General features: G+C 43.9%; 5 protein-coding genes and 2 long non-coding RNA genes across 21 annotated transcripts; 3 read left to right on the top strand and 4 right to left on the bottom strand.

The window, feature by feature from the left end:
• Nucleotides 1-278,748: 278,748 nt before the first annotated feature.
• KLHL29 (kelch like family member 29) lies at nt 278,749-856,836 on the top strand. 9 transcript variants are annotated; one of them, XM_090031531.1, is made up of 15 exons: nt 278,749-279,024; nt 368,952-369,071; nt 507,468-507,589; nt 510,012-510,317; nt 661,484-661,625; nt 662,374-662,916; nt 755,308-755,446; nt 772,642-772,841; nt 780,976-781,235; nt 804,844-805,042; nt 809,191-809,373; nt 811,340-811,520; nt 823,413-823,606; nt 834,381-834,525; nt 851,070-853,436. In XM_090031531.1, the coding sequence occupies exons 3-15, from the start codon at nt 507,554-507,556 to the stop codon at nt 851,251-851,253; spliced, it is 2,712 nt and encodes a 903-aa protein (XP_089887657.1). In that variant the 5' UTR covers nt 278,749-279,024; nt 368,952-369,071; nt 507,468-507,553; the 3' UTR covers nt 851,254-853,436. The 9 variants fall into 9 exon arrangements, 8 of the variants coding, with proteins under 8 accessions (XP_089887657.1, XP_089887675.1, XP_089887680.1 ...); XM_090031537.1 differs by lacking the exon at nt 278,749-279,024 and adding an exon at nt 279,196-279,337; XR_016439874.1 differs by lacking the exons at nt 278,749-279,024; nt 507,468-507,589 and adding exons at nt 279,491-279,620; nt 854,232-856,836 and having other exon boundaries at nt 851,070-852,806.
• Nucleotides 510,326-517,861, bottom strand: LOC149872584 (uncharacterized). Its single transcript, XR_016439896.1, has 3 exons — nt 517,813-517,861; nt 514,036-514,090; nt 510,326-510,657 (listed from the first exon to the last, which is right to left on the bottom strand). It is a non-coding gene; the product is annotated as an uncharacterized LOC149872584 (long non-coding RNA).
• Nucleotides 840,992-843,566, bottom strand: LOC149872583 (uncharacterized). The gene is made up of 3 exons (XR_016439899.1): nt 843,207-843,566; nt 842,590-842,676; nt 840,992-842,131 (listed from the first exon to the last, which is right to left on the bottom strand). It is a non-coding gene; the product is annotated as an uncharacterized LOC149872583 (long non-coding RNA).
• Nucleotides 856,837-869,658: 12,822 nt separating the features above from the next.
• ATAD2B (ATPase family AAA domain containing 2B) lies at nt 869,659-1,010,351 on the bottom strand. 2 transcript variants are annotated; one of them, XM_090031510.1, is made up of 28 exons: nt 1,010,005-1,010,351; nt 981,698-981,852; nt 973,389-973,435; nt 971,841-971,994; nt 969,779-969,881; nt 969,126-969,234; nt 966,704-966,820; nt 962,946-963,021; nt 959,786-959,884; nt 958,735-958,846; nt 958,246-958,361; nt 956,391-956,565; nt 953,576-953,664; nt 952,606-952,765; nt 945,940-946,030; nt 938,942-939,253; nt 937,435-937,567; nt 933,997-934,183; nt 925,840-926,025; nt 924,829-924,964; nt 924,307-924,503; nt 920,478-920,637; nt 909,463-909,585; nt 903,333-903,470; nt 886,617-887,321; nt 880,528-880,655; nt 876,224-876,352; nt 869,659-873,692 (listed from the first exon to the last, which is right to left on the bottom strand). In XM_090031510.1, the coding sequence occupies exons 1-28, from the start codon at nt 1,010,164-1,010,166 to the stop codon at nt 873,651-873,653; spliced, it is 4,341 nt and encodes a 1,446-aa protein (XP_089887636.1). In that variant the 5' UTR covers nt 1,010,167-1,010,351; the 3' UTR covers nt 869,659-873,650. The 2 variants fall into 2 exon arrangements, with proteins under 2 accessions (XP_089887636.1, XP_089887643.1); XM_090031517.1 differs by having other exon boundaries at nt 869,660-873,692; nt 924,322-924,503.
• A 13,977-nt stretch (nt 1,010,352-1,024,328) lies between these two features.
• On the top strand, nt 1,024,329-1,060,185 carry UBXN2A (UBX domain protein 2A). Its single transcript, XM_090031499.1, has 7 exons — nt 1,024,329-1,024,820; nt 1,028,508-1,028,561; nt 1,038,970-1,039,084; nt 1,042,691-1,042,800; nt 1,044,204-1,044,341; nt 1,047,267-1,047,428; nt 1,056,785-1,060,185. The coding sequence occupies exons 2-7, from the start codon at nt 1,028,521-1,028,523 to the stop codon at nt 1,056,975-1,056,977; spliced, it is 759 nt and encodes a 252-aa protein (XP_089887625.1). The 5' UTR covers nt 1,024,329-1,024,820; nt 1,028,508-1,028,520; the 3' UTR covers nt 1,056,978-1,060,185.
• Nucleotides 1,060,186-1,065,423: 5,238 nt separating this feature from the next.
• MFSD2B (MFSD2 lysolipid transporter B, sphingolipid) lies at nt 1,065,424-1,107,737 on the top strand. Its single transcript, XM_090031746.1, has 14 exons — nt 1,065,424-1,065,444; nt 1,067,020-1,067,145; nt 1,070,555-1,070,679; nt 1,077,623-1,077,746; nt 1,080,029-1,080,107; nt 1,088,687-1,088,865; nt 1,092,516-1,092,606; nt 1,092,703-1,092,824; nt 1,094,695-1,094,778; nt 1,097,179-1,097,259; nt 1,100,188-1,100,297; nt 1,101,575-1,101,718; nt 1,103,655-1,103,831; nt 1,105,704-1,107,737. The coding sequence occupies exons 1-14, from the start codon at nt 1,065,424-1,065,426 to the stop codon at nt 1,105,759-1,105,761; spliced, it is 1,521 nt and encodes a 506-aa protein (XP_089887872.1). The 3' UTR covers nt 1,105,762-1,107,737.
• Nucleotides 1,107,738-1,124,872: 17,135 nt separating this feature from the next.
• On the bottom strand, nt 1,124,873-1,141,511 carry LOC149872578 (WD repeat and coiled-coil-containing protein-like). Of its 6 annotated transcripts, XM_090031468.1 has the most exons (5): nt 1,141,338-1,141,511; nt 1,140,802-1,140,904; nt 1,136,674-1,138,594; nt 1,133,954-1,134,071; nt 1,124,874-1,126,684 (listed from the first exon to the last, which is right to left on the bottom strand). In XM_090031468.1, the coding sequence occupies exons 3-5, from the start codon at nt 1,138,573-1,138,575 to the stop codon at nt 1,126,419-1,126,421; spliced, it is 2,286 nt and encodes a 761-aa protein (XP_089887594.1). In that variant the 5' UTR covers nt 1,138,576-1,138,594; nt 1,140,802-1,140,904; nt 1,141,338-1,141,511; the 3' UTR covers nt 1,124,874-1,126,418. The 6 variants fall into 6 exon arrangements, with proteins under 6 accessions (XP_089887617.1, XP_089887588.1, XP_089887599.1 ...); XM_090031491.1 differs by lacking the exons at nt 1,140,802-1,140,904; nt 1,141,338-1,141,511 and adding an exon at nt 1,140,494-1,140,795 and having other exon boundaries at nt 1,124,873-1,126,684; XM_090031462.1 differs by lacking the exons at nt 1,140,802-1,140,904; nt 1,141,338-1,141,511 and adding an exon at nt 1,140,498-1,140,795 and having other exon boundaries at nt 1,124,873-1,126,684.
• Nucleotides 1,141,512-1,153,433: the final 11,922 nt, after the last annotated feature.

Here is a 1,153,433-nt window from a genome sequence, read left to right as displayed (position 1 = left end):
ATAGCTGCTGAAAAGCTGTTGAAGCTTTGCAGGAATCCATGCATCTCTCAATCTGGCATACATCCTAATCAGTCTGCATCTTTACCAGCCCAGCTATGTTTATTTTTGAAGTCCAGCTCATGCTATGGCAGAAGGAAGTTTGAGGTTTCATCTCACTTCCACCCCTTGCTCCTCAGCTGACAAACGAGGAGGACAGCAAAGACACTGGGAAAAACCTAACCAGTAGGGCATCCATTCAAACATTTTTTCAACAGCATTAGTGCTTCACTAATATTTCCCTGCAGCAGCAGAGCATGGGGTTTTTTACCTGAAGGCAATTTCCTGGCAATAAAGAAAGCATGTAGACAATGTTTTCACTAATCCTTTACACATGAATACACAGCATGTACGCAGCATTGGTCTCATTCAGTTTTAATATGCTGTCATTAAAATGTTTTTATACAATAAATATGTGCCAGGTACCATATCTGTTAAAATGAGCTTTAAGGCCATAATCCACTGTGACTAGGCTTGTTTGGCTAAAAAAAGATTTCTCTTTAAAAAAGTGTCCCTGACTAATTTTGGTGGTTTGGATAGTGGGAGGCTCAGATACGAGCCATCTCCAGGATACGATTGGAGTAGGGACCCAGCCGGCTCTGCTCTTACCCAGGCGATGACCACTGGGGTGCCCAACAGTTTGCAGGATCAAGGGCCATCCCAACAGGAGGCGACAGGCCTGCAGGCAGACAGCATGCTCTCCTGCACACTCGACCCCCCAGGCAAGTGGCGGGTGATGCACTTCCCATGTGCCCACCCTCTGGGCAGGGCTGAGAGCTGAAAGCCAGGCTCCACCTGGGCCCAGAGCCTGATCACAAAAAAGAGCAAATGCCTAGCATGCCCAGCACTGCCTAGAGCCCAGAGGCCAAAGCTGCAGACAATGTCGAGCCCCATGAGACAATGGTGATCCAGGCTGACCTGGACAAGCTCAGCAAATGGGCAGACGAGAACCTGATGGTGTTTAACACTGAAAAATGCCAGGTTCTCCACCTTGGGAGGAAAAACCTGCAGCCTCCTTATAGGCTTGGCAGTGCTATGTTGGATAGCACTACAGAAGAAAGAGACTTGGGGGTCATCATTGACCACAAGATGAACATGAGCCTGCAATGCGATGCTGCGGCTAGTAAAGCGACCAAAACGCTGGCATGCATCCATAGATGCTTCTCGAGCAAATCCCGGGACATCATTCTCCCCTTGTATTCGGCCTTGGTGAGGCCGCAGCTGGAGTACTGCGCCCAGTTTTGGGCTCCACAATTCAAAAAGGATGTGGAGAAGCTTGAGAGAGTCCAGAGGAGAGCCACGCGCATGATCAGAGGTCAGGAAAACAGATCTTACGATGATAAGTTGAGAGACATGGGACTCTTTAGCCTGGAAAAGCACAGGCTCAGGGGTGATCTGATGGCCACCTATAAGTTTATCAGGGGTGACCACCAGGATCTGGGGAAATGTTTGTTCACCAGAGCACCCCAAGGGATGACGAGGTCGAACGGTCACAAACTCCTGCAAGACGGTTTCAGGCTGGACATAAGGAAGAATTTCTTTACTGTCTGAGCCCCCAAGGTCTGGAACAGTCTGCCAGCGGAGGTGGTTCAAGCACCTACATTGAACACCTTCAAGAGTAAATTGGATGCTTATCTTGCTGGGATCCTATGACCCCAGCTGACTTCCTGCCTTTTGGGCAGGGGGCTGCACTCGATGATCTCCCAAGGTCCCTTCCAGCCCTGATGTCTATGAAATCTATGAAACTGGGGCTCTCAGCACCTGGCAGCAGCTGCAGGGCACCTGGGAGCCTGCAAAGGTCTGGGTTGGCTCAGGTCAACCTGGAATTTCCCTTATAGGGCAGTGCCAGCTCCAGAGAAAAAGAGGCACTGGTGTAGGCACCCGACTAAGCTGCTTCACTCCACCTGGGCCAAGGAGTCTGACTGGAGACCAGCCCAACACTGGGTCTCAAAGCAGGAACCCAACCACCCTGCAGATGCTGAATGCCAGGTATCTGGAAGGGCCTCACGGGGGTTCCTCGTACCCATGGCCCCAAAGTACCCAAAGGGGTTGGCCCGATACAGGCCCACCCTGTGAATGAGGCTGGCAACTGGGGGGCACCCTGAAGAGCCTTAGCCACCTGAGGAAGGGGGATGCACACTATAAGGTCAAAGCTAGGCCTGTTAAGCAACTGACCTGACTGCTTATGTTATACTGCTTTATAGGTCTGTGCAAAGCTTTGGTCCCTGATTCAATTTAGAGGAGATTTGGCCCGATTCAGTGGCCGAATCTCTGAATCCATATCGAATCAGAGGACCCTTTAATCTCTCCAAATCAAATCGGAAAGATTTGGAGATTCAGACATAGAGACAGCTTTAAATATTTTTTCTGCATACCTCTAGGTAGCAGGAGCCCACGAATGCTGTAATGCTGGGGGGCATGGAGTGTCCCACAGAAGCATGGGGTCTCTCCTTTGCGTTCAGCAGCAGACCCAAAAGTGGACCAGAAGGACTTTCACTCCATTTCCAAGTCCACTGGGGAGCGCACTGGGCCCTCCCCCCCATGCCCCCCATCTTGGTGACTGGTGCCTCCTGGATCTAGGGAGGGCACCTGGGGTCTCCCTGCAGCCAATTGCCGAGCCAGGGAGATGCGGGGGGGGGGGGGGACCCAGCACACTCCCCAGCAGACCCGGAAGTAGACTGGAAGTACTTCCGGTCCACTTGCGGGTTCACCGCCGAACACGTGGCAGCCCCCCCCGACCCCCGCACTCTTGTGGGATGCTTCATGCGCCTCAGCATCGCAGCGATCATGAGCCATGCCTGCTACCTCAAGATATGTAGAAAAAACATTTAAAGCTGTGTCTATGTCCGAATCAGCATCAAATCTTCAGATTTGGATTTGACTGAATCAAATCAGGGACAGTGATCTGAATCAACGGATCGAATTACTGTCCCTGATTCAGGCCAAATCCGCATTGAATAGGGCCCACCCCGCACACTCCTACTGCTTTATTAATTACTACATGGAATGGACGTCATTGGCGGTAAGCCCTTACCAGAGTCACAGAGCGTGGCCAGCTTGTGTCAGTCCCAGACCACTTTGTTTGACCAGGCACCTATCCTGATCATCACAGGGGCACCCGAATGGAAAGGGGTGGGGTATAGGGGAGGCAGGGCCCCACAGAAGATGCCCAGATGCTGAGACCTGTTCCCATCTCAAAGTACCCCACTACAATCAGATGCCACCTCCTGATATCCTTTTCATTAACATCAAGTCGTAGTATGTGGGATATAGAAATAAGGGGGTGAAGCACCCGTTGAGAGTGCAGCACCCGGACCCCACCTCAGTGTGACCCTTTGGCCCAGGTCCCACTAGAATGAGTTTGATTTGGAATAACTGAAAACTCACCATCGTTTTGCTCATCATTAGCTAGACCAGCAGGCAAAATCAGTAACACATAAGCAGATGCCAGATGCACTCATATTCTGACGACAAACACAGTGAAGATTAGAAACAGGCAGATGTGTAAAGTCAGCTGCTGGAGTTCTGCCAATAAAACAGTGTTGGATCTACTGGGACAGATTCAGGACCTCGTTAAAGCTGCCTTGCTTCACACCAGTGGCACAGAGCAGCTCCAAGGTTGGCTTACCCATACCCACCGCCTGAGGAATCGATGCAGATACCCACCGGAGGCAATCCCAAGGTAACGCACAACTAGTATTGCTTGTTTTATGTCAATCCAAACACCAGCACACCGAGGTGTTTAACGGAGGGAAAGGGGAGCTGGCCAGATTTTGCGGCATCCAGATACCTCTATAGCCCACAGGTACCCACGGCCACTAGCCCAAGGCTACACTGAACTATACATTCAGAGCAGACTAGCGCCTGAGGAGCAGGCAGAGAGAAGCCGACGCTTAGGATCGGGCCCGCTGTATAGGCTGTGTAATCCCCAGATCAGTGTGCATTATGTGTTCCCCTTTGTTCCCCAATTGACAGAAGACGCGAGTGTAATACAGCCCACTGCTCCAGAGACAAGTTCTTTAGCTCAAGCTGCAAAGACTTACGCTTTGAGCTCTGGCAGTCCCCAGTTCAATCCCTGCTGTCAGTCAAGATGGTGGCGGTCACACTTGCCTGAATTTACTTCCCACAAAACATTACAGGTGTCAGTGCTGTGTACAGCAGCTGAGAATTCCTCCAAGACTTTCCAGACAAAAAAAAGTAAGCCAAGTTTTGAGTCTGTCTAACCAGCTCGCCTGAGTGTGCTGCTTTATCCTTTACCATGTGTTGATGCAGAAAGACAAGTATGAGAATGACCATGAAAATGAGTAACGAGGATGTTCAAATTAAGCAAGTTATGATGAGAAAGGTGATGTATAATCAAATTGAGAGGGCTGATTATATGTCACACTCACCCAAAAAGGAAACACCAACAGGAAGAATCCACTGTAGAAATAAAAGCTCCTGTTCAAGAGAAATTTGTGGGCTGAAAAATGAATTCAGAACAGCGGAAATGTCTATTTTATTAGCAGAATTTGCCTCAACTAAACTATATTAAATCTAATCAGTGCAAGAGATGATGACAGGCACCATGTTGTTATTTAGCAGCATGGCAAAAGCATTGTAAACAAGTGAAGTAATTGAATATTTTTCACCTTGTTAAACTACTTAACAAGCTGGCTGACTATATATTGTACCTTTAAAAGACAGAAATAAGAGAGACAATTCAAAGACAAAGATCACTGAGAGGAGAAAATAAGTTGTATGGTGGATGCGGGATGAAGAGGAGTGAAGTTTGCTGCTGCTTACCAAAATGGCTCTGGTTCTTGCTGCTCATAAAATCTCAAATACGATGTTAACTGTGGAAGTGATCCTATCGAATTGTTTGAGCCCTAGACCCACCTTTACAGCTCTACGCTATACTAAGAAAATAAGGATTTTAATAAAACAATGCAATTTTTTACATCACCTGAGGTCTTAGTCCAACAGAATTTATTCTTTTGCAATGTCCAGATCTTTTCCAAAGTAGAAGTTTTCTGTCTCTTGTATAAGTGTGATTGATTTATCAGCATCAGTTATGCAGGCCTCACCTGTGATTACCAAGCTGAATAATTCATGAAACCACTAAATATTACTATTAATAATAATGTGGTGCATTAGTGCCTAGGCACCAATCAAGACTGAGTATCATTATGCTAAGTTCTGTACCAACAAAGAGAAACAAACATATCCTGTCCCAAATACTTTACTGTCTAATAGACAAGACAGATAAAAGGTAGGGGAAATAAGGAGAACATTAGAACTGCTGCTGCCTTGTCACCCCTGCTTATTTGTCTACTTATTCTCCTGTTTCCTACTGCCAAATTCCTATGTTGTGAGCCCTCTGGGGCAGGGTCTGTCTGTGTTTTTTGTACAAAACTTAGTACAAAGGAGAGCTAAACACCTCTCGAGGCACTTATGCATAACTTCACTTCAAATAAGAAGAGGAAAGTACACATGTGCTGTGGAATCCCCCGAGAGCAATATCATCCCGCAGAAGAAAAGGCTGGCTTTAAACATTTTAAATTGTGACATAGAACATGTTTTCCACAAAAACATTGTCAGCCAGATTCTGTGGCAAGTTACACACAATCAGTTCTCATAGAGTCAACAGGAATCGTCCTCTTTTCTGGAGAAATATATATATAACAGGGTCACATTTAGCTGAAGGGAGACTGCACAGAATATTGTAATCAGCACTGCAAACAACAGACTGGGTCAAGTCACACAAATCACGAGAATGCCTTTTAAAAATTAGGGATCGTTCTACATAATGAATGTGGTTCTTTTTATTTGCCTCCAGGTTTCTGAATCTTTAGGATAAACTTGGGTCATGTTTTCCAGCTTTTCTCTGCATTCAGGAGAGCTGGAAACATTTTTTTTAAAATCAAATCCAAGGTTCTCAGGCAATCGCTCGACTGCAACAGCTGAGATTTTAAGAACGTGCCAGTCATCGCGAGACGCATTATAAAATCATGAGAGTTGGCAACACTAAGTAATTTTCGATATTTTTATCATAATCAGTTCAGACTGATAACCTCTTACTCACAATGGTAAAACGTCACTCACACAAGTGCTCCACTTACATCAATCAAACTGTTCAGGTGAGTAAACTTATTCCTAAAGGAAAACTCATCCATAGCTAGGTATGTGAAGTACTGTGCTCCTCAGACACCCAATAGCAGCTCTACAGTTCAATACAGATTTAGTATATTTGTTATTACTGTTTCTTAGTCCGAAAATGGTAGCTGGTTCCAGGGGAAAAGGTTGATGAAAATGCAATGGGGGGAATACACATTTGTCTTAAAGTTCAGTAGAAACTATCAGCTGTATGTCGCCACATGAAAACGGTAATTTTTTTGGAAAGCCGATACTTTGCATGAAAATTGCTGTTTAGTCACAAACCCAACTTCTACAATGAAAATAAGTTCTGCCAAAAAAATGTTGACTACAACTAACATTATGATCACTATAATATTTATATTAAAGTATCACCCATCAGCCCCCAGGTTCCAGAATTGCATATTATTAAACATCACCCGTATAGCATGTTCCCTTGATCAAATGATTGACAGTGCCAGCAAATGAAATACAAATATGGAGAGAAATGCAAAAGGCAGTAAACAATTACGCAACAGTGAGTCCTGTTGGGGTTTTTTGGGGGTTTTTTTGGTTTTTTTTTTTACTTGGTGCCATTCTTTCGTGGGACGTTTTCCTCAACTTTCAAAATTTTGATGAAACGTCAAAAGTTCTAACACCAAAAAATAATTGGGGAAGTATTAATATATCTCCTGGGGCTCCTGGACATCCTGGGGGGTGTATCCCAATTAAAATATCCCCATCTTTTTCCTATGGAGAGAGATACATTTGTAAAATTTCATATTTAAATTAAAATAGAAAAAGGCATTCAGAGAATGCTCTCCACGTTTTTGTGCATTTTAGGTTTTATTCTTGAGTTCATTTTACTTGTTATTTCTAATTGTTAGCTCATCCTCCCAGTACTCACTTACTCCACCTCTCTGTTCCAGTTTCCAGTCATATCCTGCCCCCACCTGCATTGTAAATACCTGGAATAAAGAATTTCTTTGCTTCTTGCCTCCATGTTGTCTAGTAGAATTGGGCCCTTACCCTGGATTGAACTCTTCAAATACTATCATTAGCAGACAGAAACTAAAAAAACAGTCACGAGCGTCACAGCAGTGGTAGAACTGAGCTGGGGATGACCAAGGCAACAGCTTCTGTGCCACAACATCAATACAAGTCACATCATCACTGGACTGAATAATATGGATTATAACATTTTCCTCTCCTCCTTACACACAGCTTTCTTTGCATCCTTTTACAGCATCTGATGACATGAACTTCAGCTCGTGAAAGCTTGTGCTATATGCATTTACTTTGGTTAGCCTATAAGGTGCAAATCTACCCTGCTACCTTCTGCTCTGCTGGACTTCAGACGAATGGCTAACTACATCTCCCATCTACAATAAAGTCAGCTACCTCAAGAACACAGGCATCATCATGCCATTTCCAGTCCTTTTTCACTCAGCCCCAAATATTATTAGAACAGTCCCCACAGGACGCAGCTGAGTTTAAACCCTGTTTTAGACATGCAGAGTCAGAAATGGCCCTTACCTAGAAGAATTTGCAATTAAAATAGACTAGACACAGAAACTGTAGAAGAAGGGAAGAATATTTATCCCCATTTACAGAGCAGATAAGCAGATAAGACAGAGAAATTAAGTCCAAAATCACAGAAACTGTTGCAGAACCAGGAATTCAGGCAAGCTTAGCTCCCAATCCAGGGTTTTAAGCCATCTTTCCTCTTCTATTTTAACAGAAGTGAAGAACAAAAGTTTGTGTCACTGTAAAACAGCATGGCTGAATGCAATAGGTAAAAGTGTAATCTAAACTAAGCTCTCCCTACAACCACCATGCAATACCAGTGGAGTTAAAAATATAACTGGGTACAGAATTTAGCATATGACATCTTAGTAGGTGGTGCCGTAGCCTTTGGCCTGGTGAGCTGCTTCAATATCCATGGAGAGGAGGGCAAGAGTGAGCCAGATAAAAAGGGAGGAAGAGAAGAAAGGAATGAGAACAAGGGATGGAACAAGAAAGAAAGATTGGCAGTAGACAGGGAAGGAGAGACTAGTAAAGAACAGAAGCAGAGAGAGGAATAAAGAAAGAAAGTGGCACTAGTGAAAGAGAACAAAGAGAGAGATTGGAGATTATCTATCCTTCAAGAACCAACCTATTGTCATACGCTAGGAGGAGGTTTAAACAAGAAAACATGCTCACATGCCTGATCTTACAAAACTGTACAATCAAATAGTAGGAAATATTAGGAATGATTAGAGGGGTCCAGAAGCAGGCTAAACAGAAAATAAAGTAAGTGAAGTCAGTCGGTCAGAAAAGTCGGAGACACGAACCTCATTGTCTTCAGCTTTAAAATAGTTCTCAGGCTTTAGCTACATTCACAGTTTTTTTCCCAGGAAGATTCTTGCTTGCCCATCACCTTAATCAGAACCCTTAAAGATCCAACTTGTGAGTTTTTTATACTACTGAACTTCCTAGAACTATTCACATAAGGAGAGGGCGCATCTACACGTGTGCTTTACTGTGGAGTAGACTAATTCACTCCACAGTAAAGCGTCACTGTCTACATGTGTGCTGGTATTAGGGCACAGTAAACTAATTAACTCCATCATAAGATAGCACTGTCAGGGATAATACTATCTTATGGTGGAGTATTTAACTGTGACAAAACACACATGAAAACAGTTACTGCAGGCACAAATTGCACCCAGTCAGCCTGGCCAGCCAGGGACCAGACTCCTGCCTGAACTTTATGCCCCAGCCAGCCCCTCTGCCACCCGATGCCACCACCCACAGCCCGGGGCTGACCCCCATGCCATCCCATCACTGCTGTGCCCCAGCTTAAACTGCTGTTGTCCCAGCACACTTATAGACACTGAGAGCAGTTCTCTCCAGCTCTAAATGCTCCAGAGTTTAGTGTGTTGCATTAACTGTACTTGCAGATGCACTTGGAGAGCGTGCCTACACATGCACTTTAATATGCATTATTTTATTTTAATGTGCGTTAAGGCATCACTGAAAAAAACTGTGGTCTTTGGTTAACGCTCGTTAAGACAGGCTAATGTGCATTTTCCTAGTACTTCAGGGCATTTGTACACATGCTCCAGGAGTGAGGGGGGCACTGTAATTAGAGAGGCTTTAAGAGCCACTCGAATTAAAGAACCTGGAGCATCCCATGTATCATTGTCCCCACACTTCAAAATGGTGGCAGGGGTGCTTTACCTAAAGCTCATTGAACAAGCTTTAGATAAAGTGCCCCTGCTGCCATTTTGAAGTGTGGGGATGCTGATACATGAGACACAGGAGGCTGCTGGAGCACAGTACTTGCCATGATCCAGCAGACTCGATCAAGTCTGCCCTGACACACTGGAATTCCAGGTTGTCCAAGCAGCCTCCCAGCTTGTGTACGGACACCCTCACAAAGGACAGCACTTTTACATGTGCTCCAGGGGGGCACTATAGTTACAGCAGCTCCAAGAGCTATTTTAATTAAAGCGCTGCTGAGTCTCCTGTATCAGCGTCCCAGTACTTTAAACTGGTGTTGGGATGCTTAAAACTGAAGGTCATTTGATAAGCTTTAGTTCAAGTGCCCCGACCACCATTCATAAGTGCAGGGACACTGATACAAACTGCAGAAGGCTGCTGGAGCAAAGGATTTGCCTGCTCCAGCAGCCTTGGTTAATCAAGTCTGCTCTGATGCACGGGAATTCCAATGCATCAGAACAGCTTCCACACTCGTGTACAGGAGCCCAGACATACAAGATTTAATGTGCATTAACTAAAGCGCATTAATGCACATGTAGATGCACCCAGTGTTACCAACATGTATAAGAATTCACAGGTTTAGACCCCACAGTTCAGAACCTAAACAAGATGCACCTTTTTTACAATGTACCTGCCCTCTCTCTACACACACTCCATTTAATTCTGGATAAAGTAGCCTTCTACAACTTTGTTCCTGGGCTCCATCCTAGGCTAAACTATTTATAATTCTTCCCTGTCATTCTTTGTCCCTCCCCAATACTCAGATAAATTTATGCATCTGCTGATATGTTTTGAGAGTTCAGTTTCCTTAAGCATCCAAGTTTGAACCCACGTGAACGGCCTGCTTAACACTTGACTTGACACTCTTCAGCTTGAATTCTTAATAAAATGAGGTTTAACCTGGTTTAAGCAAAATATTGCTGCAGAGGGCACTGTCTATTGTGTGCTTGAGTCAAAGGAATAAACTATCAAGCAGGTCATCCATATCGAATTATCTGTGCAGATTTAAAGCCAGAATTTAAATTCATCCAATAAATAAATAAATAAAGCCAGACAGTGGCAGAAAAAAGAACCTCTTTAACTTGCAATATAATGGCCATATATACGGCTCTGTGTGGAATTTTTTGTAACACCCTTGTCAGTAGCATGGAACAGCAAGATGTTCCAATATGTATGGGAAGAATGACAGGATCGTATGGTTTGCTTCTCATGTAGTTAAAACACAATTATTGTAATTAATTACAGTGTGGTAATTGCTCCAGATGAATACAAACAATACGGAAAAAAGAAGCATAGCACACATATGTCACCCAGCAAATGTAATGAAGCAAAGATTTAAAATGTACAGAAGGGAAAGATAAGCATACAAAAATAGAGGGAGGAAATAAAAGAGCTGGTAATAAGGAAGCTAGTAAAGCAGAAAAGAGTATTTTCCTTCCAGTGACAGAATTCTACATATATCCCTTAACACTGAAGAAACACAAAGCCGCAGTAATCCTGAACCAGCCATAGATAGATGGTGTATAATGCATCCATGTTTGTATATATAAAGGCATCACAGGCATCAGATAAATTTTATGGGTACAACCAGCTAGAATCTTATCTTTCAAAAACTGGGGTTCCCCAGCCAGAGAGTAGAAGAAAGAAAAAATCTATATTAGTCTTCAGTAGAGTTTGCTGGGGATTAAAGAATAAAATAGAAAACAAACTCACCCCTTCCCTTCCCAAAAAAATGTTCTCCATTAGGTCACTTTTGTTTCTACAAAAAGACCCCAACAATTAGCGTGTGTCTTGCTATGACTCTTGAGATTGTACTGTGGACTCAAATGGGCAAAAAATGACCATGTATTTCCAGGCTCCATGCACAGAATAAGCTCCACCCATGCAAGTTACCAAAATGAAACATTACTTTCAGAAAAAAAGTGTGCCAATATTCAAAACACAACAATGTATTACTCCGGGATTTACCAAACTCCTTGATACTGGCTCCTCCTCATTGACTCCTTATCAAATCAGGAAAAAGTAGTGTTGGTATTTTCCAAACCTGGCCCACCAAAACGAGATGCCATGCATAGTAAATTGCTTCTCCCTGCTCTTGCTGCCCTGCTATTGTACTAACCCTTACATTTTCATATCAGAATCTAAACTCTCCATGAACTACATGGAGCAGGTCACACCTCAGAAAGTTACTGTCTAAGCTCTCTAAATTATTTCTGCATTGTCTAACCAGTTCATGAAGGGTTTTATTCACAGCCACCTGCAAGGTTTAAGGCATGACAGAGCCAGAAATAACAGCCCACATATCTACAGGTGGCATGCAAGAACACAATCAGATTTTAGTCCCAGATTGAACAGTTGACTGCATACGACACTCTCCATGGAGCTAGGTTGCCTTTGACTGCTATCTCCTCAAGATGAGATGGTTCAGTTGACTCATTTAGATGTCTTGGCTAGGTTATCCCTGAACCTGAAGGAGTTTAGATGATGATGATTTACAGCTATAACTCATGCTTACTTAAAAAAAATAAATTAATAAAACAGATTTTAGAGCCCAAAGCAGCTTCAGAGAAGTGCCAGTATAGACAATGAGCATGTAGCAGCTATTTTCATGCCCTGGATTCTTCATTATTTGTGACTGTCTCAGCAATAGCCACATTCTAGGGAAAGGTTCACAAAGCTTGCATATTCCAAAAATGTTAATATCAATGGCTATTTGCCTGAAAATGCAAGTGCCTCAATAACTATGCCTCTTTCAGTGATGAGACATCAGTGGGATTTGAACCCAAAGTCTTTAGCAGGGCAGCAAAATACTCCATTGCATGTGTTAAAGGAGCAATCCTGCCAATGTGTGACAGTAGTATTTAATATCATGCTGCATGCTACAGGGGACATGACTCAGCCTCACTATGTCAACACATGATAAGTTATTAGATATTCATGAGTCATTATCTGACTACCAGAAAAGGTGTTATACATCTGGAAGAAAACTATGTCATTAGAGAGACCAACCACAGGCCGCAAATAATGAAAAACAAATGAAGAGTTGAACAAATGAACAATGAACAGTTGAGGTGAGGAGTCTGCCAACAATCCATTGCCTGGGAAGAGTTTGTCTTCCTATATACTCGGTCTCTTTCCGCAATTCCTACTATTTTTCTCTCCTCTCTCAGCTCCTTGCTTTATTATCCCCTTCTTCAGGCTGGTCTCTGAAGCAGCTCAGCACTGGTTTCGTGCCTTCCCTTGAAAACCCTTCCTGAAGGAGGAAGAAGAACTAACAGGTGTAAGGATATTAACTGCCGAGAGAAGAAAGGGAGTGTCAACCAATGGCATGCTCCTGAGCCAGTAAGTAAAAAGCTCCTGGCATCCTGAGCCAGTAAGTACAAAGCTGAAGTTTCAGCTAGTCAGATATAAGGATAGAAACATCCTAACAAATATACCGACTTTTCTCACATAGAGCACACACTTGATTCCCAAAAACAAACTGCCTGAAATTGGTGTTTGCATTATATGCAAGAAACACGGTAGAAGCAGTTTCTGCGACTTACTGGGAAAAAAACTAAAGTCAAGTCAGCACATGATCCACAGGGAGCAGAACAATGAGCAGGCTTAGTTCCCTAGCAGCTACTGTTTGGTTACATATGACAAGGAAAGATCTTTTTTTTTTCATTCTGTCTTTCAAACAAGGGATGTATCTTATTCTGGGGCACATTTTATATGAGAAAATAGTCCATCAATAACCCTTGATTACATTCTCAGAAAAAAAAAAAAGAAACAGGCCTAAAAACTAGTTCTCCCTCGCTCTCAGTCTTCCCTTCTGCAATGCAGACACTGGGCACATCCACACACGCAGGCACGTGCACTTCCAGCAGCTCAAATAGCAGCGGCACACATTTGTGGCGGACATTTTTGCCTCAGCGCACGTGCCTGAACATGCACTTTGGTGTGGGGCAAATTGAGCCTGCCCAGCTCTTCCTAAATCTTCAGCCAGAGGAGCTAGAGGCTGGGGCCAGCACCTGTGCTGGCCCCAGCAATATAAAAAGCTTCCCTGGTGAGCAGCCCAGGACTACTTGCCCTCAGGAGCTTCTGGGGCCCAGCCAGTTGGTATCTGGGGATACTACCCCTTGTGGTGGACCTGGACTGCTGCAGCAGCCCTGACCTAGAGTGGTCCCTGCACCCTCTACCCACTGCAGCAGTCTGACAGTAGGGGCTGCTGCCTGGATGTGACCTGCTGCCACCTGTGATAGCTATGTGCCTGCCAGAGTCAGACGGAGACTGCGCGGCCACGTGGGCTCTAGTACGGGCACTGCAGCAGAGCCACCTCCACCTCTGGGACAACTGCGAGTGGGGTGTGGCTGCACACTTGGCCTTCAGGCGGCACTGCTGTCATGTCTACTGGTGTCTCCATTTCGCCATTTGGGCAGCTATTGCCCAGAATATATGCTCCTTGAGGTGGCCCACTTTGAACTGTTGAGTCACCGATGCTGGCCTGACACTTGCCTCACCAGCACAGATCATGGCGTTCCCTGTTTTAAAATTGCAAAAAAACGCAAATTCTCTCCTTAAACTATCTCAAATCCGTGTTCTTCTGTGATTAAAATGAAACACCGCTATACATAGAGAGATCAGTTCAGCAATGTTTTACTGATATATTTACAAGTGGAAAGCAATCTGGAAGCCTACCAGTGCCACTATCATCATAATAAAAGGAATTCTAAATATCTATACACTTTGGATTTGGAGTTTTTTGTCACAGAAAAATCAGAGGTGCGCCTGTCCACTTTGCTCACCAGGATGTGGGTGCTGAGCAGCGGTGATATGCCGGTATCCTGCCCCTGCCCTTGCCCCTCATTCTCAACCCTCAGCCCTGCTAGTGCCCCTCGCTCCTGACCCACAGCCTCTGCCTGCTCCCACTAGCTCCCTCCCAGCACCAGGACATGAGTCCAGCTGCAGCTGCCCCACCCACTACTTTGTGCCTCTGAGCAGTGCCAGCCCTCGCTGTTCTGCTCCCTGAGCTTGTGCCCAGCCCCAGTGATCCCCATGCCATTCCTGGGAAGCCCTTGACCGGGGCTCAGGGACTGGGCTGGGCAAGCCCCTTCCCTTCCAAGCTGTCCTACCCCTGCACAGGCTGATCTACAAGGGACAGGGGCTCTAAGCCCGACTCAGGCAGCCTCTTCTACCCAGAGCTGTCCCTCACCCCAACCCCCCTCTCTCTCCTTCTCACACATACCCTGCTACCACTTCCAGCCCTCCCCCAGCCCATTACACCCTGCCAGTGGTTTCTGTAACTAGGAGCTCCCCCAGGCTGGGGCCACATGTCCCAGCATCTGTGTGGGCATGGGGCAGGGCTGCAGTGTGGCAGTTGCCCCTGTAGCCGTGGCTCCCACCAGCAGATCCTGCCACATCGAGCAGCTGGGCTCACAGGGTGTAAAATGGGGGGGGGATGTGGGGTTTGTGGGTAGGTGTAAGGTTGGTGGGGGTGTGGAGAGGACTGCTCAGGAAGGATGGCTCCCCTGCCTGCCCGCCCCACCCTGCAGCAGCACCAACCATTGGGGGCACTCTTGCCCACTCCTGGCAGAGACCCCCAGTGGCTCAGGGCCACATCAGACTGACGGCTACACATGGCACCAGCCTGGCCTGGCCCGTGCACCCTCAGACAGAATTGGACCAGTTCCTACTGTCACTATTGGCTTGCAGCCCCATGCAGCCCCCCCCCACACACACACACACAGTGCCCCCCACCCCACATTCCTACTTACCTGGCACAGAGCCTGGGTCAATTCACCACTGCAGCCTTGCCCTGCTCCTATTTACCCCAGCATGCTTCTGTTAATCTATCGAAGACATGAAACAAGAGTCCGACATTACTCAGCCCACTGGAGCACCATGCCAAGTTTTTAGCCCCTCATTTTAAGGAGAATGCAGACAAATTGGAAAGGATCCAGAAGGAGAGAGATGAAAATGAAAGCAAAGCATATGAGGAAAGGCTGAAGAGGGAGGGAATGTCTAGTCTGGAAAAAAGCAAATTAAGGGGTAATACCATAACTGCTTTCTGGCATTTGAAAGGTTGCTCTAAAGAGGATGGAGAGCAATCTATCATCCCCGCTGCTGAGGACAGGACAAGAAGCAGTGCATCAGGGATGCTGATCAGGCAGCCCAGCCTGGGCCCCGTGCCGTCAGGGACTCTGAGCAGGCAGGCCAGCCTGAGCCAAGTACCATCACACCTGCAGCAAGCCCCCACCAATGAACTTTTCCCCGAGTTTAGGAGCAGCAAACTCCCACCCATTTCACACCAGCTGGGGCCTTGGTCTGAAGGCCAGTCAACAGTTCTGCTGTGACAAGCCTCCTGGTTCCTGGTCCTGGTTTTCTGTTTATTTCTGGACTTCAGCTTGGATTTTCCTGCAGTTCTGTTTTCTGGCTCCTGCCCTTGGTTTGGCCCTGTTTTTGGACTTCACCCTGCAGATTGCCCCCTGGATTTTTACTCAGCATCTGACCCCCTGATCCTGACCCTGGACTGTATCATGGACTCTATTTCTGGGTCTCCCTTTGGCTTTGGTATATGGCTCCTGCCCTTTGATACAGCCCCACGCCCTGCCTGGCCATTAGGCTAAACCATCTATGCACCAGTTCCAATTTTAAGGGAGAATCAAATTAAACCCCAGGAAAAACTCCTTGAATGTCAGAGCAGCAAGGTAATGGGAACAACTGCACAGGGAGATGGTAGAATATTCTTCTGAGGGTGCTAAGAGGTTGGATGAGTATCCATCAGGGATTCTCTAAATGCAGCCAGGTTTGCCTGCATGCGGACAGCTAGACTCAAAGACCCTTACAGCCTCTTTTAGAGTCTGGTAATTCCAAGTAGCAATGCTCCTGTGTAGCCTAACCAGAAGCTGGAACCAATTTAAAATCTCACAAGAAAACCTTTCTGATCATATTTTTATTAATTATTTCCTATTTGTTTGCATTGGTACCAACAGTACGCAAGGTAGTTTCCATACACACAAAAGGCTCTGATATATGCCAGAAGCAGGTCATTTTGTGAGGATGGAGGGGCAGGTAAACAGACTTTGGGAGAAGAGGGACGATAAAAGGCACATTTTCAACTGAGCCTCCAAGGTTCATTGTAAACAGCACGGCAAGAGCTGGTGTCTCACAGGACTCGTCAAACTGTTCTGTTAAATTGGGTAACAACTGAAATGCTCCAAAGTGTCACTCATTGGAAACCAGTTCACAACTGTTGCAGGACAGGAGGCAGACACGTGTAACACCTGAACCATTCTCAGATGTCACTGACTGGGAGCACACAACAGTGTGTGTGAAGTGCTGTGGCTTTGTCACCAGTGGCTAGGAGCGAGCACCTGCCCTTCAGGTCTCGTAGCGGGTGAGTGACAGGGAGTGCTCGTTCTCATGCCTTGCAGGTCTTGGGGGCGGGTAACTTGTGGCTGGGGGTATTTACACTTTTCTGGTTTTCCTTCTCTCTCAAAAATCAGTTCAATACATTTCAATAGCCTGTAACTGGCTCAAGTCTGCAGTGTACTTACCTGCCTTGGAGTGGGCAGGGTGCTTGGACTCATGTTTTGGGGTTCTCAGGGAAGGCGGGTGAGTACGGGGATGGTTGTTAGAAAGATAGCTTGTACCGAATGAGCCGTGCAAGGGAGTTCGGCGATAAAAAGTGCCGACAAAAGGAACAAACGGGAGCAGCAGAGTTCTGGCTGCATACCAGAGCAACCACATTCAGCTGGGGTGGGAGAGAGAGACACAATGCAGTATGGGATGCCTTGAGGATTAATCAAACCAGTATCATGGAAAACCTGGTGTCCATATGCAACAATGAACTAATTCATAGCGAACCAGTCAAAAATAGTATGTGCTGTTTCAGGTATATTTTTGAACCACTCCAGTTTACCAGGCTCTTATATCTGTCAGCTTTGGGTTTAAACCAGTCTAAGTGTACCTCCCTCCCCCGCTCCCCAGCTGCAACTGGCTGCATCCAAATCCAAAGAATTTTCTCCCTAAAATTTGCTTTTTCAAACAAACAAAATTGTTTGTGGGGAAAAAACCTCTGTATTGCGCAAAATGTTCTTTATGTCTTGTCAATTTAAATAGAAGCAAAAAATACTACTTTTAAAATCAATTCACATGTAATACAGAAGGGGGAGTTTACCTTTTCCTCTTGGCCTTGCTTTTTTTCATTGGGAAAAAAAAAAGTGCAAGGGGATTGAATGTTAAGGTCCAATTGAATGTAAGCAAACCCCATTTGATGTAAATATTTCACTTTGAATTGCTTTGTGTGCTTGTTTTTAAAGGACACAAACGCCCATTTTTTACCAGCTCTAATATTCGAGGGGGGTTGGAAAGCAGACAGGGTAGAAGTTTTGTGACTTAATTCAGTGCTGCTAAGTCTTGCATAGGACGGAGTAAAAGACAACGACAACCGCATGAGAGAATGACGAAGGAGTGGGTAAGTGTGGGACCTTTGGTGGACTTATGGCAACTTGAAGTTCAACGGGGAAAATACATAGAGAATTCATAGGCTCTCTTAACATTGCCAACTAGAATATGCAGCTACTTTTAAATTCTTATTTGCTCTCCAGTACATGACATTTATCCACAACTAAATAAATACTGAAATTTAAGGTTCTTGTTGCAACCAAGTCACTAATCTTCACTGTTTTTTCCCCATCACTATTGATAACACAATCCCAATAGCAACCCCTGCCTAGCCTTGACACAATTCAGCTATACCAAAACAGAATACAAAGGGGAGAATAAAGCTATAATACCTGCTGTGAGTTACTGGAGTGGAAAAAAAACCCCTTCTTCATCTGCCTTCTCCTGAAGAGCGTGAGAGTGTGTGTGTGCGTGTGTGTGTATGCACGTGCGCATGCACACACAAGCATCCGTGCATGTGTGCGTGCATGCATACATGTGCATGTGCGTGCATGTCCGTGTCTCCTCATTCTTGTAACAGATGATTCAGAACTGTGCTTTCACATCACTAGAAGCACAGTCTGCTTCAGGGAACAGGAAATGATTTCTTCAGCCCCCACCTGACATCTGCAGATCCACTGTCAAACACAGTGGAACACAGAAAAAAATGACTTTACTGTAAAGGACACATATAAAAATTAGCCTCAAAATAGTTTTTTATTATTATTGTTCCAGAAAGTGGAAAACCTAGAAATTTCAGGGATAATCCCCGTCCTTCTTTGTGTGTAGATGCTTGTCCATGCTTTCAGATTATTTCTTCCTTTTTTTTTTCAAACAAAATTGGCTATGCTTCCCTCATTAGGGAACACTAAAACCTGGTAAACCACAGAGATGACACTCAAAGCATGGACCCTCCTTTCTATGCCCCAGCCCCCTAAACAACAAAAACTAAACCTAAAAGAGATCAATCTCCAAAAATACAATCCACATAAATTAAGACTATCTTTTCTAATACCCTCCACTCCCCAAAAAAATTTTAACTAGGAAAGAGAGAAATACCAGAGACCCTACAAAGCCTATTCCAGGCTCCATTATTGCTGTATGTTTTATGTATAAGAAACAAGCGCACTGCTGTGATGGATGACAATAAAAACACTTAAGACTAGATAGGATTGCTAGTCCAAGAAATAAAGGGAAGACTTGATCTGCAAATAACAGCACATTTTAGGTCAAATCCCATTTCACCTATAAGTGCCTAAAGCCCTTGGTACACATTACACTTCAGCAGCAGCAGACATTGGTCTCAGGAGACCATGGTGATAATGCTTTTAATGGGTTACTGGATACCATTACTGGACCGCGTTACTGGACAGCTTCTTGAGTGTCTGGGGAGTCCAATGCACAAGCAGACCTTCCAGCAAGCTGCTCACAGTAACTTGGTTGAGCTTGAGCCGACATGCCAAGTACCATCTTGTCTTGCCTGCCTCTGACCTGCCTGTTACAGGTTACACTTAAGACTTGATTAACCAGTTAATCATGTCTTAAGTTGTTACCTGGCCACACGTTAATGCAATTAATGCTGTGATGAAACAAGGAATAAGCCACAAAGTCATCACACAAAATATGCGTATTAACTTTGTGACTGGTTCCTCTCACATCACGAACTGAATTTTATATTTGTTGGATAAAATAAATTGACTGCAGCAGGATAGTTTTTTCTCCCTTGGGTACAGCACGGGTGTCAAGAGACACTCATTGGCATGCTCTTCTTATGGCCCCACATATCTCTCTCTCATATATGCTCAGTAGATGAGCTTCAAAAGGAGAGCTGGAGGCTTCCCTAACAATGCTCGGCCAAGGGCCTGATGGTTAGAGCGCTTTGCTGGGATGTGACAGATACTAAGCTGGGGCTCTCAGACATGGGATGCACCTCTCTGGCTGGAAGCCACATAAGCTGCTAGGAGTCCCAGATATGGGCACACCATGCACCTCTGAGGCCTGGAGATGTGAGATAGTGGGGCTCCCAGCTTCAGGAGCTTGCTACTTGCCAATGTAGGGTGAGCCCAGGAACTATCCCATATGGTGTACAGCAGACAGCATGAGTGTAGGGATCATGCATCAGATCCCATGGTGCCTCGACTTGCATCTCTGCCAGGGGCCTAAATGATACTTATGCAGGTGCCGCTTACACAGAGTCTACATTTTATTTCCACCTGCGTAGCCATGCTCACCCTGTGCTAGCCTTCTGGGCATGCTCAGAGAGCTCAGGCATCATTTTGCAGGCTCCAAGATGGGCGAGACAGAATCACCCAAGTATATGCAGAACTGAATTGAGCATACACAGAGTCTGTATTGAAATCCCTGAAAAAGTTGACAAAGTAGAGCACCCAGGGATTGGGAGACCCAAGTTCAAAGCACCCGCTCCCACAGGGAGGGGTATATCCTGGCATCTGCCGCTTCGCAGCACACGCTCTAACCATCAGGCTCTTGGCTAGGCATTGTTAGATCAGCTTCAAGAGGAGAGCTGGTGGCTGCTCTACTGAGCACCTAAGAGGGGGACATATGTGGGGCTGGGAGGAGATCATGCCAGTGAGAGTGTCTCTCAGTGCCCCTACTATACCCAAGAGAGAAAAAAAAACAACCTATCCTGCTGCTGTCAATCCATTTTATCCAACAAATATAAAATGCAAGGGGCAGAAAAGCCACTGGAAGCATCTTTCCCTCTAGCTGTTCCCAACCTAAAAAGGACAATTGAGAATTTTCTGACAAGCATAAATGAGAGCATAAATGAAGCCTTGTTGCTGTAGGTCATAAATCTTATTCCCACTGACAACCCATGTCTGGGATTGTTACAAAGACAGCTTGCTAACAGAGGGGGCAGAAAGAGAAGCAAAAAAGGCAGAGTTTTAGCATGTGTCTCATTAGTTCAAAGTTTTATTTTTTCATTTTCAGATAAGTTGGTATTAATATTTTTTTTCCATTACAAATTCCTCAGACCTCACTAATCCATGTCTAGCTTACAGGTGGAAATTATGAAACACATAATTCAAAAAGACTTCAAAATATGTTGCCTACACTGTTCTTGCCAAGTGTCGGTGTGGGGGTGGGTATTTGTTTGGAAAAGTTAATGTTTGTGGTTTATTTATTTATGATATTATCTGATTTTTGAAATGCAGATGCCTCAGCTGTGATACATATGCTAAAACGTCCCAAAAGAAAGTCCTGACTTTACCAATGCAAAGCTATAGGTTCTCACAGGCATTTAGGCAGATAACTCCCATTAGGCCCACATGCATTGCTGTCACTAGCAGCAAGGACTAATTTGGCAGTGAAACTACTTGGAAAGTGTTACCTTCTTCTAACAGTAGATGGCAAATGGCTGACATTTATATTCTCCTTGTAATAGCTACAGCTGCCAAAGCAGAAAAGTAGGGGCCACACAGAGCTATCTTTACAGTGGGTACTACCTTACGCTTCATATCTATCCCATGGGCTTCAGTGAGGTGATGTACAGTTTAAGGTACTATTGAGCAAGAGCAATGGCATCACACCCACTATCACAAATGGTCAGACTACATTAATACAAGTGCATCTGATCTCATCGCAACAGGCAAAAGTGCAAGTAAAAAGTTTGTAGGCTTTGCACTGCCTTACATCTAGCCAGCCTACAGGGCTTGCCAAGATCTCTGTTTGTCCTGAAGCTTGTAGACAGCTTGTCCTGAATTTGGAGGAGTTAGAGATGTCAAGCCTAATCTTTGCTCTCACTTTCTTTTTTAAGTACATTTCCCAGAGCCAGGTTGCTGTAAATATGATGTAAAACCACCTTCGTACATCCTTGACATCTCAGTGACTGTGCTGATGTCAGCTCCGTCAGAACTGAGAACTGGGTCCCAAGATCAGAATCAAACCCAAGAACTTGAACAAGTTGGCATTTTTCCTTCTGTTTTCTGTTGCTTTACTTTCCTCTCTCTTATTTTCCTCCTTGGCTTTTTTTTTTTTCCTTTCTTGCTCCGATTCATCCTCTCTCACTTTCTTTTTGCTCTCCCAGTATCTCCGTTCTCCTTCTCCCTTTTCTCCCCTCCTTTGTTTTCCACTCCTCAGTTCTTCCTCCATTACCCTTGTACATCTCATTTCAATAGAGCACTCCATTTTATACTTACATTATTATGTAAACTGGAGAAATAAGCAAGAGACCAGACCAGAAATACAACATGGAAATCCCTGATAAGGCAGGCTAGAATAAGCATTTGTAATACATTAATGCCTTTTGTATTATAATAGACAAAATATCTTATTATGTTAGTGAGTACAATGGCACTATATTTTGTGAATGTACTACGCTGGTCACTAATCCAATGTGAAGGTCATATACACATAGACTATTAGTTTTTACTATTGCTTTCTGTATTGTATTGATAACCCAGCTTCTGACCCAACCTTTTACTTCTCTGTTCAGTCTATATTGTAATTGAGGGCTTTGTTAATTTTTTTTTTTTTAAATGCCAGTGAGGGTTATTTTTCTATGTCTAACCAGGTTAATTTATGGCAAAGTATATCCCATCTCCTATTGTTTCTTCAGGTATTGAAATACCCTGTTTCATTTTTCAAGGCTTTTAAAGTGCATTTGCAAATTAAAAAATAGAACTAATAACAATGAATTTCGGCTGTATAACTGTCAGAAAGTCACCCTATATTCTAGGACAGTAAGGAATAATAACACTGTTGGCCCGTATGATCATCTTTAATTTGGAAAGCTGTCTGAAATTAAACACATTAAAGACAGAATTCTGACCTAGTTTTATCGTGCCGCAGTAATTCAATGTTCACTGTTTTCCTTCATAATATCAACCTTTCTGGTTATTTTCCACTATGAAGATAATTTCCATGCCTGGAAAAATGTTCAGTTTAAGCAATGGTTAAGGAGCCTGACAGAAACAATTACCCTTAGTCAAATTATATTGTATTCATTATTGGCCCAATTCTGTTGAGATGCTTGGCAGAAACGAGAGCTCAGCGCTTCTCGGAGGCAGAGCTACTTTCCATAGAACAAAATCTTTTACGTAAGCTTCAGTGCTAATGCTCTGAGAAATTCTTTATAGTTTGGAAAACGACTCAGTTCCTCTATTGCCCTATACTTGGAAATTGCTCCAGTCCTTAACAAAAATGTTTCTTCCTGAACTTGTGGTGGTCACGGTGTTTTAACATTCCTAAACGGGGGTTGAACTACCCAGTCCTTTGTAGGGTATAAATGAGAGAGTTGAGGCCTCACCCTCAGGCTGCTGAAGTGAATGGGAGCCATCCCAAGGTCATTAAAAGGAGTTGGAGTCAGGCTTATTATGACTGAAAAAGGACTATTATTATGCCGGTGCAGGTCACTTTCTGACAGGTAATGAAGCATTCTGGACTCTCACTAAGGACATGGGTTTGGAGGACACAAAGCAGTCCTGTACCTTGACGGGTCATGGCCCATGCAATATGCATTGAAAGATGCTTATTAGCTTCAGTGACCTTGGGGAAGATGCCATTTAAAAAGCAAGCAATATATATTGCTCAAAGCCTAATTTAATAAATGGGACGGTATCAGTATATGTGTGAATCTGCATCTTTTCAATATTTTAAACACATACAAGACAGGTCAAGTATTCCAGCACATCCTTCAGAAAGAGAAATACCCTATTCAATAGCTGACTAAATTCCTTATGAATTGTTATGCATTCTCAAATACTTTGTAACTCTCTTAAAGTTTTTATTTTTATGGACCAGATTCATTATTAAGGGTTTGGTGTAGCGAGGCCTGCAGATGGCACACTGTAAAGGCATTGAAATCAACTGGCATTCCAGTATAAATGGAGATTCGCTCTATTATTGTATCTAACCTCATGTAAGTGAGTTTCTTCTCCTGTATATTTATAGAGAAGTAGCACTGTATTCCACAGAGCAAACAAAATTTTTTCTAGCACCAGCTATGTATTTTATGTGTCCATTATGCCAAAACCAAAAGGCTTCTGGATCCTTGGAAGTCAGAAAGCTTCCAGAAGAAGTACAGTACTTACCACCAGTACCTTACAAAACTCCTGGCTGCTTGCTTCTTTACTTTCTATGCTGTCTAAAGTGACAGACCAAAAAGATCAGCTGAACTGCCAGTTGCAACTGTTGGTATTTGCTGACATGTATGCGGGGTTTCCATGGCTCTGCAGTAGATTGGTCCGTCTGCTTCGGACATTAATTCCATTTTACTAGCGCACCTACTGTAGCTCATTGGGTAGGAACGTAATAACCCCCCCAGCATTCATTCCAGTTCAAAATGTACTTTAGAGATCAACCGTGCTCCCCTGTCCATAACTTTAGTCATAGATTATTTGTAAACAATGTAGTGGGAAAGAGCATCTAGGAACAAGCTTAGCGCAGTTGGAAACCGAAAGATTATTATAATCTTCCACCAAACCATTGTCAGAGAGGTCAAGTAGTAAAGCAGCTATCTTCTCTCACCTTCAACAAAGCCTCAACCCCAACAGGGGACATAAATCTTCAAAGGGTCAGCTGTTGAAAAGGCTCTTGACAGCAAAAATAAAAGATTGGCCCAAACATCACAATGAGTATATTGTTGTCAGAAACATCTTATACTCTACACAGGTACAGTTCCTTGTCCTTTCTCAAAGATCAGATCCAAACGTTGGACATTACGTAAAGAAGTTTTCTCATTGTGTCTGTGCTTTCATCAAGATTTTAAATTTAACAACAAGCAGCAATAGCGGGGGGAAGGAGGCAATGCATTCTCTTTTCAACCTAGAACAGAGCGGAAAAAAGAACCTCAGAAATATCGTTTAAAATAAAAGTGCACTCAAAATTTAGATTTTGATTTAAAATTGAGATGTTTGGGGAGGGTAAAGTTTAATGAAAATGTTTCCCATTCATACTTATCATAGGTCCAGAATCAGCTTTACAACACGTAAGGATACAGCCAGAAACTATAAGATCCAGTTTTGCCAGCCAAGTCAAGTAATGTGTGATTTATATGAGACAGTCAGTCAGTCTTTAAAAAGGGGTAGCCTCCTACACACAGATTGGCATCTGCAAAATGTCCAGACATTTTTGCAAGTGAAAAATGAATGGCAGTTGAAAGTATATGCGCTTTCACCTTTGCATGGTTACTTGTGCTAACCAGGTAAAGTGTGCACTTATTTCATAGCGCCAAATTACAGCCACAAACACAGCAGTCAGCCTGCTTAAAAAATTATCACAATATGAGTTTGGACATCAAAGTCAACCAGCACGTTAGGACTTGAAGCCAATGCAGGATGCAACAAGGACATTGTTCAGAGGAGGAGAATGGTTGCTAAACCACCAATTTCTAATTTACCAAATCAGTTGGGGCACTTGAACGTACAGATATTTGAAGCTGAGCACCTTTCCTTGTTTACAAAACATAGAGAGCCCCTTCCTCTCTCCACATCCTCTCTCCATTCATGCTTAACCAAGCAAACTGCTGGACAGTGGCCAACTATAATAGAATCAACAGCATCAGACATACAGGTCTTGGCAACACAAGAGAAGTCACACATTTCACTCATTAGGAAATCATAGTCATGCTTGTATATCTTACTAACCAAACCCAAGTGAATAACAAAAAAATAGGTCTGGACTGCTGCCTGACATTGTTCCTTTAACCACAGGCAAGAACAAGAAGAGAAATTGTAATGTAACTGCTTAACATGCGGGTTTTCATCTCTCGCCTCTGAGCTCAAGCTTCATCTTCCCACAAGTTACTGAACAAATTCAAAAAATTTAGTACCAGGATCCACTTGCTCCTGTGATTCCTGAAGATCTGTGCAATGCTTAGAAGCTGAGTTATGACTGAAGAGCAGGGATCCTGGTTTCTTGTGATTAAAAAAAAAAATCCCTCTTTTTCAGATTTAAAACGTAACCCAAAATCCACATTTTTCCATGATTTAAATGAAACAGCACTATATATAGGTCAATATATGTTGTGGTTCGTTTTTATCATGGAAGAAAATGTGGATTTGGGGTCACTTTTTAAATCTGAAGATGGGTGATTTTTTTTTTTAAATCAGAGAAAACCAGGATCCCTGCTGAAGAGACACAAGGGGCAGGAAATGTTAAACAAGTTACTATACATGCTAACTGGAAAATGCCTCCACGAATCTCCCCTAGCCCAAGCTTAAGTCCTATTTCTATGACAAGATAGGACATACAAATCTCCCCCTACATCCGTTTTGACCTGAGCATGAATCCAATCCTGTTTACTTTGGGTCTGTTGTTTCCTGCATCTAAACAAAGGCCATTGTGACTTAAACAGACTAATTTGCTCATATGATCCTATGCCCAAGGAACAAATCAACCTACCTAAATAGCTCTGTAGGTTTAACCAGATCTCAGAAGACTTGTGACCCCCATTACTGTAACAGCAGAGTGCTTTACAGCCCTTCAAGGTATTCAGCCTCACAGCAGCCAGAAACTAGCACCAACTGAGGCTACACAGGAATTAAACCCAGCTCTCCTAAGCCCCAGGCTTGCGTGCTAACCACTGGACTGCACCTCAGTTCCCCCTGGCTTTTAACTCTCTGAGAGACACTCCAATAATTTGTGGTAGAAGCCATATAATTAACCTGACACGCAGATGGTGCCATATAAATATAAGACATCATTATTGTTCATTTAACAACAAGAATAATTGTGCTTTAAATTTTATATTCCAAAGTGCAGACACAGAATTCTCCTGAACCAGCACTGAGGCAGACATATTTTAAGGTAACAGCAAATAACTTATCAGACATGCTCTCTCTCTAGAGCCATCCTCAGCGAGATTTAAAAACTGAATAAATGAGAGCCTGCTCACCAGGTGGGTTTTTGCAAGCTGTAGAGCAGTGTTGGTTCTTATATTTCTAAAAGGAAGTGATAAGCCCTTCTATATTGAATGTGAGCACTCTATAGACAGGAGGATAGACGTCTGAAAAGTGAAATCCCCACAGTGAGGGATTTGTGAGATTTGACAGAAAATCTGCATCACAATACTGTGCTATTTCCCGCAGAGATGGAGCCCACAGAACTTCACAGGGAAAAAAAAAAAGGCACCACTCTGCCACTGCTACTTTGCAAGTAGCAGAGAGGAGGTGCCGGTCGCAAATAAGTATCATCTATATTGTCTGCCTCAGCACAGAAAAATCTGCCAGGTTTTATTCGCCAACCTCATCAACCCCATTGCACTTAAAATTTATATGCTGTATAAAACTACAAACTGGAGGATCCTGGGAAAACCACAGGGTGAAGCAAGTTCTCTCTTATTCAGAGCTTTCCATCAGTTTGCCAGACTCATAAGCTTAGCACAAGGCAATGGAAGCAAAAAAAAAAAAACCCATCACAAAAGGATGTATTTTGGAACGTTCAAATGGATGTCAAGATGCTTTAACTATTCAATTAACTGCGGCTGTGGGATTTGCTTTGCGAGCATTTTATTTCTTAATCTACGCTGCCCTTCTCTCACCTCTGGACAACTTTTAATTCTCTTTCTCTATGCTCATCGTTGAATGAAAAGGCGAGGATAAGCCCATGCAAGTGCCAGCACTACTTCCAAAGAAAGCCATAATGTGTTTTCAGAAGCAAGCTGCAAATGTGGTTCCAGCAGAAGTGAAAGCATGTAGTTGCAGGTCAGGTGTTTGAAAAAATCATTCTTACTCTGAAACATAAGCAGAGCTCTTTTCTTTTTGGAAATGTTTGAAGAACTGTCTCTGAAATGTGAATATAATTACTAAGAAGAATATGGCAGCCTTCACTGCAAAGGTTGTGCAAAAATTATATGCAAAGTGGCATGTAGTGAACAATCTGCCGTCTAAATAATGAAGCCCAGTGAGACAATATCACACTCATAGGAAGCAAGCTCCATTTGCTTCCTGTTTGTTCCAGGACACAGGGGCACAAAATCCGCTGAGTACTTTACTGTATAAAACCCAGTTGGTCACTGACTCAAAGAGGCAGAATGACATAACCAGTGCAAGGCAGATAACAAGCAACTGAAAAGGGAATAAACTAACCCTCAGGTACAGGGAGCAGAATATTTTCAGGACACAGTGGGAGCTAATTTAGCAACACTTGACAAAATGCATGGGATAAGCAGGGCACAGCTGTCTGCATCCTCCCACCTACCTGCCTAAACAGCACTTCCCCAAGCCCTTCCTCCTTTTCTGGTGCTTTGAAAGCTTCTCCTTCCATTTTACGAAGCTCATTTTAGCACAGGGTCCACCTTCCCATGAAGTTTTTGTTCAGCAACCATGTCTGCAAACAGGAAACTCAAACACCATCTTAGGAGAGAGGAGAGAGAGAGTGTCCTTTTGCATCCTCATACTTTTAGACACGTAAAAATAAAACCATCACCATAAATTTTCAGTTCTGGTACATGTGTAGGTGTATATGTATATATATATGTATATCTGTGTGCGTGTGTATATATATGTATGTATATGTATGTATATATATATGTATATATGTGTGTGTGTGTATACACACACACACACACACACACACAACACAGTGGAAACCTTTCCATTTCAGTTCTAGGATATACTGTATTTTTTATTTCCAGTCATCTAAGATCACTGTGGGATCATAACACCACATTTCTTAGCACTAGCCAACAGAGGTCTAAATTACTTAATCAGGTGCTCACCAGTAGCAGGTCTTTGTTGTTGCCAGGTAGCGGGATCATTAGTAGCCCACTGTCTGATCCAGCTCCCCAGCCTGTGGAGGTGTTTTTCAGCTTGTGGGAAGCAATTGGTTGAAGCTGCTAAGCTTCTTTTACTCCGCTCTGATATGGTATTCAGTATCTCATTCTCCCTTTTGAAAAATCTGCTGTGGCCCAATCATAATACCAGCCTTGCTTTGTGTGAAGAGCTAAAGCAGTTTGGTTAGAATATAAGGTGTACTTCATGCTTCACCTTCTCAATGAGAAATCCTGGTGTCTCACCTGTGGTGCCACTTGGGAAACTGCACCTCCTCCTGGGTTTCCAGAACCTAAAGTGCACAAATTGTGAAAGGCACGTGTAACAGGATATAGGAATGATGAGGTGATATTATTCATGGTTTGGTTGCACTCAGCGTAACTAAGGTGGTGCAAAGGGGCACCATCCTCAGGTGCCAATTCAGAGAGGGTGCCAGCCCATGCCCCAGCAGGAACAGCCAAGCACGCTGCACAGAACTAACCCCAGCCCTGGCTCCAGCAAGGCAGCATGCTAGGAGCTGGCACAAGCCTCAGCAAGGACATGTGCAGGGATCCAGCCCTGGCACCACTCTCCTTCCTGGATTGCAGCGAATGCTTCACTGCCACACAGGCCAGTCTCATCAGCAATTTTCAATAAGCATCCCCTGGGGTAACAAGGTGAAAAACCCCAGACAGACTTTCTCACTACGTGTCTTAGTAAAACAAGGATATGAAGCATACAGACTGCATTGCAAATAGCTAAAACATACTAAAGAGTGTGTTGGAATATTGGAGATAACTTTTAAACCAAGGCCATCATGGAGTAAGCCTACTGCTTCCTCATGCACACCTCCACACTGTGTTCAAATACAAGGTTTCAGTATCGCACTTCTAACCTCAGTGCCCACATAAAACCATTCGCCTCCGGCCTTCATTCAGACATGACTTGACCTTTATAATAACTGTAGTATGTCGTGTGTGTCAAGCATTCGGAGCTTGAGAAGAATGACACCATCTCAATCTTTTTCCAGACACTTCAGAAATCTGTCAGGAAACTGTTTGGCAGCCCCCACATCCTAGTCTTTGGATTAATGACTGGCTGGGCTTCAGCCGCTGATGAGAGAGACACTTGTGGCCTATTCCAGAGTGAGACAAGCATTAGGATCTATCGCTCACAGCAAACATCTCGCAGTCCTACATCAATCAGAAAGTAAATCCACAGGGCTGTCTTTAACTCCAGTATTATAACCTCTCCTCCCAGCCCTTCCCTGTCCTCCTTTTGTGATTGGCTTAGCTCTTTAGGGGTGATTAGATGCAAGGCCATCTAATTACTTTAGTCTGTCTCGTCCTTTGATGCTGTTATAATATAATTTAATTTGTTCACTGTCAGGCAAAAAAAAAGTTACTGGAGTCATCTGTTCCTCAACAGGCTTAGTTTGGATCAACACCCTTAGAACTGACAAATGTATGTATTCTCCGTGGGCCCCAGTTTAATACTTTCACTGATGTTCAAGATCACCATTGACTTCAGCCAGTCTATTTGTGGGATAATTTGATCTTCCATGTGAGTAAAGTGATTGGTATCTACCCTTCTGTTACCCTCAACTTAATTTTTTATGAAGCTGAATGACTGGATTGGACTTGTAATATGTATTTCTTCCAAGCAAGCAGTCAACAAACCTTGTAGGCAATCAATTGTAGCTGATGTATTTTAGAGCATAGGAACATCAAAATCACTGCATGGGATCAAAACTAGGGTCTAAGCAGACCCATATCCTGCCACCAACAGTACCTGAAGCTTTAGCAAAAAAAGGAAAAGCACAGAACTGTGGAGTAATATAAATTATATGGCTGGAAGGAATCTGAGACAATATAGTCTGACCTGTGGATAGAAAAAACAGATGCGCAATAATATAGCACCCACATTAAACCTCATTTAATCGCCTTCAGTTAGAAATTGTTTTAAAACATAACATTTGCTATCCCCTCCAGTTGTTTTCTGCATTCATTACTATTATAACTCAGAATACTTCTTGTTATCCATTTAAATATCCCCCACTGGATCTCACTGAGTTATTGGACTCTTTGGTCACCTATATACGTGCCTGACACCTGCTCTGCTGTTCTAATTAGAATGCATCCAAGCACACTCGATTAATCGAGTCTGCTGGACCATGCTAATTAATGTATTGTGAGATCCTGTGCTAAGAATGAAGCTGAAGCAAAAGGAAGAAGGAAAGGATTTCAAGTCAATGGTGGCAAAAAACCCCCAACTGGGATTGACTACATAGAATTAAATCAAGGGCATAACTGAAGGGGGAACACTGATTTTGCAGTGGGGGGAGATACTGTGGTCGCAGGAGGTTCACCATAATGTCCTTCAGCAGGAGAGAAGATGGGAAGGAATTAGATGGTGGGACTTAACTTAGGCTGGGAGTTGGCAGGATGTGCCGTGGTATGAGAGATGGGGGCCAATGAGTCAAGGCTGGGGGAAAATGTAGTGGGGAGAGGGATCTATGAAAAGGTGTTATTTGGAACTATATTACCAGACCCAGACTTCAGACTGAATCCTAGTTCATCTTTATGCATCTACATGGGACTTAGGTAGCTGCGTAACTGCAATTTTTGGCACTCACGCAGTTTCAGTTCCATGTAACTATGCCAGCATGTCCTTACTGAGCATGCTCAGTGCTCTTCTATAGCTACGTAGGTACCTGGCTAGAAGTGGATCACCTGGACACTGCCATCAATTATCTTACTGCTGTTTGCTCAGTTTATCCAGTGAATATTAATTGCAAAGTGAAATGGGACAATTTCAAGAGGAGGGCTATGAAGGAGTCTAGAAAATGCCTTGCCTGTTACACGGGGGTTAAAACACATTGCTGAAAAGGAGAGTCACATTTAAAGCCCTTTGGGTGACGAGAAGCTGGAGACTGATTTGTGCAGTGCCCAGCCCATAACCTGAAAGAGGAGTGTCAATAGGGTTGCCAGCTCCAACTGAAGCTAATCCTTCCTCATGTCCATCCTGAAACAGTCTTGCAGGAGTTTGTAACCTTTCGACCTTACCATCCCTTGGGGCGCTCTGGTGAACGATCATTCCCCCAGGTCCTGGTGAACTTATAGGTGGCCATCAGATCACCCCTGAGCCTGCACTTTTCCAAGCTAAAGAGCCCCACAGCTCTCAGCCTCTTGTCGTAAAGTCTATTTTCCTGACCTCTGATAATGCGCGTGGCTCGTCTCTGGACTCTCTCAAGCTTCTCCACATCCTTTTTGAATTATGGAGCCCAAAACTGGATGCAGTACTCCAGCTGCAGCCTCACCAAGGCCAAGTATAAGGGGAGAATGATGTCCCGGGATTTGCTTGAGAAGCATTTATGGATTCAAGCCAGTATTTTGCTCATTTTACTAGCTGCAGCATCACATTGAAGGCTTATATTCATCTTGTGGTCAATCATGACCCCCGAGTCCATTTCATCCATAGTGCTAACCAGCGTAGCACTGCCAAGCCTATAAGGATGCTTCAGGTTGTTCTTCCCAAGGTGGAAAACCTTGCATTTTTTGGTGTTAAACACCATCAGGTTTTTGTCCACGCATTTGCTGAGTCTGTCAAGGTCAGCCTGGATTGCCCTCCTGTCTTCTGGTGTGGATGCTTTAACCCAGAGTTTGGTATCATAGGCAAACTGGGCCAGTCCACTTCTGACTCCAATGCCCACATCCTTAATGAAGAAGTTGAACAATATAGGTCCATGGACAGAGCCTGGGGGGACCCCACTCACCACAGGGCACCGTGACGATTGACTTCTGTCAACTACCACCTGCTGGGTCCAACCACGGAGCCAATTCCCCAGCTAGCGGATTGTGGTGGACCCAAGGCCACAGTTGGCCAGTTTCACCAAGAGGTGATCATGGGATACCAATTCAAAGGCTTTTTTGAAGTCAAGATATATGACATCAATCTCTTCTCTCTTGTGCAGGTGATAGGTCACCAGGTCATAAAAGGAAGTAAGATTGGTCAAGGAAGACCTACCCGCAACAAACCCATGCTGGGGATCCCTCAGGCTGTTGCCATCAGCCAGTCTGTTAAGGATGGCCTCTTTAATAATCTTTTCCAAGACCTTCTCCAGGACAGAGGTCAGGCTGCTGGGCCTGTAGTTTGCCAGATCCACTTTCCTTCCTTTCTTGAAGATAGGCACCACATTGGCCTTCTTCCAGTCTTCAGGAACTTCACCAGAGCACCAGGAGGTTTCAAAGATCCATGCCAGAGGCTGGGCTATGATGCTTGCCAGCTCCTTGAGTACCTTGGCATGTAGATTGTCAGGGCCAGCTGACTTGAACGTATCCAGCCTCTCAAGGTGCTCCTTCATGAGATCAGCATTGATGGAGAGGGCAAGGAATCTCCCTCACCTGGGCCTCCCTGTCCCGTAGTGGGCAGAAGCATCCCATGGGACTGATGAAAGACCGACACAAAGTACCCATTTAATAGGCTGGCTTTTTCCTGGGTGTCACTTGTCAGATGTCTCATCTGGTTTAGCAGGAGTCCAATGATGCCCTTGCTTTTTCCTCCGGCTCCCCACATATCTAAAAAAGGACTTTTTATTGTCCTTGGTACTCTTAGCTAGTTGGCATTCTGTTGCAGCCTTGGATTTCCTGGCTCACTCCCTGCAGGTCTGGACCATTGAGGAATATTCCTTCTTGGAGGTGGATCCCATCCTCCATCCTTTGTAGGCCTTTCTTTTTAGCCACAGGAGGTCCGCTAGTTCCCTGGAGATCCAAGGGGACTGCTGTGCCCTTGTGCTGCCTTTCATCCAAGATGGAAGCATTAGCTTGTGCATGAAGGATTGCTCCCTTGAGGAGCCACTTGAGGAGTGGCCTTGGATATGCGCATGAGGTGAGGGTAGGCTGCTGCTGTGGGCTGGAGCTGGGGCAGCACCAGGCTTTTCCTGGTCAGGGGGCTAGGCCAGGCTGTGCTCAGGACAGGCAACAGTGGTGCTGGGAGGGAGGCTATGGTGGGGAATGCAGCCAACCCAAAATTTACTGTATCCCCCCCAATTCCCCCTGCAAGCGTTTCTGCAACCTGCCCCAAGCACAGCCCTGGTCCAAATCCCTGTTGGAAAGAGCCCAGCACTGCCCCGGCCCCAGCCCGCAGCAGCAGCCCACCCTCACGCCACACACAGATCTGGGGACACATGCCCTCCCATACCCTACTGGAGTGCATGCAGTAGCAGGAGCCACCACCCTGCACCCCCCAAATTAGCCACCCATGGCTCCGTCAAATGACATGCCCCGGCTGTGCAGCACCTGCCCCAGCCCCAGTGACAGTCCCACTCCCTTCCTCACCTCTGGGGCCTTGATCTGCCACATACCTTTCCCCACAACAGACTTACCAGCTGGTCCCAGCTGCTTTCCATACTGCCTGGCTGCACTCCTGGCCACCTGTGTGCTGTGCTGCAGCTATGTTCATACACAGGGCATTTATTAGCGACATGACCAGCCACATCAGCCCAAAAAAGCTGATTGCTGATACTGTCAATTTTCTTTATATCAGTGCTGATCCTATATGGGACCAATGTATCAGTGAACCTCTAGTCATTAACTGTACTGTTCAACCTATTCACAATATCAATCTTTTGGATTGCTTTCAATAGTCACCAGGAGTTCAATGCCAATTCTGGCAGACTCCTAGCCAATCCAGGAGGGTTGGCGACCCTAAGCGTAAACTGAATGAACTGATCCAGGCCCTTCCTCTAGATCTAGATCTAGGAGCACTGACAACTATAGCAGCAGTGAAAGGGTTAACCAATGATCACTCAACTCCTGCTGCTGACATGGGTCCCTAACAGGGCTCCAGACTCTGGATTTTGGCAGCAGGCCCCACCCTGATCACCCCACCCCCAAATTCTTGGCCCCTCCAGGAACCCTACAGGCCAGACAATGTGGCTTTGCGAGCTGGATTCTCTCTGTGGGCCATATGCTTAACACCCTGAGTTAATTAAACAAGCTTAGTCGTTTTTAAATAACAGTTTGGTCTAAGTGAACAGAAGCTGCATGCCATATTATGCGGATTATTTTTTCAGGCTAAAAGTGTAATATTTGTTTTATTTTCCTGTTTATCACGTTTAGGATGCACATGCCTTTCTCATGGCTTCTCATAGTTTTTTCTCATAACAAACTGTCACACTAACAGTACCTTTTCAGTAAATTGAACCCTCTCTAGTAACAATGAGGTATTTGATGCTTGAAACAAAATAGAAAACACTTCTGCAGAGTAGCAAAAGCTTGTAACAACAGAACATACCAACCTGAGGTGCACCTCAAGAGCAAGGATGAACAGGAGGCAATATAACAATGGGTCAGATGGTTCAGGAAGGCAAAGTGTTATGTAGAAAAAGAAAGTATGAGAATCTAGTGGTCATCTATGTGGGGTAGAAAATCATCTGAATGATAATCATCCATCTAATGAACATTTAAAGGCATTTCATCTTATTGAAAAGACATACAAAGTTTTTCAGGTAGAAAGACTGTGTCAGAGGACAAGGCAGAAGCACTAGTCTACTTTATAATCCCAAGTAAGAGTCCTCCTCAAAACCTTGCTAAAGACTTAAGAGAATACTCAGTAGTAAATGCACTAAGCATCCCAAGTAACATAGCTTAAACCAGATTCAAGCATGCATGGCAGAGACACGGTGTCTTTTGAAGTTACCTCGGTTGAAATTGAGGTCATCAGATTTTGTTACAGAGACATAAAAAATACGTTTAAATCCCTTATTTTACCGGGAAATACACTATAGGGACTGGAACTTTCTTACTCACACTGAGCTAAGCAATCAATTCTTTTAGCTCCAAAAGAAAGTCGTTTAGGTATTCTTCCGTGTATGTCTGGGTATCAGTATTGATTACTGAATCTATTGTATATATGTTCAGTTCTCTGAGATGAGCTTTTGTGAGAAGCAGAGAGGTACCTTTAAGTCACTCTTTGTGATTTCCTGAGTATTTGCTGACATTCTGTTATTACAGCCTAATACTGTAGGTCTTCTCCTTTCTTTAGGGGATCTCCTGACTGCATCTAGTTTTCAGGAAGCACTGGAAATGGATTATTTAGATTTCAGAAGTGTTTTCCTCAGGGAGACATTCTTATTGTCACAAGCTGTTTGCTTTCCAACAGCAATTCTGCCCGATTTGGTAAAAAATATAGCTGCAAAGAAACACTGGCTTTTAAAGCAACAGTAGCAGGAGCTTATGCACCCATCTTCTTAGCAATACTGTTCATTTTGGGAAAGCAATAGATCTCCAGGCCGGAGTGATGAACAGATGTGCAAAGAAGCATCTCGTCTCTTCTCCCAAGTCTCTTGCTTTAGCCCAGCTGTCTCTACCTTTTTGTTGGTGCTATAGCACAGTGAAGGAGATGAGAGAGAAATCTACATCTATTTAAATAGTTTCTTATGAATGACACATTCATTACATCAATTTTTGTGAACTCTAGCATTCAGGATGGCATTTTGCTTCACACTACACTGCATTGCCTAGTGTACTGCACTGCCAGCAGTAGTGATCTTCTAACTCATCAATGTAGTCACTTTTAGCAGGAAACAGAAAGAGAAAAGGTACATTTTTAATTAGGGTTGGATATTTGACCATTTAAATAAAGTTTGGCCAATTGACCGGTCTAATATTGGTCAAAAATTGCCAAACATGGTCAAATAATTCTTTTTGTTTATTTACATTAACAAAGTAATTTCTTGCATAATGTTGAAATTGATTCACAATGAAACCTTTTGCAAAAAAACTAAACACACAAAAAGCACATTTCCATTAAGAAATGTGTCAAAAAATAACATTTCTGTCAAAAAACTACAAAAACTGTTCACTCCCCATAAAATTGAAAACATATTTTTATCAAAACAAAGGAAGCATAAAAAGGCTTACTAACTTCCATTATTACAAAAGTTAAAAATTTATTATCACTTGTAGTTTGTTCTTTTTTTTAGCTGGTGTCATTTTCCTCTCGACTTCCATTCATTTCACTGGCACTTTCTTCTGAGTCAGAATCAGAAGACAAGCTAGAAAAATATTCACCTTTGTTCAAAATATCTTTCATTAATCTTAGAATATGAACTATGGTTGCCATCTTTTGTTTTCATCCTGTTTCAGTTCTTACTATGAATGCTGCCCCACACTGGGCACGTCCACACGAGATGCTTTACTGCTCAGTAGAACTAATTACTGCACAGTAAGCATCCATGTAGTTTCATAGTTTCATAGTTTCTAGGGTCGGAAGGGACCTGAGCAGATCATCGAGTCCAACCCCCTGCCATGGCAGGAAAGAGTACTGGGGTCAAACAACCCCAGCAAGGTGTACATCTAACCTCCTCTTAAAGACCCCCAGGGTAGGAGCCTGCACCACTTCTCTTGGAAGTTGGTTCCAGATCCTAGCCGCCCTGACCGTGAAGTAGCGCCTCCTGATATCTAACCTAAACCTACCCTCTGCCAGCTTGTGACTGTTATTCCTGGTCACTCCTGGCAGTGCTCGGGGGAACAGGGACTCCCCCACTGCCTGCTGGTCCCCTCTGACTAGCTTGTAATAGGCCACTAGATCCCCCCTCAGCCTTCTCTTGTGGAGGCTGAACAGGTTCAGGTCCCGTAGCCTCTCCTCATAGGGCCTGCCCTGTTGTCCCCTGATCATGCGGGTGGCCTCCTCTGGACCCTCTCCATGCTGTCCACATCCCTCCTGAAGTGCGGTGCCCAGAACTGGACGCAATACTCCAGCTGCGGCCTGACCAGTGCCGCATAGAGGGGGCGGATCACCTCCTTGGACCTGCTTGAGATGCATGACAAGGTGCAGTTGGCCTTCCTGACTGCATCCTCACACTGCTGGCCCATGTTCATCTTGGAGTCAATGATGACTCCAAGATCCTTTTCTGCCTCTGTACTGACAAGAGGGGAGTTCCCCAGCCTGTAGGTATGGTGCCGGTTGTTCCTGCCCAGGTGCATCACCTTGCACTTGTCTGTGTTGAATCCCATCCTATTCTCATCCGCCCACCCCTGTAACCTGTCTAGGTCTGATTGTAGCCTTCTAATGTGCCCATATCCCCCCCCACATCTTAGTGTCATCAGCAAATTTGAACAGGGTGCTTTTTACCCCCTCGTCCAAGTCACTGATGAAAATGTTGAACAGTGCAGGCCCGAGGACCGAGCCCTGCAGAACCCCACTGCCCACATCCCTCCAGGCTGAAAATGACCCATCCACCACCACTCTCTGGGTGCAGCCCTCCAGCCAGTTGGCGACCCAGTTGACTGTGTAGGTGTCAACACCACAGTCCCCCAGTTTCTTAATGAGAACAGGGTGAGAGACAGTGTCGAAGGCCTTCCGAAAGTCCAGGAAGACTTTGTCCACTGCTACCCCTGCATCTAAGGATTTGGTGATCTGATCAGAGAAGGCCACCAGGTTGGTCTGACAGAACCTGCCACTAATGAACCCGTGTTGGTTGCCCCTAAGCATGACCTCCCCTGCTGGCCCCTCATGGATGTGTGCCAGAATAATTTTCTCAAAAAGCTTGCCCAGGATCAAGGTAAGACTCACTGGCCTATAGTTTCCCGGGTCCTGCTTCTTCCCCTCGTTGAAGATGGGAACCACATTGGCCCTCTTCCAGTCCTCTGTCATCACACGAGAGCACCATGAGTGTTTGTAAAGCCGTGCCAGGAGTCCTGCAATGACCTCAGCCAATTCCCTTAGTACTCTAGGGTGGAGATCATCTGGACCAGCTGACTTGAATACATCCAGTCCCTCCAGAAGTTCCCTAACTGGTTCCTCACTAACCCTTGGCCCAGGTGTGCCTCCCCTAGGGCCTGAGGAGGGCCCAGTGTGGGGGGGTGACTGTTCCGGTCCCTGCTTAGGAAAATGGAGGCAAAGAACTCACTAAATATGTTGGCTTTGTCATCTGGTGTGACGACCAAATTTCCTAACGTGTCCTGTAGGGGCCCCACATTACCCGGAACCTTCTTTTTACCCCCTATGTATTAAAAGAAGGACTTCTTATTGTCCTTAATCTGGGAAGCTAGTCCCAGTTCCATCTCTGCCTTGCCCTTCCTGACTGCCCCCCTACATCCTCGAGCAACTGCAGTATAGTCACCCCTGGTGATGACCCCTCTTTTCCATTGGGTGTACGCCTCCCTTTTACCTAGGAGACATTCTTGGATGCTTTTGGTGAGCCATGGGGGCTTGTGTGCCCTCCTGCTCCCTTTGATCCGCGTTGGGATCACCTCCCTTTGGGCTTGGAGGATCATCTCCTTAAGGAGCGACCACTCTCCTTGGACACCTGGCTCCCCTCCTCTCTGGGACCTCAGTGTTTCTCTGACTATTCTCCTTAGCTCATTGAAGTTTGCCCTCCTGAAATCTAGGGCTGCTGTTGCTGCAGGCCTTTGCCACCTTGCGCTGGATAATGAATTCCAGCAGGCGATGATCACTGTCGCCCAGGTGGTCGAGCACCCGCAGCCCCCTCACCAGGTCATCTCCCGTGGCCAGCACCAGGTCCAACAAGGCATCTCCCTGGTGGGGCTGTGCACCTCCTGGGTTAGATGGAGGTCCTGCATTCTGGCTAAGAACCTACATAAGAGGTCAGTTCTGGCTGACTGCTCTTCCCAGCAGACGTCCGGGAAGTTCAGGTCCCCCATGACTACCACATCCTTAGACTTCGCTACCTCCGTGAACTGACCTATGAATTGCTGGTCGAGCTCTTCCCCTTGGTTGGGAGGTCTGTAGTAGACCCCCACTGTTAAGTCTCTTTCCCCTCGACTGCCTTGTATTCTAACCCAAAGCACTTCAGATTGCCCTTCCTCTGATTCTTTGTTAATTGATGAGGATGGGTAGTCCTCCTTAATGTAGAGTGCCACACCCCCACCTTTCCTTCCTAACCTGTCCCTCCCGTACAGCCTATAGCCCTTGACATTCACCACCCAGTCATGCATTGAGTCCCACCACATTTCAGTGATCCCCACTATGTCCAGGTTGGTGTCAGCTAGCAGGATGGTGAGTTCCTTCTGCTTGTTTCCCATACTACAAGCATTTGTGTAGAGGCATTTGAGGCCTCCTGTGAATGTTTGTACTGGCCCACTAATCACATCATTGCCCTGGCCCCTGTCGATACCTGCGTATGTGTTTCACTCGTCAGTCTAGGCTGGGCTGTACTTGTGGGTGTTGCTTAGTTTGGCAGTCCAAGGCTTCCTCCACCCTTGTCTTACCCTTGCCCCAACGAGCCTAATCTAAAGCCCGCCGGAGGAGGTCTGCTACCCTAGAAGAAAACACATACTTACCTTTAGGGGAAAAGTGGAGCCCATCCCATCCGAGCATGTCTCTTGTTGTGATGTGCTGGTCATGATTGAGTAAGCCAAAGCCCAGCTAGAGACACCATTCCCGAAGCCGCCAGTTGGTCTCCGCAATGCATGTTTCATGCACGTTTCATGCGCCTATCTCCTTTAGCATCTATGCATGTGCAGACACTTACTGCACAGTAATTGCCTCTAATAGTGAGTACATTTGCTACCTGCAAATGCAAGTAGCAAATTTACTCAAGGTTACTTATGGTACAGTAGCATACATGTAGATGCCTGACTGGGAACAAATGTGCTCCTGGTCAGCCATGCAGCAGAGTGTGGTAGATTGCTCCCTACCCCTGGAAGCTGCCTACTGCTGGGATAGACTGCCACCAGAGCCCCAGTGGGGACAATGTCCCTCTACCCCAACAGCAGGGAGCTCCCAAACCCCATCCCACAATTGCTGGGCTGGGGCTGGGAGAAATCTATCTCCCAGCCTGAGTCTCGCAGCCACAGGGTTCAGGGCTGAGAGATGCTTAACTATAAGTCCAAGCCCTGAGGCTGGAGGGCTGGGATACAGATCCTTATCTCTAGCATTCCCTTCATGATGTGTGGTGCATGTAGCTGTGCAAGAACGCTCATACCGCGCTCCCAGGTGCGCGCCTGTGCAGCTATGCATGCCACACAGCATAGAGGGAAGGCTGCTTATCTCCCAACCCAAACCCCACAGTCATGGGGGCTTGGGCTGGGAGAGAAAGATCTCCCAGTGCCAGCCCCACAACTGTGGAGCTGGTACTGGGAGAAAAGGGTCTCCCTGCACCAGCCCCAGTGACTGCAGGGCTCAGGCTGGGAAAGAAGGATCTCCTAGTGCTGCCCCATGACCACAGAGCTCGAGCTAGGAGAGAAGGATCTCCCAGCCCAGGTCCTCCAACCATGGGGCTTATGCTGGGAGATAAAGATCTCCAAGCTCAGGCCCCATGATCACAGAGCAGGAGATGGGAACTCCCTGCTAGTGGGCAAGGAGACATTGTCCCCACCCAGGCTGTGGTGGTGGAGCCCACCCCAGCAGCAGGAAGCTCCTGGGGACAGGGAGCAATGTCCCAGCCCCCACAACCATCTCCTGGCCCCTGAACTAGCACCCAGGGGAGCCTAGAGCTCCCCCTCACTGTTGCAGGGGCTGTGGCACAGAGTGGGACCAGTCTGCTGCTAGGACCAGCAAATCTGCTCCGACATCCATGCATGTGTAGACACATATCTGGGAGAGTTTACTCTCAAGTAGTTTACTCAAGAATAAATGGCTGCTGTATTATTTGCATGTGTAGATGTGCCCACTGACCAGTTATGCTCTGCACAAGCAGTAGAGCTTGGAAGTGTTAACACAATATCAGAAACAGTCACTAATGAATAAGGAGGACAAAAGCCTTTTCACCAATGCAATGATGTAATTTGACCTTTTGCTATGGATATGACTGCATTCCACATTGCTTTACTGTTGAATATACCATACCACTTCTTATTTTAAAATGAATTATTTCTCCCAAAATAGATTGGCCATAAGGAAATTTCTTAAATTTAGCCAAATTCGCTATCAATTCACATGCTGTATAAACTCTTCACGTGTTAGCTTCTCTCCTTGATATCATGGGTCCAACAGGTAAACTGCATGGTGTGTATCAGTGATCAATTTACTTTTCTCCATCATTTTTTTAATTTGTTTTTTCTGATGTTGAAAATGGAGATTCTTTACAAGTATCAGTGATATGATGCTAAATGTTTGGGTACTCATATATGACATCTGCAAGTGTAAGTTTGTTACCTTCCAACTTCTGTATAGCTTGAGCAATAGGTTGTAGCATTGACAACAATTGGGAACTGCATACCCAAAAGACATTGTCATCAAAAATGTCAGTTTGAATGTCTCACAGACAAATGCTGACACTTTTTCTACAACAGCTGACTGCAAATCTTTCTTGCAAACTTGAAAGTTGTTGCAAACACTTGATTGCTGAAAACTACCATGTAAGACAGGTTGTGTTCAGCGTCAAAAGTATGCAGAGTTGTTTTCAGCAACACGGAAACACAGAAGTTGGTCTGTTTATTTGTGAAATACTTGACTTTTTTTTACTTTTGTGTGATGGCAATGAACTATTTGTAAACATTCAAAATCATGAACAAAAAGTTGCAATGTGTGAGCAGCACAACTGTAGAACTGTATATGAAGACATTTCTTTTTCAGAGTACTCGAAGCCGACTTCATATTCATGGCATTATCAATTACAACTTAAAACACTTCCTCAGGACTGAGTTGTCAGTAACAGCTTTCAACTGTACTACTGCCTATTCAAATGTGTGGTGATGTTCTGCAGTGCTTACGAATTTATGGAATTGTGTTTGGGGAATTGTCACCAGGAAGTTAATTATGCTTTCATTCTAAATATTGCTCCAACCATCTTATACAATGGACATGAGATGCCTCTTTAATAAGGCCTCTTCCACATCTTTGCATTTTGCCAACAGCTTCATCAGGAAGATATCCATCCAGTTGTTTTCTGCCTGGTAATGTGTAGATTGGACAGCTTGGCAAAAAAATTGTTCATGCAGGGATTTTCTGCTATGTGAAAAGGCAAACTGATTCTACATACAGCTTTAGCAAATATCTCACATTTTTCTCATGTAGTAATCCTGTCCAGACATCCTAAAATATTTTATTTGGATATTGATCTGCTTGGCGTTTCCTGTGAAGCTGGAGATGTTACAGAAGTTGATTCCCCAGAAATGGCTGAAGAAGGTTTGGAAACAGAAGGCTGCTGAGATGAAGTTTCAAAAGTGCTTACAGAAGTTGAGTTTGAAGGTAAAAGAAGCAGATCACCAGTCTAAGTTCCAGTATTTTCTTCCATTCCTGACACCATACCATCTTCATCAGAGGAATCTTCTATGCTGGGCAGGTTGAGAGGGGTGGAGGCCCCATGGGGCACTCCAGCGGGGGCTATGAAGCACCATGACCTATGGGAACTGTGGCTGGCTCAGCAGTGGCTTGCTCCCCTCAGCCCATGGTGGATCTCTATGTCTGTGGCCACCAGAGATGAAAAGGAGGATGAGAGTGCTCAGTGGAAATGATGGCCTAAGAGATGCCTCTCCCATGCTGCACCACCGACCCACCAAACACCAGGCAGCAAGCTGCCCAGGGTTGTTTGGCTCTGAGATGCCAGGCCCTGGACACCAGCCACCAATCACACCAGTATGGGAAGCTGCCTCACAGTGGGGAGCCATAGGCCTCTGCAGTGCACCTCCCACACAGCCGCTGCACCACCAGCTCCCCATAGTTGGTAACAGTTAACCAATATAATTAGAAGAGTTTAAACCGTTAGTTTTTTAATGATACTTACATCCCTAGCTGTTGTAATCACAGAAAGCATTCCTATAATATTTGACCAATCTTTGACTGGTCAAAAATGTGCAGTGAATTGACTGGTCAATTGACAATATTTGACTAGTCAACTGATGTGATTGCAGACTGGCAAGCAGGGCTGTGACTAGGAGCTCTATCCCACATGTACTTGATCCCAGTTCTGGTTGGGGGGAGGCTGGGAGCAGTACATCCTGGGATGCTGGAGGACTCCATATTACTCATTTTGTGCCCATGGAGAAGACTGAAGTTCTCCTAAGCTACCACAAGATAGGTAGGATGGCCTGGAGTGAACCTTTACCTGAAGTGGCATAACTTGGAGACATGCAGAATGCACTTATCATGAATTAATGAGCTTTACCCTGTGGATGCTTGCATTTTAGCTATCCTTAGTTAGGTCTAGGCATAACATGTAACTTCACCCTCTGTGTGTTGTGTAGAGTTCCAGTTTGGGAGTTTTCCCTGGTAAATAATGATTAAACTGGAATGCAAGTTGAGTGGCACTGTACTTCTGTTGCACCAATAGTTTAAAAACTGTCGTCGTTCTCTGTGTCATGCCTTCTGCAACATGTCCCTGTGTTCTCTTCCATGTCATCCTACACAGATGGAATGTTCTTCCCAATTGCACTCATCCAGCCCTCTCCTCCAAATCCCTCTTCAAGTCTTATTTGTTCTGTGATACCAGCAGAAATTCACCAGCCTTTGTGATCAGGTTACATGGCAGTTGGATCAGATGAAAGCATTTATTTATTCAGATTTAAGCAACAATAAAAAAGACCTGTACTAAAAGCTCTGGAAGCCGTAGCAATTTATTAAATTTAAAATAGCATAATGATCACCAACCAAAATCATTAAATATTCATGTACAGGTAACACATTAACTGAGACAGCCAGCAACAATAAATAACCACATGCAGGTGACAAATTAATTCTATCAGTAAATATGATTACTCTTTAAAAATACATTTTGCAGGGTTAATATCAGTGAGGGGGAAAAAGCTATTTAAGTTAAAGAATAATATCAGCACAAGATCAAATGGCTACACACTGGTAAGGAACAAATTTAGATTGTAAATTAGGTTTCCTACTATTAAAGGAGTGAAGTGCTGCAATGGTTTTCTGAAAAAAGTAAAGCAAGGCAAAGAATTTTAATTGCTTCAGAATAGAGCTCTAATACATGGAGAAGACACAATGGAGGTGTTCTTGGATCAACAATCATCATATGTAATATGTGGGTTCAAGTACTTGCTATACTTACGTTATGGGTAAAAGGCAATTCTGTATCTGTGCAAAATACTAACCCTATGCCTCAGGGTGCATTGGTTACCTTTATAAGAAATAATAAAGAATCTTTTCTCCTAACCAGTGCTTTGTTGGCTTCTGGATATTGTGGGTTTGGAGTGAGAGATTATCTCCTCTCTCTGAAACACTGGCCATTGGCCACTGCTAAGACATACATTTTAGTTGGGTGGTTATTGTGGTACTTAGACTAGTGTACCTAGACTAGTGATGCTCTTCTACCTAGGGTTAAACCAGTTGTAACCCAGATACACCCAAGGGTGTGCCCTATTCTCAGTTGAATGGGATGGATAGACAGGAGGGGGTGCTGTGAGAGGGATGCCAGAATTTCAAGCAGATCCCTCTTTCCTCTCTAGAGTTAGCACAAGCCCAAAGTTCTTAACTATATACAGTTTATTGCACCTTGGCATGCATCCACAGATGCATCTCGAGCAGGTCCAAAGAGGTGATCCTTCCCCTCTATGTGGCACTGGTCAGGCCGCAGCTGGAGTACTGCGTCCAGTTCTGGGCGCCGCACTTCAAGAGGGATGTTGACAGCATGGAGAGGGTCCAGAGGAGGGCCACTCGTATGATTAGGGGACAACAGGGCAGGCCCTATGAGGAGAGGCTACGGGACCTGAACCTGTTCAGCCTCCACAAGAGAAGGCTGAGGGGGGATCTTGTGGCCTGTTACAAACTAGTCAGGGGGCATCAGCAGGCATTGGGGAAGTCCCTGTTCCCCTGAGCACTGCCAGGAGTGACCAGGAATAACGGTCACAAGCTGGCAGAGGGTAGGTTTAGGTTAGATATCAGGAGGCGCTACTTCACTGTCAGGGCGGCTAGGATCTGGAACCAACTTCCAAGAGAAGTGGTGCAGGCTCCTACCCTGGGGGTTTTTAAGAGGAGGTTAGATGAACATCTTGCTGGGGTCGTTTGACCCCAGTACTCTTTCCTGCCATGGCGGGGGGTCAGACTAGATGATCTGCTCAGCTCCCTTCTGACCCTAGAAACTATGAGTTATAATATACATAAACAAAAAAAGGCTCAGTTAGGCTCCAGAGTGGTGAGAGACGTGCGGGTGAAGCCCGCTGCGCCCCCCGCTCCCCCGAAGCCCCCCAGACACCCCCTCGGCAGCTGCGGAGCCCCCTGCCGACCCCCAGCACAGCTGGAGGTAAGCGGGCTCGTGGTGGGAAGGGGTTAACTCCTTGCTCCCTAGAGGAGGCCGCTGCCTGGTGCCGGGCCAGGTCAAGCCCCCGCCCAGGCCCCTACTTGGCCCAGCCCCCCAGGGAGCCCCGCAACCAGAGCCGCGCGAACAGGCTGTGCAAACAGGCACTCTAGTTAGCGTGGAGTTCACATGGGAGGGCACGGGACCCTGCCTGCGACCCCCCAGAGTAGTCAGCCCCAGCCGTAGCCAGCCTACCAGAGGCATGACACGGATGGGCACGCGCCGCACCCTGAGGGTCCCCTCGGACTCTGCGGCCCCCCCATTGGGCACCTCAGACACGGCCGCCCAGACGGAGCCCATGGTTCTGGGCTCCACGCAGACGGAGCCCCTGGCTCTTGGCTGCGGGGGCTGCCCGTCCCTTTTTCAGGCACTGGGGCCCGGGAGCATGGCCACCTCCCCTTGCGGGGTCTGCTCCCTACTGGGGTCTCTGGCGCACCAGCTGGAGGAGCTTCAGGCCACAGTCCAGAGACTGCGTGCCATCAGGGACTGCGAGCAGGAGATAGACTCCTACTGCCAGGCCCTTCTCCCCCGGGAGCCACAGGGTAGAGCACCGTCTCCCTCCACGACTAAGGAGGACTCTGGGACCTCCCGCTCTGCCCAGTCAGGGGCATGGACCAAGGTGGTCAAGGGCCCGAAGGCCCGCCGCACCAAGGCCCCTCCCTCGCCGGAGCTTAGCAACAGGTTCGCACCTCTTGCAGCCCCAGCAGAGCCTGCTCAGTTGCCGGCTCCCGCAGGCAACCCAGGCTTGACCGCAGCTACTGACCCCGCTCTCCCCAAGTCAAAGCGAAAGGTGTTTGTTGTGGGAGACTCCATCCTGCGGGGCACTGAGGGGGCAATCTGCCACCCCGACCCCTTAGCCCGGGAAGTCTGCTGCTTCCCGGGGGCCCGCATCCGAGACATTGCGGAGAGGATCCCGCAGCTCCTCCAGCCAACAGACCACTACCCCATGCTCCTTATTCATGTGGGCACCAATGACACGGCTCGGAGCACCCCCAGCCAGGTCATGAGGTGCTACAGGGAGTTGGGAGTGGGGCTTAGGGTTCTGGGAGCTCAGGTGGTGTTTTCATCGATCCTCCCAGTCTCGGGCTATGGGCTGAGGAGGGAGAGGAGGATCCACGCAGTGAACCAAAGACTGCGGAGCTGGTGTCATCGGGAAGGCTTTGGCTTCCATGACCACAGCCCACTCTTTGGTGAGAGAGGCAGCAAGCTGCTGGGAAGAGATGGCCTCCACCTCTCTCCCCCGGGGAGGAGGCTCTTCTCAGCCAGGCTGGCTGACCTGCTCCACCGGGCTTTAAACTAAGCCCGCTGGGGGATGGGGAGACTACTGCCACTGCTGGCCTGCTGAGCGACCCTTGCAAAGCCAGCAGACCAAAGCACTTAAGGGAGCCCACCCCTGCCCCAGCCCTGGCACAATCTGTGGGCAAGGCAAGAGCCCCTAAGGGCACACTTGCCTGCCTGTACACTAATGCCAGGAGTCTGGGTAACAAGCAGGAGGAGCTTGTCCTCCTGCTCAGTGCAAAGAATTATGACGTCATTGGGATAACGGAGACCTGGTGGGACTCCACCCATGACTGGACCACAGGTATAGAGGGCTATACCCTATACAGGAGGGATTGTGTTGACAAAAGGGGCAGGGGTGTAGCTCTCTATGTGAAGGAAAGCTACATGTCCCTGCAAGCTGATGTTGGCGACCGGCATGGACAGCTAGAGACCCTCTGGGTAAAAATTCGTGGGAAAAACAGCACAGGGGACACAACGGTAGGAGTCTACTACAGACCTCCCACTCAAAGTCCTGAGCTTGACCAGGAGTTCGCCCGGGAACTGACTGAGGCCGCTTGCTCCAGAACCTTGGTTGTCATGGGTGACTTCAATTACCCAGACATCTCGTGGGAAGATCACTCAGCAAAATCCGAGCAGTTGCAAAGCTTTCTCTCATGCGTGGATGACCTCTACCTGAATCAAGAAGTTTATGGGCCAACGAGAAGCAAAGCGCTGCTCGACCTGGTACTGGCTACGGGGGACGACCTAATCGGTGACCTAGTGATCGATGGGAAGGTGGGTGACAGCGACCACAAGCTGATCACCTTCACCATCCGCCGTAAAGCTGGCAAGTCAGTCAGCAACAAGGAAGTCCTTGACTTCAGAAAAGCCGACTTTGACAAGCTCAAGAGGCTAGTCGGTCAGGCCCTCAGGGACCATGACCCCAGGGAGTTCAAGAAGAGTGGTTGTTTCTCAAGGAAGCGATCCTCAATGCACAAGCTAAATCTATTCCAACATGGAGGAAAGGCAGCAAGAAGGCACAGCAGCCCCCCTGGCTCTCCAGGGACCTAGCGGACCTCCTGCGGCTGAAAAGGAAAGCCTACAAAGGATGGAGGATGGGATTCACCTCCAAGGAGGATTATTCTGCGATGGTCCGGTCCTGAAGGGAGCAAACCAGGAAAGCCAAGACTGCAACTGAACTCCAACTAGCTTCCAGCATCAAGGACAACAAAAAGTCCTTTTTCAGATATGCGGGGAGCCAGAGGAAAAGCAAGGGCAATGTTGGACCCCTGCTAAACCAGATGGGGCAACTGACAACTGACACCCAGGAAAAAGCCAACCTATTAAATAGGTACTTTGCGTCAGTCTTTCATCAGTCACACGGGATGCCCATGCCTGCTATGGGACAGGGAGATCTGGATGAGGGGGATCCCCTACCCTCCATAAATGCTGACCTCGTGAAGGAACACCTTGAGAAGCTGGATATCTTCAAGTCAGCCGGCCCTGACAATCTGCACCCCAGGGTACTCAAGGAGCTGACGAGCGTCATAGCCCAGCCCCTGGCACGGATCTTTGAAAACTCCTGGCGCTCTGGTGTAGTGCCCGAAGACTGGAAGAAGGCCAATGTGGTGTGGATCTTCAAGAAAGGGAGGAGAGTGGATCCGGCTAACTACAGGCCCATTAGCCTGACTTCTATCCTGGGGAAGATCTTAGAAAAGTTTATTAAGGAGGCCATCCTTGATGGACTGACCCAGGCTAACATTCTAAGGGATAGCCAGCATGGGTTTGTTGCGGGTAGGTCTTGTTTGACCAATCTCATTTCCTTCTATGACCAGGTGACCTATCACCTGGACAAGGGAGAAGAGATTGATGTCATATATCTTGACTTCAAAAAAGCCTTTGATCTGGTATCCCATGATCACCTCTTGGCCAAACTGCCCAGTTGTGGCCTTGGCTCCACCACAATCCACTGGCTGGGAAACTGGCTCCGTGGTCAGACCCAGAGGGTTGTAATTGATGGCAGTCACTCATCATGGTGCCCTGTGACCAGTGGGGTCCCTCAAGGCTCTGTCCTGGGACCCATCCTGTTCAACATCTTCATTAATGATGTGGACATTGGAGTCAGGAGTGGACTGGCCAAGTTCACCGATGACACCAAACTTTGGGGCAAAGCATCCACGCCAGAAGAGAGGCGGGTGATCCAGGCTGACCTGGACAAGATCAGCAAATGGGCGGACGAGAACCTGATGGTGTTTAACACCGAAAAATGCAAGGTTCTCCACCTTGGGAGGAAAAACCTGCAGCATCCTTATAGGCTCGGCAGTGCTACGTTGGATAGCACTACAGAAGAAAGAGACTTGGGGGTCATCATTGACCACAAGATGAACATGAGCCTGCAGTGCGATGCTGCGGCTAGTAAAGCGACCAAAATGCTGGCTTGCATCCATAGATGCTTCTCGAGCAAATCCCGGGACGTCATTCTCCCCTTGTACTCGGCCTTGGTGAGGCCGCAGCTGGAGTACTGCGCCCAGTTTTGGGCTCCACAATTCAAAAAGGATGTGGAGAAGCTTGAGAGAGTCCAGAGGAGAGCCACGCGCATGATCAGAGGTCAGGAAAACAGATCTTACGATGACAGGCTGAGAGCCATGGGACTCTTTAGCCTGGAAAAGCGCAGGCTCAGGGGTGATCTGATGGCCACCTATAAGTTTATCAGGGGTGACCACCAGGATCTGGGGGAATGTTTGCTCACCAGAGCGCCCCAAGGGATGACGAGGTCGAACGGTCACAAACTCCTGCAAGACCGTTTCAGGCTGGACATAAGGAAGAATTTCTTTACTGTCCGAGCCCCCAAGGTCTGGAACAGCCTGCCATTGGAGGTGGTTCAAGCACCTACATTGAACACCTTCAAGAGTAAATTGGATGCTTATCTTGCTGGGATCCTATGACCCCAGCTGACTTCCTGCCCTTTGGGCAGGGGGCTGGACTCGATGATCTCCCGAGGTCCCTTCCAGCCCTAATGTCTATGAAATCTATGAAATCTATGAAAACTAAATGTCATATACACATATTTACACAGTGACCATTAACCAATAAACCAGGTCAAACCCTAAGTAACAATATTTACAACATCACAATACAACATGTCAATTACAAAATATAAGGCGCAATCATGAATAATTTTAATATCATCTATTCCTTAATATAGTCCCTAACCCATGGCAAGAGATAGTCCTCCTTCCAATGGGGTCCCTTGGGGGGTGTCCAGGAAGCACCCGGGGCCCCTCCCCTTAGGGCCTTGACTAGGCAGGGGGCTGCTCACCCAGCCCCTTTTCTGGGTTTGCCCACCCCAAACGTCTTTCCCCTGTGGGACCCAAAGGCCCAATGACTCATGCTCCCTCAGGTGGCGGTGGTCAGGGCGCAGCTCGATGGGGTCTTCTCTGTAGTAGCGCCTCTCCAGGCCGCTCCCTGCTGGGTTCCTCCCCACCCTGTGCCCCACTCTGGGCACTGTGGACTCAGCTCCTCTCAGCTGCTGCGCCACCACTGCTGGCTTCTGGGTGCTGGGCTTCACGCTGCAGCACTACCATTTCCCCATGCCCTGGCTCGGCACTGAGGGCTCTCTTAGCACAGGCCAGGCCCTTCAGGCTCCGACCAGCCATCCTCTCGCTGAGTGACTAACCCAAGCAGCCTCCACTGCTCTCTGGCTTCCAGGGCTCGGGCCCATGCGCCACCATGCACATTGTGGAACCTGGCTGCTTGCTGGGAGATGGAGCCTGAGCCACTTCACTGCAACCCCAAGGCCTTTGCCCTGTGCGCTCTCCCACACACTATGCAGCCTGCTGGCCCTGCCAGAGTTGCAGGCTCAAGCCGCCACTTGCGGCTGCCAAAGCCTCGGCTCCGTGCACTGAACTGTGCGCCATGATGGCCCCGAACAATCTCACACCACTCCCAGGGCCGGGTCTCTGCACACCATCCCTGTGCACTGTCAACAGCCCGAGTGGTCTTGCACCACTCCCAAGGCTGCTCCTCCAGTGGCAGCTTCAGAAGCCTTGGGCCTATTGCCTCCTGGGGGACAGCTCCCCTGCTTCTCTTGGCTCCGCTCTTCTTGAGTCCCTCGCAGCATCTGCCCCTTGTGCTGGGCACGCAGCTCCTTTATATGCTCCAGAGCTCCAGCCCTGAAGTCTTCCAGACCTGACAGCTTACCCACCCCCTCAGGAAAGGTATGTGGCTTTATTTCTCCTGCTGCCTCCTGATTGGTAGATGGGCTCCACCAATCAAAACAGCAGGATCTCAAGCCTGGGACTCAACCCAAGCTCTGAAAAGTGAGCCTGCTGCACGGTCACCAAATATTTGCCGGGGGAAGGAATTCTTAGTGAGGAATGGGGCCTGGGGATGGTTTGCTGCTCCTTCTTCTAAGACCATCTGAATGTATACAAATCTAATCATTTCTCTGCTGTTTTACTGGCATGAGTAGTGCCTTCAGAACATGAGTAGTCCCTTTGTCTCCTCTGCTTTTTACCTATGCTACATTTTAGGATGGTTTTGGTTCTTGTTTCATAAGCTATTTAGTGCCTGAAGTGTGCAAGATGGGCTGGAGTGGATAGTTTTAGGACTCTTTGGATAAACAGGGAATATAAACACAGTGGACATGATAACTTGGGAGATTCTTTCCCAACTGTATGCTCCTAATCACAAGCTCTTCTACTGATGCCCCCAAATGCTTCTAAATAAATAAAATCTTTAACTGATGTATTTTTTACAAACATTGAAGAATTTGGGGAGCATCAAAATACGGTTAGTTGGTCTACATCACCTTGTCATGTTGTCACTGTTAAGTTCAGTCTTCCTCCTCTTTACACTGCTTTGATTTGGTATGTTCAGGTTAGCTTGTTTCAGTTTAAGTTGCATGTTAAGCCTGTATCTTACTACAGGATTCTACTAAGCCCAGCACTATTCTGGGGTCTGCCTTAAGGCCAAAAATAATTCCACCTGCTGTAATTCAGATGAACTCTACTGAAGTCAAAGAAGTTCCAGTCATTTACTGCAACTCTTTCTGTGACTGTACAGAAAGACTGAGGAAAGGAATCAAAATGGCAAGGAGGAATTTATAGTTTGGGGTTTCCTATTATTACTATTTATTTATGTTTCCATAGCACTTAAAAGCCCCAAGCACACAAAAAAGAACAAACCCCACCCCAAATAGTTTACATTCTGATTTTCTCTCCAAGGTGTGATCTGTCACTCCTACTTCAGCACAAGACATGCAGACGTGCTGCCCTGATTCCAGTACAGTTCAATATCTCCATTACTGATTGGGAAGATGAAATTGAGTGCACTGAAGCTCGGCAGGGCAGCAGACACTTTAGAGAGCAAGATTCAGGTTTAAAATGCTCCTTAGATAAATTGCAAAGATGATCTGAGATAAATAAGGTGAAATTCAATAAGGAAAAGTGCAACATACTCCTCTTAGGGAGGAACAATCAAATGCACAAATACAAAATAGAGAACAACCAGGTAGCCTGCATTTTGCAGAAAATCCTGTGTCTCTTTTTTCATCTATTTGACAACTTTCTAGCCATGTAAGTGTGTAAGTGGACACATAAGAATGGGCATGTAGCGTGAGTGTGCACAACAGGACTGGAAGCTATGTGGCTGCATACACATGCTGGCTGCACACGTGCGCTTAAGGGGTCTGTCCCAGAAAAGAGGAGGGGGTGGCCAGGGTAGGGAGCCAGCATGGTGCAGGGTGTAGTCAGAGGTATAAGGAAGTATAAGTGAGTAGGGGACCCCTGGGGTGGGGGCAGTGTGGTGTAAAACCATTGTGGCATAGAACCATGGAATCATAGAAAAGAAGGGCTGGAAGGGACCTCTGGAGGTCATCTAGCCTTACCCCATGCCTGATGCAGGCTCAATGCTGTAAAATCTTTGTCCAACTCAGAGATACAGCCCATGGGCTGAATTCAGCCTGCAAAACCATGTCATCTGGCCTCCAGTGCTGCCTGTGAGTCTCAGACTGATCCACAGGCAGCATGTGGAGTCTGCCAGATTGCCCCACACACCATACAGCCGTTCCTGCTCCAGCTTGTGTCTGCCATATGCACATTCCTGGGATGTATGTAGCTCCAGGGCCCTGCAGCAGAGCCCCGCATTGGAAGCTTCTTGGCTGTGTTGTACAGACCTGGAGCCCAAAGTGGCCACCACATACAGCATAGCCTTGGGGCTTTGCTACATGCTGCTGCTGCTCCACCACTGCAGGACACAAGTGCACGTGGCACCCACTCCAAATCTGTAATGAGGGACTCATCCGTGCATCTGGTCCAGCCCATGAACCAGCCTCCCCCTCCCTCCTTCCTCCCCCCCGCCCATATCTGGCCCACACAGCTAGATGGGTTTGACGCCTCTTGTCTAACTTCTTAGTAAAATTACACAGCCAACCCTGACACCACAAGACATACATATGAACATGCCAGAAGTAGAACAGGGGGACAATGGTGGCAAGTGTCATGCTGTTGCAAGAATTGGTGAAATACATTCAAGAGATCCAAGCAAGGGGCCAGGCACCCCACTACAAAGAAAGGCAAACACTTCCACAATGTGTACCAGCCTGAACATTGTATACAATTCCTTCCTGATCCTAAATATGGTGATCTGTCTGACTTGAAGTAGAGAGGAGATAGACTTTCTAGGCAGGAACCCCCGGGGCTTTGTCCCAGTAAGTGCATTGGTTCCCTCCACCCCCTCAGTTAAAATCCCCAGCCTTGGCTGCAGCTAACATCCAGTGCCTCTGAGAAAGGGTTTGTTGCCTTACATGTGTAGCCCCAGAAGGGGGAAAAAATTATTTTCCTGCTCCATGAGGCAACCAGCAAAGCCCAGAAGCATGGGAAATACTCACAGTAGAACACAGGCATGGCTTCTCCTAAGATTATCCCTGACCAGAGTTAATCCAACCTCTCTTTGAACAACTCCAGTGATGGAGATTTCACAACTTCCATAGGCAGTCTATGCCACTGCCTCACCAGTCTAACAGTGAAGTTGTTTCTAATATCCAATCTCAACCTACTTTGTTGCAGCTTCAAGCCATTGGTCCACATCCTATTTTCCCTCAAGTTTACGAAAGCCCTTCAGATATTTAAAGACTGATATCAAGTCTGCCTGTGTGAAGCAACTAGTTTTTGCTTCAGGTTCGGATTCAGCAGAATTCAGGAGACAGTGATTCGATTCTGTGATTCGAATCACTGTCCTGAATCGATTTGGCCGAATCTGATTCGGAGATGTGACCGCCACCAAATGGGCAGAATCTCTGAATCGACCAGGCCCTATTCCCCACCTGCTCTCCCACCTCCATCAATGGCTGCCCCACCTGGCCCCAGCATCCCTGCTTGTAAGTTAAATAAATAAATAAATAAATAAAAGCCCCTGCACTCATCGACTGCTTCCAGGTGGGGGGGTGATCCCTGCTGCCCCCACTGCCCCGCATTGTGTGGGGGGCTCTACCACAAGCCCCAGAACCCTAAGGCTGCTGCAACAGCTGGTGAGTGTGGGGCTATTCTTTAAAAAAAGAGACGACACTGGGGCTGGGCAGAGCAGCCGATGGGGAGGGGCTGAGAGAGCAGATGGGGCATCGGGGCTCATGGCAGAGCCCCGTATGCAGCACAGGGCAATGGGGGGCATCAGGGATCACCCCACCACCTGGCAGCATCTAGTGAGTGCAGGACTTTTTTTTTGCACCGGGATGGTTGGGCCAGGCAGGGCAGCCATTGATGTGGATGGGATCTTGGTTGACTGGTCATTTGTGCAGCCACACCCCCTGCCACCCAGGCTAGGCTGGATGAGTGGGGAAAGACCTTAGGCAGCTGGTCCAGGGAAGGGGGCAGGGTGGGTACCCAGGGGTGGAATGGGGGCAGGACAGGGAGGTGGGGTGTGGTAGATCCTAGGGTGCCAAAAAATTATCTTCACCATAACAAGGTTGGAGACCACTGCTTTATAGCATGGGCAGCCAGAAGAGCAGAGGTTAAACAACAGCCCGGTAGTCAGGTCAGCTGACTGGGACCTCATATGACCAGAAGAGGACTCAGGCCAGAGCTGTAAAAGCCCTGGGATTGAGCCAGGCAAGGAGACCATCCCTGAGAGTTGCAGATTGCAAAACTCTTGACAGCAGCAAAGCAGAGGCCCAAAATCTGCAAGGAGGCTGGAAGAAAGCAGCTCTGCAAGCCGGGGAACAAGAAAGAGCTACCTGGAGAGAGAGAGAGAGAGAGCAAGCAAGAGAAAGAGAGACTTGTTAAGCAAGAAAGAAGACTTCATTCTTATACTGAAACCGGTGGCTTGGGTTTGGGACTAGAGGGGAGGTTCAGAGGTCCCATTAGTGTCCTGCAGGCACATAACTGTCTTGGAACCTGGTGGGGGCAGAGTCAAGGCAGAGTGGGAGCTGGAGCCCAAAAGCCAGGCATAGAACAGTGTGCCTGGGCCGTGGGACCAGCCAGAGTAGAGGGATGGAAACCGGGAAGGCTAAAGCCCCAACAAAAGAAGCTATGCCTCAGGTGGCCTGGAAACAAAGGGACAAGTGTCCTACCCGATTGGTGACTCAAAGTCTGTGAGGTATGGAGCATGGTGTAGGGGAGGTATGGAGCCATGCAATTAGCCCTGAAAGCAAAGGACCACCACCACCAGGTGTTCCTTAGAGCAAGATCAGGTCTGAGATTCCCTGGGGCAGCCTCACTTTTATAACCACAAAGAACATCAAGACATGGCAGACAAGTGAAGGAGAGACTGTTCCCAGAGTAAGCAGGGCAAAAAACGGGAATTTCATGGCCTCTAGGGGCTGACAGCTACCCCTGGGATGGTGCCCTGTTAAAGAGGGTTTATGCTCAGGTATATCCACAGCTTCACAGACGCATGGCTCATGCATGCGTATCTATGCCCACATGTATATGCGTCCACACTGCAAGGGAAATAGAATCACAAACTTCAGCTAGAAAACTGCCATTTAGATGCAAACAGAAATAGAGTCATGGCTCTGGTGATTATAGCAGATCATAACCTGAAACTGTCAGTACTGTAATACCCCTGCAATAAAAACTAATAGTGTACTGGGATGTACTAATAGAAATGTCATATTCAAGTTACAGGAAGTGATTCTTCCATTGTGTTTAGCTCTTGATAAGACCTGGAGTATTGTACCCAGCTTTAGGCACCGCACTTGAAAAACGATGTGGACAAAGATAGACAAAAACTTGCTTTTAAGTCTAGAAAACATAACATATGAGGACAGGCTGGAAGTATTGCAATTATTTACTTTACAGAAGAGACAACTAAGGGACTTGATAACAGTTTTTAAATACAAAAAGGCTTGTTATAAAGAAGTCAGCAATTAATCACTGTCTGTGTCCACAGAGGCTAGGACAAGAATGAATGGTCTTAAGTTGCACAATGAGATATTTGGGTTAAAAGTTAAGAACTTTTTAATCTTAAGGGTGAGGAAACACTAGTACAGGTTACCTAGAGAGACTGTGGAATCTCTAGCACTGAAGGTTTTTTACTTCAGCTTAAACTAACACATTCCTGGGTTTAAACAGGGATGGCTATGCTTTAAACAGGGAGATTGACTAGTTGATTATGGGGTCCTTTCCTGGCAGTGTTGGTAGACATCTGGGGCCAGGCTTAGGCTCCTAAGTGGTTGTGGGTACATGAAATTCTTTATTAATCTACTGCACAGTAAAGCATCACTGTCTACACATGTGCATCATTTAATATGCAATAAATGAGTCTACTGTGCAGTTAGCTACTACTTGTAAATACAGGTAATAAACTAACTGTGCAGTAGATACTGCGCAGTAGTACATGTGAAGATGCTTACTGGGGAGCAAATTTGCTCCTGGTCAGCCCCAATACCAGGGGACCACAGGGGATGGGGAACTCCCCTACTCCTGCTGCTGTTCAACTCCCAGCTCCCCCCAGAGCTGGGACCTGAACAGCGCTGGGACAGAGAAGCTCTCTGTCCCAACCCCCATCTTGGCACTGCTCAGCTCGTGGCTCCCCACAGAAGCTGGGAACCAAGCAGCACCAGGACTGGGAAGCAGTCTGCTTCCCTGCCTAGCTGAGGGCTGGCCAGGAGCTGTCCCACTCCCAGCCAGCCCCCAGTTAGGTGGGGAGATGCTTGAGGAGCCAGGGGCTGGCTAGGATCTGTCCTGCTTGTGGGGCAGGTCCCAGCCAGCCCCCAGCTGCGTGGGGAAACCTTTGAGCAGCAGGGGGCTTGTCCCCATGTGCATGGGGCTGGAAAAGCTCTGCAGCAGCAGCTGTCTCCCAGCCCCCTGCATATCAAGACCCATCCTAATGTGCATGGGGCCAGGAGACAGCTGCCACTGCAACCAGCAGAGCAATCGAGACCCTGTGCACAAGAGGACCAGCCCCCATGCTCCCTGCCAACTCCCAGGCTAGCACCTCCAGGAGAGCTTGGCTGCTGCAGGGGCCTGGGGCAAGGTAGCCCTGTACTGGAGCAGATTTGATCCAAGGGAAGGCTTACTGAGCAGTATTTCACTGAGCAGTAAGCCTTTAAAGCATTAATAGCATGTGTAGACATGCCCAGTATAAACCTATTCTGCCCTGGTCATGCCCTAGAAAAAAACCTAAACACTAGATTTATAGCACACCATATTCTTAGCCTGAAGACTAAGTCACAAAAAGCAGTGAGCAGTAGAATCAACCCACTTCTTGCGTCAGTTGTTTTTGAGACTTGAGCAGGATAGGACAAGATCATATTTATGTGCCTAAGTCCATGTGCCTAATTGGTTGAGTAGGATCTGGCCCATGATATTTATTCTATTTATACAATAAATTAGACTCATGCCTGATGTAATAGCTGATTGCAAAAATAGCCAAAATGTATGATCCTCCAGGAAGAGCCAATGATTCCTTGCATTTGAACGAAAATGCTTATAGTTAATCAATTCTGTATTTTCAGATCACCCTGATTGTTTGCATGTTGCCCCCTCATGTGTGTTTTTAGATGGATGCTTATAGCAGAAGAGGACAGCAATTCTTCAGTAAAATTTGATTGAGGTATTAAAGGGAAGAAGGGACAATGAATTCATTAAAATATTTGCTATTTTCATCAATATGGTCATCAGCAAAGGATCAGAAAACATTTACTTTGTATATTATATGTCTGCGTTGTGTGATAATTTTTCATTAAACATGATCATTTTGACGTTCAAAATTGGATGGCTCCATTTTTTCAAATCCCACAGCACTGCTTCCAGCACTTCTTTCCCTACGATGCTATACGGCTGCTGTCTATAGTGCAGCTCAGTAGGTAAAGCTGATATGCTATTTTCTTTCCCGGGGTTCAATTGAAGAGATGCATTTTTAAGATCACAGAACAGTTCTTTAGCTGATTTAACTTCACCTCTACCGCTCCCCACCATGATCTTGAGCCTTCCTGTGAATTTCACAAAAGACTCAAAGTCTAAAATACTTTCCTGCCTTAAAATACTGCAATAGCAAATGTCTTCAGAAAGATCAGAGGGCATGATTTCAAAAGGCAATCTTTACTTTGAGTTTTCTGTAAAATTTGCCTAGAAGGTCAACTAAGTGAATTCAGAATTCAGGAAAGATGCCAGATAGACAGCCTTGGGAATAGAAGCCTCGGTTCTTCCTAGAACAAGTAGTGGGTAGGCTGCACCGGTGAAACATCCCCCACGCCATCTCACCTCTCTCCACAGACTCCTGGCTCAAAAGAACCACCTCTTGAACTAAGAGCATAGTTCAGTTCTCTTGTGCCTTTAATCTGTGGCCATCTTCACTGCGGCTGCTTAAAAGGGTGCCAATTAGTGCCAATGATGGTGGTCACCGTCTGCCAGCAAATGGGCTGGGTTTATTGTACTATGCATAGTGGAAACTCAAAATCCAACTACTTAATTTGCATTAAAAACCTCTCGCCGAAGAAATCGCATACAGCACCCCAGGTGCCCCAGGCCATTATTTTCAATGAACAGTTCACAACTTACCATGACACTCATCTAAGTTAACCCCTGACTCCACAAAAGCCATTCACCACTAAGGAAAAAAAATGTTCAAAGCAGTCCACGTCCTGAGAGTAATACTGGAGCCCTTAATTGGGATAAAAAATGCTGCTTGCTTGATTTTTTTTTTCCTACTCCTTTTTGCTCCCATTTTTGGTTTCACAGTTAAAGATTTTTCTTGCTTCAGCAGCTTTCCCTGCTGATTTCTGGGGGCTTGCAGAGACTTTGCTGCCTCAGCAACACCTGGGACCAGAGGTAAAGTTGTTTTAAACTGCTTTGGCCTATAGAAAAACAATCTGAGCAGTGAAATTGTACTAAATTTCCTCAGCTGTCTATAATCCCACAGACTGGCAGCCTATGGATGACTCTGTAAAAGCAAAAATGAAGAGCTGGAGAGTGCATTTTGATAGGTTTCTGACTCAAGAACTCACATGGCTGATTTCAAAATGTTGTAACATGCTATCTGCTGCTTAATCTTGGTCTGAGTGCTTATGTTATTACTGACTCTTCCTTCATTCCCTGTCTAGCTATGCTGATGAAAAGCCTAAATGTGCTGTCCTTCCTCACGTTGACATGTGTATACTTTCACAAGTAGTCCTGGACATTTACAGGGCTATTCAGGGAGTTGGGTGCTATTTGGAATAAGGACAGGTGACAGAATCTGCTGCTTTGGATACATCTGCATGGTGACAGCAAAGTACTTGGTCAGGCCACCAAAGAAATAAACACCTCCTGCTCCAAATGCATTGACCCCAGCAATGAAGCCCTTTCAGTGCCCCCAAACAACATTGTTGAGCACACCACAAAACCCAGGACTGGAGTGAGATGCTGCGGGCATGCCTTAGGGTGTCCTTACCACCTTATCTCTGGGGTTGATACCAGCAGAACAGGATGAGTTGAGTAGATTATTTCTTCTACAGCATGACTGAGCACTCTGCTCCCCTGGTATAGTCACACTCTCTGTTATTTAGCACACAAGTCCTAAAGTAAAGGGAGAAATGCAGCCTTTTTTTCTGGGTAGCAGAATGAAATCAATCTGCTCAGCTAGGCAAGGTTCTTTGGGTAGATGCATTATCTTTTATTAGGCCAACTGAGGACAAAAGTTCTTTGCAAGCTTTTGGGCACAATCGCCCTTCTTCAGGCATAGGGGGTCTCTGCTTTTCAGAGACTCCAAGGAATGAAAGCAGCTACAAGTGTGACAGGAGGCAAGCGAGAATGTAAATTGGTGGAAATCTAATAAAAGAGATCACATCTACCCAAAGAACCTTGCCTGCCTATGTCCTTAGACCAGCATGGCTATGACCAAAAACCCAACATCTGCTCAGCTATACATTCAGTGCTGTGATTTTGCTGCTGTAGTGTATTCTGGAATAGAAGCTGGGAACTGGATCGAATTGGGTGATTCACATAATGAACTTCACCCCCCTTGTGTGCCTGGGAAGGGGCTAATCTCAGAGACAGTCTTCTGTTTCATCAGGTCTGATGACCCATGATTGCACTTGGATCCTGCTTATGCCTAGACCGGTGGTTCTCAACCTTTTTAGACTCAAGGCATCCCTCAGAAAATGCTAGCTCTTCATACGCATGTGGATTTTTGAGTATGGAAAAATAATAGAGCAATTTTTTCTCTTGCCAAGAACTCAGAAAGACCACAACAGGTCAGCATGTTTCTGGCTGTCTGATTGAAATCTCTGGGATTCTCTTGTAAATGATGTAAATCAGAGGGCTATGGCACTCTGGTTGAGAATCACTGTCCAAGACATTCCCTGCCCCAGCACTGTGCGGGTGGGTAGAGCTGACGCCATCAAGTACCATGTCTCCCGGGCTCTCCACATTGGAAATAAAATAATTCTACTGCAAAATCTATATTATACTAAGATTATATTATAGTAAGATGTGTGACAAGTTATGAAATCCTTTCTCATATTAGTAAACATTTACTCCTCCAAATAGTCTGTTAGAAATCATAGCTGGTACAAGTAAGTTAAACTGCCTAAAAACAAAATATTCTAAGTTAGCCCCTTATAGCAACCGTAAGTCTGCCCCTTTGTGCAGATGCATTGAAAGAGAGCCCTAGGTTTCAGCAGAGCACTGCATATGTGTAAAACAGAAAAAGCTACCTGCATGTATCTAAGGCACCTGGCACATATTACTCTTAAGACACAATTAACTCTTTAATCACATCTTAAGTAGTGACCTGGCCACACGTTCATTCAACTGCTGCTGGTTCCTATCATGCCTTTAATTGAATGTGTGGCTAGGGCTCCATGGCTGGAAGCTCTGCCAGATGACGGGGCTCCTAGCCACAGAAGCGAAGATTGCCATTCAAAGAGAGCCCAGGATCATGATCCCAGGCTCCCCCTGCATCAGAAATATGGCATGATGGGATCTGATACCCAACCCCACAATCTTGCCTCCTCCCATGCATATGTGGCATGGCAGGAGGTATGATTGTTAGGATCACACATCACATCCCATCACACTTTCTTTTTAATGTCTGTCAGTGGCCTAAGGTTACTCGGTTACTCTACAGGTTCTGTTCCATAAAGACATACCCAAACCAGCACAACAGTTTAAAAGCAAAAAAATAATTTCTACTAATAACATATCACACTGCCAAGTGTCATCTTATTATATATTGAAAGACCAAGCCATAAAACACAGATCAGCAACAAAGGCTAGGGATGGAAATTGCACATAAACCTGCATAAGTGATCAGAACCCGGTTCAAATTGGTAACACAACAGAAGTTCAGTGCACATAGACCACTCTAACATAAGTTAGCATAAACCAGAATGGCTAAAACCAATTTAAAATAAACCTGGATGGATGTAGTATCAGACTTAACTGATTTAGGTTAAATAGGTTTATTGAACTTCTGCCCCAGATCCCCTCCAGATTCAAGTTAACTCACAGCCCCCAGCATCCCAGATACTTCGCACCTCCCCTGCAAACTCCCCCTCGCAGGGTGGGTGAGCTATCCCTGGCCCAAGCTGTCTACTCCAGCTGAGCAGTGAGGCATGCTCTAGCACCCCCTGGCGCCTTGCCTGAGACACTGCAGGCACGTGTCTTCATTGCTGGAATCAAAAGTGAATGCCTGTTCACTTCCTTATTGGTTCAATCTACACCACTTAAACTGACTTGCAAAGATTGAATCAATTCAGCCTCAGGCTTTTTGACTGTCTGTATTTAGCCACAGAGTTAATGTTGATGTGATAATCCCAAGAAAAAAAATGTCATTAGTATTTTCTGAACAAAATTACCTTTGGCTGACAACAGTATTAAAATGGTTAGCCCTCAAAGTAGTTCCGTTTTTTTCAAGGTAATAACCACTTTTAGAATAAAAGTGTCCATTTGGACATAACCCTAATTAAAAAAAGCTAACATGAAAAAGCATTGTGGCAGGAATAAATAAATTAAAATCTTTTAACACTTTATATCAAAAGAGCCAGGCAAAGAAAAAGTGTCCAAGTTAGGACAAAAAAAAATGAAGAAATATCTTTAACTGAGAGGCATCTTGTTCAACAAAAAATGACACAGACAGAAAAATAGTTTTCCTTACTGATGTAGTGGTTTAATGTGCTTTTTCTACAAATAGTTAATCTTTCTTGAGGCCTCTTCAAAACGGTAGAGTCTCCAAAAGTTACTATGGTTCCACGCGTCTCTTTTTACTGTGGAGATCTTGAATCTGAGTAGGGAGCAGATCCAGCATTGTTTAACTTCCAAAACATGCTGAAATCAGCCATACAAAAGGCCATTTCAGTCTCACTCCTTCAAGAATGCAGGTACTGTGAATAATATAACCTGAAGAAAAATCTGTACTCCCACTGCTTAGCTATTCACACATACAAAGTCCACGGACTTCTCTGAAGCTGTCAATAACCCTCTACCAAGCCTGGAGGAAGTGGGGAAATGCTGCAACCTCTTTCCAGATGAGGGAATCAGGTTGTAAGATTCATATGTAGAGGGTCCCTTCATGAATGCTCCTTGGATTACAGTTGAGCCCTATATTATTTCAAAGCCAAACTCTTTCACACAAGGCAAAACACATACTTCTACTTCAGGACTGCATACACACCAGGCTTGATGTTTTTAAACAAGACTGGGTTATCCAAGCATGAAATAGCTGAAACAATTTTCTTAACAGCTGAAAAACACTTGGCTAACTCAAAAATAGCTGAACCAATTTTCTTCAAACTTTCCAGTGCAGTACACCTCTGGGCTAACACCAAGCCTGCTAAATTTCATCTTCAAATGCAGCTTCTCTTTTTTCCTTCCAAAAAAAGATATTTATATCATATATGTGTGTGTTTGTGATATATATATATAGCATATTTATAGATACATGTAAAAATTAAAGGTCCTATACTGCACACATTCAAGCGTATGATTAAATTTATTGTTTGAGTAATGTTACTCACCTGAGTAAGTGTTGGCAGTGTGAGACTCAGAATAGTAATCTCATTTCTGCTTTTACAGCCCTAGTACAACAACACAATAACTCATAAATACGGGTTATTGTAAAGCCATGTTTTATTGGGCGGTAATTTCACAGGGGCCTCTGAAGATGTTGTACATAATGCTCCAAGGCAAATCTAGATGACTAAATATTTGGAGGCTATCTTCTAAAATTTACCCTTACGCCCTTTTTCACATGCAGCTGTGCGTGCATATGGGATGTGTTTTTATAAGAGCAAGTCAAGTGACAAGTATGAATCAAAACAGAAAACTTGCCTATGTAACCATGCAAAAAGACAGCAACATGAAGAATGATATCAGATTAATCTGAAATTCACAGGCAAGTTTTTAATTCACAGCTCATCACCTCCACTTTCTAATCAATATAGTTAGCATGCCCATGTTTTGCACTTATTGGTCATATTTGGCCTGCTGCTCACAAACAGGGAAGAATTGGTAGGTAACATAGAAGTGGATGGCAACTGGGGCAGCAGCAACCATGAGATGATTGATGAAAGAAAAGTAGGAGAGTAGCAAAGTAAGGACCCTGGACTTCAGAAAAGCAAAATTTGACTCAGGGAAGTGGAGGGCAGGATCTCCTGGGAGTCTGATCGGAGGTGGAAGCAGTCCAGGAGAGCTGGTTGTATTCTACCCTTACCAAGGGTGCAGGAATGAACCATTCATACACACAGGAAGGATAGCAAGTATGGTAGAAGACTAGCTTGGCTTAGCAGGGAACTCGTCAGTAAACTAAATCACAAGAAGGAAGCTTATAAGAAACAGAAACTTGCACAAACAACTAGAGAAGAGCATTGCTTGGGCATGCAGGGGTGAAGTGAGGAAAGCCAAAGGACAATTGGAGTTGCAGCTAATACAGGACAGGAAGTGTAACAAGAAGGGTTTCTACAAGTATGTCGGCAGCAAGGGGAAGATCAGGGAAAGTGCAGGTCTCTTACTGAATGGGGAGGCAGCCTAGTGACAGATGATATGGAAAAAGCTGAAGTACTCAATGCCTTTTTACCTCAGTCTTTACAGGCAAGGTCAGCTACCAAATAAATGCACCTGGCAACACAGTTTGAGGAGGAGGTGAGCAGCCAACAGTGGTGAAAGAACAGATTAGGCACTATTTAGAAAAGCTGGGCGTGAACATGTCCAGGGTGCCAGATGCAATGCTCCCAAACATGTTGAGAGAATTAGACAATGTGATTGCAGGGCGACCAGTCATTATCTTTGAAAACTTCTGGCAACCAGGAGAGAACCCTGATGATTGGAAAAGGGAAAATATAAATATAATGCCCATCTTTAAGAAAGGGAAGAAGGAGGATCCAGAACTACAGACCAGTCAGCCTCATCTCAGACCATGAAAAATCATGGAGCAGGTCCTCAAGGAATCCATTTCTAAGCACTTAGAGAAGAAGGTGATTAGGACCTGTTAGCATGGATTTCCCAAGGGAAAGTCATATCTGACCAACCTGATTGCCTTCTACGACAAGATGACTGGCTCTGTGGATACAGGAAGCACAGTGGACATGATATACCTTGATTTTAGCAAGGCCTTTGATATGGTCTCCCACAACATTCTTGCAAGCAAGCTAAAGAAGTTCAGGCTGGATGAATGGACTATGTCACAGGGCACTGTTAGTAGTGCCACCTCTTTGTTCTCAGGCCATACATTTTTCTCCACTGCTGTGCATCTCACCTGACATATCTTGATGACAGGCTATAGGAGGCTGGAGAAAAGCTATATCTCAACACACCAGATCGGGTGTGTTGTGTGCATTGCCAGACATGCCCAAGGTCCTCCACCCCTACATCCTGGTCCATCTCTCACCCGTTGATCTTAACTGTATTGGCCATCAAATAGGGTGTTATAGTCTGCCACCCTCACTTTTGTATACCCGCTGTGTCACAACCCAGACTGGGTCACCACTATCACCAGTTCATTTGCTCGCCACCCAAAATCATATAAACTGGAAAAAATAAGTGTAATGGCTCAGGGTGGGCAAGCTGGTATCCTCAGTCACTTCCCCTTTGGGCCGTCTGAACTTGGCGGCCCACGTTACACTTTCCACAGGGCCTTCTGCCCTTAGACTTACAAATCAAATTACATTAAACAAAAGATCATGGTGTAACCTGCCAATCCTTGGTCCATTCCCAAGTGTTCCTCTGGCTTTCATAGACATTCCAGCGATAGCGGGCCACGGGGTTTGGGTCTTTACTAACCCTCAAGACATTCAAGCCTCTTTTCCCTGCTGCTCCCCCTGCTGGATAAAAGTCTTCCTGGCTGACAGTAGCCACAGCTTAGATCCATACAGTTTCAATCAGACTTCAGGCTACATTCTTGCTTATGCTCAGCTTCAAGCCAGGGACTCTAATTCCCAAAACGCTCCCTGCATGCATCTCCTCTTCCCGGTCAGAGCTTCACTCCATACTCACAGTTTGGTTGCATGGGGATTTTTATCTGTCTGTCTCTTGCAGATCACCTGATTCTCCAGCCTTTCACATGCCGATGAAGATAACCAGGCTTCCTCTTTGCGCTGCCACTCTCCCAGGTTGCTTCTCTCTGGCAGCTTGCCTGTGCCTCCACACCAGCACCAGGCAAGTTTGCCCTGGTTCTTTCCCCTTTTCAGGAGAAATGCTCATCTTGGCTCTAGGCAGTCTGAGGCCTTTCTGGCCCAGGGCACCAAAGTCCTTATAAGTTCTGCCTTCCACTCAGCATACCCGCTGGTTTTAAAGGGGCCGTGCCTGCAGTCGGGGAATCTCACTGCAGTACTTCTGGCCCAGGCTCCTCAGGAAAGATGAGTGTAGCAGGGCCAAATTCCAACTCCCTGCTACAGGTGGATAGAAAACTGGTTGTATCATTAGGCTCAAAGTGTTGTAATCAGTGGCTTAGTGTCTAGTTGGCAACCAGTATCAAGTGGCATGCCCCAAGGTTTCATCCTGGGGCCATTTTGGTCAATATTTGCATCAACAATCTGAAAGATGGGATGCAATGCAATTGCAGCAAGTTTGCAGATGACACCAAATTGTGCGGAGTAACACACTTTGGAGGGTAGGGCTAGGATTCAGGGAGACCCAGACAAATTGGAGGATTAGACCAAAAGAAATCTCCTGACATTCAATAAGGAGAAATGCAAAATCCTGATTTTGGATTAGATAATCCCATTCACTGGTACAGGCTAAGGGGTGACTGGCTAAGCATCAGCTCTGCAGAAAAGGACCTGGGGCTGTAGTAGACTGTAGGAGGCTCATGACTGCAGGGGTGACTGTGACGCCCCCTGAAGGATGCACAGCTCCTGCTTGGTGCTCACTCTAATATCTTCCTCCCTTGATTACTTGCCCACCATGACTTGTTCTTATTGAAAGTTGAGCAAGGAAGGCTGCCTACAGGCCTTAGAGTGAGCCTCAATCTTGATAAATCCCACACCAGGTCTCTCCTGGATCCTACTGGTCTTGATCCAGCCCTCAAGTCCAATAAGCCCTTCTCAGGCCTATACCCCTGCAGGGCATTTGTAGCCTTAAGGGCAAACTGAGTGACTCTGTTCCTCTCCTACACCAAATCTCATGGGTGTCAATGTACCATGAATCTCATGTTAGGACTTCAGTTTTCTTGACCTCTGTCCCTTTCCTCTAGAAGGGCCATATAACTGGACTCGATGATCTCCCGAGGTCCCTTCCAGCCCTAATGTCTATGAAATCTATGAAATCTATGAAATAACCCAGGCCCACTATATTGGGCCTTGCTTCTAAGCACTAGCTTCAGTCTTACCCCCTCGGGTGCCCCACCCCGGACCCCAAGCTCCATCAGGCGCTGAGCCCTCTGGCTCAAAGCTCTGCCCTGATCTGGGCTCTGTTCGCTCACTCTGCTTCGAGTCTGTCCCCAGCAAGGCTTCAGATAATCATATGCTCCTAGGGCACTGATGGGACCTCCTAAAACTGTTCCTCACAGTCCTGACCCAAACCACCGGTGTGACATATAACTGAATGATAAGCCCCCTAGCTAAAACATAAGCTCTTCTTTTTGGACCTACTAATATCAACACAAGGGAAAACAGGACATTGCTACCTTAACAAGGAAACCCTTTCCCCCCCTCAGGGTAGGCAGAACATATAGCAACCTTCACTGTGTACCTCCATAAAACCCAGTTCTGGGCTACATCCCCTTAAGCTCCATGAGTCTCACTGGTAACCCCAAGGCAATTTAGCACTTCCTCAGGCTCTTCTCTGCAACATCCAGGGCCTGATCCCCTTGCTCTGGTTCGGGCTCTGGCTTATATTTCCTGAGTTGTGCCCACTTCTGGTCATGTGGAGACCAGAGGGTCCAGAGGAGGGCCACTCGATGGTCAGGGGGCAGCAGGCCAGGCCCTACGAAGATAGTCTAAAGGGCCTGAGTCTATTCAGCTTCCACAAGAGAAGACCGAGAGGGGATCTGGTGGCCATCTATAAACTCACCAGGGGGGACCAGCAGAAAATAGGTGAGGCTCTGTTCTCACAGGCACCACTGGGATAACAAGGAATAATGGCCACAGATTGATTGAGAGCAGGTTCAGGCTTGATATCAGGCAGCATTACTTTATGGTTAGGGCTGCCAGGCTCTGGAATGGGCTCTGGAAGAGGTGGTGCTCTCCCCTACCGTGGGGGTCTTCAAGAGGAGGTTGGATAGATATCTGGCTCGGGTATTATGATCCCAGCACTAGTTCCTGCCTAGGGCAAGGGGTCAGACTTGACGATTTGTCCGACCCTAGAAACTATAAAACTACTATGAAACTATGTGCTCTCTCAGCTGACCTGCCCACAGACTACTCATTAACTGCAGCCTGGCCAGCTGCCCTTGGCCAGTTAACAAAAATCCTTCCCTTAAAGAGGGCCCTCCACCTATCTGTAATGGGGTAAGGGTTCCCTGTTACATGGACAATAAGCTGGATATGAGCCAACAGTGCATCCTTGTTACCAAGAAGGCTATCCTGGGCTGCATTAGTAGGACTGTTGCCAGCAGATCAAGAGAAGTAATTCTTCCTCTGTATTCTGTACTGATGAGACTATATTTGGAGTCCTATGCCCGGTTTTGGGCCCCCCACTACAGAAAGGATGTGGACAAACTGGACAGCAGGCAGCAAAAAAATGGTGAGGGGACTGGGGCACATGACTTCTAAGGAAAAGCTGAGGGAAATGGGCATATTTAGTCTGGAGAAGAGAAGACTCAGGGGGGATTTATTAGCAAGCTTCAACTACCTGAAAGGTGGTTTGAAAGAGGATGGAAATAGACTGTTCTCAGTGGGGGCAGATGACGGAACAAGGAACAATGGTCTCAAGTTGCAGCAAGGGAAGTTTAGGTTGGATATTAGGAAGACCTTTCTCACTAGGAGGGTAGAAAAGCACTGGACAAGGTTACCCACAGTGGTTGTGGAATCTCCTTCCTTGGAGGTTTTTACGACCCAGCTAGACAAAGCCCTGTCTGGGATGATCTAGTTGGGGATGGGCCTGCTTTGAGCAGGGGGTTGGATTAGAGGGCCCTTCCAACTCCAGTTTTGTATAATTCTGTATTTAAAGTGCGTATTGAGGTTTTTTCTTCCTTTTGCTCTAAAAATAAAGGCCTATATCCACTGCTATGCTCTAGCTACTTTGTGCTGCTCTAGTGACATAAAGCATTCATAGAACCCAGCAGTACTAGTGAATCTAGTCTGACGGTTTAAATGTACCAGATGAAAACCTTATTATACTGATGTGGAGAAAACAAGGATAATTATGAAGGATTTAAATGTGAAGAACTTATTTTTGTTTTCTTCAATTTTTTCATCAGTTCCTCACAGAATTCAATAGTAATGGAAGTAAATTTAGCGTTCTTGAAAGTAAATAATATAAATTGCTCTCCTGAGTCCAGTGTAATGCTAGCAAACACCATATAAGCATCCCCATGCAAATCAATCCTGACTTGCAAAATTGCTTCAACCCAAGTTCTTACTGAGCCCTTACTGAGCAGAGAACTCTGACCACACTAGACTGTGAGATGATTTATGGTGTGTGTGTGTAGATTATACACACAGTATGCAGTCCAAATTAAATTGTAACATACATATCCGATCAATACTGACTTTACAAATGAATTTATCCAGAAAAAAAGATGCCCTAAAATTTATCCTGGTATTGTCCAAAGGTAAAGCAAATCCTTGGTACAGTATAAACATGTGGTTTTACAATGTAATCTGCTCTGTTCAACCATGTTTGAACAACCAAGCTGTGCCAAACTCACTGCAAACAGGATTCACCTAAATTTAACCTTGGTTCTTATGGTGGTGCTTATAAGTGACCTTGGACCCTTGTCCTGAGAAATGAAAATCTATTCACAAATTCAAACATTTTCAGCATGGAAGAGACCACCTAATCCACATAACTGTAGGAGTACAGACCATGATCAATTCAGCTTTTAACCTCTTTGGTTAATCCTTTCATCATTCTCGTGGCTCTTCTCTAAACACGCTACAATTTTTCAACATCTTTTTTTAAGCCTGGATACCAGCAGTGAATGAGTTTCCAGCAGCCAGGATCAGTGCCAAATACACTAACCTGTTTACTCCTATTTGATATTTTCTTCTTAATACAACCAAGAATACCATCTTTACCTGGAGAAGCCCTCTTTCTAATACTACCATTATTTTTATTATATATCTATAAATGAATGCATAAATAAGGAGACATATTTGTTTCTGATCATATTAATTTAATGATCGTATTATAGCTAAGAACCCCCTAAATAAATAATAAATGTCAAGGTTCCAGCTGACACTATCACAAAGTAAGCTTGAAACTGAAAATAAAAATTAAGATGGCAGGATATACTGGATTATTGCCTGCTATAATTCTGAAATGAACAAAAATCTGCACAGGCACATTCTATGATTTCCTGCAATATAGGTTTAAGCAGGTTGTAAGTAGAAATCTGTAGTGCCTGTAATTTTTTTGTATAAGTGCCATATTAAACCCCTGTATTTTTATTTCAGACATTCAGCATTTTGTTCTTATCATGTGTTTATTTAAAATAAGAGTTATTATTTTGTGTCTTACAAGATCCATTGCCAATTCAGATCTCTTTAATATTCACTGGTACTATCTGGTACACTAATTCTGCTCTTTCTAACCTATTCCTATGGGAGATGCACCCAGATTTATTAGCTGAATTTACATAGCTTTCACCATAATCCTGCAAAGTGCTCCTCTTAAGAGACTGAGATTTAATCCCCCCTGCTAGGACAAGATGTAATATTTGTTTACGCAATAAGGTGAAGTACAAAATGCAAACAGCTACAATTGACGGAAATTCACTATTTTCCATCTGCAAAATGTCATACAAATCCCTTCACTATTTCATTTCCTATAATTCAATATCAGGTACTTTTTTATTGGTCATTTCAACACAGTGGCTGGCTTAGCATCAAAAAACAGTACCTTTTCTCTGTAAAAGCCATCTTCACTCAAATATCTGGCCCACTTATTTTCATAAACAGAGCAAATTCCAAAAAAAGAAAAAAAAAACCCATCTTAGCAAAATTGTCTGCAGCAGTGAATCAGTTCCCTAGTTCATCAGAAAATGGGCAAGACTTTTGATTTCTGTGGAGTACAGTAGATCATTACTAATGTAACCCGGGTGATACCCAATGTTGCACTCCCCTCTCCAAATGAAGGGAGTGTTAGCAGGGCACATGTGCTATGGGGGGAAACTGCCTGTGGCACAGTTTCCCTCCTTCCCCTATAGAGCCAGGCCAGAACATGTGTGAAGGCTTAACTATATAGAAATTTAACGAGATATGAAAGTTATAGTGTTAACATATTTCCACATAAGATATAGGAGCTAAATAGCTTATATACAGGTCAATGCAAACTTTCTATATACAGGTGAGAAATCAAAAGAAGTCAAAGCAAGAGTCTCGTTACAAGTCATTCAACCTTATCCTCTAATGAGGTGAGAGGTTTACAAAGCATGAGGTGTGGAGCTTGCAAAATATGAGGCTCAGGGTTCACAAACTATGAGGCACAGAAACATCAGATGAAAAGGCTAGACCTCTAAAAGGAACGAAAGAACAGCCCTTGTTGTCCTGGGAGAAGTGGCAATGCCCCAAAGATAAGGAGAGGGAAAAGATCCCCAGCGCCCTTCAGGCTCCCCACTACCCAGCTTGAATAGCCCACGAGGGGAACCCTCAAGACCCCCGGGAGCCCCTCCCTTCGGGGCTTTCCCTCCGGCTGCTAACCCCACCTGATGGCGGGAATCCCTCCTCCCCTGTGGGAATCCCACTTCCCAGGGCAACTCACAACTCTCCAGGCCAGTGAAGCTGCTCTGGTTTCCCAGGACGAGGCGTTTCCTCCCTCAGCAGGAACGTCCCCAGCTGCTCATGGCTCCCTCCGCCTGGGCCGTCTCCAGGCCCTCTGCACTGTCCTGCGCACCAACGGTCCTTCTATGCTGCTGTCCAGCCTTATGCCAGGGGTTGGAGACCTGAGCCACCTTGTGTAGTGCCAGTCTTGGTCCACTCCCGGACCGTCCAGGCACTGCCTGTGCAAGGTGCTCCTAGCCTCAAGCCGGGGATTAAAGACCCAAGCTGCCTCAGACAGCTCCTGGATCCCAGTCTGCTCCCAGGCCCTCCATGCATCAGCTGCACACCAACTGCCTGGTTTTTTGCCACGGTTTGGAGACCTGAGCTGCCTCGTGCAGTTCCCAGGATCTCAGGCCCTCTCGGGCCCTCTGTGCACCGGCTGTGCACCAACTGCCTGGCCTCATGCCAGGGGTTCGGGACCCAAGCCACCCCATGCAGCTACCAGGGTCTTGGTCCCTCTTGGACCCTCTGTGCACCGACCCATGCACCACTCGCCGCGCTCCCTTGCACTGGGGTTGGGCGGCACGGCCTCTTCGCTGCTCCGTTCCCAACAAAGAGGCTTCGGGCTCTTCCAGGGCAACATCTCCGTCCTGCTGGCCAGCGTTGCCAGCCCTTCAGAGCCCTCTTCTCTGTCCCTCTTCTCGTTGCAGCCACCCACGTGCCAGCCAAGCTGCCTTTTTATTCTCTTTGGAGGCTCTGCCTCAAATTGAAAATGGACCAATCAAAAGAGAGGGGGGTTAGTTCCCTCTCAGATCTGGCTCTTCAGCTCGCCCATGGGTAGGAGCAGGGTAGCCTCTCCTCTGCCATCGCCTGATTGGTGGGAATGCACCAATCGCTCAGAGCCTTTCCGAGCCAGAAAGCCAGGCTGCTGCCAGCAAGCCACCACACTAATATTGCACACAGCTCTGTGATCTGCTAAAATTACCTTCACTGACTAGCACTGTATTTTACAGTTTCTAAAAAATATGTTTCTTAAATGGAAAACTTAAACCTATGACTTCAGCATTACCAACATTACTCGGTTCACTAATAGTGTAGGAGGAGTCTGAACTTGAATGTCCTATTGCAAATAGAAATGGATAAACATCTATTTGATGAGACAATTCTTCATGGCCTAGTGAAGGCGTGGTCAACAAACGGTTTTTGTTCTTCGAAAACATTGACAAACATGTTATTTTTCCTCAAAAGATTTTAGGCATTGGTCAACAAGTAAATAAGCATCTTTGGAAAATATTTTCAGGTGTTTTTTTGGTGACCTACCTTCGCCCTGTCAAAAAACACATTTAAAAACCACTGGAAAAAATTGTTTCATTTCCATGGAAAAAAAAACATTTATCATAGAAAAAGCATTTTGAACAAAAAATTGCAACCAGCTCTATTAATAGGTTCCACTTATCTAGTCCCAGTATTAGAAAATTGTGCCTTTCAGCTAATAAATCCTAGAAGCCAAAGTTAGTCTAATCTGAGCATATCCAGGTGGGCTTCTCATCAAACAAATCCCTAATAGTTTCAAGTACAAAAGAAGCATAAGCTCATCACATGAGGTGCTACTTGTCCCACTTTTCTAAGTATTTTGACTGCACAGAAACAAACCCTGATAAAGTATATCCCAAAGCAGATCTTGTATGACGGTGAGTCAGTCAGTGTTATATTCATTATTGGACTGAAATTACTTGAAATAAGACTTGCTTTTGAAGAAGGCAAAAAGAATAGGTAAAGGAAATGAATGATTCAGTATATTATCTCCTCAGGCTCTAATATACAAAGCTGGCAGCTTCAGCTTTACAAGCACTTTAATTTCAAGAGACAAAGGTCTCATTTCTAATATTGTTCTACTCACTGAAATCTCCTTTTTACCCTAGAAAGACCCTTTATGTCAACCGATATCAGCAGTGAGCAATTTATACCTGTAAAAAAAAGCATGTAGACCAAATAAATCCTTGCCCAAATACATCCATGGGAATTTTTGCCATTGATACCAATGGAGCCAGGATTTCACACAAAAGGATTTGCCATAAGGATTTGGTCATATTGGCTGCCTATTCACATGCTTGGAGGTGGGGAAAAGGAAAGGCATTTTAATTAGAGCGGTTCACAAGCAGTCATGTGTATTAAGCCCCTGGACATTTAAAAATGGTTGTGGGCTGCTTTATCTAAACCTCATTTGACAAAGTTTAGTTAAAATACCCCACAACCATTTTTAAACACGCAGGGGCGTAATACACGTGACACTGCGGTGATGCCACAGCATTCTAATTAGAACACAGAACATTGAGTCTGTTGCAATCCATTCTAATTACGAGTCAATGAGCATGTGTATAGGCAACAATTGTTGGCCTAACTAATCTGAGATAAAAATAGAACTAGGCAAACTGATATGCAAACATTCCCCCAATTTCTAATCATTTTAATTACTTTTACTCACTAACAACTGGAATGTGATTGCCTTCCTCATACTGATCACCATCCTACTTTATAAGGAACTCTCTCTCTTTGATGTTACCTTAGTATCTGAGTACCTCACAGTCTTTTATATGCAAACTGTGACCCAGCTATGGTCCAGATTCTCAGAAGAGACAAGGAGGCAATGCATATTACTCTTACTGAAATTCAATAGGATCGTGGTGTTCAAACCTCTTAGGGTCCCCAGCCATTTGGTCTTGGCTGGAAAATGCTTATTGGTAAAGGGCCGTCTCATGAAAAGCCTTGCTGAAGGCCTGGTTGATGGCGATGCAGTTGCCTCAGACAGTGAAGGAAAGAACTAGAAGGGGTCATCAGGGACCATGGGCATTGATAAATGAAGGACGAAAGTGGAACAAGGATGTGGCCTGCCTAGATCAACCCGTGCAATTGATCAGGGCCCTGGGTCCTGGACTCAGTGGAACGGGTTTCCCCTGCCTCATTTGGCCACTGAAGGGGGTAACCACACAGTAGTAGGAGGCAGCAGACCAGAACTGGTTCAATTCTAAGATGAGAGATATACCTGGATTGAATGAAAAAAGGACTGAGTGGCACAACTGTCTATGTGGCAGGGCGATAGGCAGAGAGGAGGAAGGAGGCCCTCTCCATCATTTACAAAGTAAAGCAGAGTTGAGTTCACTTAGTGCCACCAGGATCACTCAGAACCTTCTTTTGGTTCTGGTCCCCTTGTGTTGATCAGCATTCCTCAGTACTCCAGGTGACATTGGTGCAAGTATATACTTTTGCCAAGAGCCGTATTTTTCCCTAGTTACTATTTCTTTTCCCCAAGAAGATAAATTGGAAAGTATGACCTAGAATATAATTTCATCTCTTTTTTTCTTTTTTCCTGGTCTTACTTGAGATGACTAAGAAAACAACATGATTACATGGAAAAGCAATAAAAAGCAATACATTTTTCAGAGCATCTACATAACAAGTGGCAGTCACTGTGCTGGGGCAGCAAGGCATCTTTGTTCTAATAATAGTGAAAGCAATTGACTATGAAAACTCTCTATAAATCTTGTACCCCAAGAAGAATTTGTTGGGTTTTTTTAGTAAGCATGGTATGCATAACAACATTGATTCTGCAAAAGATTTATTATTGTAGAATGTGAGGCTGTAGAAAAATTGAATGGGGAAATATCCTTTTTTATTTGTCTCTGCTTTTGTGCAATCCAATGTCAAGAATTCAACTGTAGAAGGAATGCTACTTCAAATGATTAGAAGTCATTAAAGATTATAGTCTAGATGCTTGGGCATCCTTGTTTCCCAGGTATGGGGATTTTCCTTTCATTTTTAATGTGCATCACTCGAGTTCATGTCCATGTAACCCGAACATTTTATACTGTGATTTCTGACCTTTCATTATGGGCCCAGAGATAGAGAAAGAAAATACAGGAAGGAGATTTAGTACTGGACATGCTCAATGGACATCTGAAGATATATAGGAAACATCCGTTGCAGTTAATACATCTAGCAGGTCAAATATGGGAGACAGGCAGTCCTGTGGCCCCAGTGAGTGATCCATGAAAGACTTTGCCTCTGTGAAGGCCAGGTCCCACTGCTTGCTCCAGTCTGCATGCAGGTGAATGCTATTCCTGCTTTGCGACCTGGGAGGCCCTCCATTAGGGGAATATTTCTTCTATCACAATATATTGTTGTAACAGGGTTCATCTCCAACAGTGACCTTCAAAGCCCCTGGTGCCCCCTTCAGCCCTTGTCAACCTGCTCTCTCTTTGGGCAAGCTCCCCTTCTCCTCACCTGCCATGCCTTAATGTTATTATCTTTTAGGGAAAGGGAGGCTGCCCCAGGGCTTCCCAAGCTTGATCTCATACTCCTAAGCTTAGGTGTCTCCACTCTCCACCTTAAGGGCTTGTTACATAGCTCAGACCACCTCTTATACCATGCCCATTCCTCAAAGATGCATTTCTCTCTCTCTCTGCTGTTCCTAACACCCCCCTTGGGCTGTTCCTAACACCCCCCTAGCTAGCTGACACGTGCCCCTCCTGGGTTATGGGCTCCTTGGGCCCCTCAGTCTCCAGTTGTGGCCCCCAGTCTTTTGCCCCTCTGTCTGGGCCAAGGCTCCATTCCTAGATTGGTTGAGACTCATGGGCTCCCCTGGCCCCACCAGTCTCTAGCTCTGGAGACATTCAGCCCCTATCTCTGGACTGGGCCCACTCCTGGGCCACTGAGACCTTTGGACTCCCTGGCCCTGCTGACACTTGCCGTCTCCTGAGCTATAAACCTCCAGGCTGTCTGGTCCTCTGGCTCTTCTCTCCTTTTTGGGCCATCTGGGACCTCCTTCCTCCTCTTAATTCCTTATACCAACCACTAGTGCTGCTTCTCCCTAGCTCAGATATTAACCCAGGAGCCCTGCTGCCCAGAAGCTCTTCTCTCCATGGCTCTCAAGGCTAGACTGCATGACCAGCTCAGGCTCTGGGCTTATATGCCTCAAGCACCCTACCCCTCCTGCTCCCGTGACTCTCTAATTGGCCCATGCCACACCTGCTGCCTCTTCCCTCTTAAAGTGACAGGTACACTAAGCACACTGTCACAATTTTATGGACTCAAAGAAAGACCTTCCGGGGCCAGAAACAAGGTTGACATGCTATAGAGTGACACGACATGGTTACACTCCAGAGAGCGAGAAATCATACCTGAAAGTAGATTACAAGGGTGTGTGTTTATACGCATGTGCTAAAGAATAGAAGAATAAATGTTAAGTTGAAATCATATTTGAAAATATTTAACAGCAAAAAAGCAGAAAGTCTGACTGAGAAATATTGGTAGATATACTGCCTAATAGCATTTTTTTAAAGTAATTCCTAGTATTCCCAGTACTATTTACCATGTTTTAAGCTGTTTACAGTGTTTGCTGTGTTTATTTTAAAATAAATGTTTATTTTACTATGATCTGTATTACGATATGCGCTCTCTGAAGGTTGACTGGGAATTATTAACACTTTTTTTCTCAGGGTTTTACATACAGTAGCCTGAGGTTTAATTCCACGTAGAGATTTCTGAGAAGTACTGAAAAGATAGGCTCTGGCCTGTGCTTCAGCAAAATGTTAAGATGAGGCACAGGAAAATGCTTAATGTAATAGAGCTGCAAATAATATTGCTTCAGCACTTTCCTTGCCTGTTCCTTCTGTCTATACCATGGTTGTAACTTCAGAGATCACAGCCAAGAACATCAGTTTAGTAGCATAAGAACTGCCCACAGTTAACAGGAAGCTTTAAAGGACACAACAGGGGGATTGGCCTCTCCAACCATTTTGTGCCCTGAAAACATTTTAAAATTAATCATCAGATCCATGGCAGAAAAAAAAAAAAAGAGTTGCCAGCAGTAAAAAATCTAGCTCCATGGAGTTTCATCCAAGCTAAGTTTGAGACAGCTGTTGAAACTGGAGTGGAGTCAAAGGGAAGTTGCCTTTTGGCTTTTGGAAAACCTTTGGAGTTCATAAATTTTCTTAGTGGGTGAAAACGACACAGTGGCACTGAAGAAAGCTCTCCGTCAGTAAAATGATGTCTTGTGTTTAGTCCCAAAGCATCACATCTGATACAGGCCCACATACCCACAACCTGTTAAACTAGTTATTGTCCTCCAGGCATATCTTTACAGAAACTGTATTTTTCTAAAGGTCCCTTTTCCTTTCTGCTCTATGCTGTCATCGTTGTTTTCTCGCTTGAGACACTCGGTTTTTCCTTTCATCCTCAAATGTCAGGGGAAATGATGTCATCAGTATGGCTGTTCTCCTTTCCTTTCTGGAATTTATATGCATAATATCCTTTTTCCACAAAAACAGTACGTGTTGCCTGCTTGTTTGTGTTGTTGTTGGATGTTGGAGGTCTTATGGCTCAGTACACAGTCTAATGATCCTTTGACAGTCTCTGTAGGATCAGACTTCAGAAACGCTCTTTCCCAGGACTGACAACGTGAGGTGGAGATTATGATGGATGCCACAATGTTGATATTCTCTTACTAATAGGGATGAAGCATTGGTGTATTAGTTTTTAAGGATGATGGGGTTTGTAATATGTGTTTCTCCCTCTGAATTAGTAATGGATAGATGAAGGCGCTGTGTTTGACTGTGCTTGGGCAAGGTGCCTGCCATTCCATTTGGCATTCAGACCTCTGGCAGGAACACATCCCCAGAGGGAAGTGCTGTTTGCCCAGACTGTACCTTGGCAGGGATTCTTGTAATGACTCGGCCCGCCTATTTTTTTTTTCTAATAATTGTTTAGGATTCTTTGTAGGCTCAATCATTCTTTTTTTTATGCTATTCAGCTACAGCCTTTTTCTACCTGAGCTACATATATTGTTTCTTGAGGCCTTCAACTCCTTAGAAATCACACACACACTGCACAATGAGAGATGAGAAGGACTGAATGGGCAGGGAGACTAAATTTGTCTCTTATTATGAGTGAGTCTTCCACAACACATTGGTAGAGCAGGCTGTGAGGGACTTCCATCATTGCTGCCTCTGCTGTAGCTGTTGTTCAGGTAGAAACAGCTTCAGCTCTTAAAGCTTTCAATGCAGCACTTTCAAGAGCTATTAATTTCATTATAAAACTATGTAGAAAGGAGTAAATAAGGTTGAAAATATGAGGGTGTTTCAGAAAGTAATAGCAATTTTGAAAAAAAAACCTATTTTGTGTGCTGTGATCACTTACTGGACCACATCACTTCTCCACATATTTGTGAACAATGGATGTGCTCCCTGGTGGTACGTAGCTTCCCATTTTGTCACAAACATACCACATGGATAGCCATTTTGCTGTTAGTTTCTGAAACACCCTTGTATATATATGTATACGTGTGTGTAAAAGTGTAAATCATAGAATGACAGAAGATTAGGGTTGGAAGGGACATCAGGAAGACATCTAGTCCAACCCCCTGCCCAAAGCAGGACCAGCCCCAACTAGATCATCCCAGCCAAGGCTCTGTCTAGCTGGGTCTTAAAAACTTGCAAGTATGCACATTCTGCAACCTCTCTGGGTAACCTGTTCCAGTGCTTTACTACCCTCCTCATGAGAAAGTTTTTTCCCAATATTTCACTTAAACACCCCTTCCTGCAACTTGACACCATTGCTCCTTGTTCTTGTTCTATCACCTGCCACCGCTGAGAACAGTGTAGCTCCAGCTTCGTTGTAACCACCTTTCAGGTCAGAGATTCATCAACGTTAGGGTCAGAAGGGACCTTGGTAGGTCATCAAGTCCAACCCCCTGCCCTGGGCAGGAAAGAGCACTGGGGTCAGTCTTCCCCCTCTCTCGTCTCTTCTCCAGACTAAATAATCCATTCATTTCCCTCAACCTCTCCTCACAAGTCACATTCCCCAGCTCCCAAACCATTTTTGTTGCCCTCTGCTGGACTCTCTCCAATTTGTCCACATCCTTTCTGTAGCGGGGGGGGGCCAACACTGAACACAGTACGCTAGCCGTGGCCTCACCAGTGCTGAATAGAGAGGAAGAATGTCTTTCCTTGATCTGCTCATAAAATTCCTACTTATTGAGCCCAGGATACCATTAGCCTTCTTCACAACAAGGTCACACTGTTTGTTCACATTCAGCTTACTGTCCACTGTAACCCCCAGGTCCTTTTCTGCAGAGATGCTTCTTAACTAGTGAGTCCTTAGCCTGTACTGGTGCACAGGATTGTTCTGTCTTAAGTACAGGGCTTTGCACTTGTCTTTCTTGAACCTTATGCAATTTCTTTGATCCAATCCTCCAATTTGTCTAGGTCTCCTGAATCCTAGCCCTACCCTTCAGCATACCTACTACTCTCCCCAGCTTGGTGTCATCTGCAGACTTGCTGAGGGTGCACTTCATCCCACCTTCCAGGTTGTTAATGAAGATACTGAACAAAACCAGCCCCAAGACTGACCCCTGAGGTGTTCTACTTGATACTGGCTGCCGACTAGCCCTTGAGCCCTTGATTACTATCCTTTGAGCCCAATGATAAATATACGTCCGTACAGTTACAGTTATGCTAGCTACTGGTATTTTCTCATATACAACATGCGCTTTTTCCCCCCAAAATCTGCCTCACAAAATTGGTATGAAGTGGAGAAGCTGATTTTTTGCCCAGGATAGAAACATGCTGCTTTGGTGCTTGCTTCATAGTGCAGCTGTTGTGGTGTTGCTATTCAGTCAGCTGAGGAAGTCAATTGACTCAACAGCTCCTTGTTCTCCACCCCACAGGTGTTAACAATCAGCTCTTCTTTTTAATGGTCTGAATGTTCCTCCAATCAAGCTAACCCTTTTTAGGGCATTTTTTCTCCCTGCTAGCTGTTTCTGGTCTCTCTTCTCCTATTTCACAACCTAAGAAAGAAAAGGAGGGTAAGTCACATGAAGATCAGGCATCCCTGCTCTGAGGAGCCATAACTCCGAAAAAAATCTTCTTTTCTTCATTCTATTTTTTCAAAATCAAGGTGTGTAATATATTCTGAGGCATGATGTATGTGAGAAAATGTGGTATATGAAGGAAAACGAGGTTACACTAAGGACCTTGAAACCATAGCACTAAGCACTTGGCATAAGTATAACTTTAAGCATGGGAGCAATCTTATTGGTTTCAGTGCAAGTATTCATATTTTTAAGGGCTACGCTGGATCAGGTTGTAGAGTGGAGCACTTCACAAGACAACACTGAGTTTTGGTGCCTAGAAGTTAGACAGTCAGGTGAGACGTAGAGCCTCAAACTGGCAATAGTCACCTAAGTTCCTTACATAGTGCAGGATCAATTTTCCAAACTAATCTCATCCAAAACCCTTCCCTAAAATTAAATCAGTAAAATTAAATGATTTCGTTTTAGGGAAGGGTTTTGGATGCAATTAGTTTGGAAAATTGATCCTATGAAACAAGTGCACTCCAACGGCAGATTGGTAACAAATTCATCCTTTATTCGGTTTGTTGATTATTTCAATATTTTCTATACTTTTTTCTCTTTTTGTCACCATTTTTCTCACTTGCAGCATGTGCCATACAAGTTGGTGTCATGTCCTGTGCTCAGATACTTGAACATATTGAAAAATAGTGTGCATATAATTATTGCCCTACTCTACTGTAAATGGAAAGAACTAAACCCCTAGTACTGGGATTCATAGCAACTAGCATCTGAAGAGTGAGAATGCCTAAATTAGGCAATAGGAAATCCTGGAGCTAGAATCTTATAGACTCATAGAAAAGTAGGGCTGGAAGGGGTCTCCAGAGGTCATTCAGTACAAAACATGCCAAGGCAATCCTTGTCTAGCTGATTACTGAAACCATATAATCAATCCTATCACCACAATCACAAGGCATAGCACCCTAACCCACAAGTGAAGCACAGGAGCAGTGCTGGTCGATGTCCTGCTGCTTGCAAGGGTTGTTAAATACAGCCAGGAGATTCAATGTCTGAAATACCATGTTTCCCTCAGCTTGAAGCATGCCTAGACTTAAGCAGTTAAGCCATCCTTTCATGTACAGAGGGGCTAGCTCACTCATTTCTTCTAAAACCCAGCTAGTCAAAGGCATATTTTATGTAATTAATAAAACATTTAGCCACAAAGTGACAGGCCTGGGTTTCAGGCCCTTCCTCAGCCTGTACTGGTTCAAACCCATACCCCACACCTCCCAGAAGGGTGTCTTACCTCCAGACTAAAAGAAAGGCTGCACTAGAGCTACTCTCCACCCTTCCTGTTGAAGCTGGGCCACTGCACAGCCTAATGTATACGATTAATGAGCCGGGGAGGAGCGGGTGAAGATGAAGCATGATTCTGTATCCTGATCATGTAGGCACTTCTCTAGAAGAGGGAGAGTCCTGTGTTCTAGTCCCTGCTTTCCAAATTTGTTTATACATTTTAACTAATGACTTCAAAAAGTGCAGGAGAGGGGAAGAAAACAGTCCTAGGAGCAGAGACAGGACCTCAGGTTTCTCCTACTTTAATTCACCTCTGAGGACCTCAGCAGAGGAGCCCCTAGTATGTGAATCCCAGATAACCTGAGATCTGTGAGACAGGAACATAAATATTCAACCAAGCTTGCTGCACCTCTAGACATACGTGGTAGAGAAACTTTGGGCACTTAAGTAGGCCATCTAGGGAAAGTGTAGGCATCTGGTGAGTCATGCATATGTAGGGGGGTTAAGTGGGTTTTCTGCAAATTGTTTATTTGGACTTAGGTGCCTAAGTTTTGCCTGAGTCTCATTTTAGATGTCCAAGTTCCTTTTGTGAATCTTGCCTTTAGTCAATATACTGATTGGACAGAGAAGGCCTCAGTATCCCAGGGAACTCAAGACCTGAGAGTTAACTGACCTCTCTTGCCTCATTTCCGAATCTGTGCTTCCTCACTTCCTTAACTGACCTCTCTTGCCTGCCCTTCCTAATCTGTGCTTCCCCTTGAGGAAGAAGCGCTGTCCAGTGCTTGCTTTCTTGCTTACAATTTTTCAAATGAAGAAGATTAGAGGACCTGCGTTTGAGAAGAACGTTCATCAAAGCTGCTTCCCAACTTGACTAGTTCAAGCTGGAATGAGAAGACATGTTATTTTTCTGTGTGCAAACCTGGTGTTTATAAAAGCTGCCAAATTCACTGTCCCTGGGAATTATGTTGTTTCTTTATATGCAAAACAAGTAGGTCATGCGCAGCGGGGATGCTTGTACACATGACAGGGGTTTAGTCCTAACAGTCTAAGTTTCCACACGCTGCCCTGCCAAAATGGCTTCCTCTTCACCTGGAAGAAACAATTCCAGAGGTGGGCACATAATGCATTTCCCAGACCACAGGTAATTACTTTCGGTGTGCTGTGGAAAATCCCAGCTGGGCACCACATTAATTTCAGACATTTTGCCTGGACCAAATTATTAGTTGATAACAAGTTCTGACCCATTTAAAGCAGCAGGTGAAGCCACATCTAGACTAGGATCATAGCTTATGTCTGAAAGTGTTTTTAGCTCACCCATTTTAACTGACCTGATTTTAAAAAGCACTTTGTACTGGCTATTAAGGTATATTAAGGAACAGGGTATATGGCAGTGGCCAGCTCTATGTTCTTTACTAGGTTTTCTAGACATAGCCCATGAAGAAGAAACCAGCATGCTACAATAATATTCTAGGAGCCACTGCTAAACTGACCACTCAACAGTATTTTCTGTTCCCCTGTGCTGTTATCACTGGGAAAAGGTAGGGAAAAGTAGCCTCATAGGGTGCATCTAGACATGCATGCACATTTGATTCCCCAGGGGCAAGCACCAGTGGTGTACCTTGTGCTGCAGCTGCTTGTGCCCAGGGAAGACCTATGCCATGCACGCTTTGGCGCATGGCAAGTTGCCCCAGGGGCAGCAGGGGAGGCTGGAGCCAGTACTGTGCTGGCCCCAGCAGCCTTACCAGGGGTCCTGAGAACCACCCAGGGCTACAGCCATGGAGATTGTGCCAGGTAGAGCCTGCCCAGCAGCCTCAGTGTGGTTCCAAGCAGCTCAGCTCCGCTTTTTAGCAGTGCACGCTGCCCTAGTGTGCGCTGCTTTGGGGTTTTTTCTGCATTTTTTTTTACCCCAGGATACCCAGGCAGCATGTTTGTAGTGCCCCATACCATATGACCGTGCTCATCTGGACATGCTCATAGAGTCTAACTATTTCAGAAACATGATCTTTTTCAGCCAAAAACCTACTTTATCAGATGCCATTTCAAGATGAATTACCACCTCTTTCTTCAGATCACAGGGAAATTAGATTTGTAATTAAACTGAATTCCATGCTTTTGAAACAGTTAAATACAAAACTGCCCTGCAATGATAGTTCTGCATTAAAGGTCTTATGACTTGTATTTTAGAGGTGTTCTTTTGTTTGTTTTATTATCAGTACAATTGTGTGTGTGCATATGCAGACCCGCATATAATTTATACAGGGTGGCATATATCTTATGGGCATTATTTTCAGTCATTTTCAAAGAGTAGATATCTCCCTTTATCTATCAACATAAAAAGATAAACCGTAAACACACACATTTAACCTAACTTTTCTAGGTTTTTTCTCACTCCAAACCTCTAACCTTTTATTTTGCTGCTCCGAATTTTCACGGAGCTTCTCAAGCTGATGGCACAAGTATTCCAAGATGAAGACTCTTCTCTTTGTCTTTGCATTGATAATGTATTGGCTTTTATTTTATCATCATAAGAGAATTAAATGTTCCCATTTCAAGCAGCTGCTGTACCTTTTCTGTTTGCAGTCCTATGGCACCATTGGTGTAAGAGCCACTCTTGCAATTAAACTCTGACTACAATTCTCTTTACAAGTGCTAAGGAAACGAATTAAGCCTAATGTAAGCAATCGGTCTGCAAGTGTCAGAATACATTTTTCCCCATTTGTGAATATAGATATAATGTTACTATCTCGCACTGGTGGCAAGGTGGTAAAACTTTAAGCTGCTATGTAAATTAATCAAGATGTGAGCTATAGATTAAAACTAGCTGCCAATCCCGTATCAAGACCATAGACCTACTGATGTCCTCATACTAGCATAAAACTTACGGCTTCCTTTTAAACTTTTATTACAAGGTATGAAATCCATGCTACAAAGAGAGAAAAATCTTTCCATTTGACTAGCATCCTGCTAAGATTAAATAATGTTAATTTAACACAAAAAGTCACAGAAATGGAGCAATATCTCCTAATAAATTTTTCAAGGATTTGGGACTACATTTTCAAATAAATTATTGAGGAGTTAGGTATGAAAAGCCATGTGTTTAAGAACCCAGAAGGATACTTAGGAGAGGTACCTAAGCACCTGCTGGAATGCAACTACAAAGAGGATTTTTTAATGGTCCACTCTTTGAAAACCTTACTCATGCCATTAACTCCACCAATTTCAATGTCTCTGCACCCATAGGAAATGACTTTCTTCCTAAGTCAAGGACTATGACTGAATACTTTCTATCATGAATAGTGCAGACTCTTACACCAAGAAAGAGTTCTGATGGTATTTTTGTTTTGTTTGAAGTCGGTGGGCACATCTACACAAGACTCTTTACTGCACATGAGACTAAAGATGACCCTGAGCTACAGAGGGCTGCTCCCAGAGCCCCCTGCCAGCCCAGGGATAGCATCCAGAGGAGCCTGAAGTTCCCCCTGGCTGCTGCAGGAAGGCAGTGCAGGGCAGGAGCAACCCAACACAGGCACACGTACAGACGTGTTCCCAGGAAAAGTTCAATGAGGCTGAATTTACTGTGCAATAAATTCAGGTGCATTAATTGCACAGATAAATACTCTCAGTATCCTGGAGTGCCATGAGATCCTTTCAAGGGCACCACATGGTGCCATACAATGTTAGCATTGTTAGGTATACAATCATGATTCACAAGATAAATCCAGACATTTCAGTCCATATGGTTAAAACATTCTGATTTCTTGTGGGCTTTCTGAGTGCTTTGCAACAAAATAATTGCTCTTTTATTTTTCTGTAGTCAAAAAAAAGCAAGTGAAAACTAAGAGCTGGCATTTTCTGAGGGGCGTTTCAAGTCTATGGAGAACGAGAAGGGCCTCAAGTCTAAGAAGGCTGAGAACCACTCTTCTAAGTGATCATAATGTGAACCATAATGCTGAGAAATTGCCTTTTTGGTAATCTGTTCAGTGATTGCATCATCTTGTGTTCCCCAACTTTCCTAAGTTTCTCTAAGGAGGGAAAAATTCTGTCATTTCATCACCATGGTCAAAATACATGAGAAAAAGCAGCCTCTGTGCTTCCTAATGTGTTTGTTGGTTCAGTACCTCATGTTATTCATTTGAAACTGCAATGAGACATCAGAATATTGTATTTGTGGAAGTCCAGCAGGGGAAATGATGCTGAAAGGAAACCAGCATGGGTTCATCACAGTTAGATCCTGCCTGACAATCCTTATAGCCTTTTATGACCAGGTCACGCACTGCCTTGACACAGGAGCGGAGGCCGATGTCATCTACCTGGATTTTAGGAAGGCCTTCGACACAGTTTCGCATCCTATTCTCATAGGGAAGCTAACGGGTTGTGGAGTAGATGCCTACACAGTCAGGTGGGTGGCCAACTGGCTTAGGGACTGCACCCAGAGAGTGGTGGTTGATGGGTCATTCTCAGCATGGAAGGAGGTGGGTAGTGGGATCCCGCGGGGTTCGGTCCTTGGGCCGGTGTTATTTAACATCTTCATCAGTGATTTGGACATGGGTGTGGTAAGCACCTTCTCCAGGTTTGCAGGTGATACCAAATTATGGGGCAAAGTGAATACACAGAGGGCAGGGAGCAGTTACAGGCTGACCTGGACAGGTTGGATCAATGGGCAGAACGTAATAGGATGCAGTTCAACAAAGATAAATGTAAGGTATTTCACCTAGGAAGGATGAATCCCCAGCATGGATGGGGATGGATGGATGGATCCCCCCATCTACAGGTTGGGGGATGTCCTCCTCAGCAGCTCAGAGGCTGAGAGAGATCTTGGAGTCATAGTTGACTCCAAGATGAACATGAGCTGTCAGTGTAATGAGGCCATCAACAAAGTCAACCACGCCTTGTTGTGTATTAGCAGATGCATGATCGAGGGAGGTGGTGCTCCCCCTCTATGCAGCATTGGTCAGGCCACAGTTGGAGTAGTGTGTCCAGTTCTGGGCATTGCACTTCAAGAGGGACGTGCAGGATCTGGAGAGGGTTCAGAGAAGGGCCATTCATATGATTAATGGTCTCCGTGAAAGACCCTACAAGGAGAGGTTGACAGATATGGATCTCCAGCCTATACAAAAGATGGCTGAGGGATGACCTTGTAGCCACCTATAAATTTATCAGGGGAGGACAGCAGGGAATTGGGGGTGTGCCGTTTACCAGAGTGCCCCAGGGAGTAACTAGGAATAATGGGTCCAAACTAGCTGAGAGTAGATTTAGGTTAGACATTAGGAAGAAGTTTTTTACAATAAGGGTGGCCAGAGTCTGGAATAGGCTTCCAAGAGCGGTGGTGCTATCGCCTAACTTGGAAGTCTTCAAGAGGAGGCTTGACTGTCACCTGGCTGGTGTCATCTGCCTTGGTCATTTCCTGCCAGAGGCAGAGGGTCGGGCACAATCCACTGGGTCCCTCCTGACTCTATAATCTATGAATCTATGAATATCAATGGTTCATCACTATAAGGAACATCACATCGTGGTTATTGCCATGAAAAAACAACAGGGAAACAGACCAAAACAGAGTTCTGAAAATATTAAAGTGACAATGGCCTAGCACTTGCCAAAAAAATCAGGGGACCAACGGGGCAAACACTGTTACTCCTCTATGCAATGAATGAAGGTCTCCAAATGCTAGACCAACTTCTTGTAACTGCCACCTTCATGATAGTTCATGACAAGGAGTTTCCAGATCTCACAATCCTGCTCCTGTCACCACCAGCTGGTTGCCAAAAGACTTGAAGACTGTTTTGGAAAAGCCATGGAAGATGGCTGTGTACGATTTATTGTATCATGGAGAAGCCACTGCACATCAGCTTCCAACAGTTCTTAATAGAATGGAGCTTCAGTGAAATGGCAAAGAGGGCAAGACAATTAGAGATCTCATTCTGCAGCATCCTTTGTCCACCTTCACAGCCACTGAGATTCTAACGTCTTCTTCTGCCTTCTCTGCCACTGAGAACTTGTAGATCTATTGGGGCTGGCAGACTTATTGTAATGGTGACCTGTACTCACCATTCACAGCACCACTGTATACGTGGCTTTTCAGGAAGGAAAGTGTAGCCTCTGCTGTCCCCACCACATCCTGGTGATGCTGCCACTGCTTGCTCTGTGACTGCTTATTTGTCAGGTACCCCTACTTATTCACAGCTAACCTTCCTGGAATGTCATTCCACTATCTACTTACTACCTGTGGACACACTGGGTAGCAGTCTATCTCTGCTCACTCAGAAGCAGACCTTCAGGCAATGTTGACGTCTTTACTGAGGCATACAAGAAAATGGGACTGGTGCTTAACATTCAGAAGACTAACGTCCTCCTTCAACAAGCTCTTAATGATCAGTCTTCAGCTCCGGTAATTCAGATGCATGGTGAGATTCTGAAGAACACTGAGTATTTCCCATATCTTGAAATCCATCTCTCGCAGAAGGCTGACATTGATGAAGAAATCCAATGTCATCTCAGATGTGCAAGTGCAGCCTTCAGGCATCTGAGGAAATGAGTGTTGGAAGATCACAGCATCACACCTGAAATGAAGCGTATGATTTATCAGGCAGTCATGATTCCCACCTTGCTGTATGGAGCTGAGGCGTGGACAATGCACAGGAGACACCTCAAGTCACTGAAGAAGTAGACAGATGCATCAACATGTGGTTCCCATTTTCAAGAAGGGGAGGAAGGAGGACCCGGGTAACTATAGGCCAGTCAGTCTCACCTCCATCCTTGGCAAAATCTTTGAGAAAATCATCAAGGCTCACATTTGTGAGAGCCCGGCAGGGCAAATTATGCTGAGGGGAAACCAGCACGGGTTCGTGGCAGGTAGATCGTGCCTGACCAATCTAGTCTCTTTTTATGACCAGGTCACAAAACGCCTCGACGCAGGAGGAGGGGTGGATGTCGTATACTTGGACTTCAGGAAGGCCTTTGACACGGTATCCCACCCCATACTGGTGAACAAGTTAAGGGGCTGTGACTTGGATGACTGCACAGTCCGGTGGGTGGAGAATTGGCTGGAGGGTCGCACCCAGAGAGTTGTGGTGGATGGGTCGGTTTCGACCTGGAAGGGTGTGGGCAGTGGGGTCCCGCAGGGCTCGGTGCTTGGACCGATACTCTTTAATGTCTTCATCAGCGACTTGGACGAGGGGGTGAAATGTACTCTGTCCAAGTTTGCAGATGACACTAAGCTATGGGGCGAAGTGGACACGCCGGAGGGCAGGGAACAGCTGCAAGCAGACCTGGACAGGTTAGACAAGTGGGCAGAAAACAACAGAATGCAGTTCAACAAGGAGAAATGCAAAGTGCTGCATCTATGAATATCAATGGTTCATCACTATAAGGAACATCACATCGTGGTTATTGCCATGAAAAAACAACAGGGAAACAGACCAAAACAGAGTTCTGAAAATATTAAAGTGACAATGGCCTAGCACTTGCCAAAAAAATCAGGGGACCAACGGGGCAAACACTGTTACTCCTGTATGCAATGAATGAAGGTCTCCAAATGCTAGACCAACTTCTTGTAACTGCCACCTTCATGATAGTTCATGACAAGGAGTTTCCAGATCTCACAATCCTGCTCCTGTCACCACCAGCTGGTTGCCAAAAGACTTGAAGACTGTTTTGGAAAAGCCATGGAAGATGGCTGTGTACGATTTATTGTATCATGGAGAAGCCGCTGCACATCAGCTTCCAACAGTTCTTAATAGAATGGAGCTTCAGTGAAATGGCAAAGAGGGCAAGACAATTAGAGATCTCATTCTGCAGCATCCTTTGTCCACCTTCACAGCCACTGAGATTCTAACGTCTTCTTCTGCCTTCTCTGCCACTGAGAACTTGTAGATCTATTGGGGCTGGCAGACTTATTGTAATGGTGACCTGTACTCACCATTCACAGCACCACTGTATATGTGGCTTTTCAGGAAGGAAAGTGTAGCCTCTGCTGTCCCCACCACATCCTGGTGATGCTGCCACTGCTTGCTCTGTGACTGCTTATTTGTCAGGTACCCCTACTTATTCACAGCTAACCTTCCTGGAATGTCATTCCACTATCTACTTACTACCTGTGGACACACTGGGTAGCAGTCTATCTCTGCTCACTCAGAAGCAGACCTTCAGGCAATGTTGACGTCTTTACTGAGGCATACAAGAAAATGGGACTGGTGCTTAACATTCAGAAGACTAACGTCCTCCTTCAACAAGCTCTTAATGATCAGTCTCCAGCTCCGGTAATTCAGATGCATGGTGAGATTCTGAAGAACACTGAGTATTTCCCATATCTTGAAATCCATCTCTCGCAGAAGGCTGACATTGATGAAGAAATCCAATGTCATCTCAGATGTGCAAGTGCAGCCTTCAGGCATCTGAGGAAATGAGTGTTGGAAGATCACAGCATCACACCTGAAATGAAGCGTATGATTTATCAGGCAGTCATGATTCCCACCTTGCTGTATGGAGCTGAGGCGTGGACAATGCACAGGAGACACCTCAAGTCACTGAAGAAGTAGACAGATGCATCAACATTAGCATCCTCTTGCAAGCAAGCACCATGAGAATGTAGGCAACGGTTATCTGGCATCAACTTTTCTGAGCCAGCCATATCATTCAGGTGTGTGACTCTAGGCACCCAAAGCAAGATTTATTCTCCCAGTTCAGTCAAGGCCAGAGTTCCCTTTAAGCTGTGTGGTGTGCGCAGCCGCGCTCATGCAGCGCTTCCAGATGCACCTGCATAGCCGCACACACCATACAACTTAGAGGGAATGCTGGTCAAGGCATACGCTCAAGAAGAGGAAAGAGAAACTGCTTTAAAGACGCCCTCAGGACCAACTTGAAAAATGCAACAGCACTATCAACTCATGAGAGAGTATCACCCAGGACCACCCCAAATGGAGAAAGAGTCTGCTGCAAGGATCTCTTTATTTTGACAGAAAAATGGGAGAGACAGAAACAGCCTGTCACAGCCTGAATCAAAAACCCAGAGCCTCCCATCCCACACAGAAACGTGTGCCCAAGTTGCAACAGTGTCTACTGATTCCAGATAGGGCTTGTCAGCCATCTTTGGACCCACAGATAAAACAATCATGGAAGACAGTCATCCTCAACTGAGAGAGATTGTTGACAATGATGATCTGGGTGGTGCTGGAGTGCTTTCATTTAGTCTGAATTTCCATCATGAAAATACTGACGCAGCAGTGTGAGGGCTCAGCCCATAGAGAAGTCATTATAAACTTGATGCTGCTTGGTAACACCCATTCAATTTATGTTCAGTCTCTTTTCTCTTTACCAGTTTTATTTGAAGGTCTTCTGTACCCCTGCTCTTCTAGCAGGTCCCGTGTCACTGACCAAAACATGATGGATACCACTCACCCATTCAAGTCCATCACTATTCTATCGTGTGTTAACTGGGACCTTCTGGAGAACAATGCTTAGTCCTGTTTCCAGCAGCTGATCACTTAGATGCTACCACAGCTCCCCTCCATCACTCTTCGAGAAGTGAAATACTGAATATTAAATGCTGGTGCAAGACACCGCAAATGCATGGCAAGACTGTCCCCAGGTTTCCATACTTGTTTTTAGTCAGATACATTTCATGCTACTTCACTGCAAAGTACAACATGCAAATTACTTTTAATCAGAAATTTAAATAGAAAACAATGCCCCAGCACTAGTTATTCTGCCCATTCCAGACCTACTCCTGAGGTTTCTGTGCCTCAAACCATGTTAAGTACCTTCTTATTGGTCACTTGTACTTTTTCCGCAGTAGAGAAATGCACAGAATTGATACGTTACTTGTCATATGCAAATATTTAACTGTTGCATTTGGTTTCACAAGACTCAAAGGAAATGTCCAATCTATATCAGGTTTCATGGAACATATTTTTAGGGCTAGGTTTAAATTTGAACATCTAAGTTTCAGGGCTCAATTCTAATATAATAAAGAGTTTAGTCTGTCTGTCTGTCTGTCTGTCTGTCTGTAACACACTTGGAGCACTCTGACAGAGGAGACAGAGGGGAAAGTGAACCAAACTTCCCCCACCCCACCCATTCTTGGAAGGCAGCACAGGGGAGGGTTAGGGTTAGCAAAATCCTCCACCTTCCACCCCGTCCCTGCCTGCCCCCGCCCACCCACACCATCATTCTTGACAGGCTTTTGCTAGTTTAAGTATAAAGTTAGCAAGTCTTGAGCACTAAGTGAAATTACTGAAAACTTCTGCAATGCTGACAACTGGGTTTAGTTTAATTATATGTGTAGAAACTATAGAGGAAAGGAGGAAAATAAACAGGTAAAAAGCATGCTAAAGTAATCATAATTTGGATACTTTTTAGTTCTCTTCATAGAACTAGACATGATGATATAGTAGTAGATGCTGTTTTCCAAATCTCACTCTAGATAGAGAAGACATAGGAAGTGAAGAGCATCAGCACTCTACATACCCATCAACCTGTGCCATCAGCTCAGATATGAAAAAGGGAGGAAAACATAACCAGCTGAAAGGAAGGGAAACTGGAAAAGTGATTTCCAAAATGACCACTTCAGTTACTACAGCTGCATGGTTCTACCAAAATTAAGGAGAGGATAAGCACTAGCAGAAGGAAACCATACAATAGATTATTAGGAATGGGGTAGTTTCTGTGTTGCATATATAATGTATCAATGACAAATTATATTAAAGTGCCCGGTTTGGATCTCTGTCCAATATACCAGCTGTGTAAGTGATATTAGCAAATATGACACTGGAAATCATATACTAAGTAAGAATTAGGGGATAGAACTGATAGAGCTGAGTAAATTCCAGCTATTACTAGGCAAAATATCTTCAAGTGATCAATTTTCAGTGTGTTGTTGAAAGAGGTTTAAGTGTTGATTATGGATTGTATAGGTTTGGGTAAGAATGCTCCTGCCTCAGGAAAGGGTTGGACTAGATGACCTCTGGAGGTCCCTTCCATCCCTACTTCTTTATGATTCTAAGTCCTACTATGAGTGCTGGCTTTTACAGGCCCACGTTTGTTACAATGGTTTCACGCCTGCCCCCTCCCACCCTCAGCCTTTTTTTAACTATGATGAACATACTTAAAATTGTAATGGCTAGTCAGAATACAGCTAAAAATACCTGAAAGTCTAATAGCTACTCAGTGCACCTCATTGGTGCAGTGTATTTCCTGCTATCATCAAGTAGAATCTCATAGGCAGAATCTTATGAATGTTAAATAAACCACCAGTCAAAGTAATGATTAGGAAAGTACGGTGGAGGAAAGTTTCAGGGTAAATGAGAATTCAAGCCTATAATCTCCCTCACTCTTTCACATATAATTTACTAAAATTTTCATCATAACATTACTAATTCAAAGGCTTTGTAAATAACTTGACATCTGGAAGAGATGAACAACAAGAGGAAAGTGGCCTTTTTACATTCAGTGAAGTAATTATGGTTGAGAAAAGGAAGATGAGTTCTCACTGGCAGATGAAGTCAAATAATTATTGTCAGTACGATAGGTGAAAGAAGGTCATTGAAACAAAGAACAGGAAATTGCACAAACAGATAAGTTCAGATTTGAGGTTCAATGAGGAAGAAAAGACAATTTATTCATTTGGCAAATTACTCCAGTTGTGTTTCAAATATATGTAGTTAAAATCAAGGATTTTTTAAAAAAAGTTTTGAATGCCTAGAGGGAATGAATGAATGAAACAGACCTCCCAAATAATGATCACCCAAGACAGGAACCCATAATACCTTAGGAGACACTGTTGTTTGATTCCTGACAAGAGTAGCTAGATCAGAAATTGTAAATGACAATTGAAATCAGCTCCAGGCTTTGAGGCACTAGGAGAGAAGGCAGTTTTTCTCATTTTCCAGAGCTAGTTTTCTGATGTCTTCAAAGCTAGTTAAAATACACCTATGTGTCATCTGTTTATATATAAATTCATTGAAAAATAGGACTAAATGAGACCATGTAATTTAGACCTGGTGAGGGTAGGATCAGCTGCCTAAACCATGTCAAAAACATAGAACTCCAACCCTCTGCAAAGGTGCAGCGTGTGCTATTCCTAAAGCATCCCAGACTTCCTGGAAAGGAGATTCCACAATCCCGTTAGGTAATCTATTCCAGTACATATCTACACATGGACTTAAAAAGTTCATCCTAACATCAAACTTAAATCTCCCTTCATGCAATTTAAGCCTATTACTTCTTGTCCTGTCCCCTGTGGATGCAGAGAACCATTGATCACCATCTTCTTTATAACTATCTTTTAATCTTTGAGGACTGCTATCAAATCCCTCTTCATTCTTCCTTTCCCTTGACCACGATTCCCATTCCTCCAACCATTCATCATTTGTCATGTTTTCGTATGTTACTCTCCTCAGGAATTTTTCCTATTTTCCCATATCTTTCTTGAAGAGCTCCAAAATGGGCACAGGTGAGGCCTCACCCAGGACTGAAGCGTACAAGAACCACTGGTATGCCTTGTATATGATGGTCCTGTTAATTCATCCCAGTATCCCATCAGGTTTTCTTGCAGAAACTCATAAGGACTTCGCAGCCCACGATAATCTATGTCTTCTTCTGCCATATATCAGACTAGCCAGTCACTCCCCATTTTTTTAATTTTTATAACTGCAGATACTACATAGCTTAATGACATCCACAGTTTATTAAATGTGCATTCAATTGCATCCTCCACATAATTAACAAAGACATTGACCAGTATTGGACCCAACAAACCTGATTTCATACCTCCACCCATTTTGGGATTTTGCCATTGATGACTACTCTTTAAGCACGATTAGCCAACAAATTATCCACCCACTATATAGTAGTTTCATGGAGACAGCATTCCTTTAGCTTGTTTATGAAAATGTTGTGTGAGAAAGTGGCAAAAGCCTTATTAAAGTTGAAGGATAGCATACCCACTGCTCTCCAGCCATCCCAAAAGCCTGTCACTTTGTCATAGCCATTTTGGTGAGGCATGACTTGCTCTTGACAAACTACTTGTCACCTTGTTATACTCTAGGTGCTTACAGATTGATTGCTTGATGCTATGTTTCAGTATCTTTCTGGATATTAATATTAGACTGACCAAACAATATTCTCTAGGTCTTCCTTTTTCCCATGTTTAAAGAAGGATTTGTACTTTCCTATCTTCTGGGACCTCACCTGCCCTCCATGAGCTCTAAAAAATAATAACCAATATTTCTGCAATTACTCCAGCCAGTTTCTTGAATACTCTAGGATGAACCTCATTAGGGCCTTATGACTGAACAACATCCATCTTATTTAAATAATCTCTAGCTTGTTCTTTCTTTATCCAAGATGATTATCCACTCCCTCATCCTTGCTGCTAACTATGCTTGCCATTGACAATTGGTCTTCTTTGTGAAGACTGAAGTGAAAAAGAGATTACATACTTCAGTTTTTCCACATCATCCCCTCCCCACTTGGTGAGGAATCTACACTTCCCTTGGTCTTCCCCTTATTTCAAATGTATTTCTAGAAATCTTTCTCTTGCCTTATATTTCCCTAGCTATTTGTAGCACAACTTGTACCACTGCCTTTTTTATTTTTTCCCTGCATACTTATACTGCTCTTCTATGCTTCCTTGACAGGTTTCTCCTCCTTGTGATATTCCTTTTTAAGTTTCAAGTCATGAAATACTTATGGTTTAGCCAAGCAGGTCTCTTGGTACACTTCCAATACTTTCTTTCCTTTAATAAAACAGGCTCATGTGCCTTTAATATTGTCCCTTTAAGATAAAGGGAAACAAATTCTTTTCTGACTTCTAGAGATTGCCAGTTGACACTCCTAAACATGAGTTTTTATTAGAATCACTGTCTTAGTGCAAAGCTGCCATCTGCAATTGTTATCAGAAATGAGCTTCTATCATAAACCAGATCGCTGATAAAACTATTAATGAGTGGTGGACAAAGGACCAACCTCTTTGGGTCCCCACCAGAAACAGCCCCACTTACGTATATCTCCCCATTACTGATTATATTTTGAGACCTGTTACTGAGCCAATTTTTATCCATCCTATACATGCCCTATTAAAGCCCTATATTGCAAGCTTCTTAATCAGTGTCATGGTATCCAAATCAAATGCCTTGAAGGAGTTCAGGTATCCAGGTTGTAGCCATATTGCTCTTGAGCAGCGGTTCCCAACCTTTTTTTGCTGTGACCTTAATTGGCCACCAACAGGACCAGCTGACTCGGCACCACCAGGGCTCCTGGGAACAGAGTGTGGTGGCAGCAGCAACCCAGGGGCAGGGGTGGGGGAGCCACCATTGCCCCTTTGTGTGCCACAACCCTGCTTAGCCTGCCTGCCACTCCCAGGCCTTGCACATGAGCGTGCATGTGCATGTGTATGCAGGCTCTTTGTGACCCTACTGAAGACCCCCCACAACCCTGATTTGGGTCACACCCCGATGTTCAGAACCAATGGTCTAGAGGCAAAGAGAATCAAAACTTGTGGAAGAGGCGATATCTTTTGGTAGGCCAGCTAAATATTTGCAAACAAATTATTTTATTTATTTGCAAGCTTTTGGGCACCCGCACCCTTCATCAGGAATAAGAGAAAGCAAGACTGTAAAAATTCTCCTAGGTAAGAATGAAAATTCATATTTCACAGGAGACCTGAAGGTGTGGTAAGTCTCCTGTTTGGAATAGTTCATTTTGCCCAGGTTAGGCACAGAGAAAGGTTGAAAGTCTTTTTACCTCAAAGTCTGTATTCCTGTATTACCTCGAAGGAACTTCTGGGCAGAAGCCTGGTGTTAGCATCCTTTTTCCTCCAGACCAATACAGCTACAATCTAGATACCTGACACATGGAAGATATCAAATTTTAGCCATTGTTTAAAATGAAATTTCATAATTTTAGAAGAAGGAAGCATTTTACCACTAGAAATGCAAATTTTTATAAGGAGAAAGCATTTTACCACCTGATATGCTAACACCAGACTCCTGCCATCATTGGAGCACAGGCACACACTCCCTACAAAAGGAATTCCTGCCCAGAAGAGCTTTCTATCTTTCCACTATCTGTGAAATATGAATCATCATAACCTGAAGGAAATATACTTCTACATCTTGCTTGCCACCAGACAACTTTGAGGTAAAAAGACTTGTTCAACCATTCTCTGTGCCTAACCTGGACAAAATGAACTATTCCAAATAGGAGACTTTACCGCACCTTCAGCTCTCCTGTGAAATAAACATTTTTATGTATATTTTATGAAATATACATTACCTAAGAAAATTTTTACAATCTCTGCTCTCCCCTATGCCTGATAAAGGGTGAGTTTGCTTGAAAGCTTGCAAATAAATAAAAAAAAATGTGAGAATATCTAGTTGGTCTAATAAAAGATATCACCTCTTCCATGAGTTTTGATTCCTTTTGGAGGAATTCAAGTATACTCCACAAAAAAAAATTTTAGATCTCTTCGGAAGATTTTTTAAAACATTACAAGGATTGGTTTTGTATCAAAAACAGTCAAGTTGCCAATATAGTTGTTTACACTTCTGCTAGAAAACTTGATGAGAAGAAAGATCTGATTGTATTGTGGTGCTCAAAAATGACCAAACTACTTTCCAAAAGTAATCATCGTGAGGAAGTGTCCAAGTCTGGAAAATATTCTTGATTGGTGATTGATGATCTGTTAATTTGGAACAGCAGAGCAACTCGAACTGGAGGATTCTTACAGAAATGCTCACATAATCTTAACTGGGAAAAAATGGGTGCCTAATAATAAATGATCCAATTATATTGTCCGGAACATATGTAGACTGTTGTGTATGTTAATAGTCTCTCTATAACAGAGGTAGGCAACCCCTGGAATGCATGCCAGAGAGTGGCATGCAAAGGCATTTTGCTTGTCACTTGTACCTTGAGGAAGGGGCTGGGGCTGCACTGCCACAACAAGGATCAGACCCCTTGTGGCTTCTCCACCATCCACCCCAACATTTTGCAATTCAAGGTTTCAGGAGGTTTTGGCACTCTGCTCAAAAACATTGTTGACCCCTGCTCTATAAGACCTTGCCTCCATTTGACATGAAACCAGCCTGGTATTTGGTAAGTAAAACAGCCTAGTTCACATTCACACAAGTTATTTTATGTTGTTTTTGTAATTAAAGGGCCTTAATTGAGAGAGAGCTGAAATTACTCCTCTGTAAGGCCCCATTTGCAATAATGAAGTATTGAAAAATGGTTTTAGTGTAAATGAGAATCAGATCTAATGAATTCAGCTGTTAGGATTTATTTCTTGAGCTCTTCAAAGCCATCTTTTTTATTAGGATTTAAATCACTTATTATCAGAAAACAGGAGTTCAGATCTTTTGGATAGAGAAGCTCTATAATTCCATCTTGGATGTTTGCCCAGAAGGATTTTATGTATGTATTTATTTGGCATTTTCATATCTTATGTAATAAAGTGCCTCTTTCATTTTGGCACAACCAACATTTATTATTTGGATGAAGACTGCATCACCCAGTACAGGTAAAGTAGACTGCTTTAATCAAAGTCACTGGATGTTTGAATGGGATTCTGTGAGAGCACTTGTTTTATAAAAAGCTTTCAGTGGACTTTTAAACCAATTATTATATAATGAATGTGAATGACAGCACCTGGTACCAGATAATTGGCCATATAAATGGTGATTGCAGATCTTAGTCCAGTTCCCAATGGACAAGCATCAACATATACAAACCCAGCTGGTTCATATTGTCCCAGAACCCCGCACCTAAAGCAGAAAAGCATAGCATGGAGGGGACATGGAGAATAAACTCACCTGACCCTCAGAGGTAGCCCCTCCATATCAAGGCTGAGGTATGTTGGCTGGGCGCCATGATGAATCTGGTACTGTCAGACTGGGTTGTGTCTATTCCTTGAATGTTCAAAAGAGTAAATAGGCCAGGGCGATATCCTGGTTCCATTGTTATCAACAGGAGCTTTGCTAATGATATAAATGGACCTAGCAGTTTGGTCCCAGATTCTTGGCTGGTCTAAACTGGATGCCTTGACACGTGTGCCCCGCTGCGCAGTTGATACTAAGTGACCACACAGTAGCCGCCAGTACTGCACAGTCCTGGTGGGGCACAGGTCATATCCGACCAAACTCTGCATTACCAATGAACTACAGAGCAGTAGCTTGTTGCTACTGCACACTAGCAGTGACATCACGGTTAGTGCCAACCAACACTACATTGCCGTTTTGACAAGCTACATCACAGTAGCTCATTGCTATGGCAACATAGCATCTTGTGTAGATGTCTACTGAGTTTCTCACCCTCTGTCTTCCGGGATGCCAATAACCATATTCAAACCCAAACTAAAACTTACACTAATGCAGTTCACAAGAATGCGATCAACCAAGTTTCAGCTGCACATCCCACAACTCCTAGGGAAAACATTTTACATTTAGCTTAAGTGATTTATTACATCCTTTATTATCTTTATTTGGGCAATATTCTCATGGATTTCACTTTGAGTTTGGCCTGAATGAGGACTGCGGACTAATGTTGTTGAAAGTACAGTCTGTGCCATTTACAGTGGCTTGTTGACCTAAGAACGCTATGCTCAGTACATGAAGTGAATGGTAAAAGTAGGACTGCTGATAGCAGTGAAACTCATGAGACTATCAATTTCATGGCTATATAACCTCTTCTTTTATTGTAGAGTCTACATAAACTAGCCAGCCTGTTTAACACTGGATAATAGGGCTGTGCAAAATTTCGCCAGCTGTTTCATTTCGATGCTGTTTCAACTCATTTTGAGCTCAAAATAGTGAAATTGAAATGAAATGAAAGACTTTGAAACAGCCTTGAAACAAAATGAGGGCAGTTGAAATGTTTTGAAATTTTCAAAACATTTTGAGTTTCAAAACACAAGCTAGGCTTGCCTGCAGGGAAGCAGAAAGGAAGGAGAGGGAGGGGGAAGAATGGGGAAGGACTGCGCTCATACTGACTACATAGCTGGCCAGTGACTGTGATCCTTCTCCAAGGTCCCTTCCAATCCCAATGCTCTGGGGGAGGGAAGAAAACACAGCATAAAAGGCAGCATTGTTTTAACTGGCCTGCTTTCTGCCTTCGGGTCTGACAGTTACTGAGCTGTGTCTTCCAGAAGAACAGGAGCATTAGACAATGAAGGCTACTACTAGCATTGATTTGAATGATTTCCTATTTGCTAGCCTAGCAAGTGGGATTCCACAATACATTTTTCTTTCTTCTAGACCCTTTTGTTTTATTATTATATTCATTGATTTATTCTTTTCAATTTTATAATGATATTGGATATTACACTATAGAATTTATATAGGAAGGAAGATACATTTATATTTTATTTCTATACATTTATACCTTGTGGCATATACTACATACCTTACAGAATGTATATAGGAACGCAGATACATTTATATATCTGTATAAAAACAAGACACTATGAAACATACCATGAAGTATGGTGGAAAGGCAGCTGGCAAGCCTTCAGGGATGTGCAGAAGAGGGGGTAGAGGGAGAAGTATAAGTGTCCCGTACCCCTCCTCCCCAAACTGAGACTCAGCCTCTTTCCTGCAACTAGTAGGGATGAGACTTCCAGAAGCAGCCAGAAAAGGGGAGCAGTGCCACTGCCTGTGCCTGTGCCTGAGAGTGCATCCCCTCCAAGGGCACCAGCCATAATCACCCCTACCACCACCATGACAACACGAAGCAGCACCAGAAGCAGCATGACAGTCTCCTCCACCCCTATTTCACTTCCCATGCTGAGCCTTCCAGTGCCAGAGGAACAGGTGGAGCTCAATCTGGATCTGAGTGCCCTAGTGAGGGGAATTCTGGGGAAGGAGGGTGAATCAGCTGGGTTTGTGCTCCACAACCTTCAAGTTTCCTCTAGAGCCACGTCTCCTTCCCAAGAAGGCACTTCAGAGGAGGCTGATGTAGAGGTTGTGGAGGCAAGTGGCTCAGCTGAGCCCACTCCTCCTGTTACTGTGCCTCTTCCCGCTGAGGACAGGGAAATTGAAGCATCCACACATGCACCTGCACCCCAGAAGTGAGCAGATAGTGTGGTCCGGGATCATTTTGAACTGCCTGATGATCCCACATACACTATCTGCCTGCACTGCCAAGCCAAACCAGCTAGGACAAGGGAAAAAAACACATGAGCACCATGGGGATACTGATGCATCTCCGCAGGCACCACCCCTTTGCCCCATAACTTCCAGCTACCACACACACGCACACAGTCCTGGCTGCGGAAAGCCCAGACCCGTCACATCTTTGACAGGCCTGAGGCTTGTTGGTTGCAGTGGAGTTGTGAGGCTCCAGGTGAGCTCAGCTTAGCTGCCTGAGATGCCAGCTTTCAGGCTGAAAAACCCCTTGTCAGGCTGAGGAAGCACTTGCAGTTGGTGTGTGCGTGCTGTTCCTGAATGGAAGAAATAGTAAAGCCAGAAGCTCAAGATAGACAGTGGAATTCTGACACACTTCAACCTGACAGACATGTAACTCCGCAGGTACCTCTCTACTTCTACCTGGGCTACTACATCCCCCTTCTCTGCCTCCCCCCACTCCCCAGCCTGTCCCTCACCCCCTGATGCATCCATTTCCATTTTCACTGACTGGCTTTCTTGCCTGCATTGAATGCTAGCCTCTGGCTTCTTTACTATTCCTTCCATCAAAGAACAACACACACATACCAAGTGCAAGTGCTTCCTTAGCCTGATAAAGGGTTTTTCAGCCTGAAAGCTTGCTAAGATATATTTCTGTAACTAACTATTCAGTTTGTCTGCTAAAACTGTGCCTTAATATACACACGTGACATGAGTTTTGCTTATCAGCAGCTTGAGGTGCAGTTTCCCAGATACCCCTGCACCTATCTCCCTGAAACTTGACAGGCTTTGTCATCTCCATAGATGACAGCATGCCTGCAGTTCTCACTCTGCTGTGCCTTAACACAGACATGTGACACAAGTTTTGTTTTCAAGAGTTTGAGGTACAGTTTCCCAGAAACCATCCCCATCTATCTCCCTGAAACTTGGCAGACTGTATGTCCCCAGAAGGGGTTACTACCCCTGCATATTTCATCTGAATCAGACAAGAAATTACAACTGCAGTTTTGTGGTTCCCCATTATAGCCTATGGACAAAACCGAAACAGAGTCAAAACAGCAAAACAGTTTTGACTAAATGAAATGGAACAGTGGTTTCAAAACTAAACAAAACTTGAAACGAAAAGCTGTCCCCTTGAAACATCGAAATGGAAGTTGAAATGAAACAGTGCTGTTTCACACAACCCTACTGGATAAGTGATATCATGTATCATTTAGTTCCACAGGGATGTCAAATGGCTATTGCTTTTGTCCGACAAAAATGGCTTGTCAACATCAGTTGTGGGCAGTTTAAGTGGCAGAATTTATATCCTATTGTACCAAAGAACAAATTAGCAGAGCAGCTATATTAACAGCTTTGGCCCTGATCCACAAATTATGTGCGTGGGACAAAACTACACTGAACTTTCCAATGTCCCACCATAGGCAGGAAACACACAAAACAGGCACTTGCCTTCCCCACACAGTGGCCATGTCTACATGAGACACTTACTGCTCAGTAACTCATTACTACTGCACAGTAGCATCACTGGGCACAAACCATGATGCAATGCTACTACACAGTAGTAACAAGTTTGTCCCGGGATGCAAGAATACTCCCCGGCAGCTAGGAAAACAGCACATGGAGGACGGAACACAGAACCCGCATGGCTCATCAGCCGCCTGTTTATACAGCTGCAGCCGGCCGGTGACATCAGCGCTGAATGCCAGCTGGCTCAGATAAAAATGGCGGCACACACTGCGGAGCTGGGGGGAAGAGGGATAGTGCTGTTGCCGAGGTCCCTGCAGCTGAGACGAGCAGAGGCACAGGACCCAGAGAACAGGAACAGCCGGGACAGAAGCGAGGAGGAAAGAGAGGAGCATTTCGGCAATGCTGCAGAGATGACGGCAGAAGGACGACTGGATTGCTGCGGAGGGACGGCAGAAGGCACTCCGAGAAAGATCGGACCCAAGGGAGAGGGACGGCGAGGAGTCCGGGGAGAATTGCCACTGGAGGGAACATCGCCGTTGGATCAGGAGATGCTTTAGAGTAGGCAGGGAACTGGGTGCCTAAGGGGATGAGGCAGCCAGTGTCCCAGTGAAGTGCAGGGGGGTAGTTAAAGGGGTAGTACGCTTACTTTTGTGTTTGGGGTTTCCTTTTCTTTCTTGTTGATTTTGGTTCTACCACAGGCCCCGAGGGGTATAGGAGGGTAGCCGACCCACTCTGTGGGCCAGATAGTGTTGGGAGGGGCCCAAGCAGGACCCGGTCATGGGTCCCAGGAGCGTGACATCGACCAGCTCATTGCCACTACACAGGAGGCATAAAGCCGGGGTGTAGGGGTGGCAGAGCCCCGAGAATAACTGCCGGGAGGAACCTTAGGGCCAACAAGCACGCCTGATGAATGACCCCAGACACTGAGGTCATCAAGTCATGGCAGGCGAGCATGAGGTCAAGGATTCAGGCAGAAGTCACCAACTCAGGCAGAGACACAAGCCCAAGAGATGCGTAGCATCCATGACCCAAGCGAGAGGGGCACGAGAGCGGCTAGTTGAGTCCCAGTGGTGACAAAGTTACTGTGCAGTAGTAACAAGCTACTGCACAGTAAGCATCACTAAGCAACTGTGCTGGGAAGATACTGCATGGTAATGCTGGTTACTGCACCATCATTTAGTACTTGGTTATGCAAATACTAAATGATGGTGCAGTAACAACTGAGCAGTGGGCATCTCATGTACACATGCCCAGTGAATAAGAGTGATTTAGATTCCTATGAATGGGAAGCACAGAAGCCAGTGCAGAGGGGAGGAACACCTTAACCAGCAAATAGGAAAGGGTGAAGAGAGGGGTGTTTCTGATATCCTTCCTCTGTCTCAAACCCGGGCACTTCCTTGCTTTCCTGATTTAGGCACCTATGTAAGACTAAGTTTCATAGCTGGAAAAGACTTTCTGCATTTAGATACCTATGTCATACATTGAAAATTTTAGAAACATAACTGGAGAAGGAGGAAGTACTGGGAGGCCCTTTCATGTAGGAGGGATATCTAATTTGTAAGCCCCAAATGGCCTTATGTATGAGGTAAACATGGAGGGCATTTTTATACATGCTCCCAGATGCCGCACCAGGCACTTTAATTTGTGAGCTGTACTAATTACAAGCACCCGCACGTCACTTATATCAGTGTGACCATGCATCTCTGTGCTGAAAAAATGGCAACGGCACACTTTGAATTAAAGATCATCGGATGTGTTTTATTCCAAGGCACCACCACTCCCACTCTTCACTTTATCAGTGAATAGAAGATGGTGACACTGATATATGTGACATGTGAGGCTGCCAGAGCACATCAATTTCCATGCTCCAGCAGACCTGATTAATCGAGTCTGCTCCGACATGCTGGATTTCCAGTGCATCAGAGCAGGCTCCCCATATGTGTGTAGCAGCCATGAGTCACTCCTCACAGTTAAGGTGACAGCACTTCTGGCATGCACATAAGCAGAATCCTACGCAACCAAGTAGCTTCACAGGTGAAGATTTAAATGCCTAAGGACATTCAGTCACCTAAGCAATTTAGTGAGGTTTGTTAAGTGCCTGAATACTACCTGAATTCCACTGTAGGAGACTACATGGCTTTTATGGTGCCTATGTGAGAAGTGGGCTTACAAACAGCATGTGCTCCTAATTTCTAACATTCTCTCCTCTCTTTTCCTTAACTTTGTAGGTAGAAATCCTTATCTTCTGTTCACAGAATATACTGTCCTGATCATTTCCTGAACTTTCGGTCCCACCAAGTTATACTGTTTTTGAATGACAAATCTGTCTCTTGAAGGGCACAACATAAAATTAAGGGCCAACATTTGTTTAAAGGCAGAAATATAATCTGTATAATTATTAGACTATTTCATAACCCAGTGGTCAGGACATGAATGTAAATTAAAGCCCTGTGGTGGGGGACAGGAGAGTGTAAGGACAGGCGTCAGATTATTGGTGTCAGATTGGTTGTGCTAATTCCGGCTTTTGCCCAAGGAGGAATTACCATAGCTTTTGTTTGGGGGGTTTTCCCCACCCAGGAGCCTGACTGGATTCAGGCTGAGAAGAGCACATTCAGCAAAACTTCAGTGCTTTTCTGCCAATCGGCTTAGCTATAAGTCCTTTGGGATCATTACATGCCATGTCTTCAATAGACCTGTTTTGATATAGCCCCATTCATTCTGGTGAGGACATCTACACGGTATTAGCAGTTATAGTAGCTGCCTCATTTGGCACCCTTCGTAGTCACTCATTCTGTTTCTGCTTTGGATAACCCATGAGGAGGGCCCACCCCTGCTGGGGAGGAACCGGAGTCCTGGACCCATCCCCAGTGTTGCTATGCATAGTTATCCAATGACTAATGAAAAATGCATTAAAAAAATTGAAGTGCTGACTTCATTGCCTGTAGTCAGGCTCCTTCTTTTATACTCTCCTTCTGGCCCCAATGTCTTTTTTTTCCCAGTGGTTGAACATCAACAGGAGAGATAGAGGAGGCCCTCAGTTCCTGCCTAGCCTTATGGTTTGGGCAAATTCCTAGGTATTTAAAGATGTGCTGTGAAGTTTGCATGTCTTCTCATCAGATGGGTTCACAACAGTGCTTAAATGTTGACAGCTGAGTTTTTGGTTTTAGTTGTTTTGGTCTAAGGCAGTGGTCTCCAACCTTTTTAAGCAGGAGATCACCTTTGCCATTTAAAAACAATGCAAGATCTACCATGCGCCTCCCCCAACCAACCCCCCAACCCTCCCGCCCAGCAGGTAAGTCTGTGTGGAGGGAATGGAGGGGGACAGATTGAGGCAGAGGGATAAAAAATTATTTGGGGCATGCCTTCCCAGCAGCTAAGTCCCACCCGGCTGGGGCCTCTCTCAACTTACCCCTGTCCCTCACCGTGGGGGCCTCAGTCTAGCCCCCACCCCTTCTCCACAGACTGGCCTGCTCAGCTGGGGCATGCGTGTGCATGCACACAGGCACTTAGCCCCCCACTCCAGCCTTGGATCAACTCCAAGAGGCTCCAAGGTCTACTGCAAGAGGCTCCGAGATCTACCGGTGGATTGAGATCCACTGGTTGATGACCACTGGTCTAAGGATATAGGTAGGTAAGGTTCTGTAGTTAGATCTGATATATTTTATTAGACCAATGGAGTAGTTGGGGGAAAAAGTTCTTAGAGAGCTTTTGGGCACAGTTACCCTTCATCAGGCATAGGGAGTCTCTGCTGATCTGATACTCCAAGGAAATGTTGACAGACCACTTGAAACCTGAGACCTGAGCCCCTGCTCCTGCCTTTGTTCCAGGTAATTTGCATTATAACAAAGCCCAGAGATACCTCAACACATAGGGGACATTGTCTCCCACCCCATCCTCCTTAAGAAATTGGGTGACTGTGGCATTGATGCCTACGCAGTCAGATAGATTGAAGATTGGCTGAAGGGTTGCACTCGGGGGGGGGGTGGACAGGTCATATTCGACCTGGGGAGAAGTGGGCAGCAGAGTCCCCCAGAGCTCGGTCCTTGGGCCTGCGCTGTTCAATCTCTTTATCAGTGATTTGGACAACGGGGTGAAAAGCATCCTGTTTAATTCGCTGATGATACCAAAATTTGGGGTGAGGTGAGCACGTTAGTAGGGAGGGAAAGACTGCAGCAAGACTTGGATAGGTTACAAGGGTGGGCTAACAAAAACAGGATGTGCTTCAACACTGACAAGTGCAGGGTGCTGCACTTGGGCAGTAGTAACCAGCAGCACACTTATAAGATGGGAAACTCCCTTCTTGAGAGCAAAGAGGCAGAAAGGGATCTTGGAGTCATTATTGACTCCAAGATGAACATGGGCTGACAATGCGAGGTCATGGTTGGAAGGGCTAACCGCACCCTGTCGTGCATCCACAGGTGCATCTCAAGTAGGGCCAAGGAGGTGATCCTCCCCCTCTATGCAATGCTGGCCAGGCCACAGCTGGAGTACTGCATCCAGTTCTGGCACCCCACTTCAGGAGGGGTGTGGACAACATTGAGAGGGTCCAGAGGAGGCCACCCATGATCCGGGGACAACAGGCCAGACCCTACAATGAAAGACTGCAGGACCTGAACCTGTTCAGCCTTCACAAGAGAAGGCTGAGGGGGAACCTGGTGGCAGTCTATAAACTCACTGGGGGGACCAGAAAGGTTTGGGAGAGACCTTGTTTCCCCGAGCGCCCCTTGGCATAACAAGGAATAATAGGGAGAGTTGGTTTAGATTAGACATCCGTAAGAGCTACTTCACAGTTAGGGCGGCTAGGATCTGGAACCAACATCCAAGGGAAGTGGTGCTGGTTCCTACTCTGGGAGTCTTTAAGAGGAGGCTTGATGCCTACCTATCTGGGATCATTTGAGCCCAGTTTTTTCTCCTGCCCTGGCAGGGGGTGGGACTTGAAAATCTATAAGATCCCTTCCGACCCGACTTCTACGGTTCTATGATTCTATGATAAGAAATTGCTTCCCAGTAAAGCGTTCCATTGTTTTACTCTTCTGTAAAATATGAAACATCATAACCAGAAAGAAATATGATTCTACATCCTGATTGCAACCAAACAACTTTGAGGTAAACAGACGATTCAAATTTGTCTCTGAGCCTAATCTGCATAAAATGAACTGTTCCAAACAAGAGACTTTACCACAGCTTCGACTCTTCTATGAAATATGAACTTTCATTTCTACCTAGGAGAACTTTTACAATCTTTTCTCCTATGCCTGAAGAAGAGTGTTTGTGCCCAATAGCTTGCAAATAAAAGAATTTTTTTTTTTTTTTTGCAAAAATCTAGTTGGTCTAATAACAGGTATCACCTCTACCACAAGTTCTGATTCCTTTTGCCTATAAACCAATATGGCTACAACCTGGATACCAGCCTTGGCAGTCATTCTGAGCATGACCACTGATCACCCCCAGGGACCTTTCCAGGAGAAAAGAGAAACACATAAGGAATGTAGACAGGTCCATGGTGTTGTTGTGGCTAGGTGTTGTGGACTAGGATCCTATTTAATGACATAGATGCCCAAAAGCTGTGCCTTCTAGATATCTTGGAGGCAGAAGAGTATCTGAGTCTTTACATTCCTCCCCCACCAGCACAGGCAGTGGGAAGCAAAGAGCCATGGGAACACATCTAGCATCAGGTTCTCTCTTCTTCCCTCACAGTTTGAAGTAGCCTGAAGCAGATTTGGGCAATGAACCTCAGCGAGATTTCAACAAAGATTGGCAAAAGCTGCCCTTGTTTGAATAGCGCTCAATGGGGGAACCTCTGTGGAATGAGAGCAGAGCAGGATCCGTATCAGTATCCCAGCTGAGCCAGATTTTCATTCCACAGGGAAGAAAAGATAAAATAAACAGTTGTCACAGACCCCCGGCAAACAAAACCGCAACATTTCACACAGCCACAGCCAGAGACCTCACAACAATGTGTTTCGAATCCTTACATTTCATTCCACGTTATCACGCATGGCCCTGCCAAAAAGGGCATAACATGGCATGACAGAGTGTAACATACTCTAAAGTGGCACATCAGAATACACTGGAATACATTAAAACCATATAAACCACTGTCCCTCATAACGGGACTTCTAAATTGTCTATGAATATTTTTGATCTGTGGATAATTTCCAACCACAACTTAAGTTTAATCAACTCATAACTTCCTCAGTTTTCTTCCACAGAGGCAACATAATGCATAAACATAAACCATCTCCTCCTGCTTTTCCTCCTCAAGGGTATCTTTATATGTGAGCAGACATTACATGCTCAGCTCCATGAAAACTACTAGAATTAGTTTTCTACAATATTTTTTATGACTGAATCCTGCCCGTGCATTCCAAAAGGTTCTGTGCTTTTATTTTTATCAGTGCACTGGAAGCTTGTGGTATAAGGCACATTAGTTTCATTTAATTCCCCACGATCTTCTTCCATAGCAATGATCATTGATTGTGTTACCAGAGCCACTGCTTTTTAATTCATTACATGTATTCCTTTAACTAGTGTGTGTGCACATTTTTTGCTAACTTTCATTTTTACTGCTCCCTAAAAGCAAAAATTCAATCATCAATGCCAGACACATAAAATGTTTCAGATTAATTTGAGAGACAGAAGTTTCAAGTGCATTGTGCGAAACAACAAGTATTTATTTTCTTGACAAATCATGCAAGAAAAGCTACTAATAATAAGGGATATTTATATAGTGCCTTCCATCCACAGATCCCAGGACACTTGACAAACTTTACATACTGATTACTTTCTTCCATTAATTGTTGTGAAAAATCCCATTGATGTTAATGGCAGTGCTGTACGGCAAAGTAATAGTCTAAATATACTGAATGTGGATGACTTCAGTAATTAAGTCATTTTATCCAATGACTAATACTAAATCTATAAACAGCATTGGAACCAAAACCCTGGACTCCCTCTCTCCTAAGGGAGTACCCTCCTCCATGCTCTTCTTCTGGATCTGAAGAACCTCTGCAGTCCTTTCCACCTAGGGGGAAGGATGCTATTGACTTTTTCTAGTCCATAACATTGGGGTTAGGGCACTTCCTGATCTATGGAGAAAGTGCTTTTAAAAGCTGGCAGCCTAGAACCCAGGTCTACCACTTCCTGGATGAATACCCCAAGCAGTAGGCCACTGGGAAAAAGGTAACTAGATGAAGCTTTCTTATAGAGTATGATCCTGATGTACTGGAGGTGTAAAATGCGTAGCCCTGAAAAAGAGAGATAAGCAATATGAATTCATATATACCAAATGCCTAGCATTTCCTATTGACTGCATATAGGAAACTCCCAGGGAGACTTGTAAGACTTCCCATTGCCAAAATGGGAGAACCAAGTGCCTCCCTTGGGCAGACTAGGAGCACTCTCCTGGAGAAAGAAGTGTCCTTCTTGGCCAAGCAATCACCTGGGTTTAGTTATCTAGTAGGCAAAATGGGATGTAAGTTTAACTTTCCTCCTCTAAGTCACACTGGCTGCATCTACACAAGACACTGACTGTGCAGTAGCTCGTTACTACTGCACAGTAGCATCGCATGGCACAAAATATGATGTGACGCTGTTGCACAGTAGTAACGAACTACTGTACGGTAGTAACAAGCTACTGCGCAGCCAGCATCACCAAAATCGAGCTACTGCACTGCAACTCCAGTCATTTAGTACTTGTGTAACAACTGCAGTTAGTGACTTGTGTAGGTGCAGCCACTGTGTTAGTCATGCAAGGCTTTAAAAAATCTCTGACCTGAAAATGGCAACAGAAGTAGAGCACTGAGAGTACCCGAAGATAATCGACTTGATCTATTCTGGGTGAATATCTCAGTTCAGTGACAGATTAGATATGCTACCTTGCATTCAAGTCAACCTCCAGCACCCCTGCTTTATCTCTGATTTCTTTGCATAAAGGACTAGGAAGTAGATGACATGGTCACAGGGAAGTGGCCCTCTTTCACTTGATGTTCATGCATTCTAAATATTGTCCTGTCTGTAGCACCTCTATGTAATGACTGATACCTCAGTGAATGCAGTTGGTCCTTCCCAGAGCATCGGTTAACCAATTGTTGTCATCCACAGTCCCTTGATTCAACCATGACAGTTTTCCTGTAAATAGGGAAATCATCACTGACTCCACAGATAACTAAGGAGGCCAATGTGAGATCTGCATGTTCAGTTACAAATGTTGCAAACAGTGCCAGGAGGGTAGATCCTAGTGATGTCAGGTCACAGATCTTTCCCTTTGTCTTACTTATCAATCTGCATCTGTAATGAGGAGAGTTTGTTCAAAATGATCAATGTCTTATCATGCATCGCAACACCACTAGGGATAATTCAGTGCTTGGGTCTCCCAGGTAATGATGATAATATTGTATTTCTTCAGACTGGCCTTCAAGATGTCACTGAATGTCTTCTTTTGCCCACCTCAGGAATGGAAACCATCAAGGTGTCAGGAGTACAGGACCTTTTGGGGGAGTTAGTTGTCAGGTGTCTTGATAACATGTCCTGTCCAATGAAGATGGTGCCTTATAAACATGGTTTCAATGCTGATGGTGTTTGCTTGAGCCAGAAGGCTGGCAAAAGCTTTCTGTGGCCTATTATTGTTCTTGTGATAAATGTAGATTGAAAGAATGTCCCAGAATAAGCAAAAAGACCTCAAATCCAACTGTGCCTGGCACACACTGAGATGAAGCAGAGATGAGAAAATGCTAGACTCAATCAGTTTTGGGTTGCTGAACCAAAATACTGGGGGAAATTTTCATTAGCATCAAACCGAACAGAAATGTTGCTTTTGTTTTGGCTTAATTTGTTTTTCAGTGAAACAAAAGTAAATATGAAGCACTTTGTTTTGAGTCATTCCAAAATTAAATGTTAAATTTAGTTTGGGGGATTATACAAACTTTTGCATTTTTTTTAACTAAGGTCAATTTTTAAAGTAAAATTTGCCATTTCAAAGTAAAAATTCCAACTATTTGGTTTTGAAAGTATGAAAGTAAAATGTTTCATCATTTCAAGTTAAACATTTAATTTTAAAATGTCATAACAGCAAATTTGGACATTTTTTTCCAGCTAAAATTATTCATCAATTCTACCTCAATTTGCAAATAATTTCAGTGCCCTCAAAACTCCATTTTTTAAATCAAAGTTTGCATTCAACAAAACTTTTTGCCCAACTCTACTATGAGAATGGTATTGGTTTATCTTGATACCCAGCTGTCTGGAAAGTAGATCACATACTACTGGTCTAAGCTGCTCAACTGTCAAAAAGTATAGCATTAAAGTACAGTTTTCATCTGTCATCCCTAGTTCAAGAATTTATGGTGTGGACCCTTTTTCTAACCACTTTATTTCACCTCCTCAGACTTGCAAAAAAAAGAGCTAGAGCATGCAACCACAGTTTCCTATAATCTGTACTTACGGGAGCTTTCAATGACACTCTAACTCTGCCTATGCCATTAGGATTCTGACACTGAAAAGCTCGGTAATGGCAGAGCATGTGTTATAAAGTGTGTGCATTCTATCTTCTACCTTATTTATAGCAACTCTTCTGCATTTCTGTTTGCTAGCTTATGTAGGGCACACCAACTTCCTTTTCTACCTGTCTTTCTCTTTCTCAAAATGTTTCTTCTTTCCTAACCTTCAACTTCGTAATGTTCACACTCTGTTGAATATAGGATTTCAGATGGTGTCATGACTGTCTAAGACAGAGGCCTCAAACTCACCCTGGGCAGGATCTAGACTGTCAGAGGAGCATCCTGGGCTGCAGTGTGGCTCCAGAGGTGTGTGGCACAGAGCCACATTTGGACAGCATGCAGCCAGGGATACGTGTCAGGGCAATGCAGTGGCACAGAGTTCTGGCCAGGTGGCAACACATAGCTGGGGACATGCACTCAGCCATGCTGGGGCAACAGTGTGAAGCTGGAGCCCGGAGCATGCAATGATTCAGACATAGAAATGACTATGAGCATCAGCCCCTGCCAGCTCTGCAGCATTGCCCAAATATGACTCTGTGCCACTGCCCAACCACAGCTCTACACCGATGTATGCCCCTGGCTCCACACTGACTGAATGCAGCTCCATGCTATCACATGCTCTTGGCTTCACACACTTGCACAGCCCTGGTGCTGCAGACTGGAATTCCATGCTGCCTGAACGCAGCTCCATGGAGCCACGTGCCACCAGTTTTGTGCCACTGCCCAGTCACCAGTGCCAGAGCCATGTGGCAGTGCAGGCTGAAGGCATGCACTTTTGGTAACCCACCAAACTATTGGTGGGCTGGATGCAATGGTTCTGTGAGCCAAATGTGGCCCGTGGGCCTTATGTTTGAGACCCCCTCATCTAACAACATGAGAATCTTAAATTGAGAGGGTTTGTTTAGCCCCAGCCTTGCACTGGTGCATGAAAGGTGGCATTGTGCTCCAGTCCTGGTCCTCTAAGCAAACATGGAATATGATCCGGTTGGGAAAACAGAGATCCGGTGAGATGCCACGCATGACTAGAGAACTACAGGCTGCACAGAAGGGATCAGGTAGGGAAGAAGAGAGAAGGTGTACCTCTCTGTATAAAGGAGCAGTATGGGTCCTCGGAGACCCAAACTGGTTTGAAAGAAGGGTGACTCGTGACCCTGTAGATGAAGATACGGGGGGGATGAAGAGAAGGGGATTTGATGGTAGGCATCTACAACAGACTTCCATAGCAGCAGGAGGAGCTGGATCTGGAATTTTCCAGAGAACTGATGGGGACTGCACATTCAAGTAACATGGCTGTCATGGGTGACCTCAAATATGCTGACATCAGGTTGTGGGAGCACTGGGCCAGATATGTTCAGTCACGTAGGTTTTTGACCTGCATGGAAGAACTTCATTTAGTATAGGAGGTGAACGGGCTGACCAGAGGGAAGGCTTTGTTGAATTTGGTTCTAGCCAAAGAGGACAATCTGATGGAAGATCTGAGGACTGAGGGTAATCCGGGAGATTCATAGATTCACAGATTCATAGATACTAGGGTCGGAAGGGACCTCAATAGATCATCGAGTCCGACCCCCTGCATAAGCAGGAAAGAGTGCTGGGCCTACATTACCCCAGCTAGATACACCTCTAACCTTCGCTTGAAGACCCCCAGGGTAGGGGAGAGTACCACCTCCCTTGGGAGCCCGTTCCAGACCTCGGCCACTCGAACTGTGAAGAAGTTCCTCCTAATATCCAATCTAAATCTGCTCTCTTCTAGCTTGTGGCCATTATTTCTTGTAACCCCTGGGGGGGCCTTGGTGAATAAATACTCACCAATTCCCTTCTGTGCCCCCCTGTTGAACTTATAGGCAGCCACCAGGTCGCCTCTCAACCTTCTCTTGCGGAGGCTGAAAAGGTCCAGTTTCTCTAGTCTCTCCTCGTAGGGCTTGGCCTGCAGGCCCTTAACCATACGAGTGGCCCTTCTCTGGACCCTTTCCAGGTTATCCGCATCCTTCGTGAAGTGCGGCGCCCAGAATTGCACGCAGTACTCCAGCTGCGGTCTGACCAGCGCCCGATAGAGGGGAAGTATCACCTCCTTGGACCTATTTGTCATGCATCTGCTGATGCACGATAAAGTGCCATTGGCTTTTCTGATGGTTTCGTCACACTGCCGACTCATGTTCATCTTGGAGTCCACTAGGACTCCAAGATCCCTTTCCACCTCCGTGCCACTCAGCAGGTCATTTCCTAGGCTGTAGGTGTGCTGGACATTTTTCCTCCCTAGATGCAGCACTTTGCATTTCTCCTTGTTGAACTGCATTCTGTTGTTTTCTGCCCTTGTCTAACCTGTCCAGGTCTGCTTGCAGCTGCTCCCTGCCCTCCGGCGTGTCCACTTCGCCCCATAGCTTAGTGTCATCTGCAAACTTGGACAGAGCACATTTCACTCCCTCATCCAAGTCGCTGATGAAGACATTAAAGAGTATCGGTCCAAGGACCGAGCCCTGCGGGACCCCACTGCCCACACCCTTCCAGGTCGAAACCGACCCATCCACCACGACTCTCTGGGTGCGACCCTCCAGCCAATTCTCCACCCACCAGACTGTGCAGTCATCCAAGTCACAGCCCCTTAACTTGTTCACCAGTATGGGGTGGGGTACCGTATCAAAGGCCTTCCTGAAGTCCAAGTATATGACATCCACCCCTCCTCCTGCATCGAGGCGTTTTGTAACCTGGTCATAAAAAGAGACTAGATTGGTCAGGCACGATCTGCCTGCCACGAACCCATGCTGGTTTCCCCTCAGCATAATTTGTCCTGCCGGGCTCTCACAAATGTGAGCCTTGATAATTTTTTCAAAGACTTTGCCAAGGATGGAGGTGAGACTAACTGGCCTATAGTTGCCCGGGTCCTCCTTCCTCCCCTTCTTGAAAATGGGAACCACATTGGCCCTTTTCCAGTCCTCCGGGACTTGACCCGTGCGCCACGAGCGTTCAAATATTCCCGCCAGTGGCTCTGCAATGATGTCGGCCAGTTCCTTCAGTACCCTCGGATGGAGCTCATCCGGGCCTGCCGACTTAAAGGCATCCAGTTCTTCCAAGTGACCCTGCACCACCTCAGGGTCCACGCATTGAAGTCTGGTGCCTTGCTGCTGCCTCCCTACACTCCCAGTGAGAGACTTGTCATGCCTCTCGCTTAGGAACACTGAGGCGAAGAACTCGTTGAGGAGTTCAGCCTTGTCCCCTCTGTCCGTCACCAATTGTTTCTGCCCATTTAGCAGAGGTCCTATTCCTCCCTGGGCCTTCCTTTTACTCCCTATAGATCTAAAAAACAATTACTTATTGTCTTTTACTTGGGTTGCCATCCTCAGCTCCATGGTAGCTTTGGCCTGTCTAACTGCCTCCCTACAAGCACGAGCAGAAGAGGTATATTCCTCTTTGGTGATCTCTCCCTGTTTCCACTTTTTATGTGCTCCCCTTTTGGCCCTTAGTCTGCCCTGGATTTCTCTGGTCAGCCAGGGAAGCCTCCTGGCCCCTTTCCCTCTTTTACCTCTCACGGGGATCGTCTCGTTTTGTGCTCGAAGGATAGTTTCCTTAAGGCACAGCCACACTTCTTGGGCTCCCATCATTTCAAAACTACTACTCTGTAGTGCATCCTTCACTAATCGCCTGAGTTCACTGAAATCAGCTTTCCTAAAGTCCAGCACGTTCACCCTACTAGTTACCTTACCCACTCGACGACTTATGCTGAATTGTATTTTTAGGTGATCACTGTCCCCCAGATGGCTACCGATCTGTAGGTCCCCTACTATGTCATCCCCCATTGCCAATACCAGATCCAGTAAGGCATTCCCCCTAGTGGGACCATGTACCTCCTGCGTCAGGTGGAGGTCCTGTACACAGGTTAGAAACCTGCGTGAGCGGTGGGACTTTGCTGTCTGTGTCTCCCAGCAGATGTCCGGGTAGTTTAGGTCCCCCATGACCACTGCCTCTTTAGCTTTTATGGTCTCCGAGAGTTGCCTCAGGAGCCCCAAATCTATTTCTTCCTCTTGATGTGGGGGTCTGTAGCAGACCCCTACCACCAAATCCTTTTCTCCTTGCCCCCCATGTAGCCTAACCCACAGTCCTTCTACTTCCTCATCCTTTGATTCTGTCTTGATGAGAGTTGATGTATATTGCTCCTTAACATAGAGCGCAACCCCTCCCCCCTTTTTCCTCACCCTGTCCTTTCTGTACAATCTATAGCCCTCGATATGTACCGCCCAGTCATGGGATGAATCCCAACAGGGAGATAGTAATCATGAGATGATAAAATTCACTATCCCTTGTAGGGCAGGGAAGTCAGCTACCAGGGCAGATGTGCAGAGGTGCTTGACTTCAGGAAGGTTGACTTCAATCAGCTTAGGAAAATAGTGGGAGAGAACCTGTGGAAAGAGGGACTGCAGACGAAGGGAATTCAGGTAGGGTGGTCATTCCTCAAAGAACGGTGGTGCCTATCTTCAAAAAAAGAAGGAAAAAGGACCCAAGGATTATAGGCCTATGAGTCTGACTTCAATCCCTGGAAAAATCTATCAAAGAATCTGTCAGTGATAGGCTAACAGAAAGCCGTATTCTACCTGACAACCAACATAGCTTTGTTATGGGCAAGTCGTGCTCGACCAACCTCATCTCTTTCTATGATCAGGTAACTTGCCACCTGGATAAGGCAGATGAAGTCAACATCATATACTTGGATTTCAAAAAGGCCTTTGATTTGGTCTCCCATGATGTCCTCATGGTAAAATTGGCAAGTTGTGGCCTCAACAACTTAACTGTCTCCAAGGTCAGACCCAGAGAATGTTAAAAGATGGAACCGAGTTGACATGGCAAAAGGTGACCAGTGGTGTCCCTCAAGGCTCAGTACTCAGACCAGTGCTTTTCAACATTTTCATCCGTGATTTGGACACAGGTGTGGAAAGTGTATTGGTAGAATTTGTGAATGATACCAACTTATGGGGGAGCGCAGTCATGCTAGAAGGTTGAGGATACAGACTGACCTGGACAGGTGTGTAAGGTGGGCGGATTTAAACCTGATGTTTAACAAAGCCTGGCCGAGGCCTGTAAGCACAGTTCTGGAGCTATCCCCTGCTCTGGGCCAGAAAACAATTGTCCTGTGGCATGATGAATAGACTACTGTGTTAGGAAGTCAAAGAAATTGAGATGCAAACTTCTGGGTGAGTGGGGCTCTGAACATCTACCTTCCCAGGTAAGGGCCCTAGCCACTGAGCAACATGGAGGAGTAAAATGGGGTTTCTCTCTCATTTTGTTGCGGTGCACACCCTCCAAGTGAACATGTCCCCATGTACAGCAGTAGAATACCCCTGGGTACATCATACTGAAAATGCCCCACTGATGGCCAAAACTGTACACTTAAGAATGGAATAGAAAGCCAACCAAAATGTCTGTGAGAGGGGAGACAAAACCACGGGTCTTCCCTTGTTCTAGCTCTTGTAGTTGTGTAAGCTTGTTTGACCAACACATTTATAAATGCCTGCAACTGCACTAAGAGTTGATATCCCACTTGGGGGCATGATTGATGATACTCCTTGGATATCGATGGGGTGTTGGTCCTGAAACCGAAAGATCATATTTTAAATGGCAACATTATTAACTGTTTCGCTGCTCATCATTTTAGCAGAAAAATCCAGCTACTGTGCTTACACCACAAATCGAAACTGTCTCCTACAGTTCCACAGCTGCCAAAAAGACAGATTTTCCCAACAGTTTCAACAAGGTACAAATCTTTTTTTGGCAGGTGGAAAATTGAAAATGTGGGCAGAGGGCACAGTATAAAATAAATAGAATTTAATAGCATAATGAGCATATCAGAAGCTGCTATAAGATTTTTTTTCATGTGTAATTCATCCTAAACTAATATTTTTTTAATTTATCCAAGGGTATCACAGAATTTCTACCACAGTGTGGCAAAATCCAGGGACTTTGGCATAGCCTTTTGGTTCACTTTACCATGAAGCACATGGGCAATAGTTCCCATGCTGACATTTTTACTAGCTGTTCTCCCATTTTTGTGGATTAAATTTGTACCCACGTTTTGCACCTGCAACTAATGGTAGGCACAATCTCTGCCATTTTGCCATCTGTGCATCTTATTTGCACCCAAGACTAATCTAGGCAAGAGGCCAATTGAAAACTGGACTATTAAGGCCTGATTCTAATTCACACTGAGGTCCACTTTATGCCACTCTGGAATTCAAAGAAGATTTAATGTAAAAAAGAATTAGGCCCTTAGATCTTCCAATTGGAAATACATTATTTATAAAGAACATTCTTTGAAAGGCAAAAAGAGGGTAGAAAATATTTCCTATAAAATCTTTAGGCAAACACTTTGCTGGAGTCAATAATCACTTGCCTGTTAGACAGATGTGCATTGATGTTAACAGCTGTAGAGGAGTAAAGAAAGAGCAAATGGGGAGAGGAAATCTTTTTTTCACCAAAAATAATGTATTTCTCAATGTTCTGATTATAACAGGTTTTTCAATTAGTGTTAGCTCCACACCACATGTGCTAGCACAAACCGATTATGCATGTTCATTCGGCCTGTAAGCTTAGTGTAGCAAGTGAAACTAATGCATGCACAACAATGCCAGAGTTTATGAGGGCTATTAAAAATTCAGTTCCTGAGGGCATGATAAGTTGAGTGCTCACTGGAGGTGAAGCTTATAGGTTTCAAAGGAAGCACAGACTGATTTATTTTGGAGAATTTGTTGGGTGGGAGAAATCTGTGGGCCAGCACCAATAGCCTTTACTACCACATATACTAATAATTCTGTGGAGACTGCTAAACTGAGTGTAAAGGGGAGAAAATGAGGGAGCAAGAGTCTCTGTGGACTAGCCTAAGATTTCTTGAGTTTGAGCCTTGGGAAGCTTAGAGTCCCCCCAGGTACACCATGGCACTGACACAAGTGACATTTTTTCACATAATTGCCCCCTGAAGAACTCTACAGCCATGCCTTTACAGAAGCGCACATCTGCAAAGTGCTTTAAAAGGGTCTGATCCTGTGAAAATCTGAATCCTCATTACACAAGGGTTTGGATGAAGGCACTCCAAATTGGAGCACCTTCATTAACTTGTGTTAGCACACACCAGGAATAGGGCTAGGCTCACACAGCCCAGCCCTGCTCCCAGCACTGTCTTCAGAAAGAGAGGGGGGAAGAGAGCAGAGGGACTTCCATCTGGGGTTTGCCAAAACTTTGCTGAAGGGTGGAGCAGGTGCATCGGAACCTCTTCCATCCCCATAGTTCCTTCCCTGTACCTCCAAGATGTCATGTAAGCATCAGTTCCAGCTGGGCAATGTTCCCTCCTCAGCTGCTTGCAGCAAACTGCCAGCTCCACTGTTCAGGGCCCGCTTTTATTACTAGCAGCGGTGCCCTCTTCCCAATCCTGTAGCCTACTTCTGGCCACCTGATTCCTGTTTGGGAATGCAGCCACCTGCAGACCACTCTGCTGTTTGCTCTAGCTGTTAAAGTGGCAGACACTGAAGGTGCTCTGCCATACACATCCTATGTGAGTGCCTACAAAACAAATTTGTCCCTGGCCTTAGAACTGAAGGAATAGTCCTATTAGTGTGGACCAAATACAGGTGGTCACTAATAAATATTCCAACCTAACATATTTGGGACAGGGCAGCAGTTATGCCCCACCACAAGAGACTAAAAGACAAGCAGACGCTGTGGAATGGGGAGTCTGCACTCTAAGATACTTACCGAGGCAGGATATAGAGATCAGGACTCTAATTACCAGTGCTGGCTATGGCATGGAAAAGCAGCAGACTGGAAGTTACACTGATTGGCTCATCAAACAGCTGGGAGAGTTAAATGTCAGGTTAGGTGGGCGTGTGGATTCCCCAGAGAGGGGAAGCCAGCAAGGGTGAATTTCCTGTGACTGCACAGAGGTGCAGTGTCTACCTGACCTGACCATAGCCAGCACTGAGATGGCAGTGAGTAAAAGAGTGAAGATTTGACTTACCTGGCATGAAACCGAGTGCAAGAGGATTCTCTGGCATCCAATGGGGATTCTTAGTTGTGAATGAAAGTGCTTCAGGAAAATTATCTGAAGGAGAAAAGAAAACAGGGCATGAATAAGGGCCAACCCTGTGACGAAACTTGGTCGTCACACCAGATGACAAAGCTAACATGTTTAACGATTTCTTTGCCTCTGTCTTCCTAAGCAGGGGCCAGAATAGCCACCTCCCTGCTGGGCCCCCCTTGGGACCCAGGGGAAGCACACCTGGGCCACGGGTTAGTGAGGATTTAGTTAGGGAGCTTCTGGAGGGACTGGACGTATTCAAGTCAGCTGGTCCAGATGATCTCCACCCTAGAGTTCTAAAGGAACTGGCTGAGGTCATTGCAAGTCCCCTGGCACAACTTTACGAGCACTCCTGGTGCTCTGGTGAGGTGCCGGAGGACTGGAAGAGGGCCAACGTGGTCCCCATCTTCAAAAAAGGCAGGAAGGAGGACCCGGGAAACTATAGGCCAGTTAGTCTTACCTCGATCCTAGGCAAGCTGTTTGAGAAAATTATGCTGGCACACATCCAGGAGGGGCCAGCAGGGGACTGCATGCTTAGGGGCAACCAACACAGGTTCATCAGTGGCAGGTCCTGTCAGACCAACCTGGTGGCCTTTTATGATCAGATCACCAAATCATTAGATGCAGGGGCAGCAGTGGACATAGTCTTCCTGGACTTTCAGAAGGCTTTTGACACTCTCTCATCCCGTTCTCATTAAGAAACTGGGGGCTGTGGTGTAGACACCCACACAGTCAAATGGGTCGCCAACTGGCTGGGGGACCGCACCCAGAGGGTGGTGGTGGATGGGTCCTTCTCAACCTGGAAGGATGTGGGCAGTGGGGTTCCGCAGGGCTCGGTCCTCGGGCCCGCACTGTTCAACATCTTCATCAGCAACTTGGACGAGGGGGTAAAAAGCACCCTGTTCAAATTTGCTGATGACACTAAGATGTGGGGGGACATGGGTACACTGGAAGGATGCAACAGGCTACAATCAGACCTAGACAGGTTACAAGGGTGGGCAGACGAGAATAGGATGGGTTTCAACACAGATAAGTGCAAGGTGATGCACCTGGGGAGGAACAACCGGCACCATACCTACAAGTTAGGGAACTCCCCTCTTGTCAGCATGGAGGCGGAAAAGGATCTGGGGGTCATCACTGACTCCAAGATGAACATGGACCGGCAGTATGGAGAGGCAGTCAGGAAGGCCAACCACACCTTGTCATGCATCCACAGATGCATCTCGAGCAGGTCCAAAGAGGTGATCCTCCCCCTCTATGCGGCACTGGTCAGGCCACAGCTGCAGTACTGCGTCCAGTTCTGGGCGCCACACTTCAAGAGGGATGTCGACAGCATGGAGAGGGTCCAGAGGAGGGCCACTCGCATGATCAGGGGACAGCAGGGCAGGCCCTATGAGGAGAGGCTACGGGACCTGAACCTGTTCAGCCTCCAAAAGAGAAGGCTGAGGGGGGATCTTGTGGCCTGTTATAAACTAGTCAGGGGGGATCAGCAGGCACTGGGGGAGTCACTGTTCCCCTGAGCACTGCCAGAAGTGACTGGGAATAACGGTCACAAGCTGGCAGAGGGTAGGTTTAGGTTAGATATCAGGAGGTGCTACTTTATGGTCAGGGCAGCTAGGGTCTGGAACCAACTTCCAAGAGAAGTGGTGCAGGCTCCTACCCTGGGGGTGTTTAAGAGGAGGTTAGATGAACATCTTGCTGGGGTCGTTTGTCCCCAGTACTCTTTCCTACCATGGCAGGGGGTCGGACTAGATGATCTGTTCAGGTCCCTTCCGACCCTAGTGTCGGGGTAAACCGAACAGAATGAATCAGGCCCCAAGGTCACGGTGGGCCGGGGTGGCAATCAGATACAGACAGGTGGGATTATTGGCGTGGAGTCAGGAGATATGGACCCGTAGTGGATTTGAACAAAGATGAATTTATTTAATTTACGCTTTAGGCGTAGGCAGCGATGTCTTCAGTTACAGTATTAACAACAGAGAACAACGAAGGGGTCTGTTGGCCCACGAGGTTACCCGACAGGGCAAGCTTGTCGGATAAGACCCAGGGCTGGTCAACAGCTCATAAACGGGGTAAACAGACAAACAGAACTGTAACTGAACATGGAGAGAGTTGGTGGTCCAGTGGGTAGCCGAAGTCGGTAGCCAGTCGAGAGATAGCGGGAGTCTGATGAGGTGATCCGAAGTCGTAACCAGGTCAAGTGGGCTGAAGGTGAAATGCCAATGGGTCAAAATGGAGAAACGGTATCGATGCGAAGCAAGAGGCAGGCGAGGAGGAGACCGGTAGGCCTAAGGGCCTAGCTAAGAGACAGCACTGTGACGAGCAGTCACTATCTCTAGCTACGCGGGTTGTCTCTGAGACAGTCTCTGGCAGGCCAGTCTCTGTCACAGAGTTCCTGGGTCTCCCCCCCCAGGGAGGGGCTCAACAACTTTTAAAGCAGTCCTGTGGCCAATCAGGCTGCTTGACTGAGTGAATTTTCCAGAAGGGTGACCTCATTCCAGTTAGTCTCTGAGCATGCCCAGCTGCAAGCTCTGTGAGGCAACTGAGTCTGCGCCAGAGAAAAACTAGGGCAGGCCTGAGTGACAGGCCGACAGGTCATGAAAAGGGCACTTGCAAGGCCCGTCGCCATGGCACATGCCTGATAGCTTCTGTCTTGGCAGCGCACACAGAGCAAATTTCTCTGACACCTAGAAACTATGAAACTATGAAACTACGAAGGAATTCCTTATGAGTATGGAGATAATTAAAGGTCCAAAGGCACCAGGGACATTGATGAGTGACGGACGGTGCTGGCTGATGCCCTGAGAACCCAATCGCCCTTGAGTTAGGACATGCACTATTTGCCTAGGATGAACTCGGAGTACTCTGGGAAATACGAGGGAGTAAGCAATATTGTGACTTACTAAACTGTAGAAGCCCTTTTGGAGGGTGCACCCTATCACTGAGTACTCCTGACACTTCAGGCACCAAAGACTGAGGTAGAATATCTGATTAAGAGAGTAAACAAGGTCCTCGATGAAGAAGGCACCTGGAACACCTGGAGTGGTAAGGGCAGGTGATGGGGATGGAGAAGCCCTGCAAAGAGGCCAAATGGCCAGCTAAGTTGCAGTAAGATCCAGCTGATCTACCTCCCTAGCTTTACGTGTTCCCTTTGGGTTTTTTGGCAACAAAGCATGGCAGGCAAGTTCCAGAAAAGGGGACTGTCATGTCCCGGCAGATTGACTGCAGCATATAAACATCAGAAGCCAGATATTCTACAATATCTATTTCAAGAAAATAGAAAATGAACATCAAAAATACATTTTGCAGTGGCAGCCAGTTGAAGAACTTCACCCTATTACAAACTGTTCTTCAGAAAACCCTCAGAATATTATTTAAATCCACAATATAAAGGTACATTGCCTTTTCCAAAGAGCCTGGTTGTATTAGAACCCCATTTTTGAAGATGAAAATCTTGAGAGACATCTCCATCTGTAATAAGAAATTATACACCATCTTTCCATCTGAAAATAGCAGATAACGTAAATAAGGCATCTGACAATAAGGAAAACTTGGAAGGGTGAGCAAAGCCCTTTGAATGACATAAAAGAAAAAAAAACTGAGCTGCTTTTGTATGAAGAGTGCTAAAGATAACTCCTGTGTATAAGAACATGCACAATTGGCTGGGAATCACCAGTGCAGATAAATAATGGAGATTTATTACCTGACGCATTATTCAAGTAGAGTAAACTGAATTACAGAGTAAATGTCTCAAAGGACAGTTTCCTAGCCTACTGTTGCAAATTCAGCACATGTACACCAATGAATAAAAACCCATTTATAGTTGATAGAACATAGCTTATAGCATTGAAGGTATGAGAAACTGCATATAGTAGAAATACAATGCTTTGAAAAAATAACCTGTGGAATAAACAGTCCTAGCAAGACATTCATCTGTCCCCTGCGATGAGAATGCTGATCACATTATTAAGAAGAATGTCATAGAAGGTATACCATCCAGGACAACAGAAGTGGTTGAAAATGAATCAGTCTTTAAGCATCCTCAGAATTTAAGAACCAAAGCGTTACTATTCATTCTGCAGATCAGGAATGTTAAGCTGTTAATAAACCAAAATCTGAGGATGGATGCCTGAGATTCAGTTGTGAGATGGGTATAGAAGAAAGACAGGCATCTAAAATGAGAAATTGTGTTACTATATTGTGTTGGATGCTTATCTTGCTGGGATCCTTTGACCCTAGCTGAATTTCTGCCCCTGGGGCAGGGGGCTGGACTTGATGATCTTCAAGGTCCCTTCCAGCCCTAATGTCTATGAAATCTATTAAATCTATATTACAGGGATTCTTATGCCTCCTGCATTTAAGAATACTGTCAAACTATCTGTCCATAAACCTGTGCTTTGGCCAAGAGACCACAGACAGTCTTGCAGTGTTCCCTCCTGTAACTGCAATGAGGATTACAAGGCTTGTTTTTCCTCTCACTTGTATTTGCTACACTGGTGGGAGTCCATTCCTTCAGAGGAATTAGTCCTGGTTTCCTTCAGAGAAGCATAGCAATACTTGCATTCATAAAGATTACCTACTTTCATTTCCACTGAGAAGCTCACCGGATAAATATACATTATACAACTGTGAGTAAAATTTTCCAAAGTGTCTGAAAGAATTAAAAGCTTGAGAGTGATTTAGGCAGGTGGGAGGCTAATTCCACTGATTTTCAACACAACTCTGACTCTCCACATTCCTAAACCATCTTTGAAAACTGGACATAGGACACTAAATCATGTAGGCACTTTAGAAAATGTTACCATCTGATAACACCCTTATAAAGTTAACTCAATAAGTGGCCAAAAATTGCTGTACTTTGCAACCATCCAAACTAGGAGAACAAGTAACTCTAAGGAGCAAGTAAACTCTGTCTCAAATTAATTCCAATCTGGGAAAATTCTATTGGCACTTACTCTCCAAGGGGAATATGTTCACAGACAAATTGCGGTACTTAAGACTCAACAGCCCAGGTGACACACTTTACCAGGAAACCTGACATGAACTGAAAAGGACTATTTCCGACAAAATCCCGCACCTCTGCCTGTTGATTATGCGGCAGCGAACACTTCTGAACTGTAATTTTTAACAGTGCTAGAATGCAGTCAAGGGCTGCTCTCAGCCCTCCAGAGATTGAGTCTATTTCTGGAAAAGCCAAGCCTGTGAGAGTATATGGACTTCCCTAGGAAGTTCATTTAAGTGAATGCATTAGACTGGTTGCACGCTGGTATACCACAGAGAACCACTGAACATGAGGCAAACAGATGAGAATTTGCACTTTCCCCTGAATAAAGATCCTCCCCTGACTACTAGACCTGGGAGTAGAACTGACATCTGTAGCCGAAAAAAAGCAAAGTCCATCAGCCTCTAAATGAAAAGTAAAAGTATACCCAGGCTGTGATTCTCTTACCAACAGCTGATAAGCCATGCTGTTTCCATCTGAGTAGAGAGGATATTGCCAAATTCTTGCACCACTCTGTGATCAGATTCATATTCAGCAATTAAATGGTGGACCAGCTCCCAGTCAGCTACACTAGTTTAAATCCAGAATAACTCAGTGAATTTGCTGCAGATTTCCACAAGCCTGGTGAGCACAATGTCGCAAGTACAGTTTGTACCCTTAATCTATACAAAGTCGCTTGGTACAGTAATTAAAGAAACTGTGTGAATAACTCACCCAGCCAAGACCAGATGAGTACTGACATAACGTGAGATACAGATGGCTGAAATGTCAGAAAAAAATCAACTTTCCAAGTGCACTGATTCTCCCAGGATGCTCAAGGTTCAATGGAGTGTTCTGTTCTTTCGGGAGCTAATTTCGGGGGTCAATTTCAGCAGCCAAAATGAAAAATTATACACATGGATAAGATCAATGCTCCTGAAAAAACTTGACTTCGAGTGTTTTTGCCCTTTGAGTCCATCAGCAAATTTAGCTAAATTTCAGAAGGAAATATCACTGGGAAATGACAAATCAAAATGCTTAGTTTAAAAATATAGACATGAAATACTTTTATCCAAAAAAAGCAAAAAAATCAGCTGAAACTACGCATCAACTTCAGCCTGAACTTGTGAATGATTTCAGTTGATCCACAACTGCATTTTTTTATTGAATGAACTATGGTAACCACATTTTTTAAATTTCCCAATCCTACTGGTATCAATATATTCAAGTGGCACCAGCAACCTACTCAAGCATCAGTTGAGAGGGCTTTACGGGATCACTGAACTGACTGGGCTTCGCCATAGCTGGGAAGGACCATCTTCATAAACAGGGGGGGTAGGTTGTAGCCGTGTTGGTCTAAAGAATAACAAGGATCTTTGGGTAAATCTGATATCTTTTATTAGACCAGCTTAAATAGTTGGAAAAAAACCCGTATTTTTTCCAACTATTTTTTTGGTCTAATAAAAGATATCAGAGTCACCCAAAGAACCTTGTCTGTCTTCACAAACAGGAGATTTTGAGTCCTCTTTTTGCTAACAGTCTGGCTCAAAACCTAGGGTTGTGAAATGTTTACTGATTTCAGTGGAGTTTGGATTAAACCCCACACTCACGAAGCTGCCTTTATTCAGTGAGAGTTTCACTCCCTAATGCTCCACAGTTTTTTTGTGGGGGGGTTATTTCTTGTTATTCCAGCTGATTAGGAATTGTAGGCTGTTGTTAAATGTCATTATTTTCTTACAGGATTTGCATACAGGATGTACCTGTGCAGCCATTAACAGGAGGACACACAGATCAGTTTAAAGGATCTGAAGGCTTCTTTTATTGCCAGGAAACTAAAGGTCTATTTGAAGTCACTGAAAAGCCCCTCAGTTGACTCAGACAATGGACCAGGCCCTTAAAGTGGGGAAAGCTTCTCCAAATTGTTTCTTGCAAAACACTTTTACAAACTACCTCCCTACTCACAGTCAAACCTTTTGTTTTTCCCCAGAGCTCAAACACCCACTCCCACTCTGAAATAATTATTAGCTGGAAACACATTCTGGCTCCAAGCAATCCAAATGAGCCTGACAAGTAATTTCCAAAGGAATGTATGTGCTGCTGTACTTCCCCAGGCTGTGTTTTAAAGTGTGTCCCCTTTATTGACATTTGAGCTGGATTTAAGTAACTTTGCAGTTCCCTTTGGGCATATTTGGGTGTGCCCTACCAGCACAACAAGATACGATATGATCTCAGCTGCAGAAACTCTCATGAATTCTCCTAACCCTAGGTGAATGGTGAAGAAGGGCTTTGTTGAACATTCATTTGAGTAAAAGGTAAATTTGTTTGAGTTGGGGGGGAGGGGGTTCTTTCCACAAAGCAGATTTTGTTCATGCATATTGGCAGGCAGAGAAAGTAATACAAATACCTGGGTAATGTATGTACTCTCTCAAAGGTTCACATTGGAATTTCTGTCAATACTTGTCTATGCCACAAAGACCATACTCTTGCTCTCCTTCTTGTTTCTAAAAGCTTTATTTATCCAGTCTGGTTCTCGTATATCCTACATACCACCATGGCTATGAAACGCTGGAAGAAACTGTGTTATGCCACGTGCAATGAGAGTCTGAATTACAAAAGGCTGAAACAAATAGTTCACAACCCACCCCTAAAAATAATTCATAGGAAACCTACATTAAGTACTTTCCATTCATGAACAAAAGTAATCTTGTCCTGTTCGCAGGTAGTTTACAAGCAGAAAAAGGCCTGATTTGCTAAATAAATGATTTCCTATGAATGAATCATACCTCTCTATCAGCCGTTAACAAGTGTGTGACTGCTGCCTGATTCTATCCACAGTAAAGGCATTATATAACATAGATAACGTGTTGCTGCTTGAAATAAGTAATTCAGAGCAACAGTCATCATATTGAATATGTACTGACAATTTACACACTCAAAATGCTGCAGCTAATTAATCTTCACCTAACCCCGTGAGGTAGGAAAGTATGAATCATCACTATTTTGCAGATAAGGAAGACTGAAGAGAGAGTTGAAGCATCTTGCCTAGGACAAGGAATAAGAGCACAGCAGAAAGGGACTGAGACTTCAGAACCTCCCTGGTGAAATTCTGGTTCCACTGCCAGCAATGGCAAAAATGCTACTGACTCGAATAAAACCAAGATTTTGCTCCCTCCATTCCAAGGCTTTACTGTCTTACCTTATTGCTCTACTTAGTCTTTGGTTGGTTGGTTTTGTTTTGTTTCATAATCCCTCTTGCTACAATTTCTTTTTATTTGCATTGTTTTGCCAGGATATGTTTTATGTCCCTTTAGTTTTTAACCTGCAGAGGCCATGAGTTCATTTACTAGGGTGAAGTTACACATTTCGCTTAGGCCATAATAAATCTGTTGAATGCGAAGTGGTATTCAAGTTAGAACGTGCTGTGAGTAGTCGCTAGGGCTGTGCAAAGCTTCAGTCCCTGATTCAATTCAGTGGAAAATCAGCCCAATTCAATGGCCAAATCTCCAAATTCGAATCAAATCAGAGTACCCTTTAATGTCTCTGAATCAAATCGGAACCCTCCAAATTGATTCAGAAAGATTTGGAAAGATTTGGCTATTCAATCACAGAGACAGCTTTAAATGATTTTTCTACAGACCTCTAGGTAGCAGGCGGCTTGTGAATGCTGCAATGCTGGGGTGCATGGAGTGTCCCACAGGAACATGGGGGCTCCCCAGTGCGCTCAGCCGCAGACCCGGAAGTAGACCAGAAGCACTTCTAGTCCACTACCAGGTCTGCTGGAGAGTGTGCAGGGACACTCCCCCTATGTCCCCCCAGATTGGCAACTAGTGTCTCCTGGGTCTGCGGGGGGGCAGCTGGGGTCCCCCCGAGGCCGATCACTGAGCTGGGAGGGTGCAGGGGGGCCTGCCATGCACTCCCCAGAAGACCCAGAAGTGGACCGGAAGTACTTCCGGTCCACTTCCAAGTTTGCCACCAAGCACGTGGTCCCCTGCACTTCCGTGGGACGCTCCATGCCCCAAGCTGTGTCCAAATCGCTGATTCTCTGAATCAGCATTGAATCTTCAGATTCAGATTTGGCCAAATCGAATCAGAGACAGTGATCTGAACCAACGAATCAAATTACTGTCCCTGATTTGGGTCTGTCGCGATGAACCCAGCAGAGCTGGGAAGCCAAACTCGGGGTCGCGGTCACGGTGGATTGGCCAGGTGGTGGCTATTGGCGCGGACAGGTGGGATTAGCGGCTTTGGAGTCTGAGAAGTACCCAGGCGTATTGGTTTAACAAAGATGGTTTATTTTACTCACGCTTTGAAGCAGAGGCACACAGTTGCTTTCTTCGGTTACAGTAATGACGCACAGACAACAAAGGGGTCTGTTGGCCCACGAGGTTCAGTCCGAAGACCTAGTCCCAGGGCTGGTCAACAGCTCATTAATGGATGTAACATAAAATGAACTGTAACGCGTAGGTAACGAGTCGCGTGACGCCAGTCCACAGCAATGGACAAATTGGGTGGTCGAATACGAAAAGCCGAGGTCGATAGCCAGAAAATGAAGCCGCGAAGATGTCAGGTTAGAGGGTTGAGCCGGGTCATAGTCGAAGAAGGAAGCTGAGGTCGATGGTCCGGAGCCGGGTTAAACAAAGTCCAGAGGGTGATCCAAAATCGTAAGCCGTTAGTCCGTTCAAAGGTAAATCAGGAGCCAGATGAGTACAATCGAGACCGTGGTGCAGCAAGCGATACGAAGAGCAAGTATCAACGAAGTCGAAGGAGGAGACCAATAGGCCCTGAAGCCTGACTCAGAGACAGTCCCTGCGGCAGCAGCCTCTGCCTCCAGTCCACGCGATCTCCCCCCCGAGGGCGGGGCTCACAGAACTTTTATATCAATTTAGTGGCCAATCAGAGTGCTCTCCGCAGAGAAATTTCTAGTCTGATTACCTCATGTCAGGTTCTGACTGAGCATGCTCTCAGTCAGGAGCTGACACAGTCTGAGCATGCGTCTGTGGGGAAAGTAGGTCAACAATGATTGACAGCTCCGCAGGTCACCCAGGGGGCACGGACTGGGTGAGCCTTGGAAATTTCCACTCACAGCTTCAACCGCGCATGTCAGTTTAACCTCTGCTGTGCTGGCAGCATATACTCAAAGTTTTTTCCATGACAGGGTCGAATCCAAATTGAATAGGAGCCACTTTGCACACCCCTACTAGTTGCACATTAAGGGTTAATACACTGTCTTGCCTGTACAGCCCTGACTTGCCACTAAAAAACTGCTAAGCTGGAGCATGGCTAGCAACTAGGACACCTGAGCTCTACCCCTACTCTGAGGAGAGGGAAGGCTGGCTGGCAGCAGTGCATCCTGGGATGGTAGAGGACTGCAAATTGCTCATTTTATCTCAGTGGAGCAGCCTGAAGATACCCTAAGACAAGCTAGGTAGCACAGTCCAGAGTTAACCCACACCTGAAGTGATGTAACTTGAAGATGCTCAGAGGGTACTTAGTATGAGTTAGCAAACTTTAACAAGCAGACAACCCCATTTTAAGTGCCCTTTGTGTGGTGTAAGTCAGATGTGGGCAATTATTTGGGGCTGGAGGGCAATTATTTGGGGAGGGCCACTTAAAAGAGTTTTGGTGAGCTGTTGTGAGCTGTGGTGGGGTTGGTGCTGACCCAGCCCAGTGTGATGGGTGGTGGGAAGTGTAATTGATCCATCTGCCCTGCACCCACTACTGGGTGTGCCAAATGAAGCAGGTATGCAGGTGGATGGGGTCTCCATAGAGACCAGCCCAGGACCCCCACAGGCAGAAAGCACTCAGCCAGGTGGATGGGATGGGATGGGATGGGATGGGATGGGCCTGTGGTAGGCAGGGAGTGGTGTCTGGGAGTGGACATGCAAGTGAGGCCAGGATTGCAGGATGGTACCAGCACAGGGATGGGGTCCAGGGCCCAGGGCAGACCCACAATCTGCTCCCTGCATGTCCCTGCAATGGGCACCAGTTCCATTGACAGGGATGCGCAGGGAACAGATCATGGCTCTGCCCCAGGCCCCAGCCCCATGTTCTCACCACCCCATGATCCCAGCCCTGGCCTCTGCCTGCCTGTCCCACTCCCGGACACTGCTCCCCACCTGCTGGTGGCCCCATCCCATCTGCCCAGCCAAGTGTGCCCTGCCTGCAGGTGTCCCAGCTTGGTCTCCATGGAGATGCCACCCACCTGCCCACTCAACCTGGCATCCCCAGTGGTGGGTGCGAGGCAGACAGGCCAGGGTGCCAGGGCAGCAGGACTGGGTCTGGCAGCAGCAGCAGAGATGCTGGTAGTGGCAGCTGGGCAGAGTGAGCCACCACTGTGGGGGCTGCTGGGAAGCTGAGTCTGACCTCCGTACCACCCCCTCTCCTCTGTGCACCTGAGGACAGCAGGATCAGCCACACATGCCATTGGATAAACCGTATAGTTGGGAAAGATGTTAGTCAAGCTCTCGGCCCAAAGTCTGGGGACCTGAGGGAGGACACTTTAGGCAAGTCCCCAGTGAGCGTGCAGGTACAGTTTGCAGTGCTGCAAACCCATCTGCAGCACCACAGACTGCATGTGCCACACGTGCATGCATTTGCAACACTGCTAATTGACAGCATGTTGGGATTTTTTTGACACTGGGAGGAGATCCCAGTGTAAAATAAAACTGCACCAAAAAAAGCAGCACAGAGCACATGGCTGCAGCACGCACCACCTGAAACCAGAGCTGACCAGCCAAAGCCATGTTCTGGCAGCCGGCCAGGCTCCACGCACTCAGATGGCTGCTGCTGCAGCCTCAGCAGGACCCCAGATAAGACTTTTGGGAATAGCCCAGGTGTTGGCCCCAGCCTTTCCCTATCCCCAGTGCACGTATGCAGAGGCATGCCTGGGGACAACTAGCAGTGGCACACTTAAGGAGAAATGCACGTTCCTGATCATGGAGACGTGCCCTTTGTGCCTGAACAGTTATCTAACATCTCTCCCAACTGTACATTTCATCCAATAAAAAATATCACAAAACAGAAAAGTGTTGTTTCTCATAACACTTCAGGAATTTACACAGAATTATGTGCTTTTCCAGGTGGAACAAGATTGTAACAGAGTGCAAGTAACCATAGTGGATCTTTTCTGAGCAGTTTCTAAAGTTGGAATTAGTTTGGTGTGTCTGTTACCTTGAGGACTGTTGTCAACAGAACAACAAACCAAGCTCCAGTTAAAAGCAATCAAAAGCCTATGACTGTAAATGACCACAAATGTCACATTTTGATCAGGGCTGCATTCACCTCCCACAGTTATCTACCTGCTTGTTCCTTTGTGCAGACAGAAAAGCCTGTTACAAGTGCATATATAGTGTATTATGTCAACTTTCTGAATATAAATACGTGAATCTCTTAGCACTTAGCTGTCTAAAAGATTTAGGCTCCAAATGTGAAGTGCCTAAATAGGAGGTAGGCAGACAAAGTTCTTTGGGTAGATGTGATATCTTTTAATAGACCAACTAAATAGCTGGAAAAATTGTTCTTTGCAAGCTTTTGGGCACAAATACCCTTCTTCAGGCATAGGGGGAGTTTGCTGGTGTAATATGTGCTTTCCTGTATAGAATATAAGCCAATATGCAAAATGCAGGTCTGTGAAAATGCGAACACGTGGCAGTGAGGATCAGAGGAAATGGGGGACAATATGTGTGGAACAGGTAGGTGGGTGGGGAGGGAAAGGGGAATGTTGACCTGGTGATAGAATTAAACTGGTAAAATGCAGGCAGGTTGTAATGTGTCATAAATCCAATGTGTATATTTAGTCCATGATTTTTTGTACCCAGTGAAGTGAAGTTTATAGGCTCATCTACAAAAGGTGTTTTGTAAATTCCCTGTGAGGATTAGAACTGAGAGATGGAAGAGGGAGTGATTGTCTTGTGAGAAGTGTGCACCCACAGGTAATTGGGTATTTTTGTCTTTGATAGATTTTCGGTGTGCGTTCATTCTGGTGCGCAGTTGTTGTTTGGTTTCTGCTACATATTTTCCATCAGGGCTTTTGGTGCACTGGATGAGATATATAGCATTTATGGAGGTTCGGGTGTAAGATCCAGGAATGGTGATGGTTCTGTTGTGGGGTGTAGTTATTGTGGGACTGGTGGAGGTCTTATTTTTTGTCCCAGCATGGCCTGGATCCATTTGATGTGCTTTGGGCCATAGGAAGCTTGCTTCTGGGTTATACAATGACAGACAACTAAGACTTCTGATGTACCTAGGAAGAACTAAATAAAATTGACTTGAATAGAATTTTTTATTATTCCCCAGAACAGGGTGGATAATGAGATTTTTAGCTAACCACATTTCACTTGACAAATTATGAAGAGATCAATTTTTTTCCCATTAGCTTCATCCTCATTAATGGCTCGGCTGAGGTCAACTAGCCCTTCACTTGCAGTTAATGGTACACAACCTTTGTCTTCTGATAGAAATTTTTCTCTGTCACTGTCTAAAAGAAGAAAAATCAATGGGCCTTATTTAAAGTTCAAAGGAAAATATTTTGCTTTAAATTAAAAAACACTCTCACTTAAAAGACACATAAAGAATATGTTTGGGAGTGTCTAATACAGTGACAGTCCAATATAAAATCTGAAGGCCAAGTCGGAATGGTGCTAAGAAGCCTAAAGCTTCATGAGGTGAAATCTTGCCCGTGACCGTCAATGAGAGTTTTCCATTAACTCCAGTAGGACCCGTTTCATTCTTGGATTTTGACAAGCAGTGGGTGCTCAGCAATTGCTATGTTAACACATTTAAGCCAAGAAGACAATTTTCTTAAAGTGAAAAAACTCAACATTATGATCTCATAGCACCCATCTCCCTTAGAGTTATTTGGTGGCTTTTTTTTCCTCTGCATGTAAAATAGGTTGAATGTGCATTTTAAACTCAATCCTGCCCAGACTGAACCCAACTGCAGTTCACAGTGGTTTAGAATTAACATTTCTACTGGTAGAATATATGTGTAATGTAGGTCTAATCCTTCCTGGTGCTTACTGGAATAGACCCATTCTCAGTCTGTTTCTCTATCTGGTGTGTCTAAGGTACCTGTCGTCCTGTCACATAAACATGGACATCCCTTTTCGCCTTCAGATTGTTGTGGCCATCATTCATTGCATTGTATCTAAAATTGGTGACATCCAGGGGTAAACACCTTCTCTATTGTTGTGGAAGTCATAGCTGTCATTATGGTAGTAGGGCCTTGGTCATGGACCAAGTCCCTGTAGTGATAGACATTGTGCAACACATAATAAAGACAATCCATGCCACAATTAACTTATCTCTTTTGAAAGGTCCGGTACGAATGAATTGATCTAGTATAAATGGAAGGCTGCTGAAAGAACAGCACAATAAGTCAACACAATAAGTCACCTCCCAACAAGCATTTGAAGTGGACCAACATTTACAAGATAATAGCCTGAAGTGACACAGTTGTTGTGCCAAGCTGGGAGTTCAGGTCAGAGATAGACATAATTGAATGAAGTGGATCAGGTGTTCCACGATATGTCATGGCACAGCTGACCCATTTCACTGGGCAAAACAAAAGTTGCCCCTTGTCCTGCCCCTTTGTGGTGTTGGACAAGGAGCAATGTGTTCTCTCAACGCCTGAGGGGCCTGGTCCTGCAAATCCCAAGAATTCCTGGCAGGATGAGACCCCCTCAAGTCCTTAGACAGCCTTCCTAGCTTTCCTTGATTACCCAGGCCCACCCTAGTATCTCTGGGGAATGGCCTGGGTAAGCAGGAAAACTCAGGACTTCCTCATTTACTCAGACCCCATCCTGGGAGCGCCACAGACCCATCTGGATAAAAGGGAAAGACCTCATTTTGTGGTGGCACAAATGCAACAGGCAACATCTGTTTCTATAATAAGAGATCAAAGAGATAAACGTTGTTTTTAGGGGAAATTAGGAAGGGGTCAATTATTATGGAGACATGCTGATGCAGCTAGTGTTTCTGGGGACTTGCCTAGCACTGATGCAGGGAACAGTAAGCACTGAAAGGTGGCACATAGACTGCTTCATTGTTTTAAGATCTGTGATCTGTTTTCCCTTAAATATTTTGGTCCAGATGAATAATATTTTGGTAAGAGAAAGCTGTCTGGAACAGACTACCATTATAATTCCTGCTAGATATAGCATTATGCTGTATACAGCAGAGCTTCAACTACTGAGGATACAGCAGAGTTTCAACTACTGAGGATAAAACAGGCCTGTTCTGGTAATCCTGGCTGATTAACGGGAGGCCTGCACATAGTGCTCTCATGCAAAGTGGGAAAATCCTCTAGTACCAATCCAGAGAACAGCTGATGGAGCAAGCCCCAAGATACGTTAAGGGGAAACACTTGAAGGGGTCTGAGGAGCAGCTAGCCAAGTTATGCTGGCACCAGTTTCTACTTGTTTTTTCCACACGTTGGGCTTTCCCTCTCCAGTGAGAGATTTCATTTGTCCCCTATCAACACATTTAGAAAAAACATCCCGGGAGCCTAAACGATTAGACATCAAATGACTTATGAACTGGAATGGATAGATATTGTGAAGAAGGGTGACAGTCCTAGCACTCGGCAAGACATGGATTTCACTGCATGATTGTCTCGTTCTAAACTCCCCTTTCAGGCCAGAGAATATGTGAAGTTCCATACAACCAAGCACATAGGAAATACTTAAACATTCACTGGAGCAAAGACTGAACGACATCTCCCCACTGTCAGGGTAGCAGGCTACAAACTTATGTGTGTTCTCTCTCCTTCTCCTACCCATGCAGCCCTCAACAGCTTGTCCAAACTTGATAAGTGGCCTTGCAGCTGAAATAATTGCCCACCCCTTCTATAACTAGTACCATTAAGGTGCATAAGTCTTGCCAAAATCCCTTGTTCAGGTACATTTTTATATCTCCAAACAAGTTCCATCAAATAAACCACCAAGATCTGTTGATTCCTCTCTGAAATTTCTCCAAGCTATGCCCAGACAGGCTTATATCACTTCTATCCAGAATTTTCCAGCCCTCAGTATTTACAGAAATGTTACCAGCTACATTCCATTATATTAAATCTCGATGCAAGAAAACCAGACAGGAACTTCGTGCGATATGCACATAAAAATACGAGCAAAAGATTTGGCAGCTAAATTAAATAGTGGATGACATTTTCAAAAAAGCCATGCATTAACCATTGCATCTCATGCAAAACTAAGGAAGTGGTACTCCCTCTGTACTATGCACTGGTGAGACCACAGCTGGAGTACTGCATCCAGTTCTGGGCACTGCACTTCAACAAGGACGTGGAAAAACCTGAGAGAGTCCAGAGAAGGGCCACCCATATGATCAGGGCCTTGCAAGACAAGCCATACGAGGAGAGGCTGAAGGACTTGGGCCTCTTCAGCCTACAGAAGAGGAGGCTGAGAGGGGACTTGGAAGCGACTTACCACTACATCAGGGGCGTATATCAAGAACTTGGTGAACTGCTGTTCACCAGGGCATCCCTGGGGAAGACCAGGAGCAATGGATACAAACTCCTGGAAGGCTGCTTCAGGATCAATTCCAGGAAAAACTCCTTCACAATCAGGGTGTCCAGATTGCGAAATAAACTCCCTCCAGTGGTGATGCAGCCAGCTACCCTGGAAGTCTTCAAAAAGAGGCTGGACAGTCATCTTGCTGGGGTCAAGTGATCCCAGTTGTCTTTTCCTGCCTAGTGCAGGGGGACTGGCCCTGGTGATCTACAAGGTCCCTTCCAGCCCCTGACAGTCTATGAATCAACAAATCTAAGGGATTTAGGAACTCAAGTCCCATTAAAACATTTGTTTTAAATCTCCTCCATAAATGGAAACAAAACAATAAATGAAAGGTAGGAATTTAGTATTATCAAATCATTATAAACCCTATTTCACTTGGCCTAAGGCCCTAAATGAATAGTAATCGCTTTTTCATCAATGAACACCAAAAAGGTATTTGCTTGGGTTGAACAGATCATTCTATTTAATTTATTTAGTTTAATCAATGCTAGACTTGGAAAACATGTTTAAATTGATTAAAGCCCTTTCTGCTATAACTTCAAGGCTACCAATCAAGTATGATCTTATAGGACCCATGCTATTAAAAACAACAATGGGAATTTTTCAGCTCAGCGGCTGCATGTATACAAGATGCTGACGGAGCAGTAGGTCATGACTACTGTGCAGTAGTGTCACGTGGCAGGAAGCATGATGCAACACTGCTGTGCACTACTGTAGTCACAAGCTACTGAGCAGTCAGTGTCACAAAGAAGCCATTGCTTGGCACGACTGTGCAGTAACTCCAGGTACAGCTGCACAGTCAGTGTCTTGTGTAGACCCAGCCAGCTTTTACTAAATCTATCAAATCTAGAGGTAAAGCCATGCATTCAAACATTGAGACAATAAGAACTAGACAGGTTGTTATTACCATATTTTCTTGCAAACAACATGCCTCAGAATATAACCCCGTACCTTGTTTTTGAAAGGCAAAATGAAGAAAAAAAAATCTTTCCTTGTAGTAAGTAACTGAGTAACAGCAGCTAGCAATTGTTGCACGTTTTACTTTCAGTTTCAGCCAGTAAGCAGCAGGACCTAGGCTTACCGTATTTCTTCCATATAAAGTGCCCTTTATTTACCAGCAGCTGACTTTTGTAGAAAAGGTATGTGTGGTATGTAAGGAAATGTGGTATTTATTATTTGTATTGGGAAATGCTGCCAGGGTTGCCATTGTACTGTGCAAAATCTGTTCCCACCCCAAACAGATAACATTCTAGTAATGATATTGCTCTGGCAGCAGCAAGCCAGAGTAACCCTGTACACCATTTACAACATGCTCCTTTTATCTGCATACTCCAGTTTTAAAAGTTTGTCTCAGTTTCTTGCCAACACAAGATAGACAATTAATCCCTCCCAGTTGCAAATATTGCCAATATTAATACCAGATCCTGTAAAAGTGACAATAGATATTATGTTTCCTTTTAATGTGCTACAAGTAAAATTAAGTACTTAAGAATTCATTTAACCTCAGATGATCACTACATGCATAAAGAAAATTTTGTAGAGATAATTAATCAGCTTCAAAGAAAAGCTTACACACAGACACTTTTATTCATTAGCTGGCTGGAAAGAACTACTGAAGCATGAATTGACTACCTAGAATGCATTATCGTTTCTAGATGCTGCCAACTGTGGTTCCTTCTTTCTTTCCACAGTACATCAAATAGAATCATGACTTATGTTATTTTGACTGGAAATAGACTGAGTTTGCATTTCAAAAATCACGTAGAAATCAATACAAGCCAAAGGACTGGCTAAGTCCTGATTTTCAGAATTATTAGTTACCTTGCTTTGGAGACATCAGCTTTCATGATGCCTCTGGAAGGAGATATATGGGGCAGATCCACAGAGGGTGCAGTGGTGGGGTCACACATCCCTTTCAGATCATGTTGTGGAGGCAGCAGCTGGGGATTTTTTAAAATCCCCAAATCAGGCAAGAACCTCTCCCCTTCCTTTCCCCTCCATGCTCAGTGGTTCGTCGCCTCGCCTTGCAGTCCCCCTTCTACCATCTGCTCCTAATGGTGTCCCTACTGTGTCTGGCCACCCCAGGGTGTGGGGAGCTCCAGAACTGCTTCTGCCCTGCTCCAGCCAAGCTGCACGAGGATCTGGATTCATCCAAAGACAGCAGCAGTGGACGTGCTCTACTTCCCTGCATGGCAATCTGGATGTTTCCCACCAGTTCAGAAGCAGACTCATGGAGGGAGAGGCCATGGGGGGAGCCATCAGTGCGGTGCCCAGCTGAACCTGACACCCCACACAGCCTGGCTGGATTGGGGCAGGAGCGGTTCTGGAGCTCTCCCTGCCTCCAGGGCAGTTGAGAATAGCAGGAGCACCAGGCAAGGGAGGCAAGGGATGAATGGGAGGGAGAGGGAGGGTAGGGAAGGAAAGAGGAGGTGCCACTGAGCACAGAGGGGAGCACATGCCAAGGTGAGGGGGGAAGAAATTCTTTCCTGCCTAAGGAACTTTAAAAAAAGTCCCCAGCTGCTGTTCCCATGTCTCCCAAGTGTGCCCTGCCCATCCTGGAAGGAATCTGGGAGATGGGAGGCAGCCACCCTGCAGTGCTAGTTACTGTTCCCATACCCACCTTTACATGGGGGATCCTGAATCCTCCAGGAGCATAAGCAGAGCAGGAGTAGGGTAGCAGTTTAGGGGGGAAAGGCTAGATAAACTGCTTGAAATTATTCCTTTTTTCAACCAAAGTAACTATATTAATTATTTGGGAAAGTATTTACAAAAAAATTAAATCCCTCCAGATCATTCATATATTGATCTGATGTGACATACACTTCCAAGCTGCATATTTAGACCTGCATGATAAAAGCATGGACCCAAAGGGTCTAATATATTACTCTCTGGGCTATAATGGACCTCAGAATAGGACTAGATGCAAGGCACATGGTTGTCCAGCAGTTACATTTCTCACAAGAGAGATAGTCTCTTAGAACCAAATCTCTTTGGGCGTGATGTAAAGCTTTCACAGATTTTCATTGGCTTCAATGGAAGAAGGGTTTGCTATCTGAATTTTTTATACCTGCCTATACAATACCTATTAATGCCAATAATTATATCAATATGCTATGTTATATTCATATTGGCCAGTTGACTAAACATGTGGTCAGTATTTTTCCTATAGCCAACTCAAATCTGTTAGGAATTTGAACTAGTAACTATATTGATATAAAATGAATAATCCGGTCTTATAAGGAACATGTGTCCTTTAAATATTTGTTTTACATAGGTAATGTTGTCTCAGTTTTTGGCACTATCCTCTATATTCTTTCTGTTTCACTCTGTGCTGCCCAGACAGCAATGAATCAAATTCATTCAGATCCCAGTTCCAACCCCTGAAATGGCAGCATATTGCATAAAATGAGTTTTTGGTTGTAGTTACTTCTTAAATGTCACTTTATACTCCAAAAAAGTTTCAGCAATTTTCAGTTCATTTTCCCACCACTTCTTTCCTGAATTCAGTTAGCAGTTCCAGAGTCATCATCACGTGTCCCGCAAATAAAATTCAGTGATAAGAGGAGAACCACCCATTTTAGGAGTACTGAGATATAAATTATGCTTTCATTGTATTGTACTGTATCTTGCACTTCAGTCTCCACTCCTTGTTTTTCCTCTTATTGCATCTTAGCCTGGAAGAGATAATCTAAGATGACTGTGCTGTTCTCCCAAGCCATAGCCTGTCAGATTGCTGAATTATCAGAATCTAGTCAAGTAGCACAGTAGAAACGGATCACATATGCCAATTTTCCCCCCACTTGGTAGCCATTTTCCAGCCACTAGAGGAAACAGCAAAGTCCAATCTCTCTTTTGTCTGATGAAAGTGAGTTGAACTTTGTAGTTTAGCAGATGTCCTTGGGCAGCAGGTAGTCCAGTGAATTGCAACACAGGCACCAACAAATCTGTGAGCTGTTCAGAAGCTTGTTAGCCATCTGACTTGTTAAAATACCACCTTGTTTTTTATTTTGAATCATTTTCACTCAAACCTGAAACCTCCAGTAAAAAATGTTTTATAAGAAATGGAACAATGAAAGCACTTTTGTTACTTATTTAAAAATCTATTTAGAAAGGCAAACACTCGTTTCGGTATCTGAAATAATACAATGTTAGACTCTCAGCTTGTCAGCTGGTACAGTTCCATGAAGTCAGTGGAGCTTTTCTGATTTACATCACCTGCAGAATTAGCCCATACTTTGTAACACTGAGCTCGAGGAAGATGTCAAAGGCATTTGGGAAGATTTTAATGATGGCCACAATACAAGGCATAGCACTTGCCTCAGTAAAACTGGCTACATGGCTTTAAATGCACTGTTAAACAAACCATACTGGGGAGTGAAACCAATACCAACCAATATTTTGTCCATATCTACCTTCTTTGCAATACAGACTACCTTTCAAATTCACTTCCATATATTCCTCAGAGTACCCATTAACAGACATGCCATCATGCAGAAATATTGCTCTGTCTCTAAGGCACGAGACTGCATTCTATTCCCATTTCCACAAGACTTTCTGTGTGAATTTAGCAAGCCTCTTTCTTTCACTGTGCCTCAGTTTTCCCATGCGTGCAATGAGGATAATAATAATTCCCTTGCTTACTAGGACGTTGTGAAGACTAATTTGTAGATGTTTGTAAAGTGCCTTAAGATGCTTGGCTGGAAAGCACTATAAATGTAAATTATTAATATTAGCAACCCTATCCAGGGAAGACAGGATCTTATTGGAGCTGAAATGGACAGTATGATGTATACAGACAGATGTATGTAGCTCTAGTTCTTTGGTGGCATGGCCACTGTACACTGTCAGCACTCCAGTAGCTGTATGAATGGAGAGAGACAAGGCAAAATATGTTTTCCTCTAACGACTAACATCCGTCCATCAGTGTCTGCTTTAAGGAATGATCTAGTCATGCTGCACCTTACACCTCACCTTGTTTTTTAAATCTGTTTGGTGCAGGCACCAAAGTTAGAATCCTTTACTCTGGTAAATAGGTGGTACATACTGTGCAGTCACCTGTCAGCAGTATAAATGGCTGCTCAAGGCAGAGTGTCATTGTACAATGTAGCCTGCCGAGCTATTATTGCTCTTCATGATGCTCAAGAAGGAAAGAAACCAACTAAGGCAAATTTGCAGCACAGGTACTTAGGGAAAAAAAATAAGCTTTTTTATTTGAAACCATTGAGACTTGGAGCTCTGTGGTATTTTACAGAACCACTTCCATAGAATTGCTGCACTTTAAGGGCTTAATTACAGCACTTGTAAACCATCAGCATTCCAGTGTGGTGCATGGAGATATTATTCTTGCACAAAGCATAATGTGTGCTCAGCATGGGCAGCAGCCTATGATTCACCCTCAGAAATGCATATTTAGTACACTCCAAGGGCTGTCCTCTTGGAGCTTGCATGTGCACAGGACAAGAAGCAGAACCAGGACAGTGACCCATGCTATGCCCAGACATGCTGTGCCTGGGGAAATGGGTGTTGGAGATAGTGCTAGCTGGCCTTCCACTGTAGTGATGGTGAGTGATTCCTGTATGGGGATGTAAAGGGAGAGGGGGTTCTGTGTATCCTATCTTAGCAGAAACCTCGACAAAGAGTATATCTGACTAAGCCTGAAGTGTGCTGTGGTTTCCCAAACATTGTAGGTATTTGCAAGAAGAGGTATTAAATACAGGAGAAATAAAAGGAGTAGGGTCTGTCTATGTGGCACAATGCAGTGCTGAGACAGCTGAGCTAGCTCTAGCACCCGGAGAATCTAGCTCCATTAGAATAGTGTTAAGTCCAGGTCCCTCCTCCATGGCAGAGCTAATTAGATATCTCTGCCCAGCATTGTCACATGACTATTTTTCACTTTATTCATAACACTAATGGCACCACAAATAGGATCATAATTTTGCCCTTGGAGGTATTAATTGAGGCTCCTGTTTCCTTTAATCCAAGGGGTTAATTTGGAGGTTATTCTTTTATCTTTTGGCATTTCAGTGAGTCACTTGCACAGTTTTCACCTATGCTGTGATCCAGATTCTCAAAGGTTTTTAGGTGTCTACGTCCTGCCCCTCTCCCCTTCCTCCCTGCCCTCTGCCCCACCTCCATTGCCTACGTACCTTTGAGAATCTGGCCCTGTGTTTTTATCCTAATTAAGTACCTGATCCTTCTTCCTTTAGAGACAAAGTTTCCTTTGGATTTATTGGAATCAGATTCAGTCCTTTAGCACCTGCTCCAGCATGCTTTGATTCTTGTGCTGATTCTTCAGTGTACACTGACTTAGTTATTTGGGGCCCTATTTTTAAAGGCATTTAGGTCCTAACTGTCCAGGTAGGTACTGGGTGTATCTACATGTGCACTTTAATGCACAGTAGCCTATTCTACTGTGCATTAAAGTGGCACATAAAAAGCTGTGCTAATACACTAATGCACAGTAGAACAGGCTGCACATTAAGCGTCACCTAAAAAGCATGCGCTTGTACTAAGTGTACTATGGCAACCTAAGGCACATTAATTTAATACGTCATATTGTAGGTACTTCATTTAATGCGCATTAGGAACCATAGGCGATGCGTAGAGGGTGCACAGGGTTGCACGTGCACCCCCTGAGAGCTCTGGTGCCACCCCTGAGAGTGAGCACTCTTGGCTTAGGCGACGGGCAGAAGGGGCAGGCAGAGCGCTGGTTCCCCCCCACCCCCCAAGAAGTGCCACTGGCACTTCCGGGCATGCTGCTGGCACTTCTGAGACCGGTGTCTGGCCATGGGGGAGCTCTCCCTCCTCCACCACCAACAGCGCTGGGGCCGCCTGTGGACAGTCCCTGCTCGGCCCCCTCTCACTGCCAACACCTGCATTGCTGCCTGCAGGTGGTCGCCCCCTGCCAGCCTCAGGAGGCATGCATGGCCTATTTTAGGAACAGCACATTAATGCATGTGTAGACGTGCCCACTGAGTGAGATTTTCAAACGGCATATAGGTCATGTTGAAAACCTCATAAGGTACGTAGCTGCATCATTAGGTGTCTACATGACCTTAAAAATAAGGCCTTGGTCTGCAATGTGGCGAAATGCCGGGCTAGCGGCTCCGGCACCGCTTAGGGGAGCCGCGGGCTTTGCGGAGTTGTGCGAGCGCGCGGCTTGTGGGGCGGAATTGAGGTAGCTCTTAGCCGCCCTCGAGGTTCGCCGAGTTGGCACAAGTAGACGACTTAGAGTAAGTAGTTAGTGTCTCTTAATCTATAGGGTGTCCGTTGGTTCACGAGGTTCCAGAGCCAGCCCTTGCGTTCCAACAGTGGAACAAGTCCAAAGCTAGGTGCGGCTGCCGACTCCTTAAGTCCCAGAACTGGTCAACGGCTCATTGATATGGAATGTTAGTCATAAAAGTTATTACGGAGTAGATATAGAGTAAAATAAAAAGATTTATTCACTCACCTGGCCTCACCCTCTTACAAGTAAGAGGGGAGGCCGGTTGGAACGAAGTTGCAGTAAATACAAGTATAGCGAGCGTAGATATGCTGTCTAAGCTACGATGAGAGGCAGTCGAGAAGCGGAGTCTCCGATGTTTCTTCAGTTACAGTATGCTGGATACTAAAGGGGTCTGTTGGTTCACGGGGTTCCAGAGCCAGCAGCTGCTGACTCCGTAGTCCCAGAACTGGTCAACAGCTCATGAATGGGATAGTCTATAGGGTGTCCGTTGGTTCACGAGGTTCCAGAGCCAGCCCTTGCGTTCCAACAGTGGAACAAGTCCAAAGCTAGGTGCGGCTGCCGGCTCCTTAAGTCCCAGAACTGGTCAACGGCTCATAATTGGGAAACACAAAGCAATACTGTAACACAGCGAATCGTTGTCAGTTGTCGGATTTCTGAGGCCTTTATCTTCGCTGGGATACGCCCAGGCGGGGAGGCTGAGAACCGGTCTGCGGGGTGATCAGGCCCACAGAGTTTTCCAGTTGTCGTCTCTGCTGCTTCCTGCTTTTTGCCTCTTTTATAAATGTTTGTTGGACTGCCTCTATGACACTAACTATAGTATACAGATAGGATAATTTTCTTTTACATAATTATTGCTAGGCAGATTTTCTACATAAGTTTCATTTCTGCAAAAATGACACTTTTAGATAAGAAATGAAATTTACAGAATGCGCATGTGTAGCTTAATGCCAGTGGAGAGAAGTACAAAGCGTTCATTTTGATTAACAGTCTACTTCAAGGTTACATAAATGTGAGAGTGCCGCGCGGCAGTTACACAAAAAAAAGAGAAAATAATATAAAGTCTTTGCTAAAAACTATAAGACAGTTACATGCAATACCTCATAAAAGGAGCAAGAAACCTGGCTTTTTCTTTGACCAGAAAGCTATACATTTCTTCTTGTGGTTCTACATAAACGATAACAATAATTAATAATTGATAGTTTTCCCCACACGCATGGTTCCCTCATTATATCACCATTATCTTAGTATAGAAAAAAATACAGTAGTATAGAAAACCTAGGTACACCAATTTAGAAAAGTGGCACTCATCACAAGAGTATATTTCAAAGCAGATGGCCAGAAAAGTCACCAGCAGGACAGTTTAAAGCAAAAGATACTGGCTTATCATTCTGCCCTTGAGTTAGATATGACATTACAAAAAATAAAAACAAGAAGCTTTGAGCACTGAAAACCTTCTGAAAACTACACCAAAGCAGAGGAAAAATAAGGCAATACACCATTACAATCACAAAGCACTAGCAGGGAGAACAAAGCTGAGTGTTTAACAGTATCAGATAAGAAGGGGGGAAAGAGAGTAAAGTACCTGTTAAATTACCTTTATCCAGATGTGATCAGACTTCTGCAGAAAACGTAAAGAAGAAGTTAGTTCAATTACAAGGACTGAAACTGCAGTAATTAGACACGATAAGGCTGCTGTCATTTAAAGACTAAGAGTATTGCTCAAGAGAGGATTGAACAGATTCTACAGTGATGAGGGCCGCATCAGTACATGGATGGATGACAAATGAATGGACAGATGGACAGAAGATAACTACATAGATTTTAGAGAGAGAGACAAGAATGCACAATTTAATTAAAGGGACAAAGTCTAGAATTAAGCTCAGAGCCTGAATTTTGAGAGAGGCTGTTCTACACTATTTTCAACTCTGCCAAATAAAAAGAAAAAAAACCAGTGAAGTAATGGTCTCTTTAAAAAAAAAAACAACCGTATTGAGAATAGTGCATACTGTTAACACCTGATTGCAAAAAACTTAGTCAATGTACCAAGATCAATGGCACGATGATGTCTATAATCACACACATCTGTTTTACTTTGAATTTAGCTCAGTTTCATTAGACTTCAGGACTTCATCTGAACCAGCACAGGTTTTATTGACTTCAGTGGAGTGACTCCTAATTTAACGCAGAACGAATGAGATCCAAATCCTAAGCAACTAAGTCACTGTATACTGAAGAATCAGTGCAAAGGCTGAATGGATTCGGATTCCACCAAAGTCAAAGGGAGCTTTGTTTTTCACTAAAAGGAAGGAAGGATCAAGTACTAAATTAGGATGAAAACATAGGCCCAGATAGGCACTGCAGGGGAGGCTTAGACACATAAATGCCTTTGAGAGTCTGGGTTACAATGTCAGTGTGCAAGTGCTTAGTGCTTATCTGATTAAAAATAGATTTCAAAGATCCATTCAAATGGCTTAACTTTTTAAAAGAACAGGAATGGAATCAACAGACTATACCAGACAGGAATGCAAAGCTATTCCATTCATTAGGAATAATGTTATTCATACACATGTTGTATAACCATGCAAGAGAAAAGTATACAAATGACTGCTACTGTCTTCAGTGTTTGCTCATTAGCCAGTTCCCTGTAGAATAAGAATGATAATACACAGGAGTGCTGGGAACATCCTTTCATTTTAGTCCAGTCAGATTATAGAAACTGCCAAAAATATTCCTCTGTTATAGTAAATGATGAAGGTCAAAATCCCAACTCCCCCTACATCCGGGATTATGAACCAAACTTTTTCACAACAAATTAAATGACTCCAAAGTTAATATGGTAGAAATAAAATAATCATTGTTTTTAGCTAAATAGGGGATAGCTCAATCTAATGTGCAAAGGTGCCAAATTCAGTAGTCCATGTCCACATCAGCAATAAAAAATCATTTTTGACATCCACTTTGGAGGAGCAAGGGATTTCCCATGTCTTGCACCTATGTCAAACACAACAGTTTCTGTAGTTTAGACACAGCTTTCATGTCTTGTTTCTATGAAAGAAAATCCAAGTAGGATAGTTTACTTTGAAGTGACATTACCAGTACATGACACACAGGGATATCAATAAAGATGTAGCTATATCATGAACTGACAGCTTAGCTTCTGCAAATTGTATAGTGCCATAGTTAGGTGGCAAAAACTGCTGGTTGGCAAACTAATGCAGCTTTTATCCAAATCTGATGCATGTGTCCCAACAAACTTTTATATACAGCTCCCTAGCAGACAGATGAAGAGATAACTGCCTGACAATATGAGAGACTGGACAGGCACACAGATACATCTATAACCGCACACGATGTCCCTTTCCACCCTAACACTTAAATCAAGCTAGGGACAACTGGGCTCAAAAACAGCTGTCAATCACGATGCAACAAGCACTGGGTTTGATAGGCAACATTTTCAAGGTGCCAAAAGTGATTTTCAATACTACTTAGCCAAATGAGTAACTTGGCAACTCTTCTTTCCAGCACAGCTGTTTCCATTACAAGTTTCCTGTCCCTTGGAAAAAGAGGTTCTGTTTCACTTGTTTGGAGAGCTGAGTTAGATTTTAGGTTATTTTAGGCAAGAATAAGTGTTATGGTCCATGTTTGTACCGTGCACTGTACAAAAGGGGGGCAGTCCATGAGTAGACCTCATAGGCAAATTCATTGTCATTGTTGTTCTCATTGTCCAAGCCTTGCAATAGGCATGGGGGATCAAACTTGTCTGGACCCCTAGGTCGAATCCATGCCATGGAGATTTCTATGGGCCGGATCCAGAAAGCAGGGCTTCTTGCGGACTCACAAGTGGCAGCAGTGGTGTTAATCCATGCGGCTGCCAGAACCACTATTTCAGTGGGGCTCTGAAACCCAAAGCGTTAATACCACTGCCAACTGCCCCTTTCTCGCTCCCCCCTTTTCCCCTGGCACTGATCTTAAAATCATATATTCAAACCCTAATTTTATCAGCACCAACTTCCTAGGTTTGGGGGTCACACTGAAACAGCAGCTCGTACAGCTGCAGGGATTAACATTGTGCCGCAGGGGCTCTGGCAGGCTGCAATGACAAGCCCCACAGGCCAAATCCACCCCCCAGAGGTGGGTGGCCCACCACACAAGAAGTCTTTGGATGGATGACCTACCTCCATGGGCCAGACTTGATCTCTGGGCCATAAACATGACAGCCTTGCTATAGGCCATACTTTACTTCATCTGTACCATGTTTTTAACCTATGTGAGTTAACAAGATTAATTCTGGACATATATATTATATTGCAATCATCTTAGTCTGACAATGGTTGAAAATTGTCTAGGAGTTGTGGGCAGAAAATGCTTAATGTTATCTTCTGGCACTAAACAAAGATGAAAGGCAGAAGGAAACTGGATATTCAGCTCTGCAACAATGTTGAACAATATTCAGCTCTACAGCCAGATGAAAGATTACTGCACCCATATGATCCAATGTCCGTGTCCTAGTCTTTAAGGAAAAAGTTAGCAATACATTTGAAGAAAGCCGTATAAAACTCCAGAGGTGAAACTGGCCCAAGACTGTGATAAATGAACTCAGCTTCAACTCTCCAAGTGACAATTCAGTGAGGAATAACAATAAGACATGCCTGAAAATGATGGTGTGAAATAATCCGCTGGGACACAGCAGGCTGGCCCAATGCTCTGGAGTCCGGGGAATCAAGCATCTGGCTAGACGTGCTTAAGAGCCCCTCTCCATTCCCAACTTGAAGGGAGGAAATGTTGTTATCCAGAAGCCACCAGTCCTATAATAGAGTTTCACTTAATAATGCTGTAGCACTTCTATAATGCTGTATATTTAAAGTAAAACAATGTGTGAAGCGTTTTATTAGTATGAAATGGTTTTGAAGCCTGCAGGTTCCACGCATAATAGGCCCACATCACCTTGGGCTTTGACTGCTGGTTTTGTTATACTCTCTCTCCCACCTTCTCCAGCATGTACTATGCTATCCTGGTACGGTTTCTTTTGCTGTAAGATCAGCCTGCAGTTTTAAAGGCACCGCTTCTCATCAGGAAAAACTATGAAAGTAGAGTAGGTTTAGACTATGAGAGTAGGTTTAGATTAGACATCCGTAAGAACTACTTCACAGTCAGGGCAGCTAGGGTCTGGAACCAACTTCCAAGGGAAGTGGTGCTGGCTCCTACCCTGGGGGTCTTTAAAAGGAGGCTTGATGCCTACCTGGCTGGAATCATTTAAGCCCAGTTTTTTTCTCCCGCCCAGGCAGGGGGTCAGACTTGAAGATCTACAAGGTCCCTTCCGACCCGACTTCTATGATTCTATGATGAAACGAGGAGAACTGAAACAAGCAGGAGTGAATAATCCCTGTGCTTCAAGAGCACAAGGTGTACATGAAAATGTGAGGAGGGAGAATGAACCAGTCACTGAAGTTCTAGCCAGGGATTCAAGAGAGCACTAGCTAATGTTTTCCTCTGCCACTAGCTAATGTTTTCCTCTGCCACTAGCTAATGTTTTCCTCTGCCTCTGTTTTCCATTGCCTATTTCACCACTGGCACATCAAGGGCTCTCTGCTTCCTTTCCCCCATCTGTAAAATGGGGATTACAGCATTTCCCTGTTGTAACAATAAAGATCATCAGGTGCCATAGTAATGGAGGTGATATAGGCACTTGTACCCCTCTGTCAGGCACTGTTTGGAAGGAAAAAGAGCTAAATCCGATCTCTAGGGATTCCTACTAATAACTTAAATAGTACTGGCTTGAGCCCCACCTTCAGAGAAGCTTAGAAACTAGAGGGGAGACTTGCTTTTTCTGGATGCTCAAAATAATCACAACTTCCCCATTCACAAGTAATGAATTAACCAAACAGAACTGTGTGGAGGCAAAAGGGAAAACAGTCTGCAGAACAAATTTAGAGGACACAGGTAAGAGAACAGCAGCAGATGGGGCAACTTCAAAGTATTTGGAAGTATTCCTGACTCAATTCCAAGTCCAACAGCTGTGAGGGGCTGATGGATACCTAGCCGCTACCTTCCTCCCGTCATTGTATCTGACTCATGATTTGTAGCTCTACCTTGGAGACATCCCCTATCAGTTGACCCCATGCATAATTGGAGTGTACAGTGTCCAAGATCTCTACATTTCCCAGCTAAAGCAACAGCTGCTTTGTCCCTACCAGAAGTCTCTACTACTACTCCATTGCTTGCTCTTCTTCACTACTGACACACTAGCCTTCTTCACTGTTTTACCACTGGCCTCCACTATGAGTCGTAAGTGCCTGGTAGGCCATTTAAAAGCAGTCGTTTGAAGTAATTCAGCTCTTTTCCAGTCCCACACCTTTATGCCCATAGCTCGTTAAGAGAATGATCAGTGGATGTTTAGGATTCAAACTGAATCCTGCATCCCAGAGACACATACTCCTGCGTAGACTATCTTTTCTTTCTTCTTCCCTAAAAATCATTAGTAGCAACAAGCTCATAGAACCTCCCATATATAAAGAAACGCACACTTTGTCATCTTTTTGCCTAAGACTCATTCACCCTTACCAAGGTAGGCTGCAGCACTTGTTAGGGCAAGCTGACAGCCACGTACCTTTGACATAGACTCTGCAACATAGCTAGTAGTGTCTTGTCCATTCCAAACTTCCAGTTGTAACTCATCACAAATGTTTGCATGCAGTCGTGAAATTGCAGGATGCGTATTGACGAGGGTACCCAAATTGCATGCAAATAAGGAATGTTTTTCCCTATAGCCAAACAACAGGCAAATGAGACCTGGATTACATACCCATGGCAGATTTCTACACAGGCTGGGGGCTTTTGTAGCACATGTTTAGCTGCTTTTGCTTGCCTTTCTGCACCTGCACAGCTGGATAGGGGACACACACCAACCAACCTTTTAAATTCTTTAGACAAGGATTATCTTTGACCACATGTTTGTAGAGTGGCCAAAACATTAGGGATCCACACTCCTGACCGTCACCTATCAGAACAACTGCAATGGAGGTAATAATATTAACACTTACGTAGCAGTCTATACCAACTGCTTACTCTTCACAACACCAATGTAGAAGTATTATTATTATTCCTGGCCAAGAGATGGGAAAACTAAAATTAATAGATTAAAGGAAAGTTTGCTAAAACTATTCCTACAGGCTAGGGACAGAAATTGCACATAAGCCAGTATAAGTGATCAGAAACCAATTCAAATATGTAACACAACAGAAGTTCAGTGCACACAAACTGCTTTCAAAACAGCCAAAACTAGTTTAAAATGAACCTGGATGAATATAGTATCACACTTAACTGATTCAGATTAAATCAGTTTCTTAAACTTCTGTCCCAGATCCCCTCCACATTCAAGTTTACTCTCAGTCCTCCAGCATCCTAGGATGCTCTGTACATCCGCTCCAAGCCCTCCCTCTCACAGGGTGGGCGGGCTAGCGTTGGACCAAGTTGTCTCTCCAGCCAAGCAGGAAGGCCTAGTCTCGCACCCCTGACTTCTGGCCTGGGCCACTACAGGCAGGCAGCTGCATTTCCAGAATCAAAAGTGAATGTCTGTTCACCTGCTTATCAGTTCAATCTACACAGTTTAGACTAACCTGTAAAGATTGAATTGATTTAGCCTCAGGCTTTTTGACTGTGTGTACTTAATGTGTGGACTTCACATGCATTTGTCCCTTGAAATCAGTGACCTGCCTGAGGCCATTTAGCAAGTGAGTAGAATACCCAGCATCAGCACTAAAGAGAAGTAGAGAGTTATCAATTGTCAATATTTTAATGACTTGTATGTAAAGTTGCACTTCACCTACTTTCACACCAGTAAAATTTTTATAGGCTGGTGGTTCATATCCCATGATACTCAGATGAACAAAGATCTATTTAATCACAGAAAGGACATTTCAGAATCATTTGCACACAGCATAAAATGTCTTTGAGAACTAAACAGAATTCATCTCGGGTAGAAGAGAAGAAAAAGAGAATATCCAATCAAAGGACAGAAACAGCACCTGACTTAGATGACCAATCACAAAGATAGAACATCAGACTGTACATAGCAAATACTTCCAGGATGAACAGTACTAACATTTGTCTACATAAAACTTGTGGAACAATTTCAAATACCAAACGCGTTTTTTAAATATCACCATCTGTTTGTAGACAGATCAATATAAACAATTAAACATGATGCGACTAATAAAGTATGCTAGTCATTGCCTTAATCATTAATGTGGGTGTCATTTTTATATTCCTGCCATTTGTTTGATCCAGTATTTTAAACTGGCTGTGCCTGTTTATATATATTGTACATGCATGCACATACATATATATATTTGATATATGTGCGTGTATGTATATATAAATATATATATATATCTGCAGTTACATACACACACACACATATATATTTATACATATTTTGTGATATATATATATATATTGCTATCTATATATATATGCATACACACACATGCACACACACACACACATCCATACATTTGTACAGCGCTGAACACAATGGGGGTACAATTCTGACTGAGGCCCTGGGTGCTTCCATAACATAAATGATGAATAATCAAAATAACAAAATCCACAAGCACAGAAATGGACTAAAATCTTTCAATTGCATATTTGCTCCAAACTGCACCCAGCTCTAATTAGAGCTCAGGCACTCTTGGCTAACAGCTGCATGCTCAGTCCACCAGAACATGCTGCCTCTCACTTTAATTATAATAAGGTGTGAGGATGCAATGCTGGATGGGAACACAAAACCATTTCATCTTTCTGCAGCCCTATGTTGGTTGGCTCAGTCATCCTTTGGAGAATGCATTAATCCTCTGAGCCACCAACCCAAGGAAAAAAAAAATCACACGTTTCCGAGTGCCAAGAATCAAGTGACTCAAAAAAAGCCTTTCAGTAGCTTTGTTAGACATATTTCATCCCATGACACATTCCTTTCATGTAGCAAAGGGTCCAGATTTCAAAGGATGGGCTTCTCATTATCTCAACCCAGTCTAGGGAAAAAAAGAGGGCAGAACAGAAGTTAGCTGGAGAAATGTGTTTTTCTCATTATTCTCATCTGCCCTTTATTATTTTTGCTCCTCATCCTCCCACTCTTCTGTCAGCTGACACTTCCTTTTTGGCCCAATACTTCTGGCAGAACATTGCAAGGATAAGTATCAGGCATTCACTCCTCAAACAAAATTTGATCCCAATTTTAGTGCTACCGCTTATTTGTGATAGGGCCTACAAAATGCATCATTATTCCGTGACTCTAACAGCCTACATACTCCATGGAAATCAGTTTCCATCAACTCTCACTTGTTCTGTATACACATCAGCTGAATTATACAGGAAGTTGTACGTAATAACGCTACCCTTGCTTCAGCAATCGTTCAAATTATGTATGCAGTGCCTGTATCAAATAAATATACAGCCCGAGTCTCTCCCTTAAACCATTACAAGAAAAATAGTTATCTAATGCTAAGTGAATTGCTGGGAACAATGGGAAAATACACTATCTTCAGCCTTTCGCTCTTCTTTGACTGTGATGTTAAAGTGCAGATAGGAATGGAAAATTCTATGATCTTAAGTTGTCAGGGCTGAATTATTATTGTTACAGAAAGAAGGAGGGGGCAGGATTTTCATAAGACAGTTCCAAACCATTTTTGTTGGCACCAAAGTCACACAAACTGGTCCAGAACAGCCCCATTCCAGCAGCCGCAAAACCATTTCGGCACCTATAAGCTTTAAGCATGCTCAGAAGCAATCTGGATCCAGCATCTTGCTTAATTCGCAAAGCTCTGTTGTGATTCAGATGAGGGCTGGGAGGTAACTACAGTCTGCCGAAGTACCCAGCAGGACAGCATGGTGTCCGGTACTAAGTGCTGAACCCAGCAGCCGCTCTAAACCTTTTATAAGTAATAGCCACTTAGCTAGTACACTTGCCCGAACTGGGAGACCCGAGTTTCAGGGCTTCTTCAGCTGGAGGGAATGAAACAATCATGTCTGCCACTTTGCAGAAGAGTGGCATAATGAGAGCCCATTGGTAAGGACCCTTTTTCTGAATGGGTCAGGGAGAAGCCTGGGCTCCAGCCCCTGTTCTGAGAACTGTCATGCATGTTCATTAAATAGTCATTTGTTAAAAAGCCTGGAAATATCTTAGGCAGCAGGGATCAGAACTAGATTTCCCTTTTCTAAAGGAACACCCTCCTCCCTTGGAGACAATCATGCTCCCTCTTGCTTACTCTTCTTGAATCTTGCCTCCTTGACTAAAAAACAGGTCACCTGCAACCTGAAGGGTTGATGGTGCACCAGTCCCACCTTATTCCTTAGGTCAGCGGTTAAGGCATTCTGATCAGAATGGGTTTGAGTCCCCTCAAAGTGAGAGAAGCCTACAACCCATTTTTTTTACTTTCCAAGTGGCCAGTGCAAAGAATGGCTTCTCAGCAGGAGACTAAACTATTGTGCAAAAGATGGTCATTTTGCACAGCTCTTTCTATTAAGTTACAATGCATGGGGACCCTGGGTGCACAGGGCCCTAACCCTGCCAACTTGAACCTCCTTCCTGAGGCAAGGTGCCTGGAGGCATTCAGAAAAACAAGTTAGATATATCTCTAAATAATTTGGGAGGCCAAATCCCGTTTTTGAAAGGTTAAATTAAATTATGCATTAAATTATGGTTTCTACATCTCATTTTAAAAATAGAGCACAGGATCCTGGACTTTTTTGAAAATGTTACCCATAGTCTATTGCCAATTCGTCTTCATCCGTTTGACCAACGTGTCCCAGTATGTGTGCCCTCAAACCTAATCTGCATTTATCAAAATCTGGATTGTTTTTTAAAGGCTCTGACTGCTGGGTCCTAAGATGCTTTTTAAAAAAATCTGGCCACAGATGTCACAACTCAAGCTGCTGAGTCCTGACCACCTTTACAAGACTGGTTTTCATGTATGTACCTGTAAGATTGCTGACAGTTGTTGAAAACATTAGGAGTGTGAAAAACTGGAAAATTTGGTCCCAAACTCTTATATAGAGTTTACATATAGAATGTTTCATTGTGGTAATGCAATTAAATGGACACTAATGTGGCCACCATATCCATTCTTAGGTGTAGATCTTCATAGGTGTCCTGATTTTTATTGCCATGCCCATTAATCTCATCTCTCCAAACTGAAAGGTTATTACTGCAGTATTGTCTCCAACAGAGCTGAAACAACCATGTCTTCAGTAGTCCAATCCCACAGACATGTCTGCTCTCCTCTCCACTTTACAAATCAAATCTCCTTCTGAAACTCAAGTCGTCTTCTACTTCTGCAATAAACTTCTGGGCAGCAGACTGCTGTTCACTGTTAAACTATTTTAGTGTCCAATCCAAGTGTTGATTCATTCTTCTGTGGTGCACAGGTTTCTCTCACTGACCCCTCCACCCATTTCACACATCGCACAAGAGTCGTACAACTCCACCCCCGGTGCACTGATTCGAAAGAAATAATGCAAGCTGGAACACTGGGGGGTTTTACCTTTTCCAACACCATGCAGCCCTAAAGAGGCCTTCTAGCCTCAAGGAAACAAATCAGGAACGGACACAGGCATGGGCAAATAGCACAGCCGCCCAGGGCCCACACAGAAAGGGGGCCCAAACATGGTAATTTTTACCTTTTCCAATTACTGAAAGTTCTCCCAGGGCAGCCAGGAGTCTAGGTACATGATGAAATAAATATAGACAAAAAACAAAAAAAGACACAGAGGGGTTTGGTACTTAGCTCTGGTAAGTAGTAAAATGTGGAAAGTACTGAAACTTCTGGATACCTCAGTTGACGAAGAATAGAAACTTACTACCTTTGACTAGAAATGCCAGCCCTGCGAGTGACAGCAACAATACACGAAGGTTTTCTTCTACTCATAGTATCTTAACTATGTTACGAGATTTCCTCAACAAACAATTCTTGCATACTGGAGCTTTATATCAGCACTACTTCAAAGCTGCAAACTCTGAATTGTGTTCCTGGCTCTCACTAGGAGAAATCACTCTGGTAATTGGGAAGGAAGGTGTCACTGTGTGCAGCACCTGCACCGTGCTGTATATGCATTCAAATGCACATGGCACCTGTTGAAGCACCCTGCATATTAAATCCATTTCCTCCTTGTAGTCTCATTTATTTAGTGCCTTCCCCTGCACCCAGACTGATAATAACAGATCTTGGCTAAGACAAGGTATAGGAGCTCAATGTAGCAGGGTGCAAGGAGTTTCTATAGTCCCTGTGCTTCCTAAACAAAGGCTGTCCAACTGATGGCCTACACGCCACATGTGGGTTAAGTTGCAGTCCCCAGGCTCCTGCCCAGTTGATGCTTCCCCATAGCTCCAAATGCTGTTAAAGCCTGAGTTTCCAAGCCCCCCCACTGTCCTCCAGCTTTCATTGCCTGCCTCTACCCCAGGGGCAGGGCAGTGCAGCACAGCAAAGCCAAGGAAGCCAAGGGTGAGTCTGGGGCTATGCAAGCATGGGGTACAGCAGGGGAAGGGGGATCATGTAGTGTATCAGCAGAGGACCAATGGTGCATTAGGTGAGGGGGTGCCCCCATGGGCACAAGCTACATCAGAGGTGAGGTCCACACATCAAGCAACCCTGGAAGACTGTGGCTCACCCTAGCGCTGCCTGTGAGGTGTTCAGCCCTCAGCCACTTAGAAGTTGGACAGCCCTGTCCTAAACCAGCAGAAGGAAACCACTTTCTGCATTTGGGGGAGCTTAGAGGTTGCCCCCACCAAGAGCCTCTCAATTTACCAAAAATGGCATCAACAAGAAGCAAATGATCCTCTGAAGACCAGGCCTAAGACTAAAAAGAATCAGGCTGTTGGGATGGTCCAGCCAGCATTTTCCCCAAACCGACCTGCTCCTACCAGAGTTCTCCTCTGGATTTAGAACAGCTCCACACGTTTCCAAATCAGCCCAACAACTAAATCCAGTGCATGCACAATGGCCAGAACTTTCACCCAATTACAGTGTCACATGTTCAACATTTCTAAAATTCAAACCAGGTTCACACATGAATTTTAATGCATTGCCTTGGGCACCCAAGTCTGAGTCTGTTAGACGTACAGCTGTGTCCCAATATTTGAGCTGCTTATTTCCTAAACCCCGATCATGGAAGGTCTTGGCCTGCTGAGGAAGTTTGTGAAAGGAGGAATGAGTTCCTGAGTGGACCCAAGAGTAGGAGGATATCAGGGAAGTTGAGTTTTGAGACGTTCAGGTAGCCAGACAAGTCCAGTGGTGGAGAGACCTTTGTCTGGGAAGCAAAGCCAGGCAAGATGGAGAGTTAATAATACTGAAACCTCTTTGTGTAGGGAATTTTATGCATATAAAAATTTCCATGTGAGCCAGTAAAAGCCTGAGACCTTAATGAGGAGAGCACACAGCTTGTCAACACCAAGGAAAACAGTTATTTAAAACAGCAGGCCAGAATGGAAACCATTATGCAACCCTCACAATAGCTATCACTATCCATATATTTACTGGGAAGCCTGGTTTTAAGGTTATATGCAGCTGGCTCCCTCTCCTTCAGTGGCACTTCTCCAGTTTATACCAGCTGAGGATTTGGCCCTGTATATTTTACAAGAACACCAGTTAAGCAAAAGATTATTTTTGGAAAAGAAGCTTTAACCTTTCTTTAAATGAGGTATTTTAAAGCATCAGTGGGAGGCTGTAGTGCTTGAATCCTGGCAGTGGATTTTGGAATAGATGGGTTTTTGCTAAATATAAAAATAGCCTTCCATGCTGTAAGATTACACCTAGCGGTTTTATTTTAATACTTCTCTGACCACAATGAGTAAACTAGGAATGAGACAGCACAGCATATGTAAATGTACATGTGCTAACCTGTTCTCTCTACAGTCCCAGCCCATCAGGTCTCCATCTTGAATGATAACTGAGAAAATGAAAGCTGGATCTTCAGAAGTGGATGGAAAAAATAAATCAGATGTTGTTGTCTTTTTGAAAGGAAGAAAAAGGAAAATGTACAGAATTAAAGAAAACTGTATTTGATTAATGTATTCTAAGAAATTCACTGTTGACATAGGCTGGGCAAGATGGTCTATGGATTCTGGGGGAAGAGATTTGAATATGCTTTTAAATGCAAATCAGATAACCAAAAAATCAGTTCTGTTCAAGGGAAAAATTCTCTCAAACCAAAAGAGACCTGCCTAATTATATCAGGAAAGTACTTGCAATACACCATATGTGCATTACAATAGGCTTTTTTGTCTGCACATCATAACAGGCAGGCAGATAACTATGAAAGATGAGCACAGGCTGGATCAAAATGTGGGCCCTGTGTTCTTTTACAGCCTGGCAGCCTTTAGCTGGAGGTTGGTATGTTGCCATGGTGGGATGGCATTCCTCAAGGTACCAGACAGGTTCCAATCCAACTCCACCTTTAGATGAGTTAAGAACTATATAGCCATCTAAATGCAAACATATAAGTGGCACTAAGCACTGCATATGTGGATTTTAGATTATATCACCTGTGCTACTAGATGTGTCCTTCTAAGCATCGAAAGTCAGGTCCAAATCTAGACCGATAGACCCTGTGTAGGCATCTCATTTATGTGCCATTTGAGAGCTGAAGAAACAAAAAGTGAGAGAGACAAACCCACCCCACTGGCTCAAAATTCATCAGATGCCAAATCCATTTGATGCCTAGGACCCTAATCTTGGGCTTCCACACATGCAGAGGTGTCTTGGTCCAAGCAGCTAGACCTCTGGAGCCAGAAGCAATGAGGGACCTAGACATGTCGATGCTCAGTATTCATGTGAGTGGTCCTATTCTGGGAATGAAATCCAGAAAGTCAAGTTCTTTTTTTCACGTTTGCCCCTCACACCAACCTAAAATATATACCTGTATTTGAGAGGCAGAATAACATCTCAATTCCACATAAGTCTAAGGAGGTCCAATCTGGTACATTTGTCCAGAAAACATGTAAGAGCCTTGATTCCTACACAAAACGGAGCAGCCATGGTCACTTTTGCTCAGAAATAGCTCCAGTGCTGGTGTTGTCCAATTTTATGTCATAGGCTACACTTTAGAGCACCCATCCAGGACCCTTGAGAACTGACATGGTTCTCGAGTCTAGAAAGTTATCCTGGGGACATGCAAACTGCCATCTCTAGCCTCCCAGGAAAGAGACTATACCTGTGACCAGGTTCCTGCCCCTCTCCCTTTGTTGCTAACCCATGCTGTAGCCAAGAAAGCAAGTATGAAGGGACCAAGCCTGACTGTAGCCTGGTGGTTAAAGCACTCTGTAATGGAAGTTTGGGCTTCTGGTCTCTGCTCTCTGGATATATTAGGCACTTCAGTTTACACAGTCAATGGATAAAAAACAGAAATAGTCCCAAAACAAGGGACCGTAAACCAGGACTCTCCTTCCAAGCTGAGTGCGTTAACCACTAAACTTCAAACTTATGCTCCCTCTTGCCTATTCTCCTTCTGGGCCCCTGAAACTTTCACTCTTGGCTGCACCATGGGCCAAGTTCAAAGGAGGCAGCAAGGTGCCCTAACCCAGATTGTTCTATAGTTTGGTGTTTAGGGAACTGCCCTAGGTGTTGAAAAGTAGTCGAACAATAGGAGATGATATAAAATGAGGGCGCTGCAGGTTCTTCTCTGGCTTTATGCGAAAAATAGTGAGCTCTCCCCAGTATGGCACCTACCTTCAGGAGTGGACACCATGCTCTAGATCCCAGATGGCCCTGAGGCTCCTAATGAACAACTCTTAGTCAAGCACTCAAGGTGCAACATGGAGCAGGAGTTCAGACTCTGGGCTTACTGTCTCTTATTGGATAGTTCTAGGCAATTCCCAGTTAGCTGGCCTTAGAGGCCATTTGTAGACGTGCTTAGCATTTTCTAAACCACGTTAACTGATTCGCATCACACAGTTCAAACCAAATTTCTATGCAAATTGAGGGTGAATAGATGATCATTGACAGCCCCTGCTCAAGGAACCAAAGAGCCTGATCCCATTTCTTAGGTTTTGGGCGATCTTCTGAGGACAAACGCATCGTTTCTAATCATATGGAAGCTGCCCTTGGAAGAGCCTAGAGGCCCAATGAGGAGTTTACCTCATGTGTGATAGGTTATGCCCAGTTATAGGAAAAGCTCACTTGGAATTACAACATGGACCTTGCTTCAAAAGCCCCAGCACCAAATGGAGAAGACTTCTCTGAGCCAAGATGAAAAAATAACGAACCTTAATGTAAGAATCCTCCATAGGAACCTGCTCCAGGGGCTTAAGAGTTGTTTTCCCCATTCTCCTTGCATGAGACAGTCTATTTCAAAGGGTGATATTTTCAGCATGGCTGCACTTGGAAAGATTTTGTCTCCTTATCTTGTAAGGAAGAAGACTAAATTGCTTCAAAGTGTCTATACAACCAGTGCAGATTCTAGTGAACCAGCATCAAAAAGAGCCATTAGGGGCACCCGCCTTCTAACCAGCAGCTTCTCAACGCTAAGAATCAATGTACTGTTACAGGAGTGGTCTGTCTTCAAATATGTAAATAACTAATTAATAAATATAGGACCAGCAGATGGCACTCAGGAATATTTAACACCATTAGGGTTTGTAGGACCAATAAAACCTCTTGGGCTGCAGCTGATTTCCTCAGGCTGCAGTTCACATTGGCTTCTAGCAATCCAAACTCCTTTCTTGGAGTCTGCATGGACTATACGTGCCTTCCGATAGGGACAGCAACATCTCCTCTCCAGCAAATCTCCTATTGGCCCCAAATCTTATTTACACAAAAGTGGATATGACTACAGGATTTAGAATCTGAAGAACCAGTATGTCTACAATGCTATAGAGAAGATGCCATTTCCCTCTTCAGCAGAAAAACTTAATAGTCTAAAAGCAGTCTATGCTATTTCTTGGTACAAAAGTGGTGCACACTGCAATACCTTGAATGACTCGGCTCTGCTAAGCATTCTAAATAGCAGATTTATTGATCCACCAGAGATATCTTGTCACTGCAAGATGATAATATTTTAAATCCCTTTATTTCCTCCTTATGATTCAACCCCACCTATAACAAAATTTACCTCCAAGGACCGGACAGCATCTGGCATATGTAGGATTGAATCACAAGGTGGAAATAAAGTACGAAAAATCTAAAATCCCTTGATAAAGTAGCTGCTTCAATCCTTTGAAAAGCTGCTGAAAGTTTGTTTTAAACGTGCTTTTCCAAACCTAGAAAGTTTTCTACGCTATTTATTTTCTTGACAAAAGAAAACTGCTCTTAAAAAAAACCAGACAGAGCTGCCATGCTGAGCCCCACAGCAATGTAGCTTTTCTCTTTCAAGTTGTGGTTGCTTCCTAACACTATAATTAAGTTTGAATAATGCTGCCAAAGTAAATCATGCACTTTGTACAATTACTGTAAGGGGAAAAAATATGACATGAGCTTTGTTAAACTTAAAATACACTTGGCAATCACTTAACTTAATTAGCTGCATTTGCCTTGTGAGAAGCCACTATATTAAAGATGATGCTTCCCTCTCTAAAGCAGAATAATGCTCCTCCTGATCTGAAGAAACATGGCCTAGCCTACCAGCTGCTATTTTGTTATTTATTGTTACTATTACATGGATATATAGAAGTGGCAGTCATGAGAAGCAGATTCTCTCTACCCCTGTTTCCACTCCTTCCTTTTGTGTGCTTTTCATATTTAGAAGCTAATATCATGCATATAAGGACTAATACGATATAATAAATATAAGAAAATGGGATAAGACATCCCAAATGCTAATACTTTAGGAAATATATCATGGCCAGTAATTAACCTAGAACCATAGAAAATGAAGGTTGGAAGGGACCTCAGGAGGTCACATCTAGTCCAACCCCCTGCTCAAAGCAGGACCAGCCCCAACTAGATCATCTGAGCCAAGGCTTTGTCTAGCCAGGTCTTGAAAACCTCCAAGGATTCCCCCACCTCTCTGGGTAAACTGTTCCAGCATTTTGCTATCCTCCTAGTAAGAAAATTCTTCCTCTCATCTAACCTAAACTTCCCTTGCTGCAATTTGAGAGGGTTGCTCCTTGTTTTGTCATCTGCCACCACTGAGAACAGTCCAGCTCCATCCTCTTTTGAACCCCTCTTCGGGTAGCTGAAGGCTGCTATTAAATACCCTCTCAGTGTCCTCTTCTCTAGACTAAATAAGCCCAGTTCACTGAGCCTATCCTCAAAATTCATGTCCCCCAGTCCCCTCACCATTTTTGTTGCCCTCCACTGGACTCGCTCCAATTTCTCCACATCCTTTCAATAGTGGGGGGCTCAAAACTGAACACGGTACTCCAGATGTGGTCTCACCAGTGCCGTAATAGAGGGGAATAATTACTTCCCTTGACTTACTGGCAACACACCTACCAATGCAGCCCAGTATGCAGTTAGTCTTCTTGGTAACAAGGGCTCACTGCCGGCTCATATTCAGTTTATTCCACTGTAACCCTCAGGTCCTTTTCTGCAGAGCTGCTGCTCAGCCAGTCACTCCCTGCCCGTACTGGTGCATGGGATTGTTGTCCTAAACCCAGGACTTTGCACTTGTCCTTGTTGAACCTCATGAGATTTCTTTTGGCCCAATCCTCCAATTTGTCTAGGTCACTCTGAATGCTAGCCCTACCCTCCAGCATATCTACTGCTCCCCAGCTTGGTGTTATCCTGTGTTTTTATTAATGCTGGTTCCTTTAAACATTATTTGGTTTCCATTTTCAATTCTTTTGTCTCCTTCTAAACATCTCATTACCACTTTGAGAATGTAAATCCACCTCACACCACACTCATGTGGTATAATTCAGCGTAGCTCCAATTATTTCAGAGGAGTTTTGTTAGTTCACACCAGCTGAGGATCTAGCCTTTTTTTCCTTTCTAATCTGTTTTCCCTTGGCTTTGATTTATTTTAGTATAATAGAGAGAGTCTTAAACATTCACTCCGTGAAACGTGTTACTTGTAGGCAGAGCAAGAAGTGCTCCTTTAGTCTGAAAAAAGTATGAGAAGAGTGCGAAGGAGCCTAAGGGTATGTCTGTACTGATAATTACCTTGAGGCTGGCCTCAGCGAGTGCAAGCCATATGAAGGTTGCTTTCCCATCTAGATCATGTAGTGTAACCAACTCCAAAGCCATCCCTACTGTGTCTTATTGCATAGACTCCTAGGGCTGGAAAGAACCTCAAGGGTCATCCCGTCCAACTGCCTGCACCAGTGCCAATGTGCTGTACCTAATCCATCCCAGATAAATGCTTACTCCATTTTTTTCTTTAAAACCTCAAAGGAAAAATCTCTACTATTTCCCTGGACAGCATCTTTCATTGTCCTATTGTTCTTACAATAAGAATGGGGTTTTTTTCTGAGTTTAAATTTAAATCTGTTTTGCTGCGTTGCTTCATGTCCTGTCCTCTCCAGCAAGGAAGAATAGTTGTTCCCTCTTGACAGCCTTTCAAAAGCATTTGAAAACTGGTATCATGCCACCCCGTTTAACCTCCTTTTCCCCAAAATAAGCGTACCCAATTCCCTCAACTTTTCCTTGTACGTTTTACCTTTCAATGCTTTTATCAACTTTGTCCTTTGTCTATGACTCCCTGCCAGTTCTTCCATATGCTTCTTAAAACATAAAGCCCAAAGCTGTACAAAATATTCCATGTGAGGCCTAGCCAAGGCTGAGTAGAGTTGCATTATCACCTCCCACATCTAACATACAATACTTCTATTCATGTAGTCCAAGACTGCTGACTCTTTTGAGCCTGTGATCCACCCTAATCTTCATATCCTTCTCGACAGCACTACTGACGAAGCAATTATCTTCCCTTCTGTATTTATGCACTCAGTTTTATTTCACAAGATGTAGTACCTTTGCCTTTGTCTTTGATGAATTTCATGTTGTGGTCTATAGTCTCCAACTCATCCACTTTTTTTTTAATATTACTCTTATCTTCCAAAGTTTATCACCCTTCCTTGTTTTTTTGTCATCTGCAAACTTAATGAGGAAGCCCTGTATTTAGCATCCAAGTTTTTAATAAAAAAGTTAAATAGCACCAGACCCAGATGATGCCTCTTTGGGCACTAGTCTTTCTGCCTCCTGAGGTCCCTTCCAACCTAATTTTCTGTGATTCTGCGTTAGAGGTATCTTTCCCCACCCCTCTCCATAGCTGTACACTGCACGTGTAAGCTACATGTGTGAGGGTGCAATCCATCCCATCTTCCAGATCACTGATGAAGATATTGAACAAAACTGACCCCAGAACCGACCCTGGGGCACTCCACTTGATACCGGCTGCCCTCTAGACACTGAGACATTGATTACAATCCTTTGAACCCAATGATGCAGCCAGTTCTCTAGCCACCTTACAGACCATACATCCAACCTCTACTTCTGTAGCTTGCTTGAGAAACTGTTGTGAGAGACTGTATCAAAAGCCTTGCTCAAGTCAAAATATATCGCATCCACTGCTCTCCCTACATCCAGAGAGTCAGTTATCTCATCATAGAAGGCAATCAGGTTGGTCAGGCATGACTTGCCGATGGTTAATCTATGCTGACTGTTCCTAATCACCTTCTTCTCCTTCAAGTGCTTCAAAAAGGATTCCTTGAGGACCAGCTCCATGACTTTTCCAGGGACTGAAGTGAGGACAACTAGATTGAAGTTCCCAGGATCCTCCTTCTTCCCTTCCTTAAAAGTGGGAACTATATTTGTCCTTTTCCGATCATCCCAGACCTCTCCCAATCACCACATGTTTTCAAAGATAATGACCAGCAGCTCTGCAATCACATTGGCCAACTCCCTCAGCACCCTCAGGTGCAACGTATCTGGCCCCATGGACTTGTACACATTAAACTTTTCTAAACAGGCCCTAATCTGTTATTTTGCCACTGCTGGCTGCTCACCTCCTTCCCAAACTGCGCTACAGGTGCAGTAGTCTGGGAAGTGACCTTGCCTGTGAGGACAGGTAAAAAAAGCATTCAGTACTTCCACCTTTTCTACATCATGTGTCACTAGGTTGCCTCCCCCATTCAGCAGGGGACCCACACTTTCCCTGATTTTCCTCTTTTTGCTGACATACTTGTATAAAACCTTCATGTCCCTGACTAGCTGTCACTCCAGTTGCACTTTGGTCTTCCTGATTTCATCCCTGCATGCCCGATTCCCTGGTCTCCTTTTATACCCTGCTGTATCTGGACTGGCTCCACCCCTTTGTTAGGTCTTTTTTCAGGTACAGGCAGCAATTACTCAGCAGTCACCCAGCTAGCAGCACTCCCATCTGCTCAGAGCAGACACCCAAACACACAGGCCACCAAACAAACACCCAGCAAGCCAAACACACTGGCAGCCCTGGTTCACTTACCTTCCCAGAGGAGGATCTGTGCCTGATGTCAGGTTCCTCTTCCCCTTCCTCTTGTTCCCAGCGAACTGCAAACTGTCTTGTTTGCTGCCTCTGTTCACTCGCTCCATGTCTTCATTTTCCCCAGTTCCTGGGGAATCCCCAAATCCCCAGATGGATCCTGGGTATGAATTGGTTCCCAATGTAACTTAGAGCAGCTTCAGCCTGACGCCACCAAAGATCTGGTACATACTGTCTCACTTGCCAGCCCAAACCTAACACGTGTCTACATTGTTACCAGAACCAGGTAGCATGGGCTGGTGATGCTGCCAATGGTCGAAGGCAATATTTAGCTGCTCTCTTAGGACAACTTTCCAGCTGCTTTGAGCCACCTCAGCAGGGGCCAAGAGACAAGGCTCAGCATAATTAAAGACACCTATTGCAGGCTCTTACATACTCTGTGAGAGAGACAACATGAGCAGTACCAACAAAGTTGGTGCTAAAGTCTCAAAGTCTAAAATGTGATATTGGCTTTCCATCTTACTTCACAGTCACTCTCAGTGAGAAGCATTATGCTATATGACAGTAGCTAGACAATTATTTATACAGCTCCCCATGCTTTAATGCTTATGATTCTCTGGTTAATTACTTAAAACACTCAGTTACCATGCCAGCAAAGGTTTCCTAACGCAGTGAAATAGGTCATTAAATAGGCTTGGTCAAAAAACCAGGGCAAAGACTGAATATTTCACTAATCTTCCTCTGTTCATATTGAAATTTGTAACTTTCATGAATAATTTTGCTCAGCTCTGATATCTGTGTGTCTCAGTGAACACTGCTTATTCTATTTGGTCATACACTAGATATTTGAATTACCCTTCTTTTTAAAGGAAAAGACAAATAAGATAACAAGCTGATCTAAGGAGTTCCCTTCCCAGTACAAGGATTTTCCTCCCCATTGTGTGTCAGTGTGGGGACAAAAGGAACTAAGACCAAAAAGGAACTAGGTAAGTTCAGGTTAATACACAATTTCTCTTGCCAGAAGGTAAATCGATAAATGGCTGCCTAGATCAATTTTCTGTCACGTATATGAAACATGCTGAGCAAATGCAATGAGGAAAGACTTTTTGGATGTGGCAGGTGGGTACAGAACTGGTATTTAGATTATCTTCAATGCATCTGGAGAGGTTTGAATGACTGCGTTTTAAATGTGGGGGGATATTTTTCAGAGATAAATCCCGGCCCATTTGCCACCGAGTTGTGCATTCATCGCATGTATACACGACTGCACTGGTTGTTTATGTTCACTGATTAACTGTAAAAAATGTTATACCATTTAAGTGTGAAGGTCTCCAGTAAAATTATAGAAATGTATTTATGGGAGATGCAATATGTACAGCAGCTGTTTATTAAGGCCATTGGCATAAAAAGTGTGATTGATACAATGACTGTGTATCATTACAGCACTGATCATAAAATATACCATGGGGCATCTTGCCAGGAACATACTGCCTCTCCAGAACAGAGCTGAAGCTGATGTTGGGAAAGCCCTCTCTGCTGCCTTTACTATAGACAGAGGACTTCCAGAGCTGTTGAACTGGCTCCCTGCTCTGAATTCAATAAATCCTGTCTGACATTATAGATGAAGGGTTAGATTCGACTCCAGGGGTATGTTCATATGAGCACAGACATGAGGCATGTGCAGATGGGCCTGCAGTGCCACACACCACACATGCAAGTGTTCCCCAGACTGCTACTTTGCAGCACTGGGGGGGATAGGGCGGGGTTGACACTGGGACATCCCAAAGTAAAAAAAAAAAAACTCTCTGCCGAAAAAAAAAACAGGACAGCGTACATGCCAACAGTACATGCCAAAACCAGAGCCTGGCTGGCCGGAGGCACACTATAGCCATGGCTGCAGCTCCCAGAAGCCCCCAAGACCCCAGGTAAGGCTCCTGGGGCCAGCACAGTTGCTGGCCTCAGCCTCCTCTACCCCACCCAGGGTAACCTGCTGCACACCAAAGCGTGCATGGCATAGGGGGACAAGTGCCAGTGGCACAAGGGATATCCATTTGTCTGGATATGCCTCAGCAGTGCAGAGTGGACTTTCAAGCCTGCTTAAGTCGCTACTGAGAATTTTACTGGTTTGGTGACTTTACTAGTGGCAGAGACATCTTGATAGTTCATACACTACCACTTCCTACGGGGTCCACAGAAAAGGGTGTAGTCAAGAACAGCTGCCTGGGCAGGGAGCTGCTTCCTACCCATAATCCCCAGTAGGGCTGTGCAAAGCTTTCGGAGGGGTTCTGATTCGATTCAGCAGAGATCCGGCCTGATTCAGTGGCCGAATCTCCAAATCTGAATTGAATCAGAGGACCCTTTAATCTCTCCGAATCAAATCAGAACCTCCCGAATCAATTTGGAGAGATTCAGAAAGATTCAGCAATTCGAACATAGACACAGCTTTAAATGTATTTTCTACATACCACAAGGTAGCAGGCAGGTTGTTAGTGCTGAGATGGTGGGGCACATGGAGTGTCCCACAGAAGCGTGGGGGGCTCCCCAGCACCCTCAGCAGCAGACCCAGAAGTGGACCAGAAGCACTTTCCATCCATTTCCAGGTCCACCGGGAAGCACTCTGTTGCCCCCCGCCGACACCCCAGCTTGGCAGCTGGTGCCTCCCGGGTCTGGCAGGGCACCGGGATCTCCCTGTTTCCAATCACTGAGCCAGGAAGGCATGGGTGGGACACCCCCAGCACGGAAATGGACCCAAAGCACATGGAGGGCCCCCCCGCAGTCCTGTGGGACGCTCCATGCGCCCCAGCATGCAGCATTCACAAGCCGTGCTGGTACCGTGACGCATGCAGAAAAACTATTTAAAGCTGTGTCTATGTTCAAATCACTGATTCTCTGAATCAGCATCAAATCTTCAGATTCGGATTCGGCTGAATCGAATCAGGGACAGTGATCTGAATCAACGAGTCGAATCACTGTCCCTGATTCAGGCTGAATCCGAATTCAAATCAAATAGGGCCCACTTCGCACACCCCTAAATCCCAGCTACCACATAGGGGAAAGGAGTTTGAACCAGGGCTAGTACCTTCCAGTCTCCAAATCAGAAGAGTAAACAAGTGGTTTAGGGTAATCCATTGCCCTCTTCCAGCACAGCTCAGCCATTCCAATGAACCTGGGCTTCAACACAAAACTTTTGCTAATAAGCTTCTAAAAATGTCTCTACCAAAGTTGGAGAAAAAGAAGTAACAGGGTTTCATTTGTGTGCTGTGTTAGGCAGCTGTTTTGGATTCTACAAAGCTACTCGATCCTTATTAAACTGTGGTGGATTCCAAAGGATTAGACAAAATAAAAGCAGTCATTGGGCATTTCCCCCCTGAGCCAAATAATGTGGAGAGTCCATGTGGCTGCAGTACAAGCAAGTTGCTGAAAGTAAGAAAGAACTCCTGGGAAATGTTTCTATTTTGCTCCTCTGCGCCAGATTTTGCAAGCATCCTGTTTATGGAATCTGGTGTTCAAGTGAATACAGCCCAGCAGGGCATGAAAAGTAAAGCTAAAAATAAAGCAATGGCAGCAGAAACCTTTACAGTAAAAACTCCTACCCAGAAACGAGGGGGAAAGCATTATTTTTAACATGTATAAAGTGTTAAGCTCCCTCTTCCCTTCCCTATATAGCAAAACAGCATTTAGAAAAGACAACACTTTTTGGGAACCCTAATAGCAGTGTCTTTGGACCAGCTACAGATTCTGATTGCAAACCTGTGTTCACCATCTGGTCACCAGAGAGAATGAATTCACTGCAACATGCAGCCGGATTTGACAGACAGCTGGGCCTCTAAGTACCGGAGCTCAGGCTCAGCAGTAAGCATTGTGTTCAGTAGCAGTGTTTTCAGGAAAAAGGCTCCTAATGTTGGCATCTGGATTCACTATTATCCTGATGGAGAACAAATGCCTTTGCAGTGTCATTGATACAGCCGGGCTAGAGTTTATAGTTCCAAGTCTACATGAAAAAGAAAAAAGAACAATAGGAAGGTGGAAATCTCCAGGGGATATTTTATTTCTTGCCAGAAATATGTTGTGGAAGCCAAGCAGCAGCTTGGGAGGAAACTTTGGGGGGGTACCACTGAGGGGATGTTGAAACTTATGCCTTCCCTAAGAGGAAGATAAAGCCTCTGTGCTCTAAGCAGAAGCAGTGGGAATGGCAAAGGGAGACTGATGAGGTACACAGGCAATGACTCGGTTGGATGTATTTCCATGAAAGCAAGACCAAAGAAGACTTTAATATCTTTGTAGGTACGTAATATAAATCTAGGCACAGCATACAGGTATGGGGTTAATACTCTTCTATTAGCAGAGCTCTGGCAGTCCACTGCAGACTCCAGCAGCTCATGCACAAGACTAACCCTCAGCTGTGTTGGGTTTGTCAGATCACAATGTGGTGGCCATGAAAGAAATGTCATTACAGTGGGGAAATCAAGTATGAAAGGAAAGGAGAGGCCTGAACTGCAAAATTCAGATCTAGTTCCAAGCGTATCCAGAGCTCGTGTGCATTTTATTCCCATCCAGTAGTAGATGGGGACATTTGCAACATTCAGACTTTTCGTTTGGGACTTTCACTAAAGCTGTGATTCTCAAACAAGGTGCTGCAGCACCTCAGTATGCGTTAAGGTCCTTTAAAGAGTACTGCAGGGTACCACACAGTGTTAGCACTAGTAGGTGTGCAAGCATTGTTCACAAGATAAACCCACAGATTTCAAATAGGAATATCTGGTATTAAAAACATTCTGACGTGTTATGGTCTTTCTGAATTCTTTGCAACAGAAGGATTGCTCTATTATTTTCTGTAGTCAAAAAATGAGGGAAAACTAAGAGCTGACATTTTCTGAGGGGTGCCTTGGGCCTAAAAAATGTTGAAAACAACTGTTGTAATGAAAGCAGGATGCTTAGGGGCTAAGTTCTTCTCAGTAAGGGTTTCAATGTGTTTGTAAGATATACACAGTTTAGAAAATATCTTCGGCTTTCCCTAGGAAGTTTGCTTCCACAAATTGCAGCAGGACTGAATTCAAAGGAGACAGGAGGAAAAGACTAGCATTACCTTATTTATATATTAGAATATTTTTAATCAGCTTCAATTGCTCTGTCCTCATGTGTTTGCGTAAAGTCTGTGTCTACCTCTTTCCCCTCTTTCTGCCCTCCAACACCCTCTCCCCCAGTGCTCAGATATGATCATATGTTAGCTAGACTCACATGGAAAGCTACAGAGACATGGATCTGTACCTCTTTAGTTACCTGGAGCCATCTCAGGTTGGAATAGAAACATGAAATACATTGCAAGATTAGTACCACAGGGGTCTCAGAGTTGATGCCAGACCTCCTACTGCAAGGATCAGACTCTCCAATCCAGGATATTATAAGAGTTACAAGTTTTCAATTTAAAACACTAAAAGAACTAAAGGAAAAATATAAGAACTGGTGCTTACAAACTCAAGTTATCAAAAGTACCAAAGCAGGACATTTTTGTAGTAATCAATTTTATGTTGGAAAGGGAGCCAAATGGTAATTTTTTCAATTAAATATTATAACTGACAGGAAAAAACAAATCAAAAAAGGTCTAGGGCTAACGCTCAAACTATTATCTTTTAAGAGTAATTTCTGAACTTGCTACTGCAATGTCCAATTTACAACATAGACATTACTGTATAGGAGATTTTTGGCTGATTTCTGAGGGAAAATCACTTGAGCAATAGTAAACATCAGTGTCTTGTCTGAAAAGCAATGTTAGATTTTACATAAAATAAACACTGTGAAATGGAAATTTCAAAGAAAAGATATAAAATATGTCTATAAAGCTATTTTGGGTTAGATTAAGCTGACATGGGCCCAACATCTAGCAAAATATTGCCCCCTAATGAATGATGACTCCTGGGCCCATCCACCCTCTGCATATGCACACAGAATAATTTGCCACAGACTTCCACATATGCTACCTTGTCCCATCTGAATCCAGAATATTTCATGTCATTATATATACTCCTTCTGTGGCACACGCGTCATTGCTGTTTCAGAAGTATCAGCTGTGGATAGGTTAAAATGAGGTATCCCCTTGTCTCTACTTCCATCCATAGACCAATTAGGCTCTTCTGGTATTAGAAGATGATCTTCCAAAGGCAATTTATCAGTTCACAGTGAGGACTCAACCTCATCCCATTGCTCTTTATTCACTGCTTCTAGTGTCCAACTTCAGACCTGACCATCACAGATCTTTGACCATTTGTCCAAAGGAGAATCCCAGCACACTGCTGAACTTGGAGAAAATTTGAGTTTAGACCTAGGTCCATTTCTACCCACCTCTGGCTACCTGTAATAGAAATGTATTTAGAAATAACCAACTCAAGGAGCCCTCCTTTATTCCCGTAAGAGAGGGGAAGCATTAAGTATGACAATGAAAAGGTTGATCAAATGTTGACTGCAAAGACTATACACTTCAAACAGACTGTATTCCCTAGTTATAGCAAGATCAACATTTACATGAAACATCATACAAATCACACTTAATTTACTTTGTGTTTACTTATTCAATATAAAAGTAAGAAGACACGAAGGATCATTCTGCATTAGGGCTGTGCGCAACTTCCAGTCAATCCAAATATATGACGCATGAACAGTCTTCAGGGTAAGGTCTATGGATCTAGAAACAGCAGAAGTAGTAATCACGCGCCTGACAGTGGTGTCTCCACAAACCCATGAAGGAGTTGCTTTATAGATGAAAGGATTAGGGGGCTTACAACATCAGCAAAGGCCTAGTTCTCCACTGCCTTGCACTTGCATAATCATTTACATCCAGATATAATGAAGTCAAAATGGGTACAAAAGATGATTCCAGCAGAGTGCCCATGTGCTATACTCTGTACTCATCGGCCCTCATATTGCACAAACATAAATTACTACACAAGTGAGAATCAAGCCCCAAAGATTCAAGTTATTTTGCTAGGTATCGTCAAGGGATGCTGTAGATCTCCCCATCAACTTTCTCCAAAGCAAAAAAAGAAATCAGAACATTTCATAAAGGGAATGTTACATATTCCAAAGATCAACAAGATGATGATTTATTAGACCTATGTGCTTCTCAGCTATTATTGTGAAGCTGACTAGATAAACTTGACGGCCCTCTTTCCCATTTTACCATTGGAATCGCATCTGTCATTGCTGTTCCCCCGACCCAGAGGAGGCCCTTGGTGTCCTGTGTTATTAAGCTGTAACAAGCAATGAACACATGTTTAATTAGATCATTTGCAGTGTACGTGCCGTTAAAAAAACAGAAAGTATTTCACAATTGGTCTCCTGCTTCTTCCTATACTTGTCATTATAAAATCCATTTTGTGGTCATAATACTGTAGACTGCAGTTTGCAAAGGTGAGTTTTATTTCAGCCTATAAATAGCTCAACTTTACTGGTTTCCTCAGAGGGACAGTACTAGACACTTGCTCGGATAATGTAGTGCATGGCAGAGAATGTAACATCCCAAACAAACAAACACAACAATTAAAATTTTTGAGCCATTGCCTCTTTTTTAAAAAAGCCATCAGGACAAAACCCAAATGAATTTTAGATTCCAAAGTAAATAGGAAAGTTATGCTAACATATTTTTTTTCTCTATACGAAATGGTAAATCCAGATCCTTGCCTGTTCATAGTTGTTCAAATCTGTCAGTCTGTCCAATTCATTGTAGAGATATCTCAAAGCACCACCTAGGAATCAAATACATTTAAAATGAAAAATAAGCATATAGGATTGAAAGCCAAATTTTAAATTGCTATATCTACTTTTTCTATCATGGCCAAATACCAAAGCACTGGACATCTGCAATTAATGATATGAGGAGACTCCAAGAAGAGAATGAACTTGTGGCTTCAGAGCTGAATGAAAGGGGGAGATTTTAATTGTGCTCCCATCTCTGCCAAGGATTTTTTTGTGGTTAAGGCCAGTCATTCATCCTCTTTGTGCCTCAACTTTCCCATATATAAAATAATACCTAAACCTGTGGGATTGCTGAGAGCCTTAATAAGTGCTCTGGAGACCAATAAATGTTATGTGTTACAGATAAGTTAAGTAGTAAATGCAGGAAGGTTGAGCGGTAGTGCAATCTAGGGAATAGGGGACAAAAATACCGTAGTAGTCAGAAAATTTGGATCCTCTTCTTGAATGGTCTACTGACCTTTTCCCTTAGACAAGTCACTGTATGAAACTGTGCCTGTTTGCTTCCCTTCCTCCCACCTAGGTCTTGTCTACACAGAATATAAAACCCCTGGGGTGGGACTGTCCTCCCCTATGTGCATACACAGTATTTAAGGCATTGAGATCCTCGTCATAGCTGGGGCCTATAAGAGCTACCATAGTACAAGTACTATGACAATGATATCATCACCTGTAATCCTTGTTGGTGTGAGCTTTCTTGATATTACAAACTGCTTTGGATTATACTAGACCTTTTACATTAGAAGAAAAAAAAATCTTCAGATGCTTTCTTTGCTTATACCAGGGCTCAGCAGTTATTTCAGTTGGCAAGCCAATTAATGAGTTTTGGTGAGCTGTCAAGGGCCACGCACATAAAATAGTTTGGAACATATCATTTTAAAAAATTATAGATTAAAAAAATCATATACTAAGAATCAATCCTCTACTATAACATATTTTAATTTTATTTCAAAAAATATTGTCCTGATTTATGTTTTTTTGAGTAGCGTATGTTGAGTGCATGTATGTATAGCATAATAGCTCAAAATAAAGTCTTACTCTAACATATTGTGCAGGGGCGAATGTGGGGTGGGGAGGGCAGGGATAGGGAGGTGGGGTGTGTTGGGGGGGTTGGGTGTGTATGCATATGTAGGGGAGTGTGAGGGGGGAGTGGGTATGTATGAATGTGTGTTTGGGGGGTATGGGGGGCGTGCAAGATATGTGGGGGGGCTGCCTGCATATGAATGTGTGTTTGGGGGCTATGGGGTGCATAAGAGATATGTGGGGGGGGCAGGGCTGCCTGCATCCTGGGAGCTGGCCAGGGATGAGGTAGATGAAGGGGCAGGGGTCACATGCAGCACCATACGCCCAAACAAATGGGGAGTAGAGGGGAAGCTGCAGCCAGGCAGCTCCTGCTTCAGCACGTGGGCCTCCAGCTCCAGCTCCTAGCTGGTTTCCCCCCACCCAGCTGCCTGCAGGTGGCTGCTCATTGTACGGGGCGAGCAGAGTGGATGCAAGGTGGCCAGGAGCGGGAGCTAGAGCTGGAGCTACCCAGCTGCAGCTTCCCAGCAGCCTAGCTGGGCGTGTGGTGCCCAGCACGTGTCCCCATGGCCACTGCCCTCCCCCGTACTGCCCACTGCTCAGAACAGCGCAGCAGGGGCAGGAGGAGGGGGAGCCGCTGGAGGCAGAGAGAGCTACGCAGTACTCAGGCAGCTGCAGCCACACCAGAAACAGCCCCACTGGGAATCTGTACGTGCTGTCCAGGGCCAGGGCTGGGGCCACTAGTGAGCATGGGTGGGAGCGCAGCACGGGCTGCCCCAAGTGATAGTGGACAGGGCTCAGCCCCATGTGCTGTGGCACAGGGGCAGCCATGGGCCCAATACAAATTGGTGCATGGCTACCCATAGGCCAGATCCAATCAGTTGGCAGGCCAGATACAGCCCATAGGCTACATTTTGCCCACCCCTAATTTATACATTTTTTATTTACTTAAGGAATTATTCCATCCCTTGATTTAGCTTTCATAGGTAAAGCTACCTAGAAAAGCTTCTTTTTTTTGGGGGGGGGGGAAGGTTGGGGGGGTGGAGAGGAGGAATCCAGCACCTTCTGGAGAAATAATTGTTTGTAATGCTACAGGGAAATTACTGGGTCAGATCTTCAGCTGGTATAAATCAGCGTAGCTCCACTGATTGCAATAGGACTAGAACAGATTATGCCAACCGAGGATATAACCCAGTGTCATCTGCAAAAAATAAAAAAGAGAGGAGCAGAATTTATAAATAAGTGTTTCAAGGATTCAGATGAGATTTTTCCCAGACAGCTAAGGGTCTATTTTTTTGAGTATTTGATGCTCCAAAGTGGGACCAATATTTCAAAAGAGCTCGGCTCCCATTCAGGCACCTGAATAAGGCCAGATGTTTGCAAGGTACTTAGCACACAGTCACTCCCACTTCGACACTTACGGCCAGCTCTTCAAAAAAATTGCCGCACATGGGTTGCTTAGCTCTTTGGACAATCTAACCACTTATTCCCTTCCCTAACAGGGAGCTAAGCTCTTTTAAAAGCCTAGCCCTGATTGGGGATGCTGCTGAGCTCTTTTGAAAATCTAGCTTTAAATGTCAAACTCCTATTAATCGCCTTAAATGGCACAGGGTGAAGTCCTAAATGATGTCCCTGAAAAAGTAAAGAAGTCTCAGAGGCTCCTTTTCCATCAAGTTCCCTGCTTTGTCATCAGACACTGGAAAAGAAATAAATGTATGTATCGGTGGTTATCAATCTTTTCAGTCAAGGCACCCCTCCACCACTTTTTGACCGTGCTGGCAACCCCAGTTCTGAGCCATCGTTGTGCTCAGTTTACCTTAGTGCTTCTCAACCAGGTGTTGCTTCCTCCAAGTAAAACCACCCTGCATGCCTGGCTGTGACATGTGCACACACTCCTCCTGAATTACAGCTCTCTAATACCCCTAAAATGGCTGGAACTGTCTCTGTTTCCAAGAGGAGTGTCAAATGGAAGAGACTGGGCAGGGAATAGCTATGACTGAGCCAGTTCGCCTGTCTGCTTTGAGGTTATCAGACAGCCCTAATGAAGCAGGGATGCAAGCATGCTGCAACCCTGTGCACCTGATTGCCACCACTGCGATGACACCTGTGCCGCAGCACCCCTGAGAGGGTCCCATGACATCTCAGGGTACTGTGGCACCTCGGTTGAGAACCACTGGTGTATATTTTTCAGCTACCTGGCAAAAACATAGACATATTCAGACCTACTGTGCATGGACATAATGTCACGGAAGTCAGGAGAAACCTAGGTGATGATTTAGCCTACTGATTCTAATTGTTCACATGAAATATTATGATCTCCTTCTTACAACTAGGGAAAATGAGGTGGAGAGCAGTTTAATTTCCCTCTCAAAGAGAGAGCAATTGAACACCAGATCTTGAATTAAAACCCAAGGCTCCCTGGCTCCCATACTATTCTCTGCTTGACCCATACTTTTTCCAAAAGGTTCCTATGAGTTTGCACTTTCTTAAGCTCAGCCTCAACCCAATGGGAAAATATTTGGGAGAGATGGGTAGCTGAACTATATCTGAGCTACACATGTGTAAGGAAAATACATCTTTCCTTTTAACAATGCAAGAAGCTTTTTTTCCATTCAGCCAATTCCTTGTTATCATACACAGAACTCGGCTGAAAAGGAATATTTCTCCTTTTGCACCTGTGCTCAGCTAAAAATGAAAACAGAAACGAAGTAATGTGCAGAGACAATACATTGCAGTCAATTGTTTGCAATCTCTTCTCTTCGTGAATCAGATTTCTTCAAACATGTCACAGGCACTTGTCCTCACTGAGGCCGCTTTTGAAATGCTGTGACTGTAAAGAAAAAGATGGCTTTCAGTGTTCTGAGTGCAAAAAGCTTAAAACTGAGATTTCATACAAATTCCTGACTTTTTGCAGTGCATTATTCAAAGCAGCTGTATACACTTTAGCCTTTTTTAGAATCATACAAACAAATGCTCTATTAAAGCTCGTGTTGCTCACCTTTAAATAACAAGTTGTACCACTTACATAGCACTTACGTCTTCAAATCACCTCAAGTATGAACTAACTAGCCTTTGCAGCGCTCCTGGAAAGTGAATCAGTGATTATTATTAAACCTTTTTTATCAAAGAAATGCAGCACCGAGGGCTTGATTCTCTACTGTGCATTCTTGCAGCAGGTGTAATCATTTACACCTGTGAAAAAGGAGTGTAAAATGACAGTAAACGAGCACAGTGGCATTTTATACCCACTTTGCAACAGGGGAAATGACTAACGCAAGCGAGAATCAGCCCCATTGTGTGAGGCCAACTGTAGAGGGTACTTTCTGGCAGTATTCATGGGAAGAGGACTGGTGACATTATTGGATGATAGACTTGAGTGGTTTATATAAAACCCTATGTGGTCCTCCATCTGGCCTTCAGCCTCAGCTCTGCCAGGTGGCCAGTCTGGTCGGGTTTAAAAGCTGTTCACTGAAACCAACAGGTGTAGGACCTGAAAACAGAGACATTCCTGGTATTCCAGCGGATGTGCTTAACCTCTTGGTCTTTAAATCTCAGAGAGTTTTCATCCTTTAATTGCAGAGCTGGATCATGCAAATGAAAGTCAGATGGTGCTTTTAGGCAGAAAGGATTGTTGGACAATTCTTTTTTCTGTGGGTGTGTTGAAGTGGCAATGCTAAAGTTGACAGACAGAATATTTTGCAGCCCTATTTATCTCCTGTGAATGCTTTTTGTATTGGTCTTTCTTTAAGGACATAAGCAGTGCCATACTAGTTCAGACCAGTGGTCCACCTTGGTCAATATCCTATCTTCAGCAATGGCAAGTAGAGGGAGACCACATGAACAGAGCATGTCTGGAGTGACCCATCCCTCATCGTACCCTGCCTCACATCAACCATCACTAATGTCACTAATCTGACACTAACTTTGCTATGACCATGTAGGGGTTACGTGAGCAAGAAACACATTTGGGCTTTTTCAGGCTGTCTCCATTACCATTATGAGGAAAAATCGCTGATGATGGAGTCAGGCACCTTTCGTTCATAGATTCATAGATTGTAAGGCCAGAAGGGACCTTGGAAGATCATGCAAAGCTGTCTATTCTCAGAAGATGCAAGCAAACAGGAGGAGAGTTTGGTCACAGATCCAAACCCATTCCCAGCAAGAGCTCTTCCCCAAATCTCTCTCAGCTGTTCTCAGGGTTGTGCTACAAGTGTTTCCTGTTGAGGATGCTGATGTCCTTGCTGAGTTCTTCCCTGGTGTTTCTGTGTGCATCTTCACACACACCGCTCCACCAACCAATTACCAGAGGAGCCCTTCCTCCCACATAAGTCATTTTCTGCTCAGCCCTGCATGTCTTGTCTTTTTGGAGAATGGTGGCCATTTGGAAATATAATCTCCTGTCTGCTTCAAGGTTATCAGAGAGCCCTAATGAAGCAGGGATGCAAGCATGCTGCAACCCTGTGCACCTGATTGTCACCACTGCAATGACACCTTGTGTCTGCAGTAAAAAGCCCAGTAAAAAACCCGCCTGGTTCTTGCATTTGCCCCAAACAAAGGGAAGCAGCATATTCTGCACTAGTCCGGTCCTACAGGGAGTAAACCAGGAAAGCCAAGGCTGCAACTGAACTCCAACTAGCTTCGAGCATCAAGGACAATAACAAGTCCTTTTTCAGATGTGTGGGGAGCCGGAGGAAAAGCAAGGGCAATGTTGGACCCCTGCTGAACCAGATGGGGCAACTGACAACTGACACCCAGGAAAAAGCCAACCTATTAAATGGGTACTTTGCGTCGGTCATTCATCAGTCCCATGGGACGCCCATTCCCACTATGGGACAGGGCAGTCCAGGTGGGGGAGATCACCTGCCCTCCATAAATGCTGACCTCATAAAGGAACATCTTGAGAAACTGGATACCTTCAAGTCAGCCGGCCCTGACAATCTACGCCCCAGGGTACTCAAGGAGCTGATGAGCATCATAGCCCAGCCCCTGGCACAGATCTTTGAAAACTCCTGGCGCTCTGGTGAAGTGCACAAAGACTGGAAAAAGGCCAATGTGGTGTCTATCTTCAAGAAAGGGAGTAAAGTGGATCCAGCTAACTATAGGCCTATCAGACTGACTTCTGTCCTGGGGAAGATCTTAGAAAAGTTTATTAAAGAGGCCATCCTTAATGGACTGGCCAACACCAACATCCTCAGGGATAGCCAGCACGGGTTTGTTGTGAGTAGGTCTTGCTTGACCAATCTCACTTCCTTCTACAACCATGTGACCTATCACCTGGACAAGGGTGAAGGGATTGATGTCATATATCTTGACTTCAAAAAAGCCTTCGATCTGGTATCTCATGATCACCTCTTGGTGAAACTGGCCAATCCACTGGCTGGGAGATTGGCTCCGTGGTCAGACCCAGAGGGTTGTAATTGATAACAATCACTCATCATGGTGTCCTGTGATCAGTGGGGTCCCCCAAGGCCCTGTCCTTGGACCCATATTGTTCAATATCTTCATTAATGATGTGGACATTGGAGTCAGGAGCGGACTAGCCAAGTTCGCTGATGACACCAAACTTTGGGGCAAAGCATTCATGCCAGAAGATAGGCAGGTGATCCAGGCTGACCTGGACAGGCTCAGGAAATGGCCAGATGAGAACCTGATGGTGTTTAACACCAAAAAATGCAAGGTTCTCCACCTTGGGAAGAAAAACCTGCAGCACCCTTATAGGCTCGGCAGTGCTACGCTGGCTAGCACTACAGAAAAAAGAGACTTGGGGGTCATCATTGACCACAAGATGAACATGAGCCTGCAATGTGATGCTGCGGCTAGTGAAGCGACCAAAACGCTGGCTTGCATCCATAGATGCTTCTCGAGCAAATCCCAGGACGTCATTCTCCCCTTGTACTGGGCCTTGGTGAGGCTGCAGCTGGAGTACTGCATCCAGTTTTGGGCTCCACAATTCAAAAAGGATGTGGAGAAGCCTGAAAGAGTCCAGAGAAGAGCCACACGCATGATCAGAGGTCAGGAAAACAGACTGTACGACGACAGGCTAAGAGCCATGGGGCTCTTTAGCCTGGAAAAGCGCAGGCTCAGGGGTAACCTGATGGCCACCTACAAGTTTATCAGGGGTGGCCACCAGTATCTGGGGGAACATTTGTTCACCAGAGTGCCCCAAGGGATGACGAGGTCGAACGGTCATAAACTACTGCAAGACCATTTCAGGCTGGACATAAGAAATAATTTCTTTACTGTCCGAGCCCCCAAGGTCTGGAACAGCCTGCCAGCGGAGGTGGTTCAAGCACCTACATTGAACACCTTCAAGAGCAAATTGGATGCTCATCTTGCTGTGATCCTATGACCCCAGCTGACTTCCTGCCCTTTGGGTGGGGGCTGGACTCGATGATCTTCCAAGGTCCCTTCCAGCCCTAATGTCTATGAAATCTATGAAACAAAGGTTTAATTGCATCCCAACCCCAGTTTCAGGGATATTGCTTATAGCTGTGTTGGTCTAAGAAGCAGAAACAGACAAAAAACTCTTGTGCTAGAGGTGATATGTGTTTAGACCAACTAAATAGTAGCCAAAAAAAAAACTGTTGCAAGCTGTTGGATCCACTCTTCTTCAGACTGAGAGAGTTCAAAGATTGTAAAAGTTCTCCCAGGTAGAAAAGAAACTTCATTTTGCAGAGGTCCTAACCCCAGTGTTACTTTTGGTGGTGTTTACTTAATATTTAGGAGTCCCCTGTGATGCATAGTATCATAGTATCATAGTACTTAGGGTCGGAAGGGACCTAAACAGATCCCCCTTCCTCTTGAAGCCCCCCGAGGTAAGAGAGAGCACCACCTCACTTGGGAGCGCATTGCAGAGCCTGGCAGCCCTAACTGTAAAGTAGTGTCTCCTGATGTCCAGCCTGAACCTTCTCTCTAACAATTTGTGGCCGTTATTCCGAGTAACCCCGGGTGGTGTCCAGGGGAACAGAGCCTCCCCCAATTCCCACTGGTCCCCCCTGGCAAGTTTATAAATGGCGACCAGATCCCCTCTCAGCCTTCTCTTGTGGAGAGCCTCTCTTTGTAGGGCCTGCCTCACTGCCCCTTAACCATGTGAGTGGCCTTCCTCCGGACCTCTCAAGGTTAGCCACATACCTCTTGAAGTGCGGCGCCCAGAACTAGATTCAGTACTCCAACTGTGCCTGACCAATGTCTCATAGAGGGGAAGGACCACCTCCTTGGACCTGCTTGTTATGCATCTGTACATGCAGGACAAGGTGTGGTTAGCCTTACTGACCACTTCCTCGCATTGGTGGCTCATGCTCATCCTGGAGTCAATAATGACTCCAAGATCCCCTTCTGCCACTGTGGTGTTGAGAAGGGTGTTCCCCAGGCTATAGGTGTGTTGCTGGCTCCTTCTCCCTAGATGCAGCACCTTGCACTTGTCTGCATTGAATTCCATCCTATTCCCATCCACCCACCTCTGTAAGCTGTCTAGATCTAGCTGTATTCTGTCCCTCCCCACCTCACCCCACAACTTGGTGTTGTCAGTGAATTTGGACAGTGTGCTTTCCATCCCCACATCCAGATCACTGATAAAGATGTTGAACAGTACAGAGCCAAGGACCGAGCCCTGGGGGACGCCACTGCCCACATCCCTCCAGGTCGAAAATGACCCACCCACCACCACTCCCTGGGTGCAACCATCTAGCCAATTTGACACCCATCTGACTGTGTAGGCATCAATGCCACAGTCACCAAGCTTTTTTTAAGAGAATGTGGTGGGAAACCATGTCAAAGACCTTCTTAAAGTCCAGGAAGACGACATCCACCCTGACACCCTCATCCAGGGCCTTTGTGACCTGATCATAAAAAGAAACCAGGTTAGTCAGGCAGGACCTGCCCTCAGTGAACCCATGTTGGTTGCTCCTGAGCATTAACTCCCCTGCTGGGCCCTTGCAGATGTGCTCCTTGATAATTTTCTCAAAGTTCTTCCCAAGGACCAAGGTAAGACTGACTGGCCTATAACTGCCTATCCTGTAGGGGCCCCACATTACCCAGTGCCTTCTTCTTACTTCCTATGTATTTGAAAAAGGACTTTTTATTATTCTTAATTCTGGTCACTAGCCCTAGCTCCATCTCTGCCTTGGCCTGAGCAATGGAAGTATAATCATCCTTGGTGATAGCCCTTTGCTTCCACTGTTTGTACAGCTCCTTTTTTGCCCTCAGGCACACCTGGATGTCTTTGCTGAGCCACGGGGGCTTCTTAGCACTCCTGCCCCACTTGGTACACATTGGGACTGACTCCCTTTGAGTTTGGAGGATGGTCTCCTTGAGGAACAACCACCCATCTTGGACTCCCATCTCATTGAAGCTCCGAGACCCCAATGCCTCTCCTTCTAACATTCTTAGCTTACAGAAGTTGGTCCTCCTGAAGTCAAGGAGCTCTGCCTTGCTGCTTGCTTTCACTACCCAGTAGGGGATCACTGTTGCCCAGGTGGTCAAATACCTGCAGTCCCGTCACCAGGTTGTCACCTGTGGCAAGGACCAAGTCCAGCAAGGCATTTCCCCTGGTGGGCCTATGCACCTCCTGGGTTAGTCAGAGGTCCTGTATCCCAGCTAGGAACCTACGTGAGCAGTCAGACCTGGCTGACTACTCCTCCCAGCAGATGTCTGGGTAGTTTAGGTCACCCATGACAACCACATCCCTTGACTTTACAGCCTCCGTGAGCTGACCTGAGAATTCCAGGTCCAACTTGTCCCCCTGGTGAGGCAGTCTGTAATAGATGCCCACTATCAAGTTCCTTTTCCCACACCCCCCTTGCATTCTTACCCTGAGCGCCTCATTTTGCCTCTCCTCTGACCCCATCCTGATCACTGAGGACATGTATTGCTCTTTGGCGTGTAGTGCTATACCCCACCCACCTCATTTCCCTGCTCTGTCTTGCCTGTACAGCCTGTAGCCCTCAATGTCCACTGCCTAGTTGTGGGTAGAATCCCACCAGGTTTCCGTGAGCCCCACTAGGTCTGGGTTTTTGCTAGCTAGCAGGATGACGTGTTCCTCCTGTTTATTCCCCATGCTTCGAGCATTTGTGTAGAGGCATTTGAGGCCTCCTGTAGGTGCCCACACCACCCCCTTGTTCCTAAGCCTGCCCTGACCCCTGTCACTTACCTGGGTACTACCTGTGTGCATCACCTGGCTTGACGTTGAAGTGTCCTCCTGCTCCTTTGCATCCCCATCCCCCAGAGAACCTAGTTTAAAGCTCACCATATGAGAACAGCCAGTTTGGTAGTAGACTCATTCAGTGGTAGACTCCTTGTCCGCTACATAGGAGACCCAGGTTTAATTTCTGGATGCTTACACAAATACAGCCAAGGAGGTACCAAACATATAGACTCAGTCTGGCCTTTGGATTCTGTCTCAGTGGCCTAAAGGAAGGATGAAAGTTCTGGGTGGCCTCCACTTGTCCAAAAATTCCTGCCTAGGCATATGCATCAAAGGTCAGGGTAACCTCTCATGCATATGCTGTGATCCAGAAGGACCAACAGTTCCTAAATCAAAGCTAATGTTTAGGAATCCTTCTCTAAGACCAGGATCCCCTCATGAGGCATGGTACACACAAAAAGTAAAAATATGGTGCCTTATCAAAGAATTGCATCTGTTGTCCCTGTGCTCAGTTGGTGTCTCCCTCCATCCCAAAGAGATGAGGTACACTCAGTGTCTTCATGGGGGGTGGGGGGGGAAGGGGTATAAGAGAGGATCCAAATTCTGTTATTTGGGAATAAGGGAAGGGGAAGGAACTGTGGCAGGGAGCCAGGAGCATCCTGTGCCTTGAAGAAGACACAGCAGGCTTAGCTGGCCCTGTGGGGCCACAGCTTCAGGAAGGCAAGCTGGCCCTGGATTACCAGGTAAAACCCTGTGCAGAGCTGGGGAAGCACCTGATCAAAAAGGGCCATGGCTTCTAGGCATTGAAAACCAGGGCCTGGGTCATGGCAGGCAGTCTGGCCCTGCATGCTGAGAGGTGAGGAGCTCCTGAAAGAGATGCCTGCAGCAGATGGATGAGCAGGCACCTGAGCTGGTCCCTGGAGCCACCCAGGAGGAACTAAAGGGAGCTGATGACCCAGAGCTGGGCAGATCCTTTTGTCATGAAGTATGGGCCAGGGGCCTAGAGCAAACAACACAGAGAACTAACAGGGCTGAGTCGAAGAGAATTGGCCCCAAATCAGTGGCCCAGGGCTGGAGGTCTGCAGCCAGAGGAAAGGGAAGCTAAAGCCAAGAGGGCTGCGGCCTCTACAAGAGCCAGAATGGTATACAGAGTAACATCTGCAAGGCATGGGAATGGGCATGGCTGTATGGGTGGAACGAGGCCATGAATTTGTCCCTAAGGCAAGTAGAGTCTAGGGGAGTGAGGGCTGACAGAGAGAGTACCCCAGGCTTGCCAGCCTCTGAGGGCAGCCTCCCCTCATCAAGTTTTGCAACAAGGCAGGAGAGAAACCAGGGTAGGACCCTGGGAGGTGAGGGCAAGAGCCTGGCAGGATTGAGGTGACCACTAGGGAGTGTCATGGCAATCGCAGACACCTCACTTATTACACTGGTGAATTGGTTTGGGACACCAGGCATAAAGTGACCCAATCTCCCAGTCAGTAAGCAAAACTGGGCAAAACCAAAGAAGGAAAAGAGAAAGTAGGGAGCTCCTACTCTAACATAGAGGGAAGGCTGCTGGGTAGAAGGTTTGTAGTGTACTTTCAAGAATGTGTTGATCGTGGGAGGAGCTACTGAGAGGCTCTTTTCCTGAGCTAGCAGGCCATGACTAAAAAGATACTGGACAGAAGAACAGTCTGTCTACTCCAGGAGGGCAAGGAGGTGAGGGCAAGAGCCAGGCACAATTGGGGCAGCCGCTATGGGGTGTCACACCAACCCCAGGTGCCACACCAGTGACAGGGGGATCTGAGAGAGGACATAGCGGGGACATAAAGGAGCATGCATCTGCCCCATTCACATCAGCCTTCAGAGTTGTGCTGCCAACCTGAACTGCCCTCCTGAAGCACAATCTTTCTTCAAGCTCTCATTCCAACTGCGTGGTGCTTCAGTCTCTACTGCAGCCAGCAACCTAGAGGGCACCATTTGGTCCTGAAGCTTCTGAGCAGTGATGTGCATTTATTTAATTGTGCAACACCCAAAAGGGGTTGTAAGCCCTGAACACAAGCCTTCGTGACACACAAAAGTAGAAGAAACAAGAGAGAAGAAATACGAGACCGGCTCTGCACTTTACAAACAAAGAGCTCTGCCCTTTGCAAACAAAGAGATAAAAATATAAGTGATAATGGGGAAAGAAAACCAGAATGTTTATTTAAAACCTCTTGAAAGGAGGTGAGATTTTTTAAGAGGGATTTGTAGAAACAAAAAATGTTGAAGGAATAAAGCAGCAAAGGAAGATTTTCCTGCCAATGCTATGTCTGCAACAGACTTGGGAGCCCATGCAGGGGAAGGAGCAATAGGAAGGAGCAGGAGAAGACCAGACTATCTAGGGTCAGGAATGGGTAGGAACCATCAGGGCAGGGAGCTACTGAACAAGGCATGCTGCAGCAGAGGTCAACAGAGATGATAACATAGAAAAAAAAGAGAACTCATAACCTTCATCCAAAGGAATCATTTGATGCTTGATAATAGCTGCCATGTTGTTCAGCACTTGGCCTCACTGCTCCACTGCAAGCAATTCTGGGCTAAAGCACAGGGATAGATAGAGTATGGAAGACAGAATAGCTTCTCCAATTGAAAACTGCATTGAAAAATGCAGTCAACTAGGGCTCCGGTTTTGCTACTCGCGTTAGGCCTAGTCTTCACACACGTTTGTACTCATGTCAAGCAGGGCTATGATCCTATACCAGTTTGCTTATACCAATACAACTCTTGGTGTGGATGCATTTATACCACTGTAGAGGGGCTGTATACCAATACAGATCATTCCTTCCTGCAGAGGTATAACTGGCCAGATCCATGCCCCGGCCAGCAGCACTATGCAGAACAGTGCAGGCTGCTGCATTGCCAGTGGCGGGAGTACAGCTAGCCACCAACTGCAGCAGTGACTATTTCTGCACTCTCCTCCTCCAAAGGCCACCCTCCTCAGTTATGCTGCTGCTCCCCTATATAAGCACAGTATAAACACAAATACACTGATACAAGTGCATGCAAACTAAAGGATTTTCTGTAATAGTTCAAGCTGTACAACTTCTATACGCAGACAGTGCTATATATATAAGTAGCTATAGGATCTTTAACAGGTTTTATCTGTTGTCCAGTCTTCTCCAGTAGCTCAGTGGCCTCCTAACCCATGTTGAGACGTTGGTTCTTCACTAAGATGCAGTAGTCCTTATTGGAGAGTCACCTGTAACACTGCTATAGCCTAAGGATGTTTAGAATATAGATGCAGGGCTATGTGGGGATGGATGACAGAGTTTAAAGAAAAGACAGTAAGGGGAAACAAAGAAAGTACTGGGACAAGGCAAGAACTGCATAAAATGTTCCTAGGACTTCTCATGTGTCACTGGTTTTATTTTCCACTTGCCCTTTGCTAAGACAACCGCCTTTCTTTCTTCCTTCTGTAGTCTCCAAATTACATCAGTAAGAACAAATTATGGCAGCTGCCACACTAATAACTGTATTGCTGTAGCACACACTATACCAACAATAATCCTGATCTCCATTTCCCTGGAAGAACAGCAGTCCACAACTGCTTGGTTTACCCTGCCTTTCAGTTCCCAAGGTATAAACGAGGTAGTAATAATTCCTTTATCTGTCATGTATTCAGGGCAGGAACTTTTGCTTGCTCTGTGTTTGTGTGAAGCCTCACACAATAGGGCCTCAACCTCAGGTGGAGCATCTCAGCATTACTGGCATCATAACAATAATAATAATAATAATAATAATAACGGGGCATATAATAATAATTGAAATAATTATATATAATTGTTAATTATATGTTAATATGATATATTAATTAATATAGTAATATAATTAATGATTATTAATATTAATAATAATTATTATATGCCCCATTACATTCTTTGTTAGAGCAGAGGGCATAACTGCTCAGGAAAGGGAAAATACAAAAGCCTTATATGCATGAAAACTTCTTTTTTTTAAAAAAAATAATTGTGTTTGTCTTTAGTCCTATTTGTCAGGATCTTATCTTTCAACAGTCAGTGTTAGCACCAAGCATAATCTGAAAAAAGAGACAGTAATTTAACTGAGGGAGTAGATAAAGTGTCCCTCTGCATGCCCAGCATGTAAAGCGAAGGGACTGCTTTATTGTACTTGCCAGTTGTATTGGAGAAAAGTGTGAAATATCTTAATGAGACAATTGATAAAACTTGGAGAGTTGGTATATCTCCCGTATGGTTAGAGAAATCAAAGGACATGGCAGATAAAGATCTATATTATCCCAAAGTAATATACTGAAAGACAGACTGGGTCTAATAAATATTCTGAACTAAGAATGACGTGAGCCTCATAAACAAGTCCTTGTCCACAGAGTGCTCCCAAAGTTCGCAATACATATTCCAAATCGAGTCGCTCATAAAAAGTGCTGATGGACAATTCCATTGGGACAAACAGCTCAAGAGGTACCCGCAGAGCTATCGTAAATACAGCTGTTGTAGATAGATCAGAAACAAACAGCATCAGTGAACAGCTCAAGACCAAGTGCATTAAACGAAAGACCTGCTTGGGGGAAGGGCATCTCAAAGTAAGGGCAGACACACGGGAGCCAGTGTTTATTCCTCGTTGTGCTACTGCCTCACTGCCTGACCTTGGACAAGGTGTTTTGGGCTCAGTTCTGCCGGGCGCCAAGTGCTCTTTTCCTGAGCTAGCAAAGCACTTTGGTATGTGTTCACCTTCAAGCAGAGTGCCCCGGGCAGCAGTGGCTACCAGGCTGCTGGCAGTGGTGGCGTGGCTGGCTGGAACCCGTGCCCCCCAGACGTGCGTGCCGGTCAGGGGCGGGGGCAGGTGCAGGCTGCCTGCTACGAGCTCGGGGCTCCCTGCTGCCCTCCCCCCGGGTCCTCTGCAGCTCAGCAGTGGGACCTGGCATGGCAGGGCAGGATGGGGCCAGGCAGGGAAGCTCATTGCCACTGCGGGCTCCGCACTGCCCTGACCCTTCAACTTGCTGGTTGCTCAGTTACTTCAACCCATTTTACAATGGCATAACGCCACTGACTTCAATGGCATTGCTCCTGATTTACATGGGGGGGGGGAGAGCTTCTATGACTCTTCTGAAATGGGGATAATAATCCTTGTCTACAACCCAGGAGAATTGTGAGGCTTAATTAATTAGCACTGTAAATCGCCCTGAGATCCTGCTAGTCTATAAATGAAGTGAAAGGGCACCAGAGGGAGAGGGCATAAAATTGTTCTTCATATGAAAGCTAAAAAATAGAGATGAAAAGAAGAGGAGAGAGATAGGCCCAATCCCCAGAGCTTGACAGGCTGAATATTGGGATATTTGAGCCATAAAGTCAGGGATACAAGAGGGGGCCCTTCCAGGAAAAGCATGATGAACATGTAGGATTTTTCCTGGTTTTTCTCCTCAAAGGAGGAGTTGTAACATTTTCTTTAAAGGATATTGCTGTCAATGCAGCCAAGGCAAGTTCACAAAGGGGCCTGTTTTAAGTTTAGTCAATTAAAGATGCAAGTGAAAGAACTTTTGACATCATTGACCCAGATATTCTTCAGCATTTATATTCATAAAGGAACAGAATATGGACACAATGACTTGCCAGAGAAATTCCCCATACAGATGGTTAACTTGCCATTCTGCCCTTCACTAGTGCAAAAGTCACAAAGGTGACAGAGTCAGATGTAGAGGGCTATTCCCTGATCAAAAGACCAAAGTGTGCTGTTTAATAATAATGAAGAGGCAGAGGAGGGATCTTCAAGCTCTTGGATCATTTGAATGGAACTCTAACAGGGGCGATAGATTTTTCTAAACTAATTGGACCAGACACTGGGCACTGCTCCGACTGCAAATCTCATTTCCAAATAGAACTCCCTAATGTGACATCGCACTATCATATTCAGAAATTTTGGGTGTCTCTATAAGGGATGCTGAGTCATTATTAAAATACATTATTTCCATGACAGAAGTACATATGATGAGATCCCATGCAGAAATACCAGTTCAGTGATTCTCAACCAGGCTGCCAGAGCACCCTGGCATGCATTGAGATCCACATAATATTAGCCACACAAGTGAGTGCCACACAATATTAGCACTGTTAGGTGTGCAAATACCTAGACATGATTGACCATATAAATCAATGGTGTCCAAAGCGTTCTGACCTGCTGTGGTGTTCCTAAGTTCTTTGCAAGAATTGTATTCTTTGTAGCAGAATATTTTTCTGTAGTTTAAAAATGAGTAAAATCTAAGAGCTGGCATTTTCCAAAGGGTGCCTTGAATCTAAAAAGTTTGAAAGCCGCTGCGCTAGAAGTTACTGCAATATACATAATTAAAATGGCATCATATTCTCCACGGCTGCCCAACCTACAGCCTCCTTCTGTCTAACCTATAATTTTCTGTGATAAAGGAGAAAAATGATCAACATAAAAACCTGAAAATGACTACAAACGATGATGAAAAATAGTTTTTGAAATAAGCTGTAGGATTTCCTAGTTAGTGGAGCCTTTTTTTAATAGGCATGGTTAAGCAGGATTATTGAGGTAGATAGGGTGTGGGCTATAAAGGTATAGCTATAATGAATGTACCAATGTGTGGAGAAGATTTACATAAGGTTCCCAAAGCCTCCTTCCTCTTCATGTTCTGCGTTTGGGGGTTAAATGTAATGGCCAGCCTTTGAGAAAGCTCATGCAATATCTCCTGAGACCAGAGGTCCCCCTAAAGCTATCAATATTATTGGAATATCCTCAGAGGCCAAATGGCTCATGGTCCCATCGAACTTGCTACTCTACAAGTATAGGAACAATGACAGCAGCATGTCAAATCCATGGACAGTGACAGTTGCTTACCCACATTATATAATTTGTGCAAGGCTTAATGCTTGTTCAGCACTTCAAAAGCCTGTGATGCAAGGTGGTTTATAAATGCAAAGTATTATTATCAAAGTAGCATATTCCTTTGTGTTTCAGGAAAAGTCACAAATAAGCATGCAGTGCAGCACATCAAAAAATAAAGAAAAAGCAAGGAGTTCGTAATCAGCTACCATCAAATAGGAGAGAAAAGCTACGTCACCATGATCTGTGCTCAGAAGGAAAGTGATGGGTGGACATCAGTTCAAAAGTTAAACTATACAATTTCAGATTCAAAGGAAACTTCAGCTCAGGAATCGCCTAGTGAAAATACTTCTAAAACCTTGAAAGAAAGAAATTGAGTTTGAACTGTGTATAGGAGCAGTAATTTACCAGACAGAGTATTCAGGAGACATTAACCCTGTAACACCAAAGACAAGGTAGTGCTGATCAGTGCAAGAGATGCTTATCTCTGAATACATCAGTCTGTTGCATTGATATTTCATTTTACATCTTAAAACACAGACGAGACAGACTTCCTAATACACCATAGGGCAGGAGCAGAACTGAGTTTTGTGGCTTCATTCTAAAACCTAGGGAGCATTTCTTCATGTTGCATAAATCACACAGCAGTTGTCACACAACATCAGGGCAGGGCTATCCCATCCAGCATTGCAGCTAACAGTGGCCAGTATCCCTGCATAGGAGGAAGTCCAGGCAGTGATGAGATAACCTGCTGTACAGAAGTTCCTTGCTCTGAGGGATTATTTTATGCTGTAGAGTAGTGGTGCTCAAGCGTTTTGGCCCTCTTGACGCCAGATGACACCGCACCATGGCCAAACCTGGCTTATGGGGCAGCGGGTAAGCACCCCTGATTAAGAGCAGGGGTCAGCAACATACAGCCTGTGGGCTAGATCCAAAATGTAGATCCACTAGGTTCAGTACACAAAGCCTAAGGGCTTTGCCTATTTCAAGGGTTAAACATCAAAGAGCTATGCTGGACAGCTACCAGCTCTGCCCTTGCTGCTGCTTCTCCTCCCCATTCCCACTAGGTCTACCCCCCCCGCCCCCAGGGGTGGGGAGCTGCACCAGAGCTGGGCAGCTAGAAGCTGCATTCACACTGCTGTTTCTCTCCTCCCTTTGCCCACCTCCCAGCGGCAGTGTGGACACAGCTTCTAGCTCCCCTGTCCCAGAGGAGCTCCCATCAGCTGGAAGCTGCACCTGTGCCCCAGCTGAGAAGCAAGGAAGGCATTTTAATTTTTACCCTTGTAGTTTGGTTAGTCCATTTTTCCCCTGTAGCAAGGCACTAGGACAGGGGCAGGCAAAGTCCAGCCCACAAGCCAGAACAGGCCCATAGCAGACTCCATTTCCCAGCAGCCCCTGGGCAGGGGCATGCAGGCAACAGATTGGGGCTATGCCCCAGTTCCAAACCACGCTGTCACCGCCGCAAGGCCCCAGCCCCAGAGCAGCTCCCTGCCCAGCTGCGCACCCTGCCAGTGCTGCCGGGGCTGGTCTCCATGGAAACCCTGGCCCTGCACTGGTGGCCCCACCACTGCTGGGATCTCCATGGAAACCCGCCATAGCAACATGGGCAGGGGCTGCTGGGAAATGAAGTCCAGCTGATGGCCGGTTGCACCATGGTGCATTGTCCACCATTCAGCCCACTTCTGCACTGGGGTGTGCTTCCTTCTTTAAAGCAGTAAGCAGCCTGAGCGGCTGCTTGCAGGTGGTGCAGGGGTCTAATGAGAGATTCGCCTGACCAAAAGAGGGCTCAGGCTGGAGGTATATAAGCCCAGAACCTGAACTGGTCCAGCAGTCTCTCCCTGGCAGCCATGAAGCGAGGAGGTACTGGCTGCAGAGCAGTAGGGCTCCTGAAGGACTTGGATTTACATGGACAGCTCTGGGAACAGAGGCAAGGGGGAAAAAACTGGGTTTTACAAGCCAGTGGCCTTTGTTTTATGTTAAACCCAGAGAGGGTTTGAGGTGTCTGTCAGAGGGCTGAGATGTTTCTTTTTTTCTATTTAAGTGGCACCAGGAGTTTAGCCTGGAGACCTGCTGTAGCATGCTCATGGTAACCCAGGAACCCACAGTCGGAGGGCAGGGTCCAGTAAGGCCAGGAGCATAGGGGAAAGTCAAGACCTGGACTAGAGGGTCCACATGCCCAGAGAAGGGCTGAGAGCCAGACCGGGGGGTCCCTGAACCCAGAGGAGGGGCTGCACGTGTGACTGGAGGGTCCAGGAGTTCAGAGAGAGACTGCATAAGGGATCAGGGAGTCCAAAGGCCTGCAGAGGTTGAGTGTGTAAATAGACAACATCAAGGAGAGAAAATAACCACAGGGCTTGGGGCATGGTGTAGGGGAGGAATGGAGCTATGCAATTTGCCCTAAAGGTACCCAGCAGAGGTATGGACAGGCTGAGAGGGCCTACTAACCTGGTGGGGAGGGAAGTGGGGCAGGACTGTGACTAAGGGGACCAGGAGGGGTGCCATGGTGATTGAAACAGGCTCAGAGCCCACAGCTCCCTTACACAATCTTCAATAAGGCATGGCAAGTAATCAAGGGTCAAGCCTGAGCCAAGCAGGAGCCACACAGCCACTACAGGGTATCACAGTCACCGCTGTGGCCATGAGCCTGCTACACCCCTTATGCCTTCCAGCCTTAACATTTATCACTGTGATCTAGTCTGATGCCCTGAACAACACAGTGCAGAGAATTTTACCCTCTAATACTGGCACCATATCCAATAACTTGCAGCCAAGCAAAAGCATTTACTTTAGAAAGTGAACCAATCTTGACAGAAAGACTTCAAGTGAGAGAGAATCCAGCAATTCCATGGTTAAGATGTCCCATGGGGTCAAGTACAATATTGCTGGGGTGTGTCACATTGCTTTCAGGTAGGTTTTCTAATAGATCCTGGCAACATGGTACCTGTACCTGAGTTACACCTCTGACTCAAGCAGTAGAGGCCTTTTTGGGGGGATGCTAAAATTGCAGGTGTCAACCCTAGCACCTCCAGGCCTGCAAACAAAATACAGGTGCTCAGAGCACAGATACGAAAAGCTAGACCCAGCAGTACTGAATCAAAAGCCATATTTTCTGCAGCCCAGTGGTGTCCCTTAGGAGACTCCCAGCAAAATACTAGCATGTCTTGAGGTTGGTTTGCTTGCGAGATTTGACAGGCTCACAATACACAGTGACACGGTAATGTCATTGCACAAAGCGCAACGTTTGGAAAGACTCTATAGAGCCATAGCCACGGCTCTAATGAGTGCTTTCGTAGACCTCTGCTTTCCTGGGCACTAAAATTCTGTGCTCTCACGAAACATAGCAAAATACATGAATGTTTCTTTTCACAGCAAAAGTGCTGGGAGGCAGGTTGCCTGACCTTTTGAACATGCTCTACAGAGGCCGGGATGATGGCCACACCCCTGGATCCAATCAAACTGCCTGTTCAGAGGAGTCCTGGATTATCAAGGGAACATGGCACTCAGGGAATAAAGCTCTCAATCTTGGCAGACAGCTGGGATAAACATTTATATAGGAAACATTTTCAAAAGACTAGGCAGATTATAAAGGCACCAAGAGTCACTGAAATCTTGTTAAAACATTGTTCACTGCATCACTTTAGATTTTAGTCTGAGCTTACATTGTCAGATAAATTCCATTTATCTCCTGAATGCCTTTCTCACTGTGAGTGTTTGTTGCTATGAATTCACACCTTCGGTAAAGATTTACATTTTGTCCTTGATCAAGGCGAAGATAATACTCACATTTAATCATTCTTTGGCATCTTTTTCTCCTTTACCGGGGACATTTCCTCTTAATATGGTGTTGATATAAGGAGTTACTATGTTGTTCAGCAGTTAGTGCAAAAAAAGGATGGCCTTGAGATAAGGTGCTATAGTTGGATAGCTGTATTCAGTTTATCAAGAGAGCTATATTCAGTTCCTGTCTCTGCCACAGAGATCATAAACACCCTACTTTAATGCACAATGGACTCTGTTTCTCATTACACCATGTGCAAAATCGGGTACAAATAGGGTGACCATATGTCCTAGATTGGCTGGGACAGTCCTGGATTTCGGAGGCTGTCTCAGTGTCCCAGCTGTCTGAGAAAATTGAAGCAATAATCTCAGATCAGCAGGAACACACCTACATGTGCCCGGCTGCTGAATCAGGAGCCGGGCACATGCAGGTGGGTTTTGGCCAATCCAGGACTTTCGCTTTAATTTTCTCCAGGAATCCCATCCAGTATGTGTGTGTGCGTGCACATGTGTACATATGTGCATACATGCATGTTGCCTGGCCCCACACCTGGGAGCAATGGGGTCGGGGGGGAGGTGCATGCTCGTGTGTGCCGCACTGTACTGCCCAGCTCCACTCTTGGGAGCCATAAGGTTGGGGGGAGGTGTACAAGCTCTTTGCACTGTCCTGTCCAGCCTCGGCCCCTGCCCCGTCCCAGATTTCCCTCAAATTATTATGGTCACCCTAGGTATAAATACAACTCATCAGCTTTCTCTGGTCTTGTCTATCTAGAGCCTCAGCTTCTGCAGCCTGGACTGTCTCTTACTATGTACATGGATAAGCAGCTGATGCACAATAAAGCGCGGTTAGCTTTTCTGTTGACTTCGTCACACTGACGACTCATTTTCACCTTGGAATCCACTAGGACTCCGAGATCCCTTTCCACTTCCGTGCTACCGAGCAGGTCATTCCCTAGGCAGTAAGTGTCCCGGACATTTTTCCTCCCTAGGTGCAGCACTTTGCATTTCTCCTTGTTCAATCGCATTCTGTTGTTTTCTGCCCGTTTGTCCAACCTGTCCAGGTCTGCCTGTAGTTGCCTCTGCCCTCCAGTGTGTCCACTTCTTCCCCGCAGTTTTGTACCATCTGCAAACTTGGACAGAGTACACTTCACTCCCTTTATCAGTTACTGATGAAGACATTGAAGAGTATTGGTCCAAGGACTGAGCCCTGCAGGACCCCACTACCCACTCCCTTCCAGTCAATACCGACCCATCCACTACCACTCTCTGGATACGACCCCCTAGCCAGTTTGGCAGGATGCAGGCTGGGGAGCAGAGGTTTTGCTGCTCAGCCTATGACAGCTGGTGGGGTGGCCAGCCCAGCTCAGCAGGAGCACAGGAGCACTGGCCGAGGCTAACCCACCTGCCTTGTGAAGGGGTTAGCGGGGAGTCACATAGCATCCTGGCATGCCACAGGACTGCGAGGTAATTTGAGTCGGGAAGGGATCTGGGACAGAAGTTCAATAAACCAGTCTAACCTAAACTGATTAAATCTGATACTACATCCCTCCAGGTCTATCTTAAACTGGGCTCTGCCATTTTGAAACCAGTCTGTGTGCTCTGAACACCTGTTCTGTTACAGGTTTAGACCAGTTTCTGACCACTTTTACCAGTTCAGGGGTAATTTCTGTCCCTAGCCCGTGTGTTTAAGATGGGAATACACAAGGGAGGGACTAGAATATGTTTCAAGGGAAGGAACATTAATAATTCTTACCAAGACATAAGGAGTTAGGACTAAATAATGTTCTGTGACACCTGAGAAGTAATGACCATCTATGCCACTTGGGTTCAGGGCTGTTGTGAGTGCTTAAACAGACCCTGGTGCAAGCTAGCGTTAACTGATGACTGTGTTGGACTATTCAGGGCTGCAGGCTACCTATGCCAGGTCTTGTGTGGGATAGCAGCATCAGACCTCATAGCTCAATGCTCCCCAGCTCCCACACCTCCTCTTCTGGATCCTTGTGGTTCAGCTGGAGTCCTTTAGGCTCTCCATGTGACTCCTCTGGAGCAGGGCAGGGACCATAAGCAAAGTCTGCATGGAAGGAACATTGTTTAAAAGGGTCGACACACTTATCTGTATAAAAGAAAAGAAAAAATCCAGACATCCAGGAACTACTGAAAATTCAAAGTGATAATTTCCCTTCCCAGCAGTAGATACACTCAAGTTATTGGTAAAAGCATTAATTTATCCCAAGGCTTTAAAGATCTCTGTCACTGTCAGTAATGAAATAAACTCAGAATAGTGAAGCCAGACTATTCGTGCTTATTGGGTGTGTTATTACAATAATGAAGATTAATACTGACTACCTGTCATGTTGGTTGATATTTTCTTGGTCAAATAACTGTCGCTGTATTAAATGACAAATCTAAACACATGTTTGGATCACTATTCTCTGAGGCATAACCCCCAGCCATACACAGCAGAAAGTTTTCAGCAAAGCTGAGAGACAGTAAGACCTAATACTCAGTAACCATCTCACTGGAACTTAAAGAGCTAGGAAAAAAATGTATGCAAATAGCTTTGGTAGAGATTCAATATGAACGAGCCCTTCCTTTTTCACTTTCTGTGAGCAACTGTGCAACCCTATATTTGTCACCCAAATGTCTGGACAGAGCTTTTCTTTGAGCAGATCCAGATGTTGTGTGTATGCACACCTATTCAGGCGAGCTAGAGCATATTCATGCTGTATGTGGTCTCCTGCCCAGTTTATAATCAGTGCCTTTGTGCGTTTGGCAGCTCTGGAATTAGGACACAGGGAAGATGGAAAGACAGCGACTTGCAAGCAAAGCAAATGATTGCTGATATGTGAGCAGCAGTGAGATGAAAAGGGAGAAAAGGGACACACCAGAGCCAAACCTCTCTCTTGTAGGCAGGTTTCCATGCTTTATACCCAGAACTTACAGCACTGTGCCAGCAGTGAACGGGAAGATCAGTGCTCGGGAACAAGGCGATCTATGGAATCCTCTCTACAGAATGCGCAGCACGGGTCCATGATAGCACTGAGCAACACAATTTCAAATGAACAAGTACTTTTCCCAAGAATGCCGTCTCAATTTGATTTAAACAGTCCATGAACTGGGGCCAGCTTCAGAGGATCGTTTAAGCCAAAGCAAATTCAAATATTTTTTTTCTGATGATCAAAAACCTCTGTTCTATGCAGTTTAGCCATTTTGGGTTAAACAACACATTTGGTCCAATCCAAAAGGAAACATTTGGTTTCATTTACATCTTTCACCCTTTGAGAATCTCACTTCAGACAAAAATTACAGTTCTCCTATCTTGCAACAAATATCTTTTTCATTCTTTCCTTTTTTTCATTTCAGTGAGAAAACTGAAAAAAAATTGGTTTGGATCACCCTGAATAAAAAAAGTTCCTACTTGTTAGGGCTGATCATTAACCCCATAGCCTTGCTTCATGCACACGGAGCTGTAGGCCAGATTGGCAGCCTTCTGCCTCTATGGGCTGGAGCTTGCAGCCCAGCTCCCCACCACAAGCCACAGATCTCTATGCCCTGGAGAGCCCAAGCTCCCTTAGCTTTCCCTTGCTGCAGATACACAGCTCCTCTGCAGCAAAGGTTGAAGCAGGCATGAGATTGCTGCAGAGGAGGGGCAGATAGCTGTGCTGCCCAGGGCTGAATCAGGCCTTTATGAGCCAGATCCAGCTTTGAGGCTGGATCCAGCCCAGAGGTTGCCCAGTAGGTTGAAAACACCTGCGGTAGCCAGTTAATTGATTCCAAGTGCAGCATCAGGGAAACCCCATGACAGACCAATAGTGGAATACAGTTGCTTTCATTTTTTTAAAGCCCTGATCCAGCAAAGTAAATAAATATGTGCTTAACTCTAAGCCTGTGCTGAAGTCCTCTTATTAAAGATAAGCAATGTGCTTAAGTGCTCTGCTGATTCAGGATCTAAATCTACAGTGGATTCAGGAAAAGAACTAATCCATCAGAAATTAATCTTCAGGGTATTCCAGGGAGACTATTGCAATTCTTTCTCCTTGTGTGGAGTTTGTATCCCAAATTGTTGAGTAGTGTTGCTCTAAGTTCTTAGACAGCTGCTACTTTCCACCCCACAGAGGACTGCAGTTCAAAGCGGAAAGAGAGAGAGAGAGAGAAATTAGACTAGACAGTGTTTGCAAAGTGTTTTAGTATCCTTTGGGAAACAAAGTGCTATAAAAATACAAGGTACTGTATTATCATTAAAGTGATTAACTGAATTACCATTAAAGAGCAGCACCAACCAACAGGCTGGGAGTTTGTTTGTTTGTTTGTCAATTAGAAGAAACGTCACTTTATGGGACCTGAGCTTTAGCCAGTTCTGAAATATGCAGCTGTGCTTATCATGTGAGCTTTGAAATAGTACAAAGGCGCTGCTGCCTAGATTGGCTAGAGTAGCAAAATGACAAACGGCCTGCCTGTCCTCTGCACAGGAAGACTTATGGCATGGGTAGGCAATGGGCTGGAATGACCCACCCCAGGTCAGACGTAGGCTAGCACCCTGCTGCCACCCCCCATGGTGGTACAGTGAGACCTGTGTATCCCCGTACTGAAGCCCCCTCATGCCAAATGCTGCTAAAGCCCCAAGGTCCACAGGCCAGATCTGAAGGTACCATGGGGCAGATCCAGCCCCCACAGGTTCCAAGCCCTGATTTAGGGTATATCACATTTTTGTAGAACCATGGAATCATAAAAAATTAGGGTTGGAAGGGACCTCAGCAGGCCATCTAGTCTAATCCCCTGTTCAAAGCAGGACAATCTCCAACTAGATCATCCCAGCCAAGGCTTTGTCTAGCCAGGTCTTAAAAATCTTTCATAACAGAGGGGAGCAGGATCCCAGCAGGTAAATGCAAAGAAGCATAGAAGCTGGTGCGAAGTGCTGAGGAACACCACAGTTCATTTCGTCAGACTCAAAGGCTAAGTACAGACAGTCAAAAAGCCCAAGACTGAATCGATTCAATCTTCACAGGTTAATTTAAGCTGCAGAGATTGAACCAATAAACAAGTGGACAAACATTCACTTCTGATTCCAGAAATGCAGCCACCTGCCTGCAGTGGCCCAGATCAGAAGCTGGGGGGGGCGGGGGGAGGGGCGCTACAGCACACCTCCCTGCTCAGCTGAACATAGCCAGATAGCTTGAGCCAAGGCTAGGCTGCCACCCTGAGGAGGGGAATGAGGGGTGGTACAAAGCAACCTGGGATGCTGAGGAACTGTGAGTTAACTTGAACATGGAGGGGACCTGGGACAGAAGTTCAATAGACCGATTTAACCTAAAACAGTTAAACCTGATACTACATCCATCCAGGTTTATCTTAAAACAGTTTTGGCCATTTTGAAAGCAGTTTATAGGCACTGAATTTCTGTAGTGTTACAAATTGGAATCAGTTTCCAATCACTCCTACTGGTTTATGTGTCATTTCTGTCCCTTGCCAAATACAGCATTGTCTAACAAGATCAGCTGAATGCAGACAGACAGGAAAGGCTTAAACTACTTGGCTGCAGTAGCAGAAAACCCTGTGCATCCCTCCAGTAGAGAGGACAGAACAATTTAAACTGTTAGAAATAGCAAGAGGCAGACAGTAATTTGTGTCGTGATGAGGACAACAAAATATACTGGCCTCTTTTCTATCGGCTATGAAGGATTAGTGAAAACAAATGTACAGGGAAAGAAGGTGTTAACACATTATTAGGCATCAGGAGAATTTGACCATGGTGACACACCCACATTTTTAACCAGTACCAGCAAAATAAAGCAAGGCCCAGACCACACTGTAGCTTCATAAATAAATGTAATACAGGAAGCAGGAAGGATGGTTTTGTGGTTAAGGCACAAAAGCTTTATGGAAAAGAAACAACAGCAGGGATTCAATAACCATTAGGAAGACAAGGCCAATGGTTATGTTGCTGTACACGGCCATGTCCATGTGAGCAGCGTGTGCATTTGCAGCAGCACAAATAGTAGCGGCACAAATTTGTGCTGCAACTTTGTGCCGCAGTGCATGCCACTGCCCATGTGCTTTGCAGCGGGATACGTCGTCCTGCTGCTCCATGTGCTACAGGGTCGGGGGCAGGCTGGGGCACAGGGTGCTTCAGTGTGGGGCTAGCTGGCAGGCAGCTCCTGTACTAAGGCACCCTGTGCTCCAGCCAGCCCAGGAGCGGTGTGCAGAGACAGGGGAGCAGGCAGGCCTAAGCTGACTGCTCCCCTGACTTGAGGTATGCTGTGCCCCGGTCAGCTGCTCAGAGGCTGGCTGGGGTGCCGTGTGCCTCAGCACAGACACTCCACATGCCTCAATCTGGGGGCTCTACAGCACAGCCTCCACGCTGTGGCATGCAGAGACAGGGAAGCGGCCAGCCCAGGACTGCCTGCTCCCTTGTCCCAAGGCATACTGCGCCTCAGGCAGCCGGAGAGCAACCGGAGAGCCTCAGCGCAGGAACTCTGCAGCATGCAGGGACAGAGGAGCAGACAGGCCAGGGCTCAGGGCTGCCCAGGTCTGTCTGCTTCCCCATCTCTGCATTTGTCCTGGCTCACACCACTTTGGCATGCTTTGCATTACTTTTTTCTTCAAGGTTTTTTTGTTGGTTTTTTTTGCTATCATGAAATCCTGGTAGCAAATTTTGCCCTGGCACTGCGGCACACAGTTTAACATACAATACATGCAGTTTGTGGGGCTGCAAAGGGGTTTGCAGCAAACCACATGTCTGGATCTGGCCCTGGGGTTCCAGCTTCCCTGCTCTGCTACAGACTTCTTATGCGTGACCTTGGGCAACTCACTTAGGCCCAAATTCTCAGAAGTACTTAGGCAACTCCCTCCCACTGAAGCAACTTTAAAAATTTGGCCCATCATCTTCCTGCACCTCAGTGACCCGTTGGTGCAATGGGAATAATGGCCCTTCCCACATGCACTGTGAGGACAGATAGATTGAAGACAGCAAAGTGCTGGATTGATGCAATGCACAGGTAGACATTCTGATACCAAACTATTTGTAAAAAAACAAGTCAGACTCCAGATGCAACCTCATTAACAAAGTCGGGATTTCCCAAGTTTTTCCATGTCCGTCTTTATGTTCCTGGTGAGAGGAACTAGACCCAGATATATAGAAAAACGACAGCAAAGAAATGAGAAATATTACTGTGCATAATATCCAAAAGTGACAAGTGAGCAGTGAAATGAGATTTTCCTATACAGAAGACAGTGATGAGGCTTGAAAGAAGCCAGTTGCAGGATTAAACAGGGTAATTGCTGTACAATTAGGTACAAGCACTTAACTCCCCTCTTCCAAATTCTCAATTATAGTAATAAAAATTCTTTTGTTTTGCCTTTTGTGCTTCGCGGCTTTCAAATGCTCCTGTCTTATGTTGCTCAAGAGAAAAAAAAAGGAGAAGGAGCTTTGACACATTTCCAATGCAAGCAGTATAGTATTCTTCATGATACATTATAGCAATGCTTAAACCATGACAGCCTTAGTCTAACAGCCCAGCTGAGTCTATGACTGCATATTCCTGCTTTGTGAAAAGGCTTTGGCTAAGATGCAAAAGAATACCCATGAAAAATCTTTCACAGGATTCCAGAATTATTTCAGACTCATTTTGTAAATCTCCCACCTTTACAAGTGTAAGGATCATGCCTTATCGTTGTTTTTAACTTCAATTTAAATTCAGTACATACTTTTCTTCATGTGCATGGAGATGTCTATTAATCCTGATACTTTTTCTTTACCATTTGTCCTGGCCCCACAATGTCAGTACTTGACATCCCCATGTGCGACACACATTTGCAAAGTATATCTAGACAAGACTTCACAGGCAAATACTGGAGGCCTGAACTTTGCGATAAGTTAGGTATTAACTGCACCACCAATACAGTAGTGTATTTCTTGGCCTAAATAAAGACCGTAAGTGCAACGTTTACTTCAGTTTAGACTGTAAATTATACTGGTGCAATTCTGGAGCTACTCCACCTGTTAGATGGTAGTACAGAGGTAGAATGAGATATGTAAGAGCTCAATTTGTCCCTGAATATTCAGCTAACATTTCCATATGTTTGTAGAATCTCACCTGTGCAAACTCTATTATTTGATTCTGCAGTAGAGTAAATAGCAAAGTTATTTACTCCCTCAAATCCTTCCACTGCCCCACCACCTTCAGTTGCTATCTATAGCTGAATATACCTCTTCAGCCATGAGGTTCAAAATAGGCAAATAAAATGCAAAGGTAGTTTAAGGGCATGTCTACACGAGATGTATTAGCCTAATTTAATGCACATTATGGGTGCATATCTCCATCTGCACACCCTTAATGCACATTAAAATGGTGAAACTAGGCTAATTGTGCCTAAATTTGATACCTGCAAATGCAAGTATCAAATTTAGGTGCAAGTAGTTAAAGTGCATTAATACACATGTAGAAGCAACTCAGCACTCACTTCAGTGCTGGGTCTGCTCAGCCACTGGGGCACATGGCAGGTCCGCAGTGACCCAGCACATGCAGGGCATTTTATGTGTTCTGAGACATGATGCTGGGCACTTTAACCAGTGAGCCACACTAATTAAAAGTGCCCACACGTCACATGTATCGGTGTCTCAGCACTGAAAAAATGGCGGCAGGGTGCTTTGACCTAAAGTTCATCAAACATGTTTTATTTCAAAGTGCCCCCCCGCAACTATATTTTCAGCACAGGGACACATGGGGACACTGATTAATTGAGTCTGCTTCAGCAGAACCAAAACATCCCAAAAAACACTCAATGCACATTAGCTTAATGCACATTAAATTTACTCACACTTAAAGGCACATATAGACACATCCTAAGAGTACTAGGAATTGACTTAATGCATGCTGCACCCAAACTAGTCCCAAGACATGTTTCTGGGTAAACCATGTCTATTCGTTATCCCTTTCCTCTTCTTTTTTGGTCTGACACTTTCTTAGGTCAGAGGTATCAACAAGGAGACTAGACAATCACCTTGCTAGGGCCAACTTACTCCCAGTTATCTTTCCTGCTTGGTGCAGGGGGCTGGACCCAATGATCCTCCAAGCCTTACAATATATGAATCGATGAAACATAGAAAAATACAGCTATTTAAGACAGCACTTTCCCAATAAAGGAAAGGGAGACTTAAGTGCATGCCCTGAGTAAACTAAAGTGTTGTTCTGAATGATAGTCAAACACAAGTCCCAAGCACGCTAAATACTCCTCCTGCATCTTAGGCATGTTCAGCCCAGAACACTGCGCACCTCCCAAGGTTAAGGCAATAGTTAACTCACTTGAACCAGTCACCTTCAGGGGTATGTAAACCTCTGGCGGCAGAACTGTATGGCTATCCAGTGTGTCCACAGGTGGTGGATAGAGGACTGACCTTCAGGGAAGGTTAGCTGCAAAATAAGCAGGGGTAACCCTGATGAATAAGCAGTGGCGGACCAAGCAGCAGCAGCACCACCAGGATGTGGTGGGGACAGCAGATGGCAATTTTTTCCCTCCTGAAAAGCCACATACATCCTTTGATGGTACTGTGACTTGGTGTATAGGTCACCATTATAATAAGTCTCCCCAGCCCAAAGCCATGGGTCTACAAGTCCTCAAAGGCAGAGCAGCCAAAAGAAGATGTTCAATCAAAGTGGCTGCAAAGGCAGACAAAGGCTGCAGTGGAATGAACTCTCCAATTGTCTTGGCCTCCTCGCCATGGGATCAAGGTCCCATTCTGTTATGAACTGTGTGGAAGCTGATAAGCAGCAGCTTCTTCATAATTAAAGAAATCACACAGGGGCGTCTTCCTCCAGAGCCAACAACCCCACACAAAAACACGTGCCCAAGCTGCAACAGAGTGTGTCAATCCCAGATCAGGCTCATCAGCCATCTTCAGACCCACAGATAAAGCAATCATGGAAGACAACTATCCTCAACTGCAAGAGATTGCTGATGATAGTTTGTAAAGCACAGTACAACCCTATGGTACTCCGTGAATAAAACCAGTAACATTATGAACAGCAAAGCAGAGCCTCTCCCTGATTTGTGACTCCTGGTAGGGTCTAATTCTGCTATGTCTGCTATCCACCTGTGTAGATCAGGAACAACTCTATTAGTGTGTAATGGGGCTTTTGCATCCTTCCTGAGAAGGGGGAGGGAGTCCAGGGCGGCCCAGCCCCTTAGAACAGACCTAATGGTAAAAGGGATCAAATAAGGTGGCCACCCACCACAGGTGCAGGCAGTAATTGGCAGGTCTCAGGCAGAAGTAGAGGGTCTGGTGACCCAGAAGAGGCATTCAGGCTGTGGGAGCGGAGGCAGAGCTCCAGGGGAGAGCCAGTCCAGACAGTCTGAAGCCAAGGACTGCCTGGAGGCAAGGACTGTGCACCATCGTTGGGTGGAAGAGGCCCTGCATTACAAGCAGCATGAGATAAGTACTTTATGTCTTTTGCATTTGTGTTACCCTGGGGTAAAAACTAACCCCAACAAGGGAGTTTGTGTTTGGTAAACTTGGTGTTTGAAAGCAGACACTGATATTTGATTTACATTTGAACCAGAGGACCAGAGTGGCTGTAATGGGTAGACTGGAGGCCACTGGGGTGCAGCAAAGGTACCCAGTTTCTAGTACTCCTAGGGGGTGCAGCCCTTCAGTGTTGCATGTGAGCTGTAGCCCAGAAATATTGCAACAGGGTGGCCTGTGACATGTCAGGGGACTGAGTATCTAGTCACAAGATATAAGTATAAACCCCATGCTTGCATAGGGGACATACCTAGGGGCCAAACAGCCCAGAGCCCACAGAGGGCTGAGCTAAAGCTGGGGCATGAGAACCTAGGGTCCTGGTGCAGTGGACCCCAGGCTGCAGGACCCAGCAAGTGCAAAAGTGAGCCGAGTCCCAGAATGACCTGGGTTCATACACAGGCCCACCCCATACCCCTTATCTGTGTCTTGGGATAGCCTCCCTATCAACCTATAACATCAAGTCATGGCAAGCGAGATAACCAAGATGGGGCAGGATCCAGAGAGCCCAGAAGTGAAGGTGAGGAGGTTGAAGCCCAGTAGCAAGCCAGGCCGGGAACCTTGTAGCATCAGCCTGGAACGGTCCATATTACATCGTGTCAATGGGGTAGTGTTGGGAAACCCGGCATAAGCAAAATCAGAAATCGGCCCTTTGTTCTCAAGAGTAAGCTCTTTCGTGACTTAACAGTGTATCTACTGGCCAAAAAATATGTCACATCAAGTCAGTACACAACATGGTTTTTGTCCAGCTGCAGAAATAAAAATGTTTACTATGCCACATGGAAGAAATTATCACAAAAGCTGGTTTTCCTGACACAAGACAACAAAACACATCCCCAGAGTCTTTCTAAGTGACAGCAGTGTTTCTGTATGTATTCTCCAACTCGGACTCCTCCTTCCCCACAACTCCACGAAGCTTACCGTATCAGAGGAGCTCTCAGTCTGAGGGCTGCCTGCCCAAGGGGTCGGATAACTGTCTCGATGGAATTACAGTCTCCCATTACTGCACTTCTTGAAATGTTGGAAACCAATAAACATTTACACCACTCTGTATGAACTCAGTTAGAGTGAGGATCAGAGAACAGCCCCCTGCTCTTCACTCCTCCTTTTTCTTTCTAATCATTAACGAGCTGAGGTGGTGTTGAACACTGTCCTCTGGACCTCAGGAGGTAATTTGTCCAACCCCCTGCTCAAAGCAGGACTATCCCCAATTAGATGATTTCTGCCAAAGCTTTGTCTAGCAGACTCTTATAAACCTCTGAAGATGGCGAGTCCACCACCTCTCACCTGTTGCAGTGCTTTGTGACAAAGTTACCCTCTTTGTGACAAAGTTTTTCCTAATATCTAACCTCAACTTCCCTTGCTGCAACTTGAGACCACTGCTCCTCATTCTGTCGTCTGTCACCACTGAGAACAGCTCCATCTCCTTTGCAACCACCCTTCAGGTAGCTGAAGGTTGCTATTAAATCCCCTCTCAGTCTTCTCTTCTCTAGACTAAATGAGCCTCATTCCCGCAGCCTCTCCTAAGAAGTAATGTCCCCAGCCCCCTCGCCATTTTCGTTGCTCTCCACTGGACTGTCTCTAATTTGTCCACATCCTTTCTATCACGGGGGGCCCAAAACTGTACACAGTGTTCAAGATGTTGTCACACCAGTGCTGAATAGGGGGGAATAATCACTTCCCTTCACCTGCTGGCAACACACCTACCAACGCAGCCCAAGATGCTATTAGCACACTTAGCAACAAGGGCACGCTGCTGGCTCATATTCAGCTTATTGTCCACTGTAACACCCATGTCCTTTTCTGCACAGCTGCTGCTTAGCCAGTTACACCCCAACCTGCAGAGGTGCATGGGATTGTTCTGTCCTAAGTGTGGGACTTTGCACTTGTCCTTACTGAACCTCCAGAGATTTTTTTTTTGGCCCAATCCTCCAATTTGTCTAGGTCTCTCTGAATGCATGCCTTACCTTCCAACAGATCCACAAATTTGCTGAGGGTGCAATCCATCCCATATTCCAGATTACTGATGAAGATATTGCATAAAACTGGCCCCAGGACTGGCCCCTGGGTAGCTCTCTACTTGGTACCAGCTACCAACTAGACATTGAGCCGTTGATTACTATCTATTGAGCCCAAAAATCCAGCTCGTTTTCTATCCATCTTATTCATGGCTTCTTATTCTTCTATTCATCCAACCAGTACTTCCTTAGCTTACTTGCAAGAATCCTGTGAGAAATAATATCAAAAGCATTGCTAAAGTCAAGTCACTGCTCTCCCTGTATCCACAAAGCCAGTCATCTCATCACAGAAGGCAATCGGGTTGGTCAGGCATGACTTGCCCCTGGTGAATCCATGCTGATTGTTCCTAATCACTTCCTTCTCCAAGTGCTTACAAATTGATTCCTTGAGGACCTTCCATGATTTTTTCAGGGACTGAGGTGAGGCTGACTGGTCTGTAGTTCTCTGAATCCTCGTTCTTCCTTTTCTGAAAGATGGGAACTATATTTGCACTTTTCCAGTCATCCCAGTTTTCAGGGATAATATCCAGTAGCTCTGCAGTCACATCAGCCAACTCCCTCAACATCCTAGGGTACAATGCTTCCAGCCCCATGGACTTGTACACATCCAGATTTTCTAATTAGTCCCTAACCTGTTCATTCACCACTGTTGGCTTCTCAGCTCCTCCCCAAACTGTGCTGTCAGGTCGTATAGTCTGGGAGCTGACCTTGCGTGTGAAGACTGACATAAAAAAGGCATTGAAGCCTTTTCTGCACCATCTATCACTAGGTTGCCTCCCTCATTAGGTAAGGGACCTACACTTCCCCTGATCTTCCTCTTCTTTCTGACATACTTGTAGAAACCCTTCTTGTTATCCTTCATGTCCCTTGCTAGCTGCAACTCCAACCACACTTTGGCCTTCCTGACTTGATCCCAGTAGTCTTATACTCCTCTACAGTCATTTGCCCAAGTTTCCACTTATTGTAACCTTCCTTTCTGTGTTTCATCTCACTGAAGGGTTCCCTGCTAAGCCAAGCTGGTCTTCTGCCACACTTGCTAGTCTTCCTCAGCGTCAGAATGGTAAGAAAAGAAGTCATGGCCACGCTACTGTTATTCTCTTCTTTCCAGAGCCCAAAGAGGGTATTGTAAATTAGAATATTCTCGCAGCTTCCACAGGTTACTTAGGTTCCCTAGCAAGCCACAAGTTGTCATCATGATGAAAGCATTACCATGTGAAATGTTATGATCTGTGCTATGAGGAAGGTCAGACTAATCCTTTCTTGTCTTAAGATACTTGAACCTCTGTGTATAGGGAGTGTAAACTATCCAACTTTGCCAACAAGTGCATATTGAGTAGCTGACAACTAGACTTGTATTGTTTAAAGACTCTTCCAAGGAAGTCCTCTGAGTTTCAAGACAACCATGATTCCTACAAGTTATAAGATCATGAAACTATTATCCAGAACATGATGTGTGATGAAAGAAAAGCAAGCAGAGTGGTTGAAAAACTCCCATTCACTGTCCCCTCAACTGAGAGCCTGATGCCCATTGCCTCTTTATTCCTGGAACAACACACACGGGTGCATGCTAGAACCAGTGATTCTAGTTGAAGATATCTTCATTTATAGCATCTGACAAAATATGCTGTCCCCTATGAAAGCTGGGGCCTCTGAACCAATTAGGCACAAAGATACCACCTTCACCTCATTGTGGAAGGAGCAAGAAGGACGTGGTAGGTAACGATTAAAAATGAGAGGGACAGGGGAATAAAAGGAGACTGGGAGTTTTAACAAGAAAGATAAGATCCAGAATTCAAAGAAACAAAGGACAAACAAAGAAAAATGAAACGCAACAAAGTCGGAGTCAAAGAAAGAAACTAATGGAGTTAAATCAGCCCAATAATGAATGGAGGATGCCTTTACTACCTGGCTAAATTATTCAGCGCGAGTAAATTGTCCCAGAAAGGTAGCACTTGTTCGTGAGTCATTGGTAAACAACCACTGATTTCTGAACAGGTGTTCATTCTTCAGAAGGATGCACCAAGTAATCTGTGTGAGCAAAATTCACTGAGGTGGATGGGAGAAATGATGAAGGTCATTGTCTACATGTCATTCTTTGCATTTGTAGGTGTTTGGTCACATACGTTAGCTGATATTGCTTTGGCTTCCTGATTGGATAACTGAACTCGCTTTGTTTTTAAACAAGACAACAACCAATAACCACTGGTGAATAACAAATCCTTTTCTGTCTTTGCATGTGAATATGGATAGTTGCACGAAGAATTACCATTCCCCAAGCGGTCCAGTGAACAAAATCTCCTTCCCACAAATATACACTGGTAGCAAATAATGAATGGTAAAATATGGCCAAGCTGAGCAGATGTTCAGCATCTAAATGGATGTGTTCATGCACATTGGTTTTACAATATGGAAGCTTCAATCTTGAAAAGTATTTAGGCACATGCTCAGCTTTATTCATGACATTAATGAGAATGAGGCTTAAATCATAGCAGAAAGTACATCCAGTGCAGCAAGACACACAAGAAAAAGCAAAAGAGAAGTGAAGAAAGAGAAGGGAAAGAGAGGGAAAATACAATGCAGCCACAAGTTAATTTTTATTACTTTATTGAATGTTTTCTCTAAACGGTTGTACTAAAGCCAGTACATAAATATGCATGTCTGCAATTTCATTAAGACATTAATCCCATATTTTATTGGCTCTCACTTTTAAAGCCTAGCTATATGAAGGAAAGAAAAGGGAATAATTTTTTATTTCTGACTTGCAGAACAAAGGCTTTTTTCCTGCTATTTATGTAAATTTTCCACATATCTCCTGGATTTGTTGCTGTCATTAAAGGGGGGGAAACCCACTGTACTTGGCTAATAATGCATTACACAGACATGTCTCCAGCCTGTTTCTGAAGGAGATCCATCCGTCACTCCTACCATATAAGACCTTTTAGTCAGGCACACAATTTAATTTTGCCTGCCTAATTTAACATATAACTTCCAGGTCTCTTCTGTGTGCATGCAAGGTGTTTGGAGGAACTTGACGGGCAGGGTCATAGGTCTGGAGAAAATATTAAGAGTCCCCTAGCTCCAAAAATTTTAATCCCAACGGCTGCCTAGTAAAGCAGACCCTTGACTTGTCCTACTAATACATGTATGAAGCTATCATCTAGTGAATCTAAATAGTGTTTTTCCCTTGTCCTAGTTTCCATCATGGCTATAGGAGAAAGACCTGTGATGCTACAAAGACAAAGAGCATCATCTGAACATGGACACTGAGAATGGAGAAGGGTTAGGAGCAACAGTTGCTCCACTGGCCCTCTGGTGTAATCTCCACATCAGTGCCTGAATCTGGACAACATCAAGTAGTGGTGGAGAGCTGTATCTGTGCCCCATCACAACCTGTCTGAAGATCTACATTCATCAATAGGCGGTCTGCCTGTAGAGTGCCATTGGAGTGCAATCAACTAAATTGCAGCTATTCTTGAACAAGCATGCTAGGGACAAAGAGGCTCCAATTTTCCCCTCAGTTCACTTATATTTAGACCCCAGAAGGCACTTTGCTCCTTATCCAATCGTAAGCTCTTACTACTGTCTCTTATACAACAATACTTATTACAAGCATGAAAAGCCCTGATTATTCAGCCATCTTTGTTTGTGACGAAGCTTGTCACCCATGGGCCTACATGCCAGTCCGGGTGACTAATGGTTAGGGCACAGACTTCCTGTATAACTTGGGGCAAGTCGCTTACTCTCTTGATGCCTTGATTTTTCATCTAAAAAAATGAGATAATACCATACTATTTCCATCTCTCTCAAAAAATAATATGTTAAAGACCATGAGATGCTCAGATGTTACCGTAATGTGGACCATAGCATCTGAGCTATAAAAAAAACTTCCACACACACCTCCTTCCCAGAAGCCATTCTAAAAACCTTCTTCGTTCCTAATAAGAAGACTTGTACACAATTCCCCTAATTCTTCTTCATTCCTAATAAGAAGACTTGTACTCAATATTTTGAGCCTATGTTTGTTGGATGTCTCCTGGAATAGCTCCTCCCCATGTCTAGCTACTGTTGCTTATTAGTTTCTAAGATGTTTTCTTCTAACATCATATGCCTTCTCCCCTCTTAAGGCCATAAACTATTTCATCTCCACTCCTTCATCTCTCCTGACTTGTGTCATGAATCAGAAACCGCCCCTGAAAGTAAATCAGTCACCATGCAGCGTGGTCACCAAATGATGCTGCCTACTTCTGCCCACCCTCGCAACCCCGTCCAGATTCATGCTTACGTGTTCGTAATGTTTGGAAAGCTTTTGTAAATTTCCCAGCCACGGTATGTTGTGTAGATACCTGCGCTTCCTGACGCATTGTGAACACAGCATATTAGATCATAAATATGTATTTACATGACGCTGATACTGATAACAGCTATGAACCTAATAGAAAATTTTGCATTCAACAAGGGAAAAGATTTTCGTTTTTCATCAGCCTATAAGTCTCGCTCTCAAATTCATTTCTTTCCACAGGATACAATCTAATGCCGTGTGAGAGTATCCTAGCAATCTTGGTGCAGCACCTGTTGAAATATACATGGCCACCTCCTGGGGTGTGGATAAAACCTCAAAATGGAGAATAAATAACTTATTATAAAGAACCAGATTTCCAGTTGTTATTCACAGTAATATAAAAGAACTCCTGCTTTATCATTTAGAAACTCTGTCGGGTTCATATTCATATAGTATATTGAAAGCATACATCAGGTAAAAGAAAGAATACACATTTTGCTTTTCCATTAGAAAAAATGGGGGAAATGCAGTGTAGTTATATATATAAGCTACTAAGTGCAGCAAGAAAACCTGAGATGAAAAAGCTATATAGCATGCCAGACAAACCAATAAGGATCTTGTTTAATTTGATCAGGAGAAGAATATATTAAAGATCCCTGCAGACATTAGTGACACAAGGTGAGGGGGAAGCAAAACAATCTACTAAGCCTGTGGGTCACGGGGCCAGAAGACATCAACAGGGAACAGATTTGTGCTGCTGGCCCCAAGCCAGGTGGAGAATGAGTTCCTAATGGAGGCAATGTGTTCCTTTTTGGTGCAAGGTAGGACACTGGCTACATTAATCATCCACGGTGTCTTAGTGGCAAATCCATGGACCAATAAGACAGCTGACACTGAATTGAGCTCCCTGCCCTCTTGTCCAGAACAAAATAAATGCCATGATATCACAGCAAGTGGAAATGAAAAATACAATATAGGGAGCAGCACAACAACAAAAAAAGGAAAGAGATTTGAGGATACCTGCAGTAGACTGACATTTGGACATTATGTTTCAGTTTGAAACAGATGGCTATTATGTGAAAGCCATGAAATATGACATTTTTCACTAGCTAGCCCTGAGATGCTTGTTATATCTGTTACACGCTCCCTGTGCATGTATGTGAGTGTAGTTATTCTTTACACCCTTACACTGCCAAAAGCAATCTAACAGCCTGAGATCTAAATAGTTTTTTGCTCTGGTGCTTTTCACTAGGTTTTTCTGACCCAAACCTTGGAGTTGGATTTTCAAAGCTGCCTGGGGAACGTGGACAGATTTCAGCATTCATTTCTTTAGTCAGGGTCTGAAATTAAACACAGATCTCTTTTGTCTAATGTAAAAAAGCAGAACAGAATCTCTCTGAGGATGCTGAAAGCATCTAAAATTTTGTGATATTTCAACTTACTCCATGCTTCATACAGTAATGGAAGCATGCAAATAGGTTCCTCTGATGCTGTTTCAGTTTGATACATTGCCAGATACAGAAACCCTGGCAAATATTAAGGAAAAAGAACCATAGTTTCATAGTAGGTAGGGTCGGAAGGGACCTGAGCAGATCATCACGTCCGACCCCAGTAATCTTTCCTGCCATGGCAGGGGATCGGACTAGATGATCTACTCAGGTCCCTTCTGACCCTAGAAACTATGAAACTATGACCCCCTGCCATGGCAGGAAAGAGTGCTGGGGTCAAATGACCCCAGCAAGGTGTTCATCTAACCTCCTCTTAAACACCCCCAGGGTAGGAGCCAGCACCACTTCTCTTGGAAGTTGGTTCCAGATCCTAGCCGCCCTGACCGTGAAGTAGCGCCTCCTGATGTCTAGCCTGAATCTACCCTCTGCCAGCTTGTGACTGTTATTCCTGGTCACTCCTGGCAGTGCTCGAGGGAACAGGGACTCCCCCAATGCCTGCTGGTCCCTCCTGACTAGTTTGTAACAGGCCACAAGATCCCCCCTCAGCCTTCTCTTTTGGAGGCTGAACAGGTTCAGATCCTGTAGCCTCTCCTCGTCGGGCCTGCCCTGCTGCCCCCTGATCATACGAGTGGCCTCCTCTGGACCTTCTCCATGCTGTTGACATCCCTCTTGAAGTGCGGCGCCCAGAACTGGACGCAGTACTCCAGCTGCGGCCTGACCAGTGCCGCATACAGGGGGAGGATCACCTCTTTGGACCTGCTCGAGATGCATCTGTGGATGCATGACAAGGTGTGGTTGGCCTTCCTGACTGCATCCCCACACTGCCGGCCCATGTTCATCTTGGCATCAATGATGACTTCAAGATCCTTTTCTGCCTCTGCACTGATGAGAAGGGAGTTCCCCAGCATGTAGGTATGGTGCTGGTTGTTCCTCCCCAGGTGCAGCACCTTGCACTTGTCGGTGTTGAATCCCATCCTAGTCTCGTCCACCCACCCCTGTAACCTGTCTGGGTCTGATTGCAGCCTGTTCCTCCCTTCTAGCGTGCCCACATCCCCCCACATCTTAGTGTCATCTCCAAATTTGAACAGGGTGCTTTTTACCCCCTGTCGAAGTCACTGATGAAGAAGTTGAACGGTGCGGGCCCAAGGATCAAGCCCTGTGGGAACCCACTGCCCACATCCCTCCAGGCTGAAAATGTCCCATCCACCACCACTCTCTGGGTGCGGCCCTCCAGCCAGTTAGCAACCATGATTTGAAGCTAATAACAGCAGTCCACTATAAATAATTGTGAATAGTTTTGAATGTGTTTGGGACCCATGGTATCTTGTCAAGTTCTACTTCCTCAATAAAGCTAAACTAGAACAGGAAAACAGTTGGTTAGGGATCAAGAACCTTCATTTAATTCCCACCTCTGCCAATTACTTGGGTGACTTAGGGCGTCACTATTATTGCTGAGCCTTATTTCCTCCATGGACCATGCCTATAGTAAACCTGGGGTGCTAATACAGTATTTTGCTCAGTTCTCTGCATAGCTGGGAAGCTCACCAGGACAGGGTGTGCCTCTTAAAAACATGGGTTTTTACACTGTTATCACAATCAGACTCAGCCTCAGCTGGGGTCTGGAAGCTTCTGGAGTGCACAAAATATGAAGCTGTGCATTTTGAATAGCTCTATCAGGTCACATATTAAAGAAAAGGAGGTTAAGGGGGAAAAACTGAGATTAAGGAGTGACCAGTTTTCAGATATTTGCAAGGCTGCCATAAAGAAAAGGGAGAATTATTGTTTTGTCTTTTCCCATAGGGCAAGACAACAAGCAAAGGGTTTGCCTACAGCAAAAAGATTCAAATCAAATCTCAGGGAAAACTTCTATTTTTCTACTGCAAAAACAGGGGAGCAGGGCCATCTCCCTTCACTGGAGGTTTCCAAGAAAGGCTACTCAGGCATCTGTCCAGGGTGGCTTTGGAGCAGCAAATCCTGCATCTCTGCAAGAGGTTGGACTACATGATCTGCAAACTCCCTTATAACCTTATGGATCTAGAAGAGATTTATCATGAGTTCACTGCACTTCAGTGCGGGATGTAATGCTAAATTTTAAGAACTATTTTACGTAATTGCATGGTTCACAGTCCTATAGTATCCGAGCACATCAGAACCTTGTGATTTTCCACAAACCTGTGTGATAGGACCAGGAGAGCATCCTCTCCCTTTTAATGATGGGGAACTGCATTACAAAGAAACCGGGGGTATACCTATGCCACAGGCACAGCTACAGCTACAGTGCTGTGTAGACGTGCCTGAGATAGCTTTACGCTGGCTAGTTTGATGATGGGGCACAGTGTGTGGTTATCAGTGCAGGCTGGAAAACCTGCCTGAGAAGATGGGTAAATGCTTGGGCAGTTAACCAACACTGAGCTCCAGGCTGCCACAGCAGCACTGCTATCTATGCTAGCAACTGCAGTGTTGATATAATCTAAATGGCTTGTCCAAGGTCATACTCGAGAAACCTCCAGTGAGAGAGCACTACAGGCTGGGGCTCTAACACATGGCTGTCTTTTCGCTCCAGTTTATTTTCCCTTTTTGAAAATAATTGGGCTCTTTCCTGAGAAATTTAAAATGTTCTTTCCCTTGTTGAAAACAATCCACCAGTCGGGTTGTCTTGCCTGAGCTGGCCGTGAAAGTATTGCTCAAGTAGCGAGCTCCTGGTTATTGGTGAGCTTGGTGCTCGACCTTGGAACAGGTATCCCTTTACGGCTGAGCATCTTCCCTCGATGGGGTGAGAGGCAGGGGGTGAAAATGAGTTTCTCCTGAGTGGTGAGGCTACTAAGAGGGTGGATAGCAGATATCTTCCCACTTGGTCATCTACCTCTAGACTAGGTCTCACAGGAGGCAGGAATGGGTAAGGAGACATGGCAGTAGCTATTGTAGCTAATTTTGGGCACCCACATTTGAAAAAATAGGCTTAATTTCAGCTGTTTTGAGAGCTGATATTACCTTATCCTCTCCTTAATTTAGCATGATGTTCAAAACTATCTCACTGCTTTTTAAAAAAAGTTCCCTTTAATTATGTATATTAAGTTTAACCCTGCATTTCACACCATACAAGACTAGGTGACAGCTTTCACCATATGTTGTTCTGTGAATCCTGTATTTATGTAGTTATAGTATTAGGTTTTGCTTAGTACACTTATTAATATCACCCTCTTGGTAGCTTCTGAGGCTGAGAGAAGTGGGTGCGTGCGTGCGTGTGTGTGTGTGTGTGTGTGTGTACACAAGAGAGACTGCCAGTGTGTCAAGATCTGAAGGAAAGAGTCTACTCCCAAACCTACATGTTGCATAAGAGCATGTTACCAATATTTAAATAATCTTTTATTCTAGTTATTTTTGTTTGAGTGCCATCTCTTCACAGCAAAAACACTGTGACAAATGTAATTTCCTTCAAAATATTGAGAAGCCAATACTGCCAACGTTTGTTTGCCTTGTTCTTTCTCATGCAAGTTGTTCCACTCAAGTCAAAGGAGCTAGTCAGAGGAGTAAGGACTACTCAAACATGGAAGAAATTGCATGGTTGGCTATTAGATTGAAAACAATATAATTTGTGCCAAAAATAAATCATTAGGAAGATAAAATTCTGAGAAAATAAACATCACATGGTATTTTTAAAACGCAGCTGTATCTTTCTTCTAGTGGCTAGCTCAGCTGGAGAAAGACATGCTAATTGTCTTAATTAACCAGCTTAATTTGGTCATAGAACCTTTGCAGAGTCGGGATGTTGTACAATTCTGCATAAATAGAAATTGACAGAGTTCCAAAACACATTTTAAGTTGGGAGGGTACTTAACATACATGCAGGACCACATGGATAGAAAGAAAGAGGAAGGGGACAAGCGACAGGAAATACAGTTCTATTCCCTATGCTTTATTCCATGTCTACCCCGTAAGATATTTTTAATTAATTTCAATTTAATCAAAAGGGCCCGACCTCCTTGGCTCTAGCCCCACACACATCAATTAAAATATAGCAAGACAAACTAAAAAGTCATTGAAATACAAAAAAAACCCATCATTCACGAGAAACAGATTTTCACTCTTTGGTTTTCCTCAAGGAAAAGAGCAAAATAGTAGCGGGTAAAGGAAAACATGTTGATATAATTTATTTAAATTCTCAAAAGAGTTTTTTTTTCAACCAGGTCATAGAATCATAGAGAAGTAGGGCTAGAAGGAACCTCCAGAGGTCATCTAGCCCTACCCCCTGCTTGAGGCAGGATCATCCCTATCCAAACCATCTCATACAACCATAATCTAAACTCTACATAAAACTACCCTGAACCCTGACACAACAGACCTAACACCCTAACCTGCCACAGGTAAAGTAGGGGAATCACAGCAACCAATGTCATGCTTCCATAAAATGTTGTCATTAGATCAAGAGGTCCCAGGCAGAGGCCCATGCCCCCCACGTACACTATTAGAGAAGGAGGCAAAAACCCCCACAGTCCACATCAATCTGACCACGGGGTAAAATTTCTTCCTGACTGCAAATATGGCAATCAGTCTGCCCCTGGGTGGAGAGGCAAGACCCTCTAGCTAGGAGCCTCCAGCTTTGGTTCCACACCCTAGCTGAAGTCCCCAGGCTTAGCTGTAGACAACACCCAATGCCTCTGGGGAGGCTTAAAAACACCCTAACAGCAGAAAAAAAGGGATCAGGGCAGAAGGGGTGGGGTGTGAGAAACCAGCAAGCCCAAAAGTATGGGAAATACCCATAGTAGAAAATAGGCATAGCTACACCTAGATTATTCCCAACCATTGACTGTTCAACCTCTTCTTGAACACTTCCAATGACGGAGAGTACACAACTCCCCTAGGTAGTTTATTCCACTGCCTTACTAGTCTCACAGTGAAGAGGTTTTTCTGGATATCCAATTTAAATTTACTTTCCTGCAACTTCAAGCCACTGATCTGCATCCTCTTCTCTGCAGCAAGAGAGAAAAGGTACTTTCCCTCTTCTTTATGGCAGCCCTTCAAGTATTTAAAGAGTGCTATCACTTAAGTGTCTTTTCTGCAAGCTGAACAGGCCTAGCTCCTTCAGCCTCTCCTCATGTGACTTACCTTCCAGGCCCTTGATTATCTTTGCTGCCCACCTCTGGACTGTAACTTCTCCATGTCTTTTTTTAAAAATGGAACCCAAAACTTCACTCCAGATGCAGCCTGACCAGTGCTAAATAGGCACTATCACCTCCTGTGTCTTGCACCTAATTCTTCATGAGTAGATGCAGCCCAAATCTTCATTGGTCTTTTGTGCAGCTGCATCACACTTCAGACTCATATTGAGTCTGTGGTCTACCAAGACTCCTAATTCCTTTTCGTAGAGCTCCCATCCAGACAGCTGTCCCACATTTTGCATTAATCTTCCCAAGGTATAGCTCCTTGCAATTTTCCACATTGAACTTTATTCATAGAATCATAGAATCATAGAAGTCGGGTCGGAAGGGACCTTGTAGATCTTCAAGCCCGACCCCCCGCCTGGGCGGGAGAAAGAGACTGGATTCAAATGACTCCAGCCAGGTAGGCATCAAGCCTCTTCTTAAAGACCCCCAGGGTAGGAGCCAGCACCACTTCCCTTGGAAGTTGGTTCCAGCTCCTAGCCGCCCTAACTGTGAAATAGTTCTTGCGGATGTCTAATCTAAATCTACTCTCTAATAATTTGTGTCCATTGTTCCTGGTCATGCCAGGGGGCGCTAGGGGAAACAGTGTCTCCCCTAAACTCTTCTGGTCCCCCCTAGTGAGTTTATTGACAGTCACCAGGTCCCCCCTCAGCCTTCTCTTGTGAAGGCTGAACAGGTTTAGGTCCCGCAGTCTTTCATTGTAGGGTCTGCCGTGTTGTCCCCGGATCATGCGGGCGGCCTCCTCTGGACCCTTTCAATGTTGTCCACATCCCTCCTGAAATGGGACACACAGAACTGGACGCAGTACTCCAGCTGTGGCCTGACCTGTGCCGCATAGAGGGGGAGGATCACCTCCCTGGCTCTACTTGAGATGCACCTGTGGATGCACGACAAGGTGCAGTTAGCCCTGCCAACCGAGACCTCACATTGTTGGCCCGTGTTCATCTTGGAGTCATTACTGATCCCTTTCTGCCTCCGTGCTCTCAAGAAGGGAGTTTCCCATTCTATAAGTGTGCTGCTGGTTTCTACTGCCTAAGTGCAGCAGCCTGCACTTGCCAGTATTGAAACGCATCTTATTTATGACAGCCCACTCCTGTAACCTATCTAGGTCTTGTTGCAGTCTTTCCCTCCCTACTAGTGTGCTCACCTCATCCCAAATTTTGGTATCATCAGTGAATTTAAACAGGTTGCATTTCACCCCGTCGTCCAAATCGCTGATGAAGAAATTGAACAGCGCAGGCCCCAGGACCGAGCCCTGGGGGACTCCGCCGCCCACTTCCCCCCAGGTCGAATATGACCCGTCCACCACCACCCTCTGAGTACGACCCTTGAGCCAATCTGCAATCCATCTGACTGTGTAGGCATCAATGCCACAGTCGCCTAGTTTTTTAATGAGGATGGGGTGGGAGACAGTGTCAAAGGCTACGTCCACGGCAACACCTGCATCCATTGCCTTTGTGACCTGATCATAAAAGGCAATCAGGTTGGTCTGACAAGACCTGCCCCTAATAAAACTGTGCTGGTTGCCCTTGAGCATCATCCCTGAAGCCGGCCCATCACAGATGTGCTCCTTGAGAATCTTCTCAAAGAGTTTCCCAAGGATAGAGGTAAGACTGACGGGCCTATAGTTGCCTGGGTCCTCCCTCTTCCCTTTTTTGAAGATGGGGACCACATTAGCTATCTTCCAGTCAACCGGCACCTGCCCCGAGCACCACGAGCGCTCGTAGAGCCATGCCAAGGGCCCTGCAATAACCCCCGCTAGCTCTCTCAACACCCATTCTGTTAGCTGTAGCCCAATTTTCCAATCTGTCAAGATCCTTCTGAATTGCACTTACATCCCCATGTTCACAGTCCTTCCCAGTTTCATGTCATCCACAGAAGCTTTCTATGCCAGCATCTGAATCATTAATAAATACACTGAACAGCACCAAGCCCAGGACTGACCCCTGTGGGACTCCACTCAAAACTTCATGCCATTTTGACCTGAACCCATTAATAATTACTCTTTGCTTACAGCTATTGAGGCAGTTAGCCTTGTAGTAGGTTTATCAAGTCCACATTTGTCCAGTTTGTTTATGAGACCTTGTCCTTGCTGAAGTTCAGATACATGACATCTACAGCATTCCCTTCATCTTCCCAAGTAGTTATGTTGTCAAAGAAGGGGATCAGGTTTGTCTGACACAGTTTGTTTGTCATAAATCCATGCGGGATGCTTGCAATCAGCCTTTCCTCCAGCAGACGTTTGTGAATGGCCTTCCTTATGATATGCTGCAATAACTTCCTAAGTATTGAGTGAGGCTAGACGATGTGTGGTTCCCCAGGTTCTTCTTCCTGCCTTTTTTAAAGACATGCAATACATTGGTCTTTTTCCAGTCCTCTAGTATCTAGTAGGGATGTGCAAAGTGGGCCCTATTTGATTTAAAAGTACTTCTGGTCCACTTCCGGGTCCACTGGGGAGCGAGCTGGGCCCCCTCTCCCCTCCATACCCAGCAGCTCAGCAATCAACTGTGGGAGGATCCCAGGTACCACCCCCCAGCCCTGACCCAGGAGGCACCAGTCGCCAAGGCGGCGGGGGGGGGACCCTCCAATGCGCTCCCTGGCAGACCTGGAAGTGGACCGGAAGTGCTTCTGGTCCACTTTCAGATCTGCTGCCAAGTGCACTGGGCCCCAATGCTCCTGTGGGATGCTGCATGTTCCCCAACATCGCAGCTTTCACGAGCCGCCTGCTACCTCAGGGTATGCAGAAAAAACATTTAAAGCTGTGTCTATGTCCGAATCTCTGAATCTTACCAAATCTCCCCAAATTGATTCAGAGGGTTGTGATGTGATTCGAAGAGATTTAAGGGTCCTCTGATTCAATTCAGATTTGAAGATTCGGCCAGTGAATCGGGCTGAATCTCTGCTGAATTGAATTAGGGACCAAAGCTTTGCACAGCTCTAGTATCTAGCCCGTCTCCCACAGTATCATGAAAATCATTGCCAAGGGCTCTGAGGCCTCCTCTGCCAGTTCCTTGGAATGAAGTTCATCTTGCCCCGCTGACTTGAATTCATTAAGACCCAACAAAATGTCTCGTTTGTCATCTCCTCCTTCAGCTTGCCCCCTTCCTTATCCAGATAATCACTATTCATTGTCTGGCAGCTTAATATTTTTGTGAAGACTGAAGCAAAATAGCTGTTGAGTAGCTCTGCTTTCTTTGCATCTTTGGTTAGGAGTCCCACCTGGCTTGTCAACAGAGAACCCACAGTTTCCTTGGTCCTTTTTTCTGGCCAATATATTTATAGAACTACCTCTTCTTGTCCTTAACCTCCTTTGCCAGGTACAGCTCATTCTTTATCTTTGCCTTTCTGATTTTGTTCCTGCAGGTCCTTGCTATTTCTTGCTATACATCCTTGGTGACCTGCCCAGTCTTCCATTGTCTCTATGCTTTCCTTTTGCATTTGAGGCATTTTACAAACTCCTTGTGCAGCCACATTGGGCTCTTGCCATTCTTCCTGTGCTTCCATCATGTCAGGACAGTTTCTTGTTAGGCTTCCAATACTGTGCCCCTTAGAAGCTCCCAGCCTTCTTGGATGCCTTTATCCTTCAATCTATCCTCCCATGACACCGTGCCTATTCGCTCCATGAGTTGGATGAAATCCACCTTTTTGAAATCTAACATCCTAATTTTGCTGACTTTATTCTTTCCCTGTCCGGGGATCTGAAATTCTAGCATATTGTGATCACTTCCTCCCAAATTAACCATCACCATCAATGGTAATAAGCTGATGGAGAATAGGTTTAGGTTAGAGATCAGAAGGCAATTTTTTACAGTTAGGATGGCCAGAATCTGGAACTAACTTCCCACGGAAGTGGTCCTCAACCCTACCTTAAGCAAATTCAAGAGGAGATCGGATGATCACCTGTCTGGGGTCTTGTGATCCCAGCATTCATTCCTGCCTGTGGCAGGGGGTCAGGCTAGATGATCTGTTCAGGTCCCTCCTGACCCTGACTACTATGAAACCTTCAATTCACATCCTCCATCAATTCTTCCCTGTTGGTTAGGACAAGATGAGTAAAGTAAATGAGTAAAATGATCCCTTAATTATATCCTTCATTTTCTAGAAGAGAAGTTGTCCTCCATACAAATTAGGAACTAGCTTAACATTTTATGTCTGGCTGCATTGTTCTTCCAGCAGATGTCTGGAAAACTGAAGTCTCCCATCAGCACCATCCCATAGCTTTTGGAGAGATTTCTCATCTGCTTGAAGAGTGCCTCATCCACCTCGTCTTTCTGAGTAGGTGGCCTGTAATAAATCCCCACCATTATATCTATGCTGCATCTTTCACCTTTCATCTTCACCCAAATGCATTCTGCTTTGCTATCTTCTTCCTCCTGAACCAGGGAACAAGTGTATGTGCTTTTGACATATAAGGCAGCACCATCGCTTTTCTCCTATCCTCCTGAAGCAGAGTGTAACCCTCAGTGTTCACATCCCAGCCATAAGAACTGTCCCACCAGCTCCTGGTGATCCCAGTTACATCATAGTTCTTTCCACAGGCTGCAGCTTCCAACTTATTCTCCGTACATATCCCATTTTTATAAATGCATCAGATTTAGTTTACATTTTTACCTCATTGCTTCATTTGTATGCCACTTGTTGTAGTTCTGTAGCTCTCTGTTCCTTTCCCAGAGTTGAGTTGCTTCTTTGAGTCTTTTTTCCTCTGGACTTTGTGTTCTCTGTTACTGGAGTGTTTTGATCACCATCCCCCATGATACTTAGTTTAAAGCCCTCTTTATTAGGTTGACCAGATGATGCCTAAAGATGCTCTTTCTCATCAGATGGATCCCATCTCTTGATAGCAGCCCTCCACCCAAGAATATACACCCATTGTCGAAGAAGCCACAGACTTCATATTGACACCATCTTAGCCATACTTTCACTTCCAGGATATGACAGTCTCTGCCTGGACCCCTGCGTTCCATGAGAAAGATCAATAAGAACAACACCACTTGTTCTCCAAGCTCTGTAATCCTTCTATCAAGAGCTCCATAGTCACCTCTGATTATAAGGCCCCTCATAACAGTTTACCAAGGAAATGAAGCAATCATTTGTGAGCAAAGTAACAGGCCACTTATTGATATGAATCAAACTGGCAAAGAGATACAATGCAAACAACGAATTGTTACATTTCATCATGATAAAAATTTAACAACCAAGCCTTGCAAGATTGTTTATTTGGCCTAGGCAAATTTTCGGAAGACACAATGCTATTTGGATTGCTCTAGTACAGAAAATACTTTGATGAATGTCAGAGGAACTTAAGCAAGGCCAGTGAACAAGAACATTACCATAGATGAAATTGAGTGTGAATACATGCAAAGTCATGTGCCTTGTCCTGAAAAAAATCCTGATTTTTTCATACAGTGCTCAGTATTTTAAATGAACTAAGATGTCAGGAAAGGGACTGCATGGCCTTGTGGCATTGCAATGAACACTACTGCTAAGTATGCATCTATGGTCAAACAAGCTAAAAAGATGCCATGATGCATAAGGACAAGCAGACTAGTAGAGAAAACATTCCAATGGTATATGTAAATTAAGTACCTGAAATATGATGTCCATGTTGGATGTTTCCCTCTCAAGAAGATGTTGAAGACTTAAGTGTGGAGAATGGTGTTGAGGATGAATAGGAGCAAGGAAAAAAATTACATTAAATGAGATTGAAAAGACTGGGACTATTTACTTTAAAGATTAAATGACCTACAGATGCCATAATCAGTATGCATGTTTGTGCAGGAAAAGTAGGTTAAAAGCCTCTGTTCTCCCTGTCGTACAATACAAGAACAAAGAGATGTTTCATGAAAGTGGAAGCAGCAAATTCAAAGCTATTTTTTCCCCTCAGTGCTTAGTAAAACTGTACAACTCACTGTTACATTATGCTGGTGAAGTGAAGAACTTAGTAACATTGAAAAGACTGGATGAGTGTATGGAAGGAATATCCTGAGTTGGTATCATTTATGCAAAACAAGAGTACTGGAAGAAGTGAAAACTTCATATGCCGTGGCTGAAACCAAAGCGCAACTAGTACAGACTGAGCAAAACCTTTCCAGATTATCTGACTTCTGTCTACTACCAGGTTCCTGAACCTTCTCTCATGCATCTGTTCCTGACTATAGAAGCAGGATACTAAATTAAATGGGCCATAAGTCTGAATCAGTACGTCAATGCCTTAAGTTCCTCTGTTCCCAGTCTGCAGTCTATACATAAACCTTAAGTAATTTCTAGATGTATTATTGTCCCACCATGAACCTTTTGGTATCTGGGGCCAAGGAATGGGACGATACATAAAAGAAACTGAGTTCTAATTAGGACATTAAATTGCAACAGAAAAGATTTAGGTTGTAAGTTAGGAAGAACTGTCCAACAATGAGAGTGGCTAAGCACTGAAACAGATAAACTAGAAATGTTATGGACTCTCCATCATTGCCAGGCTTTTCGTGCAGGTTAGACAAGCATTTGCCTGGAGTGGTTTAGACAGGGATGATCCTGCCTTGAGCACAGGCTTGGACTAGATGGCCTCCCAAGATCCTCACTACACCTACTTTTCTATGATTTTACATCATAGCAGCTTCCTGAGCTGTTCTTCCTACACATACTTTTCTTCATGTGTTACAGTAGGTAAAGGAGGCAGGAGCTTACACAATATTCAATAGTTATTAGAGTGAATTTTCTATCTATTATTTTTTTCCCCCGTGATGGATAGTACAGCAGTCCTTCCTCTCATTTACAAAGATTTTTCTCAAATGAACTATGAATAATTAAAATCTAACTCCATTTGTTCTTTTTTTCTTAATTGAAGAAATTAAAGATGTATGTAGTATGACTTCAAGGTCTGCATATGAAAAGATATACATTATTTTATTCAAGTATAGCATTTTAAATGGTACAGTGCATATTTTTCATTAATTCATGCCTAGTTCTAGTCAAATATTTGTTCTATATGTGGCAAATTAAATTAATAAGGGCAGTTTTATCAGATACTGGTGTTTCTGTCACATCTGCAATCTGTTTTCTCCAGCTTTCTGGTTACCAAACAGTAACATAGCTTGTTCCCCTATGCTTTGTTCTTTTTCTTTTCCCCTACATTAAGTTATAGCCTTGTTATTATTGATACGGCTGTCCATAGCTAAATGGCTCCAATAGAGATGCATTAGGAATATAACAACTAACACTTCAGGGGGTAAGCAAGATACTGCTTGGGGTGAGGAAGAAACTCCTCTTAAGGGCTCGATCTTGTGTAGTTGTTCATTATGACAGTTCATGTACCTTCTTCTGAATTATCCAGTAATGTGCACTGTTGGGGTTGGGATATTGGACAAGGCTGGTTATTTGGCTGTTTCTTCTGACCCTGAACTAGTGGCACTCAGAAAACTTGCACAAGATTGAAGGAATGGGAATTGAAGGAATAAATAATGGGAAATACATTTCATATACCCGCTTTGGCAATTACCATATTTACTTAAATCTAAGACAACTCTGAATTTAAGATGACCTCCCCAATAATTAGATTCCATACATGGAAAATTATCAGAGGTTTGTCTTGAATTCACTTCCCTCCAACTGCTACAGCAGGGAAAATAGTGGCTGGGGAGCGGAGAAGAGATCAGGTGCTCTTTGAGCTCTGCCGAACCCCAACTTCTTCCCCCTGCCCTTACTGTCAGGCCCTGCTCCAGCCCCTGTTCCCTTCCTGAGCATGTGACAGTAAAGGGGAGAGGGAGAAGGGGAAAAAGCTGTAGAAGATGAGTGGAAATGCAAGGGACTAAAAAACACTGACTTTTAAATGAACATACCTGTAGTAATTTGTATATATACAAATTATTTCAGGTACCCATATGCTTAGCTCACCCAGAATTGATGTATTTTACCTTTTTCTTTTTTGCAAACTGCTACAAGGTTTAGCACAAGTACTCCACAAACAGCCTTCTAAGCAATATTTTTAGCCTACTTATACATAGCACAAACCACATATGATAATAGTCTAAAACCAAAGGGCTTATGATTTATCATGATAGTTCATTGAGCCAGGCCTCAGCTAAGCCAATAGCATTTCAGCCATGGTGGCCCCACAGCCCAGCACTGCTAGGTATGTGGGTGCACTCCAGATATCCCCCACAAAGGATACACGTGCTAATTGCCCACCACTCAGGACTGGAACCAGGTGTTTTTGTCATGAGTCCTGAGACCCTCCAAAAATGTATATGTAGGTAAGACCCAAGGCTGCTTGGTCTGGCTTGACCCCCATGGAGGGTGAGGCCACACCAGTCACATGCAAAGGGCCAAGAGAGGAGCTATAGACCGCCCCATCTACACAGATATTTGGTGATGTTTGCTAGACATTTAAGGCAAGTGAAGAAACAGGAATCATTGGAAATGGGAAAGAAAGGCACTGCTCAGCTGTGAGAGTGAAGAGGAATTTGAAATGTGTTTGATGAAGCAGTTCACCACAAGTTGAAAAAGAGTCGGTGCTAAGGGGACTGGGTGCAATGACCACTGTATCTTATTTAAATGGTGTGAACTAGCTTTATCTTATGGTAGGTTCCTATCTATAGATTGCTTTTTGGTATGTGGGCCAAGATCAGGATAATTGCCTGAAAGGTTTAGGAAGGATCTGCAGTGGCTGTAATAGCACCAACAACATTTCAAATGTTGATAAGGAAGAAGATAGGACAGATGGCACCTGGGGGAGCACACTGTATGAAAGCTGGAATAATGAAGCTGTTCTGCATGCGAATTTCCCCACAGCAAGTTTTTCATGCCGGTGTTTTGAAGCTAGAGATGACTCTGCTAGATTTCAGCTTGCTGTAGGGGACACTGACATTTTAGGTGCTTAATACGAATTGCCTAACCCAGATGTCGAGCAACTTGGACTAGGAGGTAACATGTAGGGACAAGATGGCATACCAAAAATTTGTGAGACCTACCAGGTGTCAAAGAAAAATCTTTGGTTTCAGATGCCGATGGCAAAAAGATCAAAAGGCTAACATAACATATTTCGTCATTATAGTTCCGTATCCAACCCCCACCCCAGCCCAAATGTAAAACACATGCACAGTCAATCTCACATGAAACCTAAGAACACACAGAGTCTGTTCACAGTCATGATTGGCAGTCCTATAATTATTCAAGCCTGGCATGTTGTAATAGGCTACCCGGTAAACTATAACTTTGGAAAGATTTCCACCTTCTGCGGAGACCTCCATGCATGCCCAGGAGACATAGTCAGCGATTTGGCCAGTCGCTGACCTCTCCCCACCTACGGTAAAAGTTTTCAGGTATATCCGTTCTGCCGGCTCGTCCGTTCTCGCCAAGAGCTCACGAAAATCTTCAGATCAAAGTTACCTGTATGCTTTGCTTAAAATCTGCACCATGCAGTTTGTAGTCTGTGCAGTGAAAACATCTGCAAGCTGAACTGAACAGCTCAACTTCTCTTTCTACACCGCGCAACCACAACTTCCTCCCTACGCTGCAATCTCCTATAGTGTAAGTAAAAATAAACTTTCTGTATAACCAAGATGTGTTAAACTTACTGACTGCTCCTGCTTACCCACCTGTCCGATTACCTACCCCACCTGCATCCAGCCGGTCGTGTCGACCCAGGCTCGCAGGTCAAGGGTACACCGGTCCTCGGACGCGACACCAGGATTATCAGGAAGACCTTGTCCTGGTCCACATTGACTTTGTGGCTGTTGAGGACCCTAAGAAAGAGTAGTCACAATTAAGATGTATATAATGGACTTTATTAACATGGAGGATATAAGATTTTGGCTGCTGAGGCACTGCAAGAGAGTAAACAAGGTCCAAGACCTGGACAACATATGGACTGGAGCCTGGAAAGCCTGGGTGTTATTCTGAGCAGACTTAGTAGGAGCAGGTGAGATACAACAGCTGCTTTTGGAAATCACCTTAGGGCCCCACAAAGGACTGGTGACTTACTATGGACAGCTGCAGTTATGGTTGAGGTGCAAAGGAGAAGACCATTAGGCTACAGCCTGCCAGTACAAGATTTGCATGCATGCAGGGAGAAGGGTCAAAGGGTGCAAGGGAGGACAGAAGAAACAGGTGGAGGGGACAGGGAATATAAAGTGAGAAGGGGGAAGAGGAAAAGAAGAGGTGGGGATGAGTGAAATAGAGAAGACTGAGTGGGGGAAAGGGTCATAGGGAAGTTGTACAATAGGAGGAATAGTGAAGAAGAATGGGAAAGGGAAAATGGAGGCAAGAAGTGTTAAGGAAAAGGGTGGGGAGTAGGGGGAGAAGAGAGGAGGAGGAAGAGGTCAAGACATGGAGTGGTCTGAAGGCTGCGTGAAACACAAATCAGAGTGGCAGGTGTTTGAGAGGAGGCAGAGAAGCATGAGGGTATAAAGAGAGGCAAACAGACAACAGGAGGCCCCACTCGGGTGTCCCTGTCCCCGCTAACCCACTCCTAGCTCTGCAGCTATTAGGTTCATCAGGGCCTGTAGAGGGAAACCAAAGCCACTCTGAGGTAGAGTTCTTAGAGGAAGGCAAAATACAAAGTTTGTTGTATACATGAATCTGGTGAAAGGAGAAGGCAGAGGAGAGAGAACACAAGAGAAGGACAAATCAGTTTGGAGTTTGGAATCAGAAGCAGAATCGTGCCCAGATCTAGACCTCAGTCCACAGCCTGGATGTGAAGGATGATGGGCAACATCTTGGGATAAGTATGATCACTATGTTATTATCAGCTAATGTAAGGAGCATACACAGCCATGCAAAATGGGTGGAAGTGGGCCAGCATATGAGCCTCAGGTGCTTCCAAATCCTGTAGCAGATATCCTATATGCAGGCCCAAGCCTAGAAGCATAGGATTCAGACGCCCCTGAGTTCACTTGCCCTCAGCCATAAGGATCCATTTTTTTTGTAGCATTTTATTAGAAAACAGTCAATATCAAATAGATTTTAAAAAAGACCCCACCTGAGGCCTCACAAAGGGAATACAAATACAGTTTCAAGCAATTACATAATACTCACATGATAAACAACGTCTCATTCACTTTGCTTAAAACTCCAGTGTTATTCAGTGAACATCTTACCCTTGCTTCTTATATAATTACAGGTTCACACAATGATACTTAACAGAAAAGCACCAACAAATCCCTCAGCCACTCTTTCTGACAACAAAAGCTGTCCCTTAGTCTATCCTATACCTATACAGGACTGAAACAACCTCCTGAAGTCCAGCCCTTGCCAGAGTGTTGAATCTCCTCCTTCCGTTGCATGCTTTTCTCTACCTCTATAGAAGTGCAGCTCACGCATTGCTAACCGCAAACACTCTGATGTTGAAAAGCACAAGCCCTTTAGTGTCAAGTGTGCCATAAGAATCCATGCTTCCAACAAGCTAGTTTATCTAATCTGAATAAAATATATGACAGTAGTCAATGTGCTCAGTCCCCCTCAGTGCTGACTCCTTTCAAGGCATGGTGAACCACTATGTTGAATACATTTTTACTTCCTCTTCACTCCCATATCTGAGCTGTGCCTTTCTTTCCATTTTCCAATAATTCCTGTTTCTTCACCAGCCTTAAATGCCTTACAAATATCATCAAACATGAGTCCAAACAGTTCACCCAGAATCCTCTGTCACCCTGCCCCCAGCCTCTTGCGTATGATTAGTGTGATCCCATCCTCCATGAGGTAGAACCAGACCAGGTTGCCCTGTACCTCATCTTCATATAAATTTTGGGGGGTCCTAAGACTTGTGAGAAGAATACCCAGTTCCAGTCATGAGCAGAGATGGACCCTTTGTGTGGGGTATCTGGAGTACTCACACATACCAAGCATTGCTGAGCTATGGGTTCATCATGGCTTGAAACACTATTGACTCTTCTGGGGTCCAGCCCAATAGACTACATGGTAAGCCAGAAGCCTTTTGGCTTTGGACTATTATCATGCATATTTTGTACTATATATAAGTAGATACAAAAGTGCTGCTTTAAAGTGTATGTATGGAAGATCTGGGCTAAAACTTACAACTATTTTTAAAAGTAAAAAACATCAATGCTGGATGAAATAAATTAGTACAGGCATGTTTATATAAAGTCAGTGGGTGCTTCTACATGAAACATTTACTGCAGAGCTGACTAATTAGCTCCACAGGAAACATCTCAGTGGGCACATCTACACGAGATGCTATGGCACAGTAGCAACAAGCTACTGTGCCATAGCTCATTGCTACTGTGCAGTAGTGTTGCCAGGCACTGACTGTAATGCAACGCTACTTCACAGTAGTAACAAGCTACTGTGCAGTAGCTCCTTGCTACTCTACAGTAGCATCGGGGGGAAACTACACGGTAATAGTACTGTGCAGTAATGTTGGTTACTGTGCAGTCATTTAGTGCTTACTTATGCAAGCACTAAATGACTGTACAGTAACAACTGTACAGTCCACCGCACAGTTAGACACAGCTAGTGTTTACACATGCACCCCTATTAGGGCACAAGAAACTAATTAACTCCGTAACAGGGAAGTGCTAGTAAATACAAGTACTAGCCTGCTCCAGAATTTTTTTTGTGCACAGCAGTACATGTGTAGATGCTGAGCTGTCTGGCTGGGGCATCAGGGTGCTTTAGTGTGGTGACTGCCTGCTGGCTACCATGCTGAAGCACCTTCATGCCCCAGTCAGCCCCTCTGCAGCACACCGAACCCAGTCAGAGCAGGGTCTCAGCAAACCAGTAACCTGGGAGCAGCCAGGAGCAATAAGCTCTGGAGCTTATTGCTGCACATAAATGGCACATGTAGATGTGCCCAGTGTTTCCAAAGCTGTTCCTCACTTTCAAGTGCTTAGGGAGAACAGAGTCTGACAGTAAGGGGTGGGGGAAGGGGCTGCAGGGAGAAGAAGTTGGAGCAGTAGAGGTTAAAGTGGTCATGTAACTCCCCTCACCAGATTTATTTTCCCTGCTGTAGCAGTGGGCAAGGGACAAAATCAAGGCAAATCTCCAATAATTAGATTCTATATCTGGAAATTGTAACAAATTTATAAATTCCCCATTTATAGAAGCTAATTATTGTGGGGGTCATCTTATATTCAGGGTCATATTATATTTGAGTAAATACGATAATAGACAAGCCTGGAAGGTGACAAGAATAATACAGTATTAAGAAAAGAAAGCGTCCATTGCCCCTGAGTTAATGGGAATTTGAAGAAGGAGAGAATTGTTGGACAATGTATAAATGTTCTGTGTTTTTGTTGGTCTTATTTGTCAAAGTTGTGGAAGCTGATGGAAGCATGTTTTAAGTTCTAGCAATTTATTGTTCATTTCCTCTTAGTTGATGTAGTTCCCTTATGTAATGTAAACTGAGAGAAGTATGTTTTAAGTTTCAGGCTTTATTGTTTTGTTGACCTGTCATTGATGGGGGGAGTGGGGGGCTGTAGCACAATGTAAGCTGATGGAAGCAGGTTTTAAGCTTTTATACTTTCATAATTTAAAAAAAAAAAGGCTCCCATCAGTATGTTTGCCCAATATGGGCCATATTTTCTACAGGCATGCTCTGTGTGGGGTGTATTCAATCAGCTTCATATTCGGTTTCCATTACTGAGCACATAATGCTTCTGGCAGCAGTTTGATGATACACAACGTATTTAATGAGGAGGTTTTCCTGCATATGAATATAAGATGAGGGGCAATTTTCCCCATGCTGACTGGGGGGGAGGATCTCAATTTATATTCAAGTAAATGCAGTAATTTGTGCTGGGACTGAAACCTGTTTTTAGACAATAAACTTTCTCTAACCATTGCCTTCCCTGACTGCAACAAACACTTCCGGGTGATGTACTCCATGTAGGCAGTGTATTTTTATACTCTGTAAAGGGAACAAGAACGTTAGCTTCCAGCCTAGTAAGTCAGCCAGCAATATTTTATGTAATTATACAAAACAAAAACAAAATGGAGGAAAAATACCCCTCCTTAAAAGCATGAAAATGAAGAGCAAAAGACATCATAAATTCTACAACATTCTCCTGATAAACCCATGTTATCCTCACCAGATACAAAGAAATGTATAGTTCATCGCAGCACAGTAGCTGCCAAGTGCCCTCCTTTCTCATTGAACTTATGGTGTTTGATTCACAGCACTGTTAATGAAATATTCACTGGCCTTAATCAGATGCCATGACTATCTGTCATATGCTCATATCCTAGACATCTGACAGGGACCAATAGCTAGAGATTGGAGGGTTCTCAGCACCTCACTGAACTGAACGTTAGTGATGCATTGTGCTTGTAGATGCCTTAGAATGAAATGCTTTTCCTTACCAATGCTATTCCTTCATTTTTTACTCTTCTTTTAATGGCGCATAAACCGTGTGATTCTGTTTTTGTTTAATTTCCTATTTGTACACCAGTGTCATTGATTACCTTACCTCAGTTTTAGGCAGCTGTGATATTAGCTAACTAGTACTCCCTCTGCTGGTTCTGACAAATGAAGCTCCAGTCAATGTGGGCACACACACCATCGAAATCTTTAGCCTTTCCTTTCCTGCTTCCTTGCATAAGTGATCCTGTTATTGTCTACTTACGTGAGTGAGCTCAGTGAAACACCTGACTGTGAGGCAGCAATGGGTCCAAGTTACATTTCTTTCATATCGTTCTGGAAGGTAATATACCTAATTACAACTTTTTAGACCTTTTCCTTTTTCATGTCCTTGTGACAAGATATTTAGCAGAATTTGCAGATTTGTTGGAATCTGATAGGCCATGCTGAGAGCCCTTCTGCTATGGCCTCGAACCCTTCCTATTAATTTTAGAATTAATATTTGTATGAAAGAAGTAATTTTTAAAAAATAGAGAGCAAATCTTCAGCATGTACCTCACCAGGTAATAACAGTTTTAAAGTGTAGTAAATTAAAAACAGTTTTAATTAAAACTCCTAGACCACAGCAGTTTAAGGATCAGAAATAAAGGGCCTAATTTGTACTAGCCAAAGGGGTTTGTTACTTCATAAGTTTAGGTGGTTTCTGGAGCTCTTAGCCCCTAAACTGCTTGCACATTAACACTTTTTAAGTGGCTTAATGCACTCGGTATTCATGCTACTCCAAGGCAGGATTATCTCCAATCGGCCTAATTTTGTTCCTGTTAATTACCACGTGGCCACTTCCCACAGCTATCCTGCCCAAGTGGAAGTTATCCCGTATCCCAGAATGCTCTGAGTTCAGAGAGACCCTTTTTTCTCCAGGGCTCAAGCAAAGCTCACTGCCCCATGCCCTGCCAGCTGGCCAGGCACCACCTGGGCTTGAGAAGCCCAAACCTTTTTTCCTCAGAGCGCCCAGTGGTCACGGTGCCTCTGCCCAGACCAGTTCTGCTCCTGCTAACAGCAGTGCAGGGGATGCACACAGCCTCAGCTCTGGAGAAAAAACAACTGGGCCCCTTGGAGCTCAGAACAAGTGAGCTTGTGGCGTGTGCCTCCCAAGGCTGGGGGAGCACAGTGACCCCCGCAGGCGGTGGCAGTGGGGGCGTGGTGGCAGTGAGCAGGGATTGCCGTGGGTGGCTGCCCTGACGTGAGGGTGGGCTGAGTGGAAACCACCTGCAGGCAGCCGTGGCAGTGTCGGCAGCGGTCCCGCCCGTGGCCAATCGCTGACCAAGGGTCCCCCTATGGCTGGACACCAAGCCCAGAAGTGTCAGTGGCACTTCTTGGGGGGGAGGGGCACCAGCGCTCCACCTGCCCCCCCCACCAGTTTCAAACTGAGAGCGCTCACTCTCAGGGGGGCCACCAGCGGTCTCAGCAGTTTCCCATACCCCCATGCATCCCCTATGCCTCACCTATGCTCTGGTCTTCTTGAAACTGATACAGAGAGCGGGGCCAGCAGGCTTTACTCCTGACAGCCTTGAGCTCAGTGCGGAGCCGCCGTGTCAGTTTCAGTGAGATCACATCGCCGCCAGGAACCTGCTTCCCGGAGACGTTCTGGTCTCGCTGAAACTGACTCGGGGTGGGCCGCTCCCCTAGTCCTGCCCCTGCACACCAAGCCTCTAGTGGCACGTCACAGCTATACAGGTGAAGGACAGTCAGAGTAGGTTTTTCACCTTACTGTGGGACTGCCAAACAACACGAAGGCGATTAACGTTTGTTCAGCTTACAGCGTACGTTCTAACAAGGCCCAAATTCTTAAGTGTATTATTGATGTAAAGGTTTTTTTCCCCCCCCAACGGTACTCCTAAGTGCTATAAAATTGCAGACCCTTCAGCAAAGACTGGACACTGTCCAATACTGAAATGTGCACACTTTCATAATGATATACTGTATATGCTAAAAACAGGGCCAACCTCGTATGGATTTTCAGAACTACTACTTCGGCCAGACTGAGCAGAGCAAAGCCAGCAATTGTATTCATATGTTCATAATGGGCTAAATAGTGGCATTACCATGAGCTCTGAGCCTGGGGCAGAACACTGCTGCCCTGCCCCAGAAGTACAGCAAGAAGCAGATTGCTTCTCAGAGCCCTAATCTACCTCCTGTTTCCCTCAGCTCTTCTACCTGACCTATATCTGGCACGATATAATTGCACTGGTGTATTTAGCCCCGTCAGCATGCTAGGAAAGCAGAGCCACTCGTTCTTCCCCGCAGGCATGGAAGGAAATAATAATTCTCTCCAAGTATCCACAAAAGAGGATGGGCACATGTCATGCCTCCTTACTGCTCAGCATGGTGAGCCTTTGATCAGATGAACTTAGCCAACTATATGCATATGTTCCATCCAAGTACAGTAGCCCAAGCTAACAAGCACACAGAGAGGGCCAGTAGCACCTGCTGATAAACACTATAGGACCCCATGATACAGCAGAGGTGGGATTTTCTACTTTTTCCCCATTTACAAAGTCTAGGTTATGCTGGCAGCCCAGCTGCACCTATAATACTGTGTTTCACAGACGTAGCTAATATGTCATTAAAAAAAACCCAGATGTTAAGTATACAGAGCATTGTACATGAAAAGAACTACTCAGTCTTTGTTCAGCATTGTATCTCTCAGTGCAATTCCAATAGGTACAACAGAAGTTGCTCGTGTAGTATTTTCTTGTAAGTCACACGTAAGTTTGTTCCATCAGTCAGCATGCATTAACTGCAAATCCTAGCCAGCTTGCTTGCTTTTGTGTATGTTCTAGTGCTCATAAGAAATTTAGTCTAGGAACTGAAAAACATTCTTGTATGCAAATCTGCACAGAAAGAAATAATACCTTTTAATTTATTGTTTAGATATTAGGTGCTGTGACAAGATAAGTCATATGATGTGTAATTGGCCCAGTGAGGATTTATTGGTGTGTATAATGTATACACTTTTATTAGAGTACAAAAAGAAAATTACTTTGTCAATCATTTCTAAGGAAAAAAGGGCCTGGAGGAAGCATTAATTCTTCCACTGTCACTTAGTGGCATTGTAGTCTTCTCTTGTAGTGTATGCAAAACTACAGTTTTAAAAATGTTGCAACTAAACTTTGATCATAAATAATAAAGAAGTAACATCTCTGAGCTGATGCAAACATGTTCAGACAGCATGTATACAGTCATGTGCACACACACAAGTACCATTTAACTGAACTGAAGTTAAGCATATAGATAGATAAATAGATGGGTGTAAATTATTGTTTGTGGTCAATCGTCTCTGGTCAACCATAGAAGAAGCAAATCTATGAAACCTTCCATTTATCTTAGGCATTACTAATGCTTCTCCCACATCTATGTTATCATCCTAGCCGCTCTTTCTATATCAATTTTGATGCCCTTCCACCTGCTCAGAAAATAAGCAGCCTTCAAATAATCATCACATGAAATAAAAGTATTTCCTTATCTTTGTTCTTATGGTAGCCTTACCCACACCAGGGTTAACTGAGTTCACGTCTCTCAAATAAAAAAATGTCTTGCAGCATTAAAAAGCAAAGGTCTTTCCTCATGAAGTGCTTCTCGAATAAGAGAGGAGCAGCAGGCAAAAAGAGGTTGCTACATGTGGTCAGGCCGTCCAAACTCTTTCAGTTCCATCCAGCCTCTGCAAGCAACCAGGTCAGCGTGCAGCCCACTCCTGCCTATGAACAGTCATCTTTCACCTGATTGTACATTTTTCTGGGGACGTACAGAAAAGTTTGTCCCAGACCACCCATAAGACAGATTTATGCAGCAAAGTGAAAAAGAGCAAAGCAAAAAGAGATTATCCCAGCACTGGACTTGAATATTTCTTTCATCCTAGTTTCCATGAGCAAACATCCAATGGTTAAAAAGCATTGATTTGTACTGTCCCATCAATGTATTGATTTGTACTGTCTGACTGAGTCAGTAGCAACTTAGGGCTTTTAAATCTAATTTTTGCTCAATTGAATGAGTATGTATTTGTACCTCTATGTAAATTTTCACATATCATTTCTCCTTAGAGACTTTACTCCTGATTACAATAATACCAGCAAAGGAACTAAGATCTAATGGCTCATCTTTTTCACTTTAAAGTTTCACAAGGATAATGTTGTAGGGTAGAATTTTTAAAAGCACTTCTGTTGCCCAACCCTGCTGCCATCAATGATAATTTCACTAATGACTTCAGAGGGAAGAGTTTTAAGCTAATGTTGCACAGTCTTGAAATTGCACAGCAATCTTAATTTCATCATCTCTTAACTTCTGGATGCTTGATTTTGCAACTTAATGTCCTTTAAATGTAATTCCCAAGGTTTTTATAAACCTGAAAAAAAAAGCAATTCCATCACGTGCAATTATACTGAACCCTACATCTTTATATTGAACCCTACCTCAGCAGAGATCCAGTCTTCATAACTGCAACACAGACCTCTTCCATCTGAGGTAGAAAAGCAGTTAGTGTCAGAAGTATATTGTCGTGCTTTAAGTTGGGCAGACCAGAGGGGACAATAAAGCGTATATGTTACCTGCGTGTGCTGGGGTGGATTCTGTTCAAGGTTTTGATGAACTGTGCTATATTGGCATACTATGTCCCAGTTCCCATCTGCCCCCTCACTTAAACATCCTATTCCCAGTCCTAGTCATGAAGCCTCTCCTGGCTCCTCACACAGATCTCCTGTCAGGTTTCTTATTCTTAATCCCAAGCATCACAGGTTGCAATACTGCTCCCTTGTTACTCAAGAAGGGAAAAAGTCTATTAATGTATTATGCATTACTTCCAGTTTTCTTTTAAAGTTTTTTTTAATGTGTACAGTTTATGTCCAGCAGTTTTCTGTCTCCTTTTCTTCACTAGCATGGAAAAAGGGATAAGACAGTTTAGCCCATATGCCTGGAAGAAAGCATGGACCATAGAGCATGTCCAGCAGATTAACAGGTCTGCTCGTATTCATCACCTGGATACACCTTAGGTATCTTTCTTGAACTACCTAACAAAATATGCCTCCTTGCTCGATTTCAAAACAGTATGCATTTCAGGCCAAAAACAAGAAAAGACAGTATACTGCATAGATCTCGTTAACATTGGCTGCCATGTTTTAGCACAAATACATCAAGCAACAGTGCCATACTTTTTGAAACTTCAAAACAGCAATGAAAGGCCATCTCTCTCATTTAAAGAGTGGCTGATATTATATTTGCTTGTTTAGTTTTGTTTAAATCTGGCTCCCATCTGCCCCCTCTTTGATACCATTTCCAAATCCTAAATAAAAGTAATAACTCTCTGCCTGTCATAACAAACTACTCATGTTAGATACTGCCTTCTGGGAGAAAAAAAAAATCCTAAAAACTTAGCTGACAGCTCTATACCAAAGACAACAACAACAACATCCAAAACAAAACAAAAAAAACCCAAAAAACAAAACCAAAAAACCTCCTGGCCTTTCAAAATGGGCCAATATATTTGTAACAACCTCTTTACAGAGTTCATGTATCTTCTTTATTGTTCTTCATAAACAGGCTATTGGATCTCTCTAGCTTCCAATATGAAAAATGAAAGAATTTCCTCCCATTCTTGCCTCTCTTATCTCATAATTGTTTTGTTCAGAGCAGTAGGGGAGACCAATATAAATGTCTCTGCTGTTTTATTTGTCCTTTTCAAGCTCATTCATACTTTTCTCCGGGGCATTTTTTCTCCCTCTCTCTTTGAATCTGTATCTGTTTACTGCTCTGTACGTCAAGTAGGGTAAATTGTTTGAGATTTTATTGTGGAGTTTTATGTAATGTAGATAACAGAAAAAATATTTAAAGGTGAAATTTCATGGTATCTTGTAATGAAGAGGTAAAACACTTAGGGACAAATTTTGCCATAAATAATACCCATGGGACTTCCTGGAATTCAATGGGGATGAACATTTGCAGACCTGTTAATCTTCTGGACATACTCCATGGGCCATCCTTTCTTCCAGGCATTTAGGGCTAAATTGTCACAGCCCTTATTTTACTCTAGTGATGAAAAGGAGACAGGAAACAACTGGATATAACCAGCTGAGAAGGCTGTCCCCCGCAAGCATAACTGAGCTCACAGCTGGTGCGGGATTTGTAGCATAATAAGTAAAACTGGAGAAAATGGGTCAGTTATCAAGATGAACCTTGTTTGGTATGATGCAAATGGTTCATGAATAAAAGTTGCTGTGGCCAATCACATTAGCCAATGAAACATGGGCATCTAAGCAAGATCTCTTACCTACAATTTCTCCTGCTTGCCACCTTTAACTGCTAATGAAACAGGGTTGATATACCCATCTCCAAGTGCCCCATAATACAGAGCACTGGATATCCCCAGCTGGCAAAAGTTAGAATAATCCACCTAGGGCTCACTTCAATGCCGGAAATAGGATAGCAATAACCTCGTCTCTGATATCATCTCCCTATGCTATGCTAGGGTTTATTTGGCATAGACAATCCAAACCCTCCATTTTACCATGACCCCACTTAGATGTAAAGATTATGGTATAGGAAATATAGAAGAGGTGTTAACAATGTAATTAAATCTGTATTGAATGGGTACTCAAAAGACTGACAAAAATGATCTCTAGATGGAATTATCCTTTGATGTTCTACTTCACTCTATTTTCTACCAGTTCCTATAGCAGATCTGTCATTTCTGAGTGCTTTCCAGTGGTACATTAAGCCATATGACCAACATTGCTCAAATGTTCATTCTCTTGTTCTCTTCCTATGGGGAAAGTTATATATAGTGGCTGATTGAAACCAATTATTCTGTATTGTATGTTTATCATATAAATTATATATATACAATATAATTTATAACACAAATACATACATATATATATATATATATATATCTCCACACATGTATATGCATGCATATATATATATATATATATATATATATATATATACACACATGTGCACATACAGATACTCATATTACATTTACATTAAAGAAAGAAAAATCAAAGACATGGGTTCCACGCCTGGAGCGGTGTGGAAAGTGTCTAGGTCAGTAATTGTCCTGAATTCCTATGCGGGTTCATTCCACACTCTGGACCAGTTCTCCCAGCCCCCAGAAGACCCTTTTTTATCAGCAGCTGTGATTTACCTTTACTGTAGAACATCCCACTATGCTAGATGTGCGAAGTTGTGGACCAGTGAGCTAAACTATTGTGTTTTCCTGGCACAACTAAACTGTCTGAAATCAGGGTACAGATTAAAGATTTTTCTTGGGAGGTATCTCAAGACCACATGGCAACTGTGGCATTAATTTCTGCAGTCTAGCTGATCTCTGAAGATACCCAGGGACCAGGCTACTGAATACTTCAAAGGCCTAGGATCTTGCACTTGATTTGATAGTCTGTGGGAAACTGGGACAGACTGCTTGTTCAGTGACGTTCTGTCCTAGTACTAGTTTTCTGTACAGTGAAGTCTTTGCACCCAAGTATGCTGCATTGTTGAAATCCTATCAAGTGGTGGCAAGCAGTGAATAAATTAGGCCAAGTCATCATTGACCCCAAGGGAATGGACTCTTCAAGCCAGCAAGAGGGAAGAAAACTTACTCATGGGAGAGCTTAGTTGCTGAGTAACTCAGGAGCACTACTAAACTACAGATTGAATCAACTAGTCGTGAAAACTCTTCAACATGCTTGCCCCTCCCGACCAGTACCACCTGTCTTATTTAGTTTGGGCTTCTACCAGAAATCAGCTCTTCTTCATCCATAGTTAATTTCATCCAAGCGATGGACCATCTTGGTGGTGGAGCATAGGCCAATATTCCAAAGAGGGGACACATGCTTGTCATCTGCAAATGGTTGGCTCTTGAGTCCATGTCATTTGACCAGCTCACCGAGGGGATGACTGTAGACAGTGAATGGAACTAGACTTCGGCTTGGTCCCATTCAAGTGAGGGAACTAGTTGTGGAGATGCAGCTTCTGGTGTGTGCCTCCAGAAAGGACTCAAGCCATTTGACCTCATTACCTTTGATGTTACTTCCTCTCTGAAGTGATAAAGCAGTATGGGCCTCAGTGGTAAACATCACAGAACAGTCCAGGAAGATGGCAGTGGAAGTCTGTTGTTTATGGTAGTTGAGGGAATTATTTGGAAAATTCAAACAAATTTACTAAAAGAAAAAAAATCATGCTTATTTGAATCCATTTTTTATTATTCTTCTTAAAATACTTCAAATGCAACTACTGAAAAAAAATTTTTAAATAATTGAAATACAAGTGTTTAGTCTAATTATATTTTAGTGACTAAAAGATGTCTTTTAGCCAAAACCATTTTCTTTCTGTCACTATCCCAAGATATCCATGGAACATAACGGTAAAGTTTATTAAATGTAATAGTTGACTGAGCTTTAGGTATAATGTTTTAAAGCACCTCATTGAGTAGTAAAGTTTTGGCTAAGTTAGGTTTAAACTGATGGTAAGATATTCAGATGGAGATGTCACAGAGAATGAGACAAGCTGCAAGACTGGATGGAGCAAGACAAGCCAGGAAAGACAACATAGATTTGTGAGTCATGGATGAAAAATGTCTTTTCAAGCCATGTGAGCAGATAAGCTTAGTTAAGGGAGGGCTTATTATCAGAAAGAAGTAAGCCAGGGATGGTATCAACAGTCCTGGCAAAAGTTAGCAAAGAGTCAACTGGTTGTATATGTATGTATGTGGTTGGTGGTGTGTGTTGGGGCAGGAGGTCTTTCTGGCACTGTATTTTTTTCTATACCTAGTTTAGCTGTGTGGGGCAGAAGCAGGGATCTGGAGAGGTACTACCTCCTTCAATATGACATGGAAAGGAGAAACTGGAATGAGGCAGGTGGTCCTGCTTCATCTTTTACATTGAGCTTTTTCATCTCTGCCATAGACTTCCTGTGACAGCTCACCAGAATCACTTAATTTCTTTGTGCCTCTGTACTGCACATGCAAAATAGGAATATTAATACTTTCTGACCTCACAGGAGCATAGAGAAGATACATTCAATAATGCAGGTGAGAGATTTAGCTACCATGCTGATGGGCATGGTAGAAAAGTATATAGAGAAAAAACAGGAGGGGAAAAAGTATGACTAGCATGAAGTAAATGGGGCTCATGCTGACCAGCTGCCTTGATCACTGATCTATCATTCCTGTGCACTGAATTGTGAGGGTACTGCAGAAAAAAATGTACACCTGGTTACCTAATGGTTACCTAATGAAAGACTGCAATCATTCAGTAACCCACACAGGCAGAGCTACAGCTCCTTCCTCTTGTAACCTTAATGTTTTTTTAGATGACTTTTTAGGTTCCTTTCATATGAAGTGGCATTGTAGAGTTATCCAGAGATATCGCTGTTCAATTTTATATACAAAACCACCCAAATATACGCCCCCAGAAGGAGGGTGAATGTATATTTACTAAGCCCCTCTCATTTAGCTGTTTTGCTCAAAGTTTAGTCATTGCTTGTTGTGAAGTTCTTGAGCCTGATTCATCTCTGAATGCCTTCCAGATTTGTGCTGGTGTAACTTAAATAAACTCAAACAGCCGGTGTTGGATCGGTGAACCAGGATGAGTCTGGTTTTTAGCATAACGTATCTTAGCTGCATTAGTAACAGTCATCTACGAACAGGTTCCTATCAGCTTTTTCATTATATGAATGTTCCCTTTGCCCTTGGAATCCCTGTTAAGATATTCAGAGGTGATCTTCTGCTACTCAGCATCAAACTCCCCCAGCCAGAACCTATGGGCAGAACTCTGTGTCTTTACTAAGCCGTGTGTGTCTGATGCAGTCAGGAGGGGAAAAGGATTTCAAAGAACTAGATGCATTTTTAGCACAAACTAAAAATCTCTATTGGAGTGAATGGAGAGCCACAAACTTCTTGCCTATGTGACGATCCATCTCCTGAGGCTGCAAGTGCTGCCTGTTGAAATGAATGGGTGAGCTGTGTGCCCATACGAAGTATTTACCTCCAGATGCATGAGCATTCAATGTTCACCGGGGGAAAAAATGGATAAACAGCCATGGGTAATTAATGCTACCAAACACGCACTTCTTCTAGTTTTACCTGTAGATAAAGTTTTGAGGACTTACCTGGCATTACACACATTCCCAGGTAAGTTCATTCCATCCCAGAACCTTTGCAAACAGCATGGAGTCTTCTGAGCATGCTCAGAAGGGAAACGCTTGGCAAAGATAGGCATGCAGGTGGCCTCAGAATGCAAATTATGCATGCATGTCAAAAATACACGTATGTGACTATGTAGCTATCGCTTAGGCAAGTAAAGGTGAAAAAGAGTTTAGCCTTAGGCGTATACATCGGAAAAAATAGGATGCCTCCCTGATTGTGATTAGATATATCAGTATCTTGCCAGCTGCCAAGTGGGTGAAATAGGATCTAGCCCTGTGATCCCCTATTTCAGACAACCTTCTCTCTCAAGCTTGCAGGTCGTCTCAAAATATCTAAGAGCACATTCTAAAAGTGCCGTTAGGAAAAGCTGGATCCTATTTGCTATATTCACCCAAATCCAATACAATTTCAAATTTAAGGTGACCCCACAATAATTAGATCCTATACATGGAAAATGTGTAGCCCCCTGTCACCTGTCACTGCTGCCACTTGCCCCCATTGCCTCTTGCCCCCTGGTCGTATCTGTACTCCCCAGACCCTGGGCTCCTGCCAGCTGCCACTCACCACTCATGCTGACACCAATGCCACTGCTTCTCCCCACCCCACACTGAGTGCTATAACAAGAAGCACTGAGCGCTAAGTGAAACCAGGTAGGTATTTTAAATTAGCACTATAATGAAACCGCGCTAAGTGAAACCACGTTAAGCAGGGGTTGCCTGTAACTCTTAGGCTATTGATCTTCATTCTCTTTACTTGCTTTACCAGAGCTGTACCTAGCCAGGCAATTTTTACCAAATTTTTTGTTTGTTTGTGTTTCTGACGGTCCGGCCTTTGAACAACAATGCACGGCAAAAGCAATGAAGAAACGTGTGGCCAGGAAAACGAAAACTTATCATGGCAAAGATAAGGCTTATAAGTCATCTACATACCCACGTGACCTAGCCTTCACATCCCTCCTTTCTCTTTCCTTTCTCTCTTTTCTCCTTTTTCCTTTTATTTTCCTTTTCTTTTTTTCTCCCTCCCTGTTTCTTTCCCGCTCATTTACTTTCTTCTTCCCCCTCATCCCCCACAGCTGGATGCAGTCGTCTTTGCCCACAAATGACGAACAACCGTGTTTCTGACACTTGAACAGAAATCTCTTCCCCCACACCAGAATTTCCCATCACCATGCTAGAATAGCATGAAACATCTTCCTATTTTCCTGGCATAATACATCATGGAGGCTGTCCATAATCTTGGTAAAACGGACAATGTATATGCTTTTCTGCTTACATCAGGGCTTTTTATTAGATGTATATCCATTTCTTATAATAAACTACAGTTCATGTTCTCAGAACACCAGAAAATAACTTGTAGTGCTGGATTTCTCTGCCGCACTTGATGCAGTTGTTGGTGGAAGTCTGCTGTCCTGTCTCTGTGACACAGCAGAGATTAGTGGGATTATGAGTAGATGGCTTCAATCATTTCTCTCAGGCAGCACCCAGTGAGTCATGGAGAGTCTCAGCTTCCATCACCCATGTCGTTCTGCAAGGATCCGTCAGTTCGATGTCTACAAGAAGAAATTTACCATGACACAGCATGGACCAAAAAGCCAGCAACCGGCAGATGGCACATAGCTGTGTGGCAGCTGGAAGCAGTGCCATTGTCCAGGATGTTAACTGTGCAACTGGCTAAAGAGAAAACAACCAAGGAGATTTTGATGCAAGAAGAGGATCACAGGAGAGCACACCAATTTTATAATCCATCGCTGTCCACTGAATATGTTCATCTTACAGTCAGTCACACGGAACATGGACCAAGGGAAATGACAACAGGAATTGGCACTTATTTTAAAATGTCAGATTACATTAAATGGCAACTGATGAAAACTTCAAGTCTTTAAAATGGCAACTGTCTTGTATTGAGGATTGCTTCAGCAATCACATCTACAGCTTGACCTGATAGTTAATTCCTGGAAAGCGTAACTGAGTCTAAAACAAATGCTTGCTCCTCTGTTTCCTCTCCACATAAGACTGTGACTTCTCTTCCATTCTGACAAATACATCTACTCATATAGCCTTCCTTTCCCCTTGGGGTAACTTCTAACATATGTGTGTACTTAGTTTTCTTGATTACTAGCAGGCAACTAGCAAAGGCTTCACCGGTACATGCTTATCGGACTACACAAGCTCAGATAATTGGACGTAAACTAATCAAAAGAATGATCTTCGACTTCCAACTCATAGGCATCAATGCCAGAGACCAAGGTGAAACAAGAACAAGATAATTCAGTGTTGCATAGGTCTGAAGCCAAGGTTGTATAATGAAAAAAACACAGAGCAACCACTTGGATTTCTTTAACAAAATGTCAAACTTTAATTAAAGAATATGCTCCAAGGATCATCAAACAGGCGATTCCCTTAGGAGTAGGGAAAGGATTGCCATAAAAAAATAAGGTAAAAAGCACTTGTCTGTAAAGTTCTTTAAAAAATGGAGCTGTCTATAGAAAAATAAAATGCTAAGACCTTGATTGAAGATCTTTCATCAGAATGAGGCTGGATGCAAGTGTTGTTGGACAGACGGAGCAAAGCAGAGTCATCTTGTGTCTGAGCAGGGCATGTATCAGCACCCTGCAGGAAGTGCTCCATAGAGGTGTTTTGGCCTGCAGGTGCCTCCATAGCCCCCACTCCTTCACCTCAGCCATGTGCTGCCTCTGCATCCCATCAGCTGTATGCTGCCTGTAACAGCTGCTTGGCCCAAAGGTAGGTAGCACTATGTAGTCTGATGCACTGGGGCAGGACAGACATTGGGGCAGTACAGCCAGAATGGAGATGTAAGGCCGGGATGGGGAGAGTCAGCAGGTGGAGGTTCATTCCAGGATGGGGAAAACAGAGCCAGAAGGAATGAGCTTGTGAGGGGCGGGGGATTAGGGTGGAGGTAGTATGATGTTGAGTGTGATATGGCACACCAGGGTGTAAGGGTGAGTAGGAAACCCCTGGGATGGGGCAGCATGATGTAAAACCATTGCTTTAGTCCATGAAACTATTAACATTTTAGGTTTCACATAATGTTTAATGGTTAAGGTTCTTCATAAAGTTGCATGTTTATCCCTTTTGCTCTGTAAAACTCTTGCTCTTGTTTTAGTCTAATATTGCTTGTGAGTGGGGAAGCTCATTCATGTTAGAATACCCAGTTAAAATTTGTTTTCCAGGTTTCCAGGGTGAGGGCTCAAGTCAGATTTAGGAAGATGGCATTAACCCCTAAGTTTGAAACTGGCTTTTGTTACTTCTGTACAGAGCCTAGCAAAAGAGTTATATTTAAAAACATATATCAATAAAAACATGTCAATAAAAAAGTTTGGTTGTCAGTAGAAAGTTTGTAGACCCTCATTTAAAAAAAAACACATTCTTGGTTTGGAAGCCTTGCTGGGGGAAGACCACTTTCTGAAGTTTATCTGTCTGAACAGAAGCAGTTCTTAGCATAGATCCATAGTAGCTCTCAACTGGTGGTCCACAGCCTGCCAGGTGTTGCAAGATATCACAGGCAGGCTACAAGAATAATGGTGAGGGGATAAGCTGTTCCCCTGGATATTTTTGCAATGCCAAAACAACATCATACTGTCAAGGGCATTCTACATATGCTACCTCCTGAACAAGAAGTAGCAAAGCCACTTCTGCACATTTCAGACAGTAGCCATAAACCTGGGGTTTTGACCAGACAGGCATAGTCACTCATCCTGGTCTGCCACCCTAGAGTTGGCCACCCAGGCTGGACAAGGTCGTCCTGAAGCCCGAAGCACAGCCTAAGCCTCCTGGCACCAGAGTGGTCAGCTGACCACTCCAGTCAGTGGTCATTCACTGGCACTAGAGTGGTCAGGTGACTTTCCACTTCTTCCATTTAAACCTCTGTTCTCGATAAAGAAGTGTGTGCCCTAGGGCTTAACTTGATTAGAGACTGCTTTGCTGTTCCCTCTGGTTTGTGCTCTGACACCACTCTCTGCCTGATCTCCTGATTTCTTATCTGACTTCTTCCTAGATCCTACTCTCGGACTGATCACCTGCTTCCTGACGAGCCTGTACCTCACTGCTCCTGACACTGGGTGACACCTCAGTTCCCTGAGTGGCCCCAGACCTGGCTGCCCACAACCTGATTTTTTTTCTATGATGAGATGACTGGCTCTGTGGATGCAGGGAAAGTAGTGAACATGATATACCTTGACTTTAGCAAGGCTTTTCATACTGTTTCCCACAGCATTCTTGCAAACAAGCTGAGGAAGTGTGGGTCGGATGACTGTAAGATGGTTAGAAAGCTGGCTGGCTTGTAAGGGTCAATGGGTACTAATTAGTGGCTCAATGTCTAGTTAGCAGCCAGTATCAAGTGGAGTGACCCAGGAGTTGGTCCCAGGGCCAATTTTATTCAATATCTTCATTAACAATCTGCAAGATGGAATGGATTGCAACGTCAGCAAATTCACAAATGACACCAAGCTGGATGGTAAGGCTAGCATTCAGAGAGACATAGACAAATTGGAGGATTGGACCAAAAGAAATCTCATGAGGTTCAACAAGGACAAGTGCAAAGTCCTGCACTTAGCATGGAACAATCCCATGGACCAGTATAGGCTGGGGACTGACTGGCTAAGCAGTAGCTCTACAGAAAAGGACCTGGAGGTTACAGTGCATGATAAGATGGCTATGAGCCAGCAGTTTGCCCTTGTTGCCAAGAAGGCTAATGGCGTCCTAGGCTGCACTGGTAGAAGCGTTGCCAGCAAATCAAGGGAAGTGATTATTCTGCTCTACTCTGCACTGGTGAGGCCACACCTGGAGCACTGTGTCTAGTTTTGCCCTACTGCTCCCGCTGTAGAAATCATGTAGACAAGTTGGAAAGAGTCCAGTGGAGGGCAACAAAAATGGTTCAGGGGCTGGGGAACATGACTTCTGAGGAGAGGCTGAAGCAACTGGGTTTATTTAGTCTGCAGAAGAGAAGACTAAGACGGGATTTAATAACAGCCTTTAACTACCTGAAGGGGGGTTACAAAGAGGATGGAGCTGGACTGTTCTCTGTGGTGACAGATGACAAAACAATGGTCTCAAGTTGCAGCAAGGCAAGTTTAGGTTGGATATTAGGAAAAACTTTCTCACTAGGTGGGTAGTAAAGCACTGACCAGGATACCTAGAGATGTGGTGGAATCTTCATCCTTGGACATTTTTAAGGCCCAGCTTGACAAAGCCCTGGCTGGGATGATGTAGTTGGGGATGGTCCTGCTTTGAGCAGTGGGTTGGACCAGATGAGCTCCTGAGGTCCCTTCCAGCCCTAATTTTCTATGAGTCTCTGATTCTAAGCTGGTAGGACAGTGTAATTCTGTGAGCGGGCTATTTAGCTCTGCTGAGTGACAGAGCTAATTGGTCCAGATGCAGAGATGTGTAAATGCAGCTATACTCCTTCCATTTTCGACACAGTGCCTGTAGAGCAATTTTGGGTGCTTCTCAAGCATCCTTCCCAGGAGGGACTCTTCATGGAGATAATATGAGACAGCCCACAAAGCCCTGAGTAGGGGTGCACTATGGAGTGGCAAGGGGGGTGGGGAGAAAGTAGGTCATGGAGCTGTGGCAGTGGGGTAAGTGGGCTGTGGAGCAGTACACAGGGGCTGGAGATGGGCCACAAAGTAATAAAGTGAAAGAACCATTGTATGAGGAAAACTAGCGCAGAACTCTAATGCTCACCGTTTGATCTACAAGATACTTTTAGCCAATCAGAATGCAGAGTCTTTTGTGACTTCTATTTTATACCATGTACCTAGTATTGCTGGGTCACATCTAATATCCAAAACAGCAAGAGGGCAGCTGACCTCTCCTTACAACCTTGGTATACCCCAGTCATCTGGATGATGAAAGAGAACATAAAACCATAGTTGGTTGCCGGTATCCAGGTTGTAGCCGTACTGATCTAAAGGCAAAAGCAATCTGGGTTTATGGTAGAGGTGATAACTTTTAATAGACCAACAAGATTTTTGCAAAAAAAAAAAAAGCTTTCTCCTCAGAGGAATTTTCTATCTATTGACTTCTCTGTGAAATCCTATGAAATATGGACTTTCATTTCTACCCAGGAGAACTTTTACAATCTTTCCTCCAATGCCTGATGAAGGGTGTTGGTGCCTGAAAGCTTGCAAGTAAAGAAAAAGGTTTTTTACAAAAATCTTGTTGGTCTAATAAAAGGTTTCACCTCTACCATGAGCCCAGATAGTTGGTTGAATACATTTTCTGGTGTCAAATATCAAGCCTGCTCAGAAGCCAAAGCAAAATAGTTGATGGACCGGTCCTATTATCTATTTTTTCCACTTACTTCATTATTCACATCCTTCTCTACTGAGGATTTTATAGGTCTCCTGGCTCTGTATATCAGGATGAATTGGAGCTATCCCGGACTCCTGTTCGCATGCAATGAGAATCTTTGAATAAGACGGAAAGCCAGATGCTCATCTGGGATAACTAGTATACAGCCTCCACCGAAATCAGGGGAACCACACCAACTTACATAAACTGTGGATCCAGCCCTTCAGTCTTCATGGCACTTCCACACAATCCTAAAGGAACAGTGATCTTGGCTATTCTACTTAACACCTAAGTTAACTTAAAGGTATGAGATAAAGGAAAAGCCCTCCCATGACTACACAGTAGATTCTGCAGTCTGTTGAATCTGGGTTATTATACTGATGATAGAAAGAGTAGCTGATTTCTAGTCATGTTTCATCTGCTTTTTTGCCTCCATTTGCCTTCAACAGATGGAATCCAAAGAACTTGGCAAAATAAAATACCTCAAACTGTCCAGGTTTCTATTGAATGACTCAGCAAAGCATGAAAAAGAAAACTACGGCGGGGGGGGTGGGAGTTGTTACTATTTTTATACTACAGTAGCACCTAGATGCAAACACATAGTAAAGAATAGTCTCAGCTCTGGAGCTTACTGTCTAAATAGACCAAGTAGACAAAGGAAGCATTATCCCAATTTTAAAAAAGGAGGAACTGAGGTGCAGATAGTTTAAGGGCAAATGTCTCAAAATACTCAGTGCACTTAAATGACATGTATGCAGCATGTTTGGCACTTCTGCACAGTTTTGGTTTGTTTAACCCAGCAGTAAACTAGACTTGCCCTGCATGCAAATGTGCTGAAAGTAAAATGAAGGTAAAGGTAGGGGCTCGCCTTCCTTGTAGCCCAATAATCTAGTGGTTAAGGCATCTGTCCAGGGAGTGAGACCCTCTGCTGCACCTTGCCCAGGAAAGTGTTGAGTCTGTATCTTCTATTTCCTATGAAAGAGCTCCAACAGTTAAGCCACAGATAAGACCACCTAGACAGTTGTCTAGCCCTCCCTTCATAGTAGCCCACTGGTCAGCCAAAAGAGGGAGATATGTAATGCCACAAGGAACAGGACAAAGCAGCAGGTGTGTGGCCCAATAAGACGGATGCTGCTCTAGGAGGGAGGAGGGCCAATGGGGCAGAAACATTCCCACTTCTCTCCATCTATCATATCCAGTAAATGTTAAATAGAAAGCACAGTGGACCATCTGGAGAGGGGTCTGGGCAGTTCAAAGCCTGTGAGCTGTGTTAAAGCACTTTGCTGAGAAACAGGAGATGCCAGTTGAAACTCCCTCTGAGTGAGGGCCCCTGGACCCCAGGTAACCCGAGTCCTTGGCAAGCACTCTAAACACTGGGCTATCATGCTAAAAGGTTGGTGGTCCCCTCTCCTTCCCCCTGCCCTCCTGAATTTCCATCCACTAAACTCTCAACAATTATTTAGCCTTGTGTGCGCCTGTCTGATCCCTTTTTCACCACACAACTGCCCACGACAGCTTTACTGAGCACGCTCCGAATTCACACTCAGGCTTGTGTGCCAAGAGTCACAAACTGGGCATAAGTGCCAAAAACTACTAAGTGACTTACAGCGGTGAACGTGTATATGGCAGAGCCAAGGATTTAGTGGAAATCTCCTCAAGCCCAGCTCAGTTCCTTAACCCGGGATACCCTTCCTCTCTTTTCTTCAGGAACTGAGTTTCATACAACATACCTTCTGTGGGCCTGAAAGTTCAATATTTCCAAGAAATGCAACTGCTTCCCACTAATAATAATAATAATAATAATATACAGCACTTAAATAGCTCTATCCATGTTCAAAACTCTGAGCGAGCATTAGCTAATTTAGCCTTGAAAAAACCCTGTGAAGTAAAAACTGCCTATAGTTATCAAATATGCTTCCTCTTTCTCTATCTCTCTCTCTTCCTAAGTGTGCAGCCACAATTACAAACAAGGTGAATAATGTATCTGTGCCGTAACCATGGTAATCAACTCTATTAACTACTGTAAATGATGGTATATTCACCAAGTCCTCATAGATGCAGACTTCCACCAGTTTCATATGACACCTTTAACACCAAGGCCAAGATTTTCTAAAACTAATCAATTTTAGATTGATTTTTGAATATTTCTGCTTTTGGTGACAGGCTTGAATCTAAAGGCACTCAGATTTCAGGATAATGTTTCAATTAGCCAAAACAGACATGCTCTCCATTCTTATGTAGCGTTTTGTGTGCTGGCTGATTGCTACTCAACACATTTTTTTTCAGGGTTACCATGCTTATATTATTGTAAAGTACTTAGTGCTTTCAAAAGGTGAGCTGAAACTAGAACAAGTGACAGCAACTTTCCACAAATGTAGCAGCACTTTAAGTCTGTCTTCAAGCCACAGGGCAGCCCATGTGTGCCTTAGGTCTTACCCACACATACTATTTGTGTCTCTCCAGCTTCGTTAGATTGAAGCCAGTATAGTTAAGGCAGTACAGCTCCATATCATAGAATCACAGAAAATTAGGAGTTGGAAGGAACCTAAGGAGGTCATCTAATCCAACCCTATACTTAAAGCAGGACCATCCCCAACTAGATCATCCCAGCTGAGGCTTTGTCTAGTCAGGTCTTAAAAACCGCTAAGGACAGAGATTATACAACCTCTCTAGGTAGCCTGTTCCAGTGCTTTGTTACCACGATACGATTGAGTTCAGGATCCTGAGGAAAGGAAGGATGAAGAGCAGCAGAGTAAGGACCCTGGACTTCAGAAAAGCAGACTTCAACCCACTCAGGGACCTCATGGGCAGGATCCCCTGGGAAGCCAGTCTGAGGGGGAGAGGAGTCCAGGGGAGCCAGCTGTACTGTAAAGAAACCTTACTGAAGGCGCAAAAACAAACCATCCTGACATGCAGGAAGACTAGCAAGAATGGCAGAAGACCAGCTTGGCTTAGCATGAAACTCTTCATTAAACTAAATCACAAAAAGGAAACTTATAAGAAGTGGAAAATTGGACAAATGACCAGGGAGGAGTATAAGAGTATTGCTCGGGCATCCAGGGATGAAATCAAGAATGCCAAAGTGCAGTTTGGAGTTGCAGCTAGCAAGGGATGTGAAGGGTAACAAGAAGAGTTTCTACACATGTCAGCCCCAAGAGGAAGATCAGGAAAAGTGTGGGTCCCTTGCCGGGGGGGACCTTGTAACAGAGGATGCAGAAAAGGCTGAAGTGCCCAATGCCTTTTTCACCTCAGTCTTCGAAGGCAAGGTCAGCTCCCAGACTACTGCACCAGACAGCACAGGTTGGGGAGGAGGTGAGCAGCCAACAGTGGTAAACTAACAGGTTAGATACTATTTAGAAAACCTAGACATATACAAAACTGTGGGGCCAGATGGGATGCACCTGAGGGTGCTGAGGGAGTTGGGTGATCTGAATGCGGAGCCACTGGCCGTCATCTTTGAAAACTCATGGCTATCAGGAGAGTTCCCAGATGATAGGGAAAGGGCAAACATAATGCCCATATTTCAGAAAGGGAAAAAGGAGGATCCAGGGAACTACAGACCAGTCAGCCTCTCCTCAGTCCCTGGTAAAATCAGGGAGCAGGTCCTCAAGGAATCCATTTCAAAGCACTTGGAGGAGAAGAAGACTATTAGGAACAGCCAGCATGGATTCACCACGGGCAAGTCATGCTTGACCAATTTGATTGCCTTCTATGATGATATGACTGGCTCTGCAGATGCAGAGAGACCAGTGAATATGATGCACCTTGATTTTAGCAAGGCTTTTGGTGCAGTCTCCCACAACATTCTCGCAGGCAAACTAAGGAACTACAGGCCGGATGAATGGACTGTAAGGTGGACAGAAAACTAACTGGATCATCAGGCTCAGAAGGTAGTAATCAATGGCTCAATATCTAGTTGACAGCTGGTATCAAGTGGAGTGTCCCAGGGGTCAGTCCCAGAGCTAGTTTTGTTTTTATATCTTCATCAATGACCTGGAAGATGGCATAGAGTGCACCCTCAGCAAGTTTGCAGATGGCACCTAGCTGGAGGGAGTAGTAAATATATTGGTGGGTAAGGCTAGGATTCAGAGGGAGTACCTACACGTGAATTTACATGCACCAAAACTTAATGCACCTTAGCAAGGGTGTATTAAGGTATTTAGGCATGCGTCTCCATGTGGACACTTTAAGGTGCATTAACACAGCTCGCTGGGCAGCCTGCCTTGGTCAGCACCCTGGACAGCCCCCAGAAGCTCGCCGCAGTGTAGCTGCACGGTGCAGCGCAGGGCCGGCCAAGGGGATGGGACCCTCAAGTCCCCCTGAATGCAGTCAGCCTGGCCCCGGCCCCTGCTCTAACCCCCTCCCCATATTCCTGCCTCCCCAGTGTCAGACAATAGTGGACCAGAGCCAAGTTCGTAGGGCCCTGCACTGCTGCCAGGTGCAACCAAGAAGATGTAGCGGGCGCTGCTCTCCGAGGCGCAGATGCTGGAGCAGTAGTTCTGGCAGCAGCGGGCTCTGTTGGTGTATCAACTGACTTGGGACCTGCACACCCCACTCAGAGATGCGCGTGTAGTCCCCTGTGCCTGGGAAGTGGCTTCCTGTCTGCATTGATATTGGAGTTCCTGGTGCACCCCATGGCCCACCCTGCCCGTCCTCTGGGAAAGCATCATGGTGTGGGGTCTGCCTCTTCCTCCTGTGGCCTCTTGCCTTTCAGCACAGCAGGAAGGAGAGGAGCAGGGACACACCAGGGAGTTTTACAAGACAGTGCCCCTTGGCTGCTGCCAGGGGCAGTGGTGCTGCTTTGTCACTCATTTCTGCACCTAAATAGTTTCCTGTGCTGATGAGGTGTTTGATTGTGAAGTAAAAGACAGCAGCACACACAGCCAATTGGAGCATTGCCAGCAGATCAAGCAAAGTGCTTATTCCCCTCTATTCAGCACTGGTGAGGCCACATCTGGAGTACTGGGTCCAGTTTTGGGGCCCCCACTACAGAAATTATAGAGATTCCAGTGGAGGGCAATGACAATGGTTAGAGGACTGGGGATGTGACTTATGAAGACAGGTTGAGGGAACTGGGCTTATTTAGTGTGGAAAACAGAAGACTGGGGGTGGGGGGATTTAATTTCAGTCTTCAGCTACCTGAAGGGGGGTCCAAAGAGGATGAAGCTGGACTGTTCTCCTTGGTGGCAGATGACAGAACAAGGAGCAATAGTCTCAAGTTGCAGTTAGGGAAGTTTAGGTTAGATATTAGGAAAAACTTTCTCATGAGGCGGGTATACCTCTTTCTCCTGCAGCCCCTTGACTTTCAGCGCCATGGAGAGGAGACGAGCAGAGAGACACCGAGGAGTTTCACAGGACAGTGCCCCTTGACTGCTGTCAGGAGCAGTGATGCTTCTTTGTCACTCATTTCTGCACCCGAGGAGTTTCCTCTGTGAATGAGATATTCGATTGTGAGGTAGAAGACAGGCGGCTGTGTGTGTGCCTGGGCACACCTCCACTCCCCACTGCCCTGGACTGAACCCCTTCTTCAGAGCTCAGAGGAACAGGAGTCTCGGGCTGCTCAGGGACATCAGTAGCACAAGCTTCCCAACACGTCTCTGTTATTCCAATGACATCCTAGTCCCGGGGCTGTGTGAGGACTTCCAATTCTTCCTGCCTCTTTCCTAGGCTCCATGCATTTGTGTACAAACACTGGAGGTAACTAGCTGATTGCCTTATTTTCTCAGGAAAAATGAGAAAGCCTCCCTTGTTGCCCCCTACTGCCAGTGCTTCCTCCAGGTCACCCACTTCCTACTTATCTCCAGGCTCTTGTTTCCATCCCCTGATGAACCAAGTTTAAAGCCCTCCTCACTATGTTAGTGAGCCTGTCTGCAAAGATGCTTTTCCCTCTTTGCCAGGTGGATCTCAGCTCTTCCTAGCAATCCTCTTTCTTGGAACATCATCCTCTGGTCAAAGAAGCCAAAGGCCTGCTGGTGCCACCATCTGTGCAGCTGTGCATTGATCTGCCTGGGCCCTTCCCCTTGCCTGGAATAATCAAGGAAAACCCCACCTGGACCCCCTGTTCCCTTCACCCTGGCACCCAGAGTCCTGTAGTCACTTTTCATCTGTTCAGGGTTCCCTGTTGGCAGTATCATTGGTGCCCACATGGTTGAGCAGCATGGGGGAGTAGTCAGAGGGCTGAGTGAGTCTCAGTAATCCTTCTGTGACATCTCAGGTCTGGGCTTCAGGCAAGCAGCAGACCTCCTGAGACAATAGGTTAGGCCGGCAAATGGATGCCTCCATCCCCCAGAAAAAGGACCAGCACCGTTGCTTCCTCTTGGTGGCAGTGGTCTCAGTCCTACCAACCTTGAGGAGGCCTGCTTGGCTTCTTCCACTAGCAGTAAATGCACCTTCTCCTGTGTTGGTAGGGCCTTATATCTTGTCTCTAGCCAAACCACTACAGGGCAGGGGGTGAAGATTTCTGCATGCTGCATAGGCAATGCATAAGGGGAATACAGGGGGAGCACATGCCCCCCTGAGATTGGCTACTGCCAATGCTGTTGCCGTCATCTGCAGGCAGTTGCCGCTCTCCACCCCCCTCCCCTTGCCACTGACACCACCATGGCCGCCTGCGGGCAGTCTCTGCTTGTCTCACCTCGCTGCTGACATCACAGGGGCCACCTATGGTCAGACCCCACTCGCCGCCACCACTCCTCTGCCATGGGTGGTCATTGTGTCCCCCCCAGCCTTAGGAGGCATGAGATATTCATGGCTTGCTGTGAGAGATCACAAGCTTCTAGTTTCCTCTTTCCTGGGGGTCCGTGTCCTCTTTCTTCTCCTAACAGCCTCCTTCAGCATCCAGTAATGAACTCCTCATGGCAGAGGATGCTTTGGAGCCTTGCCACCTCCTCCCGTAGCTTTCTTACCTGCTCCCTGAGGGATATCACCAGGCACTGCTCACATCACAGGCACTCCCCCACCCATCTGTTACTGGAAGGAATGTGCAAGCCAGTCCCCACAGTGCCAAACTCCCCTTTAAGCTGGGCTGTTCAGTGCTCCCTGGTTCAGAAGGTCCCCTTTTTCCTGCTAACCCACTTCCTCTCACCAAGCTTACAAGGAAGGAAGGTGAGAAAGAGAGTTTCAAGGCAAACTCCCTAGAGAACTACCCACACACTCTGGTCTCTACTTAAACGAGAGACTTAAGTATTGATCTAACTGCTGAGTGTTAGCTCTTCACAATAAATATCTAGGTTAGCTACTCATAATTAAAGAACTTACTTTAAAGGGTCGCCTTCAAAGAGTGGGGCGGCAAACTGTCCTGACTTGCAAAATGCTTGCAAACTGCCCTGTTTGCTGTCCCTGTTCGTTCACAGTTACGTATCATGGATGCAGTAGTTTATACTGGTGAAGTGTGTCCCCATATAATTCTGTGGTTCTAGTTCAGTTATTTATTTCAATAACAATTTTTATTTCAAATCTTTGTTCCTTCGGTTACATTGTTCTCTTATGACAGCTTAAACTACAGACTGCTTCCTTTAATTATAATTGAATCGCTATGTGCTCTTTCAGTCATGTGACAAAGTTACAGCTCCCATTGTACATGCATGCCTAAAGGTACCACGGCACAACTGTTCACAATATGGGTAGTTCAGCAGGTTGGGAAGGAAATGGGGTACATAAGAAAGAAATTAGCATTAACCTTCCAAACCAAAGATAACTTTGTAGTAGTAGACTGAGTATGGTTCATTCACAAACATCTGGAGTTCCCCTCTGAGTGCCAAATTCATCCTTTCTAAAGGTACTGTTTCATTCTCAGACAAGGTCCTTTGAGTGAATCTGATATCTTTTATTAGACCAACTTAATAGTTGGAAAACAATTTTTAAGCAAGCTTTCAGGTTCAAAAACCCTTTGTTAAGCTAAGGAAGTTTTCCAACTATTTAAGTTGGTCTAATAAAAGATATCAGATTCACCCAAAGAACATTGTCTGCCTATGTCTTGAGACCAACATGGCTACAACCTACACCCCTGTTTCATTCTCCGAACACATGGGCAACAGTACACAACATACACAGGTGATCCTCCCTCCTTTTATCATATGACTGGCACTTAGACAAATATTGTAATTGAATACAATGGGAGTGCCTTTATGAATAAAGTTTGGGCCCTATCTCTTTAACAGTCTATCTCTGTTGTCTCTATTTCTTACTGTATTACATGCCTATGTTAGTATTCATGCCCAAGTGTTTTCCAAGGTTTATGCATGGACCACCACTGAAATGCAGCTGCTGCCAAATGAGGCGGCCTGTGAATACCAGGGAACAGGCCAACTGAGGAAGGGCAGAGTCAGTACTAGTACAAGGAGACTAATTTGGTGGGCAAACATAAGTTTTCTGGAACATGCCTAAAGATCATAAACTCTGACCTCGGAGTGAACTACACATTGGCATCAGTGAGACTGGTGCTTTATGACTGGGTCCTTAATACCTGCATAGAAGAGGGAAAACCTTGGCATTAAGGCTTCATCCAAAACATCAACACACAGTAATTAAGGTTAAAGCTGAAGGTTGAAAAGCTGAGTTTAAGCAGCTGGGTTTCTAACTTTGGGGTCTATAATCTATTCTGAACCTGATTCTTCACCCACAAAGTTCCCCTCATCAGCATAGGTCCCACTCAGGAATACCTTCTTTGTTGGAAGTTCCCATTAAAGACAGGACAATTTATACATGCTCATTCTGTTTGGTCTACGTAGGTTTTTATATTACTTTCCTTACCAACAGCACTCTGAGTAACGCGACTAACATTTGTCATGTATGGTTCATTCTGCCTCGCATCCTCCTCTGCATACACGCTCCTATGTGAATCTGTCAAAGAAGTCAGGTCAAAGAGGCAATCCTTGTAGATGGACTGGAAAGTGGTAAGGTCTGTGATATTCCTTAGTTCCTGTGGGAGTTCATTCACTGAGAGGAGAATATACTTTTTAATTTTCCACTGCTCTTTTAATAATAGGGTGGAGGAGAGGGAGAATGCAGTTTGTGTGACATGTTTTCACTTTGATTGAAATTATTTGGGAAATCACATCAAATTTCTAATGACAAACCTTGAAGTGGATAAATAGAAATCAGTTAGCTTCTCATCATATTCATTGGCAATCTGGCTTCTTTCTACAGCTATAAATGTAATACAAATCTGATATGCATTTGAAAGAAGTTATGTGAATGTGATGACAGAGAAAATAAAGTGCATCTCCCTCTGGTGGCCAAAATCCTGAATTAAAAAGTAGAAACATTGACCTTCCGACCTAATGGTAAATTCAGATTTGCTCATGCATAAATAAAAATGGAGAATGCAGATGTGACTTTTTCCCCCTTCCTATCATAAATACTGTCTTTCAAGACATTTGAAAGGCTATTGTGGTTGTAAACAACTTCCATTTTCATGCTTTTATACAAGAACCACAAGACTTTGTTGCTGCAGTTAAATTAAACCAATGTTCCTTTTGATTAATTAATATTTCTGCTTTTGATTTGAGAGTCTTTGATTGAGTTGGGTTTTTAAAAAGAATATACAATATTACATTATTTCGCTATCACTGCATGTACCAGAGGCGAAGCAACGGAGGCTGAGAGACAGACAGTGGGGATTGTGGCATGAAACAAGAAAACGAAGGAGCAGAGGAAGTAATAAACACTGTATTCCACAAAGGCAAGCAGCAAAAAAAATGATCTAAGGAGAAGCATGTGAAGAAATCCTAGCTCATTCGTCTTTTTCATCCTGAAATGCAAATACATTTAATTGTTTATTAAAGGAAACTGATAACACTTCTGCCTATGAAGAAAAACTTTCAGAAACTAAAGATCATGTTTACAAAAAAGAAATGGGAGTTTAAAATCTTTGCTAACTTAGAATCGCTGTTTAAAGACAGGGCATGCAGTGATTGCAAAAATATAGGAAGCATTTACCAAGCCACCCCAATGACTTTGCCATGACACGGGAATTATTATATATGAGTCAAATAGGAAACAGTGTAAATATCATTTAAATATCATCTGTGCCTTTTTGTCTATAGAAAAACCAACTGTGCTGTTAATCAGAAGACATATTATGAAGAGAACAGGAACTCAAGAGTGAATAAAGCTCACTGAGGAAGCGCAAGTAGTGTCCAGTACTGCAGATGGATACAAGCTGACTCTTGTGCAGATGTCACTGCGGTGCTCCTAATATGTACATGTATTTTCTGCAGCATGCTCCATATCATAAAAAAATAGGTACCGAACTCTTCAGATGCAATGTTCTCAGACATGCATGGGGTAAAACACAGAAAACAAAAGGCAGCATCATTTCATAGGTACGGCATATATACATGCTACTGAACTAATACCTGTTTTTCTAGTAGAGACAGTAGCTTTCATTCTTTCATCCTTTGCACAGAAAAGTGGCAATACCTCTATTAGAAACCTGGTTTCTGTAAAACTGAATCATCTTGCCTTATGACTCTAAATTCAGGGCATCTTCTGTTTAAATGTAATTACTTAAACATAATTAAATTCCCTTGTAGGTTGCATCATGATAGTACCAATAACAACATTTTTAACTACACGTTAATGTACCCTGATCAAGGTAAATAGGGAAAGTATGACAGTTAAACAAAGGTGGCAACTAAACAAAGATACATTAATTGATTCAAGAAGAGAAAACTCTTTGTTGTGGCTCTTGGTAAGATTTAACATCCTCCTGTTGAGGAAGGAAGTGAACCATAGCTTATATGAGCTTGACTCACTGGAGTTGCAGGGAGGTGAGGGGTGCGGGTCACTCCATTTCCCTTGGAAATCAATTATATTCTCCCACTACCTGCTATTATATAATACCAGTATATTACTGTGCTATCTCTCTTTTCCACTATAAAACTGTCCTACTGCCATTTCCACTTTCAGTGAAGACTAGAACTGACCAGAAATGTTTTATTTAAACATAAAATCCCACATAAAAGTGGAAAGTGAGTTTGATTGAAAATGTCCAACAAAAATCAGGTGCTGATGTCTGACCCTCCTCTCCCCCTTTCTCTCCTGAGCAGTTGTTACAAACGATGCATTTAAACTAATGTATTTTTTTTTTAGGTCCTTGTATAGAAACCGCAGAACTCCTCTGGGGGAGACTAAAAGCCACATTCCAGCCTGATTTAAAACAAGAAAAAGAACTGCAATCTCTATTCTCCCTAACTTCAGCCCTAGGTAAAACACTCTGTTACCTAGTAGGACTACAAGGGGATTCCATAAATCTGGGTCCAAATTGATCACCCACAAATGTCCACAAGTGGTAAGTGCATCCCACTATCATATAAACCTATTGAAAATGTTGGTGGTCTAACAGAGATCAGAACTGTATACAAATGTGTTTCTATTTATATAGCATCATGGGAAACTAAAGCTGGAGGGGACCTTAGGAGGTCACCTAGTCCAACCTCCTTATTCAAGGCAAGATCATCCCTGCCTAATAAAGTCAACTTTTTGTCTAACCCAATCTTGAAACTACACAAACAACCCTATTGCCAAACTACCAGGCACGTTGCCAAAAACACCCTCAACCTGCCACCCATAGAGCAGGGGACGGGGAAAGTGTCAGTGCCCTGCCACTAACAGGATGGGAAGTGATTATTAAAATACGTTTGGGAGCATCACAGCAAAGGATTACAGCCGTCCTGTCCCCTGCCCCCCTCTACACAGAAAGGCAAAAAACCCCAGAGTCCACACTGACCCTATAGTAAAATTCCTTCCTGACCTAAATATGGAGATCAGTCTAACCCTGAGCAAAGGGACAAGAGTTTTACATCCTATTAAGAGGGGGTTTTTTCATTAGTTTAAGTTTCCCTCTTTGAATTAATGTTCTAAGCTAACCAATTGATTGGCTGCTTAGTGACTAAAATGGCATTACCTTTGGCTTAAAGTTTTACAATGCAATGGGTTTCCAAAAGGTTGGCCATCATATAAATATTTACATTTACCCAATTAAATGCTATTTTCTTTATGAAAAAGCCCTATTTAAGGAGGTTCTTACAGGTGTAAAAGGCTAATACCTGCCATGCTTTATAGAGAATTCCAGACAAATCTAAAGACTTTAACAGAGGGGGAAAAAAGCTTTTCCATAGGCTAATTTAACTGTGCTTTCGAATCCTATGGCAAAGATATAAAGGTCTCTGGCATTCTACAGATAGTTTTAAAATATTTAAAGGGTTTTTGCTTTTAGTTAAATTCTATAGGACTTTGCAAAGGTGCATTTTGAATTCTCTGATAGGCTGTCACTGAGGTCAGCAGACATATCTGTAAGCCTTTATAACATGCAACTCTAAGTCTGCTCCTTATTTTTACATCTTGATTGCATTTCATAATGGCAACCAGGCACGCCAGACAGAGTTTTTAGGGCAATTACTACAATTCTCGGGTGGTCACTCTGCATTAGATTTCATGCCTTATAAAACAACATGAGGTGTGCTATAATCACTCAGAAATATACAGCCTTTCATGTCCTATCGCTTAATTAAGGAGGGTGTTTCACAGTAGAGATAATATTACTAGACTGTGGTTTTTAATTTTACTGTATAGTAAAACCTCACTAATTCACAGTAATAACTGGAAGACCCATTGCAGATTACTGAATTTTGTGAATTAGAAAATAAGTGAATATACATATTAAAAAAGATACGGCTACTGCAGTGCAAAGGGAACTTTGTTTGATCATTCTGACAAATGTAGTTTGGCTTTAATTACAATGCTACTTGATAGTTTACTACAGCAGATTTCTTTACTGGAGCAAAAACTTAGCCCCCCCACCCCTCCTAGTCTTTGATTAGTCTCCCATGCATATGGACTGCAAGGCCCCAGGGAGAGCCATCTGAGTAGAGCTTGTTACGTTCTGGAGACCTGTTGTTATTGCATTACTGAGACCTGGACTATTGCATCTTGGTGCAAGATTTGGGGACATTTATTGAACTTGTGGAATTGTGGAACTGTGAAGTGAGAAACAATAAACTACGCCCGTATTAATCTGTTAAAATGTTGAAGCTTTTAACATTATGTTTCGATGTTGTTTAAAGGACCAGTAGTAGGTAAATTAGTCACAAAATTTTACTTCCTTGAAAAAAACCCTCTCCGTTCCAAGCAGCAGTGTCTGCTGATCTCTGGGTGCCTCTGTCATCTTCTTTATAAATCCACTGAGACACTGAAAAGCAAAATACACTATTATTTTTATTAGCTAAGTGCTGCCTATTCATGACTGTTAACTCCTCCTTCTCCTTTTACACAATGACTCTTTTCTCCAGCCATTTCTCCCACCTCTCCTCCAATTATTTTCTTGTCATTAGTGTTCATACACAACTGGAATGCTAAATTTTTTTCATACCCGCGTAGATTAGCAGTGCATTCAGTCTACGATTATAGTCAGTGCTACCAGCAATAGCCTGTGTCTGTGGTTTATAACTTGGGGATGTAAGAAGACACTTCCAATAATCAGATACAACAGCAGTGGCTGAGCTCCCCTACCTGGGCATTCACCAGCTTTCTATGGTACACCCCCATCCACAGGGTAGAGCCATGGTTGAAACCTGTCAGTAGCTGGCTGACTCCATATCCACTGAAACAAGCTATGATACTACCGTTTCATAACTTCAGTCAGAGTTATAACACTTGTACAAATTCTCACAGGAAGGTTTTTTGTGCAAGTTTTTTTTTTTTTTTTTTTTTTGCTCCTTCATCTGGTGGTAGTCCCTCCCAGAGCCAGGGCAGTGAACAAGATGAACTATTGCTCTCAACCAGTGCAGCAATCGCTGTGGGTGAAATTCCTAGCCAGTCCAGCCAGTGGGGGTTTTGACTTCTAGCATTTCACTCTAGACTCCCGAGGAAAAATGACATAATGACCTTTCTGTATGCAAGGATGCATTCTGGCCCCATCACAAGGATCACATGATGTCCTCAAACATGATATTAATCTATTTGTTGCCACTGGTCACTGATTACCAAGCCCTTTTACAAATCCAATTTGGTTTATGACCCCCTGAAACAATGAATTCAAGAGGCTGCCTACATGTGTCGAGAAATATTTCCTTTAGCTGGTTTTGAATGTACATATCACTGTTTTCAATGAAAAACACATCTTTTCTTTTTCTGGGGGAAAAAGGAACTGGCTGCTCTATTTATTTATGCCCATCATAATCATAAATATCTATTCCAGTCGTTTCCTGACAAGGCTAAATAACCCTATATTGCTATCTCTCATCACGAGCCCACTTTGGCGCTCTCTCTAGTCAATGGCAAAACTCCTGTTGATTTCACAGGGAACTGGAGCGGGCTCTGCGTATAAGCCCTCCCCATACATCTAGCCATCTGTGTTGAAGTAAATAAAAAGAGCCATATTAAAGTCAAGCTCAGCTGGAAACAGAAGGGGAGGAGGAAATACCAGCAATTGCTAAATATAAAAAGATAAACAATTCTCAGAAAGTGTTACAAATAATGGATGACAAAAAGCATTACCCCCGTTTATATTTTTAATTTTTTTTCCATGTTTTCTCTTTTTTATCTTTTGCTGTTACTTATTTGATTTGCATACTGCATAAAATCATTCATGTAATTTATAAAAATGTTTCACAGCAATCTTTGCATGTGATTTATAATATGTTACTTTTTAATTTTTTTGGTTCTTTCAAGGAGAGAGACTCATATAGCGCTAATCCTGCAACTTGGTCTGTGCATTTGGATTCTTGTCTTTAAAGAATGCTAATGTCACTTAGCTTCAGTATTTGGGCTTGAAGACCCAGGTCTGCAAACCTGAAGCCTGCCATGGCCCCAGTTCAATAAAACATCCCTGATTAAGTTTCATGGAAGTCAGGAAGACTTAAGAATATACTTACATGCGTTCATGAATCAGGCTCATTAGTTGTGTCACATCTGAGATGTCCAGAAAATAAGGATTTACAAGCTCAGCCTAATGACAGTATAATAGGTCTCTCTTTCCCACCTCTTTCCACCCAAACAGATGTTCAACTGCATCCCTTCTCTTGTCCCTATCCTTCCACACTTTGTTTAAAGACATTTTCTAAGGGGGAACTATTTTAACAACATACGCTCTTGCTGGATCAAAGGATTTTAATCTGAGTACATAGCAGAACCACTTGGTCCATATCATTTGGTTAAACGCAAAATTAACTCACACTGAACTGAAATGTATGAGTCAAGTTACCAACTTTAAGAATTTTCTCACTGCTTGTCAAAATGGTATCGACTGCACATCTGTCCTACAGGGAAAGTTTCTAAATTACTGTCAATGTTTCCCTATACAGAAACCCTTCCTGTTACCCTAGTTATCTAAAATTGACATTATTTAGAAACCTTAAGTTACTATCAAAAACTAACCGTTTCTATCCTACATCCTAAGCAAGCTAATCTAGAGAGCACAAGGTCTACTTCATGCATTCCAGTCCTGAAATGAGAAGCCAACAGTAACGGTCCAGGCATGCTATGTCCCAAACAAAGACCCAAAGGTGCTGTCTGAACAAAAGGATTTCTTTCCCACTAACAGCCTTTGTACACCGTTTCCCACTATTGGCCTGATCCAGCCACCATTGAAATCAATAAAAACCTTTGACTTCAGTAGGTCTGAAAAAGATTGTACCAGTACAGAAGTCTGTAAGAAAGAACAAAGGCAAAGAAAATCTCTCGCTCTCAAGCTGGCTATTTATACAGACCTCAGCACACTACGATAATTCTGAGGAGAGGTGGTTGGAAAATGTTTTTATTGCTCGAGTAAATAAATAAATAAATTAGCCCAACTTATTCCTTTTAGGTTTTTGGTTTTCCAATATAAAAGAAACACAACATTTTTAAGGAAAAACACGTATTTTCCAGGAAATGTTTTCTTTAATTGAATTGAAAACATAATTTTTGGTCAAAAAAGCTTCAGTAGGAAATGTTTGACCAATCTTACTTCTGTGCCATTTGTCAAACCAGGGAAGGGGTTTTTAAAAACATAATTATTTGGTGCATTTCCCTTTTCTAGGGCCTCCACATTTCCCTCACCACTGAACAGGGATTTTGGGCTCTAGAATAGGTGTCAGATCATAAAGCCTTCATTAGTTGTCTACAATAGGAGAATCCCATCTCCTGCTTCCAGTTCATGCCTGTGGAAGAGAAAAGGTGATGTTAAGGAGGGAGGAGAACAAACAGAAGCACAGGAAAAAAGATGGCCCAAAAGGGCTCTTTCAACAGTTTTACATGTCATTATGTTTGTTGGAGTTTCCCGTCTTTCAAATGAAGATGCAATATATTTTATTTAATTTCAAATCTAATGCTTACATAACTTCAGAAGCTTTATTGCCTAGATCTATGCCCTGGAAATAAAGAATTCCCATGAGAATTCCCGTTAAAGTCAAAGCTCTTATTGAAGTCAGAAGGACTATTCAGGTGGACAGAATTATTTATATGCATAAACTGCATCAGGCAATATTTTGGTCCAAGTTTCCTAGAAGCACATCTAGTTTCTAGAAGCTTATTGGACCAAGGTTTGTTTATTGCCTCACTTTGGGAAGCACCATTGTAATATCCCCATAGGACTTCAAAGAAGCCCAAGGTTTTCGAAGGAAGATGCTTGGACACGTTGAGTTGTTTCTATTAAAAAAGTTTTAATTATTTGTCCATTTTAGCTTAATTATAATTCAGTCACTCCAACAGGATTTCCCATTGTAAATTATGTTGATATGAAAGAGAAATATGGAGTAGAAACCTTGTACAATATGCTAGTTCTTTATGGAAAATGTGCTAGTTCTTTATAGAAAAAGCACCACTTTCGCATGGCTGCTACCATGTTCCCTTCTGTCTATGCTTAACTGAACACAGACATACTGAATGTGGCCTTTTTTCCTTTTCTGGTAAAGGCAAGGAGTGATGATGAAAAAGCTATTCCAAATAATATACATACTTGACTGAAATCACATCATTATGATACTGTTTTGTGCATGAAATTCCCATTGACTTCCTTGGTAATTCTTCACATTAACCATTACATCAGCAGACCCTCATCTGCCTTTTCTGGTTAGCTCATTGGGTGCCCTGCAAAATACAAGAAGCAAGGTTCATTTGGTAATGTATTTTATTGGACCCATTATATAGTTTGGAGAGGTGTTAGTCAAGTTTTTGGGCACAAATGCCCTTACTCAGGTTTTGCGGGGAAAGAAGCAGGAACAACCTATCCCTAATACCAGGTACCAGAATTAAGTCTGTATTACTATACAGTACAGCTACTGGAAGATGCAGACTATGGCAAAGGGACCCAGACAGGATTTGGATGATTTTCTGCTGTAAATCGTAATGTGTTGTTAACAGAAATGGCTCGGTATTTAAATAAAAATAGAGGTCATTCAAATTAGTTAAAAAGAGAGCAGGACGTGCTGCTGTGTAACTAATGTGCAGTTCAGTAAATTGCCAGACAGATGTTTTGCCACCTACAGTACCTGCACCACTGCCTGATGTTTCAGGATGCAGATTGCGCTCTCTAAAGAAGAGCAAAAATTGATCTAGTTATTGAAGAGTAATTAGCTCTGTCTAGACTGACTATTACAGGGGTATTATGGACTGACCAGTTCATAAACCAATAAGCTATGCCACAAGCACAGTACAAAGAGAACCTACATCTTCTTCCCTGCTGTGAAGAGAAAACTAACTGCCACTCTTCTCCAGTGCTCTCCAGTGCACTCTCTTTAAGTTAACATGAGTGATGCTGGTGTGTGGTACTACAGAAGGCTAGGAAAAATGATTGCGAATATGTGTTGTTGGGGAAATTTTCAGAAGGTTTTTTCTCCCCCTCTTTTCTCACCATTGCTCCGTGCACAACACTTCGAAAACGTGTACTGTTCAGAAATAACTCACAGCCAAGCAGACTGACAGAGGTTACTTCACTCAGTGTCTGAATTCAAACTGATCAGTTATTGCCTTGCTTTGCAGGCATCCATTGATTGCATATGCAAACTGAAGTACTATTTAAACCTTCTTCAGTTGTCCTCTGCAAAACTTTTCTCATTTCCACTGGCGTCATTCTGAGACAGCAATGCACAACATGCTGAACTTTTAAGAGTTCGCATCATTACTTCATTTTTCATATTTTGGTTATTTAATGTTCATTACATAACCACTCAATAGCTCCACAGCACTTAGTATATTTTTTCACACCTCTTGTTTCTTCTTTAGTAAAAACAGAGACCCATATAATTATGACATCACAAAATGTTCTCAGTTTTTGCTGGGAACAAGAAGCACAACCAAAGTATTCATTGCCTTTAGGTTTCAGTGACATTGCTGAAGTTTTAATTAGCAATTAGTAATGAACTATTGAACAATATTTAAATAAACAAAGGGATACTAAAATCCGGTCTTCTAATTAGGAGGACTCTTCAATCTTTTCTATCACTTCAGTTCCCGCATGATTTTAGCAACCAATAATCTCAAACACATAAGTTTACGAATTAACAGCTTTATACCAGATCTGAAAAACAGAAAGCATTTTTGAAATTCAATTGAGGGGTGTTTTTTTCTAGTAACTTTATTTCAGTACCAATCAGATGTGCCGATTACAGACTGCTAAATATCTAAACTTTGGTACCACCTTATGTACTTTTCAAGATATCAGCATCTACTGGTACCAGGCAAGGGTGAACACGGTGGATTAAAAGGCAGGATGATCATCAGAAGGTTATGATTTTAAGGCCCAAGACCTAGTCATTGTGAATCACAAAGAGTAGCAAGCACTGATGAACATGATGCTAGGCACCAGTCCTTTAATCTCTTATGTACATGTTAGTCCCTCAAGCAAAATACTTGTGGAGTATTTGTAGTAGTTAAGGACTCAGGACCCTAGATCTTTAGGAATCCCAGCTTGTTTTGATGTAAGCATCCAGTTTTATCTCTGGTGCCTCACAAGATATCATATTTTAAAACAGTCATTCATGTGCTGCACCTGGAAAAATTAGAGCCATTTACCAGAAAGGACAGACTGTTTTCAGCATCTCAGATACCCTACGATAGTCCGTCACTGGTCAGTGAAGAGCAATTACATTTAAATTCAAAGTTCTTATTGTACCTTTCTAATCCTAAATTTCTGAAAAGATTAGCTGTTTATAGAAAGCATAATAAGCATCTGAAGCCACTCCAGGTAGCATAAAAATTATAAAGGTTAGCAAACTCTGTGGATCAGAGTATAAACTAATCAGTGGCTGGGATTAGGAGGGAATCTCCTCCACACTGGTATAAGCTTACTCAAATACTAAATGAAGCCCATCATTATATTTTGCTTTTAATAACTCAGGTGACATTTGCCATATCCTATCACAGAGCCTAATGTCAATGTGAATTTTATCTCAGTAAGGCCCTGCAGGTTCAGCCTCAAAGTACGTGTCCACTGCTTTGCTTAATGCTAATGCAGTGGCAGGTTGGGTGTTTCAATGTTTAAACAATTTCTGAACACAGTAAGGATTGCTCGGAAAGGTGTTAAGAAAGAGGGCAAGGGTGGGAATTCCTGCAAACAAGGCTTTGATAGAGCACAAATGTCAAGGTAGGTGACTGTTTTGCAGTTCTCTCTCCTAAAGCTATCCCTTTAACTTGGGAACTGCTGTGAATCTGCAATCAAACCACATTCAGAGAACAGTTATTCTAGCATGTCTGCAGCTACATTGAAATGGTAATTTTGCCATGTTATTCATAAGCTGAGTTTCTTTACTGAGGAGAAAATAAACGGAAGGAAAATGCCTTTCCTATATAGTTAAAACAAAACTAATTTGGGAGAGGCCTTAACACAGTGGGGGCTGGGGTGCACAACTGCACCACTGATTTAGCTAAAGTGAGCTTTAAATGGCACTTAAGGAATTCTCTGCTCTTCTTCTGCCCCCTCCAAAATCAGCTCTTGAGATGCTCTGAAACAGGAGACATATCAGGAGGAGAACATATCAAAGGGAGCCTCTCTCCTAGGATCAGGATCAGGACTTCTTTATATGTGAGCTGCTGTATCTTAGCAGAAATAGCACATACATCAGAGAGTTGGCATACATTCTGCAGCAGAATAAGGACACCCAGGAATGCTCCTTTTTTGTTATTAATTCTTCTCATTTGATAATATTATATTTGTCCCTCTAGGCCCCCAGAGAGTTCAGATTGTACACAGACAGGTAATAGTCTCTGTTCCAGAAAGCTCATATCCTGGGCTCCAGTCCTGCAAATGCTTACCTGCATGTGTCACTTCACTCCCATGGGTATGGCAGTGAAGTCAAGGGACTGTGTGCATGAGTACAGCAGTGCATATGATTATGTGGGCCCAGTTTTATGCTTGTGACAAAATTTGGCCCTACTGCATGTGCTCACTGATCATTAACGCTTGTTTCATCAACCTAGGCCTATTTTTTCGGATGATTTTGTGGAAATCATAAAGCGACAATGGAGATTACTTGAATTACCCACTGTAGCAGGGGTGAGGTGAGTGGGCACCAGCATGATGCGCTCCAGGGACCTGTTATGGCAACAGCTGCAGCCAGTGGGTAGGGAGCCAGGATGGTAGCAGCTGCAGCCAGGGTCTTTGAAGCTCAGGTAAGATTCTCAGGTGCTCGTGCCCCTTTCTGGCTCTCCACTATCTCTTCCCATGGCACCAAAACCGCTAGTTACACCTCTGATTCTGAGTATCACCGTGGACTGATATACCTTGTTTGAAACTTTACTGTCTGAATTTTTCCAGCTTTGTGATATAAACAAGCTGAATTTTATATAGATGCACACGCAAACACACACACAAGAATACTGTGTGTAAACACACCCACGCGCTATTTTTAAGGAGAAAATACAACCACTTACTAAAAATAGGAATGTGGAAGGGAATTCCGCCAATATTTATTTACCTAGGCTAGGAAACAATGTACAAACAAAGTAAGTACTGTCCTTAAACAAAGATTCAGGTCACTCCTTCGAGGTACTCACTAAAAGACAATACAGAAAACATTTTCATGAAAAAAGAACAATAGGTGAGGTTTTTGTTAAATTATTTGTTTATCATATTGCATTTAATAGGAGCAGATGTTTTCTTCTTTGCATCTATCACTGCAATTATAGGAGACAGGAAATACGCAGGGAGAAAAGTCTGTTTTCACAAGACAGTAAAAGGTTCATTTGTGTCTAAGACCCAGATTTTCAGAGATAGTTCATAAGTTCCTTTACTCAGACACCTAGTGGGATTTTCAAATGTGCCTAGACAGCTTCAGCATCTAATTTAATTGAAAAACCAGTAGGTATTATGCACATAACTCACTGAGGTATAACAGCCCACTAAAGTAACTCTGGGTATCTCTTAGCATCTGAATACCTTTGAAAACGCGGCTGTTAGGCATTTTTTTAAATGTCAGTTGTAGTAACAATGGGCCCAATCCTGTGAGATGCTGAGTGCCCCCAACTCTGATTGGCACCTGCAGAAGTTGAGGCACTTCACAGGATCAAGTCATTTATCTGCATACCTTCTCCAAATTAAATCAGGGTAAGTGTTTACTACTAAGTGATTTCTGGAAAACCCTTACGATAAGTAATATAAAAAGAAAAAGCCTTGCAGAAAATGACATGTTATTAGTTAAGTAAAAAGACAGCACTACACTAAACACCATCCCTGAAACAGCTAGATTGGTAGCAAACCACTTTTCAGAGAAATTGCTGTCGAGGTACAGATACTTAATATCTCCAAAAATACCTATGCATAGTGCAAGACATAAAGAAACATACTTTCCAGAAGTATAATTGTGTCTCATTCCTGCAAAATGTATTGCTGATCTCTGATACAATGCATGTGCCTTGGCGAAATATACTGTACATAAAGCAGAATGTTAGGTCTGGATTCCCATGCAGAATGTATTTATGTGTGATCTGGCCCTCACATCTCTTCTCATCATAAACCCCTGACACAGGGCTTTTCAGTGAGGCAAGGCTCCATAAGCATCCCCTCACACAAATGTTCCCAACCCCCCCCGCCCAGTGAAGGGGGGATTTTCTACTCCCTGGGCACATCTACACGTGGTATAAACGTGACACAATAAAATCTGGCACAGTTTGCACCAGAGTTTATTGGTCCTGGGTGCAGTGTTTACACATAATCTCTGGACTGCAGCATGTTGAGCTGAGACAGAGCAGCCCTGGCTGGCAGGGGGCCTGGTAAGCCAGCATGCCAGTCCAGAGTTGCTCCACCCCAACTCAATGTGCTGCGCAGGGGCTGGCTGGGGCACAAAGTGTTACAGTGTGGGGCTAGCTGGGAGGCAGACCCTCCACTATAGCACCCATATGCCCCAGCCAGCACCAGTCACCATCTACACATGTGTTGCAGCAGAGTAAATAACTCCACTATAGGATAGTACTTGCATCAGGTGGTACTATCCTACAGTGGAGTTAATTAGTTTACTCTGGCCTGATAGGGACAAATGTGTAAATGGTGACACTTTACTGTGGAGCTAATTAGTCAACTCCACAATAAAGTGTCTCTTGTAGATGCACCCCCGTTACTAAAAGGCTGCAAGATGCACTGCATCAGCCTTTGAAAACTATCCCATCAGTATACCAGCTCTAGCGAGCAGAAGGCATAGTAGGAGAAACCAGTTTGTGAGAGGCATGAGCTTTGTCAAATGGTTGTCTCTCCAAACCAGTTACTCTTGAAGATGCCACTCTCCCCTACCTTTTGCCTGACTTGAGACTAACACATCTAGCCATCTTTCTAGCTTGTAACAGGAAATCTATTCACTTGCTTTGCAACAGTGAATCAGTATGATTTTATTTGCCTTTAAGAAAAACCTGCTTGCTTTTGATGAGAGGAGCTTTGCAAGGAGGACTTAAAAACTTCACATTTAGGCAACCTTTCTATTGTGTTCTTGCATTCAAAGGAATTTAGACAGGTTCCTAATAAGAAATAAATTATCAGTGTATAAACAAACTCCTTTCTGATATGAAGACTGAACTCATGTCTCCTGAAAGTTGCTGATAGACTCCAAGAAAAGGTGCCCTTTTCCTTTCATTGTCAAATAGAGGTGATCCTGTGTTTATCTCCACCTCCAGTGATTATGTCATCTGTGGGGTCAGTCTTCAGCTTCTTGAACAAGGCTTGGTTGTTTATGAAACATAAAATCAACATCAACAATCAGTATCAACTTCAAGAAGGGAGCCTTGGGCTAACAAAGAAAAAAAATCTCATTTTTTTGCCCACAGTGGGAAAAATCTATACACAGGCACTACCTAAGGGCTTTCATTGCCTTGGGCACAGAAGGAATCCACATTTAGAGAGTGCAGTCTAAATATTTTCACTCACTGAGCTCATCATTTATTTCAGTAGCAGCTTTCCCTATGTGAGGCAACTTTGCCAGTCATGAATCCATCTTTAGTTTAAAAATGAAACAGGGATTATTCTCCCATTAGCATGGTGGGGGGGCGGGGGGGGGGACTTTTAGATATAGCCCTATTTAATGTCATCATCACTGACTAAAAGGAACTCAAGGTATCCCATTTCTACAGTGCTAAAATATAGCCTGAGTCTGAACAACTGCAAATTATGCCGGGTCATTAGGGCTTCACATTTCAGCTGAAGTATCCAGGAAGGAAAGTTCCAAGTAGGATCAGGTGAGTGTGAGGCAAGCAGTGGAGAGCAGTTCTGTGAGCGTTCAGCTGAACTCTAAATAAAATGCAGTGCAAGTGTACTCCTGACACTTCTTAGTCATTTGCAGGTAATGATCATGGAACAATATTTTTCATCAGAAGAATCTTCACAGAAAGCAGCCTTCTCCCACCTATGTGTCTGAGCGTACCTTTGCACACTTTCCATTCGTCAAGGACACTCGGATACAATTCTCCAGTCGATTTGCTCGGATCACATGTGGTTCCTCTTTCCGACTCCTATAAAACAGCTTTTAAAAATGATGGGTAGGAGGAAATTCCTCTCCTTCAAATGTTTTTTCCTGTCCTAAATACTGAGGAATAGTTCCTAAGACAGTTCCCACTTCTTGCACATGTTTGTGCCTCTCTACATAATAGTGGAAGGGAATACACCAAGAGGATGCACAAACCCAAATCTAGACTTAGACTTTCAGAGTTTGCTTACAACAGTTCGACTATCTCCAAGGAATCCTTTAATATTCAGTGTGGGTGATTAACCATTCAAACAACTTATTAAGAGGTGGTGGATTCCCTATTAATTGAAGTGTTTAAATCAGAGTGCACGTCTGGATTTGTTTCTAAAATTATATGTTGTAATTTACCAACAAGACATGGGTTCTTTGCAGGAATTCTGGCTGCTGTTTTACTGGAGATCAGATTAGACCTGTGATAATTATGATGCTTCCTTTTGGCTTTAAAATCTATGGCTCCATGAATAAAATACTAAAACCAGTACCATGGGGTCTATTTTTTCAAACCCTAAGCAAGAAGTCTGGCACTAAGCCAATTAGCATAATGGCAGTGAGAAAGATATAGCATAGGTCCACGAAGAGGTCACTTGAAAACCAAGTTAAAATGTTAATAAAGTTTTGCAAAGTTCTACCAGAAAGCAAACTTTTCTGCAGTCAAACCCAGACTGTCCAGGACTTCAACATAATTCAAAACGGTGGACAATGGATTCTGACTTTGATAACTGCCCGTCAGAAATCAAACTAATGACACCAGCTAATAGCTGAATCCCTTTCTGTCTCCTAAGAGAAGTTTTCGAAAAAGGCTTAATCATATTGAAGGGAATCCAACTCAGTATATTGTTTATTCTTCTAAAACCAGGCTCCCTTCAAGTTCCTATTAAGTTCTGGGATGAAGTAGTTTTAGGTTACACAGCTAAAAAAATCTTGTTAACCTTTATTTCACTGGTTTTAAGCAAATGATCCTACAACCTTTGCAAACAGGACTGAACATATATTCACAAGTAATTTATGTGATTGTGTCAAATAAAACATGAATTTCTACAGAAACAAAGACTTTTTTTGCCTGTGGACCAGAATAAAGTACTGTTACAGGAAGGGGGAAAGGTAATGGTAAAGGTAAAATGTAAAAGTAAATGTAAAAGGTAAAGGTAAAAGTCACTCAAAAGTCCTCTGTTCTTGTTCATCTTCTGCTAAAATGCTTCTGTCCCACCCCCGAGAGAACCAAATTTACTGTAACTTAATGAGGCATGCTTCTGTATAAAACTTATGTCATCCAAACAGAAAATGTGACACAGGCGATCAATCACGCAACTCAAGTGATAGGTTGTGAATATAGAATACTTGAAGCAAGCAGTCTATGAATAACCCTTTTGTAGGAACACATTCATTTACAACATTTGTTGAATGATGTTAATTAACAAACATACATAAAACATATTCAAGACATGGACAATTCATACATAAAAGAAACTTATCTGAGGAATAAGCTGCTTCCTGAGAATAATGTGACTAGTTTCTGTAGAGATTCATGTTCACATAAATGACTTGTGAATATATGCTCAGTCCTGTTTGCAAAGGTTGTAGAATCATTTGCTTAAAACCAGTGAAATAAAGGTTAACACGATTTTGCAAAAATAAACTGTTCAGTGCAGGGCTGTCTCCATGTACTTCTATGTAATAGGAAATACATACTAACATCAGGAAATTCACCCATCACCTCCAAACAAGCCCACTTGCTGCAAGTCTGTTATCAATACTGAAAACTGAATCCAGCCCCCACGACAGGGGGTGTTACAGGGAAGAGTACAAGGAAGCATGGTTGGGGCAACCCTGTACCTAACTAAACAAGGCTCTTTGACAGCAATGGTGGCTGAAGAACTGAAATGGGGAACCCAAGCTTCTGCCAGTAGTCCCTGTACAAGTGCCAAAGGAAGAATGAATGCCCTCTTGTAAGTCTGGATCTTGCATGCAGGTGTCCAGGACGGAGAGGATGCTGCCATGCAGGTATGAATAACACAGAGTTTGGGTGTATAAGTCATTCTATAAGACCTCCTCCGTTACTTAAGATATTTAAAGATAGGCTGGAGGAAATCTTTGATAACATAATAAATGGAATAATTCTGTACTGGCAAGGCTCTAACGGGTCTTTTCCAAATCCAAGTTCTTTTCCAGATCTATTTACCCTGTTGCAATCCTGAAAAACCTAAGTCACGTTTTCATACCTTGGTGACACTTTCATAACCTCTAGCCAACAAAAAGAGGTCAGAGAGGCCCATTCCCTGGCTCAGACAAAACTAATGCTGATTTCAATGGTATTACTGTCTGCAGGGCTGGATATTTTATGCCCTAAAAAAATACCTTAACAGGAATTCTTTTATAATTACTTGTTACACAATATTGTTCCTGTTAATTCCACCTCCCTTATTCGGCTACATGCCTCAACAAGCTGGAAGAATGTAGGTAAGATGAGGAAGAACATCATGCAAGCACACACAGACAGTTAGCTACATGTAGTTAAATACTAAGGTGAAATCCTGGCCACTGAGGTCAACTGGAGTCTGACTTCCGAAGGGTCAGCATTTTCCTGTAATATTAAACGAATATTTATTTTAGACAGCTAATTCAAGCTGCAGGTCTTCTACAATTAGATTTTTAATGTAATGTCCTGTTAATTTTTTAATTGAACGTTAAGGATAATTACAACATGGACACGGACAAATCTTAAAAACGTGTAGCAGCTAACATTCTTTACCATTAAAAACAAGCAAAATCATATTATTAAAAGGGTCAGTACACAGGCCCTAACTTTCACTTGCATTAAGGACCTTTTGCATTGGTCTGGAAACCTAGCAATAAGCTGCTGGAAAGATTAAAAAGATGATTGGATGCTTACCTATTGGATATGTTAAGGAGTCACCACCCTTACTAACGTGTGCCACTTCTGAAGACTTCATTTTTATCTACTCTGACGTAATCCACGTAGAATATTTTGAAGGCATTCATCATGAATTCCCCCAACAAGAGTACTGTGATCTTTCCAGACATCTATTACTAGGACTGCAAACAGCAGAAAAAAATTATAGCATCTGTGTTTTCTTCAACTATGTATGCATGTGATTAAGAAGATCTCCACTAATTAAAAGCAGATATTTGGCCTAAGACACAAAGTTTGAATGCAGCGCCAAACTCTCTTGCTTCCCCTGGTAGTCACCCGTCTCTAGCTACTGCTTAAAGAATCTCAGTAATGGCTCATACAAATACTTTGGTGATGAAACCTCTTTGCTTTTAGAATGGACCAGATCCTGCCAAAAAACTGGAATTTCAATAATGTGCTGAAGAAGATTGCTTCCAAGTTGACTAAAATAAACGAAAATCCTTCCCATCTGTTATCAATGCAGCAGACCCAGTCCCGGGGCATAGGGTTTATCGCAGGGTAAACTGGAGATGTTTATAGGAGCCCCTTGTTAAAATATTGGTGGCTCATCGCTACCCTGGTACCTGCACTGTGCTGCCAGCAGCTGATCTGACTGCACTGTCATCAGCTATTTTGAAGACTGGAACAAAATGTACAGTAAAGTGAGTAGTACTGTATGTCCTCTAATATTGAACCAGAATATGGACCTAATCTTCTGACAATGCAAGACACCTTTGGTTTCAAAACAGACAGCAGAGAAGGATGCAAGCGGTATTACTCCCATCAGATTGCAATATAGTAATGCACAGTAGAAAGGGAAAGTCTCACCTTCCTGGAGGCCCAGCTGATTGTCTCATCTCAGGGTACTGCAGGATTTTCAGAAACAACGGTTTGTGGCTCCAGATTTAATTCCACAACTCGTTAAAAAGCAAAATAAACCAAAACCTAGTGTTTGTTTCTATGTAAATTGTTTATTTCATTAGCCTCTAAACTTCGTCAGGTATTAAATGTTTTATTAAATGTCCTATTTTCCATTTAAGCTATGTATTGCTGTTTCCTAAATGATAGGATAGGCAAGGTATCATCACTTTTTGGGTACTAAAATGGAGGTACAATATCAAACAGGTGTCCTGGATAGCACTGGCTCGTTCCAACCATTAGGGACAGTGACTGAGGATCACTGAAATATCCCACAATCCAGGTGTTGGCCTTATTTTTAAAAGCACTATATGCTGCCACTGCACACTTTTGACTCCAGTGTACTATGAACAGGACACCGAGACTCATCTTCCCACCTGCCTCTTTCCATGAAGCCTAGATAGCAATATCTGTGAGGAAGCTAGAACAGATCCTTCTTCAACAAACTGAGAGCAGGGAAAGGTGTATGAAGAGAAATGGTCAGAGTAAACTGAACTCCTTTCTTCAGCAATGATTACAATTAAAGTCAAGAGCATCTAATCACTTCAATTAACTGGAAATACTACATTTGGTGAAAAATGCATATTGATTATTCAGTTTGACTACAAAATATGGGGTAGATTCTGAGCTATGTTGCTTTAAATCTAGCATTTAAATCTTACTTTGAGTTTACTATGTGATAAGTGAGACTCTATGTTAATTAAGTAGGACTATCAACATTTACATAGTGGGTTAGGAGAAAACCAAGGGGAAAGGTTTAAACTGCTTCTTCTGAATGAAATGCTTAGAAGGTAAAAGACTATGAAATTATTTCGGTATTATGTATTATACAATAGAAATAGGAAAACGAACAGCTTTATGGCTTAAAAGTACCGCCCAAATATTGAACAGATCCTCCCAACAAACCTGGGAGGTAAATATGATGGGAACACTTATGTTAAAGGGAAAAAAAACCTTTAGGACTAGTTCATGGAAGTGCAAGATTTTATTAAAAATAAACAGAGAGGGTTGGTATCCCTAACCTCGAGGTCACAAAAACCAAGTAAGAGGCACTAGAGGATAGAAACACAAACCAGGGCTCTGAAGTCACTGTGTCTAATTAAGGATTCCAAGGAACCTCTGTTTTATGCGCTCTCCTGTCTTGAAGCATTCACTCTGCGAACATTCAAATGCCACCGGGAGACTGACATGCTACTTGTTAGGTCAACAGTCCCATTGAGATTTCTTCTCATCGGCTTCATCAGATTCTGGGTCAAGTATATACGCTGGGCAAATAACACTGCACCAGTGTAAATAACACTGAACCCAGCTCTTGCATTTGGGGTTTTTTTTTTAAATGGCATGGAAATTAAAAGTGCGTGTCGTGTGTGTGTTAAATAATTCAGATTCAAACTGTTCTGAACTTCTGACCCTCACATTACACTGTACTGTGCAAAAGGCTGAAGACTTCAGCATTATTACGTGGTATAACAACCAAAATTGATGGTGTACTCACATGGTATTTCCTCGTTTTGGAGTGTGGCCATATTCTGCTGAAAACATTGGAATGGTCCTCATGATGACAGCTGTTTTTCAATGTCTCTTAGTCCACTGCAATATTTTCATATTTGTGTGAGGGGTTGGGAAGAAGGAGAAATATGAGACAGCCTTTTTAGCACTACCTCCTGTTTCCTACCAGACATTGAAGTGCGTGCATCCTTTCTCCAAGCATTTTTACATTGTCCATTTGGGGACTTTTCCTTTCTTTCCTTTCTCTGCATTGTTCCGACAGAAACCCCAGCTGTCACCTGACATGACGCCTCACTTTCAGCGTGTTAAAGCCCACATTTCTTTCCCATGCCATCCAGACTTTTTAATACCAGAAACCACGGAAGCGTATTTCTGTGTCTATCTGAGCTACACTCGAAAAAACTCTTCTGTATGCTATCAAGTGTTGCATGCAAGGTACATCGATGCATCAGGAAGAGTACTCGGATGGGGCACACATAATCTGCAGTAGGTACACGCATGTGGTACACGGGTACCTATTTTTTTTGTTTTGTTCCTGAAATCCAGAACGAAAGGCACATAGGGCTCGACTCCCACTGACTTCAGCCGGGTTTCATTCAGGCCCAGGGGGTGAATCCCGGGTATGGTTCTCCCCAGTGCAGACTGTGTGTGCGCGTGTGTGTGTGCGCGCATGTGTTCTGCGTATTTCTCCCCCCATGTAGCTTGTGCACACCTGAATCTCAAGGTAGTGTGGTGTGCACGTGTGCGTATTTCTCCCCAGTGCAGCACGTGTGCACTTGTTTATTTCTCCCCAATGTAGTGTGAGTGTGTGTGTGTGTGTTTCTCCCCACTGCAGAGTGCGTATGGACGTGCGCTTGTGTGACTTCGGGAAGACAAGACACCTGTCATCTAAAGAAGCACAACCCCTGTACGTCCTCACCGGCTGCCTGCACTGCACCTCCCTCCCCAACACGCACGCACGCATATCAATCAGGCTCCACACACACACACACACGTGTCCATCAGGCTGCACACACACGCGTGCACGCACACGCACGTCTGTCAGGCTCCACACACGTGCACGCGCACACACGCGTCTCCATCAGGCTCCACACCTATACATACACACACGTCAGGCTCCACACACGCACGCCCACGTCTGCCAGGCTCCACACAGACACGGCCATCGGGCCGTATACACGTGTGCGCACGCACACGTCTGCCAGGCTCCACATGCATGCACACGCGCGCACGCACACACACACTCATCAGGCTGCGCGCACACGTCTGCCAGGCTGCACACACACGTGCGTGCCCGGCGAAGGGCCGGCTCCGGGCGAGGCCCGCGGGGCCGGGCGGGGTGCCCGGGGCGCTGCGGCGCTGCGCGCGGGGGCGGCAGGCGCCCGGCGGGGCGCGGGGGGCGGCGGCGGAGGGGCCGGGCTGCGCTTCCCCGCCTCCCGCGGCTGCCATTGGCTTCGCCCGCCCCTCGCCCGGGCTGCGAGGCGAGGCCGCCTCCCTCCCCGGTAAAGCGGCCAGTGCGCGACTAGGAGGCGGCCAGAGGGGAGCATGGTGCCGGCTCTGCAGCAGCCGCCGCCGCCGCCGCCTCCCCTGCGCCGCCCCGACGAGGCCGCCGCCGCCGTGCCCGGGCTGCGCAGCCCGCCGCCCGCCGCCCCGCCGCGCGAGGGGGGAGGCTGCGATGCATAAGCCGCCTCCTCCTCCTCCTCCTTCTCCTCCTCCTGCCGCCGCCGCCGCCGCCGCCGCCTCGGTGCATCCTCCTCCTCCTCCAGCCTGACGGAGCCCGGGGCCCGCTCCCGCCGCGCCCAGGTAAGCGCGAGCCCCGCATCCGGAGCCTGCGCCTGCGCTTCCCGCCCGCGAAACTTCCCGCCTGGCTCCGGCGGCCCCCGGGGGCCCGGGCAGCCTCCCCCCGCGCCCGGCGCCCCGCGCGCGCACACAACTTCCCACGCTCCGGCGGGCCCGGCGCCGGGCGGCGCTGCCTCCCCGCCGCGCCCCGCCGGCCCCGGGGCTGGATGCGGTGCGAGGGAGTCTCCCCGCCTCCCCCCGCGCTCGCGCGCGCGCGTGTCTGCGCCCGGGGGGGTCACCCCCCCCTCGCCCCCTCAGGTTTGGGGGAGGCTGCCCGGTGAGTAACTTGTCCCTTGGAAATGGACCCTGGAAGCCGCGGGAAATGGAGCCGTCCCCGGCGTGGGGAGCCCGACTTCGGTTTCTGCGCCTGGTGGTTGTTGATCTCGGCCCCGAGCTGAAGTCCTGCCTGCCCCCGGGGGCTGCCGTCAGCGGCGGCCCCTACCCCCACCCCGGCTGCCTCTTCCCCTGGCGAGTCTGGGTTTGGGAAGAGAAATGGAGCGGAGCCACTTTCGTGACATTGAGTGGATGTGACTAACTGTCCTTGTCATCCTGTAATGCAGGTCTGTGGGCATGTGGGGGGTTTTATTTTCTTGGTTTTGCCCCCCCCCCATCCTTTCCCCCCCCCCCCAGCAAAAAAACAAAAGAGAGAGAGAGAGAGGACTTCTCAAGGGGGCTGGGATGATTGTTGTTGTTGTTAAAGCTCAACATAAATTCTGCATGCTTATGATGGGGGGGCAGGTTTCTCCCCTTGATGGGTTTGTTTATGAAATAAAAAGTCCTGCTAGACTTGGATTTTTCCAGGCGGGGAGGGAAATTGAAGCCTGGCTCGTGGAATGGGCGATTTTGAGGCTTTTTAGTTGAAAACTGTTCTGAAAAATAGCCTCCTGGCTTCTAGACTAGGGAGGATGGCATCTCGATGGAGGAGGAATAATCAGAATTTCTCATCGGTGACGGAAAACCCGAAGATGTGAATGCTTGCCGTAGGTTTTTTTGTTGTGATTTGTTTTGGGGTTTTTTTCTCATTTGTTTTTAATGGGAAGATGTTGGCAACCATCTGGTAAACAGCAACTTTTTCTTAGCTGGATTTCTATGAAATCACATTGTGTGTGTGTGTGTGCGTGCGTGTGTGTGTGTGTGTGCATGCATGTGTCGTAAATGGTTTCAGTAATGCTTCGCAGGCTATCCTTTTCCAGTCAATTTGGAGGTACTTTAAAATCAAACTACTGTAGCTTTAAGGTGACTGCAGATAACAGTATTACTGTCTCTTATAATTAGCAATCTGCTGAAACTTTAAATCCCCCTTGATAGATGTTATGATCTGCGTGAGGGAAGCAACAGTATTCCAGTCAGCTTGCCCCCCCCCCCCCCTCCAAAATAAAGCAACAGTGTCTGTCTCTATTATTTTCTGGATTAAATTGCTAATGACGTTTTTCTTTAGAAAAATAAACTACCGCCACATTTCACACTGACACTCGAGTATGTCAAACTTTAGTTATGCTCAGTAGGCTACTTACTCTTCTCTGAATAACTAAGGCACTGTTTTTGTTCTTATAACCTGTCCCCACTATGGCTATTAATGGAAGTCTTTTCCAATTTATGGTGAAACATGGTAGACATGCAAGTAGCCGGTCAGGAACAATACTTAAACCTATGTAAACTACCATTTTCTATTACCTCTTCTTTTCTTTTCTTTTTTTTTTTTAACGTAGATGTCTTTTTCATGACATCTGTTTTTTGACATTTGAAGAAGAGGTTGACTAGCATGAAACAAATTTTCAATTTCTGCTTTGGAATCAAGATATTGGCTTTTTCTCAAATGTAGCAATATTTGTCCATTTGATTTTAAAACCAGTTATGTCCAGCAGTCATCTTCAAGTTTTGTTTTGACTCACTAGAGTTCATGCACTGAGCTACTCCATAATTTAACTTCTGTATAGTTGCATGATCTAAAACATGGGCTTGAGTGAACTATAATCACAAAAAAAAAAAACCTTGAAATTTTCTGGGAGTATGAATTGTCCATGGTAGGTTATGAAATATTTGCACACTGTGGCAACCCCTTTCCCTTGACAACAAAGCCCATGAACAAATGTTTAGTGTGAATTATATTGCTGAAATAAAATATTCTATAGTTGTCATGGTTACAAATAGAGTAAGGGTTACTGGTTTTTATCTGCATGCAATGGGGGGGGGAGAATCTAGTTTTTGTCACCTTTTTTTTTAATTACAATTTTAATGCATGATGGTCATACTTCAAGTACCCAATCTGCGGGGAAAGCAGAATAGTGAATTAGGTTTTTGGAAAAGTCTTGCTGGAAAAATAAAGTGATGGGGGGAGCTTTTCTCCTACATTCTGTGTCCTTATTTCTAAAAACAACCCCTCTGTATTCTTCTTTCTTTCTCTAGAGTAGTATTCAGAAAGACAGTGTCTTCTACTCTTTAAACAATGGGAAATGTATTGCACGTAGCTTGGCTGGGACTTGGCAGTCAAAGCAGAGCAGCACACTGGAGTCATCTACCTATTCGAGATTAGGCATGTTTGTGTATTTACTGCATGGTATCAACCCTTCTGTCAGTGTTAATGTCCATTTACAGTAAGAACTAATTATCCACTAGTCTTTCATGCATGATCCTGCCTTGGTGATCTTGCCAGCTCTCTTATTTTACTTCCTTGCACTGGGCTCACACGTCTCCCCTCTCACACAGGTGTTAATCCATTGATTCCCCTGGAGTCATGCCAGCTCTACATTGCTGTAAGTGAGCAGAGTGGGGCCCTTGGTATTTTGGGAACCTAACTGTTCTCGTCATTGGCATCAGTCCCAATGCTGCTTCTGTCATCTATTGTTTGCTCATCTGAAATTCAGTCTGGTCCAATACTACTTGTTTTTCTGACCTTTTAATTTACTTCCCAAAACTAATGTACCCAGTGCTCTGAAAGCATACCAGAAACGAACAGCAGTTCTTTTTTCCTCTTCCACCTGGGGTGTATACAACTTCCATTCACTTTAATGAAAGTTGCACATGTCTAGTGCATGGAAAAAATATACTTGTAGGTGTGTAAATAGAGAGATTATGGTGTGGTCCACTCTCCCATTAACTTATGTCTCCAGACCTAATCAAGGATACATATGGATTCGCACAGCAGACCAAACTGTTAGTCTGTGTACTTGAGTAACATTTGTCCAACATGGAAAAGAACATTATTCAGTTTTCTAGTTAGTAATAGGTTTTTGCCTAAAAGCATGAGAATTTGAGTACTCCTTACAACAATTAGCTATGGTATACTTGCAATATATTGTGTGTCTAATGAAGTTTGTTTTTTTTTTTAATTTACTAACTTACCTATTCAAATAATACTCTACAGCAGTGAGTTTGACACTTTATATATTGCCTAAAACTCTATAAACATACAAACCAGTGATGTCACAGATTGCACAAATCAGTTAAACTCATCACAACTTCGTATTATTCTCGGACAGTTTTCTTTTTAGTTTTCATGGCAGTGGAACCCCTCTTCTTGAAAAGACACAAGACTAATTTCATTACCTAAGTTAGTTTTTTTTTGTTTTTTTTTTTTTTTACAGATACCCATATATTTAAAGCCATTAGCTACTGTAGCGAAAGAGGGCAGTACAAGTTTCTTCCTAGAAGTATCCTGCCCACAGCAGCTTTCAGTGCAGTGATATATAAAAGGTAAATAAATTTGATAGGAGTCTATCATTTTTACATTACCACCATTGTCAGCCAAATTTTTTTTCTGAGCTGCAATAAAATATATTAAAAAATCTATTACAAGAATATAGTACCCTAAGTTTTTCATAAAAGCAACAGCTGCATAAATCTCAAGTATACTCTCTTTTTAAGATTAGTGCTTTTTTTTTTTTTTTTTTTTACTTTTTTCTCTTCTACTTGTAGCAGAATTTTGCATGATGTTCTTGGTACTCTTCTTATGCAGTCAGTTATCCCGTGAGATTTCCATATATACATTTATTAAACACATAAATAAAGTTTTTATGCTCAAGCCTATCTACAAATGGTAGAATGTGAGTTGAGACTATTTTTAAAAAAAAATATCTTGGAAATTTATGTTTAAGATAACTGAAACACTGGGATATTTTTGCTAACAATTGTGTTCTCTTTCTTGGGTTTTTGTTCTTGTTTAGTTTTTTGTGTGTTTGTTGGTTGTTGGGTTTTGGGAGGGGGTTTTTTGCCTATGACACCCAGCTGAAGACTTCTTTAAGCGTTCTAAATTTTGCTAGTTACCATAATTAGTTTTAATTTCAAAATTCCTGTCCTTTCTTGACAGCATTATAAATCTGAAGCAACTGCAGCACTTTTTTTTTGTAATGGTAGTACTAATTTGCTCAAGATTTCCCTGTGGACTATAGACGGAACTAATTATGTAAGGATTGGGTCCTTTATGGTAAATGTATTGTTCCTTTAGCAGTAATGAGTAATGAAACAGGTTAAAAATGAATTCTGTTTTGGTTTGCAGTAGAATATTTTATACAACAGGTGATTTAGAAATGACAGGGCCATTACCCTTATTAGTGTTGGGGTTTTTTTTTTAACTTGCTGAGGACATAGGTGTGCATTTATGTGTCCATTTTCCAAATGCTAGACAAAATGTGTATAACTATGTATGAAATATGAAATGTGAATCCAAAACAGGCCCCTAAAACGCTGACAGTATATTGAACTGCAAGGAAAACCCTCACTGATGGGATTAGTTTATTACAATACTATCGACTGAAAACTGTCAAGCATGTGCATGTTGCAGGAGTTTGCCTCTTAAACTGTAGATCTCTATAGTTCAGAAACTCTGTAAAGAATCCCTCAGATTTACACGTAAATAACTGAGCCAATACTGCATTTATACCGTAGGTCTCATAAATTCAAGATGCACTTAATTTGTTGAGCTGGACTTTAATCATACATCTATTGATATTTTTGAACCTTGAGAGAGGCTCATTATCTGTGTTCGCGCTAAAAAAGCATGATTTGCATCACAATGCAGACAGTAAAAATCCTGGACTTAAAGTGTGATTTAAGAGCTTTTGCTTCACACACTTCTTAAGGTCTGTGTTGATGAGTAATTAATATTTAAATCAGATAATATTGCTCTGAGAGATGCTTTGTCAGACCTTGTTATAAGGTTTTGATTTTGTTTTTTGGTCTGTGAACACTGTACCAGCAGATTTGCAGATCACAGCATGCTGCAGCGGCTCAAAGAAAAGTTCGTCCTTTCAGTCTGATGTTTAAACACTCTGGTTTATTTAATGAAAGAGAAGGCATGGGACTTCAATGCCATCGGTTTCCATAGGCATAGGTAAAGTAAAGATCAAAAGTGGGGGGTGGGAAGTAAAGTGTTCACAAAGATTTAACTGAAACCACAAAATCAATTAAGGAATGGCATGTGAAATTTTAAACACAGTTGTTTTATGTGTGCATTGAAATTTACATGGGCAGATCTGCACAATAATTGATGCATACAAAAAGCTGTCAAAGAAAATGACTTGCTGTGTACTGCATGTTTTTAAACTTTATCTTTCTCAATTACTATTGTCTTGCACTTGCTGAGTAGTGAAAAATGCCAGGTTGGAAAGCTTCAAACCAAAACAGTTCTCATCTTATCCGAGCTGAAAGAAAATAATTTGTGACACTTCGTAAAATGTTGCAAGTAACTCCCAAAAAGGATTTTACCAAATTTCTTGCTCGCTTTTTATGGACTGGAAAGGAACCTGAAAAATTATCACCTTCCGAAATAATTTTATCCTCCATCTTCTAGAAAAACACACAGCCACGCAGACTTGGTAAGAGCCTCTTCCACTTTACCTAGTCCTGGCTCAGTGAAAGTGCAGTATAGACAAACAAGGGTATTGTGTGGCATTAGTTCAGGTGCTGCAGTAATGGAGCTGCAAAGAGTTACAACAAAGGAAGACAGTTTTTTGTTCTTCTCCCCTGGTTGCCTGGTATTTAGATAAAAATGGAAGGATATGTGAACAGTGGAAACAAACTGGCATTTCCTCCAAAATTATTAAGATACTAGCTGCCACTATGCTATATCAAAGATCTGTGACTCTGGTTTAGTGTGTTGTAAGAAGATGAAACTTCAATGTGGGAAATTGCCTTTTAACTCTAAACCTAGCTTTGAGACATTATAGTAAGTGTCTGAAGAAGAGGTGCTTCAGGTAAATCAGATGCATTTGTTCATAGGCCATTTCTCTTCCCTTTTCGCCAATGCATGATACTCTGTTCATCTATAGCAGTAATTCTCTGCCAGGATGGTGTGGCACCCTGGGCTGCTGTGAAATCTTTTCAAGTGTATCATGGGGAGCCACACAGTGTTAGCACTGTTAGGTGTGCAGACATGTTTCACAAGGCAGCCCTAGAGATTTTGGATAGGACTCTATAGTGTTAAAAGCATTTTGACCTGTTGTGGGGTCTGAGTTCCTTGCAACAGAAAAGTTGCTCTATTATATTTCTGTAGTCGAAATGAGTGAGAACTAAAGCTGGCATTTTCTGAGGGGTGCCTTGAGTGTAACAAGGTTGAGAAGCACTGATCTATTCCTGTGCTGACCCATGGTACTAGGAGACACTGTGCTGATTCAGCTCATGTGACTGACTTGTTTCCCACAGGAGTATATGGCCTATTGCACTCTTCCTCCTGCAAGAAGGGCCAGGCCTAGGCAGAGTAAGGATGGGCAAGCATGTCCCCAACTGGCTGAGTGATGTGTCTGATGAGTTCAGTGCTATAAAACAGCATGGATTATTTGTCTGCCTTCTATTTTAAACATATTTAAATTTTTAAAGGGAAAATATAGTGTTTTTGAAAATGGGAAGAAAACAACTTGAAACATTACATCTGAAAAGCCCAGATACTAACGAGGACATTCTGTAATCTGCCCTCTTGGGAGCAGGGAAATACCAGATACAGTGAGCATATTGTGTTTGAAGGATTATGAGAAACACTGTACCCTGTCTCTTTAGGAGTGGGGAGGAAAAAAAGTGTACGGTTAATGTTTCCAGGTCATCTCTGACAGACTTGCTAGTACAATGCAAGGCACAATGTTAACTATACTGCACTGCCCTCTTTCTTTTCCTGACACTATTTTTAGCTATTTGTAGAAGGAAAGGGTGCAGAAAATCATTGCTTTATGTTAGTCTTCTTTTTTTTTCTTTTCTAAAGATTATTTTACATTTCCAAATGTTGAGCATGCTGATCGATATTCCATTAGAAGTGAATTAACTTGGGAGACACTTACATGTATTCACATGTGGTACCGTTTTGTTTGGGTTTTTTTTCCCCCTGCATCATCTGTTTAAATCTAAATATTTACACAACAGCTTCTAATAGTCAAGTCAATAATGCTCTATCTTAATTCTATCAATATGAATTTCTGGTACATTATTTTGTAATGGTCTGCCTGTAGGTAGGGAGATCAGATTAGTTTTTGGTAATCAGGCATTGGGATATAGGGCTAGGGGTCAAATGTTGTTCTTGATGGCTACACTCATGCAGTTCCATGGAAATCAATGGGCTCTTGCATGGATGTAAAGGAGGCTTGAATTTGGTCCCTTGAAAAGCAATTTCTGCTTTCCTGTATGCCAGTTATGAACCTGTACTTCTTTTAGATCCTATTTCAATAGTTGCCAACACCAAATGTTCAAAAATCACAAGGTAGTCTTATGACTTAAGGCAACGAATATAGTTTTGCATTGCCTCATTTTGCTGTCAGATGCATGTTTTTCCAACTGTTCGAAAACCTTAAGGGCGAGAAGCAGCCCTTTCTTAGATGTAAACTAAGATTCCTTTGTGATCTCATGGCTGGAGTTTAGGTTTCAGGGGTGGGGGAAAACATTACAATGAGAATTGGCAGAACTGTACACACCGTAGCAGAGAATAGACTTTGGCTGTACCTGCGGTTGTCTGGGACGTCTAGTTTATTTGGATTTGCGAATTGTTAGACAACCACCTGAATTAAGAAAAGAAGACAGTCATGAGCTCATTCGTGCCCTCTGCAAGCTGAGTGATGGCCATGGAGTTACACACTTTAACAAGTACGCTTCATGGGCCATGACACTTGTATCTCAAAAAACAAACATCCTTGACTGCAACAGTGAAGCTTCCTAAGTTTGTACAAATATTCAGAAGATCTCCTTCTCAGTTAACCCATAACAGCAGCAAAAAGGATGGAAGCTGGTGTGGGGGGGAAAATTAGCTGTATTTTTTTCCTAAACTTTGGATGTATGGAACCCATGTTTTATTGTGTTGGTATTTTCCATTTTCTGTTCCCCCAACGGCTCTGTATTATATGATGGGCCAAATTCATCCTTAGTTCAAATCTGCTGGAGTAAGTGTAGTTGCATTTAGTATTACAAAATCCTAGATAAACATTTTGTCTGTTCTTTAAGATTATCAAATCCCAGAAGTAAAGCCTATTTTCTAGTACATTTCCCTCCTTTTAAATTACATTTACTTATTTATAGTGATTAAACTTCTGGGTAGCTGGCAGCCGTAGCTTCCTAACATCACACTCTTATCTCTCTGTGAACTAAACCGCAGTGACAAGTTGCGATGGATATTGGAATCATTATTTGGGGGCGGAAGACTGCTGGCCTGGAAAGTCAAGGAATATTAAGTCTTCCCTGGAATCTACAAAATACAGGACTGCTCTTCAAAGTGGTTGTTGGGCTACCTGTCTCAATCAAAGGAAGATAGCTGTAGTTCACTTGCTATCAGCATGCCCTTGTACTTGATTTCCACCCTCCCCCCCCAGCTTCTTAAATAAGATTTATGTTCTTTATTTAAAAAAAGTTGGGGGTGGGGAAGGGGATGGGCAGGTAAGTTGATCTTTACTAAAAGAGAAATGGCATCAAGTTTAGGGAAAATAGTGGTTTGTTTCAGGCTCTTCTCTGGAACAGTTTGCGCCATTGTTTCCACAACCTCTAAAAGTGATTTGCACATGAAACTCAAAAGGATGCAGCAGGAATACTCAAAGTAATGTATCCAAAAGCTTGAGAGTTTGTGTTGGCAACTTGATCTGTACCATCCTGTTTTCTTCCCCCTCCCTTCTTTAGGTGGAGTCAGGGAACAACTGGGATGTCCTTCCATTTCCTTTCCTAACCTTTTTTTGACTTCTTTAAGCATATCAAGAGGTCTCACTAATGCATACCTCACGATGCCTACAGGAGGGATTGAGCACAGGTGTAGGGCTTTGTATGAGAAAGTGTATTAGCTTCTTAGCAAGCTTACTGGGCATCTCAACCCAAATGCACCAGGGTAAGCCCCTTCACCTGTGGACCACTTCTGGTTTATCTGGAGCCTACTAGGTTAATGGGAAGTTTGGGGGATGATTTGTCAGGATTTGAAATGTGGGAACTGTCCTAGTAAGTTCCTCTCTCTTGTTGCCACACTCTTCCCTCCAGCACAGGCCATTAAGACCCATTAAGATGACATTTCCTAATACTTGAATTGCACTAGATCTTAACTAGATGAGTCCAGTGACCTATAATAAATGTTCATTATGTATAAAGCTCTTCTACAGTCTTATATGGAAAAGGAAAATAAGCATATGCTTTGAAATCTTTGTTTGGATGCCCTAACTCATGCTTCCTTTGTCCAAATGACTTCATTTTTAGGCAGAAGTCTCCCTCTACCAATGTTTTTATGTTTGAGGCCAATAGGCTGTGTCTGGGTTAGGTTGAAGGGTGTGATAAACTTGGGTTTATAATAAAAATGCAATTGCAATCTCTTAACTGTGAAGCCTCTATTGCCTCTCCATAATGCCACGCTCAAGAATCTTGACGCACGATTTCACCCGCAGTTAAGAGTCCCTGTCAAGCTGAGAGCAGGACTATATTTACAAAAATCTTGGTGCATAAATAGATGCCAGATTAGTAAATTGACTGGCCAGATGTTCATATATATACTGTTTTGCTTCTATTTCCTTAACACCCCCTCCCCCTTTTTTGTTGTTCACTTCTTGAGGCATATCGGGGGTGGGGCTCTTACTAATGCGTACCCTAAGGAGACCCATGGATATTGGGACCTTTTGCAATCTAAAGACACTAACATGGAAAAATCAAGTGTTGGTTTGTTTGAGAGATATATATGGTCATGTTTAATCTAGGTAAGGTTCTGTTTTACCTTTTTCTCCCTGTTGTTGTCAGGCCCTGCTTCTCGTTCATCCATGGCAAACAAATGTCGGAGAGGCTTAGATTTCTTCCAGGTGCTTATAAAAAGTAAAGTAAGGAAGGCTCGAAGTTTTTCAGTGAGGGAGAAGCCTACACAGAATAAGAGCCCTTCTGTAAATATCAACCGTGTGTTGGGATTGTAGGGAGAGAAAACCTTTTGTATTTGACCGTCTCCTTCTCTAAAACGTGCTTAAGGTACTGTTATTTCATCCCTTTAAATGCCAAAACCTGCACTTCTCCGCATAAGAATAAGGATTCTCACTGAAGTTAATGGGAATGACAGATGTGTATCTTTGAGCAGATTGTTTTCCCCCTCCCTCTTTTCAGTATTAAATTACTATGAAACTTAAAGGCAATTTTTTGTCCCTTGTTCTTGTGATGCAAGCTGGTATAAAAATGGAGGGAGGTGGAAGGGAGTACAAAATATCGTCTTGTAATCTCTAGGAAACAAAACCATTCATTATGAACACTAAATGACTGCTGTGGTATATGGTTCTGGGTATGCAGAGTAGTGATGGATTTGTACTGAGTAATGAAACCTTAAAGACTGAAGTTAGGAGTGTATTACATGGGCAACGCTGTGCCTCTGGGTGGGTTATTGGCAGAGTGGACCAAACCCTGGGACCTTTGCATCTTAAACTGTAAATGCTAAATGCCTGAGGTAAAACCTATTTTTCTTAGCAAAGCCTGTAGCAAGCTCATCAACCAGTATGTGGCCCAGCTACCACTAGGGAGGGATGGAGCACCATACTGACACAAATAAAGGATAGCTTTAAAATAAGCGTGTGTGGGCTGTTTGTTTGGGGTCAGACAGGAATAAACGAAACCTTAATCCTGGCAGCATTTACATCTAAGATTAATTTTGAACAAATGAATAGTTCCCCGTTGACTTCAAGTAAAGCATATGAGTAAATGTGCGTAAGATCAGAGTCTAAATAGGGATAATCAAAATTTTTTTGCTCACACCAAGGAAACAAAATTTAATAAACTCCTTTAATATCCTAAAATAGTAAATAACATTGGCAGTTATGTTTGGAGTTTTACTTTTTTTTTAAACAGCCCCCGGGGGATAGGGAAGGCCCTGCACTCCATAGTAAAATGGGAGCACAAATACTATTTTGAAGACACTTGCTGGAAATTGGTGCAGCAGGGAGACTGTGTTCTGCCATTGATCTAACGCCACATTTTCACACTTCTTTCCTGTGGTGTAAGTGTTTTGTACTAGTTACTCTTTTATAGCAGTAGCTCTGAAGTTTTGACTCTGACTGTGTTACAAAAATGTACAGTGAATTAAATTGGGCAAGTTTTAGTTCTGGTACAGTCCTACAGATAACTGCAGATTTCATTTTCTGTGTTAAGATTATGAAATGTATATTAATTTTTATTTGCACGGGGTTCTTTCCTGTCCCTGCTGGCTTTCTCAGCCAGCCCGTCCCTCACAAGTCTCTCTGCCTCAGCTTTCCTTTATACCTCTTGCTCTCCTTCTTTCTTGTCCTCTATCCTTCAGTCTCATCCCTTTACATTTCCTTCTGCTTAGCTTATACGTTATCCTCTCCTAACTCAACCCATGCAAAGTATTTCTGAATGACCTGAAGTTTTTTGGCCATTGCTTATGCTCTTTTCTGCTCTCTCTGTTGACTGTCTCTTATCGTAAGATTTTAAGTTCTCTGTGGAGAGACCAGCTAAAATTCTGCATGTCTGAAATGCCTGAGACTATGGGACTTGGTTAGGTGTCATGATATAATAACAAACATGAAGTAAAAAGGGCAGGAAGTGTTGGTGTCCTCCCACCCCTTCTCCCCACCCACACTCACCTTTCGTTTTTTATTTTTAAGTATTTCATATGCTTTAATTATAAAATGCTGGTGCTTATCCATATATGATTTAATAGCTTATTTCATATAAAAAAGGATGCCTGCCTTTCAGGTGGGGAAGAGATTTTTGGCAAATCATAAGCTAGTTTAGCATTATGATCATGTTTTTCATACTTAGTGGTTGAGGAACCAAAACTCTTAGTAACAAAATGTCATTGTCTAGTTCCAGTGGAAAGCAAGGCTGGAGTTTCTCCCACAATTTTATTATTATTATTATTATTATTATTATTATTATTATATAGTGATGTCTCAAAATATTAGGGAGCTTTTGGTGCTTTTGAGTTGGTCCACAGTCATAAGAAGGGAGTTAATTACCAATTTCTGCTTTAAAAAAAAAAGGAGGTTGAGAGGGGTGGTTTTGTGTTTCGTAAAGGGGAGATGCACATATTTCTTTCCATGCTTTATTATTGTATGTGAGTTGTGTTGAGATTGGCCTCTTGGTCTTGATGTGTCTAAATGCACATGCTCCTTTTCTGGATGTATTTGATATTTCAGTGGCCAGATATGTCAACTTGAATAATCGTTTTGCCTGTGTTTGTTGCTGAACGATTTCAAATCTCACCTTGATCTCATCTAGAGATGGAAGAATTTCTTTACAAGTGTCCAGCTGGTACAGTAATTAGCAATCAAGAAATTGGACCCTATAACAAACACTCTGCATAATTGCAGTGTACCTTTGCTTACGTCCTCCTAAAGTTTCGGGAGGAAAAGCTTCCATTCAGGGGTATTACCGGTCTAGGAGGTTGGAATTTGCAAATATACCCAAGAGTTAATCCCCTGAATCTTAAGGAAACATTTGGCAGCCAGGGAGGGAGCTGTGAATCTGCCAGATGGACCTGATAACATGCATTTGGCAGCAGTTAATGCTACAGCAAAAATCGGCACCCAAAAAAGGAAACCTACTTCCTAGTTGTCATTCTTACTTTTTTTTAATTGTATTTTTCCCCTTTTTGAAAAAATGTTTGTTTCCATTCTCCCAACTCTGCTTTGTGAAAGAAATGATGTGCAAAGAAAATTAGTGGAGATGGCTCGTTTTCATCCCTTGTTAGGGCACTTTCTGGTGATGTTGACATCTCTGCAGAAGGCGGGCTGCTCCAGTTCTCAGCCTTGTGACCCTCTACAGCCTTGAACAATGCACACAGCACGATTTATTCCATTTAGCTCCCTGTGGACAAATAGACTCACACTAAAGAAAGTGCCATGACTTGTTTGTAGCCTCAGCAGAGGCCAAGGATTGAATGGGCCATGAAGACTGAACAACTCTCCAATGATCATGACTAGAGCGCAGACTTTTTCCACACCCTCCCTATGGGCTGTGACCTGTTCTACAAGTACAAAGTGTTTTGGGCTTGAATTACTCATCACGCTGGAAATCTTGCAGGATAAATGCATGGGGGAGGTGTTAATCTTAAGTATGTATTTTGTGCATAATGGGGTAGAGAAAGCATAAATTTGTCACATGGATTCAGAGATTTGGGTGAGTCTGGCTTGGTGATGAATTAGTGGATAACCAGGAGCCTGCCAGGGATACATCAGTGCTGGGAAAAATGAATGGAAAAGATAATGGTATGGCAGCAGAGAGATTTACAGGTGCAAAATCCAGTTAGTCTGTCTCCATCCCTTCCCCTGGTAGGTAATTATGGCAACAACACAAAATACACCATTTAAAACGCTTCAAATTAGTGAAGGGATCTTAAGTTTTAGTTTCCTTGCTGTTATAGTGGGATCAGATGCCATTACATCCTCCTAGTTCATTAGCAAGGACTGCTTGAGGTCTGGGTGCAAGCGTGAGATAAAACAAGTTATCCAGGTTGTAGCCGTATCGATCTAGAGGAAAAGGCAATCGGGATGTGTAGTAGAGATGATATCTTTTATTAGACCAACAAGATTTTTCAAAAACAAGGTAAAACAAGTACATCCTCAAATTTCCCACAGCGTGACTTGAGGACTTGTTCTAGCCATAGTTTGCTAATAAAAGCAATCCCAAGTTGCATAGTAATAATGTAGAGCCATATAAGGAATAGTACAGTAGCTTCCAAAATGCAGTGAAAAGAATATGGGCAAGATTTTAATTTGAAATATTCTTATAAACAGACTGATTATTCAGTGTCTGAATTTTTATTTTGATTCATTTCAACAGCGCCCTTTAATGTGGTAAACAACTACTTGTCACCTTTTATAGACTTCTGTGCTTTGTTTCAATCTGGTTCTAAGCACTGAATGTTTCAAGGAACAGTCAAATGTTTGTCTGGAAAAAAAGCACAGTGTAGTTGTGTAAGAGCCAGGTAAATTATTTGCTTGTAAAAATACGTTGAATTAAAGTTTGCCTATGTGTTCATTCTGTGAATTCCAACTCATGCAAAAAAAAAAAATTGTCATGGATTTAGAAGAGAAATCAAGTGAATCTGTCAGTGGTGAAAGAACAGGTTAGGGACTATTTAGAAAAGCTGGACATGTACAAGTCCATGGGGCCAAAGAGTGCTGAGGGAGTTGGCTGATGAGATTAGAGAGCCACTGGCATAATCTTTGGCTATCAGGAGAGGTCTCAGATGACTGGAAAAGGGCAAACATAGTGCCCATAATTTAGAAAGGAAAGGAGGATCCAGGGAACTACAGACCAGTCAACCTGGAAAAATCATGGAGCAGATCCTCAAGGAATCCTTTTTGAAGCACTTGGTATGAGAAGACAGTCATTAGGAACAGTCAGCATGGATTCACCAGGGGCAAGTCATGCTTGACCAACCTGATTGTCTTCTGTGATGAGGTGACAGGCTCTGTAGGTGCATGGAGACTGGTGGATGTGGGATACCTTGATTTTTACCAAGGCTGGAGTATCAGGCTCAGAAAGTAGTAATCAACAGCTCAATGTCTAGTTGGCAGACGGGTATCAAGTGGAGTGCCCCAGGGATCTGTCCTGGAGTCAGTTTTGTTCAATGTCTTCATCAACAACCTAGAAGATGGCATATAGTGCGCCCTCTGCAACTCTGCAGATGAGACCGAGCTGGGGAGGGTATTGGATATGCTGGGGGATAAAGCTAGGATTCAGAGTGACCTAGAGAAATTGGAGGATTGGGCCAAAAAGGAATCTCATGAGGTTCAACAAGGACAAGTGCAGAGTCCTGCACTTAGGTTGGAACAATCCCATGCACCAGTACAGGCTGGGGGCTGACTGGCTGAGCAGCAGCTCTGCAGAAAAGGACCTGGGGGTTTCAGTGGTCCTTAAGCTGAACATGAGCCTGCAGTGTGCCGTTGTTGCCAAGAAGAATAATGGCATCCTGGGCTGCATTGCTAGGAGTGTTGCCAGCAGGTGAAGGGAAGTGATTATTTCCTTCTATTCAGCACTGGTGAGGCCACATCTTGAGCACTGGGTCCAGTTTTGGGGCCCCTACTACAGAAAGGATGTGGACAAGTTGGAAAGAGTCCAGTGGAGGGCAACAAAAATGGTTCAGGGGCTGGGGCACATGACTTCTGAGAAGAGGCTGAGGGAGCTGGTCTTATTTAATCTGGAAAAAAGGAGACTGAGAGGGGACTTAATAGCAGCCTTCAGCTACCTGCAGGGTGGTTCCAAAGGGGATGGAGCTGGACTGTTCTCAGTGGTGGCAGATGACAGAACAAGGAGCTATGGGCTCAAGTTGCAACAAGGGAAGTTTAGGTTAGATATTAGGAAGAATTGTCTCATTAGTGGGGCAGTAAAACACTGGAGCAGGTTACTCAGGTGGTGGAAGCTCCATCCTTGAAGGTTAAGACTTGGCTAGACAAAGCCTTTGCTGGGATGATATAGTTGGGGATGGTTGTGCTTTGAGCCAGGGGGTTGGACTAGATGACCTCCCGAGGTCTCTTCCAACCCTCACTTTCTATGATTCCTCAACTCCTGAATGCAGGAAGTTGCCGTAGGAGAGGAACAGGGGGGTGAAAAATTCTGGGCATGCTCTGTCCACCCTTTCCCTTAGCATCCACTCTCTGCCGCTGTGGGAGGCAGGAGACTGAGTTAGATCAGTGGTGCTCAATCTTCTGGCTCTATGGGTGGGATGAACGGCATAGGGTTGCATGGTGGGCTGGATCCCGCTAGCAGGGTCAGTTGACAGGCTGGTGTGAGGGACTGTCATTTAGAGCACAGCTCCCACAAGGCTCCTTGCAGGTCCAGAGAGGTGATATCAGGAGAGCAGAGGCAGCATTCATTAACATCTCTCTGGAGGCCATGGCAGTGAATGCTTCCACTGTTCCCCTGCTGCCAAATTTCCTGACCTGTGGGGAGCTCCATAGACTGGATGAGGAGATCCCATGGGCCACATTTGGCCCACAGGCTGGAAGTTGAGCATTGCCTGGGTTAAGTGCTCTGACCCATGTTAAATGGTACTTCTTACTTTTGCTAGTTGTGTGTCTTTTTCTGTTTTAACGTGGAGCCTAATTGTACAGCACCTAGCACAGTGCTGCACCAAACACAGAAATGGATCATTCCTCTATGCCCAAGAGATGAAACATAACAGGGGGTGGAAACACCAGACAGACCAGTCTGAGTGAGAAGAGGGAAGCAGGCGATACCTCTGCTCCAGAAGTTCACCAGCGTAAGAATTGCTGCTGCATAAGCGTCTCACCAAGTGAAAGTAACTTTGCACTCTCTCCACGGGGAGCAAGTTTGCCTCCCTAACTGTGGCTTCTCAGTTACTGCAGGCAAGACCCTTATTTCTTCATTCTGCCTTTAACAAACCAGGTGCACATCCTGTTCCAAGGCACGTTGTAAGGGAGACATTATGAATCCCTGCTGAGCAGAAGGGGCTCAGAAGACTCCCTTTTCTTTTCTTTTTGTTTGTTATATTTTACTTCGTTGTTTTTTATGCTGGTCTGCGGAGCCTGCTGTCTGGGCAGCAGCTCCCCCGTGTTGTGTGTTGTACTGGTACAGGAAACGTCTACCTCAAGTTGGCACCGTTCCCCCCCGCCCCGCCCAACTCTCCAGTGCAGATCTTCCCCTCCATGATAGAAAAAAGTTGATCACCCAAGTCTTGGTCTTTGTAAACTTTCTTGTTTCCTATGGCAGTATGGATTTGCTTTTAAATATCCTAATGTTTTCAAAATGTATTTTGGTGCACAAACTCAAAGAACTGGACAGTCAGAGGCCGCATACTATGCTCTGAATTTACTGAAATTCGGGCCCGTTGCAACTCCTGCATGCATTCCCAAAATGAGTAGTTGCTATAGAAAACCTACAGCCCGTGCAAAAAAACTTCAGCCGAATTCCTTGTTGAGCATAAAGACATACAAAAAAACTAGAACTCTTGGTTCCAAAATGAACTGGAAAATGGCAAGAAAATTGTCCTTTTCTGTAAGCTTTTGGGATCAAAGTCCCTTTGTCAGGTTCTGGGAAATGTGTAGATGGTACAAGATGGTAAAAAGTCCCTGTAGGTAGGAAATAAACTTCATTTTTGTACAGAGGGAGCTGAAGATGGAAGGTTGTCCCTCTGGGTCCATGAGAGTTATTGTTATACTTATTGAGAGTTTTAACTTATAGTTATTATAAATATTAGTTATTATAACTTATGAGAGGTATTGTTGTACTTATGGTGAACATAAGATTGTTACATTTCTGTGGTGCACTTCTGAAAACTGGATCCTTTCCTGGCTGAATTGTATTCTCTACATTTACACGGACATCCAAACTACACGCCTCAGCAGTTTGATTCAGCAGTTCTTTGGAGAACAACTCTAGGGAAAAAAAATGGTTATATTTGCTGTTACAGTAATTTTAAAAACATTATGCAGCTTGAAGTACAGTCGTATTGATGGATTGTGCCTTTCCCAAAAGTGTCTTGCATAGCTTTTTATTCTAATATTTTTTGTTGCTGTCTGGAAATCTGGAGGAAAAACTTGTCCCTGTCCATCTCTGAGGCCTGTTTGCTCACCCTACAAAAAGAGCAGCCGTTCTGTAGTGAGAAACACTGATGTAAGAGAGTCTTCAGATTCCAACCCTGTGATATTTAAAACTTACACAAACAAAGGAATGTTTGACATTTTAAATAGAGCCTTGTACGTCTTCTGTCCTGCAATAAAGCAAAATACTTTAGCGAGACAGTTGGTCTGAAATCTAATCAGTTTAAAAGAATAGGTTCACATATTGTAACTTCTCCTGAGGGTTCCAATCAGTATGTATAGTTTTGGATTTTACTCTCTCTTCTTATCACTTAAGGTCATCTTTTGAGTCTGTAGACGAAAGTTGTGCTGATACTTAACAATGAAAAAGCAGGGAACTATTTAATCCTTTGTTACAGTAATCTTGGAAATGTAACTCTATAAATAGTGAGTAGGGAGAAAAAAAAAAAGCCCTCCAAAAAGTGAGAGAGGCCTAAATTAGTTAGAAAACAGCAAGCAAAATGCCAGTAAATATCCCTTCTTAAGTTCAGGGTGTGTGCACACCAACATGCATGCACATAGGTATGTGTGAGCGTGTATATGGATTGTTTAATTCAAAGCCTTCGGCATGAATTCTGAAAATGCAACTTAACCATTACAAGATTTAAGATTACAAGTCAAAAAGGAGTGCCAAGTAGTGTAAGCCCAATAAACTTCCTAGCGGGTTTTGAGGGATAACACCTAACACAGACCTGAAGGACAGCCTTGTGCTAATACAAAGCACAACAGCTATCGAGTATCTGCTCTTCCAGATTCTGATTACTCTTAACTGCTCCCTCATGACATAACTTTAATGGCTCTTCTGCTTAGTCATAGCAGACAAAATACAGGCATACCTTTTATTGCACTTCGCTTTATTGCGCTTCGCAGATATTGCGTTTTTTACAAATTGAAGGTTTGTGGCAGCCCTGCGTCGAGCAAGTCCATCGGTGCCATTTTTCCATCGGCGCCATTTTTCCAGCAGCATTTGCTCACTTCGTGTCTCTGTGTCACATTTTGGTAATTCTCGCAACATTTCAAACTTTTTCATTATTATTATATTTGGTATGGTGATCTGTGATCTTTGTTGTTGTTATTATTGTAATTGTTTTGGGGTGCCACGAACCGTGCCCATAGAAGACAGCAAACTTAATCGATAAACGTTGTTTGTGTTCTGACTGCTCCACCGACCGGCTGTTCACCCGTCTCTCTCCCTCTCCTCGAGAGTTGCTTCTTATGGATGAGCAAAGAAAGTGGTTTCTTGAGGTGGAATCTACTCCTGGTGAAGATGCTGTGAACATTGTTGAAATGACAACAAAGGATTTAGAATATTACATAAACTTAGTTGATGAAGCACCGGCAGGGTTTGAGAGGATTGACTCCAATTTTGAAAGACGTTCTACTGTGGGTAAATTGCTATCAAACAGCATCGCATGCTACAGAGAAATCTTTCATGAAAGGAAGAGTCAATCGATGCGGCAAATTTCATTGTTGTCTTATTTTAAGAAATTGCCACAGCCACCCCAACCTTCAGCGACCACCACCCTGATCAGTCAGCAGCCATCAACATCGAGGCAAGACCCTCCACCAGCAAAAAGATTACGACTCGCTGAAGGCTCAGATGATGGTTAGCATTTTTTAGCAATAAAGTATTTTTTAATTGAGGTATGTACATTGTTTTTTAGACATAATGCTATCGCACACTTAATAGACTATAGGATAGTGTAAACATAACTTTTATATGCGCTGGGAAACCAAAAAATTCGTGTGACTCACTTTATTGCGATATTCGCTTTATTGCGGTGGTCTGGAACTGAACCCCCAATATCTCCGAGGTATGCCTGTAATTATTTGGAATATTTGATTAACCAATTATAAAAAAAAGAATGTAGATGGTACAACTGGCCATTTGGCTCATTCAACCATCCAGCTTATACAGTTTTAAAAAAGAAGGCAAGATGCAGTCTGAAATAAAACAAACTGCACACTGTAAAATGTGCCAGCCGACTTGCTCTTCTCTTGGGCCAAGTATTTAAAAAAGAAATTGCTGTTATATGCCAATATGATGCTGATCATTGTAGCTACAGTGCAGATTACGCAATGCTAGCATTTTTCCTAGAAAAGGTTTTAATGGAAAATAATTTGCTTACACCTTAAACTAAGGCAGCTGTCTAAGAAATAAAGGCCATTTTTGGAAAATGTGTCTACATTGGACCATTTTAAAGTCTTCTCTCTTTGCTATCTAGTTAATGCAGCAAACAAGGAAAAAATCTAACTATTTCTAATTTGGGAGGAATAAAAATTTAACTATTTCAGATGGAAAACCATAGTAATCTTATAGTTCGTGTGTCTTCTTCCAAAAGATTCCCAAAGGGACAAAAAATACTGGAGGTTCTTTGCTCTACACCCATAAAATTCTGTCTAAAAATTCAAGAGAAAGCCATAGGCAGACAAGGTTCTTTGGGCAGATGTAATATCTTTTATTAGACCACCTAATTAGTTGGAATAATTTGTTCTTTCTTTGCAAGCTTTTGGGCATAAATGCCCTTCTTCACGCATAGGGAGAGTCTGCTGTTCTGTGTTCTCCTGGGTGGAATAAAAGCCAATTTGCAAAATCCAGGTCTGTGAAAATGCAAATGTATGGCAGTGAGGAACAGAGGGAATGGGGAACAATAGGTGTGTGACAGGTAGGTGTGGGGGAAAGGGGAAATGATGAGCTGGTGATAAAATGTAGCTGGTAAAATGCAGACAGGTTACGTGGGGTTATCGGATGGCAGGTTATAGTGTACCATAAATCTAATGTTTGTATTTGGTCCGTGATTTTTTTGTGTTCAGTAGATTGAAGTGAAGTTCGTAGGCTCATCTATGAAAGGCATTTTGTAATTTCCCTTTGAGGATTAGAATTGAGGGATTGGGGAGAAAGTAACTGTCTTGTGAGAAGTGTGCACTCACAGATAATTGGGTATTTTTGTCTTTTGACAAATTCTCAGCGTACATTTGGTACACAGTTGTTGTTTTGTTTCTCCTACGTATTTTCAGCCAGGGCATTTAGTGCATTGAATAAGATGTAATGCATTCCTGGAGGTGCAGGTGTAAGATCCAGGAATGGTGATGGTTCTGTTGTGGGGTGTAGTTATAGTGGGAGTGGTGGAGATATGTTGGCAGGTTTTACATTTCTTGTCCCAGTATGGTCTGGATCCGTTCGGTGTGTTTTGGGCCATGGGAAGTTTGCATCTGATGATGAGTCCCTGGGTTGGGTAATGGTAGGGATTGAGTTTGGGTGCTTACTTAAAGGCTAGGATGGGTGGTGCTGGGAAGATCTCTTTAATAATTCGGTCGTCTTCTAGAATGGGTTGTAGTTGTTTGAGGATTTTCCATATAGGTTCCAGGGAGGGGTGGTATGCCATAACTAATGGTGTGTAATTCCTGGGGATTTTTTTTTTTTTTTTTTTTTGTACTGCAGCAATTCTTCACGTGGTATCTGGATGGCTCTTTCAAAAGTGTGATCCGTCTCTCTGGAGGAGCGTCCTTGTTGAGTGAGAGCCCCTTTGAGATTTGTGAGCTGATGATCATGGGTGTTCTCGGTGTAAACTTGATGGCCCTGGAGGGCTTGGCTATATATTACAGCTTTCTTGGTGTGTTCAGGGTGATAGCTGGTTCTGTGCAGATATGTATGTTAGTCTGTGGGTTTCTTGTATACAGTGGTTTGTAGTTTACCATTCTGGATATAGTTCATAGTGTGTAAAAAGGAAGTGCTGGTGCTGGAGTATTCAAGAGAGAGTCTGATGGAGGGGTGATGATTATTGAATTTGTGATGGAATTCAATTGGAGAGTGCAGGTTTTGGGTCCAACTTATAATGTCATCTATATATCTTAAGTATAGCATGTGTTTGGTGCAGTCTTTGAAGAATGCTTCCAAATGGCTCATAAAAAGGTTGGCATATTGTGGGGCCATTTTTTGGTGCCTGTAGCTGTGTCCGTCGTCTGGAGGAAGTGCCGGTTATTGAAAGTGAAGTTGTTGTGTGTGAGGATGAAGTATATAAGTTCAGTAATATCTTCAGGTCTGTACTCGGAGTTGTAATCTTGCTCTTGTAGGTATCTGTAAGGCAGGCTTGGATGCCATCATGGTGTGTGGGGTGTTAGTATATAACCTGGTAACATCCATGCTGGCTGGGAGGGTATTGCTGGGAAGGTGGTCTGTGTTTTTAAGTTTTGTAGAAAGTCTGTTGTATCTTGGACAAAACTTTCTTTTTGGGTGATGAGAGGTTTTAGGTTGGATTCAATAAAACCTGTTATTTCCTCAGTTAGGGTTACACAGTTGGATATTACAGGTCTGTCTATGTTCCCTTGTTTGTGGATTTTGGGGAGCATGTTAAAAGTCCCTGGGTTAGGTAGCGGGGTTTTTGTTTTTTGGGGGGTTAATATTTTTCTTAATGCTGTCAAAGGATGAAGTGTTGTTGGAAGCGGATTCATTTTGGTTGTGGAAATATTCCTTGAGACGGAGGTATTGGAACACTTCGTCTATTTTTCCACGTTGTAGTATATTATTAGGGTATTTTTCTGGACAGAAATTAAGGTATTTAGAGAGGACACATTTTTCAGCTTTGGTAAGTGTGTTTGTGGAGAGAGTGATGATATTTGAGGGTTGACCTGGATTTTTTTCAGTTTCATTGAGTGTGAGGTTGGAACATTGTAAGGTATTGTTGGTGTTTTTCTGATGGTTGTATTGTGGCTGTGAAAATTGTGCAGCAATTGGTTTCATTTCTTCTTTTTATGGATGGATGTTGTAAAAAAATCTCATCTTTTTGTATAAGTTGTATAATGGATGGAAGCCATATGCACTGGATTTAGGTTTAATATATTCTGTTTTGGAATGAATGATCATACAACACAAAACATAGCTCACAATATTCAGCTGCTTATCTAGAACAAGTCGAAAATTGTAGTAGAACACAGGAACCCCCACATCGATGGCCTGCCCAGTCAGATATCTTGTTTACTGGTATTTGCTACTGGACTCTTCAAAGAAAGTGCAAGAAACTTGAATTGGACAGAGGCATAATTGAGAAGTTTTGCATCATGGGGGGGGTGGCAGCAGTGCGTGAGACACTGGGAGTGGCAGGGCTGTTCCTGGGAGTGGCAGCTGCTACTTTTGCAGTTTCTCCTCTGCACCTGCCTTCTCCCTCCTCCCCCAGGTTGTTGCATGGGGCTGATGCCCTGCTTGCCTCCCTCGGTTACACTACTGGCATTGGATAGGTACTTAATAATTTAACGTGCTTCCCATGTTAGATCTCCTAACCCCTTTATGTTTAGACGTTAGTTTAAAACTAGAAGCATGAAGACTAATGACGAAAAATTTTGGAAGAAATATTAACTGTTACGTCTCTAGATACTTCTAACCACATAAAAATGCTCTTCTCTCTCTCTCTTTCTCTCAAATATTGCTGAGTTCTTGACCTTGATTGAATTCCTATAGTAGATAGTCGCAGCCTAATTAGGCTTTGTATGAGGAAGTACTTCCTTTTTATCTATTTTGAATTTGCCATCTTTCAGTATTATTGACTATCCCTTTGTCCTCATGTTATGAAACCAAAATAGGAGTTTCTGTTCTGGCCGTCTCCATCCTATTCTTATTTTATCAAATTCCTATTTTATCTCACCCTTTCAACTCCCTTCTGTTTGTAAACTCAGCAATCTCAATTTTTTTCCAATCTTCTCTTGCATAGGAGTGTCCCTGTCCCTAATTATTTTTGTTGCCCTTCCCTAAACTCCTTTGACATTTTAAATATCCTTCTTGACACCGGATGATTAAGAGAGCACAATGAGGTTACATCATTGATTTGTCAGCGATATTAACATTTCTTTTACTGTATATGCTAACATCTTTGTTTTTCTCATTGCAGCTCCACACTGCCATGAGCTCACCACAGTGATGCTTGTGATTCTCTCTCTTCAAACCATTGTGGTTTGCAGATATTCAGACACGGTGAATTTTGATTTAAATCAATTTGATTTTTTTAAATCATGAGTTAAATCACTGGTCAGGAAGCCTTGATTTGATCACTGTTTTCTATAAAAAGTGCATTCCTATTGTTCTGATATTCTTTATTCATTAAATTTCTCAAAACTTTGCACTTCTGGAGAAAGGTAAGGGCTTAACTACGTATACAAACTTCAGAGAGACAGTAGAGCTGATGGGTGGGTAATCTCCCATCTCCATATACTCCTGTTGACAAGGATGTTATCTCTGGAGACACAAATCCACAAGTTGAGAAGTGAAACTCAGCAATCACAGAGATGTTTAATGTGATCTTCTGGGTTGAGCACTGGCTCCCATTGGGTAGAGTGGTTTTCTTTTAATCTTTACTAATCTATGGAGGAGCCTCTGGGAACCCCATAAGACTGGGCCCCTAATATAGTCCGTGGCCTGTTGTGACCTCTTTTTAAAACTTTTCTAAAAACTTTGTATAGATAAAGTGTCTCAGATATTGTATAATTAGAAGTTTATAATCCCTATCTCATGATGATATCTTTGAGCTTTAACATATCTTAAAACTATCTTTTTATATATGTTTATTTTTAAACAAAGCGTCTTTAACAAAAAAGTTTAAATTTAAAAAATTCTGACCAAAAAATCCAATTTCAATTTTTTAAAAAATAATTTATTTTTTTTCCGCACCCCTCCCCCTATATTTAGAGGACATCTTAGAATTGTCCTGTGTCCAGCTACACCCAGCATAGGGGTTCTCATAGATTTCATAGACATTAGGGCAGGAAGGCACCTCGGGAGATCATCGAGTCCAGCCCCCTGCCCAAAGGGCAGGAAGTCAGCTGGGGTCATAGGATCCCAGCAAGATAAGCATCCAATTTACTCTTGAAGGTGTTCAATGCAGGTGCTTGAACCACCTCCGCTGGCAGACTGTTCCAGACCTTGGGGGCTCGGACAGTAAAGAAATTCTTCCTTATGTCCAGCCTGAAACGGTCTTGCAGGAGTTTGTGACCGTTCGACCTCGTCATCCCTTGGGGCGCTCTGGTGAACAAACGTTCCCCCAGATCCTGGTGGTCACCCCTGATAAACTTATAGGTGGCCATCAGATCACCCCTGAGCCTGCACTTTTCCAGGCTAAAGAGTCCCATGTCTCTCAGCCTGTCATCGTAAGATCTGTTTTCCTGACCTCTGATCATGCGCGTGGCTCTCGTCTGGACTCTCTCAAGCTTCTCCACATCCTTTTTGAATTGTGGAGCCCAAAACTGGACGCATTACTCCAGCTGCGGCCTCACCAAGGCCGAGTACAAGGGGAGAATGACGTCCCGGGATTTGCTTGAGAAGCATCTATGGATACAAGCCAGCGTTTTGGTCGCTTTACTAGCTGCAGCATCGCATTGGAGGCTCATGTTCATCTTGTGGTCAATGATGCCCCCCAAGTCTCTTTCTTCTGTAGTGCTAACCAACGTAGCACTGCCGAGCCTATAAGGGCCCTGCAGGTTTTTCCTCCCAAGGTGGAGAACCTTGCATTTTTCAGTGTTAAACACCATCAGGTTCTCGTCTGCCCATTTGCTGAGCTTGTCCAGGTCAGCCTGGATCACCCGCCTATCTTCTGGCGTGGATGCTTTGCCCCAAAGTTTGGTGTCATCGGCGAACTTGGCCAGTCCACTCCTGACTCCAATGTCCACATCGTTAATGAAGATGTTGAACAGTATGGGTCCCAGGACAGGGCCATGAGGGACCCCACTGGTCACAGGGCACCATGATGAGTGACTGCCATCAATCACAACCCTCTGGGTCCGACCACGGAGCCAATTTCCCAGCCAGCGGATCGTGGTGGAGCCAAGGCCACAACTGGGCAGTTTGGCCAAGAGGTGATCATGGGATACCAGATCAAAAGCTTTTTTGAAGTCAAGATATATGACATCAGTCTCTTCTCCCTTGTCCAGGTGATAGGTCACCTGGTCATAGAAGGAAATGAGATTGGTCAAACAAGACCTACCCGCAACAAACCTGTGCTGGCTGTCCCTTAGAATGTTAGCCTGGGCCAGTCCCTCAAGGATGGAAAAAAAAAGCTTAATAAACTTTTCTAAGATCTTCCCCAGGATAGAAGTCAGGCTAATGGGCCTGTAGTTAGCCGGATCCACTCTCCTCCCTTTCTTGAAGATCGGCACCACATTGGCCTTCTTCCAGTCTTCGGGCACTACACCAGAGCGCCAGGAGTTTTCAAAGATCCGTGCCAGGGGCTGGGCTATGACGCTCGCCAGGTCCTTGAGTACCCTGGGGTGCAGGTTGTCAGGGCCGGCTGACTTGAAGGTATCCAGCTTCTCAAGGTGTTCCTTCACGAGGTCAGCATTGATGGAGGGTAGGGGATTCCCCTCACCCATGTTTTGAAATGAAATGGGTTGAGCAATTCTATATCTTTGACATAAGATTCCCCTCTGCGCTGCCTTTTTGCCTGCTTTCCTTTTAAACATTGAGGAACGTTCCACCTCCAGAGTCGCAGCTTCTGGAAGGATTCCTGCAGCTTGCATTATTTCAGCATTCTGCAGTTGTGACTCTGATTTTTATTCTGTCCTTTTGAATCCGCCACTTCCAGAAGTCCATTTCAAACTGTTCATCTCTCATATATATATAGTACCTGTTAGCAAGGGTCCAATTCTGTAGTTCCTGCTTTACCACATCATTTATTTCAGTTGAACTTAGTGAGGGGGGACACCTATATGTCGGTGGGAAGATGGGGTTCTACTTCAGTGTGCAACTACAATCAGGATTGGGTCCCAGCTCATTCACCAGGTCATTGTATACAAGCTTAACAAAAAGGGAAAGGGAGAGAAAACATTTAATACAGTGACATAATACATCTGATCATGTCTCACTATAGTTTCATAGTTTGTAGGGTCGGAAGGGACCTGAGCAGATCATCTAGTCTGACCCCCCTGCCATGGCAGGAAAGAATACTGGGGTCAAATGACCCCAGCAAGATGTTCATCTAACCTCCTCTTAAACACCCCCAGAGTAGGAGCCTGCACCACTTCTCTTGGAAGCTGGTTCCAGACCCTAGCCGCCCTGACTGTGAAGTAGCACCTCCTGATGTCTAGCCTGAATCTACCCTCTGCCAGCTTGTGACCATTATTCCTGGCCACTCCTGGCAGTGCTCGGGGAAACAGTGACTTCCCCAATGCCTGCTGATCCCCCCCCTGACTAGTTTATAACAGGCCACAAGATCCCCCCTCAGCCTTCTCTTGTGGAGGCTGAACAGGTTCAGGTCCCTCAGCCTGTGCTCATAGGGCCTGCCCTGTTGTCCTCTGATCATACGAGTGGCCCTCCTCTGGACCCTCTCCATGCTGTCAACATCCCTCTTGAAGTGTGGTGCCCAGAATTGGATGCAATACTCCAGCTGCAGCCTGACCAGTGCCACGTAGAGGGGGAGGATCACCTCCTTGGACCTGCTCGAGATGCATCTGTGGATGCATGCCAAGGTGCGGTTGGCCTTCCTTACTGCCTCTCCACACTGCCGGCCCATGTTCATCTTGGAGTCAATGATGACCCCCAGATCCCTTTCCGCCTCCGTGCTGACAAGAGGAGAGTTCCCTAACCTGTAGGTATGGTGCTGGTTGTTCCTCCCAAGGTGCATCACCTTGCACTTGTCTGTGTTGAAAACCATCCTATTCTCATCTGATTGTAGCCTGTTGCATCCTTCCAGTGTTCCCACGTCCCCCCCACATCTTAGTGTCATCAGCAAATTTGAACAGGGTGCTTTTTACCCCCTCATCCAAATTGCTGATGAAGATGTTGAACAGTGCGGGCCCGAGGACCGAGCCCTGCGGAACCCCACTGCCCACGTCCTTCCAGGTTGAGAAGGACCCATCTACTACCATCCTCTGGGTGCGGCCCTCCAGCCAGTTGGTGACCCATTTGACTGTGTGGGTGTCTACACCACAGCCCCCCAGTTTCTTAATGAGAACAGGGTGAGAGACAGTGTCAAAAGCCTTCTGGAAGTCCAGGAAGATTATATCCACTGCTACCCCTGCGGCTAATGATCTGGTGATCTGATCGTAAAAGGCCACCAGGTTGGTCTGACAGGACCTTCCACTGATGAACCCATGTTGGTTGCCCCTAAGCATGCAGTCTCCTGCTGGCCCCTCCTGGATGTGTGCCAGCATAATTTTTTCGAACAGCTTGCCTAGGATCGAGGTGAGACTAACCGGCCTATAGTTTCCCGGGTCCTCCTTCCTGCCTTTTTTGAAGATGGGGACCACGTTGGCCCTCTTCCAGTCCTCCAGTACCTCACCAGAGCACCACGAGTGCTCATAAAGTTGTGCCAGGGGACTTGCAATGACCTCAGCCAGTTCCTTTAGAACTCTAGGGTGGAGATCATCCGGGCCAGCTGACTTGAATATGTCCAACCTCTCTAGAAGCTCCCTAACTAAATCCTGGCTAACCCGTGGCCCAGGTGTGCCTCTCCCGGGGCCCGAGGGGGGCCCAGCAGGGAGGTGGCTGTTCTGGTCTCTACTTAGGAAGACAGAGGCAAAGAAATCGTTAAACGTGTTAGCTTTGCCGTCTGGTGTGACGACCAAGTTACCCATGTCATCCTGCAAGGGCCCCACATTACCCGGGACCTTCTTTTTACCCCCTACATATTTAAAAAAGGACCTCTTATTGTCCTTAATCTGGGAAGCCAGTCCCAGTCCCATCTCTGCCTTGGCCTTCCTGACTGCCCCCCTACATCCCCGAGCAACTGCAGAATAGCCCTCCCTGGTGATGACCCCTTCTTTCCACTGGGTATAAGCCTCCTTTTTAGCAAGGAGACATTCCCGTATTCTTTTGGTGAGCCACAGAGGCTTGTGTGCTCTCCTGCTCCCTTTGATCCGCGTTGGGATTACCTCCCTTTGGGCTTGGAGGATCGTCTCCTTAAAGAGCGACCACTCTCCTTGGACACCTGGCTCCCCTCCCCCCTGGGACCTCAGCGCTTCTCCAACTATCCTCCTTAGCTCATTGAAGTCTGCCCTCCTAAAATCTAGGGCCGCTGCCTTACTGCACGCCTTTGCCACCTTTCGCTGGATGGTGAATTCCAGCAGGTGATGATCGCTGTCGCCCAGGTGGTCGAGCACCCGCAGCCCCCTCACCAGGTCATCACCCGTGGCCAGCACTAGGTCCAACAAGGCATCCCCCCTGGTGGGGCTGTGCACCTCCTGGGTTAGTTGGAGGTCCTGCACTCTGGCCAAGAACCTACGTGAGCGTTCAGACCTGACTGACTGCTCTTCCCAGCAGATGTCCGGGAAATTCAGGTCCCCCATGACAACCACATCCTTAGCCTTCACTACCTCTGTGAGCTGACCCAAGAATTCCTGGTCAAGCTCTTCTCCCTGGTTGGGAGGTCTGTAGTAGACTCCCACCATTAAGTCCCTTTCCCCTCGACTGCCTTGTACTCTAACCCAAAGCACTTCAGAGTGCCCCTCCCCTGGCTCCTTGCTGATTAACGAGGATGTGTATTCCTCGTTAATATAGAGCGTCATGCCCCCACCCCTCTTTCCTATCCTGTCCCTCCTGTATAGCCTATAGCCCTTGACATTGACCGCCCAATCATGCGTTTCATCCCACCACATTTCCGTAATCCCCACTATGTCCGGGCTGGTGTCAGCCAGCAGGAGGGTGAGTTCCTCCTGCTTGTTGCCCATACTACGACCATTTGTGTAGAGGCATTTGAGGCCTCCTGTGGGTGTGTGTACTGACCCCCTAGTCCCAACGTTACCCTTGCCCCTCTCTCTTACCTGTTTGATTGCTTCTCTCGTTGGTCTGGGCTGGGCTGTAGTTGTGGGTGCTGTTTGGTCTGGAAGTTTGATATTTCCTCCGCCCTCATCTTCCCCTTCCCCCGACGAGCCTAGTTTAAAGCCCGCCGGAGGAGGTCCGCCAACCTAGAAGAGAACACACGCTTACCTTTAGGGGAAAGGTGGAGCCCGTCCCACCCCAGCATGTCTCTCGTCGTGATGTGCCGGTCGTGGCTGAGGAAGCCAAAGCCCTCTTCGAAGCACCACTCCTGTAGCCGCCAGTTGGTCTCCGCGATGCACGTTTCTTGCCGTCTGCCTTGTCCGCTCACTGGCAGGATAGAAGAGAAAACCACCTGTGCGCCCATCTCCTTCAGCATGCACCCCAGAGCGTGGTAGTCCTCCATCAGGCGATCAGGGCTCCTCCTGGCCACATCGTTAGTACCCACATGGACTAGGACCATAGGGTAATAATCGGTGGGACCTTGTAGATCAGTCTCCCTGAACTAGGCAGGAAAGGACAACTGTCCAGTCTCCTTTTGACTGCACCACTGGAGGGAGTTTATTCCACAGTCTGGACACGCTGACTGTGAAGGCGTTTTTCCTGGAATTCAGACTGAAGCAGCCTTCCAGGAGTTTATATCTATTGCTCCTGGTCTTCCACAGGGATGCTGTGGTGAATAGCTGTTCATCAAGTTCTTAATGATGCTACCAAGTCACCTCTCAGCCTTCTCTTCTGTGGACTGAACAGGCTCAAGTCCCTCAGGCTTGTTTTGCAAGTCCCTGATCATACGGGTGGCTCTTCTCTGGACCCTCTCAAGTTTTTCCATGTCCTTGTTGAAGTGTGGCACCCAGAACTGGATGCAGTACTCTAGCTGCAGTCTCACCATTGCAGTACAGTGGGAGTGTCACTTCCTTAGTTTTGCATGAGATGCAACGATTAATGCATGCCAGTGAGTTGTTTACCCTGATGGCCACAGCATTGCACTGCCAGCTCATGTTCATGCAATGGTTGATCACTACCCCTAGTTCCCTTTCAGCCGTGGTGCAAATCAAATTGTTACCACCAAGCCTGTAGGTATGTTGGGGATTGTTTGGCCCGAGATGGAGCACCTTACACTTCTGAGTGGTGAACTTCATCTGGTTCTGGTCTGCCCAACTCTCGATCCTGTCCAGGTCCACCTGAATTTGTAATCTATCTTCTAGCATGACCACACTGCTCCATAACTTGGTGCCATCCGCGAACTGGGCCAGCAAGCTTTTCACCCTCACATCCAAATCAAATCATTGATAAAGATGTTAAAAAGCACCAGTCCAAGCATGGACCCGTGAGGGACACCACTGGCCACTTCTCACCAGGACAGCACAGATCTGTTCATGAGAACTCCCTGGGTCTTACCTTGCAGCCAGTTTTCCAGCCACTGAACTGTTAAGCAGTTAAGCCCACAATCTTGCAATTTTTCCATAAGGATATCGTGGGATACTAGATCAGAAGACTTTTGGAGGTCTGGGTATATAATGTCAACCTTCTCTCCTGTGTCCAGGTGCTGCGAGACCTGTTTGTAGAAGGAGATAAGATTGGTAAGGTAAGACCTACCCATGACGAAGCCGTGCTGACTGTCATTCAGAATCTTACCCTCAACGAGTGAATCTTACCCTCAACGAGTGTATCACACAGAAATTCTTTAATGAGTTTTTCCAGGATTTAATGAGTTTTGCCAGGGGTCCCACAATGACCTCAGCCAGCTCCTTCAGCACTCTCATGAAGTCCATCCGGTCCTGCTGACTTATAAATGTCTAGCTTTTCTAGTTGGTTTGGCATCAGCTCAGCATCCACGGTGGGAAGGCTGTCATTCCCACCATGCTTCCTGTGATCTTTACATCGCTTGTTTTTCCCCATGGTCTGATGAAATACTAAAGCAAAGTGGGCATTCAGGAGTTCAGTTTTTTTCCTGAGTGTCCATTTCCAGTTGTCCCGAGGTGTTAAGCAGGGTCCCACACTTCCATTTATTTTCCTCCTACTGCCTGTGTACCAAAAAAAAAAAAAAAAAAAAAAAGACTTCTTATTGTCCTTGGCTAACTTAATCTCAGTTGCTGCCTTAGCTTTCCATACCATACCCTGTTGTAAATATTGATTCTTTCCCAATCTCTCAATAAGTGAGCAAACATAGCTTTGACTTCTAGTTACCGTTTGAGATGTCCAAACATTTAGCACAAGGCCTTGCCTTTCTGTTAATTTATTCTGACATCAACTGAAGTGGACAGATTGTACTAAATATATATTTGGCTAAAAGGCAGGGCTTCCGGTTTCTAGGAAATTTATAATTGGCTGCATATGTGCTGTTTGTGTTTTTTCTTTCGTGTTTTCCCTCAAAACTGGACTGAAACATGAGATGTTTGAAATTTCCCAGGATCCAGAAATCCCGAGGCAAATTTTGTTTTGGAAATGCTGAAATTCATAGATTCATAGACATTTGGGCTGGAAGAGACCTCGGAAAATCATCGAGTCTAGCCTCCTGCCCTAGGGGCAGGAAGTCAGCAGGGATCATAGGATCCCAGCAAGATAAGCATCCAAATGTGTTTTGAAGGCGTTCAAAGTGAGCACTTGAACCGCCTCTGGTGGCAGTCTATTCCAAACCTTGGGGGCTCGGACAGTGAAGAAGTTCTTTCTTATGTCCAGCCTGAACCGGTCACAGTGGAGTTTGTGATCGTTCGATCTTGTCATCCCTTGGGGGGCTCTGGTGAACAGTCGTTCCCCCAGATCCCAGTGAGCACCCCGATAAACTTATAGGTGGCCACCAGATCACCCCTGAGCCTGCACTTTTCCAGGCTCGCTTTCAGCCTCTCATCATATGGTCTGTTTTCCTGCCCTCTGATCATGTGCGTGGCTCTCCTCTGCGCCCTCTCAAGCTTCTCCACATCCTTTTTGAATTGCAGAGCCCAAAACTGGACACAGTACTCCAGCTGCGGCCTCACCAAGGCCGAGTACAACAGGAGAATGATGTCCCGGGATCTGCTTGAAGCATCTGTGGATGCAAGCCAGCATTTTGCTTTATTAGCTGCAGCATCGGACTGAAGGCTCATGTTCATGAGGCGTTTCCCAAACAAAATGCCTCCTCAGCTCAGCTCCGCTGCTGCTCAGTGAGACTGAAGTTTTGTCAGCTTCGTGAGCAGCTGAGGGGCTCCGGGCATCAGGGACTTCTGAACAGCTGTGCTACATGGCGCACCCTGGAGCTACAGACCTCGGGACTTCCAACCTCCCATTCTTGATTTTGCAGCATGGAGCCATAAAGCTCTGCCAGCCATGCCACCAACTGGGACTCGTAAGGCTTCCAGACTCTGTACTGCAGAGTCCAGCGGCTGTGCTCGGGGGCTTCAGGCTTGTGGCTCTACAGCAGAGGGCTTGGTAACTCTAGCCTTGCTGCCCAGGGCCCTGTTCCAGGGTAGACTCTGTGTATTTCCAGATTCCTCAGCTCTGGTAAAAAAAAAATTGTCAAGCCTGTGACATGAATGAAGCATTTTGGGCTGTCCTAGTTGGCATTTTCCAGCAAAGCTTCCAGCACTAATCCTAAACATACTGCTGGATACCTAAAATGTACATATAAACTGATCAGCTTCACACACATTTTCTCATAAGATGATACTGTTCTGTTTATGCTTTTTTTAATTATGCAGTAAACCTTAACTGTACATGTGTATTAACAATAGGTCAAATGCTTATGTTGGATACACACAGAAATAACATTGTGCATAAATATCATTTACTGTACTTGGTGAATACTGGTTCAGTAAGTAGAAATATAAACTTATCCAGTGCATTGAACACTGGATGATAATTACTTGTTTTTTTTGTAGTATGCTTTTTAAGCCTTGCACGTTCTTGGCTTACCAAATGAATTCTTAACCCACGGCAGGGCTAGGCAGGTTGCTGAGCTCACTGTCATACTCCTTGTTTTAGTTGGTTGCTACTTAAAGACACTTATGACTCGCCTCCGGAGCCAGATTAAGGTGTAAATATGGTAGGTCTGTGCCTAGGGCTCAACTCCTGGAGTTAGTTGAGATCAGAAACTGTTTCCATTTAGATTTCTAGCTCTTTATATTCCGTTCACAAATTCAAGCTCTGCAGCTAAAATCTATTTGAGTCTGCAAAGAATCTGGAACAATAGCTCTAAGAAGTGTGAACTTCCCTTCTCCTGAAAGAGGAATGCCAGATGCAAGCAAAAGAATTTTTTTGGCAATATAGATTTTTAAACTGGGTCCGTGAACAGAACGGGCCATGCCACCTCTTCCACTTGTACTCATGCTGGCAGAGCTCATTGTTCCCTTCCCAACTCCGAGCCACCATAGTTATGCTGGTGAAACTTTAAGTATTCACTTTTCTCTCCTCACTATGTATTGTTTTGTAGTGCCCAGAACAATGTAGTATATCCAGCCCCATGGCATGCAACAAGTTGTGGGTTGTGACTTTAGTTTTACAATGACACCAACTACTTTGCTTTTGTATTTCATTCTTGGTGTTGAGACCTTAGAGGCAACCTTTTCAAAATTCTCTAGTAAGGATTAGAAATCTGACTTTCATATTAAACAAAACAAAAAATCAATATGTTAAATTGATACATAATCAGTGAGGTTGGGGCTTAAAGGAAAACACAAAATGTGGCAGGACAAAATGAAATTGTGTTACCAGCTCCCACAGAAATGGGCATTCATTTGCTTGGGGCTTCTCAGTGCTACCAGAGGTGAGAGGGAAGGGGGGAGAGTCGGGAATTCAGATTTGTTTTCTATCTAAAGAGAAAATTCAGAGCTGTTTCTTGGACATCGTAATGAACCTGCTGGCTTAATGATGGCCACTGGATTTGCTCCACAGAATGACATCCAGCCTGTAAAGGGCTCTCCATCCTTTCAGCACAAGCTCCAAGGCTGTCACGTGCGGTCCTGGCTGGTGTGAATAGAGACTAAGATTTGAGAGTTTATGGCAGAGAGAACCAGCATGGATGTATGGTGCACTGGCTTGGGGGGCACAGCCTGTTGCTGAGTGGGGCCAGCAGTTGTATGAACAGCCACAAATAAGGCTGGGATGGTCTAGTTGGCAATGGTCCTGCTTTGAGTAGGGGGTTGGACTAAATGTGACCTCCTGAGGTCCCTTCCAACCCCCATTTTCTATGGTTCTAAGGCTGGATCTGCAGTGCAGCATGTGCCTGCCTCTGGGAAAGAGGGTCTAGGAAGGGGTGTCACAGGTTGTGGATGTGAGAAGCACTTTAAGCAGTAAAGGATCTGGAGGGCACCAAGGTTAGGACTGAGTGTGCCTTGAAGGTGAGAGCAGAGCAGGCATACTAACTAGGCCATAAAGATAAGGGGCTGGGGTAGGCTTGGAGATGGGGCAGGGCATTGGCGACTCATATGGGGGGCACATGCCCCCCCCCCGAGATTTGGCTTATGCTGCCACCGCCAGCTTCTGCAGGCAATCACCACCTGCCCTCGCCACCCCCCCACCGGCATCTGTGGGCGGTCCCCACTCGCCGCTCAACCTCCCGCCCCCTGGGCCGACGCTAGCATATGTGGGCAGTCCCTGCTTACCGCCAATGCTGCTGCCTACATCTGGTGCCCGCCACAGTCTTGGGAGGCACTAGTCATTCATGGGGCAGGATATCTTTAGGAATGGATACCCCCTGCCCTTTCTCTCTGCCTCTGGTCTCAAAGGCTAAGTTGCAAAGGAAAGGTGAGGAAGGAGGACTGAGAGCTTTCTTCCTTGGGGTGAAGTTGGGGGATGGAAAGAGAATAATCCTCTAAGGCAGCTGGCAGGCAGTTTTAGTGCTGCTGTGCTCAAGAGGAAATGCAGCCAGTGGGGAAGAGGTGGTGTCTGTACTCCCTGCAGGGGGTTAGAAGAGGTTGGCTACTCTTAGGGAATAGAATAAATGCTTCCTTTCCAAGGGATGATGATTTTTTAAAGTTTAAATGGCAGGTCAGAAAGGGATGGATGCTGCAGTACTGCTCACACTGTGTTTTGAACTCATGTTTCTTTCTCTTTTGCTCTCTCTCAAAGGAAACTCAATCACTGAGGACCTCTGGGTGCACAGGCCTCCAGTTGATTAGACTTCATTTTTTTCCCCATAGCAGCTTAATTACATTCACAGAAATAATTGGAGAGGGAATAATTATTAGACAACTTAGTCATGTTATTAATACAACTTGACAATGCAGGGCACTGTGGATGGAGAAGGTTTAGAAAAACTGGTAAAAGCCTCCCTCATGTCTGGACCTCTGTTTATTTTAATCTGTTCCTACATGGGATTTCTTCTTGCCATCTACCATGTGTATGCTGATGCAGGTATCCAAGCCATTTGATGGGGATAGTTTGGGAATAACGTTCCTGCATTTGTGCAGGAGATTGGACTAGAGGACTCTTGAGGTCCTTCCAACCTTGTAGTGCGATGAAATGAGTCTTGGCCTACAAAAATTGACAGCCTCCCTAGCAGGTAGTCAGCATAAATTATTACTTAGACTCTGCCATTTGAGCTAAGAAGTTGTCCGTTTAGAAAACAACCCCCCTAATTTTAATACAATGAAAAAACATCCTTTAAAAATGTATTTGATAGTTAAGGACAGACAGTAATTATGGGGCAATGCAACAGAATGAAATGTTGCACAGTTTAGGCATTGGCTACATATTTGGATGGCTCATGTCATGCAAGTAGATTTTGAAGGTTGTGTGGCATTGTTCATAATTCTGGAACATACAGCCATAATAGACAAAATACCATGTGGAGGAAACTTGCTTGAAAGATTTAGCAACCAAAGGACATTTTGATTGAAATGGGGAAAGGAAGGAAAACAAAACTGTCTAGCACTACAGACATGATTCTCAACCAGGTTGCTGTAGCACTGTGGGATGCCTTGAACTTTTCAGGGGTTGCTGTATAATGTTAGCACTGCTAGGTGTGCAAACATGATTCACAAGATCAACCCAGCATTTTTGCACAAGAATCTAGAGTGTTAAAAACATTCCAACTTGTTTTGATCTTGGAGTTCTTTGCAAGAGATGATTTGGTTTGTATTGGCTGTATGATTTCTCTTTTCAGCAGCTTCATTCTTCTCTTCCTTCCTGCTTGGAAAATAAGCAGGAAGGAAGAGAAGAGTGAAGCTGCTGAAAAGAGAAACCATACAGCCAATACAAACCAAATTATGCCAAAGAACCTGTGGAGGGGCCCCTAAAACAAACAGGTTTTCTGCTACCAAGAGTTTTTCAGGGGGGATCTTTTCACCTCAAAGAAAAATAGCTAGTTCAAAATGGTGTTTCCAGAGAAAGAGGCCCGATTTCAATTGAGTTGGATCATTTCTCATGGAAATGACCCAAGGTCTTTTCTTGCCATCGTCTGTGATAGAGGCTCAAGCAGTTTTTCCTGCATCGGTAAAAATTAGTAGCATTGGAGAAGTGTTAATATTTCTACAAAATAGACAAGAGGACTAGTTTGTTATGAAGCATCAAAAATAATTAAAAAGCAAACTGCAATTGTCAAAATAAATGAACAAAACACATTCTGTGATGCATTAACTTGTTCACTCGCTAATTTGCAAAAATCAGTAATTTGCAGTGGGCCTCCCCTTCATTAGTGAGCATTAATTAGGGTCTACTGTAATATTTATTGGCAATTTCAAAATTGAGAGAGACAAAGAAATAAGAATTAATCAGGTCAAAACCAGTATGCTGGAAGACATCTCCTGACTGGCTATGAATTTAAAGGTGTAGGATAAGGCAAGATTTTCTTGACCTATTGACTGGAGAAATCCACAACTATTTAGAGGCATATGGGACTTGCCATCTGTAACCTCAGTCTCTGCCCAATTCAATTTGGTGACCTCTTTGATATGAAAGTATTATATCAACTTTTCATGTTGCCTAACTGGGGCCAGCAGTTCCCTCTTCCCTTTGTCATCCTGACCACTTATAGAAGGGTTGGGATATCTGCTTTTTGAATTAATGATGTGCTGTGTCATGCAAACAGGACTTAGATTTGCCGATACTCATAGTATCAGTTCTCAGAAGGTGTGAAACGACATCAGTTGTCCACAAGGCCTTGAATAGCACTGGTGAAAGTCAACCATTACTTCTTCTGCTTCAAGCATGTCTCTTGGCTTGGGGCTGGGGAAAGCCCTGCGTTGTATCATGGACACATGGGTCCAACATGGGGATAGACTTTTTTCTTTTTAAATAAAAACATTAACTCTACTTTACTTTAAAATAATAGTTTAGCTGTCAACCCAGCCCTGTTTTACAGCCCACTTGCTAGGGAAAGTTTTTTTTCTTCCATTTAGTACTAGAGATACACCGTTAAATCGGTCCCATATTGGATTAGCACTGATGCTGTCATTTTTCCCTATATCGACAGTTGGCTTTTTTTGCCTGATGTGGCCAATTAACATGGCTGATAAATCCCCCATGCATTCACACAGCTGCAGCATGCACATGGCCAGGAGTGCAGCCCAGTGGCTTTGAAATCAGGATTGGCTGGTAAGTCTGTTGTGGGGGGAGAGGGACAGGTCAGTGAGGGAGGGTAAGGGGCCCCCCGTGGTGAGAGAGGGAGTGGGGCAGTGGTAGGTGCTGCTAGTCCAGCGGGAGTGGCTCCCACCACTGCGTGCACCCTGGGAGGTCATGGGGGGCATGTTCCCCTAGATTTGTGCATGGGACAAGGGTGGGCTGCTGCTGTGGGCTGGGGTTGGGGGTGGTGCCAGGCTCTTCCCAGTGGGAGGCTGGGTTGGGCTGTGCTTGGGGTAAAGCAGTACTGGGAGGGGGGATACAGTGAATTTTGGGGTGGCTGTTCCCCCCCCCCCCCACACACAGACACACACACCCTTTCCCTTCCCCTACAACAGACTTACCAGCCTGATATTGCTCTCCAAGCTGCCTGGCTGCATATTGGAATTGGGTCAGTATTGGCCTATATGGCTCCTTAAAAATCAATCACTGGCATCTGCCCAAAACATCTCTTATCAGTTAATTCCTAATTAGTGCATGGATTAATCAGTTCCTAATATGAATAGATTCAAGGTAACCATTTAAGGAGGAAACTAAATAATTCTTTAGGCTGCAATTTTAACCAAATGTGCAACTGCATTTTACAAACTGCTTTTGTCTTCCTGCCAACATCACTAAGACTTGGTGCAACAAGAAAATGAACATGAATTACAGCTCTCATTTGCTTGCTGTTTGAAAGCTATTGGCATGGGTAGGTAAGGTAAGGTTCATGGGAAGCAGGTCTCCAAACCAGCAGGTGTAGTGGGTTAGAGAAGTAGAGACAACAAGTTTTTGTTCCCACCTTACAAAGTCACCTTTCTCTATACCAGCCTTTGACTTAATAATGTGACATAGGGTTTTTATTCCATTCCCAACCCTAATCCTTCTAGTGCTAGGGCACAAGGTTATAAGCAGAATAGTTGTTTCTTCTTCCACTCCACCAATTTCTTCCATGCTTTGATAGCAAAAGTCATTTGAAAAATAAAGCACTGATGTAGGGTAGTGGTGGCCAGCCTTTTGGGCAAGCCACAAGTTAAGTCCAAGCATGCCATGAGTTAAGCCCCGCTTCCTCTGAGTATTGCTCTGATTCTCTGCTCTGATTCTTGTCCCTACCCCAATTTACCATATGCCAAACACAGTGGCTACCTGTGTCACTTGTGGTATGCATGCCATGGGTTGACCACCCCGGTCTAGGGCCTATAGCAGTGGGAATGACCTGGGTCTCCCATAGACATCAGGGCTGGAAGGGACCTCGGAAGATCGAGTCCAGCCCTCCGCCCAAAGGGCAGGAAGTCAGCTGGGGTCATAGGATCCCAGCAAGATAAGCATCCAATTTGCTCTTGAAGGTGTTCAGAGTAGGTGCCAGAACCACCTCCGCTGGCAGACTGTTCCAGACCTTGGGGGCTCGGACAGTAAAGAAATTCTTCCTTATGTCCAGCCTGAAACGGTCTTGCAGGAGTTTGTGACTGCTCGACCTCGTCATCCCTTGGGGCGCTCTGGTGAACAAACACTCCCCCAGATCCTGGTGGTTATCCCGTTAAACTTGTAGGTGGCCATCAGATCACCCCTGAGCCTACGCTTTTCCAGGCTAAAGAGTCCCATGGCTCTCAGCCTGTCGTCGTAAGGTCTGTTTTCCTGACAGACCTCTCTCGCCAGAATGTTATTCCTTTCTTTTTGATGTTATCTGCCTCTGGTAAAGTACTTAGGCCTTGTTTGGCTTTTCCTTTAAGATAAACATTGTGCATCTGTGTTCTGTCTTTTCCTGCACTTTTGAATTGTTGTTGGCTAAACCCCATGTTCAAAGATATTCCTTTTTGGTTTTTTTAACTGACCTGGTAAATCTGGCATGGAGAATTCCCCTCCCTTGTATTGTTAATTGATCTGGGCCACAACTTGGCTAGAGTGTAATGCTAGTACATTAATTCTGAACTTGTCCTTAATTCTTTTATGCCAGAGGACTATGTGGATTGGAGTAAATGATTGGGGGGTGGAATATTTAAAAAAAAAATTTTTTTAAGAAAAAGTACAAAAAGAACAGTAAATAAAGTCAGATTGAATGAGTGTTATGCTTTATGTCTCTGGTAGTGTTCCATTAACTCTGCGTTGCTGAAAGGTTCTGAGCCTTTTGTACAACTACTGTCTAGAATACCGAACTCTTCTTATTTTCAGGGTATTACTCTTTATTTTGAAATGCTGAAGTACTTCCAATATTTAAGGGAAAAAATTGAGAACCTATTGGAAAAACTGTTATGCCAGCAGTATGGAGTACATAGATTAGCCAGTGCACAAGGAATCGTAGGCTCATAAAACCTGTGGAAAAGTCCTGTATGCTTAATTCAGTCTTAGATTGTCCAACCCCAGGTCAAACTTAGAAACTTCCTTCCTCCTATAACATACTGCCCTAGCTGCAATCAGAAGAAGCTATCAAGATGGACTCTCCTTGTTACAAAAAAACCAAGAGGGGAATATGGAGCGGAAGTTATAGTATTTGCCATTTTGGTCTACGGTCTCTGAAATAGTCCGATTTGGAGGGTTTTGACGCATGCTACAGAAGCAGTTTCATTGACAGGAGGTATAGTTTAGGTTGAGAAAGATGCTGCTCTTTCCCAGAAACATTTTGTGTCCAAATGTTACGGGAAGTTTTTTGTGGCTAGGAGTCTTTTTGAAGCATAGGCCTATCTGTTAGATCAGCTAAAGCTAGATCCATTTGGGCGTTGCAACACTAGTCTCTTAGGTGATCTGCCAACAGGTATGTTAACTGTTCATATACTGCCCATGTAAAAACAAAGCAAAGTAAGAGAAAATGAATAGAACAGTCTGTTTTAAAGAGAAGAAAAGCAACTGAAAGCAGGGTGGATAAAAATGAATGATTTAAAAAAAATTTGGATATTTTAAAATTTAAATCAGATTTTTAAAATTAAATCTTTTTAAAGATTTAAAAAAAAAATCCTATATGAAGATGGTTTTAATTTAAGATATGTTAGAGCTCAGAGATATCATGAAACAGGGATTCTAACTTCTAATTATATACTATTTGAGACAATATATTCATGTAACTTTTTTTAGAAAAGTTTTATAAATGGGTCACAACAGGCCATGGACTGCATTAAGGGGCCAGTCTTATGGGGTTCCCAGACGTTCCTCTATAGATTAGTAAGGATTAAACAAAACACTCTACCTCAATGGACTCGGTGTTCAGTGTAGAAGATCCCATTAAACATCTCTGTGATGCTTAGTTTTAGTTTTCAAGCTGTGCATTTGTGTCTCCAGAGATAACAACATCCTTGTTAACAGCAGTATATGGAGATGAGAGATAACATACTTGATTACCTACTCATCAGCCCTGTTGCCTCTCTGAAGTTTGTATACACAGAATCAAGCCCTTACCTCTCTCTAAAAGTGCAAAGTTTCAAGAAGTTAAAAGAATACAGGATTGTTGGGGGTGGAGTAGATTTGGGCAAGGTGGAGGGGTCTGGAGATGAATGCAAGGAGGGAGGGGCAGTAGAAACAAAAGAGAAACATTTTGAGCGGAATATTCCAGAAGTTTTGAAGGATTAAGTTTCTGGGTATAACCTGTCCATTGATTTGAAATCTAGTGAGGGAATGGTATTGTAGAAGGGCAAGCCTCTCATGGTGGCAGGCTTTCTTGGGTTAATAGCCTGTCTGCCAACCAGCAGAATTCACAGATCCAAGTTACATGCCCAGCTAACCTTCAGTGCAGGAGAAGAGTTAGTGATATAAGGGAGGGATTCACAGAAACCAGCAAACTGAACAGCAAGGTGCCTAATGTATTCAATAGGAAATGTAAGTATGGCTGATGAGTTGCCATAAGCCCTGTCTTTTAAAAAGAGGGAGAGGCACTTAATTTAAATCAGCCATGAGCCCTCTCGTGGTGTTAGGGCTGGCTTAGGAACCTTTCTCATTTAATAATTAGAGCGAATTCTCATTTGAGATACCAAGTAGAGTTGTGGGTAGGGCACTTTGGGGTGGAGAGGGGAGAAGCCTCTCTTCAAAGCCTTGCTCCTCCTGTGCTGGAGCAGGGACTTGAACTCCTACATTTCACATAAGTACCCCAATCACCAGGCTATAATCTCTGTCTTTTTTTCTTCCGCTTTCATTCTAGGGCCAGGGAAAGAGAAGCTTCACAACACGAGGGGCTGACTAGACTAGTCAGTAGTTTCGAATCTGGGTCCCACATCCAGGGGGGTATCCCATATCCTAAATGAGTTTTCAGAGCCATGCTGCAGCTTTCTGTACCCAAGCTAGGTTGTTCAGTTAACTGTGGTATCTCTGCGTGGTACCACGTCATGCAGTGTGCATCCCTTTATGGATCCAGCTCCCTAGACATTTTTGTATCAATGTTCTTTTTTTCATGTTTAAATCGGGAGTCGGGGGGTGGGGGAATGCAACAGGAGCAAAATCAGTCTGATTGTACAGAAATGACTTAAAGCTATAGAACTCCAAAGAGAATGAGAGGTTATAAAATTATCCCGTAGATCTCTGTAGCAGGAGTATAATCTTTAGGACTTTTCCATAAGAGTAGAAAGCTTGCTGTGTACCTTGAGCTTGTCTGCAGGAGCATGGCGTGTTTTTCCCCCCTACACAACTCTTTATTTTTATATGATTGTACCCTATTGGATATTAAATAAACATATTCACTATAGAAAACCATGCAATACACTAGAAAATAAAGAGCTCTGCCTTTCCTGTGGTGCCAGAATGCCTATATAAATAGTTGCCTATGTGAGCAAAGAAGTAATAGTAATAGTAATTTAACCACTAGGAAATGCATGCTACGAGCTATTGGTATCAGAAGAAATGGGCTAAAAATAAGTGAGTCCCTTCTAGTGTTATGGTGGTGGGGAACTGATAAAGATTCTCCCTTCCCCCCCCACCTTACATTTTCTGTCCTGCATTTAAGGGTCTTATTGAATGGGATTTACAGGTTTTAACCTGCCAGGAATAAACTTAAACTAAAAAAAATTCCTTCCACCCAATAAATATACTTCAGTAAGTGCTGGAAGGCATTGTTTAAGTGCTGAGCACAGCCTTCTTCCTGCAGAAGGACAGAGGGGAGCACTGCAATATGAGAAAAATCCCACTTGTAGAATATATGTGCTTTTATTTCAAAGACAGAACACTAAAAAGATTTGCTTTCAGTGCTAAATATGTCAGTATTGTAAAAAGCCAGCAACCCACCTTGTTTTTACGTGTTTAAAGAATTGTTCATATGCTTTGCCTTATTGAATTATGATTAATTATATGTCACAATTCAATGAGAAACAACACATGAAGGCTACATATATAGACTAACTTGAAATTTAAAACCAGGTAAAGGAAAAAAAGGTGTCTGCTGGCATCATTGCAAAATAATGCTAGAGAACCCGGCATGGGAAGGGCACAGCATGAGGGGAAACCAGCCAGGAGGATTACGGTATCTTAGAACTTCTTTGCCTCGGGCTTAGTCTAGTGGCTGAAGGAACAAATAATTCCCTGTTCTTTCTGTGGGGAGTTGCTCAAACTTTTGCTGTTGCTCTGGAGAGATGGGGTTGTAGATCGGGTGCCGTGCCAATGGGCTGAGTGGTGAAAGTCGAGCATTTGGGTCACCACCTTCTCTGGTCTCCCATCTGCCCCCCATTGATCTCTGTCACACCCTCCTACTGGAATAGCACAACTCAGGACAGGCTAAAGGAAAATGTACGTTACATCAATATCTGGGCTAGATGGGCTGAACTCCACAAAGATTTTTACTCGACATTACGTTGACGCCATGTAGTTAAGTCTTATTTTAGACTGACACGCTGTCCTTCCTTAATGTGTCGGATTATTAAAATGGAACTTTTTTTAAACATCTACTTCATTTAAGTGGATATTTACTGGGGTTTTGTTTGTTTTTCTATGTCTGTCTTGGCATTTCTAAAGTGCCTATTGCTGCAGGGTCTCAGTCCGAACAAATCTTTATCCATAAGATCAGTCCACCCCCCCCCCCCCCCAACCCTGTTTGTTCAGCTGAACTTCAAAAACCAATGATGCCCCTTTCTGTTTCTGGAGTCAGGATTTCGGGTTGCAAACACTGCAGTGGAATTCATTTGTGTATGTGTATTTTTCACCTTTTGTATTGAAAGAAAATGAAGCCTTTTAACTGGCTTTAAGACTTATTTCTCAGAAAAGATGGATAGATTTAAGACTTATTTCTCAGAAAATATAGATACAGAACTGAGTTGATATGATAGTATTCTTTTAATACTTTCACTATCCAGTTCCACAACATAATTTCTCTTTAATTAGGCCCCGTGTTCTTGTGCCTCCCTTTATCGTGTATGCCTATGCCTTTATAAAATATTTCTTTGTAGCCGTTTTACTTCTCAAGATGTTGAGCCCTTGTGCCCTCTTTTTACAATGCTGGGGGAGGTTAAAAATGCTGACCTGCAGCCTGTATTTTAAATTCTCTTTGAGAATTTTTTTTAGTCGCTCTCCCCACCTCCCCAAATTTAATATTTTCAAAACAGTTTGCAGCACAACACAATTCACTACTACTGAGAAGTTCTTATTTAGGAATGAAATAAAATCTGGTTCAAGACATTGAGATCTTGGTGTTGTCCTATTTACTAAACACTGGGGAAGTAGATTAGCTGGGCAACAGGCACAGACCTTACCTGTACAGGCAGTAAACTTGGATCCAGTCTTCACAGGCTTGTGTGAACTAGATATTTCCACTGGACATGCTTAGCTTCTTGACACGGGCATTATATTGTATTGGGATAACTATCATTATTACATTAGCATAATCCTTTCCATGCCAGTAAAATGATACCTATCCCTTCAAGAACCCTTTACATTACTTGGGAAGATTTTTATACATGGCTAAGCGAGGGGGGGTTCACAGGGAGTAAAGTTGAAGGGTGAGGTTGTGATTCTTTGTGGTGTTTTCTTTTGTGGACTGGCAACTAATTACCCTGCCTATTGCCTGACCCCAGGTGGGTTCTGTCTCTTCTCCCCTATTCTTGAGGCGTTCCTAAATCAGTCCCGTGTCAGAGAACAGATCAATGTATGTATATATGTGTAAGAGAGAGAGATTTGTTTGGAGAGTGCAAGTTGTATTTTGTTTTCCTCTTCAAATAACAGCTATTGCCTTGTGATATACAGCAAAATGTATTTCTTCTTCCCTAGGTTGCGGTGGCATTTTATAGCCTCCTTAATTTTGTGTAAGCATGATCTAATGTGGGTTGACTTGCCAAAAACATAACAAATGGTGAAGGCATTTATTAATCATTCTTTTCTCCTCTCTTCATTAAATTGCCATAATTAGTGCAAGATGAGCCTTCATATTAACAAGCGAAAAAAAAAAAAAAAGAAAGAAAAATGCAGACAGCAAGATTAAAGCCTAGTCAGAATTGAAAGCTATAACGTGAGTGTTGATAAGATAGATTTGAAGAGGGAGGCCATGGCATCATTGTTGCACTATTAAATTTTGCTCCCAAAACAGTAGCATGTAAAGCTCCACCTATGTGGCTAATCATGTTTGCATTGTTAAACATTTCCATAGCACAGCAGTGTTCACAGTGCTGCTTTAGATTAGATTAGCAACATACTGCGTTGAATAGATAGCATTTGAGTACCAAAGTGTCAAATGACACCGCCAGAAAAGAAACAGACTGAAGCAGAGTCTCTTTCGCCTCTTCCCTCCAAGACCCCCAATGCTGCAGGCCTGTCTCTAGGAAGCTATTTAGACTCTTATTTTTTGAGGGTTAACAGCTCTGTGGGCTGCCTTGAAAAGCTGTTCTGGAAAGAAAAAAACTTCTTTCCTGATTGGAAGGAGATCAGTTTCGCGTCCTCGTAAATGTTAATTTTAAAAACAACCCTGCAATCGAAGCCCAGCAAATCTTGTCTATCCTATAAAGAGAAGATTTTACTGGTGTCCAGTTGCATAACAATTTTATGAGCAAATCCTGGGTGCGCTGTCTCGCTAGCCTAAAATGCAGCACTAGGTTATTAAAGAGAAGAATGACTTTTTTCACACACGGACTTGAGTCCCAATTAGAGAGAGATTTTTCTGGATATAAATAACAGGGAAGGTGGTCCCAAAGCCAGTCTGGTAGTATGTAGTGCAACTACGCTATCTTTCTGTATAGCAGTAGGGCCCATACCGATGGAACTGTATTTTTCAGAGGAAATTGCCATTTGAATGTTTTTACACGTGTCTTGAGTCCTTGCTGTGTTGATTGCCATGTTGTAGGGCTGTGTTTTGTTGTTATCTGCTGTCACGCACACAGTTCTACCACATGCATTGCCATGGGTGGAGGGGTGGTTTCAAGCATGAGGTATCCATTACTTTTTTTATTGTTAAAACTCTGTTTTGGAGAAAAAATGGTTTTATGGGCCAATTATAATAGTTCTTCAGTCAGAAGTTCGGAGTTCTTGTTCTGACTGTTTGTCACACAAATGTTCTTTCAGCATATTAACAGATGTCATGACTCAGGCAAGCAAACACTCAATTATTAATGACTTATCTACAAAGAAAAATAATTTAAAAACAAGCAATAGAGCACTTAATTAAGAGTTGGTAACTGAGCTTCTGCTGTCTCATGGAGAGCTTCCAAGAACAATTACACCTTCTAGCAGAGTGAGACCTGTTTTGCTCAGCGATGAGTCCTCCTTGCAGAAAGTTGCTCATATCCAGAGAGATGGACAGACTCTGCCTAGTGATTTTATACAGAAATGGTAACTGCGAGTTTAAACAGAGCTTGTCCATTGTTGTAAAAGACTAGGGAGGGAAATCGGATTAATTTACTCGGGTGTTACAGATAACCCAAAACTGTTTATATGCAACCAAAGAATGTTTTATTCTAGAACCAGGTTTTCCCTTTTGCTCTTTCCTTTAACTTCAGTCAGGCTCACAATAAGGTAAAAGAGATATCACTTATGATGTCATGCCCCAGATCTTGCTGCCTGCTACCAGAGGTCCCAAGTTCCTTTTCCTTGTCTCCAAAATTGAACAAAACGTAAGTGCTCTATGAGTTCCCAGAAGTGGTGTAAACAGCCAAATACCTTCTTAAATAAAAGATGCCTAGAAAACTAAGAGGATTTTAAAAAATCAGAATTGAAGAGTTAAGTAGGCTAAAAACTCCCCTGCCTCCTCCAGGTAAGCCCCAAGCTCTTTGAGGCAGTTGTGGATCCTTGCATCAGTAGCTTGCCAGGCCTATTTGCTTCTCTGGTCACTTTTCTTATTGAGCACTTCCAAGTCCCAGTGCCTGTGTTGGGGGACCATCAGTAATTTCACATCTCTACTTTCTCAGCCGTCTGCCTGCAATTTTTTAAAATCCTTTTGACCCTTCAAGTTGTTTTAGTTAGCCAGAAGTAATTTTATTAGCTAATAAATTTAGGCTCTTAGATGGGGGTGATGGCTTTTGCCTGTGTGCTACCTAGGGGACATATATTCCTTTTTATTTCTTTGGTCAAACTATTTTTTATCTCCATGCTCTTAACAAATATTAATCCACAGTCACCTTTTGGCATTCCCACTCGTGGGCTTCTCTCTGTATTATATTGATGCAGCTTCATTTTTATCTGAAGTTTGTGCCTCTTGTTCTGCTCTCTCTTCCCACAAGTTTGCTCTCGCTGTCCCTCTCTGTCTTTCTCAGAAGTGTCAGACCTGGAATTCTCAAACTTTTCCACAGCTGTGAACCAACCCAGTCCAACCTATTTATAATCTCTACCTCATCTCCTTTCCCTTTTCTCTAGAAAATATGTAGCATTTCTATGGTAACTATAGTAGTTATCACTGTAATATGGAAATCTGATATTGGTGGTGTGCTTGTTATATCTTATTGCAATTTGCAAGGTCAAAACAAGGATGAGAGCCAATGTTGTGTGCCCAACAAACTCTGCAGACCAGTTTGAGCATTGTTAAATGGGACAAGGCCATTCTTTTTGTCATTCCTTTAAACTTGCAGTAAATTCTATTTTCGCAGTCCTGTGTGTTTGAAATGATTTCAGCTGATAGTATCAGAGTCATCAGGTAAGTGATCTTAGTATTAACTTCTGTGATTATACTATTAGCAACTTTTATCAACATTTCCACAGGAAATTCTGTAAGTGGAATCCAGTTAGTTCAATTAGCTGAAATCCAATTAGTTGGAAGAAGACACTTGAGATCTTCCCATGTGTTTTAATCCATAGACTTGCTTAGAGTGACTTGAGATGGGATGCTCAGTGGAAATTAAGAATATTAGATCTCACACAATCCCTCTATTTTAATTAAATTACTCTGTCTCTTCCTTTTGGAGAAATAAGTTGCCAAGTGTTCGTGTTTCATGAGAGAAATTGCTAATGAATCTTAAGTTTGAGAATATTTTGGTGTTCTCAGTTAAAATCATGTTGATAATCGCTACAAACTTGGCAGCACCTATGCAAAAATTTGTCATCAGCTGAAGTTGGCTGCTAGTGAAGCTGTCTCTAACTTTTCACAAAAAAAAAAAATCAGTGGAAGATTTTGTTTTTTTTGTGGTGCAAGATTCTCGTCCTTTCTTCTTGCCCCTTTCAAGAACGTGGGAGAGGAGTGTTGTTATGACTGTCTTGGTTGTCAAATGCAGGTTATCAGCTTCTTGCAGCCTGGCTCGTGTCATAAAGAGTCTCAAAAAACTCTGGAAGGCAAAAGAGGGTATAAAAGTTTACTGAAACGGAGAACAGTCCTTTTTCTGGGGAAGGGGATAGATTGCCTCTGGAGATTGGTGCTTAATGCATCTTGACTGGTTTAGTTCCTCATGGACTCATCGCATGTACGACACTGCTGCAATGACAGGGGCAGAGCAGTAAATTGTAGGAAGTAGAAAATATGCAGAGTGATCTTTGCAGACATTACTGTCAAATGTTTTTATTAAAAGTCTTTGTCCTTACCCTGCAAGGAATGACCTCATGCAATTCAGTGTTTGTCTCCCTCTCCACCCCCCCACGCCCCCAAATTTCTTATTCGGTTTGCTTGACACAGAAAAACACAAGTTTTATACCCAGTGCTAAGAGCAACCTAGGCTTCAAGGATTAAGGCAAGTTCTGTGTCTTAGCCACAGTCGCCAGTAAAAGTGCAGCACATCAAACATTTTCTTCATCTACTCGCGCAGTCCCATCAAAGCTTATCAATTGCAGCAGGTAGCGGAGGAAATCTTACTGGCTTCTCATGTGCTTGGCTGCATTTGGAGGCTTTGGGATTGATCCCTGAAGTCCTGTTACTCTAGGTTCTGAAATACAGCCTCCCTTTCTATAAGCCGTTTTGATGGTCGTGGTCAGCAGGGCCTGCATGGCTAGCAGTGACTGCGTTGTCTACTGAGAGAGAGTCCCAGCATCTGGTTTCCCCATTGTACCAGTAGAACTGCTCTGAATATCATGTTGCTCCTTCTGCTCTTGAGCTTGATGTAAAATAGGTGGGAGGTTGTTCAGGTGGTTTCTGTTTGCCTACTTTAGTAGATAAGCACCTCTTCAAGTTGACTGGGTCAAATATATAAATGCCATATACTTTCCTAAGAACACTTCAGAATTGGAATTTTTTATAAATCAAAATTCATCTGTGTAATGGCATTTCCTTCTGTAGGGGCCTGAAGTGGATTGATTGCATTGCAGCTCTGACACTGCAAGACACAATTTTGGTTCCTTTATACAAAGTTATGAATGCATAATATGCATGGGATGCTGGTTGTACACACTTGCGGCTGCTCATAGTTTTGGCCCCAAGGCCCTGCACCGCCTCCTCCAGGCTGGGGTCCGATCCCAGTTGGATGGGGGTGGTGCGATTTCCCTGGGGCCCAATCCCAGTGCACAGGGGCTGGGGTGGGGGTGGTGCAGAGTCCAGTCCTGGCTGGGTGGAAGTGGTACAGGGTCTCATGACCCCCCCCCCCCCCCCACCTGACTGGGATCAGGAGTCCTGCACCACCCCTACCCCCCAGAATTGGGCTCTGGGGGCCCTGCCCAGCCCCCTTGTGCAGGGATCAGACCCCATGCTGCCTTTTACAGCCCATCTAGCGTACCAGGTCACAACCTACAGGGCTCCCCACACATTCTGGGGATCCCTGCAGGTTGGATGCAGTGGTGCCAGGGGCCCTACCTGGCCTGCAGGCTGGGGGCTGAGCAGGAATAGGTTAAAATGTATTCTGCATAGATACAGTATCATTATGTGTGTTCTTCTGTATGTTTGTCAGGGTAGATTTTTCTATCTTTAGTGCTTCTGCAGCTGAATGTTATAAAGCCTTAAGTAAAATATCATCTGCATTTCTAACCTTACCCAACAGTTAACTCGCTTTCAAGCGCCATACTCCTGACTAGTGCTGAAATTTATCAGAAGCCATGATTGAAAGTAACAGCTTGTCATTGTGGATGATTAATGGCGATGCCACCTGCCACAGAGCCTCATAAGTGGTAGCAGCAATCCAAACTGGAGTGCTCTTTTAGCTGAGCCTGAATTCAGGTTACAGATGTTGTGCATGTGAATTTTTATTTTATTTTGTTCTGACGAGAGGCTACAGCTGAGAGAAATGTGTAGACATGCCTTTAAAAACAAAAAAGAAGGAACAGAACCAAAAATTGCCTGCACTGGATGCTCCCTAGCTAAAGGATGTGTCAGGGCATATCAGGGGATGCAATCTTATTTGTTTCATTTGTGTCTAATAGATGATATAAACAAATGAACACACTGTGACAAATGTAGGTTCTTGCTAGTTTGAGAGACCCTGTAAGGAGCTTCTTTAAATTATGCAGCAATCCCCGGTTCCTTGTTCAGAGGAAATCAGTTGTAAAGAGAGTAATATATAAATATCCTTGATAGAAATCGCATATGGGCCGAGGAGAAGCATAAGGAATCTATTAACTGCTTAAGAAGTTGGGAAAAAAAAAAGAGACTTGCATCTGGTTGGGAAGAATCTATGAGGGTGACCAGAGAGGGAAACATTTCAAATATAGCAGTATTTTGAGCTTTCCTGCTGGCAGAGACAATTTTGCTTAGAAGCCCTGTTCTGTGACTCAGGGCTGTGTTGTAGACTGGCAGGGTGAGGGGTGTGAGTTTAAGACTTCAGGTGGGTCCCTGAAGTGCAGCCGGACACAGTAGCCCTTGCGGGCTCAAAAACACTTTGTCCTGGGGCTGGTTTTGTTCGATATCTGCATCAGTGATCTGGAAGATGGGATGGAGCGCACCCTCAGCTAGTTTGAGAATAACAGCAAACCAGGGGGGGGCAAGGAGTCAGAGATCCTTAGACAGATTGGAGATTGGAGATTGGAGGACTGGAGTACTGCGTCCAGTTCTGGGCGCCACACTTCAAGAGGGACGTTGACAATATGGAAAGAGTTCAGAGGAGGGCCACTCGTATGATCAGGGGTCAGCAGGGCAGGCCTTATGAGGAGAGGCTACGGGACCTGAACCTGTTTAGCCTCCACAAGAGAAGGTTAAGGGGGGACCTTGTGGCCTGCTACAAACTGGTCAGGGGGGATCAGCAGGTATTGGGGGAGTCCCTGTTCCCCCGTGCGCTGCCAGGAGTGACCAGGAATAACGGTCACAAACTGGCGGAGGGTAAGTTTAGATTAGATATTAGGAGGCGCTACTTCACAGTCAGGGTGGCTAGGGCCTGGAACCAGCTTCCAGGGGAAGTGGTGCAGGCTCCTAGCCTGGGGATTTTTAAAAGGAAGTTAGATGAGCACCTTGCCGGGGTCATCTGACCCCGGTGCTCTTTCCTGCTAAGGCAGGGGGTCGGACTAGATGATCTACCTAGGTCCCTTCCGACTCTAGCTACTATGAAACTATGAAACTATGAAAAGAAATCTTATGAGGTTCAATAAGGAGAAGTGCAGAGTCCTGCACTTGGGACAGAACAATCCCACGCACCATACAGGCTGGGGGCTGACTGGCTGGGCAGCAGCTCTGCAGAAAAGGACCTGGGGGTTACAGTGGACAACAAGCTGGATATGAGGCAGCAGCGTGCTCTTGTTGGGAAGAAGGCTAATGGCATCCTGGGCTGCATGCAGCTGTAGGAGTGTTGCCACCAGCAGATCGAGGGAAGCGATTCTTTGCCTCTGTTTTGCACTGGTGAGGCCACGTCTGGAGTACAGTGTTCAGTTTTGGACCCCCACTACAGAAAGGATGTGGAGAAATTGGAGAGACTCTGGGGAGGGCAGCGATAATGGTTAGAGGCCTGGGGAACATGACTTCTGAGGGAAGTGGGCTTATTTTGTCTGGAGAAGGTACGACTGAGGGGGGATTTGATAGCAGCCTTCAACTAACTACCTGAAGCGGGGGGATTACAAAGAGGATGGAGCTGGACTGTCCTCAGTGGTGGCAGATGACAGAACAAGGAGCAATAGGCTCCAGTTACAACAAGGGAAGTTTAGGTTAGGTGGTAGGAAAAACTTTCCAATGAGAAGGGTAGTAAAGCACTGGAACAGGTTACCCAGAGAGTTTGTGGGATTTCTACCAGTGGAGGTTTTGAAGACCTGGTTAGCCAAAGCATTGGCTGGGATGATCAAGTTGGACAAGGTCCTGTTTTGAGCAGGGGGGTTGGACTGGATGACCTCCTGAGGTCCCTTCCAACCCTCATTTTCTGCAATTCTGTGATTCTCACATTTGTGACACCTGACAGTAGACAACTCTTGTGTGAGGTTAGTCTATACGCTTTTATCTTCTTTTAAGCAACACTTGCTCATGTTCTGTATTTAAATTGGCTTGGCAGTTTAATCCAGCATGCTAACAGTTCTTAAAAAACCATCAGTCTCTAGGTTGTGGTCCTATCAGAGGTAGAATTGAGGCTGAGGTAGGTAGCTGTTCAGCTAGAAGGATGGAAGATTTTGGCACAGAATGACTGTGTCATTGTTTATGGTGAGGAGTATAGGCCCTGTCTGGTGCTCTGGGTTGAGTAAAAGGTTAACATTTCCTTTTAAATGATAATAAAAATATCACTTTCCAGCGCTTATCTCTTGAATGCAATAGCTTGGAATTAACATCATTGTTTGTCTTCAAAAAATGTTAACACCATTATTTTGCATTACATCCTGATGTGACAGTATAATAGGACCACTGTGTCCAACCTTATCCCCCTCTTCCTACATACTGTAGCAATGCTATCTATTGAGCTCACGAGAGAGGCAAATACAGTAACTTTCACCTGCAAATACTCTTACTCTGGCAGACAGGCACCTCTGCAGTGGACATAGTGGTCTCTTTGACGACTTTGCTTTAAGGAGATCTGACATGCTTGAGCCCTCCATTTCCTACCACTTCCACGATGTCTTAGGAGTAATGTAGCTAAAAGTGCAGGCAGGGAATATAATGTGTAGTGAAATATTTGATCTGATTTGCCTCTCAGATTTACATTTGTGGGGGAGGAAATGTAGGAAAATGTTCTGATGATGGAAAAGCTTATTTTTATTTATAGACTGATATTACTGAAATATCTGAGAGCTCTGCATTACGTTAGCAAATTCATTCCCTGCTTTTTGAGAAGAAAGGGAATATATTGATCCACATTTTGCAGTTGGGGAACTGAGTCACAGAGGGATCGACTTGTTCTTGGCTTTATACTGTCTGACCTTTGCACAAAATCCAGATCTACTGAGCCCAAGTCTAGAACCTTTCTGTACAGGAAAAATAAGTCCTTGAAGGTTCAAGTAACTGGATTAGCATGATTTTGAGGCTACTTGGGCATAGAGCCCTTTAAGGGAAAGGGCTGTTCTTTCTGATAAATCCTGAGCTAGAGGCTGTAATGCATTTGGTAATACTCCAGTAATATTGTTGGGGTTTTTATTCGTTTAGAGTACATTCAATTTTGAGCAGTTTTTATGGGAGCAATTCAATTGTTGCTCTTTATTAATGCTAAAAAGCATCTCATTCTGCATCTGTAAAATGGGAAGTATGGTATGAAATTCTTAAGTCATTGAAGGCAATCACGATTGACATCAGTGGGTCTAGAATTTCACCTACTGATTTACAATGGTGTTCTTATTTGTGACATACTCAGATGTTGCTGAACAATGCTGACAAGTCTACAAACCGGGGAGGGGAAATCACTTTGCAGTTTCAGTGGCATGCAGTAAATTAAATATGTGGTCATGTAGAATTTGAGTGGGGAGTGTATAAGGTTGTGCAAATGGCTTTTAATGGTGTTTGCTAAATACTTAATCTCCTTTAGCATTGTTTTTCTTTAGGGCCAACTCTAATGCCCACTTTTCTTAAAAGCAAAAAATAATTTACTTGTATGCCACATGTATCTTTTCCCCAAAATCAGCCTGTCAAAGTTGGGGTGTGTATCTGAAGTGAGGAAACTCGTTTTTGTTCAGTGATAGAAGCATGGAGACGCTGTGCCAGCATAGCTGGGGCTTCTCTCTCTGCCAGCAAGCAGCAGGAGTACAGTGTTAACCCTCTCTCAGCCACTGCTGAATTGGCAGTAGCACTCGGCTGAGTAGCCAAAATCTGCTACCAGTTCCTAGCGGGCTGTAAGAGGGTTAACATTGTAGTTTGTCTCTGAAGCAGCCACTGAGCTGACTGAGGGCAAGTGACCTGTATGTGACTGTGCCAAAAGGTGGCATTGCATTCAACAGGTCGTCTTCTGGTTTTTGCTTCAAGGTTATTTGCCTCTCTTACTGATAAATACTTTCATTCATGTTGGTTTTATGGAGCCAGCACAGCTTTGAAAGAGAGAGCTGGATGCTGTCCTGCTGCAGCATAATAATCAGAATTATTGACTGCACTGCCAAATTCTGCATCAGTGACATCTGTGCAACCCCATTGAAGATGATGTCTGCACAGGTGTCACTGAAGGTAGAATTTGGCGTGGAGGACTGTTATTACTGCTGGTGATGGACAAGAAGGAAGCAGCCCGGTTTGATTTTTCAGGGTGATATTGCAGGGTTGGCAGCTGGGGAATGGAGGAGAGGATCTTCGATTTGTAAACTCTGCAGACTTAAGATCAGAGCATTGAGATGCAATAAGTGGGGGACCCCACTAGGTATTTTGTTTGCTTTAATCCTCTTAGATCCTTAAAAGTGTAGGAAAGAAAAAAAAAAAGCGGGGGGGGGGGAAGCCCCATGCCTTTGCTTGCTGCATATGGATACAGTATCTTTGTGATAATTAGAATGAAGGAACCATAGCTGATGAAACAAATGCCCTGTTAATTTTTGGCTTGCCATGTACTAGAGGCTTCTCTAGGGATGCAGAAAAGACTTCCAGCTGTCCAATTAGATATCAAAATTTTTGAAAATTAAGAATAATGATGATGATGATAATAATTCTTCACTCCAAATTACCTCAGAGCACTTTGCAAGGTATAAATAGGTGCATGTCATATCATCAAGAAAGCTGAAGAGCAGATGCCTTCAGGGCAAAACAAGGTAGCTTTTAAATAGGGTAACATTTTAGGGCAGGAAAAGAAGAATATCATGCCTGACTGCAACTTTGAAACTAAGTAGGAATAATAGGTCCTCGGGTCATAGTTTTAAGGGAATGTATTTATTCAAGGAACTGGTTCCAGGGTCAATGTCACTACACTGGGTGTGTGTGTGCGTGCTCGCGTGTGATTTTTTTTTTTTTTTTTTTAAATATATATTTATGTTGCTGTGTGTAATATCTATACATCTACTCTTTGTTCAGTTCCACCTCTGTCCCATCCTCCCTTCCTCACAACCCCCTCACCGCAGTAGTTGCAGACCATTACATTGAACCATTCTGCATTTCTTCCCAACATGTGTGATATTTCTGGGTTTTTCTTTTTTTGCTTGTGTTTTGTGTTGTTTTTTGTGTTTTCTCACCACGCCAAAAAAAAAAAAAAAAGTGAAAGGGTTATCCCTTTGGAAAGCACATCAATCGTTTGTTTGTTTGTTTTGTTTTTGTTTTTTAACCTGGAGTTATTTTACACGTTCCTTGCAACTGAGGGAAGAAAATAGCACCCACAAAACTCAAACAGAGGCTTTTCAAGGCTGGAGTTCCAGGGGAAAAGAAAACGTCTCAAGTTGGCATGCTCAAATTATTCTGGCAGTTGACGGGTGTGTTTATTGTGTTTTGACATCAGATGCTCTGGATTATTGAAAACAGGTGAAATGCACAAATTATAGAATTTTTTTTTATTTTAACAAACAGGATGGTGACTATATATGGATGTGGTCATGCTACTAAATATGTAATTTCATAAAAAGATTGAGGTAGAGACTGGAATGGATTTTTTTTTTTTCTGGATGTAGAATTTTTTTCCCCTGGTCTTCATGGATGAATTCAACAGGTATTGGCACTGCACCTGAATTTATGCCAAGAACAGATTCAAGCCAGAGAGTCTAGCAGGGAAAAAAGCTTTCCCGGGGCCTCCACAGATTCTAAAAGTAACTGCATGGCTCTGAATACATTTGTAAGATCTCGCTGCCTACTCGTTCAGTTAGAGAGCTTGTTATACTGGATACTGCCATCTGGTGACTCATAATTGTAGAAGGCTGAGGCTGTTGAGCATCTTGCATGCAGAACAACGCTGGATTTGGGTATGTTTAACTTTTCTTGTTTGATGGCTTGCTCCCTTCGGCAGGAAGGCTTTACGAAGAGAACTGCGAGACCCACATACAAAGTGACAACTTGGGCTGTTTGTGAAACACATCTAAGAGATGCACTCTCTCACTGGAGTGACTGATGCACCAGATTCCTCATGGCTCTCTCCGTGCAGCTGCTTTTTCTTTGTATTTTGCCTTAGGATGTAGGTTTGGCAAGCAACCAAGTATAAGTCGTCTTTTTCTTTCTTTTTTTTTTTTTTTTTTTTTTTTTTTTTTGTTAAATGTAATCTTTCTGGATGAAATAATATGAATGTAAATTAATTAAACTAACAAGGTACACTATACTCCCTATAATTCTCAGTTAGGTAATTACAAATTTCAAGCAGTGAATCTTTATCTTAGGCTGCAAACAGATGTCACATTTGTCTCAAGATCAACCATTTTATCCAGGGACAAAGAGCTGTCACTTTAAATACAGTCTCCAGGGGTGCACTTGGCAGCCCCTGATATTGGGAGATGTGGACAGGGACAAGAGAAATGTTCTGGGGTGGATTATTTTTGGAGAAACTAGATGATAGCAGACAGAACAACCTCAGCAAGTTCTAGAGCAGGGACCATAGGAAAATGGTGTAATCTGTCTGTCTATAGTACTAATTCTGGACATTTTTTCTAGTTCCCTACTCTAACCCTCTCGTGCTCCCCACCTTGCAGGTCCTTTACCTCAGCCTCTTTCCTCCTAGTTGCCTCATTTCCAACCTTCCTTCTTCCCAGTTGCCCTTTTCTTGGGACCCAGTTTCCTTTAATGTCTGTCTGCCTTCCTTTGTCCTCCTGTTTTTAGCTCATCCCTTCCTAGCAATCTCTCCCTGCCCACCCAAGAACAAATGAAGCACAAAACCGACGTAAGCAAGAAGAACGGCACCAGCGTGATGTTTGTTGCCGTCTCCTTTGTGCATGTTTCATCCTTTCCATTGTCTTTTATATGTCTTTGTTTGCGTGGATTGACAGGGAAGGGACTGTCTGACTGTGTGCACAGGACCTGGCACAACAGAACCTCGCTCTCGGTTGATCCCCGATTTTGTTTCACTGCTGAAATGGAGAGGACCAAGTACCACTTAATACCTCTAGAGGAGAACAAATCCAGCATTGCATCTTTTTCAGCACTTTCGCCATTAGACATCCCCTAATTGTCCTGAAGTTTCTCTTAAGGGAGTAAATAATCTTGTGTTTGCAAATGGTATTGTTGCTTATCTTCATCAACCTGTTCTATGCTCGGAGCAGGATAGAGAGGACCTTAACTTTCACTTCTGTCAGAGTGGTGATTGAGATGATAAAAAAAATGATTGGCAAGCAGATACTTAAACACAGTTATTTGGGTGGTGGTGTGTGGTTAGCTGTTGTTTTTAAGGTTTACATAGATTTCCAGAAAATCACTGGAGCTGCTGAAGTCTGTCATTCCTTGATGGTATTTTTGAGAAGTTGTGTTTTGGACTAGCCAGTGCTCATTGTTCCCCTAGGACACGAGAAGTGCTATAATCATAAAAATTACTTTTGGTTTGGGGGGAGTAGGGGAAAGAGAGTAACTCACTGCCAGAATGCTGAGTTAAAATTTTATTGCATTGCACTGAAGAGAAGCACCAGTTAATCTTCTTTTTAAACGACTTTTCAAATTGTGCTGCTACAGCCAGACTGGATCTTACTAATTTAATGTCTGGACATTTTTTGAAATGGGAAACTATTCTTTCCTCCAGCTATTTTCAGTGAACCAGTTCCTAGAATTTTATACAGAAAGGAGAATATTTAGGTCATATGAAGTAGGCTGTAGAAAGCTTGTTTTAGATGTACTGTAAATATCATAGCAACAGTTATGAAAGAGGAAAAATAGTTGCCTCTCATGGTACTACACATCTAATGGCTCAGCTAAGATATTAATTAAAATTATATGAAATGCTGAACATTGCTGTATTATGTTGTGCACCAATACAGATGTCTCGCCCAATTTTTTTATAGGAGAAGGAATGGTGATAGGCTTGCCCTGAGTGTGTCTGGAAAGGGAGAAGAAATATTGGTAACTTTTGGGAGCCTTCCATTGACATAATGGGAAGAGAAGAAGCTTTTAAAATAAAATAATCACTGAAAGCAAAAATGGGAGAGAATTTCAGTTTCAAAAAGGATTTTTTTACTAATTTAAATGTGAATGTTTGCTTGTATAGTCAAGGAGTGATAGGTAGATAAGTTTGTAATGTGTAATACAGTGAGATCTAATACAGTGTGTAAAGCGTTCTGAGACTTAAAGGCTAAAGCAATACGGGCCAAGTGTCTATACAGAAAACCAATGACCGACCCTTTGTCGATCTGCAGCTTCCCATTCTGTCTCTCGGGCACCACTCTTGCATTTCTTCATTGCAGCAGCTGCACAGGCTGAGTTGAAGCTTAATTTTTTCCAGCGATGGCCAGCTAGTTTCCCAGCACTGCATCGCATTGTCATGCTGTGGCACCGAGGTGGTTGCTTCAAGTCTTAAGGCCACTGGTAAGACCTCACCTGAAACTCCGTGTACCCTTCTTATCATCCATGTTCAAGAGAAATGCATTTCAGCTGGAACAGGTGTGGTTTGGTGTACTTAACATGCAGATGCAACCAGGGTGGTATGCTGATGGGTAGACTTCTAGGAGCTAGAGGCTGTAATTTTAAATTATCCTTTGGGCTGGGATTCTGCTTCACAGAACAAGAAGCAGAGCTCTGTTTGCTTTTATTTCTTTGTACCTGCTGTGAGTACTGAAGAACAAGGAGTTATGGGACTGAAAGATGAATGGGTTTAAACATATTTTCAGTAAGGCAAAATAAAAACTCTGAAACAAAATGTAATTTTTTTTCACATATGGAAAATGATCTAATCAGGAAAAAAGATTTCAGCAAGAAACAAAATTGTTTGAAAATAGCGCATTTATGTCATAGTATAACAAAACACAGTTGTGGCTTACCTTTTCTGTTCCAGCACTCCATACAGTGATGGGATTGTAAATGTCTCTCTGTGCTAAATGTATGCAAACCAAATTGTAGGAAGCGATGATTTAAAACAACAACAGTCTTTCATCTTTGGCGAAACCAACAAATATTATAAAATCTAAATTGTCTGGAAGAAGTAGTTTATCTTCAGCTCCTGACAGCGTTCAGCTTGTGAAATATATAAAATATGCTCAATTCCAGCTTTTCAGTCAAGAATTAATGAGATGCTCAGAGGGAAATCTTTTGACTGCCTTATATAAATTGTAAAAATGGGTCACTGTATTGTCACAAATAAACTATTTTTCAACTTTTGATCCATTTTATAGCCAATCATTTTTTTTCTCAGGTGAAGAACAGGCCCGCATATTTAGCCTCTTAAAAATGTTAATTTTGAACTGCAACATCAAATCGGTTGGGAGGGGGTGTAGTTAGTTTTGTGATTTGTGGGGAATGAGGACTCATCTGTCCGCAGCGCCACTCAAGCAGGGCAACAATTGGGCTCCCCAGGGGGGTCAAGTGATACAGCCGCACAGTTGAAGCCTTGGCTTTTAATTTATGATCTTGACATTACAAGTGTTTTTGTTAGATGCACATTGGGCATCTCAGAAGTTTTATATATTGCAGAGACCAATAAGTGAACCAATCCCCTGTGAGGTTGCATTGATTTCTCCTATGTGCCGACCCTCACCCCTATTCCCTCCTCTAATAGCAGTCTTTCTAGTTGCTCATATCTTAGGCAATACTTCCTTTGAGCGGCTGTACTGCGCATTGGTCAGAACTTTTTTCTCCTGATCTCCAATTCACATTTTCCTGGTCACAGGTTTTTCCAGATGGAAAAAGGCTTTATTGCCACATGCACCATTTTCTTACCTTATCTTTCTTGTTTATACTGGTATGGGGTAAAATTTTAATTTTTTTCTTAAAGGCTATTCTTTTTAAAAAATTCTGAAATGGAAAATCATCTCTGGTGTATACTAGAGCTTCCTGTACCCAAACGGGCATTGCCTGATCAAATATAATGTAGGACAGATTGCTCAATGGGAGTTGGGCATTGATGCTGGATTAAGTTCCCTGAAAAAAGAGAGTGTGCCCTTTGTGCTTCCCTCGCTTAAGGAACTGATTCTCAGCCTTGATGGTCTCAAGGCACCCTTCAGAAAATGCCAGGTGTTATATTTCTGTAGTCAAAAGACAAATGGAAACAAATAGAGCAATTTTTCTGTTGCAAAGAACTTGAAAAGACCACAACGCGTCAGAATGTTTTTAACACCACGGATTCCTGTTTGAAATCTCTGGGTTTATCTTGTGAATCATATTTGCACACCTAGCTGTGCTAACATTGCATAACACCTTTGAAAGGACCTAAGCACCCCCCTAGTTGAGGATCACTGGCTTAGCAACTGGTGTTTTGCCATTTTAAACAATTTACACTAAAAAAAAGTGGTGTGTCACTGATTACTCCTCCAACGTGAAATGGGTCTATAATACACTTGTCATCATCCTGCTCAATAGTAGCTGATTCTACTATAGCTTATATTGCAGTAGCACTTAAGTACCCCAGCCAGTGGCATAAATAGGAGAGGGCAATAGGGACAACTTCTTCGGATTCTGATTTAGGTGGGAGTGGGGGGAAAACTTGCTACTAGCCGTCGCCCCTTTGCATTTACAATTGTGGCAGGAACCAGAAGTTGCTGCTTCTGCTTTGCCCTGGCTCCTGGCTGTGTACTACACTGCTGACCCCAACAAATAGAAAGGCCCCATTATACTAGATATCCTTTAATAAAGCGACTGTCTCTAGGTTTCTGAAAAGGGAGTGGAAATGAAGACATACACATCTTGGGTGCGACTTGCCCAGTATCTTACCAGTCTATTTGGGTCCTAGTGCAGTAGACAATCTGAAATATTTCCCATACCATTCTATATTGCTTCAGGCATGAACAGGTCTCTGCTACCTTTGTTTGATTTGGGACTGCTATTTGCATGACCATGTATTAAGTTCTATGTTTTTTTTCCTCTGATGGTACCGTTCAACAGAATTATTCTTTCAATGGAGCCCTTCTGCCACACCAAGTGGGAAGCTGGAGGAACATGCAGATGTTGTGGTTTTGGTCTTAGTACAAGTGACAGATATTTTCCATTCTTTCTGGATAACTCTGAAGATAGGAAGTTCAGTTTTCTCACTGATTCCAGTATTTGTCATAGGATTAATTCCATTTAATATACTGCATTTTCCTGAGGCTGTCCTTTTTTTAAGAAACGTAGATATTTGACTATCTTTTGGGGGTTTCAGTTTTTCTATCTATATGTTAAAATAGAAATAACATTTGAGTTGAAGATTCAAAGCTTGGTCTTTAAGCTAGCGATGCAGCTGTCACATTGCCAGTTTGATGTTCTTTCCTTCTGGTTACTTCTGTTTGCTTGCACATTACTGCCAGGTGGTATGAGTGGCTTGCCTCTTGCATTCCTTTTCCCTTCCAATATAATGCTTTAGTTGCAAGGTGCTAGGGTCTCAGTTATAATTGTTAATGCCGGACTGAATTGGTTTTCAGATTCTTTGCTGTTTAAATGGTTGCTTGGAAGAGTTATATCAAGACTGTCCAACTTTTGGCATGGCCAGGGGATGCACACCATATGGGCCATATACTATGGGTGCAGGCTCCAGGGACCATCCCTTGCTCCCCACTGCTGCCTGTGGGTCCCCCTGCCCCTGGGTCCTTCCCTACTATGTAGCAGTGGGAGAAGCAGGCTGCAGAGGCCTGTGAACCATATGCTGGCACCTCGTGGGCCACATGTGGCCTGTGGGTGCCAGTTGTATGGCCCTGAGTTATGTTGTTGGTGCAATCTGAAAACTCCTGTTGCTATTAAAGCATATGCTTGTATGTCAATCTATACCATTTATTCTAATGAAGTACATGGCAGTGCTGAGTTGTGGAGATGTGAGAATTCATTCTTGTTTGACACCACTATCTTTAAAACATTTGCTCATATGCGTGTTTGCTTTAGCTCTGAAAGTTGCACCTTGATGATGATCATTTTTGTTGGCTTGCCGTGAAACTTGAAGATGTTCCAGAGGGAACAGTATCAGAGGTTGCCAAATACTTTAAAATCCTAGGAAGCTTGAGTGCTTTTGCCATTTGATGTGATTTTCAGGTTTCTAGAAGTCAAAATTTAACAAAACTTCTACCTCCTGTTATCAAGACTGCTCTTTTACTGTTTTTACAGTGGTTAAGATGATACTACAGAAAGCTGTGTCTCCCTTTCATCTTTAGTGACATTACCAATGTATTTCCTCATGGTCTCTCTCACTGACATTTTTTTCATTGTCTTACACCAGTAGTACTCTACCTTTTGGCTCCACGTGCTAGATGAGTGGGGTGGGCAGATTAAACCCCACACACCAGGCTTGGGCTCTGAGGCCTGGCACCATCCCCTCTGCCTCGCACTCCAGGAGCAGCCCATGGGACTGGCTGTCCCTGTGCATCAGGTTTGGTCCCTGGAGACTTGATTAACACCCTTTCCCACTCCAGGATGCTGGGATTGGTTTCCAAGGGCCCGATACCACTCCCTCCCATTGGAATTGGTCATAAGAGCTGAGGTAGAGCAGGGCAATCCCCTGCTCTACCCCAGCACACTGGGATTGGGTCCTGTGGAGATGACACCACCTCCTCCCAGCCCCCATACTGGGATTGGGCCCTGGGATTCAGCACCCATACTGGAATTGGGTTCTCAGTCCCTGTGTGTTGGTATTAGGCCCTGGGGCCCAATACCACTCCTGCCCAGCCCCGAATGTTGGGTTCAGGCTTCCAATCTCACGCACACAGCCTCCGGCTTCCCATGGGTCCACAAGTTTGGTGATGAGGGAGTGTTACTATCTCTCTCCCATGATCAAATGTCCAGAGACCTATAGGGAGCCCCTTAAACCAGATGATGCACAGCCATGGGTGACATCTGGCCCATGGGCTGGGGTTTGAGTACCCCGTCTCAGTTTGTTATTTGGTATATTTTCTGAAATAGCTATTCTGTTGGATTTCTGTATGTCTATGAATTTTGTGCAGGGGGTTGGACCAGTTGACTCTTGACGTTCCTTCCAACTCTATGGTTTTATGATTCTGTCACTTCTTTTCATTAAGATGGGAGATGGTTGAGCTAACACTTAAGCTGCAGCCTGGAAAATGTGTGCATTGCTGCCCTGGCACATCGCTGTGTAGCACCCAAGGCAGGAATCCACTAGGTAGTGCTGCCTTTTTAAAGACTAAATAATTTCTGTTTCTCCTCTATCTTTGAAATGTGACTTCTAATTACCTGCCATCTACTTTTAAAGAGTTGCACTGACAATAAATTCCTTCAACCCCATCATAATTTTGTTACCTTTCTCCAAATCCCTTACCACTTTTCTGATACGAAGAACAGGTGCTGTCAGCGGGTATATAGCAATGAACTATCAGTTCCTGGTGTCAAAATACCTTTGCTTACGAAGTCCTAAATCATATTGACTTGTGGTAATCTAGCATTGCATTGTAATGTTGTATTGCATGCCAATTTTTAATTTGTAGTCTGACAACACCTCTGTCTCTCTTGGCATTACTAAGGTCCAGATTCCTCTCCTTTTGAATGCCTCTGTGGTTGTATGTAGAACTCTGTCTTTTTATCGCTGTGAAGCTATGCTCTGATTACACACATACGGGGTTCCTTTTTGCTTGTTTCATGTCACTAGGTGATAAAATGCATGTATATACATCTGAGGTTTATCCCCAATACTGTCTTAAGCAGTGTTCTAGGAAATATATAATTTGGGTAAGGAAAGGGGGTAAGGAACACTTTACCGAACTTTGCTATTTGTTACATTGTGAGCCTTTTTTTGCATCCCTTGTTTGAAGTAGGTTAAATCCGGGCAGCCTTTCATGAGCTCCCAAGAGGCAATTGCTGTGAACAGCAAGATGCTACATTTTCACAGGTTCGCACCTGGTAAGAGGAGAAAGTGGTGCTGTGTACTTTGATATTATCTTGTAGGTCTCAATGGCTCATTTCAAGTAGCCAGTCCATATTGTACAACTGTTTGGAGTGTCTCTAGCTGTTGTTGTTGGTTGTGTAGGGCTTGTACCTTTTTGAGATCACTTGAAGTTGTCTGGAAGATGTTGAAGACTCGAGCTTAAATAAACCAATCAATGAAACACAATAATTTGTGATTAAAAAAATAACAGAAGAAAATAGTTTTTATTCTCCTACTGGGGGGTACAATAAGGGATATTGTTTTCTCTTAATAAAGTTTGACTCAGGCAAATGGTGTTTTGATGTATAAAATATTAACAGGTCTTACCTTTCAAAGAATACCAGATTTAACATTCTTAAATCAACTGCAAATATTTTTTAAATAAACTACAAGATATTTCTCTGGCTGCTTCTCTTTCTCTTGCAAAGAAACAATTACTCCTAAGTAAGTCTCAGACCTGATCCAAAATCTGTTGTAGTCAATGGGAAGACTCTTCTAACATCAGTGAGTGTGGTATAGGTTTTGGAAGACTACAAATAACAGGGTGAATTAATGAGTAAATGAGTGTGGGGTTGCATAAGCAGGGAGAAATGGAAGTACTAATCATTTTTGGTTTTTGCTTTTTGTAATCTCAGCACAGGAACAGCATAGATTTGATGTGCAATATGAAAAAAATGATAAAATATGAACGAGGTTTCATTGTCTATGGAGTGCGCGCGCGCGCGTGTGTGTGTGTGTGTGTCTGTCCTTATTGGCATTTTTTCCTGGAGATTTAAAGGTGAAGAGGTGGAAAGTTTAACACTCGTTTTATAATCAGCAAAGTCTTTTAATAGAACTACTTCCATTAAATTATAGATTTCTACCACAGCAGAACTAAATGCAACAAACTTCAGTATTGTTTTCAAAATGCTTTCTTTCACTGTTGTGTGTTTTTCAGTAATACTGCACTGATTTCTGGGTTGAGCTAGGCTTTTATCATGCGACAAACAAAATTAGGCGACAATTCAGGAAAGCACTTATCATTAAGTCTCATTGCAGTCTGTGGGACTTAAGCCTGTGATTTTGTGCTCTGGTGACTAAAGGCAAGCCTACAAAAGTGCTGTTGAGAGAGGTGCTAGGAAATCTAGATTATTTTCTACTCCATGACCTCCTACTAGTTAACTTGCATATTTGTTTCATATGCAAGTCAGCTGGGAGTCTAGTATAACCATAACGTTATCGCCCTGGAGATCAGAGTTCAAGTTTCTAATAGGTTCTTTCATTCCCAGTTGGGAGTGCTATGGAGGCACTGCAGGGAGGGGGGGGCAGGTCTTCCAGCTTTGCAGTGATGCTTAGGAAAAAAGAGGTTTAGCACTAACTGGCTCCAGAGGGAGTTTTGCTCAATCCTCATTGTCAGGAGATGGTTGCTGTGACATGGAGTCTGCAGGGCGAGGGGAGGAAGGAGCCTCCAGGCTCAGAGGACCTAGGAGGCAAATCAGAATGTTCTGTAGGAGCTTTTAAATGTATTGTAAGAAGGATGTGGTGGTAATGACCCAACTTCACCAACTGGGAAATTTCCTAAGCAGTCCTAGCCGTTGGAACATAGGCTTGACAAAGGAAACTCATTCCTTTCCTTTGGAGCTTGTATACAGTACAGGAAATGAAATGGAAATAGGCAGAATCAGATCTTGGAGTCGGACCCTATGAAGGGACTTAGGCACCCGGGTCGCAAAATTTACATCTGCAAAATCCATGCCTGGCTGCCTAGCCCAAGAAGCATCTGAAATGTGTAGGTGAACAAAATGTTGACATTTGAAGTGATCTCCCCACAGACTGTTATAAAGCCTGGGGGTTAAGGAACTTTCCTGGAAGGTGTCATTTAATATTCCTTCTGAACAAAGTGACTCTTAATATTGGGGGGCGGGGACTCACTATCACCCTGTTTTTTTAAGGAAAGGACTGACCTTTCCTCTGCTCTTCAAAGAAGAGGCTCGGGCACCTCTCTTACAGAGAAGGACCAGAGCTGTGAATCCAGCCCATAGTAGCCATATCTCACAGGATGCCATGACTTAAGATTTGCCCTCCCTTTGGTGTTTTTCATGTTGTTTAGCTCAGGCAGTTACACGTTCCACTGTGTGCATCCCATTCCTAGATCACAGCATGTGCGTGTATTACCATGACTTTTAAAACCAAGTGGGAATTTAGTGACTTGGCTACTTTGTGGTAAAGGGAGTGGTCTTACTCCATGGTAGATGAAGGTTAACCTGTGGCGGCTTACCTATTGATTAGAAGGCTAAGCTCATCCCAAAGTAAAAGTTGCACACTGCAAAATAGCTGGTGTGCTGTAAATCTCTGCCTCTCCTGCCTCCTGAGAAGGTGTTCATTTGCCCAAGCCCTTAGGTGCTTAAACTCCCCAGCATTGTAACAGGAGCTCAGGAGACTAACTTGGATATTGTAAATTTTGCAAAGTGGCTAGACTCTTCAAAATTAATCCCTGCAATCCCCTTTGGGGAATTAACCCCTACAGAACGATCCTACAGAATATCTTCTCTTTAGGTCCCTGTAGGTACTGAATTATTTTTATGGCACTTTTTAAAGTTTCTTTTTGGTGTTAACATTAGGGTGCCTGCTCCAACACACATTGTAATTGCAGTATGTTGGAACAGACTTGATCAATTTGAGTCTGCTGGAGCCTGCTAATTAGCATGCTTCAGCAGTCTTGGCGTCTTGTGTGTTCAGCATCCCTAGGCCTCAAAATGGCGGCAGGGGTGCTTTAACTAAAGCTCATCAAATGAGCTTTAGTTACAGTACCACCACCGCCACTGTTTTGAAGTGCGGAACACTGAATACATGAGACACTGCGGGTGCTGTAATTAGAGTGGCTCTTCAGCTCCCAAGCACCACTGCAATTAAAGCACCCCACCCTCAGAGCTTGTGTAAAGATGCCTTAAATGTCTCCTTAATGCAATGGTCTCCCAAGCACCTAAATATTTAATTGCCGGGGCAATACTGATTCGTTTTTAAGCCATTTTGGAGTACTCCGTTCACCTCCGTAACCTTAAGTTACATGAGAATTAGGAGGTAGTGGCATGAGTTAATTTAGTCAACTACTCCTGATCCAAGCGATTAAATGTTACTGTAAATTTTTAAGCAGAATCCATTGCTGCAATTCCCCATCAAAGAAAACCTTGTGAAGTTGACTGAATAAGGTTTAGGGAAAGTGTTCTCCTGGGGACACTGATTAGTTCATACTTAAGTAATATCTGTCCCTTCCCCCTTCCCCAGCACCTCTAAACCTGCAACAACACAAATTGCTCCTGTGGGAGCTGAGGATCAAGGGGATATTTCAGTCCTTTGTAGTAGGCAAATATCACAAACAGTATGTTGGTTGGCTCTTTATAATTCTATTTTTGCTTGCACAGAGGTATAGACTTTTATGGTTCCTTTAATAAAACTTAAAGTAGGTCCTAAGGCCCACCACTTCATCCTTTTAACTAATGTAAACCTTGGTTTCCAGAGTTTTAATTACAGTGGCTGTTCCCATTAGGTGGTCTTGTTTCATGGCAGGATGTTAGACAGCTCTCTTGCTCTAAGTCATTTATGTGGACTGCGGGTATGTCTGTCAAACCATAATGAGCAATGAAAGAATGAAGAATGTTAATTTAACTGATGCTGCTTTTGCTGTTAACGGTAAGTACCACCAGCTGCACCTCATAAACATTGCTGTTTGCCTGCCTGAGCTTAGCTATTCAGTGAGGTCTGGCTTGATTGATAGAGGCAGAATTAGAATGATGGGCTGTGCGTAGCAACTTTTCTGTACTGCTACTTCTGTGGATGTTTTTTTATTGTAAGAGACAGCTCCTAAATTTTAATTGCTTTTCAAACTAGTAAGTGCTGCTTGTGTCAAATGCTGATAATTGGTTTATGACATAGAGGTATTATAAATTAAGGAGAGGTCAGCACAGATAATTTGCATGTTACCTACTGGAGGAAAAAAGGTTTTGTTGAAGTGACACTTTGCTTCTAGGAGAACTTCACATTTATGTGCTAGTTTCCTGTCTTCATGCATGGTTTCTTGAACAATGGATCCTATTAGGGAAAGATTGTCTTGAGCCATGATAGTATAGTAAGTTTCCTTATAATTAGCAAACTTAGTGAATAATGTAAAACTCTATAAAGAACTGATTTCAAGCCCATTAAACATCTTATGGTAGCCTTCAAAATAAAGCTGTCCACTTCTGTATACCCTTCAGGTTTCATATGCATTAAGCAAAATGTGCACTTTGTTCCTGTTGGTCATGTTATCGTTACATCAGTCGGTTACAGCACAGGACTGAACACAGGCTGTTGTACTCTGGTGTTGCCACTCCTTAAGAATGTCTTTACCTGTCTTTGGTCATTAGCCATTGCCTCCTATCTGGTAGAAACTACTTTTCATTTATACCACCTCCCGTGCTTTCCTTCTTGTTGTTAAACCCTGATCTTTCTGATCCGTCCTTATCTTTCATGTGGCCCATTCTTACGTTTTCCTGTTAGACCCACTTAGTTTTATGATGGTGACTTGTTAGAAGTTTATTTCACATTTTATTCTGTTTCCTTATGTCTTGGTGTATTGATTTTAAATCTTTGATTTTAAAGTACAATTTAAATCAACAAGCAGAAAAACTTTATTTATATAATCGATTTGTACTTTTTTGGTTATTTTTCCCAAAGAAAGTCTGTTCTCATTTTGTTCTCATTCAAACACGCTGACTTGCAAATAAGCATTGTTTTTATACTAAATTTGGTATGTTTTAGCTACCTGGAAGAATAAGTTCTATTTGCACACATTTTATTATGCAGTTCATAATAGTTTAGCATATATTTATTTTGACATTTTTGATTATGTAGCAAATGGAAAAAGGCATATTTTATTTGGGATGGAAATTCAATTTCAAATGCATAAAACAATAATTAGTTTTCATTATTTAAGTAGATATAGGAGAACATATTTATTAAAACATTTTTTGCATGAAGCTAACTGTATTAAGCAAAAGAAATATTATCAGTAGTTAGTGAGTTGATGTTTTCTAGTCATCAAGATTCAAGTTTTCAAAGGTATTTCAAGGTGCTGATAGATGCAGATGGATAAAATATTAGCATATTCCAAAAATACTCAAGTCGGTTAGGTAACTAGTAGGACTTCTGAAATGTACCTGAGCAATGGCTAATGAGAGCTTCGCGCAAAGTTGCTTAAATACCTTTTGAAGATCTGGGTTCAAATCGCATTGAAATCAATGGGGAATTAGGCACCAAAATATCTGAGACTCTGGGAATGTCTACATGAGGTGTTTACTGCAGAGTAGAATAATTAGCTTTCCAGTAAATGTGGTCTACATGTGCAGGGCTATGAGGCTGGAGTAAACTAAAGTCTGCAGCAGGGTAGTACTTGTAAATACTTGTATTTACAGGGTATTTACAAGTACTACCTTGCCACAGAGTGTTTTTGCGCTGCAGCAATCCATGTGTAGACACTGACGTGGCTGACTGGAGCAGGAGGGTGCTTCAGTGTGGGGGGTGCCTGCCAGCTAGCCTTGCACTGGAGCACACTCATTTCCCAGCAAGCCCCTTCACACCATGTTAAGCCAGGCTGGAGTAGCCCCAGGCTAGCAGACTGAACTTGTGAATCCCCTCCTAGCCAGGACTGCTCCAACCTGGTTCAGGGTGCTGTGGTCCTGGACATGCGTTTAAACAGCATGCCTGGGAGCAGTAAATTCCAGCACAGTAAGTGCCAGAGTTTTTAATTCTTCAAATTATTTACACGCACAGACATTCCCTCCTGTGTTTGGCAAGTGTTTGGAGAATCCCGCTAATGTGTCTGCCTAGATCTTTAGGCATATAAAGCCTTTTGAAAACTTAACTCACCCGTCCCATCCCGGTCCCGTCCTGTCCTGGTTCTCTCTCCCCTGGCCCCCCTGCCCCAATCTCCACCAGCTTTCATATTTATAGATTTTGGTGGATCTCATTTTCTTTCACCTGTTTCTTATTCATAGATTGGAAAAAGAAGTCAAAGTCCAAATGAATTAATCCAATTTTTTTAAAAGATGCCTTGCAGTACTTGCTAGCTATGCAGAAACCAGTGGAAGGCTAACAGTTGTTTTTGTCTTGTTTTGTTTTTTGCAGAAACTAAAAGTAGTGGAAAATGTAAACATAGGTATATCCTGTTTCTATAAAGACTAAAAACAGAATAGCTGCATACTTATTGCAGCCTGTAGTATTGAGACCTGCTTAATGAACTTGAATTGATATCAGAAGTTAAACCTCTTTTCATCCTGATTCTATATATAATTTAACTTTTTCCATTTTGAGAAGGGCTCCTTAATAGAGCATTTCATTTATTTATATTTAAGTGACTGTTTGAGCTTCAATGCTGTCATAAGTTCAAATTTAATTAAAAAAATAAAAATGTATTTACTTAAAATTATTCTGTGTAAACCAGAGTTTTTGATCTACCTGGGAATGAGTGTGAATAGACTTGCTTACTGGTGTGGTGTTTTGACCAGGATGCCGTTTAAGGAAAAGAATACAATTTGTAATTTCAGCTTTTTGGCAAAAGTCAGTCATTTCCATTCTTCTAATGCCCATTTTGAATTGTGGCTAGTTTTTTAGTATTTATTAACAGTGATTATTTTTCATAGACAAATCAATGTGCCATCATTAATAGGAGTATTATTTTATTTTGTTTGTTAATATCTCCCATCACACCAGTGACACACAAGAGTGCATAGCATAGCCTCTAGCTTTTCCCTCATCTCATATTGTGCCAGAGCAGAAAGAAGAATCTGGGGTGTATTCTGAGGAGTATAGTTGGTTTCTCCATGCAGTAGTCGTGTGAAGTAGCCAGAACAAAGGAAACAGACTGTCAGATGGAGGAAATACTAGGGAGAGGAAAAGATGGAATAAAGAGAAAAGCAGGTTTGTGGAATGCTGGTTCTGTTACCAAGAGGCAGTCCATCTCTTCTAGGCTCGGAAAGAACTTCTTCAGTATTCACAGGGACCGAAGTTCCAGCAATAAAAGACTAGTTAAATAGTTTTGATTTATTAGTTATGGGAAGCTTGAGAACACTGGAGAAACCCCTGACTTGGATGCATAACTGTATACAGCTATACTTGTTACTGGTTTGAAGATGGATTCTGATCTAGGGGCTTCCTTGTGAAGGGAATGTTCAGCCTACAGTATCTGGTGGCTTCTTGACCAGGAAGGAAGGTCCTAGATTCCATATGGTAAAAAAACTTTGGGACTAAAAAATCAATCCAGTTTTGTCCATCTTAGTAAATGGGGACTGTTGACCAAGGTTACTTGGAGGGAAAAAAGCTGAACAATACACTACTCACTTCCTACACCTGGCTCAGAGCTCTGATTTTTATTCCATGTGACTTAACTTTTGAACCTACATTTTAAAAAGCTTACAGGCGCCGGAGGACACTTAATCTGTAGCCTGTTGAGCCTTTTGCCAAAGTGGTACTTCCCTGGCTGCCTGTAAGTCGCATGCCAGGATCAGAATGTTGAAATCCCTGCCTTCCCATCCAGAGCTCATTGTGTTTCACTGGTGTTGCTGTCCTTAATTTCCTTCTTTTACTTGTGTTTTTATTTATTTATTTATTTTGCAGCGTTGATCTAAATTTTTGGCCATGGTGACAGGCCCTCACGCACTGTACAAGCCAATTGAGGTGCCCTACTGCCATGGTTGTGCTGCACCTGAGCCTACCATACCTGCCACGACTGGTTGTTAATGGTACCTTTTGAGGTGGTGCTCCATGGTTCCTTTACAGACTCGGGGACACCTGTCTCAGCACATTTTCTGTGGGGCTTCTCCTCCCCCACACCCCATCCATTTCTGCTCGGGTGTTGTGGTGAATCCAGGCAGCACCTTGATGTAGTTGCAGGTTTCATCCTTTGCGTGGTAGTTTGACAAGGAGAGGTGCTGCAGGGGTCTTGCCACCATTCTGTCACGCTCAGAAAATTGTGACATAAAAACTTGAAAGAGCTGGGTCTGAGTGGTGGGCAGGGCAATGTTGCCCCCATGCCAAGCAACAGCATAGGAGATTGAGGGTCCACTATACCCTTCATTTCCCTTCTGTGCTTTGTTCCATTCTGGGCTGGCTGGCCTCTTGTCATGGGTCCTTCCCATTTGCCTGCCAGGCAAGGTATGCCAAGGCTCCATGGCGCTCTATGCTGTGCCTGTTTGGGGCCTAGTGCTGCATCTGCCCCTGTCGGCACGCTTTGGGTGTCTTTGGGTCCTCCCTCTGAGGCCTATAGGGTCTATGGGTCTTCCCTCCAAGGCTTGTTGTTGTGCAGGGCCCACTGGGCTGTGCTCTCACCTCACCTGTGGATTTCTGGGCAGTTCTTCAGCCACTGTGGTGGGCGAGCTCACCAGTGTGCTGAGTTGTCCATTGGTGGGTTTGAGTAGTTTGGCGTTGCCCCCAGTCTTTGGTCTTCTGCAGGTGACGGGTCCTGTTGGCTCCATTTGGGCAGTCCAGTTCCAAAACATGTAGCTGGTTCCCAACCAGCCCTGGGGGGTACGCCTGGGTTTTCCCTGATTACCTCCTTGCTGAGGCATGCATGCTCCACTTCCTTGGACCTGCTGGCCATCAGGAGAAGAGCTGGGCTGCTTCTGGGGGTGGAGGGTGTTGGCTCCATCTCCAATGTCCGGACATGCCCCATGTTTGCATCAGCCTCCTGGCCCACTTTAAACACATGACCTCTGGGCCCCATGCCAATTAGATGCAGGCCCTCCAGCCGCGTAATGTCAGGTACTTAACTTGCAGCCCAGCCATCTGCCCTGCAGCATCAAGGTAAGCCAGCAGGGCCCTGTCACAGCCACCAATATATCTCCTGTAACACAAGTGCCTAGTAACTAGTTTAAATATTCTGTCTTTAAAATATGGTGAAGGAGATGAAGAGAATGCTTTAATTTCTGATAACATACAAGATACAACTATTAACTTTAGGCAGGCTGCATTAGACAACAAACAAGCAAAATCTTCATTTTCAGCAACTCCATTAGTGTACTCTTTTTCATCAGGATTCCAGATAGACCACTTACTGTACTTCTAACCATTATTTTCTCACCTAGTTTGCTCAGTACTGACAGATAATAGATGATCCCATTACATATAAATTTGACACCGCATCCACGAAGATGTGAAAATTGGAGTCTCTCATCATGATTTAAAATGTGCGCTCACTTGCTTAAATGAAGTATGAGAGTCTCCTTTGGAGATAAAGTAGGCCAAATTGCTGGAAAGGCGTCTTCAGTGTCACGCAGGTTAATGTAGATATATTATGTATTTATGTAGTCCATAGGAGGATAACTTTTTAGCAAATGATTTGGGCTGAATGTGCACTTGATCAGGGACCCTCATTAATAACTCAGGGCCACACTCTTCTTGTTTTGTGAAGTCACCCCTGTAATTGCTACGATTAATTCTCCATCTGTCCCATGACAATTGGGAAGGAGGATCCTGAGAGAGAAGTTTGCCATGTTTCAGGCACTGAATCAGGATCCCGGTGATGTCAGATTAAACTCTTGTCTATGTTGCTGGTTACCTGTGTAAACTTGAGCAAGCAACTTGAATCTCTTCCGCCTCCATTCTGTGTGTACAGTATGGGTGCCATGCTGCTTTGTTCCACCTTGGTTCTTTCTTTACAAAGCTGTAAGAGCCTCTCTTACCGTGTGTGCGAACAGTACCTAATGCAGTAGGAAGCCAGAGTTGGTTGGGGGTTTCTAGGCACTACTCAAATAATAAATTATTGCTTCTGTATTAAAACCTCTCCTTCTCCCTTCCCCTCCTTCCCGCCCCCTCCACTTCTCATGTGAACTGAAAGACTTTTGGGTTCAAATGTAAAAGGGTTTATTGACATGTTCTTGGGACTTAATCCAAAGAAAGGAAGAAGTGACAGAATCTTTGCACCATCGCTAGAACTCATCCTCCCCATCCTTTGCCTTTTTGCCCTTCTGTCTGCCATTGTGTGGATGGAGCAGGAGCTGTTCAACGGGGCTGAGGACTGTATACACTCTGGGCTACGTGCTGCCCTGCACTGCACCATGCAGGCAACACCTGCCACGCTGTGCAGCAGGTTCCTTCCCTCCCACCCCCACCTTCCCTGACTAGACCACATCAGCATCTCCATACACTGCACTCACTGTATTCCCTCCATCCCATACCGCTGTATTGGTGCTTCCAGGCTGTACGGAGGCCCTCAATCCCCCAAGTCCTCTGGCTGCAGGCTCCTTCAACCACCTTGTCCCTTCCCCTGAGATGGAGGAAGGGGGATCCTGGAGACTTTGGTGGCACAAGCAGCAACTTGAAAGCAGTGAGGGAAATGGCAACCATATCGGGAGACCAGGGACCACTGTTTAATTCTTGGGGGCCACATGTGGTCTGAAGGCTGTTAGCTGGACAGCCCTGGTTTGGAGCATGGACTGTTGCATCACGGGCATGTGAGATGAGACTGTCACTAACTCTCCTGGATCTAGCAGACTTCCATGAGACTACGCAGTTTTGCAATGCAATGGAATAATTTAGCTTTAGATATCTTCCTACTAACTGTATCCCTCTGGCATGATATTCCTGTTATCTGGGTCATCAGTGGAGAAGGAGGGTAGTCTGTGAACTGCTTTGTGGTGCATGCTAGTCACATGAATCAAGTCTAGTGTTCTGAGGCTTTCTGATTTTAAATAATAAATCACCCTGCCTGAGCTAGAGAGCATGTAGCATTAGCCTTATCGATTTAGGTATTATCCAAACTAATTTTTTAATTAATACCTTTGGGTGCCTATAGACATGCTCCAGCTCATTCTAATGAGAATATGTTGGAGTAGATTCGATTAATCGAGTCTGCTGGGGTGTTCTAATTAGAACATTGCAGGATACCTTACCAGCACGTGTATTAAGAGTTACGTGTTTCAGAATGGCCGCGGGGGTACTTTCAATTAAAATTCATTGAATGAGTTTTAGTTAAAGTGCTCCTACGGCCATTTTGAAATGCAGAGCACTTAATACATGTGACAGTGAGGCATATTAATTAGAGCAGCTCTCCAGGAACCTCTATAATTAAAACGCCTCTCCCCACCCCCGAGCACATTTATAGGCACCCTTCATGATCAACAAACCAGTGTTAGAATAGACATGAGAGGACTGTTCTTTCTCTCTCCCTCGATAAACCCAGCATACATTTCTGTATCAAGGGAAATTTTGTAGTTTTTCCTGCTTAATTATTAGTATCTCCCTAGATAAAGCAAGAGGCAAGGATTTTTTTTTTTTAATGTTATCTTTTGTAGGACCAAGTATGTATTTAGCCAAGCTTTTAATTACAAAGTGACTTGAGGAAGGGTGCTTTGTGTCTGAAAGTTTTACTAATATCTATTACTGATATTAAAAAATAAAATCACACAAAACCTTGTGTATCACATCATTTTCTGAACCAATGCAGCTACAACACTTCATCCCTAGATGAAGCAGTGAGAATGTTGCTAATAAGACAGGTAAAATGTCCTAGCAGGCCATGACCCTTCAACTTTGGTAAATCATCTTATAAACTTAAAGGGTCAGATTGGTTATCTAAGGACTGCCAGGCTATTGTAATAGCTTAAGTACGTGATAAAAGCCACTTGGCATTTATGTCAAAGTACAATAGTTGGCATTCTTGGCTTTAATCTTTAAGTGACTGTAAATGCTCTGAAGTAGTGTTGCTTTTCCCACAGTTCCATTACATAAAACTACTGTAATTTTTTTGTATGATGCTGGCCTAGTATGGTGTTAGAAAAACGAGAAGAAAATGTCTAACAGCTGCATCTTAATATGGTGGAGGGAGGGCTGGGAGGGGCCCTGCTGTGCATTTTCTCTGTTCATCCTTCCTTCGCAGTCCTTTTGCTGTCCCCTCTAGACCAACTGTCCTATGCATGCATTAACTCCTTCAGCTGCTGTTTTATAGATATTTGGAAACAGAGGGGCTAAACCAGCCTGTTTCTTGCCTCATTTATTTTTTTAAGTGGCATTTATTTTTATTTAGACTTCATTTACATGCATTGAAACCAGAACAAGCACTTAAAGTGCAAGTTGATTTGTAAGGACTACCTAGTGATGAAAGTTGCCTCAGCACCAATGGAAAGGCCTTGAAACCTATGCTTTTATATGTAGTCCAGTTCTTTTCCAGATAGGGTGAGCAGTTGAATGGCACATCTTCCTTAATTGAATGAATTGTACAGCAGTCATGCCTACTAAAATCAGCAGTTTTCAAGAGAAGAAATTCTTGATGTCAGCAAATAGAATCCTAATTGTTGTCATAGAATCCAAAATTGTGACTGCTTGTTTGACTGTCAGGTGACTGCTTGCTCCTGTGTACAAACAACTTCCTACTTTTTTAACTCCTGAAGGCTCTTCAGAAGGGGAAGAGAGGAAGAGGTTTCTCTGTCCACAGATTTGACCACAAGTGCTCTTAATATGTGATTGGGGACAAAAATAAATTGTCCCCAATCTCCTAAATGCTTTAGTATGCATCCTAAATCCCCACGTCCCGCCTCTGATACTGGCTAAAAGTTCTCCGAGGCAGAACTACCACACAGATCCCTGAAACCCATCAGCCTGACATGGATTCCAGATAAAACAATGGAACAGCTGATAAAGGACTCATAGAATTTTAGGAGAGAAATATATTTAATGCCAATCAATCAGTTATGGGTTTATGGGAAATAGATACTGTCAAAGTAACTTGATATCTTTCTGAAAAAATGACAATTTCAGCTGATAAAGATAAGAGGGCTGATGCATTTTGCTATCAAAGGGCACTTACCCTTGTAAATGTAGTGTTTTGATTTAAGGAACTACAACAAACATCATACTTTTGAAATGAATTAAATACCAGCTAACCGACAGGTCTTGAAATGTAATTGTAAATGGGGAATCATCACTGAGCAGGTGTGCTTTTCTAGTGGGGTCCCACAGGGATCACTTCCTTGGTTAATTAACATTTTATCGTCGCTGATTTGGTGGGGGAACCATAAAATGGCTTGTACAGCTTGCATATGACAGAGCTTGGAAAAGGAAATGATGAATGGGACAAGTCACTGATACAGAGCAATCTGAACTCGTTGGTAAGATGGGTAAAGCCACAAATTCCAACTCTTTGGCAATCTGAACTCTTTGGTAAGATGAGCTATGTATATGGACAAATAAGGACATAATTTTCTGTTACAAGTGAATTGTAGGAGGGGGAAAATAGGTTTGTTCTGATTTTGCTTACTTACTATACATGAAGTTGGCCTGAAAAAGGTGACAGTAAAAAATTTTGGCCTTTTTTATTTACAATAAATTTTTGGTCTCTTCTATGCTTTTAAACCATGTCATGTGGTGATTGAAGAGTTTGTAAGAACTTGACAGCTTGGTGAGAAGAACCTGAAAGCTAAACAGCTTAGTGAGGAAGATACTACTCAGTGTCTCTGAAACATTTTGACCCTAATCAAGCCAAACCCTTGCAGCCATTTTAGAGAAAGGGCATCCTTGGTAAAGATTCAGCAGTCCCTGCTGTAACTGAGGGATAAGAGAGCTCTCAAATCCTATGCATCTGAGATCCTTGCCAAGACTCTCCTTCACTCTTAGCAAGACTCACCAAGTCTTCCAGGAAAGCCATGGATTTTTAGTGAACCACAAATTAGTTCCTGGTACTTCAGGATAGCCTGACATAAAATGTTGTTACTGGATGTGTCTACACGAGATGCTAAGGTGATGTAGAGTTGGCGGGCACTGTGACACTGCTACTCCTGCATAGTAGCAATGAGCTACTGTACACTAGCTCATTGCTACTGTGAAGTAGGGTTGGAAATGACCTATGCACTGCTGGGACTGCAGTATCAACTATGCAGTGGGGTTTGCATGTAGACATACCCGAGAACACTTATGCACTTAATATCACCTGTTGCAACTGTATAACCTCCTAAACAGCAGACCTTCCTGTATGTAAACTTGCTTCTGAATGTTTTACAGATCTTTCCCTGGAGCTCCACATCACAACATTGTTTATAGATCCTTTTCCTGGGAATTTTCTTTTCTTTTGTTTGTTTTCGTTTCGGGTTTTGTTGTTTTTGAGAAGTACGTTTTAGATGTCTAGAAGTCATCTTTACAATTATCATCATTGTCTTCTAGAAGTATTGACTTCTTACAGAAAACAAGTATTTCTAGATCATTAAATTTTTTCTTGTGCTTTAGTTTACTTTAATTTGGCTCTTCTAGGGCAAGCAATGACAGAGAAGTTGCAGGTTATTTAAAGTTGTATGTTGAAGTTTGATAACCACTTGATGACATCCAGGTCAGCTAAGTGGATTGCTTCAATCTCTCCATGATATACAAGTTCAGGGCAGGAGTTTGCAATGTGGCTCGTTGACTGCATGTCACTGCATATGCAGTTTGGCCCCTCTTTGTTCCATAAATAGGCACACCTTCTCTGTCCCATACAAATGCAGTTCAGCGTGGTCCAATATTTATGTTGCAGACAGAAACCCGAAAGCTCGATGTTTGGATTTATGACCAATTATTGTTGCACACTGTTGTTGCAGACCAGATTTCATGCCAGGGGCTCTTGGCATCCAGACTGTTCGCTGAAAGTTGGAGCACTTATAACCAGAAAGGTTTCCTTGACTTAAGTCTACATCTTGGTGAGTGGACGATGTCTTCATACAACAGAAGTTCAGGGTCAGCCATGATCTTTTCATATTCTCAAAGTACGATTTAATCTCTTCTCACCATGGGGGGAGCTATAGTCTATAACACTGGGAGCCATGGAAGTGGCATGGATTTTAGAGCACCACTTACTGCTTGCATGGCAGGGTTTACCAGATGGGAAGACAGTATTTAGCTGTAGAGAGTACCAGGGCATGGGTTGATCTATGGAAGGTAAGAGCATCACTTCCCCAGGATTCATAGATGCTAGGGTCGGAAGGGACCTCAGTAGGTCATCAAGTCCAACCTCCTGGCCTGGACAGGAAAGATCACTGGGATCAGATGAGCCCAGCTAGGTACTTGTCCAGTCTCTTCTTGAAGACCCCCATGGTAGGGGAGAGCACCACCTCCCTTGGAAGCCCATTCCAGGTTCTGGCAACCCTTGCTGTGAAGTTCTTTTTAATGTCTAACCTAAATTTGCTCTCCATCAATTTGTGGCCATTGTTCCTAGTTACTTCAGGGGGTGCCCTGGTAAATAGAACATCTCCTATTCCCTGCTGCCCTCCCCTGATGAATTTATAGGCAGCCATAAGATCACCCTTTAGCCTTCTCTTACAGAGGCTGAAGAGATTTAGGTCCCTCAGTCTCTCTTTGTAGGGGCCTTGCCTGCAGGCCTCTGACCATACGAATGGCCTCCTCTGAACCCTCTCAAGATTTTCCACATCCCTCTTGAAGTTCAGTGCCCAAAACTGGATGCAGTACTACAACTGCAGCCTGACCAGTGCCGCATGGTGGGGAGCATCACTCCCCTGGACCTGTTCGTCATGCATCTGCTAATGCATGATAAAATGTAGTTAGCCTTGTTGATCATGTCATTACATTGATGACTCATGTTCATCTTGGAGTCAACTATGACCTCATGATCCCTTTCTGCTGCTGTGCTGCTGAGAAGGTCATCCCCCCAGCCTGGAAGTGTGCTGGTGGTACTTTTTGCCCAGGTGCAGCACTTTGCACTTGTCTTTGTTGAACTGCATCCTATTTCATTTTGCCCATTTTTCCAACCTGTCCAGATCTGTTTCCTACCCTCTGGTGTGTTAACTTTGATATCATCTGCGAATTTGGACAGGGTGCTCTCCATGCCCTTGTCCAAGTCACTGATGAAGACACTGAATAGCACCAGTCCAAGGACTGAGCCTTGCGGGACTCCACTGCCTACGTATTTCCAGACTGATATCGACCCATCCACCACCAGTCTCTGGGTGTGACCCCTAAGCCAATTTGCCACTCACCTGACTATGTAGTCACCTACATCACAGCCTGTCAGTTTATTTATGAGAACAGAATGAGATGTTCCAGTGAGCTTCTCTGTATTGTTAATCCTTGTCGCTGTCTTTTTGCAAGTAATTTCAAGGTGCTGGTGGTAACTGACAGTTTGGTCTGGAGTGACTTCAAGGTACTGTGGATGTTTTTCATGTGTTATTTTAGTTCTACAAAACTGTACATTTAGAGTTGTATTGGCCTGAGAGTTGTTAAGGTGGGATGAGGAAATGGCTGTCTTAGCTGCATTAGGCTTCAAATGCCAAGTTCAGAAATAGTCCTCTAGGGTTTGCAGATCATTTTCAAGGAATTTTTCTGTTGGTTTGAAACAATCACCTTATGTGGCCAATGCAGTATTATCAGCATAAATAAATTTACGCGATGCTGGCAGCAGGATGTCACTGGTGTATAAGTTGAAAAGAATCGGAGAAATAACATACCCCTGAGGGAAACAGTCCTTTAGCACTTGCTGGTTGCTCAAATTCTTGTCAAGGTGTACCCACAATTTACGGCTTCATAGGAACGCATTTGTTAGTGCAAGAGTTGGTTTGTACTTGATGACATATGCCAACCTTAGCAAAAGTCCTTTTCTCCAAACAGTGGCATATGCAGAGGAAAGACCTATAAATACTGTGTTTTTTTTTTTTCAATTTGTGCTGAAATTATAGCTGGTCTGGCATCAGTATAGCTGGTCATGCTAATACCTGGTCACCAGCTTCTGTTTGTCTGAAAGCTGGCTTGCTCTTTGGGTATGATGACTTCCAGGGTAGGTTTCAGGCAGGTACGGATTAACGGCTCCATAAGTTTATAAGTTGTGGACAGAAGAGAAATTGCCCTGTAGTTTTTTTGGGTCATCAGCAAGCTTTCCAGGTGTTCTGATTGTGATGACCTTCACCTTTTTCCACTCTTTAGGGAACTGACTGGTGTGTGTATATTGCTGAAAAGATTTGCAAGCCAAGCCTATGAGTGGTCCCAGGTTCCTAAGTAACTCTGGGAATACTCCATCAGAGCCAGTCACTTCCCCAGACGCTGTGGCTGCAAGCCCTTTGTCTACTTCCTCCAGCATGAAAGGGAATAAGAAAGAGGGGAAGGGCGGAAGGCTGAATTAATCTGCCGTGGCTCTTTATGGATGCGCTGCCTGACTGTTTTGACTATATTTGAAATAGTAACAAGGACGGAGATGATGGAATCAGGTGTCACTTGAGGCAGTTGGTTGCGGTGCCAAGAGACAGAAGAGAATAACAACCTGCTCGCGGCCTTCCCTGCTAAATGCGGAAGTACAATAAATGTTTCATCACTCTGGCGGCTGAACTTCAGTCTTCAAACTCATGGCCACCAAAGCAACAACATAAACAGCTCGTTTCAGGGCCAAATGAATCATAACATTGGACCCTTGCTGTGGATTATACAAGTTGACATGGAGGGACAATTTATTGCAAAGAATGCAGTAATGTGTAGACTGTTGAAAACAAATGACGTCAATGGCTTGACACTACAGGAAACCTGTGTATTGGCTCCCAGACTCTGTACTAAGATCCCTTGTTATACTCTAGTTGTTTCACGATACCATCCTAAACATGGCCTTGCATCATATGTCCATAAGGACTTGCGTGTCCCATGATAAAAATGGCATTCTGCTTGCAGCAGAAATAAATTGTACTTTCTGAATTTCCCCATGTGCAACCAATGTCATGCACGTAGGACTTCAGCTTCCTGTGATCAAATCCAAGCCAAAAAGTCACTGGAGCTTTCGGAAGGTGGATTAGACAGCTTATACTGTGTATATTGAAGAAAATCATTTATTTGTATTCAAATTTTAGCCTCAAACTATAGCCATTTTGTCGGCCTAGTGATGAAAGCAGCAAATGGCTTCTGAAAAAGATACATATGCCATGTTGGTCATCAGAAACTGAAAGCCTCTTCAAACCTGTACCAAAAGGACAAAAAAGCCAAGGCAGTAGCTCTCCTAAAGTCATTGAACTCAGAGTGGGTCATTTAATAATCATTAGCAATGTTTCAGTGGTTGAAGAAAAGAGAAAGGTAATAATATTTCCTGCCTTAGGGACAATCTCCTATGGAGGTCTGTGCCCAATCTTTTCTATTGATGTGCAGTATTGTACAATTGGCTGGGTGTATTGGAGTAATAACTTTCATTTTAAAGCATCATTTGTAGGCCACTTGAGGTAGGGTACCAAAGCAGACGTATCATTGTTCCACTGTCAAATCACCAGTCCTCTCCCTGTAGAAATAAGCACCTGGAATAAATCCCTGGTACCTTGACGTATTCTAGCAAGATGCCTTTAAAAATAAACAAGCAGAAAAACAAGAAACAAAACCGTAAGTGAATATTATTTTTCCTGTAAAAGATTCTGGCAAACTTTGCTCAAATAGTAATTCATTGCTTTTGAGTCTGTGAAAAATAGCTTTGTTTACAATCTGATATTTTTAATAGCATATTTCAGTGTTTCCATTTAAACTTAGAAGTGACATCTTTGTTTTCCTATTTAAAAAGCAGCATAATCCAGATGTCTGTCAAAGGAGTTGTTGATGTAGCATTTTGTGAGTAATCCTTCTGTTTTGAGTTTATTTTTGTTTTGTCAGAAATGTTTGCCAAGCTCTTATGGACTCCCTGTGAATATTATTGATGTATACTCCCGTTTTAAGAAATGATTATCCATGCAGGAATACAATCTGAACAGTCGGTTGTAAGCCATGAATATTTTTTAAAAGCTAGGAAATGCATTAAGAGGTGTTTAATTTGTGTTTATGTAACAGGATAGAGGGATGCTGAACTGTTACTTCTATCCCATTCTTTCTCCAGCTCACTTTAACTGTGTTGGAACACAGGTATGAGCTTGTTCTTTCATAGGACTTTTCAGAAAACGTTACGTAGAGTTAAGCATTAAGGCAACTTCATGTTTGTTTGTAAAACCATGATAAATAGGTGTCAACCAACCTCAATCAAGTTTTCTAAGGGCAAGTGTCCAACAGTTTCTTAGCAAATAAACATTTTAATGTACCCAAAACCTTGTTGATAATAAAAAAAAAAAAAAAATACTGGAAGTATTACGAATAACTCTGGAACAAAATCTGTTCAACAACAAATCTATGGATGTTCTCCATGCACACTTCACTCCTTGTGCTGCTGTATATTTAGGATTTAAAATTCAAGGTTTCAATGTAACATTTCCACTTTAGCATGTGCACATAATCACATTCACCTTTTGCTCTTCCTTCAGAGATGATTTTTAAGTCTCAGCAGTGTGATGCTGATGTGGTGTGTGTCACCCAGGCTCTTCAGAGTTCGAGAAGAATTGCATCATCCGAGTCCTTCAGTCCTTTCAGAGCCCACAAAGCTCCTGATAACAGGGGTCTTCACAGCTAGCACACTCCAGCTCTTGGTCCTCAGTTGATGGTAAAGCAAAAAATCTGTATCCATTCCTTGGATGTCTGTGTGAGGTTCTTGTTCTGCTGGGCATTCTTCCTCTTCCTCCCAACCACAAGCCCAGCTAAAAAAGGAAATAATTCATAACTCTCTCCTAATTCAGATCTGCCCTGTTGTTCTTTCTTAATTGAGACAAGCCCGGTTTAAAGAAGTTGGCTGCAAGTTAGATGCAGGTTCCGTAAGCTCTTTAGTTTTTAGAGGAGACCGTCAGCCCCAAAACAGTCCCTCCAAACCTGTTAAAACCATGCTGGTAGGAAACTGCCTCTGCTACCAGTCTGCCTACACGGTCAGTTCAGGTTTTCTTATAAGGTACTTCCCATGACTTGGAGGATAACTGTGGTTCTGGTTACAATTTATTCTTTTTCTGCCTATTGTGACTTCAGTATTTTCTCTAGTGAGAAGCATTAGGCTTGCAAACCATTGCTTTCCTAGTGTCCATTCCTATGTGCTCAAGGAACAAATTTTCCTTACCTTAACCTAGTACCCCTCTCTTTTTCTGGTGTAGTTATCCTTCCTTCACCTGCACAGATGGAGGCCCCTGAAGACCTCATGGGGTAGCTCAGGTTGTGAAGACTGCAAAGGAGTATCTACACCTAGGCTTGTGTACATCTTGTAGCAGTCTGCACCTAGCACGGTAGCCACCCCCATTAATGAGGCAATGCTAGATTCTGCAAGGATTGTATAGCAGACTCCCCTGTAAAGGTTTGTCAAATGATAGCAAAATTGGTCCTGTAACATGGAGTTTATTCTTATTGCTACCTCTCAATCCCTTTTTGGTCATAGCTGCCACAAAGAAGGATAAGTGGTGCTGTAACATCCAAAAAGATGGAGTTAAGGGGCCTGGATTTGCAGGTGTGGGGAGAATGACTTGCTCCTCCATTAGTGTAGCTAGCCACCAGATACTGTTGGCACACTCTGATTTCAGAATCTCTGAGCACCTGGCATCCTTTACCTACACACCATCATCAGTCTCACTGATGGTCTTTTCTGCTTCGGGGCAAAACCTTGCTTCCAGCCCCATTGAATATAGATGAGGAAAATATCTGTCAGTGGCTTTGATTGTTACACTAAACTCATCTTGGCTGCAGGGCTCTGCTTTTCTGTGCTGATAAGACTACAGGGCAGGTCCTTCCCTTGGAGGTGGCAGAGTTTTCAGTTTGTGGAAGTCTAGTCCAGCTCATGCGTGTAGATATAGGTACTAAGATTTGTTGCTGGGGACTGTCGCGATGAACCCGGCAGAGCTGGCAAGCCAAGCTCGGGGTCGCGGTCATGGTGGATTGGCCGGGTGGTGGCTATTGGCGCAGACAAGTAGGATTAGCGGCTTTGGAGTCTGAGAAGTACCCAGGTGTATTGGTTTAACAAAGATGGTTTATTTTACTCATGCTTTGAAGCGGAGGCACACAGTTGCTTTCTTCGGTTACAGTAATAACGCACAGACAACAAAGGGGGTCTGTTGGCCCATGAGGTTCAGTCCGAAGACCTAGTCCCAGGGCTGGTCAACAGCTCATTAACGGATGTAACATAAAACGAACTGTAACGCGTAGGTAACGAGTCGCGTGATGCCAGTCCACAGCAATGGATAAATCGGGTGGTCGAATACGAAAAGCCAAGGTCGGTAGCCAGAAGATGAAGCCGCAAAGATGTCAGGTTAGAGGGTTAAGCCGGGTCGTAGTCGAAGAAGGAAGCCGAGGTCGATGGTCTGGAGCTGGATTAAACAAAGTCCAGAGGGTGATCCGAAATCGTAAGCCGTTAGTCCGTTCAAAGGTAAATCAGGAGCCAGATGAGTACAATCGAGACCGTGGTGCAGCAAGCGATACGAAGAGCAACTATCAATGAAGTCGAAGGAGGAGATCAATAGGCCCTGAAGCCTGACTCAGAGACAGTCCCTGCGGCAGCAGCCTCTGTCTCCAGTCCACGCGATCTCCCCCCCGAGGGCGGGGCTCACAGAACTTTTATATCAATTTAGTGGCCAATCAGAGTGCTCTCCGCAGAGAAATTTCTAGTCTGATTACCTCATGTCAGGTTCTGACTGAGCATGCTCTCAGTCAGGAGCTGACACAGTCTGAGCATGTGTCTGTGGGGAAAGTAGGTCAACAATGATTGACAGCTCCGCAGGTCACCCAGGGGGCACGGACTGGGTGAGCCTTGGAAATTTCCACTCACAGCTTCAACCGCGCATGTCAGTTTAACCTCTGCTGTGCTGGCAGCATATACTCAAAGTTTTTTCCATGACAGGGACCTTGCTGATTTTTATTCTGCACTTTTCTTACTCTGGGAGTCACCCCCCTCTGTCATTTTGCTTCCATGTATTCTCATACCTTGGTATTCTAGTGGCTGCTGTTAAGGCCAGCAAATCAATTCGAGTATGAAGCGGCGCAGTATGGGACAGCAATGGCAGGCTTGCCAGAGGAAGATGATTTCATTTGAAAAACAGATGCACGTTTACAACACGTTTTTTCTGGACTAACTCGTGAAATGAACTGAATCCATTTTCAAAGTTGATTAGCCAGTTTTCAAAAACCAGCCAACATTTTTAAAAAAAAATTGTGTTAGGTTATGGCATTGTAACTGAAGAAGGACAAACAAATGTTAACCTTCGTCACCTTCAACCCATGTAGATGCTTGTGTGCTTTAAAATGAGTTGCCGCCCAATATCTTGTATGTTCCCAGTAACTGGGTACGTGAGTGCTAAGTGACAGTCAAGTGACTAACACACACACAGATGCTTATTGTCTAATCATTCATCAAACAGTGGCCACTGGACTGTTGTTGCAAAGTCGTCCATGTCTTTAAAAAAAAAAAAAAAAAAAAAGTAATACCTAATTGAGAAGAAAATGAAACAAGAAGAAAACTCAAATACCTCTCCCTTGTCTTCTGACTCTCATTTGACAGTTATTGTAGTTTAGTGAATTTAGAATTGTATTTTTCTTTCCCCCCTAATATGTCATATAGATTAACCACCACTAAGTTTGGGTATAATGATGGAAAAACCCTCTAAGTAGTTTCTCTCCCCCCCCCCCAGGTCTGTGAATAGTGGCAATTTAAGCACACCCTCTAATCCTGTTTTTGTGTTGCCCCACATAGCACTTTTGACTTCTTTGGGACAATGGGTGGTGGAAAGGCTGAGCCGGCAAAGATTTGAGCCTAAACCCCTCTTTGTATACCATTTTCATGGTGAAGGATTACTACTTTTCTCATTTTTTTGCCCCCCTTCAAGCTGCCTGTATCCAGCTGTGACAGCCACTTTGTCTCCCCCCCCATCTAGTCTAAAGATTGAAGTAGTACTCTGTGATAGCTTTGATCTTTGAGAGGAGAAAAAGATATGGAGTTTCCATAAAGACAAGCTAATGGCACCATATGAGCTGGCTTATGGCGAATGATGGACTATGATCTGCTTGAGAGGGCCAAAGGCATTTCTTTTTTATGTGTTTGCCTTGCAAGTGGAGTTCTGAGGTAGTCCCTGAAATCTGGACTTCTCCACGGAGAGGTTTTCCAATTCAACTATTACCCAGCTATTACTTCTCAAGCTGAAACATGATAATGATATTTCTTGTACTTTGTAAAAGATACCTCTCTTGGTCCCTATTCTACTCCCAAGCTTCTATACAGAAAAATAGCCCATTTTTGTTTCAGGCCGTGTTGTTTCTCTTCAACATCCCCCTCCCCGCCCTTCCTTCCCCAACCCCGGTTCTCCTTGTCACAAGCCTAAAAATATTAGAGAAACCAGAAATAAAAAGTTTTAACAATATTTGAAGTATCAGGATATTGGCCATGATTGTCCCCCTGCTATACCAGTGGCAGTTTAGGGTGTTATTTCTTGTGTTGTGCCTGAGTTGAGTGTAGTTTTCTAGGAGGTTAGACCATGGGTTTCTGCAGGATGGTTTGGATATGGATGATCCTGCCTCTGGCAGGACATTGGGTTAGGTGACCTTCCAGCCCTACTTTGCTATGACCCTATGAAACCTCTTAAGGGTTGATCGGCGATACAGAACATCTGTTTCAAAGAGCGAGCACCAAAAAGCCTTCAGCTGAAACTGACAGAGGTGGGAGTGGTTTTGGTAGTGATGTGCATTAGGAGTCTTGTTACATTCATGCTTCTTCCTCCAGTCCTTTCTTCAGTGTTCATGTTTATATGGTTTGTATTATGCTGAGGAGCAATCCTGCAATTGGCTGTTTGGAGCTCCACTGACTTCCCTGGGGTCCATGTGGCCAGAAGTGGGACTTTCAATTTATAAATTTTGGGTATTTTCATAGTTTTTGAGGCAACAGGCTCTTACTTTTAATACCCAGAGTTTCCTAATAAAATAATACGACTCTCCCATGAACCAAAAAATGTTTGTTTGTAAAACTGTGTTAACAGTGTTCTCTGTAACGATGCATCCTGCCTTGGGAGTCATTGGTGGTTCTTATGAATGGTAATCTCTTCACGGTATGTACAGTTTGCCACCTACTTGCATCACTCTCTTTGACTTCCCTTAAAGGAGCTATAACATAGGCCAGTGGATATGGCTTTGGAGTAGGACTTGGGTGAACTGGGTTCTGTTCCCTGGTGTGCCACTGATTTGTAGCATGACCTTGGAGATGACACTTCTTCTGTCACCTGTATTTGTGTCTTTCACTTCCTGTCCTTTGCTGTTTCTGCTTGTTTGTAAACTCTTTAGGGCAGAGACCGTCTCCTTAATACGTACTGTGGTTGGGACTAGTAGGGACTGCTCCTGTTACACAAACAGTAATTAATATCAAACACGGGTCCTGGGGATCTTGCAGTATGGAACTGTGGAGCTCCAAATAGTGACCTTGGCACAGCTTATAAGTAGAATTGCTTAACCTTTTTTTTTCTTTTTTCTTTTTTTTTTTTTTTTACACTGGCTCTAAATGTATATGAAGTGTAAGTCATGTCTGTCAGTATAAAGAGAAAAAAATTAAGTTGAGGTATCTGGGGGAAAGAACCACTGATTACATTGTTCAAGGGAAGCATGCTGTAAATTTGGAATTAATTTATAGTAACTCATTTACCTGTCTGGGGCTCTCTTGTCAGTGTAAAAACCCTTTCCATATAGCCTGAAACTCAGCTGCTAAAAATGTGAAATCAATAGTTAGTGTTATACTCAGTTAAAAAAATCATATTGATTCTCAGATAATGACAGCAGTTCGTTCTTGCAGGAATGCATGCCACTTCCTGTCATGAAGATTGCTTTCACGTATATTAAGTCTGAGAGGGGGAGCATAGATATAAAACTGCTTTTCTATAATGAATAGTTGCTTTAGTCTGGGCATTAAAACTAGATATATTTTTTTTAATTTATCTCCTGGGTTTATTTTTTTTTTTTTCATTTCACAGACAAACTCTGCTAGCAAGAACTTGCCTCTAATGTCATATAGCCTTGAGCTACTGCTGCTGATACTCATACTACTGCTCTCCTTTGTAGCAGTTGGTTAAACAGAATATTGTCACCAGGCCCCGTATTTTTTTCCCCATCTTGATTAGAAGGTTAACACTGTGTTATCTTGGGTATTAGATGCTAGCTGCTAAACCCTAAGAATTTACCAGGACTCCGGCTGTCCAAGCTTCATGGCAGATTTTTGTCACTTCTAGGGGATTAAAGTTCTTCATGCCGATCATGGTGGCATTTGACTTCTTCCATTGTGGAGCTATTTTTTACTTGTTTGGTGGCTCATTCAAAGTCTCTTATTAAATATAGATTACTTCATCTTCAGATAGAAAATAGCCTTTCTTTTTCCTTCAGCTCTTTCTAGGTAGTCTGGTTTCCCAGAAAACTTCCGCTAAATGCAAGGGCTTGCTGTCCAGTGGTATATTTGCTGTATCATCAGAGACTGAATTTGACAGAGATTCTGGAAATATTAAGGTAAGTGTGTAATTATATATGTCGGTTTCCTGATGGAGTCCCCTTTTAGGGCCTTCTTGGGTTTCTCATTCATGACCTCTTATCATTTAGCATAAGCACAATCTGGGCCTGATTTTGTTCTACCTTTCGATAACGGCAGCAAACCCATGCTGGAGCAGATGCAATTGAACTGCTGTGTTGCAATATAAGAAATGAAGGAGTTGGGTAAACACTGTTTCTGAAAATACTACCATGCATTGCCATTTTTAAAAAATTTTCTAGACCAATTCAAAATAGTAAAGCCACTGCCAATACTAAACATTCCTAGAACCAGCCCTGCCACTGTAAGTCACTTGTTCAGCAATGGATCTGTTTAATTTATACAATGGATCTGTTTAATTTGTTTTAATTTATACCTATATACTTGTCCTTGTATGTGCTTCTTCATATATTACAAACAGAAAAAGTATGTTAAAGGAATTGCTGTCAAATTTGTAACATCAAGCACTTGGAATCAGAAAATGACAGAATTAAGGTTGCCTAACATTTAAAAAACAGCAAGCTGGGGGAAAAATTAGAGTTTTGGTATGTTGCATCATACTGACAACCACGTGGGTGATCAGGATTTGGAACGTTTATCTAAATCTACCCCTCAGCACCTCTGCCACTTGTGCTAAGTTGGCTGCTAAGAGGATGAGTATTCATCCTTTGTCAGGGGTATTAAACATACAACCCGTGGGCCAGGTCTGATCCATTGGATTGTTGCGTTGGCTGGAGCTGCTGTGCTGGCCTGGCTCTGGAACCCAGGGGTTTAATACTGCAACCACTTGGCCCTCCTTTTACCTGTAGCAGTATTCAGGTGTCAGTGCAGTTAAAATCAGCAGCAGGGAGGTGAAGAGGGGTGAGCAAGGATAGCATTGAACTCCTGGGCGTTGAGCCAGAGGATCCAGTAGCTGCAGGGGTTCATACTACTGCTGCTGGCTGCACCATCAGAGGTGCCTTGTTTAGCCTGTGAGAAACCTGCTTTCTGGTCCTGGCCTGCAGGGCCAAATGAGTTTGACACTCCTGTGTCGCAGGGCACTAAGGTGCCTGCTCCTTTAAGGGCTGAAACCGCCTAGGGAGAGAGCCCTAGCAGTCAGGCAGGGACATCACAGGTGCAGGTTACTGTGGCAGCAGGCCGAAGGAGGGAATTAGCCTGTACCTGTAGCCAGTAAGCTGACCGGAAGAAGCAGGGCCCTGGGCCCATATAAACCCCAGGGCCAAGGTTCCCTCTAAGGTGTGCGCGGCCGCGGCCACGCACAACTAAAAGTGTAGCTGTGCAGGCCTTTTCAAGGCCGTGCACCAGAAGAGGAGCTGTAATTCAGCTCCTAGGCAAGGTGGGGACGGGAGCCTGGTGTGGGCTCTGCTGGGTCCAAGGAAGTGCTCCGCTTCTCTGCATCAGAGCCGGGGAGTGGACCACTTCCCCAGAGCCAGCAGAGCCCACACCATCCTCCATCCCTGCCTTGCCTCATCTCGGGGAGGAGCCGCTGCCTGCCCCAGTGAGGCTCCACTGGCTCCGGGACACCGCTTCGCTCCCCAGCATGGCCTCGGGGAGCAAGGAGGCATGTGGCGTCAGGGCCAGGGTGCGGAGCAGTGTCCCAGAGCTGGTGGAGCCTCACTGGGGCAGGCAGTGGCTCCTCCCTGAGATGAGGCAAGGCAGGGATGGAGGCTGGCTTGGGCTCTGCTGGCTCCGGGGAAGTGCTCCACTCCCTAGCCCTGATGTGGGGGAGCAGAGCACTTCCCCGGAGCCTGCGCCAGCCCCAGCCTCTGGCCCCCAGCTTCTCGGCGTCGCCCCCAGCTGGACTGAGGCGGCATATGGACTGCTACTCCTTAGAGGAAACATTGTCCAGGGCTGGGACTAGACAGTCGGTTCCCTGCCAGCAGCCAAAGGGGAAGGAGCCTCCAGGGAGGAATTGCCCAGAGATGCTGCAGCTGCCTGGTATGCAGCACTTAAGACTAATGGGGATCCAGGAACTCACCAGGTACCCTTGACTACTAGGCACTTAGTGCCAGGGAGGAAGTTTGACTCTTTTAAAGGGGCAGAGCACACCCTGAACTTTTTGTGGTACGTTATAGCTCAGGGGCTCATATTTTCATGCTGTCTTATAACTCCAGAGGATCGGGCTGAGGCTGATGGGGAAGGAGGAGGTCTCATTGGGGCCCACTACAGTGTGGGGACCTCAGCACGAGTGCAGGCACTGGATTTGGGGTAAACAGACCCCAGTGCCAGGGGGCAGCGAGAGAGAGAGAGAGACAGGGCTGTGGAGAGCTCGGCGCCAAGAGAGAGACAGGGCTGTGGAGAGCCCAGTGACGACCAAAAGCCAAGCTAAATTAAGGCCTTCGAGGGACAATGAGTGAATTCCAACTACAAGGCCTGGGGCCTGCTAAAGGGGTGGTTTGGAGCCACGCATCTAGCCCGTGAGACTAAGGATGTCCCGAGAAGCATTCATTTTGGAGTGGGACCCAAAAGGGGTCCAGGAACCCACAGGGTTCAGTGGGGTCCATCAGGACTGTGCCCAAAATACAACTTGAGGGTAGCCTCCCTATTTACTATAGTACTCCAAGATGTGGCAGGAACGAAAGAGGGTGCCCATTGGGCAGGATTGGCATGGTTAAGGGGACCTAGAGGTATCATGGCCATCCCTGAAGTCCCTGTCCTGTGACTTTCTGCTCTGTGATGCTTTGCTGGATGTCCTGAGACCCGAAGAAGTCAGGAAGACCTACCTGAAAGGCGGGATGAGAGGGACGCCGCAGCGGAGGGAGAACTCACGCGGCTCGTTAGCCGCGTCTATGTACAGCTGAGGCCGGCAGCTGACGATGACGTCGGATGCCGGCCGGGGGATTTAAAAATGGCAGCCGCTGCTTCAGAGGCGGCGGATGGTGAGGGGAATGAACGGCTGTCTGAGCCGTCCCCGACACGAGCCCAGCGGGACAGACAGCGAAGAGCCAGTGTGCCAGGTAGGATGGTGGCATGGAGAGAAGGAATGACGACGGGATCACCAGAGGATAGACCCCGAGGGGTCAGATCGGGTGAGACACGGAACATTGAGACTGCCTAGGACGATTCAGCACACCATGAAGTAAGTGCTGAGGCGGTGGGTGCGGGGATCGCTGAAGAGGAGCGACAGACCAAAGGATCACTTGGTGGGAGAGAGAGATCGGGGCGGGATCGCCGCTGAGAATAGAGGATGTCGAGTGAAGGATAAGGGGGCAGCACTAAATATCCAGGAGGCGTTCCTCCTGGGCACAATTATAGGGTGCTGGTGGTGGGTCGGTGAGGTAGTCGGCACAGAAGAACCCCTTGGAAGAGGCACGTAGATCAGGGTGTATAGGGTGATGGTTCGGTGGTAGTATCTATTGCAGTAGAGTTAAGGCATCTATACAGGTGGGTGTGAAGGGCCCGACGTCAGGGCCGGGGTGACCCAAGGGCTTTGAGTAAAACCCAAAGACACAGGTCACTAGAGAAGTCTGCGGGATCATCACAGAGCAGGCACAGGGAAGTGGAGGCCGCAGGTGGCGTGAGGCCGGGGTGTAGGGGTGGCAGGAGCCCCGTGTGTAACCAACGAGGCAGACCCGGGCCACCGAGGGACCTGTGAACTAGTCCCGCCCCACTAGTGTAACAGCAAGTTGTGGCTGGTGAAAGGCGGGGTCGGTGACACAGGAAGATGAACGACCACAGTAACACCCACGCCCGGTGAAGAGGGTGGTCACCGACACGAATAGCCAGACACCTAGTAGTGATACTCAAAGGCCCGTTGGGAACACTTAGCAAATCTAGGCTGACAGCACATGAAAGTCGAGTCTTGGGCTACATTTGCATTTTGGGTTGTAGAGGGAAATGTGTGATCTCTGGGTACAGTCTCTCATTCTCTCACCCCTGTCCCATGCCAGAAAATCTCTGCTGAAGTTGGGCAGATTTTCACATGGATGGTATGCCCTGACACCAAGCTTACCTGTCTACCAAATTACAAGCCCTTGCTTTAAAATATGGGGATGATTGTTAAAAAATTGCTAGAATGTTGTTTTTTTTTTAACAAGGACAAAATAACTTTTTTTTTCCCCTTTTGTCCTTGGAAATGGCTAGATTATTTTGTCTGCCTTTAAAAGGAAAAACAAGCTAAAAATAAATCCAGCTTGAGGCAGATAAAATTTCAGTGCAAACTGATTAAAGTTTTGGCAAAGTTATAAGCACCTGAAAACTGGGTCCTGCAGTGGGAAGTGTCAGGCAACCTTCATAATAGGCCATTACAGGTGGTTCATTTTGCGATGTGTCCACACAAATATACCAACATGTTATATTTCTGAGACTAATGTCTTTGAGGCTCTCCTAATACAACTGTTTTATAGCTTCTTAATGCTGCTTTTTTTTCAATATACCATCCCCAAGCATAAGCATGTGTCCACATATAGTAAGTATCTGCATGTGCTTGTGTTTGCACAATATTCAAAACTGCAAGATGCAATGGAAACATTTGCATATGATTAAATGTTATTAGCAGCATAGAGAAAAAGATGAAATGCTATTATAACCCATATAATACATACGTTTTGTGTATGCCTTTAAATACAAACTATTGTTGGAAAAAGATTCAGAATTGTGAACAAGGTATTTTGTTTTATAAACTGCTACTTTTTATTACATTAATTAGTGAGTGTGTGTGTGTGTGTATGTATGTAGTGCTATGATGCAAATTTCAAACAAATGTCATTCTGTTTTGGGTGTAATAAAATCAGTATTCCCAAAACAACTTGAAGTAACTTGAAAATGAATCATTTTTTCTGTATGTCTTGGTTGAGTGTGTATTGGGGGCCCACCCAGGGAATGGACCAGAAGGGATGCTATCTGAAATTTTGCCTGACTGGGGTGTGTCAAGTGATTACATGGCCACTGGAGAGAGGAAGACATCTGTTCCTGCATGCCTTGCTGTTTAGTTCATTGGTGGGAGGGGAAGTGAAGGGACACAGAGAGGAATCCGTGTTGCAATGCTTGGATAATAATAACAACTGAGTCTGGCCAGTATGGTTGAAGCTCATGTTGGAGGTCCTTTTGTTTTGGGTTGAAATACAAGACTGAGCAAGCATGTAGTTGTGAAGAGGGAGTCTGGTGTGGAGAGTTAAATATAGTAAGGTGGAAAGAATAGTGAAGAAAAGGAAAGAGTATCTACATGAGAAGTAGAAAGGAAGAGAAAATGCGTAGAAGAGAGAAGGAAGACCTGGCTTGTACCGAGGAATTTTTAAGCGTAATGAAATTTGCTGTCCAATCCACGAGGACAAAAATCTATGGCAGTACAGCATACATACCACTGAAATGCACAGAATTTATTTTCTGTGGTGTGTAACATCACAAGCTAGATTCAATAGGCATGCTGCAGCGTTGTAACTTTCAAAGAATTATGAAAGTATGCACCTTCTTCGTTTTGCTGCGTCTAGGGTGGCACTAAGTTGGTTAATTAGCAGCATAGAGAAAAAGATGAAATGCTGATGAAGTATCGATGTTGGTTGATCAAGTATCCTCAGTATATTGATAGGGTTTTTTTGCGGGGGGGGGCAGGGAAATGTCCTGTGCCCATAGTTGGTTATAGGTAGAAGTCTACTCAAATTGTGGAAAAACTAAACCATTTTTGTGGGGCTGACATGGCATAAATAGCAAATTCCTTGCATATTTCCTGGATGTGCTCCGGCAGCCCCGCCTCTCAGCACTGATTTGGTGGAGAAGCCCGGCAGGGGGAGAAGACATGAGGGGGTGCCCTCTGTCTTGTCAGCTGCCTTTCATGCCACTGTGCCAGCTGGGGTCTTCCAACTCCCCACCCAGTAGGCTGCAAGGCAAGGCTGCAGCAGCAGCAGCAGCAAGGAATGCTAACTCCCCCACTGGGGAGCCAGCATTTAATTTTATTAAGTTTTTTAAAATTGATTTTTGCAGACAATCTCAAATTACATGGTTTCTGTGGAATCGCAGTTTGAGTGGACCCTTAGTTATATGAAATTTTTTGTGGTTTTGTTAGAGCAAATTATAATCAGTAATTACCATGTGTGCATTTTTAATGGGTCTGAAAGGTGACGTCCTTTAGTTGTGGATTACTTATCCCCCAATGCTGACTTTCAACAAGAATCAGAAATGTTTTCTAAAGAAGCCCAGGCTCTAATTTAAATTGATTTCCTCTAGTATGGCTCTTCTCAGCTGCTGTGAATGGGTTTTGAGCATGATTGACATTTGCTTTTTTTTTTTTTTTTTTTTTACCTGTTTTCAGACGTTCCCAGTCTCCATTGCTCCAAAAGAAATACCGTTGTAACCTGTCATCTTATGGGTGAAGGGAAGCATTGTCCTAAGCCCCATAAATCCCAGTTGTGGTGCAGAATATACAAACACAATTTTCCTGTCCTCTGTAGGCAATTACATGGGAACCTTTGGTCTCTGACATCAGTTTTCACTATATGTAGCACCTATTTGGGGGGGTTGCAGGGTAGAGAAGTAATTTAATATGGAGGAAATGAGTTTGGCAGCAGTTACTGTAATGCAGTTGTTTTAATAACTCTGGCTCCTCCAGCACAGCAGATTGATTGCTTTTCAGAGTACTTGTTACCAGGGGAAAGTATATGGAAGGCATGTGAGCTGCAAGACTTCAACTTACCACATGCTATTAGATGCTTGGAACCTTACTACTAAAACAATGCGTTTATTAGCAGTATATTGAGCTGGAAGTCTCTGCATTGGTTCATATCTAATGGCACACTGTATAACAGCTGATAAAGACTGACAATACAGTGAGGAAGCAGGAGGACTTCTGGAACGTTTTCCCTGCTCAGTTCCCAACATATGGGAGGGAGAAGCCAGAGATGTAAGAACACTACTTGAATATAATCTTGCTTTAAAACTTCTGTTCTGAATTTTAGGTAATTTTAAAGTAAAGATTTCAGTTTTCATTGTTTCATTCAGCTGGGGAAGGAAGAAAATAAAATTGAAGTGGGAAAGGTTGGCTGTTCACAAGGCTTGTGGCTATACTACTTTCCTGGGATTTCAAAAGACACACATTTGAGATGCAGCAGAGAAATTCAGGGGTAACTTTCCTGCACTTTGTGTGAGAGTTTCTTATTATGAAGAGTTCAGAGTTATTTTTTTTAAAAAGAAATTGCATAAGAGTTTGCACAGTAACTCATGGTTTTTTATGCCCTTTAGTAAAATGCAATGCAAACACAATAATTCATGGTGTTTTATGCCCTTTAGTAAAATACAGTGCAACCAGATGTGCCCATAAGCCTACTAAACGTTACATCAGTTGAAAAAGAATCCTCCATATAAATGGAGAAAATTGCATAACTGTCCAGTTGCATTATTTCAGAAAGTGAGGTGATTTTTTTTTTTTTTCTTTTCCCATTGAGACCAGGAACAGCTAATGTTGATGTACTATGGTTAATCAGGCCCAGGAGAATCCTCTAAGTGGAAAGAAGAACATTTACTTAAGCATATGGTCCCATTGATTTGATACTTCTTTTCATATGGTTTCCATAGGAAGTACTTGCTGGCTAGCCTTCTGGCTAAAGCAAGAGTTGGTAGCAGCACATGGGTTCTTTTCCAAACTCTGTAGCAATTCTCCTTGGTCATCTCTGTGCTTCAGCTTCATCATATGAAATTAAGACTATTTACAAGAGTACTGAGAGACCTACAGTAACCATTGCAAGCACTTAATTTGTTGGGAGAAAGCTGTTGTAAAAAGGGCAAAATATATATGTTTATAATATAAAATATGTACTTGTACCTGGACAAGGATCCATGTGTTATCTTTCCACTGTTAGGAGGTTGTTTTTAAACCAGAGAAGTATAGTTTCTAATGTTTTGCGTTGCCATACAAATTAGATGCTTTTATCTAAATTACTTGCTGGAAATCAAAGGAAAGACACACAAGGGTTGCTAGGATGCCCTCACCTTGCATATTCTGGAAACAAAGCTTGCAAAAAAACCCCCCGTTTTTTGTTTGTTTTTTTTTTAAATTAGTTCTTTGTACAAAATTCATTAAGATGTTGGATTTGTTTTTTCTTTTTTTCTTTTGCCTTTAATGATGATGATGATGAAGAAGAATATTTAAGACCGAGGTGAGTTGTTGATGGTGTATGAGCATCAGAACATGTTGCTCAGATGGCACATTTTGTTAATTACAGAAGAAATTGTTTACTGGAAAGGCTTTGTATACACAAATTATATGGGACTTTGCTGCACAGATTAAGGAAAACATATCCAATTAATGAGTTGGCCAGAACTGCAAATGTATGAAAAGGTGGGATAGAGGGGTGCCATGTTATATTTGTTCCTTAGCATCTTAGCCCTCATAATAGCAAAGCATTTGAGAATGTTCTTCTCTTTAAGCATGCAGGTAGTTGCGCTGCTGTCAGTGCAGCTCCTACATAAAGGTAGGCTTCTGCTTAAGGGCCTTAGGTGATAAAAGCCTTTGAGCTAGGACATTGCCTTCACATGCATTGGTAAAACACCTAGCACAGCGGACACTATTGTAGTATAGCTATTAAGTAACTAGACACCATTTATTCTTTGTTTTGAAATGTTAATATGTCTATTCATTCTGACTCTAACCCTGCAAACTTGTGTCTGACTGCATGTGAGTAGCCTCACTTACTGGTTGTGAACATGCTTAAGTCTTTGCAGGTTTGGGACTTCTGAGTAGTGATCCAGATGCTATAGCACCATTTCAGCAGCATGTTCTCAGTCCTTTTCAGGAATAGACCATGTACACAGAGCAATAGTTGTTCACCAGTGTCAAAGCAGGTTTGAAAGTGCAGGATAATTCTTATACTATCCTTATATCCAAGATTCTGACTTAAGTGTGTGTGTGTGTGTGTGTGTGAGAGAGAGAGAGAGAGAGTTTGAGAGGTTTATGCATCTATTTCTAAAATTTAATATTTAAAGACCTATGGATTCTGGTCTGATGAAATGAGTCAGTTAAACCATACTGTATATTTCGACACAAAATTACACAGACTAAAATGAAAATCAGTATGACAGGAGGAGCAGATTCTTCTATTTCATGTATATTTGAAAGCTACAGAAGTGGCTGTTAAAGTCAGATGGCACAGACTTGTCAAACCGTTCAAGAAGGAAAATATCATTGTTGGATGGAATTAATTTGCAGCATCTCATTTACCATTTTGAGGTTTTTGTTATGAATTCCCCTCCTATGCAGTCTGAAATGCCAAGTGAGAAAATGTTTCAGAGTGGTAATATAATATATTAAGAAAATGTTATTGATCACAGTATGCTGTTACTGGAAGATGGCTTTTTCTACTGGAACACAAGGGACTTTCTCGTGTTATGATAGGAAAATATATTGTAACATGCAGACAGTATTGTTGTAAAGGTCAGAGTATCTTTTGCACTAAATTTCCTTTTGACAATGAGTTTCTCTGCAACAAGCAAAATATCAACAGTCAACAATAAAGAGAACTGGGATTTTAAGCTTAAAAAAAGGTTGCATACAATAAAGAAATAACGTCATAAATGACAGCAGTGAGAATTATTTCCACCATCATTTGGGAAATTAGACTAAAAGGCATTACAGTAAAACCCATTGATGTGCCTGTGGACTATTGTGAAATACTGAAGATGGCTTAGAACCAATTTATATGTATTCTTTAATCATATATATGGATACTTATACAACTGCACAAAATTTTCTATCCATAATAAAACAATATAATCTTCTTCAATATCTTGTTTTAAAATTACTTCCATTTAATAACCTGACTAGTATAAAAATTAAGCATAAGCTCTTTGTTGCACCCAGAAGGCTTACTAGAGGTGGGTGTATGTGATTGAAGACATGTATCTATATATGGCTGATATGTATATGCTACTGCTTCATAAAGCATGGAGTTGCAAGCAATTTTAGTCTGTAATAAGTTGCCTGATGTGTGCAAAATCTTTTAAATATATCTGATTTAGAGAGGTCTTTCACAGCATAACCAATGACGCTGAGCATCTTAACATATCTATATCTATCTTCAGCCATATTTAACTGTTGCCTCATGCTGGATGTGTCTACATGTGCAGTTAATGTGCCTGAATTTTCTACACAGAAAATTCAGGTGTATTAAACTGGGCCCCCGCTCACATCTGTATGTGCACCCGTTGGGAGCAAACTTGTTCCCAATGGGAGCAGTTCAGTTTAGGGCTGCCCCACTGCAGCATCCAGTGGGAGCTTCAGGCTCCACTGGGTATGAGCCCTGGGCTGGCAGGGGGCATAGGGGCTGGTCCCAAACTCCATAAGACAGGGGAGAGCTTTCCTGGCTACCAGGCAGCTGCTTTTCAGCCACATAGAGACTGGGACCTGTTCGTATCTCCACTTAGCTGGAAGGCAGCTGCCTAGCAGCTGAGACAGCTCCCCCAGCCATGTGGAGATTAGGATCCATCGCAGTCTACACGTGGCTGGGAGGCAGTGTCCCACCAAACCAGGGCAGCTCTCCCAGCCGCCTGTGGCCCTCTGCTGCTTAAGCTGACTGTGAGCAATTTGGTCCTGGTGAGCATTTACACGAGCACTTTGTCACATTAGTTTAATGCCCTGGTTTCTACAGCCCATTAATGTAATCTACTGTGAAGTAATTGCCATGCACACGTAGGTGCTGGCACTTTACTGCATGTTAGACTAATCTAACGCACAGTAAAGTGTCTCTTATAGATGGAACTGTTGAGTTTTATAATTAGAAGTGCAAAAGTAGTCACATTGCTAACATGTCACTTAACCAACTCTGCAAAAAATGTCATGCAAGACATAATTTCACCAAATGTGTTGTTTGTATACAATGAGTAATAGCTACGTGGTGCATTTGAATTTAAACCAAAACCACACGCCCACTTCCACTGAGCAAGCATGGGTCTTTTTTGGTAAGCAAAGAAAATAGCATTCTCAATGTTTGTTTGTTTTTGTCCTGCTTCACCTCCAACACATGCCTCTAGTGGTTTCTTTCATCTCTGCTGCAATAAATTGTCACTACAATGGATCTGTGGATATCAGCCGGACTGGAAAAATTCATCTCTGGCGCAGCAGCTGAGTACCAAATCATTCACAGTTTCCATATCTAAAAATGACTTCTTCAAGAATGACTTCTGAGCCTAGAATAGATGCCAGTTGTTTTCTCTTGGAATATTATATTAATATTCTTTCCTGTTTTTACCACTTTAGAACTATTCCTGAAACTTTTAAAATTAAATTGTCTGGGAGGTTTTATTCTTGATACCCTTGCCACAATTCTTAATTCACATAGTGAAGATTGCTTGGAGAAGTAAAAAAAAAACTTAGGCTTGTTTATAAGGAGGCAGTCAGCATGAAGAATACAACGGCATTTTACACCCATGCTCCAGGGGGAGGCACTTGAATTAGAACGGCTCCGAGAGCTGCTGTAATTAAAATGCCGGAATCGTCACGTGTACCAGCATCCTTGCACTGAAAAATGGTGGCGGGAGCACTTTAAAGCTCATCAGATAAGCTTTAGTTAAAGTGCTCCTGAGTCTGCTCTGATGCTCCATAATTGCAATGCATTGGAGCAGCCTTGCTGCACATGTATAGGCACCCTAAATTTTCAGATACCCCCTTTCCAGGGAGTCTATAAATACTTCCAATGCTAGCTTTTTTTTTTTTTTGCTTTTTTCCTTGTTCTATTGACTTGACTTGGATTACTGTTACAGTCTATTACAACAACAAGCAAGAGCTCAAATGTAAGAGCACTGGGGATTTTCCACAAGAACTCTGTATTGACTGTACTTCATCCAAGAACGTGGCCATCACCTCAACTTTCTCATGTTTTTAAAAGAACAAGCCTCAAAATTAAATCCAAGTTCATAGATCACACCTGAGACCGAGTCGGTTTCAGTTCAAACTGCATTTCAATTTTCCAAGCTTTTCATAAAGATTGTATGTAAGGGATATATGCATTATATTCAAACTGCAAGGGAATTGTAGGTTGGTGGACTAGGGTTAATTGCATTGGAGTTTCCCCATAGTGCAATGGCAACAGAAAGAGCCATTTCTGTTGAGGTTAAAACTCTTCCTTAATGTTCACCATAACAGCAAGTAATTGGGATATCAGTGTACCTATCAATCAACCAACACTGGCAATCAGCCTGCCAGAAGCCAAAAACCACAACCCCTGGGTTGGGACTCTAGTTCACAACTCTCACAGAAGCCACCAGTCGATCATCAGTATCACTTCCTACCCTTCCCAGCAGGCAGTCCTTGGTGGCCGCAAATACAAACAGTAACTAGATGGTGCTTTGCTTTTGAATCCTAATGGGATCTTAGTGCAAGGTGAGTTGGCCTAGAATGAAGGTGGGCAAAATACAGCCTGCCAAATAACTTTATCTGGCCCATGGCTGCTCCTCTCATGGAGAATTGTACCTGGCCTGCAGCTGCCCTGGCCTTCAGTGCTTCTCGCTCTTCCACAGGCCAGACAGCCACAGCATCAGCCAGTCCCCTCATTGGCCACCCTGCCCTGTCCAGTCCCCCAGTGTAAGCTCTAAAGCAGGGGGCACCGGGGCTGGGGGACTGGTGAGGCTGTCTGCTCCGACCCTGTGCTCACTCCCAGTGACTCAACACTCGGGTAAGGGTTTCTCCACTTGTGGGGGAAGGGATGCAGGGGGAAGAGGGCCAGGAGCTGCAGGGTATCTGGGCTGTGTTCCCACACGCCACTTTAAGCTGCGCTGTGTGGATGCAGCTGGAGCAGCTCCTCCCCAACCCCAACTGGCTGGCATGTATCCGAGTTGGGTAGGAGCTGTGCCGGTGCACCCACGTGGCTCGAGTCAGGGCCCGGGAATACAGCGCGACACCAACCCAGCTGCATGCTGGGGACTCGGGGCAGGGGAAAGGGGTACAAGGAGAAGTGGAGAACAAAGGTTAGGTTCCCCTAACTTTTGTTCTCTCTGGTCAGGGATGGCCAATTATTTGGGCCAGAGGGCCACTTAGGGTGTTTGGGTGAGCTGTCCCCTCTGCAACAGCTCGCCCAAACTCCCTAAGTGGCTCTCCGGCCCAAATAATTGCCCACCCCTGGCCTGGAATCTGATCAGCAATTCCAGGAGCCCAGACCGCCCAAGATAAATCAACATTTGACACAGCAAGCCTACCCACTTTTTGGAGATTTAACAGAAAATTGCACTAATCTACTTATTCTCCACATGCAGGAAACCTCTTGTGCAAGAACACTTTTGCAGATTAGTATGACATGGGCAGGAGATGGCTGGCAGCGTGTTAGTCTCAGCTGTCCACTTTAAGACTAGGTAGAATTTCATCACATGATATGTCAGAACCTGCTCTATAAACACAGCTGTTCAGTGTTTCCTATAAACCTTTTGTGACTGGCTATTCAGAACAGTGTTTAAAATACCATTTGAATCAGCTAAATCTGACTAGCACTGTAGATGAACTTTAGTGCATCGTTAGATGTGACTGTAAAAAGATGAATTATTTAAACATAAATGCTTTTAGTTTCCATGTTTCTATGTTCATGGAGTTGAGGGAGTGCAGAAAGGGGAGGGGAAGAAGAAAGCCAGTGGGAGACCACTTTGAGCTACTTAAATCATAGCTAAATTGTTTTGTCTGTTTTTTGGATTAGAGCTTGGTGGATGTCGTAAACATATACATATTTTACACTTTGTATATTATTTTGTACTGAATGTGAAAATTCAGCTTTAAGCAGAAAATTAGACAATTTGTAAAACCATCTTCGTGCTTCTCTGAGAGAGGTTGGTACGGTATAATGATAAGAACCTTTAATTGTTACATGCCAAAGCCTGTATTTCTGCTTACTGATATGTGAGCAAAGACATTTACATTGGGTGTCTCTGAAGAGATACAGTCTTTTAAGCATGCAAAAGGATTTCTGATCTTCCACTGGTTATAGGAATTAAAAAACTGCTTTCTATACAGCCCAGATAAATTGGGAGATGCAGAATCCCTCATCTTTGGCTGCAGTAAAGTTATAGTGGGCGGATCGTAGCGAGATTAGAATCTTCCATTGCTTAGTCATAAGCCAGTCAGAACTGTTTTACATCCCTGTGACTGATAAATCTACACAGGCTAGATTTGAATAATGGAATTGCCATTAATATCTAATATAAAAAGATGATTGGTTGTGTATTTGATTTATGAGAAGTTGGAACTAGTGAAGTACGCTGGATGAGCGTGGAGATGTTTGTGCTACTAAGCCTCGAAAAGCGAGGTATAACATGACCTTGTTATGCTCTGTAGATATTTAAAATGGCAAAAACAAAGGTTTATACTACAGTGAATCCTGCTTGAGCGATTCTGGTACTTTTGGCAATGGCTTTGCATCGTTACACAACTGCAGGCCTTCACCATTTTAAATCAAGGCTGACAAGTCACCATTTAGCTACTGCCTGATATGGGATTATCAGCTTTGAATCAAAGGATGTACACAGGCTATAGAGGATAACATTTTCGAATATATTAGGATTTGAAAGTATGCAGGTTGTTCTTCATCAGTTCCTAATGCAAGAATGATATTTCTTCCTAATTTATGTGCAAATGGGCTTCCAAAATCTGTTACTCTTCGCTGAGATTTTTGTCAGTTATCTTTTTTCTTTGTCAAATTACTCCTGTTTGCTAATAACTGTTAAATTGCACTTAAGCTCAGCACTTCCTTGATTTATCTTGCCTGCAGTAGCTAAGAGTGACTCTGTGTATCATTTGGCTGCTTTGCAAACATGCTGATCAGAAGATATGCAGGTGTGCTTTAATTTTTTGGAATGTTCTGGAAATTATGTTTGATTTTTGGAGAATATTTCCTTGTTGATTTAAATCAGATGAATTTCTCAGGGATGGAGAGAGGGTTTTGTGGGGGTGGAGGTGGGGGAAGAGTCTAACATAAATACGGCATTCATCATTCCGTGATATTTATCTGAAGGATATGGGAGTTCAGTAAAATGCGTTTGGAGCTTGGTTATTTACGTGTTCAGCGTTAGGTGGGTTGTCTGCCGAGTAGTTCTATGTTATGACGTGTTTGTGGGAATAAATAAATTGGTGAATTTATCCTTTCCCCTTTGCATTCAAGTGGAGTAGATTGTCGGGTTGGCAGTATAGGAAGCCTTTTTGGCGGGGGTCTAATGACATTGGTAATAATTCATGCTGTCTGTTGCATTCCTAGGACAACTTGTTTGTCAGAAATATATTTTTCATGAGTTTGGGGCAAGTTCTTTTTGGAAAAGAAAGTTTATCAGTGTCTCCGAAAGTCCCCTCCCAACCCCTTTCAAAATAAGCTCTGTATTTATAGCAACCTATTTGTAGAAGCAAAAAAGCCCCCCAAAACCTAGTGTCATCTAGTAAACCTTTCATATCCAAATATCCCTCACTCAGGCTGAACTGACTACATAACTTTTTTGTTATGTTGGAAGGACATGTTTTTAATATTAAGAAAATGCAGACGAATAACTGTATCAATATGCTTCATGGGCTTGAACCAACATGATCCATGCATTCAAATTATAGCAGCTTTATCTAGTGTGAATGAGATGCTACTTACATTTGCAGGTAAAAAATCGACAACTATTAATTTGGCAGAATTATTTATTTCCTACTGATGATACTTCCAGTGTATCTAATCAGAGTGCTCATGAATAGAAATGAAACAATTTAAATAGAGACACTGTACATTGTATGATCTTGTTTTCGCAAACTGTTCCATAATGCAGCGAATAAATTTATCTGTTCTGAAAAGACTTTTGCAAAAATCATACACAGTGCTTTCACCTCTATTATTTAATATGGCTGTTTTATAACTCTTGTAAGTTGGTGATTTCTGCTTCTGCTACAGATTCCTGGAAAAAAAAAAATCTTCATTTTAGGGAAGGAGGGAGGCATAATTATGATAGTTTATCTTAAAATGCAGCTGGATGCATCAGGATCACTTCAGTGGAATGAGTGCTAGAAAATCATTATTTGTCTTGGCTCAAGTCTGGCCAGCACCGCCCAGATGTAACTTGCAGAGGACATCCTCGGAGTGGCCTTCTCCTCCCACTCCTATATGAAAAGATGGAAGAGGGTCTACAAAGTAGCAGATTGCCTTGAAAGGTCCTACATGTGCCTGCTCAGAGGGTGAGGTGGAAACTTAGCGGGCTGGGGGAGAAGCGGGTGGGCAAGAGGTTATGATTGTCATTCTCTGTCATCTCCAGACCTCGCCCAAATCCCTGGAAAAGGTTGGGATGGAAGTAGTGAGGAAGAAAGCCTTGGGCTTATGACAGCGACACATGACATAAAGTGGTGTGATGTGTCTCCGTTTCCCTTGAGATGCCATGTTGCTGATTGACAAGATTTCTGCATGTTGTTATCTGCCAAGCATTCACAGTAGTGAAGTCACAGCCCTTGAGATGGCAGCTTCCAGGCTGAAAACAAAGTAAATCAGGGAATCCTGTTGCTTACTGCTATAGTTAGAGGTGGTCAAGTTTTACAACATTTAACTTTTCTGCAAAATTAATCATTCAGAGTTCAGCTTTAGACTTAGCATTTTGCTAATGCTGGAACAGCTGTCTTAGCAACCCCTGCTGCAGGCAGAACATGTATAACTAGCACAGTATAGTTCACTCTGTTCTTACAACTGGGTGGAAAACCCACCGTGCTTTATATTATCTTCCCTTTTAAAAGCACTGTGACATGCAGTTATCCATGCCATGTTAGTCCAGCTCCTGGTAACCAGACTGTCTCTTCCTCTAACCCCAGTATCTTATATTACTGTAATTAATTCCTGGGTATTTTAGTGCAAGTGCTGGTTGCCTGAGCCGTTATAGAAACCTCTTTAAGGATCCTGCAGTATGAGAGACGGTATGACTTTAAGGAGATGAAAAGTCAGCCTCTCTAATCCTCAGGAAAGGGTTGTGCACAACCCAACTGAAACCGGCTGCTGCTTTAATATTCCACCTTTTTTTAGACTCTTGGAATTTTAATCCCAAAATGAATTTCCACACTGACATGTGCTTGAAAACTTTTCTGGCAGCCAGAATCTCCTAATCTTTTACATTTCTTTCGATTAGCAGTGTTTACTAATCCTAACACCAGACCCAGCACCAACTGTTAACCGCACTTCTTGTTTTACAGCTAAACTAATCCTTCTAGCAGTCTGAGACCAGCAATTATATTTATCACTTTGAAATTGTCAACTGTAAGATGTTGTGGCAGTTCTCGGGTTGTTTTTCTTTTTCCTTTCCCTTGTCAGAGGCTGATAAATGCAGCGATTAGTACGAGATTATTTTGTATATGATGAATGCAACAAAAGTGAAAAATAGTCTCTCTTGTATGGAAGGAAGGAGCTCACTTTCTACCTGCATTTATGATTAGTAGCAAAATGTGCTGCTTTGGTGGCAGTCGCCTCCCCCCACAACCCACCTATTAATATATCTGTTAGTAAGCTAATGCTGTTAGGTTATAAAGGCTGTTTAGTGTACTAGGAAAGATAAGACAGCTGTCAAATCCATCCAGCTCCCAACAAATATCTTTTGATTCTGGCAAATGTTCTGTGCATGTTTGTCCACCCAGCAGCAAGAGAGGTTTTTTTTTCTTTTCTCAGTCATGTTGAACTACCTAGATGAACTAAGAGTAAAGAAGCTGCTATTATATATCTTTTTTTGCATGGAAATTTGTGTAGGTGTATAAAATAGCTAAAGGGGCTGTTCTGAATTTACATTTGATGAGAGAGAGAGACGTACAGAAAGAGAAAGCGCTGCAGTCACAGACTGGTGACGGAATGCCATTCTCTTAAATTGTTTTCAAGATGCACCGAAAATAACAGCAAAGAGAAATTAAACCCGGAATAAGGAGTTGCATTTCTGTGTAATCAGAGTTGATGTTGCTGGCAGTTTTTCCTGAATGTTTCTTCTGCCTTTGTTGTCAGACACAACTCTTCCCAAATCAATGTGTAATTTTTTTGTTCCTGTTACCTCTGTGATGGCGTTTCAGGTTTTAAAAAGGAGAAAAATGCAAAGCTGTCTGCAAATCAAAATGAAGGTTGGGACTGAAATTCATTCTTGTTTTAATCAGCTTTCCAACATGTAGTACTGTTTAAACACACAATGACCTTAACTTGTTGCTACCGGTACAGGCTCCCTAGTGGGAAGAACGGGACATTGGACACTAAATCTCTACATTAGTATCTCTCTTCTGAGCCAGAGTTTGCAGTGCATGCTGGCATCTGAAAATCAGTTAAGTTAAAGTGTTCAGCTGCCCACAAATGTTGGGTGTCCATCTGTGGGTACCCAAAATTGGGTCCTTTTACTTTCCCCTACACAGGTTTTGAACACTTGAAGTTTCTTTAGTTTTGGGGTCTCCTGTTTCTGTAAAGTTGGCCAGAGTTACCACATCTTGAGCACACAGTCATGATAGCCCATTTCTCTCCCAACCCACGCGTGCATGCACGTGTCCCTGCCCTCCTATAATATGTCTTTGTGTTCCCTTTTCCTCTATAAAGGCTCAGCGTATTGTTCAGAGGAGGCAGGGCACCTGAATGGTTATCCAAGGCTCCTGAGAGCTGATCACTCTGGAAATCTAAGTTGGAGAAGTTGCAGTAGCCTGTGCTAAGGTGGAACTGCCATGCTGTTTAGTTAGTTCATTGCTGTATGGTTTGTTTTTTGCAGTTTTTTTTTTTTTAAAGTTGCTCTTACACATCAGCTTTTTCAGAGGTTGCAAGGTACAGTGTGCTGCAGCCCAGAATCCAACTTTAGTCAGTCTCCTGCAGAGGAAAACCTGCACCCCTGTCTGGCCCTCGGTAGAAGCTCGGCAGGCGGTGGGGGCAATGAACCCTCTTACTACCCTGAATAGCAAGCAGTTGCAGCTGTGAAAGGAGAAGATGAAGTGAGAGCTGAGCTGAGGAAACTGTAACTTTAGAACCAGGATTAACTCTCCATCTAGACAAGACTCCTTAGTTGCTATGTGTGCAGTATGCAGCATGGCATAGAAATGAGGTGCTAGCAACCCACCTGTTGGTAGAATAGACACGAACGTTCAGAGTCCTAACGCTGAAATATTTACTATGCGTTTCAGTGGAAGAGGACTTTTAAGGAGTTTAAAAGAGAGAAGGACAAGGAAGCGACTGTGAAGACTGAAAGTCAGGATTAAAACCTATCTGCTTCCCATCCTTTACTTCATAAAGCGCGTAAATTCTAGTATACAACTGAAAACAACAATGGAGGGGAGGACAAATTGCTAAAAAGGCAGAATAACTCTGAGAAAACACATTGCGCGGTAGGGTGAAAGTTTCAAAACCCCTAAATCTCATTTGGTTTCTGAGACCTAAATTCCATGTGACTTATGTGCTTTTGAAATAATTTCCCTTAATCTTTTCTTGGTCAAGTTCCCAAAGACTCTTGGAGAGCTTAAATAAGATTGAAAGCATCTCTGCCCATGCTGTCTTATTTTCTCTGCATTCATTGTTTCATCCAGGTGTTTTACACACATAGCACCTATGTAGAGTATAGAAAAAGAGCTCTAGATTCTGAAGATGAAAGGGAAACCCTACTTATCAAGCATTTCTCTACTTTAACAAAGTGGGAATATCTGTTCCTTTGAAGTCTCACAACAGAAAATCATGTTGAAACTTGATTAATATAAAAGAAATTGGTTCTTCCATTACCTTCCTCTTTCAGCCCCAGCTTTGAGTTCCAACTACCCAACATGCATGTTGGGCTGATGCCCCCATTACTGTGCTCCTGCTTTTATCCATCTGGTGAGAAATTATTTTCTACAATATATACTGTAAAAATCAATATGATGGTGGATGGAGATGAGAGAGCCTAATACCTAAAGATCAGTGATGCATTAGGTACAAGTTTGCACACTTTTTGGGGAGAAGGCTAGCAACATACTTGGCTGCATTCGTAGGCGTGTCGCCAGCAGATTGAGAGAAGTGATTCTTCTCCTCTATTCGGCATTGGTGAGGCCATGTCTGGAGTAACGTATTCAGTTTTGGCCCCCCACTACAGAAAGGATGCGGACAAATTGGAGAGAGTTCAGAAGAGGACAGTGAAAATGGTTGGGGGGTTGGGAGATATGACTTGTGAGGAGAGGCTGAGGGAACTGGCTTAATTTAGTTTGGAGTAGAGAAGACTGAGAGGGGATTTAATAGCAGCCTTCAACTGCCTGAAGTGGGGTTCAAAAGAAGATGGAGCTGGACCATTCTCTGTGGTGACAGAACAAAGAGCAATGGTGTCAAGTTGCAGCAAGGGAAGTTTAGGTTGGATATTAAGAATAATTTTCCATGAGAAGGGCAGCAAAACACTGGAACAGGTTGCCCAAAGGTGGTGGCAGGTAGTTGGACTAGATCCTGAGGTCCTTTTTGCGACCATAATTTTCTATGATTCTTTGATTTATCTCTACATTGGATTTGATCTTAGTCTGCTACAAATTTTGACTTCGTTACTTATATACATGCTGGTTTTTTTTGGTAATTTAAACAGCTACAATTGATCACAGTTGACAGGGTCAATCAGTGTTGATATTACAAAGCAATGAGTGGACGTAGCTGTAGACAACACCTGTTTAAGGAAATGTTGTTACACATGGTGACAGTCCAAAAGCTTATATCCCATAATGCAAGGACTTCATTCTTCTTGCCCCACAATCAACTTGCTCAATATTTTGCTAACTTGACAATCTACAGCCATTATGTACCAGGGCTTCCACCAATGGCAGTAGCATTAGTACTGAGTGGTAAAGCTAAAAGGGAAAAAGATAATGATAAAAAGCTTAGCTGCTGGAGGAAGGAGGCTGAGTTTAACAGGAATCAAGATTCCTCAAATGCGGAACTTTTAGGATCCATTCTTGTGAACCTCAGGCACAAAATAACAATTTTGAGTCATTGCACTTCTTGGCAAAGTTTAACCTGAAATGTATCTATCTACCAAATTTATGTTCACTTTACCAGTATGATTTGGGTATTTGTACTGCCGGAGGAGCCAGTGTAGACATCCGAACACTGGTGCGTAACTTGGAAAGTGCATAGGTGCTCAAGCAGAGTTTTAGCTTCTAGAAACCTAGGGACTCATTGTACCAGCCCAAAAATCTATTTCAAGGTCTGTCGGCTTTGAGGATTCAACAAGCTGCCAATGTCTCCTTTTTAAACGTGGCTGTGAAAATAATTGTGAATGATTAATTTTAATTATAGCTGGCTAGGAGTAGATCCTTGAATAATGATGTGTGGATGGATTTCAAATAAAATATGTCTAAGACCTGTCTGAAGTAGGGGTTCTTGAGCTTCCAGAATGTGGACTGTGCTATTTTAGGAGGATGTCTCGCGCGCCTACCTTTCCTGTCATTCATAATCACTTCACACTCTTGTGGCAGCTACAGCAATTGCCTATATGGAGAGAAGTGTCAGAGAGTGCTTTAGAGAGTCTTAGCATTTTGAACTTTTTGAAAAAATAATCCTACCAGTGACTTCAGCTCTTTTTAAGGCCCTCTTCTCAGTTGTTTGATTTCTGTGTCCTGCAGACATGCAGAGAGCACCCCGTAACCAGCCATAGACAAAATTTTTAGCAGTCCCCAGGTCTGAAATATTCTAATCACCAAAGAAATCTGCTCTTAGAAAGTGTACTTCTAACACTTAAAATCTTGAAGTACAGTCTGACCACCACTCTGCTTGTGTCTAGGTGCCCACCAATATTTAATGTATTTATCCTCACTTCACCCCTGTGAATCACAGAACTACTGTCCCCCATATTGTAAAGAAGGGGAAACCAAGGTAAAGAGAATAAAACTCCTGTTTTTCAAAGTGGGATTTTCAAAGGTGCCTAACTCCTGTTGGCTTCAAGCAACTGGCCCAGAGTCACAAAGGATATTTGTGGAAGAGTAGGAAGGGTATCCAGGTCTCCCACAACTGAGAATAACTGTCCTGTCACTGAACCATCCTTCTCCCAAGTGGTTGCGCACAGATTTTATTCTGTGTTTAAAATGGGGTATTCAGTGAGAGGCAGTATTATCTAATAGGACATTGCCAGTCCTGACCCACTAAAATCAAGGAGTCGTCTTAAATTATTTAGAACTAGTATTATACCCATGGATTGTATTCCCAATCCTTCCATTGAGCTCCTGCGTGATCTTGGGCAGATCATATGATCTCCCAGGACCTCTGTTTCCACACATCGCCTTTTGTCTTAACTATTTAGTTTGTAAGGTCTCTGAGGGAGGTCCCATTTCTTATTATCCTTTTGTACAGTAACCCTGTATGCTTGGACAAGGCCACATTGGGCCAAAATGTCAAGTGTTCAGGTATAAAGTCATATGCAACACCAAAACTCTCTTGTCTTGAAATGTCTGCACACTCACACAGGTATGTAATCTCAGCACTTGAACTGTCATTTGGTCCAGATCTGTAGTACTAATAATCGAGTCTAGATCAGTGGGGTGGAGGTTTTGTTTTTCATCCATAAGACAAGGAATATTGCCAAAGTCAAAAGTCACTTCAGGTCAGCCTCATGTGAGAAACTCTTTGTTTCTGAAGAGAGATTTAGAGGCCAAAACTTTGGAACTGAAATGCTTTGCTCCAATATGGCCCTAAATGATAGCAGTTATTGCAACTTGTTACACTATCTAGATAATCTATATAGGCTCCATCAAGGCTGGTGTTCAGATATTTATAGATTTACCCTTCCTATGCCTATCTGTGAAGTAGGGAGCTATTCTTGTTCCCCAGGAAGTTTATGGGGAGAGAGCAGACAGCCAGGGAATAGAAAGCACCACTGCATTGCAGCCTAGTGCTTTAACCTTAAGATCATTGCTCCTTTCCCAGCATACTGTGAAGGCAGGTTTCACTGCTCTGCTGATTGTGCTCACATTAGCAGACCCATAATACTTGCCATTTCATAGCCACTAGTTGCCAACTGCCTTCAGAATAGGAAACCGCTCTGGACTATTAGATGTTGCCCCATGGACAGAGTTGGAAAATGCCAACTTTCTAACGGCAGTTACTATGAGATTAATTTATTCTTCCTTCCTTTAACTACCATGCACAGGAAGAAGCAGGATACAATGACCATAAGAGAACTGGCAAGCTGCCATCACAATTATCTGTAGAAGTATCCTTTTGCCAGGATAATAATCCTCTGACAATATAATAATCCACTGGACCCTTTTTAATTCAATTAACCAAAACAATAAACAATAGGAAAATTGTATTGGGAGTCTAATGTTAATACAACTGATGCTTTGTCTTGGGTGGAAGTTGAATGTACACGTTTTGTCAGTCCTTGTTTCAACTGTTTTTGCCCTAAGTCTGTACACTGATTTGAGCAGCATTTTCTTTTCAGTAGCATTCCTCCTCCTTTTATCTTTCTGAAAGAGCAAGCACCTTTCTTCCATGGGTCTTTTATCTGAAGTTGTTTCTGTATTTCTTCCTTTCTTTTATCCTCTCTCTCTTTCTCTCTCATTTATATACATGTATATCTTGTTCTTATGAATTGCTAAAATAATAATTGGTCAATAGAAAACTTGTGTTTAGTTATTTTTGGCATTTTTTTGTTCTTTTGCTTTATCCCTTATTTTATTTGCTCTTTCAGATGTGAATACAATTTTACTTTTCCCCACTGTTTCACAAAATCTGTCTGTCTTAGTCTTTACCACAGTGCCCATTACTTACTATGTGCCTCTTTTTTTTTCTTTCTTGTTTCACTTTTTCTCCTTTCTTTAAAGTAATACAGAGATCAAAATACATGCATACAGAACAAGAGATAAGAAATGGAACAAATCATAAAAGAGAAAGGAAAAAATACATTATAAGTAATATCAGAGTTTGATTCCTTTGTCTGTCTTTAGGCTTTCCAGGCATAGTGATGTCTGGTGTTACTCATTGCATAACCTATAATTCTGTGGTTATTCAAACAATATTTTACAGCATGTCATATGGAATAAAAGTTAAGTAAACAGTCTTTGCAGCATGTATCTTTGTGAAATCAAACGTATTTGGTACAGAAGGAATAGAAGCATTAAAAGGAATTGGAATGATCATTTCTCATCAGCTTCACTTCCCAGTTTATTGTTGATCATGCAGGATGGTTACATCCTGCTTTAACTGTGAGGGCCGTACTGAAAGCAAACCATTTAAACTGAACACAAAATCACTTAAAAGAACTTGCAGTGTGGAACGGGATGTGGGTTGTGTACCTGTGAAAACAGACAGCTGGTCTGGAAGTATCTTTTTGTCCTTTTACAGGGGCCAGAGAGTTTGGGTGTGGTCAGGGGCTTCTTTCCCATCCTTCAGGGGATTCAGTTAACGAGCCTTTACCAAGTCTTATAACCTGCTAACCTCTGTGGAGGGGTTTTCATTTCTGCATAGCCTAAAGAATGTCATTGATGCCTCGAGTAACGGGACATCCTGGGAGAGCAAGAAATTTGGGGAGGAACTTGAAGAACGACCTGGGAAGAGGCAAATGTCTACTAGTATTTAAACCTACTGCTGAAAAAACAAGTATAATAATTTAAAGTGCATTGTTCAGTGCAAGTGCCATAAACCACCAGACCTCCCCTTCAGGTGATATGGGAGGGGGAGAAAGATCTCCTCTCATGTGAGGATGAAATCAACCCTTCAACTGTTTGTCTTTGCTCATTTGCAAGAAAAAGGAGATACAACTTCGTTTGCACAGACATTAGGATTTGCCTTAAATGGCAAGTTTTCTGAAAGAGCAGACTTCATCTTTATAGCATGAGTTGATCATGGGTTTCTAAGATGGGTGGTTTGCGCAGGATCCACCTCATGCAAGACATACGGCGCCGTGACTTTTTCAGTGCAAAACCAAGCAATAGATCTCCCTCCTTCTCCAAAGCGGCAGATCCTTTTGAAATGACCTTATCACTGATTCGGTCTTTCGGACAAATGGAAAGTACAGCTGAGGTATTACTGAACTAAGGCCCTGCCTCTCTGAGCTAAGGGCAAGCTTAGATGGAAAAAATGTTCCCTTTGTTTAGAGCCGTCTGCCTGGCAGTGCCAGTATCCTATGGTATGTGATGCTTGTGGTTGATGCATCTTAAGAGTATAACCTTGAAGGCCTCTGTCCCCTTCTATTTTATGTAACTTTTAACTGATGAAATATATGAGCCCTTCATGATGCTGTGCCTGGTATGGGGATCAGCTGCTTTCATGAGTCTCTGGTTCAAAGTAGAAAACAGGAGGACCCCACTCCCCACCCCCACCATACTCATGAAAAATCAGGAGCTCCACAAAGGGTTCTTCACAGAACTGGTCCAAAATGATGAATAGCAGCCCTGTGAGCCTTGCTGTGCTGCTGCAACCCTGTGTTTCAGTCATGTGAGTTGGCCACATGTGGGTCATTCCTTGGCCTTTCCTCTGGGTCAGTCATGAGCTAACACTGAAGTAGTAATTGGGCTTAACACTGGCAGCTCATTTCTTGCAAACCCCAAACAACCATCAGAGGATAATTAGTTACTGTAATACTAATCTCTGCTGATTTTTTTTTTTTTTTTTTTTTCCTAAAAGTTATTTTTAATAACTGGCTCGCTCTGATTAATATGAATATAGTTACCATAGCTGAATTTATACAGGAGCTTTTTTTTATAAGCTAGGCATCAGGATTTTGCGTGCATATGCATGTACGCACACCTAAGGCCATCTCTGCTGCTGCCTTCTCAAATGGCCAGCTCTCCTCCTTGCCTGCTTCCCACACTGAATTGTCCCCAGAGGGACATGTCAAGGGAAGGGGGCATTTCTGCTTCCCAATCCTCAGTACTTGCATCTTCTTTTCTTTTTTCAGTGTTTGCATCTTCATTCTTCAAACTCTATCAAACTCCTTTTTTCTCCTGTTCCATTCCATGCTTCTGTAATCTGTGGCTTGCCCAACTCTCTTCTCTACCTGTTTTCCTCTCAGATTTTGCCACTTGGCTCTGCCTCTCTGCTGTGTTGTAACACTCTACCTTCCTGTTTTGACAGCTTCAGATATTTTGCTCCCCCTGGCCTCCCTTTTGTGTGGTCTGCTGTGTTGTTCGGTTTAGAACTTCCTCTCTATATTGGATGTTTGAGCTGTATCACTGGGTATACCCTGATCTTGAAACGGTTTCCATATGGGCAGGTCTCTGTAATTGATTAATGATCTCTTGGTTTCATTTAGAATCGACATGGCTTTATGACTCACCCCACTTCAATCCTTCGGCAACTTTGGGATCCAAGATGTTTAATCCACTAGAGCAAGAACCAGTAGCAGTAATAATATTAAGTATAAAAGGGTAGACTGGTTTCCAGACATACACCAGTAGTGAAAGGGAGGCCTGCGTATCAAGCACATCATTGAGTTTCTTCCTTGGCATGCCTATCCCTTTTTCCTCCTAGCCCCCAAAAAGTGTTAGGAGGCTTAATTTTCTAATTGTCCAATAAGCCACCTTGGGTTTAGTGGGTACAGGCATGTTCATTGATCTTGCAATTAACTTGGCACTCGAGGGGCAAGCTGAAGTGCTCTGGGTCAAGATACAAGGGGGCTGTGGGGAGAGGGATTTAACAGTGGGGGTCTACTACAGACCCCCCAACTAAGGGGAGGAGCTGGACCAGGAATTTTTGGGCCAGCTTGCAGAGGCACTTAAGGCAAGGGATGTAGTTGTCATGGGTGACTTCAATTATCCGGACATCTGCTGGGAGGAACAGTCAGCCAGATCAGACCATTCCAGGAGGTTCCTGGCCGAGATGCAGGACTTCCACTTAATTCAGGAGGTGCACAGCCGCACCAGAGGAAATGCCCTGTTGGACCTGGTCCTAGTCACAGACAACGACCTGGTAAGGGGCCTCCAGGTCCTTGACCACCTGGGTGATAGCGATCATCGCTTGCTGGAATTTACCGTCCAGCGCAGGGTGTCAAGGGCCAGCAGCAAGGCTGCTTCAACGAGTTGAGGAGATTAGTGGGAGACGCACTGGGGTTCTCAAGGGCAGGGGAACTCAGTGCCCAAGATGAGTGGTTGTTCCTTAAGGAGACGATACTTGGGGCCCAAGGGGTGACCATCCCAACAAGAAGCAAGGTGGGGCAGGAGTGCCCAAAAGCCCCCCTGGCTCACCAAGGGCGTTCGGGAATGCCCGATTGCCAAAAAGGTGGTGTACACCCAGTGGAAGGGGGGTGCTATCTCCAAAGAGGAGTATATCTCCTCTGCTTGGGCCTGTAGGGGGGCTGTCAGGAAAGGTAAGGCGGACATAGAGCTAGGACTTGCATCCAAAATCAAAGATAACAAAAAGTCCTTTTTCAAATATATAGGGAGGATGAAGAAAGCACCGGGAAATGTAGAGCCCCTGCAAGATCCTCTGGACAATCTGGTGGTTGCGCCAGAGGAGAAAGCAGACCTCTTTAACAAATTCTTCACCTCTGTTTTCTTGGGCAGGGATCGGGACTTCCCCACCGCGATGCAAGATGGACTCGAGGGGAACGCCTCCAGACCTCAGGTTGGGGAGGACCGGGTTAAAGAGCTTCTGGAGGGGCTGGACATGTTCAAATCAGCGGGTCCAGATACTCTCCACCCCAGGGTGTTGGGGGAGCTAGCAGGGGTTATTGCAGGGCCCTTGGCATGGCTTTATGAGCGCTCGTGGTGCTCGGGCCAGGTGCTGGATGATTGGAAGGTAGCCAACGTGGTCCCCATCTTTGAAAAAGGGAGGAGGGAGGACCTGGGCAACTATAGGCCCGTCAGTCTTACCTCAGTCCTAGGGAAACTCTTTGAGAAGATCATCATGCAGCACATCTGTGATGGGCTGGCCTCAGAGATGATGCTCAAGGGCAACCAGCACGGTTTCATTAGGGGCAGGTCATGTCAGACCAACCTGATTGCCTTTTATGATCAGGTCACAAAAGCCTTGGATGCTGGTGTCGCCATGGATGTAGTCTTTTTGGACTTCAGCAAGGCCTTTGACACCGTCTCCCACCCCATCCTCATTAAAAAATTGGGCAACTGTAGCATTGTTGCCTACACAGTCAGATGGATTGCAGATTGGCTGAAGGGTCGCACTCAGAGGGTGGTGGTGGATGGGTCATATTCGACCTGGAGAGAGTGGGCAGCGGAGTGCCCCAGGGCTCGGTCCTTGGGCCTGCGCTGTTCAATCTCTTTATCAGTGATTTGGAAGATGGGGTGAAAAGCACCCTGTTTAAATTTGTTGATGATACCAAAATTTGGGGTGAAGCGAGCACACTAGTAGGGAGGGAAAGACTGCAGCAAGACTTGGATAGGTTACGGGGTGGGCTAGCAAAAACAGGATGTGCTTCAACACTGACAAGTGCAGGGTGCTGCACTTGGGCAGTAGTAACCAGCAGCACACTTATAAGACGGGGAACTCCCTTCTTGAGAGCACGGAGGCAGAAAGGGATCTTGGAGTCATTATTGACTCCAAGATGAACATGGGCCGACAATGTGAGGTCACAGTTGGAAGGGCTACCTGGACCTTGTCGTGCATCCACAGGTGCATCTCTAGCAGGGACAAGGAGGTGATCCTCCCCCTCTATGAGACACTGGTCAGGCCACGGCTGGAGTACTGCGTCCGGTTCTGTGCACCCCACTTCAGGAGAGATGCGGACAACATTGAGAGGGTCCAGAGGAGGGCCACCCGCATGATCCGGGGACTACAAGGCAGACCCTGCTATGGGAGACTGCAGGACCTGAACCTGTTCAGCCTTCACAAGAGAAGGCTGAGGGGGGACCTGGTGACCATCTATAAACTCACTAGGGGGGACCAGAAGGGTTTGGGAGAGACCTTGTTTCCCTGAGCGCCCCCTGGTATAACAAGGAATAACGGCCACAAGTTGTTGGAGAGTAGGTTTAGATTAGACATCTGTAAGAACTACTTCACAGTTAGGGCGGCTAGGATCTGGAACCAACTTCCAAGGGAAGTGGTGCTGGCTCCTACCCTGGGGGTCTTTAAGAGGAGGCTTGATGCCTACCTAGCTGGGATCATTTGAGCCCAGTTTTTTTTCTCCTGCCCTGGCAGGGGGTTGGACTTGAAGATCTATAAGGTCCCTTCCGACCCAACGTCTATGATTCTGTGACACTGGAAGCCTCCCATTGACTTTCCTGAGCAGTGGGGACAGGGAGGGTACAAAAGTGTGTCAACAACTGGAAGCCTGAGTCGCAGGTTGTTTCCTTCTGTACTAAAATGTTATTTCCCTTAGCTGTCCTGCGAGTATTAGCACAGTGTTGCCAGCTTCTCACCCTTTTTTATTTGGTGTTTATCAGGAGCCCAAACTGATGGAGTACCATACCTATATGGTTAGAGCCTCCAGCTTTTTTTAAGAAAGACTACAAGTTTCTAGCCTTCAGATGTGGAGAAAAAGATCAGATATGTGGCAAACACAGCCACGTGAAGGAAAATTTTAAAAAATATTTGCTCATTTTTTTTAAGCTTGTCTCATGATTTAGGCATTTAAAAATCATGTGTTTTGGATGATTTGGACTTTCCAATACTGTTACTGTTTTACTTTGAAGATTTTTTTTTTTAATAATATTTCTCCCTCTTTGTTTGTCCTTTTGTTCCACTCAGTTTCACTTGTGTAATATACACTGATATGCAGCTATTATAAATCATGCTGTTTTACCGATTCTTTGTTATATACATTATTGTACACCTCATAAAAGCAAGTCTTCTGATCACCTCAACCCACCCCTTCTTTTACATAACTTTGAAATAGACTCCACCTAGATCAGAAAATGTGCTTTTGTCAGATAAGATCAGTATAATTTTGTAAATTAAGGTGGTGGAATGTTCCTTTTTTTAACTAAGGAAATGAAATATGGAAAAGTCTTTTCATTAATGAACCATTTTAGTAATAAGATTGTGATGCACATGTATGCCTCATCTCTACGTAATATTGTTTTTAATACAATGGATTTCAACTGAGAAGATTACTATTGTTACATTTCCTGACTTTTTTTGTTTGACACTTAGAACCACTGACATTTAACATTAGGTTATTTATTTTATTGAATTTTCTCACTATCTGTATTTTCCTGTGCTCAGGTTTCAAGGACAATGCAAGCTCATAATTTGAATTCTGAAATAAACTTACGGTAAAGAAATTACTTTTCTAATTTAGCTACTGAGTGGTTAAGTTTTGATTACATGCCCAAATTGTTCCACTGAATTCAGTTGATGTTTTGTGCATGTGAGTAACTTAGGAGTTTATGTAGCTGAGAATATGTTTTGTTGCCATTTGTTTTAATTATGAAGCCTCTTGACTTCAACGCTGTTTTAAGGCATCCTCTTTATTTTTCTCTTTTGATTTGTGCTACTACCCTGAAGGTCAATACTACCTACTTGTGAATTTTGCTCCTTGAGGGATGCTGGAAGGCAGGGCTGCCAGCTATCCCTAAATTTATGGACAATCCATAAAAAGTAATTAATGAAATGCTATTTATGCTTATCCATAAAGAAAAGTAGAGCTGGCTGTAAAAAACTAAAACTGAGCTTGATTGAAGACCCATCATTGGAATGAGAAGAGGTGGAAGCAGTGGTGAAAAGGTAGCGCAGCACCACCTTGTGTCTGAGCTGGAGACCAGCTCAGCATTTTTCAGGGAGCTCCCTGATAGGGCTTTGTGGCCCACAGGGGCCTCTCTAACCGTCCCCCCAGCACATGGTGCCTCTGTATCCCACCACCTGTCTGTAATGGCTGCTTGACTCAAAGGTAGACAGGAAGATTAAAAATATATATTTTCCCCATTTTCTAGGGTAGTGGTCAAGCCAGATTCAGAAAATTGGAATTAAGCCACTAAATCTGAATATGGCCCTTGTTACTGCTGTCTAAGAGGGTCACATTTACTACATGCATCTTCCCTTACTCTTCGAGAGCGTTTAGACACTGCACTATTATGTAAGAATCAAAGTAGCTTTTAAGTTAGTGAGTTCAGCTACTGGTAACAGTTTAGTTGTGGCACCATGAAGCACAGCACAAGTTTGCTTTGCCCTGCTTCTAGGTCTAATTGACACTTGCTGTGAGTGCAATGTAGACATACCTAGTCTCTCACACCAGTAACGCATCGAAGACCCTTGTCTAAGCCTTGGTACCGCTTGATATTGTGCACTTTAGGATCCCATTTATCCTGGGGGAATTTACAGTACTGCCTGTTGATAACTAACCAGTCAATGTAATGTCATAGTGACCTCACTCACCACTGAAATACAGCCAACTCTTACATGTAGTATAGCACCTTATCAGCATCTGGGACTTAAATTAGGAGTCCATTTTCTTTCAAGACACCACTTTACAATGTGGTGTAACTTTAGTATAAGTTGACATGAATGGGAGGTAAGTTTGTACCTATAGTAAAGGGTATACAAATGCTTTCCTGCATCTGAACCACAATGTTGCAAAAATATCAGGGAGTGAAGCAAATGGGGGAAGGAGAAAGGTAATTAGGCAGCCTGAAATTATCCAGGAATTTTGGTACAAAAAATAAGAATTTACCCCACAACACCATCTGCAACCTCACAGAAGTGCCAAGGGATCTCTCTTCAACAGAACTATGCAGAATCTGAGGTCTCCATCCAGTCCCCAGGCGGGGAACTTGGTTCAGTATTGCTTGAAAAGGGAAAGCCAGGTGCACCGACTCCTATATCTCATAGGAGCTGGTAATGTAGCTGTCCTGTTTTTCTGAGGAACTGAACCACGTCAACCCTGCTTAGCTTGGGAGACGTGATGTTGTCTCAGCATGTGGTGGCACTGCCACAAGGCATACCATTCCCAAACCTGGCTCTCTCCCTCTTGCAGCACAATACACTCTTTTCATGCTGCTGTACTGTGGCTTTTAGTTGCTGTTTTAATTAACATCACCCTTGTACATAAACGTGCAGTACTGCTGTTTTTCTGGTATAAGATACTAGTTTGTGTGATAAATTATTTTGACAGCTAACTTTTCCGTAACAGTGGGGAGACTAGTGAAGAGTTACTGTCTAGACCTACTTCCAGAACTATTATGGTGAGAGAGAATAATCTTACAGGAGAAGTTCCCATTTCCAAGACCTATTTGTACATTCCGACTCTTCTCTGTATAATAGGATTACACATTTCTTATCACAACCACAAACTGGATGCATGCCAGCCATAAACTGTGCACAGTGTAACAGTGTGATTGCAGGCAATTTTTCCCCCTCTTGCTTTTTCTCTCTCTCTTCTCTATTTTGGGTTAAGAAAAACTATCATATTAGACACAGCCCCATATATGATAGCCTATCACTTAAAATATCACTATGGATTGGTGTTTATAAGCAAAACATTTCAGCCCCTGGAAACTATAATTAAAGATAAAAACCATGCCGTAAGCAGGACAGAAAGCCTTACTCTGACAGCTTAAATGTGTCCTTGGCCTATTTATTCTAATTTGGAGGGGAGAGGGGAGAATTTAGGGTTATTTTGCCCTATGGGGAGCTTTAGGAACTGATCCAGTTAATGTCAAAGGAGTGCATGGCCATAATTTATATGTGATGATTATTTTAGATAACATTGATACATTGCACAATCTGCAATCAGACGGTATAGTGATGGACACAATATTAATGTCTGTGCTTAATCATCAATATTGTGGCTTACACTTAAATAAAATTAGATAAATGAACAAAGAAAGAAATCCATAGGCCTCATCACTGATTAGCTGAATTAGCCTTTCACAGAGCTGAAATTGGCCATCCCTCTGATGTGTTTCTAAATCTACCATTGTACTGGAAGCTTCCCATTTTCATATTTGGTAATGTTCTGCCTTTGTATTTCAAGAAATTGTTTCCCATCTGTGGCCTGCCAATTGTGTATGGATGCATGGCTGGGAAAACAGATCAGATTATAGGGTTTGTTTTGTTATGGCACATTTTCCTTTTATTTAGTGGATTTTATTTAACTGGAAGGAGATTTCTTTGTTTTACTAAGTATTGATTGCATGGTTATTTAATGTTAATGGGAGCTGTAAGCACCTAATAAATGCCTTAAAAAGGGATTACATAATGGGGCAACGAAAAAGCCTTACTTGTGCAATATATATCGTTCCTTTTCTGTTAGGGCTGCTTAACTGCAGTTGTTATGCTCGTGATTTGAATATTATTTTCTTGATTAGTTTTGACGTGGATATTTGATGGTAGGCAAGACATACTATGGATTACCTCTTCTAGGAGGTCTGTGAGATGGAAAGCTGCCATACAGCAGTGTCTGATTAAAGAACATTAATGCACAACTTGGCTAAAATAGTTCTTTCTGGCATATGCAGTGTATGCTGGAGTAGGCTGTTGAAGCATGTTAGGAACTCAAATGTTGTACTAGTTGAGAATTCAGATAGCCTCCAGTGGCCTTAAGGACTTGTCCACCGCAGGCAGACTTGGTGTGATCCTCCCTTCATTTTTCATCTGTGGGCTAAAGAATTGTAATATACTGTCACTGGGAAGAACCACTTATGGTTCAACTTGGAAGCTTTTCCTAGTACCCAACAGGGCTGTTTTCCAGCAGACCAAGGTGGACCAACCAGTGAACAGTATGTGAATTTTGCTTGCTTTCTTGAGTCTGGGGAGTACAAATTTGTATGTCTTTTGATGCACTCAATCCCCAAAATCAATTCTTACACTCTGGAATAGAAGATTGCAGGACAACAGTTGAACAACATCATCCTCTTTGACCCTTAAACTTACAAACTTCACAGGAGAGGGAAGTATATCTTCTAGTATGTGTATTCTTTTTTCAATGGCCTTTAATCTTGTAAGAACAGAGATTTTGAATTTCACTTGTTGACTACCTCAAATGCAATGTCTTTAGGTCCTTCACCTCTTAAGAAATGAATCCTTATCTTCCTGAAGCAATTGTTTGCACTCAGTGGAACTATTGGAGTGTGGGCTCTTCACATTTGGAAACCAACCTGTATGAATGTTACCCAGGGAGGGGCTTAAGTGCAATGTTCCTATATGGTGTACAAGTCAGAGGCCAAGCTAAGGGAAAGGACCACTTCATTAAGAGAACTTGCTTCAGTTCAGCAAGAGTACTGCTTATTTCCTCTATTACAAAAGTCAGAGACTGAATGAATAGTATAAACTAAGCATAGGTCATTGCAGAAGAAACCTGGCAAAATGGACACATAGAAATAACAATACCAGTATTGTCAACTTGGATCCTGACAAAAGAGTGAAAATTCCTTCCTGGATACATTTGTATAAATTTTTGAAGTAGTGCAGACTGGCTTAAAGTCAAAGCCCTTTTCATTACAAAGCCTGTTTCTGGGACACCAAGTGCCCTTTTGAGTGATTTGGAGCAGTTTGGTAAGTGTGTGAAATTCTCATTGCATACACGTGAGATTTCACTAAATTTTTAACATGCCAGGCCCTAATTATGCCCTGCTGGGTCTATGCGTGTCAGATATCAACGCAGCTATGTTTATTTCTATATCTGATCTTAAAGGTAGAGATAAGTGTAAGATGCAGAGAAATATGCAAAATTTGTAAAATGGTCCATTGAAAAGCTGCAAAGTTCGCACCTGTTTCTTTTGGTGTCTGATTTCATTCCATTATTCCTTTTCATTCCTTTATTTCAAAACCAAAGGAATTCACTGTAAAAAACCATTAATGCCACATTATGGTTGTGAATGTAATATACAAAAGCCAGGACATTCAGAGTTACTGTTCCCACAGTAGCTGTAACTCTGTCAAACCAAACGTATGTTAAAGCGTAAATTTCTCAGCCTGTATAGCAGTACAAATTCTGCATATGTGTAAGGGGGTTGAGTTACAATTGTTATGGGAATTACAGCTTTGTTTCCTGACTTGTGCATTTAAATTCTCAATTTTAACATTCCATTAACTTGCCCTTTTTTTGGTTAATCTATGCTATGTTCTCTCTATTTTACTTTTATCTGAAAAAAATAACTATAATGCATTGAAGGTCAAAGATGTAAAGAGGAAAACAATCAAATTAAAAGGATTTTTGTGAGTGATGTCTTTTATTGGACCAACTGTTATCTCCCACGAAAATCCTTGCCTCTCACATATTTCCTGGACCATTACAGCTACATCATACCTACAACAGCTACCACAATCAAATTGAAATGTATTTTATCTTTCTGATAGATCTGCTGCTACTTCATTAAGGGCCAAATTGTAGGCCATTGACGTTAATGGTAAAACTGTCTTAGCGGAAACTAATGATGGGCCGTTGAAGAGCCATGGTTTATGTGGTGCAAGGCAGCGCCTTCTGAGAACCTGCCACATGAGCTAATGACCTGAAAGCAAAATAAATGTACCAGTGAAGCAATGTGCATTTAAGCCTTAAGGAGCACAGCTTCTTGGCCAGCGTGCAGCCCTGCAGTAATGCAGCTATACTTAGGGTTACTGTAAGTCCCCGTTTGGCTGGGACACTCCAGGAGCCTGGTCCCGGCCAGTTGGTCAAAAGTCCTGGGCCAGAGTCAGGTGGAGAGGCGGAGTGGTACGCTGCACCAGGCAAGCACCGCTGCTCCTGTGCGGAAACAATGATGTGTCGCATGCAGCCTGGGTGGCGCCTGCTCCAGTCCACCTGCCTTGCGCACGAGCAGCGGTGCCTGCCTGGCCTCCTGCCTTGTGCACCGCGCTGCTCCACCTCCCTGCCTTACTCCAATCTGGGACCTCTAACCAACTGCCCGGGCCTGGGCTACAGAATCCTGAAGTGCCCTGGCCAACCTATGGTCATCCTAGCTATATTGGGTCCTAGCTATACTATACCAGGTCTTAGATATGTCATAGATATACTGAGACGTATGGTCGCGCTAGCTATAGCTTCCAGTTCTGCTGTGTAACAGCATGATGCAACCATTGTCTTTTAAAGGCATCTCCACTATGAGGGAGAAGGAGGGGGCTTTCTGCAACAGAACTATTACGTATATGGAAAGGTGGTTGCTCCCCAGCTCTTCCGATCTTTGTAGAGCTAGGAGACGAGAGCTGGAACCAACAAAGTTGTTATGTGAATCCTGACTCTGGAGGGATGCAACTGTTCCTCCCCTCCTGGTCCCTTTGTGCATTTTCACTGCAAGCTTCTTGTAGCAGCCTAGCCTAAGCTGGAGCGTCTGTGCTGTGATAAAACACTCAAATTGCTGTACTTTCCTCTGGCCGCTCTGCTGTTCTACTCACTTATGGGGCTGCTCCAGGTACTCAGGCCACCTCATGTTTTGCAGCTGTACAGGAAACTGAGTTGCTGAGAATATTTTTGCAGCATGTTTGTCCTTTCCAGGTGCTTGGATGGAAGTGGTGTTTACCTAGCAACTCAGGAAAGTAAATTGCTTCCAGCTTGGTGTACCCCAGATTTGTGTGCAGCCTTTGTTGCATGCAGACGTTAATTTATATTGGAAGAAATTTCTTCTGGTGGGGAAAAAATTGCAAGGCAACTGGACTGTGATGTTGTTCCAGTGATTCTCCCAGTAGAAAGTGAATGTCTGGTTGTGGCCATTTTTACAACTGGTGACAAGGCCTGGATCCAGCTCTGTGCAGTGACCTGTGACAGCGGTTGGCTGTAATGCCACTCATCTTTACACAGTGCACTGTGGAAAATACGGGTACAAGGGCAATCAGTAATGGAGAAGCACTGGGTATTAGGTGTTGCAAGCCTCTGGACGTATGGGAAGGTGGGGAAATGATTTTCCAAACCGAAAACATCTCTCAAATCTCGAGTTAGCATCGACTGTTACATTTTTGTGTTTTATGCAAAACTGGCCCTATTTCTACAACACTCCTGGTTAAACACTTATCTTGCCTTGGCCAACTGCTGGGAACGCCACAGAAAAACAAGGATAACCAAATCTTTTAAGAAGTAGTAGCTGAACCTGTTTCAAAAGTAATAAATTGCAAAAGCCATTGTTTACGATAAGTGTTATCTGATTGCTGGCAGAGCCTGTGTTTATTGCTTTTGTGCATTACAGTCTCTTGTAATTTGGACAGCCAAAAATTGTATTCCTTTATGTAGTATGTGAGGAGATTTGTAAGTAGCAAGGTGTCTGTAATTACACTGAGTGGAATTGGAGAGCTTCATGGAGGTACAAAATAAAATTGCCTGTTTTTAATCCAAGTGGTTTCACATCAAGTTTTCCAGTTTTGTTTTCCACTACTTGGAACAATATTTTTCTCATTCCATGGGAGGACCTTTTGGGATTAATCTGGAGGTACTCTTTGTACAGACAATGTTCTTGTGTTTTAGTTGTTTCAAAACATGTTAAAGGTCAAACGGATATTTATTGCGCTGCTGGTCATGAATGAAAGCTGTTAAGTGGGCTCTGACAGGTGCCTGTGAGCATCTGAACTGAATTTGTCATCTGGAGTAGCAAAATTGAGTTTCCCCATTAAAGGGAAAAAACCTACATCTGGACCTTACTGTTTATTTCCCTGTTCTAGTGCATCTGTGTAAAGCACATCCACTTTTTTTACATGCTGAATTAAGAGCACAAAATCTGAATTCTGAAAAATTACAAGCTGTTGAAAATTTCTGTACACTCGGGATTCACTTGACTTGGTGGCTTTTATTGCCTATTTACACGCACAGTTTGCTTGTAATACACTACTTTTTTTTTTTTGGGAGCTGGAGGAATATTCATATATTATTTATACATTTTAGATCATCCAATAATATCATACTTCCCACATTCAATTAAAGAATTTTTTTGCAAAAATCTTGTTGGTCTAATGAAAGATATCATCTCTACTATGAGTCCTGATTGCCCTTTCACACGTTCAAGCACTCTGCAAACTAATCCTTGCAACTGTTTTGGGAGGTGGGGAATTCAAATATGATCCTTCAGAAACATGCCTTAATTTTTGCCTTTAATAAAGCTTCACTGTTGTCATGGCTTTTGATATGCTTTTTTATATGATTTTTAAAATTAGAAGCCAACACCCATTGCTGTTCCCTAGCTCTGTCATTGACTCATTTGTACTTCCTAGATCAAAACAGTGGGATTAGAAGGATTTGGGATAAAACAGTCTTTAGAGCGGAGTTGTCTTGACCAGTGAAAAAGCTTTAAATTGCCAGTAACCATCCATGCCATATTCTCTTGTGATATCAGGAGCTGGCGAGCAATGTTGCTGTAAAAGGTTTTGATGCAAAATGTTCTGTCTAGTAAAGAGGTCTCTTCCTGGGGATACTTTCATGACTGTAGTTATACCAGTTGAAATAGATGGGAGCAACCCACAGTGCACATGGATGGACTCCACTGCTTATATTGGTGCAGTGAATTTACTTGGAGGGAGTCCCTTTTTAAAAAAAAAAATCACTTTGCAAACATAATGAGCATGTGGGGTTATTGTTACGCTTTCAAAGAAAAGGCTGGAGGTACTTATTATAACCTGTATTCCTCCTGACTCCAGTGTTTTGTCACAGTGTACACATTCTTGTAATGGCTACTACAAAGAAAGGAAAAAGCAGATTCCTGTAAACCTTGAATATTTGATATTGCTGAATATGAATGTCAGATTTTGTAGAATTAATTTGAAATCTCTCCTCCTCCAATCCTAAAATGCTCCAAATATTTCTGAAGAATTACTACACTTTGGAGACCCTTTCTCTGAACTATGTTAAATAAAGAAAGAAAACCAATGTAATGAATAAACTAAATATATTGGAGATGTTCAAGGGTGAAAGAAAGGAAAGGGTTGAAAAGCCTTTACTGATTATGCAATATGATTTTCACTTCGCAGTTTGAAATCAATCCTCTTTCACTTCACTTCACTTTAGTCACTTTAATGCTTAAATAAAAAAAATGGCACTAGGACATATTCATGATATGCTGATGCAAGCCACTGACCTGGAGGAAATTCAGTTAAGTGATACTTATAGTGCTGGATGTTGTTGACCTGTAAGGTAGATTTGGTGGTCTGAGGTTTTCTGTTGACTGCCCCCGTTCTTGTGCAACCTGATTTCTTCAACTTAGTGATTATATAAGCAAACTTTTCATTAGAATTTCCAATTCTGAATATTCCTAGCAAATAAAAAATAACAGTACATATCTAGATACGTCTGCTTGGATGATAAAAATATAGATCGTACCCAAATTTGGAGACTAAGCCTGTGTGTAGACAAAATGAGGGGCATGTGTGCATGACATTTTCAAGGCAGGCTAAATGCTTTTGCACCACTGTAATGGTGTTGTTGTTCACACGCCTTTGTGGCGTATTGCGCATTAATTCCAGCCGTTGTAGGAAATTCATCAAAGTAATGCACCTTAAATAACTTGGGGCATAGCAAACTAAAATTCTTTCGAGAGCAAAGCACCCTGCTCTGTGTAGCTCAGGGGCTCTGCAGGAAGCCCATGCAGGCAGCCCAGGAAAGCAGCTCCGCCCAAGAAAAGTGGCAAACCTGATCTTTTTTTTTCCCCTTGGAGCCTGCCTGCCTGAGCTGCGCAGGGGCCAGGTGCTTCCTTCTGCAGCTGCAGTGCCCTGCTGGGACCGCCCGAGCTGGGTGCCTGTGGGCAGGTGCCACCCAAATTGTCAGTCCTCTCCATTGCTGAGTTATGCAACAACGCAGTGTCATTTCTGCCATGTTATTCAATTGTATCCAAATTAAGCATATTTATTTCTTACTTTCTGATTTGTAATTTGTGCGATTCCTTATCAACTGAGAGGACCTTTTTTGTGCTTCCACATATTTTGGACGTTGGAGTACAAAGGGCTCAATATCACCGTTGTCACATTGGCTACAAAAGTTGCTTCTCCCTGGGTTTGCACTGTGCCTTTTTCTTCCAGCTTCACTTTCTCGTTTATGGTCCTTGTTTGCACTTGACCAGAACCTGCCATTTCACTGTGGTGAGCTATCTGCCAGTGTGATAGTTTATGTATATATTAGTAGCAGCAATAAGTACCTGCTGCCTGGCATCACTCCACCTGGCATCAGAAGAGCAGTGGCCAGCAGGACAGAACAATTGAGACAAACTGAAGATGCGAGACACTCGCTGTGCAACTATCCCGCAGCACACAAACATCTGAAGTCCCGCAGGAGCTTCCTCACCAGCACCCAACTTCCCAGTGCCACACTCAGGGACATGACTACAGATATGGAATGAGAGGCTGAAGAAAATACCTGACAGCGGAAAAATGGATATTTCAGCGGCCAGGTCCTTGGCACTGGGGGCTGATGAACCAGGGCAAAGGTGGTGATGTTTCAACTGCCTACATGCTGCTGTCGGACGCTCCAAGGAGCTAATGAAGTGGGACTATACCGTTGGTTCAACCACCTGTCATTGCAGCACAGAGCCTCAGACTATGCAATACCTGCTTCAGTGTTCAGGGCTTGAAGGCACATATACAGTGAAAGACCTCACAAAGTACAATAAAAAAGTCCTTGAGTTCTGAGAGCCTAGGCCCAGAGAGCCTCCCCCTGATCTTTAGTTTCAGGTACCCCAAACTTTTAAGAACTGCCTGTGTAATTTTCAGATCCAAGGCTGCCCAGTGCTCAATCTCACTGGGCTGTACGCCGGAATCAGGCAAGGGGCTGCCCCAGGTTCAGAATATAGCCACTTACTGCCTCATCCATGGGATAGACTGGAGGCAGCCCTAGGTCCCAATTTGGCCCTGGAAGCCACATGATTGTGATATGAGGAATTTTTTGTTCCATCCCAAACATTGTGTGTCCCATCGTGTACATGTGGCATAGCAGGAGGTGTAATTCTTCAGCTGGGGTATAAAATTCTTCAGATCCAAATTGCAACATTACACTAACATCTATCAGGGGCCTAAATATCAATCTTTGGAAATTTTAGCCCTGTGCGCAGCACCACCACCTCTAGCTTTGCTTTAAAAGCAAGCATACCCTTGCATGCTGTGTGGAGCCCAATCCTGTCAGCCTGCGACAGGTGTGTTCTGAGAATACCACCTGAAGTCAAAAACTGCAGCATCCACACAATTTAGGTACCTCCAGATTATGTGGCAGCTGAACAGATAGGGGACTTTAATATGACCTGCTCAAGTGGGTAAGAAAAGACTATGTAGTAAAACCTAGAAAAGATTTCTAATGCTACACTAACCCCTCAAGACCACTGAACCAGTCACAGTGATCCACGTAATTCATGACATAGCTACTGACTTCATTGGAGTCATGGTTCTAGGCATAGGGTTCCTGATGCACTTTGCCTCCCATGTTTACTGTAATTTGGTGGTGCATCCTCACCAAGTTCAAAAACAGTTTAACATTTAGCCTGATCTGTAGCATCTTAGGTCTGATCTTAGGTCCATGTATTTTCTCCACTACTTCCTACTTCCTTGCCCTGTTTCTCCTGCTTTCTTTTTTAGAAACAGCAACAGGCATCTCTAGCCCTCATTCTCTCAGCTCTTTTTTAAGCTTCCTTCCCCCATCCTGAGTCTTCAAAATATTTCCTTCTCCTCCTGATCTGAAAACTGGTTAGCACAGCAGGTAAAGAGCATTTAGCACTGCTTTGATGCTAATTGGGCTCATAGGCTCATTCAGATATTGTTGGCAAGTGATGTAGTGAGTTAATCAGAAGCACTGATTCATAGGGGAATGTTCACATGCATGTGAACTTTTCAAGTTTGGAGCTTATCAAAATAAGCACAGCTACCTCTATGTATCATGGTATTTTATATGGTCTCCATTACAACGGTATCTGACTGCCGTACAATATTGACCAATAACTGTTTCATGCTAAATACATAAATAGCATTTGGGACAAACCCTAGAGCTTCATCCCTCCTGGGAAGTGTCTTCCTCCTGGACAGCGTTCTTTCTAAGCTGCATGGCATGTGCAGGCGCACCTGGCAGCTCGGCATGAGCACGCCTGTGCGGCCGCGCGCGCCACATAGCCTAGCAGGAACGCTGCTCCTGGACCAGTCAGACGTCTTCTGTACTCTTCTGGCTCCATGATTCTTGCTCTCTTGGCTGCTCAGCGGCTTGGCTTCAGGAGAGTGGGAATAGAAGGAAACCGTTAGCTTAGCTCAGCCTGGTGGGTAGGGCTCTTTCTTGGGAAGTGGAAGGTGTGGATTAAAACCCCCTTGTGGACCTCTCTCCTCCTCCTCCATTAAGTGTAATCCAAGTATGCCTAATAGTTCCAGCCCCTCAGGAGAATTAGGCACAGGGACGATTAGTGTGCGAGTCCCAAATGGCTGTAAGCTGAATTCAGATGCTAACACGCACATCTCATTCAAAAAGGCAGACATGCTGAGCATGCACAATAGCGCTTTTTCAAATGTATAGGTCCATTTTTGTCCAATTTCTATAATGCATAAATCCACACTAAAACATCTAGTACTTCACACATCTATATTCAGGACTTTGCTGGCTATCCAAAAAGCTCACAAAATCCAACTAAAAAGTGAAATGTGCAGAAAAATTCCTTTTATAACTGGGTCCTGCTCCCCCTTTCCCCCAAGTGGAAAAAAAACCCCTTGAATTATGCATCTAATCTACCTGCACAGTGTCTGAGGGAAGTTAGGTGATCCATAAAACTGAGCTCACTAGAGGTAGCCAGTAGGAAATGCCTCACCCCTATCTGTAGTATGGGTGCTTAATTCAGGGCTGCAGACAGTTGTTTCCACCTACTAGTGATCCAGAGCCTGGAACCTGCTCATGAGGGAAGGCATTTATTATTTTTCTTTCCAAGAACTGAGTAGGGCTCACTGTTTTCTTTCTTTGAAAAGAAAACAGTGAGGGTGTTTCCCAAGGGTGTTACCCTGCTTGACAGGATGCAGGGCGATCAAGGTAGAGGCGATCACCCACCAACAGTTGGTGAAGATCTCATGAGGGAACATCTAGAAAGGCTGGATATCTACAGGTCAGCAGGATGAGATGAACTGCACCCGAGAGTACTGAAAGAATTGGCCATCATTGTTGGACATCCCTTGGCAAAACTAGTTGAGACTACGTGGTACTCGGGAGAGGCTCTAGAAGATTGAAAGAGGGCCGATGTGGTGCCTATCTACAAGGAAGGAAAGAAGGAGGATCCGGGGAATTACAGGCCAGTTAGTTTGATCTGAATCCCTGGAAAAATCCTGGAAAAAATAATCAAACAATCCATTAGCAATAGGCTAAATGGGAGGCAACTCTAATGGATAGCCAATATGTCTTTGTTCCAGGCAGGTCATGCCTGCCCCACATCATTTCCTTCTATGACCAGGTAACATGCCACCTGGATAAGGGAGATGAGGTTGACATCATATACTTAGATTTCAAAAAAGCCTTTAACTTGCTATCCCATGATATGCTCATGGTAAAATTGGGGAACTATGGCCTTGATAGTCCAACAGTCCAGTGGCTAGGAAACTGGCTCCAAGGCAGGACTCGGAGAGTAATAATAGATGGAGCTGAGTTAGCATGGCGCTTGGTGACCAGCGCCATCCTTCAGGGTTCAGTACTTGGACCTATGCTTTTTTAACATATTCAAGAATGAGTTGGATTTGGGTGTTAAAAGCAGGACTGGCAAAGTTTGCAAATGACACCAAATTATGGGGGACTGTGGTCACGCTGGAGGATAGGCTGGGGATACAGGTTGACCTGGACAGGCTCGCAAGCTTGGTGGATCAAAACCTGATGATGATCAACACTGAGAGGTGTAAGGTGCTCCACCTGGGGAGAAACGACCTGCAACATGCTTACAGGGTCGGTTGTGCTACACTTACTAACACAGCAACCAAAAGAGATCTGGGGTCCTTGATAGACCATAGAATGAAGATGAGCTACCAATGCAATGCTGTAGATGGCAAAGCAAACAAAACACACAAGCATCTGCCGATGCATCTCAAACAAGACTAAGGATGTCATCCTCCTGCTTTACTCGGCCTTGGTGAGGCTGCAGCTGGAGTACTGCATCCAGTTCTGGGCATCACACTTCGGGAAGGATGTGGACGGGCTTGAGAGAGTCCAAAGTAGTTGGAGATGGGCCCTATGAGTAGGCCATATGATGAGAGCAGGGCATATGATGAAAGGCTGAGAGACATGGGTCTGCTCAGTCTGGAGAAAAGACTCTGAGGGGACTTGATGGCAGCCTATAAGTTTATAAGGGGTGAACATCAGGAGCTAAGAGGACACCTGTTCACCAAGGCACCCCAGGGGAAGACTAGGAAAGATTGTCATACACTGATAGAGGATCGCTTCAGATTAGACATTAGGAAAAACTTCTTTATGGTCTGTGTGTCCAGAGTCTGGCATAGACTCCCCCCACAGGTGGTACAAACATCTTCCCTGGGGATCTTCAAAAGACAGCTGGATGCACATCTAGCTGGGGTCATCTGACCTCAGCAGTCTTTCCTGCCGTGAGCAAGAGGGCTAGACCTGCTGATCTCTGAGGTACATTGCAGCCCTTAACATCTATGAATAAAGCTTGGGAGGAAGAGTTGTACTGGGGTTTTAGGTCCCTGCTACACGTTATGCTGAAGACATGATTAACCAGAGCTTAGGTACCTACACCCATTCTTCTAAAAATCAGAGCCGGCAGGCTTAGAAAATCAGGGGGCAGGTTTAGGCACACGTGGAAAATGGAGCGCTGCAAAACAGTCGTGCCAAAGAAAGAGAAAGGAAGAGGTAACAACCACCCTTTCTCTCATACAACATGCACTTTTTCTCCCAAAAATCAGGGGCTGGAGTGCACATTATATGTGAGGAAGTGTAGTAAAAGTGTCTGCTGTTTATCAGGCAAAAGTAAAATATGAATGCAGTCCACAAGGAGCAGAACAGTAAGCAGGCTCAACTCCCTCGCAGCCCCTACTCGGTTACGTACTCCAAGGAAACTGCCTTTCAAAAACAAGGTGGGCATCTTATTCCAAGATGCGTTGTATGCCCAAAAATATAATACTAAGGAGTTCAGACAGTTGCACAGCAGGGGCCAGGGAAGAAGGAAGTTTGGACACAGGCACCTAAGTTTGCCTAAATCCTCTTGAGGTGTTTTGCCTAAGGTCACAGAGCAAGGAAGACTTGAATTTGAATTCTGTCCAAATTCAGCCCGGCAATCTAAGCAGTGTACCATTTTCCCTTCTGTTAGCTGAAATTTGTTTGACTTTATAAAACATGAGGTGCTTTGGAGCTCTGTGGACCATGGACTTTGCCTCCAAAACACCATGCAGGACTATATATTTTGTAAGGGATAGCGGGGGTAAGGGGAGTTCCTATTTCCATTTATGTTCTCATATGCTCCCTCTATTTTTAGCTTGCTTCCTTGATGAGATCAGTCTCCAGGCACTAGACAAAAAACACTTCTTCTCTTTCTTCAAAAAGTCATCAGGAACAGCTGCTGCACTGGCCTAATCTCTCATTCTTCCCACGCTCCTGTAGTATGGCTTTGGGAGCTAAGACCAAGGCTGCATTTTGAGTTTTGCTCATATTCACCTCTATACACATATGAAGATGCATACCAAAAAGTGAACTGGCTGTATGAATCTTCAGAGTCAAGAAATGTTTCACTGTTGCTTGTTTGCAGGTTTGTGTAAGACCGAGGTAGATCTGATCTAAAAAAGCAAGAGAGTCTAAAGAAGGGGTCAGTAACATTTTTGGGCAGAGAGCCAACCCCCCCCAAAACTTTGACTTGTAAGATGTTGATGTATCGGGTGGATGGCAGCACAGCCCTGGCCCCTTCCTCACTGTCCGCCCCAAGGCGCGCATGCACCTGCCACCGGCTGGGGGCTCTGTGCACCCCGGTGCAGCTGCTTGCAGCCTCCCTGCTGCGAGCAGCACGGGCTCCATGCTCGCCCGAGACCCCAAGCTAGTTGTGGCAGGCCAAGCAAAACAGCTTCACGTGCCACGCTCCGGCATGCATGGCAGGGGTGGCCAACCCCTGGACTAAAGTGCCAAATTGATCGCAGAATTTTTAATTCTTTGCCTGGGGATCCCTTGTCAACACCAGTCCTTGCCATCTAAGGGCTGTTTTGTGGCTTTTCCAGAAAATGACTTGTTGACCTACTCACTTTCTATCATGCAGATGCCCACATCAAAAGTACCATATTTTCTTGCATACAGTGCACCCCAGAATAAGATGCACCTCAAGTTTTTGAAAGGCAGAATGAAGAAAAAAAGAAGTTTCCTTGTAGCAAGTAACTGAGCAGCAGGTGCTCGGGAACTGAGCCTGCTCATTGTTCTGCTCCCAGACTTTACTTTTGCTGTTGCCAAATAAGCATCAGAAATTATTCATACAGGATTTCTGACATGTAATGTGCACTCCCGTTTCCAGCAGCTGATTTTTGGAGGAAAAGGTATGTGTTCTTTTGAAAAAATATGGTACTTTTTAGAAGCTTGTCTCACATTCAAAAAAGTGTGCATGTACATCAATTTGATCCGTATTCTCTCTTCTGTAGAGGTGGCCCCTCAGGCAGGTATGTTGATGCAGTAAATACTCTCCTGGGAGATCCCGGTCAGTTTGGTGTGTTTGTTGTCTCGTATCAACCAATTGTGCACCTTCCTTCCCTTTGACTAACTCCTCTTTCTAGTCTGATTACACTGCTGTGTACAGTACGATGCAAGGAAGGTATGGGAAGATGTGCAGTCATTGCTTCTGTGTTGTCCACAACTCAATCGAGTTGGATCCTCTGGTCAGTTCTCCCATGCACGCATCCAAAATCCACTCCAGCAACCTTCTATAATTGACAATTAACTTGCGAATCCGTTCCCATGCTATTCTTTCACCTCGAGCACTAGCCATGCTGGATCCCTGCCATGTCATATTTCTTGGATAAAGTAACTCTGGCTTCTCATTTTAAAATGCTTGACTCCATGTCAGCACAACTTGTTGATCCCTCTCAGAAGAAAACCTGCAGGAAACTGTGTTGCGAGTTTTAAGCATATTTTTCTTTTCCTTTTAAGATTGTCTTCCTCAGAGGGAAGAGAAAGGAAAAAGCCTTGATCTCTCCAGACAGAAACTTACAGAGGAATTACGTATCAAATGAAACTGCTGGTCACTACCCATATAAAAATAGTTGCTTTTGCATTATTTTGTGGCATCAGAAATGGATTATACACCCATTTTCTGGCACACTTTATTTCCACTCCATTTAAACTCATAAAATTCCACTCCAGTGTGGCTGTGAATTCTACCCTTTAAAAGTTATGAGCTGTGACAGAGAAAATTATAAATTCCCATTTGTTTTGTACACTTGTGAAGGGAACTTCTGTCTTGGCCCAAGCAACATCAAGTCCACTATGCCTTGAACTGATTTATGCAGCCTTTTTTTTTATTTGTTTGCAGCTGCTGTGTGCAAGTACAAATTCACTTACCACACATGCACTAAATCAGCAGTATATAAATGGTTCCTAACTTGGGAAGAAATCCATTAGTGGTTGAATTCATACCTTTTAAAAAGACTCATTTCCTGGTTGTTGGGGAACTTTTATGTGCAATTTTAATATACTCTGAAGTGTAAGGCCAAGTACAAAAACCAAATAGTTAATGTAGTTGGAGATGAATATATTCTTGCCCCCTCATCATCCTCCCTTGCACCACGCTAAGCTCTTCCCACCCTTGGGAACATCCAGACTTCATTGCAGTCCCTCGCAGCCCTGGGCTTCTCCCACCTGCAGGCTGTCTTTGCTCCCTCACGTCCCACTTTGCCCTCAGCACCTCCCTCAGCCCAAACCTTATCTGCCCCTCATGCACCCCCAGAATGCCCCAGCCCATCCTCACCCCACACTCCGGTGTCCTACACGCCTTCCTCTCCTCAAAAGCTCCTTAGTGCTCATGACGCCCCACCCTGCCTCTCACAGGCCTAACGAGTCACTTCCCTCCAAAGCTCCTCCCAAACAGTTTCCCCCCATCCTTCATGGCCCCGATCATGGGGAAGATGAGGCAGGGCTTCTCTCCCCCTGCCCTACAGCATGCCAGTAGCTTGCCTTCACTGCCCTCCACCCTCAACATACAGAAACCGACAGTTGTGGTTGGAAGAGAACTTGCCTCGGGTGCTTGCCGCACCCCTCTCCATCTGCCCATGCCTTCCTCGCCCTCTCTCTGATTTGTTACCAATTCAGATTACCTAGGAACAAAGCCACCCAGTACAGGTTCTTAGGTAGCAGCACACCTTTATTGGGGGTGAGTAGAGAAGTAGTACCAGAAATGGATAAGACAGGATTATTATAGAATGAAGGCTTGCTTGATTAATGGACGGTCAAGGGTTGTTAACGCCTATTGAGTGAAGAGATTGGCAGGAATCAAGTAGATAATAATACGCCATAAAATCAGTTGAGTTCCTCAGCTCTGTCAGAGTGGAAAAACTTCCTGGCAGGGACAGATGCATTTTAGATTTGTGTGCTGTCAGAATCAAAGTGGAGCTCCAAAGCTCCACATCCACAGGCTGGGCCTTAGGGTTTAGGGAAATGACCAGAGATTTCAGTTTGATTGTCATCACCTGAGAATGTAAATTTGAGCGTGTAAGAGTGTTTGAGCTCAGCGTATGGAATCAGGGTTTGGTGGAGAGCAGCTGGCTTGCTCTTCAGAATGGTGAGCAAAGAAACCAAACTGATTTCTGGCTGGAAGAGGTGAAAGACCTGTCTGACATTTATTACAGAATAACATGCTGAGTTTTTTGGGAACAGAGAGGAATCTAGGATGCTTAAATTGCGGGCTTGATTTACATCTAGATGAATGAAGATTGTTCTATCCTGGTTATCTAAAAGGGGAACTGATAGAGGCTCCGAAACATGCACTTTTCTGGTAAAAAGTACATAGATGGTGAGGAACAGGCAAAATAGGGTGACAGGAAGAGAAGATAGGGAGGAGAAGTCTCCTTCTTCCAGCTTGTGCATAGCTGTGGGTTGCACCCTGCACAGATGCAGCTATTGGGCCTGTGGCTATGTGTGAATATTATTAATTTTCTTTAAAAATAAGCACCTTCCAGTCCTCTTTCTCTCTTTTCATTCTCTTGTACTCAGCACCTCTGAGGGGAGCAGAAGGCTCCTGACATGCTGTTTCTGTAGTCTCACACAGCGAGCCAGGCTGAAAGGAAATGTGGGAATCATATTCAGGCTGTAATCTAATAGCTAACATATAACATGGGTACATGATCTAGATCCCTTACTTGACCTGAGTACTGAGCTCCCATCAGGCCTTTGGAAGTTGATTTAAAGTTTATCCTGCCCTTACTCCACTTTACGGGGGAAGATTACTCCACTTCTTTGGCTGGCTAATCCCAACTGACCTGCTGTTTGATCTGATGCACAGTGTACCTTCTTGCTCTTCATGGGTTCATAGTTGTGTGTCATATTTATATGTGGAGAGAGAATTGGAGTTTTGTTGTTGTTACTTATTACTTCTAGTGCCTTGGGGTTCTTCTTCACACGTACCCTTCCTTGCTCCTCCTCCTCTCCCGACCCTCTCATCATTTTTTTTCTAGCAACAGATCCAGGGAAGTTCAAGGAAGTAAGCAAGATGCATCCTTTCGGGGATACAGTAAATTGCTTTCTTTCCCCCTTTTCCCGCCGTAAAAAAGGCATGAGAAAGGATGAACTGTGTTATAGCTCCATCCCCGGGCAGTTCCTTTGCAAGGCGTTACTCTGAGCTGACTGCATGCGTTCTGTTTGGTATAAATGACAGTGAAAATCTGTCTCAATTCTTCCTGTATATATTCTCCCCCTTGTATTCACTTTAAAATTACATTTCTCACTCTCATTGTTGTCAGGCCCACCTTTCAGTGCCCAAGGGACTCTGTTAAAAGTATTTTTATTTACTTTTGTTTCGGTTCCATTTTTAACTTCCTCTCTCCTATCACTTTCTGTTTCCTACAGTGTCACTGAGCCAAACAGAAAAAGACCAAGGAGAGTGTGAAATTTACAGCATGCATTAACATCCTTGCAATAAAAATCTTTTTTCTTCCCTAAATATGATGAAGCATCTGACATACCCTGTACTATTTTTTTTTTCTATAAGGTCATAAGATCATGTTTCCTGTCTGAAGCAGTGGCTAGATCATTCTTGGTTTCAAAAACACTTAAGCAGAGACTGAGGAATGGAGGTATTTATTTTCAGTTGACCAAGTGGATTCTTTGGTAATTCAAGGGTGTCATACATTTATATTATATAAATTTCCCATGTGGGAATATTGTCCAAGCAGTACAAGCAACTGAACAAATAATTGTAGCATGTCCAGATCCTTTTAAGAAGGCAAGTCTGTATTATTTTCACCATTTACTAGATGACTATACTGCCCAAGACGATTAATAATAGAGCTAATAAGAGATTCTAGGACAAAGCTTGAGTCTCCTGACCTAGAGGGACCAGATCAACAAAAGCAATTAGTAGAGGTACACCGATATATCAGTCCATATCATATTGGCACCGATAAAAGGAAAATTGACATCATTGACAGTTGGCCTTTTTTGGCTGATGTGGCTGATAATGTCACTGATTAAAGGCCGTGTGCATTTGTGCAGTTGCAGCATGCATGTGGCCAGGAATGCAGCCCAGCAGCTTGGAGAGCAGTGTCAAGCCAGTACGTTTGTCAGGGGGAAGGGGCTTGGCTGTGGCAGATCAAGGGACAGGGGAGGGAGCAGGGACAGAGCCAGGTGCTGCCCAGTGAGGGCGGGATGTGGGACAGAGCCACTGGTGGCTTGTCCATGGAAATGGGGTGGATGGGCAGTTCCTGCTGCTGTGCGCACCCCTGGGGGAGGTTTGGGAGGCATGTGCCCCCTGGATTTGTGTGGTGTGAGGGCAGGCTGCCTGCAACAGGCTCGGGGCCAAGGGTTGTACCAGCCTGTTCCCAGCAGGGGGCTGGCCAGGGCTGGGCTAGGGGCAGGGCAGGGCAGGGCGGGTGGCGGCACTGGGAGGGTGGGCTATGAGGAATTTTGGAGTGGCTGTAGGCCACCCCATAATCCCTCCTCCCAGCACTGCTGCTGCTTGCCCCACCCCCACCCATCCCTGCCTGCCCCACCCCAACCCACCCCATGAATGACTCATGTCCCCAGTGGCTGGAGGTGCACAGCAGCGGCAGGAGCACTGCAGTGGTAAGCAGGGGAGCTCCCACAGACGCCACCGGCACTGGTGGGAGTGGGGGGGCGAGCGCTAACCAAAGGATGGCGACCATCCACAGACACTGCTGGCTGCGGTGGCAGTGGCTAGCAGGCATCGTGGACTGCCCACAGATGCCGCCGGTGGTGTTGGTGGCGGGGTGGTGAGCGGCAGCTACCCACAGACGGCTCCTTTTTATAGGGGGTGCACTGCCACGCTCGGGGTGTATGTGCACCTGCATGCACCCCTCCACGTCGTCTCTGACCCACCCTGAGCGCTGCCCCAGGCCAGTACCCCTGCTGGGAAGAGGCTGGCTCAGCCCCTGAGCCCGCAGTAGGCAGCCCACTTTCGCCTCATGCACAAATCTGGGGGGCAGATGCCCCCACGCCTCCCCTGGGGCTGAGTCACCCACAGCTCTGCCCTGCATCCTGGCCTGCCCAGAGAGTGCCTGCCCCTGCCCCTACCCCAGCCCCACTTTCTCCCTCACCGCAGGGGCCCTCAATCTGTTCCCCCATGCCCCTTACCCCTCTCCCACAGACTTACCAGCCTAATGCTGTTCTCCAAGCTGTCCGTTTGCATATCAGCAGTCAGATCAGTATTGGCCGATATGGCCAGCCATCAGTATCAACCAAAAAAAATCTTTATGGGTGCACCCCTAGCAATTAGGTCCTTAGTAGGTAACTTTATAGTATCCCATGGTGGGATAAGATTTCAAAGGTGGTTTACTCTAACACCCCCATCCCTCTGCACAGATGCAGGATGTACTATTTCTATACCATCCCAGACTAATGTGGATGCAGCATCTTTTTCAAAAATCCCAAGAAGGTTATTCACCAACTTCCCTTGGTAGTTTGTTTCATTGTCTTATGGTTCTTACGATTAGGAATAGTTTCTGAGATTTAATTTAAATCTGTTTGCTGTATTCTAAACCCGTTGCTTCATGTCCTGCCTTAGGTTTTTCTTCCGCTTTGGCAACCTTTAAAAAGCTGCTACTGTGTTCATTCCCCATCTGCCTTCATTTCGTTTTCTCAAAACTGAACACACCCAATTCTCTAAATCTTTTCTTGCATATGCATCTTGTACGAACTCTCTTATCTTCGTTGCTCACCTCTAGATCTCCTCCAGCTTCTTTTTCATCCGTCCTAAAATGCAAGCCCTAAATTGAATGTAGTACTCCAGCTAAGGCCTAACCAGCACCAAGTTGAGTGGTACGGGTGCTGTCTTGCCTTGCATGCATGAACAGAAGTCCTATAGCCCCAAATTGCTTTGCTTTTTTTATTGTAATAACATTACATTGGTGACTCATGTTGAGTTTGTGATCTACCACTTTCAGATCTTCCTTGGCAGTGCTACTTCCTGCTTAATTTCCCCCTCATTCTATAGATGCACATTCATCACGCTGCCGCCTCCTTCCCCTCCCCCCCAACATAGCGCTCTTAAATTTCATTTTGTTATCATTTTATCCAAATCCTTTAGGAATTACTATTCCTGTCCTCCAAAATTTTGGCATCTCACCCCAGCTTTTTGTCTTCTACAAACTTGATCAGAAATCTCTCTTTCTTAATCCAAGTTATTTATAAAAATATTAATGAATCCATTTAGTATTGTGCTTTGCTTGAGTTAGGGAGTCAATTGTGTATGCACCTAACAGTAATTCTGTCTTGGCCACATTTTTTCCAGTTTACTTTTGAGGATGACATGATGTTGTGTCAGAAGTCTTGCTAAGGTCCAGGTATATTATGCTCTCTACATTCCCTTCATTCACCAAGCTAGTTACCCTGTCAAAGAAATAAGTCAAATTGGCATCTGTTTGTAACAAATCTGTGCTGCATGCTTGTGATCACCCATTCTTCTTTCAGGTATTTACAAATTAATTGTTTTATAATTTGCTCTAGTAACTTCCCGGGTATTAAAATCAGGCTAACCAGTCTATAATTCGTTGTGTTCTTCTTTTTCCCCATTTTAAAGATGGGTGCTCCAGACTTCTGAGACCTACCCTGTTACTTGAAAACTGTAATATTACTAGTGGCTCTGAGACTTCTTTAGCCAGTTCCCTTTAGTACCCTATGATGATTAATTTTAAATGCCGAATTAAATTCATCAAATCTGACAAAAAGTTCTTTGACACAACAGTTTACTTATCATGATCCACAGCCCTTCCGTCTTCTCTGCTTATCATTTTCTTTTTTAGCTGCCTGGTCTGGCTTTGTGCAGACTGAGGCAAAGCAGCTATTTACAAGCTTTTCTTTGTTGTATCTTCCATTAGTAGCTCATCTCTTATCTAGCCAGTAGATGATGCTGAAGGAGACGCACATGTGAAATCCCACCTTTTCCCAGACTTCAGGTCCTACAGCAGCTCTAAAATAGTTTCTAGGGGAAACTAGGCAAGTGGATAGGTTGGGATAGGCATAGTCTGCAACCTTTCTGTAGGCGTTGTGCCACTGTGCAGCCAGAATTCATGGGGCCAGGGAGAGGGCACAAAGCAAGAGAGGGTGTGAGTGTAGCTCAATGACATGGCATTTTGGTGAGTTGGGGAAAACCTGAACTGTGGTTCCTTCTCTAGGGACCATTATGCATTTTACATTACCAAATTTTTGAATAAGCTATATGCGTAGTGTTGGGTACAAGTAGCAGAACCCAGGAAATAGTTTCAGGCTGTGAATTCCAGTTTCACATAGACAGCTAACCGAAGGCTGCACGTGGGTACCAAAGTTCATGACAGAGAGATTTCAGACACTCCCCTCCTAGCATTTCTTGCTGCTGGGGTATGCATCCTTCTCAGCTTGCTGGCTGTTATAAACCCAAGGATTAGTTGCTTCAATCTCTCCAATCCCTGAATAGAAAAATTAGATGCAATTTGTGGATTTGAGCCTCATCCTGTGCTACTGCCAGTTACTGGCCATGGCACCAGATTTGTGGCATGACAGCCATTGTTCTAGGTTAGCAGTCCACTGGACTGCTCATGCTGTGTCTAAACACCCTCAAGGGGCAAAGTTCAATCAGCTTTTCCTCCTAAGAGCATTTCCAGTATATAATACTAATCTTATATAAGGGTGCTCTTAGCCTATCATGGGTACCATAAAATAGATTTTTGATGATGTAGACAACTCTTAAATTTAGAATATATCACTCCAGCAGAGGTGTCATCAAGATCTGTCAGCCAAGGAAGAAACTTCTCCTTTAAAACAAAAAAACCTAGCTGTCATTGTACTGTTCCTGATTAGTGGGAAATCCATCTTTGCTCCATAACGTGGGCTATAGCATGCAAACAAAAATAGTTAAAATTCAGCAAAGTCTGAGAAATAGCACTTCATGGGTGAATGCTGTTGGCCCATGTTGAATTGACTTTTTTTTTTTAAAGAGGTAAGCATTCGGGGCTCGGACTTGGAAGCACTCTGTTTAGTAACTGAGCTTCAGGTGTCTGTCCATGCGTTCTGGGGGATTGCATCATAAATAAGTAGGCCAAGTGTCACCTCTTTCAGCCTTGGCAGCATCATTTAGTTTTGAATTCAAAAGGGACAGCAAGACTCATTGTGAGATTTTAATAGATACTGTACTTTGTTGCACACCTATGTTGTAGTCAGGGTTCTTCCTATTATTTTATTTTATTTTTAAAGAAAAAAAAGCCCAGCATTCTCTGGCATGCTTAAATCTTTTCTTAAAACTCAACAAATTTATTGCAGTATGGATGTCTCACCATAGATCTCTTGGGAAGGGAAAGACCCCAGGGTTTCTATTCATACCTAACCCTCTTCTCTACTCTTTCCCTTCAGATTCTATTATCTCCCTCTGGTTTTCTCTCAGCCTGCAGGTTGTATCTGTCTTTCCAACATTGCATATTGTGTTTTTTTTCCTGCTGTTCAACTCTGCTGTGTGCAGTGGCAGCAACAAAATGAAATGGACTAAAATCCTGATCTGAAGTACTGGCACAGAGTGCTTTAGAGATTAGGATTTTAGACCATTATACTTAGCTGCTACCAGAGCAAAGCAGTGTAACAAGGAAACACAATGCAGAAGCCAGAGGTTCTGACTTGGAACCTTAGCCCCAATCGTTCTGCACAGGAGAGGGTTTGCAAGCACTTTGTGATACTCTTTCTGCATAACTTTCTGTTGAGGATGTTCATAGAGGGGATTGAGGCTTCCATTTATTGATGAGGTGCAGAGGACAATCAAGGGAGAGGGCGAGAAACTCCTTTTCACAAAAGTAGATTCTTTCTTGACATAAAACTTAGAAATCTTGCCTCCTCCTCCTACTAATTATTATTATTATTATTCTAAAACATCATTCATCTTAGTGGTCAGCATACTCCATCCATCTAGCCCAGTGGGTGGGCAAAATTTGGCCTCCAGGTTGCATCTGGCCCGTGAGGCCATTCTATCCAGCCTACAGGGCCCGTAAAAAATTTAGAAAATTAATATTTCTCCGCCCTTGGTTCCTGTCAAAAATGACAAGAACCAAGGGCAGTAGGACCCAGGGGAAGCCCCAGTAGGCTCCCACAACAGCAGGGCCTGCCCAGCCCCACAGCCCCAGCCAGGAGCCCCAGCAGGGGCTTCTGGCCTGGGACCATGCGGCTGCCCTGCGCTAGAACCTTGGGTAAGGGGTAAGGGGATGGGAAGGGCAGAGAAGTACTGTGGGCAGGGAAGGAGCCTGGGAAAAGTGGCCCAAGGAAAAGCTGACCACAGCGTGGGGGAAACTGAGTGCTGGCCTGGGGGGAAAGTGGCCCTTCCTCTGCCCCATGCCTGGCACCCTGCACTGCAGCCGCTCGCAGCCTGTCTGCGAGTTCCTCAGCTCTGTCACGTGGGGGCTGTCCAGAGGCACAGGCAGCCCCAGGTGGGCTGCGAGCGGCTGCAGCGCAGGGCGCTGGCCATGGGGTGGGCAAGTGGCCGCTTCCCCCCCCCACACTCAACACCAACTTGTAAACCAGCCCCATTATCAGCCTGGGCCCTGAGTGGCTCCAGGCTTGCCCACTGGGACTGCGTGTGCATGCTCTGGACAGCCCCCCTGTGACAGAGCTGAGGCCCCCCCACATGCTGCACTGGGCAGTGTTTGCCACCACCGCCACCGCCTCTGGGCTGCCCAACATGCGAGCTCTGCGTGGGCAGCAGCAGCCACCAACACTGCCCGGTGCGACATGCAGGGGTGGCCGCAGCTGCTGCCACCACACACAGACCTGACGTGTGAGTCCAGAGCCAGCACGGAGCCCAGGCGGGTTACAAGCTGGTGCTGAGCGCGGGAAAAAGCGGCCCCCTCACTTGCTCTGTGGCCAGCGCCCCGCACTGCGGCCACTTGCAGCCCGCATGGGGCTACCTGTGCCTGCTCAGGACAGCACCGCATGGGCTGCAAGCAACTGCAGCAGGGAGTGCTGGCCATGGGGTGGGCGAGGGGCTGCACCAGCTTCTTTCCTGCCAGCGAGCAGAGGCTTGGGGCTGTGTGCTGCCCCCCTGCCTGTACCGCAGGGCTGGGAGGAACTAGGAGTGAGTGGGCGGGGAGCCAGCAGGAGCACAGGGTCCATACCGCTGTCCCAGGGCCAGTGCCAGCAGGGCCCAGAGCAGGGTGGCAGGAGCCCAGGGTCCCAGCTGGCAAGGGCTCTATGGAGCCAGACCAGCTCCCCACAATCCCTGCTGGTGCAGCACAGCCTGCACCCTGCTCTAGGCCCCACCGGTGCTGGCCCTGGGACATGGGACTAATGTCCCAATGTCTTGGTACCAAAGACGTTGGGACCTTGGTCCCAAGATGGTGACCAGGGGAGGGGCACCTGTCAAGGTGCGGGGCTACCCATGCAGCCCCCCACAGCCTGCCTAAACTGGGTAAGCGGCTGGGTAGTGTGTTCTGTTTTCTCCTCCACACTTGACCTTTTTTCCTTTATTCCCCCAGTTTAGGCCTTAATCCCTTTAATCACTTTACCCATATTGCCCAGTGCCATTGAAGGCATCCCGTGTAGATTTCTTCCACTGCCGATTTGGTTTCTCCCCTGTCATTGTCCCCTCACTCACAGACCAACTCTACTTCTTTCACACAACACCAAAAGCCTTCATCTGTTCTCTCATATTCAGAAAATTGCCAGTTCCTTAAAGGCAAAGATTTCCTTGCTCTCTACCACCAACATTTTCTCCTTTTATTTTCCCTCCTTACTAAACTTGAGCTCTTTCACTTATTCTGCTCTTGCAAGCTCTCTGTAGAATCATAGAAAATGAGGGTTGGAAGGGACCTCAGGAGGTCATCTAGTTCAACCCCTGCTCAAAGCAGGAAAATCCTCAACTAGATCATCCCAGCCAAGGCATTGTCTAGCTGGGTCTTAAAAATCTCCAAGGAAACAGATGCCACCACCTCCCTAGGTAACCTAAACTTCCCTTGTTGCAAGTTGAGACCACTGCACCTTGTTCTGTCATCTGCCACCACTGAGAACAGTCCAGCTCCACCTTCTTGGGAACTCTTGGGAATAGCAGGAGTTGAAGGCTGCTATTAAATCCCCTCTAAGTCTTTTCTTCTGCAGACTAAATAAGTCTGCAGCCTCTCCTCAGATGTCATGTGCCCCAGCCCCCACACCATTTCTGTTGCCTTACCCTGGACTCTCTCCAATTTGTCCACATCTTTTCTGTAGCGGGGGCCGAAAACTGAACACAGTACTCTAGATGTGGCCTCACCAGTGCTGAGTAGAGGGGAATAATCACTTCCCTGGATCTGCTGGCAACACTACTACCAGTGTGCCCCAGGATGCTGTTAGTCTTCTTTGCAACAAGGGCACACTGCTGGCTCATATTCAGCTTTTTGTCCACGGTCACCCCCAGGTCCTTTTCTGCAGAGCTGCTGCCCAGCCACTCAGCTCCCAGCCTGTACTGGTACATGGGATTTTTCCATCCTAAGTGCAGGACTTTGCACTTGTCCTTGTTGAACCTCAAGAGATTTCTTTTGGCCTAATCCTCCGATTTGTTAAGGGTTCTCTGAATCCTGGCCCTACCGTCCAGTGTATCTACTGCTCCACTCAGCTTGGTGTCATCTGCATTAACCCACCTTCCTCTTCTTTCTCATCCTCAACATTTTCTTTCCTTTCTGTGTATAGATATATGTTACTATCCTTGCCTCACTTGAACTTTTCTGGCTATAACTACTGCTCTTTGGTCTTCACTTCTAGATGCACCAAACAGGTTGCCATAAAACAACCATGTTAAATTTTTCACGTCAGACCCATTGCTGGATTCATTCTAGCCTGAGATTTTCTGGGCTCCACGTAACCTGCTCTAGCCAAAGTTTCCAGTGTACTTTTAAATCTGAGGACCAAAGTCTGTATCCCTACACTTTTGTTACTATTAAGTTACCATTCTTTTTGACATCTTGTCTTCCCTTGCTTCTACAACTCTGACACTGCTTGGTTATTTTCCAACTTCTTCAGCCACGTTTTCTACTTCGGCAGCTATTTTTCTGTCCTGCCCATCTTCTATGTTCCATTCTTCCCAACCTCCTCTTCCTTCACTAGATTGTGTCCATGGATGACCGCATCCACTCATCTCTGCCCCAAAAAGATACAAGTAGAGCAACATGAGAGGTAAGGTAAGAGTCTTGAAAAGACAGTTTTGTCAAGGAAGAAGGAAACAGTACCAACAGTATAGAAGATGGCATACAGGTCAAGGAAAGAGCAGATGGATTATAGCCCTGCAGACATAGCCAGGAAAAAAATCAGGAGTGTCTGTGATCTCCACCCCTCTAGTGAGCAGGGGAAGACGCAGGCTGGAGGAGATCCAGCTGGCTCACAAACTTGCAAAGTAGAAAAAAAACATTTCAGTCTCAAAGAATCTTTTTTTCCCCCATAAACAAATCCCATGTTTTTTACAAGGGGAAAAATCATTTAAAAACAATGTTTTTTTCACCAAGGAAACCTTGATCCATGTAAACAGTACTATTGCAAAAGATATTCTAGAAAGGACATAAATACACCTTGAATTAGCGACTAGTTGTTTAAAGACTGATTAACTGTTGGACTGCATTGTAAACTGGCATGTTGTGCACATGGTTGTAGACTGGAAAAAAATGTTGTAACTGAAGGTTAAGGGTTGTGATAGGAATTAGGATGTTTGCCAATGGTCCCAGCCAAAGACAGCCCTGCTGGCATATGCTAGCCTAAACTAATACCCATTTCTAACCCGTAGAGCTATGTTAGATTCTATCCACAATATAATAATAATAATTGAAGCTGTTGTACCAAGTCACCTGCACTTACAATTTTCTAATGTGTCTTGAGATATTAACCTCTAGTTTTGTGCACAGCCTTTAAGTCCTGCCTAGTAAAACAGTAAGGGTGCAGAAAGAGAGCACCAGTCATTCTCCCCTCCCTCCCAATTCATCATATGGCTAAGATCAAGGGGAAAATGAGGCTGGGCATCGCATGGGAGAGCGATGGATGAGAGAGCACCAGCAATCAACCCGACATGCAGTGTAACATGTCTTAACCATTGTCCAATTCATTAGACAGTGATGCTATGTCTCCAGCAGGCATCTGTAATTAAACCCTGGCAGGTTCACTTTAGAAAATGCAGACGTGCAGCATTTTCTATCATCAGCAGCAGATCTCTGCTCTCTTGCCTGTCATATGAGCAGTGCTGGCCTGTGACCATGGGCCGCTCCTGATTTAGAGAGACGGGATAGGGTTCCACTGAATGATGATGATGAAAAATTAGTCCACCTATTTCTTTTTGGCAAATACCCTTAAAAATATAAACCAACCCGATGGATGCCCTCGGCCACTAAATGTTTGTTACTGATTTTATTTTCCCTGGTGATCAGTCTTTCACAGTCACTCAGGCTTGGCCCTTATGTCCTGCCATTGATCCTTTGATATTTTTAAGAAACCCTCAGGTCAGCTGGCAGCAGTACAGAGCAGAGTTGCCCAGGCAACTGCTGGCAGCCCGGAGGGCAGATGCTCACTCCCTACCAGTCAATGCGTGCAGATGAGACGGCTTTTCCTGAGAAGCCCATGTGACTTCTGACCTTCGGCCAGCTCTGGAGTAACCCAGGAACTTGTGGGGCAGTGTGGTGAACGGAGGGCAAAGGAATAACCTCCACTTTTATGCTGATTCCTGTGCAGACCATCCAGCAGTCTGGATCAGTTACCCTACGGTGGCGCTTAAGGTCTGCAGCCCATGAGCTCACCACTTGGTATATCTGCTTTGCATGGATATATCAATAGATGTGGGACAGGCAGATTCTATGTGGGACTGTCTGTGAGTGGGACAAGGTTGGCTCCAGAGTTTTTTTGTGGAGGGCAAGTTGACAGTGTTATTGTAAGATGTCTCTAAGGGGAGTCTCAAAGGGACTCCCGTGTTTACCCAACTTGCTTCCAGTTTCAGCAACTCAGTGGCCCAGCATGCAAGACAGAGAGCCGGTGGAGACAACAATGAAATCCTCCAAGCCCAAAGGAAGGTAATCCCAACAAGGGTCAAAGGGAGCAGGAGAGCACACAAGCCTTCGTGGCTCACCAAAAGCATCCAGGAATGTCTCCTTGCTAAAAAGGAGGCTTACCCCCAATGGAAAGAAGGGGTCATCACCAGGGAGGACTATTCTGCAGTTGCTCGGGGATGTAGTGGGGTAGTTAGGAAGGCCAAGGCAGAGATGGAACTGGGACTAGCTTCCCAGATTAAAGACAATAAGTCCGTTTTTAAATACATAGGGGTAAAAAGAAGGTTCCGGGTAACGTGGGGCCCTTGCAGGACGCGTTCGGAAATTTGGTGGTCACACCAGACGGCAAAGCTAACATGTTTAATGATTCCTTTGCCTCTGTCTTCCTAAGTAGGGACCAGAACAGCCACCTCCCTGCTGGGCCCCCCTCGGGCCCCGGGGGAGGGACACCTGGGCCACGGGTTAGCGAGGATTTAGTTAGGGAGCTTCTGGAGGGACTGGACGTATTCAAGACAGCCGGCCCGGATGATCTCCACCCTAGAGTTCTAAAGGAACTGGCCGAGGTCATTGCAAGTCCCCTGGCATGGCTTTACGAGCACTCATGGTGCTCTGGAGTGGTGCTGGAGGACTGGAAGAGGGCCAACGTGGTTCCCATCTTCAAAAAAGGCAGGAAGGAGGACCCGGGAAACTATAGGCCAGTTAGTCTTAACTCGATCCTAGGCAAGTTGTTCGAGAAAATTATTCTGGCACACATCCAGGAGGGGCCAGCAGGAGACTGCATGCTTAGGGGCAACCAACAAGGGTTCATCAGTGGCAGGTCCTGTCAGACCAACCTGGTGGCCTTTTATGATCAGATCACCAGATCATTAGATGCAGGGGCAGCAGCGGACATAGTCTTCCTGGACTTCTGGAAGGCTTTTTGACACTGTCTCTCACCCCGTTCTCATTAAGAAACTGGGGGGCTGTGGTGTAGACACCCACACAGTCAAATGGGTCGCCAGCTGGCTGGAGGGCCGCACCCAGAGAGTGGTGATGGATGGGTCCTTCTCAACCTGGAGGGATGTGGGCAGTGGGGTTGCTCAGGGCTTGGTCCTCGGGCCCGCGCTGTTCAACATCTTCATCAGTGACTTGGACGAGGGGGTAAAAAGCACCCTGTTCAAATTTGCTGATGACACTAAGATGTGGGGGGACGTGAGCACACTGGAAGGATGCAACAGGCTACAATCAGACCTAGACAGGTTACAAGGGTGGGCAGATGAGAATAGGATGCGATTTAACACAGACAAGTGCAAGGTGATGCACCTGGGGAGGAACAACCGGCACCATACCTACAGGTTAGGGAAATCTCTTCTTATCAGCACAGAGGCGGAAAAGGATCTGGGGGTCATCATTGACTCCAAGATGAACATGGGCCGGCAGTGTGGGGAGACAGTTAGGAAGGCCAACCACACCTTGTCATGCATCCACAGATACATCTCGAGCAGGTCCAAAGAGGTGATCCTCCCCCTCTGTGCGGCACTGGTCAGGCCACAGCTGGAGTACCGCATCCAGTTCTGGGCGCCGCACTTCAAGAGGGATGTTGACAGCATGGAGAGGATCCAGAGGAGGCCACTTGTATGATCAGGGGGCGGCAGGGCAGGCCCTGCGAGGAGAGGTTATGGGACCTGAACCTGTTCAGCCTCCACAAGAGAAGGCTGAGGGGGGACCAGCAGGCATTGGGGGAGTCACTGTTCCCCTGAGCACCACCAGGAGTGACCAAGAATAATGGTCACAAGCTGGCAGAGAGTAGGTTTAGGTTAGATATCAGGAGGCGCAACTTCACGGTCAGGGCGGCTAGGGTCTGGAACCAACTTCCAAGAGAAGTGGTGCAGGCTCCTACCCTGGGGGTTTTTAAGAGGAGGTTAGATGAACACCTTGCTGGGGTCGTTTGACCCCAGTACTCTTTCCTGCCATGGCAGGGGGTCGGACTAGATGATCCGCTCAGGTCCCTTCCGACTCTAGAAACTATGAAACTATGAAATGGCCTCCCACAGGGTAGCATACTAGCTCCAGTCCTCTTCAACATGTATACCAGTGACCAGCCCATACAGCGTCATTCAAGGAGCTTCATATATGATGATGATGTATGCATCACGTCGCAAGGGAAGGACTTTGCCACTGTCAAGAAGAGACTGGCATGCGCGCTGAGTAACCTCTCAGATAATTATAATAAAAACCAAGTTTGTGCCAACCCAACCAAGACACAGGTCACATCCTTTCACCTATGCCTTAGAGAAGCCAAGCAGAAATTAGACTTCACCTGTGCTGGAATCCCACTGACTAATCACCCAAACCCTGTGAACTTGGGGGTTACACTGGACTGAACACTTTCCTTCCAACCATATGTACAGAAGCTGAAAGGGAAAGTCAGTGCCTGCAACAACATACTTTGAAAGTTGGTCATCTCAAAATGGGGAGCAAATCCAGCTACATTACAAACCACTGCTATTGCCTTGTGTTACTCCACTGAGAGTATGCGTGTCCAGTATGGGAACGATCAGTTCATACCAAGAAACGAGACCCAGTTCTAAATGACAGTTGTGAAATAACAGGATGTCTAAAGCTAAGACCAGAGGATAGTCTGTACTTACTGGAGAGCATTGCACCACCTAAAACCAGAAGAGAGGCAGCGAGCCATAAAGAAAGATAATAGCAGATAGAAGACCCCAGGCAACCACTTTATGGTCACGCAGAAGGAACCAAATGGCTTAAAGTGTGAAAGAGTTTTTTTGTGACCAGTGTTGCGCCCTTGGACATGACAGCTGACGGGCAATACCGAGGTTATGGAAGGAAAGATTACTTACAATCTGATGCCCTGTAATGGAGCTGAAACCTCAGGAGGACCTTCCCCGAGGGGCTGATGTAGACTGGTCAATGTGGTGATGCCTGAACTGCCTGCACATGCAAACTGGAAGATCAAACACAAACATGATCAAATGGGACTACTCTAATAACATGAGTATATGTGAGTGTGGTGAAGTGCAGACTGTGGAGCACCTGCTGATATGGCAGCTCCTTGGTGAGACTTGTATGATGGAGGATCTCACTGCAGCAACAGAAAGAGCCGTCTAGAAAATGAGAAAAACATGTAGTTTATGACAAGGACACTAGAAGAAGTGGCCCTTGCAGGTTTATATGCTGTGTAGTGTTAAACCAGGGGTGTGAAAGATAAAGCCTGACCCATGGAGCCGCATCATCTGGCCTGTTGTTCCATCCGGGGATCTTGAACTGGATCAGCACAATGTGTACAGCGCATGCCCACACGCTGCCAGTTCTGGCACATGCCCAGCATGCAACACACAAAGCTGGTTTATGTGCTTGCTGCACCCACAGCAGACCAGCACTATGAGCTTGATGCAGCCTCCAGGGCTGATCCAGGGGCCCGATCTAGCCCGTGGATCACCCTATGCCATTCATGTGGCTTGTGGACTGGCCTTAGGCCACACTTCTTGGTGTGCTGGGCCAGATGATTTTGTCACCTCTGCATTAAACTGAGGGGGAGAGGGAGTTAAAGTACAATTGTTTGGTTCCTCACTTGATAAGACGGAGTGGTTTCTGAGCTGACAGGCACCAGCAGGAGTGGTGGCTAGAGTGGTGCCCAGGAGTGTGTTAGCCTGATTTCTCAAGATGCTGATGCCTGTAAAATCCCGAGTCAGGGAATTGTTGCTACTTCCACTGCTGTGAAGCAGAGTTAGTAACTGCTACTGGAGCATGTATCGTGTTATTCTCTGGTGCCAGTTTCTCTTCTGTCTTTCCTGTATGCCAGCTTTTCCTAGATGCTCTGACTTCTGCCAAATCTGCGTGGTAGTTTTCAACCACAGAACTACTGTTGTTGCAAGCACCTAATGTGTTGATTTGAAGATCCCTTAAAACCTTTTGTTATTCAACAACTCATCAGTGCTCTTCATAGCTCAACTGCTGGTTTATTTGTAATCTGGTGTCTTTTTGCATATGCTGAATTCATCAGTGTTTCTTTGAAAGAACTATTCATGTTCCAAAAGTAGGTGTTTGTCCTCTACCTCTTATTTATAGCATGCCAGTCACCATAGTATGCAAGCACTGTGAGTAGTATGACTTGGCATGGGGAGGCTGATTCAGCAGATACATCTCGTGTGGTGGTCTCAGATGACACGTACCCATTGTATCATGTTCCACTGAACTTGGGATCATGTAATCCTAGCAGTAATCATGCACATATTGTTTTTGTTCAAGAAGCTGCTGATATATTCTTGCAAAAGAGAATTCCACTTTGTAGTGACATCTTGGATCAGGTTAAGTAGCTTTTTGTTGTTGTGCCTGTATTGTAAATACACAATTCACAGCCGAGGGAAAATTACTAAAAGGGGACCCCAATCTTTCTTCTACATGGTTGAAAATATCTTTTTTTTATATTCCAGACCTTTTCTAGAAAAGAATCATGAACTACAAAGTCAGAAAAAGGTGTGCCGCATTCATAAAGCTCCTCTACTTGTAAACTGTAGCATCGCACTGCAGTGACAGCATTGCTGTTCTCAGTACTTAACCTTTCTCTTTCTTGAAGTACAAATATATGCTGTAGATTACTAGTAATGTAAGACTGGCTAAAGACTTGTAGAAATAACAGTATTGCTGCTTTTGGGAAGCCTTATTGTGAGTGGTCATAACAGATCATGACTACAAAGCCGTTGAGTAATATGAAATACGGGATTATCTGATAAATGACATACTACTAATTCTGGTTACAGTGAGACAGTGGTGTTATTGGCACAGATTTTAAGGAGATCCCAGCCTATAAGGAAGGAGGTAACTTTTGGTAAACTCAATATTACGAAATAAATAAGGAATGCAACATGTGGTGTAATCTAAAGAACGGCTTGTGTTAAATGCAAGGTAAATAGTGTTTAATCTCCAGAAGCAGTCTATAGCATTTCCAAACACAGGAGAAAGGACTAGGTTCAAAATCAGGCTGAATGTTGTCTTTTCTTTCATAATTTTTAGGGTTTTTTTTTTAATTCTGTTTTTTTTTGTCAGTGGAGACACTACTTTCTGTTGGCATTGATTCACTGAGTATGTCAGCAGTAAAATGCATGAATTCTAGAGGCACAATTTGAACCAGCTGCTGCTGTTTACTAGCAAGTTTACAAGTGACCCTTAACATCTATAAATACATTCCTGTGGATTGGAAGCAGTGAACGAACACTACATTTTCTCTTATTCATATTTCCCAAATATCTTTCTTGTTCTCGCTTAAAAAAATCTGATTCTCCCTGTTTTTGGCAATACCTAAAACGCAGCAGGAACCTTATAGAGATAGGGATTAGATTTCAAATAGATGATGTAGTTGATGATTTGATAGGAGTGTACCAAATTGCTGGACTGCCTGCATTTCTTGATCTCTGCAATGTATATTTTTTACAGTGATCAGTTCCTCAATAGGAGTTATAGATAATAACAATACTCAAATGTTATTCAGATTCTTCAGAAGAATCACAAAAAGGTATTAGTTAGTAGCCATGGCTAGAGATTTGTATAAAGAAAGATCATGATTCTTTCCTCTTTCACCAGCTGTACTCTATCACCTACTTCTTTTTTGGTGACTTTAGAAATTGGCATAAACCCAAATTTTATCACAAGATAGGAAAACCAGGTGTTTTGTTGTTCCAGTCTGGGTTTAATGTGATAGGTTTCTGTACTGCATCTGATTTTTTTTTTCTTTTTCCTTTCCTTCCTACCTGTCTCCTACTTCCTACCATCTTCTCTATAATCGCCTTTCAAGTATTTGAAGGCTACTACCAAATCCCCCCTGTGTCTTCTCTTTTCCAAACTAAACGACCCTAATTCTTTCACCCTATCTTTGTAAATCATGCTTTCCAGACCTCTAATTGTTTTCTGTTGCAATGTGTTGAACTCTTTCCAATCTGTCCACATCCTCCTTAAAGTGTGGGCCCCAAATGTGGACAACACTACTCCAGATGAGGTCTCACCTGTGCTGAATGGAGTGGAAGAATCACTTCGCTTCATTTTCAAGTAACATTCCTGTTAATATAGCCCATTACACTTTTGGCCTCTCTTTTTGTACCAAGAGCTCACTGTTGGCTTATAGTCTACTGTAATCCACAGGTCCTTCTCTGCAGTACTGCAGCCTAGCCAGTCATTGCCCAGTCTCTATTTGTGCATGCGATTATTCCACCCTCCGGAAGTGCAGGGCTTTGCACTTGTCCTTTTTAAATTTAATCTGGTTGACTGTGGACCATTTTTTGAGTTTCCCCGGGCGATTCTAGATCCTAGTTCTGCTCTCCAAAGTGTCTGAAACTCCATCCAACTTGATATCATCCACAAATTTGTTAAGCATGCACTCAATTCCATTGTTCAAATCATTTAATGAAGATGTTGAACATCAAGCAGAACCCTGGGAAACTCCACTTGATACCTCCTTCCAAGTAGACAACAAGCCATTGATTATTGCTTGTTGAGCACGATGATCGAACCAGGTATGTATCCATCTTACAGTACTCTCATCTAGTCTGTAGTTCCTTAGCTTGCTAATAGAATATCATGGGAGACAGTGTCAAAAGCCATGCTGAAGTCAAGGTATATCGCATCCTCTGCTCTTCCCCCATCTACAGAGCCTGTCACATTTATAGAAGGAAGTCAGGTTGGTCAGGCACGACTTGCTCATGGTGAATCCATGTTGGTTGTTCCTGATAACCTTGTTTTCCTCTAGGTGCTTCGCAGTGGATTCCTTGAGGACCTGCTCCATGATCTTTCCAGGTATTAAGGTTGGACTGACTGGTCCGTAATTCCTTGGATTCTTCTTCTTCCCATTCTTAAAGATGGGTACTTATATTTGCCCCTTTTCAGTCATCTGGGATCTCAACTGATCTCAATGAATTCTCAAAAGAGGATAGCTAATGGTTCTGAAATTACCTCAGCCAAGTCTTTCAGTACCCTAGGCTGCATCCTGTCTGGCCCTGCTGATCTGAGTGCATATAGGTTCTCTAAGTAATGTCCAGTCCAACACAGTCTGCCACTGGTCTCAGCTGTTTGACTCCTTCCCTATATTTACTGCCAACCATGCTTGTCATCTGGTAGTTGCCTGCATTTGTGAAGACTGAAGTAAAAAAGGCATTAAATAGTTCAACCTTCTCCACATTTTCCATGCCTAGGTTGCCTCTTCATTCCATCCGAGACCTATGGTTTTGTTGGTCTTCCTTTTACTCATGTTATATTTGTAGAATCCCTTTTTATTACCTTTTATGTCCCCTGCATCTCAAACTGTGCCTGAGCCTTCCTAATTGTCTCCTTGCATGTCCATGTGATTCTCTTATACTCTCCCCAGCTGCCAGACCAAAATCCAGCTCTTCAGGCTCCCCTTAACACTACAAAACTTGCAATAAAAGTAAAATCACAAGGGTGAGCAATACTGTGTTTATTATAAAGCAGAATAACTAATGCACATAAGATGCAGATGAATATGCAAAACAGCTCAGATTAAGGCTGAACCCAGTCCAAAGATACCACATTGTGAAACTTTTTCTGCTCCAGAATGTCCCCCTTTTCTCCTGGTTGTCTCCCAGCCAGTCATTCTTACAGACTTTCCACTGGGCATCTGTGCAAGGAAATTTCTTTGCATTTCACATCCTTGTATAGTTCTTGGTTGCGTTTTTGAAAGGATGACATCTGCAACCAGCTTCTATAATGATCCTATTGAATATGGTAAGGATTAGGCCCTTAGTGAATAATAACCCACTATATTAAAAAGGAATCCTTTCAAAGACACCTTCAAAGTTATCCAAGTGAGAAATTCTTCTTATCTTTAGCAGTTATGCCTAGGACATAAGTCCTAGAGTTTCCTCTTGAGATGACCTTTGTGATGGTGTAATGAATAAACATTGGCCTCCTGAAGCTCTGAAAGTACCAATTAGTACTCTCTATTGTTTAAATTAGGAAATTAATTTTAGGTAGCTTTGTCTAAATGGCTAAGCTGTGTTTTTTACCTGCAATTTAAAAAAATATATCTCACTGTTGGTGAAAGGAAAGATGATAATTATACAGCAAAATTGTTTCTATTCTCTTCTTGAAAGACAAATCCAGCATAGAACAGATGGGAATCTGTAAATCTGTAGTGTTTCAGACTCTCTGCCCTACCTGATGTATCAATGTAAGGTACTTTACTTTCCACCCCACAATTTCACTGTATTTGCTTGTGCACTTCCTGGGCTGCATTGCTTTTTGATAGGTTACTCCACATTTCCTGTTAGATTAATCCTGGAGGGTTTTCTGTTTTTTTGGTGGTTTTTTGGAAGTGGCGTGCTTTTTATTCCTTATGTTGTTATCACAGCGGGGAGGAAGAGGAAATGTGCAGTGATTGAAGAATGTTAACGGTTATGTATGCCACACATGAAGTTAGGGATCTCATGGGATTTGTTTGTGTGCTTGTATATGTGGGGATGAACATCTGTGGAATGACATCCTAACAACTTCCTACTGACATTATAAAGGAGCCATAATAGGACTATACCTTTTTTTTTTAAATGGCGTTTTTGTGGTTAACTCTTTCAGCTTACAGTTGATTTAAGTCATCTTCACTCTTTCAAGCAATAAGAAGTTTCTAGTTGCCTGGGAGTTGATTAGACCTTGAAATTAAAACCAATAATGTCAGAGCACTAAGCCTTGATCTGGGGGGAGCATGCATTTGGATTTGAGCTCTTAAATCTATATTAACTTCCTTTTTGCTGCATGATTGTTTTTATTCTTCTTCTCCCTTCTAATCTATTCCTTTATGTTCTATTTGCTATTCTCCTGCAGTAAGAACGTTGCATTTAGTGTAATTGACAATTATATCTCCACAGGCTGGAGAAGTGAAGTAGAATATACCCTTGTGTTTTGCGTCTGATAGGTGTAGATGGAAGCTTTGAAGACTGTAGAGGTATTATATTCTTTGCAAAACATTTTGAGACAAAGAGCCAAATTAACAGGAACGTGAAGTTGCAAGGATCTTGTAGGCCCTTATCCCTCAGTGAGTGCAGTCCCTTGCTCTTACAGACAGTCACATCCTTATCATTCCTTTCCTAAATTGCTCAAGAACCGTCTTAAACCAGTTTAACCAGGCCACGTTGGGTCAACAACCGCGGTATAAACTGGCCGTGATTAAAACTGCCTTTGAAAATTTGTAAGAAGGTTCTTAAGACACCGAAGCAGAGAGGATCTGCAACAGCCATCCACCGCCCCCCCAACAAATTTTAAAGGCCTGATCAACTTCTTAATGATTAAAATATCTAAGGCTCTTACCCAGTAATTTCTGCACTGAGTCCATAACTCCTGTTTTGAGTTATAGCATATTCTTTTTAAAAAGTATTTAGTTATTAATTTCAGTGATGGAGAATCCATCACATCTGTAGGGTGTTTTGGTAGTCAGGGGCAATCAGTGTAAAAATTTGTACTTTAGTTCTAGTTTCAATTTATCTATCTTTACCTTCCAGCTCTTGAATTACTGAGCCTTGAAAAAAACAGCACGTCTACTCTCATGAAGCTCTTGCCTATGTCAGTACATGCATTTCCCTTAACATGCATGTACTGACATAGGCATGAGAGAGCATGATCGCTTAACTTTCTCATGGATACACTACCTAGGTTGAGCTTAAATTTCGCACTTGAAGGTTCTCATTTTTTTTTTTTCAAAGTGTGGACCTCTATACAGGGCATAGTATACCAGTCCTGACTTCACTGATGCTTCCTCCCAACTTGTATTTGCTGATATTCCCAGCCAGTATAATAGGGATCACGTTCATTCTTAGAGCTACAGCATTACACTGGGACCTGACGTTCAATTGGTTATCTTCTTAAGAATGGGTTATTGATTTTTTTCCCCCCACCACCCTGTTCTCAGGAAAAAAGTGGCTTACATGTTAGAAATCTTCTCCCTTCATGGCTCAATTTAGTATTGATTAGCATTGCCTTCCAAGCTCTTAAGCTGCATCAGACAAATAAGAAGATAGAAACTTTGAATAAATACATACCATCCTCCAAGTAAATGCTATTCTATCTAAAGTTATTAATTTTTATATTAGGCTTTTGAGCTCCTGAGTGTAAGAACTTTGTGAATGTGCTAAAAATTCTTACATAATTTGTGTTTGAGGAAGTGGAGAAATAGATATTCCTTTTTAGTAGATCCAAGTTGCAACATGATGAAGTAAAAACCCACATTTTAAAGCCTAGTAGTCCACATCCCAGACTAAGTCTTTAAAAAAATAAGACTCTCAATTTGAAACCAGTAAACATATGCATTTCACATACTGAAAAATCCCACTGCACTTTGATTCCTCTCTGTACAACCTAGGCAGGGGCAGGCAATCATTTCAGGCGGAGGGGCTGCTTACTGAGTTTTGGCAACCCATTGAGGGCTGCATGACAGGCAGCCAGGGGAAGATGAATATTAATTTTCTAAAATTTTTAGGGGTCCCACAGGCCGGATAGAATGGCCTGTCGAGCCGCATCCAGCCCACGGACCGTATTTTGCCCGCCCATGACTTAAAGAGAGGTAGTTAGCTGTGTTAGTCTGAAGTTGGGCAGAAGACAGGGTAGATTTGCAGTTTAAGGACTAATTAAATCAGAGATACATAAACTTTCATAAGCAGCAGCTTATTCATCAGATGCTATGAAGGGACTGCAGAAAGCAAAACTTTTAAATAGCAGTGATTCCAGTACCAAACATTGGAAAGGGCGAAGAGAGAAGAAGGGGGACAGCTGGGGTTAGCATGGTGGATAGGAGAGAGAAAAGCAAAGGAGTTAACCCACTGAGGGACATGGGTTATAAATGCTAATCCAAGGAAGAGATAAGGATCCGTAGTGTCCGAGACCATACTTAACACAACGCAGTGTGGGTGGTTTCTTGTTGCTCAATTTCCTGCTTAAGACCTGCTTAGGAACAGCCACTCTGAGCTCAGCAATGGGCTATTCAGGGAGGTTCACGTATTCTGCCACAGGCTTGTGTGTGTTTCTCGAACTGATGTCAGACTGGTGCTCACTGATTCTTTCACATAGACTTTGCCTCATCTGTCCTATGTAGATAGCAGAGGGACACTGTAAGCAAGTTATGGCATATATGACCTTGGTAGAGATGAGTGAACCACGAATGTTATAATCCATGTTATTTAATCCAGGCCAATGCGATGTGTGTTGTTGAGGGAGGACATTTGGCATCTGGATCCAGACAGCGATCTGGTGCCTTGGTGAGAGCAGAAGCTAGGTTTGTTGCTGGAGAGATGCTGTTTGAGGCTGGAGGGCTGTGTACACACAGGGCTGGTTGGTCTCCTATGGCTACCTTGAGATGGTCATCATTTCCAGGAGGGGCAGAAGGTCATTGATGATGTGTCTAAAGTGTTGAAGCTGGAGGCTGTAAGCGATAGCCAAAGGGATTCTGTTGTCCTTATCCTGGGGTTGGTGTTGTCCCAAGTCGGAGCAGAGTTTGAGTTTGGCTCTGTGCAGTTTATAATCGGCTGAATGATGAAATGCTGGTAACTCGGAGGTAGGGCATGGAAGTATTTGAACAGCACCCAGCAATGCTGTGTTTGTGTAGGACAGATGCTGAAAAAACACCACATCTAATTGAAACTCTATGGAGAACGTAGGTGGGCAGAATGTTATTATCTGAATTGAAATTTAGCCAAGATACCTAGGGTTAGCACTCCTACTCCTGGGATAAGTGCCAGCAATCTGACCATAGTGTTCAGGATCTCTGTTTTACAACTCATCCAAAAATAGTCATAAAAAGTACTTCAGCTGTAGGCATATAACAGTAACCATATGAAATAAATAACTTCAGTGTAATGGTGCCTACCTTCCTTTGTAAATTGCTTTAAGATCTACTGTCCTATATAAGAGCTGGTTGTTACTGAGGTTGTATATAATGCACCTTAACAAAATTTAATTTAAGAAGTTAAATACACAGGAACACAGGCTTCGAAAGGGCCTCCTGGGTCATTGAGTCCAGCCCCTTGCTAACATGGGAAACCAAGTTAGATAATCACATTTATAAATTTATCAGGCTCCATTTTAAGATTAGAAAAGTTGTTTGGTCCTTGCTGTTCCTATTAAAAAGCTGTTGGAGAGCCTCACCTCTCTGATGGGTGGAAAAATGTCTTTTAATTTCCAGTGTAAATTTTATTTGTGGCTGTTTCATATCCATTTTTTCCTTTGCCAACATTTTTTCCTTTAACATTTCTTGTGCACCTAAGTGTTGTATAACCTATGTTCAAATACATTATTTTCACCGTTCCTATCAGAAAAGGTTGTGTTTTACTGGGGACCTCTTATTGGATTTAAGCCTGTAGTGAATACTTACACCACTGTCAGAAACTCCTCAGATTGGGCTTTGTAGTACAGAACTTCACAGAGCTTTCCTTAGAGTTGGAGCTGCTCTAAATCCAAGTATAGTGATAGTTTTGATTTGTTCTCCTTACACACATGCTCTGACTGTTTTGATTGGCAAGAGCTAGGGACTGGACCTGATTTATGATTTTGCTCTTGGAGTTGGAGTATGCCCTTCCTGATGCTGTTGCCTCTGACAACTGGATGTTGTTTTGTGATGTTCGGGAAGACCAATGTCTGTTTTACTTTGCACTTTATCAACTGGCATTACCTAAACACTTGACCTGAAGGCAAACTGTATTTGCAATAGGGGGTGTTTGCTTTGCTTTGGTTTAGCATTAAGCATCTGCTTAGCAAGTCTTGTCAGGTTCTTCTCATCCAGGTTGTTTAACAAAACACTCAACTGAAACAAACACTGACCCCGAGAAGGACCTCTAAACTAATATGCAGTGGCCTATGAACACCAGGTTACTTCTGCAGTAGAACAAACAGGCTGTTTGGACTCCTACCTTTGAAAATTAAATTATGTAAGTGCACCAGGAATACGAAGTAAGCTCCGATTTGTCTCCCTTTACAGCATTTGATGAAGTACTCCCTCGGCTTATGAAAGCTTATGCTATACATCTCTGATTTAGTCTGTAAAGGTGCAGATCTATCTGCCCTTCTGCCTTACTTCAGACTAACACGGCTATCTACCTCTTTGTTTTATAATGAACACAAATTAGATCCAGTCATGGGGACAGGAGTAGGCCTTGCAAAATTAATCTCCTATACATAAGGTTATAGTCATCTCTGATTCAGTGATTAGATAAATTTAAGTATCTGACTTTTGTTTGTACAGCCCCAAAGTTTTATTACATAGTTGCACTAGAAGATCATTTAAAAAATACTCCTAGTTTCAGCTATTCCTTAGCTAGTAATTTTGTGTCCTTTTCTTGGCTCCAACAATTTCCCTAGCCATTCAGATAAAATACTAAAAAGATCACTTAAGCATTTTTCCCCCTCCCCATAACACTTAGCCTGTCTATCTCATTATAGCAAAATATTGCATTTTACATGCCAAGCATTAAAACCTGCTTTCTAAAAATGGTAACTGTATTTAATAACTAATTACTCTAATAATCCTACAGAAGTGCTTGAGACCTGTTTTAGTAGTGGTGTCAATTACAACCATCTGCACGATGAATAAAGGAACCATGGCCCAGCTGTAGAGTTGAAACATGTTGGCATTTTCCTAGGGGCGGCCATATGGTACTTAAGAAAAGCGAATTATTCACACTGCAAACTGCTCTGCTCCTGATGAATGGTAACGTTTTGTTCTGGAAAATAGTTCCACAAACATGAGGAGTATTTTTAAATGCTGGAAGTGTTTCTGTAAGAGCCGGGTTGTAAATGGGAAAGTCCTTCGGTGGCGGGAGGCCGGGGGGGTGGGAACAAAATAGGAAGCACTTCTTTTGCCTAAGGACATTCCAGCACAGCTTTTCTGATTTATTACCAGCAATGTCAGGGTGTGTGTGTGTGCACACATATGTGGCCCTGAATCTGTAAATTTTATTTATTTTGGTACGGGAAGGAGATAATTAGAAATGTAACTCTCATTTGCCATAAGCATGCCTGCGCTTGAATCTGGGGTGAGCTTTAAAACAGCAAAGTTGAAGCTGTGTAGAATTAATAATACTTTGCCTTGCGTATGTACAGAAATTTGTGCACTGTCTAACAAGCTGTGGAGTTGTTTGGTAAGTCCAGTAATTACGTGACACCCAGGACCCAGGCATGCTGCCTGAGAGCAGGCTTTATTTTCTTGGTGTTGTAATCACCTAAATTAGTCAGAGGTTCAAAAGGTCTCATGAAAGGAGTTGGTATTAAATCAGCTAGAAAATTTTCCTCAATCCTCTCCCCTGGAAAATAAAATGATTTTTCTCCCCTCTGAGAAAATGGATGCCTCAAGGATCTAGTAATGATATTCAAGACCTTTTACCCCCAGGTTCCTGGTTTGAAATCTGAATCGAATTAACAGTGAGAAAAGGCTCTTGCCATTTCATGGTTGATAAAGTAACCACTTGGATGCCATGAACTGGGTTTTGTCTTAAGTTCAGTTTCTGGTATCTGTTGTACAGAAATAACAGTGACCTGAATTCACAAAAGTTTAGGGCTGGAAGGGACCTCACAAGATCGTCAGGTCCAGCCCCTCTGCTCTGGGCAGGAAAGACTGCTGGAGTCAAATAACCCCAGCAAGGTGGGCGTCCAGGCTGCTTTTGAAGATCTCCAGGGTAGATGCTTAGTGATCTTAAATCTGAGATTAGTTATGTCTATATTTCAAACATGATCAAGAATCTTATGTAAGTTTGACTTGCTTTTTTGGATGGTTGAAAATAACCGAGCCCTAGAGTCTTCCACCTTGCATGATGCATTAGGCAGCTTTGCTGAATATTGCCCTGTTTCTTTGTCCACAGATATGCATGTAGCAGGAAAGGACTGGTGCTGGGGGAGTGCCCTGGGCAAAGCTGTACTTCATTTTCATACATTCCTCAATCCCTCACGTTTTGCAAGCACTGAAGCCACTTAGAACAACTCAACATATCTTGCTATGGTTTGTTAAAATACCTTCTGTGCAAATCTTTGTCCATGCAGGGCTTTGTAGTTCTTGGTGCAGTGCACACCGGGACTATTTGCAGATTCACAGCAGACACAGCAGGGGTACAACTCAAGTCCTGTGCTTTTGAAGCAGGAGAATATGTCACCTGTACTAATGGAAACTCTCTCTTAGCTATTAGTAGTACAGGTTCTGTACAGCTAACACTATTAGTACTATGAGACCCCAGATAATATTGCAAATGGCCTCGCTAATACCAGAGAAGTGAATGTACAAGAGTGAGCACAAGCAAAAACTGCTTATTGTCAGTTGAGATGTTGTTTGTTATAGAGGCAGGCTGTATCACCAGTGATACGTGTTTATACCTGAATCTCTAGAAATAATTTTTCTTAACTGTAGATACTACCGTTGGTTATATCTATACAAACAAGCAAATCATTGCATGGTGCAAAAGCAGCACTGAGCCTGTGAAACACAGGGGACTGTGATCTAAGACGCGTTGGCCCATTAATTACGGCATATTGCTCTCACAATCCTTCTTGATATTTAATCTGTTACAGCAGCATGGTTTGCAGCAAATCTTCCTTACTTTTAATTAATAGTAACTCATTGTTTTTTGCAGTAATTTCAGTCTAACCCCCACCCCCACCCCAAATAAATAAGTAAATCCCCTGCCTCTATCCAATTGAAAAGGAAAACATTTTGATTTGGGAAGAAATTCAACAAATACGAAAAAATTATACTGCCTTTTACTGCGGGTTATTCATAAAGAGATGCAAGATTTTTGCATTGTTAATCAAACATGCAAGGCAGGATTAGGTAAACAACACGTGATAATTGCTCAGCCTTTTAGTTTACAAATATAAACTCCTTCGGGCAGAGATCGTATCTACTTTAATAACCATAAGAATGCCAGTGGTGTATAAATAATGTGCTTTTTGTGAAAGGGAAGATAGAAGAGGGAGGTCACACTTTTTGTACAAGAACATGAGCGGATGAATAGGAAGGAGATGCAAAGTGTCTATAACAAGGGAAGTTTGGGATGAAACAAGGGACGGAGGGGACCAGGAGGAAGGAACAGGATGGGTAACGTGAAGTACCTCGAAGGTGAGACCTTGAAGCTTGTAAATGTTACTTCCCAGGCATGAGTCAGACGTCATGTTGTAAAATTCGACAGTGTTGTTTTTTGAAGGCAGTAAGTTAAAACAACAACAACGAGCTACAGATTCTCTCAGCATGGGCGCCTGGGCATGCAGGTAGCCTAGGGTGCTTTCTCAAAAGGCAATCTGTACAGAGCAGATTAAAGAGAAATTTAGAGGCGATTAGCCTAGACAGTGGCTGAGTTTAAGAAAAATGTTATGAAGGACCCAGCCCAGGATTGCCGGTTCAGTGTTTGGCCCTCCACCCCTCCAGATTCCTTTAATTAGAGAAGAATTTCCCTTTTTGTTACTATGGTTTTTAAGAAGTAAGTTTCATAACCCTCTGGGTCATGGGGATAAGCTACCCAACATACCCTAAAAGCTCAAAAACCAGAAGGCAAAATAAAAGAACCCACTGATAAGATTTGATCACCTGATACTGGAAACCAGCTCACTGCTGAGCACTATAGGTTGTAGGTAGGTTGTCTTGAGCCTGCTACTAAGAAAACCTGCCCAATATTCACAAAATAGCCTGCCTAAAATCCAGTTACCTTTCTGTCATACCAAAATGTTTTTAGTTCATGACCATTAATTGACTTTTTTTTAAGCAGAGAATGAGTGTGCAAGAGAGCGAGAGTGCCCTTGTAGGGATTGTCTTTACCATCTTTATCACCATAAAGTGCCAGGTTACCTCTCCCAAATAGTAGTCTATCATTTGCCCTTTCCTTAAGGTTTGATGGATAAGAACTTGCAAAAAATCGTTCAGCAGAACTGGGAGTAAAATCCAGATATTTGATATAATGGACCCACATCTCATTCAATTTGCCATAGTACTTTTCAAAAGGAACGTGCCAAGTGTTTGTGTAATCCACAGTTACACAGCTCCACCCTGCCGTCACGCTCAGAGAGAATAGACCAAATAGGGGGCTTACTTGGATTGTCTCCATATCCAGTCACCTTGTTCTTGAGCTCAAGTGTCAGAGACTTGGCTTTTTTACATCTCAAGTTCCTGGTTTCAGTCCCACAAAAGATGCAAACAGAAACACTGTTACCCTTGGCTATAAGCAGTCAAGTCAGTTGTAACGAGTAGACCAAACTGCTCAGAGCTAGCAGTCCTGATGCCCAGTGCTCCATTACTGTCCCACAAACCCTGTCACCTCCTGGCAATGTCTGTAGATATTCCTCTTTGTGCATTTAATATTGACTCCTCAATGCCTAATACTTTATAGTACATTTTCTTATTTCTAGGTAGTTGGAGGATATTTATATGAATGATGCCAGAACTGGTGATAGAAGGGACACTGGTCAGAATTTGATATCCCAAATTTAGATTTAGTTAGAAGAGTTTTAAACTTGATAATAACAAATATTGTAATGAAACTATTTTAAAAAAAAACTCAATGAAAAGTATTTTGCAAGGATTTGCTCTCTCTGGGTAAGAAGCTTTTATTTTCTGGGTTATTAAATTTAGTAAGCAAAATATCTTCTTTTTTTTTTTCAATTCAGAAAGCTCTGCTGTGCTGTGGTTACATTCAGTTATGATCATCAGTTGTGGGGCTCTGCCAGTGCAGAAAACCTAAAAAATTAAACTAACTGTGAACAGAGGTGAAACAGACTAGCTTTTTATAGACTCATAGAAAATGAGGGTTGGAGGAAACCTCAGGAGGCCATCTAGTCCAACCCCTGCTCAAAGCAGGACCAGCCTCAACATTTACATTCTTAGCCGAGAAATGGGCACAAAGCAAACACATGAGTGATCATAGGCGATGCACAGGGTGAGTGCAGTGGAGGCACATGCCCCCCCTGAGATTGGCTGTCCCTGAAGCCACCACCGACTTCTGTGGGCAGTCACCACCGCACCCTACCCCCACATTGCTGCTGACATGGCTGCCAGCATCTGCAGGTAGTACCGCCTCGCCTCGCCACAACCCCCCAAATCTGTGGGTGGTCACCACTTCCCCCTCTCCCCCCACATTGTTGTCGACATGGCTGCCAGCATCTTCAGGCAGTCCCCGCTCACCACCCCTTACCCCACCCCGCCTCCGGTGTCTGCAGGCAGACCTGCTCACCGACACCGATGCTGGCATCTGCGAGTGGTCCTGCTCACCAGCATGGTGCCCCCCAGTCTTTGGAGGCACCAATCATTTGTGTAAATGATGACCATTGGTAGTGCAAAGAATGAAACGAAAGCTTCAGTAATCTAAGGTGATGATACTAATGCATGTAAATAAGATTAGTAGCTCTGGTACTATCCCTCTTTGTTGTCATGATGCATTACTAAAACAAATGCTACCTGCCCAATGCAGGGAACTCATGTCAGCCTTAGGCTTAATGTTTATACTAACTTCATTTCAAAACTGGTACAAAGATAACACCGGTGTCAAAGCAGGAAGTGTATAATATTTTAAACACTTTCACCAGATGCAATGAATTATTCCGATTTACAAACATTCCCACTGATACAAATGACAAACAAACTGCTTGTCATCTCAGAAGAGACTAGGGCTAGGTTCTTCTCTGCAGCAAACTTGCTTAGAGGTACTTCCACTACCACAGAAAATGAAAACTGGCAGAAGTGAATTGAAGACATAACAAGTACTCCCTGTATTTTTTGAGTGTTTTAATCCGTATTCTCCTTTGCTTTTCCCTGGTATGCCAAAATGTAGGAAAATATTGGCATAATTACTGCTCTGTTGAAAGATTATAGATTAGCTGGCCTGTGTTTTTCATGACGAGATGGTTACTTACACTTGAAAAGTCAGGATCTCTGTAGTGCATGGATAAACCTGCTGCGCAGGTGGATTTGCTGCCATTGGTTGGCAGTAAAGACATGAATGTGCATATTTTTTTTTTTACAGCAAGATAAAACATAGCTTCTGTTGAAGAAGCCAGTATCACATAGTTCCCTTCAAGATTCAGTACTGATAAAGCAAGCTGCTTTCACTGAAGTTGACTTCTTACATAGCCAGTACGCAATGCCATGCCAAGTCTCTACTTCATCTTTTTACCCAAAACTACGCTTACCTCTGGGCCCCATGCTGTCACATCCCATATGTCTTAGTTTCCAGTGTAATTTAAAGGAGAGCTGCAGACAGGGGATCTGTAGTCTGTCACTTCTAGAGCTCTCTGGCACTGTTGTGCTATCTTTTATCCAGGAAGATCCCAGAGCACTTCACAAACCCTGCAGAGGAGTCCCTTCATCCACTACAGAAACACAGAGAGTTGTGAGGTACAACAAGCTGCTATTCCAGAGCATGCGGCAATGTTTCATGACTTTGGGACAGAGAGTGAAGAACACTGCATCCATATGAAGCAACAGAGAGGGATTTAGGTATGCCGAATATAATTAACAAAATCAAAGTTGTCTTAGCAGAAGGGTAATGCCATTGTTTTTAAGGGTCAGGACACAGGGCTATGGGACCTTTAATGACCAGAAGGGTGTTAATCTCATCTGGCTTTGTAGGCTGGATGAGTAGCACAGGGCTGGTCAATGGGCTGGATCAAGCCCATGGATCCCCTGCCCCACCCATATGCCTGAGCCAGCATGCATCCAGTACACTCCTGGGCCAAGCCAGGATGCTGGGCTGAGCAGATGCTGTGTGTGGCGCAGCCCAGGACCTGGCCCAATGAGTGCCATGTGTGATGCAGCCTGAAATCCAGCCTAAATAGACAGGACAGGTAGTGCAACCTAGGACCCGACCCCAGCAAGTGCTGCAAGTAGCAGAGACCGGGACTTGGCCCCCAGCAATCATGGTGATCCCAGGAACTGCATGTAGGGCCAAGCTGGCGCAATGTGTGGGTCAATGGGAGGCTGGATTATGGGGTTGGGCAGACTGAATCTGGCTTGCAGGCCATATGTTTGCCACTTTTGAATTACATTTTTTTTTACTGTTATCTCTTAATGGTAGTAATAGTAATTATAATAATGCTTTGGTCTTAGAGTAAACTGTAGGACCATACAATGCCAACGCCAAATACAAAACACAGTCTCTGCTCCAAGGAGCTTCCAGTGTAAGCATAAGACAAGAGAGAACAGGTAGCAAACACAGACAGGGGAATACCAATTAAAAATAAGCTTACAATTGCTCATCCTAAGAAGCAGGGAGCAGAGCACATCATTGTCAGATGGTCCCATATGTGGTAGCTGTTGTCAGGATGCTGGTTCATATTACAACAAAAGGGAATTTTTTTCAAAGAACATTTTGAAAGGGATCAACTTCGCAGGCATTTACATGGAGTACCACATGTGTGAGGGGCAGTGTAGGGAAACAGCACACCAATACTGCCATAACAAACGTCAGATTCATCAACTGTCCAACACTGAACGACTGCCCCATTTCTTCCTGCAATTCTAGCAGGCGTACTTTGGTTACTCATTGACTGCAAACCTACTTCAAGACATACGTTGCATCTTGTAGATTGTGTGTTGTACCTCCCACGCTTCACTGGACTCAGTGATGTTATTGGCTCCATTTCAGTGTTTGCTGAAGGGAGGTAATGGCAGGTCTTTTTGGGTATCTAATAATGAACAAAATTGTAGTCACGGCAGCCATCATGGATTATGGGGTTGTGGCAATACGGCTACAATGACGCAAATGTTACGACTGATCTCCTCAGCTAATAAATGTTGGTTTTGTCATTGGAATTAATTTTCTAACCCCACTGGGGGTTGAAATATTGACCTAAATGTGATTTTATGATAGCCATCTTGGATTCCAGTATTGTGGTTACACATATTACTTGCCAGATTGGGAACATGACTTTTCTGACATGGGTAGGCCACCTCTACCTGAAACACACTGTGGCTGCTTGTGGTAATGAGTTGCCTACAACAACAAAATCTAGGGACCTCATTGGTGAATTTATATCCTACTGTTCTAGCACTTGACCTTGATAAGTTCTGTGTTCACAGTGACTACAGTCCCAGTGACACAACTATATCCAACAGTGGTATAGGAGAGAGCTGCTGTAGTGTTACTTTCCTAAACGAGCCAAGTTGCATGCATTTTTATCCCAGAGAACATAAAAAGCTAAAAATTGATGTGCATACATTAGAACCGTTTCCCAGCCCTTCTCCTACCCACAGTTTCACAAGTACTAACTGAGAAGTCGGTATAAAAATACTTTGAAAAGAAGAAACCAAAAATCATTTTCAGCAGATCAGAAATAGCTGCATCACTTTTGCAGCATGAGGGCGAAATATATGTCAGTGACAATGCAGTATGAGAACTTCTTTTAATGCACTTAGGGAGGAAATATGAGAGATACTGGCCTATTATAGAACAGACTTGTTATAAATAAGTTCCATCCAGGCTCCATAAACCTAGCCAAAGACCTCCCCTGCCACACTCTCTAATTTTTGCGAAACAAAATCAATTTGGCCTAAAAATTGCCAGAAGTAATGTTCAAAATAAAAAGATTCAAACTGTTTTTGATACTCTGGTCACAGCAGAAGGGATAACCTAGGCTTAACGGTCTTTTGCTTCTTTACGTGGCTGCTTGTTCAGATTTAACTTTACACAAACATCACCCCAAAGGGTGCTTATCCAAAGCTTTGAGTATCCTTGATGTACATTTAAATACACAAGACTATTGAACAGAGAGAATAAAAAAAGTTGATGATTTTATGATCATCTGAAAAAAGAAACCTGACAGTGCATTTTTGTTTACAGAATATGTTTCAGACTTGTCTAACACTAAAAATGAAGGCCAGGTTGTTGAAAACTTGGTGGCTGGAGAGCTAGCGCAATAGTAAGCTAGAAAACAGCTATTTAAATTTTAGCTAAATTATTTAAAGCTTTTTGTTCCTTCTATTTATGTTTGTTGCCTAACTAGGAGCTGGTTGCCACACAGGCTCACGCTGATTCAGTTAAATAGATTTCCTAAAATCAGTTTAGTAATTTTGATGCAAGATGGTGCTTAGATAGTCTTGGCTCAGAATGAATGTAGCTAAATTTGAATTAGGAAAAAGCCATTCCTAAATCAGCTTTAGTAACTTGTTCCAAAATAAGTATATCCACCCAGACGCGCACTGAAATACTATAACTAGATTTTAATTCTTTTGTTGTTTTGTGGCAAGTCTATGTAAAGATCAGCTGACTAAGGGAAACCCTTGTTAAAGGCTCAAAGCTTCATACGTTTGGTTAAAACGTTAGGCACTCATAAGAAGCTCAGATAAAGCTGTCTTAGATCAATGGATCTCCAGCAACACCAACCTTGTTGATATGGCTAAGTTAAAAAGAACCACCAGAAAAACAAATTTCAGGCCTCCTATTTTTTAAAAACTACATTAAACAAATCCCTTTTTCAGGTGATCCTCATGCGAGAGGGAGAGTCAAGGTGAAGAAAGTCTTGAGGCCTTGATTTCAAAGGTTTTTCTTGTGACTTGGGTATGGGGGTGTGGGGCGGGGGGTTCTGTTTGCGTCAGTGAAAGCTTTTGCTTGGAAAAGCTATGCTTGATGGCCAAGGTAATTCAGTTTTTGTTTTTCATTTTTGCTAGCAGCCCTTATTCCCTGCCTCCACAAATTCTTTCTGTCAGCCTCTGGAACGGGAAGGTGAATGAATGTCTCAGGTCCTTCTGTATTGGGTAGAAATTGCTACCACCTAAGACACTCTGTTCTGGTTTCTCTTCAAGGTGATAATTATTTGCCACTCCCAATGAAGCTAGTCAAAGCAGTTGATGTTGAGACCCTTCACAGATTGGAACATGTACCCTACCGCTATGCTAGGGGAGTACCTCAAGGGCTCGGTGGACAACTGTTCACCAGTTCACCTGGTTTTCCAAGAGGAAAAGCAGGAGTAATGGCCACGAAGACTTGGAAGATTGATTCAGGCTCAACATTAGGAAAAACTTCACAGTCAGGGTATCCATACTGTGGAATAAGCTCCCCCCAGAGGTGGTGCAATCACCTACCCTGGAAATCTTCAAGAGGAGACTGGATGGTCACCTTGTTGGGGTCACCTGACCCCCACTTATCTTTCCTGCCTGGGGCAGGGGGCTGGACCCAACGATCTTCCAAGGTCCCTTCTAACCCTCTACAATCTATGAATCTACAAATCTATGTACATTATATATGGCCGCATATTGTAAATGCTCGCGTGCATGTGCCTGTAAACCTCCTTCTGAAACACAGTTCTTAGAAAAACAACAGGTGACTCTAATAAAACTTAACTGCCATAAAACATCTCTCTTAAAATATTACTTTGATTTTTATAATAAAATTCAAGTATATTGAAAAAAAAAGTGCTAATGAGAATAACTACCCTAAAGTGTGGGATTTCTCCCATTCCCAGTCTGCTCCTTCACCCTGCTACTCCCCCCACAAAAAGAAATAGTAGAGGTTTTTACTGTTTTCCTACAGTGTTCAACCTGGAGTGAACATGTGCCAGCTTTCCAGTCAAATTATTAAGCAAGTTACCTTTACTGGCAACTCGGCAACAGCAGCAAGAGTAGCTGAGGCTCTCTTGCACTGCAAAATTAAAGCAGGAAAGTCTTGATCTTGTATATGAAATCTCCTGTGCTAGAAGATTGTAACATATAAATATTGACTGGCTCAGAAGGTGATAAAATATTGTGAAGGGCTAAAAATAGTTCCTATGTAGCAAGATACATAGCTCTAAGCTGGAAGATGCGCTGTGATTTAGCGCTCAATCGTTTTTACCTCAGGGCAATTTTTGTTTTACCTGAGGGTAGATACTGCTATTGCCCTCTAAGATTGCCAGTAGTTATTGTGTGAAGCAGTAATAATACTCGACAATTCTACAGCGCTCATCATCTTCAAAGCATTTTATTATTAACACTCAAAGAACGACTGATGAATAAGGGGCAATATGATCCTCATTTTATAATTGGTATAGGGAAACCGAGGCAGCAGAAATGAAGTCAGTATTTCAGAAGGGCCCATGAATTATGGGTGCCCAGCTGGAGACTCTCAGAAGTTTTTCTTGCAAATCACTAGTGCCCGAAGCACCCATTGAAGTTGCTAAGATCTTCAGGTTTTGAACACCTCTGAAAAATCAGGCCCAACAATTCCCCTCTTTCTTTCATCATCTCCCATGGGGAAAAAAATGCATCAGTTTATATAAATTTTCTATTTTCAGTAAAATCCAGCAAATACTGTTTCGTTCACCTACATGGGTGTACATATACATATCTACTGCCCGTGTAACTGATTGTGCACTGCCCTGAACAGAACAGGGGGGCACAGGCAAGGGTTTGGCTTCAAGGGAGATTAAACCCTAAATAGTCATCAAGAGAAGACAAGAGTGAGGGGCTAGAAACTTGGGACCAGGATCCAATGGCAAGATTTCCTGAGGTGAATGATGTGTTGGCTGGGATAGTTTGGTCAGGGACATTCCTGCCTTCATCAGGCGATTGGGCTAGATGATTTTAGGAGGTCTCCTCCAGCCCTACTTTCCTATGATCCATGGTCAGAGTTGTGGCAGGTTGAGTTAGGCATGTTGCCATATTCAACAAAACAGGTGCCAGCAGTGGGAAGAGGTGGTTCTAGTGAAAGGAGTTTGCTTGCCAGTGAGCCAGTTCTCCTGCAGACAGCTCTAGGGCAGAAATAAAAGGAAAGTAGAAAAGTTCAGGAGCTCCTGGTGGTAGACAGACAGCCCTGGAACAGTCCTGGTTTGACCAGGAAGGAAGATTTTGAAAGTTTTTCAACATCAGTCTTTTCCCGGTAAGTTCAGCGGGAGGAAAGCTAGGCCTTTGGCATTTGAAAAATCACACCACTTCCCCCTAGCCTGTCCCCAGCAAGTGCCTTGTAAGAAATGCTAGCAATAAAAGTTTAAGCGAGTATGAGGCAAAGGCTGAGCACAAGACTGAGAAAAGTCCTGGTTCCACCTCTGGCATCGGTGTCTTAGACAAAACACACATGCCCACTATGAAATCTGCATGACTTAAAAAAATAAAATCCCCTTTTCCCTTATCTGAAAACATCTGTTCATAGAACAGGTATTCCCACTCTGTGAGTATATAGGTCTGTCTGTGTCTGTTTTCCAGGCTCATAAAAAATTTTAAGCCAAAGAGGCTCATAAAAGCCTCTTTGGCTTAAAAATCACCTTGGAGATGGGAATGCTGAATATTTTCATGTCTACTGTCATGTTTATGACAGACTTGATGATACCTATATGAACTTTAGCAACAGCAATTATCTGTTAATCTACCATATAGTTTTAACTGATTAAAGTTCCTGAAATGTAAGATTTGATAAAGAAATGAAGGTTTTATAGTTAACATTTTAAATACTTTCATTCTGTTTTGGATATTGTATTTCTCTAAATTGTGTGTGTGGTGTTGGAGATCAAAGAATGTTTTGATGTGCTGATCAGTCTAAGGCAGAGGTGGGCAAAATGCAGCCTGAAGGCTGGATCCGGCCTGCCAAGCCTGGCCAAGGCACGGGGCAGCCCAGGCCATGACACACGCTGCCAGTCCTGCCACCCCTTGCCCCGAGGTGCACAGTGGGACAGGGGTGGTGTGGTGGCCAGGCTTGGCTTACTGGCAGCCCCCGCAGTGGCAACTCACTCTGCCCACCTGTCGCTTCTAGTCCATCCTGCACCCACCGCTGGGGGCACTGGGCAGAGCAGGCAGGGTCTCCATGGAAAATAGCCTAGGATCCCCATAGGCAGGGCACACTTAGCTGGATGGGTGGGCTGGGGCCATGGGCAGAAAGGGAGCAGTGTCTGGGAGTGGGAAGGGCAGGCGGAGCTGGGATCACAGGACAGTGACAGTGGGGGGCTGGGACCTGGGGCAAAGCTGCAATTTGCTCCCCACACATCCCTGCAATGGGCACTGGTTCCATGGGCAGGGATGTGCAGGAGGTTGGTTCATGGCTCTGTCCCAGGCCCTGGTCCTGTGCTATCACCACCTTGTGATCCAGGCCTATCCTGCTCCTGGATGCTGCTCCTTGTGCACCCAAGGCCCTGTCCCATCTGTTCAGAGCACACCTTGCCTGCGAGGGTCCTGGGCTGGTCTCTGTGGAAACCCTGCCCACCCACTCCATGCAGCACCCTGGTGGTGGGTGCAAGCTGGACTGGTCCAGGACCAGGTAGGATCAGTTGCCCAACCCTCCTGCCACACAGGTCAGGTCAGCACCCCTCCACCTCCAGCCTGCAACCTAAACTTCGTAAGTGGTCCTTCAGCCCAAATAATTGCCCACCCTTGGTGTAACGGGTGATTTATAAATAATATGGTTTAGTCAGAAAAGAAGTAACAAACTTGCATAGATAATATGATAATATTTAAAAAAAAGTTTTGTTCCAGGTTTTTGTCCTTTAAAATACCAAGGGGTCTTTTTTGTTTGTTTATTAAAGGGCCATTTAAGAAAAAAAGAACGTATGAAATATTAGAGTTCAGACTATTTTTCTTGAACTATTACTCAAGTTTGTTTAGCTATAAATACATTGAATTTTTATGCCTGATGGTTGGAAAGTGCTTTTGAATCATTTTACAATTGTAAGACTTATGACATACAGCAATGTTGATTTAGAACAGAGTTATATTAGATGTCTCTGTTATGTCTGAAAGTTAGATATGAGATAGAAAGTTATTGCTCTCCTGCTTACCCTAAAAAATTGCTCCCAAACTGTTTTCATGGAATTTAGGCTTTTATTGGTTGGAGGAATTTCTACTTGATGTGTGTAGTGTAAGTTGATCATTTGTAGAAATTCCTGAGAGGCTAAATGTCTTTTCTGTTATGTTGTATACTCTTAAGATCTTGCTGAGAATCTAGTGTTTTTTATTACAAGAAAAGTACTGTATTTACTTGATTCCAAGACAAGGTTTTTTTCCTCCAGTTGGCTTGGGGAAAAAGCCCCTTGTCTTATAATAAAAAAAAGAAATCTCACTAAATACATTGTCTATTATTAGACTGCTGCCAATAGCATCATGTACTCGGCAATGGAAACCAACTATGAAGTGGATTAAATGCAGCCAATGTTGAGCATAACTATAAAACATGCGCCCCACACTGCACAAATATGCTGATGGAGAACTTTTTTGCATCCTATGTGCAAGCCCCAGGTCTGGAAGCCTTGGAGTCTGAATACCCTTTAGTCTTGGCATGGGGCAGGAGGGTGATTCGGCAGCTGCAGTCACAACTGAGCAGTCCTTTTCAGTATCCCCTCTGCTCATCCCTCATGGGGAGGGGGCTAGAAAAGGTGCCTCAAACATAGGCTGTCCCAGCTTTCTTATTCAACTGGGTAGCCACTTTCACGGGGATCACTCAAATGTGGTCAAAACATAAAAATGTTCTTTGTATCCTGCAATGTATGAACCCTGGTAGACAACCCAAGTAGTGACAGACCTGAACATAGAAAAGCTATTGTCATCCAAAATCTCTCGTGATATAGGATCGATATCTCTGCTCTCAGCGAGACCAGACATGCAGACAAAGGCCATCTGAAGGAGGAGGGGGGTGGCTATACGTTCTTCTGGAAAGGAAAACCTGCAAACAACAGGTGGATACATCACCATGGTTTCTCCTTTAAGAGCCAAATTGTCAGCCAAACAACTGAATTTCCTTTAGCATTAACAAGTACCTCATGACTCTGCCTTGAACTGACCAACTATATGTTTGGTGCCATCATCAATGTATATATATGCCCCAACACTCAATGCTGAGGAAGAACAGAAAGAACAGTTTTATGTGACCTTGATGAAATCCTGACTGTCACCTGATGCCACCAGGACTGGTTTGATGAAAACAACTCCAAGATCAAAGCCCTTCTTGATTGCAAGAGAAAAGCTTTCTGTGACTGACAAAACCATCCTACCTCCAGTCAGAAGCAGGGAATTTTTTGACAACTTAAAGATGAAGCCCAGAGGAAGATTTGAGAAATCAAAAACAAATGATGGGAAGAGAAAGCAAAAGAAATCCAATAATTTGTTGACAGTCATGACGCGTGGAGCTTCTTCAGTGCAATCAAGGCTGTGTATGGACCATGCTCCTCAAAGACAAGTCCATCAGAAACTAAGGAGCACTAACAAAGCTCCTGAACTAAGACTCGACGATGACTGATGAAATCCATCCCACAGCATCCAGTAAGGGAAGCACTTGCCAGTCTACCAACCTCTGAAGAAGTCCACTAGACGTCCACTAGACTAGATAATAGGACAGATGAAGAACAACAAAGCATCTGGCCCTGATGTCATACCAGCTGAGATCTTTGATGTTGGTGGGAAAACTATAACCAACAAGCTCCACACACTGTTTCTTAAAATCTGGAAAACTGAGGAAATTCACACTGACCTAAGAAATGCCAATATTGTCACCATTTGTAAAAAGGAAGGTAAGACTGACTGGAGCCTATTGAAGTATCACCCTCCTCTGCATCTCAAGGAAGATTTTTCCTCAAATTCTGCTGAACTGACTTCTCTCTCTTGCTGAGGAAATCCTCCCCAAGTCTCAGTGTGGCAGCTGACCACCGAGAGGCATCTTGGACATGATTTTTGTGGCCTGGCAGATCCAGGAATAATGCTAAGAACAACACCAGGAACTGTATATGGCCTTTGATTGGACCAAAACCTTTGACTCTGTTAACTGTGAGACTCTATGGAAAAATCTTATCTAAGTTTAGCTCCCCAGGGAAATTTATTACCATCCTAAGACCAGATGCCTGCCTCCATCCTATGCAGTGACTCTGCTATGGTGGCCCTTTGTTATTTGCACTGGCGTCAAGCAGGGCTGCATGATCGTACCAGTTCTGTTTTCTGTCTTTCTTGAAGTCATCAAGATGCTCATTCATGACCACCTGCCACATGGCATTGGCATCAAATGCAGGATGGATGGGAACCTTTTAAATTTTTCCTGTCTCCGCGCCAAAACCAGAGATACATTGGTTTTGACTGTGGAACTTCAGTACACTGATGACTGATAGTGCTGTCATTGCATATACTGAGGAGGACCTACAAATGACCGTTAACTGCTTCTCTTAAGCATAACTGTGCCTGGGACTGACCTTTAACATCAGAAAAACAAAAGTACTTCACCACCCTTCTCCCGGCCAATTAACTTCCCCTCTGCAAAGATCTTCATTGATGGACGGAAGCTGGAGAATGTTGAACACTTTGCAGACCTCAGCAACCATCTCTCAAAGAAGGCCAACATCACCAAGGAGATTCAGTATAGGATCTAATGTGCTGGCTCTGCCTTTAAATGACTGTATCATCATGTGTTCAACACTCATAACATTAGGACTAAAACAGAACTCCTACTATATAAGGCTGTGGTAACCCCAATTCTTCTCTATGGCAATGAAGCTTGGCTGACCTACAGGAACCACCTGAAAAGCCTGGGAAGCCTTCACCAATACAACCTCCAGAAGACCCTTGGCATAAAGTGGAAGGATCATCACTGAAATGCTAGTGTCCTCACCAATGCTAACACTGCCAGAATGGACATGTTGATTAGTCAACATCAGCTGTGGTGCACAGGGCAGAGTGTGTGCATGAATGATGTATGTTTACCAAAACAACTTCTATGCTCCTAACTCAGCTGAGGACAAAGGGCATGCAGGGGCCAGAGGAAACTCTGCAAGGACACCCTCAAGGTGAACATTAAGAAGTGTGATATTGGCATCACAACTTGGGAAAAACTAGCTTGGGACAGGGCTACATGGTGATGCTTTATGAAAGAAGGTACCTTCTTACTTTGAGGAAAACAGTCTTGCCCTGGAAGCAGAAAAGCAACAGCAACAGAAGGAAAGGAGACAAGACCAAGAAATCTGTGGTCTGACCTGCCCTTTAACTACCACCTGTGCTAGAGAGTCTGTGGCTCTAAAATCAGCCTTTCCTTGACCCATGGAAGTGATCATCCTCAACCCTGAGGGATTTTATTTTATTTTATTTTTTAAGGAAATGTTTTTGTGTTCCAGGTCAAATCAGCCAAATCAATTTCAAATCCATGAGTCATTCAAGAACCATATGTGGCCATACTACCGGCAAACATCCTCCACCCCTACCTGGGGCTTCAGATGCTTCCAAATCATTTGGTGGGCATCCTATGTGTAAGGCCAAGCCTGGAGGCTTGGGGTTCGGATGCCCCTGAGTTTTTCATAGTAGTTGTTAGGGACTGGAAGGAACCTTACAGATCATTGGGTCCAGCCCTCCTGCACTTAGGTGCAAAAAACTGCTGGGATCAGATGACCCCAGCAACACGGGCATCAAGACACTTTTTGAAGCTCGCCAGGGTGGATGACTGTGCCACCCTTGTGGGAAGCCTGTTCCAAAACCTCAGTACTCGACTTGTAAAGTCTATGTCTAGCCTGAAGCAATCCTCAGTCAGCTTATGTCTATTATTTCTTGTCCTTCCCTGGGGGGTCTTGGTGAACAGATGCTCCCCAGGCACTGATGTATACCCTTGATATACTTCTAGGCTGCCGCCAAGTCCCCTCTGAGTATTCTCTGCTGAACAGTCCCAAGTCTTTCAGCCTCTTCTCATATGACCTGGTCTCTAGGTCTCTGGTCATGCTCATGGCTCTCCTTTGGATACTCTCAAGCTTCTTCATATCCTTGAAGTGTGGTGCCCAGAACTGGATGCAGTAGTCCAGCTGTGGTCTCACCAAGGCTGACTAGAGTGGGAGGATGGCATCCTTTGTCTAGCTCGAGATACCTCAGTAGATGTATGCTAGCGTTTGATTAGCTCTGCCAGCTGTGGCATTGCATTGATGGCTCATGTTCATTTTGTTGTTTACCGTGACACCCAGGTCTCGTTCAGATGTGGTGCTAGCAAGTGTAGCACTGCCAAGCCTGTAAGTGTGTTGTGGATTATTTCTCCCCAGGTGGAGCACTGTACATTATCTGTATTAAATAGCATCAGGTTGAGGTCCACCCACCTTGTGAGTCTGGTCAGGTCAGCCTGTATTGCTAGCTTGTCTTCAAGCACACTCCCCCACATAGTTTGGTGTCGTTAGCTAATTCGCTTTTCTCAAATCCAAATCGTGGAAAGGCACTGGCCTGAGTACTGAACCCTGAGGATTCCAATGGTCATCCTCCGCCACGTTGACACAGATGACTTAGCCAGTACTCTCTGGGTCCTACCACGGTGCCAGTTACCTAGCCACCGGACCGTAAAGTAGTTGAGGCTGCATTTTCCCAATTTTTTCATGAGGACTTTGTGGGGAAACCAGGCCAAAGCCCTTTTTGAAGTCCAGGTATATGACATCAAACTCATTTGCCCCCATCCAGGTGACGAGTAACCTGATCATAGAAAGAAATGAAGTTGGTCTGGCATGACCTGCCCATAACAAAGACGTGTTGGCTATCCCTCAGAATACTGCCTTCTGCTAGCCTGTTTATAATGGATTTTTTGATGATTTTTTTCCAGGATTTTACCAGGGATTGAGGTCAAACTGATTGGCTTATAATTTCCCAGGTCCTCCTTTCTCCCTTTCTTAAAAATAGGCACCACACTTGCCTTCTTCCACTCTTCTGGGACCTCTCCCAAGTGCCATGAGTCTTCAAATAACTTTGCTATTGGTCAAATGATGATGTCGACCAGTTTTTTAGCACGCTTGGGTGTAGTTCATCTGGTCCTGCTGACTTGTAGATATTTAGCCTTTGTAGGTGCTCCCCCACAAGGTCTATGCCAACTATGGGGACATGGTTATCCCCACCATGAACACCCTGTATCCTGTCAAGCAGGCTAACACTCTTGGACTGGTGGAATGCCGACATGAAGTATTCATTCAGGAGTTCAGTTTTGTCATGAGTGCCGGTTATCAGCTGTTCCATTTCATTCATCAGGGGCCCTATGCTTCCTGTATGGCTGCAGGAGCAAGCTAAGGAGAAGTCTCCCATTTTCATAACGTAGATGTAAAGCCAAGATCTTCCCACTGGAAGAGTAAGTGGGAGGTTAACTATACATTACCTTGGTCAAGGTACTACTACCGCCAAGAAAGTGGTTTTCCTCTGCAAGTAGCGATCATGGTATTTCCCCAACCAGGCTCTGGGGTTGGGCTGGCTATAGAAATGGGCAGAGGACAGATTCAAGGCAAACCTCCAATAATTCAATTTTATACCTGGAAAATTATAACAAATTTATAAATTTTCCATCTATAGAATCTATTTACTGGGAGTCATCTTATGTTTGGGATTGTCTTCTATTTTAGTAAATGTGGTATATTTAGAACTAACCGGTAAAATATTGAACATTCTATTCTTCTAAACCACCTTTTTTCTTTTGTACATTCTGTTCTTTTAAACCACCTTTTTAGCCACCATTTAAGATGATCATTTAAACTTGGACATGCATATGATGCTCAAGTACCACATTGCTTATGCAATAAAAGTAGGTATACAGATTTGTCTCTTGATATATAAAAACGTGGAGAAGCACTAGAGTCGAATAGTAAAGCTAAGTAAGTAGTTATAGGCTGTATTTCTGACTCTGTTGATAACTTAAATTTGCAACTTTGGAAAAAAGTCACTTTAATCGCTGCTTTCATTTCTCTGTGTAAAATGAGGAATATATTTACCCTGCATTTGTGTAGCCCTCTGATTCACGGATGAAGAATATCATGTAAGTGCTTAGTGTTTGCTTTATTTAGCAGAGCAAAGAAATGCCATTGGAATAAATGAATCATTGTTTTCAAAGGTCTTGATGAAGAAAAGAGCCACTGCACAGCTATGTTGGAGGAAGTGCGCCGTGGTTTCTGTACTTCTTATGTGGGATGGCACAAGAAGTGTTTGTGTAATAAAAACACTGCAGAGTGATGGTACTGCCAAATGAGATGGTGATGAATAGAACATTGCACTGTTAAATCCAAAGGACACTTTTTACTGTTGTGGCAAAAATATTATGTGTTACCAGAACAAGTTACACTTGCTTTTGTTTTAAAAAAAGTTAGTTGTACATAACAGTTATACCTGTTAGTTTGGAATATGTGGATGTGTATTATATGACCTGAGGATGAATGCCTTGCATTCAAAAGCTTGTCTACCTTTATCCTATCTACATAGTTTGTCCAGTGAAAGACACCCTAAGAAATCTTTGCCTCCTGCCTAAGTTTGGATCATCATGGCTACAACATCACTCTTGCACTATTATGTGTATATAATTCTTGTGCTCTCTTGTCTGCTCTCACCCAGCTCTTCTCAGGGTATTTTCCAAGATAACTTTCAAAATTACCTTTCAAACTGCTGCCTTTTGCACAGTCTGGCTGTCTAAACTCCTCCTGAGCTATATTCTTTTCTTTTTATCTGCTTTTCTCCTCCTTCTCTTTTTTCTTCAATTTTTACCCTTTTTCTCTCAGTGTCCTCTCCCCCTCCCCCTCCCCACCCCTCATACCCATGCCCTGAGTGGCCTCTCCAGTTGAGGGAAGCATATAGTCTTCTTGGTAGGCGTAGGCCCACTTCTCTTTATTTGAATAACAGATCGGCCTGCCCTGCTGAGCCAAAACTAAAGCTCTGTCAGCCTTCTTCCTGGACCACTCTTTCCTTCCCCTTTATTTTAGAAGGTTTGTGGTTCTTACCTTCTTTCTCTCCTCTTTTTGCCCTTTTCATTGTTTTTTCCTCCACTGTCTTTTTCAGCACCCCACTCCACATACACTAACCCTAAGGACCATCTGAACAGCAGCCGGAGAGCTCTTTTGTTTGATCCTTTCCATGCCAGAACGGCCAACTCTAATAGTGAGAGATCTTTGAATCTTTCAAGAGCCCACGGCCTGTAGCTCCTTGCTCCTGACTGTCAGAATGGAGGAATGCAGCCTGGCAGTTGGAAAGCTGATGGGTTACAGCAGGGGCAGGTAATTATTTGGATCTGCAGGACACATAAGCAGTTTTGGGGAACTCTCGCAGGCCAGTAAGCACTCCCCGTTCCAACAGCCTGGAGCCAGCTTGCCTTGCAACTCCTCCTTGTCACTGCCACCAGCACCCAGCAGCAGCTGAGTGCACATCCCTGTCCCTGGCCTCATCCCACCCTGCATCTACTCCAGACTTGCCCTGGCTGGAGAGGACCAGCTATTCACACAGTCCCAACCCCAGCCCACTCCATGCCTACTCCAGACCAGCTGCCAAGAATGAGTAGCAGTGGCAGCTGTTGGACATGGGCGGGGGGGAGTGACCACCCCCTCCTCACTCCTGCTGGGCCCTTTTTGCTGAGGCCTTCCAGAGCCTGTGCCTGGGCTGCCCTGCGGTTCCTCTCTGGTGCCATCACCACCACCATCACCACCACCACCACCACCTCTTGGCTACCCTGTGAGGCAGCACTGGCAGTGGAGAGGAGCCAAAGGGCAGCCTGGGCATAGGCTCTGGACAGCCACAGCAAGGGCATGGCAGCGGTGAGGGGGAGGTGGCCACTTTTCCATAGTTTCATAGTCAGAAGGGACCTGAGCAGATCATCAAGTCCGACCCCCTGCCATGGCAGGAAAGAGTACTGGGGTCAAATGACCCTGGCATGGTGTCTGTCTAGCCTCCTTTTAAAGACCCCCTTGGAAGTTGGTTCCAGATCCTGACTGTGAAGTAATGCCTCCTGATATCTAGCCTAAATCTACTCTCTGTCAACTTATGGCCGTTATTCCTTGTTACTCCCAGTAGTGCTCAGGGGAACAGGGACTCTCCCATTGCCTGCTGGTCTCCCTTGGCCAGTTTGTAGATGGCCACCAGATCCCCTCTCAGCCTTCTCTTGTGGAGGCTGAATGGGTTCAGGTCTTGCAGCCTCTCCTCATAGGGCCTGCCCTGCTGTCCCCTGATCATGCGAGTGGCCCTCCTCTGAACCCCCTCCCCCAGGCCCAGCAGCACTTCTGCCCTCCTGCCACCTCTGCTCATTGTGGGTGGTCAGTCCAGAGCACGTGTGGGGCAGGTTGGGGTTGGGGCTGTGCATGTAGGTCCTGGCTGGTCCACTCTGGCCGGAGTGAAGCCAGAACAGTTGTGGGGTGGGCCAAGGCTGGAGCCAGGGCTGTGCGTACAGGTCTCTGCCAGTCTCCATGGGGCTGAGGCCAGCGGCAGCAGTAGCAGCCAGAAGGAGTCACCACCACCTGGACTGCCTAGAAATGGAGTCTAGCTTCAGAGCCACCCCAGCTCCGCTGAGCACATGGGGATAGGGACACACCACAGGCCAGATGGCACCCGAGCCAGGCAAGGCTGAAGGACCCACCATGAGCCAGACAAAGTCCCTCTGTGAGCCAGATCTGGCCCATGGGCTGTATTTTTCCCATCCCTGGATTACAGCAATGTCAGGTATGCCTCCCGGATTAACAAACTATCCATGATTTTCCTCAGCTTCCAAACTTCGTGAGCAAGGTGGTACAATCAGGAATGCCTTTGTCACCAGTTTGCCATCACTTAGACCCTGTGGTGTCAGCAGCCTGCCCTTTCTGTGAGGAGGAGGTGGAGGGGAGCGTCTTCCATGCTTTCCTGGACAGACTTGGCTCCAGCTGCACTTTGCTGCCCTCAGCACCCTCTGAGATGTGCTAGGCTTGGACTTCTCTGAGACTGTGAACATGGGTGACTGATGCCTCCTGAGTCTGGGGGGACACCAGATCACCAACTGGGCAGGGGTCTCCTGGTGGCCGATTGCTGATCAGAGGGGGTGTCCCCCTGGCAGCCAATTGCTGAGCCCAAAATCACCAGTGGACACTTCTGCCGGTATTCCAGTTTCACGGCTGGTGTTTCCAGGGAGTACATGGCCAATCTCGCACCCCCTACGTGTCGCCAATGACTACGAACATCTTCTCTATCCCATTCTGAGCAGCCAAAGAGTGTGTGATGTGGCTAGCCAGTTTCCTGCTGGGCTAGGCCAAGATGGTGATCCTGAAAAGCTGCAGAAACACTTGAGGGTCGGCTCTGATCATACTCTACAACTCTTCTGCTCCTTGGTCTAGGCATGTCATATATGAGTTTGAATACTTTACCTTGTAACAAAATGTGAACTGGTTTGCGTCATCCTGGGACACCAAAGAGGCCCACTTCTTATGGACTCTGGACCTAAATGTGTAACCTCATAAGGGGCATGGGCAGAGGAGGAGGTTTCAGTCTCTGGTGATATCATGCTTTTGTTGCTGACAAGTGTTTCATGTTGGCCCCTGGACTGGACACATACTTTTGCACTTTTACGGTTTTTGTTTTTAATATTTTTATAATAAACATTTATAATAAAAGTGAGAACTCTCTCCCCCCACCATGCTGTCAGTCCCTCTCCCAATCTTTGCAGCAACCCTTACTATTTTTTAAAACGAATTTCTCTTTAAAAAAAATAAACTTGCAGTATTTGATTTTCATAGTTGTTTTTTTTTATATTTAACCCTGGACATTTTCTGTTTAAGATTTTAATTCTTCTCTTTATATACCTATATATAGAGGCAGACCGACAGAAAGATTGCTTTGCTTCTTGCCTACAGTGGCAGTGTGTAACAGGGGGCTTTCTTGGGGCCGGTCTGCCATTGGCTTGCCCACCTGTTTCTGGGCCAACCGCCTGGGCCAGGCCTCCTCTCCTGCCATATCTTGTTGTTTCTTAATTCGGTTTAATGAGATGGGAGGCTGCCCATTCTTGCCCCGATGCCAGGGGGCACTATCTGTGGCTCCACAGCCCAAGCCTCACAGATGGCATCCAGGTGGCATAATGCTCCCAGACTACGGCCAGCCCAAACTTAGCTCTCATTGTCAGGCCTCAGACTCACACACATTCATACCACCCTCCTCTCACTAGGGCCTCTCATGCTCCACCCCGTCCCACAGCGCCTCTTTCACACATCATCAACTTGTACCGTTTTGCTCCCTCTAAGAGCGGGCCCCTTCGGCCCTAGACTTTACCTAGCGCACACCTTGGGTGGCAGATGTACCATCTTTTGGGCCTCTCCTGCAACCCTCACCAGGGTAGTGGCCAGCCACTTACCAGACTGGGGCCAAGCATGCCCTGGCCCCTCCCGGGACAACTCTATACACACTCACACACACATACTCCTAGCCCTCTGGTTTCCCCCTTGCTGGGGCTCCACATCTTGACCCCCTTTCACTGGGGCCACAGGGCTTCCCTCCCCAGTGGGGGCTCAGGTCTTACACCCTCTTTGGACTCAGGTGGCCATAGTTGGGCCTGGCCCCCTTGTACCCACAGTGTTGTGGGAACTAGGGGCTAAGGTGCCCTGACTTCCCTTTCACCAGGGTGGTAGCTGGCCTGGTATTTCCTGGGGGATCCCGTGCCACTGGGAGCCCCACCAGGCCACCCACTCCCGGCAGAGTGCAGTTTTAGGTCATGCCCAGGACCAGGAGCCTCCAAACCATCCCTTTAGGCTTCTGCCCTTACCTCCAAGATGTTTCATACAGCCTTTCCGCCAGGCAGTGTTTCTGCCTGGCCTGCCAGCAGCAAACTGCTCTGTTTATATAGGTGGCCAGAGTCCTAAAATGGCGCCTGTAATCAAGCTGGCTGTTTGGCTCAGCCCTTGAAGTGGCAGGCACCAACAGTGCCATGCCACACAGCGTGTAAGAGAAAGCAGACTGTTGCTGAAGTCACCTGAAGTGCCAGTCGTGAACTGCTTTGCATCTCTTGGATGCTTATCTTGCTGGGATCCTATGACCCCAGCTGACTTCCTGCCCTTTGGGCAGGGGGCTGGACTCGGTGATCTCCCGAGGTCCCTTCCAGCCCCAATGTCTATGAAATCTATGAAATCTCTTGGGATACAAGTTTTTAAGTGTATGTAAGGGGGCTCTCTGTGACACACTGTATATAATTGTGAAATAAGACAAATACGATTATCGGTGCGACTTGTGTAGAAATATTGTTAATTCGTGATTATGTACATCAGATTTAACATAATCATTATCATTAGGTCTCTCCCTTTAATTGACAATCTCACTACAAATAACTGACACTTGCAGGTGAGAGACTTGGGGCTTATTTTTTTAAATGTGGTCAGCACCTTTAAAATCTTTCTCGTCATTTTCCTAATTACAAAAAAGGGAATGTTCCTGTGACCATTTAGACTCCAGAAATTTTTCTTCCTAGTCGATGAATTTATGATCTGTCCAGCTCCTATTAAATGGGAGTTTTTCATGGACCTCAGGGGCCTATAGTGTTGGGCTAGTAAAAAAAAATATATTGTCTTAGTACTGAACTGACCTCTGAAACATTTAAAGCAATGATTGATGATTCACCAAGCTGTTACTATCCATGTTTTACAGGGCTGTTATGGAGATCATGAGATAATGTGATTGCGATTTGTGACCCACTCTCCTTTTTTTTCCCAGTATCACAAATGAGGAAATGGATATTACGTATGTGTTCTAAACTTTAAAAAAGTTAAAATAAGTCTTAATAAAGAGACATTCAGGGTTTGACCTGAACCACACCAAAAAATAAATAAATCTTAAGAGTTCAAATTGTCACTTCACCCATAATTCAAGTAGTTGTTCATAGGGTGTTTACACTTGCTTGCACCTCTAGAGGTTCTTACATAGTTATGATCTGCTTATACACCTGGTCATATTCAGTTGAGTAAAGAATGAAGTGGGAACTTTTAAGTCAGCAAAATAATAGGTTAGTACACTAAAATTTGTTTCAGTTTGTACCATACTTGCATTAAAGACATTGTGTAAAAAGCACACAGACATCCATTATGATAGTGTATAGAGAAAAATATAAAACACCACTTTTGCCCGTAGTCTACATTTTTTCAGTTAAGATCATTGGTAACTAAAGCTGCCGATACAGAGTGGTTCCCAGAGAACCACTCTAATTAAAATGCCTCGCTGTCTGTGTGCTTTTTACACAATGTCTTTAATGCAAGTATTTTTAAACCTTGTGGGTTTAAAAATGGCTGCAGGACTCTTAATCTAAACCTTACTCAACAAGGTTTAAATAAAGATCAGAGGACAACCAGACTGCCCTCTATGATGGCTACCCTACTCATAGCCAGCATTAAGTTTGATTGTAGGAAGGGGTGTTTAACCCTCCTTCCTGGCCCCCAACCCCAGCTGGGGTTTGCCTGCAGGGAGCAGTCCCAGCCCTCACTGCCCCAGCTAGGGAACAGAGGGCTAGGGATCACTGCCCAAGCTAGGGGCAGCCCTGCTCTCTGGAGCAGACAGCACAGCACAGCCCAGGGCTGGAAAGCATGCTGGGATGCTGGGGGACTGTGATTTAACTTGAACCAGGAAGGGGTCTTGGACAGAAGTTTCATAAACCAGCTGGACCCAAATCAGTTAAGTCTGATACAATATTCAGCCAGGTTTATCTTATACCATTTTCAGCCATTTTGAAACTGGTTTATGCACACTGAACTTCTGTTCTGTTACAGGCTTAAACCAGTTTCTGATCACTTAAACTAGTTTGTGTGTAATTTCTCTTAGCCCAAGTGCCCTAGTAGCCATTTTTAAACCTGTGGGGGCATATACATGTGACAACAAAGCCACTCTGGAGTGTTTTAATTAGAACGTGGCGCAGACACACTTAATCAAGTCTGCTCTGATTCTCATGCATAGTTTAAAAGTTATATTCTAGGAATAGTTTTGGAGAAAGTATTTTCTGCCAAAGGTATGTTAATGTGACTTTGGAGAGCCTAAGGATATAGAAAACTGTGAAGTCCTCATCCCATGATATTTTTTGCTTTGGAATGATTGGGTCTAAGGCTGTTGGTCCCCCCTGCTGAGTCACCCCTTCTGCTTCCTCCAGTATTTGCTTTCTTCTCACATCTTAAGACTACCATGACTTGAGCTGTTGATCTGGGGAAGTCATAGGTAGCATCAGTTGGAAACTGACAATTCACCCTGTTTTTGTGTCTCTCTTGGCAAGGATGCACGTGTCAAAAGCATGCTGAATTCGCACAGAAAACAACAAGAAGTTGTATTGATTTTTCCCCCTTTTTTCTATTTTCTTTTAAAGTCTTGAAGCTGGACAAGAAACTTCCCTTATTTTTGTCTTACTGTTTTTGGAAAGGGTTTTTTTTGCCCCCAGTCTTAACCATAGATGTTGCAACTTGTCTTTGGTGTATTTCTATACTACGCTATTGCACTGTTAGATCCTTACTTATGTTTAACTAATAATTCTGAAAGATTTCTTTAAGTTTTTTTGCACAAAGAAAAACTAAGGGTGGATTCACAAATCACTTAAAAAATCTCTAGCTTTTGGCATGGGGGTAGCCTACAGGCCAGGATCAGACCCCGCACTGCCTCGCCAGGATCAGGTTCCATGCTCCTCTGCCGTCCCCATGCAACTGCCCCAGTCAGTCCTGCATTGCCTCCACCTAGTCTAGCATGATGGGATCAGCCCGTGCTGCCTCTGTCTGGCCCAGTGCATCAGGATTGGGCCCTGCACTGCCTCTGCCTGAGCTCCTGATATAGCATGCAGGACCACATTATTCAGCTGGTGGGACTCCCCACAGGTTCTGAAAATTTGGCAGCAGAGAAGTGACAGTTGTTGCTATTGCTTCTCTGCCACCAAATATTCAGCTCCATGGGGATCCCCATGGGCCAGATGACACTACTCCGCAGGCTGGGGTCGAGCACCCCTGTTTTAAAAACATAGGACAATTGAGTATAAATGGGACTTACTGTTAAGACATTTGTCTTAAAAACAATCCTTCTAGTTGTTAATAATCTCAGTTTATCAAAACTGAAATATTTTAAATCAGATTTGTTTTTTTGATACTATTTAGCTTTTACATTCGTACCATTTGGCTTTTACTTAGTTTGGAGACAATGCAGTTAGTTTTGTCATTTTGTTTTCTGGCTGGTAAATTTAACTTTTGGTTATTCTGCCAAAGCATATTTTTTGTTATGTCTGGGCACCCAACATTATACAGGAATGTTTAATTCATAAAAAGCAATTTTGATCATTTTCGTTTTTAATTTCCTGAAAATATTTAGATCTTAATCTGGAGCTCACTGTATTCTTCCATCTTCTCATCCAAAAAAACCCAAACCCTTGAAGCCTAAACTAAGATGACAATATCCTTTTTAGGCTTTTAAAAAAAGTGTTTAATATTCTAGTCCTCATCATTCATTCAAAACAAGTTGTTGTTTTTACAGGAAGCAAAAGATTTCACTTTATCAAAACACTGGAGTTTGCTGGGTGTTCAAAGATTTGTAGAGGAAGAAGAATTGAGTTATCCTGCCACCAAAGGTTTACAGATTTAAATTGTCTTAAAATGTCTCCCATTTGCAACAGAGCATATTAGGCAGTAAAGCTCTTGGTGTAAGGGGAGAAGCTAGTGAGCTGGTTACTGGCCTTGATGCAATCTTAAAACTTAGGTTGAATTCCAGAATATTTGAAAACCAGTACCCTAGTCCCTCAGTGTAGTTCATTATTCTGTTACTTGTGATTGGAGATTAATCATGCCTTAGTCTGGTGATGGTATGTTTCAGCTGCATTCCTAAAACTGTACTTCGACTTCGCTACCTTTTAATGCAGCTAAGGCCACTTGTCTATAGAATCATAGGATTGGAAGTTACCTTGAGGCTTAGCTTATCCAGAGTCGCCTTGGTTTCTTCCCTTTGAGTTTGTCTTACAAAATGTGCCAAGCATTTAGGGTCTAGACCATCTGGGTTAGATGGTGATTTCCCAGAAACTTTAGCATTAATGAAGGCCTAATATAGTCTAACCTAAAGTATTAGCCTCATCTTGTTATCGACCACCAGCTGTATTAATTTTTGTGTTCTTTTCTTAGTTCTCACAAGGGATTGTGTATGATGTTCTTAAAGTAGGCCAGCAATAAGCAATTGAATACTTGGCCTAGTTCATTCCTACTTTCCTTGTTTTTATAGAAAGAGACTAGAAAGAAAGTTGGAACTTTTATGTCTGAGATGTATATGTTGTGGTGTCAGACATCTAGGAAAAAAGTCAGTGGCTAATGAGTCTTAATTGTAACAAAACATCAAGTAATTGTCACTTCCTCTGCAGTACATGGCACTCATTAAATTAATCCACTCCATTACAGAAGTATTTTAGAGACAATACCATGACCCTATCGCTTCTGTAATAATAATAAGCTGGAGATATCGTTGTGGCACAATTAAGTGTATTAGAAAGCAGTTTGAAGCATGGCACGTATGACCTAAAGCAACATCAGCAGTCTCAGGTAACACACATGAAAAAATAAATTACCTTAATTAGAGATGGGACTTCAGCAAACCCCCAGATCTGAACACCCTTGAAGCTTGGTGCTGTATGAAATTCAAACCCAGATCAAGAGCCAGGTTGTAGTGGCTTTTTTTTTTTAGTGCAAATGGCTGCATTTGCATAGCAGTGCAACCCAGGGAAAAAAACCAAACCATTAATTTAGGGTGGGAAGCGCAGAAAGACGGTAACTCTAGCGGTTACAGCCATCCAGAACTTCAGCCGTAAGACTCATACTTTTGTCTTTTTTTCCTCTCTCCCTATGCATATCAGTATGTTGTGAGCTGTATTTTGCCCTGACGCTTTTTTTTTTATAGCACTGCCATCAGAAATTTCTGCCAGGATTTGATTTGACTTTTAACAGTGTTATATTTCATACCATATGTGTATATACACCAAACGATGATATACAGTATTTGTAACTAGGGAATGGCCTGCTTTATTAAACATCCCCCTTGCCAACAGTAAAAGTGAACAGCCACAGTAAACACAGACGTGGGGAAGGGAAGAACAGCCGTAGCTATAGTACAGTGCATTTTACCTCGGGAAGAAAACGTCGAGCTGTAATTGGCTTTGAATGCAGCAGCCCACCTACTTAGCAAAACAGGCTGCCAAAAGCACCCCACCCTGGTGCTCTATTCTCTGCACTGCCTTCCCATCAAACACAGGCAAATTTAAGACTTTTGCCTTTGTTTTCAGCACTTTTCACAAGCTGGCAAGACAGCCTCAAGGAGAGGCTCTGTGGCTGGAACAAGCAAGCCCCTGAGGGCACATGCTCCCTTCTCAACCTCCTGCTTGGGGCAGTGTGACTCCATATCCCTCTGCTGTCCAGGGGGGCACCCAGAGGGAATGCAGTGGTGCAGTCAGACCCCACCCGCCCCCTGCTCCTTTTTCTTGACCACACAGCAGGAGGAATAGCAGGAACTTTGAGTCCCCAAAGAAGATAAGAAATCTCCCTTCTCCTCCATGCTCAGAGGTATGCCCATATCCTTTCCCTCCCCTCCCCAGCCTGCTGCTGCCTCTCTCCCTGCTGTCCTAATGGTGAGGTGAGTTTCTGTCCCACCACAGCTGGGCTGAGCCCAGGGCAGCAGCAGAGATAGCAGCAGGTAGGCGGGCAGGTTTCTCCTCCCTGCCTGATCCCCCGGGTGTTCCCTGCGCCAAGCACAGGGAGAGGGAACCTGCCTGTCCACTGCCACTGTCCCAGGCTCAGCCTGGCTTTGCACAGCCCATCAGAAGCAGCTGTGGAGCTCCTCTTGCCCCTGTGCAGTGGGGAGAAGGGGGAAGGGGAGTGGAGAGGGTGTGTCTCGAAGCCAAGAGGGGAAGGGGTTGCAATTCTTACCCGCTTAGGAAGGGAATTAAAAAATGTTTGACTGCTGCTCCCTCAGTGCAGTGTCCCTGCCCCAGTAAGGGGGGGAGGTGAGGGAGAAGGTTGGGAGCAAGGGTGCAGCCAGCCTTGCAGCACTGGTTGCTGCTGCCACATCTCCCTCTGTAACATCCTAGATCTGCTTCTGCTCCTGTCCCTGAAAAATGGTGTCTTAATATACATTTTGGCTTTAAGAGAACAAGTAAAATGAAAATCTGTCTTTTAGCCATAACACAGAATTGCAAGTAAGTGATGTGTAGGAACACACCGCAAGGGTGATGATGAAATTAGTATATATCATTTTAAAACATTCTGCTAAGAGCCAATGCTTTTTGGGTACTTGCAAAGCAGTAATGGCATATTTCTTGGCCTGTCAGTTGGACCTAAATCTCTACTGCATGTAAGTTCAACTCCATAAATTCGGTAGGTGTTGTGGTGACAGCTGTGGGTTTTCCTTTTCTTGGTTACTGCTGAAACTCTGCCTACAAAACTGAAAGATTAATTTTAAAGCATAATGAATGTTGTGGGGAATTGTCAAACATTTGCTACAGGACAAGAGATTTAAAATTTTAAACAATACTGGGCACGTCTACACTTTCATTAAATGTGGTTTAAGTAATGCGTATTAAATCTAGTACCTCCATTGTGAGGTATTAGAAAAATACACAGTAGCCTGTTTTAATGCATGTAAGCTAATGAGTATGTTTTTTGTGATGCTTTAATGTGCATTAAAATAGGCTAATGCGCATTAAAGCTGACATATAGATGTGCCCATTGTCAAGTTACTCATTTACAATGGAGCATCCTTTTTCATTTGCATTAGTCAAAATACCCTCTTGGAAGCTTAATGGTTATAATAGTTTTGTCCTTTTGTGTTTCATCATTGATTTCCCCACCTCGTTTCCCTACCTCCCTGTACAGACATTAACGAGGTTTTCTTTCCTGTTTAATGCCAACAAGGTAGCAGAACCTCCTTGTACCATGAGATCCCCATGTTTATCTGTATATGTACAAAGTAATAGTAGTGAAAAAAGTGTATGGGAAAGAATATAACAAGTGGAAAGGGAAAAGCTTTGTAGACATCATGTTCAGTTAAAATTTTTGTTGGAGGGCAGGGGGTAGTCGTTGTTTTTTGCTTTTTTAAGGATCTCGGGTGAGGTTTGGTAATCAGCTAATTAAAACTATAAGAGAAGGAAGAGAAAGTAAGTGGGAATGTGGTGAAGGGGCAGGCAGTGAAGGGAGCATGGAAGGTCAGTATAGGAGTGCGACTGTAAGAGGTTGTGTGAGAGCAGATGGGGGTTGAAGTGAATGAGTCAGTAAGAACAGGATGAAGTCTGCAGAAAGCAGTGTCATGTCTGCTAGTCCTTAATGAAACCTCACCTGCACTTGCTGTGCTGGGGTTCAGGGGTGCTCAAAGAGGGAAAACCTAGCTGGGCCTAATCTTAGTAGCACCCCCGACTATTTATTTTTTTTAACTTTCTCTCTTAAAAAAATTAATTTACAGTATTTGGCTTTCATGTTTTTTTTTTATATTAAACCCTGGACATTTTCTGTTTAAGATTTTAATTCTTCTCTTTATATACATCTATCTATTTATAAATATATATATATATATATAGAGAGAGAGAGAGAGAGAGTTTTTACTGTTTTCCTACTGTGGCAGTGAGTAATAGAAACCAGGCTGTTGTTGAAGTTGCCTGAAGAGCCAGTCATGAACTTGATTCAGTACAAATGGTAAAGCTATAAAGGTAGACCGGCAAGGGAAGCTGGAGTCAAAAGGTGCCAGGTCTCTAGGAGAGAACTGAAATGTGTTCTGCTCAGCATCCCAAACACCGTGGATGTGGCAGCCAATTCTAAGGACTGCAGTGAGCAGGGACACTGAGACATTTTTATTTATGACCATGCTATGCAAACTTGGGGCCAAACTAAGAGTGAGGCAATGCATGGAGGTCACAGAGCTATTTACTGCAGCATGGCAAATGCACCAAGGTGGTGACCTTACTTCGTATTAAGGAGGTCGTGCACATAGAACCGACTTCTGAAGCTTGAGAAGTGCAGCTGCCTCACTGCGGGGGTTGCATATGTGCCAGTAGTGATGCTATACTGAGGTGGTGTATTCCCAGCTTGGGCTGCCGCACTTCCAGTAGTGTTACAGGAGGCACATACAGTATAAACAGCTGGCCACATACAATCAAAAGATCTAATTCTAGCATGGGCTACGAAGGACAATGTCGCAAGTTGCTCACAGTCTGTAGGCCAGGTTTTGCTTGGCCCTGTTTTATGATTATTTTAACAGCTCCCATGAGTGTGATTTTAGTATTTAAACCTCAGTGTGCCAAATGTGACTTTTCACTAGTTACCCAAGACTTTCAGTGTGCATTACTACAACTCTCTTATATTGAATAATTTTTCAGGTCACCTTTTAAACTATGTGCATTGCAAAGGAGAAGGGTAGTAAAGTTTTATTGGACTTTTCAGAGAAACAATGCCGCAAGATTAAAAATCAGATACTATGGACATCTGTGCTTCATTGGTTTCTGAAAAATGCTTAAATTTTGTGTTAAAGGTCTTTCCATAGATGAAAGGATTGCACAGTTATATTTCCTTTAAAAAAAAAAAATTGACTGCATGAATATTTTTTTCTCAAAGGAATTAAATCTCAGTTTCTTTCCTAAATGTATTACAGTCCTAGGTGAAATTGGATTTTTTTTTCTTATGCACATTACTGGCACAACATGAATTGTATGGACTTTACAGTAACCTGTACTTTAGCTGGTCAGTGTGATTTACCACAAAAAAGCTACCTATTATAATGAGACAGCTTTTCTAAACATTATATTCTTTTATGGTAGTGCTACAAAATATTTTACCAGCATCTGTGTAAATCCTATAATCTTGGAAATAAAGGTGGTAAGAAAAGCTGCTGTCTGACCAGTAACTTGGAAGCATTCAGTCTATGCAGTGGTTGAGCACATGGGCTCTGCAGTAAGATATGGAGGGCTCCCTGGCTCTGTATGAGCCTGGCTTTGTCCCAAAGAACAGGGGCGGTAGGAGTGCCATCCCTCTGAGTGTTTGTCTGGATGGGGAAGCAGATTTAGTTTGTGACAAAGCCTACACAAAAGCCACTTAGCAGAGATGATTAGGGACCTACCAAATTCACGGCGGAAGTGGGCTTCACGGCAGCATCTTTAATTTTGCAGGTTCCCCCATGCACTCCCCATCCCCTGTTGCTGATTGGCCAAGGGGCCCCAGTGGCCGTGCTGCTGACTGGCTGGGAGGCAAAAATGGTGCTATATTTAAAACCACAGTTTTCACCCCCCTGCTGATCAGGAGGAAATGGCGGGGCCCTTCCACCAACTGGGGAGGAGAACCTGCAATATTAAGGGAGCTGCCACGCAACCAACTTCGGCTGTGAATTCAGTAGGTCCCTAGAAGCGATGAAGAAGCTGTAATAGCATATATCCCTGCTTGGTTTTTTATCCCTCTCCCTCAGTCAGCATCAACATTATGACTAGGGCTATCATGTTTTGGGACAGAACCTCCTTAGAGGGTAGGCAAGAGCGGATCATAGACGGTATCCTACAGTGAGGTTGACCTAGCACAGGTAGAAGATTACCTGTGGATGTCTAGTTGCTAGACATAGCCTAGAATTTGGGATTGGTGAGAAGCTTGGATTGTAACTTCTTAGTCCTGAGAGGATTCAGACTTTCAAATCTCCCAGGAGAATGCCTTAACCAGCAGGCTATGGAAATTGCTGACCTGGAGTAGTTTCTACCCTTTCTGTTAAAGCTGTGCCACTGCAGCCAGGAACACAAGATTTACGTGATTAGAAAGAAAGGGAGATAGTGTGAAAAAGAAAAAGCCAAGTGTATAAGCAGCAGGACTGGAATCCAGGACTCCTCCCCTCCTGGGAAAGTGCACTCATCACTAGGCTATGAAGTTACCTTCCCCTTTGCTGGCTCTCTCTCTGGTTCTGTGGATCTGGCATTCTTGAAGGGTAAATTCATTAAGGATTGTGAGATATTCAGATGCTGCAGTGATGGGGCCATATAAATAACCTGTCTAGACATCTACTCAAAGAACCTTGCCTGCCTATGTCCTTAGACCAACATGGCTACAACCAACAACCTTGTCTAGACTTGGCTGTCTGAGAAAAGGATTCTGTAGAGCAGTGGTTTTCAACCTGTGGTCTGCAGACTATGTCTAAAGGGTCTGCAAAAGATGACTATGATTAATCAAAAAATGTGAATACCTGCACTTAAAATTCAAAGGGGTCCACATCTCCGCTCAACATTTTTTCAGGGTCTGCAAATGGAAAAGGGTGAAAACCACTGATGTAGACCATTACATATATTTTTATGTGTATCCTTGCTTGTTTGCTGTTACAACAGTTAGTGTTACAAGGTGCTGAGGGAAGCTGTGGAATCTCTTTCATTGGAGACTTGCAAGAAGAGACTGGATCAGCATCTGCCTGGGATGGTTTAGGTATAGTGCACCCTGCACCTACATAGAGAATTGAACTAGGTGACCAATGAGGTCCTTTCCAATCCTGTAAGTCCATGTTTTCTTTTGCCCTTGAGTAGATTTTTCCATTGTCAGCATCTTATTTGTGTAGGTGTTCTCCAGATGAGTAGCTCCATGAGTGTTAGCACTCCAGTGTCTAGTAGAGACAGTACAGGTTTCCCTCACCAACCACTGGGGTCAGGTTCCTGAAAGTTCCCATGGTTGGCAAGACCATGGTTGGCAAGACAAAAGGCTTATGGGAAAAATGGCAGGTGGCGGGCTGACGCATGGCCATGGAAAGCTGTGGTTACTCAAAACTGTGTACCGTGGTAGCCAAAACAGCATATAGAATATTAAGTGTGGATACTCAACTGTGGTTGGCAAAACCATGGTTGGCAAGGGAAACTTGTATAGCAGATGGTCAATTGTATATGAGCAAAAAAGAGGTCTTCTGCATATAAAGTCTTGTGGTCACTATAAAGGAGCAGGGTGCTGTCTGCCACTGATTCTGATGCTGAATTTGTCTTTGCTCTTGGCTTACAGATGGGATTTCAATAAGAAACTTCAGCAGAATCATGAGGTGATTAGGCTGTTCTATGAATAGTGAGTGGGTGCCAAATAATATATTTTGGCTCTGTAAGCCCATCGATAGATAATGGATAAGCTTTCTTTTAGGGTTAGAAAGTTCTTTTAGTTGCAATAAAATGGACCTACAGTACCAGCTTCACAGTGTTCTCTTGTTCTCATAGAAGCCTGTTCATGAAGGCATACACAGTTAATGTTACATGCAGTCTTTGTTTGCCTGCATAAAAAAAAAATTGCTGAAATTAAAAAAAAAAAAAGTATTCATTATTCTCATTTTAAAATATGACAGGTTCCTGGAAGCCTGAATGCAGCAAGGTACACCTCCTCAAATAGCCCATTAGCTTCTTGTTATCTTGTTGCAAACACCTAGCTTCAGTATTTCTGTACTTTATTTTAAAAGGCTTTTGCTGCGTGCAATTGAATATACTGTAATCTTCTTATCAAGTGCTAAAGCTCTTTAGTGTAGCCATTTTGAAACATACTTTGGTTTTTTAAATTTCAAATTCTTCTCTAGCTTGAAGGATTGTGGCTTTGGTTTAGGTAATGGTTGGGAAACTACCTATTTTTAGGAATTTTTTTTTACTAAATGCTGTTCATCTACATTTATAGTGTCCCTGTGCGTGAAGTTGGTCATTCTGCTGGCATTGTTGCAGCTGTCACTGTGGGACAGTACTAGACAACTTCAGAGTACAAAGGTCACAGATACCATCTGGACAGTTTTAGGGGCTGCTGTTTCCTGTTTGGGTTTTTCTGGTGTCCTTTTTTTTTTTGTTCATTTTATTCCTGCCACTGTCATTCTTTCTCCCAACTTCAGAACATCCAAAATGACTCAAAAAATTGTACCTACAGGATGGTAAATCATATGTTATATAAATCATCTGAAACCACCAGGACAGTCTAGCTTTGAGCATGGAACTGAGAGCTCCAGTAAGCAAATCACTGACAGGTGTGGGGCTAGAAATGTGGCTTGAAGTGAAATTGCTTGACCTCTGTGCCTGTTTCCTGTTTGTAAAATGGGGTTGAGAATAACAAGGATTAATTATTTAATATTTGTAAAGTGCACTACAAAAATTCTTATCATTATTTTAAAATATGAGGAAACTGAAGAACCATATGTAGGAGCATTTTGCAAGAGACATCAGCTGTCAAAAGCAAAGCAAAGAAATGATGAAAGAAGATCTGACAAAATTCTGTCTATCGATCCTGCTGAATGAAATGCACCTGAGAGTTCATCTCTAAAGAATTGGAAGAGGAAATCTTGGAACCACTGGGAATAAACAGCAGTAAATCATAGGATTTAGGAGATGTACCTGACTGGAAAAGAGATAAAGTTAGGTACCCGCTGCTAAGAAGGGCATCAAAGAAGAACAAGGAGACTTCTGAATAAGTGAATCTGCTGAGCCTGACCACAGTATTCATGCATGTAGTGGAGCCAGTATTTGAGTGTTTGGAAGAAAGATGTTTAGTAATAGACAAACGTTATTCTGAAATATATGCCAGATAGACCGTAAGCCCTGTTGGATGTCATTACTGACCTAGAAGATAAAGGCGATGTAGACTATATTCAGTAAAGCAACTGATATAGCACCATATCAGAGTGAGTTTAGAAGCTGTGTTCTGGAGAGTGGTTCATTCACTTTTGATGGGCTGTAAATAATGTAAAGAAATGGATAAATAACAGCCAAACTAAAACTATGCATAAATCAAAAATTGGACAATAAATAGGGAATTTTGCATAAGTCTTCCAAATGAGAAGTAGACTCAAATGAGTTACTACAAAGGGTACTTTTTATTATTTATAGGCTTTATTCCCTATTGTGTTTATCATCATTGAACTGAATATTGCACATACGTGAATAATTTATCCTGGCAGTGTTCCTGTGAGGTAGACGAATATTATTATCTTCATTCTATAAACAGGAAACCTAATATGCAGGGAAGCAAACTGACTTGCCCAGGATGGTATAGGAATATTGACAGAAGGCCCTGATTATTCACAAGATCATCCTTTCTTTTGCTGTTTGTTAGTGTGTTTTATGAAGTAATTTAGAATTGAGTGTCATTTACTTTGCTGGGGATTAAAGGTGCCTGGCCTTCATGATGCGTACCCTGATTTTTCATCGGGGCTGTGCCTGGAACTTCAGCAGGGTCTATCATTTGGTTTCAGACTCCGACTGGAGGTCAAGCTCTGTCCAGTTTTACCTTGTTCTAGCTGCTGGGACAGAGCAGCTTTTTCTCCTTTCTCACTCTGGTTATATTAAAAATCTTCCCAGTTGCTGTGAAGGTGACAGGAAAGAAGAAAGAACAGAAACAACAAAAGCTCAGAGACATAAATACCTGGAAGGGAGTTAGTCAACCCTTTTGAAAGGCGATAGTAAGCTTTCAGACTGAATGGTTTGAAGCTGAGGAAAGAGTCACTTAGTCTAATTATTAAGGAAGAAGACCTCAACGAGAAAGACTGTTTGGTCACTGGAATGGATTAATGCAGAGGTTTTTCTGGAGACACAAGCCTTCCAGCTATTCACCTGCAGTTTAGATAGATGGAGAACAGTCTTGCAAGGTGAAATGCTCTTGTTCATCCACAGGGTGTTGGGATTCACAAGTTACCACGTGAGGGTTGTGCAGCTGGTATCATGCAGAAAGTAAGACTTGATCAAAATGGTTTCTATGCTCTCCAATCTTCACAATCTATGAATCAATAAGGCTGAAGGAAATGATTGAGTCATTCTGCAAAATGCAAAGGGTCTGATTGAATGAACCAAAAGGCATACTGTTGGCCTGGCTTCCATCCAGAATCAGGAAAGAGGTTGACAGGGAGTGAAAAGAATTAGGAGTGTAGAAAGATCAGACTGAAAGGAGCCTCCTGAACCATCAAGTCCAGTCCCATATGTATTTTCAGGCAAACATTTATCCCAGGAATCCCCAAAATCCCTAACACTATAGCCTTCACATACAGCTATAAGGCAAAACACCTGAAACACCCTGCAGAATTTTATAGACTAAAAATGGGAGGTGAGGGCACTGCCAATACTGGCAGAGAAATAATTATTTTCTGTATGCTTACAGGATCCTTAAAGGAGGCTCCTTGTAGTGCCCCAAACTATAGAGGCAATCTCTTCTCACCCCCCATGCACACACATACCCCACCACCATCCTTGCCATTGTGGCCTAGAAGAAAAATTATTTTCTGCCCCCAGATTTGACTATCTGGCGCCAAGGAGCAAGGAACCTTCAGGAACCTCAGTTTTCTGAGTACCATTGGGAACATCAGCACACTTCATTTTTCATTCAAGGAAATGAAATACTGATGCACCTACTAAACGGGGGCGGGCAAAATACGACTTGCAGCGGGTCCTTTGGTCCCACCTGTCCCAGGAACTGGCTGGCCATGGTGTGTCCTGTTGTCCCCTGGGCATGCAGCAGGGCTGGGGCAGCTCTGCAGCTGGACTGCCTTTCTAGGCAGACCAGGTGGTGGCAGCTTCTTCCATCTTCCACTGCTGCTGGTCTCAGCCTCATGGTACTGGTGGGGACCCACGCCACAGCCCTGACCTGGCACGCCCCACATCTGCTCTGGACTCGCCTGCTCATGCTAAACAGCAGCAGTGCTGGCTGCACAGAAGCTGCTGCTCACCATGAGGGGAAGTGGCCCTTCCCCCTCACTGCTGCCCAGTGCTACCTGTTACAGCCACCCAGAGCCCACGCTGGGTGGCAGCACGGCGGAGCCTCAGGGTAACCCAGAGCAGGCTCTGAGAAGCTGAAGCAGGGAGAGCTGGGCAGCAGCAAAGGGGAGAGGCTGCTTTTCCCTTGTGCAGCAGTTTCTATCTGGCTGGCACTGCTGCTGCTGTTGTTTAGCACAAGCAGGTGAGTCTGGAGCAGATATGGGGCATGCCAGGTCAGGACACCCCACCACACACATGCACTCGCACACATCCATGCATACCCCACCCCCACGCCCCCAGCTACCCTCCCATTCCACACACCCAGCCACACCACACATCCCCACAAACACTCCCCACAAACCCCCCATACCTTCCCTCCCACATCCACACATGCCCCCACACTCCATATACACACACGTTCACGTACACACCCTCACATCACCCCACAAACCCCATACCCACCTACCCATATGCCCTCACTCTTCACACCCCCGCAATATGCAAGCGTAAGACTTTATTTTGCGGTATTATGCAATCACCACTATATACATGATAGAAACACAGATCAGGACAAAAATATTTTTTTAAATAAAATTAAAATATGTTATTGTGGATGTTTGATTTTTAGTATATATTTTGGCTTTTTTTCCAGTTCCATGATGGCGAGCCTCCTTCCTAAATGGAGTACTTCTGGGGCGAGGGGAGGGACTTTTGGTGGCAGAGGTCAGGGGTTAGAGGGTGGGACTTCTGATCCCAAGATGGTGGCCAGGGGGCAGGGCATCTGTCACAGGGCTACCCTCAACTGCTCACCAAAACTGTTTAAGTGGCCCTTCAGCCAAAATAATTGCCCACCCCGTGATAAAAGTCTGTACTTTGCTTTTAACCTAAGTATAAGGTGGGGGAGTGGTGGGAGGAAAGGCAGGGGTGTGGCGCTCTATGTCAAAGAAGAATTCACATCCTCATTGAGCAGCACTGGGTCAGAGGAGAGGCAGACTGAAGTGCTCTAGGTCAGAATACAAGAGGATCGGGGGGAAAGGGACTAAACGGTGGGGGTCTATTACAGACCACCCAACTAGGGGGAGGAGCTAGACCGGGAATTATAAGGTCAGCTTGCGAAGGCAGTTAAGTCAAAGGATATGGTCATCATGGGTGACTTAAATGATCCGGACATTTGCTGGGAAGAGAGCAGTCTGCCAGGTCTGACCGCTCACATAGATTCCTAGTGTTACAGGACCTCCATCTAACCCAGGAGGTACACAGTCCCACCAGGGGAAATGCCTTGTTAGACCTGGTCCTGGCCACAAGCGACAACCTGGTGAGGGGGCTGCGGGTGCTCAATCACCTGGGCAATAGCGATCATCACCTATTGGAATTCACCATCCAGTACAGGGTGGCAAAGGCGTGCAGCAAGATAGCAGCCCTGGACTTCAAGAGGGTGGATTTCATTGAGCTAAGGAGACTAGTTGGGGAGGCACTGCAGTCCTGGAGGGGTGGGGAGTTGAGAGTCTAAGAAGAGTGGTTGTTCCTGAAGGAGATGATCCTCCAAGCCCAAAGGGTGGTAATCCCAACATGGATCAAAGTGCAAGAGTGCTCAAAAGCCCCCATGACTCACCAAAAGCATTCAGGAAAGTCTCAAAGCTAAGAAGGAGGCGTACACCCAGTGGAAGGGAGGGGCCATCACCAGGGAGGACTATACCTCCGTTGCTTGGGATTGTAGGGGACTGTTAGGAAGGCAGAGATGGAAATGGGACTAGCAACCTGGATCAAGAATAGAAAGAAATCCTTTTTTTAAATAAGGGGTAAAAAGAAGGTTCAGGGGAACATGGGGCCTCTGCAGGACATGCTTGGAAATCTGGTGGTCTCACCAGATGACAAAGTTAACCTATTTAACAATTTCTTTGCCTCCATTTTTCTGAGCAGGGACCAAGTCATCCCCCCACCGGGATCTGTGATGGTCCCAGCAGAGGCACAGCCAGGCCCAGGGTCAGAGAGGACCTAGTCGGGGAACTTCTGGTGGGACTGGACGTGTTCACATCAGCAGGTCCTGACGATCTCCACCCCAGGGTACTGAGGGAATTAGCAGAGGTCATTGCGGGACCCCTAGCACAGCTTTACGAGCACTTGTGGTGCTCTGGTGTGGTGCCAGAGGACTGAAAAAGTGTCAGTGTGGTCCCCATTTTCAAAAAAGGGAGGAAGAAGGACCCAGGAAATTATAGGCCTGTTCATCTTACCTCAATCCTGGGGAATCTCTTTGAGAAAATTATCCAGGTGCACATCTGCAAGGGGCAAGCAGGGGAGTGTATGCTTAGGGGCAACCAACACGGGTTCATTAGAGGCAGGTCCTGTCAGACCGACCTGGTGGCCTTCTATGACCAGGTCACCAAATCCTTGGACGCAGGTATCGCTGTGGACGTAGTCTTTCTGGACTTTAGGAAGCCCTTCGGCACTGTCTCTCACCCCATTCTCATTAAAAAATTAGGAGACTGTGGTGTTGATGCCTATGCAGTCAGATGCGTTGCCAATTGGCTGGAGGGCCACACCCAGAGAATGGTGGTGCACGGGTCATTTTCGACCTGGAGCGATGTGGGCAGGGGGGTTCTCCAGGGCTTGGTCCTTGGGCCTGCACTGTTCAATATCTTCATCAGTGACTTGGACGAGGGGGTGAAAAGCACCCTGTTCAAATTTGCTGGTAACCCTAAGATGTGGGGAGATGTGGGCATGCTAGAAGAGAGGGACAGGCTGCAATTGGATCTGGCCAAGTCACAGGGGTGGGCGGATGAGCATAAGATGGGATTCAATATTGACTTAGGGAGAAAGAACCAGCAGCATACCTACAGGCTGGGGAACTCCCTTCTCATCAGTGCAGAGGCAGAAAAGGATCTCGGAGTCATCACTGATGCCAGGATGAACATGGGCCGGCAGTGTGGGGATGCAGTCAGGAAGGCCAACTGCACCTTGTCATGCATCCACAGATGCATCTCAAGCAGATCCAAGGAGGTGATCCTCCCCCTCTATGCGGCATTGGTCAGGCCGCAGCTGGAGTACTGCGTCCAGTTCTGGGTGCCACACTTCAAGAGGGATGTGGACAACATAGCGAGGGTCCAGAGGAGGCCACTCGCATGATCAGGGGGCAGCAGGGCAGGCCCTACGAGGACAGGCTATGGGACCTGAACCTGTTCAGCCTCCACAAGACAAGGCTGAGAGGGGATCTGTTGGCCATCAGTAAACTGGCCAAGGGGGACCAGCAGGCAATGGAAGAGTCCCTGTTCCCCTGAGCACTACTGGGAGTAACAAGGAATAACGGCTATAAGTTGACGGAGCGTAGATTCAGGCTAGACATCAGGAGGCACGACTTCGCGGTCAGGGAGGCTAGGGTCTGGAACCAACTTCCAAGAGAAGTGGTGCTCACTCCTACCCTGGGGGTCTTCAAAAGGAGGCTAGATAGACACCTTGCCAGGGTCATTTGACCCAAGCATCCTTTCCTGCCATGGCAGGGGGTCGGACTTGATGATCTGCTCAGGTCCCTTCCGACCCTACCTACTATAAAACTATAATACAGCAATATTCACAGTACTGATTTGCTAAAGCTTTCATGTGTGTATGGAATTGCAAATACTGTATGTATTTTTGTTCCTTTTTTTTCAGAGTTGTGTAATATAGATCTTGCATTTAATATAGTACCAATAAGATACTCTATATAATAAGAACTCTGACTTCACCCGCTTCACACTATGGAACATTAAGACCCATGTAGTGTAGGGATACAGTATTTTAGGCCTAACTTCCAGTGGCACTGTTCTTCTGCTTCATGCGTCTCTGCACCACATTTGACCCTTTTGTTATACATGCTCTGCTTGTTTATTGTTTTTTGCAGGGTCTTTCATTGTATATGTGCCTTCAAGCAACGGGCATTGCAGGTGTTGCGTAGTCTGAGGCTCTGTGCCTCAGTCACAGGTGGTTGAATCAATAGTATAGCCCCACTTCTTCATTAGTTCCTTGGAGTGCCTGACTCCAGTATGTAGGCAGTTGAGATATCACCACCTTTGTCATGGTTCATCAGCCCCTGGTGGTAAGGACTCAGCTGCTGGAATGCCCATTTTTCTGGTGTTAGATATTTTCTTCAGCCTCTCATTCCAGATCTGAAGTCATGTCTCCTTGAGTGTGGCACTAAGAGGTTGGGTGCTGGTGAGGAAGCTCCTGCGTGACTTCCTGTGCTGTGGGCTGGGCGCACAGCAGGTGTTTCACATCTTCAGTTTGTCTTGGTCGTTCTGTCCTGCTGCCCATTGCTCTGATGTCAGGCGGAGCGATGCCAGCCAGCAGGTGCACACTGTGTAGGCTAGTAGGCTTCAGACTGTTCTGCTGACATCAGACAGCCATTTAGGTTATGCTGCTTCAGACTTGAACCCATGCCAGTGTTGAATGCTTCCCTGGAGGTGCAAAATTTATACAGCAAGCTATAGATTTGCTGCTGCTGCCATAGGCACATATTTCTCTTAGGAGCTGCTGGAGTTCTCCGTCCTTCTCAGATCCCAGTGTTTTCAGAAATGTAGGTCTACTTACTGATGTCAGATCACCATGAGAATTAGTTGCCCTGTAAGTTTTTCTATCCCAATAATATAATGCAGTTTTTTGTACCAAGTTTAGTCTGTCACAAGGCATTTCTACACTTATTTGGATTTCCCTCTGATGTTACTGCGGGAGGCAGGGGGGCGAGGGGGATCAAACAGGCCAAGAATCCAGAGTCTCCCACCTCTTTTCCCCACTGTACACAACCGTATAACTGAAATAGCTAATCAGGACTGCAATAAAATCTCTACAGTAATATGCATAAAATATGTGGCCGCTGTGAACCAGGCAGCCAAATACAAATGCTGCTGACTAGAAACACAAGTTTTATCTAAAAATAAGCAGAAATGAAAATGTGTCAACAGATACGATCTTAGTGTTTTTAGGGTTGGATTTTTTGGGGGGAGGGAGGTTGCGTGATTTAAAATTTGCCAGCAAATTCAGTAGCTTAAGCGGTAATAATGCTAGAAGGCTTACAACAGACTGTCCTTGGTGCATTTAGAGGGGGAAAAAGCAACAAGTATGTGTTGACCTGAGGTCAGGATGGGAATTTCAGGTCACAGTTGTAGGCTAAGGAGCTTCTTAAGGAAAGAGCAGAATCCAAGAAATCATTGCATTGCTTAACCACGCAGTGAAAGGTCACAAGAAAGAAGACATCTTCAGATTATATTGAGTAAGGATGAGGGTCCTGTTTGTAGTGGCTGCTTTGCAACAAATAACATTTTCCTCACCCTGTCCCTGAAAACCTTGCTCTAATCTACCCTGAAAATGATAAAGTGTGTATTAGGAATTTTTTCTTTGTCCAACAAGCCAGGCCAAGTTTTTTTAAAAGCAAAAAGAAATGACTCAAAAGGCTGCATATGCTTATCATGAAATGATTCTGGTCAATTCTATATTCCATGCTGACGGGACAGGACAGTAGAAAATAATAAATATTTGATACCTTCCAAGATTAAACTTCTTTCTGATATACTCCTGTAAATTGAAGTGACTGCTGTTGCTCTTAAAGTTGACTTTAAACATATATTTTGCTGGGGTTGACATCTACTGGATAAATTTGCTAGCGGCAGGGTAAAATACCATGTATTTTATTGAACAGTACGGCAACATCCATTGCCTCTCAAGAAGTTTAATTTCTACACAGGTCTCAGACTTCTAGGATCATATACTCTTAACGTTTTCTCCCCCCCCACCCCCCCAAAATTGTCCTGTGAATAAAAATTGAATTAAAGATAATAAATTGCAAGAGGGTTTGGGCAACAAATTCATAAAGTAGCTGCTGTCTTTCTTCTCTGGGACTCACATTTTTGAGCTCTGCGTGAGGCACTAAGTGAAATTAGTTTCTTAGTTTCACTTTGGTCAGTGGTGAATATCGCCCCACATCACAAAAATACCACTTCTAATTCTGTTTGATTTCCAATAACTGTCCAGTCAAGAGCGAGACCCGTGAAGTGAGCAAAGACAGGCGTTGAATTACATTGTACCCTGGGATATCCAACTGACTTGGGGACAGATGCTCAGGTATAGCAAACATGTACACTTATCTATATATTACATTTGGTCGGAGGGGAGATAATGCTTTATTCCGATATGGCAACTGACAGAAGCAAATCAAAAATGAGTTGGAAATAATTTATATAACTTGTTTGCCACTGTATAAATTTAAGCCATTCATCTGAATTATTTGAGCTCCCAGGTTATGAAAGTGCACTTGGTGGGGGTTTTTTCCCTTAATTTTTATGCCCACGCTTGGTGCTGAGTGCAATTTTTCAAATATCATTTCATTTTCATTGGTGCTTTTAGTAAGCTACCAGTAACAACAGCACTAATTTAAGCAAGATTAATCTCATAGGAAAACTATCAGAAGGATTTGTGGCTTTTCCTTTTCTTTCCTTCTTTGTCATTTATTTTATTTCATGAAATAAAGGGAGGGATAGAGTAATAAAGGGGTCTGGGAGCTCAGGTGGTATTTTCGTCAATCCTCCCAGTCTCGGGCTATGGGCTGAGGAGGGAGAGGAGGATCCATGCAGTGAACCAGCGGAGCTGGTGTCATCGGGAAGGCTTTGGCTTCCATGACCACAGCCTGCTCTTTGGCGAGAGAGGCAGCGAGCTGCTGGGAAGAGATGGCCTCCACCTCTCTCCCCTGGGGAGGAGGCTCTTCTCAGCCAGACTGGCTGACCTGCTCCACCGGGCTTTAAACTAAGCCCGCTGGGGGTGGGGGGACTACTGTCACTGCTGGCCTGCTGAGCGACCCTTGCAAAGCCAGTAGACCAAGGCACTTAAGGGAGCCCACCCCTGCCCCAGCCCTGGAACAATCTGTGGGCAAGGCAAGAGCCCCTAAGGGCACACTTGCCTGCCTGTACACTAATGCCAGGAGCCTGGGTAACAAGCAGGAGGAGCTTGTCCTCCTGCTCAGTGCAAAGAATTATGACGTCATTGGGATAACGGAGACCTGGTGGGACTCCACCCATGACTGGACCACGGGTATAGAGGGCTATACCCTGTACAGGAGGGATCGTGTTGACAAAAAGGGCGGGGGTGTAGCTCTCTATGTGAAGGAAAGCTACATGTCCCTGCAAGCTGATGTTGGCGACCGGCATGGACAGCTAGAGACCCTCTGGGTAAAAATTTGTGGGAAAAATGGCAGAGGGGACACAACGGTGGGAGTCTACTACAGACCTCCCACTCAAAGTCCCGAGCTTGACCAGAAGTTCGCCCGGGAACTGACTGAGGCCGCTTGCTCCAGGACCTTGGTTGTCATGGGTGGCTTCAATTACCCGGACACCTCGTGGGAAGATCACTCAGCAAAATCCAAGCAGTCGCAAAGCTTTCTCTCATGCGTGGATGACCTCTACCTGACTCAAGAAGTCTACGGGCCAACGAGAGGCAAAGCGCTGCTCGACCTGGTACTGGCTACGGGGGACGACCTAATCAGCGACCTAGTGATCGATGGGAAGCTGGGTGACAGCAACCATGAGGTGATCACCTTCACCATCTGCCATAAAGCTGACAAGTCAATCAGCAACACAGAAGTCCTTGACTTCAGAAAAGCCGACTTTGACAAGCTCAAGAGGCTTGTCGGTCAGGCCCTCAGGGACCATGACCCCAGGGAGATGGGAGTTCAAGAAGAGTGGTTGCTTCTCAAGGAAGCGATCCTCAATGCACAAGCTAAATCTATTCCAACACGGAGGAAAGGCAGCAAGAAGGCACAGCAGCCCTCCTGGCTCTCTAGGGACCTAGCGGACCTCCTGCGGCTAAAAAGGAAAGCCTACAAAGGATGGAGGACGGGATTCATCTCCAAGGAGGATTATTCTGCACTGGTCCGGTCCTGCAGGGAGCAAACCAGGAAAGCCAAGGCTGCAACTGAACTCCAACTAGCTTCAAGCATCAAGGACAACAAAAAGTCCTTTTTCACATATGTGGGGAGCGGGAGGAAAAGCAAGGGCATGTTGGACCCCTGCTAAACCAGATGGGGCAACTGACAACTGATGCCCAGGAAAAAGCCGACCTATTAAATAGGTACTTTGCGTCAGTCTTTCATCAGTCACATGGGATGCCCATGCCTGCTATGGGACAGGGAGATTCGGGTGAGGGGGATCCCCTACCCTCCATAAATGCTGACCTCGTGAAGGAACACCTTGAGAAGCTGGATACCTTCAAGTCAGCCGGCCCTGACAATCTGCACCCCAGGGTACTCAAGGAGCTGGCGAGCGTCATAGCCCAGCCCCTGGCACGGATCTTTGAAAACTCCTGGCGCTCTGGTGTAGTGCCCGAAGACTGGAAGAAGGCCAATGTGGTGCCGATCTTCAAGAAAGGGAGGAGAGTGGATCTGGCTAACTACAGGCCCATTAGCCTGACTTCTATCCTGGGGAAGATCTTAGAAAAGTTTATTAAGGAGGCCATCCTTGATGGACTGGCCCAGGCTAACATCCTAAGGGATAGTCAGCATGGGATTGTTGCGGGTAGGTCTTGTTTGACCAATCTCATTTCCTTCTATGACCAGGTGACCTATCACCTGGACAAGGGAGAAGAGATTGATGTCATATATCTTGACTTCAAAAAAGCCTTTGATCTGGTATCCCACGATCACCTCTTGGGCAAACTGGCCAGTTGTGGCCTTGGCTGCACCACGATCCGCTGGCTGGGAAATTGGCTCCGTGGTCGGACCCAGAGGGTTGTGATTGATGGCAGTCACTCATCATGGTGCCCTGTGACCAGTGGGGTCCCTCAAGGCTCTGTCCTGGGACCCATCCTGTTCAACATCTTCATTAACGATGTGGACATTGGAGTCAGGAGTGGACTGGCCAAGTTCGCCGATGACACCAAACTTTGGGGCAAAGCATCCACGCCAGAAGATAGGCGGGTGATCCAGGCTGACCTGGACAAGCTCAGCAAATGGGCAGACGAGAATCTCATGGTGTTTAACACCGAAAAATGCAAGGTTCTCCACCTTGGGAGGAAAAACCTGCAGCCTCCTTATAGGCTCGGCAGTGCTACGTTGGATAGTACTATAGAAGAAAGAGACTTGGGGGTCATCATTGACCACAAGATGAACATGAGCCTGCAATGCAATGCTGTGGCTAGTAAAGCGACCAAAACGCTGGCTTGCATCCATAGATGCTTCTTGAGCAAATCCCGGGACGTCCTTCTCCCCTTGTACTCGGCCTTGGTGAGGCCGCAGCTGGAGTACTGCATCCAGTTTTGGGCTCCACAATTCAAAAAGGATGTGGAGAAGCTTGAGAGAGTCCAGAGGAGAGCCACGCGCATGATCAGAGGTCAGGAAAACAGATCTTATGATGACAGGCTGAGAGCCATGGGACTCTTTAGCCTGGAAAAGCGCAGGCTCAGGGGTGATCTGATGGCCACCTATAAGTTTATCAGGGGTGACCACCAGGATCTGGGGGAACGTTTGTTCACCAGAGCGCCCCAAGCAATGACGAGGTCGAACGGTCACAAACTCCTGCAAGACCGTTTCAGGCTGGACATAAGGAAGAATTTCTTTACTGTCCGAGCCCCCAAAGTCTGGAACAATCTGCCAGCGGAGGTGGTTCAAGCACCTACATTGAACACCTTCAAGAGTAAATTGGATGCTTATGTTGCTGGGATCCTATGACCCCAGCTGACTTCCTGCCCTTTGGGCAGGGGGCTGGACTCAATGATCTCCCGAGGTCCCTTCCACCCCTAATGTCTATGAAAATCTATGAAACAAATCCTACGTGGCAGAATCCTTTGGCAAACACATGGAATGAGAACTGAGCAAAGATTTTCACTATATAGTTGCCTATATGTGAATGTGTTTACAAGATTGAACAAAGACTCTTGGTCATTTTTGGTTTAGCCTAAAGTGAATGTATGGCATTCAAAACAAATATTTTAGCCAGTGTTTTCAAATATAGGGGCTTCAAGTTTGATCCAAAACCCCTACCTAGCAATCTAAATAGAAGAGGCTTGACTCTCAAAGGTGTTAAGCTTCCATGGTGGCTTCAGAGAGTTTTCATAGTTTCTAGGGTCAGAAGGGACCTGAACAGATCATTTAGTCTGACCCCCTGCCATGGCAGGAAAGAGTATTGGGGTCAAACAACCCCAGCAACATGTTCATCTAACCTCCTCTTAAACACCCCCAGGGTAGGAGCCTGCAGCACTTCTCTTGGAAGTTGGTTCCAGACCCTAGCCTCCCTGACCGCGAAGTCGTGCCTCCTGATATCTAACCTAGACCTACCCTCTGCCAGCTTGTGACCGTTATTCCTGGTCACTCCTGGCGGTGCTCGGGGGAACAGTGACTCCCCCAATGCCTGCTGATCCCCCCTGACTAGTTTATAACAGGCCACAAGATCCCCCCTCAGCCTTCTCTTTTGGAGGCTGAACAGGTTCAGGTCCCGTAGCCTCTCCTCATAGGGCCTGCCCTGTTGTCCCCTGATCATACGAGTGGCCCTCCTCTGGACCCTCTCCATGCTGTCGACATCCCTCTTGAAGTGCGGCGCCCAGAACTGGAAGCAGTACTCCAACTGCAGCCTGACCAGTGCCGCATAGAGGGGCAGGATCACCTCTTTGGACCTGCTCGAGATGCATCTGTGGATGCATGACAAGGTGCGGTTGGCCTTCCTAACTGCCTCCTCACACTGCCGACCCATGTTCATCTTAGAGTCAATGATGACCCCCATATCCCTTTCCGCCTCCATGCTGACAAGAGGGGAGTTCCCTAACCTGTAGGTATGGTGCCGGTTGTTCCTCCCGAGGTGCATCACCTTGCATTTCTCTGTGTTGAAACCCATCCTATTCTTATCCGCCCACCCTTGTAACCTGTCTAGGTCTGATTGTAGCCTGTTGCATCCTTCCAGTGTGCCCACGTCCCCCCACATCTTAGTGTCATCAGCAAATTTGAACAGGGTGCTTTTTACCCCCTCATCCAAATCACTGATGAAGATGTTGAACAGTGCGGGCCCGAGGACCGAGCCCTGCGGAACCCCACTGCGCACGTCCTTCCAGGTTGAGAAGGACCCATCCACTTCCACCCTCTGGGTGCGGCCCTGCAGCCAGTTGGCGACCCATTTGACTGTGTGGGTGTCTACACCACAGCCCCCCAGTTTCTTAATGAGAACGGGGTGAGAGACAGTGTCGAAAGCCTTTCAGAAATCCAGGAAAACTGTATCCACTGCTACCCCTGCATCTAATGATCTGGTGATCTGATCGTAAAAGGCCACCAGGTTGGTCTGACATGACCTGCCACTGATGAACCCATGTTGGTTGCCCCTAAGCATGCAGTCCCTTGCTGGCCCCTCCTGGATGTGTGCCAGCATAATTTTCTCGAACAGCTTGCCTAGGATCGAGGTTAGACTAACCGGCCTATAGTTTCCTGGGTCCTCCTTCCTGCCTTTTTTGAAGATGGGGACCACGTTGGCCCTCTTCCAGTCCTCCGGTACCTCACCAGAGCACCATGAGTGCTCATAAAGCTGTGGCAGGGGACTTGCAATGACCTCGGCCAGTTCCTTTAGAACTCTAGGGTGGAAATCATCCAGACCGGCTGACTTGAATACATCCAACCCCTCCAGAAGCTCCCTAACTAAATCCTCGCCAACCCGTGGCCCAGGTGTGCCTCCCCCGGGGCCTGAGGGGGGCCCAGCAGGGAGGTGGCTCTTCTGGTTCCTACTTAGGAAGACAGAGGCAAAGAAATTGTTGAACATGTTAGCTTTGCCATCTGGTGTGACGACCAAGTTTCCCATTGCATCCTGCAAGGGCCCCACATTACCCAGGACCTTCTTTTTACCCCCTATGTATTTAAAAAAGGACTTCTTATTGTCCTTAATCTGGGAAGCTAGTCCCAGTTCCATCTCTGCCTTGGCCTTCCTAACTACCCCCCTACATCCCCGAACAACTACAGAATAGTCCTCCCTGGTGATGACCCCTTCTTTCCATTGGGGGTAAGCCTCCTTTTTAGCAAGGAGACATTCCCGGATGCTTTTGGTGAGCCACGGAGGCTTGTGTGCTCTCCTGCCCCCTTTGATCCTCGTTGGGATTACCTTCCTTTGGGCTTGGAGGATCGTCTCCTTAAGGAGCGACCACTATCCTTGGACACCTGGCTCCCCTCCCCCCTGGGACCTCAGCGCTTCTCCAACTATCCTCCTTAGGTCCTTGAAGTTTGCCCTCCTAAAATCTAGGGCCGCTGCCTTACTGCAGGCCTTTGCCACCTTGTGCTAGGTGGTGAATTCCAGCAGGCGATGATCGCTGTCGCCCAGGTGGTCGAGCACCCGCAGCCCCCTCACCAGGTCATCACCAATGGCCAGCACTAGGTCCAACAAGGCGTCTCCCCTTGTGGGGCTGTGCACCTCCTGGGTTAGATGGAGGTCCTGCACTCTGGCCAAGAACCTACGTGAGCGTTCAGACCTGGCTGACTGCTCTTCCCAGCAGATGTCCAGGAAGTTCAGGTCCCCCATGACTACCACATCCTTAGCCTTCCCTACCTCTGTGAGCTGACCCAAGAATTCCTGGTCAAGCTCTTCACCCTGGTTGGGAGGTTTGTAGTAGACTCCCACTGTTAAGTCTCTTTCCCCTCGATTACCTTGTACTCTAACCCAAAGCACTTCAGAGTTCCTCTCCCCTGACTCCTTGCTAATTGATGAGGATGTGTATTCCTCCTTAAGAGTGCTCAGCATAAAAAAGACTTATTTTTACTGTGGTGCCTAAATATAGATTTTTAGATCCTAAGTTTGAGCATTTAGATCAGGAGTCAGCAACCTGCAGCTTATGGGCTGGATCTGGCCCATGGGTGTGGGGCTTCAATGGTAGGGAGATGCAGCAGCCACCTCCCTCTGACCAAAGTTGGATCATTCCAGCCTACAGCCATATTTATGTGTGTGTGTGTATAATCATGAAGACTGTATTCCCATTTTAAATAGGATATCTGTAGCCAGTGGCAGTTTAAAATTAGAGAAGAAATTAAGGACCATGGAAAAATAATTGAGCCAGCTGTGAAGTAGTTAATTTTGCTATGGGGCTGTGGTATTAATTCATTAGAATAGTGGGCACAGCCCCAGTCATTCTTCAGGCATTGCCTTTCAGAATAAAACAAAAATAACAAGATGTAAGTGATATTTCTTTTATTGGACTAACTAAAAATAAAATGGATCTCTTTTATATATAGTTAGTCTAATAAAAAAGTAATGATCTGTGGCTGTGTACATACAGATAACAGGGGCTCCAGCCAACAGCATAATGACATGCACCAGGAATGGAGGTTATGACTTCGGAGTTGAAAAATGTAAGGCTCCATCATGCGAGTTTGAAGAACAATCCCCACAAACATCTGTGGTTAAAGATGAGAAAAAGTGACTAGAAAAAGTGTGGATCCTGTGATCAGAGGAGAAAATGACCAAATGGCTGTGGAGGTAGCCTGGGTCCTTAGAGCCCATGGAGAGAAAGGATAATCCACTGTTTAGGGCAGTAGGAGTTGGGAGACCTTGGGTAAGTTCAACACTGTGTTGCACACCTTCTTTTTTTGATGCTAGGTAATATGCATGGTAGATGCTCTTAGTTACTTGCCTATGCAATAGGGACAATAGCACTTTCCTCCTGTGCAATGGCAATAAGAAGAGAAGTGCATTAAACACTGTAAGGTCCTGAAGTACTAAGATGACGTGAGCTCTGTAGGCAAAGTAGATTGCTTACAGATTAGCATTTCTTCATGGCTGTTGACACGTTTTGTGAACTGGAAGCTCTTACTATTTAGAAAATGTCTTATTTTGTATCCAGGCACTCATTCTGTAAACTGATATACTGCTTCTAATTAACCTGGCTTGTCAGAAAACTGCATGTGGTCAGAAAGTTCCAGCACCAGCCTTCAAAGAGAAAAATTATAGTCCTATCTGGTGCTACTCAGACCAAGAAAGTATTAACTTTCACACCTAAGTAAAAGTGTTTGAATGTGAGCATGATATATGGGTGTTTTTTTCCTACCCTTTTCTCTTAAAAGAGAAAATTAAATGTGTAATAAAACACCCTGTTAAATACAAATATGGTTTATGCAGCACCATTAACTTGACCGTATGACCCATGATGGCTTTCTAGTGCATGCATTACGTTTAACCATATAAACTAAAGCATATGAAGAAAATAAGAACAGGGAGCATCACGTATATAGGCTATGTTGAATCATTATTTTAGGAACTGCTTTTGCCAACCTGAAAAGTTTGAAAAACAAACAAACAAAAAACCTCCCAAATAGCTTGGGTCAGGCCCCAAACTCCTGGAATAGGGCCCAAAATTCATTAGGTCAGGAAAAAAAAGTGGGGTATGGGGGAGAGGAAAGAAAAAACACCCAGCACAGCACATGTTGTTGCATGTGTGCTCCCAGTATAGCTAATTTTGGGTCAGCTACAAAAATTCATTATGGGCCTGAATTCCCAATGATATTCAAGAAGAATTAGGAGTCTGTATACTTTTTGGGGTGTGACCTTTTGTGTCACTACCTCTACATCAGTAGCACACAACAGTTCTGCCTTCTCCTGTAGCTCCACATGTGTCCTTTGTCCACCCAACACCCCTCTGCCATGTCTTGCAGCTCTGGAGGTTCTTCATCCTCAAGTCAAAAAGTTTCTCCTCTCCTCAGTCCCAGACCTAGGAAGAAATAGAAGTCACTCTGAGCTTCTGAGCTCTTTCCATTTTCTTATCCCTCTTCCCCTGCCCCTGGTGAATATGGTGTCAGCTTCTCTCTTTTGATATTCGACATAGCTTCTTGGCAGATGAGGGGTGGAGAAGAGAGGGCTCTCTCTGTTCCCTGCAGGATTTCTGATTGACTGCTCTTCTCCAGTGGGAGAAGTAAGGTGCACAGTCTCTAGGATTCCCTCTCCTTCCCACCCACCCACTTGGTCCTCTGTTGAGTCTGGTTTTGCTAAAGCTGGCAACACAGGTGTAATCTTCTACATGCCCTGACTTGTATGAACCAGGGCACCTTGGGTCTCATTTGAGGCTGTTAGACACTAGCAACACCAGAAATTATTTCCAGGTAGTAGTGAGCTTCCCCAAAGGGATTCTGTCCCAAGGGCCACGGCCTTCCCAACGTCCGTGCTGGCACCAGTGCTCCATTGCCCTTCGACAGGTGCTAAATAAGGGGAAGTCAGAGGGAACAGGGTATGGAAATACAGCTTCCCTTGCTCTTCCTGGCTTGTCTAGCAGCCCCTACAACTCCTCCTCCCCGGCTGGTGCAATGAAAGTCTTCTCCTGTTTCAAACTACTTTTGCCATTGCTGCCAAGTGTTGCATATAGTAGGGCTGCAGCATAGTATTTCACCCAGCTGGTCGACAGACACAGGCTCCAGCTCTTTGCACAGATGCCAGGGGTTGCTGTGCCACCTGGCTTCAGGCAGCCAAGTGGCCTTTTCATTCTCCATTCCTTAAACTAACACCAGGCAACTGTTGAACCGTGTGGGGAAGGAGGCAGCAGCAGCTGCTGGGGAAGACAGAGGCTTGTGGGCATACTGGAAATGCAGGGGTGAATATGAGAAGGGAGAGAATAGCCTAGAAAAAAGTTTGGAGGATAGAAGCTGCAAAGCAGGATGGGGTAGGGGGAATAATTGTCATATTTATAGATAAAGTAATTATATCTTAATAAAATGTCACATGCAGCACTGCACGGCATTCAGCTCTGCTCCTGAAAAGAGTGCAGTGCCCGCTCGCCTTCCCCCTGACTTCACAAGTCAGATCAGTTGTGACTGCCCCCATCCTGCCACTCCATTTGTCTCCTAGGGAGACCAGCCATTACAGCAGCAATGCTGTGAACGCTGCCAGTTGACAGGCAGCCAGCCCCTGAGCCGGAGCGTCTGGGTCCTGTCCGCCAGTCCCGCCTTGAGAGTCTCTGCACAAGGCCTGCCACAAACTAGCCTTTCACGCAGCGTTTTTGCATTTGCTTTTCTTTTGTTTGCTTTTCATGTTAATTAGCCTATTTGATTAGGAAAGGCTAATGTTTTGTGCAGTATTTTTGTGAGCTAAAGTGCAGTATAAGTGGTGCTAGTTATTCTTCCTCTCCTCCCCCTCCCCACATTTTTGGTAAGTGCTGTCTCTACAGGGTGCTGGTTATCCATCTGTGAAAGTTATTCTAGCATTGTACAAAGTTCTGGTGGATTTTCGTTTGGAGGACTGTGTGCAATTCCAATCACGTCGTCGAGGAAGGACACCGCAGAATCCGAGAGGCCGCAACTAAGGGTGGCTAGAACTGACTCTGGGAGTATGGGGGCAGTTGGACTTTGAGCTGAAAGGCAAGAAAAAGTTTGCCGCCAACCAGAAAAGGGATGCAAGGAAGGGAGGAAGAAAAACGAGACTTGTGAGAATTCCTTAAGGTAACCTGAAGGGAAGGGGGGATGGGAGTGGCGACAGCAACCTGTCTTGAGGTAAGCATCTCAGACTGGTATATGTGATATTTTTTTGGTAACTCCGTAGATGCTTGATATTGAGTATATGCATATTCATGGATCCTGTCAGCCCAGGCCTCCTTTGGTCCACTATCTGGTACCATGTAAACCAGTACAGCTTGTTCCATGGTCAGGTTGTCAGCAACTAAACTGCACCCACCACCACCTGGGCCAGCCCGGGTGAGGAGGGGATGTGGACACCCAGCAGGACTGAAAACAAGACCTGTCAAAGGGTGGATGAGCTCACTGCAGGCCAACAGCCATCCAGACCTGGAGAGCAGATGGGCACCACAAGGTCACTCTGCCTGAAGAATTGCAAATGATGCAAAGCAACTCAACTGACCTAGGAGGGTTGTTACAGCATCTAAGGCAGGGGTTGGCACCTTGACTTGTAAGGTGTTGGACAGCAGGGAAGCTGCAAGGGGCCTGATCCTTGGTGTGGAAGCACAGCCCCAGCCCCTTCCCTGCTGTCTGCCCCAAGCAGTGTGTGACAAGTGAAATGCCTTCACTTGCCATGCACTGGCACCCATGCCAGGGGTTGCCTACCCCGATCTAAGGTAACATAACTGTCACCGTGGCTTCAAGACTGACTTGATGGTCATGGAGCAAAACCCTTAGGACATTGTAAGTTTGGAGTAATGCCACCTCTAGGCCTTCCCAGAAGGAAAAATATAGGAGTGACATAAAACACCACACCATCCTATTTGTGTCTTGCAATCCTGTACAGATTCTCTTTGCCTTTGGAATGAACGGGAAGTGTGTAGGTGACTTTAGATCCCCATCCTTGGGCTCAAGAGAAATTTACCTAACACTTTTAAAGGGCGGACTTCAGAATAAAGATCCATAACTTGGCCGAACAGAAAGAAGCAGGGGCTGAACAGTAAGAACCAGGGACTAAACAGTGATATTGGCTTTGTGGCACATTGTATTTTACCCAACTCCTGAATTCGTTCCACATAGGTGCAAATGTGAGAATGACCCTCCTACCTTTTGATAGTCCTCCATCACCCAGTAATCAGCTTCTTTTCTTCTGCTAATTGTATGTCTGCTATCTCTGGCTCCTGACAGATGTGGGGAAAAAAACACACACTTTATCAAAAGAGGCAGCACATTAGTTGGGCCCATCTCCGCAGCATCTGTATAGATTGTATGCTTCAGTGGGGCTTTTTGGTGCTTTTATCTAATAGCTGATTCAATCAGCTATTAGATAAAAGCACCAAAAAAGCCCCACTGAAGCACCTATATAGACATTGGGTGAGCCAGGTCCAACTAATGTGATGGCTCTTCTGGGCACACGCTGGGCTCATTGTGGGGGCACAGAGTTTAAAGTAAAGTGCTGTTAGGAGGGGGGGTTTATATCTGTAAGCAGCCCCTGAAAATCTTTCTCAGCCCCACTCTCTGCTGTTTTTTCACTATGTTGCGTCTGGCTTCCTGTGATTAGAAATTTGCTGAAGAATGTCTTGAATTTGAAAGCTCATCTAAATTTGTCCCAACTACACCACTGGTCCAGTAAAAGATATCACCAGGTCTGCACTAATAAGAGATATTTTGGGGCCAATACCAATGGCTGATTTTTAAGGAGCCATATCAGCCGATACTGATCCAATTCTGATATGCAGCTGGGCAGCTTGGAGACCAGCATTGGGCTGGGAAGTCTGTTGTGGGGGAAGGGGGATGGGGAGGGCCAGATTAAGGCCCCTGCAGTGAGGGAGGGAGTGGGGCTGGGGCTGGGGCAGGCTCTGCTCAGCTGGGGTGGGGTGGGGCAAGGGATGGAGCCATGAGTGGCTTGTCTGGGGGCTATGGGGAGGTGGGGGGGTGGTGATTCCCGCTACTGTGCACACCCTGGAGGGCATGAGAGGCATGTGCCTCCAGATCTGCATGCAGGGCAGAGTGGGCTGCTGCTGTGGGCTGGGGCAGTGCCGGGCTCTTCCTGGCAGGGAACGGGCTGTATTTGGGGCAGGCAGCCGCGGTGCTGAGAGGAGGCCCTCCTGTAGCCCTGCTCCCAGCACCATTGCCACCGCTTGCCCTGAGCATGGTCCAACCTAGTCCCTGCTGCACTGGGAAGGGCCCGGTGCCAGCCTGCCATGGCAGCCCACCCTGGCGTGCACAGATCTGGGGACACGCCCTCCATGCCCTCCCAGGGTGCATGCCGTGGCAGGAGTTGCCCCCATCCTGCACCCCCCAGATGAGTCATTTGCAGCTCCGTCCCACATCCCTGCCCCAACCCCACTCCCTCCCTCACCGATGAGGCCTTGATCTGCCCCCGCATCCCTTCCTCCACACCAGACTTGCCAACCAGATGCTGGTCTCCAAGCCACCAGGCTGTGCTCCATGCCGTGTGCATGCTGTGACTGTGCTCATGCTCAGGGCATTAATCAGCCACATGAGGCAAAAAAAGCCGATTGCCATACTCTCAAATTTCCCTGTATCAATGCTGATTCAGTATGGGACCAATGTATCGGTGCACCTCTAGATATCACCCTAAGAAATCCTTGCCTCTAGATTCTCACAAATTTGATTAACTTGGCACGCTGATGCACTAGCTAGAATGTAGCAGGATACAACCTCCCTCGGACTACAGAAGTATTAACATCTGAAAACAAATGACAAAATCATAGTGATTAGTTTTTAAATTTCCCTTTTGGAGTATAATACAGAGAGAGAGAGAGAGATTGAATGCTTTTTTTTTTGTAATGCCTTACAAGACCATGCCAGCTTAATCGTAAAACCAAGCTGGACTTCTAGGTTAGGTTAGGTAGAAGTCTAGACCAAGCTAGACTTCTATGGTTGTTTTGGTTCCATTGAACATTTTTGTATCCTTATCTATTTCCTAATCTAAAGAGAAAATAAAAAATCTCCATTCTCCTTTGAAGTATTTGAGAAAACAGGGGGGATTTCAGAAACTTGGCATACAAGCGTGTGCTTTCCTAAACCACTTAGAGTAGGATGTGAAAAAAATGAACTCATAATTTTTAACTCTGAGAAAACACTATCGCATCAGTGCTCTGGTTTATTAAGAAAAATACATTCCAAAATTTCTCCTGCCAGCATATATTTGGAAAAATTAAATCCTAGATAATCTCTTAGATCTTCTGTTCTGTTATCACGTGTAGAGTTTTTGTTTTCTTTTCTTTTGTTTTTTACCATCTGATTGTAGCAAAGCAGCTCAAGTCTGCTTTCCTTGTCTTGGATTTTACAGGAGCTTTACGACTGTTTACTCTATTTACAAAACTAAATCAGCGGTTTACAAATGGAGACCTTGCTTGATAATGAAGTTATTTCCTTGCCCCTCAAATATTTCTAATTCTTATCTTTCTGCACAGCTGTTTGTAAGTTCAGCTTTACAGAATCTCTTGATTGGATTTCTGCTGGCTTAGTTTAACAAAGAAGTCTTTCACTGAAGTTATCCAAATAAAAAAAAGTTAAGTGAAAATTGTGAAAATGGATTAGTTAGATCCATGTAGGCCTATAACAATCATTCTGTATGTGCCCCAAGAAATTCCTTTTTAGGGCATCATGTTGAGCCAAAAGAAAACATTTTGTTTGTTTGTCCCATTTGTACAGTGAAAAACAGCTCTTATAAAGCTTGGCAGATCACCCAAAAAACGTGGGGGAAAAGGTGCATCAATTTTGACCTGTTGTAACAGATTTCATAGATTTCATAGACAGATTTACAGCCTTCCTGTTAGAGATGTGTAGCTGGAAAAGCCTAAATTATCCCAGTAAGGTTAACAGGAATGCCTGGATGAAATCTACCCATTGGTATACTTAAGGATTTCTAATGTGTTTAATTAAATACTGTTAGGTTAGCTAGCAGTTAGGCTGCCTGAATTTTGCTATACTGTATAGTTTCAATGTGTTCTTCAAACCCGCATTTATATGGGGAAGGCAATGTCCTTACAATATATGCTGCAGTATATGCAGTATGCAAATACATGTTGGTGTTCTCTATACATGATGTATGGTATATGTTTAGCCCTATGCCTTAGAAGGGTTTACTCCAATAAAACTACACCCAGTGACATTTCGCCTCAAGCATATATCTGACATCATTCAAGCTTAGGTACTTAGACATCTCCTTTCTTTATCATTTACAGTTCTTTATGCTAGATCTGATTATAGCAAATCTTTCTCCTCTTCATCATCTCTGGTTTTGTGTGGATCTCATAAAATACTTATGCTGCTCATCTGCTCAACTGATTGTAAAATGTTCAAATAAGCTATTTTATCTGTGTTGCTGTTTGTCCAGTCTGACATTAATAAGACTGTTTTGTTGCTCATTATACTGTTTCAGGCTTGCTTTTTCCATTTTCCCCAAAGAGCCACAGCCTTAGATCCATCTCCAGCCTTTTGATCATATCACATATCATATTTTTCCAATGTTGTTATTTAAAAATAAATAAATTTAGAAACAGATGCTTATCCAGGACAAATTTAAATTAAAAAGATGACCTTTGTGTTTGAAGTTTCTTAATGAAGTTGACTTTCTAATAGCCCAAGAAATCTGATTCTGTAGCTTTAGACTGGCTGAAAGCCTGTTTTCCCTTGTATTTATATCTGTAAGAATAGTTGTTTTAAGGAGACCTTTGGCTAGATGAGCAAGGAAAGCAAAGGAAAAAGGAGCTCTAGAGCTCAAGCCGGACTGTCATTTAGAGGAACAGGAATGGTTTTCTCCAGAACAGTAAGTGTTTGGGTTTAGGGAGGGAGCAGGGCTGTGACAAGCTTTGAGCTGATAAAAATGAAATGTTCAACACTCACATTTGTTACATCGGCAATAATGATTCCCTTGAACCCTTGAAAGACCGTGCAGTGCAATGCAAGTCCAAACACTTCTGATGCTGGTCTTGTGTCTGCATTTGTGCATACTTAGTCATGGAATCAGACAGCATCAGTGTAAGATTATGGTGTGTAATGAGCACCAGCAGGAAGTATTCTTAAAGAAGGATAAAGGGACATTTTGTTTCAAAATTACTTGAGTTAGGTACTTTTCAAAATAGAATTTAGGCTTTAAGTCATTTAGGTGCTTTGGAAAATGTTATCCTTTAAGTCTTATCCTTAAAATCAGTGTAATATACTCATTTCAGAATTGGAAGAGTTTTTATTAGTTCCTATTACTCTATGGGATTTGTCTGTGCACATAGGTACGGACATTCCTCAATTCAGTCCCAAAATTAAATACATTCTACAGAAATTCTTTGTCTCCTCACTTCTATTATGGAAAACTTATTGTTTTGAGAGAGAATCCTAAAACTTTGCTTGCAGGAAGGGAAATTTACACTCACGAGAAGCTGCTGTAGCATTTTAACTTCTCTTCATAAATCATGTATTTTTGTTACTCCTATTTAAGATCTTTGTCTTACATGGTGTTATATGTTCAGGCTTTGGCAGAGAAAGAGGCCAGCAAAATTCACTAAAAGTTTGCCGGATTATGTTGTATGTACATTCTTCCTGCAAATATCAAATCATCCCTCCCTTTTATTGACATTGCATCAGGGCTGATGGGGCCAGTATGAGATCAGCAGCTTTCTGCCTGTTTTCTGAAATTGCACTGGTCCTAAGGCTAAGTGCAGACATTTAGGGGGGGTTAGGAAAAGGTTAGAAGGGGTTCAAAATGGCCATTTGATCCAACTGAGTTTCTCCAGTACAGACCTTACAATTATGCCTGGTCTCAGTGATTGGAAATCAGTCTAAACCCACAGCAGTAAAGAATTTCCATGCAAACAGACCGGTCTAAAAATGGCTTAACCCGGTCTGAGATAGACCTGGATCGATGTACACTCAAACTTAATTGAACTAGGTTAGACCAGTGAATTGAACTTCTGTACAGTTACCTACGCAGCCCCAGGGCTGGGAAAGCCCAGCAGCCAGCCCCAGCGCTAGGTTTGTGCTTTTGTGACCCCCCCCACACACCCCAATCACTATTTTAGTCCTTGACCTCTTGCCCAACCCTTCCAGCCCCCCCACGACCCCACATCCCAGAAGTCTCTCTGAGTGCTGCCAGTTTTAGAAGTGTTCAAGCAAATGAGTATTGGTGGGGGAAGGAGTGGGAGGGATGGGGGTAAATTCTCGGGGGGGGGGTTAAAATAGCCTCTGGTCCCCCCAAACCTCCCATGGACCCCACGAGACTCCCTGATCCCACCAAACCCTCCTGGACCCTAGCAACCCCACGCAGACCTGATCGCCTCCCCGATCACCCCCACAGATGCCACCTGCCCCTCCCCCTTGTCCCTGCAGATCCCACCTGCCCCCCTCTCCCGCCTACGGTTGCCACTTTCCCCTCCAACCCCCCCCAAATCCCCCCATCCCTCCCACAGATCATGCCTGCCCCCTCATCCATCCAAAGTTGCCACCTGGCCTCCCATCCCTCCACGGATGCTGCTGGCCCCTTCCATCCACCTGCAGATTCTGCTTGGCCCCTGTCCCCCACAGCCCTCCCACTAACCTCCCCATCTCGATTTACCTTAGATCAAGTGGCCATTTTTAATATTTTTAATGCAATCTAACCCCCACAACCCTCCCTGAATGTCTGCATTTAGCCTATGTTCTGTGTGATTTTTGCAGCGAGCAGAACATTGGGAACTCCCTGTTCTTTGGTACAGACATGTATTGCTTGTTTCACCATATAAGTCAATCAGGCTTTAGTCTGTCACAGTATTTTTAGTCTCCCCTAGTCCCTAGATCTCTATTATAACGCTTTCCACAGCTGACTCCCTGCCCCCAGTCCCAACTTGATCTCCTTTCTTCCTTTGACTTTGTAAGTTCATCCAATAACAGCTGTAGATTTTTCTGTGATATTTTTTTTTTTCTAAAAGCATTTGTGTTCCTTTTGGTTGCACAAAAAATCCTTTGATTCCTTCCAAAAAGGAACAGAATTTCCCCTTTCTAGTTAAGATTAAAGATTGTCAGCTACTGGAGTGATAGCATTGTGCAAGGAGAAAGGTGTAGGGGGGCTGTCTTGTTGACTATGCCTCTTCACTGTGCTGTGTACTACAAAAACGGAGCTGGCCATTGTAGCTGGGCAACATGTTTCTCCTCCCACAGATTTCTTCTGTGCCCTTGATTAAGTCACTCCTGTGTGCTCAATCTCTCTCAAGATATCTATGCTGAAGTCACAGCTGTGACCTCAGTGTAGGTAGACATACTTGAGCTAGCTTAGGTATCAGTAGCAGTCTAGCTGCAGTGGTGCAAGCTCAGCTCAGGCTGCAAAACCTGCCTGAGAAGCTAGGTAGATACTCGGGTCGTTAACCCATGCTGAGCTGAAGGCTGTAACTGCAGTGCAGATATAGCAGTGGTTTCCCATCTGTAAAACAGGAGTAGTGGCATTTTTGTCCTTCACCGAGGTGTTGTGAAAATAATTTCCAAGTTTGCAAGATGCTCAGATGCTGCAGTAATGGGGGGCCATATCAGGACCTAAGGTAGAAGGAGCCTGTGCACACATGCACAGACATATCTTTTGGTGCTAGCTTTGCTTTTCTTATATATATATAAATCATAGCGTGTATCATGGGAAGAGGGGATCCTTTAGTTTCCTTCCTGCTCCTCCCCACACACTTAATTCCAGAAAGTCTGAAAGCTTTATTTTTGCTTATATTTTCATACAGATTGCCATTAGAAAAGTCAGTGCAGGGACAATTTTTGCCTGAAAAATGAACTTTTTTTGAGCCATCAAAAACTGAGTTAGGATCAGAATGCATATAAGCTCACAACTGCAGCGATGGCTGTCACTCCTGATCCTGTGCTAGTTTATTTTGTGGTCCTGTATTTATGCAGTTTCTCCAGACATTTTACACAGCTGTGTGTCAAATATCATGCAGAGAGATACCATGATTTTGCTTCATTCATTATCCAGTTTCAGTTGGACAAGCTTGTCAGATGAGCACATGTATGCCAGCACACTATTGTCACTCTAGCCCTTGACAAAAATAAATAGGGGAGGAAACGTCTGTAAGTTATGGATCTATACATTTATTTTTAAATTAGCTAGCCTACTCATGAGCGATTTCCTTACCCTCCACTTCACCCCCACCCCACCGCAGCATCTGTTTATAAGGACATTGTATACTGTTTCTAATTTTAAAAACTAATAGCAAGGGCTAGCGATCATTTATTCTCATTTATTAGATTATCACCACCACAGCCTTTTTACACATCATATTGCTGCCAAACATCCCTGTTCTTGGCCAAAAGTGACATCTCGAAACAGGCAGTATAAAAATGGCATACGTAGAGAGGGTAAAATGTTCAGTATTTGCCTTCATTTCTTATTGGAAGTGTCAAAGAATGTTCTTAAGAATGGCAACTAGGGAAGGCAATGAATTTGCTCCTATACTGGGTAGTGGGTTTTAAGTAAACTTGTTAATGCATGGCCCAGTTTGCAGGCCTTTCCTTTGCTGGTTACTGGCATAATTGCCTGTCATCATCTGATACTGGAACTGCTGGGGGCACGGCGGCTTGGATCATGAGTTAAAAACTGCTAGGTATTGCCTTATGTGCGTGTACACCATGGCTGTTTACTGAATGAAATGTCAGGTATGCTCATGTGTGTTGAGCTGGAGGGGTGATTCCATCTAGTCAGCTGGTCCACATAAGATGCATTATTAAAATTCATGGAGAGTCTCCATTAGCTTGAATAGAAGAGGACACATTTCCAACCACCTTCTAAAACAAAGATATCCTCTATACACATTCAGGAGGTGGAGAGTTAGGAACAAAATCATATACAGACAGAATTTTCTAGAGACAGTCTAATAGAGTACATTTCTAAAATTGTAGGTTTGAGATTATAGTCCCCCAACTAACTACAGTTTATTATGCATTTTATGCTACATCTTTTTAAAACATGAACTAAAAGTTTCTATAACGGTCCTTTAAAGTATTTAAGTCTTACAGCTCTATTTTTGGTGTTAAACTGTTGTTTTGCACAAAAAACTTTTGTACGCATTTTTAATTTTCTATTGAGCCAGATTTATTCTGTTTTTACTGTAACATATTTCACACACAAGTTTGCCTCTTTTTGCCATAATTAAAGATGGCATAGGAATAGAAACAAAGGGCATTGGTGTAGAAAGGGACCTCATGAGATCTTCTTCTCCAGCCACCTGCTTAAGGCAGGATTCTCCCCAACTGAACTATCCAAGCAGTCTTTACAACTTGAATGTCAGAAGGGCCATGAAATTCTGTGTTAACAAAATACAAATATCATGAATTGCTAATGGTTCATTTTCCTTGAGAGCATCCTTTTCCTTTCTTCCTCTACTACCTCCCAAATATAAGAAAAAACTATTTAAACAGACTTGAATGGGGATTATTGAATCATACGCTGCTCTGGGCAAACTTTCTTCCAACCTAGTATTTCCTCAGATATAAGTTAGAATATTTTACTTGTCCTTTTTTTAGGAGTGCACCGATAAAGATTTTTTGGGCTGATACTGATGGCTGATCATTAACAAGCCATATTGGCCGATACTGATCTGATTGCCAATATGCAGCCTGGCAGCTTGGAGAGCAGCATCCGGCTGGTAAGTCTGTTCAGAGGAAGTGGGGGAGGGAAGGGGTGTGGGGTGGTGGGGAGCAGATTGAGGCTCCCACAGTAAAGGAAGGAGTGGATCTGGGACAGGGGCAGGTGCTGCCTGGGCAGGGCGGGGCGCTGGACAGAGCCACAAGTGGCTCATCTGCAGGGCTTGTGAGTGGGGGGTGGCTCCTGACGCTGTGTGTATCCCTGGAGAGACCCAAGGGGCACATGCTCCTTGGATCAGTGCACGGCGCAAGGGCGGGCTGCCACTGCAGGCTGGAGCCAGGGGCAGTGCCAGGCTCTTCTCAGCAAGGGGGCTGGGCCAGGGCTGTGCTCGGGGCAGGCGGTGGTGGCACTGGGAGGGGGAACTACTGGGGGGGCTATGGAGAATTTTCGGGTGGCCATAGCTCCCCCGCCTCCAGAATCCCACTCCCAGTGCCAGTGCCCACCTACCCTGTGCACAGCCCAGTTTCCATGCTGGGAAGAGCCCGGTACTGCCCCCAGCTCCAGCCTGCAATCACAGCCTGCCCTTGCCCCGTGCACAGATCTGGAATGCACACATCCCCATGCCTCCCCAAGGTACAACAGCAGTGGAGCCACCCCCTCCCACGTTCCCTGGACGAGCCACTCACAGCTCCATCCCATGCACTGCCCTGCCCCACCTGGGCAGCACTTGCCCCAGTCCCAGCCCAACTTTCTCCCTTACCACAGGGGCCTCGATCTGCCCCCCCACCCACTCTTTCCCTCCCCATGCCCCATCCCTTCAACTGACTTAGCAGTCAGATGCTGCTTTCCAAGCTGCTAAGCTGGCCATGTTCCTGCTGTGGCTGTGCACATGCACATAGCATTTATCGGTGACATTATCTGTCACATCGACGAAAAGAAGCCAATTGCCAGTAATGTCAATTTTCCTTTTATCAGTCCCAATACAATATGGACCAATGTATCAGTGCACTGCTACCTTTTTAGTTTCTTGAATTCTTAAACACACATGGGTTTGACATCATTTCACTTTTATTATTAGAAATAATAACTTGGATTTTGTGATGCAAGTTAAGTAGATGAGTTTCTGCAATGAACCAGATGTCCATGATTTATTCATGCAAGTAAATGTATTTAGCATTTATATTTATTGGTCTTCATTTCCCAGTGCTGTACCAATGTTAGCCAACTGCATTCAAAGGAAAGGATTATTCTTCCCATTTTACAGATAAGGAAGTGAAGGCCAAGAGGATTAAATAACTTGTTCAGGGCCATGCAAGTCGTGTCTATACATGCTATTAATGTGATTACATAAACTCTGGTACAGTTTGTATCTTCATTTATTTTTCATGAGCACCACATTTACTTGTGCACCCAGGACTACAGCACATTGAGCTGGGTTGGAGCAGCCCTGGCTAGCAGGGAGCCCTGGGGCCAGCCTGCCTGGGGCTGCTTTGATCCCATTCATTGTTCTGTAGAGGGGCTGGCTGGGGCATGAGGGTACTCCGGTGTGGGCCTAGCAGGCAGGCAGCATTGAAGCACTCTCGTGCCCTAGCTAGATGTGTCTACACGTGAACTGCAGTGCACTGAACGCCGCCTCAGAATAGTACTTGTGATTACAAGCACTATCTTATGGCAGCATTCATTAGTTTACTGCAACCTAATAGAGCCCCATATGTAGACACTGAGACTTTGCTGTGGAGCTAATTAATCAGCTTCTGAGTAAACGTCTCATGTAGACACACCTGCAGTGTGCAATTGTCATAACTAGCATTAGAAACTAGGAGTTTCTGAGTGTTTGCTCATGGTTGATGCAATCTGTGTCTGACACAGATTGGCCTGTTGTCAATAATGAGGGAGATGGTGTAGTCCTGCACAGCCATTTTTATAACTTGATAAGTTGGGTCCAGTAAAACAGTTAATGCAGACAAATCAAAGTTATAAATCTAAGCATAGCATTTGAATTTGGCATCTATTTGTGGGATCCATGTTTTAAAAGAACGTTTGAAACATCGGAGGTGGTGCAAAAAAGATTCCAAAAGCTAATTTGTGGGCTGATTTTGAAGACTGTCCTATTAGGAAGCTGTTGGAAACATTGTTCTACCATCAGAGAAGCTGAGTAGTAATTGCTTTTGCTTTGGCCTTTCATTATTTATGTGTTGTTGCTTCATACCCTGCTATATTGCTTGGGGGATGAGGTTCCTTAGAAAGTGAGGGGCCCTTGTCTCCAGACACATTTTGAGTTGTAGTCCTTTCACTCATTTGAAGTCTTAATTAAAATTGCCACAAACATCATTTCCCCTCTGGATATTTGGCTTGACAAAGGAGTGAAATACTTTCTTTCATAATGTGAAACAAGCAACACTGAGACTGGCCTTAATGCTTATTATGGTAGATTATTGTTTTGGGGCATCGTTTGTAACACCTCTTTATCTTTAATATTTTAGGCAAGCTCTCGAGTTCCCTTTGAGAAGTTGCTGCACTCAACCGAGATGTCACGGCACCACAGCCGGTTTGAAAGAGATTATCGCACTGGGTGGGATCGCCGAGAATGGAGCTCCAACGGGAATCATGTAAACAGCAGTAATTGCAACAGTACGGTGAACAGCAATAGCAACAACAGACCAGGGCTTTTGCCTTTGCCAATTGTCCCCACTCGGCTACCTACACCAACTACGGTCGCTTGCACCACGGTGAACAGCGATGTGATAACAAGTCTTGTGGCCAACTCATCTGCCGCTGCAAATACCAAAGTAAGAATTTGCATATTTTCAGTAACATCATGTTACAGGAAATTCAAGTAGTACCACCCCCTCCTCCAAGACCTCACATTCACGTGACACAGAATAAAAAATTCAGTAACAATTTGCCATATTCCTTCCATGTTGGCTGTTATATATGCAGCCTGTGTAGCCAGGTCCCCTCCACTTGTGAGAGAACCATGAGTAGATGGAGAAAATAATCGGTTCCCTGTAATGTAGTACAAGTTGCTTCCTTTCCATTTCTTTCTTGTAGCATGTTGTTCTTAGTTTTGCTGTTGGGGCTGTTCTAATTTGTCCACAGATTTCAGGGTTTTCTAGGCAGAGTAGCAGCCTGCAATAGGTAATATAATTTTACATCTCAGAAGAGAGAAACAACAAAGTGTATAACATTTTTTAGCTGGCCCATGTGGACAGCTCTTGCAGAGGTCTTTTCCTGAATGCCTTTTGTAGTGTAACAGGAGAAGCAAGCAAATGTTAAAGACGAAAGAAAATCGCTCATGCATTTATTGTTTTAACTGTGTATGAGTATTGTGTATACCTGAATAGGTGTGGTACCAGTTTTTTATTCATTTATTTTATTTATTTATTTATTTATATAAGCTCTTCTTTTAACTCTGCAAAGCAGGAATTTTTCAGTTCAGTGGAAAGTTGGGTTTTTTTGCTTTCATGTGTATGAAACTGGCTATGAAAGCTGGGGAATAGAAAGCTCTGGCAAATTGTAAAGGTGACCATAGCTTTAGCGAAGTGAGCCAGAAGCATTCCTGGTTTTCTTTTTATGATGTTTAAATTTTCTTTCAACTTAGTTTCATTTTAATAACTGCAACTGCCAAATAAAACAAACACAGACAAGGGAAACGGAGACAATAAAGTTATTTAAAGCAAGCCAAGAGCAAGCTGAAATTTTACTGCAGTACTGTACAATATTGATTTTTTTTTTTTTACACGGTAGGAAAACAAGGTCAGTGCTGTAGAAGGAAGCATTAGGCCAAAGTTTAAAGTGTGAACAGTTTTTAAAATGGTCTATGGCCTTTTCAAATTATTTTCATTTGAGCCAATCAGTTCCTGATCACAGTGAATTTGGCATTTCTCCAGATGTCACCCAAAATAGATGCATTTTAGTCATGCTTTGCCTGGAGAAGATTATAAAGTAAGTTTTTAAGCCAGCACAGTGGTTTCAAAAATTTATCATGACCTCTGCTCCTGGGTATACTGTTTAAAGTCCAGCTGGTGGCTGTGCTTGATCAATCTTTGTTCCAGATGTTTAACAGTTCGTTGGAGGCTGAACCGTGTCAGTGAAGTGTCTGCTCCTTGGTTAGAAATCACCAGCTTAAGTGCTTTGTGTCTGTATGCTAAATGTGAGGTAGTTTCTAAATTATTTTATTAGGCAATTTTCTGGATGAGTTTTACTAAGAAGGAATTACTGGTAACTTTGGGAATAAACAAGAGAATGTGCAGGGATTTTTTTTCATCAGGAAAGCTGCTAACCACCTATGAGAACTACCATCAGGTTTATGCATGTAAAATATTAGGGCCCTGCTCCCTCCTCTGGTGCTGAAGATCTGCTGAACAGTTCTAAAATCTATAATCATATGGACTGAAGGGGAAAAAAACCTAATGGCAAAAGTGGAATAGGAATGTAAGCAAGTGACTAAAAAGATGCTGTCTAGGGAACTCCTAGCAAACTACATGAGACTTTCAACAAGGAAGAAACACATGCTCACACTCTTTTTTCCTACAGACATTCACAGGCATGTGTGTGCACACGTGCGCATGCACACACACCCCTCCCCGTATGTAGCTCTACACAGATGTAGTTTACACTGTGCTTCATCAGGCAATCAGCAGTTTTCCTTGAACAAGGAGTCAACCTTTGAACTCCAGATAATGATTAGCCATAAAAACTTAAATCTATTTAAATAGAAAAGCACAAATCAGAAGAAACAAAAACGAGAAAATATTAAGTTTTCCTAAGATGTCCGCACCTGCTAGCTCCTGCAGCCTTTTTGTGTAGGCACTTTGGGCTAGATCCCATCTCACTTATTAGGCATCCAAGTAGTACTTACGCAGCTCAGGCCCAAATCCTGTTCCACCTTTAAGCATCTAAGTGCCATTTCGTCATGTAAAGGCAAATGCGTAAGTAGCACTAAGTAACTAGGTGCCATTTCCACAGATTTATAAATTGTCCTTCTTTTCCATCAAAGCAGTTGCTAGTGGTGGTGTCTGATGATAAAGTTTGGGGACCCACATGAACTTATGAAGTTTTTCAGGCAGAATAGGATTTCAAGAGAGTGCAAGTGGCTGTAGAGGAGCCCTTCTGAGAGTATGACAAAGGACAAGTTTAGTTGCACAGGTGAAAATAGGATCTAAAATTTACATAGTACTTAGACGGTCCAGGTGGACTAGGCACAATCAAAGCGCAATCCTATTCCACCCCGCTTGAGTCCCCAAAGAGCCACTGATGTAAAGGATGAGGAGCTGCCTGTCTCCTCTTTGCTGCTTGCTGTGAGTTAAGATGCACACAGTCTTAAAGCGGAGATGGTGTGTTATCAAAACAAATATGTCAAGGCTTTTTTCAGCAACTGCAGCACAGTCATGTAGGATCAGGCTTAGATGGAAAAATACCACTTAGACACCCAGTAGGTGAAATAGGATCTGACACTTTCTGTCTCTCCTTTTTCCCTTTAATGAGCTTCTAACAAGGTAGTGAGATTATCTGCTCTGATTAAGTCAGGAACAGTGATTAGTTTAGCCACTTTTCCTTTTCCCTATGCAGGGAGGGAGGGAACCTTGCTTATTGCCTCTTCAGGGGCACCACCCCAAGCTCCAGCCTGACATGAGCTAAATCCTAGATTTGAAAAAAACGTCCTTAATTGTACATGAGAATAATAGTTAGTTTATTAGTCAACCTCCCATGGCCTGAACCTGTCCTTGCATTGCAGTCAGGGTGGAGTTTCCTCTTAGAAGGCAGGAAAGTACCCCATATGAGGAGAAGACAAGACAGTAAACATTATATACTGTGTTTTATGCTCCGTCTACTTATTATGCTTCAAGCGGGATTAACCAGGTAATCAATCGCGCTTGAAGTTGTCACTCAGCTACATGTTCAACCAATTAATGATGTGATAAAACAAGCAATAAGTTACAAAATCGTTCCACAAAAAATGTGTAATAACTTTGTAGCTTGTTCTAATCATGCCGTTAATTGAACGTGCGGCCAGCTGCTCCCCCGTGGCTGGGACCATCAATTGAGGGGCTGCCAGCCACAGAGGCATGCCATCCACTATCAGCCCTGCGGCTGACGAGGCTCGCACTGGTGGCAGTGCTGTCAGCAGGGAGAACGCTGTCCCCCCATGAGCCATCTCAGCTGTGGGGTTCACAGTGGGGGCAGCAGGATGAAAGCTGCCACCACCGAGAGCCGTGGGAGGTGTGGGGTTCACGGCAGCAGCAGCGTTCCCCTGCATTGTCCCCGCTGCAAGCTCCACACTTCACGAGGCTCTCCGTGGTGGCAGCATTTTCCCCGCTGCCACTGCTGCAAGCCCCGTCGAGCCCTGTCAGCTGTAGGGGAAGTCCAGGATCATGATCTCAGGCTCCCCCTAAACTGTCCATAAGGCACAATGGGATCTAATCCGCGATCCCACAGTCGTACCTCCTGCCACACGTGTGTGGCATGACAAGAAGCTCAATTATGTGGATCCCATTGCACCTTTACCTGCATGTGTCGAGGGGACCTCAAAGAAAGAAGACTGGGAACTTCTGTTTTCTTTCTGTGACAACAAAACAACAGTATAATCCATGTCCTTCTCAGTTTGGGGCGAGAAGGGCTCATTAGACCATCAAATGTGACCTCTTGTATGAAGACCATTAAACTTCATCCATTTCCCCCTGTACGGATCCCAATAATAAGCTTGACTTGTAATGTCTTTTCCAAAATGGATTTGAGGGCATCAGGAAATGGAGAGTCCACCTTCCTTTGGTTGTTTGCTACAGTGGTTAATTTGCTCTCACTGTTGGAAATATGTGCTTGTCTTTCAGTTAAATTTGCCTGTCTTAAACCGAACTGTTGGTTCCCATCATGACATTCTCTTGCTAGATTATAAAAAGCCCTTGAGCTCTTTAAGTCTCTCCGTGAAGCATTTTCTCCATGCCCTACTTATTTTTCTGTGTCTTGACTTGCACCCTTTTCAGTTTTTCAACCTCCTTTTAAAATGTGGATCCTAAGGTACTATTCAGAATGCCGGGGTCTGTAACCAGTTAATATGTATGGAGGTTATGTCGCTTCTCTTCTACTTTCAAGTCCCTGGTTTATACAGCCAAAGGTTGTTTTAGTTTATTTTGCCACTGGATCACACTGTAGGCCCATACTAAGCTTCTTGTCCTCTACAGCCCATAAGACATTCTCAGTCACTCCTAGGGGTCCACCCCCCAATTCTCTTCCAAGGGTAATGGTCTGGCTTCCTGGTTCCTATATACCGTATATATAACAGCTTTTTTGCCTGTATTAAGGCTGATTACCAAGTTGTCCAAATTGCCCTATATGACGACCTTTGTCCCTGTTTTTGCCATCCTCTAGTTTTATCAGTGATTTTTTCTATTTATAGCTCCTTCTGGATCATTGATAGACATGTTGAATAATATCAAACTTAATAGCAATCCCTCTCCCACTAGAAACACCTCCCATGAAAGATGATTCCCCACTGACAGATTTCAAAAAGCAGTTGTTAATTAGACGGTTCTTAATCCATTTAACACATGTTCTATTGATATTGTATAGCACTAATTTTTTAATCAAAATGTCAGGTTTGTTTGACAAGATCTGTTTTCCATAAAACCATATAGACTGGCATTAATTATTTTCCTGTCCATAATTATTTTTATCAACTGAATCCTGAGGTTGTACCTTGGAAATGGGGGGTGGGGGAAGAAAAGCTTTTTCACATAATATGATTTGACTATGGAACTCATTGCCACTCAGTGATTTTGAGGCTGGGATTTTATAGGTTCATAGATTTTAAGGTCAACCAGATCCATTAGAATATCTAATCTGCTTTATTCATTTGGATGACAAAACAAGATTTTAACAAGAATATCCTGAATTAAAATAAGTAATACACATGAGACGAACGTTGGGGAAAATATAGGGCATTGTTTCAAGATTTATACTAATTTGTAACTAGTTGGGAGTTGGTACATTCACCCCTGAAGTGTCTAACTCCGGCCAGTCGCAGACAGGATGAGATGAGGCTGATTTAGTCTGGTAACTCCTGTGTTTCTAGGTGCTCTCTCTCACAGGCAAAAGGTTTAAATGTGACAATATTTTAGTACTAAACACATGGTGAAAATCTCAAGATCCACCAGTAACCTGCTGATTCACACAAATCACAGTTGCTTATATCCCAGTATTTTAAGAACTTTGATCTGTTTGGCCTGGGTTATTGAAAAGAAAAATGTGAGCTTTTTCCCTCCCAAATAAAATGCTGATAATGCTTTGGATTACCGTCACCCCTTTGGATCTTGGGCTCTCAGCAGGCTTTACAAAGCCTCCATTCCCATTGTCTAAGCCTCCATACCCCATAAAATAGCTTAATATTATGGTCCCCATATGCCATCAAATAAACTTCCACCCGGAGATGGGGATTGTTCTCAAGGTCTGACAGCATGCGTGTTCTCAGGTCTTTTAATCAACTTGGATCTCCTTACTCAATCCTAGCACAGCCATTTGGGCCAGCGCGTCTACCTGGGGACAGTTCAACCTGAACCAAAGGGCTCTTTTACACATGCTCTGGCGCATGCGGATCCATCCCGGCTGCTGGAGCGCTCTAATCGGGATGCTCCAGCATGCTGCAGCATCTCATGTATTCGGCATCCCCCACGTTTCAAAATAGCGGCAGCGCCGCTTTAATTAAAGTTTGTCGAACGAGCTTTAGTTAAACTGCCCCACCGCCATTTTGAAATGTGGGATGCCAAATGCTGTGGGCGCTTTAATTAAAACACCCCCCACCCCCCGCCCCTTACCCCGGAGCACGTGCCATAAGGTTGCGGCTTCTCTGTTGTTGCGTCTCTTCTGTTGCTCGGGCTACTTTAACTGGTGTAGTATATGGCAGGACAAAGGGAGTATGCAACTCCTAGCATTAAAGAACAGTGTTTAGGTTCAATCTGGCACACTCTCAGCTCGAGTAGGTATGATGATCAAGCTAAGTTTTTTCTCTGACAGGATTATTTGCTGAAAGAAGCTAGCAAGGAAATCCCTATAAAACTTTAGCAACTGCTTAAGATATTGGCAGCGAGACACTAGAATCCATTTACGGACATTGCATGACACTCCAGCCATGGTTTCCATTCATCTCAACAGCCCCTCTCTTCTTTCTTGCTTTTCTGATTTACTTTAGAAGTTACTTGTACAATTTTCTCCATCAAAGCTTCTCCATTACAGCTGCAATTTAGAAGTGTTGTCATGGGCTGTAATTTGAAATTTTATTACCAAGAGATTTTTTGGTCATAGAACATTTACTTTTATCATCTGGGTATTATTTTTAAATGCCTGAAGAGATTGATACATCAACAGTATCCTTGCAGTGCCAGGCACTGATTCTTTTTTTTTCCTCGCATGAATTTTAAAATCCCTTTACCTAGAACATAAATTGATTGTTAAGTCCCCACATGTGCAATTATTTGTTAGTTTCAAGGTTAAACCTATAAAAATACATATTAAAAAATATCCAGTTCTCATAAGATTTTCTCAGAAGCAAGGGATTTTCTGGGTGGTAGCTCTTACTGGCCCAACTCTATAGTTGGGAGGGATGGTAGTCAGGTTAGCTAGCCTTCTGGCTTTTGCATGCAGGCTTTTCTCCCTGAGGACTCCTCAACCAGGCTTCTCAAATAGCACCATCTTTAGGCAAGAAACAGGCCAACAAAATAAAAGTCCTTCTGCCCTTTCCTGGCACTCAAAGAGGAGCCCTTTGGCTCTGGCTCCCAGCACAGCAGCCTGGCCCCCTTCCTGTAGCAAGCGCTTGCATTCACCTCTCCTGCTTACTCTTCTGGGAGCTTTTTTTCTGCCTATACAAATGCCCTGCTGCTGGGCTCTCTCAACAGGGCTGACTTTTCTGTCTTAAGGGAACAGGGAAAGTCCCATTAAGGGAGAGTCTCTTTCTTCAGGTATGAGAAAGAATCAGGTACAGCCTAAGCTAAATAACAGATAAAGAAATGGAGGAAGGCTAAGCTAAATAACAGATAAAGAAATGGAGGAAGGCTATAAACTAGGAGCAAAGAGAAGAATCAAAAGTAGCTTCAAAACAGAAATGCATTTAAATAGATAGCCCAATTATATGGAAAGACAGAGGGAAAAGGGTCATTTTCTCATGCAGAACTGAAGGGTAACTATAATCTTCAGGGGAGTTGCTATGGTTGTAAGATGGCATAACTGAGATCATATCCTGGCCTCTTAAGTTCATAGTGCTCCCATAAGATTTAAGGTTTGTATATTGTTTACCTGTATCACTTTGATCGCAGTGTGGTCAGAAACACAATGAAGATGTGGGAGAGGAGAACAGGGAGTATGTTAAACATTAACTTCTCCGGAAAAACAGAGCAGAAACTGCAAAGGAAGCATTGCCTGCCTGCCTTCCTCTCTCTTTCTTATACGTGTGCTCTCTCTCTCTCTCTTTTTTTCTCTATACACTAGTTTAACCAAGTCACATAAAACGAATGAGCAAAGAAGGAAAAAATCCTATTTTAAAGGAGAAACAAATCAGCATGCCTGGGGAATACATAGTAAAAAGAAATTAAATTGAATATAGAAGAATAAAATGTTTACTCATTTATTCCCTTTGAGATCCAAAACAATCTAATACCCCAGCCCTGTCTGTCATCTGCTGATGATTTACAGTACATCACAGAATTCAGTATTATCGGTTCTTTTCCTTGCACTGGTGAGGCAGTATTTCACTAAGCTGGCACGTGGCTTCCACAAATATTTAAACTATTGATTAAGCAGAAGAAAAATAAACATTAACTGTTTTTCCAAGTTACTTTCAATGTTGCGTATGACTAATTACAAACAGCAATCAGTTGTTCTACAACAGTAACCAAGACGTATGTGCCCTTTATAATATAAAACATAAGAGGCATGCACAAAGAAGGATTATCAATATTAGAAGGTGAAGTTGGTAGCAAACAGTCAGACCACTCAGTGATGAAATAAATGTACGTGACTTGCAGTTTCAGCTCCTTTGCGCTAGGCTATCGGGGGCTCTTCTGAGGTCTGGTATTGACACCTGGCAAGGTTGTGGACATTTCTGATCAAGCAGTTTCCTCCCTGAGTTAGCTGACAATTCTTTGATCTGGGGGCAGTGGAAACATATAGACCAAGCATAGCTCTGGCAGAAGTTTGGCTCTTCTTGGGTGGCAGATGACTATGATTGCCCATCAAGTTTAGTCCACACGTCAAAACGTGCAGTTGTTTGTTCTAGAGAAATGTGTATCCTTGCATGGACTTGCAAGGAAATTGTGTTTAAAATGAAAGACTGTTGAGACTTCATCTGCGAGAGGACAATCCCTTCTTCTCTTATGTACAGGAGATTGTTCTACCTGCAGGTCTATCTAATAGGATGACGGCAGTCTGTGAAATGTGTTACACCAAAATCTAGGAATTGCAGCAATAATCCTGCGTGTGTAAGCAGCCCTTCATTTGTAAGGGCAGAGAGGCACGTTCCTAGGGACATTCCTATTTTGTAGAGCGAGCAGGACACAAAGCTGACAGTGGGAAGGAACTGGGGAGGGTCCATGTTGCATATCATGGTCTTTTCTCTCCCAGCAAATTGGAACTTGCCCCAAAGCTCCTCAAGGTTAAGGCCAATACTGGCTTCTGCTATACAGCTGCAGCTAATGTGCCCAGCTGCTTGGCAGCCAACAAGACTATACTGAAGCAGATGTGTTGCCAGAGGGACAGGAAACTAAAGGGAGGTGAACAGGGTCTCAAGATCCACAGGTTGAGGGGATGAACCCTCTTGCCAATCCAAAGGGGAATCAACTGGAGAAAGACTTCTCACCTGCTGTGGGTATTTTCCTGCTGAGTGGCAGATGGCTGTAGTGACCAGTCTAAATTGATACACACAGTACTAACACATCCAGACTCTGGGGAAGTCTAACTGAATGTGGATCTAAACACTGCCATGTTTCCTGCACTCCAGCATAGGGCATCGGTGTGACTACACTTAAGCTATGCTACCCTGTATTGCTGCATTGATATTTCCTGTTCTGGAAATAGCATGCCATCACAGAAAGCTAAAAACTGTTTTTAAGTGTGGTTAAATTTTTCTTAAAATGCAGGGTTATTTTACTTGCAGTTTTAACTGGGAAACAACAGCACCATAATAAGTCCATATTGTTAGAAAGTGCATGTGCTTGGAGTTTTCATGACTTGCAATGTGTTTATCATGTGTTGAAAGAGCTAAGAGGTCTGGCCAGTCTCTAGTCCCAGCTCCTTTTGATGATGAAAAGCAGTGTGTTTAAAGGACTAATTGGTACAGCCAAGTACTGACAAGATTATAAATGTGAAAGATTTGGAAAAGAAAAGGCAGATGTTTTCACACGTTGCCACTTGCATCAGAAAGCATCTACTCTTCTGAAATTGATTAATATTAGTAATATCCAGGAACCTTTCAAGATGCACAGTGGCCGTGTCACAAGCTGAGTGCTTTGATTCTTTTCCATCCTTTACATTTTCAATACCTGTCTCTCTTTCTTTTCATTTTTTTCTTGTAATATTAATTTGGTATTGATATGATTAACAATAGAAACATAATACTAGTTGTTGTCATTGGAACACCTTAGTTTACTCCAGCTCAAATTGAAATATATATAGATATATAGATATATCTATATCTGTATATAGATATATCAATTATTATATATATCAATACTTGTAACACCCAATTTTGCCAGGTGGCCCACTGAAATTTCTTTAAATGGAACAGTGTTTTTTCAATCAGTTAACTTTTGGCTGTGGTCTTTCATTGCAGAGCAATATTAGAAAAACAGTTTTGGAGGGTTGGGAGTGGAAAATCGGGGGGGGGTGACAATTTTATGAAAGGGCCTTGGTGTTAACTGCTTGAGAGAATGCACCCCCACACGTGCACTTAGGTATTTCCACGTCTTTGTTCCAGGATTTGCGTTTGCAGTTGATTTGGATATAACTGATTGGTTCTGTTTGAAAACAAAGGTATAGCACAGGGATCTCAACCTTTTTACATTTGGGGTCCCCTTGACCCACTAAGAAAAGCAGAGGCAGGAGGAACACTCATTGTGTCCTGTCCACGGTGGTGGCATTGGTTCTGCAGCGGATCAGCTGGAGCAGCCTCCTGGCAGCTCCTCCCACCAGGCTGGGCTGCAGCAGAGCACATCTTCCTGCCGTAGCTGCTTCACAGTCTGGTGTTGCATAGCATCTCTCAGAAGCAGAGGTGTGGTTGTGGGGCAGTTCCACCTGGTTGTACTCTTAAAAGCTCTCGGGACACCCCCTGGATACTGTGGCACTCAGGTTGAGAATAGGGGAAGCAATTGTTTGTTTAACAGATTTGTTTATTTTTCTTGTTTTATTTTGAGTTTCTGTTCTATTCCCTTTATTCAATTGTAAAAATTGCTTGCAAAACAGAAAAGACAACTTTCCCTCTCTTACCGGCACTTCCGATAGGGCTCAATTAATGTGTGTTCCTTCGGTTTGCCTGTAGGTTGTCCAAGTTAGAGGACGGGCTTTCCACTTTACTTGAAGTATAATCCTTGTCAAATTGTAAGACCCTGGTACAGCATTTAGTTCACAGAAGAGATATATAATTGTCAAATGGTAAATTGCACGTTTTAATTTGGTGGGCTGCAGGAATTGGCTGTTCAGAATTCTCCCATTAGTCTTTCTGCTTCCTTACTTTAGTGGTGTTCTGCTGCTTTCGGGCTGAAATATATATGGTTGCTACTCACTGCAATTTGTGCCTCCAACCTGGTATGCCTTGGAGAACAAAGCCAAGAAAAGTTCTACTGTGACATATGTTCTGTCTGTACAGCAATGTTTGTCTGTAAAATGCTTTTACACCCACTGTATAAATAGTACATAATAATGAATAATTAATTCTTCATATCAGAAAATTATTTATTTTATTTTAAATTCCCAAATCTTTGATAGAAATTCTGAACATAGACACACGTGGGTAACACTGTTGCTAAATCATTTCACAAACATGTCAAGAAAAGGAGGCCAGTGCTCTCAAACATATGTTGTTTATGTGGGGATTCTACTATATATAAAGTAAAATAACTTTCATGCCAAAGGATTTCAAAGCACAGTTCAAAGTCTGTGCATTTAGACCCACTGAAATAGTGCTCTGAGGTGGAAGGTAGCTGCCCACTGGGCCAAGGATATCACTCCTAGCCAAATTCTTTCTGAGACTTAGCATATGTTTTGTATGAGGGCCACACAGTTCAACGAAACTAACTGCGCTCACAGTTGTGTGCACTGGAGCATGCTGCTTTATTTATCTGCATCACAAACTGCATGGGGAAACGACTCCCTCTGAATAAACAGAAGGGAGGGATTGGGCAGAACTCCATCCCATAATACTGTTGAGTAATCCAGTTAATCCTATTATGACCACATTACTACATCCTCCCTCTAAATTCAAAGTCTGGCTCTATTCTTTTCAGGGGCATGTATACGGCACAAGGCAGTGCTTGAGATGCCTTGCCTTCCCTCCTGAAGCAGCATCAGTATTGCGACATTAATGCAGTGCAGCAGATGAGTCTATATGCTCTCTGTCTCCACACAGCTCTCATCCAACCTTACTCGGTCCGTGCACTAACTCAGCTCTTCTTCTTTCTGTCCAGGAGCTAGTGCAGACTGTCTCAGTTCAGTGTTGTCTTGCACCATATAGATGAACACGGTAACATCAGTCCATATCAGTCTGATTCACTTCAGGGGTGACACATAGGGGGTGCACATAGGTGCATGTGTACCCCCTGAGTGTGGTGGTGCACCCCCTGCAAAAAGGGGGGTGGCAAGCGGGCAGTTGTCGCTTGCCACCCCACTGCCAAAACTGCTAGTGGCATCTGCGGGTGGTCTGCGACCCCACTGTCCACTGCTGACACTGGCAGTGGTAGCTGCGGGTGGTCGCCAACTTTTGGTTGGCACTTGTCCCCCCACCCCCCTCCACCGACAACCCAGTGGCATCTGCAGGAGCACCCCCACTTACTGCCCCCAAGCTCCCACCACTCCCACCACCACACTCCCGCTGCTGCTGTGCCCCCCCTCAGGTGCACGAGCTGTTCATGATCCACTTTCTCCAGGCTCATGGTCCTGTACATACCCCTAAGTCAGCATTCCCAAGAGAACTGTGTCGTCTCCTGGGCTTGGATTCTCCACATGGTCATCAGCCAAGGTCAGAAGCTTGGGGGACTGTATATCACTCCAAGGTCAGGGACAGACATTCAAAAAGCCTGAGCCTGAATTGATTCAAGCTTTGCAGGTTACTCTAACCTGCCTAGGTTGAATTGGTTTGCAACTGCACAGACATTGCTTCTGGACTGAGGAAATGCAGGTACATACCTGCAGTGGCTCAGGGTATCAGCTGGGGGGTGCTAGAGCATCCCTTCCTTCCCTTCCCTTTCCTTCCCTTCCACAATGCTGAGCTGAGAGGGGATGTGACCAGGTCCTGTCAGGATGCTTTGATTAGGGAAGGGTTTAAACCCCAACCCTGGCATACACCATCTCAGGCAGGAGTGTTGCCAGCCCCCAGCCCCCTGACTAGCACTGAGGCAAAGCGGGTGGCAGTGTGCAGTGCATGCTTATGTTGATGATGTTGAGCTTTTCAATCTCCTTCTCCCTGCTTCTTCATACTGTCTGCAAACCTGACAGGCAAGGTTGCTAACATGGGGTTGATGAACACTGTTATTAGCCCATCAACAAAACAAAAGCCTCTCTCATTAGTGCAAGCTCTTCTTAAACAGCTTTGTCCAAGGAAGGAATGAAGGGACATTACCAGCTGACCTGTTGATTTTCTCCAAAAAGACCTAAATGGACATCAGACTTACATTATGATTTAAAACATTTTTTCTAGAAGCTGGTCTGTAAAATGCATGTATACGTGGAACCTTTGGGTGTTCATACACGTGCTCCGGGAGTGGGGGCAGGGGTACTTTAATTAGAGCGACCATTTTATTTAATGAGCCGCCATTTTGAAGCATGGGAACACTGATACGTGAGATGCGGGAGGCTACTGGAGCATGGTAATTACCACGCTCCAGCAGACTAGATTAATTGAGTCTGCTCTGATGCTCTGGAATTACAGCACATTGGAGCTGGCTCCCTGCTCATGTATAGGCACTTTTGCAGGGTCTGGGCCTTAGGCTTTTGCACACTGCCACGTACACAGCTCCAGTTTCATCTTGACATTTTACCCTACTACGAAATGTACAGTGTTTTACAGTAATGTTACTCTATTCGGATCACTTACAGGTCTTCAAATTTTTATTTCTTAGTTTCTGAGGCGGTAACAAACTTGTTAAAAGGGAGTATGTTTTACTGTTGCTGCCACTGAGGAGTATTTCTTTCTGTTTGTCTTTATTTAAACATCTCATTTGCTAAAACAGTGTCATTTCCTAACAAACATTAGTGCATGAATTGTCCTGTGATTCGGATGAGGTTGTAACATAGCCCTGAAATATTCTCATACTTACTGATATGGTTATGTTTGTAAACGTTGTCTGGATATGGGGGCTAACTTGTGGCATTTCCCTGCCCGGGGTTGTTTAGTCTTGTAATTCCAGGGGTTTGAAGCTGTAAGTCATTTCCCATGAAATGATCTATCATTTAGAACACCTTTCAAATTATTTTTTGCTTAACTTCTCATCAATATAGCTTATAATAACCTTTTTATGTCTCTTCAGCAAACTGGCTGCTATAACTCCGTCAGTACACAAAAATGTTTTAACAGAGCCAGACCTTTACAGATGAGCCTAATTTTTGCACTCCCATACCATTAGTGCACATCCAGTTGTTTCAAGCTAGCTAATAGGCCTTTCTGGGTGGAAAACCTTGCATCTCCAAAGGAATTCAAGATGCAGCAGAGATCTCTGTTCTTTGCTAATGGAAGAAATAGTGATAGGCCCCAAGCGTTACCCATTTGCCTTGCCCCCTCGCGTGCTTATTTTCTGTGTGTTCCTTGTAAGCCGTATTGCCTAGCATGTTGCACTGCATAATTGTCCTGTGTCACAAAACGGAAGCCCCGTAGAAAGGACGCTGTCACAAACCCGTCCGCAGGGAACCCCTAGAGCCCCTAGTTTCTTCCCATTGCCCTCCCTGCCACTCGCCCCAAGGAACAGGCCGAGGTACCTCCCTATCCAGCACCTCAGTTCCTCTGCCCTTACCACCCACTCTGCAGCTGCAGTGGGGATCTCTGCTGGCCCTGAGTGGCCCCTCAGTTTTGGGTTATAGAAAAATAAATTATAGGTCCCCCAGTCCAGGAAGAGGATCAGACTAGATATCACCTACTCCAAAGTCCCTCTTTCCACAGGAAACTAGAACAGAGACAAACAACAGCATGATTTATTATAAAAGCAGAACAAACGTAAGAAACCAGTAACCGTACGCTGAGATACAGACACAGATTTAAATCCAAAGATGAAGTTCTTAGCAGCTCTAAGGGTCTAAACGTAGCCTCTGGCTCTTCCCATCAGGGCTTCCTGCCTCCCCCCTCAGCTTGCTTTCCCAGCCTGCTTGACTGATGGCTCAGCCCCTCCCTTGTACCTGGGAAGACTGAAGACAAAGCCAGGCAGGCTTAAGTACTCTTGCCACTCTGGCTACTATGGCAGGTCACTGCTTCATTTCTAGGGGGGGCTCACACTATGCCAATAACTTCCTAACACTGGAAGATGCATATTTACCAGACTATGGTCTTGCATCCTTTTAAATGTGTAAATTAATCTGATGCACTGTCTCTCCTATATGATAGGTTGACCTGCTAAGTGTGAGGTTTCTTTTAAAACACAAATATAACATTGTCTGTCCAGACCCAAGCATACCTCTTAGCATATCCTTATGGAGGACCAAAACACAAACCAGATCAAATGCTAATTCTTTGCCATTGAGTCTTCTAAGTGTAGGAAGTCGTGAACAGCTCAAGTTAAGCATCACCTTCTTAGCACAACCTTAGCTGAAGTATAAACATATATTAAAATTACATTTAAATCAAATACTATAGCACACAGGGTTATGGAGACTGTAAAACTGAACACTGCTTCAATTAGAGACCAAACACCTCAAGAGTAAACCTAATTTGAGAGAATATCCACGCATGCCACATGGTGAACCCCAGAGTCATTTTGTCTTGGGGTACCTCTGTGACAGATGCTTTGAAGGGACGCTTCACTTTTCAAAGCAGTCCAGTACAATGTTTCTCAACCTTATAAGTAGCAAGTACCCCTTAACTTCTGAACATTTTAATAAGTACCCCAACACCCAATTTTTCAGTGGATTTTATATTTACAGACTAATGTGTGCTATATGTTGGAAGAAGGGCTGTGTATATAAGGCCATGATATGGCAGATGTCTGATCTGCTGTGGGTAGGGTTGCCACCTTTTACACCCAGGGTGCATAACTCAAGTATATACCTGGGCTAGAGGTGATGTTGGCCAAAGGTAGGAGGGCTGAACCCAGTGCCACACAAAGCATGGCACACCAAATTATTACTTATAATAACTGAATTAATTTAATTAATTTGGGGAATTAAATGTTTTTAATTGCACCAATTTTTTGCCATAGTTTTGAGATGAGGAAGGGGCAAGAGAGAGAGGAAAAGAGGGTAAGAGAAAGAGTGTTGGAGTACCTGCGCACCCCCCGGGGTACGCATACCACAGGTTGGGAAACTCTAAAAGCAGAATGGTGCAAGCTGCTGAGCCTGAAGACTGGCTTGGAAAAATATTTTTCCGTTTGGAAAAATAAATAACAAGGAAGAAGATTTTAAACATTTTTTACAAAATTCATTTTAGGTCAAATCATCATTTTTGTAGTTTTTTTTTTTTTCAGACCAGCTCCACTCGCATCAGAATCGGATTAATGTTTGGCTTGAGAGAAGCAGTTGTAATTAGGCTCAACAGTTTCACACCTCACTGAGATGAATCTGGGCAAGGAGGGACATATTCACCTTCCTTTGGTTCTGTTCTTTCAGTCTGCCTACACACACAATGAGACAGCGCTTCATCCGTTTTGCATTGTGATGATTGTCATTGCAGCTGGGAGGATATGCAAATTCTTTTTTTTCCCTCCCCTTTGAAATAGAAATGTATATTTTAGGGAACACTGAAAAACCTGTGGAAAGAACCTGTTGCTGTCATTCCTGTTACTTTTCCTTGGATCTCCTGAGTGTTTTTGAACAACCCTGGCAGTGGCATTATCCAATTGACAGCGTGTCCTCATCCCCCTGCTTTACCTGTGACAGGTCAGCATGGCCTTGGTGTTTGGGGGTAATGTGTCTTGTACTTGCATGCCAGGGTTGTTTGGGTGGTGTTTGGAATAGGTTAGACAGGCACTCGTATGGGATAGTTTGAGTTGGGTGAGCCTGCCTCGGACAGGGCCAGGTGACCCCCGGAGGTCCTGTCCAGCCCTCCGTTCTGTTCCTCAGCTGGCTTCTGTGTAGGGCCAGCCCATTGCTAACACCTTCCATTCCTGTAGCAGAGTGAAGAACACGGTTTTTCTACATTGCTATTGCCATTAAATGAATTTTTGCAGGAGACCTGAAAATGAGAGATGTGTGTTAAATACTGGATGAATACTGGCAGACAGCTAGTGTGAAAGATCATGTTATTCATTATGGGCTGAAGTAGAAGCACCTCTTACTACCTGCACAATTGATTTTTCACTTAGCAGACTGTCTCTTCCCCTTCTCTTCCACTGCAGTGTCGAGTAGAAAATAATCTTTCTTTTCTGCCAACCGAGGCCCAGTAAACCTGGAATAGGTCCAAGACTGGGGGAATTCCAAGGCCAGGATTCAAACTCTTTGTGAAGCCCCATTTTCATCCCCACTCTTTGCATCCACTTGAGGTACAATTTTCTGTACATCCTTCCTTTTTTGGAAACAGATCACAAATCCCGTCTACTGGCAGATGTTGCCTGATTACTGTCATTTCGCGAGCAGAGATTTTCCAGCTGCCTTGGTGATGCCCCCTTCTAGCGTTGCAAGAAAGCAGCTCCAGGTTCTGATTGTCCTTCAGCATTTTAATTTATCAAATGAACTGAGCACAATTTGCTACTCCTCCAAATCGCTACTGCCAAACACCAGTGTGCGATCCCACATGTGGAGAGGCCTCTGAAAGCAAAATTCAAGTGGTCCTGCTGAGTGTGTGTATCCCAGTGTGTGGTACTTTGGGCCTTGATATTCAGTCGGAGGTGACATTGCTTTATGATTGGGAGGCTCGCCGGTGCCAGGCAGTGAGTTTTATGAATTTACCAAAGTCTGTATTCATTGACTGGTTTTGTTTCCTTGTGACAGAGCCTGGACTAAAATCCATGGGCACATGTTCTATTTGGTAGAGTTTCTCTTAGAAGAGATGTGGATTTGCTCTTCTTCACCTGTGCTGCTATTTCCTGTATGCTCTCCCATCCCTCACCCTGCCAGCCCTATACAAGGCTGCCAAGCTGCCACAGATTTATAGGAGAGCAAATTAAAAGTCCATTTGATGAATAACTCAGGGGTAGGCAGAGGGCCATGGTGCCAGTTGGATTTAGTCATTTTACAAAGGGTAAGCCATTTCCATATGTTGGCTAGTCAGTGGGGTATTTAAAATGCTGTCCCTCCTTGTGTCTATATCATCATATTTGGCACGCTTGCTTCTAGCCTTTCACTTCAGAAGTGACCCTTTCTGCAATGAGTTAAGGCACATGGAGTGGGCAGTTCAAAGATGCTCGCATTGCTACTGCTCAGGGTCTCTTTGTATAATTTCTGTACAGAGGACATTGGTCCACCAAGGGCTAGACTAATTATTAAAAAAAACGCATATACAGGAAGTGGCTCTAACTAAGCTCCCACTCCACCTTTTTCAATTTATTGAGGAAGTATCTTTTCCTCACATCATTTGGCTTTTTGATTGTTAAATCAAATTGAGCTGGTTTTGCTGAGACTCGGTGATTAGAATAGAAGTTCTGAAAACCTTCTCTGTTAAGCTGCCGTCTGGTCTCTCTGCGTAATTGGTTTGCTCAAATTTGCTGTAATAACCTTTTTAAGAGTCCTGTACCCATTTTTCATTCTTCATCACAGACCCTGCTGTGCACTGGGATTATGTTATCTGTTGCCTTCCTGAATGCTTAACATGGTAAAAGTGATTTTTTTCCCCCGTTGCAAGTTTTTTTTGCTTTCAGAGTATAAACTTATATTGCTTTGGTGTCTCTCTTTCTCTATCTTTTTCCCCCCTTTCCCCCCTTTAACATTTCTGCTTAGTAAGTATTGGACAAGCATGCTGAGTAGCTCTGATAATTAGGTAATTTGAATTCAGGGTGGATGTCAGATGTTGAGTCCTAGGATAGAAACTGGTTATGTTGTAAGGCGATGTATTCTGTATCTGGGTAAGAGAGACTGAAATGCCCTTTCTATCTGTGCTTGCCAGCCAGGCAAGGGTCCTGGGTTGAGTACAAATGCAGTTGTTTGCCAAGTTCACTCTCTTTCTCAAGAAAAGGAGCAGATGTTGACAGTGAATGTAGTGAAGAGCAGTTGGGTAAAATAATAATCAGAAGTGGTAGTTTAATGGAATTGTTAATGGGATTTGTGCTTAAATAATGGAAGGGCTTGATTTTATTAATATCGGTTTTGCACGTGTAAACCTATGCCGAAGATTATACAATTCTTTCCCTTCTCTAGTGATGCATTTATAGAGCACGGCGTACAAATAGAGATCTCCAAACGTCTTAAATATTGCACTTTCTCTTACTTACCACTCTGTAGCATGCAGCACTCCATGCACCTGCAGAATTGACTGAACTGCAGGTGAACCTTGGAATTAAATTGTTAATAGTCAGGTTGGAGGTTTTCATTGAGAGTTCAGTCATCCTGATTGACTGTCATCCTCACTAGAATAAAAAGGGAGAATGTGTTGGATAATGAAAAACGTTAAAGTGCTGTACTCTTTGTGCCTTGAGTCATCTGATAGAAGGAGCCATGTAAGTGCAAAGTGATGGTGGTTATGTCATAATTGCAAGCTGACATTTAAGAAAATGTTACAAGGACAATATAAGAGAATGCTGAACGTAGCTCTCTTTCTCCTCATCCACCCATGTTTTTATACTTGTGGTTTCCCACCCAGACCATCTACTCTGCTGGTGACAAGAGGCCTTACTGAATACCCATTAGTTTCATGGACAGGGCCATCCAGGCTTTTGACATCGTCCCTATTCATAGAATGTCCTTCCTGAGGTCATTTGTAGAGCCCCTATTCTGTCTGCTTATAGATTCCTCCTGTGACCTCTTCCGCCATGATACCTTCAAAAACAAGCCTGGTGATTATGGCCAGGCTGCAAATACACACATATGTACCATCACTGAATGACCATGTTGGCCGCATCCATATGAGCGCAGATGTTTGTTTCCCTGGGGACAAGAAGCAGTGGCACACCTTGTGCCGCTGCTACTTGACCCTGGGGAATACCTGTGCCACGCATCCTGTGGCATGCAGCAGGTTACCATGGGTGGGGTAGAGAAGGCTGGGGCCAGCAGCCTTATCTGGGGTCCCAGGGGTCTCTTGCAGCTACAGCAATGGCGATCCTACTGCACGGAGCCTGGCTGGTACCCAGAGTGTGGATCTGGCCAGTGTGGCTCATGTTTTGGGAGGTGTGCACTGCCCCCACGTGTGCCACTCTGGGTTTTTTTGTGGGTGGGGCAGGGGTTGACTCTGGGATCTCCCGGTATCAACATGCCCTGCGCTGCCTTGCAGCACGGAGAACAGCTAAATGTGCAGTATGTGGTGCTGTAGACATGTCTGCAATGCCATGTACTGCACAGCCCTGCTCATCAGGACACGGCCTCTGTGTGCTTATATATAAAAATAGTAAATATAGTATTAATATGTCACCCAATGTGGCCAACATAGTTGGGTGTTATGCAGTTCTTCTCTACTCATTGTCTTTTTGGACCGTGAGCTCAGCAGGATAGGGACCATAGAGTCATAGAAAATGAGGTTTGGAAGGGACCTCAGGAGGTCATCTAGTCCAACCCCCTGCTCAAAGCAGGAATGTCCCCAACAAAATTGTCCCAGCCGAGTCTTTGTCTAACCAGGTCTTAAAAACCTTCAAGGATGGAGATTCCACAACCTTTCTGGATAACCTGTTCCAGTGCTTTACTACAGTCCTCATGAGAGAGTTTTTCCTAATATTGGGGGTGCACTGATAAAGATTTTTTGGGCTGATACCGATGGCCAATGATTGACCAGCCATATTGGCCAGTACCAGTCTGATTGCCAACATACAGCCCAGTAGCTTGGAGAGCAGCGTCCGGCTTGTAAGTCTGTTGGAGGGAAAGTGGGGGGAGGGAGAGGCAGGGGCAGATCAAGGTCCCTGCAGTGAGGTAGGAAGTGGGGCTGGAGCTGGGGCTGGTGGGACATGGCTCAGGACAGAGCCGGTGACTCACCTGGCGGGGGTGGCTTACACCACTGCATGCACCCCTGGGGGAGGCATGTGTCCCCTCGTTCTGTCTGCAGGGTAAGGGTGGGCTGCCACTCTGTGCTCAGGGCTGGAGGCTGCTCCAGCCTCTTTCTGGCAGCTGTGCTCGGGCTGGGTGCAGTGGGGTGGGCAGCAGCAGTGCTAAGAGAGGGGGAGTACTAGGAGGCTCGAGTCACCCCAAAATTCACCATAGCCCCACCCCCCAACACCACAAAATGTCTAGTGCTGTAGTTCTCGACCAGGGTGCCGTGGCCTTGAGATCCTTTCAGGGGTGCCGTGGCTCCAGTGCCCCTGCTGCTGCTGCCACCACTACTGCTGCTGTCACCGCTGCCACTGCTACTGCAGCCCAGTGAAATTACCCCACACACCTCTGCAGAGCAGAGCAGAGCAGGGAAGGGAGACCAAAACCTAAAGCAGCCAGACAGCTGCTACTGCCACAGCCACTTCCTCCTCCAGCCCTGTGTGTTTCTGCGGGAAACAGAGGTGTGTGGGACAGTTGTACCTGCAGCAGCAGGAGAAGCCTGGAGATAAATAGACAAGCTGAAACGTTACTGCAGTTCTCAACCAGGGTGCTGTCAAATTCAGAGAAGTTGTTGATTGGTGCTGTGAATTTTAAAGATTGAGAACCACTGGTCCTAGTGCCTCTGTCCTTGCCATTTGTAGACTCTTGACTACCACTCCTAGCCAGCTGTCAACTTTATTTACTTCAGCTTAAAATTAAAAGGGTGTCTTCCTCACACAGCTTCCCAAGGCACTAGGGTTTGTGTGAGACACGCTGCAGATGTGTAAGAGTGAACATTTTCCACCCTCTGCTACCCTGCCGTGCAGCTAGCAGTGGTACGTGCCGCTATCAGCAATGGATTCTGTAGGCTACTAAGAATTTGGGCTCCATTCCTGTAAATCTTTAAGCATATGTTAATTTTAAACAGGTGATTGATCTTAGTGAGACTTGATGTGCTTAAAGTTAAGCGTGTGCTTAATCCCTTGGCTGGATCGAAACCTTATTTTAGTATCCAAGACTGGCAACTATTGTAAATATCAACATTACATTTACAGCAACTGTTCTAGGTTATTGTCTGCTGTTCTGCAAAAACCTGATGGGTAAGAGGTCAAGGTCAAATATATAGTATCATACAGAGACTAATTTCTAGTGCCTGTTAATGTGTTCTGTTTCAGAAATGTGCTGACCATATGATTTTACTGTAGAATCATGTTAGGTCTGGGGTGGATGATATTGGGTAAAATATATTGTACCCATAATTCATATTAATGGAAATTCAATAATGGCAACCTGTCATCCACTGAGATTAGAACTGAGTGCAAATGTTGTTCTATAAAAGCATTAAAAAGGCATTATGAATTAGAGTCTATCGCACCACATTGTGTTCCTTATAAATAATAGAGGGAAAAGCTGGTCCTTGAAGTTTTTGGATTGTCCATTTTGAAAGAGCCCAGCAATTACTTTCTAGAGCTGACTGTGCACCATTGATCTGACTTATGGATTTCATAAATGCAATGGTCTGCTAATTTAATAAACTTATTCAATCTACGTTTTTAAACAGAGTATAGCACTTTGAAAAATGATTTCCTTTCAAACCAAAATGAACTCTTACGGCTTTTAAACATTGGATTGTGATATTTTGCTTCCACTTTTTCATTAGACTACCTTCTGGTTTCACATTTTTCCCTAGGATAGTACAGAAGCCAGCAATTCATGTTTCATTACATTAAATACTCGTATTTCATTTATGCGTATTTGGAATAGAGCCATGAATTGAGTCCTTAGACAAACTGTATTTGGCTTTATAATAAAGTTTACATCTGTCTGCAAAGTTTATATGTGCCAAAAGCTCATATAATCCTTGGTTGTAATTGTTTAATAACCTAAGATTCACCACATTGTACTGGATAGGATGTTGATACATTAAACATGGTCTCTTGTCACAGTCGGCCAGTACATTAGATTGCAGGAATACAGGGGAAAAATCCCATAATGTTTCTGACAAATGACTCAGTGCAGTAAATTGAGTGAGGGGAGAATTCCCTCTAAACTCCTTTTGTGCTCTCAAGCGTCAGATTGGATTACCTCTGTCTTAGTCATTTTAGCATTTATAACCACTATAGGTCATAAAACTGTCCAGCCTCTTCTTAAATCCAGCTACATCTGTAAATCTATAACCTTGGTGTAGGACTTTTGGCGTATAGAGATTAAACATTGTGGTGGCAAATTTTCTCACCTGGGCTTCCGGCTGTAGTGGTATGATACCCATGAATTTCCAGAGCAGTGGTTCTCAAGCTTTTTAGACTCGCAGCACCCGTCATTAGGCTCAAAGCACCCCCTCTTAGACTCAAGGCAACCCTCAGAAAATGCTGGCTCTTAGCGTTCACTTATTTTTTGATTTTGGAAAAATAGAGGAATTCTGCTGCTGCAAGGACGAACTACAATGGATCAAAATATTTTTGACACTGGATTCTTACTTGAAATCTCTGGGTTTATCTTGTGAATCGTGTGTAAGCGTTTGCACACCTAACAGTGCTAATATTGTGTGCCACCCTGTAACACCCTTAAAAGGATTTCAAAGCAGGCCAGGGCACCACTACCCCCCTGGCTGAGAATCACTGCCAATGAAAATGCCACCTCCCCCAACTGAAAATGGCCACTGGCCACTTGTATGTTTGCATACTGTGTTTTGGAGTACAGTGTACTCTGTTTAAATGTCTATTGGATGCATGCATAATATGCTTAATAGCAGAATGAGACAACAGTCCCCATTTTTTGCCTGTGGTTTACATTGTAATAAACTCTGGTTATCTGTATATTCATTAAGTACATAAACCACTTAAATGCATAGGAGTACTTTGGCCCCACAGTCTGCTTCCTAAATTTTTAAGGGCATAATTGGTTAAACTGACTTGGAACAGTCCATTTCAAGGCTTATAAAGAAGCACTGAACTAACTTGATCCTGACAATTTCAAGGCTGCTATTAGAGTCATAAAGCACTCTGAAAAATAAGATAGAGAGCCTTAATGAGTGCAAACACGTTAGTTGAGGTTGTTCCTGTAATTAATTAGCATTGCTTACCATCGTTTGGATAAGTACATGGCCTTTTCTTTAGTTATGGAGCTATGCAGTTAAATGATGTACGCCATATACAGAATATTTAGAGACTAAAGTCTGATATGTTTAACAAATTATGAACTTTACACCAATGCAATTTAGATTCTGCCCCTTTCCCCCAGAATTTATTGTATCATGAATTATCATTGACAAGGTACCCACATGATTCTTGGTCAAATGCCAGATTTAATACAATAGTTATCAAGACCAAGAAACCTGTGTGACAGTGACAGTAATAATTATGTTCGCCTGAAAAGAAATGGAAAGTAAGCTTATACTCTTCAGCTAAAGGTGGAGATAAGGGGGAGTCAGGCAATTATATATATCATATGCTTCTGACCTATGCTTTTATCACTCTTGACAAGGTTTGAAAAGTACTAAGGTACATCCTGGCCAAGGAGCACATTTAAAGAAAATCACATACCATACATTTGTATTCCAGGTTAATAAAGTGGTCACTCAAAATTCAACCCCTTCACATTTTTAATAAAGTTAATGGGGTGGGACTGACAACAGTCCCTCGTTCTTGTGCATTCTGGGTGCAGCAACAATTCTGTTACTGTTACTTGATATTGCAAGTTTAAGCTCTGACATCATGAAAATAAAAAAGAAAGGAAAAAAAGGCGAAGCATTTGTAACAGAGGAGCAGCTTGCTCTGGAGAAAATGGGCTGTCTGTCTGGAAAAATGAGACTACTGTTCCCAGTTCTGTGAGACCTTCTGCCAATCACTTAATCTTCTTTTCCTCAGTTTCCTAGTCAGGTAAAATATGAATGCTACAACCTGGCTAACTTTCTCCCAGGGTTATTTTGGGGATTCCTTCACCAGTTTTTCTAGAGCACTTTGAATATAGTGGCAGGGAATTACAAAAGCATAAAAGAGTTTCCAGCGCAAATCCTGTTGATATCCAGGAGTTTTGTATGGCTGATTCCCACTGAGCGCATCTACACAAGATGCTAATGCACAGTCATTATTGTGCATTTATTTAGTACTTGTATAATTAAGTACTAAATAAATGCACAGTAACCATAGTTACTGCACAGTAGCGCTGGTGAATGCCTTTTAGTGACACTACTGCACAGTAGCTTACTAATACTGCACAGTAGCATATTAGCACTGTTCGCGCTGTGACACACTACTGCACAGTATTATTCAGCTACTGTGCAGTTAGCATTTCTGACCATGGTGCAGCTGTTTGCAGCCTGCCCGCCACCTGCTGTGAGCAGCCCAGACGCTATGGGCAGCCATGGCTGCATGTGCGCCTCAGGGTGCACAGTAGGGAGGGGGCCAGGGGCATCGTAGACCCAGCCCTTCCCTGCCATACTCTGAGGTGCACATGCAGTTGCTGCCAGCAATGATCCAGGATGGTACTTGGACCTCGGTACAGCTGCTTGCAGGCTCATGGCTACCTGCTGCGAGTAGCATGGGCTCCATGGTGGGTGGCAGGGGCATGCCTAGAGCCCGGGCTGCTTGTAGCAGGCAGGCATGAGGCTACAAGCAGCTGCACGGGGGTCCAGAGCCCTGACTTGGTTTGTTGCAGGCAGTGGCTGTACATGTGCCTTGGAGCAGGGCAGGGAAGGGGCTGGGGTTGTGCTGCCATGGCAGAATTGGGCCTGTCATGGCTCCCCACCATCTGCCTCTGGCACACCAACATCTTCCAATTCAAGGTTGTGGGTTTTTTGGCATTCAACCCAGAAATGTGGCCAACCCCTAGGCTATACAGATACAAATTAGCAGAAACCATCTGTTTGTTTTACAGAAGAACAGGTCTTCTTTAGGCCAGGGCAGCAGCTTAATGATCATAGGGCACCTAAGTTCACCTCCTTAGCTTTGGGGAATGTTTCATCACCAACACAGCCCATCACTGGAAGACTGGTCCATCATCCACTGCAGACACCTGAAACGTTCCTGTTGACACTGGATTGGGCTTTTGGTCAAGTATATGGTAGCAGCCATGGAAGATTTTTCCAGAGGTACTCCCTTTGCAACAGGAGATGTTCCTGAAGCTAATTTCTAAGCCAGAGGTTTTCAACCTTTTTTGGTTGGTATACCCCCGGTGGCCGGTGGAGAAGTAGGGAGTCTCCTGGCAGCCAGTCAACGAGCGGGGGGGGTTTCCCTGCACGGCAGTAAAACTGGAAGTGCCGATGGCATGCAGCAATGAAACCAGAAGTGCCGGCACCCCGCCCCTCCCTTCTCCGTGCCATACCCTTGGTTGACAATCCCTGGTCTAAGCCATTAGGACCTAACTCTATGCCCTCCTGCAGTATTGGTTCACCTCTCTAGGCTGTTGGACATGTGTCCTCCAGACTTCTCACAGGTTTCCTTTTGAGTTGCTCTCTTTTCATTTAAAAAACTGTTTTGGCTTTCATTTACTCCCTCTCCAACACCAACTCCCCCTGCCCCCTTCCCCCCCCACTTCTTTTTAATGAAAGAAAATGTAAAATCTCGAATTGGCTCATTAATTTTTTTGTTTTAGCGCTCATTTACTAAAAATGAAATAAATGAAACGTAAATGAGACCGCTCATCTATCGTTTCTCAGTTTGCCTCAGATGACTTTATTCCTCACACCTCCTGTGTGGACAGAGCGTGTGTCATTTAATTTCTGCCTCACTTATTTCTTACTTATTTGAACACCTTGTCTTTTTTTTCCCCACTCAGGTGTTTGTTAGAGGTTCCTTAGAGCAGACATCAGGGCAAGAACATGAGTCTTGTGGGCGTAGCAGAGGACGGGGTTTGGGAGCTGGGAGAACCAAGTCTCTTGACAAAAACAGGTCATTCACTTCTTCACTGTCTGATCGTACTTACACTCCAAATCTCATTTTTTCCATTTGTTGAAATAAAGGTGATGATATCTTCATAAAGAACTTAGAAATCTATAAATGAAAAGATCTGTATGCTCAGAGTACTTATTAGATATATTTTTAACCTTCTGGGGAAGGAAGTCACGTGTTGCTTACACTTGCATGGTTTTGAGGGCAGACGCTTTGCCAAATGCTTAACAGAAACCTTCTGCTACATACGTTTTGTTTCCCTCTTTGATTTCGCATTTAATTTTCATTTAGCTATTTCTCATTAATGCCCTTTGTTCTCATCTGTGACACTGTATTTGGCCCATTATATGTAGCTTAGTAATAAACGAGAGCTCTTCTTTTTCTCATGAGAGAGAAAAATGAAAAAGAATTTCTTTCTGGATTGTCAGGCACATTATACTGAAGTTTATGATTGCTTCATAATAAATGATTATAATAATCATTTTCTATGCGGAAGCTACACTGAGTTGTCAAGGGTTTGACTTGTATTATTTTTGTTCTATTGATTTAGTGTTTCCAACTGACTTCCACAATTTTAAGTCAGTGGATGAAAGAGAGAGAGAGAGTAGGGGGCAGAATTTACAAAGGGACTTGGATGTGGGAAGAGTGGGAAAATGTGAGATGGGGTTTTGATATAGGTAAGGAGGTTAGAGAAAGAGTAGATCTTGAGTTGGGTTCATCTGTGAAGCAAAAGGGAAGGGAGTTCTGCTTAGAAAAGCCACCTCTGTCTCCCGTAGGAGAAACAGTGCTCTGATGAGCCACCAGTTTCAGCGGGTTTGTAAGACATTCATACCATAGGCCGCGCATATAAAAGTATTTAATTTATCAACAGTGAAGGCAATTGAGAGGCAGGATGGGGATGTGAGCAGGGAGGCAGGAGACTTGGTTCAGTTCCTGGCTCTGCAACAGATTTCCTGGCCTTGGCTAAGTCGCTTAGGCCCTGATCCCCCAAAATATGTAGGTGTCTAACTTAGGTGGCCAAGTGGTCTGCACAGTGAAGGGGAGAATTAGATGCACAGCACCCTGCACCAATATAAAATGCTAGAGACAGAGGTGAAATCCTATCTCCCCACTAAAAGGTGGGGAGTTCTGCGGTTTGATCCCTGTACTGTTCCTGTATTTTTCTGAAGACTTTGCAGTCCCTGAAGCAGGGAACTAAATCCATGTACTCCCCCCCCCAGATGAGCACCTTAACCACTAGCCTATAGAATCACATTCCCTCTGGAATAACATTTTTCTGGCCCCATATATCTTGCATTCTTTTCATCAGGGGAAGGATGATTCCTCATCCCAGTCTAGCCTCTAGCCTGCTAGTTTAAGGTAACCTCTTGGGAAGTGGTAGACATGTATCTGCTTCGGTTGATTCATACAGGGCTGTCCAGCTCCTTAGCAGCTTAGGAGCTCCATGCCTCAGATGTTGCTTCTTTGAAGGCCACAGGCCCCAAGGGTTGCACAATGTGCAGGTTCCCCCACTGCACACTCCCTCCCTCACTGCACTGTCTCCCCTGCACTCCCCCTACCACCTGGGCTTCCTGTTCTACCCCCTCTGCTCTCTCTGTGCTCTTGCCCATGGTTCCTCTCCATGTACCTTTCCACCACATAGTGGGGGGGGCACACCCCATCTCTGCTGTTCAGTCCCCACCACACAAGTCATGTGGAGTTCCTCATGTCACAGGGTACATATACACATATTAAGTCGACTTAAAATAAAGCAACTTAACTAAATCAACTTAAGCCACATTGGAGCATACACACATACAGCTCCTTGACATGATGGCAGCCATCTTGTGAGCTAAGTCGACTTAACTAATGTGAGTTAAGGTCATACACCTTGGAAGTGTATTATCTTGCACCGCATTTAAGTTGACTCCACTCCACATACATGTATACATTCTAACGGTTAAGTCAACTTAAAGTTAAGTTGACGTAACAGTCAGAAAGTTAGCATGTGTACACGCACCCACAGATACTTCCATGTCTTAAGGGACCACCTAGATCCCAAAGCCCTGGGGGCAGGAATAGGAAGTGCAAGCTGGAGGAGGGAAGGGAAGCTCTGAGGCCCCGGGGGGCAGCAGTAGCCAGAGCAATGGAGGGGATGGCACCTGGGAGGTAGTCTGAGGACACAGTTGAAGCCCTGATGGGCTGCATTGGCCAATAGATCACCAGTTGGCCATTGAACTTCTGTTTCCCACTTCCTGTGCAAGTTCTGTAACTAATTAGCTATTACAAAAAAGGAGGGCAGCACGACACCACATTCCTATCTTCCTGTTGGTCTTCTTGAACAAAAGTGGCTGTGGCTATTGTGCTTTGTGCAGACCTCAATGCTCTGTGTGTGTTAAGGCATGCTCAGAGCACAATTACTGGGGCCCCTACTGGGGATGTCAGGATGGGGATGCCTAGTGGATGAATCCCAAATGCAAGCTGTGCCACAATGCTCTGTTTTGCCATATTAATGGCATGTGCACAAGAGTACAATTTCAGGTGCTAAAGTAACTTAACTGGTGAAAACCTAGGTGCCCTGCATCTCTAGATGGGGGTTTTGTAACTTGCTTATTTAGACTTCAGTCTAGATTCAGTCTGCAAGTTTTATTGGCTGTGTTTTTGTTTGATCTTTTTTCCACCTGCCCCTTGCATCATATCTGTCTATAAAATGGGGGTAAGAGAACCCTCTTACCCCATTGGGTCATGTGAAGACATCTCCTTAAAAGACTGTGATATTACAGCAGTAGGGAAAGAAAAGATTATCAGATTGTTCCCTCCTATTCTTAAGTATGACTTAAATGAGGAAGTAAGGGAATGCTCAAAATCGTGAACGACTGGTGCCTCCCACAACTGGGGGGGGCATCCTGGCGGTGAGTGGTGAGTGGGGACTGCCCACAGCTGCCAGCAGCCATGTCCGCAGCAAGGTGGGAGGGACGGGGGGGGGGCAGCAACTGCCCACAGAAGCCAGTGGTGGCCAATCTTGGGGGGGGCACATGCCCCCCCATGCATCACCTGTGTTCAAAACAGTGTGTTCTGTTATGACAGTTATAACTGAACATTTATACTGGGAAAAGGTTCAGTCCAGTTGAACCATGCACAAATATGCAGTAAATGACTATCCATGAAACTTTTTTACTACTTTGAAATGCCAAATACAATTGTGGTTTTTTTCCAAACTATATGGTCAATAGCAAATTCAAGATTTGGATTCTAAAAAGGGCTTGTTTCAAACCACTCATGGTTCATTTTCTGGGTTGAAACTACTATGTTCACTCAAGTTGCTGCCTATATAGTGACACCCACTAAACATTTTAATGTCTTGCAGCTATATTGTAGAGTTCAATACCTGAAAAGCAGCAGCCCCAAAAGGAGCTAATCTTATCTGAAAATTAAAGCATTTAATTCTGTTTTATAGGCTCTACTGGGTTGTATTTGTGAGCAATCCAGATAAGCCATATTTTAAAATAGTATAATAATTTTTAAGAATAAAAAACACTGAGCAACTTGAAGATAAGTCACTGATGTAAAGTCCTCCCAGATTTACAAACGATAATGTAACATTTTTGATGGTAAAGTTTGCAGATGACACACATTTTGGTAGGGTAAGTAAATAAGTAATGAGAAGCAGGAGACAGTGATCTGAATTGCTTCATTATATGGTCATAATTTGACAGGATTCTAAAAGCAAGGTAATACATCTGGAAATCAAGTACTGTACATGTTTCCCTTGCTTTATGCTGTAAAATGGCGCATAACTTGAATTTGCATAAAGGGAAACCACTTTACAATGTAACAAATAGGGATATGTTCCAAGAACTCGACTCTACTGACCCCCAGACCCATTTCTGCCACTTTTACAAGACAATTTTGGTACTCACCAACAGCAGACAGTACACGCAAGCACAGAGCACTATCATAACAGGGAAGGCAACTACAGAAACACATGTTGCAGACAACGAGTGAAGCGCACAGATCCACTTAGGAGACTAAATTTTGGTGCGCGTCAATCCCACAATGCACCGGACAAAGCAGGTGTGTGTGAGCTTCCACCACACCGATAGCATAAGAGTTAATTTCCCTTGCATGTAACACATTTTTGGTATAAAGGTCATTGCATAAGAGCGAATTCGCACATACAGAACCCACATAAAGCAAGGGAAACCTGTATTCAGTCAGGGTATACCTGTATGGTGGGAGATTATATTGGAAACACTGACTCAGAAAAAGGAAGCTGTTGGTAATCACTCCAGTATGATTTCTCAATATAATATTATAGAAAAGAGGGCCAGGGCAATGGCTTGATGGATACAAAGAGAACTAGCAAGTTGAAGAAAGGTAACCATCTTACCACTGTCCATGCTGTTAGTAAGACTGCTTCTAAAACCCTGTGTTCAACTGTTTTTTTTCAAGAAGGATATGGGAATACTAGAAGGAGTTATAAGGGGGGCCTCATGAGATGATCCAGTGGATGGAAAATAAGCCTTATGACACAAAACTTAAGGAGCTAAAGCTATTCAGTTTACTGAGACAAAGGCGGAGAGGTGACTTAATCATCCTGTATAGCTACTGACACCCAGAAAACTATCAGATGGCGGGGACGGGGCTTTGTAGCCTTGAAGACAAAGTCACAATGAGATCAAATCCCTGGAAGGTGAAGTTATACAAATGCAACTTTAAAATAAGACTCAATTTCCTAGTAGTATAAGGGTAATTAAACACTGGAACTGTTTCCCTGGGGAGTAGATCAGCCATTACTTGGAGTTTTTAAAACGAGATTAGTTATCTTTGTAAAAGACATGTTTTAATCCACTTCGTAGGAAAAAAAAAGTTCTGTTGCCTCTGTGGACAGAAAGTTAAAATTATGATAGTAGTTTGTTCTGGCTTTATAAACTTGGGATCTGTGAGAATGGTAACACTTTCTAGAAACTTTGAACTCCTAAATACCTAGAGGACTATAATCTATAGGTTATGAACTATGATGTCTTCTGATATCCTCTTCACAGGTTTTGACTTGAGCAGGTTCTGACACTCAAGATTTATTTTGCAGTTAGCTTAAACATTTTGCTGATTTGCCTCAAGTATTTTTTCTTAATTGTAGAAAATACATTTTTTTAAATTGGCATATTTTTTCCATGAGTACTCTTGATTTTAAACCTTTTATTATTACTTCATGTGGTAACAGGTCATTAGTAACACCTTGGTCCTTAGGTGAAATTATTGGATGATATTAAGTTTTTAGTGGGGAAAATGACTCCTGCAGCTGCAATACTGTTTGAGGCTTTAAAACTATGGTTAGAGAGAGATGCCCACTGGTTAATCCTACGTATGACTTCACTTCAAGTTTTATCAGGTCTAGTGGAAATGTCAGGTACTCTGCTGTGGGAAATATCATCAGGTACTCTGCTGTGTTTTGCTGGAAGACATCCACATTTGATTTCTTTCTTTTGTCCTACCGTTTCTATTTTTATAGTAAATGTTTCTGTCCATTTTAAGGCCATCTCTGCTTTTGTTCCTCTTTAGTATATCCTAAAGCAATATTACTGTTTCCATTGTGACCCTGTAACCTGGGTTATACTTGGCTGTTACTATAATACTCTACTTGGTATTTTAGGGCCTGATGTTCAGGGGGTAACCAAAGCTTGGGAAGACAATCCTCTGAATAGCGATGAGAGAATCTGCATAAGGGGGCTATATAAAACACAAATGAGAAGGTAGAGGGATGAGAAAACAAATCATATGAGATAAGTGTTAGTCACATCACGTAATGTGGTCTTGGAAGTCACTCAGATGTATTGCCATGATATATGAAGTAAGACTCTGTCTAAAATAAAACAAAGCATTGCATACATACATAAAATTCAAACCCTAAGAAAATCTCTAGGCGGTGGGAAATATTGTTGGCATTTCCCCAAACTAAGGAGGAAATTCATGCAGGGCCTTTACCCCAAAGGAACATTTTGACCCCTAAACTATTATTTAAAAGGGTGGGACAAGGATGGGGAAAGGGACTCCCATGACCAGTATTACTTTTTCCTCTGGTTATGTCCAGAAGGAGAGCAGCAGCTGCCACTGCTTGTTGAATTAAGTCAGATCCTGTCAGGTTTCTGCTAGACAGGCTCTGATAATACCTACCAGATCCCCAGGAGACTTGCTTCCTGGATTCTGCTTTGGTTTAGGAGTGCGTTAGGGCTGAGCTGCAAAGCCCTGTCAAAACCGGTCAGTTCTGGACATGTCTTGAGGTGCAACTTTAGACATCTAGGAAATGTTAAAAAGTTAGTTATGCGCCAACGGAGTTGAGATGGCCCCAGGGTCAGAGCAGGGGTTTTCAGGATAGCAATTCTGGATTTAGGTGCCCCTACATCACCTAAGTCTCACTCTTAGCACCTAAGTGGTGATTTGGATCCAACCCTGAGTGACAGATTGGTAATAAGATAAAAGACACATGCTTGATTGCTTTTCTGCAGGGCTTTATTAAGATCCTATTGCTACAAGACCAACACGGATCCAATATTGCCATAAAGAAAGCTTGCGTTTGTCACACAGATAGGACGTACCTATTTAGCAGAAGTGAGAATACTACAGGTTTGGTGGTACTGTAAAAAAGAATCTAAAGAGGCAGTAAAGCAACAAGGCAAAAACCCTCAAGGACAGACCCTGAATCAAGCAGCATATTTCATAGATTTCATAGATTTCGATTTCATAGATGTAAGGGCTGGAAGGGACCTCAAAGAAAATCAAGTCCAGCCCTCTGCCCCAGGGGCAGGAAGTCAGCTAGGGTGAAAGGATCCCAGCAAGATAAGCATCCAAGTGTTTCTTGAATGAGTGCAGAGTAGGTGCCTGCACCACTTCTGGAGGGGGTCTATTCCAGGTCTTGGGGGCTCGGACAGTAAAGAATTTTTTTCTTATGTGCAGCCTAAAACGGTCTTGGAGGAGTTTGTGACCGTTGGTCCTTGTTTTTCCATGGGGCGCTCTGGTGAATAGACGGTCTCCCAGTTCTTGATGTATACCCCTTATATACTTATAAGCAGCCCTGAGCCTACGCTTTTCCAGGATGAAGAATCCCATGGCTCTCAGCCTCTCTTCATAAGGCCTGTTTTCTTGCCCTCTGATCATGCGCGTGGCTCTTCTCTGGACTCTTTCAAGCTTCTCCACATCCTTCTTGAATTGCGGAGCCCAGAATTGGATGCAGTACTCTAGCTGCGGCCTCACCAAGGCCCAGTACAGCGGGAGGATGACATCCTGAGATTTACTTGAGAAGCATCTATAGATGCAAGCCAGAGTTTTGTTTGCTTTACCAGCTGCAACATCGCATTGGTGGCTCATGTTCATCTTGTGGTCAGTCATGACCCCCAAGTCTCTTTCAGTCATGATGCTAGCAAGTGTAGCACTGCCGAGCCTATAAGCATGCTGCGGGGTTTTTGTCTCCTCAGGTGGAGTACCTTACATGTATCAGTATTTCATAGATTTCATAGAATTTATAGACATTAGGGCTGGAAGGGACCTCAGGAGATCATCGAGTCCAGCCCCCTGCCCAAAGGGCAGGAAGTCAGCTGGGGTCATAGCATCCCAGCAAGATAAGCATCCAATTTACTCTTGAAGGTGTTCAATGTAGGTGCTTGAACCACCTCTGCTGGCAGACTGTTCCAGACCTTGGGGGCTCGGACAGTAAAGAAATTCTTCCTTATGTCCAGCCTGAAACGGTCTTGCAGGAGTTTATAACTTCGTCATCCTTTGGGGTGCTCCGGTGAACAAACGCTCCCCCAGATCCTGGTGGTCACCCCTGATAAACATATAGGTGGCCATCAGATCACCCCTGAGCCTGCGCTTTTCCAGGCTAAAGAGCCCCATGGCTCTCAGCCTGTCATCGTACGGTCTGTTTTCCTGACTTCTGATCATGCACGTAGCTCTCGTCTGGACTCTCTCAAGCTTCTCCACATCCTTTTTGAATTGTGGAGACCAAAACTGGACATAGTACTCCAGCTGCAGCCTCACCAAGGCCGAGTACACGGGGAGAATGAAGTCCCAGGATTTGCTTGAGAAGCATCTATGGATGCAACCAGCATTTTGGTCCCTTTACTAGCCGCAGCATCACACTGAGGGCTCATGTTCATCTTGTGGGCAGTGATGACCCCCAAGTCTCTTCCATAGTGCTAGCCAGTGTAGCACTGCCCGGCAGTAAGGATGTTGCAGGTTTTTCTTCCCAAGGTGGAGAACCTTGCGTTTTTCAGTGTTAAACACCATCAGGTTCTTGTCCGCCCATTTGCTGAGCATGTCCAGGTCAGCCTGGATTGCCCACCTGTCCCTAGGTGTGGATGCTTTGCCCCAGAGTTTGGTGTCATCGGCAAACTTGGCCAGTCTGCTTCTGACTCCAATGTCCACATCATTAATGAAGATGTTGAACAATATGGGTCCAAGGACAGAGCCTTGGGGGGACCGCACTGGTCACAGGACACCATGATGAGTGAAGTAGAGACTCCATCAGTTTGCATTATATCTGCTTGTAGTCTTAAATATCTCAGGTTTCTTTTAACTCCTCCATTCTCCAGAAGGAGATGAATGCAAAGATTTGGAAAGCAAACTATGCACTGCACTGAAGACTGATAGCTAATGAATTTCTGACAGCAGCAGCAAAAATTATAATAGATCCATGCAATATAAACATCTTCTCAGGGCTCCTATGTGGAGCACATAGGGCAGCTAACATGGTCTGAAGAAAGGAGGTGGAATTCATTATTGAAAACCTCTCAGAGTAAGCTGGCTACCGCACATGGTTAACCAGGACATTTTTCTGCTAAAATTTCAAACTACATGTAGTCAGAAAAAGGCATAAGTATTTTTTTGAGTGCTTGACACTATTATTAGTTCTCCTACTGGCTAAATAATTGGCTGGCATGTTAGAATTAATGCAAGGAAATATATGCAGGATATTGGGGAGGCATTGGAGAGAAAATATTTAGTATTATAGACTGTGACTTTACAGCCAACTCCACAATGTTACAGTGTTGAGCTCTGTAGTGCTAAATTTTTTGGATGCCTCAGCTGGGCCTGTAAGCTGCCTGTACAGTGCACAGGAACAACAGAGCACCTCAAGGAAGGAAGTCCATCAGCAAATTCGGGGGGCAGTGGAGAAATCTTGCTTGTAAAAGGCACAGTGAGACAGTCTGGGTACGGCTTGTGCCTTTTTCTGCTCTCTGTTGGACCCTCAGACTACTTGATCTGGCTTGCCCTTCGACTTTACCGTCTACCTGGACCTCTGGTTTTCTGATTTGGCTTACCCCTAGACTCTACTCTATTGGACTTTCTGGCTGCCTGACCTAGCTAGCCCTCTGCCACCATGCTCTTCCTGACCTTCCAGCTTCCTGACACAAGCTTGTTCCTGGATCCAGTTCTTGGGCTTACCCTTGGCTTCCTGACCTAGTCCATACCTGTATTCTGCTCATTCTGCCCAGCCCTGCCCAGCCCTGGACTTGGTCACTCATGACCCAGCCTGACACCCTCTTCAAGAGCTAGAAGATGGACACGTAACTCCTCCCTCCATTCAGTTTTCATAGCCCTGAATCCTCCACTGAATCCTCCCCTTCTTCTAAGAAAAATAAGCAGGGGTGGCTCCTGTCATTTAAAAGTGCCATTCTTTGATCCAGTAACTTAGTGGTTAGATATAGGAGATGGTTCGGTTCCCTCTTCTGGATGAGAAGAGACAAAGCCACATTGAGGGTTTCTTCCACATCCCAGCAGAGTTCTAGGGAGGGTATCTCTACCCTTCCTTTTGAAGCTATTTCTATGTGGAATAATTAAAGGTTAATTGGACCAGAGAGAGAAAACAAGAGAACAAGAAGGGAGCGTGACTGTAGGTTAGTGGATAGGGAGTTCATCTGGGAGATCCTTACTCCAAGGACTAGTTGTGTATTGTACATTAAAGAGTCATCTGAGAAAATATATGAACCATGCTGGGGGCAACAATTGGCAGACAAAGTAGGCAGAGATTGTATATTCTGATAGACATAGGTGTGATACCTATGCAGAGCTTGAAGTTTGTCTTCTTATGACATCTTGTCTTCAGGGTGTGAGTCATTGAATAACACTTTCTCCTGCCTGTGGAGAAAGAGGAGTCCCTTTGTAGAGGATCAATAAGACTCGGAAGACTCACGACTGTAAATTAGAAGTTAAAGGATCAAATTAAGAAAAGTAAAAATTTTAAGTGGCATGGTGGAAGCCTCATTGCTCTTGACTGCAATAACTAGACTGAATAAAGCACTAAAAACTGAAATAGGAAACAATCTAGAACTATCATCATGGACTGGATGAGCTAATGGCTATTTTTGCTTTGTAAAGTTGATAATCTAATCAGAATAGCAATCTAGCTGAAATGGGCTAAAAAGAAATTATATGGTAGGTTCACAGAAAATGAAGGGTTCCAGTGGCTGCATAGATACTTACCGGTTGTCATGAGAAAATCCAGACCTGTACGTATTTTCCAATATAGATTAGCATCTTTCAGTTGGATAGTCTTAATCGTCGACCTAATATAATGTCTTCAATTATTTGGACTTATTTTTTCCTGGTTCATTTTATTGTACTTGTACTGTGGAGGCAGACATACAAGGCAAGGAAGTGGGGGAGGGACGCAAATGTAAATGTTATAGCTTTTTAATTAGAAGTCTTTTAAATTACAGCAATTTTATACTGTAGTAACTTTTCAGGGCCATTGAGATTCTAAAATACCTGCCAACTGGGAAAGCCAAAAGTTCAATTGTTTTTGGGGGGTTTTGTTTTCCCTCCATTACTTTTCCAGCACAATGAGGCTTTCACGAACATTTTCGTTCCCCTGTATTACCTGTTGATGTCTTTGCTTGTGATGCTACACTTTTCAAAGAACATTCTTACTGTGTAGTAATCACTTATTACCACCTTTAATTGTTTTTAGCTGGTATATGACTAAGGGAATTGGGTTGGCTGTTTTTTTTCTTGGAGCCTTAATTAAAGCAAATGGTTGCTTAGGGTTTACATTGAATAAATATGGAGGAAAACAAAACCCACAAAGCAAACAAAACCTTTTGGTTTTTCTTTACCTGCTTAGTTTGTGTTTCCTGCATTCATAGATCAGCTGGAACAGATGACATTATTTGACTCTCATTTGTCACTCCACTGGACTGTACCAGGAACAGTGTTAGTCTAGCACAACCCTGTGTTTCATAAATATTTTAAAGTGTTTGTTGGGCAGAGCTCTTACTGTGTTGTATAGTCCATACTGTGTGTAACACCAGTGCTCCAGAATATAATTGGAGTACAGGGAGCAATATGCTGTTTCATCTTTGGGTTGTATTTATTCTCAGAAACATACTTGCTTAATGAACAGAAGAGTGACAGGAAAATCTGAGACAATTACCTTAAGTCTGATTCCACTGTCGACTAGCAGTGCTTCACTTTTGCAGTAGGTTAGCTGAAAAGGTAACAAACAAAAATTCTAAAATAAATTAAAAATTGGAAAATATCATAAAAAGCACCAGACATTTATTGTTGTCTATGTTTGATGAACACTATACTGTTAAAACTAAAAAAATAAAATCCTTAACAGCTGGAATTTTTTCAGGGAAGTTTCTTCTCTTTAGGTTGGCAACAGAAGATACTTTTTGAGTGGTGTATCTTTCTCTTTTTAAACATGGTAGTCTCATAGATAAGATGAAGGGATACAATAATCAAAGTGAATAACAGCTGATCTAACCAGCCCTCTCTCATTATATTCAATAAATACCAATGCTACCTGTCAGTACTGTTTTTTATTAAACCCCTTATTGTTGGGATGGGAAGTTCAGGCCACCTGTAGTATATTGATGAGATAAGACTTGGCATGCAGGTTATCTAAGGTATTTGTATTGTTTTTTAGGATTTAACTCTGCTTTGGTGTTGTTGTATCACTGTCCACATTCTTTGATTGTAGGGTAGGTTTGTGGTTTTATTTTTCCCTTTGTACATGCTTGTAGATATGACCCGTTTCATTCTGGATTTTTTTTTCTGTTGTTTATGGCCTGTCTAGATAATGTTATTGCTGTTGATTGCTCACAAAAGGTTATTTCATCAAACTGTTTTCACAACGAGAAATGGAGAGGTGAAATCCTATAATTAATAATTAATGGAGCCAGTGTGATTTGTAGTGGATGTTGTTGATGTGCTTTTCAATATACAGAAATGAATAAACACTTGAATGCTTCTTATTCAGCTTTTAATGGCTATGCTGTCAACACAACTACTCTTTTTGAGTTTTCCATTGTTAGGCTTCATTTAGATTTTGGCTCACCGCAAAGATCAATTGAAGTTAAACAAAATAATAGTCAAAGGCCCTTTCCAGTAGCAAGGAACTTCTGCAACACATCCATAGGTGCTCCAAAATATTGTGCCAACACTGCCCTTGTGTGGGTATGTCTCCTTTGGTAACAACTGCACGAAGCTTGATCTGGTAGGCTTAGTTCAGAGGCTTCATATAAGGCTGCCTCTCTCTCGGGAGTGTGGTTGAGGCTGTTCTTTCCCTAGTGGCATGTCAAGCTTCACCCAGTTGATTATTGTTTTTGGCAATTACGGTATTTATTCACATATCACATACCTTTTCTCCAACGATTAGTCCCCCCTCTCCTCCCCCACCCCAAATTAGGGTTTGTGTTTTAAGTGGAAAGACGGAGTTTTCTGCACTAGGGGTATGGAGGAAGAGAAGCATGGAGACACTGTGCTGTAATGGCTGCCAAAATAGCTGCTGCTTCTCTCTGGGGTAGCAAACAGCAGGAGTAAAGTCCCTATGGCAGCAGCTGCTGGACTGTCAGTAGCTTTTTGCTGATCAATTCAGCCATGGTTGTGAAAAGATTAACACTGTAGCTTTAGTCTGAAGAGCCATTGAGCCAGCAGAAGGTGAGCTGAGCTCCTGCGTGCAGTCATCTCTTTCCACCATGACTCTGGAAGTCTTTATTTTTCCTACAATCTGTCTTCCAAAAACAAGGTGTAAGTCTTATTTGCAGGACATGTGGTAGGTAAGAAAATACATTACCTTAGGAAACTTCCAGAGCAAGCTCTGTGCATCCCTCAAACTCCTAACCCAGAGGCAGGGGTCTTTTCTGCCTGACTGGGGTCCCTTTAGCTGGGAAAGATTTTTAAAGGGTCTGCGTGGCTCCAGTACATCTCAGGCTGACAGCTCTGTTGCATAGGGTTGTTTTAAATGCAAGTTAACTGTCAACACTGAAGCATATAACATGAGTTGAAAACTTAAATAGTAAACTTCTGCTTTTTAAAGTTTTGTAGCTGTTTACTTTCAAGCTTCACTCTTCTTTACTCTGGGGCATGCTGCAGAAAGAGCCAGCCATCTGTATAGCAGGTCTGTGATATCAGGGAGCTTAAGAAGAGGGTGAATTTTAAACTAAGAACTCCCTCCATCCCTCTTGCTTGGCTGCTGGGGCATATGGCACGCAGCAGTTTTAAAATACATGACAAATTGTGGCAACTGGATTGGCAGGTCACCTTTAAGAGCCAGTCAGATCACACAATACTTATTAGATTCTAGCTAAGAAAGCATGCCATAGCCATCGGCCACACAACAAACACAGATGTGGCGGAGACAAGCAGAGGACAGAAATGAGAATTTGAACATGAAATGAAGCTGCTTTTGCATCTACACGTGACTGGAAAATTTAGTTAAAGCAAATTGTGTACTAGAAGTTTATATGCATGCCTCGACATTCGGCAGGAATCACAGTAAGAGGGAGATGTACAAACTAACACACCCACAAAGAGAAACAACTGTGCTGCAGTCAGCCAGCCAGCGCCTTTAACAGTGCGGTGAAATGTGTTTGAGTAAATAACTTTCTTAATAACACCTTACGGTTCCTAGTCGTTAGCAGGCTACTTGTATAGACTTCCACTTTCCAAATACATTTTAAGGCATAATATTTAAACATCAGGTTCTCCTTTATTTGTCAAATACTGACTTCAAAGTTATGTCTTTCTTTCTTCTGCAGTTGTTGATGAATCACTATTGCCTATAGCTGCATAGAGACTGCAGCTCCGGCTTTGTTTTCAGGTGTTAGTAATTCATCAATGGTTGCTGAGGAAATAAAGCAACCTGAACTCTGGTCTTGGCAGGTAAAAAGCCTTTCAGTTCATTTTTTTAATCCTGAAACTATAATGGAATACAGGCTGAGGAAAAACAAAGAAAGGTGCATGAAAGCTTAACTGCATGTATAGAGAAGGATTAGTCTGAACGACACGGAGTAGAACAGTTATCACTCAAAAGTAAACACTGGGTAAAGGCAAAGTTAACGTAGCAGCTTTCTACATCAGTGGACATGACACTCATTTGGGCTGAACCCAGAGTCTAGTCTCAGCTGTGGTTTTGTATGAGACATAGCTAGGACCCTACTGAATTCATGGCAGAAGTAGAGTGCACGGCAGCTCCTTTTATCTTGCACGTTCCCCCACGCACACCTTGCCCCCTCCTCGGTGCTGATTAGTGGAGACCCCCACCGCTCCCTCCTAATCAGCAGGGAAGCTAAAACCGTGGTTTTAAACATAGCACCATTTATGCCTCCCCGCCAGTCAGCAGCAAACAGCAGGGCTGTCTGGGGACCCTCAGCCAATCAGCAATGGGAGGCAAAAATGGCGCTGTATTTAAAACCTCCGTTTTCGCCTCCCAGCTGATCAGGAGCAAGTGGGGCCCCTCCACCAATCAGCCGGGAAGTGGAGGGGTGCGGGGGAACCCGCACGATTTAAGGAGCCACAGAGTGTCGCACTCCCTCCCTAAATTCGGTAGGGCCCTAGACATAGCTATTTAGGGTCCAGTTCTGCAAGCGCTCAAGCATTCCTGTTCATTTTCAGACAGCATCTTAGGAGGGCACCTCGCGTGTTAAAGGAGCTGATGCATCCCACTGCACCAGCATATCTAGGCACAGGAGTCTTTCTGTCATGTCTTATTCAGGTTCCCTGCTGAAGAATGGCAGAGAATTGGAATACGGACCGTGTGATGCTGTGCCAAGGCTGCCACCCAGACCTGAGCTAGCTAATGGAGGTATTTCTGCAGTGGAGCTATCCATTAGGCTATTTCTGCATTGTCCCAGAAGTCCAGAACAGTATAAGGGAGCACTGTTCTAAGATGCAACCCATCTGCTTCATAAACCGTAACCAGAAGTGCTGCCACTGGTTTGGTGAGGTCCAGGCTGGGCACATATTAATAAGCTTCGCTTCTCAGTTCTGCTGTAGCAGTATAGATGTGCCTGTAGTTTGAGGTGGCTGGCTGGTTGGCATGGAGTCTTTGGAGGCAATTACTAGCTTGCTTGTGCCATGCAGGTGGCTGGCACATAGTCCTGTTTGCTGAGATGCACTTGGTCCCTGCAGATGCACATGGAAAGAGGATGCATATTTTTTGCCTGCCTTGTGTACTGTAAGTGGTGCACACTTACCCTAGTGTAACAAAAATGTAGGGCTGCAAAAGAAAGGCAGAATGAGATCCAAAGGCTTGAAGTTGAAGATAGGCATATTCAGACTAGAAATGAAGTAAATATAACAGTGAACGTACTTGACCATGAGGACAAGCTGCAAAGGGTTGTGATGGAATCTCCATCACTGGCAATTTTGGAAGAGATTGGATGTTTTCCTAAAAGATTTATTGTAGTTCAAAAGGAATTAGTTCAGGGAAGTTCTATGGTGTGTTATGCAGACAGTCAGACTAGATTATTACAGATAGTCCCTTCTGGCTTTCTAATCTATGAATCTGTGAAAAACATCAAAAAAAAAACCCCCTCTACTTATAAAGCAGACTTCCCCTCTTGCCTTAATGCTAAATGAAGAACAAAAACATATGTGACGAGACTTGACAGAATCTATTCAGAATACCATTAAGAAATTCCAAGAATGCCGGAAAGCAGAACACCCTGTATTTCAAGGTTAAGCAAATAAAACCTGACACTCAGTAGGCTAAATATGTATTCATAATCCATGTGCATATGTTTTATCTTTTTACTGCCCATGGATCCTGTCCACATAGTCTCATCTCAGGGATTTTAGGTCTTGCGTCTCCTGATCATGATGCCTAAATCAGACTGCTCTCTTTTAATCCAGACAGGTTCTGATCTGCACTCATCAGATCATGCACTCAGTGATGAGTGCAGTAATATCGGAGTGTCTTTTACCAGAGAACTAAGCAGTGGCACTAATATTCATCACTTGTCTCGTCTTTCATCTTCTCCCCAACGTGAGAAGCGTGTGCTTTGAAGAGTCTAGGTCCTTGTTTGTTTGTTTTAAAGTGAGCATTGGTACATGATAGAGGAATAAAGTCAAAGAGACGTGCCTTGTTCCTGGGATGGAAGGTGGTGAGGTTCCTGGTGGTCCCTTGCTCGGGACAGATTCTTGCTATGGTCTTGGACCTGCTTCCTTAGCATGGAGAGTGTCATGGTGCCAAAGTAATGTCGATATCTTCATCCCAGACCTTTAGACTGTGTTAGAGATCCTGAGCCCAGGCTGCAGAGCACCTTGAAGGTAAGGGCTGAGATTTTGAACTTGATTTGATACTAACTATTGCAGAGGTGAGCAACTATTTGAGCCTAGGGGCCACACAGGGAGTTTTGATGAGCTGTAGCAGGCTGGGTCAGCACTCCCCGCCCTGCGTTCCTCTGTGCAGCAACTCACCAAAACTCCCCATGTGGGATGGGGCCACGGGCGGGCAAGTGGGGAGTGGTGTTCAGGAGCGGGGTGGGCAGGCAAGAGTGGGATCATGGGGCAAGTTCGTGGGGCCGTCTAAGCACAATGCCAGGGACCAGGGCAGAGCTGCAGTGGGCACAGGTTCTGCAGCCAGGGGCGTACAGGGAGTAGATCATGACTCTGCCCCAACCTTGGCCCTGTGCTGTTAGCGCCCAAGATCCCAGACCCGGGCCCAGAGGCAGCTCCCTGCCCAGCCACATGTCCTGCCTGCGTGATCCTTAGCCACTCTCCATGGAGACCCCAGGATCATGGGGCCGGGGTCAGGGCAGAGCCCTGGCAATGTGGGCAGGGACACTAAGGGCCAGGACCTGGGGCAGAGCTGCAGTCCACTCCCTGCATGCCCCTGCTCAGTGGGGGTGGTGGCAAGCTGCCTGGGCGCTAGGTCTCAGGAGCCAGCTGGAGCTGAGAGGATGCAAGAGGAGGCAGGGGGCACGTACAGCAGAGCTTGTCCAGGTGGTGCAGTGCATGGCTGCCCCCATGGTGCTCTGCATGGGGCTGAGCCCCACTCCATCCTGCCTAGGGCAGCCCATGCCATGCTCCTGCCCACACCACGCTCAGAGCTTACCGGTGTGGCTGCTCCTGGTGCGGCTGCAGCTGCCTGGGTGCCGCTCAGCTTCTCTCGCCTCCAGTGGCAGCTCCTCCTCCTGCTCCTGCTCCTGCCCCTGCTGCGCTGCTCCCGGCAGGCAGGAAGCTTCAACCAGGCAGCTCCAGAGCCCTGGCTCCAGCTCCCAGCCGCCTTCCACCCACTCCATCCACTCGCACCAGACAGGCAGAGCGGGTGAAAGGCAGCCGGAGCCCCACGCACTGGGGCAGGAGTCACCCGGCTGAAGCTTCCTCCCTGCCCAGAGCTGCACAGCAGGGGCAAGAAGAGGTGCTGCTGCTGGAGGCGAGGGAAGCTAACCAGCACACAGGGAACTGCAGCCGCACCAGGAGCAGCCCTGCTGGACGCTGCGTGTACAGGCCAGGACCAAACAGGGACAGGGTCTGGCAGGTGTGGGCAGGAGCACAGTGCTGGCGGCCCAGGGAAGGCTCAGCCCCATGTGGAGGGCCGGGGGGACAGCTGCAGGCCAGATCCAATGAATCCCCCTGCAAGTTAGATCCAATCAGTTGGCGGGCCGGATTCAGCCCCTGGGCCGGATTTTGCTCAGCCCTGAACTATTGCATAGGAAGCAGGGTAGAGAGTAGAGAATAAGTTGCGTGTTCTTGCAGCAGCCTGTGCTCTCGTAGATGTCCTGCAGCTTTCTATACTATTAATCATGCCTCTTACACTAATCCTTCTCTAAAATGATCAGAGAATGAAGTGAATGCTTTACTGTTAGGCTACTGGAGCTGATATTTTATGTTACCAGACACAGGACTCATTTTGAAGCAACATCTGTTTATTCACTCCTTGGGCTGGCTTTGCTGTAAAAGTGTATCCACCCCGAAATATGAGATGTGGGGGAGTGGCTTATGGCAGAATGCATTTTGTACCAGCTGGCAGTGGAGAAATACTGCGGGCTGGTACAAGGGAATCTCCATGTCCTGTCCCTCTGGATGCATTCAAGTACAACAAAGCCACCGTGGGTGGTGGACTGTGGCAGGGAGGGAGCCTTATGTTGATATCTCCTCTAATTTTTCTCTTTTAACATTCATGCTCTGGCTGTTTTTCTAATCCATTCCAGAGTGACACCATTCAGCTCATCATCTCACATTTCTCTTCTTCATTTTTCTCCATGTTTGTCATCAGCAATCACTCTTAACTTACTTTGGCATTCCCTGGCTTCATTCCTATTGTCTTGTAAAATACCTTAGCTCTTTAGTTATCCAAGGATGTTCTCTTAGAAACAGTGCTATAGCAGAGCAGAGGCATAGTCCGTAACATCTGCCGTCCTCTTTCTGAAAGGCTGGAAAGAGTCATCACCTTCATACAGCCATAAAACTGTTTATGGTGGTTACAAAGCCCAGGCAAACAAACAACCATGCCCCTTGTTACGCTGCAAGTGCCCCAAATTGTGCATACAACAATAGGTGATAAAAATTTCCTGTTTTTTGGCAGCAGATGTCTGTTTGCTTTATGGTGGGGGAGTGCGGTCAGCCTGGAGCTACCACACTCTCAAGCCACCGTGGGACTGTGGCCCTGGGAGTTCAGGGGCCTGATTCTGTGCCCCCGGGAATTCTCCTCCAGGATTGGGCCCCTGAAATCCCAGGAGTACTTGCCTGGGTTTCCCCATTTGCAGAGGCTCATCCCAGACAGGGGACTCCCCAGGAGAACATATCGTGCTGCTGCGCCCCAGCTCAGACAACAGGTGATATCCGTGACACCCAATGAAGTGGATCAGCTGTGCCGAGACATATCCTGGAACAGGACCCTGGATCCCGCTCCAAGGATGACATTTGTCTGTGGCCAGCAAAAGATGCAGAAAAAGGTGCAGAAAAATCCCAAAAACCTACTAAATAGCACAAAGCCACAACTAATGATGCTTACAGTTCTACCATCAGGTGATACTGGAAAGAGATGGAGAAAAGGCTGGACGTGGTACTCTCTGGTAGTGTCATGAAAGTAATCCAGAAAAAGCCCCTTTAATTCTTGCTCCTATATATCCTGAGTGGAATGTGATCGTACCAAGGTTTTGCTCTTATGTTGGTTCCACATCTCTAACTGCTGTGAACAGGGGAGGAGGGATAAATTTTATTTTGCCTAATGCAGCAAGAAAAGCATCAATCACATTTTTAATTTAAAATTCTTCATTACTGGTGTTGCTTAGCCATCCAACAGATAAATCATTGAGCAGGGACCAAAGAGACTTGACTTGCTGTATGATCTTGGGAAAGTCATGCTACTTCTCAGTGTCTCTTTTCCTTTACAGACTTTTTCTGTTTCCTTTTTTTAGGTTGTGAATTATTAGGGCAGAGACTGCTATTTAAGTATTTCTATAGTGTCTAGCTCAAGGATGCTTAGAGTCCCACTATCACTTCAGGCCTCTGGGTGACCTGTAATGCAATTAACTAAATTATTATAATTAAAGGTAAGAGGAGCAAGTTATCTGACTTGATTTACAGAGCCCAGTATGTTTCTGAGAGAAAGAATGTATTTTCTTTGGACACTGAGAAAGTTTTCCTTAGGGGTAGGTCATTGAGAGAGTAAATAAGGGCCTGTCAGCTTTACAGGCACGTTTCTGAGAACTGTTCCAATCAATAAATTATATTAATGGAAAAGCATGGAGGGATTCCTGTGGTTTAATGCATGGAAAAGCCTGTGTTTTGTAAAGATAACCATCACATGAAAAGTTCCTATAGCTTGTATTATGTAGCATGTCCAAGCTCAGAGCAACTTTTGTAGCTAAGTAAATATTGAAGGTACCCTGATATGAGGTGCCTACCACATCCTCAGCATGCAGCACATTAGTAGTTGCAAATTTATATATCGTCATGTATAGTTCTTTTTTCACTGTAAATGGATAGCCATGAAATTAGTAATGGGCGTTTCCTTAAATTATAGCTACTAATTCCTGACTGAAAGTTAAAATTTTTTCAGAAGCGACTAATAGCTGCTTTTTAAAGTCAAACTTTGATTTCTGGCTAAAGAAGAACCCACAAGTTGCATCTTTCTAACATGTGGTAGAATGGGGATGCCAGAGGAGACTGTAGGCACGACTGAGGTTTTACATCCTTCTTTCAATGCAGCTACACTTCTCTGACTTAATAAGTGATTTTATGTTTGCCCCAGTATTATTTATCTTTAAAGTTGAATGTCCTTGATGGTATCATCTGGTAGTGCCTTCCACTGGCTTCATACTTGCTATTAAAGATTTCTTTTCATGAACTTGATCTTTTTTCCATTTATTTTCTCAGCTACATAAATTAAGCTTCTTGAACTGATTTTTATAGATTTCTCTCTTGAATCCTGAAAGCAGCTTTGTTCTTCTTCATGGCTTATTTTAGACAGTAGTGTTTCATGGTTTTTTTCAGACCAGAAACAAGACTAGGACTTAATAGACAGAGGGAAGGGACAGTGTCTCATTGGTACATCTTGTCTTGTTATTAAAGTGATGCGTGATACAGCTTCTCTCATAGAAATTAGAGATTGAAAAGAGCTATTAAGTCATCCAGATGAGATGCCCATCAGTGTTCCCACTATAAACCTCACTTCATTAGAATTTAATATCTTAACCATTCCAAATAGTAATGAATTGAAAAAATTGTCATGGAAATTATTTAAGGACAGGAGTGGCATCTTTAACTGTGCACTTTATGTTTTTTAAATCCAATCGTTAACATTACTTTAGGACTTTTAAATTTTATTTTTTTTGATGTTTTCATTCTCATGTTGACATTACTACTCAGACTCTCTAGCCTCCTGCCCAGTTTGCTATTTAAATGTTCCCTAACATTGTCGTGACATTTTTAAGAGCAAATTCCACTATTACTCCAGGGTTATTTTCAAAATCTTCTTTGCAGTCAAGTTCAATTCCATTTATTTTTGACGTGTGTTTCCTCTTTCAGAGACCAGTGTATTGCTTTACATTTCTGTTGGCTATCATTTTATGTTTTTCAGTCCTTCAGTCCTTGGAAAATTTCTGACTCAATCCTCTTTGCCATTCTCCTTGTTACCATTACAACCAACCTCACACACAGGCAGGTTACAACTCAGTCTCTGGGGTCCATAATCAAGTCTTGTGGTATTTTTTATAATAACCTCTATTGTTTTACCATGTGTTGTTTTATTTCCTTTGGTTTGGACATCATAGTACAAATTTCTGTTTCTTGAGATGTTTATCATCAAAGAAGTCGATGTTCTGTTGCGCTTAACTTTTCCAACCAGATTCTGAGGCAGTGGGAGAAGTAGTGCTTGAGATAGTTCAGACTGAAATGTCTCACTGGGCCTGACATTGTATCCACTGAATTTCATATGAGTTTTACCACTGACTTCAAGTTCAGACACTTTGATTTTAAGGGGAACTGACAATTCTCAGAATCTCGGGAAATCAGATGGGGGCACATTACTTAGTCCGCCCTTACAGGTCCAGAAGTAGAAGCTGCCAAATCAAAGGCAGTGAGCTGTCCTGGAGAATATGAAAGAGGAAGAGTGGAATGGAGCTACATTTAGCATTTCCACTTATAGCAGGGCCGTCTGAGTGGTAGCCCACAACCTGCATGCAGCCCCCAAAGGGTTAGCCTGTGGCTTGTGGGCTATTGCCCAGCCACCATCCCCAGTGGCTCCTGCTTTGGAAACTGGAAGCGGGGTGGAGTGCCTCAGCTGCAGGCACAGCAAAGAAGGAAGCTTGCCCACGCTGCAGGGGGTAATATGTGCAGGTAGGGAGAGAAACACGGGGTGGTGCACACATTGCACAGGAAATCGAAGCTGCCTGCACTGGGCGGGGTGGGGAGAGGGGAGAATACAACGACAGCCTGCACATCTGGGAAGGGAAAGGAGCTGGACTGCTTGCACTGCGTGTACTGTGGTTGGGGGGCACTAGCATGCGCTTGTAGCTGGATGATGGGGGAAACTGGGCCGTGTGCAGCCCTGGGGAAGGGTAGAGGGTGCTGGACACCCTGTGAGGTGCATGTGGTTGGAAGGCCAGGAAGTTGGACAGCCCCGACATATGGAGACAGTGCCACTAGGAGGACAGTGGGAACCACCATGATTTTGTTTATTTGGCTGGGTTGATATACTTGGGGGTGGTCCTGCTCTGAGCAGGGGGTTGAGGTCACTTGCAAACTTAACTTTCTATGATTCTATGGTCTCAAATAAAGAGCACTGGACTGGGGTTCAGGAGGCTTGGGTTCTGTTTCTAATTCTGTCTCTGACCAGAGTTGGACAATTCAGCTTGCTTCACTACACCTCTTGTTCCCCCTTCCTTCCTCCACTTATTGTCTGCCTTGCCTATTTAGAAAGTACATTATTTGGAGCAGTGACATTCTGTTATGTATGGATGTGCAGTGCCTAGCACAAAGAGGTCCTGATCGTTATAATCAGCATCATCATTACTATTGCTAATAATTTCATTATCCACTTGTTCAAGAAAGTCTCCCTTATACTTATAACTACTATGTGATGATGTAGAAGAGGCTGAAGTGCTCAATGCCTTTTTTACCTCACCCTTCACCGGCAAGGTCAGCTCCCGAACTACTGCACCTGGCAGCACAGTTTGGGGAGGAGGTGAGCAACCAACAGTGGCAAAAGAATAGGTTAGGGACTGTTTAGGAAAACTAGATGTGTCCAAGTCCAGGGAGCCAGGTATGATACACCCGAGGGTGCTCAGGAAGTTGACTGATGTAATTGCAGAGCCTCTGGCCGTTGTCTTTGAAAGCTCATGGTAATCAGGACGGGTCCCAGGTGATTGGAAAAGGGCAAATATAGTACTGCCCTTTAAGAAAGGGGAAAAAGGAGGATCCGGGAAACTACAGACCAATCAACTTCACCTCAGTCCCTGGAAAAATCACAGAGCAAGGCCTCAAGGAATCCATTTCCAAGTACTTGGAAATGCACTTTATATTTCCGAGCACTAGGAAAAGTCAGCATGGATTCACCAAGAGTAAGTCGTGCCTGACCAACCTGATTGCCTTCTATGATGAGGTGACTGGCTCTGTGGATGTGGGGAGAGCAGTGAACATGATATACTTTGACTTCAGCAAGGCTCTTGATATGGTCTGTCACATCATTCTTACAAGTAAGCTGAGGAAGTATGGGCTGGATGAATGGTCTGTAAAGTGGATTGAAAACTAGCTGAATTGTCAGGCTCAAAGAACAGTAATCAATGGTTCAGTGTCTAGTTGGCAACCAGTAGCAACTGGAGTATCCCACGGGTTGGCCCTGGGGCCAGTTTTGTTCACCGTTATCATCATTTGTTATCTTCATCAAGATATTCATCGAGACCTGCAAGGAGGCATACAGTGCACCCTCAGCAAGTCTGCAGATGACATCATGCTGGGGGGAGTAGTAGACATGCTGGAGGTTGGGGCTAGTATTCAGAGAGACCTAGACAAATTGGGGGATTGGGCCAAAATGAATCCCATGAGGTTCAACAAGGACAAGAGCAAAGTCCTGCACTTAGATTGGAAGAATCCCACAAAAGCTGGGAGCTGACTGACTGGGCAGCAGCTCTGCAGAAAAGGACCTGGGAGTGACAGTGAACAATATGTTGAAGATGATCCTGCAGCATGCCCTTGTTGCCAAGAAAGCTAACGGCATCCTGGGCTGCATTAGTAGGAGTGTTGCTGTTCAGCACTGGTGAGGCCACATCTGGAGCACTGTGTCCAGTTTTGAGTCCCCCACTGTAGAAAGGACATGGACAAATTGAATAGAGTCTAGTGGAGGGGAACGAAAATAGTTAAGGGGCTGGGGCATATGACTTCTGAGGAGAGGCTGAGGGAACTGGATGCATTTAATCTGGAGAAGAGAAGACTGAGGGGGGATTTAATACCAGCCTTCAACTACCTGAAGGGGGATTCGAAAGAGGATGGAGCTGGACTGTTCTCAGTGGTGACAGATGACAGAACAAGGAGCAATGGGCTCAAATTGCAGCAAGGGAAGTTTAGGTTAGATATTAGGAAAAACTTTCTTACTAGGAAGTTTAGTAAAGCACTGGAAAAGGCTATCTAGAGAGAGTGTGAAATCTCCATCCTTGGAGGTTTTTAAGAGTTGGCAAATAAAGCCTTGGATGGGATGATCTGGGTGGGGCTGGTCCTGCTTTGAGCAGGGGGTTGGACTAGATGTGACCTCCTGCGGTCCCTTCCAACCCTCATTTTCTATGAGTCTATGGTTCTATGTATAGAAAACTGCCTTTTCTACCAGGAATCCATCTAAAAGACTGTGTGTTTGTTTTGATGGTCTGACATTGTATACTTTATCAAATGAGGTCCTATGTATAGTAGCTGAGGTATGCTGCCACCTTACCAGATGTATTCGGTGTTAATTTCACACTAAAATATTATTTAAAGCCATTTCATAATTTGATCCCATATTTACCAGTTTCTGTAGCCTACCTGGAACTTATCAGGCACTCTATAATGTCAGCCAGGAGTCCAAAAATGTCTTTTGTCATCTTTTCTGATACCATGGGATAACTTCCATTTGGTCCTTTTGAAAAACGTTTGAGTTTCTCTATATTATTTTCTTTCTGCCTCACTGGTGCTAAAATCAACCAGGGTTGTGGTAATGATACTGCTACTTTTCCTCTTTATATAAATTCATTTAGATGACACATTCCCTTCTTTAGATTTTTTAGTATCCTGCAGTTTTTTTCAATTTTCTGTCCCATGATTCCCATTTCTGATTGAAATTCTTTTTTAATTCTCCATTAGGAATTAGTAAAACAGCAAAAGCAAGAAATCAATGTCACTAGCCCATAGGGCTTTTCACAAAGTTATATGAAATTAAACTAAAATAATGAGTAGACACACAACTGGGTTTTTTTTTCCTTCTTTGATTTTTCCTTTCATAATTTATGTAGTAAATATTTTTCTTCTTTCCTGCTTTCTCGTGGTATTTGGCTTGTTATCATTCAAGTGAATTTACATACCAAATGGATTTTAATGTTGTTTTGCTGCTTAGGGTCATGACATGTATTTTTTATTATTGAAACACAAGTGGTTTTAATTATTTTAGTGCTACTTGTGCAACTCTGGATAGCTGCTAGCTACCGAACTTTTCCCGTTTTTGTTCATGTTATTAATAAAGTATTGTTTTTAATTTTATGAAGGTTTACTGTTGCTTTGCCATGTAAATTAAAGCAATCGTTTACAAAAAACGTGATTTGGGGTAATATTTAGGAGACTCCATCTCATGCTTACTTCAGGTGATTTGCTTTTTTCCTTGCTTTCACCATCTTCTTGAATCAAATTAAATGACCCTTTCAGACATGGTTTATGGTAGTTGTATAAGAAAGACTTTCTTGTCCTATATAGATTGACAACATATTTTTTAGGACTTTACATTCAAGAGTCTTTTTAGACTTTGTCTGATATTCGGTCGCTTGGCCCTCTGGTGTTCCTCACCTTCCCCAGACCATATTTTCTTGTTCTGCAGCAGTTGACTGGAGGCCTTGGCATGACACATCAACTGCATGCCTTATACCTAGAGATAACGCTTATGGCAAGGAGTACTATTAATGAATAGGCTTAGTAAATCCTGAAATCAATGGGACTGCTCGCAGCAGAAGGTTTTTCTCATCCTGAGTAAAGGTTTGTAGCACTGCAGACCTGTCTGTGGCACCACAAATCGCACACGCTGCACATGCAGGCATTCGCTGTGCTGCTGATTTGCTGCACGGTGGGTTTTTTGACAACAGGAGATTTTGGCATCAAAAAAACCCACCACAGAAGAAAGCAGGGCAGCACACGAGGCAGCAGCATGCACTGCCCCAAACTGGAGGCTGGCCAGCAAGAACCATACTCCAGCTGCCAGCCAGACTCTGTATGCCCTGATCGCCAGTGCTGGAGCCCCAGGAGGCCCCCAGGACCTCAGGTAAGGTTGGTGGGACCAGCCTCTCCTACCCCACCGGGACAACTTGCCGCGTGACGGTGCATGCACTCATGGGCATTCCCAGGGAGAAGTAGCAGCGGCACAACTGTGCGTGACTGCTGTTCATCAACAGGGGTACACGTGTGCTCGGCTGGACACGCCCTATGATTTTATCTAAATGGGGTAAATTCCAGGAAATGTATGTAAACTCTGCGTATTGTATGTAGTGTGAATTAGAAAGGACTGTTTTAAATTGCTGGGTGCTAGATAACTGTATTCCCTGAAGTACTAGAAATGTATAGCCTAGAAGGGCAAAAATGGTTAGGTCTTAATAATTGTCCGTATACATGTCTGTGTTCATTGTCTCAGTGTTTCTATTAATGCCAGTTAATGAACAGAAGACCCACTGTTTCAGTTGCACATATTATTTTTCCATGGAACAATTATTAACTAGTAATTATATAATCACAATTATTAAATATGATTATCAAGGAAAAGAAGATAAAAAAATAAAAATGAAACACAAGCAAGCAGTAAACAATGGTAACTTGAGTTATATTCCTTCTGTATATCTCTCTTTAAAGACTTCCCAACAGAGATTATGTCTTAAAATGGGTCTGACATGGAAAAGACACTCTTCTCTAGGTAAATTGAAACCAAAGTAGTTAACAGATGGGCAAAGGAATTTTGTGTAAATATTGGTAATTTTGTTTGGTTTATTGTGGCAAATAAAAGCAAGAATTTTATGAAGAAGACTAGGTACGTGCCTTTAACAACATCTAATGAAACTGAAGACTTTCTTAACTTGGCTACTTAAAAGCCTTTCAAGGGGTAGTCTTGAGATAAGCAAACTAATGATTATAAAGAATTTTAAATTCTAATTAAATCTGGTTATTTCCCTCTTTATCAGAAAGGCATAGCCTAAGCAATCTAGTGTGTAACTGGAGAAGCTATTAGCAACTTGCATTAACAGCATATTAAAGTAGTATTATAATTATTTATAAGGAAAAATTAAAGCTGGTCCCTCAGCATTGCATTTGCAAACTCTATCTCACCAGTGATGGTAAAGACTAGGTGAAGTTTTGATGTGGCAGAGACAATGCATGACTGGAAGGCTTCTGGTACCTGAGGCCGTTGTTGCCTCTTGTGTTTTTTCTCAGCTCTTTGGTTGCTGATGAATTTTTGCTTGTCAAAGCGAGATGAAGCCTAAGCTGAGATGGGGGCTGTGATGAGAACTTTGTTGTTTGCTCTCAGTACTCTTTCCATAAGCTACTTGAAGGAGGTAAGCAGCGCATCTCTTCCCAAGGTTTGCTAGATTCAAATATCAGCCACCATCACCTTTCAGATGCCTCTCACTATTTTCTTGGAGTGGTCTTGTTAACCTCAGCTCATGAATAAGAAATCTGCATAGGCAGCAGGGCTGTAATTGCATTTATTGTTGTGGTGGGAAACAGAATATATGTTAGAGTTTTAATTATTTCTTTTACTGTGGCCCTGAAACCCTTTAGTTCCTTCAGGATTTCATCAAAGTTGAAATTCTGTTTTAGATGAGTTCAGGCAATACTGTTTCTTTCAATTCTCAAAATGGGCTTTTTAAACATAATTAGTTATAAAAGTGCCTTTAAATGTAAATAGTTATAAAAAATATTTGGTCTTCCTGCCAATCCTTGGAGAGGTGATTCATGTCTTTCTAAGTTCGGTACAGAATTGTTTAAGCATTGAAAGATAACTAATTAATTCCCAATTCATATCAATGTTTTTATACTCGTTTATCTTTTACATTAATAACCAGTTATAATGTCAAATTAGTTCCTATACTTTTTCATAAAACATATTGCTATTGATGTAACAAATGCTAATCAGGCAGTTATATGTAGATTTGTACTTAAATGCAAAATATTTGCAAGTATATATCTCCAAACATGTTTATACGCTCATAAGCATTTAAGGCATGACAAGGTTTTTATCTTAAACGAAAACAAGTTGGGCATAATCAATATCCTGAAAATGTTTTTCAGACTGTTCTCTTGGTATTTGTCAAGCTTTAAAGTATTTATAAAAGAACTCACATTCAATAGGAACTTTCAGTATTCATTGTGTGGGTTTCAACTAGAGGTTTTCCTTTCCAAAAGGGAGGGACAAAAAGGCCCACTTAGTTCATAGCTCTGATAACACATCCTACACATGCCTCCTCTGCAGAATTTCCTGAATAAAGAACATCCTAACATGCTTTTACACGACCAGGTGTTTTTCTAAAATTTGAATACCTTACAAAGTCTGTTTTGTGGAGATAATGATCATATCTATACCAAACTGATAGCTTATACAAGGGGGATATTTCCTTCTCTTTTGATAAGACAGTCTTGTGGGCTGGTTTGCCTTTTGACCAGACGGTTTCTAAGTTTACAGCCCAGTATTTACAGTGTATTTACAATTTATAATTAAAGACTCCTATAAAGTATTCTGTACAAAGCATAGCACACAATAGCTAAACTTGTATATATCTTTCAAAATAAGGTATAAAAGAAAGTACTACAAACTGTTGAAGCAAAATGGAAGTTTTAAAGCTGCCTTTCAGACTCTGTGTAAATTCACTTGGAAATGATAAACAGGTTTTCTAGCTAAGGAAGTGTTGGCACTTGGGCCCTGTCCCTCTTTTGAAAGAATGCAGATATTTCTACATATTCCCTTAGCTTGCATATCTAGTTGAACAAGCAACTAAACATATGTAAGTACAATGTTCCCCAAATATGGCGCACGAATAACAAGTATCTTGTAAAATTCTGCCATGATGCAGGCAAGTAAAAACCCATTACACACAGAAATTCATCGGCATCATAGGGAAGTAGGATTGGAAGAGACCTTGCAAGGTCATCTAGTCTAACTTGCTGCTTAAGGCAGGATCATCCCTGACCAAACTATCCCAGCCAAGGGTCTGCACTTGTAGTCAGAAAATTTGTTATCTCCAACCTAAATGTCCCCTGATGCAGCTTGAGGCCATTGCTGTAGTCCTGTCCCCAACAACCACAGAGAAAAGCCAAAGTCCATCCTCTCTGTGATCGCCCTTCAGGTATTTGAAGATGGTTATCAAATCCGCCCCCCCACCCCTTCTACCCTCCATACTAAATAACCCTAGACCTTTCAGCCTTTCCTCATAAGTTTTATCTCCAAGGCCTTGATCATTTTTGTTGTCCTGCGCTAGACTTTCCAGACTGTTCACATCCTTCTTGAAGTGTGGGGCCCAAAACACAGAACAGCTGGGCCTAGATTTACACGGTATTCTTTTGCATGGTTTCATTTATGCACAGTCAATTAATTGTGACCTTTTATTTTTGTACATGGTATGGATTCATTTTTACATGGTGCAGCACAGTCATTGGTCACTTCCCGTCCCCCCCACCATGTTGTGGTGTAAGGGGAGGGGGAGGGAAAGGACATAGGGGAGGCATATCAACCCCCCATGGTGAAGGAGGGAGGGGAGAAGGGGCTGGGGCAAATTCTGCCCAGCTAAGGCACAACAGGTGCAGGGCGGAGCCGCAGCTCATCTGGGGGGCATGGGAAGGGGACAGTTCCCGCTACTATGCTCCATGGGAGGGAACGGGGGGGCTGTCACCTAGATTTGTGCAAGGCAGGGCAGACTGCAGCTGCAAGCTGGGGCCAGGGGTGCATGGGGCTCTACTCGGCAGGGCTGGGCTTGAAACGGGTGCTGGCAATGCTAGGAAGGGACTATGGGGGAGGTTGCAGCCACCCCAAATTTTGCCATGGCCCCCTCCCAGCACTGCCACCACCCACCCCGAGCGCAGACCCTGCTAAGAAGAGCCCTGCACAGCCCCAGCTCCAGCCTGCAGCAGCATCCCACACACTCAGCCCCGACCTGCTCCACCCTGTGCAGATCCAAGGGCACACCCTCCCTGTGCTCTCCCAGGGTGCACACAGCAGCAGGAGCTGCCACCCCCATACTCCCTGGATGAACCATGGCTCTGTCCTGTGCCCGCCCCTCCCCACCCAGCTGGGCAGCGTCTGCTCTGCCTCACTCCTCCCTTACTGTCGGAGGCATTAATCTGCCCCCCCTTCCCTCCTCCCTCCCCTTCCACCACCTCTTTAAGCTGCCAGGCTCTGCTCTTCACTGCCTGCATGCTGTGCTATTAAGGGGGGGCACCTTAATTAGTATAGCTTTGAGAGCTGCACTAATTAAAATTGCCTGGAACGTCATGTATATCCGTGTCCCCGAGTGGTAGTTTAAAGCGCCCTGTCACCATTTTCAGCATGGGGACACAGATACACAGGACACTGGAGTCTGCTGGAGCTCGGTAATTGCCAGACTCCAACAGACTTGACTGATCAAGTCTGCTCCAATGCCCTGGACTTACAGGATGTCAGAGCAGCCTCCCTGCACATGTATAGAAGCCCATAGAGACCACACTAATAGATCCTAACTTAGGCACCAAAAGGCAGCAGTAAACTGAAGAACATGGATTCAGGTGGGTGCTGTGCCAGTTGCTTTTCTGCTCACTACCCCAGCAACTCTATGCTATGCTTGAGAAAAGGAGTGGGGAGAGGCTAGTTGGCTTCTGGAGGCTAGTCTCAACACTTCCAGCAGCTAGAAGTCAATATTATTATAATCTAAATAAAAGGAGAGAAAAAACCTCCTCCTTTCTTTTTGCCAGGAATCTGAGTGTTTTTTTTCTTTGTTTCCTAAACCAGTAAATACAATAGCCTCTGCCAGATCAGATGATAGATGATTTGACAGGCTTGTACATCATGAGGTTTCACTAGCTCAAAGATGGAAAAGCCAGATGCCATTTCACAATCCCTGTGGACTTTGTCTTATATCTGTGAATGTTTGCATTTGCTTTGAAAAGGAGCAACCCCTAAATGCATGTATTGTGTCCCAGAATATGAGTTGTCCCAATAGCCCTCTCTGTCGTCTTCTTGCTTTTCACCTTAAGCAAATTCAATGGGTTTTGTTTCATACATGTATACATACTCTCATACTTTTCACTTTGTGCCAAGATAGCAGCTGTGGGTGGGGTTTTTGCTGGAATTTGCCTTGCCCTGGCATTTTGGAAATGTCTCCTGCATAATTAAGGATACTGTCTGCAGACCTTTGGGAATAGTATTGTTTTGTTTGGGTTTGTTTTAACACAAAACTGCAAGGAGATGAGATCATCCTGTGATTCTGAGAGTGGTATCAGGCAGATCAACTCCTATCACAAAAGCACAGAGAACTTCTGCCTTGCATGATACTGGGCGCACATCCGCCTGTTCTTTTTGGGCCACAAAAAGTTTAAAGTCTTCTGTATTCCAGTTTTATTCTAGGGGAGTGGAAGTTGAAGGCCAATGCAGTTACTTATAGGAGTTTAAGCCGGTTGCAGGTGTCACCCTGTTAAATGTGACCAAGAAATGCCTAAGAAGATGTTAAATGCAAAGTAGTTTCCAGGTTCAGATTCTCAGTGAAAGGTCTGTAAGAATGACTGGCTGGGAGACAACCAGAGGAGGAGGACGTTCTGGATCAGGAAAAATTCCACAGTGTGGTGCCTTTGGACTGGGATCAGCCTTAATCTGCATTGTTTTGCATGTTTGTGACAGCTGAAAATTATTTCTGTGTGATAAAGGTGCTTGCTGAAGGCACTATGAAGATTAGACCAAGTGTTTTTCTATCATTTGTTCATATATTAAACTATATGTTGTTGTTAAAAGCCTAATTAAAGTCAAAGATGTAGTGAGACCTTGTATGTAGTTAATGAGGCCTAGTAAATTTAGCAAGGCCTTGTAGAAGTAATGGGTAAGCCCTGTGGCGTAGTAAAAATTAACTTTATCAAAAGAATGCAAGGCTTGTACTGCTTTTGGTCAGTCTAAGGACAGTTGAAGTAAAGAGAATCTGAATGTCTGTAGGTTATCAGCATAGCTCAAAAGTAATAAGTTGGCTAGCACATCTGGAAATTATTTAGAAAGAAGATACAGCTCTGTGAAAGGAACTACTAATTAGCTGCTGACCTGGATCAGTGGGCCCATGGATCTAGAGGATCCCAAGGACTAAATACCAGGGTCCTTCCCAGTACCCCCTGGACAGCGCTGATCAGGGATACCACACTTCACTGAGCTTTATGGAAGACAAACTTGTCGTACATCAGGCATCAGAGGGGACTGCTGATAAGTTGCTGATGCAAATTATTATTGTCTTGTTTTGTTATTTACACGTAGTTGTGTGTTTATTAAGTCAATAAACCTTTCTTACCTTTTTATCCCCAACCACGCTCTCAATCCCAAACGCTCCGCAGGCGGCTGGAACACGTTCATCTGCATCTTACATGCATGAATTATTCTGCATTATTATAAACACAGTATTGCTCACCCATGTAACTTACTGTTTATTGCAAATTTTGTAGTGTTAGGGGGAGTCTGAATAGCTGGATTTTGGTCTGGCAGCTGAGAAGAGTATAAGAGAATCACATAGACATGCAAGTGACAATTAGGAAGGCCCAGGCACAGTTTGAGATGCAACTGGCAAGGGACATAAAAGACAACAAAAAAGTAGAACAAGAATAAGGGAAGACCAAAGAAACTGCGGGTCCCTTATGGAATGTAGAAGACAATCTAGGTATGAATAATGTGGAGAAGGCTGAAGATTTTACGGCATTTTTTACTTCAGTTTTCACAAATGGGGGCGGCTCCCAGATGACGAGGGCAGCTGGCAGCACAGCTAAGGAAGGAGACAAACAGCCTCAAGTAATGGCAGAACAGGTATGGGATTCCTTAGAGAAGCTAGATACTTTCAAGTTAGCACAGCCAGATGGGATGCACCCAGAGGTAATGAAGGAATTAGTTGAGGTAATTTTGGAACCATTAACTATCCACTTTCAGAACTTGCAGACGTCTGGTCAGGTCCCAGATGATTGGAAAATGGCAAATACAGTACCTATCTTTATGAAAGAAAAAAAAGAGTGACAAAAGTGAGTGATAATAATGATAAGGGACTTGGGAGGTAGGCATTATGAGGAAAGGCTGGGGGGGGCCTTTACTAACAGTCTTCAAATACATGAAGGGTGATTATCAGAAGTGCACCAGTACATCGGTCCAGTATCGTATTGGCACCGAGAAAAGGAAAATTTATGTTATTGGTAATCAGCTTTTTTGGGCTGATGTGGCCAATAATGCCATTGATAAATGCCCCGTGCATGCGTGCAGTCACAGTGCAGCATGCAGGCAGCCAGGAACACAGCCCGGCAGCAGGGAGAGCAGCATCTGGCTAGTAAGACTGTAGTGGGGGAAGAGGTGTGGGTGTGCAGATTGATGCCCTGCCATGGTGAGGGAGCGAGTGGGGCTGGGACTGGGGGAGGGCCAGACGCTGAATGGGTAGGGGCAGATGCTGCAGGGCCAGGGCAGGGCGGAGCATGGAACAGCTGCAGGGAGAGGGGTGGGCAAGTACCCCCTGGACCAGTGCATGGGGTGAAGGCGGCTGCTGCTGCGGGCTGGGGTCAGGGATGGCACCGGGCTGTACTCAGTGGAGGCCAGGGCCAGGGCCAGGGCTGTGCTTGGGGCAGGTGGTGGCTTTGGAAGGGGGAGACCGTCCATCTTAGTAAATATAAGATATGATTGTGTTGGATAGAAACCAGTATTTGAGCAAATCTTTTAATTTTTTGCATGTGAACTTTTTCTTCTAAAATGAGTATACAAAGAGTTCTTTTACTGGAAACCTATAAGCTGCAGCAAAGTGACTTCAGACAATGGAAGAAATGTTCATTTTTGTACAGCTTCAGAGACTGATTTTTCAGTAAATGGAGAAACAGTAACACAGCTACCATTGTCTGCTGTGCTTGTGTCTCTTTCTTTCTTAGTCACAGTGGTTACTTAGATAATCTTACTGCTTGATCAGTGTCCTCATATATTGGTTTTACTGCACATACTTAGGTTATTTTAAATCTCAATTGCACCCTAAGCCTCAGCCACAAGTTACTTTTGATTAGAAGATTTTTAACATGTAGCAGTTAAATGACACCATTTTCAAGATAGTATTCTTGTGCAACATAATAGAAATTACAAATAGCTATCATAATTTTATATTAAACAAATGAATTATATAGCTTGACAATTTCCAAATACTTTAGCACCTTAATTTAGGTTTTTATGGGATCCTATGGCATATATCAATAATGAAACACCACCCATCTGAAGGTCTTAAAAGTGATAGAATGAATATTTTCAGAACATGTTAGAGTAACTATCATAGGATTCTTAAGCAGGGGGAACATTTTAAGATAATGAAAAAGTTAGGGGGGTGTTGTGGGAAGAAGTTAACAATTCCACAGTATTGCTTTTAAAATTGCTTTGGGCAAACATCTGCTTACAGGAGTAGTGCTGAAATCTGGTCCTTACAACAGATGAACTATACTGGTAAGATGATGTGAAACATGGGCAGATGAGAAAGTAGCTCCTGAAATGAGGAGGAGTTTCCACTATTTGGGTTTGTTTAAAATGGATTGAGTTGATGTTTGATTTTTAAATAATGGAAGCAAGTGTGCTATAAGCAATGATTCTACTGCCTGGGAAGACTGTCCTGAAACTCTCCACTTCAATGGTGACTAGATGTCAGGACCTTCGTTAGGACAATCTTCTGGATTGCATTGATGGTACATGTTAAAATCAAAAGAAAGGCTTTTCTACATGGGGACGCTGGATAGGATCATTTAAATCCACTTGTAAAGAATCAAGAATTAGAATAGAATAGGCAACTGTTGATCCATCTGGATAATGGTGTACATGTGAGAGGTCACTAGGACCTTCTTGCATGTACACCTAGGCAGGAGTATGGAAGAGTGGTGGCTGCTTGGACCTTCCCTGCCCCCCCACCCCAGTAAACCACTGAGCCAATATCCAAAGGGCAGAGTGAGTCCAGGTATTCTGTGCCTCAGTGGCTGTAGTTATATGTGTGTCCAGGAATCGAACCCGGTCTCCCATGTGGCAGACAGATACTCTACTCCTGAATTCAAGTGGCCTTAATCTGGGTCAGTTGAATTTATTCTCAAAGTCAAGTTAAGCTAAACCACTTAAAATCTGAATGAGAGGGACCACACTTGAAGATTTAGTGTGAGCTAACCAACCTCTTTTAAAGCGTAGCCTTAGAATTTATTAAGCTGACTAACTTTCTTTACTTTTCTTCTGCCTCAATTCATAGATCTTCCCCATAGATTTCAATGGGCATCCTCATAGTCAATAGCATGAATAATCAGAGGATTGTTGTGAAAAATTGAGGAGGAAAAGTGCGTGATAGCTAATGTATATCAATCACAACTCATGCTCTTGCAAAGATTAAAAAATCCTTTTTAGCATACCTTCCTATCTTCACCACACCACAGCCAAGAAAATAAACAAGCAAAACCCCACTTGGGTGCAGTTTAGTTAAGCTCTGGTAGCAAATGGAGTCAGTAGCTTTTATGCTGAAGCTGTTTCTTTTGTAGGTTTAAGTGATAAATACTTATTTGGAATATGAGTGTCCCTGTAAAAGCTGTCATTTTGAATAATTTTACACAGTACCTGAAAAGTCCGAATAGAAATCTAGATCATCTGTATTTTAAAGGGCTTTAAGGTCAATGATCTCTACCTTTTATTGTAATATCACAAGCCGACATTTGGACTTTTTGGACTTTGAAGGTGACCTACAAGTGAAAAGTAAAATTATCTCTGCTGTTCTCTTTTTTTCTTTCTTTGGCTCCTCTACAAGAACTAAAAGGTGCTTTGGTTAAGAAAATGGTTTTTTTTAACTCTATCTTGCTTTGTACATTTGAAATATTTTTGTTGTTAGTTTTTCCTTTTCTTTTTCTGGATAACTCCTTGGAAAAATGAAGACCAATTTATTTATGGTTATTCATTCCTTTTTAAAACCCAAAAAAGAAATGCATGCAAACTACGTAAAATTGAACAAAATAATGCAGACTGCCATCCTTGAGAAAAGTCAGTCAGTAAGAATATTTAAGTAAACGCCAGTCTTTCTGGGATGCCAGGGAAAACCACGTGACAAAATAATGGTCTTTGTGGTACACTCTCAAGATCAACAGATTCCAGCTGTTTCAGGAGAAGAGAGTGCAAATAGTACAAATAGTAGGAGGAGAAGTGTAACCTGTATTGGTTGAAAATGTGAAGGAAGCAAATGGCATGTTATATTCATGATGTGAGGGACAGGGGTTAGGAAGAGAAGAAAAATAAGTGAAGGGAGATGGAAAAGAGTAAGGGGAAAGGTAGGAAGAGCACATGAGGAATGAAACTAAGATGAAGAGACTATGAGGGGAAGGGCAAGGGCTGTATCCAACAGCCAATCAACACTGGGCGGGGAGGGAAGTGATTTCATGTGTAGAGTAGTGCTAGGCCAGTGATTCCCAGCCAAGGTGCTGTGAGATCCGTTTAAGGATCCTGCTGCATACCAAATAATATTAAAACTATTAGGTGTTCAGACATCTACACATGATGCACCAGAGAAACCTAGAGATTTCAAATAAAACTTCATAGTGCCCAAAGCGTTCTGACTCGTTCTCGTCTTCCTGAGTTCTTTGCAATACAAGAAATTGCTCCTGTTAATTCTTCACATTCAACAAGTAAGTGAAACTAAGAGCTGGCATTTTCCAAGGAGTGCCTTGAGTCTAAAAAGGTTGAGAAGCACTGTCCTAGGCTGTTTACCCTTCCTAAGTAAATACCAACATCTTAAACTTCACCTGGACACCAGCAGGTCAGATGCAAGAAGACCGTCTTCTTCACAAGGACGTAGCCACACTCTGCAGTAGATTCAACTTCTGAAAGGAACTGAAGCATTGTTGCATGAAGAGCATATTCCAGGTACCATACTGAGTTGCTGAAGGTTTGGCTTATAATAGTGAACTGCATCTGGAAAATGATCATAATCTCCTGACTAGTCTCTCCCTGCAAATTAGAGACATTCTACCTCAAATGAGTTGATATGTTCTCTGGTATATTTGATCACCTTAGCTATTATTACCTCATACAGTTCAGTCTTGTCCATGCCTTGAGTCTTCCCAAGGAACCAGAAGAGACATTCAACCTCATTCTGAAGTGCGTATACAGCATGGGGTAGTCAGCATCTCCAAACCATTTCAACCCATATCTTCTCATCTAGTCCCCTTATTTGCTCCTTTGCCTGTTGAAAGGGAGTGTGCCGTGCTGTAGAGCAACAGCTTTCTCACGTTCCACCCTATGTCCCCTGGGTTCTCCTCTCTGCCTTTGACCCCTTATGGTCCGTTTTGGTGAAGGCTGTTGAAAGAGCAACCACAACTGGAACAACTGATTTTTATTTATAGCCAGTGGGTACTGTATAAAGTTGAAACTCAGGTCAAAAAAAGGCAAAAATGTTGGAAACATCAAAATTATCTGAGGATTCTCTCAGTGTAATCTGTTTTATAATTTCAGCCAATAAAAGGTTTTGATTGACGATTGGACAGATGGTCTGTCCAATAGGTTTTGGAGCTGTTAGGACCTTTGGGGTTTGAGCCTTGGGCTTCCAGGCTCATGGGCAGGGGTTCCAGCTCGGGTGACACTGAGCAGCTGGCTGGGTGCTAGACCTTGCCCAGCCTGGGGCCTCCCATGAGATTCCCCATAGGGGATAATGTGACTGAGGGGAGCCAATGGAGGCTGCAGGTTCTTTATAGGAAGATTATATAATCTCTCCAACTTCCCCTGAGGCCACTTCCCCTGAGGCCTTGTCCCAGCAAGAGTGTTTGTAGCCTTGTGACATGGGACCCTACTGCCTTGTTTTGCCTCTGCCACAGACCCTGCTGGTTTTTTTGAGTCCTGCCTTGGACACCTGCCACTCTTGCCAGTATTACCCTGTATATTGGATTCTTTGGCTCTTGACCACTGGTCTGGCCTTGACCACAAACTTGCTTAACCCCTTGGCACAATTCATTCCACACAGACTGACACCTAATACTGTGACCTCAGCTTCTGGACCTATGGTACTGTAGACCCTTGGTTTTCAAACCCTGACACCCCCTCCCTATCTTTCCCCATGTTCAGATCATACTTGTGACAAGCAGAGACTGAACAACTGAAGTAGTTTATTCTTGTGAAATACCTGAATCCTGCCGTTGTCTTTAGCAGCCGCCAAAGACAAAGATCCAAAACACGTTGCAGTTTCTTGCAGGAGTTCTGGTGTCTCCTCGCTGACGCTGACTGAAACGGAAGAAGACCGGACTTTCTATCTGTTCTCTCCAGATATAGCCCTAATTACTTTAGTTTTAGTTTGAATCAATTTTCTCTGCAAAATGACAGGAAACTTCCTTGTGACCTGAAAGACTCTTGTCAGGTGTGGAATGGAGACGTGCAGGATTGAGCAGTCTAACCCAAAACGTGGAATGAGTTCATTGATCAGAACTTGGAAGATATGAATTAGTAGGGATCTCCCTTCTACTCCAGCCAAGTTTTAAAAACTGGGGGGAAATAACAGGTTCAACTGACTTTCACATGATTCATTCACTATCAACACTTTCTAACCTTTTTTTCACAGGGGTAACCCATAAACACCATATACTTGTGAGGGCCATTGTTGTACAAGATAAAATTAAGGGGCTACTCTATCAGATAGTCAAGGATAAGTGATCGCTTATAAAAGCCAATTTATGGACTGACCAGTGATCTGGCAGGGGAGCAACTTTTTCTTCTGCGAGCTGGGAAAGCTCCAGCCTTCATTAGCTGAGTCCTCTTGCAGGTAGAAGGAAAACCAGACTTCCTTTTGCTACACAAACATTGGAAATAGCAAGCAGAAAAAAATCTTTTAAGCCTACTCTTCTTTGAATGTCACCTTCAATTATATGAATAGTATAATTTATGTATTTTCTGAAATGAGACTGATTAGTTGACAAAGGGACTGCTGATTTCTCCCTCCTCCCCCCTTCCATTCTCAGTGCACATTTAAACTGTCTTAGCTAATCTTTACATCTCATGCACCCCTCTCTATTTCCAGCCAGACTGCTCTCATGAGAGAGGTTCTTTTTGGCATTTTCACCCTTCTGCTTGATTTTTACCCATTCTCTTTGCAGGTCACACATGCCTGCAGAAGCATGTGGTTTTTGTGGTTACAGAACAGTAGTGTTATGCTAATTAAAAGGAGCTTCCTATAATATCTTCCTTTTTTTGTCATTTTAAATTATGCAGAAATGCTGTGGTATGATGATGGTGGCTGGAAAGGCTTGAATAATTGTAGATCTGTCTGTGCAATAACCCCCAACCTTGTTACTTCCTAGTTTAAGTGGTTACAACATTTTGAGGCTGTTGAGACATCTGCATATAATTACTTTGGGTCTTGGAGCTATATTCCCTTTAGAGAGTGGCCTAAAAGCCTTCCAAAAAAGGCAATGCCTTGCTTCCTCACAGGCCAAAGAACTGGAAGGGATCTCCTGGGTCATCGAGCCCCGTGACAATGAGAGGCAGCCGTATCATGTATTCCTGTTCATAGATTTATGAACATGAATATAACAGAAACAGTCTTAAAATAAGATTAGTCTTGTGCCAAATTTTGGGAGACTGGATACCACCCTTAGTGTTTACCTCTTCCTCATATGTTTATAAAGACTAATTGCACCTCTGCCTCCTATTCCAATCGAGAAAAAAGACTGCTATAGAGAGAGTTGCGTGTAGTATAACCATTCACTGTGTCCACAAGGGACTGGACCAGAAGAAATGGATTTAATTTACAGCAAGGAAGATTTAGGTTCGATATTAGAAAGAATTTTTTAACTATGAAGATGGTTAAGTACTGGAACAGATTGTCTAGAGAGGCTGTGGAATCTCTATCATTGTAAGATATAAAGTGCAGGTTAGATGAATACTTGTCTGGATGGTTCAGACATGGGTGATTTTTTGCATTGACCATGGGGGTGGACTAAGTGACTTCCCAAGATTCTTTGCAGCTCTACGTTTCTGTGATTCTGTTATTCCTGATCTCCTCCTGCACAGGTGTTTCCTGCACAATGTTCTTCAGTGCCAAATTGAACCATGTCACCCTGCCTGGGAAAGTTGTCCAGTACTTTGCAGTCCCTTCAAATTAGATTTGTCATAAAACTGTTTTGGCTTTTGATTGTTTGTTTGGGGGGGGGTTTCGGGGGGGGGTTGTTGTTTGATTTGGGTGGGGAGATGTATTTTCAAATCTGGTGATATCTTTCCAGGAGGTAAAGAGATGATCCAACCTGTTGATTCTCTTTCTCCTATCTGCACACCCCTAGGCAGGTTGTGAAGCTGAGTTCTTTTACAAAGGAAGACATCGATGTGTCAAGCAAGTTATAGTGCACCTAGGAAGAGGGAAGGGAATTATTCTGAGTGTCTTGCACAGTGATTCCTCTGGGTGAATACATACAGAAAAACATCTGCTCGTGCCATTACACTGATCTGAGTATAGTTTTCTCTTAGGTCTTCACATGGTTCAAAATAGAGGATGTTGTTCAGCTCAAGAATGAGAGTTATCTTCTCAGTAGTCTTGGTGTTAAAACACCAAATCAAGTTCTTTCCCAACAGAGGAACTACAAAGAGTGCAGGAAACTGTAGTCTCAGTATCTACAAATTCATGTAGTTGCAGGTTGTTGCAGACTAAACATAATAATTCATTTCTAGATTTCTGTTCTCTGTGGTTGACTTAAGATGCTTAGGGGAATCCTGCCTAACTGGAGATGGTCTGTGAGGGTAAGAGATCACTTGTGTGGAGGTTCAGTGCCCACAAAATGTTTGGGCCCATGTCTTTTTCTATAATGGTATGAATGCTCTGGACCTCACACTCAGGCATCATATAGACATTCATTTCCTCCTGGGAGAGTCAGTGCTCACTCAGGAGAAACCACAAGTCTTCAGATGTTCAGAGTTTTTCCTAGGGTAAAAATGGCTGCTTCTGGAGAAAAATAACCAGGGAGAACAACCAGAGTTAAATCACTTCCAGGACAGTTTCTCCTGGGAAAGTAAATGTCTATACATGTTGTACCTTCTCTCAGAAGAGAACATGATCCTCAAACATTCCTCCACTCCATCTTAGGCAAATAGTGTTTTGCTCACCGGACTTGGCTACTCTAGCAGGAAGCAGAACACCTCCCATTCACAATCCCCACATTGTGCTGCAGGGAAACGCAGGCTAAATCAGGGCTGCCCTATGCACTGCTGCTGTCTGTCATCAGGCAGACTAAAGGGGCCTGCAGAGTATGCTGAGATGCATGCCAGTAGAACCCCACTCTTCGCCACTTCCCCTCTCATTCCCCTGTTGCAGTGTTAGCACTGCAAACTCTTCATTTTTCAGGGCCTTAGCATTCAAATGTCTGTATATGTGGCTCTTGGTAAATTTATCTACCAGGAGGACAAGAATTCTCCCAGATTATTCTAATGTGTGTACACAGACAGCCTCAGCGCTCAGCTTGCAGAAAAGGACTAGGTAAAAGATACCGTAGTCAGGGTGACCATTATCTGTGATTGGGCTTCCCTCGGGACTGCTTCCCTGGAGACTATTCTAGAATCTCATAGCTCTCTCACCAAGAAGATGCAGCTACGTATTCCACCCCCTCACCCCCCATTTCCCTCTCCTGCCACATGTTGAAGTCATTATCTAAATTCTATATATATGGATAGAGGGTAGGGTTTTGTTATTTGTACAACAGTTAACACACTGTGAGGCTCCAACATGGCACCACTTTAACACGTTAGTAGACTGTTGTGAGAATCTGCATTTCTGTCCTAAGAAATAAACTTTTATGTACATAAAAAATAAATTAACTGCTTTTTACCCATCTACCTACCAAAAAAAATAATCTTGAATGACTTGCATGGACTATTGCTCATTTACCAACAGATAATATGCATACTACTATGAGCCAGTCCTTATAGTTTCTATGCAGTTCTGCCTGTCCTTTCTCAAAACTGTCACTTCAGTCAGAGTGAGTTTTGCTTTACTGAGGAATGAATAGGAACTCTGAAGTTTGGCCCTACATATTAATTTCATTGTATAGCCGTTTGCTAAGTGTATCAGATTGGAGAGATGTTGATCTTTATAGCTTCTAAAACTGGCACTTTCTTTTCCAACCTTACTTTTAAAAATGTTTTAATTGGAGAATGTTAAGCTTTGCAAGTGTTATTTTTAATGCTTTTTTGAATCAAGGGCCTACTTCACGCTTAAGTATTCCCCATATCACACTCTCGCACACCACTCCTTCCATAATATTAACATTGGCAAAATCCTTAATATGTTATGACGGTATAGTTTATACTTGGTGGTATAATATTCTGTCTACCTAGAAAACTTTTCTCATTTAACTATGTCAATAGTTACTCCAGAGAATGTCAAAAACAGTTTTTAAGCCATAATAGCAATTCAAGCTGAAGGAAAAATACAATTGTTGAGTTAAAAAATAAATGGATTTTCCTGGTTGCTTGGAAAGTCTGATAAAGCAATAGGGCACACTCTGATAAAGCCAATCTTTGTTAGAACCTAGTCCTTCTAGGTGTACGATATGACCTGCTCCCACTGGCATGCATGGGCATGCTGATTGCTTTGATTTCTGGGAGGACTAAGCACTTCCTTAATTTTTTACTTACCAAGCAGGCTTGGGGGAAGTGTTCTTTCCATAAGTTTTGACTTCTGCAAGGTTGACTGTGCAGATGGCATTAGTCTTTGACCTTGTTACCAGCTTTGTTTTATTTCGCTGACACTTGGAATATATGGAGTTGCATGTGTATTTGCTTCTGTCTTGTAAAATGGAATGATGGAAAGTGTGGCTTCGTTTTGCCATTGAGAAGGATACCATTTTTATGGCCTTTCTTTCTTCCTAATGTAGATCATTGCATTTATTTATGGCTGCTTCACTTTTTGGTTTGGAATCAATAAATGCTTTTGGTTTGTATGCCCACTGGGAAGTGCCCATGGAGCAGCGTCTCATTCTGTGAAACTCTTGTTAAAATACAAAATTATATTTATTTGCTGCATGAATATTGGGTGGGGGAGAAGTTTATCCATGGGTATTATCTTAAATGCTACATTATCTAAAGTCTGATGATATAGAAATAATTGAAAGTAAGTACAGCAAGACTGTTGAGATGAATTTTGACATAAAAATGTAGGTTGGTTCATAAAAAGCTGCAGTGAGAATAGGTTATAGTGACAGTTTTTCAACAACTGCATAAGCCTCCAGATGGAAGGGTATTCAGCTTAATGAATTATAGGCAGTCTGTGTAACACAAGCTTCTTTTATAGGAATAGATCAGAAGAAAGAATAAACTTATTCATACTGGCATGTGTTAAATAACATCATTGTTAAAAACCATGGAGCTGAAAAGAGAGCAAAAAATGCAAGACTTAAAAATTCAGCTGTTAATATCAAAGGACCTTCAAGTTCCCAACCAGGACACCGCATAGTCATTGTTTCCTTATTGTCTGATAATGAACATTGTTGTCAGCAGACTGCGGAGGCTGACAGGCTTCTGGTGACAAAGATGATCGTGTTATGGTATCTTCTCCTTTAAGAATGTTTGCCCTAAACTTAGTTGAGCTGGGACATGGAATATTTTGGGTTTTCCAAAGGCTGTTTTTTTCAAGATTTCCTTTTCAGATTTTTTCTAGTGTAACATATTACATAGAATAGAAGCATGCACCAGTTTGAATGCAATCTGCTCCTTGTGTGTTGTGTCCACTGATGGATTTACCTGAGCAAAGAGAGGCTGTTAGTTACAGAAGGGGCTTTGGCAGTCGGGACTCTTGGGATTTGTTTCTGACTCTGCCACATGCTGGGTGCATAACCTTGGTAAGTAACTTAACCTGTGCTTTCCCATCCAGAAAACGAGTATGATGCACACTTCCCTCCCCGGGGGGAGTAGGCCGACTTAATTAAGGATTGAAGCATGATTTTAGTTTCTGTGTTGAAAGGTGCTATGCAAGCAAAAATGATTCTGAAATCATGAAAGCAAAAAATGTCAATGGAATACATAGGATTAAACCAGCCCTAAGAGCAATATCAATTAAAATCACATCATCTGATGTCACCAACAGTGGAGTATGGCTAGACGTTGAGAATAAACAACAGATGTTGGTGTCTCATTAACTAGTGAAGCCATATTTCCATTCTAGCCAAAGTTTTAGCACCTTTGATAGGAAGGATTACTTTCCAATCAATATTTCAGCTCATGGGCTCCTATAAGCGCAGTGACTTGAGTTACAAATAATTGCAGCCTTAAATAAAAATGCCTGGGCCAGTATGTTTTAACATCATTGCTAGTAAAAAGAAATTATTAAAATCCACAGAGATCTAGTATTTTTATATAGAGAATATTTTCTGAATAGTCAGAAAATGTTGTTGGTCTAAGAATAAAATGAGATACAGTTCTGAGCTCTTATTTCCCTCAAGATATGCTAGGAATAGTTCTTCACAGGTGTAGTCTTCTGATGCCCATGGCTTTAACAGTTTCCAGAGAGCCTAATATTTTCTTAATATAAAAAATATCAACATAGGGGTGAACCAGTGCATAATGAATATGCATATGTAACTACTAGGGCGGTGATAAATTACGTACCAGGCATTTTCTCACACAAATGGCCATTTAGATGAAGAACTAGACAATTATTTTGCCAATCCCCTGATTCATGCCCCAACATTAAAAAAAAAGAAAAAAAATCTGCAGGTAAACTGTACGCATAATCGCCATACAGTTGTGCATTTCTAAAAAATCAAGTTCCTGGAGCTACATAAGAGCCTTTTATGAGCAGATTTTATGTTTAAAAAGAGCCAGGTCTTTACCTTTTGGTCTTCTGAGATCTGTTTTAATATGTCCTGTATTTGTTGTGCCCTATATTTGTTGTGTGCATTTGCACATAAGAGTAAGGAATCTTCCACGGCAACTATTTCCCCTTTGCATTTTTAAAACAGAATAATGATTTTTACCAAAACAGTATTTACAATGGAGGCATGGCCTTTACCTAGACTTGTTCCATTTTGTTCGGCATTCCCCTTAGCCCTCAAAGCGAAAGCTAAGCTGGTCCTGGGCTGCCTTTGTTTACCAGCCTGCACAAAATGGGCTAGAGGAAGAATGCGGCCTGGCTCCACAAAGTCACTGTCAGACTCTCCCTTTGCTTCTAGGCATTCATACCTTTCTGAGAGGACAAAGATGCATTGTATGACACTGAATGACAAGCAGGTCTGTATTAAGATGGACATGAAAATACAGCTCATTAGAAACCACAGGGTTGATTGAAAATGTAATAAATGGCATTTTACCAACAAAGATTATTGCTCTGGCTAGATAATCAGATTAGTAAATATTTCTTTCATCACACGTTGTTTTTATATTTTGGATCCAAGTTCAATCAGTCATTCTAAGCGACCCCTTCAGTATTTTAAATTAGATCTGGAAGTCCTGTAGTTTGATCCTGTGGTTGGGATACTGTAAACAAATAACCAATTCTGAGTAGCTGAATGTAGTGGAATGAAATGTAATAGTATTTATTTAGACAGTCCTCGGGGGGCATCCATTGTTTGATTAGGCAGCTTATTTGCTTTGAACGCCTACATTATTTCATCTTATATTTTGGGTAGATGCAAAAACAACCCTCACCTAACAGCAGTAAAAAATGTTAACCCTTCGGTTCCTACTTTTCTAGTAATCTCCTGTGCTTCGTGCACGTTCTTGTAAACTAGGGGCATATTACATTATATGTTACCTGGACCATGCAAGCAGAGCAAGTGCGTGCTTCTTGGTACTATCACCTGCTGAGGAATAGAGGTGACGTAGTATACCTTGAATTTCACTGTGGGAAGTCATCTGACCAGATAAGAATGTGTTTTGTGGCTTTCTCTCATAATGTTTAAGTATAAGACATCCTTGGAATCGATCATTTTTACCACCATTAATATGGCAACAATACAGCAAGCATCTAATTAGTGAAATGCAGCATTGTTTCTTGAACCAAGATAAGAAATGAGAAAGACCAGAATTTATCACTTGGCAGTTTGTTAGATCAACCAAAATGAAATTCACAAACGACTAGACCTTTGCAACAGCCTTATAAATACATATTGCACAGTAGCTGCTTTCTTTCTCTGTGAACTCTTCAATTTACTCTTCCAGGGCTGGGGGAAATAATAAAAGCATTTTTCCATTGTCCACTGGCAATGTTTCAGATAAATGAATGCAAATGTAAGAAGGGGAGTGCAGTCCATTTGCTTACTGGTGGTTGTGGTTTTAGCTTTAAATTCAGAAAATGCTTGGGAGAACCTTATGAAATGTAATAATGTGCCCTGTCCCCTAGCACCCACTTTCAATCTGATATTGTATTGTGGGAGCTAGAGATTCAATAGTGTCCACACAGAGTTGCTCTGCTTATTACTTAGATATTAGAGGTGCTCTGTTGATGTACAAACATTTGAATTCCAAAGGGAAATAAAGTCTGTATTTTCACCTTATTATCAGGCAATATTGTCAGGACTCTGCACTGAGTCCCTGAAAAAATCATTCTCTTTCCCCCTCCCTTTCGCCACCTAATTTTTGTTCTTGGCTTCATACATCTTCTGCAAAAGAAAACATCAGCTTAAATGTCTAATCTCCTAGGCAAGCGGTTACATACATAACTCCTATTATTGCTAATGTTGTTTATATACTTAATCCTTTGCTGTAGCCTTGGTTTGAAATTATCAAGCCACCTGGCTACTCGCAGAAACCACTGAAAATGCCAGGCAGCAGCTTAGTAAACAGATGCTGTTCCCTTTCCTGCCTCACCCATCTGACACTCTTGTTTTAGCTTCCCTGTAAGTGGCCTTGTAAGTAGCAATCACCATCTTGCATAGCTGCAATTCTTCTGGTTTAAAAAAAAAGAACAAAAATAAAAACAAAACTGTGCCACAGATGCACAAGTGCACCTTGGAACCACTTCATTATGGATAAAGAGTCCTTGTCATATCCCTCACTATCTCATTTTCACTAGCATATGTTCCCGGGGTGTTGTGGGAATACACTTGGTTATTGTGTGCTTTGGTAACCTCAGCCCCAATCTTGGTTGGCTTTGCTTGGGTTTTTTTCTGTCCGCAAAACAAAAACAGAACAAAACCACTCTGATAATGAGCGGTGTAGCTGTGCGCATAGTGAGAGCAGTTGCACACCAAGAGAAATAGCACAGGGATAGGAGGCAAGCCCAGCAGAGTCCAGAGCTTCATTGGTGGGTCCTGTAATTGAGTCAGTAGCTTTCACAATGGACAGGATTCCTCATAAGTGATCCACGGAGGAATTATCCAATCTGGGGAAATGATTCAGTGGTAGTATCCCAAGACCTTCAAAGAATAAATTGGGTCAGGGTTTTCTGGCTTTCTCTCTTCGTCTTCCCTTGTCCATAGTAGGGGTGAGTGATTTGTTCCCATCTTCAAGAAGGATTAGTAGCTGCAGCATCAGGACGTAGCTGACCCAGCTGTAGGGACTGGCAGCTTTTCCTTGGGGTCTTGTTATTTCTCTGCCTTAATATTTTCACCTTTTGGCCGCATCCAGATGAGCGCAGCCATGCAGTATGTGGTGCCGCAGACACACCTGCAGCATCATATACTGCACGTTCAGGTGTTTTCCATGCTGCAAGGGAGCAGCATGAGGGTATATCCAAGGGCCAAAAAAATCCATGGAAAACAAAAGCAGAGTGGCAGGAGCAGGTACGCTGCTCAAAACTGGAGCTGGACCAGCCGGATCCATGCTCCAGCTGCTGGCAAGGCTCCAAGCAGCAGGATTGTCGCTGCTGCAACTCTGGAAGGCCCCCAGGTAAGGCTGCTGGGGCCAGCCCAGCACTTTGCAGTTAAACCCTGGTGTCTACTTACATGGATTTCAAGACTTTGGAGTCATAGATGTACTGTGCTGTATGCACACACGCTGTACTGCAAAGCAAGGGATGCCATGTATCAGTGGTGGCCAGCCACAAGTGGCACAGGCAGCTGGTGTGTTTGGCACATGGGTCCCAAGTGCAGAGTTGAATGGAGTACCATTGACAGGCATCAAGACTAGTAAAGGAAAAGAGATCACAGTAATATTTGGGGAGGGGACAAGGGTCAGAGAGAGCAGCATTCGGGAAGGGGATGGGGAGCTCAGCGCTACTCGGGAGGCGGTGGGGATTGGATCGGCACTCAGGGAGAGAGCAAGGGTTGGAGGTTAGTGATGCCTCAAGGGTTTGGCCCCACCAGAGCTTGAGAGATAGGTGCCACCGAAGAATTCCATGTCACCACGTCCCAGTGGCGGTGGGATTCAATGGCACTGGGTGACAACAGTGACACTATTTCATACTTCAGGCTTGCCAAAAAGATGGACTACTGCTGCATCAAAAAAAAAAAGATTGGCTACCACTGTCATATCTCCTAAGTGAACCCCTGTTATACTTTGCATTTCCCTCTGTATCCAGCAAATACAGAAATCATTGGCTATGCCAACATGGGGGATGAAATGTTTGTACTCCTGAAGTTAATAGTAATTGTGCCATCGACGTCAGCATTTCACTCTGAGACTTCAGACGATACAATAGACCTTTCTGTTGTTACATATTTGGCTTTTCTTCTGCATGCAACAGTGTAACAGTGCAAGTATATATTGCGATAGTTGAGCAAACATACACCATTCGTCTTATATTTCTGCTGGAAGTGGTAAAACACCTTTTTTTTGGTCTTTTAATGAAAGCAACATTCTCAAATAGTCACTACTCCTGGAGCCAGGGCTCTGAGGGACACAGCATCACAAAACTCACAGGAAAATGGTGACAGCTGGCAATGAGGTAATAGCTCAATTTTTTGGGACCCTATCTTGTCAAAATAAGGGAAATTTACAGTGTAAAAAAAATTCTTTCCATATCAAGCATAAAGAGCTGGCAGTCGGTAGAGGTCCTTTTTTAATCACTGCTGGACCAGCTGTGCAAGGCTTCATATTCAGGCACTGTATTTTGATTGAAGGAGAAGGTAGTTAAGGTTTGGGGCAGCCTACTGATTCCCTCCCTCCCTCCCTGAGATGACCCAAGTTCCCTACTAATCACAGCAGTTTACTTATCTTTCAATGAATTTTGTGCACTATTTTGTGCAACAGTGTGTCTATTGATTGCTTTCTGTTGTGAAATTAAAAATGCAAGTGCCATCAACCTGAACTCCAAAGAGGGATGACTCACATGGAGTGTTCTCCTCCCTGTCACATGCATGTGTTTTAAATGCTCGTAGAAAAACCTATGTATTCCTGTGTGCAAGTGGATCTTTACTGCTGAATCTCTTGTTGGTTAAATTAAACATAATAATCATGGTTGTGTCAACTACTGTTCAATAACACTCCTTTGGCTCCCCACAACACCAAAGGTCTGTACTTATTCTAGCCTAGGACACATTCTAATATGTGTGGCTTTACTTGCAAATATTAGTGTCCTTCCCCTTTGAGTTAGATCCAGTTGTGTTGTACAGATCTTGTCCTAAACCGTAGGTAGCGTTAATGAACTCGGTTTATTAACCACTGTGCTCCAGCCAGTAAATGAGCGTTATGTTTCCAGTGCATGGACAGCTGGATCCTCTTCTTCCTAAACAGTGGTGTAAATGAAGAATAATTCCAAAGCAGTCAATTGTATTTGCACCATTTTAAAACTGGAATCAAGTGGGAATCAGGCCTATAGTTAGTAAATCATTTTAGGATCCCTTCTGATCAGGGGAACTGGAATTAGGGCTGTTAGTCATTTCTTTCTTTCTGTTAATAAGTAATGACTCATTCCTTTCATTTCACATGTTTCTGAGTCTTGCCTGGTCAAGATGCCATTTCCACACAGTGTGTATACATGAGCACACCTATTCTTTCTTGTTAATATTGGATGTCCTGTCAATTGAATGTATTGATTCAAGTGGACAGTGCTTTTGAGACTGTGGATCGACAGTTAGGAATTGTCTGTATCAGTCAAAGGTTTATTTTCTCAAACAAAAAAAGAAAAATCCAAGCCAAATAAACAAAAGGTCCCTAAGTAGCATGCCACTAAGAATGTGGCTTTAGCATCTGAGGGTAGCAGTAAAGAACATATACTTTTTACCCTAACTAGCATTTCTCTTAGCTACCGCATAGTATACAAATCGTTGAGACTGATTGATGGCTGGAAGTTAGTTTGTGAGGGGTTTTTTTCCTCTCTTGGTTTTATGGTTTGTATAAAGTAGCAGGGACAAAGCTAGTCACACTGAAGCCGAGTGCACATAACTGAAATCATTAGAACCCTAGAGATGATTAGCTAAGTTGGAGGAGCGTAAGTAATGCCTAGGCAGAGCAAAATTGCTAATTGAGATTAGTTAACAATATAGCCCATTCCGCCAGAAACTGATGATGTAATTGTTTATGCTGAACTTGTTCAGCCTTTTATTCGTATGCATGATGGCTAATAAAGATGGTGCCAGATTCAGATCTGAAAACAGACTGTGCATTTACAGTTGATTTCATAGCTGAGGGAAGGATTTGACTCCGTGTCTTGGTTTTTGTTTCGTGGGGTTAGAAAGATTAGCTTGTCTCCTCTGTATCATAAACATTCAAGGCTTGGTGATTCTTTCTGCTCTGAGGTAGTGCAAGGGGATCAAGGCATAAATTTGAATTTGCCCCTAGAAGTCACTCTTTTGATACTGTTTGTTTAAAAGAATTTTAGAAATAACTTTGAGCAGAAAAGATCTGTGGTCTGGTCATAGGATAAAGAACCAGGAACTTTTTAGTTTTGATACCAGGTCTTGACACTGACCTCTGTGACCTTGGGAAAGTTGCTTCACTTTTTTTCTGTTCTTCTCTTCCCTCCTCTGCAAAGTGTGGCATATTATACTTAGCTCACAATTTAAAGATGGGAAGTGAATGGGTGCCTAGTTTTTGGAAACAGCCTTGAAACAGAACTTTGGCTTCTAATGCCCTTTGAGCATGGACACTAAGAGTCAAGGCCTCCTCCTTCCCTAAATCCTAGTGCTTCAGGTCTCACATTCAAATTCAGCACATTTTAAAGGAAAGGCTGGGTGGGGGATAAATGCTGATCTGAATCCAGTGCTAGGGATCTGGTAATGGGCTTTAATAATGTCCCACCTTGCTAATTTGCTCATTCTTATTTTCAGTGCGTTCGTGCTTGATTCCCCTAAGTCAAGTGCGGCATTTTTGTACCACTCACACACACCCTTATGCCACAAACCTATGGTTTGTCTCAGACCTGGCTCCTAACTGCCCTAGTTGTATCCTGCTTGTTGTTAAATCTCCTTTACATTTCTTGCCCAATCTAAAATGCCTTCTGTCTCTCTCTCAGGACCCTGCTGAACCTTCAAATTAAAGCTAGTTAGAAACCAGCTATAGAATTGTTGCACATGTTCAAGCACTAACTTTATAGCTGGTTGACTCTTTTATAGCTGGATAGTCATTTTTATCATGTGATAATTACTTTGTACATATGGATGGTCTAAATTTATTGCACAATTAACCAGTTAATTGTGTGATAATTACATTGCATTTGTGGTCTGTCTTACATGTAGCCAGTCTAAATTTATTGCATGATTAACCAGTTAATTGCATAATATATGTAACATGTAGCAGGGGCCTCGGATATCTTTTGCCTGCACACTGTTTCCCCAAAGACACTCAGCAATGATCTCGAAAAATATCCATACCATTTCATGGAGAGCTGGTCTCTGGTGTATTTAGATGTCAAACTGTTTTGTGTCTAGGCTCCAAGCAGGCGCTGTCTCATTTGTGTGCACAGCACTGCCATGCACATGGGACTGTGCTCCATAAATAATAACATTAGATTTATCTGTTGTATTTCATCGTCAGATTTGAGGAAATGATCAGCTTCTCACAGTACAGGATTGTCTATTTATCCTTGCAGTCTTCCTCATTTTTTTTTTTTTTAATTTTCTGTGTGCTTTGTGCTTCAAATATTTCTTTTATGGTAGGAAAACTCTGGTGCCCAGATTCTCCAGTCTGCCAACAGACCTTTGGATGAACAGGCCCTAAACCAGCTGGCGAATCCCTCTGGAGAATTTTCGCTATCATAGAGTTGGAAAAGGCAGCACAGTGGTCTCCAGTGTTTGCTTCTCTCCTCTGGCCCCAATCATAAAGAGAAGGAAGGGCAAAGTGATAGACAGGGTTGGTCTTGTGGGAAGGACTGAACCGAGAAATGGGACTGAACTGAGCTGGTCTGTGCTTGAGGCTGTATCTAGGTAAGCGGCTCCAGCTCTTACAGACTTACACCATCAGCAGAACTTCTCCTGTTCTAAGTTACACCTGGGCTTGTTGGCCTTAAATCAAGCTGCAAGGGGCAATTCCATATAGGCTCTTATACCAGGCTCATTGCTTGCAGCTGTGCCTTAAATGAGGTGGCTGCACATCTGTCACATGCTGTTTGTTTTCTCATCCTCTCCCTCATGTCCCCCTGCTGCCACCTTTCTTTGCTGAACAGGAACACAGCTTGGATGTCATGGGAATCAGGGCCGTGGCTGCCATGGGTAAAAGAAGCAAAGGCTGAAAATTTTAAGAGCTGCAAGGATGTCTTTTTTGCAATGAAATGGGGATTATGCGAATAGGAATAAGGTAACACTGTAGTGAAGAATGAGTTGAGCATAAGCTACAGGGAAACTAGATAACTTTCCCGTCCACGTGTCTGTGAGTCTGCAGGCTCTTGTCCCAAGGTAGGTGAAAACACTGAGCAGTGCTAAGAAAGAAAAATAAGCTGCATCCAGATTATTGTAATAAAGTGCCTCTGTTTAGAGAGGAGAATAGAAGAAGCTATGTGTGCAGGAGAGGAGGGGGGTGCAGAAGGGGGCTTTTAAAGGAGGGTTGTTTGAAACCTGCGGTACCAGTTCTGTCTGGTGCCCTCAGTCATGTACGTGCCCACTGTGCCAGCCCTCCTGTCTGCATGTCAGCCTGTGCCTTGTGTACAGGGATGTTTGACTGCTGCATAAGTCTCCTGCTCTCCCAAGGACATGGAATAGTTAAAATGCCAGCTCCTCTGCAGTGTGACCGACCAACAGTAACACCCTCGGGCTCTGGGGCTGGCGTGTGCTCATGAGCATGTCTGCACATCCCGCCCTCCTGCTGCTTGGGAGACGCCGGGGTACTGTAATACACGGCAGCCTGCTCTTGCAGAGATACAGACTGCAAACAGACTCAGCATCCTGACCTGCTTGTTGTGCAGGCACCCAGTCATCGGTTTGTTTAGAAAGCTCTTGTTTGGGGGGATTTTTTTTTTTTGTTCTTTTTTACATTAGGGCTGTGCAAATAACAGATTTGCCCATGTGCTTGCCAAACTGAAAAGTCAGAACAAAGCCCAAAGCTCTTCAGATCGTACTGGGATAACTCGTCCCATTGTCAGAACCAAAACACAGCAAAAGAAAAAAAAAATCTTTGTGTCCTGTTGCACAACGTGCTCTGGTTGCCTTGGAACAAAATGTGTTTGTTTTTGAGAGAAAAAGGAAGGACGAGAAGAGCTAGATTCACAAAAGAGAAACAGTGAGAAGGCATTGGCAGTATCTCCCTTTATGCCAGGACTCTCAGTGCTCACCCAGCGTGTCGTGAACCTGGGTTCGTTTCCCTCCTCCATCTAAGGGGATGTAAACTCTCATCTCCTGCCAGGCTCCTCTGCCCACCAGCCTGCAGGATATTCTGGGATGGGGCACTCTTGGTCTCTCTTATTCAGCTCCTCCACTAGACTTAAATAATTTCATCTTGAGGGCTCAGCTCAAGCGTAGTCTATGCTTACCTGGCAAGGGAAACACTGTGATCGCAGGGGCTGTCTTCCTAGCTGTACCGGGGAGGACCACTCTCCTGGCACGGGGACAGTACCTGCCAAGGTAATGTATAGTAAACCTCTCACTTAGCTCCTGGATTGGGAAGGCCTTGGCTTTATGCCCACTTTTTGGAAATGGGAGACTCCTCCCTGGCTTGCCCCTGGGGGGCTTATGGCTGAGGGCAAGCAAAACTTGGGGGCATCTGAACCCCAAGCCTCTAGGTTTGGGCCTGCTAGTAGGATGCCCGCCAAAGGATTTGGAAACATCTGAAGCCCCAGATGGGGGTGGAAGATGTTTGCTGGTAGTAAGGCCACTTACGGGTCTGGACTGACTCTTGGATTTGGAATTTGTTTTGGCTAATTTTGCTTGGTATATGAAAAATTTAATTAAAAAAAAAAAATGTAACGTTTGGTGGAAGGACTGCACCCAGGTGTTGCACCTCCTGCATTACCCTTAGCACCCGGCAGCAGAGTCATTCTTACCCCCTTACTTATGAACATTTAAGTCTTCCTTGCGAAATGGACCACGTCCAAGAGGAGGGGTTGAGGGACATTCGCCTCAGAGAGCTCTGCAACCTGGCTCTTTGCAAGTATTCCTGAGGATGACGAGACCTTCATTGAAATCCCTGCTCTGAATCTGCCCTCCTGCTTCTCAGGAACGTGTGCTAGCCACCACACCAACAGGGTACTCCAAGGTGGGGGTCTATTTCTGCCCTCGGTGTCTGTTCTATTGGATGTGTTAGCTTTACATAGAGTATATATATAAGTATTGACCACTAACAGTAAATAGAAATTAATATCAATCGAGCCTAGATATCAGGTGCTTTTGTAAGTTACGAAAAGAGAAGAGTGAGACAGGATATTAACGAAGAGAAGAGATTAAAATGGTCAAGAATTGCCGGTGGCGATTGGTCTCACACTGAATGGGTGAACAAGGGAAATGGGGAGTCTGCAAATGCCGACAGGGAAGGTATTCTACCACCCAGATCCTTGGAGCGGGAAGACCTGATCTCAGTCAAAATACAACAGGGGGCCAGGAAGCATAGGCAACCCAGCTGCCTCGGCAGGACATAAAATGAGAGATGGTCACTCAGGTATCTTGGGCATAAATTGTTGTTGGCACTTTAATAATCTTACAGCCCTTGCTTTGGCAGGCTGATAAATTTTTCCAGAATCAGGAAGACGTTGAAAAATGTATTTTCTAGCCCAGGTTTTAATTTTGAGGCCTGTCAACCTTGGCAGTGTCCTTTTAAAAACGAAGGTCACTGTGACTTCCTGAGCCAATAGAATGTGTGCATCTTCCCTAGGATTTAAATCTTTGAGACTTAATGTAACTCGTGGTACTGTACAAAATGCTATAGAGTACCTTCAGTGATGCCCAGTGTTGCCAGTTTTGCTGTCAGTCTCATGATATTTTGTTCTTTCTTAAAGCCCCAAGTCCTGGAACTGTGTGATTACATCAGAATCTTTGTTCCTTTGAAAAAAGAAAGTTTCTAGTCCTTGCTATGGAGTAAAGCTTGAAAATCAGACCCTAGAGGGTTAAAAAGCAGAGGGTAAATCTTAAAAAATATATTATTTATTATTTTTCAATATCTTGTTTTTAAATAAGAAACCGTCTATATTTAGCAAGGAAGTGATTGGCTGGCCTTTCATCTATGAGGAGATCATAGAATTGGAAGCTAACTTCGCCTTAAAGAGATTTGCACTGTTTTAATATTCAGAAGCTGATATTAAATTTCTGCAGATGAATCCTAACAAATGCTATTTAGTAATGGTGCTCGCTTTTCCCCATACATTATGAATCTCCAACATTGTCCTGCCTTGCTTGTATGAATTTCAGTTTAGTGCTGCAGTTGTATATTGCAGTGTAAGTGCTGGTGACCTGCTTGGTTATCTATGGCTTGTGACCAGCTTATATCGTGTACAATATCCATTACTTCTCTTGAATTTTTATTCCAAGAATTATGGTAATTACAGCCCCTAGCTTATCAGCATGCAACTGAATTTTTCTTTTACTGGGTCAGATATTTCAAATATCTCAGTTTTTCTGCATTAATTATTTGCTCTGGCTCCCAAGTTAGCATCCCTGACAAAATTAGAAAATTTCCTTTCAGTACCACCCAAATCACTTACAGTAATAGGACTTATAATAATGGTAGGTCCTGGTGCCAGTATTGATCCTATGCAACACCTTCTCCTCTCTTGAGAAAGATCCTTTTATGGCTACCCTTTGTCTCTCACCTCGAAGCTTTTATTGCAGCATGTCAATTTTCTTCCCATCCTAGACATTAACCTTTAGTAAGAAACAAGGTCAAAGGTTTTTAGAAATCCAAATATCTAATCTTCTCTGTTCTTTTCTTGTCAAACAAGGCAGTAATAGCCTCAAAGAAATCCAGCAAGCGAAGCATGATCTTTCTCTCTCTCTCTTTCTCTCAACCTGAAATAAAGTTGAAAAATAAGTAAGTAACCCTTCTTGGGTATCTGTATTAGGCACTATAGTAGGCTGGGGCATATAGCAGAGGCTGCAGTCCAGCTGCAGGTGGTAAGTTAATATTGCATGCCTGCCTAGGAGGGCTGTGGAGCAGATGAGGATAACTGGCTGATTAAGAGAAAGTTTTTGCTCCTGTGTTGGGATGAGGTGGGGACACTTAGGAGAAAGAGAAGGAGAGAGAAAGCCACAAGACAGAGGGTGCAGCACTGAGCCAGACATAGGCAATGCGAAGAGGGACATGGGGGGTCACTTGCCCCCTTGAGAACACTGGTGTCCCCCCTGAATGAGCACTCCAGCTGGTTGGGGGCACAGAGAGTGGTAGTGCCCCCCCTGAAATTGGCTTAGTGACCAGCCTCTGGGGACCCCCGCCCCTGGTCTCCAGCTGGCTGGCTGCCCCCCCAGACTCGGGAGGTACCAGTCGCCCATGGAGCCAAAGCACTATCTCCAGGTCTGGGAAAGTATCGCAGGGTGTGAGTTAACCCCTTGCTATTGATGATCTATGTTTTATGTTTTGTTCTGTGGGGCAAGTTCACCCCAGGGAAGCAGAGACTATGTTATGTAAACAGACAACACACTTCATACAGTGGAGAATACAGAATACAGACAGCTTAAAGTAAATTCCAGCATGAAGACAGGAAAGAGCCTGCAAGAGGTTCAGGGGAAGGCTCTTGAAGTGCTGAAGCAGCAGAGGAAGAAGACTGGGTTGCTTGTTTCAGTACTGAGAGTACAACAAGCTGAAGAAGCTCAGAGTGGTTGCCTGTAGACATGTGGAAAGTCTTCTCCAACACAGTAATTACAGCATGTCCAAGCTGATTAATCAAGCATTTCCGAGCTTAATTAATCAAGTCTGCTGGAGCATGCTAATTAGCATGTTCCAGCAGCCTTAGCACCTCATGTATTCAACATCGCTGCACTTCAGAATGGTGGGGGGGCACTTTAAATAAAGCTTTAGTTAAAGTGCCACCATCACTATTTTGAAGTGTGGAACACTAAATACACAAGACTCTTTAATTAGAGCAGCTCCTGAGAGCCCAATATGAGCAATATAGAGCCACCCTGGCTGAGGCAGAAGAAACCCACCAAGCACTGCAAGAGAGTGTGGAAAAGGGGAAACAGGCATGGACAGCAAAACTGTGTCTGAAAAGGAACTTAAGAAGGCCCAAGCCCAAGTATAATCTCTAGAAGAGGTGGTGGAGAAGTTGAAAGGAGAGCTGCAGAATGCAGACCAGCTAAAGGCATATACCTCTGTCCTGGAGGCACAGCTGGACAAGCACTTGGAAGGTACCAGGCCAGCACACCAAAGCTACACACAGGAAGTGGAAGTACTGAGACCACTTTTTTATTAAAATGCCTCGACCTAAAGGTGGGGAAGCTGGAGGTTAGGCACAAACAGGAGATTGAAGGGCTGAGAAAAGAACTGACAAAACTTGTCACCTAGTATGAGGCCTCTCGAGAGGAGAGATATAAGTTGTTAGAGCAGGTAAATGCTGAGTGCCATTGCTGCAATCAGAGAGTGGCAGAGGTGGCAGCCTTAAAGAGCCAAATCCTGCAGTTAGAGGCAAGGGGGAAGAGGCTAACAAACAGCAACAAAAAGAGATGAAGAGCCCTCCTAAGACAAGTGAGACAGAGACTAAGTGAGTGGAGGACCAGGACCTGAGGAAGGACCTGGAAAAGGAAAACCCTCCACAAAACTGCACCCACGTGGGAAGGTTGCGGGATGTCCAAGGGACTGTGGTGAGGGTTGCCCACATGGGGATCTGGCTACAGGTGTAGCATTCCAGGAGGTAACCAAAGATGACATGGGTGTCATAAAAGCCCTGCTTCCATTGCAGCCTCAACAAGAAGGGTGGCTGGGAGAAAAGGAGGCAATGACAGTATCCACCACAGCCAAGTAGGGAAAAGAGGCCAAGACACCCAGAATGGGAGTTGTGGGGTTGGGGCTACAAGCTGACCTTGACAGGTTGCAACGGTGGGCGGATGAGAATAGGATGGGGTTTAACACTGATAAGTGCAAGGTGTTGCACATGGGGAGGAAGAACCGGCACCACACTTACAGGTTGGGGAACTCCCCTCTTGCCAGCACGGAGACGGAAAAGGATCTTGGAGTCGTCATTGACTCCACGATGAACATGGGCCGGCAGTGTGGGGAGGCAGTCAAGAAGGCCAACCGTACCCTGTCATGCATCCACAGATGCATCTCGAGCAGGTCCAGGGAGGTGATCCTCCCCCTCTATGCGGCACTGGTCAGGCCGCAGCTGGAGTACTGCGTCCAGTTCTGGGCACCACACTTCAAGAGGGACGTGGACGATATGGAAAGAGTTCAGAGGAGGGCTACTCGTATGATCAGGGGTCAGCAGGGCAGGCCTTATGAGGAGAGGCTACGGGACCTGAACCTGTTTAGCCTCCACAAGAGAAGGTTAAGGGGGGACCTTGTGGCCTGCTACAAACTGGTCAGGGGGGATCAGCAGGTATTGGGGGAGTCCCTGTTCCCCCGTGCGCTGCCAGGAGTGACCAGGAATAACGGTCACAAGCTGGCGGAGGGTAAGTTTAGATTAGATATTAGGAAGCGCTACTTCACAGTCAGGGCGGCTAGGGCCTGGAACCAGCTTCCAGGGGAAGTGGTGCAGGCTCCTAGCCTGGGGATTTTTAAAAGGAAGTTAGATAAGCACCTTGCCGGGGTCATCTGACCCCGGTGCTCTTTCCTGCCAAGGCAGGGGGTCGGACTAGATGATCTACCTAGGTCCCTTCCAACTCTAGCTACTATGAAACTATGAAACTATGAGGAGACCCCAAGGAAAATATCAAAGGTCCATCTATGTGAGCACAGAAAGAGTCCATGCCCAAGTCAAAGAGTATGGACTCAGGCTGAGAGAGTAGCAGGGCCCACCAGAAAGTGGACAGCCCAGCCCCAGGGAGGCTGGATAAACCACTTGGAAAGATATGGGGTGATAAATTGAATAAAGGGGTTCCTGGGTGGTGGGCTTATGGTTACCCTTGGACTAATAACAGTGCACCTCCAATCCAGGGAGGTATCCCTCTAAGGAGGCAGGGAAGACTAGCATCCCAGGAAGTGGCCCAAAAAATGGTTTGAGGGGAGAGTACTGTATAGAAAGAGGAAAAGAGGGGGCAGATCCCGCTTGGCATGTACAGGAGTTGGGAAGACTGCAGGATGCAGAAGAGGTATGACAGGTCTTTAAGAGACAGGTAGACCCAGCATGAACCACCAATCAAGACTGCAGGCAGCGTACCCACCAAGACCAATAGCGAACATGAGCCATGAGGTGTGGGTAGACGAGTGCATGGGAATGGGGAGGAAGGAAGCAGATGCCAGGAATTAACTGCCCCAGGCTTGACTGGAACTGGAGCCTAAGCCAGACAGAATGATAGTGGCAGCATCGGCAACAGTGGTCCAGAAAGGTAATAGCAACAGCAGGGCAGGGAAAAGGGACATGAAGCCTGACAGCCTCAAGTCTAGCGCGTTAGTAAATAATCTGTGTTTCAGAGTTGGCTGTATAAAGCTGAAGCAAGTGTTCCAAATGGCAGGAACTGTAAGGTACACCAACATCTGGAGAAACAAGAAGGGGAAGACCTAAATAGCATGGGAACAGTTAGCTTTGAACATCCCATTGAAGCCACTCAAGCAATAGCCTTTGATGGACGGTTATTATGTGGGTCAAGATGGACAAAGAGACAGTGCTTTATAGAGACTGCCAAACAGATGAGAATGGGGTACAGCTGCCCTGGGACATAAGGAACGTTGGGAGAGGTTATGGACCCAGTGGGAAACCCTCCAGAGTCCTTCAAGAGAGGAGTTGCTCAAGAACTGGGGCCTGTATATGGGGAAAGTTGAAGGACCGTATTTATTGTAAAGGGTATGAAGGGAAGGTTGATCCTGAGCTAGTTAAGAGGAGCTCATGAGAATCGGTAACCATAACTTCACAGGAATGGGAAGCTGATAAGCCAAGTCAGTGTTGTTGCTGAGAGGAGAAAAGTACTGTGAACTATTAACCTCCCCAGTCCTAAATTATAAGACCAGGACATATAAAGAAATGGAAGAGCGTGCCCTTCTGGGGATAGGCGGGGATGTGTAGCCGGGTGGGGCAGGCTGCATGTAGCAAAGGCTGCAGCCCAACTGCAGGCAGTAAGGCAAGATTGGCATGCCTGCCTAGGAGGACTCTGTAGCTGATGACGGAAACTGGCTGATTAAGAGGAAGTTAAAAGCTCCCTGGTTGGTGGGGGGGAAACAGGAGAGAGAGAGGGATAGAGAAGGCTGCAGCACTGAGCCAGAGCATTCTCTGGGTCCAGGAAAGGAACACAGGGTGTGAGTTAACCCCTTATTTTTTATGTCTTTGTTTGTCTGATGATTTATGATTTATATTGTGTCCTGTGGAGCAAGTTCACCCTAGGGAAATAGAGACTGTGTTATGCAAACAGACAACTCATTACAGGCAGTATTTTCAAACCTCTCTTTATAACAATTTCTTTCTTCCTCTCTGTGTCTTTGCCATTTGGTCTCTAATTCAGGGAAATTGTCAGCATCTTGTCTTGCAAAACCATTTTAATAAGCTTTCTCCAGTTTCACTGGCTCCTGTGGGCAAAAACAGAGGATGTTAAAGCCATCAGCTTTTGATTTATGTCAGTTTTTTAAAGTTCATTGTGAAAGCTTTATTGGTAGATTTCTGCAAACTTGAATAGCTTCTTGTTTAAAGTGCATCACTGAAAACTATAGGCAAATAACTTAAAATCTAGTGAGCTCCATCAGACAGTTAATAGAAAAAAGGATTTCTGCCCAATTGCCAGCTTTAGCATGAGTCCATTTCAACAGATTATAAATATTAACAGACTTTTCTCAACGGCAGATCAGGATGATGGTATTCCAAGTGGCTCAATGTTAGGCATTTTTTATGGAACTTGTCATCTTAAAATGTGTTATTCTTTGTCTGAATATTACTAAAAATCTTTATTTAGTCCAGAGAAGTAAAGGCTCTTTGTTTTTGTCTGATACTTGAAGCAAATTTATATCTAGGCACCAAGTGGCAGTTTAAATACACATGTACTCAACATCCCCCCCTATGCACTATAAGTAGTCCCTAGCAGCATATGGCCCAAACTGCAGCATGGAACTAAAGATCCTACTGTGACCCATCTATTAGGCATCTGTTTGCTATTTTCCCCTGCTCGAATACCTGAAAAACTGCTAATGCAAAAGCTTAGGTCCTCCCCCTTGTTCCTTTTTGTGATGCAGTCTTAATGGTAATATTGTAAGTGTGTGTTTAAAAAATTAGATGCATGCACAGATTTTTTCCTGGACCGGGATAGCATGGGATGAGGATCCCCAGTTTCTCAATTTGTAGGTTTATGTTGCTGACTCCTGGTCTATAACCTTATAAAACTGGACATTTAAATATCACTGGAATCACAGTGCCTTTTAATCCTCTGCCACAGCTCTACTGCTAGGCCTATCTAGATATTTTAAAACTGTCCATAGCTGTGGTACTAGATGTTTTAATATTCTACTAGCACAATGTCCCAAGCCATCCAGCTTCCTAAAACAAAGGTATTAACAAAGAGTGGTTTTTGGGTGGGTTTTTTTTTTATGCAAGCAAATGAAGTTGAAATCAACAAATGCATGATGGCACGCGAAACCTTTTACTGAAGATAATTTAGATTCTAAATTTAGAATTACCTGGTTGGTTTTGCCTTTCACTTTACTACACATGTGCTCTGTTGAGCGGTCAGGAAACAAACATCTTGCATTTGATAAGTTAATAATTGATTGTCTTGTCTTTGGCGGTATGCTCCCCTAGACTGAGGATGACTTATTCAGATGTGGTCTTATAATTGATTTCAGCTCTTATATACAAGCCCAATTTTTCGGAGAAACAAACATCTACAGCTTCAAATCTCATAAATTGGAGTTGTGGATACTCCTCGCTTCGGAAATGAATAAAAGGACCCAAAGCTGCTGAAATCCTGAGACGTATTCATCTTTCCAGGCATGACAAGGGATCTCTGCAGCTTGTTCGGTCCTAAACAAAAATAAACAAACCAAAAAAATAAAAGGGGCCCTACAAGACATGCTCAGAATGAATCCCTATTATGTATAGCCCTGTGTAGGAATGTGGCAGCAGACCTCCTCCCATTCATCATCCAGCAATACCTGGATATGTCCCAAAAATCCTGTCTATGGTAGAAGAGGAGTTCAACCCCTCTGGTCTTTCATAATTTTGATGAGTAAAGGCCTTTTATGACTACAGGCGAGGTTCCTGGACTCAGGAGTGGGCCTTTTGTCACTTGAACTATTCTCCAAATGCTTATTTATGTAAAATATTTATACATTTCATAGGTCCTGTCTATACTTACTGGTGAAGTGATCCATTTGAGGCGTGGGTCTGATGCCTCCGGGGAAGTTTTTCATCTTCTTAATGGAACCTTGAGCAGGGATTATTAGCAATCTCTGAACCATTAGCAATGATCTGAGTATTTGTGCAGGATGAGATGGTCTCTGGGGATTCAAGAATCAAACATGGTGCTTGCCTTTAAAAAGGAAATAAAGGAGAACCAAGGGATTAGAGGCGACTCGGCCCAACTTCAGTACCCAGAAACAGTCAGTTCCTAAGCACCCAGAAGATGATAAGGTGCTAGCAATGCAGCCAACATGGATTTGACAAAAATAAATTGTCAAACCAATTTAATTTTCTTTGTTGACAGGATTACTAATGTGTTGGATAAGGCAGAGGCAATAAAAGTGCTGTATCTTGATTTTTAATATGGTCTTTGACACCATCCCACGTGACTTTCTCTGAAACTAAAGAAAATCTGTCTAGATGAAATCGCCCTAAGGTGGGCACACAATTGGTGGAAGTCCATACTCGGAGTAGTTAACAACTGTATGTCGGCAGCCTAAGAGGACGGTTCAAATGAGGTTAAACAGGAATCGGTCCTGGGGCCAGTCCTGTTCAATGTTGCCTTTAACGGCCTGGATGATGGTTTATTGATTTCACTTATGAAACTTGCAACTGACCTCAACCTAAAAGAGTTTTCAGGAGCTTTCAACACTAGGATTAGATCAAAATAATCTTGATAATTTAGAACAATGGTCCCAAATCAACAAGATGGATTAGAGTAAACTTAAGTGGCAAGGACTACACTGAGGACAGGAAAATAGAACATTCAAGTAGTGAATAACTGTTTAGGCAGCAGATCTGCAGAACAAGGCTTTGGGGTCATAATGCATCTTAAATTAAATATTCATCAACAATATGACTCTTGCAAAAGAACAAATCTAATTGTGGGATGTGTTAATAGGTGCACAAGACATTGGTGGTAATTATTTGTTCTTGTTGGCATGGGTGGGGCCTCAACTGGAGTAAACTGTCCAGTTTTGGGCACTGCATTTAGATGAACTGAAGATAGTCCAAAGGAAAGCATCAAGAGTGTTTTATAAGAAATTTAGAAAATATGACTTCTGAAGAAGTATTGAAGGAATTGGATTTGTTCAGTCTGAACAAGGGAACGCTGAGGGAGGACATGAAAATGATCTTCTAATACACCGAAGATTATTACAGAAATGATGGTAAGCAGTTGTTCTCCATGTTCTTTGAGACCAGGAAACGAAGAAATTGCCATAATATTGATTTAGATTTTAAAAATTATTTAGATTAACTTATAGGGAACTTTCTAACTACAGTGTTGCCAACTCTCATGATTTTGGCGTTCTGAAAGTCTACACTTTAGGAAAGTGAAAAACTTAGCTCTTTCTTTTATAGATATTTGTTTATATAAATATTTTCAGATTCCCAAACCATAGCCTTTTAAGAACAATGCCAACAATCATGGGTTGGCCTGTTTCACTACCAGTCCTTATAATTAAGAGTATTGCCATCTTCAGATACTGTGAAATCTTCTTCAGTTGAGGCCGTTTAAGAGAAAATCTACCAAGAAGTGTCCACATATATGTACCCTATCCTGCCTCAGTGCGGCAAAATGAGCTGAAATACTTCTTGCGGCCCATTCCAGCCTTGTGCTTTCACAGCTAACCATTGAGATCCATGTGCATCTCTCCAAACGACTGAATGAGAGTGGGCATTGGCTGAGCATGACCATTTTCATCTCCTCCTGTTGGACATGTCTGAGTTTAACTCTCAACATGCATCTCTGTGGAAAACTTTGCCTCCCTGGTTGTTTGCAGCCAGCATACAGCAAACAGCTTTTGGACAGCACCTAAAGGCCAGGATTGTTCTTAATATCATCAGATGCCTTAAAAGTAGTGATGGACATATCTCTAATGGCAGGAGAGCAGTAAATTAAAATAATATGCAGTACTTTAGCATCAGTTCTTTCATTTTGCAATTCTCAGATCACTACACAAATGCTAACTAAGCATCAGAACAGATAAAATATTGTTGTCTCTTTATAGATGAATAAAGTGATACAAAGACATTTTCCACAAAGAATTAAGGGTATGTATAGCATGGAACCCACTTGTTCTCCCTTGCTGTTGTGCACTTTGATTATTGGGTATCAGACTTTCTTGTAGAGATACCGTGGAAGTGTTATACAATTAAAAGGTAGCAATGGTTTATTTCAGCTGTTACCCATGTTATGTGGGTGCTGAGCTGTTTATAGATGAGAAGATAAGAATAAAGGCTTGCACCATTTAAGTTCTTTGGTTAGGGAGGTTTCCCAGTTGGTCACTTGGCTATTTGTAAACACTATACAAAACACACCAGGCAAATATTATTGCAGCTTCTTCTGACACTTGTAGAATTACCCTACCTAGGCATGCTTTGTTAACTTGTGTTCCTACAAAATAGGGCTAGATGCCTTTTATAGGGAGGTCACATGGAAGAATCATTAAATTTGCAAAGCTTGTGATGATAAGGAGGAGACGGGGATGTCTTCAATCCTAAGGCAAAATACAATCTTCTCTGTTGTGCTAGAGGCTCTTGGGTAAATCTCTCTCTTCTTCCTTTTGGGATTTTACAAATAAGGAGTAATGATATTAAGTTTTCATAAGGCATTGTGTCCCTGTTTGTTTTTTGCCGAGTCTTTTTTAGTGACTTGGATGGAAGGGACTGAATGAATGCGAAGTATAATAATTATTATCATTATTCTATTAACGTTCTCTATTGATAAACTAACATTTACATTTCTTATTGTACAGTGCGGTATTTTGCTTCCCTTTCTGCTTCTCCCCCAACTCCACTCCCCATGTCCTCCATTTAGCAGAGACAAATCTGCATAACTAATTTGTTGGCACTATACCCAACCACATAGATTTCCAGTTGTTAGAAGATACACTACTACTTTGTATTGCTTCCCTGTTTGTAAAGAAGTGACACATCTAAAAAATGCAGATAAAATGTGTGGGGCCAGAGTTGCCCTGGTCGGTGTGGCGATCGAGAAGATTATGTTCTAAAAATATTAACTTCCTGCCAAGTTGCTGAACACAAAGGGATAACTTCCCCTTTTTTGGCAAAAAATCAATGTATAGTGTCAAGACTGTATATTGACAACTTGATTATAAAGGACACTGAATATGCTTAACCCTGGAATAACACCAGAATGGAATTGAACAAGCCATTTATACAGCATCAACAAGTCCAGTATGCACTCAGTCTTACTTTTCTCAATTATAGCTGGTATTATTATTTTTTTTTTTCTTGCTCTCATACTTTCTACTTCATCTTTTGTTTTCTTTAACTTTTTGGCATCAGCTTTCATTGTTTGATGACTGTTTGATCTCCTGATTTAAGAACACACAAAGGAACAGTCATCAAACAACGAAATGGGTGGACAAAATACAGTCCATGGGCCAGATCCATCCTGCTGACTGATTGGATCTGGCCCATGGGAGGGTGCCTGCCAAGTGAATGGATCTGGCCTGTGGACGACCAGCGGCTCCAGCTCCGGCAGCTGTGTGATGCCGGGAGGCCGGGGCTGCTTCTGGCATCCTGGGCACTTGCTCACACTCCCTCTCCGGGGCAAGGCTGTGACCAGCATGGAAGTGGGGGCCCTGCTACACATTCAGATGAAAGCAGGATGGAATCCAGCTCTAGAGTCCACATATTTTCAGTTGGCAGGACAGATTGATCAATGGGCTCTATTTTGTCCACCCCCGTTTTAGCCCCAACCCTGACTGCTGGAAATTTCAGCATGAAATGGAAGCATGAACCCACCTGCATCTGTAGCACATCCCAACTCCCTCCCTCCCCCCTACCTCTCTCCCCAAGTCTAGACCTGGCAGCTGCCAGCTGCATCCACAGCTGCCTAAATGCAGCCAGCAGCTTATGGGTTGGGGCTCCTGGCTGGGGGGGAAGGGGGGGCATTACTAGAAATGTAGGTGAGCTCAGGCTTCTGTGCTGTTGGCAGCCCACAGGTGCAGCATGACCCCTCCCCCCCCATACACACACCTGGAGCCCCAACCCAGAAGCTGCTGGCTATATTTGGGCAGCTGTGGATGCAGCTGGCAGCTGCCAGGTCCAGACTCTGGGGAGGGGAGAGAAGGGAATGGACAGCTAAAGCTGCAGGCAGGTGGGCTCCATCCATGGAGGGGATGGGCTTCCATGCTGGTTGCAGCCCCGGGATGGAGGGACAGCGTGAGGGGGAGAGAAAGAGAGGTGTGGCCCTCAACAGGTAACAAAAATTAACTAAATGGCCCACCATCCCAAATAATTGTCCGCCCTTGGGCTAGAGGTAGAGCCATGGCAGTCTCCTTTTCTGCTCTGCAGTTTCTGCCCCTCCTCTCTGTACCTTCTCCCCCCTGCCCTTAGTATCACATGCAGATAACTTCCATATTGTGCTTGGGGAAGGGAGCAGAGCCTGAGCAGGGTCTTGCAGTCAGGAGGAGCAGGAAGGCTTCAGGGGGAGGAAGTTGGGGGACGGAGCTGCCCTGCCCCCGCTGCCATTATTTTTCCTTCTGTAGCAAGGGGAGGGGAATAATTTCGAGACAGCACTCCAATAATTGGATGCTACATCCAAAAAATTATAACAAATTATAATTTTTTGTATATAGAATTTAATTATTGGGGACCACCTTTATATTCAGAGTCATCTTGTATTCGTGTAAATACATTCATTATGTACTAAGGTGATTTGTTTTTATTAAATAGGAAGTTTGTCGTTTCTGTATTACCATATAGTCAAAGATTTCGGAGAATTTTATAACCAGTTCAGTTCAACACTGTCAAATGGGAAAGGGTTATTTATAGAGAGGGGAATATTGAAGCATAGAGATCAAGTGACTTGCTCAAGGATATACAGCAAGTTTTTGACACAACTGAGAACAAAGCTCAGGTCTTCTGAACCTAGCTACATCATCAGCCATCAGAAAGAGTTAATTTCAGGTTCACCACAGTAAACTGCCACTCCTGAAATACAGCTGCTTCCAGGGTGAATCTTTTCAACTGTTTAAAAGTACCTAACAATACTACGAACCACTTCCAGAACAGATAATGAAGAATACCTCATCCAAAAAAATTATAAAATGAGAGAGCAGGTATAAATTAGGCCTTGGCTCCTAGCAAATTATTTATGTATTAGTTTATATTGAACTAACACGTGAAGGCCCCGAGCATGGACAGAATCTGCATTGTACTAAGTGCTATGAAAACATGTATAAAAGCTAGTCCCTGCACCAGAGGAATTGTAAAAGCATATATAAAACAAGCAAATGGATAGCAGGAGCACAATTTTGGATGTAATAAGCCATGGCCACAGTACAACAATTGCCCACCTCCATTCAAGTGTTCTATAGTTAAAATTTTGGCTCAAACACCTTGATTTTTAATGAGTGCCAGAAAATCTTCAATAGCCACAAGGGACCAGCACTTCAGTTTCACATCACATCTGTAGAATATTGTTAGGGAGCTGTTTACTGCTTTTTGAGATAATTTAACCATGTTTTGGGTCTAGAAATAATCCTGCTTTTGGTGATGGGATGCATGCAGTTATTAGTGCTTATTTTCATATACTTGTTTGTTGTAATTTGTGTAGAAAGGCCATAAGTTAAATCTCTAATTTACAACAAGTTTTAATGTAAATCGTATCCCATTACAGTACATCACAGTGATATAATACAATATGTTAGTTTGCCCTAAGTGGATGTATTTGTCTCTATTTTCTGGCTCAGATAATAGTTACCATCTGGGTGCATGGGGTTTTTTTTTTCCTTTTTTTTTTTTCCTTTTTAATCATTTGTGGAGCTTGTTGTTTTAAAGCTGAAATGAGTAAAATTTGAAGCTGATTTAGGAAATTGCCTGGAGAATATCAAGAGAACATCAGACACTTTCAGTGTTTTACATTTTTAACCTATTACTGAGAGCTTTTCAGTAGGCATAAAGCACGTTCCTCCCTTCCTATTCCAACACCTTACCTTGGCTATCCTGTAAAATTTTGGCTGACCATTGAAGGGCAGGTTTGAGCCCCAAATAGCAAATCCTCTTCTTTGCACTTAGCAAACATCAGATAGCACTGCAAAGGATTTTAGCATTTCGTACCCATTCATACTAGGATATAAGAGAACTGTACACATTTGCAGACATCTACAACCTGAGATTTTTCCAAGCTGATAGTGCTACAGTCCAGGACACAATCAGTTGCATCCTGGACAAAATCGCTACAGCTATAAACATACTATCCACTTATTTTTATGTACATTCACCAGTTGTTTAAACTAAAGCATTATGTAGCATTCTTGCTGTCCATGGTGCCAGTAACCATAGACTGTAGAACTTAACACTGTCAGGGAGGAAAGCATAACGTGAAACAAGAGTAAGATTTGACTTGTACTTCTCTTTTGCTTTTTTTTTTTAAATGCAGTTATTGTTGTCCTTACTTGTGCTGGGCAGATACTCATGAACAGGTGGATCTGGTCTGGCATGTAAAGGTAAAATAAATAAAGCGTATGTTCTGAGCTCCTCTAGTAAAGGCTGAATAGCCTAGGGACCAAAACTGAAAATGTCCACCTTTCTTTGAGTCCCGCTCTAGGTAGAAACAAGTTCTTAGTCCCTGTAGAGGTCACAGGGACTTAGAAATGTTACAGGGCTCCATCTTAATCTGGTCTAAGCCCATTAAAGAAAGACTAGGGCCACAAGACCTAGAATTTGATTTGATCTCTAATATTTAAAGATAGGAGTAGCCACAGTCATGACAGTTGGAGTAAAGTATTTGCATCCTGCTTGAAGAGCCCCCACTATTCTCCATTCACTCCAAGTTGGCTGTGCCTTCCAGGTAGTATCTACAATCCCCGACTGGATGAAGAGCACAGAAGTGTTGTGGTTTACAGCTTATGCATAGCTTCTAAACAGACAGTGCACAAACTTTTATGTGCTGTCTTTAAAACTCATCATCCTTTCAAGAATACTTGGGTGACATCTGTGGCTGACTGCTGGCTGCACATGGCTACCACGAATCTTGCTTGGCATGGATGAGTCATTTCAGCATCTGTTGCCACTCTCCTCTACACAGGCATTGGGCTCACCTTCTCTGCCCTCGCTACAGTTCCAAGCCATCTCTTGTACCTCTGAATTACGCAGATTTTAAATCACGTGGGTTTTCCCAGTTCTTAGCAGACAGCATAAATGATGCCCATCTTGGCAATCTGCTGCCTCACTCATGCACAGTCTGTATTCTGCGGGTAACTCTGACCCTCTAATCTCATTTTGAGACCTTTTATTTTCTTTGATTGCCTTTGAGCAAGAGAAACCCATATTTGGCCTGCTGGTCCTCTGCCCTTCCCCCCGCCCCTCTGCAGACATTCACAATATTAGTATTAGAAATTTAATATTAATTTCTATCACAGTATGTTGATGTCTCAACAAAACTGCTCCCTGTCCCACCACTCACACATGCATTAACAGATGTAATGGAAAGATGGTTTCCACCTAATAAACTTATAAGCTATATAATGAGAGACAGCAAGCAAGTAAGGGATACAAGGTAATAGTTACAATACTGTAAGGAGGCCCCATTTTGGTCAGAATGGCTGTTTTCTCACACTGTAGAATAAACAGCAAAAATAGTTGTGCACTGGAAACATTATACACACACACACATACCCCTTCTATTTCTTTCAAAAGACAAGTTCACCTGCTGGAAAGTTTCTGAACCACAAGCTACAGAATTCCAGACATGGAGCTGAGGCAGAAGTCTTCCAGCGTTCACCACACGTGTGTCCAAAAATGTCCTCTCTTTGTTATGGTCCAATTCTTTTATTGCTAGCCTTTTTTCTGACATTGGTTTTCAAGTGCAGTAAAACCTATAATTTTTATATAGGTCAGATATTTGGCCATGCTATAGATAGCTATTCTTTCCCCTTGTCCCACCCTCCCCTTCCATCAATATAGATTTAGCACCCTGAAAAGATAGAATTTAAAATGAAAGGATCGGGTGCTGTGTAGCCACTTCCTGGGTGTTTGTTTGCTTTGCAAACTAGTGTTATGTACAGCCTATTTTGTAGTTTTAGCATCCATCACCTTTATCAAAAGTCACTATATAAAATATATATTGAATATAGTAATTTTGCTTATTCAGAAATTTGGAGGGTGAGACGAGGAAACTTCATATATCTGCATAGTAAAGGGCTTTGTTAAGTGAAACACAGCTAGACTTGAGTAGAAGAATGCAGTAGTTTAACAAAGGCGGGGTGACTGGGGCAGCAGCCCTGGGTGTCAGTTTGCGGGGAAGAGGGCAAACAATCTGGAGCTGCTGCTGCAGCCACACCATCCCACAAATGCCCAACTGACTTGTCACACCTCTGGAAGAATAAACAAGAACTTTGGAGGAAATTAAAAAGGACCCTAACAATTGGCCTTCACACAGGCATAAAGGATCCTCCTAAGATAAATAATACCGGCGTCAACCGGCATTTAACATGAAAGCCATGATAATGGAGATTGTTTTCTTTTGCTTTTGAGATACAGTTAGACAAATAAAAATAAGACTTTTCCATGAAGAACAAAACTCTGTCTTGCCAGGCCTACAAAGCCTCATGCTTCAGTGGGCGTGTCTACACGAGACTATCACCATATCAACAAGCTACAGTGATGTAGCATTGGTGGGCATGAACCATACTGCACAGTAGCAACAAGCTATGGTGTAGTAGGGTTGGAAATAACCCGTGCAACACCGGGACTGTGGAGTACTTGTGGTTACTGCACAGTTGGGCGCACGTGTAGACGCACCCAGTCAGAACTCACCTGGCCTGTCTCAATCTCCCTGGCATCCTTTGCTCTCCTGTGGCTTAACAAAGGCTCATCATCCTGAGGAGCCTCCCCTTAGAAAAGAATGATGGTGATGGTCCTGCTTCTGCTGCCACTACCCACCCTTTAGGTAACAGTCCAGCAGTTAAAGCACTCACCTAGGACATGGGAGACCTGTGTTCTGGGCCTTCCTGATCATAGAGGGACTCAAACTCATATCTCCTGTTTCCCAGGATGGTGCCCTAACCAGCTGGCTATGTAATAGTCTAGAAAGAAGGCACTGTACACTCTTGCTGTTGAACTGGGGCAGCTATAACCATCAAGGGCCCGAGGTCCAGAAGGAGAGGAAGTGAGAGGGAGCCCAACCCTGGCTCTGCAGTTAAAGCCTTCTGCTGGGAAGTGGGGAGTCCTGGGTTCTGGTTTCATCTCTAATGATTGTTTCTGTCTTTTGACCCAATAGCTATGGGATGTAAAATGCATAAACAAGTCAGAGAAAAGAGACCAGAACTTCAGGGCTACCCCATTCCAGCTGAGAGCCCTAGGTTTCAGGCTGCCTGATGGATTAGGCCTCTTTAAGGGTTCAAGCGGCATTTAAATCCTTCCCCACTTCCATTCTGGGTCACAGGTGAGTGTAGATGATAGGAGACAGGTTCCTGGCTGCTCATACTAAGGAATTTCTGTATTGTCATGTCTGGGTGTCTTGGCAGTCAAATGATGACACTAAAGACACCATCCAAAACAGGATTAAGGCACCTAACTCCTACTTCACTACCTAAACTCATTGTTTTCAATGGGAATTTTCAGCATCTAAATGCCTTGTTAGGTCACTAAGTCCAAGATTTATGTACTACTGTCATTCACAAAAGCCCCCCCTTACCTTTTTTAGATTTGGTTTTCAATGAATTAAGGCACCTTGTGTTTTATAGCCACTGGATATGAGGTATTCTGGATCAACTTTTGCGATTTCAACAGCTAAATTTCACTTAAGTCCCATTTAGGCACCAAGTTTAATGGTCTGGATCTGGCCTCAAGTAAGTACAGGGCAACAAAACTTTGATCACAGGTTCTTTAATCCAACTGACAAACTTATAATAAAGTCCAATGACTTGAAGCGGAAGCAAGAAAAATTACCAAATGGGAGGCATGTGTCTTTAGAAGTAAAAGTAATTAACCACTGCAAGAACTTCTTATGAGTTGTAGTGGGTTTTCTATCACTGGGAGTTTTTAAAATTAAGACTGTATGTTTCTTTTTCCCCTTAAAAGAAAGTGTTCTAATTAAACTAGAATTAGTACAGAGGCATCCTACGGCCTGTATTACACAGGGGAGCAGGTTAGATCAATAGGTTCCTTCAGGCCTTATAATATATTATGAGCCTAAGTGTAGTAATGGAAGAGCAAAACAGCGGTATTGTAAGTGGAATACCAGTATCAACTGGTGTAACTTAGACACAAAAGGCAAAAGGGCAGAGTAGTAGCAAGAAAAGTAACTAGCAAGAGAGTCAACCAAGGTATGGGATAAAGTCAGAAGGGTTGTTCAAATGTGTGTCCACTTCCCTGTTGAGTTGTGGTTATTTTAGTTTTGTCCTTCCCCCTCTCCATGTAAATTATATCAGTTTGAACTTGTATCAGCCTGTTAAGATATAATTTCACCAATAGTGTCATCATCACTGCTGACTTTGGTCCAGTGTGTATCCTGAGGGAATAGGGAGAATTTAGAGGGAGATCAAGTTTTGCAGCAAAGAAAGGAAGAAGTTGGAAATCCACAATAGGTGAAGTCAAAATGTTGTTTTTATTCTGTTGCTATGGATCATTCTGTCCAGATACTGAACTATTTTCCATCTCCTTCTGTCACTCAGACGAGGCCAATCAGTGTGAGCAGTTCTCTCGGCAACTACATCTGTTACTGCCAAGGTTATGCCTAGAACGATCTGATATACCTTGTGGGGCCTCTTTTACACTAGCTGTCCCTAGCATGGACTGGATTTGAAACTGTAGCTAAACAGCTGCTGCAAGCAGGGTTGGCTTGAGGCAGAATCTCTCAGAGTAAGACAGTGAATTGATTAGGTGACCAAAAAAAAAAAAAGAGATCCTTACTCAAGTGTGGAATTCACAAAGTGGGATCCTATAGCAGGTTTTTCTTCTCCTACTTCATATAAATAATTAGCTCCCACCTACGTACCTTCACGGGCAAAGATGACCGCATCCAGCGGTGGAGAGGGGAGAAGAGAGAAAAGGAATGGGAAAGAAAAAGGGAAGGAGAAAGAAAGGGAAAGGGAAGAGAATGAAGTGGGGTGGAGGCTAGGTCACATGAGTACATAGGTGACTTATAGGTCCGATCTTTGCTTTGAACCATCTGCTGCAGCAGGGGCAGGACAGCGAGGAGGAGTAGATACAGGAGGTTTTCATTTTCCTAGCCGTGCATTTCTTCATTGCTTCTGCCGTGCGTTGCTGTTCAAAAGCCAATGCTCTGTTCTGGATTTGGGACCTCCAGGATGGATGTTCATGAGCGATTTGCTCCCACAATTCTGGGTCGATGCTGAAACTCTTTAGGGACACCCTTAGAGTATCCTTGTACCACTTTTTTGGTACTCCATTTGACAGTTCACCACAGAAGACTTTGTTTGTCAGGCAAGTGTCAGGCATTCTTGAGAGGTGGCCGGCTCATCTTAGCTGTGCCAGTTTCAGCAGAATGTGAATACTGGGGAGAGTTGATCTTCTGAGCACCTCGGTGTCAGGAATCTTGTCCTGCTGCTTGATCTTTAGTATCTTTTGCAGGCAGCACAAGTGGAAGTGGTTTAGTTTCTTGGAATGACACTGGCAAATGGTCCAGGTTTCGCAGGCATAAAAGAGGGTCGGAAGGATGATGGCTTTGCAAACCTTCAGTTTTGTTCATGTTCTGACCCCTCTCCAGTCCCAGAGTCTGCCGAAGGCCACGCTAGCTTTGGCTAATCAAGCATTGACTTCATCATCAATGTGGACAGCATGGGAGAGCGTGCTGCCTAGATAGGCAAACTTGTCAACCATTAACAGTTGTTGGCCTTTAACTAAGATGTGTGCTTCCTGGAGCGTTTGTGCCAGGTGCGGGTTGAAACATCACTGCAATCGTCTTTGTGTTAATAGTGAGTCCAAAGTTGTCATAGGCTGACGAGAGTAGGTCCATGAATTGTTGCATGTCATCCTGTAACCCTGAGTATAATGCGCAGTCATCTGCAAAGACAAAGTCATGAAGTGTGGCTGTCTGGACTTCAGAGCTCACTCAGAGCCTGCACAGGTTGAAGATGTCTCTGTCAAAATGGTACCTGATCCCCATACCAAGGTCATCAACTTGGAAGGTGTCTGACATCATAGCACAGAATACCATGCTGAAGAGTGTGGGTGCGAACACACAGCTCTGCTTGATGCCATTTGTGAACAGAAAGGGGTCAGGCCATTTGCCTTTCTCAAAGATGCGTGCCATCATGCCACTGTGGAACTGTCGAACCATATTGATTAATTTTTCAGAGCATCCATACTCCTTCATGATTTCCCAGGGGCCTTTGTGGTTCACCGTGTCAAAGGCTTTGGTTAGATCAACGAATGTGAGGATGAGGTCGACGTTCTGTTCCTGGCACTTTTCTTGAAGCTGCCGGACTGCAAACACCATGTCAGTAGTTCCACATCCTTTTCTGAGCCGCATTAACTCTCAGGCAGTAGGCCTTTTACATGGTCGGTCAGCCGGTTGAGGAGGACTCTCGTGAGTATCTTTCCAGCAGTTGAGAGGAGGGAGATGCCCTGTGCTTGTCACAGGGTTGGCGATTTTCCCTTCCTCTTTTACAGATGGATGATGAAGGCATCCTTGAATTCTTGGGGGACTATCTCCTGTGACCACATACTGCAAAAGATTTCAGTTGGTGTTGCCATAAGGTTGTGACTACCTGACTCGTAGACCTCTGCTGGAAGGTAATGGAAGCGCTTACCTAAGTGGTGATGTAAACACTCTAATTTGGTAACGCTGAAGTTTTTGAGGCCCTATCCAAAGCCCCTTTTGAAATCAAAAAGAGCTTTTTCATTGGCTTCCATGGGTTCTGGATCTGGCCCTCATGCCCTACACACGTGCAACATGCCTAATTATATCCAGTAAAAGGATAGCTATTTAATATGTCCCATAGTGTAATCAGTGATACTTGGCACTTTATTCCAGGATGTTTCTGCTCAGTTCCTCTTTCAGGATGTTTTGATGACTTAAACAAATAAGGAGAGGCCCTAACCATCAAACGAATCACATTCAAATACATATCTTCCTTTGATGTATCCCAGTGTTTGGCCTGAATGTGTAACAAAAACAACAAACCAAAGAAAACAATTATCAATCTTGTGTACAAATGTAAAAACATAAAACAAACTGTCTTTTATGTCCTCCACACACGTTAAAGGCTAGAAATAGGCTTTTGACCTACCTCTCTAGAGATACTCCTTTAGAAAAAGAACTTTCTGCTTTGACTCTTTATCAAGATTTTATTACATGCCAATCTGAAAGTCAGACTAACATTAAAAAAAGACAATTCAAGGAAATAGACCGGAAATCCATAAAGAGGAATCTAATAGCCCTAAAGATAAGCAAGCTACAGATGGGTGCAGAACATTTAATGAGCTGAAAGATTCAGTGTCAGCATATATCCTATATATATGTCATGAAGATCACTTCCCCACCTCCGTATACATCTGATGTCATTTTTTCCCCAGTTTCTCTGTTTACGTGAGAGCAGGAAATCAAAATCGTCCCTGCTAGGAACAAGACAAAAAGCTCTTAAGGGTGAAGTTTTTTGTGGTGTTGTAGTTTTTCTTCTGGTCCTAGACATGGAAACTTTTTAATCTATCGGTTCCCAAATGATGGGATAGATGATAGAAGTATGCCATGAGGGTAAATATTTTGGCCTATTTAGGGCTTTTTTAACTTTGAGGCTCCTCCAGAAGCACAGACAACCGTAGCAGGGTGTGGGGCCTACGGTGCTCAGCCTGTGTGGTGCCCAGACACAGCAGGATGGCAAGTGGCCAAACACGAAGCCAACCCAGCTCCATGGGGGGGGGGCCCAAAGCATGGGGCCCATGGCAGTCACCCTAATTTGCTACCCCTGCAAGGGACAGTCCTGTCCAGAAGTCACTAATGAATAATGTAGCCCCGACGCTCAAGGCCAGAGAGGCAGATATGATTGCAAATTTGCTTCTGTGATATGTATAGTAGGTGGCATGTGCAGCTTGCAGTCGCATAACTTATGCCATGTACAACTAGAACACCCTCAATGCTCCACCCTGTTTTAAAGGTTGGGTCAAAGAAGGGTAGAGGGATGCATACATGCTCCTCAAGCCACCACCCTATTACATAAAGACATAAGAAGCCTAGCTAGTATTGATCATTGTAGCACGTTGGGCTCCCAGAGGCAGCCATGACTCCCCCGGTGGCTCTGCATCCATGCCCCACTCTGCTCCTAGGGTGCCACATGTCTTCTGTCTCACCTTCCATACCTTCATGTAATAATAACATTAAAAGGGACGCTGCCCATGGGCCTTTGCGTGGGCCCCAGGCTAGCTGGACCCCCATTGGGGCTCCCTGGCACCATACTGGTCTCTACTGTACACTCGGGTCTGATTGGCTGTCTCGGCCCCAGGCCTCTCACTGGGCCTTTGTATGACTGTGCTGCTGCAGGGCACCTAAAGCCTTAAGGGCTAAGTATGTAGCTCCATTCCTCCCCTACACCATGCCCCAAGCCTTACTGTAATGTTCCTCTCCTGTTGTGGCCTCTTTGGCTGTCACTCCTTTGCTCTCATCTAGTCTGGACCCACTGTGTTGGACCTGGATTTGAGGCAACAGCTTGAGTCTAGCCCTTTTGGGCACCAGACACCTGGCCCTGGTCTGCCTGGCCCCTGTCTGGCTCTGTGGCTTCATACTGTGCCCCGCCCTGGGCTCAACACTTGCTCAGGGCTTGAGCCTGCCCCTGGCAGAGTCTAAGGCAATTAATTGCGTGCCCCTTAAGCACTAAAGGGTCCTGCATGTACCTCCTCTTACACTCCCAACCCAAAACACCAATTCCAAGCCACAACCTAAACAACAAGCCCCGGGGCTATAACATAAACATAGAAGAGGAAGCAGCTCTCTACCCCTTTGAGAGGGGAAACTTTCCCTCACCTCTCTGCTAGGATAACCTCCCAGCCCGGGGCTGTATCCTAGTGGGCTCCCCCACGCGCAGCACCACCGTGCCTCCAGCATTCTCTGGAAGCTCTTCTGGGTAGAGCTGCTACCCCTGTGGCTTGCAGGGCTAGGCTAACTTAACTAGCCTGAGCCTCAGGCGTATATCCTCCCAGGGCCCTGCCTTCTCCTGATCAGGAGACTACCTTGGGCGGCCTGCAGGTGCCTGCTAATTGGCCTCCTTGCCCCACTGCCACAGCAACCTGCAGCTGCTGCGCCCTGCCTGGCATGCAGCGCTCCCCCGCTGGGCTGCTTCTCTCTTGAAGGAACAGAGAGCCCCAGGCTCTCTGTTACAATCATAAGCAGGTGATAAAAAGGTTTGAGTCCATTCAATTAAGTAGTTGTCATCAGTAAGAGTGTCATTCTTAGCAGTAATTTCTGCTTTATTGTAATGATCTAAGTTGGAGTATGAGCTGAAGGGAAAAATGGCATAAGATCTCTTACCAGACTATTGTGCACATGACAGCCTCTGTGTTCTTTAATACTCAGGATGTACTGCTCGCTTTTCCTCATTAACCCCCCAGACTAAATATAGTCAGCATCCTTCCAGCTCGGTAGAGCTGGATGTGAATCCCTTTGGAACTGGTCATTGCTGCTCCTTAATTAGTATGAGAAGTTGCCATTGCATAAAGCAACCCTTTGACTTTTTCATCTCATTTCTCTGTGATCATCCTTTTCTTTGTGTTTGCAGCTCCTTTTATTTTCCCATCACACCTCTGACTACTATGAACTTTGTTTTCTTTCCATTGACTTTTAAGGCTAGCAAGGATGATTGTGTTCACTTAATCAAACTCGTCTGGTCCTACAGGCATCCAGCTTATGGGCTGGATCCAGAGTGGTCTGTAGACTGAATCAGGAGTCTGGGAGGCTACCTGCAAGGCCAGAAATTTGGCAGCAGCAATGTTAATTGCCACGGCTGCCACCACTTGTGTTGCCACCAAATTGCCAGCCCCATGCTCAGCCCCGTGTGCTGGATCTTTGCCCTTGACCATGGCAAGGCCATGAGTCAAGCTGGTATCTCATGGTTAAGTGATAGCACATTTTTAGTCACGTCTGGTCTTCATTTAGACTGACTTATGGTGGGGAATCCACCATATTCTTCAGCAAGATGTTCCAACTTAACTTGCATTAAAATCTGCACTTTATTTTCAGTCCAGTTTGAACTTGTGTTGCTTTACCTTTTTTTTGCCTGTTGGGTTAAAAGACACAGCACAATAATAATAAGAATTTTTTTAAATCTCCTATTGTAAGTACTGGTGCAGCAGGACAGAGTTACTCTCCTTTACCCTCAACAATTCTATTTAGTGTTGGAGGATATAGTAGAGCATATTTTACAAGTGAGTTATGGAGCTGTGAACCAAATAATATGAATTCCCCAATTATTAACACTATGCAGCATAGTCTGAAGAAACCAAGATCAGATGGTCTGAATTTTATATAATTGTTTTTTAAATCTGGTTTAGGCATACCAGCCCACTATTAGTGTCCTACCGTATGCCTTAGGGCATATGATATATGAGCGAGAGAAATGGAAGGTATTAGTCATTAATATTTTTTCCTTGGAAAGAGAATCATAAAGAAAAACAAGCAATAAAACTCAGCCTCCTGATTCTGTTATCTCCTGGTGAGGAGCTTTTATTGCAGATTACATCTCCCCTAAAAGTGACACCTGCTTCCTTTAGAGTAGGCTCCTCTGTAGGCAAGTTGAAACAGAAGTTAATAAGGAAGAGCCTATCCAGTTATTATAAATAATCCAGGCAGTTTTTTTTGATGGCCAAGGAAGTTGGTTAGAGGGAGTTGAATCCTATTTTTTTATCGTAGATAAACTAAATATATTTGTAAATAGACAAAAGTAAATCCCGCAAAGCTTAATAACCGAAGGAAAGCTTTAATTCAATTAATTGATGAAGCAGCTCTAATAGTCTTCACTTAAAATCTCAGTGTGTCATTTAACCTACCAATTTGTTTAAAGAATGGTTTGAGACAGAAATTTTAATGAAAATTAAGCATCTTAAATTCAAGTTAAATCCCCCACAGTCTCTCTTACCTTAGTCGGCTTACGTTCTCTGGCTGTTTGGGGTTTAACAGGATAAGCTTTTAATAAAACTCAAGTTACAACAACATTTCGACATTCAAATAAAATCATTTTCAAGAGTAACCCCTGCCAGTGCTTTTGACGGATGTTATCTCAGCCACTACATCTCACCCCCCTGACAGATGATGTTTCGGTCTCTTATTTTCAGTCATGTTTCATGCCTATAGGCTCATTAAGAATCCTTGATTTGTCTGTTTTGTTTTCAGTGTTGTTTGAGCTTCTCAAATTGCAGCGTGTACTCTGGCTTCAGCTTGTGCTTCTCCTTCTGTGGTATTTTATAATATCCACATTTTGGGGGGGGTTTCCCCTTATCTGCATTCATTTTCAGAAACATCTGATACAACTAACTTCTTCATGAAGTTAGATGAAGGTGGGGAACATGTCTCTGAAGGTACTGAGGCGTCACTTTCTACCTTCTTGTTTCAATCGCTTCTTTATTTAAAGTTTGGCTTTGCGTGTTGCAGAACATTCAGCATGTGGTGGATCAAGCTCTTAATGCATATTTTGAAAGGTCGCATGTGCACCTTAGAGGAGATAAGCCTGACACCAGTGTAATTAAGTAGCATGGTGGCAATTCATGGCACTAAACTGGGGTAACTTTGCCCAAACTAGTGAAGAATTACCTCTGAAAGAGTCTTGGGCAAAACCCTACAAGGGGGAACATGCATTTCCCTGGGAACAGTGTCCCCTGGTGTGCAGCAGATTGCCCCAGGTAGGGTTGGGAAGACTGGGGCCAGCACACGGAGGTTGGCCAGCAGCTGGAGCGTGGCTCTGGCTGGCTAGGCTCCAGTTTCGGATGATGCACGCTGCTGCCATGTGTGCTGCGCCACTTTTTCTTTTTGGCACGGGGGGGGGGGTTTAGACACGGGGATTTCCTGGTATCCAGTGTAGCTGCCACACTGCAAATATGTGGAATTGATATCCACTGCATGCATTTTGCAGCACCTTGAAAGGCTTTGGTGCAGCACCTGCTAAAGGCAGAAAGGCTATTCCTTGGCCATCCAAAGCACTACCCAATGTAAATGATGCTAGCATTTATAAACATCAGCCTACAAAGTTTTTGTCTCAGGACTCAGTTTTTTATGCAGTCCTTGAAGTTTTACTTTGAACACTTTTATAAAGTCTATTTTTTTCCAATATCATTCCTGTTCCACAAATGTTTGTGCGTCTGAAGAGACTTCAACTGAGCATAAATATAAATAGTCTATATCAAAGTGTCTTGGCTTTTCAGATACAGTACTTGGAAAGTTTATGTTATTCATATAACGAACTCACTCAAAGTACCAGAATAGTTTTTCCAAAATATAGCGTCTTCTACTGTATAAGTTTTTGGGATTTTTCTTGCTTTCATAAGTAAGTTAAATAATTAATGCTGTTATATATTTAAATTGTTAATCGAATACAATTTGGATTATTTATAACAAAATCCTTTGCTTTGAGTAGAAGTGCAGGACATTGTTCATTTCAAAATTAGCATGAAAAACTCTAATACATGGTATTTAGTTTTAGAATGGAAACATGCAATTAACACAATTAATGATTTACGAAGGTTATAGGAAAGCATAAGCTTATATAGCTTCTTAGCACTGATTTTTCCTTTAAACAGAAGTCATGATTTGACAGTGACCCCCAAGAAAACATTTACACACATTTCTTAACTTTTAATATTCTGCTGATGAGAATGCCATCTTTTTACTTAACCCTTGGAGCAATAACCGAAATATGGTACTCAGTGTTTAATGTGAACTTTCATTCTAGGACTTGTCTCGGGAGAAGACGCTCCAGTGTAATTTAAACAACTTCGTGAGAAAAAAGGGGATGAGAAGGTCCATTTTTATGGCCAGGTTTGTGGCTTGAAACAGAAAACCAAGACTGGTCTGCACAAAGTGTAGTCCCTTCAAAATGCTGTCCTGCTTAAACATTGCTCTTTGGTTTAAAGAGTAATTCGATCAGGGTCTGGTAGACCATTCACTTCTTGACAGAATTTATGTCTTCACAAGAGACACCTTGTAACCGCATCCTTCTCAAGTCAAGATTTGTATTTGCTTGGCTTTAAAGAAATTTTAGCATATTTAATTATTCAAGCTGAATGTATAATTAAAGAATCTCACAGCAGAAATTTTACAGCAACAAACATGCAAAATGTATTTCTTCATAATCCACTAAAAGTTGCACAGTTGATCTGTAGCAGAGTAAAGACTAGGATCCAGTTTTCCTGGCTCTGTCATGAACCTTTCTACTATCCTTTTTCTCTTTTGCTCTTCTTTTGCCACTTCACTGTGTTCACTGGAGGTTTTAATTCTCCCCAAATTGCTGTATGGGAATCTAACTCCCTCATATCGCTGTGCTCTGAGCCTCTTTATGTTGATGAATGAAATTAGTCTTTTTAGCAAGTAATTACTTAAATTACCTTAATTGTGTAATAATGTAAGGTCAGCAACAAAATTATATATACTCTAGCTGAATCATTATAGTGCTGATGACAGTAAGTGCCAGACACTAAGTTCCATCCTGTCTTCTTCCAAAGCCAAGGTTTTATATAATTCTACTGCAGTTTACTCAGTATAATTTAGTTTGAGGTGTTTATCACAGTAGAGATGTCCAGAAACCTATTTCAGATAATTAGTTAAGTGATTTCATAATTGCTGAAACATCTGTCTGAATTAATCCAAGCAAGGTAACCATTTTATTGAAGCAAAGATAGTCTCATAATACCCTGGGCAAAATCACTCTCTTGAAGTCAGTGGAAGGAGAATATGGCCCAGTGAATTAGTCTTGGATTGCCTACTGTATACGTCAGATGCCCTTATATTCTGGTGGTTTGAGATGACATTGTCAGGCTCAGTTCAATAAATCTTCAGCAGTTCGTAATAAAATTATTTTAGCTTCAGCCCTGCAGTACTTCTGCAGAGCCTGAATAGCTCTTGTACTGAACTGGATGTTTCTTTTGTGTTTTCCCTGACCCATGATGTGACTCTGTTTTTACTTTATTAGGACCCTAATGAAGATCTGCGGAGGCATTTGTTTCAAGATTTCATTATTTGTAGTTTCAAACAGCTATACGTCTGCACTTCACATTTTCAAAGCCAAGGCATGAAACTAAACTTTTACAAACAGATCTCATTTAAAGCATTTGAAATAAAGTAGCAAATACAACGCAATCATTATTGAGAGCTAGCTGGTAAATGTATAGTGACAATCCAACTGGGTAACTGTGACATAAATTGGGTGCATAATAACAACTACAATATTTGTACTCCCTTAATGTATTTAATTTCTCACAAAAACAAGATGCAAGGGACATAGGATACAGAGCCTTGCAACGGTAGGCTAGTCTAAATTTTTAGATTTGCTCAGTTTGACAGTAATGACATCGGGCATCTTCTAATAACACTTTGGGACATGCAAAATAGTTGGTGCCCACGATTCTGGTTTTTTGTGGACCACAGCCATCTTGGTAAAAGACATGGGCATAGTTGATAGCCTCCACTGAAAGGTCAAGAGCTCTGTGATTTAGTAGATAGACATACTCTTTCATTGTTATGGATATCACCAAGTAAAAATTAAGACTCAGTGGCACAGAAGTGTAGAGAAGCTTGTATTGCCAATGCTGGACTTGGTCTGTGCATGACCATAGCACCCACCTGTGTATGTCAGGCAGACCAAGGCATGAGACCCAGTAAATCAGTGAAGGAGAAGTGGGCAGCCAAAGTAATAAGGACCCCTACTTGTAGATTTTGTTCCTCAGAAGGTGTAAAATGGCAAAGCTTATAGGGACTGAGATTGAGGATGGGAAAGTAAAAGAGACCAAGAAATTCCTGAGGGAATCTGGAAAAGAGCACTGGTGTAGCGAGAGAGGGGGAAAGAGAGGCAGCGGAGCAGAGGGAAAGTGAATGAGTAGGTAGTGGGAAGGCAAAGCACAAGTTCATTATTTCTATCCTTGAGTTCAAAGGCTATTCCTGTGCTTCACTAATTCAGAATTGATGTTGTCAAGGCTCTTCCCCCTCTTCCCCCAAGCACCCTGCACTAACAAAAGGTTAAAAATAAAGGCTGGTTGCTTCAGTAATAATTTGAAGTCGGTTGGTTCAAATTCCTTGTGTTGTACCCAAGGGGTATTGCTTGCTCAACTCCATGACAAACAGGAAGAGCGTATTGTAGACTATTTGCTAGGATGATTCCAGGCTTGTCGTTTGCCTGGTGACTGATTGGCTCTGGCTCTGGGAAGACTAGATAAGACATGGCTCAAACAATAAGCATTGCAGAATAGAAAGCAACTTTTGAAGTTGCATGTTATTTGATGGCTCCCTGCTATGAGCCCAAGCTTCAGTGATGTGCCTGAATGCTTAGAAACGGAGTTGACACCGATAGCCTCAGTTCATTGGAATCTAGGGTTAGGATTCCTGGAATTGTTATATCAAAGTAAGGGAGGTGATGCTCCTTGGTGTATTTAAAGAAAGGAATGAGGGCAAGTAGCCTCTGGCCCTTAAGGCCAAACCCTAATCTTATAACAAGGTCTCGATGTGTTGATGAAACGGCCAGAGCAATGCCTGGCCAACTGCAGATGTAGGTGCATAATTGACAAGAAGTATTGTTAGGTTACTCGGCTGTTTTGATTAGGAAAAAATATGTTTGATGGAAGCAGTGTGAAGGGCCTTCAAAGAAATATCACGAGGCAACTCTGCTTAAGTGCTAGATATTCTCTCTCTTTTCTGACATCACAGGCATCGCTGCTGAGTGAGACATCCATGTTCCAGGGCATCTTTCAGAAGAAAAAAGGATAATGCACAAAAAGACATTGGAAATAAGGACCTTTTTTCCTTTTTCAAAGAACGTTCAGATTTTTTGGTGGGGGGCTGATCTGATTTCAAAGACACTTTGAAATTTTTTTAGTTTTTGTGATGCATGGAAAGTTCCCTGGAAGTGAAGACAAAGAAGTTTTAAGTTAAAAACTTGGAAGAAATGTTGAATGGCATTGTCAAACACTAGTATTTTTTTTTTTTTAGCATTTTCATCTATATCTTTCATAAGAGAGAGATTTTTTTTTTTATTGTTGTACCATGTACCTCCTGACATACTGGAAAACCATTTAAAAAGGGATTTATCTGTGACTAAACTTTCATCTGAAATACTGTGTCAAAACACAAACATTAACATCTGAAAAGCTGAAACACTTATACATATAAAACCTTGTTAGTCTAACTGGAAGTAAGCATTCAGTTAAATCTGTTTCAGCACAGTCAGCCCCATAACTTTTTACGTAAAAGAAGAAACTGAATATTATTTGCTATCTACATTGCAGGGAAAGACGAAATAAGAAAGCATTCAGTGAAAGTACTCTGGGATGTTGACTAATTGTTTGAATCCCAATTCTCCCCTGTTGCATTTCCAAAAACAGATTAGTAGAGTGACAAACAAACTACCATCAGTGTAAATGTATGTTCAGTGAGCAGGTATTGGTCACAAGTGTGTCAGCAGTTGCATGCATAACTGTCACTGTATGCAGTATGGTGGCATAATGTATCAAGGGATTTAGAACCAGAGCCTGCTAAAGAAGGCAAGAGACAAGAGATGTAAGATTTAAAATGTTAGGAAGGTTTACTGAGGAGATGGGGAAAAGGGGACCTGATTTGTAAGGGTGTATATTTTTGTACATCTCTAGATGGGCATAAATAAAGTAACAGGTGGCATAGAGAGATTAAGGGACGCAAAAAAAACAACAACTAGGCAAACATTAAATGAAATGGAAGAGTGGCTACTTTTAAAACTAAGAAAACATTAACATAAAGCAAAATGAGCCTGTGGAAATCACTGCCACAGTTTGTCTGATTTCAGGACTTACCACTTCCAACCTTTTACTGCGCTCTCTGAGAACAGCCATATCAGTTTGTGTCCTTTCTTGGGGAAACGTATGATGTTTCAGCTCTCAGATCAAGACCTGGCTACGGTACCAAGTATATAAACCGAGTGCCTGCACTCTGCATTTCAGGCATCTACATTTCCAACCCTTGAGAACTTGTGGCCAGACGTGTAGTGCTCAACAGCTGCCTTAAAGCATTTACAGATTCACAGACATCAGGGCTGGAAGGGACCTCGGGAGATCATCGAGTCCAGCCCCCTGCCCAAAGGGCAGGAAGTCAGCTGGGGTCATAGGATCCCAGCAAGATAAGCATCCAGTTTGCTCTTGAGGGTGTTCAGTGTAGGTGCTTGAACCACCTCCGATGGCAGACTGTTCCAGACCTTGGGGGCTCGGACAGTAAAGAAATTCTTCCTTATGTCCAGCCTGAAACGGTCTTGCAGGAGTTTGTGACCGTTTGACCTCGTCATCCCTTGGGGCGCTCTGGTGAACAAACATTCCCCCAGGTACCGGTGGCCACACCAACAAACTTATAGGTGGCCATCAGATCACCCCTGAGCCTACGCTTTTCCAGGCTAAAGAGCCCCATGGCTCTCAGCCTGTCATCGTAAGATCTGTTTTCCTGACCTCTGATCATGCGCGTGGCTCTCCTCTGGACTCTCTCAAGCTTCTCCACATCCTTTTTGAATTGTGGAGCCCAAAACTGGACTCAGTACTCCAGCTGCGGCCTCACCAAGGCCGAGTACAAGGGGAGAATGACGTCCCGGGATTTGCTCGAGAAGCATCTATGGATGCAAGCCAGCGTTTCGGTCGCTTTACTAGCCTCAGCATCGCATTGCAGGCTTATGTTCATCTTGTGGGCAGTGATGACCCCCAAGTCTCTTTCTTTCGTAGTGCTAGCCAGTGTAGCACTGCCGAGCCTATAAGGATGCTGCAAGTTTTTCTTCCCAAGGTGGAGAACCTTGGATTTTTCTGTGTTTTAAACACCATGAGGTTCTCGTCCACCCATTTGCTGAGCCTGTCCAGGTCAGCCTGGATCGCCCTCTTGTCTTCTGGCATGGATGCTTTGCCCCAAAGTTTAGTGTCATCAGTGAACTTGGCCAGTCTACTTCTGACTCCAATGTCCACATCATTAATGAAGATGTTGAACAGTACGGGTCCAAGGACAGAGCCTTGGGGGATCTTTTGTTTAGCAAAGCAGTAGAGTCCAAGGAATTTTAAAGTAACACCCTATGTGCATGTTTATGTTTGCATAATTTTACATTTCATTGCAAGATACATGATATGTATCCTCTTACGTTACAGAAGTTAGAGAGACTCGCTGTCTCTCAAGATGCCAAGAGTCTCTTTTGCCCTTGCCTGGTCAGTTTGCCTTTCACCCTCTCTCAAAGAAACTGGGTTTCTTTCTGTGTCTGTCCAGCTTATGTTTTTAAACAGCCTTTGTCACAGTAGAGTCTGTGTTCTGCCTCAAGCTGGTCTTAATTTTTGGTCTTGTGACAGTCCACTGAAACTCTCTGCTCCCCAAGGATGGTCTCACACACCATCTTGAAATGCAGTTCATGAGCTATGGTGTGTATATATAGGGGAATACAGATTGATGCCGGCTACTAAGCGCTCCCATATTCATCACTACGTTATTGAGACTGAGGGTTAAGTAGAGTTCAAAAAAGTATTAGTCACTTAGAAAATGAGAACAGCCGTAGGTACAGGAAATAGGATCAAACTTACGCGAGTTAGGGACCTGCCAAAATTACAATTTTGCAACTTTCACAGAAACTGCAAAATCGGTAGGTGCCCAGCAAAAAAGCACAAAAAGAGCCAGTGAGTGGGAAGGAAAAAAGTTGGGGAGCTGCAAACAGAAAATGGCAGGAAGCCCTGGTGTCCTGAAGCACAGGGGCGGGGGGAGGGAGCAGGGAGGGGGAAAAAAGGAAAGAATTTTCGCAGTGGAGTGCAGTGGGCCCTCTCACGCATCCGATTGGCTGAGGTGCCTGAAGTCCCGCCCCTCCCTGGAGATTGACAAGTGACTGTCTGTCAGTCTTCAGGGAGGGGTGGGACTTCCAGGGCCCCTCAGCCAATCAGAGGCATCCCCCCCCCCCCCGTGCTTCTCCATTTAAAAAAAAAATGGTGACTGGTGCCACGCTTAAACCGCAAAATCAGGGGGCAGCCAACCTGACGTCAATAGGTCCCTATACATGAGAGAGACACCCTCACACTTCACAGTTAACTATGCCCAACTACACTAATAAATTGGTTAGAAGTGACCTTCCCTTTTGCTGATATTCCCTAATTTTCCATTTCAAGTATCCTTGCTCCCTCCTCTGGTGCTTCTGAGACTGACTGGAAGTTGAGGGGCTATACCTTATGAAACAATACGTACTGTATTACTATTGAAGAAGCAAGGTTTTGCAGTGGTCTGCCAAGCTATGTAGTGGGACCAAAGATCCTAAATGGACTTTCAGATTGAATAAGATACATTTACAAAAGGAGAACATGGCATAATAGGACATGGAGTTTGGCAGCGTATGTGATGCCTCCATCCTTGGAGGTTTTTAAGACCTGACTAGACAAAGCCTTGACTGTGACGATATAGTTGGATGGTCCTGCTTTGAGCAGGGGGCCGGACTAGACGTGACCTCCTGATGTGCCTTCCAACCCTCATTTTCTATGAGTCTATGCAAAGTCAAAGTAGAAGGTAAGGTAGAGACGTACCTTATCAACTAATTGAATCAGATGCATACATTTTCATGAGCAAGAGCTGACTTTTCTCTCTCTGCTTGTGGAGTCAAGGTGTTAGTAGTCCCTAGGTAGGGGTATGAAGGTTGCTCTTAAAATGTGAAAGATGTCTGGTAATCCCAGTGCCTTAGAGTTTTAGCCAGTTGCCAGGTAAAACCAGGAATAATTCTGCCTCCCCTGCCCCCCGTTAATGCTACTGGCATTTGGGGGATATTTTCACCTTCCTCTGAGTATTGGCACACTGGACACAGGTGAGGCTAGGGAGTTTTGATTGGGGTGTCCTGCTGTTCCTACCAGCTCTTAGAAAACCCAGAGGTTCCTGGCCAGGGATTGTAGCTCTTCTTCTTAGGGTCATAGCAATTGCCAAATCTGAAGTCAGGCACAGACTGTGGGGACTTCTGCTTTCCCTGTCATGTGGGGCATGCTCCTTTTCCAGGAGTTTCTGACCATATATGAACCAACTATTTCCCGGTTGTCACAGTAGCAGGGCACAGCCTCATCTCGCTTGCTCCTACCTCTGGAATAGTACCAGCTGCTCTTGGTATTTCAGGTATTGTGCCTTGTAACTGGGTGAGATGTCATCTGTGGAGGCACACTCGGAGAGGGGACAGCAGTATAGCTGGCCTTCCGCCTCCTTACTGCAAGCACTGGTGGAGAAGGAGCATGAAAGGGGGTGGTTAGTTTTCCAGGGAGAGGTAATGCAGAAGACCAAACTTAAGGGCCATAGTCGTTCCCGTAGTCATTCCCAGGCATGGCACTTAGATTGTCTTAGAAACAACTGAAGTAATTCTGTGGCACGCCTCCTGTACTTCCTCTGTGTTCAGTGAGCTGGGAAGTGAAATGTAGGTGCCTTCGGTGAGATGCTAATTCCTTGGAGTCTCCTGAGGAAGGAGCAGAGGCTGAACATCTGCTGGGGTATGGAGAATGGTGTCCCAGAAAAAATCCTGCAATGCTACTTATCTGAGGCCAGCCCACTGATTTGGCTCCCTGCATTCACGCTTGTGACGCAAGCGCCGTTTCTGGGCCCTGCCCCTCCCCAAGGAATGTGATATTGCGAGAAGCAGGATGAGCCAGCAGTAGGATGACAGAGCAGCAGTCTAACTGAGGAGTGACGATGAAGGGTTGTGAGCACCATCTTTTTTCCCCCCTCTTTTTAGCAGGGTGGTCACATCTCAATGTTTCTATATATGCAAAAAAATGAAGTTGTTAACTCATGTGCAAAAGCAGCAGGAGAAAATACTGGGGGGCTGAGTTGCGGTGCCAGCACACGTTGGTGCTGTACACGGCATCAGAGGAGCCTGTGGCAGGGGTAGTAGGCACGGCACTGCAGTGGCAGAGCGCGGCAGTGGCGCTGGAGCCATGCGGTACTGGGTGGTGGTGCTGCTGTTGCCGGCCGCTGCAAATTTAGTTTGGCAGGGGCTAAGCCCCAGCCTTCCACCACCTGTGCTCATGTGTGACAGCTGTGACTGCTTTTGATACAGGTCTTAGCACTGGGCAGTTAACATTGAAACTTCCTTTCCATAACCTCAGCTCTGAATTGCCAGGGTTGGTCCCGTTTTTGATGTAGCTCTGTTGTGTTTCATTAGGGTTGACACCAGGAACATCTGGTCTTCAGCTGGGAAGTGCTGCTTTCCAGTATCAAAGCTTGAAACTTTTTGGATCATTTAAAACTTTTGGGACCATTTTGCAAATATTGCAAAAATAACAGGGAGCTCAATAGCGTTTGATTTGCTAAGGGCCAGAAATAATCCGGTTAAGTGAGAGACTAACCGCAAACCTAATTTGAAATATTTTTCATTTCAGGTGTCTGAATTCACACTGACCAGTTCCCTTTCCCTGTGACTTTACAGTTGCCACAGAGCCATGTTGGAGTTTACGGAGGATTTAGCAAAGATTTTGAAAGAATTATCATAAACCCCAGAGGTATAGGTTTAATAGTGCTTTGCAAAATCATTCCATAAATTGTAGTGTACGTGACATCAGCATGATTCGTGCTGGGTCATAATAGTTTATCTTTGTACCTAGATGGCAGTGGGAGTAGGTTATTTTAAAAACTTAATTTTTTTTTCTGGTAAATGTCCTTCTTGGTATTTGGAGCAATTTAGCACAATAATGCTTAGATCACTTGAGAGGAAATCACTTGGAGGCTACCTTTTAAAATAACCCAATATTACAAGATTTGTTTCTTCTACAAGTGTACCCAGGACTATTTCTACCTTAATAATCAACACAGTAGCAAAAAACAAGTAATAAGTAGAGGAAACCAGATACATAGCACTTAGTGCATTTTACACACACAGGATTTGGTGTAACCAAGAGATGATTGTCACCTTGCTTCTCTTAATGTCCCCCTCCTCTAAGCAGCAGCAAGGATTATCCCTTATTCTTTGCATTGGAGATTTTCTCAAGTGATCTCTTCTTGCCTGCCTGCCCTCCAACACTTTCTGTGCAATTTCTTATTCCTCTCAAATTGCGGTTTTGCATTTTGTAGAGTAAATGGAATTTGAATATATATTTAAGATGACAGGATTGGTATTAAAATTTAAATAAAATATTACCTTTTTTGTAAATTGCTCCAATAGCAGCAAATTAACAGTAAATTGATAGAGAAAGGTAAGCACAGATCCTTTAAATCATAGTGAAGTTTTTGGCATTCAAGCTAGAAGTGTCTCAATTTAACACATCATTGGTTTGTATTATTAGAAATTTCATTGGGTTGTGGAGCGTATTATGGTTATGCTCTAAAATTGAAAGTACATAGACTCAGGACCTCTACAGTAGGCTGAATTCTTATGCAGTTACTGATCAGTGTGCAGCAGCTGACATGGCTTGTTAATAAGCACAGGCAATCTGCCATTAAAATCCTACTCGCCACTGTACAGAAAGATTTTTAACAGTACTTATTTTCTTGTTTATAGTTCTATATCAATCATGAAATGGGAACTGAGGGGCCAGTAAATGTCATTTGCTACTTCTCAAGTGGCATGAATTTATTTTCTTTTGCATTTCATCACACTGTTCTGTTCCCTTCAAATCATAGGCAGGGGATTAAAGTCAAAAGTGTAGCTTGAATCATTTTTAAAAAACCTGCTTAAATTAATACTATAAATTGAAGGTGGCCTGACTGATTGTCTGAAAATAATGTGAGCATTAGCTTTTCATGATCCACCAAAAATAGGAGAGAAAATTTTGCTTTGAGTTACACATTTCTGGGGAAGCTCGCTTATTCCAAATGTTAGGTAGTATGAACTTGCTGACTATTTTTCTGCTTTTCAGCAGCATATTTGACTATGTTCATATTTGACTTGTGTTCACTGGAATTGCTATCAAGTTACTGCATAATAGCTATTCTTTGTACTGTGAAAGCTACACCGAATGCTGGGAGTGCATTTTGCAAGATACTGAGGCTGATTTTATTCAAGAAATTGTTCTAACATTTCACATTGTAAGAGACGGAGTATGCTAGATGACACAGCCTTGTGACAAGCATATCCCTGTGTGCTGCAAAAACCGCATTACTTGGTATATTAGTAATATTCTTCAGCTCTTTTCTAGAATTACGGATTCACTTTTTTTAAAACCAGTATGTCCTTGAGTTGCTTCCCTGTTGTATGCCCATTAAAATGCTATAATCTGTGCACTTGAGAGGCATTTTAATAAGAAGCTGCTGGTTCTAGAGAACAGCTTAATTCAAGACTTTATCTGACAGTCACAGGTTTATCTGATTGTCCAAAATATGCATCTAACCACTCCTGAACATTGGGGAAGTTCAAAGCCAGCCTCCGTAGTTTTGGTTTTTTTCTGTGAGACATTAAATCAGTTCATTGCCCATTCACTCATCTTACCACTGGGACATGGATCTGATGGCTCAACACTGAGAACTAAGACGCAGCGTATGGCTTCTTTAAGGAAGAACAATGGGCAGATCTGAAGCTTTATGTACAGGCTAACTAAATCAGAGATGCAAGGAAAGCAGTACCTGGATCGCCTGCACCCGATAGAGAATGCTGCATTGAGACATCCCACCTCAAGGCACTTATCCAGACGGTCTGTTTTCTGAATGGAGCCAAAATGTGGAGCAAAACGAGCTTTACTTGAAACCAATTGCTTGTCTGCTTTTAATTAGCACTGGTCGAATACTGTTAGTTGAATAATGTATTTGATGAATAATGCCATTGTCCATCAAATAAATTATTCAGTGAATTCTTCCCCCCCTCCCCCCTTTTTGGATAATGCAAAAAAAAAAAAAACAGTGCTAGAGGTGGCTGAAAAACATCCATTGAGTAATCTATTAGAATGATGCATTGCTTTTCAGACACTTTTATTCACCAAATATTTTTATCCAGTATTTAACCAAGTCTACAGTTAATCAAAATTTGTGCTTATATAGCAGCTTCTGCCTGAACAATTGCAAAGAATTAAGGTAATGTCAGAGGTGGTAGTGCTGTTGTTCTAGGTGATTTATGTTCTGTAATGCCCCCAGTGTTGTGTTTTTTAAAAATATGTCAAGGATGGCAGGAGATTTAACTTGCGTACACTTTAGTATGGTGTTACTTTTAGACTGACAGCTAAATAAATATACTCACACCCCCAATAAAATGTACACACTTCTGGATGTGCAAGAGTGGAAATGTTGTGAAGCACATGTGGGACAAATCCCTATCTTTAGGAAAAGAGCCAAGGAGTCTCCCGCAGTCTCACAAAGTGCTGTTATCCAAAATATCCTACGCAAAGTGGCCCTCTTCAAATCTGTGAGGAATGTAAAAGTACCAGACTTAAAGTTTAAACCAATAATTCCCAGAGTTTGGAGACTGTCAGACTACCAACAGAGAATACAGAATGATGGTTTACTATCTCCATTAGGAATCACCTCCGTGCCTCCCCCCACGCACACAAACGAGGGGAAAATGGGGAAAAAAATATTTAAACTATAATGTTATCCACTATGAGAGTTGTGTAATATTAAGCTGTCCATTTTGCTTTTTGGCCCAATATCCCATGTGGAGAGAGCTGGTAGTTTCAGTCCCTTATCCAAATAGGCAACGTTCTCGCCTTTCTCTCTCTCTTTCTCACGCTCACACATGCACACGCATGCACGCACGCCCCCTTCTTGGAATTAATTTGATTTACAATTGAGAGGCCTGAGCTGTTGCATAGTATAAATCCAGATCCAAATTTACCCAACGTTCTTGTCATGTTTGGGTTCATTTCAGGCAATTTCTGAGCAGCAATCCCAAGGAAGGATTAAAGGTGGAATAGATATGGTGACAGGACCGCTCTTGCCCTTATGCTTATCTCCTCCAGGTCAGGGTTTAGGCACACTGATGAGGAGATAACAACATTGCTGCTGCCCGTGCTGAACTAGGAATCTGCTATGGGGCGTGAGTGGTGCAGTCAGGAGTTGCCTCTTCTGGGTAGCATGGGGAAAAGTACAAAACCAACAGTTGTTGGTCTGGAACTGGTAAGCTGAAGCTGAGAATGGGTGGAGGGAAGTGGACTCTGCGTATGCCAGATCTTCAGTGTTTTAAGTCTTCAATGCAGCTGTCAGAAGCATTTTCAAAAGTTTCTAAGTCTCATCATTGAAAATGAGTTAGGCCCTCACAGCTGCATTTTTAAAGGTGTATATTTAGGTGCCTAAAAATGCAGATGAAATGCTTTATTGGATTTTAAGATGCACTAGACTTTGGTATTTGATGCCATTGAAATCAATAGCAGTTAGGCACCCAACCTGATTAGGTACTTTTGAAAATCCACGTGGGTATCTCTCTGCACTGCTGGACATCTAAATAGCATTGAAAATCTTGCCTTATGCAAATGTTACCAAAGATGCACAGTACAGCCTGTTCAGTAACCATGTAGACTAATAGCTTTCTGGGAGACATGAGCAATCCTAGTGGTGGATTTAAGCCTGGGATATTCTTAATAACTGACCTTTGGCGATAGCCGTTATGTGAAGAAATAGGACTGTAGTATATAGGGCTGTCAGTCTGGCACTTTTCACTAAAATTCACTTAAATGAATGAAGGATTAAACTCCAGGCTTGTTTCGATTTAGGAGGAGAAACAAGTCCTTCACCATTGTAATTATGTTTTCTTTCAGCTGCCAGTAAGCAGAATTTTAAAATAATTTAAAGGTTCAGAAGATATCCATGAAGTATGAAATAAGCCAGTCACAGTAGCAGTTTGTGAACCTGAATAATAGCCAGGATGCCTGGGCCGAGGTCCATTAAGGTCATCTGTTTTTGTCTCACCAAAATCAAGTGGGCGTTGATGTCAAGTTGTTGGCCAAGAACATTTTAAAGAATCCTTCTCATTTGTACAGGAATTCAAGCGCTAAGCTTCATTGCTAACTCTTGGGAATGTTTTTACAACAGCTGAGTGTCTTTCTTGTTTTGTCTCACTGTCTCTAATTTAGGCTGTTGATCTAACTAACTTGGCTATATCTTCTTTTTATTAAAGTTTCACCTCCTATGATGGCAGATTTAATTTAATGTAAACTAAATTGTGTCTAGACGACATGATCTGACTCTGTTATGAAAACTCATATTTAATGACATTCCTTGTGCACTAAGTAGTAGCTTTGGTGGAGTATTCTCATATAGAAACCAGTATTTGTTTCACTAATAATGCAGTCTGTATATGCACTCTTTAGAGCCATAATAAGGTTGAGTTTCAAACAACCTTGGAGGGAAAGTTAGTTTGAAGAATGTAAAGATTTAAAAATGAAGTGTGTATGTGTTTAGAGGAGAAGGAGAAATAACACACAGAAATACTATCAAACAGAAGTAGCATAATCAGGGGCACTAAGGGCGAGAGAATAGGATGACTGCCCAAGGGGGAAAGTTGCTCCTGAGATCTTGGTAGGTTGCCTGAAGCTGAGCAGAATGCAAAGTGAAAGAACTATTTTTACCCAAAGGCAATTTTCGCTGACGTCATCTCTGTGAACACCTCTTATTTTGATATTTTTATAGATTCTTTTATTGCCCCAAGTTTATCGTTAGAGCCCCCAAAACTAAGTACCACCCCATTTCCCACACTACACCTTCCAAATATACTTGCCTGTTTCCTGCCAGATGCACATGGGAGCAACTGTATGCAATCTAGTGGGTGCATCTACACATGCAATTAGGGAGAAATAAACTCTGGTGTAGTTTGTGCCAGAGTTTTTCTCCAGGGCACAGCATTCGCAAGTGTGCCTGGGACTGCAGCATGTCTTGCTGGGATGGAGCAGCCCCAGGATGGCAGAGGGTCCAGGGGATCAGGCCTAGGCTCCAGGTGGCAGCATTGAGTGGCAGAGGGGCTGGCTGGGGCAAGAGGGTACTACAGTATGTGGCTAAGAGGCAGACAGCTCCCACAACGTAGCACCCTCGTGCCCCAGCTAGCCACATTCACTGTCTACACATGTGTTGTGGCAGTGTAAATTACTCTGCATAGGACAGTGCTTGATCCAGACAGTACTATCCTGTGGCAGAGTTATTTAATTTACTGCGCCCTAATGAGGGCACACGTGTAGATGGTGACTCTCTTACTGCAGAGCTAATTAGCCATCTCCACATTAAAGTCCATGTGTAGATCCATCCAGTGAGTAAGTTCATGTGTGTGTAATGAAATATATTAAATCAAATGCTATATACATTTGAACTGGAATTTTTTTGCATTTGACTCTAGGCTAATATGACAGATTTTAACTTTATTCAATTGTCATCTTTGGTTGGGTTTTCTTTTCCTTCATTCAGCCCCTTTTCTCCTTTCTGTAGCATAACTTGGATGCTGCCCTCCATCACTTTTCCCTCTCCCACTCTAATTTTGCTGTTATGCACCATATGTCTTCAGGGCAGGATTCTCAGAAGTGCTTGGCTTTGGCCTAACTCTGCTCCCATTAATGTCAGCAGTGAAGCTTCCATTGATTTTAAGGAGAGTTATGTCAGGGCAAAGCCAAGCACTATAAAAATCCTACTTGTGTTCTACAAAGTTTAAGTTAGTTTCTTTGGTTTTTTCGTAGAAGGCAGTTTTTTCTTCCTTCTTTAGGACTTTTTTCTCATGTTTCTTTTCCCTAAGTTTTCATCTCTGTATGTCCAGTTTCTGAGTTTAATTTTTCTTTCTTTTCCTTTTCACCGCCTTCTTCCAACAAATGCAAATATATTGTCAGCATGCACATGCACTCTCAGCTCTCTCTCTGCCTCTGCTCCGGTTTGGTTAGTTAGGATTTTCTGTTGGTTAATCTTTTAATGGTAGCTGTTTTGAAATTGCTTTTGTTTCTAAAACACTAGAAATGGTCCCTTTGGAGAGTACTCAGAGTGTAGGTAATAAAGCCAAAGGTGTCATATGATGATTTGCATTTATCATGTGTTTTTTACTGTCTTGCCTGCTTTCTGCCTGCTAAGCCATCTCTTGGCAATTTATTCTAATAATCGAGATCTCTGAGCAGCTTCCAACAGCTGCCTTGTTTTAAGAGAAAAATCAACCTGCCAAAATAATTCCTTCCTTTGCTCTAAATGCAGAAATTCTTTCAAAATAATATCCGTCCAGGGCCTGGAATAGGCACTTTTGTACCAGTGAGACTTATCTGGAAACCAGGCACAACTAAAATAGGAACTTCATACCAATGGAAAAACATGTATCTGGTTTCTGAAGCAGAGAAATGATTTTTTTCAGAGGTTTATAAAAATATTAGTTGCACCGTTCTCTCTGTGTGTATTTTTACAGTTGGGCTACAGTGAGGCATCTGGGTTTGCAGGTAGAGGCAAGATCCACTTCTGGGCCAGTGATAAGTTTTCAAGATCTTGGAATGTCACAGCTTTAAAAGGTAATATCTTGCTGCCCCACGCAGCCGGAAATAGGAGCTCCGTTCCATTGAGAAGGGAAGATTCCCAGCTTGACAGTGGGAGTACCATTCATAGCCAGCCTTTCATGAACTGGAGGTCAATTCATCAGATGCTATGAAAGGACATGCACAGACCGATGTTTGGGCAAACCCAAAACACCTGAACTTGTGCATTTTGAAAACTGTTTGAAGTCAGATTTTGGAGCCATTTTATATTTATCATTCTGAATTCCTCTCTCTCACTAAACCGTGCACAAGTGAACTTCTTGTAATCAATGTACATAATTAAGTCCTTCATAAAACAGAAGGAAATGAGGAGTAAACATAGAAGAATTCGAGAGAACTAGTTCCACAGACAGATGAATCACATTTTGAACAATCATAAATAAAGAAAAATAATAATAATAATATCTTGCACTTTTCAACCCAAGGAATCCTCAAGCTCTTTAGAACTCAACTGAGATATAATCTATACAGAGAGACTCCTTTATCCACTCCTGAAATCCAGCCAATTCTAAGGTGAAACATGGCAGCTATTCAATAGCGTAGAGCAACACTATAAAACAAATTAGGACAGGAAGTGAAGAATACAATATGATATTTCATTGAATGTGCAGAGAGAATTTTAGGCAGGAGAGTGCAATTACTGGAATTGGAATGGGTCCAGGACAAGAAAGCTAGCAGCATATTCTTGCAGTTTGTGTCCTGGGAACTTAAATAACTTAAAGGTGCCTGCACCTTGATTAACTGTTTTCACTAATACCATGTCAGGCTTGTATTGCCCCTAAGAGAAGGTGCTGCCAGTAGGGTGAGAATGGCTATTCTTTGTTTCACCAATTTCTTAGAGATCTCCAATCCATAGACACAATCTGCCCTGTTTCAGCCCTGCTTAAATTATGAGATTTAGCTATCGGCAGGTACAAACATTCAAAAAGCTTGATCACGCTTTACTCTGAGCACCCTAGGTTAAGGGCAAAAGTGAACAGAACAGATGTTTGCCCTGTGATGGGGTGGGGGCATGCAAGCTGCCTGCCTTGGCCAAGACCAGTAGGTTGGGGCACTCACATTCCTCCCAGCGGGCTGCCAGAGAACGCCAAGTGCAGCCGAGCAGCCAACCACCCTGATTGACAAGCGCACCCCTCTCCCCAGCCCCATCCTCCCCTCAGTGGCTGGCTGTCAGCAGCTGGGGAAGGGAGTGGAGGTCCCTGCCTTGCCCACCCCCTAACCCAAGTCAGCACAACTGGGGGAGGGGGAGCTACAGGGTGGGAGCCTCTGCCCCCTGCTGCCTGGCTCGGCAGACACCTGGTTCCATGACTTCTGCCTGCACCTGTCAGCTGGGTCAGACAGCAGGGGGGTAGGGGGACAACAGGTGCCCACCATGCAGACCCAGCTCCAGTGCCCCCAGCCCCAGGCCAACACAGCTGGGGGGAGTGCACCAGGGGCCTCCACTTTGCACAACACACACCCTGCCCAGCTGACAGGTGCAGGCAGGACACGAGGCTTTGCTGCCTCAACTCTGTGACAGCCTGGTACATGCTCACCCGGAGCAGCTGAAAACAAGCCACGTTTCAGTGTACCTCTGTGGGACGGTGGGGAGTTGGAGGATGCAGAGTTGTCTGGGATGTCAGCAGTGCCACTTGAGTTGGTAGGGGATCTGGTACAGAAGTTCATAAACCAGTCTAACCTAAATCACTTAAGTCTGATACTACATCCATCCAGGTTTAGCTTAGACCAGTTTCCACCATTTTTAAACTGATCTATGTGTGCTGAACTTCTATACAGTTACAGGTGTAGACTGGTTCCTGAACACTTATATTGGTATAAGTGTAATGTCTGTATCTAGCCTATAACAACGTAGATGTTGCTTGAGCTTATTCTGTTGTTCAGTGAGTCTTAATGCTGTCTTTTCATTAGGAACATGGGACTGGGAGACACCCTGGGTCATCAGGTTTAGTCCCTTGCTGTTACAGGCAACGACTTCATCTAAGTCCTTTCACAAACTTGTCAAACTCCATCCTTAAAACTAGTTAGGTTCTCCTTCCCCACTCCCCCCTCCCTAATCCTGCAAGAAAGATGTTGATTAATGGAATCGGATACAATCCAGAGAGTTCCTGTACCTAGACCAAGGGTAGCCAGTCTGCAGCATATGGGCCAGAGCTGGCACACGAAAGCTCTGTATGGCATACAGCAGATCAGGGAAAGGGCAGGGAACAACAGGAGAGCAGCGGATCAGTCAGGAGGAAAGGGATTGGAAGGAGGGAACAGAGCTTACCTTGCGGCACACTTGCCAAAAAAGTTGGCCTTCCACTGACCTAGACCATGTGATATTTATTGTGCAGAGAGACTAATGTCATAGGATTGGGTCCTGATCCTTGATTGCCATTTCTGAGTACTGCTGGGATAAATAATAACTGGATATTTTGGCAAGATTAGAATTTGCATTCTGATCTGTTAGCATTTCTATTAAATCTAACAAATGGCTTGAGAGTCCGCATGAATACAAAGTGCCCGTTCATCATATTTTTGACATTTTAAGTCCTTGACTTCTTATGGCTCTTGAAAGAATGTATGCACAATCTCTGCTTAATTTGTAGGGTTGAGTGAATTTATTTTGCCTAATTCTGAGCCTACCAGCACATCGTAAGTTCGAAAGTTAGATTTTAACATAACTATAATTGGGTTCTGATTTCACTTAAGAAAGAGTGTGATAAAGGGGCACTTCAGAAAAAGGGAGAAATAAGGTAAAATACAGAGTAGAAAATGATAAAAAAAAAAGCAACATGGTTAGGTTTTAAAAATGAAAGGTAGAAAGAGTGAAAAAAGAACAGGGGAAAGAATAAAAAAAAAGTAACATTTACTAGTAAGATGCACTTTTTTTGGTTGGGGAGAATGAATCTTGTCCCTACTAGTATTGGGTCTTTGGCTAGAAAAACATGAGTTTTAAATTGTAGTCACTTTGCAGATAGGAAATAAACATTAAAAAATAGGCTGACATTAGAGAAGGAGAAAATATTTCCTGAATTAATCTTGCCAGCTCAGTAAATAGAGGAGTTTACAAAACCTTAAATCTCAGGAGGGTCACCCGTCCTTACTAATTAGCATCTAAAATGCACTAGAGACTGACTGTAAGCTATAAGGCTAGACATACACACACATGCGCCTGTACCCAAAAGGCTTCTGCTGTCTGAATCTACACTTGCCAGAATCCAGTGGTCTGTTTGCAGCTGGTTTGTTTATAACTGATCAGTTTGCAAGTGCACCCATTCTTATTAAAATACCTATATCTAGACAGACAGACAGACAGATGATTCAATGAATTAGGTGCCCATAAATGTGGCAGATGGACTACTCTAGGACAAAAGTTCTCTGTTTAACTCCTCAGTAGCTACAGCTAAGTGTGAATTTTCCCTGCTGTGTGCCAATAATAAGCATTGATCTCATTCTGGTAGTAAAAGTGCTAGTTCTGTTTCCATTTCCGTGTTCATCTAGGGCATCTTGAGGTGGGCACTTTAATTAATCATTTGAGAAGCTTTAGTTAAAATGCCCAGCCACCATTTTGAAGTGCGAGGACGCTGAGAGATGCATGACGTTGATGTTGCTTCAGCTTATTCTGCTAATTAGCACGCATCGGAGCAGGCGTTGGGCATGTGCATGGTGCTTAACATCTGTGCTGAAACTACAGAGGGCTGCTGCAACAACACATTGCGACAGCGTGATTAAAATTCTACGTGAAATACCTCTCTACCTTGTGAGCATATTGTTTGTCGGATACTTGGTCAAAACAGGCAGGAGAGGGAGGGTTTTGTTCACTTGCCTTTTTTTCTTAAGACTCGAGCGCTGAAGTTTTCCCACCGACTTCCAGAACTCCCTCCCCCTGTTTCCAAGTCATCTTTTGCCTGAAGAGGTGTGGACAGGGAGTCCCTTTGCTTCTCATTCACTGTTGGGTCCCAGCTAAACCAGGGATGGGGTGAGGGTTCAGAGTACTGTGTGGTCCTTTGTGTTTTCAGTGCGTTAGGACCTGGCTGTCCTGCAAAGACCCAAAACATGAGTCTTAGGAACACTTATAGGATTGTACCTATATAGTCTGTGAACCTTTTTGTGGGGCAGGGTGCCAGTCTTATCCATGCTTCTTGTTGATTAGTAGGTCTTTGCAACTAACAGACTTTCACATCATGACACTTGCTGATAACTTAGTGTTAAATCACAATCTGCATGCTCCTAAGATCACTGTGCCTGTGCTATAACAATTACGTATTCCTTTTGTATCTCGTGCTCTCACCATCTCTTGCCTTGTATGTCGCTTGTAAGCATTTTGTGGCTGGGACCATCTTTTTGCTGGGTGTTTTTTACAAACTTTAGTGGACTCGTTGGCATTGCCAAAATGCAACCAATAAATAATCATTTCTACCCCAACCATGTTTGTGATATTGGGGCTGTCTAAGAAACTTGGAACTGAGAAACACAAAACCAGTACTGTACCATTTACAGTGGATCATGTACTCTACTACAGGAAGAGGGGGGCATTCCAATTCCCAGAAGTAGAGGCAACATTTCTTACTTTATGCAGTAAATTCTATTTAATCCAATCACTGGCTAATTCAACTCTGTTCATTTGATTGGATCCCCGGGAATCAAATCATTTGTATTGTGTTTTCTCTGCTATTTTGATCAGTTCTGCTGTTAATTTGATCAGAACTGATTGAACCAGTCACTGAAAATGAATCACATAATTAATCACATGTAGCATTAGCAAAATAGACCTGTACCAGTCTCTGTTTAACTTACCCCTTCTATTCTTCATCAGTACATAGTGCCAGGGAAGAGCTTCAGGAGGACCGGATGGTCGATGTTTTGAGAGCATCCCCAGTGCAATCCTGCTGAGACACCATTTCCCCTTTGGTGGCTTTATCCTTAATTTATAAGCCTTGTTGTGTTACTTCTCCTCAAAGGGTCACTGAGGTTTCAGGGGGAGGTGGGGCCTGCGCCTGGTTCCAGTGATATTAATAGTTTTCGGACTGATTTTAATGGGATCAGGATGTCTTTCACCATGGGCCAGTATAAAGTAACGTGTCAATATGAAGTATGGGTATGACTGTGTAAGTATGAATAGCCAGTGAAAAGTATGAATATCACTATTTAAATGACAGTCAGTTCTGTGTTTCTTTATGGGCACATCTGCATGTCTTCATGTAAAATTTGCAAGTAACTGTCTAAAAATGGGGCTGGCTAAAAGGTCAGTTCCAAAAAGATTGTGCTTAACGTCGTAGGTACAGGAAGGGACCCAGAGGATACAGTAAAGGTGGTTTCTGTGCCTTTGTGTTGAGGGGGGAGCAGATTATTCTACCCTTCATTTAAGAAGCTGAACATTTTCTGGGCTCTTTGGGGTGTTTTTACATGTGCGGTGGGAGTGCCAGCTCATGAAAGCTTCAAGAGCCTCTCTAATTAAACCACCTGGAGCACCCCATGTATCAGCATCGCTGTGCTTCAAAATAGCAGTGGGGGCAGTTTATCTAAAGGTCACTGAACAAGCTTTAGTTAAAGCACCCCCGCCACCATTTGGAAGTGCAGGGACGCTGAAACAGAGGCAGGCTGGAGCATGGTTCCAACAGACTTGATTAATAGAGTCTGCTCCACCGTGCTGTAATTGCAGCATGTTGGAGCAGCCTCCCAGCTCATGTATCAGCACCCTTCGGCTCCTTCTCTAATCCTGTGATATTTGTGGCCGTTTTGATCAGCAGCTGGTTTATTTGCATGGTTTCTTTCTGATCTAGATTTTACCACAACAGATCAAGACCAAAAACAAATTCTTACAAAGGTTGTATCTGAAATAATATTCATATCACCTGAAAACTACAATTGGTTCAGAGGGCCAAGGAGTGCTGGTTACGTTGGTCTGCGCATGTCTTTTCACAGCATCTGATGAATTGAGCTCCAGTTCATGAAAGCTTGTGATATATATATCTGATTTATTTCATCTATAAGGGTGCCTGCACACGAGTGCAGAGTTTGTTTTAACGCGCTGTAAATACAGCACGTCAGAGCAGACTCAAATAATTGAGTCTGCTGCAGCACAGTAATTACCCTGCTCCAGCAGCCTCCCACATCTCTTGGATCAGCATCTCTGCACTTCAGAATCGTGGCAGGGACACTTGAACTAAAACTCGTTCAATGAGCTTTAGTTCAAGGGCCCCTACGGGAACACTGAAATGTGAGCCGCTCTAAATAAAGCGCTGCCCCCCGCCCCGAGCACATATAAAAGTGCCGTAAGATGCTAATTTATCCTCCTTTCTGCTTTTCTTCAGACTAAAACAGCTAACTACATCTCTCCAGTATCTTGTACAAAGAATGTTTGTTACCTCTAGGGTCTCCAAATATTGAATGGACTTTCTGTCCACTTTGGCAATTTAAGAAATTGGCTCTGACCTATAAAAACCAGTTATGGCTTAGGTCTTGGCTACCTGAGAAACCAGTCATCTCCCAGTCAGTCATCACAGTTGCTGAGGTCATCTTGGAGACCCGAGGCAGAATCCATAGATTTAAAACATTGTTGCTGCTTGGAGACATTGGGGACACGCCCACACGCACGCGCGCGCGCGCACGCACGCACGCACACACACACACACACACACACTGCACTTTACTTTTAGCCCAGAAGAGGCATTGCATTAGTTTGACCCGGCTTGCCCAACATCTGTATAGATTCATAGATCCATAGATTGTTAGGGGGTGGAAGGGACCTTGCAGATCATTGGGTCCAGTCCCCTCCCCCCCCGCTCTAGGCAGGAAGACAATTGGGGTCAAGTGACCCCCAACAAGGTGACTGTCCAGTCTCCTCTTGAAAACCTCCAGGGTACGTGATTGTGTCACCTCTGGAGGGAGGTTATTCATGGGTATCTGATGCCTCTTGAGTCAGCAGCTGTGGGGGGGGGTCCCCCAGTAGCTGATGCTGCTGAATGGGGAGGGGGATTCCCACACGGCTGATCTCGCCCACCGTAAAAGTGACTGCACTGCTTCCGAAAGTCCTGTGGCTACTTCTGGAGGCAGTGCAGCCGCTTTTGCTGGCGGCCCCGCTCTTGGATGGAGTCCCACAGCATTCACAGTGGGGAGGCTGACAGTCCTGGTATGCCCTCTATCAGCCTTGCCCCACATGACTTTGCCCATGGTCCGGTGAAATACCGAAGCGAAGTGGGCAATCAGGATTTCAGTTTTTTCCTGACTGTCAGTTACCAGCTGTCCCGAGGCGTTGAGCAGGGGTCTCACACTTCCAGTTGTTTTCTTTCTACTGCCCGTGTACCTAAAGAAGGACTTATTATTGTCCTTGATTCCTGTGGCTACCCTAAACTCAGTCACCACCTTGGCTTTCCTGATCATTTCCCTACAAGTGCTGGCCACTAAAGTCCTCCTTGAGGACCATCCCTAGCTTCCACTGTGCGTATACCTCATTTTTAATCTTTTTTAAGAAGACTGCAATGTCCCTATTAAACCAGGAGGTCTTGCCAGCCTCTTGCTACCTTTCCTCTTTGCAGAAACAGTGTTCTTTTGTGCTTCGAGGATTGTGTCCTTGAGCAACGACCACCCTTCGTGCTCCCCATTTGCCTTCCCTTCCTGGTCCATCATCACAGAAGCCGAAGCGCCGCGGCAAGCGGCGGAGACCGGCGAGGAAGCGGAGGGGCGGATGCATACTGCCCAAGGCTGGGTCCGTACATTTTGGGGCAGTGATAAGGCGCCGCTGAGGGGCATGAGCGAGAGGCGGTGACCCAGACCAGTGACGGGTCGACCGTAGTACGCCAGAGCGTCTGGCTTCGGCACGAGCAGGACAAAGGCAAGTCCAAAAGTGTAAAAGGGGCAGATGGGCTGCCGGCAGGGTGTTCTCTGCGCTGAACCACTGGGGCGGGCTCAGAGGGGCAAGCTGAGGACGCCCATAGAAGAAGGACCCTGAGAACGGAGCAGGATCCTGCTCGAGGAGGGAGCGGGACTTCAAGTACCGCCGCTTTAGGCGGCAGCAGCATTCACGTTATCCCTCCATCACTTCTCGTGAGGTTTGGACTCACACGAGAAGAGGGAGTCTGTAGAGGGATTCCTGCTGCGGAGGCACGGGCAAGGGTGTAGGGGTGGAAGAGCCCTCACCAGGTCCCCGACGGACACAAGGTCTCATTTCTGGACATGTATGTGCCAGACAGTCCATCTGAACCAGTAATCATCAAAGTTGTGGCAGGCGAGTTCGGGGCATGTAGCCCAGAGGGTGAGAGTCTTGTATCCTGAGGGAGACCTTTCAACCAAGCAGGACACTTCGGTAAATACCCCTTTTTCACAGGTGTCCTGTAGTAAATGCCCACAGTTAGGTCTCTCTCACCTTAACCCCCTTCAGTTCCCCCCGCCCCCACTCCCCATAGCTTGACCCAGAGGGTTTTAAGTTGCTTAACTTTGGAGCTAATGTCAGCCTCCAGAGAGGTATACTGCTCTCTCACATAGAGAGCTACCCCTCCACCTTTTCTCCCTACTCTGTGCAAGGTGTATCCCTCTACAGCTATGCTCCAGTCTTGGGAGGAGTCTCATCAGGTCTCCATGATCCCTACCAGGTCATGTTCCCCACTAGAGAACAGGAAGGCTAGTTCCTCCTGTTTATTTCCCATGCTTCTGGAATTGGTGTACAGGCAACTGAGGCCCTCAACTGACTCCCTTGTTTTCCTGAGATCGAATGCTTCCATGGGACTTTTTGGCACTTTTATCTACTAACTGATTGAATCAACTATTAGATAATAGCACCAAGAAGCCCCCTAAAGCACCTGATCTATACAGATGCTGCAGAGCTGGATTGAACTAATGCATTTCCTCTTCCGGTAAAAGGCTGTTTGTCTGTATGTTTTTCCATGTGTGCAGTCAGCCTGTGTCATCTCTTTAACCCTGAAATGCCCTTCCTTTTCTTTCTGACAGAGCCAATGTGTGATAATTAGGACAAACTTCAAGAGTTATTCTTCCTTGTCTCAAAGGTATCCTTGAGGGAGTGGGAAGTGTGTGAATGAAAAGGGGCTGACGAATGAACCTTGCTTTTTCTTTTTTTTTTTACTTTGCTTAGAAAAAAATCACAACTGTTCCATTGTTATTAAATGTGGTAAGCTACCTTGAAATAGATTAATAAGGTTAGGCTTTACTTATTTATCCCTTAGCATTGCAAAAGTTCTTTTTCCAGTGGAGTCAATGCTTATTCTACTTCTGTTGATCCCAATAGCCAACGTTAGATGTCTGTCCCGTTCTAAATGAATAATTCTGATATAATAAGCCTCAGTCTGTCTGTAACACTCTGGGCCAACTGCACATGCACTGCCAAGAGGGCGTGCGCAGATGGGCAGTGAGGGCCCAGAGCGTTATGGACAGAGGGAGCTGCTGTACCACCCTCTTCCCCCCTCCCCCAACAACAGCTGGCAGGGAGGGAGAGGCAGCAGGGAAGTAGGGAGGGAGGGGGTAGGAAGCAGGGTTTCCGGTGGCAGTGCCACCCCACTGCTGCCACTGTTGCTGCCACCCAGCCCTGACAACTGCCTGCACAGAAGGGGGAGGAGGCAGGGAGTGGCGGAAGGGGGGCATGGAGCCTGATGTGGGGCGGAGGTGCTTAGGACTGGATGCAGGGGGCAAGGGGGGCAGGGAGGTGGGGGGTGCACAGGGCCAGAGCCAGAGCAGAGGCACCATGGGGCACTGGGTAGCGGTACTCCATCCCCATTCCTCCCCCCACGTCATTCATGGCGGGCAGTTTGTTAGTATAGAATAGATGTGAAGTCGCATCCTATTGAAGAAGATTAAAACAAAACTATAATATTTAAAGAAGTGGGTATGTTTTCCATATATTCTCTGGTGGCCAAGGAGATTTTTTTTCATAAGATACTATAGTGTACACAGGTATATTGTGGGATAGTCCAGTTCACATCTCAATATACAAAGGGGAATGGAAGTGACTGAAAAAATGGAAGGCAATATAGTACAACTTCAGAAGGTTCCTAGCCACAGTAACACCATTAACTGTTTTAGTTTAAATTGTGAAGCTGTGGACAGCAAAGTATGTCTGAGAGCAAGATGCTAGATTTATAGGTTGGTATGCCACGTGGTTGCCATAAATCTGTTAGCAGGTTGATGGGTGAGGCAGCTGAAGCATTCATACCGAACTATAGATCAGTTCTGCAGAAGCATCCTACTGACAGGTTGGAGGTATGGAAACAAAACCACACTTGCCAACCACCGGTTTGGTGTAACAGGAAAATTAGTGGGCATGATAACACAGTAGACCAGAAACCCTGAATATCAGCATTGTCTTGTAAATCTAACTAAATAACCATCTCAGAGGCTGATCCAGCATGGAGCTACTTGAATTATTAAAGCTACTTGCCTGAGTCCAACCGCAATTGAGCCCTGAGAACTTGTGTTCCCAAAGAAGGCCAGTTAAGCTTAGAACTAGGGGTGCACCAATAAAGGTTTTCTTAGCTGATACCGATAGCAAATTATTAATCAGCCCTATCAACCAATACCAATCTGATAGCCAATTTACAGCTCCATCCTGCTCCCAACCCCAGGGTCTGGGCAGTGCCTGCCCCTGCCGCACTCCCTCCCTCACTGTGGGGGCCTCAATCTCTCCCCCCACCCCTTTCTCTGCCCCAGACTTACTGGCAGGGCGCTGCTCTCCAAGTTGCAAGGCTGTATTCCTGGCCACGTGCATGCGTGCGGCTGTGCGCATGCACACAGCATTTATCGGTGACATTATTGGCTATACAGGCCCCCAAAAACCCCGATATCCTATAATTTTTATTGGTGCTGATCCAGTATGCGACTGATATATTGGTACACCTTGTAAAATGTTTGGCTTCTTTTCCAAAACTGACAGGGGTATTCAGGGTAAGAGCTATGTTTTCACTGACCTGTTTAAATCTCAGAATGCATTTTCTTCTGACTTCTCTTCCCAAAAGAGAACATTTTTTTAAACCATTTTGAACTATCTTGATACATAATTTTAAATTAGAAAAAAAAGCAATCTTTTTGCTGTAAAACATGTTTACTTTTTCCCCCACAGTCTAGATTTTTAGTGAGATTGATGCAATTACAGTAAACCAGCAGTATTTTGGGTGTTATCATGCATGCACGAAAAGGAATGGATTATTAAGTGTATATTCTCCTTGACAGATACAGTTCTCTAATCCTGCTTTTCAGATCTCAATTTTAATGACTGTGTAACTTATCTTCAAAAGATGGTTTTAATTGAACATTTGAATAGAATTTAAATAGATTCTAATGTATGTGGGATTTTCCCCTGCCCCTGAAGTGGGATGTGAAATTTGGTAGACTCAATGTACACATCCCAAAGCTGACTGTTTCATCTTGGAAATCAGTTCCTCCCCATTCTTTTTATGGCTTTTACTTTCAGATTTGAAGAATAAATATGTTTCATTAGCAAGTCTTTGTTGTCCTTCAGCAGAAATGGGGACCAGAATTATAATGTGAAAGGACCTTTGGTTACTTTTTATTTACAAATATTCAGTCAGATAAAGAACAATGGGTTTTCTATTATGAATAAAATTAGCATCTGACTAGTGGAAAATTGTCAAAGAAAACAGGGATTTTTAAATTCATTCTTGGTTTAATAATTCTTTGATGCTAATGGATTTACACTAGAGATCCATTTGGCCCTCGCGTTTCCCCCCTGTTCCTGTCTAAGGTAAACATGCTGTTTTAGCAGTACTGGCTGTCCTTTTGTTTGAGAGTTGACCAAATAAGCTTTGATCCTGCTTTTAGAAAAAAGAATTCTCTGTTCTCCATTGAAGAAAGCTTCCTGAGACCTGGATCAGATTATGGAAATTTAAGTGAATACAAAAGTGCTTGTTAAGAAGTGAAATTTATGTCCAGGCTAAACATGCCCTTGATGATAGCTGTATCGATCAAGCCAAGTTAATAAATCAGCAATATTGTGCAGCACTGTTCAACAATCACACTCTTATCTTCTTTTTTTCTCAATGTTCCTGCTGTGTAGGCAAAGAACATGCACTTCCCTGCCAAGTAGAGCACACTACAATTGAAACATTGACTTTGGGAAGGTTTGAATTTAAAACATTTTCATCTAGCCTAATAAAAAGAAACTTAATAGAATCAACATAACACATTGATACAAGTTTACAGCAGTTTTTTTTCCCCTTTTTTTGTCTTTTTCTTAAAAGCCTTTCGCATTTCGCAAATGACTTAAAACAGAGCAAATGGTTCTGGATAGTTATTTAATGTTCCCTGTTGGTTCGGTCTATGGTGGTTTTGTTGGCTTACTCAAAAGATAATTGTTATAATAATTTTACATCTGTGAAGATGTGCCCTCATAGGGAATACTCCAGTTTTCTTCTCTGCGGTAAACTGAGGTTCCTTGCCTCCATCATCATCTCCGTAGAACCTCAAGCAGAAAACTGTATATGATATAGTGGATAGCCTCAGGAATACTGCCCAATTTTGTGATTACTTATTCACTTGCTTGCCTTTTTGACTTGATTAGGTTTCTTTATATTGTATTACTTTGGATAAAACTGCCCACAATAATGGTAACAAAGTAGGATCTGCTTAGGTTGAAGTAGAGCTTCTCTACTGGAGTTGAGGTTCTAGATGCATAGAAAACCTAATTCTATCGGCTGAAGATCCATTCAGCAGTTTCCTTCCTTCCTGATGAAGAGTAGTGGAAAGATACCTCATTCTTTGCTAGTAGAGATGGCCAAAGCAGTATATAAAGTATGCTAAAAATGTGGTGCCATGACCTATACTTAAGAAAATATAGTGCTCAAGACCTTTGCTTTAACTGTAGAAATTATGTCCACAATTTTCAGTAAAAATTGTGGAGAAGGGTGTGGTGAAACTTCTCAGAGTATGTAGACACCTTGGCCCAAATCCTGCCTTTCCTTGAAGGCATCTAGGTGCTTTTTACATTTTCACATGTAGCCATGTAAGAAGTATCTGTGCATCTTAAATAGTTTTACATCCTGTTTTCACCTATGTGGCTGGACTTATCCATCTGAGCATGTTCAGAAAGGATCAGCTGTAGCCACTGCGGGGTTATGTTCCACCTTGGTAGGTACATAACTGCCCATTGTATCTAATGACTATGCAGAAATGCTTTTGGGCTGGGAGCACAAGCAAGGAATCAGAAGCCCCTTTCTTTTACCGGGCAGTGTCCATCTCCCTCTGGCTTGTTCTTCTCCTGGTCCTGTAACCCTCTGCTTTTTGCAGCTTCATTCTGGGATGAATGGAAGGGTGCTCTTGGCCCAGCCTAGCCCACAGCTTGCAGGTAAGGGCACTTTGCTGAGAACTAGAAGAAAGGGATTCAAACCCCCTCTTCCTGAAAATGGCCTGGAACCTAGGTCCCCCATTTTCTGAGCAGATGTCCTAACCACTAGGCTATTGGGGTAAAAGGTAGAACAGCCCATCTCTTCCATCCATAAACAGCAAGTCCACCTGTTTTTGTTTGCTTTTCTCTTCTTTAACCAAACTTTCAGGGGTTTACAGATGCACACCTACCCAGGTGGAATAGGATTGCCACACAACAAACAGCCATAGTGCATCTCTTGTGAATATGCTCAGAAGAACAGATCTGGTGATGAGGTGAATATAGCATCTATAGTAAAATCTATGTAAGTAGCCAAACCACCTTTTACATGGGCACATTTAGATGTGTTAGCAGCACTTAAATGCCTTTAGGCAAAATAGGATTTGGGCCCTTGGATCTCCTTGACCTGTCGGTTTGACTTTGGGCCTATACTGAGATGATGATTTTGGTCAATGGTGTCTTGGTGTCATACTAATGTTAGTAGATCCAGTAACAATGTGGTGCTGTTGACTTCATTTGTAGGCTTCATCTGGACGAGGTAGAAATGCTTGCAGTGTAAGTGCCAGCAACTGTGCCAGTACTTTTGTGGGGCATTCCTTGGCTGCATGCGTGTTGGGTGGACTCATTTTGAACAATAATGAGTAGGGATAGGAGACTTACTTTCAGAAAGCTGATGAGACCCAGCACTACCAACTATTATGTCATCTGTTCTGGGAAGTTTGGCTGAACGTCCCATCAGCGCTCAACTGAAAATTAAATGGTTATGACTCAAACAAAGAAGCTTTGAGTTTATGTTGGTTAGCTGGAGGAAGCAGCCAAAGGAGATAGCAGAGATTATATAGAATTTCCTCTGATTAAGTACGTATTTGCCATTTGCTGGTCAGCTTGCCATTTGAGGGTCTTTAGGCTTGCACCTACTGTTAGATAAACATAGCAGCTGTGACCAGGGTGGCTTTTTCCCACCTGCTTTCATAAAGCCAGTTGTAGCCTTCCCTCTGGGGTCTGGAATTCATGCTCTTTTCTGTGACCAGTCTCTTCAAGAGTAGTTTATTAAGCTCCACAGGGAACTAAGCGTTAAAACAGTTAAACTGGCATTATTGCAGAAGGCACCACTGTGTTATTAACTGGTGTATCTCACTTTGAGCATATACCTCACAGCTCCATAATGTGTGCTGGCTGGCTGACTGGTTTCCAGGTAGAGTCTGGAGTACCACTGCTGAATTATCCTCTGAACTCAAGGGGAAATTAAGACTTCTTTTATCTTTTGTGCTGGATACGAACATTTTTCCTGTGTGTTAACTATATTATTTTCTTTCTCACTGCTGCCACATTAGCTTTGAAAAGAGAATACCAATGTTGTGTCATAGCTGAATTGGCTGGTAATGGGAACTGTAAGGTTGATGAGTTCTTCTTTCCACCCATGAACAAGTTCCTGAACGAGGTTTTGCTGCAGGACAGCTCGTTTTGCTTCTCTTGCATGCTGGCCTGTCCATGTCTTTTAGATTTGTAATACATTAAACATTCCTCTTCTAAAACAGCACTCTTTCCTTTCCATGGACCAGCCCACAGGCTGTTGCTAGAGAAGTATTGCTGTCATTATTGGAACTTCAAAAACAATCACCCCTTACTCACCGGCTTGCTCAGGCACTGGTGTGAATTCAGAAATGGCTCGGGATCCTATCCAGCGAGCTATGACCATTTGCATCCATTGAAGATCTGCCTCTATATTTTAGATTTGGGGCCATATGGTACCTGTTAGGCACCCAACTGCTATTGTATTCTATCATGCTTGTATTCCTTAAAAAAAAAAAATGAAAGAAAAAAAGTTAATGTATGAAAAAAGTGTTGAGTCCCACGCCACCTGTACTACCTCAGTGACTTTTTTGTGACTTAGGCTTGAGGCTGAGATGATGGCATGTTACAAAGGTAGCTACATTAAAATTTTTTCAGGGACTTGGGCAGGGTGGAGTAGGATCACCCATGGGCACCTAATGGGTGGGCTGGGACCTGGCATTTTAAGTTGACACTAAAAATACTTGTCTTATGCAATATCTAGGTTGTAAAATCTTTGGGGCAGGGACCTGTGGATTTTTTACAGTGCTAAAACAGTAGGCCTTAAATTCTGAAATGGATCTCCAGTTGTTACTGGGTTACATCTAGTAATAATTAACTTTTAAAGGAATCTCTCCCATCAAACTGTGGTTGCTTTAATCCCTGATAGGCTGTAAACATAAATCAGTGGAGGAGATGCACATGCTTGTCTATGCCTTTTTATTTTCAGCGGGGGAAGAAATAAAGTAGTTTGCATTATCCTGGTATTAAGCTGCCATTCCCAATCTCTTTAGGCTAATTGGAACAGAGGCTCACTAGTCTTCATTCATCACTTTAAATGAAGGCCTAAGTAAAATAGCATTAGCTGCTGAGAGCCACACATAAGAACGCCATATCCAGATCAGTTCTCTTTTGCCCGTGAAACTGTTGAAAGGAGTTTTGCGCTTTGAGCTACCGCCAGATGCATGTCAACAGTTTTACAGGCCTCCTGGGGTGTTGTTGTAAGTGCATTTGTAAGGCTCTCCAAGGGAGCCTTTCACGGTTTTTGGGGGCAGAGGGAGGGGTTGGTTCGTTCTGTTAACTCAGCTGACATTGTATGGCATATCACTAGTAGCCTTTGATTGTGCATTTTCCTTGACCAGAAAGTCAAAAGTTTTTCTGTGCTTGCATAGGTCTATCGCTCAAGGGACTAGCATGGTTCAGGCATGCCAGCTTTCTGTAGCTAAAAGCAAGTGAGGGAGTGATGTGGTTGGCATCATCTCTGGCCTCCTTCAGCCTGAGTCTGGAGTCAAGCTCAGACATCCCGCTGGAGCCAAAGCTGGGCACTGTTACTGCTCTGCCTCTGCACCTCTACTGCCCAGAGAACTTGGTGTCCAATGCTAGAATTCAGGTCGATTTTGTTACTGTGAGAAAACAAAGGCAAAACTGCTCATTTAGGTATGCTACTTACGTTACTAATGACTCTATGAACCAGCATAATATAATGTACCCTCATAACTGAGACAACTATTATTCTTAGCAAATTAGTCTCACGATTATTCTTAGTAAATCCTAAATAATTCTGTATAATTCCATTCATCCTGTATATTTTTAGTTATGTTAATTTTCTCAGAATGATAGTGATTGTGTCTGGGTTTTGTTATGTGCAGCCTAATAAAAGCTTTTTAGCTTTATTTCAGAAGAGTAAAAACCAGGCCAATCCTAGCTTTGTATTCTCTTTGTCTGCCTTTGAGGAATATAACCGTTACCTGATACTCCTTTTGAGATCTGGCAGTCAAGTCTAAGCAGGGGTCAGAGGGAGAGTAAAAGCACAATCTGCATCCTCTGAGGTTGGGAAGGTCTTCCTGACAATTGTGAGACTGAGCATCCATGCACCAGGAGAGGAAGGCTTTCCACCAGTTCCTCTCTTCTTTTGAAGGGTTGCTGTCAACCTGGCAGGGCTCTTACAGACACTGCATACATACCTGTCATGTCCTTGTTTAATTTTGGAGGGTAGCAGGAATTAAGCATCGCTGAAAAGTGCTGAAGTGACAACTCTGCAGTGCTGTACTTATGCACAGAATAGTACAATGGATGCCTCATTCACATTGTACCGCTGTGTCCCATTTCTCTTCTGGATGGGCCCTCTCTAGTGAAAAAAAATCCAGGTCAGTCCGGTGGTTTCTGCAGACCTGGAGATCTGCATCTAGCAGCTCACTGGTGCCAGCTATGGTAATACTTTGTGAAGAGACTGAATTGGGATCTCCAGTCACATTTCACATAGGCTGTTTCTTTATAGGCATCCAAACAGCAACAATTTAAAATCCAGATCAACCTTATAGGTGCCAAAACAGGGTTCAGGAGGAATTTAGGCACCTAAATCACAAAATGTATTCCAGATTAGATTTCACTACAACAGCTGCAAAAAACCAGCAAAGTGTATAGAGTCACTAGATGGTCTAGTATGGCTTGGAAAGACCTCAAGTGGCTAGACTGGGTTGCTGTGTATGTTCAGAAGTTACCTAGATTAGCCACCCAGTACCCACCTCCTGCCTAAGCTCCATGGCAGTCCACATCAATGCGGGGTGGCACCTAAGCCCCTGATTCCCCGGGGAAGGAGCAGGACACCAGACTAAATCTAGTGACTGTTAGAGAGTGCACATGTAGCTCAGGGCAAAACAGCCAGCGCTGGTGATGCCCACCTTTGCTTAATAGTCTAACATGACTTTGAAGCCTATTAGTTAGGGAGGTCTTAGATTCTGGTTACTGCACCAAGGTATTTTTTGTTCTGTTTTTTTTTTTTAGCCAGTGATTTTAAATGTACAATTCATAAAACAGTCCTGATAGCAAGGTCCAGAAATGAAGATTCCCATCTCTCTGGATGACAAGATTACAGTACAAGATTATACTATCTTGCTTGCTCTCCTGCTGGCCAAATTAATCTCACTTCTTTGGCTACCCAGTGGACCAGCTGCCATGGAAGCAGTGGAGGGCACTTCCACCAACCCTATCATAGCCTGGTGTTTTAAGGTCCTGGGTAGTAGGGTATGTGGATTCAGTCCCCTCAAGGTGCAGAGGGTCTGGAGCCCTGGTCTCCCACTCTTAGGTGAGTGCTTCAGTGATCAGGATTATGGGAAAATGGCGGACAGCACCACTCCTTCACTATGGTCAAGAGTGAACATGCGGTGCCTGTGCTTTTACATTAGCATGAGTGCTGCTGTCAGCTAGGGATCTTGGTTCAGGTCAGTGCCTCCCCTTGGGCAGTTTGGATCCCAAGATTACAGAAGTGTCCCCTTTGCAGCCTTGAATTAAATGCCTAAGTCTTGGGGAGGAGAAAGAGTGCAGCTACACTCCTGTGCCTAGTATTTCCTGCTGGCTGACTGGGCACCAGCTTGTTTGAGTACTTCCTTGCTTGAGATCACTTTAGGGGAGGTGTCTTTGTCTCCTCATTCGCTGGGTAGGAAGTTTAGGTTCCTCCCCCATCAGATTTGGAAAACTTCCTGCAGCAAGGCTCCTAAAATAAAGGCAGTGGGAAACCTAAGTGGGTGTGCCAATAAGCCCAACCTGGTTCTAACCCAGAGGTGGGCAATTATTTGGGCTGGAGGGCCATTTTGGGAGTTTTGATGAACTGTTGCGAGTTGGGTCAGCAGCTGGGTCAGAAACCCCCCTCCCCACTCCCTCCCTCTGGCCTGCAAAAGCTCAACAAAACTCCCTAACCTGTAGATAACTAGATCAGTCCCGGGGCACTACATGGAGCTGGTGGGCAGGGCATGTTCAGCCGGGCAGACGGGATGGGGCTGCGGGTGTCTGGGGAGCAGGACAGGGTTGGGGCCAGGATCCAGCGTGGGATCCCGGGGTGGTGACAGTACGGGGCCAGGACCTGGGGCAGAGCTGCAATCCATTCTCAGGATGGGCCTGCACTGCCACCACCTCACGATCCCAGCCTTGGCTCTGCCCGCCCGTCCAGCTCATGGACTACACACCCTGGCCTCCCTCAGCCCCACCCCATCTATCCAGCCGAGCGCGCCCTGCCCATGGGAGTCCCAGGCTCGTCTCCATGAAGACTCTGCTTGCCCACTCCACCTGGCCCCCCCAGTGGTGGGTGGGGGGTAGATGGGCCAGGGTACCCAGGCAGCAAGGCCAGGGCTGATGGCACTGGCAGTGGTAGCCAGAAGGAGCTGCCACTACCTGGGCTACTGGGAAGCTAAGTCCAGCCACCATGCCACCCCAGCCACACTCCACACCTGGGGGCGGTGGGACCAGCCACATGAGCCACAGCCGGGCTGCCCCCCACGCTTGGGCTGCATGCTTGGGACCCACCACAGGCCAGATAAAATCCCTTGGGAGACCAGATCTGACCCATGGGCTGCATTTTGCCCATCCCTATTCTAACCTCTAGTCACTCCTGACCTGGGTTGGATTTAAACCAGAACATACTGGTGAAAAGGTCTCTTCTCCCATCATCAAACTCCCAACCCACCCATTTTTATCAAGACCTAGGAATTTACATACCTTGACAGTGAGCCCTCTGCTTGACCCTCTCGCATGCAGTCAACTTCTGCCTAGCACTGCAAGGTGTAAGACAGTTATGTTCAATAACTTAGGAGGATTGGTTTGACTTCTGAGCTGAGCTCTAAGCTATTAATCAGTTTTTATTTTTCAGACTGACTATAGCGGCCTGAATCTGATTTGTGAAATATAATACTCAGAAAAAAAATCCTACAGATAAGAACTTCACTGTAAAACTCGCATTTCATTTCATTGCATAAATTTAATTTTGTGATGAGTGCCATTCTGAAACATGGGAGGTGTGCCCAATATGTATGCAAAACGGCCTTGCTCTGATTTAGTATTTTAAGTCAAGATATCCTTTTTGATAGCAGAGAGTCTTTTGAATCATTTTTAATTGCTATTGTAATGTTTACTGCTTGATTATTAACTTCCAAGTATTAAGCTCAGGTAAATTAAAATGTTCTCAAGTGGGTAGGGGGAAAATCTACATTTTTAAGATCAGGCATTTTGTTTCATATTTATCTTGAGAAACAGTTGCACGTTCCTTCCTATGACATTCTCCTCGGTCTCCGAATTAAATACTGAATCTCAAGGAAAACGGAATTTAAAGTGTCATCTGGGCATAAGGGAACAGATAGGCTCATAAATGGGAGATAGTCTTATATGTGATGAAGAGGGAAAAACAGAGTTTTATGGCTGGAAAAAAATTAGTTTTAGTGTGTGTATGTGGGGGAAAGGTTATTTATAAAATCAATTTCTTGTCAAAATAGAAAGAGGTTATGTAGGGTGTAAACTTTTTTAAGGGAGAGCCATTTACATTTAAAAATGGGGGAACTAAACATTACCACATGGAAAGCTAATTTCATTAGCTTTTCAAGCCGTATGTCAAACTGATAAAAGCAACAGTGTGAAACCTAGACTGCTCTCTAAAATTCACCTTTTCGTATGGCAGGGTAAAATCCAGCACTGTTCAGAGTGACTCTTCACAATGTAGTGGACTTCAAGTGTGATATCTTATCATTCACATGATTTTTAATGGTCATTGTCATCCTGAATCCCTCATAGTCAAAGATAACAATGGGGGCAAGCGCCAGAGGCCACAGTGGGGAAGGCCGAGGTGAATGGTGGGTAAGCAGGCTTCTGCACAATAAGCATCTTTTGTTACATAGTTTGCAGAGCCAACCAACAGGCAAGTCAAATCTGGTGAATGGGCATGCTTTTCCTGCCCAGTGGCTTTCCTATTCCAAAAGGTTTATACTTCCCATCACCTTGGTGCTGCATTTATCATCTAAGAAAGGGATGGACAAACTATGGCCTGTAGGCTGCATTCAGTCCGCCAGTTGATTTTTATCCAGCCCATGGGTGGGTGGCAGCAGCAGCAAGCCACACTGAAGCCTCGGTGGCTTGACTCCAGCCACCATGCGATGTGGGGTGGTGGGCAGGTGGGGCTGCTTCCACATAGAGTCCCCTATAGTACCAGCAGAGGCCAGCCTCTGCCAGTGGCACCTGGCTGCGGGCTTCTCCGCTGTCCCATGCCACCCCACCCCGTCATTAGGGTTCCTGGGAGCTACAGAGTTGGGGGGAGCATGTGTGCGGGTGCACCAGGGCGCCAGGAGCCCTGATGGTGGGGCAGGACAGCGCGAAGGCCTGCAGCCAGGTGCCACTGGCAGAGGCTGGCCTCTGCTGGTACTATAGGGGACTCTATGTGGAAGCAGCCCCCACCCCACCCCCAGCTGTGGATGCAGCCAGCAGGTCCCAGCTCCAGATGGGGTGAGGGGGTGAGCTACAGCCCTGGGTGGGCTGATGCTCCTGCTGCTGCTGTGGCACCAGTCCCAGCATAGCAGCAGGGAATATGTATGCACATGCATGGATGTGTATGCACACTTGTGTGTGCACATTTTGGGGGTGGCACTCAACAGCTCACCAAAACTGGTTAAGCAGCCATCCAGCCCAAATAATTGCCCATCCCTAATCTAAGAGCTCAAAAGTATTAGCTGCTAGGTTCCACTCAGTCCAGTTTAAGATGTCCTTGTTGCACTTTGTTGGCCAACCTCTCTCTCTTCCTCTCCCTGGTCTCCAGTTTACCACATGGGTGCTGCTTAAGTATCTGTGTATTACCTGAGCCATGTGTCTGACCTCATTATTTACACTTTGATGGCATGTAGTCAACATGCTGCGGCACTTTGTCATTGGCCAGCTTCTCAGCTTCTTGTACCAGGTTACTGGAGGTGAGAGCCTATCTCCCTAGCAATGCCTGCACAATTGCTCAAAACTCTTTCAAACTCAGTGAACTTATAAACAACTGGGATTTCAGTGCCATTGATGGATTTGCTCTTTTTCCTGGACTTGTGGACACTTAAGTGCATTTTCGCTTAGACTGATGGTTAGTCCAAAGCTGGTTTCAGAAGTAACAAAATGGTCTTCCAGCAGCTGAAGGTCTTCCCTGGAGCAGATTACCTGTGTTCACTGTTCTGTTTATCAAATCTTATGAGTATATCAGAGCTCTTGTGTCATGTATTTGGCAACGTTAGTCCCAGCACACATCCTGAAGAGGTTAAATAACTCTCCTGAAGTTCAGAAGCAAATCCCAATTCCCACGTGGAGGTCATAGATCATCTTATATCACTGCTGCATAGACCAGTATGACCAACATTGGCCTGAGATCTCCTTGTTTGACACTGCTTGTCACAAGTGATGGGTCAGGTGGGAAGGCATTGATCTTTCCTCTGCCAGACATACCATCATGTAGCTGATCTATGGAGCTTGAATCAATTTGACAAAAGCATTTGACACTGTAAGCTGACCTGGTACCTTATGGGAAGGCTCACCTGGTTTGCTTAATGGTAACTTTAAACAAAAAAATAATGAAGAAAAAATTCTCATCTAGTTTTCATTTGTTCAATTTTACTTGTAATTAAAGGCAAAGACTAAATGAGTCCTATTGAGGGACTCTAAAAATATGCTGATTATTGATTCAGTAGTCTTTCTGGTCCGTTGTGTATTTCAGTCAATGAAATAGCCAATATGTGCTATTGACCGGATGGGCTTTAATAGACCTTTTAGAAACCACCTTGTCTTTTTCATGTAATAGGCATTTGGCAACATTTTAAAATGCACACTCAATAGATTTTTTTAAATGCATTTCACTTTTTTCATGTGTTCCTTGTTTAATTCAAACGCACATCTGACATGAAAGCTAAAGATAAAAGTGTGACATAGCACAATTAGTTTCTGTGAAGTCTGCAGAACTTTAATGGAACCCATCTCTTCCCTAAACACAACTAGCAAAATACAGGCCGTTTTTACCTGTTTATGTCACACATTACAATCCTCAGTTGAGTGCTTGTGTGCACCTTCACTCACATACACAGACTTGTATTTGATAATGTTGGAAAGAATTATGCTTTCCAAATAAGCAAAGCACTAGTCTCCAAAATAGTCAGATCCAGGTGACACTCATACTAGTCATTAGCAAGAAAAACAACCCAGAATGTAGATCAGAGATCAGTAATACAATCAACATCAGGAACTTTTGTAAACTGCTTTCCTCCTTATCTGTCTAGTATTGTCTAAATTTTGCCTCATTAGTGCATGTTGTGATTCCACACCAACTAATCTATAGCTGTTTCTGAGCAAATAAATACAAACTTAGGAGTACCATTTAAAAGCGATGTGCTGGACTTGTGCATATAAATCCACTGAGCCATTAAGAAACAGGATTTATGAGCAGGCTTTGAGGAAATTTAGTCTTAAAAAAATGCTAACAATTTGCTGAAGCAGAACTGATTGATTGATTTGTTGGTAAGAAACCAGCAGGGGCCTTCCCATCATGCTTGTTTTATTGGTTCTTTTGGCCCTAGTGTCTTTCCTAAATTTCATCGTAATATTTAGAGCAGTGGTTCTGAACCTTTTTGGACTCAAGGCACCCCTCCCTAACTTCTGTGAATTGAGCAGCACTTATTTCTTCTCACCTGATGGCATCCTTTAAAGGCTGGGCCTTGACTGAGAATCACTGACCTAGACTTAGGCTCAGACTATAGGGATTGGATCCAGATTCAAATATAAACTTACTAAATTTCCAGACGTGTCTGCAGTAGGTGCTCAGATTTGATTTGTTGTAGAGCTCTGAAGTTTGGAGCTAAATTTTTCCAAAATTTGACGCGGGGTTTAGCCATTTTCATCCCACTTCTATACGTACGATACTTGGATTCTGTTGTAATTATGACAGAGACCTGGCTTTGTCTCTTTCAGGGCACTGATATCATTTTGTCATATATATAGAGTAGAGAGTGTGTGTGTGTATGTATGTGTATATATATGTAGATAGATACTCTACTGTTTGCTTTCAAGCAATTTGGGGAGTGTGATAAAGCTTGTACTGATAAGATGGTGATTACCGCATTGAATCGTATACAATACAGCAGTGCCCAGAACTTACTTTTAAAACATTTCATAAGCCCCCAGAGATGCAACAAAGAAACACAGTTCACTTGCCAGAGATGCACAGTAGTATACAGAAATCATAGCAAAAGTAGGTCTGCGAGGGTCTCAGCAAGTTCTCTACTCCAAACCCATGCTCAAGGCAGGTTCTTGTCTGACTAACCGATCCCAGTTAGATGTTTGCCTTATGAGGGGTGCAGAAGTGATTAGCCATCCTAGTCTGAAGTCAGGCCGAAGGCAGGACAGGGTGGTACTTTAGAGACCAACTGGTTGAAAGAAGCAGTAATCCATGGTATCAGACAGGGGTGGCAACTGACTTGTGAATTCTTTTGGAAACTCTTCTGCCTCCAGCCCCATTATTCATTCACTGTCCTGTTTAAAATGCCCAGTACTGGGCACTGCATCTTCTAGTAAATGATGTTGTCATAGGGGATGAAGATAAGTGGTGCTAGGGAATGTATTCCACCTACCGTACAGACAAAGAATGGAGTTGGTTCATTTCTCCCTCTCACTAGCTTTTACTCCTGTTGAGGGGAGACTGCACCAGTAAGACTGGAGGGCAGAGCTGTGGTGCTCAGTGCAGTGCTGTTGTTACTTCTCCTATGTCCCCTACCCCCTGTGCAAAGAGGATCCTAATTCTTTTGTCAAACAGCTTAGCTGCATCTAGAGCAACCTCTCACAGCATAGCTAATAAAAAAAATATCCCTCCCCTGTAAAAGAAATCACATGCATTTTGCTATGGATTTTTTTTACTTGAACCACAGGAAAAGTTCAAAACAGAAAAAAAACTGTTGCAAGGTTTCAGGTTGGGGTGCGGCTGATGGCAGGCCACCCGGCTGGTGACATTTGCAGGGGAGCGGCATCTTCGGGGGTGCCAAAATGCAGGTCAGCTCCTGCATGAAGGGTATGGTCTTTTGGGCACAACCAAACCAATGATTGAACTCCGTCACGGCCACCCTCTGTGCCCACAAGACTTTGGGCTTCACGTGGCACTGCCACATCATCCAGGAGTGACCTCACACATTCATCCTACCAGATATGGCTTCATAAATGTGGGCATTCAAGCACCCGCCCCACGCGAACTGCCTCTAGATGTCAACTCTGCCCTGTAGTGCCACAAGGTTGTGTAGCCTGGGCTCTCAGCATGGGTGTGGGCACGTGGGCAGAGCCGGAGCTCAGTGGGGACAAAGTGCTGTACATGCTTCCCACACCAGCTCTCTGTGCCCCTGTGTGACTGTCCCTGTGATGCTAGCCCTGGAGGGCTGCCAGCAGCACCCTGAACAGGGGCATGGGCAGGGACTGTGAGCTGTGCAGTGAAGGCGCTTCACCACAGTGCTTGCAAAGAGAGAAGAGCTGGGGGCGAGGAGCAGCAGGGAGCAGGTGCTGGTCCTGCTGCCATAGAGAGCAGGGTCAGCAGCTCTGGGGGGGATCTCAGGGCTGGACAAGGGATGCACAAGGCTGCAGCCCTTTGCAACACTCACCTGTGCCAAGGAGCAGCTCCAGCTAGGGGACAGGACAGTCAGAGGCTGCCTGGATCCTGTCCAGGGGGGCACACAGGGCCTGATGGGTTCCTGCAGACAGCACTGGCTCCTTCAGGCTGCTTGTGCTGTGTGCCCCAAGGCACAAAATAGGGAGGCTTTTATAGCCTGTAGCAAGGGGCTGCCAGAGAGCAGTCCAGCCCTGGAGGAGGAGAGGTGACCAGGCAGGAGCCCTGGGGCTTGCTCTGGCTGGCCTCCTCAGTGGGTGGGCAGGCCCAGCCCTAAAGTCCCTGTGTTAATGTGCATTAGCACATCTACATGTGCATTAATGCACTTTAACTAATTGCGCCTAAATTTGATACTTGCTTTTATGCATATATCAAATGTAACATAAAATCACCATTTTTAAGATGCATTAAGGGCACGCACATATAGACACACGTTCTTAATGCGCCTTAAATCAGGCTAGTGCACATTAAATGCCCAAGTGTAGACACGCTTTCTGATTCCTGGGTCCCCAGAGCTTGAGGATGAAGGGTTATGGGGAAAAGGGTACCTTGGAAGTAAGAGTAGTTAAAAGAAGCTGCAAGAGAGGAGGAAGGGAATGATGAAGGAAATGAAGGAAGTGGGGTTGGGCACGAAATAGAGAAGGGAGGTAGGCAAGAGAAATGAAGAGTCAGAGAACAGTGGAGGGGAACAGCTTGAATGGAAGTGTTAGCCGGGGGTGGAGTGGAGGAAGATGAATATTCTCCCTTCCCCCAAGTTAAGTGGATGGTTTTTGGATAAAGGAAGAAATGCAGAGGGACTCTGTAGGAGCTGCTGTATTTTGAGGGAAGCGCAGTGGGCCAGTTGGGGCATGTGACCAAGGGAAATTAAGGTGCAGCAGAGAGCAATGGGATTGGCAATGCTGACAGGACTTTCACTGGTGCAGGAGGGCCAAGCTCCTCTGTAGATACAGCCTTTCCACCTTCAGCCTCAGGGCCAAGTTACTCCCTAGGCCATAAGGCAACAAGTAGACGTTCAGGCAGGCAGATCTCATGTTCCTCAGTCTTTTAAACCTTGATGCTCATTCCCTGCCTCCTGGACAGCCAAGTCCACTTTAGTTTTATGGCTTCAAGTACCAATAAAAACTTTTACAGTGATATAATAGGCTGATGTACTGGTTAGGTTGGACCCACTGCAGCGTTGTATTTTTCTACAGAGCTTTTTTTTGCAGCCGGGATATTGGCTTTTTGGAAAGATCCTGTAAAACAGAAGAGGTGTTTCACTGAATGTTTTATCCCATGTGACTGTTTATACAGAACTGTCTTTTTGATTGTTCCCCCTTCATGATTAGCAAGGCCTGATCTTTTCCCTGTTTACACTTATTTTAACAACTCTGAGGAGCTGCCAGTCTATTTGCTTCAACAGCAGATGACTGTTACACAGCTTTATTTTTTTAACTGGTGTTCAATTTTAGGTGTTTCCAGACAGTAAATACTAAGGCTTCTCTTCACTATTCTACTGTAATTTGTCGTACAGCTGTAAATACATCTTTCTCTTTTCTCTTACTTACTGCTAAATGAAAACTCACTTTTTTAAGGAGGCTGAGCAAATAGAAAATTGTCCCATTTTTATATACACTGTGATTCTCTAAATAGATATTATTATGGCAAAAAGAAAATGGGTGGGGGGAAGAATGCAAAGCAATTTATTGCTGAAAAAGGTGGAGCTTTTAATGGCAGTTCTCTAAAGTTTCCAGAGATATTTTTTGAAACGCTGTGTAGTGCCTTACTGACATATAATGCAAACCTGGGGAAGAAAAAAAATGGTATTTAGAGGTCTTCAGATACAGTCTTAGGCTGCAACACCACCACCAAAAAGCTACTAGCTGTCTGACACAATAATTATTCCATCTATTCTAAACATTTTTATTCCACAATTTGTCTTTTTCTCTGGTAGACACCTTGCATTTCCAAGACTGAAAATCAGCCTCAAGGACTTGCAACTAGCGTTAGGTGGGGACAGACACCCATCAATCAGTCTACACCCTGGGACACAGATGAACCACCATCTAAACAGATGAGGGAGAATGAAAACCCAGGTATGTTTTCAACCTCATTTGTAATTCTACAAGGGAAAATCATTGAAAGCAGAATTCAATACACTATCTCCAATTACTTCTCTAAATTAGACTTTATTGTGAGTCTTTTTTTGTGCTATAGCTGGATTTTTCTCTCATTGTGAAGACCCCCTCAAGTTTCTACTATACCAGGGCTAATATAAATGTATTAAGATGCCTGCAAGTTCATTAAAGTGTTTTTTCACCTTCTCTGCCTTCACCAGAATAAAAGGCACTGTGTAATACTTTAAGACCTCTTTTATGTCCAGAACTACCTGAAATGATTTCCAGCTTCCAGACACATATCATACATTGTGTTGCTATGCCAGACGCCTAATTACAATCTCTTTGTAGTGGCTGGAGCACCATTATTATATACGCAGAGTGTTTGTCAGGGAGCCATGAAAGCACGGTGGGGAAAGAGGTTAATTTTCTTGGAAGCATGTACTTAAGCTGCGTAAAGCACAAAATACATAAAATTGTAAACATGCGGCATGTCACCTGATGAGTATTTTAACAATTGCACTCACATCATTGTAGCAATTTTAGGCACTTATCAGTTTGGAATAGTTCCAGATCCTGTGCTACTTTATGTATTGTAAAGAAAAAGAGACTATAGAGTCCATTAAAAGGTTCCAGTATGGGCAGCATTTACATAAAGAGAAAGTTTGGGGGTTTTTTGCCAAGATGGTTTGTATTGCTAGCTTTCCTTTTCCACCTTGTGCTCCAGGTACAGCGCCGTGGGTGACAACAGTCGCAGCAGGTAGCCAGCCAACTCTTATAACGCATTCGTATGGAATGACTCAACCTCCAACCTTCAGCCCAGCAGTGAACGTCCAGGCCCCCGTCATTGGAGTTACACCCTCCCTCCCTCCTCACGTTACCCCCCAGCTTCCATTAATGCCAGCTCATTACCAGCTACAACAGCAGCCTTCACAGCCTCTGAGTAACATGGTTGTGAACCTGCAAAGCCAGCCTCTCTACACTAACAGCCAGCCAATCACCATGTCTTCTATGACTGGGGTTGGCCAGGTGACTCATCCAGGCCACACCGCGGTAGGGAATGGTCACATGACTTGCCCTATTCTGCCACCACCTCCACCTGCTCTGCCTTCGGCTGCCCTACCCAATAGTGTTCCAGCCACCAATGGGCAGGCTGCTCCTCAGCCTCCTCCCAACCAGACGGGCAGTCAGGACAACACAAATGGGGTACAAATGCTACGGACTATTGGCGTAGGAAAGTACGAGTTCACAGATCCTTGGCATCCAAAAGGTAAGTCAGGCTGGACTCCTTAACGTTGTTTTTGGTATGTGGTACCATAGTGCTCACGCTCTCAGGAATGAATTGGGTCAAGTGTGCCAAAAAGCAGTAAAAGCAACAGCCTTTCCCGTGAAAGCAGCTTTGCTGTTGATGTACGTGTGCCAACACTCCCGCATCCGTTTTCTGCCTTGTGTTCTGCACTAGCTTTTATGAATTAAAGATGACAAAACCGATTCTTAAGAGGAGGAGAAAGAAAAGCCATGGACTTCTTTTAGTGTTGAATGACATCTTTTAGGGTCCATCAAATGAGCTACTATTCCACATCTCAAAGCACATGAGGCAGCTGTTGCTATGTGCCTTTTTTAGTTTCTGTGATTTCTTTTGAGGTGCAGCTTATTTATTTATAAGTCAGACCACTTTCCTTGGCTTCAGTTGTGCCTTAGTTCAACACTGTAAATTTTTTTTTTTTTTTTTTTTTACCCATCTTCTCCCCACTCACCTCACTGGGAATCAAAACAGGTTAAAATAAAATTATTGACTAACACCAAGAGAAAGCCAAGAAGTTCAGTTAAAGGTGAAACTCTGTGTTATCCACTTCATTGGGCTCAAGTGTGACAACAGACTGTGAACAGTGGATCTGACCTCCTCAAAAGTTGATCTTTGCTCAAAAGCACTTCCTAAAAGATCCACAATATTTAGTTTCAATGAAATGTTACAGTTGGAGGCCCTTGAATATTTTTATAATCTAGTCTGTATGGGCTCTTAGTTTTTATTTCACTTTTAAGGTTTGCCCACGCTATTTTAAAAATCATAAATGTCCCACATGTGAAGCTGAAGTAAAATGTAGCTTGTCAACATATAAACATAAGTAGACCTGTCAGCAAAATTTATTAAAATGGTTAAAAAAAAAAAGACCACAAAGACTCCATTGGGTTTATAATATAATATACAGATTTGTATTTGCATGAAACTTATTCACTCACTCAAGCTATTCAGGTCTGTTATGTAGACCTGTTAAGGCCAAAGAATCTCTCTCAAAAAAGAAAAAAGAAACCAATTAGCCCAATAATTCTTACTGCTTATTGTATAAATTGTATTTTGACATGTGCAGACCCTTACCAAATGTCTCTTCAAAAGAAATTAAGGAATACACTTAGCAGTCATTTTCCAAAACAAAATATTTGGACGAGACTCCAGTTTTTTGATCCAACTATCAAGTGTGATTAGACCTCATTGCAAGTTTGGCCTTCTGAATTTTCATTTCCTTTAAAATGTTAAGTTGCCTTTGAGTGAAATGAGAAGAAGCAAGGAGCTAAAAAATGGTAAAGAGGTGTGTTAAGTTTGTTTCTGTCAGTCCTTTCCCTTTTCACAAATAACCATTTGAACCAAGACCTTGTCTGCGAAGTTATGTTTACAAGTTATAAATCCTGGTGGGAAAGGGGCTTACAGAAAGCACCTGAGAGACTCAGCTGTAGAGGTGCTAGTAGATGCATTGAGCTTATGCTGAAGCTATTCCTTTTATAGAGCAAAGGTTCCCAACCTTTGTGGCCATCTCTATCAGTGTGTTCGACTAAGACTAATCCATCAACATACTTAAAACACGTGCCCGTCTGGAAGCATTTGAGTAGTCTGATTTGTAGCCGATGAGTTGACTTGCATGCTTAAAATTAGGCATAGGGTTACAGTTTTTCCCTATTCAGGTCCCATAAATTCAGCCCTATCAGCTGTTGCCTACCATTCCCAAACAACTGTGGCACTTACTTGTAGGATACCTTTGGCTGCAAGATGCTACAAACTCCAAACCTTAATATAACCTAACAGGGAAAAATACTTTTGTCATGGCAAGCTTTTAATATTTGTTTATCAAAGCCTTGGGATCATCATAGGGTATCTGGGGTGCTCTAAAGGCCAGCCTTGCCCCTTTAAATGTCAGATTCAGAACAGTGTAAGCTCCATGATGTATGCAGAATTGTGACACGTGAACCGGAGGGTTGGAAGCAGTGGGACATTAGACTCAGCCAAAAACATAAGAGCCACGGTGAGAAGAAGGCATGTAAAAGCCAGTCACGTGAAGCAAGTCTTTCTACCCATTTGGTTCATGGGAATCTTTGTTCCCAGGACAAGTTGAGAAGCAGAATACTGAAACAAGTGGTAAGTCTAAACAGTGACAACTGCTGACACATTAACCATGTTATTTTTCATAAATTGTAGGCTAGACAGCTGTTTTCCCAGGAATTAGATTTAACTGGCTTCTCTATTTATGGTCATCAGCAGCTGATTTATTCTCCCTTTTTAATGGTAAAAAGAGACAATGAAGCATGCATGCAGAAATACCTCATAAGCAGAGCTTGTTGTACAGGGAAGAAATCATTTCTTCCTCCATTTCTAATCTTAAAAGGATTTACTGCTTCAGCTATAATTTAGCTTGTCAAATCTAGTGTCAAACAAGCACATACATTATTTACTTTTATCCCAAAAATACATTTTAAAAAATTAAAAAAGAGAAAGGGGCAGGAGGCAGAAGAAAAGTGAGTTTGGAAACCAGACCTTAAAATCTTGCCATGTTAGAACAGGGATCTTAATATAAACCACATAAGTTTGAATGTGGGTCATTTTTTAAATATTTTTAGTTTTAATTTCTCCCTTAAGGGATTCAAGCTCTAAAGCCCAATTGATTTCACACTCTTACATGATAGACAGATTGCTCTCAGGAAAGGGATAGAGGCACAATGTGTTGGTATCAAGCTGTTCAAACATATAAGTCAAATCTGGTTCCTTAACTTCTTTTTTTTTTTAAGATGTGCTCTCTCTTTTTGGGGAACCTTGGCCAGCATTATAATAAGATCTGCTACTGACAGCAGTGAGATCTATCTCATTAATTTGTGAGATATTCTCTTTTATTGTTTGACTTGACAGTCCCTTCTTGCACAGGTTTGAGTAATCACACAACGATCCCCTAAGTGAAAGAACAGGTCTTGCCAGTCAGAACGATGGGGTTACTTATATTTTTAGACTTCATTAGTGAACTGATTTGAAATTTCACATTTTGTTTCCCATAATTATGTTTCATTTGGCTGAGTTGTATTCCTGAAGGGGTTGTATTAGAATGCACTCACTCGACACAGTGTTTTTTAATTGGCTACTTTAAATAAAAGTAAACAAATAAATTACAAAAAGGATAGGCATTGCTAATATGCCGCCTCATTTGCAATAGGTCAAGTTATCATCTCTCACATGTTACTGAAGAAGGAAACTCATTTGTGTGGCTTTGGGAATGTTATATTTAAATAACAAGAAGTGTTATGTTACATACAACAGATTTCTTTTATATTTACAGTTTACGGGCCCAGTCGGGTAGTATTACTCACGCAAATGCTCCCTTTAATTTCAAAGGGTCTTGTTTTCATAAAGGCTTGCCCACATGGTGCTACAGTTACAGGAATTAAATATTTTCTTTTCTGGATGGGCAAGATTCTCTGATTATTTGGTTTATTATACTATATATAAATTTGCCAATTCTAGCATCATCAATCAAATGGATTTCATATATCCAAGTCATAGGAGGAGTAAAAAGTATTTAAAGTGGTAATTTCTTTTAGCATTGCTCATGCAGAATTGTGTCACTGCATTTTCTGAAAAACATGGGGTCTGTTATCATAACGTGACCAACAGTAATTGGTTTGGACAGTAGCTGCCCTTGGGGTAGATTTACAGTAAATATTCCTAGCTGTCTTCTAAAGCCACGTCATGATAATACAGAAATATACCATTATTATTCTAGGAAAGAAATAGCTTTTGCACTCTGTGCCTCTTCCAAGTCCTATTCTGTCATGCAAACATTCCATGGGAATTAGAGAGGAAGCATATTCAGTACTCTGCAGTGGGAATCTACTAAAGCTCACATCAGATTTGCGAAGAATATAAAATTATAGTGCGTCAAGGAGATGTTCAAGGACAGTTTCAGCATTGCCAGCCTACGTTCTCATTTGCCCAGTTTGCCTGGCCGGAGGAGCTGAAACTCAAAAAAAGGAATCCTACAAAAAGTGGAAGCTTGGTCACATTAGCATGGGCATTCTGGGAAAGTATTAGGAAGGCCAATGCATGAATTAATATGCAACCAGCAAGGGGCATAAAAACCAATAAAAAGGGTTTTTACAAATATGTCAAAAATGAGAGGAAGATTTTTCTATCTGGAAAAATCATGGAGCAGGTCCTAAGGAATCTATTGTGCAGCACCTAGAGGAGAATAAATCAATCAGGAACAGCCGGCATGGAGTCACCAAGAGAGAGTCTTACCTGACCAACCTGATTTCCTTCTCTGGTAAGGTGACAGGCTCTGTGGATGGGGTAGAGGAGTGGATGAGACATGCCACTGTCCTACAACATTCTCATTAACAAACTAAGGAAAGAAACTGGACAGAAGTATTGACACGTGGATACATAACTGGTTGCATAGTCATACTCAACAAATAGTCATCAGTGGCTCATTGTCTAGTTGGGAGGATGTATTAAGCGGGGCTTTCCTGGGGAATGTCTTGGTCCAGTATTGTTTAACAGCTTCAGTAATGATTTGAACAAAGGGATTGAGTTAATACTTCACAAATGTGTGGATGACACCAAATTAGACAGTCGCAGGTACGCCAGAGGGTAGGGCTAGAATCCAGAATCACTTGGACAAAATGGAGAAATGACCTGCAGCCAGTCAGATGAGTTTCAGCAAGGATGAGTGCAAAGTCCTGCACTTGGGACAGAATAATTGCTTGCACAAATACAGACTGGAGAATGACTGGCTAGGCTGCAGTATTGCAGAAAAGACCTGTGGGTTACAGTGGACCATAAACTGAATATAAGCCAACAGTGTGCTTTAGTTGGAAAAAAAGGCCAAATAGCAAACTGAGTGTCACTTGCAAATCAAGGAAAGTGATTCTTTTGCTCTATTCACCTAGACTACTGTCCCACTCTTCAACAAAGATGTATCTTCAAATACCTGAAGGGTGATTACAGAGAGGATGGGGATAGGCTATTCTCTTTGGCTGTAGGTAACAGTACTAGGAGCAAATGCCTCAAGATCTGGCAGAGAAAATTGGAAATTAATATAAACTTTCTGACTATATGGATAGTCAAGCATTGGAACAGGCTACCTAGAGAAGTTTTGGAAACTCCATCCCTGGGAATTTTCAAGAGCAGGTTGGACAGACACCTGGTTGGGATGGTTTAGTCAGGGATAAGCCTGCTTTGAGCAGGTGGCTGAACTAGAGGTTATCATTTTCTCTGTTACTCTCTGTCTTGGGCTACCTGTATCACTGGGTCTAGCACAGTGGACAGCAATCTTTACATTATTGCATAGATTTCTAGGATGTAGACTGAACCTCCCCCAGTGTACCAACTACTCCAGCTGACACATTATGAAGGAAAAGTAATACATCAGGTAAGGGACTGAAACTCATTGCTTTCCCCCTCATTTCCTTTTGGGGCAGTGCAAATTCAGACTTCATCCTTCTTCAGGGTTTGTGAGTAATGCACATATAGCTCTTTTCATGCCATATATTATTTCCTTTTTCTTATTCCCATCTGTTTGCTCAGCCGTGGTGACAGGAGCAAACAGACTTGCCCTTCATTTGCTTTCTTGGTCCTACTATTTACCAGCTGCTTGACCACAACTACTTGGTTTTTATCCAGGTGCCTAGAATTCTAGGGTGGTCTCCTGTTCAAGTATTAGCCAGGCCCAAGACTACTTGGCTTCAAAAATGAGATGTATTCAGTACAGTGTGGCCACTCTTCTGCCATGTCCGCTGCATAAATGCCCTGCCGGGATTTACTTTCCATATAAAAATGTTTACTTTTAAAGAATTTTGCTAGAACTTCAACCATGGATTAGAAAATGTAAAAAATTATGGCTATTTAATGCGTTTGTGGAGTTGGAAGACAATATAGGACCCCACATACGGTAGCTACATGGGTACATGTGTTGTGAATGCGGCCAAGGACTGGGCTTAGTTATGCAGCCTGCATTAGCTCAGCGTAAAGGGGTTTAAAAGTTGCAACATGACACTACGGACAAAAAGTGGGAGAGCTTCTCACTTTTGTAGCTGCAACTCCAGCACCTCTTGTCTCAGTGTCTGTGGAGGATAACACTGTTCGGGCAGTCGTGATGGTCCTGATAGATGAAGCACCAATCTGTAAAGCACATAAAGTCCCCACAGATCGTGCAATGGTTGCTGGTGTCCCACTTCAAGGTGAACTCAAAAACTTTGCCCTGGTCAGGTTTTACCTTCAAGGCACTGATGTACTTATTCCACACAGCATCCTTCAGGAACCTCTATGGGCAGGTCCCTGTATGGGGTGATGATAGTGCAGTTGGCAGTTAGGGCTGGGTGCAGTGAGACACCTAGCTCCTGCCCCTCTTTGTGCCATGTTCAGCAATAACCAATGTGCTTCCCGAGGTGCTGTGTGATGTCGTGTGCTTAGCTGCACAGTGAGGCAAGGTCCCTACCCTCTCACCGGGATTTGCCCTCTTGTGACCTGTTCAGGAATGTGGCCAGATCTTGTTGGATGGCAGACTGGCAATCCTCGTCTAGGTGGTCTCCTTAAGGGCACTCACAGGATGTGACATTGCAGAGGTCTCCTGGATAAGGACTCACCTGCTGGTAGGGGATGTGCAGGATATCACTGCTAGCCCAGAGTGGCAGGTTCATCCACATCTTCAAGAGCCACTTCATATCACCGTCCACTCTCATCAAATGTGTCTTGGGAACTGCTGAGCCTCTCAGTGTAAACAAGATGTGGGGGATGCAGATGATGTTTAAGGCATTGATCATCTGCCAGGGGGCCAGCAGGAAGAAGTCAGGTTGGTGGATATCCTGCACAGACTCATGGATGGTCTCCTTTAGCATCTATCTCATCTAGTGGCCAGTTGGTGTGCTCAGGTGCAGGTAGCTCTCTCTCTCTCTTTTAGGTGTCTCATAGGCTTGCCCTGGATTTTGACAGTGGTGGGCAAGACAGAGTTTCTTTTCCTTCAGTCGTTATGCAGGAAGGTATGTTCACAGTCATTGAAGTGGAGCCCCATCCATCTAGCTACCTTAAAGCTGATCTCCAGCATTCTCTGGATTTGGTAGCATTCACCGGTGAGGAGGACTAGGCCATCTGCATAGCCAGGATGTTTAGCTAAACTCAGAAAATGGAGAAACTTAAGTTCTTTTACAGATCTTCCTCCTGCAAATTATAACTAGTCTTGGGCATTTGGGGTTTTAATTTATGAATTTTGATGGGTAACATTGATGTTTATTTCCAAGTATTTTTCATTTTCTATATTTATTGGTTGGCAACTTTTAACTAGCAAAAAAAGAAACTAGACTATATGACTATAGAAGTCATAACAGATTAATAAAATCCATAAATAAAATTCATAAATAAAATCCAAACCCATAATACTAATTTTTCAACACTTCATTTTCAAGCATCATCAAACATCATGAATTAAAACCAAGGTGTACCTTCAGGGGTGAACATTCCCTCCCCACCCCCCAGGTGGCTGTGTAGCACCTATCTGCCTACCCTGGCTCCCTAATCTGGCTCCTCTCTCCTGCCTGCCATGCCTTAGTATAAACATCTCTACCATGAGTCCTGATTGCCTTTTGGTATAATTAATATATTGTTTAGGAGGCTGTCTTTGACCCACACTCTAGCCATCCATGCCTTGCTTTTCCCTCCTCTTTCCCTGGCTCCCAGGCCAACTTGGTAGTGTAGGTGTCCGCCCTTTTCTTCCTCTCTCTCACCCTCTTCCTCTGTCCTTGTCTGGGGCCTCAACTCTGTTGGGCTCCAGCTTTCCTTACTTTACTGCCCCCAGCCCATCTGGTCTTCAGCCCTCTCACAGGCCTTCTCCTGGTACAGGCTGCCATCTACCTCCACCTCCAAAACCAAGAAGAAAATGGAAAAGGAAAAAAAAGTGGGAAAAATTTTCAGGATGCTGGGCACTCTGCACTGCAGCCTCTCTACTCCCTTCTTCTCCCCCTCCCTGTACCCCAACAGCTGTCTCAGTCCACCAGGTGTTACTAACAAACAAAGGAAAAAAGAAAAGAAAAGAAAAACCAGCCCTGTATCAGGTCCACATTTTCAGTCCTCAGGGCATACCTACTTCCCCAGGTACTCCCTGCGCCAACAGAAACAGTCCTCAGACTTCTGGGTGCTCTCCATCCCCCAGAACTGCTCCAGAGGCAGCATAAAGAGTTCCCCATTCTCTTGGGCAGCATCTCCCCTTGCTGAATTTGACGCCCTTTGTCTCCCTGGAGGGCTCTGTCCTTCTCCAGTGCAGGGGGCAACCTGTCCACTCTCCTGCTCTGAAGCAGAGTTTATATCCCCGTCATCTGTGCCGCCTTGGTCAGCTGGCTGAGCTTCCTGTTCACCTGGCCCAGGTGTTGCTAATCTCCTGTCCCCTCTCACTCCTGTGTTCTGCAGCCAGCTGCTTGCAATCTGGGCTCTGCAGGGGCAAGTCCATAGCCCAGGGTCAGTCATCTCACATCAGGAGGTTTCTGCTCTCTCTTACAGTGGGCAGCTTATCCCCTCCTGCTCAGCTGCATCTCTCTCCTGGCAACTGGGACCCCAAGCACACTGATCACTGGGCTGCTCTGGCAGGGCTTTTTCCTGCTGCAGGTGATCCACCTTCCCTTAGAGCAGGAGTGGGCAAAATGCAGCCCGCGGGCCAGATGTGGCCCACCAGGCCATTCTATCTGGCCCATGGGCCCCTAAAAAATTTAGAAAATTAATATTTATCTTACCCTGGCTGCCTTTCGTGCTGCCCTTGATGGCTTGCCAAAACTCAGTAAGCGGTCCTCCGCCTGAAATAATTGCCCGCCCCTGCCTTAGAGCTACAAAAGTTCTGGCTTTAAAGTGGCCTTTCTGATTTTTCTTTCCTGGCCCTCTTTTCCCTGCATTAGGGTTACAAAAGGTAATACCTACAAGGTATGGCATCAGCACTGACCTAATCAAAGGGTGCATTTACCTATATCACCCTTGACCTTAATACATTGGAACTGTCATTAGCCCTCTGATAATATTAATTTTCCTTCCTTGTAAATGTCAGCAATGTACATTTCAGTGTTTTGTCAATAATCATCAATATTTCCACAAAAAATGATGCTTGCTGACTTGGAGAGAGAATTGCAAAGGACCCTCAACCCAATCTGTTTTCCATCTGAAAGTAATTGGGGAAGAATTTCAAAAGATGCAGAAGCTTAAATGTAGATCTCTAACTGCATAAGAGAATGGATCATGGCTCAGTGATAAAACCTCTGGACTGGGACACAGAATAACTGGAGCCATTACTTAATTTCAGCCATGGGCTATTAGTTTAATTTTGGGAAGGTCACTTACTCACTGTTACTCATCCCTGCATCTAAAATGGGAATAACAGTGTTGTCCTCTCTCCTACCCTTTTTCTGTCTTATCCATCTATAGTGAGCTCTTTGGTGCAGTAAATTTCTCTTACTATACATTTTTGATACTAGGGAAGTCGCATTAGGATTTTGTTGACACTGATTTAATAGTCACAGTATTTGTTGGCCGAGTGTGATAATGGTTCCTGGAGAACTGTAGGACACCTGCTTAAAATTTTTAACTTACAGATAAATGCTTGAACAGGTCCTTCAAAATAAAATCTTTCTGAGATTAATCATAGTGATATACAAGTATAATAATTACAAGGACATTGCAGCATCCTAATCGACAGAGCAACTTTGCAATATTTTTTTCAATTCTTATTCCTGTAGGATTGTTTTTTTAAAAAGTCCCTACACAGTATCCTCATGCTCCCATATGTCAGTTTTTCATGCTTAGAGTTCTGTCAAGAGTGGTCAAAGAGAATTTGAGAGTCTTGGAAAAGTAACTTAATGAATATACTGTGTAATGGATAGGTAGTTGAATTCTTTTTTTCACTGATGAATCAGCAATCCGCTGCAGCTGGGTGACATCTGATTTCTGACTTCCAACTAAAATACAAACTTCTAATTGCTACAGTGTGTTTAACGAGGTATGTATAAAAAAACACCCAGTTAATGAGATTTGTCAAAAACTTTCCCATCTACTTTTTGCATTTCTTTTTAAAACTATCTGCTGTCTGATACTTTGTTTGATGCTATTTTTATTACTTAAGTAACAGGAACCAGCTCTGGGACACTTGAACTTACCTCCTCTGGAAAACAGACACTCCAAAGCATCTTCTCTTGATTATGTCTTCTGTTCATGGGCTGTGGTGTGCCATATTTTTTAGAGCATGTTGGGATTACAGATGGGCATGTATATGAAGACTTTCTCTAAAAAATGGATTACACAAAACAAGCAATTGAAAATGTTTTTTCCCCACTCGACCCTGTCAATGGTTGGGGGAGATGAAATAATTTGGTAACTCCTTGGACAGGATGTAACCATGTACAAAACTGATTTCCGAAACCACGGTCAGTCTCAATAGAATCTGATGTCTACACACATTTAACCCTGTGCAGGCAAACAACAACCAACTGGGTTTAAAATCAGTTTATGGAGAGTCAGATCTGAGTTTTCTTTAATGACTGTTTGCGATACTGCTTGTTCTGCAATTCTGTCCCATCCAGACAGCCTTGCAACTGCATGGAACAAGGTGCAGAATGTTTCCAAGTTCTGGTGGTGCTATAGGATTTTGGCCACTCTTTGGGTTTCCTCAAGCAAACCTCCATGTCCACTTAAAAAACCTTTGTCTGAGCCTAAATTGTCTTGTGCATTGACTGCTGAAAACTCTTCCTCCTCTTGCTTTCTTGCCATCTTCACTTTGCAATACTTAATCCATCTAAAACTCTGCTCCAAAGATCATCCACCTTGTCTGCTGCAATAACATGTTGGTTCCTCGTAAAATCCCTTCACTCCACCCTTGTATCCTCTCTAGTCAAATTCCGACTCTTCCTGGCTCTGTAAGACCTTTGCTTGCCTCCTAATTTTCCAGTCTTATCTACCTTCACTCCCTTGTGTGTTCTTCTCATGCCACCTGTCTTGCTGCCACCTTTATTTAATCCTTACAGGCCTCATCTCTTTCTTTCATCAGGGCTGTAAACCCAATAACTTGTTTTGCTGATAATCCAGAAACTTTTTATTGACCACCAAATTTTTTTACTGACGTGTTTTAACTGACCTGTATTTTACATAATGTAAATATAACCCTTCTACCAACCCTGAACAAAGGTCAGTCAAATTTAAGGTTTTAACACCAACCATAGTAAAAAAAAAAAAAAAAAAAAAAAGTTTGGTGATCAGTAAGAAGTTTGTAGATTACCAGTAATAAACATATTCTTGGATTGACAACCCTTTTTGACTGCAGAAATTGTTTTATACCCTGCTGCCTCCCCTCCCCCCAGGGATTCCCTACTCATCCCCACATGAATGCTACAGGCAGGCAATGGGGCCCAGCAGCAGAAGCATATGGCTGAGGTGAGGAGACTCTGGAAGCTCCTGTAGGTTACATAACCCTGACAGCTCCATGAAAGGCCCTGTGCTCCTGCTCAAATACCAGGTGACCTTGCTCTGCTCTATCTGTTCTTTAGTGCCTAACTCCAGCTTCATTTTTGACCATATATCTTCAGTTAGCTTTGGGTGGCTTAGTTTTTTATGGATGTTATGGACAGATGCTTTTAGCCTAGATTTTTCCAAAGAGTCTGTAAATTTACAGACAGGAGGCCTAAAGTTGATTAGGAACAGTCAGCATGGATTCACCAAAGGTAAGTCATGCCTGACCAACCTGATTGCCTTCTATAATGAGATGACTGGTTCTGTGGAGAGACCGGTAGATGTGGTGTCCCTTGATTTAAGTAAGTCTTTTGATACCATCTCCCACAACATTCTTGCAGGCAAGTTAAGGAAGTATGTGCTGAATGTACTGTAAGGTGGATAGAAAACTGGCTGGAGCATCAAGCTTAGAAAGTAGTAATCAATGGGTTGATGTCTAGTTGGCAGCCAGTATCGAGTGCCGGGGCTGTTTTTGTTCAATATCTTCATCAATGACCTGGAAGATAGCATAGAGTACACCCTCAGCAAGTTTGCAGATGATACCAAGCTGTGGGGAGTAGTAGATACACTGAAGGATAGGGCTAATGGCATACTGGGCTGCAGTGGTAAGTGTCTTGCCAGTAGATCAAGGGAAGTGATTATTCCCCTCTATTCAGCAATGGTGAGTCCACATCTGGAGTACAGTGTTTAGTTTTGGGCCCTCCACTACAGAAAGGATGTGGACAAATTGGCGAGAGTCCATAGGAGAGCAACAAACATGGTGAGAGGGCTAGGGGACATGATGTGCACATACCTACAGCCTTCGAGGCACTGAACATCCTGGCTCAGTCTCGCCTTTGAATTCTAGCTCAGTGGCCCAAGGGGAGATGGAAGGTCTGGGCAGCCTCCACTCCTCCATACTCGTGCCTAGGCATACACATTGAAGGTCTGGGTGACCTCTCACGCATACACCACAATCCAGAAGGATCAGTCATTGCTTGCTACACAAATATGAATATATAAGGACACATTGGTTAATATTCCCAAATGGAGCAGTGAATTTTCTCTAAAACCAGTGAAAGGGAATCATTGGAATAATTCTCTGTGTGTGTGTGTGTGTAGACAACAATTATAAGTAGGCTTCTGTCCCATATTTGATGCTAAAAGAAAAAAGGAGGAGAGATAGTTTAACCAAGTTTGTGAAATAGAAATACTTAAGAATGGAACGTCTGCTTATCCTGCTGTGCCTTGCAATTACAGATGATATGCTCGTCTATCCCACGGTGAGACAGGGCTTTGAACAGTAGTCATGTTGAATAATAGTAATACTGTAGGACTTGCATAGTGCTTTACATCTTCAAAGCGCTTTACAGACATTAATTAAAAAAAATTAACTGCTTAACTGGAAATAATTGATGTTCATGTTTTGTAAGACAAAAGGACACAAGGACTTTGGCTGAAGCAAAAGTGAGAGTAACTGTTATAAAATTAGATTTGGAATAAGGACATATGCAGCTGCACTTTTCAGATGTTTTCTGGTGTATGAACATGAGACATTCTTAAATGAAGGAGGTAACAAAATGCTTAGTTTTGCATGTTTAAAATAATCCATAAAAATATGTTTTTCAAAGTAGGAAATGCTTTCCATGGCAGTTGGAATGGTTCCAGGATGAGAATTCTTACCCGCATGGATGTTCTGGAGGCTTTTCTATATATTGCTAGTCAGTGCTTCATTTTGAAGTATTTGAGTTTAATCGTCTGTATAAAACCTTTCTTATTCAGTCTGTCTTCCACAAGGGGTGTCCTCTAATTATATTCAAAGGTGCTATTATGCATATGAGGATGACAAGGTAACTACGACCCTCTCTTGAAAGTTTTCAGTTCATAACAATTGTTTTCCAAACTAGATAATATTGGGAGTGTGGTAAATAAGATGAATTCATCACTAGCAACAAAGCATGTGAAATTGTAGGAATGATGCTTCCATGTAAACATAACTCCTGATGCAGAGCTGGACAAAAAGTGTTTGTAATGTGGCCTTTTGTCAAAACGAATTCAGAAGTCATGGCATAGTTAAGAAATTTCTAGTTCTTCAAGTAAATGAAACTTCAAATATTCCAATTTACCTTTTAAAAAAAATTCGTAAGATTTCAGATAATATGGATTTCAAATAATAGGTGCCTAGCTTAGGATTGGAAAATTCCCTGGAATGTTTTCATGTGAGCAGGAGACAATAGACACTGCTTTGCGCACATGATTAGGAGGTGAAATCAGGTGTTTAGATATACTAGACCAGCAGTCAGCTGTATTTTTCTACTGATGAGTCAAAATGACCCCACTCAGGTCTGAGGTAGGCCAGAGCTAAGATGTCACCACTTCTCCCTGCCACCAGGCCCCTGCCCCATGGCAATGAAGTCCCCCTAGCTCAACAGGCTGATTCTTGTGGCGCCAGACCCAGCCTGTGGGGTTAGAGGTTGTCACCCCCTGCACTAGAATGTATCTAGTATAAGCCGCAATACTAGAAGGTAGGCATATTGTTTTGCCTGTAAAATTGCCTAATGCAGTTAGGGTGAAGAGCAAACATGGGTGAGGAAGAGCAAAATCAACACAGACAAGTGCAAGGTGATGCACCTTGGGAGGAACAACCGGCACCATACTTACAGGTTAGGGAACTCCCCTCTTGTCAGCACGGAGGCGGAAAAGGATCTGGGGGTCATCATTGACTCCAAGATGAACATGGGCCAGCAGTGTGGAGAGGCAGTTAGGAAGGCCAACTGCACCTTGGCATGCATCCACAGATGCATCTCAAGCAGGTCCAGGGAGGGATCCTCCCCCTCTATGCGACACTGGTCAGGCCGCAGCTGGAGTATTGCATCCAGTTCTGGGTGCCACACTTCAAGAGGGATGTCGACAGCATGGAGAGGGTCCAGAGGAGGCCACTCGTATGATCAGGGGACAACAAGACAGGCCCTACAAGGACAGGCTACAGGACCTGAACCTGTTCAGCCTCCAAAAGAGAAGGCTGAGGGGGGATCTAGTGGCCTGTTACAAACTAGTCAGGGGGTATCAGCAGGCACTGGGGAAGTCCCTGTTCCCCCGAGCACTGCCAGGAGTGACCAGGAATAACGGTCACAAGCTGGCAGAGGGTAGGTTTAGGTTAGATATCAGGAGGCGCGACTTCACTGTCAGGGCGGCTAGGGTCTGGAACCAGCTTCCAAGAGAAGTGGTGCTGGCTCCTACCCTGGGGGTGTTTAAGAGGAAGTTAGATGAACACCTTGCTGGGGTCATTTGACCCCAGCACTCTTTCCTGCCATGGCAGGGGCTTGGACTAGATGATCTACTCAGGTCCCTTCCGACCCTAGAAACTATGAAACTATGAAAATTCCTTCCTGATTTCTGTGGCATATTAAATATGAAATTAGTGCAAAAAGGGGGGTAACTCCAAAGACTGTATTTGCTCTGTACTACTCTCAAGCCTTCTACCAAAACTGAACCCCATCCCTGTGCTGGGCACATTCCAAGCCTGCAAATACAGTGGTGAGGACACTGTGGGAATGCCCCGCTGCCATCATTCTCCAGCACTCCAGAGACAAAGGTGTCAGGAGCAGTGGCAGTAAGCGTGCTTCTAGAACATTTTCTCAGCTACATTCCTGAATTGTGGAACAAGAGCAGGTAGAGGGTTCAGAGCCAGGGCAGACATACGCTAATGAGCTGGAAAAGTTCTTGTTTAATATGCTTCATCAAAGACACAAGACAAAACTCAGTCAAAACCCAGGTATGCTTTTTATTTTTGTGGCTCACAAGAGAGGGCATCCGGGTATCCTCAGGCTGTAGGTACTCTTTATTTATGAAAATGTACACAGTAGCACCAAACGCTAGTGCAAAATATAGTGAGGGAAATGCAAGCAAGCAATGCTTTACATCAAAAAAATAGCTTCTTCTGATAAATGGTGAATCTTGCCAGTCTTTGGGTGGTTCTTGACTAATGATAAATGGGACTAGATTCACTGTCTATCCTTGTAGCTCTGGCAAATACTGGACTTTTTAATATTTTGGTTAGTGTCTAAAGAATAATTTGAAAGTACGTCTTGGAAGTCAGAACACAGAGCACCACCTGTTGAACTACACTGACAGTCATCTCCAGAAAGCCTCAGGTAGATAGCCAACATGCCATTTCATGTGTAGTCTAAGGAGTCCAGTGAGGGGCCGTAACAATTTTGAGTAATCGGAGTGTAATGAATCCATATCCAGAAGACAACTGATGATAAATATCTCATTCCTTTCCATGCATTGAAGAAGAACTTAGCCAGTTATCTCCAAAGTACTGGCCTATCCCAGTTTGCCTGGTGGTAGTAATAAATCCAGTAGCTTCTCTTTGGGCCAATAGCATTGCCAATGTGCCATAGCCAGTGTGGGCCAATAGTGAGAGCATTTAGTCATACACAGAAATCATGTATGTTAAGAAAGAAGTGTACCTCTTAGGCTAGGGACAGACATTACATATAAACCGGTTTAAGTGATCAGAAACTGGTTTAAACCTGTAACAGAACAGAAGTTCAGTGTACATAAACCGGTTTGAAAATGACTGAAACTGGTTTGAGATAAACCTGGTTGAATATAGTATCAGACTTAACTGATTTGACTCAAACCGGTTTATTCAATGTCTGTCCCAGACCCCTTGCTGGTTTAGGTAAACCAGACACCCCCAGCATCCTGACATGCTCCCTGGGCTGGACAGGGGCTCTCTGCTCCACAGCAAGGCTGGCCCCTCCCCTCTGCTGGCTGGCTGGAGCTTGGCAGAGACTGTGGACTACTTCCCCGCCCCCCCCCCCACTCCCTCTCACTACTCTCTGCTAAGCAGGAATTCCCCTCCTCCCCTCTGCCTTGCTGAGGAGGTGTCTGTGTATTAGCTAGCAGGCCACATGCTGGCTACAGTCCCTGCAGAATCAAGAGGCAGGATCAGCAAGTAGCTGGTAATGTCCCTCTGTTGTTTTCTTAATTGGGTGATAAACGCTGTTAGCAATTTCCTGCTGGGCTAATTGGAGCTCCTGCTAGAGTCTGGCAATGCCCCCCTCAGCTCCATGCTGTGAAAGGAAGGGAGTGCTGCTCTAACACCCCCCACATTCTAGCCTGAGCCATTGCAGGCATGTGGCTGCATTTCTGGGATGTCTGTCTGGTTACAAAACTGATTTAGCCTAGCCAGGTGAGACTAACCTGTAAAGATTGAAATAGTTCAGGCTCAGGCTTTTTGAATGTCTGTCCCTAGCCTTAAAGCCCAGTCAGAGTTCCTTCTGTGGAAATTTAACCGAATCCCACATGCCTTGTTGGACTTCCTGTAAGGCATTGTTATTGTACCTTTTTCTGAAGACTGTTTTTAACAGACTATGGGCAATGAGAACAAGTGAATGCTAGGCATTATCAGTCACCTTCACAATCTTTTAATTCACGTTCAATATGATAAATTTACAGTGAGAACGCCTCCTTACTTTAAAGATAAAGTCGGCTCAGAATTTCACCAATACTGGGAAATCATTTTACCAGGGGTTTTTTTGTTTTGTGGGCTTTTTGGGGTATTTTGGTCAAACTCTTTGAATAAAGGGAAAATGCTCAGATTCTGTATTTCAGCAAAACTATGCATTTCTGAAAGTTAATCATCCCTTTTTTACAGAGCAGCTGGGAGAGAGATGCACAGTCTTTGTGTGGAGTACCGTACTGTACTTATTATTTTTATGTTGCAAGAGATCCATTAATTGGGCAAAAATGATTTGTTACTATATTTAGAAAGTACAATATAACTATCCTTACAATACACACACACAATACCCTTTTTTATATATATATAAGTACTATTTTAAGAGATAGGGCTAGCTCAAAAGTAGTAATGAAAATACTTTCATATTATTCATTTACGTTTATTAAATGTCTTCGAAGACTTTATCACATAAGTTAACATGCTAGACCATATCCTAATCTTTTTCAATTCAGTGAAAGCAAGGCTGGAAATGATTTTTTTTTCCTCATGCACTGAAGTGTAACTTTCCCTGTTGTGGAATGTGAATGCATTCTGGATGTTTAGGACAAGAAGTAAATATCTATATTGTATCTAATCTAAATAAAAGGGAGAATTTGGGCAGATAATTTATAATTTTCTAATCTGGAGTTTTACCAGGAGGTCCAAACTATTATCATGTCTTGGGGTGAAGGCAGGAGATATATTATGGACTCAACTATTAGTGTCCTTTTTCACACCAGAGGCACTAATTCTAGCAGGATGGTATTCCCCTAGAACAGTGGGAGCCCACTTTTGGCAGGCCTGAGAGCAGGGGGTCGGACTCGATAATCTAATACCCTTCCAACACTAGAAATCTATTAAATTAAGCCCTGCACCCTCCCTGGGTGACACTCCCATCCTCTTATGCCACTGTCCTGCTTGTCCCCTCATGATCTGCTGCATGCCACACACACTGCCTGTGCCACTTGTGACATGGGTGCCTGTAAAGGATACCCATCTCACAGTTTGGCCACCCCTGCCCTAAAACAGTACTTTCAGTATTGACTCAAAAAGAAGTGTGCTTTTCTGAATCATTTCCACCAGTACTTGGGTTTTCCTCAGAAGTTTTCCAACCAGTCTTGGGGCTTATCCCGTGCCTAATGCTTGTGAGATCTGATGATGTACTCATCACACTATTTCCAGCTTTTGATTTGGCCAGACTGCTTTTAGGAGAAGGATTCTCCTTACAGAGGTCTCCAGATACTATGAACAAGTGAGCTTTAAGTGTTACTAATAAAAATCCTTTAATCCACTTTCACAATGATAAATTGATGCTGAGAATGTCTCCTGACTTTTGGGATGAAATCAGTTCAGAATTTCACTTAGCCAGGGAATCATTTTACTGGCAGGAGGATGGGCCTAACCATCCTGATCTTGGACAATGGGAATTAAAGAACCAAATATTCAAGACAGAAATTGAATCTTTCTAATGTACTAAATGACTGACAGACTTGCATGATAAGTGGCACTCCTTTATGAACAGAAGCATCCTGCCATGTGGTTAATAACTTCACTGTTTGCATCCTTTATTTTTATTTCTGTTCCATTGCACAGCACAAAGTGGGCATTTTGTTAAGGAAATAGCTGACTTGGACAGTGAAGGTTCAGAGTGGGCAACAGTTGGATTAAAACAGATCATTTTGGATTAATATATTTATGCTGATTTGCTAGGCAGTAGACCATATCCACAACCTTTATTATTTTCCCTATACTTTCTATTGGTATGTTGGAGGAGCTTATATGATAGGATACAAAAAATAAGGTAACTTAATTCTGCCTGCCCTAGTTAATTCTTGCCCAGCGTGTATCTGCAGATTTCTCATTTAAATATTAGTGTACACACTTGGAATGCAAATGCCTAGCTTGCACGCATGTAGCAGTTATTTGCAAGCAGATGTGTTCCTACGTGCCTAACTCTGAAAATCTGGCCCCACATGGAATCTTGCTTGCACTGGTGTAATACGGCCCGTTTCTCATTGGCACGGCCAATAATTTGTATCCTTGGGCAGCTTTAAGTGCTCTGAGTAAACTGTGTATCCGTCTGGGTCAGTCTGATCTTGGAATGTTTCCCACAAATGCAGAACGGCTACCTACAAATGATATAATTGAAGAGACTCTCTCCCGTTTTGATATACTGTGGAGAGGAAAGCAGAAATCGCGCTAATGTAAATGTAATTCCCAAATTTCAATTTTCTATGTATTATGGGTCATTACCCGTTAATTTGCTAAATGGCAGTTTTCTATGAAAGAAAAGTTTTGTTTAGCTTTATAATGATGACAAATGATGTAATTAGTATCATTCCCACATTGGAAATGATAAAAGCATTTCTTTTGTGTGACACTGCTGTTAGACAGTGTAATATCAAAAATGATAACAGTATGAAAATTGCACTGGCTGCTTTCATATTGTACATGTAGAATACCTCCGTGACATGATACAAGTAATGACAGGTACTTTGCAATGTATTCATTTTCTCCACTTTCTAGCCTTAATATTACAGTGAAATTAAAGCACAGCACTAAGGAAACCAGACATGTCTGAATACAGTACAGACTTAGCTATTGAGAGTGAGAACTGCTAGACTCCATTTGCTATTGCAAGTTATGATAATTAAGTGATTATAAATAGGCTTTTTGAGGGGGGAACATTAGATCATTTGGTTGCGAGTTAAAGAAGATTTTAATTTTCGACTGATTTGCTCTTTGATATGTTTTTGGTTAAATTCTGCAAAGCCTTTGTCCCATTTCCAGGTTTTGATGATGGTAAAGATTCTAATTAAAAAATTAATACAACTCTTATTTAACTTAGAAAGGTGACTACTGTGACTGAATAATAACAGTCTGTTGCCATGGCTTGGATTTTCATATAAGCATTGTGAACATAATAAAGTTAATGGAGCTCTTCATCCAAGGAAATGGGTCTATTCAGAGAAAATAAATTACATTTTGCAAACTAATGAGCTCTACTAATTGTGCTTATCCTGGTGAATTAATACAATTTTAGCAAATCCATCCCCAAAAATCAACTATTTGATTGCACTATTTCTCAGTAGAAATCATTAATATTTCAGGACATTCAAGGCAAATCTGAGCATATTGAAAATCCAGAGGGGAAGAGGTATACGTTTTCTACTGACCGGTGCTGCAGCTACCACCTTCTAACATACTAGGAAGGGTTAAATGTTGAAAGTTGAGACTTTCAGCATGCCCAGATTGTATACTGAGTCTCACCCTTCACAGCCAGTATTTTTAACAAAGAGTCGTATGTAATAAATCCAATAAAATAGTATGGTAGGCACATATGAGTCATGCTAATTAGCCCAGGTGCCTTCAGGATACAGTGACAAGCTGAGTAAGGAAGGAAAAGGGAATAACAGTGGTTGTTTTTTAATGGGAACCCCACCTTTATGCAATTCTTCATCCTCCTTCCATATTCTTTCTTTTGTCACTTTTTAGAACTTCCTCTTTTGAGCCAGTTTGCGGTCATTGCCAGGACGGGAGTCTGAAAGGGGCCGGCATCCTTTTGTTTCATTGTAGAGTATTTTTCTCATCTTCTTTTTAAAAGGGTGGCAGGAGGCAGAAAATGATGACCCAGATTTACCAAAATGCTCATGTGAGTGTGGGGAGATGGAGATGGAGATGGCAGTCGGGAAAGGCGCTCACATTGCAGCCTCACAGCAATATGAAAAACCATCCTTTTACTATGCGACCCTCCTGAGCTGTCTTTCTGAGAGGTTACCCGCACCATTGCTCCTTACCCAACGGCAGCCTTCACTGTGCTCCTCTTAGATCCCCTGGCCCTTTACCGGGGCTTTCATTTTGTCCTCACTTGCTTATGTTGTTCCTGAAGGAGGATGCTGCATCTCTCGGCCTGGCCACTGTAACGCATTGTTCAGCAACATGCCTCAGAGCTTCAATAGAAGTGGTTGCTTTGCTGTCCCACTGAGAACAGGTGATGTGTCACCAGTTTTAAAGTGAAGGTGAGTTTGGGGGAGGGCAGAGGATCTGGGTTATTGGAAAGGTGCTTCAAAACCTAAAAGCCATTGCCTTCCCCAGTTGGGCATCTGAAAATATCCAGCCCATGGCAGTCCCAGGCAAGTGGTGCCTGCCAGCATTTCTAACACTGCACACATAAGGGCTGGCTATGCAGTCTCTACCCTAGAAAACTGACCCACAAGTAACAAGACTTGTCAGCAATGTGTCCTTGTGAATTGGTGTTGCAAGCGGTTGAACTGGGCGTTCAGCCCCATGAGGGAAAACATGATTGAGCTGAGGTCTCGGTCTGAAGGACTGTACTGACTTGGTCTCAGTTGCACTGTAACCTCATTGAACACAATTTCATCCTGCCTGCACCAGCAGCCAGGTCATTGCAACACCGGTCCAAGCAGCTCAGCAGCTAATGCCCATTCCTGAGAAGCTGTCGGACTCCCTGCAGGGAGCAGGAGTAAGATCTGAGGCCCTAGTTTCTCAGTAGCAATCCCTCTGTTCACTTAAAAATAAGATGAGCAAGCCAAGAGGCAACCACAACTGGGCAGATAAAGGTGGGGCCAGGAGACTGAAACCAGAGCACAGGGAGGTATTGATGCTTAGAACTGGGTCCAAGTCATTTGTTCCGGAGATGAAGAAAGAGGTTGGACAGTCTTTCCTACAAAGTCCTGACAAATCTGTTTCTTTCCCCACTGATTAAGAAGACTAACAGGACTTATCTGCTCCCCAGCATTATACCAAGTTAACTATATTTGTACAGTGAAAGCAGTACAAATGGCCTTAGTTTTGATGAAGTTCTGCTGGTATAAAATATTTATGCCAGTATAGTTCATTCCTGTAAGGGCAAGGGAATAAAATATATTAGAGTTAGGCACCTGTAAGATTATATTAATATATCTAATCATAACCAAAAGACTCATACATGCGCAACTCAGGGTACTCTGCATTTTGGGATCGACCACTTCCAGGCTCCCTAAGCAGGCATTGACACAGTAGGCCATAGCAACTCCAAAGGAGTCGTGCCATAGATGCATGGATTAAGGGCCCCGAGGTGCACACTAATGAATCGATTATCTTGTCAATGAGGTGTGGATTAGTACTATCCCTGGCAATCACTGCTATGATTATCCATGGAAGAGCATAGGATTGCAGTGATATCTTTAATATCTATTTTCACGTTGCCATTAAAAAGTATCAGAGGATGGTTAAAGCCCCCAAAATCCACATTAGAAGTGACATTAAGGTCCAAGTTAAACTAGAGACAGCTGGGAGATGGGGATGTGCAGTCTGTTCAGCCTGTGAATCTAAAAGGTTCTGCGAATAATGTGTGAGCAAGGAGGAAATGCTAATCAGTGATTAGAGTACATTGTTGCTGGGCTCTAGCCATGCCTGTATCAGTAAAAGGTGCTCACTGACTGTATCACCTGTGTATATGATCAAGAGTTAAAATCAAAGTAGAACCTTAGTTCTGAAGTTTCCTTTCTTGTGAAGAGGTTCAGTCAGATCCTTGCTGTTTAATGTTTCACGGTATGGGGTTTTATGGGTCACCAGTTGGCCCCAAGTGTAGATTCATTATAGAAGTGTACTGGTGAAGATGCAGGTTTGGTTCATCAGTGTACTCTTCTGCAAAGTGCTGATCACCCTCAACTCTGAAAGACTCCAGATCCCAGCAGAACTGAGCCCCATTACTGCCTATGTTTTAATGATGGAAAGAGCCCATTAGCTCTTACCAGCTGGGAAAATGGAAAATGTTTATTAATAAAAACCTTTGACATGAAATGCATAATATGTGCCCCCTTCACTAGCCTCATGATTAATAACATTAATTATGTGGAGTTCATTACAGGCTCTGGAGGATATACTGTGTAATTCAGCCAGGGTTTCATTGTAAATTAGCATTAATGTCCACTTTAAGTACAGTAGCTATCCATATCAATATGGAGAGAACTGTAGCCATTATGTGCTGTCTACCTACCAGCATCTTATTAAACTGTGGCATGGTATGCTTTTCCCATGAAAGAATAAGGAAATATAGCACCCTCCCCCAGCCCCAGCAACAACTGACACAAGGAGATCTGCTGTGATTCACTGAAGAATAGTTCTGTAAAAAGCTGCACAATAGTGTTTCAGCAGGGGATGCTAAGCTCCTTTCCAAAGGTAGAGAGAAACTAGGCAGTTTTAAGATCTAGTTCAAAGCTGACATGATTCCTATTTTATTACCACAGAAACAATATACAAGTAGATGAATTCCCCACCCTGGTCCCAGTTTTCTATTAAAAAGGAACAGGTAATGGAGAATGAAGGGCGAACTTCAAAAAGACTAATTTTCCTTTTGATAACCTTCATTATTTCTGCTTTTTTCTATCTTGGTACCTATATGGCCCCACTGCCAGAGGATGTCAGTGCCCTTCCTGCTTTGTAGGAAGCCTCTGAAAAGGCAGGGGTGGAGGATGCGGGGTGGGGAGAATTGTTTGGCAGTCTTTTAGGAGGTGTCACGTGTCCTGATGCGCAAAAGACAGACTCTTTTAGAAGGTGCTCAGGTGATAAGTTATACTTCCTCTCTGAATAAACCTGGCATGCAAGAGAAGAAGAGAAATCTGGGAAAAGATAGGCAAACTCAACTTCTGTTTCACCGACGCTTGCTTCATCCACATGCCGCAGACAAGTTAGTCCCAAACAGGTGTGCTCTAGCTGCCGGACCCCAGCTCGCGTCCCTGTTCAGGGAAGACATCTGGCAGCATGCTCAGCTCTCATCCCACCAGTTCTCTTTCACACTGGGCCATGGCAGCTCCTGCTGTCTCGGCCAGTCCTGCTGGTTATGGTGATGATAACATGCAGTTAAATTAATTCCAGAGCTGGTCAAGCTTGGAATCAATTAGACAGAAGACAGAAGGAGAGATGGGAAAGAAAGAGTAGAAATAAGAATAGAGAGCATATAAGGAAAGGAAGTACCAGGAACATTAACATTTGCACCCTAATGATCCAGTAAGTACTTTGGGAATAGTGTCATAGCCTCACTGGTTCTCTTGCATCCTAAATGGACCAGAAATCACAGCTGGAGCCCAAAGCAAAGCTACTGTCTGTGAGCTCCCCAGATCTGATGATAGCCAGAAGTGTGAGAATGTTCCTGTCCTTCTTTAAAATGCCCAGAAGGGGGATAGTTAGTCATCACTGTCGCATCAAATTGTTCGATCAGGCTGTTTCTAATACCCACAATAGGCACATTCACGCAAGCAGGAACGTGTATTTCCCCAGGAACAAACAGCAGCCACACAATGTGTGCTGCTGCTTCTTGTCTCCGGGGAATGCCCATGCCATGCGCTCTGGCATGTAGCACGTTGCCCCGGGTCAGGTAGGGGAGGCTGGGGCTAGCAACTATGCTGGCCCTAGCAGCCTTATCTGGCATCCTGGGGCCTGGCAGCTGCAGCTATGGCAATCCTGCAGCAAGGGGCCTGGCCAGCAGCCGGAGCATGGCTCTGGCCAGCCAGGCTCCGGTTTTAGGTGGTGGATGCTGCCACCATGTCTGCCACTCCACTTTCTTTAAGCATGTTTTTTTTTTTACCCTGGGATCAGTTAGGATTAGGCAGCCCTAAACTTCTATGAGTTTGTGAAATTAGCAGTATGGGGAATGCCTACATGTGCAGCGCGTGTCACATGTCCATGCTCAGCTGGACACTATCAATGAGGCTATTGCTGTGCTTTTTTGAAACAGATAGTGAGCTGTTGCCTCTACTAGTATGCAGTAACCTGTTCCTGTTACCTCATCCCAAGATTGCCACCCAAGACAATATTTTTAATGACAGTATGCAAGCTTTTTAGTGATAGTCACATGTTTTTATTGACATGTTTTACATAACATAAATGTAACCCTTCTTCCAAGGGCTGGGTTCAAATTTAGGGGTTTAACTCCAACCATTGTAAAACTATTTGATGGCCACTAAAAAGTTTGCAGATTATCATTTAAAAAAATTGGAGGGGGATAGCAACCCTGCTTGACTGCAGCAACGGTCTTACACTTTTGCTGCCCCTACCCCATGGATCCCTTACTCACCCTCAACTGCACTCTGCACCATGCTGCCCAGCCTAACCCCTAGCCTTACTCCCACCAGCCCCACTCCCCAAGGAAGGACTATTCCACCTACCTGTGAGGTGAGCAGTATTACAGGCAGATGGGAGGCAGCAGTAACAGCAGCAGCACATGGCTTGGGCAAAAAGATCTATGGGGACTCCCATGAGCCACAAAGCCCTGACAAGAGCTCCCTTCAGTGTGCCTTGCCTGCTCAGACGCAAAGAATCACTACTCTGTTCTCTCTGCCCTTCTACTCTGACTCCAGCTTCTTTCCAGCGATGGAGCTTCAGTCAAGCTCTAGTTGCTTAGTTTATGCATGACTCTTCTTTTTTACAGATTTTTACAGGCTGGCATTTTTAGCCTTGTTTTTTAAGGTCTGGCTGTAAATTTATGGACTGTTGATGCCTCTGCCTTATCTTCCTCACCAGCCACGTGTATCTGAACCTCTTTTTTCATCTTGTCATAACCTAGTCCCTGATGATGGAACTTGCATGCAGATAGCCTGTACGCTGTCTCAGATACTCTTCCACTAAATTTTTGAGGAGTGCTGATACAGATGTCTGCCTACAGGGGCGGTTTCAATCTTGGTTCCTCAGAATGCAATACACTCTTTAAGTAGGGTTTTTGTGTAGTTGTGTCCTTGATGGTGCAGGAAATGTACAAGAGGCAAGGATTTTTTTGTGATAAATTTTTATTTGACCAACCATGTAGTTTGGAGAGCTGCTGGACAAACTTTGGGGCATCAGGTACCTCAGGTCCTTGATGCTTGAAAGCTTATCCAAAAGCTCTCCCAAATATCCAGTTTGTCCAATAAAAGATATCACAAAAGATTCCTCGCTTCTTGTACACTGGTGAAGTCAGTCAGGGACTTTCTTTTTGTTGCATGCCTGTACAGTATATTGTGCAACAAAATGTGATCTTGATTGATATTCCTAAACAGCACTGTATACACATAATGAGTAATCTGTGTTCCATTATTCTGCTAACTTTCTACATCATAAGGGACTTCGGAGGATTAAGTCCCATCATGGTTAAGTCCAAGCAAACTGAATTCACACTTTACCTCACTTTTGTGTATATTCCTGATGTGTATTTCAATCTGTATTTCTGAAACACTGCCTATTAGAAATATCTAAATTTCTGAAATATATAAAATACATATTTGCCAGAAAAGATGTCTTTCTACTTCAGCAAGAATTCTTTTTTATTATTTGTAAGAAAACCTATAAAACCTCACGTCCTCCCAAACTTCAGTAAATTGGAGGATAAAGCAACTGAATTCCACAGATACTTAGGTCAGTTGTCCAGTCTTGGAAAATTAGGATGGCAATGAGGGCTCACTGCCATTAAATCAATTTTTCCTGCCAGTTAAATGAATTATTTTAAGAGGTTTTTAGACCAGTTTTATTTTTAATGCAAAAGTTAAATGACTGAACTTTGCACTGTAACGTAGTGCAGACTGTATTTAAAAACAGCTTGACTTTTCCAACTTTTTAACACTTGCCATCAGCAGGGCACAGACAAAAAGCCACAGCTGAAAGAAAATGGAATCATGCCTGAACTTATTACTGCCCATTTGAATCATATAAAAAAGCTTGAGGTAACTCCTAGTGAGAGGGGAACAAAGAAAAGCTCACAAAGGAGGGGGTGGCCTTCCTTTTGGCATCCATCCCATGGGGACACACACACACAGAGGTCAACCTGTGGCAGGTGTGCCACAAGTGGCACAGACAACCTCTGTGTGTGGCGCATAGCAGACTGAGAAGGGAGCAGGGAACGCACAGCAGCAAATAAGGCAGGGAGCAGAAGGCAGAGCAGCAGAACAGGCAGGGCCCACAGGACAGGGAGCAGAAAGGCAAGCAACAGATTGAGCAGGGGCAGGGTGTCAGAGTGGCACTCAAGGATGGTGCGGGACTTATCCAAAACAGCTAGATGCATTGCACTATGGGATAGAAACCTAATATTCTAAGACAGTGGTGCTCAATCTTCTTTACAAGTGGACCAGGCCTTAAAATCAGAAATAGGTTGAGATGTGCTGGATATTTTTGCGCCCTAGGTGCAGCACTCTGCACTTGTCCACCTGCAGATGCTGCTTGGAGGGAATAGTATTGCTTTCTAAGAAAGGAGGAAGAGCTGTTCAGGCAAAAAGGCCATGTTGGCACCAGAACAAGTATTTATAAGCTGGCCATAAACTTTGGCTGGAAATTAGAAGGTTTCTAATCATCAAAGGAGTGAGGTTCTGAACTATCCTTCTAACTGGGAATACCAAGGTAAACTCCCTAACTAGTTTTAAAATAAAGCTTGATATTTAGAAAAGGGATTATATGAAGGGATTTCTTGTGACAGCAGGGGACTGGTCTCCATGAGTTAGGAGGTCTCTTTCAGTCCTCTGTCCCTACGAAAGGTATTTACAATGCTTTAGTATGGTCAAATGATAATTAGAGAGGCTAAGAGTGCAGTAGGGTGAGACAGATATGGATTCTATGAATTTTAAGCAGGCTTTATTTGATAATTCAAGCTTCAAGGGATCTCAGTAGTTATCGCATGGTGCTAAGTTACGTAGAAATAGAAGTCACTGTAGAAATCCTCACCAAACCTGGATTATTTCAATGCAGCAAGCTTTGAACTTTGAAGTCAGTGTCTGAGCTTCAGCTTAAGGTTTTGTATTCCTAATGTTTTTCTACTTTTGCTGGTCTAATCAGCTCACGGGGTGAAATAACCCGTGGACAAGAGCAGCACTCTCGAAGTTGCAGCTTTGTTTATCAAACCATGTATAAGGAAGGAAGCGACAATTTCCAGCAGTCCTGGAAACCTTGGTACTTTAGAAGCATTTTTATTAGACACGTTTCAACATAATCATCACCATAGTAGTCCTGTAGCAATCCCCTGCAATATAAGCAGAACCAACCTCCCCTATCTACCCCTTCATTCCCTGCTTACAACTTATATAATTACACCTTGGTTTAGTCCATAGCCTCCTGTCACTTTGGTTCATGTGCATTTACTATTTATGTACATATACTTTATAGGCAGAATTTAAAGACAAGCTAAAACTATACCAGTCCCACCCTGCACTGCACCATACGGGTTCCCCAGGCCCCGCTCCCAGTGACTTGACCGCGGACTACACCGTGTGCAGTGCCGTGCCGTGTCCTGCCACCTCAACCCTCTAGCTCCAGTTCAGAGTAAAGACCTCTCCCACTTGGCTTAACTGAACCGTTAGCTGGAAACAGTAGCAGGTACTTATCTCATGCTTGGACCACATGAAGATGAAGATAAGATTCATTTAGTGTGCAGCCCATTTGCATCAATAAATCACAGCTCTGAGTCATTTGAACTAAATGATTATTACACTGAACAAAAACCACTAGGAGACATGGCACACTTCGGCCAGTGTGATGCACATACCTTGCCCAGCTAATGCTTCTCTCCTTGCCAGCTTATAATCCTCATTTTTAATGTCAGATCTGCATTTAGCTGGTTATATCAGATACTGTTTCCTTACTTATTTTTGTGAGGCGCCTGGCAAACTGAGTGCTTGCAAATGAATGAAGAAGCTGAATAATAGATTGAGTTGTTTTGTTCTCTCATTAAAAATACTCAAATTGTTTCTACTCGGTAGTTTTAATGTTTGTCCCTATTGTGTATGTGGACGCTGATTTTTGGTACCATGTTGTTTTATGTAAAGATCTTTTTTACAACTTTCAAAACTCAAAAAGTATACCGGCACTGGGAAGTGATCAGACCATTGCTTTTTTGTGACACCGTGATAGATTCTTTGTTAGCTTGCTTTTACAGCATGGCAGCCAGACAGGCATATTAGCTGCATCCTTTTCGATACAAACACTACTGTTAAATCATATTTGGCTAGTGTTCCCTCAAGGGAAATTGGCTTGTTGGTGGCTTTTTTCCCCCTGAAACCCTCTATAAAAAAATTAATGGATTTTAAGAATCTCATTTTCACCGGGCACTTCAATCGACTTAAAGGGAGGGAACTTTTATAGAGAGTTTATTGATTATCTTTTTATGTTCGTATATTTTTAAACGATGTTACTTTCAAAATCTTTTTTTCTTGTAACATTCATGGAATACCAATGCAACATATACTGAAGGCGGTTTGACATGGCTGGCTAATTCCTACCTGCCCTCCCCTTCCTGCTCTCCTCAGTTTCCTTAATGCAAAACAAAACACAACAAGTTCCTGCCAAATGCCTGAAGGTTTTATGTAATTTATCTTTTCCCTCATCCCGCTGTGTCAGGCAAAAGTCTAGGATGGCATGGGGTTGTCCAGGTGGAAGGAAGCAAATATCACTATAGAAAAAGTGATGGACATTTTTAGAAAGAAGTTGGAGTCCGTCTCAATATCTCGTTAGTTTTTAGCAGACTTTCTGTCAGAATTCTCTTTTTTGGCCTTTAGAGAAATTGAAGTTTCTGATTCAGATTGCTGCCGCTATTTTTTTGGCATGAAAGCCAGGGTGACCCTTCTCGAGGCTTTGTCCCATTGGGGTTCCTGTCTTTGTAAGATTTAAAGAAGTCACAATTACCAGTGTCTGATGTGACAGTCCCTGATGCTGAATCTGTCTCACATCTGTGCCAGTTTCAGTTTTCGCGTTGTTAATGGCATTACCAACAGCCTGCAGTCGGGAAGTCACGTCTGCTCTAGTGCAGAGCATCTCTCGAATGCTGAGCTCCTTCCCTTTATGCTACAGCTGCTGCTCTTCAGACAACTGGTCATATTCCTAAATGGAAAGTATTGTCTGGCCTCTTTCTGTTAACTACCGTATTGAAGGTTAGAACTGTAATACTGAGACGGCAACGATGTCGTCTGTGAAATTCGATTGTATAAAAGCAATTCCCCCTCCATTGTAAACACTCAAATTAGATGACCTGTGTAGCACTAGCATGCGGGACTACTTGAGAGCAAAGACATTGAGAGGAGGAATTTCAGGGGTGACCCTGAGCCAATCTTGTGATATTACTTATCACCAAAATCCACTGCTTAGAGGCAGAGTATTTTTGACCCAGGTCCAGGCTTTCATACATTTTGCATGTTTCTTTTTAGAAAGCCTTATAATGGTGCTTTGCTTTGCTTTGCCTGGAAGTTGGCATCTAGACTCTTGAGATAGATTTAATTTTAGACTGTTTCAGAGGCTTCTTCTGGCCAATCAGGCGCTAGCTTTAAGAAATCACCATGAACTGCTTTGCTTTCTCAGCATGGTTCAGCTTTATCCTCAGTCAATAGACATCTTATCAATCCTTGTTCAAAGGCATTCTCTTGCTTCCCTTGGGCTAATGCTGGTGATAGATAAAAAGTCTGCAAGCCTGGGTTGTGATTTGTTGGTCCCAAGTTATTCAAGGCAAATGGATAATAAACAAATTTTGAAAGTCCACCCAGTTCATTAAAACTCTGAGCAGTCATTTGAAAGTGTGGCAGGGTTTCACAGGGCTCTCGGCTTCACAGCATGGCCAATGACAATGCATGTACAAACCCAAATGTAATATAAAGAATGCTGCTTTTATCTTCACAAAGAGGTTTTATCATGCCGTCTTAAAGACCTTTAGATCTTTCTACATCTGAAAGGAAGATCCAGCATCTTTTGGACTCTCTCTCTGAATTTCAGAACCCCTTTAGTGAATCTGCATTTGAACCTCTGGGTTAAATCTAATTTTTGTTTTGTATTAAAGTTTTTTATCCTTATCTTTATGCTGACGGGGGTCATTAGAGGATTATCCCTAAACTTCAGACTATTAGCAGTTTCTGACAGCTCTCATCAGTTTTCTTCCTATGGTTAACATGACTTTTCACTTGAACCAAGAAATAATTCTTGCTGTTGCCTTATCTAAATTCTAAAAATTTCCCTGTAAAACTGCTTTAGTATTCTTTAATGTCACTGTGATACCAAGAAAAAAAAGAAAAAGAAAACATACAAATGAATATGTTCTTAAAAGCACTTTTCCTCTGCTAATATTAAAGAATATTCTGAAGCCATGGCAGTAAACCACTGTTTTAATACAAACTCTTTTGATAGTCCAGTGCCAATTAAAGATTATTAAAAAGCTTTTATTTCTGCATGATTTGTCCATTGATACATGGGAAAAGCATAGGCAAAAGCCTCCACTTACATGCACATTCAAACAAATTATTCTGCAGCCAAAATACACTCTGTGAAAGAATAATTGTAATCTCCTCATCCAGGCAACCAGATCTCTCTCCCTGATCCTCCCATTTGATAAGCTTTCAATGCAGCCATTAGTCTAAAATACACAGACATCTCCAACTGGGAAAATTATAAAGGATTCCTGAGCTGAGAAGATTTAGCTATCTGAGGATGCTCCAGCAAGAGAAATCAAAACCCAAAGCATTTAAAATACACATAGACTTCCTCTGATGTGCAACATGCAATGGACTGAAAGGGAAAGAAATTGCATCAGGATGGTGCAGGTTAGGGCCACAAAAGAAGACAGGTATATTGGGTGGAAAAATGGAGACAAGTTGTGAATGGCAGTAAAACTAACATCTGTATTCATGCTACTGGGCACATCTACACAAGATGTTTACTAATTAGCTCCACAGTAAATATCTGTGTCTACACATGTTGGGCTATTAGGCTGGAGTAAACTAATAAACTCCACAGCAGGCTAGTACTTGTAAATGCAGGTACTATCTTGCTGCAGAGTTTTTCACTCTGCAGCAGCGCACATGTAGATGCTGACCCAGCTAGCTGGAGCATGAGGGTGCTTCAGTGTGGGGACTGCCTTCTGGCTAACCCTACACCAGCGCACCCTTGTGTCCCAGCCAGCCCTTCTGCAGCACATTGAGCCAGGTGGGGAGGGAAGCAGCCCTGGGCTATCAGGCTGACAGCCCAGGCCCCCAGCCAACGGAAGCTGCTCTGATCCAGCTCAGTGTGCTCTGGTCCCAGGCCTGCTGCCAGCTGAGGCTGCTCTGGCCTGGCTCAATGTGCTGCAGTCCCTGGCACACATGTAAACACAGCGCCCTACCATGCTGGCCTTTATTGCATCACATTAATGTGCACATGTAGACACACCCATGGTGTCCCACATTGTTCTGGATATAGCATTACATGTAGAGTGATTCTGATGATGCCTTCAGTCTGTCTCATCCTCATAGACTAGGGACTAAGGTTTTTGTGGATGAAATTCTGAGCACCTTAGCAGCTAGTGCTGAGAGTCTGCTGTATGACTTGGGCAAAGAAAGTTTGGATGAACTGGCAGAGATGCCTAAAGGTGAAGCTTCCTAGTGAAGCTGCAGATATTTTCCTGAAGTGCTTCCCTGCTGAAAGCAGTCAGGCAACCTCCTGCAAGGAGATTTGGAAAATGAAACTTTTAAAACCAGAGTTCCCAGGTCATCAGTGATACGATATGATCAATGGAGCTGGAGAAAGCAGGTCAGGTTTCTGGAGGGTTTTAGTTCAGCATGGCGTTCCAGTCTGTTTCTGAGGTCCAGGCTAAGGCATGCAAGCTCCCCTAGGTAACACTGGACACCCAGCATAGTGAATAAAGACTCCTTTCCCACATGTCTCATTTTATTTATTGGAACTGAAGTGAAAGAAAATAGTCGCAATGAAACATTGACCTTGAAGGACCAGAACTGTCATAGGTGGTCTGCAACTGAAAGCTTTTATGGCCATGAGAGAAGACAAAGTATGTTTTAGCTGATTCTTTCCTGCTCTGTTTGTAGAGTATTTGTGCACACAAATAAGGCAAGCAATTGTACAGACAGTTTTGAAAATGGTAATAAATGTCATTTCTTAGGGATAATCAGGCGGAGACAGGTCTGGGCTTCTGTATACTATATATTTTTTATTTTATCTAATCTAAAAATAGAAAACGATGAGGTCTGAACATCTAAATGATGTGATTTTTTTGCAAAAACTGCAACCATTATGCTGATCAAGCTGAATTACAATGGGAAAAAAGCTATACTGGATCAGAGCAATGGTCCCTCTGGTCCAGTATCTTGTCTTGGCCAGCACCAAATTCTTCAGAGAAATGTGCAAAAAACTCTGCAGGCAATTATGGGACATCTCCTAAATGCTCTCAAGCACCCAGGGTTGAGGCAACCATTTGAAATTTCTAGCTGAGGTCTCCACAGATGAGAAGGATGAAAACCAGGTGAAAGAATGAAAAGAATAGGATTTTTTTCTCTGTGACTTGTACTTTTTTTATGCTGGGCAGACAAAAGGGTTATTGCTGCTATTGATTTTTTAAAAGAGTTTATGTCCTATGAATGTTATCACTTGTTATTGTTTTCCTCTATGGCCAATCCAACTTGCAAGGGAAAGTGGAGAGAAGTTGTTTTCCTTTAACTCAAGGGCATTGGCCAAATGTTGCCTTCACTTGTAATTCAACTGGTTTCAGGTGTAGCTTAGTACAGATCTAAACCAAAATAATAAAATGCTGCCACGGCCCCAACTGCCTTACATTGCTAGAGAGCATGTCTTGGGTTTAAGGTAGGGTGCTCTGGGTGTACAAGACGTTCCTCCCGCAGCTCACAGCTTCTTTTCACAATCGTGAAACCTTTCCTTCACTGCTCCAGGTCAGCTTGCTTTGGGATGACTAGGATAGGCAATTAAACCCAACTCAAACACAACACTTTCTTGTGGCCCTGGGAATATTTCACCTTTGTTCCCCCTGTGAGTTCATTTTTAACTCTTCCTTTGTCCATTTGCCCTGGCTAGGGATTTTCTACTTCCCCCCAGCTCCAGAAATCTCCTACGGAAAACCTCGTGCGACTTAATTTCCCTGTTCAGATGACTTCCCTAAAATAACCATTATATTAAGGTATTTCTACCTGAATGCTGGCTTTTAAAGGTTTCATGAGGGTTGCCCCTGACTATGGAGGGACATAACCCAATATGTGGGGATATACAACAAGGTAGTCCACAATCGGGTTTTCATACCAACTTCAAAACTATAAACAGAATTCATGAGTTGTGCGCAGATTCCTCAAAGCAACACACTGATCACGAGCCACTATGCCATTATGCATGTTAAAAGCTCTACAGGTGTTTTAAAAAGAAGGGGAATCACCAGATAGGATTGGATATATAATCTCATGTCCGGTTTTCATGGTCACACAGACCCAGCCTGGAAATTTCACTGTGCATCACCAAAGCAACCTTATGGAGCAGAAGGAAAATAGGGGGAGGAGACTGCATTGACAGATGAGTGTCTAACAAAACAGTGAGTGAGTAGGGATAGGGCTGGTATAGGAGGAGTAGAGGTAAAGTGGGACAGAACAAACGAGCATTGGGGGAGTGGGTTGGGAGCAGTGGGAAAGCTGGAGGATGGCAACAAAGGCTGTGATGAGACAGGTAGGCAAGGAGGGGTGGGAGTTAGGAGAGAGATGGAAGCCATGAAGTGGAAGCTGAAATACCAGGGGAGCCATGGAAATTACGCAGAAAGGCTACTGGGATGTTGGAGCATCCTGGGATCAGCTAAGAGGTTATGTAGCCTGTTTCCCTCTGGCATGTTAAGTGTCTTAGTCAAGTTGTGTATGGCCATCTCTGCAAGCCTAAAAGGTATCTCTTCATGCCTGAAAGGGATCTTCCCATGATAAGAAGATTTTTATTAAATTGGGGGAAAAGGTCCTTCTAAAACTTGTCAGAAAACTACCCCATACATATGTGCTTAGAAGAGTTTTAAACTCTTTTCCCTTCCAAGAAAGCATGCGGGAAATATAGGATGCTGCAGTATCTTTTCTTTTTTTTATTAAATGCCTTGGGAATTTTTTGCATCTGCAGAATTTTCAAAGGTTTTTTTTTTTTCCTAAGACATTTTCATCACGCACACATTGAAAAGAATTGCACCCAAAAAGTTGAGGAAGTAGAAAAAAGGGCTTTAGTAATGGAAGTCTGGGCCCATCCTTAACCGTAGAGATGCTAGTTCGTCAAATGTGATATTGAATTCTTGTGTTGTATAGTATAAAATGGTGCATCTCTCATGTTCTGTGCCACTGCGCAAAAGGCAGGCTACCACTGAATAACTAACATGGTGAGTTCTCTGCAAAGCACACTCTTGTAATGGGTCCAGAATTTCTGATCAGTTCATAATTCGACTCCTATGTTAAACAAAAGGAGACAGCTGAGAGATAATGAAAAGAAAGCCCCATGGGGAACACAGACATGCCGTGGACATGACTGGCCACTTTGTACTCCTGTTGCTCTTCAGTAAGAAAAGGCTGAATGCTTTGTTTTACATTTCTGAGTAAATATTGGTACTTGTTGAGGTTAAACAACATGCTGCACTGGAAACTGCCAAGCCTCTATTTATCCTTAGCCAGGGAACAGGGCAAGCAGTTACAGTACGAGAATGTACTGGCAAGCTCTTTTAATCCTATCACACAGAAACCACTCCAGCAATGAAAAGTAATTTAGCAGTCTGTCTTGTCCAAACTTTGCCTCCTTTCTAGGTCGAAATTTTATTTTATTTTTTTTTAATTGGGCTTTAGGATAAGTATATCAGGACATGATCACCAGGATCACATGCCAGAATAAATTACTATACCAACCATTCAGAAAAATATCTCCAAAATCCAGGCAATTTTTGCTTTCTAGGAAGTTGTAATCCTCATTCCAAATTCAGGTCTATCCAAACCAGTGTACTCCCAGGTAGTCAGTACAGCATTCCCCATGTATAATCCACAGAGGGACAAAGGTCATTCCACAAAATAAAACAGCATAATACATTCCTTTAGGCTTCGTGAACTTCTGTTTGGTGTCAGCCGGGCACCCAGAAGATACTTGCAGGAGAGGGTGTTTGGCGTGGCTAAAGATGTGCTGCCTAGCAGATGAGGTGGGTTTGTGGCTGGATGGCTCAGTTCTCATGGAGCTGACTGATACATTATTTAATTGTATTTGGTTTATAATCAGTTATGCCTAGAGCCTTGGAAAGGCATCTTTAATATTTCTAAAGCCCAACCAATAAATAAATAAAATAAGTGGAGAGGCCATTAAAGAGAGTTCAGAAGCCAAATCTGGAGATGTAATATCACTTTCAGATTGGGGGAGGCACATTATGGCAATTCCCTGAAAAAATGCCTTGGCTTCCTATTTGATGCCAGATAAAATTGAAGTAGAGGATAGTGACCTATACAGTCCTACCTGGTTTGGATCCTGCACATCTAAGAGGGTTTTCCTCCTCTGTGTACTGGCGTAATAACTGCGGTCAGTTGGAGCACTCTTGCTTTATTGTGTCTTTCTAAGGAAGTTTGAACAGTGGAGGGATGGCACTGGCATTCAGTTCAACTGATGGCTGCCAAAATGCATCTGCTGGGCCTGAGGCCATGTCATCTTACGCGTTTGTCTAGGAGGCTGATGTTATGAGGGCTAGTTGGCTGTCCAATTGCATAGCAACCGGGGAGTGTGTAATTGGCTGCCTTTTGCAAATCAGTTCATGAAATGAACCCAAATCCATTGTGGATGTGATGTATCAGGAGAAGAAATAACAATTCTTTTATCATTGTGCTTTTTTTTTTCCATGAAAAAAGAAGATCAAGTGACTAGTGCAGTCTTAAAATGTAAAGAACTGCACAGTACTTGTCCTCCTCTGTCTTCAAATCATTGTCACTCATGGCCTGATGCATTAAATAACTCATCCATGCAGCTTTTCTGATGGAAAGCCAGAAGTTGAAAGCATCATGGTTGCTCCAAAAGACCTGCTGGATGTGAGATGGCAACTGAGCCACATGGGAATGCGAGGAGGAAGAGTGAATCAAGTCGGATTTAGACTGTTTGGGAAAGCAAAGAGACCTTAGGTCGACGTTATTTTTGGTGTCGATAAAATTAATTTTTGGTGTTGCCATAACCTTGTTTCAAATAATGGGGTGCATATCCTATCTAAAGCTCAGGAGAAAGCATGACTAGTAATGCCAGTGAACATGACCCTCTCTCTGCTTTACTTGGATAAAGGTAGTCCCTTTCAGTCCTCCTTAGTCAGAAAGACGATATCAAGAGCAAAAAGCAAAGAGCATATTTGAATGTGAGAAGAAATGCCTAGAGTGGGGTGGGGTGCTGGACCCGGTGATCTGCAAGGTCTCCTCCAGCCCCTAACAACCTATGAACCTAAAGGGAAAGCTCAGACTGCAGAAGACCCTCACCCAGTAGAATAAGAGGATAAAAATAAGTAATTTTTTTAAAATCACAATGAGTCACTGCAAGCCACATTTTATGGGTCTGTTTTGACACATTTCATGTCCACTCTGAGGCACAAAACCACATGTAGCTGGTCACATTACTTGATGATGCAGGTAATGTAATGCACGATCTGCAACAGAACGGTGTTTTTCTGAACGGAAATTATACTCCCACTGCCTTCTGTCTGTCTAATGTCCCCTAATTCTCTCTCTTTTTTATTGTTTCTTTTACCTTAGTTCTAAGATGCTTTTCACATTGGACTCTATCTTGCAATCCCCTGGTTTGTTCAAAGCCAATTTAGTCTACGGCTCAGTGCATTCCCTGTCCTTTTTGACTGTTTACAACTGGTGTATTAGGTAGGCTTTGTCTTGGGCTATCACTGCTGGATGAGAGGGGGAGTAGCTGTTCGTTTTGCATTAAGCATGTGTGCTCATGTGGAAATACCCAACCAAACCCCTCAGCAGAGATATCTGTGTTAAAATGAAACCAAATTTTATAATAAAAAAAAATTTATTACCAATACAAGGTTATTACTTGGACCATATAATCCAATGTAAGTATGTGATATTACCTCCACCTAAGAGTCCTGTATTTCTGATTAAAAAGTGCCAGAGGGGAGTCTGACTTGCAACCACTTATCTGCCCAGTTTTCAATTTCACCTTCTACAGTATTCCATTTGAACTCTTCCTGAGCATTTTACAGCTGAAGTGAAATATTTGACTTTCAGATTGGGCTGCAATTGGAGGGTGGGAAGGCAAGAGTTTGAGAAATGCTCATACTTTCCCTCTTATATTCCAGAAACAGGGTCCAGGAGTGCCGTTGGCAAAATGGCGATTAGCTGTAATGCAGCTCAGTGTGGGAGGGATTACTGCCTTTATGAGGTGGCATTTTTCAGTGCGACTGTGCTTGGCTCTTTCCATTTCTCTAGTCTTCTCTTCTAACAAAGATATTTACTTATTTTGATTGCCAGTTTTAAGTGTATCTGTCCCATGTTGTAGGGACTCAGTTGGTCTAGTAAAAGATATCACATCTACCCAAAGAACCTTGCCTGCCCATGTTGTAGGGGCTTTTCTCATCTTTTTAAGATAAATACAACATGAAATGCACAGTATGTACCAAATTGGATGCGTTTATCAATGTGAAGTAGCAGAATCTCTGCCTACCCTAATGATAAACCTGTATATGACTATCTATTCACTGTCCACCATCCAAGTAGTTTGCCTGGAAAGTTTTCAGACCCAGACTGATATGACAGATACTTACCTGTATGCCTCAGGATCTATCCCTCTATTGCAGACCACTCTGTTTCTGCCCATAGTCATCATGGCTAGCACAGAGCAATTAGTCTCTCACCCAAATCCTACCTATTACCTTCTTTCTTAATCACTATGAACAACACCACATCCAGCTTGTCCTTTTCACCTGTTCATAAGGGCTCATCTTCAACTCAGGCGTCTGTATTGCCACTGCCAGTGCAGTGGCATCTGATGCATAAGCCCAGCAATCATGCCTCCTGCTATTCCAGACGTGCATGGCAAGAGGTGCAACTGTGGGATTGGCGATCAAATCCCAATCATGCCATATTGCTGGTGCAGGGGAAGCCCATCAAATAGCAAGTCTGGCTCCCCTGTGCTCCTCCAGCTGATAGGGGGTCCCAACCATGGGAGTGCAGGGGAACCAAGACCTCCAATCTGTTCCTCTGGCTGGGATCCCCAGTCAGCCAACTTCGGCTTCCAGCTGTGGTAGCACATGGGAGCCAAGGGCTCTGATGCAGTCCCCCAGCTGGGAGCCCTGAACAATTGACCAGCGCTCCCAACCCTAGGAGGGTACCAGAGTCTTAAAGGGCTCCAGTGTGCTCCCAATGGTGGGAGCACTGGCCACACGTTCAATTTCAAGTGTAATGGAAACCAGCCATAAAGTTATGACACAACATTTCCGTAATACACTTATTTTGTGTAATAACTTTGTGGCTTATTCCGTTTTATCATGCCATTCTTTGAATGAATGCGTGGCCAGGACAGTACTTAAGACATCATTAACCAGTTAATCATATCTCAAGGCCCGCCGCACCAAGGCCCCTGCCCAGCCGGAGCTTAGCAACAGGTTCGCACCTCTTGCAGCCCCAGCAGAGACCACGCAGTTGCCAGCTCCCGCAGGCGACCCAGGCTCGACCGCAGCTACTGGCCCCGCTCTCCCCAAGACAAAGCATAAAGTGTTTGTTGTGGGAGACTCTATCCTGCGGGGCGCTGAGGGGGCAATCTGCCGCCCCAACCCCTTAGCCCGGGAAGTCTGCTGCTTCCCGGGGACCCGCATCCGAGACATTGCGGAGAGGATCCCGCAGCTCCTCCGGCCCACAGACCACTACCCCATGCTCCTTATTCATGTGGGCACCAATGACACGGCTCGGAGCACCCCCAGCCAGGTCATGAGGCGCTACAGGGAGTTGGGAGCGGGGCTTAGGGGTCTGGGAGCTCAGGTGGTGTTTTCGTCGATCCTCCCAGTCTCGGGCTATGGGCTGAGGAGGGAGAGGAGGATCCATGCGGTGAACCAAAGACTGCAGCGCTGGTGTTATCGGGAAGGCTTTGGCTTCCATGACCACAGCCCACTCTTTGGAGAGAGAGGCAGCGAGCTGCTGGGAAGAGATGGCCTCCACCTCTCTCCCCTGGGGAGGAGGCTCTTCTCAGCCAGGCTGGCTGACCTGCTCCACCGGGCTTTAAACTAAGCCCGCTGGGGGATGGGGGGACTACTGGCCCTGCTGGCCCGCTGAACGGCCCTTGCAAAGCCAGTGGACCAAGGCACTTAAGGGGGCATTTAAGGGAGCCCACCCCTGCCTCAGCCCTGGCACAATCTGTGGGCAAGGCAAGAGCCCCCAAGGGCACACTTGCCTGCCTGTACACTAATGCCAGGAGCCTGGGCAACAAGCAGGACGAGCTCGTCCTCCTGCTCAGTGCAAAGAAATATGATGTCATTGGGATAACAGAGACATGGTGGGACTCCACCCATGACTGGACCACGGGTATAGAGGGCTATACCCTATACAGGAAGGATCGTGTTGACAAAAGGGGCGGGGGTGTAGCTCTCTATGTGAAGGAAAGCTACATGTCCCTGCAAGCTGATGTTGGCGACCAGCATGGACAGCTAGAGACCCTCTGGGTAAAAATTCGTGGGGAATTCGGCACAGGGGACACAACGGTGGGAGTCTACTACAGACCTCCCACTCAAAGTCCCGAGCTTGACCAGGAGTTCGCCCGGGAACTGACTGAGGCCACTTGCTCCAGGACCTTGGTTGTCATGGGTGACTTCAATTACCTGGACATCTCGTGGGAAGATCACTCAGCTAAATCTGAGCGGGCGCAAAGCTTTCTCTCGTGCATGGATGACCTCTACCTGACTCAAGAAGTCTATGGGCCAACGAGAGGCAAAGTGCTGCTTGACCTGGTACTGGCTACGGGGGATGACCTAATCGGCGACCTAGTGATTGATGGGAAGTTGGGTGACAATGACCACGAGCTGATCACCTTCACCATCCGCCGTAAAGCTGGCAAGTCAATCAGCAACACAGAAGTCCTTGACTTCAGAAAAGCCGACTTTGATAAGCTCAAGAGGCTAGTCAGTCAGGTCCTCAGGGACCATGACCCCAGGGAGATGGGAGTTCAAGAAGAGTGGTTGCTTCTCAAGGAAGCGATCCTCAGTGCACAAGCCAAATCTATTCCAACACGGAGGAAAGGCAGCAAGAAGGCACAGCAGCCCCCCTGGCTCTCCAGAGACCTAGCGGACCTACTGTGGCTAAAAAGGAAAGCCTATAAAGGATGGAGGACGGGATTCACCTCCAAGGAGGATTACTCCGCACTGGTCCGGTCCTGCAGGGAGCAAACCAGGAAAGCCAAGGCTGCAACTGAACTCCAACTAGCTTCAGGCATCAAGGACAACAAAAAGTCCTTTTTCAGATATGTGGGGAGCCGGAGGAAAAGCAAGGGCAATGTTGGACCCCTGCTAAACCAGATGGGGCAACTGACAACTGATGCCCAGGAAAAAGCCAACCTATTAAATAGGTACTTTGCGTCAGTCTTTCATCAGTCACACGGGATGCCCATGCCTGCTATGGGACAGGGAAATCTGGGTGAGGGGGATCCCCTACCCTCCATCAATGCTGACCTCGTGAAGGAACACCTTGAGAAGCTGGATACCTTCAAGTCAGCCGGCCCTGATTATCTGCACCCCAGGGTACTCAAGGAGCTGGCGAGCGTCATAGCCCAGCCCCTGGCATGGATCTTTGAAAACTCCTGGCGCTCTGGTGTAGTGCCCGAAGACTGGAAGAAGGCCAATGTGGTGCCGATCTTTAAGAAAGGGAGGAGAGTGGATCCGGCTAACTACAGGCCCATTAGCCTGACTTCTATCCTGGGGAAGATCTTAGAAAAGTTTATTAAGGAGGCCATCCTTGATGGACTGGCCCAGGCTAACATTCTAAGGGACAGCCAGCACGGGTTTGTTGTGGGTAGGTCTTCTTTGACCAATCTCATTTCCTTCTATGACCAGGTGACCTATCACCTGGACAAGGGAGAAGAGATTGATGTCATATATCTTGACTTCAAAAGAGCTTTTGATCTGGTATCCCATGATCACCTCTTGGCCAAACTGGCCAATTGTGGCCTTGGCTCCACCACGATCCGCTGGCTGGGAAATTGGCTCCGTGGTCGGACCCAGAGGGTTGTGATTGATGGCAGTCACTCATCGTGGTGCCCTGTGACCAGTGGGGTCCCTCAAGGCTCTGTCCTGGGACCCATACTGTTCAACATCTTCATTAACAATGTGGACACTGGAGTCAGGAGTGGACTGGCCAAGTTCACCGATGACACCAAACTTTGGGGGAAAGCATCCACGCCAGAAGATAGGCGGGTGATCCAGGCTGACCTGGACAAGCTCAGCAAATGGGCAGACGAGAACCTCATGGTGTTTAACACCGAAAAATGCCAGGTTCTCCACCTTGGGAGGAAAAACCTGCAGCACCCTTATAGGCTCGGCAGTGCTACGTTGGTTAGCACTACAGAAGAAAGAGACTTGGGGGTCATCATTGACCACAAGATGAACATGAGCCTGCAATGCGATGCTGCGGCTAGTAAAGCCACCAAAATGCTGGCGTGCATCCATAGATGCTTCTCGAGCAAATCCCGGGACGTCATTCTCCCCTTGTACTCAGCCTTGGTGAGGCCGCAGCTGGAGTACTGCGTCCAGTTTTGGGCTCCACAATTCAAAAAGGATGTGGAGAAGCTTGAGAGAGTCCAGAGGAGAGCCACGCGCATGATCAGAGGTCAGGAAAACAGATGTTACGATGACAGGCTGAGAGCCATGGGATTCTTTAGCCTGGAAAAGCGCAGGCTCAGGGGTGATCTGATGGCCACCTATAAGTTTATCAGGGGTGACCACCAGGATCTGGGGGAACGTCTGTTCACCAGAGCACCCCAAGGGATGACGAGGTCGAACGGTCACAAACTCCTGCAAGACCGTTTCAGGCTGGACAGAAGGAAGAATTTCTTTACTGTCCAAGCCCCCAAGGTCTGGAACAGTCTGCCAGCGGAGGTGGTTCAAGCACCTACATTGAACACCTTCAAGAGCAAATTGGATGCTTATCTTGCTGGGATCCTATGACCCCAGCTGACTTCCTGCCCTTTGGGCAGGGGGCTGGACTCGATGATCTCCCGAGGTCCCTTCCAACCCTAATGTCTATGAAATCTATGAAATCTCAAGTAGGGCCTGAAAATCTATCCATCAGGGGCCTGAAAGTCTATCCAAATGCACTATGTCTAGATTTGCAAGCTCTAGATTTATGTCTAGATTTGCAAGCTCTGTCTTCATCACATTTCTAAAATGCAGCTTTTCCAGTCCACAGAACTGTCATGAAGTCTTTCATCACGCACATTACATGATTCTGGATTATTCTGGTATGATTTATATAATCTCACCGTACACAGAGCCATTCAGAATGCTGATGTAAACATCATTTTCTTTCCCCACCCTGTCATTCCCCCACTGTACCCCTCTCCTCTGTTGTATCACCTGTAAGATCCTTGTCTTCAGTTTCAGCACCTTTCATAGACTATGCCCATGGATAAGCTTCCACTCAGTACCAAGAAGCTCACAAACAGGGAAGAACTGGTGGGGAAAGTAGTAGTGGATGGCAACTTGGGCAGTAGTGACCATGAGATGATTGAGTTCAGGATCATGAGGAAAGGAAGGATGGAGAGCAGCAGAGTCAGGACCCTGGACTTCAGAAAAGAAGACTTTGACTCACTCTAGGAACTGATGGGCAAGATCCCCTGGGAGGCCAGTCTGAGGGGGAGAGTAGTCCAAGAGAGTTGGCTGTATCTGAAGGAAACTTTACTGAGAGTGCAGGAACAAACCGTCCAGATGTGCAGGAAGACTAGCAAGTACAGAAGAAGACCAGCTTGGCTTAGCAGGGAACTCTTCAGTGAGCTTAAACAAAAAAAGGAAACTTACAAGAAATGGAAACTTGGACAAACAACTTGGGAGGAGTATAAAAGTATTGCTCAGGCATGTAGGGATGAAATCCGGAAGGCCAAAGTGCAATTGGAATTGCAGCTACCAAGGAATAAGAAGAGCAACAAGAAGGGTTTCTACCGTATGTCGGCAATAAGAGGAAGATCAGGAAAAGTGTGGATCTTTTACTAAATGGCGGAGGCAACTTAAGTGACAGACGATGTGGAGAAGGCTGAAGTACTCAACGTCTTTTTTACCTCAGTCTTCACAAGCAAGGTCAGCTCCCAAACTACTGCATCTGGCAGCACAGTTTGGGGAGGAGGTGAGAAGCCCTCAATGATGAAAGAACAGGTTAGGGATTATTTGGAAAAGCTGGATGTGTACAAGTCCGTGGGGTTAGAAATGATGCACCTGAGGGTGCTGAAGGAGTTGGCCGATGTGATTGCACAACTGCTGACCATTACCTTTGAAAACATATAGCGATCAGGATAGGTCCTGGATGATTGGAAAAGGGCAAATATAGTGCCCATCTTTCATAAAAGGGAAGAAGTAGGATCCAGGGAACTACAGACCAGTCAGCCTTACCTCAGTCCCTGGAAAAACCATGGAGCAGGTCATCAGTGAATCCATTTCCAAGCACTTGGAGGAGAAGTAGGTGATTAGGAACAGTCAGCATGAATTCAGCGAAGGCAAGTCATGCCTGACCAACCTGATTGCCTTCTATGATGAGGTGACTGGCTCTGTGGATGCAGGAAGAGCAGTGGACATGATATACCTTGACTTTAGCAAGACAGTCTCCCACAACCTTCTTGCAAACAAGCTAAGGAAGAATGGGTTGGATGAACGGACTGTAACGTGGATTGAAAAATGGCTGAATCATTGGGATCAGAGGGTAGTAGTCAATGGCTCGATGTCTAGTTGGCAGCTGGTGTCAAGTGGAGTGCCCCAGGAGTCTTGGGGCCGGTTTTGTTCAATATCTTCATCAGTGACCTGAAGGATGGGATGGAATATACCTTGAGCAAGTCTGCAGATGACACCAAGCTGTGGGGAGTAATAGATACACTGGTGGGCAGGGCTAGGATTTAGATAAACCTAGACAAATTGGAGGATTGGACCAAAAGAAATCTCATGAGGTTCAATAAGGACAAGTACAAAGTCCTGCACTTAGGAATGCACAATCACATGGACTGGTACAGGCTGGGGACCAACTGGCTAAGAGCAGCTCTGCAGGAAAAGACCTGGGGGTTACAGTGGTCAATAAGTTGAATATGAGCCAGCAATGTGCCCTTGTTGCAAAGAAGGCTATCAGCATAGTGGGCTGCATTAGTAGCAGTGTTGCCAGCAGATTGGAAGTGATTATTCCCCTCTGTTCAGTACTGGTGAGCCACATCTGAAGTATTGTGTCCAGTTTTGGGCCCCCGACTACAGAAAGGATGTGGACAAATTGGAGAGGATCCAGCAGAGGGCAACAAAAATGGTGAGGGGGTGGAGCACATGACTTAGGAGGAGAGGCTGAGGGAACTGGGCTTATTTAGTCTGGAGAAGAGAAGACTAAGGGGGGATTTAATAGGAGCTTTCAACTACCAGAAGGGTGGCTCCAAAGAGGATGGAGCTAGACTGGAGCTTAGTGGTGGCAGATGACAGAACAAGGAGCGATGGTCTCACGTTGCAGCAAGGGAAGTTTAGGTTAGATACTAGGAAAAACTTTCTGACTAGGAGGATAGTAAAGCACTGGAACAGGTTACCTAGAGAGGTTGTGGAGTCTCCATCCTTGGAGGTTTTTAAGACCTGGCTATATAAAACCTTGGCTGGGATGATGTAGTTGGTGATGTTCCTGCTTTGAGCAAGGGGTTGGGCTAGATGACCTCCTGAGGTTCCTTCATGGGCTGATGAAAAACAAAAGGCAGCTTAAAATCATAAAATGATAGAAAATAAGGGCTGAAAGGCACATCAGGAGGTCACATCTAGTCCAAATCCCTGCTCAAAGCGGGACCATCCCCAAATACATCATCCCAACCAAGGCTTTATATAGCAGTCAACGCCAGCTGCCTGTAGCCCCCGGGGTGCACCGTGCCCTGAACCTCCTGGGGCTCCACTTCTCCCCACTCACCCCAGCTACTGCAGCAGACCCAGGAGCAGCCGACACCCCCTGCCTGCACCACGGCATGGTGCAGTCCAGGGGCTGGGGTGAGTGGGGACTAGCAGAGCCCTCATTGCATAAGAGTGAATTTACCTCGCATATAAGGAATTTTGGGTAGAAAAAGCGTGATCGCATAAGAGCGAATTCGCATATATGGAACCCGCGTAAATTAAGGGGAACCTGTTTTCATCTTTTCTCTCTTGTCTTATCCTTAGACTGTGAGCTCTTTGAGTTAGGGATTGTCTTGTTTCATGCTTGTGAAGCACTTGTCCCATCGGGGTCATGATCTCTAAGTAGAACTCCAAGGCACTATAATACCATTATATTGTTCCAATTATAAGTGAACCCTGCAAGCTAACCCCACAGTTTCAAGTTCAGTTTGAAAAAAAGTATTTTCCCCCCCAAATATAAGTTAAATAAGTACAGATAAAATCTTTGAACCGCTGGGGCATTTACAAACTTCTACACAGAAAGCAAAAAATCAAGGAAAGAAGCCAAAAAGTTAAATGCACTAAAAATTAAAAAAAGAAAAATGTTAAATGCCTGCAATTCTAAAGTGTGCCCAAGTCTGCATTTTTCCTGGACAGCTCTTATGAGTAGGGTGGCAGAAGTCCCTGTGTGCTACCTTAAATTGCCTCATTGTATAGTGCTTATGGGTGACGTGTAGGCTCATCTGCTTTGTACAGTAGTGCCTGTACCGTTCTGATTATAGGTCAACCTCACATATAAGTCAGCTGTGATTTTTATGGTTAATTTCTCAAGAAAAATAGGTCTGTCTATAAGCAGAACAAGATGATATTTTCCTCATGGGCAGTGGTAGTATAAATTTCCGTTTCACTCCAGCGTACCTGCCCCAGTCTCTTTGTAAAAGTTTACTGCAGCTCAACCAAATCTTTAAAAGAACATTGAGCAACATCGTTCTTAGTTCAGAACATGCAGTAGTAAAGGTGCAGGAAGTGACTATTAGTCATCCCCTTCAGCGACGTAAAAGCTCTGCTCCTGAGTTGGTAGCCCGGCCATGTGCATAGAGGCATTTTTGACAGCTTCCATGCCGGGGTTCTTCTCACACTTTTGTTTGGAGTATCCTGAGTTTGGATCCCACTTCGGGCAATTTTAAAACAATTTCTTATGAGCTTTAATGGTATGATTCCACCTTCCCAAAGGCAGGAAGCAGATGTGTGGGTGCTAATCACAGTTCCGTGGAAATAGGGGGAGAAAAAGCCCCACGGAGGAGGACAGCCCCCAGCTGACAACTGGGGAAGCAGCTGCATTAGGTTGGGAAGCAATGACCATGCACAGTAGAGCTGGTCTTGGAGGCTTTTGGCAGCAGGGAGAACTGCTTTCATGGTAGGTCTGAGATTCATACCCAGCCTATAAAAAACAATCATGGTACATCTACTGAATAAAATGAGGTTGTCTCTAATCTGTCACAATCAGTTCTAGCATTGCACTTTTACGGGTGGCAGCTGTGCCTGCTTCTGTCCTACACAAGAGTGGTGTGCATAGAGTCTAGACAGAACAAGCAGCAAGGTTTTCCCGACTACACCAGTCCTGCTGACTCTAGTCGACTCATGTACCAAACCTCTTTAGGTGTCCTGTGATGCACAAGGCTGAAGGTCTTAAAATGCTTTTATCTAGAGGTTGTATTTTGATTAAGAGCCCCATAAAGATCCCCGTATTTATTACTGCCTAATTCTTTGCAACCTGTTGCTGCAAACGTGGCAGTGTGTAATTGATATCTGTGTCTTGGCTTGTGTGTACATTTATTTAAAAGAAATAAATTCTGTTTTAGTAAATTCTGTATTACGGATGGTTCAGAGGGACTTTATTTTAGGTTTTCTTTTCTCTAAATGTGCTTTTGATTTTTGGAGTGTTAGTGACGATATTATTACATTGCTGTTAGCTATTGACTGAATGATTGCTGTTGTATTCTGAATGTGCTGATGCTGAAAATCTGCGATATAAATAAACTTCCTCTGGTAACATCATTATAATAGCACAAGCAGCAGAAATTTATGGAAAGAACAGATTAAATGCTTAGACTTAAATTCTTCAGTGTGCAACTCAGCTTAAACTGCTGTGTCTGAATTTTGGGTTGCTGAATCAGGTGGAAAAAATCAAACTGACACATCGCTTGTCTGTGCATTTTTACTATGATATATTATGTTACTAAAAGAAAAAGCTCAAAAGCTACCATTGATAATCCTGGCTAAAACTTGGGACATAAATTATTAAGATCTGTAGTATCTTTTCAAAGTGGCCTGGGACTTGGTGCATATATCACAGCAAGGAAATGTAACATCAATATGTACTTATGCATTGTAACATGGGACATTTTTATGTATGTAATAAAACATTCACAATACAACTATGTTTTCTAAGCAGCAAATAGGAAGGTAGAGGTTTTAACACATTTAATCACATTTATTTAGCAAATTAGCATGTAATAGAGTTAATCATGACACGTGAACATTTGGAAAAGGATTTATTATTGCACGTGGTAAATTATAAGTAATCTTAGTTCCAAATGTGTACTTTATGTATCTAAATGTGCAAAAGTCTCCCATGGTGCTCATTCAGTGCTTTCTGCATTTATCGCATAAATTTGAAATGCAGACTACAAAGTACAATATCAAGACCTTCACATAGATAGATATACATCCATCAAATGTTTCTAATTGTCATATGTAATCAACAAAATGATTCTCTCAAAGTCAGTTTTACTAAGATATTGACAGTTAGTTTCCTAGTTACTGATATGTTGTGTTGGGCTTCAGCTTTTTTTCCCCATAAATAAACTGAAATACAGTTATAATTACACAATAGGCTTAGTGGAAAGCGTCAGCTATTTCTGGTTTGCTGCCTGAAGTTAGTTTGTTCTCTCCTTCTAATTTACTTTACTGTTATGACAAGTTGCATCAGTGTAACACAGCTCTTGTGAGATTAACTACTAAGTGAGCAAATAGTCACATCTTTCAGTAGCTTTGTCAAATTTGTCATATCATTTCACGGGTCACAGTGAAGCAAATCCAGCAAAAATATTTCCACAGCGACAAGAGATGGGGGATGGGAACGGTGAATGGCAAGCACGAAATCATTAAGCGCAAAATCTTATTGAATATTTGCATTGTAAAATATATTTGTAACCAAGTTTAATTTAATGCGAGCAAATGACTACAAATGAATAGGTGTGCAAGGTGTGGAGTATATAATCAGTAGTAGGAAATCTTATAGCAGTACATTAGCAATGCAGTCAAGATGGCTGTGTGGGAGGCATTTTCATACTAAACCCTTGTTTTGAGATATTTATAATTGCTTTGAAAAAAAATCCCTTTAGGCTTTGGACTGAAAATGCTCGAGCTTGCTTGGAGCACTGCAGTGCCGTTTTAAATTGGCAACGTTCTGTTTGGCCATTTTTGAGTTATCGGAGCATGGTAAAGCTGTTTTTCACCGGTTTACGGTCTCCAGATGTGTGTGCATGTGGGGTTGTTTATTTGTTTACTTGATGTGAGCTGCATTTTGATTCGTTAGTGGAGAGCCTTTCTTTATTGTGTTTGAAATTCAAAAGGGACCTGGTCCTGATCTTCCTAAACTTACTTGTGCTATTGAACAGTTCCATTTAAACCAATTCGACTTGAGTATGTGCTTAAAGGCACTCACCTCCTTTTGAAAGGGTTGTGGTCTGATGAAATGTATGATGTAAAACTTGGGTATTATTATTTTTTATTAACTCCTAAGCATATGCTTCAGTGTGATCTAAAATAGAGTGCATCAAGTTAAGCATGTGTGTAAGTCTTTTCAACATCAGGGTCTTACTTCCAAATATTCAAATTTTATATGTATTTAATCCTCACAGATGCATATACTTTTACAGTTACAGATGAAGCAATTATATTTAGAAATAAAAAAAAATAATAACTGTGTGCGTGAGGGGGGGAGAGAGAGAGATTTCCATTTGTTTTGTTTGAATTATTTGAATATAATATTCATCCAGAGGCATTTAGCACCTTTGACTGTGAGTTCATTTAACTTTCTTTATTAACCTTAGTAGAGATATTGGACAAGGAATGGCACCTGATGCCCAAAAGCTTGTCCAGCAGCTCTCCCACTATATAGCTGTTCCAATACAAGATAACACAGAGAAGCCTTGCCTAGAGTCTTTTAGGGTTGCAGATATAAGATTCTTCACAAAATTGTTAATGAAAGTCTAAGTGTCAGATCCAGAACAGTTTTTAGGTGCTTCCAGAGATGGTCAACTACTGAGTCAGGAGCGGACTGGCCAAGTTCGCCGATGACACCAAACTTTGTTCACGCCAGAAGATAGGCGGGTGATCCAGGTTGACCTGGACAAGCTCAGCAAATGGGCAGACGAGAACCTCATGGTGTTTAACTCCGAAAAATGCCAGGTTCTCCACCTTGGGAGGAAAAACCTGCAGCTTCCTTATAGGCTTGGCAGTGCTACGTTGGATAGCACTACAGAAGAAAGAGATTTGGGGGTCATCATTGACCACAAGATGAACATGAGCCTCCAATGCGATGCTGCGGCTAGTAAAGCGACCAAAACGCTGGCTTGCATCCACAGATGCTTCTCGAGCAAATCCCGGGACGTCATTCTCCCCTTGTACTCGGCCTTGGTGAGGCCGCAGCTGGAGTACTGCGTCCAGTTTTGGGCTCCACAATTCAAAAAGGATGTGGAGAAGCTTGAGAGAGTCCAGAGGAGAGCCACACGCATGATCAGAGGTCAGGAAAACAGATCTTACAATGACAGGCTGAGAGCCATGGGACTCTTTAGCCTTGAAAAGCGTAGGCTCAGGGGTGATCTGATGGCCACCTATAAGTTTATCAGGGGTGACCACCAGGATCTGGGGGAACGTTTGTTCACCAGAGCGCCCCAAGGGATGACGAGGTCGAACGGTCACAAACTCCTGCAAGACGGTTTCAGGCTGGACATAAGGAAGAATTTCTTTACTGTCCGAGCCCCCAAGGTCTGGAACAGTCTGCCAGCGGAGGTGGTTCAAGCACCTACATTGAACACCTTCAAGAGTAAATTGGATGCTTATCTTGCTGGGATCCTATGACCCCAGCTGACTTCCTGCCCTTTGGGCAGGGGGCTGGACTCGATGATCTCCTGAGGTCCCTTCCAGCCCTAATGTCTATGAAATCTATGAAATGAACTTCTAGTTTTCCACGTAGACACTTAAGCTGGATCCAGATGTGCAGGTGGATGCTGTTTGTAGCACCGCAGACCAGTTTGTGGCACCACAGATTGCATGCCTGACACATTAAAACGTTCCCTGCAGTGCAGATATGCAGCGCAAGGGCAAAATTTGCTACTGGGAAATCCCGGTCCTCCTGAGAGATGCTCTGGCTGCTGGCCCTCCTCTCGGTTCTGCCCCAGCTCCTCTAGTAAGCCAGAAACTGGGAGGACTGGGAAAATGGCAGTATCCCTGAAGCTGGGCATTTTGCCACATATCAAAGCATGCACGCAGGGGCATACACAGATGCAAAATATAGCAGCACAAATTTGTGCCACTACTTTTCTTACCACTGCAAGAGCACACCCCTGCATGTGGGGACATGCCCCTAAAGTCTACTCAGGTTACCTCCCTTTTCTGTCAGGAAGGTCTTGCAATTCTGCTTTTCACAGACACCCAAGATTTCCCCGGTCCAATCATCAAGGGTCCTAGCTCGTGCATAATCCCCAGTGGGACCCAAAAACTGAGCAGAGCAACATTTAAGTCTCCTTAGGGCTTGTCTACATGGGGTGTGTCTACACATACAGTTAATGTGAAGCAATAAAATCCAGCACATATCGTGCTGGAGTTTGTTGCTTCTGGGTGCTGCATTTACAGGATGGCAGGGTCCAGGTCTGAGCAACCCCAGCTAACAGGGACCAGACCCATGCTGCAGTGGGACTTGCTGGGGTATAGGGGTGCTCCAGTGCAGGGCTAGCCAGACGGCAGCCTCATGCCCCAGCCAGCCATGTCAGCATCTACATATGTGTTGCTGTTCAGTAAATAACTCTGCCATAGGATAGTACATGTATTTACAAGTACCAACCTATGAGGGAGTTAATTAGTTTACTGTAGCTTAACAGGGCTGCACAGAGCATCTCACCTGTGTCTTCCAGCATGCTCCAGACCTAGCAGAGCTGCTCTGTGCTTGTCCCATGAGCCTGCTTGCAGAGTGTAATCTTTGCTGCAGAGTAGGCCAGTGTCCACAGGAGGAGTGGAAAGTGTTCCTTCATGCAGCCTAACCAAGAGCCTGAAGATTAGGGCATATCCTCAAGCAAAGGGAGACGTGGGTTTGAATTCCCTTCTGGGTGTTTGCTTCCATTGCAAAGTCCAGTACCTATGTTGGAGATGCTTACTGACTTAATTTCATGCATATTCTTGATCTTGATGTAATTTATGTGGCATCAGTAGCAAAAAGTAACCAGATCTTTGTAATGAGGATAGGTGGAGAGCAAAGACATACATTTGTGCTGGACAGTTAACTCAGAAACCTAAAACCAGAATATAATGTGAGTTAAAAAAGTTTTGATCCATAAAGCATAATAAAAAGACTGGAAAACTGATGCGATTGCAGCAAATGTCTCATGAACTGTAGTTCATGAAACAGGGTGAGGTATGATACTTTTTGCAACCAAGGCTGACTTTATACTGCCATTCTAGGCCATGATACTGCAAGTTATTTAAGTGTATGATTAAAGTTAAGCATACAAGAAGATAACTCATTGTGTTTGCTGGTTTTAAGATTTGTAGGGGCCTAACAAAGAAAAGGTGGGACAAAGCTGGACTATAATTTGGATTATAATGAGACTTGGATGCTCTTGTGGTATTTCTGCTACTTTTGTCTTGGCAGTGTGTTAGGCAATATAAATATACTTTTTCAGAGTTAACATGTATTTGGTTTGTACGTGTTCCCAGCAAACAGGTGAACTTAGAAAGCTAGAGAATTGGTGATTTTTTTTTGCTATGATTCTAGAACAGTTCATCTCTAACAAGACTAGATCTCAGTCACCAAGAGATTGCAGCAACAAAAAGGGACATTTAATCATTGGCAAGGATAGGAACGGAAAAGAAAACATTTTCTTCTTGCTGCAGTCTAACTACAGAGCAGAAGGAGCCAGAAGTGAGCCAGCCACCAGTTTCCATCTGCTCCCTCCTTTCCCCAGTTTTCTAATTTTTGTACCACTTTAATTATGATAAGCAGAGGCACTTGACAGAAGCTCTTTGTTCTGACAGGTGTGTTGGGTCCCTCCATTTGGATGCATGCTTTAATTTCTGCACTCCCCCTGCTGTGAGCAGCAGAGGAGCACAACAGAAATAGAGATGGGTTATAATCTCTGGAGGTCCTTTTCCTCACCTGGATGACACACTCGCACTTGGAAGGACAGGCACGTTTTCTTCCCAAACTCTTGTCAGCTGGGAGATCCTGAAGTGGAACCTTGAAACCTGTTTCACGTGTTCACATGTGATGTCTGGTACTTTCATGTTTCTCAGAGGTTTCTAATGCTGTTGAAGCATCATGACAACTTAGCTGTCTTCGGGATCAGAGGGCTCAGTATCTCCTGGGCCTGCTGCATCTGCTGGTTCATTTGGCAAAAGGAGCATTGGCTTGGAGCATTGCCTCCCACCTCCCAAGTTAGGCAGAGGAATGTATTAATTGCATGGTATATGTTGTCATCTGTACACCTGGGAAACAATTAGAGAAAAGTTTCCTAATTTCCAGCACAAGCTGAGCTGGGGGTGCTATGAAGCGAGCTAGCAAACTGTGACTTCAGAGGCTGGCTGTATTTGAACCATGAAAGGCACTTGAACTAAAAATGAAGTAATAATTTTTGTTAGTCATTACTTTAGAGCTTAATGTATTGCTTGCCTAACGTGCAGAAGCCAACCTTTGCATATTGCCTTTTTAGAATATACTGTTTGCATTTATATTTCAGAGGAGGAGCCGGTGATTCCAAAGTATACTTCCAAAGCATTTCTCTAATAACTTTTATCTAGGATCTCAGTCCTTTACAAGTATTTACTCAGCTTGCACAAGGGCAACTGAGGCAAAGCAGCTTGACCACTGTTGAACAACGAAATAGTGGCACTGCTAGTCCTGTGGCTCAGGAGCTTGGAATTACCTGCCTTAACAACTCCCAAATTCAGGTCAAAGGATATTTTCAGGTCTGCCCTGGGCCAGCACAGTGCAACTTAGAGAGCTGCAACTTAATGCTTGGGTGTGTGTACTTAAAGAAGTTAAGCTCCAGAAGTTAAAGTAATCAGATTAATTTTGCCTTCTTCATCTGTTAATGCAATGCATGGGAATCACCATGTACCATGAAATGGGAAACTTTGCTGGTGACATGGAAAAAAAAAAATTCTGTTCCTGTTATAAATCCTAGACAATGTTTTTCAGTTCCTGACCATACCCTATCAGATTTAAGTGTTTTGCTACCTTAGGAAATGATTTTTGCATCTGGACAGCCTCTGAATGAAGGTGTCAGGCATAAATGAATGCAGTAGGACTACTGAAAGCAAATGAAGGAATAGTAGGTGAAGGCAAAGAGACCTTTCAATGACTCAAAGGGAGCTTAATTCAGAGTTACCTGCTTAGCGTGCAGGATACCTGCACAGAGAATTACTTGACATATATTAGGCACTGGAAATTCTATTAGCGCACAGCCCTGGCTGAGAGTTGTGATTCAAGCGACAAGTGGCAATTATATGTCTTAGGCAGTTGAAGATGCCATGTTGACAGAGCTGATGTTTCTCCAGCTTTAATAACAACATAACCTTGTCATTGGGAGTAATTGGAGCAGGCCCGCTAATGGATGGCAAAATATTGTAGTGGCTATTATCACTTGGTCCTAAGGCTATCTTACAGCAGTCATGTCCTAACAGTGGAAGTGCAGTATCTTCTATCCTGAAAGTTGCAGCTACTGGAAACTTCAAACAGCAGGGGTGTTCCGTAGTGGGACTGATTTCTTTTTCCCATAGAGGGGAAACAGGCTAACTGATTTCATGTAATGATAATAGAAGTATTTCTGTTTTACAATATATGCATTCTGTTAAAAGTGAAAAATATTCACAACTTACAAGTTAAAAGTATTCACAAGTTAAATTTGCAAGTTAAAAATGTTCACAACTTAGCCTTACAAATATCGATTCCTTGATGGTACACTGCACATCCTGTAGATGGCCCAGAACATTACTGCCCTGAGGGTTTTGCATAATGACAGTAGCAAATATGGCCCAGGCTACATAACCCATGTGGCAGATGCTCATTCTTTCTCTGTTGACATTTTGATTTAATTCTTTCCATTTGTTTTTCAAATTAATTATGTCTCATTTATTCAAGATAAACCAGAAACTGCAATGCGATTAGCATTGACCATTCACCGTGATAACAGAGTGCCCTGACTTCTGTTGCATCTTCAATCTTTAACAGGAGCTGAACTTCTTTGAGAGTTTGTGGTTCCTGGAGCTTTAAAACAATCACTAGTGAACAGGAGACTTGCAGCTGATTTGCGTGAGCTGGCAACACTGCCATTCTGTAGTTAGGCACATTTTTTTTATTAAATAAAAAATGTAATTTCAGTGTAAAAAGCACTGGGGGGAATTTCAGCGCCATTTTCAGGAATGGCCTCATCAGGTCTAATCATCTTATTACAGCTGCTCTAAGGCTGAGTAGGCAAGTTGTGTATTCCTGTTATGAAAATTGTGGCTGTCTTGTGCTCGGTGTGAGCTCAAAGAGAATGGAGTAAAAGTCCATTTCATGCTCAGAAGTGCACAGGTTTTTTTTTCTTTTTCTTTTTTGGTTTCTGTATCAGGGTTTTTCCATAGAGACTAGAAGATCTGCAGTGTTGTCTTTCCTTCTTTTTGCAGCCTTCTGGTGTGCTAACTCACTTACAACACCAGAGGAGGAAATTCCATATATATAGTAGAGGCAGATTTTTTTTTTCCTGTCTGCTAAGAGATAACTTATCCTAAAAAAGTCTTGACCAAAGTTAGTGAGTGTTTTCACTGGAGATATACCCTCCATTCATTTCTCATGTAGCTCTATTTCTAGTTCAGAGCACAGGAGATTAATACCTCTGAATTGGTACAAGGTGTGCAATATCCTGGCTAGAAAGAAAAGAGGGGGAAGGCTCTGTTGATTCCTACTAACAGTAAACAGTATCATGAAAATGTGTTAGACTAAATAAGTAGTTATTAAATATTAGATCTGGCTTTTTAATATGGAAAGAAATTTTTCAAAATATCCTAGAGTCACAGAAGCGCTACATAGTAATTGGGCCCAATCTGAGGCACAGCAAGTGAAAATAAGCCTCTGTGTTTGTCATGGACCTTTAGCAGTTTGAGATGCCACAGGAGGCACACCACAAATGAAAATACGTAGCGCGGACTCTAAATTTGATACCGGGAAATCCTGGTATCAAAAGAAAACACCCTGGAAAAAAGCAGTGCAGGGCACACTCTTGGAGTGTGCCAGGAGTCAACTGGAGGCTGGGTCCTCCAAGGAGATGCTTCGGCACTCAGCCAAAGTATCTCTGTGCCTCCTGCATGCCCCTGCTGCTCCAGCATGCTGCTGGGGGAAATAGAAGTGGGGCAAGGCTGCAGCAGCAGCTCAGACCCAGGCTCTGTCCCTGGTAGGCAGGTACATGTGGTGGGGGGGGACTGTGGGGGATGTGGGTGTGGGGTTTGTGGGCAGAGTTCAAAGGAGGCCACCATATGTCTGCTTCCCTATCCACTGCAGCGCATTGCCCCTGGTGCTCGCAGCAGGAGCCGGCCTGGCAGTCTGGGCACTCACAGCCTGCTGCAGGCACAGCTCCGTGATGGCATGGCACCACCTGAGACCCAGGGGCTGCACATAGTGAATGGAGTCAACCCAGCCCACTGGCATGTGCCTTCTGACAGGACTGGGGCAGCTCCACCTGGGGCTCCCAGCATTGCACGCTGGAGCCACACTCCATCAGGACAGGCATGCAGAACCCCAGCCCAATGCATGCAGGAGCCGCTTGCCAGCGCTGGGAGCCCTGGTTGGTGGCAGGAGCCATCCCGGTCCTGTTTGAAGGCATGCCCCAGCAGGCCAGGCCAACTCCTTTCACCATGTGCAGCCCTTAGGTCTCAGGCTGTGCCTTGCCGCGAAAGGGTTGTGCCTGCAGCAGGCTGTGAGCATCCTGATGGCCAAGCTGGCTGCTGCTGCTAGCACCAGGGGCTGTGTGCTGCAGGGAATTTATGGCAGCCCCCACAAACCCCACACCAGAAACCCCATATTCCCCTACATCTCATACCCTGCATGTCCAGCCACCAGACAGGATGAGACCTGCTGGCGGGATCTGTGGCTGCAGGGGCAGCTGTCCCCACATTCTGGTTAACAAAGGGGGTAAAAGGAGCTCTGATTTTTCTATGACAGAAAAAAACCAAAAGTAAACACCAAAGCATATAGATATTTAGAATTTATTTTATTATGGTGATAGAGGCACCACTGGTAGGCTTCCAAATTGCTTTAAAATTGTAATTATATCAATAAAACATTGCTCAGCTGTTCTCTCTCTCTCTCTCTCTCTCTCTCTCTCTTTATATATATATATATATATATATATATATATGGTGGCATTTCATTTTAATCATGAAAGAACATGGATTTTGGGGTATTTTAATAAGTGAATTTGGGATTTTTTTATCAGGGAATGTGCAGTTTTTAAACAGGGAACACCAGCATTCCTACTAATGAGGCAAGTGGTGGGACCCAGGCAGAGGAGCCTGTCCAGGACTGGCACCTAGGACCCAGCTGGAGGGCAGACAAGATGGCTGACCTCCTGGACATTTGGGGCCTGGAGGACACACTTTGACAGTTCAAAGCAGGCCGCCACTATGAGCACATCTTCCAGGCAATAGCTGCCCAAATGGTGAGGTGGGGGCACACATGGCAGAAGTGCCACACGAAGGCCAGCTGTGCAGCCATGGCCCACTGGCAGCTGGCCCAGAGGTGCAGGTGACTCTGCTGCAGAGCCCATACCAGAGCCCAGGGGGCCATGCGGTCCTCATCCAGGTCTGGCAGACGTGCAGACATGGGGCTTCTGGTCCAAGGGGCCAGATGCTGTCACAGGTGGCAGTAGGGCCACGTGCAGGCAGCAACCCCCACTGCCAAACTGCTGCAGTGGGTAGAGGGTGCAGGGGCCACTCTAGGTCAGGGCTGCTGCAGCAATCCAGCTGACACAGGGCTAGGATCCCCATATATCAACTGGCCAGGCTTCAAAACCTCCTGACTGCAAGTAGCCCTGAGCTGCTCACCAGGGCAGCTTTTCATACTGCTGGGGCCAGCACAGGTGCTGGCCCCAGCCTCCGGCTCCCCCTGGCCGCAGATCCAGGAGATGCTGGACAGGGTCAGTTTGCCAGAAGTGGCACAATTTGCCCCACACCAACGTGCATGTTCAGACACATGGCTAAGGCACAAATCTCCAGCACATATTCGTGCTGTGCTATTTGATCTGCTGCAAGTGCACATGGCTGCATGTGTTGGCACAGCCCTAGAGAGGAAATAGTGTGCTTGGGAAGCCATAACTTTTCTACTTCCACCATGTCTTATACCAGTGATGACATAATGGAATGAGATTCATAGAGTAAAGTTTTTGTTGAAAATTATAATAATTAATAAAGGACTCTTGGACCAAAAAATTAGAGATGGGCAGACAGCAAGCTTGTTTGCACATCCTGAAAACCTGCATACTTTGACCAGAAGCTCAATTGCTAAGAGTAGTATGGCCCAAAATACTCTTCTAAGCTGTAAAATGCTTTTCAAATAATGAAGAGAAATCTGAGACACTCATCAGGATGAAGCCGCCTGCTCTGAGTCATGACTGTAGCAATCTTGAGCAAATATGTATTTTACTTCACTCAGATGTAATAGCTACAGTGTCTTATATATGTCAAAGACATCTTGTTTCCCTGAGTGGTCATACACACACACATCTTCTAGAGGCAGGGAAATGAAAGCAAACTGTTTATCACGTAATGTTGTTTCAGACAGGTGTGGGTTTTCTCATTGGATTTAGTGTTGCATTTTGAATGAATCATCAAAACATGCTTCCTTTTTTTAGGAACTGGACTTGTCACTAGCTCAGAACAGTGAAATCTATGTCAGTCTCTTAAAAGAGAGAGGTAGAGGTTTTTGATGGTACTGGAGCAAAACTATTATCAATTCAGGCTGCAAATGAATATGCAAAGCTTCCTAAGAAGTTTTATCACATTAACAAGAGGGTGAGAAAAAGGCAGGATTATTCAGAAAAGAAAAATGTCCCCTCCCTTTGTAGATGACAGGGTCTGACAACTCCACCTGCATGCTATAAGCAAATGAGCACTTAAAATATACTTTACTATAGTACTTCATTAACGGTCACTGGTTAATAAAGCTACCTTGATGTCAGTAGCTGCCTAATTGTAAAAGGCTAGCTTGATTTTCACAGCAAAAACTCCATGAATAAATTATTGCTTTGTCACTGGTTTTGTCAGCACGGTTAACTAAGGAATATATTCAGGCTGGTCATTTTAACTGTCTGTCTTATCAGTATTGTCCCTGGCATTCATTATCCTCTTATCTCCCTGCCATTTCTCTCCATGGAGAGGTAAATGGATTGATTACTTTGTTATATTGGTCAGGATGTACAACAAATTTTCTTCAGCTTTACAGCTCATTCATCATGGATATCCTCTAATCCCCCAACCCCAACTTAAGCATTTTATTCTCTTCGTATACCCGGGAAGTTATTAGCAGAGATGAGAATCCAAGCAATGAACCTTTTAGCACATGTTTACTGCAGTGCATTGCTACTGAAAACTCTTGCTCTTCTCTTTTCTCCTGGTTATGCTGTTCCAAAGGAATATGAGGAAGTTTGATGCATCTATACATGCTACAAAACACTGACCTGGAGGTTGCATTTGCAGGCATAAGAATTACTCAAAAGCCAACAAACAAAAACAGAATCCACGTGCATGCTGTGTGAATGCCTGGTGACGGTGTGTAACTACTCCCTGTTAATTATCAACGTGCTTCCTCTTCAATTCCTATATAGCATCCAAAGGTGGTGATACTGTTTTGTTCAGAAGTTAAGGATAGTGTTGGGAGAGAGGTTGCCAGAATCACATATATAGCCCACAAAGTGACTTTGTATGTATTTAAAATGGTTTTAAATATGTATCTGTGTTGCACATGCCTTAGCTTCAAGCCAGAAGGCAAATAAGGTGAGAAGCAGGAGTCAGAAAATCTAGCTTTCCCATCTGACAGGTCTCTGGCATTCATTGGGGTGAGGACAGTGGGGTGGAAACTGTTCCCTGGGCTGTTGTACTCCTTTCTCTGATCAGCTTGACTGCAACTCCCCTTGGCAATTCTGTGGAGCTTGGCATCTGTGGCAAAAGTCCCCAAAGAGCAGACAACAGCAGCTTGTCTCGGGGCCATGGTAGGGGGCTGAGAAAGTAGAAGCTCTGTGGGGCATATTAAAAGTTAAATAGTTCAAGGAAACTCCTGCAAGAGATCAGAAAAGCGCTTCTGGATAAGAAGAGCCTGAGCAAATCTATGCAAAAGCTCCAGGGAGGGATCATGTTGCAGAAGTTCCTGTAAACCAAAGACATGTCCTTAAGATATCGCTCTACAACCTGACTGCTCATCCCACACAAGGTTCAGTTGTTTCACACATGGTTAGCCCTTTTTCAGATATTGATGCTTGCCATTTGGTTATGCCACAGCTCTTTAGTTGATGTAGGGTAGGTCCTGGTAGTTCTACTAGCAGTTCTCAGGAAGTGATTAATATCTACTCCTTTCCAAAAGGCCTGACGCAGTCACCATGCATCCACATAACCCCAGAAATCACCTGGCATACAGTAGGCAATGTGAAGAAGCATGATTTCATGATAAATAAAGAACCAGATCAGAGCTGTTCAAACAAGTACTCGTTGTTGGGGACAAAGAGAGCGTTCACCACAAGGTATTCAGCTATTAGGAACAAAAAACAGAAAGCAATGACAATCATACAGAGAGTCAGCCTTCCTTACAATCCCCTATCCGGTCTCTTCTGCTTCTCTTGCTAGTGAATGTGTCTTTTGATAACTTTTTCTGAATGATCCCTCCAGAGCTTTTCCTTCTGTCCTTTCTTTCCTACCTATACTATGCTGACCAGCTAAGATCAAGATCCTATCAGAATTATTCAAGTTTGGTCAATGATGGGTGAGAGAGGGAGGGCTCCAAACTTCACAACTTGACAGGAACTGTGAATTTTGACCTAGAGGTATGGACAGTCCATTTAGACAGTCCAAGGCATTTGGTCTCAAATGGTAGAAGAAAAATAGCAATGACTGGTTAGAATTATAAACCACCTAAAGTGGCTAGAAAGCATGGATACCTTTCATACTCAAGGGATACTTCACACAGCCATAATTTACCTGAACCAGCAAGAGAGGCATTAACAGATTGCTCCCTTTGTGAGATGTTTAGCGCATACTTACACCAGGAAAGACAGATCTGCTCTTTGTGTACCGCATAGACTGCAGAATGGGGTGGGTGACCCAGGCCATGGCCCAACCAACTTTTAGTACATTAATTTAGCTAGCTATGCAGTTAAAAATAGCTATATAGTTATAACTGTAATGACAATTGTGAATTTGTGGGTGATATAAATTAACGTGCTAAAAGTTGGTTGGGCCATGAGGGGTGGCCCACCCCGTTCTGCAGCCTGTGGTGTACCACACAGGCAAATGGTGGACTGTCTAAGCAGACCAATGATAGACAATGCAAAATTGCTCCTACATCCCGAGGTCCCTTCAAGCCCTGATGTCTATGAAATCTATGTCTATGAAATCCAGAGATGTAGCCAGGATATAAGTAGAACATTTGACAAGCCAGGAATAATGAAACCAAATGTTCTGTCAAGAAGACAGATTAGGGGTCAGCATCCACAAGTATGCTGTCCCATTCTTGGCCAAAAAAATGCTGTATTTCTTCCCAACTATATCTGCTTCTGTAGGAAGCCAGGAAGGGGAGAGAGCTATTGATTCTGATAGCATCATACTCACTACTGTGCAATGCTTAACTGTCTTTGCAAAATGCCATTCATAATAGGGTTCTGATTCTGACTGGGGTCTTCCACCATATAAACCCTAGTGTCCACATTTATCATTCTTATTGGGACTAGTCGGCATAATAGAACTGCTCTCTTCCTAACATACAGAAAGAAACTAAGGTCCCACCAGGCAACTCAACTCCGACAGACGAAAGTTGATTGCCTAGAATATAAAATGAAGCTTCCTAAGAAGGAAAGTTTTACATTTTTGACTTCTTGATAAAAGTCCTTGAATAGAACATATACCCTTTAGCTGGTTAATACTTAAAAAGATTATTGTCTGGGGAGTAACATCAAGGGCAGAAAAATATATTGCATGCTGGAGTTCTTTCACAACTGTCTCACTCTGGATTTACAGATGCCCAAGTTAAGGTTTCATCTGCATTTACTGTACTGGGACTGTTCAGAGGGAAGACTATATCACTTCAGCCAGACATCAAAATCTCTGTTAGCAGCCCCTTGGATACCTCTGCCTTGCTGACATTTCCTTTTGGATGCTTTGTCAGCATCTCTGTCTCCGGCATCTCTTTGTGGATGTCTTCTTGTTGGCTTAAATAGACTATGGGCAAAACCAAACTTCTGGACTTTCCTCTATCACATTTGACATTTCCACAATCCTCCCTGTTTCTGAACTGTAGGCATATACATCGTTACTGTTATTAATGATTTACTCATAAGAATGTATCCGGTCAAGAAGATGTCACTGCTCTAGAAGTAATCACAGCAGACTGGCTCCTCAGCAAGCGAGGTGCACCTATAAGTCAGTAGGTCTAATTTGAGCCCCCAAAGGTGCATGCATATTGAAGACCCATTTTCGGATCTGGGAAGATTACCTGTGACAAAGTGTTCTGGTAAGCAGCTATCCATTTTTCTCAGTGCATTTATCAGTGAAGGAAGAGAGTGAAACAGAGGGGGGGAAAAGGGAAATCATCTTTAACTCCAGACTTCCGTAATTTGTATGAGAGCTACGAACAGCTCTGCCCTTTTATCATTTCCTGTATTTTTCACAGTTGGTTGTCCCCTTCTGCTTCATGCTTCCAATGGATTTAAGTGTAGAGCTGGAGAAAAGGATATTTGTTGCTTTCAGAAATGTCATTTGTCCTGTATTACAGTATTTGATTTCCTGGCACCTTTAGCTCAACTTCACAGTTCACAGTGTGGGTAATGTTTTGTCTCAGCAACCCCATCACATTTCAGAACGGCGCTGATTTTCAGGTAGTCCATGCAGAGGAGAGGGTGAGCTGTTAAAAGATTCAGACATTAAATTTTCCCGCAAAGAGTGTTGCATATTTCAGCTGACCATTTCTTTATTTTGCATTTGACAGCCCCAGACATGAAGTGTGACCATCCGTGTGTTTAGAGGAGTGATGTGATGGATGGACTCAACCCTAATTTTCAGCTTATCAGGCAAACCAAAAAATATATTTCAGACTTGGCTGATTTGTTATTACAGTTGATCTGTGGAGAAAAAAAATAACAGGCACCTGCTAATTTAAAACCCAAAGCGGCAGCATTTCTTGGCAGAGGAGAACACGGTGTGATTATAAATCTTCCTGTAGAGGAGCTTTCTCAGTGTCCACTTAGGTCATGATGGTTCAGCTAACAAAGCAGGGGGGAACTTGGTGATGAACTTTCAACCAATATTTTCAGACCAGCTGCTGATGGCTAGGCCCTAGTCTCCTTCTAGATCACATACAGTGACGTCTTCCAAGGCACTGCCGTCTTCTTCTGGTTTTATGCGTAGGTGGGACTTCAGCTGGTTGGATATGCTATGAGTTGACCAGAGCAATAAAGGGGTATTTTGTTCTGACGAAGGGAGTTATAATCTAATGCTCTGAGCACAAGTCTCAGGGTAAGGAGCTCCTGCACTTCGAACCTCTCTCCGACACTGGCTGTTTTCACATTTGTGTGCCTGAAGTCTATCACCTAAAAAGTACCCTAAGGAAATGACAAACAAATTATATTGAATTAAAATGGGTGGGACTCATCATGCATCAGCTCCTCTGACATAACTGGTCTTGTGCATGCTGTTACAACATACTACTACCAGAGAAACTTCGCTGTCAGTGAAACAGTGTCTACCACAGTTTAGCTGGCACTTATTGCGCTGTAAAAGCAAGTGCATGAACAGTTGTTACAGAGCAGCTGCTCTGTGGTAATTCCCTGCCCCTTTTTAATGAACTGTAACTTGCACATTTGTCCATATGCTGTTTTTCAGAGATATTAAGCCTCCACCCACAAGCTTCTAGCCCTAAAGATCCCAGCACAGAATCATAGAGTCCAATTGTAGTTGGGCTAGAAGGGACTTATACAGGGACCTCTAAAATCTGGTCCCTCCCCTTGCCTGAGGCAGCATCATCGGTATCCAAGCCACTCTACACAAATCCATTGTTTGATCACTGAGCAAAGCTACACAGTCACTGCACAAGACACAAGACCCTGATCTGCCACAAATAAAGCAGGGGGACCATGGTGGCCAACACCGTGTTGCTGCAAAGGTTGCTCAAGAGATTCCAAGGCAGGGGTGCAATTCCTTCCTGATCCCAAGTATGGCAAATGGTCTGACCTTGAGTGGAAGGGGCTAATGGGCTAGTGTCTGGGTTTCAGTCCCAGCAGGAGCACTAGCACAACCCCAGTCACAATCCCCAGCCTTGGCTGCAGCCAACACCCAATGCTTCTGAGGAAGACTTTTAAAAAGCATGATGTATGTAGCAGGAAAAAAATCCACCTCCTCCCCTCCCTTCCCCCCACCAGCCAAGTGCAGCAACTGGAAAAGCCCAGAAGCATAGGACAAATCTATAGTAGAGTATAGGCATAGCTACTCCTAGATCTTCCCTGATCAATGCTTATCCAACCTTTTCTTGAAAAACTACAACGATGGAGAGTCTGCAGCTTTCCTAGGAAGTCAGTGTCTATTCCGTTGTCTCACTGTTTTACCAATACACAGGTTTTTTTCATTGGCCCATGTCCTACTCTCTTCAGCAAGAGAGAAAAGGTGTTTTTGAAGACTGCTGTCAAAGTATTTGAAGACTGCTGTCATATTCCCTCTTAAGTGCCTTTCTGCAAACTAAACATGGCTATTTCCTTCGACCTCTCCTTGTATGACTTGCCTTCCAAGACCTGTATTATTTTTGTCGCCCCCCTCTGGACCCTGTCTAACTTCTCCATGTCCTTTAAAAAACGTGGAGCCCAAAATGGCCTTCCCTGGACTCTGTCCAATGTGTCCACATCCTTTCTGTAGTCAAAATTGAACACAGTACTCCAGATGTGGCCTCAGCAGTGCTGGATAGAGGGGAAGAACCACTTCCCTCAATCTGCTGGCATCACTCCTACTAATGCAGCCCAGTATCCTGTTAGTCGTCTTGGCATCAAGGGTACACTGTTGGTTTACCTTCACCTTTGCATCTTTGATCTACCAAGGCTCCCAGATCCTTCTAGGTTGTGCTGCCATTCATAGTTTCATAGTAGCTAGGGTCAGGAGGGACCTGAATAGATGATCATCTAGCCTGACCCCCTGCCACAGGCAGGAATGAATGCTGGGTTCACAAGACCCCAGACAGGTGACCATCCAACCTCCTCTTAAATTTGCCCAAAGTAGGGACAAGGACCACTTCCCTGGGAAGTTGGTTCCAGATTCTGGCCACCCTAACTGTAAAATATTGCCTCCTGATCTCTAACCTAAACATATTCTCCATCAGCTTATTACCGTTGTTCCTCATCACCCCAGGTGGTGCTGGGGAGAAAAAGGCTCTACCTGTTTGCTGTTGATCTCCCCTGATGAGTTTGTAGGCAGCTACCAGGTCCCCCCTCAGCCTCCTCTTGCTGAGGCTGAACAGGTTCAGGTCCCTCAGTCTCTCCAGCTAGACATCTGTCATTTTGGATTTGTAATTATGATTATTCTTCCCGAGGTACAGCGCTTCACATTTGTCAGTACTGAACTTCATCCTGTTATTTCCAACAAAGCTTTCCAATCCATCAAGATCCTTCTGAATTAGATGTCCATCCTCCAACAAGTTTGCAGTCTTTCCCAGTTTCATGCCATCTGCAAACTTGCTCAAGAAGCTTTCTATGCCAACATCCAAATCATTTATAAATACATTGAACAGCTCTGGGACCAGGACAGACCTCTGTGGTCTGCCACTTACATGACCAGAAAACTGCCATTTAGGCAAATTAAGGGCACAGACCAATGGTTAGACTCCTGCTCTAACTCATGGCACTTTAAAGCACCATGAGTTAAAGCGCCCCCCTAACCCAACGGACATTCACCTGTTAGGTTGGTGGGGTTCAAGCCTGCCTGCACTATGCCTCCTGGCCAGCAGAATTGAGCCTGCCTGCACTAGCCCTCTGCCTCCCCCTTGCTAACAGCCCCAAGGGACATGGCTGGAGGGGCTGGACTGCATCAGTCCAGCCCAATGCGCGAAAAGTTACCCCTAGGGAACACAAGTTCCCTAAGGCACTCTGAGCGCCTTCATCTAATACCTCATTTGAGGAGGGTTAATTTTTTGTACCATCGGCCACTTTAAAAGCACTCTGCAGCCACGCATGTGTCACAGCACAGCTGTAGAGCGTTTTTAGGGACCCAGTCACATCAAAAATGTAACTTGTGTAAGCGGCCAAAGGGTATTCCATCTAAGAAGCTGTATGCAGAAGTGCAAAATACTGACATTGTTTCTTTTCACATTATTTTCAAATAGTAATATTCATTGCACAAAAGCTTGATAGCGTTTCTTTACCATTGTATTTTTTTGCTATAGACTAATACTGCTAAGCTAGCGCTTACCACTACTTGTTGTAGTCCTTTTGTCCACTTTTAGAGCAGATGACTGTTTCCTCTAAGACACTGACCCTTAACTTAAGAGGGCAACTTCAGGGTTTTGTTTTGGTTCCTCTACAGCTGTCTGGGATAAATACCGCATGTTCTAAGCTTCATGAGAACAAAGAGACATAAATAGCTTTAAATCTTCTGATAGTGACATTAAGTGTTTTTATTTCGTGTGAAGTTTGAGACGGCTGTTTTCAAACCATGATGGAATTGAAAACTCCTGCTTCATAATAACTTTTTAATACAGTATCACTGCAATGAAAAAGACCTACTTTGAGACTGGCATTTAGCTATTGTGCTCTTTTAATTTAAATGACAGATCCATGCAGCCCTTTCTAGGCTAGTCATGGAGTCCTGTTATTTAAACATTGTCAAGGCTTAGATTTAATTAAATTTAATTCAGTATAATTTCCACATACTCACATGCTTGCTCTCTTTTTTTCTCTGTCTCTCTTTTTCTCTCTGCTGGTCTTGAAAAGCTTTGGAGTCCTTGTCAGGGTTTCAGTCTGATTTCAGATGCCTTCATTCCTGTGGATGTTGTTGCAGGGCAAGGAGGGGGAAATTAAGTCCTGATGGTGCAACAACAAAGTGGTTCATTGTCGGCGGGGAGATTCGGGTTGCAGGGTAGATCTGGAATGCTAAGACCAAGGCTGGCTGAGCCTGTATCTGTTATAAAATGATACTGTGCTTTGTTTCTGAGGAAAACCACACCAACAACAGCCCATTTATCACAGAACTCAAAGAAAGGGAGAGAACACTGTGTTCCCAGGTCAGAGTCATTTCGCTGTACTGTTAATGGTGCCAAGGAATGAGGCAGAGGACATAATGCTGTGCCTGTACCCAAGGTGCTGAGATAGGTGCTATTACGGCAGTGGTATTGGGAGCCCAGTGACAACAGTTCATTGAGGCCCACGGCTGGCTGGCAGCAGAAAACATTGCCCAAATTGACTGAATGGCGAGGGATCAGTAAAAGAGTGAGCCGCCAGCAAGATACGTGGGGCAGTGAAGCTGTTAAACAAGAGGTGGTGGGTCAAGTATACCAAGCTCAGAGCTGCTGTTCTGCAACTTATAGACTAATCAGAGATGCATAAGCTTTTGTAATCAGCAACTTCCATCATCAGGTGCAACCGCACTCTGTCCTACTTTATCCATGTTTGCTGTTGGTTAAATAAATTATTCGGGGCGGGGGAAGAAACCTTGTATTAGGCGTAAATAAAATGTTTCCCTAATTTAAAAAAGAACAAATCCCCTGATTTGAGAATCTAGTTCTCCATCTCCTTCCTCGACACACTGCTGCAGTGGCCCAGCCTTGCAGTAGCTGCATGAACTGTGGTCGTATATCTGTAAGCAGAGCTCAAATGGAAAATGCGCTTGAATTCTGCTGATGGTTCCCTAATAAAACGTTTTCAGAAGAGTTAGTTTCTTTGCTAAAACTCTGGAGATCAGTGCCACTGATAGCTGCTTTTATTTATTTATTTGTATGTAGCTACGGGGCCTATAGAACTGGTATGGAGCTGCCAACATATTCAGTAAACTACAGGCCAGGCTTTGGAGCCACAAACAGCCTGTGTTACATTCAGACTAGTAAGCCAGGTGTTAAGAGCTCTAATCCTCTAAATTTCCTTTTCAATTCACTGACTGTATTTTGATTTCCTTTCTTTATTATAAGATCACTCTTCAGTTCACTCTTGATTTCTTTATGCCATATATTGTCTGGAGCTTCTGAAACCTCCAGATAATATATACCATATATTCTTCCCTGAAACTGAATATTCAAATAGTTGTGAACAATGCCCTGCCCTGACTTTCATCAGTGTATGTATATATGGTTTTAAAAAATCAAGTTTTGATAATTACCTTCTGAGTTTTCTACAGGATTGGCTCAAGGTAACTGTGGGGACCAAATCATGGCCTTCTATGATAGCTCATTTCATGGGAACAATAGGAGGAAAGAAAAACAAGAAAGAGATGCATTTTCCCAAGGAACGGAACTTTCTCAGCAATCTCCCAGAACACAATAGAATCACTGTTCCGCCTTCTTCAGACAAAAATGTAAAAACCATTTTTGGACTTTCACAACTAAAATCAAAAGCACTGATGGAGTGGGTTGGAGAGTAAGCAAAAGATCCTTAGGTTTTGTAAAGTATTTTGATACCGTGATGGCAAGCCTTTTATACAATTCTAAATAGACTGTTTGATTTTCTTACACTTGCTAAATTCTGATAACCAAATACATTCATGACACTGGCTATGATCCTTTACTAAGAAAGATATCAGTATCTTGCTAGTTAGCCACATGTGGACTGTAGCCATCACTGGACGCATCTACATGTGCTCTTAATTTGACTGAATCAACTCTGGTGCAGTTTGCAATGCAGTTTATTGTTCCCAGGTGCCACGTTTACTTTTCTGCCTGGGACCACAACACATTGAGCCAGGGCAGCACAGCCCTGGCTGTCAGAGGGCTCAGGGGGTTACCCCCCCAGCTCAGCGTGCTGTGGAGGGGCTGGCTGGGGCACAAGAGTGCTTCAGTATGGGGCTAGCTGGGAGGCAGCCGTGCATTGGAGCACCCTCTTGCCCCAGCCAGCCCCATCAGTGTCTACACATGCATTGTGATAAACTAAATAATACCACCACGGGATTGTATTGTTTTGACAGGTACTAGCCTACAACAGGGTTTATTAGTTTACTGCAGCCTAATAAAATGCAGACAATTTGCCATGGAGCTAATGAAGCACCTCTGCAGTAAACGTCTTGTGTGGACGTGTGCACCATTAGGCAGAAGTCTGCAGAAAAGTGGAAAACAGGATAGAAGTTTGGGCTGAGTCAGGCTAGGAGTTCAGTCTGCCCAGCTTGCCTCAGGGACAAATTGATTGTCGCTATTCAACCAAGGGAATGTGATAATGTTCTTCAAGGTTAGCTCCTCTAGATGTCACAGTTCTTGTCAAAGTAAGAAAGTCACTCCGTCTACTGTTTTCATCCTATCTGTGAAGTGAAATAGATGTTAAATCAAAAATCCAGACAAGCATTCCCAAATTTGGCTCAAGAACGAGGGACAAGGCCAATGTTTTCTTAAATTTTATAAGCGAGTAAATTCCAAGATGGCCCCATATTTGAAGGATAACAGTTAATTAAAGGAACTTGCGGGTGCAGATAGACATGATATTTGTCGTGCAGTCGGCTCTGTGAAATCACTCTAGTGCCATGACCAAACAGAAGAGCATGGTTGCAGATCCCTTCAATGGCACAACAAATTAACCCTCGTTGTATGAGAGTTCAAATGAAGCTGCTCCTAAGCAGAGCAACTTCATTAATTTCTGTCTGGCTGCCTGGCTCAGCTGCTGTCTCTGGATGAGAGGGGAAGAAGGCAGGGGAAGGAGGTCCCTTTTGGGGTTTTCTCCGCCATCCTGCCTGGAGCAGGGGTTCAAGTGGATTGGAGCCCCTCACCTCAGGGGGGCTCCAACCTACCTGCTCCCCCAACTCCAGCAGGGCTGAGAAGACCCCAGAAGACCTCCCTCCATTGCCTTCTCCCCCTGCCTCCTATCCAGACATGGCAACAGAGCGCCAAGAGTAGGAGTAGAGCCAGGGGAAGAGACACAGGGGGAAAGCAGGGGAAGATGCAGCCTCTCTCCTTGGGTAGGCTCCAATCCTCCACCCTTCTGACCCAACAGCTAACCTGTGTTGGATTGGGAGGATTGGTCTAATTTATAGTGCTTTCTATGACTTGTCATGATTTAGACCCAGGAGCTGCACTTCTGTATGCGTCCTGCTTGTTTTTGAATCACTTGTGACAGCTGCAAATCTCAGTACTATAAATACCGATGTGCTTCTTGGTACTATTAATACATGAGAATTAATGATCGGTACATTGTTCTCATGGGATTAACATATTGGAGTCACTTGCGTGGGGTAGGAAATACGAGATTTTATTTCAAGCAGTCTCGAGTTTAGAAGAATCCTCATCAGATGGGAAAATAGCCCTGTTTCATCCCTGTATTAACACAGTTTTAATTCCATGTAGCTCCACTGGAGTTACACCAGTACAAAGCAGAAGTTAGCCATAAAGTGAATGGAGGCTTCAATTTTAGGCTCTGGAACTCAAGTAGTGAGATCCCTCAGAGAGATGAAGGCTGAGCATTTTGTTTTATCCCCTCTCAAATCAATTTACTTGTTTTAAAAGTGCCTTAAGCAACAACTGCAGTTACTTATAAATTCCAGCCTAAAAAACTAAATGCATTACCTAAAGAGTTTTCCTGTTCCGAACTACCATTTAAATCAATTTTCAAATCCTTTTACCAATTAAAAGATACATTACAACGTGTTGTTCTGCTTAGACTGCATGATAAGTTCCAGGGGTTTCAAAGTAGTCGGTGCTTCGCTTTCAGTGTCACATACTTTGGAGCTGAGCACATCAGAGGATAGCGGATTTCTTGGAATGTGAATTGCATCTTTGTCTAAGGAAGTGAGGGGGCAGCTTGTCATTGTTTCATGAACCCAGTGCTTTGATTAATCTATTCAAATATTAACATGCCTAGTGAGGTAGACCAAAATATCCTCTGGATATATAAATATTCATATACTAACATCTGCCACAGCTGCATAGTTACAGCTCTATTTTCATGGGAGGAAAAGAAGTTTCTTTGAGGAAGGTCCAATATAGCAGAGGGTTTCTCTCTCTGTACCTGTCAGCTTAAGAAGTTGGGTAAATTTTATTCTAGGTTTTTTATTTTTAATACGTGTCATTATTTTTGATACTTGTCTTTGGAGCTTGCCTAGTGCGTGAGGATTTTACTCACATAGGACTTCCTTTAAGGACACCAAAGCTTTCATTGTATGCGGGAGGGTGAGAGGGAGAGAGAAGAAGGGAGGCAGGGTTGATATGTTTTTTAACTATGTAAAACAACCTTTTTGATAGTTTCCAGTCTGATTGTTCTGCCAGTGACAGTCCTGAAATAATCCCCGCGTGTTCACTTAGTGGTCTCCCCTCATTGAACTCAGAATTTTCTTTTCATCCTTCTTGTCCTCAGTATTGTTTTTCACATTATCAGACATGCCAGCCTTCTCTATAGTTTGGGCCACGTCTCTGGCATCTCAGACTCCTTCATGTCCTAGTTTCCCAGCTGCTCTACAACCTTTCCTTATTTGTGATACCTGTTGCTGCTACCTCCTCTATTATCAATATATATCCTAGTCTACATGACCACTTCTTTGTGAAGCTTAATCAGCAGCACGTGGTGTATTTAAAAATCTGCATTTCCCTTTTGTGGGTCAGACTTTTTCTCATGTTTAATCTACCCCTTTCTCATCAGGTGTTGCTATTAACTCATTTTTATATACGTTGGAAATAGTCCTGGATGTATATTTTGGCCTGTGGCACAAAGTTCATAAAAAAGCTGCTGTGTTCCTTTTGTAATATCAAAAAGAACCAGTTTCAGGTAATGCCCTGTCTAGTCATGGATGACTGAAACTCATGTTCAAGTCTTTTGTCAGGCCAGATAGAGAACTACAATAGTATTTGCCATTTTTCCTCCATTGATGAAGTCTCCTCTTCTCTTATTGTACCTCTACTTAAAAGTAGTATATTTAAGGAAATAATCATTCTTCCTTGAATTCCTAGAATTTCACATTTCCTGCAGAAAAGGACTACTTGTTTTCATGCAAAATGGTTGTTAAAGTGGCAGGAAATTTCCTGCAGAACAGGTTGATTTTAAACTCTAATAACATACTAAATAGCCATCTTATAGTAGGAATGCCCTCCTCTAAAAATTACCTTTTAAATCTTTGGCATTTCTTGATACTTATGAACATACAGTTTGACCTTATTATTATAGGAAATATCACTATTTTTTTATTACAGGTTATATGTTCCATAAATTTTTTAAAAGCACTCATGTCACTTATTAGCTTAAATACAAGAGGCTTAAGTGACTTAAGGACTTTTGAAAATTTAACCTAAATCACTTTTTTTTTTATATTTTATAGAATGTGCAGAAAAAATTCCCTTGGGAAGCTAGTTCATCTTCGATCTTACTTTGCACTTACAGCATTATATATTAAAAAGGTGCAGCCAACTGAAGATTATATTTCAGTCTTTAGCAATTTAGTGTCATGAGGAATGCACCAAATTATCCTAATCACAGTTTACTATGATATATTACTACCTTTAAAAATACTGCTAGGAGGAAATAGCAAGTACACAAGTGGGAGTTGAGAAATAAAGATCTAACACTTTTAAGGAAAAGAAAAAAATCGAGATTTAGCTGACTAGAAAATTAACATCACAAAGTGTAAAAGAGTCAACAAAACAGTTCTTTCTCTTTAATCTTGTTTTGACAGTTCTGTATGTTAACATCTGTATAACTGCACGTGAATATATTGTAATAGGCTCAGAGCCAAACTCTTTATTGAGTACCATCATTGTTTCAGCTAGATTTTGAAAAACATCTATTACCAAAAAAAGAGTATTTGACCAATTTAAGTCTATTAGTTTCTGCAGTGCTTTAACAAAATTAATAGTTTCTGAGTACAGACAAACATACCGAGCCTAGGGTTTGCTGCTTTGAGCATCCCACTGAAGTACATTTTGATTGAAACAATTTACCTTCAGAAAACACTATATCAATTGAACCATTTTTTTTCTAATTTGATTTCGTTTTGACAGAATCTCCAGCAAAACTATTTTCTAAGTAAAATGCTTGTGGTTTGGAACAATTAACGCTGAGAAACCCTGTTGTAGCACTGTACAAAACAGCTCCTGAGCCAGCAGCAGTACAGAAGCACAAGTGCAGGTGATGAAGTTGTGTAGAAGTAGCACAGGGTTTCTCAGCATGCCACTGCCTTGCACTGAATAGACGTACACGGAGGATCCTGACTGGAAGAATTGGTTATTTTTAGTGTTAGAAAAATGATTGCAGACTAACACAAAGCCAGTGACATTATGAGATGACATCACATGTCACTTTTTTGCCCTAGTGCTTATATGAGGTGTGCTTTAGAAAAATACAACAGTAGTGTTGCTCTCCACTGAATTTTTGTTGCAAAATAAAAATGCTACTGCCAACAGATAAACTTCATATGTGTATAAAATGCCCATGTAGAAGAACAGTAACTGGTAACTAACTCATTACTGGGCGCGTCTACACAAGATGCTACATACAGCACAGTAGCAATGACCTATTGCGCCGTAGCTCATTGCTACAGTGAGGTAGCGTCTCCGGGCACAAACCGTGACAGCAACGCTACTGCGCAGTAGCGTCTAAAAATAACCATGCATAGACGGTACTGTGCAGTAATGCTGGTCACTGCTCAGGCATTTAGTACTTGGTCAAGCAAGTACTAAATGACTGCACAGTAACAACTGCACAGTCCACAGCTCGTGTAGATGCGACCACCGTGCAGAACATTTTGGGAGACCTTAAAAGGTGTTACAGACTTTGCTTGTATACGCCTTTAGCCTGCAGAAAGTAGGATATTTTACAAATCATAAGAGGTTTTGTAGAGAAGCCAGACAGGTGGCTATAAAGAAGTGTCACTGTGTTACCGCAGGCTGGAAAACACAGACATCAGATTTCAGGAGAGATTTCTAGTGGGCTTGGAAAGTCAACATGTAAATAAAAAAGGTGTTAGAATTTCTCCTAAATTAATCTAGATGCCATTAAAAATAAATCTAGGCACACATGAATTTGAGACTAAAGGTATATATCTCCCATTTTTTAATAGTTGTAAGTCCTCCTACTGCTATAAAGAAGAGGGAGGAATCATTATCCCATGGAAGTCCATGGGCATTTTGTCACTGATTTAAATGGGGCCCAAATTTCCCCCAAAGCTGTTTAGTTGAAGATTTCAAGTGTAAACATTGTACATCCAAAATCACCTTGAGACAACTTTTTGTTTAGAGGAATGATGAGCATTAAAATGAGCCCTATTGTAGGATAAAGGGTTGAGTGCCAAATAATTTTGTTTAAAAAAATAATCAAACATCGTAGGCCTAGAAAAACAAGACATGATAGGCTAAATCCTGATAACTGTTTCTGCTGCAGTCAATTCAGGAACATTACTCTCACTTTTAGTCATGTGGAGTCATTTTCATGGTCCAGGTGACCTTATTAGTAAAGATGAGCAGAATTATTACAGCAGGACTAGAACTATTTCGTTCTTATAGGAAAAAAAATTAAAACCACGGTTATTTCAGATACAATTCCCTTTTTGGACACTCCTCTTTGGAGAGCTTATAAGGGAGGTTTCACCTTGAAGAGTGGGTCAAGCTTTGGCTTAATAAATTAGTAATAAGCAATACGTTAGTAAATCATGGATAAGAGAGAGAATTTATAGATGGGCAACAGATTACATTTAAAGGTAAGTGAGTCTCATGATAAATTGTGAATAACTTTAGTTTACAAATAGGCTTATGTGAGTAATCTTAAATAAGTCCTATGAAACCAAAGAAGGTATTTAAGTCACTTGCTTAAAAAAAACCCCATTAAAGCAGTGTCTTGAGACAAGCAAATCAATGTTCATCAAGAACCTTAAATCAGAATTAAATCCCATGTCTGCTTTCTGTTTACTAAAGGTTACCTCATGTCTCCTCACCAGGAATTCCTGGTCTAAACAATTTGGTGTTTAACAGGAGAAAATGTTAGTATCTTAAATTACAAATGAATTCCAATATCCCATTAAAAACATTACAAGAACATTTTTAATCTAATCCCTTGGTAGTGCTTTACAGTTGCGACTTATGAACACATGCTGAAGTCCTGAAATTATGCTGTACTGTAGATCCTTTTGTTCCTTGATCGACTGAGATGAATGGTTGCCGCATGCAGAAGTAAATGGGTTGAGCTACAGTGACTACTATAAGTTTGACGGTGGGAAGAAATTCAGAGACAATTTTTTCTAACTAAGAGGGTTTTCATAACCTTTCCTTCTATAACGACATAAAGAGAGAAAAATACACCTCTTTCATACCTAAGTACAAAATTAGCTGTGACATCTTTTCATTGGCTTAGCACTGATCCCGGTAACATTTTAATTAAAAAGGTGGGAAATTCTTACAGTTTTTTGCGGTTAGTGTAATATTTTTGTTTTCTTTGGCCTATTTTGAGTTACCCATTTAGTTTCATCAGGGTTCAAAAGAAATTAAACTCCAACTTCAAGCAAGTTCCAAGAGCCTTAGTTGTTGCTTAAAAGTTTCAGCTCTCAAAATAGTCTTTATAAACTGACTTAACTCTTAGGGCATTTGTACACACGCTTGCGCTGCAGCTGAGAAAATGGTGGCGGCGTGCTTTTGGATGAAAATATAGGTATTTTAGTTCAAAAGCGCATTGCCATCGTTTTCTGTGGGCTGACGCGCATTTCGCCACTTCTACAACTGCACGTGACGCGGCCCAGTGCGCGTCAGCTCCCGTGCGGAGCAGACTCGATTAATCAAGCCTGCTCCAGCCCTCCAGATCTCCGCCACATTAAGCAGTCATCCAAGAAGCCATTGTTTTTTCTTGTTAACAACTTTTGGAGAGGTGGCTCTTCTGTTATCGACACTGGTAAGGAATTTACTTGCTAGTCCCTTCATCCCATCTGATGAAGTAAGCTGTTGCTTACGAAAACTTATGCATCTCTGATTTAGTTAAATTGTGCAACTCAATCTTGCCGTCTGCCTGACTTCAGGCTAACACAGCAAGCTCTCTCTCTGCTCAAGGAATTTAATTTACTTGCCAAGTAATTCCCCAATTAATAGAAATTAATTATACACATTAGTAACCTGTAGCAGCACCAAGTGCTCTTGCTTTATCATTCATAAGCCATCTCACTGTTTACATAACAAGTGTATCACAAAGTTATGATGTGAAGGTGTGTAATAAAATAGACAATATTTGCAACTATACATCTCAAAAGAGGCCTGTCATCTCAAGCATTTAAGGGTCAAGAAAGGCTTACACCATTAAAAGTAAGCATTGTTAGATGGAAGCAACTATCCTCTTTCCAAATCATCCATGTTTTTATCCAAGTTTAAAGTACGTAGACCATGTATAGAAGAAAATATTTTCAAGGAGACAACTTTTAGTACCTTTTTTTATAAATATGTTTAAACTAGAGACTTTTGCTCACTGACAAATAGTTGGAAGAAGGCCTGCTTTATGAAACAGCTTACACATTCCTCTTATTTTTTATATTTTTCCAAAGTATGAACTCTAGTTACAAATAGAATATTGTCTTTTGATGCTTGTTTTCTTGAGATAAAACTAGTGTCTTGTTCTTTGAGGAGGCTCTCTTATTGGTTGGTTGAATGTTGACCACATGGTTTTACAGTCTATTACATGCATTTCATTTATAACTTGCAGTTAAAGGCTGCTATTAAATAATTTATGCAAAGCAAAAATCCCTTTCACCAAATCTAATCTACATTTTTTCTAGAACACAGAATCTTAGGAATACAGGGATGAAAGAGACTTCCAAAAATCATCCTGCACTGATCAAGCATACCTAAACCATCCCCGACAGATGTTTATTTAAGAATATGGATATATAAATCAGTGGCCATGAGACAAATGAGGAAGGGGATTTACAGCACAGCAGTTATTCTGTAATAACATGCTAGAAAACATTACCCATTACCACAAAGTAGCTGTCACGTTGTAAAACCCTGCCCTTCCTTTCTTCACGGTAAAGTCTTTATGTGGTCATGCCTGAACTCCCCATTGAAATGGAGAGGGCTCTACAACCTGCCTGGTCTCCTGGTTCAGTGCTGCACTACCTTTTAGTTAGAAGGATTTTCCTAGTATCCAACCTAAATCTTTTTGCTGCATACTAAGCTGATTGTTCTAATCCCAGGGGACAAAGAGAACAGATGATTACTGTCCTCTCTAAAATGTCTTGAAAGACTGCATTTCTGTTTCTCTCCAGACTTCTCTTCTCCAGGCAAAATGAACCGAATCTCTTCACACGTTCCTCATAGGTCGTGTTTTCCTAAACCTCTTATTGTTCTTGCTGCGCCTCTCCAGACTTTCTCCAGTTTGGCTACAGCTTTCTTAAAGTCTGTGGCTCAAAACTAGATACAGTACTTCAATTCAGGCATAATAATTACCTCTGATTTCTTACATACAACACAGCACACACACAATCCCAGAGACGGATTTTCCTTTTTGAAATGACATGATGCTATTGGCTTATATTTAATTTATGCACTGCTATGACCCCTGAGCCCTTTCTGCAACAACGCTGTCTAGCTAGTTATTCCTTATTTTGCGTTTTTGCATTTGATTTCTCCTTCCCAGATGTAGATCTCTGCATTTGTCAGGATTTAATTTCATCTGGTTGCTTTAGGACTATTTTTCTGATTTATCAGCATAATTTTGAATTCTAGCCCTGGCCTTAGAAGGGCTTGCAACTCCTTCTACCTTGGTGTCATCCACCAGTATTGTAAGTGTGAATAACCTAACTCTGTTCCATCATCCAAGTCAGGACTGAAATACTGGCTAGAATAAGGCCCAGGACAGAACTTGTTTGGGTCCTACTTGAAATGTGTTGTCAGTTTATTGTAAACCATTGATAATATAGTATGAAAGAAAATAGTATATAATTTAGAACAGGTGTTTATAAAACTGTACATTATATAAAGTTTGTAAAAAGGGCGTTTTATGGCCAATGGTATTATTCTCTTGTTTGATGTTTGAGACTTGTCTGTGTGCGAGAAAAAGCAAAAAGCTACTATAATATCCTGAAATAGCCTAAATATCCCAATTGTTAAAATAAAAAATAAAAAATCATATATGTTGTTATGTGCTCTAAGCAAGGGGGGCATAAAAAATGTAGCTTTATTTCAAAATTCAGTAAAGGCACAGGCAGGCTTACCATAATCTTAACATTATTGAAATAAATTATACTTCTTTTTTTACTAAACCATTTTACATTAATACTGAGTTTCCTCCTTACACTGTTCAAAGGTGGACTTTCTCACTGGAGCATACTTGCTTAAGGGAACTTTTTGTTAAGTAAAAACCAAGTGCGTGACCAGTATTTTGGGGATACTGTTTAGGAGGCTTTTGCTCTATATCTTATTTTAGTATTCTGTTGGCTTTTACAAGTTACTTTATTTCTCCTATTTTATTCTTTTGTTTGTCTGGTTTATAAGTTATTTTGTTCTCTTCTCTAAGCTGCCCCAAGCCTTTGTCATGAAGGGTGGCATATAAATCTAATGAATAATTAAATAAATAGTTCTTTGTGTTCCTTTTGCTCTTGTTGAAGAAGCTGCTGTTGCAGTACTGTTTTCCACAAGGCTTGTTTTATCCTTTTACTTCCTCTTTTATTCCACTTAATCCCACAAAATTGTCATATACCTCATACTGCCATTTATACAATCTCTGAAAATAATAAGATGTCTGATCACCCTCACTTTTCTTGTAGTTGGTGCCCCTTTCCTTGTCTATTGACTGCCTGCTTTATTTTTGACTGTAAACTGTATGGGACAGGACCCTGCATATAAGCTCCGTGTCTTGTGTATTTGCAATATGAATAATATATCATTAAAATTCAGAAAGACTTAGTTATGAAGCTTTTGAGGCTGCTGCACACACGAAGTGCACAACACAAAACCACAAAGAACAGAAATGAGACATTAAACCACTCCTCCAGCCACAGGCACATGCCACCTCACCCCTACCCACAATAACCATGCATTAAAACAGGCGAGCCACAGGCAGCCAATGAGCAGCCAGCATGAGGCTTGTAGGCCCCAGAAGCCGCCTCCCCAACTGCTGCATGGCAAGGGAGAGCCTGGGCTGGGTGTTGGGAGGGGAGGGTACAGGCCATTGGTGCTTCCTGCGCAGTGCAGGGCAGGGGACATTGCCACCAGTACTGCCTGTGCAGCAGGGAGGGAGGATCCAGGGGGGCTGTGCACTGCCTGCTTGGGGAGGAAGGGAGTTCCCAGGAGCTCACCCTGCAGTGTCTGGCTGCATGGTTTTCAGCCCCCAGCCGCACTGAATTTGGACATCACTGCACTAAAATATCTTGCACACTCCTCCCCCGCCACCCCAGCAGTGTCAGGATTTCAGCATTTCATCATGTTCATCAAACTACCACCTTGGAAAAATATTCAGCTGATTCCCCCCTCACCAAATTATATTCTCCCAAAATTAACAGTTATGGGTGTATAGTGTAGTACCATATTTACTCAAAGAAGACCCTGAATATGAAATGACCCCCCGCCCGCCCCTCCAATAATAACATTTAAATATACAGAATGTATACATTTGTTGTAATTATCCAGGTATAGAGTCTTAAGTATTGAATACTGGAGCGCTGTCCTGAATTTTTCTCACCCTCTAGTCCCCCTGTGCTCAACAGGGAAAACAGTGTGGGGGAATGAGATTTTATTGCCCACTGTGCTACAACAGGGAAAGCAGTGGGGGGGGAGGGGAGGTGGCCCTCTTGCCCTCTGCCCCACCCACTACTTCCCGTTACAGCCTTCCTGCCCCCTCTGCCACCAGCACCCCCCACGGCTAGCTCTCCACAGCCTCTGTTCTTCCTCCCATTCCCCCTGTCTCTGCCTCTTCCTCCAAACCCCCCACCCCAGTCTCTGCCTCTTCCTCCCTGCACCCCTAGTCTTTGCCTCTTCCTCCCCATCTACTGACACTCTCTTCTCCTTCCCTCCCTGCTCCCTGCAGTGTCCTCCTCCTTCCCTCCCCACCCTCCTTACTGTCAGACATTGCTCAGGCTCCTCCATCCTAGAGCACAGCATGTGGCAATTCAGCAGTTGCCTGAGCTTCCGCAGAGTTTCCATGTGCTCCGTGCCTAGAAGAGACCACAACCGAAGCACAAGCCAAGCTGTGCATGACAGTAAGGGGGAGGGAATGGGATGGGTCAGAATCTGAAGACAGGAAGTGTGGGGGCGGGGAGGGGCAGGAGGCTGCTGTTGGTCTGTCCATGACCTGGGCTCAGGGCTAGATAAAGACCCTCAACAGCCACCTATTCCCTTCTCTGCTTTGTAGGCAAATATAAGAAGAAGGGCCTTTTTCCCCATGTTGATTGAGGGGGGAGGGTAACCTTGTCTTATAGTTGAGTAAATATGGTAATTCTATCGGCTCTGCTTTGGTCTCACCTTTCCTGCAGCGTGTGTTTACATATGCAGTGTTCTGCTAACGAAGCCCTGACATTAAGAAGACCTGACAAATTTTAGCTGTGATTCATTTCAAAACACTTCTCATTAAAAATTTATTCCACAAAACAACATAGAAAATTTCAAAGGGCAGAAAAGCTAACAACATATGAAGATTTACACTGAAAGGGCAGCCACATTCAAGGAAAAAACAAAAACCTGTAGCCTACTTCAAGTCTGTTCTAGAACTTATTCAGGGGTAGAGCTAGGGAGGTGCAGTAGCACAGATGCATCCCATTTTCTGTCTACCATAGTGTGGGAGCAACAGCCAGAGACTTTTTTTTAAATGCCCCTGAAGCAACTAAGAAACCCCCCTTCCCCTCCATGCTTAGCAACATGTCCCCTCCCCTCTCATCCACCGCTGTCTCTGGGAGCAGGAGCCAGGGGTGAGTTCCAGAGCCACCCCTGCCTGCTCCACTTGGGCTCCGTGTGACTCTGGACTCAGCCAGGGACAGCAGCAGACAGGTTCCTCCTCACTGCAGAGGCCCCCCACAGCTGTTCCTTACCAGCCCAGAAGCATGTGTTGGAGAAGGGAATCTGCCCAGGATCGGTGCTGTCTCTACCCAACCTGGATATACATGTAGCCAAGCTGGAATGGGTCCGAAGCAGCTCTGGAGCCCGCCCCAGGTCAGCTGAGGACAGTGGCAGTGGTGGGCATGGGATAGGGGAGGAAAGTGGCGGGGGAGAGAATGTGTTGCTGAGCATGGAGGGGAAAGGAGTACTGCACTATCACAAAACATTCAAGCTTATGGCCCCATATAGAAGGAGAAAATGGAGGAGACCAAACCCTGCTTTTAAGTATGGTGAGCTAAACCTTAACACTAAATGTGCATATGGAGTTTCCTTTGAAATCAACAGGGGTTTTGGCTGTTCACCATTGCTAAAATCAAAGCCAGTTGTTTATATACCTTAATGTGGATTTAGGCTCCAAGACTAGTGCGAAAATGGTTGGCCTAACCGTAATTTGTCCAAGGGCATAAAGTGAGAGAGGATGAAAACTAGAAATAGAAGATGTAATGTTCTGGTTTCAAATTGAATATCCCATAAATTAAATACTTTGTAAAGTCCATCTCAAGACGACAAGACATTGTTAATGTCCTAGTTAAAAAAAGTTTGTGTGCATGTGTTGGTGAATAAGTGTTATATCCATTTATAGAGATGAACAGGTATACTTCATCTGTTGAAGTGTGGACATGAGCGCCAACTTTTTGTTGCTTGCTTATGTTGCAGAACAGGAGAACCATTCGTTAATGAGCAGTGTTGGGGAGCCCCTTCACAGCTCCAGGGGGAGATTCTGGAATTGCATTGCATTATTGTATTACATTTTCCCCAATTATTGACAAGATACATCAAGGCACTGAGCAGTGATTTGGTGCCTCTCCAAGGCTCCATTTGAAACATTTTCTCTCCTTTGTTCCCCACAAAGATGATGTCCGCTCCTCTCATTCTTCTGCATCTGCTCAAAAGAAGAGGCTGGTTCTGGCAATTCTGATCCATGATGTCAAGGGTTCGAAATACAAGGGGGGGTCTCCAAAAAAAATGGGGCTGCCCATCATGATGTCCTAATAAAACTGCCTTCCTCCCCTCCCCGCCCCAGTTACGATTTTCAGATCTTACAGGGGGGTTCTTGTTTCTTATGGGGGCTCAGGTCCCCCCAAGCTCTCCCGTAATTCAAACCCTGATTATGTCAGAATTCTGTCTACTGCATCATGTGTCTAGCAGCACTGGGAAGAGGCCTAATAGCCTCTTATTTTAGTACTGTAATGTTCTAAAATACTGTGGTTTAATCCCATGAGATCAGTTTCTGTAATGATCTCCTGACAACTTCATGGAACCTGGCACTTTGTGTATGAAAAGCATGGTCCTCTACCATTTGAAGTATAAAAATAACTTCATTAGCTGCCAGCAGTAGTAGAATCTTATGTTTTATGAGCACTGGCTAGCCAATAGAGGAAGAGACATTTTCATACACATTTAACTAATGCATGACACACTTAAAGCACTGAAGAGCCCACGGAATATGTAGAGCTAACATTTAGGCCTAGATCCTCTTCCTCCCCTGAAATGACTTTCTTTGCTACCATTAGCCCAAAATGTATGTGTGCACATTTCATCTCAGGAGGGTGAGCTTGTACCACCCAAGGAGATGTGTAGCATTCCCATTTTGGCAGTGTGATGTCTTTGGCACTTCTGCTCTATCAGTATTTGGCTCACACAGAGGGGAAACATCTTCCTGAGCCAGTACATCAAATAGAGGAGAACGGAGTGGTCAGAGCATTTACCCCCAAAATGAAAGGCCTAGTTTCTAGGGCCCTCTAGTTTTCGGACACTATAAGCCAACATCTCCCGTATCCCAGAAAAGTGCCCTGGCCTCTGGGCTATGGCTAGACAGTAGTGAAAGCATCATTATCTTCCTAGTTGAAGATGCATTCCTGGAAAGGAATGTAAATGTTAAGAAGAGGAAAGAGAGTACAGAAGAGGAAACCTGTCTTTGTAGCCTAGTAAGGTGAGCACTTTCCTGGGAGACAGGGAACACCTACCCTCAATGTTATCTGAATTTTAAAGAATCACTTTTGTATTTGCTCTGTAATGGATAGTATGTTACATTACTTTGAATTACAATGGGTGTATTACGGTCCATCAATAAATATGAAGTCCCCAGTTGTTACTTTACTTGTATTCACCTTGTGAAGTGAGGAAAAGCCCTATAGCTTGCTTGTGTTGAAGTCAATGGAAGTCGTACTGTTGACTAAAATGAAATGGGGCCTAATTCATTATTATGAATGAAGTGCTTTGAGATCCTCAGTTGAAAAATATTATGTTTTGCACTTGTATTTATTTATTTATTAGCCTCTACCAGCAGCTGTGATTTCTTTTGGGCACATCATTGATTTATTTTAAATTCTCTTCCTTTTATATAAAAAAAAAGGATGAACTTGGTATTCATACATTTTAGAAAGCAGGCATTTCTGCTGTCTCTGTTTGTATGCCTGGATGCTGTTAACACTTTATTTGTAATTTTTGAGTTTCATTCACCCACATTGGTCAGCATTTGACTATTGCTGACATGTATGGGAGCCCTGTTGATTCTGCTATCAGTTTCACAGATGGGTGCTTCTTGTTCAAAGCTTTCAAAACTAGAAAATGTTTAGTTAATGTCTTGTACTACATAAAGAGATCAAAAAGGTCTAAAAGCTATCTGCTAGTCCTCTGCTACAAGCAATTAAGGTGAAACTGAATTCATTTCAGATCACATAGTAATAAATATTTTAGTTATCCCTTAAGCACCTATTGACATTCAGACCTTTCTTCTGGCAAATAAAACAATAAGGGCTAAATGTCTTTTAAAACCAGGACAACTCTGAGTTTCCAGTGCTCTGAGATGTATTTTGTCTCTCTAGAGAAGATTATTGTCTAACTGGAAACCAGGTGGTAATGCAAAATGAAATAGTGGCATATTTCATATGGAATAGAAGGCCACAGTGGCGACTTGCCAAGATCTCCTTGGCTATGTCTGATTTCCCTAATATGGAGCAGATTGCAGCCAACCTTGTGTTTAATTAGAAGGGAAGCCTAAGAAAATTGCAAAGCCTGCCATGTGAAGCTCTGTCTCCATCCAAGCATCTTGTTGGAGCTTTTCGTGGTAGAACTACGAGTCTTACTGCCTTTCCTTCCATTGACTAGGCTTTGCACTGGAGTACTGCACAGACAGTATTTTTCTTTTCCCCTTATTCTTCTTCTTATCACAGACATAGAGTAAAATCAGTTCATTTTTTAAGCTGATCAAGTAGGCTTTCCACAGAGGCACTGACAACCCCAGGTAATTACAAATTTTCAAGCATACAGCCTACAATACTAATTTTACAGTACAGAAGATTTTACTGATAGCCGGAGACAGCTAAAGTTTTGCTGCTTCTACAGCCCCTGGTACAAAATGAACTCCCTTTTAAGTGAAAGTTATGGCAGCAGTGATCTCTCCAATAATACATTTAAAGTGCATATTCTGCAGTCAGATGCTTAGCTCTTTATATTCATCTCTAGATGTAAAAAAGAAAAGGTGTTAAAATAATATACCAGAATTATCTCCACAACATAAGACTGGGAAATGTCACTTGTGCTATGTGTGAAGAGGTTTTTGTCCTTAGAGTACATCCTAATTTCAGTTCTGTTGATAACAATGAACTGTAAATTGGTTCAAAAAAGTAGTGCTCTAATATCTCAGGGTTTTGAGTAAATTGAGGGAGACTCTGATTACAAGTGAAAGCCTACTCACCTTCCCCATGAGATTAGTATTTCCAGCTGCCTTCAGTTCCATTGCACTTTTTGGGAATATATGTGAATAATGGAAAGACTATTCAGCACCATGGGATATCTGATCACTGACACTGGTGAATGGGTGAGTCAGAAAATGAAAAATATAGCATCTTCCGAGTAGTTCTTATGTAGCTGCATATTCATTATTCAGTACTGGACTTAAAAATAATTTCCAGCTTTCTAGTACCTGTGTTGCTTCTTTTATTATTGTTTCATTTAAATGTTGTCTGCAGCGATTAAGCTTGATAGTAGATCTAGCTAGGTAGACTCTTTTTGAGTTTTGGGTTTTACAGTGTGGGATGTGGGCCATATCAGTTGTTCAGAAAATTATGAAATGTAACCGGTGATAATGTTGACCCAAAATAGACATGCACTTCTGGCTGTCTTTGGGCCCAGGCTGGCAGAAGATCCTGGCTGACCTGTTGAAGGGGAAGCTTGGCCTTATGTAGAGAGATCACAATAAATGCCCATAACCATAGGTCCTAAGGAGGAAAGTGTTCAATACACAATGGTGAGGCACACTATTAGAATGTTCCAGCAGACTCAATTAAGTAATTAATTAGACTAATTGGAATGCATCGGAGCATGTCTATAGGCACCCTAGCTTACTCTCCTCCCCTCTCCTGTCCCTCATATCCCTCATACTGTTTTCCTTTGTGGGGCCATTTCCTTTCCGTCACAGGTGACAAGGGCCTTTCCTTTCCTTATTTGAGGCTACAGCTGTTATCTCATGAGTGGGTAGGTATTTAACTTTACAGCACATGGACTCTTCCCTAGCTGATGGCACATCGGTCAACTTTGACATATCCAATTCCCACGTCAAATCATCATGAGAGATCAGAGGGATTTGGCACAATCATACAGATGTGTCTGTGCATCAGTCTGCTTCCCCTTTCCCTAGCCCCCCGCCCCTCCGGGAATGGAGACCAGCTTCAGCATCTGCTTGTAGCTGAGTGTAGTTCCAAGTCGCTTTCAAAAATAATAATGTATCTCCATTCTTGTTCTCATATTGAACCAGTCCAAAGCCACTGTGGCCACTATACATACTTCCTTTGTCAACACATTCTTATCAAACCATTTTTTCTTTTCAATCATACTTGAATTTCTTATGTACTTACCCAAAATCTTCTATGGCATGTCAATATGTGCAAGTGTGTGCAGTGCTGGTTAGGGTGGTTAAAACATCTGTTTATACTTACAGTTGCCTTTTCAAAAACATAATCTTGGGAAATAATCTCATTACCTTTTAAGCCAAAATGTAATTGGATTTCACTTTCAGTAACTCTTCTTGACCCAAACATGAATAATGGGGTAATGAATTCTGTAAGGGCAAGCCGTCTAAATCTAATGCACACTTCACGCAGGAGTCTCCAGCACTGTGCTATTTTTTGCCTTCTGTAATTTTAAAACAAATAGCTTTTTCCAAACAAATTTTAATAACCACTGTTTATGGTGAGGCCCGGGTGTTCCAAAAGCCCATTATATATTAGCTTATGATGCCACCTTTTTAATAAGTGGCATGTGTCAACATTTAAGCTAGATGAATTAGTCCATTATTACAACGTGAAGATCTCCACTTTGCTGTTGGGACTTAGGTTATTAGGAAGTGATGTAAACTTCCTTGGAGTATAACTCCATACTGGGCTGGACATGCAGTATAAACACATTTGAGAAACAAGTTACTTGTTCATTTTTATGTGCAACTTGGAAGAGGATTTACTGGTTAAGTTACCTTCTGTTGCCCATGCTGAATCTATGGGATGTACAAATCCTACATGCAGCATGGATTTTATTGGTTTCTGTAATGTCTCCATTAAATAAATGGGGAGTGAGTGTGGTTCACAGTTTAGACTGGAGTCTAGAAACAGGAGCATCTGAACGCTTCTCCCTGGCTCTGCTGTGAACTTGCTGTGTGGGCTCAGGAATGGTACTTAAGCATTCTGTGCCTTTCCTCTTCTTGTAATCTGGATATAATTGTATGCCTCTTAGCAGTGTTGTGAAGGGTAGCAGCACAGTGGTAAAAAAATAAAGCATTCTCACCTCACACTATATAAAGGCATTTGGTTGCAGGTTTTCAATTCAGATCCCTCTCTGAGTTTTACTGCTGTTAGCCTGTGTTGCTATGGTAGGGGAAGATGGAGTCTGTTCTGTACCATGCATCATCAAGACAATGTTCACTTAGTTCTGACTGCAGAGTCTTTAGCATTAATGATGCAAGACATAGACAGGACCCAGCCTGACTTCTTAGATCCCCACATGAGCAGAGATATAGGAAAAATTGTAAAGGTAACATATTTAGTATGGAATTACTGCAAGGAGAAATCATAGGAGACCATGCTATTCTTTTTGTCTTTCTGTTAACTACAACTGCACTGTTCTTTCTTAAAAAGAAAAAAAAAAGTCCCTCTGTTAAAGGCAAAGATGCCAACAGTACATGTGAATAATAACAGTGCTGGGCTCCTTTCCGACCCTTTTACGAAACCCAGTCCTTGGGAGGGAAGGATGAATCCAGGCACCCCAACAGGCAGGGAAACAGGACAAACCTCAGATCATTTTTCACTGCTAGGACTGTAGCGTATTGTCTCTCCCTTTACAACTCATCGTCAGGCATTATTACCTGGCGAAAAAATTTGTTTTGCAACTGATCCCTAGTCCTCATAAATCATTAATGCCTGGCTAAGCACAGCATGAGCATTACAAATACACTGAGAATAAGGGTCCGTTCTGATATAACCTTGTATCCAGTACTAATGCCTGCTAGTTATTTAGTAATACAAAGGGAGCCTCAGCTAGGAAGATCGATGAATCAATGCAACCTCCTGACTTCCCTCTCTCTTCCTTCTCCTCTCTCCCAGCCTCTGCTCTGTTTGGTTCAGAAACTGAGCCACATAAAACAAAGGACTGTTCTTAGTCATCCTTCTGTTCAGAGCACTTTAATAGATCAGGGGAAAGAGGAGAGAATTACAGGCTTAAAACTGCAACTGTGAATACAAGACTTTCAGTTTCTCATCAGGGTTTGTTCCGGCTGATATTTTGTCTGAGCCAAATAGAAGCATTGCTGCAGACCTGTGCTTTGTGGTTCGCATCCCTTGATGAATGCATACGGCATACTAGGGACCACAAATCCCGCTTGCAAACAATGTGGGTAGAATGTGCACCTGAAAGCTACAGAGTTGTATGTCATTAAAAATGCCATGTGAAGCCCAAGTGATCAGTCTTTGTGTGATGTTTTGCCTAGGGTCTCAGGCACTAGAACCAGTCGGACCAAGCACAGGAAACAGCACTGACCTCAGTTGCCTGCTTTTCTTCCACTTGATATGCTGTGTCTAACTAAGCCAGGGTCAGGCAATTATTTTGGGCGGAGGGCCACACTGAGTTTTGGCAAGCCATTGAGGGCCACATGACAGGCAGCCCAGGGCAGATTTAAAAATTTAGAAAATTAATATTGGGGCCCCGTGGGCCAGATAGAATGGCTTGGCGAGCCACATTTTGCCCACCCCTGACCCTAAGCCCTTCTGTGTCCTGTTATTCAGCAGCTTCTAGCTTTTAGTCTAGATCCAACAGCAATTTTCTGCATCCTCCCACCAGACACTGCAGGCATCCTGTCCTACCAGGTTATCAAACAGGCTAGAGACAGACATTACACATAAACCGGTTTAAATGATCAGAAACTGGTCTACACCTGTAACAGAACAGAAGTTCAGTGGACATAAACCAGTGTAAAAATGGCTAAAACTGGTTTGAGGTTAATTTGGTTGAATGTAGTATCAGACTTCATTGATTTGGGTCAAACTGGTTTATGAAATGTCTGTCCCAGACCCCTTGCTGGCTTAAGTTAAATCAGTATCCCAGCATGCTCTCTGGGCTGGGCGGGGCTCTCTGCTCCACAGCAGGGCTGATCCCTCCCCTCCCCTCAGCTCCCTGGCTGCTGCTCTGGCAGAGACTTGCAGGCACAGCAGGGTCTGCTTGGCTTCCCCCCCTTGCCCACACACTTCCTGCTAAGCAGGAATCCCATTTCCTCTGCCTTAAACAGACACCTCAGCATTAGCTAGCAGGCCACATGCTGGCTATGGTCCGTGCTGTGGCAGGCAGCAGTGTTGGCTTTGGGCTTTTTGGAGCTAATCACCAGCTCATCTGGTAATGTCCCTCTGTTCCTTCCTTGTTTAAGAAGAGTTTGAACTAATGGGAGAGGCTGTTTGTTTTCTGATGGGGTGATGAATGCTGATAACAGAGCTGATAAATGCTCTGATATCAAGTGGGGGGAGCCCCTCCCTAACTCAGCTCAGCCCTGTGGAAGGGAAGGGAGGGTTGCTCTAGCATCCCCTGGCTTCTTGCCTGAGCCAATGCAGGCATGTGCCTGCATTTCTGGGATATCTGTAGAGTTACAAAGTGATTCAGCCTAGCTAGGTTAGATTAACCTACGAAGATTGAATCAATTCAGGCTCAGGCTTTTTGAATGTCTGTCCCTAGCTAAAAGGTATTAAGCCCCACCTCTTCCATCTGTAGGAGGTGCAGTAGTTCCACTGCTTGGCTTCTCTAGATGAAGCCACTGTGTGTCTGAACATTTGCTTGACTCTGGGAATTCAGGTGGAGTGGAGTGGAAAGGCACCTGCCTCTGCACTGGAGTGAGCTTCATCCTGTCTGACCGTACCAAAGGAAAAACTGCACCAGATACAAAGGACCTGTCTGAATCCCTTATCCAGCATGGAGCACTCTGAAGGGCTGATAGGCATGGGTATAAATAATGATGAAGGGGAAAACGGACACTTAAGAAGGCAGATAAAATGGAGGGAATAAAACAAACTGGACAAATTTGAAAGAGTGAGGCTGACACAGACAGAAAACAAAGGTGAAATAAATAAGGGATAGAAGAAAACATCAGAAAACAAGCTAGCGGGAAAAGTAACCACCTTTAAAGGCAGGAAATGATACAAAATCGGTCTGAGGAAAAATACAGTTACTGAAAGTGAGAGACAAAAATGAACTAGAAGAGCCTGCATGCACGAAGAGAAAAGGGACAGAAAAGACACCCCCCCGTCCAAAGTTTAATTACAAGAAATATCCAAAGCTGTTTTTGTAGAAACAGTCCCTCAGTCACCCAAGCCCCAAATATCCATTGGTGTCTTTGTCTCAGAAATGCATTTGACTAAAGCAGACCTGCATGGCTGGAGCCCAGATCAGATGGTCTAGAACCCACCATTAAATGATTGTCACCCAAACATCTCTCTAGAAAGGAGCAAACATTTTTATTCCAGTTAAGTCTCACATTTGCCAGAAAAATATTACAGTTTTTTAGCTCAAATGACTGCTTTAAGAATGGTCCATGGTATCGCACCCACAGGACAGAGTGGTTTATTTTCCTCTATTATAGATCTGACACAAGCCTGCTGTTATTTCTGTGCCCTCTCTAATGATCTGCTTGCTCTCTGGAGAATGCTGACCCATTTCAGCACAGAATAATTAGCCTTTCAGACAGTACTGTGTTTCCATTGAGTAGACATAAATGTGCAAGGTGACATTTATTTACTTAGGCCTGAAAAATGTGCACCACAGATGTTGGGGTTAGGTTGAAATCCAGTTTGTTTTAGTACAGCCATTGAATATTTGCATGCTTTGTTGTTGTTATTACTACTGACAATTCTCCAGAATGACACTTAGTGGCTGAATTTCATTTTGGAAGGAAGGAAAATAGATTGTAAGACCACTAGGGCCTGATTCTCCTTGGCTCCATGGCTGCCTTACACCATTCAGGTAGTACCGGGGAACGCTATAAAAGCTACACAAACAACTATACCTTCTTTAAGGCCCCTTAACCCAATCAAGAGCGTTTCCCTGCATGTGAAAATAGGGCCCTTTAGGATCTCTTGAAAATGGATGGTAGGCTGATTGAGAAAATGACCTTGACCTATTGCAAGTATAAAACAAAACCAAAATCACATTCACGTTCAAATAATTTAATATTCAAATCAGCTGTTTTATTAGCTTGATCACAGTCTTCCAGGCCATTGCACACTCCCAAATAATGCACACTATGCATTATTTGTCTTGCTAGCCATTCTGATCTCCCACGTTAGACAAAGCCCAACAACTAAAAAGCCCAACAGGAGTTTAAACTGAGTAAGCTACTTAATAGTCCACATGAACATATGGAGACATTTGGCAAGCTGTTATTTTGTTCTCTCAGTACCAAGAGCCTGTGTAGCAGGAAGCATCGTGCAAGGTAGGTACTTGACTCAGGACAGAGCTATTTTCAGGTTATTTTTGGCATTAGGATTCTTTCCTGATGTGTGGAAGCTGATTGTTACTATAAAGCTATTGAAGGCTAAAAATAAAAAATGTTGGGACAGTGAAAATCCTCAGAGCATAAAAATGAAAAGTGTTATTAAGGCCAGTAATTTACTGTAAGTGTGTAATTTTTTAAATTATAAGGCTATTAAAGCTAACCTTTCATCCTATCAAACTTAAACCTTTTATAAAAGTATTTTACAAGATGTCTCAATAATCTTGGCTATTTTTTTTTAATACAAGATAATATTTTAATTAATACTGCTGTATTTTATTAACTGAAAAGTTGAACACTTCCCAAAAGTGTATACATTTAGGATATGCTGCTTTTGCAGGTCTTCTGGTTTTATTCTTTTGAACCATATCCCGTTCATATTACATCATAATACCATATTTTTACTAGTAATATTCCAACACATTCAAAAAGTTATTTGCATTTGGATTAAATTTGTGGAATTGTTGCACTTTGTTTTAACTAATTATTTTAAATGTGCCTGTGGTATTGCATTTTTTTGTGTGTTTCTGATTTGCTGATGCTGAAATATGTTGTTTTTGTTTTTAACCCTTCCAAATTTAGGATTGTCATTTTTAATATACATAGATGTATATTAAGTATATAGACTACTGGTTCCTGCTAATTTTCTTTTTTTAGTATTTTGTTTGTAACTTCTTTGACTGTCTGTGTTGAGCCAATCTTGCCAACAAACAGTATCAAATATCCTATTTCTCTTCTTCTTTACAAAAAAAAATAAAAATAAATAATAAAATAAAAAAAAACTCTTAATGGGAACCCTGGCACTGTCTGTCTTCTCTGTTCTGCAGAAATGTTGAAGGAGTTGAACCAGCAACGCAGAGCGAAAGAGTTTACAGACCTGAAAATTATTGTTGAAGGCAAAGAGTTTGAAGTCCACCAAAATGTTCTAGCTTCCTGCAGCTTGTATTTCAAGGACCTGATTAAAAGGTTTGCCTTCCTTCCAGCTGTGATCTGGTCTGTTCTTTTGTAGGGCGCATTTGTGTCGCTTTTTTCCTCCCCTCTCTTGCAGGTTTATGAAGATTGAATCTCCTGTCACAGAGCCAGTAGCCATTCTTTCCACCTCCTTTGAATGTATTTTCAAACCGAGACTCAGATCCATTTGTTACACATCTGACTTGTACAATATAATTATTTCTGATCAGTAGAGGCCTGTTTTGGCCAAAGAAAGTTTTTCATCACTGAGAGGTGTAAGATTAAAACAAAACTACTAATAGTGATCCAGACCACGACAGAATTATTGCTATCAATATTTTAAAGGGACTCCATTACATAGTATACAACTTTATCCTTCAGGCTACAGTAAGCCATCAGCATTCTGGTGAAGGATGCTGAAACTTCATACTAATAAAGTATTTAGACTATATTAATCCCTCCACCACTGCAGTCTTTGCTATGTGCTATGTGTGGTTCTTCAGGGCACAGGGATTAATATTTATATTATTGGTGGCCTTTTATGAGGAAAATCAACTGACAGATTTGCACAGGAAAAATTGGAAATAAGACCAATTTAGATAAAAATGTATCTCAGTCTGCCTGTTAGAGTAAGAGGAGGATTTTTTTTTTCTTAAGCAAACACTGTTCTAGCTTAGGGTAGGGAAAATATATACATTTTCTAAACATCATGTCTCCGCCTTCGCATTTCCCCCCTCTGTTTCTAGCTGATTGATTCTAAACAGTGCATGATAATCTTTTTTTTTTCCATTACATTGATTTTTCAATTTGTATGCCTCATAGACTCGCATAGAAATAAATTGGTACTTTCATATTATTAGTAAGTTAGAGTAGCAAGAGGGAGAAAAAACACAAGGATAACTTTCATTTTTCTCTCAATCATCAGCAAATTAATACAGCTGCTGATTTTGCCTTGCAGTATTTTCCTGAACAGACTGAGCCTGGACTATGCTAAAAAATGGGATTAAAGAACATTTTGCTTGCTTTCAAATTCTGTATTTAAATGTTGCCAACTAACACAATAGTGACTGTATTTTATTTCAGGATGGCATATTGGCTGGTATCTTCTTTTCAATGTAATATGTTCCTTTGCGCAAAGCTGTTTTTCTAATTATGGGTATATATTACACTTCTATGATATAATTGTGCTGACTGCCTTATCAATTATTCATAAAAAATGTGTTGGTCTAGGTAGCATGTTTTTTCCCTTCTGTAAATCTAATGATTGCTAGCTTTAGCTACCCTAGATCTTTCCTGTCCCTTCTCCCCTGTCTCCTCATTATCACTTAATAGTTAAAGCTACAGCATATGTCTCTCACAGAGATAAGGTATGTGGTCTGTAGGGAAAGGGGATCTTAGACTCCATTTATGGAAACCCAGTAATTGACGGGCCAAGAAGTCTCATTTGGATTTGGCTGTGAAGATGTACGTTTGTCTGCAAAAATCACCAGGCACCGTCTATTTCTGGAGGGAATCTAGGGCAGATTGTTGTTGTTTTATTATTGAGTTGTCGAATGGAAATGAACTGTTGACTGAGGCGGCTTTAATAGAGCAGTCATTGAAAGCAAAGAACTTTTAAATGAAGTTCCCTGAAATGTGACTCTGTGAAAATGGTATCCTGGAGTTTCACATTTGTGGTCATGCAATTACTCATATCAGATTCGCTCAGTAGACAGGTAAAAATGAAGCGGGGGCTATTCCCACTGAGTGCCAACTCTGAAAACTCGGCCAGAGCTTGCAAAGGCAACCTGGGCTCTTCTCCTTTCACGTATCAGGAGCAGCAGTAAGGATTCCCGAGGTCAGCTCGTGTCCTCGCTTAGGCCTTTTCCACTCCAGGGTATATATTGGTCTCACACGTACAGCCCTGATAGAACCTAATGGGGTTGCATAGGCGTATCGAAAGCAACATCGTTATTGCTGCTGCTGCTGTTTGACTGGAGGAGAACTCGGCTTGATGCCATGTTGAGTTTACAGGGCTGACGGGTAGGAAGAGCAGGGAAAAATATATATATTCGTCTTATCTGAGTGAGTTTGTTCTACTGTACCTGGAAGACGATAAACATTTTAAAGACTTTCCAAAGAACTACATATACTGCCCAATCCTTCAAGTGACCTCATGGAAGTCAATAGGAATTGAGGGCACTTCACTTGCAAGAGGCACTCAGCATCTTGTAGGATTATGCCCTTAGTAAAGTAAAATCATTATAGGTCACAATGTCAGTATATTTATATATATAGCAGGGTTAGCTCATCTTCTCAGTAATGCTTACATCTTTGTTAACAGCTCCTCTTAGATTGCACTTAATGTGATATAGATAGCACTCATAGAAATAAAAACAGACACTGGTCTTATGTAGCATAAATAACATTGCTTTGTATTGTATAAATTATATATAAAGGACAGTGAGTTTCCTACAGTGGATATGAGGTCTGATTCCCCTTCAGCTGAAGTCAACAAGAGTTTTCCTACTGGCTTCCATAGGATCAAGGTCAGCACCATAAAGAGAGAGAGTGTGTAAGAGGGAAGAGAGAGTCCCTGCATGTGCTTGTTTGCAGAAATACCTCTCTATTTTCAGTCTATATACTGCACAGTTGGCAAACTGCTCTCTTAGGCTATGTCCACACGAGCGTGGACATTTGGTCTGCCGAGGACAATTAGCAGCAGTGCACCTTGTGCCGCTGCGAGTTGTCCCTGGGGAACGCCTGTGCCACGCACCTTCTGGCACGTGGCAGGTTACCCAGGTGGGGTCCTGGTGGCAGCCTTACTTACCTAGGGTCCTGGGGGCTATCAATCCTGAAATCCTGCCAATTGGAGCCTGGCCAGCAGCCAGTGTGGATCCCGCCAGACTGGGTTTAATTTTAAGCATCTTGCACTGCCCCCATGTATGCTACTCCACGTTTTCCGTGGGGTTTTTTGACTCCTAAATATCCATCCCTGCACTGCTCTCTTGCAGCACGGAGAACACCTGAACATGCAGTAAGTGGCACCGCAAGTGTGTCTGCAGTGCCACATACCGTACAGCCACACTCATGTGGACCTGGCCTTAGTGCATGCCTGCCACTAGTGCTGCTGTGTTATATTTTGTCTTAAAGCGCCAAGTGAGACACTGATGCCCCAAGTGAGTAAAAAGTAAGCATTTGAAGGCAGGTAAAGTCAGTTTTAAAACAGAAAAGAAAAAAAACTTAGGGATTAATCTAGTACTCAGCCTGAGTGAGGCTGCTGTTTGGCTAGGGCCAGATATTACACATAAACCGGTAGAAGTGGTTGGACCAGTAGAAGTGGTTGGAAACCTGTTGAAATCTGTAACGCAACAGTTCAGCGCACAGAAACCACTTTGAAAATGGCCAAACCCAGTTTAAGATAAACCTGGATGGATGTAATATCAGACTCAACTGATTTAGGTTAAATCAGTTTATTGATCTTCTGTCCCAGATCCCCTGCAGATTCTAGTTAAATTACAGTCTCCCAGCATCTCAGGATGCTTTGCACCGTGCAGGGTGGGTGGGCTTCAGCTGAGCAGGGAGAAATGCTTTAGTGCCCGCAGGCTTCTTGGCCTGAGCCACTACAGGCATGTGGCTGCATTTCTGAAATCAAAATTGAATGTCTGTTCACTTGCTTATCTACGCATCTTGGACTAACCTGCAAAGATCAAATCGATTCAGCATCAGGCTTTTTGACCATCTGTACTTAGCCAAGCAGGTGGCCACCAATATCACCAGGGAAATATCCTGATGTTCATTTTGCAAAAAGTTTTCCTCACCACCAAATAAAAATCTGTTTAACAATGACTCTTTGATTGCTGTTGAAATGCATTTTTAATAAATATACACAGTTAATTTGATCCTAGAAGTTCTAGGATTGAACTCCAAAAGAGTGGGTTTAGACCATATAAAACATGAGATAAATTCAGGCTCAACATTAGGAAAAACTTCTTCACGGTCAGGGTGTCCAGACTTGAATAATCTCCCTCCAGAAGAGGTGCAATCACCTACCCTGGAAATCTTCAAGAGGAGACTAGACAGTCACCTTGCTGGGGTCACCTGACCCCAGTTGTCTTTCCTGCTTGGTGCAGGGGGCTGGACCCGATTATCTTCCGAGGTTCCTTCGGGCCTTATAATCTATGAATCTATGAGTCCTATATTGGACAACCCAGCCATAACAAGGTGGGTTTCTTCATTGCCTGGCATTATTCCATATGTCCTTCTGATGTAATGCTCTCAGGCACTCAGTAAACCCTACTCCAGATTTGTTGTACCCAGAATACGCACCAAAATGAAGCGGACAGACAGAGCAGAAGGATGGCATGATGTGTATGTGCACAGCTGGCAGGTCTAATTAAATTGCTAGCATCCTCAAGAATAACCCTGTGCTCTATAATGGTTTAAAAAACCATCAAACTCTTGGACAGCAATACTGTTCTTTGCTGTATTTTCAAAGGATCCTTTCCTGGGTAATTCTTTTGATAGATGTTTTGAGCCTGGTATGTGAGAGATCAGGGTCTGACTGTTTGGTCTCATTGCTGGCTCTTTCAGCGGCAATGTAAAGTAGACTGAAGAGGCAGCCTGTTCATCCTTGAGAGAAGTCCTCTGGTTAATTGGCTCTGAATAAGGCTTTTTTCAGGCCTTAACCAGTAGAGGATTCCTGCAGTACAGCACCTAAAAGAAAAAAAGTGAATTGTAAGCAAGAGTTAGGGAGAGAAATACGTTTCCCCCCTCCCCCCACAAGATGTACACACCTTGTATATTTGAATGGAGATCATAGAAAATCATAGAAAATAGATGTGCCCAGCTGATATCCCATACCTAAATTTCCCCTAACTTGGGAAGCGAGGTGGAAATCCAGACCGGAATTGGATTGTGCTTTGAGGTTCTGGCATATCTGTATGTACGCATAATTTATACGTGTGTATGCGCTTGTGCTTATATGGATGTTATATAGATGCTAGATTATCAGAGATGAGCCAGGTTTCAAACAGTTTTCTCCGCAGCCAGTTTCTCGTTTCTCCTTCTTCCCATCCCCAACTAGAGTTTCAGGATCCAAATCTGAACCTTGTGCCACTTCTGTAACAGCCCAAAACCAAAGTGCCATGCCCATATCCCTCTCAAAGCTTCGGCAAGGGGGTAGACATGCCAGATTCAGAGTCCGCAGCTCAGGCTAGTGTGTAGCGAGCATGTCTTTTTTTAACACACATATTTACATCCTGGACGAAAGCAGAAAGCACGATGTGTGCTCTGGAAAGGAGAGGTGGAAAATCCCACAATGTCATATCATTTTGTCAGCCTGCATCTTATGTAGACAAATGCAGCTGCCCTAGTAATGGAATGACTGGTATTTCTAGGAAAAACAAACTTCTCAGGAACATTTCAAGTTGACTTTTTTTTTCTGCTTCTCCTCCAACTCCTTGGCATCTTTACCAAATTCATATAAATGGTAGGAGGCCTTTGGTTTAAAATTCCTTTCTTGGCCCTGGCTTTCATAACGAAACCTCTGAATGGTATTTTTCCTCCAGGCATCAGTTCAAAGAAGTTCAAATAGTGTTCAGTAATCTTTAACGATTCAAGATTTGCTTTTTAATGGTCTTTTTCATTTTGTAGTCACGAGGGCTAGCTAATTTCAGTAGCACAGAGCATAAAACACACGCACCAGGAGATTAGATCACAAAGCAAAGATTTTTTTTTATGCAACATAATCTGATTGTCCTTCTTTTCCTATGGAGCGAGGCGTCTGAGTTCAGGACCAAAGTATTTTTCCAGGCTAGCCTGCCTCTTTTTACAGTTGTTTTGTCCTTCTAAAATAGATTGGCATCATTGCTCTGGTGTCCGACCTGCACAGAAAGGCTGGATAGGTAAAGAGTTTGGGACGATTTGGGCCCAACTCTGTTTTCCTTGCACTCCTGTCAGTCTGGTATAACTCCACTGGAGCGGTTGCTCTGCATTTACAGCGCTGCGAAGGAACACCGAATTTGGAACGGGGCAGAGACATCTACGTCTATCCATCTAACACAGCCTGACAGAACTGCAAAGGCATTCAGGTGTCTGGAAACCAGACTGCCTGGCTTGTGTTTACATTGTGAAAAGCCAAAAATGTGAAATAGCAGATGAGAGAAAAACCCACTTTTAGCAGCTCCTTTCTGTCGTGTGGCTTATTGAGAACTTCTGCTTCTAACCCCGAAAGGGAAGTATGAGCAGGATCTTCATCTGCCGCCTCCTGCTTTCTTCCAAAAAGAAAACGTATTTGGAAACAAATCTTTTCGTTCCTTTGAAAGTGGAGGAGGAGGCTCTTGAAAGTCAGATATATTTTTCAGGTGCGTCAGAGGCGCGCTGTACATAGATGGCTATCGTCAGGCGTTTCTGTTAAACCACTTAATAGGCTCTCAGGGAGGGGGAGGTTTAATGGAAAGCACAAAGCGTACTGTTCTTTGGCTGCTGGGGCGGAGGTGCAAATTATGCTATACATGCCTTTTCCCTTAAACAAGTGGCCTGTAATTATAGCATGTTGGACTTGAAATGCTGGCCTGGGGCACAGATTTACGCTCTTACAGGTGGCAGCCTTTTTTTGTCATCGCTGTTCACTTTCACTGTTTGTGAAGCAACAGCAGTCACACCCTAATATTATAGCTGGCTGTTAGATATTACGCAGCTGCCAGGCCCTGGAAAACATGTTTCCATCAAGCAAAAATTCATGGGCTTCTATGTAAATGAACTGCAGGTTACAAGTATTTCTCTCTGCTCCTACCAAAGGGCCAACAAACGGACGCAGCATCCAAAGCAGAAGTCCCCGCGTGGGTTTATTCAGCCCCGTGAAGCGGTCCGGGGTGGCAGGGGTGACAGGTCTGCACTGCAGGTTTGCTCTGGATGGACACACAGATAAATTCTCCCTATTCTGAAAGACAAACTGTGACAAGCGGGGGCGGAAGGGCTCCTCACTAAGAGTCTCTCTATGGCCCAGAAATGAAGCATGTGCTTTTGTAATAGTTTGAGTTTGCAGAGGCACCATGCAGAATCATTTAACCTCACTCTCCTCTCCCTCCTGAACGGTGACTCTATTTACTGGAGCTGGAGCTTCTCACTCAAATAATTTCTAGACAGAACTACAAAGCCTACAAATCTTACCCAAGAAATGACAGACTAATCGCCCCTCTTGCTCTCGCTCCGGCTGGAGTTATCTGCGAGGCACGCTGCTGTCACACAACCGCTCATAAGATGCTGATTCTCGTGACCTAGCTATATTTACTTACATCTCACGGCTCACTCGGAGCTCGGCTGTGTTGTGGGCTTGAAATTTAGGGGCAAAAGGAAACAGTTATCTAACAAGGTCCAGGTAAAACTAAATGGATCGAAGAGAGACAGGCAAAAACCACACAGCATAGAAAGTGGAAGCGTGCGCTTGAAAGCTGTCATTTTGGGCCACCTCCAAACACATATCTTGCCCTAAAATGAAGGTAATCAAACTCATGTAACAGGATGCTAGCAGGTAGCTCTAGGGAGCAACACTGATGCTGCCCCTTCCCAACCTTGCACAGCTGCATTTGGAGGGTGAGATTTTTTTAATCCTTCCTCTCAGGTATTGGCCACAGCTAGATCAGGACATTGAACTTAGGTTAATGATATGGTCCTTCCTTCCTGAGGTAGTGGACACTAGCAAGTTAAATGCTCAGAGCAGCACTTGGGGATTTGCTGCAGGTAATTAACTCCCAGCAGCAGTAAGGGGCAAGACTTGCCTATATCCTTCCATACTATACATGTAATATGATGCCATTTACTTATACATATTTTTTAAGTGACACCTGCTTAGCCTAAGTGTATTACAGAAATGAAGCAGTAACATCCACCATGTGAGGGACAGAGCCAAGCATGCTATAAAAATCATTCTAATTTCTGAAATCCTGATTGAGACCATTGGGAGCTTCGTTATTATTATTATTATTATTATTATTATTATCATTATTCCCCATGTAGACATGGCAGCAATGAGAGGAAGCCTTAGATATGCTGCCTAGATAATTGATTGCATGGATTTTATCACACTGATAAGCAAAAATTATAACAAATCTCGTGTCAACCCTGCACTTAGTGGGTTTATTATTGTGCAATAAATATGATGAAAAGAAACCAGCTGTGAGTGGGATTGGCTGGCAGTACCACTGGGTTTTGACAACAGGGCATTTTTGTCTCTCCTGACGTTCAGGTTTTTTTTCCCTTCCTCGATCATCCACAAAAACCCTTTTGCACCTTTTATTTACCTTTAAAAATGTGTTGCGCCGCAGTCCTTTTTCAGCCGTTTTCTGCTCAAATAGGCTGTCAGAGGCGCTTGCAAGCACGTTGGGGCCAAGGCTGTTAATACTGTGGCCCAGTTTTTCATTTCTCTAAGACTGGTTCCTTTGAGAGATTCACTCTATCCCCACTCCGTAGCAAAAGAGTCCAGGGTCAGGAAATGTTGCTTTTCCAAGGGCATCTGGCTCATTCTCTTGCCATTTGTTTAAGCCAGGCTCTTGAAACTTGTCTTTTTCTTTCTCAAGTCTCAGCAGGGAGGCAGATTTGTGATTCAGACTGTGATCTCAGCTCCTATAGCATTACAGTCTTTTGGCTCTGCTTTTTTGAAACAGCCTTTACAGAGCAATTAGATCGTGTTCCATCTTTGAAAAGCGCTAGGAGCATATTTGAGTCCTGGCTCTTTTGTTTGTTTTGTCGTGTCCCAGCCATGTTTCTTGTTAACAGAAGCATTTGTTGTTAATCCAGTAGTTTGTCTCAGTTTCTAATTGTCATTGTGTAATGGTAAATTAGCAAAAAATGTCCGGTCCACGCATAGGTTTACCCCCATCACTTTGGTGGGGATGAACAGGTGCAAACTGAAAGTGTTTGGCCTGCAGTAAATTATGCCAGCTTTGCCAAATTCTGTTTGCCTGGAGCGAGGTAACAGAATTTGCATTGACATCTTGGTATACAGCAGGCAAATAAGTTTTATACCAAGTTTTATATTTAGCTAGCTAATAAGTTTTATATTTAGCTAGGTAAATTTCCCTGACAGGTTTGCAAAGCTGTATTTAAACACTGTCCTTTATTTAATCTCATGATTTTACTCGTTCTTTACCCTAATAATACAATAGCATTGTTACAATATATGGGTATGGGGTTTTTTTTCTCAGAAGACAGATGGATAGTGACTGAGGCTCAGAGATAATATTTATCTCAGAGATGGTGTAAAGAAGGCAGAGATTTGCAAGTTGATGCATTTTGTGGCTGATAAAATAATTCCAAAAGCGAAGCAATGCTAGCATATAATTTATTTTTAAAAAATCCCAGTTAATAGAACTCCCAGTGCCTTATGACATACATATTGCAATGATGTTGCTCTATAAATGTCCCTTGCTGTCATCATTTACATGACTGATTACCTTGCAGCTGTACAAACTCCAGTAACTTAGTAATAACCTGTTACCACAGAGTGTGCGTCTGCATCTTTGGGTGCACGTTGCATGTTGGTGTGTTTGTGTATCTGTGTGTTTATCTCTCCAGAGCATATAATTACCCAGAATCGTAAATCAAGCTCTTAGGCATAACGCATTGCTTTTCATGTAGAGCACAATATCTGTTCTCTACTTAGCTGGAGGTGAGCTATAATATAAGTCAGCTTCTTTGTTGCTTATCCCAAGACACATTGTTTTTGTACCATTTAATAATTTTGATGATGAGGAAAAGTCAAACAGTGGGCAGTTAGGATACAACAGGATTGCTCTTTCTTCTTCTTTGCCTGGAGTTTCAATACCTTCAGGATTATGTTCCACGGTAAACAAGATATTCCATCTAAATTGTGTAGACTTTAACAGGAATTTTTAATGAGCACATAACTAACAGACTCTTAAGCCTCATGAGAAGCCTCCAATCCCTGCCTAGTGTTCTCTGTTTGGTAATCAAAACAACTTGACGGGGATAAAAAGAAGTAGCTGCTCTTCAGCTAAGTGCTTCATCTTCCATTACAACCTCGCATTCCCTGTTTTCTTTCAACCCAAATACTAAGTCCTAGCAAAAAAGCAATTTAATTTCTGCTCTTTTTAGCCCTTTGGTGTAGGTAGCAAATATTTTGTTGTAATGGCATGAGGACCCAAATAGTGGCTCTTCTATTAAGTAGCTCCCTGTAAGAGCAGCATGTCACTGATCATTCGGGGGGGGAGCAGATGATGGAGCTCATTAGGTAGATGCCCCTAGCGGACAGTAGCCCTAGGCAGCGGCATAACAAGCAGAGTTTGCACCCTGGGCAAACCCTGTTGTGGGTGTGGGAGAAACGAGGGTTCACAGGAGTCTTACCAAAAGTAGTGCTCTGCCTACCCCGGCTCTTGCCTGTAAAGCAGCGCAGTGTCTGTCTGGCACCTGCTGCCTTTGCAAGAGCAGCACTTCGGAGCTGCTCTTGTTTTCAGGGCACAGACTCCACAGAGGTGGGGTATAATTTTGGCTCCCCTCCTAAGTTGGCACCTGGGTTGGCACCCATCTCTCCCACCCCTAGTTCTTCTGGTCCTAAGAAGCACGTCCTCTTGTTGGTCCATGGATGGAGCTTCCAGGTACAGCAGTGGAATCAGGAGGGCAATATAATGTGAGGGTACGTGGCAAAGACTTGTATACATTTACCTCTGCCCTTTTTTGTGCTATAAGCCCTAGAGATTTCCTTTAGCTCTAGCAGAAGAGGTCGGTGTTTGGAAAGTAGAGCGCTATTAGGATTCTGTTGCCAGGAAGTTCCATAAAGCTGCATTGCTTGAATAATCATCAATTTGGACATCAGAGATGCCTGCATCTGTTTTTCACAAAAGCTGAATCAATCCAATTTCCTATAAATAAGTTAAATGTTGCTGGCTGTTCCTTCAGACACAGTATGAATGAGATTGAGGTTATAGATGCAGAAACAGCAGTGATGAAGAAAGTTCAAGCATCTTTAACTTCCTGAAAGGAAGTGTCCCGTGCACTTAGCCACACTGCCTCTTCTGCACAACCTACCTCAGCTTCATCCAGAGCAGGGTTGGGCAAAATACGTCCTGCCAGGCCATTCTATCCTGCCCGTGGGACCCCTAAAAAATTTAGAAAATTAATATTTATCTGCCCCGGCTGCCTGTCATATGGCCCTCTATAGCTTGTCAAACCTGAGTAAGCGGCCCTCCACCTGAAATAATTGCCCACCCCGATCCAGAGCCTATGCATCTGCAGAAAGGGTGATTAAAAAAATGATATGCCATGTCCCTGTGCCACTCTTACCCTCTGAAAAGAGCAGATAAAGGTAGTACGTGCTGTGTTTGTGGGCAAGAGTGATGGACAACAGGCAGAAAGCAAGAAGTAGCTTCCAATTGCCAGGAGTCAAACAATCTTATTTCTGGGTGGCGGTGCAGGGGTTGTGAATCATTCAAATGCCTAATTTCAAAAAATGTCTTGATTTTAAAAGTTAGTCATTTATTCCGTTCACATTGTGATAGGGAAGAGCTGAAGTCTATGACATGCCTCTGAGGTTACATTACTTGTAGTCATGTTGAAGAGGTGCCAGCGAAGCTCTATTAAGTCTTCCTGCTCACACACAGCATGACGAGCCACTGTCGGATGAAGTTGCACCAACTGTTCCTAGGCAGAAATGTACATTTGCATAAAGTGTTTCACATTTTTATGTTTATTCCTCGCAGATGGCTCCATTTTGAATGTTCTGAATTTGTTTTGACTTAGTCGGTGACTATAGCTTGTAAACAGAAAGCAGACGGGTGTCTATTCTCTGCAGAGGTAGCTCTCCGCATTTAATCTGAAACTTAAGACTGCAGCCAACTCGGAGAGACGAGCCTACCATTAGTCAATCAAAATAATGTTGCAAACCAGTTGAAAGCTGCATATTCAAACTATCAGGAAAGGGCAGACAGAGCACTGCCTGTAAATGAGTGAATTGAGATCGGAGCCGTGCTGCACTTACAGCTCTGTTTTAGCCAGGTTTGAAATGCTGCTTTGCAGCTCAAGAGTGTCTCATTATAAAAGGCTTCGTACTGCATCAAGCAAAGGTTGTGTTAAAATGACACCTGATAACAATGATGTAGTGACTTTATATATTACACGGCAATATACAGAGAAAGATTTATACGTACAAATAAAATAAATAAACTCTTATTTGCACACAGACAAGAAATAATAGAGCAGGCTCTGTTCTGTCTGTATTAAGCATGCGACAGTGCTGATGCTTATCTTCATATGTTCAATCTAAGGAAAAGCACTTTTAGAGCAAATTAATCCAAGGAATAGACTCCTCTGCTTTTGTTTTCATGTTTATTCAGACCCAGCATCCGACTCTGTTAGCAAGGATTTTTTCACATTTAGCATTAATTCTTTCCTACCAGCATGCAAACCTTTTATCTCCTCCATAGACTCGCTCACTAGAAGGATGCTAACTTTGTTCTCTGGGGTCCTGAGTGTAACTGAGCCGTGCTTTGCTTCAGAGGGCTCCCAGTGCCAAAGGGTCCTCCAGCGTGTTATTAAATTGGAAGCTGTAGCTCAGCTAAGTGCCGCAGCATTCACAGACACCTAGTCTGTTGGACCCAATTACCCCAATCAATAAAAGAAATGTTTTGTTTATTAGTAACTGCCTTACCCAAGCAGAATGAATATGTGCCATGGTTTCATTCAACTCTGCCTGCAGATTGCTGAGGTCTTTCCTTCACCCCGCTGGAGACTATATGATTTGTAAATCGGAAAGAATTTACTGACACCTACCATAAAATTAAGCTGTTAAAGAGCCCGTGCAGCCTGTTTCAATGTAGACCTAAACAACCTTCTTTGCTGTTTAGCCCAAGATAAATCTTTTTTAAAGTCTTGTTCTAAATCACTTCCTAATTTTAATGAGTTTATATATCAGCCTTTGCCAGCTTTTTACCGTGGCCATGCTCAAAGATTGCAGCAATGATAAAGTATGGACTAAAATTGTTTATTACATATTATTCTTTAGAAGCAAAACTTTTTTTTCCCACAGAGGCTGTTGGGAAAGTTATTGATTTTCTGCCACAGTGTAAAATGTTTGACCTTTCTAATATGAGCAATGATTAGAAGGCCAATAAAATGACATCAGTCTATTTAAACTTTAGAGTTCACAGGGCAAATAGCTAAATGTGTCGCTTTTAACTATGTCCATGGACTGTAAGCGTACCTTCCCCAGCTTTCAGCTGTAATGAAAGGCTAAGGAGGCAGCTGGTCAAATCTCCAAAATGCTATTCTGAGTGTACACAGGTGTGCCTATGTGCACATGTGTGTGTGAGACCGAGAGAGAGAAGGTGTGCGTTACATGCTTACTTGAACGTGTATTAAATGCACGTATCTCGTGTACTTTACTGTGAATGCATGTGTTTCTTTTCCACTGAAGGACGAATCCTTTCTTTTACTGACTTCGAGAAGTCAGCGGGAGCTGTGCTGTTGATTGCCCTAAGAGCAGTCTCAGACCATCTTCTGAAGCCAGTGACAAAACTTCCATTGATTTCGGGGGTGCTGGGTCAGACACCACATGCCTGAGTATATATGAGCATGCACCCTTTCACTTGATGAAAAGCTCTCTGCATTTACAGGGCTAAATTATCTTTTGTTATACTAGTACAACCTCCCTGAGCCCACAGGAGTAACTAAGAGGAGGATACGTTGTGAATGCATGAAGTATAATAGCTGCACGAAGGCTATCAGTATCATACTACCTATAAAACAGGGAACTCAGGAACCATTCTCAGAGCATAATTTTCTAGTGCATCAGTGTTACAAAGGAAATACCTAAAGAAAAGTCTATTAGGAAACCACTTCAGTAAATCAGATCTCAGAACCCACGTTCAAACCAGACAAAAACCTCTCTGTGATGCACCACGTGTCCAGCCACGTCGGCCTGTCTCCATGTACATTTCTCTTTCTCAGTTCCTTTGAAAACTCCTTCTTGATCCCTTAGGACCTACTTTCCCCAATAATCCATCTGGTTTCTGATCTGTGCAAATCCACACGAGCCCATTCATCAGCATGGGAGCTACGCAGACTCTTTATCTTACTTTGCTGCTGAAACCAAGCCCATGTTGCGTATTCAGCCCCACTCAGCATTGCATTGAGCTGTGCCCCTCATGGGTACATAGTCTAAAAAGCCCAAGCACAGCAACACACCATTTTCAAACCAGCACAGAGGTTTTCTCTTCCATGACCAGTGCTCGTGATTGAGTAAACACCTTACCTTTGCTCTAGCATTTAATCAATTCAAGCAACCTTCGTTGCTCGATGTATTGCAAAGTGAAATGAATTATTTCTTAATTATTCTGGAGAAGAGAGGACTAGTCATTGCTGCTGTTAGTATTTTTTTTTTTTATTCTGATGTTAGTGGTGCCGTATCCACTGTGTCTCCTCCTCATTGCTACATTCACAACAGGAACCAGCTCATGATTACCGGCAGTCTTTTTGCCATGTCACACAAAACCATATCATACAATTTTTGCCCGAACAAAGCTGTGCTTGCAATAGGGCGTCATTCACTGCATGGCTCGATCTCACCACTGTGTGGTTGCCTTCATGTCCCATTGAAATGAGGGGGCAGTCTGTTCATTAACTAGTCCTGCTGGATGAAGAACTCCTCGTCGAGTGGCAAACAGGTCCTTGAAGCGATTAATGGAAGAACAGGAGATACTTCAGTTAGTTACTACGTCATTGCCTCAGGCACCGTGGAGGCATTGTGATACTGGGCACAGTGTATAAAGGATTTATAGAGCACTCTTTCTATGAGACTCCTGAGAGCACGGCTCAGTCCTCCTGCACGTACTTCAAGCTCAGAAATGAGCCTGTGAAGATGCCCTGGGGCACCCTCTTCCCTGCGGTAGGCCTGACATCTCCGAGAGCAGCGGTGAGGGATGCCGTTGCGGGGGGTTCACCAACTCATGTCCAAGTTTCGCATGCGAGGGCAAGCAGCCCTCGCGGGAGCACTGCAGGCATGTTACAGCCATCCCCATGCACTCTTCAGGATAGACCAGATACAAGGGCTTGTGAGAGCACAGCTGTATCAGGGTCTACAATATTCTCACTCCTCTCAGGAGGGACCGTGGCCTGAGCAAAAAACTGCTTCCATATGTGATAGTTTAGAGACCATATGGCTTCTCTGTTAAAAAGTCAGGATTTCATATGGCGTGTGCATGTTGGGGCACAATAAGCACCTCGATTAACATACATGCTTATCCATCTGCTTGTGGAATGAGACCTAGCCTAAAGGGATACCCACAGAAAAGAAAAATTCAGTATTTAGGACATGACCTTGGGATCCAAGTGATTCAAATGAACTCCCGGTTTTGCCCCAGACTTCTTGTGTGACCTTAGGGAAGCCCCTTTGTCTGCCGCTGTGCCTCAGTTCTTCCTCTATAAAATGGGGGTAGCAGCATTTCCCTTCCTTACAGTAAGGGTAACTATATTGAAGACGATGGGGTGTTCACTTCTTCTAGTAATGGAGGTCATGTGAGTGTCTTGGATAGAAAAATGAAGTAATTTAGAGCCCAGTCCCACAAGGGTTTAAGATCATTGATTTAATATAACTACTCACAGTGTATACAATTAAGCAGAAGCATAAGTATTTAGAGATCAAGCAGGACTACGGCTTGTTTTAGGCCATAACTAGCTGAAACCATGTATGAAAACCTGTGAAGCAGCTTTGGAGATCACTGAGTTTGGTGGAGAGGCAGAGAGTGATCCGTGCGTTTCTGCAAGGGAAGAAAATCTGACTGGCTGAGCTTTGTCCTCTGGGATTGTGGCTGGATGTGGATATCTGACCATAATCTTTCTAGGCAGCTCTGTAAACTTTGAAAATTTAGGGCCCCAAGCAGTTACTAGTGTTGTATGAGTTTAAACCTTGCCAGTGATGAAACCATTTATTCTGAAGAGTTTCCTGGTCTGTATATGGCCCGTGGAGAAATACACAATTTTGGTGCCAATCACACAATGGTTTTCACAAATCCTGTAGCAGTAATGGTGTGAGCAGGCGCTGTTTGTCCAGCCGCTAGGAGAAGTTAATGTTTGTGTAAGAAGGTGCTGAATGGTGCTAACCACTGAAGGAGTTTTCTCACTTTAACAGATTTTTCCCTTGCTTGACATTACCAAAATTTATCACTTTTGTCTTTCAGGTGTAAGCCGTTTTTAGTGTTGCAGCCACACCAGCCAACCATGCATTAGGAACTGGGCCCTTATTTTAATTTCTTATAATTTATTGTTCTTTTTGTCCAATAATTTCACAAACACTAATGCACACTTCAAATGCAGGAGATATTTTGATCCCCAAATTGTTTAGCACTTTATGCAGGAAAAATCGTAGGCCACAGTCATGACACTCCTAGAGGATGGCTGCTGGCTTCCTGTGGCAGAGCTGGTTGTTGTTTTTCCCCCCTTCCCTTCTTTGCTCTAACCATTTTGTCTGTCTATCTTGTCTTGTATTCAGTTTTCAAAGCAATGCCATGAGGGGCTTCCTTTTTTTACTGCCTAAAGGGGAACAATATATTTTAGATATGAATATACATGTAAATATATATGTATGCATGTCTATCTATAATGCGTATATTATTAACATTCATTGAGAAGTTCAAGCTTAGAAAATCTGCTTGAAACATTTATTACGATTATTATTTCTGATTGAAAAGATCCTAAAATGAATCCCTAAATTTGCATGACATATAAAATCATCCGAAGAACTGGATGAGAGGTGTCCTTGATAAACTAGGTGACCTTTCTCTTGAAATTTAGGAGGGTTTTTTTCCCCTGACTGTCATATTGTGCAAGGAAGATGAGCTATTAAGCGAATGTTAAAATGTATTGTTTCCCTTTGAAAGCTAATCCTGTTCCTCATTTTCATTAATGTTGGCTCATATTCTTTTTCTTTTTCCTTTCGTTTTGTTTTTTTGCAACCGTTTTTTGCATGAAAATGCAGAGTAGCAATAAACAGAATTTTTTTTTTTTTTGGGTAAGACTTGCTTTAAGACTCTTCTCTTTCAGATCCAGTTAAAGTCTTTAAGTTCAGTTATTTTAAAATGCAATATTCTTCAATTCCTTAAAAAAAATATGAAGAAATGTAATGAGGTGCAAAAGCGATCTTCTAGCCCTCACTAATTGGTAAACAGCAGACAGGGGATGGCGTAATGTCCTGTAAGAATGTCATTGTCTACTGTTACCAGGTCACCACGAGACAGTAGCCGAAGCGGGGAGAAACTGGAATTGGCCATGTCAAACCTCACTGCAGACGTCTTGGAGTTACTACTGGAGTTTGTTTATACAGGTTCTTTGATCATAGATTCTGCCAATGCAAAAACCCTTCTGGAGGCTGCCAGCAAGTTCCAGTTTCATACTTTCTGCAAAGTCTGTGTTTCATTTCTAGGTAGGTATCATCCCCATTCCACTGAATGAGCTTTTAAGCTTTTATCAAGTTGCTCTGCTAGGAAATGCAAGATTAAATGTCATTTGAAATACAGTGGGCTTCCCTTTGTTTGGACTGGGATCTGAACTTAAATTGTTCCCATTGCTGCAGAGGTAAACTGATTTACAGACAGTAAGGTTGTTTGTACAGCAGGGGAAAAAAATATCCAACTGCATTCACATTTCGGATAGATTTTTTTCGCAGTGACATTTAATTTCAAAAGGTCATACTTTATACAGAAACACAGTGATGAAATGCACACCCATGTCCTATTCATGTGGGCATGACAGTAGATGACAGAAATTATGCCAGACTACCTTTGGTACCCATAACAATAGATGAATATGGCTTCTTCAGTCGGGGTCTGCCAGTTTCTTGGAAAGTCACGCACAGTCTCCAAGGCCTTGTAAATAAGATCTGCCTTAAGCACAGCGAGTGGCATGCTATGCCTTTAATATAGAGAGATGTATTAATATGTGATTAGTATTATTATAATAAAGTTAAAGACTGCTCCACAGTCCAGCAGGCTCACAGGTTGTTTATAAAAATCTATATCACCCTCACAGTGTGCTTTTAACCATCTACAGTGCACTACTTGTTTGTGTACCACACTTGTAGCATTTATTTGCAATCTTTATCAACATAATATGTGACCTACATATTATGTACTTCCATGTGCTCGCTTTCAGGATACAATGAAGCAATCTTTTTTTGACACCCTATTTCCCCTGATACCTAAACCATACCTCTCAGCTCTTGTTCATTATGAGGCATGTCTTTCCCTTTGGAACCCAAATTTATTTCTGTCTTATGTGAACCAGGAGTTGTCCTACGAGTCTCTCATTTTAAATTGGCATGTGGCACTGCCGAGGGTTGAAGATGAGCCTTTAGGAAGTGTTAGAAATGTTCAAAATGAAATCCAGCATTGAGTCTGGTTCACCACTGTATGACTTCCAAATGATACTCTGGCATAACTATTCATTTCAGAGGACTTGCACCAGTGTGCATTTGCATCAATGTAGTAATGAAACAGTCCCATTATTTCTAGCTTCTTTTCTCAACGTTCTTTGCTGTTTCACTTATTTAAATGTCTGGCATCGACTGCGTGGGCAGAAGCAGTTTGAAAACTATCTCGATCATTCCCAATGTGATGGTTGTAAAACTTGAGCAAAGGCTGTTGCATTGGCACTGCTTTCCTGTAGCTTCTTTCCAATGCCTTTTAAATGAATAGATCTTAGAGCCTTTCTATTTAAGAACATTATCTCTAAAGGTTCAGCCACAGAAACAAAATACATTTATTTCACTAAATCAATGTGAGATTTCCCTTTTCCAATATTTAATATTTGAGTTCAGTGAACCATGCTATGGTCTGAAATAGGAGAGTTGGCTGTAAGTTTAGTGATATATAGGGAGTCACTGGAATTCTGTATTCTCATTTGGAGAATTCATAGAGCATAATTGCTCATTTTTATTTATAGCTCTGACTGGAGTTGTGTTTCAGAGATAAAACAGCATTTGCCATCTAAAAAGTATAGGAAAGTCGCTATTGCTTGTTTTGTTTTTCCTCTAACAAGCCAAAAAAGGCAACAATGACACAAAATAGTATTCTCAGTAGTCATGGGGGGTCCACCAATGGAGAAACAGGCCACCTCCCTCTAAATCTACCAAGAAATGACCCTGTCAGAAATGACACTTCTTATCCACTTTACTGCTATGACTGTACCGAGCCTCTTTCTCTCTGTCCTCCACTCTTTAATCCACTTTTTCACCAAATTGTCACTTCTCTTTTTTTCCAGACATAGAGCTTCGGAGTTGTTTTTCCCGGCCCCTTATTTACTCTCCGGAGAATTGACACCGCAGTCACAATAGCCACCCAAAGCACAATTCTGGGGATTCATCGGCATATTCATTTGGGGCTGTAAGTTAGGGACTGTGTCACAGAGAGATCAAACAAGGGGGATTATAATAGCTGATATACCGTCTGGAGCAGCAGTCTGATGACAAAGCCTGCTGAGTCTATAAAAGTCTGCTTTCCTCAGTGAAAAAAATGCTAGTGGTCTAGAAGGTGGTCTAGGTGTCAGGTACAGACATTGCACAGGCCAGTCTATACCCAGAACAGAACAGAAGTCCGGCGCACACAGACTGGTTTAAAAATGGCAGAACCCCAACCCAGTCTAAAATTTTCACGCCCTCCCCTCCGCCCCCGCACCAAAGGATATGAATGCACGTCGTGTTTGCTACCAATCTAAACTACTCCACTTTTACAGAAAACCATGCAACTTAGATCAGTTCGCCTCAGGCTTTTTGAATGTTGGTACCTAGCCACAATGTCAAGGAGGAGGCTAACGAGAAGCAGAAGTTCTGATTTTTTTTTCCAAAGAAAAAGATTTGAGCAAGAAGCTTGTCAGAGAATCCAGGAGGAAGCACTGACAGCAGGTGGATGAAGAGCCACCTGGGAGTCCTGCATGAGAGAAGGGAAGAAGGTCCACCCATAAAATCAGAAAATCATAGACAAGAAGGGCTGGAAGGGACCTCAGGAGGTCATCTAGTCCAATCCCCTGTCTGAGGCAGGGCCATGCCTAATCAAACCATCATATATACATTCTTGTCTAACCTATTAATAAAATTGCACAATCAAGGCTACAAAGAGTAGCACCCTAATCTGCCACAGGTAAAGCAGGGGGACAGTGGCAGTCAGTGGGTACATCTACACGAGATGCTTAATATGCAGTAGACTAATTCCACTGCACATGAGTGCATCATGGCAAAAGCCATGCTGATGTGCTAATGTGCAGCAGCCGTATTAGTCTACTGTGCATCACAAAAAGGCTGTGCGCCAGCGCTACTGTACAGTAACACCAGTTACTGCACATTTAGTTAGTACTTAATATTAGAGGTACTAAACTTAATGTGCAGTAACAACAGTGCATTCGTGCACATGTAGACACACCCGGTATCCTGCTGCTGCAAGGCTTATTAAAATACTCTTGAGAGAACCAAGGAAGAGGCCATCCTGCTACAGAGGATAGCAAAAACACCCAGGCTCTACTAATCTGGTGCCAATGGAGTAAAATTTTTTCCTGATCCTAAATATGGTGATTGGTCTGACCCTGAGCAGAGGGACAAGACCTTCTAGCCAGGAACCTCCAGCTTGGACTGCAGTCAATGCCAAGCATTTCTAAGGAAGGTGAATAAGACCTTGACATGTGTAGCAACAGGAGGGGGAAAAAAATCCTTCCTGGCTCTATATGGCAAACAGTAAAGCCCAAAAAAATGGGTAATATCAAGCACCCTCAGGACTGTCCTGACTTGAGCAGGAAGCTGTTACCTAGATGACCTTGTGAGGACCCTTCCAACCCTATTTTCTTATGATCTCTCACTGATCTGTTTGGGGAGTGGAGGAGTACCTTTTTAACCATCCTTTGCAGAACAGTCCAAGCATAGATACTCCTAGATCATACCTGACCATCGCTTATCCAGCCTCTTCTAGAAAATTTCAGTGATGGAGTTGCCATAGCTTCCCTGGGAGGTCTATCCTACTCCATTACTATTCTAAAAGAAAGGTATTCCCAATACCTAATCTACATCTACTTTCCTGCAACCTCAAGCCATGGATTCGTGTCCTGTTCTCTGCAGCAAGAAAGAAAAAAGTGTTTTCTCTCTTTTTGATGGTAGTCCTTCAGATTTGTAGACTGCTATCGTGTTCCCTCTTAAACACCTTCTCCTCAGTATGAACATACCTGTTTTCTTCAACCTGTCTTCACATGGCTTGCCTTCTAAATCCTTTATCATTTTTGTCACTTGTCTCTTGACTTTTAACAACTTCTCCACATACTTTGAAAATGTGGAATCCAGAAGTGCACACAATACTCGAGATGAGGCCTAACCAACGCTGAGTACCGAGGCATTGCTACTTCCTGTCCTGCACCTAGTGCTCCTATTAATGCAACCCAAAATTGCATTTGCCTTTTGTGCAGCTGCATCTCTACAAACTCATATTGAAGCTGTGATCCACCAAGTCTCCTAGATTCTCCTCCATAGCACTGCCATCCAACCAGGTGTCATCCATTTTGAATCTGTGTTTTGATTATTCTTCCTGAGGTGTAGCACCGTGTATTTGCCAGCATTGAACTTCATCTTACTAGCTCCAGCCCAGTTTTCCAAACTGTCAGGATCCTTCTGAATAGTGCTTTTGTCCTCTAGTATATTTGCAGTCTTTCCCAGTTCCATGTTTTCTGTAGATTTGCTCAAGAAGCTCTCTATTCCAGTATCCAGGTCATTAAAACACACATTGTACAGCACTGAGGCCAGATCAGACCTCTTTGGGACTTCACTTGAAACCTCCTCCCATTCTGACATGGATCTTGTATTATCACCCTTTGCTTAAAGCTATTGAGCCAGTTGTCTGTCCACCTTGTAGTAATTTTGTCTTGCCCACATTTCTCCAATTCGTTTATGAGAAGGTCATGTGGGATTTCATGAATAGCCTTGCTGAAGTCCAGATACAGTATATCCACAGCATTCCCTTCATCCATCCAAGTAGTTATCTGTAATTTCATGTGTCCCTTTTTTTTGTCTTTTTTAAAAAAATCATTATGTTGCCTCTTGTCCAGTCCTTTGGTACCTCACCTGTTTCCCATGATTTCATAAATATTGCCAAGAGCTCCAAGTTCTCCTGTGTCCGTTCCTTCTGTACCCTGGGATGAAATTCTTCAGGCCCTACTGCCTTGAATTGTTCAAATCCATTCATTCAGACCCATTCTGACGGTCTGCCTTGTTATCTCGTTCCTCAGATTGTTCCCTTCCTTATCCAAGTAATCCTTACTAGATGTTTGGTTGCAGCTTAATGTTTTGTGGAGACTGAGCTCTTCTTTCCTTGTGTCTTCTGTTAAGAGTTCCTCGTGGCTATTGAACAGTGGACCCACAGGTTCCTTGGTCTTTATTTCTGGCCAACATATTTATAAAACCCTTCTTGTTGCCTGTGGCTTCTCGTACCAGGTGAAGCTCATTTTTTACTTTTGCTATCCTGATTTTTTTCCCTGCAAGTTCTTACTATTTCCTGATAATCTTTCTTGGTGACCTGCCCATTTTTCCATTGCCTGTATACTTTCCTTTTGCATTTGAGGCATCCTAGAAGCTCCTTGTGCAGCCACATTGGTTTCTTGCCATTCTTTCTGTGCTTCCATCGTGTCGGACCAGCTTCCCGTTGGGCTTTCAATGCTTTGCTCTTTAGAAACTTCCAGCCCTCTGGGGCTTTCTGTCCTTCAGTCTCTCTTCCCATGGTGATGCGTACAAACTCTCTGACTTGGTTGAAATCTGCATTTTTGAAATCCACTGTTTTAGTTCTGATGACCTAATGCTTTCCCCATCTCAGGATCAGAATTGTATCACATTGTAATCATTTTCTCCCAAGTTTCCAGTCGCCTTCTTATCCTCCACCAGTTCTTCCCTGGTCTTAAAACCACTGTCCCTGAGGCCCTGCACTTCCTGCTTTCCAGACTACTGGGTTCTCCAGTTCTTGCCTGCTGATGTCCTCACCTCTGCCTTTTCCCCAGCTGTACCACAACAGAGTACTTTACGCTCTTACTGACTTCAGTGTGTTCTTCTTAATTTCTTGGGAACCTTCTTCTTCTGCCAGTAGTTACATGCTGCTATTTCTGTTCTTTTCCCTTGGCCTCTCCAGTGCCAGCTTCTCATAACTCCCATCCAAAACATCTTAATTTTCCTTTATAGCATGGAGTGTGGACATCTGTGATCCCAACCCTTCATTCAGACGGCAAAGATCTCAGAAAGGTGTTTTGGATTAGTTTTGTATAACCAAGGGAACAAATGTGGGGGCCAGCAGGAGAGCAAAGCCCAGTTAATGTCACTGGAATACTTTGGAGGTCTTAAAGAAGTCTTGCAAATATGACCTGACTCTTTCAATTCTTGTACATGAACAAGGATGGAATCCCATTAACTAAATGGATCACAGGCTGCAACAGGGAGGTGTATTTGTTTGAGCTGATTTTATAGATTCATACCCGTTAGGGGCTGGAAGGGACCTTACAGATCGTCAGCTCCAGCCCCCTTGCACTTGGGCAGGAAAGACTTGCCTGACTTCTATGGCATGCTAAAAGATGCCTCCCTAAATTTAAAGACCATATTCAATACAAGTGAAATGCCTATGATGCCTTCAAGTAGACTGACACATGGAAACATCTACCAGGTCCTGCCAGCTTATATTCTCTGTGTCCAGCACATCAATATCATCCACAAACTTCAGATGGTTGATCTTCCTAACTTGCACCTTTTCCCCAATGCCCTTTTTGATGCAAACAGAGGATTTATCTTTTCAGATAGCAGTTCTGAGATTATCAATTAACAGTGCTCAGATTATCTTTCTGTAGCCCATCCCCATTCTCCCAAAGGTAGTAAATCATTCATTCCACTTCAACAGCCATATTAGAAGTGATAGAGCCCACAAAACCTTCCCAAGCCTTCTCAGTGGACTTTTATTCACTTTGAAGCGGGTGATGAAGTAGATCAGATCATTATGGCATAGCAAAGAGACGTTTCTTGGCGAAGAGGAGCAATGGACATCTCTGAGAATAAAACACTGGAACAAGGAGTCTGAGCATATAAAAATATTGTCTTGAACCAAAATGAAGCATCATAGCTGCAGTAGGTCTCACTTGAAGAGATGTGGTGGAGGGTGATTTGGGAACCATAGGATCAGCTGATAAAATCTGACAGCCTGTTTTCTAGACTGGTGCATCTACTACCAAGTAAAAATATAGGCCTAATCACATATTAATAAATTAGACTGCAGATAGTGTACTTGGGGATTTAAACCAGATGGAGGCAGTTGCACTGAACACTGGCAGAAGAGGCGTCTGGCAGGAGTTTTAATGGCGGAGTTCTTGAAAAGCTTCACCTTTATGCCCAGTGCCGTGAGGTAGCCCCATAGACTATGATGTTGCCCAAATGTAATACATTTTCCTTTTAACAGCAGGCAAGCCTGCCTTGCACACCTTAGTGCCCATGTTACCCGCTCTCTATACCTGAAGAAGGGTGTTGGTGCCTGAAAGCTTGCAAAGAACAATTTTTCCAACTATTTAGTTGTTCTAATAAAAGATATCCCAAAGGACCTTACCTCCCCATATTACCAGCTGATCGTTCTTGTGACAGCTCTGTTGCTGGGTTGATTGGGTGTCTAGCACATCCTTGCTCTCTCTTTTCTTTTAAAATCTCCAGCCCTGCTTTTAAATTAAATATACTCTGTTATTAGTAGTGTTTCACCTAACAGAAGGCTGAGCCCCATATCTGTGAGCTCCCCTTGCATGACTTTGCTATTGGTATTTTTTTTTCTTCAGAACATCTGAAAAGCAGAAAGGACAACAAAGTGTACAGTATAACTCACTCTTAACATAATGCTACACACAGGGCTGTTACTTCTGTTTGCTGGGTAGGAGATAATGCTGTCTCCTCTGTGCCTGATTTGCTTTGAAACACCACTACACAACATTTAACAGAAACCATTAGTATAATCTGTGTTTTGCATAAGGGATGTCATCACATTCAGCAGTAACAAAGTTCCTTTGGAAAAAAAAAAAGAGAGGAGAGAGAGAGATTTTTTTATTTGAAGTAGCTTAGTAGCTGAGCAGGGCAAAAATTATCATAAAGTGACTGTAGCATCCTCAGAAAAGTCCTCAAAGCTATTTATTCTTAAAGCATCTGCACTGGTCTGTACTTCTGTGCTGTTTCTTAAAGGAACATTGCAGGCAGCAGAAGTAGCAGCGCCGATTTGCCCCCTGATTCCTATCGAATGGGTGGTTCTGGGATTTGAGGTCATGCAGCAGCTTTCCCCTCTGGACCCACAAGGGCTCAAACCAAATAAGCCAGCCAAGGAAGTAGCCTCCATCCAGGGCAGGATTTAAAAATTCAGCTCTAAAGAGACCGCATGTGCTCAACATGTTTTATTGTAATCAAAAGTCATTGGACTAATCAAGGAGTTATTCACAGTGAACCCAACTTCAACCCACAGCACCTGTTCTTTAGTAAAATAACCACCTATTGTTTTTATTCATGTGCTTCCTTTATTTGCTTCATTTAGAAAAACAATTGACGGCTAGCAACTGCCTAGGAATATTAGCCATGGCCGAAGCCATGCAATGCACTGAACTATACAACATGGCCAAAGCATATGCCCTGCAAATTTTCCCAGAGGTGGCAAACCAAGAGGAGATCCTTAATATCTCCAAAGACGACTTCATTTCCTACATGTCCAATGACAGCTTGAACACCAAAGCAGAGGAGCTGGTGTATGAAACAGTGATAAAGTGGATTAAGAAGGACGCTGCAATCAGAGCTCAGGTAAAAAATAATCTTACAAACCACTCTCTTTTCCATTCCCATAAATACCTCTTTAAAATAGAAGCTGGCCCCATGCAATTTTAAATGTGAAGATGAATAGGAGATGGGATGGTAGCAGTGAAAAGAACAAGAGGATCCAGGCTGTGGATGAAATGCATGCAATTTCCAAATCTGATCCCCATATCTGATTGTTTAGAATGAAAGTGTCTAATTTGCTACACCTGTCTTAGAAAGATGCAGCCCTGGAGGGGTTTTTTTGGCTGTGGACTTGACCAAAGATAAATCTTAAAGGATTAAAGCTGTGTGACATGTTACTTCAGGAAAGAGATGCATTTTAGTAAGGGGTACGCAGCCAACGCTAGGGAGAAGTAAAACTCATCAGAAAATCAGAATTTCTCTTGGTGCTGAATGCTAATCATGTCACTGTACAGTACGTACAAAAAAAATTATACAGTCCCTTTACTGGGTAACTCAGGCACCCCTGCTGGTTATATACATATTTATTAGAGTCAGCTTGTCTTCACCATTACTGAATTATACAACGAAATATGGTGCATTGGGAAGTTAAGTGTCTGCCTAGCCCTGTTTTGAGATAAACATTATAAATAATAACTGGTTTTGAGGATAATGAGGTAAAACGTTGTCCTTGGGGACAGAAGAATTATACTGATGACTCTCAAGGACCAGGCTTTTGTTTTAGATATAACTGCATTTAGTTGACCTTCCCAGGAAACGGTGGTAGCATGAAGCTGAGTACCTGAAGTGCCTTCCCCTGCAACCCTGAGCTCTCCCCAAATAACCTGCAGTTGTGGAGGGGCCCAGGCAGCCGAGTGGTTTCTGCTGGAGTCCCATCCTCTACTGCTTCTGCTGTATTTCCTCAAGGAAACCTAAAAAAGACCTGAAATATCCTAGAGTGGCATGAAATCCCTCTGGCTCTTTTCCTTTTTAAGTGGTCCAGTTTGCCCTGGGATTCAGGAGACCTGGACATTAGCCCCTTCCCTGCCACAACCCCCTGCGTAGTCTTTGTGTGTCTGCTCCTCATCTAATCAAACGCAGGCAGTAGCACCGTCTTCCCTCCTGGGGACGCGGAGCGGGGCGCGGTGGCTGTGCTGATTGTCATGTGAAGTCCCTGAGATACACCGGCCCCAGGGGACTCAACCAACACTGGCTCGGGCACGGCTGTCAGTGTGTGGCTCTTGGGGGTCTCCTCCACACTTCCCTCTCTGGCTGCCTCCTTCAGGCTCTCGCACTGGAGAGGACTGTCAGGGCCACGTTTATTATTACCAGCGGTTATTATTACCTCCAGACATTGCCACAGTGCTGTCGATTTACTGAAATGGACCCCTCCTCGGCTCCTGCTGGCCTTATAAAACATGCTGTGCCTGCACGTGTTTCTCGGCTTGTTTAAAGTTTGATGAAGACAGCCCGTTCTGAGCGGCTGCGTTACCGAGACACAACTTCATGCAAACGATGGGATGGGAACGGGGGCAGGAGTGGAGGGAACCTCGCAGAAGGGATCTGTTTGCCTGGCACAGACAGAGGGTGTCACTCACTGTGCAATCTGGGTTGTGTTTTCAAGATTGCTGGTTTAAATATTTCCTTCTGCTTCCTGCTGTGGTGATGTTATGAATTTATTTTTTAAGTGGTGGTTTTCATTCTCCCTTCGTTTCCCACCTGCCGTCCCCTCCTCCTCTTTCACTTTCATGTTGCGGTCATATTTTTTCAAATTGCCTTCCTCCCTCTCCTGCTTCTGAAGAGCTTTTATAGTTTACGATGGCATCTTTATTTGTTTCTCCAAATTTCTCGCTGTGGTGTTTGGTTTTGTACATTACTTTTCAAGGGCTTTTAATTTTTTATACATGTCTATAGAAAAATGAGCATATTGAATACATTCGCATTAAAGGTAAAGTAGCTGGCTGCTTTCCTACCCAAACATACTTTCTAAGGGTTTGCTGCTTTTACTATCCAAACATACTGCTAATCACTTTCTAAGAGTTTGCTGCTCTAAATTTTTTCTCACCTTTTTGTATCCCACCAACTTATTATAAGACCCTTGTCAGATAAATGCTTATTTTCTAAAAGCAGAAGTTCTTGCTTTTTAGATTTACTGTGCAAAGCTCTCTGCTTAAATTTTTATAATGGCATCTGCATTTTCAGAGCACAGGAACAAATTATTCTGGGGTGGGGGAGGAAGAGGAGGGTGGAGATAAAGTCAGCCCTAACCAGTTGTCCGACTGATAAAAATGATCAGTGAAAATCTGGATGACACTTCTTTGCAGCATGAGAAATGACGCCGGCATAGTCCTTCCTGATGCCTAGGCCCTCCCCCAGCATCCTTTGAATGCCAGAGGAGTCCAAGGTGCTCAGGCCCTTGTGCAATTAGGCCCGCTGTTTCTGCCAGACCTGTTACAGTCACGCTGAGCGCACCGGGAATGCTCCTGGAGTCCTGAGAGCTGGTTTTGACTCGATTCACTCTCCAGTGGGCTGCAAGCCACTGGGTGCAGACAGCCTGCGGGCACAAGACAGCGTAGCTCCCGCTGCCCTGGGAGACTTAGCCGACCTACACAGCCACAGGCGTGAGAAGGGCCACGGTCCTGGATCCCAGTCCTGGGAAGCCCTGCCAGTGGGGCTCCTAATGAAGTATTGCCACCGAATGAAGCTGCAGTTGAGGGATAACAGGACAAGCTGGACTGATTGCATTCCCCACTTGCTCAGGGTTTGCAGCTGCCTCAGAGGTGAGCACTTTTCTGCTGCGCTGTATGAAGCTCAAGCCTTCAGTCATTTCATACAGTTCTGGATATAGTGCCCTGGGGCGTGCTTGGGGTTTTATGGAGATGCACAGAGACGAGAAGCGCTTGCATTCACAAACATAGGCTGCAGACCGGGGTGGGCCACCCAGGCCACGGCCCGATCAACTTTTAGCAAATTAATTCCTATAACCCACAAATGCGCAATTATCATTCCGGTGAAAACTGTATAGCTATTTTTTTAACTGCATAGCGGGCTAAATGAACGTGCTAAAAGTTGGTCGGGCCATGGCCCAGGTGGCCCACCCCGTTCCACAGCCAAGAGTGAAGTGAGTGAAGGTATTGGCCCCCAGAAAAGCAGGTATCGGCCCTCCTTTTTGGACCCCTTTTTGGCTCTTGCAAGTGCACCCCTCGGGGACCAGCCTTGCTTCACCTCACTTCACTTCCTTTCCCCTGCTCCCAACCGTGTTAATCTGAAATCCTGCTTGTGTTTGGCACCTGTAACCTCTTTTCCTCTGGGAGTCTGTCACACCAGCTGACTGAAGTGACTCAGAAGCAGTTTCTCCAAAGTAAAGCACTGTTTATTCCCCCAAAGGTGAAGAGCAGGCAGAGACGAGGCTAAAGCGATAAATGGCCAGTGTGATCACACCTTGTTTTTAATTTGGAAGTTTTGGCCGAGATCCACCCAGCCCAGAAATCCCTGTCCCAGGGATCTTTTGCCTCCGTGTGTGTGTGCATGACCGTCTTCCCCAGGGGCAGGCTCTCAGAGCTCATTTCACCCTTCCTCCTTGCTAAGCCCAGCATCTTTTCATGGCTCCATGCCCCAGTTGATCCTAGCCTCAGACCCGGATGAGTAAATCCATGAGTTCAGCTGGAGCCAAGTAGAGGCAGGTGTCTTTAAGGACCCTTATGCATGTCATTGTTTTGTTTCTTGGTTGTGCTTAGGTTTAACTCCATGCAGTCAGGAAGGACAATCTGAACCAGGTAAACCATGGGGTAGATGAGGCTCGTTTAAAAGTAACATGTAACAGCCTCATTCTCCAGAGCAGGATGAAGCAGGGTGACAACGCCAGTGAAAGAAAGCTCCTTGGAAAGTTGTTGGGAGGCTGCCTATGTTTGCACGCTAGCCTGGTTGTAATCACACGACTTCTTCATGGGTGGGTTTTGCAAGGGATAAATGGGATTTAGTCCCCCTGCCCTCCTTCATTGAAAGACCGTGGGAACCGGATGCCTGTCTGCTCCCAGGGCCTTCCTTGGTTATCAAATTCTTCTTAGTGTTGCTAATCCTCTCCTGGTCGGGCACTGCCAGAGAGGCGGGAGAGGGGAGGCTCCTAACCGAGACCCGACTGTGAAACAAGCATGAAAGAATATATTCCCGGCTGGGCTTTTAGTGCCCCAAAGTGGGCTGAGGCGGGGAAGCCTTGTGTGAAGCAGGTGAATGAGGGGGCACAAGCCCCAGGTGCTAATTATTAAGGGTGGGAGGTGCTGGAACTGAGGCTGAGGGCCACTGGGATTGAAGCAGCCATGCTGCTAGTCTGGCAGCTATAGGATGGAGCTGTTGGGAGAGAGGTTGAGAATGAGTCAGTGATGTCAGGGAGGCTCTCTGTTCCTGGTAGATAAGGGTTGTGGGGGAAAAGAAGCAGGGGATGAAGACAGAGGGGCACCCCATCTGCTGCTTCACTATGGGTTTTATTTCTTGGCTCAGCATGACATTTGGCCGCACCATTGGGGGGCCGGCACCTTCCCCCATAGCTTTCAGGCCCCTAGAGCGGCTCTGGCCCACCCTGGTCTCCTTTCCTTCCGTGCAAAGCTGGAGTCCCACAGCTGTCAGGACCCCTACCTTCACCTCCCGGGTCCTAAACACCACCCAGATCCTCAGTTGTCCCCTAGGCACTCCCTCCCCCTGCACCTCCGCTTTGCCCAGGGCAACAGAAGAGCTTGCTACGCCTCTGGATATAAGAGTTTTACAGCATCGCAGAGAAACAGCATCTGGGAGTCTACAAAGAGACTGTAACAGTGCTTTAAAGGTCACTGATCCATCTCTGTAAGACAGACAGGCAGTTCAAATAATGAAATATTCATTAAGCTTATATTTGGTAAGTAACTGGACCCCAGTGCTTTGAAACGGCATGCTAGCTGCATATGGTAACACTTTTGGAACCATACCGGTACCATGGGTAATGCATGAAATCAATCTAACCAAAAGAAACAGCATCTCATGTGAGGTTCCTGAATAGTTAGGTAATTTCCTGTTGCCGTGAGAGCAGACTACTGGTCCTAGAAATATCTTTTGATTACTTGTCACTAGATGGAAAGCCTGCAGCAGACTGACACATCTGGAAACGCTGGAGTTGCTGTTTTTCTATTTGTTTCTCTTCCTGACTGATGGATGAGATGGTAGGGTTTATCCTTATAGTTATCCTTTTGATAAGCTTATTATACCTCTAGGGAGATCATGCAAAAAATATGTTGGGTAACGAGGCCGTGCTATCTGAAAAGCGGCATGGTTTAGTGGTCTGAGGACAGGCAGGACTTGGCACTAGGCCCTCAGGAGTTCACGTCCCAGCTCAGGCTCGCTGTGTGGCCTAAGGCAAGGCAGTTTAGCTCTCTGCTTCCACTTCCCTCTTCACAATGTGGGAAAATAACACCTACCACACAGAGTGCTGGGAAGATACGTTGGATAATGAGATGTGTCCTCAGCTGGTATTAATCAACATTGCTGTGTTAATGAAGCTGTGTCAATATAATTGAGTTGAAAATCCAGCCCCGTATCAGTACAAGGTGGTGACGATCTAAAGGGCTGTGTAAGCCGCAGTTCGGTATCCGAGTAGACTACCCAAGAACGGGGACCACGAGAAATGTCACCACGTGCTGATCCAAGCGTAAAGCAGGTTTCTTTGACCTGCCTCGTCTCTCGTAAATACACAGCAACGTGTATCCCAAAAAAAAAACCCCACAAAGCAAAACAAACGGCAGAAACCTAACTAAAACAAGACACTCTACAGCGCACGGTTCTCCCCCGGGATAAGGATGAGAGAATAAACAGATGTTAGTCGTCTTACTCGGTGCAAGGCTGGACGATGCTGCGGCACTAAAGGAACCTGGGCCAAGGAAAAGAAGTCACGATCCCCATCATTCGCACAGGCACAATGGCGCGCCCTTCATCTAAGCACTGTGTAATACCAAAATATCCAGTTATAAAATGAAATGGCTTACCCATAAAAGTATCAATGAGCTTCCTATGAGCTCGTGTCCACAGCGAGAGCTCTGTCTAAGCAATACCTTAATGGCACCTGAGGACTGCAGCTTGGTAGACAAATGGAAGCTAATTTAGCAAATAGCAACACAAATGATTAAGGACTAGAGGAATTGATTTAGGAGGAAAGATTAAAAGGATTGAATATGCAGAGTTTGGTCTAACGACAGTTAAAGTGGAGATAACGGTCTGCAACTATGTGAAGACAGAAAGGAGAGGAATTGCCTAGGAGGCTGGAAAGAAGCAAGTGTAGGAGCAAAGGCATACAGTTATGACAAGGTAAATGTAAGCTGTAAAAACACCAAAGCAACACCAACACCTGAAAACTCAGCATCTAGTGAGAGCAAGGGAAGAAGATGCAGAGGTGGAAGAGTGGCTTTACATCAAAAGTGTTATGAATGCCAATGAACTGCATTTTAACCATTCAAGAGAATCTCTGGATAGGCTGCAAGGAACAGCAAAGGAGAAACTGGATTTCTAAAGGAAAGGAAAATGAAAAGCTCCTGGTCAACTCTCAAGGTATTAGATGCCATATTCAGGTGGATTTTAAATATGCAGATTTCACAGGAGGCATCAAAGAGGTTCCAAAGTTATGATCCCTCGGGAAGAGAGTTCGACAAGAAGAAAACATGATCTTGAGTCGGCTCCTTAGTGATGAGGAGGAAAAGCAAAATGACATTATCCATATCAACCTTGACAAGCTACTTAGATTTGTCATAATTAAAAATGCATTCATTGACCAACGTTTTTCAGTGATGCTAGGTTTCAGAAAGCAAAAGTGAGGTAAATATGGAATATAAGCTGCAATTTTCAAATTACACCTGACTAATATTAACATTCACGGAGATTTTGGTGCTTAGCACCTTTCAGCTCTATTTGAAATCCCAGCCCTAGTAACCAAGATAGTAGGAGAATGCATTGAAGTTCACCTGTGCAGAAAACAGAACAATCCTAAAAGATACAATAATTAACATCCAACTAACCCAAAATTGTCATAAATTGAATGCAAGGATTGAGAAGTAGCCTTTGTGACTTCACATAGCAGTGGACTCCTCAAAGATCCCAGGTTTAAATGAACCTTTTTCTAAAGAGCGGTCGAGCAAGAACCATCAGCACCCACACAGGCCTAGAAAGAGAAGAAATAGTAGCTGGAAAGAGACAGAACAAGTTCATACCAACCATGGAGGTCGAGGGAAATAACAGATACAACACAAACAGCAAATTACAGGGAGATGCAGGGCAAGCAGGCCCATTAATAAATGAATAAGCAGTTGAAGTTTCCTATTATTGATAAAGGTTGTGTGTAGACCTTTTTTAAGATGGCAATGATGTTAATAGGATCATAGGAAAGTCGGGTTGGAAAGGACCTCACGAGCTCAACTCAGAGCAGGATCATCCCTGACTCAGCCATCCCAGGCAGGCGTCTGTCCAACCCGCTCTTGAAAACTTCCAAGGATGGAGATGCCACGAGTTCTCTGGATGCCTGCTGCAATGCTTGACCACCCACATTGTCAGAAATCTCCTCCTAATCTCCAACCTAAATTTCCCATGCTGCAGCTTGAGGACATGGCTCCGAGTCTTCTCCCCTATGGCCACAAAGAAAAGCCCACCTCCACCATCTCTCTAATGACCCTTCAGGTATTTGAAGGCTGTTAATAATTCCCCTTCAGGCTTCTCTTCTCCAAAATAAATAACTCCTAAGTCTTTCCGCCTTTCCTCATAAGGCTTACCTCCCAGGCCCTTAACCATTTTTTATTGCTCTGCGCCGGAGTCTTTCCGAACTGTCCACGTCCTTCTTCAGGGGTGGGGCCCAAAACTGGACACAGTGCTTCAGGTGAAGCCTCACTAGTGCTGAATAGACCAGATGAATCACTTCCCTTGATTTACAAGTGGCGCTCCTGTTAATATAACCCAATTTGCTGTTTGCTTTTTTTGCAACAAGAGCACACTGTTGGCTCTTTCAGCTTCCAGTGTACTGCAGCCCCCAGGCCCATATCTTTAGCACTGTAGCCTAGCTAATAATTCCCCAAGCTCTAGTTGTACATGCAGTTAGTTCATCCCAAATGCATGACTTTTCACTTGTTCTTCTTGAATCTTGTCTAGTTGATTGCGGACTGTTTCTCCAGTTTATCCAAGTCATTCTGGATCCTAGCCCTATCCTCCAGAGGACCTGCAACTCCATCCAACTTTGTATCGTCCACAAATTTGCTATGTGTCCACTCAATCCCACTGTCCAAATCATTATTGAAGATATTAAACAATACTGAACCCAGGACAGACCTAGGGAACCCCACTTGATACCCTCCTCCCAACTAGACACTGAGCCATTGATGACTTAACGGGGAAACAAAACATGAAAAGCAGTTTAGGGTCATGCTTCCCCTGAAGTCCTCTCTCTACTTGTATATCTTCCCAACGCATTTTCCTATTTTAAAAAATATATATATTTCCTCCTGTACTTGAAGAAACCTTTTGACTAAGGCAGAGTGGTTCTCAACCTTCATAGTTTCATAGTTGGAAGATTTGAGGCACCTTATTAGATTCGAGGCACCCCACTTAGCTATTCATTTCTCGACAAGGGAAAAGTAAGAGCAATTCTTCTGTTGCAAAGCATTCAGAAAGACCACAACAGGTCCGACTGTTTTTGACACTGTGGATTCCTATTGGAAATATCTGGGTTTGTCTTGGGCATCACGCATAGGTGTTTTCACACCTAACAGTGCTTATTAAAAAAAAAAATCTCAGTACACTCTCATTGAGAATCACAGGACTAAGTTCACAATCCTTCAAACATTTACATAAGCAGGTAGCTTCATCCCTGACGCTCCTTTCTCCATCACTTCATGGTATGTCAGTGGCAGAAGCAGGACTAAAGTTCCTGGCTCTAAGTTACCCTGGTGCAAACACTGTGCACTTTCTGAATGGAAGAATAAGCATGAAGAAATTATTTTTCTGTGTTGGGGTAGGGAGATGTGTGCACATGTGCATGTGCCATTATGCTGTATCAGATACATGTACCAGGAACTAGTTTCTTTTTTCAAGGCACATAACGGGGACTAACTATTTCTTCATGGCAGCATGGTTCTTGTGGTTCATAGGCGTGTATACAGGTGTATATGTAGGTGGATATTTATAATCAGCACAAATGAAATGCCAATTACCGGTTGTCGTCTCTTTTGTTATGTTTTGAGTTCTTTTATTTCAGCAGGGTTTAGTCAGCTGAAGAGGTAACTTGTGCTGAGATTATTTCTGAAAAGTTTTAGTTCAAGACAAATCCTGAGTGTAATGACTTAATGACTTATCTTCCCATGTGCTTAAAAAAAAAAGCCCCTTATCATGTTACCCCTAAAAATACATGCTCACATATTGCTCCATGAATAGTTAAAGACCGGGGCAGCCGCTCCCTTTATGCAATTGATATTATAGTGTTTAGTCAGCTGTGCTGCCATAAAGGTGTTGTGTTGAAGTTTCATTTCAGGAAGAGAGGGCTGCTGTAGTCCTCTTGCTGTGCATGGGATGTATACATGTAACTCCCTCCTGTTAAGTGACTATGTGAGTCCAGAGCCTGGGAATCAGATTTAATTCCAAGTGCTCATCTTGTGATGTTTCCAGCTCCAATGTTATCAGGATTGGGAGTTTAATCTGAGAGCAACTTTTCACTTGCAATAAGCTGCTCTTGGTAATGAGTGATGGATAAATGAATATGAACTCCATCAGAGCTGAAGTTCCTCTGGGTGTGCCCTAATGCTTTTACTTGTGGACGAGGGTATTAAAAGTAGACCATGTCTTTGTAATATCCCTGGGCAATATGGGCTGAAGTCAAGTAAAAAAAAAGGAAAAAGTTGAGGGTCTATTGAAGTCAAATGGTCCATGGGGTGATTAAGGCACCCTGGTACTGACAGCCGGTACCGCACAAGGGAGTAATGTTCTAGAGTCATGTCCAGCTGTTTTTGACTCCCTAGCTAAAATAGCCCAGTACCCATATACAGGTGGGTTTCCAATAGATAAACTTCCACACAAATCCAGAGCAGGGCTTAAACTTAGACATTTGCAGCCATAGCAAGACACCCTAACTCAGGGGTGGGCTGGATGTGGCCCTCCAGGCCACTCTATCTGGCCCACGGGGCCCGTAAAAAATTTAGAAAACTAATATTTATCTGCCCCTAGCTGCCTATCATGCACCCCTCGATGGCTTGCCAAAACTCAGTAAGCGGCCCTCTGCCCAAAATAATTGCCTGCCCATGCCCTAACTGCTTCGTCTGTGTGTCCTACAATGCACATTGAAGCACAAGCCCCAATTGTCAGACAGTGCTTGAATGCTGCAAAAACATACCTAAAACGAGCATCTTTCTGACAACATGAAGTCTTGTGTTGTTCATGAGGAGTCTAAAAGCAGCAGCTGGTGGCCGCAATGGATCCAGGCAGAGTGTGAATGATTCTTAAGATCCCTCCTGCTCCACTCAAAGTTTAAAACCAACTACCAGGCAGGGACAGCCGTGTTTCGGTTCAGGTGGGCAGAGGGAGTCAGTTGACTTCACGGCTCATTGTTATTTCCTTGGTTTCTGCTAATCTTTTCCTTCCATAGATATTAACAACCCTTGATCTTCTGCTAATGAACTGCACTTTCTTCTACAATTGTCCTAGTAGTGTGCTGCTACCTAGGACCCTGTGCTGCAGACTGAGTGCACAGAGAGCAGATTTGCAGATGACAGCAAACTGGATGGAGTTGCAGACATTTTAGAGGAGGAGATTAGGATTCAGAAGGACCTTGTCAAACTGGGAAAACGGGCTGAAATTAATCAAATGAAATTAAATAAAGACAAATGTAAAGTGCTGCACTTAGGATGGAATAATCAGATGCCCAAGTACATATTGGGGAATGACTGGGTAGGCTGCAGCACTGCAGAAAATGAACTGGTGATTGTAGTGGACTACAAGCTGAATATGAGCCAACAGTGTGCTCTTGTTTGAAAAAAAAAAAACCAATAGCATACTGGGTTGTTTCAATAGGAGTATCACTTCCAGTGCAGCACTGGTGAAACCTCACCTAGAGTACTGCACCTGGGTTTAGGAGTGGTGGGCAAAATACAGCCCACGGGCCAGGTCCAGCTCACAGCAGGTCTTTATCCAGCCCGCAGCAGGTCCCTCAGTCCCCTGGCCCAGGCACAGTCCAGCTCTGGCATGTCCTGCTGCCTCCTGGGCATACCGCAGGGCTGGGGCAGCTCCGCAGCTGGAGTGCCTTTCTAGACAGCCCAGGTGGCAGGTGGCTCCTTCTGGCTGCCGAAGCCAGCAGCCCCAGCCCTGTGGCACCAGCAGGGACGGACACTGCACAGCCCCAGCACCACGCCTGCTCCAGGCTCACCAGCAGCGCCAGACAGAAGCTGTTGCTCAGTGCAGGGTAAAAGCAGCCCCTCCTGCTCCTGCTGCCAGTAGTTCCCTGCTGCAGCCTCCTGGAGCCTGCACCGGGCTGCCCTGTGTCTCCATTGCTGTCACCGCTGCCTCCTGGCTGCCCTGCGGGGAGGTGCCACATGGCGCATGGGCTCCAAGCTGTTGCAGGGCAGCAGCTGACTGGCTCGGGGGGTGCATGCAGGGGCTCCCATGCACACCCCACCGCACCCCCATCTACCCCCCTCCAAACCCCACAACCACACCCTTCCCCACACACAATCACACACCCCACAAATACCGCACCCACACACACACCCCCACACACCTGCACACAGAGCCCACCCCATATACACCCATCCCACCAGGCACACCCCACACACCTTCCCCCCACACACCTCCCAGCCACCATTCCCCACCACTCACCCCACAAAGCCTATACCCACACACACACCCACACATCCCCACAAACACTTCCTCCCACAAGTCCCCCATATCCACTCACCCACACACTCTCCCACACCCTTCTCCACACCCCACATACACACACAGCCCCCCACAAACCCTATACCCACCCCTCCATATCCCTCACCCCTCCACACTCCCTTATAATATACATGAGTCAGACCTCATTTTGAGCTATTATGAAATCACCTGTGTGTACATGATGCAAACACACACAAATCAGGACAAAAATATTTTTAAATAAAATTAAAATGTTATTGTCAATATTTAAGTTTTAGTATACAATTTGGGTTTTTTTCGGGTTCCAAGATTCATAGACGTAAGGGCTGGAAAGGACCTCAGAAGATCTTTGCGTTCAGCCCCTTGCCCTAGGGGTGGGAAGATGGCAAACGCCCTTCCCAAAAGGAGTACTTCTAGGTGCATGGGGAGTGACTTCAGGTAGCAAAGGTCAGGGGTTAGGGGTGGGACTTCCAGTCCCAAGATGGCAGCCAGGAGGCAGGGCTTCTGCCAAGGGGCGGGGCTTGCCAAAACTCATTAAGCAGGCCTCCAGCCAAAATAATTGCCCCCCCAGGTTTAGGCACTACACTTCAAGAAAGACATGGACAAATTGGAAAGTCTAAAAGAGAGCAACAAAACTGATTTAGAAAACACGATTTATGAGAAACGTTTGAAAGAACTGGGATTATTTAGTGTAGAGAAGAGAAGGCAATTTGATAACAGGGGGATTTGATAGTAGTCTCGCTAACCCTCTCAAAGGTAGTTACAAAGAAGGGTGGGAATCAGCTGTTCTCTGTGACCACGGGGTACAGGACAAAAGTAACCATCTTACGTTGCAACAACAGAAATTTAGCTTGACTATTAGGGAGGACTTTCTGACGCTGAGAGCAGTTAAAGCAGTGGAATAGGTTATCTAGGGGGTTGCGGATTATCTATCACTGGAAGTTTTAAAGAGCAGGTTAGAAGTACTTCTCTGGAATATTTTAGGCAGGAACGATCCTGCCTTAACCAGGGACTTGGACGTGGCTTCCTGAGGTCTCCTCCTGCTCTCATTTGTATGATTCTGTGATCGATTCCTTTCGCTGCCCATTATGCAGTTCATAACGAAGGAATAGTTTCTCTCCCAATTTTTCCCTCTAAGTTCAGTGGCGCAGCTGAGAATTTACTATTGCTGTCAGAGTAGAAATGCGTGGCTTTTCTCTAGAATCAGGGTGAATTTGAACCCAGTCTTTATGTGAGAGTACAGAGAAATCTTTTAAAGTACAGAAGCATTAATCTCTTCAGTCTGTGTGATGAATTGAATGTACGCCTGGTTTAGTTTAAAATGTTAACAAAAAGTCTTCTAGAATTATACATAAACAGCTGAAACAGCAGTTTGTTGGACTGAAAACCTTTCTTAACGTGGATAATCTAACTTCTGTATTTGTACTTCTAGTTAAAATATGTTTCTTTAGGCAGAAAGCACAAAGGGTCTTTTGTATGAAAGAATAGTAAAATAGAGAGACAGATGAGTTATAAGGCATCAGGGAAACATTATTTTAACCTCCCTGGGCATTACTTCAAAAATGTCAAAAATCTTGATAGCTTTCCAGTGTAATATTTAAGGAGCAGGAAATTCAATTCTGAAGCAGTAAACATATTTCCTTTTAAAACTGGCTGTATACTATTGTGGCCCTCATGAAAGCAGGCACACGGTGATAGCCCTTTCAAGAATACCTGTGAGGATTTTGCTAGCCTAGGGATTTGAGAGTAAACAGTGATTTTTTTTTAACGTGATGCCAAAGAGGGTGTTGAAAGTGAGCATGAGATACTAGAAAAAAGACCATTTTTAACAATCTGTTGGTCATACAAAATAATGAGTAACATGGAAAAGGTCACAAAAAGTTTAGCAAAGTGAACATCCTTGTTCTGACAACCAAGGAGAAGTAAAACCGGCATTAAAATAATCTGTGATCCAGTTGGTCAGGAGATGTCCTGACTGCAGACATGGAAGATACATATATACAGAGGGGAAATGGATAAATTAAGCAGAATTAGACATTTGACTGAGATACCTTCACAGCACAGCAAATGGTGTTGATAGAACAGGAGGCTGGGCCATCCCTCGACCTTAATCCTGACCCAGTAATACTGTTTAGCACTTACCCAACAAATTAGTATTGTATGCACTGTGAAAACCCTGACCAGTGAATGCCCCGTCGTAGGACTGGGGACCTTCTGCTGTCAGAGCTGCCATCTCTCACACGAGATTAAACACAGGTATTGTCCTGACCATGTCTTGTCATTAAAGACTCCTCAGGGGAGCAGCAGTAACCACAGAGTCTTGCCCAAATTCCAGTTTAGGTTATTGCTTTCTGCCCATTGATATGGTGCTATCGCTTCATCTGATAAGTTAAAAGAGAGTGAGAGTGATTCTGTGGATGTGTGTGAACACCTACGCTCAGTATACGGTGGAGACTGTCACGCCAGGGCTGTACTGCTCCAGGCACCTTAAGCTCAGTTTCTCTCACAGCCATGGAACAGGAGCTCTCTGTTTTACAGCAGTGCTTCTCAACCAGAGTTATGGAGCACCCCAGGGTGTCACAGTGCCTGGCCCCTGTGCAAGAAGGTAAGCATGCTGCTCACTCCTTCCTCTACCCACCCAGAGTCCCACAAACAAGGGACAGCTATGAGTGCCCCCGGCAGCCCCATGCCAGGCACTTAGAGCAGTGTGTCCTGCTGCAGGTGGAGGCAGGCACGTGGCCACAGAGCCATGCTTTTCAGCCCAAGTCATTCCCCAGCTCCTCACATGCTCCAAGCAACAGCAGGAAAGGCTGTGGGAGCAGCTGGCTCTGGTGCCTGGCACGTGAGTCCCCCAAGGAATAGCCACAGTGATAGGGACTGCACTGGGGGTAAAGAGGGGGTGCCCCTCTGCTGCCCCCCCCAGGCCTTATGTGTTCAGTTGCCCCTTTCCCCCTCCAGCCCCCTCCAAAATTCGTCCAATGGTTCCTGGTCCTCAGCAGTGACCTAGACCCAAATGTAGAGGGTCCAGGTGCCAGGCTGGGAGCAAGCGTGTGCAGAGCCAGGAGAGCACTCCTTACCAGCATGCTGGAGGGGTGAATATTATGCTTCTAGTCATATAATTAATTACTAGCACATCAATTAATAATATTGCTTACATTATAAAATGTATATTAATTTGTTAAGCCTTCCTTAGAAGTATTGGGTGTTGGCTACCTCCAAGACTGAGTGTTTTGACTATGGTGTGCCAATGCGGGGACCAAAGTTGGAGGTTCCTGGCTAGAGGGTCTTGCCCCTCCACTCAGGGTCAGGCAGGTCTCTGTGTTTGGGGTGAGGAAGGAGGGTTTTTGCCTTCCTCTATAGAAGGGGCATAGCTCTCTTCCTTGGGTTTCTGTAGCATATTTTAACAACCTTTGTGGCAGCAGGACATTGGCCACTGTGGTCCCTCTGCTTCCTCTGTGGCAGATTAAAGTGTTACATCTTATGGTTGTGTCACAGTTGACTATGTAGTTTTGTTAATAGGTTAACCATGGATTTGTATAGGATGGTTGGATAGGGATGAACCTGCCTCACGCAGGGGGTTAGATTAGATGACCTCCCAGCCCTGATTCTCTATGATACTATATTTAATCCTTTTTTCTGAAAATGTCCATAGGAGGAGTGCCTTGAGTCTGAAAAGGTGAAAAAGCAGGGTTTTACAGCATAGACATTTTTGGTCCTGCCTTTCAGAAGTCCTTGCAGATTACATGGAGGAACTGGTGGCCAGCTGACCCAATGAACCTGGTGCCAGATTGACAGTGGCATAACAAACAGGGCAGGGAGGGGTTGGCACATGGTTCTGAGAGCAGGGGCAGGAGGGCAGCCACCTTGCCCATGCTGGGACTTTTACACAGTCCTGGCTGAGCGGCTGCTGCTGTTGCTGCCACACATGCTCTGCCCACCCTAGCTGTAGCTCTTAAAGCAGCAGCAATCAGAAACTGTTTTAGTTCCTGGCATGGAAATGCTGCTGCACTGTGGACTCGGTTGCTGTGGGTGGCAATTCTGACACCTCTCTTAACTTGGCACCTGGGACAGGTGCCCCTCTTGCCTACCCCTAGTTATGTTGCTGCAGGTTGGATGAATGGGTGTGTGCCTCAGGAGCCAACCCACACCAGGACGGTCATAGTTTGCCATTTTACCCTATCCCACATTGCTTCCTTTTGAGTACTCCATTCAGGGCCAGACACAGGCATGGGCGAACTGGGCAGCTGCCCAGGGCCCACATAGAACGGGGGCCCAAACATGGTAATTTTTAATTTATTGTTATCATTATCTCTGGCAAAGGGGGGCCCAATTCTAAAAGTTAACCTGGGGCCACCATGAGTCTAGGTATGGTGCTGCCTCCATTAAACATGACTCCCCTTCCTCACCTGTCCCTGCCATGTGGAATCAAACCACAAGGACTCAGCAAGGGGCCTTCCCCAACCCCCAGAAGCTGACTGTGATTCTGTCAGCCAAATCCAGGTGGTATAAATCAAGGTGCATGAAGTCAGGTCAAGCCTGCTGCCAGCTGAAAGGCTGGTCCTGTCTGTCTCCACACTCATGTCTCAGCGTCTGTGGCTACAGGCAGACATTACACATAAACCAGTTTAAGTCATCAGAAACTGGTTTAAACCTGTAACAGAACAGATGTTCAGTGCACATAAACTGGTTTGAAAATGGCTGAAACCAGTTTGGGATAAACCTGGTTGAATGTAGTATCAGACTTAACTGATTTGGGTCAAAGTGGTTTATGCAATGTCTGTCCCAGAACCCTTCCTGGTTTAACTTAAACCAGAGTCCCCCAGCATCCCAAATGCTTTGCAGCCTGGGGCTGGGCTCTCTGCTCCAAAGACCTAGGTTGGTCCCTCCTCTCTGCTCCCTGGCTGGAGCTCTGGCAGAGACTGTGGGCACAGCAGGGTCTGCCTGGCTTCCTCCTGGCTCACCCACCCCTCACCACTCTCTGCTCAAGAAGGGATCCCACCATCCCCTCTCCCACAGCAGGGACCATAGCCGGCATGTGGTATGCTAGCTGATGGTGAGAGGCATCTGTGTAAGGCAGACAGGACAGTGTCTGCTTAGGGCTTTTTGGAGCATGTCACAGGGAGGAACAGAGGGGAAGACCCCGAAGAGCCAAGGGGGAGCCCCGAGGGCAGGAACGTTCAGAAGAAAACAAAAGTAAAAGAAAAAAAAAGAAAAACTTTTTACCTGCAGCAGGATCTGCGGCAGAGCCGGGGATGGAGGCAGGACCCACGCAGCTCATTAGCCGCATCTTTATACAGCTGCAGCCAGCTGATAAGGGCAGCTGCAGGAGCCGACCAGGTGGGATAAAAGGAGCAGCTGGCAAGGAAGTGGGGGAGAGACCCGCAGGAGCGCCAGCAGGGAAGTCTCTCCCAGAGCCCCCATGGGGGGGAAAGTGTGGGAAACTGCCTCTTGCAGTACAGGAGGACACACTGAAGCCCACCATGGGAAAGACACTGCCAGCGGCAGCACAGGAAGCAATGGATCAGAGGCACCTCATCCAGACTGGGGACCCGGATAAGAAGACCGGGAAGAGCAGGAGGAGCTTGACGCCTGGGGTTACCACCGAAGAGCAGGAGGGGCCGGCAGATGCCAAAACGCCAGACCAGGTGGGACCACTGTGGGCTCAGGAGGGCTCAAGGAGGCGCCCTAGGTGGGGGACAAAGGGCATAAGCAGTGTAAGAGGCTGCAGAAGACGGGCCCCAGTGGTATAGAGCCGCCCCGATGGGGGACGTGGGGAAGGCGTACTGAGAAGGACCTCCGAGGGTCCAGTGAACCCACAGGCTGGGCGAAGAGTGGAGAGGAGGACTTGGTAGCCTACAGTCTAGCCCGGAACCAGTTTAGGGCCAGCTAGGGACCTTAGGCGCCTGGGGCCTGTTGTTGTAGGCCCCAGGCACCTAAGGTAATAAAGGGGTAATAAAGGGGGCAGAGGGCCTCTCTTAGTATCTTTGTGTTTCTCTGTTGTTTTTTTGTTTTGTTTTTTATGTTTCCCACTTTTGGAGGGGTTGCAGGGCAAGATATATGGAGCCTGAGTGTTGTTTAAACCTAAAGGGGGTTTACAGTCTCAGGGGAGGCTAGACAGCTATGAGATGTGGTGGGTGGAGTTAGGGTTTGGTCCAGCAGACCTATAGCCTGTCTCTGCAAGCGTATGCGGAGCCTCAACAGTCAAGGAACTGGCCAAAGGACATCTGGAGCCCGGCAAAGCAGGGTGTAAGGGTGAGGTAGAGGGGAGGTGGAGCCTCGCAGAAGATCACCAGACAGACGTCCCATAGTCGAGAGACCTCCAGTAGTCAGACACCCACCACTGGAACAAGATCCGAAGTCGTGGCAGGTGAGATTGGGGAAAGGCTATACTGGAAGGAGACACCAACGTGGCGGAAATTTGGGGACGGACAGTCAAACTCCACCAAACATCCGGGCCCGAGCAGCATGTGACTGGATGTTCGAGGCCAGATGGGCACAGAGCTAATCAACAGGTGCGCTGGTAATGTCCCTCCATTCCTTCCTTGGAACAAAATTATTTAAGAAGAGCTTGAACTAAACAGAGAGGCTTTTGTTTTCTTAATGGAGTGCTAAACGCTTTGTTATCAACTCCCTGTGTAACTCCCTGCTATGTAACTAAATGTTGTGTAACTTCCTGCTGGCTCCCTCCTGGTCAGGAGCGCAGGGGGAGAAGGCTCCCTAATCAGAGCATCCTGTCAGGGCCTGGTCACACCCCACTCAGCTCAGCCTTGTAGAAGGGAAGGGAGGGCTGCTCCAGTGCTCTCCGGCTTCTAGCCTGAGCCACTGCAGGCATGTGCCTGTATTTCTTCAGTCCAGAGGGGATGTCTAAACAGTTACAACCCAGTTCAGCCTAGCCAGGTTCGACTAACCTGCAAAGATTGAATTGATTCAGGCTCGGCTTTTTTGAGTGTCTGCCCCTAGCTTGTGTGTACTTCACTGTTCACTTCAAATGGCAAACTCCTTGGAGCAGAACCATGCCTGCCTAAACAATGGTGGAAATTTTCCAGGGGCTGAGGCCTGCTCTCCCTTTTAAAGCAGGCTAAAATGAGTTGAGAGGTTCACAGAATTTCAGACTAGAATAAGACCATTATCACAATCTAGTCTGACCTCCTGCATAATGCAGACAATAGCCTTTCACTGATTGCACACATCTGCAAAGCTGTATCTTGAGGCACCCAATTTGCTCTTGCAGCCAGGTAGAGAGAGTTGCATATACTAAGATTTGCAGATTTGCAGCCAAAAAATCCAAGGCTGCTCTCTGACAATTTTCTGTGGGCCTTTTGCAAAGCTCCCTCACACATACCTGTTACGTTATTACCATCATCTTCATTATTACTACTGTTACCACAATTCCTCCTCCTCTTCTCACATTGCTCGCAATAATAATAATAATAATAATAATAATGTAAGAGGGAACAATAGAAATAAGTGCATAAAAAGCAAGGGGAAAATGAAAGAAAAGGAAGGGGAGCAAATAACAGGTGGCAAGGAGGTTGAAATGCTTAATAGTACTTATTCCAGTCTTCAATAAAAAAGATAATGGTATCAGGATATTTAATGCAATCAGAGCTAACAGGGCTAGGAAGCAGTCAGAAGGCCGAATCAGAAAGGAATAGGCTGCAGAATGCCTAGATCACTTGAATGTACTTAAATCAGTAAAGCCAAATGAAATTCACCCTCGACTATAGTGCTTAAAAGAACTAGCACAAAAAGCCATTGGTTTATAAAAGCCTCTGCTTCTAGAGACAGTGAGATTATACATCCCCTACAAATCCCTTGGTAAAAAACAATGAGATTATACATACCCTTAATGCCATCAATGATCAACTCAAGTAGCGGCTCATGCACACACAGAGCTGTATTTCTGTAGCTGTTTGGGTGGAGGAAGAATAAGAGTGAAATGTGACATTAGCTTTGATACGTGACATTAGCTTTCATGCTGATGAGAGAAAGCGACATGTTCTAATTATTATTAGCCCTCACAATGAGCCACAAGCTCAGACAAAGAGGGAGAGAGAAAGAGACGGAGAGGAACAGAATTACATTTTCTCACTAATCTAATTAAGGTAAGGTGGGCGAGAGAGAGCGCTTGCTTTATTAATTCAGCAGCCGTTGCCCCATTTATTCGAGGAGGCATGAGGGAAGGATGCAGTGTCTCTGCTGGGTGAGTCAGAATTGTCTGTCTTTGCTGGAGGGGAGCTCTGCTTTAAATGCCAATTTAGACTAGACGTGGCACTACCCTGGTGCATGTCTAACCCCACGTCCTAATTTAATGACATGGATATTAGCTTGTATTGGGTCTTCTGTGGCAAGGTGGCCACTTCCTACACAGAGCCTGCGCTCAGGAGCAGAAGGAGCACCTGCCAGGACCTCAGGAAAGTTAGTTGTCCTACCTGAGCTGTCGACTCGTGAATCATCCCGTTTCACCATTACTTACATTCCTGCTGAGCAATTCCATGTACTTCATTAGCAGCCTGGGGATTAGTGTCCCCATTGGAGACTGTCTGGCTCATCTCCAGTGTATCCAAGTTCCTTGTTATTCCCTGTGTCCTAATTCTGTGTTTCTTCTTGGCTTCTCCATAAGGTTAAACACCCTCAGCCTGCTTAAAAAGGCACTTTCTGAAGTCAGAACTGTGCCACCCACTGCCATATGGCAGCTGTGCTCCCTCTCCCACAAGTTACCACCAGTTAATGACATTAAGACATCTGTAGCCAGGTCCCAGATATTTGTGACTCCATGGAGGGGGTGTGACATTTCTTCCCTCCAAAATTAATTTTGAAAAGCAAGGAGGAACGGTGCTGCAATAAATCTGCTTCCTTGTTTGGGATCCTGGGAAGCAACCTCATGCCTGAATTAGGACAGGACTCTGAGTTGTGCCAGCCTGCTTTGATCACTATAACAAAGGAGTCAGGAAAGCTTTCTGCCACTGCATGACCTTCGAGTGGCAGGTGATCTAATCTTCCTGCCTCGGCTTCCTGCCTGTAAAGTGGAGGCGATAATGCTCACCAACCTCCAGGGCTGGTGAGAGCTCCTTGTGATAAATGCAAAACCTCCGAAGCTGTTCAGACACTGTATGGAGGTGTAAAGCTTTATTACCATGTTACTTGTTATCGCTGCCAACCTCGGAGATGTCACTGTTACGCAAACACTCGTCTCCCCTCTGAGTGCTGAAGACTGCATGTCTCAGGCTGTGAAGCGTTTCCATCTCGATTCCACTCTGTTAAATGAAGTGATTGGATTTTGTGAAAACCTGGGTTCTTCCGCCTGCCAGACTGAATCCAACACCGTCACGTTACATGCTCATTTTAACTGAGCTTATCTCATCAGGCTGACATAGCTTGAAGGAGGTAGGTTAGTGCAAACTCCTGGGGGAAAGAGAAACCCTTGCATTTCCCCCCCAAAATGAAGCTTGTGCTCTAAGCTTACTTGGAGGAAGGAAGAAGCTCGTTGAGAGTGTCCCTGTTATGGGTATGGCCATGCACCGCCTTGCAGGTGGAGCAAAGAGGTATCCAGCTGTGCCCGACAGATCTGAAGAAACAGCTTCACCAGCCACAACCTCGCTCAGCATTTCTCTTTTTCTATGCCTATGTTCTTCATTCTCCCTCTACTGCAGCTTCAGCCAGCCGTGGAGACACTCAGACATTAGAGTGATGTGCGTAGTATTAAAAACCAAATGGCCAGGTCAGTGAGAGCTGTATGTGCCCCACATTCCCCCACATCTTCAGGAATATTCACTCCGACATTGGACTGGATCCCAGCAGGGGCCTGGGAGTGTGACCACAATGTAACTGTTACTGAGTACATCTAGACATGCAATTAATGTGCCTTAAGGTTGCTGGCATGAAAATAAGGTGCAGTAAACTGTGCCTGGGAACATGTCTATGTGTGTGACCATGTCAAGGGTTGGGACCAGGGAGCTCTCCATCCCCTAAGCCCTGCTGCTGCCTCTGCAGCGCCCACACCAGTCAGCTCCCACTCCTGGCCTGTGCCAATGGGGAGGTGGAGCCAGGAGCTGAGCATCTCCAGGACTGTGGGGAGACATTGCCCCCTGATCCTGATGCTGCCTACTGCACCCCCTGCAGATCCACCCAGTCCTGGCATTGCTCAGCTCCTAGCTCCCTGCAGGCATGGGCAGGGAGTGGGAACCAACTGTGGGGTGTACATGGGTAGCAGGAGGGCTGAGGGGACGGAGAAACTCTCTGTCCCTGGCCCAGCACAACAGGGACAAAGAGCTGTCCCATCCCAGCGCTGCTCAGCTTGCAGATCTTGGGGGGAGCCAGGAGCTAAGCAGCACCAGGACGGGGGGCAGAGAGCTCCCCCATCCCCTCAGCAGACAAAGTAAGGGAAGAGCTCAGGGTGCTGCTGGTGCTCGGCCACAGGGGGATTGTCCCAATCCAGTGCCGCCAAGCCAGGCTGCGATCCTGAGCTCTGCACCAGAGCCACAGACAGCCCCCCAGCCCATGTGGCCCTCTGCTGCCTAGGCTGACCAGGAGCAAATTGTTCCCAGTCAGCATCTACACATGCACTACTGCACGGTAGCTAATGCACTGGTAACCTAGTACCTGTATTTCTTGGTACTAGCAAACCACGCATAATCCTAATTTACTGCACAGTAAGTTTTGCACACATGTAGACAGTGACACTATCGTATATTAGATTAGTCTAATGCTTAGTAAAGCATCTCATGTAGATGCACCCGCTGAGACTGGTCTTTACTGCTGTTAGAAGCCCTTTGTTTTCTGTGCTCTTCTAGACATGCACCATAGTTCAAGCCACTGTCTGAACACGCTCATTCTACCCGCCTGCACTTTCCTTCTCCAGTCCCTCTCAGACACGCTGCCATATGCTGTAGGATACACAGTTATGCAAAAATAATAATGTGCTCTCAGTGGATGGACTCTTCATTTGTCCATAGCACTTTTCCCTCTCATGGTTCCCTCTCCCTTCATGCCATGAGTGGTGACAGACAGCTTCATTTATTCCAGCATCCTTTGCATTATGAGGTTTATTGTACTGGTATAGAATAGGGCAGTGTCGGTATTCAGATAGTGCCCTCTGGAGTCTGACGCCTGTAAATCTTATATTTAAGTGATTTGGTTTCCTACCAAATAAATTGTGCTCACTGAATGTTTTTTAACAGCCTGGATACTATTGTTTAGTCTGTCGTGAAGGTTCCTGAAACCTGCCCAGCTCAGATGCTTTTGTGTCATACTTAAAACACTGCTGGCTCCCTCCTGGTCAGGAGCGCAGGAGCGCAGCATGTAAAAGAAAAAAAATTGTGGGGTGAGGGGGCTTGTAGCAACCATTTTTAAATGTCAACATTAATTTGGGAAGCTGGGAACATTACCGAGTGTCCCCAGTGCACAGAGAGTTATAGTCAGCCTGAGTTCAGCTTCTATTCCATAATCTCTGTATACTGCACTATACAATAAGAGTTGCCACCTTTTGAAGAATATTTCTTCTCCCTATGGGACCGAAAAAAACCTAGGTAGTGGAGCAGTGGAAGGATGTGCTGTGTCTGTCCTGCCTGAGCACTAATCAAGGTTTGGAGAGTGAATGCAGGCTCCATGACAATCAGATTGGCGTGCTGCAAAATTCATGTGCTGAGGGCAGCTGTTCCCAAGTTGGGTGACAGGGAATGCTCAGGATTGGGGAGGAGGAAATGCAGAGCAGCTGAAAGCCAGTACTAAGGCTGCCCGTATGTTCTTTCCCCAGTACGCTGCAGAATTGCTGGCAGTGGTCCGCCTACCCTTCATCCATCCCAGTTATCTGCTAAACGTTGTTGACAATGAGGAGTTGATAAAGTCTTCAGAGGCCTGCCGGGATCTAGTGAATGAAGCAAAACGTTATCACATGCTGCCGCATGCCCGACAAGAGATGCAGACACCAAGAACCCGGCCCAGGCTATCAGCAGGTAAAGCAAAGCTAGCTTCAAAGACAGATATTTCTGATCTGACGTTTTCAATAGCTGTTGACAGAGTGATACAGACTGTCTAGAGTTTGCATGTGAATGGAAGTGGAAATAACTTTTCTCTTCCTTTTACTAGAGTTTTCCCAGAAGCTAGGGACAGACGTTACACACAAACCAGTTTAAGCAATCAAAAACTGGTTTAAACCTGTAACAGAACAGCTGTTCAGTGCACGTAAACCAGTTTGAACATGGCTGAAACCGGTTTGAGATAAACCTGGTTGAATGCAGTATCAGACTTAGCCAGTTTGGGTCAAACCAGTTTATGCAATGTGTGTCCCAGACCCCTTGCTGGTTGAAAATAAACCAGATTCCCACAGCATCCCAGCAGGTTCTCTGGGCTGGGCGGGGCTCTCTGCTCCACAGCAGGGCTGGCCCCTCCCCTCTGCTCCCTGGCTGGAGCTCCAGCAGAGATTGTGGGCTGCTTTCCCCCTCCTCCTCACCACTCCCTGCTATACAGGAATTCCCCCCTTCCCTCTGCCTTGCAGAGAGTTGTCTGTGTATTCGCTAGTAGACCACATGCTAGCAATGATCTGTGCTGAGTCAGCAGGTAGAGTCAACAGGCAGAATCACCAGGTAGCTGGTAATGTCCCTCTGTTGTTTTTTTAAGGGGGTGATAAACACTGAGTTTGGGGTGATAAACACTGTTATCAATTCCCTGCTGGGCTAATTGGAGCATGCTGCCAGGGCCTGGCCATGCACGCCTCAGCACGGTGCTGTGGAAGGAAAGGGAGGGCTGCTCTAGCACCCCCCAGATTCTAACCTGAGCCACTGCAGGCATGTCTCTGCATGTCTAGGATGTCTGTGCAGTTACAACGTGATTTACCCTAGCCGGGTTAGACTAACCTGCAAAGATTTGATCGATTCAGGCTCAGGCTTTTTGAATGTCTGTCCCTAGCCAGAGAGAACAGATGTGGTCAGAAAAGTCCTGAGCTTGAATGTGAGCTTAAGCTCTCTGCACAGGCCTGTGCAAGGCACTGAAGGGCCAAAATTTCAAGCGGTCTCTCTTGGCTTCCTCTGCTTTGGGATTTCGTGGCCTTTGAGGTACCTAAACCAAAATGATTGACCTTGCGTCCTTTAATCTAGAGACCTGAATCAGTGTTTAGGCCTTTAATTCAGTGGCCTGATTTTCAGGAATGAATAACTTCAGTCATTTCTAAAGAGGAGACCATTTTTTTAAAGTGATGTACGCACAATTCAGCGATGCTTTGACGAGGGCCCTTGTTGTCTGTGCCTCAGTTTCTCTAGCTATAAAATATAACCAATATAATTTTCTTATAATCCACTCATGTTGTGGAAAGGTTGAGCTGGTTAATATTTGTAACCTGCTTTTCACATTCACAGTACTGTGTAAATATATTAATATTTTGGCTACATGAATCTTAAAATAGTAGGTCTGGCTGTTTGTTGAATCCAAAACAAGTGGGTCACAGAACAGATGTTACATTTTTACATTACCAAGCAACTATGGAAAATAGTAACATTTCAAGAATCTTTCCACCTGGGAAATACTTGTTTTATTTCTAGGAAAAATAAATGAAGAAGCTAGTCTCCAGTGTAAAGCATCAGTCTGTCCCATAGCAGCTTTAAAAATGTTCCAAGCACTTGTTTAACTGGAAGTTAGCAAAGTAGCATGCATCAAACTGCAACAAGAAGCAACCAGATGTGGAAGAAATACATGAAACTTTCCAATGCATTGTTCCTGCTGTTCCTTCCTAGCCCATGCAATTACAGAGCTAAGCGAACTTTCTGATATGGGTTGCTTGTGAAACTAGTATGATGTATGGATGCTAAATCAAGGTGAATCCTTTGCAGCTGGGGACAACTGTCTAACCAAGGCACTTTTCAGAAATACGAACTATAGAGAACTTTCACTCATGCTCCTCACTAAAAAAAAATCTTCAGCTACCAAAGGCTAATGGTGTATGTTGGAATGGATTTTTTTGAAAAGTGCTTATTTTATGTTTATGCCTAAAATTGTAGGTATAACACAAGCCATTTTTAAGGAGCTTGTTGATTAGGGGAAAATAATTCTCTTGGGGTAAGAGAGGGTGATTATAGTTTTTTAGGTCAGAGTCTAATTATATGGAATCATGTTATTTTGCATATTGCCTACATTCATGTGTTTACAAAGGCTCTCTAAATACCTTTTGTGGGTCTGCTGCAGTGTGTTAGGTGCCCTCTTGAGGTCATTTGTTATAATCAAGCTATCTCTGCTTCAGGTGATTAGATTTTCATACACATACTGAAAGTAATGTTCTTATTACCAAGAAATAGTTATTTAAAACTGTGCAGAATTTGTAAGATTAATACTATGTGAAGGTCATCATTTTGCATGACATTTAAATATGAAAAATTCAAATTCTAGATGGTGACGGGCGAGGAGAGTCCAATATACTGAGCAAATATTTCCTCACTTTGGGCATGCTATTGCAGCCACGATTGAAAATTTTCAGAACTTGCTTATACTAAGCACTAAATCCAAAGCATCACAACCACCTGCCAGCGAGAGCTGTTGCCAGCAGGTGCTGCGGAGTTAGGTTGTGCCGTACTGTAGGAATAATGTTGCCAAGTCCTAACGTTCCCTTCTCAGTCTTGACCCAGTTTTAACTTTTATGGTGTTTCACACCTCACCAGCAGAGCATTTAGCTTCTTGTACTCCCAAGACTGCACAGGTAAAGGATAAATGTAAATCAATGAGTCCCCAAAGCAAAGAACATCTTTTTACAGCACCTAGCACAGCGGGGCCTTGATCTGTGATTGAGCTCTCCAGTGCTACCATAATGCATTTAATTAATGATTAATAGCATGCAGGCTGGGTTTAAGAAGACCATGTTCATCTAGGATATGTGAAGAGATACTTCATAAAGGGCCCCCTTAGCAGGATTAATGGGAGAGGAATTGAAAGGCTGAAGAAACATAACCAGGAGAAAGAAAGCCTCAAGCCTCTCCATACATCAGTATTCATCATTCATGAAGGATACATTAATCAGCTTGAAAACCGGAAGGTACCTTACCTGGGTAAAGACAAATCCGGGGCACCATGGAGTTAACAACATAGTCCCCATTGTCTTCAATAGGACTAGACTTTCCCTTGCTGGAGCTCGGTCCAAAACCCGTGGAAATCAATGAGCAGCTTTCCCTGGAGAGGGCTTTATACATCCTTCCCCTTTAGTCTTGCATGTCCCAGTACAGTGGCTCGTGTAATCCTCCCAACTAAACTCTTCTATACTGACATTGCTTCCCCAACACAGTTACCAAATGTGCCTCTTCACCTCCTCCCAGGGTTGCCAACCCAAGACAGTTTTTTTTTACTGGCAGTCTGCAAAGTTATCACTAACAATAAAACATTTTACTGACATATGTTTCACATAATGTAAATGTGAGCCTTCTCCTGGACCGTGGGTAAGGGGCAGGTTCAAATCATAGTAAAAAAGATTTGGAGATTATCAGTAAAAAAATGTTCTTGGATTAGAGACCCTATTTGACTGACCATGCTCAGGGGACCCCCTTCTCACCCCCACACCCTGCTACCCCCAAATGCACCCTCCACCACGATGCCCCTGCCAGCCCCACTCTCCCCAGCCCAGCATAAACCACCAAAGGAGGACCACAGTTTGTCCACCTTCCACCCAAGCAGATAAGAGGCAGTGCCATGCAGCGCTGCTGTGCTCCAGCTGCACTTCAACAGTGCTTTCACGCTGCTTATTTTGCAGCTTTGTTTTTGCTTTGTGATTTACAGGTGGCGCACGTTTTTTACAGACTTTACAGATAGGTGCTTTTAGCCTAGTTATTTACGGAGCGTCCATAAATTGACAGACAGTTGGCAACCCTGCCTCCTACCAACCTCTCCATTTGATTGTACAGCACACAACATCTCTCTTACGCGAGCCTTTATAAGCATCTGAACAGCACCACTCTCAAAGCACCAGAGCTTAAATGATTCACCAGACTGAAAAATGGCTTGTTTTCTCTAGTTGTGTTTTCCAATGGGGGCTGAAAAGCTGGCTTTACCATGAGTTTTATGATAGACTACTGCCCAAATGAGAAGCATGCCTTTTCTAACAAACATGATTTGCTTAATTGACTCCTAGGTGTAGCCGAAGTAATAGTCTTAGTGGGAGGCCGCCAAATGATTGGCATGAATCAGCGAGCTTTAACAGCTGTCACTTGCTTAAATCCACAAAACAATAAGTGGTACCCGTTGGCCAGCCTGCCCTTCTACGATCGGGAGTTTTTCAGTGTTGTCAGCGCTGGGGACAACATCTATCTCTCAGGTAAGTGGCATACCAGTTGGGCATAGAGAAGGGCTGGCCCCTCGCAAAAATACATTGTGCAGCGCAAGCAGGGAAGAGGATGTGCTAGTCTTATCCAGCTGTCACTAAAAGGAAGGATGGGCAGAGGGGAACTTGCTTTCACCATTCTCCATTTCACTTCAGCCTTAATTTCCTTGCAGAGCAGTCAACAGCCCATTCTGCAGTTTTAACGTGCAGAGAATAGGTTTGACAACCATCAAGCGTGCAAAGAGGTTTCCCTACTATAACAACACAATTTAAAAGACTGGCTGGAGTCGAGCCTAAATGGTGGGTTACTGCATTCAAGACAGATCAGCTGAGCTGCTTGAATATGCGACCTACACTTACAATATTTGCTTACAAGAGCGTTCACGTTTGGTACCTGTTCTTTAAATCTCTCTTTTGACAGTAGTCTGTAGCCCTATAATCTTGTTAGCTTCAATGAAACTGAGCCCACACTCCCAAAGAGGGTTTAACTGAAAGAGTTACTGACTACAGCTTGGACGTGTAGTATAAAGGTGTCCGTTTATATTCAACCGTGTGATACTTCTCCGATTGAGGAAAGAAAGCCGTCTCTACTGGGTGGAGGTAAAGATCCCCCTGGTGGTCACGGAGAGTAAGTTTGATGGCAAGAGGAGAAGGACTTGTAGATGAGAAGTGTTTACACAACTTTAAATTCCCCTATCATCTTACTTGTGCTGACTAGAGGCCCCTGGAGCTGAATAAAAGTTATCGAGATCAATGTAGCTTCATCCCTTTGTTTTGTTACTGGAGGTCAGGTCCTCAGTGGAGGTCTTTATGCAGTGCTGGCTATTTTGTTCATTGGAGTGCAAAGGTTTCCCACTACGATTCCCTACTCCAGGCTCCGTGGTGTCTGACAGATGAACAAAACCCAACCCCTCAGTTTATTTCAACCCCTTCCTGTGAACTCGTGCCAGGTTTCAAGGGGATCTGGGCCAATTTATAGTCCTGGATGGAAAGTATATTCAAGTCAAGAGTCTCACAAGATTTCTATGCCAGACTAGCTGTATACTACTTTATTCTGTTTGCTTTACTCAAACCTGGAACACAAAGGAAAAAATGATCTCCTGCAAACTGAAATGGGGGCATTTCACACTGCACAGTGCGGGGAGGGAATGAAATATCCTTACGCAAAGCAAATACCAAGGAGGAAGGATGGTTTTATCATTAGCGTGCAGAACTGAGACTCTGGCTCAGCTGCTGACTCCTAGTGTGGTCTCGGATAAATCATTTCACCTTTCTGTTCTTCAGTTTCCTGTTCTGTAAAATGAACATAATAATCCTCACCCCGACTCTGGAGTGTGGGAAGCTAAACGCTTTGTGAGCCCCAGTTGGATGCAGCTACACGGTTGTCCAGTATTAGCATCTTGCTTCATCAGTGCTGTGGCTGTAGCGCTGCACTGTAATGTAGCAGAACGAAACAGCCAAGTGATGCCGGAGCATTAGGAGTTAAACCTTGAGTTCTTATCTACTTATTTTAATCTCACCGTTCACCAAGTTGTTTTCTATCTTTTAGTCAGCAGTCTAGATTTCAAACCAGGCAGTATCTATTAAGCCAGGCACTCTCTGCCTCGTGACACCTTCTTGCAAGTGCTGCAGTAATTTAATAGATTGGATGTTATTTATGGATGTTGGAAGGGTATATTCCCTTATGCACATGTCCCTCTTAGTCTGACATCTTGATTTCCTTGTGTCATCTTAAAAAAAAAACCAAAAACCTTTGGGACACATGAATAAATGACACAGATCTGCATCATCGGAACAGATGCTCAGTATCGAGGGTGATTTATTTTAATTAGTCAAATGTCATTTGAAGAGTTTTTACTTTGTAACTGGCTTTGATTGCAACATGCGGCGAACTGCCGGCGTTCCAAGAGCTCACTTAATTCTCTCCTTTCCTCTCCTCTCGCTCACACATTGACGGCAGGTGGCATGGAGTCTGGTGTCACGCTCTCTGATGTCTGGTGTTACATGTCCTTACTTGATAACTGGAATCTTGTATCCCGAATGACAGTCCCGAGGTGTCGACATAACAGCCTGGTGTACGATGGGAAAATCTACACCATCGGAGGTGTTGGTGTGGCAGGAAATGTCGACCATGTGGAAAGGTAAGGTTCAGCTCCCAGAGAAACCGTCTGATATGTTGTGATTTTGGCTGCGTGTGATTTAAAGGGACGCTGTCAACTCCAGTTTACCACAAGATTCAGGTTTTGTCACAACAAGTTTTTCCAGCAGCCTCGAACATAGAATTATATTGAGTATTTTTTTTAACGCATCAATGGAAATCGTTGTTTTAAAACAAACAGCTGCCAAGTTGTTTGTGACATTTTATTCAATCATTTAATAAACCTGTGCTTTAGAAGTTGTGAGGATTTGGGGCTAGCAAAAGATGGAGAGCACCGATGCACAAACTCTCCTGTCCACCTACAACGGTGCAGCCAAGGCGAGCTTCTCTTACCCTCGGCTCTTGCAAACCCCTGCAGGCAAGATCCGGCTGGAGGAAGGATTGCCCTCAAGTGTATGGGTTTTCTGAGAAGCTGCCGGTCTGAGCAACACACGAGGATGAGCTTGGTGTCTGGAAACAAATAGGCATCTGCAAGAAGGAAACAGTTTTTCAGTCCCTACTGAGATGGGCTGAACAGAACAGAGTGGCAGCCACAGGGTTTTATTTTGTAAGAGACTCTGTGATTTCAAACATTTTTTTTGTTCTGAAAGGGGGGCAACAACCCTAATTTCCCATGGAAACAAAGTAATAAAGTAAATTCTTATTGGACCAGTAGAAATAGGTCATGTTGATAAAATGCAAATGTTTCATTAAGAGTTCAGTTTTTCCGTGTAGAAATGGAAAGCCCTTTTGAAACCAGCAAATTAAAACCTTCCCTTCCAGACACTGGACACTAAGAACCAAGGACTTAACAGTGATACTGGTTTTCTGGCTCATTATAACCTACCTGACCCCTGAATTCACCCCAGACATGGAAGGTGAGAAGAATCCTCCACCTTTTTGATAGGCCTCAGTCTCCCAGTAATCCGCCTCTTTTCTTTTGCTGTTTGTTTGTCTGCTACCCTTGGGGATTTCTCTCCCCCTGTTACAACTCTTTTCTTTTACTAGGCTGTGTTGGCTTTCACTGCTCAGACCTGAAGAAGCATGTTAGGTGTTCGAAAGCTTGTCTAATCCAGCCCAGCTATACAGTTGGTCCAAGAAAATTAATCCTTGCTGGGCCATCATGGCTACAACGTGTCCGGGACCCTAACACTACCAGAAATGATCACAACAGCTTCAGCCTTGTTGAGATATATTTTTCCCCAGCTGGTTCCTGCGAGACAAACTTTCATCAGAACTGATAGATTTTTTATTTGCAAAAAGCAAATTGTTTCACAGCATTTTCTGGCAGATGCACGTTCTGCCTGCAGAGCTTTGACTAGGTCTAGTGCTGACTTCAAATTCCTGACTCAGAGGTAGACCACTCCCTTAGCAATAGCTTCGGTAGAAGAAGGTTTCAGAGTTTTTTCTCCCCAGAGCAGGAGGGCTGGACCCGATGATCCCACAAGGTCCCTTCCAGCCCTAAGCTTCTATGAATCTGTGAGATAGCTAGTCCCAGTAAATGGTATCTTAACGTGGGATCATATCTCTTTATGCCAGAATTAAAGATGCCTAGAGTTATTGTGTGAATAAGATGCAAAAATGAAATAGGATTCAGGTTTCCCAGCTCTCCTTAGTTCTAGATTTTCCAACTGTTGCACACTTGACCTTGCAATATTAACATGCTGTTAATATAGCATAATATAGATGATACGTGAAATCATCTGTGCAATTACTGCCTACAAATAGATACATGAAAAGACCGTTGAGATTGCAGAATCAAGGACTTGGAATTTGGGAAGTGCTAGGAATTTAGGAAATAACTGTTGTCTAAACTGTTTCCAGAGGGACCTTTCCCAGTGCACAGAAGGGACCTTTTCTGGGGACTGACTGGGGTTGGGATTGAAGGGGTATGCCTGCATGACCTATCTCACTGGTTGTAGTGGTTGGAAGGTGTTGCAAGAATGAAGCAAGGAATTGGAGAAGGAAAAGAGGCAGTCTCGTGGCTAAGGGAGTTGAATACTGCCTTGGAAAATGAAATTGTATTCCTATCTGCCTCCCAGAGCTTGTGCGTGATGCTGGGCAAACCTCTTATACTAGTCTCACAAACACAACTTAATAATAGATGGTGTTTTATACCAAACATGAAAGTCCTAGAGTTGTTGAAGGAAAAGGCCACCTGAACTGCTTCTTGTGGGCAAAGTATGGTTTTTGTCTCTAACCACTTTCAGAAATAGTGGACCTCTTTGGCTAAAGATTTTCTCCCAAATCCAAGCAGGCCCAAGCCATGTAACTGTTGAAGTTTGGGAAAATTATAAAATCTGAAAATGGAATATTTCTAATGGGAACATCAGGTGAACTTTATTATCGGTGATCAGGAAATGTTACCTTTGCGGTCTTGACCTCTTTATGCTTACCTGTTAGGCTCATGTAATAATGGCATGATTGCATCCTCCTTCCCACCCTGAAGGATCTAAACTTTCAGCTGATTACCCTCAGTGTGAAGCAGTGTAAAGGTGATCACACATACAGGTACGCACAGTTCATCAGTGGTTGCGCAGCCCCTTGTGACATTGTAGTGGTACTTGGTGAATCAGACTCCCAGGCTCTGCGCCAGAGTGTGTGCAGTTCCAGAAATGGTTCCTGAGGGTAGAGCCAAGTACGCAGACGTGGGTCATTCATTGTGAAACCCGAGGGACAGTCCAGGTGGTACCACATTTGAGGTTCTCTTCACTGTTCTGCTAAAGTGGCCATGTACAACTTCTCCGTTACTTTAAGTGTAAGGTGGGAGATTGGTATTTGCGCACCTCCTTGTTTTCATATGGAGAGTGGATCTGTAACAAGGGCTTTGAATTGTAGGGAAGTATTAACAACAGTCTGTGGAGCTCCTGGCTGCGAGGTCAGGGCACTTTCCCTTTGCCGGAGGGGTATCATCTGTGAGGCTTTTGCTCTCTGACTCTCTCTGATCCTTTGACGTTCCACCTAAGATGCAACCAGAAATTACAGATGTTGAATGGCCCACAGGATATGTAGCCTGGGGCAAATGGGCACATAAATCTTTTTTTTCCGGCATTTGCTGCCTAAATATGGCAGAGCTGAAATGGGCTAAGATCAAATATTAAACTGACTTCACTGATTGTGTCAGCGAGTTAGGGAAATTCAGGAAGTAAAATGGCAGCAAAAATAATGAAAAGCAAATGGGATTAGCTAGCACTGGGCCCACTCCAGGCTGATAGTGGGTAGGCTGCAGACTTGTTCAGTGAGCCGCTCACTCTTTTCTGGGTTCAGGACATTACTTCAAGTTCCCAAGTATTTTCTGCTATAATTTAAAGTCAGGCTTTTTTTTTTTTTACAGAGGAGGCTAAATGTTTTTTAATCCTCCTTCTAGTTGAAAAAGCACATCCAGTAAATGACAATGACACAAGCAACTTTTTTGTAGTAGTAGTTGGTTTTCAGTAAAGTACGTCTGTTCCCCCAGAGTGTCTCTTTCTTTCCCTGCTTTGATTCGTTCGCTTGCTCTTCAACAGAACATCCGGGGGGAAAAAGAGCGTGTCTGATCAAGACCAGCAGTTGTATAAACACAGAAGTAAACCTAGTTTCTCACTTTTCCATCATCTCTGTCTATAAAGGCAATACCCTCATGTCTGCAACAACAGGGGTGCCAGTTCTTGTGACTGTCTCGTGCACCTCACAATAGTTGTTGATTTTCTGTGGTCCCCATGTCTTGTGCTTACAGGAGAATATCAGTTTAAATTTGGTTGCTTGGTTTTTTGCAGAGAGCTCTTTGGCCAGTGGAGACCAATGATCGTTTCATTGGTGTCAAGTTTCTCATGCTTATCGAACTAGAGAAAAATCTTGAAAACAAGAATCTTAAAAAAGGCACAAAAATCAGAAGGCAAATAAGAGAACAGCCAACCTATTCTTTTTAATCTCAGGATTTTCAAGTGAATCTCATGAGTTTTGAACACTCGGGATTAGCGGCACTGAAGACTTTAACTCACCACTCTGTAGTGCCTGCGTGAGCACAAGTGTGATCTGACAGACAAGCCTTCAACTCAGTGAATGCATCTACGATCCCTGTCTACCCTTAAATTTGGGACATAGCATAGGCCTTTTATGTATGCTTATCAACAAGTAGGCTATCTCCATGTCCTCTGACTGTATTCTGCCTCTGCAGGGATAGGTAAACCCTTGTGATGGGGATTTGTTAAACTCTCAGTTATAATTAATCTGCTATTATCTATTAAATGACTTCTGAGAAGTAACAACAGAGGAGAGCGTATGCCTAGATTGTGTGTCCCTTTTGGGTTATGCTGGGATATCGGAGGGTTTTAAAAATTAAAATGAAGTTTGGGGATTAAGGAATGTGTTCATTTCATTGCTTAAATCCTTTGTTTTGCAGGGGGTGGTTTGTCTTGGTTTTAGCATTGGTTTTCTGGATCTTCGCATTAGAAGAGCAGGCAGAGAAAAAGATCATTTTAAAAACTGCACCCCACAGGTCTGCTCCTATTCCAACAGAAACATGCCCCAGCTGGCCCAATATCCTAATTTTAGCCAGTATTCAGAAAATTAAATAGATGGGATGACTGATCCTAGGCTTGGGAGCAATGAGGCATTCTGAATGTGGGTCATCTCTTTCAGAAGAATCATTAATGTGCAGAATAATGTTAATTTAATTGCTCAATTGTCTGATGTCATATGCTCAATTAAAACTCAACTCAGCTCAGAACTTCCCAGTACCTCTTCTTAGTGTGCATGTGTGCGCGCGTGCACACACACACCCCCATGCAGGTTTGACCTCCATTAGTAAACAAATCACGTTTTCCATTTATATGTGGATGGGCCATTGCTCTTGCTTTGGAAGGGGTCTAGGAACGCAGTCTTTCAGAAGATAGGAATGCATCGGTGTGTCTAGACCGTCTGACTGTTTGCATTAAAAGAGTGGCATGGGTGCAAAGGCAAGTATTTAGATTTAGGAATGCAATTTAAATTTGGTCCCTTTATAAATATGCATTTAACACCACCTTTAGCTGCTTGATCTCATACTGTTCATTTTTTTTCATTCTGTTTAATTGCTGGATCTCATACTCACACTCGCAGAAGCTTCCGATTTTGCCAGATTAAGCTGGATTTCCATGGGAATGGCAAAAGGCACATTGAACTGAGACCAGGCAACATCCCCCTCTCCCCCTGCCAGTTATTAATTCCTTGCCTCTAAGCATGGCTGTAGTGAAGCACTGATGGTGAAATGTTTACAATACTTTTTAAACTCAAGAAAACAACTTATTTTCCCCTAAGCTCATTCTAAAAAGTTGCTGAGCTGTTTTTGGTGAAATGTTCATTTTGCGCAGGATGAAAAATAAAGCCCTGAATGGTCAAAATGTGACAGAAGTCATTGAAATAAAATGTATAGGGCAACTTTCATTACCCATTTGTTATCTCTACTGCCTCCAGTGCATCCATGTGTGACTGGCCATTTGTTGAATGCCCATGTTGCTATTGGAAAGCACAAATCAATACCTCCTCTCCCCGACTCACACACACACACACACACACACGCTACAGAAAGGATGTGGACAAATTGGAGAGAGTTCAGCGTAGGGAAGAAAGACTGAGAGAACTGGGCTTATTTAGTCTAGGGAAGAGGAGACTGAGAGAGGACTTAATAGCAGCCTTCAGCTACCTGAACGGGGGTCCAAAGAGGATGGAGCTGAACTGTTCTCAGTGGGGGCAGATGACAGAACGAGGAGCAAAGGGCTCAAGTTGCAACAAGGGAAGTTTAGGTTGGATAATAGGAAGAATTTTCTCACTGGGAGGGTAGTAAAACACTGGAGCAGGTCACCCAGAGAGGTGGGGGAAGCTCCATCCTTGGAGGTTTTCAACACCTGGCTAGCCAAAGCTTCAGCTGGGATGATCTAGTTGGGGCTGGTCCTGCTTTGAGCAGGGGGCTGGACTGGATGTGACCTCCTGAGGTCCCTTCCAACCCTTATTTTCTATGACTCGATGTCTGTAAATGCAGCTAGGTGGCGTTTTCTGTGGAGTCTGTAGAGTGAGGTTAGGAGAAGAACCCATCCTTCCTTGTTCCTTGTCTGTACTTCATCTATAGAAGCAATGCAGTAGACCAAGCCCTGGGAAATTTTGGGGCCAGTGAAGTCAAGCACCATTTAAAGAGCTCACATCTCTTTAAAGAGCTCAGCAGATCCAATGATGATGGGTAACGTTATGAAAACTTGAATATATAAAAAGACACCTATTGTTGTAGTTTAAAATAATGTTATGTGCCTGCTGAGCTGAATCACACGCTCACTCGGTGAAATGGATGTATTGTTGGGCTATGTTTTTGGAGCAGGTTTTCAGGGAAATAGCAATGTGACTGCAGTTCTCAATCAAGTTTGTCTGTGACAGGAAAAAAAAGTCCCTAGGTATTTAGTTGAGAGATTATCATGCCTTTCCATCTGCCTCTGCAGCTTGTGTACAGTTAGGATATGGAGGAATGAAGTGAATCTATGACCAAGGCTTCCACATAATGGATGACGGGCCTCCTCAAATGTGTGTGTGGAGAACTTAGAAGCCTGCATATGCTGACAAGACAATATATATGACTAAATGTTTGTGGATCTGGGTATTTCATAGTAATTATCTGTCTGAAGGGTGTGGGAAGATGAAGCTTACGGTTCTGATAGCATTTGCACAGCCAAGCCTCTCAAGTTTATCTAAAATTGGCTGACTGCTTCAGTTTATATTGTGCACTTGAAAGACAGTCTAAAAAATTAAATGTAAAAATAACCTGTATCTGTCTCTCTACAAACTGCTTCAGAATGAACTGTGTTATTGATGTTTTAACAAATTATTTACATATATCCTTGTCCAAGAACAGTTCATTAAGTTCCTCAGAACAATCGGTGGGGGGGGCAAAATGCAGTCCAGTAATAAGATGTGAGCCATTTGAAAAGCAGTTCAATACTAGACAATACAGTTATATTCTGAATAGCATCTTCCCTGCAAAGTGTATTCCAGAGTTAAATAATGTATAAAAAAGGTGGGTGGTGTGCGTATATAAACTCCTGATAATGGCTGGCAGAAAGACTATTTACTATCTAATGTAAATAAATTATTCACTCATAAGGCTGTTTAACCTAGAATGAGAGAAATTAAGAGAATGAAGCAATGTGTTTTCAGGCATGAGAAAAGAGATAGAAAAAGGCTGATCTAGGTGGCATGAGCTCCAAAGGAAAAGGCTTTCTTATCAATAATAATAAGGATGCTGGAAAAGATTGAGAGAGAAACCAGGGGCATCTTTACACGTGCTCTGGTGTGTGTATGTGTGTTGCGGGGGGGGGGGGACACTTTAATTTGAGTGGCTCTGAGAGCCACCCTAACTAAAGTACCCACTGCATCATGTATATTCAGCGTCCCATGGCAGGGACACTGTAACTAAAGCTCATTCAATGACCTTTAGTTAAAGCGCCCCCACTGTCATTTTGAAGTGTGGGGACACTGATACAAGTGACGCTTAGGCTGTGCTGGATTGAGCTTTCTAATTAGCACGTGTTGGAGCAGACGTCTGGCACGTGTGTAAGTGTCCAGATGCTGAATGAGATGAATGAGGTGAGAGAGAGATCAGGTCCACGAGTCAAAGCTGGAGAACGACCGTGTAGGGACAAGCCCGGGCGCCCCAGGCGAAGCAGAAACAGTAACTTCCAGTTTACACCACATTCACAGTTGTGAATGCGTAGCTGCCATCAGCAGCCACTTTTCTCATCGTTCCCGTCCGCCCCACCACCAACCACTTCCAAGGCAGTTGTACCTATCAGTCTGCTTCCTTCCCCCCACCCACGTCATGCTACCGCTGGAGGATAAGCAGGCTTAATTTTAAAAGTAGTCTGCGGAGTACTGACCGTGTTGTCTTCTATATTTGGAAAGCATCTAGCATGTTTAAAGCATCGTAGGAATATCACTGATACCCGTATCAGAGTTTCCAAAGTGCACAGTGTTGAAGTGATGTCCTGGCACTTAGTATTTGTGAAATGACAGGGCGAGACTGCGAAGGACGGGGTTGTAATAGCCAAGCTGAGAGGAAATTCAGGCATGCGTGATGTTTGAAGAAACATAGCTGCATCGACGGTGTAGAAGGCTGCAGTATAGGTAGTCTATAGATTTACAGACAAAGGAGATGAACAACAACAACACTGAGGTTACTGATATCGTAAAATAAAGTATCTTCCATGAATTTGGCAGGCCCAAGACCTTGGCTAGAAATAGACACTAGACTCACAAGGTTTAGGTAAGCCTGTCCCAGAGAAAGCTGTTATCTAGCCTAGATACAGGGGGCTTTGAGGTAGTACTGGTTTGGTAGGAGTGCTATACACATTTCTGCAGAAAGAAAAACCTTTGGTTAGATTAGATTCAGGTCCCACTAAGTATTCATTTGCGGCTGCTAAAACCAGACTCAAATATGAGTTTTGGGTGGAGGCAAGAGACCAAAGAAGGTATCTGAGGCCACGTCTTTTAATTGTGAACGTGATAGCAGAAGATGGAGGCAAGAGGATGGAGAGTAAGAATGGAAATAGTAAGAGCAGAGAGGTAGGAAGTGAACTGGCTGGGATTATTCTCTACGTAAGAAAATTGCACCAAGTCAACGGTTTTTAAACCAATTTAGATAATCTGGTACAAACCTGGGTGTGAACACACGAGGAGTCAAGTGAAACCAAAACAATTTACTGTGTGGAAAACGTGCCTTTCAGGGAGAGACTAAAGAAGCTTAAGCTACTTAGTTTATCCAAGGAAAGCTTAAGAGGTTGCTTTATTATGTTCTACAAAAATATACATGGGGAGAGATATGTGATAGTAGACGACTCTTGTAATCTAACAGAAAAAGGCTTGTGATCCAGGGGTAGGAAGCTGAGGGTGGATAAATTGAGATTAGCAACAAGGCACATATTTTTACAGTGAAGGTAATTTGGCACTAGAAGAACCTAGTCACGGCTGTTGTAGATCCTCTATCACTTGAAGGCGTTCAAGACCAGATTTCTTTCTAAAAGCTATGCTAAAATTCAACGCACTGTATGGGCAGAAAACATCAAGTAAGCATAATGCATAATACATAGGAGGTTGTGGTACTAGGACATACTGGATCTTTCTATGCTTAATTTCCATGAGTCCATGGAGACAAAGATGACTTCCAGTATGGCAAATGGGGGTTTGGAGTAGACTAACATCACTCTTTTGTTGAAATCGGTCCACCTTTAGACGAGTCCGCGTGCATAGAGGTTCTGGGCCACAGGTAGAGCCAACACCAGATAGCAATGCTACTTCTTACTCGTTCAGAGAAGGGTCTTGACACTGAAGGATGCTTGAAACTGGGACAAGAGCATTTGATTTAAGCAGCACTATTTGCACCTCTATGCGGTAGATTTGCAGCCTTCGGCTTTGCAGACAAAGTGAAACTATTTAGTCATTTCTGGTTCCCTGTGGCAGTCAGAGGGAGATTAATTCCTTCACTCGCTCATGCAGCAAATAAACAGAGAACAGTGGAAGTCGGTGAAAAAAATGATGGGTGACCCAGAATGGTGGTAGTGAGATTTACCATCCCTTTTAGTGCGAGACTCGCTGCCACATGCACACCCCTGCTGCGCCCACCAAACCCCACCTACAGAACATCTGGGTGGCATAATCCGCCTGTATTTTGATAAACTATTACACGGGAGAACTGGCAAGCAGTTGACTACAATCTGTGTCCCTCTCGAGCAGCCTACCACCAAGGAAGGCATGAGCACGCCTACTCACCTTCACGGGTTGATATGCCATTCAGATGCACTGGCCGCAAACATCATCAGAGATTGAAGTCCAGTAGTGACACTAAATCACTGTGGGCTTTGTTAGAAAACATATATTGGATGACAACTCTCAATTGTATCCCAGAAGCTGATAGATTAGAAGGGCGAGTTAGATCAGTTCCAGTCTAATAACTGTATTCCTTTGACTGTTAATCATTTTTTATTATAAAATGACAGATGTTGACAGATAAATTACCAAAGCTTGACTTATTGGGGGATGCTTGTTGGTTAAGTGTGTCCCAAGAGCAATGTACCAAACTGTTTATATTACATGATTTTTCCCCATATCAATATTAGGATGAGAGTGAGAATTGCCACGAGTCTTGCATACAAATAGGAGGCACATCTTGCTTTGTGCCTTGCGCTGTTAGTTTAGAAATGAGTAATCCAATTCAGATTTGTAATCTTATTTTTGGCCTCAAAGTGTAAAGTGGGCCCAATATATGATTGTGCCCATTTATATATTCCTGAAACCACATTGTTTAATTTCTTCTGTCTGAAGTTAATTCTCAGTAAAGAATCTAGAGCGGTGGTTTCCAGCCTGTGGTCCGCAGACTCCTGGGGGTCTGCAGACTATGTCTAAGGGGCTCCATGAAAGATAACTATGATTAATCAAAAGTATGTGAATACCCACACTTACAATGCAAAGGGGTCTGCACCTCCATTCAGAATGTTTTAAGGGTCTGCAAATGAAAAAAAGGTTGAAAACCACTGATTTAAAGTATACAAAAATCACTAGAAAATACATTTCTCCCTGCTCTTTCTAAGGAACTTATCCCATTTTAGCTGGCTAAAATTTGCTTCCATTTTGTTTCTTCCATTTCTGCTTTCCATTTATCAACACCTCTCAGCTATATCTACTGACATTTTTTAAGGCAGATGAAGTCGGGTATATTAAGTACGTTATTTTATGTCCCTTGCCTTGTATCCTTTATTTTGTCCCACTTTTGGATTTTGGCAAGTGGGAAACTTTACAAATGATGTCTCTCACAAGATACGTTCATTTCAGAAGGGATTTGAGGGCCCGAGTTCAGGAATCCTCGAGTGTTGGAATAGTGATAGATTTCATCCTAATCTCAGGAGACAAAGCTCTGAGCGGCTGATGAGGGCTTGCATCCTTTTAATCCCCCATTGTGAATAATCATTACTCAGGTAACTATTACTTGCCTGAGTGCAATATTACCTGGAAACATTGAAACCTAAAAACCATATCATTTTTTGACTGTCTCCAAGACTCATTTTACAGGAGCTATTTGGATCACTGCCACATTATCTTAAAAAATAAATGCCTGTACTTATGACATTGTTGAAAATGAATCTTCACCCACAGTTTATTAACTGCACATCCTCACGGTCAATGGCTTAATTAAATCCGATACTGATGACCTGAAAACTAATTTAGTGCTTTAATGCATATTTTTTTCTGTTGTGCTGTGTGTCAGATGTGGATGCAATGGGGAAATCTAACTCCAGCAGCAAACCCCCCATTACCTTTGGCTACCTCCTCCATTGAAGTGCAGTAGCTTGGTCCACACAATGAAAACTGAATGAAGGGACGTGCAACCTGTGCACTGATGACTAATTGACTTCAGTAAAAGGAGCTATCGCATTGCATTATGTTTGATGATGAGATGAGTTTCGCAAGCTAAACAATTTAAGAACATTAATAGTTGCCTGCCTACGGTTGCTATTGGATATCACTGTGCTGATACGCGAGAAGAATTTCACTGTATTCTAATTAATAGAAATTAATTAGTGGAAGTTTCCTTGACAAAGGTGTCCTGAGTTTCTTTAGCTCACACTATAATTAACTTTGAGAGGTATATGAAGAAAACAGATCTATTTTTCTTCATTTCTCTATTACTATCTGCTTTAAAGGATTGAAAGAGGCATTCATTACATGATTTGCCAACTGTTGACTCGTGGTGTTAGAAGATACATTGACACATCTGTTTTATCTGTCTGTCTAACTGCCTATTATATCTCAGTCTGTTTTATCTGTTTGTCTATCTGTCTGTCATGCACTTACAGTTCACCCAGCTTGGTATTATCTGGGCTTGTTCTTATCACTTTTGTCTTAGGTATGACACGATCACCAATCAGTGGGAGACAATAGCTCCTCTGCCAAAGGCCGTGCATTCTGCAGCTGCTACCGTCTGCGGTGGTAAGGTCTATGTGTTTGGTGGGGTGAACGAAGCCGGCCGTGCTGCTGGGGTCTTGCAGTCCTATGTCCCTCAGACAAATTCATGGAGTTTTATAGAGTCTCCTATGATAGGTAAGTGATCCGTATTACAGTTAAGTAACTAAAGTATATAAATGCCTATACTAGAGGTATGTTTAAATGCCCATGTTGAAAAGAAATAAACCAAGGGGTCTGAATGAAAATGTGTCAGATAAGAGGCTGGGGGAAGATGTAAGAGACTGGCAGCAATATGTAGCATATTATACTGGAAGTGCCGTTGGCAGGATCCGTTACTCAGGATGGTCGTCATGCAGTATTGCTCTTGGTTATTAGCTAAGAACGGTGATTTCAAGGTGGGTGAGATGGAAAAACAAGTGAGAAGTGGATACTCCATAAAATAGACCAGACATTCATAATCTGCATTGAGACTTTTTTGGAGTATCAGCCGTTTCTTGTGCTTAAGACCATACTATTCAGTTAACAGAATATTGTTAATGTTACTAAGATGCCGCTTCTCCTGCTGGCAAGACAGTCTTTTTTACAGGGATTTACCAGTGTCATTCAATGGAATTCACCCTTCCCATAGGAAGTCACCAACAAGAGAAGCTAAACTATTAAGAAGCCAGTGCCCAGGAGCAAGCATGATACTTTCCAGAACAAACAGAGAGACAGGGGCAAATTTTCAAAAGCACCTAAGTGACTTTGTACTCTCGGGCCCATTGTCAAAAGTGCTGGAGATCCTGAAGAGCTTTAGCCATAATGACTGAAAATAGGATTTGGCTCCTGAATCTCTTGGGCACTTCTGAAAATTTAAACCACAATCCCTTGCCCAAAGACTCTGTAATCTCAATATGAGCTACGGTGCAGTAAGAACAGATAACACAGGCTGTAGAGTACAGCGCATTCAGCACACAGGGTTCAGGTTAGGCCCAAGCACATCTGGATGGCTAAAATAAGCTGTCCCTCTTACTTCTGGTGTGATTCTGCTCTTCACGCCTCCTGGAAGAATCAAGCCTTAGGGAATCAGTACGCACTGTATATGAGATGCTATGGGACAAACTATGGCGACATAGCATTGGTGGGCACAAACCGTGACACCACCACTGCTGTGCAGTAGCAACGAACAGAAACAACCCAGGCAGTGCCGAGACTGTGCGGAAATGACCCACATGGCGCTGGGATGGCTTTAGCAAGTACTAAATGACTGCGCAATAACAACTGCACAGTTGGGCGCAGGTGTAGACGCGCCCAGCTATAACATCCATGCTCACCTCTTCCCTTGTAAAGATTGTCTTTTCCGGGGCTGCTCTTTGTGTCCAGCCTAACATAACATGACATCCATACGATGTAGCATGAAGCGCCCAGCGGGAGGGCGTTAACCAGCCGCAGTCATGTTTATGTATTACAGCAGAGCAAACAAACCTATTTCTTGGCTTTCTCCATCGTATGGGCACGACTGCTGCTGTTCCTGTAATCTGCTGAGTGACAGCATGAGGTTTTCCTGTACTCAGAGCATACCACAAAAATGAATGTATTATGCAAAGTGGTATCCGTCGTCCTTATGAAAACAGTACAAATGCCACAGGAGCTATGAATTTATTCCCTGGGCTCATTATACTGTCTAGTACGTGTCAAGGCCATGCATTTTGGGAAAAATGATCTTACCCCATCCAGAGATGGGTGCATTTCAAATATATTGTGTCATTTCCTCACAAAAATACTTCAAAGCTATTCATTGGGTTGGGGGGAAGGTATTGGTGCTTTCTCAGTGTAAAGGTCATTAATTTCTCCATTGGTGTGCAACGTTTTGGCGGTGGAACACACCATGCGATGGAGTTGTGTAGGGCTTATGCTGGGAAATAAATAATGTCAATTTATTGCAAATGTATGGAGTAATTTAGCACAAAAATGGAAAAAAAAAAACCAGAGGATGCTTGTGATACTTAACCAGAGGGCCCTGAGACCTTTGAACGTGCACTTTATTTGTGCAACTGGAAAGAACAAAATGGCAGTCCAGATTCAATAACAACCGTAAAGCAAACCAAACGAAACCCAGAAGGCAAGACCAGGAAACCTTTTTATAAAATAGAAATGAAATGATCTCCAAGAGAGATCACTGTCTTCCATTTGAGCCTTGGCCAACACTAATGAACGAAGCCTCAGGCGGTCACTGTGAGGTAAGTAAACTGAGGCAAAGAACTACCACTTTGTTTCTCGGGGCACACAAGAGGCATACGGATGCTGTTGATCCCGGACAAGATGATGGCCTCTTGAAATGTGTGAAGTGTGCTCAAATACATCGCTGTGCAGCCGCTCTTGAGTGCAAACAAGATGAACCCTGTAAATGGATTAGCAGCACTCATTTAAAACCTATCTGCTGTTTTAAGAAAGAGCATACAGGAAGGCTTGTGGTAGCTCAGACAAAATAAGTCTGTCACATACCAGGAAGTCTGGTGCCAATATGGGTTTAAAGAGGAGGTTGAAAGCAGTTTTAGCGCTAGTGAAACAAGCCAGAAACGACTTTGCCATAGACCAGCCAGAGTGAGAGTCCTCCCAGGCAGCGCCGCTCTCTTCCCCTTGGGTTTCTTCTGGAATAAGTCCCTGTCTTCTCGGCTAAACCCGCTGCTAAGGGTACCAGTGGGAACGCAGATGCCTGTGCATGGGGAACGGGTGGACCCGTGATTCCTCACACACGTCACAGGAGTCACAACGTGGCCGTGAGGCAGGAATAGCTTTTAATGACTGCAGACCCGGAAATCGGCTCTGAAGAGTCAATAGAGTCTCTCAGTACCTTAATGGTGTTGATTGGAAGGAGCCTATAGTCTCACATCCCACTGGTCCATAGCCCATGGCAGCTCTGCTGCTGTTTAGTAAAAGTTTTACTGCCACTAAGCGAACAAAGCATTCCTGTTTGTGGTGCCTGTGTTTTTGTCTCTTGTTACACAGCTCTTAAAAGCACTGCAGAAAATGTATTTCATGCACAACCTCCTAAGGCTTGTCTCATTTAACGAGACGGCTGCAGACATGCTGAAGTCAGTGATTGTAAGCAAGCGTAATTATCTTGTCACTTTGTGTTTTAGTTCACTTTGTGCCTAACGCTGGGGCGCTAAAATATACCTTTTATGGTATATCAAATAACCGGTTGCCTGCATTAACTGAATTATAAGTTTTGATCAGCGTTTCTGAATTGGTTTTCCATTTGCAGGTGCCCATGCAAGAGTTTTTATTCATCACCATAGTGAAATTTCAAAATATCTAGAGGTGTCATGGGGATATGCAGAGCAGGGATCCCTGAATGTTTCTCTCAATCCAGGTTAAATCCAGTATATTATACAATGCCCCACACTGGTTTCATTCGCTTCTCCTTCATCTTCACCTCACATCATCGTGAGAGGCTAGGTGCATTTTATTTCCTGTTAAGTGCCCACCATCAGCTTTCCAGCCCCCCTCACTGATGGAGACCTTCCTTCAAGGGCAAGTAGGTCTCCACCTGGCTGCACAAGCTCTCCCCAAATGGGGGTGGAGAAGGGTCTCCCCAGGCTGTGTACTACCAAGACCTTCCCAATGCCAGCTCTTCTGCCCAGACAGGTAGGCACTGGCGGGAAGGGAGGGAAGAGGCAGGGACGCCAGGCAGTGTAGCAGCAGACCAGCCTCCTCTTGCAGCGTGCTGCTGCAGCACAGGAGGGAAAGCGAGGGGGCTACGCCGTCTTATGTCTCCTCTGTGTGCCTGAAAGTGCTTGTGGCGGCAGGGACATTGTAATGGCTGTCTAGCTGCTGCCTTGCCAGACCTCTGGAGCGACCTCCAGAGCAGCCGGTGCCCGAGGGAGCAGTCCCTGCCTCAGACGGGCCAGTCTTGGCATCTGCAGTCAGGCCTATCAAACCAGGCTTTTTACCTGCTCCTGTAGCACACTTATGGGCAGGTCTGATGGAAGGACATTGGGGAAGGACACGCATGATCATTCTTTGCTTGCATACATGTTCAGCTGTCTCCTTTTTACACACACAGTTCTTGGATTGAGCTCCCTTCATTAGCAGCCCCTGCCTCCCTACCCCCTGCCCTCGCACACGCATGTGTACCCACACCCCGTCCTGTCCATTCTCCTGCTGCACCTTCCTGCATTAGCACTTGACGTTTTGCCAGGAAGGATTGGGCGCCTCCCTTTTGCTAGAAGAGAAGCTTAAATTCTCCATGTGTGGCTTCCAGAAGCTATCCCTGGCAGCAAGGGACGTATGCAAGTCCATATAGCTCCTCCGTGTTGTGACTTGGTGGACATTTTTGTCTGGGCGAAGGCAGCGATGCACTGTTAAAATGCTTTCAGAAAGGTCAGAGAAGGAAAGGCTTTGGGGACCTTAAGGGCATGCCAGCTTATAATTTCAATTTGTCTCTGCCTCTCTCAAGAGGGTCTCAGGTATACAGGGTTGTGTCATTCACCCTTGGGCCTCAGAAAGGGCAGACAGGCCACTAACTAGAGGCATTTGCATGTAAGCTGAAGATGCATTTGGCATCCTTCACTCCCGCAGCGGGTATCAGTGCGTCCTGGAATATGCTGAGACAGTGCCTGGTAAAGAGGAATTCAGATCCCGGGGAAAGATCTAAGGCCAGGTCTCCGAGGCCTCCATCACCACTTCTTACAAATGCCTGAGAGAACGAACTGGCTAATTATGTGCCCAAACTAAGTGCTCGGTCACAGCGCCACGGCTGTAAAGAACACTTTGAGGACAAGCTTAACCAGGTCGTTACAGGTCTGCTTCAGGACGCTGCGGCTTTATTTCAGCTCATTTTGCTTAAAAGGAGGGATTTTTAGTTTAAACATTGAAAACCAGCAACGTGAAAGGCGGGGGCACAGAGTAGGCAGCCTGCTCCATCCTTTGTCTGTGCCAGATTGTTCCCTACAGCTCATTTTCTGACTTGTCCAGCTTAGAGTTAAGTATCCCGGGCAGTGGGTCTTCTACAGCTGCTCGGAAAACTGTTCTGGCTCTCGGAATATTTTTCCCTAGCGTCAGATCTAAACTTACCTGGTTTTTTTTCACTTCACCAACTTCCTCTAGCTCTACTCCATGGGCTCATCTCCTTCCTTGATGTGTACCTCCTTCAGCTATGTATTAGACACCCTACATAGCAGAGTCATGAACGCTTCAGGCCTTCTGTTCATGCCTCAGCAGTTGGTCCTGCCTGAGGTTTCCACCCTGTTTTCTTGCCCTCCTCTGCATCTCCTCAAGCTCATCAATATGTTCCTGATTAAAGCCGTGTCAAGAATTGAACCAAGTGTTCTAGGTGTGGCCTCGTGCTTCTGGAAGAAATATAAGAATAATTTCCTGCATGCAGGAAAGCCTCCGCAGAATACTGCAACTGAAGGCAGAGGTCACTGGGGCCTCTTGATGAATGTTCATTTAAGTGCCTCTGATGCAGGGCTGGCCCACAAGTTTTTGGGGCCCCCTGCAAGATATAGTTTTGGAGCCCCCGACCCATCGGAAAATGAAAATTGCTGTTAATGGCAACATAAACTCACTGAAATAAAATAGTCGGGGCTGGGCTGCACCCACGTGGGCTGCACTGTGGGAGGTGGAGGGTGGGGGCAGCATGGGTTGGGGATGCCTGGCTTCCCTCCCCAGGACCGGGGCCAGGGCAGGAGCGGAGTTGGAAACTCCTCCCCCACTCAGCCGGGAAGGGGCTCCCTGCCTCCATCGAGCCTTTTAAACATGGTGCAGGGGGCAGGCGGGGCACGGCCCCTTGGCTGTGGGGCCCCGTGAGGCTACAGGTTGCATAGGACAGGACGGGCCGGCCCTGTTCTGGTGTATTTCCTGCCTGCTGAATTTATAGACTAAAACAACCTACTGTATGACATTCTATGATTGTGCATGAGAGAAAGAGCAGGTGCCCAACATCTATTTGGTTTCCATGAGCATAGAGTGTCTCTTATCGTCAGGTCACTCTCTCCCATCCTCCTCCTTTGTCAGTGCACTGAACATAGAGGTGAAGTGGGCATGGGCCTGGCAGTGGTATACATTATCCTTCTTTCATCTTCCTTCCTTGTTCCCTGGAGCGCACTGGCTTCAAGATGCTGTGACAGCACCTTGCCATATGGCTGAAATCAGAGAACTGGCTGCTAATTACGGTATCCACAGTCCAGCCCTCACACGGTATATTAAGAATCAGGCTCCAGGCTCCTAAAGGCATCTGATCCCATTACTGTGTGTTACATTGCTACACCAGGCCTGAGCACATCTCTCTGAGGTATGCAGGGAGAGGTGGAGCATATTTGGTTTCTATTAACTACTTTGCTCTTTTCCAAGCCATTCCACCAGGCTCTTGCTATGTGCCTCATCAAGAATGCAGAGGACACGTTAGTAGGAGTAAGAGCTGAGCAGTCACATGTGTGGCCTGCCAGCTTCGCTCTGGAAAAATGTTTTGACTGGTGCAGTTTCAATAAACTGTTGACAATAGGAACTCTTCCTGCCATTCATTTCAATACCATTTTGGGCCCTGACCGAGCTTTGCTTTGGAATGTAATGCAGGATCCTCAAGCAGCTGCCAGGAGCAAGGCCGGCATGCACCAGCTCAGCATTATTTAACTATTCAGTTTGCTGATGTGAGGCTGTAGCCCTGAGCTATGACAGAGGTAGCATATTGTTGTTATTAGGTTACGGTTGCAGGCCTCTGTTGGGCTAGATTTCCTAGCCACCCAAGAAGTCCACGCCCCATTGTGGCATGGCTCTTTGTTAGCCAGAAATAATTCACCGAGCCCAAATTCCATTTTCTAAATAGCAGCAATAGAAGGGAATGTTACCCAGTGTGGCCTTTAATGCTGAAAAATACAGCTTGCCCTGACTTTTTGTGCTAGATTTCTCATCCTACCTCTCCTCTGCTTTCAAAGCCTCAGCTGACTTGCTGTCAAAGCTGCATTTGGAGTATTGGACAGTCCTTAATTTAGATTATCCAGCAAGAGGAAGGTTAAAGTGTCCCAAAGGTAATGCTGAAGGAGTTTTTAGGAAAAAGAGGTCATTTTCTTTTCCCTCCCTTTCCACACTCCTCTCTCTCCTTATATAGACCCAGTAGCCATTCCTGACAGCAAGTATTCTGGGTTTGTTCCACAGTCAAAACATCTGGGCAAGAGCATGAACACACAGTGGCGATAGGTAGGGGGTGCACGGGTTTGCATGTGCACCCCCTGAGAGTGCTTAAGCACCCCCTGACAGGCCACACTCGCTGCTTAGGCGACAGGCAGGGGGGTCAGGTAAGAGTGCCAGCCGGGGAGTGGGAACCACCCCCCACCCATTGGTGAGATTGGCCCTGGGGGACCCCCCACCCTACACGTCGGTGAGATTGGCTGTGAGTTGCTGACCGGTCACTGGGGGGGCACGTGCCCCCCCGACTAATGTGGCACCAGTCACCCACGTGAACCCAACTGGTGTCCTCACCAAAACCCATAGTTTCATTGGGGTATTTATCAGTAACCTGCTAGTGACAAAACGTAGGGTCTGTGGAGTTTTTAAACAAGGTTCTCAAACCTAAGAAAGGAAAAACTGCACAAGGGAAGTAAAATTGATGTCACCTCGTTGAAGTGAAAACTGAGGATTGATGATGTTCATCCCTTAGGAAAGCCCTAATGGGAAATCCAGCAGTGAAGTATAGGGGGAGACTGCAGGTCTGGAGATGGACCAGGGGCTCCTGTGAGTATTTACTGCATTCACAGAAAAGGTGCTGATTTCTATCTTTTCAAACCTCTGTCTCTGGGGCAGTTCCCCTAAGTCCTTGTGGAGTATATTCTTGCTGTGGCTTTCTCCCTTCCTGATAGCACCAGCCGTTATATCTCCCTCTCAAACATACTTCATACTTTATTAAGAAAGTGTGACCAAAACAAAAAGCAACAAATGACAATGAATGTGTGAAACCATGAACATAGTGATGAGTCCAAATTGATTGTCTCTAGAAACCAGCCTGCCTGATTATTAAAAAAAAAAGGAAAAAAGAAAAAAACTGTCACTATTAAAATAGGCAAGGTGGTTTTCTTCTCTTCCTTTGATAAAAATGAATCTGAAGGCAAGGATTCAACCTCTTGAGAAATTATTGCTTCTGCCTTGAGGAAGCCCAGAATAATTTCCCCGAGAGCTTTGAGAATTAAATTCTGAGTTCTTTTCTGTGGAGTGGGTGTACCCAACTGCAGAATATCATTAATCAGAAGGAAAAAAACCCTGAAAAAGTATAATAATTAAATATGGAAGCTTCCCAGTGAGGGCCTTCCTGGGAAAAAACCCCACAAAGTTGATTTTAAGAGAGATGAGATAAGAGCTATTAGAACAGGAAAATCTTTGAGCTGTATAATAGTGGCTTAGTGCAGATGAGAAGAAGCTGAACACTCGTTTTCTTGTTTTTTCTAATCCTAAAGATTAAGGAAATTTCGTCAGGATCCACTGGTGAAGACCTTTGTCAAATATGTATTGATACTTAGTGTAGCAGGAGACTGGCCTTTCGCAGTAACTTGTTTTAACCATTTTAATACTTTCTACCTTCCTCGTCACCCCACCCTTACGTCCCCAAACAGCATGGAACTGTGTTGACTCTCCGTGGCTGCTTAACAACATTGGGATTTTAAGATCTGCAGCACAGTCCGCTCCCATCAGCGAGCTAATTCAATCACTGCTAGCAGTAGGAAGTAGATATGCCTGCTGCTGGAGAGACAGACACAAGTTTCAAGTGTTTGCTGGTAATAAAGGATCATTAAAATTTAGGCTTCTTTGGTTCATGTTCAAGTCCTGTGTATGGTGGTTTCATAGCTTTGCATCCCTTCTCCTTCCACACATCCACACAGACTAGGAACAGAAATTACACATAAACCAGTAGAAGTGATCAGAAAGCAGTTAAAATCTGTAACACAACAGAAGGTCAATGCACATAAACTGCTTTCAAAATGGCTGAAACCAGCTTAAGATAAACTTGGATGCACGTAGTATCAGACTTAATTGATTTAGGTTAAATTGGTTTATTGAACTTCTGTTTCAGAGCCCCTCCAGATTCAAATTAACTCATAGTCCCCCATCTCTCGCAGGGTGGGTGGGCTAGCCTTGGCCCAAGCTGTCTTCTCCAACCGAGCAGGGAGGCATGCTCTGGCACCCCCTTGCTTCTGGCCTGGGCCACATGGGCCACTGCAGGCAGGCGGCTGCATTTTCAGAATCAAAAGTGAATGTCTGTTCACTTGCTTATCAGTTCAATCTGCACAGTTTAGACTAAACAGCAAAGACTGAATTAATTCAGCCTCGGGGTTTTTAACTGTCTATACTTAGCCACAGTCCCCTTCTCATCTTAGCTTCACTTCTGCAGCTGTGGTCATGTTTTCTCCTCCTGTTTCTGTACATTTCCTCCCTTTCTTCCCCTCTTTTCTTCTCCTTGCCTGATGCATCACTCACGCATTCCCTCACGACCACAAAATCTCTCTCTTGTCCTTCCCCACCTGCCCGTTCCTTCCCCCACCTTGGCAGCCTCTCTTCTCTCTTGCCCTGCTGCATTTGGTTGCCAGCAGGAGGGGTGCAATACCAGACAGAGTCTGGTATCCAGCCTTACCACACTCCAGTGCTGGGGAAAACAATTGCAAAGCAATTCCCACTCATTCTCTGCAGCCCTGGGCTCCCATACACTTAGCCACTCTGTAGGGGTGGTCCATATGCTGTCTGATTATACAAGGAAACGATGAGAATTTAGAGCATGCTCAAATGCCAGTTGAGTCTTCTGAGAACTTAGTTGCCAAGCTAACAAACCCGTACTGAGTCTGTACAAGCTGAGATTTTTCAGAAGCTTAAAGCCTGGTAGGATTTGGGCAGGTGTTCACAGCAGTGGCAAAAGGTCTGTCCTAGGGAATGGCCCAAAAATGTCCAAGTCCTGGAGTCTAGGCATGGAGACATGGGAGCTGCTCAGAAATACAACTGTACATGTTTAACACGGGCAAAACAACGTGTTTTTTCTCCATTCCCAGAAACTGCTCAAATGTCACAACCAAAATCTCTAACAATCTACCAGGTGCAAATAGATGCCTGGTATGGGATACTTCACCGAAACGATTAAGTATACGATAAGCATTTGTACCTGCCTGCCATATTGTGTAATGGGTCTAAGGGACAAGGCCGCTAGCTCACTTGCACTTATATTGTAATTTCATGGCTAACTCTAGTAGAGATCTTACAGTAACTCTGCAGTTAACGCAGTGATGTGAACAGCATCCCTGGAAGGTGACAGCACTCCAGCGACGACGTTAGGGACTCGGTGCATCTGAAATGCTGAGAGTGCACAGCTCCAGTTGAAGTAAATGGCAGCTGCAGATACTTAGCATCCCAAAAATTAAGCTTTAGGTGTAGTAGAGAGAAAACTTAGGCCTCAGAAAATATGCTTGGATCTGTGGGGACCTGCCCACAAGTAAAAGTGGGATATACAAAAGAAGCTATTTTTGAATATTGTTAAGTGGCTCTCTGTGCTCCAGGAGCCTTCTGCACTGAGCTGCTGCTCAGAAATGAAGAGTGAGTTAAAATTTTGCAGCAATTCAAAACTCTGCAACAACTTGACACATTAATTTCAGATATAAGAGCAGAGCTTTCACTGTGGCTCCATTAGGCTTCAGAGAGGATAATTGTACTTCAGCAGTTTAGAAGGGAGGTGTGTACCGGGGAACGAAGGGCTGATGAACTTTAAAAGTGCCTTTGAGAACTTTAGGAAGAAAGAACAAAAAACAGAAACAAAGGGATGTCCTCGTTTTTCTTTCCCTAGCCTTGGAGGTTTAGAGAAACGTGACTCATCTGTAAATAAGTGGAATGTATAAATAAAAAACAGATGCCAAACCTGAGCCTAGAAACTGATCTCCGTGTTGCTTTCCATTGACAGATAACAAATACGCTCCTGCAGTCACTCTCAATGGGTTCATCTTTATTCTTGGAGGAGCTTATGCAAGAGCAACCACCATCTATGACCCAGAGAAAGGCAATATTAAAGCAGGTCCCAACATGAACCACTCCAGGCAGTTCTGCAGGTGAGAAAAACCATTAAGATTGAATTACCAGTGCCTCTGAGTTTTCTACTGAAAATAAACTTGTTATCAGAGAAAGGGGGCAGGGGGAAGAAGGGAGATGGGAGATACATACAGTATGTTTTTGCCTCATCTTTTTCCTGTATGTTTAGGGGTGGAACGTTTTCCAGGGTGTGCTTGTGGGAGTCTCTCTTTAATGCCTTTGTGCATGACATTGTCACTTGTCCCTTAATATTAAAGTGCCATAGTTCACAGTGGCCAGCTGGGAGTGGCAGGACTTTGGGATAGGCTCCCCACCTTACCTTTGCCTGCAGGGATTTTTTTGCCTCAGTTGTCAAACGAAGATTGGAAGTTTTTAAGGTCGAGTTAGGCAAACATTTGTCGGGGACACCTTTAGGTAGGGATGATCCTGCCCTGAGTAGGGGGGTTGAATTAGATGTCCACCTGAGGTCTGTTCTGACCACCTCTTCCCCCGGCTCTATGATAAAGCTCACATTACATGAGCCTGCTGGAAGGTGAAATGGGAATGAACTAGTCAAGGATTTCTTTGAGCACTAACTTTAAACTACTGCTCGCTCTCTGGCTCAGTGCTCATGTCTGTGGTCCTGGCCCAGGTATACACACGTTGTAATCACCTTGAAAAAGAAAATGCTATGTGCTGGCAGAGCTCTGCTGGCATTTCTAAAGCATTACATTCAAAATGAGAGAGACCAAGACTGACCCTTCTGCGGCTTAGCTCAACATAAAATCACCCGTTGTAGCACCGGGCAGCTGCACCTCTCTGGGATCGCTGCAGTGGGTGCACCTCAATCGCATGAAAACAGACACAGTAACAGAGACTCGGCCTAGCCAAGGGGTTGTATTTTTTTCTCTGTTTTGACTAGACAGTACCAGTGAGCCCCAGTGAAAATCAGGATCCTATTGCAATAGGCATTGTACAGATCTTTATGTTTTTTTGTGACTGTCTGTGCCCTAAACAACTTGCAGGCTGAGTGACTGACAAAGGGTGCAGGAGAAAAGAGAAGTGATGCAACTTGTTCGCGAGTTGATGGCACAGCCATAACCAGGGCCGGGTTTCCAGCACGCTGATCCTGTCTCTTAGTCCCCACATCACGCTGGGTCTTCACAAGCACCCGTTTTCTCCCTCAGCAAGCCCTGCTTTATTTTGGTTTATTTTATTGTGAATAAGAAAACTTTTGAAAAACATGTCAGTCCCCGTATTTTTTTTTTTCCATTGAAAGAGTGCCCTCTTTTGGCTGCCGGACTGAATTTTGTCTGCAGCAAAGAGTGGGAAGAAAACAGACCAGCTCCCAGCCGACACCACTGTCCTTTCTGCTCCTGTGCTAATTACCGATTTCCATTGTTGCTCCATACTAACAAGAGTGAAATTGAATTGAGGAGACCCCCACTGTGTTCAGACAGGAGTTAATGATATTTTTTTCTCTGAAGATTGTAAACCAGAAATAAAGGGTATGATGTAGTTGATATAATTGTTACAGACAATTCAGAATCACAGAACCTTGATGCTTATGGATTAAAGTTCCAACTAGTAAAGCCAAAGATGGGAGCTGGCAAACATGTATTGCAGACCGTCCAGGCCCACTTGAGAACAGGACTAACTGCTTCTTAATTATTTGTCCATATTCTATTGGAAGACAAACTCTGCTAACAGGGATGATTTGCAGCTCGGGGAGGTTTCATGTAGACAGTAAGAAAGCGTTGTTGCATTTCTCAAAATAATAGATATAAAGTTTGTCACAGAAAGTCCTGCACTCACTGCACTTAATCCTGTTCTGAGAGACCCAGAAGTTTATTGCTGACGAAAACTTCAGCGATTCTCCAGGTATCAGGGATCATGTTCCAACTGAGTTTGACTCAGTTCAACTTTGTTTAAAGAGAAGATGGCACCAGTCAGTAATGCGTGAACATACGACTTAGAGAGAGCCTACTTTTGCAAAGCTTAAAGCCGTTGTTGGCATAACGGCTTGGGAATCTAAATTTAAAGCATGGAGTGGAAATGAAAACTATGGTTTTTCAGGTGGGAAAAAGAGGAAATTAATAGCAATTAATTAGTTACAAATTAAAGTGCAGAGAGCTGATAAACGGTAGCTAAAGGATTCAAGGAAATAACTTGATTGGCCATCAATAAGAAGCCATTGTAAGTCTGTTGCTATTGGGAGAATTGTAAATAGTGCTATAGAAGGGTAGAAATTAGGGCTGTGCCAAGCTTTGGTCCTTGATTCAATTGGGCAGAAATTTGGCCTGATTTGGTGGCCGAATCTCCAAATCTGAATCAAATCAGGAGACCCTTTAATCTCTCTGAATCCAAGTGGAACCCTCCAAGTTGATTCAGAGAGATTCAGAAAGATTCGGTGATTCGTACATAGGCACAGCTTTAAATGCATTTTCTACATACCTCAAGGTACCAGGCGGCTCGTGAATGCTGCGATGGTGGGGTGTATAGAGCATCCCATGGGAACACAGGGGGCTTCCCAGCGCGGTCGGCACCAGACCCAGAAGTGGACCAGAAGCACTTCCAGTCCACTTCTGGGTCCACTGGGGAGTGTGCTGGGAGCCCCCCCCCCCGACCCCCTCGGCTCAGCGACTGGTGCCTCACAGGACTGGGAGGGCACCTGGGGTCCCCCTGCAACCGATCGGAAATACTTTGGGCCCACTTCTGGGTTTGCTGCCAAGCACGCGGGACACTCCATCTGCCCCAGCATCACGAGCCATGCCTGGTACCGCGAGGTATGTAGAAAAAACATTTAAAGCTGTGTCTGTGGCCAAATCACTGATTCTCCGAATCAGCATCGAATCTTCAGATTCAGCCAAATCAAATCAGGGACAGTGATCCAAATCAACGAATCAAGTCACTGTCCCTGATCTGGGCCAAATCCAAATCCACACTGAATACGGCCCGTTTCGCACACCCCTAGTATAAATGCTAGTTGTTTCTCTTCTGTGTTTAAAAAGCATTGGGAGGACGTAGTCATTTCATGTGAGGCTGCGGATGGAACAAAGAATTTACCATCTGTGACAAAGGAGCATCTAAAGCAGCATCTGCTAAAATTAAACCTTTCAAAATCAAGCAGGCTGCATCTTAAAGGAACTTGCTGAATCAGTAATGTTAAAAATTAACAAATCTTGGAAACAGGGAAAATGCCAAAGAATTGGAAACAGTCAACATCATTCCAGTATTTAAAAACGCTGAAAAAAAGCACTATGCAAGATATAAGAGACCAGTTAGTCCTGTTTTACAACACAGTACAGTTAATGCTTTATCAACAAAGAATCAGAGACTAAAACTAGTAATATAGTTTTCTGAAAAATCTTGTCAAAAAGCTATTATCTTTTTTTAATAAGTTATGTGTCTGATTGACAAAAGCAAGTGTATACTTGGATTTCTCTTTGGATTTGACTTAGTACCATATAACATTGTGATTAAAAACCCCATATGTTACATAAAATTAAAAGGGCACATGTGAGACAGGTTTGATGTGGCTCACTGATTGGCTGGGCCCTACAAGGATTGGTTTTTGGTTCATAGCTAATCTGTATTTTTATCAACAATTTAGATAATATCTCTTTTCTGGTAAAAGTTGTCTGTGATATGAAGATCAGTGAGGGAGTAAATAATGAAGACAGGTTTCTATTACACAGTAGTTTGGATTTCCTAGTTAAATGGTCACAATCCAACAGGATGTGCTTTAGTACAATCCAATACAAGGTAACACACCTGAGACCAAGGAATTCAGGCAATATTTATAGGGCAGATGGGACTCATAGTTTCTAGGGTCGGAAGGGACCTGAGCAAATCATCGAGTTCGACCCCCTGCCATGGCAGGAAAGAGTACTGGGGTCAAATGACCCCAGCAAGGTGTTCATCCAGCCTCCTCTTAAACACCCCCAGGGTAGGAGCCAGCACCACTTCTCTTGGAAGTTGGTTCCAGATCCTAGCCACCCTGACCTGAAGTCGCGCCTCCTGATGTCTAGCCTAAATCTCCCCTCTGCCAGCTTGTGACCATTATTCCTGGTCACTCCTGGCAGTGCTCGGGGGAACAGGGACTTCCCCAGTGCCTGCTGATCCCCCCTGACTAGTTTGTAACAGGCCACTAGATCCCCCTCAGCCTTCTCTTGTGGAGGCCGAACAGGTTCAGGTCCCGTAGCCTCTCCTCGTAGGGCCTGCCCTGCTGCCCCCTGATCATGCAAGTGGCCTCCTCTGGACCCTCTCCACGCTGTCCACATCCCTCTTGAAGTGTGGCACCCAGACCTGTACGCAGTACTCCAGCTGTGGCCTGACCAGTGCCACGTAGAGGAAAAGGATCACCTCCTTGGACCTGCTCGAGATGCACCTGTGGATGCATGCCAAGGTGCAGTCGGCCTTCCTGACTGCATCCCCACATTGCCAGCCCATGTTCATCTTGGCATCCATGATGACTCCAAGATGCTTTTCTGCCTCTGCACTGACGAGAAGGGAGTTCCCCAGCCTGTAGGTATGGTGCCGGTTGTTCCTCCCCAGGTGCAGCACCTTGCACTTGTCAGTGTTGAATCCCATCCTATTCTCGTCCGCCCACCCCTGTAACCTGTCTAGGTCTGATTGCAGCCTATTCCTCCCTTCTAGCGTGCCCACATCCCCCCACATCTTAGTGTCATCTGTGAATTTGAACAGGGTGCTATTTACCCCCTCGTCCAAGTCGTTGATGAAGATGTTGAACAGCGCGGGCCCGAGGACCGAGCCCAGGGGGGACCCCACTGCCCACATCCCTCCAGGTCGAAAATGACCCGTGCACCACCACTCTCTGGGTGCGGCCCTCCAGCCAGTTGGCGACACATTTGACTCTGTGGGTATCGACACCACAGTCCCCCAGTTTCTTAATGAGAACGGGGTGAGAGGCAGTGTCGAAGGCCTTCCGAAAGTCCAGAAAGACTATGTCCACTGCTACCCTTGCATCTAAGGATTTGGTGACCTAGTCGTAGAAGGTCACCAGGTTGGTCTGACAGGACCTGCCTCTAATGAACCTGAGTTGGTTGCCCCTAAGCGTAATCTCCCTGCTGGCCCCTCGTGGACACGCACCACAATAATTCTCTCAAAAAGCTTATAATTCTCTCCAGGACTCTTGTCCTGGAAAGCAGTGACTTTTAAACAGTAGTGTGGCTTAAAGGGCCAGTGTGATCTATAAATATATAACAAGGTCATTGCAAGTTGTGATCTTGGCTCTGTATGCCACATTGGTAAGACCAATGGCTACTGTGTCAATTCTGATTTTTTACGTTTCAAAAAGGACATTAAAATACTGAAGAGAGTACAAAGGATAGCCACAAAAATGCTTCAGGGGGATAGTAAGCAAACCTTAGGATGTGAGATTTAAGGAGGGTATAAAAAAAAAAAGGCTGAGAGAGAACTTTTTAAACTGCTGTACAGAGGTGCTTACATATGGAAAAGATTCCTGTGAGTGGGGAACTTTTCAGCCTTGCAGGTGAAGGTGTAACAGGATCTAATAGTTAGAAGTCCACAGAGAGCACTAAGAGAAGACAAAACTCTCTAGCAGGGCAGGCAGTTAAATACTGGAACTGCTTCCTCAGGAGGGACGGTGAGCTTGCCACCACTTGGAAATCTTTCCCAAAGATAGATTTGAATCCTGGGGAATTTTCTCTGGGGAAATTCTATGTGCACATGTGGTCAGACAAGATGAGTGTAGTGACCCCTTCTGGCCACCATGTTATGACTCTTTGAGTGCATCTACACATGAATGCTAATACAACACAACAAACTCCAGTACAGTCCGTGCTGGAGTTTATTGCTCCTGTGCTGGAGTGTATTGCTCCTGGGCACAGCATTTACCTATGCGCCTGGGAATGCAGCATAGTGAGCCAGGGTAGCGCAGCCCCAACTGGCAGGAGCCCCAGGGTCAGCCTGCCAGCACAGGACTGCCCCAACTTGGCTCAGTGTACTACAGAGAGACTGGCTGGGGCACGAGGGTGCTTCAGGGTAGGGCTAGCTGGCAGGCAGCTCCTACACTGAAGCACATTTGTGTGCCAGCCAGCCCCATCAGCATCTACATGGATCACGGCAGAGTAAATAACTCTGAAGCAGGATAGTATTCATCTCAGGCAGCATTAACCTACAGCGGAGTGGAGTAGTTTATTCCAGATTAGTAGGTCTGCACGTGTAGAATGGTGATGCTTTACTGTGGAGCTAATTATCCTACTCCACAGTAAGCGTCTCATGTAGATGCACCCTGTAAGTTGCCCTGCGACCTATCCCACTCATTACTCCAGCTCACCACAAAAGTTTAAGGATAAGATATTATGAAGCAACAAATAGCTGCATGCTAATGAACTTCCTTTAATGCGAACGTTCACTTTATAGATCTCCACTAGCATTCATCGAACTAGCTTGTGCGATTGCCTTAACCATATAGCGTGAAAAGTTGCAGGCACAGAACACGTGGAAATTGTGACGGCCGATTAAAATGTTTTTAATGAAAATTTAAAATCAGTTGCTCAAGTCCCCAAATCATGATCACAAGCAGTTTAAGATGCTTTGGGGACAAAGCCTGGTCTCACAAGTCAGTGGGATTCTGTTCGTGACCTGGATTTAACCCTCTGAGGCAGCTTTTCAAAGGCACTAAGCGCAGTTGTGTCCCTGACATGCTGTGAAAGTCAGTGGGTGCTCGGTATAAAAGCGGCCTTTCTAACCCACCATATGGTTAGTACAGACAGTGTATTTCAGGTTCCCCAAACAGCATGGAAATGTGTCATGTTTGGCCTCCATGAAGGTGGCCTCATTTTTCAATGACTCAGGTATTTGAAGGGACTGGCCAGCTACAGTCATGGATGACAGCAACAGATGGGGACTAGGAGCTCTGCCGTGCTGGACACTTCCCCCAGGCTGCAAAAGCAGGTCTCCTCCTCCAGAGCTGTGAATTCCTCCCTGCTCCCTTTCCAGGATGCCCTTCAACATTTTTTCCCCTTCTCCCAGCAGAAAGAATACAGAATGTGCTCCTGTGTATGATTAAAAAGTCCATATTCCTGCCTGCTTCGAATCCAGGCAGTATGCAAAAAGGATGGTGCTACACGGCTTCTCCGCAGGCACGATGGTGCCAGGAATGATTCCAGAGAAGCTAATTTAGTACCAGCAATTCCCACGAGGCACCCACAAAGCAGTTCTCCCCCCATCCTTTGACAGTAGTAAGATTTGTTATTGGGCTCTGCTGAATGGAAACCTTTAATAAAACTTAGATTCAGGCTGAACAGCACAGCAAAAACAGGGCAGGTTGTGGAGTTGTTTTTCTTTTTAAATAAGCTCTTGAACAGCAAGCTCAATGACTTCGCTGCTTAACTAGTAGGTATTGCTAATGTTTGGCACTGGCCGTGAATCCCCAGCTGCTTCATTTCCTCCATATGAAGTTAGTGTAAACTTCAGGCAGGGAAATGGGCTAGAGCACAGCTTGTTTGGAGAGAAATTCCCAGGTGGCGCCTGTTATGGAGCATGGTTTCTTAATGGTTGCGCACAAGTGTAAAGGCTGGCCTTTTAGCATACAACGTCAATTCTCATTTTGCAGCTAGGAGATAATGTGATAGAAAGGAAGACGGTCTTCTAGGACACCTGGAAAAGAGTGTGCAGTGAGCAGTTGATTAGAATCACACCCTCAAACTAGTAATAAGCTGTCATACATATTGTACTTCACAACTGCAACAAAGTTTAAACAGTGCACTTCGGTGGTTATTGGGATACGTGGAAATTGTGACGGCCAATTCAAATGCTTTTAATGAAAATTTAAAATCAGTTGCTCAAGTCCCCAAATCACGATCACAAGAAGTTGCAGTTTAATATGCTTTGGGGACAAAGCCTGGTCTTACAAAAGTCAGTGGGATTCTGGGTTGAAATGTGACGGCTGTTCAACCATCTGTGATCAGTATTCAGTTTAAACTGCTTGTAAAATATATTTTGGTAGAACCTATGTATTTTCTTGCAAACAACATGCACTTCTTTTTCCCCGAAACCCGGATGCTTGAAATTGGAACATGCATTACATGCAAGGAAATACAGTAAAAGTTGCTTACTGGGGAAAGTGAAGTAAATGATGTACATGATCCACAGGGGGCAGAGCAATGAATAGGCTTGGCTCCCTTGCTGCTGCTACTCAGTTCCTGCAAAGAAAGGGGTTTTTTAATTGCATTCTGCCTTCCAAAAACAAGGTGTGCTTCTTATTCCAGGGGTGCTGCATGCAAAAAAATACGGTAAATCTAATTTTGCAAAGGCACTGACACTAAAAATGCAAATACAGGGTGCTGTGGTACCATCTTTAGTGACCACGAACTGCTTGGATCATGATTTTCTCTCTCATTTGAAAGCCAGTGTCTGTAGCCCAGGGAACCCTAATAAAATCTGGGGTAAACATTGACATTGCACCTTGAGCAATGCAACCTGGCTTCCAAACATCTGTGAATATGCATGGAGCTAGCTCCCTCAGCTGCCAAATTCATAAAAGGACTTTTGGAGATTGGCATCCACTAAGCTCCAGTCTCCACATGACATGGCAGGGGTTGGGGTTCCACTTCCATCGTGCAAAGCCTCAGGCAGGTTTTGTTTGCAAACTCCATTCAAACCAAAGCATGTGGGATGACAGCAGTTTCATCCCTACCACCAGCCACCAGGTCCCATGTACCCCTATACTTACCGAGCCCAGTTTGTGAGCATCTTTCTGCTGCCCTTGCTTTCTATAGTCAGACTTTTCTGAAACCTGAATTACAAGAAGAGAATTAATCCTCAGATAAATACAGAAAAGGGTTTTTTTTTTGCAGGAAATCTGTTTCTGTATATTTACATAATAATCCTTAATGGCCTTTCTTAAGAGCTGTTCCAGTTAACTCAGCGAGTGTGGACCCACATCCGTTCTCAGTATCTCCGTGTACTAAAAATGTTCTGAAACATTCAGTTGAACAGGAATCGAGGCACAAGAGCAACCTAATTTAGCCACTGAAAGAATCTTTTTATAGCCTCAAAAACTGCTAAAGAGATTTTTTTTCTCTCTCTCCAAATTTTGTGACTTTCCAGCCAAGATTGAATACTTAAGACTGAATGATGCTGAAAATACAAATGAGTCTCAAAATTATACCAACCTGTCATCACACCACCTGGTACTACCATCCTACCTGACCCCCCACAAACTGAGTAAAGTTGGGCTGCGTTGGTACTTGAATGGGCAACTTCAGAGCTAAACAAAGCCCATCTGCCATAGAAGGAGGCGAAACCAATTCAGTAGGTGACAATCTCTGCTGAGCGCACGGCCCATCACAAAGTTAGGGCATGCTGCCGCAGGATTTGTTCAGTCTCAGATGAGAAGTGAAAGGCCTATAGCAATCTGTGAGCGCATGGCTGTCATCACCACAGTCCCAGCCAAATTCCAGCGTGGGTATTTTGCCTAACGAGGCCCTGACTATGGAAAGCATCCAGCCTGTACGCTCTTGAACCAAGAGGGACTCAAGCATATGTTCAAGTGCTTCCCTGAAGTGGGACCAACATCCCCATCCTTCTGAACCTGCCGGAGGATAAAAAAAAGCCTTTGTTTCCTGTCCTAAACATTATGCAGTTTCAGCATCATGTTCTCAGTGGCAATGTCAGCATGGGATCTGGAAGAGAAGGACCGGAGGGGGGGGAAGAGGGTGTGATGAAATGCATGGGGCCTACACATCTCATTGACTGTGGTCCGGGTTGTGGCAGGTGAGCTTTACTATCCATGGTTTCATAGTTTCATAGTAGCTAGAGTCGGAAGGGACCTAGGTAGATCATCTAGTCCGACCCCCTGCCTTGGCAGGAAAGAGCACCGGGGTCAGATGACCCCGGCAAGGTGCTCATCTAACTTCCTTTTAAAAATCCCCAGGCTAGGAGCCTGCACCACTTCCCCTGGAAGCTGGTTCCAGGCCCTAGCCGCCCTGACTGTGAAGTAGCGCCTCCTAATATCTAATCTAAACTTACCCTCCGCCAGCTTGTGACCGTTATTCCTGGTCACTCCTGGCAGCGCACGGGGGAACAGGGACTCCCCCAATACCTGCTGATCCCCCCTGACCAGTTTGTAGCAGGCCACAAGGTCCCCCCTTAACCTTCTCTTGTGGAGGCTAAACAGGTTCAGGTCCCGTAGCCTCTCCTCATAAGGCCTGCCCTGCTGACCCCTGATCATACGAGTGGCCCTCCTCTGGACTCTTTCCATATCGTCCACGTCCCTCTTGAAGTGTGGCGCCCAGAACTGGACGCAGTACTCCAGCTGCGGCCTGACCAGTGCCACATAGAGGGGGAGGATCACCTCCCTGGACCTGCTTGAGATGCATCTGTGGATGCATGACAGGGTACGGTTGGCCTTCTTGACTGCCTCCCCACACTGCCGGCCCATGTTCATCGTGGAGTCAATGACGACTCCAAGATCCTTTTCCGTCTCCGTGCTGGCAAGAGGGGAGTTCCCCAACCTGTAAGTGTGGTGCCGGTTCTTCCTCCTCATGTGCAACACCTTGCACTTATCAGTGTTAAACCCCATCCTATTCTCATCCGCCCACCGTTGCAACCTGTCAAGGTCAGCTTGTAGCCTATTGCACCCTTCTAGTGCACCCACATCCCCCCACATCTTAGTGTCATCAGCAAACTTGAACAGGGTGCTTTCTACCCCGTCATCCAAGTCACTGATGAAGATGTTGAACAGTGCGGGCCCGAGGACCGAGCCCTGGGGGACCCCACTGCCCACGTCCTTCCAGGTCGAGAAGAACCCATCCACTACCACCCTCTGGGTGCGGCCCTCCAACCAGTTGGCGACCCATTTGACTGTGTGGGCATCGACACCACAGTCTCCCAGCTTTTTGATGAGGACAGGGTGAGAGACAATGTCAAAAGCCTTCCGGAAGTCCAGAAAGACTACATCCACAGCAACCCCTGCGTCTAATGATTTGGTGACCTGATCGTAAAAGGCCACCAGGTTGGTCTGACAAGAGCTGCCACTGATGAACCCATGTTGGTTGCCCCTGAGCATGCATTCCCCCGCAAGGCCCTCCTGGATGTGTGCCAGGAGAATTTTTTCAAAGAGCTTACCCGGGATTGAGGTAAGACTAACTGGCCTGTAATTTCCCGGGTCCTCTTTTTTTCCCTTTTTGAAGATAGGGACCATATTGGCCCTCTTCCAGTCCTCCGGCACCTCGCCAGAGCACCACGAGTGCTCATAGAGCCGCGCCAGGGGTCCCGCAATGACCTCGGCCAGTTCCTGTAGAACCCTAGGGTGAAGATCGTCCGGACCAGCGGACTTGAACACGTCCAGCCTCTCCAGAAGTACCCTAACTAACTCCTCGCTAACCCCTGGCCCAGGCGTGTCTCTCCCGGGGCCCGAGGCGGGCCCAGCAGGGAGGTGGCTGAACTGGTCCCTACTTAGGAAGACAGAGGCAAAGAAATCGTTAAATATGTTAGCTTTGTCATCTGGCGTGATGACTAAGTTGCCTATCGTGTCCTGCAGGGGCCCCACATTACCCGGGACCCTCTTTTTACCCCCTATGTATTTGAAGAAGGACTTCTTATTGTCCTTAATCCGGGAAGCTAGTCCTATCTCCATCTCTGCCTTGGCCCTCCTGACTGCCCCCCTACATCCTCGGGCGACTGTAACATAGTCCTTCTTGGTGATGACCCCATCTCTCCATTGGGTATATGCCTCCGTTTTAGCAAGGAGACATTCCCGGATGCTCTTAGTGAGCCATGGGGGTTTATGTGCCCTCCTGCTCCCTTTGACCCTTGTTGGGATTACCTCCCTTTGGGCATGGAGGATCGTCTCCTTAAGGAGCAACCACTCACCTTCAACATCTGATTCCCTTCCCCTCTGGGTCCTCAGCGCTTCCCCAACAATCCTCCTTAGCTTGTTGAAGTCAGCCCTCCTAAAGTCTAGGGCTGTTGCCTTGCTGCAGCCCTTTGCCACCTTACGCTGGATGGTGAATTCCAGCAAGCGATGATCACTGTCTCCCAGGTGGCCCATCACCCGCAGCCCCCTCACCAGGTCATCACCCGTGGCCAGCACCAGGTCCAACAAGGCGTCTCCCCTGGTGGGACTGTGCACCTCCTGGGTTAGATGGAGGTCCTGCACTCTGGCTAAGAACCGACGTGAGCGATCAGACTTGGCTGACTGCTCCTCCCAGCAGATGTCTGGGAAGTTCAGGTCCCCCATGATGACCACATCCTTAGCCCTCACTGCCTCTGTGAGCTGACCTAAGAATTCCTGGTCGAGCTCTTCTCCCTGGTTGGGAGGTCTATAGTAGACTCCCACCGTTAAGTCTCTCTCCCCTGGACTGCCTTTTACTCTAACCCAGAGCACCTCAGAGTGGTACCATAAAGCAAGAGATGGACACTTTTAACAAAAGGAAATAAAAAGTTTCCAGCGAGCCAAGAGATTGGGAACAGTTTTAGCAGAGCCATTCGCCCATCAGCAATGAACTAAGTAAAAATTGCAGAAAATATCCCCTTTGAAAGAGGTTAATTTACCTCGGTTATGGACATAATTGCTCCTAGCCCTGGATACAGGTCACTCCAAGCTCAGCTCCTCTTTGGCAGGGGCAGCATCCCACAAGGCAGGCTCAGAGGTGGCCTCATCTCCAGAAAGGCCGTTGAGCTTGCTACTTTCTTCCTTTTCGGGTTCTGAGAGCACGTGATCTTTTCCTCTCTCAGCATGAACGGCACAAAGCAATGAACTTGCAGTTATCTCTTTCTTCGTGCGCTAGTTTTAGCAATGTCATTTTTACAGCTCAAGGGGGAAGCAGGAGCGAGACAAGGATTGTCGTAGTAACAGAGAAAGCAGTGACCACCCCTCTTCCCTGCAGGTTGTAGAATACGCTCTGTTCCCCGGGGTCAGAGAGGTTAGCCATGGCTGGGAGATTAGTTACATGAATCTTGAATTCTTTGCACCCAAAGGAATGGCTGAGACACCTGTGGGCAAGAAGCAGGTTTGAGGGCTGCGAAGGCGAGAACACCCTGGTGCCCAACACAGACCTGCAGGCAGGTGCCTGACCTGAGAGAGGCTGTATTTTAGACGCATTCAAAAACACTTCCTGCTAGGCTGCACCCTGCTCAGCACACCGAGTGCTGTGAATCCCAGTTGCGGGCCCTTAATTCACTGTGCTGGAAACTCGGGTGCCTAGCTCAGGTTTGTGACTTCCTAGGCACAGCTTCCCAAGGCTGGAGGGCTCCAAGTGCCCATATCTCCTGCTGGAGCATGGGCAGGAGTGCTCCCTTGCTATCCTCTGCAGAATCTGATCCCAGGGGGCCTGCGTGGAGCCCATACAAGAGGGAGGAGGTGGTGCTGGTAGATGTTTCCCTGCCTCTCCCCTCAGCATTACCTACTGGCTAGGTTCACCCTCTTGCTTTCTGGGAACCTCATTCTTTAGGTGCCTGAAGTATCATACGAGGAGCCTATGGCTGTGAATATTGGTGGCAAGCACCTACAGATCCTTTCTGACAGTGTTCAGCTTTGCAAAGCCTCAATGGCTCTTGGGAATTTGGCCCTCAGATGCCAAAGCCACTTCGAAAGATGGGACTTAAGCTCCTAAGTCACTTAGAGGTTATTGAAAATGTTACCCCGGACCTATACAGGCATTTGCCTCCAGTTTATTTTCCTGCTTTGAATTCCATTTTATTTCTTGCTCCTGTTGCTCACCCCTTAAAAGTCCCCTTATGCCAATTATTTTTCTGTCCTCACTACTACTAGTGGAAACACCTCCCAATTTAGTATAATTTGAAATTTTAATTTAATGGGCTGTTTACATCTTCTTCCAGATCATTAATAATGAGGTTAAATAAAATAAGACCGGAACAGCTCCCTCTCCTTCAAATATTGCCTCTTTTAATTACCTTTATTTATAATCCTTCAACTTTTTGGTTGGGTTTTTTTGTTGTTGTTGAGGGGGTTTTGTTTTGTTTTGTTTTTAACAACCTGAAATAAAATGCTTCCATTCAGATCAATATGAATTAATTTTTTTAAGTAAGATCATGTAGGGCCTTGTGCAAAAATATTTTATTGGAGAAAACAGATACCGTGGACACTATGCTTCGTGCTCAAGCCCAGATCATTGTTTTCGTCTCTTCTACCTGGCAGATCTGGACTAGCACCCTAGTTGATGCATGGGCAGTACACAGCTTTTTTTTTTGCAAAAAAGTGACTGCTCCAGCCACCAGTGCGATTTAGTTTAGCATTGCCTCTACGATAACCTCACTTCAGTCAGCATTTTGTAACCGTATCAGATGGCAGGGTAAAGATGCACCTTACTGGCTAAATAAATTAGATACAGAGAGAGCATAAGCTTTCGTAAAGGTGAGCTCACTTCATCAGATGCGGTAAAAGGACAGCACGGTACTGAGTGGAGTGAGTGATTTCAATAAAAGGTAGGAAAAGGGAAGGGAAAGGAAAAGGGGGAGAGGAGGAGAGGGACAATGCCAAGAGAGGCATAGGACAAAGAGGGTCACAGAAGCTAATGCAGGTCATGGGATGTGAATCCACCATAGTCCCCGTTCAACCCATACCTAATACAGTGGAGTTCGTGGCTGGTTTCGTGTTCTAAGCCAGCATACATTTTAAAAACCAGCATGAACAGGAAATTGCGGAACAAGAAAACAGCCGTAGACTGGATTGTGTCAAGTATATAAAAGGTTGTAATGCTGCTAATAAATCATGGCTCTGAACTTACCCCCAAGTCCAATTTATGCCAGTAGTACAATAATAAAATTACGGTGTAGCATCTATTCCGTTAGAGCTCATAAGGTTGAGATCAGCTTTTCAGTCTGGTAATTAGTATATAGCAGTGGAGTTCAAGTAGTATCCAGAGATACCAGTCAAGATGGGGATGCTGTTGTATCGGACTGTGCACAGGTGCATGGTAAGAGACAATCCGTGCTCCAAAGCACTTACTGCTTTGAACATGTTCTGTGCATCAACAGAGCTATTCACAGCATTGTTACAGCAGCATGGCTAGACGGGTCCTTCACAAGCAATGGCTGAGTGTAGTTAAAAAAAGCAGATGGAGGGGCAGGGGTATTGTGAACATGCCACTAAATAAATCATTTGCTTGATTTGAAGTCTCCTGCTGACCTTTTTTGCTAAGGCTATAAAGGACACTAATGATCTAGGTGCTCCCTGCTGGTCCCCTGCCTAGCCAGGGTCAGTCAGTATTGTAGGATGACGAGTCTTCCTTTTCAACATATTAGGACAATTTGGGTTTATTCAAATTGCTGCGCTTCCCAGTGTCTGTGATTTTTCAAAATTAATTACCAGTTCAGGAAGTTCATTAGCGAATTCCCTTAAGACAATGGGTGGCATATCATCCAGCCCTGTTGATTTGTGTCTGTGTGCTAATCAGACATTTCACGTACTCCTTCCTTACTCTGCCTTTCTGATTAGTTGGGAGAAAAAAAAAAGCCAGGATTTGCTTTATTTCCTACTTACACGTATGGGAAACCAGCACCTAGCTTGTCTAGTCTTTCCCTTCATTTTTTTTTTGCTCCCAGCTTATTTTTCTCTTTAACCCCTCCCACCCCCAATTCCTTACCAGGACATCAGCTACTTCTCGTTTTTCACCTTCTTGTTCTTTTCAGAGATGGTTGGTCCGTTTCTAGTTCATCTGATTCTTCAGTCCCTCCATCCTTATAGGGCTGTAGGTTTTCTACTGCTCCCAAAATTAGCTTCAAGAAGCTTGAATTTCTTTCTGTGCTAAAGTCTCCTTACCCTGCAGTTAGTCAGACCTCTTGCTCATCACCTTTATTTGTAACAGGTTTGCTCTTTACAAATGAGTTTTGAAGTGTCCCATTTTTGTTTTGTTTTTTATACACACACACACACACACACACGTGCAAGCAGATGTTGACCATAGCATCACACCTTTGTTCTATAAAAGAGCTCCCTGTATGTACGTGTATATGACAAGGACACCCCGGTGCCCCTTGTTCAGTAGACAAAGCAGATCGATGGATAGGCATGTGCTCTAAAGGGCTTTCATGCTAACTTTACAAATAGGGCCAGGCAGCGGGACAAGAGAATGCTGTGCGGGGAGCGGGGAGTCGGGTATGGGTACGGGGGTGTGATATCAGCCTTTGCAGTGAAAGAGCCAGTTGATTATTGGAAGGGGTTAAGCCTGTGCAAAGAGCACTGAATCATAGGAGGCAAAGATCAAAGCAGGCTCTGTACACAGCAGTGGGAAGTAGGATGGTCCTAAACAGGAGCTGGAGTTGTTTAGGGCTTCTCTGTAGGGCGACAGACACATGACTGGTTGTCATACATTTCTGTAATGACTGTGTTGCTGACTTCACACATGAGTTAGAGTAAAACCTGTCTTCCCCAGCCTCCCTATTGTGTGTTTAAACTCTGGCCAGCTCAGCTACCTGGCAAGGGTGGTGTGAAGGCGCGTACTGCTTTACAAATGAAGAAGAGTGCTTTTTATTTTTTTAAATCGTCTTAAGCACGGCGATGCAGACTTTGCTACACCAAAGGACACTAAGCTACAAGGCCACACTAACCAAAACTGTTCTTTTCTTTCAGTGCTGTGGTTCTTGATGGAAAAATTTATGCTACTGGTGGAATTGTTAGCAGCGAAGGACCTGCACTGGGAAACATGGAAGCTTATGACCCCAAGACAAACACATGGACACTTCTGCCAAACATGCCATGCCCTGTGTTTCGGCATGGCTGTGTAGTAATCAAAAAGTACATCCAGAGTGGTTGATGTGAAGAAGTTGGATGGAGAACTGACTTTGGCTGTCAAAAGCAAGGAAGGAAAACAAAAAACAAAAAACTACTACTACAAAAAAAAGCCCACAAAAAGCAAGCAAAGGCAACCAATGAACATCTTGCTCTAATGTTTGAATATTCTCTACATTGAATGTAGAAAATCATCCTCACCTTTTGGTGAACAAGGAGCAGAGAGCTCCGTGTTATGTAAGATAGTGTAACTTAATAATACAAGCGTGTCACTAGATGTCGTAGTGGCACTTGTTATGGACGTAGGCTTTTGGTCAACCCAGGTGCAATAGAGTTTCACATATTTTTTAACTGGGGAGGGAAGAGAAAAATCTGCATTTTAATTCTAGCAAGCAAGCTTGATTCTTAAAATAACCGTGCAGATTAGTTTTACAATTACACATTAGGCATCAGGCTATTCGAAAGAAGGTCAAAGTGTCCTTACCACTTTGATTCCTACATTTGTTTTTAATAAATACATGCTTTTCAATACCAATGACAGATAAATCTTGTGTGACAGATGGCCTAGGTTGAAGTCAGTCTTCCATCAGATCAAATGAATATTCCAGTTCTCTAGAGCAGAGCCAAAAAAGGGAGAAAGAGTGAAAAAGAGGAGGAGCGTGTTTGTAATAGAATTCTGTGTAATACGATGATAGAGGTTTCTTGTGTTGAATGGATTTCTACCCCCGATGGTAGCATGCGTGTGCTGGGATGGGTGAGGGTGGTTTCTGCCGTTCTACCCCATTTTCTACTGTATGAGCAAAAACTTTACAGCGTAGAATTCCTGTAAAGCAATATGAATTTGGTTAAATTCCTGAGGCATTTTCTTGATTACATTAAGTATTTTGAATTGTCATGATTGGAACCCAAGTAATAAAATAAACAGCGTACTGTGGGGTTTCCACATTTCCAGCCAGTTAGTTAAGAAGATGCCTCAGGTGTTGCACACATTTTTTGATCACTTAACCAAAATTTCCTTACCTTGGGATATATCCTACTATCTTCTTATTTTTTTAAACCACATCTACGAGGACACCTTTGTTGCTTTAAACGGAAGATGGGGAAGTCTTACCATACATTAAACTTCTCTCCTTAAGGGGTATCAATAGCTTCTTGGTCAAGTAAAAACATTTACAGGTTTTAACACACAAGATTAAATTCCATGATAGAAAATGCATAGAAGTAAGCCCAATATAAGACTTAAAATTATTACTATGTAGAGTTGTAAGTATATTCACAGCACAGGGGTTATATTTTTATATATATTAAAATATTGTCTATCCAGAGATGCATTGTGATGTGGAAATTCTTTATAAATTTATACATCGAATGATCAACGGGAGATGATTGGAGTGGTATGGTGGGGAGGCGGGAGGAGGGAATTTTCATAATTAGTAAATGGAAAATTGCCCTTACATCAAAGGATTACCCAATTTCTTTCCAAGGAGACCGGCAAGAAGGAGAAGTGTTACCATTCTTACCTTCGCAGTTCCAAATGGTCTGGGATCATTCCACAGGGAGATCCTTTACAGAACTAAGGTGTGACACTATGGTCAATATCTAGTTGGATTTGATACCAAATACATTAACCTTTTTATAATGCGAAAGGTCTGGCTACAACTTTGGGGAAAATATTGCAAATGGTTAGCCAATTACCTTGAAGTTATTTTACTAATAATTGTTTATAAAAGAAAATAGTATGAAATTTGTATCTTGCAGTATTTAAAAAAAAAAGCGTGCTCAATCCGGCAGTGACTCATTTTCATGATGAGGTTCCCACCTTTGTTATGCAGTTGTTTTATTTATTCTTTAAAGGAAAAAAATAAGCACAACAATATTATATACGTAGTATGTCATTTAAAGTATTTATGTCCAACAGGGTGCAAGTGTGAACCTACAGATTGGAGCACAAGTTTCTAACTGCCTGAGGCAGGACTAATTTTAGTGTTGGTGTGTGTCTGCCTCCAAAGGAGGTGCTAGCTGTCAAGAAGACCTAACACATGCAACATTTTCCAATTTAGCTTATTTCTTCATTTCTCACACTGGAGCAAAACTGACTATTTCTGTGAATAATATAAAAAACAGGGTTCTCTGTAATGGCATTGTATATAGTTTATGTTTACTGTTAAGTTCTTGTTATATTATAATAAATATATTTATAGATCTAGATTCAACCTAGAGATTGGATTAATTTTGTCAAGAGCGAACAAGAGACAGTGCCATGATAATGCTTATGTTAGTTTTCCTTTCAGCCATGGATGAAAACCCTTCTGTTCTTTGACCCAAAATTTCTTGCCAGCACTGAAGTGACTAGTAATAGCCAAAATAGGTGCATTATAGTTTCAAAATAATTCTTAGAAATGGCTCTAGGATCTGTCTGTTCCTGTTTCCCTTTCTATCACACTCCTCCAAACCTCTGTTAAGTAAAGAGAACCAGAGAGCTCAGCTTGCTTTGCATCAGAGCTTATCATCTTGAAATCACAGTAACAGCTCTATTTAAGTAAATCAGGAGTTGTGCTACTGTGTTGGTATGTTTTCTAAGAGTTGAAACCCACTTCTGCCTTTGGTCAATTCCTTTGCATCTCCAAGTGCAAGTTCAGCAATGCACAGAAGGACACTTCTCTCCAAGAGTATTAAAATGTAACAGTTCGTGGTTCCTTTGATGCTCCATTGCATGACATCTGTTAGCTGTAAAACACTGGATGGGGAACAAATGGTGAGCCAAATACAATAACTAGTCCCCAAATACCTCTCCAGTAAGAGATGTAGTATGCTGCAGTGGAACATTTCAGACATATTAGGAGCAACATTTCAGACATATTAGGAGCTAATGTCTGTGATATGCATTAGCAGAAATAATATAACAAAATAACTGAGATTGTCTCAACTTCTTAGCATGTGCAACTCTGCAAGTATTTAAGCGCTTGACTGGAGCTGTTAAACTTTTTTTTTTTTTTTTTTTAGGCGTAGTGGATCAGGTTGAACAGCCTGCTAAGATTACCAAAAGCCTGACAATTCAATATTATGCAGCCATCCTGCAACAATCCAGCTCCAACAGGAAGAGTTGCCTAGCTTTTCATCAATGCTGTGGAAAGGATCTCGTACTCAACACCAGTCAATAACACTGGCCAGGATAAGCAAGACACAACCTATTTGCTTTACTTGCATGTGAAAAATTATTCTAGTTTCCTTCTGTGAAGTTGGCATTAAATGAATCGTGTGCACAGGCCTGCTAAGAGGGTTTTGTCCTTAAAAAGCATTAGGAAAGCCTAGGGAGAGGTAGGTACGGTGGGGTAGTGAAAGGGACAGGTGGGTAATGCTACAGACCCTTTCCCCTCGTTTCCTTGACTCAAACCCAGCTCACTAGGGAATGAAAAGGATCATCTGAGAGACCGCTTATGTATGGCTTTCACAGACACCATGTATTCCCACACTTCCACCGTCTCCTGCTGCCTCTCACCTGTTGTTTCCTCTAGTAGTAAAACTTGCTGTGTTAGTAAAGCCTCAGCTAGAAACAGGGTGCACATAATTGATTGCAGCGGTGCTCAGACCAGTCTTAGCCCGGCACAACTGGGGCAACCTAATTAGTATGTTCATTACCCTTCTGCTTACTCCTGGAGCAGCCAAAACAAACCAAGCATCACCCTGGCAAGACTAGCTCAGCGCAGGGGCCTGCAAGTCTTACCACCTGCCTGACATCCATAGATGTGTCTAGCAAACGCATGCAGGCCTCAAACTACCTACTCAGCCTGAAGCTACTGAAGAATTTGGTCTTAAAACTCAACCTAGTTTTCAGTGCACTTCAGAAAGCATCCTAAAGGCCGGACCCCAAACCTTCCAGAACAGCTTTTAAAGTTACCTCTGGTGGGGATGGGTTGGCAGCAGCATATTACTGCATTGCTCAAGAACCTTCCTCATGTTCCATTATGATACCAAACATTAATCAGAGCAGCCTCCTGCAACAATCATCTGTGCACAAATTTCATTCAGCAAAAATTCATAGAAGGTTGCTCTTTGTAATCGCTTCTCAGCTCTGCCCCCCACCTTCCCCTCAACTCATAACCCATCCGATCCACAGCCTGGACATCTTCTAGAAGCATTACAAGATGTTTGGGCAGATTTAAGCAGGCGAGGTTAAGCTTTGGAGCATTACCTGGCAGGATTTACTACGTTTTTTTCATATTTTTATCTTGGATCTGAAGCATATTTCAACACCCCTTGCAGCAGCAGAACATTGGCCACTGTCCCCGTTTTGCCTGTGAAAGGCTAGGGCACTGTACTTTGTGGTTGTGTGGCAGAGTAGCTTGTGTAGATTTAGCAATAGATTCGACAAGGATTTGCTTGGGATAATTTTGATAAGGATGATCCTGTCTCTGGCAGGGTTTGGACCAGATGACCCCTAGAGGTCCCTTCCAAACCCTACTTCTCTATGATTCAATGATCTATTGAGGCTGTTATTGTAGGCTGCCCTGAGCCTTTTCTGAGGACAACATAGCTAAATGACTGATGATGAAGACATAAAGGAAGTGACCCCTTGAAATGGACCACTTCGTGCCTTTCTACAGAGCCGGTGGTTGTTTTGTAGCAACAAGAGGTCAAGCCACAGTGGGTGTGGTGCTGTCCTAGGCTGGCTGCACTACTGTCTGCCGGATCCCTGAAAGGAGAAGGGGGAAGGCTATTTTGTTTGTTTTCAGTAGTTTCACACCATTTGTATAAGTTGTCACACTAATAAAAAGCTTGAATTAAATAAGTGATCCTTAACCTAGGCCCTCACCATTCTGTTCCACTTTCTAGAGCAGTTATTTTAGAAGCAGAAGCTGAAACCACCTTTCAGCTAAAATTAAGATACTGTATACCAGAAAAACATTAACTTTTGACATTCCTGTTTTCCTCATTGAAGGGCTTCATGAAGAGGCAGAAAGAGAATCGACCTAAAAGGTATTAAGACAGACGGATACAGCCCCACACAGTGGCTGCATCCCTCACCGCATTAAGCCAGGGCATGAAGATAACCAAGGAGGAAACGCCACTTTTCTTCCAGGAGCTGTTTTGAGTGAGGCCTAACAAAGCACTGTCTCAGTCTACACTTCTTAGAAACAAGTGCTGATCTTGGGGCAGGAAAGACGTGTAACTAGACTTCTTGGCAAAACTGTCCCAAACAACAGAAGTGACTTTGTAAGTATGGGACAGACCAACAGACATTGCCCCCAGCTGCTAGAGACAGGAAACAAATAGAAAGTGGCAGACAAGTGAAAACAACCTGCTCTCAATCAGCCTCCTTGAGCCAACCCGCTCCGTGGTGTTCTCGCAGATAACATATTGTGTGTTTAGAGTCCAGGGCTTCCCTTGGGGAAAGGTTGCTCAGCCCAGGAATTGTATTTCAATCAACCATACCAGCTTTATATGAGAAACTACAAGTTTTGGCTCCGCTTGTACCTAGCAAAAGGAAGCTTCAAATACTGACATTTAGCCAAATGTACCTATTTCTTCCTAGAGAAATGAATGGAAAAAAAGCATCAGGCTGCCCACGGTTTTTAAATGTTGTCATTTTTTTCACTCTTCTCCCTTCACAGTTCACATTTCAGTTTACAACAAGGACCAATCTCTTTTTCAGCCTAGCTGGTGGACAGTGCTGGTTACCCAGCTGTTTTAATACCTGCTTTTGCCAAAGAATCAGGCTGGCAGCCTAACAAAATATTATCTGTTTTGTAAATCATAAAGCTGTTATTAAACCCAGGGTTTGTGACTTAGGACCCATCTAAAATCAGCCCTGAGCTTATGTCTACCATAGGCTATGTAGGCTCTTCAGCATGTACGACCTTCAAAACACATGAACATCTATGTTTTTAAATGCAAGTTGGACATTTTTGTCCTATCTAAACTGTCTCTCAAAGTCCCTTATTTGTGTGTGATTCTGCAAAGACAGCTAGTGACTGCAAGCTATAGACGTCAACCAGAGAAGTCCTTGCACTTTTCTGTGTTCTCTGTGGAAAATACAGATGCATAGAAACAGTGGGTCTCAAGGGGCTTGGGGTAAAGAGGAGGGAGAGGAATTGGCACCTTCTTTTCTGTTTAAGTGTTGTGTGTGTTGGTTTAAGTATAGTATCCAAGTCGATGTATTCTAACCAGGGGGGATGCCTTGTTGGACTTAGTGCTGGCCACAGGTGATGACCTGATGAGGGGGCTGCGGGTGCTCGGCCACCTGGGCGACAGCGATCATCGCCTGCTGGAATTTATCACCTAGCGCAAGGTGGCAAGGGCATGAAGTAAGGCAGCAGCCCTAGACTTTAGAAAGGCAAACTTCAGCAAGCTAAGGAGGATAGTTGGGGATGCGCTGAGGTCCTGGAGGAGAGGGGAGCCAGATGTCCAAGGAGAGTGGTTGCTCCTTAAGGGGATGATCCTCCAAGCACAAAGGAAGGTAATCCCAACGAGGATCAAAGGGAGCAGAAGAGCACACAAGCCTCCATGGCTCACCAAAAGCATCCAGGAATGTCTCCTTGCTAAAAAGGAGGCATATACCCAATGGAAGGAAGGGGTCATCACCAGGGATGACTATTCTGCAGTCACTCGGGATTGTAGCGGGTAAGTTAGGAAGGCCAAGGCAAAGATGGAATTAGAACTAGCTTCTCAGATTAAGGACAATAAGAAGTCCTTTTTTAAATACATAGGGGGCAAAAAGACAGTCCCAGGTAATGTGGGGCTCCTTCAGGACACACTAGGAAATTTGGTCGTCACACCAGACGACAAAGCTAACATGTTTAACGATTTCTTTGCCTCTGTCTTCTTAAGTAGGGACCAGAACAGCCACCTCTGGGATGGGCCCCCCTCGGGCCCCAGGGGAGGCACACCTGGGCCAAAGGTTAGCATGGAACTAGTTAGGGGGTTTCTGGAGGGGCTGGATGTGTTTAAGTCAGCCGGCCCGGACAATCTCCACCCTAGAGTCCTTAAGAAATTGGCCGAGGTCATTGCGGGACCCCGGCGCGGCTCTATGAGCACTCGTGGTGCTCTGGTGTGGTCCCAGAGGACTGGAAGAGGGCCAACGTGATTCCCATCTTCAAAAAGGGGAGGAAGGAGGACCCAGGAAACTATACGCTGGTTAGTCTTACCTCGATCCTAGGCAAGCTGTTTGAGAAAATTATGCTGGCACACATCCATGAGGGGCCAGCAGGGGACTGCATGCTTGGGGCAACCAACACGAGTTCATCAGTGGCAGGTCCTGCCAGACCAACCTGGTGGCCTTCTATGATCAGATTACCAGATCATTAGATGCAGGGGCAGCAGTGGACATCGTCTTCCTGGACTTCCGGAAGGCTTTTTGACACTGTCTCTCACCCCGTTCTCATTAAGAAACTGGGGGTCTGTGGTGTAGACACCCACACAGTCAAATGGGTCACCAACTGGCTGGAGGGCCACACCCAGAGGGTGGTAGTGGATGGGTCCTTCTCAACCTGGAAGGACGTGAGCAGTGGGGGTCCACAGGGCTCGGTCCTCGGGCCCGCGCTGTTCAACATCTTCATCAGTGACTTAAACGAGGGGGTAAAAAGCACCCTGTTCAAATTTGCTGACAGGCTACAAGGGTGGGCGGATGTGAATAGGATGGGATTCAACACAGACAAGTGCAAGGTGATGCACCTGGGGAGGAAAAACTGGCACCATACCTACAGGCTGGGGAACTCCCCTCTTGTCAGTACAGAGGCAGAAAAGGATCTTGGAGTCATAACTGACTCCAAGATGAACATGGGCCGGCAGTGTGGGGACGCGGTCAGGAAGGCCAACCGCACCTTGTCCTGCATCCACAGATGCACCTCGAGCAGGTCCAGGGAGGTGATCCTCCCCCTGTATGCGGCACTGGTCAGGTCGCAACTGGAGTACTGCGTCCGGTTCTGGGCGCCGCACTTCAGGAGGGATGTGGACAGCATCGAGAGGGTCCAGAGGAGGGCCACTCGCATGATCAGGGGACAGCAGGGCAGGCCCTATGAGGAGACACGACAGGACCTGAACCTGTTCAGCCTGCAAAAGAGAAGGCTGAGGGGGGATCTAGTGGCCTGTTATAAGCTAGTCAGGGGGGATCAGTGGGCATTGGGGGAGTCACTGTTCCCCCCGAGCACTGCCAGGAGTGACCAGGAATAACGGTCACAAGCTGGCAGAGGGTAAGTTTAGGCTAGACATCAGGAGGCACTACTTCACGGTCAGGGCGGCTAGGATCTGGAACCAACTTCCAAGAGAGGTGGTCCTGGCTCCTAACCTGGGGGTTTTTAAGAGGAGGTTGGATGGGGGGGATGAGGAGGTTGTATGACCCCAGTATTGTTTCCTGCCATGGCGGGGGGGGTCGGACTAGATGATCTACTCAGGTCCCTTCCAACCCTAGAAACTATGAAACTGTGAAACTATAACACTGGTTGAAACCAACCGTGAGATGCTAAAATAATCTTTGGAGTTTTACCTCTTAATCTCACATCTCCCACCCAACGTGTGGATACTACCAGTGGGAAAGAAGAATCAGACTTTGGCAAAGCAGTCCTAGATCCTGATGTGGGCTGAAAATTCAGCAGCCGCTTAACATCTATTTAAAAATATTGTTTTAAATAATTTATTCATGTTCACATTCAATCAGGTGCAGAACCCCCTTACTTATACAGCTCCATCTCGCATTGTCCCCATCTTTTCAGCATGCTGAACTTCTAACATATCAACGTGTAGTTTTCAGGGGAAGCAGGAAGTGCTGGCAGTGTTAGGGGCTACCAGTTTGGGAACAGAAGATATTCTCCAACTCTGTGTTGGAAAGAAGCAAAACAACACCTTCCACAAAGACAATGGCATAGGTTCTAGTCCTTCAGTACAAACCTAACAGACATAAACCTTCTAAAGTTAGCACATCTTGATAACTTCCGTTGAAAAAAATCTCAAGAGCTGGTGGCAATCTGTCCTACTCACATTAACTTTTAATAAACCTCAGGATAACAGGACAAGTCTTGAAGAGTATTGCTAACGTATCAATATTCAAGAGGGCAAATAGGATAACCTTTATTAGGCCAGTTAACCTGAAATCCATCCCAAGTGAAATAATGGAAAAGTTGATGTGGGATTCAACTGAAAAAGAATTAAAAGATACAAATACAATTAACACACTACCCAATATCGTTCTACAGGTGACTGATCTGTTCAAATAAATCTAGTTTAATTCCTGAGATTACAAATTTAGTTGATAAATATGCATGCATGGATGACCTTTATCTGATACAAAAAGTATATGGGCCGACGAGAGGTAAAGTGCTGCTCGACCTCATACTGGCAACCGGGGACAACCTAATCAGTGACCTAAGGATCGAAGGGAAGCTGGGTAACAGTGACCACGAGCTGGTCACTTTCACCATCTGCCCTAAAGCTGGCAAGTCAGTCAGTAATACAGAAGTCCTTGACTTCAGGAAAGCTGACTTGGACAAGCTAAGGAGGCTTCTCAGTGAGGCACTAAAGGGCCACAACCCAAAGGGGCGGGGAGTTCAGGATGGGATGCTCAAGCAAAGTCCATCCTGTCTTGGAGGAAAGGCAGCAAAAGAGCACAGCAGCCCCCTTGGCTCTCCAGGGAACTAGCAGACCTCCTACATCTTAAAAGGAAGACCTACAAAGGATGGAGGACTGGAACCACCACCAAGGAGGAATACTCTGCTCTGGTCCGGACCTGCAGAGAGCAAATCAGGAAAGCCAAGGCTGCAATGGAACTCCAGCTAGCTACAAATATCAAGGACAATAAAAAGTCCTTTTTCAGATAAGAGCCAGAGGAAAAGCATGGGCAACGCTGGGCCCCTGCTAAACTAGATGGGAGAACCGACAACCGATGCCCACGAAAAAACAAACTTGCTTCATGGGTACTTTGTGACAGTTTTTCATCAGTCCCATGAGACACCCCTGCCCACTGTGGGTCAGGGAGTCCTGGGTGAGGGAGATTCTTGACCCTCCATCAAAGCTGGCCTCGTGAAGGAACACCTTCACAGGCTGGATACCTTCAAGTCAGCCGGCCCTGATGTTTACACCCAAGGGTACTCAAGGAGCTGGCAAACATCATAGCTCAGCCCCTGGCACGGATCTTTGAGAACTCCTGGCGCTCTGGTGAAGTGCCCAAAGATTGTAAGAAGGCCAATGTCATGCTGATCTTCAAGAAAGGGAGGAACGTAGATCTGGCAAACTACAGGCCCATCAGCCTGACCTCTATCCCGGGGAAGATCTTGGAAAAGATTAATCAAAAAGAGGCCATCCTTAACAGACTAGCTGACGGCAATATACTGAGGGATACCCAGTATGGTTTTGTTTCGGGTAGGTCTTGCTTGACCAATCTCATTTCCTTTTTACAACCAGGTGAACTATCACCTGGACAAGGGGGAAGAGATTGATGTCATATATCTTGACTTAAAAAAACCCCTTCGACCTGGTATCCCATGATCACTTCTTGGCAAAACTGGCCAACTGCAGCCTCAACCTCACCACGATCCGCTGGCTGGGGAATTGGCTCCACGGTAGGACCCAGAGGGTGGTGGTTGACGGAAGCCAATTGTCTTGGTGCGTGGTCACAAGTGGGGTCCCTCAAGGATCTGTCCTAGGGCCTATACTCTTTAACATCTTCATCAGTGATGTGGACACTGGTGTCAAAAGCAGGCTGGCCAAGTTTGCCAACACCACCAAATTCTGGCATAAAGCATCCACACCCAAATGTCTATGAAATCTATGAAGACAACCATTTAACTGTACCAGACTTCTGTATAAACATCTGACTTGATGCCATAAATCCTGACAAAGGATAGCAGTGTACATGAGCAATACAGCACACATTAAAATGGATAAAGAATGGGTTAACAGACAAATCTCAAACAGGAATCATCAATAGGGAATCATTAATGGCATCATTTCTAGTAGGGTTCAGAAGCGATCGGTACGAATCTCTTTGCTATTCAACATCAAGTTGTGATTTGGAAACATGTACATATCACTGCTCATAAAACTTGTGGATGAAAAAGATTAGCAGAGTAGTAAATAATGAGGAGGACAAGGCAGTAATGGAACCAATTGTGAAGTTGATTAAATGTAGCCAACACTGAGCATGGCTATAAAACAACACAGCCCATTTTGAGCAAACATACCGATGGGAACCTTCTCTCCCCTTTCCCCACACTTCCCATTTCAGTCCTTAAAAAAAAACAAAAAAACAAACAAAAAAAAAAGGGTGGATGTTCCCTCCAGAGGAAACTGGCACTGGCCCTGGAGGTACTGGAATACCAGGCTAGAACTGGGAGAGCCACTATCCTGACACCTTCCCATTGGTGCCCAAAATGGTACCACAATAGGCTAGCATAAATCTTGTTCAGAAGAGCTATGCTAGTGCTCATTGTGTTCAGTCTCCTCAGCACTGACTTTTTCCAAGTCGTCCTCTTCACTCCCACAGCTGAGCTGTGCCTTTATTTCTTATTTCCAATGATTTCTGTTTCTTCACCAGACTTAAATGCCTGGCAAATATCACCAAACGGGGGACCCAAACAATTTACCCAGAATCCATCAGCCCTTTAAGCCTGCCACACGATTAATACACCTCCCCTCTCCCCTTCATGAAGCAGGGCTATACGAGGTTGCCCTGAACCTCATCTGCGTATAAATTTTTGGAGGATCCCAAGACTCATGAGAAGAACACCCTGTTCCAGTCATGACTGGGGGGCACGTGGATCCTTTGTGGAGGGGTATCCAGTTCACACACACACACACACACACACACACACACACCCCCCCCCAAGCAGTGCTGAGCTGTGGAGTCACCATGACTTGAAACACTGCTGACTCTGCTGGGACCCAGCCCAATGAAGCATGTAGTAAATCATGAACCTTTTGGCTTTCAACCAATACCTATTTTGTACGGGAGAAATACCATAGTGATGGTTTTGGCGCAGGCGGTGTTATGTACCTGAGAGGGGAGATCCCCTTCTTCCTGGCTTTGAATGACTTGGTGTAGTCAAGGGTGGAGACCTGTCCACTGCACTGCAGAAGGGCACTACTGCAAAAGTCTACTATAGCCTCCCAATGGGAGGATCTCAGCTACACAACTTACCAGGATGGGGGATTGCTCTTGGGCACTCTCTCTAGCCTGTTCCTATGGCCTTTTGGCACAAGACAAACAAATCTATGGAGCATCTGAACCCCAAGGCCTCCAGGCTTGGGGATTGCATGTAGGATGCATGCCATGGATTTGTGAGTATCTGAATCCCCAGGCTGAAGCACCACTGGGACTTGAACGATTGCGCTCTGCTCAGTTGACAGAATTCAGAATTGATTTGGCTACTTTGGCCCAAGACACAAATTTAATAAAAAGAAAAAGTTTGTTCTATATATAAAGTACATTCAAAAGTGCTGCTTAGAAGTTATAGACTGTCTGCTAAAACTTGCAGCAGTTTCAAAAAAGGTAAAAGGCATCAATTTTGGATGAACTAAGTGTATGGGTACCCATGGTAATTTACCCATATGCAAATTACTACAGGCATGTTCATTTCAAGGTCAGCATTTTCAAATTTGGCCTTCACTTCCATGTACTCAGGGAAAACAGGTTCTGACAGTAATGGGGTAGAGAAGGGAGGGGCAGGCAGAGAGTAAGTAGGTTTTTCCTTTTCAAGTGGCCCATTTTCCCTGCTGTAGCGGTGTACAAATGCATGACAAACCTCCAATAAATTAGATTCTATACCTAGAAAATTGTAACAAATTTATTAAAAATTCCATATATAGAACCTAATGGGGGGCATTGTCTTGTATTCAAAGTCATCTTACATTCAAGTAAATACAGTATTTTAATACAGGCAAATGTATTCGTAAATCTGGGAGCAAGGAATTTAGGCCATGTCTACAGAATAGGAGCTTGTACCCTGAAAAGCAGCGACTCTGAAAAGGATTTACACAAGCAACTAAACATCAGATCCCAGTGCAAAATAATGACAAAAAGAACTAAAGCAATCTTCAGATGCACAAGCAGAGGTGTCCAGATGTGGTTTTTCTACAGTCTGGTGTGCACATGTTAAAAAGGGTGTTGAAACATTGATTTGATGAGTTGAGAAAATTCTTTATGGTTAAGAAACTCAGAGCTCTCTACATTTAGTGAAAAGAAGATAGAGAAGTGACCAGATCACCTGCCTAAGTATCTTCACAGATAGGAAATACAGGCTGCATTTACACGAGATAACAACACACAGTTGTTACTGTGTAGTAATTTAATACTTATATAAACAAGTACTAAATGACTGCAGTAATCTGAGTTACTGCATTGTAGTGCCAACACTTTTGTGATGCTACTGCTCAGTAGTCTAATACTACTGTGTATTAGCATCGTGTCACAGTGTTCGCCATGTGATGCTACTGCGCAATAGTACTGGGCTCGTGTACATGCCGCCGCTGAGTACTAAATGGCTCTTGAAGCTAGCCAAGAAAAGCATAAGGAGAAGCAGGAGATGGAGGCTGAAGTCAAAGATGTTCACATAAAAAAGGGCCCATTTCTAAGAGAAAGTTTGACTAATACTAGGACAAACTATGAAAAGAAGAACAAGATTCTCCATTTCCATTTTTGCCTCTTCAACTATCTGGAAATTCTTTCAAAGCACAAATTACTGGGCTCAATATGGAAGTAACAAGGTGAAGTGACAAAGGCAGTCAGAAAAGAACAGAAAAATTAAGGGTCCCTTCAAACCTCATATTTTGAATGGACCTAATGTTGATGCTTAACCCCAAAACCTAATGACATTTGAATGAGTTAATGAGTTCCCTTCTCTTAAACCTATTCTTGGATGCTGAAAATGACAACACTGCAGCAGCCCCTCAGTTTCTGTTTTCATAACCTTGAAGAGATTTTTTTTTAAAATAAAAAGCAAAACTGAGTTTCTAGAGCAAAACCCTAAAGCAAGAAGTAGATTGTCAAGCAAATCCTACAGCCCTGATACAGGCTGCTCCTTTTTACTCTACTATACACTGCTGTGCATGGAAATTATTGGATATATTTGCATTTCCAATACTTAAAAACACATTATACAAAATAACCATTTGCTATGAAAGAGATGTTCCTCAATATTCACACATGTAAGAGAGCTATGCCTTTCCTGTCATCTTCCAAATCCTCTTATGTTTTACTGGTAAAGAATGCAATGGGCACATCTAATATCATTTAAAATTTTATCTGTTCAGCATCCCACAGTTTGCCCTTGACTGTCCCAAAAATCACTATATATTTGTTTCTCTTCAAGGTAGTTTCTGCCTCTTCCTACTGATAGAACACCACCTACTGAGCAGGAAGATGCAAGCCCCCTGCTACAGAGACACAGCTGGGATGCTATTGGAAAGCTGATTTTGAAGGTTCATGATTGACTCCATCGTTAAGGCTACATTAAGATCTGAACTTAAAGCAAGATGAAAGTTACCCCATTTCACACTGTCGTGATTGAATTTACGCTACATTTAACACACTAACTCTTCCCAAGACAAATTAATTTTCTAAATTTTTTGGCTCAGCTTAACTAATATTGCTAGAGGTTTTTCTTACATGAGGTCTTTTCAAAAAACCTCCTCTAAGATTCTTATTCCCATTTCCTCCTGCACAAGATTCACAAAGCTAGAGAGCTATACAGCACCTACACACCCCTAATTTCAAACACACACGCACTTCAGTCTAATGCAGAGATAAAACAGCTACCATATGTCATACCATAGCAAACAGCTTTTTTCTCCCTTATTCAACATAAGCAAAATTAGCTCCATAATGATCAGCTGACAGGCTGCCAAGTAGTTGGTTTGACTTGACCTGCACTCAGACACCTGCACTGCCTCAGTGATATTCCACTGCACTTCTCACATAAACCCCAATAGTTTCTTGAGCCCAAGGTGCTACAACAGTAGCCTAACCAGCCTAACCCACTGCAATGCAACCATAACTCTCCTGATGCATCAGCATGCTAGGGACGCTTGCAGTGTTGATGCCTCAAATGTAAAGATGCTGAACTCCCTGCTACACTCTTCTGATCAGTCCCACTATCTTTTTGCACTCCCCTGCCCTACTGCACAAAAAAGGAGCTGCGTGCTCTGACAAATCCACTGTTCTTGCTCATAAGGGGACTGTGAAAATTGAGCATGTGCTGTCAGAGAAACCACTGCCTTTGTTTCATCAGAAAAGAGCCTGCTCCCACACCCTCTGATACAGGACTGTGTATGTATGCGATCTGATAGGTGTTTCACAGGAGCTATCCCTCAATAAACACTACACATGGGCACTTATCAGAACAGTTACTCCTGAATAGTCCTCTGCTTTAAATTCAGACCCTACTTTAATTCAAAGAAATCTTCAATGTAGACAAGCCCTAAATAAGTGGTGCAATAGCTTTCTCTTTCCTGGGATGCTGCAGCGGTTAAACGACCATCCTACTTAGACAAGAAAGCTGCTTTTTCATTTTTCTTAGCAACTTCAGCACTTGAAAAATAGCCCTAAAAAGTCCCTATTATTAACATACCATCTGGTGAAGCGTTAATCAGATGTGCCCCAGTGTAAGTGGCATTTAGCCGCAGACATTCTCATTCGTCGTCATTGGGTTTAATTGAAATACATTTCCTGGCAGGTGCCTGTTTAAGTGAGCCCCTGTATAGTAAGCCTAAGTTTAAGAAAAATAAATTATTCATACAGAAATGGAACATGGCTGGATTAACAGCTATTCAAACTTTAAATTTTTCAGTTCCTGATTTATTTATTTTTTACATTTTAATTTTACAGCCATAATGACATATTACATTGAGGATTTTTTTAAAAACATTTTTTAAGGAAAAAAAAAAAAAACTCAGGTATTTGGCATCACTGGTTTATTACCATCTTGTTCTAGCTCTCTCTCTCACACACATACACCTCAGTTTACACACATGCGTGCACATGGTACAACCCAGGCCAGCCTGAATCTGCAGACAACTTAAAACAATAGAGCCAAAAGGCCCAAATTGCTCCATTCAACTTAACATGGAAAGGCTGCTCCTGGAGACCAGGGAAGGAAGTGTGTAGCTAGCAGCATCGAACTGGGGCTTGGAGGTAAGGGGGCCATTACTGAAGCCTTCCAATCATGTTCCTCCACCCTCCTGCTCGATGGATAAATATTAAGGCCCCCTTTCTGTGGAGGGCTGCCAAAGAGTCAGAGAGAACTAGGGCTGGAAGGAGACAGGATCATCCCCATCTAAACACACTACGCAAATGAACTGTCTAACCTCAAAGCAAAACCACAGAATCAACCCCGACATAACACAGACAAAACACTCTAACTTGCACGGGTAAAACAGAGGGACCATGGTGGCCAACATCCTGCAGCTACAAAGGCTGTTAAAATATACTGTAGATCCCAGGAGGAGAGTCATGCCCCCCACTACAGAAGGTAAAAACCCCCACAGCCCATACCTATGGGGTAAAATTCCTTCCTGACCATAAATATGGTGCTTGGTCTGACCCTGAGCAGAGGGGCAAGATTCTCTAGACGTGACCCTCTAAGTTTAAGTCCCAGCAGAAGCACTGGCACACGCCAGTCAGTCCCCAGCACTGGCTGCAGCCAACACCCAACACCTCAGAGGAACACTTAAAAAATAAAAAACTCTGGCATGTAGTTGAAGGGAGAGCAAATTCCCTCCCAGGCCCACGTGGCAAGCCACAAAGCCCAGAAGCATGGGAAATAGCCACAGAAAACCTAGTTATAGCTACATCTAGATCATCCCTGACCACCAGCTGTCCAACCTCTTACTGAGCATCTCAAGTGATGGAGTCTGAATAAGCCCATTTCCTTCAACCTCTCCTCATACAACTTGTTTTCCAAGCCCTTTATCATATTTCTCACCCACCTCTTGGCCCTCAACTTCTCCATGTCTTTTTTACAATGTGGAGTCCAAAATTGCACACAATACACTAGATGAGGCCTAACCCGTGTTGAATAGAGAGGCACTACCACCTATCCTGGGTCTTGCATTTAGTGCTTCTCTTGATGCATCCCAAAACTGTATTCACCTTTTGTGCAGCTTCATCACCCTCCAGATTCTTCTTGAATCTACCAAGACTCCCAGATCCTTCTCAGCAGCACTGCCATCCAACCAGGTGTTACCCGTTTTGTATTTGTATTTATGATTCTTCCTGAAGTAAAGCACATTGCATTTATCAACTTCATCCTGTTAACTCCAGCCAAGCTTTCCAATCTGTTGAGATCCTTCTAAATTGAACTCCTGTCCACCAACATGTTTGCAATCTTTCCCAGTTTACTGTCATCTGCAAATTCACTCAAGAAGATTTCTATGCCATCATTCAAATAATTAACAACACACAATGAACAGCACTGGGTGTGGGACAGACCCCTCTGGGACTCTACTCGAAACCTCCTGCCATTCTGACAGGAACCCATTTATAACTACCCTTTGCTTGAGGCTACTGAGCCAGCTGTCTATCCTGGTAGTAGCCCACATTTCTCCAATTTGTTCATGAAAAGTTCATATAGAACCCTGTGAAAAGCCTTGCCCCCCAGTGTACTATATCCGCTTGATCATAGAGCATCGTTGTCCTATGGCAGCCCCAGTAAGCCTAAGGAGAGTGATGCCAGGCCCCTCATAGTAACAACCACTAGGGATCCAAATTACTTTAATCTGATCCTGTATACATGGGACTTGTTTTAGGATATTCAGTGCACACTGGTAGGTTCACAGGAGTAAGTGCCTGGCCTGTAAAATAGATGGAAGTTCTGACACTGAATTCTGAGAGAGGCTAGGTTCACGTACCGTCATATTCTATTGCTCCTGCTTGGTATATGGTTTTCAAGCAGTGATCTTTACTCAGTTTACTGGATACCAGAATCACTAGCTCCAATTTAAAATGTATGCTTCCTGCCCTGAAGAGTGTGCAATACAAACAGTGGAGGAAAAGAGAAAGAACAGCAGCTTTCATGCATCTGGTCTTCTTCATGACATCAGTGGCAAGTAATTTCGTTTAAAATGTTCCTCTTTTAGTTTTAGTTAATGTTCCTTCACAAGGGGTTATATGCATTTAAAAAAGGCTTGAAGGCAGCAATGGTAAAGGAACAGCATGCACATTCAGGGAGTCAGACTTCAAAAACATGAGCAAGGAACTTTACTCCAGAGAGAGACCAGAAACAGAAAAGTGCAGCTCAAACTGTGAAAGTGACAGGTATGAACACACAACGAATTTAACTCACAACCATTTTACAGCTTAACTTGAGCAGACCCAACAAAGGGTCCTGGACCAATGTTACATTTATTGCATGATAAATTGTAACAAGCTACACAATCAGGCAATTTATAATGCAGTAAAATAGCAAACCAGCCAAAACAATGTTCCATATTAAATATGTTTAAATGTGGAACAACTGTGTTTAGTCTGCATTGCACCTTAAATTGAATGTATAACATGCCCCAGACCCAGGGCTGCCTGTGCTTAAATCTGAACAATCAGCCAATCATGAGAATCACAGCGCTGGAATCCAGGACAGTATTTGTATCTGTCCCAAGAACATGACATGCAACCATCTAACTCCTTCATTCATCTAACAAACAAGTTTGACAACCCTGGACTAAAGCAATCCAATGCCATGAAAATAAAGACATACTTATTCCACACAACAGGAAGACTACAGCCTTACTTTGATGCTGATAAACTGCAAGCACCACTGGTCATTTTCCTCCAGTTTAACGCAGAACACTTTCTTAAAGCATAAAGACGTTTTTCATCAGGTTATTTCATTATTAATGCAAGGCAACTTTCACATCTTTACCTGAAATTAAAAGCAAAGATACCAACTAAACCACCAAGCCGTGAGATCCAAGAGTTATAATGTGTCTACTGCAACATCAGTGAGGTCCATTTCTAAAAAGGCTGGAATTAGCTAAGGGATTATCATTTCATGTAAATGCAACAACATCTTACTAGTAGAGTAAACCATGTTTTTCTTGTCATCTTTATTCAAGTATTTCACAGCAGTTATATTACAAATTACAGTAAAATGTTCAAAAATTTCCAGAAGTTCAAAAAAATTAAATAACTTACTTCAAACTAATGCAAAAGAAAGTCAAAATGCAAAATATCAATTTAAACACAATTCTGAATAAAACTATAGAATCCAAAATATACCATAGTTGATGAAAGAAGCCTACTCAATCCACAGAGTAGACGCACATGAATAAAACCAAACAACAGGATTCCCCGATGTCTAAATAACCCAATGTACAAGATATAAAAGATGCAAGTACAAGCCCAAATTCAAGCTTATGTTGTGATTACAAAAAAATAAAATAAAATAATGACTATCAGCTGCAGGACCTGCCATTCAAGCTACTGAAGGAGAAGCCAGCACTGACCCACCAACTTAATCAAAAAATGGGAAGACAAGATATTACAAAAAACAGTAATCCTATAAATACATTGTTGGCATATGAAAAAAAAAATCAAGTAACAATACATAGGACACCAACAAAAAAAATAATCACAGGTGAAATTCAAGCTTGCAAATACAATTAACTCCACAGCCATCTACTTCACCCAAGAACAGTTCTACTATCTCCATACCTCTGCCCCACAGAGAAGCTTACTTCAGTCTGGCTGAGCCATACTTTATTGACCCGACAACAAGGCCTTGCACAGGAGTTTATTTGCAATTTTCACAACAGGAAACAAGGAACAGAGGTCAATTTGTACAAATTCTTGCCAATACTAGATGGCAAAAAAAAAATTAAAGAATCATACAAGAGTAAACAAGTTTAGACCACATGGATAGATTAACAGCTGCTTTAACTCTATAACCATCAGACATCTGTAAAGGAAAAAAAAAAACACCTGATGAAGTGTTGTTATTTGGGCCAGAAAAAAGTGAGTATATAGTTTTACCCAAGTTGTCCACTAAAATATACTTAAATTGGCTAATTCTTTCCAAAAGACCTCAACTGTTAAAGTGGCAGCTCCTTGATTAGTAAAGATGCCTCTTTCAGTTTTCAAATCAATATTACTGACTAAAGGTTGTTTTTTCCAAAAAGAACCTGACCTTTTAGAACCATTTTAATGCTAGGCATGAGCTTAAATTTGCTTGTCACACTCACTGATGACTAAAATCTCAATGGTTTAATTCAAACAAACTTTGCAACCTGTTAAAAATGTATGCAGTTTTATCTTTCACAAGTGCTGCTGCTACTTGAACAAAAAATTTTTTATGCAAGTGAAACTGGAATAAATATTTTTAAAAAATGCTGCAGCAAGAACCTGAGACTTGCAAAAAACCCTTTTATCAGAAGCTTGCTACAAAAAATCTGCTACATTTTATTTAATCAAATCTTTACGTTTGTAACAATTTTCATCAAAATACAAAATGCTTTTAATGCACCAGAGAGCAAAATATTTTAAACAGGTATGATGGTAATAAATACTAAAGAAAACATGAAAAAAAATCCCCATAATCAAAATCTGAGATCAAAGAACCTCTTGTTTAAAATGTGTTTTCTATTATTTTTAATCGCACTTTCCCACCTAAAAAATACAGTGTCTCTACACGGGTTGCATTTAGAGTAGTGTAACTAGATGCATACTAAGACTTGTTTTTTCCCCTATTAACATATTAAGAAACCAAGTGGCATTTAGGGGGAGAAGAAGGTCAAGTTAGAATTATGATGCTTAAACATAAAATATAAAGAAGCACTTTGGATTACTGCAGTAGCCCAAGTTTGTTTTTCTGCAGTGGCATACTACTAATAGCCATAGACATGGAGACAAGTACCTTAGCTTCAGCATGTAAACGGTAGCAGAGTGATTACAGTCCTCCGTAAACACTGTTGGTAACTAAAATACAAAAAGCTGAGGTAGCTCAGTATCTCTGCAGTAGTCCAAGACTGTTTTCTCTAATTAAAAACAAATCACATTGTGTTGCATATTTTGGAAAGACATTCCTGCAGCTACATGTAACAGTTATAATGAATGGTAAAACGTAGCAACACCACAGCCTTTCTACAACATTTTCCACTAACTTGCCTGATAGAAATCAGCCCGGGGAATATTTTAACATTGAGCTTGTGATAAAGACTTTTCACTGCAACATGTTTTGCCTCTTGAAACTGCCTAGACGGTCTCGCCCCGATTTCCAGAAAGGAAAGGTTCTGAACTACACAATTCAGATCCAGAGAACTGCAGTCGGCACAGACCAATTCAGAGGTTCACCTTTCACCTTTTTCCCCCAACGTTAATACTGCTATACATGGACTGAGTTGTGGGAGCGGAAGCCTAGTTAGGTTGTCCTTAAAGTGAACAAGGACTCCAGATTTTCTGAGTAACCACCTCTCCCTTTTACATCCATTCAGCAAGTCCAAGCTTTAATTAACACAGAATTGAGAAAGAGACCTGCCAGAATTAAACCTCTTTTATTTCTAAGAAAATGGACAACAAATAAATAGAGCGGCAGGGAAAAAAAAAGTAAGAGAACAGCCCCCTTCAAACAGTATTTTCTCCTCTTCATTTTATCAACACAGGAAATTTCCACTGTGTAATTTGCTTCAAAAACAAATACACTGATGGAATAAACAAATTTCACCATTTTGGTAAAATATGTGGCTTTTTTAGTGTGTCTTAGTTTAGTTCTGTAGAGTAAGACAGGCATGTTAGAACCATAATACTAGTTGCCATTCAATGACAAGGGAACACATTTCACCCATCTGGAGCTTCTCTCTGAAGACAGCTTTCTAACTGTCATCCACTATAATCCCAACCATCTGAGTAGCCTTATCTTTCTCAATTGACTAAAAAGGCACATTAAAGGCAGTTCTAGAGAGCCTCATCTTCAAATTAATGTACATCCAGTTACTCAAGCTATCTACCACAATGCATCGTTCCCATTGTTAAAACAGGTTTCTGTCCATTACCCCAGAGAACAAGAGAAGAATCTGACGAGAAAAAAAAAACTGGAAAAAAATGTTGCCTGTTTAAAAAAGTTCATCATTGTTATATCTGCTCTATCCAGTTTTCTTGTTTTTATTTGTCTCCTCCACTGTTTGAAGTTTCCCAAAAGACAATGCATGTAGAGAGAACAAGAGCAGAAATGAGAACAGTTTCTGTAGCACCAAAAATCTCCAAGCTGTGGCGTTGTATTCTTTATTTATACCGATACAACTCTATGAAGTTCCGTTTGGTTCTTGTAGGCTGGTTGGTTTCAGGTACCTGAGACAATAGCACCAAATTCAACAGAAAGAGAGAAAGGGAGAGAGAGAGCACTTAAGACTAAGGCTCTGCACGTACTTGGTGCAAATGGAAATTGAATGGCTCAGAGGACTGCTCTCCCTGGAGCAGTTTGAGAGAGGATAAACCCACCCATCTTGAGTTCACAGGAATGTTTCAAACACATGAACTGTTCTTTCCATCTCCTGCAAGAGAGACACAAGATGTTAATTATACACAGATAAGGAGAAATGAATATAGTTACTGTTACACAATCCTATCTACAGTGCTTTTTTTTTTTTTTTCGGGGGGGAGGCACCTGGGGGAGGGAGGAGCCTGAATAAAAATTGTATTAGGAATTGGCTGGCAAGATGAAATAAACAGGTGCTTAAGTAAAAACTCTCAAATGAGTTATGTGACAATCTAGGTCATATCTGCAATTGATGTATCCCATCAGTATCAGAAAGGGATGCGGTCAAAGCGTCTCACTACGGATCAAGAAGCATCTGGACTCTCTGCGCTCACACCAATGCACAACATCTGCTTAAAGTCATTTAGGCTGGAGAGTCAAGAGAGGCCAGATATTAGGCAAGATCTCTCCCTGAGGTATAACTGGCCACACAAACTAGTATTCCATAGTCACCCTAGTCCAGGGGTGGGCAATTATTTCAGCTGGATGGCCACTTAATGAGTTTTGGTAACCTGTTCAGGGCCACATCCATCTCTTTCTACCTCCATCTCCCCTTTCCTCCATTCCTCCCCACAGAACCGGGCTGGAGCTGTAGTTCACAAGCAGCATCAGCCGTGGACCCAGTCAGGGACTTCTGCTGCAGCAAGCGAGCGGTGGCATCAGTTGTGGAAGCAGTCAGCAGGATCCAGAGCCCAACGTGCAACCTTCCAGCAATGTCCGAAGCTGAAGCTGAAACCGACCTGAAGTGGCAGAAGCGCCTTCCTGTGTCCAGAACTGATGCCACCAGCATATTCCAGGTCAGGGCTCCAGGCAGGAGCTTTGGCTTCACTGGGAGGGCAATGCTGTAAGCTGTGGGCATCACTAGCAGATTTTGTGTTGGGGCTCCTAAGCCTGCTGGCAGCATCCACAGCCGATGCCCACCAGCTGCAGTGGAAGCCCTAGCCCAGGGCCACAGCTGATGCCACTGCATCAAAAGCTGAAGCTCCTGGGTGGAAGCAGCCCTGCCCAGCATGATGGCAACAGCTCTACCTGCCTACCTGACACCACACAGACCAGATCCAATGAGGTGGTGGCTGCCACTGGCAGGCTGGAGCAAGTCTGTTGGTGGTCTGTATTTTGCCCATCCCTGCCCTAGCCCAACCTAGTACCACCTAGCCTCAGAATGGACCTTTGACATGCATTAAAAATGCATGAAAGTTGAAGGTCGGGGCAAATTTATCACAAAATATTTTTAAAGCTAGTCTTTTACTGTGCTCCACTTGTAAGGATATTCTTCAGTCATAGAAAATTAGGGTTCAAAGGGACCTTAGGAGATCATGTAGTTCAGCAGTCACCAACCTCAGGAGATCATTTAGTCCAGTGGTCAATCGTGGAGCCTCTCACAGTGGATCTCAGTTTGTCAGAGGCTCCACGATAGGAAGTCGCAGGATACACGTGGCTGAGCTGAGCCGAGCCATGTCCTCTGCCACCCGGGCTGGCCTGGGTGAGAAAGGTCAGAGCCCAGACAGCTTGTCTGGGAGGCAGGGGGGCAGATCCTTGGGTACCCTTTACTTACAAAAAATGATCTTCACCATACAAGGGTCGGAGACCACTCATCTAGTCCAACCCCCTGCTCAAAGCAGGACCATCCGCATCTACATCACCCTGGGCAAGGCTTTGTCTAGCCAGGTCTTTAAAACCTCCAAGGGTGGAGATTCTACCACCTCTCTGGGTAGCCTGTTCCAGTGCTTCACTACCCTCCTAGTGAGAAAGATTTTCCTGATATCCAACGTAAAGCTCCCTTGCTGCAACTTGAGACCACTGCTCCTTGTTCTGTCATCTGTCACCACTGAGAACAGTTCAGCTTTGTCCTGAATCACCCTTCAGGTAGTTAAAGTCTACTATCAAATCCCTCCCTCACTCATCCCTTCTGCAGACTAAATAAACCCAGGTTCCTCAGACTCTTCTCAGAAGTCATGTCGTTGAGCCCCTGAACCATTTTCACTGCCCTCCTCTGAACTCTCTCCAATTTTTCCACATACTTTCTATAGTGGGGGGACCAAAACTGGACATAGTATGCCAGATGTGGCCTCACCAGTGCAGAATAGATCAGAATAATCACTTTGGAAAGAGCCAAAGCAACTACTTGAAAGCTCCTGCCTCTCAGCCACATTCTCAGTTCACTAGCACGTTTTCTCACTGTTAGCTCTTTGTCCTCTCTCTCCTACACTCATAAGGACTACAGTCTTTACCAGCCTTAAAATATGAATCTTATGGCTTTTGTCATTTATATCCTTTAGAGACCAGAATTAGATGAACAGAAAGATACCCACGGTTAGGTTTGTTCTTCTGCAGAAAAGAGATTGGAGCAAAGGGTCATCTCAGAAACTAATGACCCTGGTGATTTTTATATCATTGCTGATCTAAGGTTCTTTTTATTGTTAGTAAATACAGTTCTCAAAGAGGGCTTCAGATGTGTACTAGTTACCACAGTTAGCCATTGACAAACATTTTAATAAGTGTTTAGTGAAAATCAGGTGAGAAGTTAGAGGAGCCGTAGTGCTTTACCTCTACAAGTTGTGATTTGTCATAATCCTTACGATGCCGGTAGATGCATTGACTAAGAAGTGAGTACAACCTCTCAAGTTGGTCAACAGTAAGGTTGTCACTTTTCTTAACCAACAGATCAAGTAGTTTCTGTTGAAATAAAAAAAATACATATACATGTAAATTACGAAATCAAGATTAACATGTAATCATTCTTGAAATCCATTTGAGATTTTATTACAGTTTATCACTGTTCAAGAATAAAACAGAAGTGTGCTGGAAGGATTTTTACATTACAAACAAAAATGTGATCTAGCATGTAAATAATATCATTGTCATAATCAGTCATCAAACCAAACAACTGTAAATAGGTCTTCCACACACATTTATTTCAGTATATAAACTGTATATCACTGATAAAATTATGAATGCATGTTCTTACCAGGAAGACACTCCCTATACACATCTACAAAGATACTTCATGTTTTTCCTTCAAAGTGATGCCTACCTAAATACAAAAAGCTTTACCCAAGTGGTGTGCTGAGATCTCTGCTATCATGCTATCATTTCTTTCTACTCTCCCATCTGTGTCCTATTGTAAACTAAAGTTCAGGGGACGAGGAGCATCTTTTCATTCCAAACTTGTACAATAGTTAGCACAACTTGGTCCACGACTAAAACCCCTGGCAGATGTTACATATAAGACGTGATTAACCAGTTAATTGAGTCTTAAATAGTAACTGGCCACATGCTCAGAAAATGGCATAAGAAAATGTACAACAAGCCAATCCACAAAATGAATCCACAAAGCACGTAAAAATTTTGTGGTTGTTTCCATCGTGACTTAAACTAAACATATGGCAGAGTCCCTGCCATGCAGCCTGATGCTGGCTGCATGGTGGCACCTGGTTGACAGCTCCCCCCGTGCCTTGGCAGGCTGGCAGTCACGTGGGACAGCACCCCGCTGTTTTCAGGGTGTCAAGTCAGGGGAGCTTATCAACTGGATCAGAGGTGCTGGGTCACGGAGAGCCATAGGACCCCCCATGACCTGGCAGGTTGAATGTCTTGCCCTGCAGCTCCAAGGGAGCTGTGGAATAAAATACTTAATGTTTCCTGGCCACAGGGACCCTGAGACAGGGAGAGGTTCCCTGTTCCTGGAGTCCTTGCATGCCAGGACTTTTAAAAACCTGACTTGCCCAGCACACAGTAACCCTGGGCTCATAGATTTCATAGACATTAGGGCTGGAAGGGACCTTGGGAGATCATTGAGTCCAGCCCCCTGCCCAGAGGGCAGGAAGGCAGCTGGGGTCATAGGATCCCAGCAAGATAGGCATCCAATTTACTCTTGAAGGTGTTCAATGTAGGTGCTTGAACCACCTCCGATGGCAGACTGTTCCAGACCTTGGGGGCTCGGACAGTAAAGAAATTCTTCCTTATGTCCAGCCTGAAACGGTCTTGCAGGAGTTTGTGACCGTTCGACCTCGTCATCCCTTGGGGCGCTCTGGTGAACAGACGTTCCCCCAGATCCTGGTGGTCACCCCTGATAAACTTATAGGTGGCCATCAGATCACCCCTGAGCCTGCGCTGTTCCAGGCTAAAGAGTCCCGTGGCTCTCAGCCTTTCATCGTAAGATCTGTTTTCCTGACCTCTGATCATGCACGTGGCTCTCCTCTGGACTCTCTCAAGCTTCTCCACATCCTTTTTGAATTGTGGAGCCCAAAACTGGATGCAGTACTCCAGCTGCGGCCTCACCAAGGCCGAATACAAGGGGAGAATGACGTCCCGGGATTTGCTCGAGAAGCATCTATGGATGCACGCCAGCATTTTGGTCGCTTTACTAGCCGCAGCATCGCATTGCAGGCTCATAGTTTCATAGTAGCTAGAGTCGGAAGGGACCTAGGTAGATCATCTAGTCCGACCCCCTGCCTTAGCAGGAAAGAGCACCGGGGTCAGATGACCCCGGCAAGGTGCTCATCTAACTTCCTCATCTTGTGAACATGATGACCTCAGGTAACCTCTCCTGGATCCTGGGGCCCTAGTGTGCCAGGACCTCAAAAAACCCCATGTTTACAGCTGGGCTACATGTAAGGTTTTCTGACATCCTGGTGCACAGGGCTCAGGGAGCCTGTTGGAGTCTCGTGACATCTCATGGCTGAGACCAACAGGGCTGATTGTCCACTACAGTCTTGAATTCCCACCAGAGTCTCCAACAGTCTCTGGTGCTGTCAAGGCAGAGACTGATAACCAGCTGACAGGAACTACACTAAAAATAAAAATAATAATAATAAAAAAAAAAATGACTAGATAAAGCTAGATGTTTCTAGAAACTGACACAAGAAATGTAGGACCAAACTAGTTTCTAAAAATGTACAATTTCTCCTACGACTAGAAATGCATCTCAGAACTTTTGCTTTATTGTATGTTCTTCAGTACCACACACCCCCAAAAAAGACATGCACTTTGGTTTTGGAGGGCAGAATACAGATGAAAAAAATATCTAGTTATGGCTGATGGATAGAGAATGATATTTAGAGATTTGCTTTTAGGAACTGGCTTCTAGGTATAGTAAATATTGCGTTAGAACAATGGTCTTGTAGAACAGCAAAGGTTAACCGGTTTCTAGAAGTCTGTTTGTGACAAAATTTCATGTTCTCAGCCTTTGAGGCAGACAGGATATCCCAAGCTAACAGACAAGCAGGCACATACATTCTGTGAAATTGAAAACATGCTAACAGTGTACCATAAAAAAAAAAGACAGGACCCTGCAGCATCGGCAGCAGGTCATGCTGACCAGCTGCAGAGCCCTTGGGATTTCCAGTTTGGTGGACTAACCAAATTCGGAGTCTGGGGATGCCTAAATTAAGACACCAGTAAATGACCAAATTAAGATGCATGGGTGTGCTGGGTTTGTGAAAACACAGAATTATGCGGACAGAAGAGAACGTGGACAGTATGTTGACCACAGGGAAACCAATCAACAGTACCTGGAAATGAAAGTTATCCAGGGAGAAAGAATACAAAAAGAGGGACTTTCAAACACACCACCGAGCTGTCTCACCCACCCCATCAGAGGGGGAGGTCAAGGGCCGATGCCCACCAAGACTGCTGACATCTGACATTCAAGCAAAGAAACAAAGGATGACATTCATAGACTGGCCAGGTGTACCGTCTGGCATTCACGGACTGACCAGGTGGACCTCTGTGAAACCCTGGAACTGGCAGATATGTAGGATCGGGGGAGAGCGGGGTTATTTTGTTTGCCTTGCCTGCATTACTCTTATCAGCTATCATTGTGCATCAATAAAATTTGCCTATTATTGAACAGAGTCATCGTGGGTCGGTCTGAGGTTTTGGGTTTGCCCAGAACAAGGCATCAGGACCAAGTCATGAATCCAGTGCCAACAATGATCAAGACCTAGTTGTAAGGGCAGAGTACACTTCAGTACCACTGCTCAGCCAAAAATGATAGTTTGAAACCCTCTCATCTGCAGCCAAGCTGGCATCAGCTTTTGGCTACTCAGCTTTTTGGTTGCAGCTGTATAAGGGTAAAAATTATAGCTCTAATGCTGAAAAGTACGCTCTGCCCCTTCTCTATCGCCAAGAGAGAAGCAGAACCCACAGCAGCCAATACAGAGTTCCCATGCTTTCAGCCCAATTGAGAAATCAGCTTTTCCACTTAAGACGCACACCCCAATTTTGGAGGAGAAAGGTTGATTATATGACGGAAAGTTAATTTCAAGGATTTCTTTTAGTTTTAATACTCAGTAATGTTTCCATCAAGGTCCCTGGCACTCCTTTCCAAAATCCTGTATTCACTGCAAGACTATCTGCTTTCTCAGGTACTCTGGAGGGACAAATTCTTTGTTCCCTCATAGTTTCCCACTAATTAAAACACAATTCTGTACTCTGGGGCTAGGCCAGAGCTACGACCAGGAAAGCAGTAATTCTCATCAGTTTGTGTTTGAATCCTACAGGTTACTTTTACTGAGCAGTGGTATAAAGGTTATGGAAGGCAAAGTATACCCTTCATTCACTTGGCATTTAACAAAACCAGAGCACTTGTCACACCCCTAAAGATGCATATTAATATCTGCACAAACAGCAGTAGAAATAGTGGATGTTATTAAATTATTCAAAAATGACCAATATCAATAAGAGTTTACCAATACCATTAACTTGAATTTATTTAAATAAAAATTGCTGACAAAAGGCACCTTAAAAATAATGCTAACAAATATAATTTCTACAGTCAACATTCTGCATTGGATGTAGCATTATGAAAAGCAGTAGGATAGGTAAATAAGGTAGTTCTCAAGTCTCATTACCTTTAATCTGCTGTGGTCAACAAACACTGGGGGTACAGGATCCAATGTTTCCTCTGGAACCTGTTCCAGACTTGCAGATTTTGGCTGCTCCAGAGTGACTTTTCTAGATTTCTTACCTTTGGATGCACCTGCAGTTTGGACAAAAAAATACCACCATATCAAAAGACAGATGGCAGAAAAATCCGTTACCACTAGACAACAAAAATCTCTATACCTTCAAATGTGATGAAACAAAGTCATGCAACAAACATCTCACAGCATTTTCTATTATTCAAGCGCCGTGTTGTCTAGGCATTCAAATTCAGAAGTGTGTTTGTATTACTACCAACAGACCCAGAATGCATGGACTCATGAGTATCAATTATGTGGCTTATCAACACCTAGCAACTCCCTTACGGTCATACAATTTAAAGCAGAAGGAGCCATTACAGACATGCAGTCCGAAGAGTCTAACTGGCCAGTAAAACCTGTAGCTAGCCCATAACTTCTGGTTGCACTATAGTACATCCAAAGACTTAATCTTGACTTTAAAAAATTAAACTGATAGATAATTCACCATATTCCAAAGTGTAATTCCAGTATTTAATTGAAAAAGGACTTTCCATCTCCAAGCTGATTTTACCAAACCCCAGGCAACTGAGTTTCCAGCTACTGTAACTGCCATAGGTCTAATTCCGCTATTTTTTGTTCACCACTTCTACCTCCAATATATTTTATACCTTTTAGATCCTATGGTATAGCATCCTTCTTCCATGTAGAGGACTGGATGACAGAACTGTCTTTAGAGCCAACACCACTTTCTTAAGGGCCCCCAGAGGGATTAATGTTTGTGCGACTAATTTCTTTATTCTAGCAACATTTTGAACCCCAGAATTTAAAAAAAAGGTTAAAGCCAGAAGAGATTTAATATGCCCAATTCCCAAACATGAGCTACTCAATGCTTCTTTTGTGGAAGTAGTAGTGAATGGTTTTTCAAAATTACTGTCTAGGTTCTCAGGTGCATCTTTACCAAAAACAGCTGGAAAAATCGCTTATAAACTGTTGATTCATTTTTATTTAATTTAATTAAACTCTAGTTTAATTTAAAATTTTTAACTCATGCCTGTTAAGTACTCATACTACAGAGATTAACACTGATTCAAGATCTTTAACTGCTAGTGTCACTGGACATTTCAACTCCATCTGACAAGATGAAACTGACAAAGAGAATTACTTTGGCAGAACTGACTCCGACATGGCTTGGCTCTATTTCTCATGCCGCTCAGCAACGGGCTCACTGGATCAGTTCAGTTCGTTACTCATTTCCCTGGGAGGTGGTGCCCCTGTTAAAAGATCTTAGATCCTCTTGTCTTTCATTTTTACTTGGTTCCATTTTAAACAAGTGTTAAGAGGATTCACTGCTGGGTAGATGGCTCACTGATATGGCAACTACTGACTTATTCAGGTTGCATGTCCAACTCAGGCAAATTCTTTATGTGAAAGAAAGCAATGGATTTGTTAATTTTATTAAATGATAAACAAATAAAGCATTGCCATTAATAAGCTTAAACTAACAACTGAGCAATACCCTGGGCTTTGCAATTTCTATCAGCAATGCTATTGTGACAGCAACATTAAATATAAAGGTCCAGTTAGTCTATCATCGGATGTAATTTCTTATCTTTGGGTTCATTATTGCCTCTGGTTGGCTATGTAAGAAATAACACTATGGTCCCCACTGCTTGAAACAAGAGCCTAATAGCTGCTGGTGTCCTAGGTGGGTTCAATTCTATAAAGATATAGTTTCCTGTTTGCTGGCAACCATCACTTATTACAGGAGAATGTTATTCATCCACAACAAAGCAGCATATATCTTTACAGATAAAAGTCAAAACACCCTGAGCTTAAAAAATTCAGTGAACTTCTCCGTCAGTATTAATGTTCTTTTAACTTTAAAACTTCTGAGGCAGGATTCCAGACTGAATAATCCTTATGTGTTCCATTGTCCCCTTATAGCCCGAGATGACCAATCAACCCACTTACTCCTATCAGAGATTTCTGGTGGACAGAGCAACATTTCATAACTACACACCAAATGTATAGTACATGTTCCTAAAATCCCCAGCTGATACCAGAATTGAACAGTACTTTAAAGAAACCTCTGCTGCAGCTTTTAACCATTCTAAATTACCCATATTCATATAACTGTATTACACTGTACTTCAAGACTTTTAAGAGTGCCTATGTTGAGGATGCATTCTGTCTTCACCCCCTGAAGGAACGCCCAAGCACTCCCAGCAAATGTCTGAAGGGGGTTTACAGAAGGGAGGCCCATACGAGAACACGCAGGATGAGGAACCTCAAGTCCATACCAAAGTGCAAAGCCCTTAGTTTCGTTTACTTGCAGCATTTCTTTTCCCTAAAGTTCCCCAAAAGCCCCTACACTCAGGACACTCAAAATACTACAGTTCCTGGAACCAGAGACAGGGGATAAAATTCTCTTCGCCCTCCAGGGGCCTTATGCATAGGGTCACCACACATTCTGGTTTGGCCAGGACTGTCCTGGATTTTGAAGACCATCCCCAGATGGTTGGGGATAATTAAAATGAGACCTGGGTGTGGGACACAGCCTAATGGAAAGGCAGAGCAGCATGCAAGCCAGGCAGCTCCACCTCCCCACCAGACTGTGCCCACACCCTGCCTGCCTCTGCCTGCAGCAGCATCACTGATGGGAGAGGGGGGAAGCTGGGGAGGAGGGAGGTATCCCAGATTTCTTTATGGTTACTCTACTTATGTGCCACCTCCATGGTTCTCCAAAGCTTTTAACAAGCTCTAGGAACAAGGGGCAATTTGGTTCCGAAGTCACACTACTGTTAACTCAGCTCTGTGCCTCATTTCAAGTTTCCTCCTTCACTTGGCTCTTTCACAACCTGGCAGAGAACTGTACCCACATTCCTGAACAGGATCCTTCCTAGGAGAGATGACAGGAACAACAAAGTGAAAATGCCAACTGCAATCCCCTCCTGCTGGGTCATTAGAGCATCACCCCCACTGCCGCAATGAGCAGCAGACTATTCATTTGTCTCCTCTTCCTTTCCTTTGTCCAAGCACAGATGCAGTTCTCTATAGTGACATTTTTTCATTGGGAAATTTCAAACAACTGGCCCAGGATAGGAAAATATGGAACTGTGTCAATCCCTCACTGAAGCCATGGAAATAATTTACTTAAAAAACAACAACTCCAAAGTGCTTTTGGATGGTCAAACCAAAGAGCATCAGCTGTAGAGGAACACGTCCCACCACAGCTGATTGGGTTATGCGTTCCCTTTGCCAGGTGATTCCCTGCCTCCCCCACTGCCCCATACCTCCTTGCCAGGATTTACACTGACCCATCCCTCTGGGCGAAGCACAAGTCGGCACAGGTACTGGTAAGAAGGTGTGGGGCACTGTGGCACAAAGGCAAGGAAAGGTGACACCTGTTTCCACCCTTTGGGTACCAAGTTCATTTTTTAAACTGATGATCATGAAGATCCCACCAGTGTTCATCTTCAATGTGATTGTTATATAGCTTCCTAAAGGTTTATTTATATCCACAGAAATGCATAGCACAAAGATATACATTGACCTGCTGAGTTTTAACATTAAAAATTACTATGGGGAAGTAAAGATGTAAAGTCACCAAAAAGCAGAAGGGTTTTTGTTGCTCTTGTTGTCATATTTTATACATTAAAGCTGTTGCCCAAAAATACTGTTCCTCTTTCTACAATCTCCAAGATTGATTCCTCTCTCCATCTCATCTCAAGAATTTAAACTACTTTTCTTCCGGCAATTCTGACTGTCAGCAAGGCGGTCTTCAGTCTATCCAGAATTCAAATTGTAAAATTATTTCTTTCTCTAGCACTCAAACCACACTACTACCCCTTCTCCACTTCAATCCCTTCATTGACTGCTCATCTTCCTGCTTAAGTCGAAGATTTTGTTCCTCACCTACAGGCCCTACAAAATCCATTCCTGATGACACCTGTTCTATTTCTCATGCACCGTGCATCTAGAGCATACTCTTCATCTCTTATTTCTTATCACTCATTTATACACATTCTTCTATGCTACCTATCCTTAAAAAACAAATCTCATAATTCAAACCCTCAGCAACGCTCACTTCATTTACAAACAGTAACACGGATCTTTGATATTAAAATACTTAATTTTTGTATATATTAAAACATAATAAACTATCACAGCTTTTACATCTCTTCCCTGAAGAAACTTTGCCCCCCAAAGAAAACTGCCCCTCCTTTTCCTTTTATTCATCGGTGTCTTTCCCTTTCCCTTGTCTTTTTTTTTTGCACATGACATGGTCATTGCATCACAGTCTCTGGAAAATGCTTAAATCAGGAATCTTTACTTGCAGTACTACGAACACCTCACTTACGGCTAGGTAGAAACATGCTGAAACCCCGGGGCTGAACCGATTTAAGTTACAGTTTTCTGTAAGTGGTATAGTTAGGTAAGTAACAAACAGAACACACATTCGTCCTTTGGTGTGTGGGGGGGGGGTATAAATCTTAGACCAGGTACAGCTATTTTTAAACTAGTCTATGCATGCAGAACTTCTATTCTGTTACAGGTATAAACCAGTTTTCTGTGCCAGATTTCCAATCACTTATACCGGTAAAAGGGTAATGTTGGTACCTGGCCTATGAGAGGAACAATTGCTTTTATTCTCAATTTATAAAAACAAGGACTCCTGATAATCTGATTTTACCAGAACCCTACAGATTCATAATAAGATTATAGTCTATTTCACTAGATTCAAACCCAGTGATAGCTGTCCTGTAAATTCTTGGATAAGGAGGCACATGGAGCCACACCACAGTGAACCCTGTCTCAGTGATAGTTTAGAAATACTCCAATTATCCTCAGTATAATATTACCTCAGTATCTGCAATGTTCCCCAGAAAGCTTACAGATGTATACAGAATACTGTTAATAAAGAGATAAACTTATTTATCAAAGATGGTTGTTGTCAACTTTTTTTATATTCAAGGCATGCCTCAGAAAATGCCAGCCAGCTCTTAGTATGCATTTTTTTTTACTACAGAAAAAGTAATACAGCAAATCTTCTGTTGCAAAGAAATTGGAAAGACACAACAGGTTTCTGACACTATGGATTTAGGAATTTCTGGTGTATTTCATGAATCATGTTTGCACATCTAAGCTAACATTGTGAGATCCTCTGGCACCTTTGAAAGGATCTCAAGGTACTTCAGGGTGCCATGGCACCATGGTTGAGAATTACTAATCAAAGGCAACATTAATTTCATAGACATTAGGGCTGGAAGGGACCTCGGAAGATCATTGAGTCCAGCCCCCCACCCGAAGGGCAGGAAGTCAGCTAGGGGTCATAGGATCCCAGCAAGATAAGCATCCAATGTACTCCTGAAGGTGTTCAATGTAGGTGCTTGAACCACCTCCGATGGCAGGCTATTCCAGACCTCAGGGGCTCGGACAGTAAAGAAATTCTTCCTTATGTCCAGCATGAAAAGGTCTTGTAGTAGTTTATGACCATTCAACCTCGTCATCCCTTGGGGCGCTCTGGTGAACAAATGCTCCGCCAGATCCTGGTGGTCACCCCTGATAAACTTGTAGGTGGCCATCAGGTCACCCCTGAGCCTGTGCTTTTCCAGGCTAAAGAGCCCCATGGCTCTCAGCCTGTCGTCGTACAGTCTGTTTTCCTGACCTCTGATCATACGCGTGGCTCTTCTCTGGACTCTCTCAAGCTTCTCCACATCCTTTTTGAATTGTGGGCCCAAAACTGGATGCAGTACTCCAGCAGCGGCCTCGTCAAGGCCGAGTACAAGGGGAGAATGATGTCCCAGCCAGCAACGTAAGAAAAGTTTGTCCACCATATTACCTAAATGGTATTTCATCAGCATTACATGCTAAACGCATAGCTGCCATGTTGTAAGAGCATTAAATGTTCAAAATGCACAGGCTGTGGTTCACAACAGTACCACTACCTATTCCAAAAAGACCCAAAAGATGCCTGGCTACATTACTCTAAAATAAAGTTAGCACTTAAACTAGAACAATTAAAATGTATGCCATACCTTCTTTATCTGGCTCAGCATCTTTAGTCTCAATGTCTGTGTTCTGTAACATCTTCTCATTATTGCTGGATTGTGGTATCTCAGTGTTAGACTCTTTCACCAGATCAGCTCCCTGATTTTCACTGGAAGCTTCATTTTTCTCCTTTGGCTGATCTTCAGATATAGCTTTTTGTTTGTTACTAGATACATCATTGTCAACACAGGGTAAAACTACATCAACTGTTTCCACTTTCCCATTATGACATGCTGAAGCAGGTGTCCCTTTTAAGCTGTGTAGAGATGCTTCTCCATTTATGCACTCCCCTTTAGTTGGAGACTCGTTCCTCAAATCCTTTTCGGCATTCCCTGTAATGTTGTCAGGTACCAACAGGGATTCATTTGAGCTCTCTTCTTCTGTGGATGCAAAGTTGTTTTCTTTTCCTACAGTCCCGTTGTTAAGCCTCTGCTCTGCATCTATATCCATGATATCACAAGAGGACTCATCATTTGTCATCGACAGGTCTCCCGTTTCCTCTCCATTTTCCTCAATGCAGTCTGTACTGATCTCTAGCTCCCCATTCTCTAGCAGCTTGCTATCATCCCCATGATTTTCATCATCAGCAAACTTTGCATCATCATCATCTTTCTTCAAATTGTTGACTTTTCTTTTCTTGATAATTCCTTTGCCCCACTGAGAACGCCGCCTTGACTTTCTTCTTATTCGAACTGAATTAAACAGAGAGGGAAAACATGTCACTTTTAGTCCCAGTAACCCTTTAACATTTATAAGTCGTGTATTAAGATGAAGGAATGAATATTAATATATATGTCTACTCCCTTCTAAATGAGGCCATTCATTTTCAAAAAACACTGAGCACCAATTCATGAGGAAGTCAATGGTAAAATTCCCTGTTTTCAACAGGAGCAGTTAGGATAATAGTGAGGGTTTTCAAAAGTCCCATCAATAAAGGTTTATTTAAAATAAAGCAATTATTCATAGATTATTTCCCATAAATTAATCTATAGGACACTTTGTCACTTTATTCTTTTTTTCCATGTTTCTCATAAAAACCCACTAAAAGAAATCAGTCAAACCAAGTCATACAAAACAATTCAGGGATGACCAATTTTATTTTCCTCTTTTAAACTTCCAGATGATTTAGAACCATTAAATGAACCACTATAATTATGAGAAGCTTGGTACGGTTTAATTTAAAAAAAAAGAATGGAAGGATTAATGTAAATCCAAACTACATAAACACACAATCATAGCTGTGTTAGGTTTGGAAACCCGAGTCCCAGCACTAGTTCTGCTGCAAATTAGCTGTGTTCAACTCAAATCATTATCATTTTGCAGTACTCTAGCTGTTGTGCAGTTTCCTCCATTTTGAAAAATTTGGCTGTACTAGGGGATTTCTCAGGCTTTGGTGTTTGTAACATCTGACAAAACTGAGGAAGCCAGGTACTATCAACATACCTACCCACCTCTACGAGTTGAGGGAGATAAGTGTTTGTAAAATTGTTTTGAAGATACAAGTACTAGCGCAAGGTGTTGTGAATTCTCTCTCAGGAGCTCCAAGAAGTATAATAATTAAATGTAATACTGAGAATTTTTTCCCTGTACCATACTTCCTCTGGTAATTTTACTACTACACTGAGAACAATAAGCCATTAACCTTTTAGTTTTAAAAGTCACCTTGAAAAATCACAATTCCATCTGAAAAGTGCATGGTTATTATTGTTGCAAGCAATCCTAAAGATTATAGAAACTGAAAAATGAGAAAGTGCATCAAATGTACAAAAGGCTGGGGAAAAAGAAACCTTTCTCCACAGCCAGTTTTACTGTTTATTGATGATCAGCTTCATTCCTTTCATGCATAACTTGGCAAGACTTCTTATACATACTTCAATAGCGTCTTCGAGAAGGTTTTCGCCAGTAATAAAACCTGCTGAACTGAAACTGAACATTCAGAAGCACAGAGAGAGCGAGAGAAAGCACAAGTGAGAGCGAGAGAGAAAGAGAGCACGACAGCTAGAGACCCTTTATCACAGGAAATTTTGCTCTCAAGCCTGTTCAAAAGACCTGTATAGAAAAGACAAAGAGGGAACAGAAACTTTATGGGGGGGGGGGCTTATAGAAATATTTAAAATTCAGGACTTACAATTAATATACATCTTTTACTTCTAGCAAAGAACTCATTTCAAAAGGGACAGTATTCTTTAAAAAAAAGAAAAGAAAAGAAAAAAAGACATCAACTTTTGGTTGGAAAAACTTTTATTCATATCTATTCTCAATGATTTGTACCTCTGACATGCTCAGTCTACAAGTAAAATACACCACACCAAGCCTGGGTCAGAGCCCATGATTCAGCAAAACAGCTGAGCATATTCCTAAATTTAAACGTGTGAAAAATCCCATCAAAGGAAAAAGAATTACTCTCACACTTCCACTTAGACATTTTTGTCTGTTTAGAGCTTTGCTGAATCAGGACCAAACAGTCTAGCTGGGTTCTTTTCTTTTTCATTTCCCAGCACCAGAAGTTGCTGGCCAAGCAGGCCTTGTCACACTTGTGCAAGCTGGGCTGCACAGCTGCAAACAATTAAGACACAGTAACTACAAGAACTCCTCCCAGGCTGACTCTCAGCTGTACCATTCCTCCACTGAAGCAGAAGAAATAAACCTATTTTGTTCACTAAAATCAGAGCATACAAAAGCAGCAGATATACTGAATAAGACTATTTTAAACAGTCATTTCTCAGGGTAAAGCTAATTTTATTTTGTTGCTGAAAGTACTTCCGATTGAAAAACAGCACTAAAAAATTAGAATCAAAATAGCCAGGGCATAGGTGATGCACGCCACGTGACAGGAGCCCTTCTCGCTTACATAATTAACAGGTGGTGACAAAAACAAATGGTTAAAACTGAATGCCTTTTCTTCCTTCCCAAACTCACTCCTTTCCCTGTACTGTGATAAAACCACCATGTTTTCAATCCCTCATACTTGTAACCTGGGCATTGTCCAGGCCTCCCCCATTAAACTAGAACTAGACATGCACTTCCATGCAGCATCTCAAAAGCATGGTGTTTCTTTCTCCAAACACTCCCAAGATGCAGACTTTCCTCTCTATCTACACAGCAAAATCTCTCTCCAAGCTTTCATCAGTTCCCATTCTGATACCTTCAACTTCTCTCTCAGGCTCTCATAACACTCTTTAATCTAAGAGATTAGACGAGCACTTGGCTGGGGCTACTCGACCCCAGTGCTCTTTCCTGCCCAGAGCAGGGGGTTGGACTCAGTGATCTAATAGGTCCCGTCCGACCCTAGAACTCTATTAAATCTATGAAACACCCCTCTCCCCATTCATCCTCCCACATGTACTCAACCTACGGTTACTAGACTCAACCTCCTGGACCATTCCTCTGACCTGCCAACCCCAATCTCTGATTCCATTTATTGGCTTCACCATGTTAAAGAAGCTTCTAGGCATTATTTGTATGGTGCCTTCAGATCTTAGCTCTTTCACATTTCTTAAAGGCTGCCCTTTTATACATAGTTAATCTGTAAGGCCACTGCCCTTTTCCATGCAAGTTCCTCAAGAACCACTTTTACTAATACACTTAACAGAAATTAATTAACAACATATAGGTGGCAGGCAAATAAGGGCTAGCATATTAAGTATCTAGACAGTTTGTATTATCTGCTATACCTAAAAATATTCCACTTAAAACCACCTAGTTGCAGTCCTTTTTACTAAAAATTTCTTAAACTATAAACTCTTCATGACAGAGATATGTATAACACATAGCACAACACTGTCCCAAGTCTTGACTGAGGTTTCTGGACACTGTAAGAATGTGAAACAAGAAAATACAGAGACCTGCTTTACAAAGAATTAAAAAAACACTTTTTTTTTTTTTAAACTTCTATAAGAATACTGCAAGGTGTGATTCTGAAAATCTGTCTGATGGTGGCAACATATGCCTCAAATTCTGTATTTTAGGTTCTTAAGTAACATTGAGCTCCAGGTCTCTTCTGCTCATCCCCCAGTAGTAGGTAATGATGTAGCCAGAGGAGAGATACAGGACCCTGGGTATATCCCCACAGTCACAGTGGATGACAGCCAAGAACAGCCCAGCCCTAGGAAGAGTAGAACTGGACATGCTTAAACAAAACAACAGGAAAGAAGAGGCACAAACTTCTGCAGCTTCCCGTGTTCTAGTATCATACTTTCTTTTCCTAAAACTACTTTGAGAACCAATATAATCATCAGAAGCCTGGTGGGTTTCATGTAAAAAGAATGAAAGAATTAATCTCTGAAAAATACTGAACAGTTAAAAGTACAGTCAAACTACAGTAGAAAGTAGTCATCAGAGAATGTGGTCAATAATTGACTGGAAAGGGGAGAGGCCTAGTAGGTGGGTCCTCAACGAGTCTGAGCAAACCTGAGAGCTTTAAGGATAGATATTGTCAGTATGTTGAGTATCTGCTGAAAATCAGAAAGCTGCTCCTATTGTGTCTGGACCATGAAACGTGCCTGCTTCATTGGAATCTGCTGTTTACCAATTCTGCCATAGATAAGAATATTCTGTAACTCAGATGAACAAAGATTAAGCAGAAAGCATCTCTGGCCATAAGATGAGAGAATGGCGAATCCAAAATGGAAAAACCTGTCCTTGTCTTCAGAATATCATGTATTGCTGAGGAGGAAATTAGACTGGAGACTGAACGGAAAGAGTCATCAGGTTTGAGAACCAAAAATGTGTTGGTTGATCTAGTGCTATCATTACCATTCTGTCCAAGGTCTACATGAATGTTTTGGTAACTCATGGGTTCAGCAAAATCAGAGGGTAAAATACAATAGATACTGGAATCAGGGATTCAGGAACACATCACTAATATCCTTTATTCTACTCTCTTCTGAAGAGGAACTTGTAACCTTTTTGTTCTTTTGACAGTGAACAGATCAATGGCTGCACAACCACCCAGATGGATATCCATGTATTCCAGATAAATTTCTAATATTAAAAATTTTCTTAAAAATAGTTGCACACCAACCATGGGGAGTTGCATTCAGGGTTACTACAGCTACAGCTAAACTAGAGCTCTAGCACAGGTTCGGTTTTCTTAAATCCAGAACAGGGCAGCAACTTCTCAGTCCTGGGAATCAAATGCCTACCTCACATTTCTGAAGTACTACTTCTGTTCCCTGAGACTTAAACCTGACTTCGAACTTACAATACAATACGCTCTCACAACAGCAATCCCTGAAAAGGGTTAAGGATACTTTTTGAGGATGGTCTTGACATTAAAGTATATAAAACAAGGGAGAAGCCACTCTATTGCCACTTTTATGATTTCCAGGGCCCAGCATTACGTAGTGACGGAGCTCCATATGCTACAGAAATAAAAACTTAACTTAGGGGAGGAATAAAAAGAGAAGATCCAACAGAAAATATATGACACTTCTGACAACAGAATCAAATGCGTTTTACTGATGAAGATAAGGACTGATACAGTTGGTTTCCAGAGGTATCCTTATTACTGACAGCAGTCAGAATGGTACCAAAAAACCACGCGTCCCTCAGTGCCCCATAGGATTTTGGTATCAAACTGTCTGGTAATATTGACAGGTGAACAAAATGCATCATTACCAGATGTATCCTCTATTGGTGACAGTGGTGTCAAATAGACTGTGACATGTACTAGAAAAGCTAATTTAACGGCACAGTTATCAAGAGTCAGAATAATGGAGGAGGACATGTTTTGGACACTGACTTACCCTTTTCCAAAGCAATCTGTGGGAATTTGGGGGCTTCTCGGGGAAAGACTTGCTAACCGAAACCTCTTCTCCTTAGCCTCTGCTTAGCCCCTGAGGTTTACTGATTGACTGAGATCTGTGAGGAAAGATGTCAGGAGCACTTTTGGAGAAGTGCTCAGGATTTTCAGCCACAACCACTCAAGGGTCTAAATAGGTACTATTACTTTCTCCGAAGGAATCAACTTCAGGCAAGTCTCTCTCTAGCCTTTTGAGTTCCTTTAAACAATTCACAAATATAACATCTGCCTGGTACATTTGCTTCATGAAGATACAATAAGCATCTTGAGTGTCCCTCATGGAGACATGCGACTCCTTTCCTGAAAAATCCTTTTCAAGGGCTAGAGATCTGTATTTAGTCACAACAACTGACCCCAAAAGGAAAGGAATTTTTTTTCTTTGAAGAAAAAAAAGACATTAATCCAAAAAATGCAGGCTTAACCCTAATGGCTAACTGCTAAGTACCTGTTTGCTCACGATACAGTGAGGAAGTCACACAGCAAGAAAAAAAGTCCTAAATTCACAGCCACAGGTGGGCACTGAGAAAGAACAGAGAGACTTGCCATCCATCATGCCCTTCAATGGGAGGCACGAGGTTACTTCAGGGCAAAGACGGTGCTGGCCTAAAGAAGATGAATCGAGTGCCCAGGTAGCAGGCTTACCAACACCAGAATTTTATATAGGCAAATACTTGAAGAACCTGACAACTTTGAGTCAAGTAGGGATACAAGAAAACAAGTCAATGTTCATGATTTATCATGCACTAATCACTGCAAGAGTTATTTCTGGGAGAAGTACAGCCATAGGCAAAAATGCAAAGAAAATCAAAATCAATTTAAACAGATCAGGAAAAAAACTACGTCTACAGCACTTGGAAGTCCAGTTTTATACTGTGCATCTCCATCTCTATAGTCCAGTTATTTCATGTTCCTCCACTGAACATCTTCCTATGTAGCAACTCTTACAAAGGGAGACATGCCAAGCAAATCCATTTAGTTCACAGAATACCATTCTTCATATACTCTTCATATAGCAACAATACGAGGAAACCATCACAAATGTCCCTAGGTCATACTGAATTCCAGAAATATGAACACTTTCACTTTAAGTTTATTAAAATGACATGTAGGTGGGTATTCACAATTTTATCTTTTATTCACTGATTTGAAGGTCTCATGCCTACAAAACTGTTTCTGTGTCAGAAAAAAAATCAAAAACTAAAAAACAGACCTCTCAAAAAACAAGCAAATGACAGAAAACAATGGAAATATGTTTCTCATCAGAAGTCTCCTTTCTTGTTTCACATACATGCAATATGGCTGGTAATAACAGTGGTCACAGACATGAGAAAACTTCCATGTAAACAGCAACTGAAGAGGTTAAAAAAATGAATATGGAAATATAGAGAAAGAGGTAGGAAAACAGTGAACAACTGAGATAAAAACCAGACAAGCAGATTTTATTTGCCTGCTCAGAATAAAATGAAAAGGCATTCAAGTACATAAAAGGTGCCATACCTAAACACAATAGAAGAAAAGATTTTTCACTGTCATAATTACTCTGGAAATTGCATAGCCAAATATTGCTGACATCAAGAAGGTAATGATATTTAATAAAGAATTAGTCATGAGTATTAAAAGTATATACAGTTTTATTTTTAAAGGATTTTTCTTTAGAAGAAATAAAAGGCTAATTGTTTGGGGCTCAAGAGAACACACTAGCTAAGAGGCTATGAAGTAGTGCCAGTGTCCTTCAAAAACAGGAAATTCAAGAACGGGAACTGAGATTTTTTGCTCCTTCCCTTGAAACAGCTGGTGGTTGCCACTGAGGAATTTGGACTAGATGGAACGATGCGAATTGCTGGACTAGATGGAATAATGTTCTAATCCAAATGGCAAGTCCTCTGTTCCTAACATAAAATTAGGTACAGAGAATGATCAGTCCACTTGTTCAAGCTCAGGTTACAACATCTCTCCTCTCTGAGTATGTCCGTACAGTGCAAAGCGGCACGGTGCAGAGATAACCGAGTAGCTCGGCATGTGCTGACTCCTGGAATCGGAGGCAGTACAGCCATGTTCACCTGGTGCTGAGCCCAACTAATTAGTTCTCCACAGAAAAGAGGCCAGTTAAACAGGTCTTGGACTATAACACTAACAGTGACAAGGCATCAAAAGCCACTGGCATTTTAGCCATAGTGTCATCTTTACCCTTTAAGCTCTGAATGACACTTAAGCTGCCAGCAGCCACCAGCATCAAATTTGTAGAGATTTTGGTCCTAAACACAGAAAATGTTAAAAAATAAAATAGGACAGTCTTCTCTTTCCTGAGGCACTTTATTTGCTTTAAAACCACTTAAATGCTCAACAGTCAATGCTCATTAACATCCACTAAACACTCAGAAACAATGACAAAATAAAAGGAACAAAGAAATGGCAACTGAATAAATAAATTGACCTAAGGGACTGAGAATAAAAAAAATGTAAGAAAAGAAGAAAAACAAAAGGGGATTTTTTTTTATTTTTAAAGTTGCTTTAAAAAAAAATGTCATCTAGATTTTAAAAAAGATTTATCCTTCCACCACTAGATCCAGGAGACATTCTGATCTCAGGTTATTTGAAAACCCTGACAAACACTAATTCACCCAAAGCCACTGCTGAAAAAGGAATAGTACACTAAAAATGTTTTTTTTTTATTCTGAAAATAGGTTTTCTGCAACAATTTCTTTGACTGATTTCAGCTTTATGTAGTTTAAATCAAATATCACGCCTTGCTTCATTTGGTGGGATAAAAATCAGTATTGTGCTTTCTCTATTTGTTTTACTTGCTGTGAAATAAAGTTTTTGGTACAATTTGGATTTTGAGTTATTTTTAATGCTTCACATAATGCACTCAGATAAATCTACAAGGGTTGTTCCTTGCCCTGACAATTACAGGAATGTGGAACACCTATCACTCCAGGCTGTGCAGACTTTTATGCACGTGAAATGCCATTTGATCTATAGTCTACCAAATATAACACAATACTACTGAATATAGCAACAGAAAAATTCAAAAGCAATTATTTCTTGAATGGACTATTGAGATGTGGTTGAAAAACAGCAAAACTATGACACTCACTCCATCTACTGGCAAGATGCAGGAATATAGATTGGTTTTCCTATAGTAATGCAATAACCGAAGGAGAGCTTTATCTAAACCTGTCACCCAGGTCACTTTTGTATGTGCCCACCACAATGTTCCCCATAAACTATTTTAAAATTAACATTCACTACTTTAGCAGCAACTTAGTATACTTACGGTTTCTCCCAGGAGAACTGTTTCTCCTGTTAGAAACATAATGCAGCCTAATGTTCACAGTTTCTCTGATACCAGCATCTCGGCTACATTGCATGACCTTTCCCCCTCAAGGCCCCAAGAGTCAGTCTGAGACTCAGCTGAACTCCACCGCTGAAGCTGTGCATAGAGCAACCCCCCTGTTCTCCGTTACCACCACCTTAAGTGCCTCAGTGCCAGGGAAGCCCAGCCCCTTTCACAAGCGAGTGCTGTTCTGCACTTCAGGGTTGCAGAGACGCACAGGACACTGAGGCATTTGTGCCCCTACACTCCTGAGACCCTGACTCCCAGACCCATGCCTCCAATGCCCCCAGACCTAGACCCTGACATGCCTGTGACTGACAAGAGAGGACAAGAGAGCTCTGGGATTCCTCTCTCAAAAGAGGAGGGGGAAGGTTTGGAAGCAGAAATTTTCTAGGCAAACCCAGGGTGGACTTGGCTGTTCTTGGCACACTCTGGCAGCCAGAGGAGCCTACAGAGCTTATTGGGTCTTTGGCTGCATGCAGAGAGAAGCAAAAGCTGCCTGCGCAGCCCCCTCAACATTTGCACGGTTTGCATTTCCCCCAGTTGTTTTTTTTTTTAATGGGAGAGTAAAAACACAAGACTACTCATGGTCCATTTGAACATTTGTACAGTCTTATTCACCAGCTACACCAGGATGAAACGGTGTTGTCATTACTATTTGCTACATATACAGAGGCGTAACAGGACAGTCATATTCCCTGGAGGCTGTTGTCGCACTCCTCTCCAAAGGAGGCATTGCTGCCCTGGTTACCCCTCTCAGTTATACTACAGCACATACATATTTCCCACCCTATTCACAGTTGCACACTACCACTTATATCTCCACTCATCCTTTCACCCATATCACAATGGGATGTACCCATAACACTTATTTGCAAGTCATATCAAGCTCACATCCACAAAGAACAAGTTTGCAGGCTCAGTGATAAAAATTCGTGACCCCTCATGAGCCCCATCTACTCTACAACTTGCATTGTTACTGCCACTGGTGGGACTGCACAGCTTTCTTATGTTGTTATGGCTTATGCCACTTACAACTGTCTAGGATACAGAATTTTAGCAAAATACTCCTCCCGCTGAATTATCAAATATAACTGGCACCATCATAACCACCATTAGCTCCCAGAGTCTAGGACTGCTGCTGGCGCATCCAGATTGACACCAGATGGGCCTCTATGCAACAATTCTACACCTAAATGAGAACCATCTAATCTGTGCTCCTTGGGACACCTAAACTTTCATTAGTTTTACTTGGAACTTTGGACACCAGGTAATACTTTGGGATTTTGTTAAATTTTATTTTGATGTTATAATAGCCTGCTTGCTAATAGTTAACTCAGAGTCATTAGGGGTTAATTTTGTATTTTAAATGGCTACAGATTTTACATATGTCGTAATTATTGAGTTTTCATTCTGCTTTGAGATGCGGTGCCCATTCCAGCAACTCAGGGACCGGCACCACATACAGAGCAGATCTGGATCAGCTATAGCAGGTGCTGCACGTGGTGCAATTCCAGACCAAAGCAGGCTGTGGAGCTGGCATGCAGGGTGGAGAATGGGACTGGCTCCCTGCAGGCACTGCATATCCCCAGCCCTGTATGTGGGGCTGATCTGGGACCCACCACATGTGCCATGTGGGACAACTCAAGACCCAGGGCCAGAACTGGGGCCAGATGATGAGGCTCCCAAGTCCTGATCCAACTTACAGGCTGCATCTTTGATAACAGCCCGTAATATAAGAGTCACTGTGGGTGGCTTGCAGCTAATTAGCCTTCCAAAAATATTATACTAACAAAAGTTAACAGCCCCCCTATATTTATATTGCTATTAAAAAAAATAATCTGCCAGCCACTAAGAAAGGAAAACAGCAAAAATGCTAAGGCTTGACTGAAAGAACATTATTTTTTTCAAGGCAGCATGAAGTATAATTAACAGTCATGACTAAGTCTGAAAACACTCTGCCAAGAACATTACTAAAATGCCAACAATGCTAAACTTAATGGTATACGCAACAAGACAGAAGAGAAGTAGCAAATAACTAGTGACACAATGCTGAATTTTATTGTTCATATTAAACTGGAGTGACTTTACTTACTTCAGTGGAGTTCATACCAGCATAGCTGGTGCCGCTCCAAGTTGCAACAAGAGAAGTTTAAGGTTGGCTATTAGAAGAAACTCTCTCACTAGGAGGGTGGTGAATCACAGGTTACTTAGAGACATGGTGGAATCTCCATTATTCAAGGTTTTTAAGGCTTGGCTCCACAAAGCCCTGTCTGGAAAGATATAGTTGGGGCTGGTCCTGCTTTGAGCAGAGGGTTGGACTAGATGACCACTTGAGGTCCCTTCCAACACTAATTTTCTGTGATTCAATGATAGCATAACAATTTAGTTTATAATAAATTAGGGGTGCACTGCTAAAGATTTCTTTGGCCAATACCGATCGCTGATTATTAACCAGTCATATCGGCCAATACCGATCCAACATGCAGCCCAGCAGCTTGCAGAGCAGCGTCTGGTCAGTAAGTCTGGGTGGGGAGAGGAGAAGGTAAGAGGTGTGGCGGAGAGTAGATCAAGGACCCCACAGTGAGGGAAGGAGTGGGGCTGAGGCAGGCAATGCCCAGCTGGGGTAGGATAGGGTGTGGGATGGAGCTGCAGGTGGCTCATCCGAAGGCCACAGGGGGTCAAAGGGGGTTGGTTCCCCACTGCTGCGCACACCCCTGGGGGAGACATGTGCCCCCTCAGATTTGTGCATGGGGTGAAGGCAAGTTGCCCGCTGTGGGTTCAGGGTCTGGGGTTGCACCAGCCTTTTCCCAGAAGGAGGCTTGACCAGGGCTGTGCTCAGGGCTGGAAGGGGCAGGTGATGGCAGCGTTGGGGGGGGGGGGGACGGGGGGGGGGACGACTATAACAAATTTTGGGGTGGCCATAGCCCACCTCTTAGCCTCCCTCCCCCCAGGGCTGCCACCACCTGCCCCACCCCTAGCGCAGCCTCCACTGGAAAGAGGCAAGTGCAGCCCCTGGCCCCGAGTCTGCCCTCACCCAGCACACAAACCCGGGGGGCACATGTCCCCCATGCCTCAGGATATCATATCAGAATACCCCATTTATGCCTTGCCTACAACATAAATACATAATACACTGACTGGCTCATCATCTTAAGTTGCAAATTAAGACTGAGCTTTGGTGTCTTTATCACTATCTAACACAAAGCAAAAACATTTATATCAATACAGAGACAGCCCAAGAGTTCTAATCAATCAGAAACAAGTACATTCCTAAAACAAAAATTAATATGCTTGTATTAGGTACCATGCATTAATTAGTATACCCCGGGTGGTATGTCATTTGGGGCCCTCGGAGTCCCTCCACCAGGTGGGAGCAGCACAGAACCCGATCCCAGCAGAATGGGGTCAAGTGCAGGGCCCAATGTTGTGTAATATATATAATACATCTCTTTACACAGAAAAATACAAAAACGTTATCCTTGGAAAGAAAAACTGCATCTGATAAACTAGAACTTCCTAACTATTTGCCAACCCCATTTTATTAGCAGTGAAACTCTACTCTCCCTGTCTCCCGAAAAACAGTAAAAAGCCATTGAAATATCTGAAGAAAAAGACCAGTACAATCCCCCAGTGAAGAAGCTGACAATTTGCTTTATATACATGTGTATTATTATGTTTCATATGATTCCAGCAGCTATTTGCCAAATGTTTGAAAGTAAATTCCTAGAAAATGAAGTCGGTCAGAAAAATGATGTTACTGCAGCATACACAAATCCTGTATTAGAACTATATAAACATCATAAAAGTAGAAAGTGAACTTAGCTTGAACCCTGACCAAGAAAAGATGGAAGACTTAAAATGGCTGCTTGGAAAGAACATGTTGTTGCCAGGCAGATGTTCAGTTAAGGCACTATGGGATCCAATACGCGATCCCAACAATCATGTTTCCTCTCATGCTACATGTGCATGCCATGAGGTGCAACTGTGGGATCAGGGATCAAATCCCAGTCACATCTGGACCTGCAAGTACCAAGCCAGTCGGCTGACCCATGCTCCCAACCTCCGGAATGCAGCCAAGTCACGGACTCCAAAAGGAATTTACCTTGTGGTCATATCACCACAGAGCAGGGGTCAGCAACCCCTAGCACATGCCAAAGTGTGGCATACAAAGGCAGGGAAGGGGTTAGGGTTGCAACACTATAAGGATCAGGCCCCTTGCACCGCCCCAGCCTTCTGCCCAGAAGTGTACATGCACCTGCCACAGGCAGACTCTACGGCAACTGCTGCAGGCAGTGGGAAGGCTGCAAGCAAGTGGCCTGGACTCCATGGCAGGCAGCAGAGTTACCCGTCAGCTCTATGTTCTTGAGGGAACCCTGGCACCCAGCTTGCTGGACTTGCAAAGGACTTTTTCTTCCCCCCCACAATCTCACCTAACCAGAACTAAGCAGAAGAAAAGTTTAATAGGCATCTCTGGCTGTACATTCCCCGGTCCCAGTATGGGAGGCCTATTTAAACTTGATTGACTAAAACTCAGATGACGGGTTAGGGAATGCTGAGGCAAGAGACCGAGTCAGAGCGGGTATGGGCAACATTTGAACAATAGTTAAGGGTTCATCACAACGTCCAGCTCACTGAAGCCCTGACCACAAATGCTGTCATTTTCCCAGGATGACTGGTGGAAGTCCTCCCCACAAAGTTTATGAACACTCCAAGTTATCTCCTTAAGTCTGTTAAAAGACTACAATAAGATCTGAAAGTCACGGTAAGCTAAAGCTTATTCACAACAGGTAAAATACAAAACAGTGATGCTGACTTCACAATGTAAACATAGCTAGGCCATCTGAGAAGAAATAATCCAGTACCCCCGTTCCAGTATATCTTCTATATTCATAGTAATTTCAAGCTGGCTCCCAGGTGTCTGGTTACTCCTTAAAACTTTATGTTTTCCCTGGTTGTTAATCGGTTTGAGATGTTCCAAACCAGATAACTCTCCTTGTCACTGAAAAAGGTAATTCATTTAAATTAAAACTGTTATATAAACAGGACTGGCCCCCATCAATTACTGCTTGGGACCCTCTTGATTTACACAATTAAAAGAATGCTTTCAAGAGGCTGGACTAAGGGTATAAGAAAGCTATAAGGCAGCAAACAGTGTGCTTCAAGGGGGAGAAATCTCTCTGACACCATCCACTGTTGTTCTCGAGAAGCTGGGATAAACAGGTGGTCTCTTTCCACTGCCTGTTTAACCTTCAAGGATCATGCTAGGAACTTTGCCTGTCAACAAAACACCTGAGTGCCTTGGAATAGTGAGATCTGATCTCTCGCTCTTTCTCCCTCTCTCTCTCCCTCTCTTTCTTTTTCTCTCTAGGCATAGCTTTCTGAACCTAAATTTTATTACTTAAAGCTTGAGCTAGGCTTCCTCAAATACTCAATTACACCAGGATAATATTGTAATTGTTTTTGTTTGTTTTGTCCGTGCATGGCTATTACTACTAGTACCATCATAAATTTCATATACTTAGCAATAAGTAAAACTTTTCTAGTCAAACTGGTGGTAACCAGGTATATTTTTTTTCTCCTCTACTTCCCCTTCTCCACTTGCTCTGCAGCAACGCTTCTTTTACCTAAGCCAAAGATCCTTGTGAAGCCCAAAAATACTGTGGGGTCTGTTCAGCAAGAGGTTACCACTACTAGAACAGTTAGAGCAAAAGCTTGGGATGTGCCGAGTTTGAGACGCATACAGGGATCAGCTTGTATAGACCAATTGACCCTAGTTTGGCTCAGACGTGCCCTGCTGAACTGAATGCTGGCCCATGAGGGTGTCAGCTAGACACCCAGCCTAATTCAGAGGTATTTTGTTCACCTGTGTGCTTGTGTCTGACTGCATTTTATTGCTACCTTAATGAACTGATTCCTGGCACATAAGGGTGTCAGCCTGTATGTGCTGATCAACCTGGCCAGATCATGCAGGCGTGCCACATGAATCTGTGTGTGTATGTATTTGACTGATTTAGTCGCTGGAGGAACCCAGCCCCACTGAAACAGAGTCCTGCAAGACCGCTCCACTGAGGGTAAGGACTTGCAGAAGGGAAAGATACAGCTCCACACAGAAACACAAGAGACCTCAGAAACACAGACTCCAGAAATGTACCCCTAATAAATAAGAACCCCAAAGTAATGGGAAAATCTGGTAACAGCAGGGGCCTGCCCACAGCCCGGGCCAGCCGTGGCAGGTGGCCAAGAGGCTGCAAGCTGCTGCTCTGAAGTTTCCAGAGCCCCAGCCTGGGTCGTTGCTGGAAGTGGGTGCACACTGGCCTCAGGGTGGACAACAGGAGAGTCGCAAGGGGCCCGATCCTTATTGTAGCAGTGCAGCCCCAGCCCGCTCGCCACCATTCACCTGGAGGTACACATCCACCCACAGCAGCAGGTGGTGGGGAAGCTGCAAGCTGCTGCACCAAGGTCTGCAGAACTCCAGCATGGCTCATTGCTGGAGGCAGGTTTGTGAATAAACACTTGGGCTGGATAGTTTAGATACTAATTATCCTTCCTTGAGCAAGGGGTCAAAACTAGAAGACCTCCTGAGGTTCCTTCCATCCCTAATTTTCTGATTCAATGATTTTTCTATGATTCTACCTCCAAGATCAAAAATCACCTCTGTATTATAAATCAAATCAATTTCTCATCCATATAAATGTTCTCTGTAAATTTAAAAATCTAAATTACTTTTTTTTTTAAAAAAGAAAATCAGTCCTTTTCTGAAACCTGCTGCTTTCAGAGAGCCCTAGTTCCCTGCTCAGAGCTGTTGTCACATTATTTTATTTCTCCCACTGTCTTCCTACGCTCCTCTCCTCAGTCACCTCTCTAGAACAGTTAAGTACCCCCCCTTACTATACTGCGTCACATTTAGGCAACCGATGCTGCATACTAGCAAGCATAACAAAGAATATGTTGGTACTCCAAGGACTTTACTGTTCTGATTCTGTAAGGTTTTGGATATCTTCATTTTCCATTCATTTAAGAGCGGCTAATACCTTCCAATAATGAATACTTAAACTGTTCAAAACTGGATCCCAGGAGACAAAGTGTAGCCTGAAGTTAACGTATTTACTAATTTCAACCATAAAGCACTTCATATGTTGTAGGTAACAAACACAAGAAAAATGTATTTACATACAAATGTCAAACAAGAAAATCTTAAGCTAAACACTTTGTTAAGAGGATTCCAACCCCTGAGGAAGACAACCGTTTATTTTACACTGAAAAATAATCCTTAGTTTTACAATTATCCTGATGCTTGTATTTTTGCACTGAAAAAAAACACTTTGAAATTCTACTTTCCGCTTTTTCATAGCTACATCAGCAGAGGTTTCTTGCATTCAAAAAATGGATGCCCCTAAAGATACAATGGCTGCCCAGTTGGAGTAATTTTCTGTAGGAGAAGCATTAAAGAATCACTGTAACCAAAAACAGAGAAACTAGGTGTATATGAAATCCATGATCATTGCTGTCTAAGTTACTGTTCTAGCTTCCACACAATATGATCTGATCTGAAGTACTCACATGCACATTTATTCGCAGAATTGTGCCAAACTGCCATGGCACTTTTCTGTTTGTTCCGAAATGCCTCTTCAACTCTAGTTTCAGTTTTCCGTACAGTGGAACCATGAGAATTTATTTGCTCTGCTGTTACTGATAAGCCTGCACACAGAAGATAAGCATACCTATTTAAATAATCCAAACTGCATAAACTGATCAAATTCAAAAAACGAGCCTGGAATTCAGTATTGCATTAAAATATGTTAATTAACATATTAAGGTGGTTATCACAAAACAAAGATTTAAATAAAAAATACCTGCATTCAGCTGACAAAATAAATTATTAAATATATAATTTTAACTGTTGAATCTAACAGCTTAAGAAAAACATATTCCATTTTCTGTCACAATAAGAAACTTTCACAATTCATTCCATATTTAAGATCCCCAAGATTACATACTTTTTCTCCGTATTTTACTTTCTTAGCACATATATTCTGCAATTAGATGATGATCTTAAAATAACAACTTTAAGTTGATGGCTTTCAAGAGATTTCCATAAACCCTGAAGTACAAAGTGCTTAGAAGAAGGCTTGGCTGGCTGTTTTAAGTATTTACTATAGCTCCGGATACAGTTATAGTTTCATAGTTTCTAGGGTTGGAAGGGACCTGAGCAGATCATCTAGTCCGACCCCTTGCCATGGCAGGAAAGAGTACTGGGGTCAAACGACCCCAGCAAGATGTGCATCTAACCTCCTCTTAAACACCCCCAGGGTAGGAGCCAGCACCACTTCTCTTGGAAGTTGGTTCCAGATCCTAGTTGCCCTGACTGTGAAGTAGCACCTCCTGATATCTAGCCTAACAAGTTTGTAACAGGCCACTAGATCCCCCCTCAGCCTTCTCTTTTGGAGGTCCCGTAGCCTCTCCTCGTAGGGCCTGCCCTGCTGCCCCTGATCATACGAGTGGCCCTCCTCTGGACCCTCTCCATGTTGTCCACATCCCTCTTGATGTGTGGCACCCAGAACCGGACGCAGTACTCCAACTGCGGCCTGACCAGTGCCGCACAGACGGGGAGGATCACCTCCCTGGACCTGCTCGAGGTGCATCTGTGGATGCATGACAAGGTACGATTGGCCTTCCTGACTGCATCCTCACACCCATGTTCATCTTGGAGTCAATGATGACTCCAAGATCCTTTTCCGCCTCTGCGCTGACAAGAAGGGGGTTCCCCAGCCTGTAGGTATGGTGCCGGTTGTTCCTCCCCAGGTGCATCACTTTGCACTTGTCTGTGTTGAATCCCATCCTATTCTCGTCCGCCCACCCTTGTAACCTGTCTAGGTCTGATTGTAGCCTATTCCTTCCTTCTAATATGCCCACATCCCCCCACATCTTAGTGTCATCAGCAAATTTGAACAGGGTGCTTTTTACCCCCTCGTCCAAGTCATTGATGAAGATGTTGAATAGTGCAGGCCCGAGGACCGAGCCCTGTGGAACCCCACTGCCCACATCCCTCCAGGCTGAAAATGATCCATCCACCACCATTCTCTGGGTGCGGCCCTCCAGCCAGTTGGCAACTCATTTGACTATGTGGGTGTCCACACCACAGCCCCCCAGTTTCTTAATGAAAACAGGGTGAGAGACAGGGTCGAAGGCCTTCCGGAAGTCCAGGAAGACGATGTCCACTGCTACCCCGCATCTAAGGATTTGGTGATCTGATCAGAGAAGGCCAGCAGGTTGGTCTGACAGGACCTGCCACTGATGAACCCATGTTGGTTGTCCCTAAGCATGAAATCCCCTGCTGGCCCCTCATGGATGTGTGCCAGAATAATTTTCTCAAACAGCTTGCCTAGGATCCAGGTAAGACTAACTGGCCTATAGTTTCCCGGGTCCTCCTTCTTACCCTGTTTGAAGATGGGAACCACGCTGGCCCTCTTCCAGTCCTCTGGCACCACACCAGAGCACCATGAGTGCTCGTAAAGCCATCCCAGGGGTCCTGCAATGACCTCAGCCAATTCCTCTAGTACTCTAAGGTGGAGATCATCTGGACCAACTGACTTGAATACGTCCAGTCCCTCCAGAAGCTCCCTAACTAGTTCCTCACTAACCCTTGGCCCAGGTGCGCCTCCCCTGGGGCCTGAAGGGGGCCCAGCAGGGGGTGACTGTTCCAGTCCCTACTTAGGAAGATGGAGGCAAAGAAATCGTTAAACATGTTGGCTTTGTCATCTGGTGTGACTACCAAGTTTCCTAACGTGTCCTGCAGGGGTCCCACATCACCCGGAACCTTCTTTTTACCCCCTATGTATTAAAAGAAGGACTTCTTGTTGTCCTTAATCTGGGAAGCCAGTCCCAGTTACATCTCTGCCTTGACTTTCCTGACTGCCTCCCTACATCCCCGCGCGACTACAGTATAGTCATCCCTGGTGATGTCCCCTCCTTTCCATTGGGTGTACGCCTCCCTTTTAGCTAGGAGACATTCCCGGATGCTTTTGGTGAGCCATGGAGGCTTGTGTGCCCTCCTGCTCCCTTTGATCCTCATTGGAATTACCTCCCTTTGGGCTTGGAGGATCATCTCCTTAAGGAGGGACCACTCTCCTTGGCCACCTGGCTCCCTTCCCCTCTGGGACCTCAGCGCTTCCCTGACTATTCTCCTTAGCTCACTGAAGTTTGCCCTCCTGAAATCTAGGGCTGCTGCCTTGCTGCAGGCCTTTGCCACCTTGCACTGGATGGTGAATTCCAGCAGGTGATGATCACTGTCACCCAGGTGGTCAAGCACCCGCAGCCCCCTCACCAGGTCATCTCCCATTTTATTGTTTTTTATCTATAAAAATTACTGTTATTTTTTTCTTACTAAGGTGTTTATTTCAACAATGCTCTGTAGCAATGACTTAATAGTCTAAGTATATACTCTGTGATGTTCTATTAGTTTTTTTTACCCTTTTTGAGTTAGCTGCCACCTTTCAGTCTCATTCAACACCTTGTTTTGATATTTAGCAGGTGGTTCTGGATCCACCTTCTAAATACAAATAATTATTTTGTGTATTTTTATTGTCCTCCTCCTTATTTAGATCATCACAAAAATTGACCAATTGCAATTGTCTTGATCTCACTTCAGGTCCCTAATTATTCCTGTCACTTTTCTCCAACTCCTCTACTTCTGAAAAATTTTGTTTGCAAAGAATAACTATGCTAGATAGAAATGGTAAAACTGTTAGTAATGCAAACAGGACAGATTGTGTTCAACAGCTTTGCTCTGTATTTGAGGAAAAATGGATGATACATTACATCTTACAATAACTAACTATTTTCCATTCAAATAGCAACACAGGAAGATGCTGAACATCCTCTCAAGCCTGATATTTTAAATAAGCAGATGTAGAGAACTTGTATCCAAGTTTTAAAGGATCTGGCCAAGGTTGTTTCTGAACTGGTAAGGCTGATTTTCAATAAATCCAGGAAACTGGAATAAAGTTAACGCCATGCCAGCATTTAAAAAAGGTACAAGGGGAGGTCCAAGTTAATTACAGGCCAGGTAGATCAATTTAACATCTAGGCCAGGTAGATAATGTGTGACCCAGTACGGAAGGAAATATACTAATCATCAGGAGTCAAAATCAGGGCTGTCCAAATGCAGCAGGCAACATGCAGCTCCTAAAGAGTTAGTATGTAGCCTATAGGCTCTTGCTTGGCTGCTAGTCCCAACACTGCAGCATGGTGGTATATGTGACCAGGAGAGGGGTGGGTGAGTGCTGAGCACAGCTGGGGGTATGGAGCAGCACCACTTGTGCTCCAGAGCAGGAGACTGGGAGGAGGAGGGAGCCAGGCTGCCTGTGGTTCCATGGAGAGGGACAGAGGGAGAGGGGCTGCCCAAACAGTGCACAGAGCAGAAAAAGAAGGGAGCTAGGCTGGATACGCTATGTAAGCAGCACTGGCAGAGGGGGGTGGGGGAGGCAGTGGGACGGACGGACCCATCCGTACCAAATGCAACCGCAGTCTGTGGCAGTAAGTTGGACAGCCTTTGGGTAAACCACTGAAAACACTAGAGGTCTGAAGACTAATTAGCTGAACTCTCAGCAGGGCACTGGAGAAAATGTCTAACATCATCCTATTATATATAAAAAGGAATATCACAGGGAACGTTAAAAGACTGTGTCACGTTCTCGTGGCCACAATTCAGAAGGGTTATGCTGAAAAACCAGAAAGGGTTCAAACAGCCAGAAGAATGATCAATGTATTAGAAAATGTAAATGTGCTTCAATAGTAAAAGACGTAAGGACATCAATCTATAAAGTTTATCAAAGAGAAGTAAGGTTAGAGGTGAAATGATCACAGTCTGGAAGTCCCCATTACATATTTATTATTTTATTATTATAATATTTTATTAAATGATATTATTTATTAGATTCTGAGGAACACAATCTAATAACATCTAATGGAGGTAGGAAAAGCAAATTTCTAAAGACAGGCCTTTTTACACAAAACAATTAATCACTAAAACAACTCAAAGGAATTGATATGGATTCTTCAGAACTTTAAAATCAAGCTTGGGTGGTGTCCTAAACTTTATGATCAATTATGGTCAGACTGCCTCATGAAGCGGGTCAAGTTAGGTGAACAAAATGATCCCTTCTAGCCTTATAGCCTCTGAATCATGCTCAAGTAATATTCGTGACAAATTAAGAATTACTTTTATTTACTTTAGATTTCAGGGTCTTTTTGAGTGGGCTTTTTGAAATCTCCACATCTAAAACGTGGAGTCATAGAATCATAGCAAATTAGGGTTGGAAGGGACCTCAGGAAGACATCTAGTCCAACCCCATGCTCAATGCAGGACCAACACCAACTAGATCATCCCAGCCAAAGCTCTGTCTAGCTCGGTTTTGAAAATCCCCAAGGCTGGACCTTCCTCCACCTCTCTGGGTAACCTGTTCCAGTGTTTTACTACCATCCTAGTGAGAAAATTCTCTCTCATAGCTAACTTAAAACTTCCCTAAAGTCACAGAAAGTAATTTTAATACCTTTCTTTGACTCACAGTAGTACATCAAATATATTGCGATCACTTTGGATTAAGGAGAAAATGGGCTCTTTTCCTTTGCTGGGTTTTTGGTTGTAGCCATATTCATCTAAGGACACAGGCAGGCAAGGTTCTTTGGCTAGATGCAATATCTTTTATTAGACCAATTGAGTAGTTGGAAAAAAGTTCTTTGCAAGCTTTTGGGCACAAAGAAGCTAAGTGTGACAGGATGTCAGTGAGAATGTAAATAGGTGGAAGTTAGGAAAACAAAAGCAGGGGGAACAAGAGGGAAAAATGGGAAAGGTAAGTGGGGGAGACTCTACTGTACTTGAGTTTTCCAAGGTAGAAAAAAAGGCTAGTCTGTGAAAAAAGACAAAAGCTGTATATTAGGAAGATAAGGATAGAAGGTCATCCTGTCACACTTCTAGCTTCTTTCATTCCTTGGAGATCTCAGAACAGCAGAGATTCCCTATGCTTGAAGAAGGGTGATTGTGCCCAAAAGCTTGCAAAGAAATTTTCCAACTAGTCAGTTGGTCTAATAAAAGATATCACATCTATCTACCCAAAGAACCTCATCTGCCTCTCTTCCTTTGTGTACTAGGTACTCTGAGATGCTAATGTTTGCTTCAGAAATTGCTTCTTTGGCCATTGACAAATTTGTAAGTTCTGACGTGGATCAATGTCCCTCATTATCATGTTCTGAGAGACAGTGCAGACAGTGTAACCCCTCTCAAAACTCTGCACCCAATATGCTTTTCTTGAATCAGAGGCCAATGGCACAACCATCTGCTTATCTGCACTCTTACTGTCTGGGATTTGAATCAATACAGTTTCAATAGCCAGGCTCTCTGCTCAGAATTTGGTACAGCACCAAGTGCACCATGTCTTTATTTAATCTCTCTTTCTTGTACAGTTTTTAGCCAGGTACTGTGATGTTCCAAGGATTAATCATTCTGTTATATTCAGTAATACCTTTTATGTCTTCTTCCACAGCTAGGCATTCTAGAAAACCCAATTTTCCTTCATAGCTACTTTAATTTTTCTATAAATTTATACTTCTTATTTTTTTCCACATGCCTAGTTAAAAACTTTGTGATTACTTTGCATTATGACACAATACCTTTAGAAAAAAAAAATCATACCTCTTTTTCTTCTTGCTTCCTTGATTTCTTCACACATTTTATTAAATTCTGGATCCAACTCAGCAGCAATTATGGCATGTGCTGTATCCTTTAAGGTACAAGCTCTGTGTCTAATTATTTTATCTATAAAGCAAGTTAATATAAAAACTATTAGTTTTACTTACGTTTATAGACATACTTCTGCTCTATACATAGTTTTAGGAGCACATGTTTTTTCAGAAAGAGAAAAATGCAAGAAACAAAACAAATGTGTGAAAATGAAGACAGGGAATGACCACACTGGATAAGAAAACCTGCATATCAAGTATATATCACAATTCAGCCCCTCTCCTGACTTTTAAATACTGCATTTATTCACAGAGTGTACAAACCTCTTTCCCAAAAAATCACCCCTACAAAACTGAGGTGCGGAGACACTAATTTCCACGCAGAACTAAAGCACAGAGCTGGTATAATGCCAGAAGCTGCTGCCAATTCACCAGCAGCTGAGAGAGGGTTAAAACTAGCTTTTGCCTGAAATGGCCAGTGAGCTGGCTGAGGGCAAACGAGCTGCTCCACGCCATCAGCTTTTGCCACAACTCTGGGGGAGAAACTTATTTTCTTCATTCTGCCTTCCTAAAACAAGGTGTGTATCATATTTGGGGGCATGTGAGAAAATACACAACGACTACTTAACAGTTGGACAATACATTATTACGACATAAAAATTCCTACTTTGAGTTGATCAACGGTAGCATTTCTAACCAAATTTAAGAAAAAAAAAAAAGAGGTGAATAGGTTCACATTCCTTACAAAGCTTTTAGATTTGATCCAGAAAGGAGCCTACAGAGACACTGTGGAATCCTAGACCCTCCATCACCAAAATTCCCAAAAAAGTATCACGAGTGGGGGGAAAAACACCACTGGTTCACTCTGGCTCAAGGCAATGCAGAGTCCCAGAGGGAGAAGGGACATACTGCAGCATCTCTCACTAGTCTGCCTACTACTCAGTGAAGAAGGAAGCAACAGAAACAGTTTGGAGAGAGTGTTCGCTAAAGTGTTACTGCTCTAGTTGTCTTAATGGAAATTTAATCAGAACCACTTTAAAAATCATGAGGGATTACTGAAATCTCACTCCTTAAAAAAATTATATAAATTATTTAATCCTAAATCCAATCTGTAAAAGCTTCAGGAGCCTGGTGTTGACAGTTATTAAGGTTTTTAGTAGTGGCCCATATCATTCACCAGTTTGTGTCTCACACAACAGGGTTTTTTATTTTAAAAAAAAAAACCAAAGCCCCACCTTGTGCAGATCCAAAATTGTGTTTAAAATGACTATTTTGCTCCTAATATTGACCATTCTTTCCTGCAGTTTCATCAGTATTTGGGGAATATGATGCTAAGAATTTCCCATCAGCTAAATTGGAGGCCTAAGTATTAGGATCATAAGAACATTTCTCATGGGATTACTTGTTTCCAATAGTCTGAGATGTACAACAGAAAGTGTTCCAACACCAGCTAGTTCAAAAATGAAGTGTGATGTAACAGTTAACACTGCAGGAATGAAGACCTGCAATATGGATTGTGCTTAACTCAGCCAAATACAACACTGTTTCTACCAAGTGATTTCTTTGCTTTTAATGCAAACATATTAGGTTGCCAATAATCCATCTGGATTTACTATTTCTAGATGTTATCATTATTTCAAAAATAAAAAAAAAATAATGTACTGGTTAGTGCTTAAAATTAGCACATCTGGCATGACAGGACACAATTTTGTGGACAGGGGATAAAATTCCTCAGATCCTAATGGTGCCGTTATGTTAATATCTGCCAGGGGCTGGAGTGGGATCCTATGCTGCTTTGCTTGAGTCCCTAAAAAAAGGTTAACCAAAGAGGTAAACAGGTACTCTTCCTGTTTTTTTCTGTCTTAACTGAAGGCTAAGATGATGGCATATTACAAAAGTAGGCAAATTAACATTTTTGTGGGGAATGAGCAGGACAGAAACATCTATCCTGGTTTGAAGCATCATTATATCACTGAACTATACACAGTGGGAGTTTTATCATAAGCCAGATTAATATATAGCAGCATTAAAGCCTAACAGTAAAAGAGCACAATGCACAAATCAATGGCAGAATATTAATATAATTAGTTTCCAAAAGAGAAAAATTACACCACAGTAACACAGCTCTTCAAGAAATTCTCTGACTCCTACTCTTGAGCCTTTGTTACTCATCTCGGACTATAATTTCCCTATTAAAAGTTCCTAATTTTTTCTTGTACGTCATATACAACCACCACTCTTCCATGTCCTCTTGAACGTTCCACAGTAAAAATGAGAGAGGAAAAAAATGACATCTAACCTATAACCTACACTAGATTATTTTATAGCCTAGTGTCAGAAAAATAGAGAAAGAAAGCTTGGACGGCTGTCTGAGCCTGCTGTCTTGCTCATCTGAGCTGCTCTTACAAACTAATTCAGTACTTCAACTCTGCAACCAGAAACAATGAACAACAGAGTAAAATAGGAACAGTAGCATTCTTAAAAAAAATCCAACCGAATTCAAAGAGGCAAGTGTGATGTGCCTAGCCTGAGAATGTGCATCTCGGAGTTGTCTAGACAAATTACTAACAAACGATATGCTTTGAGAGCTTACTTAGAATGAAAATTATGTGCCGTTTCAGCAGTATTTTTATTCCTGTAGGACAATGCCTAGAAAAATGAGCAGAGAGATCTATAATAACTATAGGGAATATGAAAAATAGCTTGAAATCCACATAACTTAATTCCTACCCCAAACTACAATTAGCAAGGAACAGCTACATCTACTTCTGAACCAATAAATTAGCAAGTGTCCCAGTTTAACTCCTGGGAAGCAGTTGAAGAAAGACCATGGGAAATCCCTACGGTGTCTCTGGGATGCTAGAGAACAGTATGCATTCCTACACAATACAGAAGGCATCAGTGATGCAACTCTTTTATATGCAGTAGCTGTGTGAGCAGCAATTTTCTACTGGAATACACTGACTAGAGAAGTTGCCCTTTTAAAAAGACAATGACTGATGGACGTTAATAAACTACCAGGTCTTAGAAAAACAGTCACAGAAGGAAGAGTCCCTGAAACAACACAGCAAGTCATACAACCATGGAGGAGCTTGGCATGAAGCCACAATGTTCAAATGGAAACTGCCATCCACGATAAAAGAACGGATAAAAAGCGTAACAAGCTACAAGTAAAAGCAGCAAGCATCTTCCTGGAAAGCACATGTGATTATTGCCTCAGATTGCCTCTTTTGGCAACCTGGTTTCTTTCTGGTTCGTAGCCTGCATATGGTTCCAAAGCACTAAAGGGACTTGATTCAGCAAAGTCTTAACATTTTGTCCCCTTCTAGAGAAGAAAAAAAATCTGTTAACCTCATACTGGGTCAAAGCCTTACTTTCAACCTCAACTGCCATTTCAGACTTACTGTCACAGGAGCCAGAGAAGGAGACTTTCCCCCCATCCTTGCTGGATTCCTCATCTCGGGTCCTTATGTGTGTATAGTTCTACCATCTAGCCACAACCCAACACTACAGTACGCATCTCGCACATTTTCCTGCTACAGTTTAGAGACATTCTTTTTAAAAATCTTTTTGAGTTCTGCCTCTGAGGACGTCTCAGGCCTCCTTCACTGATCACAATGGAAAGCATAACCCCAATTCCACTTAACCATTTGACTCTCCAAGACTGAACCAGAAGATTATATTGTATTCAGTCTTGAATCCACCCGAGATCGGTCAAAAGACTGACATTCTCCTGATCACTGTGCTGGACTCCCAGAACTACATCAGACTTTATTTGTCTACTTAAAGAATATCCTGTGGCACCCAGGTGTGATTTTACTATCAGCACACGCTATTACACTGAAACTGTCCATAGTTAATCCGCAAGAATTAAAAGATACCAACATGCAGACAGATATGCAAGCAATGATATTTCTTGACTTCTCCTTTTTTGAGACTAATATAGCATTCTTTTGGTCTATAAACCTTGCTATCCAAAGTATAAAACTGCAACCAATTAGTGGCCATTATCAGACTGCATTTCAGTCTAATGAGATCTGCAATGGTCACAGGCAAGTAGTGTCGGACCCCAATTACAAACAGAATATATGTTCTCACAGGAAGAATGAGAAAGATTACTTTAAAAAAATATATATCTCACTATTTGTGATCTTGTTCATTCTTTGAAGAAATAAAAGAGAATGGATCTCTCCATTAGTGGAAGATCTTAAATACAGGGCTAAAGGAAAAAACAATTTGGCTACTCTCTAACAACTTAACAGCCTGTCCTCCATTCCCTAGATGTATCTACATTACTGGCACAAAGAATAACAACCAACAGCAAATATAATTCCCTATTCTTAATTTTTTACTCTACTATTTTATACTGATTTATTTAATGCATCTTTTGTAACATCTCCCGTGGTCTATTTTAATTTTGTTCAAATTGGCAGAATGTGTAATTTTATTGCATGCTTTTACTAAAAAACCATAAATTATGTAATTTTATGTAACATTATTAACGGCTTTTGCTAAAACAGGACAACAAATATATAATAAACTACTATTACCATTAGTTCATCAAGGTTCCACTAAATTTAGCTAGTGAAATCTTACTTCAGTATCTGAATTTTGCCAATGGTAACTCATACCTATGAATAAGATATGTGGTCATCCAATTCTCCACAGTACCAAGAACAACACAACCTATACTTGGGGAGGCTGGGTTTTTTAAGTACAATTTTACCTAACCAATTTTACCTGATCCAAATGACCTAGAAACAAGTGCACTGCTGATGAGTTGCACCTTTATCCTAGGTTCCAATTTCCTTGAACAACAGGACTAAGAAATAGTTATCTCTTTACCAGCAAGACATACCTAAGAAACCACCAGTGAGTTCTCAAGAGTTCCTCAAAATAATCTCTTAAAAATTGGTAAATGAATTTCATAAAGTTTAAACAAACAGATAAATATTAAAACTCCTTAAAAAAGGAAATAGGCAGACAAGGTCCTTTGGGTGAATACGATATCTTTTATTAGACCAACTTAAATAGCTGGAAAATTTTTTAGCAAGCTTTTGGGTTTAAAAGCCCTTCAAGCTGAGGAAGACTCTGCCTGACAAAGAGTTTTTAAGCCTGAAAGCTTGCTAAAAAATGTTTTCCAACTATTTAAGTTGGTCTAATAAAAGATATCATATTCACCCAAAGAACCTTGTCCGCCTATGTCCTGAGACCAACACGGCTACAACCTACACCCCTTAAACAGGAAAGTCACTGAGAATATTAAAAGATGTTCAGTTTCACTTTATCATGGAGCATTTTAGACGGATACAAAATGCATCATCTGAAAAAGTGAAGTCTAGTTTCTATAGGCATTAATTAGCAGTAGCTCCAGAAGACAGATATAAAAAAAAACCAGATGATGCTAAATCCTAGGCATCACAACCTGAGACAACAAGGTACATGAACAAATTGCTTGAACACACCTTTGCATCAAGGACAGAAGACATTAGTATCTGCTACATGACATAAGTATTAAGGAACAGCAAGAGGCCAAACACTAAAAACAAATGCACTAGAAAATCATGATTAGATAGATGGTTGAAAGCATCTCTGAGAAACTATGGTTATGGAAATTTTGCTCCTCCACATAGTTAAGTGGTCAATAACTTACTGGCACTAAACAGCAAAGATCTGAAATAAGGACTGCAAATTATATAGAATGGATCAAATCCTTGTATAGCTCTATTGCACAGGAGTCTACTGTACATCTATACAAATGACTAGGCTTCAGCACAAACAGTGATGGCTAAAAATGTGGTATATGGCATCAGTTTATCTGCAAGTGATGGTAGATATTGCAGCTATTCTAAAGGCAGGTGGTGCATTTGCTCTTCTGGCTGTAAAAACCAACAGACCTGTAGGTCCTGCCACAGTGGTCACAGGTATACATGGTGTTAGCCTGTCAGTACAGTAGCCCCCATATAGCAGGGAACCCTAGCCCTGTTACTAGAAGGCAGGTCAGCCCTTCTAAAACCAGAACTTTCTGGGCACAGCGTGCTGGTAAGGCAAGGGTTAAAAGCTGGGCCAGGCCAGCTAGTCAGGTGACCAGAAGGGGGCAGACCAGAACTATAAAAACCCTGGGCTGGGCAGCAGTAAGGCCAGCAGCCAAAGGGGAAAGAGTGAGTGTAAGAGAGCTCCACGGAGAAGCTTGGTGAGCGGTCGAAAGGCTGGAGGAGGGAAACTACTGAGGACCCTGTGAAGAAGTGGCAGCAACCCCAGAAGGACTGCAGCTGAGAGTGGGGACCCCCTGAGTAACTGAAAAGCTGGCATACTGCCTTCTTTAATCATTTTTTTTGGTGGTGGTTATAGCCAATGGATGGACTGCTTATATTTTTTTGTTATTGAATAACACTGGTGGTTTGGGGAAGGCTATTGGGGAAGGAGGCGGCCACATTGGAGCCCCACTATAATGCGGGGACTCCGGCGCCAGTGTGGGTACAGTATTCGGGGTGCACAGGCCCAGCGACAGAGAGGACACAGTATTCGGGGGCACAGACCCAGCACCAGAGAAGGCAATCCTAACAGGCAAGGGTGGCTGGTACACCTGGGGTGCAACTGTGGGGGGTTTTTTTGGACTGAGACAGTGGAGTTTCGCAGCCGCTGCCTGGCTTCAAACTCATGACCCCGTGGCTGTGGAGCTGGTGGAGGGGCCTCTGGGCTAGGGAGGCTGGGCTTCAGACTGGAGCAAAAAGGAGGGCCGTGAGTCCCAAGACCAAAAAACTAGAGTCAAACCCTATCTGGTGGGTTTAGATGGGGAGGCCTAGCTAGAGAAAGACTGGGGTAAAGGCCAGTGGTGGCAGAGAACCCCAACATACAAAAAACAATAGGCATTCTCCCGCTTACAAGAACATCAGTATAATATTTCCATCAAGACGTGGCAGACAAGTACAGCAGGACACGAAAAATCTTAAGGGGACTCCAAGGGTGCTCCACATAGGGCACAGATAACACAAAATATGGCACTGGGGAGGGTGATCTGTTACACCCTGTTTCCTTTGGTCACGTTTCTATCGTAATTCAAGTGACTGTTTTTCATCATGATTGATAAGGGAGCACCAATTCTTCCTGTTTCCTGCTAAGGCCTCCAAAAGGTTTGGGTCGATTCCAAAAGCCTTCATATCCTGCTTAGAGAGGTCTTTGAAGTACCCGTTCTACTCTTTTCTCTCCATCTGCAATTTGCCCATACAGGATGTCCTTCAGGACGCACCCATCTTCCATCCTGTGAAGAATGACAAGCCAGCATAAGTACCACTGTTCGAGTAGTACAGGGACAGTTAGCAGGTTGGCTCTGGCAATGACCTCTGTATTGGTGATTCTGTCTTACCATTTGATGTCAAGGATGTGCCATAGACAGCTTAGGTGGAAGCTATTCAGCTTCTTTTCTTGATATGCGAATGATGACCATGTCTCACTGTTATATTTAAGGACACTGAGTGAGCAGGCTTTGTACACACACAGCTTAGTTTTGATGAGTACTGTATTGTTCTAGACTCATATGGACAACTTACTGGAAGTGGTAGTTGCCTTTCCAATGCACACATTTAGTTCTTCATCCAGTGATAAGCTGTCACTCACTATGGATCCAAGGTAGCAGAACCTGTTCACTACTTGAGGGCAGTGCTGTCAAGACTGACAGAGGATGACTGGTGAACCCCCTGTCCTAGAACCACATTGTCCTGATGCTGGTGGTCAGGCCAAACATCCTGCAAGCATGGCAGAGGTGATTCATGAGTAGTTTCATAGTATTTGTAGTTGACCTTCTTCATAGGTGGTGAGTGCAGCATTGGCACCAAAAAAGGAGCTCCCTAGTAAGTATGCGTGTGACTTTTGTCTTGGCCTTTAGATGTGATAGATTGTAGAGTTTGTCATCTGATCCTGCGTGATAGTCTATGCCTTTCTCCAAGCCATCAAAAGCATAGAGCAGCAGCACAGAAAAGAAAATCCCAAAGAGTGCGGACATCCGGAACACAACCCTACTTTACTCCACTCTTCATCCAAACTGGTGAGAGGTTGATCCATCAAACTGAACAGTGGCCTGCATGTTTTCACAGAAGGAGCATATCATGCTGAGTAATGTTGGGGGGCAGCCAATCTTTTACCAGGACCTTGAATAAACCTGTTCTGCTGACAGTATCAAAGGCTTTCATCAGGTCAACAAATGCTATGTACAGCGGCTTATTTTCTCTGCATTTTTCTTGCAACTGGCATAAGGACGATATCATGTCCACTGTTGATCTCCCTGCTCTGAATCCATACTGTCGTTGAGACGTCATCATCAAGTCACTGACCATCTACCATCAAACAAGAGGCTTCTCCTCCTAGGGGACTTTAATGCTCAAGTTGGCCAAGATTCACGATCTGTGCCTATTTGGGACATTACGGCATCAGGAAATGGCCTTCTTCTTGAATTCTACACCTTAAACCACCTGTGTATCACTAACACCTACTTTGTGGGCAAAGAGTATCTAAAAGTATCATGGAAACACCCATGATCTGCCCAATGGCCTCAGTCAGACCTTGTGATCACCAGGACGACAGAGCTGCCCAGTGTACTACACACCTGCACTTATCAAAAACACAGATCATGACACAGACCATTCCCTTACTGCCAAAGTGAAAATGATACTAAAGAGGCTGCACAGAGCCAAGCATAAGAGTCAGCCAAGAATTAACATACACAGCACAAAAGGCCAAAGCAAGTGCCTCAACTTTCAACGGAACTTTGAACTAGCTGTGTCTACAAAAGCAACAACTACAAGTGCTGAAGGAACTTGGAGTGGACTAGGAGCAGTCATCCAGGAACAGCCACATTGGTATTTGGGGGGAAAAAAAAATAGTCAAAGACTGGTTTGAGGCACACTCAAAAGAGATGCTACCACTCGTTGAAGCCAAGAACACAGCCTACCTGAAGCACAACCGGAATCCAACAGGAAGTTCCAAGGCTACGCTGAAGCATGCCAGGGCAATGGTACAGAAAATAGGCAGATGCTGCACAAACCAATATTGGACTGACCCATGCGAAGAGACGGTTTGCCTCAGACACAGGAAACCTGAGAGTTAGATGATGGCCTGAAGAAAGCTCTTGGCCCAACTGTCACTAAAGTTGACCTCCTCAAGTCTCGAGATGGCAAAGTAAAAATCATTCACAAGAACAAGCAGATGTCACATTGGGTTTAACGTTACTTAAAGGTTTACTCCCATGAAACAGTATTTCAGAAGACGTGCTAAATCAACTTTCAACTCTAAGCGTATTGGCACAGCTAGACAAAGAACCGATAGCCGAAGAACTCAGCAAAGCCACAGACTCTCTAGCAAGCGGAAAAGCACCAGAGGAGGATGGCATCCCAGCTGAGGTTCTTAAGTGCGGGAAGGCTAGCCTGCTACCACAACTTCATCAACTCCTAGTATGCTGTTGGAAGGAAGGTCAAGTACCTTAGGACATGTGTGATGCTAACATCATCACTCGCTACAAGAATAAGGGAGACAAGGGTGACTGCAAGAGCTATAGGCGCTTCTCTATCCTGAGCGTCACAGGCAAGGCTTTTACCAGAGTCATCCTGAAACACTTGCAACAATTTACTGACTGTCTATCTGGAATCACAGTGGCTAAAAATACAGTACGTGAAAAATCAGCCTTCAAATGGACCAGTACTCCAAAAAACTGTCTGTAGCGCAGAAAAAAAATTGCCAGAAATACAGGGGGAAACACTACTGGAAAGAATTTAGAGTACAGAAAGAAAAACACCCCATTGGGCAGGGAGATGCATGGATTTCATTTGTATAAAAAATATTTTTGATATTTGTAAATTAAAAAAAAAACTTGATCTCACCTGTCTTAAACTAGTAGTTTAAAATCTAGAGCAGGAATAAATTCTTATGATGCCTAAAGAAAACTGCTGATTAAAAAGCTGTATAACCAATTTCAGAAACACATATGGTAAAAGACAAATGTGGTAAATTAAACTAAATCACAACTGGACCTTCCAAAGAAAGAAAGGTTTTTTGCTTTAATGAAAGGAGTTTTAATTCACTGTTCTTCATCTGCAGATGGGATCAGTTTTCCATGAATCACACATTCAGGACAAATATACAAAGGGGACATTTCTTTCTTCACTTTAACACATAACCAGCACTTTTGGAAGCTTTCAAATCAAATGCTTTTATTTGGAAGCATCCATCTTCCAAGCACACAATAATCCAGCCTCCACCAGTAAAGAGGATGCCATTCGCTAGATCTGCAAGTGAACAGCTTTCAGGTTAATGTCACCTGGAGTTATTTTTTTAAATCCAGTGAATATCACAGAATAACCTACGATACAAATATAGCTAAAGATGATATAGATATATAAATAGGTATAGATGCAAACCAAAATTTTTCCTAATCAACTGGAACGGATCAAATTGGTCAAGATTAATTTTATTCGTTGCCTCCTCACCCTCCACACTAAAATGGAGACTTATTAATTTTGTGGATAAATTTGGTCCTCTGGAGGCAAAAACATTAAACACATTAGCAATGCCAGGTGCTGTAAAACGTTCTCCACAACACCATCGAGTTAAGAGATGTTTTTGTTATGTGGACAGAGATTCGCCATGAATCAAACACCATCTATTCCATTCATTTCCACTTATAACCTACTCAGGTTTGGAATGCAATTATCTGAAATTAACACCAAGTACTTCAGCTCTTCTGTTCTTATAAAAGTCCTGAACACTTACTTTATCACCTAGTTAATTTTCATTTAAATGCTTATTTTCCATTCAAGAGTCTCTTAGGTGATTAAAAGCATAGACTTTTCAGAAAAGCGCCTGTTTAGCCAACTTTTATTTTATGAAGTTTATTTAGATGCCAAAATAATAAGCATTAATTTTACTAAACAACCAGGCTTTCATATTTAGGCATGTCAAAGTTAGGTATTTCCTTACCTCCAGGGTCTTTGTCTGGATTATACTCTAATGCATTACTACAGATGAGATCAATGTCTGTTAGGAAATCCTTGGCTGTTAGATAGTTGTGTTTATCAATTTTGGTTATTACTGTAGAAAGGTCCATTGGCTCTTTGATAACTTCAAGATAATCTGAAACCTATAAACAAACAGCATAGAGAAATGACACAGGACCTTATGCATTACTTCTGCATGCTGCCAATTTCATACTTTATACACACGTTTATCCTGCAGGTTTAGCAATAATTACCAAATGCATAAATTTAACATTTTAATTATTTCCATTTTCAACCCAGATGTAATAAATTATAAACAGACTAAATAAAATCATAGTTTTCTGCAGAAAATTAATTTATTGTTCCTTCAGAGATTCACTAATGCATCTAATTTTCAAGGAAGTTCAAGTTAAATATTTAAAATAATCAAAGTCCTTTTATATTCCATACGCAAACAATATTTTTAACTTTGCCCTGGAAATGAATAATAGTACATCTATTACAAACCCCAAAGTAAAAACGTGAAGGCTTTTTAATGTCCACTCTGTAAACAGGCCTTTTTTGACTAACTAGTTAAACTGTCAACCTTTAAAACCAGTTTCAGCAAAACATCTGAAATAAAAATCTGTAAGCAATAACTTATGTGTGAAAGAACTACAGATGGGCCTTAAAGCAAGGTGTTCTCAAAGGGCTTTGTGTGTCTGTGGAGTTCATTGTGCACACAGAGTAGGAGATACTGGATTCCTACAGCCTACAGGGCACAGTGAAGGGTGTTTGGTTAAATTTGTGGCATTATGAGGAGAGTGTCATTGGCAAATGAAGAGGCTACAAGAACTAAATGAACAATTTCACGGAAAAAGCCAAATACATATTGCTTATTTTTTAATTAAAAACAAGACTAGGCACAACTGCTTCAATGTAGTTAATATTACAATCCATTAAAATATAGGTAATCTGAGTGTTTATGTAGCTTTGAGTATCTTAAAGTCACCCATATGTTACAGTGCTTTTTACCAAAAAATAAAACAATACATGTTCAGGTCAAATTGCAATGATTCTGAAGGACTACTTTTTTTTTTTCTTCCCCTAAAAAAGGAAATATTTTTAGACACTCCTATAAAAAAGTATCATAATATAAACCTCATATTGAGATTGTACTTCAACGGTATACTTTTATTTTATTTTGAACAATGGCTAAAAATGACAACATTTGTCTCATTCTGTTTCATCTCCCCATATATACACCAGTAAGTGCGCAAGTAGAATGATTTCTCTTAGAGGCCCTGCTAATTCATCCTGAGGTCTGAAAGTCAAGCTCTACTTTTTCTGACTTGCATATCACCACTAATAAGAAAAGAAGTCATCTGAAACTGCAAATGTTGTTGGTGCACAAGCCAAAAAAACCCCATTCATATAGCCCTTGTCATATAGCAGCACTCTGTGCACTATGTAAATAGGAGTCAAATGAATTTGGCATACTAGAAAACAGGACTCTGAAAATATACAAGGACCGTTCTGTTAAGTAAACAAAAAGATGGTCAGATCAAGTTGGGAAAATTCTTAGAGCTGTCAAAGCTTTGGCTTTGGCAAGTGACTAGATCACATTTTGAGGGGGTTTTTAATCTCTTTAGATCACATTTGGGGAGTTTTCTAAATGTATTTCATGTGCATAAAATAATGATGGTAATTCTTCCTTTCTTACACCATATCCTGTTTTATCTATTTAAGCTGTAAATAAAACAAAATATTATGTAGAGCTCTGTGTGTACATGATAATGAAGCTATTAAGCATTACCATCATAAAATAAAGCACGCTACTCTTCTGACCATAAACAGTATAAACTGGTTGTTATAAAGAGAACTTTCAGTTAAGAAAACTACTCCAACTGGAAGTTGATGGAAGACTGGATGTTGCCCTCCATAAGTGCCTGTCAACTCAGTATGCACCCGAAAGTACAGTTCTACTCAAAAAAAGTATACTAAATACAATATAGTAGGGGTCCTGTGCTTGTTTCAAAGACTCCCCAAACAAACAAGTGCAGTTTGAAAACAGAAACATTTTAATTTAACCTTCAGCCCAACAGTGTTATCCTTCAAGTTAAAAGTTATCCTTAGTAAAAGTTAAACTTTTCTACTCCACACACTAGCTAACAGGTGCTAACCTGTGAGCAAACTTGTAGGTTTGCAAGCCAAATCCTATAATCTAAAAGTGCCCTGAGGACATGGATGCCTTCAGCAGGCCTTCACAGATGTAAATGACTAGAACTTAACCAGGCTGAAGTGCTGTTGTAGATGTGATGGTGAAGGAAATACCCAGGCAAGATCATTTTGGTGATATTTTTCCTCGACCAACTAGATAGTGGGACAAATGTTAGGCAAGCTTTGGGACACAAAGGCCACATCAAGAGGAGTGTGGCCATGAGGTATGGGGCACTGCAGATGCGTCTGCAGCACAACATACCACGTGTTCAGTTGTTTTCAGCACTGCAAGGGAGAAGCACAAAGGGGTTTTTTTTCACCCCCATAAAGCAAAAAAAAGGAAAGCAGTGAACATGGACACAGCGCGCCCTGCCCAAAGCTGGAGCCTCGCTAGCTGGAACTGCAGTTCACTGCCAGCCATGCTCCGTGTAGCAGGATCATCATGGCTGCAGCCCCAGGAGGCCCCCAGAACCCCAGGTAAGGCTGCTAGGGCCAACCCAGTGCACCCCTACCCCACCCAGGTTAACTTGCCACATACCAGAGCGCATGTGGCACGGGCATTCCCCAGGGACAACCAGCAGCACCACAAGGTGCACCACTGCTACTTGTCCCCAGGAAACCAAACACCCAGACAGATCTGAATGTGGTCAAAGTGCCCTCTTTCCAAATACACACTTGGTACAATAAAATATATCACCAAAAACAACCTTGCTTCTCATACTGAAGTTAGTAAATATTTCTGTTGATGCTTTGCACAGGTAAACATAGTAAAGGCTTCTTTCTGTCACCAAAGAGAATAAATGTAATTTTAAATATATACTGGCAGCAAATTTGATTAAAAGGTGCTGCTGTTTTTACAAAGTCAATTTTCAGGGTGTAAAAGCAATTCAAATGACTATTAGGGACAGGATTAATGCAAAGATCTCCCCTGAGCCAGAACTGTATGCAAGAATATGCTCCTGATCGCTCCGATTCCTTCTTGAATATTTCCTGGACCACCACTGCTACCATACTCCAACCCTGCTACGTTTATATTACGGCACAGAACAGAGCTGTCCAACTGGCAGCCCACCGGCCACTTGCTGCCCCCAAAGGGTCAGTATGTGGCAGACGGGCTCGCACCCGGCTGCCACTGCGCACCCCAATTCCTCTTGCCCTGCTGGCCAGGAGGGGGTTTGAGCAGAGCTGTGCATGTGGCACAGACCAGAGCCATGCTACCTGCACTGTAAGTGGGTAGTATGCACAGCTGTAGGAGAGAAAGCCATGCTGCCTATGCCATGGAAGGATGCCCACACAGCATGCTTGCCTGGTAGAGGGTATAGAAAGGCTGCCCATGCTGTGCATGGGACAGGGGCTACACACTGGGCAACCCATTTGGTGGGTGGGGTGTGCAGTCCCTAGCTTCCTGGAAGTTGGATAACACTGGTATAGAATATTATGACTATAACACCAGCTAAAGGCTGATGATCAGGATAGGCTAGGTCATGGATACTACTGTTATTATAGAGATTAATTTATCCATGCCTTTTTATTAGCCTTTTTTTTTTCTAATGGATTCAACTTTTTTTTTTTTTTTTTTTTTTTTTTTTTTTTGCACATTACTGAAACAAGACCTCTTCAATATCCACCGGTTTGCTGAAGATGTTAAAGCGTTTGTCTGTGGCCAGCCTCTTGGTAACATCTCTGAGAAACAGCCGCAGCTCTCTCAACGTGTTCTCCTCCTGGTCCTCCATTCGTTGTTTTTCTGATTCGGACAGCTGACGGGTAGGAGAGGGCAGTGCAAGCGGAAGAACTTCCACAGCACGAAGAGCTAGGGAAAAAAGCACGAAAAAATTAACCAATGCAAAACAGTAATAAAAGGATCATGGGTCTTCTCTTCCCTGAATTTTCAGACTGTTTAAACTGTAAGGGAAAGTTTTCCCCTTACACTACCCATTTTTCGAGTCTGACCTTTCAAAACTCTACCCTTCCTCCCTCCACATGAAACAAGTGAAGAGTTTTCCCCTAAACAATGAGAAGCTGTCAACTGTTAGTGACAAGCTGCAATTCTCCACACCATCTAAAAAGAAAAAAAAACTGAAAATGTATTCAATCCGCCTCACAAATATTACTGGCTTTACTATAAATTAGTTTACCAGCCTGTTTCCTTCTTGGGGGAGGCACTGCAGCCTGATCAAGAATTAACCCTTGGAAAAACCTCAGTCTGTCTTCTTCACTTGGTCTTTGTATATAAAAAACCTCTTCATATTGGATTCTGAAGATACACTTCACCTACAAGAAAACAATGCCACAAGAGTATATTAATGGTAAATTAGATTGCATTAATGGCAATTAGATTCTATACATGGTAAAGATATAAATTTGATATAATTTTCCAGATACAGAATCTAATTATCAAAGCGCTGTCTCCACTTCACCCCGTCCCCTCCCAGCAGGGAACGCAGTAGTCGGGGGGGAGGAGGAGGGAGAGTTAAGTGACCCCCTTACCCTCTGCAGCCCATTACCTTGGTCCTACTGTAGCCTTCTTGCTCCCCCTGCTACCTGCCCACATCCTCTGCCCCTTGCCTACCCACAATCTTCACCCCTTCCCCCTGCTCCCCAGTCTCTGCCTCTGCCCTGGCCTCCCCTCCCTTGCCATCAAAGGCTGCTTGGGTTCTGTTCCCCCCCAGAGCACAGCACATGAAAGCACAGCCCGTGTCAGCAATTCATCAGTGTTGGTGCTGCTCACTGGCCAGACAGGGGCCATGTAACAATGACAGTGCTGCTAACTGGTCGGGTGGGGGAAGAATTTCCACGTGCTCCACGCCCAGGAGGGAACCCAGGCCAAGCCAGGGCCCAGTTGTCTGACAATAACGGGTGGGGAAGGAGCAGGAGGGAAGCAGAAGCTGCAGAGGGCAAGTGGAAGTTGGGGAGAGGAGGGGGAGCATCATCCTCAAGTACATACAGTAAGATGGAATAAATTCGAAATTTTTTTTCTAATGATCTCTGCATAACATTACTAACTTGCAAAAATTAGTATATTTAAATTAATATTAAACCCTTCATCCAATGAGATTGTAGAGTTTATATAAAGCTAGGCTGGCAAATTTCATTAGAAGTATTTTAAAATAAATTTTAAAAAAAACTTAAACATATTTTACACTTACCTCTTCAGGCAATTCACTGTACATAGATTCAGAGGTAGACAGCAGAAATATAGGGGAGAATGATGGTATATCTTGCAGCAAAGTTAAAAAAGTAGCTCTCACAGTTTCACTAACAGCTTCCCACCAATCACCAATATGAGGCATGTAAACAATACTTGGTACTGTTCTTCGAGCTTCACGAAATATCTGTTTGAGAGAGAAACTAGTATTTAAATTCAGAAATTTAGCAAGTAATGAAATGAAATAAAATGGGAAATTTAGGTAACACCAGAATTCTTAATGATTTCAATGGACATCCCTCCTATCATCTCAAGTTAATTCAAGATAAATAATTCTTTCCAACAAGTGTTCTTATCTATGTTGCTTGCTTCATCACATTTTAACTCATTGTGGAACGGAACTTAGAACAGCTACCAGTCTTACAGCTTATTAAAACACATTTGCCTATTAAGATAAAGCACCACTAATTCACATAAAAAGTTAAACTACCATCTTACAACAGCAAAGAAAACTATAAAGTGACAGACAAGCTTATGAATGGCATACTGTCAAGAATCATAAGTCTTATATTAGGACTATTAAACAGTTTTGTTTTAAAACAAATACTACAATGTCCTGAACTGGTTGCTGAGGGTCCAAACAAGTACAGTAGATGGCAGAAGGAATTAATTTTTTCCAAGAGCAAGGAAGAACTTTATTTAATACCCATCATGTCATTTTTATATGAGAATTTAAGCTTAATCATTATTCTCCATGGACTCCTATATTTTTCACTAAGGTATGATGTATCTGTTCCATTTTGAACCTTGACTGTATTATCCAACTGTATGAGCAGTACAAAAAAAAGTGGCTGAAGAAACTCCACCTAATTACCATGTCTTGTGCCTTTACAGTCCAGACAGAGCTACACAAAATTATGTCAGACTATCATCACAATCACCTAGTCTTATCATAGAATCAATGAGTCGGAAGGGACCTAGACAGATCATCTAGTCCGACCCCCTGCCATGGGCAGGAAGGAGCACTGGGGATAGGAGGGGTCATAAGACTGCAGCCAGGCGCCCATCCAGTCTCCTCTTGAAGATTTCCAGGGAAGGTGAGAGCACCACCTCTCTGGGAAGCCTATTCCAGGCTCTGGCCACCCTTACAGTGAAAAACTTTAAAAAAAACTTAACAGGATCATACCTCTTACTTTTTACCTTCACTAGTTCTAATGGCAGAGTCCTTTAAAATTGCTTCATACTCACTTATATACCTCACAGTAGATCATAAGGTCTTTCAACTCATTCTTCAAGGTTACCACTGTTTTCTATTCACTTTATCTTTTTCTACAAAGGTCTTGGAATCATCTTAAGCACTGTCTTTCTGATCCCACAACTGACACCAATGAGATACACAAGTCTCCTACCTTATTTATAATGCAAAAGCTTTTTTATTTAAACTTTGGCTTCAACCACTATATTTTTCAGGCATGCCCTTTTCTTTTAGGCACAGAATGAAATATGACAAATAAATCAAATTCACTTTACCACAATAAAACTTGTTTACAGTAATTCTGGGGAGCTCCTTTTATACACATTTGCTTGCTAACATTGTTGTATGAATCTGCCACATACAGTTATTCACTGAATGATTGGTGTTCTGGGCACAGAAAGCATAGGTATATTTCATGGAAACATGAATAAGCATATCTGGTGCTAAATTTATATCCAGAAATTTCAATAAAACAAAAGGTTTCAAATATAAGGATCAGAAAAAACATTTTGGTGGACCACACGTGATTTGGTTAACTGCCTTAATGGAATATGCATATTAATATTAAAAATGACTCAAGTACGTGGTTGTTGGTAGTGTCAGGAGTGAAGTTGTAGCCATGATGGTTCAAGAATTATTTCTTAGGATGATATTTTTTAGTGGAGCAACTGCAGAGCTGAGATACAGTTAGACAAGCTTTTGAATTTCCTGTCATCTTAAGAAATCCTGGCCTCTCATAAATATATGTTCAAATTAGCAGCCTATATAGCCAACTGTACACTTATTCAAATTATCCGTTTAAAAATGTTTATAAACAATTCTCTGTGTTACCTTTTCCTAATAAAACATCTTTCAATTATCTTATTTGGAAGGTAACAGTAGCAATTTTTCATTTAAACTATACCTACACCACTTTTATTAAGTTAAAAAAAATAAAAGAACCATTAAAGCCTCCCTATTTTTCAATGCTTGCTGAGCACAGCATAAATATTATGGGAATTTACAAGTAAATCTGTTGGTGGGGCACTTAAAAGCATGAAGTACTGGGACTGCAGCAGACTTGCAAATATGGTTTGCTATAGTGAAATCTCATTGAGCTGAAAAGTGTCAATTTTGAGAGCGCTCCCTAAAGGATTAATATTTTTAGTACAGGAAAGCCAACAGATGTCCCAAGAACAAGTACAATAAAAATACAGGAACATGATGTGAAACCAAGTCAGAAACTGTCTACATTTATTAACTCCACTACTGTAATAAATGCAAAAAATAGTCCATAAGTAGTACACGATTGATTCCATGTATGAAATTAGTAATCATGTTCTGAACAGTTTTTATAATATCTGTACATGCATGCCTTTCTAAGTAATTCTGGAGTATACCTACTCACTACAATGTTGTCAGGGGCATCTTTACATGGCAAGTGCTACCCCTTTTTATTATTAATCATGTAGAGAGTTTTGGAAAGTGAACATGTTGATGTTTCTGATGCTACAAACAGATATTGCATTTGTCTGAGGATAAGCCATTTTGTCTGCTGTCTCAGGATAAATCCTGAAAAGGTTCATAAGAAGTACTAATAGTTTATCCTGAGGCATCACAAAGCGCATCTGAATACTTATCCCATGCATCATTGAACCAATAGATGAAAAGCAGTGGTATGTTCAGCAATTCACTAAATTCCGATTAGAAAGGCAATGTGTGTACATGCCAATCCCAGGACACTTCTGTTTTGGGACAAACACAGGCACAAATTGTCAAGAGACAAATGCAACATCTGTTCCTGGACTGTCTGTAACACTTGCCATATTCTTCCCCATTCTATGTTTTTACATCTATACTGAAATTTATTATGGTAAAGCACAATAATACAGGCTCATGTAAGAGGTGGGCTGGAGATCGCATTTTCTTCATTACATTGAAATTTCTGTTTTAATGATGACAGACAAGCTTCTTTGGGTAACTGTCGTATCATTTGTTCCAGTGTGAGACGGGTGTAAGCCTGCTGTGCCCCTGTGAGCCTAAGGAGCCCAAGTGAAGCCCCGGGACCCCCGATAAGCCCCGGCCTGCCCGCAGGTAAGCAGGGGCCCGTGGAGGTAGGGACCTAAACAGCTGGGAGCGGGCTGAGTGGGGGCAAGGAGGGTCATGCCCCTCCCCGGCTCCTACTTCGCCCAGCCGCCCAGGGAGCCGCACGACCGGAGCCTCCTGAACAGGCTGCGCAAACAGGCGCTGTCCTGGGCCCAGCGCATGAGTTAACATGGGAGTTCGTGCCAAAGGGTGCATGGGAGGGCCCTTGAAACTGCCTGTGATCCCCCCAGAGCAGCCAGTCTCAGCCGCAGCCAGCCTACCAGTGGCATGACACAGATGGGCACAAGCCGCACCCCAAGGGTCCCCAGCCCTCCCCCCCATGGCTCCTCAGAGGCCTCCATGCAGACAGAGCCTCTGGCTCTCGGCTGCAGGGGCCACCTATCGCTTTTTCAGGCTTTGGGATACAGGAGCATGGCCACCTCCCCTTGTGGGGTCTGCTGCCTACTGGAGTCTCTGGCACGCCAGCTTGAGGAGCTCCAGGCCACAGTCCAGAGACTGCATGCCATCAGGGACTGTGAGCAGGAAACTGACTCCTACCGCCAGGCCCTTCTCCCCCGGGAGGTGGAGGGTAGACCATGGTATCCCTCCAGGACAAGGGAGGACTCGGGGACCTTCCTTACCGTCTAGCCCACAGATTGGACCAAAGTGGTTAAGAGCCCCAAGGCCCCTGCCCCACTGAAGCTTTGCAACAGGTATGAACCTCTTGCAGCCCCAGCAGGGCCTGCCAAGTTGCCAGCTCCCACAGGCAACACAGACTCTACTGTAGTTACCGCCCATGCTCTCCCCAAGACAAAACGCAAAGTGGGACTGAGGGGGTATTCTGCCACCCTGACCCCTTAGCCCAAGAAGTTTGCTACTTCCCGGGAGCCAGAATCCGAGACATTGTGGGAAAGATCCCTAAGCTCCTCCAGCCCACAGGAGGCTTGTCAGTGAGGCCCCAAAGGGCCACAACCCAAAGGGAAGGGGAGTTCAGGACAAGTGGTTACTCCTCAAGGGAGCAAACCTGGATGCACAAGCAAAGTCCATCCCGTCTCAGAGGAAAGGCAGCAAAAGGGCACAGCAGCCCCCTTGGCTCTCCAGGGAACTGACGGACCTCCTGCATCTTAAAAGGAAGACCTACAAAGGATGGAAGACTGGAACCACCACCAAGAAGCAATACTCTGCTCAGGTCTGGCCTGCAGCAAGCAAAACTAGGAAAGCCAAGGCTGCAATGGAACTCCAGCTAGCTACAAATATCAAGGGCAATAAAAAGTCTTTTTTTTTTTTTTTTTTTTTAGATATGTGGGGAGCCAGAGGAAAAGCAAGGGCAACATTGGACCCCTGCTAAACCAGATGGGACAACTGACAACCAATGCCCAGGAAAAAGCAAACTTGCTTAATGGGTACGTTGTGTCAGGTTTTTATCAGTCCCATGGGACACCCCTACCCACCGTGGGTCAGGGAGGCCCGGGTGAGGGAGATTCTTGACCCTCCATCAAAGCTGACCTCATGAAGGAACACCTTGACGGCTGGATACCTTCAAGTCAGCCGGCCCTGATGTTTACACCCAAGGGTACTCAAGGAGCTGGCAAGCATCATAGCTCAGCCCCTGGCACGGATCTTCGAAAACTCCTGGCGCTCTGGTGAAGTGCCCAAAGATTGGAAGAAGGCCAATGTCATGCCAATCTTCAAGAAAGGGTGGAAAGTAGATCCAGCAAACTACAGGCCCAGCAGCCTGACCTCTATCTTGGGGAAGGTCTTGGAAAAGATTATCAAAGAGGCCATCCTTAACAGACTAGCTGACAGCAACATCCTGAGGGATACCCAGCACAGGTTTGTTGTGGGTAGGTCTTGCTTGACCAATCTCATTTCCTTTTATGACCAGGTGACCTATCACCTGGACAAGGGAAAAGAGATTGGTGTTGTATATCTTGACTTCAAAAAAGCCTTTGATCTGGTATCCCATGATCACCTCTTGTCAAAACTGGCCAACTGCGGCCTTGACCTCACCACGATCTGTTGGCTGGCGAATTGGCTCCGCAGTACGACCAAGTGGGTGGTGGTTGATGGAAGTCAATCGTCGTGGTGCACTGTGATCAGTGGGGTCCCTCAAGGCTCTCTCCTTGGGCCTATACTCTTTAACATCTTCATCAATGATGTACACATTGGTGTCAGCAGTGGGCTGGCCAAGTTCGCCAATGATGCCAAACTCTGGGGTAAAGCATCCACACCTAAGGACATGAGGGTGATCCAGGCAGATCTTAATAAGCTCATAAAATGAGCAGATGAGAACCCGATGGTGTTTAACACCGAATAATGCAAGGTTCTCCACCTTGGGAGGAAAAACCTGCAGCATCCTTATGGGTTCAGCAATGCTACGCTGGCTACCACCATGGACGAAAGGGACTTGGGGGTCACGACTGACCACAAGATGAACATGAGCCTTCAATGCGATGCTGCAGCTAGTAAAGCGAGCAAAACACTGGCTTGCCTCCATAGATGATTCTCAAGCAAATCCCAGGACATCATTCTCCTGCTGTACTCGGCCTTGGTGAGGCCGCAGCTGGAGTACCGCGTCCAGTTTTGGGCTCCACAATTCAAAAAGGTTGTGGAAAAGCTTGAGAGGGTGCAGAGAACCACGCGCATGATCAGAGGTCAGGAAAGCAGACCTTATGATGAGAGGCTGAGATCCATGGGGCTCTTCAGCCTAGAAAAGCGCAGGCTCAGGGGTGATCTGGTGGCCACCTACCAGTTTATCGGGGTGCTCATCAGGATCTGGGAGAATGTCTGTTTACCAGAGCACCCCAAGGGATGACAAGATCAAATGGTCACAGACTCTGCCAAGACCGATTCAGGCTGGACATAAGGAAGAACTTCTCTACCATCTCAGCCCCCATGGCGTGGAATAGACTGCCGCCGGCAGTGGTTCAAGCACTCACTTTGAATGCCTTCAAGACACTTCTGGATGTTTAACTTACTGGGATCCTATGATCCCTGCCCCTGGAGCAGAGGGCTGGACTCAATGATCCTTTGGGATCCCTTCCAGCCCAAGTGTCTATGAATCTATAAATTTATTAGACCAATTAAATAGTTGGGAAAAAATTTCTAGCAAGTTAACTTGGTAAGAAAAAAGTATCTTAATAATTTTTCCCAAAAAAATGTCCAACTAATTGGTCTAATAAAAGGTATCAGATTTACCCAAAGAACCTTGTCTGCCTATGTCCTTAGACCAGGCTTGTCCAACATACAGCCCGCGGGCCACCATGCAGCCTGCCAAGCCATTTTCTGAGGCCCGAGGTCCCTCGCTCAGGACAGGCGGGTGGGGGAGGGATGGGGAGGGGAGCTGCTCTCCCGCCCAGGGCCAGGCTTATCACGTGATCCGGGTCCCATCGCTGCTTCCCCAAGGGTTGCACGGTGCAGGTCTACCCCAGCCATGTGTGACGGGATGAGGTGGGGACAGCGCCTGCTTTTTCTTCTCTCTGGCTCGGCCCCTTGCCCCCAGTGTCCCGCTGGGCTCAGCAGCCGCAGGGCAGGCAAGGGGCGCAGCGCCTGGAGCAAGCAGTCAGCAGGGCAGCCCTGGGGGGGCCTCACCAGGTGGGGTCCCAGCATGACCTCTGCGGGCGAGGCGGTCGGACCCTGCGCTCCAGGCTCACAGAGCTGAGACTGCCGGCGCTGCGTCCGCGGGCGGCCAGGCACCACAGTGAGTGGGGCCATGAGGGCAGGTGGGGGCTGTGGTGCAGCAGCTGCCTTGCTCCGGCCTGCCCTCAGGCAGCACCGACTCATGGGGCTGCGCTGCTTGGGGGATGGGGATGTGGAGCTATTTATTTCTCCCCTTCAGTCTCTGGGGCAGTAGCTGGCTGGATGCAAAATGGGTCTCTCCTACCCCTGCCTGCCACAAGCTACCATGAACCTTGAAACAACAGGCAGGTGCAATAGGGCTGCACAGGCAGGGTCTCTCTGGCCCAGGACAGAGGGTGTTTGAATATCGCTTACCAGCCCACAGGGTTATAAAAAGTTCATGACCCGGTCCCACATTCAAAAAGGTTGGACACCCGTGCCTTACACCAACACAGCTACAACCTACCTGTTTTACTGATGTTTGTTATACTGGCATTTCACTGTATTTTGTTTTCACTATTAAAACAGGTATTACATGCTTTAAAATTATTAGGAAATCTGCACAGTAACATTTTTTTCAGTTTTCCTTTTTAATCATACATTGAACTTTAATTAAATACACAAATTCCTATTTCAACCCTCCCACGTTAATAACAAAAGTTAAGGGTGAAAAAAAATCTTGAAACTAAATAGTCACAGTTCATCCAGTTTTTCCCTGTTAAATCATGTTTCCCAGGACTCTAAACATTTTTTGGCTCCCAGTCGGCCTCTTTCTACTTTATCCATATCTTTAAGTGAGGTGCACAAACCTGAAGACAGGTACTAGACGAGGCCTCATCAGTGCCAAACTAGCAAGAATTACTTTCTTTAACTTGCATGTGATATGTTCCTGATACGTTACTAGCTTTTTTCTGCAGCAAGAGTATACTATTAGCTCATATCCATCTTATAATCCACTAGAACCCCAGGTCAAATTTCATTTGATTAATTTTGGACCATTTCCCTAATATATCGATGTCATTCAGAAGCTGAATCCTACTTTCCAGAGCGTCTGCATCAGCACCCAACTTGGTGCCCCTCTGATCTAGGTTTCAATGATGCATATAAAATGAACATTTTTTTTCCAAAAAAAATCATCACAATATTACATAGGACTTCACTGAAAATGTATTTGAAAGAAACAGCAGCTTGAATGAATGTCGGGAATATATGTAGACTTACCTGTGCACATGATTCTTCAGGTGTTTTGGCACTGACTGAATAAAGTGCTGGCAGATCTAGCCTGTGTACACAGAATTTTTCAAGAGTGTGCAATAGTGCTGGGGCCAGGTGCGAAGTCTGACCCGAACCTCTCTCTCCAGATAGCAGTAATCTTGGCCTGTAGGAGGTTGGCTGGTGGTAAGCTGACCTATAGTAAAAGCAGCATTTTTAGACTGTAATCATATGTTCATATGTGTGTATCCAACTCAAAAGCAGAAAAACCAAGCTGTACAAGTAAACTTAAGGTTTTAACGCCTAGATTTTATAATGACTTTATTTTATCTAACATGATAATAGGAATTCCCTCCTGGAGAGCCCAAAATAATTCTTCTTTGTTAACATTATTCTAGTACCTATTAAGATTTTATCTATTACAAAAAATTGCAACTGTTTAATTAATTAAACATTTATTCATCTGACAAGAGCAAAATCCCTGTGAATTTTATTAAAATGATGTAAAATAGATTATAAGAAATTTGTCTTAAATGAATTTTGCTGGTTGCTCTGCACACCTCCCCCCTGCTTTTTCTGCCATACCTGCATCAGGGTATTGGCTACAGACAAGACTGGGGACTTTACCTTGGGTATGTCAATTCTCCTGCTAAGAGCAAAGTGGGACGTTCCAGGCTAGAGGAACTTGCTTTTCCCTCCACTCAGGGTCAGACTGATCACTGTGTTTGGGGTCAGGAAAGAACTTTACCCCATAGCCAGATTGGCATAGACTATGGGGGTTTTTAACTTCCTCTCAAGCATATACTGACAACATTTTTAAAGCAGCAGGACACTGGCTGCCGTGGTTCCTCTGCTTTACCTGTGGCAGGTTAGGGTGTTAAGTCTGCACTGTGTCAGGGTTAATGGTAGTTTTGTTTTTGTAGAGTTTAGATTATGGTTGTATGGGATAGTTCGGGTAGAGATTATTCTGCCTCAGGCAGGGGGGTTTGGACTAGATGACCTCTGCAGGTCCCTTCCAGCCCTACTTCTCTATGACTAATCATCAAAGAAACTAAATGAACGTCAGATTTAACTCAATATACATTTCTGCATCACTAAGTAGTGGAAACCTAACTAAACTAAAGCACAATTCTTGTTGTGTATGTGTAAACAGAACTACACAACTTTGTTTTTTAGTAGACCACAGGGTTACAAGGCTCACAAGTCAATTTGTTCATCCCTTAAATACAGGCTGCACATCAACAGTATAAAGTTAGTCCTGGGGAAGGGGAGAGGGACAGGGTTTTTGTGTTTTTGGGTTTTTTTTGTTTGGTTGGTTGGTTTTATGTTTGTTTACAAACTTTCCTCCTACTGAAAATTTCTACCACCTAAAACCCTGTAAAACCCTTAAAAACGCATTTAGCTCCGATAAACATTTGCTTAAATTCTAAGCACTTTGGTGAATCAACACACAAAACAGAGCCTATTACTCTCTCACACACACACACACACACACACACACACACACACACAAAATCACACATTTTTATTCCATACTTTATCAATAAACTTCAGCTGGAGTCAGGTTTAAAAAAAGGTAAAGCTGCAACTATGATCAAACTAAATGATTCTGCACTTTTGTTGGGCAGCAGAAAACTACCAAGTCTATTTTTATATCAGAATAATATCTTTTTCCATTAACCTTGCTTTACTTGGGGAAACTAAGGTTTGCAATTTATATATTTTTTCATTAAAGTATTTATGCTTACTATTTGCACTCCACTCACCCTAGAAAGTGAAACAAAGCTGGTCAATTTTACCTACTTAAGCTCTGATCAATCAATTTCTATATGAAATCGATTAGGCACAATCCTATCTTTGGTCGTACAACTGTATTAAGAACAATTATAAATCTATCCAGAACAATGTTTAAGAAGATATAAAAATGTTTTTTTGTACATAGATATAAAAGCACACAAGGGGTTTTGTCTTTATTTTGTTTTGTTTCAGCTGAAAACCTGAATTGGAGGCCAACAATGGCCACTGTGGAAAAATGTACCATTCTGGAAAGTACATCATTTTTACCTTAAGCTAATCCATTCATTTTTAAATTTATGATACTGCAAATGCTTTTAAGGTATCATCCTTAGTAATAAAAATATTACTCTTTCCCACAAGATGGCTCTACTAAACAGTGCCCTTTACTGACTCTCAGTCTCTTTACTGAAACAGGCTTCAACAATATCTAGACAAAAATGCTAAATAATTCTTAGTGAAATACAAATTTCCAGGGTTTTTGGTTGCTGTAGCTACCTAAATATTAACCCAAATTATATATACAAATATTAACCTTCCAATTCTCTGCAGGTTTCCCCCCCCACCCAAAAAAAGAAGTTAATTCACAAATCAAGAAAAAAAATACAGGAGTTTTTAAAGAAATACAAGGAATTTAGACAAACAAAATTTGTAAAAGTAATTTTAAAATTTAATGACTCCTGACAGGTCACAGGGAACCCTGCCCTCACAATTAGGAAAGGAGCAGCCCCAGGTTTCCTTCTGGCACTCAGAGGTACCCACTGGATGATCTCAGGGAACAGGCATAGGATGGCTGTCTTCTGAACAGAGGCTGCCTCCTGCCTGATCCCAACGATCAGCTGATTGCCAGAATTGGTATGGGGCAACCATGGCAGCCAACAGTCATAGGGCTGGGGTCTAGGGAATTATGGAGAATAAAATTTCTCAGATGCCAATCACATGACTGCCTTAACATCTGCCAGCATCCTTAATGTTCCCTACACCTTCAACTAGTGTGACACAGGAGGCTAGAATCGCACTTGTTAAGTTTGCAAATAAGTCCTTCTGTGCTTTCTCCTATGCTGCACTTGTGCTCTGGAAGAGCCCTCCAGAGAATTCTTAGGAGTCACATCCACTGCTCTCCCTCAAATCCTTCCCCAAAACTTCTCTCTCATGACACACAAAAACTTTGGCAAAAGTTAGGCTGCTGATATACTCATTATCATGCTGACTAACATCTGTCTAACTGTTTCCTTGTGCTCCTCTATCAGTTGGTATTCATCTGCTGCCTCATCTTAAGACTGTAAATTCTTTGGGACACAGACTGTCTTAATCCTATACTTGTCAAAGTAATAGGGTTGTGACCCCAGACTACAACCCCTCAGCCACGCAACAATACAGCATTCGCCTTTTCTTCTTAAGTTCCAGAGAAAAACTTACTCTGAAATTCTACTCTCAAATTTACACAGGCAACTCCTAATGAAGGTAGGAGGAGCTGCATGAATAATCAGTGCCTGAATTGGCTCCTCTATTGTAAATCTTTTGAGTTCACCTATAGCAAGTACTCTACAAAAAACTCACTTTAGCTTTGACTGGTTGAGCAGACTTTTTGGTTGCGGAGGGGAGGGAGTGTTATGTATAACCACTAAGTTAATGTTAAATGTTTTTACTCACGTTGTAAAATGAAGGTAGGGTTTATGTGTAGCAGCTGATGACTGTTTCTTTGGTGATCCTGAGTGACAGTTTGTCTCAAAAATTGATGAAGCACTCTCATCTTCACTATCATCTAATATTAGGCTTGGTGTATCTATTCAAAATGAAAGGTTGATTAATCAGAGTTCTGTCACCTCTTGGTACACTTCCAGAGAACAGGAACAAGATGCTAAGTTTCTTAGCACAAAATGTAATACTACCATAGAAGTGAAAAGAGTAGCCATATCTGTCTGAATAATCAGAAGACATCTCAGAAATTACTGTTTTCTATTTCAGTAACTAGTACTCCTCCTCGTGTCATGTTTAAGAGTTTAGTCAAAAATACAAATTCTTTTATCCTCAAAGTATATCTTTATTGTTTGAAAATGACAACTTTTCACTGTCACTACAATAACTTGTTTTGCTGATCATAAAAGTCCTCCTCTAGATATTTTTTTGGATGAAGCTATTGAATATAAGTCTCCACTGGCAATAATGTTCTGTCTTAAGTCCTCCAAATGTCAAAAGTATACTCGTTTAAAAGATCCCCTCTGTGACCTGGACAATTTCCGCATGTCTATACTATTTACATACTCCAGAGAATGTACACAACACCTCATAAAAGAAAAATAATGTAGCATTATTAGCACAGTATTGAGTGTTCCTTGTCCTGCCAAAGTGAATATCATTCTCCTTTTGGGCATAGTGTGAACCAAGTGTGAAGTGCAGGGCAAGGCAGGGTGTGCCTTCTTGCAACCTTCCTGGTGCAGTAATGAGACAGAACAGACATGTCCTGTAGGCTCAGGAATGTAAAACCATTTTCTATCGCAAATGCATCTAGCAAAAAATATTAAACTACTTAAAGAACATATATAGCTAGGGACAAAAATTACACATAAACCGGTATAAGTGATCAGAAACCAGTTCAAATCTATAGTACAACAGAAGTTTGGTGCACATAAACCATTTTCAAAATGGTTGAAATCGATTTAAGGTAAGCCTGAATGGATGCAGTATTAGACTTAACTGATTTAGATTAAATCAGTTTACTGAACTTCTGCCCGAGCCCCTCAAGATTCAAGTTAATTCAGTTCCCCAGCATCCCAGGATGCTGTGCACCTGCCCTACAAATCCCACCCCTCCCTTCGCAGGGTGGGTAGAGTAGACTCATCCCAAGCTGTCTGCTCCAATTGAGCAGGAAGGTGTGCTCTAGTGCCCCGCAGCTTCTGGCCTGCGCTACTGCAAGCATTTGTCTGTATTCCCAGAATCAAAAGTAAATGTCTGTTCACTTGCTTATTGAGTCAATCTATTCAGCTTAGACTAACCTGTGAAGATTGAGCAGATTCAACCTTGGGCTTTTTAACTGTCTGTAATTAGCTAAAGACTGCAATCAAATCTTTTTAGATTTCTTCAAAAACAATTTAGCTTTTCAATTTTTTTCTAACCTGAAACAGGATAAAGGAAAAACAGGAAGATAAAAATTAAGTACCTTCACTTTTATCCGCCTGACTAAACTCAGCATGGGGAAACACTTTGTGTAAAACCAACAGAAGATTACTGAAGGTTCGTTCCAGCAGCGGCCTTATGACAGGGGATAATGCATGTCCTGAAGAGGTCACGGCACGTTGGGAAGCAGGCACGATATTCTGCATTGCATGATAAAAATCTTGTGCGCTGAGAACTATTGAAGAAACATCAAGCTGCAGTTTCTGACTGCTTGCGTAAATCTGGGGATAGCGCCGTCGCAGGGCAATCAAGGCAGCCTCAGTGCAAAGTGCTTTTATGTCAGCTCCACAGTACCCTAGTGCACAAAAAATAAACATATGTTCCATGAATAAGCATTTTGCATATGTTACAAACATGCCTACAGCTAAAAGAACAGCCATTAGCACTTCTTTATCACAGACTCATCCATTCTGTGTTCAGTGAATAGGTACAGTTGTAGGGTAAATCAACCCTGGAGCTGATGGCATCTTATGAACCACACGTTAAATACCTATAAGAAAAAGAAATTATGCCCTTATCTGGACTTCTCCTAGAGCAGGGGTGGGCAATTATTTTGGGCAGATGGCCACTTACTGAGTTTTGGCAAGCCATCGAGAGCCGTATGACAGGTAGATAAATATTAAAGAACAAATATAGGGAAGTGGTGCTGGCTCCTACCCTGGGGGTCTTTAAGAGGGGGCTGGAAAGTTACCTAGCTGGGGTCATATGAGCCCAGTATTCTCTCCTGCCCAGGGCAGGGGGTCAGACTTGAAGATCTACTTAGGTACTTTCCAACCCTACATCTATGAATCTATGAAATATTAATTTTCTAAATTTTTTAGGGGCCCAGCAGGCCAAATAGAATGGCCTGGCGGGCTGCACCTGGCCCACAGGCCACATTTTGCCCACCTGTTTTAGAGACTATGGGGTGGGGGGGGGGGGAAATCACTGGGGATGAGCATATAGAAGACAAGGCAAATACAAATACAAAACAGTATCCACTGATGCTTCTTTACATCAAAACACCACAATATATAATGCAACCACGTGATGTTAAAATGAAAAGAAACTGATTTCATATCAGTATTCTTTGGTTAAAACTTAAATTTATCTAGTTTTACCTGTCATTTCAACAGTATAAAACAGGCTTTACTAATCAAATCAAATCAAATCAAATCTTCTCTATAGTCAAAAACTTCTTCTGGAAATTTTTATAATATTGCAGATATCCCTTCTAGTTTCAGGAACAATCTTCATGGCCACAGAATATCTACGTATTTCAGCATGAGCATGTAGTTAGAAAAGCATTTATTTCTTAACTGAAAAATTCCCTCACCCTCACCTAATTCACTTTTTCCACCTCACAAGTGAAGCTTATTTTACTATCAAACACAATCTCTCTGTCTTTTTAGTTTTATAATTCTAGTGGCATAAAAAAGCAGAAAAAAACCTATAATACTGAACTTTTTTTATTCATTCCAACCTCAAAATATTTACAACAATCTACTTAAAGCTGTTTAATCATCATTACTGACAGCCATTATATTCTTGTCACTTTTACACACCTATTTTTTTCTTTTTTGTATACTTATTGACAGTTTTGTTTTGTTTTTCAGTACTAGAACCACTGAGAACAACTGGATTTCAGATACTGGTTTGTTTCCCTTGCAGTAACAGAGATGTACTTTAGGGCATTTTGTCCCACCCTTATTGAACCTATTATAGCACAGAATTTCCAGCTTTCAAACACACTATGATTATTCTTTTATGGAAAAATCTTTTCAGGTTATTTTAAGCCAATAAACAGAAGCATAAAGTTCTACAGCAGGGAGAAATGTCTTATAAAATCCTATAGTTCATAGAATCTATTCATTAAATTAAAAAATTAATTAAATAAAAATTAAAAAAAAAATCTAAGTACCTTTCTGCTATATGTACTGACTGACCATTTTTCCCCTAAATGCTTCAAACTGTTAATGTTTTTCCTTCCGTTTCAGAAAGATATTGAACAAGCCCAAGAAAGTTAGCGATAAAACTGCTTATCCCTGCTTCCCATCTTTCTCCTCTTTTTGTGCACACACCTGCCTGATTTCCATTTTGGAGCAGCTGCTACTACCAGTCAATACCCTTTTCCAAGGCTTGTACATTCAGCAAAAAATAAATAAAGGTGGCAATATACTAAGTGTTGATGAATGTACAAAACAAACCAAGGAGGAGTAAGGAGAGATTTTTTTCCCTCCTCATCTCTTAGTTATATTAATTATAGGGGTTACTTGGAACAAAAATAGGGACAAGATTTTCAAATAAAAATCCCTATGGAATTACTCTCAGAACTTTTCACTAGCGATCTGAACATGACTGTGTGTGCAATTATAATCAAATCATCATCATATTGGACTCTATAGACTTCTGAATAAATATTTTAAGACATGATTTTAATAATTTCTTGTTTGGAAAAATGGCTGCTAAAATTATTAGTTACAAACCACATAAATAATCACAACTTGTTTCAAGTTCTAGTAAAAACTACCTAAAGTGAAATCAAATACATTTGATACAAGTAGTTTTATTATCCAATTCTGTTGCAGAATAAGCATCATGTAATTGTTGGTTAATTATAGGTGGCTTGGGGTTAGACGTCATTGTCCTGCAATCAAAACTACACAGGGAGTCCCCATTACTTGGGCAGTTTCATTTGCAGGAACAGGGCCTACAACTGCAGTGGAAAATTTAGAAGTGGTATTGCATTCTCAATTCTGCCGCTTCTTTTATGCTTCATGTTCAACTTTACAGCTAAGTACAGAAATTACACATAAACCAGTAGAAGTGATCAGAAACTGGTTCAAATCTGTAAACACAACAGAAGTTTAAGATAAACCTGGATGGATGTAGTATCACACTTAACTGATGTAGGTTAAATTGGTTTACTGAACTTCTGTCCCATATCTCCTCCAGACTCAAGTTAACTCACAGCTCCCCAGCATCCCATGAGGCTTTGCACTCCCCCACAGCTCCCTTACCCCCCCTTGCAGGGTTGGTGGGCAGGCTAGACTTGGCCTAAGCTGTCTGCTCCTGCTAAGCGCCCCTCAGCTTCTGGCCTGTTTCACTGCAGGCCTGTGGCTTCAGGTCCAGAATCAAATGTAAATGTCTGTTCATTTGCTTATCGTTTCAATCTATGCAGATTAAACTATCCTGTGAAAACTGGATCTATTCAGCCTCAGGCTTTTTGACTGTCTGTATTTAGCCTATGTGTTCAAATTAATCTATTCAACTATGAAGCAGCACAGTGGCTTAGGAGACGCTAAAACAAAGCTGTTCAGTCTAAGGATGCATTATAGTCACAAATGCCCCTTCCAAGTTAAAATCTAGTGTGAGCAATCTTTGTCGCATAAGATTCACCAGCTCAAGAGCTATAGCCCTTCTGTTCTCCTATTAATAAATGCTACCATCTTTTAACAGACTTTTTAATCACAGCTTGTATGTCTCCACAGAATTACAAAATTAGGAAATAATATCCTGTGGCCTATTTTCAAAATTAAACTCTCAGGTGATCAGATATACAATTAGTCTCCAATTCTATTACCCCATTTCTCAGGAGCAATTACATTTGAAGAGTAATAACTGGTCTTTTTTGAGTGATTCTCTTGTGTATATTGTACATTCGAGTGACAAGACAACTGCAAGAATCCTATCTTGCAGAATATTAAAAAGACTACTGTTAAGAAGCAAAGGTGCACACTGCCTAGAAGATGAGGTAATATGGAGTAAGGAGTTCTCAATGCCAAATATGAAGTGCTGGTTGTTACTCCAGCACTAGAGGCGCTGCAACTAAATTCCAATACACTTGCTTGCGCTTTTTAAAAGGCTTGAAAAGAATGTTCAGTTTGGTGGGCATAATCACAGGCTTTGGTGGGCTTGGCTTGCACTAGGAAAAAAGTAAATTTTCACTTCAAATAGTCCATCTAGTTATCTTTCCCACCACGAGATTGTGCACACGAGTGAAATTTTTGGGGTGTTTTTTTTTTTGGGGGGGGGGGGGGGTTGTTTTGTTTGTTTACATGTTTCTTTAAAAAAACCCAAATCTTTCAGTAAGAAGCAGTCAGCAACCAGGCTAGAGAACATCCAGACTCACAGAAATCTGCAAGTCATCATTTTCTATTTCTCATCCAAGTTCTCTTCCCAATGCCCACCCTAAAAAAAACAAACAGTCATGACTACTTTTAAATAAATATTAAAAAGACTTATCAAGGATTTGGTCTAAATCTGATCACCACCATATTCCGCAGTAAGATATAATCAGCTTGCGGGTGGATGTTTTTTTCTCACAGATGTGGGAAAAATCCTGAATAGTAATGCTAAAACATGCCTCTTTGTCATACATTAGGATGAGAGAGAACAAACCAACCTGTAATACGGCAACCTTTTTCCTTTTAAGGTATTCAGCTATGATAGGGAGCATAAAATATAGTGTTTTTAAGTATTTTGAATCCAGTGAGATGTTTGTGTTTCTTTAAAAATTACTGCACCAGTACTTAAACACTTCGAACTAAACTGTGAAGCAATTTACCTGAAAGATGGTGAATAAAGGAGTTCAAAACTTTTCCGTTGCTGTGATTTGGGGGGAGGTTTAAGTCCAGAGTTAACAAGACAATGGATATTAAGTTGGTCTAGACAGACTACATTCACAGCAAAAAAGTACACACAAGAGACTGGCACAGGTTGCAAAGTTCAGGATGGTTGGAGGCCTCTCTTTAAGACACTTACTTGCAGGAAAACCATAAAAAATGTTGTTGTGCTCAGGTTTTCCAATGTCCCACCACATGGATTAGTGGAATTCTAAAATCCCCCCCAAGTCACCAATTATCTGGTCCTTTGTACCATTTCTGTGTTCTCTCTCAGCTGCTTCACTCTAATAATCTTGCATGCACCCACTGTTAAATACTGCAGTTCTCAAGGTGCTCAGTGCATTTCAAGATTATCACCACCATAAATATCCACACGTGCAAGTTCCAAAAGGCATAAAATCCTAAACTGTTTCTTAACGATTGACTCTTGTCACACTAACTATTGCCCTATAAGTCCTGATTTTATTTACATTTTTTTTAAATAATTTGACAAATTCCTTTTTAAAAAGGTGTGGATGGCACACATGAACAAGCTATCCACTCATTACTGATTCTCCATAGAAGTCAGTTACTTTTGTAGCATGTCAGTAGTTTTCTTCATTAGCATCCATACATGTGTACGTGCTGCCAAGTTCATGAAACCAGAGAGATATAAAATCAGGCTGTATCAAAAGCCTGCTGAACCAACGGTGTTTGGGGGTTTTTTTAAAACGTGTCCATGCCAGAGGGCAAAATAAGCTAAATCAATGGGATAAGAGGCCAGGAAACAGGATAGCATGACCCCAAAGAACCTGGAAAGTTTGAACAAAATGCTAGATGTTCTAAACATCACGAACAAAAATGATGAAGTCATCTTAAGGCAAATGAGGCTAGCAAGCCATACTATAACTGAGTAGAGACTTCTTACAGTAATCAAAAGGTTCTGATTTTGGAAATGCTGAAATACATTAAGACTCCAAGATACAGAATAGAGATAATTTCAAGTACACAATAACTGGATGGTGTTTGAGCCAGTGGAGATATTTCTCAATCCAAAAAAAATTGTTAACAGATTTTCCCCAAAACCATCTGGTTTTACTTCAGCACAAGAAATGCCTTCTAATAAGACCTACCAGAGGCTGCCCTTGTGACCTGAACATCTTAAAAATATATAAATGTATTGTCAAGTTGGAGAGAAATCATGTGACATTTCAAATGCCTGAAACTGGGTTCCATCCCAACTATCCCCCTTTCCCAGTAAGTGGTACAAGTCCTTGTCAGAAGTCAAGCAGAATTTACGTGAAATGGATTTGGAACATGCTTTCTTATACCCGGCAAAGCTTAAATTGGAGTTTGCTGGATAGTTATACTTTCTCCTCACCAGAAGATGTTGAGGTCTTTGTGGATCAAAAGCGGAGAGATGCTGCTTCGAAGATGGATGTTCCTGTGGATGAAGAGGATAATTCGGATGTACAGTAGCTGACTGAATGGACTGATGTTCAATTTAAAGTTCTTATTTCTTTGATGAAGAATTCCAATGAACAGTTATGCGAGATTATCCTTTTTCTGAGAACTTCAATGCTTGCCCAAGAAGATGGTTGACAGAGGATGTATCTTTGTATGACAAATTGTTGTGTAGAGGTTATGGCGAGTGTTTTAGGGTTTTTTTCCTCTGTTAAATTCACTAAATAAAATGTTCGTTTTTATTTCTGATATGCTTTAAAGCAACAAGTTTTATCTTGAACAACCATCCTCCATTCAGTACAGCAGGTCTCTGAGTGCTCCAAGGATATATTTAGGATATTCATGGTGGCCAAGTCTGGAGGGAAGAAGTTTTTTGCCCTCTGCCTGCCATCTGGGTTTGTTAGGCACTAGCAAAACCGGGGGATATCTTAGCTCTAGGGTAGTTAGTAAGTTCATGAATCTTCAGTCTGAGGAGAGCATGCCAGTTTCAGTAAAAGAAAAATAAAAAAAAAAAAATTCAGAATTTTTGTTTTTGTCCTTGGGTAGACAGGAAAACAGTATCCCCAATTTCATCTCCAGTGCAATAATTTGACTGGAACATTTACCTATAAATCCTGTTTCTATATAGCTTTGCATATATTTTTTGGTATATATCCTACAAAAGGACATTGGAGAGTACAGAAGGGAAACATGTATCAAACTACTTTCTTCAAACTATACTATTACAGGTTTTGTATTACTTCTCTGATACAAGTTAGCCTTTTTTTTTTCTCATTAGAAATAGGAAATAGTTCATTCAAATTTAAAAATTAACCAATCCAATGCATATTCAAAAATCCAGAAGTAAGTGTTCAACATACTTCCAAAGCTAAGGAAAAATGGTTTTATAGGAAGAAAAGGCACAAAGTGAAATAATTAATTTTGTATCACTTACCAACACATTTTTCAGCTAGTTCTCCTAAAAAAGGATCTGACAATTTAGGGTTCCAGTCCCTGGTATGAATTTGTAAAATGTGCTTTCTTGCCTGATAAAGAAATACACAATTCAGAATTAGTAACAGAACCCAAAGACAAACTATTTTAAATCATTACTTATTTAGATGAACATCTAATTATATTTTCAAAATTAGCTGCCATTAGAATAGCTACAAGAGTTCAAAAATCAAATGCTCATAAGGAAAAGAAGAATGTTGCTTTAAGTTTATAAAATGCATCATATGTGTCACAGTTTTATAGTATAATAGAGAAGACAAATTAAAAAAACAAAAATCAATTCTACTACACTAGTATATATAAATTTATCACTATATTTCTTGTTCTAAGAGGAAACATCACCAGTTGATGTATCCTAAATTTTTAATGGAAACACTTACAATTATGAGTAACAGCTCCCATTATCAAATGGCTTGGTATTTAATACATTACTAAGTTATTTATTATTTGCAGATTGGTTTACTACAATGCAAATTGAATCTTTCTAACAGAATCAAACTTTACCAGTCTACATATTAAATTCAATCTTAAATATAAAATTAATCCAACAGGAAAGCTGGGAATATAAAAACTCAAAACAAAGAAAGGAGTCACAGGACAAATACTGTATTCTCACATACAACACACACCTTTTTTTCCAAAACTAAGCTGCTGGAAATTGGTGTGCGCATAATATGAGAGAATACAGCAATGATTTACCTGCTAACCAAGGCATGGGGTGGTGGTGAGTAGGCATTAGCCCTGGGTATACCCCCCTGGGAAACCCATGCTGCAGGGCTGCTACAGGGAGTCTGTCCCCAGAAGGAGCTGTAGCTAGCTCATATTAGCCTATGCCAAAAGCAGACAGCCTGTCCCTAGCCAGGCTTTTGCTCACTCACAGCAGCCCATGTCAAAGAGCAGGCGGCCTGACCCCAATTTGGCTGCAATGGCCAACATCAGAAAGCAGACAGTCTGTCCCTGGCCTGGCTGCTGCTCATTCACAGCAGCCTGTGTCCAAGAGCAGGGAACTCTGGTTAAAGCAGAAAACACTATGTGTCCCTACCCCCTCCAGTAGTCACATAATATATTCCCTTCTCCCCAAAACTTTTAAATTTTTAAACAGGGGGAGTGGGGATTGGTCATTTTTTAAAGCTCCTAGTACAGAAGTAAGAACTAGGAATACCAATTCTATACTTGTTTTAATTCAGCTTTTTCAAAACTTTCACATATTTGGTGTTAGGAGAAAGCTCAAGCCCTTTAATCTCCCTGCATCTCAACCTCCAACCTATAAAATACAGTAAAAATCATCTACCTAGCTCACCTGACGTCCATGCAAAGCCAACATTTGTTTTTGTCTGTATTTTATAGTATTTGTTGAAAGGTTTTATGTTTTCTATGATTTGTTATATTCAATTATTTGATATTTTCAAGGAAAAAAAATTTCTTCTTCATTCAATCGTCCCAAAACAAGGCATGTATTATTTGGGAGTGTGTTGCATGCAAGGAAATATAGTAAAACAATTCCTGTTGTACATGTACTTTTTATTACTGGGCAGATTTCAAAAATGTATAGCTGTTTGTTTGCATCACTTTACCCCCAAAAGCCTTAAGTGAAGCTGAGGCCACTCTGTATAAACCTATACAAAAAATGCAGTTTATTATTCAACTGTGGCTAGGTTACAACCGCAGTGGGAACCACATGCCTGAGTTTCTCATTTGTGTGCATAAACTCTCGACCAGAATGTTGCGACACTGTCAATTTTTTATTAAAACAAAGGAAGTATTTTGTGCTAAAGTTAAATAAGACAAATACAGTGTATATCTCACTGTGCAATGTAATTGTGACAAGGGGGCCACTACAAGCTCTGCCCTCGGGCTGCTCACATCATTGACCTGCCCCCTGCCCACCTTTGATGTTGCCATAAAGATTGTTCAATACAGAAGGCTGCCCTAACTGTGGCCCTAGTGTAGTGGGCCAAATACACGGCTCCAAACCATCCCTATACTGTGTCCCATGCCTTGCAGATGGCTTCTAATACAGCTGACCATTCTCCTGGACCCCTTTCTGGGCTGGTCTCTGACTCTTTCACTCATTCCTCATATGGGGCCTCACTCTGCTCTCTGTACTGGGCTTCATTCATTCTGCCCCTGCTCTGGGCCGCACTCATACCGCCTTATTCCATGAAGTCCTTCAGGCTATTCTTATGCCCTGCTGAGCCCAGGCAGACCTTCAGGCACCTCTGGCCCTACTCTACCCTAGTTATCAGGCTTACCCCTAGTTATCAGGCTTACTGCCCTGCACAGGGCTGAGCTTGGACCCAGGCCACTTTGGTCTCAGGTGCCTTGCACTACTCCACCCCTCACTGAGCTCCTGGGCTTTATACCCCTTGGGCCTAAGGTCCCACTCAGTGAGCCTTGGCCACTGTCTCAAGCCCCACCCAGTGGACCTGGGCCCTGTGCTTTTCTGTCAGGGTGCACACCCCTAGCCTTTCCCCTCCAGTGAAGGCTGAGGCTGTCTGGCACCCCATCCTTGCCTTCTCTGGAGGCTCAGGTGTCGTATTTCCTGGGAAGTGCCCAGCCACAGGCAGCCCCACCACACCATCTACCCCCAGCAGGGTGCAGTTCCAGATCTTACCCAGGACCAGGAGGAACCTCCTCCATCCCCATAGTTCCTACCCCAATCTCCAGGTGTTCTGGGAGCTGCTCTCCTCAGGCTGAACCATGTTGCTGGCTCAGCTCATAGGGTCTAGGCTTATACCCTGGCTGCCCAGCCCTCATCCAATCAGGTGCCTCCCCCCATGGTCATGTGACAGTCTAATTGGGCCTGATCACACCTGCCAGCTGCTCTCCAGCCTGCTGAAACCTCTTAACGTGGCAGGCACAACTTATGCTCTGCCACAGTAACGTTCAAAATAACACAAAAGGTAAAATGTGTCTGCAAAACCTAGACCCTACAGACAGCATTACTGAAATAATATTCTTTGTCTTTCAACAACAGGTGCTGAATTGCTCACTTAAATCACCAGTGCTTACTTCTTCATTATTCTCCAGTCCTAAGGACAGAAGTTACACATAAATCACTTTAAGTGATCAGAAACTGGTTTAAAGCTGTAACAGAACAGAAATTCAGTGAATAAAAACCAGTTTCAAAATGGCCCAAACTGGTTTAAGATAAACCTGTTTGAACATAGTATCAGACTTAATTGATTTAGGTCAAACCAGTTTATGGAACTTCTGTCCCAGACCCCTTCCTGGTTTAAGCTAAATCAGAGTTCCCCAGCATCCCAGTATGCTTTGCAGCCCTGTGCTGAGCTGTGCCATCTACTTGTAGGGGGTTTATTCCCCCTTCCTCCCTTCTCTCCCTAGGGGACCACAGCCGGAGTCTGCCTGGCTGGGGCACAGCAGCCCCCGTCAGGGTCCAAGCCCCACTTACCACTCCAACAACAGGGGCAGGGGTGTGGCCAGACACCAGCCATCATGGTACTGCCACGTGCCTGCCTTGCCCAGGGCTGGAGCTGAGCTAGGCTGGCCCGTGGGCACTGCTGAGGGCAGGAGCAAAGGGTCCAGCCTGGGCTGGGCTGGGCCGGGCCAGGTTACAGTGGCAGGGCCCTTCCCACCTGCCTGCAGCTTGGGCTGTGGCTTTGTTCCTGGCTCTCTGTGCCCAGGCCAGGCTGAGTTGTCATGGAGCCACAGCTAACTGGGAAAGCCTTACCCTCAATGGCCAGACCCAGCCCCGACCAGCCCCTCCATGCCCATCCTCAGCAGCACCTGTAACCACCCCTGGACAAGGCAGGAGGATAGCAGGGTTGGCTTGGGCCAGGTCACAGCCCTTACCAGGTGGCTGCAGCTCCATGGCAGCCTGGCATGGTGCACATGGGCAGTGGCTGGCCAGGCAGTGGCGCAGAGGTGATGCCACTGCAGCTGCAGGCGGATGCCTTGGCAGCATGACTGGCTGCACAGGACAAGTCTTTTGTGCCTGCAGCTGCCAGGGCCCGCTCAGAGGCACCAGCAGGCCCAGAAACTGCCTACCGCAAGGGTTTATATGCCGACAGCCACCGCCGCACACCCTGCACAGTACCTGCTTGTCTGTCTGTAGCTGCCACATAAGCCCCTACCTCACCTCAGGTAGCTGCCAGGCTCTAGGCCCACCAGCACCTTCAAGCCGACCTGGGCAGCCACATGCACAAAGGACTCATCATCCCACGTGGCCAGTCCGGCTGCCAAGGCACCCGCCCACAGCTGCATCATCTCCACACCGCTGCCTGGCCAGCCACCACCCATGCACACCAGGCTGGACTGTTATGGACCCACCACGAGCTAGGAAGGGCCCTGTCCCCATGGCCCAACCTGGGCTGACCCCTCCATGCCTTCCCTCAGCAGCACCTCAGCAGCTGTGGGGCTGGCCAAGCTCAGCCCCACAGCTCCAGTCCCAGCCCTGGACAAGGAGGGCAGATGGTTGGGCCATGACAGCTGGCTCTGGCCATGCCCCCCGTTGTGCGAGTGGCCAGCAGGGCAGAAAGCTGGGCAGACCCTGGCTGAGATCCCCATGCCTGTGCCCAAGAGGGAAGACAGGGGAATTTAATCCCCCTCCCTGTCCCCACTTTGCCCGAGGCACTGCCCTGGGCTGGTATCTGGCCATGCCCCCCCACTTGGGGACAAACCTGCCAAGGGTTGCTTCCCACTTCCGCTTCTAGGCACACCCTGGCTAGGGCCCCTGCAGGCCAGGGTGGGGGTTTAAATCCCTCCCTAATCATACTCAGCAGAGTGCCAGGGCCTGACCATGTCCCCCACCGCCCCCCAGGTCAGCTTCCCTCCAGCCATTGCAGCTGTTGCCAAACAGAAAGGAGGACTCACTCTAGCGCCCTCCAGCTTCTAGCCTGAGCCACCGTAGGCATATGGCTTCATTTCCAGAATCACAACTGATTGTCTATTTACTTGCAAATCGGTTCAATATACACAGGTTAAACTAGCCTGCAAAGATCGAATCACTTCAGGCTCGGGCTTTTAGAATGTCTGTACTTAGTTCAGAAGTCTCGAGTCACTAGCTCCAGCTACCTTTTGACACCCCCCACTCAGAGCAGAATTCTCATTTGGCTTCAGTGAAGAATATATCCAGTCCATAGAAAGATCAGGACAGCCCCCATTTTACAGCTTCTAAAAGTATACTGGATGGTTTTGTAAAAGTGAGAAATGGAGGCCTCAACTGAATCTTTTCCTGGGCCAGTTCCACTCTCCAATGTGACTATTGTGAAATGATGTTATAACCTGGAGCATGCTGGGACACTGTAACAGAGTAGGTGCTACCAACCCAAAACTTCTACAGACCTAAAAGAAAACAAAAAAAAGGGGGGGAGAAGGGGACTAGCAGTTTTTGAAAACTATCTACTCAGTGATCATTTAATTATTAATGCTACTTTGAAGCACTCTTAGATGTGCTTAGTGAAAAATTAAACAGCGGTTAAAGACAATTTTAAAAATTCCTTTCTAATACAGATTAGCAAACTCCAGAAAAATCATTTGCCCCCAACCATTCTGACTTTTGTTTTAAGCTTCATATTTCTGTTAAAATGAGTGAAATAACTAGGGGTACACCGATAATGATTTTTTGAGCTGATAGCAATGGCTGATTATTAACAAGCCACATCAGCTGATACCTATCCAATTGTCAACACACAGCCCAGCAACCTGCAGAGCAGCTTCCAGCTGGTAAGTCTACTGGGGAGCAAAAGGCAGGGGGATTGAAGACATGCGGAGACGCAGATCAAGGCTGTTATGGTGAGGGAGGAGCGGGGCTGGGGCTGCCATTACCCAGCCAGAGTGGGGGCAGGACATGGGAAGGAGCCACAAGTGGCTGGTCCAGGGGGCACAGAGAGGAGGGGGTCAGCTTCCCCCGCATCTGTGCCCAGGCTGTTGGTGGCCTGCCACTGCCCACTCAAACATGGCATTTATTGGCGACATTAAAAATCAGCCATATCAGCCAAAAAAGCCAATTGCCAATAATGTCAATTTTCCTTTTATCAGTGTTGATACAATATGGACTAATGCACTGGTGCACCTCCAGAAATAACCACTACAAATAGCAAAGGATTTTAAAGAAAGAATGTCCTATATACTGTACAACATCAATACTTCTTAAGCTAAATGTTTTGTTCTCTGATGAATTTTCTTACAGGCAGTCTCAACTGAACTCAAACACACACTTTTTTCCTACAGCTCGCTTAGACACAGTCTTTTGCAAACCTGAGGTAACAGGACTGAAGATTCTAGTGATTTGTTGCTGGTAAATTGTTTTGGAGAAGTTTCAGTAATATTAGTTACCTGTGTTGTATCAGTAGATAATGAAATGCACATGTCTTTCAGAAAGCCACTAAGTGACCTTTTTTATTTGAATACCTAGTATTTTTAACCTTTAAATGGGCTTTATAGTTAATTTTTTTTTTTAAAGACAGTGTCCTAGAGATGTCTAAAATAATCCAGTTTCCAAATTTTAAATAAATACAAATTGTTACATTTAATGAAAATAAATCAAATATTATTTTGTCAAAAGATCCATTTCTGAATATGAGGCTTGCAGATGCATACTTACTTAGATCTAAAAATTTTCTTATACACCTTTTGTAATTTTTACCTTTTGATCAGGCAGGTTGAAAAGAAATTCCCTGTCAAAGCGACCAGGTCTCCTGAGTGCAGGGTCTATAGAATCAAGTCTGTTTGTAGCACCAATTACAACTATTTCTCCTCTATTATCCAGTCCATCCATGAGGGCAAGTAAGGTAGACACTATAGAACTAGAAGAAAGTTTGCAAACAATCCATTGAGAACATTTTAAACCATTCTTTTTTTCTTACTGTTACTCTAAAAGTTACACAATGAACACTTCATATTGTTACTGACATCTTTAATTCTCAGAGCCTTTACCCATGTAATCTAAGTAAACTTGCAAGTTGCATGACCCCAAAAGAACTGGCAGATTCAAGGATCTTTACAGTTTTGGAGAAACTGAGTTTGGGAAGCTACTGACTGAAGATCCCTACAGGCCTCTTCCACTCGCCGCTATATAAATTGTTTGTGCACTTTTGGGGGAAGGCAATACTTGCTTGAGAGGGGAGGAAGAAGCTGCAGTGACACAAGAAAAGTTCCAGACCCCAGATACAAACCCCAGCCTGATCAAGCAACCAGCTGATTGTCAACTAGGCCACACATTCAATTTAAGGCTCCATACAAACCAGCAATTAACTCCCATGTCGTGGCATAAATGTTACATGTAAAAGGGGCTTAAGTTCGGACATGCTGCCTGGGCCACTGCCTAGAGACCAAAGCAATGTTCAGAGTTTCCTCTGTTGCAGCCACATGCACCCACATTCCCAAGGTCTTGAGAAGGCAGCATTCTGTATTTTACCTGCTAGGGGAATCCTTGTTTAGTCATAAAAAGGACTTAAGGCCCTTTTACATGACTCTGGCCTCTTTGGTATAAAGGAGGGAGGCAGACCAGGAAATGAGGATCTTGCACCCAATCTTAATTTAAATACATCTAATGTGCTACTTTAAGTTTACCAAGATAAAAGCTTACCCCTCTGAAATACATTTAAAAATGTTACCTGTGAATCTGGTCTTGTCTACTAGACCGAACTGGGGCCAACCCATCTATTTCATCAAAAAATATTATAGAGGGCCTCATCAAGTATGCCTAGTATGGAGAAGAAAAAAAAAAAGTAGTAGCTGTTTATTCATAGTTCTTCTGCAATAGCTAAGAGCATTTTTACTCCGTGCACTATGAATCCTTTCACATTCTGAACGCAATAGCTTGTTCTAGGATGCCTTTGTTAAACCCAGTCCTGAGAATAAATCTAAAAGTTTAACAGCTACCAGGAAAAGTTGTGGAATCTCCACCCCTAATAGTTTTCAAGAGCAGGTTAGATGGACACTTGGCTGGGATGGTTTAGTCAGGAATGATCCCACCTTGAGCAGAGGGGCTGAACTAGATGACCTCATTAGGTCCCTTCCAGCCCTTTTTTCCTATGATCCTATAAACTAAGGTGTTATTTTAATGATCTAACAACCATCCTACATTTGCCTTTGCTTAAGGAAGTCTGCTTAAACAGTGCCTCAGTTGTTCTGGCATTTGAGCAAGTGATGCCAGGAAGGCATTAATATACAACTTGAGGCCCATGTCAATGTTTCACCAATCCCAACTAACCATATTTTAAAACTTTTTCTTCTTTTTCTTTTTTTTTTAATCGAACATGAAAAAAAAACAAAAAACTTCAAGTACTCAAAGAAAAATAACACAGCAAAAATATTAGAGGAATGAATAAAAAGAGGAAACTGAAAAGTAAAATTTACTTCCAAGAGATGGGAAAATGATCTCCAGACTCACTGTTCTTTCATAACCTGTAATATATACAGTTCTCAGACATACATAAAAGCTACTTGTATTAATATCACAAACCATTTTCTTACGTTATGCTCGGAGTTCATTTCCAATATCTCAGGTATTTGAAGTTGAATTACCTATATTAACTCATCTGATGCTAGATTACTTCTCAATTATTACATAAGCGTAAACTTTTTTGTTATTTGGGAACTTACTGTTGGGTTTATTTTGTTCTAAAGTAACATTATCCTCTTTCTATAATAGTTTCCATTTGGGAAAAAGTATGGACAACATGACTGAGTGATAGCAGAGCTCTACCTTTACAAAAAAGGTATACCAGCTTTACTTACTACTGCAAAGCAAGGGGAAAACAAACATTATTTTTACATTTAAGGCTCTTTTAGGATTCATAAAGATAGCCTCCAATATTTGGTTTCTCTGTAAATTATTTCGTGCATAAAATAAAAACAGAAAATCTTAGTATTTGCCTAAATATGAAAACAGAGTTGTGCCGATGTTGAACATGTTCAAAAATCCCATCTTTAACATCCAGATTTCTCTTTTGCTAGAGAAATACGGTGAACTTTGGAAGAGTAGGAACATGCCTTCACTTCAGAGAAGGGTTAGGAGTTCTGCATCTCAGTTTAACTACTGAGAGAAATAAAAAATAAGAACTATGGTCACTTAATTCCACCATCTGGGCCTGGGAGACCATAGCTTTCACCTCGCTATGATATCTCAGGATCCTCATTTCTCTCTAGATTGACACATCTACCAAGCACAAAAGGTTTTAATATGAGATCTGAAATTTCTAATATAAAATACAAGCAGAGAATGTTAAGAGCTCTTTAAGCTTATATACAGAAGCAAAATACACATTTCTTTTGTTTTGCAGCCCATTAAATAAAAATGTACTTTCTTATTTTCCAATAGCATTTTTTCATCACCAGCTACACTCTCTCCTACCTTATAGCCTTTCCTGTAAAACAGTAAGTAATCACAAGTCTTTGTCCTCTTATAGAAAACATCACTTCTTTCCTATTATGTTTGTTTAATTTTTTCCAGTGGTTCTCACCCTTTTTAAACTCAAGGCAGCCCTCATTAGACCCCAGGCACCCCTCAGAAGAGTCAACTCAACTTTCACACATTTCTTAACTACAGAAAAATGGAGCAGTTTTATTGCAAGGAACTTAGAAAGAACACAACAGATCAGAATATTTTTGACACTACGGCGTCCTATTTTAAATTTGAGTTTATCTTGTGAATCGTGTGGTAGTGTTTGCACATGTAATGCTGCTAATATTACGTAACACCCTTAAAAGGACTGCATCACCCTGGATGAGATTTCTGTTTTAAAGGGAAAATTTTAGCATCTGAAATCTACATTAGTGCAAAGAGATGGGATTTCACAATTCACCTGAATCTCTCATTGCCATCATTCTCCCAACCCAAATGAGTAAAACAGTGATCATACTAAAATACATGAGGTATACACACACCAAGATATAATCCTAAATTGTTCTCTTTTTACAGCTGTATTTCAATGCGTTAGCCAAGTACCACCTCAATGATTCAAAGAGTTCTTTAGCAAATGCTCATCTCATTTGTTTTTCAAATAGAACCTGTTTGTTCTTAGATAAAATGTAAAATAATTTCACTAGTATTTCCTCTACTTTTTCTTCTAACTTTAAACTGCTAGCAATTTCCTCTCCTGGCCACTCAGTAGCTCATTACGACTGTGCAGTAGCACCGCATGACGTGCAGTAGTAATAAGCTACTGAGCAGTCAGTATTGCCTAAAAGCCACTTGGTGACACTACCGTGCAGTAACTCTGGTTACTGTGCAGCCATTTAGTACTTGTTTAAAAAAAAATACTAAATGACTGCACAATCAGCGTCCTGTGTACATGCAGCCACTACGACATAACTTCTGCAAGGTTCTTTTTAGTTGCAAATAATTCTGGCACAAGGAATAGCACTACAATGAAAAACATTTTATAAACAAGATGTACGAGAAGTAGGTGAACATTTTCTTCTAACCTGATCAAAAAGGAGACGAAGCTGACGTTCAGATTCTCCAACCCACTTGCTCAGACAGTCAGCTCCTTTCCTCATAAAGAAAGCCACCTTTTTGTCTCCTTGGCTGCATTCATTAGCTAGAGCTCTAGCTACCAATGTTTTACCTGTTCCAGGAGGACCATAGAACAAACAGCCCCTGAAGATAAATGGATTAATATTACAGTCAAACTTATTTTACATATATTGGAAAACTCCACAAGAAATTTTATTTAGAGATCTCAAAGATTTTACAGGATCTAGCTAAACTAAGAAGAAATGAAACAATCCTGTTCAGCTGAGTCTTACACACTGTTGTAATTTTTGTGCTAGCTTCAAATTTGTGTTATTTTTGTATCCACCCATGCACATATGCTTTTCACAACAGGATAAATCCAGCTTATGTCATCCTTTCAAATTCTATACCTTTGCTTTAGGAAGGGACAGGAGCATACTAGGGGTGGTTTTACTTTTGGTAAATTCCTTCAACAAATATTGAATCACTAGAAAGAATTGAGTTAATCTTTTGGTTGTCTGTTTTTTTAAAGAGAAGTATGTTCTTAAAATGCTGCTTTCATAAAATAACTCTTTCAAATCCCCAAATTACAAAGGTCCAATAAAAATACTTATCCATTAAGAATTAAAAACAAAATGCAAAAGTTACTTAAAAGTTTGATTCGATTAAAAAAAAAAATGATATTCAATTTGACTTTAGGGTTGCTGTCAAACTCAAATACTTCGAAATGTAAGACAACAACAAAAGAATGAAAAATTTTAAGTCTGGTTTAACAAAGAGCTTTAACATTCTTTTCAAGTGAATCCGATTTTTTGTAGCTTTTCTATGAAGTAAACATGTCCTTTGTTCATGTTTGTGTTCTCTTCTTTCTTTACAAGTAAGCTTTTACTATTGTTAGCATAAGAAGAAGGATACAGCTGTAGATTCTGCCCTATCTTTTAAGAATAACAATGTTGTCAACTAAGTTCTCCTTACAGAAAAACATAAGAACTTCCATTTACTGGGTCAGACCACAGGTCCATCTTGCTCACAATCCTGTGTCACACTATCTAAGTGTTTTGGTTTATTTCAATCTAGTATATCCTACCCAGTTTTTCCACCAAACCAGTTAATCTAAAAGTCTTTCCTATGTCAGATATTCTTTGGATGCCACCTAAATTAAGAAATTTTCCTCCTTTCCCCCCTGCCCCTCCTTCCCCCACTCAAGAGAATCCTTCCATATCAAGAGATCTGTGCTGATTTAACCAAATCCCCAAACAAAATTAGCAAATTTGTCCCCCTCCATATCCTATTGCCAAATTAATTTCTCTCTCATTGCTTCAACCCTGTCATGCCTGAGGAATCATTTCAGACTTTTTATTCCCCTGGGCACCAAATCCGTCCTTGTATCAAGGCCCTGTATCATATACAGTCTCGCCAGCTTAAATTCTCTAAGCCAGTCTCTTTCAATGTCACCTCAACCCTGCTGACAAACATTCAATAACTTTTTATCTTCTTTCTTCCATGTCATTATGATCCTCCTTAGGACTGAAACACTCTTCTAAAATAAAATTTGTGATGCTCCAACCCTAACTTCTATAGCAAAGTTAAAATAGAATCATCGCTCCACAAACAGGTGTACCTCCCTCCCACAAGTTAAGGGGTTAAATTCTACAATCCCTGTCTTTAACTTGCCTATTAAAACAGTGTTTATTATGCCTCCCTCGTTTGTCCATCAATTTATTTACTCTTCAGGGAAAGGACTGATCTTCTATGCATTTTCTTCTCAAGTATTCTTGAGGATAAAATGAAACTAAAAATAGCAAGAATAATAAAACCACCTACCTTGGTGGCTGAATTTTGAATTTTTCAAAGATTTCAGGATAGAGAAGAGGAAACACTACCATTTCCTTTAGGGCGTGAATATGATGACTCAATCCACCTATACTATCAAAACGTACCTAAAAAAACAAAATACGTAAGGCAGCAACTTTCCACAATATAACTTTTAATATTGAAAAATTGCGTATCTGTTTAATTATAGAAGGCTATAAATCACAAGTATCCAAATAAGAGCTCACAGACTTCTACCAGGGCAATTTTTAGATTTAACCAGCAACGGAAAACTATACTTTGAGAAGTTCTTTCACCCCTTCCCCTCCCCACACTTATGGTGTATTAAACTAGATGTAAAAAGATGAAAAGTAGCTCAAAAGTGCTGAACAAAGTACAAGGTAAGGATAGTGAATCAAGAATAATTCTGCATTCACTTAAAACTTTACTGATTCTCTACTTCAAAGGTGCGACTACCAAAGAAGTCTGACTAGAACCTACCGATCTGTCAACAATCATAGGATCTACATCTGCCAAACTTGCACCAACTTTCACTCGTTCTCGTAGGATTCCACTGGCTAAGTCTTCTGCTCTGAAGTTCAAAGGAAGACATCTATTTGACAGAAAGCAAGCATACAAATAATATCAATTTAGCCAGCAATACAAGAATTACAAGCGAGTAACACAGCGATTAATGGCTGCTGAAACTGTCAGAACAACATTAAAGTAATTATTTGGAAACCAGCTCTGTAACAGGGTGTGGACACACAGAGCAAGTGAACCATTTAAAAAATGTCACAGTTGTGAAGTGCCATGGCACTGATACCTGAGAGTGGGAGTGAACAACCAGCTCAGCATGCCTTGCAATAGGGAGGGGGGAGTGCTTAGAACTACATTTTTTTTTTTTTTTTTTTTTTACTGGGATTGGGATAGGGGGACATTTTAAGGAGCTGTGACCAAGTAAAGAGAAAGAACACAGCTGACCAACAAATACCAGACAGCAGACCCAGAGAGGCCTAGCCTGACAATCCAGGAGCAGTGACAAGCACTGCCACTGCTCCTCGCCACCAAATTTCCAGACCCACCAAGCTAGATTCCTATATTGATCACCCCTGAGCTAACCTTTTCTCAAAACTTTGCCCCAAAATGTCAAAAACACCTTAACCAAACACAGATAAAGCAGAGGAATGAAGCACTACCAATGTCTTGCCACTGCATGTGGTGTTAAAATACAACTGAAGTATCCATTTTAATTGGTATATATTTTTAAGTGTTACTTAGACCTTTATTTTGTTTAAATAATTTTATAATGTATTTCATTTAAATTATGTTATCTACACTATTAGTGACCGATTCATTATATACATATACACTACATTTATATATAAAGAAGTCCCTCTGCGCTGCTGTTTTCTAAGTCAAGTTTACAAGAGTCCCAAAGGTAAAAGCTAACTTTTCCAACAGAGTCAAAAAAAATTCACTCCATAATTCTGATTATTCCTAACCAGGCAATATAAACATGCCCTCCCAAAGACTCAGAAACTTTTGATACCTGTTTCTTGCTCTGGCCATACTTTTAGATTTTCTCCTTTCAAAGCGTTCTTCATCTGAAGAGGTTGTATCGCTGCTATGAATGGCATGTTTCTTTCTCCTAGTTAAACAGCAAAACAAACATATAAAACGTAGCATATTTCACTGTGGAACAGCACGTTCTGATCTTTTCCCTAATGTTAAAACCAAGAAAGAAGCACATACATAACAAAACTGCTGAAGTCTAGAAGACAGCTAACATATCAAAACATTGTGCAAGGGAAACTTTTGTTTCCTTATGTTGTTCCAGAGATGTCTGATTCTAATTTGAACATTTCTAAGTTAGAAGAGCCCTAGGAAACATATGGTTTATTCCACATCGCCACAACGGAAAAGTGAACATCTTAGTGCTTGAGTTCTTTAGTGAAACTGTCATCTGACATAACATCAAGCTATCACACAGCTTTAACAGAACAAAAACATCAACAGCTCATCTAATTTGGTACCTCTCTTCTTATCCCTCCCTTTTAAATTCTAGAGTTTTTATAAAGTTACAGTCAGTTTCCTTTTCAAAACTCAGTTGATAGAGAATAGTAAAAATATTTTTACAAAGTATTCATATTAGACTTACAAATTCTGAACTAAAGTAAAATAAATAATATTACTGTCCAAAATCCATACAATTTAATTACTCACCTTAGTTCAAATACAGTATTCTGTACTCTGGAGTATCTTTTTCAAAATATCAAGAAACAACCTACAACATGTTATGTCCACACGCACCCACGTAGATATACACGGTTTGAATTTAAGCTACAAAGAAAAATTGTTTCATTTCCATTTCCATGTAGGAACAGGAGCTGGCTCATGTCAGTAGAGAGATGCAATTCTCAAGGATTTTTAGTGGATATATGGTATTCTATCGTGTTTATAAATGCAGTAATCTACATCTGTTCAGCTGTTTTTGCCAAGACAAAGATAGAAACCCAACCAGCTCAAAATACATAACCACCCAAAAATATTCAGATATAAAAGTACGTCACTGGGATATCAGGGTTTGTTTTTGTTTTTTTGTGGAGAGAGGATAGAATATCCTGAGAAAATAGGATAAAATGGCGAACCAAATTAAGCCAGATAAAGCTGGAGGGAAGGAGCAACTGGTGTCTTAGATTCCAAACTTACAGCTGGATGATAAAAAGTTCAATGGGACATGGATCTTAAGTCAGAACTACCACCTTAAACTCCATATCAAAACCAAGAGGCCTATGTCATTGGTGTCACAGCTAGAATAGCCAAAATTATTTTAAAGAGGACTCTGGCTTAAACATACAATGCTACTAAGTTGTCCTCGTTTCTCACAAGTGGAAAGCATCTATACAGATATAATAATTTAGCTGAAATTAACTGACAACCTCTTAGAATAAGTTTAGGAAAACTGATACAAAAATAAATTATTAGAACTGTAAATTCTGAGAATTTTATTTCTTCCATATCCATGCAGTTTTACTCTTTACTCTCCAATTAGCTTGGGCAACAAAAAACAGAAGATTTCAATTTGATTTACAATTTGTTCCTACACAAATTTCACTTCAACAATATGAAGCAGGAGTGCTCAACCTCATGGCCCAAATCCAGCCTGCTGAGCTCCCCTTAGGTCCAGACATTTGGGAATGGGGAAGCACTGCCAATTAACTCTGCCACCACTCCCCCACCACCAAATTTCCAAGCTCCACAGGCAAAATGACATGGTCCTCTACACTGAGTCAAACCAGACACATGGCTGAGTCCCCAGATCAGATTGGGTCACAGACCAAGTCCATACCATTCATCCAGCCCACAGGGCCGACAGCTTGGACACTACTGGTATAATGGGATCATACTGTTCTATGCAGTCTGTAAACACTGCTGGGTGGCATTCTGTTTAGAAAATAATATATTAAAAATCCATATTACTGGTTGCAAGTTTTAAACCTCATTTTTCCAAAACCTAACTTTTGGTTCTGATTTCACGCAGAAAGTAAAAGATTAATAACCTCAGGCCCACACTGTTCAATATCATCATCGGTGATTTGGACGAGGGGGTGAAAAGCACCTTGTTCAAGTTCGCAGATGACACTAAGATGTGGGGAGAAGTGAGCACGCTAGAAGAGAGGGGCAGGCTACAACTAGATCTCGACAGGTTACAGAGGTGGGCAGACGAGAATAGAATAGGTTTCAACACAGACAAGTGCAAGGTGTTGCACCTGAGGAGAAAAAACCAGCAGCATCCCTACAGGCTGGGGAACTCCCTTCTTGTCAGTGCAGAGGCAGAGAAGGATCTTGGAATCACTACTGATTCCAAGATGAACATGGGCCGCCAATGTGGGGGCGCGGTCAGGAAGGCTAACCGCACTCTGTCATGCATCCATAGATGCATCACGAACAGGTCCAAGGAGGTGATCCTCCTTCTCTGTGTGACATTGGTCAGGCCGTGGTTGGAGTACTGCATCCAGTTCTGGGCGCCGCACTTCAGGAGGGATGTGGACAGCCTCGAGAGGGTCCAGAGGAGGGCCACTCGCATGATTAGGGGGCAGCAGGGCAGGCTCTATGAGAAGCTGCGGGACGTGAACCTGTCCAGCCTCCACAAAATAAGGCTGAGGGGGGATCTGGTGGCCACCAATAAACTGGCCAAGGGGAACCAGCAGGCAATGGGAGAGTCCCTGTTCCCCCAAGCACTACCGGGGGGTAACAAGGAACAACGGCCAAAAGTTGACTGAGAGTAGATTCAGACTTGATATCACGAGGCACTACTTCACAGTCAGGGCAGCTAGGATCTGGAACCAACTTACAAGGAAAGCGGTGCTTCCCCTACCCTGGGGGTCTTCAAAAGGCGGCTAAACAGCCCCCAGCCGGGGTCATTTCATCCCAGCATCCATTCCTGCCCATGGCAGGGGTCGGACCAGAAGATCTACTTAGGTCCCTTCCAACCCTACCAACTATGAAACTATGAATACAAGCACTGATTAGAGACTTCCACAGTACGCAAATATGCTGCTCCTTTAAAATACCTGAAACATTCCTGATACCAATGTGCATGTAGAACTCTGACATATGTTCAAGAATGGTTTTATTTTTATTTCACAATATAAATGTGATGCAGGATAAAATGTCTTCTGCCTATAAAAAAAAATTGTAATATTCACCTGATATGGCTTCTTCTTGCAGGAGATCTATGGATATCAAACAGCGTATTTTCCCTCTTTTTTTGATGAGCTGGCACTTAAAAAGAAACATAACAGGTTTATTACTCCTCTTATGGTATCTGATTTTTAAAAAAATAACCTAAGTTCATTTATTTTTCATTTATGAAAAATCTATTTAAAAAAGCACTTGGGTCTCATTGGCCCTGTGAAAAATTAGACATATGTCACCTGCAGAAAAAGCAGATAAAAGCAAAGCCCAAAATTATACCTTTATTTCTCACAATCATTTTATGTGACCCTATCCTTTCAAAAGTCTGAATTAAAGCCTTAAAGCATGCCCTAAAACATCAGCAAGTTTGGATTACTGCAGATTAAGTGGAAAAATGAAAAGGAAGCAAGTCCTTACGGAGTCCACTCTGCTATTAACTTATTTATTTTTCTAATCAAAAGGACTCTAGCTCAAACTCCTCAGTTAATCTCATCCAGGCAGTATGTTGCAGAAAAAGCAATGATCTTTCAAATAAGCAAGATGCGTTTCGCAAAGGACTTTATAGGTCAGAAATGCCACCTTAAACTCCACATCAAAACCAAGAGGAAGGTCATATCAGTGGTGTCACGTAGTCGTGGCTTGAAACTTCTCTTAAATGAGACACTGCATTTTTCCAAAACAACTTCAACCACTTTTAGGTGTATCCTTATGCACAGTGCAGTGCAGTAGTTAATTCTGATGTAAAACATGCATGGACAACAGTACCAGAGTCTGGATTCAAAAGAAATAAAATTGTAATCCCATACCTAGACAAAACCAACTTGGCAACTGCTGCTATGTGATTAACAGTACATAGGGATGGATCCTAGCACCATTCTCAGTTTACAAACTCTGGTTATAAATAGGGGTGCACCGATAAAGATTTTCTTGGCCAATAGCAATAGCTAATTATTAGCCAGCCATATCGGCTGATGCCAATCCAATAGCTGATTTACAGCAGAACAGCTGGGCAGCTTGGAAAGCAGCATCCAGTTGGTAAGTAAGTGTGGGGGGGGCGCATGGGGGAGGGAAGAGGCATGGAGGGCAGATCCAGGTCCCCATGGTGAGGGAGGGAGTGGGGCAGGGGCACACACTGCCCAGCCAAGGCAGTGAATGCAACCCCAGAGCCAGAAGAGGGAAGGAGCCATAGGCAACTCGACCAGGGGGCGCAGGGGCAGAGGTGAAGAGGGAAGGCAGGTCCCCAACACTGCATGTACCCCCAGGGGAAGGCACGGTGGGCATATTCCCCACCCCCAGATTTGTGCATGGGATGAGGGTGGGATGCTCACTGCAGGCTCAGGGCCATGGGCTGTGCCAGTCTTTTCCCAGCAGAGGGGTTGGGCCAGGGCTGGACTTGGAGCAGGTGGGCACCAGGCACACTCAGTTGTGCAGGGCGGGCAGCAGAGGCAGTGCTGGGAGGGGTGGCTACAGCCCCCCCAAACCTCCCGAGTGCCACCCCTGCTAAGGGCACTCTGCTCTACTGCCTTACCCTCAGGAGTCTTCCTGCTGCGGGGTGAGCATGGCCAGAGCAGGGCTCCGGAGGGAAAGTCAGCAGAGCAGAGTACCCCAAGCAGGACGCGGTGCTAGGAGTGCACTGGGGGCTATAGCCACCCCAACTGTCCCCATAGCCACCCCTCCCAGTATTGCCACTGCCCACCCCACACAGCTGAGCCTGCCTGGCGCAGGCCCTGGTCCAGAGCTCGCAGCAGGCCGCCCACCCTCACCCTGTGCACAAATCCAGGGGGACACATATCCCTCATGCCTCCTCAGGGGTAAGCACAGCAACCAGGAGCCACCCCCCTTCCCCAGCCCCCTGCCCACTACCCCTGGACAAGCCACCCACGGGCTCTGTCCCCAGGGTCATATTGACTGCCCTCACTGGGTATTGCCTGTCCCTTGCCCCACTCCCTCCCTCACCACAGGGCCTCAATCTGCATATCCCCATGCCCTTTTCATCCCCCACAACCCTTCCCTCCCCACAGGCTTACCAAAAGAATGCTGCACTACAAACTCCCTGGCCTCATGTGTGCTGGTGCATTCCTGGCCTCATGCATGCTGCAGCTGCGCACACGCACGTTGCATTTATTGGTGACTCTTTCAGCTAAGTCGGCCAAACAAAGCTGATTGCCAATGTTTATTTTCCTTTTAAAATCAGTGCCGAGCCAATATAGTGCCGAGCACCTCCAGTTATAAAAGCAGGGTACTTTTTAATTAGAGGAACAGGCAAAACTACCATCAGCTACTGGCCTAACCTAGCTGCATCGCCACTTTCTCTGCATTAAACTTTAAACAGTGAGCTCTTATCCAGGCTTCCGTTCACCCCAAACTAAACTATCTCTGCGTCAGGTTGTTAACAGCATTTGTCAGACTGGATGTGGCAGTTACTGGTCTTGCTACATTGAGTACAACACACTCCATGCTGCATTAACCACAAGAGGTCCTATATACATATTTAGCAACTTTATACAGAATTCCATTAGACACAAAGAGCGATTCTCCTCCTTTGCCCACAGTGGATTCTGGGGCCCCGATAGATACTAAAATTAAGATGTGATTTAGTCTGTTAATCTTGCCATAAATAGTAACCATGCTGCATGTTGAAGGAATTAATGACCTGAGAACAGGAAACCAGATAAAACGTTCTACAAAAGACCTGCATCATTTTTGTGGCTGGTTTCCATTGCACTTTAAACTGAATGTGTGGTAGGGTAACCAGAACTGGCTCAAGACCGCAGTGTGGTCCTGGATCTGCAACTGACAACCAACTGATTGCTGGTTCCAGCCCCAGGACCACACCCAAGTCTTGAACTAGCACCAGCATGGTCCCAGGCCTGGAACTGATGAGCAGCTGATTGTCAGTCCCGCCCTCTGGAATTGCACAGGAGTCTCAGACCAGCTTCACTGTGGCCCCAGGACTGGCACCAACGATCAGCTGGTTGTCAGTCCCAAGCCCAAGACTTTGTGGGTACCTTGAACATGCTCTGGTGCAGTCCCAGGGGTGAGGCTAATAATCAGCTGATTACTGGTAAGAGCCTCAGGACCACAAAGTCTGACACTGGCTTTGGTGTGATCCTGGGGCAAGGAAAGACCATCAGACCCGCATGACAAAACTGGGGTCTGGAACTCACTGGGACTGCAATGGAATCTGTAACTGGCTTCACTGGGGTCTCAAAGCTAGGACCAGCAATTAGCTTACTCTTCTAGCTCCAGGAGTGCAGAAGAGTCTGGAAATACCCCAGTGCAGCCCCAGGCTGTAGCACTTGGCTTTCAACTTACCAATGCAAGGGAATCCTGGGAGCCCGGGCTCCTCCTAAACTGGCAAATAGTAATGGTGCCATTAAGTTCTGATCACTGATCTCAAAAATCAGGCATCCTGCCATGCACATGTGGCATGACAGAAGGTGCAATTGTTAGAACAGGGGAATCAAATCCCAGTGCATCTTTAAATGAACATGTGCAAGGGGTCAAACAGTAGAGCAGAGGTGCATAACCTTCAGGAGGTCACTTAGCAAGTCCAACAGAGGAACAAAATTTCTCCTTGCATACCGTTGCATGCTTTCACTACCAGACAAGGTTTACTCAGTGACCAGAGAAAGTAGGACGAAACTATTAAGGTACATTGCAGAGAAAATATATAGAGTCTTTGAGATCCACTAAACAGCAACAAAGCTAAGAGAGACATCATATTTGATTTGATTTAAGAAGGAAACCTATGGTCCTGCTCCCTTACCTATTGGAGGTGCTTGATACCTTTCTACAGTTTTTCTTTGTCTTAAATTATACGGTCGATCATTTTCTTCTCCTTCTGCCTCCTCTGCTTCTATATCTCCATCTTCCTCTTGAGATTCTTTAAAAGAGTACAAACATTGTGAATACTTCTGGTAATTTATTCCAGAGGCAGCTTCATCCCCAATTCTAAAACACAGCTTTTCTAAATCTAAAAAGATATTTTTTTCCTACGAGTCAATGTAAACAAATAATACATGGAAGCCTATGAGATATTTTGCCAGCTTTCCCTCTAGCATCCACCCTTTTTTTTTTAAATAAACAGAATTTTTAGTAGTTTTGTGTTTACTAAGTTGTTTTAAACAAGCTAATTACATTACCCACCTTTTTTCTTTAATAATTATTTCCTACCTCCCTGAAAAAACTTTCCAGCAACCTAGAATACCTTCTTCCTCTTGATTTTTCTATGATAATTATATAAAATATATGATTTTTTATTAACACGGAAACAATTACAACTGCAAAATTAGCAGGCTAATTCCTATATGCAATTCTTGCAAATAAACCTAAACACATAAGATAGAGAGAACAGCTGGATACTACTGCTAGAATGATCACTCAAGTAATAGTTAATGATTTTTAAATTGCCAACATTGGGTTCCAGAATTAACACCCTGCTGTGATTAATGGGGACAGTTTACATTTACCAGAGCAACTGTTTCAGTTAACTAAGTAAGGAATACTGCTTTAATTTGTTCCACATTTGGAATACCAATTTAAGCAATTTCTTTTTTAAACAAAAACTTTAATTCTGGAAAATACCAAGATCTGTTAAGATCATAAATCTGCATGCTAAAGAGGAGAATTTTACAGTGCATACTTCCAGTGGTCCCATTCAAATAGTCAGTTAAACAATTCTAGAGCCAGATCCAGAAAACAAACAGTACAAATTCTCTGTTGCACTGCTTACTTCTATCAACACAAGAGTTACCGTATTTTTCGGACCATAAGACGCACCTGACCATAAGACGCACCCAGTTTTTACGGCAGGAGAGACTATGTGTGTCTCTCCTGCCATGACGGGCTCCTTGCCTGCCTGTCAGGGCACTGTGTTGCATCACACAGTCCCGGCTGGGATGTTACCTGGTACCGTACCTAGCTGCCTCCTATCTCAACGTTCTAATCCTGTCAGTCTGTCAGTGTCACACACACACGCAGGGGAGGCGTGCGCTGTGCCAATCATGTGACCTGACTGACTGACATTGAGACTCCAGGAGGCGGGACTTCCCCCACACACACAGCAATCCACAGCACGGGAACGGCAGCAGACAGCAGACGGTAAACGGGCGCATGGGACCACAAACAAATGTTCTGGGGTACCACACTGTGACCGTCGGGCTAGGAAAGGGGAAGGGTGAACCCCCCTTCGGGATAGCGGCTCACGGTGGAAGGGTGCCGCTATTCCCCTGGGCCGCCGTTGGTCCGGAGTAGATGTTGGGTCACCAGGCTCCCGCCCTGGTTCTCGCCCGCCACGACTTGTTGTAAGGTTCAGTGGGACGGCTCCTGGTTCTCCTTAGCCCGGGTCCCCGACGGTCACGTTGCGGGGCTCCGCCACCCCCTCACACCCCGGCCTCACGCCCCCTTGGGTCCTCTTGTGCTCGAGGCCCTGGCCCTCGCCCGGACCTCCCTGGCAATGCTCCTCGCCGGATCCGTTGTCCGTGGCCAGGAACCTATCCGGCCAGCACCAAGCCTTCGCTCGGGGTCCTCCCGGGGGCACTCCCCACCGGGTTCCTGGCCGCTAGTGTCCGGCACCGGTCTAGGCGCCTACGGTGCCTCGCCGGCGCCCTCCCAGGCCCCCGCGCAAACCCCCGACCTGTAAGTTCCGTGGGCTGGCGGGGCACAGTCCCAGTACTCCCCATCACTGGTGTCCTCCTCCTCTGGGTCAATCCGCCACTCTCCGCTCGGGGTCCTGGGTCTGGCTGCTGCTGCTGTCCCTCTCTCCGCCGGGGCGGACGGCCCCTCCCCGCCGGGGTCCGCGCTCCCGCCTGGTGCGGAGCCGCCTGCAGGCTCCCCTCCTGGAGCCTCAGTCTCCGCGGCAGCGAGTCCCTCCTTCGGACTCCTGCCCCGTCTGTTCCGGCCGGCCATTTTTATTGCCGGCTCCCGGCCACCGGCACGGGCGCCGGCTTCCGGTGTAAACAAGTGGCGGATGTCCCGCTCCGGCTCCGCCGCCTCCGCGGGCAAGCTCCGCCCCGTCTCCCCGGGACACACACCTTCGGACCATAAGATGCACCCTCGTTTTCCCCCCACTTTTGGGGGGAAAAAAGTGCGTCTTATGGTCCGAAAAATACGGTATTTCTTCTGTCATTACTTCAAGACAGATTTGTTTCATAAGTGTGTTGAAAAAACTAAGTCTGTACCATCCTTACCTTCTTCCTCCCCTTCAGTGGACACTTCATGATGGTTCTGAATACCATAGCTATTTCTCCTCAGTGATTTCCTCCTCCTCTTTACTCGAGAATACATGTCCATGTTTTCCTAAAATAAAATGAATTTGCACATAAATCAACGTAATTCCTTGCAACTGCACAGTTAGCCCACACTTTCTGTACCAGTACAACCTACATATGAGACTTTCACCTTCAATACATTTTTCTAGCAAACGATCCTGAAACATGAGCTATTAAAGGTACTTGTTTTACCAGCAAGGAGATTAAGGAAATGACAGTCTCAGGGACATAGAGCATGTCAGTATCAACCCTTGTACTAGAACTCAGGAGTTCATGGTACCTGGCCACGTTCTCAGAGCACTAGACCATGCTTCCCTCCCGAGTTAAGAATATCTGTGTAACATGAGAATAGGGAAGTCAATTCCTCACTGAACAAAGCCTGATGGCCCATTCATATATTTGTAATTAAATACAACTAAACTGTACTCTATGCTTATTTATGCCAACATGGGATATTTTATAATGTTAGACATTGAGGCATCCAACCTAATGGAGCTTCATAACACACACACACACCCCACCCATTGTGTTACTTATAACCATCGTGTTACTTGCAACCAATCAGAACTTACAAATTCTGTGTCTGTCCACATTCGCAGCCGTTCTACTTCTCCAGATCGCCTATTACGCCTGATATTAATATTGTCCATTTCTTGTAGTACAGCTTCAGCAGTACTAAATATATATAATAATGTAAAAAAAGTAATGTTTAAAATAGTGGAACTCAACATTTTACACATATTATAAATAATGTAACATGTAAGTGATAGGTTTATAGTCATTTCAAGAAATATGGATATAATAAAATCTACAGATGAATACAATTATTTAATTCTTCCCTGCAACTCTTTGATCTATCAATTAACTGAACTATAAACCATACTAAAGAAAACCAAAGGAGGATAGTAAAGAATATGCATAAGAAAAAAATATTAATCTTCTGGGCTTGGAATCAAGCATAACGTGCATTCAAATATAAAGTATGAATTCTCTTCTCAGGTGTGGGAATTAGTTTTAAAACTGGGGAGAAAAAAGAACCAAACTGTTCATCTGAGAACTTGAACTTTTTATCTACATAATAAAGCAAAGTAAGCAGTCATGTCTTTCTGGAAATATGTCTCAGTCTTGATCCAAAGGTCTATCCCTTTCCTCATATAAATGCTAATAAACAGATAAAGGTTTGTTTTTTTTAATATACAAAATACATCAAATGAAGCAGATTCATACAGATCCCTGTTATTCATTAATTTGGCTCACTCTTGCATCCTTTCTTTCACTTGTCTGATTTCATTTGGAGTTAAAAGGACTTTTATCTTCAATACCTAAAGTGCAGACAAACTATTGCTACTCCGCAAGTAACAGCTGTAATGAAGATAGACTACTCATCTGGAAGATGACCAGATATTAGCCAGACCCAACCACCTGACTGTCACGACTAATTATTGCCAACTCTGGTAAAGGTCATGGGGTACCTTCTTTCCCTTAGAATCCTGCAACTTTTAAAGCTTCCTATGAACACTTTAAAATCTAAGCAGTGATATCCTAACCAAGCTGAAGTTGATGAAAGTTTTAAAGTGAGTTGAACAGTATAATTTATGAATAATTATAAAAATATTTCTGATGTACAACATAATTGGTCTGGGCTAGTTCAGATGCCCTGTACCAAAATAAATGTACATATAGATTACAGCATCATAATCTTACCAAATTACAGTTCACAAGGTAAATTTTTTATTTGTTTTTTTACTATTGTTGATATGGTGGGGGCAAGTATAAGAAGTTGGCTCATACACACCAAAAAAGAATACATAACTTGTAAACTGATGTTAGCAGCTCACCAAGTACACTGAAAAAATACTGTGAAAAATGAAAGATGGAATTCAGCAGAATAGATTTATTGGTAATATAGAAATCATACTTAATTATAGAAAATATCTCACATTTAAAACATCTTCCAAATACTAATCCCTGTACTTAGTGTCTCAGAGATAACTATTATACCCATCCTACAAGCAGGAAAGTGGAGACAGGGCTTGTTCTCCTGGCAGAGAAAGTTACCCAGAGCCACTCGTACAGAAATTCAAGTGCTGAGGCCCTGAAGAGTGAAAAGCTTGCGCTGCTGAAACTGTGCAGCTGGAGAATGAGGGGACATCAGTATTGTAAAGTCTCTGCTCTCCAGAGGCTCAGCATCTGAATGTCTGTTCAGGCATCACCAGGTAAGTTGGGAGGGTTTTGTTTGTTTTTTACCAAGAGAACAAACCTGGAAAAATTCTCCCAAATTATTTGAACATGTATACACATATCAGGGTACATGACTTGCCTAAGAACACAGAAGAAACTAGGAATTTCTGATTCCCAAGCCTGTATCTCCCTTTTTTTAATCTACTTTGTATTGTAAATGTCAAAAAGTGACATTAATCCTGTATGCATTACCTTTATACTAACAAAGGGTAAAGAACTACACACCTGTTGCCATTTTATGATTCAGTAACACAAACAAGATCTGCTCAACCTCTAACAGATGATAATGCCGTTTAGCCCTAACTAAAAAAATCATGAAATAGTAAAGGAATCACTATCTTTTAAATAACCAAGATGCTTTATAAAGAATGTAAATTTAGTATCCTCACATACCTGTTTACTAGCTGATCAAATAGCAAACTCTGATTCAAAGTTTCAAATCTGTTTTTCCTGGACCGACAACTTTTTCTGACTTCTATATCTCCGTTTATGCAAGCATGGTCCCCATCTCCCTTTTTTTCCCCTCGAAGGGAATGGCTTTTGAGAGCTAAAAGAAATTTGTATTATCCTGCATTCTGAAATAGTATAACATCATCATAAAAAAACTAAGAGGTTACTCAACGAAGATAAAACCCCCAATGATATTAAGGAGCATATAGACGCTCCCCTTTAAATGTGCATCATGGAAGTCACTGTAAAAAACCCCACAAATGTACTTAAAGTTCCTCACCATGCTGTTTAACAAGCTACTTATTTGCATGAGTATACCTCCTATTGTAATAAATGAGTATACCTCCTATTGTAATAAATTAAGATTTAAAACACCCACGATTCCATAGTCTAGAGCAGGGGTGGGCAATTATTTTGAGTGGAGGGCCACTCACTGAGTTTTGGCAAGGCATCAAGGGCCGCGTGACAGGCAGCCAGGGGCAGATAAATAATAATTTTCTAAATTTTTTAGGGGCCCCGTGGGTCAGATAAAACGGCCTGCCAGACAAACCATACCGCCCATCCCTGTTCTAGAGTTAACTTTATAATCAAAACACATTCTTAGTATACCTTTAGTTCTTACTCTTTCTTTTAAATGGGTTTCTATCAGACTGACAGAACAGACTTTTGCATAACGTATCTGTGGTTGCTATTATATGTGTGTACAGTGCCAGCACAATGAGCTCCCAAATCTTACTTAGTTCTTAGGTACACCCAAAATAAGTACAGTAATACAACCCAAAAATCCCTGATGGGGCTGAATTTACTTGGAGAGTTAATACACAACTAAAGGGGAGAGAATGTAACAGGGAATAGACATGATTTCAGGCAGGAAGTGCACTTCATGTCTCCTAAAGAAAGGCACTTTGTGCCTGAAAACTTACTAACACCTCTCTCAATTATAGTTGGTTCAACAAAAATTGCCAAAAACCTTGCTTCTTGCATATTTTTTGAGCTGTCATGGCTACAATACCACTGTAACCCTACTATAGAAACAGGGTCATAGAAGATTAATATATTTCTAGTTAAGAAAAGTGAGTTGGAAACTTAGTAAAGATACACCAGAAAGCTGATCCACAATGGCAGAAACAACAGACAAGTGCAGGTATAACAAACAGTAGTAAAGCATTTTGAGGAGCCACAGAAAGCCAGGAATTAAGGAGGGACAAGAAATTAGGTAAATTAAAATGGGCCATCTCATAAAAGTAAAGTTCGGGAGCAAGGTTATGGCTAGGGGGTCATAAATAAGATGCATGAACTAAGATGAAAACCAAAATTGTGTTTTAGTGCTTTTTGTCCCCAAAGGAAGCATCCAAAATGCCAAAAGAGGACATTTCTAGATGAAGCCAGGCAGAGAGAATAACGGAGTAAAAAATTCATACAACATAAAATAACACAAAACGTATTAAGATAATACACGGATGTAAAATAACCAAGAAGGAATACACTTACATAAGCTACGTCCATTTGGTAATGTAGCACCAGGCTGAGATGTTAACCTAGAAAAAACATTATATACACAAAACGTCAAGCGTTCATTTACTAACAAAATGCTACTTTTGAAACAGAAAAAAAAAAACATTCATTATTACAGAAAGCATTTAACGTTACATAAAAAGGATACTCACTTTTAACATTTGCTAAATATGAAGCTCCTTAGCCCTAAACCCTGAAGAATTTGGTTTAGGACTAAGGCTGACACTTTCACATGTTCATTAGTTTTATACTTATAGCATCTGAGAAATATAGCAGCATTTGTTGCACTTACAGGCTTTACTACTTCACTTATGCTCTGTTCTAGTGAAGAAGCCACTATCAAGATCTAAGACACTGCAACACTTGACAGAAAACTGAGGGTTTGTCCATGGCCTGAAACTAGTCAAGTCAAGCAAAAGAAAAATGAGAAGTAAGTTCTTAGAACATAAAATTAAATCCATTTAGCAAATATAACAACTGGCCCCCACTTGCAGCACCCACCAGTGGACTGGAGCCCACACAGTGCTGGGTGCATGGTGAAGACATAAGGGGCCAGGGCCGTTTCTGCCATAAGTCACTAAACCAGGCATGTGCTATCAGATCACCATTTATCTGATATACTTGGAGAAAGCTAAATGAGAAAGCTAAATGGAATTCATTTTTAATATTTACATCCCTAGCTAGGATATGGGCCTTCTCCTGTTACTTGCCTAAGAAACACATACTACATTTCTATAAAGCAAAACAATCTGATCCATTAAAACCTCAAGATTTTGGTAGATGTTGGACAAAAAAAGCACACCTAAGTGAAACGTTACATAACATTACATTCATATATGGTGATCAGGGATGCACCAACAGAGAGATTTTTGGGGGCGAAAGCCAACTTTTAAGGAGGCATATCAGCCGATACCAATCTGATTTCTGATATAGCTACATGAAGCTGTTAAGTCTGTTGTGATGGAAGGGGAGGGGGAGGGAAGGGGTATGGGGGAGGTGCAGATCAAGGCCCTTGTGGTGAGGGAGGGAATGGGGCTGGGGCAGGCACTCCCTGGCTGGGGCAGGACAGGGTGTTGGATGGAGCTGCGGCACATCCAGGAGGTGTGGGGGAGAGGGGCAGATCCAGCTGCTGCATGCACCCTAGGAGGGTAGGGGGGAGTATGTGCCCCCCAGATCTGTGTGGGGCTTGGGTGCGGGCAGGGCAGGCTGCAGCAGCACTGGGACTGCAGGCAGGGTGGGGGGGTGGTTTACAGCCACCCCAAAAATTGCCATAGCCACCCCATAGCCACCACCCACCCCACACAGATCTGGGAGCACACCCCACCCCCATCCCCTCCTGGAGCAATGGCGCAGTGGCAGGAGCTCCCTCCTCTCCACGCCCCCCAGATGAGCTGTGGCTCCATCACACACCCCTCCGCCCCAGCTGGGCAGCGCCTGCCCCAGGCCCTGCCCAACTTCCTCCTCACCATGGGAGCTTTGATCTGCCCTCCCAAGCCCTTCTCCTTCCACCACACCAGACTTACCAGCTGCACACAGCTCTCCATGCTGCTGGCTGTGCTCCTCACTGCCTATGTGCTATGTTGCGGCTGCATGCACGCATGGACCATTTATCAGCCAAATTCCGATATAGACATCTTTCTTTATATCGGTGCTGATCCAGTATCAAACCGATGCATCAGTGTACCTCTAAGGGTGACCACCGGTGCGTAATTGGGAGGGACACATCCTGGAATGGAAGCCTCAAGTCCCAGTCCTGAGCTGCACGACGGAGACAGCATTTGTTCTGGATTCGCAGCATCATGCAGGGAGCCACAGGAAATGGCAGGTTTCCCCTTGCAGGCTGGTGGCATTCCAGCCTGCAAGGGGCTGCCAGGAGTAGGAAGCAGGGGGTAGCACATGTATGTGCCCACCTGCACACATGCATGTGGCCAGGAACACAGCCAGGCAGCAAGGAAAGCAGCTCCCTGCACTAAGTTTATGAGGGAGGAAGAGGCATGGGGGGAACAAAAGGAGGTGCAAATCAAGGCCCCTCCATGGTGAGGTAGAGAGTGGGGAAGGGGCTGCTGCCCAGTCAGGGCACCCCTATGAAGGGGCAAATTTGTGGCCCCCTCCCCAAATTTGTGTATGGGGCAGGGGTGGATATGGGCAGCCCACTACGGGCTTGTGGCTGGCAAGCCCCACACCACCATGACGAGGTGCCCCATGCCCACCCAGTACCAGAGGGGGTGGCAGTGGCATTGAGCTGTGCCCCCTGTTGCTGCCAGGGAGCACATGGCCAGTATGGGGCTCTTGGTGGGGAAGGAATTAGGGTGGGGAGTCCCGAGACCTCAGAGGACAGCCCGCATCCGACTCAGTCCTGCTCCAGCCATGCCACCAGTTTGGAGGAAAGGATGCATCCCACCTAAGCATTTTAAAAAGGTAGTTGCCCTACATGCATATGATTCTCAGTTCAAACACTTATCTTGTTTATCCCCACCTTTCTTTTCCCCCCTCACATCAATTTAGACTCAAAATGTGACCTTTCCCAGGGGGTTGTAGTTTTACAATGAAATACTGTTGTTTATACATGCTCTCATCAATCCTTCCAGTCAAGTGTAAAGGTCTGTCTAGAAGATGCAACCTTCAGATTGACAAATGGCTGCCTAGACAGTGTTGCTAGCAGGACTCCAGCTTCTTTTACCACGGGGTGGTATTCCAGGGCAAAGAGCTACTGGGAGGAGATAAGGTCTAGCTCAGGAAAACAGGGAAGAGTGTCTTTACATACAGGTTTGGTAGCCTAGTGAGGAGGGCCTTAAACTAGGTTCACTAGAAGATGACTACGAAAAACCTCAGGTAAGTAAAGAGCCTGGGGACATGGATAAAAACTTAGTAAGGGGAAGCAAATAACAGAAGCCTTAGGAATATTCTTGGGACCTGAAGCATTTATATACTAATGCAAGAAGCATGGGGACCAGGAAGAACTGGAGATCCTATTGCAGCTGTTCTCAACCAGGGTGATGGGGCACCCTGTGGTGCTGCGAGATTCTCTGAAGGGTGCTGCAGGATGTGAGAAAAAAAATAGAAAAAGGCTCATGCTCTAAGTGTGAGGTAACAAGCAGATAAAGGCAGCCTCAGGTTCTCCCTGCCTGGCCACTTCCCTGTCACCACTGCACGGCCCCTCCGCAAGGAGGTAAACACTTTCGGAAATAAATTAGTTATTGAAACAGTGTGCCACTCAGTTCAGGGAAGTTAAGGGGTGCCACAAGTCTGACAAGGGTGCCTTGAGTCTACAAAGACTGACAACTGCTGTCCTTGTCCAAACTCAGAATTATGATACAATTGGGATTACAGAGAGGTAATGAGATCGTCCACATGATTGGAGTATGCTCATGGCAGGGGTTAGCTTGCTCAGGAAGGACAGGCAGGGGAATAAAGGAGGAGGTGTTGCCATTACACACACACATACGTAAAGGAGATGTACAGGCGCTCTCAGGTGTAGTACGCAGCGGAAGGTAGGCCTGTCGAAAGCCGCTGGGTGAAAGGTCAGAGCAGCAGGAGGGATGTCACGGTGAACGTCTGCTACAGGCCACCTCAGGGCTCAGGTGGTAAGGGTGGAGGTGGAGATGGCCTTCTTTAAATAACTGACAGAAGCTTTCAAATCAAAGGACCTGCTTCTCCTGAGGGATTTATCAGGACATCTGCTGGGAGAGAAACCCAGCACTGCTCAAGCAGTCTAGAAAATTCCTGGAGCGTGCTGGGAGTAACTTGCTTGACGCAGATGGGAAACAGGACGTCTAGGAAGGGAGCTCTTCTTGACCCGCTGTTCAAAACCCAGGGAGGGGATCTGATTGAGAAGGGCTAAAAGTAACTTAGGTAGCAGTGACCACAAAATGAAAGCGTTTAAGATCCTAAGGGAAGGAAGGAATGAGAGCAACAGAATATGGACACTGAACTTCAGGAAAGGAGACTTTAACAAACTCAGCAAACTGGTGGGAAGGACCCTCCCCGAGAGGCAAGTCTGAGGGGAAAAGGAGCCTAGTCAATGACTTAATATCTAGCTGGGAAAAGGTATTCAAGTGGGGTTCCCCAGGAGTCTGTCCTGGGTCTAGAGCTGTTTAGTATCTTCATTAATGATCTGGATGATGGATGGAGTGCATGCTTAGCAATTTTGCAGATGACACCAAGTTGGGTGGAGTTGCAGGCATTCTGGGGGGCAGGGTTACGATCCAGAATACCCTGAATGGACTGGAAAAATGGTCTACAGTCAATCAGGTGAAATTCAGCAAGGACAAGTGCAAAGTCCTGCGTTTCAGATAGAATAATTGCATGCACAAATAGAGACTGGAGAATGACTGGCTAGGCTGCAGTACTGCAGAGAAGGACTTGGGGCCTATAAGCTGAATATAAGCTAACAGTGTCATTTTGCTTCAAAAAAAATCATACCAGGTTGTCTTAACAGCGCTCTTACCTGCCTGGGGCAGGGGGTCAGACTCAATCTGCTGAGGTCCCTTCCAACTCCAATAGCTATGAATCTACAAACTTGAGTTGTGACAAACCCTGTGCTGTTAAGATGTTGGGATGACCTCAAGGTGCAAACTTCTCTCCCCCTCCCTGTTCTGCTGCATGTTTTAGTAGATAGACTAGATCTTGCTCCTGGTGTGACTCCTGACCCCTAACCAACCTTAGGTCTCCCATACACACCCCAGTCCAAACCTTTGCAGCTCCAGCAAAGGAAGCTCTGCCACTCTTTGGGGTTATCATCCTGGGTTTGCAAATAAAAAATAGGGAAGCAGATTCCTTTCTTGCAAGGAAACAGAATGCCTGTATTAGATCATTTTGTGATCCTGCTTGCCACAGACAATCAGTAGGGAAAAACAGGAAAAAGGTTTTATTCCAGAAAAAATAAATCATATGTGCAGAAGCAGCTATAGTTTGAGAAAGAGAGAGGGAAAAAATAAAAGGTCAGAAATACAAGATGTCACCCTACTTCTCTATCTAGAAACAGCTTCAGCGTAATCCCTGCTAATCAGCTATTTCCCTACAGATAGCTTTTCTTATCTAGCACGCTGTTACTTTACAGACTCCCTCAGCCATACCTGAGCCCTAAATTCAAGAACACCTAGAAGCTGGGGCCAGGAAACACCCCTCTTCTATAGGGATTTCCTAAACATCTCCCTCAACCTTGAGCACAAACTTTTATATCTTCCAAATCTCTCTCTTGTTTTTGGAGAGAATGTATATTAAGCAGATGAAGTGTCCCTCTCTACCTAGTGGAAGTGGCTGAAGGCACATCACTCCCTTTGCCAGACAAAAGCTTTTGGGCACAATTTAGTAATTCATTGTTTCAACCTGTACAAGCAGCAAATACAACCTTCTATGAATGAGAATAGCGATTATTTCTTGAACACCCATCACAGCCACACTGCCTGGCCAAAGATGCATGCCACCTGGATGTCTCTTTGGTGTTTTCTGAATAATTTACTTAAGCAGCACTCAACCTTTTGCCTCTGCATGCCAAATACATGGAGAAAGGCCAATCTGCAAGCCAGGCCCAGCCTTGAGATCCAGCACCACCTCCTCCCTCCCCAGGCAATGGGATTAGGTCCTGGGGAACACAGCACCACCCCCATCCAACCAGGATTGGCCCCTGCCACCCAGTGCCATTTTCACCTTGCCCTGTGTGCTGGAATCAGGTGCCCCAACCAGTATGCAAGACCTGAAGCTCTCCATAGGTCAGGAAGTCTGGCAAGAGGAGAGTGGTACCACCACTCTCCGATCAAAGGTCCAGACCCTGGATTACCCCACAGGCCAGATGACACAGCACTGTGGGCCGGATTTCGTTCACAGGCTGGGGGTTGAGCACCCCTGAATTATTGGATTCTCTTCCAGTTACAACATGAAACCACAAAAGTACATTTATATCAAATATTATAATATATACAGGCATGAAAATGAACAGCTTCACACTAGCTACAGAAAGACTAAACACCACAGGGGTAAATCTAATCTGGCAGAATATCTATGAATGTTGCATGGTGCATCCCAAAGGCAACTTTGTTTTGGCATGAATCCAAGACAGGAGTGTCATTTGGAAATCAAGTAAAGTGATTCTTCCACTCTATTCAGTCTCACCTGAAGTACTATGTCCAGCTTTGGACCCACAGTTGGAAAAGTATGTAGCCAACAGGAGAATCCAGAAAAGAGGAATGAAAATGATTAGAAGGCCTAGGAGGCAAAACTTAAAGAAGGTCTGAAAGAATACGGGTTATTGAGTCTGAAAAAAAAAAAGACTGAAGCGGGTGCTTTGATAAAAATCTTCAAATACCTGAAGCGTGACTACAGAGAAGGATTAAGATGGGCTTTTCTCCATGCTGCAGGGGACAAAACTAGGAGCAATGGCTTCATGCTGCAGCAGGGGAAATTAACACCGGAGTGTATGTGAAGCTTTTTAACTACGGGGGTTGTCAAGGACTGGAACAGGCTACCCAGGGAGGCTGTAGGATTCTCCATCTTCAGAGGTTTTCAAGAGCAGGTTGGACAGACACCCGACTGGGATGGTTTAGTCAGGGATGATCCTGCCTTAAGCAGGGGCCTGAACTAGATGACCCTTCCAGCCCTACTTTCCTGTGATCCCGCTGCAGTTAAAAACAATACATGTCTGAAAGAATGTTTAATCCTACAGAACAAACAGCTGCTGTCACAAGGACCAAGACTATAGCAAATCCTCAAAAAAGCAGCCCCAGACATGACTGCTTCAAGCTCTTGGGGGCCTGGTGTCTACATAATCTGGTAATTACCTGTGTGCAATCTGAAGAATGTTGTAATCACTGGTAACTTTCTTCAGATTGGATTAATGAGTCAGAAAAGGAAACAAATGACTCATTTGTTTTGGCTATATGGAAGTCATAGTACTTTTGCCCACAGTATTTTTATTACTATACTTCCCAGTACTGTGTGATTTTGATTCATCTTTGTACACAAGATAAGTATGTTATGAGGTACATTTGGCAGGAGGGGATGTGTGGCTACTGAACTCCTGCATCATCCAACGGTAGTGTAATAAATGGAGAACAGCTGAAAACAACACTGAAAAGGAGCTGCAAAATGTAAAAGAAAATAATTTCCTAATTTAAGCTTAGAACCCACTGCTTCTTCCTGAAGTACATAAAACTTCCAATAAAGTCAGTGAAAAATATTGAACAAATTAACAATAAATGTAGGGTTTGGGCCTACCACACTCCAAATGGAGAACATTTCCCATTAAACTGAGGGAATCAAGGTGGCAGATGGAAGGACCTAAGTCACAGGATTCATGGAAAAATAGACCTTTCCTTAAACCTTAGGCTTAAAAAAAAAAATCTCTCAGAAGAATATGGTTTCAACTTCTAAGTAAGCATTTTCAAGCCAAACACAAGTGGGTTGGCTTACTTTAGGAAAACAAACAGGCCATTTTTTGTTGCAGTCATTGTGGGGCAGGGCACGTGGCATACCTGCCACTAAGAAGCCAGGCAACTGCTGAGCCACCCGCAGGTAGGGTCAGGCCTAACTGGAAGGTCAGCTGACCCAGGGGCCAGCAGGCAAGGCTAGGCCTGATCAAGGGAGTCACCCAATGGCAAGAATGGGGTGGTGGAAAACCTCAGCTCCCACTGCTTTTTGAGTGACCTCATAGAGGGGGAAGGCTAGGGAAGTACACCTTGACAGAAAAGTACTTTACCAGGAAGACCGGGACTAAGTTAGTCCAGAAGCCCAGGGAGGGGCCAGGAAGGACTGGGACAGCATGGGTCGAGGCCCAGCAAGAGAGGCCTGAGCCACATAGTGAGGCCCAACAAGTATAGTGGGACCAAAAGGGTCCAGCAAGAGACTGGGAATGGAGTGCAGGACCAGCCAGGATGCAAGGTCCAAGGGCCTAGATAATGATACACAGCAAGAAGGGCCTGAGGATTTATAGTGAGGCCCAGCAGGCATAGTGAGACCAGAGGGGTCCAGCAGTCCAGTGAGGGGCCAGGAACAGAGTGCAGGACCCGATGGGTCGAAGGGCCTAGAGAGCATCTGGGAAAAAGGAGAACAAAAACAGATCTAGGACAAGGAACTAAGAGAGAAGCTGACAGCCTGGAAAAGGGCCAGGAGGAAGACCAAGAGGTCTAAAGACAACTTGAGTGGGACAGAGAAAGAGACCAAGGGATCTGGCAGCTCAAGAAGGGGCTTTGCAAAGAGACAGAGAGATCTGAAGGTGAGAGCAGGGCAGAATACCCTGGGAACAGGGCATTTCAAACTTCTGAGTATCTAATGATAGTGCAACAGCTTACCTGGACTGTCCACTTGAGATGCTCCATTCCTCTCGCTGCCCAGTACTGCGTGATTTTGATTTGTCTTTGCACACAGGATCAGCATGTTTCGAGGTACGTTTGGCAGGAGGGGATATGTGGCTATCACTCAAACTAGCATCACTACCTTCATCTTTCTGAAAGAGAAAAAGCATCAGACCATTTGATCAGTTCATTTTAGCAATTCCCTATAGAACATAAAAGACCTACTACTCACCTAAGAAAATAAAATCCAATTCATACCAACATAGCAGTGCTTTCAAAAACTCATAGAAAACAGTGATGGAAAAGACCTTGACCTCTAATCCAGTGGTGCTCAAACTTTTTGCCACACAGGCTGGATGGATAGTGCTTGGCCCATCCACTGGTTGGATTCCCCCTGGCAGGCCCAATCCAGCGGGTGCTGCAGGGCCAATCCGGCCGCCCAGAGGGGAATGGGGGGCCAATTCAGCCATAGGGGGAGAAGGTGCATGGCCTTCTCCTTTTCTGGCCACCTGTGGAAAGGGGGTGTGGCCCAGTCCCAATCCAGCTGTGCAGTGGGAAAGAGGTGCAGGGCATGGGAGGGGTGGTGGTATTAATTGCCACTGTTCCCCCACCACCAAATTTCACAACCCATGGAGAGCCCCGCGAGCCAGATGCCAATGGCTCAGTGGGCCGTACTTGGCCTGCAGGTCAGGGGATGAGCAGCCTTGCTCTAGTCCACTCTCTATCCAAAGGCAGGAACCTAAAACATTCCTGACAGAGACCTGTCTACAACCTTCAGTAACGGAAATACCATAACTTTCTTAGGTAATATATTATGTCCTTACAGTCTGAATGTAGACAATTTTCCCATCATCTAATCTAAATTAACTTTGATGTTTGATAAATGCAGACACAATGAAGGTTAACTCGCCAATAAAACAGGACACGATGAGCTCAAAACACTTTTTTTCTTTATTTAACAATGCCTCTTCATGATGCCTCTGAACCAATTCTAAAGTTCTCTATAACATAACCCATCCTCCTCATAGACCATGAATAATTCTACTGCCTGTGCTGTATTTGAAACTCAAAATACCCATTTCCTCACCATGCTGTTCAAGTTTTTAAAAAAAGAAATAGCAAGCACCCAAAGCAGTCATTGCCAGAGTTTGAGCAATTTTTGGTTACCAGAGAGTTTGAGCAATTTTTCGTTTTGCATGTTCTGTTAAAAAAAAAAAAAATGTAGTCACTGCAATATATATATTTTTTTTTTGAAAAAGTCTTCCTACTTTACCTCTCCTGACACCCACTGCTTAGTTTTCAAAAACTATCAAAAAGCTATTATTGCATACTACCAGAATACACAGAAAACTGTTGGCTGTTCCATGAGGAAAATGTGAACTAGAGAGAGGCCAAGAGACCCCAACGTAAGTGACAAGTACAGAAGATTTCTCATAATTTCCAAGTACTTCAAAACCTTTATCTTCTCAAACCTTCAAGAAATATGGCAGGACTGTTATTCTCATTTTACAAATAGGGAACTACAACAAACGGATATTAAATGACCTGCCCAAGGCCATGGAGGGACTCCAAAGCAGTGCAGAGACTTAAATCTATTACGCAAAATACTAGATTAAGGTCCTAATCACAATATCACAAAACCACCCTTTTGCTCTGTTTAATAAGATAACTGATCTTTATACAGGTAACATTAATATTTTCCTTCTTCCAGATCTCAAGACTTCTCCTAAATCATCACATAATAAATATGAATTGGTTCATATTTATTATGAACCAATGAGTCCAGGATACGATTGTAAACTGCAGCCGACTAGACGGCCTGGTGGCAACGTGGTAGGGGTACCAGTGGCAGGGTAGCGCCTATAAAATACCATAATATTGCAACTTCTAGAGTTAGGCAAGTATAGGGTGCCCCAAAACCCTAGCCCTGACTGCCTTGTGGATACTCTTTGGTTGGAGAAAGGCTAAGGGACATCACCCTGACAGATAAGCACCCTTGCCGAGGCTTTAGGCAGTCAGCAGCAGCTCTAATCTGTTGCTTTCTGGCAAAAGCTACAACCTTCGAAGCGCTAAGTGTCTGGACTTGGTCTGGCCTTTGGACTCTGTCTCGATGGTCTAAAAGGGGGATGGTAGGCCCAGGACAGCCTCCCCTCCTCCATACTCCTGCCTATGCATACAAAGTGAAGGTCCTGGTGTGCTGGTTACACAGACCTCTTGTGCATACACCATGATCCAGAGGATTGATTGTTTGCAAGAGATAAAGAAGTTATTCTCCTTATTACATGTGTAATAATGTTTAGCTGTAACTTCTTGCAGTTCTACAGCTTTCTCATCCATGAACTTCTGTTCTCCCAGTTCCAAGTATAGCAACCCTGTCTTTGAGATTTTCAATAGACAATACTGCAATACTTGGCACTGGTGAGGCCACTCCTGGAGTCCTGTGTCCAGTTTTGGGCCCCGCCCTACAAAAAGGATGTGGACAAGTTGGAGAGAATCCAGTGGAGGGCAGTGAAAATGGTTAGGGAACTGGGGGACATGATTTATGAGGAGAGGCTGAGGGAACTGGGCTTATTTAGTCTGCAGAAGAAAAGACAAAGGGAATTTGATAGCAGCCTTTAACTGAAGGGTGGTTGCAAAGAGGATGGACCTCAGCTAGTGGTGAGCTAAATAGGGCCCGTGGGCTGTATCTGGCCTGCGGAGGGACTTTGTCCAGCCGACAATGCGTCCCTTGGTCCTGCCTGGTGCTGTCTGGCCCATGGCACATCCTACTCAGAGCATGGAGTGAGGCTGGGGCAGCTCTGCAGGTGGACTGCCCAAGCAATAGTGGCTCCTTCTGCCTACCACCGCCACTGGCCCCACGGTACAGGCAGGGACCCATGCACACAGCCCCAGCCTACACCCAGTCCGCCCCAACAAGAGCAGACCAGCTCCAAACCAGCCAGGACCCATGCACACAGCCTGGACCCTGGACTGTTCCAAACCTGCTCCAGACTGCCTGCCCACGATGAGCAGCAGTGGCCGGGAAGAAGCTGGTGCCTGGCACAGGGAAAAAGCAGCCCCTCCCCGTTGCCACTGCCAGGCCCTTCTTGCAACAACCTCCCGGAGCCTGCACCAGAGCTGCCCTGTGGCTCCTCTCTGCAGCCATCACTGCCACCACCAGGATGCCAAGTGGGGCAGCTTTGGGAGTAGAGCGTAACTTCAGGAAAGCCTGGGCATGGGCTCCAAGCAGATGGAACAAGGGCCTGGCAGCGGTGAGGGAGAGGTGGCCATTTTTCCCCCACACCCAGCAGCAGCTTCTGCCTGGCCACATCGCAGCCACCACTGCTCATCAGCCACCCAGGGCGGGCCAGGAAGTCTCCAGAAAAAGTAGGTCCTTTGTTGATAAAACACAATAATCAAACCATTTGCCTGAGAAGCAATTCTATATCATAAAGGAAGACATATGGCATGGCAACTCACATGGACTGTACAAGTGTCATTCATCAATAGGTTCAAAATAATAATATCCCACAAAGAACAGCATTTAAATATCTGCATGCTATTATTTTTCCTCCTCTCTGCAGAAACTCAAATCATAAAAACAATAGGTTAGCATCACCAAGGTGCTGCACTTCTACAACACGTATTATCTTTACTCTGATTTACGAGCATGTGAATTACTTTAGTCTCCACACTCTCGGGAAGCATTCATAAAGACTGCAAGAGAAACCTTTTCACTGTCCGTACTGGAACTAGCCAAAACAGAAGCTTAAAGAAAACAATGAGACAATTCCAGAGATCTGCAACTGGCAACATAAATAACCCCAGACATTCTGCCAGTGTAGAAAGAAAATAATAATAAAAGTTAGGATAGAGTAGATCACATCTTTTGGGTCACAGAGCAGCTGTCATCAGAACATGGATATACTAGACATGCCATATTGCAACAACAAGACATCCGATATCCTAGATGCCAGGGCTATCGGGCACAAAATGTAATTTTATTTCCATAGAAGCTGATGATGCATCTCCAATTTATCTTCTTGTTTTTATGCCTTGCTTGAAATGGCAAACTGCTAATATACTCAAGGGTAAGATGGCTTAAAACACACTATGATCTCTCACGTATTGGGGAAAAGGGGAGCCTTGGTAGGCAGGTGCAAATGAAAACCAAATACTCCTGTTACTCACCTTAATGATAGTTTGCTGTTAATTCCACACGTGTTTCTGCAACAGCACACCATTCTTATCTGGGTTTTTTGTTCAATTAGTCAGTTCAGTCTAAAGGTCAAGATTCCTGCTGATCGCAGAACCAAGCAGCAAAAGCTGTCAAGGACATCAAGAGATTTACCCTCCAGAGTGATGTCAGGTATTGATTCTTCCACCCCTTGGTATATGATCACCATCTTCTTCTGACTGTCAACCCAAAGCTCTTGTTTTACCCCGAAAATCTTCCCAAGAGACTTTGCAGGGAAAATTCCCTGCGAGCAACCAAGACCACATCATCCACAAACAGGAAATCTCTGAGAACCAGCTCTTTCATCTTGGTTTTTTCCTCTAAACCTTGCGATGTTGAACAAGCCTCCACTGAGTCTGATTCAAAGATAAATGCCATCACTGCTGTCCTTAAATGCATGAAGAAGCAGGAATAAAAAGTAGATATTAAAAAGCACAGGGGCTAAGGCACACCACTGTGTCACCGCATTATTAGGGACCTACCCAAATCACAGTGGAAATTCGCAGCACAGTGATGCCTTTTATCTTACTTTTCGCTGCACCCTCCCCCTGCTGAATGGCCAAGAGGCAAGTAATCCCACACTTCTTGCACCTCTGACACTTAGCGAGAGGGAGAGTAGAGAGGACAGAAGTACACAGCAAAAAGCGAGATTAAAGGCACAACTGCATTGTGAACTTCTGCTGCAATTTAGATAGGTTCTTACCCACTGCTAAGGTCAAAGGCATTTGGTTCTTTGCTTTCATCCACTACAGTTGCCTTCACAACTTGATGTAATGAGTGAACGATGTTCAACAGTTTCGGGAAGACAGCCTAGTTTCTTCAGAACAGTAAAAGGCGCAGTATGTTAACCATACTGAAGGTCTTCATGAGTTCGATGAAGGTCACGTTCAGTGGTATTCATTTCCATCTACACTTCTCTTGCAACTGCTTAGCCAAAAATGTAACAGTGGAGCACCCGAGTGAGCGAAAACTGCGCTGACTTTCAGGATAGATAGTTTCACCTAGAGACTGCAGCCTAGGAAATGACAACTTTTTCAGGGACATCCAACAGGGAGATACCTCTATGATTCTCACAGCTGCTTCTATCCCCCTTGTTTTTATATAATTGTACAAACTGAGCGTCTTTGAAATCTTGCAGTACCACTTCCTCTTTCCAACAGAGAAGTATAACTTCATGGGGCTTTCCAAGCGATTCATTGTTGGCACATTTGTAGACTTCAGCAGGCAAGCAATCGTTGCCAGACGCCTTGTTCCCAGGAGTCAATTTAATGGCTTTCTGCAAGTCTTGTAATATAATCTTTGTCCAAATCCATGATAACTTTGAATTGTGGTAGTCCTTTGAACTATTAGGGTTTGATTTCAGTCTCCCTGGAGTATAAAATTCCATACTGTTCAATCCAACACTCGATTTTTTGTTTGGTTGGTTTTTTTTAAATCAGTGATGACACTTCCATTTAAGTCTTTCAACAGAGCTGTTTTCTTCTCGACTGGACCAACTGAATGATTACATCATATTCTGGCATGGGAACCCAGCAGAAACAGGAAAGCAGGTTTTGCTATTAGAAACAGCTTGTCGTCTTCCTGTGAAAGTCCCATTCCTGTATCTATTCAATTCATGACACTCAAGGTGTGTACACAACAGTTTTCTAACTTTCACACTAACAAAAAAGACAAGAATGTGTTCTACTAACAACTTGAGGAAGAGATTGAGAAAACTCACAAAAGTGAGACCATTATAATACTCCGCAACTTCAACGCAGGAGTTGGATGTAATTGAGAACTGGAATGATATTCTGGGCAAATAAGAATTGGTAATATGAATGAAAATGGCCAGAACTCCATGAAGTCAAAATTTATGTTACCAACACCTATTTCCCCGGGGGGGAGGAAATCACAAGAAAGACATTATGGAAACATCTAAGATCAGGGCACTGACTCCAATTAGACCTAGTATCAACTAAGCACAACCACCCGAAAGAAATCCTGTACACAAGGTCCCATTCACAGTGACACTCACCATGCCTTAGTCTGCTGTAAAGTCAGAATCAATGCCAAAAAGATCCACTGTGGCAAAAGTACCACTTGCCCCGAGACTCAGGCAAACCAAAGGCATAGAAAGATGCAGACTATTCAATGAAGAAGTTGTGAAAGCAAGTTTACCTAACAACTCAGTCACTGAAGCTTTGGAAAGCTTCAAAATTCACTTTTCTTTTTTTTGGGGAGGGTTACAATGCTGCTGTAGCAGTGTTGGGGAAAAGGGGCAAGGAAAGTGCCAACAGGTTTGAAAAGCACTCTGAAACTCTTCTACCACTGGTTGAGAACAAAAGGACTGTGCTAACAAGCTGGTAAAGCAAAACTCTGGCTTGCATCCATAGATACTTCTCAAGCAAATCCCAGGATGTCAATCTCCCACTGTACTCGGCCTTGGTGAGACCACAGCTCAAGTACTGCATCCAGTTCTGTGCTTCGCAATTTAAAGGGTGTGAAGAAGCTTGAGAGAGTCTAGAGAAGAGCCACACACATGATCACAGGGCAAGAGAGCAGGCCTTGTGATGAGAGGCTGAGAGCCATGGGACTCTTCAGCCTGGAAAAGCGTAGGCTCAGGGGGGATCTGGGGGCTGCCTATAAGTATATAAAAGGGTGTACATCAGGATCTGGGGGGAACGCCTGTTCACCAGAGCATCCCAAGGGATGACAAGGTCAAACGGTCACAAACTCCTCCAAAACCATTTCAGGCTAGACATAAGAAGGAACTTCTTTACTGTCTGAGCCCCCAAGGCCTGGAACAGACTGCCTCCAGAAGTGGTGCAGGCACTTACTCCAGACTCCTTTAAGAGACATTTGGACATTTATCCTGCTGGGATACTTTGACCCCAGCTGACTTCCCTGCCCCTGGGGCAGGGATCTGGACTCAATCTTGCAAGGTCCCTTCCAGCCCTAATGTTTATGAAATCTATGAACCATTTGTAAGAAATCTCCCAACATCATAATCCTGGAAAATTTTAGAAAGACTCAAAGAGAACTGCAAAAGGAGGCTAGGAGACGCACCCAAGATTTTTGGAAGAAACTCTGTGATGATATTCACAAAACAGCTGATGCAGGTGATAGCCATGGGCTGTACAAGGGTATCTAATGAGCAACTGGTCCTACTGCTGTAAGGGCTGTTAAAATACATTACAGAGGTCCAATTCTAACTAGCCTAATACTGAATGAAAATACTCCTTACTCAAAATACGGAGAATTAGTTATTTTTCAGAAATAACTAAATCAACAATTTAAATAAATTATTTTGCAGAACTCCTTAAAATGTTAAGTATGCATAATATATCCAACACTGGAAAATGTAATCTTAGAAAATTAACATGAAGAGACTTTTATAGCAAAATTATTTGAAACTTCAGAAATCAGTACTAGAGCTTCCCAAACATGAAATAACCAAGCATGGTATAAAGCAGAAGTGTCAAACATACGGCCCAAGGGCTGGATCTGGCCTGTGAAGCCTCTGTAAGGCTACTGGAAGTTGAGGCCATGGCTATAGAGGACTGTGACTTGCTATAGAACGCAGAGCCTCTGAGGTCTGCTAGACACGGTCCTGCCATCACTGGCCATGGACCAACACCACCAAAGGTCCCAAACCAACCACATTTTCTGGGCCAGATTTGTGGGATTGGAATGAGTCCCAAAGTCTAGATCCAGCCCAGGACTCAGAATTAGTTGGACACACCTAGCACAAGATTAAAATGCCCATGGCCCACTAAGTTCTTCACCAAATTCTGCACCTTAAACATATTACACATTTACATAACTGCAATAATACACTATAATCCACATCTGTACACAGGAGACATAGCAAAAGGTATGTTCTCTGCTTTTACCTAAAGCAGATACCTCAGGCAAGTCGATCCTGAACACTTCCTTTTTAAAATATCAAGAGTTACGCTGTGTAGCACAGGAGAGTTTCAAGGTAAGCTGCAAAACTGGTTTTAAAAGTGGCCAGAGTAGTTAAAGAGAACAATGCAATGGCTGCCTAAGGGGATTCAGTATCATGCTGAAGTGAACAAAACAACACATAACTACGGAAAGGTGCGCTTTTTAAATTTAACATAGGCTACAATAATCCAGAGGTGGTCTTTTATTATTTCTAGACTGTTATTTCCTAAACTATTTTAAATGACTCTTTAAAAAATCCCAGCAACTATCCACATATCAATCTTCTGCCTGTTTAAACTGGAGTCTATGCAAATAATTTGGTGAGATGTGTGCAACTTGACTTTGAGACATTGAAGCTTAATCCAAACACAAGTGCCAGCAAAGCCTGAACTCTCTTTGGTACAAACGATCTAGAGACCTTTCCTCAGCTTGAAAAAATGTGGAATTTACTTTGATTTCCACAGAGGAAATTTAAACTTTTCAATATAAAATTGTAGTTTAATTTGCCAAATAGTAGATGCCCTGCAAGAAACCCTCTACTGAATCAAATCCCATCTAGACCACTGATTAGCATTAGGTCTTCCATACGTCAACCTATGCTACTTTGCGAGCCTTCTAGAAAAGAAAGATGGAGAGACACAAAGATAACTAATCCGAGTGAAATGGGCCAAAGAAAGATTACATTCCAAGATCAACGGGCCCTCAAAGAGTACAAAAATCTCCATTTAATTCATGGTCCAGAATCTACAGTCACTCCCTTGAACATAACCACACTCCACCAAAGTAACTGAATTCCAAGTATTCTACATTCCTTGTTTGACAGAGCAGGAAAGAGTGCTGGGCCAACAAAGCACCAAGCACAGATATAGGCATTAAAATGAAAAACTCAGCACGGAAATAGTAAGAACTAGTGAACTAAACAGCCTTACAGCTACCCGTGGAAACTTAAGCATTGAAGCAAATAGTAACAGAGCTGTCACCAGAATGCACACAATACCAATTAAAATACTGTGGTAGTACCAATGCATTGGTTGAAATAGTACTGAAGTCATACAGTACCGAGACACGGAGCTATCGTTTAAAATGCCAAGGCAAGTGTCAGGCCACGGAGAAAATATAGGCATTGAAACACCAAGAAAACAAGCTCTAAAGAATCTGGATGCACCTGAGGTTCAAAGGTGTTGTACAGCTCTACTGGAAGGAAGAGTCCAGTGATCTTTACTATGATCCATACCTGCTGCAACAGTGTTGGTTCACAGACATATGGGCCTTTGCTGATAGTTCCTTACTTTCAGTTAATAAAGGGGCTAACTAAAAATCACAGAGTAGCATGACCACTTCAGATGCAGGGAGCCGTAAAAGTTTTGCTCTTTACTACTGTACTCAAGAGTAAAGTGAAACTTGACTGATAAGAAGCACTGATCATCTCAAGCTCAGGAACTAAGTTCTAGCAAACAGACTTGTGAAGAGATGATGGTCCAAACTCTCAGCTAATATAACACCACTGAAGGCAATAAAGTAATGGTAGCAAAGAATCTGAGTGTAAAACAGGTCTCCAGGTTTATAATGTATTATTGCTGCTTTGGTATAAGGGAGGAAGAAAATGAAAGAAAGCTGAACTTGCACTATTTTTATAAACATGCATAGTTACAGCATTCTAGCCCATCAGCTTTCAAGTTAAAGCACAGAAAGCCAGCCACTAACACTGTGATTCTCAACCAGGGTGTCTTGAGATCCTTTCAAAAGTGGCATGTAATGTTAGTACTGAGGTGTGCAAATATGATTCACCCAGAGATTCCAAATAGGAATCCAGAGTGTTAAAAACATTCTGACCTGTTGTAGTCTATGTTCTTTGCAACAAAAGAAATAATTCGTCCAAAAAAAATGAGTGAAAGCTAAGAGTTGCCATTTTCTGAGGGGTGCCTCGAGTCTAAAAAGGTTGAGAACCACCATCCTAGCACTTTTTGGCAAGATTAAACATTAAAGGACTCTTGATAACAAGAAAGGTACAACCCTCCTAACCAAGAGAAAAATCAATAAAGCTCTCAAGACAACATTTGGTATATGGCCATCCGGTAGCAAACCAAGAATCCCATACCTTTACTGATTAAGTGTGGTAATAAAGGGAAGGTAGGTTACTCCCTCAAACATGGACATAGGTGCTGCCCTGAACATTTTTTTTCTGGTTGCTCCCCCACTCATCTTCCATTTTACCTAGACTGCGCTACAACCACAAATTCACCCTGACCATACAATCTATATCTAGACATGAAAGATCAACTAGTTTCTAGTAAATGCAAAGGATCATGAATTTAAAGATCATTATTAACATAGACAATGAGTCACAAATGAAAACAAACCTTGACAATGCTAATCAAAACAAAGAGCAGCTCAACAGCTCACAAAATCAGGGATGGAGCACTGCAGCCCGCAGAGCAACAATATAAAGGGGTCACGCAAATCAATCCAATTTTGAAATGAGTGAGTTCTTGCAATTAGGCCATACCTACACATTGGGAATTTCGGAAGAAGATTCCCAATAATACTATTACTAGTTCAGCGGCACTAGAATCTAGATCAGTGGGTAAACTGGGTTAGACTACATTTCTGTCTCCTTATCTATTTTATAAAATACTATGCTACATTCCTTTTCTTATCTTTAATCTGTTACCATCCTCATTGCAGAGAACAATTATTATGGTGCTCTTTTTTTTTTTTAAACAAACTAAACACTGTCGAACTTTGACTACTATTTTGCTCCTTTCAACATCTCTAATAATTCTGCCCTTTTGTACAACTGTCCATCTTCATAACACAAAATTAATTTAAAATTGAAATTTAATAACCAACTGACCCAGCTCAGTTGCCTATTTTAAAGGTCTACCAATTATTTCAGTTACTGCTGTCTTCTTCTGCTTTGCTGGACAAACACTAACTTCTCAAAATTTTACTTCTGTATTAATTAAATGTAACCAGTGAATGTAAACAATAAATCTGTTCTTCCTATTAACACCCAAATGTAATTTTCTCTCTCACTCTCCTCAAAATGCAATATATTCTTAGTCATTAACATCACAGTAAGATCCATATTTTCAAGAACTTTGAAATATCTGGTACCAGTATCTACCTCCTTCTTCAATCTTACTGTGAAATGTATCTTGTGACTAACAAGGCAAGCGTGCAAAGATTAACTGAATTACTTACTATTGAAGATGAGTGTAACAAGTTGGAAAGAAAACAAAGACATGGCTTGCTAAAAAAAATAAAAAAAATAAAATAAAAAAATCTTCCCTCCCCCCCACCACTCCAGGCCAAGTTGTTGCAGTTTTCCCTATTTAGAAGAAAACATACATTGCTTTTCCCCTTGGGTGGGAGGAGTTTGTCTACTAAAAGAAGTAAAACACATGCTGAGAGGTTTATTTGATGAGCATTTTTATGATCACACCAAAAAAGGTATATATTAACTGGCTTTCAAAATGAAGGCTGTATTTCTGTAAATAAAAGCACAAGAGTACTGAACAAAGATCCCAGTACAGTAATTAAACCTAGTACTCTTTACCTGCTCTTAAATACACAGTTAGCATTTTTTTGTGCCTGACTTACGAAGGCATTTCAACTAAACTGTACTAAAATTTACTCTATTTGCAAAAAGCTTACTGGACAGTTTTGGGTTGGGGTGGGGGGAGTTAATGATTTCCAACTGCGCTGTCTTCTAGAAAATCACATCTATTTCTCATTCTTTTCATTAAAAAATTTTTTTAAATCTATCAACATCCACCCACTTCCCTACCACAAACAGGTCTGAGAATGAAGATTCATATTTCTATTTCAAATTCTACAAAAGCAGGATGGTAATATTTAATTCTTTCCATTAATCACAGTTCAAACTACTCTTACTGTTTTGGGTTCAATTTATAATCTTTCCAGGGATGTGGATGTACATAGTGGGCGCATCCACACATGCAAGCACATGTGCTTGCAGCGGCTCAAACAGAAGCGGTGAGATTTTTTGCCTCAGCACACGTGCTCAGACATGCTCTTTGTTGTAGAGGAAACTGCACCACTTGGGGCAAAATAACCCTGCCTGGCTCCCCCCGGATCTGCAACCAGCAGGAGCTAGAGCCAGCAGTATAAAAAGCTGCCCTGTCAAGTAGCTCAGGGCTACTAGCTCTCAGGAGCTTCTGGGGCCCAGCCAATCGGTATCTGGGGACACTACCCCCTGTGCCAGCTGGACTGCTGAAGCAGCCCTGAGAGTTCCCTGCACCATCTACAGAAGTCTGGCAGTGGGGGCTCCTGCCTGGCTGTGACCTGCTGCCACCTGCCAGACCCAGATGGAGACTGCACAGCCAGTAGAGGCTTCTGTCCCTCTGGTCCAGCTGCCAGTGGGCTGTGGTTGCAGGGTGTTGCCCTCTGTGTGGCACTACTGCCACATGTGCCCCCTGCCCAGCCATTACCCAGAAGATGTTCCGGGTGTAGTGGACTGCTTTGAACTGTCAAAGCATGTCCTCCTGGCCCCATTTGGCCAGGAGGTCAGCCACGGCCAGCTGGGTCCAACATGCTAGCTCTGAGCAGGCAGGGCCCTGCCACTGGCATCCCTCACAGGAATTCTGGTGTTCCCTATTGGAAAACTGAAAAATCCCTGATAAAAAAATCCAAAAGTCACTCTGTAAAATACCCCCAAATCCATGTTCCTCCACAAGTAAAACAAAAGACCGCTATAAAGAGACAGAGATCAGTTGGACGTTTTATTGATATATCTACAGTGTTAAAGCATGTTTCTTATCATAATAATAAAGTGAACTCTAAATAAATACATATTTTGCTGCCCTTCCACAGGGGCTACGCCCCCCCCCCTTCAAGGCCCACATGCCCCCTCCCAGCCCCCCCCCCCGACTGCTACCCCACAATTGCTACCCCACCTGGCCCCATCCCCCACCAGCTGCTGCAGTGCCCCCAATAGCTGCCCCATCCAGCCCCACCCCTAGACCCCACCCAATGGCTGCCCCACCCCACCATTTGTACCCCCAGGTCCCCACAGCACCAGGCACCTTCACTTTAAAGAAGAAAATAATAAAGAAAAAAACCACGGAAAAAAGTTTGCACCCGCCATGGTCCCTTCCCCACTCCTCCAGCCCCCCACCCCCCAACCCCTTACTCACCAGCACTGGAGCCCTGGTGCTGAACACACGGCCTGGACGGCCACGCGTTTCAGCACCAGGGCAGGGGGCCAACCATAGAGACGCTCTGGCAGCCAGAGTGTCTCCATGGAGGACCCAGCTTCCAGTTGCCTCAGGGCATGGTCCGGGACCGTACCCCACCCCGCTTTTTTGAACTTCAATTTTTTTATCCAGGGGTCTCATTTTCTCCCCATACTGCAAGTCTGTAGCACAGGGAACATTTTTTCATTCCCGCATGTGCCTGTTGCCCCTTCTCAAAGGGGTTTGAGACAGGGCAAGAGGCATGCGTGCGCTCTTCTGGATGCACCCAGTGAGGCTGTAGGAGGATTCAATCAAATGACCTGAATTAAATTCCAGGTTTTAATGCTGGCCTGCTAGGCAATCTCTTTATGGCTTATCTTGTAAACAAGGAAAATTATACCAACTTTTATAACTCATTTGATAAAAGTAAGGTATTATTGTTACTACTACTACATTTCAAGACAGCCATGCTAACAGAAAGGTTCCATACTTTTCCTGAAGTGTTTTGGTTTTTGTCTTCATGTGCTTCTATGTTCTCTGTTGCTAACTAGATCAAGCCAGATTTCCACTGAGACTATGACAGTAGTGGCTTCTACCTGTAAACTGTTAAATCCTTTCAAAGCCTCTTTCAGTTGCTTTTGTAAGTTTTATGCTTTGTTTTAGTCTCCTTTTTTGCAAAAAGCTTTGATTAAAGTCCTTACCATGCCAAATACAAAATTAAACATGCTTGTGATTGTTAATGTGCTGGGATTAAACTATCTTATTAAGAACTCCATCAAGTGTCTTGGAAAAAGCAGGGGCACTGAGCATACCTTGTCCCATTTAACCAACCATGAAGGTTAAGTGATTGCCAGAGTATTAGTCATCCTCTACAGCAGGGGGGGCTAACCTTTTCAGCAGGCATACCAGAAATTTGCCCCTTACCCCCTCCATACCACTCTGATCCCCTTCCCTTGCTCAATCTGACGCTCTGCTCCTTATACTCTGAACTCCCTGCCCGGTCCTCTCCTCTGCTTTCAGCCCCGTGCTCCCTGCTCAATCTCCTGCTGTGCTTCCTACCTCATCAGCTGCTGTACTGCCTGCCTCTCCCCCACCCCCCCAGGTGCCGCACACGCTGCCAATGCCACTTGCACTGCAGGTTGGCCACCCCTCTGTACAGTATACTGTAAAATCGTTTAAGGGATTGCTTCTCTCTCAGTAAGGTTTGAACAGTATGCCATACACCCAAACATCAACATTTTAAGAAGACTGTACCCAAGAGCACTCTCTTCGCTTACATTTTAATTGCATTATCCAAGCAATTATTTTATTCTCATATTCCTCTGGGTTCTCAGATGACATGTTCAGCTACTTGGATATAATACTCTGTGTTCTTCTTTTTATGCACGATAATTAATGTTAAGTGGGAACACAGTTCTCCCAGTATGGATGTTTGTGGCCATTACCTTGCACTCAATGTTAAGCATCTTCAGTAATGCTGATGACTATATCCACTCTTCAAATCTTCCTCTATTTCTTAATTTAAAGAATCCAATAGCAAGTTTATGTTCATCTGCAGGTGCATGTTCAAGTGACATTACTTCAGTCATTTTTTAAATTGCTCCTTCTGAGGAACAATGCCATATTTGACCCAAATGAGGGTCACAGGGGCAATACCAGCAGTGCCACACAGAAAAGAAGAGCCATACCACATGCCTGGAGCTCCCCCACCCCCGGAAGCCAGGACTGCACAATATCAGAATTAAGGATAACAAAAAGTCCTTTTTCAAATACATAGGGAGTAAGAAGGCACCAGGTAATGTGGGGCCCCTACAGGACAGACTTGGCCATCTGGTGATTGCAGCAAAGGAAAAAGCTGATCTCTTCAATTAGTTCTTTGCCTCCATATTTCTGAGCACAGAATCGGGACAACTCTCCCATTAGGATTACAGACAGGCTCAGGGAACACGATGCCATGCCTAGGGTCAGGGACGATCTAGCTGAGGAACTTCTGGAGGGACTGGACATGTTTAAATCAGCAGGTCCGGATGCTCCTCATCCAAGGGTACTGGGTGAATTGGCAAAGGTCATAGCAGGGCCCCTGGCACAGCTGTATGAGTGCTCATGGTGCTCTGGCCTGGTCCCAGAGGACTAGAAAAGGGCCAATTTACAAGAAGGGGAGAAAGGAGGACACAGGTAACTATAGGCCAGTTAGTCTCACCTCAGTCCTTGGGAAGACCTTTAAGAAAATCATCAAAGAGCACTATCTGCAGGGGCCCAGCATGGCAGGTAATACTCAGGGGCAACCAACATGGATTCATTGAGGACAGATCCTGCCCACCTATCCTTGTTTCCTTTTATGACCAGGTCACAAAGTCCTTGGATGCAGACAGAGGTGGATGTTGTCTACCTGGACTTCAAGAAGGCCTCTGACACTGTTTCTCACCCCATTCTCATAGAAAAACTAGGCGACTGAGGCACTGATGCCTACATAGTCAGATGGTTGGCAAATTGGCTCGATGGTCGCACCCAGACAGTGGTGGTGGACAGGTCATTTTCAACCCAGAGGGATATAGGCAGTGGAGTTCCCCAGGGCTCGGCCCTCAGACCTGTGCTATTCAACATCTTTATCAGCGACTTGGAGGTGGGTGTGGAAAGCACACTGTCCAAATTCAGTGACAATACAAAGATGTGGGGAGAGGTGGGCACACTGGAAGGGAGGGACAGAATCTAACTAGATCTAGACAGGTTACAGAGGTGGGCAGATGAGAATAGGATGGAATTCAACGAAGACAAGTGCAAGGTGCTGCATCTAGGGAGAAGGACCCAGCAACACACCTGTAGGCTGGGGAACACCTTTCTCAACCATACAGTAGCTGAAAGGGATCTTGGAATCATGGTAGACTCCAGGATGGACACAAACCACCAATGCAAGGAAGCGGTCAGTAAGGCTAACTGCACTTTGTCATGCAAACACCGATGCATCACAAGCAGGTCCAGGGAGGTGATCCTTCCCATCTACATGACATTGGTCAGGCCGCAGTTGGAGTATTGCGTCCAGTTCTGGATGCCGCACTTCAAGAGGGATGTGGCTAACCTTGAGAGGGGGTCCAGAGGAGGGCCACTCACACGGTCAGGAGGCAGCAGGCCAGACCCTACGAAGACAGACTAAAGGGCCTGAATCTACTCAGCCTCCACAAGAGAAGACCGAGAGGGGATCTGGTGACCATCTAGAAATTCACCAAGGGGGACCAGAGGAAAATAGGTGAGGCTCTGTTCCCCCGGGCACCACCTGGGATAACAAGGAATAATGACCACAAATTGACTGAGAGCAAGTTCAGGCTTGATATCAGGAGGCATTACTTTATGGTTAGGACTGCCAGGCTCTGGAATGGGATCCCAAGGGAAGTCGTGCTCTCCCCTACTTGGGGCTCTTCAGGAAGAGGTTGGAAAGATATCTGGCTGGGGTATTATGATCCCAGCACTCGTTCCTGCCCAGGGCAGGAGGTCAGACTTCACGATCTGTTTAGGTCCCTTCCGACCCTAGAAACTATGAAATTATGGCCACAACCAGACAGGCAGATGCACACGCTTGCAGCAATACAAATAGTAGCGACACAGATTTGTGCCGCTACTTTGTACCTCAGTGTACGTCCCTCTGCACATGTGCTTTGTTGTGGGACACATCGTCCAGCTTTGGGAAAATTGCCCTTGCCCAGCTCCTCCCAGCTCCTGGCCCATTGGAGTGGCAGGAGCACAAATGGAGCAGTAGAGATGCACTGGCCAGCAGCTACTACATCTCACTGCAGGACCAAGCCTCCATTTGTTCCAGTGGCACATACTCTTTTTGTGTGCTTTGCAACATTTCCCCCCACTGGCATTTTTTTGCTACTAGGAAATCCAAGTACCAAGTTTTCCCCCATGCTGCATATTTGCAATGGAGGGAACATTTTAATGTTCCACGTGTGCGATTTGTGGTACCACAAGTTTGGATGCGGACTATGATAACTTTCATGTAATAAACAATTCATGTCTTTGCACCTAGGAAAGACCCCCAGGCCTTAGTGACTGAACAGTGCAATGGCTTGGAATTACCATTTGAGTTGTTTGCTCATCTCCCATGCAGACATGCTCTGAGGCTCTGCCAAATGCCTGGCTAGTCAAACCACTGAGGGAAGAAACATGCTATATTGAATTAGCAAACTCCATCTAAAAGGATGCACACATTCTACTGGCCTTAATAATATCAGTAAAGATATCTGCTCTGGCAAACATGAACCTGGAAGGGGGGGGAAGCAAGGGAGAGGGAGCCCAGATGTTATATATATAATTTACCCCCTGCCAAAAAAAAAAAAAAAAGAGAGCAGTGATATATGTGAATATCCAAATAAGTAGTTGTACTTAAGCCTGCTTGGAGAGCTGGGTTTTGTCTCTCTAGGTACAGGGGAGGGTGGAGTCCCTCAGCACAGAGGCTGAGTCAAGAAGCTGACAGGAAGACCTACAGCAGCCTCTGGCAGGAAAGTCAGAGACACAAGCTACTTTTTAACTTGCTGCAGCTGGCTAGAGACAGCATCCTTGGGTTTAAAGTACAGGATAAAAACGGGTTATTGTTCTGATATTTTCTTTTGTTTATTCTTTTATCTCTGTCTAAACATGGTTACTGATTTTTTTATGCTTGTTCTTATTTTTTATAATACACCATTTTTATATTCTTTTTACCCCTTGTTGTCAGTGTGAATTGTGATTCTAGAGCATCTGACTGTACAGGCTTGCCCATTCTATGGAAAGAAGGATCCAACTTTTCCTCTGAGTGCAAAAAAAAACAAACAAGAGCGCGACTCTTCTAGCTAGCAAAATCCCATCAGCTAAGTGCTAGCAAACCCTGGGTGATAAAGGTGATACAGAGCCTGTGGCAACACAAGTCAAGGACTTGGCACCTGGCACATCTCAGCTGGTTCTCAGAGGCAAGCAAGCAGGGAGGGGTTTGGGACAAAAGGCACCCAGAGGTGTGGAAAAACTCCAGGGCTATGGACAGAAGTTTACACATGAACCGGTTTAACTGATCAGAAACTGGTTTAAACCTGTACCGGAACACAAGTTCAGTGCATATAAACCAGTTCCATAATGGCTGAAACCAGTTTGAGATTATGGCAGGGCACCAAGGTGCCTGCCACTTCCCCTTCAAGGGCCAGAACAGGTAGCAGAGCAGCCTCCAAGTGGCTGCACTCGCAATCAGGAGTCACATGGCCAGCAGGAGGCTGCCTGATTGGAAAGCAGGACCAGCTGCCGGATATAAGAGCAGGCCCCGAGTAACAAGGCCAGCAGTTTGCTGCCGGCAGGGGAACATTGCCCAGCTGGAGCTGCCGCTCACATAACTTGTACATAAAGGACAGGAGTTAAGAGCCTTAAAAGGGGCCCTGCCAGCCAGCCTCTGGCCCTGCTTCCAAAATGGCAAAGGGATAGGGCCCTGACAGGGCAGCAGCCCCTGTCCTGGCATTTGGGGAGCTTGAGCCTCTTCCTGGCGAGGGAGGAAGTGGGGGGCATGAGCAGGGGTGCCAGAGCTGCCACAAACCGCACAGAACAAAGAACAGCAGCAGGGCTCGGAGGGGGCCATAGCCCCCCACCCAGTCCACAGCAGCTCTGACCACCCCACAGCGCAGACCCCCACTCTGGGAAGAGGCTCACACTCTGGGACACTGACAGGGGCTGCAGCTGCCATCAGGGTACCTCCCTCCTTGCTACCATGGGGACAGGGCCAGAGGTCAGCCGGAAGGGCCCCCTTAGGAAGGAGGCAGGGAGGAGGATTATTTCCCCCTCCCTCTGGCATTTGACAGAGGGGGCAAGAAGGGGTTTATCCCACCACTTGTTCCCTGCAGGAAGCAAGCAGCAGTGGCAGTCAGGGTGAACAGACCCCACTGTAGTGCCCCAAGGGCAAAGGTGGGAATAACCCCCCTCCCTGCCCCACACCTAAGGAGGTGCTGCCTGCCAGCCTCTAGCCCCACCCCTGCAGCATCAAAGTGGGGGCAGCCCTGATGGGGGCTGCAGCCTGTCATGGTGTCCCAGAGCATGAACCTCTTCCTGGCTGGGGGGCCGCACTGTGGGGCAGTCAGACTGGCCAGGGACTATGCAGACAAAGTGGTGGCAGTGCTAGGGAGGCTTGGGGGGCTACTGCCCCCTCCAAACCCCAGTGCCACTGCTTGCCCCACAGCAGCTCTGATCCCCCCCCCCCCGATCACAGTCCCCCTGCCACAAAGAGTCTCACGCTCCTTGGACACAAGGATGGGGTAGGGCACTGATGGGGCCACAGCCCTTTTGCCTGTCCAGCGGCAGGGGTGGGGCATGGCCAGAGGCTGTCTGGCAGGGCCCCTCAGGTGAGGATGCAGGGAAGGGGTTATTCCCCACCTCCCTCCAGCACCTGGAAGAATGGGCAGAATGGCGCTTATCCCATTGCTCGTCCAGTCCAGCCCAGCCCAGCCCAGCCCACAAAGCCAAGCCTCATGGGATAAGGGTGCAATTGACCAAAATTAACCCTGTATCCAGGTTCCTTACGGCACTCACTGTGCCTTACAGAGTTCCTGCCTAATATTTTCATCAGATATGGGTTAAATTGTCACTTAATCAGCCGTTTTAAAAGCACTCTGCAGCCATGAATGTTAGTTATATTAAGGCTGTAGAACGCTGTTGGGGGGCCTCATCGGGTGGAAAATGTAACTTCTGTAAACTCCCCTTATCTGTTTATCTCCTTACACCTGGAGCCTGAGCCTGCCCTTATCTGCTTATCTCCTCATACTTCCTGCATCACCCTTCAAAGGATCTCCTGGCCTGAAACTTTCTTGCTGAATTTTAATTTTCAGTTGTTTGAAAGCCTATAACTGATCAATCATTTGGTCACATAGATGTTAAAGAGAGACAACTGAACATCCCTGATGATATACATTGCTTGTTTACCTTATACCAAGGCCTTCCAGCAGCAATGCTGCATTTCAGTGGCAATGACCGTATGAAGAGTCTCTCATTTGCAGGATCAAATGTTCTACTTTAAAAGTAGGATAGATAAAAACTGACATTTTCTCTATAAATATCTGATTTGCCATCTGAATTAGATTTTTGTTTAAATATACTTTTCTTTAAATAACAAATTAACTTACAATTTGAAATTACGACAGCCTCCATAAAAGTCTAAACTTAATAGTTTAAATTAAATATAAAATAAATAATATCCAAGCAGTACAGAAGTCAAACAACTGAACTGGTGTGGCTAAGCAACAAGAACTAGCCAGTCACTGGATAAGCAACTGAAACAGACTCAAATACTGACAGCAGCAGCCCCGGGGTGGGGGAGGGAGGGGAGGCAGTTTCTTCAATTCAGTTCAATCAGCTAGTTCAGTCCAATAACTTGATAAGAAGCTGAGAAGCCAGCTGAGAACTGAAAAGGCAGGAGACCTTGTTTTCCTTTTCCAATGATACAATGTCCAGCTGACCACAGCTGCAGTAAATATAGCCAAACTGGCTTTGAACTACCATATTTTCCTGTATATTACACAATCCTCATTTTTGCAAGGCCTCTGGAAGTAGGTGAGGGAGAGAATTACGTTGGAGCATGGGTACTGAAAGCCTGAAATCTCGGTGCCTGGGAGCTGCTTGCCAGGACCAGCCCAATCTGGCATGCCAGCGCCAGGACTGTTTTCCAAGTCTGACCCAACATATTGGCTCTTGAGCCATGTGCTGAATCTGGGACTGCATGCTGACTCTTAAGCCATGTACTGGGTCAGATCTGGTGCACCAAGTCTGGCCACAGACCATCCCAATCCAGTATGCATGCAGCTGAGGATGGAGGATCCCTGCTGGTCTGGAAACTTGGTGTGGGGGGAGGGAAAGCAGTGGCAGCATTAATTACCCTGGCTCCCAGAACTGTGCCAATTAATGTTACCACTGCTCTAACCCCCACCCCCACCCCCAAATTTACAGAGCTATGGGTAGTGTTTTTCCTCACATACATACATCTCAACCTTCTCCAGCCAGCTATGGAGGGGAAAGGTACACGTTATATGAGAAAAATACAGCAACTCTGGCACTGCTAGCAGGGGAGGGGGAAGCAGAGAACTTGGTGAAGGATGCAAATCCCACCCACTCAACCTGCACTGACCATTATGTTACTGTGGCTACACTGATCTTGAACTTGAGCTAGCTAGCTAGTTTAAAGCTCTCAGGTAGGTCTACATCAGATGCAGTCACTGGAGCACAGACAAACTTTAAAATAAATATACAAGGTGTCAGTAAAGGAGATCTAGTCGGACTCCAATATTGAAGGACGTGGTAACCATAATCAGTTTAATGCACTAACTATGGAAAATACTTCTTTTCAATAAATCAGGCTGCTTTAAAGTGCAAAACATGATTTGATAAAATCACCTCTTTTCTTTTGTATCCAACATAGTTAATGCAGTTTTATTTAATTTATGAAGTCTAAAAAAATCCTGAGGGTTTTTATTTACATTTTTTCATTAAATTCCAATGTTTGTCCAAACACAGCATCACAAATGATTAGTTAAAAAGCACAATCTAGTAAACAATGTGACATTTTCTAGCACGATAATTTATATAAAAATTCAGAGTTTAAACAAAAGTATATTAAGTTACAAAACAGCTTCAATGATAGTTGAATCATAATTCATGATCCTAGATAGCAAGAAGTAGTAGCAACTTAAAATTAAAGCTCATATCTAGTTGCAAATGCAGCATTTTAATGGCTACCACACAAAAAGAATCAACCTTCCTTTAGGAAAACAAATAAAACAGATATGATAAGCCGTCCATAGGTAACAGGGAAGTAAGCATGTTGCATTTTCAGAAATAGGGAAGTGAGGAGAGAAAGAAGCAAGCAGCCAACAAACCAACAGAAAAATGGCAGGGAGAAAAAGGGCGGGGGGAATTCAAGATCACCCATGTCTAGTAACTCTATACTTTCCTGTGAAAGAGAGTATATAAAAATGTATACATCCCATCATCACAGGGGTGGATATCAACTGTTTATCAGAACAGAAGAACTGCAGCATGTAGAGCTACCACATTCAAATGAAACTGGAGGGAGATCTGGTGAGGCATCTAGGTCATTAGTATGCAATTTCCTGAGCCAGTTACCTTAAATAACCCCAAGCTGTAAAGCACTCCTGCAAAGCCTTAGGCTGTTTAATAACAAGTGATTAAGACCTCTGTTTTGAGTTTTTCCTAAAAGATGGAAACTCTAGAAGCAGACTCCACTAATACCATATCTGGACCTCAATTCAGTAACCCCAGAGAAGCAGGGCAACCTACCAATATTGGTGGGGGGCAGCAACCTTTTTGGTAGGCATGCCACAAATTTTACCTGCATCCTCCTCAAGTGCCACTCTGATCCTCTTCCTCTGTCAGACATGCTGCTCTACTTTCTGCTCCAAATTCCTGCTCTGTGCCCCCACCTCACCTCCTGTTCTGATTTCTGTTTCCTGCTGTCTTTACTGCTGTGTGGCCTGTCCGCTGCCACATGCCACGCAGAGATTGCAATGCTTGTTGTAGCTCATGTACAGCGGTGGCCAACCTGCAGCACTAAATCCCCAATTCCATTTTCTAAGAGTCCTTTGGAGGTCTTAGGATCATAGGCCTAAAGTTATGGACACAGATTTTTGGAGGTGCTTCAAAAGGGCAGCAGCTTTACATATTAATTGTTCCTGGTTTTTTTCCCACATGTAACAATATAAATAGAGCAAAACTGCTCCAACTTTAACCCTGGATGAAACTGTGTTAAAGCTGGAGTAGTTTTCTTATATTTGTAGTGTTCCCAACCTGTCTGCACATAACAATTAGAAAGTAATGCCTGCTGCTCGTTTGAAACTGCTTAAAATGTATGCATGTCCAAACCCTTAAAAAGGGCCTTGTGGGATCATCACATCCATTTCCCTAAATTTACAGGCTCTCTCGAGCTTTCACCTTGAACCTTCACACGCAGCCACAAAGCAGAAAAATGAGAAACGTCAAAAAAAACGTACCTATGCCATGTTGCAGGGAGAAAGCAAAGAGGAAAACACTGCCAATACATTGCTACAGCTGTGAGAGAGAAGTGACTCGTTAAAGCAGTCCTGTCCAACTTCCCTGCAGCTAGAGCAGCACACCACACCAGCCCCATGCTGTGGGGATGGGCCTGTGCAATTACACTGGGGGCAAGCAGCACAGGTGGCATGTGGCTCACCCAGCCAAGGCCCTCCCCTGCCATGCAGTTGTGGGAGGGGCGGTTGCAGGGGCCTGGAGAGCCTCTCAGGCCACCACTTGGACAGCTCTGGATTAGGGGCTGTTGATTGATAGGTTCCATCTTGCTTCATTTCTGATATCCCAGAACAGCATGCAACTGTAGTGTATCAAAAAATTTCCCAAATAAAATGTGATCATCTTCCTAAATAGAAATTAGGCACCATTAACATCTATGTGAAATCATCATGATACAGTATGATAAACTGTTTGGAAAAGCTCTAACCCTATAAATTTATTTGAATTGACATTATGACAAACAGGCTAAATTAACACCAACATTTTGGCAGGAAGTTGAAGACAGATCCCTTCGAAGAACCTCTCAATTTCCCACTGTTAACAGACTTATTAATAATATCAGAGAATCAAGAAACAAACTATACCAGTGGTCTCCAAAGTGGGGTGCATGCACCCCAGGGGAGGCGCAAGACAATCCCCATTGGGGTGCAGGAAGAAAATATTAGAACTTCTATTTATATTTGTATAAATATACATATACTGGGGGTGCATGCTCAAAAATTTTTTTACTGATAGGGGTGCGCGATCAAAAAAAGTTTGGAGACCACTGGACTATACTATTAATTTTAGACCACTGAGTTTCTTATACCAACTCCCAAAGTACAGAACCACAATTAAAATGGAAAAAGACTGATTTCTATAACACCTTGGAAAAAATGGGCTTCCTCAAAAATCTGCCTCCAACTGAAATCTCTATGGATAATTTTACAAGATTCTAAAATATATTTTAGACAATGTTTAGCTGAAATCCTGGCATTAATGTAATGGCAAGCTGCAACAGTAAGATTCAATTGTCTGAATGCTTAAATATTTCTTTGGAAAGGTTCTTTATTTTTTTTCAAAGTTATAAGTACAAATGGACAGCAATGTAATTTTCTGTTTCTTACATCACCCAAGATGACTGAATTTCCCTATTTCTTTTTCAAACACAGAACAGTTAGAAGACACTGAGGCGTTGATGTTTAGATAACAATCCAAAGAAACTTCCAAACCAGAAAGCTCTTACCATATTCAAAACTGGGAATATAAACAAGAAAAGGAAACATAAGAACACACATTAATTTGCATCAAGCTTTTTTCCCTCCACAAAACAAAGGAAGAGGCATGTACTTAATGTCAAAGCTGTTAGTAAAAAGAGGGAACTATTTTTAAGATAAACACAATAAATCATAAATATCAAAATAACCTGCCTCAATAAAGAGATCGTGGCAGTATTTCAAGAGCTAAAGACCAACAATGACAATCTGCCCTACAGGCAATTGACAAGTTGTATTATTGCAGTTTCAACGTTGAAAAATTATTTATTTATTTTACAGATTTAAAAACTGAGTCAAGGGATAAGACTCAGAAATGCTGTTTAATGCTTATGTTCCACATAACTCCCATGTTTTAAGTCAATCCCCAGTTCTGTGCTTGTTCCTATTAGCAATTAAGTACAATGGAGAGCTCTATGTTGCTATTCAATAAGCTGAATGTTGTTGGCAGTCCTACTTTCAGCTAGGAACCTGCCTTACAATAATCACAGTGCCCTCAAGTAGCTCTTAAAGTACTGTTAATGCTTCCTTGGTTAATTACATTAGGTTAATCTTGTATACATTTCTAATATAGTGATGTGACAAAAAAACTGCTATTGTATTAACTGAGAAACAAATTTGTGGCTTTCATAGCTTTTACAATTCTACTAAAGACTCATCTCAAGATTGCAGAATAAAATAATTTTCAATGGACAATTAAATACAGTCACGGCCATCATAGCTCATATACTGATAGTTGAGATGCGTTAGCAAAAATCAGTTTTTATAACTTAACAACTAAAACCCACATGTATGTGTAATGTTTCTTATGATCACAAAACAAGTTATATTCTTCTATAGTTTGAGTGGGATTCAAATTTAACTTTATAAAACTTACTTTTATAATTCTATAATTTTTTTTTAAAGTTTGATATATTCTGTACCTTGTCATACAATTTTAATATCAAGCTATAAAACTTGCCCTAGTCACTTTTTAATAGCAAGATATCCAAATAGAGAGGTGGCCAAACTTCCGATTTACAAAAATAATTTTACAAATCAATTATGATAACATTAACAAATTGCCTAAGTTCTTCTCAGTGCCCTATGGTACTAAACACTACCATGATCGCATTTCAGAAATAAGAATCTGGACCCACTGATCAATTTAGTGAGGGATTTTGCTTATTTTCTTAATCCTAGAATTTGGTCAGAACACACAAGTATTCATCTGAATCAATTATTATTCTGTACTTCTCTGAAAGTACCCCACAATAACTCACTTCTCTGCTAGTTAAATGTATCCAACAAATCTCTCACAAAATAGCTCGCCACACACTTGCTGTATTCAAAATAAAACAGAGAAATGTTTGAACACCATAAAGGGAATGTGATACAGCCATTTAGACCATCATGGCTCATTTCCATAAGACATGAACTGTTTCCAAATTAAGGTAAAACAGTACAAAGGAATATTAACGTGTTACTCAACATAATACTAAGAATTAAGACTTGAGAGAAATAAGTCCTTTACATTACTTTTTCCTGCATTTTGCTTCCCCCCTGCAACTCTACTCTCCTAAATCTATGTATGTGTATAAGCTGAAATATATTAGCCAGTGCCAAAAAAAGAAGAAAAACATAAGAGGGGGGAAGGGAAAGAGATACAAAACAGATGGGAACAGCCTGTAGCCCTTTATTTATTGTATAAGGACTGGTCAGAATTTTCACCAGATGCTGTTGGTCTACTGCTGGCTCAACTTTAGCCCTTAGGAAGAAGCATAAATATCATCTCTAAAACATTCCCTGAACAAGAGAACAATCCTAAACATCTCCACTAAAGGAATATTCTACAAATCTCTCCACTCTTCAACCTTTTTAACTTCACTGTCATACACATCGCAACAGATTTAATTCTTTTGACCTGTAGTGCTCCAGACCTGCACCATGCTTAATCTGACTACCCATTCACCAAACCAGCGGTTCTCAACCTTTTGCACCTTATGTCCCACCAACCAAAAACAAAACCCCACAAAAATTGCACTGCTCAAGATATCTATTGATTCATCTATATGAAGTTCAAACAACTGATTTTTTCAATCAGGCAATGAGTTGAAGTCCCACCTACACAACCTTTGTGTCCCACCAGTTGAGAAACACTGCACCAAACTAACTGCTTGGAAGGGATTGCTAGGGTGTCTCAGACTACAGATGATAAACTTAATCATCATTGCACCCCATTTGAAAAAAGTGCAACACTGGCCTTTCAACAGCTCAATTATGAGGCCCCTCCCACACAAACTTGGCAGCTTCAGCACTCTCTCCTAACATAAATTCTTCAAATCATAGTTGGTGCATGTACGTTTTTTTAATTACAGCAATTTTTCCACAAAGGTACATATATATGACTCCCATATTAATTTCTGGTCAGTACATCACACAAATTTTCTTAGATTGGGATCTTTATTCAGTGAAGAGCTGTCAGTTCAAAACCTTACCACATCGCTATCAAGTGTCTGAAACTTAAAAAGAGTTCCTCAGCCTTAATTTAAACTAGTGTGGGAGATGTACGGCAAAGACATACGATATATACTTACAACAGAGTTTCTTAGCCTTAAACTAGTGTGTGATATGAATGGCAATACATATTAAATATATATCGTACGGCAAAGACGTACATCTCCCACTCTGTTACGATATATACTTACTAACAAAGTTTCTTAGCCTTCAACTTGAGTGGGAGGTGTATGGCAAATACATACAATACACAGGCACAAACTTTTTGAAAACAAAGACCAGAAGACACAACTAACAAGCCCTGCTACACTTTGGCTCCGATCATTTTTTTTTTTTTTAAATAAAAACCCAGACAACATCTACTTTTGCAGAACCGGAGCTCAGGTGTGCGATGAAGCACTCTTCCGTAAAACAAACCCATTAGGCTCACGTCAAAACAGACGCTCGCTTTTCGAAACACAGCACTGGCACGAGTCCCTCGGGATCCCATTTTCGTGACAACCCGACACAATCCCTTTCAACTGACTCCGGAAGAAGAAAACCGGTTCCAGGAACTTCGCGTTTTTTTTGTTGGGTGGTTTTTTTTGTTTTGTTTTTTTTTGGTTGGGGGTTGTTGTTTTTTGGACCCAAGCAGCCTGGGCCTTTTAAAACAATCGGAAGGAGCATTGTCTCGCTGCTTCACCCCAACAGCCTGATTTCCAGCACGCGCACGCACAAAAAAACAACCAAACTTTGGCTCAAGCTCACAGCACAGAAAAAATAAGAGCAGCGGTGCGGAAGGGCCACAGGAAGCTCTTAAAATAAAAAAATTAATATGGTGCCGCGTTCCCCACGGGGCTAATGAAGGGAAAGGGAGGGGAGAAGGGGGGGGCGCGACCCAGACAAAATCCTCTAGAAAAGAGGGGGAGGGAGAAAATAAAAATAAAAAGCGCAGAGGAAAGAACAATGAAAGGAGAGGAAGCAAACCAGGTCAGGGCTGACAACGGCTTGTAAACAAAGGAGGGAACAAGCTGCCTCCCCCCGGGCTGTCTGGGTCTCCCCCGCGCTGTCAAGCGCTGCCCCCGGCCCGGAACTTCCAGCTCCCAACTTGCCGCCCGGCGCTGCCCCGCGCCGCCGCAGAGGGCGCCCCCCGGCCCCGCGCCCCCGGCTCACCCGGGCCGCCGCCGCCGCCTCGTCCAGCCCGCTGGCCGCGTCCGCCTTGCAGCCGCGCTTGGAGGAGCGGGTGCGGGACGAGATGAAATGGCCGCCGGCCCCGGCCGCCGCGGCCGCCGCTTTGCCCAGGGGGCGCAGGGAGCTCTTCCTGGTGTTCACCATGGCGCGGCCAGGGGCAGGGGCAGGGGCAGGGGCCGGCTGGGGGGGGGGGCGCCGCTGCCGCTGCCGAGGCGGCACCGAGGCCGCCGCCGCCTCTGCCGCTGCCGCCGCCGCCGCCGCCTGGGCTGAGGCAGGCACTAGCTGGCCGCCATTACTCCCCCTCGCCCTTTCTCTCCGCGCCCGCCGCGCGGCCTCCGGGGGGCGCTGCGCCACGCACGGCGACGCTCTAGCCCGCGCACGCGACTCTGTGGTTCCTCGCGGACGGCGCTCTGTCCCGCGAATGGGGGGTTGTCTGCCCGGAGGGGCGGGGTAGCGGGCAGAAACGCCCCCTCCCCCAGCACGTCACAGGGCCTCGAGCGGGGGAAACTGAGGCAGGTGGCTTAGAGAGGGGAGGATTTCTTTTATTTTACTTTGCAAAATAATCTTTTGGCAAAAGAATTTTTTTTTTCCCTAAAATCTAGTTGGTCTGATCAAAGATATTATTACCAGGGATCCTAGTTTTCTCTGATTTAAAAAAAAATCCCTAGTTTTTGGTTAAAAGGAGGTAACCCCGAATTTGCATATTTCTATGATTTAAATGAAACACCACTAATATATAGATCTAGTGCAACTTGCCAACTGCATGGCAAGGACAGAATTACATTTTTCCTCCTCTTTGAAGGAACTGGAACGCGTGGTAGAGGCGATAATTAGGGATTCTGGTTTTCTCCAATTTAAAAAAAATCCTGAGATTTCAGTTAAAAAAAGGAATCCCAAATCCACATTTTTCCATGATTAAAATGAAACACCAGCAATATATAGATCTATATATTAGTGATGTCTCATTTAAATCATGGGAAAATGTGGATTATTTCAATGAAACACCAGTAATAAATGGATCTATACATTGCGGGTGTTTCATTTTAATTATGGAAAAATGTGGATTTGGCATTACTTTTTTTAACTGAAATCTCGGGATTTTTTTTAAATTGGAGAAAACCAGAATCCCTAATTATCGCCTCTACCATGAGTTCCAGTTCCTTCAGCGAGGAGGAAAAACGTAATTCTGTCCTTGCCATGCAGTTGGCAAATTGCCCTAAAAGACTTCAGCCCCCAAAATAGGGTTGCCAACCCTCCAGGATTGCCCTGGAGTCCCGGGAATTAGAGAGCAATCCAGGAGATGCTGAGAGATCCATGATAGGGCATTCATTCAAATCAATGTGAAATGGTGAATCTGATTTATACAGTTGTCCGGGGGGGTTAAATGTGATAGTCACGTGCGTTTGCCTTCCTGACATAAAGTCATTAATGTCATTACATCATGTGATGAAACCTCCCAGCACAGATTTAAATAGAGTTGGCAACCCTACCCTAAAAGCCTCTCGCATCCCATCCCAGCTACCCCTGGCTCTGACCCCAAATGTTGCACTCCCCCGGCCCTGTGGGCCAGGAGAATGGCGTGGGGATGGCCTCACAGAGTGGGAGCTGCATGTCCCAAGTAGGCTGGAGCAGGCACTACCTGGGTCCGCTCAGCCACCTGGGGCAGGATGGTAAGGTGTTGTGGGACGGATCCGGCCACTGGGCTGTGTCTAACACCTCTGCTCTAAGGCTGCTGTAACTTGGATGAGGTTAAAATGCAACAGTGATCATGGAAAATCCATGACCAACCATGAGCCTGGAGAAGGATGCCCTGCTTTGGAAAGCTAGAGTTGTGTAACTTTATACCAGCGTGCAGCTGGTCCCATAAAACATGTCACCTCCCTGGAAAAACTCGAGACCAAGCAACAAATCTGAACAGTGGCACAGTGTTAAAAACATACGAACTGGCATTCACTGAGTTAGACTGTAGGTCTATCTTGGCCAGTCTCCTGTGTCACAGGTGATTGGTAGTGGGGCTTGGGGGCCACATGCCCCCCCTGAGATCAGCCCCTGACTCAGCACCGCTGAGGATGGGGCAGGTTTTTTGCCACGTGAGCCGGCAGCTTTTGGGGGGGGGGGCATGAAGTAAAGGAGTGGATAAGGGGCTTTTGGCCCACCCCCAGGCCCACCCACAAATTGAGGAGGTGCCAGTCACCCCTGTCCTGTGTGGCACCTCTGCTCAGTGCTCTGCTCGGTGTCCCCCCTTGGCACTCCTGTTATGAACCTTTGACCTCCACTCCAGTCCCTGTTTTCATTATCATTTGTCCCAAGTAATCATCAGTAATACGTCACTAATGGTCCCCAGTGCTAAAAGGGGCTTATAGTTTACATGGCGGGCCTGGCCCATGACTTCCCCTGAAATGCTGGAAGTCCTGTGTGACACATCTAGTGTGCTCTGCTTGGTATCCCTCTTTGACACACTCATTATTAACCTGTGATCTCCACTCCCATCCCCATTCTCGTTAGTATTTGTTCCAAGTACTCAGTAACACATCATTAGTGGTTCCCACATCTTTAGTGCTACTAAAGGTGGCTTGTTGTTTCCATGACTCTCCTTCACATGTTAAAGTCTTGCGTGGCACATCCAGTGTGCTCTACTCAGCCCCTGCCCCCCCACCCCGCACACTAGTTGTTAACCTTTGACCATCACTTGATCCCTGTTTTGTTATCATTTGTCCCAAGTACTTAGTTGCTGCCTTTTCAGTAGACTAAGGGAAGCTAATAGTTTACCTGGTGGCACAATCCCTTAAGGCAACAAATTGGCCTGTGTTGTATACCCAGTGTGTTCTGCTCAGTGCCCCCACTCCCCTTGGCGCACTCATTTTGACTCTCCAGCCTTCACTTCTGCTCCTGTTTTGTTGTTCTTGTTAAACGATCGCTAATGTGCCCTTAGTGGGTCCCCTCATCAAGGCGGGGCTTATAGCTCTATTTGGTGGGCTTTGGCCCACGTTTCACAAAGGCACATCAAATGGCCTGTGTCACACATCCAGTCTGCTCTGCTCAGGGCCACCCGCCCCCCGCCTTCAAGCATTTGTTTTAAACCTCACTCCTGTCCCTGTTTTCTCTTTAGTTGTCTCCCAAACTCAGCTGATGTGTTCCCAGTGGCCTGCCTACTCAGGGAGGTTTATAGTTCTTCCTTGATGAGCCCAAGTCCCTGATCCACCAAGCACATCAAAAGGCCTGTCTCACACAGTGGCATGAATGCTGCATGCCCCCAGAGGCTGGGGGGGCACGGTGACTGCCCGCAGGTGGTGGCGGCAGCATCAGCAGGGGCATGACAGCGACGAGCGGGAAGCTCCCGCAGGCGGCCACAGCAGTGTTGGCGGTGGGGTGGAGGGTGGTGAGCACTGGAAGTGTTGGCAGCAGCCAGCAGCGGTTGGGGACTGCCCGCAGATGCCACCAGCAGTGTCAGCAGCAGGGGCTGGGGGGCGGCAAGCAGCAACCACCCACAGGCACTACCGGCAGCTTTGATGGCGCTTTTTGCAGGGGGTGCACTGCCAACCTCAGGGAGTGCATGTGCACCCGCGTGCACCCCGTACATGTCGCCAGTGCACAGTGGCAATGAGTAGATGCTGAAAAGCAGAGTGAACGGGGTATGACCAAGGTTTTTTCCACCGTTCCTTTTGCACTTGCAGCCTCCCGTATTTAAGAGGCTGTGAGCAGTTGCTATGTGCAGTTGAAAAGCTGTTGTGCTTTGTCTCAGCTGTAGCTGTTTCAGCCAGAAATGTGCTTCTTGCATAGGAAATTAAACTGGCAACTTTTACTCATCCAAGTGGTTTTCTTTAAGTCTGTGGCATGATGATTAAACACGTCAGTAATTGTTCCAAAGGATAATACAGGCCACTTTCCCCAGACAACTGTTTCACAGCCTAGTAAGCTTTACTTCTAAGAAAATTATTTTGATGCTAAGGCTAAAAATGCTCTTCCATGCTTACTGTACCCCAATACGTTTCTGTATCATTTGCCAGGTGTCCTTAATCTGTTGGGTGTTTATTACTCTGAACTTGTCAATCTTACCATTCTCTGACTTGTTTGCTCCTAACAAGACACAACCACTTAGTTTTTTTAAAAGGAGAAAAATAGCAGCTGTTACAGTAAATTGGAGCCTAAAGTGCTTTCCAAACTTTAAATAAGATACAATCTGGTTCCTTTACATTGATATGAATTATATGAAATTATCCTCTCAGCTGCTACTCAACTGCAACTGTCCCTTTTTAAAAACTCTCTGCCGCAATTCAGATACACCAACAAACTCTCTGTTTCAGACCAGAAATATGACGTTGCGATGTGAGGACAGAACTGTAAGCAATAAATTCTTGAATTTTAATTCTAGATCTGCCACTGATTTGGGGGGTCCTATTGAGCAAGTGACCTCCATACTTCCTGTTTCCATATCTCAACTATTAATATAATAAAACTTACCAATCACATGGCACAGGGCTATTGTTAGGATGTACTAATCAAAGTTTCTAAATTGCTTTAATGATTACATGTGCAGTACAATCCTCAGTAAAGAACAAAGAGAAATACTGCACATACACAGATGGTGTTCTGCTGTTTCTACGTCAACCCCAAATCTTTACTCACAAATAGAAAATCTCCAGAAAATAAGATGTTTTAAATTAAATATTACAAAATATGAAGCCATCTCAGTCAGATATTTAAGAAGAAAGTGGAGCATTCCAAATTATAAGCAAAATTATGCACTTCCGCTATCCTCTTCAATACTCTGCATTCAAGTACATCAAAGAACCTGTGATGTTCAGTGGTGAACTCTGTGTCTTGCTTGTAATGTTAACAGGGAAGAGAGACTGATAGAGTGCTATGTAACAGGGAGCCCGAGCCCCTATTAGTTCAAGGGGAAGAGAGGCAGCTGACTGAGGGCCAGCTGTGAGAAACAGGTGGCCAAGAGGGAACAAGGAGTAATAGCCCAAAAGGTGTAGAAAGACTGCAGGTCACTTGGAGTGAGAAGGGGGATAGAGGGGATAACCAATGAGGACTGGGCCCCCTGCAGTGCGTTAAAGAGCAGGGGCAGCAGAGCTGAGCAGGCTTCTGGTAAGCAGGCAAGGGAATACCTCTGCTGTTGAGAGTAGGGCTAAAGAGCAGAGCCAAGGGACTGCAAGACATGGTAAAGGGCCTGAAGTGGAGAAGAAAGGCCAGGGGCCTGATTCAATGGGGAAGAGAGAGATTGGGAGAGTGGACTGGCTGAGATGGATCCTAAAGACAACGCCTTCTTCAGTTGAGCTAAAGGATCAGCCCAGACAACAGCAGCAATGATGAGCAGGGTAAAGTGCACCTAAGGCTCACTCTGGATTATAAGGGCAGCCTCCCCAAATTTATATGTAACCATCAAAGCATGGCAGGCAAGGACAGGGCAGTACCCTGAGCGGCCAGAATGGGCAGTGCTGGGTGGGTGCAGCCAGCCTCCAGAGGCAGATCTTGTCATAGATAATGTGTATTGGGAAGTGGAAATTATGCTTATTCATTTGATGGTCTGATTTTTGGAGCTTTTAACCTGTACTAATAACTTCAGGCATGTCAACTGGCGTTTTAAACATCACAGGGTTTTTCAAGTGTTGTGAAAAATGTATTTGGTATACTCTGTTTTATTTCCTTTTTATGTACCTATATTTCAGGGTTTGTAAAAAGTGATGGCCATTTCAGGGACAGGGAAAATAACATCCTTTATTCATGAAACACCTACAGGAGTTGAAGGTACTTGTCCCCTTTCAAGGTAGGGAAGACTCTAACAGAAAAACCTGGTCCTTTTACCCTAAAAGTACGGGAACGTGTGTGCGCTGCAACTGCAGTGCAGGGAAGAAGTGTCAAACACATGGCGATAAGGGACCAGACAGTAAATTTACTGTCCTACAGCGATGACAGATTATTTATTCTCCAGCAGTGCACAGATAATGTTCTTTTTCATTACTGTTTGGCAATACCACCAAGTATTGACAGTGCATTAGTTGGAAAATAATCTAGTTTTGAGATAATGAATTAAAGTTCTGAATGAGCCAAAGATTAAAGTAACATAGTAATCTTCTCTCACTTTCTATGTGCTTAGCACACGAGCGCGTGCACACACACATACACGCACATGCTCGCTCTCTCTCTCTGGCAAAACTAGCAGGCAGATTGTAATTGAACAGTGTCATAACTCAGGAATGTACTGCACTGGCAGAACTGTTTAGGGAAGTTTGCATAACAGCTGCTTGCAACATGCCTCATTCAAGCCCACACCCTCAGTTTCACAAGCACTGAAATTACTGATGATTTTTTTTAAGTAATCCACTAGTTGTACAAGAGAATTCTTGTACTTGGCCCCCTGTACTGCTTAAAGTGAAAATTCCCTGAAAAGATGCATCCCTTCATCATATATTCATCAGAGAATCATAGAAAATGAGGGTTGGAAGGGACATCAGGAGGTCACATCTAGTCCAACCCCCTGCTCAAAGCAGGACCAGCCCCAACTAGATCATTCCAGCCAGGGCTTTTTTGACCCTGGCCTTAAAAACCCCCAAGGATGGTGATTCCACCACCTCCATAGGTAACCGGCTCCAGTGCTTCACCAGACTCCTAGTAAGAACCTATTATCTAACCTAAACCTCCCTTGCTGCAACTTGAGACTATTGATCCTTGTTCTGTCATCTGCCACCACTGAGAACAGTCTAGCTCCATCCTCTTTGGAACCACCCTTTGGATAGTTAAAATCTGCTATCAAATATATTTGATATAGAAATAATAGTTGTATCTGTTTCTCTCTGTTAATATTCTAAGCTCCTTCCTGCTAACCATACTCATGTGCGTAAACCTGAAATCAGTGGGACTTCTCCTATTAAAGGGACTGGTGTCATTTAAAAAAATATCTCTGCTCACCGCTGATGTCGTCTCCTTTTAACTGCTTTCCCCCCATTAAATTATCATTGTGGCAGACACGTAAAGCCATGTTTTGTGTTGGACCAGTTCTACCTACCTTGCTTTGGCCACGTGGTTATATTTTCAGGTTTCCTGGTTCTCCAGCTCTTAACTATGAAGAGTGGCCAATATTATTCTTCTGGGGAGTGGTGATAGAGTGGGAGAAGTGTCTTGTGATGGCTCTGGAGACATGATTGAGCCCAGTTTTGCTATTGCTCCCCCTGCCCCACTGCTCCCCAACATCAATCCAAATGTAATACCTAGTAATGCAGGCTCTGGAATCAAAGGTGTCTGGATGTGATACCAGCTGGTCTCTCTTTCCAGTGCTATTGGCTGTAGAAACTGTTGTGCCGTAAGCATGCTGGTTTTATGGAGTGTTAAGCTCATACAGACCTTTGGATTTAGACTCGAACAGTAATCTGGCTGGGATATCAGCATGGGATATGAATTTCAGTGTGGATTCCATTCCTATTTTTAAACTAAATATAAATCAATACAAAATTATAAATTAATTCACAACAAATGTCCAGATTTGCTTGTGTTTTTTGTTTGTCTGTGTTACCCAAAAAGACATGAAATTTTAAACTTCACATTTTCTCTCCTGCATGCTAAGAAAGATTGCCGAGTTGCCTAACAATTAAGTATGAACCTTACGTAAGTTGACTTCATCATGCCCCAACCCAGATGTTGACACAGTGCCACCCTTTTTTAAAATTGTTTTAAGTATTGCATATAACAAAACACCAGAAGGGTTGAGCCACTTGTGTAAGCTGTACTCAACACTTCTGATTCAAGAACAGTTCATAGTGAAGTACAGAGTACTGAATAAGGACCTTCTGAGAAGAGAAAAGAGAAGACAGAATAAAGAAAACAAAAGGAAAGAAAATGAAGGATTTTATTTATTTTGGATACAGTGGCCCAACGAGGATCAGGACCCAACTTAGCTGGGGACTGCATAAATATACTCTACAAGTATTCTTACATCTATGTATTACAGTGGCAACAGTATTGGCAGTTAAACAGCTGTCTAACTGCCTCTGAAAGCAAATGCATCTGAAAATACTAGATAATATATTAACTAATACCAAGTTCCAATATTTGTCAGAGTTCAATAACTGATTTCCAAAATTCTCCAGAAAAGGAGATGGAAATACTGCATTGAAGATCTAGGGTAAGTATGAAGCCAGAGCACTGGCAACAGCAGGGATGTCTACAGGTGTAGCCTGTAGGAAGGATCAACCAGAGAGGAGTCCTTCCAGTGAACAATACTTGAGGAGCAGAAATTTGTGGAATTTAACAAAAGTGTCCCAAAATAACCCAGATTGGCAGAGCCTTGTTTGTGCCCTAAGTAGTATTTAATGTCACAGAAAATATTCAGATGGGTAGTTTGTTGCAGCCCTTCTGTGATTATATCTAGTCCTAAAAGGGATCCAGAGATCAGGTGCAGAGTCTAACACTTGAAAGAGTCCTGTATTGCTACAAAAGGCTTCACTGGGGAATCTTGTCTGAGTGGAGGCCAAGAAGTTTAATTTAAAGCACTCACACTTACTTCAAAGAGGAGCAATGTGCCCAGGATTTTTTGTGGCATCTCTGATTGTACAATTCCAAGAATGAAAACCTAACAATCTTTTCAGGAATCTATTTATAGTTCCCCTGTATGTTTCCCTCTGTCATGCTGCCAACTCATCTTGGTTTCAGCTGATTCTTGAAAGAAAAAGTGTTCACCAGAGATTTCACTGTTACAAACTTGCTGGAAGTTCTTTCCGCAGACGATCCTAATACATTCAGATTGCACTTCTTCTGTGACACCTGCTGGTATGAACTCTCACATGTGCCCTACGCAAAATGTAAGTTGAGACACTTCAAACCAGTGGTTTGCACTTGGGTTATTGCCCAGAGGCCCAACCAGCACTGGGGATCCCATTGTACTAGACAAGTACAAACACATAAGATGACACAGTGCTTCCTATGAGCCACCTGCAATCTGATCCAAGACCTCAGATTGAGGCGTACAGTACACGTTTTTAAATTATTTAAATAAATACATTTTTAATCAAAGCAGTTGGACATATCTTCTTCCTTGCCAGCCAAGAACGTGAGGGCTGTGCTTTCCCTGCCACAGAAGATAACCCCACTGCAACCTGAAGTAGTGTTGGGCATGTAGTTCTCTGTATGACGCTCAGTGTTAGCAATGACACTCCTCTACTGGGAATTTCAAGATGAGCTTAAAATCGCACATGGCAATACATAGGTTTTTTTTGCTATCAGAGTAAAGTGGTGTTTAACTTATATGATACAAAGGCACTATTACTTTCAAACTAGAATGAGGGTTTGTCTTGTTTAAACACCCTTGCGTGCACACGTGCATGCACACACACATACACTTTTAGCAGCATTTCGAGATAACATTAAGGCAAACTATATGCGATCTCTGACGTACTTCACATCAGTTATTGTGGCTCAGGAAATCCCTCTACATTTGTTTTTAACTAAAATGCATTGTTCTAAATTGCTTCCACGGTGGGCGGCAGCTACAGCTTTCCATCCTCTTGCTTCTACTGTGATCAGGACTATTAGTATCAAAGCAATGCAGGAAGCACCAATGCCACTGCAGTGTCATCCTGCCACATGTTGTGTAGACCACTGAGGCAAGAAATCTCCATGACCCTTGAGAGCTTGCAACATAAAGAGACCAGCAAGGGTAGGAAAACTAACACGTGTTACCATTCAGAGATGGGTAACAAAGGCCCAGAGGTATTAAGTGACTTCTAGGGTCACAGAGTCTGACAGGAAAAGAAAGAGTGCACCCAAGCCAAGGAGATCTGGGTGCAATATTAACTAAAATGATAACCCCTCTCAGGATGAGTTCATGGACTGTTTCACACACAATATTACCCTATGGTTTCTTAATTGTAATTTAATTTTAAATTACATTTTCATGGTTAAGAATTTGCACAATCACTAGTATGCTACTACCATAGATACGTGTTTTATGCTGCCATACTATATATATGTAATAATAGCTCAGACTGTTTTGAGTCTCTCACTGTTTCTTCCGTTGTATACTGCTTGAAAATGTTCACAGGAATTACTTCTTATGTTGTCAGTTTGCATGTAAGCTACATCTGTGCCTGTTGCTGTTACTGCATGGAGTTAACACCCTATCCATTGCTGCTGAGTCACCAAACATGTGCTATATAACCAGCGATTTACCTTTCCATTGTACAGCAAACTTTCCGAAACCATTTATGTCTCAACCTGTTTCTCCATACGTGGCAAACTACAAAATACACGGGAAAGAATCTCAACTCTGCATGTTGTGGCTTTCCATTGTTTACATTTCAGAAACCATATTCTCACGTTCAGAGGTGACACAAAAGGCTGAGAACATTGCTAAAGGCCTCTGATCTTAAATCTATGTCAATATTATATTTGAACATGCCTATCTTTAGACATTTCTCCCACCAGCAACAAAATAGTCGCACATACAGTTTCCACAAAAGTCTCCACTCCATCTGTCTGAGTTGCTCTAACACACACCAGTTCCCAATATGGCTTGCCTCTCCATATGAGTTGGCTCTTGGCCTCAGTTTGTTTCCAATATCTCTATCCCAACCTCTTTCACTCATCATTTCCTGCATTTAGCCAAGATATAATCTGACCTTTTAATGTAAGGAGTACCTCCCAGCATTGCAGTCAGTACAATTTGAGATCACTCTGAATTTTACACTTTGGTGTTCAGCAACTCTCAAGATCAGAACGTTAGACTTCAAGTTCTTCAAGGCACAGGGATCAAATCTCACTGATTTTGTAAAATGTCATTCATTTAAGGGTGCTCAATAAAAAATCCACAAACTACCCAGCCCTAAAACTTTTAATTACTGAGTTCAGGGAACAGGACAACTTCAGATGATTCACCCCATGAAGAATGATCTTCCCCTAGAAATAGATCATGGAACAAGTGACAAGAACAGGTGGGCCCACTTTTCCAGGACTTCTGAATGTAAAATAACCAGAGATTATGTTCCCGCAGATTTTTGCTACAATCTAATTTCCTTTGAGTTTTGTCGCAGCAATCTGCATGTACAAACCTCTCTCAAAAGACTTTCAGCTTAGTCACCAATTAAGATAAAGCAATGTGTCTGATGTGTTGTCATTTAATTTTATTACACTTATGCAATATCTTTTTCATGGGTTATTTTTGTTTAGTCTGAAAACATCTCACATAATTAATGTTCTGCTCCATTTCGATACACTAGTCTGCACTGGTTATTGTTGATGATGTCTCTCCTTGATGACAGCTCAAACACTGCTTTACATTGTCAACCTCAAGGCTCACTGCTCCATCATCAAATATACTCAGGAGTGGTTGTCATCTTCTACACCAGCAAGTCAGATCCTTCCTGACAAAAAAACACAAGATAGTTGCGTTCATCTTATGAATACCTTGTTATAGGCATCTTGGGGCTTTTTTTCTTAACTGAACTCACAGCGGGCTGTTTGTCTTCTTTGGTCTCCTCCATCTTGTGCACCAGTTCTTACTGGAGTATTAGTGGTACAGGTTGTACAAAGTCAAGAGAGGGGCAAGGGTTTCTTTGGGCGATATTTTTTGTTGGACCAATGGTATAGTTGGGATAGAGTTAGAGAAGCTTTCAAATACAAGACATTTTTTGGGTCTGACCAGAACAATCCAAGCACAACACAGTAAAAAACAGTTGCATGAGAAAAGTTTCCAGGTACAGGAAACACAGAAGAAAAGCAGATTTCTAGGAGATGAAGAAGAAGCAGAAGAAAAGAAGAAAAGAAGCAGATTTCTGGGAGATGAAGGCCTACCAAAAATAGAGGAGGGTCATTCTCACCTCCCCTGTGTGGAAAGACTTCAGGAATCAGGTAAATTATAATGTGCCATATAATTAAGTCCTCAGTTCTTAGTGTCCAGCCAGCACACAAACTTTTTGTTCCTAGGTTCACATTTTAAAGGCATCAGATAGATTTTCCTTGAGTACAAAGACAGTGAGGTCAGAGACAGAGTAGTTGTTCTGTGAGGAATGTACTCCTAATGGTGTGTGTGGCTCTGTCCTTTATATTTTTTCCTGTGAGAGTTAATTCTGGTGCATAGTTGTTTCATTTCACATGCACAGTTGCCATGAGGATATTTAGTACACTGGAGCAGGTATATAACATTTTGGGAAAGGCACGTGGTGGATTCTGCTGGTTTTGTCATGGGGAGTGTTGTCTGTAATTGCAGTGGAGAGGTGTTGACAGGTTATGCACTTCTTGCAAAGACAAGGTTGTGTCCCACTTGATGCCTGTTGGGCCACGGGGAGTTTTCTTTTGATGAGCTGGGCACGGCTGGAGGGTAGTTTGGAAGCCAGGAGTAGAGGAACTGGGAATATTTTTCTTAAGGTCTGATCTTTGCCAAGAATAGGCTGTCGTTTCTTGACGATGCTTCCACTTGGCTCCAGCGTTGGGTGATAGGTGACCAGCAGGGATGTGTGGTCACAGGGGAGCTTCTTTTTGTATTGTAGGAGGTTCGACACTAAGTATGTCTTGCAGTTGAAAGCTTGTCTAACTCTATCCTGACGATACAGTTGGTCTCATAAAAGATAACACCCTAAGACATCCTTGCCTCTCATATAATTTCTGGACTGTCATGGCTACAACATCACCCTTGACTTCCAAAGCCAAGAGAGTATTTTGGTGATGTCTTGACTATGATCACACTTTAACTATACAAACTTCCGTTACAATATTTTTCTTGTTTTTTTAACATACTGGTATTTTTGGAGTTAACCACTATACTGCTACCACATGTCCAGCCACTGATGCCAAGTTTGGATCTGGTGTGTGAGCTGTCCCATAGTCCAGATCCAGCCCAGGGGGCTGTTCAAGTTTGACACCCCTGCTTTAATAGAATCAAACATGGTAGTTAAACTTTCAGTTGTCTAGCCTTTCATCCAAGGATCTCAACATGGATTTAAAATGTCAAGCAAATAACATGAATACCACAGAACAGAATCTCACAATCTTTTGATGAAAGGCACACTTTCTAATTGGCACCCACAAAAATGGCAATGTTTCCCCAAAACCCAGTAAGAATTCAGAAGAAGATAGCTGTAATTTAATCTCATATTGCTAACCATTAGTCTTACAAATTGTCCTCCATGACATTTAGTACATTTGTGGTGCATCACAATAAAACGAAGAGAAAATTACAAAGATCAAACTAAGGATGTGAGTTTACTCCTCTTACTCACCTTGAGGAGTAGTCACTGTGAATCAGGCAATTTTAAGAATAAAATACCAATCCACAGGAGTAAGAATAGACAGAATCAGGCCCTAAATGAACAGAATACATTCAGCCTAGCACAGTACCTTTGCTTTTTTAAATCACTCTACTAATTCACAATGAGTCTTCTATTAATTAATGCCAATTAGCAAGTTTTGACTTTCTAATTTAGTTCATTTTAAGTGTTTTACACTACACTGATGATTTAAAAAGCTTGTTAAAACAGGCATGCAGGTGTGAGCTGCAAATCATGCCAAAATTGCTGCTCTCATTCAGCTCGGCATGTGCTTTTAGTCCTTGGCCCGCTCAGCTATTGTGTTTGTTTTGGGTAGTTTCTAACGCTAGCTGAGTTGGATTTCTTCAAGGAGCAAGATACAATGTTCAAGTCACAGCGTGGCATAAAGAAAGAAGGCTCCTTCCTCTAAATGCTTTGTGGATCCCTGAAAATCCCACTCCATTTTCTCATTTTTGTTGCATACCCTCTGCAACCTTGAGTCACGGGTTTGTAACCATGATGTTGTTCTTTTGTACTCTGGACAAGGCCCAGAGAGGAGCCCTTCTGGAATATGTCAACACTAGTCCTTAATTGGTCTCTCAAGAATAATGAAAGGCATTCCAGTCTCCAAAGGGCTCAGCGTGCTGTTTTTACTGCTGTCGCAGCCCTCGCCGATACAGAGTCTGAAAGACAAAGACATGGATGCAGCTCCCTTAGCTGTGGAGAAACAATCCCACTGTGCTGTAGTGGAGGAGTTTCATACTGCATTTTGAGTAAGCCACCCCATCAATTATCCATGCCTGTACACTGTCTGGCAACATCCCCTTTTACCTACCCTAAATAATAATTTGATATTAATAGGTATTTGGGATGGAAAGGCATAAAACTAGCTGTGCTTTGCCCGATTGTTTTATGCTTAATGCTACAAAAAATATTAAACAAGGGGTCACGCTCTAATACGATTCGTGTCTTTTTCCGTCTATCATTCGGCACCAGAGACCTGCGTTTAGAAAGAAACCCCTCGCATGGACCCGAGGAACATTTGAAGGAGGAAGGCCGGAAAAAAAGAAAAAGGGAAGTCTGACACGGAGGGCGCAGGGCTAATGCGGAGCTGCGAGTCCGAGATGCGCAGCACCCCAACGCAGTTGCCTCGGCGTCTGTAGCAACGCGCTCCTGCTCGCGGGGTGACTGCTCGGCAGAGGCGGAGCAGCCTGCGGGGCTCTGCTGCGGGCCAAGGCACTCGCATCCCGGCCGAGCCGGCCCTCGGCGGAGCGTCCGCCGCCGCGCGGGGCCTGCCCTGGCGCCGCGCCCATGTGACCGGGGAGGCGGGCCTTGCGCCGCGACCCTGCGGGGAGCGGACACGACAACGAGGTCGCTGGCTTTTTCGGGTTTTGTTGAAAATATACGGAGCGCCGCACGTGAACGACGGCCCCTCGTCTGCGCCCCTCCTTCCGCGGGGGAGGAGCTGGCCCAGCCCGGAGCCCCGAGCGCGGACCGAGGGGCGGAGCACGTGGGGCCGGGCCGGGCCGCTTCATGCATCCCGGGCCAGCGCGCTGCCAGGTACGGGGCGCCGAGCCCGGCCCCCTCCTTCCCCTCCCCCTTGCCCCGGGCGGGCGGGCGGGCGGCGGCTGGGGAGGCGCGGGCCGGCCTGGGCTTCTCGCCTGCGCTGCCCCAAGGGGAGGGGTGTGTGTGACGTGTGTGTCATGGGTGTGCCTGTGTGTGTCTCTGCCTGTGTGTAATTGTGTGCGTCTGTCTGTGTGTAATTCTCTGCCTGTGCCTGTGCCTGACGTCTGTGTGACGTCTGCGTCTGTCTGTGTGCATCCCTGTGGCTGCCTGTGTAACGTGTGTGTATGCCTGTGTGTCTGTGCCTGTGTGTGACGTGATGTCTGTGTGACGTGTGTGTCTGTGTTCATCCCTGTGTGTGTGTCGTGTGTGTCTTTCTGTGTGTGACATCTGTGTGTGTCTATGCCTGTGTGCATCCCTGTGTCTGGCTGTGTGACATCTATGTCTGTGCGGTGGCCGTCTGTGTGTGACACACGTGACGTGTGGGTGACTGAACAGCAGCGAAGGGCTCCAGAGGGATCGTTCAGAAAGGAGGGTCCCAGCCGGATGTGCAGAGGCCGGGGTACAGCCACGTCACACGGCTGCTGGTGTGCTGGTTTTCGGCCTGGCACCTGAGCCACCAGAAGCAGGCGGGATCCATTTGGGATTTGAAATGATGGTGAGGGTAAGCGGGTGCACCTTGGAGGAGGCATGCGGGGGCGGGAGGCCTGGTACGTGTTGCTCTAGAGTTGGTCAGAGCAGGTTTTTGCGGTGGCTTTTTGACCACCGTGAAACCTGTCTCCGAGTGTTTGGTTTTGGTTGAGAGGGGGTTAGTGAATCTTAAAAAAACCCAAAGGGTTTTGTTTTGTTTTTTACTTCCTTTTTCACCATGCTGAGCCAATGGAAACAGGCTGTGGGGAGGTAGAAGGAATGCCTGGGCAGACCAAAAAAGGCCTTATGGGAAATTGAAAACATTTGCAGGCTTGGTTCTAGTTTTGGATGAATTGAACAACTTATTTATAAGCCTACAGAGCTCAGCAAGGCTAAAGTTGCTTTAGGTCAGGCAGGCACTTGTTTCCTTGCCTCTTGTTCCTCCCCATCTGCCTAGATTGTAGCCATTTGGATGAGACACCTCCCATCTGTTCCTGTAGTGTATCGATTGCTATTGCTATTAATATTTTTTAGATTTAAACTTTATCCAGAAAGGTTAAGAGTGGCAAAACCGAATCTAGGAAATAGCACCTAGCACTTGGCAGTCCTGGTCCATGAGCAAGACTCCTAGACCCCATGATAATACATTATGTAGGAAATAATAGTTGCTGCTCCAAAGAGTTTATTCTCTGAAAAGTTTAATTCTCACAGTGATATTTGGCAGTGTTTATGCTTTTCTTTGTACAGGAAGAAAAATGGTATAACTGCCCCCTGGGCTCCAGGTAATATTACTAGCTTTTGAAGCAATGGAGTACACCTTAATATTGTTTCCACTTGCCTTCTAACTAATGAAGGTGCTGCTGTATAAGAATATATATGACAAGTGCTTGTGCTAAAGACGTTTCTTGGTCCTGAAAGTGCGTGTCCTCAGATCATATTGCAAGTTTGACATCTTGAGAAATAAATGGGAGTATAATGTATGCCAGGAAAGGTTAGAGCAAGGGAAAACGTGGGGTACATGTTTACCTACATCCGTGTTATCATGTGTTTGTGCTGGTTATGCAAGAAAAATGAAATCCTGTCTAAGTGCACACTTGTTGCTTTTATAATCAGGAGTGATTGAAGCTCTAATTTAGAGATGCTCCCTAATTTAGAAGAATTGGGAATTGGGACATGGACCCTTAGTTATGTAGCAGCTGGTTAGGTAGAGATACTGAAGGCGCTCCAGAGACTTGCCTATTAGACACTAAAACTTTTTTGTTTAGTTCTTCTCATTCATGCTTGACTAGCCTCATTGAGCGAGCCGTCACTTAAAGCTACATGTAGTGATCATCTCTCTTCTTGGAGACAGACTTCGAAGGGAAGCATTGGCATTCCAGTTCTTCTGCTACTCTCGAATAAGTACTTGCTGCCAGGTCTGAATCAAAGAATGTAAACCAAATCCATGACTCGAGGGCAAAATATAACACGGAGGTGTAAAGTGTGTAGGCTCCTACACCAGCAAGATTGTATGCCACTAGATCTTTCTAATACTAGATTTGGACAGCTGACATGAGTGGTATGCTGCATAATCTGTATTTAATTTTACCCATAATATAACAGAAAAATTAAGCTTAAAATACTATGGTATTTGGATAAAGAAAAGTATCTTTAATAGCTGACTAGATTTGTATAGGACTTTTATATGTGCAAGGCCTGTTTGTTTTTGTAAACAATTTAAGCCTAAAGACTTGCTTCTGTCTCAGTCTGGTTTTATAACCACTCTGATGATGTCTTTGTGGGATGTTCGGCAGACGTTTTATCAGTAACAGCACTAATCAATGTGTGTGTACAAAGCGGGGTGATCCACAAAATAATTAACGGAAGATTAGAATTTTTGCATGGGGTAATAACCCAACAGATAAATGAGCTGGGTGCCAGATTTTAATATCCAGGAGATGCCTACACTCTGTATAGTAAATTTACCTTGGGGATTTTTTTTTAATATAAACTATTTTAAAAGGCAGGTTTTGAATTCAAGTATATAAGTAAAGCTATGTGCATATCACATGATTACACGGTGCCTGCACAGTTGGAGAGGAACAAGAAATTTAAGTCTCACTGGTTTTTGTCTAGCTATTTTGGAAATGATTGGGTAGTTACCTATTTTGCTTGTTCCAATACCTATGCACAGCGAGGCAACTTGGAGACTGCTGCAAATTTCTGAGCAGCTTTGATAAAGGTGGTGCCTAGCACTTAGCAGGGTTTAGACCCTTAAATAAAGTGCCAAGTCGGAGTTCCTCTGCCCTTGTCAGGTCGTCAGTGCTTTCTATGTAGTTTTTGTGGCTTAAAATAATTCCCTGCAGAGCTCAGGAGAGAGCACAACAGGATCAGTATAGCACTTTTCAGCCCTATTGACTCAGCAGACTAATCCTGTAGTATGTTCAGCACTTGAAAATCCAGGATTTTTTTTCTCTACTCCTATTTGAACAAGAATCATGAGTTGCCATATCCAGTTTCAGGGACACTGCACCAGTTGGAGAGTGGAGGAACCTTGGGGGAGGACTTAGAAGGATGCTGCATCTTTGGATTATGCACTGTCAAAGTGAAGGTCGGGGCTGGCAATGAGCTATTACAAAGGATGCCTGCATTGGCATTGCAGTTCTACTACCATCTGATAAGTACTGCTGCCAGAGTGTGAAGCAAAGAATGTAAACCAAATCCATGAAAACGGCAGTGATAGATTTCTTTCCTGTGCTTTCAAAAGAATGATGAAGCTTTTGAATTCTTGGGGGGGAGTTGGAGGGGTGGGGTGTTTCAAAAAATCACAGTTGTCTTCCTTTTAATGTGTGAGGCTGAAAATGGTACACATTGTATGCGTCATCACATTAGAAGCCGCAGGAAAACAAAGAGCCATCTGGAGACTGGAGCAGTTTTTGTAGATTCCTGTTTAAGTGAACTGTCAACACAGAACAGCTCTTAAAGGATGCAGAAAATGTAAACAACTCGGCTTCAGAAGTGCCAAGTGGGTCAAGGGTTTTGCCTATTTCTTACAAATCTTCTTTTCATAATTAGGCAAAGCATCAGAATGAAAGAAGTAGACAATATCAAAACTTTAAAAGAAGAGTGGTAGGTGCTCAGGTTCTTTTTTCTCCTGCTCTTTTGATTGCTTGTGTGGTTCTGCCCTGCCTTTTGCCTTATTTTCTTTTTAAAAAGTCAACCCCCCCACCATTACTGATACTTATAAAGCTGGCAAAAAATGACCTTTTGTAAAAATTGCATTAATTTACAGGCTGCCATTATGCATGCTTCCTTTGGATCCTGCATCCCAGACCGAGAGCTGAAATGAAATGAATTGAAACCTACCAGGCACGTCTCTCTGCTTGTTTCTCATCTCCTCTTAAAGGATGCAGCTGCCTTTACTAACTGGTTGGCTAAAGCAAGTGTTTCTGCTCCTTTTATCTCATGTCCCGCATCTCTTGAGTTGTTCTGCTTGTCTGATAAACAGTGAAGGACTTTTACGATTGAAGAATAAAAGGAATCTGCACTGGAGATCTGTGTTTTTTCTATTCATCTGCTCCACATATGCTTGGTTTTGCAAAAGTGGCGAACTGGGTTTGTAGAATGTTTTTTTTTCTTCTTCCTATAATTGCAACCTTAAATTCCCAACGTAGAAGATTTCCAAGTGCCTGCACAAAGATTTCTGCTTACAAGTAAATTCATAGGCCTGTTTTTCTATTTTGATCTTTTGGAGACTGTTGTTATACATGAAGAGATCCTATTTATTTTGCCTATAAATCATTTAAACTTTCAAGGTAAAGCATAGTAAATGCCTAAATTCATACTTTAGATTCTCTTTGATTAGCCTCAAGAAAAATATTTGTTAGGTTGTGCTGAACATGGGAAAAGAGTTTGATTATAATATTTTTTTCCTTCTCTCTCAGTCACTATGTTCTTTTGTGATGTTTAAAGGCATTGATCTTATATCTGGTTGTGGGGTTTGCAGGAAGGGTTTGAGAGGATGTGTGGTGTGCACAGGAACCCCCACACGCACGCCCCTGAGCCAGTCAGCACCTGCCCCACAACATCCCAGAGCCTGAGTGCCCTGCAGCGTCTCCTCATGACCACCAGCAGTATACAGCCACAGTGTGCCGCTATGCACCACCCGGCTGCGTGCAGTGGTAGCAGCAGGGACCAGCGCATGCAGCCGCGAACCTGCGCACCCCGCGGTGGCTCTGGGCTCGCCCATCAGGGCTGAGCAGCAGCAGCAGCTGGGCAGAAACTGCTGTTCGCCACAGGGAAAGCAGCCCCTTCCCCCACCCCTGCAACCACTGCCAGGCAGTTTTTGCTGCAGCCACCCAGAGCCCGTGCCACACTATTCTGTGGCGTGGCTCATTCACCACTTGTGAGCTGCCCTGTCGCTGCTGCTGCACTGGGCAGCCTATACGCAGCGTTGAAGGAGCCTTATCACAGCCCAGCATGGGGGCGGGGAGCACAGCAAAATCTGCCTGGCGGCGGCAAAGGAAAAGGGCCGCTTTCCCCGTGCTGAACAGCAGTTTCTTCCCAGCTGCTGCTTCTGCTCAGCCCCAGTGGGTGAACTGGGAGCCAGCGTGGGTCCCAGGCTCAGCAGTAGCAGTGTGGGACAAAGTACTGCTCAGCAGTGGGGGGGAAGCAGCCCCTCGCACTGCCAGCGCTTCCTGGTGCATCCACTTGGAGCCTGCGTGGGGCTGCCCTGTGTCTGCTCTGCCATCGCTGCCCCATGGGGTAGCCCAGAGATGGCAGTGATGTGGTGGAGATGTAGGGCAGCCCCTGAACCAGGAAGTGCCAGCAGTGGGAGGGGGGAGGGGCTGCTTTCCCTACCACGCTGAGCAGCAGTTTGTCCTATGCTGCCACTGCGCAGCCCAGAGGGGTGGGCATGGCGTGTGCAAGGTCAGGGCTGCACATGCTGGTCCCTGCCTGTAGCACGGGGCTGGGTGAGGGGCACTGGGAGTGAGTGGGTATGCAGGAGATGGTGACAACTGAATGGGAGTGCAGGGCCTGTGCCAGTGTCGCAGGGCCAGCGCCAGTGGGGCCCAGAGCAGGGTAGCAGGAACGCAGCATCCCTACCAGCAGGGTCTCTATGGAGCCAGGCCAGCTCCCTGCTTTCCCTGCTGGTGCAGCTCAGCCCGGCTCCACAGACCCCTGCCAGCCCGCACCTTGCGCTCCTGCCACCCTGCTCTGGGTTCCTCTCTTGCCCCCCCCCAGACTTCCTGCTCTGGCACAGGGAGGCATAAACAGCCCCAGCATCCCAGGCCAGAAGCCTCTGCTAGACGGGGGCTTACAGGTGGGGGGCTGGGGCTGGGCTGGCTTTGCTGTTGCAGGATCCTGCTGTGGCTTCCGCTAGGTCCTACTGCCCCTGCTTCCTGTCATCTTTGACAGGCAGCCAGGGACAGATAAATATGTATTTTCTAATCTTTTTCCATGGGCTGGATAGAATGGCCTGGTGGGCCAGGAGCGGTTTGTGGGCCATATTTTGTCCACCCCGACCTAAACTAAGATGTAATCAGACCATCATGATATATTTGCTCACTCTGATCAATAAAAAGGTAACATAGTGAAGAGGTCCCTCTTCTATATGCTCTTTATACATAGCGTGGGTAGAAATTATCCTTGGTAGTAAGGTTTTTCTCTAGGCTTTTATTATACTTGGCTTGTCTTCAGAGCGTAGGAACATAAGAACTGCCATTTACTGGGTCAGTTTCTAGGATTTAATGAATTTCATAGATATTAGGGCTGGAAGGGACCTTGGGAAATCATTGAATCCAGCCCCCTGCCCCAAGGGCGGGAAGGCAGCTAGGTCAAAGGATCCCAACAACATAAGTGTCCAAACTCTTCTTAAAGGAGTCCAGAGTAGGTGCTTGCACCACCTCTGGATGGAGCCTATTCCAGGCCTTGGGGACTCAGACAGTAAAGAAGTTTTTCTTATGTCCAGCCTAAAATGTTCTTGGAGGAGTTTGTGACCATTGGTCCTTGTCATTCAATGGGGTGCTCTGGTGAACAGACGTTCCCCCAGATCAGGGGTGGGCAAACTGTGACTCATGGGCCAGATGTGGCCTGCCAAGCCATTCTATCTGGCCTACAGGGCCCCTAAAAATTTAGAAAATTACTATTTATCTGCCCCTGGCTGCCTGTCATGCAGCCCTTGATAGCTTGCCAAAACTCAGTAAGCAGCCCTTCGCCCAAAGTAATTACCCGTGCTGCCCCAGATCCTGATGCACACCCCAGTCTACTTATAGGCTGCCACCAGATCTCCTGTGAGCCTGCGCTTTTCCAGACTGAACATTCCTACTGCCTAGAAACTCATGGGGAGGGCAGCAAGAAATAGGGGATACAATGTTTACCAGGGTGCCTGTTGGGGTGACTAGAAATAATGACCACAAACTGGAAGAGAGCAAATTCAGATTGGACATCAGGAAAAAATTCTTTACAGTGAGGGTTGCCAAAATATGGAATAAGCTTCCAAGGGAGGTGGTGCTGTCCCCTTCCTTGGAGGTATTTAAAAGGAGATTGGACAGATACCTGTCTGGGGTCATTTGACCCCAGTACTCATTCCTCCCCAGGGTAGAGGATTGGACTCGATGATCTAATAGATCCCTTCTGACCCTAACATCTATGAAACTATGATTCCCATGGCTCTTAGCCTCTCTTCATAAGGCTTATTCTCCTGCCCTCTGATCATGCATGTGGCTCTCCTCTAGACTTTCTCAAGCTTCTCCACATCCTTCCTGAATTTTGAAGCCCAGAATTGGATGCAGTACTCTAGCTGCGGCCTCACCAAGGTCGAGTACAGCAGGAGGATTACACCCTGAGATTTACTTGAGAAGCATCTATGGATGCAAGCCAGTGTTTGCTTTGCTTTACCAGCTGCGACATCGCAGTGGTGGCTCATGTTCATCTTGTGGTCAGTCATGATCCCCAAGTCTCTTTCAGCGATGGTGCTAGCAAGCATAGCACTGCCTAGCCTATAAACATGCTGCAGGCTTTTTCCCCCAAGGTGCAGTACCTTACATTTGTCAGTATTGAAAATCATCAGGTTTATATCTGCCCACTTGATATACTGTGCTTGGATTGATTGACCTGTCTTACACATGGCAGAGTGGATGTTGAAAGGGAGAGTAAAAAGGACATATCCAGAATCTTCTGGTGTAGGTTCAAGAATGTCAGGGTTTAAGAAGCTCTGATACAGAGCCCATATACCTATGGAGGCCTTTCCTCCATGAGAAGTCCAGTCTCCTTTTGTACTGGGTTAAGCTGCCAGCCTCCCCAACATTTTGTGGCTGTGCGTTCCACAAGTTAATTACTTGCGGTATGAAAAAGAACTTCCTTTTTGTTATTTTAAAACCTACTAGGCAATAGTTTCATTTTATATCCTCTAGTTCTAGTATTGTGGGAGATAATAAATGGTGCAGAGAAAGTTAAGATGTGTTTATTGTTTTATAAACCTTTATCTTGTTCCTGCTCCCAGTTATCTTTTTTCCACTAAGATGACAAGTCCTAGCTTATTTAATCGTTCCTCATATGGAAGCCCCTCCATACTACCGGTCCTTGTTGCCCTTCTGTTGTACCTTTCATAGTTCTATAACCTTTTTCAGGTGGGGAGGGACCAAAGCTGAATGCAGTATTTGACGTGTGCATGTATAGTAGATTTATAAAGGGGCATAATGATACTTCCTCTTTCATTTGCAATTTCTTTCCTTATAATTTCTAACCTTTTCTTTGCCTTTTCAGCTGCTACTGAGCATTGAACTGATGTTTTTTGGCCAACTGTTCACATTGAATGGTCAACATTAAATATCACCTGTTGTTTTTTATTACCTGTTTGCTCAGTTTTTCAAGATCCTTGTGTAGCTCTTCACAGTTCACTTTGGTTTTTGAATAATGTTGTCAGTTACTCACCTTCATGCCTCTCCACCCCCCCCCAGTTTAAATTACTTATGAATATGATAAACTTCACTGATCCCAGCACAGATCCTGATCTAGTTGGGGATGGTCCTGCGTTGAGCAAAGAGTTGGACTAGATGATCTCCTTAGTGCCTTCCAACCTTAGTTTTAAGTTGTGCACCAATAGAGATTTTTTTGGCTAATACAAATGGCTGATTTTTAACAAGTCATATCGGCCGATACCAATCCAATTGCCGATATGCAGCATGGAGAGCAGTGTCCAGCTGTAAGTCTTGGGGGGGATAAGGTAAGGGCGGATGCAGGGGCTGTACCTCCATCCCATGTCCCACCTTGTCTGTGCAGTACCTACCCCTGTGCCAGCCCCACTCTCTTCCTCACCGTGGGGGCCTTGATCTGCATCCCCATGTCCCTTCCCTCCCCCACCTGCCTCCTCCCCCACAACAGACTTATCTGCCAGGCTGTATTGCAGCTGTGCGCATGCACACGGCATTTATTGGTGACATCATCGACCACATCGGTCAGAAAAAGCTCATTGCCAGTAATTTCAATTTTCCTTTTATTGGTGCTGATACGATATTGGACTGAGGTATCAGTGCACCTCTACTAATTTTATATGATTCTGTCCCTGATGGAGGAAGCAGGGAGGATCCCCCTACAGTTTACATCTTTCCATTCTGATAACTGATCATTTATACCCACCCTGTTTTCTGTCCTTAAGCCAATTTCTGATCCACAAGTGGATCTTCCTTCTAAAGGAGTGATTGTCAATCAAGTTATTGGTAGATCCTTTTAAGGATGCTATGCAAATTAGCACTGTTAGGCCTGTAAACACCAGTGTGATTCATAAAGTATACCAAGAGATTTCAGTTAGGAATCCAAGGTGTCAACAACATTGTAACCTGTTTTTATAGTTTCATAGTTTCTAGGGTTGGAAGGGACTTGAGCAGATCATCGAGTCTGACCCCCTGCCATGGCAGGAAAGAGTGCTGGGGTCAAATGACCCCAGCAAGGTGTACATCCAGCCTCCTCTTAAAGACCCCCAGGGTAGGAGCCAGCACCACTTCTCTTGGAAGTTGGTTCCAGACCCTAGCCACCTTGACCGTGAAGTAGCGCCTCCTGATATCTAGCCTAAATCTACCCTCTGCCAGCTTGTGACTGTTATTCCTGGTCACTCCTGGCAGTGCACGGGGGAACAGGGACTCCCCCAATGCCTGCTGGTCCCCTCTGACTGGTTTGTAACAGGCCACTAGATCCCCCCTCGGCCTTCTCTTGTGGAGGCTGAACAGGTTCAGGTCCCGTAGTTTCTCCTCATAGGGCCTGCCCTGCTGCCCCCTGATCATGCAGGTGGCCTCCTCTGGACCCTCTCCATGTTGTCCACATCCCTCCTGGAGTGTGGTGCACAGAACTGGATGCAGTACTCCAGCTGCAGCCTGACCAGTGCCTCATAGAGGAGGAGTATCACCTCCATGGACCTGCTCGAGATGCATCTGTGGATGCATGAGAAGGTGTGGTTGGCCTTCCTGACTGCATCCCCACTCTGCCAGCCCATGTTCATCTTGGCATCAATGATGACTCCAAGATCCTTTTCTGCCTCTGCACTGACGAGAAGGGAGTTCCCCAACCTGTAGGTATGGTACCGGTTGTTCCTCCCCAGGTGCATCACTTTGCACTTGTCGGTGTTAAATCCCATCCTATTCTCATCCGCCCACCCCTGTAACCTGTCTAGGTCCGATTGTAGCCTATTGCTCCCTTCTAGTGTGCCCATATACCCCCACATCTTAGTGTCATCAGGAAATTTGAACAGGGTGCTATTTACCCCCTCATCCAAGTCACTGATGAAGATGTTGAACAGTGTGGGCCTGAGGACCGAGCCCTGTGGGACCCCACTTCCCACATCCCTCCAGGTCAAAGATGACCCATGCACCACCACTCTCTGGGTGCGGCCCTCCAGCCAGTTGGCAACCCAGTTGACTGTGTGGGTGTCGACACCATAGTCCCCCAGTTTCTTAATGAGGATGGGGTGAGAGATGGTGTTGAAGGCCTTCCGAAAGTCCAGGAAGACTATGTCCACTGCTACCCCTGCATCTAAGGATTTGGTGACGTGGTCGTAGAAGGCCACCAGGTTGGTCTGACAGGACCTGCCGCTAATGAACCCGTGTTGATTGCCCCTAAGCACAATCTCCCCTGCTGGCCCCTCGTGGACATGCACCAGAATAATTTTCTCAAAAAGCTTCCCCAGGATTGAGGTAACACTAACTGGCCTATAGTTTCCCGGGTCCTCCTTCCTCCCCTTTTTGAAGATGGGAACCACATTGGCCCTCTTCCTGTCCTCTGGCACCACACCAGAGCACCACGAGTGCTCATAAAACCGTGCCAGGGGTCCCGTAATGACCTCAGCTAATTCCCTCAGCACTCTGGGGTGGAGATCGTCTGGACCAGCTGATTTGAATACATCCAGTCCCTCCCGATGTTCCCTAACTAGTTCCTTACTAACCCTTGGCCTAGGTGCGCCTCCCCTGGGGTCTAAGGCGGGACCGGGGGGGGGGTGACTCTTCCAGTCCCTGCTCAGGAAAATGGAGTCAAAGAAATTGTTAAATAGGTTGGCTTTGTCGTCTGGTGTGACGACCAAATTTCCTAGTGTGTCCTGAAGGGGCCCCACATTACCCGGAACCTTCTTTTTGCCCCCTATGTATTTAAAAAAGGACTTCTTGTTGTCCTTGATCCGGGAAGCTAGTCCCAGTTCCATCTCCGCCTTGTCTTTCTGGGGTTTTTTTCCTAACAGAAGAAATGATCTACTGTTTTTCCATAGAATCATAGAAAATTAGGAATGGAAGGAACTTCAGGAGGTCATCTAATTCAGTCTCCTGCTCTAAGCAGGACCATCCCTACCTATATCATACTAGCCAGGGCTTTTATCTAGCCACGTCTTAACAACCTCCACAGCCTCTCTGGCTGTTGGAACCTGTTCCAGTGTTTTACTGCCCTCCTAGTGAGAGAATTTTTCCTAATATCTAACCTAAACCTCCTTTGCTGCAATCTGACACCATTGCTCTTTGTTCTGTCATCTGCTGCCACTGAGAACAGTCTACCACCATCTTCTCTATAACCACCCTTCAGGTAGTTGAAGGCTGTTATTTAATCCCCTCTTGGTCTTTTTTCCAGACTAATAAGCCTAGCTTGGGTCCCCAGCCTGTACTGGTGCATGGGATGGTTCTGTCCAAAGTGCAGGGCTTTGCACGTGTCCTTATTGAACCTCATGAGATTTCTTTTGGTCCAATCCTCCAATTTGTTGAGCTCTATCTGAATCCTTGCCCTACCCTCCAGCATATCTACTATTCCCCCTAGCTTGGTGTCATCTGCAAACTTGCTGAAGGTCCACTTCATCCCATTTTCCTGGTTGTTGATGAAGACATTGAGCAAAACTAGCCTCAGAACTGACTTCTGAGGCAATCCACTTGATACTGGTTGCCAGCTAGACACCAAGCCATTGACTATTACCCTCCAAGCCCAATGAATCAGCCAGTTTTCTGTCCACCTTCCAGTCCATTCATCCAACCTGTACTTTCTTAGTTTGCTTGCAAGAATGTTGTGGAAGGTTGTATCAAAAGCCTTGCTAAAGTCAAGGTATAGCATATCCACTGTTCTTCCAACATACATACAGCCAGTCAGGCAATCAAATTAATCAGGCGTGATTTGCCCTTGGTGATCACCATCTCCTCTAAATGCTTAGAAATGAATTCCTTGAGGACCTGCTCCATGATTTTACCAGGAGATGATGTGAGGCTGACCAGTCTGTAGTTCTGGATCCTCTTTCTTCCCTTTCTTAAAGATGGGCACTGTATAGTCAAGAAATGAATGAGAGCTAAGAGCTGGCATTTTCCGAGGGATGCCTTGAGTCTAAAAAGGTTGAGATCCGCCATTGTAATGCCATGATGTTGAAACCTTCTGTTGCATGCTTTCAGTATACTAGGGTAGTACTAAACGAGCTGTCCCTAGGTTTATCCAGCTCATTAACAACTCTTATAGTGTATGACAGGGATATGTGAGTGTAGAAAACCTAAATGATGTGGAAGCAACTTTATGAGTAGCTTTTTCCATCTTGTCTTTAAAAAGCCAAAAAACCCACTCCTCTCCATATATTATTTCAGGGGTGGCTTAATTAAATCTAGCACAATAGAGAGCAGAAAATAGGTTAGTGGGAGATTTGAATGGAAATTGTGAATTGTCTAGTAGTTTAGTCTAAGGAGATGACAGCAGGCTGCCCGATTGTATTTGATAGTTAACTTTTAGAAGTTTTGGTACAGATGAATGGAATGCTTTTTTACTTTTATGTGCACGTCACAGGCCTTGTATCACTGGAGTCTCCTAGAGCTTGAGTCACTTTGTGTAAATAATATTTTAATGACTAAGACTGGGGGGTAGTGGAGGAGCAGACTTCTTGGACCTGGCTAACTAAAGGACACACAACATATAAGCGTAAGTTAGAGATGCACTGATATATCAATGCCATATCGGATCGGCACTGATAAAATGAAAATTAATGTTATGGGCTATCAGCTTTTTTTGGCTAGTGTAGCTGATAATGTACTGATAAATATAATGTGCCTTCTGGCCAGGGCCCCGGATGCCACACACTTGCATGCAGTGACAGCATGCATGTGGCCAAGAATGTAACCAGGCAATGTGAAAAGCAGTGCCCTGCAGGTAAGTCTGTGGAGGGGAAGGGACGTGGGGGGCTGGGCAGATCGAGGCCACCATGGTGAGGGAGGGCATGGGGCAGGGGCTGGGGGTGCTGCTCAGCCAGGGCAGTGAGTAGGACCCAGGGCTGGGGTGGGGAGTGGGACAGAGGTGCAGGTGGGTTGTCCAGGGGGTGCAGGCAGGGTGAGGGGTGGTTCCCTGCTGCTGCGCATACCTCCGGGGGAGGTATGGGGGGCATGTGACTCCTCCAGATTTGTGCGCGGGGTGAGGGCAGATACAAGCTGCCTGCTGCGGACTTGGGGTCTTTGTTGCCTTTGACCCAGGAGCTGCATGCTGGCTGGGCATCCCCTGCCCATCCAGTGGTGGGAGGCACAACTTGCTGCCACCAGCAGTGCTGAACGAGCAGGAGATGCACAGCCAGTGTGCAGCTCTCAGGGTGGAGAGCCCCGAGCCTGCAGTGGGCAGCCCATATCTGCTCTCACCCCATTTGGCTCTAGTTAGAAGCTTCCCCATGCTTAAAAGTAGTGGCAGCGCTTGAACTGAAGCTCATTTGATGAGCTTTAGTCCAAGCACCTCTGCCACCATTTTTAAGTGCCAGGATGCCCACGGCTCTTCCTTGGGGTCCCATTCACCACCCTGGCTGGGCAGCATCCCTGGCCCCAGCCCCTGCTCCTCTCCCTCTCTCACCATGGGGTCCTCTGGCTTCCCCTTCCCCTCCAAAGATGTACGTGCAGGGCACTGCTTTCCATGCTGCCTGGCTGCTTTCCTGTGAATTTGTTATTGGATCAGTGATGCTGAAATGCCTGGTGAGTAGCTGGCTATCGGTATTGGCCAGGAAAATCTTTATCGGTGCACCTCTAGCTTAAGTGAGACTTTCTGATTTCTTTTTATTATGCAGGATGTGTAAGCAAGGAGCAGAGGATCAGCTCCACAAATGTTTTGTTGATAACCTTTTTGAAGAAGCTCGGAAGGTAGGAGCTATATGCATGCCACCGGCCAAAGCGAACAATCAGGTAAGTGATAGGGAAAATGACTGTACTTGAATTTGTTTGCCAAAGCATTGGTTTAAGTGAAGCCATGTGCTCTGTCCTGGCTATGGGCTGCAAAAAGCCAAACAGGCTTCTACCTGCTGATACCCAAGGAAAGGAGACTAACATCTGTGTCCCCGCTTGTACATTCACATATCTTCATTGTAGGCATGAAAGAGTAATTACTGGTGTTTCATTAGTCTCATAGGGCATTGATAGATGTGCTTGGGGGAGGGACTTTAATTAGAGCACCTCCGAGAGCTGCTCAAATTGGAGCGTCATGTGTATCAGTGTCCCCACACTGAAAAATGGCATTGGGTGTACTTTAACTTAAGCTTGTTCAAAGAGCTTAAGTTAAAGCACCCCCATCGCCATTTTTTAGAGTGGGAACTTTGATGCACATAATGCTGGAGTCTCCTGGGTCATGGTAATTGCCACACTCCAGCACACTCGATTAATCGAGTCACAACTTAGTGCTATAGTGTCTTTCTGTCCCAAATTATATGTAATCGGGACATAAGATAAACTCAGTGCATTAGCTGACAAAACACCATAATCTTGATGAGAATAGCACAGAAATCTTACTACTTTTAAACTCAGAGTATTAATTTAATAATGGTTGCAGTTATGATATAGTTAGTGATTCAAAACAAAACTAAATTGATACTGTTTCAGCACTTAAGTGTTTTGGACACTGATTTAAAGAAGCAATCTAAGTTATGGCAGTACAGGACAGTCAACTTAAATGATGTGTACTCATGTGAAGGATTTACTTCAGTTCAGCTAATCTAATGTCTAAACTCATTTAAATGTGCACAACTTCTGTGTGTAGACGAGGCCTGTGTGGCTAAGCAAATGCACAGTAGGATGCTTGACACCAGTCTGGCTCTAAGAGCCTTGTTCTGTCTCGTGACCCTGTTTTTATCACTTTCTGGAGATTGGGATGGGTCAGAAATAAAGGTCTTGCAGAATAGGGGCTAGTGGCATATGAACAAATTACCATGATGGGAGTAGGGTCTTACCCAGGAGCGGGCAATTATTTCAGCCGCTTGATGAGTTTTGGGTGAGCTGATGACGGCCGCAAGGGTAGCCCTGCCCCTTGATGGATGCCTCACCCTTGTTTGCTATCTTGGGACCAGAAGTCCCACCTCTAACCCCTGACTTGCCCCGGAAGTGCTTCTTTTGACAGGGAGGGTGCTGCCCTCTTGAAACTGAAAAAAAAAGCATATACTTTAAAAATAAAACAACTACTATAACTTCTTTTAATTTTATTTAAAAATATATCTGTCCTGATTTATGTGTGCTTGCATAGTGTATCTAAAGGCAATTGCATAATAGCTTAAAATACAGTTCTACTCTTGTATATTGTGTGTTGGTGGGGGTAAGTATGTCGCGTGTGGGTATGTGGTTGGGTTGGGGTATGTGGGAGGGTGTGGAGTATGGTGGGTGGAACATGTGTGTGTAGGGGGGTCCTCAGAGTCCTTGGAGTGCGCGAATCCCTGGAGCTGCCTGTGGTGGCAGCAAGCAGGGCCAGCCCCACCGACCCCTGTGTGATGATGCTGGCAGTGTAGGTCATGGGGCTCAGCTGGGGAGACAGGGAGAGGGATGGAGCCAGCCCAGCTCCACAGTGCAGAGCTCTCCACTATTCCCCATGCCCTGCGCATAGCCGTGAGCAGGGCAAGGCTGCCGGCTCTGTTGTGTGCAGCTTGTGGACTGAACGTGAACCTCGCGTGATGCAGCCGAGCAGACCGTACGCTCAGACTCCATGCTCCTGCCATCCTGCCCTGGGTTCCCACCGGGCCTGGGGCATTGGCACAGGTTCCATGCTCCTGCATCCTGCTGCCACTCCCCTGCCACTTCCCTACTTTCCTTCCTGCATGGCCACCACTCCAGTCCACCCCAGCCAGCACCACGCGGTTCCCAGCTGCATGGCAGGGACCACACGGTGCAGCATGGTACCAGCCCAGCCTGGCATGGGCTGATTGCAACGGTTTCCACTCCCTCTCTCTGTCTGATCTTATCTAAATTTCCACTCAGATGAAGGGAGGGCAGAGAACAGCGAAAGTGTTGCCAGGCCAGAAGCTGCAGGGGCTTTCTGTTGAGCGATGGGAGGCTGGTGGGCGGCAGTGCCGGGCAGTCCTTGCTGCTCAGCTGCTGGGTCCTGTCGCTGGCTTCTCCTGGGTGCTGCTGCTGCCGGCGCCTCATCATCTTTGACAAGCAGTCATGTGCAGATAATAATTAATTTTCATGTTCAGCTCTCCAGTCTCCCTTCATTTGTCACTTATATAACAGTACATATGAATCTTAACTCCCTAAACTTGCATGCCTGGATTGTAGCATAATCACTTGAATTGCTCTACTGGAGTTGTACACAGGATTCTCTAAAGATTGTATTCCTGGATGTTATGATATTTGCCAGGACTGGTGGGAAGATTCAGGTCCTGGGGGCTGACTTTTGCATGAATACATTGACACCTATATTCTAAACCTCCATCTGAAGCTGTCTGACTCTGTCTAAACTGGTTAATTCACTGTTTTTTTCCCTCAGCATCTAGTTTTGAGTAGCTTAGCCTTTCCTGACAATTGGGCTCTAGGAAGAGCCTCTGTTAAGTAAGCTGAACTAAATCTATTCATACTTTCTACATTTGTGTGATATGGGTGCAAGCGTCAAAATATCTTTAAATTGATCAGGGTCTGGAATAGCTTGTGGTATAATTCAAACTACAGTTACTGCTGAGTAATCCTTCTATTTACTTGCCTGTTTATATATAGCACTTGACAAGCAACTGCTATATCCGTTTCTGGAAGAACATAAATACTGAACATGCTTTACAGCTAGCAGACCTAAGTGTATATTACGGAGCAAGCGTTCTGAGCTCTATTCCTAGTCCTGCACTCTGTATCCTTCAGCTGTGCCCTTTAAAACTCACAAAAGAGACTCAGGAATAGTGTAAAGTTGGGGTGGCTTAGGTGACATGGGCAGCATGCCATAGATGACATGGGCAGCCTCGGTGTATAGCATGTGACAGATCAGGACAGGCAACACAGAGGACTATAGGGCAGGAAATAGAAAGTAAAGCACTGGATCGGGCAGGGGAAGGGGATCATAGTGGCAGTTGAGCAAGGTGCAAGGGTAACTTGTGGCATGCCTTCCAAAAATGTTGGCTTCCACTGGTGTTGAGCATTCAATTCCACATCAAGTACTTCAAAGAGATCAATTGAAAAACGCTGGTACCCATCATGTGGAGTGGTAGGAGTAAGAGGATAACTAGGGTGATGTGTCTTAAATTCTTCTTGTAACCAGTTTTACATAGGCACCTCTGCTTTTCAATCATTTTGGGCTCAGAGGTTCGTCTCAAGCGTATTTCTGATGACCGAAGATATTTAGAAATTAAAAATGTCACTTGTCCTATGTTGTTACCCTCCTGTCTACTGGGATTGACCCAAGACATTATAGCAAGCCGTCTTCCAGCATAATTTTGGTTTCTTGAGCAGATGACCTGAAATGATAACAAAATGTTAGTATGTTGAGTTGTGTTTTCCCATTATTTCATTGTTGAAGAGATGATATTCATTATTCTTACTTCGCAGGCTGACATCATTATTAAGCTATGGAAAAATGGATTCACAGTAAATGATGGTGATCTGAGGAGCTACACAGATGTGGCAAACCAGCAGTTCTTAGATTCAGTTAAAAAAGGGCAAGTGAGCTTTGGGTGTTAATACACTTTGTACTGTGCTTTGCTTAAATTCTTAATGCTATATGAACTGGTATAGCAGCTGCTTTGCTTATACCTTAAAATAGACCTATATGAAGTTATGCTGCAGTTGTCATTAAAATAGCTATTTGCACTGTAGGAAGGCATGTCCAATAGACAGAGTAACCTTTTAGAGCCTATGGTTATACACTCAGAGTGCTGAGATAAACTAGAAGTCCATTTTGATGATTGTACCCTAAAGTTATAATAAGGAAGGCACAATGCCTTAGCGGTAGCTACAGCTGAAATGCTCTCCAGAGAAAGATTACATTGAGGGTATCCTTAGCTACAGATAAAGTGTAGTTTTCTCTGCTCGTTGAAAGAGTCTGAGGCCCTATGAGGAGCTGCTGCTATGCCTCCTTCAGCAAGTGCTGGGTAACCTTTCTGTCAGTCACTTCTGTAGTATAAATGTGCCGTTTGAGTGAAAGCTAAACAAAAGTAACTGTTTTTACAGCTGTATGAACTCATTAAGCCATTGCATTTAAAATGATAAATCATCCTTTCAAGTTGTCATACTAGGTTAATAGTACTTAATTTTACAGCATATTAATGAAAACATTTTTCTCTGTGAATGGCACTTACCAGCATTTGCTCCTGACCATAATTATAATGAGCGCCTTGTCCATAAAAGTAGCATCCTTTCCCAGCTATTTAGTGTGAACATTAACCCACACTCCTGAAGAAAAGATTCTTCTCGCCATCCCCCTTCTCCTCCTCTTCTCCCCACTCCTCCCAATTCCCCAAGCCAAATAGTTACAGGGATGACTGTTTTTATGGGGTGACAATTTTTCAGATGGTTGCTGTCCGTTTTGGCAGCACCGTATAGTTTCTCTGCAGACCAGACACTAAAGGCGCTATCACAATCACACAGTGGAGTCCTTTTGCCAAAGAGCTTTTAACCCAGGAAACTGATCTTGCTCTACTTGAGCACGGACCCAGTCCAATCAGTGTGTAGTCTACGAAAGAGCTTGGATACTGGTGACATTTTGGATATTAAAAGAAGCCCTTAATTATGTTTGCAAAGCCAATTTTTAGTCTCCTCTTTAATAAACAATTTTGCAATGAAAATATGGGTATAATCCCTCTATCAAAAAAACTGTCATGCTATGGTGGTACCTTTCTCTCATTTTTACTGTTCACTTCTAATTAATTTGCAACTCAGTAATCTGCAGTGGGTCCCCAACTCATTAGCTTGATTTACAGATTATGTTGTATGGGTGTTAGTGTCATATCACTAGTACCTTTTGAGTGGATAAACTCACCTAGATTAGCCAGGGTTGTGTATGTGTTTAAATTTTAAGATTAAACCAAGAATTTTATTTTAATCTTGACTCTTGATTTTTAAGGGAGTTGCCTTTTGAGTTCCAAAAAAATTTTGATGAGGAGGAAGTGGATGTGAAGGTAGAAGATAAGAAAGATGAGGTGTATATGTCAAGGAAGCCAGTATTTCACCCATTTTCTGGACACGGTTACCGATTGGGAAGGTAAGTAGTCTGATGTAATGCATGCTTTCTAACTGCACTGGGAATGCCTCATGTCTTCATACTTCAGTGTGATATCTGTAGTAGCATTTTCCCTTATGCTCTTAGCCTGCCATAAAAGACCTTTGTTGTAACTGATGCGATGGAAACACTGACTCGTCTGTGTCGAAACAAAGTGTATGCAATGTTCAGCTCATAAAGTAAGTGGGGGCAGGGGGCTGGAGGGGGTGACATTGACGTAGAGAAAATGGGACTACAGGAGCAAGAGGGTCTTGATTTAGCAGGTTTGGTGTTCAGTTATATAACTGATCCCAGTAAAATTGATGAGAGCAATGAAATTACTCATAGCTCATTAAACTGTTTTGGGTTTTTTCCCTTTAATTGTCCCATTATTCTTAGTGGAGGTGGGGAGGGAGATATATTTAATGACATCTTTAAACCTTGACCAAACTACTAAACCCCATATACGAACTGTCACGTGGTTAAGAAGATTGATCTTGTAGATGGAAACTAGTTGCTCCTGCTCTGTCACTGCAATGGTTTCAGTTACTGAAGTGCTGGGTTCTCTGCCTGCCAGATGTCCTAGCTGTGACTTGCAGCTTTTCTTACTAACATTGGCAGTTCTAAACATTTGTTATCAGCTCTCCACTTGAGCTAATTCTTGCCCCCAATAGTGACTCGTGACGAGACTAATCCTGTAGTCCTGGTTTGGGTCAGTCTGATGGTAACTTCAATGGCAGTGTTGCTTGAGGGGGAGGCAGGAAAGTGTTTTCTAATCTGTTGGATATAGTTCAAATAACACTAGGTTTTATCCCCCTTGTCTTTTTTTTTTCTTCTTATGTTACACGTGAGAGCCAAATAAGACTTAGTTCTGAGTCTGACCTAATTCATTTTAACCTATGTAATTAATGCTCATGTTCTTTTGTATTATGTACACCTGCTTCAGTGCATTTAATAGTTTTGATTGCAATAGAAAATGTTGGTTCAGTTTCCTCTTATGTTTTAGAACTAGATCTTAAAGCTCTTCTTGGAAATACATTAACTAAAAAGATTGACTTAATTCCTTGTCAGTTAGATTTTTTCTGTAACTTCATCAGGTAAAACTGTCAGGCCTTTTGCCGTTAGACTGGGGAAAACTAGAAAATTTAATGAAAAAATCTATTCCACATTGAGGGGCAGATGAAAAGATCTTCTGTCTTTGAGAGAGTTTCATATATTCACTTGGTTAACGGGCCTTTTAGAACAATGATATTTCTTTTAAGTCAAAAAATAGAAGTACAACTTTTTCCTTAATTTTCAGTCCCTAGAGGTCTTTATGCATCAATTTTTAAAAGTTTCAGGGAATATTTTTCTTCTTTCCCAGAAACAATACTTTAGGTTCATCAGAATCTTTATTGGGGGAACTTCTGTGTCAAAGAGTTTAGGTAAGGCTTTTGTGTCACGTTCTTAGATTTAGTCAGTGGATTTCTGTATTTAGTGATTTATGGTTTTTGGCATAAGTCCTGGGATCTGTCTAGAAAATAGACGAGGAATTCTGCATCTAGTTCTGGGCTTTGCAATATAGGGAGGAAGTGGAGAAGCTTGAAATAGTCCACAGGAGAGCCACGTGCATGATCAAAGGGCAGGAAAAAAGGCCTTGTGAGGAGAGGCTGTGAGCTATGAGACTCTTCAGCCTGGAGAAGTGCAGGCTCAGGGGTGACTTGGTGGCAGCCTATAAGTACATAAGGGATGTGCATCAGGATCTGGGGGGATGTCTGCTCACCAGAGCACCCCAGGAGATAACAAGGTCCAATGGGAACAAATTCCCCCCAGAAGTGGTGCAAGCGCCTGCTCTGGACTCTTTCAAGAAACATTTGGATATTTATCTCGCTGGGATCCTCTGACCCTAGCTGACTTCCTGCCCCTTGAGCAGAGGGCTAGACCCGATGATCTTACAAGGTCACTTCCAGCCCTAATGTCTATGAAATCTGTGAAATAGGACTTCTAAATAGACTTTCTCCAGAAGACAAATTATTAGTAAGTGCAGATGGAATCCTAAGGCATTGTTTTGTATTGTCATGTCTTTAAAAAACTTAAGGTACTTCACTAAGGTGTAGCACATCTCTGATTAGAATTTTGTATTGTGTATAATAGTTACCTAATGGCCAGGAAGAAAAGGTTAGCTTCCATAGAGCTGCATTTAACCTTCAGTTTTTGAAATACCACTGGCAGACCACATAATTATAATAGGCTCACTTGTTAAATTTATATTTGAGGGACTTTTTATTCAACCACTTTTCTGTACTCCCTTATATATACTTTGGGCACTGGGTAGTGCTTTGTGTTTTAAAAAAATCAACAAATATTTCACAACTGAGAGACAGTATCTGCAGACACTCAATTTTCTTGTAATTTAAATTGGATGTTGGGGAACCAAATCAAGGCTATCTTAATTGTTTTCATATTACGCTAAGCATGAATGTTAAGTTGGATGACGACTTACATGGTATTACTTGGGAAGCATATAAATTAGCATTATCTTAAAAATTCCTTACTCAGACCCTGAAAATATTTTGCTTCATTCCCAATGGGGAAGGAGGCATAGACATATGAAGTATTCTCAAGTTCTTTTGGGGATTTGTGCTTAATCCTGTTAAGACCTTGATCACCTGAAATCTCTCTCCATCTCTTTAAGAACTTTTACAATATATTTCCATTAACAAAAATGAGATAATCTACCTCTTAGTGTCCTGTTTGTAGCTTATTAAGAATCATTGTATCCCACTACTAAAACTTTAGTCTCTATTTATATGTTTAGCAAGCCTAGGAATATGGTGTTATTAATTTCTGACACAATTCAGAACCTTCTTTAAATACATAAGTTCAAGACTGTTCTAACTCGATGATTTTTATGTGAAATGGATAACCTTGTTTGGTTCTTCCTTCCAGTGCTACTCCAAGAATAATTTCTAAAGGAAGAAATGATCATGGAGATATTGAGAAAAGAGCTCTTCCATCAGTGCCACTAAGTGATTCAGAGCCCGTCACGAATGTCCAGATCTGGTTAGCAGACGGGGAAAGGATAGTACAAAAATTTAATGTTTCTCACAGGTAAGATCAACCCAGCTCTGCCAACATAGAAGTAAGTACATCTCAGTGGAACTGGAGAAACATGCATGTCATATATCAAAATAAAATGATTTTCTTCCAAGTCTGTAGGGGAAATCAATCAGGCATTTTGTGCAAGTGTGCAGTGTCAGTACCAATGAACATAGGATTGACTACCAAATTATGGATCAAGATCTGTAGAACAGTAGTTTAGTGATGTATAACGTGTGGCTTGCTTCAGAAATTCCAATAGTTAAGTATCTGAGGTGTGTCTTATTTCTTGTTGTGGGAATCCTTTAGAAGCAGTAAAGACTCTTTTTGTACAGACTTACTGCCTTTGAAAACCGTCTGCCATCATAAAAATAAATGTCATGCAGGAAACTTCCTCCAAAAAGTCTGTATGAGATAATGTAATACAAGCAGCTGATTGCTTGTTGCTAGGCTTAAGCATTGTTAGCAAGTAAGGAAGAGGCTGGACTGCACAACTGGTACTAGGTTTAAGCAGATCCACTGATCTGGATCAGAATAAAGCTATTCTGGTGTGTGCTACCAGTATTTGAAGTACGTACACTTTAGATTAAGTTTTGCATTTCATTGTAATTTAAAAAATTGTACCTATAGCTTTTATGATAAAAACACTAACCTTCCATGTATGAAATGGTAGTAACCTGATGACTCTAGACTTAGAAGGATCCAGTGTTACTGCTGCTTCAGCAGACTGAAAATGATAAGGTTTAATCCATTTCCACCTTGTGAGCAGCTATCAGTTCAGATTGACTCTTCTGCTACGATGGTTTGCTGGAGAGGAGGGATCACAAAATGGAGCCTGTGGCAGAAGTAGAGTATCAGGGAGCAATGTGCCTCCTTAGAGCAGCCAGAAAGTGGAGGGGGAAGATAGAGGAAACCTCACCTATCCTTGGATCAGTAAAGTGGTTCTAGATGGAGTCGGGGAACAAAATGCTTCTTGTTTCTTCCAGCAGTCAGTGTTGAACAAAGTGGTGGCTTAGATGTGAAAGATAAATGTCCTGGGTCAGTACCTTATAATGTAGAGGACATTAGTATCAACCCTGAGAGCAAGAGTAAAATGTTTCATACAAGAATACTGCTAATATGTTTGCTTCTCTGAGTACCGCTGTTAGGGATGTAGATTTCATAGACATTAGGGCTGGAAGGCACCTCGGGAGATCATCGAGTCCAGCCCCCTGCCCAAAGGGCAGGAAGTCAGCTGGGGTCATAGGATTATCCCAGCAAGATAAGCATCCAATTTACTCTTGAAGGTGTTCAATGTAGGTGCTTGAACCACCTCCGCTGGCAGACTGTTCCAGACCTTGGGGGCTCGGACAGTAAAGAAATTCTTCCTTATGTCCAGCCTGAAACGGTCTTGCAGGAGTTTGTGACCGTTCGACCTCGTCATCCCTTGGGGCGCTCTGGTGAACAAAAGTTCCCCCAGATCCTGGTGGTCACCCCTCATAAACTTATAGGTGGCCATCAGATCACCCCTGAGCCTGCGCTTTTCCAGGCTAAAGAGTCCCATGGCTCTCAGCCTGTCATCGTAAGGTCTGTTTTCCTGACCTCTGATCATGCGCGTGGCTCTCCTCTGGACTCTCTCAAGCTTCTCCACATCCTTTTTGAATTGTGGAGCCCAAAACTGGACGCAGTACTCCAGCTGCGGCCTCACCAAGGCCGAGTACAAGGGGAGAATGACGTCCCGGGATTTGCTCGAGAAGCATCTATGGATGCAAGCCAGCATTTTGGTCGCTTTACTAGCCGCAGCATCGCATTGCAGGCTCATGTTCATCTTGTGGTCAATGATGACCCCCAAGTCTCTTTCTTCTGTAGTGCTAACCAACGTAGCACTGCCGAGCCTATAAGGGTGCTGCAGGTTTTTCCTCCCAAGGTGGAGAACCTGGCATTTTTCGGTGTTAAACACCATCAGGTTCTAGTCTGCCCATTTGCTGAGCTTGTCCAGGTCAGCCTGGATCACCCGCCTATCTTCTGGCATGGATGCTTTGCCCCAAAGTTTGGTGTCATCGGCGAACTTGGCCAGTCCACTCCTGACTCCAATGTCCACATCGTTAATGAAGATGTTGAACAGTATGGGTCCCAGGACAGAGCCTTGAGGGACCCCACTGGTCACAGGGCATCATGATGAGTGACTGCCATCAATCACAACCCTCTGGGTCCGACCACAAAGCCAATTTCCCAGCCAGCGGATCGTGGTGGAGCCAAGGCCACAACTGGGCAGTTTGGCCAAGAGGTGATCATGGGATACCAGATCAAAAGCTTTTTTGAAGTCAAGATATGACATCAATCTCTTCTCCCTTGTCCAGGTGATAGGTCACCTGGTCATAGAAGGAAATGAGATTGGTCAAACAAGACCTACCCGCAACAAACCCGTGCTGGCTGTCCCTTAGGATGTTAGCCTGGGCCAGTCCCTCAAGGATGGCCTCCTTAATAAACTTTTCTAAGATCTTCCCCAGGATAGAAGTCAGGCTAATGGGCCTGTAGTTAGCCAGATCCACTCTCCTCCCTTTCTTGAAGATCGGCACCACATTGGCCTTCTTCCAGTCTTCAGGCACTACACCAGAGCGCCAGGAGTTTTCAAAGATCCGTGCCAGGGGCTGGGCTATGACGCTCCTTGAGTACCCTGGGGTGCAGATTGTCAGGGCCAGCTGACTTGAAGGTATCCAGCTTTTCAAGGTGTTCCTTCACGAGGTCAGCATTGATGGAGGGTAGGGGATCCCCTTCACCCAGATTTCCCTGTCCCATAGCAGGCATGGGCATCCCGTGTGACTGATAGAAAGACTGACGCAAAGTACCTATGTAATAGGTTGGCTTTTTCCTGGGCGTCAGTTGTCAGTTGCCCCATCTGGTTTAGCAGGGGTCCAACATTGCCCTTGCTTTTCCTCCGGCTCCCCACATATCTGAAAAAGGACTTTTTGTTGTCCTTGATGCCTGAAGCTAGTTGGAGTTCAGTTGCAGCCTTGGCTTTCCTGGTTTGCTCCCTGCAGGACCGGACCAGCGTGGAGTAATCCTCCTTGGAGGTGAATCCCATCCTCCATCCTTTGTAGGCTTTCCTTTTTAGCCACAGTAGGTCCGCTAGGTCTCTGGAGAGCCAGGGGGGCTGCTGTGCCTTCTTGCTGCCTTTCCTCCGTGTTGGAATAGATTTAGCTTGTGCACTGAGGATCGCTTCCTTGAGAAGCAACCACTCTTCTTGAACTCCCATCTCCCTGGGGTCATGGTCCCTGAGGGCCTGACCGACTAGCCTCTTGAGCTTGTCAAAGTCGGCTTTTCTGAAGTCAAGGACTTCTGTGTTGCTGACTGACTTGCCAGCTTTACGGCGGATGGTGAAGGTGATCAGCTCGTGGTCGCTGTCACCTAACTTCCCATCAATCACTAGGTCGCCGATTAGGTCGTCCCCCGTAGCCAGTACCAGGTCAAGCAGCGCTTTGCTTCTTGTTGGCCCATAGACTTCTTGAGTCAGGTAGAGGTCATCCACGCATGAGAGAAAGCTTTGCGCCCACTCAGATTTAGCTGAGTGATCTTCCCACGAGATGTCCGGGTAATTGAAGTCACCCATGACAACCAAGTCCTGGAGCAAGCAGCCTCAGTCAGTTCCCGGGCGAACTCATGGGTGGAGTCCCACCAGGTCTCCGTTATCCCAATGACATCATATTTCTTTGCACTGAGCAGGAGGACAAGCTCATCCTGCTTGTTGCCCAGGCTCCTGGCATTAGTGTACAGGCAGGCAAGTGTGCCCTTGGGGGCTCTTGCCTTGCCCACAGATTGTGCCAGGGCTGGGGCAGGGGTGGGCTCCCTTAAGTGCCCCCTTAAGTGCCTTCGTCTGCTGGCTTTGCAAGGGCCGTTCAGCGGGCCAGCAGGGGCAGTAGTCCCCCCATCTCCCAGCGGGCTTAGTTTAAAGCCCGGTGGAGCAGGTCAGCCAGCCTGGCTGAGAAGAGCCTCCTCCCCAGGGGAGAGAGGTGGAGGCCATCTCTTCCCAGCAGCTCGCTGCCTCTCTCTCCAAAGAGCGGGCTGTGGTCATGAAAGCCAAAGCCTTCCCGATAACACCAGCGCCGCAGTCTTTGGTTCATCTCGTGAATCCTCCTCTCCCTCCTCAGCCCATAGCCCGAGACTGGGAGGATCGACGAAAACACCACCTGAGCTCCCAGACCCCTAAGCCCCACACCCAACTCCCTGTAGCGCCTCATGACCTGGCTATGTAGAAATAGTTTTAAAATGATCCTTTACCTCCTCTAATTATATTGGTTAAAACGTTAACCAATAGCACATACCTAGTATAGTGACCTCTGGCAGAAACAGCTCTGGCCCCTTATGTCTTCACTGTGTGCCTGGCACTGCGCAGGCCACTTGCGGGGAGCCATAGGTAGTGGGTGCAGCCAGGCCACTAGGGGATGTTGTCTAGCTGTGATGTTGCCTAGCTGTGAAGCAGCTACTTCCCCTTGCCCCCACGGGCAGTGGACCTCTTCTGACCTCTCCTATCCCCAGATACTGCTACCATGGGAGGGTGGTGCTGGGGTTGGGGGAACCTTGCTGCAGCAGCAAGAAGGCTCCTGGGGGTGGGTCTGCCTGGTCCCCCTGCAGCAACGGGGCCCAGGTGGGGTGATGGGCTCCCTGCACCTCCCACCTCACTTATGCTGCTGTGGCCTGGACCTGGAAGGCTCCTCTGCACTGTTGGGCTGGCCCTTCCCCAGCTCCTAAAGGAAGGAGAGGTCTGGTCTCAATGGGGTGGCCTCCAGCAAGCATGCTGCATCCTTTCTTCTCCCACCTGTGGTGCCAGGACCTGGTCCAGTCCTGAGGTGGGGCTGAGCGCATGGCTGGTTCAGCCCAAGGAGGTACCTTGGGCAGCTGGAGCAGGCGGCGCTAGGTCAGAGGGTGAGTGCAAGGGAGAGGGGAAGTGGAGGGGGAGCCATGGCTCAGGGGTGAGGCGGGGAAGCTGCTCCCGCTGCTGCTTGCACCCTGGGATGTGCCCCCAGATCTGCACGGGGCAGGGCGAGGTGGGCTGCAGTCAGGGCCACATGAGGCTCTTCTCAGCAGGTGCTGGGCTCAGAGCAGGCGCTAGCAATGCTGGGAGGATGCTGCATCCACCTCAGATTTTGCCGCCATTCCTCTCCCAGCTCTGCCACCACCAGCTGGCCAGCGCAGGCCCAGCTCAACACCCTGCCTCCACCCACACACTGGAAAGGGCCAGTGCTGCGGCTGGTGGCAGCAGTGCTGGGAGTGGAGTGGCAGCAAAATTTGGGGTGGACGCAGTATCCTCCCAGCGCTCACTCTGAGCCCAGCCCCTGCTGAGAAGAGCCCTGCCCTGCGCAGATCTGGGGGCACATGTCCCCAGCTCCCCCCTGAAAGCAGCAGCGGGATGTCCACCCCCTGCCTCCCCATGAGCAGTGTCTGCCCCTGCCCCCTCCCTCACCGCGGAGGGCATTGATCTGTCCCCTTCCCTTTCCCCTTTCACCATCCAGCATACCAGACTTACCAGCTGGAGGCAGCTCTCCATGCTGCTGGGCTGTGTTCCTCGCTGCCTGAGTGCTGCACTGCAGCTGCGCGCAGCACGAGCATTTATCGGCCAAAGTATTGGCCCCATCAGGCCAATATCCGATACAGCCAGTTTTCTTTATATCAGTACCAGTCTGATATCAGACCAATGGATTGGTGCACCTCTAGTTTTTATTGATACTGAGGCTGAAAACCCACTTTCACATAAGTGCATGGTGGTAAAGACTTCAGTGGCCTTATCTATCACATCAGGGTACTCCTTTTTCTTATTTTCAGCCAGAATTGGGCAAGAGGATCCTGCTTTAATTTGTTTCAGTCCTGTCGCAAGGTAACTCAAGTAATTAATCTTCCTCTTTACCTGTTAGACCAGAGTTAGAGTTGCGGTCTGCTACAAAGGGGTTACGTATCTACTCAGTCTCACGGCCCTTTTCAGGAAAGTACTGCTGAAACTGAGATTCAAGCTCCAGCAAGCGTTTCGCACTTTTGCTTTTCACATCGCTGGCCAGGGTCAACTCATTTTCAGCCAAAAAGCTGTCAAGGGTTTCACATGTCTCAAAGTTGTTTTCTCTTACTTGAGAAAACCCAGATTTGAAGCTTCTTGATGAAAACTGCTAGGTACAGTCCCCTGCATGCGCAGGCGGCCAGTCACCCAGGGATTCCCCCAGGTTGCCCTGTCAGACCCTCACACGTTCACGTGCATTAGATGTGTTGTGAAGTTGAAAAGTTGGGGCACAGACTGAGCTAGTTAGATATCCCGATGGCCCACCAGACAGACTTTTGCTGGTGGCCTCCCATGACTTTTGTAGGACCTAACTTTTCACTAAAAATACGTCCAGTTCTTATTCCAAACAAAGCTTTCCAGAAGTGCCTTAAAACACTGGGAATATTCCCAACGGAAATTCCTTCCAAACTGAAAGGTACTCTTTGATACATGCACGTGTTAGTTTGTAGATTGATATTGCTGCTGCGCTTCTGGATCCCGCATGAAGCAGCAGTGGGAGCAAAATGAGGCAGGGCTGCCTGGCCATGCTCTTCTTGCTGGTGCTGGCCTGCTTGCTGCTGGGTCTTGGGCAGGTTCTGGCTATGGGGGGAGATGGAGCAGCAGCACTTTGCTTTGGGGCAGGGCCACCATCTTTATAGTCACCTTTCGCAATCCCTCTAGATGTTCTCTGCGGTCCCCAGCGGTCCTCAGACTATGTGTTGAAAACCACCGGACTAAAAGAACTTGCCTTCTGAGGTCCCCATCAACCCTAATTGTCTATCATTCCCTGATTCTAAGTGGCATCTTCAAGAGGTGTTAGGTTGTAGCCCTACAACATTCAGTGACCTTTTCCCAACATAAAACTTACTGTCCCAGGAGCTATATAGAACTAATACCTTGTTCTGCAAGTTTCTTTTGAAGCAGCTAAATGATCATAGGTTTATTTTCAACACCAGGCTGAGCCATATTGCTCTCTGTAGTACGCTGTACGGGTTTATGTCCTGTAAGAATGGCAGTTTAAGAAAACTTGGCAGTTGCAATCCAACTTTGAAACGCAATGCCATATTGTGAACCTAAAAAGATTCCTTTTAATTTTCACATTCCATTGTACTAGTGAGATGTCATTGCGACTACAAACTCTGTGTGTATTAAATTATTAGAAACTTTTGCCCCTAATGGTAATCGTTCTCACTCATATTGTGTCTCAAACTGCTGTTATAAGCAGAACAACAGCCCCATTCATATGACCTTATTGACAGAAAATACTTACAGCAGGTGTTTCATCAACGTGGAGCTTTTCTGAGATGATATATAAGTGCACTCTAACTTAAAAAAAATCAAAAGTCTAGAAACATTGAGGTGGATTTTAAGGAACAATGCCTTTAGGTTCCACATTGTTCTTGATCAGTACCAAGCTTTTCTGTGTATAACCCCTTCCCCCCTAACAAAATAAGAAAGCTAAAATTAGGGTGCATCTTACAGCGAAAAGAGGTCATGAAAAATAATTTAAAATAACTAATAAGTTGACCAAAATTTGATCATATTTGTATTAAAATCTTTTCACAGTTTTTTTCCCTTTTTTTAGAAGGCAAATCTAATACATGCGTTCTGTTGAAAAACACATTATTGCTGCATATAAGACCTTTGATTAGAGAGCTAGAAAGATACTGTTAACACTCTCTAGCACATGTTCTTCTGGGCTTGAGTTACAGATAAAGTAGTTTTGCCTTAAAAAGAGTGGGATGTTTATTCCGCAGTTGCTGTTTCTAATATGAATTTGACACAGGGAAAAGTTGCCAAGCTATAGAACTGAAGCCTCAAAGAAGGCAGCATTTGAGGTTATTATATTTGCAGAACAGAAGAAAAGTAACCAACACAAGAGTAGTGCTGAGTTGATATAGCATAGCTAATAGAGCAGTTGAACTAGCAGACGTGTCACTAAGTGTCCAAGACAGGCAAGTGCCCCCTCTTGGCTGATTCACAGCTTAATGGGAGAAGACTCGGATGCTAAGTGTTGAGTTGAGTTAAGTCTCTCTGGAAACTGAGCCGAGTTGAAATGTTACCCCTGAGTGGACATTCTCAAAACTTATAAACCCTCTGTCTGTAGTACTCCCCTTTTTGGGGACTGGGGCCTCATAATCTATCTGATGACTCCCAACCGGGGTACCAATATTCGCACTGCCAGGTGAGCAAACAACCGCATGAGTCATAAATTAAACTTAGATTTCAACTAGGAATCCATGGTGTCAAAAGCATTCTGGCTTGTGGTCTTTCCGAGATCTTTGCAACAAAACGAATGAAAACAAAGAGCTGGCCCTTTCTGAGGAGTGCCTTACATTTAATAAAGTTGAGAACCTGTACTCTAGCCACTGAACCCTTGGGTCCAGTACTGACTTTTCCCTTCTGGTCTACACCTGTTTTGCCAGAATCCCAGTAGGGAAATGACCTTTTGGTTTAGGGTTTAACTCCTCAGGAGCCACAAAATAGAGTAGCTTTAATCAGGCAGAAAAACTCTGGACAAAGGTCTTGAAAGCGGCAGCATTGCTGTATGTGACTAGTCGAGGGAGAAATTGCTTGAAAAAGGGTAATCCTGAATACATGGCCCTTTGCTGTAGCTCACCTGGTTCTTGAGGGATGCCTGTGCAAGCCAGGTCTGTCCAAACTGTGAACTACCTGCTTGGCTGCCTTCAGGATGTGATCAGGCCTGCAGCTGTGCCAGGCTCCCTGCTCAGCTTGTAAAGTATGCTCAGTTTATGTATCTGCCTGGAGCTTCTTCTGTCTTTTTCTGAGTTTTTCCCCTCAGTGAGCCCTTTTTAAAGGTTAGCAAACACTTTGAAGCCTCTGTTTGGTAACTTTCAACTGCAGATGTCCTTTCATTGTCCCAAGGTGCTTCATCCTAAATAGGCAGTTGAGCTCTAGCAGGTTGCCATTGTGTGTTAGCTGGCAGAGGTGTAATGCAGCTGTGCCAGCCTGTGCTGGATTCCACACTTGCAAAAAGACATCTTGTAATAAGCAGTTTTCATAAGTGAATGCTAATAGCCATTAAAGCTCATAGGTTCAGAGATTCCTCAAATCATCCGTGAATACAGAGCGTGGTGTGTGGTGTTTAGCTTCGGGGGTTTGTCTCTGCCCATCTTCATGTCTGGGGCTTTGTTCCAAATTATGACAGGAAAGGAGAGACTGTATAGGGATATTCCTCACACGAAAGTGAGCTCTCCTAGTTAGGAAAGGTTTGCACTGTGGAGACTGTTACAGAGTCTGCTGTGCGTATTTTATTTGTTCACAGGACTTGTGCACTGCTTCATTCTATTGACTTCAGCGCATAGCAGCTTTTTACTGACGGCATTTTCTTTTTTCTTCTCAGAATAAGCCATGTCAGAGACTTCATCATGCAGTATCAAGGAGTGGAGGGAAGCGTTCCATTCACCTTAACCACATCTCTACCTTTCTTAGAGCTAGAGGATGAAACCCTCACTTTGGAAGAAGCTAACTTGCAAAACGCTGTTATTGTTCAGAGACGTCAGAAAACAACGGAGCCTTTCCAAAGTTTCTCATAGGCTTGGCTAATAGCACACCTAGAGTACAACTGTAAAACTGCTGCTGCTGCTACTAATGGACAAATCAAGAGTGGGCAAAAATGCAATCGAAGTTTTAGCGGAACAAAATTTTAGCTTTTAACATGCCTAATGGTTGCATATAAAGTGAACTTGATGAAACCAAAAAGCCTAAACAGCAACATCTGGATGCACTGTACCTTCCCCACAGATCTGTGCTGAATAATGCTAATGCTATGCTGTAGTTTCTTATAATGAGGTATTTTCTAACCATTGCAGTGTTTGGAGCCTGCCTGTAATATAGCAGAAGTAACCTGAAAAATTGGGGTCCTACATGTAAATTCCTTTTAGCTAAAAAGTCCTGGCCTTTCCAAAGGAATGCTTACGTTAAACTTCATTCTAGAAGACTTTCTATTAACAGCACCTTGAGTGAAGAACTTTTTAATTAACTTATTTTTGCACTTCAGTTTGGGCAGTGAAACTAAACCAGTTGGGTTTGGCTCGTGTTTCTGTTGTTGCCAGTCTCAGGAGTTGTTCTTGCAATAATGGATACAGGCCCTTCAGGGAGATCTGATTTTACTGTTTTCACTCATTTCATAAAGCTGAATTCTGGGTGTGGCGGTGGTGTTTTTTTAACAGAACCTACATTTTGATATTCTCCTGAGTCTGTATTTGTGAATATGAGACAGTCTAGGCAGAAATGATTTGGTCTGTTGAATTTGGAACAAGAGGTGATTTAATGTAAGCTCCTGATGTAGCAGTTGCTAATGGCTCCAGTGGCTGATCTCTTATGTGTGATCCCATGTCATGGTGATGGTAGGTTACATAAGGTTTGTGCTGCAAGTGTTCTGAGAAGGGAAATCCGCTTACCACTGTGAGACACATGTATGACACCAGTTGTTCTCACATAAGAAATGTATCATGAAAATAAAACATGTCTGTCTTCCAGAATTGCCAGCTGAAACTGGCATTAATTCACACATACACATCTCCCCAAAACACTTCAAAATCCTTATTCAAAGTGTCAAGAAGCGTTCCTTTTCTCTGTTCATATAGTCTCTTAATGTTTATCCCAAATTGTTTTATTTTACAATTAATAAAATTATTCCCATTAGTTTTGAATTCAGGTGTGTAAACTTAACTGTAGCTGGTGTTCTGTATTAATTCTGAGACATGAGTGTCAGCACAGTGGATTCTCAGTACACTTTTGCTATATAGTTGGCTTGAAAACTAGATAGCCTGCGGGTTTCTGAATGAAGCTAATAGGCTGACGTTTGTTGAGGAACATTTGAAGGATAAAAGGTTTATGTTGCACATGCGAAGGGAAAAGTGTTATATTTTTCAATAACTTCCTTCCTATGGTTGAGAGAGAGGGTTGGTTGGTTGTTTGGGGGTTTGGGTTTTGGAAACACAAGTGACTATCGCAACAACCTTGGTTCTACATAAATCCAACTTTATCTTCAATCCTAGATAACGTTATCATTTTCTTACCTCTGATCTGACAGGCATGTGATGCCGTGAAGACTATACAACAATAACTTTGAAATGTAGCTGCCAAGTACCCATTGCATGCTGGGCCAGGTATTCTTTTAAAAATGTAGTTCACATCACTTAAACACTTACTACATGTACTTCATTCACCTTAAGCAACAAAGAATACAACTTTTACTTACTGTGGGTGAACTTCATGTTGGCATTCAAACACTACCATCTTTCAACAAATGTTGAATACAAAACTTCCTGATTATCTTCCAGAACTAGAACACAATGAGCAGCTAATCCATGTGAACACCATCAAACAAACACCTAACAGAACTCGTTCTGACAGTGTTGTAGTGAATATACTAGCCTCCCCAAAAGCTACGTCTAACCTACTTTGTAGATCTTACCATAAAGCAGTGGATTCTGTAATTCACTGTATTTTGGTCTCTCTACTCCAATATATAGTTGTAGGGTATCGGTAAATGCACGTATTTGATCATAAGGCTAGTGGTCTAGTATGTGGAATGTGCATGAAACCTGAATAGCAATATACCTGTTTAATTTGCATGTGCATATGAAATGTAGATAATTAGTAAAGAGTTAAGGAAATACCCAAACTTAATGAATTATACAAAATTGGCTTTAATGTAGACAATGCAACTCTACAAAAATATGCCTTTAGTTGTAAGGAATTGTGCATATTATTATATTGAAAAATGTTTTCGTTTTTCCAGTATTTTAAGAGACTGGATAACTCCATGATTTTTGTTTGATTTTTGGGTTTAAATTGTGATGGATTATATTCCTGTGTTTTCTTCAAACCATAGACTATTATGACTGCAGTTGCAGAGGGGGGAAAAGGAGAAAACAGCACCCAGCAAAATGTGAAATGGGTGTCTGTACTTTGAAAGAATGCTGTAAGTGGGACTGTGTTTAAATACATAAACACAAAGAGATCAGGTCCCCGAACAGTAAAAACATTGCTGACTGCGTTAATTGAATTAAAGCCAGGAGATCAAGTGCCTTTTCAGTAAAGGCAACAGGCTGGACTTAGTGGTTTGTTTCTTTAACTTGCAGAAAATAGGTACAGAGTAAGTATGGTATTTCCATATCTGGCCAGGTTAGGCCCAAGTCCCAGGGATGGATTTCTGACCTAGATGCCTTCTGTGAATCCTAATCTGCTGGCCAGCACTGGACATGTCCTCTATGCATGATTCAAACAACAATAAAACCAGCTTGATCAACACAACCATCTTCAGGTTAGTATTTGTCAGCACCAGTGTCTCTACCAAACAGCAAATATAATGGTTAGTTGCAGTCTAGTGCCTTAAAGTAGTAACTGTCAACAAACCACTGCTTATGAAATGAATTTGACACCCTTGCCAAGAGATGATGAACGAAGAGATACCTTTTTTTGCCGGGCTCTCCCTATTGATCCAAAAAAGATGCAATTTGTAATTTAAGAAAAAAAAATGTAAACATGTATATTGTGTATGTTTGGGTTTGTTTGATTTTCCCCTCCCCCTCATTTCATATATGACAACACTTTAAACCTAACTTTAGAATTGTGTTTCATACTCTGATTTTTAAAAATAAAAATCCTGGAAATAGAGCACGCTCGACTATTGCTTAGCTTGTCCAGGGTTAGTGGGGGGGGGGGAATTGTATTAGGTATAACAAGTTACTGAACCACTCTGTCTAGACTTCAATAAACCTATCCCAAGTGTAAGTCCATTCAAGTGTGTGTGTTTTTGGAGAGGAAGGGGTTAAATGAGATGCTACAAACATATCTGGCCTTAACTTGCCTGCCTAGATCCAAAAACCATGAAGGTGCGCCCTGTATTGTCTGAAATGTTGGATTGCTGGTGTAAACTAGGATTTTTAAATGCTTAATTATTTACACGATAGAAACTGAAGACCATGAGGGTGGCTTTTTGTTTTGTTTTGTTTTCACAGAGGGGCTAAAAGTTAACATTGTAAAGCTTGGTTTGGAATAGCTCTTCCAAAGCCACCCAAATAATTGTTGTCTTGGAGCCTCCCTGTGGCCAGCAGGGGCTGCATATGCAGACTTGCTACTCATTAGCATCCATGGGATGGTAAAAGGTGGGTCCACAATTTATTTGAAAAGAAAAGAAAAGCCAGTCTTTTTTTCCTCTGTGCTGGCACAGCTCTTGAAGGTACTGACTCCACCTGCTTGGAGGCTCCAGCTGGAGAAATTGCTGCAACGCCTTGCTCCTATGGACAGTTAGTTTCCCCTCCAACACTCCTTTGCCCCATGGAAGGAGGAGGAAGGGGTGAGGCCTTGCTTGCTAGGGCTAAAAGCAGAGGATCAGTTTAACTTGGAGCTGATAGTTCTGGGTTTTGACTGGCATCAAAACAGGCAGGGACAATCCTTTAGGACAATTACCACTGAATGGCAATTATCTTTGACTGTCCTGGGGCAGAAAGTTTTAATTCTGATACCTCACAGGTACTTGAAGTGGGACGTCTTAATTTTTAACCCAGTATGTCAATCTTTTATTAACACTGATTATTTTAGAGGCAAACTTACAGATACATTTACTGATGTCTACTGTATTGTGAACTTCAGATAGCAAAGGTACTTTATTCCATACAGTCAGCTGCATCTGCAGCTCAGTCATCACAGCAGTCAAGAAGGCAGACACTGTCAGGGATTATGTCAGGGGCTGGAAGGGACCGGGCAGATCATCGGGTCCATTATGGAGAAGGAAACCGAAAACAAAGGCTAAAATATCATGATGCCCCTTTTAAAATCCCTGGTGCATCCACACCTGAAATACTGTGCCCAGCTCTGGTCCCCACGTTTCAAAACGGGATGGAGGCGAATGAGAGGAGGGCGATTAGCTGTACGGAGCGGCCCCCAGATGTCATGCCCGGGCCACTGCACCTCCACGCGGGGCACCTGAGATGCTGTAGCAGCCCCCGGGGTCAGCTGAGTTGCTTCGCTGGGTGGTGCCCGTCTCCCCGCCGGGTCTGGATGGCCCTGGGCTGGCGCCAGGCTCATCCGCCGCCTGCCCCACCGCACCGCCTCACGGGGGCCTGCCCGGCGCAGGGCTGGTGCTTGGGCACGCTGAGGAGAAAGCGCGCCGCGTGAATCCACTCTCTGGCCGGGAGGGGTCACAGCAGGAGTCCGGCTCCGAGGCACCGGGGCCGGGGGTGAGCGCGCGGCCCGCCGGGGCAGGGCAGGGCAGGGCAGGGCGGGCCGGAGGTCCCCGCCCCCGCGCGCCAGAGCCCGGCGGGCGGCGCGGGGATGGCGGGGCGCGAGCCGGCGGCCGGGGGCTGCGCGGAGCAGGTGAGCGCGCCCGCCGCCCGCCCGCAGACCGCCGCGCGGCGCCGCGTCCCGAGCAGGGAGCCTGCCAATAGAAGGGGGAAAATGTCAATCGGGGGAAAACCCGGGTTATGGAGCTAATTAGTGTGCGGGTCACACAGTTACCCCGCGCCGGCGCTACCGGCCGTTCCGTCAGTGCTTTGTTCAGGAAGCGGCGGCGGGCGCGCGGCCGGCGGCTTCACGCCCCGAGCCGGGGCTGCGGCGGCCCGAGAGCAGCAGGGCCGCACCTGCGCCCCCGTGAACCCCGCGGCGTGTCGCCCGGCTTCCTCCGCAGCCCGCGGCGTTTCACGGCAAGTGCGGTGTGTAGCGGGTTCCCGCAGGGGCCCTGTGTTAAACAGTGGACTCTACGTAGTGGGTTCCTCTAGCACCCCCATGGTACCCACTGCCTTTCATCCTGGGTTTCTAGACCTAGAGGGTTCCTATAGAAACCCCCGCCCTATGTCCTACCACTATTCAATGTAGAAGCCCCTGCATGTGACAGTGGGGTCTATGCGCCGCAGGTCCTTACAGAGCCCGCGACGTTTAAAAACTCTTACGGTTTCATAGTTTCTAGGGTCGGAAGGGACCTGAGCAGATCATCTAGTCCGACCCCCTTTCATGGCAGGAAAGAGTGCTGGGGTCAAATGACCCCGGCAAGGTGTTCATCTATAGAAATGAAAGGTGCATTGTTTTTTTTTTTTAAACAACCTCTTCATTTTATGTTGATCCATGAAACACGCAGCTAAAGAATGCCTATCGCTTGTTGAATGCAAGTCTGACGGCGCAACTTAAACATTTCTGTGCAACCTGCGCTCTGCTCTGGACTCTCGGCCGGGCCAGATGGCGCATAGCTTTGTAATACTTGGTATCCAGACTCAGAAACCTGTACTTGAAAAGATAGTACAGGTGGAAGAAATTAACATTTCTGGAAATTTAGCTGCAGATTTAAATCCATGTTGAGAAAAATACAAATGGGAAAGCTTGTTATGCTTTGGGTTTGTATTGTTTCTCAGCTAGTCAGGCACTTCATCGCCCTGCTCCAGGTTCCACTAGCCCTTCAGGCTTGTCTTTAGTTACTCCTGGTTCATTTCTAGACTCGACTGATAAAGAAGAGCTTGGAAGGAATGATGTACACCTACATGTACACCTGTCTTCCACATCCATGGAGTGTCTTCCTCCAGTCACTTTTATTATGTTAATTCAGTAGCAAATACTTTTAAAAATGCTGTGCATCTAACTAACTGTATATATGTGTGTGTGTGTGTCTGTACACACACCAAAATACACACACACACAGGCATTACCTACGTAAAAATCCCTTTAACTCACCCTTCTGTTTAAGAAACAGGAGTGCACATTTGTTAAGAATGAGCTTTGCACCAAAAAATGATGGTGGTAATTTGTGTAAGGTTTCAAGCTTTCAAAGTAGTACAGTAACAAACTTGTTCCTTTTGAAGCTTAAATACTTAAACTGGAGCTGTCTGTCCCTTAACCCTGTTTCTAAACCAATTTGTAGAAATGGCTGGAGATGGAAATGACTTTTTCCATCCATAGCTTTAAAAAACTCCCCAAATGAAACTGCTTTTCCACAGCAAAGAAACATCACTGAAGAATGAACTTACTGAATGGCTAAATACTCTATATTAAAAAACAGGGTTAAAAACTCTCTAATCACATTAGCGATATAGCAATCATAGTAGTGACTAGTAATATATAAAGGCATATATATTATAAAATAATAGCAATATTAATATATCCGTATACTTTAATATGGTGTGTATTATGATACATTACATACTAACTAGGGTATGTATATAATTTCACAGCCAGTAAGAGTTTGTCTCTGAGCCAGCAATGCAGTTATTTAAATGTTGAATTTTTCTCCTAATCCAACTCTTGTCCACACACAAAACTATTGATGTTAAGTGATTCTCTAAGCTCATTAGTTAGCCCAGAAGAGCATTGTACTCCAAATGCTGCTGATGCTCAAGCTGGCAAGGCAGCGAAGAGGCAATAGTTGGAGTTGCAAAAAGCTGATCAGCTGGCGATGTGTCACTATGCAGCTGATCAAACTGTTCTTTGCCTTGGGTTTTGCAGTGAGCTAGTGGACTTACCTGAGTATGTTAACTTGAGCTGCCTCTTGCAGTGAAGATAAGCCCCAAGTTCAGAGACAAGAAGCAACAACTTGGAGGCATTGATAAATAGGGGAGGAAAGTGAGTAAAGAAAAGAGGAATGAGGGCACACCTGACAGCATTATGTGCTTCCCTACCTTTGTAACAGACTGAGGCAGATCTGGAATATAAATTCTGCTCCCCTTAGTCATGTTAAGTAATTTCCTGGTGTCAGAGGAGGCTAAATGATCTACACTTGCATTTAAGCATGACTAAATTTAATGCGCATTAAGTGGTTTTTGGCAGGTGTCTACACATGCAGAGAATTGGCACTAAAGTTAGTGGCATTAAGGTAAGTGCCAAGTCCCTGCAGACCTGCCATGTGCCCCTGGTGGCTGGCCATGCTGGGTTGCGCTTACACATGTGTTAATACACTTTAACAAATTGCACCAAAATCACCATTTTTAATGCATATTAAGGGCGCACACATATAGCTGCACACCTGTGAGGTGCATTAAATTAGGCTAATGTGCATTCACACATTTTGTGTAGACTTAATGAGGAGGAAATAGTGGGGACAGAACCTAGCCTTGGAATTCTGTTGCGGTATACGTCCTATATGCAGCATGACAAGAACAGTGAGAAATCTGTTTGGATGCAGCCCACAGAAGTTATAGCCTTGTGGGGTAAAATAAGTGTCTCTCGCAGAAGTACTATGAAATTTAAAATGCTGAAGTTAAGAGAAAAACCAATGAGTGTAGCGCAGTTAGCAACAGGAGGTATGTAGCTAAGCTATTCTGATAATCATCTTGCTGTCAAACTTTGTATTTACATGGTGACCAGACTTTTACTGCACCTGTTCCTTTTGGATTTGAACATGAAGAGCACTAAGATAATTGCACAGGCTAATAAAATTACAGCTGTTGTAGTGCAGCCTAGAACAGTGGTTCTCAACCTTTTTTGTACCAGGACCCATTTGTAAACATGGATGGCCAGTGCTGACCCAGTGTCCGGCACTCCTGACCCACTGCCCCCCCCCGGGCCCCGGCTTCCCCAGTGTATGGGGGGGATGGGATGTGGGGCATCTGAAACTCTGCCAGCCTGCAAGGGAAAAGCCATGGTTTGGTTTCCCACATTTTTCTCCTTTAAAGGAGAATCCATTTTCTTGATCTATTTTTAAAGTTTGTTCGCGACCCTTTTATATATCCTAGTGACCTACGTTTGGCTCTCAACCCACAGGTTGAGAAACACTGGCCTAGAATACTAGAGGCCCACTCTCTTAAGCTTCATATAACCATAAAACAAAAATTTGGTCCCTGAACAAAATAGCTTAAAATCCACAAGTTTAAGACAAGAGACAGCAGGTAAGTGTGACAAACAGGGCTGAGGCAAAAGGTAACTTTGAGGGTAATCAAAATGAAACAAGTGCTCATAGCGCCACTGCCAATGTGTTACCAGGTGTTTTGTGAGTTTAGGGGAGGATAATATAGCTGTCTTGCGGCATGTTTGCAGGAAGCTTCTCCATAGATGGACAACATTGGAGATAACGTAAGAGCGTAAGTGCTCACACCCATTGTCTATCTAGCCCAGTATTTTGTCTCCTTCAGTGGAAGAAGTGGGTGATATAGGAGGAGAGCATTGAACTTCATATCTCTAGAATGATCTCTTCCCTATCAATACCCTCCTTGGAATCGACCAATACTGGAGGAAACATTTCCAACTGCTCAGTCCAATAACCACTACTAAGTAGCATGATCATAATGCTGTTGGGAAAATGGGACAGGAGTAGCATCCCAAAAAATTAACAAGTAAAAATTCCAGATTTCTGGCTGTCCTGCAAAACCTACACCTTTGAGATCCTTTATAAGCAGGGATCCTGGTTTTCTCTGATTAAAAAAAATCCCCAATTTTTGGGCTTAAATAAGTAGCCCAAAATCCACACTTTTCCATGATTAAAATGAAACACCACTAATATATAGTCCACACACAAAACTATTGTCCACAGCAAAGAAACATCACTGAAGAATGAACTTACTGAATGGTCTTGCTCTTTACCTATCCAGACACAAATTAAAAAACGAGAACTGTCATGAGACTAAAGCACACCTGTTTATACCTTTTCACATAAAACAGTACAAAGGAGCAGGATTCATTGTGGAAAGAGTTTCTGAAGTCGCTTAGGTGCTGCAGAAAACTGTACCCTTTTTGCCCATTTTTTGCTGATGGGAAATCTAAGGCAGAGCAAAGTGACTTGACCCAGGTCACATGATACTTCTGTAGCCAAATGAAGGAATTACATGCATATTTTCTGAATCTGTCCCCAGTCATTCTTTTTTCTGTATTGCCCAAGAGGGATAAGTTAAAAATATATATTGGTATTAATTACTATGCTCTGAAAGGACAGAAGCCAAGGAGTTATGCAGCATTTTGCAGTCTGAATTACACATTATAGGGTGCCTTTGGTTTCTCTTATATCTCAAGTTATCCAGGACTCTGCAGCTCCGCAATAGGCTGTGTCAATACAACAGGATGCATGCCTTTCCTTCTTATCACTTGTTTGTAGCGTTGTTCAGGAAGCTGTTCCCTTGCATTTGAATCCTCCAGACAAATGTATGCTGTAGATAGAGCCTGCTGACACCCTTTCAAAAAAGTATTCTCAAAATGAGCCTGTAGGAAGTAGACATAGCTGGACTCAAGTTCTGAGACTCTAGACTGAGCATTGAAAAAAGGCCACATGATTTAACTAGGTTACTTGAAGCAGCGTACAGAAGCTCAGCTGCATTCTCCGGCATGGGTAGTGGTGCCTTTTTTTTTGTTTGGGTTCAAAAAGTAACTAGGGAAATTCATGGATGATGGATCCATTAATAGGAATTACGCAGAACAGACAGGGACGTGTCCTCTGGCATCTCTAAAAGAGTATGGTAGGTGCCAGGGGAGGTATGCCAGAGGATGGCTCATGCTAGATACACCCTGTCTATATGGTCTCCCATGAAAGCATCCACTCCCGCTACTGTCTGACTTCCTATGTTTTTATACAGGTTCAGTCATTAAGATTTTCAGCTTTTTACCATCATATGTAGTATTTGCTCTTAAGTGGTGTTTTGTGCTCTCGTTCTGTTTCAGCCCAAACAGGAAGACAAACTCTCGGTTTGCAGTAAATTATGCTATGCGATTGGGGGTGCTCCAAATCAAGTTGCAGGGAGTGCCACTGCTTTCTTCCTGCAGATCTACCTGTTAGATATAGCACACGTAAGTATCACGGGAAGCACTTTCTAATTGCAGACTGTTTGACTGGGATATCGTCACCTACTTAATTTCCCTGTATATAGGGAACAGAAATTAATTTAACGTGCCTTTTACATGATATTTTTTACTATAGTTTTTAATTGCTCAGCACCTTTGAGGTTGAGGAGGCTGCCCTAGATATAGTTCCTTTATTCCTCTTATTTTGACAGTAAATTACTATCATTGGTTTTCTATGTTTACAAAAACATTAAAAAAGTTATAGGCACTGTAAACACATATGGCTCCACATAGGCCCTGCCTTAAAGAGTTGACAGTCTGGGACAGCTTTAAGATTAAAAGCAATATTTCTGGAGCTTCTGTTAATTTATGTCTGGCCCAATGGGTAATTAAGTGTCTTGAAATTAAGACCAATAATTGCCGTGCTTTCATCTTGGTTTTGTTTGGTCCAACTAGAATACTAATCTGCAGAGGAAGTCCAGCTATCATTATGAAGCATCCTTCCTACCTGCTTCCAGCTTCCTAAATGCAGAGCCAGACCTAATAAATCAATGCAAGTTGGGAGTAGTCATACTCTTCAAAAGCCCCTCGAGCTTAGGTGGACAATAAGGTTTACTGTAGTGTGACTGGATGAGTAGAGGTGACAGAAATGTGTCTTTGTGATTAAACCGAAGGATGAGTTTTTCCAGGTACTTGGCCCATCCCAGCAGTTAGGGCTTTCAGAAGAACACCAGATATCACAAGGCTTGTGATATAACAGCAGGATTTGCAATGCTGTTGCATGAGCCTGGAAAAGACAGCCAGATCCCAAATGTTTTGTGGGAAACGCAGTGGCAAAATCTGGACGAAAGAAGAGAAGAAGGCAGGGACAAAGTTGGTGCTCTGAGTGATGGGGAACATAGGGGAAGTAGTAGTGAATAAGAGAAATTCTTAGAGGGGGAGCTGGAGGCAGGTTTGATTGCACTCACCTCCTGCTTCCCTCCTGAGTAATGGTAAAAGCTCAGGGAGCATGCAATGCCCGGCCTAAGACTGGGGGAGATTCCCAGACTAGATGGAGGCAAATAAGCCTTCTCCCAGTATTTTTATAAATACCAAAATCAAAGAAAAATTTTCTCCTGAAATTTGTTGCTGACTCTGTGTCATGGGAATTGCACAGGGCTGAGTTACCTCTTCTGCTTGGCTTCAGTAACACCTCCTGCTGCTAGTAATTCATGGGTCATTAGTCCCTTTAGACTACATACACATGCAGAGAGGACTCTTTCCTCCCCATCACTGGGATTTGTGTGGTGCCCTCATTCCCCTCACCATGTTCCTTGGAGAAAGAAGCTGCGAATCAGCAAAGCAGCTGCAGCAATAGTTGGAGCAGAGCCGAGGGACACTGATGTTGCCTCTTTTACCTACACTTGTAAACAGATGTTCCCTCCCCTGAACTGGTTTGCTTAAGCTTTTTCCTCTCCACCCTCTCATCCTCCCTCCCCAGTTCTTTTCGCTTTTTCTCATTCCATACCTGCCATCCTTCCTCCCTTCCCCCTGCTCTCTGCTGTACTCCCCCCCACCCTTCTCTGTCTTTATCAGAAAGACAAAAAAGATACACAACCCTCACTCTGTTTTTTAACTTCCCTTCTTTTATAACAGCAACTGAATGATCCCATAGATTTTTCCAGCTGCAAAGGTTGTTTGTCACAAAGATGTAGTTTTGGGGAAAACAGGTGATAGGCATTTTGCAGTGTCTCCTCTTAGTCCCCTAGTAAAGGGCCAAGGCCAGGCCTGTGTCATTCCAACAGACCCAGGCCCTGCCTTTTCCCAGCCAGTGTCTTGTGAGTTCCTTCGCTCTGTGGATAATTTGTAGAAATTACACCATTGCGCATAGTGAACCACAATGTGTGCTTGTTAAGTTAGTCTTAAAAATGCTTGCTTGTTACGTTTGTGTTAGGTTTTCCCCTTTGATTATTATTTTAATGTGTGGAAACTTTAAATGTGCTCTCTTATTTCCTTGGCACCTACTGTTTTTAAGAGTTAGAACACACATCATTTACTTGTCACCTTAACTGCAGTTATTCATTGCATTAGTCACTAGGGCTGTGCAAGGCTTCGGTCCCTGATTCAATTCGGCAGAGATTTGGCCCGATTCAGTGGCCGAATCTCTGAATCCGAATCAAATCAAATCATTAATCTCTCCAAATCGAATTGGAACCCTCCAAATCAATTTGGAAAGAGTTGGCGATTCGGACACAGACAAAACTTTAAATGTTTTTTCTACATACCTCAAGGTAGCAGGCAGTTTGTGATTGCTGCGATGCTGGGGTGTATGGAGCGTGCCACAGGAGCAAGGGGGGCCCCCCAGCTTGCTTGGCAGCAGACCCAGAAATGGAGCAGAAGCACTTCTGGTCCACATCTGAGTCCACTGGGGGACACACAGGGAGCACTCCCCCGAACCTCCTTGGCTTGGTGACTGGTGCCTCCTGGGTCTGGGGTTCACCTGGAGTGCCCCTGTGGCCGATCACTGAGCTGGGGAGGTGCGACGGGGGGGGGGGGCCCAGTGTGCTCCCTGGTGGACCCAGAAGTGAACTGGAAATACTTTTGGGTTCACCACCAAGCACATGGGAGGCCCCCTGTGCTCCTGTGGGATGCTCCATCTGCCCCACCATCGTAGCATTCACAAGCCGTGCTGGTATCTTGAGATATGTAGGAAAAGCATTTAAAGCTATGTCTACGTCCGAATCGCTGGTTCTCCAAATTGGCATTGAATCCTCAGATTCGGACTCAGCCGAATTGAATCGGGGACAGAGATCTGAATCAACGAATCAAATCACTGTCCCCAATTCAGGCTGAATCTGAATCCGAATTGAATAGGGCCCGTTTCGCACACCCCTGTTAGTCACAGGTCAGTTCTGTATGGAAATAGGTCTACTCCACTGTAGCCACATTTACAAATAGCATCCATTGAAATCCTCCTTGGTAATGTCAGTTGAGAGAGTCAGGGCTGAGTGGATCTGGAATATGAGCAGTACTCTTACCTGGTCTAGGTCATGCTAGAGCTTTAAAATGGGGCTATGTCGGGGCAGCTTATGAAGAAAGCAACCTGGTTTTTCTTGGTTCCCTTACTAAAGGGCTTCAGTCTTCAGGGCTGCCTGTCTGGCACTCTTCCCCAGCACTAAATTCATCTATAGCCTCTCTCTCCACATGTTTCCTCCTCATGCAAACCCTTTCTTGTTGGTCTTTCTCAGTATCTGGATATGGTCAATGGAGAGCAATTTATTCGCTCACTTATAATAGTAGGCAACCTGTTTTGTAAGTGAACCATCATTAGTCTTTAAATAAAGCACTGAGATTCATTCTGGAATGTTGCTTTATGCTGTTTCATTGTACTGCTGAACAATAGCCCTTGTTTAGAGCATTGTGCCTGTATTTTCAGATTACTCCGTTTCATGTCTCTCTGGTGCTGTTCATTGGCAAGGTCGGGGGTGCAATTACTGATCCCGTGGCTGGCTTTTTTATTAGCAAAAGTAAAAAGACAAAAATTGGCCAACTCATGCCTTGGTAAGCAGATTTTGTTTTTCTAAAGATTTCTTGTTTTAATCTTAGAATGGTACAATTGAGTTAACTTTCTGTTTTTCCTTGCTTTTCTGTTTCCTAAATAAAACTATTATAGTATAAGTAGAATGAGTGTACTGGGGAAAAGAGCACTCCTTTTGAATTCATGTTTTAAGCTGAGTGTCCATAAACTTCAGCATGGGGTTTTCTGTCTGTTGCTATTTCCCCAAAGAAACCATAGGATTGGTAATTTGGTAATAGGCCAAAACTGGAACCTCAGCATGAAAACTCTGTTGCATTCAGGGTGGAGGTCAAATTAAACTTCCAAAAATGTACAGACTCCTTAGGTTTAAGTCTTGGTTAAGTTCTCCTTTGAAAGGGACATATTGTCTACTTCTGACTCAAATGCCTCTGCATTTTTGCAAGACTAGCCATTGGCGAGAGACCTGTTTGGAGCCCTCTGGCATGATGTCCATTTTACTGGGTCCCAGCTCCAAACATAGGCCTGCCTTGAACTCACCTGGCTGATTCAGCGGTGTGTGTGTCGTGCTACTCTGATGACTAACCCACGCTTCTCACCCTTTTCTAGTCTTATTGTGGGCAGTGCAGGATCTCCCTCCAGGAGTGTGACCCACTGACCACTTGCACTCAGCCCAGTACAGCATACATCACCTCAGTGTTTTCTTCTTTGTATCTTTTCCTTCAGTCTCTGGCTTCAGCCCCTTTAGTTAAAAATATTCAGTTAACAGGAGAAAAAAAAACAACCAATGGCTGGAAGGGTTTTGCATTCCCAGCATTGTCATTATGTACAGCCTCTCATTCCCCTTCCTCACACTGCCTGTTGAACTGTGAATGTGATTTAATTGCATCACCAACATGCCCTGTGGCTCTTGTCCCACTCTGTCTTGGCAGTGATGGAGCCCTGAGAAAGATAGCATGCCTCATTCGACTTTGGCTTTCACTGACTCTAGCCATAACAAAGAGAAGAAAGTATCAGTTGCCCCTACACTGACGATGTGGCATGAAGAAGACAGAGGTGTTACTACAGGGCACTGAACATAGGGATAGACCTTGTCAGCAAAGGGAGGAGATTGACAGGTGAGGAGCATGAACCGGAGAGAGATGATGCATGGTAGAGGAATGCAAAGGATATTTCTACACCGTGGTGGCAGTCTGCCCTGGCTGGGATATTTTCCAGCATGCATTACCTGTCTGCTCCTTCTCACAGCTTCCAAACCCACAAATACGTTGACTAAGCTGCTCTTGGGATGCCTCCAACAACGATTCTCAATCATGGGAAGGTTAGACTTGGGAATATTCTGCCGTTTGTGTGTTTTTGCTATTGTTGACCAGCTGGTATATGGGAAAAGGACCCCTTCACCTCTGTCATAGCTTCAGTCTCATAGACTGAAAGAAACTACAGCCAGACTATTACCATTGGTAGCGCCATTTAGTTTCTTGGATACATTTCCAAACCAACCTTGCAGCTGGAACTGCCTGGCAAACTTCTTGCCAGAAAGGGCAGGAGTGTGATTGTCATGGAAAATAAAGCCCTTTATCAGATCTAGTTGTCTTACTATGGTCTGCAGATGACCTTTGGTCTCCAAAATCTTTCTTGTGGTGCACTTATAACTGATCCATAATAAAGCTGAGAAGACAGTGCTGTTTAATATAGGACTTTTCCTGGATGCTAAATTTGTTGTGTGAGAAGGATAAACTAGAAGGAAAGCATGGCAAGGTGGGGTACATTTTTATACAAAATTGTGAGCTGTATTGTCATTTTATTTTCACTTATTTTTCAGTTCTGTCACACCCTGAAAATATTGCGTGTTAGGACAAAGATTAGTGGGAAAATGACTCGCAGCCTAGCATTACATAGACTTATCAGCTCTTTGCATACAAACCAGCTAGTGCACAACTTGCACTTCCTAGAGAAATGGCACTTATCAGGCCTTGACAAATGTCTTTTAAACTGCTCTTTTTCTGTAAGACTTTTGTGTTTTTAAGTGGCTGTTTTAACATGGAGGGCACTCATCCTATAATTTACAGGCCAGGTCCTCAGCTAGTGTAAGTTAGCTACACACCATTATACCAATTAAAGACGCAATCAATGTCTGATTGGCTTAAAACAATGCTTTGCTGATTGATTAATATTTATGTTTTGAAATTACTTCAGGCATTTCGGTTTTAAAAGCGAACCAGATAATTATGCACACTTAACTCCAATCCCATTAGTCAGGTGTATTATGTGGAGGAAGAAAAGCTTCAAAAATAAGTTTAAGAAGCTATTTAATGTAGCAATAAGGACCGAGTAGATTGTGGCAGAAGAGACACTAACATGAAACAAAACACATTAGTTTCCTCAAAGGAGCTTTCCATGTGATTTAGCAAGCACTTAAACACATGTCTAATTTTCACCACATGCATATTCCCATTGAAGTTAAGGGGAAAGGGAAGAACAGGGAAGAAAAATCAAAGAAAGAAAAAAAAGACAGTTATTTTTTAAAGTTGCCTCAGTCTACTGTGAGCAAACTTTTGAGTCCTCTTTTTCTTACAGCGGTTGCTAAACAAAACTGAAAAGTGCTCAAACTTATGGAAAAGGTGTGTGGATTTAGGATGCTTTTGGTCACATGCTGGTTTGCTTCTCCAGCTATCAAGTACGAGTATGAATAGGTATTTATTTTGAGCACGGACATTGCTGAGAATTTCCACGACTAGAAATCTTTCTAGGGCAGGGAGCAGTGTGGGTATTCAGGCTGCAGTCACCCCTCTTACCGGCTCCCTGCACCTCCCCATGCTGGGGTGATCGATCCCAGGAGCGCTGTCATGGATGGGTACAAACTGTTCAGGAAGGACAAGCAGGGGAGAAGAGAAGGAGGAGTTGCGTTTTATGTTAAAGAGCCATATGATTGCTCAGAGCTCCAGTATGAAGCTGGAGATGGGTCTGTTGAGAGTCTCTGGGGTAGGTCAGAGGGGAGGGCAATAAGGGTGATGTTGTGCTGGGGGTCTGCTATAGACCACCAGACTAGGAGGAAGTGTTGGATGAGGCTTTCTTCAGACAGCTAAAGGAAATTTCCAGATCACAGGCCCTGGTTCTCATGGGGGACTTCAATCAACCTGACATTTGTCGGGAGGGCAATACAGCAGTGCGCAGGCAATCCAGGAAGTTTTTAGAGAGTCTTGGGGACAATGTCCTGGTGCAAGTGCTGGAGCAGCCAACTAGAGGCTGTGCTCTGCTTGACCTCTGCTCACAAATGGAAGAGTTGGTGGAGGATGTAGTAATGGATGGCAACTTGGGCAGCAGTGAGCATGAGATGATTGAGTTCAGGACCTTGGAAAGGAAGGATGGAGAGCAGCAGAATAAGGACCCTGGACTTCAGAAAAGCAGACTTTGACTTGCTCAGGGAACTGCTGGGCAGGATCCCCTGGGAGGCCAGTCTGATGGGGAGAGGAGTCCAGGGGAGTTGGCTGTACTTGAAGGAAACCTTACTGAGAGTACAGGAACAAACCATCCAGATGTGCAGGAAGATGGGCAAGTATGGAACAAGACCAGCTTGGCTTAGCAGGGAACTCTCCAATAAACTAAATCCCAAAAAGGAAGCTTATATGACAGGGGTTTTCAACCTTTTTTATTCTAACTATCCCCAGCAGCCAGATGCTGAGCAGGGGTGGGAGTGTTGTGTGGCCAGATGCCCGAGGGGGATGGTGCGGGGCTGGATGCCAAGGGGGAGAGGGGGTGGCCCGCAGAGGGGCACCTTGCCTCAGCCCTGTTCCTGGGAAGCGTGCCTGCCCACCCGCATGTACCCCTGAGGACTGGTCCACATACCCCCGGAGGTATGTGTACCCCCCGGCTGACAACCCTTGTTATAAGAAGTGGAAATTTGGACAAACAACTAGGGAAGAGTATAGGAGTATCGCTTGGGCGTGCAGGGGTGAAGTCAGGAAGGCCAAAATGTGGTTGGAGTTACAGCTAACAAGGGATGTGAAGGGTAACATGAAGGGTTTCTACAAGTATGTCAGTAGCAAGAGGAAGATCAGGGAAAGTGTGGGTCCCTTACCGATTGGGGGGAGGCAAACCTAGTGCCAGAGGATTCAGAAAAGGCTGAAGTGCTCGATGCCTTTTTCACCTCAGTCTTCACAAGCAAGGTCAGCTCCCAGACTACTGCACCTGGCAGCACAGGTTGGGGAGGAGGTGAGCAGCCAACAGTGGTGAAAGAACAGGTTAGGGACTATTTAGAAAAGCTGGATATATACAAGTCTGTAGGGGCAGATGGGATGCACCTGAGGGAGCTGACTGATGTGTTTGCAGAGCCACTGGCCATCACCTTTGAAAATTTATGGCAATCAGGAGAGGTCCTGGATGATTGGAAAAGGGCAACTATAGTGCCCATCTGGTGCCCAACTGGTGCCTCCCAAGACTGGAGGGGGGGAGCACCGTGGCAGCGAGTGGAGACCACCCACAGCCGCCGGGATAGGTGGTGGCAAGCAGAGACTGCCTATAGCTGCCAGTAGTGTCAGCAGCAAGGGGGAAGTGGAGTGGCAAGCGGGGAGTGCCTGCAGACACCACTGGCTGCATCAGCAGCGAGGGGAAGAAGGCAGGTGCAAGTGGCGAGTGGTGGTGGGGTGGGTGCAGCCACTGACAGCTTCAGCAGTGGCAAATTTCAGGGGGGGCACTTGCCCCTCTTGCCCCCCCCCATGCATTGCCTATGTTACCCATATTTAAGAAAGGCAAAAAGGAGGGTCCAGGGAACTACAGACCTGTCAGCTTCACCTTGGTTGCTGGAAAAATCATGGAGCAGATCCTCAAGGAATCCATTTCTAAGCATTTAGAGGAGAAGGTGATTAGGGACAGTCACCATGGATTCACCAAGGACAAGTCATACTTGACCAACCTGATTGCCTTCTATGATGACATGACTGAACTTGCTGATCTGGGGAGACCAGTGGATGTGGTATACTTTGATTTTACCAAGGGTTTTGCATATGGTCTCCCACAACATTCTTGCAGGCAAGCTGGGACTTATGGGCTGGATGAATGGACTTTAAGGTAGATACAAAACTGGCTGGACCATCAGGGTCAGAGTGTAGTAATCAATTGCTTGAAGTCTAGTTGGCAGCCAGTATCAAGTGGAGTGCCCCAGGGGTCAGTCCTGGGGCTGGTTTTGTTCAATATGTTCATCAGTGATCTGGAAAATGGGATGGAGTGCACCCTCAGCAAGTAGTAGATATACTGGAGGGTAGAGCTAAGATTCAGAGTGACCTAGACAAATTGGGCCAAAAGAAATCTCATGAGGTTCAACAAGGACAAGTGCAAAGTCCTGCACTTAGGACAGAACAATCCCATACACCGGTACAGGCTGAGGGCTGACTGGCTGGGCAGCAGCTCTGCAGAAAAAGACCTGGGGGTTTCAGTGGACAAAAAGCTAAATATGAGCATGCAGTGTGCCCTTGTTGCCAAGAAGGCTAATGACATACTGGGCTGCATTGGTAGGAGCACTGCCAGCAGGTCAAGGGAAGTGATTATTCCTATCTATTTTGCATTGGTGAGGCCACATCTGCAGTATTGCTCAGTTTTGGCCCCCCCCACTACAGAAAGGATGCGGACAAATTTGAGAGAGTCCAGTGGAGGTCAGCAAAAATGGTTTGGGGGCTGGGGCACATGACTTGTGAGGAGAGGCTGAGGGAACAGCAGAGAGCACCAGAACCTGCTGCTTTCCTTGCTGGTTTACACATTCAACTCCCCGTGTTTATTTTCATCCTGTAGAGCAGTTTGGAAGAGCCATTGTTTTACTAAACTATTTATCCCTGTTATTCTTTTGTATTCCAGTTTTTCAGTTCACTATTGCAAAATATCAGCTGACCCCTAACGTCAATAGGGGAAACTCGTGAGAACAGTCCTGTTGTGAAGGGATTAATCTGTTTTCTCTTTTATTTGTTAGGATTTTTATTGCACCCTTGGTCATCTAATTACATTATTTTATGTCTGCTTTGCAAGAATACAGGAGAACTATGGTGTTGCTGCAGGTCATGCTGTCAGGAACAAATTTTCTCTCATCACCACTTCCATGCAATGAAATCTGAATAGTGTGTTTTAGCATTATACCAGCTTAGCTGAATCGCTGTTTAGTGGCTATGCTTTGAATCCAAGTTACCATGTACCTTTTTAACTACCCTTACTCATCAGAGGCTGATTCCTTTTGCTGTTGCCATTGTTAGAAATTTTCCTATTAATTTTAACTGAGTGAAAGTTTGACCCCAGTGGAGCATATCGTAAGAGTAGATAAATGCCATACTGAATACAGACTCCTGGGAGCTCTACTACTTGACCCTTGGCTGCCCCATACCCTTTATGCCATCTCCACACAAGTGAAAATATGTCAGTCAATGCTGCATTAATGTATCTTCAGTGCAAATAGGGCTTGGAAAGAGCTAAGCTGACAGGAGAAGTGAAGGTGTTTAAGTGGGAGGAACTGCCGGTAATAGGGAGGCCTGTATGGCAACTGCTGAAGCATGCTATGAAATGAGAGTAGGTCTGAGTTCTCCTTTCAGTAAGAGCTCAGTCTCAAGGAAGTATGCTAGATCTTGTGGTTATACCGTGATCATAAAATATAATTGGTATTACTAGATTAATGCTTTTTTTCTGTATTCATGACAAATAGATCATTGATATAACTAGCCATTGTTTTCTTTTAACCACGTTATGTGACTCTATTTTGGGGAAACATTTATTAATAGTTTTTCACTGAACTGTGTAAAATTTGCATTCATACGCTAAATTCTAATATATGTAAAATCATGTTATTGTCTCCAGCCTTGTAAAGTATTTTGGAAGAATACACAAAAATAAATTGCATTGAGCATGGGCTGCAAACATTAATTTCTGTTTCCATTGGCCTGTGGAGATGTTTTACAACAAGCTTGATATGCACATACCACTTTTTTGTTTTAGGATGCTTGGGTGTACACCCTTCACAATTGTGTCCTATTTCTTCATGTGGTACTTGCCTCCTTTCGTAGCAGGAAGAGTTATTTGGTACCTGATTTTCTATAGCCTTTTCCAAGCATTAAACACAGTAAGTAGCTCACAATGTGTGGTGTTCTTAACGATAACTTGCTCGATTTTCTTCCTTTTTGGGTTTGAGGGTTTTTTGCCTTGATATTGTGTATTGAGTCCAGTGAGATGAAGTGCCTAAATCACTTTTGAATATGGGAGTTACGCTCTTAAAATGCTTAGTCTCAGATCCACAAAGGGACCCAGCTCCAGGGTTATCATTCACAAACCCAAATTAGATGCCTAGGTTACATGCATAGTGAATGAGGTGGGAGGTACATTAGGCATGTTATAATCTCTGTATAACACTTTTCATCTCAGTGAGTCCCAAAGCACTTTTCTGACAGTTTGTACCTTGTATATATAGACAGTATCCATATCACCCATTGCTAAGTTGTAGCTATGATGGAAGCGAAAGATGGTACTTTGTTATGGCTAAATGACCAAATTAAAGGAGATAATAGGGGGCAGATACATAATACGGACCAGCTGATCTGAGTGTGTTTGTAATTATATTGTGGGAAGAGAAATTAAGCTTCATTCAGAGCTAAACTGCTCTGGTTTAGCTTTCACTTGTAAGGCAGAGACGGTCTCACCTGGGACCCCACGCCAGATCTGGACTCCTTGTGGGCTGGATCTGGCCCAGAGCATGTGTCTGTGGCCACAGTCACTGCAGTGGTCACCATGGTGGCCACTGTGGCTGTGGTAGTCACTGCAGTAGCAGTGGGGCAGGCAGCTACAGGCCAGGCAACTGCTTGCTCTGGCAAAGGCACACGAGTGGCAGCATGCCAGGCGGCCACAGGGGAACCAAGGGCTGTCTTGCAGTCTTGTTCTCTCATCTGGCACCGAGGCCCATGTCCACCAGGGCCACAGGTTTTGCTGTAGGCCCTGCCCTGCCCACCACTAGCCATGCCCCCAGTCTCCAATAGCCCAGCAGGCTGCATGGCGTAGCTCCATGGGCTGGAGCCATAAATTTGACGTGCCTGCCATAAGGTAAATTCAGGCGCCTGAGTACTTACCATGCCAGCTGTTCCACAGTAAGTCCACGCCCCTTATTAAGTCACTTTAATGTGATTGTTTATCAGTAACCTTTTCTGTGCAGCGGCACACAGCAGTATTACACAGTAGTTTAGAAGAAAAAGTGAAGAGTCCTGCAATCCTGAGTCCTCAGGGGAAGTGAGGTAGGTCCTATGCAACTCCCTAGGCCAGACTTTGTCTATAGGCTTAACCAATTAAAGTAAGTGCTCTGGGAGTGCGTAACTGTAAGGTTATCCGAAGTACAGCATCCCACAAGCACCTTCCCTTAAAGCAACCCGTGGACATTGCTGTTTCAGAAGAGCCCCAGTACTGCTTCCTGTTGCACATGCAGGAGTATGCAGAGGTTCTTGAGCTGTGAAAGGCTGGTGCACAAAATCAGAGTCGGGTTACGAGACGAGAATCGGCAGCAGGGTTGGGAGTGTGTGTTTGCGCATAAATCTCAGTTAAAAACTGATCTACAGTTTTAAAAAAGCAGGAAGAAGAGCGATGGAGCACACTAGCTGAACATCAGCCTGACCACCCCTACTTGGCTGAGTACAGCACATGGAGTCCTAACTTGGAGACAGGCGGCTCCAGGCTATTGAGAATACTCAGACTCCTTAGTGACTTAGGCCTTTGTACTTTATGCTGATTGATTTGGCATTTAAAGACTTGCTGTGGCTCTGATTTAGGATGGAATATTTGCTCAGGTTCTTTTCTGCATCACCCTTTTTGATGCAGGTTTCAGAAAGCAACCCTCCATGCTTTTAAGTAAAGAGAAATTTTATTTTATTTTAAAATTTTATTCCTTTTCTCTTGCAGGAAAAGATCACTGCCCTTATTCCATGCTATTAATGACTGAACTTGAAAGCATCTTTTTGTTGAACATACATTTGGTTCTGATATATTTTCTCCGTCCTCTTGCCCCAGCTCTACTCTGAGATGCAGGGCTTGTCATACAAAGGGTTTTACATAGGCTGAACACTTGCCACATGTAACAAGGACACTTTGCATGAACAAGGGAAAGTATTTCCCTCCCAGATATATTCTGTCCCACAGGATCATGTAAAGGGACAAAGACAGGTCTTGTTAAAGCACAAGATTGGGGGGGACAAGATTTGTGTGGCACTGCGGGCAAGCTAAGTGGTCCCTCTTAATATTAATGCTAGTTAGTACCTCTAAGTAACAGTGCTAATTAGGCCAAGGAACATTTTTTTCCTGGGTGCCAAAGGAACAAAGTACTCTACCCTGAAATGATTTCCTAAGAGGTATTCTTTCTTTGCATAGTTATTCGAAGTACCGTATTGCGCCCTCACCATGTTTCTCAGCTCAGACCAGAAGGAGAGAGATTCTGCAACGGCATACCGTGAGTTTCACCTGGGCTTGCTTGGAATTTGGGTGTTTGAGTTTTATTTAAAATTACTCTTTCTGAAAGGAGGAGGGAGCCTTTTTGTGGCCTAATATTGCATTTCTAGATAAAGAATCAGTAACTTCTGGTGGAAAAATGGAGCATTGTGGGAGTTCTCTTTGCATCATACATATTTCCGTCTCTTTGTACAGACAGACATGACTATTTTGTCACTGCTAGTCTATCTGATTAGCTACAGACTTCCCTTCCAGTTCACAAGTTAGCTGCAAGAAGCAGTAAAAAACTTTTATTTAAGAGTTGATTATGGATTTCTAGTGGTTGCCAGGGGAGCAGTGGTTTCTATTTATAGGTGAAATGCAGAGGGGGGAAAAAAGACATTGATATTCTTTCATAGGATATTGAAAAAGGTCTGAAAGTCATTTTTAAGCACTTTTCCTCTTTTTGCTTTTTCTGCAGTTAGGAATTAAGGTCTTTTCTAACCCATTTTTTCCCTCCTGAAAGACAGGGTAAGCATCACAGAAGCAACCTGATTGAAAAGAGAAGAATTTTTTTTTATCCTGGAGCATCTGAAAACTCTCTTGTATTCTGTTTTGTGTTTGTTTACACGAGAAGTGTCAGTCACCCTGGGCTGGGTGTGGACCATTGGGTTCCCCCTGGGCCATGTTACCAGGGCTAGCAGGGGTTGGCCAGCAGATATCTGGGGGTAGTTGGGCCAAGCAATGGTGGCCAAAATCCAGCAGTGGCAAAGCCAAGTGGCCACAAGTCAAGTGGGAAGGGATCAGCACAGCTCTTGCTCATCCTTCTGCCACCAGTGGCCATTACCAGCAGGGCCCAGGGCCCTGAATCCTGTCGCAGGCCCTTCCTCTCCCTGACCATATGCCCCTCTACCCCCTGCAGCTTCCACTGGCTGCATTTAGCCCATAGGCTTGTATCCCTGACACCCCTAGTTTATACCTCCTTAAATATCTAGGTCTGTGAATGGCTGGGAGGAAAGAGTGCACTGTTAAATGGTCAGCGTCTTCTCTGTATCAGTCAAAGATTGAGAGTTTCCTTGAATCTAATAACTCTACTTAGAATCGTAGAAAATGGGGGTTGGAAGGGACCTCAGGAGGTCACATCTAGTCCAACTCCTTGCTCAAAGCAGGACCAGCCCTAACTATATTATCCCAGCCAAGGTTTTGTCTAGCTGGGTCTTAAAAATCTCTCAGGATGGAGACTCAACAACCTCTCTGGATAACCCATTCCAGTACTTTACTACCCTCCTCATGAGAGAGTTTTTTCCTAATATCTAACCTAAACTTCCCTTGCTGCAACTTAGCACTATTGCTCCTTTTTTTGTCATCAGCCACCACTGAGAACAATCTAACTCCATCCTCTTTCAAACTCCCTTCAGGTAGTTGAAGGCTGTTAGTGAATTTCCCCTTCAGTCTTCTCTTCTCCAGACTAAATAAATAAGTCCAGGTCCCTCACCCTCTGCTCGTAAGTCATGTCCCCCAGTCCTTTAACCATTTTTGTTGCCCTCCGCTGGGACTCTCTGCAGTTTGTCCACATCCTTTCTGTAGTGGGGGGCCAAAAACTGGACACAGGACACCAGATATGGTCTCACTGGTGCCAAATAGAGGGCAAAAATCACTTCCCTCAATTTGCTGGCAACACTCCTACTAATGCAGTGCAATGTGCTGTTAGCCTTCCTTGCAACAAAAGCACACACACTGCTGGTGTGTTCAGCTTCTTGTTTACAGTAAGTGCCAGGTCCTTTTCTGCAGAGCTGCTGTTTAGCCAGTCAGTCCCCAATCTGTAGCAGTGCATGGGATTCTTCCATCCTAAATGAAGGACTCTGCACTTGTCCTTATTAAATCTCAGGAGATTTCTTTTGGTCCAGTCCTCCAATTCATTTAGATCTCTCTGAATTTTAGCCCTCTCCTCCTGCATATCTACTACTCCAACAGCTTAGCAACATCCACAAACTCCTCCATCCCATCTTTCAGATCATTGATGAAGATACTGAAGAAAACTGACCCCAGGAACTACTGCTGGGGCACTCCACTTGATACTGGGTGCCAACTAGACATCAAGCGATTGATTACTTCCCTCTGAGCCCAACAACCCAGCTTTTCTATCCACCTTACAGCCCATTCACCCAACCCATACTTTCTTAGTTTTCTTGCAAGAATGATGTGGAAGATCAAAACCCTTGCGAAAGTCAAGGTACACCACATTGACTGCTCTCCCTGCATCCACAGAGCCAGCCATCTCATCATAAAAGACAGTTAGGTTGGTCAGGCATGACTTGCCCTTGGTGAATCCATGCTGAATGTTCTTGAACAAGTCCTCCAGCAAAACCAGACAGGAATTGTTCCTCCTATTGTTCTGAAGTAAAAGGGAGGAAAAAAGTTCTTTAAAATCTTCCTGATGACTTCTTTATAAAGGTTTATCATAAAGAGTGGAAAAAGAAACAATTTATTTCAGACTTTCAACTGCTAGCTTTGACGTAGTCTCTCTTTCTCTTCCACATCCACCCCATTGTAATCATTTGTGTCATGGTCTACAGCAGAGGTGTCAAACTCGTTTGGCCTACTGGAGTGGATCTGAACTGCGGGTATCCTTGTAGGCTGGAACTGGACCTGCAGCAGTAGCATTAACCCCTTGGGGACCTGAACCTCTGTGTTGGCCCAGAGGTTAATGCCACCACTATTCACCGCACTAAATTCCCAGCCCCTCCAAGAGCCCCATGGGCCAGATGACACAGCTCTGTGGGCTGGATCTGGCCTATATCTATATGCTTTTGACACCCCTGCTCTACAGCAGTGAAAGTGAAGAGAAATATCTGCTATTTGCCTTTGCTATATTTTCCAAACTATTTGACAAACTGTGTTAAGATTTTGCTTCTCTTTCAGTGTTCCCTTCTGGCAAGAGGCATTTATCCTCCACTTGTCAGTCTAACCCTTAATTCACTGGCTTCAATAAAGGCCAGTTGAAAAAAGATATTTAGATACAACCTCCTATTCAAGTTCCTGATCAACTACTGATTTCAGTGGGAGTTTGCGTGTTTTCATAGCTTTTCAGATCTGATCCTAAGGCCCCTGGCAAATTGGTTAATCACATCTTAAGTAGTAAGCCAGGCACATATTCATGCAATTAATGGTGTCATAAAATGGGGAATAAGCCACAAAGCTACATGTGTAATAACTTTGTGGCTGGACCAGCTACACCGTCAAGACCCCAGAGTGCCAGTCAGCTGATTGGTGCTCCCGACCTCAGGGTGCATCAGAGTCTTGAAGGGCTCCAGTGCTCTCAAGGCTGGGAGCACTGGTCAGCTGGCTGGCATGCCGAGCCATGGAAGCACTAGACACACAGCTTGCTACCTGCTGGTGCAGGGAGAGCCTGGGATCATAATCATGGTCTACAAACTACAGGCCCATCAGCCTGACCTCTATCCTGGGGAAGGTCTTGGAAAAGATTATCAAAGAGGCCATCCTTAACAGACTAGCTGAAGGCAATATCCTGAGGGATAGCCAGCACGGGTTTCATAGAATCACAGAATCATAGAAGTAGGGTCGGAAGGGACCTTGTAGATCTTCAAGCCCGACCCCCCGCCTGGGCGGAAGAAAAAGACTGGACTCAAATGAGTCCAGCCAGGTAGGCATCAAGCCTCTTCTTAAAGATCCCCAGGGTAGGTTCCAGCTCCTAGCCACCCTAACCGTGAAGTAGTTCTTGCGGATGTCTAATCTAAATCTACTCTCTAATAACTTGTGTCCATTGTTCCTTGTCATACCAGGGGGCACTGGGGAAACAGCGTCTCCCCTAAACCCTTCTGGTCCCCACAGTGAGTTTATAGACAGTCACCAGGTGCCCCCTCAGCCTTCTCTTGTGAAGGCTGAACAGGTTTAGGTCCCGCAGTCTTTCAATGTAGGGTCTGCCTTGTAGTCCCCAGATCATGTGGGTGGCCTCCTCTGGACCCTTTCAATGTTGTCCACATCCCTCCTGAAATGGGGCGCACAGAACTGGACACGGTACTCCAGCTGTGGGCTGACCAGCATCGCATAGAGGGGGAGGATCACCTCCCTGGCTCTACTTGAGATGCACCTGTGGATGCACGACAAGGTGCGGTTAGCCCTGCCAACCGAGACCTCACATTGTTGGCCCATGTTCATCTTGGAATCAGTAATGACTCCAAGATCCCTTTCTGCCTCCGTGCTCTCAAGAAGGGAGTTTCCCATTCTATAAGTGTGCTGCTGGTTTCTACTGCCTAAGTGCAGCACCCTGCACTTGTCAGTATTGAAACGCATCTTGTTGATGTCAGCCCACTCCTGTAACCTATCCAGGTCTTGTTGCAGTCTTTCCCTCCCTACTAGCATGCTCACCTCACCCCAAATTTTGGTATCATCAGCAAATTTAAACAGGTTGCATTTCACCCCGTCATCCAAATCACTGATGAAGAAATTGAACCGCGCAGGCCCCAAGACTGAGCCCTGGGGGACTCCGCTGCCCACTTCCCCCCAGGTCGAATATGACCCATCCACCACCACCCTCTGAGTACGACCCTTGAGCCAATCTGCAATCCATCTGACTGTGTAGGCATCAATGCCACAGTTGCCTAGTTTTTTAATGAGGATGGGGTGGGAGACGGTGTCAAAGGCCTTGCTGAAGTCTAAAAAGACTACATCCACGGCAACACCTGCATCCATTGTCTTTGTGACCTGATCATAAAAGCCAATCAGGTTGGTCTGACATGACCTGCCCCTAATGAAACCATGCTGGTTGCCCTTGAGCATCATCGCTGAAGCTGGCCCATCACAGATGTGCTCCTTGAGGATCTTCTTGAAGAGTTTCCCAAGGATAGAGGTTAGACTGACGGGCCTATATTTGCCCAGGTCCTCATGTCAGGTTTGTTGTGGGTAGGTCTTGCTTGACCAATTTCATTTCCTTTTATCACCAGGTGACCTATCACCTGGACAAGGGGGAAGAGATTGATGTTATATATCTTGACTTTAAAAAAGCCTTCAATCTGGTATCCCATTTCATAGACATTTGGGCTGGAAGGGACCTCAGAAGATCATCGAGTCCAGCCCCCCACCCTAAGGGCAGGAAGTCAGCTGGGGTCATAGGATCCCAGCAAGATAAGCATCCAATTTGCTCTTGAAGGTGTTCAATGTAGGTGCTTGAACCACCTCCGCTGGCAGACTGTTCCAGACCTTGGGGGCTCGGACAGTAAAGAAATTCTTCCTTATGTCCTGCCTGAAATGAATGGTCTTGCAGTAATTTATGACTGTTTGACCTCATCATCCCTTGAGGCGCTCTGGTGAACAAACGTTCCTCCAGATCCTGGTTGTCACCCCTGATAAACTTATAGGTGGCCATCAGATCACCCCTGAGTCCAGAGGTCAGGAAAACAGACCTTACGATGACAGGCTGAGCGCCATGGGGGTCTTCAGCCTGGAAAAGTGCAGGCTCAGGGGAGATCTGGTGGCCACCTGTAAATTTATCAGGGGTGACCAGGATCTGGGGGAATGTCTGTTCATCAGAGCGCCCCAAGGGATGACAAGATCAAATGGTCACAAACTCCGCCGCGACCATTTCAGGCTGGACATAAGGAAGAATTTCTTTACTGCCCGAGCCCCCAAGGCTTGGAATAGACTGCCGCCGGAGGTGGTTCAAGCACCCACTTTAAACGCCTTCAAGACACATTTGGATGCTTATCTTGCTGGGATCCTATGATCCCTACTGACTTCCTGCCTCTGGGGCGGGGGGCTGGACTCGATGATCCTCTGGGGTCTCTTCCAGCCCAAATGTCTATGAAATCTATGAAATCTTTGGGTCATGCGCACTGGCAATAGGATATGATTGGTGTCTGATCCTCAGGCCCACAGTTCTGCTGCCTGCCATGCACATGTGGCACGCCAGGAGGTGTGCTTATTGGGATGATGGATCAAATCCCACCGCACCTTTAACTGAACATTGTCAACGGTCTCAGTGAGGAGCAAAACTATGTAAACACAGTGTTATGGCCAATGTGTTGAACAGACACATGTGAGAAATTTCAGCTGTAGGATTCTTCAGGCAACCATAAATCTTCCCTGCCATGTGGTATGTGTGAAATGTTTCATATTCACTACTGTTTCAAGAACTGTGGTGTCCTGTCCATTTTAAAGAACAAAACTAGAAATGGGGCAATCAGGAGCTCTGTCACAATTTGAGAGAGAGAGAAGAGAAGAGATTTTTAATCAGTGATCTTTGGTTTACCCATCACTGAGTTTATTATGGTATCTCATGGGTGTGATATTACAGTCTCATTGATGTTTTGAGCTCTTTAGCTGAAAGGCACTCAGTATGTCTAGTGTTGTTTTATTGTTTAGGAATAAGTTTAACTTAAGTGCATCCAGTTGGGGAGCTCAAACAAGTTATGATGGTTGGTGTGAATTTTCTGACTTGTTTCTCTTGATTATTAACCAAAGAAGCCAGTTTGTCAGTGACTCTTTTTGTAATGTAAATCTCCAGTGTATTAATTGATAAACACTTGTTTTGAAGGAATAGGGAGTCTACTATCCTCCCTAAATTGGGGCACACCTGCTTAACCGCTTCAGAAGTGTTATCTGTTGGAATTCAGGCTTCTATTCCACCCAGGAGAGTACACAGCACACTGCCACTCTCCCCAAGCCTGAAGAAGGGTGTTTGTGCCCAAAAGTTTGCAAAGAAGAATTTTTCCAACTATTTAGTTGGTCTAATAAAAGATACTACATTTACCCAATGAGCCTTGTCTGCAGGTGACATTATGAGTCATGATGGGTAAATTCTGTGATTCAGCTGTAGTTACCCACTGAACCAGATAGTCACCAATTTTTAGAGCTCTGTAGGCCATGTCAACGTGAAATCTGAGACTGCATCACTGTTAGGCATTTTAGGACAGGCTGGGATTAGGATCTGAGCTACTGACCAGCAGTTTGGTCAGAATGGACTGAATATGAGCATCCCTAGTCAAGGTGGGAGTGAAATTTGGGGCTGGCAACTTAACTTAAACCAAGAAAAAATGCTAGGTGATCTGCAGTATTACATCCTCTATCTGGTGGAAGTCTGGAAAAACATTAGCAGTTGTTAAGATATTTCAAAACTCTGCTGAGAAAGAAAAATAGACTTCCTGTGTTTTGGGGTATCTTAACCACTAATGGCTCCCTCAAATACCAGAGTTTGTGAGCATCTTACCATCTTTAATGTATTTATGCTTGCAGCACTCCCACTTTATTGATGTACAGGAAGAATAAGGCCCAAATTCTGTTTCACTGAAAGATGTCTACATGTTATTTATGCATGCATCTAGATGTGGCCATGTAAGGTCACTCAGGAGGTTTGTGGCAGAAAAGAGCATTGAACTCGAGCCTGTGTCTACTGGGCTAATGGCTGAACCCTCTTTCCTGGGAGAGAGGAGCCCTGGTTCTGCTCTCAATGTGGCTTGTGTGTTTTGCATGAAATAGTAATTTCATGTTCATGCATTTTATTAAATAGGAGAAGGGAACATCAATGTTGGTCTGATGTAGGAAAGTATTATTTCATAGGATCATAAGAATATAAGAAATGTCATTTACCAAGTCAGACCATAGGTCTATCAAGCCCAGTATCCTGTCTTGCACAGTGGCAGAGAATGGATGCTGAAGGGGAGGGTGGATAGGACATGCCCACCCCCTGCTTCTCTCCCATCGCAGCCTTTAGTACTTCGAGGTTGAGGAAGTTCCAATTCAGAGGCGGTACCCGATCTACCATGTTCAATATCTACTAAAGGACCTTTTCTCCAAGAATTGATCCAATCCCCTTTTGAAGTAGGTTAAGCTCCCAGCTTCCGCAGCATCTTGTGGCAATGAGTCCCACAAGTTAATTACTCACTGTGTGGAAAAGAACGTGCTTTTTGTTAGTTTTAAACCTGATATGCAATAGTTTCATTCTAGTTTTAGCATTGAGAGGCAGTGAATAATACATCCCAACTTACTTTCCCTGCACCATTTCATATTTTGCAAACCTCTGTCATGTTGTTTTCCCCCCTCCTCCACAAGTGTCTCTTTTCTAAGCTGAAAAAAGAGATAGCCCATTTAGTGTCCCCTCATATGGAAGCCCATCCATACCCATTTATTCTTGTTGCCCCTTTTTTGTTCCATTTTACAGTTGTAGAAATAAGGCACAGAACAGGTAAGAGACTTGCAAAAGCTCTCACAGACCGAGTTAGGCCAAGGTTTAGAAACCTGCTATCCCAGTTCTCTGTGCTTAGAAGAGTCCTAGGAACATTTAAGCTATATTTCAGTTGCGATCTCAAGATGTGAAAGGTTACTGCACGGTTCCTTTGCCACTTAACCCTCCCCTTGTAGATTATAAAGGATCAATAAAAGGTGATGAGGGAAGACAGAATTTCCTTTTCATCAAACTGTTGTGTAAGTAACATTCTAGCTCTGCCAGTTTTGCTGGTGTTATTGTGCATATCCCTCATAAGAAGAGCACTGTTTTCTTCAATGAGTTCACTCTTTAGTGAGGAAAAACATCAGGCTCGCTAATAAGCTTCCCCCCCTAACGCGCCTTTGTGCTTCTTATTATAGGAATGACTATGGAAGTCCTTGGAACTCTGATTGGAGCCACGCTCCAGGGGCAGATTGTGGCAAGTGCTCATACCTCTGATCGTTGCACTGTGAATCGCACTGCAAACACAACTGAGTATCCTCAATCCCTACACAACACTTCCAGCATTCCTGAGCCCTTGGGCTTCCTGGCTCATGGAGTAAGTGCATATGCAGCTGGAATTCCTAGGGGAGGGATTTTTCAGCAGTGTCCCTTTCCAGCAACTTGCAGGATGTACCCGAGTCTGGCTCAGCTGCTATTAGTGACATCAGAACCACGCCAGCTGCCTTGTTGTGGGCAGCCCCCGTCTGGTCGCTCTTTGACTGCTCCTCAGCATGACAGCGACATTACAACAAGGAGCTTGCAGAAGATGCTGGTTAAGAGGCATAGGGCCACCATCTCTCCTCCCTGCAGGCTGACTTGCTGTTTAAAATACAAGTCTAATTAGCAAAAAATAATTATTCAGAGTGGCTGCTTTCAGCCCAGCTGCACTGGATAAATTTTCAATGTAGTAGCTGGGGAGTTAGTTTGAGTTCCCCCAGCACAGACAGTGGTATTTGCGTGTCTAAAATCCTACACAGCTTTGAACTTTTATTCTTGCCAGTGTGCAACTGGTGGGAGTATAGAGAGGGCATTAATGCCATTCTAGTGCAAGGCTGGCTTTGTAGTTTATGCATAGAAAAGGATTTGAAAGATCTTGTTTCTGTTCCTTACACTACCATAGTCTCTCCCTGTAACCTTGGAGAAGTCGCTTAGTAGGCGTGCACTTCAGTTTCCCATTTGCAGAGATAAGGAGGAAGTATTGTAGATTAGGGGGTTTATGTCTCCTCTTCAGAGTTATTAGCGAGACCATGAACCATTGTTATTAGTATGAGACATTATTATTAGTCCTTTCCAGGGGGCACTTTAACAAAAACACACAAGACTATTACTACGGTCTTCCTTGACTTAGAGTTGGCTTTTGCTCACATCACCAAACTGCGGCACAATTGGCATGCGTGTACTCGGGGAGTGTTTGGGAGAGGAATGGCTAAGACTGTTATCTGTTGAGATTTGAAATGCATTGGCAGCCCTTGTACAGAACTACTCTTTACTGTTCCTGCCTTGGTTAATGCTGCTGTTTCCTCCCTCTTCCAAATCCCCTAAACAGCACTGGGGGAAAATAGTCTTAAAAAGAACAAATCTGAAATCACATCTAAGTGATGCTCATGGACATCACGTGTGTATTTTGAGGGTAAGGAGTGTTGTGTAGTAGAGATGTATATTCTGATAATACATCCTAAGCATAATTCAATCCTGACTAAAGAATAACCTTACATTCTTTTACACAGCCAAGGATCGTTCTAAAGAGAAAGATCCTGCAAAGTTTGTTTTCTTGAAATAAATATGGTCTGTACCAAGCTATTCTCATACAAAGGGAAGGGGGTGTTTTTTTTAAAAACTTCCTTTTTGGTTGGTTGCATTTTTATTAAACGGTTCTTAGACTTAGAGTCTGCTCTTATACTTGCAATTAAAGAGTCCTATAAATAGTCATAAAAAGCAAAAATTTCTGAAACTGACCTTTCAAAACAGAATAAAAGAAAGATATAATAGAATGTGAACCAGAAATATGAGTTTCAAAGCTTTATACTAGAACCATTGTATATGCAGTTGGAGGTGATCATTATAGATTTTGTGGCTCAGTAGTTGGCTTCCTCTTCGACACTGCTGTTACTGGTTTACAGAAAGCAGAGACTTTCGAAGAACTTCCATAATTAGCTCAAACATTTCATTAAATAAGAAGCCCAAAACATATGTACATGAACTATCAGATTCTCCAAGCATTACATATATGTACGACATTATTGTAATCATCTCCTAAAATGTAGTCAGGCCAAAGACAAGATTTTGTTAGTAAAGTTATTACATTTCTGCTTATGCTGTTAACAATATTTTGCATCTTTATATTGAGATATAAAGGTGCTGGCTGCAGCCTGCTGACGATAAAATATGTAGTTAGTTCTGGATTTCTGCAGGGCAAATTAACCTATCCTCTGGGTACTGCCAGTTTCTGACTGGTAAGTGTACACATCTACGACTAGTCTCAACATTGCCTGTTTTTTAAACATGTTCTGGTTGCTGACATACTAGACCTTTTGTCCCGAACCGTTTATATTTTGCTAGAAATTTATACACGTGGGTCCTGGATTTATCCTGACATAAATTAAATTTGTAAATGGCCCACAGAAGTGAACATTTTTCACACAAAAAATGAAGAGCAGGCTGCTGACTTTACATATTTGTTAAGTTCTCCAGTTGTAGCCAACTCACCAAAGAGACACCAGGACTTTCAATGCCAGCTAGTTATTCTCACTGCTGTAATACTGAGGTCCAATAAAAAGAAACTGATTTTCTCTCTGGTGGCTACCTGTCGCTTCCTGATAGTGTATTGAGATGTATCAATCCTTTGCTTATATAACCACCATTACAGTAATCCCTGAGCATTGCCCACTTAAACATGCGTTTTCACAACATTTCCTAACTATAAAAGTAAGAAAGTGCTGCTGACCCCATTTTACACATGGGAAGCTAAGTTATGGAAAAATTAAACAACTTAAACAAGGAGGTCTGCGTTAGAGCAGAGAATCGAACCTGCATTTCTCAAGTCCTAACCTAGCATCCTAACCTGTTGTCACGGAGCGGAGTCCTAGGGATGGCCGTGATCTCCCCTAGCGAATTTGGCATGGTAAAGGGGCGCACCAAAGCGTCCTAAAATTTCACCCGCCACATCTTGCTCTTATAAATATTAAAGGGAAGCTGTCTTTTGTCCCCTTGGTCGCAGTTCTCCCTGCTACCCCGAGTCTTGTTCTAAGAATGGGGTTCCAGGCACCCCAGCCTTATGGGCTACGGGTGGCTCCAGCCACCCCTGTACCACACCCCAAGCCTCACAGATGTACCGGACGTAGCCCTCATCTCTCACCGTGCCCTCTGGCGCTTGTCGATTGTTGTCCCATGCTCCAGGACTTCTCACTGCCCCCCTGTTTGCTCTGGGGCCAGCACACTCCAAAATGCTGCGCCCTCTCTGGTGCCGGGGCTCCCACGGGTCCCCTATGAGGCCTCCTCCAACCCCCAATAGCCTCGCCCAAACCACCAGTCTAACAGTAAACAAACACTAGCCCCTTGGCTATAACATAAACCCAAGCCATCTGGCTATAACGGCATCCGAGCCACTCCCGGGTTTCTCCATCTCTCACCAGCATCACATCAATCAGTCTTTCTGGCCCCCTCTCACCAGTATCGCATCGATCAGTCTTTCCAGCCCTTTCCTTTTCCTCACGCGGGCAGAGCTCCTTCCCTTCCAGCTGCCAGCAGTGAACTGCCTGCCTGGCCTCAGCCTGGGAGTTATATAGGAGCCAGGCCCTGCCCCTTCCGGTCAGCTGACTCCCACTGGTTACCCTGGCAACCCGCAGCTGGGCTCCCTGCTTGCTGCTCCACAAGTAGCAGGCACATCAGTGCCCTGCTACACCTGTACACCAGCCTTCCTCTTCATTTGGGAGTCTTAACTTGGAAAAGTTTGAAACCGGTCACTTTAAAACAACCAGCCATGTTAGTAAAATCATCTCAAGGCGAAATAATCAATTTTGAGAGAGCCAGGGGTTCCCGCAGCAGTTACAGTTTGCTGCTCTGCCTTTATTAACTAAGCTAGCACTAATGTCCTGTCCTAATGGTCACTCCTGATTTGATATTTTACATTGTAGCTGTTGGTTCACGTTTGTCAAAGCAGATCTTCCACTGGCATCATTTGAAATGTGGCTTTTTTTCCTTTTAAAGGCAAAAGTCTATATGATTGCAGCAGGAGTAATAGGAGGGGTGTATCTGCTGGGGACTGTCATCCTTTTTAGTGGAGTAAAGGAGAAGGACGGTAAGTTATGTTTAAATGTGTCTGGGTTTCAAAGTGGTTCTTTCCCATTTAACTTTGGAAAATATAACATTATTTTATGTATTCCACCCCTTATAGATCCTTACGCCTTAAATTCAGACGAAGCAATTCCTTTCTTTAAGGGACTCAGACTCGCAATGAAGCACGGGCCATACATAAAACTTACATCTTCATTCCTTCTCATCTCGACAGCAGTTCAGGTAACTTCAGCCTTAAACCCAGGTCAGGCTTGTTCCAACCACAGCATGAATCAATCTTCAGGTGCTAAAATGTAAATGGCCTTTGACTTGTAAGCTGAGTTAGTGATTTGGTAAGTAACAGGTTTCCCTTCTGAGTCAGTATTGAACCAGTGCCCCACTTTGGTACTAAGGGGTACTGTACTGCTGGAGGTGATTGCCTTTCAAACAAGGAATAAAATTAACATCCTAACCATTTATCATGAAAGATTTTGTGACTCTTTTCATGAAAGGTGGGATGCTGGCCCCAGTGACCCAGTTTGGGTCATTATACTCCACCTACCTCTAATTCCCTACTGTTTTGCTTGGCTCGAGAATACTTTTTTTTTCTCTCAAAGCTGTTCTGCAGCTTTAAAACATTACCTTCGTTCCTTTTCTTAGGCGACTTCTGTAATAGTGACTGCAATGGTTCCTATAGAGTAATTTGGGAAGGAAGGCACTATGTAAGTGTAAGATGATATTCAGATACTTTGGAGTAAAGTATTAACTCTGCTGTGACTAGAGCCACAGAATTCAGATCTGAATCAGCAGTCATATTTCTAACCTCCCAAACTAGCACAATAGGTTATCATTACAGTGAGAGATGCTGCATAGAAACTGAAAATCAAAAGTTTATAAGCCCATATTTCCTAAAGCCCAAGTGATGTTTTGACCCAGGATTTCAAGACATACTCATCTGCGAGGATCATCATTAGGGTGGGTTTGTTATCTCGATCTTCAGTTTCCTATTTTAAAAAGTACATAATATCTATGTTTTTGTCACCAACCCGTTAGTCACTGTTGATCACAACCAGCAATGTGGCACCATGACACAAATCATAACGTAATGTGTACTTTAGTTGCCCTCTGTCCTGGAGAATAAATAAATAGGAGCTATAATTTCTTCATGGCTTTTCCTTATAGCAAGGGAAAGTGAAAATATGTTGGCCGAGAAATTTCCAAGTTTGTGTTTGACGCAGATTGGAATCCAGTTAGCAAAGCTGCTCTTTGGTGCATTTGGTTGTCTTGACTTGAGGAAAAGCCTTGAGAGTAAGTGACAATAATATAAGCACTTCTCACATCAAGACAAAAAGAGAGGCAAGTTTATGACAGGTTCCTTGGGCTTGCAGACCCTTCCAGCACTGAATCACCCAGTGTGGCATAGCGGGCATGGCACACAGTTGGCTACTAGCTGAGAATACCCAGGAAGGAGAAGATTCACTCTGAGACCATCTCACAATCTCAGATCACAAAGAAGTGGAGGCGAGGGGCTGAAGAGTGGGCTGACAACAATTGAGAGGTCTCTTGCTCCAAACGGGCTGGTGTGTGTAGGAGTTGCTGTTGTCTGCCTGGGGCTACTAAGTTTTGGGGAGTTTGGTTGGAATGAGGGCAGTAAAGTTTCGTACCTGAAATGAAACAATGGATTGTGGCGCATGCTCAGAAAGGCAGTGTTGGGGGAGGCTCTCCCCATGACTGTCTGGCTTAATTTATAAGCAGGTCCTTCTCTTAATGTATAATCTGTTAGCCCTCAAAAAGGTGCTGGTTCATCAGGCTGCCATGCACAAATCAGATAGTCATCTAAGCCTTTGACTTCCCTGAAACAGTACATGCTAGGCCTGCACCAGACCTTGGGATCCTAGTCCCACTAGATAGTTGTGTTCAGTAGCTGGCCTTCCTCTCAGCCCAGCTTTCCTTGGCATAGCTCCTATGATGTCAGAAGTGTTATTCCTCATTTAAACTGGTGTAAGTTAAAGCAGAATTGAGCCCTTAATGACTTAATTACCAATTTTGTGAAATTGTAAAAACCTTTTGTTTGGTTTTTCTTTGTTGATCCTTGCCATCTTCAATTCACCAGCTTGAGCAGAGCAACTTTGTCCTGTTTTGTACCCACATGACTGAGCTTCGCAACGACTTCCAGTATTTAGTGGTGACCATCTTGGTGAGTTGAACTGAGAAGACAGAGCTTTGGTTTTGTTGCAGGGTTGCACTCTGTTTCTGTATTCAGTAGAAAGGGTACAGAAGAGAAGAACAGTTACACCCAGGCAGCGCGGAGAGACATGATTGCGGATTACTACCACAGCTGCTGGGCTTTCTGTGCGAATGGGTTTGATCTCCATGCTGTCACTAGTGGACATTGTGACTTGTAAATCTGAAGATCTCTTAATTCATTCCTTGGTCCTTACCTGCAGGCTGCTTTCTGCTCTTGAAAAGGTGAAACCTTCTGCTTGAAAGGAGCAGTGGACTTTTAGCTACTATTTCCCTTTTCCCAGCTGACATGCTAAGAATTAAAACAAGTTCCTCTGTGCATGCTGACATGTGGACCCCCCCATGCCAGGCAGCCTGCAGGAATAAATATTTAAAATATCTAGAGACACAGCAGCGAATGCTTGAAAGATACCTTTACAGAGCCCTCTGCTTCCACACTTGAGTGTGGGGTTCTGCCCAGCTTCACATAGGTGGGTGGTCCCCTCATAAATGGGTTACAAATATCATACGTGCCTGGCTTTGAGCTTAAGCTACAGGAAACTGCTCTATTTTGATTAAAGTCCTTCTCTAGGGAAAATGGTAGGTTTAATGTTAAATAAGTGCTGGGGTATGTCTGCTGCATGCTCTTTACATACTTCATGGAGACTCTTCCCGTTCTGTATCTTGCTCATTAAATACTCTACCAGTCTTTGTGCCAGGAACTGCAGATTGCTGACAGTGCAGGGACTGTGCAGAGCTATTCGATAGGACTATTCATGGTTTCTAATGTAGGTCCCCACCTCCTTCCTTTTCAACTCTTTTGATTCTTCTTTTCTTACCTTAAAATGCTTCCAGGGCAGATCTTTGTCAGTGACTAAAACTAATAAGGTATAGAGCAAGAGATCACTTTCACATATCTGAGATCCTGCAGGTAATGAAAGGATATAAACACCAAGGTGGGAGGAGGATTGTTGGGATGATATGGGATGTAATTGGGAGCAACAGGATGATATTTAGGCTCCAATCAGTTGTAGTATTGTATGTGGAAATTGTGTAGTTCAGTCTTCTTTTATAACAATGTTGGGTTTAAATCAGTTATAACATAGATGAGATAGAATGGGCTATGCATGAAGTATTAACAAATTGGCAGGAGATGGACTGAACAGCTGAGCAAGTCATATCTAGCTCTAACATCAAGCATTTTATACTAAGTAAAGGAAAATTGAAGGAAACTATCAGGAGAAAATTTCTGATCTGAAAATGTCTTCAAAAGTAGAAGGTGCATAGGTTTTAGCCATGTTGGTTTAAGGACATAGGCAGACAAGGTTCTTTGGGTAAACCTGATATCTTTTATTAGACCAACTCAAATAGTTGGAAAAATTCCTCTTGGCAAGCTTTTGGGCACAAACACCCTTTGTCAGGCTGAGGAAACATTTCATAGTTTCATAGTTTCTAGGGTCAGAAGGAACCTGAGCAGATCATCGAGTTCGACCCCCTGCCATGGCAGGAAAGAGTACTGGGGTCAAACAACCCCAGCAAGGTGTACATCCAGCCTCCTCTTAAACACCCCCAGGGTAGGAGCCAGCACCACTTCTCTTGGAAGTTGGTTCCAGACCCTAGCCGCCCTGACCGTGAAGTAGCACCTCCTGATGTCTAACCTAAATCTACCCTCTGCCAGCTTGTGACCGTTATTCCTGGTCACTCCTGGCGGTGCTCAGGGGAACAGGGACTCCCCCACTGCCTGCTGGTCCCCCCTGACTAGTTTGTAACAGGCCACAAGATCCCCCCTCAGCCTTCTCTTGTGGAGGCTGAACAGGTTCAGGTCCCTTAGCCTGTCCTCGTAGGGCCTGCCCTGCTGCCCCCTGATCATGCAAGTGGCCTCCTCTGGACCCTCTCCATGTTGTCCACATCCCTCTTTGCAGATGGTCTGTGCTTTTCCTGGATGGAGTGGTAAAGCAGGCAGAGGCCAGTACATATACAAGGAAACCAGTCTGTTAACTGTAAATTGAGGTGGTCAAAGGTAAAATAATCTTTTGAACATGGTTATACCTGCGACATCTTACAAATGCCCTAGATTGATCCCTGGGGAAAATGTGTTGTATTCTTTTTTATTTAATTAGTACACTGCCTATTGCACTGGGGTTTTGTGTGCTTATGTGCAGTGGGGAGTTTTAGCTTACATACTAATAATTTCTCCAATTTCTTTTTTCCATCATTCTTGTTTTTCTTAGTGGGAAAGAGAGCAGGAAGCCTTAAATTCTTCCTTAGTTCAGGTCTTTTGCACAAAATAGTAGAGGGTATTGGTGGGCCCTGTAGCTTATTCAGACAATGATCTTAATAAATACCTTACAAATCTTGTTTTCATCCTTTGCAGGTGTCAGCAGCGGTGAGCATTCCGTTCTGGCAGTGGTTTCTGGAGCACTTTGGCAAGAAAAGTGCAGCATGTGGGATTTCAGTAAGCAAAAATGTTAGAAAAACCTGTTAGTGCTGCATTTTACATGACTAACAGTAGCAGTTTCTGCAAAATTTGGGCAATGAGACCTCAAACCAAGGACAGTTTTTCTTGCTTCAAGGTTTGTTTAAAACCGATAAATGACATATAAGTTATTGGCAGATTTTAGGTTTTGCTTCTTGGAGATTGGGCTGGTGCTGAATATGAGATGCCAACTTTTCTCCAAGTTTGAGCAGGTTCTACATTGTGCCCATTTCACAGAAAAGAATTTGAGCATAGTATTACAGATTCTGATCCAGGCTGCCCCAAATCCAAGGGTTACATGTTGTTTGAGGTTTGGATCCATCTCTATTATGGCTAATATATGGTTCTAACTTGAACCAAACAAAATTGAGCAATTTAGGTAACTGAACCTGTAACTCAGTTTAAGGAAGAGGGAGTAACAAAATTCCTCCTTCCTGTCCCGTGAACAGGACATGGAATTGTCCATGTTTTCCCTCTGTATGAAACTTCTTAACTTCTGTGAAAGTTTGACTAACACCCCAAAAAGTTCAGGTCTGGTAACAGCCATTGCGTGTTTTGTACAGCAACAGTTTATTGAAACTGCAATCTGTGTGTGACTTCAAAACAAAACTCTGGATCCAGACGTACCGCATCTTTAGATAGGTTGAAATATGCACTTGGAAGTCGCATGTCCCACTTGTTTCTCCCTCTCATTAGCATTCCAGCACAGCTAGCTGCCAGAAGCTAAGATGGGCCCTGAAGGAGCACAGATTTACCTCCCAGGCTGTCAGCCTCTGTTGCACCTTCCTTATACCTTTTCACTCGTATTGTGGGAACAATATCACTTCACTCAATGCTCTTGTGTTTCTGCCATTTGTTTTTTCCTTGAGAGTTTCGGCTTCTTTTAAGGGTGGAAGGAGTACTACATACTTATTTAAAAATGGGTTGATTTTCTGTAGAATCTGTAGACTTAATATTTTCATTAAATTAATATCAAGAGACACCTGAAAGTAAAGCATTCAGACAAGATATGTGAGTATCACAGATTTTTTCTTACACCAGTGGCGGGACGCAGACTCCTTTTCTCCCACTCCTCCTTAGTTTTGGTTGGAGGAGATGGTTCAGTGGCCTAAGTACCAGTAGCAACATAATCTAAACTTTCTGGGGCAGCAGGGTTCAAGCCCTAGCAGGATCATGCTGTATCATCCTTCCTGTGCCCACAGTTGGGGCACAGGACAGAAACTAGCTGCAACATCCAGCTGCTTTATGTTGTTGAGATCAAGTGCTCAGCCCTCATGGGGCATCTCTACACGTGCAAATGCTGCTGGATGGATTTACTCCAGAGTAAACACACCCTGGGCAGGAGTCTACATGTATGTACATTTGGGAGAAGATTTGCTCCCACCCTGCTCTGCTCCCGTGCAGCAGCCAGAGGGGGCTAGCCCAGGGGCTAGCAGGGAGCATGGGGCCAGGAGACACTTGTCTCCTGGTGGGAACTGGGAGATTGCTCCCTGCCCCATGCTAGCAGGCTCCAATGGCAGAATCTAGGCTGGGTCAATGTACTACAGCCTCGGCTCCCCAGTCAGGGGCAGGGAGCTTGGAACGAGCTGCAGGGGAGGGTCAGGTCCCAGCCCCCCGCCCCAATCTGTTGGTGGAGCAGCTAGCAGTGAGCCCCTGGCTGGGTGCAGGCTCCATGATCGCGGAGCGGGGGCTGGGAACTCCTTGCTACCAGGGCAGGGGGAAATTGTCCCTGCCCAGGCTCTACCACCGAAGCCCACCCTAGCAGTAGGCAGCTTCTGGGGGCAGGGAGCAATCTCCTACCTCCGGCTGACCAGGAAAAAATTTACTCTTGGTCAGCCATCTACATGTGCCTTACTGAGCAGTAATTACTGGGCAATGAATTTGCTACCTGCATTTGCTAAGTACCTTGCAAATGCAGGTAGCAAATTAACTGCTGAGTAGAGCAAATTACTGCACAGTAGGGGTGTGCATGTGTAGAAGGTGACGCATACTGTGCAATAATTTGCTTGACTGCTCAGTAAAGTGTCTTGTGTAGACTCACCCATGTGGAGGCTGATGTGAAGAAATGAAGGTGCCCAAGAGATACCTGAAATGGTAAGATGAAGCGCACCTCTGCTTCACATGACTATTAAAGATCTTTATCAGGTACTTTTCATAAGTCCAGTGTCCTTGGCTATCATTTCCCCTCCCTTTGCCCTGCTGTTCTCTGTAGGTCAGTTAAAACCCTTCAGGTCACTGGTGGGCCTGCTTGTCTGTAGCTCACAAAGTGTGTGGTCGTGGAAGGGAGAGGTGTGGGAGGGGGAGTGGGCCACTAGGGACTGAAAAGTCTTTAATTTATAAAGAAGAAAAATGAAATGCAGTGGACATACGTTACAGTGATTTCTGGATCTTAGGGAACTCTGCTCCGCTTCTGCATTATAGCCTCAGGCCTGCTGGTCCTGCCTCGTGCCTCTTCTTCACTGCATTTTAAATCAGTGCTGTTATTGTTCCAGAAACCTCTTTGGATACTTTGGTTTCTGAAAGCGTGGATGATGCAGAGCACAACTGATCATAAAATCGCTTGCAATTGTATCCGTTTATACAAGGTGTAATCTTGTATTGCTAGAGCACGCTCTTGTGGTGAAATGATGGCCGTGCCACTACAGACTAATATAGAGATTATCTGTCTGTGCTGGGAATTTGCAGTCTGGGAAGGGATCTCACTAAGTTGGGTAACAAATAAGGACGTGTTGGGAATACATTTTTTCCATAATGTGGAGGCTCTCAACTTTGGACTAGCCTGGTGCTTGGGCTGCTGCCTCCCACAGCCACCTCTGTTTTTTAGCAAAATGTATCTTTTCCATGATGTGCCATGTCTTTTCCATGCCTGACATGCCATTTGTTTTGTTGTTTCTTTCTTTTTCTCAGTGGATGATCCCGTTCGCAGTCATGCTGGTTACAGTCCCAAACCTGAGCGTGGCTTATGTGGTGGCCTTTGTCTCTGGTCTGAGTATCGCAGCATCTTTGTTGTTGCCATGGTAGGAGAATCTAATGCTTGAAGGTCTCAAGGCAGGAAGGGAGGGAGTGTGTGTATCTACAAATGTACAGTATGTACCTCAGGGAAAGCCAGAATTTAGTAATAAACTGGTATGTGAGCTACATTGGTTTTCACTGTAGTTAGAAGATATCTGTGTGGCCCTGTGACACTAGTTACAACAGAATTAACAGCTAATGTCTTTATGTATAAATAGAACTGCTCTCGGCATCTAGCTGTAAGTGAATTGATACCCCACATAGGTGCAGAACGTGGCTAAACGCTAAGTTAGTTGCTTGGATTTAATTTTTAAAATGGCAACAGAAATGGGGATGGATCCTGAGTGCAAATCAATTAGCAAAGTATTGTGGAGAGTCAGCACTGAACTAGAGCTCCCTGTAGAGTGGTTCTGTGTTGCAAATAAAATGCGGGAGTGCCACGTATGGAGCCATGGATGAAAGAAGCCGTCAAACCCACCCAGGTTCGTGTTTGAAGACGGGCTTGGAAGTGAATTATTTGATTAAAACCAAGTGAAGAGGTTGCAGAGCTGGATCCCTTCTTGCACATGCCTGGCTTTTGAAGTCAACCTGACCACAAAGCGAGATTGAGTCAGGTAGAACAGCCCTTTGTGCCTCATAGATGCAGTACTTTGAAAACTGAAGCCTTTTGGGGATCGGGGGTATGTATTCAGGCTGCCCAGACTACCTGAGCTCAGGAACACAGCCTGCCCTCCATCAGTAAACCGGTAAAAATGAAACTTGTTGATTTATAGTTGATGTTTTGACCCACTTCCATCCTGCTTTGGTTCTGGGTCAGAAGCAGTCTCAATCAGTGGAAGGACAGGCCCCCTTAGTGTCCTACAGCTGCTTCTGCATGCTACCACACTTGAGGTAGTTGCATGATAAGGCCTCTGGAAAAATCCAAGTGGCCACAAATCCAGGTCGGGCATTCTTGTCCATTATTATCACTATTGTTATTGTTGTTGGTAAAAGTAATAGTATTAAGCAATAACTTGTAATCGCGTGGAAGGGGCTTGGTTGCCTTATCTAGGTGTTGTGGTTCTGTGGCCTTGCAGTGTGTTTTGTGCATTTCCTATGACAATTATGGCCCTCCTTTCAAACAAGGGCACCTTCCGTTTTTCCATACTCCACTCTGTGATTTACAAAATCATTGTACACAATCAAACCTCCAAGAAAAAGGACCCTTTGCCAAGTCTGTCCATGAAAGAGGCTCAGACTTCTGCTGGAGGCTGTTCATTCCTCTTCTCTTGCTGGCCTCCAGGTCCATGTTGCCTGATGTTGTTGATCACTTCCGCCTGCTGAATCAATACGTAAAGAGGCCTGAAGCCCTTTTCTATTCTTCCTATGTCTTCTTCACCAAGTTGTCAGCAGGGCTTGGATTAGGAATGTCTTCGGCAAGCCTTGAGTAAGTGATTGTTTCCACTTATTTGGCTTTTATTATAAAAAGATTCTGAGGGCCTTCATTTTTTTCCTGTGCGGCTAATCACCACTCACGAAAGCAGGATCCTGGCGGGTATAGATAGACAAGATGTCAGTTCGAGTTGACTACATCATGAACCTGGAATTGTTCTCATCCAGGTCAGACCTTCTGGGCAGTGAGACATTTACACTAACATATTTCAATTCAAAAGTAGCAGAGCTCCTTTTAGATATTTCTTATTTACTTTAGTTTCATAAATCTCAGCTGCAAATACAAGTGAAGCTAATGTAGACCCCAAGGCACAGAACACAGAAACTTAGCACTGCAGTAACACTGCTGAAGAGATACGGCTCTTTAGGAAGCATCCCATCCCTTAAGGGACAGGAAAATTTAGGTTGGATATTAGGAGGAATTTTTGAGCTCGGAGAGTGGTTAAGTACTGATACAGGTTACTAGGAATTCATATTACTGGACATTTTTAAAGTGGAGATTGCCAAACATTTGGTTTGGAGAGGGCTGATCTTGCCTTGGACCTCCTGTGGTCTCTTCCAGCCATATTTGTCTTTGGGAAAGGGAGCAGAAATGGTCTCTCGTTCTCTGTTTTTACAGAGCCAGGCACAAGGCTGCCAGATTTCCACTGACATTGCTAGGTGTTAGTGTGACAGAAATGCTTATACAGCACTCCAAGTCTCCAGGGGCAGAAGCTGAACAAATGGAAATGATTATTATGGAAAAAGAGAAATAGTCCCAGTATCAAAGGACCTTTTAGAAGTTGTGGCTACCTTGTCAATAGCATGTTTGTGGAACCTACAATGTAGGCTATGGGTCCAAATCAGTTTTCAGCAACTGGAAACTTTTGGTTGAAAATTTCTTTAAAACACTTGTTTTTTGGCTGGCTTTACTCTGAGTTAGGAAGATCACTTTTATAGCACGCAATCAAGTCCCATTTGGTAACTGTGATTTTAACAGTCTGTTTTCTGCCTCTACCACAATTTGAAGACTGGATAACCAAAATAGGATGGTGGCCGGTTGTGGTAGCTTCACTGTGGACCTTGCCATGAAACACCCTGAAGTATTTTGGTCAACAAGCTGCTATGAAGTTTGCAGCTGATGCCATAATACTTTCTCCTCAAGAAAATAAGTCTCCTTGTTTTTAGACACTACATATGGAAAGCTCATAACTAACATATTACTGTCAACTGATTAACTCTGCTTCATTCCTCTTTGTGAGCTTCCAGCCGTTTGCCATCTGCTGGAGACCAGAGCTGATATTTATAGGAGAGCGTAGGAGGCAGATTGATAGAGAATGGGTAATAACTTTTCATGGTGCATGGGCAGAGTGAAACAGAAGAATACCACAACCTGGGACAGCATAGGTTAGGGTACCATCAATTATGCTGAGTGGTACCTAGGCCCTGAGATAGCATGGCACTTAAGAATGTGCTTCGCTTTAGGCACTGAGTAATTCCACTACTGTTTCACAGAGCACTTAAGTCTGTACTTAACTTGAAGGTGATTACTGCTCTTGGAGGCAGTGTGACTACTTATCTACTTTTAAAGTTAAGCACATGCTTAAGTACATTGTTGAATCACTTTTCAGACAAATGCAGCTCTGTAGGATTTCATCTCACTATTGCCGTAGTCGGTCACACCATTAAATGAAGTAATAAACTTGTTTAAAAGAAGATGGGGAGGAAAATGGCATGAAAGATCCATGCCAGCTCTCAGGGAAATGAAATTCCATGTTGGCATTGATAGGAGCAGGACTAGCCACCCCAGGGGACAGTTAGCAGACAAAGGAGTAAAAAGGAGGTGTAAGAAGAAAAGGGAGCAAAAGTCTGGGTGGCTGGGATTTGGGTCAGGGGCTTAACATAACAAATAGCATGTGAATAATAGTACTGGGCATGTGGCTGTTTCCTAGGTTGGCCGGATACAAAGGAGGGGCCTGCAGACAATCCAGCAGTGTGATCCTTGCACTAAAAATCCTGATTGGGGTAGTGCCGACCATCCTCATTCTTCTAGGTTTATTCATACTCCTTTTCTACCCAATCACCGAAAAAAGTCGAAAGGAAACTGAGCAGGCTCTTGAACAGTTAAGGTAGGTTTAAGTCAGCAGCAAATTGCGGTGACCTGACAGGGGCATTTGGAGTGAGAGGTCATCTCAGCATACTGATCCCACCCTGCTCTACCTCTGTTTCTCATCTGACTCAAGCCTCGTAGTCACTGTCCTTTCCCAGCGCTTGGCTGCGGTTGGGGGTTAGATGCGGGTGAGCCAATTGAAACTGAATCCAAAAAAGACAGAGGTGATGATGGTGGGCAGACTGCATAACTTGGGAGGGATTAGGACACCTATCACTGGTGTTCTGCCTCCTCTTGTCACCTAGGTTTGCAGCCTTGGGGTGCTTCTGGATCTTCTGGGTCCGCCTGGATCTTCAGGTGTCAGCTGTGGCGAGAAGCACCTTTCACCAACTCCATCTGGCGAGAAGGCTGTGACCCTTTATTTCATGTTCATATCTGGTTACCATCATCCATGCCTTCATGACCTCAGGGCTAAACTTGCAATGTACGGTACCTAAGGCTGCCCTTGACCATCCAGAAGCAGCAACAGAAGGTGCAGAGCACGGTGGCCCACCTTCTGACAGGGAGCATATAACTCCAGTGGTCCAGAGTCTGCATTGGTTCTCAGTAGCTTTCTGGGTGCAATCCAAGATGCTGGTTTTCACATATAGGGCCCTAACCAGTGTTTCTCAACCACAGTGCCTTAGTACCACGGGGTGCCATGAAATCCTTTCAAGGATGCCAAGGGATGCCACACAATATTAGAACTGTGATGTGAGCAACCAGATAAACACAGAGATTTCAAATAGAAGTCCAATGTGTCAAAAACGTTTTGACCTGTTGTGGTCTTTTTGAGTTCTTTGCAGTAAATGTCCTATTATTTTTCAGTGGTCAAAAATAAGGCAAAGCTCAGAGCCAGCATTTGCCAAGGGGTGCCCTGAGTCTTATGAGGGGTGCCTTGAGTCTAAAAAGGTTTGGACCCTATATCACTTAGGGACCTTCTCTCTTATGCCTCACTAAGATCCCTGAGGTCAGTCGAGAACAGCCATCTGTAATCCCCAAGTCTGCTTGGCAAAAACAAGTGGATCACTAGCCCGTGGGTCGCTAGGGCAAGAAAAGTTGCCTCTTCAACACACAGGCAGGAAGAGCTCTTAGGAAGGACAGTACTCTCTGCCTGCAATAGGAAAAATAAGCCTCACAATAAGGAAGGTATTTCTTGGAAATGGGCCGTTAGCTAGAGAAACTCCAGTTGCTCCAGGAAAGAAAGTCTTTTCTTGAAAATTCTGAGACTTTAACAAAAAAATGAACAAGGCTGGGGGTAGGGAGTGGTGGCTTGGATGTATTTGAGAGCTTTCCATTTTATGTTATTCTGTTCTTTTCTTGTTCTTCTGTTTTGTAAGTGATTCTGCTCTCTTATTGTAAGCTGCCCAAATGTAAGTGATACAAATCATGCAGCAAAATCTCAGAACGCACCAGTGCAGTACGTGTTCTCGGGGGTGGGACGCAGCACGCTGCCGTTGTACAGAAGTTTTGGAGGGATGGAGGGGATGGCTGTTCTATCCAGTCAAAACTACAGGTGAAGAAATCCTTAGCTAAGGAAAATGTAATTAATCATGACCTATCTTTTCTTGCTGACAGCTTTCTTTCCCAATTAAAAAAACCTAGGCTGAAGGTCTAAAACTTCAGACCTGATTTCAGTATCAAAAGACCTTTTAGACCTCATTTGTTCAGTTTAAGACAATATTAAGTCCTCAGTTTACTGAGAGGCTATTCTCTTCTCTCTGTTCTGGTTGTCTTTTGAGGTGCCTAAGTTTTAGTTTTTGCTAAATTTGGCAAAACATACTGAGAAAATAACAGCAAGCAGGAAAAAATGGAGACTTTGTCATCACCTGATCCTCTCTGCCTTTCACAGAAGGAACCATCCCAGTTGTGACAACCTGTTTGAAAATGAAGGCAATACCCTGAGATGAGGATCCAGAAAGCAGTGGCTTTCAAAGAAGAACCTTTGATTCCAGATCACTGTACCAGTGTTCGGTTATCCTGTAGATAATTATCAGAAGAATAAATGGACTGGCCTTGATTGACAAAACCAGGAAGATTCTGAGTAGAGTTCAATGAATGCAACTTAATGCCCCACCTGAAAGAGGTGTTAGCCATGCTGAATCAGTATTAACCAAATCCCCAGCACTGCTGAGGATAACATGCAGCTGAAGTTGCTATTGGGACATAAGGCAAAGATGCTGTGGTCATGGAAGATCTCATGGAGCTGCTGGCAAAAGCAGTATCCCAACGTGCTTAGCCGATTACTTTATTCTGACCTGCACTGTCTTTGTAGTCTCTGCTGAACACAGGATTTTCTTTGCTACCTGTCCTACCCTATTTGTCTTTGTTGCCCTTCACCATAGTAGTGGCTGCATCTTGATAGTTGATGGATGTGATCCCTGGGGGGCTTATATAGCAGTTCTTTTGCAAAAGCACTTTGGGATCCTGGAGGATGAAATGTCCTAAATAGATGCCTGAAGTTCTTTTTTAAATGAAAAGCCCCGGGTGCAGTTTGGGACAGTCATGTTATGAGGATTTTCCCATGCACTGTCACTCTAAACTGGAGCGATTTAATTTTAATTTGGGGAGCTACTGCCAAAAATGTTTTCTAAAGTGACTAGTGATTTGGGGTGCCTGATTTTTTGGCTGTGCCACTTAACACACAGCTGTGGTCCTGACTGTGACAGTGTCAGTGCTCATCACTTTCTGACAGGCACCTTTAAGGCATCTCACATTGAGGTACTTAAGGTCAGTAGTCACTTTGGGAATTGTAGACAGTAATATTTTCTATTTATTTGCCTTCAGTGGTGAATGCGTGTATGACTTGCATGAGACATCGCTTCTCCGTACAGAGAGCTGCCCTCCTCCTATTGACGTGCTGCAGCAGTGTTACTGTTTTCAGCACACATACTGCATTTTACAGTAATGATACTGTACCAGTCACACAGTTGGTGCCTTTTTGAATCAGGGAAATCATAATGTGTTAGAAGCATTAATGAAAGCCTCATCATACCTCTGCCTGGAGGATGCATTACTGGGCATGTTTTACAAAGGGAGATTGGCACACAGAGATCAAGGGATTGTGCACTCAGGGAAGGTAGCATGCTGTTAGCTTATTGCGCACTAGATACTCCAAATAAAAATGCCATGCAGGCACTCAGCCCATGCTAAATGTGCCTTTGCACAGTGCAGGCTACTGCCATTAGGAAGCACTTGATCTAGAGCACACTGGAGTCTACAGGAGTTGGTTTAGGCCAAGATTGCTTCCAGGTCACCCAGCAAGTGAACAGTGATAATGAGCCCAGGATGGTCTAAAATCAGTAGTGCTCGATCTTCTAGCACTGTGGGCTGGGTGCGTGATGCAGGGCTGATTGTGGAACATGCAGAGGGTGCTAGATCAGCTACGTAGTTGGGCCTATACATTGTGCCGTACACACCAGGATTCATAAACTTGCTGGGGTATTAATCCTAGCTTGGCCCCTGCTTCTAGCAAAAATTTTAAAAAAATCATCAAGTTTAGTGATCTTGACCTCGTGCATGGCAGCATTCATGGGCCCAAATAAAATAGAAGAATTATAGATAAAAGATATAACTGGGTATTTTTGAAATTTTCAAATATAGAGTTGTTCTATTTTATATGATTATCAGAGTTATATTTTTTTTTGATGATATGAATGTATTTTTCTAAATGAGAAGCTTAAAGAATGAATTTGGAAAAGAAAGTAGGGTTGGTATTTTCTGTGATTTGTGTTTTCCTCAAGGATCAATGTTGGTACTGTGAAAAAATGAATGTGTATATTCCTTCTTTCAACACTGTTTAAACAATCACACTCATTGTATCTGGGATTGAAACAATCAGATCTCTGTATTGTCATCTGTCTGCATTAAATGTTTACACAAAGTACCCCTTTGTTTGAGAAATATTTATCTCTGCTTTTGCTGGAACTTACAGGCATGGCTACAAGCCCACATTTCATCTCTGAGGCATGCAGGGATTTCCACATGTATTGAATTCCTACAAGACCAGAATTTGGCTTTAAGACAGTTAAATTCTGAACTCCAACTAGCTTCGAGTATCAGGAACAATAACAAGTCCTTTTTCAGATATGTGGGGAGCCGGAGGAAAAGCAAGGGCAACACTGGACCCCTGCTGAACCAGATGGGGCAACTGACAACTGACGCCCAGGAAAAAGCCAGCCTATTAAATGGGTACTTTGCGTCAGTTTTTCATCAGTCCCATGGGACGCCCATGCCTGCTACGGGACAGGGAGATCCGGGTGGGGGAGATCCCCTGCTCTCCATAAATGCTAACCTCGTGAAGGAACATCTTGAGAAGCTGGATACCTTTAGGTCAGCTGGCCCAGACAGTTTACACACCAGGGTACTCAAGGAGCTGGCGAGCGTCATAGCCCAGCCCCTGGCACCGATCTTTGCAACCTCCTGGCACTCTGGTGTAGTGCCCGAAGACTGGAAGACGGCCAATGTGGTGCCGATCTTCAAGAAAGGGAGGAGAGTGGATCCGGCTAACTACAGGCCCATCAGCCTGACTTCTATCCTGGGGAAGATCTTAGAAACGTTTATTAAAGAGGCCATCCTTGATGGACTGGCCGACGCCAACATCCTAAGGGATAGCCAGCACGGGTTTGTTGTGGGTAGGTCTTGCTTGTCTAATCTCATTTCCTTCTATGACCAGGTGACCTATCACCTAGACAAGGGAGAAGAGATTGATGTCATATATCTTGACTTCAAAAAAGCCTTCGATCTGGTACCCCATGATCACTTCTTGGCAAAACTGGCTAATTGTGGCCACCATGATCTGCTGGCTGGGAAATTGGCTCCGTGGTTGAACCCAGAGGGTAGTAATTGATGGCAGTCACTCATCCTGGTGTCTTGTGACCAGTGGGGTCCCTCAAGGCTCTGTCCTTGGACCCATATTGTTCAACATCTTCATTAATGATGTGGGCATTGGAGTCAGAAGTGGACTGGCCAATTCGCCTATGACACCAAACTTTGGGGCAAAGCATCCATGCCAGAAGACAGGCAGGCGATCCAGGCAGACCTGGACAGGCTCAGCAAATGGGCGCATGAGAACCTGATGGTGTTTAACACTGAAAAATGCCAGGTTCTCCACCTCGGGAAAAGAAACCTGCAGCATCCTTATAGGCTAGGCAGTGCTATGCTGGCTAGTACTTTGGAAGAAATAGACTTGGGGGTCATCATTGACCACAAGATGAACATGAGCCTGCAATGCGATGCTGCGGCTAGTAAAGCGACCAAACGCTGGCTTGCATCCATAGATGCTTCTCGAGCAAATCCCGGGACGTCATTCTCCCCTTGTACTCGGCCTTGGTGAGGCCGCAGCTGGAGTACTGCGTCCAGTTTTGGGCTCCACAATTCAAAAAGGATGTGGAGAAGCTTGAGAGAGTCCAGAGAAGAGCCATGCATGTGATCAGAGGTCAGGAAAACAGACCTTATGACAACAGGCTGAGAGCCATGGGCTCTTTAGCCTGGAAAAGTGTAGGCTCAGGGGTGATCTGATGGTCACCTATAAGTTTATCAGGGGTGACCACCAGGATCTGGGGGACCGATTGTTCACCAGAGCGCCCCAAGGGATGATGGGGTCGAATGATCATAAACTACTACAAGACCGTTTCGGGCTGGACATTAGGAAGAATTTCTTTACTGTCCGAGCCCCCAAGGTCTGGAACAGCCTGCCATTGGAGGTGGTTCAAGCACCTACATTGAACACCCTCAAGAGCAAATTGAATGCTTATCTTGCTGGGATCCTATGACCCCAGCTGACTTCCTGCCCTTTGGTTGGGGGGGCTGGACCCGATGATCTTCTGGGGTCTTCCAGCCCTAATGTCTATGAAATCTATGAAATCAGCTGTAATTTTGAAACTGAATTCTACATGCAGGCTCAGGCCCAGAGTTTGGTTCAGAATCTAATTTGTTTGTCTCCTTTTAGATTTACTTTAATGCATTTTGGATTTAAAGCTCAAAAATATGCCTATCTCCCTGGGAAATCGCTGTTGAGGGAAACTCTTGAGTAACCTAAGAAATGGTATTGAGGCATTTGAAATAGTTGCTGTGTTTGTAAAGGTCAAAGCAGGATAGATAAGTGAATCCCAAGGTCTCCATGTAACAGAACCAGGTGTACTGCAGCCTACACTGTGCCGGTGCCAGGTTATGTGACAAGGTTGGGGACATCCATTTTCTAACACAGAGTTTGTTTCTAGCAGGGGCAGGCCATCAGATGAAACCCAGATGACAAGCTTATGAACAGGGGCTCCCATCCAGGCTGCAAAAAACAGCCACCTGTTAGAACTGCAGGTGCTCAAGGAGTGAGGTCCTGCTCCCGTTGCAATTCACAGCAGACCTCGGGATTTCAGTGGGAGCAGCTTGGCCTGGCTGTCAGCATTGTGCTCATTCAGCTGTGCATACCCTTCTTATCCTGCTCCAAACCTCTGTCCTGTGCTCATCAGGAGTTGCAGAGTCCCACTGGAGGTTAGAAGGCCAGCAGCTGAATGGGACATGAGCACGGGCAGTGCAATGATCCCAGCCCAGCCAGAGCCGAGAGGGAACCTGTGACAACGCCCCAGGGATGTCCATGCTTGTTTGTGCACAAGTGGGTGGTGCAGATCAAGGGAAGGCATTACGAGCCTAGACAGTGCTGTGTACACAGAGGCTCTCCAGCAACACTGCACAGCCATCAAAACCAATTCCCTGTTTTTCTCTTGATGCAAATGCTCAGATAAATGCCTCCGTAAGAGTGAATAAAGTGTGCTTTGATCAAACACATTTAACTTCATCTCTTTATTGGTACTGAAAAACTGTTTCTGGAGTGTTAACTCTCCATCATGGCTCAGGGGTGATCTGAAGGCCACCTATAAGTTTATCAGGGGTGACCACCAGGATCTGGGGGAACGTTTGTTCACCAGAGCACCCCAAGCGATGACGAGGTCGAACGGTCACAAACTCCTGCAAGACCGTTTCAGGCTGGACATAAGGAAGAATTTCTTTACTGTCCGAGCCCCCAAGGTCTGGAACAGTCTGCCAGCGGAGGTGGTTCAAGCACCTACATTGAACACCTTCAAGAGTAAATTGGATGCTTATCTTGCTGGGATCCTGTGACCCCAGCTGACTTCCTGCCCTTTGGGCAGGGGGCTGGACTTGATGATCTCCCGAGGTCCCTTCCAGCCCTGATGTCTATGAAATCTATGAAATCAAAGCCCATAGGAGGTTCTTTGCAAATAGCATCAATTTTTGAGATTTGGTTTTCCTGGACAATGAATCAGCCTGTACAGAATCACCAACCAAACCCCTGCTTTTGAAGGGTGGGAGTGTTTCTTTTTATCTTATAAGGAATCACCCAAATGCTATGCAGGCTTGCAGAATGGGAGTCCAGGGCAGCACTGTTGTATTACCAGTAGGAAGACTGCCCAGCTCCAAGTGCACAAGCACTTGCCCAGTCTAAGTTCACATCCACGTAGCAGGCATTCTTCAACTCAACCCCCGATGAACTCCTGGAGACCAGCAGATCAGTGGAATACGACTTCTCTCTTTTTTATGCAGCTTCTTTTCCCAGGCCACAGGATCCCTGTGCTGTGCTATGAGCCTTTCCAGCACTTGCAATTCCTTAGCAGTACTGTATCAGATATCAAGACAGCATATGCTGTGCATTGTTATTGTATGTCTGTCTATAATATATGCAGGATACATACTTAATATATGAAAAGCTGGAGCAGGGCAGGGGTTGCATGGGCACCAGGGCTAGGGACAGAAGTTACACATAAACTGGTTTAAGTGATCAGAAACTAGTTTAAATAGGTAACAGAACAGAAGCTCAGTGCACATAAACCAGTTTCAAAATGACTGAAACTGGTTTAAGATAAACTTGGTTAAATATAATATCAGACTTAACTGATTTGGGTCAAACCAGTTTATGCAACTTCTGTTCCAGACCCCGTCCTGGTTTAAGTTAAATCAGAGTATCCCAGCATGTCTTCCATGTTGGGCTGGGCTGGGCTGGGCTGAGCAGGGGGTGTCACAGTTGCCCCTGGAACACGGCTTTGCAGCTCTGATATGTAGCCTTTTTTGGCTCATATAAAGAGAATAGTTGTCTTAGATTGCTCTATTCCACTTACGATGCGAATGCAATGCTGGAAAATTGTATGATCAACCTGAAGTTTAAAGGAAATCAACAAGTCCATCATAAGGGAGCTGCACGTATCTATACTTTCCAAGTCCTATCTGCTTGCTTTACTGGTTTGTGCATGCTGTTGTCTTTGAGGGAAGTATAGTTCAGCCAGGTTTTCCAGCTGGTGTACTACAGTCCCCATGTGGCCTGCAAGGCATTAAGTTGTAGCCCCCAGGTTCCTGCTGGGTTTCCACACCACACATTGCTCTGGCTGCAAAGCAGCCAAGTCTCTGGGCTCCCCCTTCCTCCTCCAGCTTCTGCTTTCTGTCTCACCCTAAGGGGTGAGGCAGTGCAATGCAGCTCAGCTCAGGGAGCTGAGGGTGAACCGAGCCACATGAGTGCACAGAGCACTTGTGGGAGAAGGTGCCCACGAATGCATGCGGTGCTTTGGGGGGAGGGGAGGAATCTGCAAAGTGTGTGGCTGAAAGGGCTCATGGCTTCTCCTGATACAGCCCATAAGCATGTGGCCCGTGGTGTACGCAGCCCCAGGCAACTTAGAAGTTGATTTAGGCCCTTCCTAGAGGGGCACACCCAAAAGTAACTATGGAGCACTGTACCTCTGCCACTAAACCCCTCATTTGTGGAGTCCCATAAATCCGGTCCTATTCAACGTCTAAAGACAGCCCTTAGGTGAGCTGATAAGGTGACATGGACTCAAAGCACCATTAGTTTGCACATGCCATCCAGGTCTACTTGTCCTGTACCACGCCTGAGCATGACACCACCAAAATGGCCTACTGCTTGGATGAGACCACCTCATGGAAGAGAATGGCTAGCTGAAGCTGCACCTAAGCAAGGCAGTGATGCAGAATTGGTTGATTTGGGGTGTCATTTAGGACCGCTCCTAGATTTCTTGCTGACATTAAGCTCACAGAAAGCAAGATCCATGAGTAATGCTCTCTTTCACTTCCAACCACTGAGAAGACTCCAGCCCATCCTGATGGACAGACTATGATCTGGCCGTAAGTATTCACTCTTTCATCACCTCCTGCCTGGAGTACAACAGCACTTCTGGTACTTTAGCATATGCTGTACTCAGTATAACTGAGCACAAAGCCCTCTTTGGAGTTTCCAGCTAATGGAAAAATTCTGTAGCACATCTCATCTGCACACCAGCTAATCTGTCTGCTCTCCATGCTGGCTTCCCACAGATTTCTGAGTAAGGTTTAGAGTCCCAGATTTTGTCTGAGATAAAAATTGTGGTTGGCAATTCTGCTATGTCAAGTGCGATGGGACTTGATACTATTAGGGTAGAGAAGGAGTAGTCAGGCTGTATCCTCAAATCTGGAGTTTTGGCCTGACAATACACCTGTTCATCTCAGCCTGCCATTCTGTGACTAATCACCCTGACTGGTCAAACTGGTCCAGCAGAACCTGAACTTCTGCCCACCCCCTGTCACTGGAGTGGCCACCTGGGGTCAGCTGACTCTCCATTTCCCCCATATAAACCCCTGGCTTCAAACAGGAAGTATCTGGGCAATAAGGTTCAGTTTGATCTCAGACTGCCTTGCTTTTCTTTCTGGTTTGTTTTTTGCTTGATCTCTTGGCTTCTCAATCTAGCTTGCTCTCTGACTCCACTTTCTGCCCGATCCTCCAACTACCTGATTTGGCTTGTTCCTAGACCCTGCCCTTGGATTGACCTCCTGGCTTCCTGACCTTGCTTGTCCCTGGAATTTGTTCATTCCTCCCGACCACAGTTGGCACCTCAATCCCCAAGTGGCCCACGTTATATTACTTTTATTGTCCAAGCTGAGAAGAATGCAGAGAGAAAACAAAGCCACAAAAATGAAGGCAATTCAGCTTTTAAAAATTTTAATTTTCAAATGTGTGGGACATGCAGGGTTGCCATTCCAAGAAAATCTTTTTTTACTGACAATCTGATAACTTTTTACTGACATCCAAATTTTTTTACTGACTTTTTTTTACTGATATGTATTTGACATAATGTAACTGTAACCCCTCTGCCAGGCCCTGGATGGCAGTAACAAGAACCATGGTCAAATGTAGATGTGTAATACCAGTTTTTAGCAGTCTTACTTGACACAACGGTTTTTACGTTATGCTGCCTCTTCCCTATGGCTCCAGTACTCACCTCCACATCGTGACTCTACCCTGAGCCATGCTGACACTTACCCAACCCAACCTTACCCTTGATGGCTCCACTCCCTGCACCCTAGCATGCACCTCTACCTATTGCCTCTGTCCCCTCACACCTCCTAGCTGTGCAGTTCCAGCCCATCTGCATTGCTCCCCTCCTTGTTCCACTCAGCACCTCACACTGCCTGGTGCTGGGTGGCCCTGCCTACCTTTGAGGCAGAAACTATTACAGGCAGGTGACAGCAGCACATGTCCAGGGAAGAGGGCTACAGAGGCTTTCGTGGGCTACAAAGCCCTGATGGAGAGCTCCCTGCAGGTTTCACTGCTCTGTTTTATCTGTTCATCAACAGTTGCATCCAGCCTCATTCTGATAATGGATCTTCAATCAAGCTCACTGTTTCTTAGTTTTTTACAGATCTCTTCATTTTCATCTTTAGGCTTTAAGACAAGTGTTTTGAGTCTTTTTATAATGGATTGTCCATAATACAGTTGGCAGCCCTGGTAACATGCAAATCAGGTTTCTCCTTAGAATGGAACGCTTCTGCAGAAGAGTCATCTCTTTTCTACGGTGTGTCACCCTTGACAGTAGTTATTACAGCATTAGGTTTCACTGCTCATGGCAGATTGCAAATTAAAATCTGGATTAAGCTGCATAATAATAGCCTGAAAAGAACAGAGCCACAAAGCAGCAACTTAAATGGCACCTTCACTTCAGGAATCTTTACAGGTGACTTAATTTCCACTCAGAACAACCTGCAGTTATCAGCATGCCCAAAATTTACACATAGAGAATTGAATGTGGCTGCTGGTAAAGAGTGTTTATTCTTCTGTTGCTTGCTGTACTGTGAATGAGGCAGGCAGATTACTACTTAATCCTGAGGCCTTTCAGGGATTCACTTTATCTCTGTTCTCTTTTTAGAGGGCTGGAGAAGGTGGGTGGGATGGATTTAGTAGGACAGATTATAAAGAGTTATAGATGTATCTTTTATGTTGGACAGAATGTAACCATAGAAATACATTTAGAGATTGTAACCACCAAGGAAAACAATAAATTATTTAGCAAATCTAAGTGTAGGAGTGATGGACTGAAACTGAAACAAGGGGAAAATGAAGTCTTGGGGATCAAGATAACCATCTGCTGATGAGATTTATTCATCTGTGAAGTCTTATCCCAAGGCGAATTTGCTGTTCATCCTGTCTCGTAGCACAAGTTCAAGGGCACTTGGTGGCAAATTCAAAACTGACATAAGGAAATATTGTTTCCTGCAACACACTATTAAGCTGTGGAACGCTGCCACAGATGTCACGGAGGTCAAATCTTCAGTGAGTTTCAGGAAGGATTTAGGCATTTATCTGGGTAACAAGAATGCTCCAAGATAACACTAACAAATCTTGGAAGAAATATTAAAACTTTGTACTTCAGGCTTTAAGAGAAACTCTTGATTATTGAAAATTATTATGCAGCAAGCTTATGGGAGCATGGGAGGGAGTTATTCTTACATTTCTGCCTAATGCAAGGTTACTTATGTTTTCTGCTGAAGAATCCAGCCACTGCAGGAGACAGGCTACTGACCCCGGCAGATGGCATGTCTGATCGTGCCTGTCAGTCCCAAATTTGCTAAATGATAGAAGACCAATTGCATGGTACATTTAAAGATTCCCTGTAAAAAGCCCTAATAAATGTACAATGGGAACTAGCCTGTGGATCTGGACTGGCTAGCTCCAGAAGCCCGTCACAGCTCTGCCTACTGTTCTGGAAGTGCAGGATTGACGTCCCTGTACAGATAAAACACTGCAAATAACATTCTGGATTAAGCAACATGCTAGTCAGCCTGGGCAGGACAGTGACTGGAGCCAAACTTATTTCTAGCGGGTAGGAGCAATGCAGTGAAGCCTGGGCCTTGCTGTTGTGGGAAACAAGACAAACCCAGAGCCGAAAAAAATGGAGGCTTTGAGGTTCCAAAACTTCCATTAGAGGATGGCACGACTCTAGCTCCATCTGGCCAGATGTTTCACAGCACAACTCCTGCTCCTCACTCCTAAGAAGCCTCCTTTCTGTGCATTTGCACCTACAGAGTGACTGTCTGAGTGTGGGAATGGCCCAGGGAAGAGGAACAACCTATGTGATATACATTTTAGACCAGGAGTGGCCAGCGCACAGCATGTATGCCACGAGTGGCACAAGCAGCTTCTGTGCATAGTGTATGGCAGATCAGGGAGGGAGCAGAAAACCCTGTGCCAAATAGGGTGGGGAGCACAGGGCAGGGAACAGAAAGTGGAGCAACAGATTTACCAGGGGGAGAGGATCAGAGTAACACTTGGGGAGGGTGCAGGACTGATTTGTGGCACACCAACCAAAATGGTTGGCCCCAGTTTTAAGCCACGCTTTACCCAGCTAATTTTTTGGCCAACTCCTCTGCCCAGTGCACCACCTTCAGTGCTTTCTCTTCCTCCCCCTTCCCAGTCTCAGTTTGTGACATTTCCCCTTCCTGCCCTGCTGATACCATGTCTATCACCTCCCCCACCACCTTAATCGATCACTCATTTCCTCCTCCTGTGCTGGTGCAGCCTCCCCCCCACTGCCCCTGCACTAGCTGCTTCTCCATCCCCTCCCCTCGTCCCCGTGGAGCTTCCTCCACCATGTAGACTTCCACCCCCATGTCTTCCTAGTCATCCTCCCCTCCCACTTCCGAACCCCCACAGTCTGAATCTCTTTGCCTGGCCCGATTCACATATGAAACCGGGCACTCTTTGTTGATGCTCCCTTTTCCCACAGATCATACATCTCAATTCCTCCTTGCACTTTGTTGCCCTGTGCCCTCTCCCCCCACACCAGTAACACACTGTGTATTTGCAAAAGGCAGCCAAGTGCCCCCACTTCCTACAACTGCTGCACAGCTTCAGTTGCCCAAAATACATAATGTATCCTCTATGGCAGAGGTTCTCGAACTGTGGTCTGCGGACCACCGCTGGTCCACGAGCTCCATTCAGGGGGCCCGCAGAAAGGTGACCTAAGGCTAAAGCTGACAACCATTACACCGGACTTCCCAGAACTTCGCTCAAAAAAACAGGCCCATCCATCGCATTAGGAAGGTAAGACTACTGCTATTAAAATATGAGTTGTGTGCTTTGATTTGTGGAACAAAAAAAAAGTTTAAGCGGTCTGCTGAGACCCTCAGCAGTCTTCAAGTGGTCCGCGAAAAGAAAGTTCGAGAACCACTGCTCTATGGGGCTCCACTTGGATCACAGAGGGCGAGTACTTTACCTTTCAGAAACACCGCCCTCTCCCTCGCTTGCTTTCCCACCTTGAACAACACTCCCCTCATCTCTTCTTGGTCTGCGATTTCTGCGTACCTTTTCTAGCAGGCTTCATAGCCCTCACTTCTCCAGAAAGTCAGAGGTCACATCTTGAAGTCGTTGTACGCTACAAAAACACTAGCATCATCTGGATTCACTTCCAGGTCCTCGATGACGACTCTTTCCATAAGCTCACCTCTGCCCAGTGCCGTAGCCCCTCACAAGCCCTCTTTGTGTAGAGTGAGTCTCACCCTTTGGCGGGGGTCGTTCTCCCCACAGAGGACATTGTCCTGCTGGGCGTTCCTCCTGTTGTCGTCTTCTTCCGGGGCCCTTCTTGGCCCAGCTCCCTTCTCCTCCCACCACTTCTTTCTTGCTGTGGGATCCTCCCCCCTGCCTCCACCTCCATCAATTTTGCTGTGGCCGGCTGCGCCACCTTCTGCTTCCCTCCGACAACCTTTCATTCTCCCTCCATCCCTTCCTCCTCCTTCGCCCACTCCAGTTTCTCACCACCAAGCTCTTTCTCCTCATTTTGCTGCTTCTTCTTATTCCCCTTCTTGGTTTCGGCTCTGGAATCGCTTTGGAAGTGCCGGCCACCACCGCTCTGTGCCTCCTCCATCCTCCCGGCCTCCCGCAGCCCCAGCGGAGAGGCAGCTGGATTTGTGCCCTGCTGCCAAGAGGCCGAGAAGTGCTTCCCCTGGGCACCCCCTTCCCTGGTGGTAGCCAGGGAGAGACTGCCACGGCTAGCCCCAGCCCTGGGCTTATATGCTCCCCTGGTGCTGCCTGCATCTGGCCATCTGACCACTGCAGGTGCTGGCTAATTACCCATTAGCCAGTTGCCTTGGCATCCTGAAGCTGTGGCAGCCCACCTGTCTGCAGAGCTCCTTTGCTAGGCTGCTTCCCTGTGTAAGTAAGAGAGAGCCCAGGACTCTGGTACAGCAGGTTAGTGCTTTTTGCTTCTAGGCTTCTGTAGCTGTAGGCTAATAGAAACTATAACTACATCTGTACCTTTTTGTAAGTTGGGGAAGAAATTTATGCTATCCAAAAATCTTGAGTCCAGGTATTTTTTTTAAATGGTTGTTGTTATGGGGTTGGCTAATAGATAACAGGCTGTTTGCATTATTATCTGGCTTATGGATTTTCATTCCATTTGAAAACACTTTGGGGAAACTTGTAAACAGAAAATAAATTTTGATTTGTGAGTGAAAAATTCATTTAAGGTTTGGGATATCTTTGTCAAAGGCACTGGGCGAGTTCTCTTCTGCAGGATTTGACGAAAATTCATATTCAGTAAAGAGATTTACAGAAGTCTTAGATAAAAGAAAATGCAATGAGAATCCTACATATGGAAATAACAGGAGATTAATTTTTAATAATATTTCATCAAAGAGATTCTGGCTACTATCTGCTGGGCATTTCCTGACATAAGCCCAAGAGGAACAATACGTCTGTCTTGAAGATCTAATGGAATTACATCAATCTTAATACCTTCTTGTGTCTAAAATGTATCACTTCCTCAAGGCACATGTATGTCAGACACAAAGCACAACTGTCTGTCAAATATCAACTTGTGAACCCTATTACAGGAAGGGATATAGTAGATAAGTCTACAATAGGGACTTTTTTTTAACATCCCAGCTCCAATATACATTTAAAGTCACCTTAACCAACTCCTGCAAGGCTGGTTGAGCACTGCAACAGATTACCTACAGAGGTGGCAAACTCTCCATCACAGGAAGTTTTTAAGCGCAGGCTGGGTAAACATTTGTCTGGGGTGGTTTACACTAGGGGTGTGTGAAGCAGGCCCTATTTGATTCAGATTGGGCCTGAATCAGGGACAGTGATTCGATTAATTGATTTGGATCACTGTCCCTGATTTGATTCGGCTGAATCTGAATCTGAAGAATCAATGCTGATTCGGAGAATCAGTGATTTGGCCACAGATACAGCTTTAAACTTTTTTTCTACATACCTCGAGGTACCAGGCACGGCTCGTGAACACTGCGATGCTGGGGCGCACAGAGCATCCTGCAGGAGTGCAGGGGGCCCTCCATGTGCTCGGCAGCAAACCTGCAAGTAACCTTAGCTGGTGCACAAGTATTTCCGGTCCACTTCCAGGTCTGTGGGGGTGCATGCAAGGGGCCTCCCTGTAGCTCCCTGGCTTGGTGATTGGCCGTGGGGGGACCCCAGGTGCACCCCCTAGACCCAGGAGGCACCAGTTGCTGAGCTGGGGGAGTGTGGCGGGCCCCCCTGTGTACTTCCCAGAAGCCCAGAAGTGGACCAGAAGTGCTTGTGATCCACTTCTGGGTCTGTTGCCGAGCACGCTGGGGAGCCCCCCGCACTTCTGTGGGACACTCCATGTGCCCCAGCATCGCAGCGCTCACAAGCCGCTTGGTACCTAGAGGTATGTAGAAAATACATTTAAAGCTGTGTTTATGTATGAATCACCAAATCTCTCCAAATCGATTTGGAGGGTTCCGATTCGATTCAGAGAGATTAAAGGGTCCTCTGATTCGATTCGGATTCGGAGATTCGGCCACTGAATTGGGCTGAATCTCCACCAAATTTAATCAGGGACTGAAGGTTTGCATAGCCCTGTTTACACAGGGATGATCCTGCCTGAAGCAGGTTAATATAGGTGACCTATAAAGGTCCTTTCCAACCCTGTTCTCTGATTCTGTAAGGGCGGGTCTCTGAACATCCCCTGAAGATTAAGCAAATCCCAAAGCACGTATAAAGCATAGGACCAGCTCCTACTTCACTTTTGAGAAGGCTTAAGGGGTGTTTACACAGTTTTAGGAACCTAAATCGTTAAATGTGATTCTGTTTCACACAGTGTGACAGCCTGACGTGCACTAAGAAAACTGGGTTTTGGGTCCACACCACCCTAACCAGGATTAAACCCTTGAAGAGTCCAGTAAGTGTTGAACTATTTTATTTTTAATTTTTTGCCTGGTAGAGGAGCCTGATGAAACCCTTCCTTGAGCTCTTTTCTAAGTTGAGGTCCCTTAGGTTGTGCTGTTTTTTGAAAAAAGAAACTTCAAGTGGAAAAGGTGTCTCCTTCATTGTATCATTCTTCCTATTTTGATTAATATCAGGAACGGGCATGATGTTTGCCACTGATACATGCAATGAAGAATAATTATTATAGCCTAATTATTAAGCCTAACACAACCCATGAGATAGGGTGATTATTGCGTTTCTTTTAGGTAAAGTGAAGCACAGAGAAGTGTAGCCAAGGTGACAGAGAGAGTCAGGGACAGCCCTTGAAATACCAACGGGGCATCCTGATCTGCCCCCAAGGCCCATTCTCCTGCTCTAAGCTGTTAGCACTAGTGTTCTTCTAATTGTTTTGCACATTCACAGGCTGCAGTTATACTTGGATGACTTGACACATTTTTTGAAAATGTATTTTGAGTGTAATAGCTATAGCAAGTTGGTCGTGCTTTAGCTGTATCTATTTCACATGCCATGTGTCTGCAATACAGATGTGCTCAGTTGTGTCACAGACCTAGAGAAATTTTTTAAAAGATGTCAAAGTTGTCTTCAGTCTTGATCTGAAAGGGCTCACGGCTACCACTGTCACTTCCAATTTATAAAGCCTAAAGTTTCAGATTCTGATCTACAGTCAATCTTAGGTGTGACAGAGACCTGGTGTTTATATGGCTATTTTGTATTTAGGACAATTAATAATTTATTCTATGGTTCTAAAGGGTTCAGTTTTAACTTTACCTTGAGCTTATTCCAAATAAAAATCTATCTATATCCACACACATGTGCACATCCACAGAGTAGAGCTGTCCCCTGGTTTTGCTCCAGTGCTTTGATGGTACTGTCAAAAGCTACAGAACTATATTGGTTTTGGCAGATTCAGGTGCCTGATCCTGCAGTTTGCCGAACGCTTGCAGGGTGTTGTTGGCATCGGGGACAGATATGGACAGAGGTCTTAGCTGGTGCATGCCTGAATGCATTAAGCACACAAACATGCACAAATTGTGGATTTAATGTTAAACACAATATATGGCTAATGAATGGGAGATGTTTTAATCACTGGACTAAATCTGACAGCAGTGTAGGTGACATGACTGAGAACATACAACTGAGAACTCTGCCACAACAGAGAAGAGCCCCATCAATATCTTCATCAGCTTTCTTGAAGATAGCATGGAGTGCACCTGCAGCAAGTCTGCAGATGACACCAAGCTGTGGGGAGCAGTAGATATGCTGGAGGGTAGGGCTAGGATATAGAGTGACCTAGATAAATTGGAGGATTGGGCCAAAAGAAATCTCATGAAGTTCAACAAGGACAAGCGCAGAGTCCTGCACTTAGGACAAAACAATCCCATGCACTGGTACAGGCTGGGGGCTGACTGGCTGGGCAGCAGCTCTGCAGAAAATGACCTGGGGGTTACAGTGGACAATGAGCTGAATATGAGTCAGCAGTGTGCCCTTGTTGCCAAGAAGATTAAAGGCATCCTGGTCTGCATTGGTAGGAGTGTTGCAAGCAGATTGAGGGCAGTGATTATTCTCCTCTATTCAGTACTGGTGAGGCCACATCTGGAGTATTGTGTCTAGTTCGGGGCCCCACACTACAAGGATGTAGAGAAACTGGAAGGAGTCCAGTGGGGGGCAACAAAAATGGTTCAGGGGCTGGGACACATGACTTCTGAAGAGGCTGAGTGACCTGGGTTTATTCAGTGCCTATACTGTACATGAGCAGTGTGGCTGCCCCAATGTGCAGTAGTTACAGTGCGTTGGAGCAGACTTGAGTTTGCCAGTGTGGTAATTAACGCTCTCCAGCAGACTCCAGTCTCTCGTCTATCAGCATCCCTATGCTGAAAAATGGCAGTGGGGGTAAAGCTCGTTTGACCAGCTTTAGTTAAAGTCCCCTGCTGCCATTTTTCAGCACGGGGATGCTGATACACAAGATGCTGCAGGTGCTTTAATTAGAGCTGCTCTTGGAGCTGCTCTAATTAAAGAGCCCCACCTCCCTCCTGGAGCACAAGTATAAACACCCATTTAGTCTGGAGAAGGGAAGACAAAGAGGGGATTTAACAGCAGCTTTCAACTACCTGCAGGGGGGTTCAAAAGAGGATGGAGCTGGACTGTTCTCAGTGGTGGTGGATGATGGACCAGGGAGCAATGGTCCCAGGTTGCAGCAAGGGAAATTTAGGTTAGATATTAGGAAGAACTGTCTCAGTAGAAGGGTAGTAAGGCACTGGAACAAGCGATCCAGAGACGGTGGAATCTCCGTCTTCGGAGGTTTTGAAGACCCGGTTAGACAAACTCTTGACTGGGACGATCTAGCTGGGGCTGGTCCTGCTTTGAGCAGGGGGTTGGTCTAGATGTGACCTCCTGAGGTCCCTTCCAACCCTCATTGTCTATGAGTCTGTCAGGCTCCAGAACAGTTTCTGTGCAGTCACATTTTAAACTGAAACCAGCATAGGAATGGGGCTGTACTCTGATAATAGCCACCTCACGTCCATGAATGTTAAAAGTGTTTGCTAAAGGCAGTGTCTTATTTTTGGTGGATCTGGCTCCCCTGTGAGATTGTCCAGATGCACTGTTCCGCCCAGTTCCTTTTCGACTGGCAAAGGAAAAAATATATTATCTCCCAAGCCCACCCAAGCAGTGTCCAAATGAAAGGTGCAGATCCTAATAGGATGATGGTTCCTTTCCTTTCTTGTGTGCTATTATGAGCAGGCGTTACTTTGCATTGGGAATACACCACTACTGCAAGGGCTTTGCCTCTGGCAGCAGCACCACCAGGACTGGCAGGAGTACAGGGAGCAGTTCTCCCCCGCTGCAAGGCAGTGGCTGTTCTTCGCACCTACTGCTTTTCAGCAGCTGGCAGCAGGGGAGAGGGCACACTGTCAATTGCTGGGCTTCCTCAGGTATGGGGGGAAGCCAAGGAGCAGCTCCCAACTGTCCCCTGGCTGGAGAGCTTGCTTTTGAGAGGACTCTGAAGCTCTCCAGTCAGGGCACTGGAACCCCTCTTTCTCCCCACATTTTCTACTGCTACAAGCTTCCCAGAGATTTGCAGCACTGCAACTAAAAGCTTGCCCATAGCTATAGTTAATGTTGACACTGGAACTGCCCTCAGTGCACACGGAATTAACCCCTCACTGAGATGAACCAGGCCGGCCAAACCTTTCAGGGGTCTTGGCTTAGGGTAGACAAACATTGCTAAATGAAATGGCATCAGTTGTGTCAGGATGCCCCCCAGCCAGCTGACCCACTTCACTGGACAAAAGACTTCCCCCATTTATGCTACAGGATGAGTGATGTGTTCTCCTGGGGCTTGCGGGGCCCAATCCAGCACACCCTGGGAATGCACAAGAACAGGGGTAGGCAATGTTTTCTGGTTGGAGTGCCAAAACCCCCCACAATGCCTACCTTGGAAGGTGCTGCAATGCCGGCATGCAGGAAAAACAAAATGAGGGCAGGGGGTAGATGGCAAGATGCCCTATTTGTGTCCCTGCCCCGCCACCCCTGCTGCCCTGTGCCCCCCCACCCAAAACCCCTGATCCTCAGCCCAGGCCCATGACTATCAGCAGCTACCCAGAACATGGACCAGCTGCAAACATTTGCTGCCTCTCCGCCCTGGCCCTGGTCCTGGCCCCAGCTACCTCCCAGCCCCAGCCCTGGGGAGGCAGCACATACTGGCAGTGCTCCCCACTTTGCTGCCCTTGCCGCTTCTGCAAAGCAGCGCTGGAATCCAGGGCGGCAGTGCACAGCAGGGGGGGCGCAGAAAGCTGCCTGCTCTGAGCTCCCTGCTACACTTCCCCTGCAGACAGGGGCAGCAGTGAGGGGCACAACCCTGCACTGCTGCCCGTGCTGCTCCTGTGGGCACAGGGGAAATGTGGCAGGGCAGCAGGGAGCAGGCAGCTTTCTGTGGCCCCGCTGCACTGGGTTCCAATGCTGCTTTGCAGAAGTGGCAAGGGCATCACAGGGGGAAGCACTGAAGGCATGTGTTGCCTCCCTGGAGCCTGGGGGGGAGAGGCAGCAGCAGATGTTTGCAGCTGGCCCAGGTTCTGGGTAGCTGCTGATAGCCACAGAGCCTGGGCTGCTTGGAGCAAGGTTTCCATGGGAGCGGCCTGGGCTCCATGGCTATCAGCAGCTACCCAGAGCTGGGGCCAGCTGCAGCCAGGAAGCTACAAACAGCTGCTGCCCTCCTGCCCTAGCCCCGGCTGTCTCTCAGCCCTAGGGAAGGCAGTAGGTACCAGCACTGTGCCTGGGGAGGCAGCAGCTGTTTGTAGCCTCCCAGCTGCAGCCGGCCCCAGCTCTGGGTAGCTGCTGATAGCCACGGAGCCCGGGATGCTCCCAGCAGGGTTTGCAGTGTCGAAGCTGCCTGCTGGGAGCAGTCCAGGCTCCCAGCTGGCAGCAGTTACCCAGAGCTGAGGCCAGCTGCAGCCGGGAGGCCGCAAACAGCTGCTGCCTCCCCAACCCCAATGTCCTGAGGAAAATGGCCTCACATACCATGCATGCCACGGGTTGCCGATCCCTGCCTGCGTTTCCCTGCTTATATACACCCACGCCAGGGAATCTTGGAGCATATCTCTGGTAGCAGGGCAAGCTCAGGGTTTCTTTCTTACAGAGCTGTGCACAAGTGAGATCTGGGGGTGCATCTTCATAAGTGGGAAAGCTCCAGCTTTCCCTACCTACGGATACAACCTAAGATTCCCCAGACAGGTGCTTCAGCAGTTTGAGGGGTCTGATTCTCGGGTGTACCATCAAGTCTCCAGGGCACCTGCCCAGGATGCTCCTGGCTGCCCATGCTCTCCTGCCACCAGCAATCAGATGTCTGCTGCAAAAAAAAGGCACAATCCATCACTACCTTTCGCGCAGCAACAAATTTGGAGCATTTATAGTGAGACAAAGGGTAGGGACATCTGTTTGCTTCACTTTTGTGCCGCCATAAAATGTTTTAATGCAGCATAAAGGCAAGGAAAGGCGATGTCTGTTTCCACCCTTAGACTCTGGAAGTTCAGGAAGACACGGATGTATTGGTTTTACTTGGATCACATTAAAAAGGCCATTTCCATAGCCACAAGGGGTAAAGAATGACAAAAAGAACCACCTAACAGCTACATTTTCAAATGTTGCTGAAAAGTGGCTGGGAAAAAAAATTCTAAAATGTGCTGGATTTCAAGGGATGAATAAAGAGCCAAGAACAACCTCCTCACAATACCTATTCCTTTCAAATGAATTGAAAAAAAAAAATCACTTCAATGTGCTTAGTAGGCATCTGCTAGTACCTGTACCATCAAATTTTTGTTGCCTCCAGCCCAGGAAGCTGAGGCTGGAAGAACGTGTAAAAGGAAAATAGTAAATGTCTGGCACAGGGTGGCTACATCTGGATCTACTGCACCTGTGTTCCAGAAGCAATGCAAATACATTGGTGCTAGTACAGATTCAAGAACTAGCATGAAAAGGGTTTGGGTTTTCATGAGATGGTAACTACACAAGCCTTGTTCATGCTTGCACCATTGTTAACATTACTAAACAAACAGCTCAATATTTTCTAGTGGACAGAAGACTTCACTTCAGTGGTAATTTCTGTAAAGACAGCTGGACGTGACAAACATAGGGGAGGGTGGATTTCTAGTAAAGAAAAATGCAGAAATATTTTTGTTATATAAATGTTGCTGTAACCTAGATCCAAGATGGTGAGGAAGCCCATCCTCTGAAGCTTGCAGAAAGCCTGATTGATACAAAGACCTAGCACTGATACAAAGCGCTGCTCCACAGTTTTGATCAAGGACTATGTTTAAACACGCTGTTGAGTAAAAAAGTTGTAAGAGGACCAAAAAAATTAATTACAAGATTTACAAAGCACTGAATCCAGCAAAACTGTAAAAGATCTAGTTACAAAGAAAGCTTATGAGATGCATCTGTTATGCAGTGGTATACAAAGGCTGTTTTATGTGAGAGTGATTTTAAAAATGTCCTGTTAACACCAACTAGGCATAAAAAAAAGCATTAAAATTACATTTAAGTGCTCGACTGATTTGAAGAGCTGCTGCTATCAAGAGTTTTAGAAGAATGTTCTCTGAGGATTTCCAGAGAACTGGTGATATCCAGACTCTCAGAAGAAATGGGTCTATATCCTTCCGTAGAACTGAGAATATCCAACGTTTTGGAGGACTGGGCAGTGTAGCCTTTTGAACTGGCATCTCGTATGATGACCTCTTGCATGGACGTGAATGTTAATGGAACAAAGCCTTCACTGTCTGATGTGAGAAGAATCCAACAGGAACCTGTGAGGAGATTAAAATATCTGTTTACAATAGTTTTTATCTGCAATTCAATATAATGCATTTACTTGAAGATGACCCCAATTATGAGATGACCCCCAATAATTAGATTCCATATATGGAAAATGTATAAATTCGATATACTTTTTCAGGTAAAGAATTTAATTATTGGCAGCCTGTCTTGAATTTGTCCCCTTCACACTGCTACAGTATTGAAAATAAATCTGGGGGTCACGTAGCTCTTTTGCCTGCAGCTTCCCCACAACTTCCCCCTGCATCCCCTTTCCCCTGCTCCTTACTACTATCAGACCCTACTCTCCCTGATCACATGGAAGTGAGGAGCAAATTTGAAAACACTAACCTTGAAATAAAACATAGCTGTACTAAGTTGCATATAGTACCCATAGACTTAGTTCATGCAGAACTGAGACAGTTTCAAAAAAGGTAAAATGCAGCAAGTTTTAGAATAATTGCTCCATAACCACACTTCTAAGTAGCACTTGGCACCTACTTATACAATATTAGTCCAAAGCCAAAAGGCTCATGCATTATCACATAGTTCATTGGGCCAGGCTCCAGCAGACTCAACAGCATCTCAAACCATAGTGACCCCACAGCCCAACAGTGCTCAGTGTACTCCAGATACCCCTCACAAAGGAGCCAAGCGCTACTTACTGCCCGATATTGCCCCCACTCATGACTGGAATTAGGTGTTCTTGTCATGAGTCGTGGGATCCTCCAAAAATTTATATTCAGATGAGGCAGAGGGTAACTTGGTCTAGCTTCACCTCATGGAGGGCGGAGCCACACTAATCATATGCGACAGACGGAGGGGGCAAAGGGATTCTCGATGAACTGTTTGGGGCCCCGTTGGCCAGGCACATGAAACTGGTGAAGAAACAGGAATAATTGGAAATGGGGAAAAAAACCCCAAAAACCACAGCTGAGCTGTAGGAGTTAAAATGTATGCAATGCAGCAGCTCAACATGACTTGAAAAAGAGAGGTGGAGCTCAGGGGGAATGCAATCAATAGGCACTAACATATATCTTACTCAGATGGCCTGCACTAATCTATCCTTGTGACATGTTCCCATCAGCCTCTCAGCCTTTTGGCTAAGATCATGCATTTTTGCAACCAAGGTGGTGTCAGGGCTTACTTTGGCCCTCCCAGTGCTGGCCTGATATTGTAGTACGTCTAGGCCTGATGCCAGTTCCCTCCTGGGGGAGCAACTGCCCATTTCTTTTTAAGGGACACTGTCACTGGTAGGTATTGTAAGGCTTTGGGGACCTCTTCGTGGGTGCCCTGCCTCCCAGCGATATCAGGGTGAAACCCTATTCTGGTGCCACCTAGATGGTCTGGGTGCTGCGCCCTTTCTTTCCTGCTACATCTTCAGTGTTATTAGTTGGGGAGGCAGTTACCTGTCGGGGGCACGGAGGGGTCTCAATCCTGGGGTTGTATTCGTGGGGCTCCAAACCTCCCCTTTGCCCCACCCTTACCACACCTTCGGCCTCAGTTGATGCTGCTCCCTGCAGATCTTCCCCACACTGCCCGCCTTGCAAGGGCTGGGTCTTCTGGGCCCTGAACCTTCAGGGGGTCACCCCTGGTTTTCAAGCTGGCTTTCCCGTCTTCGAGAAACAAACTTGCCCCTGCTGGGGTCATCCACCACTCAATTGAAAATGCCAGCACCTGCCGGTGGAGCTCCCGAGCTTGCCTTTCTCTCTTTCTCTTTCAGGGCTCCTTTCTCTCCCCCTCCTAGGGGACTCATTCATGTTCTCCCCTCTAACAAGCAGGGATACTGGGACCATCCTGGTACCCATCCCTACCAGTTCCTCTGGCGTCCCCGCCCTAGAGCCCAGCTGACCTGGGGTCCCGTCACCCTGGTCCCTCTTACCGGTGTCACTCCTCTCCCTTTTCCCGGGGCTTGTGGTTCCCTGTGCTCTGCCCCCTCCAGAGCCGTCCGAGGATGACCGTGGACTTGAGGGTCTGCCCTCAGTCCCAGTTCCGGGGCTCCTGGTCAGATCCTTGCTGTTCCCCAGCAGCGTCCCACCCGATTGCTGCCTTCCAGCGGAGCTCCTTGGCTCCTGCCACCCCCCAAGCCTGCCTTCTGCCTTGCTGGTCTCCTGGCGAATGGCTGCCTCCTCCTCTGCGAAGCTGGGGCTAGAGCTGGCGCCTCCCAGCTCCAGAGCTGGCATCTCCCAGCTGGTGTTCCGCCTCTCTCTCCAGCTCTTCCCCAGCTGTTTCTCCAGACAGCTTTTGAGCAGCCCATGCTGCTCAGAGGCCATGGCCACGACTCTCCCTGGTGCGCTGGCTCAGGCAGCTGCAAAACTGCCGAGCCCGTGCCTGTGCCAGCGTCTATGCTCCAGTCTCCTCCCTGCTGCTGCCTGTCTCGGCTCCTACGATGAGTGCCACAGTGCTCTGGTTAGGGGTCCAGGCCACGCTGTGGGGGCTCCCGTCTCCCCTCTCACAGACACACGTTACTATCAGCATATTTGCTCAATGTGGGATGCGGGCCACATATTTTATAGTCATGCTCAGCGTTGACTGCATTTAATCAACTTCAAAGTAGGTTTCCATTACTGAGCACATGCTGCTTTTAGCAGCAGTTCAAAAGATAGACAATGTATTTAATGCAGTTTTCTTGTATGTTAATATAAGACAAAGAAGGGCTCTTTCCTGCCCTGCCATGCTGAATGGGAGAAAAAAAAAAAACAACTTGTCTTAAAAACCCCCCCCAGAGAAATATGCTACTGAGTGCAAGTCAGCCAAAAGGTTTGAAAATGCCAGTTCTTTCAGACTAGTTTCCTACCAGAAGACCCAACTACAGTATACATCGGCACACCTTTAGCAGCTGGAGGGAAATTCTGAATAACAAGATTCAGAGGTATAACCAGACAGGCGTTTTTTTTGTCTCTTACCAAGATCAGTGATCTTTCCTGTGGTACACAGCAAGGCGATCCTCCTCTGTAATTTCCATAGTCGAACCTGTCTCTTTTCTTGAAGATTGTCATGATCATGGCATCCCCAAAGTCATCTGGGATTTCTTTATCACTCCAGATCCTTAAGATGAGGACAGGGAGCTGTGATGTGAGCTCTTCGACTCCCTACTTGAAGATTTCTGTAGGGATTCTATTTGCTCCAGATACCTTGTCGTTTTTCATATGCTTGATGGCTGAACCATCTCCTTCCACTTGCTGAAGAGCTCCTCATGGAATCTCAGCGTAGTGTTTAGGACATCAAGAGGCACAACTGACATGATCTTCCCAACTCACAAGCTGCAAGAGAAATGCTGCTAACAACATAAACCTCTCTACATGGCCTTATTTGACCTCATGAAAGCCTATGACTGTCAAACAAGAAGCACTGTAGAGGATCCTTCTGAGGTACAGATACCAACCAAAATTTGTCACCATTCTCTGCCTGCTCCACGATGGTATGCAAGTGGTGGTTCAGTAAAAGATCTATCACAGATCCCATTGAGATTAAGATGGGAATTAAACAAGGCTGCATCACCACTCCAACACTCTTCTCGATATTCCTTACCATGAGGCTACATCTGACCACCAACAAGCTTCCAGTAGGAGTGGAGCTAAACTACTGAATGGATGGTAAACTGTTTAATCTCAGCTAACTGAGCCAAAACCAATGCTACCCCGACCTCAATCATCAAATTCTAGTACACTGATCATGCTGTAGCATGTGCTCACGCAGAAGCAGACCTTCAAGCATTCGTTAATGTCTTTACCAAGGCAAAGTGTACAAGAAAATGGGACTCATGTTTAGAATTCAGAAGACTAAGGTCTTCCATCAACAAGCTCTTAATAAGCAGTCCTCAACTCTGGTAATTTAGATTTATGGTGAGACTTCGGAGAGCGTTGAGTGTTTTCCATACCTCAGAAGCCATCTCTTGCAGAAGCCTGACATTGATGAAGAAATCCAACACTGCCTCAAATGTGCAAGTGTAGCCTTTGGACATCTGAGGAAACAGTCTGGAACAGTCTGCCAGAGGAGGTGGTTCAAGCACCTACATTGAACACCTTCAAGAGTAAATTGGATGCTTATCTTGCTATGACCCCAGCTGACTTCCTGCCCTTTGGGCAGGGGGCTGGACTCGATGATCTCCCGAGGTCCCTTCCAGCCCTGATGTCTATGAAATCTATGAAGATTACAATATCAGATCTGAAACCAAGTTCATGGTTTATCAAGCAGTCATGATCCCTACTTTACTGTACGGAGCTCAGAATTGGACAATGCACAGGAGACACCTCAAGTTGCTGGAGAAGTACCAGTGTTGCCTGCAGAAGATCCTTTGAATCCAGTAGGAAGACAACACTAGCATCCTCTCTCAAGTAAACATCATAAGCATAGAGGTGATGATCATCCAACATCAACTTCGCTAGGCTGGCCATATTATCCAGATGTCCAACTCAAGACTCCTGAAGCAAGTTTTATTTTCCTAGCTCAGTCAAGGTGTATGTTCAAAAGGAGGGAGGAGAAAGCATTTCAAGAACATCCTCAAGGCCAACTTGAAAAAAACACAACATCAACATGTGGGAAACTATTGCCCAGGACTGCCCCAAACGAAGGAAGAGTCTGCTACATGGACCTCAGCACTTTGAAACCTTACAACGACAACAGGCAATGGACAAGCAGGAGTGGCAGAAACTGTATTGCAGACCAAACCAAGAAAGCAGAGCCACCTCCACACTATACAGAAACACATGCTTGAGCTGCAACAGAACCTATTGATCCAGATTGGCTTTGTCAGCTATATTTAGACTCACAGATAAGGCAATCAAGAAAGACAAACATCCTTGACTCCTAGGAATTGCTGATGATGATCAAGATGAAATACTTATAGATCAACACTTGAATGTTACAGACATTAGTATATTCAGCGCTAAACAGATTTAAATAACAAATCTATTATAGCAACATTTGAAGCAGTATGGTAAGTACAACCTAATTGACAGCTTGGCATAAAAATCCCCCCCCCAACAGTTTCAGAGATAGCTGCACTTGGGTTGTTCCCTAAATACTACCCACTCAAGTGTCAGGATTCATGCCTTCAGCTGTTCTGAATAATCCTGCAGTTCTTCCACTCTTAGCTAGGACTTGGACCACAGTACCATGTGCATCAACTATACTTATCCAGTTGATCCAACTGGGTGGGAGACCTGCAGTTGTCCCCTTCCAGTTTCAATCATGTAAAGGATAATCAAACAACTTCCCTTAAAATAAATAACTAAATAATAAAAATCAAACTTTGTTTCAGTAAGAATAAAAGCTTTGAGAGGGGGAAAAAAGTTTGTAAGACAACAATCTATATGCATGTTTCTCTTACCTAAGGGCTTATCCCACCCCTGACAGGTGGAAAACATGCCTGACTTCTTCAGATATCCCAGAAGCTGTCTGGGTCTGTCTGGTTCTCACAAACAAATCTCCCTAACTCTCTCAGCACCTTTTGCATCCTGGGCTTTTGCCCCTTTTGGCAAAACTAGTTTTGCACATTTACTTGGGAGGAAGTAAAAAATCAAAAATCACAGTTAACCATTTGGTCAGTGTCCTTTAATAATCCTCATGCATTTACCAAAAAATGGTGTACCTTGAGTGATTTTTTTCCTTTGCCACTGGTGTTAACGTACAACACTGCTATTAAACTAAACCAATATCTTTTCATAAGATATATATTCTAATATGCAGGGCAATACAATTTAAAAGTAATTTTAAAAGCAACAGTATAATTTAAATATGACTGAAGACTGGCCTACATGATCCATTTTTCTTGGTGACCACAAACTCAAAAAAATGTTTTGTGGTACTTTTAAGTATTAAGATAGAACTATGTAAAATTAATTTAAGGTGAGAAACTACATCTCTGGGCCTATTATTATCTCACATAATATTCCTATTTTTATTATACTATATACATGCTTTCACATAGTAAAATGTTATCAAAGTGTACGCTCTTAGTACCTCCTCTTTAATAAATAGATATTTATACATGTTAACTTAATACTTTTGTAGGTACAAACAATGAAGAGTTTAGTAAAGAACACTTCTCAGCTGCTTTGTTTACTACTTTTATGTAACATCATGTTGCAAGTATTGCATTGCAAAAGCACAAAAATGTTTAATCTTTTGGACCCACATGGGACCCATTTTATTTGGACCCAATTTGAAAGGTGGTATTTTAAGTGTTAGTACCACAAAACGGCCCCAGTTATAACATTACTAGCAAACTGCCCATCATAATGGGGGTGGTGGGGATGGAGCGCCACCACTCAGCACCCCTCGGTGCCACTGCTCTGCCTCTGGCCCCATGCACCCCCCCAGCCCCTGGTATTCCCCCACCTCCTGTGTCCGGCCCTGTGTACCCCACTCCCTCCCACACCCAGTCTGACCACCGTGCACCCTTCAACCTCCCCACACCCCACGTTGTGGGGGATGGGACACGGCCACCGGAGTAGTGCAGGGGGACATGGCCACCAGAACCCCCCCTTCCTGCTCCCTGCCCTCCTCTCTTTCCCTGTTGCCTCCCCCCTTCCTGCCAGCTGTTGTTGGGGTGGGCGGGGGGGGGGAGCAGCAGCCCCCTCGCTCCTTCTGTCTGTAATGCTCTGGGATCTCTCAACGGTGGGTGCGCAGTTAGCCCAGAGTATTACAGACGGACAGACAGACTGACTGACTAAGGCTTTTATTACATTAGAATGACTCATGCTAAAAAAGAAAAGTGTGTTTTACATTTTTGCCAAAAGTAAGATTTTTAGATAGGATGCAGAGTACGTGAGAGGTAAATGAGTGATAAAAAATAAAGAAGGATCGATTTCTCCAGCTTTTGCTGTACACAAACCATGCAAAGCTACTTTTGCTGTATTAGTAAAAAATGACTGATTAACTGAAAGTAGATAAAATCCACAGGTTAGAATACCAGAACTCAGTTCTGCACAATTATTAATTCAGACAACTATACTTACCCGCTACAATTCTCTGGATAAGAAAGCTAAAGTTCTGAGCTAAAATGATATCAAAGGAATATGACTGATCCTTCACCTGTTAGATAAACAAGGGAACCTGAATGCAGCATAGCCTTGAGTTTTAGGTTAAAAGGAACTAATTCTAAAAACAAGTTAAATTGAAAAGGGTTTTTTTTTTTATTAATACGTTGCCATTGTTTTGCTCCTTGACTTTTTTCCACACCAGATTATGCATTTTGCTACTGCAAACTGAGAATGTCACATCTTTTAACTTTATAGCGTTGGATGACTGGAACTTACCATGTTGCATTTCAACAAGTGAAAGGCTGAAAATCTGCTGGACTATGCTTAGACGGAGTTTACCATCACAGAGAATAACAGCTCTCTTTTCATCTGCACCACTTCTAGAAGACTGCTTCTGCAAATTTAAGAAATTGTTAAATCTAGCAAGGCCTGTTTCCATCAGAGTCTTAAATATGGTAAACCACAGTCACACACCTTTGTTAAGAAGAGTACCTTATGCAAATAGCAAACACTATGTTGGTTTGTCAGCTGATTTGCAAGGAGTACATGTTAAAATCTTTAAATATAATCTAGTCAGGGGTGTCCACTTTAAAAATAGCTGGGGGCCACACACCCCACACGCCGTACTAGGGCAAGGCCCCGAGCCTGTGGGGACACCAACCCAGCTGCACTGTGTTGCTGCACAGCCCTGGACTCACACACTGCACAGTGGCAGCCAGAGGAGAGGTGGAGCCCAGAACAGTAAGGGGAGCTGTGACTGAGTAAGACTATATGCTGCCTGTGTGCTGCCAACTGGACAGTCCTAGTGAAAACTACCTTCAATAATCACTGCCTTGAAGATTTAAAATCCAAATAAATAGTCTTACAGATCCTGTCCTGTATACATGGAGCCAAACGGTTTCCAATCTACCCCAAAATGAATCGGTACCCAAGTCTATATAGCTGAGTGAATAATTCTCTTCTGCATGAATAACTGGTGAACTGGAAGAATTCCCTGAGAACCCTGAATAATGTCTCTGGTCACGGCAAACACCACGAGGGAAGACCTATACAAAATAAAATGAGATACTTATGTTTCATGGAGGAGGGCAGTGTATGAAGAGCTTATCTCTTCGGCTCAGCAACTACCAATGCCCCCAAAGCCATTTTGATGTATCTGTGTGCACTTGTGGGGATTCATATTTGGCTTTCCTCAACAATCGTCATCACACAGCTTGTTATCTGGGTAGTACAGATCCAAACTCTAGCAACTGACTCTGAATATGGCACCGTCTATATCTGAAGCGTTTCCATATTTGACACACATACTTTGTCATCCTTTTATCAAGGGACTGCCAATGATGATGACATATAGTTTGCAGACAAAAAGCTATATTATTGTTGGGCCTTCAAACTGAACTTGGGACCTGACAGTCAAACTGAGCATTTTTCTTGCCCCAAATGATCTTCAGCAAAAAAAATAAATAAATAAAATTTGTAGGCAAATTATTTACACTTGTGCAACCTTCTTCTAACTTAATGAGCCATTTTGTTGACCAGAGACAAGGACCCCACTCATTTCTTCAGCAACTACACAATGCTAAGAAAGGCAAAAGTACAGTGAAAAAACATTTCCTACTCAAAGCAGCAAACTTGGCTTCTAAATAAACAGAAGCAACAGATCTGATGAAAAATCATCAGCACTTTTATATTTGCTTTCAGTAGAGTACCAAACATTAAATTCAGCTTAAATTACATATTTACAATGTGGAACAACTGAGACAGGAAGGGGATCAGACCCTGGCACATAAGGGAGTGGCCACTACCAAAAGGAGGAAGAATTATTCCTAAGAACAGCAAAGGACAAAAGGACATAGACAAAGGATGTTAACAGAAAGGTAAATGCACTCTTTTTTTTTTTTTTTTAAAACATAATTGAGAACTGGAACCATCTTCTGAAAGGAAACAAAAAATATAGCTAGTGGACTTTGAGCCATAGCTTGATAATCAGACACTTGAAATTGTGTAGACAAAGAAATTAAGAACAACTCCCTGCACCCAGTAAGAGAAATCAAAAAGGTGCTCAGCAGAAGGATTTCTAGTGGAGCATTTCTACTGATTGTATTGTTTCTATTCAAAGTCTTAATTCGAACCGGGCAAGTGTCAGTATCAGATAAAACAGGTCTCAGATCCCAAATTGTTTAAATTCTTAGAAACTGAGTATAGGAACTAGAGGCTGAAAGCTGCATCCACAGATGGTTTACCTTTCAAGAATCTGTAAACCAGTTCAGTGCCTTTCTCCCAAGAGAGCACCAACCTCTTACAATTACTTCATCCTAATACCCTGATCCTGCATGTGTGGGACCAGACACTGAAGTAAGGGACCACACGTGCATAAGGGCACCCTGCACAGACCCAATTGCTATCTTTTCCCAGGCTCAGATCCTGCCAGGGGGAGGTGGCAGACATTCAAAAATATGGATCTTATACGATTTACCTTCTTTTATGCCTGCAGAAGAATGGAACTATATATGGACTTTATCAGCAGTAAACTATATCACTAGCTTTCTTTTTAAAAATAGATCTGTCTGTGCCACCAGCGAAAATACAAAATGGATGAAAACATCAAGGTAACATTTTTTAAATGGCAACATTTCTTGTTTAGAATCCCAAGAACTGTTTGAAATCTTTCCCTCTCTTCGTTTCATTTCAGAGAAATAAATAAATAAATACAATGACAGACAACTTTGGTAAAACCATAGACAGAGACTGGTACACAAATCAAGTAAAACATTTCTACAGACCTTAAAAGGGCCAACCCTTATTGTTTTAGGGTACAGAAATGAGGGCTCCACCTGAACCTAATGGGATTATACTTGTGTAAAGCTAAACTGGTAAGCGACTGGGGCCTCTCCCTAACCTGACACGAACTCTTGCACAGTTGTACATTTTAGATATCCACAATCTTAAAAAACATACCCAGAACAGGTTTTATACTAAGCTTCCAACAAAGTTACCTGAAAAATGATGTTAACAAAAGCCGGCTCCTGAGAAGATGGATACACTGGGAGACATTTCTTTCCAGATTTTAGCAGTTCTGTTAACTCCAAAAGGTGGTTCTGTAATTCTGTAAAGCTGCCACATAATCCATCTATGTTTTTAGATAAGTAACTTACTTCCTTTTCACTTAGCAAGAAATTATTTTTAGAGAAATTTGAAATTTCGGGAACTTCATCCACATGTATTTTTGGAGATACTGGTCTACTGGAAAATGTAGTAGGTGTCCCATGCAGGGCTGAGGGTCGATTATTTGGCTCAACTACAAAAGTTTCCACAGTGGTGGGAAAATCCACAGAAATCTTCTTTTCTCTGAGCTCACTCACACTTGACAAAAGGCTTTTCTCATAAACCGGGCTCTTAATTTCTTCAATAAGTTTTTTTCTGCTGTTAGGAGACTGAATAATACCCCGACCTGGTATCAGGAGTCCATTACTCAGAGGGTGGGTTTCTGCTGGGAGATTTTCTGGTGGCCCTCTTTTCACAGGCGTATTTAAAAAGGCATTGGAATTGGGGCTATTACTAGCAGCAGCACATGCTGAAGAAGCATTTTCAAAGATTATTTCTTTGATCATCAGACGGATGCTGTACTTGTCTGACCTTGAAGATGGAAGAAATGCAGGATCCGTGAATTTCTGCTTTCCAACCAAAATAAGTAATAACTTATAGGTTAAGAAACATAAACCCTTTGGCTTTTCACTTTTCTCAAGCTGAATTTGTTGGATATTGGGTAAATTAGATGCAGTCAATGAATAGACTAAAATAATATTACAAGTATTGGAGGCTACTGATACAGTTTGCGTTTTAGGGTCAAAAGCCATTATGTCAGGGACCAGAATGCCTGGGATGCTGACCTTCTTGGTAGTGGTAACCCTTCTTTCAAAAGTCACCAGGATGAGGTGTGAAGAATCTTGGCCACTTCCTGTTAAATAGTCCTTGACCCTCAGGTGAATGAAAGGACTTGAATCAGGTCTTTCTCTGCTGCAAAAGATATGGGTTAGATCCACAGGGACAGATGGACAAGGTACTGAGGTAACTGGCACAAGTTTCTCTGCCTCTAACATTTTTTTACCCGCATCCATGGAGAACTCTTCATCAGCACACAAGGTGGACTGTGAAGGAAAAGACTCTATTTCCATGCTAGCTGGGACTTCAAATGCAATGCCTGCATTCAAGCCACAAATCTTATCTAGTGGAAGCTCAGTAGTAACAGCAACTTGAGAATTCAAAGTAGATTCTATAGCACAGATGTAGCCTCCCACATCAAATATGGGGCAAAAGGAGCAAGCGTTTAAAGTCTTCTGAGCGTCATCCCATGTGTAGGAATGAAGGGCACTGCCTATGCCAACCACCAAGCGATTGCCCTCCTTAGTCCAACAAGCACAGTGGATTAGACCACTACCTTTGATGTCAGCTTTTATTCTAGAGTTGTTGAGACGTACTGAGTGTAAGACTGAGACATCCCTTGTAGTAAGCACAGCCAAGATCTCCTTCTTCGGGTGCCACACACAACCTTGTGGAAGCACTGGAAACGGCTCACCAGTTTCACAAATCTGAGAAACCAAGAGTTTATTTCTTTCTGCAATGTTATAACACAGCTGCCAAACTGTGATGTGTTTCTTATGTTGAACAGCCAGCAGAGCTGGGGCATCTGCACCACATGGACCCCAGTAGAGCCCATGGACATGCTCAAACTGACCAACAACACTTGAGTCACCAAACCTTGGTTCTCCATTATGAAGGTGTAAAGCAGTCAGTATCACTTGCTTCCCATCTGTCCAGGCTATACCATGCACAGGATGTATGGCCTGACACAAGGCATTAAGACCAGTTCTCAGAAGTTTTGCCTTTCCAAGCTCCATTCTTTCTAATGAGGGACATCTGTAAATATCAAAAACAAAGCATGCATTATTCTGGAGACTTTGATTATAATTCTACAGTTAAAAAAACAAAATAAAACCACTTATTCTTTTCATAAGAGTGACCTCATTAGGCCATCTCCCCTATCCGCCCCTGTCAGAGCAGGATCGTTCCATTCAGTACTTTTTCTATTACTTGTATTGTACAGGGAAAAGTTCTGATACTCTCTTGAACTTCACCCACAATCACAAAAGTCAGCATTCCTGATGACTCCAAGTTCAAACACCACACTTTGTCAAAAAAATCTCTCGGACTCAGTGTCCTAGCTGCACCCTTTTTGCTATTCCTCAGCTTAGCTTTATTCACTCCTGGTAATTTTTTTTAAAACAAGTTCAAGATTCTGAGGAAAGGAAGAAGTGAGGGTAACAGAGTAATGCTGATGACGTAAACAAGTTGGACTTCAAACACTCAGAATTTGTGGTGAGGTCCCGCAGGAAGGAATAATAAGGGAAAGGGAGTTCAGGAGAGCTGGTAGTTTCTGAAAGAGATCATACTAAAGGCACAAAGCCAAATATCCAGCTGAGGGGCCTGATAGGAAGTATGATAGGACACCACTGTGCATAAATCCTCAATTAGTTGAAAATAAAAAAGAAACGGTACAAAAACTGAAAATCAAGTCTTAAGGACAAGTATAAAAGAACAGCACATGCATGTACAGACAATTGGCTTGATGCAATAATGGACATGGGTGCCAAAATGTAAAGCTTAAATCACAAATACAATCCCCCCTGCCTCCCCCATTCAACTAGTGCTTAGCTATGAAATACCTGTACTTTACAGGTATCTCATCTTCTGACTGTGAAGCATCCTTGGCACTTAGGATTGCCCCAAAAGCTTGGCACCCCAAGCCCAACTAGAATCCTCAAACTAAACATTCATTTACCTAAGATACTATTTCCAATAGCCATCTTCCAAATGTCAAGCACACCTCAGTATGATCAGGTTCCGCATAAAAGATGATTGTGGCTTCTTTCTTTTAAAAAAGAGAGATGGAAGAGAGAGCACAAGGGACAGCACAACTCAGAAGGGGATGTTTGGAGTCCTGGATTCCAAACCTCCTTGAAGGACAGATTATGACTTTTATTTAATCACTGTTTACTATAAAATACATAATCAGTCCTGGAAACAGGGGAAGAACCCAAGTGTTCTGCTCGTTCAGGTGGGTGCCACTTTTGAGACCTTGGATGCCAGCATGCTGAGAATGGCCCCTGGGGAAGTCCCAGCACAGCCCCTCTGACATGTTTTGGGGTATGGGACCTATGAGAGGAGCAGGTGGGTTGTGGGGGGTCAGTGACATCCTGGTTATGGCATGCTGCTACTGCTGCTACTGCCTTTAGGAAAGAAAAATCAGGGGCACAAATAAAAACCTGGAAATAACTGATAAGGTAGCAGGACTGCATTGATCTGGAGTTACAGTAGAGGAAAAACTGAAGACATCACCAATGAGCTAATGTAAAAAAGGCAAACGTTATTCTTGAAGGTACAAATGGAAGTGCCAGTTCTCAGACAGCGGCGATCTTTATTCTGCTCTAATCTACCCTTGCGAGTGCTCAGGGTTGCACTGCATCTACCTCAGGGTGCCACCATTTAAGAACAAGGCAGATAAACTGGACGGGCTCCAGGAAAGAACAACCAAAACAAGAGATTTAAAAAACACGACCTCTGAGGAAAAACTGAGAGCGCTGGGTTCAGTTTAGAGAAGGGAAGGGACGTAATATAGTAAGCCTTCAACTGTACAAAAGGTTGTTATTCTCTGCCCACAGGGGGAGAATGAGAAATAATCCACTTAATTTTCAGCAAGGGAGGCTTCAGTCAGATGAATGCCCTAGCTACAAGGAATTAAGCAACTGAACAAGTTACCTACGGAGGATGCTGAATCCACATCACCGGAGGTTTTTAAGAAGAGACCAGAAAAGCGTCTGTGAAGGATGCTCCAGACATACTGGATCCTGCCCCAGAACAGATGGATGAACGGGAGGATCGCTTTGGGTCCCTTCCACTGCCACGTTTGTGTGATCTCCCTACACTTCCAGCTTCGCAGAGCTCAGACCAAACCCACCCATGGGAACAACCATCATTCTTGGCAAGACCAAGCTATCTGCCTTGTTCTTTAATACCCCGGCTCGACGGCCCGTAAACTCCAGGAGGTGGAGCCGACAGGTACTTACGGGAGGCAGAGACCCCGTCACATCTGATAAGCCTCCTGGGCCATCTGGCTGTGTCCCTTGGCGCATAAGCTCCACGAGACACCTTCAGTCATCATCCCCTGGCCTGAAAGAGCGGAGCAGGGGAAGTGGGTCACTGGTGCCCATGCCCGCTAAACACAAGCAGCCGAGCTCCGCCCTGCTCGGCCCCGCCGTCCCACATAAGCGGGACTCGTTTCCAGAACAGGGGACTGAGATCTCCTGAGCGGCACCTCAGAGCCTGGCCTCCAACAACCAATCTGGGCTGAATGCCGGGCTACCAAGGGAGTAGGCAGGGACCTGCCGCCCCACAGAGCCCGTGGGGGCCGCCCCGACAGCCCGCTCCACGCCTGTGCGGGGGGCAAACAGGCCCCCGGCCTCGGGGACGAGGGCCACGTGCTGGCCCAGCCCCACGGAGGGGTTGCCGGGGGCCTGGAGGTCTTGAAGGCCTCATGTTCCCCCGGCACCGTCCGCTCGCGCCGCCGCCTCGTCCGCCCCTTAAAGCCTCGGCCGCTCCCTACCCGGGGTGCCCAGCCCGGACCGAGGGGGTGCTACCGCCGGCAGCCGCACGCGGGGGGAAGGGGCCTGGGCGCGCACGCCTCCCCCGTTCCGTTCCGTGCTCCCGAGCGGCGCTCTAGCTTCCCGCCGCCTCTCAGTGATACAGCGCCTGCGAAGCAACTACAGCTCCCAGAACGCAACGGAAGGGGCGAACTGCGCGGGGGGACTTCCGAAACGCCCCGTCCCCGAAGGCCCCGCCCAACGGAATCCTAACCGTCGCCCCGCCCCACAGAATCCCAACCACCGCCCCGCCCCCGAACGCCCCGCCCAACGGAATCCCAACCGCCGCTCCTGCCCCGCCCCACAACGGCAGGAGTCCCCTCGCGGAAGCTTTGGCCGTTCCTCCTCCCTCCCTCCAGGGGTCGGTGCTTCGAGCGTGGGGGTGCCCAGTGCAGCCGGGCTGATGTTGGGGCTCCGGGGCTTCACTGTGTGGGGCGGACCTAGTCTCTAAGCGTCTCTCTGTGCCCCCTGCCCAGGGCCTGGCACATCCCTCAGGGGCCCCAGGAAGAAGCTCCTGAGCCAGTGGGTGGGCATAGACATGGAGCTGGAGCCTAGCGCTAAGACCCAGTTGTTTCTCCCCTTGCCACAGGGGAGCAGGAAAAGGGCCACGGGCCGGCTGTGTCTTCCTCTGGGGCTAAGCGGGTAACCGAGCGGGCCAAAGCGATGATCCTCAGTCCTGCAGTGCTTCACACCCATAAAGCACCTGTCTACAGCTGACTTCCCAAAGGCAGGCATCGACCCCAGGGCTTCCTCATGTCAGTAGTCACCTCTCTCCTGGCTGGCTGCCACGCACCCCAGACACAGATGCTGCCGAAATCCTTTTGACACCTGAAGCTAATTCATGCAGCTGCTGCCTGTATTATTAACCATGAGCACATTAAACCCATACCTGGGGGTTGTGCCCTGACACCAGGACAATGAACTGCTGATGGCGGGTGCTAGAAAGACAAGCGCTACCTAGAAACTTTGTTACAAATTGCACCGATGTGGCAAAGACAGCAAGGATGAAAAACCTTTTCAGTTGATTGTGTATGAATGCTAGGAGTCTAGGTGGCATGCCGGAAGTGGAAGCTCCTGTTGGTGAGATGAGATTTCTTTACTAACTGGCTTTAGTGGGATGATTTGTACTGTCAGAATTTCAAAACAGTTGATCACTTCTTTTGGAGGGACGAGATGGATAAAAGAGGTAGGAGGTGGCAAGCTGCCTTGAGGAAACCATTACATCATAAACATTGTCAGTGTGCAACTACAGGGCTTTGACTACATCTTGCCCAATGTTGTAGCTAACAAAACCCAGGAGGGGATATTGGTGACCGTTGAATCACACATCCTTAACTTCCTCTGTAATATGTGGAGAGAAGAATGGTGGTGTTAAAGAGGAATTCAGTTTGAAAGCTGTCTCAGACAGCCAGTCATAAATAATTTTAACCCTCCAAGTGATGTGTGATTCAGAGACTGCCATTACACACCTTCTATCTTCTATGTTCATACTACTCTGCCTTGCAACACTTCTGACATCACTGTGTTTCCCCCTCTATTTTCCAAGTTTTCCTCTATCCTGCCAGTACAAGCGCTAGAACTGGTCATTTGGTAGGGGTTGGGCAATGTATCCATAACAAGATGTTATTCTTTTACATAGTATTTTAGTTATCTGTGCTCTTTCTAAATCCATCCTTTTTCAGTTTTAAAGATTCCTTTGATTTTCAAGATTCTTCTTTTACACAAAAATTCAAATGCTCTCACTTCTCTCAATGTCTCTTTTAAGTGTCCACAACCCATTAACTTTCACAACCCATTTCACTTTCTCCAGTGTAGAGGCCTTTAGGCGAGGTAGTTATTTTTTGCAATAACTGTCCCTTTTACTTTTTTATCCTGTTTGTTGTTTTCAAACTCCCTAAGTTAAAGGAGTGTATGTATTCCACCACTTGTACACAGAGGTACAACCTTGCACTTTACTGAGATTGGCTATTGTCTTAATTGTCTTCACATTTACCATCAATTCATAATTCTTGCTGGTTTTGTTCATGGCACAACATATTCTGAAATTTGACTCTAGTCAAAGCTATTAAAATTAGGTCATTGGTATATGTTATATTGTTGATATAAAATTTCATTAACTCAGATGTCCATTAACTCCGCACATGTAGGGAGAAGATTAGGAAAGCTAAGACTGCAACTGAATTTAAGTTAGCAATGGGAGTCAAGGACAATAAGAAGTCCTTCTTTAAGTAGGTAAGGAGCAGAAGGAAAACAATGGAAGTCCCTGCTTAACACCTCAGGACAGCTGGTGACCAACACTCAGGAAAAACCTGAACTCCTGAATTCCTACTTTGCCTTGGTATTTCACTGGACCAAGAGGAATAACATGCTAGATAAGATTTACAGCAGGCACGGTGGGAATGACCGCTTTCCTACTGTTGACGCTGAGCTGGTGCGTGACCAACTAGAAAAACTAGACATTTATAAGTCAGCAGGGCCAGATGAACTCCACCCAAAAGTACTGAAGGAGCTGTCTGAGGTCATTGTGAGACCCCTGGCAAAACTTTTCCAAAACTCGTGCTCAGGGGAGATCCCTGAGGATTGGAAGAGGGCCAATTTTGTGCTCATCTTCAAGAAGGGGAAGAGGGAGGACCTGGACAAATATAGACCAATCAGCCTAACTTCTATTCTAGGGAAAATTCTAGAAAAACTTGTCAAGGAGTCTGTCTGATACGCTCGCAGAGGGTAGGATTCTGAATGGCAGCCGGTATGGCTTCATTGTGGGCAGGTCTTGTCTTACCAATCGCATCTCCTTCTATGACCAGGTATTTCGCCAGCTGGACAAAGGAGAGGAGGTCGACGTTATATACCTAGGCTTCCAAAAGGCCTTTGATTTAGTATCGCACAATATCCTAGCGGGAAAATTGGAAGAGTATGGGCTTAACTGCTCAATGGATAAGTGAGTAGGAAACTGGCTGTGAAGTAGGACCCAGAGAGTTCTCATGAATGGATCTGTGTCATCCTGGTGAGAAGTGGCCCGTGGTGTCCCTCAGAGGTTGTTGCTTGGTCCAGGGCTTTACAACATCTTTATCAGTGATTTGGGGGTGAAGAGCTTACTGTCCAAGTTTGCAGATGACACAAAGTTCTGGGACAGTGTGGTCATTGCTGAAGATAAGCTGCAGATTCAGGCGGACCTGGACAGGCTGGAGAGTTGGGTAGATGAGGTTCAACACTGAAAAATGTGAAGTGCTCAGTGGCGCCAATTTGACTAGCACCACAACCGAAAGGGACCTAGGGGTAGTGATCGACCATTGCATGAACATGAGCTGTCAGTGCGATGCTATAGCCAGCTGAGCAAACAATACTCTTGGCATGCATCAACTGATGCATCTCATGTAAAACCAAGGAAGTGATTCTTCAACTGTACTCCAAACTGGTGAGACCACAGCTGGAGTACTGTGTCCAGTTCTGGGCTCTGCACTTCAACAAGGATGTGGAAAAACTTGAGAGGGTCCAGAGAAGAGTCACCCTATGATCAGGGACTTGCAAGACAAGCCATATGAGGAGAGGCTGAGGGACTTGGGCCTCTTCAGGCTAAAAGAGAAGGCTAAGAAAGGACTTGTTAGCAGCTTGCTGCTACATCAGAGGTGTAGCTTGCTGCTACATCAAGAGCTCGGTGAACATCTGTTCACCAGGGTCCCCTTGGGGAAAACCAGGAGCAATGGCCAAAAACTCCACAAAGACCATTTCAGGCTTAACACTAGGAAAATCTTCTTCACAGTTAGGGTGTCCAGAGTGTGGAATAAACTCCCCCCCGAGGTGGTGCAATCACCTACCCTTGAAATCTTCAAGAGGAGACTGGACGGTCACCTTGCTGGAGTCACCTGACCCCAGTTGTCTTTCCTGCCTAGTGCAGACCCAGTGATCTTGTGGGGTCCCTTCCAGTCCCTTCCAATCTATGAATCTTTTATATTGCTGATGAAGTGTTTCCCAACCTTTTCCAGCCCAAGGCACACTTATATTAATAAAATTTTTCTGCAGCACACCTGTTAAGGCATTCCCCATCCTCATGCCTATTATAGCTCATTGCCATGGCAAAATGCTGCGACACATCTGTTAATTTCTGGTGGCACACTTTTGTGCCGCGGCACACTGGTTGAGAGACTGTGCTAGTGCATTATTACATAATAGTCTCAGGGTTTGTGTACCGCTCCTAGACAGAAATTGAACTCACTTCTGCTTATTCTAATCTCAATACATCAATGTATTCTTGATTTTAACAACATTTTAAGAAAATAGCTTATCAAGGTTGTATAGTTCAATGTCATTCATAGTCTTTGGCATTCATAATTTTCAATAGAGAAATTAAAACTAATTTCTTGAAGTCTTCTGGAAGCTCATAGTATATATCATATTCAAAAGTTTAAGCAGATATGTTTTAGAATTTTTACACTAAAATAAGACACTAAATATTTAAAATATTTCAAATTATATTTAGAAACAGACTTTCTAAAAATAATAGCTGATGATTTTCTATTGTGAGATATGATACCCAACATAAAAATAAACCCATTGGCATGGAAGTTCATGGTTTCCTAGGTACCAGTAATCAAGACCTCTGGTATGGGCAAACTGCTCAAAAAGGGCTGATTTGCCAAAGCTGAATGAAATTATAATTGAAAATGACCCGGAGGCAAAATGTAGACAAATTGTTAATTAAAACTGGGAGCTCTTTAAGAAGGACTAATTAGCCAAATTACTTCTATAGTGCATTCTGGCTTGGAGATAAATTTTAATGCGTTCTGGCTCAAACATAAGGTGAAGGTTGCAATTAGAAAAAAAAAAGCAATATTTAACAAATGGAGAAAAACTCATTAGATAGGAATCAATATAGATCAGTAAGTATAAAGCATAGAAAATTGGTAAGGGAAGGTAAAGACATTAGGAGAAAATCTAGGACTAGCACAGCTACAGACAGTAATATAGGTTTTTAAAAAAATATATTAAGACCATAGGTACATTACTAGATAGAGAAGGTAGAAATGTTAATAATGATACAGAAAACATAGAACATAGGTCTTGCGAATAAACCTAATTTAATTATAAGATTACAAGTTTGGTTAGTAAGGGTAAAGCATTGTGCATAGTAGTATTTCAGACCATTCTGGTTACAAGTGTGTATTATATGATATCATAAAGAACCTTAAATGAATGAGAAACTGGCTAAATGATAGATCACAAAGCATAATTTTCAGCTGGGAATCATCCATGGCAAAATTTGTGAATGACAGAGTTTGACTGACTGATAAATAATGGCACTATCTCTCTGGCTGTGGTTCTTGACCACGTAAACTCAAGCTATCCCTTGATAACTCTCCTGAATTTGGTGTCAGCCTGGTTGAGAACCACTATAAAGTCTCAGCTTGCTTTATCTCCTGCTGCCACCATCTCTGAGGCAGGCATGGGTGCCCCTGCCTACCTTAGGTTTTTTTCCCCTCCCCCCCTGCTCTGCTCTACTCCTTTCCCCCACTGGCTGGCAGTTTGTAAATGGGGAAAACAGGTTGTGCAGAAGCTGAATGTATCCGTGCCCTAACCTAAAGAATCCCCCTGCAGGCTGTTGCCTGTGTTTCTGGCTTACTAATTGCAAGCCAGTGAGGAGGGGAGGAGAGGGAAGAAAAATGTTGGCAGCTACATCCCCTTCCCACACCTCAGGCACCTAGAAACAGAGGTGCTTGGGATAATTTCACCTGGCAGTGGCAGCACTGGTGCTATGGCATGCTTGAGAGGGTCTCATGGCACCCCGATTGAGAATCACTGATTAAAGGCAATCAAGTCACATGATAGGTTGGGTCCATACAAAAAATATGTGTTTTAATACAGGAGTGTAAGCCATATGTACAGAGGGAGGGGCTTTCTCTTGGAAAGCAGCGTCTCTGAAAAGGATTTAAGAGTTATATTGAACAAGCAAGTCAGCATGTAGGAAAAAAATCCAGTGCAATACCTTGATGTTGAACTGGGGGATTATTTAGTAGCAAGAGCAAGAAATCTTACCTCTGCCTATAGCATTGGTGAGATCCTGAAATACAGTGTACAGTCCACATTTTAAAATGGGTGTTGAAAAATAGAGAGGGCGCAGAAAAGCACCACAGAAATAATTCAAGGCCTGAAGAAAACGACTAGCAGCAAGAGTCCGAAAGGAATTCCATCTATTAACACATCAAAACGAAGCCTGAGAAGTGACTTAATTACAGTATATAAGTGTCTGCACAAAGAAAAAAATAGCTATTAAAGAGCTCTTTAAGGTAGCGGAGAAAGTTATTTCAGCACCCAATGGCTGGAAAGTAAATGGGAAATAAGGTATAAATTTCCAAAAGTGCAGTTGATTAACTGTTACAACAATTTGCAAAGGGAAGTAGTAGCCCTTCAATCTCTAGATGTCTTCAGAAGATATTTCTTAACCAAACACAGGTTATGTTTTAGTCAAATACCAGCTCTTGGGTTTTTTAGAGGGAACAAGATAAAATAGAATACTCTGTGATATACAAGAGATCAGGCAAGGCGATCTACTGACACCTTCTATTAGGTTTCATTAATCTAATATAGTCAATTGGTTATGAATTGGTATTCAGAGTTTTCATATTACATAGTACAATAGCTGAAAGATCAGACGTACTCAAGAAAGATGGAAGGTCATGGACCTTCTCCTCTTAACATAATTGCCGCCACCTTTAGACCTAGATACTGTGAGCTACAGTAAGCCAATTTTGAGGGGTTTACTACATTTTGAAAAGAAAAAAAAATCTGAAGACCCAAATATCCTCTGAACTCTACCCCTCCACAAATGCACTCAAAAAACATTTTCAAGCTAATCATACCCGATCAAAAAGCGAATACATTCAAATTTGTTTTCCTCTTTACAGGTTAGCTTTACAATTATACAGGTCAAAATATTTGGAAATGAACAATAGAGAACAGTTCTGCACTTAGACTAAATGGCTTTGTCCACACTGAGGCAGTGACAGGTCTCAGCAAAGATAGGGCCAGGCATATCTTGCCTATACCTAAAAGTATGCTGCAAGAAGCCTACCACTGAGGCTGTTCCAACCTCACCTTTCCACATCCACTCTTGAGCCCATGTTCTCTGGCCTGCCTATGAGCAGCCCCTGGGGTCAAGCAAGGAGCAGCTTTAATTGCTTACTTCCAGGTTTGGCATGCCTCTATAGGCCCTATGACTACAGATAGGGTCTTCACAAGGACTTGCTCCCACTGCTGTATAGGCAAACTCTAGGTGAACAGGAGATTAAGAAAATGAATTAGCCCCCAATCCTGCAAACATTTAGACATGTATATTTTTCCCTGAGCAGCCATAAATAGCCACTAAAATGCTTCCAGGATTATGCCTCAGTAAGTTGTTTCTGTTTCTCAGAGAGGAAGAATAAAGATGAATCCCACTGAACAGATGAACCTCAATTGTTTATCTCGTGACTCTGGATGGCATGTGAACTTGATATTGGCACAGTGTTTTCGAACCATCCATTAAGAACAGCAAGAGTCACAACAACCGCTTTCTGATTTTTATCAACAGTGAGTATAGATCAGGGATAAGCACCCCCGGCACACATGCTAGAGCGTGGCATGCAAAGACATTTTGCTTGGCACATGTGCCTTGGAGAAGGGGCTAGGGCTGTACTGACACAACAAGGATCAGGCCCCTTGCGGCTCCCCCAGTGTCTGCCCTGGCATGTTAATATCTTACAAATTGAGGTTGCGGGTGTTTTGGGGGACTCTGCCCAAAAACATTTCCGACCCCTGATATAGGCAGTTAGCATTTTTATCAGTAGTAGGCATTTCTGCTTTACTGTGTTCTTTTCTTGTACTTAATCTGGTGGCTAGCCACTAGGGGGCTATATCGGTTTGTTGAGAAATTCATTCATAAATACAGTTATAGTTCTTCACCTTCACAAATAATTTTGCTTAAGTAAAAATAATTATATACGCACCTGGGTTCTGGCAGATAGAGGCTTATTATATACTTAGGTTGACAGTTAATGTTAATATTCAGAAATTGAGTTTTTTAAACATTTGCTCCAACAAAGCAGGAGACCTCATTTTAAGAATGTTCCAATTGATGTTTTCATATTAGATGTTTCATTTTTTCTTCCTTTACCTGCAATTATATGAATATACATTTTGAAAATATTGTTATTCTCTTAACATTTAATATATATTTACATAATTATAAAAGAAAAGTTACATGTAGACACATCAAAGACTTCAAAGAACAGCAACAATTTAGTATATTTAGAATTGCATAAACTTTATCAAATAATATATTTACAACAGACGTGGCAAACTGGTCAATTGACCAATCAAATATTGTTAATTAACTGCATATTTTTGAGCAGTCAAAGATTATATCAATTTTACAAAAAAAATCTACATTTTTTGCAGTTTTCTTGATATAAATATAACTTGTTTTTTTTTTTTGATACATTTCTTGATGGAAAAATTGTTATTTTTATGTGTTTTATTTGGACCTATTGGCAATTTTTTACAATAATTTTTTACAATTTTTTACAATAATTGACCAATATTTGATCATTTGACCAAATACCCAACCATAATTTACAATTAGAGATTTATCAGATGTAAGCTTAGTTAGGCTGAAATGGAATCGTCTAAGCCTACCTGTGTAATAGGATGTTGTAAAGTTACAGATGCATTACTGCACATTATTTCTCAGTTATGCACTTCTTGCGTTCTGGTTGTATCATATTTCCATAACCACTGAATGGTTATTTCACAATGATATGATATTATGCAAATCCCTTTTCTCTTGTTGGCTGGCAACCATTATTAGCCAGTCATACAGGACTAATCTGCATAATCAATATAGTTATTTATTGGTAAGTCTACTGCAAATAAGCACATTTCTCTGCTCTTTTTGGTTCCTGTCTTCAGAATTTTTGAGCCCTTTGCCAGAAAGGAAGTATAAAGTTTCAGGGTGCTGAGAGATGTGTAAGCCCCCACTCTAACTCATGGCATTTTACATACAGCACAATGAGTTAGAACAGCCCACCTGACCCAATGGAGGTTCACCTGTTGAGTCCTGGGGTGGGGAGTGGAATCAAGCTCCACTTTGGAGTTGATCGAGCCTGCGGAGCTTGCCTGTGGCCTCTTCCCCCTAACCCCACCCCACTCACCTCTTGGCTCTGGTGCTGTTTGCAGGAAGGGAGGAGGAGCAAGTGGTGGGCTGGGGTTTGCTTGGTTTGAGCTGAAGATGGGTGCTGGGAGAGGGGGAGTGGGGGCACCATGAGGTGGGGGGAATCCAATCCACCTGCCCCACAGCTTCATTTCAGGCACAGCGCACAGCTTGTTCACCCTCCACTCTCCCCATTCCCTTCCTGCAGATAGTACCAGGGTTTGGGCTGGACTGCATCAGCTCAGCCTCAATTGCAGAACAGATTGACCTTAGGAAGCAGAATTTTCCTCAGGTGCTATAAAGTGGAACACCTTCATCCAATCCATCATTTGATGAAGGTTAATTTGTTGCATGATCAGCCACTTTTAAAGCGCTCTGCAGCCTTGCATGTGTAGCATGGCACAGCTGTAGAGTACTTTCAGAGGAATGATTGTGTGACATTTGTAACTTCTGTCTGTACCCTCAGTCTCTCCTCTCTATAAGCTACTACAGAAATCCCTCTGAGTTCCGTGAAGGGGGAGGGGAATTGAGGCAATGAAAATATTGAAAGGGAATCTGTTTAAAAATAAAAAAATAAAAAAGACCAATAGGTCTCATTCCCCATGCTTAATACAAGCACAACATTTGTTTTTTATAAATATTTAATCATCTTACTGACACTGAGTTAATGAGTGTTTTGACTTTGACCTTAATGGGAACGTGCATTTTTTACTCATGCCTAAATTCTGCCATTTCACAAAGCTGCAGTTTCCCTGATATCTATAACAAATCTGTGTTTTCAGTATTTATATTATCTGAATCAGCTTTGAAACAAAATAAGGATAGTGTGGGGAGAAGAGCCATGAGGACCTGTAGGAAGGAAAGAATGGTACAGAAAGGAATTGGGGTGGATCAGATGGGGGAAGGTTAAAAAGTGGCAGGATAAAGGGGTAAAATCATAGAATCATAGAAGTAGGGTCGGAAGGGACCTTGTAGATCTTCAAGTTCGACCCCCTGCCTGGGCAGGAGAAAAAACTGGGCTCAAATGATTTCAGCCAGGTAGGCATCAAGCCTCCTCTTAAAGACCCCCAGGGTAGGAGCCAGCACCACTTCCCTTGGAAGTTGGTTCCAGATCCTAGCCGCCCTAACTGTGAAGTATTTCTTACAGATGTCTAATCTAAACCTACTCTCCAACAACTTGTGGCTGTTATTCCTTGTTATACCAGGGGGTGCTCAGGGAAACAAGGTCTCTCCCAAACCCTTCTGGTCCCCCCCTACTGAGTTTATAGATGGTCACCAGGTCCCCCCTCAGCCTTCTCTTGTGAAGGCTGAACAGGTTCAGGTACCACAGTCTGTCATTGTAGGGCCTGCCCTGTTGCCCCCGAATCATTCGGGTGGCCCTCCTCTGGACCCTCTCCATGTTGTCCACATCCCTCCTGAGGTGGGGCGCACAGAACTGGACACAGTACTCCAGCTGTGGCCTGACCCAGTGTTGCATAGAGAGGGAGGATCACCTCCTTGGCCCTGCTCAAGATGCACCTGTGGATGCACCACCAGGTGTGGTTAGCCCTGTCAACCGTGACCTTGCATTGTCGGCCCATGTTCATCTTGGAGTCAATAACGACTCCAAGATCCCTTTCTGCCTCCACGCTCTCAAGAAGGGAGTTTCCCATCTTATAAGTGTGCTGCTGGTTACTACTGCCCAAGTGCAGCACCCTGCACTTTTCAGTATTGAAATGCATCTTGTTTTTGTTAGCCCACCCCCGTAACATATCCAGGTCTTGCTGCAGTCTTTCCCTCCCTACTAGCGTGCTCACCTCACCCCAAATTTTGGTATCATCAGCAAATTTAAACAGGTTGCTTTTCACCCCGTAGTCCAAATCGCCGATAAAGAAATTGAACAGCGAGGGCCCAAGGACCAAACCCTGGGGGACTGGGCTACCCACTTCTCCCCAGGTGGAATATGACCCGTCCACCATCACCCTCTGAGTATGACCCTTGAGCCAATCTGCAATCCATCTGACTGTGTAGGCATCAATGCCACAGTAGGAAAAGTGGCAGGATAAAAGGGGCAGGGAAAGCTAAACAGGTTATTTAACATTCATTTACCGCAATCCAAGTTCATAGTGCAGTTTTGTGATTTTCACATTTTTGACCTTTGTTAAAAATTTGATTAGTTACCAAGTCAGTATAATCACAACCTGTGAATGTTTCCTGTTAACATCATATCCTTTAAATTTGTTGATCCAGAATAGGTTATTACCTAATAAATTAGAAGAATTTTCCAGTTATTATTATAGTATTCCTTCATATGAAAACTAAGTAGGGAAGCTTGGTTTCCAAGTAGAGGGTTTTGGGGAGGAAATTTAAAACTTAATATCAATAATGGTGTTTTAATGGGGTTTTATTATTCAGTGATAACATTTTTGGTCTTGCAGTTAAGTGGGAAGGATCTCACACTAAACAGTGAGAATTTTGCTTTGTGAATTTTTTGCTGGCAAGGGAAAAGTGAAATATCATTATTGTTCTTACTCTTAGATAGTAGATGCTAGGTAGATTGCTCTAACATTTTCATGAAGAGTTCTTGTAAATTAGAAATGTTTGAACATCAGAAAGTAAAATTCACTAGAAATGCAATAGTACTAAGTATGCTAATTGTCTAACAATGGATTTAAAAAAGTAAAATATCAGAACAAATGCTAAATTAGGCATTGCAGATTCTTTCAGTTTAAAGATTGATGCATTTAAACCATTTTAAAATGGCATTTAGAATATAGATGGTTAATATGACAGTGCCCCTTTCACAGATCTTTCAGAAAATATTTTAGGGCAGGGCTGTCCAACTGGTGGCCTACAAGGGGTTAACTTGCAGCCCATGGCCCCTGCCTCATCATCACTG

The sequence above is a fragment of the Crocodylus siamensis genome, chromosome 1 (assembly GCF_052110815.1).
Source record: "Crocodylus siamensis isolate JL-2025a chromosome 1, ASM5211081v1, whole genome shotgun sequence".
Taxonomy (NCBI): domain Eukaryota; kingdom Metazoa; phylum Chordata; order Crocodylia; family Crocodylidae; genus Crocodylus; species Crocodylus siamensis.
The sequence above is the reverse complement of the archived record's forward strand: the minus strand, read 5'-3'. Positions and strand labels throughout refer to the sequence as shown.

Excerpts from the sequence above, each read along its gene's own strand:
- KLHL29 (XM_090031525.1), top strand. Across the intron at positions 755,447-772,641 it reads TTCAAGGACCTGATTAAAAG|GTCACCACGAGACAGTAGCC; the intron begins GTTTGCCTTCCT and ends TACTGTTACCAG. Across the intron at positions 834,526-851,069 it reads CACTCCAGGCAGTTCTGCAG|TGCTGTGGTTCTTGATGGAA; the intron begins GTGAGAAAAACC and ends CTTTTCTTTCAG.
- ATAD2B (XM_090031510.1), bottom strand. The coding sequence starts at position 1,010,166 with ATGGTGAACACCAGGAAGAGCTCCCTGCGCCCCCTGGGCAAAGCGGCG. Across the intron at positions 969,882-971,840 it reads TTTGATCAGCTAGTAAACAG|TACTGCTGAAGCTGTACTAC; the intron begins GTATGTGAGGAT and ends ATATATATTTAG. Across the intron at positions 903,471-909,462 it reads GGAAGCAAGAAGAAAAAGAG|GCTTATCAGTAACAGCAGAG; the intron begins GTATGATTTTTT and ends TTCTGTGTGCAG.
- UBXN2A (XM_090031499.1), top strand. The coding sequence starts at position 1,028,521 with ATGAAAGAAGTAGACAATATCAAAACTTTAAAAGAAGAGTG. Across the intron at positions 1,044,342-1,047,266 it reads CACGGTTACCGATTGGGAAG|TGCTACTCCAAGAATAATTT; the intron begins GTAAGTAGTCTG and ends TCTTCCTTCCAG. Across the intron at positions 1,047,429-1,056,784 it reads AAATTTAATGTTTCTCACAG|AATAAGCCATGTCAGAGACT; the intron begins GTAAGATCAACC and ends TTTTCTTCTCAG.
- MFSD2B (XM_090031746.1), top strand. The coding sequence starts at position 1,065,424 with ATGGACAACATTGGAGATAAC. Across the intron at positions 1,067,146-1,070,554 it reads ACCTGTTAGATATAGCACAC|ATTACTCCGTTTCATGTCTC; the intron begins GTAAGTATCACG and ends CTGTATTTTCAG. Across the intron at positions 1,097,260-1,100,187 it reads GTGCAGCATGTGGGATTTCA|TGGATGATCCCGTTCGCAGT; the intron begins GTAAGCAAAAAT and ends TCTTTTTCTCAG.
- LOC149872578 (XM_090031462.1), bottom strand. The coding sequence starts at position 1,140,517 with ATGTGGATTCAGCATCCTCC. Across the intron at positions 1,138,595-1,140,497 it reads ATGTGGATTCAGCATCCTCC|ATGTCCCTCATTAGAAAGAA; the intron begins GTAGGTAACTTG and ends TGATATTTACAG. Across the intron at positions 1,134,072-1,136,673 it reads TTGTTAACATCATTTTTCAG|AAGCAGTCTTCTAGAAGTGG; the intron begins GTAACTTTGTTG and ends TTAAATTTGCAG.